Source organism: Lissotriton helveticus, chromosome 7, assembly GCF_964261635.1.
Source record: "Lissotriton helveticus chromosome 7, aLisHel1.1, whole genome shotgun sequence".
NCBI classification, from domain to species: domain Eukaryota; kingdom Metazoa; phylum Chordata; class Amphibia; order Caudata; family Salamandridae; genus Lissotriton; species Lissotriton helveticus.
Window position 1 is genome coordinate 1,305,546,552 of NC_136068.1, and position 1,082,581 is coordinate 1,306,629,132.

At 46.9% G+C, this 1,082,581-nt stretch overlaps 1 protein-coding gene, 1 non-coding gene and 1 pseudogene across 2 annotated transcripts; 1 reads left to right on the forward strand and 2 right to left on the reverse strand.

Moving 5' to 3' along the window:
- Positions 1 to 66,263: 66,263 nt before the first annotated feature.
- UBE2O (ubiquitin conjugating enzyme E2 O) lies at positions 66,264 to 803,224 on the reverse strand. The gene is made up of 18 exons (XM_078654595.1): positions 802,763 to 803,224; positions 738,741 to 738,800; positions 686,105 to 686,215; positions 684,293 to 684,390; positions 657,479 to 657,542; positions 656,970 to 657,113; positions 570,076 to 570,185; positions 498,497 to 498,647; positions 439,954 to 440,489; positions 400,786 to 400,940; positions 346,375 to 346,487; positions 346,013 to 346,141; positions 317,083 to 317,172; positions 247,236 to 247,860; positions 113,787 to 113,923; positions 113,352 to 113,555; positions 72,361 to 72,418; positions 66,264 to 70,049 (listed from the first exon to the last, which is right to left on the reverse strand). The coding sequence occupies exons 1-18, from the start codon at positions 803,126 to 803,128 to the stop codon at positions 69,292 to 69,294; spliced, it is 3,909 nt and encodes a 1,302-aa protein (XP_078510721.1). The 5' UTR covers positions 803,129 to 803,224; the 3' UTR covers positions 66,264 to 69,291.
- Positions 687,286 to 687,432, reverse strand: LOC144771203 (U4 spliceosomal RNA). The gene has a single exon (XR_013599162.1). It is a non-coding gene; the product is annotated as a U4 spliceosomal RNA (small nuclear RNA).
- Positions 741,798 to 743,274, forward strand: LOC144767325 (NALCN channel auxiliary factor 1 pseudogene; annotated as a pseudogene).
- Positions 803,225 to 1,082,581: the final 279,357 nt, after the last annotated feature.

A 1,082,581-nucleotide genomic window follows, 5' to 3' on the forward strand; every position in this document is an offset into this window, starting at 1 on the left:
TATATACAATACATACTGTAGTCAAAAAAACATAACACTACATTCACAGTCATCTCTAATAAAGTTAAAGATAAGATATTTCATCTCATTTGTGAGATATACTACATTTGTCATTGCATCTGTCAAAGGGGGAGGTAATGAGCACTGCCTTTTGTGTGTAGGTTGTAGTCCAATAGGGACCCGATGCCTTGCCCTTTAATTTCTGACAGATGAGCATCCAACCCAACAAGGAGATGTCTGTAACAACAGTGGCCTGCAACCGTGTAAGACTTGAGGAGCGCCCCACTAAGAGATTTGAGGGGAACATCCACCAACAGAACCTGGAGGGCAGAACTGAAGATTTCCTGATAGAGTAACTCCCTTAATCAGGAGCTACTGTCATCTTAAGCACAACTGAAAGACGTCCTCATTTACCATCTTTCGTACAGCAGAAATTGTGTGAACAAGGTCATCACGCCCAACAGGGAGTACCTGTAGAACTAAGATGGGAATTGGATTCAGGAACATCAGAATCATATCACAAATATCCAAATACCCCTGCAGCACAATGCCAAGGATACTCCACCTCTGAGAAGGGACAAGGAAGTATTTCGGAAAATTTACGGAGAAGCTCAGGTTATGGTGTGCTGCTGATGGTCCCTGAACAGCACCTGGGATCCTCCCTTCATGTATGTGGCTGGTAGACTCCTGATCTACTACAGCTGCCACTTTGGCTACTACATGCAGAGCAGACTTGCGTTCAAATACTAGTACCACTAATCGGTAGTGCTGTGAAACAGAGTTAACACATGAGCAGGCAGAGTCAGTAGATGTAAGAACGAGATAGTTACCATGACCAGTGATACTATTTCTGGTGGATACTCAATCTACCTGCAGATTCGTCAACTCTTTAATTCCTTCCAGGAACCAGACTGGATCAGGAAACGGTGCCTTGGTTCAGTCTCCGTTTCGGATTCCACCCCGGATGCAACATCACAGAGTGACTCCCTTGCTGCTGATTTCCTATACTTACAACAAGACCTTCTCAACAGGACCAAGCCACCGTGCTCCCTCTCCCCGGGTAGACTTGCTCCCACCCCCACTCAATTCCTCTCCTTTGGCCCCACAGAGCACCCCTCGACCCTCCAGTCCGTCAGCGAATCAGGCATGTCGACCCAACCAGGATCGCCAACCCTTTTCGTTACCGAAACCTGATGAGATCAATGACCCTTACCTTGCTTTGAGCCAGAAGTCGGCCTCTTTCCCTATCCCTGTTATTATCGACACTAACAGAATCTCTAAAACTGTCCACTCGCTTAGACCTCCTGCCATCATTCATAAAGTTGGAATACAGATTACCAAACTTAAACCTGCAGAATACCTATTGTTTGAATACTTGGGTGTCAAACTCACTGCCAAGGGCACCTCACCCATCAGATTCCACACCATATACCATCCTCCTGGAGAGCGCACCCTTTTCCCCGAAGAACTAACAGACCTAATATCACGGTTCTCCATAACAGACACTAAAGACATGTTTCTGGGTGAACTCAATATCCACTGCAACGGCCCAGTAGACTCCACTGTCCAAACCCTATCCAACTGACTATATAACCTCAATCAATTCTGCAATAAACCAATTCACATCAAAGGTGCAACACTGGATACGATCATTACCAGCAATGAACTGGTCTCTCTGAGAACGATTTCTCCCATAGACTGGTCCGACCACCACCTCATTCTGTTCAAGATTGATGCACTTGTCAGCCACCAACCTATTCATGATGACACAACTAAACACTGGACCAGAAACATCAGAGAAGTCCTGTTATCCGAACTTGAATCCAGGATTCATGCCCATCTTCAACTCCAACCCTCATCATGGACGGCCGATGACCTCACTACACACTGTAACTCAAAAATGACAGAGGTTCTAGAGCTAGTAGCTCCACTCAAACTCAAACAATTGAGGCGAACCAAATCTAAACCCTGGTTTAATGTGGATCTGAATGAAGAAAGGCGTGAACTCAAACAAACTGAAAGGTCTTGGAGACTAAACCCCTCGACCTTACACCTAGCGCAACTTAGATCTGCTAGAAAGGCATACAAAAACCACATTTTCAGTGAAAAGGCATATTTTTTCCGCAGCCAACTAGATCTGGCAAAAAACAGACCGAGAGAACTCTTCAACATTGTCAAAAGCCAAACAAACTGCACTCCCTCTCAAGAAATCAAAGCCACAGATGAGCAATGTGAAGAAATTGACACCTTCTTCCCTAATAAAGTCTCAAAAATTGATCAATCCTTCGTCCAAACTGCTAACCCTCCTTCCTTCTTAACCTGCCCCCTTTAACCACCATTGACCATTCAGAGCGAGTTCTTAACAAGGACAATCGGACCTGCCTCCAGCTAAAAAACAATGCGCATTGGTCAGACTTTGAGCTAATATCGGAAAATTAGGTCTTCACTAATAATTTCTAACCAAAAACCTTCCTCCCACAGTATGGAATCCATCCCATCCACAATTGTAAAGGAACTCAACCACACCATTTCCACTTTCTGGACAAAAATCATCAATGCCTCTCTCACCTCAGGCTGTGTCCCAGACTCCCTTCAACTTGGACAAATCACACCCATTCTCAAGAAACCAGGGGCTGATCCTAATGATCTTAACAACCTCAGACCTATCTCCAACCTCCCATTCCTTGCAAAAACATTGGAGAAATGCATTCTCCACCAACTCAACAAACACGTTGATGAGTTCAACCTCCTCGACACCTTTCAATCAGGATTCAGGAAAGGCTGTAGCACGGAAACAGCTATGCTCAACGTCTCTGACGATACTCACAAGGCTTTAGATGAAGGTATTGCCTGCCTACTCATCCTTATTGACCATTCTGTGGCATTCGACATAGTAAATCATTCAGCGCTTCTGGAGACCTTGTCGAAGCGCTCTGGCATCAATGGCACAGTTCTAAAATGGTTCACCTCCTTCCTTCAACACCGCTCGCAACAAATTAAAATCAACTCCTGTCTCTCGAAGCCAACAAAGTCACACTTGGGGTCCTGCAAGCCTCTTCAATCTCTTCATGGAGCCCTAACAATAATCTTGAAAAAAGCTGGAGTGAATTACCACCTTTACACTGACGACACCCAAATCTATTTCAAAATCAAGTATCCCAGCAACATCCGACACCTCAATGCGACTCTAACCGAGATCCAATCTTGGTTCAACGCTAATCACTTAAAGCTCAACCCAGATAAAAGTGAACTAATCCTATTCTCTCAAAAAAGCAACCATCATCCAATCCTAGAGTGAGTCAAGAATCTGGTCGCCCTAAACTGCTGCATCGTCTCTAGGCATCACCCTTGACAAGAACTTGTCTATGGAGGCCCACATCAAAAACTCTGCAAAAATTACTCTTTTCTCTCTAAAACACCTCAAGAAATTGAAACCTTTTCTTCCCCATGATGACCTCATGACAGTAGTCCAATCCCTAGTTCTCTCTAAAATCGACAACGGGAACGCCATCCTAACAGGGACTCCGAAAGCTCACCTAGCCCCTCTAAGGGCAGTGTTGAACATGGCCGCTCGACTCGTATCTGGAGTAAAAAGATTTGAACACATCACTCCAGCTCTCACCTCCCTCAACTGGCTTCCCATGGAAGGGAGGTGTACTTACAAGCTGGCCTGCATCACACACAAATCCCTTCACTCCCCGGCCCCTAACTACCTGAACAACAAACTGGTAAGGACAGGTCAATCCAGAACTCTGAGAAGCTCCAACTCACTCCTTCTTATTCCTCCAAAACTGAAAAAGAAAACCACACAATACCGATAGTTTTCTGGCAACGCTCCCAGGATGTGGAACGCTCTCCCTAGAGCCCTCAGATGCAATCCCTCCTTCTTCTGAAACTCCATCTCCTTAACAAATACTTTCCTGACCAACGTCAACTAACCTAGTCTTCAATAACCAAGTGTACTCCTCTCTCTTCACATTCAACGATAGTTGGTGACCTAACCACCTAATTTTTCATGCTATATTTTTTGATCCTTGGTTTGCTTCCTTACTGCCTGGCTACTATGTAATGCAATTTCAGTCTGTTCTTTTTACAGGATGTATGAAAAGTGCTCTGATACCCTCGGGTTAAGCTAGCGCTATATAAAACTTTCAAAATAAAATAAATGATATAAGGGGCCACCCAGCTGCCTTGACGTCAGTTCGCAGTCCACTTTTACAGGCCCTCAGAGGCTGACAGAGGATCAATGAGATAGATAAAAGGTGCAGGGTTCCAAAACCAACTTGGGACATTAACAGCTGCCAGACCCTTCCTTAGGTTGGTAGGTGGGTGGGATCAGTGATGAATCTGCAAGTAGAGCATCCACCAGAAAGATTGCTACCGAAGTAACTAACATGATCATCTTATGGATGCTTCTATCTGCAAATTCCTCACCTAAGAATAAGTACACATGCAGTATCTGGAGGTGATGGATCTGAGAAGGTGGCCAAACCAGGAAGTCTTTTAACACAGATCTTGCAAGATGGCCATCTCTGTGGACTTCAGAGCCAAGACAAAAAAGCCCTGACAAAAACCTGGACTAAAAAGCATGCTGCCATACTGCAAATGTCCTACACAAAATCGCTCTAAGACTACGCAGAAGAGGTGGTCTGTGCTGAGGTGAAATGTGATTTAATGCCTTTGGAGGTTCCTTCTTAGTGAGAACACAGCAGATTTTGGTGCACAGGATCATCCAACTGGAAACTGTCCACTTCTGAATTTTCTTGCTGTTCTTGGAGCCGGCATAGCCAATGGCGAATTATTCGACCTGAAATTTGCCTGGGGTCTGTCAGTATAAAAATTGAGATTGTACGAGGATCCAAAAGATGTCGCATTTCCTCCACCTTGGTTGGATGAGGGGGTGGAATAAATGTTAGCAAGGTCATTCATTGATGCATGTGAAGGGGAGAGACCACCTTTGAAAGGAAGCCTCCATCTGCAGGACCAGCTTGTCTGGGAAAAATGAAGTAAAGGGAGACTAAACTGATAACGCCTGCAGCTCGCTAGCATGAAAAACCAAGGTAGTGGCAATCTGAAACAGACAGACCAGCTTTAAAAGGCAACTATGCATAGGCTCGAAAATGAAACACATCAGGAAAGTGAATACGAAATTAAAGTCTAATGTTGGCATAACAAAAGAGATAATCCCTTCAGAATTCAGATAATAAGAATGATTTCGTAAACAAAAATAAGGCCAAAAAGACTGCCAAATAACAACAGTGCCAACAGCAAAGAACTGCTGGGCAAGATATGGTAGAAACCACAATAAATATGCCACGAGAGAGTTCACTACCGCTCTAGCACAACAAAGCATGACTATCGATCAGAATATCTCGACTCGGTAGGCTGATTTCGAGCTGATAATAAAACAAAAGTTGTTCTCTTGGTGATTCCTCATATATCTATTTGGAAGAACTAATAAAGTTTTTGCTAAATCACCTATACATCAAATCTCTCACCTCCTTATTCACACCACGTGTCAATCATACTAGGACTTATGAAACCCCCCCCCCTTTTTTTTATACAAGTAGAACCACAAAGAGGTACTAAGCTCAATAAGGATGTACAATTAAACTATATCAATTATACATTGTATTCCATTTTATGAAAACATATTGTAACATGTATTGTAATATGTGACATTGCAGCAAATGTGTTATTTCAGCATGAATGCTTAACGGTCTTTTGAAAATTGAATAAGCAAATATTCAAAGTGGCTGAAACAAAAGAGATGTCTTTTAATTTGTTTTAATAAAATGGAATACAATGTATAATTGATATAGTGTAATTGTACATCCTTATTGAGCTTAGTACCTCTTTGTTGTGCTACTTGTATTAAAAAAATGGGGTTTCATAAGTCCTAGTATGATTGACACGTGGTGTGAATAAGGAGGTGAGAGATTTGATGTATAGGTGATTTAGCAAAAACTTTATTTGTTCTTCCAAATAGATATATGAGGAATCACCAAGGGAACAACTTTTGTTTTATTATTGTGATTTACCCAGTTCCCTATGGTTAACGGGTTACTCTCAACTGCTTTATCTTTGATTTCGAGCTGACACAATGATGGCCACAATGCCTCTTGTTAGGTAATGAGAACCCAGAATACTCTGCTCAATCTCCAGGAATGAAGGTGGAATCCCTGGAAATTAGGATGCAGAAACATCCCCTCCCACAGAGGTTGGTCAATGCTGAGAAGAGGTCGAAGAGTAGGTCCGCGTACCACACCCTCCATAGCCAGTCTCTGGCATAATTAAGATCAACTATCCCCAGTCCGAATGCAGTTTAGCACAATCAGACGAAATGAAGCTTGGAAAAAATGCACGGTGGACATACACATCCCACATAGGACAGAATGCATCTCCCAGTTTTCCTTGCTGGGAAAACCACAGAGGGTAAAAACAGCAGACACTGTGAATTCTTGGGAGTGGCAAACAGGTCCTGATTAGGGGTGCCCAAGAGAGCAAAGAATGACCGAACCACTTGCGGGTAAAGATGCCATTCTTGGCCAGCAAGACAGCACCAACTGAGATCATCAACCCACATGATGAGGGAGCCCACCAGATGGTTCACAACCAGACTGGAGGCCAAAACTATATCCTCAGCACTTCCATACATAGGAAATGGGACCCCGAAATACCCCAATCGTTGGCATATCATATCACAGTTGTGTTGTCAGTCAGGACCTAAAGCGACCGTCCAAGGAAAGAAGGCAGAGAATGCCTTGAATGCCAGTCAGATCACATCAAACTCTAGCAGGTTAATATGAGACTTCTGCTCTGAGGGAGACCAAAGGCCTCCGATCTACAGCCCGATCTAAGGGATGAGGCATTCATGACAACTGTAGCTACCACCATTGTGTTGTAAATAATTATTTGTGATTCTTTAAAGATATAATCTTATTTATTAGCTTAAATCCTCGCAGCATCCAGGAGTTGCGGACGCAGCCGTCGGTCAGTCTTCTCTCTCAACTCTCACCATAACAACCACAACGACACAACTCCCGAACCCAACACACATTCAAAACATACCAACCGTAGCATCATACTCGAGCTGTCCACGAGGAATGCAGCCCGGCAACTTGTGGCACGTTAACACGTGGCTCAGCTCGAGACACAACACTTCCCCTCCCCTACAATATCCACAACAATTGAAGACAAACAAAACATGAAAATGTAATGATAATACAACAAGTAAATTAGGTGTCACAAATGTGTGTTACATAATCTTCAAACTTCTTAGGTCTGACACTAATACGCTTAGAAATGATGGTCCCTCCATTCTGTGCACCATTACATGGTATTACAGCAGGATGAGCACAAGCATCCAAATCACCATTCACAGTAGGATTCTTGTTACACGAAGGTTCTACAGAAACCGCAATATTAAGAGGATCAACAGTGTCATCCACATCCTCAATCCAATCAAATTTATCACAGTTCTCATTAGATTTAAACTGTCCTCTGAACAGAGCAATCCTATTTGCATTCCAAACTTTACCGTCACTAAGCAGGGCAGAATTGCATAGGACTTTAACAACTTTGAGAGGTGTGGAGTACTTGCTTTCACCCTTACACACCATCCTGCCCTTCTTCACTTTAACAACGTCACCAATTTTCAAAGGAACACACTTACTTTTCTTCTGCAATTTATCACACCACAACTTCTGATTTTGCACTAGATTCTGTCTTACACCTTCCACAGACCAGTTCACCTTACTTGTGTGTGTTATCCAACCCATGTTGTCTTTAGTGCGCGGAGAACGTCCTCTCATCACCTCAAAAGGGGAAAAACCTAAAGAATCACACTTAGTGATTCTGTATGCACACACAGTCTTCCTCAATTCGTCGTCCCAATTCCTCCCATTACTATTGGATAATTCAATGCATCCTTTAACCACCCTATTGAAGCGTTCCACGCATCCATTTCCTTCAGGGTGGTAAACAGAAGTTGTCCTGTGGGTAATACCGGAATCAGTGATAACATCCTTAAACAACACACTGGTAAACTGTCCCCCATTGTCAGAGATAATGTCCTTTGGTAGGCCCTCACGGCTAAACACATCCTTCATAAATTGTACAACACTCTCAGCGTCCACCACTTCCTCAATCTTAAACTCAGGCCACTTAGAGAAATGATCTACAATAACAATTACATATTTCTGCACATGGTCCACACCCTTAACCGGACCGAAAATGTCTATACCTAACCTCTCCCAGGGCATGCCCGAAACGACAATGGGGTGGAGAGTAGTACTACAAGTGGATAAACTCTTATCAGAATGAATGCAGTCCACACAGTTCCTCACAACCTCCTCAATGTCCTTATCGACCCCTGGCCACCAATAAAACAGTTTTATTCTCCTTTTTGTCTTTACAATACCGAGGTGGCCTTTGTGACACAAGTTGATAACATTCTCACGAAACACACTAGGAGGGATGAGCCTACCAACTCTGAGCAACAGGCCATTCTCACAAGAAAGTTCATCCCTAATCTCCCAAAATGAAAAGAAAAAACTGTCAAGTTTGGATTTACTAGGCCAACCATTCCGAACAAATTTACAAACTACCTGTAGTATATTGTCTAATGCAATGTTCTTGACCCATTCACTGTGAGGAATACTAGCCAGCTCACTACTGGAGATACTAGCAACAAACCAACTGTCCCACTCACTGTCAGTACTATCGGGAACAGGTAAAGGGCATCTGCTTAAAAAATCAGCAATTCTATTTCGCACACCTGGGACATAAACAACATCATAGATGAAATCCGACAATTGCGCAGAAAAACGGAAGATTCTAGGTGAAACATTGTTTAGAGCAAACAAAGTCAAAACTTTGGTGAGTGGTTTATGGTCAGTGCGGAGCGTAACACTAGCACCCCAAATATACTGCCTAAAATGCTTAAGACCCCAAAGGCAACCCATAGCTTCTTTTTCTATCACAGAGTAGTTTTCCCCAGTGACGGTCAAAGCTCTTGAAGCAAAAGCTACTACACACTCCGAACCATCACTTTGTAGCTGAGATAAGACCGCACCGAGGCCCTTGCCACTTGCATCAGACGTAATGAAGCTCTTAAGCTTGGGATCGAATCCTTTAAGGGCTGGGGCCGAACAGATGTCCCTTTTCACACCATCTAGGCTTACCTGACAAGCATCAGACCACTCAAAAATGGAACCTTTTTTTTTAACAACTGTCTGATAGGATACATTTTATCAGCAAAATTGTGCACAAACTTTGAATAGTACTCTGCGAGTCCAAGGAATGACCAGACCTCGTCCTTACTCTTAGGAACGGGAGCCTTGAGTATGGCATCCACAAGATCAGATTTGGGAAGGATACCACACGCACTTATCTCGTGACCCAAATAAGTGACGCTCTTCCTACCAATCTTGCACTTAGATCTCTCATCAGTGAGACCCTTGCTTTCCAGAACTTGCAAAACTCTGCACAACAACAAATCATGGTCCTGACTCTCTTTACCCATTACAAGAATGTCGTCCTGGAAAAAGAATACATTTTTGATATCCTTAAACAACTTGTACATTATGCGCTGGAACATTGCAGCTGCAGAAGCTAACCCAAAAGGTACACGCTTGAATTCAAACAAACCAAACTGGGGGGTGATAAAAGCTGTCAGATGCCTACTTTCCTCATGAAGAGGATCCTGGTGGTAAGCGGAGGTCAAATCAATACTAGAGAACCACACCATGTCCTTAGTAGCTGACAATAACTCCGAAATGTTGGGTAATGGGAATACATCAATAAAGATAATGGGGAGAGGGGTTGGCCTAACGGCTAAGGCGCTCGACCTCAGACCTGGGGATCTGGGTTCGAGTCTCGGTAACGACGCCAAAAACCCCCTGTGATTCTGGGCAAATCACTTAATCTCCTCGTGCCTAAAATGAAAGTGTGTCCTCATGTAACGTAGCTGGTGCTATGTAAAGCGCTCTGATAACTGATTCGGTTCGGTTCTAGTTCGCGCTATATAAAACTCTGAAGAAAAAAAAAAAAAAAAAGATGTTTTTATTAAGCTCCCTGAGGTCCACACACAAACGGATTTTGCCGTTGGCCTTGCGTGCGACCACCAAGGGGGCGACCCAATCAGATGACTCTATGCATTCTATAATCTCTTTGTCAACCAGCTTCTGTATTTCGTTCTTGACCTCCTCCTTAACTCCTACAGGAATATTCCTAACCTTGTGAATCACAGGTTTGGCATTATCTTTGAGAACAATCTTGTGTGCAAAACCACGGAGTTCACCCACGTCTCCTGAAAAAACCTTAGGGAATTTAGAAGAAATGTCATTAGGGTTACAAGTTTGTAAAGAATCAATGCACAGAACAGTATCCAAGCTATTAGGATCCAAGCGTATACCCAACTCACCTTGGTCCCACCAGCCTAAAACACATGGACCAGCTCTCGATACATACAGTTTGCAAGAGGCAGACCTCCCTTTAAATACAAATTCTAGTACACGAACACCCAACATTTCAATCGGCTTTCCCGTATAGCCCACTGGACGGATGTCAGGCTTATCCAAAAAACATCCTAACTTGGGACAGAGCACCTCCTCCCATCTATCTTTATTAACAATAGAGTATGGGGAACCAGAATCTGCTGTTAACTTAACCGGGATACCATTCATCACTATCTCACAAACAGGTTTCTTCCTTCTTTTCCCCATGAACTTCAATCACATCGTCATCATAAATAGTACACACACTGTAATCAAAAGTTTCAGAACTGGCACTCTCATCATCATCTTCACACTCTTCCACTACACACTTGACAGACTTCTGGCCAAGAGCTGGGCATTTTTGTCATTGGCTAGGTGTGAAGAGCTCCCACAACGGTAACAATTTCCTTTTCCAATTCTTGAGTTGATGGGTTCTTTGGATTTGTTCTTAGGTTTATACATTGGTTTGCTTTTCCCTTTATCTAAGTTGACTTGACTAGGAACTCTAACAATCTTGATCACTTCATCACCACTCTCCGCTTTTGCTTTGCCTACTACAGTTCTAGCACATCTCGAAGTAAGCTCAGCCTTACTAATAATAGCTGAAATCTCCCGTAGACTAGAGTCCCCATTGATCCACAGCTTGTCCTGCAAATTCTGATTGTTACAATGCATGACAAGCTGGTCACGTATCAGTTCTTCTTCCATTATACCAAACTTGCAAGACAACGCCAATCTCCTTAGTGAAGCAATATAGTCTTCAACTTTTTGATTGGGTTCTTGCTTCCTATGGTAGAAATTAAATCGATGCACAGCCTTGCAAACAGTGGGAGCAAAGTACGCGTTAAGGTCTGCTATGGCTTGGGTGAACACATTGACTTCACTGCCAGCAACTGTTCTCTTTTCAATTCTGTTATAAACCCTCAATCCACCTGGACCCAGACAATGTAATAACATTTTCTTCTTTCTCTCAGGAGGCAATTCCTTGCTTTCAAACGTATCAAGGTAATTGATCAAATAGTCTCTCCATTCCTCCCATCTCTGACTGGATACTTCACAGCCCTTAATCAAAAATGCCTGAGGAGCAGGTAGGTTCATAGTGGTAGTTGCCATTGTAATAAAAAAAAACTCACACCAGGATATACACTAAAGAATATATATAATAAACTCTAAATCCCTTTAATAATCGGAAAACTTAGAATAAATCTGTTGCATGGGTCCTACAGAAGGAAGTAAAAATAATGACTAACACCTCAAATCAGTACGATTAACAAAGTTCAATTAGAATTATGCGCAATGAATTTAAGCGCAAAAGTACCTTTAAATGACACTGTGTGCGTGTCACAGAAGAAAAATAGACGATTTTAAGTCTTCAATCCTGGTTCCTAAAATAACGCTGTATCAGTGGCTCGAGCCTGAATTCCGTAGAAGAAAAAGTTAATTTCCAAAATGGAGTCACGTTGCGTGACCCTGAACGTACAGACGACACACGCTGTATGAACTAACAGCGTTCTGGCGTTGGATGATTTACACGCCATAAAGCAAAGTTCCATGCGCGTAAACTTGAGAAGGTGGCAGAATCCCGTTGCACCAGTATTCGACAGTGGAACTTCAACTCAAAAGATGCACAGTGAGTAACCACAAAATACAAATGAGTTATGATATCCACATTTTACGAAATGTGCAAACGTTGAAGATTCGCCACTATTGTAACGACAGTCATTTCCAAATGGAAAATCACTTCTCCCAAGTCATCCAATTAATTTCATAGAAAACTGAAATAAATAGGTAATACCTCAAATGGGTGTTTCAATCCTTACTGAATGCTGTTCACCGTTGTCACAATCCTCACAGAATGTTGTTCACTGTATGTAGCAAAAATGTACCATACGAAATCAGAGGCTCTTCAAGGTGACGTTGAATCCTCTAAAATGTGCCGAAGTAAATGTAATCCAAATTGACAATGCACGGGTTCTTTAATGAGGATTCAAGCTCCATTGTCGCCATTGTTGTAAAGAATTACTCGTGATTCTTTAAAGATATAATCTTATTTATTAGCTTAAATCCTCGCAGCATCCAGGAGTTGCGGACGCAGCCGCCGGTCAGTCTTCTCTCTCAACTCTCACCATAACAACCACAACGACATAACTCCCGAACCCAACACACATTCAAAACATACCAACCTTAGCATCATATTCGAGCTGTCCACGAGGAATGCAGCCCGGCAACTCGTGGCACGTTAACACGCGGCTCAGCTCGAGACACAACACATTGGAGGACAGAAATAAATCCCCTGATTATTCACCAGCCACAATTGGAAATCCAGAGACACCTATGGAGACATCCAGGCATGTTATCTGTGAGGATACCGCAGGGCTGGGCCCACCGGAATCATTGACAGCACTGGAGTGCATGCATGTGCCTCCAAGCATGAAGTAGCAGCAAAATGCATGAAGCGAGTAGATGCAAAACACAAGAGTGTCAAGACAGGAAGACGAGTTCTCTCCTAAAGCATCAAGATTATAAACTGAATATCCCAAATCCACTGGAGAGACGGGAAAACAGTGTCCAGCTCTGCCCCAATGAAGAGAAGATGTTTGGATGGCTTGAGGTGCGACTCGTAGAGGTTACTGGAAAACTCAAATTAAAAAAGCAGTGAGGTCAGGTAGCTTGAGGACATGGCTTGTGTAGGATGGCTGTAAATAAGGTAACTTCCTCAGTGGGAGGCCCTGAATGCCACTTAAGGTCCACCTCAGTGTCCAGATGTCTGGTATTCGGAAGAGCAAGTAGTAATCACCATCCATGCCCATACCCTATGTTGTCATGGCAAGGGAACTGAATGAGATCCATGCAGGAGTCAAAAAGCTCTCCTAGCTTGCAATAATATCCATCTGACACAAGGGCCTATAAGGAGCCTCATCAATTAACTGCTGTGACCTGCCTCTAAATCAGACCAGGGTGGCCTTTACCTTTGGAGAGTTTGTCAAATCATGCACCAGATCCAAAGTCTGTGCCAGCAGTGTCGGAGACTGCGCCGGCACCAGGACAAAAGGCAAGGCCTTCAGTAGATGGAGAAATAGAGCTAGTGCCAAAAAGAGCGAAAGGAGGTATCATAGCAGGCTTGACTACTACCGAGGTTTGAACTGCCTGCTGACACCTGCTCAGGAGCCCCAACGGCACGTTGTGGCTAGGAAGTACACTTGGGGGAGGCAGAAAGGAACTTCTCTGGAAATAAAATCAGCATTGCCTCGGTTAAGGATGAGATTTGCACAGGGTCAATGACACAGACCAGAAAAACTCTAACTGAAGCATGAAGCCACTCACTGAGACCTATCCCTGGAGCAGGAATGGAATCAGTAACCTGAAGGATCCATTGTGCAGCTCTTTTGAATCTTCCTCGTGGACGTCTGCTATTCCTGTGAGAAGCACACTTCAAAGATGGTGCCTGTCAAAGGCGAGCTGGAGTGGACCTTAAACTGGTACAATGGGACTTTCCTATGGGTTATTCCTGAGCCACCAACTGAAAATATAACCTCCTGCTACTGCTTGACCTTGGTGTGCATGTAACCGCACTACTCGCATGACTTGAAGTCGCGTTTCTGGTTCTGGAAGCATAAGCAGATTTGATTCCCAATAGCAACATATACCTGCCACACAATTGACACCACTTAAATCCTGACGACTTTGGGGGGATACATCTCGAATGTTACACTGGGAAAAAAACTATTTTCGGCAAGAACAATCCACAGAGAGCAACTCCAGAGCCACGTTGAAGGGGAAAAAAGGAATGGGAGTCAGTGAGCTGGGGTGGCACCTTATACGACTCTATGATGTCATATCTGGAGCGCAGTCTGAAGCGGAGATAGAGCCAAAGAGTCACCTGACAGTGCAGAAGAGCGTTTTCAAGTTTCCAGATCTAGTGTGCATTTGGATAGGCTTCCAGAGGTGAGGAATCTGTAGTTGGGAGTATCCAGCAGATATAGGTGCACCGGAAATTGATGTACAGCATTCAGTCCTGTGCATTGGCGGGAAGGACCTACCTCAAGGATAGCATTTAGAACTTTTCTTACTGAAGAAAGAGTCTCAGAAGCCTTGGGTCCAAAAGGAGTATGTGATTCCCCCGATGGGACATTCCAGTGCCTCTCTCATTTAAGGGCACCACTTCTATAGCCTTCCTGTGCAACAGGATGAGAACTTCCACCCAGCATTACATTTTGCTGGCCTCCCAGTGGTCAAGAAATAACATTCCCTTCTACGCTTATAAGAAGCAGATAGTGGAGGGAGGACAAAATAACATTCTGAAGCAGCAGATCTAGCAGAATATGGGGAATATTATAGCATCTGGTTATTCTCAGGAGTTCCCCTTTCTTGAAAGGACCAGTATAACTACTGTTTGGACTGGACTACCTGGGAAGGTTGCCATTAGAGTTGCCCCCCTGGAAAAGCCATGAAAGAGATAATATTGTTAGTTGAACAGTTTTGCTTGAGACGCCAGGCCCAGTGACCATGCCAGGACTACTTTTTTAATATTCCCAGAAGTCTGCTTTCTCACCAAACGTCTCTCCACAAAAAACATGCCCATTAACGTCACTTGGACATATCCTGAGCACTTCAATTTCTAGCGGTAAGACACACCGCACACACAAAAGAACAATATGACTTTTGGCAACCATTCATGAATGCTTTACAATCAGCTTGATCATGAAGGAGGGGCCTTCAGTTAGGGCTTACTTTTTTTTGGACCTTTTATTTATCAATTTTCATCATGTGTAACAACATTACAGCTTCTGATAACCATAAGATGACTTGCGTTTTTCTGGCATTGTGCTCTCTCTTATCTCTTCGCAATATCAAAACAGTAGGTGGATTATTCCTGCATAGCATACAATTACAGCAGGGGTACATGTTTGAGAGTGCATATGGAACATCAGTGGTATATTTCAGCAGACATGCAGTATCATTTCATTTACATTTCTCGGAAACTCACGTGTCCTGAAATCTCAAGCATCAGAGGCAAAGTAGAACGCCTCAAAGCATAGATCATCGATAGTGGAAAGTATGTCACAGCTCTTTAGCATGGAGGAGGGAGGCATGGGAAATATGGAAAAGCATATTTCATACAACGGCCAAGCATCATTTTGCGGAGGGGGGGTATCTGACACATCCGAGTCCCGTATGAGGAGAGAGCTTGTGAGAGGACCCCATATATCCTTGGGCCTAGAAGCACGTGGAAGTGTTTCAGCATAAGCAGTCCGTTGCTCCTGACAATAGAGCAGGTCTTCCAACCATTCCTTGAATTTCAGAGATCGTCCCCTGCCCCACCTGCAGGCTACCCTGCGCTTGGCCAATAGGAACGACATAGCAAGGAACTTACAATATGATTTGTGATCTGTGCTGTGTAGCCCAAAAACGCCATCAAGGGATCTCTCTCCAGTGTGCTATTTGTCATTTTCTCAAGCGCCTCAAAGACTTGCTCCCAGAACTCTGCTACTTTTGGGCATTCCCATGCTAAATGTATGAATCCAGCCCCTGGTCTACCACATCTCTCACATCGATCGTTATCAGTCAATTGAAATCTATACTTTTGGCAGGTGTATAGTACAGGTGGTGCAAGAATTTATAGGGTATTACCCGCAGTCTACAACTAGCAGAAATTTGTGAGGTTTTGAGACAACAATATGTTCATTGATCATCAGTCACCTCCCTTTACAATCCCACATTCCAGTTTGTGCAAGCTGGGCTGGTGGCTCCGCTTGCTGTGTGCGTATGCAGTTATAGTGTCCCGATACTAGGTGTTTCCTATCCATGGATCCCAACATTTGATGTAACGGGTTGAGGTTCGTGGGTTCCCATGCAAAGTCTGGGATAACCGGGCGAATTCCCTGTCTCAGTCGCACATATAGGAAAGGATCCAGAGGCAAAGGTTGTATCCCCTGGAATAATTGGTCTGAGGAGTGGAATATACCATCGTGAACGAGGTCACCCCATTTAGTATCATTAATCAGTTTGCATAATTGATGACAACCCTTTTCCTGCAACAGTGGCACGCATGGATGATAGGACAGTGGTAGCTGCGAGGAATATAACAAAGGGGAATCAAGAAGGTCTGTAATACGGTTCCATGCGTCAACCGTACCTGTGACTGTGGTTGGTGCCGTCCCACGAGTCCGGGTAGGGCCATGTATGTTACCATCCAAAGGAATGGGGTCAGCGAGCCAATCCTCCGTAGCCACCTGCGGCATGTATCTAGGAGGGTTAATCCAATAATAAGCATAATGAGCTTGCACACTTAAAAAATAAACTTCAAAGTCTGGAATATCAAAGCCTCCTTGAGCATGGGGTCTCGTAAGTATAGACCATTTAAGCCTCGGCTGCTTTCCTCCCCAAAGCAATCTGAGTAATTTGGTGCATAAAGTTTTTTTTAAAAAGGGACCAGGGTTGTACGGTATATTCAAGAAGAGATATAGGAACTGCGGGAGAACAACCATTTTTATCATGGATGCGCGGCCTGCGAACGAGAGAGGTAGAGAAATCCAGCGAGTAACATTGATGGCAAGTTGTGTAATCGCTGTGTCATAATTGAGTCGTATGATGTTTTCTCTGTCTCTATTCAATTGCATGCCCAGGTACCGAAGGTCAGTATCGCACCACTCCAACGGAAAGTTGAGAGCGAATCTAGTGACCATAAAGGGAAAACCTGAGACTTCCCCCAATTAAAACTTACTCCAGATAGCCTACCAAAGACAATGAACTCCCGTAATAGGGGATTGATATTTTGCTGGGGATACCTAACATATAGAGTAACGTCATCTGCATAAAGAGAGATCAAAATTTGACGTAAGCAACAACGGAATGTCTTGTCTTGGTGGGGTTGGCGAAGCCTGGATGCCAATGGATCTATCGCTATGGCAAAGAGGAGTGGAGATAGCGGGCATCCCTGCCGGGTGCCTCTCGTGATGGAAAAAGCGGGAGAAAGAGGACCATTGATCAACACTTTGGCAGTGGGCTGTTGGTATAGTAGTCTGACCCAAGAGATGAACAGATGAGGGAAGCCCATACGCTGCAACACCCCGACTCCACAGAATCAAATGCCTTAGTGGCATCCAAAAAGACTGCAGCTAGTGGGAATTCAGGTGCTACGTTATGGAGCAGGGAGAATACGGTGCGGAGATTATGTATGGTAGCTCGTCCAGGGACAAATCCTGACTGATCGGGAAGAATAAGCTTGTCCGTTAAGTGTCAGCCGGTTAACCAGGACTTTAGCCAATATTCTCGTGTCACAATTTACAAGTGACAGCGGTCTGTAGAAGTCGCAGGAATTGTGGGACTTGCCGGGTTTCAAGAGGGATGTGACCAGCGCTTCCCTCATCGATGGGGGAGCACACCTATTTCTAAGGGTTCCTCATATATATAAGAACTGGAGCCATAATATCAATATAACTTTTATAAAATTCAGTGGGGATGCTGTCTAAACCCAGTGCTTTCCCATTTTTCAGTTGCATTATTGCCTCTCTGATTTCGTCCAGCTCAAAAGGATTGCACAGGAACTCTCTTTGTGTATCACTTAGCCACCCTAGCGCCGTATCTCCCAGGAAGCTATCTAGGTCCCCTGATCCATTTTGCTGTGTGGTATATAGCGTTTTATAATGTGACGTGAATGTCTCAAGTATGTTGAGTGTGTCCTGCTGCACTCTCTTCCCAGGCCCCGCGACCTCTAGTATGTGAGTTGAGAAACAAGGGCGTCTAGTCACTTCGGCTAATGCCCTTCCTGGCCGCTCACCTTCGCCATATCTACGGGCCACCCAATATCGTCCCCTGAACCTCGCCTCTCTCGCCGCGGCATCCTCATATTCTGTCAATTTCTCCCGGAAATCCCTCTGCACCTGTCCTGTTTCCTCCATCCCTATCCATACCTCCAACATCTTCAGGTCCTTTTCCAATTTCCTGATTGTTCCCTGTATATCCCTTAGCACACCAAAACTCTTTGAGATACAACACCCTCTGATTGTGGCTTTGAAGGCCTCCCATATCGTCTCCACACTGGCCACTGACCCTTTGTTTCTTAGGAAAAAGTCCCAGATCTCTTGCCCCAGTTCACTATGAAAGACTGTATCCAGCAGGGGGTTAGGTTGTAACCTCCAGCTAGGCCTGGGCTTATCATATCCTGGGGGTATGAGTGTGAGTTTCATAGGGCAATGATCTGAAAATGTTCTAGAAGGGTGTACTACGTCCCGAATAACCGATTCCAGGCCCCTTGAAAGGAGACAATAGTCTAGGCGAGCCCATGTCCCAGCATAAGTTGTAAAATGTGTGCCTTCCTCAACCTGTGGGTGTGTGTAGCGCCAACTGTCTATCAGACCTCCCTCTTCCATTATTCCCTGTAATACCTCCTGAGTGTTATTATAATGTTGCATTGCAGTATTAGACCTATCCAGAGCCGGGTTAAGGGCTACGTTAAAATTACCTCCCCAGATTATATGAGTGGACCCTACATTTACAATTTTTTCCCAGATGTTAGTAAAAAACCCAGGAGTGTCTCCATTAGGGCCATAACAGTTTGCTATCGTGACCGAATCCCTGGCCAAGCGCCCCCATGCTATAACATATCTCCCTTGAGGATCCACCATCGCCCCTGCAAGTGCAAAGGGTATCTGTTTTTTTATCAATATGGCTGTGCAGCGAGCGTAAGAGGAATATGAGCAGAACAGTCTGCTGTCTGCCCACTTGCTAGCAAACGTGGCTGGGGATTGTGGGTTAATGTGGGTCTCTTGGAGCACAGCAATGTTTATCTGCTGTCGTTCTAGATAAGCTAGGATCTGTCTGCGCTTTCTCGGGTCGCCTAAGCCCCTGATGTTCCATGACATTATTCTCAATTGGGATTTTTCCCCTAGGTCCACCATTCCTTCTTATGATGCAGTATCTGCTATATTGCAAAGCTGTACAGAGTAATGATTTAAAATTTAGAGTGTTATATTGCCAAAAGAAGTGCCGTAGGTTACGCTTGTCAAAATATTCATGAACCCATGACCATACCTCCCCCTCCCACTGAAGCATCCCAATTATGCTCATTGTGTTCAACCCTCCCGCCTCCCTAGTATCCATAAAACAAACCATTACTTTGAACTTCCCTAGTCAATGACCAGAGTGAACCTGAAAACAAAAGTTGGATCTCCCTTAGGGGAAAATTTTGGGTGGCCCACGGGTACTCTCGCCGTTCAGGGTTGTCTATGCTGTCAATCAAGTCCCTGAATGGGCTGCGAGGGTGTCTGGCTGCCTGTGGATTTTGTATCCCATCAGAGGGTAGTTTTTGCCCTCATCTTCATTCGTCCAAGATATATGGATCATGTTGTGCGAACGTCCGCCGCATCACAGCAATGCTGTGTCTATTTTATTAGTAAAAAAAAAACAACAGGAGACCACCTGTCCTGATATCCATCAGTCGGAGTTCAGGAAGTGTGATCTTGGCGAATCTTCTGGTGTGGGGGTTGCGGTCTTTTGTCCCTTGAGCTGTTTTAGGAATTCTTCAACTTGTTGAGGTTTTGTGTTGAACGTTTGCTGACCCGGATGCGTGACCCGGAGTCATGCGGGATAAAGTAGGGTATAATCGATTTGGGCTTGTCTTAGCTTTTGCTTTATAGGAAGGAATTTGCGCCACTCTTCTTGGACGTGTGTAGTGAAATCAGGGTACATGGTGAAGGGCACTCCCTCGAAGTGCAGTTGTTTCTTCTCTCTCGCCACCCTTAGGGCCACATCTCTATCCCTGTAATTCAGTAGGTGCGCAATAATAGGTCTGGGCGTGCTTCCGGGGGGTAGTTTTGGTCCAAGGGATCGATGGGACCTTTCGACAATGAAATGAGGGGAAAGTGATTCCGTTCCTACCACTGCAAGCAGCAACCTCTCAACGTATTCCTCCATTTTGCCCGTGTTGGTACTTTCCGGTATTCCCAGTACGCGGATATTATTCCTTCTACTTCTCGCCTCAATATCCTCATTTTAAGTAGTTTGCCCATTTGCGTCACTGTTTTGGATGCGGGCCGTAGTATCCTCAGCTTCCGATATGCAGTGCTCAGTGTCTTTTTTGCGCGTCTCGTGACCGTCGATTTTGTGAACTATCACGTCTATGCGTGTGGTCAGGGTATCCATTTTGTCTGCAATGCTAGCAAAGCCTTGCCGCACCTCCAAGAGAATCGTTTTCATGTCCTCGTCCGGTGAGGATTGTGGCTCCTGCAGCGTCTCTTCGTGCCATTGTCCACCAATGCTGTCTGCTGGCGAGTGTTTTTCTTCGCATCGAAGGTGAGATGTGGTTGGCGTGCATCTGCTTTCCCCATCTTGAATCGCTTAGTGGCATAGAAAGCGATGTGAGGCTGATGGGTAAGGCGATAGCAGGAAGGGGGTCTCACCGGGAACCCCCAAGGAACTGTTGCGTTTCTTTAGCAGATTTTACGAAAATGGGGAGCGAACCATCTGGCGCTTCAGCACAAGCACTTCCCCAAGCTTATGTCAAGGACAGCACGTCTCGTTCACCCGTTTTTGTTTTTGGGGGGAGGTAGTCGTGGTTTCTTATAACAGCATTATTGCAAGCCATGTGTCTCCCCCACTGGCCGACTTGTCTCTAATATGGCAGCTAAGACCTCTGCTTCCGATGCGCTGTCTGCATTCAAGGTGTTACAACAGTTTTGGCAGTGCGCCAGTTTCTACAGTGCCCAAATCAATTCTTTCCGTGGGGGTTTGTGCACCTCACTCTCTGGCCTAATTTCCCAGCATACGTCTCAATGATAGATTATAGATGCGCTGCTACGGAGGCACTCACCGCCCCGCTACTGCCGCCATTACAGCCCGCTGGCCTGCACACCTTGTGGGAGCCGCGGTACTTGCATGTGTGCCTTCTCCCCGCGGCAGTTCCATGCCGCTCAGGGGCTCATCACGGTCTTGCCTGTTCTATGGCGATAACTGCAGCATTCTGCCTCGGACATCCTCAAACTCGTGTCGCGTGTTCCCCAGGCTTTGAGCTCTGTATGCCGCTGATACTTTGGGCAAGTTTCGTCGTCAGGACAGGATAATTTCAAGAAATAGGCGCCAGACTGCGGGATCCTTACACGATGGCGGCCACTCCACTTGTGCGCCACCTAGCGCCCCCCTCAGTTAGGGCTTACTTCCACAATCCCTAAACTGACTTACGGAGTCTCGAGTCCACCCTTCTACTCTTTGTAAGGTAAAATTAGATTTAGGCAAAAAAAAAAAGGTTCATTTAGAGAGTTTCTTGAGAGTGAGGCCTGGAGAAAATATCAAACAAGAATTACTGAAAGAATTCAGAGGAGGGAGTAGCCAGCTGCCATCATGGCTGGGCGGAGCTGATGCTCCATTGCGAATCCACTTTCCAGCCTCCCTTACAGCGCTCCACCGCATTGTTTTCCCACCCTAAACCAAGATTCCGCAACTGGAAAGCAAGCGGCTCACCTGGAGACCTATTTCACTTTCCTCCGATCACGTCCCAAGATCGAGCATCGCCGAAATATCTGCTGCAGAGTGGGCAAGATTGCGCTGCAGCTGCTTATCCAGCGGGATTCCAATAATCAGCATTGACCCATGGAGACTGCATTGCATGCTGCGGCAAAGGAAGCAGTTCCCCTATCTCCACAGAGCCTGTTAGAGAGCCGGGGATAGTCTCCCATGCTCAGGATGAATACCCCAATGACGTCTGGGACAAAGACGCGTGCTGATCGGAGCTGCAGCATGTGATCTCACCAACGCAGACAGTGCGACCAGGAGGTGAGCGAAGCTCTGGGCCACACTATACTGGTCAGCTGGGGTGATCCTGGAGTTCCACACAAGCGGGTGTCTCGCCCTGGGAAGAAAATTGGGGAGAGTTGCTTGAAAGTGGGCCAGGCAAGGGTTATGCCTGACCCTAACATGGTGCCCGGAGCGAGGTTTCGGTGCCTACTTCAGGGTCTCCACAGCGCAATGGTCTAACAATGGAACTGTTTTCCCACTTAGTCCTGCTACAGCCTCACCCTCTCCGAAAGAATTGCATGGTGCAACAGTGGAATGTCCTACAACCATTCTGTTGGCCTGACTTTAAGATGGCTGTCTTGGCCGGATACCTGGAAGCTTTGCTGCCGAGTGTTTAGCAACCCAACAGCAAGTCTTTGCCTGTTTTTCCTTCTGGCATGCAAGGCCTCAGAGGTCGGAAGGACAATTGTGCTATTAACTGGACCATTCCCCACCGCAGCCCCCAACTCACCTATAAGTGCGTGCCGAAGAGTGAAACGAACAGCGCTTCCCAGCAACTAGGATGGGCGCTATCAATCAATCTAAGACGAAACCTTGAGCACTGTACTTACCATGGCGACTGAACAACATGGCCTTTGCCCGGTGGAGAGGTTTAGGCAGCTATAGAGGAGACCCAGCCGGACATTGGACATAACTTTTTCCTCGTCTCACTGTTCTGTTTCCTTTCCTCAGCAGCCAACATTGGTTTTTGCTTGTGTTTTGCTATGCTCTTGTAACAGATGCAGTTTGTAACTTGTAATTTAATGTCCTCATGTAATGGGCTCTGATACCTCCGGGTCTAGTCAGCGCTATATAAAACGTTTCAAATTATCAAATAAATAAAAATAAATAAAGAGTCCACTTGGGGGTCCTTTCAACAGTGACGCTGTGCTAAATCCTAAGCCTGTATTTTTAGATTCTCCACTGATCAGAAGAATCATATTAACTGTCTTTTACGTTGTGTTACTTCACACAACTCAGAATTTGTTATTATATTTTTCTTCTGACAAAATATCATTTAAATTCAAATTGGAATTGAAAAAAATTGACTACAAGTTCTAATAATCTTATTAAGATTTTGATTGATAATGCCGAAAGGAAAATTACAAAACTATTGATTGAAATTCAAACCTGTGAGGAAGAAATTAAAGAATTAAACCTACCAGAAGCAACAGTTAAAAATTATACATTACTGGATGATATTTTGAATAACTAACAGGCAGATATCAAACGTAGGAAGGCGAGGAAACTTAAAAGGGATGAGCACGACTATAAAACCGGTTGTGTCTTTACTTTTGCCCGTAGATTTGACTACTTGGTTAATAAGGAGCAGGTCTCTAAGAAGACCGTGACCTCATCTAGTTCGGAAATTTCGTCTTCCTCTAGCAGTGTCTCAACAAGTGAGAACGAGGAGACCTCAGAACTAACAACTGGTAAGATACTTGACAATTCTTTTTTTCAGGAGGTCCGTCGTTTCAGGATGGGGAATCGAGAAACAGGTGGGAGATTCAGGGATACAGGAGGGGGAAGACAGGGAGCTGGACATGAGGGAAAAGGAGAAGAAAAAAATAAGAGTAGGGATGAGAACACGTTCTTGGAAGTAGCGAATGATGCGACAAATGAGATTGAGATTATCAACCTTTCTTCATTAGAATTGTCAGACAGTATGATTTCAGTATTAAAAAAAGGTTTGGGATTTTGTCCGTCTACGTGTATTGATTGGTACACTACCAAGATTGATATTTATAAATTCTCAAGGTTACTCAAACTTAAGAAATTCTTTTCAAACCAAGATACAGTGAACAAAAACACGGTTACTACTGTATTATCTAGTAATGTAACCATACAGGAGGTTTTGGATACTAGAATCCTTCTCTCACTAACAGAGTGAGGAGGATCCAGTTACTATGAGCTCATTATTAGAAGATCTGGAAATTAGACAAAGTTCTACTATTAGCAGTGGGCTCAAAACTAAGTCGTAAGGGACACCGCAATTATCGTCAGGGAATATGGTTGATGACTTTTACAAAGCCGTCAACCTTGATATAGATAGACTCATTGAAAGAGAGCAGAGAGTCTCTAATCAATCTGTAATGGGGTACCTTAGTAAAGAAGAAAGGTTGGCTCTTAAAACCTTATAATCTAATCCAGAACTGATTATTCGTATGGCTGACAAGGGTGGCAACATTGTCCTTTTGAATAGGAAAGACTACAATGCTGAAATTTTATCTCAACTTAATGAGAGGTATTATGAGCAAGTAACAGTTAGTCCATTGTTACAAGTCACTGAGATGATTAATTCCAAACTTAAGAACTGGTATGATACCGGTTTATTAGGGTATGATGAATATATGTATTTGCGTGTGGAGTTCCCTAGGGCCCCATGTTTCTACATTTACCAAAAATACATACGAATCGGGAAAAAACACCGGGTAGACCAATTATTTCAGGTATCGGTGGGCCTACAGAGAAATTATCTCAATTCATTGATATGTTTATCAGACCATTTGTCAATAATCTTCCTTCACACATAGAAGATACCAAACATGTACTTAACCTGATGAATGATGTTGTGTGGGAATCCAATATGATTCTGGTAACATTGGATGTGGTCTCACTGTATTCTAATATTGATAATGTGTTGGGTATGAAAGCTATGGAGAGTTTTTTGAATAAGAGACCTGCTGAATATTTTGAGCATACAAATATGATCATGCACATGACCAAAATTGTACTTGAGAACAATATTTTTCTATATGAAAATCACTGGTACAGACAGAAACTTGGGACAGTGATGGGCTCCAGATTTGCTCCGTCCTTTGCCAATCTCTTCATGGGATGGTTTGAGGCGGAGTGGATCTGGGGCCCTAAAGGTCAGAAATGGATTGATCATATTTATTATTGGGGACGATTCTTCGATGATTGCTTAGTGATTTGGAGAGGGGCCCCAGCGGACCTTCGTGCCTTTTTTGATCACCTGAATACTAATGATGTTAATATGTCATTTACAACACATTTTGATACACAACATTTAACATATTTGGATATTGAATTATTCGTAGATGGAGATAGATTGTGCAGCCGTAAGTTTCGTAAAGAGACAAGCTGCAATGCACTTTTACATGCTGACAGCTGCCACCCGAAGAGCCAAATTAATTAAATTCCATTCGGAGAGATGCTTAGAGCCCGGAGGAATTGCTCTCAAGATAGTGACTTTGAATACAATATAAACAATATGGCTAACAGGTTCAAAAATAGAGGCTACAATAAGAGAATTATTGATCAGGCTATGACTAAGGCTAAAAAATTGAAAAGAGAAGATACACTTAAATTAAGAAATGTGACGAAGAAGGAACCACAAAAGATCAGACTAGTTACCAGTTATGGTATAGGTAATCACAAATTGTTAACAATCTTAGACAAATACTGGCATCTGCTTAGAAATGATAAAGACATTCTACCTTACCTTACTGATAGACCATCTTTAACATTTAGGAATGGTGTAACATTGGCCAATATAGTTAGCTCCAGTTATTCGAGACATATAGACAGAGATAATTGGTTGACTAATCGTTTAACTGGTTCCTACTACTGTGGGAAATGCAGCTCATGCCGTTGGGCCATCAAAAAAATCAAGAATTTTGATTATAATGATACTGGTGAATACACTATCAAATCATTCATTAACTGTGATACTATGTTCGTTGTCTATGTTATTGTGTGCACCTGCAAGAACATTTATGAGGGGAGCACTGTCAGACGACTGAAAGATAGAATGATTGAACATTTTCGTGCACTAAAAAATGGCGACACGAGATATCCAATTGCAGCCCATATAATTCAGAATGTTCATGAACAAGAAAAGCACACATGTATGTATCATGGAATAGAACATGTTGTTATGGATAGAAGGGGTGGCAACAGGGTACTCAAATTGAGACGAACTGAAGCAAGATGGATTATGAAACTAAGGGTAGTAGAAGATGGTCTTAATTTGGATTCAGAACTTCAATATTTTCTAGGTGAATGAGAAGGTTTACATACAATATTTCAGGAATTTCAGGTCTAATTTAACATCTGTACTAGGGATCTTGCCTGAACCTCTATATTTGAAATATTAAAATTGGAGATAAATCATATCTTATAAAAACGTTTTTGTACATCGGTATTGATTGCTATACTGGGAGGTCAAGTAATATTTTCAGATGTGAGAGTGTTCGTGTTATGACATCCTATAGTTACTGAAAGAAGATTATCACTTTTGTTGTACAACAACACTAATTATATACCTATGTTCTATTTTTCCTCTATGCCTTCAACCTGGGTTTTCACCTCTTTCCTAAATACTATATGGACTTTTAGTAACTCAGATTATTATCAAACCTCTGACAACAGGATGCTGGCACTGATTACAACATACATTTTATTTAAATGATATCTTTCTGAGAATTGTATGAACTAACAATTACTGTCTGTGGATGAAGGGTTTCGTTTTGGTTTATGAACCACATAGTGGCCGGTTCGAATCTGGCATGGTCATCAGTATTAGCGTTTTCTTTTACGTTTTAGATTATGGAGAAGAAATATCGGAATCAAGGTATTTCCAATCGTTCATGTGGATATACCTATCAGCATCAGAACTGAGTAGGTTTGGAGCTAACTTTGTTAACATTGTTAACTACGGTGGTGGATGGCTCGAATGGATTAGAGAGAGGACCATGATACTCAAATTCTTATTTATTGCGATTTGTTATACTGTCATGTACTGATGCTTTGAGATATACAATCTCTTTTTCTTTAGAATTATTGGAAGTTTAGTGAGAATTGGAATTTGACTAATTTTGGTCTGAGACTGTTCAATAAAGACGTATTAGTAATTTCGTAGAATACTAATTAATTTTTTCCTTAAATTAAAACACTACTGACATTACGACTGGAACAACAGACTTTGAGTAACAAGGTGCAAGCTAATATCGATCTTACATTGGGAAATACCATGTGAAGATGGCGCCCGTCTTTTACTTAAGAATAGTGGTCTAAAAATAAAAAGATGCAGCGAGTGTAAAACGCCAGTCCGTGATCGCGGGACAGGTTGCGCTCCTAGAAAGGTCAGTACAGATATTAAGTGGGATTCAATATCTATACATATGGGTTGGAACGTTAGTAATATCTGCCTTATAGCTACATGTACTCGAGTGAGTTAAACTTCGGTTAGAAGAATGGAGTAGGAGTAACAGTTCGTAACTTTGATTGTGTGTATATTACCGTTCCTCTTGCAGCTTCATGTACTCGTGTTAAGACAAGGTTGTTTTATGAAACTTTACTGTCTTCATTGCAGTTACATGTACTCGTGTTAACGCTAGTCCGTTTTGGAATACTCTTGAATGACAACTACCGTTTTTGAAATATTCAAGATTGGATTAGTGCGATCATCTCATGATATTAATGAGGTGAGACAATTTTTCAAATTCATCTGTTTGTTTTATTTGATACTTGACAGATTGCATGTTTCAGAAAGTGATGTCGAGTAAAATCGAGATTAGAAGTCTAGGGCTCATATGATAATATGGCGTAACCCTGACTCCATGTATGAGGGATTAATATGGGACAAGTAATAGAGTGATAAGTGGATAGTTACGTGTATTTCATTATTGCGATTTTTTGAATAAGGACACTACAGATATATTGTACTTATTGTTATATATGGTTTATTGGCAAAAAATCATCAGAAGTGGTCTAAGAAGGTGTTATGCAATATTATCATTGATTAACAGTGCTAATGTTGATCAGGCCGGTTTTCTTCTGTTTCAGATTCGAATTTTGATTTGAACTTATCTACCATATCTCTATTGAAATATATGAAATGATACCTTTGAGGTAATTTTAATATATACAGATACTTACAATTTTTATGTATTGGTACTTTGGTTTTTCAGATTTACATTTCTTCTCTTTATTTCTGGTGTGGTATTTGGACTGAATAACAATATTCTATTCGTTGATAGACTAACTTACACTGATGGTGAAAATGTAACAGTCTATTCGTTGATAGACTAACTTACACTGACGGTGAAAATGTAATTTGGTTAGTCTCTCCGACATGTATAAACTTTATTGGTGATGGTGGAATTTATTAGCTAACTAGATTAATGATTTACTGATATCATGTATTTTGATTTTTTGGGTTGCAGCCCTGATGAAGTCATATGATGCATGTATATAGCATTTGACGAAACACGTGTTGGCTGCGAAAGAGACTGTGAAAGAATTTGTTTTGAAGAACCATCAATTAATACACTTTGGACTACTCATCAAGTTGGAATTTGGATTTGCATACTGCAGTGGAATTCACACCATTTTGAACTTTATGATTGTTTATTAATAAGAACGCAAAGAGACATTACTTCTGCACTTATATAATTATTCACGAATACAAGAATATTTATACTCTGTTTTTTTGAATTGTTGTGGAGTTCAGGGAGAAATTTGTGGTGTATTTTGACAAACCCAGAATTTCTATTTTGGGTTTCTTTGGGATAGAGTGGTAACCTATCCCTTCTTCCTTGGAGCACTTGCTAAAATTGTTTTCACGATACTTTCCCTTACATTTAACTGTGCGCCAGAATCTACACCTGGTTACCTTCTTTTTATGATTGGGAAAGTGATTCCGTTCCTACCACCGCAAGCAGCAACCTCTAGACGTATTCCTCCATTTTGCCCTTGTTGGTACTTTCCAGTATTCCCAGTACGCGGATATTATTCCTTCTACTTCTCACCTCAATATCCTCATTTTTTGCAGCAATAATTTTAAGTAGTTCGTCCATTTGCGTGACTGTTTTGGATGCGGGCCGTAGTATCCTCAGCTTCCGATATGCAGTGTTAAGTGTCTTTTTTGCGCGTCTTGTGACCGTCGATTTTGTGAACTATCACGTCCATGCGTGTGGTCAGGGTATCCATTTTGTCTGCAATGCTCGCAAAGCCTTGCCGCACCTCCAAGAGAATCATTTTCATGTCCTCGCCCGGTGAGGATTGTGGTTCCTGCAGCGTCTCTTCGGTGCCATTGTCCACCTATGCTGTCTGCTGGCGAGTGTTTTTCTTTGCATCGAAGGTGAGATGTTGTTGGCGTGCATCTGCTTTCCCCATCTTGAATCGCTTAGTAGCATAGAAAGCGATGTGAGGCTGATGGGTAAGGCGATAGCAGGAAGGGGGTCTCACCGGGAACCCCCAAGGAACTGTAGCGTTTCTTTAGCAGATTTTACGAAAGTGGGGAGTGAACCATCTGGCGCTTTAGCACAAGCACTTCCCCAAGCCTATGTCAAGGACAGCACGTCTCGTTCACCCGTTTTTTTTTTTGGGGGTGGTCGTGGTTTCTTATAACAGCGTTATTGCAAGCCATGTGTCTCCCCACTGGCCGACTTGTCTCTAATATGGCAGCTAAGACCTCTGCTTCCGATGCGCTGTCTGCATTCAAGGTGTTACAACAGTTTTGGCAGGCAGAGTCACTTGTGTGCCAGTTTCAACAGTGCCCAAATCAATTCTTTCCGTGGGGGTTTGTGCACCTCACTCTCTCGCCTAAATTTCCAGCATGCGTCTCAATGATAGATTATAGATGCGCTGCTACGGAGGCACTCACCGCCCCGCTACCGCCGCCATTACAGCCCGCTGGCCTGCACACCTCGTGGGAGCCGCGGTACTTGCATGTGTGCCTTCTCCACGCGGCAGCTCCATGCCGCTCAGGGGCTCATCACGTTCTCGCCTGTTCTATAGCGATAACTGCAGCATTCCGCCTCGGAGGTCCTCATACTCGCGTCACGTGTTCCCCAGGCTTTGAGCTCTGTATGCCGCTGTTACTTTGGGCAAGTTTCGTCGTCAGGACAGGATAATTTCAGGATATCGGCGCCAGACTGTGGGATCTTTACACGATGGAGGCCATTCCGCTCGTGCGCCACCTAGCGCCCCCCTCAGTTAGGGCTTACTTTCACAATCCCTAAACTGACTTACGGAGTCTCAAGTCCACCCTTCTACTCTTTGTAAGGTAAAATTAGATTTAGGCAAAAAAAAAAGGTTCATTTAGAGAGTTTCTTGAGAGTGAGGCCTGGAGAAAATATCAAACAAGAATTACTGAAAGAATTCAGGAGGGAGGAGCCAGCTGCCATCATGGCTGGGCGGAGCTGATGCTCCATTGCGAATCCACTTTCCAGCCTCCCTTACGGCGTTCCACCGCATTGTTTTCCCACCCATAACAAGATTCCACAAGTGGAAAGCAAGCGGTTCACCTGGAGACCTATTTCACTTTCCTCCGATCACGTCCCAAGATCGAGCATCGCCGAAATATCTGCTGCAGAGTGGACAAGATTGCGCTGCAGCTGTTTATCCAGCGGGATTCCAATAATCAGTATTGACCCGTGCAGACTGCATTGCATGCTGCGGCAAAGGAAGCAGTTCACCTATCTCCACAGAGGCTGTTAGAGAGCCGGGGATAGTCTCCCATGCTCAGGATGAATACCCCAATGACGTCTGGGACAAAGACGCGCGCTGATCGGAGCTGCAGCATGTGATCTCACCAACACAGACAGTGCGACCGGGAAGTGAGCGAAGCTCTGGGGCACACTATACTGGTCAGCTGGGGTGATCCTGGAGTTCCACACAAGCGGGTGTCTCGCCCTGGGAAGAAAATTGGGGAGAGTTGCTTGAAGGTGGGCCAGGCAAGGGCTATGCCTGACCCTAACATGGCGCCCGGAGCGAGGTTTCGGTGCCTACTTCAGGGTCTTCACAGCGCAATAGTCTAACAATGGGACTGTTTTCCCACTTAGTCCTGCTACAACCTCACCCTCTCCGAAAGAATTGCATGGTGCAACAGTGGAATGTCCTACAACCATTCTGTTGGCCTGACTTTAAGATGGCTGTCTTGGCCGGATACCTGGAAGCTTTGCTGCAGAGTGTTTAGCAACCCAACAGCAAGTCTTTGCCTGTTTTTCCTTCTGGCATGCAAGGCCTCAGAGGTCGGAAGGACAATTGTGCTATTAACTGGACCATTCCCCACTGCAGCCCCCAACCCACCTATAAGTGCGTGCCGAAGAGTGAAACGGACAGCGCTTCCCAGCAACTAGGATGGGTGCTACCAATCGATCTAAGACGATACCCCCGGGCTGAAACCTTGAGCACTGTACTTACCATGGCGACTGAACAACATGGCCTTTGCCCGGTGGAGCTGTTTAGGCAGCTATAGAGGAGTTTGGCTCTGGGTCACCCCCATCGGCCGTCCCCTACCCAGCCGGACATTGGACATAGCTTTTTCCTCGTCTCACTATTCTGTTTCCTTTCCTCAACAGCCAACATTGTTTTTTGCGTGTGTTTTGCTATGCTCTTGTAACGGATGCAGTTTGTAACTTGTAACTTAATGTCCTCATGTAATGGGCTCTGATACCTCCGGGTGTAGCCAGCGCTATATAAAACTTTTCAAATAATCAAATAAATAAAAATAAATAAAGAGTCCACTTGGGGGTCCTTTCAACAGTGACGCTGTGCTAAATCCTAAGCCTGTATTTTTAGTTTCTTCACTGATCAGAAGAATCATATTAAGTGTCTTTTACGTTGTGTTACTTCACACAACTCGGAATTTGTTATTATATTTTGCTTCTGACAAAATATCATTTAAATTCATATTATAAGGGCATCCTTGAAAAAATGAGAAACCAAAAATGACAGGCACCGGCTAGGGTACTAACCTGAGGTGCATGTACTGGACTGAAGTAGTTGCAGCTTGACCGTTGGTGGCCCATATAATAAAGGGCGTGATTTAAAAACAGGTTAGCTAAAAATCTATGCTTAGTATAGTGTGCCACCCGACTTGTATTTTGCATCCAGATATATGATTCAACAGTTAATATCATACCTACAACAAGTCACAAGTATTGGCTTTGTCAATGGTTATTATTTGCATAAGATAAATAGGCAGAAACCATGGCTTGTATATAATATTGAAAAAGCATCGACTTAAAGCCCTGGTGACACCACGACGATGTTGCTGTTCCTGAGTTTCAAAAAGAGAAGGGAAATCCAGAGAGTAAATGACCCTCTTTAAAGGATTTCCCTTCCCCCTACAACACTCACCTGGCATGACATCATGCCATAACTTCTCCATTAGTGAGAAGTAAGCAGTGTGAGCACACGCACATCAATGTGCCTGCTGTCACTGCAGTCCAGAAAAAAACGGACCGCCTGTGCCAGGGGACAAAACAGAGCCAGATAGAGACCCGTTTCGAGGCCCCCTTTAAAAAACTGCCGGTGCTCAGCACCGGTGAGACCCAACCCACTTAAAGCCCTGGTTGTAATCAAGGTGAGGAAGGCACAGCTGTTGAACAACCAGGTTCCAGGGTTTACGGCTGTACATAGTTGTGAAGGGACAGGATTCCAAGAGGGGTTGCAAGCCCCCGACTTCCAGGCTGCAGAACCCACAGACAGTGCTGGCAGAAGACACAGCTTGCTCTTCAGACTGATTGACAAAGACAAGCAGGTAGCCACACTTTGAATGTAGTATTTCTAACCAGTCATACACATTGAGAGTGTTGCCTGCCAATCAGAAGGCAGTTTCCGGCATGAAACGGAGGCCCTTAAGGTCAGCAGTCACTGTACAAGCAAAAAACAAAACAAACAAGCCAGGGCGACCCCTAAATGACGTCCAAAGTCTGCATAGTTGGTAGTTTGAGCAAGCAGATCTGTTCAGGGAACTCCCAAGCTGCATCAGTATAATCATTAGCAGCAAGCCCACAGTTGCACAATATGATCACAGAGTAGACATTAGTGTTGACGTGTGTTTCCTTGCTACGTGAACTAGTTAGCTCTCAACCAAAATGGTTGTAATGGTTTATGTTTGGGGTTTCAGACTTTCTCACAGGTCATAAAACTTTAACATTCTTATCTTCTCACTGGGTGTTTTGTTCACATTTCTTATTGTGTTGCAGATCCTTCAGTCTGCGCACACAATTGCAACAAATGCCTCTGGTCGTGAATAGATGCGGGTTTGAAAAGAGACAGGCTTGGGACCTTCACAATAAAAATTAGAAAGTGTTCCTTTCAACCTTATAGGCATCACTGATGTTTACCATAGCCACATTGCTAACAGCCACAATACCTCGTTCTAATGAAGTTGCAATATAAACAAGCCTTGGACAGGGAGGCCAGGAGTAAACCTAGAGAGGAGATTAAGCGAGCTTCGCTGCCCTGCTCGGCCTCCGCGCGCTGCCCTCTAGATCCACCCTCCTGTGTCTCTGGCGATGCTGGCCCGGAAGCACAAGTTCCTGGAGCCAGGAGCGCGTGGCCGTACGTGCCCGCCCGTTGAATAGGAGCAGCATGGCGGCTGAATTAGAATTGCCAGCTGCCCTTGCGCTGGATCAAGAGGAAACCATCACCTGTATTACAGAAATAACCGCTCCGCCGAACCCAGATGCCTTTCTTCCACCCTGCGCACCAGCTAGGCTCGGGGACATGGAGAATATAAAGCTCGAGTTTCCACCCCTGCCGCGGTTTAAAGAGGACTCGGAGGTAAGAACCTAGAAGTACTGCTACTGATCAGGGGTGTTGTGGGCACTTATGAATAATGCCAAGGTGTGCTGTGATTACCAGAGACAAGCACTTACTTCGGTGCGCGTTGACGAGCCTGCAACAGGAGGCACTAGCAAGTGCTGGAAGCTACCATAGCCTTGGTCATTGAGCCTGTTACATTTGACACTTTCAGCAGCCATTGAGGCGTGCTTTGTATATGTTTGACATGTAGGTACGGGAATGTGCTGGGAGTACTTAAGACTTGTAGGCACTGAGTTATGGTCTTCATATTACAGAGACCAATTTAAAAAGCTGTCTCCGTGGAGGCGACGGGGGAAGGGAAAGTGAAAGTAACACAGTCATACGCATTCACGGGCGCGTTCACAATTCCAGTCGCGTGCCCATCTCCTGTCTCCCTTCTGAAGCAAGTAAGTCAGTAACAATAGATCTCGCTAGCGACAGCGCTTCGCGCTGCATTGCCAGGCGAGACCTAAAAATCACTCACTGGCAAAAAATGAGGACAGCAGGAAACTGAAGTTTTTAATTGCTGAGCAGTGTATAGTCAGCAGCCATTGTACAAGCGAAAAACAAAATACCAATCACTGTAGGAAACGATGGCATCAGGAAACGGAGGTCTTTAATTACTCAGCAGTGTAGTAACCGCTGTGCAAACAAAAATACCAGACATTTGGGCAGGAAAAAATGGACAGCAAGAAACGGGGGCCTTTAATTAAATTGCTCAGCAGTGCTTGTTTTAAGAAAAATACTAGGCATGTCTACTTCATTAAACAGGCTTGCTTACAGTCCACATAAACAAATACATACCCGTTTAAATTAAACGCTCAGAGCATGAAAAATAAGTGAAAAGGGCATCTCCCTAAATGAAAAACAGTGACAACAGGGAACATACAGCACAGAGACCGGAGTATGACAGTTCTACCCCTTTCTAAACCCCCCCCCCCTCCAAAGATGACTGGGTATGCTTTTTACCAGGAGGGGGGTTGGGTGGCATTGACACATGTGGCTGGTTCAGTATTCCTAGTTTTTTTGCAACAAGCTGAAAAACTTGGGGCATTTGTAACTTTCCCAAAATATCCCAGAACTTGAGTTAGTCTTGTAAATTTGACCTTCCAGCGTTCACCATGCACACTGCTGCCCTGAGGATGCAGTTCAGAGCAAGAAACCTGATCGAGCGACTAGTTCCCAGGACCTGTATTCCAGGCAGTAACCTTTCCATCGATCAGATGATGCCATTTCCCCTTATGCTATTATTGCCCACCTATTCAATGTGTTTAGTAACCATCACAGTTGGCGATTCTGCATGAGTACCTGATCATGAGAAGGGACACATGAAAGACAGGATGGATTTGGTAATTGTCGGGCAAGGGGAGGTTCATGGTTACAGGATTGATGATTTGTGAAATTGGGCAAGGACCTAAACAATGGAGTTGGATTTTTGTGGTTCTTCTACGTGAAGCTATTTGGTGGCCAACCAGGCTAAATTACCTACCATGCAGGCCGGTTATTGCTTCCTTTGCTGATCAGCTTGTGTTTTTGTGTGATCTTGTATTTCAGTAAAGTGCTCTGTTGCCCTCTCCTAAATATTGATCTCGTTGGCATGGTGTGTTTGTACTGCTGGGACCGGACTTTTTGTAGTTCCAAGGAAAAGGCTCTAGGGTGGTACCCAAGATTACAAACAAATAAAGACACTGGCATGACGGTGTTGCATGCAAACTCAAATAGACTTAGGGCAAGGACCCAATTACTGGTGTAGGTAGAAAGCAAACACCACAGATTGTCCCAATGATTGATTAACCCTTTCAGTTTTCCTGTCCATTTGGGGGTGATATGCCCAGGACAACATAAGGTCTATGCTGCACCATTAACACAACACTCGTCAAAATTTGGAGACGACTTGGAGACCTTGATCTAAAATGATCCTTGTGGGAATTCCTGGATACCAAAATATTTGTTGAATAAAGACGTCGACCAACTCTGTAGCAGTGGGAAGTTTTTTCAAAAGTGCAAAATAAACCATTATTTTTACAGATTCGTCACCACCCACATTCTAGTGAATCCCTTAGATCTGTCAAAGTTCATGCTGAAGGTGTGCCAGGGGGCTGGGTGCAAGTCACCTTCGGGTGAGTGAGGGTTCTTGTCCTAAAAGTTTTTCTTTCCATACCTTTCCTTTCTTTCTTGGCAACTCCAATGCACACACTACCAAGTAGTAATAGGACACCATTTGGAGATACATAGTTTTGTTATATTACATTTTACTCTAACCAGGCGTACATGTTGTGATTTTCATTACTTTAAAGAGACATGCAGGGTGGGAGGAGCTTTATTTGCTAAAAGCACAGGCTGGGCAAGTCTGGAAGAAGGTTGCTTGGACACCGTTTCGCACGAGAACCATCGCAGGCAGTGTTCGGCCTTTTGTTTTCTCGGATGCCCTGCTAAGGGAGTGGAGTGACACCAGTCCAGCACTATCTTCTCCAATTCTGGCATGAGGATCTATAGTACGTTTTAATGGTAGAAACAGCCCTCTCTTATACTGTGGTTGAAATTCTCTAACCAACCTTGTGTCCAGGGTTTTGAGCCTATACTAACATTTGCCAACATTTTCTGAACTGCAGCTTCCAATTACTTTATCTAAAGGGAGTATAATCTGTTCTTTAATCTCTTTATCTGCTTCTGTGTGGTTTTTCTAGTTGTGAAAGGGCATTGGTTTAACTTGTTTGGAACCAGGGAGCTTATTAGGAAATTGAATTTGCTAAAGAATAAAAGCCATCTCATTTGATATGGAGTCAAGACTTTTGTAGAGCAGATGAATTGTAGATTCTTAAAATTCGTTAATATGGTGATAGTATGGTGAATCCAGAGGAGATGGTGCCTCCTGTCTTGAAGCCATTTTGATAGCCAACAGTTCTTTTTTGACAATGGTATAATTCTGCGGAAGTAGATTACTTAGTGCAGAAGATGGTCTTCCATTCTTTGCCTTTATGCATGGAAATCAAGTGTTTCGCCCCTATAAATCAAATTTGGTATACATTGTTGAGTTCTTTACATAGTCCAAAAGAACAGGAATCAAAGGAAATGGGTATCAACTCTTAATAGTTATTTATTTAGGGCTCTCTATTCCTCATTCTTTTTTGGGAACAAAAACAGAAAACAGACTGGCAAGGAGAAATGCCTAATAAACCTATTGGCCTGAACCTCATCCAAATACTATTTTAGGTGTTATTTTTTGAATTTGGAAAGTGTGTAGCTCCGACTACAAGGCAATGTTGTCTTTGGTATTAAGTCAATGTGTCAGTCAAAGCTTCTGTGAGGGGCAACCCGGCAAATTCACTTTATCAAACATATACTGGTAGTCCTAATAATGACTAGGTGAATCTTCGGCTGTGAATTTAAAAGATGATGCTCATGTGAACAGAAGTGCCCGATCAGTGGCCAGTTTAGAATAGCTTTACAAGCAAAATTAGAATTCCTTGGTCAAGTTTCATAGAGTCCAGTCTAATTTTGGATTATGCAACTAGAGCCAAGGTACTCCCAAGATGGCTCCAAAAATTTGAAGTATTTATCAAATCAAATGTGATGGTCTAAGAATGACTGTAGTCACAAACTAATTGGATGGGTTCGGTTTGAAAAGTGATCAAGCCAGAATATAATTCCAAACCATCCACTGGCCTTAAAGGTTCTGGATGATCCTGAAGAACCATGGGGTTGCTAAGGGTTTTGGCTAGGGTGATATCAAAGAAGTTTCCGGTTGATTTGGAGTCTAACTTGATTTGGAGGGCTTTTTGCAATTGATTGGAGATAATTAACGACAGTGATGGTAAAAATGACTCTTACTTCTAGCAAAGGGGTTAGCAACCTACTGTGAGATCCCCTGTCAAGATGTCCCCGAAAAGTGGACATCGTTTCTCTCTGAGCTTTTCAGTTTTTCGCCTTGGGAGGTGTAAGGGGGTTATTGGTAAGCACTGCTACCTTTCTGGGCTTCTTGGCTTGACTGCGCTTTCACAGGCAAAATGACCTGCCTGTACACAATACAGAAAGATTTCATTTTTTGGATCTTCCTCCATGCCACCAGGAAACTAGCTTTCAATTTGCTGGTAGAGACACTTCTGGAAGAAAAGCCTTCTAACTGGAGACTAATAAACATTTGGGAAACAAGATTAAAGATGGCTGGCCCCAGTTCTGATCTCTGGTGCTATAAATCAAGAGTCAAATTGAAAAACAGCACTTGCCATCGCCACACCCCATTTCAAAACTTTCGTCCCTGCTTTCTTGGAATGTTGTGGGATTAGCAAGATTCCTCAATTACAAAGATACTCAACTTTTTTCTACAGAGTGATGTCTGTAAATGGGAATCATGGGCATGTGACCAGTTAGCTACAGTGGGATACCATACATTTTGCACTGGTGCCTCTGAAGCTAAATCTAGTGACAGAGAGAAAGGTGGCATGGGAATCGGTTTCAAACTTTTTGAATTGTATGATTAATTCCATCGATCTTGGATTCAAACTCGAGAGGTACAATGTGAAGGATACCTGGGAGTCTTTGGTATTCTGTTATAATGTTTAATTACATCCTGCTTCTAAATATATGCAAAGTAATGTGCAAAACAGTGCTCTAATTCAGAAATGCTTTTACATGGTTATAAGACTGTGTGTAATTTATTACCAGGCAAATGTAACTTTAATTTGGTACACAATGTAACTGATGAGCTTTATTTTGTATACACTGATTGCATCTGGGCAGTTCTCAAACCTTTCAAACACTCTGAAACTCAAGGGTCTACATTATTAAGGTATTTATATTCCGTTATCTTTGGGTCACTGAATGGCAGATTTCCCACCAACATCTTTATGAAGTACACTCATTTACACCAAATACCAAAATGCAGTTGTGGATTACACGTTTGTTTCAGTGGAGCACTTTAAGTATATTTCATTTGAAACCGTTACAAGAATAGAGAGCGACCATGCTGCCCACTGAAGCGTTTTGTGGACAATATTTTAAGACATTAGGTACGTTAGGAACAGGGCAATTTTCAGTGCTGTAAACAATTAAAACGTATTGCCTGGTGTGAATCCATCTTTGATAGGTTTATGGTAGCCCATCATTGTACCTATGCCCCAAACTGTAGCTTTAAAAAACTAATATAAGTGGTATGGAAGAAGAATAATACTTAACTTTGAAAGCAAAAAGATTTTAAAAGAAAAACACTTAGATCCTCTTCTTTTAGCCCTCTATATTTCATAAGGTTAAGACTTAAAGGCATATCGATACATGGCAGCTATAGGAAACCAAATATGTCTTCACAGTACAGCAATGGCTGCAAGTAATAAAATTATGTGAATCTGGTCCCCCCGCAAAAATATTGGGAGTTCATTAATCAACTAAACCGACACTAGGATTGATGTGGGCAACTCAATTACAGAATGTGTGGGTTGCTCACATTAAATCCTTATATGTGGATGAGATAAGTGACTGGTAAATGCCTTGTGTTTCAACTCCAGCCCCGATGTTGCTTTAAAACCGCATGATCGCTAGGAACGTGAAAATATAATGGTGCACATTTTTCCAACAGACTCCCAAATTTGTATAATGCTAATGTAGGATTCTGGCTGCCTTGGCTGAATATACTATAAATCTGTGCATTTGAAACTCATATTGTACAGTGCTCCGTACAGGGCTGTATTCTGCAGTGGACTGACAAAAAGAGTGAGCCATCCTTGCAATAAAACACAGAATGATTGCTCTGCTAAATGTTGAGACTTTATGCTTAGGCTTACTGAACTGGATGTCTGGGATAAAGGAAGCAATTCCACACTCTCAAACAGGTTTGAGAACAGACAGCAGCATGACAGACAATACTGCCATTATCAATGATCATCAATGATGAGACTTAAAGTAAAGAAAACTAGCCTAGACTATCAAAGAGTGGATCGCTTTGTTGTAAAAATTATTACAATGGGGATTCCCTTCCCTTTTATTGTGTGCCATTCAATCTTTATGTTGGAACAAATGGGTACAAGTCAAATAGTTTCACAATAATGGTTTTATCTCAAGTACGACTATGACAAATAGAAAGCGAACTGAAGTGGTGAGTGTTAACACCATTGGTCTGCAGACTGTCTACTGCTGAATGGGTTTAGCCCAATGCATTGGATGGAAGTCTGTGAGCTAGCCTAGGGAGGTGTCGTTTTCAGACTTTACAGTATGCTTGTCAAAACATTCAACCTAGACCACAATGCGGATGGCTTGCAGGTCTTAGACAGCCCTAAATGTTTATATTGATGTTAACTGGTAATTAATGCAAAGAATTCAGTAGTTCTGGTATTCAGCAACAAGTCTCGAAAGGTTAAAAGATGGCATATTGTCCGTAAAAAGACATGCACACTACAACTATTTGAGTGCAATCAAAGGCTGCATAATTGACATATGCCAATTTTACAGTAACTTTTTTTAAATTAATGGTTTATATTTTCTTTTTTAAAGAGGGAAAAAATAAAAAAAAGACCATCAGTATAATTGCAGCTCAGTGTTAACGCAAGATGGATACCACATGATTTTCCTTCAATCATATAGAAAAGGACGGTACACATTGCGTATCTACTAGTGGTAGCATCTTAACCAAACAACAAACATTGTGGCGGGGAGCCTATAGCTGTGTGAAAATATGACAATAAAGTATGGCTCATAATAAAGACAACACTACCATATAATTGAGTGTGGCAATTGGAAACACTATGACCCGCTCACCACCCGGCCTGATGACTTGGGAACGTATCGAAGGAAGTAAAAGGTATCGGAATGACCATGGGCTCCTGTAGGAAGCTGGCTCTGTATATACTATACCAAAGTAAGTTATACTGTGCACAGAGTCCTGTGGAACCCCAAAGGTAGGCAGAGGTAAAAGTAGAGAATACCTTACTCTCCATTTGTGGTATTGTGGGCGAGCACTAAGGCTTTATAAGAGGGTAGTGTTAAGCCTTTATTGTGCACACTCAGGCAATAAATGATGTCACACACTCAAAAGACTGAACTCAGACCAATCTGTTTGTATAAGGATATTATTTAGTTATATTTTATTTTCTAGAACCAAGCCAGTCCTGGTGCAGGTAAGTATATAATAATTTGCAGGAATTTTGCACTAAAATACAATTAGAATGTAGCTGGATTGGTTTATTGGTAAGTCATTTGTTTATTAAACAGTTTAATTACTTTTCAGATTACTCTTTAAGTAACTTTTTCTACTCAGTGTGATATGCACACTGGGACATTTTGTTACATTTGCAGTTTTTGGGGTTTTTAAGTTACTTTTTCTACTTGGTGTGATATGTCTAATATGCACGAAATGCAATGGGTTTTTTACAAATAAACACTGCCCTGAAAGAAGAATGCTTCATTCGTGTTTTTACTATGAGGTCCGGATGGACACGGTGATAGCATGAGAAACCTGGAAAATGGCATAAACATCCCGTTTGAGTAATATGCTAATACATGAAAACAATATGAATGGATTAAGTGACTACGATGATTAGATGGAAAAAATGATGGAATACTTGTTGGATTAATGGGCAGAAGAGGCTTGGTAATGCTGTGCGACGGATTGGTGCGAAAAAGCGCTTATAAACGTGTCATGTTCACTAAAGTGTGTTTGGGCATTACACTTAATAAGTCTGCATGGAAAAAGAGGAAAACAGAAATAATTTTGGATTAATATGTTGAAAGTGTGAAATACTGGAGTGCATCTCGTTCCCCACGACTGTTGATTCACAAAGAATGCCCTTCCACGAGAGTGCACCCATAAGATGACAATTGTAACTAATAAGATAAGATCGCAATAATTGAACTCATTCGGACTTAACATCGTGATTCTGTCAGGACAAGGTTCATTTGATTGATAAATGGAGGTTCTATAAGCAGTAGTTTGGAGTTTCGAGTGCCAGGTCCTTGGTAACGTTTTTTTAAAATATCTTTTAGATATTGCATTGATTAGCAAGTCCAGACTATAAGACATCAATATCAGGTTATAAGGATAGTTAACTTGCAGTTCCAGCATGAAGAGAAAACAGTGACATCATGATAGAAGAAGTTCAGACTTATGCATTGGTAGTAGGTGCTAGTTTTTAAGCATATATGTAAAGTTATGAAAACCCACAATTTGATGATTGTTTACTATTTCTTCTATAGTGACCCCTGAAGAAGTGCATATAATCCACGAAATGCATTGAGTTTTTTACAAATAAACACTGCCCTGAAAGAAGAATGCTTCATTCGTGTTTTTACTATGAGGTCCGGATGGACACGGTGATAACATGAGAAACATGGAAAATGGCATAAACATCCCGTTTGAGTAATATGCTAATACATGAAAACAATATGAATGGATTAAGTGACTACGATGATTAGATGGAAAAAATGATGGAATAATTGTTGGATTAATGGCCAGAAGAGGCTTGGTAATGCTGTGCGACGGATTGGTGCGAAAAAGCGCTAATATCACACTGGGACATATCCTAGTGAAAAGGTAAGTAAATCAGTTTTTGTACATTGGCAGTTTCTTAGGTTTGCATGCAACCCAACACCACACTTAAAAGATTTTTCACAGAAAAGCAGCCAATTCAGTCCTATGGGAGAAAACAGTGTTAACGGTTTAATGGTAAGTACTTAGATTCTGGAGTTGGCTTTCTGAGGTTAGAACCAGAAATCCCCCAGGGTCAAGGATACACTCTCAAAGCATGCTCAGCGGCACTAGTGCAGCCAGGTGCAGAGTGCTGAGGCCCAATGTTATCCTCACGAGCAGGCCATAAGGTTGTGGGAGCAAAGCTCCTGGTGTTCGGCTCAGGGCAAAGGAGGTCCGATTTGGCACACAAGGTGCACCCACAGAGGCACAGGGGTGGCCCGGTGCAGTGTGCGGTTTTGCCTTCGGGTGCCCTGTTGATTTCAATGGGGTTTCTCTGGTTGCAACAAACACTGCAGGCTCGGGGACGAAGATCTTCTGGAGGCGACCACCAGTTGGAGACGTAGGTTTGTATGCTTGGGAATGTGGGACACCGTCGGTTGGGCCGGCCATGGGACGTCGGTTGCAGAGGTGCTCTGGTTGCAGGGATCCTCCAGAAAGGAGCTGCAGGCGTCTGTTGGAGACTTGAGGCAGGTCAGGGATCACCAGTTCCCAGGCAAGGATTGCTGGGGTGACCTCCTCGTGGTGTCGGGCCACACGAACTCGGGCAGTAAGGTGCAGAGTGATGCAGATTCGCGGATTTGGCCATATACAAAGTCTGTGGGTGAGTAAATTCGGAGCTCATGGGAGACAAAGTCTGGTTTGGGAATGCAGGGCAGGTCATCTAGGTTCTTGGGGGCTGCTGGCTGCAAGACCCACCAGGATTTCACTGTAGCGGGTCAAGGTTAGACAGGCCGGTAGGGCTGGGGCCAAGTCAGTTGGTATCCTCTTCTTCAGCACAGCTCTTCGGTCCTTCTTGTCAGAAGAGGCAAGGTTCAGGGTTGCCCCTAAATACTAAATTTAGGGGCATTACAGGTAGGTACAGGTCGGGACCAATGGGTATACCCCCAAGTATGCCACGCTCCAGTGGGAGGGTAGCATAAGCTCCCTCTGGTTGGGTTTGGAACCCCCCATCTACAGGATGGCAGAGACAGTTGTGTTTCACCTCGCCTCCCCGACCTGAGGGGTGGGGTTAGCAAAGGTGGGCACACCTCTCCTCTTAACTTGGTTTTCTCGCCGATTCTCCTGGCAAAAGTGGGGGTCAGAACCGGTGGGGGTCAGTTGCTGGGAGCAGCAAAGGGCTGGGGTAGCTCACAAAGGAGGCAAGCCTTTAAAGCTTCCCCTTCATGGACCCTACCCATCCCGGGGGAGAAGGCTTGAAACCTTGTCCTAGGATGTGCTTTGTGTTAGGATCTCGAGAGCGGCAGGCTATCAACCCAGGGGTCCAGAAACATGTCTGGTGGTGGCAGCTGGCGAGCAGCCACTCAGCAAGGACATTAGAGTTAGATCGTTTTTCAGGGGGCATCTTTAAGATGCCCCCCGAGTGCATTTTTCATTGAATCCCAAACTGGCATCAGTGTGGCTTTAATGTGCTGATAAGTTTGATACCAAACTTCTCAGTTTTCAGTAATGCCATTATGGTGCTGTGGAGTTCGTAATAACAAATCCCAGCACCATACACTCATAATGGCAGCACTGCACTTACAATGTTTAAGAATGGACTTAGACACACTGTAGGGGTACAGGGATTATGCTTCTGTATCCTCACCACTGGTCTAGTGCACCCAGCTAGAAGGGTGGCTTACCTATGCCAGGGCAGTGGGTTGTAGGCATGGCACACAGGGATGTGCACCAAAACACGCAGCCTGCAATGGGGGGGGGGGGGGGGTGGGTGTGTGTGTGTGTGTGTGTGTGTGTGTGTGTGTGTGTGTGTGTGTGTGTGTGTGTGTGTGTGTGTGTGTGTGTGTGTGTGTGTGTGTGTGTGTGTGTGTGTGTGTATATATATATATATATATACATATATATATATATATATATATATATATATATATATATATATATATATATATATATATATATATATAAGGTACAGAATCTCTAAGGGTGATCCAATAAGTGCTGCAGCCCTTACAAGTCTTCCCTGGTCACAGTGCCCTTGATACCTGTGGAACCTTTTTCAAGGGACTTGTATGTGGCCAGAGAGTTGCCAATTGGATTTTGCAACCGTACAGTTTAGGCAACGAACATAGGGCCTGTGCACCTGGTTGGTAGGGATCCAAGGCACACCAAGTCAAAGCAGATCAACAATAGGCAAAAAGTGGGTGGCAACCATGCAAAAAGGGGCACTTTCCTACAACTCCAAGCTATCGATGAATGCCCAAGTGGACAAACTAGCAAGATCAAGCATTCCTACTATCAAAACACTGCGACAAATCTTTCCACACAAGGTCCAAGCTTGCATCTCCCTTGTTCTGCCCAAACCTGATTACGCCAGTAGCCTCTACCACGGATCACCTTTAACCATGAAAAGACTACAACGGATTCAGAATTCAGCTGCCAGACTACTCTTACATATAAAACCGAAAGACCACACCTGCCCTGCCTTGAAAGCTGTGCATTGGTTACTGGTTGACCGTAAGTTCCACGTTCAAGTTACTTTGTATCACCCACAAAGCGAACCATGGATTGGGACCACTCTTCATCAGGAATAAAATCACCAAATACATTCAATAAAGGAACCTCCACTCTAGAGTGGCACCTCGCCTCAAAATCCCAAGATACAAGAAAAAAAACATGGGTAGCACATCCTTCTATGTTCAAGCAGCCAAACTATGGAACTCTTTACCCCAACATAACATCTACAGATATCTACGTTATCTTCAGAAAACTACACAAGAATTGGCTCTTCCCCACATAAGCACCATTCACAAACAGAGACACATACAGCATATCCCTCTGTATATAAGCATTTATGTGTACAATAGATATTCTCCTATATATGCGTATTGCTTTGTATAAACGTGTAGAATAGTTACAAAAATAAAATTTTATATATACACACAGATATGCAGTAGTTCTGCAAAACAAATTTACATATCACTGATAGTTACATTATTAGGTTTTCAACATGTACATAAGTGGCTGCATAAATAAATAACTTATAACTAATAATCTACAATTGCTTCACTACTGATTAACAAAAAAATAATTATAAACAAATACATTTACTTTTTAAGTACAACACTTGAAAACTGGAGTTTATTTAATGCATCTTTAACCTACATATACTCACTTCCTTTTTGCCTCTATATACCTTCCATGTACTTATGGATCTATATACTTATTACTTTCCTCTTAATTCAGCATATCAAATGCACTACCCTATTTCTCACCCTACACCTCTCTCAATCTGTCCTCAACATCAACTCCGACTCATCTCAAACATCTTTCTACTACTCTTTTTAATGCACTACCCTATTTTTCACCCTATGCCTCTATCAATATATTCCGCTCTCATTAAAATGAAAATACTCTTTCTAAACTCTTCCCTACACTACCCCTCCTTGCATCATCTCATTTATTTATTTATAAAGTTTTATATAGCGCAAACTTGATCCCAAAGGATATCAGAGCACTTTACAATTTGAGGGAAAGAAAGGTAACAGATCAAAACATGAGTCAAATGGGGAATCTAATAGGCATTGAATCAAATAGTGCACACATAACTGATCATTTATAAACCTGGGTGAACAAAGAATGGGCTAGAAGATGGAGCAAAAAGACATAAGGGGAGCAAAAACAATAATCATATACAGGAATAATAACCTATACAAATACAATAATCCTATTCAGGAATAGTAACCAATACTATAGTATGTCTGATACGATTAGAGCTAACAATTGCCCCTCATGTTAAGGTAAGAACTCATTCATGAGGAATCTTTTTGCTTCCAGTTTGAAATCTACGAATTTCCAGTGGAAGAGAGTTCCACATTTTTGGAGCAGATCCAGAGAAGGCTCGTTGGCATGTACTCTTTTTGCGGAAGATCGGAGGTTTCAAGAGGGGGGAATCAGTACTCCTTGACGGTCTACCCCCTCCGGATAGTTCTAGCTTTTGCGCAAGGATGAGGGTTTTGAAGTGGAGGGCTTTGAGCGATAGTCAGGCAATCTTCAATTGAACTCTAGCTTCGTAGGGCAGCCAGTTAAGAGATTTTAAAACCGGGGAGATGTGGGCCTTTCGCTTGGTGCCCGTAATCAATTTGGCCGCCACGTTCAGTGAAGCCTTTGGGGGGATCAAAGTGTACTTGGGGAGGCCACAAGAAGTAGCACTGCCATAGTCAAGCCTCGGCAAGACAAGCGCTTGGACCACTTGCTTGAAATCTGCTTGAGGTAGGAAAGGTTTGAGATTCCCGAGTGTTCTAAGAAGGTGGTTAGCTCCCTTGCACACGTTGCTAATATGAGTCTTCATATTCAGATGCTTGTCCAGGGTGATTCCTAGAGATTTAGCTGAGGCAATGCGTGGGGAGCAGTTGAAGGCGGTGAGTTGGTTCATCCAGAGGTCTATTTTAGGAGTATGTTTCGTGGGAGAAATGAGGAGGAATTCTGTTTTGGAGGTGGTTCTCAGTTAACCAGTTTTGGGTAGTCAATAGGGTGGCGTTGAGTGACATGATGCCATCCGGGGAGAAGATTTTCAGATAGAGTTGGGTGTCGTCTCCATACATATGGAAGCGAATGTCCAAGGATTTTAGAATATTAGCTAATGGTTACAGGAACAAATTGAAGAGAATGGGAGATAAGGAGGACCCTTGGGGAACCCCCATGATAGCTGGGAGAGTGAGTGGTTCGCTTTAACTCTTTGGGACATGTGCTGCAGAAAGGACGAGAACCAATGCAGCACCTGACCAGAAAGGCCCATCCTATGCTCCAGAATGAATAGGAGTAAGGAGGCAGGATTCATTTAGATCAAGCATTATTAAGATGCCATCCATCACATGAGTGAGAGCAGATTCAGTGCTGTGCCCACTACGAAAGCCAGATTGGTGTTGGTCGAGATGGAAATTTTCGATGTGCGCACATAGTTGTGACTGGAGGCATTTTTCAATGGGTTTGGCTAGAGTGGGAATGCTGAAGATAGGTAGAAAGTTGTTAAGATCGGTACTGTCAGCTGTGTTTTTTTTTTTAACACTGGTGTTACCTGAGCCTCTAAGGCATTCTGGGATCGTGGCTTCTGACAGATGCATTGACGATCTTAGTCCAGAAGAGGGAGAATTCATCCTTAATTACTTTGAAGATGGTTGGTGGTAACGGGTCACTGAAGTGATTAGATGGGTTGATACTAAGAAGAACCTTTTTGATATAATTTTCATTGAGGGGGTCAAGGTGTCCCAGGATGCATTGTTCTAGATACCCCAGCTACACGGTGCTGCCTTGACTAGTAAGGCCAGGGGGGCAGGGTGCAGGTTCATTGGCTAGCAATAGAGCACTCCAGGTTTCCAGATCAATGTTAATAAGTCTAGTTTCTCAGTAAAAAAGGCAGCCGAGATCATCACATGAGGGAGGTCTGACTTCCGAGGCTGATCGGTTTGGGGCTACCACTGATTGTTGTTTAACCAGTTCAGTTTCTTGGGTCGATTAGCCGCTTGGTTAAGTTGGGATCTGAAATATTCCACCTTAGCTGTCTTGATTTGTTTGTTAAAAGAACTTCTTGCTGCTCTAAGGGTTTTAGATGGTCTGCAGCTGGAGTTGATCTCCAGGATCGTTCTATGGCCCTTAGATTGCGAAGTTCGGAGTTTAGGTTACCATTGACCCAAGGTTTAGATATTTTTGAAGGTGCATTTTTTTGTTGTAGTGGGGCCATAGAATCCATGATGCGGGAAATAGAAGAGTAGTAGAAGGCTGTGGGAGCATGGACTTCATGAATGTCCAATTGGCGGGAGAGGGCAAGATTAGGGTTGCTAGGTCAGCTGTATTGAGATCTCTGAGGTCCCTTTTCCAAATCTTTGGTTTGGTTGTTTGTGTCTTACTCTGATAAACTTCTGAGTTGATATGGAAGGAAATGATGTGATGGTCCGACCAATCACATTGTATGATGGAGTCCAATAAAATGGTATGACCTTTAGAGATGATGAGGTCTAGAGTTTCCCCTTTAATGTGAGTAGGCTGGTCACAATGCTCATACCTCTTTTACTATTCCAATCCCCCAGAACAAGCATTTCTAAAACCCTTCCCTCCGACTCTTCCCCCTCCATACCCCTTTTACTCATCCCAAGCCTCCTCCTACTGCTATTACCTCCAAAATAAAAAAAAAGAATGTCTAAATCCTTCCCTCTTCTATTCCTTCACTATCCTTTTCAATCTAAATAACAGACCAACATGTCCACCTCTCAAATTAATTTCATATATCACTATACTAATTCACAACTAATCCTTTAAGGCTTCCGGAGGTGCATGCTACTCGCCGAGAAGAGACTCAACACCCCATCAGGAGTAGCAAGCACTATATAAATGCAAACCTTTTTCCCTCTTCTATCCCTCCGCTATCCTTCTCAATCCAAATAACGGACTAACATATTCACCACTCAAATTACTTTCATATTTCACTATACGAACTCACCAATCCTTTATGGGTTCGGGAGTAGGGTGCTATTCACCCAAAAAGTGCTTCAACACCCCATCAGGGGTATCAAGAATTATATAAATGCAAACCTCTCCCTCTATTATGTCTCCACTATCCTTCTGAATCCAAATAACTGACCAACATATCCACCACTCAAATTACTTTCATATTTCACTATACTAATACACCACTAATCCTTTATAGGTTCCGGAGTAGCGTGCTACTCACCAAAAAAGGGCTTTGACGCCTCGTCCGGGGTAGTAAATGCAATACAATAGTCTCAGTATTCAAAACGGGGGAGGTGTGTGCACGCAAGGGGGGTGAGACATAACTGCAATCTAGGGTACAGAAACAAATAAGAGGGGAGCCATAATAGGATGACATTGGAGTATCCAGATCCACTTTTCACTGGAGATGTTCATCATTGGAAAAGACGCCCGAGAGGCACCAGTTACATTACCATGTTACGGATCGCCCTTTACAGCCAGGTGACCAACCTCCTCCCAGGTCTCATAGTGTGGAGCATCTGCACTACCAAGTGTGTGTGGGCTCTTACCACTGCTGTTCGCACCAAGTCGCTAGGAAAATATGACAAATTCGAACATAGGTGAGGAAACCCCAGCTGGCAACTTAAGTGTAATCTGCCTAGGCTTGAAACTCCAATAGGGTCCTTTCTCATACAAGTCAGTGACCATGGATATCCCAGCACATTCCCAAGAAGTCAATTTGCATCCTGTACTAGTGCCCCCTTGCTGGGGAAGATGTAAAAACAGGTTTGTAGGAAGGCACAGAGTGGGTATAGCCAAGTGCGATACACAAGTGTGTGCTACGCCTAGCAGCAAGGAGGGAAGAGGAAACAGTTCAGGGCACCTGTTTTAGGTTGGGGAGGTCGAAGGGCAGTCTCAGCATGATGGTGGCAGGCCAGCCAAAGTGCAGGGCACTGGAGTAGACACACCTAATAGTAAGCGTGAAAGTTCAGTGCCCCAAGGCCGCAATGGAAAGTTGTAACTTTATTAAAGCAATTAGTTGTCACCCAGTGCCCCACATATATTCAGTCAGAAATGTGTTTAGTTCCCTAAAAGTTTGGATAGGGACTATGACCGGGATGTTAAAAAAATGATAAAGCAGTTGTGGAAGCCTTACCATTTTAGAGACAACTATACATCCTGCAACTGATAGTGGTGAGTTGATTCAAAAGGCTATCCGAGCATGAAGCGCTTGTGTAGCGTCTCAGAGATCGAACTCAAGTAAGTATTTGGTGGAGTGGTGAATCATGGTACCCGGGTACTGGAGCGAGAATGCGGTGCTCATTGTATTCGGTTTATACCCAGCCACAATTATTGACTGGACACGTTTGACATAGTGGGGAAAAATGGCTTTATTGCGGTTTATTCTGAGCCCAGAGTGCCTAAAAGTCATCTAACAAGGGACATAAATTGAGGCGGGTGGGGAAATCGGGTGTAAAGTAGGATGTTATCAGCATAAAAGGAGAGAAGATGCATTTCTTCCTTTAGTGGTATGACCCATGTCCTTCCTCCCCCATGCACAGTTCTTAAACACCATGTGTTCCAGCTCCAGGACTAACAAAATTGGGCACAGGGGGCATATCCATGTCTTGTGCCCCGGCAATAGAACTATCTGGGAAAAAATCTTGACCTAACTTCACCCAGACCATGGGGGTAGCACATAACAGCTTAATCCAGTGTAACATTTGAGGGTGTACGCTGATTTTCTTGAGGGTAGTGAGCATGTACTCCAAACTCAGGGAGTTGAATGCCTGTTCAAGGTCAATTATTATACATGCTGACTCAGGCCAGTCCTGCTTTACAGCTTCCATTAAATGGTACAGACATCGCATATTTAACGAGGTGTTACGACAAGAAACAAATACATTCTGGACTGTGTGTATTAAATAAGGGAGGTGTGGTTATAGACTGTCAGCCAGGATCGTGTTTAACATTTTGTAGTCTGTATTCTGAATTGATTTTGAGCAGTAGGAGGCATTTTTCTCTGGGTCGTAGTTGGGCTAAGGTATAGATGTAACAATTGCTTCATTTGTGGATATGAGGAGGGAGTCGCATTATTTGGCTTCCACAAACACGTTTACCAGTCATGGGGCAAGGCGAGCTTCATACACGGCATAGAACTCTACAGGGAGGCCATCAGGGCCTGGTGCCTTACCCTTCGCTATCGTCTGGGCGATTTCTTGTTCAGAGATTAGTGCCTCAAGGTCTACCATGCCATCTGGGGGAATTTACGCAGAATAGTCAGTCTTAAGTTATGAAATGATCCAGTGCTCCCAGCAGTGTTGTTTGTACATGCCATTGAGTTTTGTGTGAGCATTAGGGTTCCCGCTGCATCCCTTACTGGTTGGATAAGTCTGGGGGCAAATTAGTTTTGTACGTAGCCTGCCCAGTCAGTCAACCTTTGCATGTGTTTTTTTGGGTGTGTGAGGCCATGTCCAGACTTCGCAAGCAGTGCATCAAACTTGCTCAGGGGCAGCAGCTACCCAGGTTCAGTTTTTGTAGGGCACTCTGTGGAGGTTAATTTGACCTGGATGAACGCACGGGTCCCAACAGCTATTAATCCTCCCAGTCTACAGCAGAAGACGAGGCCATACACGTTATCATGGCAGTAATATACTGTGGATTCATAGAGGGTTCCCCTAGGCACACGATCCTCCAGCCAGGACGGATGTAATCACCAGGTAGCAATGGAAGTAGGAACCCTGTCCCAGAGTAAGCTCAGTGTCATAGTAATATGATTAGAAAAGGTTATACACAAATAATAAACTTGATAAATTTGGGATCTCATGGAGGCAGGGTATTCTAGAAGGTCTAGTCAAACATGAAGTAGGGTTCCTGACCCGCCATTCATCCAAAAAACGCCAATGGTGAACCCACTCAGAGTGCAGACAACTTTATAATGGCTTATATGCCTTTTAATTAAAAGTCTAATCCCATCTCAGCAAAGTTTTTGCAATCTCTTGATTACGGCAACTTTCCCAGAGAAAATAGAGCCTTTGGTACACTGCATACAATGCAAGGCCTGTGGGCTCACCTTTGTCTTGCCAAATTCCACAATCTGGCTCGAATTCAACCTGCAGCAACCCTCTCTTAAACTGATGCTAACACTTTTTGGCCTGCCATTACTCAAATTTGTCACGTCAGTGAAAATACTCTACATTCAATTACTTGGTGTGCACTATTAGAAAAGAAAAACCGATATTATTTAAACAGTGCAGTCATCACTTTACAGCTAGAGTCTTTGTGGAAAAAATCGACTTATCTAGCAAATTGCCTGCTAAAAAACACGTTAAAGATGCATCTCTTCTGGGTGGAAAATAGAGGTTTTAACCAAAACGAAATTCTCAAACTATACTTCTAGCAGTTTTTTCAAGAGACTATCAAATTACTTATCTCTTCCCCTGCCCTCCTACATCAGCGGTACTAAAAGCTGTTTATGTGGTAGCTCATTAAAGTCACTACTTCATAATTTATGTTGTCCTTACTTGCAGAAAGTAAAAATGGCTTCGGTCTCTTCACAAAGAGTTGTCTACATGTTCTAGGTGCACTCTGCTACTCTTTTATTGGCGAATACCTCAAAATGACAGGAAATTTAAAATGTAGGTTTCTGGCTATTCTACAGCTTTCAGGGGGTTATAAAGCGCACTACTCACCCATGAGGGTCTCAAGGCGCTGGGGAAGGGGGTGGAGATGGGAGCAGCTCTGGATCAGTCGAAGAGCCAGGTCTTGAGGTCCTTCCTGAACCTGTGCAGGGCCGAGGAGCGTCTGATGTTCACCGGGAGCTCATTCCAGGTTTTGGCTGCGATGTAGGAGAAGGCTCCCCTGTCTGTTTTGTTTCTGTGGATGGCCTCTGCCAGGGCGAGGTCGGCAGAGCGGAGGTTCCTCTTGGGTGTGTGGAAGGATATTCTCTTGTTGAGGTATTTGGGTCCGATCTTGAAGGATTGGTAGGCGTGGCTGAGAAATTTGAAGGAAACCCTCTTCTCGATGGGGAGCCAGTGGAGGTCTTGTAGGTGATGGGTCATGTGTTTGTGACGCGGTGTCCCGAGGATGAGTCTGGCTGTGGCGTTCTGGATGGTTTGGAGTTTGTGTAGAAGGGTTCTGTTGATTCCGGCATATAGGGCATTGCCGTAGTCCAGTCTGCTGGTTATGAGCGCGTGGGCGACGGTCTTTCTGCAGTCGGAGGGGATGCATTTAAAGGTCTTGCGGAGGATTCTCAGGCAGTTGAAACTGGAGACTGCGTTGATCTGGCGGTTTATGAAAAGGGAGAAGTCAAGGATGATGCCACGGATTCATGTGTGGTCTGTAGGGGTGGGTGGATTCCCGAGGGCGTAGGGCCACCAGGTCTGGCAGGCAGAGGTGCAGGGTCCAAGGATGAGGACTTCAGGCTTCTCCGAGTTGAGCTAACAGCTGCTTTTTGGGTTTCGCCTGCCGAAGGCTGCGCTCTGCGCAGCTTTTCGGCGCAGGTGAAATCCTATGTTGACCATAAGGACTTCGGGAACGTCCCCCGGCTCTCATTGGCTAGCTCCATAAATGGAGGCTAGCCATTGGGTGCCGGATCTGTCCGTCAAGGCCGGACCAGATTCGGGGGCGTTCCCGAGATTTTTTCCCTGGGCGGAGTTACATTTTTTCCCGTTCCCTCCCCTTTCCCGCCGTCCGTGTCCTCTCCCGCCCCCTCCCGCCGTCCGTGTCCTCTCCCGCCCCCTCCCGCCGTCCGTGTTCTCTCCCGCCCCCCTCCCGTCGTCCGTGTTCTCTCCCGCCCCCCTCCCGCCGTCCGTGTCCTCTCCCGCCCCCCTCCCGCCGTCCGTGTCCTCTCCCGCCCCCCTCCCGCCGTCCGTGTTCTCTCCCGCCCCCCTCCCGTCGTCCGTGTTCTCTCCCGCCCCCCTCCCGCCGTCCGTGTCCTCTCCCGCCCCCCTCCCGCCGTCCGTGTCCTCTCCCGCCCCCCTCCCGCCGTCCGTGTCCTCTCCCGCCCCCCTCCCGTTCGTGCAACTCGAGTCAGCTGTGCCCATCAGCGAAAACAGGCAAGAGAGAGACTCTGAAGGGTACACGCCCACACTGCTCTCCCCTCTGCGGCCTTTCTGGCACCAATCAGCACTCCCAGCCTGCGAAGGCTCGGCAGGTCGCGGCACCAATCAGTCGGGTTTGTTGTTACGAGCGAAGACGACGTTGGAGGACGGAATAAATTACAATGTGATTGTACCCCTGGGTGCTTGAGGGTTCTCAGTACCCCAGGGGTACCGGTTCAATGTCTGACTAAACGATACTCGATTTGAACCCTATGGACGTTGTCCTTACCAGTATAATTAAAGGTCTTTCCAATAGCCACGCAAAGAGTACAGTCACGACCTTGTTGAAGAGAAGGTACGGCATACCCTCTGTGTGTAATATTTAAAAAGCTAAGAAACAGCAGAAAGCGGGGAAAAGGGTGGCCATCTTAGAATGGAGGCGTTGGGAAGGCGGCCGTGTTAAATAGTGGGAGTTTGTATACGAGATTGTTTACCAAGTAGAAACATTTACAGAAATATGCTCCAGTTGACACAGATATCCAAGCTTTAACAGGACGTAATGTACTCCCAAGATGGAATTACAGCTTTCGACACAGATGTAAGTCCATCTGGTTCCAAGCGTTTACAACATGTCTATGTCGTTTAGTGGATTGGGTCAATTTTCTAATTTTCTGTTGAATGCTAAAGCACGTTTCACTCTTATTCGTCTCCACGAGGGCTACGTCACGATTTCTAAGAAGGTGGAACATTTGCGACCCGAGTGACGTAGCCGGAAGGAAGCTGTAGTTCTATGTTTTGATGTGGAGAGTGGACCAGAGACTATCGGAAAAGGATTTTTAACCGAATGGATGATGTATTCGCCCACTTAAATTAAGGCACCAGTAGCCTGGATTAATTTTTTTTAGGTAAGACTCTGGTAAACCGCCACACATTCGTGGTACTTCAGAACAGGTGACAGATTAGCTTCACGAGATAAAGTAGGGGGCGTTTAAAGAGGGCGAATACGTTGGCTCGGGTTATGAGATGGCAAAACTAAAACACGTTGGAGAGTAAACGTTTGAGATCAATTAAAACCAAGACAGCCCGAGTGTCGGCTATCCCGGTTATGTTCTGCCTTGGATTTCCCATAAGAAGTCACCTGTGCCCCGCTACAGGACACCTCTATGACATAATGCCTATTTACAGATCTATAGACTTGTAAGTTTTTCTTATATTTTTATTACGTTTATTTTTGATTATACTGTTTTATGGCGTTGAAACGAGCTAGCCCCAGATCGTGCCTTTTTCTAACAGGCTCACTCAAGAATGCATTGATAATAATGCAGTGCGCTTTCAGGGTGCGTTTCAATTTAAACCCAAACACTTCAGAAAAGTTACCATGGTATAAAAGTTACTCGTTGCCATGGTATGTTGATCTAAAGAACGTGCACTGGAAACCCCTCTCCTTGATCACCGTTAGTCGAGGTGAATGTGAAAACTGCATTAGGTGTATTCATCTCTTCAACATTTTTTTTTTAATAATCCCCCCGTTAGTGCATTTGTTTTGGCAATGAATCGGGTAAGGGGCCTGCACAGCCCCCAAGAGGGCGTGTGATAAGCGGGAACGTGCATTGTGAAAGCGATTTTTGCTTGTCAGCAAACCTTAGCTTTCCCATGCAGAACAGTCATGTGTCGAGAGTTTGTTTAGTTCTTTTATTCGCTCAAATCCAGTCTCATTCACGATGTGAACCGCATGGTAGCTTCTGATGAGTCCACACTTTTAGAGCCAGTCTGTCCAACAATTAGCTGTAGCTCACAGTTGTTTTGCATTCACAGTAGAAAGAGGCACAAGACAGCCTCTGGAGTATAGCCTCTACTGGGTATTGCACTGACGAGGAGGCTACAGATTTGAAGGAGACAGCACATAGTGTGTCCGCCTGGTTTTCGTTAAGGCACGGACTTTGGGTGTATCGGGCTGAGGTTAATAATCCGTATTTTCCTTTAGTTTACCTCAGACCGCCTAACCTTGCCCACACATCAGGACCATATGATTGTGACCGAATCATGGGAGACGCAGGCAAAGAAGATTTTAAAATGCAGTCCTTTGACGCTGACACGCAACAGCTGCTCAAGACAGCCCTGAAAGGTAAGTGCTCTGTTATGAGCATAGCTTTACTTATTTATTACAAAGCAGATGTCTCCGGCTTGACTAGGCATACGAATGTGTTATGTCTTGCATGTTTTATACAAGGAAGCAAGTTCGAAGGAATACTGAAATCTTCACTTTTTGACAAATTGCAGCTCTTTTGGGGAAAAAAACTTTCCTTGTGTCCCAAAGCAGTGGATACCATAACTGTGAAATATATTTCAGTCCACATGGTTATAATAACAAAACACAGTTCCCGGCCTTTAACAGCAGACAGTTAAAACAAAGCGTTCTTTGGTACACAGAACATTTCCCAACTCTACACCTTAGATCACCAGGGGGAAGAAAACGTTTCCCAGTTGTTCCAAACTCAGACCAATCAGTCTCCAAGAGCTTACATGTTGAAATGGTTGAGTACATGCATATTCTGTTTACATACTGCGTACATGCATAACTTGTTTACATCCCTGCATATCCTGATTACGCAGTTTGAATATAGAAGGTGACCACTGTTTACTCTTTTGCCAGAGACACGCATGGGTCCTCACACTAAAGTCAACTTATAGAATGAATTTCTATTCATAGTTCTACATGATATGATTCCCACATGCTGTAACTCAGATTTTGTCACTCAAACAAAAAAGTTACTTATCTTTGGTGGTAATCTTTCTGGTGCATACTCTACCTGCTGATTCCTTGCCTTGGGAATATCTCCAAGCGTCAGATTGTATCTGTAACTCTTTTTGTATAGCTCTCCTTTGTTAAAACTGCACAGGTGTGACGTCACTGAACTTTATAGCATCACCCAGCACACAAACATCAGGTTTGGGCTTTTTATTGTTTTGGTACTCAATAATAACTTTACATGTTGGCCTTAATAAAGCCTTTTTAGGTTTTGCCTGGCGTCCGCTGTGCAGCACTGTACTGCCTCTAGGTGTTTCTCCAGGGTCAGGCAATCACTTTGACAATCTCATGCAGAGATTTTACGTCAGGATTGGAGAGAATAGTATATTAATTTTACCATCTTGGTAGTGTGTAAACAGGCATTCGGTGTTTTTCTGTCGTCGAGATAGTAATGGTCTGAATTTGGTGATTGCGATCAAGGGAAGGTTTGTGGTACAGCTAGTGCTATTGTGTAGTTGTCATGTGAAATGATTAGTGAAGCTAGTGTATTTCGTGCAGTTTTTGACAATATACATACAAACGTGCTTTTGATATCCACTGCTACGACTACCTTTTTAAGAAACAGCTAAAAACATGCCTTTTTAAGAGTTAAGTCGTCCTAGGCTGCCGTCATTTGTGAAACTCTAGCACCGGAACACTCTGGTTGGAGTAGCTGTTTACAAGTTTCGATCTAGAGATTAAACTATTGGCATTGTAAATGACAATGCCATTTATTTATCGGTTTTCAAAACCAACACATAAATACAAATTTTGTCATTTACAATGCCAATAGCTCTAACTTTTCCAAAGGCAAAACCATTGCATTGTAAATGCTTGTTATCCAGGCTGCCACGCTCTTCATTCCTTCCTGGAAACAGAATCTAGTGTCTTCGGGATTCTTCCTGTGCGAGAGGATGAGCTGGGTGGCGTAGGATACAATGCTGCGCCCATGCTTTCTGACGATGGCGGCGAGGGGGGCCGTGTAGATGTTGAAGAGCATGGGGCCGAGCGATCATCATTGGGGTACTACGCAGTTGATATCCCTGGGTTCGGAGAGGAAGGGAGGGAGTCTGATTCTCTGGGTTCGACCGGAGAGAAAGGATTGGATCCAGTCGAGGGCGGCTTCTTGTATCCCAGCATCGTGAAGTTTGGCTGCGAGAGTGCGATGTGAAACGGTGTTGAAGGCTGTGGAGAGGTCTACAAGGATTAGGGCCGCAGGGTGTCCCTGGTCGAATAGCATGCGGATGTCGTCAGTGGCGGCGAGGAGGGCGGTCTCAGTGCTGTGGTTGCTGCAGAATCCAGACTTAGAGGCGTCCAGGATGGAGTTCTCTTCGATGAAGGCGGTCAGTTGGGTGTTTACGAGTCTCTCAGTGACATTGGATGCGAAGGGGAGGAGAGAGATGGGCCGGTAGTTTTTCAGGTCTGTGGGGTCCCGCTTTAGTTCAAATTAGCCAATAATCTACTTTTAATTTTACAAAAACTGCAATTTGTTAACTGAATGTGGTTTTGTACAGATTTTGGCAATTTGTAATATCTTTCAAATGTTCATCCAAAAAAGTAGTCTTTATATGCAACATCATAAATACATGGTGTAACATCAATAAGAATGATTCAGTGATCAGTATCTAACTTGTTTATATTCTTTTATCTTTTCTGTAATTGAATTATTCAGTCTATTGTACGGTTGAACTAAACTCAGATCTCTACTCGGAGTCGAAAAATGTCAAATAATCCCATAGGCAGATCATTGTACAGTGCAGCTGAAGTTAGGGCTGACAGAATTCCAGGGTCGTTAAAGAAAAGGTCGATATCCTGTGAAATATAGAAAGTATGTTCCAATAGCAGATGCGTTTCCTTGAAATCCACTCCACACAATGTGCAGAAAAGAATCTGAGCTATGGTGGCCTGTAGGTGTAGTGGTCGAATTAGCAAATCACCTCAAAGGCTGTGGTTTAAGTTGTTTCAAATGAGATGGATGTGCTACTAAAGAAATACAGTTGCTGTCCCAATGGCATTTTGTTTATTGCTATTTTAAAAGTACCAGGGATTCCCAGCCAGACAAACGGGAGAATAATTTAAGCACCTTAATCTTTGAAAAAGCAAAAACTGGAGAAATAACACTGCACGTCAGGATCTGCAATGGTGAACAAAGTATCACTTCTGGAGGTCAAATATTCAGATTACGGGATTATGTTGTTCGAGAGTTTAAGTAGAACGAGAAATTAAAACCAGTTTCAAACTAGAGTTACAAAAATAATTTTGCTTTGTAAACTTAGATTAATTAGGATGGTTAGTTGACAGGCTTGTAGCTATTCACCTGGCTTTATGGTATCCTATAGACTGCTTTTCCCAAGATGTGGGCCTAACCAACATTTTCCAGCTGGCACGGTTTTAACAGTAATTTGTTTTTACAAAACAATCCGTATAAGATGTGATTGATGCTGTGAATGTTTTGGAGAATCTTGCAAAGCTGTTACAAAGTAAATCACCACCCCCAGTATCTTCAGAATAGTGGTTATCATTTTCCTTGGGAAAGGGAGGCATGTGCAGAGCCTCCAGGCGCAGTCTGTACAGTAAATTCAAGTCCTGTATAGATGCTCTTCATCAGGTTATCCATAGCCCTGGTGGCTCACGTACTTGTCCTCTCAGGGTGGAAATATCAACAACACCCAAGTGGAATAATGAGCTACTGGGTAATTTGTAAATAACACTAAATACTTCTAATGCAATACTGTATTGACAGACCTAAATTTGTGTTGACTACATGTACAAGAGATTGACTACAATAAATGTCAAATTATGATTACAAAATACAATAGAACAGTTTTGAAAACTTTTTGAAATGTGAGGAATCCATCTTGAAAACACAGAAGCTTTGACTAAATGAAAAAAGAGTTTAACAGACCCAAATGCTGTATCTAAAATATATATTTCAAAATTAACAGATTAAACTCAAAGATGAATCACTGTTCTACATTTACATTCTTATAAAGGTACACATCGGATACAGAAAGGCAGCACTATATCCATTTCATTACTTCGACTAAAGCACCTTGTAAAGGCAAAAAGGTCTTAAAGAACAAGTTACTTACCTTCGAAAATATTCATTCTGGTAGAGACTACCAGATTCCTCACCTTTTGAACGTTTCCCATGGGTCAACCTAGATCTGAAAAAGGTTCAGCAGTACCTGGGGCCAAACAGTTCAGTGGCTTTTCAAGGCTCTCTGCACCCCTTAACACAAATTTACTTTCAGCAGTGTGCAGATTCCTAGACTTGGAATCTTATTAATGGATAGATTCCAAATGACAGAACGGGGAGGAGGGGGAGAGGGTGGGGGGCGCGGCAGTGAGGTATACGCAGTTGGAATTAACCGATTGTTGTGTTATTCTGATTGAAACTTCTAACCCCTACCTTTTGAACAGATACCAAACCAATACCTACTTGGAGGTGCGACTATGAATGGACTCAAACCAGAAGGTGCTGCAGGACCAGCCGGGCTACATGTCCCTTGAGATGAACCTGGCTGTCCAGGCAGAAATGCATCGTGAATGAAAGGAAGAACATCCATGTAGCTGCCTGGTAGATATCAAGAACAGGAACTTCGCATGCTGGCGCTGTTTAGGAGGTTTGGGGATGGTGGCATGAGCTCAGAGTCCTTTTGGGGCTATTTCTGGCCAATGAGTAGCACATCTTAATGCAGAGTACGCTCTAGCAGCAAATGGTCCTTTTCTGCACAGCCTTTCCTATTTTCGCTCTTGCGAACGCCACAGAGAGCTGATGGTCCACCTGGTGACGCCACATCTCAGTGACCATTCGGGTTCCAAGCAGTGAATTTCTCTTCCTACTCAGAGGTGCGGGGCAGAGCAAAGCACACCAGTAAGGGGATATGTTGACTGACTAGGGATGGCGTTACAACTTTTGGCAAGAAGGATGCTCGCTTCCACGGAACCAGTTTGTCTGGGGAAAAGAGTGGTGTAAGCCGGGCTCACACAGAGCTTGAAGCTCACTTAATTGCCGGGCTGATGTTATGGTGGACAGGAACACTGTCTTGAGGGTGAGCTGTCGTGGATAGCTGTGAACCAGCTCAAAGGTAGTGCACATCAAATATGTGAGGACCAAATTTAGGTCCTTTTGTGGCACAGCAAACTGAGAAGTAAACAATTTTGTAGAAGTTTCAAAAAACGCATCACAACAGGTGATTCAAATAATGAGGGCTGGCCCAGCTACTGTAAAAATACCAAAATTGCAGAAAGGTACCCCTTAAGAGTGCCCAGTGCAAAGCCTTCCCGGGCGAGGGGCATAACAAACAAAGCTTTAGATAATGTTGCCTGGATGAGGATGCACCAAGCCACAAATTTGACCCGCCGACAGGCGTATTCTACTTTTTTCGAAGGGCGCCTAGCACCAGGATGGCATCAACCACTTTCAGAGGAAGGGCAAAAGTATTCAATGGTCGCCGCTTAATATCCAAGCATGATGGAGGAGATTACTTAGGTCTGGGTGCAGTGACAGCAGATCGTCCTTGAGGGGCAGAATGATAGGACCACACCACTTCGAGCTCAATCCACGACCACTAGAATGACTTGGGGCTAATTGGTCCTGATTATATATGGACCTTTGGGCACAAGTAGTATTGGCGTGAAAGACCTACAGGCCTCCCGTATTCCATTTTAGAAGGAACGAGTCTACTAGCAAGTGACTACTTGGAAACTCGTAACACGCAAAACTGCTGTCATTGTGCGTTCTTGGTGGTGGCAAATAGATCGAGCCAAGGTTCTCGCCATTAGCAGAAGAGCCCTCGCGCCATTAGTGATAAGCTACTCTTCAGAGACTAAGCTTGTCCACCATGGCATTCAATGATCCTGCCAGGTGGTTCACTATCATGAAAATGTTTATGGTTCAGACATTTCCTCCTCGCACAGGTTCCAACACCCAACACCACCATGTTTGCTGCAATATCACGTGGGGTGGTAAGCACCTGTACAATCCTCCCCTTGATAGATGGAAGTAAGGCTTTCAATGGCAAGCAGATGGCCCTCAGTTCCACATGTTTAATATGGAGCCAGGATTCTGCCAGAGACTAGAGGCCTTAAATCGCCACCTCTCTCAGGTGGCACGCCCAACTCAGAAGTGATGCCTCGGTCACCACGCTCAGCTTTGGGTGGGGTAGGGAGAAAGGTCTGCTGCAAACGAAACCTAGTAACCACCACTGCATGTCTTTTGTACTCCTTCCAAAATCTGGATGTGGTTGGGGAGATCTCCTTGATGTTGGGCGCCCACTGAAACTTCAGATGCCACATAGCATGTTTTACTAGCAGGATGCAGGAGGCCATCAGTCCCAGTAGCCTCAGAGTTGACCAATACGAAATCCAGGAGAGAGGCTGAAAGATCAGAATCCTAGCCTGAATGTCCTGGAGTCCCTTTTCCAGGGGAAGTGCTCAAAACCAAACCATGCCAAGAAAGGCTCAGATGAAGGTGAGCATATGAGAAGGAGACAAGTGTGACTACAGAATGCTGATAGCGAACCCCAAAGATGAAAGGTGGCTTGCCCTAGTTTGGAGGTGATTAATAACTGCCTGAGTCGGTCGTCGAGGTAGGGGAAGATTGGGATCTATGACCTCCAAAGTTGTGCTGGCATCACTTTGTGAACACCCAAGGGGCACTGGTGAAACCAAAGGGGAGCACAGCAAACTGAAATTGAGCCTGTCCCGCCACAAACAGCAGGTATCCCCCAATGGGCTTGCAGGAAAGGTGTACGGAAATAGCCATCCAGCAGATTTAATCTCGAGGGTCAAGGGCAGACAAGACCTGTGCCAGAGTGAGCATTTTGAATCTGCCCTTCTGGAGGAAGGCGCTGAGAGGCCTGGCAGGTCTAAAATAGGCCAAAGGCCTCTGTCCTTCTATGGCACAAGAAAGTAGCGGTAACAATAATCATGACCCACTTCTGATGCAGGCCCTCTCTAGTTAGCCGCTTTAACTTAAAGAGCGTGCATTTCCTGTCATAAAACAGATAGTGCTCGGTCAGTTGTTCCGGGACCGGTGCAAGGTATGGCATAGTGGCTATAAAGGGTGAGGCATATCTCTTCTGAATAATCTGCAGGACCCATCTGTCCAATGTAATGGTCTGTCAACCCGAAAGAATAGGATCCAGCCTCCAAACAGATGGCAGTGGTCCACTAAGGACAAGCTAAAGGGGTTTGGTAGGGGTGGATAGTAAACTAACTGCCACAATGTCCCAGATCACAGGGTCAGTCTGTTCCTAAGATTCAGCCGTGAAACTGCTTGACACCTTGCTGTGGCTGAAAAGGCTGTTAGTAAGGGTACCTCTGCCAAAACTACAACAGAAACGGTAGGGTTGATGGGGCTGGGAAGGCAGGGCAGATAAACCCAGTTACCACACTGAGAGCCTGCTCTCTTTGAAGAGCTCCAGAGCGGAATCTGCTTTGTCTCAAAAAAGGAGAGTCTCGTCAAAGGGCATGTCAATAAGGGACCATTTGAGACTGCCTGAAAAACAGTTGCATGAAACCTGACATGGCTATGAAAGGCAAAACTAGCACAAGTGGCTCACTTGATGAAATCTGGGGTATCTATCCTGCAACTAATTGTGAATTTGACTGCGTCTCGGCCGTCCTATATGACATTGGTTAGGACATGGCGAAGGTCTTCTGGGGCACCTGAGAGGACTTGAGCAACCAGATCCCAAAGACAGTGGAAATAGCAGCCCTGCCAGAAATAGCAGTCCAGCAGGCCACTGGCATTCACGGACATTATGCCCATACTAGTGGGACAAAAACCCTCTTCCAAAAGGTCTCCACACTCTCAGACTCCCTATCCTGGGGAATAGACGGAAAATGATTTGGGTTCCTCCGACTGAAGAAAGCTGGCACCACCAAGCTCTGAGGATAAGGAGAAGGTGGGGTCGTCCTGAGGCGGATAGCGATGCCTCGCAATTTGGCGAGTGACTTGGATGCCAGAGCAAGGTTTGGCGTAGACCACTAGAGGGTATCGGTGAGTGCCTCATTAAAAGGTAGTAGGGGCTTAACAGTGGTTTGCCCCACCTGAAGTACTTTGATCAGGACATTGGTTTTGACCTCTAGGGTGGGGAGCTGGACGTTTAGAACTTTGAAGCACTTTCTTCAGTTGCAGGACCAGGTGGTGAGACCAGAACAGAATTAGGAGTGGTGTTAAGACAACTGGCATCTTGGAGATCATCATACCAGTTTTCTTTGTGGCAGGGTTGGCCAATTTCATCTCCTACGTCAGTCACTATCAAAATCCATTCCAAACATTGAATGTAGAGTATGACATCTGCCTTGAGGGGGTGGGGTAATAAGTGGTGGAAGTGGAAAAGACTGCGGTTTGGGGGGGAAGGATCGCAGCCTCAATCATGGTCAGAGCAGCACCAACTCCGAGTCGCAGAAAGGAAGGAAGTGACATCAGTGAGCGGGCGTAGCACCTACATAGGCTAAGCACATAATTTCCAAATCGGACGTCCATCAAGACGGATCAGCACAGTGCAACTTACCAGCAAAAAGAGGTACTGGTGAAACGTTTTCTGAACGTGTCCAACGCCATGGGAATATTTAAAAGGTGAGGAATCTGCGGTTAGAAGTTTCCATCAAAAATAAATAGAGTACATGGAAAAAGCCTGGTGTTTAAAGGTTATTTTTCTATGGAGCTAAAGAGAGATCTGATAAGTTGTCACTGCAATACAATGTAGGATTCATATGCATCTGGCTATCATGTTTGTGGTTTAGGGTTATCCACTCATTTGTTTCTCTAGCTATTCTTAAAAAAAAAAAAATGTTTATTTATATTTTTTGCAAACAAAAGAAAACAAACCATAACAAAGTCGGTTATAGTCATGCAGTGTCGTACATTAGTAAGCCATACATTAGAGAGTACATTATTATAGCCACAACGGGCCTCTTGAGAGATCAACTTTAAAATGCCCACATGGTTTTATTGTAGTTCCGTGGAGTTTCTCTTTCCCTTATATGCTAGGGGACCTTTGACTATCATTGAGTCTGAAGGGAGCATCCCTTTGGGATCCAGCTAATCATCTCCCACCACGACATTCAATCCATAATACTTTCTCCATTTGCCCCATACCCTGTGGAATTTCTTCGGGCACCCCCTCACCTTGTACGTGACCCTTCCAGCTGCCATATACATGTCCATCGCTGCTTTCCATTCTTGGAGTAAAGGAGCATTTACGGCTCCCCAAGTTCTCACTACATCCCTTTTCGCCACTACCAGTGCCAGTGTAGTAAAGATGATTTGTGATCGGCCCAAGTCCACATCTCCTGAATTCCCATCAATATAAATTTAGGGCCCAAGGGTATAACCCCTTCTAGGACATTGCTCAATTCCTGTAGTATCCTCCCCCAATAGGCCTGTATTTTAGTGCACTACCAGATGATGTGGTAAAATTTTCCCTCCCTATGGCCACATCTCTGGCAGTTAGGTTCACTGGCTCGTCCTATTTTGTGTAGTCTGATTTGGTTAGAATAGGCTCTGTGTAATATTTTGTATTGAATGAGGTAAAGGCGCAACTTAATTGCCACCTCTCTATGGTGCATCAAGGCTGCCTGCCAATCTATGGTTTCGAGTGTGCCCAAATGTGATCCCCAGTTATCTCGCAACTTGCCCAGTCTATCTGCTGTGTTATTATTTAGGGTCTGGTATGCGAGTGATACAGCCTTGGTGAGAATATGTTCCCTTTAGCAGTCTTCCCTCCAATGGTGCATAGTCCAGCAGTGGAGAGGCGGCTATGTTCTCTGCTTGCCAAGCATGTCTAATTTGAGCATATTTGAGAAACTGGGAGGACCGTAGTGCAAAGTCTTTCTGTAGGGAATGAAAGCTAGCTTTCCTCTTTTTAAGCTTAGAATTGAAATTATAAACGTAACATTCTAGGTAACAAAGACAGGCCATATCATTGATGTTCTTGAAAACATTATATTACTCGACTCTGTAAGGCAAACACAATGGCACAATTATATTTTCAGCATCTAATACATCTAGGAATGTCCACCCAATCTGCAGAACAGGGTACATTTCCCATTCATTTATATGACTATAAAGGTTAATTCTTTAGTTAATAAATACCAAATGCCCTATATACACATACTAGATAAAGTTTTGAAACGTCAACGTTTGCAAATGAGTAGTCCCGTCTTTAGACTACCTTTAAGCAAAACTTACATATTTTTTTTTAGAACACAGACGTTTTATTGATTTTATCTTCTGAGAGTGGTATTAGAGCGCATGAATGCAGAAACCCTCTTCCCCATCTAAAACACTAAGAAGCATATCACACTCTTGACCTCGTCATTTTTAAATGTTCATGGAACCCTAGACCTCATTCAGTTAGTCTCATGATACTGTCATTAATGGTATGCTTGCATTACAATGTTAACTAGTGCACCTATTTTTCAAGTAAGCTCTGTTTTCTGGCATGACTCCTTGCTCCAATTAAGGTTCTTGAATTAGAGGCGGCACACACTTTTGCAGAGGAAATCTTTAATGGCAGCTTTCCATATCTCATTCATTCTTTCATTACATCATTAGCAAAAAATGTAATCCGTCACAGCACTCTATACATAAGATAAGCAAACGGGCATTCAACACCGCACAGTACATATTGCTAAGCATAGTTTCCTAAGCTCCAGTTTCAAGGCTTAAATACTGTACAAGAATCTGGGCTACAAATGTTGCATGGTTAGCTTTTGTCCTTAAATCCGCCCTAAAAACAGTCACAAGCTGTCTTATTTGTATTTTACATATACAGACTTTCAGCCAGTCTTAAGGTCACCAGTAAAAGTCATGCTTTGGCTGTTTCCATAAAGTCTTTAATCTTTTACATTGCCATCTTATTTCTATTTTCACTTTTAAATATTACATACACACGAAATATTAGATAAATGCAGATTTAGCAGCCTCCAACTTTACTCAGATTCACATTATCAAAAAAGGAAATAAGCATATAAAATGTGTAAACCTGGCACTGGTGCCACAGGGGACAGACTGTGGAAGTAATGGTGAATATCAGGAAATGACATGCACAGGAGTTATTCAGAGTCCGCTTGCATCTGATACAGGATGAATACATAGTAATATAATTGGATGTCACAATGGACCTCTTCACTACAGGCACTGTTGAAGTGGCTGCCTGCTTTAAGCCATAAAAAAAGGAAAAAAGCAAACTTCTCTCACTTTCAGGAGTCAGACATCTAACAACGGTTTAAAAAAATGTCTTTATGATATCACATGCATACCATCACTCTCCAAGTTAGAATGATTTAAGAATGCCTTCAGATGAGAAGTGGGGCTTTTAAGTTGTGAGAAAATATTTACTAAGGCAGTTAAACGAATTAACTTGCAAACAATACATAAATCTACCCTATCAAAACCAGGTTTGAAAACATGTTTTTTGTTTGCCAATATTAACAGGTGGTGTGTTAAGGCCAGTCACATGACCTGAAAGATGCTTGCTTGATACCAAAACATCTACAATTTCTGGTCACCTGTACAAAAAAAGGGAACCTTTAATGCAAACAAAGATGCCCGAGGAGAATTCCATCCCAGAGCAAAATAAATGTACAATTACACTGCGCATTTAAAATTCTGTTCTGGTCAGTACTAGGCTGAAGTCTTCCATCAAAAGCTGGAGAGAATCTACATGGAATGAAAAGTGGCCAAAGCCAACAACAGTCAATCATAATTTCAAGGCTTCCCCAAAGCCATTGCAACATGGACTACTACATGATTAGCAGGGGAAAACATTCTCAGCAGACCTAGATTCCTGCGACGTTTGTGGCACAAAGTGTAGAAATGATTTAAAGGCAGGGGTCAGTTTGAAACGTCACTGTCCCTCCACATCTCATTACTCATCACATGCATTTTAACTTAATATTATGTTTTGTTCCTTGCTTTGTAAAAGTGGGGTAGCTCACTTAAAAGAGCAAAGGCTTGCAATCAGAAAGTTGCTCAAAAGTGAATAGTGGGAAGTGCTTAACTTTTAAAAGCAGCTTAAAAAGCGAAGTGCCAGCACCTTGCCTTTATTTCTAATTGTATAACTTTCCGTAATAGGACACTGAATTGCAAGATATGTACAACATGAGGCTCTGTACTCGTGGGAAACTCATGGGGAGTAGGGTAAATAGGGAGGCTTCCTATCCAGTAACACAAGTGGCGACTTCAACCAATATTTCACTTAAATGGATTTTTTTCACAAATGAAATAACCTTTTTGTATACTTTCTTCCATGATCAATTAGGAGAATGTGCCAGTTTGGGCAGAGCAAAGCGGTTCACTGTATAATAATTTTGTATCAATTTTGAACACTTGAAAGCCAATAGGTAAAACATGCATTAAGTATCAGAAGGTATAGTAGGACTGTGAGCAAACTGGCTTGGAGATTAAAGATATGGAGCTGTAAAGGCAAAACTGTCGAACTCCTTGTGCTTAGAACATACTCAAAGGTGAATCTCACTTCCGTTGACTCAAAAGCTGCAAGCCAGTCTCAGGGGGTAGACATAAGAGGTCATAACTTGAATACCTGTAACTCTACTAAAGAGTATGTTGCATTCTCCTGAAGCAAGTCTATTATCTTACAACTATGTTTGCTCAAAAATCAAACTCCTTAAGCCCCTCGCGTTGCTCCATGGAAAAGCTGCAGCCAGTGGTAAGCGGTTACCAGTTTGATCATCTGTTGGAAAGTTGCAACCAAAGTTACACTGAAGTGAGGAGAGTGGAGCTATAGAAGTGCTAAGATGCTAGGCATTTACCCATTATAATGAACAGTACTATCAACCATTACTGTTTAACTGCAGCAATTAGCGAGGTTCCATCAATAAGTGTTGTAGAGCGGTGGTTCTGCCAAATGAGAGGAGCAACATATTAAATGATATGCAGGGATTCGTATGGAGCTGAACAAATGCTATAAGTTTTGGAGTTTGTGAATTAATACAACCAGTACTCTCCGAACTGTGGGAAATGTGCAACATCCTCCCTGGGTTTGCATGTTTGGCCAAGGGGTGGGAGGGGTGCTGCTTTGAAGGTTATGGGAAAGCTGAAGGGAATACTGCGGACCTGTAGGAAGTGTTATTGTACTGAGTGCACTTATTAGGAAGAGATGCTTTCAGGTAATAGTAAACCTATAATTGGTGTGACGCTGCAGCTATTTTCATGGAGGGGCGCTAATTAGATAGTCCCTGCTTCCTAAACACAGGGTCACTGGCAGGGCACCTAAAAAGAACCTCATTTGGTTCTCCAACTCAAGCTGCCCAGTGTCCTCCCTTGTCACTTCTCAACTGACTCCCTGAGAAGCATAAATCAATGTTCAAGCTCTAGCAGCATCAAATGTACCATATACAAATAAATGAAAACAGCATTTGTCCGAGCATAAGTTAAAAGCCATGATAGGAGTGTAAAGTCTGGTGTCTGACGATTGATGAGTGAAAATGGGAAGAGGGGATCTCTGGCGAAATTGTCTGTTGCCCCTGGTGTCAGTTTGTCCTTTAAGTGAGGGTTCATTTGTCTGTCTCTTGGTCTGGTATGTTGGCTTCCAATAAGGCTGTCTTGTACTGCATCAGCACCCCTCGTATACTTTTCATGAATCCCTTCGATAGTGGAAAAAGGGGGAATCCGATATCTGGGTAGCCACTCTTCTCTGGTAGGAAACTCCGATAACTCTTCCTGCGTTTCTTTGGTTTCACACTGGGCTGAGCTGCACAGTCAACTCCAGTTTTCGGATCCTCCACAGGGCTTGTAGCAAGGGTGACCGTCTTGATGTGCAAAGTGCTTTCGGAGTCTGAGCAAGGATGGTTGTCTCCAAGGACTAAAGTGGAAGTACCAGAGTCATCCAGATCTTTAGATTCAACAGGCAAATCCACACTGGTTGCTTCTGCACCACTAGACTCACCACCCAGTTTTTCTGGACTGCTGCCAAACTCTCCAAGTGAGGCAGCCTCCGTAGGACTGTCTGCTGGGCCACAGCAGGCAGACAGTGTGGAGGAATCATCGTGGTCATGAGGCTTTTCCACTACCTCGTTGTTCTCCAGCCAGGCCTCTATTCGATGAACAATGCGCCAGCCACTAATGCTAAAATGCTCTCTGATCTCCTGTGCAAAGACCTCGACAGGTCGCCGTACAAGCTGCGTCATGGATTGCACTACTCTGATTACAGCCATCTCATTATAGCAGCGGCTATTCTCATAGCCTTCCTGTAGACCCCGGTCACTGTCAAAGCCTGCCTCATTGTAATAGGGTTCATTCACCAGAATGAGTCCTGCAGGGAATAGAGCGGAAATGTTACTGAGCAAAACAGAAAACAAACTCACACAAAAAAGGACATGGATAAGGCCAACATATGTTACAGGGGTAGGGCTGCCATGCAAAAGAGAATCATTTACAGCTGTGGCGAGGACAGGGGAGACAGACAGACAGACGAGAGCGACAGACAGAAAAGACAGACGAGAGAGAGAGACAGACAGAAGAGACAGACGAGAGAGAGAGACAGACAGAAGAGACAGACGAGAGAGAGAGACAGGCAGAAGAGACAGACGAGAGAGAGAGACAGGCAGAAGAGACAGACGAGAGAGAGAGACATGCAGAAGAGACAGACACAGACGAGAGAGAGAGACAGAAGAGACAGAGACACAGACGAGAGAGAGAGACAGAAAGACAGACGAGAGAGAGAGAGACAGAAAGACAGACGAGAGAGAGAGAGACAGAAAGACAGACGAGAGAGAGAGAGACAGAAAGACAGACGAGAGAGAGAGAGACAGAAAGACAGACGAGAGAGAGAGAGACAGAAAGACAGACGAGAGAGAGAGAGACAGAAAGACAGACGAGAGAGAGAGAGACAGAAAGACAGACGAGAGAGAGAGAGAGAGAGAGACAGACGAGAGAGACAGACAGAAGAGACAGACGAGAGAGAGAGAGACAGAAAGACAGACGAGAGAGACAGACGAGAGAGACAGACGAGAGAGACAGACGAGAGGGGGAGACAGACGAGAGGGGGAGACAGACGAGAGGGGGAGACAGACGAGAGGGGGAGACAGACGAGAGGGGGAGACAGACGAGAGGGGGAGACAGACGAGAGGGGGAGACAGACGGGGGGGGGGGGAGACAGACGGGGGGGAGACAGACGGGGGGGGAGACAGACGGGGGGGGGAGACAGACGGGGGGGGGAGACAGACGGGGGGGGAGACAGACGGGGGGGGGGGGAGACAGACGGGGGGGGGGAGACAGACGGGGGGGGGGGAGACAGACGGGGGGGGGGAGACAGACGGGGGGGGGGGAGACAGACGGGGGGGGGGGAGACAGACGGGGGGGGAGACAGACGGGGGGGGAGACAGACGGGGGGGGAGACAGACGGGGGGGGAGACAGACGGGGGGGGGCAGACGGGGGGACAGACGGGGGGGAGAGAGAAGGGGGGACAGACGGAGGGGAGGGAGACAGCCAGACAGACAGGGGAGGGAGACAGCCAGACAGACAGGGGAGGGAGACAGCCAGACAGACAGGGGAGGGAGACAGCCAGACAGACAGGGGAGGGAGACAGCCAGACAGACAGGGGAGGGAGACAGCCAGACAGACAGGGGAGGGAGACAGCCAGACAGACAGGGGAGGGAGACAGCCAGACAGACAGGGGAGGGAGACAGCCAGACAGACAGGGGAGGGAGACAGCCAGACAGACAGGGGAGGGAGACAGCCAGACAGACAGGGGAGGGAGACAGCCAGACAGACAGGGGAGGGAGACAGCCAGACAGACAGGGGAGGGAGACAGCCAGACAGACAGGGGAGGGAGACAGCCAGACAGGGGAGGGAGACAGCCAGACAGGGGAGGGAGACAGCCAGACAGGGGAGGGAGACAGCCAGACAGGGGAGGGAGACAGCCAGACAGGGGAGGGAGGCAGCCAGACAGGGGAGGGAGGCAGCCAGACAGGGGAGGGAGGCAGCCAGACAGGGGAGGGAGGCAGCCAGACAGGGGAGGGAGGCAGCCAGACAGGGGAGGGAGGCAGCCAGACAGGGGAGGGAGGCAGCCAGACAGCCAGGGGAGACAGACAGACAGACAGACAGGGGAGACAGACAGACAGGGGAGACAGACAGACAGGGGAGACAGACAGACAGGGGAGACAGACAGACAGGGGAGACAGACAGACAGGGGAGACAGACAGACAGGGGAGACAGACAGACAGGGGAGACAGACAGATTTATTCTTGTAGGTAGTAGAAAGGAAATAAATAATTGAAAGAGATGGCATGGAGACAGAATAAAAAAGGAAAATAATGCATGGTACCCCTTGTATTTGGAAGTACATCTTAGAGACCAAGAAGGGGGAAACTGGTGGGTCTGCTAAAAGAACTTGTATAAGGTGTCTGAAAGCCAATATTTGAGCTTTTTGTAGTAATTTGGAAGCCCTGTCGTTGAACAGAAAATCTAACACACATAGGTTGGGTCAATGGGGAGGAAAACTTTGTTGTACCACCCCCCTCTAAAGACAACAATAGCACCACAAGCCCACAACATGCACTGGAGGCAAAACATACTTCCCTATGAGAAACCATGCCACAAACCTATAATGTGAATCACACACCTTGTATAGAGATCAGAACCTGCAGGAGACTTGATTTGCTAGTCCATCTCTCAGTACCCTAGACAAAATAAAAATAACAAATGGATTAGCTAGAGTTTAAAACTAAGGTGGAAAAGTATTTTACATTTATTGTAAGAAGGGCCCTGCAACATTGTAAATGAGCATCATATGTACTGCCCAATATATCACAAAGATCAGAAAGAGCGGCAGAGGTGTGAAGAGCAGAGTATTAAACAACATATATATATATATTTTTTTAGAAGGGTGAGAAATCATCCTCGACTACACCCTCTGCATAAGTAAACGGGTCAACGCCCTCTCCTCCTCCTGTTTCAACACCCTCCGTATGCTCCGTAGGATCTACAAGTGGATCCCCACTGAAACGAGAAGAACAGTCACCCAGGCCCTTGTCAGCAGCAGGTTGGACTATGGAAACGCCCTCTACGCAGGAGCCTCGGCCAAACTCCTGAGACGCCTCCAACGCATCCAGAACGCCTCTGCATGCCTGATCCTCGACATCCCTCGCAGCAGCCACATCACACCCCACCTGAGAGACCTGCACTGGCTCCCGGTCAACAAGAGGATAACCTTCAAGCTCCTCACCCACACACAAGGCACTCCACAACACCGGACCAACGTACAACAGACAACTCAGCTTCTACACCCCCACCCGCCAGCTCCGCTCCGCCGACCTCACCCTCGCTACAGTCCCCCGCTTCCGAAGAGCCACCTCAGGCGGCAGATCGTTCTCCCACCTCGCCGCCAAGACCTGGAACACTCTCCCCATCCACCTACGGCAGACCCAAGACCTGCTGACCTTCAGAAAACTCCTCAAGACCTGGGATTTCGAGCAGTAGCAGCGTTCCCCACCCCAGCTCCTTGAGACCCTCACGGGTGAGTAGTGCGCTTTACAAATGATATGATAGATTGATGAAATCACATACTATTAAACGTGAGAGATAATTCACTAGGCTATCACACCATAGAAAGTATGGGAAACAGTGCAAGGTGCTGCCAGAGAAAAATCTAATCTAGCACACAATCACATAATTGCTATTCTCACTTCATACTTATGTGTCATCTTTCTTCTGATATGATGTGTCCAAACAAGTGTTTCAAAAATAATACACTCATTCTTCCAGGCGTTATTTTAAATGTTTCTATTTCTTCAGTTTCACAACTTAATTTTGTGAGTGTAATGTGTAAGAGATATGTTGCCTAATTTGTGATGTGCTAAAATATTCAAATTAAGCGGTCATATTTATTATCTTTCTGCTTTTTGTGAAGGAGAAGCTATTCCCAGAGTCAGGCAAAATGTTGCACTGACATTTATGAAGCCACTGAATCAGCCCAGAAGCTACCGTGAAGCACATTTTCACAGAGCTGTATGTAAATGAGTGATGCATGTTTATTCTTAGGACATGTTTGGGAAATTTTGAGGAAGAGCTTTAGGCAGGTTGCAAAGCAGAGTGACGGACAAATAATCGGCTAAGAAACGGATGACTTGTTCTATTAATATATGGTTCTTTTATTCTGTATCTTTCTGTAAATGAGAAATTATTTCATATAATGAAAACAACTTCAGCAAGAAGATACAGAACAAGACTGTACAAGCAAAACAGTCTTGGATGTGACCGACATAAGACCTAGGTAAATCAAGTGCTTTATTTTTTACACAGTTGCATTATGTTGTCTACTCTCATAATATACGTTTTGTGCCTTTAGCCTTTGATTTCTTGTTCTACCTATTAAGTGACATGTCGGCGGTGATACCAGAATTTCCAGTTCTCTTTATGGCAACTAAAACGATTTAAAAAAAAGTACGACTGCCTCCTGGCATCTAATAAGCACATCCTTCTTCCCCCTTAACAAAATAATCTGTATGTATTTTTTCGTGAGATTAAAGCCTACAATCTCTGTATAATACAGTCTTGTTGTGATATCACTAGTCAGCTTTAATAATAAATTGACTTTATTGCTCAACTGAAATAACTAGAGTCAAGATATGACATTATATATCTTGCTGCCCGAAAATGTAGACCGTGTAAAAGGCAGATCACGAATCAGAAATACAATTGTTGTTTAAATAGAGAAGAACTAGCTTTCAGCTCCTGTTAAATGATTTGGTGTGAAGCAGGAATCAAACATTTATAGGAGGATAATTATTTACAGGACAATTGTTTATTATATGAAAGCAAAAGCCGCTGCACATTGCCACAAATTATGAACCATAGCTATTTTGAGAGTGCATTTGATATTTTTGTGTAGAAAAACACTTTGCATATTTGGAACCACAATTATGTGTATGCAGGAGCATGAGACCAAGGATTACAGATTTTTTTTGGGGGGGGAGGGCAGGCGAGGATAATGGCATATTGAAAAACGGATATTCATTCCAAACGGCTATTGCAAGTCACTTCAGACTTCGGACTCATTCCCTTATAAGGTCAATGACCTCTGTGGCTTGAAACCTCTTTATACCATATTGCAAAGGGAACTTTATCCTCTATTTCACATTTTAAAACATTTCAGGTCTATTTAATGTTGCATGTTGCCTCTTAAAGAGGCATGACCAATAATAATGAAAACAATGTTGGATTAATTTGATCCGAGAAATTTACACATTCCATATACTTTTTTTTTTAAAATTCTTTTTATTGTTGCATCAGCAGTATCACCGCCAAAGAAAAGGTAGACAGACGGCAGGGCGTCAACATTCCGCCCTATCCGCCAGGAACGCAACTTTTCTCAGTAGTTACATCATGTCATATTCTGCAGGAATAGATTCGCATTCAAACTAGCAAGAGTAAGAACAAATAAACCAAAACCCAACCGAAACCCAGGAACAGCCGCCCGCCACCCCTCCACATCCCCCCCCACCCCCTGGTCCCCACCCTCTCTCGGCATGTCTCATCCGACAATCTCGCACACAAGAACAGGTATTAATGTAGGCACATGACACTCATGGGTCCCCACTGTGCACACCATCTCGTCCAGGTGTTCCCCTCCCACATTTTACTAGTCCACAGGTCTCAATCTAGTCCATGGAATTGTCTCCATTTAGCCCATATTCTCCTGAATTTTCGGGGGCAGCCCCGTGCACGATAAGTAACTCTCTCCGCCGCCATGTAGAGATCTAATCCCCTCCGCCATTCTTCCATGTTCGGCTTTCCGGGCGCTCCCCAGCATCGTGCGATGTCTCTTTTTGCTACTACTAAGGCCAGTACCAGAAAGATAGTCAAGGGGCGGGGCAGGTCCACCTCTGTGATTGTACCCAGCAATGCCAGTCTAGGGTCACGTGGCAGGGCCACCTCCAATACATCCTCCAGTTCCCGGAACACCTCCTCCCAGTATTCTTGAATTATTTCACATCCCCATAGCGTATGGAAGAAATCACCTGTGTGTCGATGGCATCTAAGGCATGTTGTGTCTGGTATTCTACCCATTTTAAAGAGACGTACCCTATCAAAGTAAGATCTGTGCAATATTTTGAATTGTATGAGGCGGAGTCTGGATTTAATAGCTACCTCCCGGGGGTGCATGAGGGCGAGTTCCCAGTCTAGATCCTCCATGTCCCCCACATCCGCCTCCCATCTATCTCGCAGGGCTTGCAGGTCACCCAGCATACTGTTGGTTAGATTCTTATACGTTAGGGATATCGCCCCACCCTGTATCTGTTCCTGCAGCAGTCTACCCTCCAGTGGTGCGTAGTCTGGGAGATCTGCCAGTACAATGTTTTGTGCGTTCCATGCATGTTTCAGTTGTAAGTATTTGTAGTACTGAGTGTTGTGTAGGCCAAATTCTGTTTTTAGTGTCGGGAAGGTCTTCAACTCCCCTTTTGCAATCACGTCCCCCACCGTGGAGATGCCTATGTCATCCCACCTCCTAAAACCTTTCAGTTTATTCAGTTCTCCCAGCCACTTGCAGCACCAGAGTGGTGTCTGACGAGTGACCCTCTTGTCCCAACCCATTCTTTTCGTCGCCCTACGCCACGCTGTCAACGTTATCTTAGTGGCGGGAAGGAAGTGCTGGCCTACCGCTTCCCCATAGAGGTAATGCAATATAGATTTGTGTGACCATTGAGACCTTTCCAGCGCATAGGTGGGGTGATCGGCTGCCGCATGAAGCCACTCGTTGATCGGGGCGAGGTGCTCCGCCCAATAGTACGCCTCCAGGTTGGGAAGCGAGATACCCCCGCTATATTGGTGGCGCTGCAACGTGGTGAGGGCCACACGAGGTTGTTTTCCCAGCCACAGGAAGGCGCGCAGGTCCGCATGTATTTTAGTCAGAGTCGCCAATGGTAGGGGATAATACTCATTCTGGAGTGCATAGAGAAACTTGGGTAGTAGGACCATTTTATATAGTGCGGCACGACCCAATAGGGTGAGCGGGAGTTGCCTCCATCTGTCCATTTCTGACCTTGTTTCCACCATTATCCTAGCCACGTTTGCAGTGTAGGAGCGTGCCTTATCTAGCGTTATATATACGCCCAGGTATTGGAATCCGTCCGTCGTATGAATAAGCTGTCCCGGAAGGCACTCATGACGCTCTTTGCCGTGCGGGTCATAAAGGACCGATTTGTGCCAATTGATCGTGTGTCCCGCCCTCGCCCCGAATTCGCCTAGCTCCCCGAACAGTGCCGGAATCGTCCTGCCCGGGTCGGTCACGAACAATAGTACGTCGTCGGCATACAGAGATATTTTTTCCTGTGTACCGTCAATAGTACCCCATCTAAAACCTCTGATATCCCGATTCTGTCTAATCCGTGTCGCTAAAATCTCAATCGTAAGGGTAAACAGGAGGGGGGATAATGGACAGCCCTGGCGCGTACCCCTACCAATGGGGAACTCACGGGACAACCTTCCATTGATCCGCACTCTCGCCTTCGGGTTAGAATACAGGAGCCGGACCCACTGCATGTATTTGGGACCTATCCCAAAACGTCGGAGGGTCTCCATCAGGAAGGGCCAGTGGACTGCATCAAATGCCTTCTCCGCATCCAATGAGAGGAACCAGTGGGGTTCACTCCTCTCACGGACCTCCTGTAGCCAGTTGTGGGTGCGACGGAGATTCAATTTGGTCGCCCTATCCGGAAGGAAACCGGACTGGTCCATATGCACCAACTCCGATATCACCTGTCGTAACCGTCTAGCCAGGACAGTGGCCAGTACCTTCGTCTCCGTATTCAGGAGGGAAATTGGGCGGTAGGAGGAGCAGTCGTTTTTGGGCTTGCCCTCTTTGTAGATTGGGACAATAGTGGCCAAGACCAGGTCCGGGGGTAAACTCCCTGCCTGGTATGCGTCCGTGAAGAGGTTTTTCACGTGTCGCTGTAACAGATCCGCCGCACGTTTAAAAAATTCTGCCGGGAAGCCATTGGGCCCGGGAGTCTTCCCCGGTTTCAACGCCGTCACGGCTTCAGAGATTTCGTCCAGCGTCAGATCCGCCTCCAGGGCTGCAGTAGCCTCCGCGGATAACGTCGGCAGCTCCACATCACTTAAGTAGCGTTGGGCGTCCTCACAGTCGCCCAGGTCCCGAGCCCTGTAGAAGTCCTCGTAATAGGTCGCGAAGGCCTCGGCTATGTCTCTATCCGTGTGTACCTGCCTGTTTCCTGTTAACGAGATCTTATCCACCCATCTCGCTGCAGTTTCCCTCCTACTCAGCCAGGCTAAAAGTTTGCCCGACTTGTCACCGACATCATATAGTCGATGCAACGTCGCCAGTGCCTGAGTGCGCGCCTCATCCGTGACTAATTCCCTGTAACGTCTCTGTGCGTCAATCAATTTCCTGAGGCGGGCCTCAGTCCTGTGCTGGTGATACTCCGTTTCTAAATTTAAAATGGAGACCTCTTCACTCTCTACCTGACCCTGGCGCGACCTCCTAGCCTCTCCCAGCCTGGTTTGAATGCGGTCTCTTAGGACTGGTTTCATAGCCTCCCAGAGGGTAACACCAGAGTCCACCGAGCCCTCATTTTCGGCCATGTACACCCGTATGTCCGCACGCACGCCCTTAAGTATTTCCGGGGTTTGGATGTCCCACGCCGCTAATCGCCATTGTGACTGCCTCATCCCTTTGTCTCGTCCCACCTGCACTAATAGGGGGGAGTGGTCGGAGATCCCCCGCGCCTTGTATTCTGCTAGGTCTCCAACCGTGATATCCTGCCTAGACATAAAAACATAATCCAGCCTGGAGAAGACCTTGTGTGCCCCGGAGTAAAAGGAATAGGCTACCTGTGTTGGATGGAGCCAACGCCATACGTCGGTGAGGCCGAGGGTATTCATCTGCCGGGCTAGGGCGGTTGTGGAACCCATTGGGTGTGAAGTCCCCGATCTATCCTGTGTGGTGCACATGACATCATTAAAGTCCCCCCCCATTACCTGAGTTGTGTCAGCCGTGTCCAGTAGGATAGTGGCAACCGCCTTCAGGGTGCGAGCCTGCAGCTTGGGTGGGGCGTAAACTGATATTATCGTGAACCTACGTCTTTTCCACAACCCCTGGACTCCCGCATATGTGCCCTGAGGGTCCAACCAGGTGCGTGTAATCGTGAATGGCGCAGATTTTTTTATAAGGATCGCCACCCCCCTGGAGTCTGCCGTGTATCCTGCATGTGCCAGGACAGTGTACCTTCCCCGCGCAATAAATGCGCACTGGTTCCCTCTAAGGTGTGTTTCCTGGAGGAGGATGACGTCTGGTGTCAGTCGTCTGAGGTACGCAGTAACTAAACCTCTTTTAATTTTCGACCCCAGGCCGTTCACATTCCAGCTTAGCACCGTGAACCCTGTGTCACCCGTGGGTGTAGCGTCTAGTGTACTTGCCATTGTGTTGCTCTGAACCTTCCCTGTGTGGGACCGTGACTTAGGGATGTCAGCAACTGTGGACTGGCGTGTCTCTGCTGTTCCTGAACGTGTTTCCCCCTCCCCCCCATAACCTTTGTGGACCCCAACCGGGGGTAATACAAGAACCAATTCCCCTCAGCTCCCCCCTCCCCACCTCCCTCCCCTTCCAGTTGCATCCCAACCCGGGCCTGAACTATCCAAGGGAGAAGGTCTGTCGCCCTCCCGCACATCCCTCCCCACGCTAAACAAGAACTAACACTGAGAACTTAAAGAACAGTAGGGGGGTGCGTGTCAACTTGCTTGCTCCGTGTCGCCGAGACTTCATCATCTCCGATCCCCCATCAGCCCAGTTCACGAATGTGAGTCCTGAGTGTCCGTATTCATCCCTTGGCTTGAAGACTCTTGTTCCATTTGTTGGATTACCGTGATCAGCGGGTGGTCTGAGTTGTCCATTGGTATGTCTCCTTCTCCTCCAGACATTCGGGCTTCCGAGTCCTCTACCTCATCGCCTTCGGATCTGGTTCTATTCCTCAGGCAGCTGAATCTCGAGCCCACCACCAAGTCATTGCTTGGGGACGCCGACCTGTTGCCTCTTTCGCCCTCCTTGTCTCGCGTGCGGTATGGTGTCGCCGGGGCTTTCTTCTGCGTCCTCCGCGCACCCCTTCGCTGTGGTTTCGGCACCTCCCAGAGAGGCCCCTCACGGATCGTCTTGTCCAGAGCAGCTCGGCCAGCCGCCTCTCTGCTGTTCAGAATGGGCCTCTCTTCGAGCCACTGCCACACATCTTCCGGGTGGGCAAAGAAGATTGATTTGTCTTTATATATAACCCTGAGTTTGGCAGGGAAGAGGAGCATGTAAGAAATGTTCAAAGACCTCAGCTGCGCCTTGACCGGGTCGAACAAGCGCCGCTGCTTCGAGACCTCCTGACTGTAATCTGGAAAAATCATGATGGAGGTATTCTCCAGACGGATTTCCCCCAGCTTCCTGGCTTCGCGGAGGATCAAGTCTCTGTCCGCGTAGTTCAAAAAGCGCGCTATGACAGGTCTCGGCCGCGCTCCCTCCGGAGGTTTGGCGAGGAGCGCCCTATGCGCCCTCTCGATGATGAAGCACTGGGAGAATCGTGCCGCCGGGAAGGTAGTTTTCAGCCAGTCCAGGAGAAAGGCGGACATGTTCCCATCCTCAATCCCTTCTCTAAAGCCCACAAAGCGAAGGTTATTGCGCCTGGATCGATTTTCGGCATCATCCACCTTCCACAGCAGTTGGCGATGAGAGGCCTGCAATTCCGCCATATCCTTCTTAAGCGTTGTAATCGCCTCCTCATTGTCGGTCAAGCGAGATTCGGTCACCGTAACCCTCTCGGACAAGTTTCGGAAGTCCTGCCGCAGTAGCGTCACCTCGGATCTCACCTCTCCAATCTTTGTTTCCAGGGCCGTCCGAGATGCCTGAATATCGGTTCTGGACGCTTGAATGGCCTCCAGCAGCATGGCCGTGTCGTTGCGTGCGCCGTTCTGCTGTGATTGCTGTGCCGCCCCGGACCGCGTTGCGGTGAAGTCGTCCATGGGGCCCCGTTTCGAGGGCCCGGAGGTCCGGTCACCTTTCCCCATGTTAATATCGCGCCTCTCCGGGACCTGCGGCGCAGATGTGCCCAGCCCCGGGCAGCGTGTGGCAGTACAGTCCCTCCGGGCGGCCCCGTTTGCAGAGACTCTCCCGCGGGCCCCCCGGCACCTCTCTCGCCTCAGTCCCAAGGGTCCCCTGGCTGCTCACCGTGGTCTGGTGGTCGTCGTGTGGGGGATGGGGTCGCACAGGCAGGACCTCTCCCGGGGCCCCAGCAGACTGCCTCCTCACCGGGGGGATCTAGGTCTCCTCTCTCCAGCAGTGGCCTTCAGGCTGGGTGACAAAGCAGCCCGGCCGCCATGTTGGTAAAGGCGGGCACCGAGTGCAAGTCAGAGGCAGACTTCCGGCTCCTGCGTGGTCGGCTCTCGGCTCCTGTGCCCCGGGCTCACCTCCGTCGCGGTCTGTCTGCGTCTCCCTGGTCGTCCGCCACTTGGGGTTGGTCGCGGCGGGGGCTCCTCGTCTGTCTCGTCCGCTTCACACTCTGCCGGTCGCCATCTTGGTGTAGGCGGCCGGTCGGCTTCGCCCGCCTCGGATCACCCTCCTCTCACCGGCGGCAGAATCCCGGTCCCGCCTGGTCGCCAGGGGGGGGGCGGGGGTCCCGGCGCCCCCAGTAGCCGGGCACTGCGGGGCAGGATTGAAAGGTGAGGCACTAGGGGCGCCGCGTTGCACCGCGCGCCGTCAGCATGGCCGCCGGGAGGCTTCTGGTGTTGAAATGTCCGGCACTCGGCAGAGACAGCTCCGCGCTATCGCTTGGGGGATTCCGCCAGGTATCAGGACGTCGGTCCTCCGTTGTGGCATGAGTTAGGGCCCGTGGGCGATCTGAATCGTCGGATGATCGTGCTGCTCGGCCGGAGCTCCGGCAAGGCACGTCTAGTCGGCCATGTTGCTGGCCACGCCCCCCCACATTCCATATACTTGAATTTTTATGTCACTTGTTCCATTGAAATGTTCAATATGAATTTGATCAAACACTAAAAAATAATTAAATCCTCTTAGTCTTTGAACTGTAGCAATGCCTCCAATGCTCCTTTATAGAGTCCAAAAGCAAAATCAATGTAATACCATCAAATGTTGATTTCCTGTTGCCGCTTATCTATGCGAAGTATAAAAAATTTACAATCTGATGCACATATATACATACACATGATAGGGCCATGTTGAGCTCAATGGAAGTTCTGATATTTTCAAATACAATTTATTTTTGTATTTAAAGTAACTATGACACCGAATTACATATAGGCGTTTTATCTGAAACAAACTATTCTCAAAGTAATTGTGTGTTAGTACATGTTGTCAACTGGTGTGTGGACAATTCCAATATAAATTTACAACAGCACAAGTAAAAAGTAGATCAGATTAAAACATTGCAATTTTTTTCAATTTAAGAAAATAAACTGTCGCCTTGATTAAACTTGGTATGTAATTCAGTAAAATCAGTAAGCGGTAGACCAAATATTTAGAAAACAGTACAAATTCGGAATTAAAGCCTGCCAGTTGGACCCATTGGTAGATTACATTAATGTGAGAAGTTGGCCTGATGTGCAGTGCTCACTATTCTAGTGATCACTATATATCAGTCCAAACAACCCTTATTGATGATTGGTTGTAAGTCAACCTTATAGACCAGCTATCCTAGTAGCATGGATACGAGCAGTCTAAGGCTAAGACTCTAGAGGGCGTGTTAAGCCAGCTGTTTTACCATCACATTACCCCTTGAACACCCAGTGAAAGGACACCACACAAGTGTTATGAAAATAAACAGTGTATTTATTAGAATCACAACAACCCTGTACTCTTTATGAGGACAGGGTGCTAAGCACACAACAAAACTCTTACGAAAATACTTAAGTTAGCACGTTATACACAAATGCCCGAGGGGCACGAAAAACCATATACTTTAAAAGTGGAATGCGAAATTACTAGCAGGTAAGTACAGTACTAATAGGCTTTGGACTCGCTAGGACTTGACTATAGAATCGTTAGATTACTTCTAGGAGACCTAAGGGACTCGGGTGCAGAGTGTGCACTCTCACGCGGGATGCGGGACAAAGTCTATGGGAGCTAGTAAAGGCAAAGTTAGTGTTCACGGGCGAACCCGACCTGGTGGGGAGAAAACGACAGTGGATCCTGACCCTAGGATAGTGAGGCTATGCTGGGACACCGAAGTGCCGAAGTTACCTAGCCCAGGGGCGGCAGCTGCATAGGTCTGAAAAGACGTCGGGGATCTCGTTGCCGGACCAGGAGCCTGGAAGAAGGAAGTTGCTGGCAGGCGACCAGTGAAGGAAAGTTCGTTGGATCCAAGCCTGGATCGAGGAAGAAGAAACCTGAAAGCAGAGGGGACCAAGTTCTTGAATCACTAGCCAGTGATTAAGTGGGCACCAGGATGGCACCGGGCGAAGTCACCTCGACTAGGTGAGTGGGCGACGCTGGCTCTGCAGATCTCACGGACCAGGAGGCGTTGTCGGCGACCAGGATGGAGAGGCGAGCTGTCCCACGATGGATGAAGCTGTCGGCGTCGAAGTTACCCAGGATTGGGCAACAAGCCTTGGCTAATTCAAGCCCACGCGGTGGACTCAAAATGGCGTCTTGAGTGGACCAGGAGGGTCCGGGGTGCTCCTCTTTTGGAAGGGAGCAAGGGCCAGCCTGGAGCAACCAGACCAGCAGCAGAAATGTCGTCGGGCGTCGTTCAGAAGGCCACAAGCCAGCGGGCTAGTAGCCAAACAACGCAGTGAGCAGCAAAAAGCAGAAGGGCCCCACGCAGATCGTGGAGATGCTGGGAGGCTGTACTTCGGTGCTGGAGCTGCTCAGGGTCGGGGCTTCTCGGACCCCAAAGCACTCACCAGGAAATTACTCGGCGGGCTTGCTGGAAAGAAGTCGTGCAGTCTTGAAGATGGCCGGTCCCTCGAGGTCTCGTCACACCCACGAATCTCAGCGTGACTGATGATGCAGGTAGAGGTCAGAGGTGCCAGGGAAGCCGGTTCTCGTCGAGCTGGGCAGTCTTGATCCGGAGGAGAGACTTGCAGCAGACCGCAGTGTTCTTAAGATGGTGCCTGCAGATGCAGGGTGACTACTCCTTAGTCACAAGGGAGAAATCTTAGGAAGAAGTCTTGAGTTCCTTTCGTGGAAAGTAGTTTCAGGATTCAAAGATGATCTGATTTGGAAGGGGGCCAGTTCCTACCTTTATCCTGTAAAAAGGGGCTGGCACGCGACTAAGTCCTGCCCTAGGGGTGGGACTAGGAGGGGGGTGGTTACACCCACTTCCTTGGCGGGCTTTTCCCCAGCACAGGGTCTGGAGTGACCCTGGAACTGGTTCCAGCCAGCCTATGCACAGTGAGCACCGGGGTGCCACGTGCAGTCACCTTCCTCTAAAGCCCTGCCTACCTACAATACACAAAACCCTGTCTGGGACGGTGCTGGCACCGCCCCTGGCAGGAAACCCTTTGTCCTTATCTCCTGCTCTGGGAGGACTCCCAGCAGCAGGAGGGCAGACTTGTGTCTCGGTGGCAGCATCCATTTTGTGGAGCTGAGGCTCTGTTTGACTTTAACCGGGGTTAGGGGTTACATACATGTCGTGTCCCTCTAGAAGGGTGGAATGCTAACCCCGTCGCCAGAATTGGCGAGGGGTTAGTATTCCAATTCGTATGACACCTTACTCGACATGTTTTGATAAAGCGATACCAGAGTTGGCATATAACCGCGAGGATTATAATGCACTTAATAGTATATGGTATGCGATATCATGGAAACGGCTAAGGGATGGATCCCGAAAGCCGCAGACAGGCTCAGCTCATGCCAGAGCACCATCTCACACGATTCCAAGCACTCTGCCTTCAGGATTGTTAAGGCCTGCCATAGGAGTGACTGATAGGAGATCTGTGTGTCCATTTTAGGGTTAGATATAGGTATACTATATCTACAGCAAAGGGTGAGTACACCACCTTGCCCCAGCTGTCGTGCAGCCAGTTGTGTCAGTTTAGTTAGTCAGCCCAGGGGTGGCATAATACATGCTTCAGCCCCTGGGAGACTTCTGGGTACACCTCAGCCCTGGGTACAGGGACTTGGAGAGGGCCCAGTGCCAATTCAGTACCTGAGTACAATTTGGATAGAGAGAACAGCTAGGCTGTGGGTCTGATTAGCAGGCCCACAGCCAGGGAAAGTCGTAAACCAGTGCAGCAAAAAGCAAAAATCTGGGTGATCATAGGATTGCAGACCCTACTCTCCTACAATTAATATTTAGGAATCTTTAGTATGCCATAAACCACTGGTATTAAGGCCTGTCTCATGTAGTATCATGCAGTTTTTTCTAGTTTGTTCAATGCAATTATTTACCACAGTGTCTCATAACAGGTTTTGAATGAACCTCATTTAACATTTTTGATCATTTGAAAATTACAAAGTAATCTTTACTCTTAAGTATGTCTTATGTTTTTTCTCATAGGATTCCCTGTTATTGGTGACAGACTATCTTCAGATTTCATGACCTTGGATTTATCCCATTCGAATTCTTGTAATGATTTCTTGACATTCATTGTGGAATTTCTCCCATAGTTCAATTTAGCCAATTCATGAGATACTTAAGTAAAATCCTTAATTGCTTTATTTAAATTAAAAGGACACATTATGGTTTAGGCTAAGTAATCCCAATCTTTTTTTCCCAGTTCAAAATTTTCACATTCATAAAAACAATACTAAAATAGATAAGAATAATATCTTACAAATTTCCAGCACAAATGGTTTAATGGGTTAACATCCAGACAAATCTCGAAAGAATAACCCGAATAACACAATATGTGAAAATAAAATAATAAAAAAATGCATTGAACAATGATATGAACAGAAAGTACTGAATACGGTTTTAAAAAAAGGGAATAATTAACTGCACTAAAAGCACCAGAAAGTCAAAAGAGAAGTTCTCACTGATCAGACCAAACTCATTCTCATATAAAAGACAATAAAGAGTGGAGTGAAGTGGAGCAGAGCATTGTAGAATGGAACAGAGTTCCGCGTCGCGTCGCCGAGCGTCAAAGAGCCGAGCCGAGCGTCATAGAGCCGAGCCGGGCGTCATAGAGCCGAGCCGGGCGTCATAGAGCCGAGCCGGGCGTCATAGAGCCGAGCCGGGCGTCATAGAGCCGAGCCGGGCGTCATAGAGCCGAGCCGAGCGTCATAGAGCCGAGCCGAGCGTCATAGAGCCGAGCCGAGCGTCATAGAGCCGAGCCGAGCGTCATAGAGCCGAGCCGAGCGTCATAGAGCCGAGCCGAGCGTCATAGAGCCGAGCCGAGCGTCATAGAGCCGAGCCGAGCGTCATAGAGCCGAGCCGAGCCGAGCGTCGCCGAGCCGAGCGTCACAGAGCCGAGCCGAGCGTCACAGAGCCGAGCCGAGCGTCACAGAGCCGAGCCGAGCGTCACAGAGCCGAGCCGAGCGTCACAGAGCCGAGCCGAGCGTCACAGAGCCGAGCCGAGCGTCACAGAGCCGAGCCGAGCGTCACAGAGCCGAGCCGAGCGTCACAGAGCCGAGCCGAGCGTCACAGAGCCGAGCCGAGCGTCACAGAGCCGAGCCGAGCGTCATAGAGCCGAGCCGAGCGTCATAGAGCCGAGCGTCATAGAGCCGAGCGTCATAGAGCCGAGCGTCATAGAGCCGAGCCGAGCGTCGCCTCGAGGAACAGAGCGTCGCCTCGAGGAACAGAGCGTCGCCTCGAGGAACAGAGCGTCGCCTCGAGGAACAGAGCGTCGCCTCGAGGAACAGAGCGTCGCCTCGAGGAACAGAGCGTCGCCTCGAGGAACAGAGCGTCGCCTCGAGGAACAGAGCGTCGCCTCGAGGAACAGAGCGTCGCCTCGAGGAACAGAGCGTCTCCTCGAGGAACAGAGCGTCTCCTCGAAGAACAGAGCGTCGCCTCGAGGAACAGAGCGTCGCCTCGAGGAACAGAGCGCCGCCTCGAGGAGCAGAGCGTCGCCTCGAGGAGCAGAGCGTCGCCTCGAGGAACAGAGCGTCGCCTCGAAGAGCAGAGCGTCGCCTCGAAGAGCAGAGCGTCGCCTCGAAGAGCAGAGCGTCGCCTCGAAGAGCAGAGCGTCGCCTCGAAGAGCAGAGCGTCGCCTCGAAGAGCAGAGCGTCGCCTCGCAGAGCAGAGTCTCGAAGAGCAGAGCAGAGTCTCGAAGAGCAGAGCAGAATCTCGAAGAGCAGAGCAGAACCTCGAAGAGCAGAGCGGAGTCTCGAAGAGCAGAGCGGAGTCTCGAAGAGCAGAGCAGAGTCTTGTCGAGTGTCATACAGTAAATGTAAATGTAATGTATTTTGTAAAGCACACAGCTGCCCCAACGGGGCGTCAAGTTCAAGTTCAAGTTCATGCATTTATAAAGCGCACTACTCACCCAGATAACGCTGTGGAACCCTTCCTGGCTCTTCATGCGAGATGCCCCTCCTGGGCACCCCCCAAGGTGAAGCCAGGCATCCCAGTGTAGTAGGGGCCGTTGTGCAGATTAAGCAAGCTATTGCCCAGAGTTGCAGCGTGGGACCCATGATTAGAGTAGGCACAGAGGCGAGAATTATCGAATCCGCGGACATGGAGCCCTAGACCCTGCCGCGTTGGGACTTGAACCCTGGTCCCGGGCCTGATCTCTGCTTCAGAGTCTGCCGCTCTAACCAGTGAGCCACACTTCTCTACAGTGTAGTACAGCAGCATACAGTAGGGTAGAGTGAGGCAGAGGGGAGTTGCATACAGTGGAGTAGAGTGTCTTACAGTGGAGCTGGATAGAGCAGAGTATGGTACAGTGACGTATAGTGGGATACAGTGTGACAGAGTGGAGTATAGTTGAGGGGAGTGCACTGGATGGGGATAGCGTAGAGTGGAATGTAGTAGATTATAGTGGCGTGGTGGGAGTGGAGTGGCGAAGCATACATTCAAGTAAAGTGTCATCAATCGCAGAAGTGTTGTACGGTAGATTGTAGTGGTGTGTGTCGGTGTGTCGTATAGTATTGGAAAGTGTTGTGGGGTAGAGTGGCAAACAGCCTAGTAGAGTTTTGTAGAGTGGAGTTGTGTACAATGTTGTAGTGTGTGGTAGAGTGGTTTGGCATACAGCATTACAGATTTGAATGGCGTGGAGTAGCTTACACTGGAGTAGAGTGGATCACTGTGTCAGAGAAGAGAGGAGTAAAGACAGGGGCAGTGGTATACAGAGTTGTGTAGTGTTGAATAGTGAACTAGAGTATCACAGAAAGGCAAAGAGTGGAGTAGACTGTTGTACACTAGCATGCAGTATAGTACAGTGGAATATAGGGGTATAGAGTAACATGTTGGAGTGGCATAGATTGCAGTACAGTACTGTAGAGTGGAGTGGCATAGAGTACGCAAGTATCAAACAGTGGAGCTGTGTAGAGTGGATTGTTGTACAGTAGCATAGAGTCCGGTAAAGTCTCATTAAGTGGTGTAGACTCTAGAGAAGTGGCGTAACAGTGAGGAGTAAAGTATAACAGAGTATTGAGTTGTCGTAGAGTAGCATAAAGTGGAGTGTAGTAGTGTAGCATAGAACTGAGTAAACTGTTCTAAAATAGAGTGGGGGCTTACACAGAGTGGAGTACTGTGTCGCAGAGTATAGAAAAGTTGTATTTTGGAATAGAGTGCTGTACAATGGATTGTACAGAAAGAGTGGAGTATAATAACCAACTTATCTGGGAAGATGTTCAGGTATGGAGGCTTAGATGACAAAGTCTGAAGCTCACGGACCCTCAGGGCAGTTATTGCCACTAGGAAGGCTGCATTGGTGGTAAGGAGCCTGAGAGGACAGTTGTGCAGCGGCTCAAAAGGAGTGCACATCAGAATGGTGAGTTTTAGTTTAAGGTCCCACTGGGACATGAAGGGTGAAGGTGGGAACATGTGTTCTAGATCTTTATTTAAACAGGGATAGCTGATCTGGCAACCACAGAAATGCCAAGATGACAGAAAGATAGCCTTTCAAGGTGCCCAAAGCAGAGTCCTGCTGGGCAAGAGAAAGAAACAGAAGGAGCAGAGTACCATGGGCAGCACTTGCGCAAATCAAATGCCACAGTGCATGGGAGTAATGGCCCACATGGCTTTCACGGACAGTGCAAGGCTGGTGAAGAAAGATAATGTTACTTACCCAGTAAGCATCTGTTCTTGGCATGTAGAGCTGTAGGTGCACATGCTTTGCATACTCCTGCCATCTAGTGTTTGGTCCAGATACTTGCAAGTTGTTTTTCTTCGTAGAAGTCTTTACAGTCACAAGGTAGGTGACTCCTCCTTTCGGTGACGGGGCGCATGGGCATAGACTCAATTTGTTCCCGCAGAGGGTGAGAATGGAGTTAGTAAAGGTAGAATAACATGCGCATGTATGTAAAATAAGAAAACTGCAACAGGTATAGGTACCTGGGAAGGCAGGTGGGCGCAGGTGAATCTACAGCTCTACATGCCAAAAACAGATGCTTACTGGGTAAGTAACATTATCCGTTCGAGGCATGTGAGCGGTTGATCACATGCTTTGCATAGACTTCACAGCAGTAAACTCCCAAAGCGGTAGCTAACCTGTAGCTGCTGCAGTTGTTTGAAAAAGTGTTTTAAGTACTGCCTGGCCTACATTAGCTTGTTGCCTCGCTAACACATCTACACAATAGTGCCTTGTTTATGTGTGCGGTGTATACCATATTACTGCCTTACAGATGTCAGCTAGGGGAATATTCCCTAACAAAAGCCATAGTAGCCCCTATTTTGCTGGTGGAATGCGCTCTAGAGGGTATTGTTAAGGTTCTTTTCGCTTTCAAATAACATGTTTGAATACATTTCACAATCCATCTTGCAATACCGGATTTAGAAATGGGATTGCCTTTGTGTGGTGGCGAAAAAGCAACAAAGAGCTGTTTTGTCTTACGAAAATCTTTTGTTCTTTCTACAGAACATAGTAGAGCTCTTCTAACATCTAGCGTGTGTACAGCTCGTTCTGCTATAGAATCAGGTTGAGGAAAGAACTCTGGTAACTCAACTGATTGATTGATGTGGAAAGCAGAAACCATTTTAGGAAGAAATTTGGAATTGGTTCGAAGAACCACTTTGTCAAGTTGAAAGAAAGGCTCTAGTATAGTTAGTGCCTGGAATTCACCAGCTCTCCTTAAGGAAGTGACTGCAGTAATAAAAGCAACCTTCCATGAGAGAAATTGTAGTTGACACTTGTATATTGGTTCAAAAGGTGGAGTGGAGAAGTGTGGCTCACTGGTTAGAAGCGGCAGACCCTGAAGCAGAGATCGGTCCGGGACCAGGGTTCAATTCCCGACGCGGCAGGGTCTTGGGTCAATGTCTGCGGACTCGATAATTCTCGCCGAGGTGCCTACGCTAACCATGGGTCCCACTCTGCAACTCTGGCCAATAGCTTGCTTAATGTCCACTACGGCCCCATCAGCGCCGGGGATGCCTGGCTTCACCTTGGAGGTGCCCAGGAGGGACCATCTCACAGGGAAAGCCAGGACGGGTTCCCCAGCGGTATACAGCGCCAGGACACTCCGAGATGGAGTAACAGTGCGCTTTACAAGTATACTTACCTACCTACCTACCCATTAACCTCGTAAGGACTATGATCAAGTTCCATACTGGTGCAGGTGGAGCTCTTTTTAATCCTTCCATAAAGGCTTTAATCACTGGTACTCTGAATAAAGATAAATGTTGTCTGTTTTGTGAGTATACAGCTACTGCTGCTAAACGAAAATCGAAAGGATGTGTAGGCTAATCCAGGTTGAACTTGCCTGAATCGAAGGGAGGAAAGCCTTGAGTGCAAGATGAACGGCTCTCATTTCCAACATCTTTATGTGGTACAATTGCTCTTTTGAGGAACATAGGCCTTGCGTCTGGAGAGACCCCATGTGAGCTCCCAATCCTTGCAGGGATGAGTCTGTGATCAGTCTGAGAAGGAGGAGTTTGATGGAACGGAACTCCTACTTTCAGGTTGTCCTTCATCCACCATGGGATGGATGCTTTGGCTGCGTGTGATAGACAGATTCTGTCTACCCCGCTAGATGTCCGCTGATCCCATTTGTCCTCCAGTTCCTGCTGTAGAGGACGCATTATCAACCTGGCATTGGGAACCAGAAAGATGCAGGATGCCATCGACCCTAGCAGGGACGTACTGAAGACAGGTTGCTGCTTAAAATCTGTCTGCCTGTCTGTGAGATGGATAATTGTCACTCCTCCGAAGGAAACACTTTTCCTAGCTCGCAGTCTATCAAAGCCCCCAGGTAGTGGATTCTCTGTGTGGGCTGCTGTGTTGACTTCTCGAAGTTCACATGGAGGCCCAGTTGTTAACAAAGACCTAGGAACTGTCGGAAACGGTTCCTCATGCTCTGGGGGGAGGGAGGGGCCTTTCATCAGCCAATCGTCCAGGTAAGGGTAGACGAAGATGCCTCTGTGTCGCAGAACAGCTGCCTGCCACTACCTCCATGCAGTTCGTGAACACTAAGGTGAGCTGATTTCAGCCCGAAGGGCAGCACTTTGAATGGATAGTGGGACGATCAGACTATGAATCGCAGGTATTGCCGGTGATGCAGACTTATTGGGACGTGAAAGTAGGCATCTTGTAGGTCCAGCGAACACATTCAAGTTCAGGGGATTCAAGGTTTATCCTGTAACAAAGCACCTGGCCCTGATGGCATACCGCCCGATTTATTCAAATCAAACACCCCTTTATGGGCTCCAGTAATTACCGCAGTTGTAAACGCTGGAATCCTGGTTGGTTGCCCAAAAGCTTGGGGGTCCTTGACTATTGTCCCTGTTTTCAAGAAGGGCGATCGTGGCAGTGCAACATGCTATAGACCCATATCGCTGATTAATTCAGTTGCAAAGGTGGTGGGGGGCATTATCCTAAATAGACTAACAGCATGGGCCAATGAAAATAACATACTGTCGCCAATACAATACGGGTTCAGACCAGGCCACTCCACGATAACCCAATGTCTGAATCTGTACTTAATAAACAGTAAATACACCTTAGCAAGAAAAGGGACGATCCATATGGCCTTTATGGATTTATCGTCCGCCTTTGACTGTGTAGACAGAGGCAGGCTTTGGGAGGTCCTGCAAAAAATGGGAGTGGAACAAAACCTGGTCAACTTTCTTGTTGACCTTCATTCGGATACAAAAGCAAATGTCCGCTACACCCATGACATGAAGGTAATAAGGGACTTTAGTATAAATCGGGGTGTTAGGCAAGGCTGCATCCTTGCCCCCTTTCTTTTTAACCTCTATATTAACGAATTGGAGGAGCACCTACTAAAAACCGGCACAGACTATCCTTATATTGGTAAGAAGGGCATACCTGTCCTATTATACGCGGACGACGCCGTCCTAATATCGAGAACGGCGCTCGGTCTTCAAATCTTGTTAGACTCATTTAACATATTTATGAACTCCCGTGGCCTGAGCATCAATAATTCGAAATCTTTTACAATGATGACAGGCTTATCTCCCAAAAAAATATACCCTCACTCTGTAAACGGCGACAAAATACCGACCACCAAGACCTTTTCTTATCTTGGTGTCCTTTTTGACCATAAATTAACTTGGGCACCAGCAATACAAAAGAAAAAGGGTGAGGTAGTGCGGGCTAACGCAGCAATATTGGATTTTTCAAAAAAAATGGGCAATAGCCCGGTGGCTGCTGTCTTGAAGCTATATCAAGCCAAAAGCACTGCAATCGCACGTTATGGAAGCGAAATATGGGGGACAGAATCTCTAGATGCCCTTGAAGTCACTGAGAACAACTTTCTAAAGCAGGTCCTACGGCTACCTAGGGGCACAGCCAACTTTCCTGTACACGAGGAACTTGGCATTCCGTATCTAAGTGACAAGTTGGCTGTGAACCCTCTGTTATGCTTGCTAAATAGCTGGCTAAACACAGATATACCCCTCACCAGAAACATCCTTCAAGAGGCACTAGAGTGGGATGGGAGTCTTAAGATCCCATGGTTAAAATACATAAGAAGACGATTCTTTGATCTAGGCCGACCGGATCTATTTTTAGCCCCTGAGACAATAACTAAAACTGATGTAACTTTTGTCAGGAATACTTTTATGTTGTCCAGGTGTTTGGCACGGGAGGGGAGTGAATACAAGAAAAGTAGTGTGAGACAGTACGTTCTAACTAAAACCTGTTTACACATGGAACCTTACCTGGCTTGGCCTATGTCCGGCTATGATCGCTTCTTATTAACAAGGTTCCGATTCAATATGTTCCACCTTTTGCTAGCTGTACCAAGTGGAGCACATAGAGGACGAGTGTTGCCAGCTTGCGGCTGCGACAATAAGTCTCCGCAAGACCTGGCACACTTTTTATTCTTTTGCCAGTTTTATACACTCCCCCGTAACCTGTTTTTAAAACCTTTATTTAAACAGTTGAACTTTGTACAATTCAGACCTGCACTTTACCACCTCCAAATGCTAAACAGTGAATGTACTATGTTTGTATGCAGCTTTTTAAAACTTGCAGTTAAACATAGAAAAAGCATGGAAGGGTAATTAATTTTGCTGCTGAACGTACTCTTATTTCCACTGCATTTTATCTTTTTAACCATATCACTGTTTTTATGCTTGTGTCTATGCCTATTATGATATCACTCTTCCTATTTTATTTCTCATTGTATGGATATATGTTTATGAAATGTACTTTTATGATTGTTATATGCAAACAATCGAATAAAGATATATTATTACTTACTACATTCAATCCTCTTTCCGGAGGTGAAGATATGTTTGGTGGAGAGCAAACATGCAAAATTGCTCCCATTTGATGGACTTGTTGAGTGCTCCTAGATCCAGAATAGGCCTGTATTCTGATTTTCGACCTTTTTTCTTTACCAGGAAATATCTGGAATAAACTCCTCGACCTCTTTGTGATCTTGGCACCTTTCTATGGCTTTCCACTTCCCTTTGCAGAATGTTGATCTGGTAGCACGATGACGGCACCGGAGGGATCTAGGGAGGACGACGTCGAAAAAGTAGAGAGTACCCATTCTGCAGCATAGCTAACACCCACTGGTCCTTCGTGATAGCTCACCACTCACAGATGATTCGCAACACTTTCCCCTACTGGAGTGGTGAACTGTGATGGAGGAAGCGGGCACTCATTGTTTGGCTAGAGGTAGAGGACTGGAGATTTGCTCCTCTTCCACTGTTTGATCGACGGCCTTGATACTGGGATTTCTGTTGACCTTGTTGGTTTTGGTTCTTTTGCAAATGAGGGGTTTGAACCCTCTGTTAGAAGGAGCGGCGATCATTAGTGCAGTAACTGCGACAAAACTCTTTTTTCTTCTCCAGCCCCACTGCTTTCAGGGTATCCAGCTCGGTCTTCATCCGTGCCATTTCCTCATCAGGGCGAGTATCGAATAAAGATGAGCCGGAGAACGGAAGATTGATTATCAGGGACTACGCTTCTGGCTTCAGTGCTCTAAGGCGAAGCCAGGATGATCTTCTGGCACAAATCCCGTGGGCATAGGAGTGGGCTGAAAGTGTAGCTCCATCCGCTGCAGCACTGACCACTTGGTTCGCCACCAAGCTGTCCTTCTGTAATATCTCCTCGAAGTCCCTACTGTCTTCTTTGAGTAATTTTTCAGTAAAGCGCTGGAGAGAGTCCCACAACAATCTATCGTAGCGCCCCAATAGAGTCGATGCACTGGAAACCTTAAGCATGGATGCAGATGTGCCGCATACCTTTCTCCCCCACGAATCCTGCGTCTTGCTCTCCAGGTCTGGTGGTACTGTAGATGAGGATGCCTGAGTGGGTCTTCCTAGCCACAGCTACAATCACAGAGTCAGGTGGTGGATCGGACTTTAGGCATTCTTTAGAATTATCGCCTGTGCAGTTTTCAGAGTTGCTGACATGAGGAAGATATCCATAACCGGTTTAAGGAGCTCCAGTACTAATGGAAGTAACAGTCGAGAAGACGTCCTCTGGTTTAAGGTTTCAAAAATACCTGACTCAGTGCTCTGCTGAATTGGCATAGGAATGTTCAGCTTGCTAGCACCCCTGGAAAGCACGTCTTGGAATGTGTCAACATCGCCTACCAGAGAGATCCTCGACGGTGGACTGTCAGTAAGTGTGGGCGAATGGTCCCTTTTTGAGGAGGTGGAAAGCGTTGGAGATCTGCGCCTCCTCCTTCTGCTGCGTGATCTTGATCTCCTCCTGGAGGGGGGTGCCGGAGAGCGAGTGCGAGCTCTACCTCTTTGAGAGAGATCTGCATCTTGCACCAGGCGAGAGAGGGGAACTGTGAGTAGGACTCGGATCCCGCCGAACGCCTTCTGACTGTGTGGGCGCAGCCCAGTTGTGTAGTGGTCGCATCCATCTGGGTGAGAGGTGAATGGATGGGGTCCTCTCTGCTCTAACAGGAGAGCGACGTGTGGAGGGAGATTTCCACCCTTCCTGATGAGCCCTTTCCATTGAACGTTTATGTCCAGAGGTAGAGTTCTGGTTACTTGAGGACGAGATAACCAGCTTCGGAGATCCAGACCTGGAGATGGAACAGTGGGAGCCTGCTCTCGATGTCGATTAAGGAGACTGAGAGAAGCTTAAAAGAAGGGACATTGACAGAGACTTCTGCCTCAACATCGTCTGTGATGAAGATCTTTGTCTCAACGTCTACCTTCCCGTTCCCAGCAGAGATTGCGCCTTGACGCCGACTGCCTTGATTGAGACCTGCGGCTGGACGTCGATCTTCTCCACTTCGATGGAGGACTCTGCCTTTTCTTCGACAGAGGACTTTGTCTCGACGTTGGCTGTGAAACAGACGGCGACTCATGCCTCAATGTTGAGTGTCTTGCAGACGTCGACGGAAGCCTCTGCCTTAACGATTGATAGTACGACAACCTGTGCTTCGACGTTGATCTGCGGTGAGACGCCAACGGGGACTTCGTTCTCAACGTCGAAGATGGTGACTTATGTCTTGAAGTCAAAGATCTGTCTCAACATGAATCGTCGCGGACTAGTCAATGGTGGAGGATCTTGTCTCGACACTTTTCGAATGTCAATGGAGACTTGGCCCTCGAAGTTAAAGAATGACGCTCCTGCGCCAAAGTATTCGACTACTGCTTTTCAGCCACCGGTACCTTTAACGTCGAGCCCGACACCGAAGGAGAACATATCGGGACCTTGTTCCTCGACGCCGATCGCGTTCTCTTCTTTCTCCTTACTATAGACCTGCCTCTTTCAGAGAGGCTATAAAGACAGATTCTCTCCCTGTCTTTGATGGGTCTTCTAGATAGCTTCCTGCAGTGTTGGCAGGAGAGAGGCACAGTGAGGCAGAGGATGCACACCTTATGTGTGTCTGACTTAGCCTTTTTTTGCCACAAGCTGAGTAAGAGTCAAACAAAGAAGGCATTTTTGACAGAAAAAATATCTGTCACAAAAAATGGTTTGAACCTCACTCTAAAGTCAAAAGACGTTGAGTGGAGGCAAAAAACCCACAAAAAGTAAGGAAAATGCTACTTACCAGTATACATCTGTTCTTGGCATGTAGAGCTGCAAATCCACACACTATGCATAGATCGCCATCTGGTGTTGGGCCCGGATGTTTGCACTTGTTTTTGTCTTGGAAAAGTATTTGGAAGTCACAAGATAGTTGACTCCTCCTTCGGATCATAGTGCACATGGGCCTCAGCTCCATCTTCAGATTGTTTTTTCGCCAGCAGGGAAATGATGGAGTTTTGTGAGAAACAGACAAGATGCTCATGTATGGTGTATCTAAATAAGATAATACTGGAACTGATAAAGGTAGCCGGAGAGGTGGGTGGGCGTGTGTGGATCTGCTGCTCTACATGCCAAGAACAGGTGCATACTGGTAAGTAGCATTTTTCGTTCGAGGCATAGGAGCTGCAGATTACACACTATGCATAGATTGTATAGCAGTACCCCTCTTTAGCGGCGACCACCAGTATCTGTTGCAGTAGTTTAAAATAGTGTTTGAGTACAGCCAGGCCCACACTAGCTTGTTGTTTTGTTTGCACATCTACACAATAGTGCTTTGTGAATGTGTGTGGTGTAGACCATGTAGCTGCCTTGCAGATGTCATCTAAGGGTATGTTCCCTAAAAATGCCATTGAAGCCATTATCTTTCGGGTAGAGTGGGCTTTAGGGGGAACTGATAATGTACGTTTTGCTTTGCGATAGCAAATCTGTATGCATTTGACAATCCACCGTGCTATTCCAGATTTTGATATGGGGGTTGCCTTTATGTGGTGGTGAGAAAGACACGAAAAGTTGTTTTGCGAAAAGGTTTTGTTCTTTCAATGTAATAAAGCAGTGCTCTTTTAACATCTAGAGTGTGAAGAGCTCTTTCTGCGACTGTTTGTGGTTGCGAGAAGAATACTGGCAACTCCACAGACTGGTTGAGGTGGAAAGGAGAAATGACAGTAGGGAGGAATTTTGGACTGGATCTGAGAACCACTTTGTTATGATGGAGTTGTAAAAAAGGTTCTTGAATAGTAAGTGCCTGTAGCTCACGGACTCTTCTAAGGGAAGTAATGGCCACTAGGAAAGCGACTTTCCATGTTAGAAATTGTAGCTCACATTAGTGTAGAGGTTCAAAGGCAGGGTCCATTAGTCTTGTGAGAACTACGTTTGAATTCCACACAGGTGAGGGTGGTACTCTGGGAGGAATTATTCTTTTGAGGCCTTCCATAAATGCTCTGATGGTAGGTACCCTGAACAGCGACAAGTGTTGCCTATATTGTAAGTAGGCTGCTATGGCAGCGAGGTGTAATCTAATAGATGCATATGCTAAGTTACAACTTTGGAGATGCAGTAGATAACCTATGATTAGTTGAATTGACACATCGAGAGGATTGATGATGATGTGACAATATACCACAAATCGTTTCCACTTGGCCGCATAGCAGGTTCTTGTGGTGGGGCGTCTAGCTTCTCTGATAACGTTCATACAGTCAGGGGGAAGGTTAAGGTAACCGAACTCTAAGACCTCAGGAGCCAGATCTCTAGGTTGAGCTGTGCTAGGTCCGGGTGTCTGATCTCTCCATGGTTCTCGGTTAAGAAGCATGGGGAGAGGTGTAGTTTTTGGTGCGGTACTACGGATATTTCCAGTAGTGTGGTGTACCACGGTTGGAGCAACTAGGATGAGAGTTAGTGAGTGTTGCAATTGTATGCGCACCACCAGTGGAATGAGTGGGAGAGGCAGAAAAGCGTACTCAAATCAGCCTGACCAATTCATCCATATCGCATTTCCTTTGGACAATGGGTGTGGAAATCTGGCAGGGAAGCTTGTGCATTTGGCGTTTTCGTGTGTGGCGAAGAGATCTATCTCTTGTTGCCCCCACATCTGGAAAAATGGTTGAAGAACTTGAGGATGAAGTTCCCACTCATGAATTTGTTGCGTCTGATGACTTAACAGATCAGCTATGTTGTTCTGGACTCCCGGGACATGTTGGGCTAGGAGAAAAACGTTCTGAGGAATAGCCGATCTCCATATGCTTTGCTCTAGTTGAGAGAGCTGTAGGGAGTGTGTTCCGCCTTGTTTCTGTATATAGTACATGGCTGTCATGTTGTCAGTGCGGACTAGGACAGCTTTGCCTGATATTTGTTTCTGGACTGCCTTTAGGGATAGGAAGATGGCTAGTAATTCCAGGTAATTGATGTGGAGTAACCTTTGTAGAGGCGTCCCCCTGCCCTGCATGGTGTGATGTAATAGATGAGCTCTCCAGCCGGAGAGCGATGCGTCCGCTGTTAGCACAATCTGTGGAACTGGCTTAATGAACGGTCAACCCTTTGGAAAGGTTTTCGGTGTTCTACCACTGCAGAGAGCGATGTGTGCGACAGTCTACCAACACCAGATCTGTTAACTGACCTTGAGCCTGGTTCCACTGACATGCTAGCCATTCCTGCAGGGGACGCATCTGGAGTCTTGCGTGAGGTACTATGAACATGCAAGAGGCCATCATCCCCATTAACTGCATGAACACTCGAGCTGGAAGAGAGTGCTGCGGCAGAAATTTCGATATGAGGCTTTGCATGCTTGGTATCATGGCTGGGCTGGGATATGCAAGTGCTTTTGAGGTGTTTATTGTGGCACTGAGGTACTGCTGTATGTGGGACGGTTGTAGGTGAGAATTTGCGTGGTTTATTGTAAACCCTAAGTCGTGGAATAGTTGGATTGTGGCATGAGTGTGATGTACACACTGATGGTATGACTTGGCTTTTATGAGCCAGTCATCTAAGTATGGGAAGACGTGGATGTGCTGTCTTCTTAGGTGACAAATGCAAAAACAACAATTGATGGACAGAATGCAGAACAATGTCATACATTCACCCCAGTACAGAGATCTGGGCCTAAATCCATCGTTTTTTTGCACTCTACACCACCCCAGGTCATACATGGCCATATGCAAATCCGCCTTGACCGTGTGCCTCATGGGAACAGTCCAGCCCGAACTGCCAGTCATCTAAGTATGGGAAGACGTGGATGTGCTGTCTTCTTAGGTGAGCCGCAACTACCGCCAAACACTTGGTGAATACTCTGGGTGCAGTGGTGACTCCAAATGAGAGAACTTTGAATTGGTAGTGGTGACAGTCCACTACAAACCTGAGATATTTCATGTGAGAGGTGTGAATGGGAATATGAAAGTAGGCGTCCTTGAGATCTGGAGTGGCAAGGAAATCGCCTTGTGCGAGAAGGGGGAGGTCCCGTTGAAGCGTGACCATGTGAAACTGGACTAACTGTATGTACAGGTTTAGGGGTCTGAGGTCTAGGATAGGTCTGTGAGCCGTCCTTCTTGGGGATGAGGAAGTACAGGAAGTAAACTCCTGTGTTTTGCAGAAGGCAGGGGGACTGGCTCTATTGCATGTTTTTGTAGGAGGGAGATTACCTCCTGCCCTACCAGCGATAAAGGTTCTGGTGACGTTGGGCGATGTCTGGTTGGTATATTTGTGGGGAAGAAATGAGTTCTAGAAAGTAACCTGATTGAACGATTTGTCTCACCCACCTGTCAGTGGTGATGTTGTACCACACAGGTAGGAACTGTAGCAATCTTACCCCGACCGGAGTGGAATGGTCCGGAGGGAGAAGAGGGAAGTCATTGGGTAGAGGTGGAGGCAGAGCGGGTATTGTTGGTCTTGCCTCTATCCTTGATATTATTGCCTCTGTAGCCTCCTCTTTGATAACCTCTGGTGAATGTGCTCTGGGTGGGAGTCTTATAGGACCTGGAGGGATTGTCAGAGGAGTAGCCACTGCAGGTCCCCTTGTAGGAGGAGCGACAAAGGGAACGTCTGGGACTTTGCGATTGCAAGGCTCCCATTGATTTAGCTGTGTCAGTGTCTTTTTTCATCTTATCAAGAGATGAATCCCCGGCAGGCCCAAATAGATGCTGCTGATCAAATGGCTGGTTAAGAATGGAAGTTTGCACTTCAGCTTTTAAAGCCTGAGATGCGTAGCCATGCATGCCTACGCAGAAAGACACTTGTGTTGATGGCTCGGGAGGCGGCGTCTGCCACATCTAGAGCGCAACGAATGGAGGGGTTTGTGATGATTTTACCCACCTGTATAAGGTAGTTGGGCATAATTTTGAATTTATCAGGAAGGTGTTGCAATAAGGTCTCTAGCTCGTCATAGTGTGCCCTATTGTATCTGGATAACAAAGCTTGAGTGTTGGCGATGCGCCAGATATTAGCTGCTTGTGACGCCATACGTTTACTAGAGGCGTCCAAGAGTTTTGACTCCTTGTCGGGAGGTGGAGCGTCCCCTGACGTTTGCGAGTTAGACCTCTTTCTGGCGTTGGAGACCACTAAGGAATCTAACGGTATTTGGCCCTTGTTGTACACGGGGTCAGCTGGGGCAGCTTTGTATTTCTCTATCCTGGGGTTAATAACCCTAGCCCTAACAGGATCTTTGAACACCTCAGGTGCATGTTTGATTCCCCCTTTTAACAAAGGGAGAACAGAGGTGGACTTTTGTGAAGTATCAAAAGTGTCCATTAAGAAATCCTCTTCCACAGGGTCTGTATGTAAGTCAACCCAGTGGTATTGTGCAGCTCAGTGAACGAGCTGGGTGAAACCTATGGTATCCTCTGTAGAGGAAGGTCTAGAGGAGTAGCTGTCGTCTTGTGGTACGTTAGGGACATCTGGTGTATTGTGAGCATCCCGGAGGTCTGTGTTATAAGGCGGACTAGGACCCCCCTAGTAGTTCATCGTCTGCACCCTCCCCCGTGTCAGAGGTGTTATCATCGTCCACTGGTGGAGGAGATGGTGTAGGAGAGTGGTGTGGTAGGTGGTGGAGAAGGGAGTCTGAGAGGAGATGTTGCAATGTCTCTCTTCTTAGGTGGACATGGAGCTGGCACAGGCGTGTCCATTGGTCTCTTCTTGGAACTGAGAGTCAATTGACCTGTTTTTGGGTCTTTTATAATAGTTTTTTGGGTGGGATCCGGTTTAAAAAGCTCTTCTGGTGGAGGCTGGTCTTTCGGCGCAGATTTTTTCGGTTCCGAGGATTTGCGTGGCACCGAATCTGGAGTGGATTTGTGCTCTTTTGACTTCGGAGCATGAGATTTTTTAGTCTCTGCAGAAGTCTGCAGAACCTGTTTTTTCGGTTCGGATGGCTTTTTTGGCTACGGAGGTTGAGAATCTTAACTCTTCGGTAGTGTCTTTTTGCTCGGTTCCGACAGCTTTTTCAGAACCGAGGGGTCGGTGCTAATAGGTTTTGGTGCCGGGAGCTTGGATGTAGAGGCTGTAGTCGGCATGGAGATGGGGGAAGGTTTCTTTTTCAGCGCCGGGGTTTGAGTTTCGAAATCGACAGCAGGCTGACTCGATCCAGAGTGGCCTGAAGGCTTAGTTGTGGACTTCTTTGCCGGGCCCGAAGGCGGAGAGTATTGTCTCGGTGTGCACCTGGGCCTGAAGGTGTTACAGAAGCCTTTTTCAGTAGGTGGGGGTCAGGGTCGACGTTACTACTTACGACCCACTGCCCAGGAGTGATGTCTTCGACGTCGAAGTCATCGGCTTCGGGGGCGCTGAAGAGGCCTTCTTCGACCCGCTCCTGCTCTGGTACATAGACGCCCTCCTGGAAGATGTCATCGGCACCGATGAGTGAGCCATTGTTCTTAGACGATCCCGAATGGTTTTCTTGGAGCGGAAAGAGGCGCAAGCTGGACAGTCTCTGGATACGTGCTCCGGTGAAAGGCAGAGGTTACACACCTCATGAAGATCTATGTGTGGGAACTTCGAGACCCACATTGAGGACACTTCTTAAAAGGATTCCTTTCCATGAGCGAGATCTAATGGCCTAGGTAGCCCCGAAGGCTTACGTCGACGACCGGAATCGAGGACTTCGAATTGAAGAGATGCGCGACGACTAGGGATCGCGATCGAAACAATACCGGAGAAAGGGTGAGGATTGCGCGTCGAAAGTAAGATCAGTAATGGCACCGAACCGATAAACACATCTGAGCCCGATGGCAGAAAAAAAACAATCTGAAGATGGAGCAGATGCCCATGCGCACTATGATCCAAAGGAGGAGTCACCTATCTCGTGACTTCCAAAGACTTTTCCAAGACAAAAACAAGTGCAAACATCCGGGCCAAACACCAGATGGCGATCTATGCATAGTGTGTGATTTGCAGTGCATATGCCTTGAACAGGTATTTTTTACAGAAATGTCAAAAAAAGAGAGCTGTGAATCCAGGATCCTGACAGGAGCCGTAAAGAACAACTGACTTAACTGTCACCCCTGAGGCATGATGGGAAGCTATGGGTCATTACTGCCTTAAAGGCACGGTGCTAGTTCTGTTGAAAAATGCTTCATTTTCTAGGTTATTGGTTTACAATGCAGCCTGAAGGCAGTATGAAGGCAGTATTGTATCCGGAGAGAAGGCCAGCTGAATTGGCAATCTTCCAGTGGTTTGCGTGCCCGGTTGATACTCTTGCCTGTTGCATCAATTTGTATAATTTCTTTCACTCACAGAGTGCTTCTGCAATAGTAGATGGACCTCTTTCATAAGCGATTCACAGAAATAGCAAGACTTCAGGTAAATGACCGATAGTGGGGTTGTTTGACCACAAAGGAAAAAGTTTTTTCACAACATTCAGTGCAGAGCTACTACCTTTAGCTATTCTGGTAGATAATTTAGGATATTTTTCACACCATCAAAGTTAAACAGAAAAGGAGAGGGAGTGCGAAGTGAGCTTATACGCTGAAGTAAATAGCTGCTTATGTACTGCTTCCTTTGGCTGCATCATTTATTGGCACTGCTGCTTTTTGTTGTTCCAAGAAGAGATACACCCATTGATAGAGGTATCTTAGGTTCACAAAACTTAGTGACGTTTGCAAAACTCTTTTCTATTTGCAACCTTAGGAGATTTATCATCAGCCTTTATCCACTGGAGCTCGTTATCAGTTTCAACAAGCAAGCTGTTTCTGGAGAAGCGGATGTAGATTTGTTCCATTTTGCAAAATGGCCCATTCAACTTTGCTCCTTTGATGTAGAAAATCTTCTCATTCAAATCCTGTGACAACAACCATGTGTTTCTAAGCCAGAAACAATCTATGGCAACACTATTCACCAATTGCACACAAACCGCCTCTTATGAAAAACGTCATTACAATCCTGCAGCTTGTACTTTGGAATGTCTTCTGCACACCACACTCCCAAGAGGCTCTCTCATAATGGCCAATCAAAACAGATTTGGTCTGGTTGCATGAAAGGTTCAGAATTTTTTTTGCCTGACTGCATGTAATATATTGCGGTCTTCTTCCGGTAAAGCAAAGTCAGCGGTGGAGGAAGAATATGGTCCTCCAAGTGGCAATGATCAAATCAATATAGGGTAGTGAGGCTAAGGAGAGAGGAATAATTCCCCTGGCTATTCAAACAGGCCAGGAAAACCTAGATTAGAACATTACGCATAACTGAAGAGTATTTGCTTCCTTGTTGATTCATAGGGAAGACATGTATGTCTGTCTCGATCGCCATATCTGCCTACTGCATATGTACTACATCGCATTGCCTGCCTTTTTTTTTCCTTTCAAAATTCAATAAAAATACATTTGAAATTAAAAATAGCCCATTCAGGTTTAAACATGCAGCAAATCAAAACTAATTGCCCGAGGATAACTTTATGGACTTATTTTATAATGGAAAACAAAAATCAAATGACTTGCAGAGCCAGTAAGCAGCATCTCCATCGAAATAAAATTGGACAAATGACATGTTTACGAGGGCCGAAGATCCTTATTTTATTTGATTTACCATCCTAAAGCTGCTGTCAGGAAAGAGGTTGGGTCCATTAGGACTTAAATTAAAATTGCCACAAAGGAGAAGGTTTACAAGAAAGTATTTTCCCTTATCATGTGAGCGATTTATTAATAGTCTCGCACATTTCATCAGAGCAGCAAGTCATTTATCTCTATAAATTGGAAGAAAAAGCCATGGGATGGCGAGCATAAAAGCGTATATCATAGGGTCCTGAAAGAGCCTCCAGCCATAAACTTATATAGAGATTTTCATGTTGGAGCTCCTTAAATGACTGCAATTTGGAATACTCTTATAAAGCTGTGGGTGCCACTCTACAGCTTGTGGGGCCTTTGGTTAACAAGGTATAGGATCACTAGCTTTCAGACAACCTACGCAAACCGCAATTCATTCGAAAATGATTTTTTCGATGAGGCTAAAGCTGTCAATGTGGGGCTATGATAGATTAATACTTGCTCCAATTGTATGATATTCCTAGTTTTACGAAGAACTCACCTACCATCCAGACAGTGTAATCATCTATCTTCTGGGCAGTAAAACTTTATTTTCTTATTTATTAAATCTAAAAGACAGCCTGGTTTACATACATTTTTTTTATTTATAAAGCACACAAAACCAATAGACATCAAAACGCTGTTACTGAATAAGGCATCGGCGGTAAAGGGGATCAGCCCTTGCAGTATAGTTGCAGAAATAGCCAGAAAATCACAGAGGGAAATGTAATTATGAAAATAAGGAATATGCTACTTACCAGTATGCATCTGTTCTTGGCATACAGGGCTGCAGAGTGGTACATTTATGAATAGATCGCCATCTGGTGTTGGGCTCGGATGATTGCACTTGTTTTTCTTCTGGAGAAGTCTTTGTCGTCATCGATGACTCCTCCTCTAGGTGTTAGTGCGCATGGGCATCGGCTCCATCCTTAGATTGTTTTGCCATAGTAGGGTTAGATGGAGTAGTGTAGTATAATACATAAAGATATGCCCATGTAAGTGTATCTAAATAAGATAATGTTGGGACAGACACTGGTTTCCGGGGAGGCAGGGAGGGCATGTACCACTCTGCAGCCCTCTATGCCAAGAACAGATGCATACTGGTAAGTAGCATATTCCGTTCGAGGCATATGGGCTGCAGATGGTACATTTATGAATAGATTATACAGCAGTTACCTCCCTAGCGGTGGTCACCCGTGTCTGTCGCAACTGTTTGAAATAGAGTTTTTAATACAGCTCGGCCCACTCTGGCTTGTTGTGTAGCCTGCACCTCAACACAGTAGTGCTTTGTAAAGGTATGTGGTGTAGACCAAGTTGCTGCTCTACATATGTCATCTAGGGGAATGTTTCCTAAGAATGCCATAGATGCTCCTAGCTTACGTGTAGAATGAGCTCTAGGAGGAACAGTTAATGTTCTCTTTGCTTTTATGTAACATATTTGTATACATCTTACAATCCATCTAGCGATGCCTGCTTTAGAGATAGGATTGCCCTTATGTGTTGGGGAAACTGCTACAAATAGTTGTTTAGTTTTCCTGAAATTTTGTGTCCTTTCTATGTAGTACAAAATGGCCCTTTTGACATCTAGTGTATGTAGGGCCCTTTCTGCTACCGTCTGTGGCTTTGGGAAAAAGACTGGTAGTTCCACCGGTTGATTGATGTGAAATGCTGAAATTACTTTAGGCAAGAACTTTGGGTTTGTTCTAAGAACCACTTTATTCTGATGTAATTGTAGGAATGGTTCTTGTATTGTCAGTGCCTGTAATTCACTTACTCTCCTGAGTGAGGTAATGGCTATAAGAAAGGCCACCTTCCATGTAAGGAATTGTATTTCACACCTATGCATAGGTTCGAAAGGTGGTCCCATTTGTCTGGTGAGTACTACGTTGAGGTTCCAGACCGGGGAAGGTGGTAATCTTGGTGGAATGACTCTCTTAAGGCCTTCCATGAAGGCTTTTATCGCTGGCACTCTAAACAGGGATATGTGCTGCCTGTTTTGTAGGTACGCTGCTATAGCTGCTAGATGTACTCTGATAGATGTGTACCCGAGATTACATTGCTGTAAGTGTAGTAAGTAGCAAATAATCTCCTTTGTTGATACGTCCAGAGGGTTGATATTATTAGTAGTACAGTATATAGCAAACCTCTTCCACTTAGCTGCGTAGCATGCTCTGGTGGTGGGACGTCGCGCTTGCTTAATTATCTCCATGCAATTTGGGGGTAGATCTAAGTACCCAAATTCTAGGATTTCAGGAGCCAGATCGCTAGGTTCAGTTGTGTGGGATCTGGGTGCATTATTTCTCCATGGTTCTGTGTAAGGTGCATGGGTAGAATTCTTAGCTTTTGGTGTGGCACTTGTGAGAGTTGCAAGAGCGTGGTGAACCACGGTTGTCGTGCCCACGTGGGTGCTACTAGTATCATGGTCATTGAGTGTTGTTGCAGCTTTCTGACCACTAATGGGATTAGTGGGAGAGGGGGAAAAGCGTATGCAAATTTGTTGGACCAATTTATCCATAACGCATTGCCCTGCGACAGGTGGTGTGGGTACCTGGACGCGAAGCTTTGGCATTTTGCGTTTTGATGAGTGGCAAAGAGATCTATCTCTGGTTGTCCCCATCTTTGGAAGAATGGTTGCAGTATTTGTTGGTGCAGTTCCCATTCGTGTATTTGTTCCGACTGTCTGCTTAAGATGTCTGCTATCTGGTTTTGAACTCCTGGTAGGTGTTCTGCTAACAGATAGATGTTTTGAGGAATGGCCCATCTCCAAATTTCCTGCGCTAGTCTGGATAGTTGGAGAGAGTGCGTCCCCCCCTGTTTTTGAATATAATACATTGCTGTCATGTTGTCTGTTCTGATAAGGACTGCTTTGTCGGTAACATGCATTTGAAAGGCTTTCAATGCTAGAAACACTGCTAGTAGTTGTAGATGATTGATGTGCAGCCTTCTTTCCTGCACACTCCATCTTCCTTGTACTGTATATTTCTCCATATGCGCTCCCCATCCCGTGAGCGATGCGTCCGCTGTTATTGTCACCTGTGGAATTGGTTCTAGGAACGACCGCCCCTTGGCAATGTTTGTTGTGTTCCACCACTTCAGAGAGCGGTGTGTGCGGTCGTCTACCAACACCAGATCTGTAATCTGTCCTTGAGCCTGATTCCACTGTGTCGCTAAACATTCTTGTAGCGGACGCATTTGTAGTTTGGCATATGGTATTAGCAGTATGCAGGATGAGATCATCCCTAATAGCTGCATGAACACTCTTGCTGTTAATGAGTGTTGTGGCTGAAATTTTTGAATGATTGTAAGCATTGTCTGGATCCTGCCTGGATTGGGGTATACTTTGGCTTTTTCTGTGTGTATAGTAGCCCCTAAATATTGTTGAACCTTGCTTGGTTGCAGGTGTGACTTTGTGTAGTTCACAGTGAACCGTCTTCTGTGTGTTCTGAAGACATTCTTCTTGTGACTTGGCCTTTATTAGCCAGTCGTCCAAGTATGGGAAGACATGTATTTGTTGTCTTCTTAGGTGGGCTGCAACCACTGCTAGGCATTTTGTGAACACCCTTGGCGCCGTCGTGACACCAAACGGAAGGACTTTGAACTGATAATGTTGTCCTTCTACCACAAACCTTAGATATTTCCTGTGGGCTTTGTGAATCGGGATATGAAAGTAAGCGTCTTTTAGATCCAGTGTAGAAAGAAAGTCCCCTTTCTTCAGTAAAGGAAGTACTTGTTGGAGCGTGACCATGTGGAAATGTTTCGAATTTATGTATGCGTTGAGAGGTCTTAGGTCTAGTATTGGCCTTAGAGACCCATCCTTTTTGGGAATTAGGAAGTATAGGGAGTATACTTCTGTTCCTTGTTTATGGCATGCTTTTGTAGCAGAGATAGTACTTCTTGTTTTAACAGTGTTAAGTGATCTTGTTTCATTGGACACTGTTTGGGGGGGATGTTTGGTGGGGTAGATGTGAGTTCCAGGCAATAACCATGTTGGATAATTTGTCTCACCCACCTGTCTGATGTGATGTTTTCCCAGACAGGTAGGAACTGTGATAGGCGTCCCCCGACCGGTGTTATATGGTCTGGGGGGGACCTGTATGAAGTCACTGCTTTGGGGTTGGAGAGTTGCGGTTGTTGTTGTTTCCGCGTCCTCTACCCTTGCTGTTGTTACCTCTGTAACTACCTCTAGAATTACCTCTGGGTGATGTCGGTGTAAAAGAGGTTTGTTGCTGGCTTGTACCTGTATTTTTGGATCCTCCTCTATAGGTGGACCTACGAAAGGAACCTCTTTGGGTCGGCTGTTGCAATGCTCCCATCGATTTAGCCGTTTCCGTATCCTTTTTCATCTTTTCTAAGGCCTCATCTGTCCCTGTGCCGAAAAGTGTTTTCTCATCAAAAGGTTGGTTCAGTAATGAAGTTTGCACCTCTTGTTTGAACCCTGAAACCCTGAGCCATGCATGTCTCCTTAACATGATGCTTGTGTTTATGGATCTTGCTGCAGTGTCTGCCGCGTCTAGGGCGCACTTGATTGAAGTGTTAGTAATTAACTTCCCTTCCTGGATGAGTTGATCTTCCCTCTTTTGATGTTCTTTAGGGAGATGTGTGATGAGTTTTTCTAACTAATCATAATGCGCTCTGTCATACCTTGCAAGTAGTGCTTGTGTATTAGCTATGCGCCAGCTGTTTGCCGCTTGAGATGCTACTCTCTTGCCAGAGGCATCTATTAGCTTAGACTCTTTGTCAGGAGGTGGAGCTTCTCCTGTAGATAAAGAGTTTGCTCTCTTACGAGCGTTTGTGACCACTAGTGAGTCTAGAGGAATTTGTCCCTTGATGAATATTGGGTCTTTTGGAGCTGCCCTATATTTCTTATCAATTCTTGGGTTCAGTACCCTAGCCCTCACCGGGTCTTTGAATATCTCTGATGTGTGATTGAGAAGGCCCTTAAGCATTGGTAGTGTTCCTGATGTTCTTTGTGCAGCAGGTAGTGTTTCTAATAGGAAATCCTCTATTTGAGGTTCTGCATGTAGTTCTACCTTGTGGTATTTTGCTGCTCTATTAATGAGTTGCGCAAACCCAGTATTATCATCAGGAGGTGAAGGTTTTGACGGATACAATTCAGGGTCGTTATCGTTATCTGACCCTACATTGTACTGTTCCCATGAGTCTGCCTCCTCTGGGATTGTGTCTTCATCATCCCCAGGATGTTCTCCCTCCCCTGTGTCACTTTCTACATCTGTTGTAGGTGTAGATGGTCGTGTGGGAGGAATAGTTGGCCTATTGTGAGGAATAGGAGAAGAGGGTGTGTCTCTAGGATGTGGAGAAGGGGGAGGAGTTGTATTTGTCCCCATTGTTCTCTTCTTCAGAGGAGTTTTGTCGTCCGATTGTTCATTTTTCCTCTTTTTGGGTAGTTCTGCGACTACCTTGCCAGTTTGTGGATCAATAAACAGAGTCTTTTGTTTAGGATCGGTTTTATATTCCTGTGTCGGTACCGCAGTTTTCGGGTCCGAAAGGTGTTTTTTCTTTTGACTGTCCATTTGTATTTTCGGCACCGAGATTTTATTCGGATCCGATGTCTTCGGTGTCGAGGGTGTCTTCGGTGTCGAGGTTGTTTGACGTCGAAGCGTGTTTTGGTGTCGACATGGACTGTTTTGACTTCGAGCTTTCCTTGATATGGAGCTTCGGTGTCGATGTCGGGGTGGGTCGTTTATCGGAACCACCATGATGGGAGACCGAGTGTTTCGGTTTCGTTGCCGGGCCCGAAGGCGGGGCGTCGGAAACTTTTTTCCGTTGTCTGACCGGGCTCGAGGGCGGGGTCGACACCGTGCGGGGTCTGTTCTTTGGTAAAGGGACGTCGTCACTCACGGTTTGTTGGACGTCGATTTCCTCGACGTCGGACTCGTCCACTTCTGACCCCGCCTCGTCGCCCTCTTCTTCTTCCTCTTCTGGGTGCTGGTCCTCGAACAGCTCCAGGATTGCTTGTGACTGCATTCTCGATACCTCGTGTCTTCGGGCTCGACGGTTTCTAATCGTCGATTTTGAGGAAAATGCTGCACAGGCCTCACAGTCCCTGGATTCGTGTTCAGGGGGCAAGCAGAGGTTGCACACCTCGTGTAGGTCCTTGTGTGGGAACTTAGCACCACACGTTGGACATTTTTTGAATGGAGTCCTTTCCATGGACTCCGGGCTGGACTACGTCGAGCTGGTCTTTTCGTAGTCGTCGTTCTTCGAAACGCGTCGAGATGGAAGTGTAGTCGCGTTCGATAACCAATACCGTCGAATTGGAAAGGGTTACGCGCCGAATATAACTTTCTTTATCGAAGTCGATCCGGAGCGCTTCGATCCTCATCCAAACCCGATGGCGGAAAAAAACAATCTAAGGATGGAGCCGATGCCCATGCGCACTAACACCTAGAGGAGGAGTCATCGATGACGGCAAAGACTTCTCCAGAAGAAAAACAAGTGCAATCATCCGAGCCCAACACTAGATGGCGATCTATTCATAAATGTACCATCTGCAGCCCATATGCCTCGAACCCAGGTTTTTACCTGCCTCCGAAAGATTGAATAGGAGTTCAGCTCCTAATATTTTCTGGGAGAGTTTTCCACAACCTGGCAGCTATCACTGAGAAAGCTTGTCCCCCCTACTCCCCCATCTAGCTTTGCGGAACCTGGGAACAATCACCTTTCTCCGTCCTGCCAAACTCAGAAGTCTGCTACGAGAATACCAGTTGAAGGCAGCCCTGAGATAACTTGAGCCCTGCTGATGGAGAGCCTTATGTACCAGACAGAGGGCTTTAACCCCTTCCACGCGGGGCTAATTCCCCCGAGGTGAGGGGGGGGGGATGAATGGGCCGCGCGCGGCTCCGCGGTGCTCATGTCGAGCTGGGCTAGTCATGACTCCGCCCACTCAATGGAACGCCCCGCACCGGAGGGGAATTAGCCCCGTGTGGGCGTTCCGCGGCGGTTAGGACGGGCTCAGCTCCCCCATGCCTCATGACTAGCTCGAACAGGTTAAAAGGTCACCTGCTTCATCACTGGAAGCCAATGGAGAGTCCTCAAGCCCTCCCTTACTGAGATGTGTTTAGGCATACCCAGGACCAACGAAGCAGCTGCATTTTGGATGAGCTGAAGCTTATTTACCGAATACTGGTTGGTATTTAAAAACAGGGCATTACAGTAGTCAAGGCGAGATGTAATAAGCGCAATGACCACTGACACCTTTAACTTCCCAGGAAGAAAGGGAAGAATTTTCTTTAAGGTCCTAATGATCCACGAGCAAGAACTCACCATTCTATTGACCTGGGCGTCGAATGTCAACGTATTGACAAAGCTTACCCCCAGATTTTTTGCAGCAGCCACCGGAACAGGTAGCAGGCCGCACTTTTCTGGCCACCAACATTGAGTCCAGATCGAATTCCCTGCGCCAAAGACCACAATCTCGGTCTTCTCCCCATCATTTTAAGCAAGTTCTACCTCATCCAAATACGGACTTCGGCCAATGCCGGATCTAAACTTGTATGCCACCCCTTCCCAATCACCGGAGACTTAAACAATGATGTGGGTGTCATCAGCGTAGGAAGACACCTGGAAACTGAAGGAGCGCAGCAGTTTCGACCGAAATCCAAGACTACAGGATGAAAGTCTTGATTTTGCCTTTTATTTTTTTGTTGTTGAAAGAACGGCAAACCTTGTACTCTTCCTAGGAACATAAAGCCTGCATTTAACCATCACTGCATGTAGGCTTAATAGATACCAGGAAAGCTGTTTTTCAGAAAAGATACTGTAAGCAAGACATACAGAGAGGGGGATGGTCATAGAAGACTTATTAGTACTGCTAAAACTATATTAAGCTATCATGGAGGAGAAAATTCTTTGATTGTTAGAAAATACTTTTTAATCGCTCTGCAGGAAATCTTACATTTCTAGTAAGGAGAGAAGGGGGACTCATGAAGACCTCTTTCTTTAGGCCAGACCCAGTTCAAGTGCAGATGACATTTGGCAGAAGTGCCCCTTACAGCATCTTATGCACTCACCCAAACCGGAACTAATGTATGCAATCAGGAGTCACAATGCTACGCTAAAAATGGTAGTCTAGGATTGAGTATTTGGTCTTCTAAAGAAAGATTTTGTCCACTTTCAATCTTGGATACTTAATGACACTGAGTGAGGAACGTGGATCCACTAAGCGGCGCTAACTACAAAAAGAAGTTCATATATTCCTTGCCACCACTAACGTGGTGGTTTGTTTAGTTTCACAAAGATAGTACTCATCCACTTATTTATGGTCAGCGAACAACCATGAAAGTGCGAAGGCAATGACCCAATGTTTTGTTCTAACTTGACAAAAATCTTCATGATGGTTGGAGGAGGAAAATCAGTATAGTGGGAGAAAAAGCAAAACAATCATCTCCCTTCCCCCTCAAATCAAATGGTTGCTGCAAAGAACGAAATAAGGATTTACTTTCCTGTACACTGAACTCTGAGTGCAACAGGAACAATTTTGTCTGAGGTTTCTGGTGGTTAAGTAACGTCATACAGACATAGAACAGAGGCACATAGTTAGTTTAAGATAATTGCCACTCAGGACTCTAGAGAGCCGGGAAGTATGTTAAGCAATGCATCAAAATACTGTTGCCAACAGCATCTAGGCAAAGCATACAAAACCATTTGAACATAGATTTCATGGATGAGAACATCGAAGCTCTTTAAAAATAAACCTCTGCAGCCTTTACTAGGGAGTATGGTGATAACGTTAATCAGCAAGTAAAGAAATGACATGTAAACAGAAGTGGATAAAAAGCCTGTGCTTGGAACATTCCTTAGACCATACAGTGCATCTGTACTTCAAGGTGAAAGAAGAGACACTGATGTAAGACTGTGTGGGTTTAGGGTACTTTTTGGGCACTGCATGAGTAAAAAACCCTTTTTAGCTAAAGCAGACATTCTTGTTCCATCACAAAACCATCAGACGATCTGGGAGGCAAGGGTAGGTCAATAAGCTAATAATATTACTGTAGATCAGGGCAGGCAGAACTAGCCCTGTGTATTTAAGCAACTGAAACTTGCCAGAGTATCACACGGGCCAACTAAAGAGATTTACTCTACCTAGTAGTACAAAGAGTGCAAATATAAGAGCCCCCTTCAATTGAAACAAATGTGTTTCACAATCACTGAAAAGATTAAGCTTTTTAACTACCATAAGATGCTCAGTCTAACAAAGCTCCCACTAGAGCATAAAACGCTCACACCTTTGGCACATGAAAACAGGGCCCAAACCTCAGCAGTGCACCCATTTATTATGTGCTTCCTAGCTTACGTTACAATTTATGATGCTTACCTTCCCAATCCAAGTCCCCAGGAGGCTAACACAGACTTTGCCGTTGTCATAAAGGTTGGGATTCAAACGCCCGCTACACTGGGAGAGGTAACGGAACAGAGGTGGAACAGCTGGGTAGATGTTAGGCAACTGGATGTCAAACAGAAAGAGGCAGTCCTCGTAAGGGGTGCGGGTAGGCCCTTTAATAAGAGCAGAAAGCAGATCCTGCAAGGAGAGAAACAAGCTTTAAAACTGTGTTCCCCTTGTAGCACAATGCATAAGCTTTAAACAACAGTTGCCACCATTACACACTCCTTGCAGTACTGCCCTTATACATCAGAACCTGAACTTAACTACTCCAATTTGTAGCACAGCTTTCTAAACGGTTAAACTGCAGACACATGAAAACAGCATATGCCCCTTAAAAAATTAAAATGTGTTGCGAGAGAGGCTCACCATTCGGTCTTCAAAGGTTTTCACCATGATACCATCGGGCAAAGAGGTCGCCAGCAGAGCCATCTCTTTTCGCACAGTGCTGAAGAATTTCTTTGCTTCTGGTGGCTGAAACTCCATTTTCTTAAAGGCATGGGTATCTAAAGAAAGTGACAGCACTCTGTTAAAAAACATATAATCCACTTCTCCACTATTGGCACAAGGAGGAGGAAGGAATATTAAAGTATACAAATTCACATAGCAAGGGAAAAGAGAATATACAAAGGAGAAACACACCTGGGTGCTAAACAAAGTGTGTGGTGGTAAAAAGGACAACACATTTGTGGTATGTTTAGAAAACAAACCTCAACACAGCCTAGCTGAAATATGGCATAGCCCACATTAAGTATTCAATCCATCAGGGACAAACATTTTGAAAACATTTTCACATAACATTCATGGCATAGTTCCCAAAATGAGGAGCAAAGAATCAAATCACTCCCAATGACACCGGGGTAATAATTACAGGCTACAAGCCAGAATGCACAAATATATGCATGTCTCAACACACACAGCTTATTACACCCAGACCAACACGCATATTATCTTCAAAGGTGAGACAAATATCCCCTGCATGCAGCTGAAATGAGGGACTGCGCCCACTTGCAGGGGGAATGTCTGGAGAGTCCATGGGACCTCTTTCCCCCACTCTAGAGGACTCTCAGGGAGCGTGGACTGTGGGTCACCTTTTTGTGGTGCAGTCAGAGTTGAGGGACTCTTTAGACTCTGCACCTGCGACCATAATATGGTACAGGGTAGAGGAAAAGTGATTACTTCATTTACATGGAGCCACACCACATGCTAATGAGAAACGCTCTCTTAAGATGGTGTAGTCACTGTATGTGTGCTGGGGCAATGTGCACTGAAGAAGGGGCTGTGCTAGTGACTGCGGTCTTTACTGTAATAAAACAGGGGTCTGGAGGGTGCATAAAACTGGCACACATCCGTGTTACGCCCTCGGGGCACTGAAGGTAACATACACCCTTGACATTCTGCATGAAAGCAAATCATTGGGAGAGGATGTCAGCAGTACATAAAATACCTATTTCCTTAACCCCTTCCACGGTCATGACGAGCTCAGCTCGTCATGAGTTACGACGCTCGTACGCTCATGACGAGCTGAGCTCGTCATGTAACGCGGCTTTTAAAAAAACGCAGCGCACAGCGGGAAAACCGCTAGCGCGCATGCGGTTAAAACAAACCATTAATTGCTGGTCTCCAGAGATTAGCCTATGTATTTTTTTCTTTCTCCATAGCCAGATTAAAAAAAAATCGCATGTATCCTAATAACCAATAGCATTAATTTAAAGTTTTCAACAATAGAGACAAAGAAGGCAATTGGGTACCTCTGAAGGGAACACTCAGAAGCACGCCACCAACCACAGCATTATTATCATGCCCCTAATCATGAACATTAAGCCTTCCTGCCGGACACAGTACACAAATTAATAAACCGATGGAGATAATGTAAACTATGCCATGAATGGTACTGAAGACAAGACAATAGTTTTAGAGACTTAAGAGTGATATGAGGAGTAGGGAAACTGGTAAGACTAGATGTAGGGATGACTGATGGATGAAACCCTAGACTACTGCTTAAAATTGGCTACTCCCACTCCTGGGCTGTAAATAAATGTTATGCTGGACTGGATCATACACAACTGGATAAAAAGTTTGTGATGAAATACTGAAAGTCAACCAGGATCCAATCACATGGTCTGGTCAAGTGCACCCTAGAATTAGGATAGAGATGGGTGATGCCTCCATGATGCTACACTGAAAGACCAAGTGGTTGTAGTTAAGAATAGAGGTCAAATCATCCGTAACTATTTCTCACCCAACAAGAATGGAGAAGTGTCTCTAGCAACCCAAACAGGATGCCGTAAAAACAAACGTGATGTGCTAGCAAGGTTGGGGTAACTCTCCAACCTTCAATCTTCCACTGGGTTTCTTCAGGGTCCTCTGGGAAGGGTCCTTCTTAAAAACTGCAACTGCGACTTACCCATTGACTTGTATTGAGTATACAGTTGTATTACCACTTTGCGCACGGCCTCCGTGGGGTTCCGGGGAACTTAGCCTGGGTGGTTGCTTGCACTCCCAGCTCTTCTCCGTCTTCTGGGTCAGTCTCCACTTAGGTCGTGGTTTGCATTCCACTTTATTAGTATATGGTTTGGTCTCCCCCTGGACCGCTGTGTATTTGTGCTACCTACATGTTTTATTACTAAAGTATTGTGTGTATTGGGGTTATATCTCCGGGTAGGAGATACTGCAATGTGTTAGTGATTGTTTATTATAAATACATATTTTTATAACTACACTGTGTGGATCTTTTTCACCTAACCTACACTATATGATTAGTCATGGTAAAACAAGCTGCTCTACACTCCTTCTGAACTAAGCCTGAAGGCTGCTCTCCACAGCTATCACTTGGAAAGCTTTCTAAGGTTGTCTAAGAACACTAAAATCACCATAAGGGTTGTCTGGATTACTGCAGGGTACTACATTTACATACATGAGCACCATCTACTAAGTAAGCCTCTTTAGGAGGGGGGGGGGCAGATAATGGTCTTAAGAGGTAAGATAAAATAAGGCTAGGTGAAGTTGAACAGTGAAAGTTGACTTTGACTCGCAGGAGTCAGATATTTACACGACAGACACAGAGTACAAGAAACCGCAGTATGGCAACAGTGTGATAAAGTGCCATCTTTTTCTCCCCCCCCCCCCCCCCCCCCGAGTCGAGAATCCTCAGCGCACTGCATCCTCAGAGGACTGCAGCACTTCTTGTGCCACCCTCAGGGGCCCTGTACCCTGGCACCCACACACTGCCTTTGCAGGTTGAGTGCCTAAGTACAGAACTAAACAAAGAGTCGACATGGCACACATCCCTATGTGCCATGCCCACATACCCACTGCCCTGAAATACATCAGTCACCCCTCTAGCTGGGTGCTCTATGCCAGTGGTGTGGGCACAGGTGTATGAGCCCTGTGCCCCTACAGTACCCAGGGCCATTCCTGGGCACTGTAAGTGCAGTGAGGCCATTAAGAGTATATGGTGCTGGGAGGTCGACATTACGAACTCCACAGCACCATAATGGCTACACTGAAGACTGACGAGTTTGGTATCAAACTTCTCAGCACATTAAATCCACACTGATGCCAGTGTGGGATTTAATGAAAAATGCACCACAGAGGGCATCTTAGAGATGCCCCCTGAAACCTAACCACAATCCACGTCTGCATTGAGAGGCTTTCTAGAGGCTGCCACACAGCAGACCTGTTGCTGCACCCCTGGGTGGAAAGTCCCCCCACTCTCCTGGGCTTGCAACAATGCACATCCTGGGCGAGGTGCTAGGTCTCCTCCCCCAGGATGGGCAGGGGGGGGAAGCTTCAAAGGCCTGCCGCCTCTGTGAGCTTCTCCAGAATATTTGCTGTACCCAGCACCTGGCCCCCACCAGTCCTGACCCCCACTTTGGTGGGAAGACTGGCAGGAAAAACTACGTCAGGAAGGGGGTGTGGCAGCCTGTGCCAACCCCACCCCTCAGGTGTGGGAGACTAGGTGAAGCACGACCCCGGGCTCCGGCCATCTTGAAGATGGGGAGCCCTTCCCAATCACAGCTAGGCTCCTGCCCCCTCCCACAGGAAAGGAGTAGGCTAGGGGGTGTACCCACCACAGGACAGGGACCTATTGGTCCCTGCCCTTGCCCTACCTGTAACGCCCCTAAATTCAGTATTTAGGGGCTACCTGAACCTTCCTTCCTCAGATCCCGAAAAGAAATGAAGAAAGAAGATCAAGAGGAAGAAGACCCGCCGTGAAGCTGCTAACAACAGGACGACACCCACTGACTTGGCCCCAGCCCTACCGGCCTGTCGATCCTGGAACCAAGCTTCTGCTTAATCCCGGCGACTCCTGCGGACAGCAACCATGGGACATCCAGAGGACCTGCCTGCCTTGACCCTCTTAAAGACTGGGACTCCCATAAGCAGAGGCTCTGCTTCAACAACCAACCCCTGGTGCCAGCCAGGAAGCTCAAGACCAGCCCAATCTGCACCCGCCGATCCCGGCCCGTGCCCGAGTGATCCAAGACGAGGACATCAGCCCCCTCCCCCCCCGGCGCCTGGGACCCGAAGTCCAGTGCCCAAAGACCCTCCTCGACGAACCAGACGACGCCTGCAGCCTCAGAACCAGGGACCCCTCCAACCGCGACCAGCCGAGGGTAAGGTTTCCCCGACACCGCAAGACACCCCTGCAACCGGGCCCTGTGACCCCCTGTGCTCTCTCTTTGGGTTACCTACCTCCTCTCCACGATCCCAACTTACCTCTCGAAGTGGTGGTCGCACCTGAAGAATCACCGTCCCCGAGTCTGTAGCCTTTGTTCCCTTTTTACCTTTCCCATTGAATAACATTGAGCGCCCGGCGTCTCAAAAGCACCCTGCACCCAGCCGCCCGAGTGCCCCTGGCAGTGCATCCTGTACCTATTCTACTTCCCCATTTGCCCTGAGCAAGTGACCAGGAGCCCAGCTAGCCAGCAGCCACCAACCAGAGGCCCCCTGCCCCTCATTGGATAACATTGGGCCTAACTACCTTTGCACCCGGCCGCCCCTGCCCCGATGAGGGTGAACCAACTGTACCTACCTGACCCTGGGAACCCCCGAGTCTGTGCCCAGAACCTTAACTTCTCAAACCAAGTACTCACCTGGAAACCGGTAATTCACTTACCTGCCATTGAATAACATTGACTGGTTTGACTCGAAAAATCTTCTGTCTACTTTTGAAAACGTAAAATATTCATATAAAATCATCCGAATTCCGAAGTACTCACCTGTGATCAGGAGAGAAGTCAGCACTGTACCTTGTAGCCCAGTACTGAACCGCAAAAGAAATCCCTATCGGGTTTACTATTAACTTGTATTTTCTCCATAGGAATCCATTGTCTGCTTTTCTATGAAATTTCTTCTAAGGGTCTACTTTTGAAAACTAGAAATATTCTTTAAAAATCATACGAAATACTGAAACGTAATTACTTACCTGTTTTAAGTTGAGACCCCAGTGCTGGAACCAGGAGCCCAGTACTAGATTACAAAAGTAACGAGATCGTACTTTACCTGCAACCTGAATTTTCTCCCGTTGGATAACATTGCCAGATTTCTGTTGAAAAGTTTCTAAGTGTGGACTTTTAAAATAGCTTTATATTTCTGAAAAATCACTGCAATGCTGTTAGAAGGGGCGAGCCCAGGGGGGGCCAGAATATGTACCTGACCACCCTGTGACCCACCTCTACTAGGAACACTGACGAGCACTGGCGGGAGACCCCTCAGGGAGAGGATCTCGAATCTAGGATCGCACGCGCTGCGCTAGCACCACTTGACAAAGGGACACCACACTGTAGGATTCAAGAGAACGTATTCTTTATCTCTTCAAGCAAAAATGGATCTTTATGAACCGCAGGTTCGTATGTACAACAGAGCAAGGGCTCAGAGGGTCTCGGTAGGGATCAGGGTAGCGGGACAGTCTTAAGGTTCAAAGTCAATGCGGGTGCGTATCCGGCGCACAGCTCTCAATCCTCGAGCTGGGGGATACGGGTAGATCTTTGGTCCAGCCAGACCAGGATAGTTTCTGAACCGCGATCGAATCAGCCGGGCTCGAGCAAGGATGAGGCAGTTCTTACAGTGTTTTGGGAGCCGCGATCGAATCAGCAGTGCTCAGGAGTTCTCAAGGTTGCAAGGGAGCCGCGAAAGCGTCAGCAGGGCTCAGGTGGTTTCGGGCAGAAGTCCTTTTCTGCCGGGTAGGAGCGGCGACGAGGTCAGCAGGGCTCAGATGGAATCCGGCAGAAGTCCTTCTCTGCCGGGTAGGAGCCGCGACGAGGTCAGCAGGGCTCAGATGGATTCGGGCTCAGATGGATTCGGGCAGAAGTCCTTCTCTGCCGGGTAGGAGCCGCGACGAGGTAAGCAGGGCTCAGAAGGATTCGGGCAGAAGTCTTTCTCTGCCGGGTAGGAGCCGCGACGAGGACAGCAGGGCTCAGATGGATTCGGGCAGAAGTCCTTCTCTGCCGGGTAGGAGCCGCGACAGCGTCAGCCAGCTCAGGTGGTTTCGAGCAGAAGTCCTTCTCTGCTAGGTAGGAGCCGCGACGACGTTAGCGCGGCTCTCGTAGTTCCAGGATACAACTCATTTGATCGTCCCAGAGCAACCCTTGATATAGGACTGCTCCCCTTTGATGTCCGGAGTCCTCGCAGACGGAGCTCTTAGCACCTGGAGGCCGGTTGTTGCGGGTTCCGCCTTGGCGGCTCCTTTCATCCTTTCAAGTTGGGTCTGGAGGATCCCAGAGACTCAGCAGGCCTGGAGCCAGCCCTCAGGGAGGCCGGAGGGGCGATCGAAACTCATCTCTCGAGGGGAGGTGGGAGGAGTGATCGAGCTACTCCTCCCTCTCTCTCACAGGGAGCGCACTACCCCCCAGCCGGGTATGGCGCGCCGAAGGCCGAGGTCGGGCCGGGGCGGCCATCTTAGGTGCAGGGACATGGGCATCGGCCTCGGGTACCAGGAAGATGGAGGGCGAGGATGGGGAAGCCCAGTGTCGGAGATGTGGGTCATGGGGGGGAATGGTCGGGTGAATCAGGGCCATGGGGAGATGTCCGGGTCAGGAGGGGTCACTACGGGTCAGAGAGGACCACGCCACGAGGCCGGGTCCAACACACGTCCCGCCCAGCTGAAGGTCAAGGAGAACTACCCATCCTCTTGGGGGTTCTCATCGCTGAGGCGGAAGAATCGGGAGAGGCCGTCAGCGTTGGCGTGGTCGGTACCAGGGCGGTGCTCTACTGTGAAGTCCATCCCCTGGAGGGAGATTGACCATCGCAGCAGTTTGGGATTCTCTCCCCTCATCTGCATGAGCCACCGTAAGGGTCGATGATCTGTCTGCACTCGGAAATGGGTTCCGAACAGGTAGGGTCGGAGTTTCTTGAGGGCTCAGACTACTGCGAACGCTTCTCGTTCGATGGTGCTCCATCTCTGTTCTCAGGGCAGTAACCTTCTGCTAATGAATGCTACTGGCTGATCTATGCCTTTCTCATTGAGATGGGACAGTACGGCCCCGATGCCATGCTCGGAGGCGTCGGTTTGGACCACAAACTCCTTGGAGTAGTCCGGGGCTTGAAGCACGGGGGCAGTACACATGGCGGTCTTTAAGGCGTCGAACGCCTCCTGGCAGGAGGGGGTCCACCTCACGCGCTTGGGCTGCTTCTTGGACGTCAACTCTGTGAGGGGACCCACTATGCTGCCGTAACTCTTTATGAACCTCCGGTAGTAACCGGTGAGGCCTAGGAAGGCTCGGACCTCGGTTTGCGTGGTGTGCTGTTCCCAGGCCAAGATGGAATCGATCTTCGGCTGGAGAGGGGCGACCTGCCCGGTCCCGACCTGGTGGCCTAGGTAGGTCACTGACCCCTGCCCAATCTGACACTTGCTAGCTTTCACTGTCAAGCCTGCCTGGTGCAGGGCCAGCAACACCCTCCGGAGGTGCCGGAGGTGCTCGTCCCATTGCGAACTGAACACCGCAATATCGTCCAGATATGCGGCGCTGAACTCTTCCAGCCCGGCCAGGACTCTGTTCACCAGTCTCTGAAAGGTGGCCGGGGCATTTTTCATCCCAAACGGCATCACTCGAAAGCGATAGTGCCGCTCCTTGGCTCCCTCTGTGAGCGCAATTTGCCAGTAGCCGCAGGTCAGGTCGAAGGTACTTAGGTAGCGAGCAGACCCCAGGCGGTCGATAAGCTCGTCTGCGCGGGGAATGGGGTGGGCGTCTGCTCGGGTGACTGCGTTGAGCCCCCGGTAGTCCACACAAAACCGAAGTTCGGGGACAACCCCAGGGGCCGCGGCTTTTGGGACCAGTACCACTGGGCTGGCCCAGGGACTATCGGAGGGCTCGACCACTCCTAGGGTGAGCATTTTTGAGACTTCGGCCTGGATGCAGGTCCGGACTCGGTCAGGTACTCGGTAGGCTCGGTGTCGCACCGGCGGGCTGTCTTTGGTGTGCACGTCGTGGACACACCAGTCGGTGACCTTGGGGACCAGAGAGAACAAATCAGGGAACTGCCCCAAGAGCTGGCGGCAGTCTTCTCGTTGCTGAGGAGTGAGGGAGGGAGAGAGGCTCACTCCGTCTACGGAGCCATCCTTCTCTTTGGCACACAGGAGATCAGGAAGAGGCTCCGTTTCCTCATCCGCTCTGTCGTCGGTGGCCAAGAGCAAGCTCAACTCCATCCGCACGAAGTGGGGCTTGAGGTGGTTCACTTGGAGGACCCGCAGGGGGTTCCGAGGGGACTGGACGTCCACCAAGTAGGTCACTTGGCTCTTCCTCTCCACGACCTTGAAGGGACCGGTCCACTTATCTTGGAGGGCGCAGGGTTTCACCAGGGACATCACCCAGACCTGCTGGCCCGGTTGAAATTCGACCAGAGTGGCTTCTGGTCATACCAGCGCTTCATCTCCTCCTGACTTGCCTCGAGGTTGGCTTCGGCCAGCGCTCGGAACTTCAGAGTTTGATTTCGGAGGGCTAGGATGTATCGGAACACATCTGGAGGGGGTTCTCGGGGGGCCGTCCCCCACCCCTCTTTGACCAGGCTGAGGGGCCCCTGGACGGGATGCCCGTACAGCAGCTCAAATGGGCTGAACCCCAGGGATTTTGGGGGGACTTCCCGGTAGGCGAACAAGAGGCAGGGGAGGAGGACCTCCCACTTACGCCGGAGGGGCTCTTCTAGGCCCATGATCATCCCCTTCAGCGTCCAGTTAAACCGTTCGACTAGGCCATTTCCTTGGGGATGATACAGGGTGGTGAATTTGTAGGACACTCCACATTGCTGCCACAGGGACATCATGTATTTGGAGATGAAGTTCGTTTCGCGGTCACTCACGACCTCGCGGGGAAAACCTACTCGGGAAAAGATTCCCATCAACGCTCGGCCCACCACGGTGGCCGTTACTGTGCGGAGGGGAATGGCGTCGGGGTATCGTGTGGCATTATCCACTAGGACTAGGATGAATCTGTGACCTTGGGAGGTTCGGGGGTCGAGGGGCCCCACTATGTCGATTCCGACCCGCTCGAAGGGGGTACTGATGGCGGGGAAGTGTTGGAGGGGAGCCTTGCGCGTTCCTCCACTTTTCCCACTAGCCTGACACGTGGGGCAGGATTTGTAGTGGGCCTCTACATTCGCTCGCATCTTGGGCCAATAGAAGTGCGTAACTAGGCGTTGATAGGTCTTGTCCTGGCCCAAGTGTCCCACCAGGGGTACATCGTGGGCCAGGCCTAGGAGGAAGTCTCGGAAGCATTGGGGTACCACCAGCACCCGGGCTGACCCTAGCTCGGCAGACTTCTGCTCACTGTACAGGAGGTCATTCTCCCAATATACTAGATGGGTTCCGGACTGGTCACCCGCAGCTTGGGCCGCGGCCTGTTGCCGGGGTCCGACCAGGGATGGGCAAGTGGCTTGCTCCCGGCAAAACTCCTCTCGGGAGGAGCCCCCCTCGTGACGACACTGCGCCAATTCGGGCAGATCATCTAGCTCAGGGATCTGATTGGGATGCAAGAGTTCGTCGTCGGTGACTGGTTCCTCTCCTGGGGGGAGTTCGTTAGGCTCGGTTCTGTCGTCCCTGTCTTCATTCACAGGGAGGTGGCTGGGAGGCTCGGCGTCGACCACCCCGAGGGGGGAGGGTCGAGCCGACATGGATCGGGTGGTGGCGCACACCCATTCGGGTAGGCCCATCATGCCCAGGTCGGTCTTGCGCTCAACCTGTCTCCACGGGGAACTTTCCAGGTCGTTGCCCAGGAGACAGTCTACAAGTTGGGAGGCTCGGACAGCGACTCGTAACTTGCCTGTCAGCCACCCCCCCCCCCCCCCATTCGAACGGTACTAGGGCCATCTTACACAAGCTCTCAGCGGAAAGTACTGGGCACAGGACATTCGGAATGATTTGGTCCTCTCTGACTAGATGACTGAGGACACCTGTGATGCTCGCCCCGGTGTCACGAAGGGCCTCCACTCGGTGGCCATTCACCGTCACCAGTTGCCGGTATTTCTTGGTGTTATCGGGTAGGGGGTTCCGGGAATCATCTCTCGGTCTCCTAGGGAGACTGGGGCCATGGCCACAGGATCCCACTCTTCGGTGTCCTCCATCTCCTCCCCTAGGGCTACATTGGCTATCTGTAGGGCTGGGGGAGCTGTCGTGGAGGGTCGCGGGGTCATGGGACACTGGGGGGTCACTGGCGTAATGCCCTGGCTGCTGGCAACGGAAACAGGTGATGGTGACCCGGTGCCCATGTTTACCTGGGGGAGCAGAATTGGCTGGTGGGGGTGCTGAAAGTTCTGGGGTTGGCTTCGGGGGGGGGGGGGGGGGGGACTACGCTGGGGACCTGACTGGGACTCCCTCTGTCTTCCTTGGTTCCCCCCTCCCCTCTGGCGGGAAGATCCCGGACTGTTTCGGGGGTAATCCCCTACGGGGCCCCAGGGGACCCGGGTGTTCACCCAGCGATCGGCCTCAACGGCCAGCTTCCTCGGATCTGCGAGCTTGCTGTCCAGCAAATGCTGGCGTAGTTCCACGAAACAGTTCGAGGACAAATGTTCCCATGCAATGAGGTCGGTAAGTTCTTCAAAGGTGGTAACTTTGCTGCCCTTGATCCACCCTTCTAATGCTCGACTGTAAAAGTTCACGTACTCCATCCATGTGGTGCCAGGGATCTTCTTGCACTCTCGGAACCGCTGGCGATACATCTCGGGGGCGAGCCCGTATCTCGTGAGGAGGGCCTCTTTCATGTGGCTGTAGGAGGTCTGCACTGAGGACGGCAGATCGAGCAGGGTGTCTCTCCCCTCGCTCAGGAATCGACCCCACAACCCAGCTCCCCAATCCTTCTGTGGAACTCAGTGGGAGGTCATGGCGACTTCCTAGGCCTTGAACCATTGCTGGATATCGTCGTTCTTGTAGTACTCTTTCACCACATCCTTGGGGATGTGGACTTTTGGCTCTACTGGGGGAACGGCTTCTCGGTTCCCCGGGGTTCGGTTTTCTTCGCTCCGGGCCTTTAGTTCGATCTCCTTCAGGTCGCGCTCGTGCTCCAGCTGGAGTCTCTTGCCTTCATGTTCTCGTAGTTTCTGCTCTTCCAACTCTCCTTGCACTCGTAGCTGCTCTACCGCTAGCTTTTTTTCTGCTGACTTTAGTTCGCCCTCAATTTTGAGTTTGGCCAATTCAAGTTCATGATTGCGGTTTCTCTCTCTGTCTGCTAGCTCTTCTGGGGGGAGACCCCCATCTGGTGCGCTGCTCCGTACCTGGGCGCTGCTGCCCCCTCTTGGGTTGACTTCGGGTTCGGCCGGCTGCTCTGCTTCTCCTCCTGACGGGGGAGGGTTTTCTTCGGACTCCACCCAAGCTTGTAGGGCTTTCTGCATGTCTTCCTTCGTATTCAGGCCTGTGGTAGCGATTCCTCGTGCTTTGCAAAATTCTTTCAATTCTTTGTGCGTGTACTCTTCCATCCGTGCCGCACGAAACGTGGTACTCGCTGTGAGAAGTTGGCCTGATATATGATGCTCACTAGTTCTAGTGATCACCTTGTATAAGTCCAAACAACTCTTATGGTGATTGGTTGTAAGTCAACCTAATAGACCAGCTATCCTAATGGTAGCATGGACAAAGCAGTCTTAGGCTAAACTCTTTTGGCATGTGAAGCCAGCTGTTTTACCACAATATAACCCCTTGAATACCAGATGAAAAGGACACCACACAGGTTGTTATGAAAATAAACACTATATTTATTAATAACAACACCTCTGAATTCTTTATGAGGTCAGAGGGCTAAGCACATGACAATCTCTTACGAAAAATCCGACAAGTTGCACAAAATTACAATGGTGCCCTAGGGGCACGACAAACCATATACGAAGTAAGTGGAATGTGAAAGTCGATAAAAGGAATGGAGCTGTCCAGAGGCTGTAGGATCGATGGGACCACGCTACACTAACACTAGGTAAGTAATAGGAGGCCCACGGAATGCGTGGGCAGAGTGTGAACTCACACGCGAGATGCGTAACAACGTTCATGGACAGTACAGTTCAAGTAAAAAGGTGAGTACGGACAATCCTGACTAGTTAGGACTAAAACGACTGTGGAACTGGACACTAGGACAGTTAACCTACCCTTGAGCACCGAAATGCTCTTGTTACCTCACCCAGGGCTGAGGGTGCATAGGTGTCAAAGTGTGTCGGGTTCTCGCGTTGAAGTCTATGGAGCCTGGAAGAAAAGATGCTGCAGGCGACCAGGAGGAAGATGTCCGGTGCGATCCAAGGGTGGATCGGTGAAGAAGAGGACCTGAAAGCAGAGGGGACAGTGTTCAAAGTCACCAGCCAGTGACCGGTGTGGAACCAGAAAGGAACCAGGAGCTGCCGTCGCAATCAGGTGAAGAGTGGACGCTTGACTCTGCAGCCACGTGGACTAGGAGGTGTCTTCGACGACCAGGATGGAGGCACGAGCTGTCCCACGCAGGCTCTCGCTGTCGGCGGTGTCGGATCCGGGATTGGAGTCAACAGGCCTTGGCAAAGGCAACCCACGCGGTGAGTGGAAAAGACGTCTGGTGCGGACTAGGAGAGTCCGGGGTGCCCCTCTTTTAGAAGGGAGCAAGGGCCAGTCTGGAGCAACCAGACCAGCAGTGAAGATTCAAAGGTTCGTCGTCTAGGAGGCCACTAGCCAGCCGGCAAGTGACCAGACAACGCGTCGAGCAGCAAACAAGCAGAAGGGCCCCACGCAGATCTCGTGGAATCTGGAGGGCTGACCTTTGGTGCAGGGGCTGCTCGGGGCTGGGGCTTCTCAATCCCCAAAGCACTTGGTCGAGTTTACCTCGGGAGTCGTGCTGGAAGCGAAGTGCAGGTTCGTTCAAGATGGCCGGTCCCACGTGTCTAGTCGCACCCACGGGTCTCAGCTTTGCTGCAGATGTAGGTTGAGGTCGGAGAGGTCTGGGAATCCGAGTCTCGTCGGGCTCTGAAGTCTGGATCCTCGAGGGAAGACGACAAAGTGAAGCCGCTGGACGCTTGATGGTGCCTGCAGTTGCAGGGTGGACACTCCTTGTCCACAAGGGAGATTCTTCAGTCTTCTGTGGAGCAGAACGTCGAAGTCCAGAGTTTCTTCTTGTAGAATTGTTCAGGATAATCTAATTTGGAATGGGACCAGCTCCTACCTTTATTCTCCTAAAGGGGGCTGCACTACTGACTAGGTCCCTCCCCTGGGTGGGACCAGGAAGGGGGGTGGCTACACCCCCTATCCTTTGTCCGGTTTCCCGCCAGAGCTGGGGCTGGAGTGCCCCAGCAACTGGTTTGAACCGGTGTATGCACAGGGCACCTTGTGTGCCCCAGGCATGTCTAATTCCTTTCAGGCCTGTCCTACCCAATACACAAAATCCTGTCTGGGGTGGTGCTAGCACCTCCCAAGGCAGGAAACCTTTTGTCCAAGCCTCCCTCGCTGGAAGGACTCCCAGCAGCAGGAGGTCAGACTTGTGTCTGTGGTGGCAGCATCCATTTTGTGATGCTGAGGCTCGAGTTAACGTTAACCGGGGTTCACAGTTACATACATGTCGTGTCCCTCTAGAAGGGTGGAATGCTACCCCCGTCGCCAGAATTGGCGAGGGGGTAGTATTCCAATTCGTATGACACCTTACTCAACATGTTTTGATAATGTTATACCAGAGTTAGCATTTAACCGCGAGGTTGATAATGCACTTAAGAGTATATGGTATAGCGTTATCATGGAACAGCTATTAGGACTTGGTTCCGCAAGCTGCAGACAGGGTCAGCTCATGCCAGAGCACCATCTCACATAATTCCAAGCACTCTGCCTTCAGGATTGATAAGGCCTGCCATAGGAGTGACTGATAGGAATATATGTGTCCATTTTAGGGTTAGATATAGGTATACTATATCTATAGCAAAGGGTGATTACACCACCTTGCCCCAGCTGTCATGCAGCCAGTTGTGTCAGTTTTAGATGGCCAGCCAGGGGTGGCATAATACATGCTTCAGCCCCTGGTAGGCCCTGGGTACACCTATGCCCTGGATACCTAAGGCACACTGTACAGGGACTATAAGGTGGCCCAGTACCAATTAGATATGTACCTAAGGTACATGGAATCCATTTTAACAGGGAGAGCAGGAAGCCTGGGGTCCTGAATAGCAGGATCCCAGGCCAACTAAGTCAAAAACCAGCAAAACACTAGGCAAAAACTAGGGGTAACCATAGTCAGATATCCACCTTCCTACATAACCCTCCCCCCCCCCCAAACGAAAGGAGATAAGGCTATCCTTGACCAGGTAAGCCTATATTGCCTGAGTGGCCATATGAGGAGGTGCATGCACTGGCATGGTTACCCCCCTATCTCATGGTCCACTAAGCAATCCCTCACCCTAAGGGTATCTGAGGGTCTCCACCATAGGGAATCTCTACCTGTGGTGTGTTTTGGCAAAGTAAAAGGCTGGTGCTGGGATGGAGTACTGAAGTGAGGCTCCACTAATGTTGGGCTCAACTTCCTCCAATCACTATCCACCATATATGCCTTTCTTTCCAGGACTGAGTTGCTGTATGCTCTCAGGGTGAACCTCTGGCTACCTAAAGCTGGAGGCTGGGTCCCTCTGTTCGGCTTACTGGTGGGACAGGTCAGGTTTGGGGCCCTTAGGTCCCAGGTTTGGCTGTGCCCAACAGTATCCATCAGTGGGAGGTCCCCAACTAATTTTAAGGGGGATCCCTCAGGAGTTTGTTTTATTTTCACTTGGCTAGGACTACTAGCTTCAGAGCCCTTAATCTGCTGATAGGGGAGTTCTTTTGGACGGGGGCCCTTTGGGGTCCACCACTGGCCTCCCTGACCTCTACAGCCCTGGGCTGACTGAGGCAGGGTAGAGAGGGGCAGGTTACCTGCTCCAGACTGGGTCCCACCTTGGAAGGGTCCACTGACATCAGGGGTTCTGCCAGGCTAGGCCCGACTACCTCTGGGGCAGTTTCTTCACAAGGGGTAAGATCAGTTCCCTGAGGAGGCTGATCCTTTCCTAAAGTCTGGTGGGAGGGAGATTTCTCTTCCTCCTCAGTGCTCTCTGTTTGAGTGGAGTGATCCATAGTTTCAGGCTTCACAACACTATTATCAGTCTGAGTTTGGGCTGTGGCCATCACAACCCCACCAACCTTTTCAGGAAGGGACTCATTTTGGGTATGGGCTGTTACCATCACAGCCCTGCTAACCTTTTCAGGGAAGGAATCTGTCTGAGATTGGGCTGAGACTGGCACAACCCTCCTAATCTGTTCAGGGAGGACATCTTGGACTGGGGCTGTGGCCATCACAGCCCCACTAACCTTTCCATGGAGGTTTACCATTTTACAATGGGTGTCTTGCTCTACCTCAGCCCAGGCTGAGATCTCTAAATCATTCCCCAGTAGGCAATCTACAGGCACGTTTGATGACACTGCCACTCTCTTGGGGCCAGTGACACCTCCCCAGCTGAGATTTACCACTGCCATGGGATGATTTTTCTGCACTCCATCAATGTTTGTCACCTGGTATGTGGCACCAGGTATAAGTTGTCTTGAGGGGACTAGGCTCTCAGTCACCATGGTGATGCTAGCCCCTGTGTCTCTATAGGCCTCAAATTTCAGACCATTGATGAGGGGCTCCTGTCTGTATTTTCCCAAAGTGTTGGGACAATCAGTGAAGTTGGCAAACCCCATGCCAGTTTCACAGACAAGAGTATCTGAGTTAGGGGATCTGGTTAGGCCAGAGTCCCCACTAACTCCCAAATTAAATCCACCCAAATTCTTGGGGGCACTCCCACCACCTGGGGGATTACTACTAGTAGTAACAGGAGGCTTGGAAGTGTTACTTGGGGGTATGTTCTCCTTATTGTTGTTGGCCCTTGGGCAACTGCTGTCAGTTTTCCAATGGCCTACCTGTTTGCAGGTATATCAATAAGGTTTCTTCTGGGTATTGGAAGGATTCTGGGACCCACCCCCTCAGAGGATTTTTGGGGCCCTGATGTGGTTTGATCTGTAGATTTATTCCCACCCTTCTCTTGAGGCTTGGTTGATTCCTTCTTTTGGTCACCACCTTGGTTCTTAGGCCTAATCCTGGTTCTGACCCACGTGTCTGCCCTCTTACCCAATTCTTGTGGAGAGGTCAGATCAGAGTCTACCAGGTGCTGGTGTAATAACTGGTTCTGACAATTATTTAAGACTTGCTCTCTCATAATTAGATAATACAATCCTGTGTAATCAGTAACCTTACTTCCCAGTAACCAGCCTTCCAAAGCCTTAGTGGCACAATCAACAAAGTCAGTCCAATCTTGAGCCTGAGTTTTCTGGGTGTCTCTGAACATTAACCTGTACTGTTCAGTGGTTAAGCCAAACCCATCAATCAGTGCATTTTTCAAGACTTGGTAATCATTAGCATCCTCATCTCTAACAGTGAGGAGCTTATCTCTACCTTTACCTTCAAAGGAGAGCCACAATATAGCTGCCCACTGACTCTGGGGTACCTGCTGTACTTTGCAGGCTCTCTCCAAAGCAGTTATCCACTTGTGGATATCATCTCCTGTCTTATAGGAGGGCACTATTTTACTCAGGTTTCTAGTATCAAAACCTCTTTCTCTATCCCTAGGGATATTGCTGCCACCAGTGGGGACTACCCCACTCAACTGTTGCTCTCTGGCAAAGGCAAGTTTCTCTTTGGCAAGGGCAAGTTCTTCCCTTTCAATCCTCAGATTCACTTCCCTCATCTTTGCTTCATGCTCTCTTCTCTGAGGGGATGTCATCCCTCTCTGAGAAGATGCCTGAGAGACATGGGTGTGAATAGATCTGTTAGAGCCTCTGGAATGAGATCTAACTCGTCTATTCCCAAGGTTAGGCCTGCTTGAGGATGGTCTTGGGGCTCCCCCAGTACCACCTTCATGTAGGCTTAAGTTGGCCCTTGTGAGTCTGCTGACTACTACTGGACCTTTGTCTGCCTCATCCCCAGAGGACTCTTCCTCTTCTTCCTCTTCCTCATCTACATTCTCTGTTTCAGGGGGGTTGGAGTTAGGATTCCCTTCTAAGGGGGGCATGCTCCCATCTGGATTAGAGGGGCCTGGGTTAGAAGCCCTTCTAGCATCATATGTCTCTAAGAGACCTAACAGAAAAGGAATGGTAGGGTTAGAACCCTGTTTCAGTTTCCTGGAGGTACACAATTGTCTCATCTCCTGGAAACTGAGAGCTGCATATCTCGAAAGGACCTGTGGAGGGTCACTAACCACTAGGGGAGTCTCTGAAGTCTCTCCATGGGTAGACATGCTTTCAAGTGAGATGTAAGTGATGCACCTACCTACACTATGGGTTTTCCTACTGATCCCTTGCTAAGAGTTGTAGTCAGGGTGTGTTAGGCCCTTTCTACTACAACAGCTGGTTCAGTAGACCTCAGAGTATTTCTAAGCTTGTTATATGTACCTAGAGTACCTTATGTGATCTTTCAAATGATATTTCAAGATTATATTTGGTAAAAACAACAGCAAGCTCAAATCCCAACCGCTGCACACCAATGTGAGAAGTTGGCCTGATATATGATGCTCACTAGTTCTAGTGATCACCTTGTATAAGTCCAAACAACCCTTATGGTGATTGGTTGTAAGTCAACCTTATAGACCAGCTATCCTAATGGTAGCATGGACAAAGCAGTCTTAGGCTAAACTCTTCGGGCATGTGAAGCCAGCTGTTTTACCACAATATAACCCCTCGAATACCAGATGAAAGGACACCACACAGGTTGTTATGAAAATAAACACTATATGTATTAATAACAACACCTCTGAACTCTTTATGAGGTCAGAGGGCTAAGCACATGACAATCTCTTACGAAAAATACGACAAGTTGCACAAAATTACAATGGTGCCCTAGGGGCACCACAAACCATATACTAAGTAAGTGGAATGTGAAAGTCGATAAAAGGAATGGAGCTGTCCAGAGGCTGTAGGATCGATGGGACCACACTACACTAATACTAGGTGAGTAATAGGAGGCCCACGGAACGCGTGTGCAGAGTGTGAACTCACACGCGAGATGTGTAACAACGTCTATCGACAGTACAGTTCAAGTAAAAAGGTGAGTACGGACAATCCTGACTAGTTAGGACTAAAACGACTGTGGAACTGGACACTAGGACAGTTAAACTACCCTTGAGCACCGAAATGCTCTCGTTACCTCACCCACGGGCTGCGGGTGCATAGGTGTCAAAGTGTGTCGGGTTCTCGCGTTGAAGTCTATGGAGCCTGGAAGAAAAGATGCTGCAGGCGACCAGGAGGAAGATATCCGGTGCGATCCAAGGGTGGATCGGTGAAGAAGAGGACCTGAAAGCAGAGGGGACAGTGTTCAAAGTCACTAGCCAGTGACCGGTGTGGAACCAGGAAGGAACCAGGAGCTGTCGTCGCGATCAGGTGAAGAGTGGACGCTTGACTCTGCAGCCACGTGGACCAGGAGGTGTCTTCGACGACCAGGTTGGAGGCACGAGCTGTCCCACGCAGGCTCTCGCTGTCGGCGGTGTCGGATCCGGTATTGGAGTCAACAGGCCTTGGCAAAGGCAACCCACGCGGTGAGTGGAAAAGACGTCTGGTGCGGACTAGGAGAATCCGGGGTGCCCCTCTTTTGGAAGGGAGCAAGGGCCAGTCTGGAGCAACCAGACCAGCAGTGAAGATTCAAAGGTTCGTTGTCTAGGAGGCCACTAGCCAGCCGGCAAGTGACCAGACAACGCGTCGAGCAGCAAACAAGCAGAAGGGCCCCACGCAGATCTCGTGGAAGCTGGAGGGCTGATCTTCGGTGCAAGGGCTGCTCGGGGCTGGGGCTTTTCAATCACTAAAGCACTTGGTCGAGTTTACCTCGGGAGTCGTGCTGGAAGCGAAGTGCAGGTTCGTTCAAGATGGCCGGTCCCACGTGTCTCGTCGCACCCACGGGTCTCAGCTTTGCTGCAGATGTAGGTTGAGGTCGGAGAGGTCTGGGAATCCAGGTGTCGTCGGGCTCTGAAGTCTGGATCCTCGAGGGAAGACGACAAAGTGAAGCCGCTGGACGCTTGATGGTGCCTGCAGTTGCAGGGTGGACACTCCTTGTCCACAAGGGAGATTCTTCAGTCGTCTGTGGAGCAGAACGCCGAAGTCCAGAGTTTCTTCTTGTAGAATTGTTCAGGATAATCTAATTTGGAATGGGACCAGCTCCTACCTTTATTCTCCTAAAGGGGTCTGTACTACTGACTAGGTCCCTCCCCTGGGTGGGACCAGGAAGGGGGTGGCTACACCCCCTATCCTTTGTCCGGTTTCCTGCCAGAGCTGGGGCTGGAGTGCCCCAGCAACTGGTTTGAACCGGTGTATGCACAGGGCACCTTGTGTGCCCCAGGCATGTCTCATTCCTTTCAGGCCTGTCCTACCCAATACACAAAATCCTGTCTGGGGTGGTGCTAGCACCTCCCAAGGTAGGAAACCCTTTGTCCAAGCCTCCCTCGCTGGAAGGACTCCCAGCAGCAGGAGGTCAGACATGTGTCTGTGGTGGCAGCATCCATTTTGTGATGCTGAGGCTCGAGTTAACGTTTAACCGGGGTTCACAGTTACATACATGTCATGTCCCTCTAGAAGGGTGGAATGCTACCCCCGTCGCCAGAATTGGCGAGGGGGTAGTATTCCAATTCGTATGACACCTTACTCGACATGTTTTGATAATGTTATACCAGAGTTAGCATTTAACCGCGAGGTTGATAATGCACTTAAGAGTATATGGTATAGCGTTATCATGGAACAGCTATTAGCACTCTGCCTTCAGGATTGATAAGGCTTGCCATAGGAGTGACTGATCGGAATATATGTGTCCATTTTAGGGTTAGATATAGGTATACTATATGTATAGCAAAGGGTGATTACATCACCTTGCCCCAGCTGTCATGCAGCCAGTTGTGTCAGTTTTAGATGGCCAGCCAGGGGTGGCATAATACATGCTTCAGCCCCTGGTAGGCCCTGGGTACACCTATGCCCTGGATACCTAAGGTACACTGTACAGGGACTATAAGGTGGCCCAGTACCAATTAGATATGTACCGAAGGTACATGGAATCCATTTTAACAGGGAGAGCAGGAAGCCTGGGGTCCTGAATAGCAGGATCCCAGGCCAACTAAGTCAAAAACCAGCAAAACACTAGGCAAAAAGTTAGGGGCAACCATAGTCAGATATCCACCTTCCTACACTCGCGTCGGCTTAAGTGGAACTCTTGGTGTTTCTTTCTGCCATCTTTGTTCGGTAGTGCGTCAGCCGCTCACCGTACGATCTCTAGATAATGGGCTCGGATCCCGTCGCTTGCCACCAATGTTAGAAGGGGCGATCCCAGGGGGGGGGCAGAATGTGTACCTCACCACCCTGTGACCCACCTCTCCTAGGAACACTGCCGAGCACTGGCGGGAGACCCCTCAGGGAGAGGATCTCGAATCTAGGATCGCACGCGCTGCGCTAGCACCACTCGACAAAGGGACACCACACTGTAGGATTCAGGAGAACGTATTCTCTATCTCTTCAAGCAAAAATGGATCTTTATGATCCGCAGGTTCGTATGTACAACAGAGCAAGGGCTCAGAGGGTCTCGGTAGGGATCAGGGTAGCGGGACAGTCTTAAGGTTCAAAGTCAATGCGGGTGCGTATCCGGCGCACAGCTCTCAATCCTCGAGCTGGGGGATACGGGTAGATCTTGGGTCCAGCCGGACCAGGATAGTTTCTGAACCGCAATCGAATCAGCAGGGCTCAGGATTTCTCAAGGTTGCAAGGGAGCCACGACAGCGTCAGCAGGGCTCAGGTGGTTTCGTGCATAAGTCCTTCTCTGCCGGGTAGGAGCCGAGACGAGGTCAGCAGGGCTCAGATGGATTCAGGCAGAAGTCCTTCTCTGCCGGGTAGGAGCCGCGACGAGGTCAGCAGGGCTCAGATGGATTCGGGCAGAAGTCCTTCTCTGTCGGGTAGGAGCCGTGACGAGGTCAGCAGGGCTCAAATGGATTCGGGCAGAAGACCTTCTCTGCCAGGTAAGAGCCGCGACGAGGTCAGCAGGGCTCAGATGGATTCGGGCAGAAGTCCTTCTGTGCCGGGTAGGAGCCGCGACAGCGTCAGCAGGGCTCAGGTGTTTCGAGCAGAAGTTCTTCTCTGCTAAATAGGAGCCGCGATGACGTCAGCAGGGCTCTCGTAGTTCCAGGATACAACTCATTTGATCGTCCCAGAGCAACCCTTGATATAGGACTGATCCCGTTTGATGTCCGGAGTCCTCGCAGACGGAGGTCTTAGCACCTGGGAGCCGGTTGTTGTGGGATCTGCCTTGGCGGCTCCTTTCATCCTTTCAAGTTGGGTCTGGAGGGATCCTGACACTCAGCAGGCCTGGAGCCAGCCCTCAGGGAGGCCGGAGGGGCGATCGAAACTCATCTCTCGAGGGGAGGTGAGAGGTGTGATCGAGCTACTCCTCCCTCTCTCACTCACGGGGAGCGCTCTACCCCCCAGCCGGGTATGGCGCGTCGAAGGCCGAGGTCGGGCTGGGGCCAGGGCGGCCATCTTAGGTGCAGGGACATGGGCATCGGCCTCGGGTACCAGGAAGATGGAGGGCGAGGACGGGGAAGCCCAGTGTCGGAGATGTGGGTCATGGGGGGAATGGTTGGGTGAATCAGGGCCATGGGGGGATGTCCGGGTCAGGAGGGGTCACTTGGGTCAGGGAGGACCACGCCCCGAGGCTGGGTCCAACAAATACCTAAAACGTTTTTACTAAATTGTTTTCAGCTTAGACCCCAGGACTGACTCTAGGGTCCAATCCTGGAACTACCAAAGTAATCCACTGTGTTTATATAGGAAAACCCATGGAGCTCGATGCTAAATTGTGTGTAGAATTGTGTTGCCTACTGCAACCCCTGTACCTATTGTGTTTACAAAGTTTATTGCCTTTTTGCAAAGTACTCATCCGAGACCTCTCATATTGAGAACAGTATATTTTGATACCTGTTGGTTCTAGAAAATAAAACACCTATATCTTTGATATAAAAACAATTGGCCTGGAGTTCAGTCTTTGAGTGTGTGAAACCTTTTGCTGACTGAGTGTGTACAACAAATGCTTTACACTGTCCTCTGGTACTGCCTTACTGCTCGACCAAGCTACCACTTTAGAGAGTAAGGTCACACCTGGCTTTAACCTCTATTATGCCTCTGGGGATTGGGGACTCTATACACACTGTATCTTATTCTGGTCCAGTATATAGAGAGCCACTTTCTAACAAAAAGCCATGAGGAAATGTACTCTGTTTGAGGAGTGGTTGGGGTTGCAGGTGAACAGTTCATATTCACTTTCTACAGTCCATCACACCCCTATATCTAGCAAGCTAGAGGGTTAGCTCTTACTTCAGAAGGCTTGGGGAAAATGAGTTGGGAAGTAGTCTTGACAGGCACCAATGGGTGGGCACATCAGCTAAGGGGAACTACTCTGCAACATATACCAGGGGGAGGGAGATCCTATATAGTCCTTTACTGCTTGAACTACCAGAACAACTCTACATTTCAGATGAAAGCAAAAGCAGTAATTGCTGAAGAGTAGTTAGAGGATGAAGTGATGCTGGCTTACTCTATGGCCCTTACATATAAAACCAACTTTTGGGGACAGTGAGGAAATCACATGGTCACGATAGGCAACATGTCCCATAGGCATTGTATCAGATTCTCCTTCTAAGGTGGTCTACCATCTATCTTTGAAGAAAAACATTTTTTATATACATATTAAAAATAATATTGCACCTTCTCGTGGCAGCAAATTAAGTCATACTATTGAATTTGGGATTTACAATCAATATAGTCTCAGGGGAATTTTGGAAACCAAAAAATATGGGGCACATTGGGTTTGTAGAAAATTATCACGATGGCACAGGGAGGAAGCACGATTACCGAAAGCAGTGTAGTAGTCTTATAGACCACCAGTTAAGAGGCTACTGAGAACTTCACTGTCAAGGTTGCTAATGACTTCTTGACATCAATGAGTGCTCAAGGTGACAATGCAAGGCAAGCATGGAAGATTAGATAACCTAGGTTATGGTGAAACAACAAAGAGGTACTACAAAATGGAGCACATTGGTGAGCAGTATAACTGAAAATATGTGTTAGCTAGGTTGAGATGCAGACCACATAACAAAAAAGGGGACTGGTGAGAGACAGGGGAGGTAAGCTCCTTGAAGGTTTTAGGAGTATCTACATTCCTTTGTCTTCCTAGACAGATAAAGGCCATTGTGAAACTGAAAATGAAATGCAATGTTTTTGAAACTTGATAACAAATGTTTCTGGTCAAGACAGTGGAGTTTTCGGTCTGTCAGCTCGATATATCCTGGAAGGAAAAGTAACAGCTTTAATCCTAGTTCTGACATGAATATCCTCTCTGAATTCATAAACAGAATATCTCTGTGTACTTGCTGGATCCTGGAAACATACTTAAAATAAAAACAATTTACTTTACAATGAAAACTACCATATATTTGGCTGAAAACAACACTAAACAAATCAGTTTTTAAAACCTGAAAATGGAAGGGGGTGTGAGCAGGATCGTAGTGTGAATAGACTCAAAGTCAAAAAAGTTTATTGTATGAATAATTAACATCTTTACAATCATCCCAAGGAATAAAATGACTATACGGTCACATTTAATACCAATCAACATTAAAAAATTTCCCATTGATTTTATAACGTGTCATCCATGTAATTGGCTTACATATAAAGTGTTCTAAAAACGCTAGTTAAAATCTAGGTCTAGTCCAGCTTCTATGATCTTGTCCCTAAGTAATCTCTTAATCTGTTTTACTTTCAGTCCAATTGTTGCGCGGTTCGTCCGTTGGGTCCGGGCCTGAAGGGACATTCTCCTCTGTTTTCCTCCTGCTCCGCTTGCCTTAAGCGTTTTCTTACCTCTGCCAGGAATTTTACTCCCCGGCAGGCCAGAATTATGGAGGAGCCTCCCAACCAGCGTATTACCGCCTGTCTGCATGCGCGAATGTTCTGTTCATTAAAGATGGGTTTTAAATACCGTCTCCTCAGGACCATGACTGCTGGGCACACGCATAACAAGTGGGTTAAGGATTCCTTTTTATATCCACATAGTCGACACTGCACTGTTAGTTGTTTATGTATCCAGGAAGGCTGCAGGTCTTTTGAGACGTGCTGTCCCATCCGATAGTCTATATAGCTCTTTTTAAATGCCCGCTAAAATGTGATACTAAGTATGCTTGCGGTTTCAGTGATTTGTAGGTAATGATGGTCCACCCATGGCGGCGTTTGGAGATTGTGTTTTTATCCTCCAAAAAAGATTTCCTTTTTGCTGCGTAATTGACTGCTCTACAAATACTCGCTTTATCAGCCCTGGTTTCCCAGACTGTCTCTAAATCAAGGACGGCCAAACAGTTTTCAAATACCTCCCACAGGCGCTCGATGGTTCTTTGTCCACCTGATGTGCGATTTCTTCTCAACATAGACTGTCCATTGAGTCTGGGTCAGCAGATCGAAGTTTTTGGCAAAGCTTCACGAAGCCGCTCATGCTCCGGAATTTACGATGTTGAAGGCCAAATTCGAGCCGCACCTGTGATTGGTAGGCGGATTTTGGCAGATTGAAATCGGCCTTGTAGATCTTTGTCTGAAGGTCATTTAGTAGGTCAGCCTCCTTGCCATACCAAGTGACTAAGCCGTAAGACAGGGTGGGCAAAATTTGAGCCGCCATCACCTTTAAGAGATGGTTGTGATTCGGGCAGTCGGTATGCAAAAAAGCGATTGCGCTTTGGATTTTATTGCCGATTTATGCTCCTTGTGTGTTAAGACTTGCCCTATTTTTATACCGAGGTATTTATAGGACCCCTGCTCTTCCACCGTGGCCCCGTTCACCGTCCATTTGAACTTGATTTTTTTGGGATCCACTAAGCGAACGACTTGTTTTTGCTTTGTTTAATTCCAATTTTTCCTGATTCAATTAGGATGCTAGATTTATTGCTCTTTGTAGGCCTATTGGTGTTTGACTACTATGTCGTCCGCGTATTGTAATATAGTGATGGGTTTGTTGGCCATAGTCGGCGGGTGACATTCGGCAGTTTCCATTTCTTTGCTGATGTCAGAAAAGAACAGGTTGAATAGGCTTGGTACTAACACGCATCCTTGTTTTAAGCCTTGATGCGTTGAGATGCTTCAAGTTGTACTACATCCATCGCCTAGTTGCACTCTCGCCAAAGTGTCGTTGTGAAGGGCAATTATTGCCTTTAGTAGTTGGCTCGGCAGACCCCATTTGTTTAACTTTGCCCAGAGGTGCTCTCTGCTCACTCGGTCAAAAGCTGATTTTATATCAACGAAACATGCGTACAACCGTGTTCCCTTTTTTACTGCTTTTTCCGTTAAGAGCGCCAAAATGGCCACATTTGTTATTGTTCCCATCCCTTGCCTGAAGCCTGTTTGGAACTTGGGAATTATGTTTGTGTCGTCCATCCAGTCTCGTAGCTGTACTAAAAGGCAGGAAGTGTAAAGTTTGGCCTCGACATCAATTAAAGATATCAACCTATAGTTTGCTGCCTTACTGTGGTCTCCCTGTTTGAATATTAGGTGTATTATGTTCCATTTCCAAGAGACAGGGACGTCAGCATGTGCATAAACATGGTTGAAGAGAGGCGTTAGGATCTCGGACGACAAGTCTGGGTCGTTCTTAAAAAGCGCGTTTGGCAGCCCATTTGGACCTGCTGCTCCTTCGGTCTTTAGTTTTAATATTATGCCCCGCAATTGTTTACTGGTGATTAACAGATTTTGTTAATTTCCCCCAATCTCTTGTTCGCCTTCTTCATTTTCTCTGTTATCCGTACTCCGGTTTCTTTTTCTTTTCCCACGGGAACCTTCACTGATTCTTAAGTCTGTATTGTAGTACAAGTTTCGCACGTGTTGGACCCACGTTTCCTCACCTTTATTGCAGATCGTTTATAATGCCCCAGAAGTCCCTACTATTTCGCAATTTACCTGCGCACAATAATTTGCTCCACATTGATTCCTTATGTGCAGTTTTGGCGACCCTCAACATCTTCCTGTATACATTCCTTACTTCCGTTAGTTTACTATTAATAGGACTTCTTCCCATTCTTTTTGCCCGAGCCTGTAATCTGACCTCTCTTACGACTTCTTTTTTGATCTCGTAGGTCCGTATTAAACCAAGGCTCCTTCCTGGTGTTTGATCTTCTTTGACTACCCGGCAGTGCTGGAAATTTTTGGATAAGGACTTGGGCCAACGGTTGCCAGCTGTTTACGCGTTCTTCCTCTAATTGAGGCCCTAATTTGCTCACTTAGTCCCTTGCTGTCTCCTGGATACTTTTCAAGCCCCCTCCTCGCCATTTTAGTTTTTTTAAGTTGTACTTATCGGCGTGTTGTATAAGAGAGTTCATTCTTTGGGCCGAAGTGAGAGAGATGTTCAATCTCGTTATTTGTGATAAGTGATCACTTTCTGTGCGTTGGACGATTTGAAATGTATCGATACTAGGGAGTAAGTTATGACTAGTAATTGTAAAATCTATTGTTGAGCGAGCCTTGCCACTCAAATACGTGACAGCTGCTGGTATGTCATCCTTTGTTTTGCCGTTCAAAATTGTCAATTCCAAGTCTTCTAGTATGTTTGTTATTTTTCGTCCACCACAGATCACTTGCGTCTTCCCTTCAACCTGATTTTTTGTTGTGAGGTTGCAATTAAAGTCTCCCAAGATCAACATTGGGCATTGCGCGTAGGATCTTTGCATTGCTTTTACCAGGGACATTAAAGTTGAATATTTTTCTTTCTGGGACTTCCTCTCCGGATGAATATAGACGTTGCAGAAGTTGCCACTTATGATTCATTAATGGGGACTTGTCACTAATTTTAATCACTTGAGCCCAATTAACCCCCACATCCAGTTCTTCTGTTAACCAATCGTACTTTTGGGCTACGTATATTGATAATCCACCTCGTGGATGCACAAAAGGTGAAAATCTTTCTGCGAAAATGTGATGTTCTCTGAATCCTGGGATTGAACTAGGCGTCACTTTCCATGTTTCCTGGAGCATGATTATGTCTTGTTGCTGAAAGAAGGCTAGGGTTTCATGGTCCTGTGCCATTTCTTGAAAACCATGGGCATTCCAAGAGCAAAACGTGACGATATGTAGCCTTTTTTCCTTCTGGATTTGGTCCTGCTGCTCTGCTGCCGTTATGTTTGAATCTTCATTAGGTATGTTTTTTGCTTAGCGCCTTTGGCACCCATGACCAATCCATCCTGTCCAGTATTTGACGTCCCATGTGATGTGTACTTACTGATGTATTGGCCCTATTTCCGCTAGTTGGCGATGCTGGCGTGGGCGCCTCGAACGCATGTGCTCTGGCTTTTCCCGTCTTTATCTTCCTTTCTTGAATTTCTTCGGCTATCTAGTAGGGGGTAGGGGTATCTAGGACGTTTATGTAGCGTCAAAGTAATTCCCCAAACTCCAAATCTTGGTCTCACAGAATAGATCTTGTCCACCAGGTCCATTGTAGCCCAGGTTGTCACGGATTCTTCAGTGTTCGAATGTTGCCATTTATGTTGCAATTCAACAGATATTAAATCCTGGGAGGTTATCCTTTTTAATTCAGGGATTTCCTTGAACAATTTTAGCAGATTCCCTCGATTCAGTATGTCCTGCCTTCCTTTTGTGGGATATTCTGGCACAAATGTCAATTTTAATTCGAAAGCCTCTGTATGGTTAAGGTGGCCTTTGGGCAATTGTGAAATATCACCTTTAAAGGCTTCTGAATTGTTAGTTGTAAAGAGATCACACCTGGCATGGGCTTCTTGTTCCTCTCGTACTTCGTTCAACTCTTTGTTTTTTTCCTCTGTTATTCCCAGAGTGCTTGTTTTCCATATCCTTGTTGGGGCTAGCCCTGGATCCCTGGAGGGAAGCATGCATCTTCGGTCCTTACCGATTATTGTAACTTTCAGGGAGTTTAGCTCGGTTGAGCTCTCAGTTGTTATTTTTCCCAGGTGCATTTTGTTTTTTAAATCTTCCTGTATTCTAGTTGCGATCTTTGCTTTACTTCCCTTAGTCCCATGTGGAAAATCCTCTCCCTTTGCGCTTTTTTGACGCATATTGTCCCCGGGGGCGAATGTATCTTGAGATGTTCCTGTTTGTCCTGCGCCTTCAGTTGATTCGGGTTTTTCAGGTTTTTCGTATTGCGATTCCTGTCTACTTTGAGGTTCTGTTTCGTTTTTCAAATCGATGACCTTGATCTACAAGGAGAAGTTGGTTTGTCTTACTTTTCTGAAAGGTGGGGATGATGGTTACTCCAGGGACAGGGCTTCCTTCCATTGGAATGGAATCTTAAGTATTCTTCAGTTGAGATACGTTGGTTACTGCCTCACGCGGGGACGTATTGAGTGATTTTCTTTTGCCTCCACGGGGTGTTCTCATTTTAAATATTGAAAAGTTTTTTCCTGAATCTATGCTTTGTTGCTTTTTGTATTTGAGCCTTGCCTTCCTTGCCCGTTTTCTTTGCCTTTTTGTTGGTTTTGCAAGGGGCGAGGTCTTGTTGGAGGACTGTGTTGATTCCATTAGCTTGTCTATTATTTCCGGTTGCTCCTCAGGAACCGCTTGCTCTAGGTCCTCTTATACTTTGCAGCTTAAATTTGTTAAAAGTTATTGCATTTTGAAATTGCCGGTGTGTCCAAGTTGTATTGCATTTTCTTATTCTGCTTACTATTACTGGTCAGTTTTACAGCCCCCAAGATGTCCTTTAAAATGTCCGGTAGACTTGCCAATTTCTCAATTATGCTCCCACAGCCACAGTTAAACTGTTGTTTGGCTTTGTAAGTTTGAGGCTCCGGATTCCCCCGGTTGGTTAGAAGTGACGCAAGTAAGTCCATCTTGGCGTTTATGCCTGAGACGTGGCCAGCGATAAAATTTATGAGGTCTATTTGGACCTCCTTTTTGTAGGATTGGTAATTCAGCACCCTTATCGCTTGGTCTAGGGTGCCTAGCAAGGACTGTCTCCATTGAGTGCTTGGCTTTTGTTCTTGGGACTTCTGCAAGACATCTGATTCGTTATCAATCATACTAACGGAGGAAATTGTTATAGGTGCCGAGGGATTTGAATGATTTAAATCGATTGGAATACCACTGCTGTCGTCTAGTACAAACCGTTGTTGATCAATTGGAATACCACTGCTATCATCTAGTACAAACCGTTGTTGATCATTATTACCCGAGACACTTCGTGGAGTAGAGATCACCATTCCCAGGATGCTCTGTTGAGCTTTGGGACAAGTTGCCGCTAGTAAGGCGTTCCCTTGGGGATCTTTGTTCTGGGTTTTTGTTTCCAAGATTTCTAAGAGGTTAGGGTCATTAGATAAGGAAAGAGTTTAGCCAGGGTTCCTCCTTTTGGACTAGCTGCTTGGAGGATTCCCTGTGCTTTCATATTTCCTCTATCATTTCCCTTGTGAGGTCCTTCACGTCTGTAATTCTCTCAGATTAAATGTCTCCAAGTTTTATACTTCTGCTTGAATTCGTTGGTTTTGTTTTTGGCTGGGTGTCCTCTGTGCTTCCCCTATTTACTATACTTCCCATTGTTTCCCTTGTATTTATTCCCGTAGTTTCCCTTGTATTTATTGGGGTTTTAAGTTGGTGCACTTGTGCTGTTACTATTACTGACTTGTGCAATCGTTGATTTCAATCAATCAATCATAACATTTATATAGCGCACTACTCACCCGGCAGGGCCTCAAGGCGCTTGGGGGAAGGGGTCCGCTATTGCTCGAACAGCCAGGTCTTGAGTTGTCTCCTGAAGGCGAGATGGTCCTGGGTCAGCCGGAGATGGATGGGGAGGGAGTTCCATGTCTTGGCCGCCAGGTAGGAGAAGGCTCTACCTCCGGCGGTGGCTCTTCGGATGCGTGGTACGGCGGCGAGGGCGAGGCTTGTAGAACGCAGCTGGCGGGTGGGCGTGTAGAAGGTCAGGCGGTTGTTGAGGTACTTGGGGCCCAGGTCGTGGAGAGACTTGTGTGCGTGGGTGAGGAGCCTGAACGTGATCCTCTTGCTGACTGGGAGCCAGTGCAGGTCCCTCAGGTGGCTGGAGATGTGGCTGCGTCGGGGGATGTCCAGGATGAGTCGGGCGGAGGCGTTCTGGATGCGTTGGGAGTCTTTTCTGTAGCTTGGCTGTGGTTCCGGCGTAGAGGGCGAGATATGACTTTTGGTTCTGTGGGGGTTGGTTCCCTGTTGGGGCATCATTAATTTTAGTCGAGACTTGTGTCGAGGGGGCAATTTTGCTATCTGGAACAATGGGGTTTGGCAATTTAGAGGCCTCGGCAGTTGGTGCGTAAATCGCCGCCATGGGATCCTTTAAGTAAAAGTATTTGAAAATCCTGGTTTTCTTACTTGGAGTCAGCGTTGTTGTTTAGGGAGTTGGTGCTGAGACGAGCCTCTCTCTCAATCTTGCAGACTTTCCTCTTTGGCTTGTAGGTGAGCCTTCCTTGAGAACGTATTTTTTTTTTTGTTTTTTACCGGCCGCCACTTGACAAATTTTCCCTGATCTCATTTCCTGGATTATTCCTTAGCGCTCCGTTGGTCTCTCATGAACTTCTAGCCGTGAACTTATGGTGGTCTTCTAATTCACTGCGTCTTAATTGAGAGTTGGACCTTGCGCTCACACAATAATGGGAGGGGGTGTGCTGTGGCTGCCAGTGGCAGCCGGAACTGCACGGGAGGGAAGCAAATCCAAGCTAGACTCCACTCTTGCTGACAGCCTCAGCCCTCTGGCTTCTCCCCACTCTAAGACTCTGGTCAGAGGTTGCCGCTATCTCAACAGACCTTGGTGCCTCAGTAGCTCCTCACAACTCTCCCTTATGAGCCTTCGGTCCTACAGTCCGTCAGCCCTTCAGTCCTCCTTAGCCCCCCTTGATTCTGGAGACTGGGGCCGGGGCTGGGATTTACTGAATATGGTCTCTATTACTCTATTACTGCTTGCCGTCCCAAGTTGCCTACAGGGAGGCAAGCAGAAAAGCAGGCTAAGTGGAGGGGTAGAGGGGTGGAGGGGTAGAGGTGGAGGTTGACAGGAGGTACAGTAGCTGCCTACCCTCACTGTTGGTGGGCAGAGGCGGGCACGTCAGGCTGGCTCCTCCTGCCCTGCCCAGCTCTGGTGAAACCACAGCGGTCAAAAAATGCTCCACTCTACTCACACAGCTTCACACGCTGCGCCGCTCTGCTCGCTGCTCCCGCCGTGCACCAAGAAGAGAGCTCACCACTGGGCTCACTGCGTTCACCACTGACCCCTCGCTCCTCACTGCTCGCCGCCACTCAGGTTTGTGTGTTTGAGTTTCCAGCAGCCCTCGTTGCCGCTGGCTCCTCCCACAGGCTCCTCACTGCTAACAGCCGCTAGCGGCTCTCGGTTTGTGTCTCCCGCGGCTCCTCTGCTTACTGCCCGCGTCTCCCGTAGCTCACTGTGAGCGTGATCACTGTAGCTCGCCGAGGGCTCTCTGCTCGAGGCTCCCGCGGTAAACCGGCCCCGTCTCCGACAATTGCTCCCGCGGTACACCTCAGCGCTCTCGGCTTCCGCTTTCCCTGAACAGTAGCTCGCCGAGTGTGAACAGACTCATTCGATCCTCACTCTGCATCCAGCCTCTAACCACCCTGAACTTCCTCTGATAGGGACCATGAATAGGCTCCTGTATGCTTAACACAGTTGTGATGAGAGGTGGGATGCTCCAACTCCGGCTCGGGACCTCCTAGGCATAGATGGCAGCAGTTTAGAGCAGTGGAGAGGACATACTGAGGTGCAATTATTGCAACTGCCCCGATGCTGAACGATACGGTAAGTTGAGGTGTGAGGTAGATGACTCCAGGAAGCTGAGAGAGACCCTGATGTGCAGTTGCCACGACTTTGCCTTGGAGCAATGTCACGGAGTCCAGAGAAAGTAGGCTGCCTGGAGGTGTAACGCCATCAAGATACATTTTATTTCAAGGGCACTGCCAAAGGATAGACAATTTTTTGTGCAATGACAAAAGTTGACATTGAAATTCATAAAGAATTACTTACGGCCTAGACTACCTGCCTTACATGGTAGTGCTACTCTAGGTTGTGGTAGACTGGTCGTGGCCCAAAATAGAAAAGACTTGAGTATTAATGGAAAATGCCATTGTTGGCAGACCACTCAGGGATCAAATACGGATGGACAAAAAGCAGACTCCCTAATATGTACCCCCAGTACTCTGGCAGCCGGCATTCTCTATTTGCGTGATAAGCTAACAACTAGGTTGAGACTTATGACCTTCCTATATCCTTACACAAATAATCTGATAACCAGCAATTCTGCTCTACCAGGTAGTAAAGTTTGAAGTCCTGGTTGGCCAACCTGCCTCATCCACAGGAAGTCCGAATACCTAAGGATATTCTACATCTATCGCTAGTCCCTTACCACCTAACTGAACTCAACAAGCAGCCTTTTTCTCTAAACACCATTTTAAGGATATATATGGGAAGGGAGGTAAAATGATATAATAATCTAGAGCACAGCTTTCCAAACTGTGTGGCGCAACACGTTACTGTGTCGCGCCCCATGCGTAGGTGTGTCGCGTGATCACAGGGTCAGCCGATATAGGGGAATGCGACTCCAGCCTTGCTCAGTGTTTACGTTGTGAAAGGCAGAGTAGTAGTGGAGCCTCGTGGTCAGGAGCTCCATTCAGCTATACTGAGGCTCAGTGGGTAGGGTGACCAAACGTCCGGGTTTTGCCCGGACGGTCCCTGTTTTTGGCAAATTGTCCCGACACTTTTCGCCAAAGTAGAGAAATGTCCGGGTTTTACAACAGCGTCCGGGTAAAACATCCAAATGTACCTGTTTTAGCATGCTGTTTAGATCACCCCCGCGGGCCTTCCAGCAACAGGCAGAGTGGCGCTGCAGGGGCTCTAATATGAATAACAACAAAGCCTTGTTAGCACGTTAAATGGTCTTTTAAAGACCTGTGAAGTGTCCGGGTGCGGCTGTGTGTGTGTCCGGGAAGCTGTCTCAGCCCGGGCTGCAACAGCACACTGGACGATCTCAGAGATCGCTTTCCTCCACTTACGCCAGATCTACTATTTAAGCGCCATGGGATGTGTGATAATTGAACCCCAGCTTTCAAATGTAGAAAGGTTACAGGGACCAAACTAATGCAGCCACCAAAACGACCTTCAGGGGTCACAACAAACTTTTGTACCCGTCCACTAGCACTTATAAATTAACTGTTGCAAAACCGAAGGTGCCCACTTTCGGCAAAGTGCAGAAACATCAGATGCAACAGCTCATTAGGCCACTGGGTGGCAAGAATAGGCTTGAGTGTTGTATGGAAAAGCCAACCCAGCTGAAGCCAGGATACTATATCAAAAGTGTGGCCATGAAGAGCAGAGTTTTACGAGACAGAATTCCTCCAAGAACATGCAACATTTTGGGATTCTAGACCACAGAGATTTAGTCTAGTGCCGAAACTGGTGAACTAGTAATCTGGAACTTTTGGTTTTAATTCCAGCTCTGGCACTTGACTTTAAAATGTGTGATTCTGGGCAAATTAGTTGACCTCACGGTGCATAAAATTGTAAATATGTGTGGAATGTAACGTGATTGTAAATATATAAAATGTAATATCACAAATGTGCAACTCTCCTGTTCATGCTCTGTTACCAACCATGTGGGTTTTCTTCAGATCCATACAAACAGACGTACATTATCTGGGGGTGGATGTGTGTAATAGTGAGTGTGGGGACGTGTGTGTGGGGACGTGTGTGTGGGGACGTGTGTGTGGGGATGTGTGTGTGGGGATGTGTGTGTGGGGATGTGTGTGTGTGGGGGGATGTGTGTGTGTGGGGATGTGTGTGTGTGGGGATGTGTGTGTGGGGATGTGTGTGTGTGGGGGGTGTGGGGGTGGGGGTGTGTGTGTGTGGGGGGTGTGTGTGTGGGGGTGTGTGTGTGGGGGGTGTGTGTGTGTGGGGGGTGTGTGTGTGGGGGGTGTGTGTGTGGGGCGTGTGTGTGTGGGGCGTGTGTGTGTGGAGGTGTGTGTGTGTGGAGGTGTGTGTGTGTGGAGGTGTGTGTGTGGGGTGTGTGTGTGTGGGGTGTGTGTGTGTGGGGTTGTGTGTGTGTGGGGTTGTGTGTGTGTGTGGGGTTGTGTGTGTGGGTTGCGGGTGGTTCGGGCTAGTTCGCTGCACTCGCTCGTGTTACCCTGTCCCAGAATTTTTTTTCACAAAAAGGTGTGTCACCAACATGAAAAGTTTGGAAAGAATGGAGTCATTTAAGAAAGCACAGTCTTTCCCATCACAGACCTAGGCAGTGTTTTCCAGCACATTATGGACTGCCATAAGATGCCACTGCTGTTCAAATATTCCAATCTAACAGTAATTCTTCAGTGCGGAAGACCTGAAACCCAAGTACTTGAGAGGTTGGCTCCAATCGTAGCCGTCCCGCCCATCATGTCTGCCCTGTCTCTATCTACAAGTCGTTTGACTAGACAGCCGCTAGGCTTAGTCTTAATCAAGAGAGCTCCAAATAGCTAGAGAGCGCACAGCTCCTTGAAGATCCACAGCCTCTCCTCCTGAGATAAAGCAATAGGTCATCTGCATGCAGGTATATATGAAATCACAATCCCTATAATATAACAGGTGAGCAAACACGAGTCACAGGGCTGTGTCAAGGCTTGGGCCGCGGGCAGGAACTCTTAAGGGTGTAAAACTTTGATGGCTAAATTGATGACCTGCAATCCTGGTTCTCTTTCAGGGGAATCCGCATCAAAATCATAAGCAATGACTAGTCCCACCCACGTATGTAGACCCTGGAGCACATATTAAATATATATATATATATTAAAAAAACACCATTAATGTACATAGTACTTTTATTCACATATACACACATTATAACTACCTACTGGCGATTGCCAGTAGGAGATATATATATATATATATCTCCTACTGGCAGTCGCCAGTAGGTAGTTCTAGTTAGGACCTATTTTCCATAGGAAAACCGCAACATTCTATTCCCAATAACTTTGGCGCCGGTTGATGAATCTTCGCAAAATTTTCAAAACTTTTAGCCAGCTCGGTTCTGCTCCGATCATGAAAGTCTCGGGTGATTCGTCAAGCAAAGGGCGAGAAAAAAAAAAAGGGGGGGGGGGGGTCCCAAAACGTGTTTTCCCCATGCAATTTTCCATAGGAACCTTTAGTCGCAGCTACAACCTGAACTGCTGAACGGAATTACACCAAATTTGGCAAAAAGGTAGCCATTGGTTCAGAGTCGTGCCTTTTTTAGGTCTCACGCCTAGCATTGCACTGCGCAGCAGTGCTCGCTCAGCGCAAGACATTTAGTAGGTGAAAAACGGGGTTATCAGGCTGACTTAGGAATCGTACACGCTTGTGTGTGTGCTTTTCCTTAGGTGAGACCAGATTGGCCTTTGCGTGCGTCTATTAATGAGACTGCACGCAATAGGCCAAAGGCGGGCACATTGCTCCGCCCATGGCCTATGTCGTGTCTATAACGCGTTTGGTGCGCGTAATAGACACCAATAGGCCATGGCTCACAGTGGTGCGCGCACACCACTCGCTGGCTTTTTTTTTCCAAGTGGGAGTGAAAGCGAACGCTTTCCCTGTCACTTGTTTGTCTTTCTGATGGTTTCTTATCCACAGGTGTGTGCCTCATAACGGTGGGCGTCATTTAATTAGCAAATAGGGCGACATAGTGTTCTAACTGTTCTACAATATTTATCTAAAACTTAATTGAGGCAGCCTGTGCCTCTGGCGCGGCAGTGCGCAAGTTCGCTGGGGCAGCAGGACTCAGACGCAAATCAGCACCCAGGCTGTATAGGCGGCAGCTGTGCACACGCGCTAAGCCGGCTGCCGCCTGCATCCTTGTTCACTCGCCCACCGTCTTTCTGTGACCCGCCTATGCGCAGCTCTGCAGTGTCTCCCAGGGACCCGGCGGCAGGACGGCAGCTGCCCCATCTCATGCGAATCTCTTCTCTCAGGGTCTTCTGGAAATGACAATCACCCCTCTTCTCAGATGCCCTGTTCGCAGTGCGCCTATCCTCAGAGTGGTCCTCCTGCCGGGGGTGTGTACTGGTTTCACCTTCTGTGGGAGGCAGACCGTGCCTTGACAACAGCCAGCCTCGTCTGCAGAGGGACTTTGCATTTCCCTGCGAGGGGACGTGGGAGCTGCTGCCACTGCGTGTTCCTTCGGTTGTATCATTGTGGACTCCTGTCCGGAAGCCCAGGAGTGGTGCTTGTATTAATTGTAAATAATGATATAGGCAGCCATGGTTTTTAGCACTGCGTCGGTGTTTGACCGCAACAAAGGTAAGTACATTTCTGGTCATTTCAAAGTGTCCTACTTGCCTGCATCCCAATAGCATCCAAACACATGCACATATGCAACGTGTGCAAAAGGTATCCTATCTTAGTGTACATGTGCAACCGCAAGTCGCCTCAGTGGCTTGTACACACTGGAATGCGTCTGTATGCATGAACGCAGTTATTACTGGAGTGGAGGCCGTGTCATTTGCTTGGATGTGCCGGCTAATTTGACTGCTTTGCGTAGCACGCGCACTGCCCGCACGGCGCCAGTGCACCATGGCGCCCACCTGTCTACTACGAACTCAGCTTCACTTGAGGACAGATGAACTCGGGCTGGTTGCTATGGAGATGAGCTGGCTTCTCAGCTGTCATTTTAGAGCGATGTTTTGAAAAACGTTCTTGTTGGCCGTATGTATGTATATTCTGTGTGCGTGGTTGTCCCCTGTTTTGATACCTAAACTTCTGAGCTTCCTGTAATACTTTAAAAGGCTGTTGGAGTTAGCGTGAACAGTACTACATGGACAACCGCTCTACCTCAGTCTTTCTTCTCTGGTCCCAGCCTGACACTATTTCTACCACTTCTGACTGTTAGGCTTTCTTTGATGCCGGTGTCCCGACTGAAGCCCAGAGCCACTTCAAACGCAGAGTATTTTTCTCTAGTTTTTGAACTCCACAGCACTGCTGTGTGTTCAGTGTTGGAAATCGTTGCCATGGGCGCGCATGCGCAATGGGTTGTGCCCGTTCTGGTAAAGGATGAACGCGGTTTCCAGGAATTAGTTGGAGACATGGGCTCTGAGGGAAAGACGAGGCTAATTTTCCATTTTATGTTTGTTTATCGCTATTTTTAAGAGCTCTTGCAACATTTCCATGGCACTGGCACCAGCCAATGACAATAGGACGTATCTGACAGATGTGCAAGGAAGCAGGAAGGCTTTTTGAGGAACCCTTCACCCTATTCCACCATGCAGCTCCCTCAGCCTTCCTATTAGGGGCCCTTCCACCCGATGTTCCCTACAATACTGCCCGGGCTGTCGACCACTTCCTCCTATGTCATATTAGGGTGTAGGGTATCCACTGCCACGTTCAGTTCCTCCTTTCTAATACTACTTGCTTTACGTAGTACAGTTTACACTCCCCTCTCCTACCACTACCTACCTCTCACCTCCTCTGCTGACCCTTGTGCATCATGCCTACTCCACCACTATGTCCTGTTTTATGCCGCTCTACATCCTCATGAGGTGAGTTAAAGCTGTTGTGTTCAGCTAGTGCAATGCTAATTGTGTAGATGTGGTTGGGATACGATAATCAGTAGTTACACCCATCCATGTAGAAACATGAGTATTGGGCACACATATATTTGTTATAAGAAAATATAGAGTGATTGTGCGGAGAAAGACTTCTCTGGGTACGTGTGAGAAGGTGGCCCTATATATACTGGACAATAAGGCAGTACAGTGTGTATAGAGTACACAAACCCCAAAGGTTTAACAGAGGTTAAAGTCAGAACTGACCTCACTCTCCAAAGTGGTAGCTTGGTCGAGCAGTAAGGCAGTACCAGAGGACAGTGTAAAGCATTTTTTTTTTGTCCTCATTTGCCTTACCCTCTTTCAAGAAACGCCGATCACCTTACGTGTCTTACCCCGAGAGACAAAGATTTTAATTATCTCCCATACCAAGACACGATTGATATAATGGCGGAAGAAGAATCCAGAAAAACAAGAGGGGGGAGGGGTATGGGCTAGCAATTACTCCATCAAGGTATTTTCCAACCTATTGGACCATTACAGTATCCGAGGGGACCAACAACCCAAGGTCCATGGAGTGTTGTAGGCATAATCATAAGGACCCGGGGGAAAAAAAACACACACACAAAAAAAAACCCACGGAACCCTATCTCCACTGAACCAATAAATCACAGAAAGCCAAGTTTCGTTTACTTCATAGTCTGGCCAAGTCCACCTTAGATGTTTCATACAGGGACATCAGCCAACCTGAATGTGATGGTGCCGTGGTGTCAACCAAAAACTTACAAATTTGCCTTCTGGCCAAGAGAATTGCATAAAAAAGAAAAGATCTTGCCTGGCTGGTGATACTTTCATCCAAACCGAAAATTATTAGTGGCAGAGTGATATACAATGATATATTGAGGATTGAATCCAATGTTGACTTTACTTCTTCCCAAAACAATCAAATGGAAGGGCAGTCCTTGAACATGTGTACGTCAGATGCTTCGGGGAGATTACATTTGTTACACCTCTTTCCTGGCTGGAATTTTGATCGCCTTAAAGGGGAGAGGTAAGCACGATGTACCGTGAATAGATGGTTACGCCTCAGCCAAGCTGGCTTGACGGTTTTATAAAGGAGGGTAAAAGATTTTATCCATAACTCCTCGCACTGAAAGCCTAGCTCATCCCCCCACAGCTCGCCAGGGAGGGTAAAATCCCCATCAACCTCCTCCAGCAAACTCCAGTACCAAAGAGCTACCTCTTTACCTCCCCCTTGCCTCTCTGCCAACTGCTGTTCCAGGTTACTAACTTTCCCCAGAAGAACAACTTTCCTACACAAGGCCCTAGCCCAGCTGTCAAGCTGCATATGTTTAAATCTAGATAGACCAGGGCCTACCCTGTCTCGTAACTCTACCCATGCCACCATTGACCCCCTGCCAGCAAATCTTCCCATCTTACAATTCCAGCATCCTTCACAGGGGTCGACAAACTGTCCTTTAAACATAATGGTAAACCTGGGGAGTTCCACAATGGTGCAAAATTTGAGAAAGAAGAAAGCCCTATTCTCTTTCTAATCTGCGTCTGGCTTTAGCCAAGGATTGAAAAAATGTAACTTAATTTTTTGGAAAAATTTCTGATCCCCAAATTTAAACAAAAATCCATCAAATGGTAAGTCCGCCCCTACTAACATGGCTTGAAATATTGTCCCTATTGATGAGCTAGATGGTGTTTTCAAAAGCATTCTAGAATGGGACAACTGGAACGCCCATGCATAATACTGTAAGTCGGGTAGTGCCAGCCCTCCCTTTTCCCTCCTACTTCTCATCTTCTTTCATGCCAGTCTAGTAGCTTTGTAATTCCAGATAAAGGAATTAATCTCTCGCTGACATTTATGAAGCTGTTTAGCATCAAAGGCCAAGGGGATGGGTATTAAAGATAAATGTAAATTTGGGAAGAATAGACATCTTTACTAAGCTTATCCTCCCTAGTATGGTAAGTGGAAGATGGACCCAAGATTTTAATAGCTTCCGACATTCATTAAAAACCCGATCTAGGTTGTTTTGCACAATATTTCCAACTTCTTGAGTGACCCGAATTCCGAGATAGCGCATGGAGGAGGTCACATCAAGTTGTGTATTGGCGATGTTCCAAGCCATTATTTCTGTTTTACTTGCGTTAATTTCGTACCCCGAAATCCACCCAAACTCCTCCGCCCTCTTAACAATGGGGAATGATAGATCTGGGTCAGACGTAAAGATGAGGATATCGTCTGCATAAAGTGCTACCCGCCTCTCCCACCCCTCGAATTTAAAAGGAGGGATGTTGACCTTCTCTCAAAACCTGAGCAAACTGCTCGATGTACAAATTGAAGAGAAGGGGAGAGAGCGGGCAGCCCTGCCTAGTGCCCCTCGTAATTTTGAAAGGTTCTGTCAGGACACCATTAATTAGCAACCTAGCCAATGGGGCCTTATACATGAGTGATAGCTCGACAGAAGCCATCTCCAAATTTAAATCTTCTCATAGCCGTGGCCAGATAGGGCCAATTGACCCTATCAAAGGCTATGGTTGCAAATAAAGTGAGGGTTGCCAAAGGAAGAGAGAAGGTGGAGGCGATGTCTATAGCTCCCACCAAATCGTGCGTAAGATCAGCTAACTGACGCCCTTTTATAAACCCTTTTTGATCATGATGAATAATTGAGCCAATTACACTCCCCAATCTAGTTGACATAATAGTTGCGAAGATTTTGTAATCGCTGTTCAGGAGCGAAATTGGCCGGTAGGATCCGCACTCAGTAAGGTCCTTCCCTGGCTTAGGAATCAGGACGATGGTCGCTTCGCTCCACGACTTTGGGGGTGCCTCCCCCTTCATGTGAACCTTGTTAAAAAGTACCGTCAATGTTGGAACAATAGCTACACTTAAAACACGATAGAGCTCTCCTGGTAGGCCGTCAGGACCGGCCGCCTTCCCCCGCTTAAGTTGTCCAATGGCTTTACTCACTTCTGCTTCTGATATTTCCATCTCCAAGCGATCGCTTTGCGCTACTGAGAGAGTCGGCAGCGAGATTTTATCAAGCCAAGAGTCCCTTGCCACGTGGTCGTCAATAATATCCTCTTTATAAATTCCCTGAAAAAATTCCAGAAAAGCGCTCCCAATATCCGAATTAGAAATTCTGGAAGCTACCTCACCTTCCAGTTTTATTTCTCTGATGTAGCTTTGGGCTTGGTCAGATTTTACTTTCCAAGCCAAGACCCTACCTGCAGCCTCCCCAAATTCAAAATGAGAGATCTTACTTGCCTCCCATCTCTTAGCCACCATTTCTTGTAAGATGTTCTCAAGCTGTTTTTTCAACTCAGCCAGCTTCCCTTGCTCTTCTGTTGGACCCATAAAGGGGCCGAGCTTTAGCTCAATTGAGTTCATCTCCAGCTCAAGGGTTTTAATCGTCTCCCTATATATCTTCCGTCTATGGGAGGCTCTGTTAGTTATGCACCCTCTCAAAAAAGCTTTCAGGGCCTCCCACACCGTGGCTATAACAGCAGATTCAAGATTGATCTCCAAAAAAGATTTAGACTCTGCTAGAAGAAGACTGGTTTCATCGTCCTCTAATAAAATAGTCAGATCGAAGGACCACGACGCATGTCTGATCTGCTGGCCAGATTTTAGAGTATACAAAATAGCCGAATGGTTGGAGAGGTGGGAAGGGAGATATACTATCGCCGTCAATAAATCTTTAAGACATAGTCGATTCTCGATTTATGCTTATATTTAAGGTTCCGAAAAGAGACCCCCAGTTTATTGCCTACCCTTTCCCTCCATAGATCCGCTAAGCCCAACTGTGTCATTATTGCTACTAGGGTTTGTCTTGATTTAGAGAGTACGCAGGTTCAAGAGTTAGGGGACTTATCTAATTTAGGGTTGAGCACAATATTAAAATCGCCAACCCAAATAACAGGGTCCTGGGAAATTACCAGGTGATTCCTAACAATATCCAAGTAAGATGGCTCGTCTTGGTTTGGACCATAATATCCCACTAATGTACAAATCCGACCGTCTACCGAAATTCTTAATAGGAGCCATCTCCCACTGTGGTCCTCTTTATAGTCTAATATCTGGACTTTCGCTGATTTTTTTTTAAAATAAAGAGGTTCCCTCTTATGTTTGCATTTTGGTCTGTACATGTAAATTTATCGATCCATTTCTGCTTTTTTAACCTTTCGGTGACTTCTGCCTTGAGAAGGCGTGTCTCCTGTATGACAATGATCTGCGCGGAGGAGTCTCTCAAATATTGGAGAATTCGGTCTCTTCTACTCTTCACGCGCAGGCCATTGACATTCCAGGATAGATATTGAATGGAAGTCGTATCAATGCTTCCCTCTCCTTTACTCCATCCCTCCCCTGATCCCAGAGTCCTGGACCACTGAACCGCAAATTCTGGCAACACTGAACCTGGATAAATCCGCTGCCAAGACACATAAATAACTTACAAAGGGCTAACATATGAGGATTTTTTTTAAATTCCCCCCCCCACCCAAAAAGGCCCCCACCCATACCCCCCCCTGGAAAACCCCCCCACACTTACTCTGGCCTGATGTATAGCCAGGTTTACGTCCTCTAACAGCCCCCCCCCACCCCCCATCTACACTGCTTAGGCTAATAAAAATACCTACTGGAGAAAACAAATACTGAAAACGTGGCTGGTATTATAGAGGAAACAATTTGTTTTGTGTGTACTTCAGTTTATCCCCCTTTTATTTTTTGGGGTTTTTTTTTCCCCCTTTTTCTTTTTGTCTCTTTTCCCCCTACCAACAAAATTTGGGAATTATGGCCTTATCAAAAAATCTCTTGAGCCTGAAATAAGTTACATTGTGCAAATGGTGCAATGAATTCTGTAATTTAGCTTCCCCCCCGCGAATGATCCCCAATGGATTCCAACAATTCGTCGGCCTCGAAAAGGGATCGGATGTTGTGCATTTTATTGTTGTACATTACCCGCAAAAACGCGGGGAACCTCATCTGCACCTATGCGCCCAAGGATCTAAACTTGTCCATTCTTTGGCCAAGTTCCCACTGTCGATCTAGTGTGGATTTAGAAAGGTCTGACCGTACTTCAAAGGGAAAATCAGGACCCTTTAGCGATTTTGCTTTCAGTGCGAGGTTTAGGATTTTTTCTTTTAGGGTGTATGTGAGAAAGTTAACCAGTATCTTTCTAGGTTTAATTCTGCCGGGGTTTAAACGGAAAGGATCCCGATGTATCCGCTGGATATCTCTCTCTAGTATGTCGGCTGCCTCTTCGAGATTTAGGGAGTCTTTTAGTAGCGTAACCACGAAAGTCTTGATGTCACCCCCTTCCTTTCCCTCCGGGACCCTCAGGAGCCGAAGATTGTTTCGTTGTGAATAATTTTCCAGGCATTCGACCCTCTCCTGCATGACATCTCCCTCTCTCCGTAGACTCTGAATTTTCGTCTCAGCTATCTCTAAATTTGCCTTTAGTGACCCAGAGCCCTCGAGGGCCTCTGTTCTTTCGCAGAGACCGTCTACTTTCTTCGAGAGTTTCACACGCAGCCCTAATCTCATTCTAGTTTGATTTAGAGACCACAAAGCCGCTCCTTATCTCTTCCCTCATGGATGTTAGGAGGGCCTCGAGCAAGTTTCCAACCCCAATTTCTCCTTCCTCATGTACCCCAGATTTTACCCCAGCGTTTTCCGCAGAATCAGTACATGCCCCAACACCAGGAAGGGGTAGCATCTTCAGGTGGCCCCATATCACCTACTTTAGAATGAATTGCCTCCTCATCCTGCACAGCTAGTACTTGCTAAATAACAGCATTAACTACAGCTGTGGGTGAGCCTCGAGGGGAAAGAAGGAGCTCAGCCATACCTGTATCAGAACTAGTAGTGGGCTCAATAGATTTTGTAGGAAAACTATCCAATAACTGGGGTAATACTTTAAAGAAAGAACGCAACGAAGGGGTAATACGTACTATGCTACTCGGTGGGTGCTTATTATTAGCCCCTCTCTGAGAGCCACTGCTGACTTTAGCACATCTACTCGCCTCTTTACTCCTGGCCCCCTGGTTAACACTTGTGCTTTCCCTAGTTCTATTGGCCTCAACCTCGGCGCCCCTATCTGCTGCTGCTGAATCTTTCTACGCCCCCGCCTCCACCCTGGTTGCACTTTCTAGGTCGTGTTTATTTTTACCGCTTTTAGGTCCTTTCCCCTGCTTTTTACTTTTTGAAGCCTGTCTCTTATATGTGCGCTTACTGGCGTTGGAGAGAGGAGACCCAACACCCTTCACCAGCCCCTCAACCTTACTTTTAGTATCCACAGCCAAACCTCCAGGAACCTCGGAGCTTTCCAAGTTCAGCGCCCCATGCTCCGTTTCCGTCTCAATAGTCCTCTCTGCAGGGGTCGTGGAGAAAAGAGTGGAAAAAGCGGGATGAAACCCGGCAGCCGCACCTCCTCAATCCCTGCCGGCGCTCCCTCGGAGGAGCCCACGAGCCGCCGCCCTGCGGCCGCATCTCAGCTCCACGGCTGCATGCTTCCACTGCGGCAGAAAGGCGGGGGGGGAGGGGAGGGGTCGCGGATCCGCGACAAAACACATCGGCGGTTTAACCAAAAACCGGTGAGGGGACCCAAACCAAAGCTTTCACGGATTTAATCTTCCCTCATTTCGTCCTACAGCCGTTTCTCACATAGCCACATAACTCGTCTCAGAAAGCAGATGAATCAACAATGTAGCAGTGTAGCGGAGGACTGTCAGGACGCGCAAAAGGTTTCACACACTCAAGAACTGAACTCCAGGCCAATTGTTATTATATCCTTAAATATGGTTGTTTTATTTTTAGAACCAACAGTTATAAAAATATACTTTTCCGATACGAGTACTCTCAGGTAAATACTTTGCAGAGGAGCAATAAGTTTGTACACACAATAATCACAGGTTAGCTAATAGCAATGCAGTTCTGACACACACTTTAGCATTGAGCTCAATGGGTTTTCATAGGAAAGTACAGTTGATTACTTTATGGATTACTTTGGTAGTTCCAGGACTAGATCGTGCACTCAGTCCTGGGGTCTAAGCTGAAACCAGATTAGCAAAAACGTTTTAGTTACAGTGATGATTTTTCCTGAATATAAAGCGGTTCTAAAAGTTCACACTTAGAAACATTTCGAGGTGATTCTCACAATGCTATTCAATGAGAGGAAATTCAGGTTACAGGTAAAGTACGATCGCGTTACTTTTGTAACCCAGCACTAGTCTCCTAGGGCCAGCACTGGGGGCTTAACTCAAAACAGGTAGGTAATTGCGTTTCAGTATGTGGTACGATTTTTTTTTTTTAATTCTTTTTTTATTAAAGAAATACAAGAAAACAGTTGGCAGATGCCTTACATTACGGAGTAAGCGACAGTTATACAGACCAACAGTGGGTAAAGTACGGAAATCCCACAAGGCGAAAGCAAAACATTTTTACTACCATGGCATGCGATCGTTAGAACACAGGATATATCATTCCGACCAGTTTGATACTTTTCGTTAAACCGCCACCCTTAGGAGCAGAATTTTAAAGGAGAAAAAGAATCAAAGTTCGAGTGGCAGGCAGGCTTGAAAGAATTGAACAATAGCAAAACAACAATCGTTCCCCGTTTGCAGCACTTCGAGGCAATACATTATAAGGATCTCTTGTACATCACCACCCCTAGGACCCGTCCACCCACCAATTGATACAACCCCTCAGGCAGGCATCTAATAAGAGAAGAGGAACAGGATATTATACGTGAAAAACAAAAAGACAGACATTACAACAAACCCCTACCCCCTCACCCTGCACCCCTGCATAAGGCTCCCGCCCAACCCCAACTAGCAGTGTGCCTGTCACCCCAACTAACTGTGTTCTAAACGTAGAAAAGTGGGGGGGGGGGGGGAAATTGACATACGGCTCCCGGTCCCCCATCCCCCCGTCAGAAACAACAACCCCAGAGCGCGTAACCAAAAACAATCAGGATATTCAATCGGAGCTAACAGGGGAGGTTATAAACACCACCCAACCCTCCGCAAGAATAGGGGTAGCAAGCCCATATCTATTAAAGCAACGTTACAAGCCCCTTTCAGTCAATCTCAACGTTGGCCCTTGCGGTTCTGCAATACGAACTCCCACCGGTGGAACCACTCTCTCTACAGGATAAACGAGATGGAAAATAAGGGCAAAAATGTTCAGTCCGTATAAGATCAATAGTAGTAGTCCATCACGGATCCCAGTCTCACATACGCACCCCCCCTCTCCGACAGTAAGTCCCAATACCGTTTCCTCCGAAGACAAGATGAAACTGCCGGGGGGGAAGAAGTTGTTATTGCGGTTCGAGAGTAGCTGAAGAGAAGCTCCGGGAACGGAGGGTCGAGGGGTTCCGTCTTCGTCGGAAGAACTAGTAGATGTGGCAATACAGTCACGATACCAAGGTTACGTTCTGATATTCGATTACTAACCAAGAAATCAAACTCTGCATCCAGCACAAGGCCATCATCCACCGGTAAGGCATTTACCATGGGAAGCCCCGCACGTTTGGGCTCTTGCAATGTAGCATAGTCCGGTCTCAGATGCTCAATCCCAGCTGCACAAGCAGACATCCTGTGGATCAAAACCTCCACATGTGAATGCAGAGCCCCGATGGCCATCAGGACGGTCCTCAGCGATGGTTCGCTCTCCGTCCGACCCATCTCCGTCCTGTTAATTACTGGCAGGGTCTTGGTCCCTAGAGCTCCGGTTCTCCGGGGGAACAGGCCAGAACGGAGTGACGGTCACGGAGGGCGGTTGTTCTTGTACCGCACAGCAGTCTATTCTCCGCTACCGCGATCGGGGACCCCGGCCCTTCGAACCCGGGGAGGGGGCGTACCCGGTCTCCGGGACGGGGGACTTCGGCACGCGGCCACAGGAGCGTCGCGGCACCTCTTCTTCGGTGTTAAGCAGACCGAGCGACCACCATCAGAATCAGGCAAAATGACCTCCGCAGCGAGAGACCGTACCCAGCCTGGGTCCCACGTCCGATGTTGTTTAATTGTAACCCAGCCTGGCCAGTACTCGAGGCCCCGACTCCCAGCCGGGTTAGGCCGAGAACTGCAACACAGTGTAACTTTGTCGAACAAGTCTGAAAAATGATCGGGATTGCACCACCAGGGTCAGCAACTATTCATCCATCTGGAGGTCGGGCGTAAGATCAGGATACATAACAGGATAATCCGACGGGAGACGGAGGTCGGCGGAGCCAGGAGCCTAAGCGGCCATCTTGTTCGTGATCGTAGCTCCTCCTATGTGGTACGATTTTTAAAGAATATTTGCAGTTTTCAAAAGTAGACAGAAGAAATTTCATAGAAAAGCAGACAATGGGTTCCTATGGAGAAAATACAGGTTACTAGTAACCCGCTAGGGATTACTTTTGCGGTTCAGTACTGGGCTGAAAGGTACAGTACTGGCTTCTTTCCTGATCACAGGTGAGTATTTTCGAATTCGGACTTTGGCTGATTTTATAGGAATATTTTCAGTTTTCAAAAATTACACACTTAAAAAAAATTTGAGTCAAAAATGGGTCAATGTTATCCAATGGCAGGTAAGTGAATTACCGGTTTCCAGGTGAGTACTTGGTTGGTGAAGTTAGGGTTCTGGGCATAGACTCAGGGGTCCCCCAGGGTCAGGTGAGTACAGTTAGTTCAGTCCCAGCGGCGCAGGGGCGGCCGGGTGCAGAGGTAGGTAGGCCCAATGTTATCCAATGAGGGAAAGGGGGCCTTCGGTTGGTGGCTGCTGGCTAGCAGGCCACGCGGCTCTGGGAGCTGGGCTCCTGGTCACTTGCTCTGGGCAAGGGGGGGGAAGTAGGATCGGGCAAAGAGGTCACAGCCAGCGGCACTCGGGCGGCTGGGTGCAGGATGCTTTTGAGCTGTCGGGCGCTCAATGTTATCCAATGAGGATCTTGAAAAAGGAACAAAGGCTGCGGGGATGGTGACTCTCCAGGGGCGACCAGCACTTCTAGAGGTAAGTTGGGATGTTGGAGCACAGGTAGGTACCCCAAAGGGAGGCACAGGGGGCTGTAGGGCGCCTGGTGCAGGGGTGTCAGAAAAGCTTACCCTCGGCTGGTCGCGGTTGGGGTGGCCCCTGGTTCTGAGTCTACAGGCGTCGGCTAGCTCGTAGAGGAGGGTCTTTGGGCACTGGACTTCGGGTCCCAGTCGCCGGGGGTACAACCTCGTGGTCTTGGTTCGGGTTGGCCCGGCCCGGGCTCGGCTGGTGCAGTGTGGGCTGGTCCAGAGCTTCCTGGTGGGCACCACGTGGGTTGTTGCAGCAGAGCCTCTGCTGGTGGGAGTCCCAATCGTCGAGAGGATCAAGGCAGGCAGCTCCTCTGGGTTTCCCAAGGTTGCTGTGCACAGAGGTTGCAGGGTTTAGGCAGGAGCAGGTTCCAGGATCAACAGGCCGGTAGGGCTGGGCCAAGTCAGTTGATGTTGTCCTGTTAGAAGCTGCACAGCGGGTTTTCTTCTTCTTTAACTTCTTTTTGATATCGGGATCTAAGGAAGGAAGGTTCAGGGAGCCCCTAAATACTAAATTTAGGGGCGTTACAGGTAGGGCAAGGGCAGGGACCAATGGGTCCCTGTCCAGGGGTGAGTACACCCCCTAGCCTGCTCCTCTTCTGTGGGAGGGGGGCAGGAGCCTCGCTGGGATTGGGCAGGACTCCCCATCTACAAGATGGACGGGGTCTGGGGCTGTGCTTCACCTCGCCTCCTCCACCTGAGGGGTGGAGTTGGCACAGGTTGGCACCCCCCTTCCTGATGTAGTTTTTCCCGCCAGTCTTCCCGCCAGGGTGAGGGTAGGCCTGGTGGGGGGCTGGTTGCTGGGTACAGCAAATGGTCTGGAGAAGCTCTCAGAGGCGGTATGTATGCCTTTGAAGATTCCCCCTGTCCATCCTGGGGATGAGACATATCACCTCGCCCAGGATGTGCATTGTTTCAGGCCCAGGAGAGCGGGGGCTTTCCACCCAGGGGTCCAGCAACATGTCTGCTGTGTGGCAGCCTCTTCAGCCACTCAGCCCAGACGTGGATTATAGGTTCGGGTTTTTGGAGGGCATCTCTAAGATGCCCTCTTGTGCATTTTACATTAAATCCCACACTGGCATCAGTGCGGGTTTAATGTGCTGAGAAGAAGTTTGGTACCAAACTTGTCAGTCTTCAGTGTAGCCATTATGGTGCTGTGGAGTTCGTAATGACGACCTCCCAGCACCATATACTCTTAAATGGCATCACTGCACTTACAGTGCCCAGGAATGGCCCTGGGTACTGTAGGGGCACAGGATTCATGCCCCAGTGCCCTCACCTCTGGCATAGGGCACCCAGCTAGAGGGGTGACTGAAGTATGCCAGGGCAGTGGATTCTATGGGCATGGCACACAGGGATGTGTGCCATGTCGACTCTTGCTTCAGTTCTGTACTTAGGCACTCAGCCTGCAAAGGTAGTGTGTGGGTACCAGGGTACAGGGTCCCTGAGGGTGGCACAATAAGTGCTGCAGCCCTCAGAGATCTTCTCTGGTCACCATGCCCTGGGTCCCTAGGGTACCATTTACTAGGGGCTGACAGGTGGCCAGAGATGCCAATTGGGTGTTTTGTTTCAGCATAGCTTTTCTTTGTAGGGAAGGAACACAGGCCCTGGGTACCTGGTTGGCAGGGACCCAGGGCACACTCAGTCAAAGTACATCAGCAGTTCTGAAAAAAAGTGGGGGTATACCAAGGCAAGAAAGATGGCACTTTCTCACAGTACGTCTTGCAGCGGAAGTACTGTGCGTTGCAACAAAGTGGTTAGTGGTTGCAGAGAGGTGGTCCATGCTGTGCCCATTTTCTCTGCAACGCAGCTCTGTGGTGCTAACTAGAGATACCAAAGTGGTGGTTTTAGTTTCTATTTTTGAATGCGTGTATCAAAGGTTATATTAGGGTGAGAGGAGGTCTGCCACTCTATCACAAGGATGATGTCATCAGTGATGTCATTTGAGAGGTCATGAGTGATGACATGAGGATGTCACTGAAAGTCATGAGTGATGTAATATGTGACGTCATCAGCAGTGCATTGCAGTCGCGCGAGTTATAGTTAGCGGACTACTATAACGGGAATTTCAATGGTTTTGTATGAGTGAAATGTCTTGCTAACTAGAACACCCCTGAAACCTATGTTTTTTTCTGTGAATTTCTATGGTTTTTTAAATGCTAATTCCTAACTATAACGTGCCTGAAATCTATGTTTTTTTTCAGTGAATATATATATACACACACACACACACACACACACACACACATATATATATATACATATATATATACACCGCCGATAGAGAAGGCTAAACATGCTCAAATTACATTGAGGTTTCATTTAAAAACATCTCACAATTATCAAACATTTCTGTAAAACCGAAATAGACTATAAAGTGGACTATAAAGTGTAATCACAGCCTTTACTTGAAAGGAAACTGCAAGGGAATGAGAGGCATCGTTAACCAGTAGGCTGCATTAAAAGCATAATGGAGAAAAACGGCACCATGCCTTTAAGGCCTCATTAGACTACCTGTATCCCATCATGCCCCACAGGTGACAGTTAAGTCAGGTCTTTTTTATGGTGACATAAAATAACAGGTATAAGCTACATGAAAGATTCATCAGGGGAGGCAGAAGGGTTGTTTATGACTTTGATAAGGATTCCCCTGGAAGAGAGCTAGGATTACAGGTAAACAATTGTTCCTTCTCTTGTAGGGGATCCTCATCAAAAGTCATAAGCATTTAATAGAATAGCTAGACCATCTCAAACACCTGCGGACGAATACAGAACATTCAAAAGAAGCTGTTACAATTAAAAAGGTTCCTTAGAGGGGCCTGCCCTACTTGAGTATCTGTCGGAGTCTAGGCAGTTATGTTTGGTAAAAAAATTTACGGATTTCCAAATTGCAACTTTGCAAGTCTAGGAAATGGGTGCAGTAGAGCAGCTTTTGCTACCTTGCCCCAAGTAGAAAGGACCTTAGGCCTGGTTGGTAAGTGTTTGTTAGTTAACTGGTAGGAAAACACTATACACCAGGATACTATCCACCTTGAGACGGTCTGCTTGGAGGAAGTTATGCCTGTTCTCATTGGGCCATAGTTGACAAATAGATGGTCAGATTACCCAATATCCTTTTTTTGTTCTAGGTAAAACTTGAGTACTCATTTTATACCTAAGGAATGAAAGCCCTCTACGCTGGCGTGGAGGGGTTAGAAAAGAACATCAGTAAAGAAATTGTTTGGTTTATGTACAAACACAAACACTTTCGGGAGGAATATAGGATGTGTTCTCATGACCACTCTATTAGTAGGATCGAAAAGAGGGCACAAGTGTTTTGAGAGAAAATGAAGTTTCCACAGGGGAAGAAGGTGATCTTACAGGAGGGGATACCTTCTTTAGCCCTTCAAAGAAATCCTTAACCACAGGCATGTATAAGAAAGAAATCTGTGTGGGAGACTTTCTGTAGGCTTTAATTGATGAGAGATGTACCTGTATGCAGGAAAAAACTGCTGTCCAGACTTCACTAAATGGAGGAGATGAGGTAAAACCACATTCTCGACCCAAAATTGGATGATTATTTTGGGCACACCACAAGTAAAACCACTTTCATTTGATGGCTTAAGATTTTCTAGTAGAAGGTCATTTGGACTCTGAGGATGTCTATATTATCCTGTGTGAGGCCTAATTGCCCATACTGGAGGAATTCAGGAGCCAAGCTATCCAGTTCAGCGAGGGCAGGCTGGGAAAGAAAATCTGCCCTCCGATCTTGTACAGGAGATCCTGTCTGAATGCAAACCTCTTTTGTGGTCTTTCTGATAGATATAGCCGGTCCAGGAACCACCACTGGCGAGGCCATTCCAGAGCTATGAGGATCATTCTGGTCCTGGACCAGTACAGTTTGTTGAATGCTGTAGGAATCAGCGGAGTTGGGGGATACGCGTAAAGAAATTTCCCTGACCAGTCTATCAAAAAGCATTCGATCTGGGTCGGGAAAGCCTGGAAGCATAGTCTAGGTTGTTTTCACCTACAATCAAGTTGATTTGTGGATGTCCCTCATTTTCAAAAGCTGTCTTACATGACTGAGCATCCGCTTGAGTGTTCTGGAGTCCTGGCAGGTGAATGGCTGAAATTGTTAGGCTCCTGGCTATTAGCCAGTTCAATATGGCCTTCGCTTGCAGACATAGGGGGTGAGACCGAGTGCACTAATGTTTGCTTAAGGAATGCATTGTGGTCGTACTGTCAGTTTGGACCAGGAGAAAGCTTGTTGTTATGGATGGATAAAAAGACCTGAGGACCACCCTCAGTACCAGCATGTTGATGTGATACTGCTGTTCCTTGTCTGAGCTCAGTCCTCAAGTTTGCAGGGGACCCATGTAAACTCCCCATCCCTGGAGGGAGGCATCCAAGATGAGCATCTGTGGAAGGAGACTCCTACCATTAGGTTTAGACGTTCAGACCACCATATCAATTGCAACACACCTTGCGAGAGAGTCAGCTTGTCGTCCCAGCGGTCTGAGAACTGAGTCCACAGATTTTCCAAAGTTTGTTGTAGCAGTCTCATGGGGCATGGAGGACGATGAAAATACAAGAGGCCATCGATCCTAGGAGAGAGGCAACCTATCTGACAGATGGATGTGGGGAGTGCAGGAGATTGTAACACTTCAGCCTGATTGAGGATAATCTCTCCTCCGAAAGATACACTCTTGTGTCTAGAGTTGCCCCCAGGCAGTGTAGCTTTTGGGTTGGTGTTTGTATAGATTTCTTGAAATTGATCTGGAGACCTAGATTTTGCAGGGTCTCAAGGCAGATCGGATAATGGCTTTCTGTTTGTGATGGGTTGGAGTTTTTTACGAGCCAGTCATCTAAGTAGGGGTAGACTATCATTCCCCTCCTTCTTAAGGATGCTGCCACTACGGCCATGGATTTGAGAACGTGCGAGGTGCTGATTTCAAGGCAAACTAGTACTTTGTACTGGTAGTGTTGGATGCTACTTTGAAGCATAGAAACGGTCAATGTGTTGTGGTGATTGGAATGTGGAAGTAGGCATCCTGTAGATCAATGGAAAACATCCAATCCCCATTATAGAGTTATGGGTAGATCTGATGGAGGGCTAGCATCCTGAATTTTTCTTTGCGTATGAACCTGTTCAGTAATCTCAAGTCCAGAATGGGTCTGGAATTCTCGGTTTGGAACTTTTTTCCTCACCAGGAAGTAGCAAGACTAAATTCCCTGTTCCCTATGGGAAACGGAGACCTTTACTATGGCCTCCTTTCAGAGCAGGCAGGTGACTGCTTTTTAGGAGAACTCTGTGATAACGATGTTTTGGTAGGTGGGACAACTGGAGAAGACTTGAATCGAACTGAGGAATGATTTTGAATATTCAAGACTCACTTGTCTTTTGTGATAAAGCGCCACTCATTCAGGTGTTTCATCGGAGCGGTTAACGGAGACAGGGAAAGGGAGGGCTCGTTTGGTTGGTGTTTTGGAAGAGAATGCAGGTTGACAATTAGCTCTTTTTCCCCGAGCTGGTCTACGGGGATGATAATGTGATCGGGCCTGGTGTTGTGGAACCCAGTGAGGGATGTGAACCCTCAGCTGATAGGGATGCATATTATAAGGCCTGAATCTTCGTCTGAATTCTGTCCATTTTATGAGGCCAACAGCCTTTAGCGTATCCAGCTCAGTTTTCATCTTGGCCATTTTATAGTCCGCATGTGATCTAAACAGCGAGTTCCCAGTACACGGAGGGTTGAAAATCTGTGTTCGGCAAGGACTGTGAAACAAAGCCAGGAGCACCTTCTGGCACAGATGCAGTGGGAGTACCTAAAGTGCCGCTGTCATTAGTGCATCTGCGGCTGCACTAATGACCTGGGTGGAGACTAGGCAGCCCTCGTGGAGTATTTCATGAAAGTACTGCCTGTCTTCCTTTGGCAGATTTTCCGTGAATATGTAAAGATTCCCAGAGTGCCCGGTCATACCTCTCTAGCAAGGTAGAGGCGCTGACCACCTTCAAGAAAGAAGCGGACTTGCCACACATCTTTTTGCCTATAGAGTACATCTGCTTGCTGTCTTTGCTTGGGGAACTGATGACAAGGTAGCAACAGAATGAAATTTATGAGCAGTCGTTATGATGAATGACTCTAGTGGTGGATCAGTCTTTAAGACTAGCCGGTTCTGGTCCAGAGCCTTATATTTTTTAAGGCTACGTAATGGCAAAGCTTGCACAGGAGCCAGAGGCAGGGAGAGTTGCATAAAACATGCGGATGTTGAGGGGCGGCCGCCAAGGATAGAGAGCTCCCAACACCCTTGCTCTTAAACAAGGCCACAAGCTGCACATACAGGGTCCACCATAGGTCTAGCTACGCCACTGAGAGTGTAAAAGATGACTGAGGACGATGCAGTATGTGTTTGAATGTCAATGTTCAATTTTGATGTGCCTCTAATTAATAAATCATTAAATATTATCAAGTCGTTCACTGGTGAGACCCTTGCAGAAGGTTTGTCTGATAGAGTCGGAGAATAATCCCTCACAAAATAAGGCGACGTGGTGGACCAGGAGCATGCTCTGCACCTTCTACGGCGTGATCTGGACTGATGAGATTGTGACGATTGGGAGGAAGGCCTGGTTGTTGGCGACAGACCTCTATTTATGCCTCTGCGAGGACCTGGACCTTAATTTACACCTCTGCAGGGATACTGGCTCTTCGTGGGGACTAGGAGGAAAGCCAGCATCTCTTTGGAAGTGTGCATGGCGCATCCGAAAAGAATGCTGTAGGTGGAATTTGTTTTGGTGAAGAGAGTCTCTGGATGGACAGTAACTCTACAAAAAGTCTGAGCCGGGACTCTTGAGGAGGAACACGCAACTTACACACACTTTTCAGAGGGAGATGTACCCGGTGCCAGAGACCCTGGCTAGACTGATTTAATTTGCAATAACTTCACTACGATGAGTGGGAACTGTTTCTGGACGTCGACAGTCTCTTAGATGGGGTCCTCGACCGTGACCTCTCTGGCCTTTTCAACATAGACTGGTTTGACCTTGACAAAAGTCATGCCGGTTTAGTGGTATCCCTTGCCGAACTGTGTCTTGAAGTTAATGACCAACATAAATCCTTTGATAGCGTGTCTTTTGACGTCAGTGGCTGCTTTGACATTTACGGGCAGTGTACCTTTGACGTTGGTGCAGCTACCGGTGAATGCATTGATGACGTCGCAGGGTGCTTCGACTTCAACTGCTGAAGCCTTGTTGACTGAGCTGGTGGTGAATGTCCTGACGGCAACCTTGTTGACAATCCACAATTAGCCGACAATGGAGTCTTAAGAGTAGAGAGTTGATATGCCTCTGTGGCACTGATGGCGAACACACCAGAGTTTTCCCCAATTTAGACCCCCTGCCTGTCAACATCGATGGGTGATGGCATTTTTCTTGTGCCTTATGAGATCTTCCTCTGTGTGCTGACTTCTCACGAGAGGAAGGCTCTTTGAAGGAGGATTGTTCCCCAAGACCTCTTTAAGATCCTCTTTCCTCTCTTGGCCATGCAGCCTGATCTTCTCTCTGTCCTTCAGTATTCTTTTGGAACACTTCTGACAATAGTAGCATGTCTCTGGACGATGAGAAGCAGGGAGGCAAATAATACAGACTGAATGTGGATCAGTCTGTGCCATCTTTTTACCACAAGTAGAGCACTTCACAAATAATGAAGTCATGATGTGACAGAAAAAAATATTTTTCAGTCAGAAAAAATACTCTTATGTACTCCAGGTACTTAAAACCGTCGAATGATAGCAACAACATGTGTTTTTAAAGAGAATTTCTTGACAAAATGGCAACAAACTTCAGAGCTCAGTGCTCTAGGAAACTAACTGAAGGAGTTGGAAAAAAGAACTCACCTGTCACCTGTGGTGCATGATGAGATACAAGGGGTCCTGTGAGGTCTTAAAGGCACTGTGCCAGTTTTCCCTGTTATGCTTTAACCCCTTCCATGCTCATGACGGAACGGTTCCGTCATGAGCGTCAGTTGGGCTGTGCTCATGACGGAACGGTTCCGTCATGAGCCCGTTGGCTCATTAGAACGCTCAGCACAGCGCGAAAATTCGAGCCGCGCTGAAGCGGTTAAATGCAGCCTATTGGCTAACACCACCTCTCATTCTTTGCAGTTTCTTTTAAAATAAAGGCTGTGAATACATTCTATAGTCTTTCTGTTTTACTGAAATGTTTGATAATTGGAAGATATTTTTAAATGAAAACTCAATATAATTTGCGTATATATATATATATATATATATATATATATATATATATATATATATATATATATATACTTTAGCAAAAACCTTCAGTCAAGAAGACGCCGCACACCACTTCAAAGGTTTTTCCTAATTTGTTTATTTTCCTGTAGGTTCCCCACCAACGTTTGTTTAACCGTGACCAGGGACAGTGTATGTCCGAAACGCGTAGGTGGGGAACCTACAGGAAAATAAACAACGGAGGAAAAACCTTTGAAGTGGTGTGTGGCGTCTTCCTAACTGAAGGTTTTTGCTAAAGCCTAATTTGCGAGGCTGTCCCAAACCTCGCCGCCAGCACCAGCTACTCCCCCAGCTTGGGGGGGACAGACACACAGAGACCCACACCCACAGACAGACAGACAGACAGACAGACAGACAGAGACACACACACACACACACACACACACACACACACACACACACCCACCCCCCCCCCCCCTATATATATATAAAATATGTGCTCCGGGGTCCCTTCTTGAGGGCGGGACTATTCAATGCTTAAGACTATTGAAGAGGATCCCCTGTAAGATAAACTCCTTTTCGGGACGCCACTTCCTGCAGCAAATCCTCTAGATAGGACATCATGCAGAGGCCCTCCATCTTCTTGGGCAGCCCCATTACCAGATTATTATTCGGGTAGGCACAACCCTCCTGATCTTTTTGCTCCCAGGCTCTGTAGCTGTTGCAATGTTTCAGCTAGTTGCATCATGTGTAATGGGTGATGGAGCCACTGCTTATATCCTATGACCTCCCTTGTCCTGCTCATCTCTGACCTATCCCATTTCCACAGCTAGACTTTAGACAAACTGATGGCTTCAAGTACCTCCAGTACTGCATCATGTTTATCTGATCCTCCAAGCGGCGTGTCTAAGGGTGGCGAGGGGTTAAAAGTGATTCTGCTTGGTCCAAGGGACCTCTTAGTCTGTAGCTCCATTTTTTGGTGTTTTCCCCCGTACTGACAGACACTAGTATTACACCACAGGAGAAAAATAAACCAAAACCCCACACCAGACTCTATAGCAGCCCTCAGCAAGACTCATTAAAAAGCCATAAAAATGTAGAAAACATTTTGGCAACCGTGTTGATTACTGTTACACAAGTTACTTACCTTTGGTAAAGGCTCATCTGGTAGAGACATGATCTAGCTGCAGATTCCTTACTTTTGAATTTCCAGGCGCCTGACCGGATCCGGAAGATTTTTCTAAAAAGTACCCCTGCGCACTGGTAAGTAGCGTCGGTCGACTCCGTGTGACGTAGTTGTGACGTCTGCGTCATCAATATAACTGCCACTTCCGTGCGCTGACGTCAGTACTTTTTCCGACTTTCCAACCTAGAAGCATGGGGCCATGAAGTGACTAACCATGTTTTTTTTTTTGTTGTTTTTTTTAAAGACAGCTAGGGTCCGGAAGAGGAACAGCTCTGATGCTAAAAATTCCGCAGTGCAGTGAACATGGGTGAGTCGTGAAGGAATCTACGGCTAGATCATGTCTCTACCAGATAAGGAGTTACCGAAGGTCAGTAACTTGTCCATCTCAGAGACATCTAGCCGCAGATGTCTTACCTTTAAACAGATACCCACGAAATACCTCCGCCGGAGTTGGGACTACGGACATTTTAGAACAGAAAATAATGCAGAACAGTGCAGCCAAGCAGGTTCTCTGGGAAAACCTGAAAATACAGGCCTTAGTGTCTGGCAAACGTGTGCCGAGATGCCTACATGGCAGCTTGCCAGTTATCAGCAATTGGGACCCCATACTGGTGGGCAGTGGTGGCTGCCTTCACACTGGGGGAATGGGCCCAAAGGCCTTCCGCAGGCTGCTTCTTTGCCAAGGCATAACAAATCTTAATACAGAGGATAACCCAATGGGAGAAGGTCTTCTTCTGACCAGCATGCCCCTTCTTTGGTCCCACCTACCCTATTACGAGTTGGTCATCCACCCGGAACTCTTTAGTGCAATCACGGTGGAACAATAACACTCTTTTTGGGTCCTGACAATGGAAACGCTCCCCTTCTTTGCAATGGTGCGGAGGTGCATAGAAAGGGGGCAGAGTAACAGACTCTCCCAGATGAAAGGGAGTTAAAACCTTGAGCAAAAGGGATGCCCTAGTCTTCTCTGCCAATTTGTTCAGAAAGACTGTCAGGTTAAAAAAAAAAAAAGGTAAGGAGGCTGTGATGACAGTGCCTGCAGTTCACTCAACCGATCTGGCAGAGGTAATCGCCACTAAAAAGGCTGTTTTGATTGTGAGCAATTGTAGAGGACCGTTGTGCAGAGGCTCAAATGGTACGCACATCAAGAAAGTTGGGACAAAATTAAGGCCCCACTGTAGCATAAGAAAAGGAGAAGGGGAAACAAGTGGGTTAACCCTTTCAAAAACCTCTGCCACAGAGGGAACTTAAAAAATGAAGGCTGATCAGGAAGCCGAAGAAACGCAGAGAGGGCCGAAAGGTAGCCCTTCAGAGTGCCAAGTTAGAGCCCTGCTCAGCCAAGGGAAGGATAAACAGGAGAATATCTGACAGAGATGCAGATAAGGGGTCAATAGACAATTTGGTACAATATTATCAAAATCTGTTCCCACCAGCAGGCGTATACCGATTTCGTGGAGATGCCTGGCTGCCAGAATACCTTCGCAGACTTCAGGAGGAAGGTCAAAATCTGTCAGCTGTCGTCACTTAATCACCAAGCAAGGAGGCAGAGAGTGGACTGGTTTGGTTGGAGGACCCTTCACTGCTGCGGCAACAGAAGATCTACTCAAAGCAGCGCCTGATTGGAGGATCCATATTTATAGTCAGAAGCGCGGAATACCAAACTCTCCATGCCAAATCCGGAGCCAAAAGAACAACTTGCGCCGGTCGCTCCCGATCTTCCTGAGCACGCTGGGCGGAAAGGTATACAGGAGGCCTGAGCTCCACTTGAGATGAAAAGCGTCACTGAGCGAGAGCCGCAAAACTACTGACATTGCATGTTATCTTCTGAGGAGAACAGATCTAACCAAGGCTCTCCCCACCGCTGAAAGGGACCTTGTACCACCGCCGGATGAAGACGCCACTCGTGATCCACAACGCATCTTCTGCTGAGTTAGTCTGCTCTGGCATTCACAAAACTGGCCAGATGTTGAACCACCAGGTGGTACTGCTTGTTGCAGTACTACATGGCGGTAGTGTTGTCCGTGAACAAGAGAACCAGCCTTCCCTTGATGTACGATAAAAAGGCTTTCAGTGCCAATCTGATTGCCCGAAGCTCCAATATGGAGCTTGGCTTCCGCCAGACTAGAGTCCTCTGATCTCCATCTCCCCCAGATGGCAACCCCATTCCAGAAGATACACATCTGCCACTACTGTGTGATCTGCCTGGGGAAGGGAGAGGGTCTGCCTCTAACCCAATCGCGGTTTGTCAGCCACCAGTGCAGGTCTTTCGCAGTGCCCTCTGATATCTGAACTAGGTCAGTTATTCCCGATGCGGTGCCTATTGGAAATTCCAGCCCCACTGCAGAGCATGCATGCGCCACCTTGCATGGTCCACCAGCAGGATGCAGGAGGCCATGAGGCCTAACAGCCTCAGTCATTCTCACGGAAATCCAGGATAGAGGCTGAAACATCGGTATCATAGCTGTTCGGGAGGATAAGCCAGAAACTGCAGTGTGTCCCGAACTGCTCTAATGAAAGGGATCGCCTGAAGGGGAATCGGTGGGACTTGGGTACGCAGATAGTGAACCACAGAAAATGCAGGAGGTTTGCCGTAGTCTGGGGGTGGGAGACGACTGCTTGGGAAGAGCCCAGCTTCAACAACCAGTCATTGAGAAAGGGGAAGACTGGAAGGCCAGATCTCTGCAGATGGGTTGCGACCACCAGCATCACCTTTGTGACCACCCATGGGGTACTGGTGAGGCCGAAAGGGAACCCGGCAAACTGAAAGTGCTCGAGGTTCAACAGAAACCGCAGGTAGCAACGATTGACAGGCAAGACGGGGATATGTAAATAGGCATTCTGTAAGTCCAGCGCTACCATCCAGTTTCCCGGGGCCAGAGAAGAAGGGACCTGAGCTAGAGTGAGCATCTTGAACTTCCTTTTGAGGAATCAGTTGAGGGCTCTGAGGTCGTGGATATGGCAAAGGCCTTTGTCCTTCTTTGGGACCAGGAAATAGCAGGAGTAACAACCACAGCGTATTTCTGGCCCGGAAACCTGCTCTATAACTTCCTTGGCCATGAGAGTTTTGACTTTCTTGCGGAGTAAGGCAAGGCGATCCTCCGTCAGCCGATCGTCTACTGGGGGCATGGATGTCACGCCCCCAGCGTTTGTCTGGTGCTATGTAAAGCGCTCTGATACCAGATTCAGTTTGGGTTAAGATCGCGCTATATAAAACTCTGCAAAAAAAAAATATATATATGGTGGCCGTCTGCATAGCCTATGTCCTTCTGCTGCAACTGCCCTTTCCAACGCTGTATTGGGTGTTGTGATTGGTGCTGTGGTTACTGAGATTACCCGCCTCAAAGGTTTGGGCTCTCTCTTTATAATATTAGTATGGACTTCAGTCGAGGTTGCCCCCCGTACCCTTCGATTTGTTTTTAGGTGTGCAGCAAAATGGGCTTCCCCCAGAATCCTGGCAAGGAACAGGTAGTCATTTTTCCAAAGAAAGAGAAACCCTTGGATAATCCTTAGTCTTATCAGCCGATTTCTCTTATAAACTCGGATGCCAAATTGTATTAGAAAATCTTGGCAATTCGGTTAGGGAGGATCATGGTGCATCGAGTTACCCCAAGGCAACATGGTTTTATACCATGTAGGGAAACAACTGATTACATCAGGCGTGCCATATCTTTGTTCGACATAGCAGAAGTAACAAGAGATAAGATGGCTATGATCCTCCTTGATGCAGAAGAGGCTTTTGACCAAGTGTCATGGCGGTTTTTTGGGGAATCTTGACACAAAATGGGTTTGGTCCGCGCTTTATCACGGCCATTCAGGCGATTTATTTTAATTTGCATGCCAGGCTACAAATAATGGGAAAGCTATCGGAGTATTAAGGTCGCTAGGAGGACAAGGCAATTGCCCCTGGTCCCCAAATTTGTGCCCTTTATATATCAACCCATTTATTAATCAAATTTAGCAAAGCCGCTTACTAAAGCCTTTATGTGTCAACAGTTACGATACTAAAGTATTGGCATAAGCGGATGACATTGCCATAATGACCTCGGACCCGGAGAGCGCAATGGAAGAAATAGAAAGGTTGGCTGGGGAATATCAGGAAGTCAGTCTACCTCTTGAATAAAGAAAAAAAACAGTTTGGTTGTACCGAGAATACTGCTTTTTCGGATGTCGTGACGTACCTTGGGGTTAGGATAAATAATAGGGTTGATTCCATATGGTCGATCAATTTGAACCCCTTGCTAAACTAGATCAGGACTGATTAAAGACGTGTGGACAGGTTTCACCTGTCAATAACAGGGAGATGCAATATCCTCAAATGGTCATACTCCCTAAGATACTTTACTTATTTCCCTCTATTCTCCCTAGAGATTTAAGGCTTTTTAAAAAAAAAAAAAAAACTTGGATTCCATCTTTATAAATTTTAGCTGGCAGTATAAATTACCAGACCTTCAAATTTGTTAACCCTTTCGCTGGAACGGGGACGGTGGGCAGCCCCAAATTAGGATTTTATTACTGTTCAGCCTTTTTACAACAGATGGCGGTTTTGTTCACACCTGAAAATATAGATACAAATACTGGGGACAAAGATTATGGGTTTGCGAATCCCCGCTATATAGGAGCTTGCTACAGGAAGAGAGGCACGTGGCGTTTTACTCCGACAGGTAGAGGATAGCTATTATAAAAAACACACTTGTGTTTAAAGTGACTTGGAAAGTTTGGGGTAAAGTGGTCAAACTATTGAAGATACCAAGATATAATAGGTATACGCCGTTGTGGTGATCTCCCTTGCTCCCTGCGAAGTTTTATGATGTAATGAGTAGGCAATGGGAACAATCTGATCTAAGTAAGATAGGAGACATTTATTTGGCTGGCCAAATGTGTTCATTCCCAGATTTTTAACAGAATTATGGAGTAATTGCTGGATCTTACTTCAAATACATACAGTTAATGACATTTTTTAATCAACTCTGCCAAATTACTTTCCCTCGATAAAGTTCCCCTCCTGGAAGCTGTTATTCACCAGGATTTTAGGATAAAATACATATAAAATCTTATTGGACTTCATACCGGATGATTTAGAGAACGTTGAAGCCACCTGGGCTAGGTAGTTGAGTGCTGGAGATACCGATCTATACAGGTCAATTGCATTGGGTAGAAAGATTTTTCTATTGGCCAACTTCACAGCCCAGCACTACAAAACAATTTCTAATCTTTATTTTACTCCGGCAAAGCTATTTGGGTGGGGTAAAAGGGAGGACGATAAGTGCCCCAGGTGTGTAGAAGGCCGAGGTGACCCGATACACATGTTTTTAGCTGTGAAAAACTGCAGGCCCTAAAGAAAGGAATGGAGGATTTCTTGCAGGGGGTTATGGGGAAGCAGGTCTCTATTACTTCACCTATGATGCTTTTGGGCTTCGAGAATAAAGAACAAGTTACTTACCTTCGGTAACGCTTCTAATGGAGGATACAGTATCTGCCTGTGGATTCCTCACTTTATGAATATACCCTGCGCCAGCATTCCGCTGAATTTTTTCCTAGCTCTATGCTCAGACTAGGTCGTCACAATGCCATGGCTCCACACGCGGCTCCGCATGACGTCACCGGAGCCATTAGAGGACCACATCGGCGTGATGACATCAGTTCCACCCATTTTTTCCGCGCCACTGAGGCAAAACGGGCAGACCGACCATAGAAACAATGCATACATAGTACACAGTATTCACACAAATACACAAAGTGCTAAGTGAAATAGGAAAACAAATAAAGTAACATTTCCTGTGAACCTAACAAGGTCAAAAAGAGGCAATATACATTTCAACATGAAACCACCATATTAATCAATACCTCTTTTAAGGTATAAAAGGGAGGACAACGGGGAGGCGGGTGGGTCAGTGAGGAATCCACAGGCAGATACTGTATGCACCAGAAAAAGCGTTACCAAAGGTAAGTAACTTGTTCTTCTGATGGATACATCTGCCTTTGGATTCCTCACCTTCTGGACAGAATCCCACAGCAGTCCAACCCCCATAGGAGGGTGTCCACCCTACTATACCAAAACGTCTTGCAAAACAGAGCGCGTAAAATGGCCGTCCCTCCTCACCTCGGAATCCAAGCAGTAAAGCTTCGCGAAAGTGTGGAGGGAGGCCCAAGTTGCGGCTTTACAGATGTCCAAAACAGGAACACCCCTGGGCAAGGCAGATGTAGACAATTTAGCCCTGGTGAAATGAGCTCTAAAGCCTACAGGAGGCTCCTTACCAGCCAGAGAGTAGCATATCTTGATGCACAAGATAATCCACCTGGATAAAGTGCGCTTGTGCACCGCCTTGCCCTTCATACGACCAGCATCCCAAAGAAAGAGCTGATCATCTTCAGGGAAGTCCTTTGTCCTATCCAAATAGAAACTAATCACCCTCTTCGGATCCAAACGATGAAGCCTATCCTCCTCCTTGGAAGGGGGAGGATAGAAAGTAGAAAGGGAAATGAACTGTCCTAGATGGAACCCTAATGAACCTTAAGACTATTGGAGACTTAAAAAGAGAAGGCTGATATGGCAAACAGAGAAATGCAGACAAAGCTGACAAATATACTTTAACAGTGGCCACAGCAGAGCGCTGCTGAGCCAAATGAAGTGAAAAACAAAGAACATCAGAAAAAAGCGCTTTTAGAGGATCAATAGATTTCTCTCCACACTATCTAACAAATTCCGACCACCTGTAGGAGTAGATAGAGTTGGTGGAGTGTCGCCTAGCCGATAAAATAACATCCACCACGTTAGGCGGGAGAAAAAGAATTCAGGTTGCCCCATTCAATCTCCAGGCATGAAGGTGTAGGCTCTGTTGGTGGGGGTGTAGAACCTGCCCCTCCATCTGAGAGAGGAAGTCTGCCCTGAGAGGGAGACGGAGCGGAGGGTGCGAGGAGAGGTGAAGTATGTCTGTGTACCACACCCTTCTTGGCCAATCCAGGACGATCAATATAACTAGGGCCCGGTCTTGGCGAATCTTTCTCAGAACCCGAGGAATCGAGGGTATGGGAGGAAACGCGTAAAGAAGTTGTGAGCTCCAAATCAACTGAAACGCGCCCCCCAGCCCTCCCTAGCTCGGAAACTGGAGACTGCAGAATAACGGACAGTGCGCGTTCTTGAGAGTGGCAAACGGGTCCACCCGAGGAGTTCCCCACGTCCGGAAGATGTGATGAACTACCTCCAGATGAAGCCTCCACTCGTGGACGGCGAACTGCCGACAAACTGTCCGCGCATACGTTCAGCACCCCGGCCAAATGACTTGCGATCAAGCAAATCCGAAGGTCCCGAGCCTAGGACCAGAGCCGCAATGCCCCTCTGCAAAGACAGTACGACCCCACTCCTCCCGGTTTCTTGAGCGCCAAACGTATCGCCTGCAATTCCAGATGGTTGATGTGAAGCAACCATTCCTCTGGAGACCAAAGACCCTTGATCTCCAGATCCCCCAGATGAGCACCCCACCCTAGGGTAGAGGCATCAGTTATCACTGTGGTCTTGAGACAGATTGCCCTCCACATTCCACCAAGACAGATCTGCTGCAGCTTCTCTGGAGATCCTGACTGACTCCCTGAGATCTCCGTTGTGTTGATACCACCGCCTGCGGAGATACCACTGGAGTGCGCTCATATGCTAGCGTGCATGGTTGACCAACAGGTTGCAGGAAGCGAACAGACTGAGCAGGCGAAGGTCCTTCAGAACCGGAACAACCGCTCGATTGTAAAACAAGGGAGTCAGTTCCTGAATGTCGAGAATACTTGCGGAGGAGGGAATTCTCGACACACCATGGTATCCAGTACTGCCCCTATGAACAGGTTGCGCTGAGAGGGTACCAGGTGAGACTTGGGTACATTTATCAAAAATCCCAACTTGTACAACAACTGGGTTGTAACCTGCAGATGACTCGCCATTTCTGGTGACTCTGCCTTCAACAGCCAGTCGTCCAGGTAGGGGAAAACTAAAAACCCCGACCTCCTGAGATGAGCAGCCACCAGTGCCATCACCTTGGTGAACATCCGAGGCGCAGTAGTAAGACCAAACGGGAGGACCGCAAACTGGTAGTGTTGCGACCCAACCGTAAAAAAGAGATACTTTCCTTGCGACTTCAGGATTGGGATGAGGAAAAACGCATCCTGCAAGTCGATGGACACCATCCAGTCCTCTTGTTGCAGCGCCTGAAGAACCTGCGCTAGGGTATCTTGAACCTCTCCTGCTTGAGAACAGAAACAAGATTCTGAGGTCCAGGATAGGATGTAACCTGCCATCCTTCTTGGGGATCAGGAAATACCAACCCTGACCCCTTTCCTGCTCCGGAACCACCTCTATCACACCCTTTTGTAACAGGGTGAGAACCTCCTTCTGAAGGAGAAGCAAATGAACAACCGTCAAAACCCCTGGCAAGGAGGGTAAGGAGGAGGAAATTCCCTGAAAGGAAGGGCGTACCCATTTTCTACAAGATCTAAAACCCAAAGGTCCGTTATTAACCTCTAATCTTGTAGAAAATGGGTAAACCGACTGCCCACAATACCACATGTCCAGGATGGCGGATCTAGGGCAGCTTTCCTGCAACCAGGAGGGGTTGGGGAGGTAGAGGAGAAGGAGGAAGTGGGTTGACGTCCGGCTCCACAAAGGCGACATCTGCCTTTACCCCTGTAGTTCCTATACAAGGGGTTCTGCTGCTGCTGCTGAGGCTGTCTGGACCCAAGAACTGAAGTCTTCCCAAAACCACGGTAAAGTTTATATCCGTAGCCTCTTGCCTGAGTCTGCAGATCCAAAGACCTTGCCATAGCCTTACTGTCCTTAAATCTTTGCAGGGCAGAGTCCGCCTTTTCACCAAAAAGCTTTGTACCATCAAATGGCAAATCAATAAGAGCAGCCTGCACGTCAAGAGAGAACCCAGAAGACCGTAACCATGCATGTCTTCTAGCCACAATGGATGTACCCATTACTCTGGCAACAGAATCTGCCATGTCCAAACCAGACTGGATGACTTGACGAGCGACAGCCTGAGAGTACGCCAACACTTCACTCCGATTCCCCCTGTCCTCTTCAGACAACTTTAGAAGAAGCTGTTTTGCAGAGTCCATTAGGGCATGAATATATCTGCCCATGTAACAAGTGGCGTTGGTAGACTTCAGAGCCATACTAGAAGACAAAAAGCCCTTTTTCGCAGATTGCGCCAACTTTTTGGAATCTTTGTCTGCAGGAGCTTGAGAAAACGCCCCTGTAGATTGCTTCGAACAAGAAACCTGCACCACCAGACTTTCAGGAGAGGGGTGAGAAGGAAGGAAAACCGGATCTCCAGGAGCAGGTCTAAAACTTCTTGAGACTGACCTTGAAACCGCAGGAGCCGAAAGAGGGTTACGCCACACATCAGGAATTGGCTCAGTCAGAGCATCATTGAATGGCAAAAGTGGTTCAACCACCGAAGAAGGGGAATGAAGAACCTCCGTTAAAAGATAAGGCTTATACTCCATCACAGGAAGCTGCAAATCCAAAAGTTCTGCAGCCTTCCCAATAACCATATGATAAGGAGCCACATCCTTCGAGGGAGAAGCCTTTTGAGAAGCAAAGTCCCACTCCGCAGAAGTGTCAAGCCCACTTGCCTCACACAAGTCTTCAAACATCTTCTGTCATACACCTCTCCTTCCCCCCTCTCTTCAGCCTGGTAGTGTTCCTCTTCCAACAATCTCTGCATCTCACTCCTCGAGCGCATCTTCGGTAGACTGCTCCAGGAGCGGCATCGAAGGTGGATTCATTACCATAGTCGGCGCCGATCGAATCCGAGAAGCTTCATGGGATGGAGCTGGGGACTGACCATACGGCGTCGACATCCTCGGAGCAGGAAAGTGCCAGGACGGCGTCGCTGGCATGAACGGCATAAAGGGGGCCTGAGGACATTGGTGAGGCCCACCCAAATTATATTCCAAAGGACCCATGGGACCCGAAGGTGCTCCAGAGGGGTACGAGACCCTGGCAAACACGCCATACATCGCATTCAGAAAACGTGACCGATCCAAACCCGGGTTCGGAAACTGTGGGTAAGGAGCCGGTTCGAGATCCGAACGAGGTACCTCTGGAGGCGGAGCTACTGGAGCCACAGGTGGAGCTGCCGGAGCCGAAGGAACCTCATCATCAGCCGGATTCGACACACCCTCTGGAGTCGTTGAGAAACTCGGCGTCGTCGCCTGCTCTGGAGTCACCTTATATGAAGGAGATTGCGCCGGAGTCGCCCGAGGAGACACTGAAGGAGAAAGCAAGTCCTTATCTCGACATCGAAAAGGAGAAGGAGACCTCGACACCAAAGACTTCGAGGCTCAGCGCCGAGAAGCATGTGTCTTCTTCTTATGCTTTCTCTTAAAGTCGTGCGACGTCGAAAACCTGGACTTTGACTTTTTTCGACCCCTTTTTTCTTTCTTTGCCTTGGCCATGTAAAGCTTGGCTTCTCGCTCCTTCAACGCCTTAGGATTCATCTTCCTGCACGAAGAACATTCCTCAATGTCGTGGTTTGAAGATAAACACCAAAGGCAATCTTCATGCGGGTCAGTAATTGACATATGTGTACCGCACTCCCTGCAGGGCTTAAAACCGACTTCCTCGGAGCAGACAAGATCAAAAGAGAAAGAGATACAAACAAAATAAAGTATCCAACGAAGTATGGAGAGTCCCAGAAAAAAACGTTGGCATCGAAAGCACGGAAAAAAGGGAACTCATGTCATCACGCTGACGTGGTCCTCTCATGGCTCCGGTGACGTCATGCGGAGCCATGGCATTGTGACGACCTCGTGAGCGCGGAGAGCTAGGAAAAAATTCAGCGGAATGCTGGCGCATGGGATATTCATAAGGTGAGGAATCCACAGGTATATGTATCCATCAGAAGATGCACTGGATATAACACAGATTAATTTCATTTTAATCTCAGTAGCTGGGCTGCTTATAGAAATAAGATGGAAGGATACAGAACCCCCTACCTATCAAGCTTGGCTGAGCCAAGTACTCAGTGTATATATATAACCAAGAAAAGGCCATATAGAGAACTGCAAGGTTAGGCGCCCTAAAAATAGGGGTCGTAAAATCTGGTCTCCAATGATTGTTATGAGTAAATCTGTATGAGCTGACCATAATTATAATGTAAACAAATGTCTCCTTTTAATCTGGTCTTAAACTCAACCTATTGTCTTTAAGCAATTTGTATAATTAACTCACTTTTGCCTAATTTATTTATATGTAATTTAATGAACATGATATTTAATGCACATCAAATTGACGTATATTTGTAATCTGTATTCTCTCCGTGCAATTAAAAAAAAAAAGGCAGCAAAGGTTCCAAGCTGGAGATACCAGGATGCAGGACCTTTGTTAAGACGTCAGTCTTGACTGCCACCGTAGGAAGCTGCAGGCTCAAGACCTCCGAAACCCTACGCACCACCATAGTAAATGATGCCCCCTCCTCCATAGCCAGGTTAGGGGGAGGCAGCATGCCAGAATCTGGGGAACTGTCCAAGCGACTGGCATCACCCAGTTCCTCATACCAGTACATGCTCTGGGGTTGCAGGATTTCTAAGGGGTCCTGCTACCCCTCCCAATCCTCCTCATTCATTTCTAACCCTTCAGAATAGGGGAGGTTAAACGTCATGGAGCCGTACGGCTCAGTCGGTGCCGGTCTCTGCACCGGTGGACACCCGGCCGGCTCCGTGTTGTCTGAAATGAGGATTGGGGAGGCGCTGGTGACAGAGGACAGGTTCCACACGGTGAACCCCAAGGTCTTCTTGCTAGACATCCCTAGCCCACCAAAAGAAGTCGAGAAAAAGTTACAAAAAAGTGTCAAAAAGTGGCAGGGGACAAGCTCTCTGCGACGGATCTGCTGTGGCTGGCACGGAAAGAACGGTCGCTAGATGTCTCTATTAGATAAAATGCTTTCTGTCCCATAGTTTGTGCGCACAGATCACGACACACTGGCACTAAATTTCTCCACGGAAAGCCACTAGGTCAGTAGGGTTAGAAACACTTGCAGAGATTCCCTTGCGCCGAGGTCAGGCAAAAAAAAACCACCTTCACTAGGGTATGCTTTCTGATACCCACTGAGGGAGCAATTCCCAGCAAAGCATCAGCGACAGTGCCCATCAAAGGTCTCTCAAACGCCCGGCTGGCAAACAGTTCAACCGGTCCAGGCACACCTCCTGTGTTCTCCATCCAGGTTTGCGCATTCCTCAAAGGCAAAGATTTCCCCCGCACTCAAGAGTCAAAGCCAGGTTGCACATTTCTCCCGGAAAGGGGTGCGCACTTCCTAAATTGTGGCCCAGGTGACCTGCTTCTCAGTTCGGGCCCTTACCAGCAGGACTGTCCCAGCACCAACATCAACCTGCTTCTCCGACCTCTTTAAAACTAGATCTCACGGTGTTGCAAGTTATCCTGCTCTTGTATTATCACGCAGATCAGTGCCTGCCCGCCAGGCATGGCCCGTGGGATTATTTTAATTAGATCGGAGCTTCTCTGGGGCCTTAAATAGCCCCTTGGCTGCACCAAGCCTGCTCTATCTTGTCAGTGCGGGTGACAAAAACCTGCTGTTTGTCGCAAGGTCCCAGCCAGGATGTGTGCCCTCCCACCTCCCAGGTGATACCATTGTAGGCAAGTTTTTGGGCCACATGCCTAAGAAGAACCAATGCACTGATCTCTTCCAATGGAAGGTGTATTTTGAATAAGTGGAAGGATATTCATGCAATCATCTAGCATGTTCAGGTGGCCCTATTATAGATATTCAAGAGTCAGGCAGTTAAGCTCAACAAACAAGTCCATTTGTTTTGGTTATTAAACGAAACTAAAGAGTTTTGTTAAAAAAAAAAATCACAAACAAAAATCAGTGAGTGCAAACGTGAATAACAAATTATGCCCGACATCCTGGAAAACACATCTGGTTTGTGAGGAAGACTTTTGGGTGGGCTAGAGAATGGCCTGCTACATGGCACTGAAGTGTACTACCCTGCTCAGCAAGCCTCGTTTAGCCTGGGACTCCTGCAAAACTACCAACAAATCTTGTGAGATTCAAAAAAATTTGGACACCAATATGGTCTCAAAAAATCTAGAGCAATGAGGATACATCATCTTGCACTGTATCAATTTATTAATGCCCTTTGGGGTCAGGGAGATCAGAGAAAAAGGGTGAGCTAATGTCCTCAACCAACCTAGCAAAAAGGCATCCCCCTGGATTTTGGATCTGGGTACCTGGATGTAAAGGTCTTACATTTTGTGTTTTCTCCAGTTGTGAACAAGTTAATTGAGAAGTGGCTCACTTGTGACAGACGTCTTAGAGAACAAGGTCTACTACCCCCTCGTGTTGATCAACAAGATGCCTGTTGAGCTCCAGTTCGGCAAGTCTGGACGACTGACACCTGTCAGCAAATTCTCACATCAAATCCTGTGTGCAAAACGAATGTCCTTCTCTTGACAGTATTTAGCCTTGTTCTCTTTTGTTTGTGGATATTGCGCATAGCCATTGTGCTGTACCTTTGCAACACTACTGTGGTTACTTAAATGAACAGAAGGAAGAATTTCAGAGCTAGGTTAATCACCCTCAATTCCATCAGTTCCTCCACTGGTGACCATCTGCCTTGAGCAGATAGGTCTCCCAATGTGAGATCCAAAAAGTGCATTTATAAGCCTGGAGAAAAGAAAAACAAATTGAGATTTCTGGAACAAAATTCACAAGCACACGCGGGACTATGTGACAGAGTTTAGAGGCTTATATCCGATTCAATGTCGCTTTTCTTCTGAGAACACTTGTATTCCATATTTTCCTATAGTGAGTACAAATGTGGTACAGTATATACTAACATCCATGATATTGTGATTGGTCTATAGTCTGCATACAATATTTACTGGATGCTATTTAAAATTCGAAATTGTAGAAGAAAACCAACAATGCAGACTTGGTTACTAAAAGCAATGGCAGGAAAAACGTTATCATTACAAAATACTTTCACATGGCTAATTAACAGAGCAGCAAATGCCCTGCGGCCCAAAAAACATACAAAAAAAGATACAGGTTTCAAAAACATCAGCATATCAGTTTCTCAATATATATATATTTTTAACAAAATATGCACTTTTCACCTTGGGTTAATACACTGAGAAAATTAATTTAGATATTGTCATTCTCTACTTTGGAAGTATGAAAGCACACAGTTATTGTAGCGAAGTTAACTCTTACACAAGTGTAGGTTACCCCTGAACTTCCAACAGATAATGTGCTGAACTGTAGGTCGTAAGGGTTGAACGTTGCGATTAGAACACATGATGAATAGCTTTCATATGGCCGCATAGCAAGAGCGATTTTTGGGTTTTCAAGCTTTCTGCATGCATTCTTCTGGTAGATGCAAATACCTCAATTTTAAAGTCTCAGCTGCCAAATCGCAAAATTGACTTACTTGGGGTTGGGATGCAGTAACCATCCTTAATGCTGACTGAGCAGATCTGGACTTGGGCATATGTTCTGTGAGGATAAATGGACATCTCTAATGATAGTGAGGTGAATGAGGAAGGCATCAATGACAAATTCTCAATGTGTGCATATCAGCCTTGTATGTATGTAATTAGTGGCAGTGGAGGAGAAAGAACAAGCAAATATCCCTGAGCAATTTATAGAGCACTGACCAGGGTTAATAGGTGTGGGTACCTTGTGGAGAAAAGGAGTACTTTCATTGCATAACTTGCTGAGTGTGTGCAAGGTATTGCACATGAACTGATCTTCTACCAGCCACCTATGGAAATACATGAACTTGGATAAACCTTAAATGAGTTGCCACTCCCACTAAGCATTTGGTAAATACTCTTGGGGTTATTACCACGATTGGTAACATTTTGAATTGATAATGTGTAGCACTAAGCACAAACCTAAGCTACTGGCAATGTCTCACGCATGGTGATGTAGATGTAGGCATTTTTGAGATTGAAGGTTACCATATAGTTTCCAGACTATAGGGGTGGAATAACATTCTGCAAAGTTGTCACTTTGGAGAGGGCGAAAAGAATGTACTGATTGGCCACATTGGTGTTAGACCACTATCTGAGCCCAATAATGGTCTCCAGAATTATAGTTTCTTTGGGGATTAAAGTACAGAAAGTACTGTCCCTTTGTGTCACTTGCAATAATTCTATTGTATCGTTTACTGTAAACTTATGATGACCCTTGTTGATTTTGTGTTGATGTTGTGCATGATTTGGAGAAGCGCTGTGGAATTCCAGGCAATAGCGGCAGGCGTAGTTGGATAGAACAGAATGATGTAAGGCTATGTCTTCACTCTACGTTTGCCTCTACTGTCGCCACAAAAATGTCCTCCAGTATTGTGACTGCCTTCTTCAACCCTTGTCCGTCCTGAAAGGGCTTCTGCTGGTATGATTGCTATGCAGTATAAGGGCCTACCTTTAGAGCTGGTCATGTCTGCAAAGCAACTCTTCTGTTGATGGTGAAGGACACCAATGTCCTTTGCTGTCTCTTTTCTTTTACAAATATTTCACATATCTGTGGTCCAAAGAGGTGCTGACCATCGAATAGTGGACCAATGAAGTGTTTGACCTTAGGTAAGAACCTAAGTCAGACACGGTGCCATAGTAGTATGCTAGTGTTGACCTGTCTGGAGGTAGCGTCTGAGTATGTAAGACACACCCAATGTTAGTGTTGGAAATTACCTTTGACTAGTATTTTCTTTTACTTGATTTTTATAACCCTAAATCGTGCCAATTATTCCATCTTTGCTGACTGATGCCTGTCATATTGAAAGAAGAGGGCTAAAGAATTTGCAATGAGACACTGCATAGTTACCCTTACAGTAATTCCCTTTCCGCTAGATTTAATTTTCTTTCTTTATCTGGTGGTGGTGTATCTTTGGATCCCTGCATCAGTGATTTTTCCTATGCTGTGAAGACCTCTAGGGAGTCAGGTGGCACATGCCCAGATAAACATGGAACCCTGTGGGAAGGGCCTGTATTTTTTCTTCACTTTTAGTTCAACTACCCTGACCATAACAAGATATTTCTTAAATGCCCCATGAGCATTTCCATATGGTTTTCTGACAGACAGACACTGTGTACTGTGCTCTCCCTTGGATAGCGTTTTTATGAGGAAGTCATCCTCTCCAACAAGCAGTTGGATGTTCTGATGAGGATAGTCATGTGATGTACCATCCAGTCTTACTGGCTATGGTACCAGAGAGGAATCGCCCTGTACATCTACCACAATTGTTCCATGTATCATCCTGATACTCTACAGGTTCTGGCTCTATAGGAGGGCATTGGGTCTGCTAAAGGCTCTTTACCTGATTAGGGATGGGCAGAATGTGGTGGAGAGGAAGGTAGTGACTGGGTAGGTGCAATATTGTTGGTCTTCTGTTTTTGAGATACAAAAAGCCCTGATTCCTTAGACGAGACCTACTGAAAAGTAAGCATGCACTTTTTGTGAGACTGTTATACATACTATTGGAGGACACACAACAGCATGATTCATGTTAGAGTTAAAATATGTGAGTTATCTTTTCATGGTCTTAAAAAGGAAAATCTAGGCAACAATTATCATTAAGTTTTAGAACATTCCTCTTGGTTAATTTAGGAGCAAATCCTCAAACAAATAGCAGCCAAACATCTACAGGGTTTTACTGCTGATGCTTCTTCGTTTCAATGATTTGGGCAATACATTCAGGTCATAAATTGGGTTATATATCAGGACCATGAGCTGGGCTTTTGAGCTCTCATTCCACATTGCATTGAAACTCACATCCACCCAACGTAAAACGGCGCCATTAAAGAATGTATTTTTGGAATTATTAGCACATTAATTTTTAGTAGGATACTATATTTATCACTTTTATTTACATAAGTATACCAGATTGAGCATCCTAAACTGGTACTTTTTGTGGCAGAACAGTGTGTGAACTTGGTATCAAGATTGAGGAGTGTGAGGCAAAGAAGGTACGACCACTGTGATCCAGAAAGGGTATGGGGTATTTGGCTGGCTCCATGTGAACATGTGTGTGCACATGTGATTGCACGTGAGACTCGTGTTGTGCGCTTAGCCTTGAGAGACCAAAGTAGTATCAAACTGGGGTCCAAGAATATATCTGTACAGCTTATGGGTCATCCAGGATTGTCGTATTTCTCTGGCTCAGCTCAGGATTAGGGCACAGGCCATTTGTCACCCTCTGTGCCAAGTTAATTTAATTTCTCACCAGCAGCATGACCAAAGGACTCCCCACACTAAGGTAGCATTTGACAGCTTCACTCAGCTCCGGAGAAGGATGAGATGAAGAATCTGCATCAATCAGCTGTTAAAGTGTACCAGGGGTGGGCCAGCCCAAGCCCACTTAACAAAGGAGGGAGCACAGACCTCTGGAGCCAACGCAGGAGGTAGTTCTTTGACAATTTGAGGGGAAAGGCCCTGGAAGTGACATCTGGGAGGAGGGAGCAGAGGCCCCTAGAGCGATGGGACTCCTGGGTGGAGCCATTTTGAATTGCCCCAGCATGCTGTGCAGGAGGGTTGTACAGGGGCAGAGTGGTGATGTGGCACCCCAGGATAGGCTAAAGGTGCCTCACTACTAGAACTTTTTGCCCTTACAAAACGATCTTGCTCAAAGGGGAGAGCTCCCTCTTGGTTGCATTTTTCTGCTGGACAGAGACTGAAGAGGGCAGCCATGGACAACTGGAAGGAGGAATACCCTGATTGACCTCTAGAATAAGGAAAGTCTCCCCAGGACTAGGAAAGCTGATCCCCTTACACCCTTTAAGGATTAGTTGGGGGAAAGACCGGACTACTGCGTCAAGTAGGAGAGAAGCTCAAGATAAGTAAAAAAAGGAAAAAGGCTAGCACAGTGAGTAAGTGAAACCAGCTCCCTGCAAAGGTAGCTGCCTTGGAGGCCTCAGGGAAGTGCTCCAGGTGGCTAGTGCTCGCCACCAGGAGCAAAATGAACCCAAGAACAAGCAAAACAGCCTAAACGTCTGGAAACCCCAATTATGGGTTCCCTGCCACCAAAAGAAAAGGCAAGAGCACCATTCCGTTCCCACAAAAAAACGTGACGGCCCGGGATTCCAACTTCAGGACCCAAAATCACCCAGGCTGGAGGGAGTATACAATGATTATACATGCATATTAACTTTGTTTCCATTTTTGTAACAAATGTGGCTTTTTACAGACAAAAGACTGCATGCACAACCTCTATTATTGGGATTCAGAAGGACATTAGATTGAGGCACTGTTTGTAATTATACCCATTTATGAACTATATAACTTAAGTCCTTTCATTTCAACAGTCCTGAGAAATCAATGCTTTGTCGGAAAACATGCATTGATTGTTCGGCTGCTATTTACTTAATGACTGATAATTTCCTCTGATGTAATTCAGTACCATCAAGAGAATGATTATAAAAAGGTCCCAGTGTGTGTCTCCATTTCCTTTGTAGAACTCCTTTAGCAGATGTTACATGCTAAAAGTAGTGGAATTTTTTGGTTTGCAAGCTGACCTCAGTATGAAAGGCTTTTTGGTTTCATCTAGACTTGGTAGGTGCGTATTTTGATTTCCAAGGACCCTCTGGAAAGGTTCCTTTCTGTGTCAAATGGTCTACTCTAGAATACAGTCTGTGAGGCAGATTGACAAGTTTGTTTTCAACAGTGGTATCACATAGCATGGTGCACTCAGGGCCGTTTCTTTGGAAGTAGCAGTGACTGCTTTTAAAGTCTATCCCCCAGAGGAAAGGTCTGTATGTAATGGAGGTGTATGCAGTCCTCAACATCGGCCTCGAAACCTTATGTGTTGCCTTTGGGCTGGGTTTAGGATTTGCCCAGGATACTGGAGATCTTTCATAAGTCTGAGTCCTAAGTGGATAGGAACATTGGATTCCATTCTTTATGCACTTCCGTTGTATCATGAGGCCTGCTCAAATCATGAATAGAGTCAAAGCACTTGACGTCCTCAGAAAAAGTGTCATGTATTCCTATCGGTTCTGAATCGATCCCCCTATTCCTGACCCTATTCTAGTTAAACAAACCAACAAGTTAACTAGCAGTCAGCCCATGAGGCAGAAAAACCCCATGATGCAGATACCGTTATCTGACGCAGTCACACTACGGCACAGGAACGTGTTATCTGATTAGGTCATAACGCTTGCGATCTAATTAGACAAGCGATATTCCTCCAGCCCCTGATAAGGCATACGGAGTTCTCATAACAAATTAAACCTATGACAACCTGGGCAAAACCCTGCGGCCATTGTTTTGATTTCACCGAGAACTTTAGTAAAAGAATGTGCTAACGAGCAAATCGTATGACATCTTTATTGACGTATCTATGTCCATCCTTACGTCAATCTCGGCACCTTAAAGGTATAAATATTACCGATCTTGCCATATGCAAACACACGCGTGGTGACGAGACGGAGCAGCCATACTTGCCGAAGCCGAGAGCAGAGCAGACCCCGCTGGCAGCAGCCCCGCCTTCCTGACGCGCTGAGAGACGCGCTGATTTCTCCTGCCGAGAATCCAGCCCCGGCGTTTCTGGGTAGCCCTCGCAGGCAGCCTGGAATATCGAGGCCAGAGAAAGAGATACCATTCCTCATTCATCCTAACTTCCAGGTACAGAACTGAATAACCCCTCACAGAGAATTCTTTAGTTATTCACTTGGCAAAAACAAACTTAACTTAAACTGTAACTTTCTATTCCCGCCCACGTATTAGGCTTAGGTCAGGTACACGGGGTAGGCGTATTTAGAAACACCAGTTGAGTACGTTTAGTCAAATGTATATGTGTATGTAAATATATTTTATTCATTTTAAAACATCTTATGGCTTAGAAACCATATCAATGTTTTTACAGTATTACTTTATACTATTGCTTTTAATGTATGCACTTTACTTAGCTATAAGTATTGCAATAATATCGATCCATTTCTCTTGTATGAGAAAAGAGACTGATCAATAAATAACACCTTTTTATTGAACACGCCCGTCTCTTCCTTTTCTCTACATTCTGATGAGACTAAGAATGCACGTACTGACTGAGTAAAATAAATTGCCTTTTGTTCACACGACTCTCGAGATTGACTCTTGATTAGGGGAGAGCAAAGTTGTCATGTTCTATGGTTGTCAGAAACTAAATCCCTTCTTGTCTAATCAGGGAAGTTAATTCTTCCTTGAACATTCGAGAAAGTTTCTAGCGAACTCTGAGCTATGCTGGCAAACCCAAAAATTAAGTCTAGTATCGACAGTAGTAGACCTAGTTAACGTCTGGCCTAGGCCTTTACTGCTGTAGGTATTATTCCAATGCGCAGAGCCTATTGGGAAGATAGGAACTACACTACATGGCGCCCAACGCGTTTGGAAAGGGCGATAAAACTAACGTAAGACATTTAGAGTAACTCAGTCGTGCTTTCTCACTCAGACCCCTTTTTTCCCATTATACTCCAAAGACGTCTGGAGTGGGTGAAAGGTAATATCCGCCAGACCTCGCAGGAGGGAACTCCTATGTATGGTTCTTGGTATAGTCAACGTTGAAGGATAAACAGTTCCAAAATATTGTGCATCTAATCTTTGTTTCCATAAGAAACCTGATCTGCAAACAAACAAAATAACCATCCTGACAGTAAAATGTCAGACAATGAAGAAGAAAGAGAATCAGTTAGATTAGCAGCTGAAATAGCAGCAGCTGATACTGCACTACAAGACGCTGACCCGGAGATAATACTCATCCCGGTCATCAAAAGGAAATCTATAACCTTAAAGCTTATAGAAAATGGACTGACACCTAGAGGTGGCACAGTCATATTCGTAATTGAGGCACACGAATATCGGCAGACAGAGGTATACTATTCATGGATACATTTTCCAGCAGCAAATGCTGTAACAAAGTACTTCCACTATTACAAAATAGAGGAACCTCCTGAAATGTACACTCCATTCGAGGAGGTGGAAGTACCACTCAAATTCCAAGAGCATTTACTCTTATTTGATGGCGCCCTAAAACATAATAATCACATCACCAGGCTCGGTCCTTTAGGTAGACCAGGAGCAACGTGGCCGGTACTAGCCGGATACACACCACATCCAGACTTCGAAAGAATGCCTGCAGCAGATCTTTTAGTACAACTAAAACAATTAATAAAAATACATAGACAATTAGTTCAGTATGTGATGCGGACTTCAACAATTCAGCCAGCTATTAAACTTCCACAGCTGACCCCTCACCAGGGGAACACAAATAAAATTACACCACAGAACATCCAATCCTGCCTAGGTAAAGTACCGGCTAAACGGGAACAAATACCATTCTGGTTGGCACAGAAAATTACCCAAATAGAGGCGGTGTTTCCTGACACCACCCCGCTAGAAAAACACAGGATTCTGACTATCTGTCTTCCAATGGGAATCGCACCACACATTGAGGACTGTGACACTTGGGGTACAGTCTTTGCTTCCATCTACACAAAAACGCACGGTGTTCCATCCATTTCGGTGATACCAGATGTGCTAAAACAAATTCAAGATGAATATGGTCCAGAACCTGCTTTAACTCTTGGTATGAAATTACTAAAAGACTTCAAGCAGGTCTCGGCTATACTATTAGCCAACATAAAAGGTGAAGCAGCAAACGTGGCGATCCGCCAGAGGTTAAAAGAGACAGATATAGCAGACCAACCAGCTGAAATTGCCAGAATCATAGAAAAATCCTATGAGGAACTAGGTAGAGACAGTTTAGGTGGAATACCAGTAAAACCGCAACTGACTGAAAGTCCAGAAAAAATATTTTTTAATAATAATACACCAAAAAAGAACTGGGATGGAAACAAACAATCCAATCCTAAAGAAAAGAAATTCCAGTCCCGAGGAATGTCTCCTAGGCGAAGAGAGAAATCTCCGAACCAGAGACACAGGTCACCCCAGAGTGACCCCTCTGGGAAAAGATATAACCTTAGAAATAGGGATAATATTAAAAAACCTGATAGATATCAAGACATTGATACGCGTCCCTCTCAATCTTTTCAGAATTCCTCGCAGAAATCGGGAAGAAGAGGACGATCAGAACAAAGAGAAGAGCACGCCAAGTCCAAAGACAAGGAACCTGCTCAACTAAAAAAGAAATTACAATTTCCAAAAAAGAAGGTAGCCAGTATCAAGGTAGTTAATGCCGAGAATACTGAGGACACAACTGAAAAACGGAGAGTGGGCTCAGACAATGCTAGACAGCGCAGCAGAAGTGAGCATAGCTCGCAAAGTCCTTATGAATCATCTGGAGACAGTGGACACGAATGAATATCTTCAAGTGGAAACTGCAGACACCAGGGTTAGCAAACCTCACAAGATATACGAGATAACATTACGTATAGAGGGAGATAAGACTAGGAAAATAAGGGGACTTTTTTGGGATAACCTCTCCAAGGGTTATGACATCCTTCTAGCTGAAAAAGACTGGCCACCAGAGTTTGTCAGGGAGTGCCCTCATGGCGAAGAAGTAATTATGCCTGCCTTCTCAAACCAAATTCCAATTCATAAAAAATACACACTTGCTAGAAAGTGGGCAGTGGCTCTAGCACCTGCTTTATATAAAAATCATGTAGGATGGGATGAGGATTCTCCTCCTCACAAAATCCAGTTAAAATCACAACCTACTGCACAAAGGCAGTACCCAATTAAGCAAGAAGCTAAAAAACAGGTAAATGAAATACTAGATCAGCTAGAATACCAGGGGGTGATTGAAACTTGCACCTCACAAATGAACAATCCTTTGTTTCCGGTCTCCAAACCAGACAATTCATATCGTCTAGTTTTGGATTACCGACACCTTAACACATGTTGCAAAACTTTTGCAGTGCAAAACTCACACAGTGCTGCACTAATGAATAACATAGTGCGCAAAAAATACAAAACAACCTTGGACATCTCCAATGGATTCTTTTGTCAAAACATAGCACCAGAGAGCAGATATTTAACTGCATTCTCAGTAAATGGCACTCAAAAACAATTCTGTCGGTTAGCCCAGGGGTACAAGAACAGCCCGGGGGTATTCTCAGCGAGAGTAACAGAATTACTACAACTATATGATGATGAAGCATTATCTTATGTCGATGACATTTACTTAACAGATGATGACTTGGATACTCACTTGAAGAGAGTGAACACCATAATACTTGGGTTCACAGCAGAGGGTTACAAATTCAACTTTAAAAAATCCAGAATTGCCCATCTGAAGGTCCAGTACGTAGGATATGAATTATCAAGTATAGCCTGGCTGACAATTTTCTAAGAACTAGAAGAATTGAAAAATCTAGAATATGAAGAAACATATCCTCTGCCAATCGACATTCTGCCTTTACAACATTACGCCTGTGTAATCTATACAGACGGACATGCTCAACCGTCCGTTTGGGGAGAACAAGCATACAACCCCACATGTGAGATTACAAAAGAAGTGTGGCGCGGAGGTAAACTAAAACCTCTATTAACAAAATCACACTCAGTAGAAACTAATTCAGAAAAACAAACTGAAATAATAGCATTGAAGATGGCGCTAGATAATGCGGATCGCGAATTCCCGACACTTATAGTGTCAGATTCATATTACTGCGTCAAATCATATAACAGCGATTTGCAGGCATGGATTCAAAACGGTTACAAAGATGACACAGATGCACCAATAAAGCAGAAACTGCTCTGGGAACAAATAGCTCTTTTACAAAAAGAACTACCAAAGACTCACGTGACTCACTCACTGAGTCATCAGCGTGATGGCGTTCACGTTGTAGGGAATTCATTGGCTGAAACAGCCGCAGCCGCAGCCACTAAATCGGCTCCCGTAGTTCGAAAAAAGCGTACATTAAAATACATTGACGGTGAAACAGTGCTGGCGGTGAAAACGTCATCAAAAGGCGACTGCTCAGCGTTACCGATCAACTATCCACTCAATTATACATACATAATCGATGCAAACTCCGTCCCTTTTGCTCGAATCCCTGGAGTGGGGGATAGAGTGATTCCAAACATGGACAGGAGAAACTTGTTAATCGCAGACGCACACATGGGCGAGGGTCTCAGACACCTTAAATTAAAAGATTCTCTGGAAGAATTACAATCACGGTACTGGTGGCCAGGCATGAGCCTGCGTCACACCATGTTTGTAAAACGCTGCCCAAACTACAATAGAGATCGCAGTGGGGAGAGAAACAGTTTGATACCTCGTCGTATTACGGCAGATAATATTACCAGTAAAAAGAATGGCTTGCGATTAACATATACAGGCTAGTTTCCACTTATAATGTAAATCACCAGCACTCGGCTGACGTCCGGACTGTTCTACAAAGATTTGCGAGTCTAAATGGCATATACGCTAAGAGCATGCTACGTTCGACCATTGTTTTCACTCAAGCCCACCAGCCTGGGGGGAAACATGGCCGAATGAGCACAGTCCAGCGGGAATCTTCTCACTTCCTTCCTGAGGGTACGGGATGGTGTAAAGAAAAAACCAAGGCATAAAGCAATCTATAGCAGAAAGGATATTAGGTTCGGGAGCTGGGTGGGTCAAACATCTAATAAGTGTCCAACGTAGTCTCAATAACTTGCCAAGAAATTCTCTGAAGGGATTCAGTGCGTACGAATTATTATTCGGAACTAGGATGATTATCTCTGACATTGATAGTCAGACTTCAGTGGTGAAAGAAAAAACCTTTGATATCAAAGACCGTTTGGCTATTTTGCAGGACTTAAACAAAACAAGAAAAGACCTGAGCAACATAAAGTTGAAACAACAGCCAACAACCACTGAAGAACCACCACCTGTCCCAGCAAGACCTGTCTGGATTCCAAAAGTCGGGGATCTAGTCAGGGAAAAGATCGCGGTAAAGAAGGAATTTGGGCCTTCTTACAGAAAAGCAGTTCCTGTCTTGTCTGTCAACGGGACAAGATCAGTTGTACTACCGCCACTTGCTGGTAAAAAGGAGAACCGAGTTGTATCCATCGACCTGGTAAAACCACAACATGTGGCCGATAACAAACAGTAGGCCAAGTGGACTCCCAATAAGTAGCAGAACACCAAGGTTTGCTACCAGTACAGAGGTCCTAACGAAGAGGCTCATCATATTCGAAACGCCTACAGAAGAACAACAAGGACTATGCAACAATGCAATAGAACTCAGACCTCTGAAAACCCAAATAAAAACATTTAGCAGAGACACACCAATCTATACTGAAGTACCAAGTGAAAATGCAAGAAACAAAAATCCTGAACCAATTGGAACAATTGACAGAACTGCATCCGGCTACTTCATAAACTTCGATGATTCCTCTGAAAACCTCAGTGAATCAAAGACACAGCCATCAAACTCCTTTAAAGACAAAGCTAAGGAACTTTTGAAACAACTGAAAGAAACATATCTGATTTCTCCATGGATTGAATTTTGGGTGGGTTTTGGTACAATTATCCTCATACTTTGGCTCATCATGATACTAACATTGGGACGCTTCATTGAGGGAAAATATGCTAAAATGGACACAGCAAGTCAGAAAATCAACTTGATCCTCAAACCACACACATCTTCACACGTCGAGAAAAGAGAACTTTCTTCAGCCAACTTCACAGCCAATCCGATACCTGGTGGGGTAGCCTGGGACAACACTGACTATGAAACTTATGGTCCGGTCGAGATCCTGAAATATCCACACCAAATTAAGATCTCCTTGAGTGACTTTGCAAAACCAAACTCATTTGCTGATGATTGGGACTTCGAAAGCATTAATAATATGATGTCTGACTTAGTAATGTCTGCTAAATTTACCAAACATGATTATTTGCAGGGTTCTACAAATTATGACAGTATGTATTGCTATAACCACTATGGTAACCACTTTTTACATAGATCTGCACAACCTAGAAATGTTTTCAATTATAATCAATGGGAACATTGTGCAACACCTCCAAAAGGGAGCTCAAGAACCGTTTACGACAAATATTGATATTTTTCAGGTTTTAACACAAATAATGCTGAAACATTTTATTTTAAATTGTCGAACAGGACAGGAAGCAAAACCATGATAACCAACACAAAATTGTTATATTCAGACTCATTTTTTGAACAAATGAATACTTTTGGATTTGATTATTGGGACAAAAATGTTGAATTGAAAAGTGTTTGGGGTACAAAAGAATGGCAAGTACAGGGTATAGAAGCTTTGTTTAGAGCCTGCATGATCCCAGAACAAATGATATTTTTAAATGACACTGTTCAACAAACCACCTGTCTTGGCCTAGCCAAAATCAAAGATTTAAATAAACCGTCTATTCCAAAGCCAACAATATTTAGCAACACTTCTACAGATGAAGAGATAGACGTAAACCATATATTAAACCAAAACAGAACACATCCTGATTGGAAACAGTGGTTGATCTGGCCAACATATACTAATAACTGTCAAGACAGATTCCTGAACAAAACACAGGGGTTCAAAATGACCAGGCCAGACCCTAGATATCCCCAAAGACATCACCCAGGGATAATAACCACCTACAGTGTGGGCAAATTATGCCTTCAATGGCTACAGACCTCCACACTGGCAGAAATTAAGCAACACCTAACTTTACTTACTGATGGTGCTGACTTGCGTGATTTCACTTTGGGACCACGCAAACAGCGTCAAAAGCGTTTCATAGCAGCCTCTGTATATGCAGCATATAATGAGGCCTGGAAGGTTACTCAAATTGAAACAGCAGAGAGAATACGGGAAATTGACCGTATTAATTTGGAAAAATCACTTTCTGTAGTGGACAATGGGTTAATGACTCTGTCCTCCAGAATTTTTTCTTTGGACAGCATTGTGTCTTCAGCAATCGATATATTATCGCAGGACTTACTGTTATTACAACACGGTCAGTCACAATTGCGCTCTATTGTACAGCTTGGCTGGACGTTACAAAATCTGCGTTCAGGCTATGTGCCTTGGCGTTTAATCAACACAACGTCACTATTCCAAATCTTTAACCTTACTGATAGACAAATCGGTATGGCGCAAAAGGGTGCTGATTATACAATCTTGAGCATTGAAAAACTAGAAAGATTACCAATGACAATGTCAGAACGACCTGTCAGTGAATGGATAATACATGGAATCATAAATATTCCAATCTCAACCTTCAGGTTTCAATACTGCCAAAAATATATACAGGCTGGCATGTACGAGAAATTGGGAAAGGGGTACCTTAAAACAACATGGAACCTGCCCTATTCACATGCATGTGTCAGTAATAAAGGACAGAAAGTGTTTCTTAGTGGCAACAATTGTGCGATGTCACTAAGCGGCACGCTTCTGTGTAACGGAATTAGTTTGCATGGAGCCTGTGAAGGGAATTCATACAACCTTTCATGTCACCAGCAAGGCGCACCTGCAACAGAAATAGAACCATTCTTTCAAAGACTCTATAATGGGAGTTACATTCTTATTGTAGACCGCAGATGTTGTAGTCTTATGCCCGGGACTCCTTATCTAGTAACTACGACTGCGAAGGTCAAGTGCTGTGGACGCTCATTGTTCCCCAGCTCCTTTCCAGACAGGGAGGCAAGGGCATGGCCCGATTTGAAAATTACTTCTATTCGAATAGATACTTTAAGCAGAATGAAAACAGTCCTTCTTCAGACGCCTACCAGGCTCTCGTCATCAAAAGAAACGTATGATCTACAAGTCGCAAGGACGACTGCAGAGATACATACATTATTATCAACTAATTCCCCCGTACATTTCGCGGAAATCCTGAATGAAATCTTAAATATTTCTGATACCAATGGGGTCTCAAAGGTATTTAAGACAGTATTTTCGATGGCATTAACACCATTCAAAGCCATACTGGGTATTTTTCCAGATTTCGTCCATTCGATTTTTGGCGGACTTCCCCTGATCCTGGGACTAATTGCAGGAATCCTATTCTTAGTCCTTATTTTTCGTTATGGCAACCCATGTCACAGACAAAACTCTTGCGACAAGGGAAGAAACAATCCTAGCCATTGGATACCGGGACCGGATATCAAAAATCCTGGGACTCTCCCGGCTTAGAGACCTGAACATGACCTGGTTTCTATCATTTCGACCAATGTGGCAAAGATGTGTTTTACCTGTATTGAGGTGTCTGCTATGCGGAAAAGAATGCGTGTTAGACACCTGTCTGACGCTACAATCGGATGCGCCGATGGATGCAGAAACATTGTTGAGCCCGATCAAGGTTCATGCTTTGTGCTGCCCTCAAAGGCTACCAATCCTGATGACGGCATTCGTAGAAGCTTCACCACTACGATTGATGGGTAGTGAAGTTCAAGATGAAAGCAGCATCGAACAGGTACGACCTTCTGTCAGTAATGCAAATCAGAATGTCAATGGAGACAATCATGCGCAAGAATGCATGATTACACCTATTTCCGAGTTAGTGGAACTTTCCCAGGAAGCTGTTGACAGTTTTTTTGAAAGCCTAAATGATATGATGTTCTCACCCGAACAGAAATAGAGACTTTGAAGCAAGCTCGCACACGGCGTTCCCTGAATTCGGCCTTCAACTTTAAAAATAAAGTCACATGAACATTTTCGCTCCAGTTCACGGACAGCAGTTTTTTCAGCAGCCCCAAATATTTTGCATATTTTTCGGGACACTATCTTCTGCTTAAAGTAAGAACTATTCTTAGAGAACTAAGGTTTCTAAATTTTAGATAGCTTATAGACATTAGCTGCCCGCTGGCATGTTCATAAAGATATTTTATTCTGTGATGGAATGGTCTCGAAACTTTTTTCTGTCAGAAACCATTTCATGTGTAATTCTCATATACCAAATAAGCAATAATGTATACAAATGCAATTACTTTGGCATTTTTCTACAGCTTGAGTGCATACCATATATATATGTCTGCAATTTTTTTCAGTATATTTGAAAATTTCAAAATGCATTTATGTATTTTGGGGTGGTAAGGTATACACACTACTCTATAGTATGTTGTACTATGTTATACTATGCCTAGATTAGTAAATATGTCCATAGTTAGCGTGGAGTGGGTGTCATGTATTCCTATCGGTTCTGAATCGATCCCCCTATTCCTGACCCTATTCTAGTTAAACAAACCAACAAGTTAACTAGCAGTCAGCCCATGAGGCAGAAAAACCCCATGATGCAGATACCGTTATCTGACGCAGTCACACTACGGCACAGGAACGTGTTATCTGATTAGGTCATAACGCTTGCGATCTAATTAGACAAGCGATATTCCTCCAGCCCCTGATAAGGCATACGGAGTTCTCATAACAAATCAAACCTATGACAACCTGGGCAAAACCCTGCGGCCATTGTTTTGATTTCACCGAGAACTTTAGTAAAAGAATGTGCTAACGAGCAAATCGTATGACATCTTTATTGACGTATCTATGTCCATCCTTACGTCAATCTCGGCACCTTAAAGGTATAAATATTACCGATCTTGCCATATGCAAACACACGCGTGGTGACGAGACGGAGCAGCCATACTTGCCGAAGCCGAGAGCAGAGCAGACCCCGCTGGCAGCAGCCCCGCCTTCCTGACGCGCTGAGAGACGCGCTGATTTCTCCTGCCGAGAATCCAGCCCCGGCGTTTCTGGGTAGCTCTCGCAAGCAGCCTGGAATATCGAGGCCAGAGAAAGAGATACCATTCCTCATTCATCCTAACTTCCAGGTACAGAACTGAATAACCCCTCACAGAGAATTCTTTAGTTATTCACTTGGCAAAAACAAACTTAACTTAAACTGTAACTTTCTATTCCCGCCCACGTATTAGGCTTAGGTCAGGTACACGGGGTAGGCGTATTTAGAAACACCAGTTGAGTACGTTTAGTCAAATGTATATGTGTATGTAAATATATTTTATTCATTTTAAAACATCTTATGGCTTAGAAACCATATCAATGTTTTTACAGTATTACTTTATACTATTGCTTTTAATGTATGCACTTTACTTAGCTATAAGTATTGCAATAATATCGATCCATTTCTCTTGTATGAGAAAAGAGACTGATCAATAAATAACACCTTTTTATTGAACACGCCCGTCTCTTCCTTTTCTCTACATTCTGATGAGACTAAGAATGCACGTACTGACTGAGTAAAATAAATTGCCTTTTGTTCACACGACTCTCGAGATTGACTCTTGATTAGGGGAGAGCAAAGTTGTCATGTTCTATGGTTGTCAGAAACTAAATCCCTTCTTGTCTAATCAGGGAAGTTAATTCCTCCTTGAACATTCGAGAAAGTTTCTAGCGAACTCTGAGCTATGCTGGCAAACCCAAAACTTAAGTCTAGTATCGACAGTAGTAGACCTAGTTAACGTCTGGCCTAGGCCTTTACTGCTGTAGGTATTATTCCAATGCGCAGAGCCTATTGGGAAGATAGGAACTACACTACAAAAGCACCAGAATGTGACTAGAGTAGTATGCATCTCTGTATACTACTCTCATTGGTGGTGACTTCTCAGGTTATTTAATACTTTGCATATTAAACAGACGCTTTCACTGTGGTCTATAAAAAAAACACAAGTTACAGACTTGATGTTGGTCTGAACATGAAAACGTGCTATTGCAAGAGTGACTGAATTTAAAGAGCGTGTTTTCCACAGCCTCCACCCAAATGAGTCATTATCATATGACCTGACCCCAAGCTCTTCAGATCACTCTTGTCCAAAGCAGGCGCTATGATAAAGTTCAATGTTTTCCTTTACGGTGAAGTCTGTGTCCAGGTGCACTGTCGGTTTCATGGGAAATAAAAGAGTCACCTCAAAACTAAAACTACTTCTAACAAGAGCATTTCACATCAGAAGGAAAAATCCAGAGCGTGTTTACCCTTTCGACTAACTAGGCATCCGTCAGGCTAGGAGAAAACAAATGTAGAAGAAACTCACAGAAAAAACAAGTTACTTACCTGCACACTGTTGTTCTCCCGTATTGATCTCTGATAGTCACAGGTTTGAATCTTCCTAGTCATGGTGGGAGCCCAAAGGTATTTAAAATAAGCAGTCCTGTTAAAGTACATTAAACAAGCATTTGCAATGCAATAGGTCTCGCATTAGGAAAGTTTGAGCTATTGGTATTGTAAATGATACATTTTTCATTCATGTTTTGTTTTTGAAAATAGCAAAATTAAGCTTTGTCATTTACAATGCCAATAGTTATAACTTTCGCAAATGTGACACCTATAGCATTTGTAATGCAATATGTCTTGTATTTACGTAACTTACATGTATTGATATTACAAATAACAATGGCTTTACATTTTTTATCAATAATTAATACTTAAATAAACGTTATAGTAATTTATAATGGCAATAGCTTAAAGTTTAGTAAATTTTGTTAAGATTGTTGAGTGTATTTTATTGGGACGAAAATCCAAGAACAGAAGTGAAATATTAACATATTTGTTACATTTGTAATAAAGCTTGAAACATTGAGAGAACATATTTGAACTAGGTGTTGTTGAATGGTTTCACAAATTGACGCTGTGGTGGCGCTGAGTGATGTGATGGCCAACGAGTGATGCTGTGGCGTTCAGTGATGCTGTGGTAGTGCATAGTGATGTTGTGGTGCCCCGGAGTGATGCTGTGGTGGTACGGAGAGATGCTGTATGCTATGTTTTGTTTTACTATCCTATGTTTTGTTTTGTTATGCTATGCTATGTTAGAGGGTGAGGGGGTGTGAGGGTGAGGGTGTGTGAGGGTAAGGGTGAGTGTATGGGGTTGTCAGGGTGAGGGTGTGGGGTTGTGACGGGGTGTGAGGGTGGGGGTGAGAGGGTGAGAGGGTGTGAGGGTGAGCGGGTGTGAGGGGGTGGGTGAGGGTGTAAGGGTGAGGGGGTGTGAGGGCGTGGGACTGCGTGTCTGCGTGTGCGAGAGCGAGTGTGCATTGTCAGAGCTGTGTGTCTGTGTGGGAGAGTGCGTGCGCGTTGTCAGAGCTGTGTGTGTATCTGCGGGTGCAAGAGTGAGTGGGCGTTGTCAGAGCTGTGTGTGTGCGAGAGTGAGTGTGTGTTGTTAGAGCTGTGTGTGTGTGTGTGTCTGTCTGTCTCAGTAGAGCGGAAGCTCGGTGGCCTGGCAGAGCAGTGTCTCCTAGTCCTGGAATGTCATGTTTGCTGAGTGTCATTGAGATACTTTGGCAGAGCAGCGTTTGTGTGCCCTGGTGCCCAAGTTACTGAGTGCTCTGGGTGACACGGAGGTGCACTGGCAGAGCTGTGTGTGCATGACCTTGTACTGTGAGAGCAGAGGTACAGAGTGCTACTGAACAGCACGGAGGTGAACTAGCAGAGCTGTGTGTGTGTACACTGTATGGTAGAGCAGGTGGTGGTGCGGTTCTGGCAGTCACATGTCTGCATCCTAGTTCTAGAAGTGCAGGGTGGATGCAAGTCGCCGGGAGGGTCACTGTTAGCAGAGCTGGGCAAACCAGCAAATGAACTGGGACGTTGAGTCTTGTAATCTTACGACGGAGATAATTCCTGAATCAGAGTACGCACTTCGAGGCAAAACGGCCCCATTTGATTGGGTAGACATATATGCAATTTAGAATGTGGTGGTCGGATTATGTAGATGGGTAAGATAACACTGAGGGAAAATATAGAGGTGCAGCCTTAGCTAAAGACCACTTTGTATGGGGGACGCTCAGTAACTTCGGAAGGGACCACCACACTTACCCGTGTACGCCTTAGAAATGCTTGGGTAGCCATTTGGACCGAAGTGGCCGTTAACTCTTGATTGGGTGATACGATTTGATGACTTACCGGAAACATCTCTTCTGTTTCAAGGTACACCGTGCGTTCTGTGATGGGAGGTGGGGCCACCGATGTGTCTTCGTTTCCGTGGTAACGGTGCGCAGCCATCACCTCGCTACTTCAGTGCAGGCTAACGCAGGGAGCCATGGGAGGTGTAGTCTTCACAGGCCATGGAGCAGCTGAATCGCGCCTGCGCAGTACTGGATGTTCGGTGGCGGGCAACTCCCTGAATCCGGGAGAGGAAGGAGCCAGCCGGAGGGAGGCTGTGAGGAGAGGGTTGCAGGGCAGACCACCTGGAGCAGAGGTCCTGGCGGAGCGAGCGCCCAGCTGCTGTCCGGAAGATGTCTACGGTCCTGGTGAGAAGAGACTCCAGCAAGAGGCTGCAGAACCTCCTGAAGTAAGGGCGGGGGACTCCACGTGTGTGTGTGTCTGTGGGGAAGACTTAGTTATGTGGAATATTATGAAGGGAGACTACATGCGTCCCTCATCCATACGGCGCTGCGCAATGGACCCGTTCCTCTCCCGGCAGGACTGCTGGCTCGAGGGGTGGTCTCCCCGTGGCCCAGCCAGTGAAAGTACCTTGTGCCCGGGGCGGCTGGGAGTGCCCCTTTTGTCTGCATGGATGTTCCTGCCTCCCCACCTCAGTCAGGCACATGCGTTTCTGGGCGGCGGCCGCCCATGCCTTGTGCAGAGCACTCGGTTCAATTTACTGGATGTAAAGAGTCTCTCGGTTTCTAAGTGACCCCTCCCCTTCTCCTCCCGGGGCAGGGGGTGCGATGGCTCACAGACGTGGTGATCTCACCGGGGGAACTTGAACTCATTCTGTCAGGAATTCCAGCAGTACCCGGGATGCGTTGTGGGAGTGGAGGTGAGACTGGGGATGGCGACGCTGAAGCATCCGAGGGTGAGGCAGGGGCAGAGCCCGCGCTTTCAACTGTTCCCTCACTCGCATGCCTTCTCGTGGGCACGGCTGGGTGGCTGGCGGCTATAGACGGTTTTACTCTGGCTCTATTGTTCTGAGAGGCGGGAGTGGGGACCCAGCAGAACCACCCCTCTTTTTCAGTCCCATCGGACCGGAGCCAGTCACTGCAGCCCGTCCGGGCCCAGCACCGATGCCGAAAATCTCTCTCCAGGGGTGCGAGGCGACGGGTAAAGGTAATGGAAGGGGAAAAGTAAATAGGAGAGGGGGCTGTGAGTTAATTTCCGAAAACGAGGGGTGAAAAGCGCATCCTGAAATGCAAGGGGTGGGGAGCCAAGCTGTAAAATGCGGGAGTAGATTGACCCCACTAATGGAAAAGAAGAGTCTCTCCCGCGTGAGACAGGAGATGTGCATGGCGCCGGCCTGGACGTGCGCGTCCACAGACACCAATCGCCGCGTGTGCCCGACCCCTGTCTCAGATTCCCAGGAGGCGGGCAACATTAGATACTTCGCTGGACCCAATGCTTCGCATTACTTTCTCCAGCTCGACCTAAAAACAGAAAAAGCATGTAACATTGTAAACAAATTCACATTGTTTCAATAGACCCAAACTTTAGCCAATCAGAGGTAAGACCCTGGACCACTTCTCCCCTGCAGAGCCAGTAGGCGGTTCTCATGTGAATCCAAACTATCAATACTGGAGAACCTAAGTGTACAGATAAGTAACTTCACATGCAGCTAGCAGTAAGTAAAAAAAAGAGTATTCGGCAGAACCAATCTTAAAAGAGGTATACCGGAAATAAGATATGAAGAATTGTGACAAAGCATCAGCTTGAGAACCAGCTGGAATACAAGCAATCAATCAAAATAATGCATTATACCAACATATCAATGAAATAAAACAAAAGATAATCTGTACCTTAATGAAGAAGGTGACTGGAGGGGGGGGGACGAGAGGGCTCACGGCAAGATGGCTGCGCATTAGTGCAGCTCCGCTGGAAGTTTCATAATCAGACCAATATCTGGCTTCCAGACATGGCAGACCTCTACTTCAAAGGAGGTACAGCGCCAGTAAAGAGCCCTGGCACAGATTGGCGTTAATTGCGGCCCGTGTGAGTAGTGGAGAGATGGGATTTTGCTAATAAGCAGTGAAATCAAGATGGGGGCGCGGATCGCCACTGAGAGGTGCGTTCGCCTCTGCTGGCAGTCGGAGCCTCTGTCCCGCTGGGCGTGTGTGTCTGGGAGCTACTGCACAGCAGCTGGTGATAAACGGTGACGACATTGGAGAGGTTGCCGATCGGCGGTCCGAAGTCGAGTCGCCTGCTGCCGGGAGATGTCCCTCGCCACGTAGACACTGCCGGACACGAGGGGAGGTGGGCTGCTGATCGGCCGTTGGCATAACGCATTGGAAGGCGGCGAGAGGAGTAGAAATGACAGAGGCGGACTAGCTTGACCCCCGCAGTGAACACCGTGAGTTACACTTTGGTGGCGGCGGCGGCAGGGAAGCGGGACACGTGAATTGTGCTGCACTTGCTCGTATGATGGGATCTGAGATGGGAGACCCCTCCTAGAGCCTAGATTCAAATTGGTGGCCTGTTCAGGAGATGCGCTGTACCCCCCTGAAACTTCAGTTGTGGGAGCCGCTGTGTCACTGCCCTCGAACCTCGAAGTCTGACTACCATTATTGTGCAGCGGTCACCGGTAAGGCAATCATGCCTTGGAACAGCACATGTAGTGGGTGCAGATTATCTGTGTGATAGTGCCCCGGATATCATGGCAAATACCAAGCAAGTAGGGGGGGGACGGCCTGCTACACACGCAGTTGCAGCAGGAGTGAGGAATTGGCAAGCTGCCTTGGAGATCACCTGCCCTGATGTTAAACCATACGATACTGTGAAGAGTGTGGCGGCTACCCATGTAGGACTACGGATCCAGTAAAGGCCCTGAGCTGTGGTGTTATATTCAAACATATGCTTCATGTACTAGTGCAGATTACGTGGCCTGTTGCACTGTCAGAGGGCCATCACGGTGGACTGGGTGGAGGTGAGTGGAGAATGCCATTCCTATCGGTGTGCTGGACCTAATGGGCAAACCAGAGAAGACGCAATCCCGCCTTACATTTGAAATGCACAAGACGAGCAGATCTCAGCATAAATCAACCTCTGATTCAGAGGCGGAAGCTCCCTCAGATACTGCCCCGGCTCTGGAAGGAAAATGCTACTTACCAGTATGCATCTGTTCTTGGCATGTAGAGCTGCAGAGTTGCACACTATGCATAGATTGCCACCTAGTGTTGGGCCCGGATGTTTGCAGTTTGTTTTGTTGTAGAAAAGTCTTTGGAAGTCACGGGATAGGTGACTCCTCCTTTGGATGATACTGTGCATGGTCATCGGCTCCATCCCCAGATTGTTTGTCGCCATTAGGGAAGTGATGGAGCTGTACAAGAGATAGTGATATCCATGTGGTATGCATCTAATTAAGATAATACTGGAACAGATAAAGGTAGCCGGGAAGGCGGGTGGGCGTGTGCAACTCTGCAGCTCTACATGCCAAGAACAAATGCATACTGGTAAGTAGCATTTTCCGTTCGAGGCATATGAGCTGCAGATTGCACACTATGCATAGATTACATAGCAGTTCCCACACCTAGCGGCGACCACCAGTATCTGTTGCAGTTGTTTGAAAAAGAGTTTTTAGCACAGCCTGGCCCACAGCGGCTTGTTGTTTAGTTTGCACATCTACACAGTAATGCTTTGTGAATGTGTGCGGTGCAGACCATGTAGCTGCTTTGCATGTCATTTAGGGGAATGGTCCGTAAGAATGCCATTGAAGCCCCTATCTTCCTGGTAGAATGGGCTTTTGGTGGGATTGTTAATGTGCGTTTGGCTTTTTGATAAGATATTTGTATACATTTAACAATCCACCTAGCGATCCCAGACTTTGAAATGGGATTGCCTTTATGTGGCAGTGAGAAAGACACAAAAAGTTGTTTTGTTTCACGAAAAGGTTGTGTCCTTTCAATGTAGTACAGTAATGCTCTCTTGACATCTAGAGTGTGTAGAGCTCTTTCTGCGACTGTTTGAGGCTGCGAGAAAAATACGGGCAGCTCAACAGATTGATTTAGATGAAAAGGGGAAATTACTTTTGGAAGGAATTTAGGATTAGTACGAAGAACCACTTTGTTATGATGCATTTGCAGAAAGGGTTCCTGAAAGGTAAATGCTTGTAGTTCACTAACCCTGCTGAGAGAGGTAATGGCTACTAGGAAAGCTACTTTCCAGGTTAGAAATTGCAATTCACATTTAAGTAATGGTTCAAAGGGAGGTCCCATTAACCTTGTGAGAACTACATTTAGATTTCACACTGGTGCAGGTGGCGTTTTGGGAGGAATTATTCTTTTGAGTCCTTCCATGAAAGCTTTAATAGCTGGCACTCTAAAAAGAGATAGATGTTGCCGCAATGGCCGCAAGGTGTAACCTGATAGACGTGTAGGCTAAGTTACACTTTTGAAGGTGTAATAAATATCCAATGATGTGTTGAATAGAAACGTCTAAAGGATTAATTTGGTTGTTCTGGAAGTATATGACAAACCTTTTCCACTTAGCAGCATAACATGCTCTAGTGGTGGGACGTCTAGCTTCTTTGATAACGTTCATACATTCAGGGGGAGGTTGAGGTAACCAAACTCTATGACCTCAGGAGCCAGATCGCTAGGTTGAGATGAGCTGGATCCGGGTGTCTGATCGCTCCATGGTTCTGCGTTAATAGGCGTGGAGATAGGTTTAGTTTTTGGTGTGGTACTACAGACATTTGCAACAGCGTGGTGTACCACGGTTGTCTGACCCAAGTTGGAGCAAACAGGATGAGCGTTAGGGAATGTTGCTGTAGTTTGTGTACCACTAATGGAAGTAGTGGGAGAGGAGGAAAAGCGTACGCAAATAGTTTTGACCAGTTCATCCATATCGCATTGCCTTTGGACAATGGGTGTGGGTATCTGGCGGCAAAGTTTGGGCATTTTGCGTTTTCGTGGGTGGCAAAGAGGTCTATTTGAGGTTGTCCCCACATTTGAAAGAACAGATGAAGAACTTGTGGATGAAGTTCCCATTCGTGGATTTGCTGAGTTTGTCGACTTAGCAGATCTGCCATAGTGTTTTGTACTCCTGGGACGTGTTGGGCTAATAGGAAGATCTTTAGTGGTATAGCCCATCTCCATATCTGCTGTGCTAACAGAGAGCTGCAGAGAGTGTGTCCCTCCTTGTTTGTTTATGCAGTACATAGCTGTCATATTGTCTGTGCGGACTAAGACAGCTTTGCCTGACACTTGAGTTTGAAAAGCTTTTAGGGCTAGAAACACAGCTAATAACTCTAGTTGGTTGATGTGGAGTAGCTTTTGTTGCGGTGTCCACCTGCCTTGCATGGTGTGATGTAGGAGGCGGGCTCCCCAGCCGGAGAGCGATGCGTCAGCTGTCAAGACTATTTGAGGAACTGGCTCTAGAAACGGTCGCCCTTTGGAAAGGTTTTTGGTGTTCCACTATTGCATTGAACGATGAGTCCAACCGTCTACCAACACTAGGTCTGTAAGTTGACCTTGAGCCTGGTTCTATTGGCGTGCTGGGCACTCGAAGTGGACGCATTTGCAGTCTTGCATGAGGTACTATGAATATGCAAGATGCCATCATTCCTATCAGTTGCATGAACACTCAAGCTGGTAGCGAGTGTTGTGGCTTGAATTTTGTTAGGAGAGTTTGTACGCTTGTTATCCTTGCTGGAGAGGGATACGCTAGTGTTAGCTGGGTGTTTAGTGTAGCGCCGATATACTGTTGTATGTGTGAGGGTTGAAGATGCGACTTGGTGTGATTTACTGTGAATCCCAAGTCGTGAAGCAGTTGAATGGTAGCGTGAGTGTGTTGTACACACTGGCTGTATGGGCTGGCTTTTATGAGCCAGTCGTCCAGATACGGGAAGACATGAATGTGCTGTCTTCTTAAGTGTGCTGCTACTATTGCTAGGCATTTGGTAAACACCCTTGGTGCTGTTGTGACTCCGAATGGGAGCACTTTGAACTGGTAGTGCTGCCCGTCTAGCACAAATCTGAGATATTTTCTGTGCGCTGTGTTGATGGGAATATGAAAGTAGGCGTCCTTGAGATCTAGAGTGGCAAGGAAGTCGTTTAGTACCAGTAGTGGAAGGACCTGTTGAAGTGTGACCATATGGAAATGGTCCGACTGAATGATGACGTTTTGAGGTCTGAGGTCTAGGAGGGGTCTTAAAGACCCGTCCTTTTTTGGTATTAGGAAATACATTGAGTATACTCCTTTGTTTTTCTGGTGCTGTGGGACTATTTCTATTATATTTTTCTGCAGGAGGGATAGTACCTCTTGTCTGAACAATGTTAAATGTTCCTGTGACATTGGACGCTGCTTGGGTGGTAAGTTTGGGGGGGGGGGGTAGATTTTAGTTCCAGACAGTAACCTGATTAAATAATTTGTAACACCCACCTGTCTGATGTGATGTTTTCCCAGGCTGGCAGGTATTGTTGGAGTCTTCCCCCGACAGGAGTGGAATGGGACGGGGGAAGGGGAAGGGAGTCATTGGGCAGGGGTAGAGGCAGAGCAGGAGTTGTTATTTTTACCTCTGCCCTTGTTATTGCTACCCCTGTACCCACCCCTTTGGTAGCCCTTGCCGTAAGTGGATTGTGTGGGGGCTTTGCATGAGGCAGAAGCGGTGTCTGAGGAATATCCTCTGGTGGCACCTCTATAGGATGAGCGACGAAATGAACGTCTGGGAGCCTGCGACTGCAGGGCCACCATGGATATGGCGGTGTCTATCTTTTTTCAAGAGATACATCCACATTGGGTCCAAATAGGTGTTGCTCATCAAAAGGTTGATTAAGAATGGCACTTTGTACCTCAGGTGTGAATCCTGATATACGTAGCCAGGCGTGTCTGCGTAGTAAGACGCTGGTGTTAAATGCTCTAGACGCAGTATCCGCTGCGTTAAGGGCACACCTGATGGAGGTGTTTGTAATGTTTTTACCCTCTTGGATGAATTTGTGTGCTCTATCCTTGTACTGATCAGGGAGTTGTCTCATTAGTGACTCGTCATAATGTGCTCGATCATATCTGGCTAACAATGCCTGTGTGTTGGCGATACGCCACAAGTTGGCTGCTTGAGACGCAGTTCTCTTCCCTGATGCGTCCAGTAACTTAGACTCTTTATCTGGTGGGTCAGCATCACCTGATGTTTGCGAGTCTGCTCTCTTGCGTGCGTTGGAAACTAGAAGTGAATCTAGTGGTACTGGCCCTTTAATATATGCCGGGTCTGAAGGGGCGGCTTTATATTTCTTCTCTATACAAGGGTTAATGGTTCGAGTTCTGACTGGGTCTTTGAAGACTTCAGAAGCGTGTTTAGTTACTCCCTTAATCATTGGTAAAATGGATGTAGACCTTTGTGCGTTATCAAAGGTATCCATCAGGAAGTCTTCGTCTACAGGGTCAGTATGCATGTCTACCCCGTGATATTGTGCAGCCCTGTGTATCAATTTGTTAAACCCTATAGGGTCTTCTGGTGGGGAAGGCCTTGAGGGATATAAGTCATCCTGAGGGACATTTGAGACATATGGAGTGGTATAATCATTCCATGGGTCAGGCATTTCACCCCCAATATCATCAGAGCGATCATCCCTATGGTCTATAGAGGATGCTGGGGAATGCTGTGATATGGGAGCCTGTGGTGATGGCATAGGTGGAGGAGAAGGGGAAGGCAGTCTTAAAAGGCGAGGTAGCCATGTCCTTCTTGGCATGCGGAGCTGGAGCTGGTTTGTCCAGTGCTCGCTTCTTTGAGGCCAAAATCAACTGTCCAGTGATTGGGTCTCTAGCCAGATTCTTTTATGCAGGCTCTGGATAAGATAGGTCTTCTGCCGGAGGCCGATCTTTTGGTGCTGGAGAAGGTTTCGGCACCGAAGCAGGTTGCTTTGGTTTTTTGGCAATGTCCTTTGTCGGGGAAGCAGGAGTCTTTTTCGGCTCCGAATGTTTTCTCGGCTCCGAATGTTTTCTCGGTTCGGGTGTTGTTTTTGGATCCGATTGTTTCTTTGGATCCGATGTTTTTTTTGGTTTCCGGTGCTTTTTTGGAATCCGAAGCTTTGCTTGGTTCCGACCTGGGTTTCGGTGCCGCAGGAGTTGTGTGTTTCGGGCGCCGATGGTTTGGACGTCTGCGTAGCCGGTGTCGATGTCTTTTTCGGTGCCGGTAAGCTGGAGCCGGCACCATGCGAAGGCTGACTCGAGCCCGAGTCGCCTGAAGGCTTAATTGGCTTCTTAGCCGGGCCCGAAGGTGGGGCAGTAGAACCAGAGTGTCGGTGTTCGGAACCGCTGTCGACGTCTTGTTGTTCTGGGACATTGACGCCTTCCTCAAAGATGTCGTCCGGAATGGTAGTTGAAGATCGAGCCATTGTTCTTCTCGCTCTTCGGTCCCGGATAGTCTTTTTGGAGCGGAAAGAGGCACAAGCTGAACAGTCCTTTGCCTCGTGCTCCGGAGAAAGGCAGAGGTTACACACCTCGTGAAGGAAGGTGTGGGGAAACTTCGACCCACATTAAGGACAGTTCTTGAATGGTGTCCTTTCCATGAGCTGGAGTTGAGGCCTAGTTAGGCTCGAAGGCCGTCGACCAGAATCGAAGTATTCGACGTTGAAGAATAGCGTCGGGTGGAAAAGCGTTCAAAACTTATTTTCTGCAGTCGGTGAGTATTGCGCGCTGAAGGAATTAGGTTTCAACACGGAGCGCTGGAAACACATCCGAGCCCGGTGGCGGAAAAAAACAATCTGGGGATGGAGCCAATGACCATGCGCAGTATCATCCAAAGGAGGAGTCACCTATCCCGTGACTTCCAAAGACTTTTCTACAACAAAACAAACTGCAAACATCCGGGCCCAACACTAGGTGGCAATCTATGCATAGTGTGCAATTTGCAGCTCATATGCCTCGAACTCTACTTTCCTAGTGATGCAGCAAAGCCTGCAGTACATCGATGGTAAGATTGTTGTGTTAAATCTATGCATGAATCATATGGTGGCGAAGGCTGGGGGTGAGCAACGAGTCTCCACGGCTGAAGAGGACCTGCACACTGTCGATGATAAAACTCTGAACATGGAAAAAGTGCTTGCAGTCATTCAAGCGAAGAATGAGGACTTGGAGGCGAGGTTCAGGGGAAATAACCTAAGAATCACAGGGCTGCCGGAGTCGACCAACGTCGGAAAAATTTAGATATTTGTGGAGGGGTCGCTCAAAGAGGTTTTTGGTATGGATAATCTGTCCCCTATGCTGATAGTGGAGCAGGCCCACTGCTCACTGGCAGCACGCCCAAACCCCAGAGCCCCACTGCGACCCATCATTGTGCTGTTAAACTACAGAGATCGGGACACGTTCCTCCGCCTGGCACGTGAAAAAGGTCAGATCACATATCAGGGGAATGCGGTGGCGTTCTTCCCGGACTTCACCGCTGCAGTCCGAGTGGCTAGAAAGGAGTTTATTTCAGCAAAAAAGCTGTTGCAGGCAGAGGAAATCCCAAATGCCATGCTTTACCCAGAGCATCTGAGAATTGGCCCGATGGTGCTTTCAAGATCTTCAATAATCCAAGAGCCACTATGAACATGCAAAACTATTTAAAAAGCGCCACCGTGAAACTATTACTTATCCAGATGGAGAAGAGCTGAGACTTAATCTGTAACTGTAAATTGTAAGTGTGTAGCTGGGGTTTGAACGTTGCTGCCTACACGTTCTGTTGGTTGCGATGGGGCTGGATGTTCATAGGATTGGAACAATTGTCACGAGACCCATAATGCACTGGACAGGCCTCACTCTGGATCCATGTCTCGCTGTCATAAGGGAATGTTGTGTGAGGCCGACAAGATCGAGGCCTTAGGCGCTTTGAACACTGAATGAGCTGCCATGTCGAACTATAGACAAATTCGGCCACCTCCCCCTCTAATCTGGAGGCTGTTTGTACTTGTGTCCCCTAATGAGTGTACCCCGACTGTTTATCTGGGTTATTTGGGTATTGGGGTGTTTATTTGCATTAGACTGGGATGTCTTTAGCAAGTTGAGGATGCTGAAGTGGGTGGGTGGGGGGGGAATCTGGCAGTTACCGTACGAGGTAAATGCAGTGTACTTTTTAATGCTTCAGTCCTATCAAGGTAATTCATGTAGTGGAATATTGCAAGTGCATTGGTGAACACTGTTCCAGGTGGTATTGTTAAGCTAATAGGATGGAATGTGCGTGGGATCAATAACCCCAAATGGAACCGGAATATGCTAGCTTTCTTAGATAGGCAGGATGTGCAGGTTGCATTTCTTCAAGAGACAAATTTCCCTAAAGACACAGAACTAAGTATGGGGGCTCGATGGGCTGTGGTGCGTGCGGCTGCATCGTTCTCCTCCTATTCTAGAGGTGTTATGATTCTGGTTAAGAAGGGTACTCCATTCACTCTAATTAAGTCTGAGGCGGATGAGCAAGAGAGAGTGCTCCTGGTTATGGGCAAATTGGGAGACACGATGGTGCAGTTTGTAAACAGTATGGGCCCAACACAGATGATCCGGCTTTCTTCAAAGATGTTTGGAGGTGCATCCCCTCCTTCCCGCCTTATGTTGTAATATGGGGTGGTAATTTAAACATTAGTTTGGAACCTCGATTGGACCGCTCTACTGATGTGGCGGGGCGTGGAAAACGGGCTGTACAGGTGTTGGCTGAACTGATGGAGGTTGAGGGGCTCATGGACACGTGGAGGTCTTGAAACCCAGGTGGGAGAGAGGGCACATTTGTATCCACAGGGCATGGCTCTTGGTTCTGGGTGGACTACAGGTTGGTCTCGAAGGAGGCGGCCCCCTGGAATGTTTTTATAAAGCAATTAGCTAAAAGTCTCTCTGATAACTCTCTGGGGCTCCTAGAACTGAAAGTGCTGGCCTGTGTTAGGCTGCCGTTTCAATGGCAGCTACAGCCGTCCTCCCTACTAGAACCAGTGTTCCGGGTCAGAATTGGTGCTGCTATCACTATTTCTTGGAGTATGAGGTCTCCGTAGACAATAGAGGCACACTGTGGGAAGCCTTCAAAGTTACTATAAGGTGGGAGTGCATTGGAACGGGTATATTAAAAGATCTTCGGAACATGATTCGGGGCATAGTGGATAAGATGAGTGCGCTGGAGCGTGAATAGGAGTTGAATCCCTCAACCACAACCCTGGTCCACATTAGAGAGTTGGTATCTGAACACAATCAAACAGCGGAACAGGAGGGGCTACATAGATCCGGCATATTGCTCAATTGATGGACAAGGACTTTGTTGCCCTTCACTCCAATCCAGAGATTAGTAAGGTATTGTTTGACTTAGTTTCTAAACTATACGGGACTAGACAGCCACTGATGATGAAGTCCAGGGATACCTAGATGACATTGGGCTAGGGTGGCTATCCAGTGGTCAGTGCGTGCATTTGACCCAACCCTTTGATGTGGAGGATGTCAAGGAGGCCATAATGGCCCTACCTACTTGTAAGGCAGCGGGACTCGATGGTTTACCTATGGAATTTTCCAAGGCATACATTGAGGTTCTGGTCCCGCACTTGCCGAAGGTCTTTGCAGAGGCCTACGAGATTGGAGTATGCCCCCCCACCCTTAGGGACACTTTAAGTGTTACACTTCTAAAGCAAGATAAAGCTGCAAATAAGTACAAGTCATATACACCACTGTCCCTCATAAATATTGACACCAAATTAGAGCGAAAATATTGCCTGTAGACTACAGCCCCTGGTTTCCAATCTGATCCTCCCTGATCAGTCGGGATTTGTCCCCAAGCGTTCAACTGTACATAATCTCTGGACCAGGTTTGCTGTGCTATACACCACTTCGATCCTGAGATCTCAGCTGTGGTGATGTTGGTAACCGCAGCGAAAGCCTGTGACTCGCTACAATGGGGATACATGATCGTAGTCCTGCAAAGAATGGGAATGCCACCGTTTTTTTGAAGTGGGTGTGTCTATTGTATGCAAGGCAGGTCGCCAGGGTGTGAGTCAATAGTTGGGTATCTGATAAATTCTCAATACGTAGGGGCACAAGGCAGGGCTGCCCGCTCTCTCCTATGCTTTTCTCTTTGGCGCTCAAACCACTGACATGCATTCAAGATACATCAAAAACATGCAGAGGCCGCTCTGGGGTTTAGGCAGCACCCGCTGGCTATTTCACTCTATGCGGACGATAGGTTGTTATATGTTCGTGAGCCGGCTACACATCTGGCATCTCTAATACACAAATATGATTTGTTTGAGAGGAATTCAGGGTTAGGGACAAACTGGGCAAAGTCCACGATCTTTCCATTAAGAGACTGTACTCCGGAGACAGCCCTGGAGTACCCACTCTCCTGGTCCACAGACCCCGTGAAGTACTTCGGGGGTGGGTACATAGAGACCCTGAGACCGTATTAAGTATGAATCATGGGCGTGCGTTCACCAAAATCACTGAACAGATCTCCCGCTGGACACGACTACCATTGTCACTGGCAGACAAAATTGCAGTGGTGAAGAGGACTATCCTTCCCTAGCTCCTTTATTTATTTGTTAACATTCCAATAAAGTTAAATGTAATTATTATTTTTTTTAAACACTGCAGTCCTGCCTGCTATAGCTGGTGTGGGCTGGCAAACAGCCTAGATGTAGTTGGAGCACTGCAAGACTCAGTTTGAGCATGGGGGGGTTGAAGCGCCTGATCAGCGTCTGTACGACTGAGCACACAGGCACAATTTGCACTCTATTGGTATTTCCCTCAGAGGTATCTACCGCACTTGGCTGTGAAGGCAGACGCTGCATATCCAACACCGTTAACTGCTTAGATTATGTATAGTTGCGAGGGCGGCACTAATCACTCTGTCAATTGTACTGTCTAGGGGTGGAGTGCCCTTGCTACACGTGTGGAAAGGGACTATATATATATGCTCCAGACATGCCAATTGCTGCACAGCTGCGTATTTTAGCGGCACAGGAATGTGGGCCTATGAGTGTTCTACAAAATGTAGGGGTTACTAAGCTAGGAGACATGTACAGGAATGGGGTGTTTCTATCCTAGTCTGAATTTCAGGTTTGTCAAACATACAAAGCAATGAATGGCTTTACATATACTAGGCTGTGAGTGGCAGTGCGCTCTTTATACCCAGATTTCCCTCAAGAACCACAGGAGTTGAATGTGCTACAGGTGGTTCTAATAGGGGGAAAAAGTAGAAGTCTGATCACTAGAGCATATAATGCTTCCCAAGGGGAAAATAAATGGGCTTGTTCCTCCTAGTTATATAAATGGAACAATGTCCTTGTGGTCCCTTGTGTAAACTGACTGGGCGTCAGACTGCTAATTGTAATCTCTGCATTATCCACTTTAAGTATCTGCATCAAATTTATTGCACCCCCGCACAACTGTTGAAATTTGGCCTGCGGGAAGATGGGAGATGCTCCAGATGTGGGCAGGACGGGAGCTGATTTTATACACCTGCCGTGGGGTTGCCCTGCTATATATTGTTTCTGGCAGAGGCTGGTGAAGGTACTCAGACATGACACTTGATAAAATTGAATGCACACCTGAGATGTGTTTGTTGGGGCTTATGAAAATGATTAAACCGTGTAAACGACGTATTGTTGCTATATCTACCTTATTTGCCTAACGTGCTAGTGCAATGCATAAAAGCAATAAGGCGGTACCCACTTTGGTCAAGTGGATTAGAGACCTTGTTTAATGTTAACAAATGGATGCATATGTTGAGGAGCTCCCAGAGGCTTCTAGGCAGAAGGACTTTTGTGCGCCACTCACCACGTACCTGTTAGAGCACCCGGACACGGCATAAGCGACTGTGGTAAATCTGGCTACATGGGATGTACGCTGTCTGTACGATCTAATAACTTTCATAGCTATTATTTGTGCTACAAGTGGTTTATCGTGCATCATTTGATCTGCCTTTTGTTTATTGGGATAAGGTTCAGGGGACTGGGGGGGATACAAATTCTGCAGATTAAGTGTTTTTCTATTATTGTTATGTAGTGTGGGCTTAGGCACACGCTATTGGATGTACCTTGCAGTTCAATAAATAATGTTAAAAAAAAATAAATTAAAAAAAGGTGTTGTAAGACTGCCTGCCGACAGCAGCATCCGCTTTCCATGCCAAATGCAAATAGTAATGTTTGGTAAATTATGGGCATTCAACCACGTTGCTGTTCTGCAGATGTCTGGTAGCGATACTCCAGCAAACAAGACTGTGGATGTAGCCATCTTTCTGGTTGAGTGTGCAGCCACTTTGTTGGACAGTGGTCTTCCTGCTTTGTAGCGGTCAATACCAATGAGCTATGCTATTTGAGAGTACATAACCCTTTCTGGGCAGTGCAAAAGAACAGAGAAGCTGATCAGATTTTCTGAAAGTTTTTGTTCTGTGAATATAGAATTCCAAGCAGCGCTTGACATCTAGAGAATGGAGAGCCTTCTCCGCAGCAGAAGGATTCTTAAAGTATGCTTTCAAAATTATAGGTTTATTCAAGTGGGAAAAGGTGGAACGTTAGGAACTAATTTTGAGTTTGTTCTTAACAATATTTTATCCTCCTTGAATTGTAGAAAAGGATCAGTGAATATAAAGGCCTGAAACTCGCTAACTCTCCTGGCTGACTTAAGGGCTAATAGATGAGCTGTCTTCCATGAGACATACTTTACGTCTGCCTGGATAGGTTTGAAAGGTGGCTTTATGAGCTGGGAAAGAACCGTATTCAACTGCAGGATATAGCAGGAGGTTTTAATTGGTGGGCAGTCCCTGAACAGGCCCCTTCATAAATTCCTTTACCAGTCTAGTGGACCATAGAGAGATTTTCCCAGTCTCTGTGGAATCTGGAAACTGCTGCTAAATGTACCTTTATGGAAGAGTGTGCCAAGCCTGACTTTACCAAGTGAAGGAGATGTTAGCAGCTGCTCTGAAGATTGAAAAGGATGCAGGCCATTTTTAAAGCACTAACAAAATCGATTCCATTTCGCCACATTTGACTTATTTGTGGAAAATGCTATTGACTGTTCCAGGATAGATTTGCATTCTGTTGGTATAGCAAGAGATCCAAACTAATGATCGTGAGGTGCCGTGCTGACAAACTGAGACACCTTATTTGCGGGTGCAATATCTGGCTGTTGCTCATGGAGATGAGGCTTTCCGTCGCCTGGAACTAGATGGGTGGATACACTGACAGTAAAAGAAGTTCCCTATACCAATACTGTCTCGGCTATGTCGGGTTATTAGAATGAAATAACATGGCTCTTTCTTCAGCTTGTGTAACAACTTGGGAATGAGAAACCTTGAAGTGGAAACGCATATGCGAACATTCCTGTCCACTGTTTCTGAAGAGCATTCCCATTCCTCAACCCCCATCACCCTCTGAGGGAACCTGCTTGCAAACCTTTCGCACTTCTTGTTGAATGGTCGCAAAGAGGTCGAGATTTGGGGTATCCCGTTTCTTGATAATGTGAGACAGCGGTTTGTAATCCATTTCCCATTTGTGGCATTGACTGGCTGGCCTGCTGAAAGAATCCGCCCATACACGGTCTATGCCTGCACATGTTCGACTTGCAATGAGATGTGTTTTAGTAACCACTTACAAATTTGCTGGGCTTGAGAAAACAAGTTCTTTGTTTTTGTTCCCCCTTGCCTGATTAGATAAAACATAGTGGTGGGGTTCTCAGTTCTTACCAGGACAGAGGATCCACAAATTCTGGGTAGAAACGACTTTAGCCCTAGGAATACGGCCTTCAGTTCTAGAAGATTGATGTGCATCTCTGCTTCTTGGACAGACCATTTTACGTGTATTTTGAGTTCCTGGAGAAGCGCTCCAACCATCTAAGAAATCATTCATCATCATTATGAAACTTGGCCGTGCCCCCTCGAAAGAGAGACTTCGAGATTTATTGCCTGTTTCCCCAACATGACAAAGCTTTCTTCATCGTTGGGGTGATATCGATGTTGTCTTCGAAAGAGATGGGAATCTGACTCCACTGGGCACTTAGTTGCTCCTGTAGAGGTCTCATAAGTAGGCAACAGTTTGGAATTAATAGGATGCACGAGGATTGCATTCCCAATATTGATGTGTACATCCTCACTGAAGTGGACTTTCTTCTTAGAAGGGAAGCACCTCTGTATTATTGTTTGGCACTCTCTCTGCGGTCAGGTAAGCTTTGGCGACTGTGTCTACAATGGCCCCCAGAAACAACTATTGGGTTGGATTGAGAGATATGTTTTCTGTATTCAGTTGGGGCCCCAGAGACTTAAATAGCTGACGACAAGCCAAGGTAGATTCTTTTGCAGATTGGGATGTGCATCCCTTGACTAACCAGTCGTCCAGGTATGCGAAACCCTGGTTATGTTATGTTATCACAACTTCTATAGCGCACAGCTGCCCCAGCAAAGGGGCGTCCCGGCGCTTTGACTAGCAGAAGGGATATACAGAGCAGAGGAAAACCAGAGAATAGTGACAGCGGGCAGAAAGTTAGGCTCCAGGGGGGAAAAGGTAGCTTTTGATCGCCCTCCTGAATGTGAGCAGATCATCTAAGGCGCGAATGTGAGCTGGTAATGAGTTCCAAAGCCTAGCCGCTAGATAGCGGAAGGAACGTCTTCCCGCCCTGCAGCGTTTAAACCGTGGAACTACAGCCAGATTTTGACCCAATGACCTCAGAGAACGAGAGGGGACGTAGGGGATGAGAAGATGCTCTAGGATCTGGGGAGAGGACAGTTTAAGAATCTTGAAAGAAAGACATAGCGTCTTAAACTCTATCCTTTGGGCCAGGGGCAGCCAATGGAGTTTCCGGATGGTTTCCTTCGCGGAACAGAACCTGGGTGGACCCACCAAGGCTCTGGCTGCCGCATTCTGCACGTGCTGCATCCGGATAACTTCTGCCTGATTGGCCCCCAACAGGAGCGAGCTTGCATAGTCAAGCCGCGAATATGGTGAATTATCAGCTGCCTAGTGGGGCTTCAAAGAATTTCAGGATTGGCTCCGCCCACGCAAAATGCCAAAACTTGTAGCGGCCACTTTTTTTGTATGTCCACAGAAACTGAGGGCGGGGTCTAACCAGACACCCAAGTTTTTAACCTCGGGTACCGGGATGGGTACTGGACCCAGCTCTGGAGGCCACCACTGAACGCCCCAGAGGTTGCTATGCTTACCAACAATAAGAACCTCAGTTTTCTTAGCATTGAGCTGTAAACGGTTAGCGGTCATCCAGCCGGCTACTGCTGTCAAACCCTCCCTGAACCTGGGGGCCTCAGAGTCGGAGTCCCCGCTGAGTGCAACCGCCAGCTGCGTGTTGTCAGCATATGAAACCATGGTCAGGCCCCACCGCTTGGCGACCGCAGCCAGCGGTTGCACATTGATATTAAACAACGTGGGGCTAAGTGCCGACCCCTGAGGCACTCCCTGCTCGATGGAATAGGGCTTAGACTCAAAAGGAGGTGTAGCAACCCGAAAAGAGCGATCCGCTAAAAATGATCGAAACCATTCAAGAGCTAAGCCAGAGACACCTGCTTCTCCCAGACGTTGCAGCAGAATCGCGTGCGAGACCGTGTCGAACGCGGCACTGAGATCGAGTAACACCAGTGCCGCAGTCTGACCAGAGTCGAGCACGGAGCGCAGATGTTCTGTCATAGCAAGGAGAGCAGTCTCTATGCTATGTCCTACCCGAAATCCATTCTGAGAGGGGTCCAGGGTATTGGCAGACTGGAGGTGTTTAGTCAAGATACCATTGGCATGAGCCTCCGCAACCTTCGCGGCCCATTGGAGAAGGGAAATCGGACGATAATTCTCCAGTTTGAGAGGGTCCAACGTGGGCTTCTATAAAATAGGAGTGACATAGGCTTGTTTCCACTTAGTAGGTACAGTCCCTGAGGAAAAAGAAAGATTGATGAGTTGGCGCACGGGGGAAAGGCAAAGTGTAGCCGACTCTCTAAACTGCGCGGATCTAAGCGGGTCGGCAGGAGACCCGGATTTTACTTTGGCCACCAGCCTATCAAACTCTACCTCTGAAATACCAGGGAATTTAGATAGGACCACATTAGGAGTGGAGTTAGGCCTCTGGCCCTCACTCTGAGGGATGGTATTAGGAAAGGAGCGATAGATAGTATGCACCTTTTCCAAAAAGAAGACAACAAGCTCTTCACAGTGGGACTCTGAGCATATCTCAGCTGCTGGGGCACTTTTAGCTGTCAGGTCTTTAAGAACTTTAAAAATCAGCTTCGAAGGGTTAGGACTGCGCTTGAACTCTAGGGAGTAGTAGGCCGCACGCGCCCTGCAAATGGCTCTATGGCAAGTTTTGGTTTTAGCCAAGTACTGCGTTTTTTTCTGGGCATCATAGGTTTTACGCCATTCTTTTTCCGCTTGTTTCCAGGATTTTCTCAGGAGCAATAAGGCGTTGTCATACCATGGGCTGGGTTCTGATGAGCGACATTTACTCCACGTAGCAGGAACCAGGGAGTCAAGTGCCTGAGAGACCCAATCACAGAAGAGGTCATAGCCAGACTCAACATCATTAAGAGGGCCAAGCGGAAATTCACTTAGCACCCGATGAAAGTCCTCAAGTTTTAGTTTCTTCCATGGACGTTTAAAAACTACTCTATCCATGGTTTGAAAAGGGGGGTCTCTAATCGCAAGGTGTAATTCCACTAGAAAATGATCTGACCAGGCTACAGGAATCAGCGGTAAGGTATTTATCACTGTCAGATTAGTAAATATGGGGTCCAGAATGTGTCCGCCCACATGCGTGGGGTGAAGAACCACCTGACTTAGCTGCAGTGCCTCTAAATCTGCCAATGTACTGCCAATAGCTGTATCTTCTAAAGAAAGCAACTACTGGCGCCACCCGCACTTTGTGAAGACCCTGGGAGCCAACCGTAGACCAAAAGGGAGAACCTTGAATTGATAATGGCACCCTGCCATCTCAATTCTCATAAACAGACTATGAGTCTAAGATCGAGAGACGTCATGAAATCCCTTTGTTGACCATTAGCAGAATCTACTATAAAGACAGAATATTGAAGGGTTGCATTCTTTATGTTTTTGTTAAGCTGTCAGAGATTAATTACTGGTCTCCATTTTCTGGACTTTTTCTATATGAGGAAGAAGTTGGAATAGAAACCTTTGCCACGTTGGAGAGTGAGATGTTTATGTGCTTTCATGGTAGGAGGATGACAGAGGTGATTTTGACCAAATTACAGGGTGTGACCCCGATGTAAGATGTTCCCATTTGTCCTTAGTGATGCTCTCCCATTGGTTATAAAAGGCGGAGAGGTGATGGCTCGAATGTTGTCTGTGGTGATAGAAGTTAACGAGTGCTGAAGAAATGTCACTGTTGTCCTACAGAATCTTGGTCTTTTCTCCCCAACGGAGGCCGCCTTTGAGCTTGCTGTCTAGAGCAGTCTTCAATCAGTGGGAGACAAATGATTTGCTGTGGGAATTGGGGGGTTTATGGTGGTCGATATCTGTTGATTAAGGGGACTACCAGGTTTGAGGCAGGTTTGTCAGCAGGGGGCCCTTGCGTCTAAAAATATTTGGCAAGGGGTTCTTGGCATCAAAACTGTTGACTACCTCCGGTCTATAGTATGCGGTGGAGGGTGGAGGCACTGTAATGCTGCTGCTGCCCAGTGTACTGGGCTCAATATCCTTGCTGTGTGTATGATAGGTACCAGTACGACTGGTAAGAAGGTCTCTGTGCGTATTGACCTCTTTCTCCTCAAAAGGACTAAAAACACCTCTGTTGCAGCGTTCCTAGGGAGTGTGCTGTGTTCGCGTCAGCCTTGATGGCCTAAAGGGAGTCATTCTCATGCCTGTCTAATAAATTCTTCTCGTCGAAGGGCATATCTAAACTCTTGGTTTAGATGGAAGGGTGAAGCAAGTGGCCTTTAACCAGGCCTGTTGGCGCAGAACTGGTGCTCCCGCCATCTGCCTAAAAGCAATAGAAGATATGTCCATTGCTGGATCAAAAACCTGTAACCTGGTATTTGTAAAGCGCAAACTAATCACCCATAAGAGTCTCACTGCTCTGGGGGCCATTGGGGGAGATTAAGCAAGCTATTGCCCAGAGTCACATGGTGCTGGGCTAAACTGTTGCCTGTGCCGGGGATCGAATTGTGAGCCCCGTGTTCCAGAGTCAGTCGCCCTGGCTGCTGCCCCACACCTCTTTCTGATGACGCTCTGGCAGCCTCCTGCAGAATTTCTTTAACCTCTTTTTTGTCTTCGGGAAAGTGGTCCAGGAGAGATGCAAGATCGGACCACATTTTGCGGTAGTTGCCCAGAATGGCCTGGCCAATGTATTTGACGTTCTGATGGAGGGGCTGCCATAGCTGCAAAGCGTTTGCAGATGTTGTTCAGCCTTTTTCTTTCCTTGTTTGGTGTAGCTGAACAAAGGGCAGAAGGGTTTCTGGAGCATCGCTGTGCTACTTACATGACCACTGAATCTGGCCAAGATGGTCTACCAAGAAGGGTGATGAGGAACAGGAGGCCTTATATTTTTTGTCCATCCAAGGATCCACAGCAGTGGCAGAAGCTGGGTTCTTCATCAACTTCAAACCTTCCTCCCATTTATAATTGACAATAGGGATATACCTAACAGAGTTCCTTGTTAAGGTCCTTGAAATCGTGTCAAACAAAATTCTATTTGTTTGATTGGGAGAGGCAGGTCAACTCTTGGAAGCACGTTCCACTAGCTGGTGAAAGGTGACAAAGATGAGCAACATAGTCATCCCATTCCCGACCAGGTGCCATAGTAGAAGTGACTGCATTCACCAATATTATAGGAGTAGCAGTCACCGATCTTATAGGAGTAGCCATTGCTCTCTACGACTGGTCAGTCAACTGTCTCATTTTCGTCGATGGAGCATTTTGTCTGAGTAGTGACAGGCACAGAAGAAGATGTAGATGGTTTCTTCTGTAGAGGGCTGATTTTTCCAATTTTGTTGATTTTTTAACAGCCTTCAGTCCTTTAGGGTATTTCAAAGTTGAGGTACAGCTCTCATTTTTATGTTCTTTCTCAGGCAGAGAGTTACTTGAACCCTCCTCATTTGAGCCATAGAAGTAGTCTGGCTTCTGTCTTCAAGAGGTTTTGCAGAAAAGGTTCCACTGTGGTTACATTCTTTTGGCTTATAGTTAGAACATAAACAGTATAGGCACTCCCAATGAGGATCTTCAGAAAATAGTCTTGCCTTTCCACAGGATCAGCATGTCCTGAAAAGCCTTTTCTTAGATCCTTTCGACATATTGAAGGTAAAAAAACAGTACCCTTACAGCTGTAGCATTCCAAAGTAATGTTTCCTTGAAAGGAAGGAATGGCCAAAAGTTCACCAACTGTAACAACTAAGCAGAGCTCAGGAAGACTCCCTCACACATGTGCAGTTAGAAATCGGAGGCATGGCGGCTTTGCAGGGGAGAAGTGGTAGAGCATCTTGTCTCTGATTTGCTGAAGTGTGGGTCATTTAAAACAATCTGAATTAGTTAACAATGTCACTTGCTTTTGCTACGTTTTTTAATGTACTCTAATAGTACTGTTTATTTAAAATACTGTGAGGCACCCACCATGGCGAAGGAGAAGATTCAAGCATGTGAATTTATGAAAGATTCAATACTGGAGAAAAGTGCCAAACACTAGAGCCGTTCTGCAAACGAGAGCGTGGCATATCAAACAAATCCATATGTCCGGGATACAGCATGAAAACTGTAGCTGCCACCCTAAACAGTGCTGAATTGTTGGGCACGGACGAGTACCAGACCTGCAAAAAACTGAACTGATTTCTGACAATGCTGTATATGGGTCCAGGGAATGCAATGGATGCATTAAGCACAGAACTTTGCATAACCAGCATCAAAGCTGCAGTGTACCTCAAACTGTTCTTGACTGGGCCAGAGCATGGACTAAAACTGCAGCCCAAATTTACTTAAAAACTCACAGCAATTTTGAACTGCAGGAGCTCAGGGAAACTCGATTGGCTGGATCATGTGAAAAACATTTTACATAGAATAGGCTTGCAAGACATCTGGAAAAATCCGGACAATGTCTAATCCAGAGTCAACTAAACTATTCAGAAGTCATTTGTAAGAACCAGCTTATCTCAATCAGCAAAGGGAAGATGTCACCGACACATCCGAACTAAAAAAAATCAAGTATCCTTGAAATGTATCTGGACCATCTGACACCAGATCTGAAGAGTAGTCTATCCCGGAATGTTAGAGTAAGGATTCATCTAGTCTTGGATTTAAATGGTTCTTTTTTCTGAGAAGACTTTAAGTGCGACTTAGGAGGTGGGTGGCAATAAGGATAAGTTACTTACCTGTAATCCTAGTTCTCTTGCAGGGGTATACTCATCAAAGTCATAAGCACTGAATTATCTCCGCCCACGTGCGGGAACCCGGAGCATATACACAAATACATATATATTTTTTAAAATTTCGAACAAAGGATGCGGCACACCGAATGGTTTGTTTGCTTATTTAATACCAGATTCACCCCCAAAACGCGTTTCAGCCGACAAGGCTTTGCTCACGGTTGGTAAGTCCTTCTTCAATTTTTACTTATATACCCACCTCTGCCCTTAAGTGGCATTGTGGGATACGTAGTTTCACAATTACAAAAACTTTACACATAACAGAAAGACAATTGCGCTTATTAGTGAATTTGTGATGTTCCATGTCAGTCATTTGTTATAGTATTAAGGGTTAGTACCCAGCATCATACTTCCGTTTACTCATTGTCACTTTCGTGATGGTATAGTACCCATCTTGTATTCAATTTGTACAGTCACTTAGTCCAGATGAACATAAAGTTCCTCATCATTATTGATGCCAGCCGGCTGTTTAGTCCTAAGTTTAATGATGAGTCGTGATTCAGCTTGGCGTAGCCTACGGACACGATCTCCTCCACGGTTTCCTTCTGGTACCATTTTGATTCCGTAGAAGCACATCGCTCTTCAATCTCCTTTTTGGCATATCATCATATGTTTGGCAGTGGCATATGCTACATTCCCATTTTTCACTGCACGGATGTTATGTTATGTTATGTTATGTGGTTTTTATTAGGCGCACAAATGCTCCAGCTAAGGAGCGTCTTGGCGCCCGACAAGGCAGCTACACAACACAACTAAATAAAACAGCACAGAACACACTAACTAAGGGAATAAAAATGTTTTCAAGGCACGACGAAAAGAGAGCAAATCGCTCATAGCGCGAATTGCCGGGGGTAAGGAGTTCCACAGAGCGGCGGCCCGCACTCGAAATGAGCGCCCACCGGCCCTGCTTCGCTTAAAGCGCGGTACCACGGCCAATTCGAGATCTGACGATCTTAAGGGTCGTGCCGGAATATAGTTGGCCATGAGGGTCGTAAGGATCATTGCCGGGGACCCCTTCAAGATCTTATGGGCGACGCAGAGTACCTTAAACTGAATCCGCTGCGCCACCGGGAGCCAGTGCAGTGCTCGAATGGTGCTAGAGGTGGGGCAGAATCTTGGAAGGCCCACCACCGCTCTTGCTGCTGCATTCTGGATCCGCTGCAGGCGCCCTATCTCAGCTACATTCAGACCGGCCAACAAAGAACTAGCATAATCCAATCTGGAGATGACGGTCGCTTGGATCATGAGTTGCCGGGTGGGGGCATCGAAGAACTTTAGCACAGGACGAAGCCCACGCAAAATGCCGAAGCAGCAAGCAGCCGTGCGTTTAGTGTGGCATGCAAACGTAAGGGAAGGGTCCAGCCAGACCCCGAGGTTTTTAAGCTCGGTGACTGGGATGGGAGCGGAACCCAGCTCCTCCGGCCACCATCTCTCTCCCCACAGTTCCGGTCGCCTACCAAATACCATCACCTCGGTCTTACTAGCGTTTAGCTGGAGACAATTAAGCGTCATCCATCTAGCGACCGCCCTCAGTCCTTGTTGAAACCTAGGAGCGTCGACCTCCGCATCCCCGCTGATCGTGACCGCTAGCTGGGTGTCATCGGCATATGACACCATGGTCATACCCCATAGTTTGACAACCTCAGCTAGCGGCCTTACGTACAGATTGAACAGCGTAGGACTCAGCGAGGAGCCTTGGGGGACGCCCAGGTTCAACGGGTGGAATTTTGACTGAAAGGGTGGGACGGTCACGCTAAAGGCCCGGTTTGATAAGAACGACCGGAACCAGTCGAGCGCAATGCCGGAGACACCAGCATCCTCTAAACGCTGCAGAAGGATAGGGTGCGAGACGGTGTCAAAGGCAGCGCTTAGATCTAATAGCACCAGCGCTGCCGTTTGTCCCGCGTCAAGCACGGAGCGGAGGTGCTCCACCATATAAAGCAGAGCCGTCTCCGTGCTGTGACCTGCCCTAAACCCATTCTGCGTAGCGTCGAGTATATCAGCTCGACGGAGATGTTCCGAGAGAGCGGCATTTACGTGTGCCTCCATCACCTTAGCCGGCCACGGCAAGAGTGAAATAGGCCGATAGCTCTCCGGCTTGCTTCCATCCAGGCTAGGTTTCTTCAGGATCGGACGTACCATGGCTCGCTTCCACTTAAGTGGAACAACGCCAGATGTCAGAGACGCATTGACCAAGGAACAAAGCGGAGAGATGTCATGTGCCGCCAGGTCCTTGAACACCTCAGGGCAAAGTGGATCCTCAGGGGACCCAGATTTCACTTTGCGAGCCAAAATGCCTAGGCTATCTAGATTTAACAAAGGTAGAGAACACAGCCCCTCAGATGGTGGAGGCTTAGATGATGTCATCACTGAGGGAACGACCACGGGGAAGGCTCGATAAATAGCATTCACCTTCTCCAGAAAAAACTCTGCCAACTTTTCACAGTGCTCCAGAGAGCTCTGGTGTGATGTTATAACTTTTTTGGCAGTGAGGTCTTTCAATACCTTAAAGATAGCCTTTGCAGGGTTCGAACTATTCCTGAATTGTGTCGCATAAAAAGCGGCACGGGTTCTACACACCACCCGATGGTACACCTTCACTGTAGCCTGATATAAGACTTTCTTAGAGCTGGAGTAGGCTTTGCGCCATGCCCGCTCTGCGCGCCTGCAAGACACCTTCAGGGCTCGTAGAGAGTCATCGTACCAAGGGCTGGCCTTGCCAGGACCAGTTTTACGGGTCACCAAGGGGATGAGGGTGTCCAAGGCCCTGGAGACCCAATCGGTGAACCTGTCGTACAACTGATCCGGAGGGCCTGAGACGTCAAGCGGGTCAGCTGATAAGAGATGAAAGAACTCATCTAGCTTAAGTTTGTTCCAGCGTCTTCTTGGAACAGAACACACCATTGGCTTAGATGGACTAGCCACGATAGGGCAGTGGAACTGTATCAAATAATGATCAGTCCACGCCAAAGGTGTGTAGCTGGTGACACAGACTTCCGTCAGATTGGTAAAAAACGGGTCAAGGGTGTGACCCCCTGAGTGTGTGGGCTGCGTCACCAACTGAGTAAGCTGTAACGCCTCAAGGTCGGCCAGGAAACTGGCGACTGAGGGGCTGCTGGAGTTGTTAAAGTGCAGATTTAGATCTCCAATGAGGGTGAAATTGGAGCACCCCGTAGCCAGATTACTAACAGCCTCGGGTAACGCTGCTCTGAAGGTTACTTCACTCCCCGGGGGCCGATAAATTACCAGTCCCGACAGGGTGAAGTTGGATGAGATAGCAACCTTAAACAAAGCGCTTTCGCACCCCGAGATCTTTTGCCCAAGCCATGTGGTAGGGTAACAGGACTTGACGGCAAGCGCAATACCCCCGCCTCTTGAGGTCCTATTCAAGGTGAATACCGAGTATTCCGGCGGGAAGGCCAGATTGACAATGGCCGTGTCAGCATCCTGCAGCCAGGTCTCTGTTACACAAAATAGGTCAGGCAACTCCCTGCCTAATAGATCATTGATGTCAAGATGGTGCTTGACAAGCGACCTAGCATTAAGATTCCAAATGCTAATACCTGGCACCGGGCTTAGAGGCACGCGCAGTATTTCCCTGCAGCTCCTGCTTACAGGGGCAGCCAGCGTAAAGCATCCGCAGCCACACGATAAGGGGCCGCTTAAGGGATCAACCCTTGGTGTCAGGCAAGGTGGTCGAGACCTCTCAATGGCAACCAGACTATCTCTGGTATAGCACCGCATGATGTAGAGTAGACCGACCAGGAGGGGGGCCAGGGTCCAGCCACGTCCAGCGCGTCCTGTCGCGGACGGGCGCAGACGGGCAGGACTCTGGCACGACTCCGGCATGCGACGGCGTCCCAGCTGCGCGTTCCCGCTGCGCGGGAGAGAGCGACTTTAAGTAGGCGCCGGAAATGGAGGGAGGAGCGCGTGGACGCTCCAAGATGGCGCCCGCCGAAAACAGCCTGGTCCCAAACAAAGATGGCGCTGGTCGCCGATCAGGAAACAACCCACCCACAGAACCCGGACCCACCGAAAACGGTGGTGGAGATTCCAATTAAGTGCAAGTAAGAGGGGGGGGGAGAGCCCAAGCAGCGCACAGTTAAAAATGCTACCAAAAAAAACGAAACAAAAACGAAGCAAAGACGCGCTAAATGCGTCAGCAAACAACAATTAAAATTTCAAGCGCTCACAGACCGCAGCGCGGTGATGTGCTCCAGGATACGCTTTTTTAACATGCATGTTGTGCTTCCGATGTATTTTTTCCCGCACTTACATTCTATCATGTAGATGACAAATTTTGATGTACATGTTATATTCTCTTCAATAACCATGATTTTACCATTTGGTTCTTGAATGCTGGTCATATTTTTGCCTATTTTGCAGGCCTTGCACGATTTGCATGCTTTGAATCCCTTTTGTTGCTTGGTAAGCCAGTCTATTTTCTGTTTTGTTTGAAAATGACTTTTTACTAGCATATCCTTTAGGGAGATGTTTTTTCGGTAGGTTACAGTTGGTTTTGTGCCTACTAATTCTCCGATATCAGGATCCCCTGAAATCAAATGCCAATATTTTACTGTAAGTTGTTATGAATCTTGGAGGATTTTTTTTCTTCTGTCGCGTCCTTTAGTTTCTCCATTAGTATTTCAGTTCTGGTTTTCTGATCAGATCTTTTTTTGCATTTTTTGAGTACACGTTCATTGTATCCTCGTGCTTTGAATCTGCTTTTACTTTCTTGAATTTTCTCCTCTGCATCAGTTTCCTTCGAACAATTTCTCTTTATCCGAATGAACTCCCCATAGGGGATACTGTCCACTAGTTGCCTGGGGTGAAAGCTCGTCCCATGTAGGACACTGTTTGTTGCTGTTTTCTTCCTGAACGAGGTAGACTCTATTTTGTTATTTTCTATAAAGATTTTAGTGTCCAAGAAATCAATTTGTTTTTTGCTGGTCGTACACGTGAACTGTAAACCCACTTCATTTTGGTTCAGTTTCGCAAAATATTCCTGGAAATCTTTGTCTGACCCATTCAAAATAAGGAATAGGTCGTCGATGTAACGTACCCATAAGATTACCTTGTCCATCTCAAGGTGATATTTGGTGTCCCAAGCAATGGTTCGTTCCCACCACCCCATGGTGATATTGGCATAATTGGGGGAAAATGAAATTCCCATTGCTGTTCCACACAGCTGTTTGAACAGCTCTGTATTAAACAAGGAGACATTGTACGTAAGGCAAATGTTAATCATATTCAGAAGCATTGTGGTGTGGTTCAGTAGTGATATACTTCGTTGTTTTAAGAAATATTCACACGCTGCCACTCCGATATCATGTCTGATGGATGTGTATAAGGATACCACATCAATGGTAACCAGGAAAAAATTAGTATCCCAGGTTATTCCCATTAATATCCTTAGGAAATCTCCCGTGTCTTTCAGATATGAACTCATGCTTTGAGCAATGGGTGCTAGAAAAGTATCCACATGTTTAGACAGATTTTCATACATGGAATTACAGGAGGATACTATCGGTCTCCCCGGTGGATTGATCATGGTCTTATGTATTTTCGGGGGAAAATAAATACATGGGGTAACAGGAAATTCATTTATCAAGAATTTGTGTTCATCATCATTGATTAGTTTATCCTCATACCATCCCTGCATTGTCTCTTTTAGATCTTTGATCATTTTCTCCATTTGATTTGTTCTCAATCTGCAGTAGTTATTTCCATCATTTAATTGTCTTAAGGCTTCTCTAACATAGTCGCTTGTGTCCATTATTACGATATTTCCCCCTTTATCGGCGGGTTTTATCGTTATATATTCGTTGTCCATCAATTTTTTTACTATAGCTCTTTCTTTTGTTGTGAGATTTTCCCTTTGGTTGACCTTACGTTGTTTGGGCAGCCTCTCGAGCTCCTCTATCATTGCATCAGAAAACAAATTGATTTTATTGCCAGGTGATAGTACAGGGCAATACCTTGATTTCCTTTTTAGTCCAGTATCTATTCGTTTGTTAGTATCAATTTCTAATTGTTCTAAGACTTCTTGTTCAGTCATTGCATTATCTTCCATTCCACACATGAGGTCAAACATGTTTTTAAGATCTTGCATTTGATCTATTGATACCAGTGCATTGCTTTCCACGTTCAAATTGTTGTCCATTTGTAACTCAGGTTGAGTTTTATTTGCATGGATTTTTGCCAGTTTTAATTTCCTAATATATTTGTATAGGTCAATGCGTACCTGAGTATAATCTAAGTGAGCTTCAGGGCAAAATGACAGTCCTTTATTTAAAACCATCTCTTCTTCCTTAGATAGATCGTATTTAGAAAGGTTGACTATTAGATTTGGTTTCGCTGTTTCCTGTTCCTGAGGGGGTACTGTCTTTTTTTCATTTTGACCTTCTGGTTTTCCTTGTGTTTCTGAGGGAATTAATTTTGGGTTGCCCCGGCCTCGACCTGAGGCTCTTCCTAGGCCGCCCCCCCTTCACATCAATTTTTCTAAATTCATTAGTTTGATTTCCTCTAAAAAATTCAACCTTTGGACTTTCTCCCTTGTAAGTTCACTGTCACTTACATCTGATTCACTTGCACTGGACACTGTTACTCATTTGTGTTGGATAATTCTTTTTCAAAGTGTCATAACGTCTTGCGAAGGTTAATATCCTACCATGCGCTTCGTCGTTCCCGAATCTGATTTATGCGATGGCGACTCCCTCAGCTGTCCGATTCGGGAACGACGAAGAGCAGCTGCTGCTGTCAACCCGAACACAGAAACTGCAATGCGAGGTGAGCAACTGTGATAATAACACTGCCAAAACTCGAAGCCTTTTGTTTAACCTGTGCAATCACCGTGCACAACACGGACAATTACAAGTTTAAAACATTACGAGTGGTAAAGCTTAGTGAGAAACGGCAATAAAAGACTTACACCCCCAAAGGTAACAGCGCTTTTTGAAAAGAAATGGAAGCTCGAATTGCAAAACGAGCATCAAAGGCATCGACGATGTTCCAACCTAGGGAGTACCAACAAAGTACCACACAGGCGAGTACAAGTTCCAAAGAAACAGGGAACACATTAAAACAACTAATCAATCAGCTAGAAAGGCTGTACAAAAAAGAAATCAATAAGAGCTGGGAAGTGATCGCTCTTGAGAATTACATTGAAGTCAAACATATTCCACGAGGGCTAAGAATTTTTACCATGCCCACGCATCAGGACACCAAAGTGGAACTTTTAGAGGATTGGATGGAAAATAACACAGAATGCTCCATGAATATGATGCGCATCCTGATTAAACATGCCAAAATTGAGATCCGTGATATAACGCAAAAAATCAAAGACTTGGAAGTAGCCATCACCAAAGAAAAAAATCAAGATGAACTTGCAAAAATTCGGAAAGAGATGGAAGCAAGAGTGGAAACATATGAACAGGAAATCCAAGAACGGAAAGAACGAAAGTTTAAGCGTGACGAACAAGATTACATTCATGGTAGGATATTAACCTTCGCAAGACGTTATGACACTTTGAAAAAGAATTATCCAACACAAATGAGTAACACAGTGTCCAGTGCAAGTGAATCAGATGCAAGTGACAGTGAACTTACAAGGGAGAAAGTCCAAAGGTTGAATTTGTTAGAGGAAATCAAACTAATGAATTTAGAAAAATCGATGGGAAGGGGGGGGCGGCCGAGGAAGAGCCTCAGGTCGAGGCCGGGGCAACCCGAAATTAATTCCCTCAGAAATACAAGGAAAACCAGAAGGTCAAAACGAAAAAGGGTACCCCCTCAGGAACAGGAAACAGCGAAACCAAATCTAATAGTCAACCTTTCTAAATACGATCTATCTAAGGAAGAAGAGATGGTTTTAAATAAAGGACTGTCATTTTGCCCTGAAGCTCACTTCGATTATACTCAGGTACGCATTGACCTATACAAATATATTAGGAAATTAAAACTGGCAAAAATCCATGCAAATAAAACCCAACCTGAGTTACAAATGGACAACAATTTGAACGTGGAAAGCAATGCACTGGTATCAATAGATCAAATGCAAGATCTTAAAAACATGTTTGGCCTCATGTATGGAATGGAAGATAATGCAATGACTGAACAAGATGTCTTAGAACAATTAGAAATTGATACTAACAATCGAATAGATACTGGACTAAAAAGGAAATCAAGGTATTGCCCTGTACTATCACCTGGCAATAAAATCGATTTGTTTTCTGATGCAATGATAGAGGAGCTCGAGAGGCTGCCCAAACAACGTAAGGTCAACCAAAGGGAGAATCTCACAACAAAAGAAAGAGCTATAGTCAAAAAATTGATGGACAACGAATATATAACGATAAAACCCGCCGATAAAGGGGGAAATATCGTAATAATGGACACAAGCGACTATGTTAGAGAAGCCTTAAGACAATTAAATGATCGAAATAACTACTGCAGATTGAGAACAAATCCAATGGAGAAAATGATCAAAGATCTAAAAGAGACAATGCAGGGATGGTATGAGGATAAACTAATCAATGATGATGAACACAAATTCTTGATAAATGAATTTCCTGTTACCCTATGTATTTATTTTCTCCCGAAAATACATAAGACCATGATCAATCCACCGGGGAGACCGATAGTATCCTCCTGTAATTCCATATATGAAAATCTGTCTAAATATGTGGATACTTTTCTAGCACCCATTGCTCAAAGCATGAGTACATATCTGAAAGACACGGGAGATTTCCTAAGGATATTAATGGGAATAACCTGGGATACGATTTTTCTCCTGGTTACCATTGATGTGGTATCGTTATACACATCCATCAGACATGATATCGGAATGGCAGCGTGTGAATATTTCTTAAAACAACGAAGTATCACACTACTGAACCACACCACAATGCTTCTGAATATGATTAACATTTGCCTTACGAACAATGTCTTCTTGTTTAATACAGAGCTGTTCAAACAGCTGTGTGGAACAGCAATGGGAATTTCATTTTCCCCCAATTATGCCAATATCACCATCGGGTGGTGGGAACGAACCATTGCTTGGGACACCAAATATCAACTTGAGATGGACAAGGTAATCTTATGGATACGTTACATCGACGACCTATTCCTTATTTGGAATGGGTCAGACAAAGATTTCCAGGAATATTTTGCGAAACTGAACCAAAATGAAGTGGGTTTACAGTTCACGTGTACGACCAGCAAAAAACAAATTGATTTCTTGGACACTAAAATCTTTATAGAAAATAACAAAATAGAGTCTACCTTGTTCAGGAAGAAAACAGCAACAAACAGTGTCCTACATGGGACGAGCTTTCCCCCCAGGCAACTAGTGGACAGTATCCCCTATGGGGAGTTCATTCGGATAAAGAGAAATTGTTCGAAGGAAACTGATGCAGAGGAGAAAATTCAAGAAAGTAAAAGCAGATTCAAAGCACGAGGATACAATGAACGTGTACTCAAAAAATGCAAAAAAAGATCTGATCAGAAAACCAGAACTGAAATACTAATGGAGAAACCAAAGGACGCGACAGAAGAAAAAAATCCTCCAAGATTCATAACAACTGACAGTAAAGAGAGCGGAAGCATAGTAAACAAAATGAAAAAATATTGGCATTTGATTTCAGGGGATCCTGATATCGGAGAGTTAGTAGGCACAAAACCAACTGTAACCTACCGAAAAAACATCTCCCTAAAGGATATGCTAGTAAAAAGTAATTTTCAAACAAAACAGAAAATAGACTGGCTTACCAAGCAACAAAAGGGATTCAAAGCATGCAAATCGTGTAAGGCCTGCAAAATAGGCAAAAATATGACAAGCATTCAAGAACCAAATGGTAAAATCATGGTTATTGAAGAGAATATAACATGTACATCAAAATTTGTCATTCACATGATAGAATGTGAGTGCGGGAAAAAATACATCGGAAGCACAACATGCATGTTAAAAAAGCGTATCCTGGAGCACATCCGTGCAGTGAAAAATGGGAATGTAGCATATGCCACTGCCAAACATATGATGATATGCCAAAAAGGAGATTGGAAAGCGATGTGCTTCTACGGAATCAAAATGGTACCAGAAGGAAACCGTGGAGGAGATCGTGTCCGTAGGCTACGCCAAGCTGAATCCAGACTCATCATTAAACTTAGGACGAAACAGCCGGCTGGCTTCAATAATGATGAGGAACTTTATGTTCATCTGGACTAAGTGACTGTACAAATTGAATACAAGATGGGTACTATACCATCACGAAAGTGACAATGAGTAACTGGAAGTATGATGCTGGGTACTAACCCTTAATACTATAACAAATGACTGACATGGAACATCACAAATTCACTAATAAGCGCAATTGTTTCTGTTATCTGTAAAGTTTTTGTAATTGTGAAACTACGTATCCCACAATGCCACTTGAGGGCAGAGGTGGGTATATAAGTAAAAATTGAAGAAGGACTTACCAACCGTGAGCAAAGCCTTGTCGGCTGAAACGCGTTGGTGGGGGTGAATCTGGTATTAAATAAGCAAACAAACCATTCGGTGTGCCGCATCTTTTGTTCGAAATTTTAAAAAACGGACCTGGACCCGGTCCCTATGACGAGCACCGGCTGCTGAGCGCCCTTGACCGAAGGGTCACTTTGGAGGTGAAAATACATATATATGTGTATGTTTTAGAAAATGTGTGCATTGTACGAAATAAACACACACATATACATGTAAAACAAAAAAATATGCAGCCCCAAACATATCCAATAGGCTAAGCAGCCAGAGATCTTTGTATTTCTCTAGTATGTAAATAACATATAAACATAATGTAAGAGAAGGACATGTACAGTAATAGCATTCCGCAAAAAAACTTTTATTTTCATCAAAGAAAACAGGTAATGGAAGGCAATTAGCCTAAAGAAGGCTGCATAAATAAATAACATCCCTGTACAGAAAAGGAAACTGGCACCTCGCCTTTATGGCCTCAGAAACCCTGAGCACTTTGCCTTTAAGGCCTCCAGGAGACCCCTGTACCCATCATGCACCACAGGTGAGTTAGGTCATAAGAAACCTGCAAGAACCTGCATCAAAGATGCAAGAATACCAAGCAAACTGTTAATGCTCGTTTGGGGAGGGTTGCTTAAGACTTTGATGAGTATACCCCTGGAAGAGAACTGGGATTACAGGTAAGTAACTTATCCTTCTCATCCAGGGGATACTCATCAATAGTCATAAGCACTGGATAGAGTAGCAAGCCCATACCCACTTCCGCGCGGACGAACAAAATTGAGGTACACATGTTAAACAGTATTAGCAAATAAGTTTCTCAGCGAGGCTTGCCCAACCTGAGCATCTGCCTGCGTGTCAGCATCTAAACAGTAGTGGCGAGCAAAGGTATGAACTGATCGCCATGTAGCTGCTTTACAAATTTCTGCCATGGGGACATTCCTCAGGAGAGCCGTGGTATAAGCTTTCCCCCTAGTGGAATGGGGCCTTAGGCTTTCCCGGAAGGGACTTGTTGGCCAATTGGTATGACAGTAGAATACAAGAAACTATCCATCAAGAAATGGATCTTTTGGAAGCTGCAGAACCTGTGTTAACAGGACCATAGTTAATAAACAAACGTTCTGAGTTCCTCAGTGTCTTTCTTCTGTCCAAATAAAACTTCAGAACCCTCTTGAGATCTAGGGAGTGGTGAGATCTTTCCGGAGGATTAGAAGGATTCGGAAAAAAGGTAGGCAAAGTGATAGTCTGGTTAATATGGAAGTCCGAGACTACTTTAGGCAAAAAACTAGGATGTGTAATGAGAACTACTCTGTTAGCGTGAAACGTAGTATAAGGTTCCTTACAGCAGAGAGCCTGGATCTCACTGATCCTGCGAGCAGATGTAATGGCTACCAGGAACGCGGCTTTCCATGTTAAATGCTGCAAGGAAGCTTTATGGATAGGCTCAAAAGGAGCCCCTATCAATTTTGTTAACACAATGTTAAGCTCCTATGGAGGAGAGGGAGACCTGACTGGTGGGTAAACCTTTTTTAAGCCCTCAAGAAAATCCTTTACCACCGGAATTCTAAACAAAGTCGTCTGGTTGGGGGACTTCCTAAAGGCTGTGATTGCTGCAAGGTGAACTTTGACAGAAGCGAACTGAAGACCAGATCTAGCCAAATGAAGCAAGTAGGGTAAAATCACCTGTTTTGACCCCGGATGGGATCATGTCCATTGTCCACACACCATAGGAAGAACCACTTCCACTTCAAGGCATAGGATTTCCTCGTGGAAGGTCTTTTCACTTCTTTGAGAATAGCCATACAGTCTGGATTCAATTGTAGGTATCCATATTGTATGACTTCAGGAGCAATTCTGTCAACCGGCGGGAGGACAGGTTGGGATGGAATACTCTCCCTGCCGGTTTGGATAGGAGATCCGGGCGATGCTTTGCCGAAGCCCAATGGTGCAAAGTTTCAAATAGGACGGATTAACAGGGGAACCCTGGATGGTGGAGTTGAAGATATAGTAGGGAAGTAGTCTCTATATGATGACCTTGTTTATGAGGTCGTTGTAGGAGAACTCTGTCTTCTCCTTGGCGTATGCGATCGGCGGAACCTTGAGCGCTCTTTTGAGCGTGAGTGCCATCTTAATGGAAACCTAGAACGCCTCTGGGACCTACCAGCGGAACGTCTTGAGGATTCCGTGGGAGGAGGTGTCTCAGTAGGTCTGGGTTGGATCTTTCAGTGTCTAATGTCCTCTAACCATCAAGGTGACATGTTGATGGGAGGAGTTTTGTTCCCACTCGCCAGAGAGCCCTCCGGTGTAACTTGAATGATAGTAATACCAGGCGAGGAAGAAGCTTCCCTAGACGTCGAGAGCCTTGATCTCGACATAAGTCTTTCAAAGCCTTCAGCAGGAATGACTTGCCTGTCCCTCGACGTCGAACCAGAATGAGCCACCATCGACGACGACCATGGAGGTGACTCTTGATGGCGGAGATATATGGGACGAAGCACTCGTGTTCAGTCTCTTTGACGTCCACCGCTGGTGTTCATGCGGTATCTTCGATGTCAACCCTGCCCTCAACGTAGACCGCTGACGGGTCTGAGAGCGTGATCTGGAGTGTCTCGACGCCGACCTTTGAGAAGGGGGCGGAGATCTCGACGTCGACCTTTGTATTGACGTCGAAGGGCGTTTCGATGTCGGAGGTCTATCATGCTTCGAGCCCGAAGCATGTCTCGACGCCGACTTACTCGACGGCGATCTTGTCCTCGACGTCGATCTCACTTGCTTTGTAGGTCTCGATGTCAACTTACTCCTAGACGGCGACCTGGTCTTCGACGTTTACCTCACTTGCGTTGACGTCGATCTCGCTTGCATCGTAGGTCTCGACGTCGACTTACTTCTCGAAAGTGATCTGGTCTTCAACGTCGACCTTACTTGTTTAGTTGGTCTCGACGTCGATGCCATGCTGTGATGTTTTTTCTTACTTCTAGCGTCTGGTGATGTAGATCTTCGCCGTTTTCTTGGAGAGGAGGGCCCTCCAGATGAAGGACTCCTTTCTGGGCCACACTGTACTAGCCTGTTATGGCATATAAAAGATCAATAGCTTGGATGGGTTTCTTCGTGAGGCACAGTTACCCCTGAGGAAGGGAGTCATCCCGAAATGCATTGGGTTTCAAGCAATAAGGATGAGTCATGAGGAATTGTGTACAAAGAGAAAGCCTCACGAGGCACTGTGAAAATATAGATGAAATTATATCCTGATTTTTATGGTCTGCACAGTTATTTTATGCCAGTATTTTGTCAGTATTATACTTCTACTTTATCCTGCACTTGTTTATAACCTACATCGAACTCACTTCTATTCCCTTAATGTACCGACGATTATTTCACACAGACTTGCCACTTGATGTAACCTGCACTCATTACACTGGTTCCTTCCCGTTTACACCGATTTCTACCTCAAATACATTGGCAGCTCACTAGTGTCACTTCTGATTATCTCACTATTATTGTCTGCATCTGTACTCTGCGTATAGCATTATTGTGCTCCCTACATTTGTGCAACCTGCACCCTTTCCAAGCCTTATTCCTGTAAGCACTGATTACTACCTCATACACTGGGCCGCTCACTAGTGTCACTTTTGGCTCATGCAACTGTTTATGACAGTGCACCCTCCCTCCTACACCTACCTAGACTGTCCTCCCATCATGGAACCCATCGGCAAGCACACATATAGAATAAACTACCCACCCTCACTCACTAAAAGAGCCGCTAAACGCTTTAAACACAACTTCCTGAGGTCCCACCCTGAAACTCCCTTTGCAGACACCTACTTCTCACCAGTCAATGGTTCAATGAACATTGATATCATCTACCACACCACACGCAGAGCCCAATGGAGAAAAGCGTTCCTCACCTTACTCACCGTCTCCACCTCCAGGAATTTTGCGCATGGCCTAAAACTCTCCATCACATCATCCCAACTCTTCCCGGGCAGAACCACCATCACTATCTACAATAACGGGATTATCCTAATTCAATCCACAGACAAGAACCTGGAACTACTAGACAACCTGTTCCCCACGTTCAAACAACACCTCGCCAATCATCGGACCCCCACTCATAGCACCCTCAGGCCTATCACCCTTGAATTCTCAGCCCCCAACCACAACCCCTCTAACCTAGCTCAACCCCAAAAGGACACGCACCTTCCCTCCGCTCCCGGCACCCTAGACATTCACCCACCTAATGTAGCTTCCTCGCACACCTCAATTACAGACATAGATCCCTCACCCACACATTCCAGCGGCACCCCCTCCCCCCCAACCAACCTCACCTTGTCCTCCTTTCATACCACACCCATTCCTGTCACCCCTGACACCACAGCCTCAAACCACAAACATTCTAACCTAACCCAGCCCCAAAACGACATGCACCTCTCCTTTACTCCCGGCACCCTAGTCATCCACCCACCTACCGTAGCTACCCCACACCCCGCAAGCACTGACATAGATCTCTCCCCCTCTTACACCAACCACCGCACCCCTTCCCCCCACACACCAGCCCTCATCCCCATTCCTCTCACCCCCGATACCACAGCTCCCACCCAAAACGACATGCACCTCTCCTTTATTCCCGACACCTTAGTCATTCACCCACCTACCGTAGCTACCCCACACCCCTCAAACACAGACATAGATCTCTCTCCCTCATACACCAACCACCTCACCCCTTCCCCCCCACACACCAGCCCTCATCCCCATTCCTCACACCCCTGATACCACAGCTCCCACCCGCAACCCGCCTAACTTAGATCAGCATCAGACCGACACACACAAAGGCAAACCCCACCCTCTATCCCCCCCCCATCCTCAGCCCCCACTTCCACCCATTAACTAATAACACAGAACACACCACCTCCATCAACTCAACTCCACCCCCTCAAAAAAGAACCATCTACAATCCCACTCCCCCCCCCAGTCTCACCCCTCACTTCCCAACATCCACCCCCTTCACCACTAACAAACGCCCATCCTCCACCCTGCACTCTACCACCAACCTCTCCCCTAGGTCATCCACGCCCGACCCTCCCATCCCCACCACCAACACTTCTCCCACACTGGACTGCATCTCGGCCTCCCTCCTCCAGCTCAAAGAAGATATGCACATCATCAAACAACAACTACTCTGTCTATCACACTCCAGTCACCCCTCACCCAACACCCTCCACCAGATCAAGCAAGACATTCACATCATCAAACAATTACTCAGCACACACCCCAGACACCCCTCACGCGCCTCCACCATCACCACCCCTCCCAATTGGTCCTCCACCCGGGCGGCGAACTCTCGCACTCGACTCCAACCGCACTGGACCTCAATCCCTGTTCACAACCGTGAAAACCGCCCCCATCGCTCCTGCAACCCTCTCTCGGACCTTGACACAATCACCCTCCTCCGCTCCTACGACTCAGCTCCCCATAACAACACACCCGACACTCTCACCGCCATTCCTACGATTCACTCCAATCCCCTTAGACCCCCCACACTGAATAACAGAATCGCTAACCATAGCAACCTGAGTAAAGTCCCCCTCGCTCTAGAACCCCCTCCCACCCTCGACACACCACGACTCAAATGCACTCTCCTCAACTGCAGATCAGCCGCTAGACACTCCTCCGCTATCGCTGACCTCATCCTAAAACTGGATCTTGACTTAATCATCATGACTGAAACGTGGCTAACAGAATCTTCTACACCTATACATTCTGGTTCCCCCCCAACTACAACATCACTAGACTTGACAGGTCTGGCAATAAAAAAGGTGGCGGAATCGCATGTATATACAGGAGCAACCTCTCTGTCTTGAAAGTAAACTCCCCTTCCCTACCCTCCCCAACCTCCTGTGAATACATCTGCCTCGATATTATCAATGAGGGCAAACCGATATGCACTCTTCACGGCATTTACCACCCACCCGGCGACAACCTTATCTTCTCCCAACAAATCATGGACATGATCTCAACCAACTCCGGGCGACAACTCACACAAATATACCTGGGTGACTTCAACCTCTACTGGAATGATCGTAATGATGCGGTGGTAAAAGGTCTGAAGAATTTCCTTAACGCCCTTGACCTCACTCAAATTTGCAACAGTCCGACACACGAGAAAGGCTCTATCCTCGACCTTATCATCTCCAAAGAGGCCTCTACCCAACTCGAATCTATCCAACCCTGTGACTGGTCATACCATCATATTATCACATTCTTCATCAATGAAAAAGTTAAATTTAACCCTGTTCAACCCTCCAGGCCTAAAGTCTGGAAAAGAGACATGAAAAAACTAAACTCAAACTCTCTACCCCCCAACAGCTGCAACTTACTACTTCCTCCTACGGGCGTTAAGGACGTCCAATCCTTGACTGATCACTATCTCAACACTATGGCCTCAATAATTAACGAAGTCGCACCCTTGCAGCTAAAAAAAGCCTCCGCAAAAATTTCCAATCCCTGGTACGATGGGAGTCTCAATGACGACAGACGTGCCATGCGAATGGCAGAGCGCACCTGGAGATCAGCTCCCTCTGCACTGAACCTAAAAACCCTGAAGAAAAAGAGAAATGCCTACTTCAGGAAAATAAAACGCTCAAAATCAGACTTCTTCAGCCATCAGCTCGACCAAGCCAAAAATCGTCCGAGAAAGCTGTTTGAGCTTATCAGAACACAATCCAAAGAACAACCCCAACCGCTCAGCACTATTTGCGAAGCTCCCTCCTGCGAAGACTTCGCCTCTTTCTTTATCCAAAAAACGGACAACAAAGAATGATTTCCTTATTGACGCAAGCCTCTATTCCGAACCCCACTGCATAGCACCCACTAAACCAAAAAACAATGCCACTTGGTCATCCTTTGTCACCTACACGGAAGAAGAAATTGGCAGACTGCTCAGCACTCTGAAACCATCTAATCACCTCACGGACCCCCTTCCTGCTAACGCTGTCAAAGTCCTTACACCGTCGCTCCTTCCACTCTGGACTAAAATCATTAACAGCTCACTTCTACAAGGGACCATTCCCGACTCCCTCAAAGTTGGACAAGTCACACCTTTGCTAAAGAAACCTACAGCTGACCCCTCTGACCTAAACAACTACCGTCCCATTACCAATATTCCGACTCTTGCAAATTGTTGGAAAAATTTGCACAAATACAATTGACTCGACACATTAATCAGTTTGATCTCCTCAACTCTCATCAATCAGGCTTCCGAGCAAATCACAGTACTGAAACTGCTATGACTCACATAATTGACGACGCCCTTCAAATCCTAGATCATAACGATACCTGCCTCCTCATCCTCCTTGATCTCTCCTCTGCATTTGACACTGTCAAACATGAGAACTTACTCGAACTATTAAACACAAGAATGGGTCTATCTGGAACTGTGCTCAAGTGGTTCACGTCCTTTCTGCATAACAGGACGCAGAAATTCAAGAGCAACAACTTGATGTCCTCGCCAAGACCTGTATCGCTAGGCGTACCACAAGGATCCTCCCTATCCCCAACTTTGTTCAACTTAGTTATGGAACCTCTCACCACCTTGCTACAAGAATCCAATGTACACTTCCACATGTATGCCGATGACACCCAACTTTATCTCAAACTACAATCACCCAAAGACATCACGCTCTTGAATTCAACGATTAGAAGCACCCAATCCTGGCTGGCCTCTAATCATCTCAAACTCAATGCCCTTAAAACAGAGTTCCTTCTGATCTCACCTCCCGCGAAGACCACTACCGCACAAATGTGGCTTAAACACCTAACGGCACTCAATGTTCAACCCACCATCGTGGACTCAGCAAAATCTTTGGGCATAACACTTGACACCAATCTCAGCATGCAGGAACACATCAACAAAGCAACTAAGGGAGCGAACTACCAAATCAACACCCTTAGGAAACTTAAACCCTTCCTTCCAGCCAAAGACTTCCAAACTGCGGTACAATCACTAGTCATACCTCGAATAGAATACGGCAGCATCGCCCTCTGCGGTCTCCCCCTAGCTACTACGGCACCCATAAGAGCCTCTTTAAACGCCGCAGCGAGACTCATCACTGGATCAAAAAAACTCTCACACATTTCTCCTGACTTCAAATCCCTGAACTGGCTGCCTTTTGAAGCCAGAATACATCTGAAAATCGCCTGCTTGACGCACAAAGCTGTCCACCTGAGCTCACCTAGATACCTCGCTCAGAAGCTGACGATTTCTGGAGGCTCCAGAAACACTAGAGGCACAAACAATCTTTTGCTAAAGCCTAAAAGATTCCGCAAGCAAAAAACGTATAAACGCTCCTTCTCAGGAATGGCACCCAGGATTTGGAACTCACTCCCCCCTGAAACCAGGCTCATCCCCTCTACCAGACTTTTTAAGAAAGAAGTAAAAGCTATCCTCATGGCTAAATGCACTTGAACTACTACTGGGGGTTAACATCAAAGGCTCGATACTGATCTGTACTACTTGTTCGAACCCTTTGCATTTTTGTCTGACTTTGAAATTGACTTACTTGATTGTTTATGATATCACTTAACTGTACGTTTAACACTATTGTTGTATCTGTTTATATATGCTCCCCTCCTCTGTAAAGCGCTCTGATATCTGCGAAGATCTTGTTCGCGCTATATAAAACTTTCAAAATAAATAAATAAATAAATTAACGTATTCAAATGGAAAGAGGACACTTTAAAAATTATTGGATTACATATGGAATACTAGCAGAATAAGAATATAATAAAATGACTGATATTTTGCATACATAATTAGCTGTGCATCTTGTGGAGGGACCTGATGGGGCGACTGTGTGACATATATACACTGCGTGAACGAAAGGAGCCCGGACCAAGATAGTACCCCAGCTACTCCATTGATCATGATGAACATTGGAACAGAACTGATGACTGCACTCCACCATTCTTTGTGTGCATAGAGCCCTTACTACACCAGGAAACCTGAACAGGAACCACTCTGGCAGAAGCAAAGTCCTGCATCCTAACAATTCTTATGTTTGCTTTAGTTTTGGACACTTACCTTGCTGCCAGTAGCTGACTTCGAAGCAGGTGGATGGTGCCTCACGACTATTTGAACTCTACCCATGCCCCCCACATCTAAGAAGCAAACATCAGCTGTGGGGTCGGTCTACCCCAGCCTTTCCTGGGGAGACTTGCACCAATGCTAACAACTAGCATAAACTTGCACAGTTACTTCTGCTCCAAACAAGACACACAAAGGTTAGGAAGGTCAAGTGTTGCAAAAGGACATGAAGCACATTATGTTTGAGCGCTGCAGCATAAGCTACACAAGCTCAAGAAAAGAGAAAGGGGGGCAGTCAAAGAATAAAAAGACCCAAGGGTTAGGGGCCTTGGACCTGAATTAGAAATGCGCTGAGCATGCAGAAAAGCAGGGACACAGAAGCAAAGCAAGGAGCGAACTTAGTATGAAGCAGGTGGGCTCTGATGAGGCACAGGAGCACCTTCCGCTCTAACCTGTAGGAAGCAGTCTACTTGTAGGGATGAGAATGAGCAGGGCGAAGACCAGTCATGCTCCCAGGCATGCTTTCGGAAATGTCAGGAATGCTTGGCCTACACTAGAAAAATGGGTCTAACGTCACTGCAGCAACTACTAAATAAAAAAGTGGCCTGTAAAAAAGGACCTAAATGTTCCCCCTCCTGATAACGACATGGATGGACAACGCATTTTCGCACGGAAGGTGGGGGGAGAGCTCACAAAATTATTTTAACAACAGACCAAGTTGTTAGAGCACTTACCCCATCAATAGTTTCATGCCAGTAGCAATGACGGGAGTGGGGAGGGTGTGCAAGAGAGGAGTCAAAAGGGGCCAGAGCTGGCCAACCAAAAGAATCAATTGGTGATGTCCGCTGGGAGGGAACAAAGCACCGAAAGGCGGATAGATGTACAATATTAACCAACAGGAGAAAAGGAACTTTAAAAAACAGGCTAAACTAACCAACCAAAAGTGGTGGGAATGTCCAAAGTCCCTGATAGCCTGTATATGGAATACAGCATGCCTCACAGAGCAGCGCATGTGCTTCCCAGGCTCGACCTAAAAAGTGATACGATGGTGATATGATGCAGGCAGTGCCATAGCGCTCTCTCTATTTTTTTAATGTTCAATCACATTACACAACAGCTGCACTCCTGTACTACATTACTTAACACTGAAAGGCCAATACCTCTCATAGGCGAGACCTATTGGCTTTGCCAATGCTTGTTCATTTTCTAGGAGGGATTAAAGTGGGCTATTCAGCCAAGTGAGTTATAACGCTGAGATTCAGTTATAAGTTTCTGTATTACAAATAGAAGACTGAATATCTTGTCTCTTGAATACATGCATTTCTTACAAAACCAGTTTTTAAAAAATTAGCATTCTTTCAAAGGAAGATACATATTTTCTGGTTTCCCACACTCGCCAAAATGTAAACCTGCTTTGGATGGAGAGGCTGTCAACGTTATCTTACCACATAATATTAACATATCAGCCTTATTCCAACATTACTTTAAAAAAATGCAGCGTAGGTCAACAGCAAGAATGTTCCTAGTGGAGTATTTTCCACACTGATCGGTTTGTTCAGCTGTAAATTTCTATCTGGACATCAAACTATATTCTAAAGAAGGTTCCAATCAAGAGACAAGAAAAACAAGCCCGTAATCAAGGTAAATTTACCTGGCGAACTCTCCAACACTGAGAACACTTCACCCTTTGCACTAGTAAAAGTAACACCTGGTTTGCCTCCGCTCCGCTGGCACAATACAGGTGTGTCGCTGGGCCACTCGGACCTTGAAGGTAGTTGAACCTCCGCTTTCTCTTCTTTCTTTTCAACTTCAGATACTACCTCCATCTTCTGCTCTTCTACGATGGCCACGTTGTCCATAGTCTTCTTTAGCGTCTCCTGTAATTTCTTAATGTCATCCAGGAATTTCTTCTCCTTGGTAGGCTTCTCAGGTTCCAGCGTTGGAGAGGTGGGAGACCCAGTAAGCAATTGCTCAACAGTCATATTTTTCAGGCTCTCCAAAATTTTGATAGCCTCTTTTAGCTCCCTGAAGCTTTTGGGGATGTCACCCGCTTTCTCCACTGATGTACTAGAAGAAGATGTAGCTCCCTGATCATCTTCAGTTTTTTTCTCCTCATCAAATACAGCTTCGTCTTTTGTATGGTCATCCTCAGTCAACCCATAGTCAGTCTCCCAGCTGTCGCTCTCATCCTCCCATTCAGAGGATGCCCCACTGGAGCTACCTTCTATGGAGTCATAGTCTGTTTCTTCAATCTCTGATTCCACATTGTACAAGTGCTAAATGAAGGGAGAACAAAGGAAATTAAGAGCTTAGTGATGATTAACAAATGTGTACGTATGACTTTCCAGAACATAATAAACAATTAGAAAGCAGTGTCTGGGCGTTATAGAACACCATAATCCATCTAGTCATTATCTGCAAGTCAAAAGAGATATTACGGCTGCAGGACCTACTACTAGCTTCTATCTGAAGAAAACGTTTAAGGTAGTCTTTTAGTGAAATATTTTAAAGATTCTTGAATGCTCCAATAGACTGGAGCCAGCTGCAACCCCAATTATTGCGAGTACCCTTATATTCACCCAAAAAGAGGAAATGTGAGGCTGTAAGTAATCATTTCAGCCATTCTTTCCCTCCCATCTATCAGTCATTTCACCCTTGCATCCATCCTTTCAGTAGTTTTACATGTCTTTCTTGCCAATTTTTCTTCTTTTCATATGTCCTTTCCCTCTTTTTTGCAGCCCTCTTGCTTTCTCTCTTTTACATCATTTCAGCATCTGGGCCTCCTTCACTATAATTGGCTTTGCATCCCTGACCTCAATTGTGGGGTTTCCTTAACTTGTTTTTAAGACCTTGTTGTCTGCAAAGCTGCACACAGAACAGGCTTATAAAGAACTTTCAACACCACCCCAGCTTAAGCTGCAAAAGCAAGTGGTTCACGACGCCACTGTCATAGTAAGGCTAGTTGCAATTCTTGTTATGTTATGGTAAGTTATTACCCTCTCAAATGGGGCAACAAGAATATTTGCCTCCTTATCCGAAACCTAGTTTTCACTCTTATTCTCCTGTATATAGTCTATAAAACTATCAGTACACTGCTTTTTTAGGTGTTTCAAGACTTTCGGGTTCTTACCCTTTGGATAGCTATGTTAAATCACATTTCTAAAATGCACAGATGGTCTCTACTCACTAGGAAAGTAAAGAGCACAAACAAACAATCAGAAGCAAGTATTCTAAAAAAAAAATGCCTAAAAAGCAGGCTTTCAAGTTGGGAAGGAGCATTTGCCAGAGCCTAGACGCAGAGAGAACAGAAAAGTTTCTTACTTGCAACCCTAGTTCTTCACGACTATTCACTTTCAATCTGATAAAAGATAGAACATCTTGCCATGTATGTGAGATTCCATCGCACAGTTCACACAATTTTGTTTTCAAAATCAAACAATGTAATTAGAAATAGAGACAACTTGCAAAATTTACAGTACATTTCGCTGAAAACACCCATAAACACAGACAAAAACATTGAATAAATGCTGCCCTAAAACACAATAACAGTGTATACAGGTAAATTCCTTTTAAGAACTTGGGAAGACTACACAGTTCTTTTTTTGGAGTGAAGGGAATGTAAGATGTTAACCGGGTTGTAAAAGCATGGCGGTTTCTTCAGAATTCAAAGATAATACCCTATGTGAAGAACTGTAGTTTTGCAGGATGTTTGGCAAAAAAGATATTGTTCTCACTGCCTGATTCACTAAGGCGTTTCCATGCACCCATTAAAGTGAGGAGAGGACTGAAGAGAAGGTTATAGAACGTTAGTAATTGGAGGTTATTCCTTTAATCAGAAGGTGAGCTCAATAGGAATAGTTTCCCACTTCCCCTGAACTTTACCTTAATTATCTGTGTATGCTGGCTTGCTTGCTGAACTTTGAAACATCTTTTCTTTGTGTATGATAGATAAAACATTCTTTGCTCAGACTCCTGGGGTTCCATCATTGTTGCCCCACGCTGAGAGAAGTGTAAGATAATTACGGAATACATTATAATTTATATACCAAGAAGTATTAATGTGTTACCTCTTATTATTTTTCCAAAGAGTACTGATCGATCGCTTTGTGAAGTCTCCGAGCAGCTACTGAGTGCCTGTCCTTATCCAATGTCCTCTCCCCATTTCCCCTGTGGTTACTGAGATATTTCCATCTATTGGAATGGGTGGATGCGTGGGATTATGAGAGAGTCCCTTTGGCTTTCATAGAACTAACTTACCATTCCAAACAAGACCCAGAATCACAAGTAACTTCCTTCTTTACCATGGAGTTCTTTGATATTCATAGAAGGTAAAATAGAGTAGCAAGTTAACACGACCATAAAAGCACAGTCAGGGTCCCAGAATTAACTGCTGTGAAAAACGTAATGAAGCGAAGCCTGACCTACTAGTCTAGTGTATCTGTCAGGGAGTTCGAGCCTAAACAATGTTTAGAACAGGAATGGACCCATCTAAAAAATACCAGCTTTATGACAGTGTGCATTTGAGACATTATTCCTATAGCTGCTCCCTCATTGTAGACCTGATTGTAGGCTTACAAGGCAAAGGAATATGAGCTATGTCACAGCAGATAATCTGCTGTCTGTGCTTTCTGTGTCTTTTCACACACTGACCATGATGCTCCCTCGTTTACCAATATCCAGAAAGCTTCCTCCTATGTCTCAAGATGAAGTCCTCCCCACTCTTAATTTGAAATCAGGTTCCACTGATGATTGATCCTGGTTTTCCAGATATATAAAAATTACTGGCACAGTCTCTTTGTAATGCCATCTATACTTTCCTTGTTCCTGGGTATGTGCTGGATGTCAGTCAAAAAAACTGGAATGGACCCTAAAGAACAAGTTACTTACCTTCGGTAACGCTTTTTCTGGTAGATACTATATCTGCCTGTGGATTCCTCACCTTGTGAATATCCCCCTGCGTCAGCAACATTCGGAAATTCTTTTTTGTAGCCTCGCGCCGACGTGGACTCGGACGTCATAGAGACACGACATCGCTCGCGACTCCGCTGACGTCACCGATGCTTATAACAGGCCCACGCCGGCGTGATGACATCAGTTCCGCCCTTTTTTCCGTGCCATCGAGGCACACGGACGGACCAATGACAGTAGAAAGGTATACATTATACACAGTACACAATAGTAAGGGCAAAACACACCGTGTAAAGCAAAAGCAGGAAAGCAATAGAAACAATTCCATGACAGCAAAATATATATGCATTACATTACAGTAACTCTGGCGTAGAAGAGTGGACAACGGGGAGGCGGGTGGGTCAGTGAGGAATCCACAGGCAGATATAGTATCTACCAGAAAAAGCGTTACCGAAGGTAAGTAACTTGTTCTTCTGATAGATACATCTGCCGTGTGGATTCCTCACCTTGTGAATAGAGTCCCACAGCAGTCCCCACTCCCGGAGGAGGGTGTCCACTCTTCTAAACCAGGAAATCCTGAAGGACAGAGCGCGCAAAGTGGCCGTCCCTCCTCACCTCGGAATCCAAGCAGTAATGCTTCGCGAAAGTGTGGAGGGAAGACCAAGTTGCCGCTCTACATATTTCCTCCACAGGAACACCTCTAGCCAATGCAGAGGTCGAAGACTTAGCCCTCGTAGAGTGAGCCCTTATACCCTCTGGTGGTTCCTTACCGGCCAAAGAGTAGCAGATCTTAATGCAGAGGACGATCCATCTCGACAAGGTTCTTTTATGGACTGCTCTTCCTTTCTTGCAGCCAGCAAAACCAATGAAGAGCTGGTCATCCAGACGAAAGTCTCTAGATCTGTCCAAGTTAAAAGACACCGCCCTTTTGGGGTCCAGACGGTGTAGTCTCTCTTCCTCCTTAGAAGGGTGAGGGGGAGGATAGAAGGTAGGTAGGGTAATGGACTGTCCTAAATGGAAAGGAGTTACCACCTTAGGCAGAAAAGCAGCCCTGGTCCTAAGAACCATTCGATCAGCATGAATGGTCAAGAAAGGGGGCTTGAAACTAAGAGCTTGAAGCTCACTTACCCTCCTTGCCAAGGTTATTGCAACGAGGAAGACTGTTTTAAGAGTAAGAAGTCTCATGGGACATTTGTGAAGAGGCTCAAAGGGAGCACCCATCAAAAAAGTCAAGACAAGATTTAAGTCCCACTGAGGCACAATAAAAGGAGTAGGAGGGAACTTATTTGTGAGGCCCTTTAAAAATCTTAAAACCACAGGAGACTTAAAAAGAGATGGCTGATCAGGCAAACGGAGAAATGCCGACAGCGCAGAAAGATAGCCCTTCACCGTGGCAACAGCAAGTCCCTGTTGCGCCAGAGAAAGGGCAAACTGGAGAACATCAGACAAATGGGCTCTCAAAGGGTTAATAGACTTTTCTCCACACCACATGACAAATTTTGACCATCTATAAGAATAGATTGACTTAGTGGAGTCACGCCTGGCTGACAAGATGACATCCACAACGTCAGGCGGGAAGGAAAAGGAATTCAGGTTGCCCCGTTCAATCTCCAGGCATGAAGGTGTAATGTCTGGAGGTGGGGGTGTAGAACCTGCCCCTCCATCTGAGAGAGGAGGTCTGCCCTGAGAGGGAGACGGAGCGGCGGGTGAGAGGAGAGGTGGAGAAGTTCCGTGTACCACACCCTTCTTGGCCAATCCGGGGCGACCAATATGACTTGGGCCCGGTCTTGGCGAATCTTCCTCAGAACCTAGGAATCAAAGGTATGGGAGGAAATGCGTAAAGGAGTTGATTTCCCCAACTCAACTGAAACGCATCCCCCAAGGCTCCTTGCATCGGAAACTGGAGACTGCAGAACGACAGGCAGGGAGCATTCTCGCGAGTGGCAAACAGGTCCACCCGAGGAGTCCCCCACATCCGAAAGATGTCGTGAACCACCTCCGGGTGAAGCCTCCACTCGTGGTCGGCAGAGAACTGTCGACTGAGACTGTCTGCACGAACGTTCAGAACCCCGGCCAGATGATTTGCCATCAGACAAATCTGATGGTCCTGAACCCAGGACCAGAGACGCAGAGCCTCTCTGCAGAGACACTGCGACCCCACTCCTCCCTGTTTGTTGATGTACCACATCGCGGTCGTGTTGTCCGTCAGGACCTGGATCGAACGACCGCGAAGGGAAGGGAGGAAGGCCTTGAGCGCCAAACGTATCGCCCGCAATTCTACAAGGTTGATGTGAAGCAACCTTTCTTCTGGAGAACAAAGACCCTTGACCTCCAGATCCCCCAGATGAGCACCCCACCCTAGAGTGGATGCATCCGTTATCACTGTGGCCACCGGAGGAGGCAGCTGAAAAGGCTTCCCCTGAGACAGGTTGCCTTCCACGCCCCACCAAGACAGATCCGCCGCAGCTTCTCTGGAGATCCTCACCGACTCTGAGATCTCCGTTGTGCTGATACCACTGCCTGCGGAGGCACCACTGGAGCGCCCTCATGTGCCAGCGTGCATGGTTGACCAACAGAATGCATGAAGCCATCAGACCGAGCAAGCGAAGGACTTTCAGGACTGGAACGACCGCTCCATTGTAAAATAAAGGAATCATTTCCTGTATGTCGTGAATCCTTTGAAGGGGAGGGAATGCACGACATACAGTTGTGTCCAGTACAGCACCTATGAACAGGTTGCGCTGGGAGGGCACCAGGTGAGACTTGGGTACATTTATCGAAAAACCCAACCTGTACAACAACTGGGTTGTCTCCTGCAGATGATGGAGCACTCTCTCTGACGACTCTGCCTTGATCAGCCAGTCGTCCAAATAAGGGAATACAGGAATCCCTGATCTTCTGAGATGCGCCGCCACCACTGCCATCACCTTGGTGAAGACTCGAGGCGCTGTAGTAAGACCAAACGGAAGGACCGCAAACTGGTAGTGTTGCGACCCAACCGTAAAACGGAGATACTTCTTGTGCGACTTCAGGATTGGGATATGAAAATACGCATCCTGCAAGTCGAGCGACACCATCCAGTCTTCTTCCAGCAGAGCCTGAAGAACCTGAGCAAGGGTGAGAATCTTGAATTTCTCCGGCTTTAGATAAAAATTCAAGATCCTGAGATCCAGGATTGGACGAAGCCTGCCATCCTTCTTGGGTATCAGGAAATACCGGGAGTAGCATCCCTGACCCCTTTCCTGCTCCGGGACCACCTCTATCGCACCTTTTCTCAATAAAGTTTGAACTTCCTCCTGAAGGAGTAACAGGTGTTCCTCTGAGCAAAATCCCTGACAAGGAGGGTAATTCGGAGGGCATTCCCGAAAGGGAAGGGCATACCCATTTTCTACGAGATTGAGAACCCAAAGATCTGATGTAACCGATTCCCAATCCCGTAGAAAGTGGGTAAGCCGACCCCCAACTGGACCCACATGATCCTGAATGGCGGATCTAGGGCTGCTTTTCCGTGGCTGGGGGGTTGGAGGAGGTGGAGGAGGAAGAGGCTTGACGTCCTCGAGGACGTGCTCTCTGCTTTCCCCTGTATGACCTATACAAGGTATTTTGCTGCTGCTGCTGACCTTGTCTATATGAACGAAAGGAAGAGCGACCAAACCCTCTGAACTTCCTGGTTGTAGAACCTCTGATCTGAAGGCCAAGAGATCTAGCGGTTGCTCTGCTATCCTTGAATCTCTCTAAGGCTGTGTCTTCTTTTTTTCCAAAAAGTCCTTCACCATCTAAAGGCAAATCCAATAAAGCAGACTGCACATCAGCTGAAAAATCAGATGACTTCAACCAAGCCGAACGCCTTGTGGCAACTGCTGTACCCATGATTCTAGCCACAGAATCAGTAGTATCGAGTCTGCTTTGGATGACCTGACGGGCAGCTGCTTGAGAGTCAGACAAAACTTCCTCAAAGTCTTCTCTGCTATCCTCCGGAACCTTAGGGATCAATGAACGCATAGAGTCCATAAGATCATGAATATATCTACCCATAAGGTAAGTGGCATTGGATGACTTTAATGCCATACTAGCAGAAGAAATAGTCTTTTTGGCGACTTGATCCTGTTTCCTGGCCTCTTTTTCGCTAGGCACCTGCGGAAAAGCACCAACCGACTTCTTAGAACAAGCAGCCTGAATCACCAAGCTCTCAGGAGAAGGGTGAGATGACAAGAAGGCAGGATCTTCTGGAGCGACTCTATACCTCCTAGCCACACTTTTCGAAACTGCAGGAGCAGAAAAAGGTTTCTTCCATACTTCCATAATGGGCTCCGTTAAAGCATCATTAAATGGTAGCAAAGGTTCTACCGCTGAGTTCGGAGAATGAAGAACCTCAGTCAATAAATTTGACTTAAATTCGACAGTAGGTAAAGTCAAACCTAAAAGTCCTGCTGCCTTCTTCATAACAACGTGGTATGGCTGAACATCTTTAGAGGGTGTATCAGGTCCCGAAGGTAAAGCCCATTCTGGAGAAAATTCAAGACCACTCGCTTCTGCCAGGTCCTCGAAATAATCTCCTTCCAGCTCCCCTTCTTCCAAGTCTGAATGAGACTCACATAATCTCTGCTCATCCAAGAGACGTTGAGCCTCTCTCCTAGACCTCAGTTTAACTCGAAGTGCAGTCGGATCCAAAGTCGAATCCGACGGCACCGGAGCCGACGTCGGAACCTAATTCGAAGGCTTGGAAGGATGTTCCATAGACTTGCTTAGAGCCGGCGTCGACCTCGGTGGAGCCTGGTACTGCCACAGCGGGGTCGGGGCTGGCATATATGGCATGAAAGGTGCCGGAGCATATGAGTGAGGTACACCCAAATTAAAAGCCATTGGACCCATGGGACCCGAAGGTGCTCCAGAGGGGTGCCATGATCTTGAGAAAACACCATACATCGCGTTTAGAAACGCAGAATGGTCCTGACCTGGAGCTGGAAATGGTGGATGCTCAGGTTGACCTCGAGGCAGATTAGAATCTGTTAAATTAACAGGATTCGAAGTCTCCTCTTCAACAGGAACTCCATCTGCGTCCTCCGGATTCGAAGATGGAGCCGGAGCCGGAGCCGGAGACGGAGCCGGAGACGGAGCCGGAACCGGAGTCGGAGAATGGACTATCGACTCCGAAGGTGAGGCCTCACCTTCCTGATCCGACACTTGTGGAGGAATTACCTTGGACTTAATTTTCTTGGGAGATTTCGATCTTGAATCAGACCCATCATCCGAATGACGTCGGGACTCATGCCTCCTCTTCTTATGTTTTTTGCGAGAGCCGGAAGCATGATCAGATGAAGACTTCGAGATCGATGCCTCACGAGATCTCGACGGGGACCTCGACTTCGATCTCTTCGAGTGTTTTGAAGATCTTCTAACTTTACTCGCCTTCAGCTTAGCCACAAGAAGTTTTGACTCCCTTTCTCGTAGAGCCTTCGGATTCATTTTCTGGCACGACGAACACCCATCCACGTCGTGGTCAGAGCTCAGACACCAAATACAGTCTTGGTGTGGGTCCGTAACAGACATAATTTTTCCACATTCTCTACAAGGCTTAAAACCGGTCTTTGTTGACATGACAATCGAAGAAAAAGGGCAGAGAATGGAGAATCTAAGAAAAATAGCAACAAAGTCACTAGTAAAGCTACAGAGTATCCCGAAACCGTTAGCGTCGACGACGCGGAAAAAAGGGAACTGATGTCATCACGCCGGCGTGGGCCTGTTATAGGCGTCGGTGACGTCAGCGGAGTCGCGAGCGATGTCGTGTCTCTATGACGTCAGAGTCCACGTCGGCGCCAGGCTACAAAAAAGAATTTCCGAATGTTGCTGACGCAGGGGGATATTCACAAGGTGAGGAATCCACACGGCAGATGTATCTATCAGAAGAACAAGTTACTTACCTTCGGTAATGCTTTTTCTGGTGGATACAGTATCTGCCTGTGGATTCCTCACCGTGTGAATATCCCCTTGCGTCAGCAACATTCGGAAATTCTTTTTGTAGCTTCGCGCAGACGTGGACGACGTCACAGAGGCACGACACCGCGCTGACGTCACCGACTCCATAATAGGCCCACGCCGGTGTGATGACATCAGTTCTGCCCTTTTTTCCATGCCTTCGAGGCACACAGACGGACCAACATCAGTAGATATATACACAGTTTACACAGTACGCAAATGTCAAGATAACACAGTGTGATACCAAGCAGAAAAGCAATTGAAATAAAACATTTCCTTCAACAATAAAAACATATTAACATCACAGTTACTCAGGTATAGAAGAGTGGACAACGGGAGGTGGGTGCTTCAGTGAGGAATCCACAGGCAGATACTGTATCCACTAGAAAAAGCGTTACTGAAGGTAAGTAACTTGTTCTTCTGATGGATACATCTGCCAGTGGATTCCTCACCTTGTGAATCGATTCCCACAGCAGTCCCCACTCCCGGAGGAGCGTGTCCACTCTCCTATACCAGAAAATCCTGGAGGACAGAACGTGCAAAGTGGCCTTTCCTCCTCACTTTGGTATCCAAGCAGTAATGCTTCGCGAAAGAGTGGAGGGAGGCCCAAGTTGCCGCTTTACAAATGTCCTCAACAGGTACACCCCTAGACAAAGCAGATGTTGAAGACTTTGCTCTAGTAGAGTGGGCTCTTATATCCTCTGGAGGTTCCTTACCAGCCAGGGCGTAGCAGCAGATCTTTGCATAGAATTATCCATCGCTTGTGCACAGCTCTTCCTTTTCTGCAACCAGCAAATCCAACAAACAGCTGGTCATCAACTCGATAGTTCTTAGTCCTATCAATATAAAAGCTCACCGCCCTCTAAGGGTCCAGACGGTGAAGCCGCTCCTCCTCCTTGGAAGGGTGAGGGGGAGGATAGAAGGTAGGAAGGGTAATAGACTGTCCTAGATGGAAGGGAGTTACCACCTTAGGCAGAAAAGCAGCCCTGGTCCTAAGAACCATTCGTTCAGCATGAATGGTCAAGAATGGGGGCTTTGAACTAAGAGCTTGAAGCTCACTTACCCTCCTTGCCGAGGTAATTGCAACTAGGAAAACTGTCATAAAGGACAACAACCTCAAGGGACAATTACGTAGAGGTTCGAAAGGGGAACCCATTAGAAAAGTAAGCACCAGATTCAAGTCCCATTGAGGCACAATAAAAGGAGTAGGAGGAAATATATTTGTAAGGCCCTTCAGAAATCTTAAAACAATAGGAGATTTAAATAAGAACGGCTGATCCGGCAGACAGAGAAAAGCCGACAAAGCCAAAAGATAACCTTTCACTGTAGCCACAGCAAAACCTTGCAGCGCTAAAGAAAGAGCAAATAAGAGTATATCTGACAAACCAGCCCTCAAAGAGTCAATGGACTTCTCCCGACGCCAAGTCCCAAATTTAGACCATCTGTAAGAATAGATTGACTTAGTGGAGTCACGCCTGGCCGATAGAATGACATCCACCACATCATGTGGGAGAGAAAAGGAATTCAGGTTTCCCCGTTCAATCTCCAGGCATAAAGGTGTAAGGTCTGGAGGTGGGGGTGTAGAACCTGCCCCTCCATCTGAGAGAGGAGATCTGCCCTGAGAGGGAGACGGAGCGGCGGGCACAAGGAGAGGTGGAGAAGATCTGTGTACCACACCCTTCTTGGCCAATCCTGGGCGACCAATATAACTTGGGCCCGGTCTTGGCGAATCTTCCTCAGAACCCGAGGAATCCAGGGTATGGGAGGAAACGCGTAAAGGAGTTGCGAGTAACAACTCTACTGAAACGCGTCCCCCAAGTCTCCCTGCATTGGAAACTGGAGGCTGCAGAATGACGGGCAGTGAGCATTCTCGAGAGTGGCGAACAGGTCCACCTGAGGAGTCCCCAATGTCCGAAAGACGTGACGAACTACCTCTGGATGTAGCCTCCACTCGTGGTCGGCTGAGAACTGCCGACTGAGACTGTCTGCACGCACTTTCAGAACTCCGGCCAGATGATTTGCATCAGACAAATCTGATGATCCTGAAGGAGTAGTTTCTGTCCTGTAACTCCAGTTCTGTAGTAGGGGTATCTCTATTATAGTCATAATCTAGTGAATAGTCCCGCCCACGTGCGTGGACCCCGGAGCAACCAAAAATAATCTCCTAAGTTTACAAAAAATGCAGACCTGCACAGACACTTAAGAGAGAATTTAAAGACAGATAATGCAGCCTATATCCACAGGCTACACTGTCCAGTATTTCAACTAGAAATTCCCCCAAAAATCCACAAACAGCACAGCCTGTCCAGATTTCTCCACAGAGAAAAACTTTCCTTTCCCAGTAAAATCCTCTGGAATGATAGAGAGGAAGGAGAGGACAGACAAGCCCCATAGGCTGCCATTATGTGGCTCAGAACAGGATACTGTGCCTTTAAGAAAACTTTCCAGAACTCTCTCAGTATCCCAGAATGCACAGCAGGTCCCTTTTACTTTCAGTTCTTTTTAAAGGCGTAACACGCCAGACCTGTAGGTAAAGGTAAGTATACTTGTAAAGCGCACTGTTACTCCATCTCGGAGTGTCCTGGCACTGTATACCGCTGGGGAACCCGTCCTGGCTTTCCCTGTGAGATGGTCCCTCCTGGGCATCTCCAAGGTGAAGCCAGGCATCCCTGGCGCTGATGGGGCCGTTGTGGAGATTAAGCAAGCTATTGCCCAGAGTTGCAGAGTGGGACCCATGGTTAGCGTAGGCACCTCGGCGAGAATTATGGAGTCCGCGGACATTGACCCAAGACCCTGCCGCGTCGGGAATTGAACCCTGGTCCCGGGCAGATCTGTTTCACGGTCTTCCGCTTCTAACCGGTGAGCCACACTTCTCCACTGTAGCATTCCTTACATGAATATCTTTCTCCACCGGGGAGGAGGGCGGGCGCTTATGACTATAATAGTGACACCCCTACTACAGAACTGGAGTTACAGGACAGAAACTACTCCTTCTGTAGTAGGGGATCTCTGTGTATAGTCATAATCTAGTGAATAGAACTGCAAGCCCATCCCCACACCAAAGCGGCGGTGGAGAGAAGAGAAATAACACCACTACTGTGCGAACAGATTTCGCAGCGAAGCCTGCCCAACCTGAGCGTCTGTCCTGGCATCAGTGTCCAGACAGTAATGCTTAGCAAAGGTATGGACCAACTTCCAAGTGGCCGCCTTGCAGATTTCTGCAATTGGAACATTACGTAGCAAAGCAGTCATGGCAGCTTTGCCCCTGGTGGAATGAGCCTTAGGTTTACCCCCTAAGGTCTTATTAGCCTTCTGGTAATACAATTGTCTACAGGACACAATCCACCTCGAGATGGACTGTTTTGAGGTAGCAAAACCGGTCCTGACTGATCCATAATTGATAAACAATTGGTCTGACCTACGAATATCTGTGGTTTTATCCAGATAAAATTTCAACACCCTCCTAACATCCAGGGAATGCAGAGACCTTTCCGCTGGAGATGAAGGATTCTGAAAAAACGTAGGTAAAGTTATGGTCTGGTTAACACGGAAATCAGAGCTAACCTTTGGAAGAAATTTAGGGTGAGTACGCATAACTACCTTAGCAGCATGAAATACAGTATAAGGTTCTTGGCAACACAACGCCTGAATTTCACTCACCCTGCGGGCCGATGTGATGGCCACGAGAAACGCCGCCTTCCAGGACAGGTGCTGTAGCGAAGCCTTATGAATAGGTTCAAAAGGTTCCTTCATCAATCTGGACAGCATCACATTCAATTCCCATGAAGGAGAAGGAAGCCGGACAGGAGGGAACACTTTCTTCAAGCCTTCCAAAAAATCCTTGACCACAGGGATCTGGAAGAAGGAAGTCTGTGAAGGGCATTTCCTGTAGGCAGTAAGCGCAGCGAGATGAACCTTAATGGAATGGAAATTAAGGCCAGACTGCGCCAAATGTAGAAGATAAGGAAGAATGACATCTTCCTTACAGGTCGTTGGATCATAGTTCTTGGACTTGCACCAGATGCAGAATCTCTTCCACTTGAAAGCATAGGAAGTCCTAGTGGAAGGCCGCTTAGACTCCTTCAGTATGTCCATACAATCTTCTGGTAGATTCAAATGGCCATATTGCACTATCTCAGGAGCCATGCCGCCAAACTCAAAGACGAGAGGTTGGGGTGCACCATCTGCCCCTCGAACTTCGTGAGAAGGTCCGGCCGGCACGGCAGCCGTATGTGAGGGAGGAGAGACCGGTATAGCAGGTCCGTGAACCACCACTGCCTGGGCCATTCCGGGGCAATCAGGATCATCCGCGCCCTGGACTGGGCTAGTTTGATGAGCACCGCCGGAATCAGGGGAATGGGTGGAAATGCGTACAGAAAGCTGTTTGACCAGTTGATCCATAACGCATTCCCCAGCGTCCCCTGCTGGTAGTACCTGGAGGCGAAGTTTCGGTATTTGCTGTTTTCGGCGGTGGTGAACAGATCTACGCCTGGAGTCCCCCACCTTGCGAAGACTTCTCCTAGTACTTCGTCGTTTATGACCCATTCGTGGTTTTCCTGAATCAGTCTGCTCAGTGCGTCCGCCTGAACATTCTGCACACCTGGTAGATGGGTAGCCGTTATCATCAGTCCTCTGGCCAGAAGCCAGCGCCACATTGCCTGCGCCTCCAGTCACAGAGTGCATGATCTCGAGCCCCCCTGCTTGTTGAGGTAATACATCGTGGTCGTATTGTCCATCTGTACAAGCAGAGAGTTGGTCCGGAAGGACGGATGAAAGGCCTTCAGTGCCAAGTGAACAGCTCTGAGTTCCAGGAAATTGATGTGGTACGTGGACTCCGTCGGGGACCACGTTCCTTAAATCTGTAAGTCTCCGGAGTGTGCCCCCTAGCCGCGGAGAGACGCATCCGTCACGATAGTCTGTGTGGGAATGTCCTTGTGAAAGGGAACCCCTCTGAGCAGATTCACCGCTGAACACCACCACTTCAGAGACTGAAGAACATGCAGAGACAGTCGTATCTTGTTGTCCCAAGACCCTTTCCTCTGATCCCACTGATCCTCCAAGCACTCCTGCAATGGTCTCATGTGCAGCCGTGCGTGTGGCGTGAGGAAGATACAAGAGGCCATCGACCCCAGTAGAGAAGACACCGTCCTCACTGTTGTAAGTGGAGCAGTCATAAGAGCCTGGGCCTTCCGAAGGAGCGAAAATCGTCTATCCTCCGAAGGAGACACGGTTGCTGACAGCGTATTGATGGAGGCTCCCAAGTACTGTATGCACTGGACCGGAGTCGGGACAGACTTGGCTTGAGCTTCCGAGAAGGAGTAGGCCTTGATCAACCAATCGTCCAGATACGGGTAGACAAACACCTTGTTCTTCCTCAGGTGTGCAGCTACCACTGCCATGCACTTCGAGAATATTCTGGGCGCAGAATTCAGCCCGAATGGCAGTACTGTGTACTGATAATGATTGGGGCCGACTTGGAATCGCAGGAACTTCCTGTGTTTGTGTGCAATGGGCACATGGAAGTACGCATCTGTAGGTCTATAGCACATAGCCAGTCTCCCTGTTGCAGCTGAGGATAAATCTGATGCAACTACAGCATACGAAATTTCTCTTTGCGAATCCACTTGTTTGCTTGTCGCAAATCCAGAATGGGCCTGAACTCGTCCTTGTCCTTCTTGCGAACCAGAAAGAACCGTGAGTACAGACCTCTTCCCCCTTTGAGATAGAGGTACGTCTTCTATCGCCCTTTTCCTTAACAGGGTATCGGCCTCCGCCTGGAGCTCGCGCAGCTGAAACTGCGAATTGACTGGTGGAATTGCTGGAGGCGGGCTGATGAACCGAAGACTGTATCCATTTCAAACAATATTCAGCACCCACTTGTCCCAAGTAATTTTTCTCCACTCTGCCAGAAAAAATTGAACGCTTCCCCCCCACCGGAGTGGGTAACGGATGCAGGGGGAGTAACCACTCAGGGCCTAGACCCAGCCGGGCCTTTGTTCGCCGCTGCGGACTGCTGTCCGCCTCTGCCCTTCTGGCGCTTCTGGAAGGGTCTCCGGAACTTCTGCTGCTGTTGTTGCTGCTGTCCCGAAGACTGCCCTCGCCCTCTGCCTTGTGCCCCGAACGTCTCTGGAACGGGCGGGTAGGTCTTCTTCTCCTAGGGCTTCTCCAACCCGACAGCCGTCAGGGTCTCGGCCTCCGCTTTCATGCGGGCCATCTCGTCGTCCGCATGCTTGCCAAACAGAGTTTCCCCTGAGAAAGGCAGGTTGGCCACCCATTGTTGAGCTTCTGGCTTAAGAGATGTAAGGCGAAGCCAGGCGTGTCGCCGTTGGTTGACACCATGGCAGTACCCATGCGCCGCCAGAAGAGACCCATCAGCAGCCGCGCTGATAAGTTGGTTCGACACCAACAGCCCCTCATTCAGAATCTCCTGAAAGTCCTCTTTTTTCTCTTGAGGAAGGAGCTCAGCGAATTGCTGGGAGGGACTCCCATAGGGCTGGATCGTATCGCCGTAGCAAAGCAGCGGCACTTGCAGCCCTTATTGCAGTAGACGCCGTCCCACAGACTTTCCTGCCCGCCGAGTCTAACCAGCGGCTCTCCTTATCAGGAGGTACTGTAGATGACGGGGTGGTGGCAGGCTGCTTCCTAGCCGCCGTCACTATGACCGAGTCCGGTGTCGGATCCATCCTGAGAAAAGCCGGGTCAGAATCCGGCGCCCGGTACTTCTTGAGGAGTCTGGAGGGAGCCACCTTCGTCACCGCGGGAGTGAGAAACAACTCCTTGGCGGGCTCTACCAATCCTGGTACTAGCGGCAGCAACGGTCGAGACAGGTGCTTTTTATGTAGTGTCTCGAAAATCACGGACGTCGTGGGCGTGGGCACCGTCACCGTGATGCCCAACTTAGCCGCACCCCTCAGTAGAACATCTTGGAATGAGACAATGTCGTCAACTGGCAACACCCTCGTCCCAGGGGATTGCGACAAAGTCGGCGAGTAGTCCCTGGCCCCAGAAGAGTCCATGTGGGATCCTGATCTGCGCCTCCTGTGGCATCGCCTTCATCTTGTCGACTACCGGTGACGACTCCGCGATCTCTCCCTCTGGCCGGAGCAAGAGCGCGGTCTCCTCGGCTTCGGACGCTCCGCAGGTCTCAAAGGAGTAGGCGACTGCGGAGCCTTGGCTGAGGGGTCCCCTTAGGCGGCGCGGGTACCGTGGTAGAGAAGCCACCCTCGGCGGAGCCGTAGGCAGCAGAAGCAGAGGATGAGCATGAGGAGGAATCGGTGGTGGAAGCGGAGGCGGAGTGGGATTCCGCGGCGGAGGTTCCTTGGGTAAGGGAGATGGGGAAGGCGACCTCGGCTTAGAAGGTGTATATACCTCGGAGTACACCGAGCCCGGTGACTCCCATTTCTTCTTAGGCGGAGGCGATGGAGAGGCAGTGTCTCCTATTGGCGAACGTCGCCGGCGCGCCCCAGCGGACCCAGAGGGTCTCCTGGCACCAGAACTCCTGCGCTTCTTTGGCGTTGAGGAACGTCGTCTCTAAGCCGACAAACGTCGTCTTGACATCGACCAGCGCCATCGTCTCGACGTTGAGTCTCGCCTGGGCGTCGAACGTCTCCTCCTCGACGGCGACCGTCGTCCTCTCGACGGCGACCGTCGTCCTCTCGATGTCAAACGTCGTCCTCTCGACGGCGAACGCCTTCTCCTCGACGGCGAATGCCTTCTCCTCGACGGCGAACGCATTCTGGACGCCGAGCGGCTCCTTGACGTCGAACGCCTGCGCGCCTTCGATGTCCTCCTCGGTGTCGAGGATCCCCTCGACGCCGACCTCCTCCTCTTTGCCGACGGCGAGCGCCGACACCGGGCCGAACTCTCTCGATGCCGATGACTCAGTCGACGGTGATCTCGACGGCGGCCTAGTCAGCCCCCTCGACCCAGAGCCCTGGGGAGACGGGGAACAGACTGCTGTCATCCCTCTCGACACCGTCGTTGATGCTATCAATGCCGTCGTCGATGCTATCAACGCCGGCGGAGAACCAGGACGTTTGCTGGTCTTCCTGCCCCTGGGGAGCCCCCCAGAGGCCTCAGCATGGGCAGATGGAGTATGCCCAGACCCACCTTGTGCCTTCAGTCTTCTATCTTCCAGGCCTTGGAGCCTGATCTTCACCCTCTCTCTCAGGGTCCTGGTGGATAAGGTCTGGCAAATGTCACACTCCTCTGGAACATGAGACGAGGGAAGGCAGACGATGCACACCTCATGTGGGTCCGACTTGCCCTTCTTCCTCGGACACTCTGGGCATTTGTCAAACAAAGCAGGCATTTTGACAAATAAAAGAGTGCACAAAGACACACAAGGAAGAAAACACCAAAGTACTTTAAATGAAAGCACTCAAACACTTGAAAAGTGAAAAAATCTTAAAATAAACCCTTGAAAGGGAGAGCTCAATGCTCCGGGGTCCTGCTTGCAGGAGCCGGAAAAAAGAACTGAAAGTAAAAGGGACCTGCTGTGCATTCTGGGATACTGAGAGAGTTCTGGAAAGTTTTCTTAAAGGCACAGTATCCTGTTCTGAGCCACATAATGGCAGCCTATGGGGCTTGTCTGTCCTCTCCTTCCTCTCTATCATTCCAGAGGATTTTGCTGGGAAAGTTTTTCTCTGTGGAGAAATCTGGACAGGCTGTGCTGTTTGTGGATTTTTGGTGGAATTTCTAGTTGAAGTATTGGACAGTGTAGCCTGTGGATATAGGCTGCATTATCGGTCTTTAAATTCTCTCTTAAGTGTCTGTGCAGGTCTGCATTTTTTGACAACTTAAGAGATTATTTTTGATTGCTCCGGGGTCCACGCACACGGGCAGGACTATTCACTAGATTATGACTATACACAGAGATCCCCTACTACAGAACCCAGGACCAGAGACACAGAAGCCTGTCTGCAGCGACACTGCGACCCTACTCCTCCCTGCTTGTTTACATACCACATCGCGATGGTGTTGTCCGTCAGGACCCGAACCGACCACCCGCGAAGGGAAGTGTGGAAATAAAATTGACAATTGTGCCCCATCATTTCCCTGTTTCTGCCTGGTAGCCATTTTTCTCAGACAAACACCCATTTTGTGTGTGCCATGCTCTCAGCAACTTGTCTGAAAACTGTCCTTCACATCCCCATTGAATCTTGCACAACCCCCTGCTCCTTGTGGTCGAGCCAATTCCAAGAAGCCTGCCTGTGTGCCTTCCCCCAGTTGTGCCAGAGACTCAGCCACATCCTGTCCATTGTTGGTAACTCAGCCTGTCACACCAACTGCCCTGTGACCACCCCCAACTGAAAGAGGAAGCACAAGGTTGTACACTGTGAACACACACATTTCTGTGGTTCTGCCAATTCTGGGAACCAGCAGCAGATAGTTCCTGTTCTTAACTGTAAGACACCCTGCACCTGGCATCTTAGTTCATTGACCACCCTTTCCTGTGCTTCAGCCAATTCCCAGAACCAGCAGATAGTTCCTGTTTTAAGAATTAGTTACTGCAAGCCAGAGAGCAGATGGTCTCTGTTTTACACAAGATAGTTCCTCTTTTTGACTCTTGTGGTTCAGCCAATTCCCAGAACCAGCCGGATAGCTCTCTGTTTTACACAAGATAGTTCCTCTTTTTGACATGAAGCACGAGCACAAACCCCAAATGAGGAAGCCTCCCCCTTCCAACTGTCAGACTATTTCACATCGCAAGTCCCCTCACGAAGCCTAAGACACGCCCCCATTTCTTCACAATCTGCTCCTCTTGCTGATCTTTGTTCCTCTATCTGCCATGACCTGTTTGTTCCTCTATTTTGCCTCGTGACCAAGACTGTATAAATATCCTGCTGTTGAAAATAAAGACCCCACTTCAAGAGAGGGACTGGAGAGATTGCTCCTGTGCCCGCTTGGTGCTGGAGTTATTGGTCTCCTCCTCCTTCATTTGGGCACCACGGACTCCTCGCTTTGCATTGACAAGAAATTATGATTTATTAAGCATAGAAATTCAGAAATGAGGTAATAAGTAAATTTAATCTACCACATTAATTGGCGCCGGAACAGGGACATTCCCTTTCCCCCACGCGCCGGCGATATTGGACCCGGTACTGTCCCCTCCTGACCGTTGACGGACTTCAAAAGTGCACAACGCGGGGAATTCCTGCTAACTCCCTCGAGGCGAAGAGGGGGACCGACTGCGGCCCAGCATCCACACGAGGCGGTGAGGAAATAGCGGAACGTCCTGAACCAAAGCCCAACCTGCGAAGCAGACGAGTCCGAGGTTCTACAAATCCCACCTTGAAACTGCGCGCCGCGTTTTTCCAAAATCTTCAAGAGGCCTTCCAGTTATTTTTCGGTGAGTACTGCTGAAAAGTATAAAGACAAACCCACAGCTTTTGTGGGGGCGGTAAAGATACGCGTTTTGTTGGTTTCTCACCTATCTTTGGTGAGGACTACTAAAACTAGTATAAAAGACGGACTCACTACCTTGTGGGCACGGTAAAGATGCATGTTTTTGTGGGCTTCTCACTTATTTTGTGAGGACTACTAAACTAGTATAAAAGACGGACTCACCTATTTCGTGGGTACGGTAAAGATATTTGTTCTGTTTGTGTTTTTCTCACTTCTAAAATCTTTGAAAGTCTTGCCATCATGCCTATTTTCTCGAAAATACGTAAGGAGTATTCTTGAGAAGGAAATTCCCCTTCCTCCTCGGGATACTCCAGGACACTTCATGTACGCAAAATATGGTGCACTTATTTATTGTGATTTATGGGTGGATTATACTAAAGACCTAGAACACAGATATAGATGGCCTGAAAATGGTACTTTTGACATGGAATGTATTATAAAATTAGAGGAACAGTTATGGAAGAAAAAGAGAGTCCGCCAGTCACAGAGTGACTCAGTAGAGTTATGGAGAAAAGAAGCCCATAGGAGGCAACAGAAGGAATTGCATAAAGTTGAAAAGGGTAAGAGAATGTTAGAGCAGGCCAAGAAAGAACAGTTACAAGAAATAGGGAAAGAAGTAGTTAGTGAAAGGAATAAAAGGGAACAATCAGCCATTTCTACTGGTTTATCCTGTATTGCCATCTGCACCTGAAAACATGAACATTGCATCAGCACAGCCTACAGCCCCACTACCAGAGGATACTTTCACCAATTTCCTCTTAGATACTCCACCTCCATATGAGGTTCCAGTAATTCAACACCCTCTGCCTTCTCTCAATATAAGATATACGACAATGATCTCATAGCCCAGCTTTTTCTAGCATTACCACGCTCACATCAAAGATTAGCAAGTCTCTACATGGTACAACATCTCATCACACTCAATGGCACTCATTTTAAACATGATCCAAGATTTTCTGTCTGACTGCGCTGATAACATGTTCCTCCACAATAGTTCAGTTTTTCTCAACACATTTATAGATTTCAGACAGAAATACCAGAAAGTGACTGGATATAGATCTCCCCATAATACGTGTGGATCAACTAATAGACTTCCTCAAACACGCCAGTTCCCCATGAGAGAGGTCCACCCCAGTACTGACACAAATGGAGCGCTACAACGCGTCTTCATTTATGTACCCTTGACAAAACTTGAGTTACTAAGGATGAAAGAGATGGTTCCCTCCCACTCAAAGGATCCTGCTGGATTCTTTAAGGAATTAGGAGATGTATTAATGATGGGAACATATACTCTTTCTGATATCACAGCAATTCTGAAATTATTGTTGCCATCAGGTATATATGACAAACTAAGAGAAAAAGATTGGGAAGTAGCAGGTGAACACATTAGATGGACTGAACTTCAGAATGACGAAAATACTAGAGTAGCAGGTCAAGGTATAGGAGACAGACTAAAAACACTTCCTGGCACTATTTTAAAGGTGCTACCACAGTTACTAACAGTGAAAAAGGAGGACTGGGATGCCATTTCCTCCTGCAAACAGAAACATGGTGAAGACATAGGAGATTATTACACCAGACTTGAAAAATGTTTTGCGGTAAATAGCGGCCTTACGCCGACAAGTGAAGCTTACCCGCATCTGTTTGTTTCCAAATTAGTATATAACGCCTTGCCAGCCATTAAGGACAGAGTACTAAAAGTAGAAAGTACCTGGCAAGCACATACACCTCCACAGGTGTTACAAATGCTACAATATCACCAGAATCGCATTAGGGATGAAGAAAATGATAAGAAACGCATGAAAGACACAAAGATGAAAGCATTAGTAGCCCAAACTGCACCCCAGCGTCAACAGACACCAAGTAGCCAGACAAATATAAAAAGCACTTGTAATTATTGCAAGAAGATGGGACACTTCGTTAAAGATTGCCCAGTCTTAAAGCACAATTTGGCTACTGGTAAGACCCAGCCACGCCCATATCAGCCAAAACAGAATGGTTCCCTAGACAGTTCAACACCTTCAGTTCCACTGACAACACAAATGGCCCAAATGAATATTATAGACAGCGCCTACACTGAATATTACCCAGATTTCTCATGATGTTGCCCAGAGAGAGAAGATGACAAACTGCCCCTAATCCCCATTCCAGTAGATCAGACAGGTCCATTTATAGAGGTCCGACTTCTTGGGGAAGATAGGAAATTTCTACTAGACACTGGGGCCAGTAAAACAACAATAAGCCATCCAGAGGTCCCAGAGGCTCCTCTCTCGGGTTCAAAAAGTATTTCTCTGGGTTTCTCGGGACAACCTGTGACAAACGCCACGTCAAAACCACTGCCCTTGCAGGTTGGTCCCCTCACGACAACTACAGATCTTATATTGACAAAATCATGTCCAGAAAACTTGCTTGGTATAAAAACATTGAAAGAATTAGGAGCTGTCATTGTTTGCTCACCTACAGATGTCAGACTATTTCTGCGAGATTTCAAGGGCCACTACACAAGTAGAGAATTAGATGAGCATTTGAAAGATTTGCCACACACCCTGTGGGCCACTGATTCCACCACAGTAGGATGTATGGAAATAACACCTCACAAAGTTACACTGAAAGAGGGAGCCCAACTACCACGCATAAGGCAATACAAAATTCCACCTCAGGCTGAACAAGCATTAATGTTGATTATTCAGGACCTAATACAGTCAGGTGTGATTAATGAAACAACTTCTAACATTTGCAATTCCCCTGTTTTACCAGTCCATGAAAAAGTGGAACCAGGAACACCACCTGTCTACAGACTAGTGGTGGATTTGAGAGAGCTAAATAAATGTGTCATTCCACAACACCCTGTGGTTCCAGACATCTCCACCCTACTCACAGCCATAGATGCGGAAGCAACGCATTTTTCAGTCATTGACTTGAAAAACGCATTCTTTAGCATACCTATTCACCCAGACAGTCAATACCTTTTTGGCTTCTCCTTACAAGGACGAAGTTTCCAATTCACAAGAGCTCCTCAAGGTTTCACAGAGAGTCCAAGCGTATATAGCCAAGCATTAAAAAGACAACTAGATACTGTTCAAATGCCCACGGATACAGCCATACTACAATATGTTGATGATATCCTCATTACGGCCAGATCTAACGCAGCATGTGCTGAAGCATCACTACTAGTACTAGAATTCCTAGCTGCAAATGGCCATAAAGTTTCCCCTGGTAAGCTCCAATTTTCTTTACAGCAAGTGGCATACTTAGGGCACTTGCTGTCAAAGGAGGGTAGGCAGCTTACACAGGAACGCATCCAGCTCATACTACAAATACCACAACCAACAACATAGAAACACGTTCGAGCCTTTGTTGGTCTCACCTCATATTGTAGACAGTGGATCCCACAATTTGCACTCATTTCTAAACCATTAGTGCAGCTGACAACACTCGAAGCTGGCGCTACTCCACAATTACCCTGGACAGATGAACACACGCAAGCCTTTCAGTCTCTTAAAAAAGCTATGTGTCAAGCCCCAGTGCTGGCAACACCTAATTACACCAAAGATTTTACATTATTTGTAACAGAAAACTCAGGTACAGCACTATCAGTTCTGACCCAACTTCAAGCAGACAAACATAAACCATGTGGTTATTTTTCAAGCACATTAGATCCAGTAGCACAAGCATTGCCTGCATGTCTAAAATCAGTAGCAGCTACTGCACAAGCTATTAGACAAAGCGATTCTATTGTATTGGGACATCATCTGATAGTTCAGGTCCCACACGCTGTAGAACTTCTGTTAAACAGAACACAAACACAGCATCTGACAATAGCCAGACTCACTGGATATGAGATGACACTTTTTCAGCCACACATTGAGATTAGACGCTGTAACATTTTAAACCCAGCAACACTGTTGCCACTGACTTCTCCTACTGAAGAAATTCACAATTGTATTGACATAATTGATTTAGTGACCAAACCAAGACCAGATTTACAAGATACTCCCCTTGCTAAGGCAGAAATGACACTCTTTGTTGATGGTTCATGTATGAGACTCCCCACAGGAGAATTAGCAGCAGCCTATGCCGTCACAAATGGTACAGACACTTTAGAAGCACACAAGATAGAGATACTGTCGGCACAGGCAGCAGAACTCATAGCCCTAACACGAGCATGTCACTTAGCAAAAGGAAAGTCAGTTAACATCTACACAGATTCACAATATGCCTTTGGAGTTGTACACAACTTCGGTACATTGTGGAGAGAGAGAGGATTTCTCACATCACATGGGTCCAGAATACAGCATGCTACACTCATCACTGCCCTCTTAGAGGCCAGTCAGTTACCAGAGAAAATCGCAGTGCTAAAATGTAAAGCGCACACAAAAGGAACAGATGAAATATCAAAAGGAAATGATTCTGCAGACAGTGCAGCCAAGTTAGCAGCAAACACAGAATTAAGTATACCACACCGCCAATATACAATACGAGACCCCTTTTCTGACATCCAGGATGTCCAAAGTCACGCCACACCACAGGAACTGCTAGAATGGAAGGAAAAAGGAGGGGTCCTTACAGATCAAGGCTGGATGACACCTGAAAGAGCAGTATGGTTTCTACCGGATGCCATGGTACAGGTTATGGTAAACACCATACATGGACCAGCGCATCTGGGAGAAAAAGCAATGTTAGACAGCATACAGAATATATGGCACAACAAACATTTGAGAACTGCAGCCAAACAAAAAGTTAAAACGTGCATGATTTGTAATCAGTTCAACCCAGGAAAAGGCACAAAGGTGGAACAGGGAGGATTCCAACCCCCTGACCATCCATTTGAAGTTCTCCAGATGGACTATATCCAGATGGAGAGATGTAGAGGTCACAAGTATGTACTAGTTGTAGTGTGTGCTCTGACCAGATGGACAGAAGCCTATCCCGTCCCAGATTACACTGCAACGACAACTGCTAAACAATTAGTTAGAGAGTTTTTCCCAAGGTATGGGTTGCCCCGTGTCATCTACTCAGATAACGGCCAACCTTTTTCCTCTGAACTCATGAAGCAAGTGTCTCTTCTGTTAGTGTACACTTGGAAGTTTCACTGTGTAAGACATCCTCAGGCAGCAGGTCTAGTAGAAAGACACAACCAAACTTTGAAGACAAAATTGGCCAAGATATGCACTGACAAAGGCGTGGACTGGATGGTAGCCTTACCGGTTGCCCTCTTCTACATGCGCATGGTAGCCCATTCCAGAACTGGCTTATCTCCATATGAAGTGGTCTTTGGCAGACCACCAAATATGTGGGCTACGCCAAGGCCTAAAAGAATAACTGATGTTGACAGTACTATGCTGACTGACTACCTGGCTTCCTTGATGTCTGCACTCCAATCTTGTCGTTCTCAGGTTGCTGCCACCTTCCCTGACAAAACCAACCCGGAAGAACACGCCATCCGACCCGGGGACTGGGTCCTCGTGAGGAACTTCGACCGGACCAACCCCCTCCAGCCCAGGTGGAAGAAGCCAAGACTCGTACTACTAACAACACGGACAGCAGTGAAGGTCGAGGGCAGGAAGGGCTGGCTCCACGCAAGCCACTGCCGGAAACATTTTGGACAAAAAGACACTGTTGCTGATGGCCCTGCCAATCCCACTGACATTGTGACTGAACAATCTTTATTGCCTTTGGAACTAACCCCACAACAGGACTACAAATCAAAGTTAAGGTCTGCCATTCGGACTCTGGCTAATTAAGTCCATTGGGCGTCGGTCCAGTGGTGAAGCGGTTGGAGCATGAGAATGGATTTTAACACCTTGACTATGTGGGAGAAAAAAAAAATGAACTCTAGAGAAAGACATAATGGTCCTACTATATGTTTGACAGTATTATTTTTCCTCATGGCAGTTATGACGTGTCTTGGTTGGATTCTCCACACTGTTTTTCCTCCAACACAACACACCTCTCATACACCCAACAGCACTCAGGAACACACCTATCACGACCTACCCCCTCATGAACAAGCCCATAGACTTAGCCTTGCGAAACAATACCTTCATACAGATGCTACACCACACTCAGCAGGCCAGTAATAGCACCAATTGTTGGATATGTGGCCGCATCCCACCTCATCAGAAAAAGGGAGGGGTGCCTCTTTTTCCTTTCCCATTCTCTTATAATGGAACTTGTGAAGCCTGGTTCGCCCTAATAACAGCTGACGATACTACCCCCACCTCCTGCCCTGACGGAAATAATTCATGCAAGAATGGGTGGCCTTGGGGGGATTTAAACAAGGTACTCAATACTGCCTGTTACCCTAATAAGGAGGGAAATCCTCAGGCGACAGGTACAGTCCTAGAAAGTGAAGAATACAAGCAAGGGAACATGACCATGTCCTACAAGATGTTAAATACCAAACCTAAAAAGAATGCTGGTCCCCTTTCCATCTCGGTCTCACCAGTAAAAGGACACCTGTGCATCCAGAAAAATGGCTCTGTTCCATCTCGCCATACTTATTTCGTCTGTGGCCAAACGGCCTATGTGCAGCTGCCCTTGAACTGGGGGGGGGACTTGCTATATAGCATTCCTGTTACCCCCTGTCTTTGTGGCCCCATCCACTTACCACCGAGACCTCCTAGTGCCCCATGTCAGATCGTCCTGGGGATGGCAACTGCTGTCAGCAGCAGGTATAATATTCTTGATAATAACTGGATGCTGCCTTTGCATCCAATGTGTTCCTGCCCTGTGCGGTCTATGCGCTGCAAACTGCATTCCTAAACCTCTTGTCCAGCAGAGAGAAAGGGAAAGAATTATGCTACAAGAATGTATAGATGATCTCATGCAAATTGAGATATAATGTAGGTACACTCTGGGGCAAGGAGGGAATGTGGAAATAAAATTGACAATTGTGCCCCATCATTTCCCTGTTTCTGCCTGGTAGCCATTTTTCTCAGATAAACACCCATTTTGTGTGTGACATGCTCTCAGCAACTTGTCTGAAAACTGTCCTTCACATCCCCATTGAATCTTGCACAACCCCCTGCTCCTTGTGGTCGAGCCAATTCCAAGAAGCCTGCCTGTGTGCCTTCCCCCAGTTGTGCCAGAGACTCAGCCACATCCTGTCCATTGTTGGTAACTCAGCCTGTCACACCAACTGCCCTGTGACCACCCCCAACTGAAAGAGGAAGCACAAGGTTGTACACTGTGAACACACACATTTCTGTGGTTCTGCCAATTCTGGGAACCAGCAGCAGATAGTTCCTGTTCTTAACTGTAAGACACCCTGCACCTGGCATCTTAGTTCATTGACCACCCTTTCCTGTGCTTCAGCCAATTCCCAGAACCAGCAGATAGTTCCTGTTTTAAGAATTAGTTACTGCAAGCCAGAGAGCAGATGGTCTCTGTTTTACACAAGATAGTTCCTCTTTTTGACTCTTGTGGTTCAGCCAATTCCCAGAACCAGCAAGATAGCTCTCTGTTTTACACAAGATAGTTCCTCTTTTTGACATGAAGCACGAGCACAAACCCCAAATGAGGAAGACTCCCCCTTCCAACTGTCAGACTATTTCACATCGCAAGTCCCCTCACGAAGCCTAAGACACGCCCCCATTTCTTCACAATCTGCTCCTCTTGCTGATCTTTGTTCCTCTATCTGCCATGACCTGTTTGTTCCTCTATTTTGCCTCGTGACCAAGACTGTATAAATATCCTGCTGTTGAAAATAAAGACCCCACTTCAAGAGTGGGACTTGAGAGATTGCTCCTGTGCCCGCTTGGTGCTGGAAGCACTCCCCTTAACTCGAGTTATTGGTCTCCTCCTCCTTCATTTGAGCACCACGGACTCCTCGCTTTGCATTGACAATAAATTATGATTTATTAAGCATAGAAATTCAGAAATGAGGTAATAAGTAAATTTAATTTACCACAGAAGGGAGGAAGGCCTTGAGCGCCAGACGTATCGCCCGCAATTCCAGAAGGTTAATGTGAAACAACCTTTCCTCTGGAGACAAAAGACCCTTCTATAGACTTCCGAAGTCACATTACATTACCCCTCTGTTAAAGTCTCTCCATTGGCTCCCTATCTTTGAACGATTTCTATTTAAGATGGGCTGCCTGATCTTTATGTCGCTTGCTGGCACGGCACCTGCCTATATCACATCTAAGATTAGTGCCTACGTGCCTGGTGGAAGCCTTCGCTCTTCTGCCCAGCACCTTCTCAACGTTCCTCGATATCGCAGGAAAAAACTGGGAGGATCCAGATTCTCGACTCTTGCCCCCCTCTTTTGGAACGCTCTCCCTCTTGCCATCAGATCCATTCCGCAATACACTGAGTTTCGAACAGCCCTAAAAACCCACCTCTTCTCCCTGGCTTATATTCCTTAACTTTCTTCCCTGCTCCCCTCAGGATAGTCTTTCTGCAGCGCCAAGAAATCGCCTGGTAGTAGAGCGCTTTACAAAACCCTTCCAACTTCAACTGTGAAATAAAGGAATCATTTCCTGTATGTCGCGAATCCTTTGAGGTGGAGGGAATGCCCGACATACAGTAGTATCCAGTACTGCACCTATGAACAGGTTGCGCTGGGAGGGCACCAGGTGAGATTTGGGTACATTTATTGAAAAACCCAACCTGTACAACAACTGAGTTGTGACTTGCAGATGATGGAGCTCTTTCTCCGTAGATTCTGCTTTGATCAGTCAATCGTGCAGATAAGGGAATACCGGAACCCCTGACCTTCTGAGATGTGCAGCCACCACTGCCATCACCTTGGTGAAGACTCGAGGCGCAGTAGTAAGACCAAACGGAAGGACCGCAAACTGGTAGTGCTGCGATCCCACCGTAAAACAGAGATACGTCCTGTGCGACGTCAGAATGGGGATGTGGAAATACGCATCCTGCAAGTCGATCGACACCCTCCAGTCTTCTTCCAGTAGCGCTTGAAGAACCTGCGCAAGGGTGAGCATCTTGAACTTCTCCCGCTTCAGGTAAAGGTTCAAGATCCTGAGATCCAGGATTGGACGAAGTCTGCCATCCTTTTAGTGCATCAGGAAATACTGGAAGTAGCACCCCTGACCCCTCTCCTGCTTTGGAACCACCTCTATCGCACCCTTTCTGAAAAGAGACAGAACTTCTTCCTGCAAGAGCAGCAAGTGGTCCTCCGCACAAAAACCTTGGCAAGGAGGGTAATTGGGGGGAAATTCCCGAACGGGAAGAGCATACCCATTCTCCACGAGATTGAGAACCTAAAGATCCGATGTAATCAATTCCTGATCTCGAAGAAAATGGGTAAGCCGGCCCCCCACGATCCGGAATGGCAGATCTAGGGCTGCTTTGCTGTGGTGGAAGGGGGTTGGGAAGAGGTAGAGGAGGAGGAGGAGGAGGCCTGACGAGCTCTTTGCCTGCCTATGTACGACTTGTACAGCGTATTTTGCTGCTGCACCTCTTGAAAATCCTTCCTATCCTCCTCCGGAAGCTTTGGAACCAGCTGTTCGACTGAATCCAACCAAGCATGGATATAGCGTCCCATTAGACAAGTTGCTTTAGTTGATTTGAGCGCCATGCTTGCCGAGGAAAATACTTTTTAGCAGCCTGGTCCTGCTTCTTCGATTCCTTATCCCCAGGAACCTGTGGAAAAGCGCCCGCAGATTTTTTCGAGCAGGCCACCTGCACAACCAAGCTTTCTGGCAAGGGGTGTGTGGATAAAAAGTCCGGGTCACTAGGCGCCACCCTGTACCTTCTTGCAACCGCCCTTGAAACAGCAGGGGCTGTAAGCGGTCTTTTCCAAACCTCAGATATAGGCTCCGCCAAAGCATCATTAAAAGGGAGCATAGGCTCAACCACAGAGGTAGGCGATTGAAGGACTTCAGTCAGTATATTAGCTTTATACTCAGCAGTTGGAAGTGTTAAATTAAAGAAATCTGCAGCCTTTCTTATGACCACGTGATAAGGTGTCACATCCTTAGAAGGGGCGTCAGAAACAGAGGCCAAATCCCATTCAGGGGACAGTTCAAGACCACTAGCCTCTCTCAGATCATCGAAAAGATCCTCTGAATCCTGCAGCTCACCCTCTTCCATTTCTGCTTCACGATACCTCTGCTCTTCCAGAAGTCTATGTGCCTCACGCCTCGACCTCTCCTTCATGAATGAAGTCGAATGAAGTCAACTGATCCGGAATCGACTCAGTCGGAGCCGGCGCCAAGCCCGAAGCCGGAGGACCAGACCGCTGAACACGAGGTCAGATCGGATTCGGCATCGGCGTTGAGGGTGTCGGCGAAGGTCTTGGCATCGACGGCGCAGAGTAAAGCCAAGGCGTCGTCGGAGCCAGCATAAATGGCATAAAAGGCGCAGGAGCGTAAGTCTGGGGAATACCCAGATTGTATGCTAATGGACCCGTGGGACCAACCGGTGCACCAGAGGGGTACATAGCTCTTGAATACACTCCATACATAGCATTCAGGAACTGAGTAGGGTCCTGACCTGGAGCAGGAAAAGCCGGATAAGAGCCCACAGGCTGCTCTCGAGGGAGCGGAGTCTTCTCGACTTCGACCTCCACCTCAGGCTGATGCACCGGGGTCGACGAACCTGCAGGCAACGGAGCCTCCTCTTCTTCTCCATCTTCTTTATCTCCCTCACCCTCCTGGTCAGAAGAATAAGTCGGAGCCGGAGAAGGATTTGACATCGGCTTCGGTGAATGAACAGGCGAATTCACAGGCGAAGCCTCACCTTCGGAGACTTGAACTTCCAGGGTCGGATCCTCCACATCCTTGCAAAGTAACTTCAACTGCGACTTCGGTCTCGAACTCGAGTCCTTCCCAGAGTAATGACGAGACTCATGAGATCTCTTCTTGTGCTTCTTCCTCGATGACTTCGAAGCATGCACCGAAGACGACCTGAAGCGCGACTTTGAGCGAGACCTAGACCTCGACCGACGAGTCCGTGACCTGGACCTCTTCTTGTCCTTCCAGCTCTTCAACTTTGCAACAAGGAGTTTCGCCTCCCTCTCACGGAGAGCCTTAGGATTCATTTTCTTACAGGATGAACATTCCTCGACGTCATGGTCCGAACTTAAACACCAAACACAGCACTCGTGCGGCTCCGTAATAGACATCATCTTGCCGCACTCTCCGCAGGGCTTGAATCCAGTCTTCTTCGTGGACATTTCTACAGAAAGAAGAAAAAGGACACCGAAATGAAACAAACAGTAACAAAGTTACCAACAGCTACAGAGGATTCCTAGAAACCGTTAGCGTCGACGACGCGGAAAAAAGGGAACGGATGTCATCACGCCGGCGTGGGCCTATTATGGAGTTGGTGACGTCAGCGGAGTCGCGTGCGGTGTCGTGCCTCTGTGACGTCGTCGCGAAGCTACAAAAAGAATTTCTGAATGTTGCTGATGCAAGGGGATATTCACAAGGTGAGGAATCAACTGGCAGATAGATTCATCAACACAAACTTCTGATGGATACAACAGCCATCAGGGAACCGGAGGCAAAACTTTATCACCAAGCTTAATAATACAGTGCCGTAACCGCTCCAAGACCCGTTTTGCATTGAAAGTCTCCTCCCAGTCCTACTCCTGTTTAGAGTTGACAGACCCCTTCTAGTCGTGCTTCAGATGATATTAAACGGATACTCAACTGGAGACCAGAGGCCTCTCATCAACACCTCTCCCAGATGGCCCCCCCCCAACCCAGAAGCGATTTATCTGTCACCACTGTGAACTCTGGGTGGGGTACAGAGAGGGGTCTGCCGCATTACTTCCATGAAGGCATTCGTGGCATTTTCGGAGGCGCCTGGATCCCAGGAATCATGCGCCATCTTAAGAGTCTTAAAACTTGGCTATTCTAGCCCAGTCCTCTCCATCTGGTTGTTGCGTTTTTCCGGTCTGTCCTGAGTACTAGTAAGAGCCATGAGACCTTTGTGGTGATATATGTGCACTATAAATACCACATACATACATTCATACAAGAGGGAGTAGTACTCCTGATTTTATGGAGCTATTGGTTTAATATTTCTCACCATTATTTTCTGTTGCTTTATTTTACCAGGATACAGCTTTCAGAGGGGAGCCTGTGACAGCTGTGGGGGTTGCTGGACCGCGGTCTAAAGTCCTGTTTGCTTTGCCCACTATTTTTTCTTTGAGCTCTCGCTCACGCTTTGGACAAGCCCCCTCCAAGGGAGCGCTACTTAACTCCGTGGAGAGCGCATCAGCGCAGCTGATATGCGCAGCGGGCGCACCAAAGGCAAGCCAGTTTGTACCCATCCGCGCCGAGCACTATTCTGGACATTTACCCAGGCAGACTCCGTTATAACAGTAAGGAACTACGAAAACTTAATGCCACGCCCACGTCAAGCACAAGTTCCTGTTTTAACTTAGTCTTGCTAACACCCGAGAAGCCTGCCATATACCAGAACTGTGGCTTAAAACCTCTTGGCCAATACCCCCCACTGGGATTTAACCTCTTCTCTTTTAATCTGGCTTTAACAATAACACATCCTCATTAATGCGCTGTGTGCTCATTAACGCTCGCTCTCTGTCCAAACATAAATTTGAAATCTCAGAGTAGGAGTTTCAGAAATTAGACATGCTCTTTATTACCGAAACCTGGGCAGACCCGCCAGTTAGCCTTGACTTATGCATAGCGGTACCACCAGGTTTTCTAGTACATAGACAGGACAGACTGCTTAAACGGGGTGAGGGACTTGCGCTGATCTATTGTGACGCCAAAAGGGCAACCTTTGAAACTCCCTTACCAGGATTGTGAAGCGTTCCTTTTCAATCTGAAAATAACCAACCAGTTCACCTTTAAAGGAATGCTAATCTACTGCCCTCCTGGTCCTAAAAACAGTTTTTTTGTGCAACATCAACTCTCTCCTAGAATCCTGTGCCTGCCAAAAAGACTTCCATATTTTAGGCGATTTTAACTTTCACCTAGAGGCAACCTCAGATAATAATACCATAACCCTGCTAGACACCATGACCATGCTAGAACTTCTACAACCTGTCAAAGAGCCCAAGCATTTCGCTAGACACTTTCTAGATGGCCTCTTTACCTATAGCCTCAACTTTAGCATCTCCATACACAGGAAATGGTAGTCCACGTCAATCAGCTTGTTGGCATACCAGTTCTCAGCCATGCTGTCCATCAGGACCGAAACCAACCAAGGATGGAGGACAGCAGTGCCATGAGCTCCATGCAGACTGCACAAAACTATAGCAGATTGATTTGAAACATCTGCTCCAAGGAAGACTTCTCATCTACAGTGGCTCCCAATGATCGCCACACAAGAGGTAGAAAGCACCAGTCATCACCATGGCCACAACCAGCAAAAGGCTTCCCACTTGGGAGCTGATCAGTCACCAGTCACAAACGCAGTTCCAGTGCCACCTCTGGGGACATAGGGATGTTATCCATGAGGACTACCCTGTGCCATGCACACTAGAAGCACAGGAACCACTGAAGTGCATGCATGTATTACTGAGAGCGAGGTATCAATAAAATATATGAGGGAGCAGGCCAAAAATGAAAGATTGTCAAGTCAGAAAGAAGTGCACCCTCAAATCATCAGGATGATTGCCTGAATATCCTGGAGACAAAGGGGAAGCGGAGAAGAAGTTAAGGTAGAATGTATCCAGCTCCACCCCAAATAAGAGGAGACCCTAAGAGGGCTGAAGATGAAACTCAAGAGGGTGATGGAAAATAAGTGTACACAGAGCATTGAGAGATGGTCTGCAAGTGGTCAGACATTGACTCTCTCAGCAGTCAATCATCAAGGTACAGGAATACACAGATCAATCTGCTGCAGCCACTTTTGAAGACCAAGGAGCAATTGTTGACCTAAATTATGGAAGTAGTGGGTGGAACACACCACAATGCCCAGGTACCACCTGAGTACCAGTCCCAGGAGATCACTGCCAGTTCTTTTTTTTTTTTAAGTATACTTTATTGAATAGCGGTCACAGACATGCTGGTCTGGTGGTCTGCGGATCCTAGTAGGTTACCATCCCAGCGATGGCCACCATGCTGAGTGAGTCAGAATTTGCAATCTACCGTATTAATATTCATGAGGTAGGTAGGATTACGAACCACTGATATGGAATTTAGTGAACCAACCTATAAAAACGTAGGTTATTTAGCTAAATTCTTAACTGGTCACAAAAATACTGTTTTCAATTACAACCCGATTTATGTGATCAGTACTAGTACATTATGCACCAAGTTTTTTGTACAGTTTGAAACTGAGAACATTCCTGTGCTTTGTAAAGTGTAGTACATGAAACTAGACATGCTAAAGCATACTTCCAATAGACCAGCCGTAGACCAGAGAAGGGTCCTTAAATTTTTCCTTCAACCAAATTGAGTAGACTTGTGCAAAATGTGCATTATGTTGGTTTGCATAATAACATGAAATGTCTGAATAATTACATGAAGAATGGGTTTGGGGTTTTTAAAAAATCACGCAAAAAACACAAGTACTGCAAACAGTTGCTTGCTTTGTTAGTTTGTGCTATTTCTGTGCTCCTGCAACAGGAGTTTTACCCTAACAGACTTGAATTTAAACATCATATCTTAATTTTGGGAAAATAATGCAAATTTCTGGAAATTACTTAAGAGTATGGATGAATAACACATAGCCATATTCAATTGGTTATCTAATGTAAGTAACCATGGATTCCTTAGTGTCCAGGAAGTTTACCCTCTTCTTCATGGGAAAAAATATCAGGGACTAATTCATGGAATAGAACTGGATTGGTCACGAAACCTTATATGGACAGGTGAGCAACCATGACAACAGCAAACTGTTTGGCAGACTTTCCTGACCAAAGCATTGCATCTCCTGTTCTCATCTAGCGGCCTGGACAATTCACAATCCTAGTTAGTTTTTTAAACAACTAAAGAGTCAGCAGGTGGGTTTTCTTTGAGAGGATTTAGATCACACACTATGGGTATAACTTTTGTTTCCAAACACCTCTCCAGTGGACAGTCAAAGGGTTCACAAAAATCAAATCTCTATCCACTAAAGGATGATAAGACCAATGTTAAAGCCTTCACGGGGTAGAAGGTATTGTTCATACTTGTAATTCCAGTTCTCTCTTAGGGAAATCCCCGTAGAGGTCATAAGCGTTTCAAAGTTCTGCCCACATGCAGGACTTTCAGAGCACTTTTCCATAGATATCTTCTTAAGTATAGATGTTTGCCTTTCTCCAGGAAGGCCCATTAAAAACAAGTAAGAAAGGACAGATTATGCAGCCCATAAACAGAGGCTACAGTGAAAAGATGCTTCCGATTGTATTTACAAAAGGGTTAATATACAATAAATATGTATAATTTCAGGTTAACATTCTCTACAGCAGCTTAAATCTTTGACAAACCCCTTTCTGTAAAGTAAAAGATGAAGGAAAGCAGGACAGTGTAGCCCCATAGGCTAGTATGTCAGTTTAAACTAGTGTCTGTGCCTTTAAGGACCCAGAGGCCACCAAAATCCCATCAGTTCTTTTTGACGAGATGCATCAATGATGTGTAAGTCCAATAATGTCCTCTGTTATGTCCACCGGGAAGACGGGAGGGTTGCTTATGACTTCAATGGAGATAAGAGAGAACTGGGTTTACAGGTAAGAAACCCCACTTTCTTTTTTATGGGGATCTCTATTGATGGTCATAAGCGTTTGAATAGAATAGGAAAGCCCATCTCCACCAATAAAGGTGGAAAAAACTAGAGGAGGCGAAAGGACTGAATTAAGCAAATAGGTTTCTGAAAGAGTTTGTCCTACATGAGCATCTGACTCCAAACAATAGTGCTTGCTGAATGTGTGAACAGATCCAAAAGTAGCTGCTTTACAGATCTCAGCTATAGGGACATTTCTCATCAAAGCGGCAGTAGCGGCTTTGCCCCTAGTGGAATGGGCCGACAGTCTGGTTTGCTTTTTGGTAGCATAACCGTATGCAAGATAATGTCCACCTTGAGATGGTTTTCTTGAAGTGGTTAAACAATGCTCCTCGCATTGTAGACTCCACCAAATCATTAGGCTTGGCTCTGGCTACTCTGGTGGTTGCATTAATGTGATCTAGCATATTTAGGTGTTTGTCCAATCACCAACTCAACACATTAAGGAAACTCAAACCTTTCCTGCCGCCTGATGACATGCAGCTAGCAGTCCAATCCCTAGTCATTTCCCACCTAGACTACGGAGTTGTGACCCTTGCTGGGCTACCTAAAGTCCGACTGGCCCCTCCAAGTGCTATGCTGAACTCTGCCGCCAGACTCAGTACGGGTCAAGAAAACGTGATCACATCACACCAGATCTAACTCAACTTAATTGTCTCTCTCTCGAAGCTTGGATCCGATTCAAGATAGCCTGTCTGACGCACAAAGCGCTTCATTACAACACTCCAACTAACCTGGCAAAAAAACTCGAACCAGCTGGTCTGAACCGGACCCCAACAACACTATTATTATTACCACATAAATTTAAGAAGAAAACGTCTCCGGTCTTGCGTCGAGAATTTGGAACGCTTTTCCACCCAAAATCAGATTTTATCCTTTGAATGCCACATTTAATAAAAAAGTCATAGGTCTGTTCCTGAAAATCTTCCTGCAACTATAGACTTGAAGTCACCAAACTATCCTTTGCTTCATGTATTTAGCATGGATCTACCTTTCCACTATGCAATGTTTTGATTCTTTATACCTAATATGATCACCCTATGTTTGTTTAACTTCCTTTGTTTTGCCTATATGTACAGCGCTCTGATACCACATCGGGTCTTGTTCATGCTTTATAAAAAACTTTTCAAATAAAAACAAAAACCTGTACGGACTGGGAAATAATTGACATACAAGTGGTCCGATTTCAGTATGTGGTTTGTCTTATATATTTATTTACTTTTTTTTTTTAACTGAATTTCATAAAGACCGTGAAAACAGCATAGCTCATTGCATTCTTCAAATAGTCCCGGAAAGAATGAAGCGAGGGTATAAAGCATCGCTCAGTTACCTATTGCATTCTAACTAGACATGAGTCCCATACATGTTGTGTGTATTATCTAGATACATTTTTAAGACCTGCCTCACATCCAGTAAATGAAGATTTCTTTCAGCTGTGGTGGAAGGATGCTGAAAGAAGGTTGGTAATGAAACTGTCTGATTGACAGGAAAATCCGAAGTAACCTTGGGAAGACATTTTGGGCAAGTTCTCCTAACTACCTTGTTAGAATGAAAAACTGAGTAAGGTTCTTTAGAACATAACACCTGGATTTCGCAAAGCCTACGAGCAGATCGGATTGCTATGAGGAAAGCTGTTTTCCCTGAGACATGTTGCAGGGATGACTTATGAATGGGTTTTAAAGGATCCTGCACGAATTTTGAAAGGACTATGTTAAGCTCCCAGGGAGGGGAAGGACACCTAATTGGAGGGAAACCTTAAAAAAAAATCCTTAATCATGGGTATTTTGAAGAAAAAAGATTTGTGAAGGACATTTTCTGTAGGCAGTAAGGGCTGCAAAGTGAACTTTTTTTTGGATGAGAATTGCAAGCCACTTAGCCTCCTTAAGCATGTCTATGCAGTCTAGTGGCAGGTTCAAGTGTCCATACTACACTAGCTCAGGAGCCATTCTACCAAATTCAAGGAGGAGAGAGTGGGATGAATCATCTGGCATCCCAACTTCGTTAGCAGGACTGGTCTGCATGGCAGCTTGAAATGTGGACGTTACGACCGGTGATGTAGGTCCATGAACCACCATTGACGTGGCCACTTCAAGGCTATTAAGATCATTCTGGCTCACGAGTAGGACAGTTTGATGAGGATTGACGGGATCAGTAGGATTGGAGGAAAGGCGCAGAAAGATGTGCCGGACCAGTCAATCAATATTGCATTCCCCAGTGTCCCTGGTTGGAAGCATCTTGAGGCTAAGTCGTTGCATTTTTTGTTTTCTACAGTGGCGAAAAAGTCGCAGTGCAGAACGCCTGAAGAAGTCTTGCACGATGCAGTTGTGAAGCACTCATTTGTAGTTTTCTTGTAGACCTCTGCTGAGGGTGTCTGCACATATTGTACACCTGTGGGGTGAATTGCCGTGATCCAAAGGTTCCTTGCTATGACCCATTTTCAAATTGCTTGGGCTTTGTGGGATAAGGGCCTGGAGCTTGTTACCCCCTGCTTGTTGAGCTAGTACATGGGTGTTGTATTGCCCATTTGAACAATCAGGGACTGGGTCTTGAATGAGGGGCGAAACGCTTTTATCTGAATTTGAAAATGATCCATATGCCCCCCCCATTCCCGTTATACTTCATCAATCACTGTGATCTGTGAGGCAACCTGTTGGTGAAAGGTTATTCCTTGAAGCAGGTTGGTTGGCAAGCACCACCATGCTAGAGAATGCTTCTCATGAGGTGAAAGAATGATCTGGTCTTCCCAGTTTTCTGTTGCTTGATCACACTGGTCCTTGAGAGACTCCTGAAGGGGAAGCATGTGGAGATGTGCATTCAGGGTTAGGAAGATAAATGAGGTCTTGGAGCCGAGGAGAGATGACTGACCTCACAGTGGGTGAAAGGCTTTCATGAGAGACTGACACTTCTCACGGATCGATGAATGCCTGCCCTCCAACGGACACACTCTTGCCTGCATGGCATTGCTGGTAGCCCCTAAATACTGCAGAGTGTGCACCGGAGTGTAAATTGACTTGTTGTAGTTGATGTGAAGACCCTTTCATTGAGGGACCTCGCATGTCCAGTTGTAATGCTGCTGGGCTTCCTGTGACATGGACGCCTTGATTAACCAATTGTCTAGGCAGGGGTAGACAAAAGTTCAATGTTTCCTAAGGTGGGCAGCAACTACTGCCATGCACTAAGAGAAAGTTCTGGGGGTTGACTTAAGGCCAAATGGAAGAACTTGGTATTGATAATGATCCTATCCCACTGCAAACCTCAAGAACTTGCGGTGTTTCCTGGCAATGAAAGTGTCTTGGAGGTCTATGGAGCAGAGCCAATACCACTGGTGTAATTGGGGTTATCTGATGCAATGTCCGCATCCAAAACTTTTCTCGCAGAATACATTTTTTGGCTATTTTCAAATCAAGAATGGGTCTAAATCCGTTCTAGTCTTTCTTCTTCACATAGAACATATCTGGAGTCGATACCTGTACCCCGTTGTTTGAGGGGAGCGACAATCACCGCATGCTTCTGCAGCAAGATGTTGACTTCTGCCCGAAGCATGTGCAGAAGTTGATTGGGCGGTTTTGGTGGAATAATCAGACGAGGATTATTGAATTCAAGACAATACCCATTTTGAACAATATTCAGAACCCAGTTGTTTTTTGTGACTTTTTGCCACTCTGCCATAAAATGAGCGATGCTACCCCCAATCGGAGTGGGTAATAGAAGAGGAGGAAGGTAAGATTCATGGCTTGGCTCTTATTGTAGGTTTATCCCCTTGGGCAGGCTGTTGGGAGGATCACCCTCTAGACTGCCTTCGCAGCTGCTGATGGTATGGTTGTTGCTGTTGTGGCGGCTGGCGACCTGTACACCAAGAAGAGGTTTGAACCATCTGAGGGTAGAACCGGCTCTTGTAGGGCAAGAATTAACATCTTTGTTCTTTGGGCCTTTCTAGGAAGATTGACTTGAGTCTCCATCTCCGATTCCATGTGAGCCATCTCGTCATCAGTATGGCTGGCAAAGAGTATAGTATCTTAAAAAGGAAGATTACTGCTCCTTTGTTGAGACTCTGGTTTGAGAATAGTAAGGCAAATCCAAGAATGTTTCCTTAAGGCTTTTCCATGGCAATATTCATGTGCCATTAAAAAAAGGAAGATTCCGCTGCTGAACTGATGACCTGATTAGATACCATGAGGCCTTCATTGACTACTGCCAATCGCAGCCGGGACTTGGTTGCTGACGCTGCTTGACCGCTAAGGGGACCACCAGGACAAGAAGCCCAGTGATTAAGCCCACCTGTGCAGCGCTACATAAACGGCTTGCGGCCCCCGCTCCGCGGGAGCCGCTCGAAGCCGGGACTTGGTTGCTTAAGCTGCTTGACCGCTAAGGGGACCATCAGGACCAGAAGCCCAGTGATTAAGCCCACCTGTGCAGCGCTAAATAAACGGCTCGCAGCCACTGCTGCGCGGAACGCGCACTGGGCGAAGCCCAGGCCAAGGGCGGGCACGTTTGAGCCCGTTCGATCCAGGTAGAGGCTGGGCCCCCCCTCTAAGTCCTTCGACACGAACGACGGTCCCGTAAGTGGTCTTAATTATTGGTTTGGCGCAAATTTTAAACTGCTCCCCCCTGCCTCGATGTAAAATGGCAGCACGGGAGGGAAGAGGGAGGAAAGCAGTTGGAACTGGGTATGTTGCAGGAACTCTAGACCAATTTATAACGAGGGCCGCATCAATACTTGCACACGAGATTGCCTTGAAGGAATGACGCCTCTCTATGGACCCAGCATTTTCTAAAAGATCATCTTTGGGGGGGGGCCATTACGAACGCACGCTCGCCAGAAAACAATGACCAGATCGTCTCGGCTATTGGCCCACAGACTGAGAATACAAGTATACACGAAATCTCAGCATCCTCAAACACCGAAGGAGCCCCCCCTGACCCAGACTACATCACTCCGCAGCGCCCTGTCAAAACCGCCAAAGAATACAGTAACGTGCATGGCAGCAGTTCACGAAGAGTACCGACAATCAGCTGAACACTTACAGGGAGTTGCTTTGAAAAGGAAGCGAGGAGCTACACGAGGATGCACACAACAAAAAGGGAAGAAGCCCAAGACCTCCAACCCAAGCGCCCAGAGAGAGATCCCTAATGTTGACCCACCAATCATCAAAGCCCTACAGGGATCTCACGTGGTAGAAAATGCTCCGAATACGGTCGAGACTGTAACTGCAACTGGATCATTGCAGACTGAGGAAACGTACGGGATAAAAATAGGGGCACTCATAACATCTTGTTTGGAGTCTCTAATGGAAAAACTCTCAGTAATTGAGGACAGACTTGGGAAGGCGGAAGGATTGATAATGTCCACTCTGGGTAGCAATGACCACAAAACAGTGAGCCGTGGCCATATCAAGGAGACAGGAAGGGAGGGAGAAAGGTAGGTCGCATCCAGTTTGAACATTATTGTCCTACCCACTGTGGATCAAGCTGCGCAATCAACGGGCACTGACAAGTCGGGGGGGGGAATCGAAAGTAGTCGAAACACAGATCCCGTAGAGTCACACAGGGTAATATGTAATGACAGGGGAGGAAATGAGGCAAGGCACCTGCATCCCCACCTAGATTTATCCCCAGACTGTACACCCTATGTCGCTGTCCTGACCGGTGTCCCTGAATTAGAGCAGGGCATAGTTGAATCTTATGACCATCTTAAAAATAAGACAATATGCTGGCTAAACAATAATAGATCACTGCCCGAGATGTTCACTGTAAGATTCTCTTTGTGAGGAGAGTGAGATGGGTAGGACAAAGGTTGAAAAATACAGTAGGGGATTGCATTGTCGTTAATTTCAAAGACCCAAAGGCAGTGCATTAGGTCATCCAGGGCCCTCAGACAGGCCCACGATCGCAAATCCAGGTTCGGAATTTAAGTTATTTTTTATAGGCCAGCAGATTACAGACTCAACCGGGAGTACTTTGAGACCCACAGGGAGAGGATTGGCCAGCCGGGTAGAATGAGAGGCAGGTTTGATGGGGAGAGGAGCGAGTTTCCAGAATTATTAACAGTGGGAGGATCCACATATGACCGTCAGGCAGCCCCACAGAGAGAGGGAGGAGGGCCAGCAATCCCGCTATTTAATAAATATGCGCTACTTGGCTGGGGAAGACATCTCAGCGAAGTGGACTGACTACAGGGAGAGGAGATAGGCCAAAAAAGGAGTCAAAACGGGGCCCCCACAAACTCAACAACACAAGCAGGGGAGCGCTTGGAATGTGCTTCTCTGAAAGAGAACCAGTTGACCTCTGGCATCCTAAATCCACTTAGGCTCGAGGTCCCACAAAACAGGAACAGGCCCATTATACCCACTTGCCCCCTTACACACTGCCACTGGAGCTCCTTTGAATTAGTATCTGGGAACTTGGCAGGTCTGTCAGCCAAATTCCAAAATCAGGAGTGGCTCGAATGTATGAACAGATTTAAAATAATCTGTTTGCAGGAAACCTGGTCAGTAGATTATACTAACTTTCACCTAGCTGGGTATAAAACATTTGGGGCCCGCAAGTAGGTCCACAGTAGGAAGAGCAAGGGGTGGCCTCTTAATATTGGTAGACCTGGGCCTGGAAGGGGTTTGGACAGACTTAAATGGAACTCTGACTGTATGATAGGCCTACGGTTCAGGAACAGGGGTCTCAATATAATCTTGGTCAACTTTTATAATGTAGGAGGATCTCGAGCAAGAGAGTTGGATGAAAGACTATTTGTTGAGAGAGCAGGATCAGGGCACAATGGCTCCAATGCTTTTAATAGCTGGGGACTTCAACTGTTATCTGTGCCCAAATTTGATACCTATTACAGAAGACTGGACCTCATGCAGCCTGGAAGAGGGACCACATTTTGAGCACACGCCAGAAGGTGGATCACTGAGTAGGGTGATGAAAGGACACTCAATTGAACACTCAATGGAATTATTGGCCATTGAGCCCAACATGCAGGTCAACCCTACTTTTAAAGGAAGGGGCTGTAAATCATATATTGATTTTATACTAGTGTCCCAACTGTTCAAGAAGTGGCTATTGGGATTTACAATAGAGTGGAGTGGTTTTAGTGACCATAACTCACTAATATTGTCGGTGGCAGAGACAAATGCCAGTAAGGTTATAAGGAGTGGGATAGGGACAAACAGGGAGAAGGTCACGGATCAAGGCAGGCGCTTGAAATGGTCAAGGATTAATGGAGAAAGTTTTTCAAGTCCCTTGCGAAAGAGGGGAAACCGCTCTTGGAGGTGTGCCTAGATATAGCAGTGGAAGGACTCCTGTTAGTGGAGGCATTTGAAGAAATAGGGCAGCTGATAGATGGGCTTATGCAGACGACAGGGCAGGGTAAGTATAAAAATGATCCCAAATGGTTCGACAGAGGGTGCTCCCTAGCACAGAGGAACTTAAGAGCAGCCCTTAAATATAACCCAAGGGATAAACAGAAGGTTATGTGCTGCAGACTAATTTACAAGCAGGCAGTAAGGTGCCGGAAGAATACTCTCCAAACCCAAATGTGGGAGAACCTTGGAACCTCCTGAGGCGAAAAGCCGGGAGCTAGACGCTAATTGATTTTAAAAATTTTGTGTCACTGAATAACTTGTTGTTTTTAAGCACTACTCACCTGGCTTCACGGGACTCGGTCCTGGAAAGCACACCGCACAGCTGCCTCACGCTGTCAGCGGGCTCACGAAAATCGTCCACGGCGCCATTGCCGGCGTGCTGATAGGCCACGCCCCCTTGGAGGCCACGCCCCCTTCCGAGCAGGTATAAAACGCTGACCTATAGCGCACACCTGCCAGAACCTTGGAACCTCCTGAGGCGAAAAGCCGGGAGCTAGACGCTAATTGATTTTAAAAATTTTGTGTCACTGAATAACTTGTTGTTTTTAAGCACTACTCACCTGGCTTCACGGGACTCGGTCCTGGAAAGCACACCGCACAGCTGCCTCACGCTGTCAGCGGGCTCACGAAAATCGTCCACGGCGCCATTGCCGGCGTGCTGATAGGCCACGCCCCCTTGGAGGCCACGCCCCCTTCCGAGCAGGTATAAAACGCTGACCTATAGCGCACACCTGCCAGAACCTTGGAACCTCCTGAGGCGAAAAGCCGGGAGCTAGACGCTAATTGATTTTAAAAATTTTGTGTCACTGAATAACTTGTTGTTTTTAAGCACTACTCACCTGGCTTCACGGGACTCGGTCCTGGAAAGCACACCGCACAGCTGCCTCACGCTGTCAGCGGGCTCACGAAAATCGTCCACGGCGCCATTGCCGGCGTGCTGATAGGCCACGCCCCCTTGGAGGCCACGCCCCCTTCCGAGCAGGTATAAAACGCTGACCTATAGCGCACACCTGCCAGAACCTTGGAACCTCCTGAGGCGAAAAGCCGGGAGCTAGACGCTAATTGATTTTAAAAATTTTGTGTCACTGAATAACTTGTTGTTTTTAAGCACTACTCACCTGGCTTCACGGGACTCGGTCCTGGAAAGCACACCGCACAGCTGCCTCACGCTGTCAGCGGGCTCACGAAAATCGTCCACGGCGCCATTGCCGGCGTGCTGATAGGCCACGCCCCCTTGGAGGCCACGCCCCCTTCCGAGCAGGTATAAAACGCTGACCTATAGCGCACACCTGCCAGAACCTTGGAACCTCCTGAGGCGAAAAGCCGGGAGCTAGACGCTAATTGATTTTAAAAATTTTGTGTCACTGAATAACTTGTTGTTTTTAAGCACTACTCACCTGGCTTCACGGGACTCGGTCCTGGAAAGCACACCGCACAGCTGCCTCACGCTGTCAGCGGGCTCACGAAAATCGTCCACGGCGCCATTGCCGGCGTGCTGATAGGCCACGCCCCCTTGGAGGCCACGCCCCCTTCCGAGCAGGTATAAAACGCTGACCTATAGCGCACACCTGCCAGAACCTTGGAACCTCCTGAGGCGAAAAGCCGGGAGCTAGACGCTAATTGATTTTAAAAATTTTGTGTCACTGAATAACTTGTTGTTTTTAAGCACTACTCACCTGGCTTCACGGGACTCGGTCCTGGAAAGCACACCGCACAGCTGCCTCACGCTGTCAGCGGGCTCACGAAAATCGTCCACGGCGCCATTGCCGGCGTGCTGATAGGCCACGCCCCCTTGGAGGCCACGCCCCCTTCCGAGCAGGTATAAAACGCTGACCTATAGCGCACACCTGCCAGAACCTTGGAACCTCCTGAGGCGAAAAGCCGGGAGCTAGACGCTAATTGATTTTAAAAATTTTGTGTCACTGAATAACTTGTTGTTTTTAAGCACTACTCACCTGGCTTCACGGGACTCGGTCCTGGAAAGCACACCGCACAGCTGCCTCACGCTGTCAGCGGGCTCACGAAAATCGTCCACGGCGCCATTGCCGGCGTGCTGATAGGCCACGCCCCCTTGGAGGCCACGCCCCCTTCCGAGCAGGTATAAAACGCTGACCTATAGCGCACACCTGCCAGAACCTTGGAACCTCCTGAGGCGAAAAGCCGGGAGCTAGACGCTAATTGATTTTAAAAATTTTGTGTCACTGAATAACTTGTTGTTTTTAAGCACTACTCACCTGGCTTCACGGGACTCGGTCCTGGAAAGCACACCGCACAGCTGCCTCACGCTGTCAGCGGGCTCACGAAAATCGTCCACGGCGCCATTGCCGGCGTGCTGATAGGCCACGCCCCCTTGGAGGCCACGCCCCCTTCCGAGCAGGTATAAAACGCTGACCTATAGCGCACACCTGCCAGAACCTTGGAACCTCCTGAGGCGAAAAGCCGGGAGCTAGACGCTAATTGATTTTAAAAATTTTGTGTCACTGAATAACTTGTTGTTTTTAAGCACTACTCACCTGGCTTCACGGGACTCGGTCCTGGAAAGCACACCGCACAGCTGCCTCACGCTGTCAGCGGGCTCACGAAAATCGTCCACGGCGCCATTGCCGGCGTGCTGATAGGCCACGCCCCCTTGGAGGCCACGCCCCCTTCCGAGCAGGTATAAAACGCTGACCTATAGCGCACACCTGCCAGAACCTTGGAACCTCCTGAGGCGAAAAGCCGGGAGCTAGACGCTAATTGATTTTAAAAATTTTGTGTCACTGAATAACTTGTTGTTTTTAAGCACTACTCACCTGGCTTCACGGGACTCGGTCCTGGAAAGCACACCGCACAGCTGCCTCACGCTGTCAGCGGGCTCACGAAAATCGTCCACGGCGCCATTGCCGGCGTGCTGATAGGCCACGCCCCCTTGGAGGCCACGCCCCCTTCCGAGCAGGTATAAAACGCTGACCTATAGCGCACACCTGCCAGAACCTTGGAACCTCCTGAGGCGAAAAGCCGGGAGCTAGACGCTAATTGATTTTAAAAATTTTGTGTCACTGAATAACTTGTTGTTTTTAAGCACTACTCACCTGGCTTCACGGGACTCGGTCCTGGAAAGCACACCGCACAGCTGCCTCACGCTGTCAGCGGGCTCACGAAAATCGTCCACGGCGCCATTGCCGGCGTGCTGATAGGCCACGCCCCCTTGGAGGCCACGCCCCCTTCCGAGCAGGTATAAAACGCTGACCTATAGCGCACACCTGCCAGAACCTTGGAACCTCCTGAGGCGAAAAGCCGGGAGCTAGACGCTAATTGATTTTAAAAATTTTGTGTCACTGAATAACTTGTTGTTTTTAAGCACTACTCACCTGGCTTCACGGGACTCGGTCCTGGAAAGCACACCGCACAGCTGCCTCACGCTGTCAGCGGGCTCACGAAAATCGTCCACGGCGCCATTGCCGGCGTGCTGATAGGCCACGCCCCCTTGGAGGCCACGCCCCCTTCCGAGCAGGTATAAAACGCTGACCTATAGCGCACACCTGCCAGAACCTTGGAACCTCCTGAGGCGAAAAGCCGGGAGCTAGACGCTAATTGATTTTAAAAATTTTGTGTCACTGAATAACTTGTTGTTTTTAAGCACTACTCACCTGGCTTCACGGGACTCGGTCCTGGAAAGCACACCGCACAGCTGCCTCACGCTGTCAGCGGGCTCACGAAAATCGTCCACGGCGCCATTGCCGGCGTGCTGATAGGCCACGCCCCCTTGGAGGCCACGCCCCCCTTCCTCCCCCTTCTCCCTCCTATAAGGGATGTGTCAATACCGTACGCGCAGCGGACGGGCGCAGCGGGCGCGCCGTTTGCGCGCCGAAGGCGCGCCAAAGGCAAGCCCGTCTGGGCCCGTCCGGGCCCAGAAGGCCCTAGGCCCGGTTACTATGTCCGGTACCCCTCAGGATCGAATAATGTATACAGCTGATACCTTATACAACTTACGACCTAAGAATACCTTGGCCTGCCACCACTCACTGACTGCAGGTAAGACATTCTTGACCTGTTCACAATGCAATCTGACTTCTATCCTGAAACCACCCACCATCGTCCTGAGACTAGGACTTCTTAATTGCCGTTCCCTCCCCAAACATGCCACCGAAATGAACCTCCTAATTCAGAACCAGGAGCTTGACCTTTTGTTCATAACAGAAACATGGCTTTCTGACAATACCGATTCGGATGTTGTCACGGCCCTTCCCACCGGGTATATCTGTCAAGCACTTAATAGACCCAGAGGGAGAGGAGGCGGGATAGCCATAATCCACAGGGAACAATTTACCTGCCGTATGACCAATGCTGGTATTGAGGACTGTGAGAGCGGCCAATTTTCCATCCAAGTCGCCCCAGCCCTTACCCTGGCAGGGCTTCTTATTTACCGCCCGCCAGGGGCCCCGGGTAATTTCATCAATGCTGTTGTTGAATCCGGTTCACAACTAGCTTCCTCTGCCCCCAATTTCCTTATATTAGGTGACCTGAATTTTCATTTCTTGGACCCCACGGATCGAGCAGCATCGGACATTAGGAGCGACTTAACATCTCTAGACATCCGTCTAGTGAATAAAGAGCCCACTCATGAGAAAGGCCATCTATTGGACCCGATCCTCACCAACATAGCAACTATGACTACTGACCCACCGGTGACCTTACCCTGGACTGACCACTTTTTGGTACCCTTTTCTTGGGAAATCCCCACTTCCACTGACTCGATCCCTAAAATCCAAGTCACCGACCGACAATGGCGCAAACTATCCCCGGAGACTTGGGCCACCTCTCTTGCAGAGTCCACCCCTGCGCTCTCATCTGATCCCAATATAGCTGACAGTCAATTCAGCAACTGGATCACTTCTTCTCTGGATACATTGCTCCCGATAACTACCACTCGGAAACAACCTAAAAGAATATCACCAGCTCTATGGTACACTACTGAGCTTAAAACTCTACGTCAAGAGTGTAAAAAAACCGAACGCTCCTGGAGGCGCGACAAAACATCGACCAACAAGAACCTCTACTCTATTTCTCTCCTGAACTATAAAACTGCCATTCATAAAACCAAAAGCATGTTTTTTCAGGAGAGAATAGAGAAAGCAGGCTGCTCCAGTAAGGAAGCATACGCAATCCTTAAAGAGCTGTCTAAACCCCAAGGACAAGGAACGGGACCCACGGCCGATCCTAAAGCCGATCTGGAGAAATGCCAGAAACTAGCCAATTTCTTCCACGACAAAATTAGACTAATTCTGGAATCTATTCCCCCCTCCAGCCCTGAGGATAATATCACTTGTCCACACACCACCACCTGCCTGTCCACGTGGGGCCAGGTCACGGTAGACGAGGTGAGTAATGTGTTCAACTCTATGAAGAGCGGCTCCCCTAGCGACCCTGCTCCCCTCCGTATCCTTAAAGAGGTAGCCCCCACCATCATCCCCTCCCTTACCCACCTGATTAACACCTCACTCCAACAAGGAACCGTACCCTCAAGCTGGAAGAAGGCGGTGGTGAAAGCCCTGCTGAAGAAACCTACACTGGACCCCGAGAACCTAACTAATTACCGACCTATCTCCCTACTGCCGGGAGTGAGCAAGGTCGCAGAAAAATTGGTCAATAGGAGACTTTCTCAGTTCCTAGAGGCCAATAATAAATTAAAAAACTCCCAGACAGGTTTCCGACCTGGACAGGGCACGGATATCGCCCTTTTGGCTGCTGTAGAGGAGGCAAGAGCACTATTGGATGGGGGAGGATCAGTGGCAGTGATCCTCCTCGACCTTAGTGCAGCGTTCGATACAGTTGACCACCAACTTCTTATCAAAAGATTGGCTGGGGTGGGAGTGAAAGGTACAGCCCTATCCTGGCTTTCATCCTTCCTGGCCCAACGGTCCTACCAGATCTGGGAAAAGAACGCCCGCTCCTCCGAAATGCCCCTCCAATGTGGTGTGCCTCAGGGCTCCTCCCTGAGTCCCACTTTATTTAATATCTATATGTCCACATTGGAGGAGGTTATCATCCCTTTCGGAGTGAGCGTCGTCAGCTACGCCGACGACACTCAACTTGTGGTGTCCCTATCCCATCCCAAGCAACAGAAAGCTGATCTGTTCAACTGCCTTATGCAGGTCCATCATTGGATGAACAGATCAGCCTTAAAACTCAACGGGACAAAAACCGAGGTCCTTATACTAGGCCCGGAAGGAGCCTCACTTCCCCTGGACAGCTGGCCAGCCTGTTTGGGTCCACCCCCTGATCCAAAAAAAGAGGTGAAAAGTTTGGGTGTGTGGATCGATTCCGATCTCTCCTTTACCTCACAATCAAAGAAGGTGGCAGGGACCTGCTTCGGCCTCTTAAAATCTCTGAGGAAAGTTCTGCCCCTTCTTCCCCCTAAATCCCAAAAACTTTTAGTCCAAGGTCTCATCATATCGAGATTGGACTATAGCAATGTGATTTACATGGGTGCCCCCGAAGCGACCCTCACCAGACTGCAGATAATTCAGAACACGGCTGCCCGGATCATCACTAACACCCCGGCTAGATCATCTGCCAAGCCCGCTCTTAAACTCCTCCATTGGCTCCCCATAAGGGAGAGAGTCAAATTCAAAGCCCTATGTCTTGTTCATAAAACGCTGCAGAATCAAGGCCCTCCTGTTCTCAGTAACATCATCACTCCCTATAGGAACTCTAGGTCCCTCCGCTCCAATGCAGAAAATTTTTCCAACATCCCTAGATTCAGGAAAACCCGAGCAGGAGGTAGACGTTTCTCAGTACAAGCCTCCCGCCTTTGGAACTCACTTCCCCGTAATTTACGTCTTGAACCTCAATACCTGCGCTTCAGGAAACTGTTAAAAACCCATCTTTTTCCCTAAATCTGTACTCCCCCTCCCTTTTTTTCTCTGCTTAGTTCTCCCCCTTCGACCTGGTGAATTCATGGTTCTTTAGCGCTGGGATACCTCCGGGTGACTATCGCGCTTTATAAAAATAAATAATAATAATAATAATAATAACTTGAGGAGCCGCTGAACGGACAGATCTGACCACCTTCTGGAAGATAGTTAATAATCCTTGCTTCCAAGATACAAATAGCCCGAAGTAAGCGTCTAATGTGCTTCCTGAACAGTGGGTGGAGCACTTTAGAGGGCTATATAATCGGGGGAATACTGTGATACAGAAGGAGGAGGGTGTGGAGAGGTGGGAGGTGGCATTAGAATTTACCCTAGATGAGATTACCGCTGGTATCCTGGGCCTTACCCGAAATAAGGCTCCGGGACCGGATGGGATCCCCCCCAGACCTACTTTTAAGCAAGGTGGACCTATGGGGAACCAGTAGTAACAAGAGTAATAAACGCTGCTATAGCTTCGGGACTCCCCCGCTCATGGTCAACGGCTATAATAATGCCTATTTTTAATAAGGGGAACAGAGATAGTCCCCAAAGTTATCGCCCCATCTCCCTAATAGACATGACTGCCAAAGTGTTGGGCCGTGTTGTTTTAAAACGCTTGATGAGCTGGGTTGAGGAGTATCACATCTTTAGTGATGTTCAGTACGGATATAGGGCCAAAAGATCAACGACTGATCAATGCTTAAACTTATATCTATTAGTGGCAAAATACACCATTGCCAATAATGAAGCGGTTTATCTAGCTTTTATCGATCTTACCGCAGCATTTGACTGTGTGAACAGTGAGAAGTTGTGGGCCATAATGTCTAACCTAGGGGCAGACCAAGATCTCATTAAGATTCTGAGAAGTTTGCATTGGAATACATCGGCCAAAGTTAGGTACAATCTGGATGGCGGAAACACCAAGCCTTTCTTTTGTACCAGCGGGGTAAGACAGGGGTGTATTCTGCCCCAGTTTTTGTTCTCCCTGTATATAAATGGCCTAGAACAATCCCTAAGAAGCCTAAAGGTGGACTCACCTAGAGTCGGTAGCAGAGTAATCCCTGTCCTGCTTTATGCAGACGACGCGGTCTTGTTGGCACGCACTCCACTGGGACTACAGCGATAAATGGTTTTGTGGACTTTATGAATAGCTTAGATCTATTCGCCAACTTGACCAAGTTGTAGGTTATGGAGATAGGGCCTAAACTTAGGAAAAAATGTATTTATAGAATAGGTGCACATAGTTTAGCGAAGGTACAATCTTTCTCGTACCTGGGCATTTTATTTGACAGGGGCCTAAATTTTAAACCATTGATTGAGGAGCGATGCAATAAGCTTGTATCCAGTACAGGGGCAATAAGGAACTTTGGTCGCAGACTAGGGTGATGGTCGCCGGAGCAAATGATGAATCTATACAATCTATAAATGATGAATCTATACAATTCAATTTGCTACTCTAAAGCCGCGTATGCGGCAGAATTGGGGGGGATCGCCAACACCACAAAGCTGCAGACAGAGGAAAACAAATATTTGAGAAGGTTCCTCAAAGTCCCACAGTGCGACCCCTCCTATATTATACATGAAGAACTGGGTGGAGTGTTTATAGAGGACCGGGTGGAGATTAGGCCCCTGTTAGCATGGCTAAAGATCTGGGCTAACCCAGAGGCCATGCTGACTAAGCATATAATCATGGACTGTCTGGGCAGGAATAGGGGAGTGAATATCCCATGGCTGAAGTACATAAAGGGAGCCTTGGAAAACATTGGTTGTAAGGACCTTTTCCAATGCCCAGGATAGATTTTTACTTACACGTTTTAGGCTCAAATTTTTACATAATTTATTAGGCGATCCGGCAGGTTTTACTAACTTAGTTGAATCAAAGGGTCCCTGCGGCTGCGATCAACGATCTCCGCAGGATACCCTTCATTTTGTATTATTATGCCCCTTTTATTCATTGCCCAGGCGCTGTTTTTTTAGTAAGTCTGCTGAAAAAAACCAAATTTAGGCATGTGACGGAGGCCCTTTTATATTTACAAATGGCCCAAGACCCCCTGACCTAACTTTCTGTCACGAGTTTTTTAAGGTTAGCAGTAAAATTAAGAGACACTAGAGGGACCCGTTGAGTGAAATACCCCCATAATTATGAATAATTTGGGTGGGGGGGGGGGGCGGGCACAATGAATTGTAAGAGTAACAGTTCTGTATTCTTTTTAAATTGTATATTATTGTTATTTTTAATTTGTAATTTCATGGCGTTAATGCAAAATGCCTAATAAAGAATTTTGAATTGAATTGACTACTTCCAGGAAGTCTTCCCGCCTGTCCCTGGGAAAATCACCTGCAAATTTTGAAGCCTCGAAGGGGCAGTCTTAGTTGAGGCTGGGGATAGAAAAAGCTCCATTGCTGACTGACAGCCCTGGCACCAATGGAAGCAGTGGTCTCGACCCCGATCGCTGGTGACGCGTCTAAAAAATAACATGTAGACAGCATGGGTACCGAAATCTGTATATTAAGCTTTGCAGTTCCTCTCACCAAGACCTCCTGGAAGGTGGTGATGTTATCCACCACAGAAATATGAGGTGGTGAATCTGACAACGTCTGCGAATATCGCCCTGTAGAAGAGGAGAATGTTGTAGACTATGAATGCCAGGATTGACGCCTGTGATAGCACATTCGAGGGCGATTTAGGTCTTGGTGGTTCCACAGACATAGGCATTGGCGCTGATGGAGTAGGCACAGGAGGTGGTGGAGGCGGTGGTAAAGAAGGACATGGTGGTGGAGGAGAAGGATATGGTGGTGGAGGAGAAGGACAAATTACTTACCTTCGGTAACGATATAGCTGTAAGAAACTGTAGTTAGTGTTCGATTCCTTACCTTAGAATATCCCCAGGCGTCAGGCTGGTTCCGGAAAGTTTTCATCAGCATAACCCTTGCGCGTCGGTATAAGTCGTCCGCGGCGCCGTGTCCGTCATCGGTGTCGTAATCGCCGGGATGACGTCGGAGTACTTAGACACTGCCCTTGCACGCTGACGTCCGTTCTGTACAAAGCTTTCCATGCCAGGAAAGCAGAGCCATGATAGAAACCGACACTGGTGCCATTAAAGTAGGGCCGTGAAAGGAATGTCCTTAACCCGAGATAACGGTTCGCAGAACGGGGAGGGTCGGTGGGGAGGTAAGGAATCTAACACTAATTACTGTTTCCTACAGATATATTGTTACCGAAGGTAACTTGTGCATCTGAAAGAAACAGGTTGGTGTTAGATTCCTTACCTTAGAATAGATACCCCAGCAATACCAACCCCGGTGGTGGGTCTGCGAACCAAGATCACACCAGAAAGTCCTGGAGAACGGAACGGCCGAAAAAGCCATCTCTCCGGAATTGGCTGTCCAGGCAGTAGTGCTTAGCAAACGTGTGCAGCAGGGACCACGTAACTGCCTGACAGTTGTCCTGCAAGGGAACTCCCCGACCCAGGGCAGTAGTATCCACCGTGGCCCGAGTGGAATGCGCGTAGCCCCACAGGAGGCTCCTTTGTCGCAAAAGAGTAGCAAACCTTGATGCACCCAACGACCCACCGAGAGATGGTCCACTTGTGCATCGCCCGTCCCTTCTTAGCGCCCACGTAACCAACAAAGGGCTGGTCGTCCACCCGGAACTGGTGTGTGCGGTCTAGATAGTAGAGCGCACGTTTTGAGTCCAGTCAGTGGAGCCTCTCTTCCCCTTTCGAGGGATGCGGAGGCAGAAAGAAGGTGAGCAAGGTGATGGACTGCCCAATATGAAAGGCTGTAACCACCTTGGGCAGGAAAGAAGGACGAGTCCTCAGAACAACCTTGTCCGGATGGACAGAGAGTAAAGGAGGTTTAAGAAGATAAGAGCCTGGAGCTCACTCACTCTCCTGGTAGAGGTGATTGCAACCAGGAATGCAGTTTTAAGAGTCAGAAGACGAAGAGGACAGTTATGAAGTGGCTTAAAGGTAGTGCACATCAGATAAGTCAGTACAAGGTTCAAGTCCCACTGAGGCATCACGAAGCGAACAGGAGGAAACATGTGTGTGATGCCTTTCAAGAATCTATTTAGAACAGGGGACTTGAAAAGAGAAGGCTGATCAGGAAGCCTCAAGGAGGCTGAAATGGCCGAGGGGTAGCCTTTGATTGTGCCCAGAGCACAGCCCTGCTGGGCAAGAGAAAGAAGAGGAGAACCTTTGAAAGGGGGGCAGAGTGGATCCACAGCCTTTCCTGTGCACCATGCCACAAATTTGTTCCACCTGCAGGCGTATACTGATTTTGTGGAGGGAAGCCTGGCTGCCAGAATCACATCACAGACTTCAGGAGGCCAGTCAAATGGCCTAATCTGTCGCCGCTCAATCTCCACGCATGTAGGCAGAGACTGGACAGGTTTGGGTGGAGGACCGTCCCCTGCTGCTGCGACAGAAGGTCCTCCTGAAGAGGCAGACTAATCGGGGGATCAACTGACAGGCTGAGTTGCTCGGGATACCAGTATCTTCGTGCCCAGTCCGAAGCCACAAGGATGACTTGGGCCCGGGTCTCACCTGATCTTCAGCACTCTGGGCAGAAGTGGTATAGGAGGAAAGGCGTCCAACAGACCGCAGCTCCACTCGCGACGAAAAGCGTCTCAGAGCGAGTGCCGCCTTGGAAATTAAAACGCGCAGAACTGATGAAATTGCGCGTTCTCTTCGGTGGAGAATTGATCTAACTAAGGCTCTCACCACTGCCGAAAGAGATCTTGCGCCACGTCCGAGTTCAGACGCCGTTCGTGATCCATCATGCACCGGCGGCTGAGTTCGTCCGCCCTGGCGTTCAGGGAACATACCGGGTGTTGAACCACCAGGCTGACGCCCTGGTGTTCCAGCCATGTCCAGAGGCGCAGAGCCTCCTGACAAAGGGTCCACGACCCCACCCAGACTTGTTTGTTGCAGTACCACATGGTGGTGATGTTGTCCATGAACACCTGCACTACACTTCCCCAGACAGAGGGAAGGAATGCCTTCAGTGCAAGACGGATCGCCGGCAGCTCCAGAAGGTTGATGTGGAGCCGGGACTCCGAAGGCCAGAGGCCTCTGATCTCCGCCTCTCCAATGTGGCCCCCCATCCCAGGAGGGACGCATCAGTCACTACTACGTGCTCCGGTTGGGGTAGGGAGAGGGATCTGCCGCTGACCCAATCACGGTTTGTGAGCCACCACTGCAACTGACTCTCAGTGCCCATCGAGATCAGGACATGGTCGGACAGGTTGCCCTGATGCTGTGCCCACTCAAACTACAGGTCCCACTGCAGAGCCCGCATCCGCCACCTGGCGTGATGCACCAGAAGGATGCAGAAGGCCATCAGCTCCAGGAGCCGCAGCGCCAACCTGACCGAAACTCGGGATAAAGGGTGAAAGATCGGAATCAGAGCCTGAATATCCCGAACCCGCAGTTTGGGGGATAAACCCAAAACTGCGCTGAGTCCACAACCGCTCCAATGAAAAGGAACTTCTGAAATGGGCACAGGTGCGACTTCAGCACATTGATGGAGAACCCCAGCGAGTGCAGGAGGTCGGCTGTAGTCTGGAGGTGGGAGACGACTGTTTGGGGCGAGTCCGCCTTCAACAACCAGTCATCGAGATGGGGAAGACTGGAACCCCTGCTCTGCGCAGATGAGCTGTGACCACCGCCATCAATTTCGTGAACACCCGAGGGGCGCTGGTAAGGCCTGAAAGTGCTCGTGGCCTACCGTGAACCGCAATTAGAGCGGGTGGGCCGGCAGGATGGGGATGTGGAAATATGCGTCCTGCAAGTCCAACGCTACCATCCAGTCTCCAGGGTCTAGGGCAGCTAGGGCCTGAGCTAAAGTCAGGATCTTGAACTTCTCCTTCCGCAGGAAGCCGTTGACGCTCCGGAGGTCCAAGATAGGGCGTAGACCTCCTTGACCCTTCTTGGGTAACAGAAAGTAGTGGGAGTAGCAACCACGTCCTACTTCTGGCCCAGGAACGCGCTCGATGGCCCCCTTGGCCAAGAGGGCCATAACTTCCTCCTGCAGAAGTTGCAAGTGATCCCACGACATGCGGTGGTACTGCGGTGGCATGGCTGGAAGGGTTGCCTCGAAGGGGAGAGAGTAGCCCCTTCGGACGATTTTCAGCACCCACCTGTCCGACGTGATGGAGCGCCAGTGGAGGAGGTGATGGCGGACCCTGCCCCCCACTGGCGTCGAATGGGCCTTAAAGCTCTGACTAGGAAGGCTTTGAGGCAGATGCTGCAGGAGCAGATGTGGAGACAACATCGGGAGCAAGATGGAATCCGCCTGAGCTCACGCTGCTCGGCCGCTCACGCCGGACGCGCAATCACTCGACTAGCTGCCCTGCGCCTGTCATCGGGATGCTGACTCATCACACACGCCAGCTCTACAGTGCAGCAGGAACCTCGAGGCAGCTCTCTTCGGGTGGGGGCCTCTCTGTGGAAGTGCCTGGCAGCCCCAAACCCACTTGTGGTGCCCACATTGCTCAAAAGATTCTCCCGTCTCGAACACAATCCTTTTGGGAATTTGCCGCGGCAGTAACATCTCTTCACTCCGCATCGCGCACAGCCTTCAACGAGGGCAAAGACAGCGGATTTACGGCCCTTTGGATCTGCTTTGTGAAAGGGCCCCCTGAAACCAGCAGGGTCATTATGAGCGCCGGGGGGCTCGCAAAGGTGCAAAAACAAAAACTCCAACTGCCCAGGACGCTACCGACCATGCTGCTTCTGCTGCCATTGAAGGAGCACCCAAAGCAAAATTAGAGGTCAGTGAGGACAAGAAAGCGGGGGGGGGGGGGGGAAACCGCTGGGCAAACCAGGTGGGGAGGCTCCGCCCAGAGACACTAAAAACACAGACTTTTCACCCCCCCCCCCTGCAAAAATATTCCTGGGAGGTAAAAAAAACCTGCCAAATCCCAACAGCAAACCCCCCCTCTTTCCCACTAGCAACCCACCAGCCGGAACTGTAACTACTGGTGTTCTACAAGCGGGAAACGTTGTTAAAATTGACATCTTGCCCACCAGCCCAGAAACCAGCTTGGCAGCACTAACTGAGCCCGCAAAAGGTCAAAACGGGCTTCCCCAAGTCTCTGCCTTAATACATCCACGCGATGATACCCCGGTCTCTCTAAGCCAGCCCGCCCCACAATCGCTGGGCATGGAGAGCACACTCGAGGAGTATAGCGAGAAGAATAGCCCTGAAATACCTGAAAGACCGCTGAACTCCTCTGACTTTGGTGAAGCAGGGACCAACAAAGTCATTCAAAGCCTGGTGGTGCCCCCAGGTTCCCAAATACCTTGGACCCCAGAGGCAGGAGCGGAAGATTTCTACTCGGTCAGATAGCACCCCGACCTCTTCTATCGAGGATGGCTCCGAGGAAGACAGCGAAGGGGACAGTGAGGTCTCACACAGGGATACAGATACAGTCCAGCGTCCCAAAAAACCCATCAACAAAAATAAACGCCGCAGTCAGCTTAAGTGGGACTACTCAGATTCTTAAGTGTCCTACCCCCCGGATGAAGAAGATTTAAATTCTACTCAGTGGGGAAGCACAAAGAACCTGCAAACAGACCCCTCTGAACCTTCTTTAGCATCCATCCTGTCCTCCATTAAGGACTTTCAGGAAGAAGTGCGGGCGGATAATCGTATGGCTAAGAACGCTGCTAAAAAGTTGCAGGGCGGGCTAAGGTGACTGAATAAAACCTGCTTCGATATCAGTGATCGGGTCACTATGGTGGAGGGTCGAACGGAACACCTGGAAACAAGGCCCTGACCACCAAACAACAGGAGGAGTCCAATACAGCTGTATGATCGACCTAATGACAAAGATGGAGGACCAGGAAAACCGCCAGCGTCGAAACAACTTACGCTTACTTGGCATTCCCGAAGGGAAGGAGGGGAAGATCCAAGACGCTTCATCGTCAAGCTGCTTCAAGAATCATTCCCTGAAGAATCAGACTGGGACTGGGATCATGAGGTACAGAGGGCGCACCGTTTCCCCTTTCACCTAAAACGACAACATAAACCAGCTGGAGGACACCCGAGGGTGTTCCTGGTCTATTTCGGAAACTTTCTTCTCAGAGAGATGATTTACGATAAAGATCGCTTCAACTCTAAAAAAAGGTGCCAATGGGATAAACTTTTTCGCAAAGCTAGACTTCTGTCATCAGACAGTCGAGCGCAGATGGCGCCTAAGACAATTAATTTTGCCTTTTCAGCAACAAGGGGCAGATGTGTATCTCATGAATCCCGCCAGACTAAAGGTCATACGCAATGGAACAACCAAAATCTTTCTATCTGAAATAAAAGCTGGGGAGTATCTAGATGAGCTGAAGTCCAAGAAAAACAATGGATGAATCAAACTATAGCTCTAGCTCTAACCTTATCCGACGCTACCCACCCGGCAAGACGCCTGGCAAGGCGCCCATTATAAGCCACTATCGACTATTGACTATTGATCATGTCTGGCCTTCCTGCCACACATAATGATGCCGTTATACCGTATGCCTTTACACTATTATCTTATCTTTTTTTTTTTCTTCTTTTTTTAGTTTCTTCTCCTATTTTTGTCAATCCATATATAGTAACTATATGAGGATTCCTGACATCTGACCTAGAGGAGGCAGCTTACTTGTGTCTTTTTGTTTTCTCTCATTCCGGCGTGGCTAACGGCTGGGGCTCATGTAGATTACCATCATTCAGGGTTTACCTGATTGCTCAGAAAAAGGGGGGAGGGGGAGAGGAGGGAGGCACTCGCACTTCTATTGGAAGAATGGGCACTATATTTTGTTTGATTTAATTCACTACTCAATTATTATAGACACATACAAGCAGAATGTATACTTCATGGCACCGAACGACGAACAACACTCTTTTTCAAATGGCTAACTTTGATACTTTAAGAATCATTTGTTTAAACATCTGTGGGCTAAATGACCGTTCCAAAAGACAAAGTGTTTCGCAGGGCCTCAGAACCTTGAGGGGAGACATCTACTGTTTGCAGGAAACACATGTCATAGGCTCACAAAAATACCTACTTGACTCTCTAGGATTCAAAGTCTTGGGGGCTACCTCTCAAGGGTCTAAAACCAGGGGGGTGGGAATCCTGGCGGAAAAAAGGCTCCTTCTCAACACTTCCAGGTCCAAAGCAGACCCTCTCAGTAGGTGGGTCATAACGGAATGTCTTCTTCCTGGCAGCCCCTCTTTCACACTTTGTTCTATTTATGGTAGCAACACGGATGATCCAGGGGTTCTCAACTTAGTGTCAGGGGAATTAGCACACTGGCCTATCCCAATAATTCTCTGTGGTGACCTCAACCTACACTTACCCAGTAATTGGGCTACCGATAGTACCTGGAAATATAAGGGCAGAAAACCACTGGTCTTTCAGGCCCTGACTAACCTGGTAGAGATGCATGGCCTCAAAGACGTTTGGGCCAGTTTGAAACCCTCCATCCCCTGCTACACTTTCTACTCTGCCCCTCACCACACTCTTGTCAGGCTAGACTATTTCTTCATATCATCCAGTCTTATTAACAACAGTACTATTGAGATAGTCCCGCGTTTTATGTTCGATCACAACCCCCTTATTCTCAAACATCAAGGGGCTGTTAAAACCTAGAACTCCCTCCACTTGGAGCTTTGAGAAAGCCCTACTGCAGGATTTAACATATCAGACGCATATGCGGGGCTGGATACAAAATTTTCTAGAAATAAATGTGGGGTCAGCACCCTTGGCCGTTGTCTGGGACACACTTAAAGCAGGCATCAGGGGCGAAACTCTTGGTTTTTCAGTGGGTAAAAACAAAAAGGAGAGACTTGTTATTTCTGATCTCCAGGAGAAGCTTAAGACTGCTGAAACTAAACTAACACAAGCCATTCAAGCAGGGTTAAATACCGAGGCTATCCAAGATGAGGTTGTTCTGGTCAGAGCTAAAATTGGAGCAATTTTTTCTGGAAAAAATCGCTACAAAGTGGGCCGCTACACGACAAGAAAATTATGAATGTAGCGACAGTATAGTGCACCACTTGGCGGTCAAGATCCGACAGCAGGTGTCGAACAACGAAATACACACCATTAAACTTCAATCAGGAGAGGAGACCAAAGATTTTGATCTAAAGGGCTTTCAGGACTTTTATGCTAAATTATACGCTGAGGAGAATAAAGATCCGATTGACATAATTGAGAATGATATCTCTAGATATTTGAACGAGATTAATCTTCAAACACTTTCCACAAACTATCGATATATTAGAACTAACTCCTACTTAGGAAGAGATACAGGAATCTCTTAAGTCCCTCCCCGATTGCAAAGCCGCAGGTCTGGACGGGATCCCTATGGAATTTTGTAAGGTCTTTCGCCCCAAATCCAGAAAATATTAACTGAACTGATGACATCTATTTTCAGTGGGGCTTCGCCTCCAGATTCCTGGTCTAATGCTAGGATAGCTATTTTTCCCCAAAAAAGACAAATCTCCGCTTGAGATGAGCTCATACAGGCCAATAACACTTATCAACTGTGACTCCAAGATTCATTCCAAAGTATTGGCAAGCCGAATCTCTTCTGTGGTGGAATACCTTGTATCACAGTGGCAGCATGGGTTTATCCCAAAAAAGGGCACCACAGAGCATGTCAGACGAGCCATCACTCTATTTGACGCCGCACAGGCAGCAGGAGACCCGATGTCATTAACACTACTTGACGCCGAGAAGGCCTTTGATCGGGTCACCTGGAGATACTTGTGGGCAGTCATGAAGAGGATGGGCTTTGGGCCAAAGTTCATACAGGCCGTAAAAGCGCTCTACCTTAACCCCTCGGCCTTTGTCTCTATAAATGGTCAATTAACCTAACAACTGGAGATATCCCGAGGCACCAGACAGGGTAGCCTCTGCTCCCCTCTGCTGTTTGCCCTGTACCTGGATCCCTTTTTTAAACAGATTGAACACAACCATAACATCCCACCGATTAGTTTCCAAGGTTCCAATACAAAAATTTTAGCATACGCAGATGACTTGGCCATTACATCACCAGACCCTCTAAAAGCCTTAACTGGATTAGAACATGAGGCAAAAAAGTTTGGAAAGATCTCTGGCTACACTCTTAATAAAAATAAGACACAGATAATAACTAACAGTAAAATCTCCTGGGCTGATCACAGGGTGGTAGCTAAAGCTAAATATTTAGGAGTATATTTTTTTTCTAATCTGGACGAAGTTGTTTCCAATAATCTACTCCCGCTCGCCACACAAACCAGGAATGCACTGAAGCAAATAAATAACCTTCACCTCACTTTAGTTGGCAGATGCAACGTCGTAAAAATGACCTATTTTCCCAAACTTCTATATTTTTTCCGGACAATTCCTTTAGAATTTAGTAAAGCTAACCTTATGAAATTCCAACAAATCTACACACAATTTATTTGGGCATATTCACAACCCAGGAGGGCACTCAGACAACTATGCCTGCCTAAAGACCGAGGCGGCTGGTCCTTTCCCAACATCACTTTGTATTACTGGACTGCGGTCATGCAATACAGTACTGAGCTAACTAAAGAACGTCTTGATGTGTACCCTACATTGTTGCCCTCTCACTTCCAACTACTGGTGGGGGAACACAACTGGGGGGTGTCTGTTACGAGAAACTAACTTTGGATACTTTAAACGGGTCAGATTCAAGACCCTGCTCAACTCGTTTAAAGTATTTCAAAGCATCCGCAGATACCTCGGTATAGGCAGATACAACCATTAGTCTCCTGTTCTAAATAATAGTAACCTCCCTGATATTTTTGGAAGGACCTACTTCTCTCACTGGTATAGGGCTGGTATTAGAAAATTAGGTGACTTAATTACCAGTGAGGGAGTTATCCCCTTCCCTGACCTTGTAGATTAATTCAGCCTCAAGAAAGAGGACGCTTTTAAATATCTGTCTATCTACGACTTTCTCTCTAGGAAGGTAGGGGGTACCTCTGGTTTTAAGGAGGTAGAACTCCTTAATGTCCTACGGAAACCTCTGACCCCCCGAATTGGCCTCCTATACAGCATTCTAAATAGACAGACTCCTGACGATTTACAAACTATTGCAGGCAAATGGTCTATCAAACTTGACTCTCCTGGGAATGTTTTTTTAATTCACTTACCCTCTCACAAAATATTTTACTGTCTGCTAAACTACAAGCTTAGCACTTTAAAACAATTTTTTTCTTATATATCACTCCTAGCAAAATAGCAAAATGGGGGACCGGCCAAGGTACTCTTTGTCCCAGATGCGCTGAATTCGGGGCCAGCTTCATACACATTTGCTTCTTACACAAAGCTCTCATTTACTTTGAACTGAATACAGGGGTTTCTAAGAGAAGTCACCTCTCAGCCAATAACTCTGAACCATACTACCATTATGCTTGGGACACAAACAGAAGCTCCACACCTGAAGAGGGAGGGCCTAACATTTATAGCAATGGCCGTCTGGAGGATCTGTGTTGCTACAGCCTGGCTAGACCTAGAGTCCCCTTATTTCTCTCAATGGCTTGCCAGATTTATGGCAACTTATCACCTGGGAATAGCTTTATATGCAAAAAAAGGACGTAAGGGCTGGAGAAAGGGCACTGAGGTGTGGGAAAATCTAACTAACTTCCCGACTCTGTCCGACTAGCCTGTGTACTCCTGTTTTTCTTTGTATTATTCAGTGCCCGCTCTCTCGGTCAATTTTCTCTGCATCTTCTCGTGTCTGCTTCCTTCTTTTCCTTCTTTTTCTCTCTTTTTCTTTTCCCTCTAGTTTTTTTTCTTTGTTTTTGTGTGCTCTTTATTCCAATTCCCGCTGTAATCTTTTTCTTCATTGTTACAGGTGGGTGGGGGAGCCTGACAGACCTTCAATGTAAATTTGTACGTTTACTTACTTTGCAATGTGAAAAAAAAAAAAAAAAAGGAGCAGATGTGGACTGACCTCGCCATTGCCCCCCGGCACCGCCACAGCGCTTACCACATCCGCGGCAGAGTTGAGGCTGGTTCTGCGGCCTGTGGCTGGCAGGACGTGTGGGGGTGCCCCTTACTTGGACATGAAAGGAGCGAAAAGCAGAAGTTTGCTGCCGCTGGCCAGGCAGGCACAAGGACTTGGCCGTAGCCCTGGAGTCCTTGAAACGCTCAAGGGCACTGCCTGCTTTGTCGTTGCCAAAGAGGCGACGGCCATCGAAGGGCAAGTCCATGAGCGTGGCCTGGATATCGCCCAAGAAATTGGCGGACCTCAGCCAGGCGTGGCGGCGAACCACCACTGTCGTGGAAATCGCCCTTCCCAGGGAGTCTGTGGTATCCAGTCCACACCTGATGGAATAACGCGCCGCATCCCACCCCTTAGCAAGGACTTGCGCGAGCCGGGCCCTGGCCTCCTCCGGGCACTGGGGCAGCACGCCGCAACCGTGTCCTACAAAGAGTTGATATAACGGCCCAAAAGGCAAGCGGTGTTAGACAACAACCCAAAACTCAATGAGGAGAACAGTTTCTTCTCAAACTGATCACACCGTTTGGATTCCCGATCTGGGGGAGCGGTCAGGAATGCGGTCTGGGACGTAGAAGCCTGGATCACCAGGCTCTCGGGGTGGAGTGCACGGACAGAAAGCTAGGATCGCCCGGAGGCGGGTGGTGGCGTCCGGCCATGTTCCGATCCAAAGGGGGCACTGTGGAGGGCTTGGACCAGGTGCCCATCAGAACGTCCGTGAGGGCCTCATTGAACGGTAGTAGAGCTACGAGGAGCTTACTTGCGGCTGAAGCACCTCAGTGAGGAGGTTAGTCCTAACAGACACAGCAGGGAGTTCAAGAGCCAAGGCCTTGGCTGCCCTGTGCAACACCACACCATATGTAGCACCCTCCTCTGTAGCCACGGAGGGAGGAGAGATGAATCCAGTGTCGGGCGATGCGTCCAAACCACTGGCCTCCCCTAGCTCCACTGCCCAACTGGCACTGCTGTGCCAGAGGGTTCTCAGATCCCTCCCAGTCCTCCTCTTCATCCTTGTCCCGGTAAACAGGCTGGAATGACTAAGCCTGGTCGTAGGTGAAGGCCTCACCCATCGACGCCGGAGACGGCGCCGTTCCGACGCCGGACCCGGACTGAAACTGGGGCTGACACCGTCAGAGGACGGCACCGGGAGCGACACCATTGGGGTTGGCGCCAGCGGAGGGGTCGTAAGGTCAACTGATGTCGACCGGGATCCACCCACAGATCTGACGGGGGCCGGCGGCGTCGGGACAGAAGTCGACGACGGCGCCGAAGCATCCGAGAGCGCCGGAGCCACCAGCCCGCCAAGGCCGCAAGTTGAGTCTGCGGAGCCCGAAGGCGCGCTGCCATGCCTCAACAGAGGCAATGGCAATGAGGAAATCACGAATCTCCTCTGGTGTTGCTTGCAGGCCAGGGACTGGAGGGTATGGGCTTGGAGGCGGCGCCTGCGGCTCCAATGGAGCAGCGCGGGCGGTGTCGCACGAACACTCAGCCGTGTCGCGCGAGCGGCGAGGGGAGTCTGAAGAGCGATGAGGCCTCTTCAACTTCTTCTTGGAGCGCCTCGACTTACCGGCGGACTTGGAGCCAGACGAGTGCTGGCGATGACTCAACGAGCGACTACTTCGACTTCCGGATCTCGAGTAGTTTGCGGGACCACTCCCGCCTAGCTTTTGAGGTCAAGGCCCGGCAGTCGGGGCACGACTTGTCGTCGTGGTCGGCCGCGAGGCAGTAGAGACACCGATGGTGGGGGTCAGTCACCGACATCAGGCGTTGACCGGCATCGCACGGCTTGAAGCCAGGAATCCCTACAGCCCCAGGAGTCGAAATCGACTCGAAAAAAAGATTCAAAATAGACCAAAACATTAGTCAAAAAATGACTAAGAGTACTGCTCTTCCCGGATCTGCGCTAGATGGCGCGGAAAAAAGAAGAACTGACGTCAGCGTGCGAGGGCAGCGTCTAAGTGCTGCTACGACGTCATCCCGGCGATCACGACGCTGGTGACGGATGCGGAGCCGCAGACGCCACCTACCAATGAGCAAGGGTACTGCTGACCAAAACTTTCCGAATCCAGCCTGACACCTGGGGATATTCTAAGGTAAGGAATCTAACACTAAGCTGTTTATTTCAGATTCTCGTGACACTATCGGTGAAGAGGGGGGGGGGCAAGGATACCCTTGAGTATTCAGAATCTGAAGAATAGATTAGACTCCTCTTTTCCTGTGTGCTCTACGGCAAAAAATGTTTCGATGTCGACCTCCATTAATGACTCTACATCAAACTGCTCCTCGGCATGGATGGATCTGCACGCCTTTATGTCTATACACCTCGACGTCAAACTTACTGTGCGTGTCGGCGGTGTATGCCCTTTAGGCATCTACCTTTCTTGCCTATATGTTGATCAACGCTTCTTCCTTGATGTTCAACCAGGCCAGGCCGGCGAGCAATTCGGTGCCGTACCTGGTCTCAATTTCGACCGCGAAATAGGAGCCAGAACCCTCTTTTTGACCTACCATGTCCTTCAGAAATAGATGGCAGAGACATGGTAGAGAGCTGACCCTTTCCTCGCTTTGAGATCTCCCCTTGAGACTGTACTCGGTCTGCGTTGTTCCTCTAAGTCATGAAGGCGAATCTTCTCCCCTTCTCTCAGGGTGCATTGTGAACATTTCTTGCAGTGCTGGCAATGTTCAGGAACATGACTAGATGGAAGGCAGAGAATACAGACATAGGGAGGGTCTTAGATGGCCGCTTTTCTCCCACAGGCAGGGCACTTGTTAAACAAAGAAGGAATATTAAATGCCACAATTTTCTGTCAGAAAACATCAGAAATAGTGAGAGAATGATGGAAAACATCAAATGAATCCGTTTTTTCAATATTCCACTAAACAATTTTGAACAGAAAAGTCTAAATGGCCGACCTCAGTGCTCCAGGATCCTGTTATCAGATGCTGGAAAAAGAAACTGAGGCAACTGCCAGGCATGATGGATACTGGGGGTCTCTGGGTCCTTAAAGGCACAGAATCTAATTTAAACAGACATATTAGGAGCCTATGGGGCTACGCTGTCCTGCTTAGCTTCATCTTCTACTTTACAGAAAGGGGTTTGTGAAAGAGATAAGCTGTTGTAGAAAATTTTAACCTAAGATTATACATTATGTGTATATTAGCCCTTTGTAAGTGCAATCTGAAGAATCCTTCCACTGTAGCCTGTGTTTATGGGCTGCACAATCTGTCCTTTCTTACGTGTTTTTGATGAGCCTTCCTGGAAAAAGGGGAACACCCACAATTAAGAAGGTATCTATGGAAAAAGTGCTTCGGGGTTCCAGCGCACGGGCAGAACTATTCAAACACTTATGACTATCAATGGAATACCCTAAGAGAGAAATGCCATACTACTCCTTTATTTTGTTTCTTACGTCTATGGTACATGCGCATTCCAAAGACAGTTGGCTATCCTTTTTGAGATAAGCATCAATCTTCATGCCCCAATTTTTCACTGCTTTCATCAAGATATAACAGAGAAATGACATTGGGCAAAACATCCAGGGGACCAGGGAACAGCACAACCAACAGATTTTCAATTTCGTCATAGTTTAGGTTCAGTCAGCCGCATCTACTGCATAATGTCCAGCATACACTTTTGAAAGGCTGATGCTGCAGTCAGTTTAAGTGTAAAGCTGAAAGTTGGGAGTTACTTTGGTGATACAAGTGCGGGGGGGGGGGGGGAGAAACGGGGAAGTTAAGTATGAGGGTCACCCAAGGAGCAAAGGAGCAAAAAACTGTAGGTCTCTTAAGACAGTCTAATGAAATCTGGACATTAGGAAACTCTTGTCTGCAGTACTGTTAACCAGTCCCAGGGCACTGACACCATTGTTATTGGCCACCATTTTGACACTGTTTAAGGTAGCATCTACAACTACCTCAATGCTTCAATATGGATGGAGCCAGGCCCGAGCATCATTTTCCTCCATGAAAAAAGAAAAAACAAAAACTTAAAATGCATTGTTTTCAAGACGTTTCAGCAGGAAAGACAGCAAGCAAATAGGGTGGAATTAGGAAGTTTTGCTAGGATCAGAGCCTACCCTTTAAGAATGTTAAGTATTACTGCCGATTTAAATGAGACTGTACCGTGACAAGGAAGAATTAAGAATTTCACAACAGGAGTTTAAAGAATACATTCAGTGTTGCAAAATACAAATTGGTCAAGTGGCAATCATAGTTTAAGATTCTGAATATTTTAGAGAATGGCTTTACAACGATTGGCTTCCTCAACGGATCAAAAAGTGATTAGTGAGTGTGTATACAAGTGGCTGTGTATTTGTCTCATGGGGTTTTATTGGAGTATATTGGTGGTTATGTTAATGAATAATGGTGGATGAACACACTTAAAGTCAGTCTGTGTGCATAATATGGTGTATTTGTTAGATTATGAGGTTGGCTGTATGGACCTGTGATAGTGGGAACATTGGCACAGGATGTAATTAATGATGTTTTATACTGTCTATTAGCAAATACAATCTCTTGTATTTTTGAAAATGGCTCACTCCACAGAGTGCAACATTTCCTCTGACAGTGCTTAAATTGTCCCAAAATAAAAACTGCCGGGGCTCTCGTCAGGACGCCACTGTAGCTTGCGCCACACAGTGCCTCTGCCCTGCTGCCAATAACAGCTACAACACAACTACTAACCATCACACTCCAACAGGTGTGACAATTTGGACTATTCCAGGCATCCAAAGCAATAAGAATGGTTTGGTTTGCAGGAAATTCTCATTTTTAGTGTATATTGAATTAATAATGGACTACTGTTGTGTTCATCTCTAAATTAGCCAGGCAGCGCCACCTTGTGGCAGACTGTCACAAGTGCTGATGTTGACAAATACCAGTGCCGAGTACCGAAAGGCACTGGCTCAAATTCAGCACTGCGCCTTTGAAAGGCATACCCCAGAAAATTAACTAGGTCTATTCTCCTGTCGCACATCTATTAATCCGGCCAACCAGCTGCGTGAAAACCCATACCTCTGCCCTAATGATCAAGCCAAACTCCTATTATTCAATCTACCACAAAGGAGCTGGAATAAATGTATGCAATAGTTTCCTTGAGAGCACAAGTCTAATCCCACTAACCAACGATAACATCTTGATTAAGAGTTTTGGGTTTCAAAGCATTGCACTGCCCCACATTAAGCACTATCCTCCACCTTGCCCAAATACAATGGGTAGGATTAAAAAAACAATGAGGCTGGGCAAGGAGTGTTTCAGGGGAAGCACTACTCCATGAACTGCTCAATGCTGCATGCCAAAGAGGAACAGGGCAGCTAGCACCCACTCTTGGAAGGAACAGGGTACAGAAGCGGGTCAACTAGAACCCAGGGCCGGTGCTAGCGGACCCACTCCTCCACGTCCGATACCATTGTGGGGGGGTCACGAAAGACCCAGTCAGCTGGAACCCACTCCACGCCCTGCTTGCAAACAGGAATATGATTCAAACGCAGGTGACATATGATCATCTCTTCTGTGGCCAACAACACTGTGCAGCCCATAGAGGAGCAGGTCACATGCAACCCACACGTACGCCTTTGTTCATCTTTAAGCTGCATCCTCACTCTAGCAAAAAGAACTTCTCATCCTAGGGCAACACTGGAAGTGATTGACCATACTGACTCTTTAAAGACCTTAGGAAAGGCACAGTGTAATTAACTCCCCTGGTCTTTGGGCACACAAGGGTATTGCCCAAGTCAGGAAGGCTAGAGTCAGAAGCATTTTAAACAGCCTATCAAACAGGCTAGGAGAGAGATTCAAAAGTGGGTGGCTTACTAACCCACTATTGAATACTGCAGTGTCCACTCTCTTGCCACATTGCTTTTATTTCTCCAAGTATAAATACTGTGGCAAGCGCAGTGTTTAGGTATAGGTATAAGGAGTTTAACCAGGAGAACTAGCCCACAGAGCAGAGGTCTTTCAACTATCCATCCAACTGTCCATGTTACTTTACAAGCAACCCAGCGTCATCACTTCTTATACAATACTCATATCACCACCTCCTAAGGGCTACTTAAGTTAAATATTTGAGCTCTGTCACTGGCAAATGTGTTGAGACTTTAAAAATACTGTGCAACTACAGACACACTATTTCTCCTACTTTATCCTGATATCATTTTCTGTATTGTGATAGATCTCCATTACACCCGTTCCTCTTGTGATCCTTTATCCAGCTCTTTGTATATGCCAAGCTTCTAGTCATAATGTGAATTATTGTTATGCCTCCTTCCTCATTTTAGTCTTTGAAATTTCAATAAAAACAATAAAAAGAAATCAGTAAACTTCAAGAAACCCTGAAATATCTTAGCAGTTTAATACACAGGTACATACCCTATTTTGAGAGTAATACTGTCAAATGTTCACAGTCAATACCAGTGTCTCACTAGTGAACAGCAGGAAAGCTTGTGTGGGTTAGAACTATCCTATTTAGCCAAATGTCAAGAAAAGTCTTAATTGAGGGCTTTCTAGATAGTGCAAGAAGGTTTGCTCTCCATAACTTGCTGACTTGTATGCCACCTCAGAGTGCACTTCAAACTCATTTCAACTAATACTAAATGAACCAGCTGCCCCTTTTGTACAGTTCTGAAAGTGGCTACACCATTACAGTGCAGCAATCCTGACAGAACACCGTCCCCTCACTTTCAAGAAGCACTAAGACATCCACAAACACTGCAGAAATATACTGATGTACTGATTGAACAACAAAAATCACATCTTTCCCATTCCGAAACAAGACAGTTGTAGAAAACTGACATTTAACCGACTTAAAAAAATGTCTGCATTATTTGGTAACCAGAACGAAAAAGGCCACGCTTGTGAGGTTGCATTGTTACTGCATTCTAGGTTGAATATATAAATCTTGCAAAGGGTTAAAAAAAGTATTTAAAATGTATGTAACTTTTTTCTCACATGTGGAAGAGGAAGTGTAACAAGGTACTTTTGTAGACTGAAAGGAGTTCGATTAAACAGTACAGACTCTTATGTCTCTACCATAGCAATCATAGAACTTCTAAAGAAGCTTTAGTTATCCAGAATTAACAGAAAATACTCATAAGTCACCTTTAAATAAAAAAAAAGTAAGGGACCTGAATTCACAGTAGCAACATGAAGACTGAAATGTTCCCTGCTTACATTGTTACTCTTCCCTCACTGATTACTTTTCTCAATTATAACTTTGTGCTTTGAAAACCTCACTCTGATCAAAAGTGTTCACAAAGTTGAGCAGGAACAGATACTCTAACACATGACAGTGAGCAACCCATATGTCTTACCTGGGGCAGCACGATTGTCTTGGAATCATCAGCCCACACAACTTCCACTTTACTGCTGACATCCACTCGAGCTACTTGTCCGACCGAAGGCTGTGAGGCAAGAAAAACAGTTAAGCGATGCAGCTATGGTGCCAAATAAAATAGATCATCAATATTCACTGTAGTGGGTCGTGTATACAAATTGTTTGGTTATATGAGTGGGATAATAATGTGCCCGATTACTTTAATAACTTAGAAGCTGAAGCTCTAAGCTCGGCTGCTGAATCACCTCAGTTATGTTATGTTATTATAAGTTTGCAAAGCGCCTTTTCACTCCGAGGTATCTAAGCGCTAACAGTGGACACACAACAGAGGTAGGAACACCACGCCACCCACTACAGTGGCCCCCATGCTTCCAAGAAGAGCACCGTCTTCAGATTCTTCCTGAAGAGAAGAAGATTAGTTTCTTTCCTCAGCTTAGCTGGGAGAAGATTCCATGCTCGGGGGACCGTGCTTGAAAAGGCTCTGCCGCCCTTGGATACCAGGTTGAACCTAGGGCACATCAAGTTGCACGCCTCAGTAGAGCGAAGGGTCCTCTTTGGTGTATATTTAGTCAGCCGATCCTTGATGTAGGTAGGGGCTGAGCCATGGACGGCTTTATGTGCAATACAAAGGCTCTTGAATTTAGCTCTTTGAGCAATTGGCAGCCAGTGTAGGTCCTGAAGTAAGGGCGTTGCCCTGGTTCGCCTAGGTTTATTAAAAATAAGCCTGGCCGCATCATTCATTACTACCTGGAGTCTGGCTAGAAGGTTATTTGGTAGACCCAAATATAAGGAGTTACCATAATCCAGCCGCGCCAGAATCAGAGCGGAAACAGCCAGCCTAAGGGTGGGAACGGACAGCAGTAGGGATAATTTCCGGAGCTGGCGTAATAGACTAACACAAGTGCCTACCACTGCCGACACCTGCTGTGTCATGGATAACAGGGCATCAATTTTGATTCATAGGCTCTTTACTGCTACCGCTGGTTCTCGACATGGCCCTAATTCAGCTGGCCAGAACAGATCACTCCATGGGTTGGCTGCTGTGGTAACTGCCAGGACTTCCGTTTTGTCCGGGTTGATTTTCAAAAAATTGTCCGACATCCAGTTAATCGTAAATTTGAGAATGTCTTGCATTCTCAAATAGGCCGCAGGTGAGTGTTCGATCTGGATCAGAATTTGCGTATCGTCGGCATAATTGTAGACCCTGCAGTCCATCTGGTTCAGGGCTGCAATCAACGGCTCAAGATATATATTAAAAAGCAAGGGCGAAAGGGCTGAACCCTGGGGTACTCCACATGTCAACTTAGCTGGATTTGACATGAGGTCAGACAGTTGGACTCGTTGTGAGCGATCTTTAAGAAAGGAGGTCAGCCAGGCCAGGACTGTACCCTGAATCCCTAAGTCCTCAACCCGCGACAGAAGTTGACAGTGATTCACGGTATCAAATGCCGCGGATAAGTCCAGAAGGACCAGGGCACACAGATTTTTTTTGTCAGCCTTCAGTCTCAGGTCATCCAGCACGGAGAGCATCACCAATTCCGTGCTGTGATGAGCTCTGAAACCTGCCTGATTAGACTCAAGAAGATGATTGCTTTCTACGAAGTGTGTGAGAGAGTGCAAAACATGTTGCTCCAGGATCTTAGCAAGAAAGGGTAGATGGGAGATTGGCCTAAAGTTCTTTAAGTTTTTAGGATCGGCACCCGGTTTCTTTAGGAGGGGGACCACCCGTGCTTCCTTAAAATTAGAGGGGACAAGTCCCTCTTCTAAGGAGCGGTTCAACAGGGTGAGGACTTTGTCCTCCATTCCAGACCAACCCAGCTTGAAGATCTTGGGCGGACAGGGGTCTGCTGGGGATCCTGATTTCACCCGGTTCATTATAGTGAATAGAGACTCCTTTGTGAGGGCTGGCAGCCTAGTCAGGGAGCCCAATATTGGCCTCGAGGAGATAAGGGGTGGCTCAATAGAGCAATGGAAGTGTGGGGTCTGCCTGATCTCTACCATCAGGTCCTTTATCTTATTCATAAAGAAGGCCTGAAAGTCTTGACAATCCTTTAGATTAAAGTTCGTATTTGGTCCCTTCACTGTTCGAAGATCATTCAAGAGTTTGAATACTTCTTTCTGCGGGTTGACCGCCTCCAAGATAGCAGCTTCATAAAAATCCGCTTTCCTCAAGCGGATGGCTTTTTTGTATACTGCAAATTGTGCAGTATTTATTTTATTTTTATTTATTTGAACTTTTTACCGCGCACAGCTACCCACAGTGGGTTTCCCGGCGCTAGGGACAGACTGGAGAAGAAGATGTCAGATAAGCCAGCATACAGGTACCAACTACTTATGTGAACAACAGCGTTTTCAGTGCTCTACGAAAGCGAAGAAGACTGGTCTCTAATTTAAGGGCTGTAGGCAGGGCGTTCCAATATTTAGGGCCAAGATAGGAAAAGGAGCGTCCCCCCCATCCTTACCAGCTTAAATCTTGGTACAATAAAATTCCCAGTTTCTGAAGATCCTAAAGTGCGTTTGGGCCTGTAAGGTTGCACCAGCTTTTGTAAGTATGTAGGTGCAATGCCTTCCTTGATTCTAAACATATAGCACAGTGTCTTAAACTTTATACGACTAGAAACCTTAAGCCAATGGAGATCATGCAAGGCAGATAATGCCGAAGTTCTTCTAGGAACATTCTTCAAAAGTCGCGCGGCAGCATTTTGTACCACCTGCAGTACTTTAACAGTGGCTACATCAGCGCCCAAATATAGTATGTTACCATAGTCCAGGCGGGATGTTATCAATGCCTGGACGACCGTTCTACGGGAGGGAATGGGAAGCATCCATAGGATCTTTTGTAGCCACCTAAGAGTAGAAAAACAGGTTGCTGCAACCTTAGTGGCCTGCTGCTTCATTGTTAACTTGTCGTCAATTTGGACGCCCAAATTACGTACAGCATGTGTGGGCACAGGAAGTGAACCCATCTCATTTGGCCAGTGCTGAGGACCCCAGAGGTTCTTGTTTTTCCCCAGAATGACCACCTCTGTCTTCTCCCCATTCAGTTTGAGACAGTTCCTCTGCATCCAGTCAGCCACAAGAGTGAGGCCAGATTTTAGTGCAGAGGGGTTATTCTCGTCTCGCCCTGATAGGGAGAAGACAATCTGGGTGTCATCCGCGTAAGAGAACAGAGTCAGCCCATGCACTAGGCGTGCGAGATTTACGCCAAGCTCTCTCACATTTGCGAAGGACTTGTTTTTTCTCTCTAAGAGCACTATTGAACCATAGTGCTCCTTTGCCCTTGTCCCTCAGTCTAATTTTATGGGCCGGAGCAACTACCTCAATAGCCTCCTTAAGTATAGACACCAAGGCAGTGCTTTCACTTTCCAAATTATCCACCAGCGACGGGGGATAGTCAGATTGTGATAGAATAGCTGTCAAATCTGCAGCCTTGACCTGGTTCCAGCTGCGTAACCATTTCCAGTCTGGTTTAACTTCCGGCCGTTTTATGGAAAGTGACCTTCGATCATATAGTGGTCTGACCAGGGACAAGGGGAGATCACGAGCGGGGCTAAGAGTGGACAGGAAGACCAAATCAGGTCCAGCGTGTGACCCCTCATGTGTAGGTTCCCCCACCAGCTGAGTAAGACCTAGGGATACTAGGACCTCTTCCAATTGTTGAATCTGACCATCTTTCGGGGTTCTTTCCCAGTGAAAATTAAAATCACCAAGCACCACCAGTCCTTCATAGCGGGAGCGAAGGTCGTGCACCACCTTCAAGAAAGGTTCCATGAACCCAACTGATGTACCAGGCGGGCGATATACTAACAGGAAAACCACACAATCTGTAGGGGAGCAGAGCTTCACAACCAGGACATCAGCACCTTCAATACACTCTGAACAGAGTATTTCAGTTTTCAGAGTGTCTTTAAAAAGGATAGCAACCCCCTCCTCTAATGTTATCTGGACGGTTCACCACTGAAGACACCATTCGCCTGATGAACTCAATCCACTCTGGCTCGCCCACCGACCCCTGCCCCCACCACATCTTCAACAAAGCTGACTCCGTCATCGCACCCCATCTCCGTGATGTCATCAACTGCTCGCTCAACTCTGCCTCCTTTCCAGAAAGCTGGAAACACGCCGAACTCAGCGCCCTTCTGAAGAAACCCACAGCAGACCCTTCTGAACTTAAAAACTACCGACCCATATCCCTCCTCCCTTTCCCGGCCAAAGTCATTGAGAAAGCCGTCAACAACCAGCTCGCCGCCTTCCTTGAATCGAACAACTCCCTTGATCCATCTCAATCCGGGTTTCGAGCCAAACACAGCACCGAAACCGCCCTCATTGCAGCGACTGATGACATCCGAACACTTCTGGACAACGGAGAAACAGTGGCCCTCATCCTACTTGACCTCTCCGCCGCTTTCGACACAGTCTGCCACAGCACCCTTATACAACGCCTCAGCAACATCGGCATACAAGGAAAAGCCCTGGACTGGATCATCTCATTCCTCGCTGGGAGAACCCAAAGAGTCCGACTTCCCCCATTCAACTCAGAGGCCACTGAAGTCATCTGTGGCGTACCACAAGGATCTTCACTCAGTCCCACCCTCTTCAACGTTTACATGAGTCCACTCGCCTCCATCGCACGTCAACACAACCTTAACATCATCTCTTACGCCGACGACACCCAGTTAATCCTTTCCCTCACCAAAGACCCTATCACCACCAAAACAAACCTTCACGAAGGCATGAAGCAAGTAGCCGAATGGATGAAACACAGCCGCCTAAGACTCAACTCAGACAAAACGGAGGTGCTCATCCTAGGATCTTCACCCTCTGCCTGGGACGACTCTTGGTGGCCTCCCGCCCTGGGCACAACACCCACACCCACAGACCATGCACATAACCTCGGCTTCATCCTAGACTCCTCTCTCTCGATGTCCAGACAAGTCAACGCAGTCTCATCCTCCTGCTTCAACGTACTTCGCATTCTCAAAAAGATCTTCCGCTGGATCCCCCTCGAGGCAAGAAAGACTGTCACCCACGCACTGGTCACGAGTCGTCTGGACTATGGGAACACACTATACGCCGGAATCACAACAAAATTACAGAAAAAACTTCAACGCATCCAAAACGCATCAGCGAGACTCATATTAGACATCCCTCGCCAAGATCACATCACCGGACACCTAAAAAACCTCCACTGGCTTCCAGTCAACAAAAGAATTACATTCCGCCTTCTCACCCACGCACACAAGGCCCTCTACAATCAAGGACCCGAGTGCCTCAACACTCGACTGTCCTTCTACAAACCCACCCGCCAACTTAGATCGTCCAATCAAGCCCTCGCCGCAGTCCCGCGCATCCGAAAATCCACCATGGGTGGCAGATCCTTCTCCTACCTTGCTGCCAAGACCTGGAACTCTCTCCCCACTCACCTCCGCCTTACTCAAAACCACATCTCCTTCAGAAAGGAACTTAAAACCTGGCTATTCGACAAATAATGAACCCCTCCCCAAGCGCCTTGAGGCCCGCTTTATAAATGCCCGAACTTGAACTTGACGGTTGGCATGGATGGCGAAAAAATTGGGGGGCAGGGCTGCCACCAGATCTGGCGTCGAGGATTCATTGAGCCAGGATTCGGTGACACAGAGAAGATCTAGGTTATCCTCCTATAGGAGGGAAAAGACCTCCAGACAGTGCTTCTGTAATGAGCAAGTGTTGAGTAATGAAAACCAACACCCCTGCTTTGGCGGAGACGCTATGGAAGGTGCCCTGATTACCAACTTAGAGCTTACATGCGGTCTCAAGAACCCTTCCTGCTTAAGTTTCGACAATATTTTATCGGGCAGTGGGCGGGCCTCGGATTCCCAACACAGTAGGGGCTGCCTAGCGTAGACCACCGGAGGAGCAGGGGTCCTGGCCCCTGGGCCCGACCTGGCGCAGAGAGGCTCGCCCGCTGCGCGCATCCGCTGCGCGACGGCGCCGCCATTCCCTCAAGTAGTAATCACCCGGGAAGGCCCGCCTCAAGAGGAGCACAGCTATAGGTCAGTAAAGCCCTCCACTCAAGCGGCAGCAGCCGTGGTGGAACGGGGCGGAAGACCGGCGTTTTTTAAACGAGAAGCACAACAGTGAGTTAAAAACGAGTTAAACGAGTAAAAGCTCTCCTCAGGTTCAAGCACTCCCAAGGTTTTTTTAAAACCGTGTCAGCGATATGTGCAAATAGCAAACCAGTGCAGTTTTAAGTTTTATTAACAGGATAAAATGATTAAATCCAAAAGACGTGCAAATTAGCAAGCAGGGCGCTCCGTAGAGAGCAGCTAGCGCCTTACCAAGGAAGCGTGTCCGCTGCGCGACGGCGCCGCCATTCCCTCAAGTAGTAATCACCAAGGAAGGCCCGCCTCCAAGAGGAGCACAGCTATAGGCCCGTAAAGCCCTTCACTCAAGCGGCAGCAGCCGTGGTGGAACGGGGCGGAAGACCAGCGTTTTTTAAACGAGTTGCAGTCAGTCTATTTTCGTCCCTCTACAAAGGCAGACTATTTTGGCCAGTAGTCTAGATGGGTTGGGAAAGGAAAATTCAACTTATCCAGTGGATATATGTTTGTAGCATGTAGTGCTGTAAATTCGGATGCTATGCATACTCCTGTCATCTAGTGTTGAGTCCGGATTTGTGCAAGATGTTTTTCATCAAAGAAGTCTGCCCATAGAAAAAGGAAGTGTAAGTTTGAAATATTACAGCAATGGCCACAAGTGTCTGAGGAGGGGGGTAGGCACATGCAAATCTGGAGCAATACATGCTACGAACAGATGTCTATTGCGTGAGTAGTATTTTCCATTCGAGGCATGTGTGGCTGGAGATACACATGCTGTGCATGTAAGGCAGTCCTTCCTAAAGTGGCTAGCTTGTGGGTGTTGCAGTTGTTTGAAAGAGCGTACGTAGTACTGCTTGGCCAAACCTGACTTGTCTAGTTAATGCATCCACACAGTAGTGTTATGAAGGTATGTGGTGTAGACCAAGTAGCCCCTGTGCATATTCGAGCTATTGGAGTGTTCCCTAGGAAGGCTATGGATGCTCCATTCTTGCAAGCGGAGTGAGCTTTTGAAGGTTCTCTCTGCTTTGGCATAGCAGGTTTGTATACATTTGACTATCCACAAAGCAATACCCGATTTGGAGATAGCCTTCCCTTTGTGAAGTTTTGAAAAGGCAACTGAAAACTGTTGTGTATTTCTAAATTATTTTGTTCTATCTATATAATACATGAGCGCTCTTTTGGAATCTAGTTTATGCAGTGCTCTTACTGCAACCGAGTCTGGTTGTCAGAAAAAAAACAGATGGTCTACAGATTGATTGAGGTGGAATTGGGACACCACCTTCAGTAGAAATTTAGGGTTGTAAGAACTACTTTGTCTTTATTTACCTGAAAGAAAGGTTCTTCTAAGGGTAATGCCTGGAGTTCACCAACACATCTTAAGGAAATAAAAGTGATTATAAAAGCCTCTTTCCAAAAAAGGAATTGGAGTGGACATAGATGAAGGAGCTCAAAAGGGGCCCCCAAAAGTCTAGGGAGAACGATGTTAAGGTTTCATGATAGTTCTGGGACTAAGGGTACGGGATGGCAATACCCCTTTGAGGCCTTTCTATAAAGGCTTTGATTACTGAAAAAAAGACACGTTATCTATTTTGTAGGAATGCAGCCACTGCAGCTAGGTGAAGCCTGATAGAAGTAAATGCCAATCCACAGCTTTGTAGATGCAGCAGGTGGAAGACAAAATCCTGTACTGCTGGTGTAAGTGGGTCAATTTGTTTTGAATGACAATAGTTTCCACTTTGCCGGACAACAAGTGCGTGCAGCAGGTCTACACGCCTCTGAGAATGACCATACATTCAGGTGGCAGTGTAAGATAACCTTTCGATTTGGTTCCTCTGTGCCCAAATTTGGTTGAGTGTCCTGGGGTCTAGGTGGCGTATTTCCCCATGGTTCTGTACGAGAAGGTCCAGCCTGATTGGTCGTTTCTCATGAAGGACTACTGACAGTTCCAGAAGTGGTGAAAACCTTGGTTGGTGAGCCCAAGTTAGTACTACTAAAATGAGGGTGAGGGATGTCTGCCCTCATTTCGGAACCAGAAATAGAAGTTGGTGGCGAGGAGGAATAGTGTAGGCAAATATCCCGACCAGTTCATCCATAGTGAATTGCCCTTGGACTGTAGGTGTAGGAACTGGAGTGCGAAATTTGGGTATTTTAGGTTTTCTGCCGGTGCAAGTAGATCTAGTGGAGGAAAACCCAACCTTGGTGGAGAACTTGCGTGTGTAGTTCCCACTCGTGGATTTGTTGCTGCGTCCTGCTGAGATCAGCAAAGTCGTTTTCTGTTCATTGGAGGTGTTCCACAAATGGGTGTATTTTGTGACAGAGCCCACCTCTTGATTTGTTGCGAGAGCTGCGAGGGTTGTGGAGATAAGAGTCCCGTCCCCCCAACCCCCCCCTCCCCGCTTGTGTAGATAAGACTTGGTTGTGGTGTTGTCCGTGCAAACTAGAACCACTTTTCCCACTAGGTGTGGAAAAAAGCTTTTAATGCTAGCTGTACTGCTAGGAGCTCTAGGTAATTGATGTGAAATCTCTGGTGTTTGGGTTTCCAATGTCCTTGGACGTTAAATTGTTTAGATGTGACCTGCCCAACACACGCGTCTGATGTAATGGTCTACTGCAGAACTCGGTCGCATAAAGGCCACCCTTCTAACAGATTGTTATTGGTCCACCATAGAAGAGAGTGAGAAGCTTGGCGGCCTCTGCTGGAGACCAATGTTCCACACTACTGAAAAGTTTGAGGCCATCGTTCCTAGAAAAACGTCTAACTGTTCTGGCTGTAACCTGAGACTGTGGTTGGAAATGAGGATGGAGTATCTGGAAAGGCTCTATTCTTGCCACATTGGGACACGCCAACCCTTTTTCTGTATTGAGAATTGCTCTCAAGTATGGTTGAATTTGTTGTGGTTGGAGCTGGGATTTTGCAACATTGATTGTAAATCCCAGCTTGTGTAAAAGATGTAAAGTCTCCTGAGTGTGCTGCATAATTGACTGGTAGAACTTTAGATGAGCCAATTGTCCAGATAAGGAAAGGCATGAATGTATTGTCTTCTTAGGCGAACAGCTACTACTTCAAGCCATTTTGTGAATACCCCGGAAGCTGTACTGACTCCGAAGGGGAGTACTTTGAGCTGATAGTTTGCCATTGACCACAAACCTGAGGTAACTCTGAGCCAGTGTATCGGTATGTGAAAATATGCATCTTTGAGGTTGAATGCGGTCACAAAGTCTGCTGTAGAAGAAGTATAATATCTTGAAGGTGACCATATGGAAATGATCTGAACAAATGCATTTGTTTAGAGGCCTTAGATCGAGCATAGGACTGAGTGAACTATCTTTTTTTGGGTATTAGAAAATGTTGAGAAGGAGAAAGTGTACCTCCTCTCTGAGCAGTTTTATGTGCTCTGGTGAAATGTTTTATTTGAGGCGTGGTATTGTGGGAGGTGTGGTATTGAACTCCGGGAAATGTCCTTTTTTATTTATAATGTCCAGTACCCACTGGTCGGGGTTGAGGTTTCGCCAAAAGGGTAGGGACTGTTGTAGGCGACCCCGACAGGTTTTGTGATCAGGGACATGAATCAGAAGTCAGGGTGTGGTGGATGTTGGCTCTTCCGCTTGAATTATTTTCCCTTCATGTGGATCTGAAATAGCCTCTGCAAATATGTAAACCTCCCACTTTACCATCCACTAATTCGCTTTGGCCAACACAGGCTCTGTTGGGCTCTCCCTCAATAATGTAAAATGCAACAATAATACTTACAGAGAATGTATACTTTCTTAGAAAAATATATTTGTTTAATTTCTTTTATCTCTTTTTTCATTTGTTCTCATGATACCATTTCACGAGTAATAAGACAAATTTTTTCCGCTTTTCTAACAATCTGTGTATGCAATTTTTTTTTAGAAGTATACATTCTCTGTAAATATTATTGTTGCATTTTACAATATTGAGGGAGAGCCCAACAGAGCCTGTGTTGGCCAAAGCGAATTAATGGGTGGTCGAGTGGGAGGTATACATTTTTACAGCGTTTGTGTCCCCTTTTTCTCCCAGACCACAAAACTTTGTTTAAGGGGGACCTCATTTCAGTTTTGTTTCTGAAATAGCCTCCACCTGCCTAGTTTTGCTGGCAGTTGTATGTGGTAGAGGTTTTCTACAGTATTTGTTTTGAGCCTGTATGAAAGGGAGAAAGAATCGCGAAAAGAAACACAGGAAGTAGGTGTCTGGAATGCACCCAATGCTTTTGTAGTTTCAGGTATTTGGTCCAAAGCCTCGGTGCAGTCTTCGATGTCGCAAATTTCAATAGCAACAGTTTCTATGTCGAGCCGAGCCCAGTCTGCGCCGAGCCAACTGGTTCATTCATTCTTTTTGGAGCCGAGCTTGTGCAAGGGCCAATGTCCGAAGTTTAACCTCGGTGCCTACCATGGCCCGAAGGCAGTGGTCACCAGCTGGGCTGTCTGTGATGTTTTCAAGCCCTTGCATGGACTTTCGATGAGGCCTGCTCTGTGTGGGGGTTATATTGAGGGGTTGGATGTTTTATACCCACAACCTTCTGTGCAGCTGGTAATTCCTCGAGTTCCAGGTCTGAGTTATTGCTGTCCTCTGCAGAGAACACTTCTTAATCAGATGTGGACACCTCTGCATGGTATTCCGAACGCTCTTCCATACCAAAAAGGTCCACCGATAGTCACCGCCACTCCGGAACATCTCTGAACGTCAGGCCTGACTGTCACAGAGAGTCTTTTTGGAACTAAAGGAGCAGCAGGCGTCGTACTTGAGCTCATTGTGCTCGGAACATGGACAAAGGTTACAGATCCACTGTAGGTCAGTCCAAGGGTGTTAAATAAGGCATCAAGGATAAAACTTGAAAGGCGTTCGTTATATCAACCTCAACGTTTTATGGTACATTTCTTAAGAAAAGAAACCAGGCCCAAAGGGTGAGGCCCAGGTCTACCAGAGGTGGATTTTTTGACCCAAACTAATACAGAGATTCAAATTTGAAATAACACCAACGTTCCTGAAAAAAACCTTTGAAAACCTAAAGAAAGTTCAGACAATGGTCTCAATCTGGAGCTCAGAAGCACAAGTTCAAACCCGGAAAGAAAATCCAACAGTTGAAGAAAAACAACTTTCACATATCCAGACCCAACAATAGACGGCGGAAGTATGCACAGCACGTGCATCTACTTCCACACATGCCACAAACAAGTTACTTACCTTTGTTCACATTTTCTGGAATATACAGTTTTAAACTGTACTGGCCAAAATAACCAAGATGAAAATCTTCAACCTCTGAAATCAAGTTAATGTTCCACTCTGGTACCACAAAGGAAACCAAGAGAAATGTGCAAGGAATATGCTACTTACCAGTATGCATCTGTTCTTGGCATGTAGGGCTGCTGATATTCACATCTTATGCATAGATCGCCGCCTAGTCTTGGGTCCGGATGATTGCACATTGTTGTCCTGGAAGAGTCTTCGAATTATCACGAGAAAGGTGGCTCCTCCCCTAGACTACAGTGCGCATGGGCATCCTCTCCATCCTCAGATTGTTTTTCGCCATTGTGGCAGGGATGGAGTATGATACAGTAAGTGATGTCCATGCTAAAGAGTAATTCTGAATGCTACAGCTGCTACAGGCACTGGGGAGGATGGAGGGCGATGTGAATATCAGCAGCCCTACATGCCAAGAACAGTTGCATACTGGTAAGTAGCATATTCCGTTCGAGGCATGTGGGCTGCTGAATTCACATCTTATGCATAGAATGTATAGCAGTGTCTTCCTAGCGGCGGTTGCCCGTGCCAGCTGCAACAGTTTGAAAAAGAGTTTTGAGTACAGCTTGTCCTACAGCTGCCTGCTGTTTGGAGTGAACATCTACACAGTAGTGTTTGGTAAAAGTGTGTATGGTAGTCCATGTGGCTGCCTTACATATGTCCTCTAGAGGAATGTTTCCTAGGAAAGCCATGGATGCCCCTAACTTGCGTGTGGAATGCGCTCGAGGGGGAACTGTTAATGTGTGTTTAGCTTTTTGATAACAGATTTGTATTCACTTAACAATCCATCTGGCTATGCCTGATTTGTAAATGGGGTTGCCCTTGTGCTGTGGTGAAAAGGCAACAAACAGCTGTTTAATGTTTCTGAAATTTTTAGTCCTATCTATATAGTAAAGGAGAGCTCTTTTGACGTCAAGGGTATGCAGAGCTCGTTCTGCCACGGAATCTGGGTTTGGGAAGAAGACCGGCAGTTCAATAGCTTGGTTGATGTGAAACTGGGACACCACCTTTGGCATAAATTTAGGGTTAGTCCGCAGCACTACCCTGTTTGCGTGAATTTGTATGAATGGCTCTTGAATAGTTAGGGCTTGTAGCTCACTAACTCTTCTGAGGGAAGTGATTGCAACTAGGAAAGCTACTTTCCAGGTTAGGAACTGTATCTCACATGAGTGTAGAGGTTCAAAGGGCGGTCCCATTAGCCTGGTAAGGACTACATTGAGGTTCCATACAGGAGAAGGAGGGTGCCTTGGAGGAATGATTCTTTTGAGGCCCTCCAGGAAAGCTTTAATAGCAGGCACTCTAAATAGTGAAAGGTGCTGCCTGTTTTGAAGATAGGCGGCTACTGCAGCTAAATGTATACGAATGGACTGTAAGCCAGATTGCATCTGTGTAAATGTTGTAGGTAACAGATGATATTTTATGTAGAAGCATCCAGCGGGTTTATGTCATTATTGTTACAATAGATGACAAATTGCTTCCATTTCGCCGCATAGCACGCCCTAGTGGTAGGCCGCCTTGCCTCTTTGATAATATTCATACAGTCGGGAGGCAAGATGAGGTAACCAAACTCTATGACCTCAGGAGCCAGATCGCAAGGTTCAGCTGTTGCGGATCTGGGTGCTGAATGTCGCCATGGCTCTGCGTTAAAAGACTGGGTGTTAGCCGCAGTCTTTGATGAGGAACCACGGAAAGTTCTAGGAACGTGGTGTACCATGGTTGCCTTGCCCACGTTGGAGCAACTAGGATCAGCGTTCTTGAGTGTTGTCGCAGTTTGCGTGCCACTAGTGGTGTGAGCGGGGCTGGTGGAAAAGCGTACGCAAATCTGCCTGACCAGTTCATCCATATCGCATTGCCCTGAGACTGCGGATGTGGAAATCTGGCGGCGAAGCTTTGGCATTTTGCGTTTTCCTTTGTGGCGAACAGGTCTATCTCTGGGCGACCCCACTGCTGGAAGTACGGGTGCAGCACTGAGGGATGTATCTCCCACTCGTGCATCTGGTGGCTGCTGTGTCTGCTGAGCAGATCCGCCATCTGGTTGTCCTTGCCTAGGAGGTGTTCCGCCATGAGGAAGATGTTCCTCTGAATGGCCCACTTCCACATGCTTTGCGCTAGATGTGACAACTGTGGAGAGTGTGTCCCATCCTGCTTTTGTATGTAGTACATGGCAGCCATGTTGTCCGTCCGGATCAACACAACTTTGTTGCACAAATGTACTTTGAACGCCTTCATTGCCATGAAGATTGCCATCAGTTCCAGTAGGTTGATGTGCATCTTTTTCTGTTGGGTTGTCCACAGCCCCTGGACTGTGTAATCAAGGACATGCGCTCCCCATCCCAGGAGAGATGCGTCCGTTGTCCGCACTATTTGTGGTACAGGCTCCTGGAACGGTCGTCCCCTGCAAAGGTTTTGTGGATTCCACCAATGCAGAGAGTTGTATGCGCGACCGGTCACCAACACTAGGTCCTTCAATTGTCCCTGAGCCTGGTTCCACTGCCGAGACAAGCACTCCTGGAGGGAACGCATGTGTAGTCTCGCGTGAGGGACTATAAAAATGCAGGAGGCCATCATGCCTATCAACTGCATAAACACCCTTGCTGGGAGGGAGTGTTGCGGCCTGAACATTTGAATGAGTAGCAGAATGCTGTTGATTCTGGCTGAGTTTGGCTGCGCCTTGGCCGCCAGAGTGTCTATTGTGGCACCCAGATACTGCTGGACGTGGGCTGGCTGAAGATGAGATTTTGGGTAGTTTAGCGAGAAACCGAGGCTGTGTAGGAGGTGAATAGAGCAGGACACGTGATAAGCACATTGCTGGGCTGACTTTGCTTGGATAAGCCAACCGTCTAGATAGGGGTAGACGTGAACATGGTTTCTTCGTAGGTGTGCAGCCACTGTCGCAAGGCATTTGGTAAACACCCTGAGGGCTGTAGTCACGCCGAAAGGCAGTACCTTGAACTGGTAGTGCTTGTTTTGGATGGTAAACCTGAGATACTTCCTGTGTGCTGGATGTATGGGTATGTGGAAATACGCATTTTTTAAGTACAGGGTAGCGAGGTAGTCTCCCTGACTGAGTAATGGAAGAACTTGCTGTAAAGTGAGCATGTGAAAATGTTCTGACAAGATGTATTGGTTTAGGGGCCGCAGGTCTAGTATGGGCCTAAGAGACCCGGGGATTATGAAGTAGAGAGAGTACACCCCTGTTCCTTGTTCCTGTATAGGGCCGAGTTCTATGGCCCCTTTTTGCAGCATGCTGAGAACTTCTTACTGCAATAAGTGTATGTGCTCTGCGGACATAGGACGGTGTTTTGGGGGAATGTTGGGTGGAGTGGGCCAAACAGAAAATCAGGGTTTACAGGCTGATTTAACAAAGTTGTTTGAATCTCTGGTTTGAACCCTGAGATACGTAACCAAGCATGCCTTCTGAGCATGACACTAGTGTTGATGGCTGTGGCTGCAGTGTCCGCTACGTCCAGCGCACATTTAATGGATGTGTTGGATATGAGTTTCCCTTCCTGTACTAGTGTTTCTGCTCCTTCTTTGAATGCATCAGGCAAATGTTGTAGGAGTTGCTCCAATGTGTCATAATGTGCCCTATCGTATCTGGCTAATAGGGCCTGTGTGTTGGAAATTCTCCAGATGTTAGCTGCCTGCGCACCCACCCTTTGCCCAGATGCTTCCAACACTTTAGATTCTTTGTCCGGAGGAGGAGCATCACCAGTGGTCTGAGAATTGGCCCGTTTACGGGCATTTGAGACAATCAAAGAGTCCAAAGGCAACTGTCCCCTAATGTAGGTTGGGTCCACAGGCGCTGGTCTGTATTTTCTTTCAATGCGTGGGTTAACATGTTTGAGGACACCTTTTAACATTGGCAATGTTTTTACAGATTTCTCTGAAGTGGAGAAAGTGTCAAACCAGAAATCCTCCTCAATTGGGTCAGCATGCATGTCCACATCATGATTATGCGCTGCCCTCCCGATTAGTGCGTTAAACGCCACTGTATCCTCTGTGGGTGAAGTTTTCACAGGATAAGAGGGAGTTTCAGGGATAGGTTGGGACTCCCCTTGGCCCGCAGTGTCTGTCCATGTTTGAGCCTGATCGGGATCATTGTCCGTAGGGTAACCATACTGTTCATCATAGTTGTACCCTAGCTCCTCCGCAGACGGTTCAAGGGAGTAGTTAGAAATGTCCTGTTTATGGTACTGCACACTTTAAAAAAGGACAGGCGAAGTGGAAGAGTCTCTTTTCTTTTTCAGTGGAATTTTATAGGATTCCAGTGGAGTTTCCGACCTGATTTGTTTTGATATATAGTAAGTCTGCCAGTGTCGCCGTCGATATGGAGCCTTGACTGTTCATCATAGGATGGCTCCTGATACACCACACCTGCTTCTTGAGGATGGCTCCACTTCCCAAGTGTCACAGGTGTGGATTGCTCAAGGCCTTTTGTTGGATCCGTTCCTTTAGGTCGTGCTGTTGGGGGCAGACCGAACTTTATAGCTGGCTTTGAGCCTGGTGTTGATACAGCATCGACGGACTTTTCTTTGTTGTCGTGCTTTCTACTTTGTGTGGACTTTGGTGCGGAGGCGTGCACTTTTTAACGGAGTCGATTCGCTCCTTCGAGGCGCTTTTTGTTTTCGGCTCGAGGGCTTTGACCAGTTTTTGTTTTTCGACTCGGTGTCTCGGTTCGAGGGCCTTATGAGAGTCATGTCCCTTGTTTGTGTCGCCGGCCATTGACGCCGACCCCGTCGGCTCGACGAATTTGGCTGATGGCATGCAGCGCACCAACCTTTGGATCGACAGCTTTCGCGGTGGACCTCTTTGGGTCGTCGACACTTGGCCTCGACGTCGATTCCGATGTGCTTGCACTCCTCGATCCGATGGCTGCTTTTAGCAGTTTCGGTTTCGTTTTCTCCTCGGTACCTTTCGGTTTCGGTTTCTGGTGGGCGACCGATGGCTCATGTATAATATTCTTAGCCGGGCCGAGACGCGGGGCTATAGAATGGTGAACACGATCTTGGCGAAGGCCTTTCGACGATGCCTCGACCGGAGCCTTGGAGAGTGTAAGAGTGTCTTGTTTAGGCCCAGTACCCACTGTTGGGCCTGGTTCATCACTGGAGTCGTCGTCGACGGCTCCGATGGGGGACACGTCGTCCCTTACCTCTTCGATGTTTTCATCGTCAGCGACGTGCTCCTCGTTGACCTCATAGTAGTCGGAGCCGTGCTCCGAATCTGGATCCGACGTTTGTTGTGGATCCTCAGTGTCGACGATCTCCTCGTCGTCTTCATCGAAGATATTCACCGGGTCGGGCGCTGGCTTCGACATCGTCTGTCGTGCTGCAAGTCGGAGCCTAAGCGTCTTCTTGGACCGGAACCGAGCACACGCGAAGCAGTTGTCCTCGTTGTAGTCGGGGGATAAGCACTTGTTGCACACCGGGTGTACATCGATGTGCGGGTATTTTGCGTTACAAAGGGGGCATCGTTTGAATGGCTCCGTTCCATCGACGATCGGGCCTTTGGTGTCGAAAAGGCCACGTGGCGCTCTTAGACGTCCTGCTTCGAGAGAAACTGGAAAAAGAACTCGGCACCGAACGAGAGAAACAATACCGACGACCCCGAAGGCCTTTTGGCCTTGAAGAAAAGTTTCCAAACTGGAGTTAAGAGAAGAACATCCGAACCCAATGGCAGAAAAAACTATCTGAGGATGGAGAGGATGCCCATGCGCACTGTAGTCCAGGGGAGGAGCCACCTATCTCGTGATACTTCGAAGACTCTTCCAGGACAACAATGTGCAATCATCCGGACCAAACACTAGGCGGCGATCTATGCATAAGATGTGAATTCAGCAACCCACATGCCTCGAACCAAACATTACGGAAACCCCGACAGCAGAGAGAACAATAACAGTTGGCGCTGGTTAGGTAGACACAAAAAAGGAGTTAAGCAAGGTAAATAATTTGACAGTAGAATTTGCCAATCCTGGTCTAGTATGAGAAAATGAGAAACTGAGAACATTTGGTAGCTTTGTTGGGAAAGGATCCAATCCCACCAGACACAAACCTAGCCAATAACCAGCATACCATCTTGCTCAAAGAATGAGTTCCTAGCAAAAGAACATTGGAATCCACTGCAAAAGCTTCAAAAGAACTCAACCTACATCACTCCATCTCTATCCATGGAGTATCAAACCAGAGAATTTGGATACAGGACCTGAACACCCTGTAGCAACATAAGTTCTGCCCAGTCTGGCAACAGACTTGGTGTTTTAACACTGACTTGCAATAGATTCGACGTCCACAAAATCCTCGCCCACTATGGTGCATTGAGGATCAGCGGAGCCTTGTCTGACTTTGCTTTCTGGAGAATATAAAGGAGGCTTGTAATCACAGAAAGAATAAAGCAAATTCGCCATAATTCTATAGGTGGAATAAGCCTCTCGATGCACCCATGAGGGGAAAATTATATATATTAAAAAAGGGCATTTACTTTCGACACAAATAAGTGGAAGCATTAGGAATATGCTACTTACCAGTATGCATCTGTTCTTGGCATGTAGGGCTGCTGACATTCATATCTATGCATAGATCGCCGCCTAGTGTTGGGTCCGGATGATTGCACATTGTTGTCCTGGAAGAGTCTTCGAAGTATCACGAGATAGGTGGCTCCTCCCTTGGACTACAGTGCGCATGGGTATCCACTCCATGCTCAGATTGTTTTTCGCCATTGTGGCAGAGATGGAGTGATACAGTAAGTGATGACCATGCATGAGAGCAAGTACGTGAAGTGTGAATGCTACAGCTGCGACAGGCACCGGGGAGGAGGGCGGGCGATATGAATGTCAGCAGCCCTACATGCCAAGAACAGATGCATACTGGTAAGTAGCATATTCCGTTAGAGGCATGTGGGCTGCTGAATTCATATCTATGCATAGAATACATAGCAGTACCCTCCCTAGCGGCGGTTGCCTGTGCCAGCTGCAGCAGTCTGAAAAAGTGTTTGAGAACAGCCTGACCTACAGCAGCTTGCTGTTTTGAGTGTACATCTACGCAGTAGTGTTTGGTGAATGTGTGTATTGTGGTCCATGTGGCTGCTCTACATATGTCCTCTAGAGGGATGTTACCTAGGAAAGCCATGGATGCCCCCAATTTGCGTGTGGAATGCGCTTTGGGGGGGGACGGTTAGCGTACGTTTAGCCTTTTGATAACAGATTTAGATGCATTTAACAATCCATCTGGCTATGCCTGATTTTGAAATTGGGTTGCCCTTGTGCTGTGGAGAGAAGGCAACAAACAACTGTTTAGTGTTCCTGAAGTCTTTGGTCCTGTCAATGTAATACAAGAGAGCCCTCTTGACATCCAGTGTGTGCAACGCCCTGTCTGCCACGGAGTCAGGATTCAGGAAGAAAACAGGCAGTTCAATAGTTTGGTTGATGTGGAACTGTGATACTACCTTGGGCATGAATTTGGGGTTGGTGCGCAGCACAACTCTATTAGCATGTATCTGTATGAAGGGCTCCTGAATAGTGAGCGCTTGCAGCTCGCTAACCCGTCTGAGCGACGTGATAGCCACCAAAAAAGCCACTTTCCATGTGAGAAACTGTATCTCACAAGAGTGAAGAGGCTCAAATGGCGGGCCCATGAGCCTGGTGAGGACTATGTTGAGGTTCCACACAGGCGAAGGCGGGTGTCTTGGAGGGATGACCCTTTTGAGGCCTTCCATAAAGGCTTTGATGGCTGACACTCTGAAAAGGGACAGGCGCTGTCTATTTTGAAGGTAAGCCGCCATGGCCACTAAATGTATCCTGATGGAACTGTACGCCAAATTACTTTTGTACAGGTGCAGCAAGTAAGCTATGATGTTTTGCGTGGAAGCATCAAGCGGAGCCATGTTATTATTGGAACCATAGATAACAAAACGCTTCCATTTGGCTGCATAGCAGGCTCTTGTGGTAGGACGCCTAGCCTCCTTTATGATGTCCATACAGGCAGGGGGCAGGTTTAAGTAGCCAAACTCTATGACTTCAGGAGCCATATTGCAAGGCTCAATTGTTGCGGATCTGGGTGCTGAATGTCGCCACGGCTCTGAGTGAGGAGACTGGGCGTGAGTCTGAGGCATTCGTGGGGCACCACGGAAAGCTCTAGGAACGTGGTGTACCACGCCTGCATCGCCCACGTTGAAGCAACCAGGATCAGTGTCATGGAGTGTTGCCCAAGTTTGCGTGCAACTAGCGGTATGAGTGGAGCTGGAGGAAAAGCGTACGCAAATTTGTTCGACCAGTCCATCCATATCGCATTGCCCTGAGACTGCGGGTGTGGGAACCTGGCGGCGAAGCGTGGCATTTTGCGTTTTCGTGTGTGGCGAAGAGGTCTATTTGTGGATGACCCCACCGCTGGAAGTATGGTTGGAGCACTGATGGGTGTAACTCCCACTCGTGCATTTGCTGACTGTGTCTGCTGAGCAGATCTGCCATCTGGTTGTCCCTGCCCGGGAGGTGTTCCGCCATGAGAAAGATGTTCCTCTGAATGGCCCACTTCCACATGCACTTTGCTAGGTGTGACAGTTGTGGAGAGTGTGTCCCCCCCTGTTTCTGAATGTAACACATTGCAGTCATGTTGTCCGTCCGGATCAGCACGACTTTGTTGCAGAGATGCAACCTGAATGCCTTCATCGCTAGAAAGATTGCCATCAGTTCCAGTAGGTTGATGTGCAACCTTTGCTGCTGTGGAGTCCATAGGCCCTGCACTGTGTAATGGAGGACATGCGCTCCCCAACCCTGGAGAGATGCGTCCGCTGTTCGCACCAGCTGTGGCACAGGCTCCTGGAACGGTCGTCCCTTGCAAAGGTTGTGTGGGTTCCACCAATGCAGAGAGCTGAATGCACAACCGGTCACCAACACTAGGTCTTTGAGATGTCCATGAGCCTGGTTCCACTGGCGTGCCAAGCATTCCTGAAGCGGACGCATGTGCAGCCTCGCGTGAGGGACTATAAAGATGCAAGAGGCCATCATGCCGATGAGCTGCATAAACACCTGTGCTGGGAGTGAATGTTGCAGCCTGAATCTTTGAATCAGAGTTTGCATACTGGCGACCCTTGCTGAGCTGGGGTGCGCTGTGGAAGTCAGTGTGTTGATCTCTGCACCTAGGTACTGACGTACGTGGGTAGGCTGCAGATGAGATTTTGGGTAATTCAGGGAAAACCCTAGACTGTGTAGAAGGTGTATTGTACGGGACATGTGGTCGGCACACTGCTGGGCCGACTGCGCCTGGACGAGCCAGTCGTCTAGGTACGGATAGACGTGAACGTTTTGCCTCCAAAGATGCGCGGCCACTGTCGCCAAACACTTCGTGAACACTCTGGGGGCAGTAGTGACCCCGAAAGGCAAGACCTTGAACTGGTAATGCTGTTCATTGATGGTGAACCTGAGATACTTCCTGTGACGTTTGTGAATAGGAATGTGGAAGTATGCATCCTTTAGATCTAAGGTTGCCAGGAAATCTCCTTGCCTGAGCAACGGGAGAACTTGCTGTTGTGAGCATGTGAAAATGTTCTGAGAGTATATATTGGTTGAGGGGCCTGAGGTCCAAGATGGGCCTGAGGGAGACGTCTTTTTTTGGTATGAGAAAGTACAGAGAGTACACCCCTGTTCCCTGCTGTTCTACAGGCACGAGTTCTATGGCCCCTTTTTGTAGCATGGAGACGACCTCCTGCTGCAATAAGTGCATGTGCTCTGCGGACATAGGACGGTGTCTTGGGGGTATGTTGGGTGGAGTGGAAATGAGCTCCAAGCAATAGCCGTGTTGTATAATTTGTCGCACCCACCTGTCTGTAGTTATGCTTTCCCAGACTGGCAGGAACTGCTGGAGCCTTCCCCCGACCCGGGTGGTATGGTCCGGGGAAGGCTCCAGACGTCACTGCTTGGTAGTGGCAGAGGATCTGGCATTATTGTTTCCACGACCTTTGCCCTTTGCGCTGTTTCCACGGTATCCACCTCTATTGTTCTTGGCATAGGTGGATTGTGAGCCCCCTTTGTTGTACTGAGCCTGTTGCGACGCCTGCCCCCTCGAGGCTCCCCTGTTACCGGAGCGACGAAAGGAACCGCCCCTGAACTGCTGAGACTGCAGAGCCCCCATGGATTTGGCAGCGTCAGTGTCAGTGTCCTTCTTAATCTTCTCAAGTGTGGTGTCTACTTCTGGACCGAAAAGGAAGTCAGGGTTGACAGGCTGATTGAGCAGGTTTGTCTGGATTTCTGCCTTAAAACCAGAGATGCGCAGCCAGGCATGTCTCCGGAGCATAACGCTAGTGTTAATAGCCCTAGCTGCTGTGTCGGCCGCATCCAACGCGCACTTAATGGACGCGTTGGAGATTAACTTTCCCTCTTGTATAAGCATTTCTGCTCCCTCCTTATATGTATCTGGAAGGTGTTGAAGGAGTTGTTCTAAAGTGTCAAAATGTGCCCTGTCGTAACGTGCCAGCAGGGCTTGTGTATTGGAGATCCTCCAAAGATTGGCCGCTTGAGCAGCCACACGCTTTCCAGAGGCTTCAAATATTTTTGATTCCTTGTCCGGAGAAGGAGCATCACCAGTTGTCTGGGAGTTCGCCCTTTTGCGAGCATTAGCCACCACTAAGGAGTCCAGTGGGAGTTGGCCCTTGATGTACGTGGGATCCACCTTTTAGCATAGGCAGAGTCTTAACTGAACGTTCAGACGTGGAGAATGTATCAAAGAGGAAGTCCTCCTCCACTGGGTCAGCATGCATATCGACGTCGTGGTTATGCGCCGCCCGTTCAATGAGCGCGTTAAACGCGGCAGTGTCCTCAGCAGGGGAAGTCTTGACCGCATATGACTGGGTGTCAGGGGTGGTGTGAGGGTCATCAGGGTCAACAGTGTCAGCCCATGGCTGGGACTCATCCTGATCCTGGTCCACAGGGTAGTTGAACTTCTCCTCATTGTCACCCTCATCGACGTCTTCAGTGGCTGCAGTGGGTGAAGAGGGATACCCCTGTCTATAAGAGTGTATAGGCTCAAAGAGAACAGGAGAGGTGGTGGAGTCCCTTTTCTTCTTGAGCGGAATTTTGTATGCCTCCATAGGTGTTTCAGGCCTGATTTTCCGCTTGTAGACGGTGAGCCTGCCTGAATCGGAGTCGATGAAGAACTTAGAATGTTCGTCGTAGCTTGGAGGCTGAAAATGAACAGCATCAGTTCGAGGGAGTTCAAATGTGGCTGCGGGCGCCGACTTGGAAGAGGCAGCAGCAGCCTTAGGCCTTGCAGTCGGGGGGAGGCCGAACTTGATTGGAGGCGAAGACACCGGTGACTGACCAATGGGCGTTGAAGACTTAGCTTTGCATCCGACAGACTCCGAGTGGTCCCCTTGTGTGTGCGACTTCGTCGACTCGAGGCGTGGCATCGGAGCGGGGATGTTGGCACCGGTGTCGGAGGTTTGTCCCTTCGAGGCGGTTTGACTCTTCGATTCGAAGGATTTGAGCAGGTGTGACTTTTGTGCCTTTGGCTCGACGGGCTTTTTGGCTTTGAGCGTCTTTGAATGGTCGCCATCTTTGGACGCGGCCTTCGACGTCGACTCCGACATGAGCGTGACGTGTTTAACAGCAGACACGGTCTTTGCCGCTCCGACCTTGGGGTCGACACCCCCTGTCGGCTCAGAGGGGCGGAGCACCTTCACTGACTTGGACGGCCCCGAAGTCATCGATCCGATGGCCGTCTCCGACGGTTTCGGTTTCTGCCCACTGGGCTTAGGTTTCGTTTTCTCCACCAATGGCAGTCCGTGGACCAATGGCTCAATGGAACTGTCCTTAGTCCGGCCTTGAAGCGGGACTATAGAACGGGGTTGTAGATCTTGGCTAAGGCCTTCCGGCGATGCCTCGACCTGGGCCGTGGAAGAGTCTGAATGAGGCCCCGCTACTGCGGTTGGGCCGTGTTCCTCGCTGGAGTCGTCGTCGACGGCTCCGAGGGGGAGTGCGTCGTCTCCTACCTCAATGGAGTCTTCATCTTGGACGTCGATCTGTTCGTCGTCCACGTAGTAGCTGGAGTCATGTTCTGACGCGGGGTCCGAAAGGTCCGGGTCGTCTCCCTGCACATCCGCGCTGTCGTCGCCCCGAAGATGTTCTCGGGTTCCGGCGCTGATTCACGTGCCGATTGTCAGGCAGCGCGTCGAAGGCAGAGAGTCTTCTTCGACCTGAAGTTCGAACAGGCCATACAACTGGCCTCGTCGTGGTCCGGCAAGAGACATTTGTTGCACACCGGGTGCACGTCGATGTGTGGATATTTTGAGTTACAGACGGGGCATCGCTTGAACGGGCTCCGTTCCATCTTCAATCTGCGACGGGCCTGTGGCGTCGAAGACGAGAGGTCTTCCGAAGTCGAGATAAAAGCACGGAAAGCTGAGAGCACCGAGCGAAAAGACAATACCGACGCCCCTAAGGCCTTTTGGCCTCGAAGAAAAAGTAACTATAAGAGATTCCGAACAAGAGTTAAGAAGTACATCCGAACCCAATGGCGGAAAAAAACAATCTGAGCATGGAGTGGATGCCCATGCGCACTGTAGTCCAAGGGAGGAGCCACCTATCTCGTGATACTTCGAAGACTCTTCCAGGACAACAATGTGCAATCATCCGGACCCAACACTAGGCGGCGATCTATGCATAGATATGAATTCAGCAGCCCACATGCCTCGAACACACTGTTACAACAGGTTAAAATTCAGACTTAAATACTTCTAGGGGCATCTAGTTCAACAGACTTGTCCTCAAATCCAAAGAACCTAATAAGTGCATCAAAGGACTCACTGCTGCAGAGACCATGTAAGTAAAGTTCGTGCCTATGCGAAAAGGATCATGAACTCCTACCTTTCTGATTGTTTAGGCAGTGAACTGCAGTGGTTTTGTCTGATGTTCCCATGTACCACCTGGCCCTCTAGAAAGGTCTTTGAGGCTAGGCAGATGCCACAAATTCAGCACAGTGATTTGCATATACTGCTCTTATCATGGCCAGAGTCTGCAAATGGTCATGCCTCAAATGCTAAGAAGCATTTGTTACCATGGTAGGGCTGTTCCATCGAAATATGAGAAGAGTGCATTCAACAGTACAGGTCCTGTGCCACCATAAAGAATATGTCCATGGTACCTAGACTGCTCTGGTGAAGCAGCCTGATCAGGGGCAGATGTTAATGCACAGACGTTTCAGGTGCCACACTCTCCTGGCAAACTCCGGAGCCACCAGGATGACTTAGGCCTGGTTATTCCTGATCTTTAGAACTCCAGGTAGGTGTGTAGAGGTAAATAGGCATACAGGAGTCCCAAGCTCCACTCTAGGAAGAAAGAGTCTTCGATAGAAAGCCTTCTTAGGAACTCAAGTGTGCAACTGTGCAAATATTATGCATCGTGAGTGGTGTTCAATAGTTCGAACCAGGGCACTGCCCATTCCTGGAAGACGGCGTAACTCACCTTCAGGTGTAATTGCCATTTGTGATCTGGTAGGCATCGGCGGCTGAGTTTTTCCTGGCCTGACATTTAAAGATGCAACCAAGTAGTTGACTAGCAGGGAAGTACCCTGACTGCTAGGTCAGGCCCAGAGCTGCAGAGCATCCTGGCACAGGATTGAAGATCCTATACTGGACGGCCTGTTGCAATACCTCACTGTGGTGGTGCTCTCTGTGAGGACTTGAATCAGCCTCCCTCTGATGATTGGGAGGAAGGTCTTCAAAGTAACGAGAACATCCTGTAACTCCAACAAGTTAATGTGGAGATAGGGCTCCGCTGCAGACCACAGTCTGCTGCTCTCCAACTCTTCCAGATGGCCTTACCAACCCAGCAGTGATGCATCTGTCATCAATGTCAGCTCTGGGCAGGTTAGGGAGAGAGATCTGCTGCTGGTTTAATGGAAGCTGTGCAGCCACTTCTAGAGGCCTTTTGCATGTTCCTTCCAAACCTGGATGTAATACAATAGGTTGCTGTTGTGCTGAGCCCACTGAGACTTGAGATCAGATTGCAGAGCCTGCATGTACCACCTGGCGACGCCGACTAGCAAGAAACAGGAAACCAAGACACCAATAAGTCTCAAAGCCACTTTCATCTCATTGAGACCCAGTACCGTATCACAGACCAAATGTCCTGGACTTTCCGATCTGGAAGGAAGGCTCAAAAGTGCACCATATCCAGGGCGGCTCAGATGAACGGGAGCCTCTGCAAAGGATTCCAGTGTGACATCAGCACCTTGACTGAGAAAAATCAATGAAGTTTGGAGGCTCATTGTTGTTTGGCGGTGGTGTACTACGTACTTTGGCGAGCCCACCTTCAACAGCCAGTCGTTGAGGTAGAGGAACACAGACTTTCTCGACTTCCGAAGATGCGCTGCGACCACCGCCATCATTTCCATGAATGCCAGGGGGGCACTGGTGAGGTAGAAGGGGAGTACGGTAAACTGATCTTGGCCCACCTTGAAATGCAGGTAAAGCCTGTGGAATTGCAGGAAAAGAAAATTAAATTAATCATCATGCAGATCTAGTGCTACCATTCAGTCTCCTGGATACAGGGCAGATAGAACCTGGGCCAGTGTGAGCATCTTTAATTTGTTGTTTTTCAGCAAGAGGCTGAAAGGGCAACAACTTAAAATAAGATGAAGGCCTCAGTCCTTCAGTGCCAGCAAATAATAGAAATAATACATAGCCACTATTTCTGATGCCAGAAATCGTTCTCAGACATCTTTGTCCAAAAGAGCCTGGACATCTTGGTGCAGAATGGACAAGTGGTCTCCCCAAAAACGCCCTGGTGTAGGTGGAAAATGCGGTGGGTTGGAGAGGAATGGAAGGGGTTAACCCTGTTGGTCGTGAAGATCTGTCATTCTTGGAGATAATATGCTTTGGAGTGGGCGGCCAGGTGCCATTAAGGGCAAACTAAAGTGGCTTGGAAGCTGAAGCAGGGTAGGGCAGGGTAGGACATGGACTCGGCTGGCCCCCTAGACATTATTGGCTGGATCTCCAACCCCAGCCTCTAAAAGACTGGGAAAACCTTTACTGGGGCGACGGGCCTTGGCCTGGTCTTTGAGCCAACCCCTTGCCAATCCTCAAAAGGGGTCACATTTGTGGAGATACAGCTGGTAAGGTGCAGAGAGGGAGCGTGCTGTAGCCCTGCTTTCTTTGAAGAACTCCAATACTGAGACTGCTTTGTGACCAAAGACTTGGTTGCCATCAAACATCATATCCATTAGCGACACTTTGACGTCATCCAAAAAGCCTGTGACTCTCATATCACCTGCCCTAAGCACTCTGTAGTGTCTAGCACGTAACAGATGACATTTTGCTGCGTCTCCGCCATCCTAGAGGATTTGTATCAAACTGACACGATATTCATCAGGAACTCCGAATCCCTGGCGAGATCTCACACACCATATCCCATAGGTGCATATGACTAGCTACCTAATAAGAGGCTTGCATTAAGACAGCGAAGGGCAAGACTAGTTGAAGGAAATATCAGTTTTCCTCCATCCGCATCAATTCTTTGTCAGGAAAAGTTGTGATGAACACATTTGGGTTTAAAACTACTCGTGGATGCTTGGACCACCAGGCTCTTAGGTGAAGGATATTGAACAAGGAAGGCAGGGTCGCCTGGGGCAGGTCTAGGCCTTATAGGCACTTGCCTATTTACTGCAGGTCAAGAGCAAGGTTTGACCCAAGTGGCCATTAGTGTGCTTTTGATGGCTTTGTTAAAAGGAGGAGTGGTTCGGTGAAGATCTGCTCAGGTGGCAACTAGAATGGCCAGCAACTTCAACAAGTTGATGTGGTCATTTGCTTTGACCCCAATAGATGGCAGCTGGCTTCGGCAGCATGTTGTATAGCTACAACAAATGAGGCGATTTTTCTTTGAAGGAGATTGGGGGAGGGAGGTGAATATGATTAGGACGGATGGGGGAATGTGGTGGGGCAGGGGGGTGCCTTAAATGTCCATGAACATTTACTCATTGTCACAGTAGTGGGATGCATCATTCCCATCACCTCCACACCATGCCATACCAAGTTAGTTATGCTCTGAATCAGAGTCAAAAAGATTATGGAGTGCTTAAAGGGAGACTCCTGCAGCGGATGAGACTTCGGTCATGGTTGCAGTGAATTCGCCGGAGAGACAGACAAGACAATTGTTCAAACTCAAACCCCAGAGATGCTCTCCTTGGCTGTAGCCCTCTCGCCAATACCACTGCCACACTGAGCACACTATGCATTGTACGCTATCCAGGATATGTAATGGCATGTAACTTACAGGATGTTCAAGATAAGTTTGGAAAAGGAAACAAAAGCCAATACAAATATTTTTTGCAAAAATTAAAGGATAACTGGGTGAAGCTCGCCTTCACCATCCAGTAGTCTAAGTAGGCGTAGTTCTGCACTTCGGGACCCTAGGTCTTTGAAGACCACTTGAGGAGCAAATGTCAGCCAAAAGAGCAGGACTACAAACCGAGGAAGAAAGTCCTATGGGAAGGCAAAACAGCTGCTGCTACTCTGCCTGACAAACTTACAGTTTACCTTCGGCCTTGTAGTTCATACAAAGTCATTTAAAAGTTTGGTTTGTGTCACATCATTGGTGACAAATGCCTACACCAAACAGTTTAAGTGTTTTCCTTTCTAAAAGCGGGAGTTTGTTTTTGTAAAAGAAACAATTCTTATTGCCCCAACACCATGGGCATTCTCAGTTGGTGCTTGAGAGGACGCTGTATTTAAAAAAAAACTATTTATAGTTTATTGATACTATGGTACATAATACAACCGTTTAATCTCCAGGATAATAATCTTAGACACTTGTTCGATCGATTATTCCCACCTTTTATAACACATTACTAAGTATCCTGGCACCGTTATCAAATCACAATATGGGGTTTATCTTATAATTGTACATGTCCTTCACCATCCTCTGACTGTACATCAAGTTGTGTCAGCAAATATTGTACCAGTGGACTCCAAAAGTCTCCTGGTTGTGAGACCTTTGAAATCTCCTTTGGAGGAACGGGGTATGGTGCAATTTATTTTTTACTAACCCTCACCACCACAATATTACTAGTTAAATTTTACTCAGTCGGCATAACTCTGGCTGTCTGCCGGACTTAAAATAGGGCACAGACAGACCCAGTACTCCATCACCATTTACAGAGTAGCCTGTCCGCCAACTCTAAATCAGCCCCCAAGTTTTTACAACACTCTTTATTCAGTGATAAGGAACCAGCATGACAATACGATTAAAAGGCAGATTACAGAATTATATCACCGTACTTTAAAAGACCTGTATCAAACATTAGAAGAAAGGTGAATGGATGGGGTTGGAAGGAAAGATAGAAAATCATTTGATGATCAAAGAAAAAAATATCCACTGAGTGCATGGCTCCCTCAAGTTTCCGCTAGGAGTACAAATCATTTGATTAATATTAGTTAGTAACTTGGAAAGGTGCATATACTGGAGTGTGTAATTTGTACTGGACAAGTACAGTCAGCAGGGACATTACAACAAGTATATTCAATATTAAACTCTAGGGTCCTCCTATTAAGGACATGGCTAACAAGTCATTGGAGCATATAATCACCTCATTCTCTTTAGCCGCACACACCTCACCGGCATTGCCAATGCGGATAACTATGTCTGTAGTACGGAATCTGAAGTCCGGATGATCTGCAATATCATATACACTGACATCTTCTTCTTCTCTTATTAGCTGAAAGGGAGAAATAAACATTACACAGAGAAGCCCACTGTACATCATATCACTGGTCAACACTGACAAGTTTGAAATTCGAATGGAAAAAAAGCTGCTCTATGATATCTGAGGCAACAAGACTCTCTCAACCACACTCCAACCCACTTAAAATCTGGTCTCTTAAGCATATCTCTGGAAAATGAAGTAAAAAAAAAAAAAAAGAAGAAGATAGAAAGTCTGGATTCACTCACCTCCACGTCATCTCCACTGGGCTTTAACATGAACCATTTCACCACGCAGGTGCGGCCCATGTGGTCCCCTGACTGCACAACTCCATAAACTCCAGGGTCCTGAATGGGCTGTGCTGCAAGAAAATGATATGAATAGTTGAAAAGGATGCATTTTAAACACGGTAAACAGATGACCACAGCCTCTTCTCCAAAACCATGCAAGGTCTACTCACTTCTATGTGTTCAAAAGCTTATGAGATGCAATTTTATAACTCAACAGTGTACCCTCCAAAATGTACAAAGCCCTTAAAAGAAGCAGCTGATGTGGACAGACTCATGCATAACCAAACCCACCAAACACAAACAGAAAAAATAGTCTTCATAAAATTCAATGAAAAATGCTTAGAAGTCTTTAGAGGTAGGTCGTTCTATGAAGCAATAAAAAAAAAGAGGTAACACATCACAGCTTTTTAAAGTTGGTTCTAAGTGTTGAGGAGCCAGTGCAGTTTCCCTGCTCGGTCTATGGATTGAGACCATGTGTATATATGCATTTATGACCATTTTCTATCACAGATTAGACTTCTGACAATTTTGGTGAAGTCTTTACATGAAATAGAAATATCTGGGACCAACGTCTTCCCTATCAAAGCATAGGTGTTTCTGATTGATCACACCACCTTCATCCAATGCTATGCCATTGAGGGATTCGGTGTGACATCTATCTTTGGTATTCAAAGATGTGGAAAAAACTATGCTCCTACTTTTTTTTATTTTTAAAACTTTTTTTAATTGTTATTTCGTTCTCATAAGTGTTTATACATCAATAAACAATAATCATCTCCATCTGCAAGTAATTGGTACACATCACATTGCATTGCATACACGACCGTTCCGTCTCAGCCCCCAAATAGTACACTACAACAGGTGACACCATTTTTCCCAGTATCTCTCCCGTGTCTACATCATCCAGATATAATCATTGCCCAGCCCACTCGCCCACCTCTGTATTCATGGACTATCTTCCGGAGTAGATGTCGTTTGCGGAGGTACACAGATATTTCCTCGGAATTCATTCCACTTTCCCCATATTCTAGACCATTTTTTAGGACACCCTCTCTGTGTGTACACTGCTCTTTCTGCCACCATGGAGGCATCCACGTCATTTTCCCATTGCTGCCGTGTAGGCGACACCCCGGATCCCCAGCTCCTTGCTTTATTGTGCTTAGCAATCGTCATCCCGAGTGTAGCCCAGTTCTGTAGGGCCAAGTATAGATCAGTAGGTTGCCAAATATTTAAGAGACAGCATCTGGGGTCTCGCTGGACCTCTGCCCCCCCCCACTTCCGAGATCTCATTCATCACCCTTTCCCAGTAGGCTTGAATATTTGGACAGTCCCATATTATATGATAAAATGTTCCAACTTGTCCACAGCCTCTGAGGCAGAGTGAATCGAGATGTGTGCCCGAGTTTGTGTAATGTGGTGAGAGGGTAATATACGCAATGGAGCACTTTAAGTTGTAGGAGTTTTAACCTAGATGGGATTGCTGCCTCTCGGGCCGACGCCAGTGCGTCCATCCAGTCTGAATCCTCCATGTCTCCTAAGTCTGTTTGCCATTTTCCCTTCAGTGCTACCATGGGGTCAGGTTGATTATTAACCAGTTTACGGTAGGTCTGTGATATGGCTTTTTTGTCCATGTAATCCGTGAGTAGTCTAACTTCTAGGGGGGGGAAGACTCTGCTAGTTCGGTGCCTAGGGGGATAGCGCTCTGAAGAGCATGTCTAATTTGGCCATAGCGGTGGAGTTCAGTTTCTGCCATCCCATACTTTTCTTGTAGATTTGCAAAGGTAAGGATCTCTCCCTTCACCCAAAGATCACAGATTTTAGTGATACCTATGAGGTCCCACTGCCTGAATCCTTTAGTGTTCGCCAGGGTTCCCAAACAACGAGTCTCCCATAGTGGGGTGGCTAGTGTCAGTACTCCTTCCCAACCCAGCGCCCTTTGTGCAGTGTGCCAAATTTTAACCGTGTGTGCCATTGGACCTGTGAGCCTGTGTCCCCTGTTGTTGGTGTAAAGGGCCTTCATCAAACGGTCTACGGGTAGCAGATTCCGGTCTAGTCTGAACGCTGGTTCATCCTGCGGGACATGAATCCATTGATTTATTATCATTAGTTGTGAGGCCCAATAATACAATTTAACGTTTGGCAAGGCAATTCCCCCGTCATACCAGCTACATACTAGTTTGTGTTGCGCTATTTGGGCTGGTTTACCATCCCATAGCAGCGAGGAGACTTCTGCTTCAAATGCTTTAAAGTAGGAGGGGGTACCTGAAATGGGGAATTTTGGAGTGCGTAGAAGAATCTGGGGAACGCCAACATTTTGAATAGTGCAGCTCATCCCATCAGTGTCAACGGAAGGGACCTCCAGTGTTTAACATCTGCCTTGAGTCTCGCTAGGGGTCTCATCAGGTTTTCTTACATAATGAATATGCTACTTACCAGTATGCATCTGTTCTTGGCATGTAGGGCTGATGACATTCATATCTATAGCATAGATCGCCGCCTAGTGTTGGGTCCGGATGATTGCACATTGTTGTCCTGGAAGAGTCTTCGAAGTATCACAAGATAGGTGGCTCCTCCCCTGGACTACAGTGCGCATGGGCATCGACTCCATCCCCAGATTGTTTTTAGCCATTGTGGCAAAGATGGAGTGTAATAGTGTAAGCGATGGCCATGCTAAGAGTAAGTGTTAAAAAGTCTGCAGCTGCTACAGGCGCCGGGGAGGAGGGCGGGTGATATGAATGCCCTACATGCCAAGAACAGATGCATACTTGTAAGTAGCATATTCAGTTCGAGGCATGTAGGCTGCTGAATTCATATCTATAGCATAGAATTAATAGCAGCCCCTCCATTAACGGCGGCCGCCTATGCCAGCTGCAGAAGTCTGAAAAAGCGTTTTAAGAACAGCCTGCCCTACAGCTGCTTGGAGTGCACATCTACACAGTGTTTAGTAAATGGGTGTGGTGTAGACCATGTGGCTGCTCTACAAATATCTTCCAAAGGGATATTACCAAGGAAAGCCATAGAGGCCCCCAACTTTCGGGTGGAGTGGGCTCTTGGAGGGACCGTTAAAGTGCGCTTAGCCTTGTGATAGCAAATTTGAATGCACTTAACGATTCACCTGGCAATACCTGCCTTGGAAATGGGGTTGCCTTTGTGCTGGGCGGAGAAGGCAACAACGAGTTGTTGTGTTTTCCTAAAGTCTTTGGTCCTATCGATGTAGTACATCAAGGCTCGCTTGACATCAAGAGTGTGGAGCATTCTTTCGGCAACTGTTTCCGGATTTTGAAAGAATGCGGGCAGTTCAATGGTCTGATTGACATGGAACTGCGAAACCACTTTAGGAAGAAATTCAGGGTTAGTGCGCAGCCCCACCCTGTTGGAGTGAATTTGAATGAATGGCTCTTGTACAGTGAGCGCCTGTAGCTCACTAACACGTTGCAGAGACGTAATGGCAATGAGAAAAGTCACTTTCCATGTCAAGAACTGAATCTCACATGAATGTAGAGGCTCAAAAGGTAGGCCCATTAACCTGGTGAGGACCACATTGAAGTTCCATACAGGAGCCGGCGGGGTCCTGGGAGGGATGACCCGCTTCAGGCCTTCTAGGAAGGCTTTAATGGCAGGCACTCTGAAGACGGAGAGATGCTGCCTGTTCTGGAGATAAGCCGCTATGGCGGATAAGTGTATCCTGATGGAAGCGTATGCTAGATTGCATTTGTAAAGATGTAACAAATAGTAGATGATGTTGGGAGTGGATGCATCTAGCGGGTTGATGTTGTGTGTAGCGCAGTAAATGACAAACCACTTCCATTTTGCTGCATAGCAGGCTCTGGTGGTGGGCTTTCTTGCCTCCCGTATGATATCCATGCATTCAGGAGGCAAGTCAAGGTAGCCAAACTCTAAGACTTCAGGAGCCAGATCGCCAGGTTGAGCTGTTGCAGATCGGGATGCTGAATGTCGCCATGGCTCTGCGTCAAAAGCTTGGGCGTGAGGTGTAGCCTTTGATGCGGTACCACGGAGAGTTCCAGAAACGTGGTGTACCATGGCTGGCGTGCCCACGTTGGAGCAACCAGGATGAGAGTCATCGAGTGTTGCTTTAGCTTTCTTGCCACCAGCGGTATGAGAGGTGCTGGGGGAAAAGCGTACGCAAATCTGCCTGACCAGTTCATCCATATCGCATTGCCTTGCGACTGTGGGTGAGGGAACCTGGCGGCAAAGCTTTGGCATTTTGCGTTTTCCCTTGTGGCGAACAGGTCTATCTGTGGATGACCCCACTTCTGGAAGTACGGGCGGAGTACTGATGGATGTATCTGCCACTCGTGCATCTGGTGGCTGTACCTGCTGAGCAGGTCCGCCATCTGATTGTCCGTGCCTGGGAGGTGTTCCGCCATGAGGAAGATGTTCCTTTGAATGGCCCACTTCCACATGGTCTGAGCCAGATGAGACAACTGTGGAGAGTGTGTACCTCCCTGCTTCTGGATGTAGTACATGGCTGTCATGTTGTCCGTCCGGATCAACACGACCTTGTTGCACAGATGTACTTTGAATGCTTTCAGTGCCATGAAGATTGCCATCAGTTCTAGGTAGTTGATGTGCATCTTCTTTTGCTGTATTGTCCATAGTCCCTGCACTGTGTAGTGGAGTACATGAGCTCCCCATCCCTGGAGAGACGCGTCCGCCGTCAGGATGATCTGTGGGACAGGCTCTTGGAACGGTCGGCCCTTGCAAAGGTTGTGTGGATTCCACCAATGCAGAGAGTTGTATGCCCGACCAGTGACGAACACTAGGTTTTTCAACTGTCCCTGTGCCTGATTCCACTGATGCGCTAAGCATTCCTGGAGCGGACGCATATGTAACCTCGCGTGCGGGACTATGAAAATGCAGGAGGCCATCATGCCTATCAACTGCATGAACACTCTCGCAGGAAGCGAGTGTTGCGGTTGGAACTGTTGGATTAGCGACTGGATGTTGTTGATCCGCGCTGAAGTTGGCTGAGCCGTGGCTGCCAGAGTATTGATTGTTGCACCTAGATATTGCCGCACATGGGCTGGCTGAAGGTGCGACTTCGGATAGTTCAGGGAGAACCCCAGACTGTGAAGAAGGTGAATGGTGTGGGACATGTCCGCGGCGCACTGCTGGGCCGAATTTGCCTGAACCAGCCAGTCGTCCAGATAAGGGTAGACATGGATGTGTCGTCTCCTGAGGTGCGCCGCCACTGTCGCTAGACATTTGGTGAACACTCTGGGGGCAGTGGTCACTCCGAAAGGAAGGACCTTGAATTGATAATGCCGATTTTGAATGGTGAATCTGAGGTATTTTTGTGTGATGGATGGAGTGGAAGTAAGCATCCTTGAGGTCCAAGGTTGCGAGGAAGTCTCCCTGATTGAGGAGCGGAAGAACCTGCTGCAGCGTTAGCATGTGGAAGTGTTCTGAGAGAATGTACTGGTTTAGGGGCCTGAGGTCCAGAATAGGCCTGAGGGACCCGTCCTTCTTTGGGATTAAGAAGTACAGGGAGTACACACCTGTGCCTTCCTCCTCCACTGGCACGAGCTCTATAGCGCCCTTTTGCAGCATGACGAGAACCTCCTGCTGCAATAAGTGCAAATGCTCTGTGGACATAGGACGGTGTTTTGGTGGCATGTTGGGTGGAGTGGATGTGAGCTCCAAACAATAGCCGTACTGGATAAGTTTCCCGACCCACCTGTCTGTGGTGATGGTTTTCCAGACTGGCAGGAACCGCTGGAGTCTCCCCCCGACAGGTGTGGAATGGTCGGGGGGCAGTGAAAGGGCGTCACTGTTTGTTGGAGGCGGAGGAACGGGAGTTGTTGTTGCCCTTGCCTCTGCCTTTGGCGTTGTTCCCACGATAACCTCCTCTATTTTGTTTGGGGTAAGAGGATTGCGCCCCACCTTTATTGAATTGTGTTTGCTGGGACATCTGGCCTCTGGAAACACCCCTATTGCCTGAACGACAAAAAGTGCTCCCCCGAAACTGTTGGGATTGGAGAGCTCCCATGGACTTGGCAGTCTCGGTATCCTTTTTTATTTTTTCCAAGGTGGTATCCACCTCAGGACCAAATCTGTCAGGGTTAACTGGCTGGTTGAGGATGGTAGTTTGGATCTCAGGCTTAAATCCAGAGATTCTGAGCCATGCCTGTCGCCTTAACATCACACTGGTGTTAAATGCCCTGGCCGCAGTATCGGCAACGTCCAGGGCACACTTTATTGAAGCGTTGGAGATGAGCTTCCCTTCCTGGATAAGCATCTCCGCAGCCTCCTTATATTGGTCTGGGAGATGTTGCAACAGGGTCTCTAGTGTGTCGTAGTGTGCCCTGTCGTAGCGTGCCAAGAGCGCCTGCGTGTTAGAGATACGCCATATATTGGCCGCCTGAGCTGCTACCCTCTTTCCCGATGCCTCTAGCACTTTGGACTCTTTGTCCGGGGGAGGAGCTTCACCAGTGGTTTGCGAATTCGCCCTCTTGCGGGCATTAGAAACGACCAGAGAGTCCAATGGCAACTGGCCCTTGATGTAAGTGGGGTCGCCAGGTGCCGGTCGGTATTTCTTTTCAATTCTAGGGTTGACCACCCTTGCCCGTGTGGGCTCTTTGAAAATGTCCGCAGCATGTTTGAGGAACCCTTTCAGCATTTGGAGGGTTTTCACAGTCTTTTCAGCTGCTGAAAAATTGTCAAAGAGGAAGTCCACCTCCACAGGGTCAGCATGGAGTTAAACGTCGTGGTTCTTAGCCGCCCTTTCAATCAAGGCATTGAATGCCGCAGAATCCTCAGTGGGAGAAGTCTTGATATTGTATATCTGAGGGTCGAGGGCGGGTTGATGATCCCCCTGGTCACCTGTGTCCACCCATGCGTCCTGTTGTGCATCAGGATCAGTGTGGGCCGGGAAGCTGTATTCCTCATCTTGATCCCCTGCATCCTCGGCATCGGAATAAGTTGGCGAGGGCGTGGCAATTCTTTGAGTCCGAGGAGTCAATGGTTCGACCAAGACTGGTGCATCAGAAGCAGGCCTTTTGCGCTTCAAAGGAATGGTATACGACTCCAAAGGCGTCGTTGCCGTAATTTTTCGCTTGTAAAGCGTAAGCTTCCCAGTGTCGGCATCGATGAAACGTTCCGACTGTTCCTCCAGTAAAGGTGGTCGATGCGTTGAGCCCCCAGCCGGGAGAGTAGGCGTCGACCCCACAGCACTGTGCGTTTTCGCTTCGGGCGCCGCCCGTGGTGCGAAGGCCTTCGGTGCCACCTTCGGCGGCAACGTGAAGAGGAGTTGCGTCGATGACTTGGAGGTGGGGACCGACTGCTTCGGTGCGGAAGGCGTTTTGGGGTCTTCCGCCGAGGCCTTGTCCCTGATACGCTTGAGGGAGTCCGAAACCTGCTTCGTGAAGGAAGCAGACGGTTTCGCCGATACGACAGACGACCTCGGTCCAGCAACGTGGGAAGACTCGATCGTCGATGACTTTGGCTGGTCGGTCCGAGGCTTGCCCGTGTTGGTGTCCTGGGCAACCGCTTCAGGGGCACGAACCTTTGGCTCGATGGCCTTGCCGGTCTTCGGCTCGACGCCCTTTGCGGCCTTTGTTGCCGTGCCCTTGCTCCGCTCTGGCTCGACGCCCGATCCGGACTTCGGCTCGACGCCCTTGCTTGACGGAGTCTGGATGGCCTTTTTGGGCTTCAGCTCGACGCCTTTAGCCTGCTTCGGCTGGACGGAAGTCACCGACTTGGCCGGGTCGACAGGCTTCTTTGGCTTGGGCTGTCCCGACACCTCGGAGGACGAGGGTGTCAACGGTGGATCTGAAGGTTTCGGTTTCGATTGTGACTGAACCACTTTAGGTTGTGCGGACACCGAAGGTTTCACTTTCGGTTTCGATTTCTTTAATGGCGGCTCCGAAGTGTCCGTAGCCGGGCCGGGAGGCGGGGCCTTGGATTTAGGTAGAAGGTCTTGGGTAAAGCCGATAGGCGATCCCTCGACCTGAGCCTTCGTAAGTGTTCGAACGGGGCATAGCTCGTCCTCTGAGCTATCTTCCATGGCCCCATAGGCCTCATCGTCGTCTCCTACCTCGTTGACGACTTCTTCTACGGGTAGGCCTTCGACATCCACTTGAGAGTCGTAGTCTACTTCTTCCGCTAGAGGTGAAATCTGCAGCTGAACTTCGTGTTCGTCTGCTTCCTCGCTATCGAAGATGTCCACCGGTGCCGGGGCCGACTGCCGGGCCTCCATGCGCGCCACGCGCCGAAGCCGAATCGTTTTCTTCGAACGAAACCTGGAACAAGCCATACAGTTGGCTTCATCGTGGTCCGGCGACAGGCACTTGTTGCACACCGGGTGGACGTCGATGTGTGGGTACTTCGATCCGCACACGGGACACTTCTTGAACGGGCTCCGTTCCATGTCGCGTCGTCGAGGGTCTTGCTGCGTCGACTGGGCCTCGAGCACCAAAGAGTCACGCGACTCCCTGGATGTTGAACTCTGAAGGCGCGTCTGAACAGAACTGGGCACCGAACGCAACAATACCGACGATAAAGAGAGAAAAAGGCCTTATGGCCTCGAGAATTATGTCGATTCCGAACTGAGAGAACGAAAGTACATCCGAACCCAATGGTGGAAAAAAACAATCTGGGGATGGAGTCGATGCCCATGCGCACTGTAGTCCAGGGGAGGAGCCACCTATCTCGTGATACTTCGAAGACTCTTCCAGGACAACAATGTGCAATCATCCGGACCCAACACTAGGCAGCGATCTATGCTATAGATATGAATTCAGCAGCCCATATGCCTCGAACATATAGGGTAGTGTGGTGACAGATTCCCAAATATTTAAATCCTCTGGTTGCAATTTGTAGTTTGCAGCCGGAGGGAGCCTGGGTATAGGGCCATGCAATATATAGAGCAGTGATTTTGTCCAGTTAATAGTGTATCCTGACATTGTCCCGTACTCTGTAAGGATGACGAGCAGGGCTTCCAGAGACTCTGTCGGGACGTTATATATATATATATTAGTACGTCGTCCACATATAGCGAGATCCGGTCTTCCCAATCTGCCTCCCATTTTATCCCGCGGATTGAAGATCTTGCCGTATCCATGCCGCAAGTGGTTCTAGTACCAGAGCAAAGAGGAGCGGAGACAGAGGGCAGCCTTGCCTCGTCCCTCTCCCCAATGTGAAATCCCTTGATACTCGGCCATTCGCTACCACATGTGCTAGGGGTGCTGTGTATAATAATTTGATCCAACCACAGAATTTCGGGCCAAACCCCATCTTTCGGAGTACCGCCATTGTGGAGTCTAATGAGAGGATGGCCGCATCTTCCTGGACCATTGGTGTCCGGGCCAGTACGCCATGTAGACGGCGTAAGTTAAGGGAGGTGTTTCGTCAAGGCATGAAGCCATATTGGTCTGGATGAACCAGTAACTTAAGGTGGGGCTGTAGTTGGAGTGCCAATGCTTTAGCCAATAACTTGGCCTCTGTGTTTATTAGGGATATTGGACGGTAGGAAGAAGTCGCCGTCGCAGGTTTACCGGGTTTGTGAATTGCCACGATCGTAGCTAACCTTTGGTCTCTGGGTAGCATCCCTTGCTCTAGGCAGTCGTTATGCATATTAAGTAAATGGTGTGTAATGGTGTCCGCAACCTTTTTGTATAGCTCTACCTGCAGACCATTAGGTCCCATTGCCTTCCCCGTGTGAAGTGCTGTCAGTCCAGTCCCCAATTCCTCGGCCGTGAAGTCTACTTCCAGTTCGTGCATATTGTCTAGTGGCAGTGTAGGCATTACTATATCGTGTAAGAATTGCATGTTTTCCTCTACTGTGGTGCGCGGTGTATTTACCTTTTCGTAATAGGTTGCCAGCTCCTCCACTATGAGTTGGGGATCAGTCGTGACCTTGTCGTCCTCTGTCAACTGTGCAATCCACCTATTCACCTTCTCCCTCTTCTCCAACCATGCTATCATTTTCCCTGTCTTATCACCCAGTTCGTATACTCTATGTAGGGAAACAGTGTATCTTGTTTTTGCCATTTCCCATGCATAAGCTCTAAATTCTTGGGACGCCAATGTCAGGGCCTGTGTTGTAGTATCAGTAGGATTTGCGGCATGTGCCACCTCTGCTCTCTGTGTTGCTTCTTCTAGGGTGTCTAGGTGTCTCCTGTTTTCTTGTTTTTGACTGGTAATGATCGAAATGGCCTGACCAATAATTACGGTCTTGTAAGCCTCCCATAAAGTGCATGGCGAATCTACTGATTGTGTGTTTTCCGTGAAATATAGTTTAGTAGATTTTACAAGGGCCTTGGCTATCTTATGATTCTTCAGGTATCCCGGGTGGAGCGGGTAAACTCTCTGCCTTCCAGGAAGCTGTGTATTGTATATGAGTTGCAAAGGTGAGTGGTCAGAAATGCCTCTCGGTAAGTGTTCAATCTCACTCACCCATTCAGGTGTTATCGCTAGAGTCAGGACTTAATCTATGCAGGAGAGACTGTTGTGTGCCCCCGAGTGAAAGGTGTATTGGTGTTCTGTAGGGTGTTTAAGTCTCCAAATGTCTGTTAGTCCCATTGCGTATATAAAGTCCCTCTGGGCCTGATTGGATCGGTTTGCCTCCCTGGGTGGTTTGCGGTGTATAGTAACATCTACTACTGTATTAAAATCCCCGCCTACGATCAGTTCTCCCTCAGGAAGGTCAAGTAGGAGTTTCCCAAAGCCCTGAAGAACAAGTTACTTACCTTCGGTAACGCTTTTTCTGGTAGATACAGTATCTGCCTGTAGATTCCTCACCTTGTGAATATCCCCCTTGCGCCAGCAACGTTCGGAAAATTCTTTGTAGCACGCCGGCGTGGACGACGTCATAGGAGAACGGCATCGCGCGCGACTCCGTCTGACGTCACTGACTCCTTATTGACCCACGTCGGCCTTTTTCAGTGCCTTCGAGGCACCCGGACAGACCAACGACAGTAAATATACATTTATACAGTGTACCCAGTACATACAAATCAAAACTGCGCACAAAGTGCGTAGCAAAAGTATCAAAAACCAGAAATATAAATGTGAGAAGTTGGACTGATATATAGTGCTCACTATTCTAGTGATCACTGTGTATCATACCAAACAACCCTTATTGATGATTGGTTGTAAGTCAACCTTTTAGACCAGCTATCCTAGTAGCATGGACACGAGCAGTCTTCAGGCTAAACTCTAGAGGGCGTGTTAAGCCAGCTGTTTTACCATCACATATACCCCTTGAACACCAAGTGAAAGGACACCACACAAGTTGTTATGAAAATAAAGGATATTTATTTATAACAAGACTACCCTGAACTCTTTATGAGTCAGGGAGCTAAGCACAATACGAAACTCTTACGAAAATACTTTAAGTTGCACAATTTACACAAATGCCCGAGGGGCACGAAAAACCATATACACAAAAAGTGGAATGCGAAATGCTAGCAGGTAAGTAACAAGATCCAGAGGCTTCAGGAACGCTAGGACTACACTACTGAACCTTAAGATTACGAGCAGGAGGTCTAGGGAGATCGTGTGCAGAGTGTGCACTCTCACGCGGGATGCGGGAAGAAGTCTATGGATGCTAGCGTTTCTAAAGTTACTGTTTCCGGACGAATCGGACTAGATAGACTGAAAACGACAAAGGATCTGGACACTTGGATAGTGAACCTGTGCTGGAGTACCGAAATACTCAAGTTACCTAGCCCAGGGGCCGCGGCTGCATAGGGTTCAAAAGACGTCGGGAATCCTCGTTGAAGTCTATGGAGCCTGAAAGAAGAAGTTGCTGGCAGGCGACCAGTGAAGATGTTCGGTGTGATCCAAGGCTGGATCAGTGAAGGAGACGACCTGAAAGCAGAGGGGACTTAGTTCTCAATCACTAGCCAGTGATTATGTGGGCACCAGGATGGCACCGGATGAAGTCACCTCGACCAGGTGAGTGGGCGACGCTGGACTCTGCAGTCACACGGGCTAGGAGGCGTTGTCGGCGTCCAGGCTGGAGGTGCAAGCTGTCCCACGAGGCTGTCGGCTGTCGGCGATGCTGGACTCAGGATTTGAGCAACAAACCTTGGCAAAGGCAAGCCCACGCGGTGGAGTCAAGATGGCGTCTGGAGTGGACCAGGAGGGTCCGGGGTGCTCCTCTCTTGGAAGGGAGCAAGGGCCAGTCTGGAGCAACCAGACCAGCGGTGAAATCGTAATGGTACGTCGTCAAGAGGGTCACTAGCCAACGGGCAAGTGACCGGACAACGTGGCAAGCAGCAAAGAAGCAGAAGGGCCCCACGCAGATCTCGTGGATGCTGGGAGGCTGGACTTCGATGCTGGAGCTGCTTAGGGTTAGGGCTTCTCAAACCCCAGTGCACTTACTCGAGGGTCTCTCGGGGGTCGTGCAGGAGAAGCGTCGTGCAGGTCTTGAAGATGGCCGGTCCCACGGGTCTCGTCACACCCACGAATCTCAGCTGGGCTGGATGATGTAGGTAGAGGTCAGAGATGGCAGGGAATCCGGGTCTCGTCGAGCTGGGCAGTCTTGATCCGGAGGATGGACTTACAGCAAACCGCAAGAGCTTCGTTGGTGCCTGCTGGTGCAGGGTGGCTACTCCTTAGCCACAAGGGAGAGTCTTCAGAAGAGTCAAGAGTTCCTTTCGTGGAAAGTAGTTTCAAGATTCAGAATGATCTAATTTGGGAAGGGGGCCTGCTCCTACCTTTATCCTAAGAAAAGGGGCTGGCACGCGACTAGGTCCTGCCCTATGGGTGGGACCAGGAGGGGGGGTGGTTACACCCCTCTCCTTTGTCCGGTCTCTCCCCAGCTCAGGGGCTGGTGTGCCCCAGGAACTGGTTTGAGCCGGCATATGCACAGTGAGCACCGGGGTGCCACTTGCAGTCACCTTCCTTTCAGCCCTGCCTACCTGGGATACACAAAATCCTGTCTGGGATGGTGCTAGCACCGCCCCTGACAGGAAACCCTTTGTCCAGGCCTCCGTTGCTGGAAGGACTCCCAGCAGCAGGAGGGCAGACTTGTGTCTCGGTGGCAGCATCCATTTTGTGGAGCTGAGGCTGTGTCTGACTTTAACCGGGGTTCACAGTTACATACATGTCGTGTCCCTCTAGAAGGGTGGAATGCTAACCCCGTCGCCAGAATTGGCGAGGGGTTAGTATTCCAATTCGTATGACACCTTACTCGACATGTTTTGATAATGCTATACCAAAGTTAGCATTTAACCGCGAGGATTATAATGCACTTAAGAGTATATGGTATAGCGTTATCATGGAACAGCTATTTGGACTTGGTTCCGCAAGCTGCAAACGGGCTCAGCTCATGCCAGAGCACCATCTCACATAATTCCAAGCACTCTGCCTTCAGGATTGATAAGGCCTGCCATAGGAGTGACTGGTAGGAATATATGTGTCCATTTTAGGGTTAGATATAGGAATACTATATCTAAAGCAAAGGGTGTTTACACCACCTTGCCCCAGCTGTCGTGCAGCCAGTTGTGTCTGTTTGGGTGGCCAGCCAGGGGTGGCATAATACATGCTTCAGCCCCTGGTAGGCCCTGGGTACACCTATGCCCTGGATACCTAAGGTATGCTGTACAGGGACTGATAAGGTGGCCCAGTACCAATTGGTAAGATGCACCTAAGGTACATGGTTGCAATTTAGAGAGAGAACAGCTAGGCTGTGGGTCTGATTAGCAGGCCCACAGCCAGGGAAAGTCGTAAATCAGTGAAGCAAAAAGCAAAAATCTGGGGTGGCCATGGGATTGCAGACCCCACTATCCTACAATAAATACAAAAACCCAGGTATAGCAGAGTGGACAATGGGGAGGCGGGTGGGTCAGTGAGGAATCCACAGGCAGATACTGTATCTACCAGAAAAAGCATTACCGAAGGTAAGTAACTTGTTCTTCTGATAGATACATCTGCCTTGTGGATTCCTCACCTTGTGAATAGAGTCCCACAGCAGTCCCCTCTCCCGGAGGAGGGTGTCCACTCTGCTATATCAGGAAATCTTGAAGGACAGAACGCGCGAAGTGGCCGTCCCTCCTCACCTCGGTATCCAAGCAGTAGTGCTTCGCGAAAGTGTGGAGGGAGGCCCAAGTCGCGGCTCTGCAAATGTCCTCAACAGGAACACCTCTAGACAAAGCGGATGTTGCAGACTTTGCTCTAGTTGAATGTGCTCTAATACCCTCAGGAGGGTCCTTACCCGCCAGAGAGTAGCAAATCTTGATGCACAGGATTATGCATCTGGAAAGTGTGCGCTTGTGCACCGCTCTGCCCTTTTTGCAGCCAGCAAAACCCACGAAGAGCTGATCATCAACACGATAGTCTTTAGTCCTATCGAGATAGAAACTGACTGCTCTCTTCGGGTCCAAGCGATGAAGCCTCTCCTCCTCCTTGGAAGGGTGAGGGGGAGGATAAAAGGTAGGAAGGGTAATGGATTGTCCTAGATGGAAGGGAGTTACCACCTTAGGAAGAAAAGCAGCCCTGGTCCTGAGAACCATTCTTTCAGCATGAATGGTCAAGAACGGGGGCTTGGAGCTAAGAGCCTGAAGCTCACTTACCCTCCTTGCCAAGGTAATTGCAACCAAGAAGACCGTTTTAAAAGAAAGAAGCCTCATGGGATACTTGTGCAAGGGCTCTCGAAGGGAGAACCCATCAAATAGGTTAACACAAGATTCAAATCCCAATGAGGAACAACAAAAGGAGTAGGAGGGAACTTATTAGTGAGACCCCTCAAAAATCTTAAAACCACAGGAGACTTAAAAAGAAAAGGCTGATCCGGCAAACAGAGAAATGCCGATAAGGCCCAAAGATACCCCTAGACTGTGGCAACAGCAAATCCTTGCCATGCCAGAGAAAGAGCAAACTGCAAAATGTCAGACAAATGAGCCATCAAAGGGTCAACAGCCCTCTCCCCACACCAAGAGACAAATTTAGACCACCTATACGAATAGATGGACTTAGTGGAGTCACGCCTGGCAGAAAGAATGACATCCACCACATCGTGAGAGAGAGAAAAGGAATTCAAGTTGCCCCGTTCAATCTCCAGGCATGAAGGTGTAATGTCTGGAGGTGGGGGTGTAGAACTTGCCCCGCCATCTGAGAGAGGAGGTCTGCCCTGAGAGGGAGACGGAGCGGCGGGTGAGAGGAGAGGTGGAGAAGTTCCGTGTACCACACCCTTCTTGGCCAATCCGGGGCGACCAATATAACTTGGGCCTGGTCCTGGCGAATCTTCCTCAGAGCCCGAGGAATCAAGGGTATGGGAGGAAACGCGTAAAGGAGTTGATTTCCCCAACTCAACTGAAACGCGTCCCCCAAGGCTCCTTGCATTGGATACTGGAGACTGCAGAATGACAGGCAGTGAACATTCTCGCGAGTGGCGAACAGGTCCACCCGAGGAGTCCCCCACATCTGAAAAATGTCGTGAACAACCTCCGGATGGAGCCTCCACTCGTGATCGGCAGAGAACTGCCGACTGAAAACATCTGCACGAACGTTCAGAACTCCGGCCAGATGATTTGCCATCAGACAAATCTGATGGTCCTGAACCCAGGACCAGAGATGCAGAGCCTCTCTGCAGAGACACTGCGACCCCACTCCTCCCTGCTTGTTGATATACCACATCGCGGTCGTGTTGTCCGTCAGGACTTGAACCGACTGACCACGAAGGGAAGGGAGGAAGGCCTTGAGAGCCAGATGTATCGCCCGCAACTCTAGAAGGTTGATGTGAAGCAACCTTTCCTCTGGAGACCAAAGACCTTTGACCTCCAGATCCCCCAGATGAGCACCCCACCCGAGAGTGGATGCATCCGTTATCACTGTGGCAACCGATGGAGGTAGTTGAAAAGGATTTCCTTGAGACAGATTGCCTTCCACGCTCCACCATGACAGATCCGCTGCAGTTTCCCTGGAGATCCTCACAGACTCCCTGAGATCTCCGTTGTGCTGAAACCACTGCCTGCGGAGGCACCACTGGAGTGCCCTCATGTGCCAGCGTGCATGGTTGACCAACAGAATGCAAGAAGCCATCAGACCGAGCAGACGAAGGACCTTCAGGACTGGAACAACCGCTCCATTGTAGAATAAAGGAATAATTTCCTGTACGTCGCGAATCCTTTGAGGAGGAGGGAATGCACGACATACAGAAGTGTCCAGTACCGCACCTATGAACAGGTTGCGCTGGGAGGGCACCAGGTGAGACTTGGGTACATTGATCGAAAAACCCAACCTGTGCAACAACTGAGTTGTTTCTTGCAGATGATGGAGCACCTTCTTTGGCGACTCTGCTTTGATCAGCCAGTCGTCCAGATAGGGGAACACTGGAATCCCCGACCTTCTGAGATGCGCAGCCACCACTGCCATCACCTTGGTGAAAACTCGAGGCGCAGTAGTAAGCCCAAACGGAAGGACCGCAAACTGGTAGTGCTGCGATCCCACCGTAAAACGGAGATACTTTCTGTGCGACTTCAGAATGGGGATGTAAAAATACGCATCCTGCAAGTCGATCGACACCATCCAGTCTTCTTCCATCAGCGCCTGAAGAACCTGTGCAAGTGTGAGCATTTTGAACTTCTCCTGCTTGCGATAGAGGTTCAAAATCCTGAGGTCCAGGATTGGACGTAACCTGCCATCTTTCTTGGGGATCAGGAAATACCGGGAGTAGCACCGCTGACCCCTTTCCTGCTCTGGAACCACCTCTATCGCACCTTTTCGGAACAGTGCCAGGACTTCTTCCTGCAGGAGAAGCAGGTGGTCCTCCGAACAATAACCTTGGCAAGGAGGGTAATTGGGAGGGAACTCGTGAAAAGGAAGTGCATACCCATTTTCTACGAGATTGAGAACCCAAAGATCTGATGTAACAGATTCCCAATCCCGTAGAAAATGAGTAAGCCGACCCCCTACCGGACCCGCATGATCCGGAATGGCGGACCTAGGGCTGCTTTGCTGCTGAGGGTGGGGGTTGATTGTTAGAGGAGGAAGTAGAGGAGGAGGAGGAGGCTTGGCGTCCACGAGCACGACCCCTTTGTTTTCCTCTGTATGATCTATACAAAGGGTTCTGCTGCTGCTGCTGCTGCTGGCCTTGTTTATAGGAACGAAAAGTGGATCTACCAAATCCCCTAAACTTCCTAGTGGCAGAACCTCTAGCCTGCAGGCCCAAAGACCTTGCCGTCGCCCGGCTATCTTTGAACCTCTCCAAGGCTACATCCGCTTTTTCCCCCAAAGAGGCCTGTTCCGTCAAATGGCAAGTCCATTAAAGTAGATTGTACAGTGGAGAAGTGTGGCTCAATGGTTAGAGCGGCAGACCCTGATGCAGAGGTCTAGCCCGGGACCAGGGTTCAATTCCCCGCCTCGGCGGGTCTTGGGCTCAAAAATTCCACAGACCTGATGATTCTCGCCTCGGTGCCTATTCCAATCATAGAGTCCCACTCTGCAACTCTGGGCAATAGCTTGATTAATCTCCACAACGGCCCCACAACGCTAAGGATGCCTGGCCTCCACCTTGGGGGTGCCCAGGAGTGGACACCTCACAGGGAAAGCCAGGATGGGTTCCACAGCGGTATTCGTACAAGCGCCTTGAGACCCTTGCGGGTGAGTAGTGCGCTATACAAGTATCAATTTTACATCTGCTGAAAAATCAGAAGATTTCAGCCATGCGGCCCTTCTCGTGGCAACAGTAGAGCCCATAATTCTGGCCACAGAGTCCGCCGTGTCCATGCCACTCTGAATTACTAAGCGGGCTGCAGCCTGAGTATCAGAGACTACCTCATTGACGTTCTTTCTATCTTCCTCTGGAAGCTTAGATGACAACTGTTTCACAGAGTCCATCAATGCATGAACATATCTCCCTAGCAGGCAAGTAGCATTGGTAGATTTTAGAGCCATGCTACCCGAGGAGAAAATCTTTTTTGCAGGCTGGTCCAATTTTTTAGAGTCTTTATCCGCTGGCACCTGAGGAAAAGAACCTGCGGCCTGTACAACCAGAATTTACGGAGAAGGATGTGAAGAGCGAAACTCAGGGTCACCAGGTGCCACCCTGTAACGTCTTGCCACCGACCTGGAAACCGCAGGAGCAGTCAAAGGTCTCTTCCAGACCTCCATTATTGGCTCAGTCAAAGCCTCAGTGAATGGGAGTGTAGGCTCTATAATAGATGAAGGCGAATGCAAAACCTCCGTGAGGATGTTAGGCTTGTAGTCAACAGTAGGTAAAGTCAGATTGAGCAGATCCGCAGCCTTCCTAATTACAACATGGTAGGGTGCCACGTCCTTAGATGGTTCATCAGAAACTGATGGCAAACCCCACTCAGGAGAGAGTTCCAGGCCACTAGCACTATGCAGGTCCTCAAAACAGCCCCCTTGATCCAGAAGTTCTCCTTCCTCTACTTCAGGATCTTCATACTCCTTTTCCTCCAAGAGGCGCTGAGCTCTGCGCCTCGACCACTCCATGCAAACCGAAGTCGACGGATCCGGTAAAGACTCAGACGGAGCCGGAACCGGCGTCGAACGAGGAGCCGGAACAGCTGGAGGACGAGATTCTCGAACCGGCGTGGCACCTCGATCCAATTCACGAGGTCGATCCGGAGTCGGCGAAGCCGTGTGCGGAGTCGACGACCTCGGCGGCGCCGTACCGAGCCAAGGTGTATAAGGCGTCGGCATGAACGGCATAAAAGGTGCCGGAGCGTAAGCTTGAGGGACGCCCAAGTTATAAGACAATGGACCCATGGGACCAGCCGGTACACCAGTGGGGTACATTGCCCTCGCATAAACGCCAAACATAGCATTAAGGAAATGCGAGGGTCCTGTCCGGGACAGGGAAGGGAGGGTACGAACCCATCGGCCGCTCCGAAGGAGGCTGTTCCGGCATCGGTTCATCCTGGCCCTCTTGATTCTCAGGGTCTTCCACCGGAGTCGGAACCCGAGGAATCTTCTCATCCCCTTCATGCTCCGAAGAATGATGCGATTCCGGATCCGGTTCTTGCTCCGGAACCGGGGAACCTCCTAGAGACGGAGAAGGAGGCACGAAGTCTTTGTGATGTGTTCGAGACTTCCTCTTCGAATACGAAGCCTCTTTGCCAGAGTGATGTCTTGAGCAATGCTTCCTCCTCTTGTGCTCCTTCTTCGAGGAGCCCGAAGCATGACCCGAAGCTGACTTCGATCCAGACCTCGACCTCTCTCTGGACCTCGACCTCACTCTGGACCTCGATCTCGAAGCCGATCTTGACCTCTACTTCGATTGCGACTTCTGCCTCGACCGTCTAGACGTCGACCTCGAAGACCTTCCAGCCTCTCTTTCTTTCACCTTTGCAAGCAGAAGCTTAGCCTCCCGCTCTCGTAAAGCCTTAGGGTTCATCTTGAAGCAGGATCGACAGTTTTTAACATCATGGCCCGATCCAAGACACCACAAACAATCTTCATGCGGATCGATATTAGACTTCATTCGGGCACACGATCCGCACTGCTTGAACCCCGTCTTCCTCGACGACATCCTCGACGAAGAAGAGACACTCGACAGAGAAACAGTAACACAAAATAGCAACAAGTTACTATCTGAATCACAGAAGATCCCAGAAACCGTTAGCGTCGACGACGCGGAAAAAAGGGAACTGACGTCATCACGCCGACGTAGGTCTAATAAGGAGTCGGTGACGTCAGACGGAGTCGCGCGCGATGCCGTGCTCCTATTACGTCGTTCACGTCGGCGTGCTACAAAGAATTTTCCGAACGTTGCTGGCGCAAGGGGGATATTCACAAGGTGAGGAATCCACAAGGCAGATGTATCTATCAGAAGGGAATAGTTTCTGACAACCGCATAAACATGACAACTTTGCTCCCCCCAGAATAAGGAGTATATCTCCAGAGTCGCAGAAACAATAGACAGCTATTTCACTCAGTCAATCGTGCATGCTTAGTTTCACCAGAGTGCAGTGAAATAGAGAGACGGGCGTTTTCAATAAAAGTGGTTATTTATTGAGCAGTCTTCTTTCTCATGCAAGAGAAGTGAATTGCCACAATTGCAATACTTGTCATAAAGTAAAGTGCGTACAGTAAAAGGAGTATTATGAAATAATACTGTAAAAGCATTTATATGGTTTCTAAGCCATAAGATACTTAAAAAGGATAAAATACAATGATAAAAGTTAACTAAACGTACTCAACTGGTGTTTCTAAAATACGCCTACCCCGGTGTACCTAACCTAAGCCTAGTACATGGGAAGGAGTAAGTGAGATATAGTTTAAGATAGTTTTGCCAAGACTCTGAATCAAGAATTCTCTAAGGATCTAATCAGCTCCGTACCTTGGTTATAGAATGAAGGAGGTCTTGTATCTCTCTCTCAGGACTCGATCTCCCAGCAACCCGCAAGGGTGACTGGAAACACTGGAGCTGGATTTCTCGGCAGGAGAAAAGACAGCGTCCCTCTCAGTGCGTCAATGGGAGGGTCGGCTTCCTTCGGCACTCGTTTTCCAGCAGGGCGTCAGCTAAGTAAGTAGCCGATCTGCTCCAAACCACCGTATGTTTTGCTAGGGCAGATGCTGGTATATTTATACCTGGAAGGTGCAGAGTTTGACGTAAGGTTGGACATAAGACGTCACTAAGAACTCGCAGTTCTTTCAGGACTCCGGGAGTTCTGGGACAGATCAATACAGAAGCAGGGGGAATTTCCGGGCTGCTGGAGGCTTGGTTTGTTTAAGAACGCGTTGTGCTTTCTAGGAGTCTATGGGAGTAGCCTTACCGTATTTGGACTGCATTGGCTATGTCTTAATATGGGTATAATTCTTATGCCTATATAAGGATATGATTTGATATAACCACATAAGGGCATAAATCGGGAATATTTAGATTCGTCTACAACACTAGAACTACCAAAGCATTCTGAAAAGTAATCAACTGTGTTTATATAAGAAAATCCATTGAGCTCAATGCTAAATTGTGTGTATAATTGTGTTGCCTACTGCAGCCCCTGTGTATCTATTGTGTTTACAAAGTTTATGGCCTTTCTGCCTTTATTTGCCTTTCTGCAAAGTACTCATCTGAGCCCTTTCATATTGAGAACAGTATATTTTGATACCTGTTGGTTCTAAAAATAAAACAACTATATCTTTGATATAAAAATAATTGGCCTGGAGTTCAGTCTTTGAGTGTGTGAAACCTTTTGCTGACTGAATGTGTACAACAAATGCTATACACTGTCCTCTGGTACTGCCTTACTGCTCGATCAAGCTTCCACTTTAGAGAGTAAGGTCACACCTGGCTTTAACCTCTGTTATGCCTCTGGGTTTGTGTACTCTATACACACTGTACCTTCTTCTGGTCCAGTATATATAGAGCCACTTTCTCACAATCTTCATGGGGGTCAGTGATGGACATGTGACCCCCACACTCCCTACAGGGCTTGAATCCAGACTTCCTCCATGAAAACAGCCTAACAGCAAAAGTTATTGATTGAATAACAACAAAGTAACTCAACAAATATGGAGATAATCAGAAAACAGTTACGCGTCGACGGTGCGGAAAAAAGGGAACTGACATCACGCCGACGAGGCTCTTATGGCTCCGGTGACATCATAAAGGAGTCGCATGCGGAGCCGTGTCATTGTGACGTCCTCGTCGGCGTAGAGCGCTGGGGAAAAAATTCTGCGGAATTCTGGCGCAGGGGATATTCATAAGGTGAGGAATCCACAGGCAGATGTATCCATCAGAAAGGCACCCCTGCACCCAACACCCCACGGCCTCGAGTGCCCCAACTGATCGTGCCAAACCAACCCCCAGCATCCCAACTTACCTCCCCAAGTGGTGGTCACACTCGGAAGACCTTCGTCCCTGAGCCTGCAGTGCTTTTGCAAACCGGAGACTCCCCCTTGAAAGCTACAGGGCTTCTGAAGCCAAAACTGCACTCTGCACCCAGCCTCCCCAGTGCCGCTGAAGGTGCAACTTTTGTGCTGGCCTAAACCCCCATTTGCCCTGAGCTTAAGTCCAGGAGCTTGTCAGCAGCCCCCTATCCCTCATTGGATAACATTGGGCCTCAGCACTCTGCACCCAGCCGCCCTAGTGCCGCTGAGTGTGTAACAAGAGTGCATCCTTGACCCTAGGGGACCCCCGGAGTCTAACCCCAGAACACCAACTCCCACAACAAAGTACTTACCTTTAAACCAGCGCCAAGACGCCCTTGGGCATTTGTGCGCTCTATACATTTATAAATCAAATCAATCAAATCATAAACCAAAAACACTATTTTCCTCTATAGGATAACATGGACTTTTTTTCTATGAAAAGTTTCTAGTGTGGAGTTGGAAAACAAAGAAGTTCGTTAAAATTGTACTAACAAAAATGTCTCATATCGGTCTAAAGCAGAAGCTGGTCCTGTTTGATCACTGGTAAGAAAAAAGTTACTTACCTGTAACTGTATTTTTCCATAACTGGTCTCTTACATAGATTCACAGGCTAGCATCTTCACAGTCATCGAGCTGGGAATCCCATGGTTGTTATAGTGAGCAGTTGCAATGTTTAACATAGCCTGTATAAGCTTTAACATAGTCACATTGTGGAAAAGTAAATTTTGCCATGTTCTGTGTCCCTACGTGTTCCCCATCTTATGCTATGTGTGCATGATTAATATGCATATGTATCCTCCATGTTTGATTAAAGACGCAATTACAGTTGTGTCCACCCCTAGTATGCCAGTTTCCAGTTCTCGTGAAAGCTACGAGTATTAGGCCTATGTAAAGTTACGTTGCCACGTTTCTCAGTGTGCACGTTATTTCATTGTAAAGTCCCCGTTTCTAGGCCTCAAAAGGGCCCGGACACCAGATTCAGCTCCTGTCTCCTGAACCCTCACTGAGGAGCGATACAGCCCCCACCTGTATCCTCGACCCTTCACTTACTTCCTGCCTCACAGTGCCCGGTTCAGCCTGGCTCTGCCTACGAGTCTGCCAAGAGTATGTTATGATTCTAGTTATCAGTCCAGCCCTCCTTCTCTGCATTCCTAAGCTACTGAATCGCATCAATAGTTTCAGTCACTGTCTAACCTTTACGTCTCCATGTAGGAGAAATACTGTATTCAATGGTCATTTAATATTCCTCAACACGCACTACATGTAGAATAATGCATGCTCCAGTCTTAGAGTCTGTTAGCCTCTCTTGTTATATCAACATGTCCTCTAAACATTAGATACTAGATAGGGTTTAGGTACATGTCGCCCTGACTCTCCAGACTTCAGTCTCTACTCCTAGCGCAGAGTTCATAGCCCCCAGCTTCTCCTAGTAACACGTCATTGTCAGTTTGCGCGCACCATTAGGTTAGAGGTCCCGGCTCCTTAGGTAGCCCCCTCCATGTTTCCGCCCCATTTATGACATATTCTGTTACGTTTACATCACATGTCCATGTATACGCCTCCTGTTACACCCATTTTCACCCTTATCTTTCGCGACTGCTATTGACCACACCCACTGCTCCGCCTACTGTATTCACTGTAATGCAATTGTTTTAGTATATATATGTTGTACATTGTTATTAAAGCCAGCGCGCTCATTCCCTGTCCCCCCTGCAGGGCCCTGCCATCCTATTCCTGTGCAGGTTGTCCTGTTCCTGTCCTTTATGCTGTATTAAACCTGCAAACTCCTACTACCTCGAATCTTGACTCTTATTTATTGAGCTATCTGTTATTATTATGTCCAGTCAAACCTAGATCCGGTATTATTTATTTATATACCACATAATGGCGCCCGAATAGGGACTTGCCCTTTCCCCACGCGCCGGTGAAGCCACGCCGGCCCCCTGACCCTCTGCAGCCGTGACGGAACCATACCGTGCACGTGCAGATATTTCTGCTTCAAGTATCCCTCAGGCCCACGGAGGAGACGGAGGTGGCGGTCCAGCATCCAGACGAGGCGGTGGAGGAACGCGGTGAGTCCCGACCAGAGCCCAAGCCGAGAGTCCAAGGTCCGAGGTATCCGGAGGCCCACCCGTAACTGAAGTCCGAAGTTCGTCCGTCCGGCGTCGAAGCAGTCCAGTCCGAGGCCTTCCGTCCTTGCTGCTCGGTGAGTATCGTTGCTGGGGTAGTATCTAGACAGGGTCAATCTAATTGACTCTGGTCCGTGGGGTTTGGTGGTACACAGATCCCAAAACGAAGTGTCCACTTCGGTGGATGCGGGTCCTGACGTGTCTCTTTATGAGACCGGTAAGTTTCGTACTGTTTTAGCAGTGCATCTAGTTTCTGTTCTAGTCAGTTCTGTTCTCGAGAAGATTCATGTATTCTGTTTTCAGTATTCCAGGTAGTATTCTGTTCGAACTGTTATTTTAAATGTTCTTCATGTATTTTTAATGTCGTGGTATGAAAGTGGTGTAGTTATCGTGTTCATTGTGTATTGTATTGTGTCTAGATTACAGTTCAGTCATGCCCTTATTTTCTAAACTACGTCAGTTAAAAACCAGAAAAGGTCTGCTAGAAGCAGCAGTTCCTGTCCCGCCTAGGGACAGTCCAGGTCATTTTATGTATCAGAAGCATGGCATAAGTGCCATATTATATCTAGATTTATGGGTAGAGTATACCAAACAGTTAGAAGAAAAGTATAGATGGCCTGTATCAGGCACATGGGATGCCGAGTGCATCATGCGAGTAGAAGAAGCATTATGGAAAAAGAAAGCCAGACAGTCACAGAAAGATGCCATCGAGTTATGGCGCAAAGAATCTCATAAAAGAACCGAAAAAGAAATCAGAAAGTCAGAACTAAGTAGAGAATCCTTAGAACGAGCCCAAGAAAGGGAATTAATCGAGATAGGTGAACGAGTTAAAACCGAACAGTCAGACAGACAGAGGAATGCCCTTATTAAGGGTATGTACCCTCTTCTTGCCGAGGGCTTGCCAAAAGCGACCCCGGAGGCATCCAGTAATTTTCCGCCACCATTAGTTCCGATCAAGCTACGTCACAAACCGACCGCAGCTGATATTTTTATTTCGTCCTATTTGGACGACACAGTCCCAGAATATGCAAATCCTGTTCCGCCAGCTCCTGTAAATAATGTAAATCCTGCTCCTCCAGTCACTGGAGTACCTGTTACGGTACCCCCGGTCCAGCCCACATTACAATTTCCCGCCGCGCCAGCACGAAGAGTATCAGTCGACGATTCTAGTTTAGGGGCCGCAGGAGGAGGTCCTCCTGGTACCCCGCCACCACACCAACGAGTAACGTTAGTCGAGTTACATGAATGTGCGTTACAGCGTACGCCCAAATATAAGTCCGTTGCAGATATCCGACGAGCCCTTACTGAATGCCGCTATGATCCAGTTGCAGGTGATGATAGTACAGTTATATATTCCATCCGTGTAAGACGGGAGACCGGGTATTTGGACACCCTACCGAATATGAAAGAAGATCTAGACAGAATATATTGTTTCATCCGTACAGGGGATGATCCAGAAAGTATTGGCGAAGCCATGTCTCAAAGGAAAGCTGAGATCCAGCTCATGTTATTAAAGTTTCTGATTAATTGTTTAATAAGAGAACAAGATTACCCGACTAAAGATCCGGCCGAAATGAGAATCCTGACAAGGTGGAGTGATAATATAGCCGAGGGTAAGCACAGAACCATCAGTAGTATAGAGAGTATGTACAAGAAAATTCGTAAAGAAATAATAAGGTTACACGAGAAACGCAAAGAAGCACTAGTAAACGAGAAAGAAAATGACTCTTCTACTGAAGAGGTAGAGGACGAGAATCCCGCCAGAATAGCGTATGTAGGTAGAACTAGACTTTCCGACCGACATTTACGTCTAGACTACAAGAAAACTGTTCCTCATCCAGCACCAGAACAAGGTTCTCTAGAACAAGTATTTCAAGTTACCGATCACATTCTGAAATCACGAATCGGTTACAGTGAATTAAGTACTATGCATGAACAAGAACTAGTCCGATCAGCAGTCCGATGGATTACTGATTCTACCACTTTTCCGGATGAAATAGTGGCACAAATGTTTCTGAAACTGCCCCCAGCCGAGCAACGACTGGTGGGTATGTATATGATCCAGCACCTCATTACATTGTATGAGGGTCAACATTCTGATCCAGGTCCGTTACATGATGTCCTGAACGAGTTACTCCAGTATAGATGGAAAGGTCTAGGTACCGATTTAATTAGTGTTATTCTAGAACAACGCCACAAATATAGAACGTTCCTGAACCCGCATTTTGTTCATGTCTCACCCCCAGAAAGTAAACCCTTTTACATAGACAGACAGAATCCGTTACGAGAAGTACACCCAGTCAGGACAGCAGATGGTGAAATGCAAAGAGTATTTGTTTACACCCCGATTACAAAAATGGAACTCTTAGAGATGAAGAAATTAATTCCCTGTCATGACAAAGATCCAGCAGGGTTCCACCGAGAATTAAAAGACATGCTCCGTATGGGAGAATATACGTATCCAGATATTATTAAAATGCTAAAGGTCCTGTTGCCCGCAGGGGTATATGAAAAACTCAAGGAAAAGGAATGGGAGGTGGGAGAGAAAAAGATCAATTGGGCAGTTCTAGAAGCTGAAGACAAGATACGAGTACCAGGTACCGGTCTTGGAGAGAAATGTAAAGAATTACCAGAACTGTTAATACAAGTTTTGCCAAGATTATTAGCCACTAAAAAGGAAGACTGGGATGCAATCTCAGCTTGTAAACAGAAACAAGACGAAGACACTAGTGATTTTTATTCTAGATTTGAAAAATGTTTTATTATAAACAGTGGCTTGAAGACGAGTAGCGAGTCATACCCTCATCTTTTTGTTACTAAATTAGTCGAGAATTCAAGTCCACAAGTTAAGAATCGAGTTTTGAAAGTCGAAAGTACATGGCAAGCTAGTACCCCGTCCCAGATGTTACAGATGCTCCAATACCACCAGAATAGAATCAGAGAAGAGCAAGATCATGAAAGGAAACGTATGAAAGACACGAAAATGAAAGTACTAGTTGCACAATCTGTTCCACAAGACAGTCAGAAGAGGGGTACGAATCAAGCCAGTCATCCTGCAGTTCCCGTTAAAGGGACCTGCAATTATTGTAAACAGCCAGGTCACTATATAAACGAGTGTGCAGTTCTGAAACATAATATAGCTACTGGTAAGACTAAAGAAAGACCACGTCCGCCTAGACAAGAACAAGTTTCACAGACTTCTCAGCCACAGAATGCACAACAGACAGTTCCAGCACCGCAGCCTATTGCTGCAACACAGCATGTTACACAGCAGATGTACCAGTACGCACAGACAGAGTATCCAGAGTATCAACAGTACTCATGAAACAGCCTAGAGAGGGAGGTAGGCTTGCCTCTCATCGAGATACCTGTAGATCAAGAAGGTCCCTATGTTCATAGTCAAGTATTAGGGAAAGACAGAAAGTTTCTGATTGATACAGGGGCAAGTAGGACGACCATTAGTCACGCCGAAGTTCCAGGGGCTCCGCTCTCAGGCTCTAGAAATGTTTCCCTTGGATTTTCAGGAAAGCCTATTGTAAACGAGATATCTAAGCCAGTTACTCTAGAAGTAGGTCCATTGTCCCGCACTACTGATCTGTTACTTACGAAGTCATGTCCAGAAAATTTGTTGGGCATTAAAACACTGAAAGAATTAGGTGCAGTTATTTGCTGCTCCCCAGAAGGAATACGACTGTTCCTACGTGACTTCAAGGGTCACTATGTATTACGAGATTTTGATCCGAGATTGTCTAATGTTCCGCAGCATCTATGGGCGCAAGGTCCAACTGATGTTGGTTATATGCAAATCACACCCCATCGTGACTCTCAAGCCAGGTGTAGTGTTACCACGAATCAGACAGTACAGACTGCCACCTGAGGCTGTAACAGCCTTATCCAAAATTATTGACGAGCTCATCACTCAAGGAGTAGTTGTAGAAACTGACTCCAATGTATGTAATTCTCCGATCATTCCAGTCATGAAACGTACTGATCCAAATGCACCCCCAGTATATCGATTAGTGATTGATCTTCGAGAACTCAATAAATGTATTATTCCCCAGTACCCAGTTGTCCCAGATATCTCTTCCCTACTGACAGCCATTGATTCCGAAGCCTCATTTTTTACAGTCATAGACCTCAAGAACGCGTTTTTCAGTGTCCCCATTCATCCAGACAGCCAGTTTCTTTTCGGATTTTGTTTAAATGGAAGGAGCTATATGTTCACACGAGCTCCTCAAGGTTTCACAGAAAGTCCTAGTATTTACAGTCAAGCACTTAAGAGACAACTAGACAACATTCACATGCCCACTGACACTGCCCTGCTCCAGTATGTCGATGATCTACTGATCACAGCCCGTTCTGAACGTGCTTGCGAGCGAGCATCACTTACAGTCTTGTATTTTCTTGCCGAGATGGGGCACAAGGTGTCCCCTTCGAAGCTTCAATTCTGTGTCCAGCAAGTGATCTACTTAGGCCACTTACTGTCCAAGAGGGGTAGGCAGTTGACACCAGACCGTATCCAGTTAATAGCGAGTCTTCCTCAGCCCAAGACCCAGAAGGAGGTACGTGCTTTTATCGGCCTCACTTCTTATTGCAGACAATGGATTCCTCAGTATGCATTTCTAGCTAAGCCACTGATACAGTTAACGACACAGGAGGCAGCCGTATCGACTGTCCTCCCTTGGACATCTGAACATACATTTAGTTTCAATGAGTTAAAGAAAGCTTTATGCCAAGCTCCTGTTCTAGCTACACCGAACTACAGTAAGCCTTTTACACTTTTCGTCACTGAACGTGAAGGTACAGCATTATCTGTTCTCACACAAGATCAAGCAGGACAATACAAGCCTTGTGCTTATTTTTCGAGCACACTAGATCCTGTAGCCCAGGCTCTGCCTGCGTGCCTCAAGTCAGTTGCAGCCACAGCACTAGCTATCAGACAAAGTGATTCCATAGTATTAGGACATTCTTTGACAGTACAAGTTCCACACTCCGTGGAAGTTCTTTTAAATCGAACACAGACTCAGCACTTGACAATTGCACGTTTAACAGGTTATGAACTGACACTGTTCCAGCCACACATAGAAATCAGACGCTGCAACGTTCTAAATCCCGCTACACTGTTACCGTCAGTTACTTCACATCCTGCCACACATGACTGTGTGGAAGTAGTTAACATTATGACAAAGCCAAGACAAGATCTGACAGATATTCCATTACCAGATCCCGACCTGACACTTTATGTGGATGGTTCATGTATGAGAACAAGTACAGGAGAACTAGTAGCCGCGTATGCAGTGACTACTGACACTGAAGTTATAGAAACACACCGTATTGACACTCTGTCTGCTCAAGCAGCAGAGCTAGTTGCTCTGACACAAGCCTGCATACACGCCAAGAACCTGAAAGTCAATGTTTACACAGATTCACGCTACGCATTCGGAGTTGTACACGACTTCGGAGTGCTCTGGCAGGAGAGAGGTTTCATGACTTCTCATGGAACCAAGATTCAGCATGGTCTCCTTATTCAAGCTCTGTTAGATGCCATACACTTACCGACATCTATTGCTATCATGAAATGCAAAGCACATACGAAAGTTACTGATATTATTTCTCAAGGTAATGATCTAGCAGATCGAACAGCCAAGCTTACAGCACAGACTCCAGACATGTCAGTTAATCCGACACAGACACATACTCCAGAACAGACTACCTGTATGACAGTTAAGGACCCCACTCAAGATGTCATAGATATCCAGTTACATGCTACTCCCGATGAAATCAAGAAATGGTCCGAACAAGGAGGGGTCCAGACAGATCAGGGATGGGTAACGAAGGGAAAAGCCACATGGTTTCTCCCCGACTCTATGGTTCAAGTCATTATCAATACCGCACATAGTCCAGCACATTTAGGAGAAAAAGCTATGTTAGACAGTATCCAGAACATTTGGTTTAACAAGCATTTACGAGCTGCAGCCAAGCAGAAAGTCCGTACCTGTATGATATGTTGCCAGTTTAATCCAGGTAAAAGTGTCCCGGTGGAACAAGGTGGATTCCAGCCCCCTGACCACCCTTTTGAAGTCCTCCAAATGGATTATATTCAGATGGAGCGATGTCGAGGTTTCAAGTATGTCCTTGTAGTTGTATGCGCTTTGTCTAGATGGACAGAGGCATATCCAGTTCCAGATTACACATCCACGACCACTGCCAAGCAGTTGGTTCGTGAATTCTTCCCTGTTATGGACTCCCTAGGGTCGTATATTCTGACAACGGCCAGCCATTCTCATCTGAGCTCATGAAACACGTTTCCCTTTTGTTAGGGTACCAGTGGAAGTTCCATTGTGTACGCCATCCTGAAGCAGCCGGTCTCGTAGAGAGACATAATCAGACCCTGAAAATCCGCATTGCCAAAGTATGTAAAGAGAAAGGTGTGGACTGGCTAGTAGCTCTGCCAGTCGCTTTGTTTTATATGCGCATGGTCGCACATTCCAGATCAGGTCTGTCCCCGTATGAGGTCGTATTCGGCCGCCCCCCTAACATGTGGGGTACACCTAGACCCCGAAGTATTACAGATGTTTCAAGTAATATGCTGACAGATTACCTAGCTTCCTTGATGTCTGCCCTACACTCTTGTCGTTCACAGGTTGCCGCCGCATTTCCAGACAATACCGAGGTGGCACCGCATGAAATCGTTCCCGGATGCATGGTTCTTGTCCGGAATTTTGATCGTTCAAGTCCGCTGGAGCCTCGCTGGAAAGAACCAAAACAGGTCCTCCTGGCCACCCGTACTGCCGTCAAGCTGGAAGGCAGGAAGGGCTGGGTCCACCTGTCACATGTGAAAAGATTTTTTGGACTAAAACCTGTTACCAAGAACATTTCCGAGGATTGTAAAGACTGCCAAAGTACTATTCTCAAGGACTGTCCCGCAAAAGACAATGATACAGATTCCTCCCTGTTAGAGAAAACTCCGCAGCAGGAGTATAAGAAAAAATTAAGGTCTAGTAAAATAAGTCAGCCAGTTTGATTGTCTAAGTCCTCCCCTAGGTGAAACGGTTAGACCGGTTTCTGACATGTATAAAATAGACCCCCATAGTGAGAGAGTTAGTCAAAACTCAATCCGATGTATCGTTTTTCTAAGCTTCATATTGTTTTTCAGCCTTATGATTACCTGCACATGTTATGCATTTTATTTGTGTTTTCCAGTTTCTCATGTAAATAAGTCTGCTAATGCTACAGTAGAGCACACGTTTAGTGATCTGCCTCCTCATGAACTCTCTTATCGTCTTGCTATGCGAAATAATTCCTTTATCCGCATGTTACATTATTCACACCAGACCAGCAATGCCACTAATTGTTGGGTGTGTGGTCGATTCCCCCCTTTCCAGACACCGAAGGGAGTTCTGCCACTCTTTCCTTATCCATTTTCACATAACGGTTCATGTGGAGCATGGTCCACGTTAACGTCATCCTCAACAGATATGTTTTTTCTTAACAGTACATGTTTCCCAGACAAGCAAGGTCTTCCCCACAGAACAGGGTTAGATCTAGAAAATGAAGTTTATAATTTGGGTAATTATTCTTCGAATTTCATGGTCCTGAATGTTCAGTCTGATACTACTCCAGACTTACCTACTATATCAGTACTACCAGTCAAAGGCGAATTATGTGTCCGAAATAATGGTTCCGTACATGTAGGCCATAGTGATTGTACTACTATTGGCAAGTATAGTGACAGTAGGAAATCTATTTTCAAAGCTTCACGTCATTCTTATTTTGTTTGTGGTCAGACCGCATATGTTCGTCTGCCCCTCGATTGGGAGGGTACCTGTTACATTGCCTTCCTACTGCCACCAGTTTTCCTAGCCCCACCTGACTATCATAGGAATTCCCACCTAGTACATACTAGACACAAAAGAGACCACCCGATTGTCGATTATACTGAAACTGCTCTAGAACAATACATAGATATCAATAAAGGTGTCTTCCCCTACTTAGGTACTGTCGTGAATAGTAAACTGATACGTAGATTAACGAGAACCCTTGAAGCAGTAGTGATTGAGACTACCTCTGCTCTAGGTAACTTAACCGAAGAGCAATCCTTTATGAGAATTGTCGTGCTCCAGAATCGTCTCGTCCTTGACGTCATACTGGCCGATAGGGGCGGGGCATGTAGAGTCATCGGATCTAGTTGCTGCATTTTCATTCCTAATAACGCACCGTCTGTTTATTCAGCTATTACCAGACTCCATAATATTGCCCATATGTTACACCAAGATCCAGGCACCTGGACATGGTCCGGTTGGTTCTGGAATATAATTTCCGCCTGGGGATGGAAAGTATTGTCATTTCTAGGTATTGCAGTAGCGATCATATTCAGTTGCTGCCTCTGTATACAATGTGGCCCTGCGATTTGCGGCATTTGTGCTACCTCTTGTATTCCTAGTCCCAAGTCCCGTTCTAAATCCAGTTCCAAGACAATTCGAGACGAGCAAATGATACTGTATGAAATGATAGATGGTATCATGAATATTGATGTTTCCTGATGGAAACGTAGTGACAAGGAGGGAATGTGGAAAAGTAAATTTTGCCATGTTCTGTGTCCCTACGTGTTCCCCATCTTATGCTATGTGTGCATGATTAATATGCATATGTATCCTCCATGTTTGATTAAAGACGCAATTACAGTTGTGTCCACCCCTAGTATGCCAGTTTCCAGTTCTCGTGAAAGCTACGAGTATTAGGCCTATGTAAAGTTACGTTGCCACGTTTCTCAGTGTGCACGTTATTTCATTGTAAAGTCCCCGTTTCTAGGCCTCAAAAGGGCCCGGACACCAGATTCAGCTCCTGTCTCCTGAACCCTCACTGAGGAGCGATACAGCCCCCACCTGTATCCTCGACCCTTCACTTACTTCCTGCCTCACAGTGCCCGGTTCAGCCTGGCTCTGCCTACGAGTCTGCCAAGAGTATGTTATGATTCTAGTTATCAGTCCAGCCCTCCTTCTCTGCATTCCTAAGCTACTGAATCGCATCAATAGTTTCAGTCATTGTCTAACCTTTACGTCTCCATGTAGGAGAAATACTGTATTCAATGGTCATTTAATATTCCTCAACACGCACTACATGTAGAATAATGCATGCTCCAGTCTTAGAGTCTGTTAGCCTCTCCCCTCCTGACTCTTAGTTTATATCAACATGTCCTCTAAACATTAGATACTAGATAGGGTTTAGGTACATGTCGCCCTGACTCTCCAGACTTCAGTCTCTACTCCTAGCGCAGAGTTCATAGCCCCCAGCTTCTCCTAGTAACACGTCATTGTCAGTTTGCGCGCACCATTTGGTTAGAGGTCCCGGCTCCTCAGGTAGCCCCCTCCATGTTTCCGCCCCATTTATGACATATTCTGTTACGTTTACATCACATGTCCATGTATACGCCTCCTGTTACACCCATTTTCACCCTTATCTTTCGCGACTGCTATTGACCACACCCACTGCTCCGCCTACTGTATTCACTGTAATGCAATTGTTTTAGTATATATATGTTGTACATTGTTATTAAAGCCAGCGCGCTCATTCCCTGTCCCCCCTGCAGGGCCCTGCCATCCTATTCCTGTGCAGGTTGTCCTGTTCCTGTCCTTTATGCTGTATTAAACCTGCAAACTCCTACTACCTCGAATCTTGACTCTTATTTATTGAGCTATCTGTTATTATTATGTCCAGTCAAACCTAGATCCGGTATTATTTATTTATATACCACAACATCATTAACCAACCCACTCCATTTTTAGAAAGAACCAAAGTCCAACCATTCAGGAGTGAGCTATTAAAAATACCCCATGAGGCTACTGTGCCTCAGATTTCCACTGCACTTTCTGCATGTTGTCCCCTGAGCTCTGCTCAGTCTTTCACAGGTAGGTGCTTTTTCTCAACCAACCTAAAGCGATGTTTAAAGATGAAGGTGAACTGCCCTCAGATCAAATCTATGCGTCACCCTTTCTCCATTGAAGATCACAGCTGCTGAGTGGCAAGAATGTCAAGGGGAGCTCTTGGTGCCCCACAAAGAGTAAGTCATAACTGTTTGAGAAGGAATCAGAGGACAGCAAACTACTTCAGCCAAAAGCCTCTCTTACACCACCATTTTAAGGTCAGCAAGCCATCACAAGACAGCTTGGTGTCCCAACTTTCTGAACTTTGAAACCACTGTTCTTTCAAACACTCCTGTAGAGGTCTTATGAAAACAAGTTACTTACCTGTAGTTTTGGTTCTCCAGTATTGGAAACTTTCATCGATTCCCATGCTTGTATCATTCCCAGTCGACGGAATCGGAGTCCCCGGTATACATAAAATAGCCATAGAAACCCTTACTAAAAACAGAACCTAGGCTTAGGCCCATTCCTGTTTTGCAACCTATCCACCTCTTTTTGTAAAAGAGACCAAAAAAATGAACAACCAATCAGATTAGCCTCACCCCTTAGAACCTTCTTGAGAGAAGCTTAGAACCTCAGATTTTCGTAGCCGTTGTGTAACCAAACCACTGAAGATGGAAGTGGCTGAGCTTTCCCAAAGGAGGCAGGTGGGTCGCATGGGAATCTATGAAAGTTTCCAATACTGAAGAGCCAAAGTTACAGGTAAGTAACTTGTTTTCTTACTCCAGTATTGGAACTTTCATAGATTTTCATGCTTGTATCAGAGTAGCTAGCAGTTATCAGCACATTTTTTGGAACCATGACCAATACCAGACTAGGAACAAAGCCATATTATATACATCATCAAGACATTTCACTGGTCAATAAACTTAGAAAACTCTCAAAGCATAAACATATGATTTTCACAAAATGTAACATGAAAGGAGGGATGAAAGGGAAAGCTCACCACTATTGGAAGAGGTTCCTCAGGACTACTTGGCCGATGGCTGTCTCACTCTGCGAGATCTCCAGGATAGGAACTCCAGCAAAGAGGGCTGTAAAAGAAGAAATAACCCTCGTGGAATGAGCACGGACTCTACCTTCTAGGGGCTTGCCTGCTGCCTTGTGACAATACTGTATAGCATTGGTAATCCAACGAGCGATCCCTTGCTTGGAAAGGGGAAGACCCTTACAAGTGTCACTAAAAAGACACAAACATTTGAGAACACTTGCTGAAGTCTTTAGTCCGTTGAATATAGAACTTTAAGCATCTCTGAATGTCCAGAGAGTGAAGTGCTTTCTCTGCCGGAGTTCCTGGATGAGGGGAAAAAAGTCTTAAGAATCACTGGCTCATTCAAATGAAATTCCGAAGAAACTTTAGGTATGAATTTTGGGTTAGTACGTAGAATCACTTCCTTTTTGTACTGGAGAAAGGGTTCCTGAATGGTGAGAGCCTGCAATTCTTCCACACGCCTAGCAGAAGTCAAAGGTAGAAGAAGAGCTACCTTCCAGGAGAGGAATTTCAACTCTGCCTTGTGAATAGGTTCGAAAGGAGGCTTCATAAGCTGGGCAAGAACCAAGTTCAGATGCCAAAGAGGAGGAGGAGGCTTGACTGGAGGGAAAACTCTGAAAAGTCCCTTGCAAAACTGTTTAATAATCCTTGCCGACCAGAGGGAAGGGCCTGAAGACGTGCGCCTGAAGCGAGAAATTGCCAGCAGATGAACCTCGATAGAAGTGAGCCAGTCCCGCTTTTGCTAATGATATAATATATAGAAGAACTTCATGTGGCTCCGACTTAAAAGGATGGAGGCCGTTGTGCTGGCATCAAACACAGACACGTTTCCACTTCAACCTGTAAGTCTTTTTTGTACATGGGGCTCTTGCCTGAGAAAGCACCTTTTTACACTCTGCTGAGAGATTCAGACCAAGAAATTCTCGCTGCTCAGGAGCCATGCCGAGAACTCTAGAGACTAAGGATCCGGATGCCAAACTTGGCCCTGGGACATAGTCAGCTGTGAAGGAATCGGCTGCAAAAGAAGTGGAAGGTCCAGGGAGAGAAGGTGAAGTTCTGTGAACCAAAACTGTCTTGGCCACGCAGAAGCTATCAGAATCATCCTGCACGGTTCTGCTTCGAGCTTCCTGAGAAGTCTGCTGGGGATCAGAGACATGGGGGGGGGGGGGGGAAATAGTCTAAACAAATGCGCCTGACCAGGCCATCAAAAGCGCATTCACCAACGATCCCGGATGGTGAATCCTGCTTGCATAGAACCAGCATTTCTTGTTCTCCAGAGTAGCAAAGAGATCTATGGAAGGTGTGCCCCATCTGTGAAAAACCTTCTGTAGAGTGAAGTTGTCCAGTTCCCACTCGTGGCTGACCGACTTCAGTCTGCTGAGCATGTCCGCTGCTTTGTTGAGGACACCTGGAAGATGTTCCGATCGGAGTGATATCTCCTGCTGAATTGCCCACTCACAGATTGCTTGGGGTTCTTGAGACAACAGTCGAGATCTGGTGGCTCCTCCTTTAGTTTGTATAATGCATGGCCATTGTGTTGTCTGTACGTATAAGGACTGTTGACTGTTGTATTCGTGGAAGAAAGGCTTGCAAGGCTATGCAAATCGCTCTGAGCTCCAGAGGATTAATATACAACAGAAGATGCTGAGGCCGCTCCCGGCCGCTTACATGAAGGTCTTGTAACACTGCTCCCCAGCCTTCAAGAGAGGCGTCCGTAGTTATTAAGTGTGGAGCCGAGGCAAGCCTGAAGGAGAGGCCCTGAGAAATGTTTTCTTTGGTCATCCACCATGATGCGGCGTCTCTCATGGCCTCAGTAACTGAGATCTTGTCGTTGAAGGATCCGTCGACTTGGCGCCACTGCAAGTCTAACTCTTTTTGGAGTGGACGCATTTGTAACCTGCAGTAAGGAATCAGGGGTATGCATGACGAAATGGAACCCAGCAGGGACTTGTAGAGGCAGACTGAAAGTAACCGTCTTTTTACCAATCTGGAAGCCATGGACATTAGCTTATCTTGCCTCTCCAAGGTTGGGAAAGCCTTGTTCACGGACATGGTTAGAATGGCTCCCAGAAATCTGGCTTTCCTTGACGGACGGAGAGAAGACTTCTGTTCGTTGAGCGTTAGGCCGAGATTGGTAAACATGCGTGTACATGTTATGACGGATTCTTGTGCTGCCTGTTTAGTAGGAGCTTTTAGTAACCAGTCTTCCAGGTAAGGAAAGACCTGAAGCTTTTGTTATCGCAGAAAGGCTGCTACCGGAGCTAATATCTTTGGAAAGAACCATGGAGCAGATCTAAGTCCAAACGGAAGAACCCTGAATTGAAAATGGATCTTGGCTACTGTGAAGCGAAGAAACCTCCTGTGAGCTGGGTGTATGAGTACATGAAAATAAGCATCCTCTAGATCCAGAGTAGCCATGAAATCCCCTGAGTTGAGAAGTCGAAGTAAGTCTTGTAGAGAAACCATCCGAAAGGATTGTTTGATGAGACAGGTGTTGAGCTCCCTCATATCTAGGATAGGGCGCCACTTTTCTAATGTCTTCCGGATCAGGAAGAACCAAGAGTAAACCCCTTGCCCCTTTGAGAGATAGGGACTGGTTCTATAGCTCCTTTGAGGAGCATTAATGGACCTCCAACCGTAGAAGACGGAGAGGTTTCAATACAGTGACACGAGGGGGCTTGGATGGTGGTGGTTGGACAAACTCCAGGGTATGGCCGTAATGAATGATGTTCAATACCCAACTGTCCAATGTTATTTGCTGCCAGTTGTGGAGGAAATATGAAATTCTGCCTCCCACTGATTACACAGGAGGAGAGGGGGCAATAGTCTGAGCCAGCAAGCCGCTCTTGGCGTGGTTTCTGCCCTGGCCTTCCTCTGTTGTTCGAGCAAGAGAAAGAAGATTGATTCTGCCGCTGATTGTAGTTTGGCTTGTAGGATTGCGACTGGGTACCCTACGAGGAGTAACGTTGCTGTTGATAACCTCCCCTGTATGCAGTTACCTCTTCCCCTCGCTCCTCGGAATGAGAACTTGTGGTACTGCAGAGTCCCTAAGGATTTTGTGGTTTCTGTATCCTTCTTAATATCTTGGAGCGCATCATCTACATGTTTCCAAAAAGCGCTTCCCCATCAAAAGGCAGTTCCAAGATTTTAGTTTGGACTTCCGTGCGGAACAAAGTACCCCACAACCAGCCCTGTCGACGAAGGACAGCTGCGCCAGCCAAGGAGCAGAAAGCAGTAGTAGCAATATCCATGGCACAATCAATGATTTCCGCCGATGTTATTATGCCCTCCTGGAGAATCCTTTTAGCTTCTTTCTTTCCTTCTTCCGGCAGCTGATCAAGATAGGAGGCTAGATCGCACCACATTTGGCGATCGTCCAAGTATAGCCAAAGAATTAGTTGCTCTGACCAGCAGTCTGGACATAGATGAAAATCTTTTGCCTACATTATCCAGACGCCTGCCCTCTTTATCTGGAGGAGTGGTAAGGGGAGCTGAAGGAATTCTGGATTTCCTCTGGCCGGCTTCCGAGATGACTGAGTCCGGTTTAGGCTGGCTGGTCAAACAGGCTGGGCAATCCTCTGGAGCCTTATATTTTTTCTCCAGGCGAGGTAGAACTGGAATGACCGTGGCAGGATTTTGCATCACATTTTAAGCCTTCATCCTAGACATGGCCCACATTTGGAATTGAACGGACCGATCTATTATAAGGTTCCTTAAAGTCATAAAGGAAGCACTCTGATTTCACCTCAGTCATGGGCAGGTCGAACCGTTTGGCGGCTCTCTCCATTAAGTTATGGAAACCCCCTATATCTACAGAGGGGGAATAAATAGGTGCCGGAGGAGGAGAAGCTGGATCTGGAATAACAGTCATCCCATTCTGCATCTAGATCTGGAATCGTGGCGTTGCCTTGGTTGTCGTCAGATATATCATCCTGGACGGTGGGTGCAACAGGTGGAACATTCTGCCCTTCCAACATTGGCTGAGGCTGTGGTAATTGTGGGGCCACAGGACGAGCAGGAGGAACAGTAGTAACCAGCACTCCTCCTGGAACCAGAGGCTGTGTTGCAAACCTTTTCCTGTAATCCAAGTACATAGCATGTAAGTTTTCCAGTAAGGAGGAGGGCATTTGGACCATCTCTTGTTGGTAGTCTTGTTGATATTGTGAGGGAGGGCCATACTGCTCAAAATCCTCATACTCACCTTCAGAATCCGTGTCTTGGCATTTAACGTGTAGCTGAGAAGGGCTATCAGCATAGACAAAAGGTCCATCCTCCTCTTCTTCTAGAGAGGAGAGCAGGAGGTAAAGGAGTCCCCCTCCTTGGCGAAGTCATCTCCGGTGTGATTTGACGTTTTTTGAGCAAAATCGAAATTTTTTCCACCATCGACGTCAACGACAAAGAAAGAATCCTCGATGAAGAAATCGTCGTCGTCGACGCAGCTGTCATAGATATTGTCGACGGCGTTGTCGACATTTGTGGCGTCATCACACTCCTCGTCAACGTCGTCGTCATCGCCATCGTCGATACCATAGTCAACGATAGAAATACCACCGGCGTCAAACTCGTCAACACAGAGCCCTGTGCTAGTACTGCGACTAGGAAACCACCGTCAACGAGCTCAAAGATGAAGAAGACTGTACCTTTGGTGTGTTCGTCGACGGACTCGATGATGGCGTCGTCGACGAGTGAGCCTTTTTTGATAATTTTACCTCAAAAGTCAACTATGATGGCTTTTTAAAAGTCTTTGGAGCCGCAGGAGGAGACACTGGAGGAACAGAACTGGATTTCCTCTCAAGACTTACTCCTTTTGATAGTCCTTCCCTCTCCTTTACACCTTGGTGAGGAGATTAGACAGGACTAAGCCCTTTAGACCTATCAGAGGTCTTTTTCAAGGCCTTACCAGGGCATTTTTCAGAAGGGGTTTTACAGACCTTCTGGAAGAGGTCGCAGTAGATGATTCCTCGCTGTCACTGGACACCCACTCCTTTCTTGATTTTAGCTTCTGGAGCCAGGTCAAAAGACGCCCTTCATGATCACACAGTCTTGGTAGAGAAGGTGTGGCATATCTTACAGTCTGCAGCATTATGGTCTTGGTACAGACAGTAAATACAATCTTTGTGCTTGTCTTCAGTATATGAGTGAGGACAAGGAAGCTATGACCATCTGTTCAGCTGCATGAGTTAATGCGCCAAGATGCTCCATGGAGTGGTAGTGCGCTATATAAATGCATATCACATCACGTATATAATCTCTTCTTAGCACAAGTAGTACAGGCTTTAAAGAGGGCTTTCTTCTCCTTAACCGACATCTTGAAGAAGTTGTTGTAGAAAAAACTGGTGAAAAGGTTGTAGAATCGAAGTTGTAGGAAAAACTGAGCAACGCTCAGTGGAGGCTCCCTTGCACAACGTGCGATAGAAAATCTAAGGTTCTGAGCTTCTCTCAGGAGGGTTCTTAGGGGTGAGGCTAATCTGGTTGGTTGTTCATTTCTTTTGGTCTCTTTTACAAAAAAAGGTTGATAGCATATAAAACAGGAATGGGCCTAGGCCTAGGTTCTGTTTTTAGTAATGGTTTCTATGGCTATTTTATGTATATCGGGGACTCCCAATCCGACGACGGGTAATGATACAAGCATGGGAATCTATGAAAGTTCCAATACTGGAGTAAGTGTAAGTTCCAATTTGACTAGAGATACGCAAAAAACATGTATCGCTTAAGAGACGAAACTTGACGAGCTGAAGGAACCTATACTACTTGAAGTGGCAGACATGTCTGATGAATTAAAGAAAATCTTGAGACCTTTTTCCTTTTCATGTGCCTAGGAGCACGCTATGTCAGAAGAAGACACAACTTGCAAGGTAGATTTATCGTTACTGGAGGTCCTGAAGGAGTTTGGGACAAGCGTAAACATTAATAAACCAATCATCCAGATATTATTAAACAAACACTGCCTTCGTACCGAGGTGTCCTGGAATGCTTGGTAATAGTAATGATTTTTGCCACTCTTGAATCCATAAAAGTCGTACTCAAGCAGAGTGTACGTCCATCACCTTGATTAAGATGTAATACAATTTAATGAAGAGCCATAATCTTGTATTTTGCGCTCTTCACCCATTTGTTTTCCTTCCTTAAAACAAAAACGGGGGGGGGGGGATCCTGCGTGAGACCCTACTTCTTGATAAAGAAATAACAGAAGTAGACATATTCCCGTCTTTCTTGAAAAGTGACAAGGTGTCTAAAATCAGTTAGTCCAACATTATAGGATTCAAACCAGTCGCTGGAATCTGATGGAGAAACCTTAAAATGTGATCATGTACACAATTCTGCATAATATCTATGACTCATGTTATCCATTACTTCCTGAGTCGCAGGGAGATCTTACGAAATAGTCCCACCCATTAGGGTGCTTGCCGGGAAGGGCAGGATGATTGATTCATTGTTGTGTTGGACCCTTCCCTGAGGATATTGACCTCTACTCCTTCTTTGAGAAGGCTTTCTTCCAAAACATTTACTGTTTTTGTCTTTTGCCTAAGGGACTGTAGAGAAGTTGGTCACCCTTACTAAAAGATTTAAATTGAATGTGAGGGCGTGTTTTTCTCTTCTCTAGCTCTTGAGACTTCAAAGTCACAGTCTGTTTTCCTCTTCTGGATCTACTCAACCTCCTGAGATCCAAAGAGATGATCCACTGAATGCTTAATCAAACAATTTATCGTTGGTGTTGAGGGGTCAATGACATCAGCCTGAGCATCCCAGTTGATTACAAAGGTCTGCAGTAACCACATTAGTCTCCATTGCTAAACCAATCAGACCGTCTAAAGGTCACATCCCTTCTTTAACAAGTTCCATAAAACCTTTTTTTGAGAGCTACTCCATATAATGCTTCAAATTCCAAAGAGGGTAAATGACTAGGCTCAACAGGATAAGCAACCTGTTTTTTTTTTATACAGTTGTGGCGGATGTCGGCAAATCCTTCTCCTGAAAGTATCCCATTGTTTGCTTTCTTTTATTTCTTAAAGAGTTTTTTTATAGCGCGAACTAGACCCGAGACATCGGGTATCAGAGTGCTTTACATGAGCAATTAATCAAAAGTGGAGGGATAAGGGATTGAGACGTCTGTTTCACTCCCCGGGGTGAGCTTATGGTTTATCAAAAGAGAAACAGACACTTGTTACACCTTTTGACCGTTGGTAAAAAGGGGGTGGATCTATTAGAGTATCCTCAAAAAACCCAATGCTTTTGTGTTCGTGCGGTATATCTGTTTCATCCGCCCCGCATTGATGTTTTAGGCAGTTATCATTGGGTACTCCAAAGTAGTGGTTTGCCAGCCTCAACCCGAGGCACCTCTGGTCTTGGGTGCAGTGTCCAGAGAAGTTAAGTGAGTAAGTGTGAAAAAATAAATTTTCAAAAGAAGGAAAAAATATTAAAAACTGGTAAATCACCCTTGGGAAACTTTAATGTTGGCGTGATTTCCAATAGTTGTCTAAAAACAAAGGGTACTACTAAATAGATCGAGTTACTTGATCTGGCAGTATTTTGTATAAAGCGTCAACATGTTTCAGCTCTCTGGGCCCAAAGGGTCTATAGAGCTTTCGTCAGGACTCACAAACAAAGAGTTTTATACTTACACCATTTGTGTAGTATTATTTTGGTTATTTTTTGATAATGTATCTGGAAAATCAAATCCTCCGTATTCTGCAATGGAATAGGGAAAGTACATAGAGAAATACACACTTAACAAGTATATTCAATAACGGGTTGGTGTACACTGGAATACATTCTATTCACATTTAGAGACATTATTTAAAGAAGGGGAATCAAGTGGATTGAGTAATAAATGCTAACGCTGTCCGAGGGTGGATTGTAATTCCAAAGGGAGTATAATTCCCACTTTTTTGTGTGTCAGGTGGTCGAATTACTTCCATATAGTATATCTCTTATAGATTAGACAAAGAAATCAAATCTGTCGCCTGCTTTATTGGATCACAATATTACGCACTGGTTTTTTGAGAGTGCGCGAATTAAAATAGGCCAGTATTTATATTTAAGAACTACAAAACCTGCTCATTCGAGAAAAGGTTCATTAGTCTAGGGTCAGGGGGCCATTGGTTATATAGTTATGAGTTCCTTCTAGAATGGTCTACACAGGCCTTTACACATACACAGTTAGGGTTTTTTTCAAAATTGTCTGCAAGCCAGTAAAGGCGATTGGGCGTTTTAACGTAGTAATGCAAAATCATCCTACCTGTACTGGAGGTTCCCTTTCTTTCCTCGGGGTCCTGCTGCTAGTAAGCTCAGAGCTGTTTAAAAAAGCGATTTACGCATTAGCTTTTCCATCCTCAAAAGCGTCTTACCAGGGTGAAATATGCCGGGTGAGTTTTCTCCGCCATTACCCGCGTGTGATTAGGATTTTGCCTTGTGCTGGCTCTGCCCCCGGATGTGTATATTCCCCAGGACGTTCTTATTTAAAGGGGCAGTACTCTACAGCATTCAGGCTGTGTTTTTCTAGGAGTTCGATAAAACTTTATGCGTTTTCGATTGAGCGAACAATAGGCTGATTTGTAAGACTAGCATATGGATCAACACAAAATGAGACATTAGGAAAATGTTTTCATCCATTTAGAGTAATCTCCTAGAGCAAAAGGAGGCATCTCAGTATTTGCAGGAAAACTTCAGTTGATGGTGAGAACGCTTACATCATTCAGGCTCTTTGGGAATATTTAGTTGACAAACTGGTGCCAGGGTATAAAATCGTTTAATCCCTGCTCACAAGTCTTAAGGCAGTCTACCCACCTCTGTTCTTTTTCGAATAATGTTTGTTCACATCTAGATGTTTTATCAATGAGCATTTCAATGACAGTCCAACGGAGTTCATCACAGGAATGGCCCGCTTCGATCAAGTGGGAACAGAGTTTTGTCGTGTTCTTTTTTAGTTTGATATTACTCTTGTGTTCGCCAATTCTGACTTTTACTTTGCGGCACGTCATCCCAATATATTTCTTTCCACAGGGACAGCTTACCATGTAGACGACATGTGTGGAATTACAATTGGTGTGCTGGCGCTGTGTCCATACTAAAGTCTCTGAAAGTTTTAGTGATTTTGACACTGTTGTTGTTTTACAGGCAACACAAGAACCACATGGGTAATGCCCAGTTACTGGTGTCATCATTGCATCTCTCGTTGTATCATGTTGTAGTTTTTTCACTGGACGGGTATGTACTAGAACATCCTTGATGTTTTTTGTTCTACGATTGGCAAATCTTGGTTTCGGCCAATTAAAAGACCCAGTATTAAGGATGTGCCAGTTCCTGTTTATCATTTTTTTGATGTCATATGAAGAATGGCAGAATGTTGTTACACATGTGGTCAAATCTTGTATTGGTGTTTTCGGAAAATTTTGTAGAAGACATTCCCTTGGTTGGTTGTTTGCTCTTTTTTTGCAATATCTGATAGTCTTTTCCGTGTAATCCCTTTTTCTCAGTTTGTCACATAATTCTTTCGCCTGGGATTGGTAGTCTTCTTTTCTGCTGCAGTTTCTCTTCAAACGCAGGAATTGACTATAAGGGGGATTATCCCTAAGCGGCTTCGGATGATAACTTTTGTACGATAGTAAACTGTTCTTGGCCGTTGGTTTCGTACAGGTCTTAGTGTGCAGCACATTATCTTTCACAAAAATTGTGAGGTCCAGGAAATCAAGGCTACTACTGTTGGCAGTGTATGTAAACTTAAGCCACGGGTCCAACTGATTCAACCAATTCATGAACACAGTCAGGTCAAGTGTAGTGTCCCAAATCAATATGATATCGTCAATATATCTCTTCCAGTATAATATACTGGAAGAGAAAGCGTTGGATTCATTGTCGATATATTGATTCTCAAAATGACCTACATACAGTCCTGCCACCGAAGGGGCAAAGGCACTGCCCATAGAGGTACCATGGGTTTGGAGATAAAGGTTGTCCTCATAAGCAAAAAAGTTTTCTTTCAGTGCTAGTTTGCAGCATTCGAGGATGAAATGTCTCGGTGTGTTATAATGCCACTCTCTCATGTAGAGGACGTCTTCCAGAACTTGGAGCGTATCATCCTGTGGAAGACTAGTGAATAGAGCTTCCACATCTAGGCCCACCAGAAGCGTGTTGTTGGGGTCAAAAGGCATATCTTGAATCTGGACCAAAAGGTCGCGTGTATCTTTTAAATACGATCGTGTTTGTTGGACTAGTGGTTTTAGATATTCGTCCGCGAACTTAGAGAGAGGCTCTAATACTGATCCGATACCTGAAACTATCGGTCGGCCAGGTGGTGGAGTCCTACTCTTGTGCGTTTTCGGCAATGAATAGAAATATGGTGTTACAGGCTCTTTTGTAGTCAGGTATTCGGCTTCTTTTGGTGTAATCCACCCCTTGGTCTCTGCTTCATAGACCATGATGGAAATGGTGTTCCTAAGTCTCTCAGTTGGGTCTACAGTGATCCTTTGGTAGAATCTTGTATCGGACAAAAGGGCAAGGCATTGTAAGTTATATCCATTTTTACTCAAAATAACTGTGCCTCCCCCCTTGTCTGCTGGTTTGATCACTATTTCGTCATTCATTCTAAGGGACTCTAGAGCAGTACGTTCTTTATTGCTGAGATTCTGGTAAACTTTTTTGTTCTCTTCTAGTCTGTCCACTCCATTCAAAAGGGTTTGTTCGAAGGTCTGTAATTCTGGGGGGACACTTGAGTTTGGAGGGTTGAAGGTAGATTTTCTACGTAAGGATGTATCACCCTGTGGCCTCATTGAAGTGTTATTTGTGTTATTTGCAAAATAGGCCTTCAATTTTAATGTTCTGCAGAATTCCGCCAATTCACATTTCAATTTAAAGGTGTCGAGTCGAGGGGTAGGCACAAATCCAAGTCCTTTGTTGAGGATTTCAACTTGCTCTTCTGGCAACTGTATTCCGGAAAGGTTGACTACGAGGGATTGGTTTTGCTGGTGGAGGGATGTGTTGCTACCATGCTGCGGGTCTGTACATTCCTCTGTTGGTCTTGCCACTTGAGTGATTTTTTTCTGCCTCTTGGTTGATTTTGGCCTCTCGATAAAAAATGAGGTTCTTGTTGGTTTGTATTCATGTTTTGTGCCATTTGTTGCTCCCCCATTTGTGGCATCTGTTGCATTCCTGGATTGAAAGGATCCATCCATCCTCCATAAGGAGGAACAAACGGTTGGTAGAACGGCATGTTGAAACCTGGATAGTAAGGTCTCTGCCATCTGTTTCCTCTTCTAGGGCGCTGGTACCTATAATTATTCCGGCCTCTTTTCGGAATATAATCATCTGAGCTATTGACAGAGTTATTAGAAGAGTTGGTCCCTATTGATTCATTATCAGAACCTGTTTCCTGCGGTGAGTATTCGTCTGCTGAATAGGGGTGCATTCTTTCTTGGCTAAACTTTTTTAGGTCTTTACTAAGTTTTTACAATTTACTCTGCATGATGAACTCACGGGTTTCCTCCATTTCCTTATTAATTTCTTCCAACCTTTTTTTATAAATTAAGGGATTAATACCTTTCTTTAGTTCCTTTTAGCACTCCTCTATTTCTTTCAGAAGTCTATCGGAAAGTCTCCTTGCTGTTTTGACAATGAGGACTAAATAGTCCAACGTGCATTTCCACGAGATTGACAACCAATCCTTCCGGAAGACAAGATCATGGAGAAAAATTAGTGGAGCGTTGTTAACCCAAAGGCCTTTGGGTGCTGTTTTGAATCTTAAATATTCCGTCATTATTATCCCATGTATGGATGTTCGAATCTGTTCTCTTTTCTTTTCTGTTATTTTATCCCAATCGTCTGTCTGTGCTAAAACTTCAGATAGTTCTGTATTTTGTAAAAGCGGTTGGGCGGCCAAAATTTCTTCTATATCGTTAGCGTCAAAACTCAATCCTGGGTTTCCTTCCATAGTTGTCTCGTATAGGTATTTATATATATAAAAATATTTTCCCTATATATTTATAAGCTTGAATCCCGCAGCTGCACGCTGCTTATATAGTAATTAATCAAAAGTGGAGGGATAAGGGATTGAGACGTCTGTTTCACTCCCCGGGGTGAGCTTATGGTTTATCAAAAGAGAAACAGACACTTGTTACACCTTTTGACCGTTGGTAAAAAGGGGGTGGATCTATTAGAGTATCCTCAAAAAACCCAATGCTTTTGTGTTCGTGGTGCCTCGGGTTGAGGCTGGCAAACCACTACTTTGGAGTACCCAATGATAACTGCCTAAAACATCAATGCGGGGCGGATGAAACAGATATACCGCACGAACACAAAAGCATTGGGTTTTTTGAGGATACTCCAATAGATCCACCCCCTTTTTACCAACGGTCAAAAGGTGTAACAAGTGTCTGTTTCTCTTTTGATAAACCATAAGCTCACCCCGGGGAGTGAAACAGACGTCTCAATCCCTTATCCCTCCACTTTTGATTAATTACTATATAAGCAGCGTGCAGCTGCGGGATTCAAGCATATATATATATAGGGAAAATATTTTTATATATATATAAATACCTATACGAGACAACTATGGAAGGAAACCCAGGATTGAGTTTTGACGCTAACGATATAGAAGAAATTTTGGCCGCCCAACCGCTTTTACAAAATACAGAACTATCTGAAGTTTTAGCACAGACAGACGATTGGGATAAAATAACAGAAAAGAAAAGAGAACAGATTCGAACATCCATACATGGGATAATAATGACGGAATATTTAAGATTCAAAACAGCACCCAAAGGCCTTTGGGTTAACAACGCTCCACACATTTTTCTCCATGATCTTGTCTTCCGGAAGGATTGGTCGTCAATCTCGTGGAAATGCACGTTGGACTATTTAGTCCTCATTGTCAAAACAGCAAGGAGACTTTCCGATAGACTTCTGAAAGAAATAGAGGAGTGCGAAAAGGAACTAAAGAAAGGTATTAATCCCTTAATTTATAAAAAAAAGGTTGGAAGAAATTAATAAGGAAATGGAGGAAACCCGTGAGTTCATCATGCAGAGTAAATTGCAAAAACTTAGTAAAGACCTAAAAAAGTTTAGCCAAGAAAGAATGCACCCCTATTCAGCAGACGAATACTCACCGCAGGAAACAGGTTCTGATAATGAATCAATAGGGACCAACTCTTCTAATAACTCTGTCAATAGCTCAGATGATTATATTCCGAAAAGAGGCCGGAATAATTGTAGGTACCAGCGCCCTAGAAGAGGAAACAGATGGCAGAGACCTTACTATTCAGGTTTCAACATGCCGTTCTACCAACCGTTTGTTCCTCCTTATGGAGGATGGATGGATCCTTTCAATCCAGGAATGCAACAGATGCCACAAATGGGGGAGCAACAAATGGCACAAAACATGAATACAAACCAACAAGAACCTCATTTTTTATCGAGAGGCCAAAATCAACCAAGAGGCAGAAAAAAATCACTCAAGTGGCAAGACCAACAGAGGAATGTACAGACCCGCAGCATGGTAGCAACACATCCCACCACCAGCAAAACCAATCCCTCGTAGTCAACCTTTCCGGAATACAGTTGCCAGAAGAGCAAGTTGAAATCCTCAACAAAGGACTTGGATTTGTGCCTACCCCTCGACTCGACACCTTTAAATTGAAATGTGAATTGGCGGAATTCTGCAGAACATTAAAATTGAAGGCCTATTTTGCAAATAACACAAATAACACTTCAATGAGGCCACAGGGTGATACATCCTTACGTAGAAAATCTACCTTCAACCCTCCAAACTCAAGTGTCCCCCCAGAATTACAGACCTTCGAACAAGCCCTTTTGAATGGAGTGGACAGACTAGAAAAGAACAAAAAAGTTTACCAGAATCTCAGCAATAAAGAACGTACTGCTCTAGAGTCCCTTAGAATGAATGACGAAATAGTGATCAAACCAGCAGACCAGGGGGGAGGCACAGTTATTTTGAGTAAAAATGGATATAACTTACAATGCCTTGCCCTTTTGTCCGATACAAGATTCTACCAAAGGATCACTGTAGACCCAACTGAGAGACTTAGGAACACCATTTCCATCATGGTCTATGAAGCCGAGACCAAGGGGTGGATTACACCAAAAGAAGCCGAATACCTGACTACAAAAGAGCCTGTAACACCATATTTCTATTCATTGCCGAAAACGCACAAGAATAGGACTCCACCACCTGGCCGACCGATAGTTTCAGGTATCGGATCAGTATTAGAGCCTCTCTCTAAGTTCGCGGACGAATATCTAAAACCACTAGTCCAACAAACACGATCGTATTTAAAAGATACACGCGACCTTTTGGTCCAGATTCAAGATATGCCTTTTGACCCTAACAACACGCTTCTGGTGGGCCTAGATGTGGAAGCTCTATTCACTAGTCTTCCACAGGATGATACGCTCCAAGTTCTGGAAGACGTCCTCTACATGAGAGAGTGGCATTATAACACACCGAGACATTTCATCCTCGAATGCTGCAAACTAGCACTGAAAGAAAACTTTTTTGCTTATGAGGACAACCTTTATCTCCAAACCCATGGTACCTCTATGGGCAGTGCCTTTGCCCCTTCGGTGGCAGGACTGTATGTAGGTCATTTTGAGAATCAATATATCGACAATGAATCCAACGCTTTCTCTTCCAGTATATTATACTGGAAGAGATATATTGACGATATCATATTGATTTGGGACACTACACTTGACCTGACTGTGTTCATGAATTGGTTGAATCAGTTGGACCCGTGGCTTAAGTTTACATACACTGCCAACAGTAGTAGCCTTGATTTCCTGGACCTCACAATTTTTGTGAAAGATAATGTGCTGCACACTAAGACCTATACGAAACCAACGGCCAAGAACAGTTTACTATCGTACAAAAGTTATCATCCGAAGCCGCTTAGGGATAATCTCCCTTATAGTCAATTCCTGCGTTTGAAGAGAAACTGCAGCAGAAAAGAAGACTACCAATCCCAGGCGAAAGAATTATGTGGCAAACTGAGAAAAAGGGATTACACGGAAAAGACTATCAGATATTGCAAAAAAAGAGCAACCAACCAACCAAGGGAATGTCTCCTACAAAATTTTCCGAAAACACCAATACAAGATTTGACCACATGTGTAACAACATTCTGCCATTCTTCATATGACATCAAAAAAATGATAAACAGGAACTGGCACATCCTTAATACTGGGTCTTTTAATTGGCCGAAACCAAGATTTGCCAATCGTAGAACAAAAAACATCAAGGATGTTCTAGTACATACCCGTCCAGTGAAAAAACTACAACATGATACAACGAGAGATGCAATGATGACACCAGTAACTGGGCATTACCCATGTGGTTCTTGTGTTGCCTGTAAAACAACAACAGTGTCAAAATCACTAAAACTTTCAGAGACTTTAGTATGGACACAGCGCCAGCACACCAATTGTAATTCCACACATGTCGTCTACATGGTAAGCTGTCCCTGTGGAAAGAAATATATTGGGATGACGTGCCGCAAAGTAAAAGTCAGAATTGGCGAACACAAGAGTAATATCAAACTAAAAAAAGAACACGACAAAACTCTGTTCCCACTTCATCGAAGCGGGCCATTCCTGTGATGAACTCCGTTGGACTGTCATTGAAATGCTCATTGATAAAACATCTAGATGTGAACAAACATTATTCGAAAAAGAACAGAGGTAGGTAGACCGCCTTAAGACTTGTGAGCAGGGATTAAACGATTTTATACCCTGGCACCAGTTTGTCAACTAAATATTCACAAAGAGCCTGAATGATGTAAGCGTTCTCACCATCAACTGAAGTTTTCCTGCAAATACTGAGATGCCTCCTTTTGCTCTACGAGATTACTCTAAATGGATGAAAACATTTTCCTAATGTCTCATTTTGTGTTGATCCATATGCTAGTCTTACAAATCAGCCTATTGTTCGCTCAATCGAAAACGCATAAAGTTTTATCGAACTCCTAAAAAAAACACAGCCTGAATGCTGTAGAGTACTGCCCCTTTAAATAAGAACGTCCTGGGGAATAGACACATCCGGGGGCAGAGCCAGCACAAGGCAGAATCCTAATCACACGCGGGTAATGGCGGAGAAAACTCACCCGGCATATTTCACCCTGGTAAGACGCTTTTGAGGATGGAAAAGCTAATGCGTAAATCGCTTTTTTAAACAGCTCTGAGCTTACTAGCAGCAGGACCCCGAGGAAAGAAAGGGAACCTCCAGTACAGGTAGGATGATTTTGCATTACTACGTTAAAACGCCCAATCGCCTTTACTGGCTTGCAGACAATTTTGAAAAAAACCCTAACTGTGTACGTGTAAAGGCCTGTGTAGACCATTCTAGAAGGAACTCATAACTATATAACCAATGGCCCCCTGACCCTAGACTAATGAACCTTTTTTCGAATGAGCAGGTTTTGTAGTTCTTAAATATAAATACTGGCCTATTTTAATTCGCGCACTCTCAAAAAACCAGCGCGTAATATTGTGATCCAATAAAGCAGGCGACAGATTTGATTTCTTTGTCTAATCTATAAGAGATATACTATATGGAAGTAATTCGACCACCTGACACACAAAAAAGTGGGAATTATACTCCCTTTGGAATTAAAATCCACCCTCGGACAGCGTTAGCATTTATTACTCAATTCACTTGATTCCCCTTCTTTAAATAATGTCTCTAAATGTGAATAGAATGTATTCCAGTGTACACCAACCCGTTATTGAATATACTTGTTAAGTGTGTATTTCTCTATGTACTTTCCCTATTCCATTGCAGAATACGGAGGATTTGATTTTCCAGATACATTATCAAAAAATAACCAAAATAATACTACACAAATGGTGTAAGTATAAAACTCTTTGTTTGTGAGTCCTGACGAAAGCTCTATAGACCCTTTGGGCCCAGAGAGCTGAAACATGTCGACGCTTTATACAAAATACTGCCAGATCAAGTAACTCGATCTATTTAGTAGTACCCTTTGTTTTTAGACAACTATTGGAAATCACGCCAACATTAAAGTTTCCCAAGGGTGATTTACCAGTTTTTAATATTTTTTCCTTCTTTTGAAAATTTATTTTTTCACACTTACTCACTTAACTTCTCTGGACACTGCACCCAAGACCAGAGGTGCCTCGGGTTGAGGCTGGCAAACCACTACTTTGGAGTACCCAATGATAACTGCCTAAATGTTTTAGGGGCGGGGCGGATGAAACAGATATACCGCACGAACACAAAAGCATTGGGTTTTTTGAGGATACTCTAATAGATCCACCCCCTTTTTACCAACGGTCAAAAGGTGTAACAAGTGTCTGTTTCTCTTTTGATAAACCATATGCTTTACATGAGCACCAGTTTCGTTACAGACTGACACATTCATTTTTGTTAGGAACAGGAAGATTAAGTGATTTGCACAGAATCACAGGATAGTTGAGAGTCGTTGCCGAGACTCGAACCCGGTTCCCCAGCTTCAAGGTCGACAGCTCTAACCGCAAGGCTACATCCTCTACCCTCTTTCCTTCTCTGGTGGATCCAAAGAAGTCAAGCCTGCAGAGTTAACATGCTTTACCACCACTACAACCAAGTAATACTTAGGTGCACATTCCTTCAAAAACTTTAGATATGTATGAGATGATCACAACTTCTTCTACTGACTGTTTCACAGTCTAGACAGAAAAAGGGTTTTGAAGGTATCTATCAGAGTTCTTATAGTACAGGAACCAGAGGCTCACTGTGAAGAGGCAAAGGCCTTGTCTGGATGGAATCAAAAAATGAGATGCAGCAACTTAAAATATGGTAGTCTGCAGATTGGATTTTTTTGCAGCACTATTTGAGAGTTCATAGAGATTACAATATCATCGGTTGGGGAGATTCCTGAAGGAATAGAATTAGGAGATGCCAACCAGAAGAGGTGGTTACGGAGCCTGAATCCTGAAGTGAAGGCCTCAAAGTCTTTCTCCTTGGGCTGGGAGACATTCAGAATGACGAATCTCATGACAACTGCAACATGAGACATGCTAAGACTACTCTTTCCTGTATCTCTGGCAGGAATACTCAGATGGTGATATCTCACTGGACCCCATGCCGTGGACTTCTGCTGAAGGTCATGGAGGTTGTTGAACTCTTTCATGAGAAGCTGTCCTTGCTGATGGATGGGAAATGATAGCCATTCACCGTGTCTGGTGGTAAAGGAGATAGTTAAACAATCCTCTGCTATCTCTTCTGGATTACAGGAGACAGTTCGTCAAAGAGGCGGCGACACCATAACATTAAAATATCCCTCAACAAGTAGTTTGACCCAGATATCTCTGAACCCATTAATGCCAAAGTATGTGTATGTCTCTACACCACGTGTCAAGGTTAAACTCTTGCTTTTCAATATCCAGTATCTCAACTTTGACTGCCTCAACATCGACTGGGATCAGGAAAGCTGGTAACAAGTTGTTGCTCATTCATCTCTAGAAGGGGCAGAAGCTCAATCATAGGGGAAAGAGCAGGCAGAATCGTAGCCTCTCTATGAAGCAGAAGATCACGTTTTGCTCTATTTCCATCTTTTTAGCTTAGACTCGGACCTCTTCCCTGTCCCTCGGCCTTCTATAAGACATCTACGGACAAACTCCTCAGTCCCTGATTGAGTGATTCAAGTACACAAACCATGCAGACAAGAGTTAAACATTCCTAGATGATGGTGTTTATTAAAGAGTCAGCAGAATAGCCAAAACATGGAGGTCAAACATCTCCAAGGAAATGGGGAGAAAAGGGGGAGGAGTGGGAACACCTTTCCTCAGAACATGTTATGGAGTTAGAAGACCTTAGAAGATGAATACAAGGCAACCACCCTCCCACCAACAATAGGAGTTTGTGTCCAAAAACGACTCAAAACGGCACAGGATTGATTTCTGGATATTCCTCATAGTGCAGATGTAAACCGAACTGCCTAAAAGACACCTTGTTGGACAAGATGAGATAATGCAGTCCTCCAAAGCCCGTGAAGTAGGCGGAATATGAATTTTCTTAAATTGGGGCACCAATTCCACTTTTATTTTAAGTAGTCTTTAATGATGTAAGTGATGCTTTTAACCAAATGTACTGTTAATTCACATCTTGGCAAATCTTTCTTTCAATAAGTTAATGTTGCTTTTTTGGGCAAGTTTTTTTTTGTATGACAGGATTTGGAAACATGTTTGTAAACAAATTACATCCATGATCTTGCACGTTTGCCGAGCTATTCTACCTTTAATTAATATCATATGGAATCCCCTGCTGAATAGAAATGCATCTGCAGATGACCTTGACTTTAGTCCGGAATAAACTATTTTCAGACAACCATGTTTTCTGAATACTTCAAGGTTAATAATTTCACCCAGCCATATTTAATAAAAAAAATTTACCTCAATTTTAAATTTGCAAACGTTATTGCTTTCAGTTACTATTTTCCCATTTCTCATCTGACAACAAATCACTATTTACTGAGCATGACTGAGAGGCCACTCCTTACCACCATTAACATACCTCGTTTATCCACCACAAAATCGCCAGGACAGAACTCGTTGTTATCCAAGTGGTGAACAGGCAGTAGGTCATTTGAACGGATATTCTTTTCCACAGTACCATCCTGCCAAAGGACATCTGCTGATGTCATTGTTGTGACTACCTCAACTGCTACCCTACAAGGAAGAAGAGAATGGAGGGTTAACAGCCACAACGTATGGCAGAGGGTAAAAGCAATGGTGATGCAATACATGCACAGAAAGCATGCTGTGCTTACTCCGATATGGTTGAATTAAGTTAAAGTATGTGTTTTACTACACATTTTTATTTGTTGATACTGATCACCACATATCTTTTAAAGGAAACTCCAAGTGTTGGTATGTCAAGAGCAATTCAGTGATACTACTCACAATACCTACAATTAATACAGATGCACTGTACAAATGTCGGGGATAAACTAAAGCAAACTAAAAGCATCAGCAACAAAAACGTCCCCTCCAACATGTATTATTTTATTACAAACTTTGCTCAGGATTGACATTTACAATGTTTTCTTTATATTTTGGAGATGGTCTTTGAAATGATACCCTCCAAGTTCTATTAGGCACTCTAGTTATTGCTGGAAGTAGAACCCCGATCAGGTGAGCAGCTTTTCTTTCAACTTTGAGAACATTTAAACAAGGTGCTGGTGTACCCACACAGATGTTGGCCCCCTATGCTGCCTTTTTCAGTCAACAGTCTTTCCAGTTTCCTCATTGCATCTTTGGTCAGGTGAGAGATCTTAGCTTTTCAGATTCTGTGGATATGGTGGCTAATTTAACTTTATAAGTCCAAAATGGGTATAAGCAGCATTCTTTGCGGAGACTCAATTAAACTGTTTTCCAATCACGCCAAGTGTTCCATCAATGAATTATTAATGACAGAAACAGAAATGTAAAAAAGTTATATGTTTAAATTAACTTTATGAACCTAGATCCTATCATCTTTACACAGTCACCGGTGATCAAAGTTTGTTCAAGGCTTGTAGACGAATTCTGTACACACAAAAATGTGAGCCAAGAGCATGATGGTAATAGGAAGGGGCTCCACAATCCGCCCAATATCCAATTTTAACCATCAAATGCATGCAGTACTTTGAAACCAATATTCTCATAATACCTGCCACACTCCAGTCTAGATCTTCGATTTAGATTATCCCAGTGTTTTACCCCTCTGGATGCCTTCACATTTTTTCTTGACTGTCTGCTCAACACATTATGACCTAGGATTAGGATGTGATAGATTTACTTTGCCTTGCATGCTACCTGAAACACGTCCGAGTCTCAATTTTACTAACAAAAACAAATACTTGGCAGACATTTTCTCAATCCTACTTTTTTCATGTGTGTTTGGGCATCAATTCTGACGGCAATTCACTTACTTGATTGGACTTTTTGGAATTTTGCTCAGACAATTGCAAGCAAACCGGACCAAGTTGGAAATTGGTGGGTGAGGGTTGTTAGGAATATATGAAAGAGATTTGCTATGAATGCCATTACTTTACTTTCTGGGAACATACAAATTAGTCTAGAAGCTCAGTTCCTGCATGTAGTATGCAGCAGACAAAATTGCACAAACTGCACCAACTAAATTGGTTTCTACCTACCAATTACATTGTACCTACAAGAATTGAAAACAAACACACATACATACATACATATATATACACACACATATTCAGTCCAAAGTTGCCTTGCAGCAAGGACGCTTTTCACAGCTGAGTGCTTTTCAAAAAAAGCCTTTATTAACAGAAACAGTATTTTCAGTTCCAAAATGCAAAGTCCTTACGCGTTTCAGAGCCTGGAGGCTCCTTCATCAGAGGATGGCGCTGTTCAAACTGGCAAACTCGCTGGGGTTCCCTTCCCTGCATGCAATGTATTACCCATGTGGGCCACACAGAGCCCGCCCCCACACACACACAGCCCCCCCCGCACACACACACACAGCCCCCCCCGCACACACACACAGCGTCCCCCCGCACACACACACAGAGCCCCCCCGCACACACACACAGAGCCCCCCCGCACACACACACAGAGCCCCCCCGCACACACACAGAGCCCCCCCGCACACACACAGAGCCCCCCCGCACACACACAGAGCCCCCCCGCACACACACAGAGCCCCCCCCACACACACAGAGCCCCCCCCACACACACAGAGCCCCCCCCCACACACACAGAGCCCCCCCACACACACAGCCCCCCCCACACACACAGCCCCCCCCACACACACAGCCCCCCCACACACACAGCCCCCCCCACACACACAGCCCCCCCCACACACACAGCCCCCCCACACACACAGCCCCCCCACACACACACACACACACAGCCCACACACACACAGCCACACACACAGAGCCCCCCACACACACAGAACCCCCCCCACACACACACACAGAGCCCCCACACACAGAGCCCCCACCCCCACACAGAGCCCCCCACACACACAGAGCCCCCCACACACACAGAGCCCCCCACACACACAGAGCCCCCCACACACACAGAGCCCCCACACACAGAGCCCCCACACACAGAGCCCCCACACACAGAGCCCCCACACACAGAGCCCCCCACACACAGAGCCCCCCACACACAGAGCCCCCCCCACACAGAGCCCCCCCCACACACACACAGAGCCCCCCCCACACACACACAGAGCCCCCCCCACACACACACAGAGCCCCCCCCACACACACACAGAGCCCCCCACACACACACAGAGCCCCCCCCACACACAGAGCCCCCCACACACAGAGCCCCCCACACACATAGAACCCCCCCCACACACATAGAACCCCCCCACACACATAGCCCCCCCACACACAGAGCCCCACACACACAGAGCCCCACACACACAGAGCCCCACACACACACACAGAGCCCCCCCCACACACACAGAGCCCCCCCCACACACACACAGAGCCCCCCCACACACAGAGCCCCCCCCACACACAGAGCCCCCCCCACACACAGAGCCCCCCCCCCACACACAGAGCCCCCCCCACACACAGAGCCCCCCCCACACACACAGAGCCCCCCCACACACACAGAGCCCACACACACAGAGCCCCACACACACAGAGCCCACACACACAGAGCCCACACACACAGAGCCCACACACACAGAGCCCACACACACAGAGCCCACACACACACACACAGAGCCACACACACACAGAGCCCCCCACACACAGAGCCCCCCCACACACAGAGACCCACACACACACAGAGACCCACACACAGAGCCCCCCCACACACATAGAACCAAACACACAGACCCCCCCACACACACAGAACCCCCCCCACACACACACAGAACCCCCCCCCACACACACAGAACCCCCCCCCACACACACAGAGCCCCCCCACACACACACAGAACCCCCCCCCCACACACACACAGAACCCCCCACACACACACACACAGAGCCCCCCCACACACAGAGCCCCCCCCACACACAGAGCCCCCCCCACACACACAGAGCCCCAACACACACACACACACACAGAGCCCCCCCCACACACACACACACACAGAGCCCCCCCCACACACACACACACACAGAACCCCCCCCCACACACACAGAGCCCCCACACACAGAGCCCCCTCCCCCACACAGAGCCCCCCCACACACAGAGCCCCCCCACACACAGAGCCCCCCCCCACACACACAACCCCCCCCACACACACACAACCCCCCCCACACACACACACAACCCCCCACACACACACACAACCCCCCACACACACAAACCCCCCCCACACACACACAGAACCCCCCCCCCCCACACACAGAACCCCCCCCCCCCACACAGAACCCCCCCACACACACACAGAACCCCCCCACACACACACAGAACCCCCCCCACACACACAGAACCCCCCCCACACACACACAGAACCCCCCCACACACACACCGAACCCCCCCCACACACACCGAACCCCCCCCACACACACAGAGCCCCCCACACACACAGAGCCCCCCACACACACACAGAGCCCCCCACACACACACAGAGCCCCCCACACACACACAGAGCCCCCCACACACACACAGAGCCCCCCACACACACACAGAGCCCCCACACACACAGAGCCCCCACACACACAGAGCCCCCCACACACACAGAGCCCCCCACACACACAGAGCCCCCCACACACACAGAGCCCCCCACACACACAGAGCCCCCCACACACACAGAGCCCCCCACACACACAGAGCCCCCACACACACAGAGCCCCCCCACACAGAGCCCCACACACACACAGAGCCCCACACACACACACACACAGAGCCCCACACACACACACAGAGCCCCCCACACACACACAGAGCCCCCCCACACACATAGAACCCCCCCACACACATAAAACCCCCCCACACACAGAACCCCCCCCACACACAGAACCCCCCCCACACAGAACCCCCCCACACACAGAACCCCCCACATACACACAGAACCCCCCCACACACACAACCCCCCACACACACACAACCCCCCCACACACACACAACCCCCCCACACACACACAGAACCCCCCCCACACACACAGAACCCCCCAAACACACACAGAACCCCCCCCCCCCACACACACAGAACCCCCCACACACACAGAACCCCCCCACACACACACAGAACCCCCCCCACACACACACAGAACCCCCACACACACACACAGAACCCCCCCCCACACACACACAGAACCCCCCCCACACACACAGAGAACCCCCCACACACACACAGAGAACCCCCCCCACACACACACAGAGCCCCCCCACACACAGAGCCCCCCACACACACACAGAGCCCCCCCCACACACAGAGCCCCCCCACACACACACAGAGCCCCCACACACACAGAGCCCCCCCCACACACACAGAGCCCCCCCACACACACAGAGCCCCCCCCACACACACAGAGCCCCCCCACACACACACACACACACACAGAGAGCCCCCCACACACACACACAGAGAGCCCCCCACACACACACACAGAACCCCCCCCACACACACAGAGCCCCCACACACAGAGCCCCCTCCCCCACACAGAGCCCCCCACACACACAGAGCCCCCCCACACACAGAGCCCCCACACACAGAGCCCCCACACACAGAGCCCCCCACACACAGAGCCCCCCACACACAGAGCCCCCCACACACACAGCCCCCCACACACACAGCCCCACACACACACAGCCCCACACACACACAGCCCCACACACACACAGCCCCACACACACACAGCGCCCCCCCGCACACACACACAGAGCCCCCCCCGCACACACACACAGAGCCCCCCCGCACACACACAGAGCCCCCCCACACACACACAGAGCCCCACACACACACAGAGCCCCACACACACACACAGCCCCCCCCCCACACACGGAGCCCCCCCACACACGGAGCCCCCCCACACACACACACAGAGCCCCCCCACACACACACACAGAGCCCCCCCCACACACACAGAGCCCCCCCCACACACAGAGCCCCCCCCACACACAGAGCCCCCCCCACACACACAGAGCCCCCCCACACACACACAGAGCCCCCCCCACAGAGCCCCCCCACACACACAGAGCCCCCCCACACACACAGAGCCCCCCCACACACACAGAGCCCCCCACACACACAGAGCCCCCCCCACACACAGAGCCCCCCACACACAGAGCCCCCCCCACACACAGAGCCCCCCACACACACAGAGCCCCCCACACACACAGAGCCCCCCACACACACAGAGCCCCCCACACACACAGAGCCCCCCACACACACACAGCCCCCCACACACACACAGCCCCCCACACACACAGAGCCCCCACACACACAGAGCCCCCACACACACAGAGCCCCCACACACACACAGAGCCCCCACACACACAGAGCCCCCATACACACAGAGCCCCCCCACACACATAGAACCCCCCCACACACATAGAACCCCCCCACACACATAGAACCCCCCCACACACACAGCCCCACACACACACAGCCCCACACACACACAGCCCCACACACACACAGCCCCAAACACACACAGAGCCCCCCCACACACACAGAGCCCCCCCACACACAGAGCCCCCCCACACACAGAGCCCCCCCCACACACAGAGCCCCCCCCACACACACAGAGCCCCCCCACACACACAGAGCCCCCCCACACACACAGAGCCCCCCCACACACACAGAGCCCCCCACACACACAGAGCCCCCCACACACACAGAGCCCACACACACACACACACAGCCCACACACACAGAGCCCACACACACAGAGCCCCCACACACACACACAGAGCCACACACACAGAGCCACACACACAGAGCCCCCACACACACAGAGCCCCCACACACACAGAGACCACACACAGAGCCCCCCCACACACATAGAACCCCCCACACAAACCCCCCCAAACACACAGAACCCCCCCACACACACAACCCCCCAAACACACACAGAACCCCCCCCACACACACAGAACCCCCCCCCCCACACACACAGAACCCCCCCCACACACACAGAACCCCCCCCACACACACACAGAACCCTCCACACACACACACAGAGCCCCACACACACACACACACAGAGCCCCCCCCCACACACACAGAGCCCCCCCCACACACACAGAGCCCCCCCCACACACACAGAGCCCCACACACACACAGAGCCCCACACACACACAGAGCCGCCCCCACACACACAGAGCCCCCCACATACACAGAGCCCCCCACACACACAGAGCCCCCCCCCCACACACACACACACAGAGCCCCCCCCACACACACAGAGCCCCCCACACACACACAGAGCCCCCCCCACACACACACAGAGCCCCCCACACACACACACAGAGCCCCCCCACACACACAGAGCCCCCCCCACACACACAGAGCCCCCCCCACACACACACAGAGCCCCCCCCACACACACAGAGCCCCCCCACACACACACACAGAGCCCCCCACACACACACACACAACCCCCCCACACACAAAGAGCCCCCACACACAAAGAGCCCCCCACACACACACAGCCCCCCCACACACAGAGCCCCACACACAGAGCCCCCCCACACACAGAGCCCCCCCCACACAGAGCCCCCCACACACAGAGCCCCCCACACACAGAGCCCCCCCCACACAGAGCCCCCCCACACAGAGCCCCCCCCACACAGAGCCCCCCCCACACAGAGCCCCTCCACACACCGAGCCCCCCACACACAGAGCCCCCCACACACAGAGCCCCCCACACACAGAGCCCCCCACACACAGAGCCCCCCACACACAGAGCCCCCCACACACACAGAGCCACACACACACACAGAGCCCCCCCACACACAGAGCCCCCACACACACAGAGCCCCCCCACACAGAGCCCCCCCACACAGAGCCCCCCCACACAGAGCCCCCCCACACAGAGGCTCCACACACATAGAACCCCCCAACACACAGAACCCCCCACACACACAACCCCCCCCACACACACAGAACCCCCCCACACACACACAGGAACCCCCCCCACACACACAACCCCCCAAACACACACAGAACCCCCCCACACACACACAGAACCCCCCCACACACACACACAGAACCCCCCCACACACACACACAGAACCCCCCCACACACACACCAGAACCCCCCCACACACACCAGAGCCCCCCCACACACACAGAGCCCCCCACACACACAGAGCCCCCCACACACACAGAGCCCCCCCACACACAGAGCCCCCCCACACACACAGAGCCCACACACACAGAGCCCACACACACACACACACAGAGCCCCCACACACAGAGCCCCCACACACACAGAGCCCCACACACACAGAGCCCCACACACACAGCCCACACACACAGAGCCCCCCCACACAGAGGCTCCACACACATAGAACCCCCCAACACACAGAACCCCCCACACACACACAACCCCCCCACACACACACAGAACCCCCCCCCCACACACACAGGAACCCCCCACACACACACAACCCCCCAAACACACACAGAACCCCCCCCCCACACACAACCCCCCCACACACACACACCAGAACCCCCCCACACACACACCAGAGCCCCCCACACACACAGAGCCCCCCACACACAGAGCCCCCCCCACACAGAGCCCCCCACACACAGAGCCCCCCCCACACAGAGCCCCCCCCACACACACACAGCCCACACACACACACAGAGCCACACACAGAGCCCCCACACACAGAGCCCCCACACACAGAGCCCCCACACACAGAGCCCCCCCACACACACAGAGCCCCCACACACACACAGAGCCCCCACACACACACAGAGCCCCCACACACACACAGAGCCCCCACACACAGAGACCCACACACACAGAGACCCCCCACACACATAGAACCCCCCACACAAACCCCCCCCCCCCACACACACAACCCCCCAAACACACACAGAACCCCCCCACACACACAGAACCTCCCCCACACACACAGAACCCCCCCCACACACACAGAACCCCCCCCCACACACACACACAGAACCCCCCCCACACACACACACAGAGCCCCCCCCACACACACACACAGAGCCCCCCCCACACACACACAGAGCCCCCCACACACACACAGAGCCCCCCACACACACACAGAGCCCCCCACACACACAGAGCCCCCCACACACACAGAGCCCCCCCACACAGAGCCCCCCCACACAGAGCCCCCCCACACACATAGAACCCCCCCCACACACAGAACCCCCCCCACACACAGAACCCCCCACACACACACAACCCCCCACACACACACAACCCCCCACACACACACAGAACCCCCCACACACACAGAACCCCCCCACACACACACAGAGCCCCCCCACACACACACAGAACCCCCCCCCACACACACAGAACCCCCCCCACACACACAGAACCCCCCCACACACACACCAGAACCCCCCCACACACACCAGAGCCCCCCACACACACAGAGCCCCCCCACACACACAGAGCCCCCCCCACACACAGAGCCCCCCCACACACACAGAGCCCCCCCACACACACAGAGCCCCCCCACACACACAGAGCCACCCCACACACGCACAGAGCCCCCCCCCCCACACACACACAGAGCCCCCCCCACACACAACCCCCCCACACACAAAGAGCCCCCACACACAGAGCCCCCTCCCCCACACAGAGCCCCCTCCCCCACACAGAGCCCCCCACACACACAGAGCCCCCCCACACAGAGCCCCCCCACACAGAGCCCCCCACACACAGAGCCCCCCACACACAGAGCCCCCCACACACAGAGCCCCCCACACACAGAGCCCCCCACACACACACAGAGCCACACACACACACACAGAGCCCCCACACACACACAGAGCCCCCCCACACACACAGAGCCCCCACACACACACAGAGCCCCCACACACACAGAGCCCCCCACACAGAGCCCCCCCACACAGAGGCCCCCCACACAGATAGAACCCCCCCACACACACAGAACCCCCCACACACACAGAACCCCCCACACACACAGAGCCCCCCCACACACACAGAGCCACCCCACACACGCACAGAGCCCCCCCCCACACACACACAGAGCCCCCCCCACACACACACAGAACCCCCCCCCCACACACACAGAACCCCCCCACACACACACCAGAACCCCCCCACACACACCAGAGCCCCCCACACACAGAGCCCCCCACACACAGAGCCCCCCACACACAGAGCCCCCCACACACACACAGAGCCACACACACACACACAGAGCCCCCACACACACACAGAGCCCCCCCACACACACAGAGCCCCCACACACACACAGAGCCCCCACACACACAGAGCCCCCCACACAGAGCCCCCCCACACACACAGAGCCCCCCCACACACACAGAGCCCCCCCACACACACAGAGCCCCCCCACACACACAGAGCCACCCCACACACGCACAGAGCCCCCCCCCCACACACACACAGAGCCCCCCCACACACAACCCCCCCACACACAAAGAGCCCCCACACACAGAGCCCCCTCCCCCACACAGAGCCCCCTCCCCCACACAGAGCCCCCCACACACACAGAGCCCCCCCACACAGAGCCCCCACACACAGAGCCCCCCACACACAGAGCCCCCCACACACAGAGCCCCCCACACACAGAGCCCCCCACACACAGAGCCCCCCACACACACACAGAGCCACACACACACACACACACACACAGAGCCCCCACACACACACAGAGCCCCCCCACACACACAGAGCCCCCACACACACACAGAGCCCCCACACACACAGAGCCCCCCACACAGAGCCCCCCCACACAGAGGCCCCCCACACAGATAGAACCCCCCCACACACACAGAACCCCCCACACACACAGAACCCCCCACACACAGAGCCCCCCCACACACACAGAGCCACCCCACACACGCACAGAGCCCCCCCCCACACACACACAGAGCCCCCCCCACACACAACCCCCCCACACACAAAGAGCCCCCAAACACAGAGCCCCCTCCCCCACACAGAGCCCCCCACACACACAGAGCCCCCCCACACAGAGCCCCCCACACAGAGCCCCCACACACAGAGCCCCCACACACAGAGCCCCCCACACACAGAGCCCCCCACACACAGAGCCCCCCACACACAGAGCCCCCCACACACACACAGAGCCACACACACACACACAGAGCCCCCACACACACACAGAGCCCCCACACACACACACAGAGCCCCCACACACACACAGAGCCCCCCCACACAGAGCCCCCCCACACAGAGCCCCCCCACACAGAGGCCCCCCACACAGATAGAACCCCCCCACACACACAGAACCCCCCACACACACAGAACCCCCCACACACACAGAACCTCCCACACACACAGAACCCCCCACACACACAACCCCCCCCAAACACACACAGAACCCCCCCCACACACAGAACCCCCCCCACACACAGAACCCCCCCCACACACACACACAGAACCCCCACACACACAGAACCCCCCCCCCACACACACAGGACCCCCCCACACACAGAACCCCCCACACACACAGAACCTCCCACACACACAGAACCCCCCACACACACAACCCCCCCCAAACACACACAGAACCCCCCCCACACACAGAACCCCCCCCACACACAGAACCCCCCCCACACACACACACACAGAACCCCCACACACACAGAACCCCCCCCACACACACACAGGACCCCCCCACACACACAGGACCCCCCCACACACACACCAGAGCCCCCCACACACACACCAGAGCCCCCCACACACACAGAGCCCCCCACACACACAGAGCCCCCCACACACACAGAGCCCCCCCACACACACAGAGCCCCCCCCACACACACAGAGCCCCCCCCACACACACAGAGCCCACACACATACACACAGAGCCCCCCACACATACAGAGCCCCCCACACACACAGAGCACCCCACACACACAGAGCCCCCCCCACACACAGCCCCCCCACACACAGCCCCCCGCCACACACACACACAGAGCCCCCACACACACAGAGCCCCCCCACACAGAGCCCCCCCACACAGAGCCCCCCCACACAGAGCCCCCCACACACAGAACCCCCCCCACACACAGAACCCCCCACACACACACAGAACCCCCCACACACACACAGAACCCCCCACACACACACAGAACCCCCCCACACACACCAGAGCCCCCCCCACACACCAGAGCCCCCCACACACAGAGCCCCCCACACACACAGAGCCCCCCACACACACAGAGCCCCCCACACACACAGAGCCCCCACACACACAGAGCCCCCCACACACACAGAGCCCCCCACACACACACAGCCCCCCACACACACACAGCCCCCCCCACACACACAGCCCCCCCCACACACACAGCCCCCCCCACACACACAGCCCCCCCCCACACACACAGCCCCCCCACACACACAGAGCCCCCCCCACACACACAGAGCCCCCCACACACACAGAGCCCCCCACACACACAGAGCCCCCCCACACACACAGAGCCCCCCGCCACACACACACACAGAGCCCCCACACACACAGAGCCCCCACACACACACAGAGCCCCCACACACACAGAGCCCCCACACACACAGAGCCCCCCCACACAGAGCCCCCCACACAGAGCCCCCACACACACACACAACCCTCCACACACACACACAACCCCCCCCCCACACACACAGAACCCCCCCACACACAGAACCCCCCCATACACACACAGAACCCCCCCCCACACACACACAGAACCCCCCCACACACACACCGAACCCCCCCCACACACACCGAACCCCCCACACACACACCGAACCCCCCCACACACACAGAGCCCCCCACACACACACAGAGCCCCCCACACACACACAGAGCCCCCCACACACACACAGAGCCCCACACACACACACACAGAGCCCCCCACACACACAGAGCCCCACACACACACAGAGCCCCACACACACACAGAGCCCCACACACACACACAGAGCCCCCCCACACACAGAGCCCCCCACACACACAGAGCCCCCCCACACACAGAGCCCCCCCACACACAGAGCCCCCCCCTCACACACAGAGCCCCCCCTCACACACAGAGCCCCCCCCACACAGAGCCCCCCCAACACACACAGAGCCCCCCCCACACACACAGAGCCCCCCCACACACACAGAGCCCCCCCACACACACAGAGCCCCCCCCCACACACACACAGAGCCCCCCCACACACACAGAGCCCCCCCCACACACAGAGCCCCCCCACACACACAGAGCCCCCCACACACACAGAGCCCCCCACACACACAGAGCCCCCCACACACACAGAGCCCCCCACACACAGAGCCCCCCCCACACACACACAGAGAGACCCCCCCACACACAGAGCCCCCCCCACACACACAGAGCCCCCCACACACGCACACAGAGCCCCCCACACACACACACAGAGCCCCCCACACACACACACACACACAGAGCCCCCCACACACACACAGAGCCCCCCCCACACACACAGAGCCCCCCACACACACAGAGCCCCCCACACACACAGAGCCCCCCACACACACAGAGCCCCCCACACACACAGAGCCCCCCACACACACAGAGCCCCCCCCACACACACAGAGCCCCCCACACACACACAGAGCCCCCCCCACACACACAGAGCCCCCCCCACACACACACAGAGCCCCACACACACACAGAGCCCCCCACACACACACACAGAGCACCCCCCACACACACACAGAGCCCCCCTCACACACACAGAGCCCCCCACACACACACAGAGCCCCCCACACACACACACAGAGCCCCCCCACACACACACAGAGCCCCCCCCACACACACACAGAGCCCCCCCCCACACACACAACCCCCCCACACACAAAGAGCCCCCACACAGAGCCCCCACACACACAGAGCCCCCACACACAGAGCCCCCCCCCACACACAGAGCCCCCCCCCACACACAGCCCCCCCCACACACAGAGCCCCCCCCACACACAGAGCCCCCCACACACAGAGCCCCCCACACACAGAGCCCCCCACACACAGAGCCCCCCACACACAGAGCCCCCCCACACACAGAGACACACACACACACAGAGCCCCCACACACACAGAGCCCCCCACACAGAGCCCCCCCACACAGAGGCCCCACACACACAGAACCCCCCACACACACAGAACCCCCCACACGCACACAGAACCCCCACACGCACACAGAACCCCCACACGCACACAGAACCCCCCCACACACACAGGAGCCCCCCACACACACACAGAACCCCCCCACACACACACAGAACCCCCCCACACACACACCAGAGCCCCCCACACACACAGAGCCCCCCACACACACACACACAGAGCCCCCCCACACACACACACAGAGCCCCCCCACACACAGAGCCCACACACACACAGAGCCCCCCACACACACAGAGCCCCCCACACACACAGAGCCTCCCACACACAGAGCCTGCCACACACACAGAGCCCCCCACACACACACACACAGAGCCCACACACACACACACAGAGCCCCCCCCACACACACACAGAGCCCCCCCCCACACACAGAGCCCCCCCCCACACACAGAGCCCCCCCCACACACAGAGCCCCCCCCCACACACAGAGCCCCCCCCCCACACACAGAGCCCCACACACACACACAGAGCCTCCCACACACAGAGCCTCCCACACACAGAGCCTCCCACACACAGAGCCTCCCACACACAGAGCCTCCCACACACAGAGCCTGCCACACACACAGAGCCCCCCACACACACACAGAGCCCCCCACACACACACAGAGCCCACACACACACACACAGAGCCCCCCCCACACACACACAGAGCCCCCCCCACACACACACAGAGCCCCCCCACACACACACAGAGCCCCCCCCACACACACACAGAGCCCCCACACACACAGAGCCCCCCACACACACAGAGCCCCCCACACACACACAGAGCCCACACACACACAGAGCCCCCCACACACACACAGAGCCCCCCACACACACAGAGCCCCCCACACACACAGAGCCCCCCACACACACAGAGCCCACACACACACACAGAGCCCCCACACACACAGAGCCCCCCCACACAGATCCCCCCACACAGAGCCCCCCCCACACAGAGCCCCCCTACACAGAGCCCCCCACACACATAGAACCCCCCCACACACAGAACCCCCCCACACACACAGAACCCCCACACACACACACACAACCCCCCCACACACACACACAACCCCCCCACACACACACAGAACCCCCCCACACACACACACAACCCCCCCAAACACACACAGAACCCCCCCAAACACACACAGAACCCCCCCCCACACACAGAACCCCCCCACACACACACAGAACCCCCCACACACACAGAACCCCCACACACACAGAACCCCCACACACACAGAACCCCCCCCCCCACACACACAGAACCCCCCCCCCCCACACACACAGAACCCCCCCCACACACAGAACCCCCCCCCCCACACACACCGAACCCCCCCACACACACAGAGCCACACACACACACACACAGAGCCCCACACACACAGAGCCCCACACACACACACAGAGCCCCCCACACACACAGAGCCCCCCACACACACAGAGCCCCACCCCACACACAGAGCCCCCCCCACACACAGAGCCCCCCCACACACAGAGCCCCCCCACACACAGAGCCCCCCCACACACAGAGCCCCCCCACACACAGAGCCCCCCCACACACAGAGCCCCCCCACACACACACAGAGCCCCCCCACCCCCCACACACACAGAGCCCCCCACACACACACAGAGCCCCCCACACACACACAGAGCCCCCCCACACACACAGAGCCCCCCCCCACAGAGCCCCACACACACAGAGCCCCACACACACACAGAGCCCCCACACACACAGAGCCCCCCCACACACACAGAGCCCCCCCACACACACAGAGCCCCCCACACACACAGAGCCCCCCACACACACAGAGCCCCCCCACACACACAGAGCCCCCCACACACACAGAGCCCCACGCACACACACAGAGCCCCGCGCACACACACAGAGCCCCCACGACACACACAGAGCCCCCCACACACACACAGAGCCCCCCACACACACACAGAGCCCCCCACACACACAGAGCCCCCCACACACACAGAGCCCCCCACACACACACAGAGCCCCCCACACACACACAGAGCCCCCCACACACACAGAGCCCCGCACACACACAGAGCCCCCCACACACACACAGAGCCCCCACACACACACACAGAGCCCCCACACACACACAGAGCCCCCACACACACACAGAGCCCCCCACACACACAGAGCCCCCACACACACAGAGCCCCAACAACACACAGAGCCCCACACACACACAGAGCCCCACACACACACAGAGCCCCACACACACACAGAGCCCCACACACACACAGAGCCCCACACACACACAGAGCCCCACACACACACACAGAAGCCCCACACACACACAGAGCCCCACACACACACACACACAGAGCCCCACACACACACAGAGCCCCACACACACACAGAGCCCCAAACACACACACAGAGCCCCACACACACACAGAGCCCCACACACACACAGAGCCCCACACACACACAGAGCCCCACACACACAGAGCCTCCCACACACACAGAGCCCCCCACACACACAGAGCCCCCCCCACACACACAGAGCCTCCCACACACCCAGAGCCCCCCACACACAGAGCCTCCCACACACACAGAGCCTGCCACACACACAGAGCCCCCCACACACACAGAGCCCCCCACACACACAGAGCCCCCCACACAGAGCCCCCCACACACACAGAGCCCCCCAACACACACAGAGCCCCCCCACACACACACACACAGAGCCCCCCCCCACACACACACAGAGCCCCCCCCACACACACACAGCCCCCCCCACACACACACAGAGCCCCCCCACACACAGAGCCCCCCCCCACACACACACAGAGCCCCCCCCACACACACAGAGCCCCCCCCACACACACACACACAGAGCCCCACACACAGAGCCCCACACACACACACAGAGCCCCACACACACAGAGCCCCACACACACACAGAGCCCCACACACACACACAGAGCCCCACACACACACACACACACAGAGCCCCACACACACACACACACACAGAGCCCCACACACACACACACACAGAGCCCCACACACACAGAGCCCCACACACACAGAGCCCCACACACACAGAGCCACACACACACACACACAGAGCCCACACACACACACACAGCCCCACACACACACACACACAGCCACACACACACACACAGAGCCCCACACACACACACACACACAGAGCCACACACAGAGCCCCACACACACACAGAGCCCCCCACACACACACAGAGCCCCCCACACACACACAGAGCCCCCCACACACACAGAGCCCCCCACACACACAGAGAGCCACACACACACACAGAGCCCCCCACACACACACAGAGCCCCCCACACACACACAGAGCCCCCACACACACACACAGAGCCCCCACACACAGAGCCCCCCACACACCCACACAGAGCCCCCCCACACACACAGAGCCCCCCCCCACACACACAGAGCCCCCCCCCCCACACACAGAGCCCCACACACACACAGAGCCCCACACACACACAGAGCCCCCCCACACAGAGCCCCCCCACACAGAGCCCCCCCACACAGAGCCCCCCCACACAGAGCCCCCACACACAGAGCCCCCCACACACAGAGCCCCCCACACACAGAGCCCCCCACACACAGAGCCCCCCACACACAGAGCCCCCCACACACAGAGCCCCCCACACACAGAGCCCCCACACACACAGAGCCCCCACACACACAGAGCCCCCACACACACAGAGCCCCACACACACAGAGCCCCACACACACAGAGCCCCACACACAGAACCCCCCCCCCACTCACACACACAGAGCCCCCCACACACACACAGAGCCCCACACACACACACAGAGCCCCACACACACACACAGAGCCCCACACACACACACAGAGCCCCCCCCACACACACACAGAGCCCCCCCCACACACACACAGAGCCCCCCCACACACACACAGAGCCCCCCCCACACACACACAGAGCCCCCCACACACACACAGAGCCCCCCACACACACAGAGCCCCACACACACAGAGCCCCACACACACAGAGCCTCCCACACACAGAGCCTCCCACACACAGAGCCTCCCACACACAGAGCCTCCCACACACAGAGCCTCCCACACACAGAGCCTCCCACACACAGAGCCTCCCACACACAGAGCCTCCCACACACAGAGCCTCCCACACACAGAGCCTCCCACACACAGAGCCTCCCACACACAGAGCCTCCCACACACAGAGCCTCCCACACACAGAGCCTCCCACACACAGAGCCTGCCACACACACAGAGCCCCCCACACACACACACAGAGCCCACACACACACAGAGCCCCCCACACACACACAGAGCCCCCCCACACAGAGCCCCACACACACACACAGAGCCCCACACACACACACAGAGCCCCACACACACACACAGAGCCCCACACACACACACAGAGCCCCACACACACACACAGAGCCCCACACACACACACACAGAGCCCCACACACACACACACAGAGCCTCCCACACACAGAGCCTCCCACACACAGAGCCTGCCACACACACAGAGCCCCCCACACACACACACACACAGAGCCCCCCACACACACACACACAGAGCCCCCCACACACACACACACAGAGCCCCCACACACACACACAGAGCCCCCCCCCCCACACACACAGAGCCCCACACACACACACAGAGCCCCACACACACACACAGAGCCCCACACACACACACACAGAGACACACACACACACACACAGAGACACACACACACAGAGCCCCACACACACACACACACAGAGCCCCACACACACACACAGAGCCCCACACACACACACACAGAGCCCCCCACACACAGAGCCCCCCACACACAGAGCCCCCCACACACAGAGCCCCCCACACACAGAGCCCCCCACACACAGAGCCCCCCACACACAGAGCCCCCCACACACAGAGCCCCACACACACAGAGCCCCACACACACACACAGAGCCCCACACACACACACAGAGCCCCACACACACACACAGAGCCCCACACACACACACAGAGCCCCACACACACACACAGAGCCCCACACACACACACAGAGCCCCCCACACACACACAGAGCCCCACACACACACAGAGCCTCCCACACACAGAGCCCCCCACACACAGAGCCCCCCACACACAGAGCCTCCCACACACAGAGCCTGCCACACACACAGAGCCCCCCACACACACACACACACACAGAGCCCACACACACACACACAGAGCCCCCCCCCCCCACACACACAGAGCCCCCCCCCACACACACACAGAGCCCCCCCCACACACCACAGAGCCTCACACACACAGAGCCCCCCACACACACACACGGAGTACAGAGCCACCACACACACACAGAGCCCCCCACACACACACACACACACAGAGCCCCCCCACACACACACACAGAGCCCCCCCCCCACACACACACAGAGCCCCCCCACACACACACACAGAGCCCCTCCACACACAGCGCCCCCCACACACACACAGAGCCCCCCCACACACACACAGAGCCCCCCCACACACACACACAGAGCCCCCCACACACACACACACAGAGCCCACCACACACACACAGAGCCCCCCCCACACACACACACAGAGCCCCACACACACACACACAGAGCCCCCCACACACACACAGAGCCCCCCCACACACACACACAGAGCCCCACACACACACACACAGAGCCCCACACACACACAGAGCCCCACACACACACAGAGCCCCCACACACACACACAGAGCCCACCACACACACACAGAGCCCACACACACAGAGCCCACACACACACAGAGCCCCACACACAAGCCCACACACACAGAGCCCCACACACAACACACACAGAGCCCCACACACACACACACAGAGCCCACACAACACACACAGAGCCCCACACCACACACAGAGCCCACACACACACACAGAGCCCACACACAGAGCCCCACACACAGAGCCCCACACACACAGAGCCCCACACACACACAGAGCCCCCACACACACACAGAGCCCCACACACACAGAGCCCCCACACACACAGAGCCCCACACACACAGAGCCCCACACACACAGAGCCCCACACACACAGAGCCCCACACACACAGAGCCCCACACACACAGAGCCCCACCACACACAGAGCCCCCACACACACAGAGCCCCACACACACACAGAGCCCCCACACACAGAGCCCCCCCACACACAGAGCCCCCCCACACACAGAGCCCCCCACACACACAGAGCCCCCACACACACAGAGCCCCCCACACACACAGAGCCCCCCACACACACAGAGCCCCCCACACACACAGAGCCCCCCCACACACACAGAGCCCCCCCACACACACAGAGCCCCCCCACACACACAGAGCCCCCCCACACACACAGAGCCCCCCCCACACACAGAGCCCCCCCACACACGCCCCCCACACACAGAGCCCCCCCAACACACAGAGCCCCCCCACACACAGAGCCCCCCCACACACAGAGCCCCCCCCACACAGAGCCCCCCCACACAGAGCCCCCCCCACACAGAGCCCCCACACAGAGGCCCCCACACAGAGGCCCCCCCCCCCACACAGAGGCCCCCCCACACCGACCCCCCCCACACACACACACAGAGCCCCTCCACACACACAGACACACACACACACAGAGCCTCCCCACACACATACAACGGGAACAGGGGGGGGGGGTCAGAAAAGCGAGCGGGCGAGGAACAGGGGGGTGGGGGGTCAGAAAAGCGAGCGGGCGAGGAACAGGGGGTCAGAAAAGCGAGCGGGACGAGGGACAGGGGCGTGGGGGGTCAGAAAAGCGAGCGGGACGAGGGACCAAAAAGCGAGCGGCACGAGGGACACGGGGGGTCAGAAAAGCGAGCGGGACGAGGGACAGGGGGGTGGGGGGGGGTGGGGGGTTCAGAAAAGCGAGCGGAACAAGGGACAGGGGCGTGGGGAGTCAGAAAAGCGAGTGGGACGAGGGACAGGGGGGTGGGCGGACCAAAAAGCGAGCGGGACGAGGGACAGGGGGGGGGTCAGAAAAGCGAGCAGGACGAGGGACAGGGGGGTGTGGGGTCAGAAAAGCGAGCGGGACGAGGGACAGGGGTGTGGGGGTCAGAAAAGCGAGCGGGATGAGGGACATGGGGGTGGGGGTCAGAAAAGCGAGCACAACAAGAAACAGGGGGGTCAAAAGCGAGCGGGACGAGGGACTGGGGTGGAGGGTCAGCAAAGCAAGCAGGACGAGGGACAGGGGTTGGGGGTCAGAAAAGTGAGCGGGACGAGGGACAGGGGGGGTGGGGGGTCAGAAAAGCGAGCAGGACGAGGGACAGGGGATCAGAAAAGCGAGCGGGACGAGGGACAGGGGGGACAGAAAAGCGAGCGGGACGAGGGACAGCGGGGGACAGAAAAGCAAGCACTCACCGGCTGGGGCGGAGGATTCGGCAGCTTCTTGACTTCTTCCAGCGGCGGTAGGGCAGAAACGGCATCAGAAAAGCGCGGACAGGTCTTGAATGGAGTGACGCCCCTCTCCTCCAATGGCTGGCCAGCATTTATGAGGCCAGTCAATGGAAAAGAGGGGCGTGTTCAAGCCCCCACCATATGTAACATAAGATCTCTCCCTGCCACTGCGCAGCCTACACAGGTCTTGACCTAAAAAATATTATATATATACACACATACACACACACACACACACACACCCCACACACACACACATACACACACACACACACACACACACACACACACACACACACACACACACACACACACCTACACACACACATACACACACACATACCTCAAATGAAAGACAGTGGTATTGTTCACAGTTTTTAAACTGAATCTAAAAAAGTGCAACTCAATGAGGCAATGGGAATCCAAAAGATAGTTAGAATATCATAATCCAACCGCTATTGCTCGGAGAATGCTGTACACATTTTATGATTGATTCAAAGACATTAGTTTTGCAATGTTACTGGAGTGGCGAAAAAGAAGGCACATTGAAACCCTTTGCCCTTAATAGTTCATTTACATATACCACTGTGTAGTTCCAGTCGGCCACAGTGCCGACGCGCGTTTCGGTGTTTGGATAAGGTCTAGCCATCACCTTCTTCAGGGCACAACCAAGATGCAATTCAAGGAGTAAGCAGTGATAGTCAGGGGTAAAAAGGAAAGTTTATGTATATCTATTAAGAAATGGGGTCCAGGGCTCCGTTCTGGATAGAAAAAAATGGAGTAATACTGGTCATGTCTGAGTAGGCAGCTCACCAGGATGGCCCGGCATTGAAGCTGATCACCGCCGGCACTGCTGCAGTCTCCCTCAGACTGTGAACACCTGCAATAGCCATCCTTTGATGGAGGGTAGAAAAGCTTTCAATACTAGTCGGATTGCACAGAGCTCCAGCATGTTGATGTGGAGTATGTATTCCGCAGGAGACCAGAGTCCTCTGATCTCCACCTCTCCCGTATGGCCACCCCATCTAAGGAGTGACGCTTCTGTCTCTACTGTTAGATCTTGTTAAGAAAGGGAGAGGGGTCTGTCCCTGGCCCAATCACGGTTGGTTAGCCACCACTACAGATCTTTTGCAGTTCTCTCTGAAATCTGGACCAAGTCAGATTTTATCTGATGCTGCGTCCCACTGCAGAGCCTGACATGTGTCACCAGCAGGCTGCAGGAGGCCATGAGGCCCAGCAGCCTTGGAGTCAGTCTCACTGAAACACAGATAGATGCTGAAACATCAGTATCATAACATGAATATCCTGGACTTGCTGCTTGGGAGAAGAATCCCGAAACTGCTCTGTGTCCAGAACAGCTCCCATGAAAGGCAGTGTCTGAAAGGAAGTAAGGTGTAACTTTGGCACGTTGATAGTGAACCCTAGTGATTGCAGAAGGTTCACCGTAGTCTGAAGGTGGGAGACGACAGCCTTGGGTGAGCCCACATTCAACAGCCAGTCGTTGAGATAGAGGAAGAATGGTACCCCTGATCTCTGCAGAACAGTTGCAACCATATCTATCATCTTGGTGAACACCCGAGGAGGGCTGGTAAGGTCAATAAAGAGGCACAGTAAACTGAAAATGCTTGTGGCCTACTGTAAACTTCATATAGCGCCGGTGGGCAGACAGGATTAAGAAAATAGGCATGCTGCAAGTCCAACACTACCATCCATTTTCCTGGATCCAGAGCAGCCAAGACCTGAGCTAGCATGAGCATCTTGAATTTCTCCTTTTTGAGAAAGAAGTTGATGGCTCGGGGATATAAGATAGGACGAAAGCCCTTGTGCTTTTTGGGGACCAGAAAGTAGCGTGAATAGCAACCACAGCCTACTTCTGACACAGGAATCCTCTCTATGCCTCCCATGGCCAAGAGTGCCTTAACTTCCTCACGAGCAAGAACAAATGACCCTCCGTCAGCTGTTCATAAGATGGTTACATGAACGCAAGGCTAGTCTCGAAGGGGAGGGAGTAGCCCATTCGGACAATCTGCAAGACCCACCTGTTCGATGTTATGGACTGCCAGTGGGGCAGGTGATGGTGAATCCTGCCGCCAACTGGATGCCTACATTGTTAAGGGGAATACTAAGAAGGCTTGGAAGCTGAAGTTACTGTGAAGGGGGGGGGCAGGGGGAAGGGGTAGACGGACAGAGCGCTGGCTACCTGACTCACGAGGTCTGTAGGTAACAAGCCATCATCCATGCAGAGGCTGGGGACAATGCGCGGCTCAGTGGCTGGCAGGGTATTAGCGTGGTTGTAAGCCCCTTCCGAAGCCACAAAAAGAAAGAAGGTAGACTGTGGGTGACGTGGGGCAACCGAGAGGTCCAAGGACTTGGCAGTAGTCTGAGTCCTTAAAGCACTCCAGTACCGAGTCTGCTGAGTCTACGAAGAGATGGGTGCCATCAAAGGGCATGTCCATAAGGGAAGCTTGGACATCCCTCGTATCACCAGTTGTCCTGAACAAGGTGTGGAGACTGAATGTCACTGCAGACGAAACAACTCTGCCCAGTGAGTGAGTCCTTGTGTCCAATCCACAACAAATTGTGAACTTTGCTGCGCCTCACAGCCCGGGCACCCTCCGGGACCCTTTGCCAGCACTTGTGTAACCGTGTCTCAGTGTGTGGGAGGAACGCCAAAAGGCATGCAGTGTTAACAGACCACAATGCTAGGCTGACAGAAGAAAAACAATTCTTACACAAAGAGTCCAGCCTTTAACCACATCAATGCTGATGGTATTCCCCTCCTGTGCTGAGATTTGTTGATTCCCATTGTTCATGACGAGCTCAGCTCGTCATGAGCGTACGAGAGGTGTACCTCATGACGAGCTGAGCTCGTCATGAGCGTCGAAGGGGTTAAGGGTTCCCTGTCCAGGGGAGCTGAAGGGAATGTGCCCTGGGAAGTGGAGGCATGAACCACAAAGCTCTCTAGGGTAGGGTGTTGGGTGAGGACATTTGGGTCCCCTGGCACTGGGTGATGGAGGCGGAAGGGGGACAACGCATACCAGTATTTGGAGAAGTTTCCAGTCCACTTGCATCACTCAGTTCAGTCTATATTAGGGTCTTCTATATATGGCTGGTATTCTTTAGGGTCCAGCGACCCCTTCCATTCCTCTCAAACATGTTATTTTACATTTTAAAATGGATGTTGGTGAAATAAAGTTTAGTAATTAAAGCCTAATCCTCGCCTCCCCATCCTTAATAGAATTGAAACGATCCTTTACAATAGCTAAATTTTTCATTCTACATCTATCGGTAGCGAAATATGCCATCTGTTCTACTCTGCACGATGATCCCTAGCAGAAGGATCAGAACTTGACAGTGGGGAAAATCCCTATTTGGAAAAATATCTAGTGCTAAAATAGTACAAAAAGTACTCATAACAATTAGACCAATAAAACTTACTGGAGTGTGGCATAATACACATTTTCTGTAATGTTCTAAAGGTAATTGGTTACAAGCATGAAACACTTGAGAAGTTCACTGGGTCTCAAGCCGTTCATCAATTCCTAATGCATTTATCAGTTTCAAGATCATTGAAGGTGAAAAAAGAATCTTAGTAAACCCCCAAGGGAGAGAGTAATAAACAAGTTACTTACCTGTAACTACAGTTATCCAGTATTGGTATCTTTCATAGATTCACATGCCTGAATCATTCCCAGTTGCCGAGGTTAGAGTCCCACTGTAAATTACAAAAGTAGTGCCATAAGTAAATAGTAGGCTAAAAGAAAAGCCAAAGCCTAAATCTTAGAAGCCCAACTACATCATTATAGTAAAAGAACCAAAAGTTAGATCTAACCAATCAGCTACCAGCACCCTCTAGAACACTCTCAGCAGAGGCAGTTCTCCTCAGATTTTCTCAGCACAAGTGGGAAGTAAGTATCCCAAATCAAATAGAGGAGTAGTTTCTGTCCTGTAACTCCAGTTCTGTAGGAGGGGTATCTCTGTTATAGTCATAATCTAGTGAATAGTCCCGCCCATGTGCGTGGACCCGGAGCAATCAAAAATAATCTCTTAAATTGTCAAAGAATGCAGACCTGCACAGACACTTAAGAGAGAATTTAAAGACAGAAAATGCAGCCTATATCCTCAGGCTACACTGTCCAGTACTTCAACTAGAAATTCCACCAACAAAAAACCACAAACAGCACAGCCTGTCCAGCTTTCTCCACAGAGAAACGCTTTCCTTTACCAGCAAATGCCTCTGGAATGATAGAGAGGAAGGAGTGGACAGACAAGCCCCATAGGCTGCCATTATGTGGCTCAGAACAGGATACTGTGCCTTTAAGAGAACCTTCCAGAACTTTCTCAGTATCCCAGAATGCACAGCAGGTCCCTTTTACTTTCAGTTCTTTTTGACGGCGTAACACGCCAGACCTGTAGCATTCCTTACATGAATATCTTTCTCCACCGGGGAGGAGGGCGGGCGCTTACGACTATAACAGAGATACCCCTACTACAGAACTGGAGTTACAGGACAGAAACTACTCCTTCTGTAGTAGGGGATCTCTGTGTATAGTCATAATCTAGTGAATAGAATGGCAAGCCCATCCCCACACCAAAGCGGCGGTGGAGAGAAGAAAAATAACACCACTACTGTGCGAACAGATTTCGCAGCGAAGCCTGCCCAACCTGAGCGTCTGTCCTGGCATCAGTGTCCAGACAGTAATGCTTAGCAAAGGTATGGACCAACTTCCAAGTGGCCGCCTTGCAGATTTCCGCAATAGGAACATTACGAAGCAAAGCAGTCGTGGCAGCTTTGCCCCTGGTGGAATGAGCCTTAGGTTTACCCCCTAAGGTCTTATTAGCCTTCTGGTAACACAACTGTATACAGGACACAATCCACCTAGAGATGGACTGTTTCGAGGTAGCAAGACCGGTCCTGACTGATCCATAATTGATAAACAATTGGTCTGACCAACGAATATCTTTGGTTTTATCCAGATAAAATTTCAACACCCTCCTAACATCCAGGGAATGCAGAAACCTTTCCGCTGGAGATGAAGAATTCTGAAAAAACGTAGGTAAAGTTATGGTCTGGTTAACATGGAAATCCGAGATAACCTTTGGTAGAAATTTAGGATGAGTACGCATAACAACCTTAGCAGCATGAAATACAGTATAAGGTTCCTGGCAACACAACGCCTAAATCTCACTCACCCTGCGGGCCGATGTAATGGCCACGAGGAACGCCGCCTTCCAGGACAGGTGCTGCAACAAAGCCTTATGAATAGGCTCAAAAGGCTCCTTCATCAATCTGGACAACACCACATTCAATTCCCATGAAGGCGAAGGAAGCTGGACAGGAGGGAACACTTTCTTTAAGCCTTCCAGGAAATCCTTGATCACAGGGATCTGGAAAAAGGAAGTCTGTGAAGGGCATTTCCTGTAGGCAGTCAGCGCAGCGAGATGAACTTTAATGGAATGGACATTAAGGCTAGACTGCGCCAAATGTAGAAGGTACGGAAGGATGACATCTTCCTTGCACGTCGTTGGATCATTGTTCTTGGACTTGCACCAGATGCAGAATCTCTTCCACTTGTAAGCATAGGGAGTCCTAGTGGAAGGTCGCTTAGCCTCCTTCAGTATGTCCATACAATCTTCTGGTAGATTCAAATGGCCATATTACACTATCTCAGGAGCCATGCCGCCAAACTCGAAGACGAGAGGTTGGGGTGCACCATCTGCCCCCCGAACTTCGTGAGAAGGTCCGGCCGGCTCGGCAGCCGTATGTAAGGAAGGAGAGACCGGTGAAGCAGGTCTGTGAACCACCACTGTCTGGGCCATTCCGGGGCAATAAGGATCATCCGCGCCCTGGACTGGGACAGCTTGATGAGCACCACCAGAATCAGGGGAATGGGTGGAAAAGCGTACAGAAATCTGTTTGACCAGTTGATCCATAGCGCATTCCCCAGCGTCCCCTGCTGGTAGTATCTGGAGGCGAAGTCTCGGCATTTGCTGTTTTCGGCGGTGGCGAACAGATCTAAATCTGGAGTCCCCCACCTTGCAAAGACTTCTCCTAGCACGTCGTCGTTTATGACCCATTTGTGGTTTTCCTGAATCAGTCTGCTCTGTGCGTCCGCCTGAACATTCTGCACACCTGGCAGATGGGCAGCCGTTATCGTCAGTCCTCTGGCTAGAAGCCAGTGCCTGATCGCCTGCGCCTCCTGTGACAGAGTGCGTGATCTGGAGCCCCCCTGCTTGTTGAGGTAATACATCGTTGTCCTGTTGTCCGTCTCAACAAGCAGAGAGTTGGTCTGGAAGGACAGACGAAAGGCCTTCAGTGCCAAGTGAACAGCTCTGAGTTCCAGGAAATTGATGGGATACGCGGACTCCGTCGGGGACCACGGTCTTTGTATCTGTAGGTCTCCGGAGTGCACCCCCCAGCCGTGGAGAGAAGCATCCGTCACGATGGACTGAGTGGGAATGCCCTTGTAGAAGGGAACCCCTCTGAGGAGATTCTCCGCTAAACACCACCACTTCAGAGACTGAAGAGCATGCAGAGACAGTCTTATCTTGTCGTCCCCAGACTCCTTCCTCTGATCCCACTGATCCTCCAAGCACTCCTGCAATGGTCTCATGTGCAGCCGTGCCTGTGGCGTGAGGAAGATACAAGAGGCCATCGACCCCAGTAGAGAAGACACCATCCTCACTGTTGTAAATGGAGTGGTCATAAGAGCCTGAGCCTTCCGAAGGAGTGATAATCGTCTCTCCTCCGAAGGAAACACGCTTGCTGACAGCGTATTGATGGAGGCTCCCAAGTACTGTATGCACTGGACCGGAGTCGGGACCGACTTGGACATGTTGATGTGCAGCCCCAGCCTGTTCAAGAGAAAGCACGCCTTCTGGAAGTGCGCTTGAGCTTCCGAGAAGGAGGCGGCCTTGATCAACCAATCGTCCAGGTACGGGTAGACAAACACCTTGTTCTTCCTCAGGTGTGCCGCTACCACTGCCATGCACTTCGAGAATGTCCTGGGCGCAGACTTCAGCCCAAATGGCAGTACTGTGTACTGATAATGATTGGCGCCGACTTGGAATCGCAGGAACTTCCTGTGTTTGTGTGCAATGGGCACATGGAAGTACGCATCCTGTAGATCTATAGGACACAGCCAGCAGCTGAGGATAAATCTGATGCAACGACAGCATGCAAAATTTCTCTCTGCAAATCCACTTGTTTGCTTGTCGCAAATCCAGAATGGGACTGAACTCGTTCTTGTCCTTCTTGCGAACCAGAAAAAACCTTGAGAACAGACCTCTTCCCCTTTGAGACAGAGGTACGTCTATCGCCCTTTTCCTTAACAGGGTATCGGCCTCCACCTGGAGCTCGCGCAGCTGAAACTGCGAGCTGACCGGTGGAATTGCTGGAGACGGGCTGGTGAACCGAAGACTGTATCCATTGCAAACAATATTCAGCACCCACTTGTCCTGAGTAATTTTTCTCCACTCTGCCAGAAAATATTGAACGCTTCCCTCCACCGGAGTGGGTAATGGATGCAGGGGAAGTAACCGCTCTGGGCCTAGACCCAGCCGGGCCTTTGTTCGCCGCTGCGGACTGCTGCCCGCCTCTGCCCTTCTGGCGCTTCTGGAAGGGCCTCCGGAACTGCTGCTGCTGTTGCTGCTGTCCCGATGCCTGCCCTCGCCCTCTGCCTTGTGCCCCGAACCGTCTCTGGAACGGGCGGTAGGTCTTCTTCTCCTTGGGCTTCTCCAACCAGACAGCCGTCAGGGTCTCTGCTTCCGCTTTCATGCGGGCCATCTCATCGTCCGCATGCTTGCCAAACAGGGTCTCCCCCAAGAAAGGCAGGTTGGCCACCCGTTGTTGAGCCTCTGGCTTGAGCGATGTAAGGCGAAGCCAGGCGTGGCGCCGTTGGTTGACACCATGGCAGTACCCATGCGCCGCCAGAAGAGACATCCGCAGCCACGCTGATGAGTTGGTTTGACACCAACATGCCCTCATTCAGGATCTCTTGAAAGTCCTCTTTCTTCTCTCGAGGAAGGAGCTCTGCGAATTGCTGTAGGGACTCCCATAGGGCCCGATCGTATCGCCCTAGCAAAGCCGCGGCACTTGCAGCCTTCATTGCAGTAGACGCCGTCCCACAGACCTTCCTTCCCGCCGAGTCTAACCAGCGGCTCTCCTTATCAGGAGGTACCGTAGATGACGGGGTGGTGGCATGCTGTTTCCTAGCCACCGTCACTATGACGGAGTCCGGTGCCGGATCCATCCTGAGAAAAGCCGGGTCAGAGTCCGGCGCCCGGTACTTCTTGAGGAGTCTGGAGGGAACCGCCTTCGTCTCAGCCGGAGTGAGAAACAACTCCTTGGCGGGTTCTACCAATCTTGGTACTAGAGGTAGCAACGGACGAGACAGGTGCTTTTTATGTAGCATCTCGAAAATCACGGACGTCGTGGGCACCGTCACTGTGATGCCCAGCTTAGCCGCACCCCTCAGCAGAACCTCTTGGAATGAGACAACGTCGTCCACCGGCGACACCCTCGTCCCCGGGGATTCAGACTAAGTTGGCGAGTATTCCCTGGTCCTAGAAGAACCCATGTGGGATCTAGACCTGCGCCTCCTGTGGCGTCATCTTGACCTTGTCGACGACGACTCTGCGACCTCTCCCTCCGGCCGGAGTGAGAGCGTGATCTCCTCGGCTTCGGACGCTCCACAGGTCTTACAGGAGCAGGTGACTACGGCCTGACCGGGAGATTCGGCTGAGGAGTCCCCTTAGGTGGCGTCGGGTACTGTGGCAGTGAAGCCGACCTCGGCGGAACAGGCGGTTTAGAAGGATGATGCAGAGGCTGAGAATTAGGAGGAGGCAGTGGTGGAAGCGGAGGCGGAGTGGGAGTCCACGGCGGAGCTTCCTTGGTCAATGGAGGAGGAGGTGTAGTCGACCTCGGCTTAGGAGGTGTATATACCTCTGAGTACACAGATCCCTGTGACTCCCTCTTCTTAGGTGGTGGCGATGGAGAGGCCGTGTCTCCTATCAGCGAACGTCGTCGGTGCGCCCCAGCGGACCCAGAGGAATCTCTGGCGCCAGAACTCCTTCTGCGCTTCCTTGGCATCGAAGAAAGTCGTCTCGACGTCGAGGAACGCCGCCTCGACACCGACCGGCGTCGTCTCGACGGTGAGCCTGGCCGTCGAACGCCTCCTCCGCGACGGTGACCGTCGTCCTCTCGACGTCGACCGTCTCATCCTCGACGGCGAACGCCGCCTAGACTTCGAGCGTCTCCTCTACGCCGAACGCCTGCGAGTCCTCGACGTTGAGGATCCCCTCGACGCCGACCTCATCCTCTCTCCACGTTGATGACTCGACGACGCCGAGGACTCAGTTGACGGCAAGCTCGACGGCAGCCTGGTCAGTCCCCTCGATGTCTAATGTCGACGCCGCTTCGACCCAGAGCCCTGGGGAGACGGGGAACAGACTGCTGTCATCCCTCTCGACGCCGTCGTCGACGCTATCGACGCAAGCGGAGCGTGGGAACGCTTGCTGGTCTTCCTGCCCCTGGGGAGCCCCCCCAGAGGCCTCAGCATGGGCAGATTGATAACCAGACCCACCTTGTGCCTTCAGTCTTCTTTCTACCAGGCCTTGGAGCCTGATCTTCATTCTCTCTCTCTCAGGGTCCTGGAAGAGAAACCCTGGCAAATGTCACACTCCTCAGGAACATGAGAAGAGGGAAGGCAGATGATGCACACCTCATGTGGATCAGACTTAGACTTCTTCCTTAAACATTCTGGGCATTTGTCAAACAAAGCAGGCATTTTGACAAATAAACGGGTGCTCAGAGACACACGCCAGGAAGAAAACACCAAAGTACTTCAATTGAAAGCACTCAAGCACTTGAAAAAGGGAAAAAAATCACTAATAAACCCTCAAAAAGGGAGAGCTCAATGCTCCAGGGTCCTGCTTGCAGGAGCCGGAAAAAAGAACTGAAAGTAAAAGAGACCTGCTGTGCATTCTGGGATACTGAGAAAGTTCTGGAAGGTTCTCTTAAAGGCACAGTATCCTGTTCTGAGCCACATAATGGCAGCCTATGGGGCTTATCGTGTATCAAGAGGGAGAGAGAGGACCAGATAGCTAGTCCATATCCCCGGGTTTATATGAAGTTAATCAAAAGAAGACTAACTTAAGTAAAAAAGGGGGGGTTAACAAAGATTATTAATTTTAATTCAAGGACTCAAGTAGGTTTCGTCAGGGGGTAGTGGCACCTGGTAGGTGTGCTCATAAAGCCCTCACCCACCAACCTAGTTGGTGGCATGCTTCATCATCGGGCCCACCCAGTGACACCTAGCGTGTCCCGGGTGTGCTTCGACGCCTGATTACAGCGGAGCAGGTATGTCGCTGAGTGTGCGGTGAAGAGTGTTATGGGATGTGAATTAAAACGGCTTGGCGGGGGTCCCAGTACCCGCAGGTAAATTAGACTTTAATATCTGGGCCACCGTCAGCGGTTAAAAATAAGGCTGTTGGATGTTAGAGGCGAGTTACGACCTCCCACATCCTGAGACGGGTCAACATGTTTCAGCCAGTGCCTTATGAATATGCTGGCTTTCTTCAGGACGGATTAAGATGTGTGAGTGATTACATGTTACATGTACAGGTGTTTTGAGAAGGGAATCCCCCTCTCACACATAGAAAAACACTTTAGGGCGTGTATACACAGTCTGAATTACACACCCACTAGTTCTAATCACTCACACATATCTTACTCCGTCCTGAAGAAAGCCAGCATATTCATAAGGCACTGGCTGAAACATGTTGACCCGTCTCAGGATGTGGGAGGTCGTAACTCGCCTCTAACATCCAACAGCCTTATTTTTAACCGCTGACGGTGGCCCAGATATTAAAGTCTAATTTACCTGCGGGTACTGGGACCCCCGCCAAGCCGTTTAAATTCACATCCCATAACACTCTTCACCGCACACTCAGCGACATACCTGCTCCGCTGTAATCAGGCGTCGAAGCACACCCAGGACACGCTAGGTGTCACTGGGTGGGCCCGATGATGAAGCATGCCACCAACTAGGTTGGTGGGTGAGGGCTTTATCAGCACACCTACCAGGTGCCACTACCCCCTGACGAAACATACTTGAGTCCTTGAATTAAAATTAATAATCTTTGTTAACCCCCCATTTTTTACTTAAGCTAGTCTTCTTTTGATTAACTTCAGCCTATGGGGCTTGTCTGTCCACTCCTTCCTCTCTATCATTCCAGAGGCTTTTGCTGGTAAAGGAAAGCTTTTCTCTGTGGAGAAAGCTGGACAGGCTGTGCTGTTTGTGGTTTTTTGTTTGTGGAATTTCTAGTTGAAGTACTGGACAGTGTAGCCTGTGGATATAGGCTGCATTATCTGTCTTTAAATTCTCTCTTAAGTGTCTGTGCAGGTCTGCATTTTTTGACAACTTAAGATGATTTTTGATTGCTCCGGGGTCCACGCACATGGGCGGGACTATTCACTAGATTATGACTATACACAGAGATCCCCTACTACAGAACTGGCTCGTCGGGGAGGAGGGTGGGTGCATGTAAATCTATGAAAGATACTGGATAACTGTAGTTACAGGTAAATAACTTGTTTTCTTATCCAGTATTGGGGTATCTTTTATAGATTCACATGCCTGAATCAGAGTAGCAAGCAGTATACTAAATATGCTGTCGTTTGCGGATGGTGAGAGACAAGTGTTAAACTCCCAAATTGCATCCACAATGGTTGAGAATTTTTTTTTTTTTAAATAACCAATCCTTTAAGAAATAAAAGCTATGTTGAGACATTATCAAAATGAGACATGAATACATAAATATTAATACATATATGGATATATAAATATTTACAATTCTATAGACATATAAAATGCATATTGCATGAATATTAAAAACAATAGAACAGCATATAAAAGAGAAAGATACCTCAATCGGACCTAAATAAAGAGAACGCGTAGGACAGCCTGTCCAACCACTGCATCTTCATGTTGTGAAGGCTGAAGAGAGTAATGCTCCGTGAACGTGTGGACATTTTTCCATGTCGCAGCACAACAGATATTATCCAGAGTCAATCCAGCAAACAATGCTGTAGAAGCTGCTATAGTTCTTGTAGAATGAGCTTTGGCTTTCCTCTGCAAAGGTTTGTTAGCCTTGTCATGGCAGAAATGAATCGCAGATGCCAGGCATCTGGCGATTGCTGCCTTTGTTACTGCAGTTCCAAATTTTGCTTGACCATAGGCCACAAACAGTTGGAACGTCTGATGTCTTTAGTTTTCTGTAGGTAGAATTTTAAACAGCACTTATCCAGATAGTGTAATGCTCTTTCAGCTGGAGTGGATGGATCCGGAAAGGAAGTTCTTAATCTTACCAGTTCATTCAAGGGAAATTGTGTTGGTACTTTAGGGATGAATGTGGGATTTGTTCGAAGGGTTACGTAGTCCCGAGTAAAATGTAAAAAGGGTTCATTGATAGTGAAAGCTTGGATTTCACTAACCCTTCTTGCAGAGGTAAGAGCCAGTAAAAGGGCGACCTTCCAAGTGAGGAATTTGAGATCAGCTTTGTGGATCGGCTTAAATTAATTAATTGCGCTAGCACGGTGTTGAGTTCCCACTCTGGAGGGGGTGCTTGCACTGGAGGGAAGGCCCGGAAAAGCCCTTTCATGAATTGCTTGACAAGTGAAGAAGAACAGAGAGAAGGAAGTTTAGCACATTTCCTGAATCTGGAAAGAACAGCAAGATCTACTTTGACTGATGAAAATGTAAGCCCAGACTTGGCTAGAGAAAGCAGATAAGGGAGAATTTGTTCTGCAGGAGCTTGACCTGGGTGAATATTATTCGCCTCGCACCAACAGCAAAATCGCTTCCATTTTAGGTGATAAGTTTTGATTGTGCTTTGATTTCATGACAGTCTTGTGAAATGTTGAGGTCCTTGAACTTGAGGAAATCAGGAGCCATGCGTGCACGTGTAGGGACTGTGGGTCCGGATGAACCACGTGGCCTCTGTCCCTTGATAACATTGTAGGCGTCGGAAGAAGGCGAATGGGCTTCTCTTGAGACAATAGTAGAAGTTCCTGGAACCAATATTGCCTTGGCCAACGGGGTGCAATCAGAATTAGACAGCAACCCTCTAGCTTCATCTTGTGGAGCACCTTCGGGATCAATGGTATTGGGGGGAAAAGAGTATCCATAAATCCCTGACCATTGCATGGACAGGGGATTCCTCCTTGATCCCTGTTGAGGGAACCTGCTGGCATAGTATCGACATTTCTTGTTCTCCCTCATTGCGAATAGATCCAGTGCTGGTTTGCCCCAAGCCTGGAATACAGTGTTAGCCTGCTCCTGCACCAGCTCCCACTCGTGACAGTCCGATTGAGACCTGCTCAGCGTGTCCGCCAGAGTATTGTGGAGACCCCCGACATGCTCGGCTCTCAGAGTTATCTTGTGGAATGTGACCCACTCCCACAATTCCTGAGCCTCCTGCAAGAGCGTAGCTGATTTCGTTCCTACGTGCTTGTTGGTGTAATACATGCGGTTAGTATTGTCGGTACGGACTAGCACTGAGGAGCCTGCAATTCTTGGGAGGAACGCTTGGAGGGAAAGAAAAATGGCGCGGAGCTCCAGTGTGTTGATATGCTTTTGTTTTTGAACCCAAGACCATTTTCCTTGAATCTGCAAATCTTGCAGATTACTTCCATGGAGGCATCGGTTGTTAAACGGAGTCTGGAATGGTCTGTAGGAATGCGAGTCCCTGGGTTAGATTCGCTGTTTGTGACCACCAATGCTGAGAATTTATCATGTGCGACGCAACCTTGAAGGAATTGTCGAACAAACCCATGGCTTGTTGCCACTGAAGGTGTAGCTCCTCATGAAGAGGTCTCATTTTGAACCGCGCCAAGGCTATGAGATGTATTGCAGAAGAGCACATCCCCAGGAGCGAAGCAAACATCCGGACAGAAACGTAACTTCTTGAAATTAACGTTGCCAATTTTTGAAAACGCACCTGGTGGTCATGTGACAAGAATGCTTTGCACTGGACCGTGTCTAACATTGCTCCGAGAAAAGAAATGACTGAGTGGATGTAACCTTGATTTGCTCTCACTGAGAGTCAGCCCCAGAGAAGCGATCGATACATTCTGCTGTGGCAACCTTGGTTTCGTGTTCCGAAGGACCTTTGAGCAGCCAATCGTCTAGATAAAGGAATACTTGTATTCCTCGAGATCTCAATGCTGCTGCCACTGCTACCAAGCACTTCGTGAAGATTATTGGTGCCGATTTCAGCCCAAACGGGAGCACTTTGAACTGATAGTCGGCGCCAGCCACTTTAAAGCGAATGTTTGGGGTGGATAGGTATGTGGAAATACGCGTCTTCCATATCCAAAGAAGTCATAAAATCTCCTTTGTTTAAAGAACTTAAAATCTCGGATAGTGTGACTATTCGGAACCATTGCTTTTTGAGGAATTTGCTGAGATTGCGGAGGTCTAGAATCGGTCACCATTCCCATGACTTCTTTTTGATCAGGAAGAAACGAGAATAGAAACCCGTTCCTTTCTGAGATGGTGGAACCTTCTCTATCGCATTCTTGAGGAACATCATTAAGGCTTCCATGAATAATAAGTGAAGATGAGGAGGAGGGGGACCTCTGGGTGGAGTAATAGGTGAATTCCAGGGTGTGGCCGTTGGTTACTAGGTCTGGAACCCATTGGTCTGTAGTAATTCCTACCACTTGTGAACAAAAGCTGACATTTTCGCGCCTACTGATAAGGAGGGTAATATGGTTGGCACCCTGGGGAGATCACGGTTTCCGGTTAGTGTCTCAACCTTGATTCTGTGATCTTTCAACCACCCTGATGGGAGAAACTAGTCGTCGAAGATTGACTGTATGATGACTGGCTGTAAGGCGGTCTATACTGGGATTGATACTTCCTATTTTGTTGGTTTTGGTATCCTCCTCTTGATGAAAAACCACATGCTCTTGCTCCTCTGAAAGATATGCGCCAGTATTGAAGGGCGTCTAATGATTGTGTGGTATCCGTATCAGTTTTCATAGCTAAGAGGGCCTCATCAATGTGTTTACCAAACAAAGACTCTCCGTCATAGGCCATGTATAGAATCTTTGCTTGTACCTCAGGTCTGCAAGTGGTGCCTTTAAGCCATCCCTGACGTCTAAGCACTCCAACCCCTGCTAGTTGACGGGTGATGGTGTTTACGATGGACAGAGCGCAATCTATAGTTTCTGATGCAGCCCGTTCTCCTTCCAACAGAATTTTCCTTGCTTCCTGCCTACGGTCTTCAGGAATGAGGTCAATGAGACCAGCCATGTCTGACCACATTTGACGGTCATAACGCCGATTATAGCCAGAGAATTGGCAGTTCTAATGGAGGCCGCTGCCATGGTAGAGAATTTTTAGCCTATAAGGTCCAGACGACGTCCTTCCTTGTCAGACGGTGTGGTGATAGGCGTCGCAGGATTTTTAGATCACTGTTGGGCGGCCTGCGAAATTACGGAATCTGGTCGTGGATGACCAATCAGACAAGATGGGCTGTTAGCAGGGGCACAGTATTTCTTCTCTATGTGTGGAAGCACTGCCGGAATAGAAGCAGGCGTATTCATGATCTTAACCCCTTCATTCCAGATATAGTCTATTATTGGTACAGCTCTCGTGATTTTCCTGGACTCTTCCTTGAAATCATCAAGGAAACATTCGGTTTGTTCGACAGTAACTGGCAGTTGAAATCTACCTGCAGCCGCTGCATTAAATTATGAAAGCACCTGATGTCCTCAGGGGGAGAATCAGAAGGTTGAGGAGGAGGTGGAGAAGGCATCAGAATTACATATGCGTCCCAGGGATCCGGAACATGAATATTTTCAGGCAATTCGCCCTCTTAACCTCATCTTCAGAGGAGGCAGTGTCATGTTGCACCTGTTCAGATTGACCTGAAGGATGCGTCGGTGTAACAGGAACTTGAGGCTGAATTAACAGATCAGGAACCGCCGCTGGTGTGGGTGGATTTTCTGGGACTGCCTGTTGTGGGGGAAACCTCTGCCGGTAATCTGCCAGTATGGCCTGGAGATCATGTATGAGCGTTGGTTGGAGGTGATTCATTTTCCTCTGGCGTGACTCCCTGCGATGGAATCTATGATGTGGAACCATAAATTCTTCCTGGTAATATTGTTCTTGGTAATCGTCATCCTGACACTTGATGGTAAGTTCAGAAGGAAGGTGAGCTGTGCCAAAAGGTCCTTCATTATCTTCGTCCTCATAGTCATAATCTTCAACGAACGTTTCGATTAGATGTGAAGGCATAAGTGGAGAGATCTTACTGTAATCCTGCTGTCTTTGAGAAGTTTTTGAGTTGGTAAAGTCCAGTTGATATGGGCGTTTACTACCAAGGTAAAACTATCCCAGCAGAAACAGTAGATTGAATTGGTAAATCCGTCATTGACGGGCTCTTCGATGGGTTCTTTGTCGACGGGCTCTTCGTCGACGGGCTCTTCGTCGACGGGCTCTTCGTCGACGGGCTCTTCGTCGACGGGCTCTTCGTCGACGGGCTCTTCGTCGACGGGCTCTTCGTCGACGGGCTCTTCGTCGACAGTGTCATCAATGGTGCCACAGTCGATGGAACAGACGACTACGTAGACTTCGTCGACGATGATATCTTCGTCGACGTAGGTGGCTTCGTCAACAGTACTGTTGTTGATGGACTCAACATCCATGTTTTTCTCGTCGACTATTCGTCAAAAACTGGCTCTTTGGTGGTGATAGAGATTTTGGTAGACAGAATAGGTGATGTAATAGCCGTTGTTGAGATAGTAGCCGTCGACGATTAAGCAGAAGAAGTCACAGAAATAGTCGACGATGTCACCGTAACAGATTTATTATGGATTTTACTTACAGTTTTTGAAGTAGATGCCTTCTTAGACTCCATGACGGATGTATTTGATTTGAGACCGCGTTGACCCAGAGGAAAGTTTTGGTGACCTCTGTGGTGTATTCTTCCCTCACTTGAAGTGCTGTCATGGGATCTAGCTCTTTTGCTAGAAGTTGAGGCTCTGTCATCCTCCTCAGCCGAAGAGGATTTGAGCCACAAGAGCAGTCTTGCCTCTCTATCCCTCAGAGTCTTGGTAGGGAAAGTAAGGCAGATCTTGCAATTCTTTGCCTCATGCTTGGGATAAAGGCAATAAACACAGTCCTTATATTGGTCATCCACATGGACCTTCTTATCACAAGTCCTGCAGGGCTTGAAGAGAGCTTTCCTGTCAGACATTCTGAAGAAAAGTAGAAAGAACTGAGTGGCACTCAGGGAGACTCCCTTCCACACGACGTGCGGTGAAAATCTGAGGAGAACTGCCTCTGCTGAGTGTTCTCGAGAGTGCTGGTAGCTGATTGGTTGGATCTAACTTTTGGTTCTTTTACTATAATGATGTAGATAGGCTACTAAGATTTAGGCCTTTGGCTTTTCTTTTAGCCTACTACTATTATTTACTTATGGCACTACTTTTGTCATTTACTGTGGAACTTCCGCCTCGGCGACAGGGAATGATTTAGGCATGTGAATCTATGAAAGATACCCCAATACTGGATAAACTAAGTAACCATTTATTCAACAATGGGAATGGTCAGGTGAAAACAATCATCATAGTATATAAACTCTTGCAAGCATGATCAGATGTATTTATGAGAGATGGGTAAGGAAATGAAAAAAACAAAGAGCCCCCTTATGCTGAAATTAGTACTGAATACCTATTAAAAATTCTTCTTGTGACTAACTGTTCTCCATCCAATTTCTAAAGGCTCACTCTTCGGATCCTCTGATCTATTTTGAACCCAAGCTACCAGGAGAAAGTTTACAATAAGAACTGGAGGGCACCACACAAGAGAACGACAGTACATTGTTAGTTGATAAACAAAAAGAACATTAAAAGAATTCCAGCAGTGCACTACCTGTCTCCAGGCTTGAACTCTCGAGATATCTTAGTTTTCTTTTTCTTGTGCTTCCGTTTCAGGTTTTTGATGGACAGAGGGATGCTTTTCTTGCGACCCCCTCCTCCACTCTGTGAAGAGGCTGTGGAACTGCAAGAAGATGTGACTGAGCTGGTGTCATCAGTATCCTCAGCAGCCTCATCATCTGCATCCTGATCCATGACCTGAAGTCTGTAATTCATAGTGCAATCCAGGGGATTCTCTTTCACAACAGGCACAGGATGGCCAACAGAATGAGAGCTATTCATCATAATTTCATTAGGCTGCTCAGTCTTTCCGCCAACGGTGTCCAAGTTGCTATTGCGAACGGCCACTGGGGCTAATAAGGAGTTTGACTCAAATTTACTAGAAACTTCAGGATTTGCCTTATTCTCTATTGGTAGATGACCAGTGGTAGAGAAGGTAACAGTCTCTCCATTGGAATGATCAATTGCAACTGTGCTTTCTAGGGAACTGGATATGATTTTTACTATCTGCCTTTGAAGCAGTCTTTTCACCTGCAAAATAAATGGAACATGTTAATATTGTCTTGCCTATAAGTGATGGCCCTATCAACATTAACACCAATACAGTATAATTAACCCCCTGCAGTCATTTGAAAAATTATCAGATTGCTAAAACCATACAATGCCCACCTCATTTACACATGGCACAAACATCTTTTCTGATATACAGGCATTTAAACATCAAATCCAGCATTTCAAATACTGTACAAATCCTTTACTCTTTTTCACCATGAACATCTCTGCTGGAAGCGCACATTATTTCTGATGTTTCACTGTTGTGCATCGAAGGTCTGCTTCACCAGCACCACAGAACAATCGATCAGGTCATTTTTTCCAGTTACAATCTTTACTTCAAATGCAACTCACCTAAGAAAGCTACCAGTATGATCTCACTCTGCTTTTTGTGATCCCCACCCTATACATTACCCATCAAATTTGACCCCCATGCATCCCAAACTCAGAAAAACATTGAAACTGGTACACATTTCTAGTTGTGATAGCACAGAACCAAAACCAAGGTATTGGGACATAGCACTACTGAGAAATTAAGTCAACCTAAAATATTTTTTTAAAATAAGGTGGGTAGCACCCATCTAGAAATGTGTACATTAAACAATCTGGGAGAGAAGAATGGTGTTATTTGTGAAGGAACAGGCTGAAGGCCAAGAGCCAGATACTTGCACAGAAGATACTTTAGTATAAAAGCCCTCTCTACTAGACTGGTCGTCTACTTTCGGACGAGCTCATCTGCACCCATGTAGTCTCTGCCTGGCCCTAGCCTCGAATGCCCTGCTCTTGCCCAGTCCCCGGGGCTGAAAAAGTAGTGTTGGAGTCCTAGCTGTGGAATATGGAATTTCATGGTCCTAGGGTCCTCCTCATCCTATGATTTCACCAATTCTTAGAGGCAAAATGACATGCACTAAAAGACATCTCTCCCCTTTCTTAAAGAAAACTTAGCGCCACACCCGGGGCATTTCTTAAATGGAGTCTGTTCCATAAACTGCCAGGTGTGGTCGACGCAGGTAGGCCTCACGGCCCACGTCGAAGCTACAGATCAAAGTTGTTGGATTGTATGATGCGCGTTGAAAGGGAAACCGCAATCGAAAACAATACCGTTGAGTGGTAAGGATTGCGAAAGGGCTCGAAGACTATACCGAACCGGGGTGCAGCAATACACATCCGAACCAGATGGCGGAAAAAACCAACCTGTGGATGGAGTCAATGCCCATGCGCACTATCACCGTAAGTAGAAATCACCTACCTCATGACTACAAACACTTCTTCAAAGAAAAACAAAGTTCAAACATCCGAGCCCAACAGCAGATGGTGATCTATGCTAAAGCATATGATCTACAGCTCATATGCCTCGAACACAAGTTACTTACCTGTACACTGTGGTTCTCCAGTATCAATATATTTCCTAGATTCACATGCTTGAATCTTCCCCATCATGGTGGGAGACCCATGGTAATAATCAGCAGTGCTATACATAAGCATTCAACATCATAGAGAAGCTAAAGAACATTAGTAACCAACTCACATTGTTTTTATTAGAACCAAACTTCAACCAATCAGAACCCAGACCCTGAAGCACCCTTCCCCAGCAGAGCCATCATACCTCAGATTTTGAGCGCAAATGTAAAGTAACGAATGTAAGAGATATCCGGAGTGGTGAGACCCAATGAAAAGAAGGGAGGGTCAATTGTGAATCTATGAAAGATATCAATACTGGAGAACCACAGTGTACAAGTAACGAACAAGTTACTTACCTTCGGTAACGCTTTTTCTGGTAGATACAATATCTGCCTGTGGATTCCTCACCTGGTGAATATCCCCCTTGCGTCAGCAACATTCGGAAATTCTTTTCGTAGCTTCGCGCCGACGTGGACTCAGACGTCACAGAGGCACGGCATCGCACGCGACTCCGCTGACGTCACCGACGCCTATAATAGGCCCACGCCGGCGTGATGACCTCAGTTCCGCCCTTTTTTCCGTGCCTTCGAGGCACACGGACGGACCAATGACAGTAGACATATACACAGTATACACAGTACAAAAATCAAGGTAACACACACAGTGTGAAGCAAATTTAATAAAACATTTGAAATAAACAACTCCTTGACAATAAAGCAAATAAATAATAGAAACTCTGGTATAGAAGAGTGGACAACGGGGAGGCGGGTGGGTCAGTGAGGAATCCACAGGGAGATATTGAATCTACCAGAAAAAGCGTTACCGAAGGTAAGTAACTTGTTCTTCTGATAGATACATCTGCCGTGTGGATTCCTCACCTTGTGAATAGAGTCCCACAGCAGTCCCCACTCCCGGAGGAGGGTGTCCACTCTTTTATACCAAGAAATCCTGGAGAACAGAGCGTGCAAAATGACCGTCCCTCTTCACCTCAGAATCCAAGCAGTAATGGTTCGCGAAAGTGTGGAGGGAAGACCAAGTTGCCGCCCTACAAATGTCCTCTACAGGAACACCTCTAGCCAATGCAGAGGTTGACGACTTAGCTCTAGTAGAATGAGCCCTTATACCCTCTGGAGGTTCCTTACCGGCCAAAGAGTAGCAGATGTTTATACAGAGGACGATCCATCTTGATAAAGTTTTTTTATGGACCGCTCTTCCTTTCTTGCAGCCAGCAAAGCCAATGAAGAGCTGGTCATCCAACCGACAGTCTTTAGTTCTGTCCAAGTAAAAAGACACCGTCCTCTTGGGGTCCAGACGGTGTAATCTCTCCTCCTTGGAAGGGTGTGGGGGAGGATAAAAGGTAGGGAGGGTAACAGATTGGCCAAGGTGGAAAGGAGTCACCACCTTAGGCAGAAAAGCAGCCCTGGTCCTAAGAACCATTCGATCAGCATGAATGGACAAGAAAGGGGGCTTGGAACTAAGAGCTTGAAACTCACTTACCCTCCTTGCCGAGGTAATTGCAACGAGGAAAACCGTCTTAAGAGTCAAAAGCCTCATAGGACATTTGTGAAGAGGCTCAAAAGGAGCACCCATCAGAAAAGTCAAAACAAGATTTAAGTCCCACTGAGGCACAATAAAAGGAGTAGGAGGGAACTTATTTGTGAGGCCCTTCAAAAACCTTAAAACTACAGGAGATTTAAAAAGAGATGGCTGGTCAGGCAAACCGAGAAATGCCGACAGCGCTGAAAGATAGCCCTTCACTGTGGCAACAGCAAGCCCCTGTTGCGCCAGAGAAAGGGCAAACTGGAGAACATCAGACAAATGGGCTCCCAAAGGGTCAATAGATTTCTCTCCACACCAAGCGACATATTTGGACCACCTATAAGAATAGATGGACTTAGTGGAGTCACGCCTGGCCGACAAGATGACATCTACCATGTCAGGCGGGAGAGAAAAAGAACTCAGGTTGCCCCGTTCAATTTCCAGGCATGAAGGTGTAAGGTCTGGAGGTGGGGGTGTAGTACCTGCCCCTCCATCTGGGAGAGGAGATCTGCCCTGTGAGGGAGACGGAGCGGCGGGTGAGAGGAGAGGTGGAGAAGGTCTGAGTACCACACCCTTCTTGGCCAATCCGGGGCGATCAATATAACTTGGGCCCGGTCTTGGCAAATTTTCCTCAGAACCCGAGGAATCAAAGGTATGGGAGGAAATGCGTAAAGGAGTTGCGAGCCCCAACTCAACTGAAAAGCGTCCCCCAAGGCTCCTTGCATCGGATACTGCAGACTGCAGAATGACAGGCAGTGAGCATTCTCGCGAGTGGCGAACAGATCCACCCGAGGAGTCCCCCCACATCTGAAAAATGTCGTGAACAACCTCCGGGTGAAGCCTCTACTCGTGGTCGGCAGAGAACTGCCGACTGAGACGGTCTGCACAAACGTTCTGAACTCCGGCCAGATGATTTGCCATCAGACAAATCTGATGGTCCTGAACCCAGGACCAGAGACGCAGAGCCTCTCTGAAGAGAGACTGCGATCCCACTCCTCCCTGCTTGTTGACGTACCACATCACGGTTGTGTTGTCCGTCAGGACTTGAACCGACTGACCGCGAAGGGAAGGGAGGAAGGCCTTGAGTGCCAGACGTATCGCCCGCAACTCTAGAAGGTTGATATGAAGCAACCTTTCCTCTGGAGACCAAAGACCCTTGAACTCCAGGTCCCCCAGATGAGCACCCCCACCCTAGAGTGGATGCATCCGTTATCACTGTGGCCACCGATGGAGGAAGTTGAGAAGGCTTTCCTTGTGACAGATTGCCTTCCACGCTCCACCAATATAGATCCGCCGCAGTTTCTTTGGAGATCCTCACTGACTCCCTGAGATCCCCGTTGTGCTGATACCACTGCCTGCGGAGGCACCACTGGAGTGCCCTCATGTGCCAGCGTGCATGGTTGACCAACAGAATGCAAGAAGCAATCAGACCGAGCAGGCGAAGGACCTTCAGGACTGGAATGACCGCTCCATTGTAGAACAAAGGAATCATTTCCTGAATGTCGCGAATCCTTTGAGGTGGAGGGAATGCACGACAAACAGTAGTGTCCACTACCGCACCTATGAACAGGTTGCGCTGGGAGGGCACCAGGTGAGACTTGGGTACATTAATCGAAAAACCCAACTTGTGCAACAACTGAGTTGTCTCTTGCGGATGATGGAGCACCTTCTCCGGCGACTCCGCTTTGATCAGCCAGTCGTCCAGATACGGGAATACAGGTATCCCCGACCTCCTGAGATGTGCTGCCACCACTGCCATCACCTTGGTGAAGACTCGAGGCGCAGTAGTAAGACCAAACGGAAGGACCGCAAACTGGTAGTGTTGCGACCCAACCGTAAAACGGAGATACTTTCTGTGCGACTTCAAGATGGGAATATGAAAATACGCGTCCTGCAAGTCGATCGACACCATCCAGTCTTCTTCTAGCAGCGCTTTAAGAACCTGTGCAAGAGTGAGCATCTTGAACTTTTCCTGTTTCAGGTAAAGGTTCAAGATCCTGAGATCCAGAATTGGTCGAAGCCTGCCATCCTTTTTGGGGATCAGGAAATACCGGGAGTAGCACCCCTGACCCCTTTCCTGCTCTGGAACCACCTCTATCGCACCTTTTCGAAACAGTGCCAGGACTTCTTCCTGCAGGAGAAGCAGGTGGTCCTCCGAACAATAACCCTGGCAAGGAGGGTATTTGGGGGAAACTCCCGAAAAGGAAGAGCATACCCATTCCCCACGAGATTGAGAACCCGAAGATCCGATGTTACCAATTCCCAATCTCGTAGGAAATGGGTAAGCCGGCCCCCCACTCGGCCCACATGATCCGGAATGGCAGATCTAGGGCTGCTTTGCTGCGTTGGCAGGGGGTTGGGAAGGGGAAGAGGAAGAGGAGGCTTGACGGCCTCTTTGCTTGCCCCTATAAGATCTGTACAGAGTGTTCTGCTGCTGCTGTGGCTGTTGTTGCGTAGATTTGTAGGATCGAAAGGAAGACCTGCTAAATCCCCTAGTACGCCTTCCAAAAGTGCCCCTGGACTGAAGGCCCAATGACTTGGCTTTCGCTCTGCTGTCCTTAAAACGTTCTAAAGCAGCCTCTGCTTTCTTGCTAAATAAGCCAGACCCATCGAAAGGAAGATCCAACAATGTAGATTGGACATCTGAAGAAAATTTACTAGACTTCAACCATGCGGCTCTCCTCGTAGCCACAGAAGAGCCCATGATCCTTGCCACAGAGTCTGCTGTGTCTAACCCACTCTGAATCACCTGTCTCGCTGCTGCTTGAGTATCAGATATAACTTCTTGGAAGTCTTCTCTATCCTCCTCAGGTAATTTAGGTACTAACTGTTTAACAGTATCCATAAGGGCGTGAACATAACGACCCATCAGGCAGGTCGCATTGGTGGACTTTAGTGCCATACTAGCAGAGGAGAAAATCTTTTTAGCAGCCTGATCCTGCTTTCTCGACTCCTTCTCAGCTTGAACTTGAGGAAAAGCTCCTGCAGACCGTTTGGAACAGGCAGCTTGAACCACCAAACTCTCAGGCAGAGGGTGAGTGGATAAAAATTCTGGGTCTTCCGGAGCAGTCCTGTACCTTCTGGCAACAGCTCTAGATACAGCCGGAGCTGATAAAGGTTTCTTTCAAACCTCTTAAATAGGATCCTTAAGGGCATCATTAAAGGGTAGCAGTGGTTCAATCAACGATGAGGGAGAGTGAAGAACCTCCGTGAGTAGATTTGACTTGAACTCAGCAGAAGGTAAAGCAATGTTCAATAAACTTGCTGCTTTTTTTAATTACCACGTGGTAAGGAGCCACATCTTTAGAGGGTTCGTCCGATACTGAAACTAAATCCCACTCAGGGGACAGTTCAAGACCACTGGCCACTGAAAGATCCTCATAAGGGTCATCAGGATCTTGAAGCTCAGATTCCTCCAAATATTGTTCGCGATAACTCTCTTCCTCCATAAGCCTCTGGGCTTCACGCCTCGACCTCTGCTTCACTTTCGAAGCCTTCGGATCCACTGTCGACTCCGTCGAAGTCGGGGCCGGCGCCGAGCCCGACGCCGGTTGAGGAAGACTTTCACGACATCGTTCGGGATTCGGCATCAGAGATGACGGAATCGGTGTCGAAGGATTCGGTGTCGACGACTTCGGCGTCGATGGCTTCGGAGTCGAAGGCCTCGCCGGAAGATGCCAATGCGGCGCCGGAGCCGGCATAAATGGCGCAGGGGCATAGGTTTGAGGGACACCCAGACCAAATGCCATCGGACCCGTGGGACCAACAGGCATCCCAGAGGGGTACATAGCCCTGGAGTATATACCATACATCGCATTTAAAAAATGCATCGGATCCTGACCTGGAGCCGGGAAGGTTGGGTACGAACCCCCAGACGGCTCTCGAGGGCGTGGAGTCGATACGACGTCGACCTCCTCTTCAGGCTGGTGTACCGGAGTCGACAGACCTTCAGGTAACGGAGCCTCTCCCTCGCCAATCAATACCTCCTCACCTTCATCCTCCCGATCCGGAGAATGGGATGGAATCGGAGATGGATTCGCTGTCTGCTTCGGCGAACCAGGCGAATTCGCATGCGACGCCTCACCTCCGGCGTCCTGTTCTTCCGAAGCCGAAGACACCACTTCTTTCTCGACCAGCTTCACCTGCGACTTCGGTTTAGAACCCGAATCTTTCTTTGAACAATGTCGGGATTCATGAGATCTTTTTCTATGCTTCTTTTTCGAAGACCTCGAAGCATGAGCCGATGACGAATCCAAACACGACCTCTAGTGAGCTCTCGACCTCGAGCGTCGAGTCCGCGATTTTGACTACTTCTCCTTACTTCCTTACTTTAAGCTTTGCAACAATAAGCTTAGCTGAGGGCCTTAGGAGTCATCTTCTTACAGGATCGGCAGTCTTCGACGTCGTGGTCGGAGCGAAGACACCACAAACAGCATTCATGTGGATCCGTAATGGACATAGTCTTGCCGCATTCCCCACAGGCCTTGAAACCTGTCTTCTTCGAAGACATGATGAAAGAGGAGATAAAGGAACAATAACAATGCAAAGTAACAAAGTTACAGTGAAAGCTACGGATGATCCCTAGAAAACCGTTAGCGTCGACGACGCGGAAAAAAGGGAACGGATGTTATCACGCCGGCGTGGGCCTATTATAGGCGTCGGTGACGTCAGTGGAGTCGCGTGCGATGCCGTGCCTCTGTGACGTTCGAGTCCACGTCGGCGCGAAGCTACGAAAAGAATTTCCGAATGTTGCTGAAGCAAGGGGGATATTCACAAGGTGAGGAATCCACACGGCAGATGTATCAATCAATTGTTTTTTCTACAGTAGTGCATCTTTCATAGATGAACATCCTTGAACCAGACTTGTAAGCAGTAACATGGAAAATGAGGCGGTGGGTATGGCAAACCATTCTCAAGTTAAAAAAACATAACCATGAAGTAAGAAGGCAACCATCAAGATAAGAACAGGTATTATTTCAAACATTAAGCTTTAAAGACACTGCATGACTTGATCTGCATGGAAAAGTAAGATTGCTGTACCTTACTGAAAGAGGCACAGTAATACTGCTTGCCCAACCACAGCATCAGCTTTGCACAAAGAATACAAGCAAAATGTTTTGTGAAGGTACGCATATTAGTGAACATTGCTGTGCTGCAAATCTCCGGCAACGAAACTTCAGCAAACAGGGCTGTAGATCGGGCCACTTTTCATTTAGAATGCGCCTTAACCGTCAATGGCCTACCTGCTTTATAATGGCAAAAAGTATTGGCTGCAGAGACGCAAAGAGCTATACTACTCTGTGATAAAGCATAACCTTTTCTTGGTGGAGCAAACTATATTAGAAGCTTTTCGGATTTTCTAAAACTCCTTGTTCTGTCCATATGGAACATTAACATTGTTTGCCATTCAAGAATACAGGGCTCTTTCAGCTGTGGCCAAAGGATTTTTTAAAAATGCTGTTAACATAATTGGCTCATTCAAGTGAAATCAAGTTGGAACTTTCGGAATGACCTTCACATTAGTTCTTAATTCCACTCTGTCATCTTTGAATTGTAAATAAGGATCATTAACTGTAAAAGCTTGTATTTCTCTTTCACCTAGATGAGGTGAGGGCCAAGAGAGGAGCCATTTTCCACAATACATATTTTATGTCTTGATAGGTTTAAATGGACTTTTCATAAGCTGTGACAGAACCATATTGAAAGGACAAGTTACTTACCTTCGGTAACGCCTTATCTGATAGAGGCAGGATCTAGCCGCAGATTACGGATCAACCCACTCAGCTTCCCTGCTCTGTGAACTAAGGTTCTTTTGTTGCCAAGATCCCCTCTTGGCATTCTACTACAGTTCTTTCTATCTGTACTTGTTTGTTAGACCTGTCTGGCCCTTTGCGTAGTCCCTTCTATTTATTTATTTTGTCCCCTTCTTGCCCCTCATGCCTTTATTTATTTTTGTGTCCACTAGGTTTTTATGGTGTTGGTCTGGGGGATAGGTGTTTTTTCGCCCTCATAGTTCTTCACCTCAGGCCTAGAGGCCTTTCCTGACAGGAATTCCCTTGGAGTCACAAAATGGTGGCTACCAACTGTCACAACTGTCATACCTGGGACCTGTCCCATAGGATAGAGTAGGGCATTCCAGAACCTTCTGGTCCCTTCTGGACCTCTGAGGGTCAGCCTATATAAGGCGGAATGCTGGTCAGCCATTTTGTCTTACCAGAGAGAGTCAGCTGGAGGACAGGCTGCAGCAGAAGGTGGGGGTAGGATAGTCAAAGGGTTGACCTCCCAGTCTAAGGACGCTGCCTTATTGATTCACCACCCTTCCTCCCTTGGGTTACTTGTCTTGTCCCCGCTGCGTGGGATCACTGGAGACCCTGGGCGCCTGACCAACCCCTAGCCTGGAAGAAAGGGGTGTGAGTGGGTGAAGGAGACTGCGGCGCTGTGGAGCGCAGTCCTCTGCCTAGTTGGAAAGACTTTAGAAAGACTCTGGCAAAGTGTTGCTAAGAAGAAGAGAGGATTAAGGCTGAGGGGTTATTCTTTGCGGCCCCCTCGATTAGCCCCTCAAATGAATTCGGCTCATGGTTGCCCTGGACTTCCCCTGGCGACATAACTGAACGGAAGCCCTCCTCCTACCTGTAGCAGCAGACTGCTAGCTGAGAAGAGCAGCTGTCTGAGTGGGGAAGACGGGGTCCGTGTGTTTGGAGCAGCGGTCGTTGTGGAAGCAGAGGGCCTATTCCTGGGCCAGCGTGAGGTGAATAGCGCCGGCCTGGTAGCGTGGTCGCCGGTCCTGAAGTGGGAGGAGCGGAGGAGGCAGAACCGTCAGCGCTGGGCAGGCTCGGGTGTAGAGCCACTTCACCTCCGCGCATGCCCGGTTGAGCCGTCTGACTCTGTGGGGCGGAGCCGGCCGGAGAAGCGGAAGCGGATCGGAAGCGGTGGTGAGCCTTGTCCGCGCCAGCTCCGAAATTGTGTGGCAGGTTAGGCGGAAGAGCCAACAGCAGTTCCTGAAGAGGGGAGAGACATTCCCCGATCCTCCCCGCGCCAGCACTGAGATCGAGTGGCTGGTTGGGCGGGAGGAAGCGGATCAAGCAGCTGCCGGCTGGAACTTCTGTAGAGCCGCCTGTCAGCTCAGTCACTTGGAGACTTGGACATTGCAGTCCCCGCTGTACAGTAAGGAGAGTGTGGGAAGGGGGGAAGACTGAACCCCAGGGATTAATCACCTCAAGGGGCTGAGTAGTGGTGTTTCTTAAAAGGTCTTTCCGTGTGGGGAAAAATTAGTCATTGTGCAGGTAACCATATTCAAGACACACTGTTCGTTTTTCCCCCTACTGTGTCCTGGTAGGTGGAAATTAGCATGATGATGTAATCCTCATTGATTTCAGGTCCAGGGAAGAACGGCCAATGAACCAGAAGCTGGGGGTAGAACCAACTGTCAAAGTAGTGCTAAAAGTACCCTCTGACTAGGAAGAGTGTAAAGTCCTCATAGGGGTTGCAAGCGTATCTGTAAAACTAGTGTAACCACTGACAGTCTTCGCTGATTGTGTACATTTTTGGTAGAAGGTGGGGTGAGATTGGTATTGTATCCTGATGTAAATGTATTGAGCAGGAAAAGTTGAAGTTATAAAGTGTAATACGTTTCTTGAAGTAAAACTATCGAATAAGGAGAAGTACTGATGTAAAGGTGATAAAGAGGAACAAACTTATTTTTATAAAACAATTCGTATTTTTCCACAAACATTGGTGTAGTGTCATTTTTGGGTGTTATTGCATTAAATTACTGCTGGGTGGTTTGCAACCTTTACACATGTGCCTTAGATAGAGATTGTCTTACCCTAGGCCAGGCTACCCTTGGTGACCTGACAACATTAGGTTCCAACAAGTTGGTGTCCAGCGGTGGGATCTTGACTGTGGTTGCAACTACTCTGCAGTAATTGAGTGTAATCCACTAACCACACCTGGAGTTTTCTCCTAGCGGCCCTCCTAATTTTTATTTTTGCTTTTTCCAAATTTATTCCTGGTGGTGGGGTGGAGGTAGCTTCAGGTTGCCCTTGCAACTCTATTCTTTTTGTGTGCTTAACCTTGTGTTGCCTTTTGCAAAATGGAATTTGCACTGGAAAAACTGGACACTTATTCATTGGCCCAGCTAAAAGATTTCTGTCAACAAATAGGGGTGTTCTTTAAGCGTGGTGCCAAGAAGGGGGAACTCCAGACCAGTTTGAAGGCTTGGGTGGAAGCGCGCAATGAAGAGAAGGAGGAGGATGGGGAGACAGACCGGGGCACGGTCATAGGGGTAGAGAGATTGTTCCATCCAGAGGTGGGAAACCTACTCCCCGACCAATGACCTCTTCTAGGAGGGGCAGTAGTGTCTCCGGGGGAAGCTTGACTGAAGCGGAGCTCACAGACAGGAGGGAAAAAAGGAAGCTGAAGTGGGAGTTAGCCAGGTTAGAACAGGAGAAGGAAGAGCGGAGAATGGCTCATGAATTCAAACTAAAAGAGTTAGAACTCCAGGCCCTGCAACGGGGACCCTTTCCAACTCCAAATGGTGGCAGCGAAACCAGAGAACCAACCAGGGAGTCCAGACCCTACCTGCCTAAGGATATAATTGCCAGCTATAGTCAGGGGGATGACATAGCCAAGTGGCTGGCAGCCTATGAGGTCTCCTTAAGAGCCCATGGGATCCAGGAGAAGCACTGGGGGGGTGGGATGTACAAGTACATGCCTCCTACCGGTCGGGACACTTTGCTAGCCTTAGAACCGGAGGAGCAGACCAACTACCCCACCATGAAGCTAGCATTGATCAGGAAGTTTGGATTACCCCCAGAAAAGTATTGCCAGAAGTTCAGGGGGAGCCACAAGTTAAGCACCCAGAACTGGGTGGACTTCCTAGATTATGCGAGGAAGGCATTGGAGGGCTGGGTACAGGGCAGTGAGGTGAAGGATTATGAGGGGTTGTATGATTTTTTTTTGAAAGAGCATCTACTCGAGAAATGTTTTCCCGAGCTGCGCCAACACCTGGTGCACAGCAAGCTGACTAACCCCCGGAAGCTTGCAGAGGAGGCGGACATCTGGGCAAGTACCCGGGTGTCCTCAAAGGGGACTGGAGGGGATTCCCAAAAGGCCGGACAGGGCGCCCCTCAGAAGAAGGAGGGGGGAGATAAAAAGCGGGAGTTCTCTAAAGGTCCCCAAAATAGTTTCCAGGGAAAGGAAACAGGTTTCACCCCTAAGGCTAACCCGCCCAGAAACCCTCATCCTGGCCAAAGCCAGCAGCCAAGGGTTGTCCACTGCTTCGAGTGTGGTGGTGTTGGACATTATAAGGGAGATGTCAGATGCCCAAAGAGACCACCCCCTCCCACCGGAGGAAAAGCCCCGGGAGTAGCTAGTGTAGCGCTTGGGGAGGAGTTGCCCTTAGATAAGGGGGGTGAGTGGGCGGGCGTCACTTTAGTGTCCCTGGGAGAACGGGAGATGGTTCCTAAGATCCAGGTGCCCCCAAATACTGTTAAGTATGGACAATGGATCACCATCAATGGCCAGAGAGGGGAGGCTCTGAGAGATACAGGAGCCAGTATGACTATGGTGAGAAGTTAGCTGGTGTCTCCAGAGCAGGTGGTTCCCAATGTACTCCACCCCGCCGCGATGGCTGACGGCAGAATGGGCCACTATCCCGTGGCTGAGGTTCCCTTTGAGTGGGAAGGGGTTGCAGGTTCACTTCGAGTTGCCGTAAGGCCTGCCGTGCCAGTTGATTGTCTGCTGGGGAATGATATGGAGCACAATGCCTGGAGAGAGGTGGAATACCGGACGCATTCTGCGATGCTGGGTACACCTGACTGGGCCTGTGTAAGCACAAGGTCTACGACTGCCCAGAGAGGGAGTTCGCCTGGGCTGGAGCCTGGAACAATGGCCCAACCCGCTGCCAAAAAGGGACAGACCCGAAGTCAGGAGAAGCCTGCTTCGGCTTCCACACCCCATGTGACAGATCGGCTGCCTGCGGTGGTGGACCAGGAGTCCGTGGGGGGGGAAGTAGTTTCTCTGGAGGACCTGCCCATCCCTGCTGAGTGGCATGTGGAGGGAGGGCCTACCAGAGAGGAGTTCTGTAAGGGCCAGAAGGAGTGCCCTACCCTTGAGGGACTGAGGCGACAGGCTGAAGCCCAGGCAGCAGGGGACGTTGCGGGACACTACCACATTTACTGGGAGGATGGACTCCTCTACAGTGAACCCAAGGTACCCTTACCTGGTTCATCAAGGGCCTTGGTAGTTCCGCAACGGTACCAAGCCTTTCTGCTGGAATTGGCTCATGCAATACCCTTGGCAGGACACTTAGGTCAGGACAAGACCTTTGCTCGGCTTGTCCCCCACTTTTACTGGCCTCAGATGAAAGTGGCGTCCAACACTTACTGTCGGACATGTGTATCCTGCCAGGCCAGTGGGAAAACAGGGGTGAAGCTGAAAGCTCCCCTGGAACCACTTCCAGTCGTTAGCACCCCCTTTGAAAGGGTGGGCATCGACATTGTAGGGCCATTGGAACAGCTGGTCACAGGTTTATCTTGGTTCTGGTGGATCATGCCACACGGTACCCAGAGGCAATTCCTCTGAGGACTGTCACTGCACCTGTGGTGGCTAGGGCCCTGATGGGGATCTTTACCCGAGTGGGATTCCCCAAGGACGTTGTGTCCGACAGGGGGACCAACTTTATGTCAGCATACATGCGGGCAATGTGGAAGGAGTGTGGAGTGACCTACCGGTTCACCACTCCCTATCACCCCCAGTCCAATGGACTGGTCGAAAGGTTCAACAAGACATTGAAGGGCATGATCAGAAGTCTGCCTGAAAGCCTGCGGAGGAAGTGGGACGTCCTCCTACCCTGTTTGCTATTCTCCTACAGGGAAGTGCCACAGAAGGGAGTGGGCTTCAGCCCCTTTGAGCTTCTGTATGGGCACCCTGTACGCGGTCCTCTCAGCCTGGTGAAGGATGGATGGGAAAAGTCTCCCAGGAAACCCCCCAGGATGTGGTGAGCTACATGCTGGCCTTCAGGAGCCAAATGGCGAAGTTGTGGAAGCAAGCTTCTGACAACTTGGAGGCAAGCCAGGCAGTGATGAAAGAGTGGTATGACCACAACGCTCACCAGGTGGAATTGGAGCCTGGCCAGAAAGTGTGGGTGATGGAGCCTGGAGAGCTAAGTGCCCTCCAGGATCGCTGGACAGGCCCCTTTGAGGTGTTGGAAAAGAAGGGTAAGGCCACATACCTGGTGGACCTTAAGACCCCTCGACAGCCCCTACGGGTGCTACATGCTAACCGACTCAAACCCCACCATGAGAGGCCCGAGGTCATCTTAATGATGGTGACTGATGGGGGAGAGGAAGCGGAAAGCGAACCTCTCCCAGACTTGTTTTCGTCTCAAGAAAAGGATGGGTCAGTAGAGGGAGTGCTTCTCTCTCCAACCCTAACTCCTGAACAGCGGGAGGACTGTCGCCAGATACTGGAGCAATATTCTACGCTGTTCTCCCTTGTCCCGGGAAGGACTCACCTGTGTACCCATGATGTGGACACAGGGGACAGCCCACCAGTGAAGTCAAAGACCTACCGGCTGTCCAACAAGGTGAAGGCTAGCATCCATGGTGAGGTTGCCAAGATGCTGGAGCTAGGAGTTATTGAACCTTCCAGCAGCCCCTGGTCCAGTCCGGTGGTTCTAGTGCCAAAGGCAGCTCCACCAGGCACCACTCCAGAACTGAGGTTCTGTGTGGATTACCGGGGACTGAACTCAGTCACCAAGACTGATGCTCATCCGATCCCTAGGGCGGATGAATTGATTGACCGGCTGGGAGCTGCCCAATATCGGAGTACCTTTGACCTCACTTCAGGGTACTGGCAGATCTCCCTTACAGACGGAGCAAAAGAAAGGTCAGCTTTCTCCACGCCTGAGGGACACTTCCAGTTCTGCGTGATGCCCTTTGGGCTCAAGAACGCCCCTGCCACTTTTCAGCGGCTGGTGAATCAGGTCCTCTCCGGAATGGAGGGTTTCTCTGCTGCTTATCTGGATGACATTGCTGTCTTCAGTAGCAGTTGGGAGGACCATTTGCAACATTTGCAAGCAGTTCTCTAGGCCCTGAAACAAGCTGGATTGACCATCAAGGCCAGCAAATGTCAGATTGGGCAGGGGTCGGTTGTGTACCTTGGACACTTGGTGGGTAGGGGAACAGTGCAGCCCCTACAGGCAAAGATTGAGGCAATTATGGCCTGGGAACCCCCCAAGACACAGACTGAGGTCCGAGCTTTCCTGGGCCTCACAGGCTACTACCGTCGCTTTGTGAAGGGGTATGGCACTATTGTAGCGCCCCTCACAGAGCTCACCTCAAAGAAACAACCTCGACGGGTAGTTTGGACAGAGGCTTGTCAGCAAGCCTTTGTAAAACTGAAGCAGGCAATGTGTGCAGCACTGGTCCTGAGGGCCCCAGACTTCTCCAAGGAGTTCATTGTCCAGACAGATGCATCAGAACATGGCATTGGGGCAGTGTTATCGCAACTGAATGAAGAGGGCCTGGATCAGCCTGTGGTTTTCCTATCCAGGAGGCTGCTTCCCCGGGAACAGAAGTGGAGTGCAATTGAGAGGGAAGCCTTTGCGGTGGTGTGGGCTCTGAAGAAGCTGCGGCCATATCTATTTGGCTCGCACTTCCTGGTTCAGACTGACCACCGACCCCTTCGTTGGCTAATGCAGATGAAGGGGGAAAATCCCAAGTTGCTGAGATGGTCCATCTCCCTACAGGGAATGGACTTCCGGGTGGAACATCGGCCTGGAGTGGACCACGCCAATGCAGACGGTCTCTCTAGGTATTTCGCCTTAGTGATGAGGACTCCCAAGGGGTTGGGTAGCTCTCCCCACTTTCAGCTCGGGGGGACGCGTGTTAGACCCGTCTGGCCCTTTGCGTAGTCCCTCCTATTATTTATTTATTTTGTCCCCTTCTTGCCCCTCATGCCTTTATTTATTTTTGTGTCCACTAGGTTTTTATGGTGTTGGTCTGGGGGATAGGTGTTTTTTCGCCCTCATAGTTCTTCACCTCAGGCCTAGAGGCCTTTCCTGACAGGAATTCCCTTGAAGTCACAAAATGGTGGCTACCAACTGTCACAACTGTCATACCTGGGACCTGTCCCATAGGATAGAGTAGGGCATTCCAGAACCTTCTGGTCCCTTCTGGACCTCTGAGGGTCAGCCTATATAAGGCGGAATGCTGGTCAGCCATTTTGTCTTACCAGAGAGAGTCAGCTGGAGGACAGGCTGTAGCAGAAGGCGCAGGTAGGATAGTCAAAGGGTTGACCTCCCAGTCTAAGGACGCTGCCTTATTGATTCACCACCCTTCCTCCCTTGGGTTACTTGTCTTGTCCCCGCTGCGTGGGATCACTGGAGACCCTGGGCGCCTGACCAACCCCTAGCCTGGAAGAAAGGGGTGTGAGTGGGTGAAGGAGACTGCGGCGCTGTGGAGCGCAGTCCTCTGCCTAGTTGGAAAGACTTTAGAAAGACTCTGGCAAAGTGTTGCTAAGAAGAAGCCCGTCCGAGCCTTGACCGAGCCTAGGGCCACCCCCCTTGCACCTTTTTTAAGGTTGGTTTATTCATTTAATGATTTATATTCCTTAAATAATACCTTACATAAGGCACATGCCCCGCCGGCGTGCATATACGCTGATCCTATCGGAGGTCCGTTTACTTGTACTTTATGCAAAAATACCACTCAGGACATACCGACTCCTCACAAACTAATACAGGCAGCACTCGTGAACATGCGTTCGCTTCCATGCCATAAAATTGATATATTAGAGCTGCTTCATAGTCATGCTATCGACCTCATGTTTCTGACAGAAACGTGGGGAAGACGACGCATCAGGACCAGACTTCAAAGCGGCCATGCCAGAAGACTACTGTGTCCATAGGCAGGATCGTACAGCAAAAAAAAAAAAAAGGTGGAGGTATCGCTATAATATATCGCAACAGCCTGCGAGTTAAAGCTATCGACCTAAAACATGCGAGCTGTGAGTCCTTGGCCTTCACTGTCACGCTCACCACCAATCAAACATTTACAGGTACTCTCTTATATCGACCCCCAGGCTCTCGCAATGTATTTCTGTCTCAACTTCATCAATTGAGTGAACTAGCTGCTTAGCACAAATATTTTACCATATTAGGTGATTTCAACTTTCATTTAGAATCGTTGACGGATAAAGACACAGCCCAGCTTATTACGGATCTGTCTGCGGTAGAACTTGGACAATTGATAATGGCCCCAACACACGAGGCAGGACATACGCTTGAGGGTATTTTTACTAACAACCCTCATATCACTGTGAACAAAATACTACTCCTTACATGGTCCGACCATTCCGCTATCTTATTTGACATTAAGATCAAAACAACGGTATGTAAAGATACATCATACAATCCTTATCAAACTACCAGAGACTGGAGAAACAGATTATATTCATCTAGATCAGATTCTCACTGATGCTTTCACGGATATAGATAGGGAAATGGACCCAAACATTGCTGCCACTACATATACTTCCATTCTGGAAGGGGCATTTCAAAAACTGGCTCCCCCCAGAACATCCAAACGTAACAGAAAAACTCCATCGGCCCCTTGGTTCACCGAACAACTTAGGCTACAACGTCAACACTGCCGTAACCTAGAACGTCACTGGCGCAAACTCTACAACCCAGCAGATAAAACAACATACAAAGCTGCACTCCTTGACTATAAGAAGAAAATAGCCATAGGAAAAAACATCTACTATACCACCCAAATAAACGAGGCGAAATGCAGCATGAAAAAACTGTTTGAAGTAGTCAACCACCTCGCAGAACCTACAAATCCACCCATCGAATCCTCACAAACTCTATGCAACACACTCGCTGAGTTTTTCTCTGATAAGGTTACATCCATATTTAAGGACTTCACCCTTAACCCCAATGGCATTTCATCCACGAACACGCAAACAAACCTGAATTCATCAACTTTTACGGAATTCACCAAGGTACTTCCACAACGCATTCATAAGCTTATCTCGGCAATCAAATCGGGCTCCCCTATGGACCCTTGCCACCCCTCCATACTACACACCGTCCCAGTCACCATTACTTCACCACTGACACACATTTGTAACATCATGTTTTCAACTGGGTTATATCCCAACATCTGGAAAAACACCATAATTAAACCGCTTCTAAAAAAAACATTGCTTGATCCATCTATTTCCTCCAGCTACCGTCCTGTTGCATCATTGCCATTTCCAGCTAAGATCTTTGAATCTGTCATGAACGAACAACTGTCTGACTACATTCAAAGTAATGACCTATTAGATGACACACAGTTCGGTTTCCGACAAGGTCATGGGACAGAAACTGCTCTGATCAAGGCCGCTGACGAAATAAGAACAATAATGGACAATGATGGACAGGCTGTTTTGATTCTGCTGGACCTATCGGCGGCTTTCGACACGGTCGATCACTCTACTCTGATCGGCCGTGTCGAGGCCATCGGTATCAAACACAAGGCCAGGGATCTCATTGCATCCTTCTTGGCCGATCGCAAACAGGCAGTTAAGCTGGGTTCATTCACCTCTCCGACGTTCATCCTCCCCTGCGGTGTCCCACAGGGTTCCTCGCTAAGTCCGACCCTCTTTAATATCTATGTTTCGGACTTAGCGAGGGTAATTAAAGCATACAACATCAACCTAACTACATATGCTGACTACACCCAGTTGGTATTATCCATACATAAAAACGGTTCCACCATAGCGGCAAATTTCAAGGACGGCATGCGGGCCATCAGCAGTTGGATGGCTTCCAATTGTCTTAAACTGAACTCTTCAAAGACCGAGGTGATGTTGTTCGGTAAGGTTCAGCCTGTCTGGTCTCCCTTGTGGTGGCCGGAGGAAATGGGCACTTCACCTGAACCGGTCAGCAAAGTCAGAAACTTAGGAGTAATATTTGATGATAAACTCCTTTTTCATCACCACGTGAACTCTGTAGTTTCATCATCATTTAACATCTTGCGAAAAATTAAGAAACTTCTGCCATATCTTTCCACCACTACAGGCAAAACCCTAATTTCAACATTGGTGTTTTCTCGCACTGACTATTGTAATGCCCTTTTCCTCAATGCGCAAGAGAAGGTCATGTCCAAACTTCAAATGATTCAGAACGCCTCAGCTAGAGTTCTACTGGGCATTCCAAAATTTACCTCTGTTTCCAATCACCGGGCTCAACTGCACTGGCTTCCAGTTAGGAGTCGTATTAAGTTCAAGTCCTTATGCATTGTGTATAAGGCAGTAAATAACATAGGACCCAAATTTCTTAGAAACTCCCTCAAGCCTCTACCAGCCCCAAGAACGCTACGCTCTAACACTGCTCACCTGATTCAAATCCCCAGAACAAGGAAAGTTAACTGGGGAGACAGACGCTTTACCATTGCAGCTGCAAAGCTATGGAACTCTCTTCCTCTTAATATAAAATCTAGTCATACATTGATCATTTTTAGAAAGCAACTAAAGACATGGTTGTTTTCTCAATGACTTAATTAGCAACAGCAAACACAAAAATACTGCATTGGATCCCTAAAATATTGGTACTAGACCTAGCTCATAGCGCCGAGACACCCATGGGTAATTGCAGCGCTTTAAAAATTGCATAAATAAATAAATGAGAGGATTAAGGCTGAGGGGTTATTCTTTGCGGCCCCCTCGATTAGCCCCTCAAATGAATTCGGCTCATGGTTGCCCTTGACTTCCCCTGGCGACATAACTGAACGGAAGCCCTCCTCCTACCTGTAGCGGCAGACTGCTAGCTGAGAAGAGCAGCTGTCTGAGTGGGGAAGACGGGGTCCGTGTGTTTGGAGCAGCGGTCGTTGTGGAAGCAGAGGGCCTATTCCTGGGCCAGCGTGAGGTGAATAGCGCCGGCCTGGTAGCGTGGCCGCCGGTCCTGAAGTGGGAGGAGCGGAGGAGGCAGAACCGTCAGCGCTGGGCAGGCTCGGGTGTTGAGCCACTTCACCTCCGCGCATGCCCGGTTGAGCCGTCTGACTCTGAGGCGGAGCCGGCCGGGGAAGCGGTGGTGAGCCTTGTCCGCGCCAGCTCCGAAATTGTGTGGCAGGTTAGGCGGAAGAGCCAACAGCAGTTCCTGAAGAGGGGAGAGACATTCCCGATCCTCCCCGCGCCAGCACTGAGATCGAGTGGCTAGCTGGGCGGGAGGAAGCGGATCAAGCAGCTGCCGGCTGGAACTTCTGTAGAGCCGCCTGTCAGCTCAGTCACTTGGAGACTTGGACATTGCAGTCTCCGCTGTACAGTAAGGAGAGTGTGGGAAGGGGGGAAGACTGAACCCCAGGGATTAATCACCTCAAGGGGCTGAGGAGTGGTGTTTCTTAAAAGGTCTTTCCGTGTGGGGAAAAATTAGTCATTGTGCAGGTAACCATATTCAAGACACACTGTTCGTTTTTCCCCCTACTGTGTCCTGGTAGGTGGAAATTAGCATGATGATGTAATCCTCATTGATTTCAGGTCCAGGGAAGAACGGCCAATGAACCAGAAGCTGGGGGTAGAACCAACTGCCAAAGTAGTGCTAAAAGTACAATCTGACTAGGAAGAGTGTAAAGTCCTCATAGGGGTTGCAAGCGTATCTGTAAAACTAGTGTAACCACTGACAGTCTTCGCTGATTGTGTACATTTTTGGTAGAAGGTGGGGTGAGATTGGTATTGTATCCTGATGTAAATGTATTGAGCAGGAAAAGTTGAAGTTATAAAAGGGTAATACGTTTCTTGAAGTAAAACTATCGAATAAGGAGAAGTACTGATGTAAAGGTGATAAAGAGGAACAAACTTATTTTTATAAAACAATTCGTATTTTTCCACAAACATTGGTGTAGTGTCATTTTTGGGTGTTATTGCATTAAATTACTGCTGGGTGGTTTGCAACCTTTACACATGTGCCTTAGATAGAGATTGTCTTACCCTAGGCCAGACTACCCTTGGTGACCTGACAACATTAGGTTCCAACATTGTTGATACAATATTTTTCCCTTTTTGCCACACTGTTTCCTCTCTAAGTGGCTTTGCGTAGTTCCGCTAAAAATGTCACAAAAGAAACTGACATCAGCACGTCGGGGAGGCCTTATATGGACTCAGTTGCTGTCACATTCAGGAGACATCATTACTGATCGCTTGAAGCCCTCTACCGACGCACAGCTGTACTGCTGAAAAAATGTTTGGATCCAGTCTGGCACCTGGGGAGAATCCTAAGATGAAGAATCTGCAGCTAGATGTCTCCATGAGATTTGCCAGGTCACTGGAGGATTTTTTAAAGGGTGATAAACTCTGAAAAGACCTTTCATGAACTCCTTGATTAGTCTATTAGGCCCTAAAGAGACTTCTCTCCTTTGTCTCCAAAATCTTGAAATGGCTGCCAGTTTAATTTTTAATTAAGTATGTGCTAGACCCGATTTCATCAGGTGGAATAACTAAGGTAGTATCTGTTCTGGAGAGGATGTAAGGGAATGCAGATTGTTACTTACACACCAGTAGCAAAACAGTTTACATTTTGCTTTATAGGATTTACTTGTGGCATCCACTCGAGACTGGGGAAGAATGGTCTTACAATCCTCTGGTATATTCTGTGATCTGAATTCATTGTTGTGAGGAGCCAAAATGATAAGCTGAGCAATTGTATTTGTGGGTGAACAATCGGACCTTCGTTCGTGGAAAAAACGTGCTCTGTAGATTTGAAATGAATGTGTGGACAGTCTGATAGAAGAAAAAGCTCTGTGAATCAATTTCATCTTGGCCACACTGGCACCATCCGAATGAGGAGGCACAGTTCTGGTTTCACTATTCTTAGAACTTTGGGGAGTAGAGGAAAAGGAGAGGAAGCGTAAGCGAAAATTCCTGACCAGGCTAGAATAAATGATTTTTCCAAAGACTTTTTCCTGAGGAAACTTGCTTGTATACATCTGGCATTTTTTGTTCTGAAGAGTTGGAAACAGGTCCGAATTTGGAGTTCCCCACAGTTGGAAAATTTAGAGTGACTACTGTCGATTTAGTTCATGGCACAATTTCGCAGTTCTCTTCAAGGAATCTGCACCTTCATTCTCCACCGCAGGGATGTTGTCCACTTGTAATAAAATGTTATGAGTAAGCAACCATTCCCTTTTTTTCAGAGCCTGAGTGGACAGAATCTTTAATTTTGTTCCACCCGGTTTGGTGAGATCGAATACGGTTATGGTGTTGTCCATCCGTACCATGACAGAGGAATTCTGTATCCTATTTTCCGTGCATTTTGAGGTACTGCTGGTAATCTCCCTAACCCTCAAAGGAAGCATCCATTGTCATTATGAAAAAGGAGCTGCATAAGAAAGAATAGGCCCAAAGAGATATTTTCTATTCTTCCCCACTATGCTAGTCTTGTAGCTGAGGGGAATGTGGGTGTTTATATAAGCAAGTGGTCCATGTATGGGAATATTTTCCTTAGCCCTTTTTTTCTGGTACGAATTTTAAGAGGGCTGATATGACCGACTAGATGTGTCTGTCGTACCTTCCTAAGATGGCTGGGGAATTGGATGACCTGATAGAAGGCGCCGCGATGACTGGATAACATTGGCAAGCATTTCTCAGATATCAACCTTCTTTGTCTGGAGGAATGGAAAACGGGCCAGAAGGGTTTCTAGACCGTCTTTGGGGTGTCTGCATGAGCACAGCATAAGGGCATGGAAGACCTATCAGACATGTAGGCAAGTTTTCTGGCACCTTATACTTCTTATCTAGCCAGCTGAGTGGGAATATAAGCAGGCCGAAAATGGTCCCTCATCACAAGACTCTTTAATCTGTAGGACTCGTACAGATAGTCATCATGAGTTTCTTTATTGACAAGGAAGATGTTGTCGTCATTCTCACTGTCTTTTACTTATGACTTGGGTATTTTGGAGAAAAGCGGCTGTGGTTTAAATAAATCGCTTTCTTGCAAGGTACAGGGAGAGTGAGAAGTGAAGGTTGGGTATCCTTGTTGGATTGGGGCAGCACCCACTTTCCATCGTATGTTCACGATGTAATATTAATGCTGAAAAGTGGTGTGGGTTAATCTAAAAGTACAACTAATGGCATGCACCAAAGGTGGTTCGGTATCCTCCAGGATAAAGAAAATTGGAAGGGATGAACCAGCTGAATAACAGTTATGGACTTTTGAACTTATGCATGTTACTCAGTAACCTTTCTGAAATGGAACAGACTAGTGATGTAATAGAGAATGCGTAATTAATTAATTAATTAATTAATATCAACAATGTCTGCCACAAATTGACAGAGTCTTTCTGGTTTTCAGGTGGAAAAACGTTTGATTGTTGTAGTTCACCTTTGCTTTCATGCTTTCCACTAAGGGGCATGCTTGGTGGTGGTTATGTGATGGACAACACTCCTAACACCGGATTATTCATCCACTGAATTCTTGGCTCTTGAAACACTTAGAAACTGCCTTTCACTCCCAATCCATGTAAGTCTTCGAATAGTTTTTTCCGCCCACAGACTGAATTTCCATGGAATACTTATTCAATACTTTGTTTCCACATTTGCAGAACAAGGATCGAGTGAAGCACATGTATGGTTGGCTGGTGCCAGACCACACATTAGTGTTCTCTTCTAAAGCTCCTATTGGTTCAGTCCAGTCTTTTCAATGGACTGACCCTACACTTTCAGTAATTTCTAATTTGATGGCTCCAGTAATTCCTAGTTTCCTCATCACCCTGCACTATTGATGTTGTGGTGGCAACAAGTGATGCTGTGGCGTTCAGTGATGATGTGGTAGCGCATCGTGATGTTGTGGTGCCCCTGAGTGATGCTGTGGTGCCCCTGAGTGAGGCTGTGGTGCCCCTGAGTGAGGCTGTGGTAGGGGTGCGGTAGATCGAGTGCGATAGATAAAGGGAGGGCGTGGGATAGATCGAGAGGGAGGACGAGAGATGGGAGTGAGGGGTGTAGAGAGTGAGGGGTGTAGAGAGAGAGGGGTGTAGAGAGAGAGAGAGAGAGAGGGGGGGGTAGGTTTTCAGTTCTCGCTTTCTCAGCGAGACCTAAAAACCACTGAGGAGGAATCTGAGCCACTAAAGATAAGTCACGGAGAACTGTCCTATCTCAAAGCAAGAACATGCACGCTGAGGCTCAACAAAAACCATCGTCCAGTGGAGACTACACAACTAACATGGGTCATCTGGTGACGGGAGGACGCAAGTCCCTGAATGATTAAAAAAGCACAGACTAGCTGAGAAACAGAACAGTAAATTGGCGCATGAAGGCTTTTGCTAAGATTAAAGCAGTAATGAGGGAATGAGTGTGGTTTGCTGGCATGTGGATGATGTCATATCAGAAATCTTACTGTGTTTGGCCACTGGGTGAGCTAGCCTTACTGATGCACGAAATTACATCCCGTGGGACTGTGTGGGTGCCAGCTTCTGTGCTCTCCCAGGCAGGCAGCACTGCTGCCAAGTTTTCAGTTTGCTGATGTGCGACACCTGCACGTTTTTGCGTGCTTATGTGTGACATTTCTGTGCGTCGCTTGTGACCCTTTGAGTGACACTCCCACAGGCTGAACAAAGCACCGATGTGAGAAAGTACCCTCTCTTTGTACCATAGCGGTCTAGAAATGAAATTACAACAAATAGAACATCCACGGTATGTTAAGGCAACATTAATAACCCTTTACCCTGAGAGCCAGGTGGTCTTTGCTAACAAGTGAAGACTAGCTGGGTGTTCCAGTTAGACAAGACACTGCCAGCCCACGACTTCTAAAACCCCCTCACACAGTGATACACACTGATGGAGACTGGCATTGTGTTGTATGATGGAGAATTGTATAGTGATGTTCCCATTCTCAGAAAGAACAAATATTGAGAAATGTTTCATTTATTTAAGTAGTTCTATCTGGTGAACACGTCCAGCTGCAAATAAGAAATGCGTTACCTACCTGTAACAGCAGTTATCCAGTATTGGTGTCTTTCATAGATTCACATGCCTGAATCATTCCCCGTCGTCGAGGCGGGAGTCCCCGGTACATAGAAAAGTAATGCCCTATAGACATACATAGAGAAAGTAGGCCTAAGGGCCTTGCCTTAGTAGCCTATCTACGTCCTTTTGTGAAAAGGACCAAATTCCAGAAGGTAGCCAATCAGCTACCACCTCCCTCTAGAACCTTCCTGTCAGGAGCCTCAGTCTCTCAGATTTTCGTACGCACTAAGCTAGGTAGGCGTAATACATGTTAGAGAGAGAGAGAGAGAGAGAGAGAGAGAGAGAGAGAGAGAGAGAGAGAGAGAGAGAGAGGTGAGACCTTCCAGGGGAGGCGGGAGGGTTGCATGTGAATCTATGAAAGACACCAATACTGGATAACTGCTGTTACAGGTAACTAACGCATTTCTTATCCAGTATTATGGGTGTCTTTCATAGATTCACATGCCTGAATCATAGTAGCAAGCAATACATTATGCACATTTCTGATGGAACAGCATAAGCAGTCTGAGATAATACATATCATGCGACTGAGAACCATCAACAAGACACAAGAAGTAAAGAAATGTGCATACCAGTGAAGGATGGTGGGAAGGAGGAAGGCTCACCTCACTGGAATAGGTGGCGAAGCACAGCCTGGCCCACAGCTGCATCCTGCATCAGTTCCGTATCCAGGCAGTAATGCCTGGTGAAGGTATGCGGCGATTTCCAGGTCGCCGCCCTGCAAATGTCCAGTATCGGCACTCCAGCGAATAGCGCCGCTGACGTGGACACAGCTCTTGTAGAGTGAGCTCTCACCTTAGAATGTAATGGCCGTCCAGCCTTGTCGTGGCAAAAGGCAATTGCCGAAGATATCCATCGTGAGATACTTTGTTTGGAAAGTGGCATGCCTTTTCTAGGCCTGCTGAAGGCGATGAAAAGCGGATTCGTTTTTCTGAAGTTCTTTGTTTTGTCTAGGTAAAACTTGACACCTCTTCAAATCCAGAGAGTGCAGGGATTTTTCCGCTGCAGTGCTGGGATTTGGGAAAAATGAACGGAGGACCAGAGGTTCATTAAGGTGGAAGTCAGACGGGACCTTAGGAATAAATCGAGGATTAGTTCTTAAAATCACTCTATTTTCCTTGAATTGCATGAAAGGATTTTGTATGGAAAGAGTCTGTAGTTCGCTGACCCTCCTGGCTGAGGTCAGAGCAAGTAGGAGGGCTGTTTTCCAGGAGATGTATTTGATATCAGCCCTATGGATGGGCTCAAAGGGGTGCTTCATCAGCTGGTTGAGCACCACGTTGAGATGCCATGATGGTGGAACTTTCCTTGGACGAGGAAAGGATCTGTAGAGCCCTTAAAGGAATTGTTTTATTAACCTGTGGGACCAGAGAGAGAGTCCGTTTGGAAGTTCTGGTAAACCGGAGATTGCTGCCAAGTGCACTCTGATAGAAGCAAGAAGCATGCGCAAGACCCGATTGTGCCAGTTGTAAGAGGTATGGAAGCAACTGCTCTGGGGTAACTTGAAATGGATGGAGACCTTTGTCCCTACACCAGATGCAAAAGCGTTTCCATTTTAAGGAATAGGTCTTATTTGTGCTATCCGCTCTTGCTTTTGCGAGGACATCCTTGCACTCCTGTGGAATGTCTAGTTGGTAGAACTCTCTGTACTCAGGAGCCATGCCGATAATTTGAGTGAGTGCAGGCTCGGATGAAGTACTTGGCCTTTGGACATCGTGAGAAGAGACGGATGCTGGCTTAGACGGATTGGAGGTTGGACTGAAAGGCGGTGGAGGTCCGTGAACCAGTGCTGTCTCGGCCAGAACGGTGAAATTAGAATTAGGGTGCAGTGTTCCGTCTTCATTTTCCGAAGGACCCTTGGGATCAGGGGAAATGGCGGAAATGCGTACGCAAACACGTTCCGCCAGGCGATGGAAAATGCATTTCCGAGGGACCGCGATTGGGGAAGCCAACTTGCGGCATTTGGCGTTCTCCCTGGTGGCAAAGAGGTCTATCTGCGGTCTTCCCCATTCTGAAAATATGTGGTTCAGTACTGTTTGGTCGAGTTCCCACTCGTGGGACAGCGATCTCCGTCTGTCCAGAGCGTCTGCTATGAGGTTGTCCTTGCCTGGGACATACTCCGCTGTCAGGGTGATATTCTGGAGCACAAGCCAGTTCCAAATTTTTTGCGATTCACAAGATCGTGTTAGCGAACGCGTTCCTCCCTCCTTGTTCAGGTAATGCATTGTTGTGGTGTTGTCAGTCCTGACAAGCACTGTGGAGTTCCTGATGCGCGGGAGGAAGGCTTGTAGAGATAGAAAGACTGCTCTTAGTTCGAGGAGGTTGATGTGGAGCTGTTGTTCCTGGTCCGTCCACTTGCCGCTGATCTGCAATTCCTGAAGGACCGCTCCCCATCCCTCGAAGGAGTCATCCGTAGTTATGACGTGCGGAGTTCCAGGCAGCAGGAATGGTAGACCTTGCGAGAGGTTCCTGGGCGACATCCACCATAGCAAGGCTTTCGTGATCTGCGGAGTGTTGACCATGTGATCGTCGAAAGAGCCCGTGCTCTGGGTCCACTGTCTGGCCAATGCCTCCTGCAGAGGGTGCATTTTGAGCCGGCAGTGTGGGACCAGCAGGATACACGAGGACATCATCTATAGGAGGGACTTGAAAGTGCGGACCCGTAGGGATGCCTTCGAGGTCACTGCGGTAACCAGCGAGATAAGTTTGTGTGTCCTTTCTTGTGATGGGAATGCTTTTGAGCATTTCGTATTCAAGGTTGCCCCGAGAAAGGTGAGAACTCGGGAAGGTTGCAAGGCAGATTTTTGGTAATTGAGTGTCAAACCCAGGTGCTGGAAAAGATTGAGACAGGCGTTGGAGGACTCTGCTGCGTCTGTCAAAGATGGTGCTTTCACCAGCCAGTCGTCCAGGTAAGGGAAGACCTGGTGTCCATGTTGACGTAGGAAAGCTGCCACAGGGGAAAGGCACTTGGTGAAAACTCGAGGTGCCGAGGTGAGGCCAAATGGGAGGACGCAGAATTGGTAGTGCTGACCTGCGCCTGCGAATCTGAGGAATTTCCTGTGGCGTTTGTGGATAGGGATGTGGTAATATGCGTCTTGCAGGTCTAAAGACGTCATGAAGTCTCTCTCATCCAGCGACCCTAAGATCTCTTGGATAGTCACCATGCGGAACGATTGACTCTTCAAGAATGTATTGAGTGCCCTGAGGTCTAGAATGGGCCTCCATTTCTTCGCCTTCTTCCGTATGAGAAAGAAGCGGGAATAGAATCCCTTCCCTTTTTGAGCTGAAGGAACTCGTTCTATTGCTCCTTTCTTCAACATGGAAGATACCTCTTGAAGGAGTAATCGTACATGCCTGTGTTGTAGTTGGCGAGGAGGAGTTGTTGGGGGGATTGAGTTGAATTCCAGTGAGTGTCCAAATTGGATCAATTGGAGTACCCACCGATCTGTAGTTATTGATCTCCAATTGTGGAGGAAGTGTGTTAGTTTTCCTCCAAGTTTGAAAGAACGAGATGGTAGAGGGACTGGCTGGAGGAAACGGTCATTGGCGTCCGCCAGTGGCCTTTCTCTGAGATTTTCCCCTGTAGTTAGACCTTCCGTACGAGGTCTGGCGGCCCTGTGGCTGTTGGTACTGCGATCGGCCTTGGTTGTAAGAGGTTTTGCTTTGGTACGATCCTCTGTAAGAGGGCAGACCTCTGCCCCTGCTCCCTCGAAAGGACTGGCTTTAAAATTGTAATGTGCCCAGTGGTCGTGCCGTATCTGTGTCCTTCTTGATGGTTTGTAAGGCCTCGACGATCTTCTCGCCAAAGAGGTGTTGGCCGTCATATGGCATATCGAGGACCTTTGTTTGGACTTCTTGACGGAAGGATATGGCTTTCAGCCAGCCTGGTCTTCTCAAGACCGCGGCTCCCGCCAGCTGTCTGAAGCCGGTCATTGCCACATCTACAGCACAGTCAATGAGTCTGATGCCGATGTTTGGCCTTCTTTAAGGAGTGATTAGACTTCCTCCTTGAGATCATCAGGCAGTTCTGTGAGGTATGGTGCAATATCCTCCCACAGTTGTCTGTTGTAACGACCTAGCAGCGCGATGGCATTAGCTATCTTAACAGTCATGGCCGATGTAGTAGAGAATCGTTTGCCAATTCCGTCTAATTTCCTTCCCTCCTTGTCCGGTGGAGCTGACAAAGGGGATGATGGATTCCTAGAGTTCTTTTGGGTCGCTTGGGTAACCACGGAATCTGGCTTAGGATGTCCAGTAAGGCATGCTGGAGCTGTCGACGGTGCCTTATACTTTTTGTCTAGCCTTGGAACCACAGCGGAGACCGAGGCCGGTGTCTGCATGAGCTGTTTTCCTTGTTCCCAAATGTGATCAATGATGGGAATTGATCTGGAGGTTTTCTTGACAGGGTCTTTAAAATCGTACGAGAAACAGTCCATTTCATGAGATTCCATAGTCATGTGGAATAGTGTGGCCGCTCTCTCCACCAAATTGTGGAAACCGCCAATATCCGCTGGCGGCGAATTTGATGTAGTGGGCTCAGGTGTGGCAGTGGAAGGAGCGATGTAGTCCTCATCGTCCCTGTGGTCTGACTGGTCGTCCTGTACCTCCCCTTCTTCCGGACCTTCGTCCTCGTCGTCAGAAGACGGGACATGGTGAACTTGTTTCCTTTCTGGACGGACCACCAAAGGTGACTGTCTCGGTTTTGAGGATGTGGTCTGCCCTGGAGTAGGTGGATTCTTCTCCGTTGATGGGGCTGATGACGATTCAGGGAAGCGCTGTTTATAGTCTTGTATCAGGAATTGCAGGTCTGAGACTATGGACACCGGGAGGCATACCATCGGTGTGACATGCGTTTGAACCTGTGTATCCACAGACTCTTCTTGTCAAACCACATCGTCGCCTTCTTCATCAGTGCTTTGGCACTTAACTATGAGATCTGATGGACTGGTGGCCTGATCGTATTGATCGACGTCAGAGTCCTCACCCTGTAGCAAACAAGCTGGTGGTGATTTGTGCACCTTGCTTGGAGAGGTTAAATCCGGTGTAATGGGTATTTTACTCCTTTTTGCTGATGCAATCGTCGACGGCTGTGTGGAAATCAAGCCGGATTGTTTCCAGAGCGTTTGTGGTGGCGTCGTCGACTGGGTATCGATTGGCAATGGTGATTTCGTCGACCTTCGTCGACGGTATCTTCGTCGACGGTACCCTCGTCGACGGTACCCTCGTCGACGGTACCCTCGTCGACGGTACCCTCGTCGCCATGGTCGTCGATGGCACGCTCGTCGACGGTGTCTTCGTCGCCGAAGATATTTTTACCGTCGTCGATGTCTTAGTCGACGGCGCGGAGGTCGACGATGGCGTCTTCGTCGACGGTGCAGGCGTCGACGGTTTTGGTTTCGTCGTCGACGTTGATGTCGTCGTCGACGGTGGGATTTTGGTCAACGTCGAGGGCTTCTTAATGAGAACAATCGACGACACCGGCCTACCTGCCGTCGACGATGGGGTAGTCGTCGTCATCGATGAAAACGCTGACGACGCCATCGTCGTCGATACAGTCGTCATCGATGTGGAGACAGACAGTAGAGACGGTTTTCTTCAGTGCTGATGGTAGCGTCGACGAGCCCGCGCAGGCTTCCTGAAGGCAGGAACCTCCTTGTCAGACGTTGTAGATGTTTCCTCTGAAGACTTTTTCGTTGTCTTTTTAGGAGGAACGTGTGTAGGGCTAGGGGAAGTAACCCTTGGCCTCTTCAAGGATATTTTAGAGGAAACTGAAGCCATCTCACCGTCCTCTGAAGACTCCAAGGTGTCTCTGGATTTAAGCCTGTTCAACCAGAGCAGCAGTCGACCTTCTCTGTCTTTCAGTGTTTTTGTAGAAAAGGTTCTACAAATTCTACACTCTTTGGGGGATTGGTCAGGATAAAGACAGTACAGACAGGTTTCATGCTCATCATCGACGTGGAGCCTCTTACCACAAGAAGAGCATGCCCTGTAGAGACCCTTCTTCTGCTGGTCAGCCATAGTTGGTTTTTGATAGAAATATCCAAATTCTGTGAGGAAAAGAGATAAAACTAGTAAAACCCGAGGAGAACTCAGGTGGAGACTCCTTAGCACAACGTGCAGTAGAAAATCTGAGAGACTGAGGCTCCTGACAGGAAGGTTCTAGAGGGAGGTGGTAGCTGATTGGCTACCTTCTGGAATTTGGTCCTTTTTACAAAAGGACGTAGATAGGCTACTAACGCAAGGCCCTTAGGCCGACTTTCTCTATGTATGTCTATAGGACATTACTTTTCTATGTACCAGGGACTCCCGTCTCGACGACTGGGAATGATTCAGGCATGTGAATCTATGAAAGACACCCATAATACTGGATAAATTAAAAATACCACTGCCGTCAAACGTCTTTTCTCGGCATAGCTGATGCCTTTGAAGGACTGCCTGTGTTGACGTGGGACACCTCACCTGCACTGCACAGAAGTGAAGCTCCAACACAGACGGCCTGGTAGGCTGTGCAGCACCATATGGGAGGGCTCGCTGGGCGCTGTGTGCGGAATAACTACAGACTGCCCCGTGGTGTGAGCTACCTTCAGCCAGAACTGGGTTTTAAGCAACCATAATAGCAAACAGCCGTTTTTGAGACTCAGAGGTTTACTCGTGCTAATGGCAAAAAAACACAGGCAAGCTGATGAGGTCACACCTACAGTACAAGGTGAATCCCTATTTGAAGTAAAGGGCACACAGCCTTATTTAGAATATATATTGGAATGGCTCCTCTGTCAGCAATCGGAATGCTTTGTGGACACATGTACTAACAGTTTCGTGGACAGACTGTAATAGAACAGTAAATTATTGCGTTTTAAAACATCTAAAAACATACGCGTTTTAATGTAGTCATAGTTTGTGAACATTCTGCTTTAAGTAGTTTACTGCCACATTTAATCAATGCGGAGCGCTGACCGAGGGTAACTGGGGCGGGCTACCAGTAGTGCTGTGCTCCCCGCAAGGAAGGCAGATTAAAGGACATACGACCCGTAAGTGGATCGCATGTTTCACAGTATGGCATCAGAGACTGGTCTACCTTCCTTTCTCCCTCCGATTTCCCACAACAGATCCCACTCACTTCCTGTTCCTTGCCCCGTCTCTTCCACCCGCGCCGTCCCACCTCTCTTCCCCCTCACTCACCATTGCCTCCGCCGAGTCCCAGGTGCGCAGCCAGCGGTCTCCGGTGAAGCTCTGGGTGTTTGTGGCGCTCCTCAAACCGCAGCTCCCAGCCCACGGCCGTGGCTCTTGAAATCCCCCGCACACCTCCCAGCTCCAGCGATGACACTCGCTGAACAGGAATCCAGCGAGCGCTAACGAAACTGAAACTTACGGCGCATGGCAGAGTCGGATTCCGACACGCGCGACCCAATTCCAAGGCGCGCCTCGGAATCAGACTCTGCCATAGACAATGCTGCGCGTGTGGCCAGCTCTCGTCTCCCCTTGTTGTCAGCTGAGCAGACAGCTATAGTTCTCTCAGCGAGAGCGTACTTCCGCGCGCTTTTCGCAGCGAGACCTAAAAAGGAATCATCCGCCTAGTGTAAACATGTAAATATAGGACAGGTCAAAGGAAGTATACCCATTGTTTTTGTCACAGATATGATTATATCATTTTGTCAATGTATGCTTTAAATGCGTTTCGACTGACCTTGTGTATATAAATTTATATCAATGCATGTTTATATTTTGTGTTTCACCACTAAGTACTGCCCTTCAACAACGACATAACGTAAAAAAGCTTTTCTGAAAAGGTTAAAGAAAAGTGAAATAAATCACAAGGGCCAAAGAAACAAACTTTGGTACCTTTATTTTATAAGTAAATGACAAAGGTTGCAACTAGATATTATGTGGGTATAAAGTGGTCTAATCTAGGTTGCGCAAAGGACCCAATCCTTCCTTGACTAACAATGAGGTAGGTTCAAGGGGCACAAAAGGCAGACCTGCCAGCGGAACTCAGACTGGAGCCCCCTAGGATCTTTGGGGAGCAAGTAGAGTGCTGAATATGCACAGCATGGCTTATCCCAAAGCGTCTACTTGCTGCAATGTCGCCAACAGACCTGAAAAGGCAGGGTGTGCCGAGACTAAACTCTGAATAGGCTCTGATGGAGATTGAGTGCAAGACTGGGAGGCATGATGACCCCTTGCGCCAATTGCGTTCAGGAGTGGTGGGGAGAAGCAGATTGCCGCTTTGACTTTTTATTCCTTTTCTTACACTTACCCGAAGACTTTGATTGCATGATTACCTGCTGCAGAATAGGGACCTTTTTTTTTTTTTTTTGCTTCGAATGGTCGCAATGTGGAGTCTTCTTGTGCTTTATGACAACATTGGGCCATAGTTCAACTAAGTGCAGTCATCACAGGCCCTGGGGCCATGTTTAGACACCAGGCTCATTCATGAGGGTCTGTCACACACAGCTGTTTGAGACAGTCCCTGCACGGTTTAAAACCAGTCATCTTAGGTAGGACATCTTCCCTTGCACACAGTTACTTTTTCTAAAAACTATACAAGTGAAACGACCAAGGAGAAGCTCAGGATCCGCATCAAGGTCACAGACAGCATAGAAAGCAACTGACATAAGCGCATGTATATGTAGCTCTGATGTCACCTCTGACGCAGACTGTCACAAAGCTGCATGGCGCCACCTGCCAGGGCAAAGGAGTATTGTTTTTAAAGTTTCCGGATCCTGCCTATCGCCCGAGGGAATATTCACAAGACGAGGAATCTGCGGTTAGAAATATCCATCAGAAATAATCTTCACTGCTTCAATGATTCAGCAACTCTAACAATTCCAGCAAGCAAGCAGAGTGAATAACTCCATGACACATAAAATGGGTCCATAAAAAGGATTCCCATAACTAGGTGTGCTGTACCACATTGAAGAATTAAAGAGCTATCGACCTATCGCCAACCTTCCAATTTTGGCAAAAATAGCCAAAAAGGCTTGGAATTCACAACTTTCGGCCTTTATAGAGGAACATCATCTCCTTGATGACTCCTAGTTTGGCTTTCGCCAATATCATGGGACGGAGACGGCTCTGATTAAGGCTGCGGATGATATTAGATCCATCCGGGACGCAGGGGGGACTGCAGTTTTAATACTGCTTGACCTGTCGGCGGCCTTCAACACGGTCGATCATGTTACTTTGATCAACCGTGTCGAAAACATTGGTGTCCAACATAAGGCCAGGAAACTGCTGGCCTCCTTTCTGGCAAACAGGACTCAGGTGGTTACAATGGGTTCTTTCCATTCGTCCACGCTGTCTCTGCCATGTGGAGTTCCTCAAGGCTCATCCCTTAGTCCGACACTTTTTAATATCTATGTGTCGGACCTTGCCAATACCATTCGTGCACACGGGATGAGCCTTACCTCCTATGCGGATGACACTCAGTTGGTCCTCGCCATCAAGAATGATGGCCACAAAAAAGCCAATGATCTCAATCAGGGCATGTTGGCAATTGGGAACTGGATGGCTTCCAATTGCCTAAAATTAAATTCAGACAAAACGGAAGTAGTCATCCTTGGTCATCTGACCCCGGAATGGTCCTCTTGTTGGTGGCCCGCGTCATTAGGCCCACCCCCTGAGCCTGTTAGCAAGGTGAGGAATCTCGGAGTCATCTTTGACGACCGTCTCACCTTTCTCCCTCATGCTAACCAGATCACGTCCGCCGCTTTTCATAAATTGAGATTAATTAAGAAAATCCTTCCTTTTCTTCCTGATTCAGCTGGCAAAACATTGGTCACCTCACTGGTACTGTCGACCCTGGATTACTGCAATGCTCTGTTCTTGAATGCACAAGAAAGAGTTCTGAATAAAATGCAAATAATCCAAAACTCAGCAGCAAGGCTCCTGGGTAGAATCCCCAAATACCATTCCGCTTCTGCAACCATCAGAGAACTACACTGGCTACCTATAAGGAATAGGATAAAATTCAAAGCTCTCTGTATAGTGTTCAAGGCCTTGCATAACACGGGACCTGCGTTTTTTACTCAAAATTTGATTCCTTACTGCCCTGCCAGAACCTTACGTTCCTCCAGTCTAAATGATCTTGTGGTTCCACGCAGCAAATCTGTTTCATGGGGAGACAGAAGATTTCTTGTTTCAGCCCCCAAACTTTGGAATACACTGCCTCCCTCGATCAAATCAAGCCATTCACTCTGGTCTTTTCGTAAACAACTTAAGACCTGGCTTTTTAATCAGTGGACCCACTCTTCCCCTCATCGGTTAGATTCTGCAGATATCCTAGCGCCGAGACGCCCACGGGCCATTGTCCGCGCTTTATAAATTGTATTAATAAATAAATAATAAATAAATAAATATGGGGGCCCTTACAGGTGTGGAGTCCAACCGTTATCCTCTTCAACAGCTGTAGAGAAGATCTTGTGCATTGAACTAGTTACAAAACACCAATGTTGCCATTTATGTTTTTTAACAATGCTAAATTTCAACAATTTGATTGAATTCCTACCCTGATGACAGGGAATCGAGTGAATTAATAAAAAAGAAAATTAAAAAGTCCAAAATTCCATTTTCTTCTGCAATTTTTCTTTAATTCAATTTTTACTGCATCTTGTTTAAGTAAAACGCTTCTCATGTGCCTAGCTCTGTACTACAAAGTTATCTTCATTGAATATATAAAATGCAATGCCAGAGAGCCACGATAATCTTCGCTCAGTGACGGGTGCTTAAGAAAAGCATCAAGTATTTGGTAAATTCCAGTAAAGAGGGGCTACTCGGCTGCCACCATCATCTGACCTTCACTCAACGGTTTTATTATCCAGATATTGCAAATAGTCGAATGACGGAGGAGGTCTGCTTTAAAAAAAACTCATTTGATTATTACATTCGGAATTTGAATTTCTAGTGATGGTTAGACTGCATTTTGCTGGCTAAGTATACTCCCAAAAAAAGTTCAGACAAAAAGACAAAAAGGAGAAAATCTGCAATTAAAATTTAAAAGCAGAGTGCAAGTTTTTTGCATGGCCTACACCAACTTCAGAGATCACCAACTCTAATCACTCTTTTACACAATGATGCACTTGAACACCTTTACTCTACTAAGCAATTGGTGAAAACATTTAGGGCCTGATTAAGAGTTTGGCCGATGGGATACTCCATCACAAAAGTGACGGATATCCCGTCTGACAAATTAGAAGTAGCATAGGCTGTAAATGAATTGTAATTTAGCAGACAGGATATCAGTCATGGCTGTGACGGAGTAACCCTGTCCGCCAAACCCGTAATCAAGCCCCAAGTCTCTTTGTGCACAGATGTAAACAGAAAGCCATTAACTGATAATGAACCCGCCCCCCCCCCCCGCTTTCCACTCCAAACCCGGGACACTTCCAGCAACACCAATGGATAAAATGTAAAGTTGGTATAAATTCTCCTTCTTCCTGCACTTGAGGAATCATCTTAGCACTTCAACAATCCAGTCTTATTTTGCATAGCAATGGCAAGTTCATGGGGTGCATTGTTACAGGAAATAGGACACAACCACCTTCACAATGGATGAGGGACCTCCAATCAAGGTAAAGTTCCTAATCCCGGTCCCTAAATGGTATCTAAGGTCCCACAATAGGTGTTAATTTACCATAGTGCTTCAGCTGTTCCACCCTACGATGGATGTAGGAAGCTGGCTCTGTATATACCATACCAAAATGAGGTATAGTGTGCACAGAGTCCAGTGGAACCCCAAAGGTAGGCAGAGGTAAAAGTAGAACGCATCTTACTCTCTATTTGTGCTAGTGTGGGCGCGCAGTAAGGCTTTATCAGAGGGTAGTATTGAGCATGGATCTGTTACTTACCTGTAATCCTAGTTCTCTTCCAGGGGTATCCTCATCAAAGTCATAAGCACTGAATATTCCCGCCCACGTGCGGGAACCCCGGAAACAATATAAAAATATATATGTAAATCACATATAAACAGCCCCACATATGTGTATGCACATATATCATTTTTTCTCACACCAATGCAGCCCCAAAACTAAACAATGTAATTACTCATACATGCACTGAAATTAGCAAGGAAATAAAAAACCTATTAGATCAAATAGCCCTTGAACTTTGTGTTTTAATGAGTAAAAACAATTATAACTCCTGATAATTGCTAATAAATAGACATTGTTAGCCACAGGCTGCATTGAAAAGCAATAGCATAGAAAATGAAAGCATTTTCAACAAAAACTGGCACCGTGCCTTTAAGGCAGCCCAGCCCTGACCCCTGGGTTCTCATCATGCCTCAGGGGTGACAGTTAGGTCAGTTGTTCTTTGTATAACCCTGATGTCAGGGCTCAACCATAAACCAGAAACACACAAATCTCATTTACCTGGGGAGGCAGGTGGGTTGCTTATGACTTTGAGGAGTATACCCCTGGAAGAGACTTAGGATTACAGGTAAGTAACTTATCCTTCTCTTCCACGGGATCCTCATTGTAGGAGAGTAGGGTCTGCAATCCTATGATCACCCAGACTTTTGCTTTTTGCTGCACTGGTTTACGACTTTCCCTGGCTGTGGGCCTGCTAATCAGACCCACAGCCTAGCTGTTCTCTCTAACCAAATTGTACTCAGGTACTGAATTGGCACTGGGCCCTCTCCAAGTCCCTGTACCCAGGGCTGAGGTGCACCCAGAAGTCTCCCAGGGGCTGAAGCACGTATTATGCCACCCCTGGATTGACTAACTAAAACTGACACAACTGGCTGCACGACAGCTGGGGCAAGGTGGTGTACTCACCCTTTGCTTTAGATATAGTATACCTATATCTAACCCTAAAATGGACACACAGATCTCCTATCAGTCACTCCTATGGCAGGCCTTAACAATCCTGAAGGCAGAGTGCTTGGAATCGTGTGAGATGGTGCTCTGGCATGAGCTGAGCCTGTCTGCGGCTTTCGGGATCTATCCCTTAGCCGTTTCCATGATATCGCATACCATATACTCTTAAGTGCATTATAATCCTCGCGGTTAAATGCCAACTCTGGTATCGCTTTATCAAAACATGTCGAGTAAGGTGTCATACGAATTGGAATACTAACCCCTCGCCAATTCTGGTGACGGGGTTAGCATTCCACCCTTCTAGAGGGACACGACATGCATGTAACCTATAACCCGGTTAAAAGTCAGACAGAGCCTTAGCATCCACAAAATGGATGCTGCCACCGAGACACAAGTCTGCCCTCCTGCTGCTGGGAGTCCTCCCAGAGCAGGAGATAAGGACAAAGGGTTTCCTGCCAGGGGCGGTGCCAGCACCGTCCCAGACAGGGTTTTGTGTATTGTAGGTAGGCAGGGCTTCAGAGGAAGGTGACTGCACGTGGCACCCCGGTGCTCACTGTGCATAGGCTGGCTTAAACCAGTTCCAGGGACACTCCAGACCCTGTGCTGGGGAAAAGCCCGCCAAGGAAGTGGGTGTAACCACCCCCCTCCTGGTCCCACCCCTAGGGCAGGACTTAGTCGCGTGCCAGCCCCCTTTTTCAAGATAAAGGTAGAGACTGGCCCCCTTCCAAATCAGATCATCTTTGGAATCAAGATACCACTTTCCACGAAAGGACTTCACGATTTCTTCCTCAAGATTCTCCCTTGTGGCTAAGGAGTAGTCACCCTGCATCCGCAGGCACCATCTAAGAACACTACGGTCTGCTGCACGTCCTTCCTCCGGAATCCGACTGCCCAGCTCGACGAGACCCGGCTTCCCTGGCACCTCTGACCTCTACCCACCTCTACAGCACAGCTGAGAACCGTGGGTGCGACGAGACCTCGAGGGACCGGCCATCGCCAAGACTGCACGACTTCTGCACAGCAAGCCCACCGAGTAATTTCCTGGTGAGTGCTTTGGGGTCCGAGAAGCCCCCACCCTGAGCAGCTCCAGCACCGAAGAGCAGCCCCCCAGCATCTCCACGATCGGCGTGGGGCCCTTCTGCTTTTTGCTGCTCACCGCGTTGTTTGGCTACTAGCCCGCTGGCTTGTGGCCTTCCGAACGACGCCCGACGACAACACTGCTGCTGGTCTGGTTGCTCCAGACTGGCCCTTGCTTCCCTCCATCGGAGAAGTACCCTGGACCCTCCTGGTCCGGCTAAGACGCCATTTTAGGTCCACCGCGTGGGCCTTGCATTTGCCAAGACTTGTTGCCCAATCCTGGGTCCAGCGACGTCGACAGCAAGAACCTTCGTGGGACAGCTCGCACCTCCATCCTGGTCGCCGACAACGCCTCCTGGTCCGAGAGACTGCAGAGCCCAGCAGCGCCCACTCACCTGACTGCGGTGACTTCGCCCGGTGCCATCCTGGTGCCCACTTAATCACTGGCTAGTGATTCAAGAACTTGGTCCCCTCTGCTTTCAGGTTTCCTTCTTCCTTGATCCAGGCTTGGATCCATCGAACTTTCCTTCACTGGTCGCCTGCCAGCAACTTCTTCCTTCCAGGCTCCTGGTCCGGCACGAGGATTCCCGACGTCTTTTCAGACCTATGCAGCTGCAGCCCCTGGGCTAGGTAACTTCGGCACTTCGGTGTCCCAGCATAGCCTCACTATCCAAGGGTCAGGATCCACTGTCGTTTTCTCCCTACCAGGTGGGGTTCGCCCGTGAACACTAACTTTGTGAATTCTAGCTCCCATAGACTTTGTCCCGCATCCCGCGTGAGAGTGCACACTCTGCACCTGAGTCCCCTGGGCCTCCTAGTAGTAATCTAACGATTCCCTAGTCAAGTCCTAGCGATTCCAAAGCCTATTAGTACTGTTACTTACCTGCTAGTAATTCGCATTCCACTTTTAGAGTATATGGTTTTTCGTGCCCCTCGGGCATTTGTGTATAACGTGCTAACTTAAGTATTTTCATAAGAGTTTTGTTGTGTGCTTAGCACCCTGTCCTCATAAAGAGTACAGGGTTGTTGTGATTCTAATAAATATATTGTTTATTTTCATAACACTTGTGTGGTGTCCTTTCACTGGGTGTTCAAGGGGTAATGTGATGGTAAAACAGCTGGCTTAACACGCCCTCTAGAGTCTTAGCCTTAGACTGCTCGTATCCATGCTACTAGGATAGCTGGTCTATAAGGTTGACTTACAACCAATCAATAAGGGTTGTTTGGACTGATATATAGTGATCACTAGAATAGTGAACACTGCACATCAGGCCAACTTCTCACATTGGTGAGCAGCGGTTGGGATTTGAGCTTGCTGTTGTTTTACCACACATGCCCTAAGAATATCTTGTGAAAGATCACATAAGTACTAAAGGTACATATAACTTAGCTTAGAATACTCTGAGTTCTACTGAACCAGCTGTTGTAGCTCCTAGGGCCTAGCACACCCTAAACTACAACTCTAGCAAGGGATCAGTAGGCAAACATATAGTGTAGGTAAGTGCACCACTTACACCTCACTAGAAAAGCATGTCTACCCAGGGAGAATCTACTGAGACTCCCCTGGTCAGTGTTGACCCTCCACAGGTCACTTCAAGATATGCAGCTCTCAGTTTTCAGGAGATGAGACAAATCTGTGTCTCCAGGAAACTGAAGCAGGGGTCTAACCCCACCATTCCCTTTCTGATAGGTCTCTTAGAGACATATGATGCCAGAAAGATTTCTCAGTTACATGAGAACATGCCAGCCTTAGAGGGAACCTCTGAGGATCCAGATCTCCCCAACATTGCTACTGCAGTTGAGGAGGAGGATCAAGAGGAACTCTCTGGGGATGAGGTAGACAAAGGTCTTGAGGTAGTCAGAAGGCTAACCAGGGCCAACTTAGACTTACTTGGGCTAGGATCTGGGGGACCCCCAGTACTGACCCGAAGTGGGCCTAACCTTGGAGTTAGGAGAGATAGATCTCTTTCTAGGGACTCCAATAGATCTCTGCACTCTAATGCCTCTTCTCAGGGGAGAAGGAATCCTCCACAGAGGAGATTTACTTCCCCTCAGAGAAGGGAGCATGAAGCTAGGATGAGACAAGCTGAACTGAGGATTGAAAGGGAAGAACTTGCCCTGGCCAAAGAGAAGCTTGCCTTTGCTAGAGAGCAGCAGATGAGTGGGCTAGCTCCCACTGGTGGCAGCAATCTCCCAAGAGATAGAGAGAAGGGTTTAGATACTAAACACCTGACTAAGATAGTGCCCCCCTTTAAGCAAGGGGATGATATCCAGAAATGGATGGCTGCTCTGGAGAGGGCCTGCACTGTGCAGTGCATTCCCCAGAGTCAGTGGGCAGCTATACTGTGGCTCTCCTTTGATGGTAAAGGTAGAGATAAGCTCCTCACTACAAGAGTAGAGGATGCTAACAATTACCAGGTCCTGAAGAATACACTGGTTGATGGGTTTGGTTTAACCACTGAGCAGTACAGGTTGCTGTTCAGAGACACCCAGAAAACTCAGTCTCAGGACTGGTCTGACTTTGTGGATTGTGCCACTAAGGCTTTGGAGGGCTGGTTGCTGGGTAGCAAGGTTACAGATTACACAGGATTGTATAATCTAATGATGAGAGAACAAATTTTAAACAATTGTCAGAACCAGTTGTTGCACCAGCACCTTGTTGATTCAGATCTGACCTCTCCCCAAGAATTGGGAAAGAAGGCAGACAAATGGGTCAGGACAAGGATCAAGCAGAACCAGAACCAGAACCAGGGTGGTCAGAAGAAAGCAGACCAGAAGGGTAATGTTAAGAATGAGCAAAATGACCAGAAGTCTTCACCAGGTCCCCAACAAACCAAAGAGGGTGGGGGTCAGGCTTCCCAGAAGAAGAAGACTCAAGAAGGCCAGTCAAAAAGGTGGTGCCAGTACTGCAAAAGTAAATCTCACTGGTTTAGTGAGTGCACCAAAAGAGGAGGACAAACTCCTGCCACTACAGCCCCTAAGGCAACTGCACCCCCTAGTACAGTCAGTAGTGGTAGTGTACCTCCCAAGGCATTAGTTGGGTTAACCTTGGGTACTGAGGGGTCTGACAACTTAGTTGGCACACTCACTTAGGCTGTCCTTGTCTGTACAGGGGATATGGATATGTCCCCTGAGATAAGTCCCAATACTTTGGGCAAATACAGGCAGACACCTTTGATTAATGGCAAAATGGCTCAGGCCTATAGGGACACTTGTGCCAGTGTCACCATGGTGACACCTAACTTTGTGGACCCTGGACAGATCATGCCAGGTACTGATTTCCTGGTGACCAATGCCAGCAATGTCACTACTAGTCATAGTGTGGCAATTGTGGCTTTCTCCTGGGGTGGAGTGAAGGGACAAAAGAAAGTTGTAGTCAGTTCAGACCTCCCAGTTGATTGTTTGTTGGGCAATGATTTTGAGTCATCACAATGGTCAGAAGTGGAGCAGAGGACTCACATGGAAATGTTAGGCTTGCCAGCACATGTGCTTGCTGTGACTAGGTCACAGGCCAGAAGATGCCCCACTGAACAGGTGCTGGATCCTGAAATTATGGACCAGACACCTTCCAAGAAGAAGAGCAGTAAGGGTAAGGCTTTGCCTTCCCCCTTGCCCCAGGTTGAGGATCAAGTCTCTGAGGAGGCTGATCTGGAAGAGCTGAGGGAAACTGAGCCTAAAGAGCTTGAACTTGATCAAGTTGAGTTTCTGGGCTCAGGGGGACCCTCCAGAGCAGACCTGGGGAAGGAACAGTTGAGCTGCCCTTCCCTTGAACCCCTCAGACAGCAGGCTGCTGCTGAGGCTGCAGGGAATGCCACAGGTGCCCACAGGGTATACTGGGAAGATGGACTCCTGTACTCTGAGTCAAGAGACCCCAAGCCTGGTGCAACCAGGAGGCTGGTCATCCCCTTGTCTCTGAGAGGTTTCCTTCTCACCTTGGCCCATGAAATTCCCCTTGCAGGTCATTTAGGTCAGACAAAGACTTGGGACAGGCTTGTCTCACACTTTCACTGGCCCCATATGAATGAGAATACCAAGGAGTTTTGTCGCTCCTGTGTCACTTGCCAAGCCAGTGGTAAGTCAGGTGGCACAACAAAGGCCCCCCCTCATACCACTACCTGTGGTGGGGGTTCCCTTTGAAAGAGTGGGGATTGACATTGTTGGTCCAATGGAACCCCAGACAGCATCAGGGCACAAGTTTATACTGGTGGTGGTGGACCATGCCACCAGGTATCCTGAAGCTATTCCCCTGAGGACCACCACAGCTCCTGTGGTGGCAAGAGCCCTAGTTGGAGTGTTCTCCAGAGTGGGTTTTCCAAAGGAGGTCGTTTCTGACAGAGGTACAAACTTCATGTCAGGATATCTGACTGCCATGTGGAAAGAGTGTGGTGTGAACTACAAGTTCACCACACCCTATCATCCACAATGCAATGGGCTTGTTGAGAGATTCAACAGGACCCTCAAAGGGATGATTCATGGACTACCTGAAACTCTTAGGAGAAGATGGGATGTCCTGATCCCCTGCCTCTTGTTTGCTTACATAGAGGTCCCACAGAAGGGGGTTGGCTACAGCCCTTTTGAGCTTCTGTATGGGCATCCTGTAAGAGGACCCCTGTGTTTGGTGAAGGAAGGATGGGAGAGACCTCTCAAAAAGCCTGCAACCAACATAGTGGACTATGTACTTGGTCTCCGCTCCAGGATGGCTGAGTATATGGAAAAGGCATCCAAAAACCTTGAGGCCAGCCAAGAACTTCAAAAAGCTTGGCATGACCAAAAGGCTGTTCTGACTGTGTACCAGCCAGGACAGAAGGTGTGGGTGCTGGAGCCAGTGGCCCCAGCAGCTCTGAAAGACAAATGGTCTGGGCCCCACACCATCATTGAGCAAAAGGGAGAGGTTACCTACTTGGTGGACCTTGGAACTCCCAGGAGCCCTCTCAGAGTGCTCCATGTTAACAGGCTCAAGGCATATGTTGACAGGAAGGACATGAGCTTGCTCATGGCCACAGATGAGGGACAGGAGGAAGAGAGTGACCCTCTCCCAGACCTGCTCACTCAGAATCCTGATGATGGATCAGTTGATGGTGTTGTCTTTTGTGGCAGCCTCACTGAACATCAGCAACAGGATTGCAGGCAAGTTCTGCAATCCTTCAGACATATGTTCTCTCTGACACCCAGCCAAACTGATTGGTGTACCCATGATGTTGACACTGGAGACAGTCTGCCTGTCAAGAGTAAAATCTACAGACAGCCTGATCATGTTAGAGACTGCATCAAAACTGAAGTGCAGAAAATGTTGGAACTGGGAGTCATTGAGCCCTCAGATAGCCCTTGGGCTAGCCCAGTAGTTCTAGTGCCAAAGCCTCACACCCAGGGTGGTAAGAGAGAGATGAGGTTTTGCGTAGACTACAGAGGCCTCAATGCAGTCACTAAGACTGATGCCCACCCAATACCAAGAGCAGATGAACTTATAGATAGATTGGCTTCTGCCAACTTCTTAAGTACATTTGATTTGACAGCTGGGTATTGGCAAATCAGGTTAGCTGAGGAAGCCAAACCCAAGACAGCATTTTCTACCCCTGGAGGGCATTATCAATTTGTGGTAATGCCCTTTGGATTGAAAAATGCACCTGCCACCTTCCAAAGGTTGGTGAATCAAGTCCTCACTGGGCTGGATGACTTCTGTGCAGCATATCTGGACGATATTGCTGTCTTTAGCTCCACCTGGGAGGATCACCTGGTCCACCTGAGGAAAGTGTTAGAGGCTCTGCAAAAGGCAGGCCTCACTATCAAGGCCACAAAGTGCCAGATAGGGCAGACACAGGTTGTATACCTGGGCCACCTTGTAGGTGGAGGCCAGGTTCAGCCACTGGAGAGTAAGATACAGGCCATCAAGGACTGGACTCCTCCAATCACCCAGACTCAAGTTCGAGCTTTCTTGGGCCTGACTGGGTACTATAGGAAGTTTGTCAGAAATTATGGGTCCATAGTGACCCCTCTTAATGGCCTGACAAGCAAGAAGATGCCAAAGAAAGTTCAGTGGACAGCAAGCTGTCAGAAAGCATTCAATGACCTAAAGCAGGCCATGTGCACAGCACCTATCCTAAAGAGTCCAGATTACTCCAAGCCCTTCATTGTCCAAACAGATGCTTCTGAGTTGGGTGTGGGGGCTGTTCTGTCTCAACTGAATTTTGATGGTAATGATCAGCCTATTGCTTTCATTAGTAGAAGGTTGACACCCAGAGAGAAAAATTGGTCAGCTATTGAGAGGGAGGCCTTTGCTGTGGTCTGGGCCCTGAAGAAGCTGAGGGCCTACTTGTTTGGCACTCACTTCACCATTCAGACAGACCATAAGCCCCTCTTGTGGCTAAATCAGATGAAGGGTGAAAACCCCAAACTGCTTAGGTGGTCCATTTCCCTACAGGGGATGGATTTTACAGTGGAGCATAGACCTGGTACTGATCACAGCAATGCTGATGGGCTCTCCAGGTATTTCCACTTAGAGCAAGAAGACTCACCTGGTCAAGGTTAGTTTATTGTCCCAAAGTTTGGGGGGGGGTCATGTAGGAGAGTAGGGTCTGCAATCCTATGATCACCCAGATTTTTGCTTTTTGCTGCACTGGTTTACGACTTTCCCTGGCTGTGGGCCTGCTAATCAGACCCACAGCCTAGCTGTTCTCTCTATCCAAATTGTACTCAGGTACTGAATTGGCACTGGGCCCTCTCCAAGTCCCTGTACCCAGGGCTGAGGTGCACCCAGAAGTCTCCCAGGGGCTGAAGCACGTATTATGCCACCCCTGGATTGACTAACTAAAACTGACACAACTGGCTGCACGACAGCTGGGGCAAGGTGGTGTACTCACCCTTTGCTTTAGATATAGTATACCTATATCTAACCCTAAAATGGACACACAGATCTCCTATCAGTCACTCCTATGGCAGGCCTTAACAATCCTGAAGGCAGAGTGCTTGGAATCGTGTGAGATGGTGCTCTGGCATGAGCTGAGCCTGTCTGCGGCTTTCGGGATCCATCCCTTAGCCGTTTCCATGATATCGCATACCATATACTCTTAAGTGCATTATAATCCTCGCGGTTAAATGCCAACTCTGGTATCGCTTTATCAAAACATGTCGAGTAAGGTGTCATACGAATTGGAATACTAACCCCTCGCCAATTCTGGCGACGGGGTTAGCATTCCACCCTTCTAGAGGGACACGACATGCATGTAACCTATAACCCGGTTAAAAGTCAGACAGAGCCTTAGCATCCACAAAAAGGATGTTGCCACCGAGACACAAGTTTGCCCTCCTGCTGCTGGGAGTCCTCCCAGAGCAGGAGATAAGGACAAAGGGTTTCCTGCCAGGGGCGGTGCCAGCACCGTCCCAGACAGGGTTTTGTGTATTGTAGGTAGGCAGGGCTTCAGAGGAAGGTGACTGCACGTGGCACCCCGGTGCTCACTGTGCATAGGCTGGCTTAAACCAGTTCCAGGGACACTCCAGACCCTGTGCTGGGGAAAAGCCCGCCAAGGAAGTGGGTGTAACCACCCCCCTCCTGGTCCCACCCCTAGGGCAGGACTTAGTCGCGTGCCAGCCCCCTTTTTCAAGATAAAGATAGAGACTGGCCCCCTTCCAAATCAGATCATCTTTGGAATCAAGATACCACTTTCCACGAAAGGACTTCACGATTTCTTCCTCAAGATTCTCCCTTGTGGCTAAGGAGTAGTCACCCTGCATCCGCAGGCACCATCTAAGAACACTACGGTCTGCTGCACGTCCTTCCTCCGGAATCCGACTGCCCAGCTCGACGAGACCCGGCTTCCCTGGCACCTCTGACCTCTACCCACCTCTACAGCACAGCTGAGAACCGTGGGTGCGACGAGACCTCGAGGGACCGGCCATCGCCAAGACTGCACGACTTCTGCACAGCAAGCCCACCGAGTAATTTCCTGGTGAGTGCTTTGGGGTCCGAGAAGCCCCCACCCTGAGCAGCTCCAGCACCGAAGAGCAGCCCCCCAGCATCTCCACGATCGGCGTGGGGCCCTTCTGCTTTTTGCTGCTCACCGCGTTGTTTGGCTACTAGCCCGCTGGCTTGTGGCCTTCCGAACGACGCCCGACGACAACACTGCTGCTGGTCTGGTTGCTCCAGACTGGCCCTTGCTTCCCTCCATCGGAGAAGTACCCTGGACCCTCCTGGTCCGGCTAAGACGCCATTTTAGGTCCACCGCTTGGGCCTTGCATTTGCCAAGACTTGTTGCCCAATCCTGGGTCCAGCGACGTCGACAGCAAGAACCTTCGTGGGACAGCTCGCACCTCCATCCTGGTCGCCGACAACGCCTCCTGGTCCGAGAGACTGCAGAGCCCAGCAGCGCCCACTCACCTGACTGCGGTGACTTCGCCCGGTGCCATCCTGGTGCCCACTTAATCACTGGCTAGTGATTCAAGAACTTGGTCCCCTCTGCTTTCAGGTTTCCTTCTTCCTTGATCCAGGCTTGGATCCATCGAACTTTCCTTCACTGGTCGCCTGCCAGCAACTTCTTCCTTCCAGGCTCCTGGTCCGGCACGAGGATTCCCGACGTCTTTTCAGACCTATGCAGCTGCAGCCCCTGGGCTAGGTAACTTCGGCACTTCGGTGTCCCAGCATAGCCTCACTATCCAAGGGTCAGGATCCACTGTCGTTTTCTCCCTACCAGGTCGGGTTCGCCCGTGAACACTAACTTTGTGAATTCTAGCTCCCATAGACTTTGTCCCGCATCCCGCGTGAGAGTGCACACTCTGCACCCGAGTCCCCTGGGCCTCCTAGTAGTAATCTAACGATTCCCTAGTCAAGTCCTAGCGATTCCAAAGCCTATTAGTACTGTTACTTACCTGCTAGTAATTCGCATTCCACTTTTAGAGTATATGGTTTTTCGTGCCCCTCAGGCATTTGTGTATAACGTGCTAACTTAAGTATTTTCATAAGAGTTTTGTTGTGTGCTTAGCACCCTGTCCTCATAAAGAGTACAGGGTTGTTGTGATTCTAATAAATATATTGTTTATTTTCATAACACTTGTGTGGTGTCCTTTCACTGGGTGTTCAAGGGGTAATGTGATGGTAAAACAGCTGGCTTAACACGCCCTCTAGAGTCTTAGCCTTAGACTGCTCGTATCCATGCTACTAGGATAGCTGGTCTATAAGGTTGACTTACAACCAATCATCAATAAGGGTTGTTTGGACTGATATATAGTGATCACTAGAATAGTGAACACTGCACATCAGGCCAACTTCTCACACTCATCAATAGTCATAAGCACTGAACAGAATAGCAAGCCCATCAACCACCTGCAGGTAAATGAGAAATACATGACCCAACCAAAACAAGCGTAACAGCTAAGAAACTCAGCCGATAAACAGATTCCGCAAGGAGGCCTGGCCTACCTGGGTATCTGCTCTAGTGTCAGAATTAAGACTGTAATGTCTGGTAAATGTATGGAAGGACCTCCAGGTCGCCGCCTTACAGATCTCAGACATGGGCACATTATGGGGAAAAGCAGCAGTCGCAGCTCTACCTCTGGTGGAATGTGCCTTGGGAGAAAACCCTAGAGTCTTGTGCGCCAATTGGTAGGCAAGCTTGATACACGAAACTATCCATCTTGAAGTAGAACGTTTCGAGGCTGCACAACCTGGTCTGATCGATCCATAGTTGACAAATAGTTGATCAGACTTACGTATAGACTTGGACCTATCCAGATCGAATTTTAATACCCCTTTCAGGTCCAAAGAATGTAAAGCCCTCTCAGCTGGAGTAGAGGGATTGGGAAAGAAGGTGGGCAGAGAAATGGTTTGATTTACATGAAAATCTGACACCACCTTAGGAAGAAAAGAGGGATGTGTCCTCAGTACTACTCTATTCAAGTGAAACACAGTATAGGGTTCCTTAGAACAGAGGGCTTGAATTTCGCTCATCCTACGAGCCGACGTATTGCTACCAAAAAAGCAGCTTTCAAGAAATATGCTGCAAAGTAGCTTTATGAATGGGCTCAAAAGGGGGGCCCATTAATTTTGTTAGCACCAGGTTCAGCTCCCGGGGCGGAGAAGGAGGGCGCACTGGAGGGTACACTTTTTTCAATCCTTACAGGAAGACCTTTACAGCTGTAAGCTGGAAAAAAGAAGGTTGTGAAGGTGATCGCCTATAAGATATTATAGCAGCTAAATGCACCTTAATAGAATTAAACTTTAGACCTGCTTTAGCAAGATATAACAAATAAGGAAGAACGACTTCTTCCTGACCCTTAATAGGATGATGACCATTCTGCATACACCACGTATAGAAGCGCTTCCATTTACAGGCATAAGAATGTCTTGTGGAAGGACGTCTAGCTTCCTTCAGGATGAACATGCAGTCCTGAGGCAATCCTAGATGGCCATATTGTATGACCTCAGGAGCCATGCTGCCAAGCTCAGTGACGGAAGGTTGGGATGATGAATCCTCCCGTTCATTTTGGATAACAAGTCCGGTCTGCATGGCAGCCTCTTGTGAGGAGTCACTGACAGGTGAAGCAGGTCCGTGTATCACCATTGTCATGGCCAGTCGGGGGCAATGAGGATCATCGTTGTGCACAAGCGTGTCAGCTTGCTCACCACCTTCGGGATCAACGGAAGGGGTGGAAAGGCGTACACAAATTCCCCTGACCAGTCTATCAAAAGGGCATTCCCTTTCGTTCCTGGATGGTAAAATCTTGAGGCGAAGTCTCGGCATTTGGTGTTTTCGTCGTTCGCGAACAGATCTATGGTGGGACGACCCAAAGACTGGAAGATGCCTTCCACTACCTCGTCGTTGAGAACCCAGTCTTCCCGGACTTCGAAGTGCCGACTTAGCGCGTCCGCCCTCCCATTCGGTTCTCCTGGGAGGTGGACTGCTGTGACTGACAACTTGCGAGCCAGAAGCCAATGCCAGATGCGCTGGGCTTCCAATGAAAGAGTCCGTGAGCGTGTTCCCCCTGCTTGTTCAAGTAGTACATCGTGGTGGTGTTGTCCGTTTGTACTAATACTAATGTTTCTTGAATCGAGGGCAGGAACGCATTGAGAGCTAGGTGGACTGCTCTCAACTCCAACATGTTGATGTGGTAAGTACATTCCTTGGGGGACCACAGACCTTGCACCTGGAGATGATCTATGTGCGCCCCTCAGCCTTACAGAGAAGCGTCGGTGATCAACGTGTGTGCAGGAGGAGGTTGATGGAACAGAACTCCCACCTGCATATTCTGCTTCTTTGTCCACCACGGAATGGAGGCTCGAGCTTCTTTCTGACAGAGTAATCTGGTCGTCCCAGCGAGCTGACTGTTGGTCCCACTTGTCCTCCAGATCCTGCTGAAGAGGACGCATCCGAAGCTTGGCATTCGGGACCAGAAAAATGCAAGACGCCATCGACCCTAGAAGGGAGGCAATTTTTCACACTTTCTGAACCTTGTTGCGAAGAAGCAGCTGACACTTCTGAGTTATAGAACATAGTCTGTCCTCTGAAGGAAACACTTTTCCTACCTCGAAGTCTAGCAGAGCTCCTAGGAAGTGAATCTTCTGGGTGGGCTGAGAGAATGACTTGCTGGAGTTGACATGTAATCCCAACCGCTGACAGAGTTCGATGCAGGTCTGGAATTGATTTCTTACACTGCCTGGAGAAGGACTTTTCAATAGGCAATCGTCCAGATATGGGTACACAAAGACCCCCCTGCGGCGCAGTGCGGCTGCTACTACTGCGACACACTTTGTGAACACTCGGGGAGCTGACTTCAACCCAAACGGAAGGACCTTGAACTGGTAGTGACAGATCCCCACCCGGAACCGCAGGAATCGTCTGTGTTTGTGGTGTATCGGTACATGAAAGTAGGCATCTTCTAGGTCCAGCGAACACATCCAATCTCCCCTCCTGAGATGTGGATATATTTGATGAAGCGCAAAACTTTTCTTTGATATGCAGGTTGAGTGCCTTTTGGACCTTTTTTCTGACCAGGAAATATCGGGAGTACACTCCTTTCCCCCTTTGAGCGATTGGCACCCTCTCGATGGCTGACTTCTCGAGGAGGATAGCTACTTCCTTTTTCAAAAGGTTTAGCTGATGATTTGATGTTGGCATTGGGGGAACGGGTGGAGGCAGGTGTTTGAAACGAAGACAGTATCTATTCTGAAGTGTAGTCAACACCCATTGGTCTTGCGTGATGCTTTGCCACTGTCATATGATGCGCGACGCTTCCCCCCCACTGGAGTGGTCAACAGCGCTGGGGGAAGGAAGTACTTATTGCTTGGAATTGTTGCCCTGGCGCGGATTTCCACCTCCTCTGGAATTACGCTTGCCTCTGAACTGAGACTTCTGCTGCCCCTGCTGGTCCTGACCCTTCTGCCAGTGAGGGGTCTGAACCCTCTGTTTAGAAGAGCCCTCATTGTAGGAGCGATACTTCCTCCGAAATTCTTTCTTCTTTTCTAGCCCTACGGCTTTAAGAGTGTCCAGCTCCGACTTCATTCACTGCATTTCCTCGTCAGTACTTGCCCCAAACAAAGATGTCCCCGAGAAAGGTAAGTTCAGGATTCTAGCCTGAGCCTCTGGTTTTAAGGCTGTAAGGCGCAGCCAGGAGGACCTTCAGGCAGATATCCCATGTGCATAGCCATGCGCTGCGAGAGTAGCGCCGCCCGCTGCGGCGCCGATGATCTGATTGGAGACCTGACTGTCCTCCAAGATAATCTCCTCAAAATCCTTTCGGTCGTCTTGCAGGAGTTTTTCGACATAACGCTACAGAGAATCCCACAGGGATCTGTCATAACGCCCCAGGAGGGCTTCCGCATTTGAGACCTTGAGAAATAAGGCTGAGGTGTTACAGACTCTTCTCCCCCACAAATCCGGAGATTTACTTTCCTTATCCGGAGGCACTGTGGAGGAGGAAGCTACCGCACTGGATTTTCTCGCCGCTGATATAATCACCGAGTCTGGTTGTAGATCGGCCCTGAGGAAAAGAGGGTCGCCTTCTGGCGAGCGGTACTTTTTGAGAATCCTCGCTGGGGCGGCCTTGATCGTCGCTGGAGTGAGGAATACCTCCATCACGGGTTCTATAATCCCGGGTACCAAAGGTAACAGAGGCTTGGGTGCAGATCTGTGATGCAACTTTTCAAAGATCACCGAGGTTTTGACTTGAGGAGTTGTCATGGGCACCCCCAGTTTCAGAGCACCTCTGCCCAGAATGTCTTGAAAAGTGAAAATATCGTCTATTGGAGATACTCAATGGAGGACTGTCCGTCAAGGTCGGATAATAATCTCTATGAGAGCGGGTCGGGGAAGACAAAGAAGTAGTTGGAGATCTGTGTTCCCGTCTCCTGCTCCAAGAACTTGACCTTCGTCTACTGGTGCGCACCAGGGAGCGTGATCGTTCTCTGGGCTGCAAAACTTGCCTGCCTTGATCCGCTTGCAACCTGGCCGCTGTTTCCTTGTCTGGAACCGAGTGATGAAGAGGACTATTCTATCTTGGAGATAGCCTGATGGGAGGCGACTTCTGTGTGTGCTCTGCCGGGGGTGGTAAATCCGCCTGCTCATGCTGCGAAAGTGCAGGAGAATGCCTTGACCTCTCACTGTTGGAGGAATAGATGACCACATCTGGCGATCTATTACGGTGAGAAGAACGAGAGCCTGAAGAGGATGATGACAGGCTCACTGGAGACGTGTTTCCTCTTGAAGGGTGCTTAGAAGGCGATCTTGTGTGGCTCCGAGGAGCACGATTCTCTGATACTCTTGCGTTTAGCCGCCTGGCTCATAGTCACTGGAGAATGTTCTATTGATCTAGACCTTCTCCCTGAGAAGGATTCTCCTTCCGCAGTTGAAGCCGACCATGGAGACCTCTGTTGTGACCGAGGCCTATGAGCTGGCAAACTCGACGTCGTGGTAAGCTTAGACGCTGTGGATTGGGACTGCGCCGAGGGTTGATGAACTCCCTCCGGAGTCTTGTGTCCCGAAGACGACCTCCTCTGGGAACGTAAGGGAGAGACTTGCCTTGACGACAGATGCGTCGACGTCGTACGTCGGTGGTGCGATGTCGGCGGAGATCTTCTCGACGTCGAGCGCCGGTGACTGAGCAACACCGGAGGTTGCTTTGAAGTCGAGCGTCAATGACTGGACGCCGACGGAGTTTGCTTCGACGTCGAATGTCGATGGAGTGATGTCGACGGAGACTCTCGACGGCGAACGGCGATGGTGTGACGTCGACAGACTTTCTCGACGTCGATCGCCGGTGACTGGGCGACGACGGAGGTTGCCTCGATGTCTAGCGTCGATGACCGGACGCAGGATGCCTCGACGTCGAACGCTGATGACTGGGCGTCGACGGAGAAAGCTGCGACGTGGAAGACTGATGATGAGGCTTCGACGACGGCTTTCTCGACGTCGAGTTCCTATGCTCAAACGGAGACCTCTCTTGACGCTGCACGTCGCCCTGTGGCGGCGGAGGTACCTTGTCTCTCGACACTGAAGTCGTCGTCGAAGGAAGGTGACTCGTCTTCGCCGTCGCCAACGGCATCTTCTACGCCGATCCCGACGCTGAAGGAGAACAAGTCGGGACTTCTCTCGACGTCGACCGCGTCTTTCGTTTTTTCTGTCTCTTAGGAGACCTACCTCTCTCAGAGAGACCATGAATTCTTATCCTCTCTCTGTCTTCGAGAGTTCTTCTGGACAAAGTCTTGCAGTGTTCACAGGTATCTGCAGATTGTGTCTCAGGGAGACAGAGGATACACACAGGATGTGCATCAGTCTTGGCCTTCTTCCCACAGGAAGGGCAGTTGTCAAAAAGAGAAGGCATTTTGACAAAAAATGATCCTCTTTTGAAGCTCAAAAAAGTTAGAACTAACTCTCTAAGGTTAAAAACCATTGAGTGAAAGCAAAAATTGAAGAAAAACACCAATAATTTTTGACAGAAAGTCAAAAAAGGTGGGAGCTGTTAAACCAGGGTCCTGACAGAAGGAGCCGGAAAGAACAACTGACCTAACTGTCACCCCTGAGGCATGATGGGAACCCAGGGGTCATGGCTGCCTTAAAGGCACAGTGCCAGTTTTTGTGGAAAATGCTTTCAGTTTTCTATGCTATTGCTTTTCAATGCAGCCTGTGGCTAACAATGTCTATTTATTAGCAATTGTCAGGAGTTATGAGTGTTTTTACTCATTAAAACACAAAGTTCAATGGCTATTTGATCTAATGTGTTTATTTCCTTGCTAATTTCAGTGCATGTATGAGTAATTACATTGTTTAGCCTCAGTTTTGGGGCTGCATTGGTGTGAGAAAAAATGATATATGTGCATACACATATGTGGGGCTGTTTATATGTGATTTACATATATATTTTTATATAGTTTCCGGGGTCCCCGCAAGTGGGCGGGAATATTCAGTGCTTATGACTATTGATGAGGATCCCCTGGAAGAGAATTGTTGTATACACTCAGCAAATGATGTTAACACACTCATTGACTGAACTCAGATAAATTTGGTGTGTATAAAAATATTATTCGGTTATATTTATTTTATAGAAACAAGCAAGCCTGGTACAGGTAAGTGTAAATGGTACTTTTCAAGACAGGTTGAACAATACAAGCAAGCTGAATGAAAATGTCTGTTACAGGTTTGTAAATCTTTTCAATACAGTGAAATTATTGTGAGATTACTTTTGATTACTTTACATATTACTTTATGTATTACTTTTTCTACTCAGTGCGATTAGATATCACACTGGGACATTTCCTAGAAAAAAGTTAAGTAAAACAGTTTTTAGTTTTTTGTAGTTTACATACAAAACCAACTCCACACACAATTTTCAAGGAAAGACAGTCAATGTTTTCATATGGAGAAAATGGGGTTATCGGTTAACAGGTAAGTACTTGGTTGGGGGAGTTGGTATTCTAGACTTAGACCCAGGGTTCCCCCAGGGTCAAGGATGCACTCTCAAAGGACCCTCCGCGGCACTAGGGTGGTCGGGTGCTGAGGCCCAATGTTATACAATGGCGTTGAGTGCCCTGTTATTTTCAATGAGGATTCTCTGGTTGCAACAAAGACTGCAAGCTCAGGGACGAAGATCTTCTAAAAGTGACCACCGGTTGGAGAGGTAAGTTGGGATGCCTGGGGATGCTGGAACACCGTTGGTTGGGCCACCCAAGGCCATGGGGCGTCGGGTGCAGGGGTGTCTAAGTTTTTTCTTACCAGCTCTGGTCGGGGGATCCTCCAGAAAGAGGCTGCAGGCTTCTCTTGGGGATTCGAGGAAGGTCAGAGATCACCAGATCTCAGGTCAGAATCGCCGGGGAGACCTCGTGGTGTTGGGCTGCTCGAACTCGGGACGTGGGCGACGGGTGCAGACTTGCAGATTTGGCTGGAGCCAGAGTCTGCGGGTGAGCAAATCCAGTGCTCATGAGAGATAAAGCATTTCTTGTGAATGGCAGGGCAGGTCCTTGTGGTTCTTGAGGTTGCTGGCTGCACCAGGGTTTCGCTGGAGCAGGTTCGAGGTGGGGACAGGCCGGTAGGGCTGAGGCTAAGTCAGTGGGCGTCCTCCTCTTCTTAGTTCAGCACGGTTTCTTCGGTCCTCCTTCTGGCAGATTCTTGTTTGAGGAAGCAAGGTTCAGGGTTGCCCATAAATACTAGATTTAGGGGCATTACAGGTAGGTAAAGGTTTGGACCAATGGGTCCCTACCTAGGGGTTGGTACATCCTCTATTATGTCAACCTCCAGTGGGAGGGGAGGCATATGCCTCCCTCTGGTTGGCTAGGTCCCTCCATCTGCAAGATGACGGGGACTAAGAGTTGTGCTTCACCTCACCTCTCCCACCTGAGTGGTGGGGTTGGCAAGTGTGGGCACACCTCCCTTCATTGCTTTATTTTCCTGCCAATTCTCCAGCCCAAAATGGGGGTGAGAACCGATGGGAAGCAGCAAAGGCCTGGGGTAGCTCACAAAGGCGGCAAGCATTTCAAGCCTCCCCTTCGTGGACCCTGACCATCCTGGGGGAGGCCTGACACCTCGTCCCAGGATGCGCATTGTTTCAGACCCCCAAGAGCAGCATGCTCTCGACCCAGGGGTCCAGAAACAGGTCTGGTGGTGGCAGCTAGTGAGCAGCCACTCAGCCTGGACACTAGTGTTAGGTCGTTTTTCAGGAGGTATCTCTAAGAGTGTATTTTTCATTAAATCCCACACTGGCATCAGTGTGGGTTTAATGTGCTAAGATACTCAACTTCCCAGTTTTCAGTAAAGCCATTATGATGCAGTGGAGTTCGTAATGACAGACTCCCAGCACCATATGCTCTTTAAGGGCATTACTGCACTTACAATGTCTACGAATTGGCTTGTACACAGTAGGGGTACAGGGCTCATGCACCTGTACCCTCACCACTGGTAATGTGCACCCAGTTAGAGGGGTGGCTGACCTACGCCTGTGGGTTGTAGGCATGGCACGTTGATCTGCACCAAAACACGCAGCCTGCAAAGGAGGGGGTGGGGAGAGAGAAAAGAGACAAAAAAAAAGAGAGAATATATCTCCTCTAAGGGTGGCAAAATAAGTGTTGCAGCCCTTAGAGGCCTTCCCTGGCCACAGTGTCCTTGGTACCTTTGGTACCATTTGCAAGGAACTGACCTGTTGCCAAAGAGTGTCAACTGGGTTTTGTTTTTTATGCAGTTTAGGGAAAGAATATAGGCCCTGGGTACCTGTTTGGCAGGAACCCAGGGCACACTCGGCCAAAGTAGATCAGCAGTTTGGCAAAAAGTGAAGGAAACCGTGCAAAAAGAGGGCCCTTTCTTACAATTGAACAATCCCAAAGCAGATACCCTTCCATTACAGCTTTAGGGGGGTGAACCTATGACCACTGCTAGCGCCCTCCAACATCAGGGTTGAAGCCAAAGAGTTGAAAAGTAAAAGGGGGGAGTGGGAACTGTGTTTACTCCCAATACTGCATCCAGCATGTTCATCTTCCTTCCCCACCGCAAAGGGCAGATACTCAAAATGTGTTAAATTAAATTAATGCGGTGGTTTGCCACCTACCACAGTACAATGTTTGCAAGAGGCAAGCTCAACTTACCTTTGAGACAAAATAATTCTTTCCTTGTCCAATTTTTACATTACTGTTATTCTTGGTGCGACTGTGGCGACAACTATTCCGCACTTGTTTGACATGTTTTATAAACTGATAAAAAATAAGCTACCTGCCTTTAAGTCTATGGTTGATGAAACAGAATGTGGTACAACTAGCATCTGCTTCCGTTTGAATGCTCGGAGATGCTTTCTGCATTTCTTTTGCATGTACAATCTTAAACGAGAAATGTTTTCAGATATGGTCTTGGTGGAGGCTCAAACTCTGCTGCCAATAAATTCTGCCACGTACAAGGCTAATTGCCTGGATGTTTAGATCTAAATATTCATAACAGCTCAACATGAATGGCAGTACTGAATTCTCTTTTACAGGACACATTTTCAGTTTCTTGAATCTCGTTGTCCAGCTGAAATATGAAGGAAGGCAGTCACTTTATCTCACATTCTACCCCCACTTTGACAAATTAAGCATCTATGCAAATGCCCTGGTGCATGAGGCAGAAATACAAAACTTCCTAGAACATTTTAGTCATGTGCTTCCAAACTTCAATGGAAAAGAGGGGACTGAATAGGAATGGAGTGGCCAAACCACTTGCTTTGTCAGAAAGTCAAACAGCTTATCTTGGCAGCTTCAAGAATGTCTAAGACGTTTGAGGTCCAAATCTGACATATTGCATGACAACATTTTCAAAGTGAGAGACTGAAGGAAAGGGGAAAACTGTATTTTCCCCATTGAGTTATATCAAAGCAGAGGCAGTTTTAGGCAGGAGACACCTATAAAAGCTATTTTTCCTTCAATAATCGGCAGTCTCCCAATTGAATCGGGTCTATTTGCATGTATGAACCATGAACTTATTCACAAGGGAAAGTTAATATCACAAAGCAGTAATTATTTCATCTATTGCTGAAGAAAAGCAATCACAAATAGGCAGAAATAGAGCAAAATCTTAAAATTGCAACCGTCCACAGAAAGGATGTCTTATTTATCAGACTGAGATAAGATGTATCTGGTCCAACGTTGACTGTTTTCTGTCAGGACCATGTACATACTACAATATGCTCAAGACAAACATTCAAAATAATAAATACCTTTTTAGCAACAGATCGTTCACCCACAAAGCAATTCTTTTCAGGGCACTCGCAGGTGACTTTTGCAGGCTCAATTTTTGCAGGAAACACATAGAGATACCTTTCACCCAGTTGCCTCTGTGTGTGATCAAAACAACCAAGACGCTTCACCCTAGATCAAAGAAATGAAGATAGTTAGAAACAGGCTGTGGATACAACATTTATTTACTTATTTATACATTCTTAAAAAGTGCACTCTGACTAGAGGATATTAGTGCGCTTCCATATAAACTGTGGCAGTCAGTGCTTCAACTTGTTGAGAACATAGCTAAGGAACCAGCAGGAGAACTAGATCAAAACAATCCCCATGTAATATAGGCTTAATTAGTCAAGTGGCGGGAGGAGGAAGATAGGAGTAAGAAGAACAACAGATAGGGAAAGATGCGAATGAGATCAACATGGTCACACAGGATAACTGAACGAAAGTGCCAAAAGTAGATGAACAAGGAGGAAGTGATACATTGTGCTTAGAAGAATCTAGGTAACACTGCTGAGCCAGAGGTCAACTCTTGGTAGGGGCCAAAGTAAAGAGGGTATTGCAAAGGAGGAAAGTAGCATTAGAGAGCAAAAACGGCTACACAAGGAAAGCTATACAATGTTATCAAGCTAGGGTGAGAGGGGCAGAGGAAGGAGATGGTCAAACCAAGACATAACACACATTAATACGATCCAGGTTCAGATTTCCAATCTAGGTCAAAACAGGAAAGTTTCCATTTTTTATGGCAAGCCAATGTCATACGGTTCCTACAAATCAAGTAGGACTGTGTAGCCAGCCGACATTAACGTAACAATTATGCGGACCAAGTCCATCCATATCATAGAATGTAGGCCTACTTCCTAGCTAGCTCACAGTGCCCCATTCGGACCCCTAACTATAACAGGGTACTAGATGGTATCTACCAACTCAAAACATGGCCACACTAATTCCCCAAGGAAATCATAGAAACAGAGTTGCCCCTTTGTTGTTAATTAGGCATGTCCAGAGGGAGACACAAATTTATGAATTGGCTCTTCAAACATTTACTTCAGCAATAGTATTCTTGTCTAAAAAAAACATGAGCTGCAACTCTTAGCAGAAGGAAGCAAAGCATTGTTAACAGCAATACAAGAATGGTGAAGAAGATAAACGGTTCAACCTTTATGACCGTATTGTGTAATTCTATGAATATATGATAATGCACATACTTCTATCTAATGTACGAGTTACCTTCGGTAACTATGTATCTGGTAGAGTAAATTCTAGCCGCAGATTCCTTCACGTAGAACTATCCCCAGGTGTGAGACTGGATCCGGAAAACCTTTCTGCCACAGCATCCCTGCACGCCAGGGGGCAGCACCACGCGACTCTGCCCGGACGTCGTCCGCGTTCATACATCAGCGAGGATACACAAGTCCCACCCCGGAGCGCCTACACTAGGTTTCTTCGGAGAACTTTTCCACGCCACAACGCGGAGCCATCACAAACTAAACTATGAGAATACTGGAACAGTGTGTGAAAACCCAACTATACGGAAGGGAAAGAAATGAAATCTGAGGAACAGCACCATCCAGAATAGTGCCAGGCACTAAGGCACCAAGTCAAGGAATGAAAGAATAGAGAGCAGCCACTGCAAGCAAGCCTGCAACCAACAAAACATCTTCCCTGGAGGCAGAAATCATGTGAAAAAGGGCACAGCAGACGAAGAAGTCTGTAACCACCGCCCGGAGCCAAGAAGGGGTCCAAAGCCAGAATGGAAGAGCAATGACAAATCATCCCCCAACACCAGCCGGGGGGGGGGGGGATCCCCTAAAAGAACCAAGGGTCGAGACCCAGCCAGGGGACCTCAACCCCGAGGACTGTAAGTCAGAAGTGCAAGCAACACAAGGAAGCAGGGCACAAACGAACCCTACATTGGAGACCAAATGCATGGGCACCGAAGCACCCAGGCATGTGTTACCCAATCACCAGAAAGAAGGATAGGAGCAACAACGGCAACTAGGCTAGCATCCTCCTAGGGAGGGAGTACGAAAAAGGCACTCGCAGAGGAACGCCTTCCTGAAGCAGGCGAGTGCAGAAGACAGAGAAGGGTCCTTGCAGAAACTGGGAGGAAGGGTGGGTCATGAAGGAATCTGCGGCTAGAATCGTCTCTACCAGAAACATCGTTTCCGAAGGTAAGTAACTCGTACATATGATAGACACTACTAGCCACACATTCCTTAACATAGAATAGATACCCTAGCCATACCCAAAGGGGAGGAGGGTCTGCGAGAAGACCTTTCCCGCTCAGACGAGCACAAGACCCCCCCAGCAGGGGGACCAGTCACAGGGACAGGGGAAAAATAGCCTGGCCACCGCAACAGGGGATGAGTCACAGGCCCTAAGCTGAAGAGAACCTCAGCATCGTGGAGGAATACTTGCCCCACAGGGAATGTATTAGAACAAAAAAGGCAACCCAGCCTTCACCAACAGGAGAAGCAAGGGTAAGACAAAGGAGGCCAAAACACCAAGCCCAATCAACGTACCAGGGACCTCCACCGGAAGCCCCAAAAGTACAGAGGAAGAAGAGTCCAAGGAGTAGAGGCAAAAGCACGGCAAAGCCCTCCACCGGGAAACATACGCAGTGACGAGGGCAGCCGAGCCCATCACAGCCTGAAGACAAGACAGAACTGCGCCTCGGCAATAAGGCAGGCGGAAGAATAAGAACGTAATCTCACAATGGCCCAGAAGCACGAGCGCCAGGGCCCACGCCAAGGCATCCGGCCCCAGAACAGAAGAGCAGACTGGCCCAGCCAGCCGCTGACAACGCTACGAAACTTAATGCTCGGACCACGTCGGGTGATTGATATTCCTCTTGAGGCGTGAGCCGGGAGGTCGTTATTTGTTATGCTTGTCACTTTTGTTTTTTAACTTGCACGTTTTTACTAGCTGACCTTGCAGCTTATTAAAAATTCACTTATCCTAGCTTGACTACGAAGCTAAGTTGCTCGCATTTGTTATCCCTGCCTCTTGACTATTAAGCGGTAGCGTTTCTTCCTCCCATTTCCCTGCTACATGCGGGTTAGAAAATCGCTGCCTGAGACTCACCCCAGCCGATCTTAACGCTGTTTAGGGTGCTCAGAATAACTTCGTCGGCCATCTTGGAGTGGGGTAGCCTTCCAAGGCAGCCGATTGGCCCCTAAAAAAACGGAAGGCCATGTGTCCGCGCAGCGGACGCGATCAGCGGACGCGCCGGATCTGTGCCGGAGTCGTGCCGGGGTCCTGCCCATCTGCGCCCGTCCGCGACCAGGATGCGGCCGCAGACGCAGGTACTGCTCTACAGAGCTCCTCTCCTCACTTGACGTATGACAGTACCAGGCTCAAATCCCTGCGTCCTTCATATTGTACCATACCTCCCTCCATTAGCTCATCTGTCACACCCCGCTTTCCTTTGGTAAAATGCCTCCCACACTTACCCATCAATGATAAGCACGATTGCCTTTTTTGTCCACAGCCAACTCCTCCGTACGCACGATTAAAAGCTGGCCTACTAAACTGCCGGTCTTTAGTAAAACACTCCCTTGATGTATTCCAAATTTTAGAAGAGGAACAATGGGATTTATTGTTCCTCACGGAGACGTGGTTAGGAGAAGACACTAACCCTGCGCTACATCTAGCAATCCCTTCGGGCTACAGTATATTATGCGCCAATAGGCAAAGTACCCACCCTGGAGGTGGAGTGGCCATCATATACAGAACCCACTGGACCATCTCGTCCTTCTCCTATAACCAAGTAGAACGCATTGAAGCGCTCCCTTTTTGCATTAAAACCTCGCCCAACTTTACAATTTCTGGGCTTTTGGTTTATCGACCACCTAACTCTAAACCAACACACCTCCCAGCTTTCTTAGACTACGCACTTCAAGCCTCATTGCGATATGCCAACTTCACCCTTCTTGGGGATTTTAATCTCCATGTTGATAATAGTGAGGATACCGCGTCTATGAACTTCTTGTCTACGATAGCAGTCGGTGGTCTGAAGCAGGTTATTAGCTGTCCTACTCACAAAGCGGGTCACACCCTTGACCTAATTTGTACCAACCTGGATGATTTAGATGTTCACACTCCCCTCCCTATAGTATGGTCGGATCATCTGTTTATTCCCTTCACACTGCCATGTAACTACATAAACCGCCTTACTTGCCCGGCTAAACAACTGGGTAGAAACTGGAGCAAAATATCTCCTGTCAGCTTAGCTCCTTATCTACCACTGGTGGATATTTCAGACATGGACTCAGATCTCGATACACGTCTTACTAATTTCAACGAGCAGATAACCTCAGTAATCGATCTTATTGCCCCAGTTAGGCCTATAAAAACCTATCGCTCTGCTCCATCCGCCCCTTGGTATTCAAATGATCTCCGAAACCTTAAATCGGAATGCAAACACCTTGAAAGGCGCTAGAGAGCCAACTACTCACTGGACTGTAAAATCCTTTATAAAACTGCCTTAAAAAACTATAGAAAGAAGATTATAGAACATAAAAGAGCATTTCTAGAAGAGAAAATCAATTGTTCCCAAGGATCATCTAGGGAAATATTTGAGACAGTCAGATCCTTTACAGACCCCCTGGCACTGAAACGCCCGCCAGTGATATCCCAGTCACTTTGTGATAATCTTTCTGTCTTTTTTTAAAACAAAATAGCTTCTATATATGATTCCTTCCTTGGTATCATTCCGGCAAATACAAGTCCCTCTCCCGCCGTTTCCGGACCCGAACTCATGTTTTCTGATTTCGCAGAGATCTCAGTGGAACAATCTCTAGCGGAACTTCTTAAAACTAAATCAGGCTCACCATTGGATCCATGGCCTGCTAAACAATACAAGTCACTAGCCCCTATTATTAATCCTTCACTGAACAGAATCTGGAACGACTCCCTGAAGCTGGGACTTTTTCCAGATACATGGAAACAAGCACGTCTGCTCCCTATTATTAAGAAGCCTAATGCAGACCCAAGTGACCCTGCCAATTATAGGCCAATCTCTCTTTTACCTGCTCCTGCTAAAGTACTTGAAAGACTGGCTCAACAACAACTAGCGAGCTTTCTGGAAACTACAGGTGCTTTTCACGACTCGCAGCACGGCTTCAGGCCCGGATAAAGCACCGAGTCGGCCTTAATTGAGATGTCAGACGCTGTAAGATGGAGGCTAGACGAGGGATTCAGAGCGGTGTTGGTGCTGCTGGATTTGTCGGCAGCATTCGACACCGTCTCCCATCCCCTCCTTCTTGAACGCCTCCATTCAAAGGGCATCCGGGGCACGGCTTTGGGATGGATATCATCTTTTCTGTCCATCCGGTCCCAGGCAGTTTTTACCCCCCCCCTTTTACTTCTGACAGCCGTCCGCTTCGGTGGGGCGTCCCGCAGGGCTCCTCACTGAGCCCTCTTTTGTTTAATGTTTATTTTCCCCCAATTTTGATATCATCGCTCAAACTGGTTTAAAGGTCACCTCCTACGCTGATATCCAGCTTTTGTTTTCTTTTAACAACCTTTCCCCCTCCACATTTGATCCCATAAAAAACTGCCTTCGCACTATTGCTCAATGGATGGACAGTAACTTCCTCAGGCTGAACGCAGGGAAAACGGAGGTTTTGTTTTTCCATCAGCCTTCTCCTCTTGACCCTAACATTTGGTGGCCTCTTGACTTAAGTGCCCCCCCCCCCCCGTCCCAAAAGACTCGGTGAAGAATTTGGGAGTCAAATGGGACTCTAACCTCACTTTTCATCAGCAAGTTCACTCAGTCTCCGCCGCCTGTCTAGCCAAGATTAGAATGATTAAAAAGTTTATACACTTCCTCCCTTGTAATACCAGGAAGATTATAGTACAGGCGCTCATTACCTCGCACCTAGATTACGCCAATGCTCTCTATACTGGTCTGTCTGTGGGGCTATGTCATCGCCTACAGACGGTCCAGAATGCGGCGGTGCGACTAGTTGTAGGTATTTCTCTTCGTGAGCATATCACCTCCCATCGTCGAGAACTTCACTGGTTGCCTATTCATAAAAGAGCTGAATTTAAAGCCCTGGTATTGGCTCATCGGGCCTCGCAAGGTAAAGGCTCTGCCTATCTATCCACATGTCTGATCCCTTATAATAATTTTAGGACTTTACGCTCATCTAAAAATCTCCTAACAGTCCCCAGATACAGGAAAACCTGTTCAGGTGGGAAAACCTTCCCAGTACTGACCGCGGCCCTCTGGAATAAACTTCCGATTACCATCCGGTTGATCAAGGAGGAACAACCGTTTCGGAGAGCCCTCAAAACTTTTCTGTTCTGCTAAACGACCTACTGATCGACCTCGACCTCGGTCTCATTTAAAATCACCAGGTTGTATGTAATCACACAGGAGCGCCGAGACACCCCGTTGGGGTAGCTGTGCGGGATACCAAAACACACCGAATAAATAAATAAATAAAACAAGGGCAAGGCCAGTAACCCATCAAGAACGACCCCTAAAGGGGACCGCCCCGGACAGAACGGATCCACGTAGTAGTGTTATCAGCTAGAAAAGAAGAAGAGAAACAAGTAGGACGGACCAGGCCGTCAACACATGAAACGGCAGGCAAGGGCAAAACACCATGGCACAACGCCGTAGATGGCCAAGCCATGCCCCAGTAAGGGCCAAAGACCACACCATCGTAATTCAGCCACACCAGGAAGGGCGGCGAACACACAAGGAGGAGTCCACCACTCCCCGCGTAAGATAGCTACATGTACCCCAAATAGGGTAGGACACGTCCCAAGAAAGCATGGGAACCACTCTTAGGGAAAAAACAATCCCGCATCAGAGGACAAAATCATAAACCTGTGGCAGAAACCACAGAAGGCTTAGTAATCAGCCAGAAAGCACAGGCGTACCAACAAAGGGGGCTGGACCAGCAGCCAACTGAAGAGCGTGGAAAACCAAGGACCCCGAGGACACACTAACCCTCACAGAAAGTGTAACAGCCACTCCAAAAACCAAATACCAGGAGCAAGTGGGATAATGCCTCCCACCAAGACTAGGAGGATCAGCAAACAAACTTACTGGGGAGTAGGAGGACGGAGCCCGGCAAGAAGACGCTGAATGGTGGAGTCGGCATGAGTATTAAACAGCAGGACCCTGTCAAAAGGGAGGTCGACCAGACGCTCTCTAATATTTTCAGGAAAAACAGCATTGCGTAGCCAAGCATGGCGACGGAGAGCCACAAAAGTGGCCATAGCTTGGCCAATAGCATCGGCAACATCCAAAGCTGCAGGAAGAATAAACGCGGCCAACTCTCTACCATCCAACACATGGACCCGCAGATCAGCACAGGCACCCTCATGAGAGACATGAGAAAGAAGGGACTCCACAGAATCTCACAGGCTAGAAGAAGCCCTGGTCAGCACGCACAAAGTGTTAAGCGGCCTCACGGCAGCACTGGAAGAAGCGAAGACATTACGTCCCCATGAATCTAACCACCGGGCCTCCCGAGACAGAGGGAACAACACCACAGGCAAACACGGAAAGGTATTTCACAGTAGAGTGCCTTGGGTGGAAAGAAAGACAGACTGGGTCGTGTAGAGCAGGACGATGGCGGTGCAGAAGCGCCCGAGGTACCAGATCGCCTGTGGCAGGGAGCCCCAAAGCCCCCATAAGAGAATTATGGAAGGAACAACTCCCATCCATCAGAGCCCAGGTGGAGAATCTCCAAGAGGTTGTCTGTAGCAAATGTATTGATGGGTTCACCTATCCTCAGAATATCAGCAGCCGTGGAAATAGCCCGAACAAAGGCAAAACTAGCCTCAGTAGGGGGCCAAGGAGGTGAAAGCAATTCCTCCGTGGGTGACGGTTGCAGACTCAGCCGCCCATCCCCAAGTCCAGGGGGAACCGGCCAGCCCCGGCATAGAGGAGTATCCACAGAGCAATGAGGGACCTGAGGGGCCCCAGGGGAAGGTGGAGAGGCTGGTGGAGAAGCCAGGCGCGAGCCACGGAAAGAAGGGTTCAAGGATTTTGGCCGTGGGGACGGCGAAGAGCCTTCCCTGGAAGATGTCGGTGAAAAGGCAACTACACGGTGCCCTGTCTCCGGGGAGGAACACACCAACAGATGAAGGACCTCAGGAGATGAAGGGACCTCAGGAGTCTAATTCAGAACCAGGCGCGGCTCAGTGGAGTCCGCCATCAGCACCTGATCAGCGTTGACCGGCACTGGAATGGGCCTCCGTGGCGCAGGACCGACTCCTGCCACCACGTGCTCTCCAAAGGAATGGGGCGAGGCAGACGCCGGACCGGCAAAGGCGCGGCCCTGAAAAGGCACCGGCTTGTCCTCGGATGGGCCAACCGCCCGCGCCGAGGACCGAGAGGGACTCTGGAAGGCGCCCCCGGCCTCCACTCACGACTACACCGGAGCCGGGGAGGAAGGCTCCTGGCACCGAAACTGCGCCGGCTTGACCTCTGGTGAGGCAGCCGTCTGCTCAGAGGACCGAGGTGGGCTCGGAGCAAGCCCGGAGATCACCTGCGACGCCACAGGGAGCCCGTAGGGATTTGCAGCGAGGCAGGGATGCTAGGCGCCGAAGAGGGGAGCACCGAAGGACCACACCCCGACGACGCCACTCTCCTACGACATGGAGCCAAAACCTTCGGCGCCGGCGACTCCGCAGAAGTCCCCACGTGAGGCAAGGGATCCGCGGATGTCTTAGGAGGTGGAGGAAGGGCCAAAGAAGCCTGCAGAGCCGCAGGAGAGGCTGTCATTTGGGCCCTAGTTGCCTTCGCGCCGGAAAACGGCGGGTAGGGAGGAGACAGGCGGGGGCGAATGTCCCAGGAGGAGACTGCACCCGCCACGGAAGGAGGACAGGATCTTGGAGACAAACTGAAGGACCTACCAGCCGGTTAGCCACGCCCAAGGGGGCGTGGCGAAAGACTATGTTGCAGACAAAACCGGCGACTCCTTGCCTCCGAGGTAGGAGACAGACGCTGTGACGACACTGGAAAAGCGCGCCGACAGCAACTTCATCCGGCGCACCCGCCGTGATTTAGGCTTAAGGTGCTGGCAGGTTTCGTAAATCTCCGAGTCGCGGTGCTCGCTCAGTAACCACATGTAAATCGGGTGAGGGTCCGTCGCCGACATGGGACGTGCACAAGAAGTACACGTCTTGAAGCCCGAAGGCATTCGCACACTGTTCCACTGAACGCCAAGCCATGGCACAATCCGTATCCGCGTTGCACTCGGAAAAGAGAAAAAACTGACATAGGTGCGCCGGGGTGGGACTTATGTATCCTCGCTGACGTCACAAACGTGGATGACGTCAAGGCGGAGTCACGTGGTGCCGTCCCCTCGGCGCGCAGGGATGTTGTGGCAGGTTTCCCGGATCCAGTCTCATGCCTGGGGATAATACTACGTTAAGGAATCTGCGGCTAGTAGTCTCTATCAGATTCTACCTACACTGTCGAGAGCATAGTGGGAGTACCCTCTGCCTGATCTCTTGGGACATCCAAACATCAGGAAGCCAGTGTAGTGTAGAACAAGGCTACTGTCCTTTGCAGGGTAGAGATTGGAGTGAACAGAGTTGCATCTCAGTCACAGCATCCATTATAATCCATAGAAGCGCTCCTCTGGCGCATCTAGCTCAGAGGTGGTCTATATAATAAAAACACTGTTGCAATCGCAAAGTATCAAAGGTGTAGCTCAGAGCAGTCTCCAGCCGGACAACCAAAAACAAGGGCATCGTGCTCAATGCTCCTAGCCTTGGACGGGGTGTACTAGGCAACTTGGTAATGTCCTTACTAAGAAATGTACTGAAGACCGTTTCCAAGTATGCTTTTATGTATGTGCAAAGCCTGTAGAAAGTCACTATTTATAACAAAAATACAAGTTTAAACATGCAACTAAAATGGTGATTCAGTGCTCGGGGCTTGTTGAACCTCAGAACATCAATAGGAATTCACAAAGCGTCTTCCTTACTGAGCTCCTAAGCTCTGCCCCAGAAATAGAAAAGGCTCTAGTATCGGCTCTTTCAGAATTAAAGCTCTTGGTGTCCAGAGAAGAAACTGTTTGCTTCTCAAATTATTTTTCTCTTGGACTTGAGAACTGCGAGTGGATATTCTAGTTTGTTGAAGTGTGTGGCCTTGTAGGTGAAGCATGAAATCTTGAATTTTATTCTATCTTCAAGAGGGAGCAGAGGATGTCATTAAGGACATGAGTGATATGGTATTTTCTAGCGCCAGAGAAGTATCTGGAAACTGAATGGATAAGTGCTTTATTGAGTTCAATAGGATGCAGAAACACCAGCCAAAAGTGAGATTCTTTAATTTACTTTGAGGAGAACCAAGGATAGTAACACCTGTCTGAACTCATTTGGCTAGAGGAAGAGCCTAAGATTTTTCACAAGATAATACGATTCAGACTTTGATGTCAATGGCTTTCTGTAACTTTTTTTTTTAATTATACAGAAGAACCAATACAGCTGGGGACACAAAGTCATGTTTTAACTTCAACGTGCTGGTGAGGTTTATTGTAAATAAAAATAATAAAAAGGTTACAATCTGGCTAGGGTCCGAGATGACACCAAGAAGTAAATGACACCAAGATTAATGATTAACCAAGAAGTGGCATATACAATAGCGTATCTGGTGACAGCAAAGTACGCTGTAGGGATAAGAAATACCCAATAGTAACAGAATCAAATTAACACCTTGAAGGTAGTGTGAACAAGCGCTGTGCAGGGGAGGTTAAGTAAACAAGTACAGTGCTTGTACAGACAAAACATTAAAAAAAAAATCCCCCAAAAGCAGATGGAAGCAGTACTGCATCGACCGGAAACTGATAAGACAAGCACATGAAGAACAACACGAAAGTTTGCTACAGCAATAGAAACATAGGAAGAGTAAGTGGCAAGCACAGGAGCCAATCAAAAGCAAGGGGGTGGGTTGTAAGCCCCTTTAAGATTTATATTAAATACAATAGATTTCCCAAAGCACATCGCAAGCACTGTGCAGGGGAAACCTAAAAATGAAAAAAACTATTAGTAACTCTACAAGATCCAATCATGGAAAACACTACACAAATTACTACTTTTGCTTCCTCAATTGTGCTTCTTAAAATGTCAATAAGCTGCAATCACCCTTCAAAGTTACAACAGCACTGACAGACAGACAAACTAGGAACCAATAGTTTAACATTCGCAAATAATCAACAAGCATTTGCAATGCAATAGGGCTCGCATTAGTAAAGTTAGAGGTATTAGTATTGTAAATGACAAATTTTTTATTTATGTTTTTGTTTTGAAAATAGCTAAATTAATAACTTTGTCATTTACAATGCCAATAGTGTTAACTTTTGCAAACGTGACACCTATAGCATTTGTAATGCACTATGTGTTGTATTTACATGACTTAGATGTATTAATATTAAAAATAACAATGGGTTGTATTTTTTTCAATATTTAATACTTTAATAAAAGTTATTGTAATTTATAATGGCATTAGCTTAAACTTTCGCAAATAACTTTTTGGAAGATTATGTTTAGTTTATTTTATTGTGATGAAAATACAAGAACAGAAGTGAAATATTAAAAAATGTTTGTGACATTTGTAATAAAGTTTGAAACATTGAGAGAACATATTTGAATCAGTTGTTGTTGAATGGTTGCACAGATTGATGCTGTGGTGGCTCTGAGTGATGCTGTGGCGTTCAGTGATGCTCTGGTAGCGCATAGTGATATTGTGGTGCCCCTGAGTGATGCTGTGGTGATGCGATGGATAGTGAGGGCGATAGATAGATAGATAGAGGGAGGGCGAAATATAGATAGAGGGAGGGCGAAAGATAGATAGAGGGAGGGCGAAAGATAGATAGAGGGAGGGCGAAAGATAGATAGAGGGAGGGCGAAAGATAGATAGAGGGAGGGCGAAAGATAGATAGAGGGAGGGCGAAAGATAGATAGAGGGAGGGCGAAAGATAGATAGAGGGAGGGCGAAAGATAGATAGAGGGAGGGCGAAAGATAGATAGATAGAGGGAGGGCGAAAGATAGATAGAGGCAGGGCAAAAGGGCGAGGGATGGAGTGTGGGCGAGGGATGGCGTGTGGGCGAGGGATGGCGTGTGGGGCGGGGAGGGATGGATGATGGAGCGGGGATGTGGAGTTGAGCGGGGATGTGGAGTTGAGCGGGGATGTGGAGTTGAGCGGGGGTGTGGAGTTGAGCGGGGGTGTGGAGTTGAGCGGGGGTGTGGAGTTGAGCGGGGGTGTGGAGTTGAGCGGGGGTGTGGAGTTGAGCGGGGGTGTGGAGTTGAGCGGGGGTGTGGAGCCATAAAAGCACTTCTTCTATAGCAATAGGCGCAGGCTAACTATTATTGTGCGTGACGTGTTACCACGAAGGTAACAAATTTGAAATGTGGCTCAGCATCAGGGCTGGATTAGTATATCATTGCGTCATATTGGGTATACAAATAAGCAGTACGGCATTTATTTTCATAGTTTTATAATGCACTAGTAACGGCAAATGAACTGTGTGCACATTACACACGTGTTTTTTAATATGGTGTGATAACGGCAAATGAACTGCGTGCACATTACGCACATGTGTTTTTTAATATGGTGTGATAACGGCAAATAAACTGCGTGCACATTACGCACATGTGTTTTTTAATACCAGACGTATGCTGTGCTAGCAATTTAGCACAACATGCTCCTAACATATAGAGCAAAAGGGTTAAAGGCAACTTTATATACAAATGTTACTGAAGCGCTAGTAAAGGGAAAGAAATCACCAATATGGCGCTAGCTGGACGCGCCACATTGACTGTCTCGATGTATTTAAAAAGAGCGAAAACTGAAGGGTGAGGCAACTTTATAGTCAAAATGCTATTAACAAAGCAAACTATAGGGCTCACCACAGAAAAGCTACATATAAAATGCTAAGAAACGGATAACTAGTAGATTATTGCAGCATAATGGGCATACAAATAAGCATTACAGCATTAATGTTATGGTTGATAAGGTGGGCACAAGGAAGGCCCTGATTACAACTAAAGGTTTAAAAATCGCCTCGTTCCTAAGCGAAAGGGAGTGCCAAAATAGCAAAATACAATTTATCTGAGTTTCTGAAAACACTTCTACAAGATCTATAAACACCATGGGGCTTATTTACAAGCCCCTAGCGCTAAAAAGTGATGGAAAAGTGGCGCAAGGGGCTTGTAAATCTGCCCCCATATTCCGTTTAGCGCACCTTAGATTAGTGATGTTTATGCAGTAAGATTATTCTCTGACAGCCTCTCTGCTGCCTCTTGAGGCAGGTATGTACTAATTCAAATACCTAAAAGTAAAATGAATTAATTGACCTTCTATGCAGGAGTGAGCCCAGAAGTTGCATGTGTCTAACAGATTGCCTAACTTATGCCTGAGATACCGATAGGGGAAGTTTGACTGACTGATTATTTGTTTTTTTTCTAATAGAATGTATGATGCGTTCTCCTCAAAAAGGGTTCCACAGTTCCCCTTCCAAACGCAGTAGCAGGTCGAAGAGTCATTTTTTAAGAACATGAGCAAAGCGTAGCCCACAAACAGGGATCCCCGAAACTGGCTACCAAGCATGTAGTGCGTGTAAACTCTGTTTTAGTGGGTAGGGAGAACTGAAAGTGCAGCTTTCTATTGCCTACGGATCCATGACAGAAAATACAAGCCAGGATGCTGTTCACAAGTGGAGCGTGTTCTTCTGATAGTGGTGTCAGAAAAACCACTAAAGGGCTTCTGTGCCTGGATCTGAGGAAGTGTAGTTTAAAATAGTGCAGAAAGCTATTTCTGTGCCCGAGGACTCCTGCCGATAATGCTCCATCACCAGCAGGGGGTGCCTTTTCACTCGCAGTTACGTGCCTTGATCTTGGTTTGAATGGTTTTATATGTTTGCTCTTTCAAGTGCTTGCGTGCAAGGCTAACGCCCTTTTAAATAACCACGCAAGCAGTATTAATCGCTGGCTGATGCAAAGATCAGCAGACAGTCTGAAGGAAGAAAACAGGTTCCGATTGCGGCAGGGCCTACTTGGGATTTCATCATTCTAAAACAGATGAAATCTGGAGCAGTCTTTTTCTACACTAGACGTTCTTAAAGCTTTTGAAAAGTAGGTGACACTGGCTGACTTTAGGGTTTCCATGTTCAGCAGACTGACTGCTCAAGCGAACTTCAGAGGGCGCATTCATTATTGGGAGGATGCTCATGCGGCAGAAAGTGCACAGTCGGTGTGAGGAGGGTGCAAACTCTTCCTGAAGAGTGTACTCACTCTGGGACGATGCACGTGCTCTGTGGAGACGGCGCATACATACATTTGCTAGAGCCAGCCAGCTGTCTCGGAAGGTTGGCAGTGCGCGCAGTCTGGGCCAAGGGCACATGGTTGGTGCCGGCTGGTTATGGGCTGTGGTGAAGATGAATGGATGTTGAAATACTAAACGTCCCTCCCCCGGTCTACTAGGCGTTTTCCCCCTCCGCTTGGACCACAGAGCACGCAAGTTCAGATTAGTGCTGCTTCTGTTATGTGGCTACATGAAAGTCGGGAGCAGTCGGACCCCACTGAAAAAGTATAGGTGGTGAGACCCGTACTAGGGGATGGCAAATGCGTTTGCGCACTCTTTAAGCATCATGTGCAACGTGCTGCAATGGTCACGCATTTTGTTATTAATTGTAATATTCATAGAAACAATAATAAAAAACCAAATAAAAAATAATGGCATTATTAATAACTGCAGCGAAAATAAGTAAGTGTGTTGAAAGAAAATATAGTAGTCCAATGGCATGGCAACACTAACATCAAATCGCTAGATAAATACAGAAAGTGACATTTTCCGTGGCTAAGATCTTAACCTTGAGGACACTGATTTAAGGCAATGTATTCTGTTTTTGTTAACTCTTTCTTGCCATCAGATTTCAACCAATAATTATCGTCCAACCCTGATACAATTCACCTTACACCATGGGGCAATTTATACCGAATCCGCAACGTATATTTAACTGGTTCAGAAAGCGAAAACATAATGATAGTAATATTATAAAGCGCTTCGCAAGAGGGGTTCAAAGTACTGTACATGGCAATGGGGGTAGAGTGAGCTCCAACTTCAAATGAAAATCCGCGTGCGCCTTTCTTACCGATTAGAAGCATTTCGGGAACCCGATTAGTGGGTGAAATCCATTCTCGCCCCTCACTCGGCAGAGTAAGGAGAAACTCTCAGATCCAATTAATGAAAGCACGAGCCGCGGGTTTACCCAATGTGCATGTCTGGCTGTGAGGCTATCGCATGCGTGTCTCCTTCCCAGGAGACAGCCCCTGGCCGCAGCGCTCGTTCGCGTGCGCGTGTCAGTTTGGAATCGCCTCCAAGGCGATGCGCGCGGCCAGGATTGTCTCCTGGGAAGGAGACACGGCCACAATAAGTTCTCGGCGGAGACGCGCTTCCGCGCGTTTCAGCCGAGCCCTAAAAATGATGCCAAAGCTAGTCTACTGGACCCTGCTCCTGAATTAAAGGCACCGATGACAGGACTAAAATTCCAAAGATACATTAAAAGCAGATGAAGAAAATGGGGGAAAAAATTACTAATCTTGCAGCCAGAAACACTAACCGCAATAAAACCTACTTACCTCAATCTGCCAAAAACTCTGATATATCATTTAAGCACTACCCTATTTTCAAGCCTAATACTGGATCACCTACTCTGCTCATGTAGTGTCAGCCAAGAATTTAACATTGGGTGTGAGCCATGGCGATCTTTTCTCACATATTCTAATTTCTCTAATTTGCTTTCCCTAGTCCCCCCACAACAAAGTAGTGGGGAGTGGGCTCCTACCAAAGGTTTCTCTAACAACTCCTGCTCAAGCAAATCATATGTCTCAGGTTGCCTCAGCTGCTTCTACAGACACAATAAGCAATACTGTAGAGTGTCTAGCACTTATGGCTAATAAAACGGACTTCTTCCCATCAATTTGCTTCACAGCTAATACCATGAGCAGCTCACTGCGACGCCTACAAAAGCCAACAGTTGGTCACCTCATAACGGTAGCGCTAACTTCTGGTACTCCTGGGGTATAGCCAAGATGGTGGCGGACGCTTATTAGTTGGCTCCGCAACAGGCCTGCCAAATATCCTGCTTCAAGCCTGCAAAAGCCTGATGCAACCCTGGGGACTGAAGCGCGGTGACCCAGGACCGAGCTGCACCGTCCTGCGTGTCAGTGTTGTCCACGCCAGGGCCTCAAAACAACGCTAGCAGATCAGCGCCGCTAGCAAGGGACAGCACATCCAAAGGTATCCAGCCCCGTTGGGCCTCCCGACGACACACAAGTTTGCAGTGGAGCCTAATGGGGGCCTGATCCTGGGGGAAGATCATGCCTGGGGGCGATCGTACTCCGGCAGACGCGTGCGGCTGATTTCGGGCCCTCACCCGACTGCCCACAGCGGGTCCGGCGACCATAACGTCTGTGGAGGTTACACCTTTGTGAAAAGGAATGCGGAGCCCCGTGCTTCCACTACGCAGACTAAAGAGCCATGCACAGCCACAATGTGATATGCACAGAGGAACTGATGCTAACAAGTTCAGCTGTATCAACCCAGATTGAGTACATGGCTCGGCACCTGCGGAACTGGAAGTAACGACTCCAACTGTCTTGAAGAGCAGATTTCGTACCACGGTTCGGCCGTACAGACACAGCGACCGTTGACCCCAATCACGGTAAGTAGACATACCAGTGACATCAACTGGGGGACCACTGGGAACCCGTGCAGCTCACGCACTACGAAGCACAGCACATTAAAAGTCCCGGAACAGGCCCTGCGTACAACCGAGTATACACATCATGATACTCGACACTAGCGCCCAAGCAGCAAACCTGCCTATCGCAGCGCAGTGCCTCTGCTGCTCCACCATTTGTGACGCAATCGGCCCATTAAGGAGCTATTACTCTCTCAATAGTGGCCAATGCTACCACACAGTAACAGAAGCTGGGACGCAACAGCCTGAACGGGTGAGGAGCCTTAGATACTCACACAATCGGACCTGGCCATCTGGAAACATGGCAGCAACCCAATGCTCATTTACGCCCCCTCGGTGAGCAAGCACATCAAGTAGTGGGGGAGGGCGGACCTCCCTCCATGGGGGGGAAGGCTGCGACCCCTTGGATAGGCAGCAGGCACACAGCACCCTTACCCTAGCCCCCACAATGGGTAAACCCAGAGCAGACCAATCGCAGCCTCAACCCGGTGACGCATCGAACCAGACGTCCTGCACCGAGGCCACCGCTCAACCAATGACCACATAACCAACAGATGAAATAGATCACTAGCAATGAACTAATGGCGTCAGTCGACATTAAAACCACGCTGGGCTCAAAAATAGATTCACGGTGCGTAAAAATGGGGTTCCTACGTGAAGACGACAAAAAAGACACCATAGAGGAATCCAAATCGAAGTTGGTGTTTTTGAGACCCATGGTGACTTCGGTATCAGACCGGATTAAGTCACTGCAAAAAGAGGTGGAGTACCTGAAGAATCATGTAGAAGATCAGAAAGGCAGATCCAGCTGAAACAATGTGTGCACAGTGGGCCTTCCGTAACGCATTGCGGGTCAATGAATCTAGTTGCATCTCGAAACTTGGTTCTCTGCCGACATCCTTAAAGGGAAACACTCCAAGTTCTTCTCTGTATAGCGCACACATAGGGTACCTGGTGGCCATCCCCAACTGGGCTACAACCCTAAACCAGTGGTCGCACGTCTGTTGAATTACCGTGACAGGGACCACATTCTACAAGTGATGAGGGCAAGTGGCCCATGGCAAATAGAGAATGCCACGGTGCATATATATTCGCACTACACTATCGGTGCAATGCCGCAGGTCCTCCGTCTCGGAAGTCAAACTCTGCCTCCGGCATCACAAAGTAAAATATGCACTGCAATATCCCACCACATTGCGCGTACAGCACAAAGACAGTAATACCTCTGCTCTACCCCAGAGGAGGCCTGAAACTGGATAGAACAGAACGGTCTGGTACACAATCCGGAGGCATCTACAGCGGTACTCCGCCAAAAGTGGAGGAATACAAGACCACGCAGAATAGGAGGCAAAAGTCAATTGCAACATCCCATCAAAGCCCAGGGGGAGGGAGAGAGTGTGAGCGAGCAAGCCATCAAATATGCAGAAAAGCATGTTAACCCCGAATACCCCTCGCAGTCAGGGTCCGAGGAGAATATTCCACCAGAAAAAACCTACCAACTAACAGACTCACAACAATTAGCAATTATAGGCAGAGGCCCTGCAGTAACACCAAAACCGCTGAAGAATTAGGCTGATCACTGCAGACTGTGCAAGTAATGCAATTCAAAGATAATGGCCAATATAAAAACTCTGATTCAGGCAAGCAAGTGTCAATATAGTGGGCACTATAAACACTAATGTGAAGAGCCACCACGCCCCACACACGATAAGTGGCTGTTAAAAAACTATTATGACATTCTTTTCTCTCTCCCCTTTTCTTTCCCCGACATTTCAATTATTGGACTTCACTCTCTTTCTTGATCATTACTTAATGTTCAGTATGTCTGCATCAGCAATCTCCAAAGTGTCTCATGCAGCATACAATATCGAACCACAGCCCCCAAGTACAGCTAACCTGGGGAACACATAAAACCAGTATACCAACTTGCCGTCTTCCCTTAGAAGCACTGAAGGATTTAACGTTACACGCCTCCCTATCACAATCCATCACATTGTACTTCCAAACTGATGCAGACACGGCAACTCGTGCTGGCATAAAATGGGATGCGCCTAAAGTGGTCCTGTGCGGGCATGGTATCAAAGTGTAGGGGTCTCGAATGTCGCTCACTAAAGAGCTACAAGACTTAAAAATTGAAATAAAATGCTGCAAACATATCTCTTCCACTGACCCAAATATTATACCCACATTGGCCAAGACTAGATTAGCGCGTAATGAAACACTAGGCCAACTCTGCCCTCTAGATTACAAACAATACCGAGCCAGGCAGCATGCGGAGGGTGACGAAGCAGGCAAGACACTGTCGTGGCTACTAAAAAAGGACTCCTCACAACCTCCCATTGCGGCTATTTATGACACAAACGGCCAATGGGTAAATACGCAGGAAAAGATCAATGACTTCTTCCACAAATATTATGCTTCCCTTTATAAAGCCCCCACCTCATGTGATCAACAGGAAATACAGTAATTCAAGGAACACGCTGCCATTCCACAGATAACGTAGATCCAATACGCAAAGCCCCTGGGGCAGATGGATGGCCCTCTCAGTTTTACGCAATATTCATTACACCCTGGCCATGGAACCCCTGGCATGTGCGCTTTGTAGCCATGTTGTGGACTGGGGAGTACAAGCACACAAACAATGGCACATCGTTTCCATCTATGCAGATGATGCACTGATCTATCTTTGAGGCCAAAGCGAGGTCTTATAGGGCCAGAGTTGTTGGACGAGCAAGCCAGACTTTCAGGTTTAAGGGTAAACTGGTCTAAATCCGTATTATTCCCAATGAAACCCCTTCCCATAGAACAAAGGCAGTACCTGCCTAATGCTCCACTCACCTGAGCTTGTGTCTCCTTTAAATATTTTGGGGTTTAGATTTACCACTCTCCGGCGAATCGGATTGACGGCAACCTGGGCAAAGTAATCACTAGAGCCTAAGCCACATTTCCATTTTGGACGGAATTACCACTATCCCCTATGGGCTGTGTTGCTATCTCCAAGATGCTGCTACTCCCCAGACGCCTATACTTCTTCGCAGCCCTTCCCAATCGACTCCCGCAAAAATTATTTAGAGACCCAAGATCGCTCCTTGTGTCTGATTTGGGGTGACTCCAGGGCTAGAGTGGTACTCCCAAAACTATACCTCTCCCTCTTGGAAGGAGGCCAAAGGGCGCCTAATTATGAACATTACACATGCACAACTCCAATGGCCCATGAGATGGCTGGCAAGCAGTAATCTCGTCGAACTACATCAGGGGGCAGTGTCACTTCGACAGCCAGCTATACTAGAATGGTTGTCTGGCTCCAAAACGTTATTACAGAAGAAGGGTAACCTTCTGATGTTGGCGGCCCATTATAGCTGGTCAAAGTATGTACTATCTAGACAAAAACCCTCACTAATTACCTTCACCACATATACTGAACTCCGCATAAGCTGGCACGCATGTATGCAGCGTCCACTGACATCTTCCCTAGATGTCAAGTCAAAGAAGCCACACTCCCCCACGTGGTCTGTACATGCTAACGGCGTACTGGGATAGTGTATGTGAGGCATTAACAGCAGCAACAGGAGCCCCTTTCACAACCCAGGGGCTACAGGTCATACTTGGTATTACAAAACGGAATGCACCCTGCAAGAATCTCAAATTCTAAACACAGCACTAGGCCTAACTAAGCGCAAACTAGCAATGACCTGGAAGTCATCTACGGGATCCAGAACACATGCATGGCTCTTAGATCCCCGCAGGGCATTATTGGCAGAACACGAGACCCAACTAACCAACGTCGCACGAATCCCCCCCATCGATGAACCCCGCAGATTGGCAGAGGTACTTAACTTTCAATATAATCAAAACTAAGCGCAGCACATCCAGCTCCATAGCAGAGCAGAAGTAACATTGACATAGTTGCATTGCCACGAAAAAAACATGTACGGACCGCATGCAGAGTCATAATTATAGCCATCTCCTTTCCCTCAAAGCGCGCCGCCCCCACCTTTCACGTCACTTCACCATGCCTTTATTGCGACAACATAAGAAAAAAATTACCTTTGCCTCTAGTGACTTCACAACACTTATTCATATGAAGTAAGATGAACGCAAACTAATACGTTTACCTTAGCAGTAATTTCTGCCTTTTATTTCATTATTTTTTTAATTAATTATCTTTGATCACAAAAAGAACACATAGTCAACTAAACGAAATATCACATTAGTACTTACACAGTGAAAATGCACAACATGAGAATGTGTTTTGACATATAATTACAAATAAACTCATAATAAACAAACATCAATACAAACGAATGAAATGTCACAAAGAACAATCAATATATACACAATACGAAATACAAAGTTGTCATACAAAATGAAAAATTAGACAACTAACACCCTTATATTTAGGATAAATCAATTCCTCTGAAATATCAGGGACATAAGGGGGTGTATTTGCAATATTTAACCAAGGAGTTGAGTTTGTCTAATTTTTCATTTTGTATGACAACTTTGTATTTCGTATTGTGTATATATTGATTGTTTTTTGTGACATTTCATTCGTTTGTATTGATGTTTGATTATTATGAGTTTATTTGTAATTGTATGTCAAAACACATTTTCATGTTGTGCATTTTCACTCTGTAAGTACTAATGTGGTATTTCATTTAGTTGACTATGTGTTCTTTTTGTGATCAAAGATATTAATTTAAAAATAATAATGAAATAAAAGGCAGAAATTACTGCTAAGGTAAACGTATTAGTTTGCGTTCATCTTACTTCATATGAATAAGTGTTGTGAAGTCACTAGAGGCATAGGTAATTTTTTTCTTATGTAGTATAACTGGCCCTACCTACCCTCTAATCCTTTGGGCCAAACCCCTCCTTTTTTGACTTTATTGCGACAAAGCCTAGGTGAGATAGAAAAATACAAATGACAACCGGTTTCGTCCATACATCCAGGTTAAATACACGAGGAACCATACATTGTAACATATTGCAGACTTCCTGGCCCCCCATCGTCTTTCAGGAATGCAAATATACTGGATTAAGCTTAGATCTGCGCACAACATGGACAACCGACACATACGAACGGTAGACAATGGACAGAAGCCCCTGTTTTTGTTAATTTTCATGTCGATATATTTGCACATCCAATAGGATCTTGAGATCCCGTAGACATTGGCATAGTATAATAATACTGTTGCATGACTAATGTAATCATCCTATCCTGGCACCCCATCAAAGATGTTTTTGTAACTGTATGGGCAACAATGTGCACACTTTCTATTCAAGAATCTATGTACGAACTGTTGAAAGTCAATAAATATAAGTTTATTTTTTTTTAAAACCTCTTGTGCTCATCTTTTTTTATAAATATTGATTTATTGTCATTTTGTGGTAAGACATACAGGACAAATTATAGCTTACATGGCATGTTGTCGTTCACCTCCTATTGAGGGCACAAGACTATACCCCAAGCTGCATCATGCGCGTGTCCAACAAAGAAACAAAATACTGCATATTAACCAAATACCATTTCCAAATCAGTGCCATCAACAGTTGTCACCCCCCCTACCATTCCCTCTCCCCAGTTTCCATTATGTTTTAGCGGTTCAGGCATTGTGGAATAACCTATGTTCAGATCGTTGTTCGCCCATCTCATTTTATCAGTGCGGTAAACACGTGGGAACATGCATACCAGGACCACGTCCTGAGAACATCTTCAGTTTCAAGCCTAACATCAGCTTGGTCAGGCCGGGAACCCTCAGAGGATTCCAGCAAGGCCTGAATCATTGCGCCAGCAAGCCATGAGGGCATCCTGCGCCTTATCATCCCTTCTAGTCAGTCTCCTATGCACCTCTTCCACCCCAGCCCATTAAAACAAATCTTTCTCCCAGGCCTCCAGAGAGGGGGGCTGCATACTCAACAAGGGAATTGATATACGTCTTTTCACCACAGTTCGTCCTGGTATGGTGAAGCGCTAGAAAAGTTTCTTTTTCGGGTTGTGGAGAAGGAGTCCAAGGATGCATTTGTTCATTATGCGCAGGACTCTTCATCCTGTCGCATGGGTAAGTTGGCCCAGTATCTTAAGCCAGTAGGAGACTATCAGCATGCAATGCCAAATTACATGCAGGAAACCCACCACAAAGGTTCCACAGCGTGGGCAGCTCTGATCTCTGGTTGGGTAGATGCAATGCAGTTTCTTAGAGGAGAGGTAGGTCATAGATCATATAATATTGGATTGGATTAAATCTAGCATAGACCAATACCTTGTGTGAAACTTGGACCAGTCTTTGGGGAAGATGGGCTTGCTTCCTGTAGGGTGATCAATCTTCCCTCCGGGTAGAGGTCGGCCTTCATTATGCACCCTCCAGTCGACCATTGATTAACAGACATCAGTAATGCAATTGGTTCAAAGGGGTGCACTTTTCATATGCTGAGGCTTTACGCCTTGCTGTAGTATTCACTCCTATATCCAACCCACCAGACGAATCAAGGGCAGTAAGCCTGAAGGCAATCTCCCTCCCCGCAAAGGTGGTCGAAAACAAAATGCAAAATAATATAATAATGCATCAATTGTAGATCAATAACCTTATTAGCTACATCTATTGGCTCTCAGAAGAAACAGATAGGGAGATGCCGTTCTACAATGAACATAACAAAAAAGAAACACCCCTCCCAAAACATTACATTGTAGATAACTTATGTACCTACAATAGAGAGCCTGGACTACAAACAAATAATTTCAACCATCACAGGATCTTCACTGATAGTCAAACGTTGATGGAAAAGGAAGCAAAGTTCTCATTTTCCCCAGCTCTCTATCATACGCCTTTCAGAATGTGAAAAAATCCTTCACAAACTGCATTAGTTAGAAAGGTTGCTCAACGAAGCTGTAGCAACACTAGAATCAGTTTGGCAGACCCAATAAAAAATATCTTGCAGAAGTGGGAGACCTGTACATATCTGATAACGTATTTCTTGTGCACAGCTTTTACTTTCAGGAAACGGGCTTTTGGACTAACATGGAGTTCATTAGCTAATAACAAAGTGAAATATACAAGACAATGCAATGAGAAACAGACGGAGTTAAAGTGGCACAGCCAGTGGTAATAGGGCCATAATTAGAAAAAACTAAATCTGCCTGATAGTCAGATAATGCAGGGGGACAATTCCAGCAGAATAGTAGGATCACAGCAGTACACTGACTTAGTATATAGGATGAACATCAAATTGATAGTGACCCCTTTAAAGTAAACACTTTTTGTGTTGTGTCTAGTATTGCTTTTACATATGACATAATTTGAACAGGGGCGGTTACACATTTGAAAGGGTATATGGAGATCCAATTGATCCAGCCGGGAAATAGCCCTGAAAGATCTTGTCTGGAGATTTCAGAGCTGCGGACCTTGAAGAGCTGCTCACTGAGGTACTGGTGAATAAATATCTTTGGAGAAAAATGTGGGCTGCTATACTACTTACAGGGACCTGATAAAGGTCTAAGAAAGAGACATTGGGCTAAAAGGGAGCAACGCGTATGGATAATGTTTTTGGCCTACCACAAACAGTATGAAGGTTTAGTGTTTTTTTTTATATTGCAATGTGGAACGATGCACTCTGCAGATCTACAGTGCACATTCCGGTCCCTCTTTAGAGAGGGGACATTTGGTGGTGCCCTAAAATGCTAACTTTTTCACTCCTGATCCATCTGTTGGTGCTATAGCTGCCCTCTCCCCTTCCCCTCCTCCAATAATACGGTGGTCTCCTTTCACTGTTCAGCTAGATGGTACTTCAGAGTTGGAATTAGCGGAGCAAAGGGAGAAGGTGTCTCGAAGTAGCCATCTTGCACGATAACACTCACTTGTGACGACTTCACTGTGAGAAGTTGGCCTGATATGCAGTGCTCACTATTCTAGTGATCACTATGTATCAGTCCAGACAACCCTTATTGATGATTGGTTGTAAGTCAACCTGATAGACCAGCTATCCTAGTAGCATGGATACGAGCAGTCTAAGGCTAAGACTCTAGAGGGCGTGTTAAGCCAGCTGTTTTACCATCACATTACCCCTTGAACACCAAGTGAAAGGACACCACACAAGTTGTTATGAAAATAAACAGATATTTATTTATAACAAGACTACCCTGAACTCTTTATGAGTCAGGGAGCTAAGCACACAACAAAACTCTTACGAAAATACTTTAAGTCGCACAATTTACACAAATGCCCTAGGGGCACGAAAAACCATATACTCAGTAAGTGGAATGCGAACTTGCTAGCGGGTAAGTAATACTTTTCTAGACTTAGGAATCGCTAGGCCTACAATTCTAAACACTGGGATTAGATGCAGGAGGCCTGTGGACGTCGTGTGCAGAGTGGGAACTCTCACGCGTAAGGCGGGAAAAAGTCTATGGAGGCTAGCAGTTGCAAAGTTACTGTTCTCGGGCGAACCCGACTAGGTGGGTCGAAAACAAGAGTGGATCCGAACACTTAGGGTGTTGGACTATGCTGGAGCACCGGAGTACTCCGGTTACCTAGCCCAGGGGCTGCGGCTGCATAGGGTTGAAGTTGCGTCGGAAACCCTCGTTGAAGATCCAGGAGCCTGAAGAAAGAGTTGCTGGCAGGCGGCCAGTGAAGAAAGTTCGGAGTGATCCAAGCCTGGATCAGGGAAGAAGAAACCTGTAAGCAGAGGGGACCAAGTTCTGAATCACTAGCCAGTGATTTGAGTGGGCACCAGGATGGCACCGGACGAAGTCACCTCAGCCAGGTGAGTGGGCGCTGCTGGGCTCTGCAGTCTCTCGGACCAGGAGGCGTTGTCGGCGACCAGGATGGAGGTGCGAGCTGTCCCACGAAGGTTCTTGCTGTCGACGTCGCTGGACCCAGGATTTGGGCAACAAGTCTTGGCAAATGCAAGGCCCACGCGGTGGACCTAAAATGGCGTCTTGAGTGGACCAGGAGGGTCCAGGGTGCTCCTCTTTTGGAGGAGAGCAAGGGCTAGTCTGGAGCAACCAGACCAGCAGTGTTTGTCGTCGTGGAGCGTCGTGAGGGGGCCACTTAGCCAACGGGCAAGCGACCTGGACAACGCGGTAGGCAGCAAAGAGCAGAAGGGCCCCACGCAGATCTCGTGGATGCAGGGGGGCTGAACTTCGGTGCTGGAGCTGCTCAGGGTCGGGGCTTCTCTTACCCCAAAGCACTCAGTCGAGGGTCACTCGGGAGTCGTGCTGGACAAGCGTCGTGCAGTTCTGAAGATGGCCGGTCCCTCGAGGTCTCGTCACACCCACGGATCACAGCTGGGCTGATGATGTAGGTTGAGGTCAGAGGTGCCAGGGAAGCCGGTTCTCGTCGTGCTGGAGCAGTCTTGATCCGAAGGAGAGACTGGCAACAAACCGCGATGCTTGGTTGGTGCCTGCTGCTGCAGGGTGACTACTCCTTAGTCACAAGGGAGAATCTTGGGAAGAAGTCTTGAGTTCCTTTCGTGGAAAGTAGTTTCAGGATTCAAAGATGATCTGATTTGGAAGGGGGCCAGGTCTTACCTTTATCCTGCAAAAAGGGGCTGGCACGCGACTAAGTCCTGCCCTATGGGTGGGACTAGGAGGGGGGTGGTTACACCCCTCTCCTTTGGCGGGCTTTCCCCAGGCCAGGGGCTGGAGTGCCCCTGGAACTGGTTTCAGCCGGCCTATGCACAGTGAGCACCGGGGTGCCACTTGCAGTCACCTTCCTCTAAAGCCCTGCCTACCTAGGATACACAAAATCCTGTCTGGGACGGTGCTGGCACCGCCCCTGGCAGGAAACCCTTTGTCCTTGCCTCCTGGGCTGGGAGGACTCCCAGCAGCAGGAGGGCAGACTTGTGTCTCGGTGGCAGCATCCATTTTGTGGAGCTAAGGCTCTGTCTGACTTTAACCGGGGTTACAGGTTACATACATGTCGTGTCCCTCTAGAAGGGTGGAATGCTAACCCCGTCGCCAGAATTGGCGAGGGGTTAGTATTCCAATTCGTATGACACCTTACTCGACATGTTTTGATAAAGCGATACCAGAGTTGGCATATAACCGCGAGGATTATAATGCACTTAAGAGTATATGGTATGCGATATCATGGAAACGGTTAAGGGATGGATCCCGAAAGCCGCAGACAGGCTCAGCTCATGCCAGAGCACCATCTCACACGATTCCAAGCACTCTGCCTTCAGGATTGTCAAGGCCTGCCATAGGAGTGACTGATAGGAGATCTGTGTGTCCATTTAGGTTTAGATATAGGAATGCTATATCTACAGCAGAGGGTGAGTACACCACTCTGCCCCAGCTGTCAAGCAGCCAGTTGTGTCTGATTTAGTTAGTCAGCCCAGGGGTGGCATAATACATGCTGCAGCCCCTGGGAGACTTCTGGGTGCACCTCAGCCCTGGGTACAGGGACTTGAGAGGGCCCAGTGCCAATTCAGTACCTGAGTACAATTTGGAGTAGAGAGAACAGCTAGGCTGTGGGTTTGATTAGCAGGCCCACAGCCAGGGAAAGTCGTAAACCAGTGAAGCAAAAAGCAAAAATCTGGGTGATCATAGGATTGCAGACCCTACTCTCCTACATGACCCCCCCCCCCCAAACTTTGGGACAATAAACTAACCTTGACCAGGTGAGTCTTCTTGCTCTAAGTGGAAATACCTGGAGAGCCCACCAGCATTGCCATGATCAGTACCAGGTCTGTGCTCCACTGTAAAATCCATCCCCTGTAGGGAAATGGACCACCTAAGTAATTTGGGGTTTTCACCCTTCATCTGACTTAGCCATAAGAGGGGCTTATGGTCGGTCTGAACTGTGAAGTAAGTTCCAAACAAGTAGGACCTCAACTTCTTCAGGGCCCATACCACAGCAAAGGCCTCCCTCTCAATAGCTGACCAATTTTTCTCTCTGGGGGTCAGCCTTCTGCTAATGAAAGCAATTGGCTGGTCGTTGCCATCAAAATTCAGCTGAGATAGAACAGCTCCCACACCCAACTCAGAAGCATCTGTTTGGACAATGAATGGTTTGGAGAAGTCTGGACTCTTTAGGATAGGTGCTGTGCACATGGCCTGCTTTAGGTCATCGAATGCTTTCTGACAGCTTGCTGTCCACTGAACTTTCTTTGGCATCTTTTTACTTGTCAGGTCATTAAGGGGGGTCACTATGGGCCCATAATTTCTGACAAACTTCCTATAGTACCCAGTCAGGACCAAGAAAGCTCGAACCTGAGTCTGGGTGATTGGAGGAGCCCAGTCCTTGATGGCCTGTATCTTACTCTCCAAGGGCTGAACCTGGCCTCCACCTACAAGGTGGCCCAGGTATACAACCTGTGTCTGCCCTATCTGGCACTTAGTGGCCTTGATAGTGAGGCCTGCCTTCTGCAGGGCCTCTAACACTTTCCTCAGGTGGACCAGGTGATCCTCCCAGGTGGAGCTAAAGACAGCAATATCGTCCAGATATGCTGCACAGAAGTCATCCATCCCAGTGAGAACTTGATTCACCAGCCTTTGGAAGGTGGCAGGTGCATTCTTCAACCCAAAGGGCATTACCACAAACTGATAATGACCACCAGGGGTAGAAAATGCTGTCTTGGGCCTGGCTTCCTCAGCTAACCTGATTTGCCAATACCCAGCTGTCAGGTCAAATGTGCTTAAGTAGTTGGCAGAAGCCAATCTATCTATAAGTTCATCTGCCCTTGGTATTGGGTGGGCATCAGTCTTAGTGACTGCATTGAGGCCTCTGTAGTCTACGCAAAACCTCATCTCTCTCTTACCACCCTGGGTGTGAGGTTTTGGCATTAGAACTACTGGGCTAGCCCAAGGGCTATCTGAGGGCTCAATGACTCCCAACTCCAACATTTTCTGCACTTCTGTTTTGATGCAGTCTCTGACATGATCAGGCTGCCTGTAGATTTTACTCTTGACAGGCAGACTGTCTCCAGTGTCAACCTCATGGGTACACCAATCAGTTTGGCTGGGTGTCAGAGAGAACATATGTCTGAAGGATTGCAGAACTTGCCTGCAATCCTGTTGCTGATGTTCAGAGAGGCTGCCACAAAAGACAGCACCATCTACTGATCCATCATCAGGATTCTGAGTGAGCAGGTCTGGGAGAGGGTCACTCTCTTCCTCCTGTCCCTCATCTGTGGCCATGAGCAAGCTCATGTCCTTCCTGTCGACATATGCCTTGAGCCTGTTCACATGGAGCACCCTGAGGGGACTCCTGGGGGTTCCAAGGTCCACCAGGTAGGTGACCTCTCCCTTTTGCTCAATGATGGTGTGGGGCCCAGACCATTTGTCTTTGAGGGCTGCTGGTGCCACTGGCTCCAGTACCCACACCTTCTGTCCAGGCTGGTATACAGTCAGGACAGCCTTCTGGTCATGCCAAGCTTTTTGGAGTTCTTGGCTGGCCTCTAGGTTTTTAGATGCCTTCTCCATGTATTCAGCCATCCTGGAGCGGAGACCAAGTACATAGTCCACTATGTTGGTTGCAGGCTTTTTGAGAGGTCTCTCCCATCCTTCCTTCACCAAACACAGGGGTCCTCTTACAGGATGCCCATACAGAAGTTCAAAAGGGCTGTAGCCAACCCCCTTCTGTGGGACCTCTCTGTAAGCAAACAAGAGGCAGGGTATCAGGACATCCCATCTACGCCTGAGCTTTTCAGGTAGTCCATGAATCATCCCTTTGAGGGTCCTGTTGAATCTCTCAACAAGCCCATTGCACTGTGGATGATAGGGTGTGGTGAACTTGTTGTTAACACCACATTCCTTCCACATTGCAGTCAGATATCCTGACATGAAGTTTGCACCTCTGTCAGAAACAACCTCCTTAGGGAAGCCCACTCTGGAGAACACTCCAACTAGGGCTCTTGCCACTACAGGTGCTGTAGTGGTCCTAAGTGGAATAGCTTCAGGATACCTGGTGGCATGGTCCACCGCCACCAGTATAAACTTGTGCCCTGATGCTGTCTGGGGTTCCATTGGACCAACAATGTCAATCCCCACCCTTTCAAAGGGGACCCCCACCACAGGTAGTGGTATGAGGGGGGCCTTTGTTGTGCCACCTGACTTACCACTGGCTTGGCAAGTGACACAGGAGCGACAAAACTCCTTGGTATTCTCATTCATGTGGGGCCAGTGAAAGTGTGAGACAAGTCTGTCCCAAGTCTTTGTCTGACCTAAGTGACCTGCAAGGGGAATTTCATGGGCCAAGGTGAGAAGGAAACCTCTCAGAGACAAGGGGATAACCAGCCTCCTGGTTGCACCAGGCTTGGGGTCTCTTCACTCAGAGTACAGGAGTCCATCTTCCCAGTATACCCTGTGGGCACCTGTGGCATTCCCTGCAGCCTCAGCAGCAGCCTGCTGTCTGAGGGGTTCAAGGGAAGGGCAGTCTAACTGTGCCTTCCCCAGGTCTTCTCTGGAGGGTCCCCCTGAGCCCAGAAACTCAACTTGATCAAGTTCAAGCTCTTTAGGCTCAGTTTCCCTCAGCTCTCTCAGATCAGCCTCCTCAGAGACTTGATCCTCAACCTGGGGCAAGGGGGAAGGCAAAGCCTTACCCTTACTGCTCTTCTTCTTGGAAGGTGTCTGGTCCTTTCTTCCAGGATCCAGCACCTGTTCAGTGGGGCATCTTCTGGCCTGTGACCTAGTCACAGCAAGCACATGTGCTGGCAAGCCTAACATTTCCATGTGAGTCCTCTGCTCCACTTCTGACCATAGGGATGACTCCAAATCATTGCACATCAAACAATCCACTGGGAGGTCTGAACTAACCACAACTTTCTTTTGGCCACTTACCCCTCCCCAGGAGAAAGCAACAATCGCCATACTATGACTGGTAGTGACGTTGCTGGCATTGGTCACCAGGAAATCTGTACCTGGCATGATCTGTCCAGGGTCCACAAAGTTAGGTGTCACCATGGTGAGACTGGCACAAGTGTCCCTATAGGCCTGAGCCCTTTTGCCATTTATTAAAGGTGTCTGCCTGTATTTGCCCAAAGTATTGGGACTTACATCAGGGGACATATCCATATCCCCTGTACAGACAAGGACAGCCTGAGTGAGTGTGCCAACTAAGTTGTCAGACTCCTCAGTTCCCAAGGTTAACCCAACTAATCCCTTGGGAGGTGCACTACCACTACTGACTGTACTAGGGGGTGCAGTTGCCTTAGGGGCTGTAGTGGTAGAGGTTTGCCCTCCTCTTTTGGTGCACTCACTAAACCAGTGAGACTTACTTTTACAGTACTGGCACCACCTTTTTGACTGGCCTTCTTGAGTCTTCTTTTTCTGCTGTGAAGCCTGACCCCCACCCTCTTTGGTTTGTTGGGGACCTGTTGAAGACTTCTGGTCATTTTGTTCACTCTTAGTGTTACCCTTCTGGTCTGCTTTCTTCTGACCACCCTGGTTCTGGTTCTGCTTGATCCTTGTTCTGACCCATTTGTCTGCCTTCTTTCCCAATTCTTGGGGAGAGGTCAGATCTGAATCAACAAGGTGCTGGTGCAACAACTGGTTCTGACAATTATTTAAAATGTGTTCTCTCATCATCAGATTATACAATCCGGTGTAATCAGTAACCTTGCTACCCAGCAACCAGCCCTCCAAAGCCTTAGTGGCACTATCCACAAAGTCAGACCAGTCCTGAGACTGAGTTTTCTGGGTGTCTCTGAACAGCAACCTGTACTGCTCAGTGGTTTCACCAAACCCATCAACCAGTGTATTCTTCAGGACCTGGTAATTGTTAGCATCCTCCACTCTTGTAGTGAGGAGCTTATCTCTACCTTTGCCATCAAAGGAGAGCCACAGTATAGCTGCCCACTGACTCTGGGGAATGCCCTGCACAGTGCAGGCCCTCTCCAAAGCAGCCATCCATTTCTGGATGTCATCCCCTTGCTTAAAGGGGGGCACTATTTTTGTCAGGTGTTTAGTATCTAAACCCTTCTCTCTATCTCTTGGGAGATTGCTGCCACCAGTGGGAGCTAACCCACTCATCTGCTGCTCTCTAGCAAATGCAAGCTTTTCTTTGGCCAGGGCAAGTTCTTCCCTTTCAATCCTCAGAGCAGCTTGTCTCATTCTGGCTTCATGCTCTAGTCTCTGAGGGGAAGTCAATCTCCTCTGGGGAGAGTTCCTTCTCCCCTGAGAAGAGGCATTAGAGTGCAGAGATCTATTGGAGTCCCTAGAAAGAGATCTATCTCTCCTAACTCCAAGGTTAGGCCTACTCAGGGTCAGTACTGGGGGTCCCCCAGATCCTAGCCCAAGCAAGTCTATGTTGGCCCTAGTTAGCCTTCTGACTACCTCAAGACCTTTGTCTACCTCATCCCCAGAGAGTTCCTCAGGATCCTCCTCCCCAACTGCATTTACAGTGTTGTGGAGGTCTGGATCCCAAGTGGTACCCTCTAAGGCTGGCATATTCCCATCTAGCTGAGAAATCTTTCTCGCATCATATGTCTCTAAGAGACCTATCAGAAAGGGAATGGTGGGGTTAGACCCCTGTTTCAGTTTCCTGGAGGTACACACCTGTCTCATCTCCTGGAAACTGAGAGCTGCATATCTTGAAGTGACCTGTGGAGGGTCAACTGCCACAAGGGGAGTCTCAGTAGACTCTCCCTGGGTAGACATGCTTTTCTAGTGAGGTGTAAGTGGTGCACTTACCTACACTATATGTTTGCCTACTGATCCCTTGCTAGAGTTGTAGTTTAGGGTGTGCTAGGCCCTAGGAGCTACAACAGCTGGTTCAGTAGAACTCAGAGTATTCTAAGCTAAGTTATATGTACCTTAGTACTTATGTGATCTTTCACAAGGTATTCTTAGGATATGTGTGGTAAAACAAACAGCAAGCTCAAATCCCACCCGCTGCTCACCAATGTGAGAAGTTGGCCTGATATGCAGTGCTCACTATTCTAGTGATCACTATGTATCAGTCCAGACAACCCTTATTGATGATTGGTTGTAAGTCAACCTGATAGACCAGCTATACTAGTAGCATGGATACGAGCAGTCTAAGGCTAAGACTCTAGAGGGCGTGTTAAGCCAGCTGTTTTACCATCACATTACCCCTTGAACACCAAGTGAAAGGACACCACACAAGTTGTTATGAAAATAAACAGATATTTATTTATAACAAGACTACCCTGAACTCTTTATGAGTCAGGGAGCTAAGCACACAACAAAACTCTTACGAAAATACTTTAAGTCGCACAATTTACACAAATGCCCTAGGGGCACGAAAAACCATATACTCAGTAAGTGGAATGCGAACTTGCTAGCGGGTAAGTAATACTTTTCTAGACTTAGGAATCGCTAGGCCTACAATTCTAAACACTGGGATTAGATGCAGGAGGCCTGTGGACGTCGTGTGCAGAGTGGGAACTCTCACGCGTAAGGCGGGAAAAAGTCTAAGGAGGCTAGCAGTTGCAAAGTTACTGTTCTCGGGCGAACCCGACTAGGTGGGTCGAAAACAAAAGTGGATCCGAACACTTAGGGTGTTGGACTATGCTGGAGCACCGGAGTACTCAGGTTACCTAGCCCAGGGGCTGCGGCTGCATAGGGTTGAAGTTGCGTCGGAAACCCTCGTTGAAGATCCAGGAGCCTGAAGAAAGAGTTGCTGGCAGGCGGCCAGTGAAGAAAGTTCGGAGTGATCCAAGCCTGGATCAGGGAAGAAGAAACCTGTAAGCAGAGGGGACCAAGTTCTGAATCACTAGCCAGTGATTTGAGTGGGCACCAGGATGGCACCAGACGAAGTCACCTCAGCCAGGTGAGTGGGCGCTGCTGGGCTCTGCAGTCTCTCGGACCAGGAGGCGTTGTCGGCGACCAGGATGGAGGTGCGAGCTGTCCCACGAAGGTTCTTGCTGTCGACGTCGCTGGACCCAGGATTTGGGCAACAAGTCTTGGCAAATGCAAGGCCCACGCGGTGGACCTAAAATGGCGTCTTGAGTGGACCAGTAGGGTCCAGGGTGCTCCTCTTTTGGAGGGGAGCAAGGGCTAGTCTGGAGCAACCAGACCAGCAGTGTTTGTCGTCGTGGAGCGTCGTGAGGGGGCCACTTAGCCAACGGGCAAGCGACCTGGACAACGCGGTAGGCAGCAAAGAGCAGAAGGGCCCCACGCAGATCTCGTGGATGCAGGGGGGCTGAACTTCGGTGCTGGAGCTGCTCAGGGTCGGGGCTTCTCTTACCCCAAAGCACTCAGTCGAGGGTCACTCGGGAGTCGTGCTGGACAAGCGTCGTGCAGTTCTGAAGATGGCCGGTCCCTCGAGGTCTCGTCACACACCCACGGATCACAGCTGGGCTGATGATGTAGGTTGAGGTCAGAGGTGCCAGGGAAGCCGGTTCTCGTCGTGCTGGAGCAGTCTTGATCCGAAGGAGAGACTGGCAACAAACCGCGATGCTTGGTTGGTGCCTGCTGCTGCAGGGTGACTACTCCTTAGTCACAAGGGAGAATCTTGGGAAGAAGTCTTGAGTTCCTTTCGTGGAAAGTAGTTTCAGGATTCAAAGATGATCTGATTTGGAAGGGGGCCAGGTCCTACCTTTATCCTGCAAAAAGGGGCTGGCACGCGACTAAGTCCTGCCCTATGGGTGGGACTAGGAGGGGGGTGGTTACACCCCTCTCCTTTGGCGGGCTTTCCCCAGGCCAGGGGCTGGAGTGCCCCTGGAACTGGTTTCAGCCGGCCTATGCACAGTGAGCACCGGGGTGCCACTTGCAGTCACCTTCCTCTAAAGCCCTGCCTACCTAGGATACACAAAATCCTGTCTGGGACGGTGCTGGCACCGCCCCTGGCAGGAAACCCTTTGTCCTTGCCTCCTGGGCTGGGAGGACTCCCAGCAGCAGGAGGGCAGACTTGTGTCTCGGTGGCAGCATCCATTTTGTGGAGCTAAGGCTCTGTCTGGCTTTAACCGGGGTTACAGGTTACATACATGTCGTGTCCCTCTAGAAGGGTGGAATGCTAACCCCGTCGCCAGAATTGGCGAGGGGTTAGTATTCCAATTCGTATGACACCTTACTCGACATGTTTTGATAAAGCGATACCAGAGTTGACATATAACCGCGAGGATTATAATGCACTTAAGAGTATATGGTATGCGATATCATGGAAACGGTTAAGGGATGGATCCCGAAAGCCGCAGACAGGCTCAGCTCATGCCAGAGCACCATCTCACACGATTCCAAGCACTCTGCCTTCAGGATTGTCAAGGCCTGCCATAGGAGTGACTGATAGGAGATCTGTGTGTCCATTTAGGTTTAGATATAGGAATGCTATATCTACAGCAGAGGGTGAGTACACCACTCTGCCCCAGCTGTCAAGCAGCCAGTTGTGTCTGATTTAGTTAGTCAGCCCAGGGGTGGCATAATACATGCTGCTGCCCCTGGGAGACTTCTGGGTGCACCTCAGCCCTGGGTACAGGGACTTGAGAGGGCCCAGTGCCAATTCAGTACCTGAGTACAATTTGGAGTAGAGAGAACAGCTAGGCTGTGGGTCTGATTAGCAGGCCCACAGCCAGGGAAAGTCGTAAACCAGTGAAGCAAAAAGCAAAAATCTGGGTGATCATAGGATTGCAGACCCTACTCTCCTACATTCACAATCTTAAAATACTGAGTGAACAAGTCAGCAAAATTTGTTTTGCAGACACCATCAACAGGAATGTCTATGGTAGGAATGTTTAAGCGTGTCAACTTAGGTCTTCCTTGATTTTTGCTTGCCTGGAATCTCTCTCTATGGGAGTTCCTCGGTATGGTAGGCACTGTTACAGAGGAAGTGTCTTTCTAGCATTCTAACTTTTTCTTCTCCTTTGACCAGAGAGTCATCCTGCATCCCTACTAGTCAAATGCTTTCTCGTCCTATGATATCCCTTTTGACATTTCGGTGCAAAATTCAAAATCTGTAACAGAATGAAAAGCTGAAAGGCAACACAGACAGACACAGACTTGGCGAGTCTGTGGCAGCCTTTTTCTCCCACTGGAAAAATGTCACAAAAATGTAAAAGGCATGATGACAAGAAATTGTAGGGAATAAAAGCTTAAATCGCTTTCTTGAGACTCCTCTGTCCCCAAAACACATTTTTCTTTGATCTAACACTATTGTTTTTGAGTGGAACTGTAACCGTGTTAGTTTATAAACCAACTCTGCCGAAAGGTGGAGGGTTTGCACAAAATATGTAGTTTCAGAAATCAAGTTTGCAAGCAATTTATGTATTAATAATTTGATGAAAATTTTTTATTATGGAAGAGACTAAGGCTTTGAGATAGCCACTTCTGCACCAGCCACATCAATCATTAATGATACCTACACTAGTGTGGATAAGCTGGTGCTTAATTACCAATCACACACCTCTGAAAACCCAGATAACAATTCCTTGTAGACAGAAACCCAATACCCACTTGGCTATTTCCCCTAGTCACATCTGCAGAACCGCCAACAACCAGCAAATACATTTTTGTAAGTGGTGTTACTAACAGGGTAAACGTTCAATACAAACCCATCATCGATTAATGCAATCTTCATAAAATGCTTCTCACATAATTGTAATTCAGCCGCTTTCAACTATGAACTGTATGAAGGTGGAGTATTGTGGTGATGCTGGTTAGGCTTCAGCACGCAATACACTCACAATAAAAAATTCTTAGCTCAGTCCTGGTAGAGTAGGAAAGAGCAGTCAGGCTTTACTGGAGGAACATGTCTGTGTTAAGCATTTCAAAGTACTAACAAGGACAATAAGTAAGTGACATGGCTATTAAGAAATCGGACACTAACAAAGCAGATTTCATCTTAATGTAGGCACTAAAATGAATGGAATCGGGTACATATAACTGGAGTTATGGATTTTAGAAGCAATATGAAATCAATGCATAATGATACAGTAAAACTTTACATAGCGGTCAATGGGAAAAACCACTAGTGACAATCGGTCACTTGCAGGTTAAATTGCGTGGAACCTATGGAGGATAAAGGTGATGTGGGTCCCAGGACCAAGCCACGACAGTCAGCTAAATTTTACAGGGCCCATGGAACCCGTGTGAGTTGTCCTGGCTGTCCCTGGTGCTGAACGGGAGCTAGGGAGAGCTTCTTTTACCGCTTACACAGTGCTGCTGCCGGAGAACAGGGTGCAAATTAACAACTTGGCCGAATCTCCCTTTATTGGTCTGAGAGGTGCTGGAGGAGTGCCTTCATTTCATCTCAATGGGCTCGGTTATAGCGTGAGAGCAAGCCAAAAAAAGTTTGCGATTCGCCATTGTGTGGCTGATTGCGCAGTCACTCATGCCAGCTTCATCATGGTTGTTGCTTTTTTACAGGAGGCGTGGCATCATCAGTTCCTTGTGCATTACGGTGTTTCAGTGCCATGTATTGTAATTGCATTTATATAGTGCTTAATACCCCCATACGAGGCATCAAAGCGCTTTTTCAGCAAGTAGCACGCTGCTACGGAACCCATAAAGGAATAGTGTTGGATTAGTATAGTGAAATATGAAAGTAATTTGAGTGGTGGATAGGTTAGTCAGTTATTTGGATTCAGAAGGATAGCAGAGGGATAGAAGAGGAAAAAAATAGTTTTGCATTTATATAGCGCGTGTTACCCCTGATGGGGTGTTGGACATACGCGGCGACTTAGGCTGCGATAGTAGGCTGTTGTAATCTTGTTGCTGATCGAATAGCACGCATGGAAAGCATTTTTAAAACTGCATAACTGTAATTTGATCTTGTTGCTGATTTTAAAAGCACGCAGATTTTATTTTTAAAATTGTATTTTGCACATCGCATTTATTGCTTCCATGTTCACTCTTACCTGTACCTACTCCCCTCGTGGCCCCGTTCCGCCCCGGCTTGTGCCGTTTGCGCAGAGGGTCAGTCTGAGGAGCGGTCACTTCGTGTTCGTGACACCACTTCCGCCCTGCACAGAAGCCCCGCAGGTTAGCGGTCTAGTGCTCCCTCCCCCCTCTAGTACTTAATGGCGGTGTGGAGGAAGCGCAGCGGACGAGCGCAGCGGGAGCGCCGACTTCGCGCCGAAGTCGCGCACAAGTCAAGCCCGTCTGCGCCCGTCCGCGGCCGGACGGGCCCAGGGCCCTGTCATAATGCCCAATCTTATTTTTATTCCTCGCCTGATCTCTTGAGACTCAACTCATTAGGACCCATTCCCGCCCGTGCCGTCAAAGCAGCTCTGGCTTGTGACATTCTTGTTCCATCTGATTTTTCGGGACAGGTTTGTTCCCATGACCTCTCCCCCCCAGTTCCTCAGATCTCCACTTCCCTATCGATCTGCTATCTCAACACCCGCTCCCTCATTTGCCATCAGCTTGAGATTTTCCAACTACTGCATCAGAGTACTATTGATGTTCTTCTTTTAACAGAAACATGGATCAACGAAGATTCCGCCCCTGATATCCTGGCCGCTATCCCTATGGGATACTATATTATGCACGCTAACCGTCCTGCTGGGAAGATCGGTGGCGGGGTGGCGGCCATCATCCTCTCCGAATATATTTTCTCCAAAATCACGGTAATCCCTATCCCTAAAATTGACTATTTGGCGTTAAAATTCACTTCCCCTAAATCGTCTTTTACTTGTGTGCTCGTTTATAGGCCCCCTCACCCCATGCCTCTTTTTCCCCAACTTTTTAGCGACGCTATCGCTCAGTTGGTAATTAACCATGCCAATATCATGGTTATCGGTGTTTTTAATTATTGGCCTTTTAATGCCCAAGAAAGCAATTCATCGGTATAATTCACCGAATTTCTACAAACCATGAACCTTTCCCAACACATCCATACCCCCACCCATCGGAAGGGTCATATCCTTGACCAAGTTTGGACCTCCAATTTGGACATTTCACCTCCCTTAGTTGTCCCTTGCTCCTGGTCAGACCATTACTTTATCTCTTTTCATTTACCCCTGCACACTTCGTGCCTTCCTCTCCGCACTAAGAATCTTATGGCCCGCAACTGGAAAAGGGTCAACTTGCTCGAATTTCATGATTCACTGATCTCTACTGCACCCAAGTTGCAGACTTCACTAGAGAACCAGGCTGATATTCTTAACGATTGGCTATGTCAGGCCAGCGATAAAGTCGCCCCCTTCAAAAGATTAAAAACTAAGCGCCCCCATGACGCTCAATGTTGGTTTTCTGACCAACTTAAAGCGGCCAAACTTGCACTACGGCAAACGGAGCGCCGCTGGCGACGCCACTATGATCCCCGGTCAAGCTTGAATACATGGAGACTCTAAAATCTTATAAACTATCCATTTTGGAAGCCAAGACGGCATTTTTTTCTCAAAAAATTCTGAATTCAAAAAATAAATCGAAAGATATCTTCACAATCGTGAATGAGCTTTCCCGTCCAGACAGAGTCACCCCTCAACCTTTACCTACCCAAACTCTCTGTGATTCGCTCAACCTCTATTTCACAGAAAAAATAACAACTATAAAAAACAATATTCCGACCCCGGCCTCTCCCATCCCTCCTCTCCTTTTCCCTACCAACACTAGTACCTTGACGGAGTTTCCACCCATATCACATCAAGAGTTTGTCTCTCTTCTCCATAAAGTCAGCTCGGGCTCCCCCAGTGACTGCTGTCCTCCACATGTCCTGAAAGAAGCTTTTTTAGCATGCCCAGGTCCCCCTCTAGCATTGTTAAACAACTCCCTTGCTATTGGGGAGGTTCCATCTTCTTTCAAGCAAGCCGCAGTCCTACCAATTCTAAAAAAAAACAATGCAGATCCCTCTTTACTAAGTAACTACAGACCCATCTCTCTCCTCCCTTATTTAGGAAAGATCTTGGAGACCTACGTCACCCGCTGCTTGAGCTCTTTTATAGAGAAATCCTCTTTCTTAGACTCTCAACAAGCGGGATTCAGACCCCTCCACTCCACCGAGGCGGTCATAGTAGCAGTCATGGACACCCTTAGGAAAGGTGCTGACAAAAACATCTCACAAGCCCTTGTCCTATTAGATCTTTCGGCGGCATTCGACACGGTCGATCATACCATCTTGATCGACCGTGTCCAAAACGCTGGCATTCAGGGAGTGGCCCTTGACTGGCTCAGATATTTCCTCTACCAGCGCTCTCAATCTGTTCATCTCTCCTCTTTTTCTGCTTCATACACTCCCCTCCCCTGCGGTGTCCCTCAGGGTTCTGCACTTTCCCCTCTTCTTTTTAATTTGTACCTCCAACCACTTCTAGCCTCCCTCCGTAACTCCCCGGTCACAATTTTCAATTACGCTGACTATCTTCAGTTAATCTTTCCCATAACTTCTCATCCGTCCTCCCGTAGTGATTTCCAGTCCACCATGCTGTCCATTGCGGAGTGGATGTACCACAGCCACCTAAAGCTGAATCCTACAAAAACAGAGCTCGTTCTGGTAGGAGGACCCACTCATCCATGAAACACCACCTTCTGGCCCACAACCCTGGGGTTAGCACCCACCCCAGTGAGCTCGGTCAAAAGCCTGGGGGTGATCATTTCCGATGACCTATCCATGAAACCGAACATCAACGCGGTGACATCTGCCTGTTTTTTCCATCTGAGACGAATCCGTAAGATCAGCAGGTTCCTTACCAAAGAAGCCCTAATCCAAGTGGTCATCGCGCTCATAACCTCCAGGCTTGACTATGCCAACATTCTGTACGCTGGAATCCCCGCTTGTCACCTTCACCGACTCCAGCTGGTGCAGAATCAGGCTGCCCGGCTGATTTTCCGCCAGCCCAAACACGAACACGTCACCCCCCTTCTTCGCACTCTTCATTGGCTCCCTGTCTCTAAACGCTGCACCTTTAAACTGGCATGCACCACTTTTAAGGCACTCTCGGACGCAGCCCCCCTGTTCATATCTTCAACCTTGTCCCGTCACATTCCCTCTAGAGCTCTCCGCTCAGCGTCACTAAATCTTCTTGATGTCCCCCGCTACAAAAGGAAAAAGCACGGCGGCTTGAGCTTTTCGGTTCTGGCCCCTTTTACCTGGAACTCTTTGCCTCCTTCTCTCCGTCTTTGTCCTAAATACGACTGTTTCCGCAAATTTTTAAAAACTCTGCTCTTCCAAGCTGCATTCGACTAATCTCTCCTGTTTAGGTCACTGTTCTATGTCATTGAGCGCCAAGAAACCTATGGTGATAGCGCGCGTTATAAATAATTTTAATAGAATAGAATAGAATAGAATAGAAGCGATTTTTTGGGCGAGTAGCACGCTACTCTGGAACCTATAAAGGATTAGACACTATGTTCCTTGTTAGTCAGCTTCTTCTTCCATGTAAGAGTGGTGTGCTCCTTGGGTGGTAACTTTGTAAAGATGTTTCCAGTCTCTGGGTGGATAAAGAGTCTTTTGACAGGTATAAAGTTTCTCTTGCAAATGCTGCAGAATGGGCTGCTCAAAGTCATCAGATCCTGCCGATGATTGGGGCCTTGGTGTAGAGTGGCTCAAGATCGAATGGTCGAGCCTATTTGCACCAAAGAGGCTAGTGAGTTCTTGGTGCAGAGACTGCCTTCGATACAGATTGAGGCTTTGAGCAGAACTAGGTTTGGTGCTGGTTGTGGCACCAGTAATGAGTCAAAAGAACTGCCAACACAGAGGACAACTATGGCTTGTGTTGGGCCTTTCGTGCCGGAGGATGGAGTGGTAATGGCTCCAAGGCTTTTTGTCAGTGCAAACCATGGTTCGAAAGCAGTGGTTGACCGAAGAATGCCTATAAGTCTCTGGGCTCAACACCCGACACCCGCTGGGGCAGTGCTCAGCCATGGCACGGTGTTGATGTGTGACCACAGGGTGGGAATACTGTACTTCCGGCCGAAGACATCGGGTGCTGCTGAACATTCGGGTCCGGCTGCTCGTCCGCCTCGGATTGGGAGATGGCTTCTTGACTGAACTGGAGAGGCTTGACTCAAGACGGACTGATTGCTGGCGATTCCTCAATGTCTTGTTCCCAGAAGAGGTCAGGTTAGTGGTCTCAATGGCACTGCATTCTCCAGGCGGGAGTCCCCAATCACATTGGTATCGCAGGGTTTTCTTGGAGCAGAAGGCAAGGCAGGCCTGAAACAAAACCTTGTCGTGTTCAAGGAACAGTAAGAGGTTACAGACCTAGTGGTGGTCGGTGCAAGGAGGCTTGGAGTGGCATGGAGGGCAGTATTTAGAGGGAGTACTTTCCATCACGGTGCTCTCATTTTAGCTGTGAAAACACCAAAGATGAGGGCGCGAGGTCCCACGAGGGGCAAGGCCCCGAGGAGGGGCATTGATACAGTTGCGGTCATCAAAGCACAGCCAACGCGAAAACCAGGAGAAAACTGTGCGCCTAATGAATTTACCATATCAACGGAAAAGGATAGACCGAAGAAGTCAGACGACAAACACCAAGAAACATCGACCTGGAGCTTGATCGGTATACACGTCTGAAGCAGAAGGCAGCAAAATAACAATCCAATAATGGAGCCAATGCCACGTACATTACCCGCCATAGGAGGAGTCACCAGACTTTTGAAGAAAAAAATTGTAGGAAAAGTCCAAGCCCAACATTATCTACAGCCCCATATGTCTCTACATTCATGGTGGCATTGCAGGAGTAACTCAGGGTTGGACTGGGGGTAAATGGGTGGTTGGTGCAACATCTGTGAAAGTCGCTATGGGTTCACCTCGGAGTCTGCATGGACTACTGGCTCCACTCTGGCGGCTGAGTGGCAGACATTGACCTTTGGGCATGCAGTACAGAAAACTGCATTGTATAAGAAATGAGCATCCAGCCTGAACCTAGAAGCGAGAGGCACAATCTGCACTGAGGGCAGAACCATCCACCGGCTGTAACCCTACTGGAGGCCACTTCACATCGTTGGGGCCCGAAGGTGCACCTGAGGAACTAGGTAAGGATTCAGAAAATGAGGTCCAACTCCTGTCTGGATTCCTACATTTGTTCAGGTATGTTCATAGGGCCAAGAAAGTCAGGCTGAGTCAGGAGGAGGGTCAGAACTGGTTTCAGAGTCTTAAACAGTTTTCAGCCTTGCAGTACCAGGGGCGTCCTGTGACTCGGAAGGTTGGGAGTGGTGAGACAACGGGGCACTCGATTTTGACTTGTAAGGGACCCAGCAACAAACCCATGCAGCCTGCCACTGCAGGATGCATGACAAGGTAAAACACAACATGGCACACACCCTGTGAAGCCATACCCCCTAACACTGCATCTAATATTGATAAGTCACCCCTAGAGCAGGCCTTACAGCTCTAAGGCAGGGTGCAATATATTTAATGCTTCCAATTTTCTGTTTCTACAGACTTTTACAGATCAATATAGCCAGAAAACAGTGTTTTCTGACTTTATTTTTCAAAATGGAAAAATATAGAAAATTGGGGTTCTTTTGAGTGACTTTCCATACTGTCATCAATTCCAGAACAACAGCTGAGCAGATAGAGGGAATGTGAAGTTACAAAAGAGAGTGAGATTTCCATAAATACCAACATATGTCCGCATCCATTTGTGGTATAATGCTACTATTTACCAGTCAGTGTATTGTCATGTAATATTTGGCTTCCTAATTTGCTAAAGCCGTCACAGTACGAGTGCATGTTTATTAGTTAAATAAATGTAAATTTACCATTTTACAACTTCATTTACTGATGGAACAAAAAAGAAATATTGATAAATACTGATAAAATGGCCAAAAAATAAACCTGGATAAATACAGAGGGAAATCTTGAAAACTTAAATGCCATAAAACCCCTAATTATATTACATGTGTTAACATACCAATTGTATTCACGTTGTTTGGGCACTCCCCCGCCCCGGTCTGCCACGGCAAGTGCCGTTTGAGCGGAGGGCTCCGGGAGTTGCTCTTGATCCTCACTTCCGGTCCAGGGGTAGCGTGCTAGTTGCAGCGCCCCAAGACACTACTTAACTGGAAGCTCTCGGAGCGCACAACGGACGTGGCAGTTCCAGATAGCTGGGACACCACTAGCTGATGCAGGTAACTCGCCGCCCAAATTACAGAAAGACTTTTTAAACCTTTTACATTTTCACTTGTTAAGTTCTTTCTCGAGATATACAATTACAATTGTATTCACGTTGTTTGGACACTTCCCCGCCCCGGTCCGCCAGGGCAAGTGCCGTTTGAGCGGAGGGCTCCGGGAGTTGCTCTTGATCCTCACTTCCAGTCCAGAGGTAGCGTGCTAGTTGCAACACACCAAAACACTACTTAATCAGATGATAGTAAATCCGCGCAGCGGGCGTGCCAAAGGCAAGCCCGTCTGCGCGCGTCCGCGCCTGGACCGGGCCTAGGGCCCTCCACCCCTGGCCCAATTCACTCAGACAATAAACTAATAACTTATTCAAGAGGTGACCTAAAACATCTCCGCCCAGTAACCAACTGTCCTCGTTTGGACCTAAATAACCCCCTGAGCTATCAACATAGCACATGCCATGTCTGTGAAGTACCCATACTCATACAACCTAACTCAAGGACCTCTCAACTACATCCCCTTCCTATTGCTCGGGAAACGAATACAGCAGCAATGGTAAATGCCCGATCACTCGTCAAACATAAATATGAGATATAAAATGTTATCACAGAATATGACCTTGACATGATGTTTATAACTGAAGCTTGGACGGACGCTTCCTCAGGTCCAGACCTCATGGCCGCTACCCCTGATGGCTACACTTCCATCTGTCAGGACAGACCCAAAACCGAAAATATATCTTCTTTAACCTGCGAAGCAGTGTGCTTCTCTATCCTTCTTACCCCTCTCAAATCTTCAAAGGCATCCTGATATATCGACCCCCCAGGAGCGCGGACTGCCTTTCTAGACTCACTAAATAAATTACTGGAACTTGTGGCCACTGAACCCACTGTAACCATCTTAGGTGACTTTAACTTTCATCTCGAAAATAATTTCAACAACGATGCAATCTTGTTATCATGAGAATTGGAAGCACTAGGACTCTCACAGCGAATAACTGGTCCTACACACATAGCTGGACACACGCTAGATGGCCTTTACTCTAATGCACTTAATTTATCTGTAAAAACATTCTTCCCCTGACTTGGACCGATCATGCTATTATATTCAATATCACTACTGATAAAAAATCTTCATTGGACACTGTTCACAACTCTCATATACCCATTAAAGCCTGGAAGAGTTTGGACCCTGAATTACTCAAAGCACACTTAACCCTTACTCAACCAGAACCATGTCCAGACCCTGACTTAGCAGCATCAAACTACACAAGTTGGCTGAATGAAGCCTTTGGTAGAATAGTGCCAAAAAAAACAATTTCCAAAAAACGCCGTTTTCCATCCACCCCCTGGTTCTCTGAAGTCCTAAGAGCACAGAAGAAAATCTGCAGGAATCATGAAAGGCAGTGGCGAAAAAATTGCAATGTTCAGGAAAAAAAAGGAGGGACCCCCTGAACCCAGCTAGTCCTCTAATATGCTGGTGGACTGGTCCAGTCCAGCCTTCCACCACAGATGGGTTTCTGACCCCCAAGGAGGTGTGAGCCCCCTCTGAAGATAGAAACAATGCCAGCACTGGCAGAAAGTGTTTACACCTCTACCAAGCAACATGACTGGGGATCTGCATATCAAACCAAGATGCTTCAAAGGCCTCTACCACCTTCGATATGCGACCTAAGGCTTTCAAAGACAAGGGAAATGCCACCATCTGGCACCAGGACAGGCTGAAGTGAACATAAAGTTAGGAATTCCACCATTTTGTGTGTGGTAGAATTAGGTATTCTGGGACAGGGTGATGCCCAATCCCCAAAGGAAGTTGTCATCCAGGGGGTGTAGTGACCCCAGGGCTAAGTTGCCCATTGTTTACAAACCCTCACTCTCCTTAATGCCCCTAAATTGAGTATTTTGGGGACCCCATGATACCACGACTTCGATTTCGACTGACACAAAAGAAGGAGTGGACAAAGAAGACTGCTGACCCGAGAACTGATGAGCACAAAAGAATTGGCGCCAACCATGCCAGCCTGTCTGCTACACCCGACCCTGGTGGAGCAAAAGACTCGCCCTGCTGCTGTGCAGACTCCAAAAAACACAGAGGACTGCCATTGTTTTGCCAATTGTGAAAGAAACCCCCTTGGAGTAGAGGAGCTACTCCACTGCAGCAACAGGCACCAAAGAAGCAAGGTCTGGTGTACCGCACTGCCTTTCACTGGGACTAGACAATGCGGCTGCCCATGAAAAAGGGGCTGCCATGCTCCCACAAGTCAGATGTGTCCTCCAGCCAACTGTGGGGCTGCCAGGACCGACCGGAGCTGTGCATTACAAACACCTGGGGTACCAAACTACTTGCAGCATCCAAGGATGTTGTGTCCAGTCCGGACACCAACGCCGAGGAAAACCATGTTGCATGCTAAGGGATTTCAGGGATAGTGAGACCTACAACAAGAGTTGCTCAGTTGTCCTGTTTGCCCCTCCTGAAGAACCAAAGATAAAGAAGTGAGCCTCCGACCGTCGCCACCCGTCCCCTCAAAGTGCCTCTGCACCCGCGACCCACAGCCAGTGTCTTAGGGGGTGACTGTATCCACAGGGTCCTGAGACCCACAAGAGCCGAGCCCATCCTTGGGTCCGGCCAGACTGGACTTCTAGTCACCGCCTGCAGCCTCTTTCTGCAGGCTCCCTCCAACTGCAAGTGACTCCAGCACCGAACCCAATTCCAAAAGGCACCCCTGCACCCGAGCCAAGGAGATAGACCAAAGGTGTCCTGACGTGTCCAAGCATCTCAAGGGTCGAGCAACCCTGTAGATTCCCTGTATGCCGCCAGTCTCAACTTACAGCCACCTTCTGATTAGACCTAATAAAAGTGAACGGGGCCCCCAAAGCTGTAACGCACCTCTGCACCCAGATACCCCAGAGACTCTTGGTGACCTGTTGGCATGGCCTTGGACCTTGCGCCATACTCACCTCAAGTCCAGAAGAACAGTTGTGTAAGTTGCTGTTAAGTAAATGTTTTCCTCCCGTAGGAGAACATTACTGTTCCCCAAAATTGAACTGTCAACTTTTGAAAACTGTAAAAATTAGTAACTCGAAAAGTACTTACCCGATTCCGATGATCTTAGTATCTTAATTCACATGGAAGTATGTGTTACTTTTATAAATTGGTGTCGAATTTATTTGATGTTGTGTCTCACTTACTGCCTTTTTGTGTGCAATAAATGCCTAGCACTACTCTCCGATATGCCGGCCTGCTCGCGAGTAGGAAATCAAACTAACTTTTGTCCTCTGTCTTTAAAAACAGAGCAAAAGTGACAAGATAACACGATTTAAAGGCATTTTTATTGCTCACAAAGGAAATGAGCAATAAACATGCCTTTGAATCTTGTTATCTTGTCACTTTTGCTCCGTTTTTAGAGACGGAGGTCAAGTGGGTTGGAGTCAGGTCGAGGGGATTTTCCATGGTACTAGACCTGCAGGACTAGTACCATCTTTCGGATTTGTCGAGCCCTGCTGTGCATTAGATCGCCACTTGGTGTTGGGCTCGGATGATTGCAGGTTGTTGTCTTCTTGGAAGAAGTCTTTGTTAGTCCCGATAGGTGACTCCTCCCTTGGACAATACTGCGCATGGGCATCGGCTCCATCCTCAGATTGTTTTTCGCCATGATGGGAAATGGAGTCAGTAGAAGTAAAGAAAGAAGAATGTCCATGCGTATGCATCCAATTAAGATGAAAACTGGAACGGATTCAAGTCCCGGGGATGCGGGAGGGCGTGTACAACTCTGCAGCTCTACATGCCAAGAACAGATGCATCCTGGTAAGTAGCATTTTCCGTTCGAGGCATACGAGCTGCAGATAGTACACTGTGCATCGATTGCGCAGCAGTATCCCCTCTAGCGGTGGTCACCTGTATCCGTTGCAGTCGTTTGAAAGAGAGTTTTAAGGACAGCTTGGCCTACTGCAGCTTGCTGCTTGGCTTGCACATCAACACAATAGTGTTTAGTGAAGGTGTGTGGTGTAGACCATGTTGCTGCTTTGCATATGTCCTCTAGTGGTATATTTCCTAAGAAAGCCATAGAGGCTCCTATTTTGCAAGTGGAGATGCGCTCTAGGAGGAACTGGTAGTGTACATTTAGCCTTTATATAGCATATTTGTATACACTTTACAATCCACCGTGCAATCCCACCTTTAGAGATGGGGTTGCCTTTGTACGGAGGAGAGAAAGCGACAAACAGTTGTTTAGTTTTTCGAAATGATTTAGTCCTGTCGATATAGTAGAGTAGAGCCGTTTTAACATCTAAGGTGTGTAAAGCCCTTTCTGATACAGAGTCTAGGTTTTGGAAAAACACAGGTAGCTCGACAGACTGATTGAGGTGAATAGGAGTGACAACTTTTGGGAGAAATTTTGGATTAGACCCAAGAACCACTTTGTTAGGATGTATTTGAAAAAATGGTTCTTGTATAGTGAAAGCTTGAATTTCACTTACTCTTCTGAGAGAGGTGATAGCAACAAGGAAAGCAGTTTTCCATGTTAGTAATTGCAGCTCGCATGTATGTAGGGGCTCGAAAGGGGGTCCCATAAGTCTGGTAAGGACAACATTTAGGTTCCACACAGGAGAAAGAGGCAACCTGGGTGGGATTATCCTTTTCAAGCCTTCCATGAACGCTTTAATCGAGGGAACTCTGAAGAGAGACAGATGTTGTCTGTTTTGTAAATAAGCTGCAATTGCTGCAAGGTGCAGGCGTATGGAAGAATATGCCAAATTAGACCTTTGTAGATGTAGAAGGTAACAAATGATATTCTGGATGGAAGAATCCAGGGGGTCAATTTAATTATTTGTGCAATAAATTACGAATCTTTTTCATTTAGCAGCGTAACACACTCTGGTAGTGGGTTTTCTGGCTTCTTTAATAATATCCATACAGTCTGGTGGTAGGTTTAAATAACCAAACTCTAAGACTTCAGTAGCCAGATCGCTAGATTCAGTTGGTGCGGGTCTGGGTGCCTGATTTCGCCATGGCTCTGTGTTAACAGAGATGGAGTGAGCCGCAACTTTTGGGGTTAAGCTAGAGAGTTCCCGCAACGTGGTGAACCACGGTTGGCATGCCCACGTGGGAGCTACAAGGATTAGTTTGAGAGACTGATGTCTGAGCTTGCGCACCACTAATGGAATTAGTGGGAGAGGCGGAAAGGCGTACGCAAATCTGCCTGACCAGTTCATACATATCGCATTGCCTTCGGACAGTGGGTGTGGAAACCTGGCGGCGAAAGCTGGGCATTTTGCATTTTCGTGGGTGGCAAATAGGTCTATGTGTGGATGACCCACTGTTGGAAGAATGGCTGAAGAACTTGTGGATGCAATTCCCATTCGTGAATCTGTTGTGACTGCCGACTCAACAGATCTGCTATCTGATTGTGAACTCCTGGAAGGTGTTCCGCCAGTAGATGTGTTTTGAGGAATGGCCCATCTCCAAATGTCTTGTGCGAGCTGGGACAGTTGCAGAGAGTGTGTTCCCCCCCCTGTGTTTGAATATAGTACATGGCTGTCATATTGTCCGACTGGATGAGGACAGCCTTGCCTATGAAGTTGGAAGGACTTGAGTGCTAGGAATATTGCTAGCAGCTCGAGATGGTTGATATGGAGTAGCCGTTGTTGAGCGGTCCATTGACCCTGAGTGGTATGTTGTAGGAGATGGGCTCCTCATCCTGTGAGGGATGAGTCTGTGGTGAGCACTACTTGTGGAACTGGCTCTAGGAACGGCCGCCCCTTTGTCAGGTTTTTGGTGTTCCACCACTGCAGAGAGCGATGTGTGCGGCTTTCCACCAACACCAGGTCTGTTAGTTGACCGTGAGCTTGGTTCCACTGTCGTGCTAGACACTCTTGTAACGGACGCATTTGCAATCTTGCGTGTGGAACTATGAAGATGCAAGATGCCATCATGCCTATGAGTTTCATGAACATTCTGGTTGGGAGAGACTGTTGAAGTTGAAACACAGCGACTAAGTTTTGAATGCTCTGTATCCTGGCTGGACTGGGATAAGCTAGAGCTGTAGTTGTGTCTATTGTAGCTCCTAGATACCGATGTACTTGCGAAGGCTCTAGGTGCGACTTGGTGTAGTTTATTGTAAACCCTAAGTTGTGCAATGTTTGGATCGTCGGATGTGTGTGTGTGTAACACACCGACCGGCCGATTTGGCTTTTATGAGCCAATCGTCTAGGTAAGGGAAGACATGGATCTGTTGTCTTCGCAGATGTGCTGCTACTACTGCTAGGCACTTTGTGAATACTCTTGGTGCCGTCGTCACCCCAAATGGAAGGACTGTGAATTGATAGTGTTGTCCTTCCAGTACAAACCTTAGATATTTCCTGTGAGCAGGATGTATAGGGATGTGAAAGTAGGCGTCTTTCAGATCTAGTGTAGCAAGGAAGTCTCCCTGTTGCAGCAGTGGAAGCACTTGTTGCAGAGTGATCATATGAAAATGATCTGATTGTATGTAATGGTTGAGGGGCCTGAGGTCTAGTATCGGTCTGAGGGTCCCGTCTTTCTTGGGAATTAGAAAATACAGCGAGTAAAACCCCCTTCCTTGTTCCTGTAAAGGAACTAACTGAATCGCACCCTTTTGTAGAAGGGACAGAACCTCTTGCTGAAGCAGAGCTAGATGATCGGTAGACATTGGACGCTGTTTGGGAGGTATGTGTGGAGGGGTTGCTGTAAGTTCTAGGCAGTAGCCATGTTGGATAATCTGTCTTACCCACTTGTCGGTTGTAATGGAGTTCCAGATAGGCAGGAACTGTGTTAGTCTGCCCCCTACAGGACTGGAATGCTGCGGGGGAGCGTAGGGAAGTCATTGCTTAGGGGCAGAAGAGGTTCGAGTGTTGTTATTACCTCTACCTCTGCCCTTGGTATTATTGCCTCTGTATCCTCTATAGTAACCTTTGTTGGAGGAGGTTTGTGTCTTGAAAGACGCGTTAGTGTCTGTTCCAGTTTGTTTGGAGCCGCCCCTGTAAAAGGAGTGACGAAATGTACCTTGAGCTGGGGTAGACTGTAAGGCCCCCATAGACTTGGCAGTGTCTGTCTTTTTTCATTTTTTCTAGGGTAGTGTCTACCTCTGGGCCGAATAATTGGTTCTGATTAAAAGGCTGGTTCAAAATGGTGGTTTGTACTTCTTGTTTGAACCCTGAGATGCGTAGCCACGCATGTCTCCTAATAACGACACTGGTATTAATAGCCTTAGATGCTGTGTCTGCGGCATCTAGTGCGCATTTGATGGAAGCGTTAGATATTAACTTGCCTTCCTGTATAAGGTCAGTAGCTTGATCTTTGTACTGATCTGGGAGGTGCTCAAGCAATTTCTCCAATTGGTCGTAGTGAGCCCGATCATAACGAGAGATGAGGGCTTGTGTATTAGCTATGCGCCATATATTGGAAGCTTGCGCCGCTATTCTCTTGCCTGACCCATCAATAATTTTGGATTCTTTGTCAGGCGGGGGTGCTTTACCAGAAGTCTGAGAATTGGCCCTTTTACGTGCGTTGGACACTACTAAGGAGTCTAGTGGTAGGTGTCCTTTAATATAGACTGGGTCTGAGGGTGCAGGTCTATATATCTTTTCAATCCTGGGGTTTAAAATTCTGGTCCGCACAGGATCTTTAAAGACCTCAGTAGCATGCTTAACCACTCCTTTGATCATGGGAAGAATTTGAGCGTATCTCTGAGACTGCTCAAAAGTATCTAAGAGAAAATCTTCCGCAATGGCCTCAGAATGCATGGGGACACCATGGTATGAAGCAGCTCTGTTTATTAGCTGGCCAAACCCAATAGTATCCTCAGGGGGAGAAGGTTTAGATGGGTATGAGGGTGCCCCAGGGACATCAGGGTCATTTGCAGGGTATGGAAAGCCCCACCCAGACGCAGGTTTTGTGTATGGCAAATTCCACGTGCCCTCGCCTAGAGGGTATGCAGTGTCTCCTTCCCCGTGCCCTCCAACCAAATCATATTCCTCATCATTCTGTGGGGAATGTGGTGACAATGGAGGCAATAAGAAAGGCCGAGATCGCAGAAAGGTAGCCTTTGATAGTGCCCAGAGCAGAGCCATGCCGGGCCAAAGAAAGAAGGAACAAAAGGACCTCTGAAGAGGGACAGAAAGGGAATGCACAGCCTTTGCTGTCCACCGTGCCACTAATTTGTTCCACCTGCAGGTGTATACCGATTTAGTGGAGGGGTGCATGACAGCCAGAATGACATCACAGACTTCAGGAGGCAAGTCAAACGGAATAAACTGTCGCCGCTCAATTTCAACGCATGTAGGTGGAGGCTGGAAAGGTTCGGGTGGAGGACCGTCCCCTGCTGCTGCGACAGAAGATCCTCCCGAAGAAGCAGTCGGATCGCAGGATCCACACTCATACTGAGTAGCTCGGGATACAAAACTCTTCAAGCCCAGTCCGGTGCCACAAGAATGACTTGGGCCTGGTCGCGCCTGATCATCTTCAGCACTCTGGGCAGACGTAGTACAGGCGGAAAGGTGTACAGTAGACCGTAGTTCATCTCGCGCCGAAAAGCGCCGCCAAGCAAGTGTCGGCTTGGAAATTCCAACAAGCAGAACAGCTGACATTGCAAGTTCTCTTCAGTGGCGAATAGATCTAACCAAGGCTATCGCCACTGTCGAAAGAAACCTTGCACTACCTCAGAGTGAAGACGCCACTCGTGATCCATCAGGCACTGGCGGCTGAGTTCGGCAGCCCTGGCGTTCAAAGAACCTGCCAGGTGTTGAACCGTCAATGAAATGCCTTGACGTTCCAGCCATGTCCAGAAGCGCAGAGCCTCTTGACATAGGGTCCACGACCCCTTCCCCCCCCCCCAGCTTGTTTGTTGCAATACCATATGGTGGTGGTGTTGTCCGTGAACACCTGCACCACCTTTCACTTGACAGTGGGAAGGAATGCCTTCAGTAGAAGAAGGATCGCCCGAAGCTCCAGAAGGTTGATATGGAGCCTGGACTCCGCCGGAGACCAGAGGCCTCTGATCACCGCCTCTTCCACGTGGCCGCCCCATCCCAGGAGGGACGCATCCGTCACCACAGTGTGCTCCGGTTGGGGAAGGGAGAGGGATCTGCCACTGACCCAATGCTGATCTGTGAGCCACCACTGCAATTGCTGTGCAGTGCCCTCCGAGATCTAGATGTAGTCGGACAGATTCCCCTAATGCTGCACCCACTGGAACTTTAGGTCACACTGAAGAGCCCGCATATGCAATCTGGCATTGTTGGTGAGCAGGATGCAGGAGGCCATCAGGGCCCAGCAGCCTCAAGGTCGTCCTGACCGAAACCCAGGACTAGGGCTGAAAGATCGGAATTATAGCCCTAATGTCCAGGACTCGATGTTTGGGAGGATACACCCGAAACGCCGTGTCCAGAACCGCTACGATAAAGAGTAGCGTCTGAGAGGGAATCAGGTGAGACTTAGGCACGTTGATGGTGAACCTCAGCAAAAGAAGGAGGTCAGCCGTAGTCAGGAGGTGGGAGACAACTGCCTGGGTAGAGCCCGCCTTCGACAGCCAGTCGTCGAGATAGGGGGAAGACTGAAACCGCTGATCTGCACAGATGAGCTGCGACCACTGCCATCACTTTCGTGAACACCCAAGGGGCGCTGGTAAGGCCGAAGGTGAGCACGGAGAACTGAAAATGCTCCTGCCCTACCATGAATCGCAGGTAACTATGGTGGGCCAGCAGGACGGGGATATGAAAATAAGGGTCCTGCAGGTCTAACGCTAGTAACCAGTATTGCGGGTCTAGGAAAGACCAGACCTGAGCAAGTGTGAGCATCTTGACTTCTCCTTCCGGAGGAAGCGATTGACGTTATGAAGGTCTAAGATAGGACGCAGGCCGTTGTCCTTCTTTGGAACCAAAAAGTAGTGGGAATAACAACCACGACCTACTTCTGGCTTCGGAACACACTAGATGGCCCCCTTGGCCAAGAGGGCGGCAACTTTCTGCTGGAGAAGTGTCAAGTGATCCCCCGACATGCGGTGGTACTGTGGTGGCATGGCTGGAGGGGTACTCTCGAAGGGGAGGGAGTAGCCCCTTCAGACCAGTAGCAGAACCCACCTGTTCGATTTGATAGTGCGCCATTGGTGGAGGTGATGGCGAATTCTGCCACCCACTGGCGTCTGGTGTGCCTGAAACACCAGACTAGGAAGGTTTGGAGGCAGTGGCTGCAAGGGGGGTGGTGGACTGACCCACCCGCTGGCCCCGTGACCCGCTTTTTCGGGTCCCACATCCGCGACTGTGCTGAGACTGTTGCTGCGCAGGCCTGTGGCTTTTAAACTAACGTGCTTGGCGCCTCTTCCTTGGCCACGATCGGAGCGAAAAGCAGAAGGAGTGCGTGTGACCGAAAGGTCTAAGGACTTGGCCTTAGACCGCGAGTCCTTAAAACGTTCCAACCCACAGTCTGCTTTATATCCGAACAGGCGAGTGCCTTCAAAGGGCATATCCATCAACGTGTTCTGGACATCCCCAGAAAAGCCAGTTGTCCTCAGCCAGGTGTAACAGCGTAGCGCTACTGTTGTGGAAATCTCCCTGCCCAGCGAGTCAGCAATGTCAAGACCACACCGGATGGTGAACTTGGCTGCGTCTCTCCCCTCAGCAATAGCTTGGGAAAGAATTGTCCGAGCCTCCACCGGACACGGAGGGAGCACTTACGCAACCGTATCCCACACAGACTGGGAGTAACGGCCCAAGAGACATGCGGTGTTCACAGACCGCAGGCCTGCACTGGCGGAAGAGAAAATCTTCTTCCCGAATTGCTCCAGTTTCTTGGATTCCCTGTCCGGAGGTGCAGAAGGGAATGCGCTTGGGGACACAGAGGCTTGGACAACCAAGCTCTCAGGGGTCGGGTGTTGGGAGAGAAAAACGGGGTCGGCCGGGCGATGGCGTTGGGCCACGTTCTGGTCCACAGGAGCCCCTGTGTTGGGCCTGGACCAGGTGCCCAAAAGAACGTCTGAGAGTGTGTCATTAAAGGGCAGCAACGGCTCCGTAGTAGCAGAAGCTGGCCGAAGCACCTGTTAGGAGATTAGTCCTGACTGCCACAGTAGGGAGTGTGGGGAGCCTCGGCTGCCCTACCAAACACCATAGAATATGATCCACCCTCCTCCGTAGCCACGGTAGAAGGAGACAGTGCGCCAGGTTCCAGAGCATAATCCTGGTCACCTGCATCCCCCAGATCCTCATCCCAGTCCTGGTCCAACTCGCATTGGGCTGCGAGAGGGTCCTCAGACCCCTCCTAGTCCTCCCTGCCCTCCATAGCCTCTGGAACAGGTGAAACATAGGGAGGTGGGTGGACAAAGGGAAAGAAATTCCCAAACGGCCTTGGTCGACACCCTTCCAGCACCTGTCCCACACCAGGCAGGGAGCCGGGGACGGCATCGGCCAGCAGCTGCGCCGTCGAGGACGGTGGAGGGCGCACAGGACCAACCGGCATGGACAGGGATCCAGGCCTGGATTCATGGGGGGTCCCTCAGCATCGACAACGAAGAATGAGGAGCCCCCCCCAGCCGGGCCCGCGGGGCCGAAATGTGCACCGGCTGGGCCGGACGGTCTAAAGAAACGTGCCATGGCTGACAGGAACTCCTTCAGCTGGGCCGGAGTTGCCGATGGATCCGGAAAAGGCGGGTAAGGCCATCGGCAACTGCGTAGGCTCTTCCGGAGCCGCAGGGGCGGTGCCACCTTCACCCTTAACAGTGTAGTGTGACCAGCTAGGGGAAGGCGAAGTGGGACGCCACTTCTTCGACTTATGCTTCGCCTTACCTGACTCCAGGTGCGAAGACTTCGACTGAGGGTGATGGCTCCGCGGCCGGCCCCTCGACCTCCCTCTTTACCGGGACCGCGAACCGCGCGGAACCGACTCCCGGGCCTCCAGCCACTTTCTGGACCGCTCCCACAAAGTTTTCGGAGCCATGGCCAGACAGTGGGGGCAGGACTCGGAGTTGTGGTCGCGCCCCAGGCAGTAGAGACACTCACAGTGCGGGTCCGTCACCGACATCGTGTGGGGACACGCAGCGCAGGACTTTAAACCGGGCATCCCTATGCACCTGTAGATTGATGTACACTTGAAAACGGAGACAAAAAGTCCCAAAAAACTCAGTCAAAAAATGACTGGGGGTACCGCTCTCTCTGGATCTGAATTGACGGCAAGCAAGCGTGGGCAGGTCTAAGTAGCTCCAGCGACGTCATCTTGGCGACTACGACGCCAGCAACGTATGCGGAGCCGTACGACGACGCCTACCGACGCGCAGGGGTACTGGTGACGAAACTTTCCGGATCCAGTCTGACTCCTAGGGATATTCTAACATGTCTTTCAGATTCGCTTTTTGGTCCACTATATTAACCTGTTCGATGCGTCGGATGGTGGGTGTGTGCGGAGGACGGCCTGGGCCGTTCGAACCAAGCCCACTCATTTCAGCCACAGTGCGGCGGAATTCACGCCGCGGTCAACGGGTTTAGCTTACTACTCTCCCATGGATACATTGGTGGCTTCTAAGCAAGTGGTACTTTGGATTCTCTGATTGCCAAAGCTACCTGTACATTCAGAACGTGAACGAGCAATAAAGAGGACTTTAAAACTTATTTTTTTCTAGTCACATTTGCTGTGCCTTCAGAAAGAGGTCAAATGTCAGTATGTCTCCTTTCAAATTGCTGCTTATTTTATCCTAAAGATTGGTGTTTATCTTTCTTTCTCTGTAAAGATAGAGGATTTTGTAAAGTGAAATGTCACACAATCGTTGTGAAAGGAAAGGCTGTGACAGCCCTACTTAAGCCAGTTCTCGGGGCGCAGCGGGCGCACCTTCGCTGCGCCTGAGTCGTGCCAGAGTCCTGCCCGTCTGCACCCGATTGGGCCAAGGGACTAAAATGGCTGCTATACCTTTGTCAGCAGCTCTTGTGACTCCCCCTGCAACTTTATCGTATTCTGGTGAGTTTTTGAAATCCTTACGTCATCCGTTATTCTTAGACTGCACCACATGTTTTTTACCGACCCATAAATTTAAATGTGCAGGCTGTGAGTTTCACACAGGTAAAATGTCTACCTGTAAGGCCATGAATCTGGCCCGAACGCGAGGAAGAAGGAGGACAAAAAAAGCTTCTCTTACAAATTCCATGCTCCAGTTTTGGAGTATTAATTGTAGGTCCCTCCCAAAACATAAATTAAATATCTTTGACTTCCTGGTGGCTGAGCAGCCAGATGCCCTGTTTCTTACAGAGACCTGGCTCCACGAAAGTTCCGGCCCAGACATTGCCATCGCAGTCCCTAACAACTGTGTTATACTGAGACAGGACAGAGATTCTGGAAAGGGAGGGGGCATTGCTGTAATTTTTAAATCTTGCTATTTTTGTAAACTTGAGGCCTTCCCCTTGTCTGGATGCGAGGCGGCGCTTTTTAAACTCGCAATTAATTCCCAATTTACCTTATCTGGCCTTTTGATTTATCGCCCCCCCGGCAGTGCACACGCCTGGACATCTTCGCTTGCCGACTCTTTAGCCCCTTTACTTCTTAAGGCAGCAAATTTCACAATCTTAGGAGACCTAAATTTGCATCTTGAAGACCCCTCTTGTGCCATTAGTAAGAGTTTTCTAACCGATTTAGAGGTTCTGAATCTTACGCTGTGTAATTCGGGCCCTACTCACTCTGCTGGGAATCAACTGGACCCTATTCTCTCCAACCTTCCTTTTGATTGCTCTCAGGTGCTCGCCCTCTGGAATGGTCTGATCACTTTGCAGTCCATTTCGCTCTATCGGACATTAAGCGATCTATTGTAAACAGACAGGGCAAGGGCGAACTGATTCACAGGTGGGGTAAACTTGATATTTTGAAGTTCAATCAATATCTTTTTGACACCCGCCCTCTGAATGGTGACTCCCCACTCAGGGAACTGAATACCGCCATATCATCTTGGCTCACTAGTGCTGTAAATAACGTGCTTCCTCCTACCCCTAGATTTTCTAAATTCCATCGTTGCCCGGCACCTTGGTTCTCGGCCGATCTAAAGGCCTTGAAAACCAATTGCAAGGCCTTGGAAAGGAAATGGAGGCGCACTTATTCGGCTTCTCGGAAGATCGCTTATAAAGAAGCCTTGAAGGGATATCATTCCAAATGCAAAGCCATGAGAGCTGAGTACACCGCTAACACAGTGACACAGGCTCAGAACTGCCCCCGTACTCTTTTTGCGGTTGTTAAAAAACTGACTGGAGCAGATACTATCCCGACTCCCCAGGTTCTGGAGGAAGCTCAGTGCAATTCCATCGCGGAATTCTTCATCGCCAAAGTTGAGCGTATTTATAACTCAATGAGCGCCCCCACGACAGAAAAACAACATCTACCGGGACTAATGACCGCGGATGTATTCTCGTCTCCAAAGGTAGTGGTAACAAACTGGCAATTGTTTGATGACACCACGTTTCTTTCTTGTCTGAACAGTGTAAGATCAGGCTCACCTCGAGATCCGGTACCTGCAAAGATCTTAAAGCTACTGGATCTTGAATGCCGGCGAATTCTTATGAGACTCTTGAACGCCTCTTTAATTGAGTCTCATGTGCCACAGGACTGGAAGCACGCGATGGTGGTCCCTCTTCTGAAAAAGGCTGGTGCGGACATGTCAAACCTTGCTAATTTCAGACCTATATCCTTGTTGCCTATTCTATCTAAAGTGCTGGAGAGGCACGTGAACACGCAGCTTATCCATCTCGTAGAAAATCAAGGCTTTCTACATCCCTCCCAGTCCGGTTTTCGGGCCCACCATTCTACCGAGACTGCACTACTGGGGGTTACGGAGAGGCTACGGCACGGTATCGATCGCGGTGAAACTTCTGCTCTCATCCTTTTGGACTTCAGCGCAGCGTTCGATACCGTGTCCCATTCCATCTTATTGAACTCTCTCCGGTCCCTGGGAATAGATGGCCCTGCACTGGCCTGGTTTGCCTCCTTTTTAAGTGAGCGCACTTTCCAGGTCTTTTCTGCGAAAGCTGCATCTGCGATTTGTCCCTTGGCGTATGGCGTCCCTCAGGGGTCCATTCTCAGCCCTCTATTTAATATCTACATCAAACCTCTCGCTTCCATCGCGGAGGATTCTGGGCTGACTATTTTTTCATACGCCGACGATACGCAAATCGTCTTTTCCCTCTCCAGCACTGAAGCCAACGATGTATCTGGTCTGAAAATTGGATTGTCACTTGTGGCTGAGTGGATGCAGAGGCATCTCCTCAAGCTAAACGGTGACAAGACCGAGATCGTTATTTTGGGGAAACACAAAGATCTTTGGGGCCCACAACACTGGCCTAGCGCTATGGGTCCCCTCCCTCAACCGGTCTCGGTGGTACGCAACCTTGGATTCCTCATAGATGACAAGCTCTCTATGAGGCAACAGGCTACCAAGGTAGCTGCCATCTGTTTTACTACCCTGAGATGGCTCCAGAAAATCCTTTGGATGTTACCTCATGCCACCAGGAGAACCGTCGTCCAGGCGTTAGCAACATCTCGCCTGGACTACGATAACGTCCTTTACCTTGGTGCCGATGTTGCGACCATCAATAAATTACAGGTCGTACAAAACTCATCGGCCCGACTTCTATGTAATCTTCCGAGGAGTGCCTCGGCCCACCAGGCCCTTTGAGATCTACATTGGCTAAGGGTATCGAGCCGCATCAAATTTAAAGCCTTATGCTACCTTTTTAAAATTAAGCAGGGCTCTGCCCCACTGTATCTTCAGAGTCTCGTTCAATCATACAGGCCTAGCCGTATATTGAGATCTTCGGCTAACTGTGATTTTGTTATTCCTAGATTCAAACTTGTGAAGATGGAGGGGGAAGATCTTTCTCCCATCTAGGCCCTAAATCCTGGAATGCTCTGCCTGTTGCTCTGAAAACTGAGACTAATATGCTCTGCTTCCGCAAAAAACTGAAAACTCTACTCTTCTAATTGTCTTCTGCTGTCCTTACTGCCAATAATATTGTAGTGTTGTCCATTTTTTCTACTTCAGTCTATCCCTTGCGCCGGGAAACCCACTGCGGGTAGCTGTCGCGCATTATAAGTTTTAAATAAATAAATAAAAATAAATAAATAAATAAAAATAAATGCGTCGGATGGTGGGTGTGTGCGGAGGACGGCCCGGGCCGTTCGAACCAAGCCCACTCATTTCAGCCACAGTGCGGCGGAATTCACGCCGCGGTCAACGGGTTAAGCTTACTACTCTCCCATGGATACATTGGTGGCTTCTAAGCAAGTGGTACTTTGGATTCTCTGATTGCCAAAGCTACCTGTACATTCAGAACGTGAACGAGCAGTAAAGAGGACTTTAAAACTTATTTTTTTCTAGTCACATTTGCTGTGCCTTCAGACAGAGGTCAAATGTCAGTTTATGTCTCCTTTCAAATTGCTGCTTATTTTATCCTAAAGATTGGTGTTTACCTTTCTTTCTCTGTAAAGATAGAGGATTTTGTAAAGTGAACTGTCACACAATCGTTGTGAAAGGAAAGGCTGTCAGGTTTTTTTAGCACGCATTTAAATAGCTTGTAAATTAACAGTAAAAGTACAAATATTTCAAAATATCAGCAATAAGGAAAGCACATTTTTTTGTAATGCAGAATTGTGATGGAAACCAAGATTTTATAGGTCAAAACAAATCGGAACACGTCACTAGGTGATGTAAAAAGGATAAATATTTGCACAAACCCTATTCCTGCCCTCGCCCTGAAGACGATGCTGTTAGTGAACTAAGAGGCAAGTCAGGGGTCATGTGTACCCTATATGTGGGGGACTGGTTCGAATTATACATGGAGCATTCACTTAGTACATCAAATCAAACAAAAGAGTTTTATGTACAGCAGACATTCTGAACTCATATTTGAAGGAGCTCTCATATGTGACAATGAAGAAAACGGTGGTTAAGGGAAATAAAATATTTGACCAGGATTACACAATTTGGAGATCAATTGATGGATCAAAGGCATACAGGTTGGTCAAATCGATAAATAAAGTCACTAGACTGCAGGTCTGGTAACCTTCTTGTGATTTTTCGAAGTCTGATACAGAAATAATAACTTCAAGCTCTGCATTTACAGGCCAAGTCATTCCTTATCAGCATATAAATGAAAACCCATTGGAGGTCAAATTAGGGTCACAAGACATGCAAAAAGTCTGAGAAAGCAAAAGGGCCATCACTGTGGTCACAGCTTTGATTGAATAAGTCACATTACTTGGCCAACTGCCAGACTAGTGGTAGAAAAGTCTGTAGCACATAACTGAAACTTGAGGGGCCTAAAGGGTGTACCTTAATAGATGTGATGTGCAACCTGAAGAACCTTCGCTAAATAAATGTATGCCTGGCATGCAGCAATGTATTTTAGAAGTTCATTCATACAATGTTGTTGGTGATGAAATTGATATGATCATATACTTATTGAGTTCATTTAAAAACCTTCACATGTGAAGATGCCAACCATGCCTCCTTAAGTTAACATGTTACACAAAAATTAAAATTAAGAACTACTACTGAGAAAAAAGCAAATAAAAGGGATAACAGAAAAGAGAAAAGGACGGAAAGGAGTCCTGAAAGCTGTGATGGGTTGGGTGAAACCATCAGGCATTGCTAGTGATGATACATAAAGTAGTTCTATATGCACAAGTTACTTACCTTCGGTAACAATATATCTGTAAGAAACATTAGTTCGTGTTAGATTCCTTACCATAGAATATCCCCAGACGTCATACTGGATCCGGAAAGTTTTCATCAGCAGTACCCCTGCGCGTCGCTAGGCGTCGTCTGAGGCTCCGCATCAGTCGTCGCGTCGTGATCGCCGGGATGACGTCGGAGTACTTAGACGCCGCCCTTGCGCGCAGCCGTCAGTTCTGTACATAGCTTTCCACGCCAGTAACGCAGAGCCATGATAGAAACCGACACTGGTGCCATGAAACTAGGGCCCTGAAAGGGATGTCCTTAACCCTAGATATCGGTTCGCAGAACAGGGAGGATGGGTGGGGCAGTAAGGAATCTAACACTAACTAATGTTTCTTACAGATATATCATTACCAAAGGTAAGTAACTTGGGCATCTGAAAGAAATACGTTCGTGTTAGATTCCTTACCTTAGAATAGATACCCCAGCAATACCAACCCCGGTGGTGGGTCTGCGAACCAAGATCACACCAGAAAATCCTGGAGATCAGAAAGGCAGAAAAAGCCATCTCTCCGGACTTGGCTGTCCAGGCAGTAATGTCTAGCAAACGTGTGCAGCGAGGCCCACGTAGCTGCCTGAGAGATGTCCTGCAAGGGGACTCCCCGACCCAGGGCAGTAGTAGCCGCCGTGGCCAGAGTGGAATGGGCGCGCAGCCCAACAGGAGGCTCCTTTTTCACCAAGGAGTAGCAAACCTTGATGCACAAGACGACCCACTGAGAGATGATCCACTTGTGCACCGCCCGTCCATTCTTAGCGCCCACGTAACCAACAAAGAGCTGGTCGTCCACCCGGAACTGGCGTGTGCCTTCTAGATAGGAGATTCAGAAAAGGGGGTGGTGATGAACAGAGTGTCTGAATTAAGCAGACCACTCTTACCCAGTCCAAAGATCAGGGCTTGATCCATCACCGTTATTTAGCTCACTGCCCCATCCCAGCTCAGAACCTGGCTATATGCAAATTAGTCTGTCCCTGGCCCAGTGCATCATGGGAACAGGGCAGACCAAACTACCAAGCCAATTCTTCACCAGAAAGGAGACAAGCTTCCGGGGACCGGTTTCTGCCATTTCAGGCGTCGTCGGCCCGGCTTGCTTGAATCCTGATGGAGCAGTGAGCAAGGGACTCATGTCTGAGTATACCCTTCCACGCTTATGGTGGACAAAATGATTCAGAAAAGGGGGTGGTGATGAATCATTTTGTCCACCATAAGCGTGGAAGGGTATACTCAGATGTGAGTCCCTTGCTCATTGCACCATCAGGATTCAAGCAAGCCGGGCCGACGACGCCTGAAATGGCAGAAACCGGTCCCCGGAAGCTTGTTTCCTTCCCAGTACAAGAATTGGCTTGGTAGTTTGGTTTGCCCTGTTCCCATCATGCACTGGGACAGGAACAGACTAATTGCATATAGCCAAGTTCTGAGCTGGGATGGTGCAGTGAGCTAAAAAACGGTGATGGATCAAGCCCTGATCTTTGGACTGGGTAAGAGTGCTCTGCTTAATTCAGGCACTCTGTTCATCACCACCCCCTTTTTTGAATCATTTTGTCCACCATAAGCGTGGAAGGGTATACTCAGATGTGAGTCCCTTGCTCATTGCACCATCAGGATTCAAGCAAGCCGGGCCGACGACGCCTGAAACGGCAGAAACCGGTCTCCGGAAGCTTGTTTCCTTCCCAGTACAAGAATTGGCTTGGTAGTTTGGTTTGCCCTGTTCCCATCATGCACTGGGACAGGAACAGACTAATTGCATATAGCCAAGTTCTGAGCTGGGATGGTGCAGTGAGCTAAAAAACGGTGATGGATCAAGCCCTGATCTTTGGACTGGGTAAGAGTGGTCTGCTTAATTCAGGCACTCTGTTCATCACCACCCCCTTTTTTGAATCATTTTGTCCACCATAAGCGTGGAAGGGTATACTCAGATGTGAGTCCCTTGCTCATTGCACCATCAGGATTCAAGCAAGCCGGGCCGACGACGCCTGAAATGGCAGAAACCGGTCCCCGGAAGCTTGTTTCCTTCCCAGTACAAGAATTGGCTTGGTAGTTTGGTTTGCCCTGTTCCCATCATGCACTGGAACAGGAACAGACTAATTGCATATAGCCAAGTTCTGAGCTGGGATGGTGCAGTGAGCTAAAAAACGGTGATGAATCAAGCCCTGATCTTTGGACTGGGTAAGAGTGGTCCGCTTAATTCAGGCACTCTGTTCATCACCACCCCCTTTTTTGAATCATTCTAGATAGGAGAGAGCATGTTTTGGGTCCAGACGGTGGAGCCTCTCTTCCTCCTTCGAAGGATACGGAGGCGGAAAGAAGGTGGGCAAGGTGATGGACTGCCCGAAGTGAAAGGCTGTGACCACCTTGGCAGGAAAGAAGGACGAGTCCTCAGAACAACTTTGTCCGGATGGACAGAGAGGAAAGGAGATTTAGAAGATAGAGCCTGGAGCTCACTCACTCTCCTGGCAGAGGTGATGGCAACCAGGAATGCAGTTTTAAGAGTCAGAAGACGAAGAGGACAGTTATGAAGTGGCTCAAAGGGAGCGCACATCAGAAAAGTCAGAACAAAGTTCAAGTCCCACTGAGGCATCACGAAGGGAACAGGAGGGAACATGTGTGTGATGTCTTTCAAGAATCTATTTACAACAGGGGACTTGAAAAGAGAAGGCTGATCAGGAAGCCCTAAGAAGGCTGAAATAGCTGAGAGGTAGCCCTTGATAGTGCCCAGAGCAGAGCCCAGCTGGGCAAAGAGACAGAAAGAAGAGGAGAACCTCTGAAAGGGGGGCAGAGAGTGGATCCACAGCCTTTGCTGTGCACCATGCCACAAAATTGTTCCACCTGCAGGCGTATACCATTTTTGTGGAGTGACGCCTGGCTGCCAGAATCACATCATAGAAATCAGGAGGCAAGTCAAATGGTCTCAACTGTTGCCGCTCAATCTCCACGCATGTAGGTGGAGACTGGAGAGGTTCGGGTGGAGGACCTTCCCCTGCTGCTGCGACAGAAGGTCCTCCTTAAGAGGCAATCGAATCGGGGGGATCGATTGACATGCTGAGTAGCTCGTGATACCAGTATCTTCGTGTCCAGTCCGGAGCCACAAGGATGACTTTGGCCCGGTCTCACCTGATCTTCTTCAGCACTCTGGGCAGAAGTGGTATAGGCGGAAAGGCGTACAACAGACCGCAGCTCCACTCGCGACGAAAAACGTCTCAGAGCGAGTGCCGCCTTGGAAATTCTATCGCGCAGATCTGAGGACATTGCACGTTCTCTTCGGTGGCGAATAGATCTAACCAAGGCTCTCCCCACTGCAGAAGACCTTGCGCCACGTTAGGGTTCAGATGCTATTCGTGATCCATCATGCACCTACGGCTGAGTTTGTCCGCCCTGGCATTCAGGGAACCTGCCAGGTGTTGAACCACCAGGGTGACGCCCTGGTGTTCCAGCCACGTCCAGAGGCGCAGAGCCTCGTGACAGACCCCATCTCGCCCTGTTTATTGCAGTACCACATGGTGGTGGTGTTGTCTGTGAACACCTGCACTACACATCCCCGGACAGAGGGAAGGAATGCCTTCAGTGCAAGACGGATCACCGCAAGCTCCAGAAGGTTGATATGGAGCCGGGCCTCAGCCGGAGACCACAGGCCTCTGATCTCCCTCTCTCCCATGTGGCCCCCCCATCCCAGGAGGGACGCATCTGTCACCACTACTTGCTCCGGTTGGGGAAGCGAGAGAGATCTGCCGCTGACCCAATCGCGGTTCGTGAGCCACCACTGCAACTGGCTCGCAGTGCCCTCCGAGATCAGGACATGGTCGGACAGGTTGCCCTGATGCTGTGTCCACTGAAACTTCAGGTCCCATTGCAGAGCCCGCATCCGCCACCTTGCGTGATGCACCAGAAGGATGCAGGAGGCAATCAGCCCCAGGAGCCGCAGCGTCAACCTGACAGAGACCCGGGATGAAGGCTGTAAGATCGGAATCAGAGCCTGAATATCCCAAACCCGCTGTTCTGGAGGATAAAACCAAAACTGCGCCGAGTCCAGAACATCTCCGATGAAGAGGAGCTTCTGAGAGGGGCACAGGTGTGACTTTGGCACATTGATGGAGAACCCCAGCAGGTGCAGGAGGTCAGCCATTGTCTGGAGGTGGCTGACGACTGTGTGGGGCGAGCCCGCCTTCAACAACCGGTCGTCGAGATAGGGGAAGACTGAGACCCCCGATCTGCGCAGATGAGCTGCGACCAACGCCATCACTTTTGTGAACACCCGAGGGGCGCTGGTGAGGCCGAAGGGGAGCATAGTAAACTGAAAATGCTTGTGGCTTACCGTGACCCGCAGGTAACGCCGGTGGGCCGGCAGGACGGGAATATGGAAATACGGGTCCTGCAAGTCCAACACTACCATCCAGTCTCCAGGGCAGCAAGGACCTGAGCTAAAGTCAGCATCTTGAACTTCTCCTTCCAGAGGAAGCCGTTGACGCTCCGTAGATCCAAGATAGGGCGTAGGCCCCCTTTGCCCTTCTTGGGTACCAGAAAGTAGTGGGAGTAGCAACCACATCCTATTTCTGGCCCAAGAACGCGCTCAATGGCTCTCTTGGCCAAGAGGGCCATAACTTCCTCCTGCAGAAGTTGCAACTGATCCCCCGACATGCGGTGGCATGGCTGGAGGGATCACCTCGAAGGGGAGGGAATAGCCCCTTCGGACAATTTGCAGCACCCACCTGTCCGATGTGATGGTACGCCAGTGAAGGAGGTGATGGCGTACCCTGCCCCCCCACTGGCGTCGAATGGGCCTAAAAGATCAGACTAGGAAGGCTTTGAGGTAGATGCTGCTGGGGCGGATGTGGACTGACCTAGCCGTTGTCCCCCGGCACCGCCACAGTGGTTACCGCGTCCGCGACCGTGTTGAGGTTGGCTCTGAGGCCCGAGGCTAGCTGGACGTGTGGGGGCGCCCCTTCCTTGGCCACAAAAGGGGCGAAAAGTGGAAGTTTGCTGGCGTTGGCCTAGGCCCCAGGACTTGGCCGTAGCCCTGGAGTCCTTGAAACCCTCCAGCGCACTGTCCGCTTAGTCGCCAAAGAGGCGACAGCCATCAAAGGGCATGTCCTTGAGTGTGGCCTGGGCATCCCATGAAAAGTTGGCGGACCTCAGCCAGGCACTGTCGTTGCAATCGCCCTACCCAGCGAGTCCGTGGTATCGAGTCCACACCGTATGGAGTAGTGTGTTGCGTCCCGCCCCTTTGCTAGGGCTTGGGTAAGCTTTACCCGGGCCTCCTCTGGGCACTGCGGCAGCACTTCCGCAACCGTATCCTACAGAGGGTGGGTGTAACGGCCCATAAGGCAGGCGGTGTTGACAGACCGCAGCCCCAAACTCAGGGAGGAGAACAGTTTCTTGCAAAACTGATCGTACCTTTTGGATTCCTGATCCGGGGGAGCGGTCAGGAATGCGGTCTGGGATGTAGAGGCCTGGATCACCAGGCTCTCGGGGGTGGGGTAAACGGACAGGAAGATGGGGTCGCCCGGAGCCGGGCTGTGGCGTCGTGCCACGTTCCGATCTACAGGAAGGCCTGTAGAGGGCTTGGACCAGGTGCTCACCAGAACGTCGGTGAGAGATTCGTTAAACAGCAGGAGAGGCTAGCTTGCCTGCGGTTTGAGCACCTCAGTGAGGAGGTTAGTCCTAACGTCCGCGACAGGGAGCTCAAGAGCCAAGGCCTTGGCCGCCCTAGTCAACACCACGCTGTAAGCAGCCCCCTCCTCCATAGCCACAGTAAGAGGGGAGACAAATCCGGTGTCGGGCGAAGTGTCCAGACCACTGGCCTCCCCAGCTCGTCTGCCCAGCCCTGGCTCAACTGACACTGCAGTGCCAGAGGGTCCTCAGACCCCTCCCAGTCCCCCTAGTCATCCATCTCCTGATAATCAGGGAAAAATGATGGAGCAGATTCATAGGTGAATTGCTCACCCATCGGCGTCGAAGACGGCGCCGGTCCGATGCCGGACCCGGACTGGGGTGAGGACCGGGGATGACGCCGTCCGGGGACACCATCTTGGGCAACACCAATGGTGACCATGCCAGCGGAGGGGTCGTAAGGTCGACTGGCGATGACACGGAGAGCCCTGCGGCGTCGGAACCGAAGTCGCCGGCGGCACCGAAGCACCCGACGGCGCTGGAGCTGCCGGCCCGCTAGGGCTCCCAGATGGACCTGCGGGGCCCGAAGGTGCCTCGACAGGGCTCGACGGAGGGAAGTGAGTACTCATGGCCACGAGGAAGTCGCGAATCTCCTTCGGTGTCGCGTGCAGCCCAGGGACCTGCGGGTGTGGAGCTGGACATGGCGCTTGCGACTCCGGTGTCGTCGGGTGCTGCCCGAACCCCCGGCCGCATTGCGCGGGCATCGGGGGGTGTCTGGGGGAGTCAGGAGAGCGATGCCGCCTCTTCGACTACTTTTTCGAGTGCCTCCACTTACCTGAGGACTTGGGAGCCAGACGAGTGGTGGTGACTTGTCGAGCGTTGAGGAATTCAGCCCCACGACCGGTCCCTCGACCGGGACCTCGAGCAGCGCGGGGCCGACTGCCGGAGCTCGAGCCGCTTAAGGGACCGCTCCCACCTAGCCTTCGAGGTCAAGGCCCGGCAGTCGGGGCACGACGGCCCCGAGACAGTAGAGGCACCGACTGTAGGGGTCATCCCAGACATCAAGCGGTGTCAGTCCTCACAAGGTTTAAAACCAGGCATCCCTGTCGGCACCGCTAGTCGAAGGTCGACTCCAGAATCGATCAAAAAAGTTGGTCAAAAAATGACTAGGAGTACTGCTCTTCCCGGATCTGCGCTTGCTGGCGCGGAAAAAAAGAAGAACGGACGTCAGCGCGCGAGGGTGGCGTCTTAGTACTCAGACGACATCATCCCGGCGTTCACGATGCAGACGACGGATGCGGAGCCGCAGACAACACCTACTGACGCGCAGGGGTACTGCTACGCAAAACTTTCCGGATCCAGTCCGACGCCTCGGGATTTTCTAGGGTAAGGAATCTAACACTCACCTGTTTCTTTCAGATACTGCGCTGAGTCCAGAACCGCTCCGATGAAAAGGAGCTCCTGAGAGGGGCACAGGTGTGACTTAGGCACATTGATGGAGAACCCCAGCAGGTGCAGGAGGTCGGCCATAGTCTGGAGGTGGCTGACGACTGTCTGGGGCGAGCCTGCCTTCAACAACCAGTCGTCGAGATAGGGGAAGACCGAGACCCCTAATCTGCGCAGATGAGCTGCGACCACCGCCATCACTTTCGTGAACACCCGTGGGGCGCTGGTAAGGCCAAAGCGGAGCACGGTAAACTGAAAGTGCTCGTGGCCTACCGTGAACCGCAGGTAGCGCGGGTGGGCCGGCAGGACGGGGATGTGGAAATATGCGTCCGGCAAGTCCAACGCTACCATCCAATCTCCAGGGTCTAGGGCAGCTAGGACCTGAGCTAAAGTCAGGATCTTGAACTTCTCTTTCCGGAGGAAACCGTTGACGCTCCGGAGGTCCAAGATAGGGCATAGACCTCCTTTGCCCTTCTTGGGTACCAGAAAGTAGTGGGAATAACAACCACGTCCTACTTCTGTCCCAGGAACGCGCTCGACGGCCCCCTTGGCCAAGAGGGCCGTAACTTCCTCCTGCAGAAGTTGCAAGTGAATGCCCAGACATGCGGTGGTACTGCGGTGGTATGGCTGGAGGGTTCGTCTCAAAGGGGAGGAAGTAGCCCCTTCGGACGATGTGCAGCACCCACCAGACGTGATGGTACACCAGTGGGGGAGGTGACGGCGGACTCAGCCCCCCACTAGCGACGAATGGGCCTGAAATGCCGGACTAGGAAGGCTTAGAGGCCGATGCTGCAGGGGCGGGTGTGGACTGACCCTGCCGGTGTCCCCCGGTACCGCCACAACAGTAACCACGTCCGCGACCGCGTTGAGCCTCGGTCTGCTGTCTGTGGCTGGCTGGACGTGGGGGGGCGCCCCTTCCTTGGCCACGAAAGGAGTGAAAAGCGAAAGTTTGCTGGCGTTGGCCTAGGCCCAAGGACTTGGCCGTAGCCCTGGAGTCCTTGAAACGCTCCAGGGCACTATTCGCCTTGTCGCCAAAGAGGCGACGGCCATCAAAGGGCATGTCCATGAGTGTGGCCTGGACATCGCCCAAAAAGTTGACAGACTTCAGGCAGGCGTGGCAGCGAACCGCTACCATCGTTGAAATCGCCCTACCAAGCGAGCCCGTTGTGTCGCGTCCACACCGTATGGAATAGCGTGCTGCATCCCACCCTTCCGCAAGGGCTTGGGCGAGCTTCGCCTGGGCCTCCTTCGGGCATTGTGGCAGCACCTCCGCAACCGTATCCTACAGAGGGTGGGTGTAACGGCCCAAAAGGCAGGCGATGTTGACAGATCGCAGCCCCAAACTCAAGGAGAACAGTTTCTTCCCAAAATGATTGCACCTTTTGGATTCCCGATCCGGAGGAGCGGTCGGGAATGCGGTCTGGGAGGTAGAGGCATGGATCACCAGGCTCTCAGGGTGGGGTGAACAGACAGGAAGCTAGGGTTGCCCCGGAGCCAGGTGGTGGTGTTGGGCCACGGTCCGATCCACAGGGAGGCCTGTGGAGGGCTTGGACCAGGTGCCCAACAGAACGTCGGTGAGGGCTTCGTTGAACAGCAGTAGAGGCTCCGAGGAGCTTGCCTGCGGTTTGAGCACCTCAGTGAGGATGTAAGTACTCACGGCTGCAACAGGGAGCTCAAGAGCCAAGGCCTTGGCCGCCCTGTTCAACACCACGCTGTAAGCAGCCCCCTCCTCCGTAGCCACGGAGGGAGGAGAGACTAATCCAGTGTCAGGCAAGGTGTCCAGACCAATGACCTCCCCTAGCTCGTCCGCCCAGTCCTGGCTCAACTGGTACTGCAGTGCCTGAGGGTCCTCAGACCCCTCCCAGTCCCTCTCGTCATCCATCTCCTGATAATCAGGGAAAGATGATGGAGCCGGGTCGTAGGTGAATTGCTCACCTGTCGGCGCCGGAGACGGCGTCGGGCAGCACCGGTTCGACCCTGTACCCGGACCAGGGCTGGGGACGACGTCGTCCGGGGACTGCGCCGTGGGTGACACATCCTCTGGGTTGGCGCCAGCGGAGTCGTGAGGCAGACTGGCGGCGACCCGGATCCGGGCCTGGATCCTGCGACGTCGGGACCGAAGTCGACGACAGTGCTGGGGCCGAAGCACCCGACGGCACCGGGGCCGAAGCCGCCAGACCGCTAGGACTCCCAGACGGACCCGCGGGGACCGAAGGCGCCTCGTCAGGGTCCGACGGAGAGAAGCGAGTCCTCATGGCCATGAGGAAGTCACGTATTTCCTCCGGCGTCACGTGCAGCCCAGGGACCGGCGGGTGTGGAGCTGGACGCGTCGCTTGCGGCTCCGTGCGAGTGTCGGGGGGAGTCAGAAGAGCGATGTCACCTCTTTGACTTCTTTTTCGAGTGCCTCGACTTACCTGAGGACTTGGAGCCCGACGAGTGGTGCTGACTCGAACGGTGATGACCGCTTACGGAACCGCTCCCACCTAGCCTTCGAGGTCAAAGTCCGGTAGTCGGGGCACGACTTGTCATCGTGGTCGGCCCGAGACAAAAAAGGCACCGACGGTGGGGGGGGGGGGGTCGGTCACCGACATCAAGTGGTGACAGTCCTCGCAAGGTTTAAAACCAGGCATCCCTATCGGCACCGCGAGTCAAAGGTCGACTCGAGAAGAGATCAAAAGTGATCCAAAAAGTTAGTTAAAAAATTACTAAGAGTACTGCTCTTCCCATATCTGCGCTTGCTGGCGCGGAAAAAAGAAGAACGGACGTAAGCGCACGAGGGCGGCGTCTAAGTACTCCGACGACGTCATCCTGGCAATCACGACGCAGACGATGGACACGGAGTTGCAGACGACGCCTAGCGACGCGCTGGGGTACTGCTGACGAAAACTTTCCGGATCCAGTCTGATGCATGGGGATATTCTAAGGTAAGGAATCTAACACTAAAATGTTTCTTTCAGATCATTCTATCAAACAATTGTGCAGAAAACTACATCACTGGAGAGCAAAAGGGTTTTACACTAACAAACCAAAATTGCACACGTCTGGAATCTAAAACCTGGAAATTCGAACGGCCCCAAAAAGATAAAATTCAGCCTGATGAAAACCTATAATCAAGACATGCTAGCACCATGAAGAGCGGTCAGATGGGACTCTAAAGATCCTCCTCACCTGGGCAGTTCCTCCAGGCTGATGACAGAAGATGGAGGACTCATGGTTTCTGCTCCTCCAGGGCAGAAACTTTTGGTTATCCACGTCACTTTCAGTTCTGTCACCTGCACCTGCAAGACCACAATAAATAATACTACTGTTCAGTTGGTCATATCAATGTTTCCTTTTTCTTCGTATCTATTTCATTCTGATATATTGAAGGTCATAAGGCAAATTAATATACCTGTTATCTTAGTACGTCATGGATACTAATTCATAAATAGTAGAACATATCCACATCTGTGCAAAACCAATAATACCAATCTTCTTCAGTTTGAAAAATACATTAAAGAAAACACTTCAGAAGTCGCCTTTTTCATCCTAAGTTTTAAAAAATGTAGCAAAAAAACAACCCACAAATCAGACACAAAGTGCACATACTCAAAATAATAGTTTTTTCCATTACTAAAAGGGAAAATAAAAGATGGGAGTCTGTACCACAAGTTGTAATTGAGTTCCAGCAATGCACATTTGAAGATTTTAGAGGCTGCACTGTTTCTTCATGCTCTGCAAGGTCTTTTTGGCAAGTCATGTTCTAAGGAAAACAGTCTAAAGAAGGAAAATGCTACTTACCCAGTATGCATCTGTTCTTGGCATATACAGCTGTAGAGTCATGCTGTGCATAGATCGCCATCTAGTGTTGGGTCTGGATGTTTGCACTTTGTTTTTTTTCGAAGAAGTCTTTCCAGTCACGAGGTAGGTGACTCCTCCTTTCAGCGATAGTGCTCATGGGCATAGAATCCATTGTTAGATTGTTTTCCCGCAGAGGGTGATGATGGAGTTAGTAATAGTAGTAAAAGGAGCTGTCCTTGCATGCATGCATCCAAGTAAGATGCTACTTCAACAGATAAGGGTACCCGTGGAGGCGGTTGGGCACAAATGACTCTACAGCTCTATATGCTAAGAACAGATGCATACATACAGCTCTATATGCTAAGAACAGATGCATACTGGGTAAGTAGCCTTTTCCGTTCGAGGCATAGGAGTTGTAGATCATATGTTGTGCATAGACTATTTTATAAAACTAAGGAGTTAGGCCCATTGGGGGCGTGGGGTAGGCTGGACCTTATAATAACGTGAAAAACAAGAATTTTGCCTCCACCACCCTTACTTATACCCGATTTCACTTAGACAAGTCAAACGTCAATTTTTTGGTTTGACCTGGTGTTTTTATTTATACCATTCTTTTTTCTGTTTCAAAAACTTTTTTGGGGTCAATTGTGCAAAAAAAAATGCAACTACTGTACATACATCTATTTACACTAATATACAATACAATTTACAAACATCAATACACTTTTCATATATATGCTAAATGAAAACACTATACATCATACATCACAGAGAAACCGTTACATACGTCAAAACAATCTGATTTCTGTATTTTTTAGACAAAGTCAAAAAATATATAAGGAGTACAATCAATAAATGAAAGCAATTGTTGATTTGCGTTATTGGTGACACAATTTGACTCCTACACATTCGCCGACGCGTTTCGAATCCAGGAACCCAGTTCCTGGAGTCTCATCAGGGCTTAGTCATTTATCTATGTAGGATGTAAAGAAAAACTAAGTTTTATTTGTCAACTTGGAACAACTTCTCTATTTGAGTCACATTTAATAAGGCTAGGCACAAGATTGTACCTGTATGAATCTATGTCAATCGACCTACCAGATTTTTAGAAAAAAGGGGGGCTTATTGATGGCGCTTTTCTTAAATACACAAGCTGTGATCCGTAGAATCAATGGACGATATGAAGTAGCTCGATGTATTGGGCTGTGCTTTGCCCAATTCGTACTTGCCAATTCCAGTTTTAATCCCACCACACGATCTAATGGAGAAAATGAAAGCGGTTACCATTTTACCCCCAGTAAACTAGTGTTGCGTTTAGTTGTTAGGCCGCTTGCACAACGTACCTTGGAGAATATTATGAAATATGGAGGTGGTATTCGTTATTCGACAGTAAGCTGCAGAGGGCCGTCGCCTAACTGTCGGAGGGAAGGCAGACGGGAAAACATTTAAAGCCTCATGTTTAAACGCGCTTGCAACAATGTTGCAGCGTTCACTTCAACGCTCGCTGGCGATAGCGTACCTGTTTCCAGCGTCGCGTACTTTTCTTATCTTTTGAAACCTCATTGTGCTCAGGATCTAAGTGTCCCTATTAACACAACAATGGATGTTCAGGATTGTGTACCCTCCAACGTTTAAAACACTAGCCTGAACTCGACCACCGACCAGTTAAAAGCATTGAGTTTACCTTTCATTCTGATGGCGCCCCAGTCTGTCTCTCTATCGGCTGAAGGCAGCGGCCAACTTGGTGGTTTCTCAATTTGTTTCTTTGCACTGTGAAACACGGAATTGTGGGACACGTAGATTTAGAAAAATAGTTTAAGCACATAGGGTATTTTGAAATAGTAGAATGTGTACCTAGTGTGTGGCCACTCAAGTCCCATGAGATCTTGTATCATATGACGATGAATATGGGTGTGTAAACACTTCAAGTAAAATTAGAATTGTGTACCTCATAATTTCCATCATAGCAAATTGGCCCAGAATACAAATTGAAAGATGACCAACGTTCGTTGGATGACAAGTGTAAAATGCTAAAATGCAACTCTGTTCAGCTTAATTTAAAATTAGTTGCCCCACCATTACTGCATAATTGTCATGGGAAATGGGTAGCAAACGAAGGTTTTGATACAAGATATCATGGGACTTGAGTGGCCACACACTAGGTACACATTCTACTATTTCAAAATACCCTATGTGCTTTAACTATTTTTCTAAAACTACGTGTCCCACAATTCCGTGTTTCACACTACAAAGAAACAAATTGAGAAACCACCAAGATGGCCGCTGCCTTCAGCCGATAGAGAGACAAACTGGGGCGCCATCAAAATGAAAGGTAAACTCCATGCTTTTAACTGGTCGGTGGTCGAGTTCAGGCTAGCGTTTTAAACGTTGGCGGGTACACAATCCTGAACATTCGTTGTTGTGTTAACAGGGACCCTTGGATCCTGAGCACAACGAGGTTTCAAAAGAAAAGAAAAGTACGCGACGCTGGAAACAGGTACGCTATCGCCAGCGAGCGTTCAAGTGAACGCTGCAACATTGTTGCAAGCGCGTTTAAACATGCGGCTTTAAATGTTTCCCAGTCTGCCTTCCCTCCGACAGTTCGGCGGCGGCCCTCTGCAGCTTACTGTCGAACAACAAATACCACCTCCATATTTCATAATATTCTCCAAGGTACGTTATACAAGCGCCTAACAACTAAACGCAACACTAGTTTACTGGGGGTAAAATGGTAACAGCTTCCATTTTCCCCATTAGATTGTGTGTTGGGATTAAAACTGGAATTGGCAAGTATGAATTGGGCAAAGCACAGCCCCATACATCAAGCTACTTCATATCGTCCATTGATTCTACGAATCACAGCTTGTGTATTTAAGAAAAGCGCCAACAATAAGCCCCCCTTTTTTAGGTCTCGCCTGTCGATGCGCATGCGCATCGAGCAAGCGAGACTATAGGGGCTCATCCACTCTTTATCCACACTGCAAGGAATCGTGGCGATTCCTTGCAGTGCCCGTGACTTTTAAGGTCAATGCGCATGCGCATTAAGCTTATGCGCATGCGCATTGACCTTAAAAGTCACGGGCGCGTGCATGTCCGTCTTTGTTTACCCGCTCCGCCCCCTCCCGCCGTGTCGCCTTGCCTACTCTCTTCCACAGCCTCCCCCAGCTCCGCCCCCTCACTACTTGATTGCACGGCCGCTAGGCCGTGCCTCCCCTACTCTCCTCCCCCCTCCTCCCCTGCCTGCCTGCCGCTAGCTGAGTCCTCCCTCGCTCTGGTTTTCCAAATTCCACCCACTTCACATTTCTTTCGTGGCATCGTGTTACTGTAAATCTGTATGTGTAATGGGATTAACAGGGTTACAGATATACAAAAAACACTCTCAATTCGATAAGCAACTCACAACTAGAATCTTGAAGGACTCTGCTGCAGTGCACCCTTAATTCCCGCCTCGGTTATTGCAAGGGAAGGGCGCTCTCTGCTACGGTATCTTTAGGTAGTATTAGTTTATGACAAGCTCTTGGAAGCGATGGGTGCCCATGCCCAACGAGAGGATACTGGTGCTCCTTCGAAAGGACTGATACTCCGAGTCTTTCACTTCTGCCTATGAAGTAGCCTGTTCTCGGATCTCCAAGTCTAAAGCACTAAAAACTCACTAGACATTGGCTGTAAATAAAATACTCCAGAGGAATCGTCAATAAGCACCTGCAACTTCTGTTCCTCCTCCAGGTGCCGCTTTGAAAAAGTTAAGTGCCCTGTATGAAAATCAAAACTTCCTCGCTAGCAACTCTCGGCTCTCGCGACACCCCTGAATGTAATAGAAATCAAGGAAGGACAAGAAACACGCCTAATCCCATTTCCAGATATGAAGAGCGTTCTCGGCAATTTAAGTGTGTTGTACTTATTGTTTACATTTAGCGGCAGCAAATTGACGAAGATCGTTAATCCCTAATTGCGTGTGTTCTCTACGATTGAAACAAAATGTATAGAAGAAATTAAAAAAACCTTCTAATTTTGGAGTGGTTTGAAACATTTTTTACTGCATGTATTCGTCATATTTGAGTAAAAAACAAAATACGTTTGTTTTTGATCGGAGAACTGGATTAATTTTCAGACGTTTAAAAAATCCGTTGCCACAAATGTATTTCTTCAAATGGTTTAGGGAGTTTGTTAAAAATTTCAAGATGGCTGATTCATTCTACACATACACCATTCACCTTTATCCTGACTCTTCAAATTACAAAAGTAAAGCCTTTTTGGAAATTCACAGACTGGCAGAGTCCAAACTTTGCACTGAGTGGCGCACTCTTAAGCAGATTTATTTATTTTGCTATCTTGTGTTTAACACTTATTCACTTGAAGAAACATCTTGTTTCTATGTGAAGTCGATATTCATGTAAATTAGTTTTCCTGCTTTTTCATGATAATTTTGATGCATCTAGTCAGGCATGCACTCTTGAGTGTTCAAATAGGCAGATTGATATAAGAAGATACTCCCATCGTTTTTCCTGCTGTTTGAAATGTCAAGTCATCCACTCCTGCCCACCTAGGATAATAGTGAGACATGCCATGTCGATTGTGTTGATTAGATCATTTTGGCTTACTGCATTAAAGAAGTCCGTTTTCTCTTTTTCTGCAGTAAGATTCAAAGGAAGTGTTTTGAAACCTTAGAATCTTTTGAAGTCTTGCAAAGATCTGTTTGTTTCCATGGTAATATCGGAGAAAGCTGCTTTACTTTCATTAAAAATCATTTTTTTGAAAGAGGTGAGAGATGTTTTGAAGGATTTTATCTCAAACTGCATTCCATCGCCCTAATAGCACATTTGCTGGTCTATATTTTTGCTGACCTTGATCCAGACAACGTTGTTTGTCATGATAGTTTACTTCACATTAATCTGGTATATTCCTATGAGTGGAAGAAATCTTAGACTCTATTAAATTGGGACTGCTGTCTTTGAAGTTTCTGACACAAAGCAGTTTAGTTTGACCCCACGATGATATTTTGGTGCATAGTGGATAGAAAGGTATTTGGAACTGGACAAACCAGGACCCTGATATAGGTTTTGAGCTCTTAGCTATTTGGAGACCAAATATTGCCCCCTTTTCATAAGTGGGCGCAGACCAGAACTATTTAGAGTGGTTATTGAGTATAAAGCAGGACAGTTGTGAAATGGCCACATCCACTTTAATCCACCCTCACTCACCCTCACCCTCAACACCTCACTCACCCTCACTCGCTCTCACCCTCACTCACCCTCACCCACCCTCACCCTCACTCACCCTCACTCACCCTCACCCTCACTCACTCTCACCCTCACTCACCCTCACTCACCCTCGCTCTCACTCACCCTCAACCCCTCACCCTCACTCACCCTCAACCCCTCACTCACCCTCACTCACCCTCACCCACCCTCACCCTCACTCACCCTCAACCCCTCACCCTCACACAGTGCAATAGGTCTCGGAGCATTTGAGTTAGAGCTTTTAGAAATGTTTATGGCTTTTTTTTTAAATTCTTTAGCATTGGCTACAGGAAACAAAAATGCTAAAGATTTACACAAAAACCCATAAACAATTCTAAAAGCACTAACTCTAATGCTGCGAGACCTATTGCATTTCCAATGCTTGTTCTAAAAATCTGGTAGGTCGATTGACAGATTCATATAGGTACAATCTTGTGCCTAGCCTTATTAAGTGTGACTCAAATAGAGAGGTTGTTCAAGATGACAAATAAAACTTTGTTTTTCTTTACATCCTACATAGATAAATGACAAAGCCCTGATGAGACTCCGGGAACTGGGTTCCTGGATTCGAAACGCGTCGGCGAATGTGTAGGAGTCAAATTGTGTCACCAATAACGCAAATCAACAATTGCTTTCATTTATTGATTGTACTCCTTATATATTTTTTGACTTGGTCTAAAGAAATCAGATTGTTTTGTCTTATGTAAAGGTTTCTCTGTGATGTATAATGTTTTCATTTAGTATATATATGAAAAGTGTATTGATGTTTGTAAATTGTATTGTATATTAGTGTAAATAGATGTATGTACAGTAGTTCCATTTTTTTTGCACAATTGACCAAAAAAAAAGTTTTTGAAAACAGAAAAAAGAATGGTATAAATAAAAATACCAGGTCAAACCAAAAAATTGATGTTCGACTTGTCTAAGTAAAATCAGTTATAAGGAAGGGTGGTGGAGGCAAAATTCTTGTTTTTCACGTGCATAGACTATTTAGCAGTTATCTTCCACAGCGGTGGCTAACCTGCATCTGTTGCAGTGGTCTGAAATAGTGTACGTAAAACTGCCTGGCCCACTCTAGCTTGTTGTCTTGCCAACACATCTACACAATAGGGTTTTGTGAATATGTGAGGTGTAGACGATGTTGCAGCTGTGCATACGTCATCTAAGGGTACATTTCCTAAGAATGCCATAGAAGCCCCCAGTTTGCATGTAGTGTGCTCTAGGGGGAACTGTTAACATTTGTTTAGCTTTTCCATAGCATATTTGAATGCACTTGACTATCCACCACGCAATACCTGATTCGGTTATGGGATTGCCTTTGTGTGGTGGAGCAAAAGTGACAAAAAGTGAATTTGTGTTACAAAAAGGTTTTATCCTTTGTGTAATGAAGCAATCCTCTCTTCACATCTAATGTGTGTAGGGCACGTTCTGCCACTGAGTCTGGTTGAGGGAAGAAGAAAGATATCTCAACAGGTTGGTTGATATGAAAATCAGAAATGACTTTAGGAAGAAATTTAGGATTAGTGTGAAGACCCACATTATTTTGGCGCATTTATGAAACATTTTCTTCTATAGTTAATAGCTGAAGCTCACCCACTCTTCTGAGTGATGTGATAGCAACGAGGAAAGCAGCTTTCCATGTGAGAAATTGCTGTTCAAATTTGTGCAATAGCTCAAAGGGTGGACCCATTAGTCTAGTGTGAACAATATTGAGATTCCATACAGGAGCAGGTGGACATCTTGAGGGAATGACTTGAGTCCCTCCATAAAGGCTTTGTGAACAGGCACTCTAAAAAATGATAGATGTCTATTCTGGAGGTATGCAGCTATTGCCGCCAGATATAAGTGTATGGAAGTGGACGCTAAATTGGAATGTTGTAGATGTAACAAATAACATATCATGTTTTGTACAGGAGCATCAAGTGGGCTGATTTGGTTGTTATTACAGTATATCACAAACCGCTTCCACTTTGCTGCATAGCAGGCTCTTGTGGTAGGACATCAAGCCTCTTTGATAATATTCATGCAGTCTGACAGTACATTACGATAGCCAAACTCTAAGATTTTAGGAGCCAGATCATCACATTGAGTTTTCTGGGGTCCAGATGTCTTACGTCTCCGTGGCTCTGTGTGAGAGGATTGGGTGTAAGACATCGTTTCTGGTGAGGAACTACTTAGAGTTCCAATAGGGTTGTAAACAAAGGTTGACGTGCCCATGTGGGAGCAACTAGGATAAGTGTCAGGGGCGCTTGGTTGAGTTTCCGAACCAGTCATGGAATGAGTGGGAGGCAGAAAAGCATAAGCAAATATCCCATACCAATTCATCCATAAGTGCATGGCCTTTGGACAATGGGTGTGGATACATGGACGCAAAGTTTGGCCTTTTTTTGGTATGTGGCGAACAGGTCTATGTGAGGGACTATCAAACGTTAAAAATATGGAAGAAGGACCGGAGGGTGGAGTTCCCATTCATGTATTGGCTGTTTTGTGTGCTGGGGAGATCTGCAATTTGGTTGTTGACTTCTGGGAGATGTTCCACTAGGAGATACAGTTTGTGGTTAATGGCCCACCTCCAGATGTGTTGGGATGTGGGACAGTTGGAGATAGTGTGTCCCCCTCTATTTTTGTATGTAATACATGGCTGACATGCTGTCTGTACGAATTAGAACAGCTTTGCCCTCTAGGTGAGTTTGAAACGCCTTGAGTGCTAAGAATATTGCAAGCAGCCCTAGATGATTGATGTGGAGCAACTTCTGTTGTTGGCTCCACAAGCCTTGCACTGTGTGCTGTTGTAGATGAGCTCCCCAGCCAGTGAGGGACACGTCCGCTGTCAGTATTATCTGTGGTCCACCACAGCAGAGAGCGAGGAGTACGGGCGCTTACCAACACTAGAAAGGTCAATAGACCTTGTGACTGGTTCCACTGACTGGCTAAGCATTCTTGAAGAGGACGCATGATGCAGGATGACATCATTCCCAGTAGCTGCATGTAAGTTCGTGCTGGAATCCAATGGTTGGATTGAAAGCGGAAAACTAAAGCCTTTATATTTCAAATTCTGTCTAAGCTGAGAAAAGCGAGAGTTTTTTGAGTATCTGTTGTGGCTCCTAGGTAATCCTTTGTATTGGTTGCTTGGTGATGAGTCTTTGGCTCATTGATTGCGAACCCTAGTTGATGCAGTAAGAGAATAGTCCTGAAAGTGTGCTGCAGACATTGTTGGTACGTGTTGGCTTTGATGAGCCAGTCGTCTAAGTACGGCAAGACGTGGAGGCTTTGTCTCCTTAGGTGAGCAGCTACTACCGCTAGACACTTTGTGAAGACTCTGGGGGAAGTGGTGACACCAGGAAGTACCCTGAACTGAGAATGTTGACCCGCTACCATAAACCTGAGGAATTTGCGATGAGCAGGGTGAACTGGTTTATGAAAGTAAGCGTCTTTTAGATCTAGAGTAGATAGAAAATCGCCTTTTTGTAGTAGAGGAAGTACCTCTTGAAGTGTCACCATGTGGAAATGGCCTGACTGAATGTACAGGTGGAGTTCTCTTAGATTCAAAATTGGTCTGAGAGAGCAGTCTTTTTGGGGAATTCGAAAATAAAAGGAGTATACGCCCGACCCATGATGGTGGGGCGGCACAGGCTCTATAGCCCCTTTTAGAAGTAGAGTCTGAATCTCTTGTTTGAGGAGGTATAGATGGTCTGGTGATAGTTTGTGTGGCTTTGGTGGAATATTTGGAGGCGTGTTGATAAATTCCAGGCAGTAACCAGAACGGATAATTTGGAGTACCCAACTGTCTGTTATTGAGAAGCTACCCTTTTCCCAGAAGCGTCAATACGTTTTCATTCCTTATCAGGAGGTGGAGCCTCTACTGTTGTCTGGGAGTTGGCACTTACTTGCATTGGACACAACCAGGGAGTCTAGTGGCACTTGTCCCCTCATATATACTGGGTCCGAGGGTGCTGTCTTGTACTTCTTGTCCACTCTATGGGTAAGTTTACGAGCTCTGACTGGGTCCTTAAAAAGGTCATCTACACACCCGACCATCCCTTTAAGCAAGGGTAGTGTATGTGATGACTTCTGTGTGGTACTAAGGGTTTCAAAGAGGAAATCCTCTTCTAATTACTCCTTATGTAGCTGCACATCATGGTAGTTGGCAGCTCTACCCAGTCAATGTAGCCTACACTATCATCTGGTGGAGAGGGTTTGGTAGGGTACAGGTTGGGATCATTGTCTGTGGGCCAATTAGTGTTATAATAGTCCCATGGGTAATGTAATGGCCGATCTTCATCCCTATACTGATCATCATCTCCATCATCCTGGTTGTCAGGTGTATGTGGTGGGGAATGTTCAGGTGAAATTCGTTGAAGCTGAGGGGAAAGTGGTGATGAGGGTAGAATAGGTGGAGGACGAGGAGGAGGGAAAGGGTTAGTTCCAACAGATCTCTTCTTCAAAGGGATGTGAGATTCTTCTTCTATATCAGCCCTTCTTTTTAGAGTCACTTTTGTGGTGATATGGCCAGGCTGTGGATGGATATACAAAATCTTTTGTTTTGGATCCGGTTTTTCAATTGGGGCATCGAAACTGGACTTTGTAATTGTTTTCTGCACTTCTGTCTGTTTTGGCGCTGAAATTTTTGGTGCCGGAGTCGACACCATTGAGGTCTTTGGATCAGACTATTTTTTCGGGGATGAATGGTGGGTGCCAGACTTGTGTTTCAACCCCAAAGGTCTGGGCTCCAAACTCTGTTTGGATGGAGTCTTTTCGGAGCCGTAAGGCATTTGGTAGGCTTCGGTGCCGATCCGGAGGGCGAGGCATCAGAAGTGTGATCTCAGTGCCGACCCGGCCTCGAGGGCACGGGTTGACCAGAGCCTTCTTTTTTAATAGAAATGGTTTCTTGGGATGTAGCGGGAGCTGTACTCCTGGTACGTTGACCATGTGGGATGTCCTACTCTTGGACGGATTCGAATTCTGAGATGGCAACCGTCTCCTGCTCCTCCTCGGTTCCTATAACCTCGCTGGCCTCTTAGTCCACTGTTGACCGAAGATGTCCGGAATGGAGCTTGTGTGCTGGCTCTGCATGTCGCGACCTTGAGCCCGACAGTCACAAAGTGAAGCGGAAAGCCTGGCACGAGTCACAGTCTGGTTCTCTTTGTTCGGGGGACAAGCGCAGATTACAAACTTTGTGGGAGTCGGTGCCCGGATATTTCGCATGACACAGAGGGCAGAATTTGAAGGGAGTTTGTTTCATCGACTGCAGGTCGACCCGATTCTGGTAGGCCCGACGGCCTTCCATGAACTTGCAGTTCGAAAGATTATTTTAAGTAATATCAATACGCGATGGAGTCTCGATCGAAATCAGTAATGTCGAGGGTGAGTATCTTGCGCACTGAGGGAAAATGAAGTAACGGTGTTGAACTGGAGCGCAACGATAAACGTCCAAACCCGATGGCAGAAAAAACATTTTAACAATGGAGTCAATGCCCATGCGCACTATCATTGAAAGGAGTGGTCACCTACCTTGTGACTGTAAAGACTTCTTCAAAGAAAAACAAAGTGCAAACTTCCGGACCCAACACTGGATGGCGATCTATGCACAGCATATGATATACAGCTCATATCCCTAGAACCTGAAGTTACAAAAATATTCTATTCTGTTTTTGTACCATGAGGAAGTAAGTATGGAGGACAGCTAGGACTATAGGCATGTAGTTTTTCCTTCTGTATCATGGGATTCTCCCAGAAAGCCATAAACAGTGGAAAAGAGTAGAACATTGCCTTGGAGGTTGGAACAAAGCACATTGAATGGAAAAATCACAATTCCTGCAAAAAGGATTCAAAGGTACGCTTTATCAACCAGGGGACTGGTCAGTGGTGCTTAGCAAAGGTATGAACCGACCCCTAAATGGCTGCCCTGCAGTGTCTGATACAACAGCATACCAATGAAAGTAACTGCTCTTCCTCTGGTACAATGAGAATTAGCTTTGACAAGTAAAACCTTGCCAAACAAGGTCACGTGATTTGTGAAAAACCATGCTGGGTGCTCCCACCATGCTGCACTAATGAAATCTCTAGTCCAGGCATACAACAGAGCATTTTTACACAGCAGCACCATGTAGCACAATTAAAGATGCTAAATAATTATAACGCTGTGGCAGTAACCACTGGGTAGTTAAAGTTGGAATAGTGTTTCAATAGTACAAGCCTTTTTACTTTTGCACAGTTCTTCACGAATCGTTACAAGAAAAAAATATTTTTCACCTCAGCTCCCACACCAAATTTGGCAGAAAGCTAGATATTGGTGCAGTAATAGTGCTTTTTGTGTTTTGGTGTAAATCCGCTCAGTAGTTTGAGTAGTCAAGCCTCAAAAACGTTTTATATTTCACGCCGCAGAGGAGCTGCGGGCAGAAAGATCTCGAATGGCAGCCATTTTAGGATTTGGGATTTAGTCCGAGCCTTGAAAAAAAAAAACTTTAAAAATGAATAGAAAGTATTGAGATGCACAAGGAAACGTAATGTCTAGAGACATCAATGCTATCAGGAATTTATTAAACTTTGAATACTGTTCAAAAGAGTGTTTGATGATTATTTACCTTACAATACTGTCAGATGAGATATATAATAAGTGCATCTTGTCAACTGTTACACATTAGCCACTGCTAAGGAATGCACAATCTAGTCCTATGCACTACCCTCTGTAGTCTGTAAAAATACCAAACATTCTTCAAGTGAGCAGAATCACGCGTGTGGTTCTGAACCTGTGGTTCGGAAACTCCTGAAGGTCCACAAATGCTACTCAGGGGTCCACGACTGTGTAGAAATTTCATATTAACAGATTAATAACGAGTATTTAAATAAAGCAGCAACATTCCTCATTGAACATTTTTAAATGTCCTGTATATGTGAAAGAATATGGAATTGGAGGATTCATTGGAGCAATGCAAGTGCATCAAACAGAATTTAGTATGGACAATGAATGGTCTCAACTGAATTTAGAAAAGCTCCAACCTCCAAATCAAATTTTGTATTCTTTTTACATTTGTTTGCGAATAAAATAAAATGTTTCATCATCTGTGTATTTGGTTGATGAATGCTGGTTTCTGTATTAGTAGAGCATCATTTTATCATTGAAAATGCTTAAGACAGGGTCCTCTGCTTCCAGTAATGACTCAGTGGGGGTCCCTGGATTCCAATAAGGATTATGTGGGGGGTTCTTGGTTTCAGCAATGAACCATTTGAGAGACACCTATACAATACACATTCTTCAACATGGTTTAATGTCTCAGAATGTTAACAGAATTATTGTGATGAGGGGCACACTCCCTTCTGCGTGTTTTTTGTTTAATCTAATGCTCCGAGAAACTATTCAGCTTATTGAGTGCTATGCAGGCCTAGTGATCTGCCTATCTCCCTGTAGTGTGATCACATGAAACAAATTGAGGGACAATTGGACCTGAAACTGCCTCTATGCACTGCCCTTGTTGTTGTTTTTAACATACAAAAATGTCCTTAAATTACATCCCCAAAAAATGTTTATAAACCAATCAAGTACTCCTGTGCTATTATGTATTCATATTTTCTGGTTATTACATCACTATTAAAACTCCATGTAAAATTAAATCGTCACATTACATTGATAACTAATATGACATAACATTTGCATATCAATTACATATGACGCAACTATAATATTACAATATATTATTTTTTCATAAATTCAGGGGTCAGTCCTTTCGATGACGTGTTACCCACCCGATGCATATTAGGACCAAACGTCCCTTCATCAGGGGTCACTAAAGAACAAGATGCAAACAAAATAGCCGTTTTTGTTTTTAAATCACCACAAAATGTCCAAGACAGAAAACTACACCACGCTCCACAACCTCTCTTGTTTTGTCATGCAGAGCGTACCAAACCCGTTGTGTGGACCTCAATTTCACCAAATATGAAACCCAGCAATATATTTGTAATCTCTTGTTGTCACCCTTTTGTGCGACACCTTCATTTCTTGTATCTATGTGAAAACATGCAATATGTATTAGCCAACTACTCACACTGTCAGATCAGAATTTGCTGAAATGACAGTCTACTGCAAGTTACCGGCAGAACTCTTACACGTGGAGTGTACCAACGTTTTTCTGCTAAAACACTGTTTTTCACTCTGTGGACAATGGAACCTAATTAAACATGCTATTTTAGCCATGGTTACCCAAAAGTTTATGCGTGATGTTCTAATAGATTTACCTTCGTATTGTGAATATCACTATCCTTGATGACAATCATTTTTTTCTCTCTGTAGTAAACGAAACACCTTAGATCAAATATCTGCAGGTAACCCATGCTAACAATTACATCCACTATAGTCAACCCCAATTACCTTCGACTCCAGGATATCATTGCCGATAGACTCGCCACCGCTCGACCAACGAGTTCAGCAAACGTCGTAAACGCACAGGACGCTCTATATCATGCCGGTGCATGCGCCGATTCAAACATCAACGATGGACTCCCAAGGAATCGGGCGAAGCGATCAAGGACCAACGGAGGCCATCTTTTAAGTACAGCTATCGCTCCATACAGTGCTTACTCTTAGTTCCCGTGATATTGTCTACCCGTAGGTGATATTACTGCAGATTATATCACTTAATATGGTCATATGGTGTAATATCCATCATACTCTTATGGGCGATTTACCCAATTTATATACCAGATCAACCACCCAATCCAAGTCAACGATATACTCCTGTGGAGTCAAATACCAGTGGCCCTCTTAAAGCAATAAACAAAAACATAAATACAACAACAAATAAAATTGTATATCCAAACAACCACCTTATTCTTCAAAGAAATTACAGTGTAATCAGGAATCACTATGTATGTCAGTCCAAATTCTTAATCGGGTAGAGAGAAAAATATTACAGTGATTTTCCCCATTAATTCTTTGAACAATTTAAAACCGAGTATATATTCATTAACTGTGGAGTTTTGCATGGAACTGTACATTGTTTAACAGCTATGCATGATAATGCTTTTCTACCGACCACTGTCTTAAGTTAACCTGTGGTATGATAACCAACATCTGATGCTTGTATGTTTTTAAGCAATCGAGCTCCAACTAGAAGAAGCAGCCCATATCTAGTTTGTCATTCAAGCCCAATGGGGTCAAAGTTTTGAATGTTTTGATCCAGTAAGCTCTCTCTTCGTAATAATGTTTTGTTGGGTCTCCTCCAGCTCTGGTTGATACAATGTCTAGAACTAGAAACAGCAGTGGTGTGTTTCATGGCGCTGTTCAATCCAATGACTTACCAGGTTAGAGTTTTTATTCTCGGATGGAATGGTACTCTTGTGCTGTTATCCTTGTTTTAACTTTCCATTCTGTTTTGCCTACGTATAATAGGCCACAAGGGCATTTGATGCATTAGATAACATTGGTGGTGTACAATCAGCTGAATGATTGAGTGTTACTATTTCGCCAGTCCTTGGATGAGTGATGATATTACTAACTATTACATTATTGAAGTGTACACAGTTCTGACATTTATGCATGCCCACTGTTGGACTCCGGTCATGTTGAATGTTTGTTTTTAACAGTCCCTTGATGTTTTGAGACCTAGTGTATGCAAATGGAAAATGCTACTTACCCAGTGTGCATCTGTTCTTGGCATGTAGAGCTGTAGAATCTCATGCTATGCATAGATCGCCATCTAGTGTTGGGGCCAGATGTTTGCACTCCTCCTTTAGGTGACAGTGGGCACGATCATTGACTCCATCTTCAGATTGTTTTCGCAGAGGCTGAGAGAATGGAGTAGTAGTAGAGAATAGAGATGTTCATGCATATGTATAATGACAAGAGAACTACAGCAGCGACTGGTACCCGGGGAGGTGGGTGGGTGCATGTGATTTTACAGCTCTACATGCCAAGAACAGAGGCATACTGGATAAGTAGCATTTTCCGTTTGAGATATGTGAGCTGTAGATTCAATGCTATGCATAGACTATACAGCAGTCTCCCCTAAGTGATGGCTATCCTGCAACTTATGGAGTTGTCTGAAACAGAGTTTTAAGGACTGCTTGGCCCACATTAGCTTGTTGTCTGGCAAACACATCTACACAATAGTGCTTGGTGAATGTGTGTGGTGTGGACCATGTTGCAGCGTTGCAGATGTCAGCAATAGGGATGTTCCCCAAGAAAGCCATGGCTGCCCCTAGCTTACGAGTGGAATGTGCTCGGGGGTATCGTTGGAGTCCTTTTGGCTATTGCAGAGCAAATCTGAATACATTTAACGATCCATCAAGCAATACCTGATTTTGATATAGGATTGCACTTGTGAGGTGATGCAAAAGCGACAAGAGTGGTTTGGTCTTACGAAAAGATTTTGTTCTCTCAGTGTAATACAACAGTGCTCTTCTAACATCTAAGGTGTGAGGAGCTCGTTCTACAACGGAATCAGGTTGAGGGAAGAAAACATGTAATTAAACCGACTGATTTATGTGAAATGCAGATACTACCTTAGGTAGGAATTTGGGATTGGTACGAAGAACTACTATCTTTGTGTAGTTGGAAAGGTTCTTCTATGGTTAGTGCCTGTAGTTCACCCACTCTCCTTAATGAATAGATTGCAATGAGGAAAGCTGTTTTTCAAGTGAGGAACTGTAGTTAACATTTATGCATGGGTTCAAATGGTGGGCCCATTAACCTTGTATGGACTAGATTAGGATTCGACACTGGGACAGGTGGAAGTCTTGGTGGGATAACTCTTTTTAGTCCTTCTATAAATGCTTTGATTACAGGCATTCTAAAGAGCGATAAATGTCTATTTAGAAGAAAAACTGCTATTGCAGCGAGATGCAGTCTGATGGATGTATAGGCCAACACCAACTGCTGCAAATGTAACAGGAAGCAGATAATGTTTTGTATAGAAGCATCAAGAGGGTTGATGGTAGTGTTATTGCAATTGATAACAAATCTCCTCCATTTGGCTGCGTAGCAGGCTCTTGTGGTCGGCCTTCTGGCCTCCTGGCCTCCTTAATAATGTTCATACAGTCTGGTGGAAGGTTCAGTTAACCAAACTATGACTTTAGGAGGCAGATAGCAAGGTTCAATTTTGTTTATATTTTTGTTTTTATACAGTTTTATAAAGCCCAAAGTTGACCCATATCGGGTATCAGAGCGCTTTACATAGCACCAGTTGCCTTACATGAGGACACATTTGGGATCTGGGTGTTTGATTTCTCCATGGCTCTGTGTGAGGAGACTGGGAGTTAAATGTAATTTTTGATGCAGTACTAGAGAGCGTTTCAACAGGGTTGTGAACCAGGGTTGACGTGCCCTTGGAGCTACTAGGATTAGTGTGAGAGACGTTTGCCTGAGTTTCTGAACCACTGCTGGAATGAGTGGGAGTGGCAGAATAGAGTAAGCAAATATCCCTGCCCAGCTCATCCATAGAGCATTGCCTTTGGATAAAGGGTGTGGGTACCTGGAGGCAAAGCTTTGGTATTTTGCATTTTGGGGTGTTGCAAACAGATCTATGTGAGGAACTCCCCAAGCTTGGAAGTATGGAAGGAGAACTTGATGATGAAGTTCCCATTTGTGTATTTTATACCTCTGCCTACTGAGGAGGTCCGCAATCCTGGGAGGTGCGCTAGGTGATAGATTTTGTGGTGAATAGCCCACCTCCAGAAGTCTTAGGCTACGTGTGACAGCTGGAGAGTGTGTCCCCCCCCCCACCTGTTTTTGTAATACATAGCTGTGATGTTGTCGGTTCGAATCAGAACAGCTTTGTCCGACAGGTGATCTTGAAATGCTTTGATAGCTAGAAATTTTGTCATCTGCTCTAAATGATTGATGTGGAGCATTGTTTGCTGCTGACTCCATAGGCCTTGTACTGTGTGTTGCTGAAGATGAGCTACCCAGCCAGTAAGGGACGCACCCGCTGTTAGTACTGTCTGGAACCGGTTCTATGAAAGATGGTACTTTTGACAAATTTTGTGTGTTACACCACTGCAGAGAAAGAGGAGTACGGCCACTTACCAACACTAGATTGGTTAATAGACCATGAGACTTGTTCCACTGACTGGCTAAGCATTCCTGAAGTGGACACATATGTAACCTGACATGGGAAACTATCATGATGCAAGATGCCATCATTCCCAGCAGTTGCATATAAACTCGAGCTGGAAGTGATTCATTGGTCTGAAACTGAAGAACTAACGGCTGAATGTTTCAAATTCTGGCCACGTTGGAAAACGCCAGAGCGTTTTGAGTATCTAAAGTGGCTCCTAGGTAGTTCTGAGTTTGGCTGGCTGCAGATGTGATTTTAACACATGGACTGTAAAGCCCAGATGGTAAAGTAACAGAATGGTTTTAGAAGTAGGCTTGAGGCATTGTTGGTACGTACTTGCTTTGATGAGTCAGTCACCTAGGTACAGGAAGACATGAATGCTTTGTCTTCTCAGATAAGCAGCTACTACCGCCAGGCACTTTGTGAAGACTCCAAATGAGAGTACTCTGAACTGGTAATGTTGACCTGCTACCACAAACCTGAGGAATTTGCAGTGAGCAGGGTGGATTGGAATATGAAACTAGGCGTCCTTTAAGTCTAGAGTAGACAGAAAGTCGCCTTTTTTTAAAAGAGGTAGTACTTGTTGATGTGTTACCATGTGGAAATAGTCTGACAATGTAAAAGATGTTGTTCTCTGAAATCTAATATTTGTCTGAGAGAGCTGTCCTTATTTGGATTAGGAAGTAAAAGGAATGCACGCACGACCCTTGGTGGCGTAGTGGTACAGGGTCTATAACTCCTTTTAGTAGTAGGGACTGTACCTCTTGTTTGATGAGGTGTAGATGATCTGATAAAAGTATGTGTGACTTTGGGGGAATGTTTGGAGAGTGTTGATGAACTCCAGGCAGTAACCAGAACATATAATCTGTAGAACCTATTTGTCTGTTATTGACTGCCACTTTGGAAGGAAATCTGACAGTCTGTCCCCGACCGGTGTTAAGTGGTTGGTGGAAATATTGGCAAGTCACTACTTTGTATTGGAGGAGGAGGTACGTGTGCTAGAACCTCTACCTCTGCCTTTGCCATTGTTCCCTCTGTAACCCCCTCTGAAGTAATTTTTAGAGCCTGAGAGTTGGTTATTGCTTTTATAGGTGGCTGCCGTTTCCGAGGTAGTATTTTTGGACCCTGCCCGATAGAAAGAGCGCCAAGAGGAACCACGGCCTTGTGGATACCGAACGGTTCCCATAGATTTAGCCACTTCATTATCTTTCTTCTTCTTTTCGAGTGAAGAATCTACCACTGGCCCAAAAAGGTGTTCTTTATCAAAAAGGTGTGTTCAATATCAAGGACTGAACGTCCGGTTTGAACTCAGATTTACGTAGCCAGCCGTGTCTTTGCAAAAGGACACTAGTGTTTACCACTCTGGCAGATGTGTCGCAGCATCTAGGGACCACCTAATTCGGTTGTTTGAACTGAATTGTCCCTCACGCCCCAAGTCTTGCGCTTTAGATTTATGTTCTTGGGGTAGAAATTGGATGAGTTGTTCCATTTCATCCCGATGCGCACTGTCGTATCTGGCAAGCAACGCTTGTGTATTAGATATGCGCCAGAAGTTAGCTGCCTGGGAGGCTACCCTTTTTCCTGAAGCATCGAGAAGCTTTGACTCCTTATTGGGGTAGGAGCGTCTACAGTAGTTTGGGAGTTTGCCCTTTTGCGTGCATTGGAAACGACCAACGAGTCTAAGGGTAATTGTTCTTTTATGTACACTGGATCAGATGGTGCAGGTTATTATTTTTTATCCACCCTAGGGGTAATGATACGTGCCCTGACAGGATCCCTAAATATGTTGTCTACATGCCAGGTCATTCCTTTCAGCATTGGTAACATATGTGTTGACTTTTGTGTGCCGTTTAAGGTTTCAAAAAGGGAAATTCTCTTCAAGGGATTATTTGTGGAGTTGCACCCCATGGTAATTGGCACCCCTGCCTAGCAATTCAATATAGCCTACACTGTCGTCTGGTGGAGAGGGCCTGGTAGGATATAGGTCAGGATCATCGTCTGTGGGAGAGTCAGTGTTGTAGTCGTCCCACTAGTCTGTAGGTCCTTGCTGACCATCATCATCATCATCATCATCATCATCATCATCATCATCATCCTCGTCCCCATCACCATCACCCTGATTGTTAGGTGTATGTGGTTGACACAGGTAGAGACTGAGAAGGTAGTGATGGAAGAGCTAGAGAAGTAGGGGGGAGAGGTTAGTTCCAATAGTTCTCTTCAAGGGAATATGATATTCCTCTTCAGAGTCACTTTGGTTGTAATATGTCCAGTTTTAGGATGTATGTACAATACTTTCTGTTTCGGGTCCGGTTTTCCGAGCGGATCGCCAAAACTGTGCTTTTCAGGTGATTACGGTGCAGTAAGCCAGTTTCGGCGCCAAAGTTTGATGCCGACGGCTTCGGGGTTGGTGTCTTCATATCTGGGGTATTTTTCGGTGCTGAGTGATGAGATTCGGAGCCGGACTTGGACTTCGATCCCGAAGGCCTTGGCTCTGTGCCAGACTTGGAATGGGGGTTTTCGGAGCCGGAAGGCTATTTGGCAGGCTTCGGTGCTGATCCCGTAGGCGGGGCGTCGGAAGCGTGGTCTCAGTGCCGACCGGGGCCTGAGGGCGCAGTTTGGTACGGAGCCTTCTTTTTTGGTTGACTTGGGAGTCGGGGCAAAGAAGGAACTGTACTTACAGTACGTTGTCCATGCGGTATGTCTTCATCCTGGTCGCAGCCGTCCCCTGAACCGGAGATCGGATCCTGTTCCTCCTCGGCCCCAATAGCGTTGCCGGCTTCTTCTGAATTGGGTCCGAAGAGGTCCAGAATGGAGCCTGTGTGTTGGCTCTGCATTTTGAGTCGTCGAGGCTGATGGTCGCAAAGCGTTTTTTTGGAGCGGAAAGCCTTGCACGCATCGCAGTCCTGTTCTCTGTGTTCCTGTGATAAACACAGGTTGCACATTTCGGGTGAGTCGGTGCGATGGTATTTTGCATGGCACCGAGGGCAGAATTTAAAGGGAGTTTGTTCCATCGACTGAGTGTCAAATCGAGGCAGTTAGGCCAGACGGCCTACCAAGAGCTCTCTGATCGAAAGACGGTTTTTCTCGAAATAACATGACACACGAAGAATGGAATACACGATCGGAAACAATGCCGTTGAGGGTGAGTGTTCTACGCACCGAGGGAAACCGAAGGATCGGTGTCGAACCGGAGCGCAGCAAGTAACATCTGAACCTGTTGGCGAAAAAAAACAATTTGAAGATGGAGTTGATGACATGCGCACTATCACCTAAAGGAGGAGTCACCTACCTTGTGACTAGCTAGACTTCTTCGAAGAAAAACAAAGTGCAAACATCCAGACCCAACACTAGATGGCGATCTATGCATAGCATGTGATCTACAGCTCATATGCCTCGAAAATACGCTGATGAATGATCTTCTTGATGTTCAAGAATTTTCACAGAACATTTGGAAATAACTATCTGTACTTTACAAATAAGGCTCCCGGTTTTCCGTTCAAACTGATTTTTGCATATAAATACAGACGAAAAAATATTTTTTCTTTGTCCATCTATAAATATAAACGGAAAAATGCCAGTAAATATGTTAACAGATTCTTCCTAGATACAATAACTTAGCATCATTTGTGGATTGGTTAGCCAGGTTTCAGCTGCTTCGAACGCTAGCTTTTTGTTAGGGTTCCCCTGTGAAATAGATCCAAAAAAGAAACACTTTTGCTAGAAATGTCATCTTTTTCTGACATTTTCTCTTGCAAAGTGCAACCTCGGGACGAAGAAAAAAACAGTTTAAAGCATGTAAAAATAAATAAATCAAGGCACAGCGGACGCAAAGTGGCCAGATTGGGTTTATTCACACTCAAACACTTAGCACCTCTTTACCGTGTTTGCCAGTTAAGAGCTACTTTTATTTTCTTGTCATTCTTTGAACAGCATTGTGGTGCCATTAACGCCCTCAGGCCTCCTTCTGTTGTAATATCCTGGTGGGAGCTATGGGGAGGGGAGGAGATGCACACCCAAAAGCAATGGAGAGGAATGCACATAGCTTATCACTTTTCAGGCACTAAAGAGGCAAGCTCTTCAGTCCCTGTATAAAAGAGAAAGGCATGTACTGTAGGAGTATAAGATGTACTGGTCTGTCTAAGTATTTACAAAAACAACAATTTAAATACCTTTATTTTGCTTTATTTCTTTTATAGTGCAATAGCGCTACTCCTTCCAATGCAGGGTGTCCGAGCGCTTTATATAACACGTACTCATACACTGACAATCATGTGTGTAAATCAATGTGTAGGATGTATTAAATAAGACAGAGGGGGTTACAATATGTCGTTCATAGCTCACTGTATTTTATTAGAAGGATTACAATTTATGAACCGCAAGTAACAAAAGGACCTCTTTGTTAAAAGCAGTAACCCATTTACCCATCTACATAAATCTATCTAAACCTATGACAACCAAGTGCCCGCGGTCTATTTAAATAAATGAATGAAAGAAAAACATTTATAGACCGCATAGCTACCCTAAGGCATCCTAGCGCGGTTTGCGGACACGGACCGAGACAGCTCCTTTACTGAGCAGTGATTTGGAAGAGCCAGGTTTTAAGTAGTTTCCTGAAAGACAGATGGTTGGTTTCCTGTCGTATCAGAGGTGGAAGAGCATTCCATAGTCTGGCTGCATTATAAGAGAAGGAACGGCAGCCGCTTCTTACTCTATTTTTGGCACAGTTGCCAGAAGCATGTTTGCCTAGCGGAGACCTATGTTTGGATGGTAGGTGGTGATCAAAGATTGATTGATTGATCGCGGGTCCCTTCCCCCAGAACGACTAATGGATGATAGAGGGCTTTGAATTTGATTCTTTCAGGTATAGGCAGCCAGTGTAGAGTTTTCAGAGCAGATTTGGCCGATTGCATATACGGGATTGACCAGGAGCAAACGCGCTGCACAATTCTGAATAATCTGCAGTCTGTTTATTGTGGCATTAGGGGCTTCCAGATGAAGTGCATTGCCATAGTCCATACGTGGGAAGATGAGAGCCTGGACCATTCTTCTTGCCAGGAAAAAGACTTTCCGGAGCATCCTCATGATGCCGAAGCAGGTGGCGGACAGTTGAGCTGTTTGGTGGATACCAAGGTCAACGAGCGGTCCATCCACATGCCTAGACTTGATCTGATTTTTTTTGCTGTGGAGCAGGGCAAACAATTTGGCCATAGTAACCCTATGATAGAGGAAGGGGAGTTACCTTGGAGCATGAGCTCTGTCTCCATTCAGTTTTAAACACGAGAGTTTCATCCATTTGGCGACCTCCTCTAAACATGGACTTAAACTTACCAATGTATTTCCTGGGCAGTTTAGAGCCAGAACCAGTTGTGTATCGTCGGCGTATGTGACGATTTTGAAACCAAATGGTTGGACTATGTCCGCCAGTGGCCTCATGTAAATATTGAATAGGGGACTTGGGGAGGATCCCTGAGGCACACCGCAGCTGATGGCCATTGGTTTGGACACCACTTCTCCTTCGAAGACTTAGAAGGACCGGTCTTCCAAGAAGGATTGTATCCATGCAACAGCGCCTCCTGAGACTCCCAATCTCCTAAGTCTGTGAATTAAGGTTTCATGATTCACAGTGTCGAATGAGGTGCGGAGATCCAGGAGGATAATAGCCGATGCATCACCCTGATCCATAATCCCCATGGACTCCTCGGCCACTGCTAAGAGAGGTGTCTGTTCCATGAAGGGGCCGGAACCCTGTCTGTGAGGGGTGAAGTAAGTTGTTTGATTCTAGAAACTCGGACAGTACTGAGTTTACATGTCTTTCCAGAATTTTGCTGACAACAGCGAGTAAGGAGATTGCCCAATAGTTCCCCAGGGCCCCTGGGTCCAGATTGTTTTTTTGTTAATAATGCTTTTACCATGGCACATTTCCATGGCAAATGGACCACTCCTTAGGAGATGGAGGTCTTGAATTACTGGGAGAATTGCACCCGTTGCTAATTTCAGGACATGCGGGGCGCTGAATCTCTGGGTATTCCTGATATAACGCAGATCAGAATGAGTTCTAGAGAATTAGGATCTAGAAGAGGAATATGATCTAGCTCTGCTTGTGCCTCCGGTGGATGAGAATCCGAAGACTATTGATCAGCGTAAGCTGTTAAACGTAGGAATGTAAGATATAGGTCATGAATCTTCTTGTGGAAAAATTCTGCCAGGTTATTACAATGAGTAAGGGCGTTCTCTGTGATGGCTTGTGGTGCAGGGGGTTTAGTAAGGGTTTTGGCAATGCGGAGGATTTCCCGCAGCGCATTCATGGCAAGAGTGATTTTTTCCCTATAGTAGGCTGCTTGTGTCTTTTTAATTTCTCTTTGGTAGATTTTAATAGTCACCCTATATTTTTGCTTTGTAAGTGGTGCATAATCCCTTCTCCATTCCCGTTCTAATTTTTTACATGTTCAAGTTCAAGAATTTATATAGCGCACTACTCACCCAGAGGGTCTCAAGGCGCTTGGGGAGGGGATTCATTATTTATCGAATAGCCAGGTTTTAAGTTCTTTTCTGAAGGAGATGTGGTTCTGTGTAAGGCTGAGGTGAGAGGGGAGAGAGTTCCAGGTCTTGGCCGCTAAGTAGGATAAGGATCTGCCTCCCATGGTGGATCTTTGGATACGCGGAACTGCGGCGAGGGCTTGATTGGCGGATCTTAGTTGGCGGGAGGGAGTGTAGAAGGACATTCGGGTGTTGAGGCATTCGGGACCTAGTTTGTAGAGGGCATTGTGTGCGTGGGTGAGGAGACGGAACGTTATTCTCTTGTTGACGGGGAGCCAGTGAAGGTCTTTCAGGTGGCCGGTAATGTGGTCTTGGCGAGGGATGTCCAAAATGAGGCTTGCTGATGCGTTTTGGATGCGTTGGAGTTTTTTCTGTAATTTGGCTGTGATTCCGGCGTAGAGGGTGTTTCCGTAGTCCAGTCGACTCGTGACCAGTGCGTGGGTGACTGTTTTTCTTGTCTCAGAGGGGATCCAACAGAAGATTTTTTTGAGCATACGAAGTACGTTGAAGCAGGAGGATGAGACGGCGTTGACTTGTCTGGTCATTGAGAGTGAGGAGTCTAGGATGAAGCCAAGGTTACGTGCGTGGGCTGTGGGTATGGGTGCAGTGCCCAGAGCCGAAGGCCACCAAGAGTCATCCCAGGCAGAGGGGGATGATCCTAGGATGAGCACCTCCGTTTTGTCTGAGTTGAGTTTTAGGCGACTGTTTTTCATCCATTCAGCTACTTCTTTCATGCCTTCGTGGAGATTGGTTTTGGCGGTGATAGGGTCTTTGGTGAGGAAAAGGATTAGCTGGGTGTCATCTGCGTAGGAGATGATGTTAAGGTTGTGTTGACGCGCGATGGATGCGAGTGGGCTCATGTAAACATTGAAGAGGGTGGGACTGAGTGATGATCCTTGTGGTACACCGCAGATGACTTTGGTGGCCTCTGATTTGAATGGGGGAAGTCGGACTCTCTGAGTTCTCCCAGTTAGGAACGAGATGATCCAGTCCAAGGCTTTTTCTTGTATGCCGATGTTGCTGAGGCGTTGAATGAGGGTGCTGTGACAGACTGTGTCGAAGGCGGCGGAGAGGTCGAGTAGAATGAGGGCTACTGTTTCTCCGTTGTCCAGTAGTGTTCGGATGTCGTCTGTAGCTGCGATGAGGGCGGTCTCGGTGCTGTGTTTGGCTCGAAAGCCGGATTGTGAAGGATCGAGGGAGTTGTTGGATTCAAGGAATGCGGCGAGCTGGCTATTGACGGCTTTCTCAATGACTTTGGCAGGGAATGGGAGGAGGGATACGGGGCGGTAGTTTTTGAGTTCAGAGGGGTCTGCTGTGGGTTTCTTCAGGAGGGCGCTGACTTCGGCGTGTTTCCAGCTTTCTGGGAAGGTAGCAGAGTTGAAGGAGCAGTTGATGACCTCACGGAGATGGGGTGCGATGATGGAGTCTGCTTTGTTGAAGATGTGGTGGGGACAGGGGTCGGTTGGCGAGCCAGAGTGGATGGAGTTCATTAGGCGGATGGTGTCTTCAGTGGTGATTGGGTTCCAGGCGCTGAGGTTGTTAGGGGGCGGTTTAGATTCGGAGGGGGGTGGAGAGGCTTGTTTGTTGGAGATGTACTCGAAGCTGTTGTGTATGTCGGCGATTTTGTTGTAGAAGAAGGAGGATAACGAATCGCAGAGGTCTTGGGAGGGAGTGATGTCGTTTGAGGCTGCGGTGGGGTTGGTGAATTCTTTGACTATGTTGAATAGTTCCTTGCTGTTATGGGCGTTTTTGTCGAGTCGATTCTTGAATGCTGATTTTTTGGTGGATCGAATCAGTTGGTGGTGTTTGCGGGTGGCTGCCTTGAAGGTGGTCATGTTGTCGGTGGTTGGGTTTTTTCTCCATGTTTTCTCGAGAGTACAGCATAGCATCTTGGATTTCTTAAGGTCATCGTTGAACCAGGGGGCCTTCTTTTGCTGTCCTGTTTGGTGTGATGGTTTTTCAAGGGTGCTAATTCATCAGCGCTGTGAGTGATCCATTGTTTGAGTTTGGTGGCGGCTTTGTTTGGGTCCGGTGAGAGGGCGGGTGGGTTTTGGTTGAGCGATGTGAGGAGTGGGTCGGTGGTGATTTTGTTCCAGTTTCTTCTAGGAACAGGTTGTGGGGGGTTGTGGGTCGAGGTGGTTTTGTAGCTGAAGTGAACGCAGCTGTGGTCCGTCCAATGGAGAGCTGTGGTGCGATCGAAGGAAATGTATTTGCTGGAAGTGAAGATTGGGTCGAGTGTATGTCCGGCTACGTGGGTGGGGGTGTCAACAAGTTGTTTGAGTCCGAGATTGGCCAGGTTGTCAAGGAGTGTGGTGGTGTTGCTGTCGTTTTTCTTTTCCAGGTGGAAGTTGAGGTCTCCAAGTAGAATGTAGTTCTCGGAGGTGAGGGCATGTGGGCTGATGAAGTCAGTGATGTCTTCGCTGAATTGTTTGCGGGTTCCTGGGGGCCTGTAGATGAGGGTGCCTCTAAGTGTGGTCCTAGGGTCGGTGTGGATTTGGAAGTGGAGGTGTTCGGCGGTTGCAAGGTTATCGTCGAAGCTGGTCGTGATTTTGATGGTGTTCTTATGGACGATGGCGATGCCTCCCCCTGTTTGATTGGTGCGGTCTTTTCGGGTGATTTTGTAAGTGTCCGGGATGGCTATGGCGATGTCGGGTGTTGATGATGCGTTCATCCAGGTTTCTGTAAGGAAGGCGACGTCCGGTGAAGTAGCGTAGAGTAGGTCCCAGAGTTCAGTTGCGTGTCTGTGGACCGAGCGGGTGTTCAGCAGGATGCACTTCAGGTGGTTAGAGTCGGAGTTGAGTTTGGAGGAAGTGGATTTGGTGTGAGTCTTGATGCAGGCAAACTTGCAGGAGTGGCAGGCGAAGGGACCATGGGTGCGTCCTGGGGCAGCTTTGTAGCATTGTGGTGTGCATCCGGGGTTGAGGGCTAGGAGGCTGGAGGCGTCGTACGTAATGTGGGAGGAGTGCGGTTTGCGGGGGCCTGGCACTGGGCGCGGTCCAGGCGCGGACGGGCGTAGACGGGCTTACCTTTGGCGCACCTTCGGCGCACATGGGGCGCGACCGCTGCGCGAGAACGCTGCGCGAAAAAGCATCTGTCATATATGGATGGTGGAAGGGGAGGGGCGAGGGAGGAGCAGCTGGGAGGCGGGTGCGTGGTGGAGATGGCGGGCTCCGGGCACAACAACAACAAGAATGGCGGCAGAAACGAAACCGGAAACCGGTTGGGGGAATTAAATAAATAAATTACGCTGTGGGCAGAGAGGCACTAAAGAAATGGGGCACAAGTGATTAAATACAATCAGGTAAAGCGAGCGCTACGTTTTCCAGGCAAAAAGGCACTTTAAACATACAATGCGAGCAGGCACAGTCAAGCGCTATCAATTGCAGGGCAGCAGAGCAGCGCTACGATACCCAGGCAGCACAGCGTAAGCCAGGCAGTACAAAGGCACAGCAGTAGGCACAGCAGTAGGCACAGGAGACCAGGGGCTGTAGGGAGCGACCGCTTCTGACGAAGTAAGACGGTGCATGCTTTAATTCGAGTAGGTTCGGGGTATACCATGGGGAGATCTTTGAACAGTTTTTTTTAAGGCATGATTGTTTGGGGAGAGCCTGATCTAGCAAGAGCGCAATCCATTTATCAAACATTGTTGGCCTCAGTTGGATTTGCATTCTTGAGGGGTATAGGGGTATCAAGGACTAAGATCCACTGTTCGAGGGGAAGTTTGGACCATGGACGTTCCTGCGTGGTGATCTTGTTAAATGAGGTTGTTGGCCTCAAAGTAGCCCATGAAAGGGGGAAATCAGAAAATTATCTGTCAATGGTAGCTGAGTTGGGGCTCCCGCTGAGTTCCTCAATGTTAGTGAATATCGGGACCATGAGATGGCCTTTAATCTAGACACTGATTGAGCTGGAGTGCTGAAAGGTTTTCAACTAATTCCGAGATGGCAGGGTTATTGGTGTCATCTAGGTGCAAATTAAGGTCTCCAAGATCTGTGAAATTGGCGGGAGAGCTAGCTAAGTTCGCCACCATTTCACTCAAGACTTTAAGGAACTGTCCCGATGTTCCCGGGGGGATGGTAGATCAGTAAGCCGGAAAATGTTTGAGTAGGTGAAAAGCTGATTGAGAACATAAAGTTCTCACAATTAGGCAGTGGGTCAGTTGAGATGCGACAATTAAACCGGTCTTAATATAAAATAACAATTCCTCCCCCTTTAGCTGGAGCATCTGTTTTTGCTTGCTACAAAAATAAATGTGGATAAATCCAGTTAAAATGGCAACACAAAAAAATGTGGATCAACACAGATGAAAATGTAAAAAAAAAAAAACGCCAGTTTATTTTAAATTTGTCGATAGCATTGCACAACAACTTTTAATGTCAGCATGTGCACAGAAATCCACAGGTAAGTAAGGAATTGTAAGGATAAGCTTTAGTTTCACACATATTTAAGCAACAGGACTTTGATTTAAGTCGCAACCTATTTGTAACGTACATCTGCAACTCACACTAGTTGTACTCAGTCTCTACCTTTTTTTAAATGAAGTACTGTTTGCACTTATAAGGTGAATGATAGTTAAACTGTGTACCATATAACTTACAATAATGAACCAGACTAGTCTCCAGTACTAACTGATTTCGGACAGGCAATCTATGCTGTATTTGTCTGTGGGCCCTTTACTTTGTTTTCTAAAATGATCTAGGTGTTTATACAGGAATTAAAGGAGTTGTAGATTGGATGATCTAATCAATGATCTCAACAGTCGTTATTTTAGAGATTCAGTGATGTCATCAATTAAGTCATTTAATGTATCATGGTGATTGATGTAATTTGTGAAGTAATGAGCAATGCATGGAAGGTGTGCAAGTTAGTTAGTACACTGAAAAAGAATTGGCAAATTGCAGTGGTTTTTGGTTTTAGTTTGTAACACATTTCAACATCCAACTATGACGTCAATTTAACCTTTGTTTTTTCCTACACCTATATAAAGTCTGAGTCCATAATCAGCATGATTATCGTAACCTAAGCACTATGCTTAAAATCTGAAACTTTATGATCTCCTTATTTCAAAAAGTAGTGTCAATGTAAGAGACAAACTGAAATCTAGGACAGAGAATCTCATTGGATGGGAGAGGGTCTAAATAGATTAATTAGGCCAAAACAGAGCCTTATTTATATGTGCTGTTTTAAGTGTCGACAAAACTGTCCCCAGCAAATATTATTGCCAATGCTCCACGTGATAGGAGTGTGCCACTAGACTAGTGTGCCTTCTAGGATATTAAGCAGCTTTAAATCTTTGTCAAAAGACTTGTAATATAAATTCCTGTTCAGAGCATTTTTTAAAGTAAAATTGTGAGATCCTTTATTCTGAAATTAGGCACATCTCCAAATAATCCAGGCTAATTAAGGATTCTTTGTATTGTTTTGACACTTCTATAATTCATTAAAAAAACAAGGATTTCCAAGTGCCTGCACGGACCATAATCCTAGCGGATTCCCAGCTTGAGTCGGGGACTGATTTACTAGCTTGAAATTGAGGTGAATTTTGTGCCTGTATAAACGGTTTTGGTAGATAGAAAATTAGATTTAAATAAATTGCACTTGCTTTTATTAAGTTATTAACTAAAACCTTAAGGATTGCTTCCATGCTGAAAGTAAGACGTGGAAGGAATTGTGCCCTAATGGATACAGTTACGATCTTAACCATTTCCCTATAAGGTATTTTGCAAGCTGCATCAGCCCAATCAGTTAGGTTGCTTTTAATTTAAGCCCACGTAGATGCGTACTGTGAGTCCCTAAATGTTTGACTGAACTTTCTATGACGCAAACCAGAATAACAGTGATTGGTACCGTTTTTCTGTAGGTCTGCTCTATACTATATGGAAATTAAATTAGAAAAGTATCCAAAATGACAGATACAAACCACTTTCTAGAAAGCAAGGTTGGATGCATTGTAATGCACCTCAATAAAGATAATGAGTTTCACACTAATTACAGAATTTATTATCAGATTTGTAAGGGCATAAAACAGTGGCAGCCATAGGAAGCTTCCACAGGAATGACATCTACGTAAGGCCCTTATGATCAAAAACGCTTCAAGAGCCTGCTCCTTATTCCTTGTATCTTTACCCATTAAGTTAATTTAATCATATTTTATTACCACCCCAACCTGTTCACAGGTTTCAGTCGAAAGTGCTTGTTCACTGCCAACATCGTAGAAGCATGTGAACTAGGGAGAAGGCGCACTGTACCATTACTACATGAACTTTACAAAACAGTTCATCTTTATCCTGAACATGTTCCACATTTTCAGATAAATTGGGTTTTAGTTCAACATAGGGTTCTTCTTTTGTGTGTAAATCTTGGTTGGTGATTAAGCGAGTTCAAAGGTTGGAAATCTATGAAGATGTACTCAAAGAGTCAAAAGATAGGATTTAACTAGAGTCAAAACATTAATAAACGTCTGAAAATATATTCACTACTGAATGCATAATAGGTAAATTGGTCTTTGTGAGCCATAAACCAGGAGTATGTTCTGTAGAGTAAGTCATATTTAGAAACATGTTACTTAACCTGTAAGCATCTGTTCATGGTATGACCTACTGTAGATTCAATTGCTGTGCATACTTCCGCCATCTAGTTTGGGCTTGGACGTCTACAACTTGGTTTTGTTTGAAGATGTCTTTTCAAGTAAAAGTACAGTGACTCCATCTATCTCTGGTAATGCGCATAGGCATTGACTGTATTGTTACATTCTTTCTTCTACAAGTGAAGAGAGGATTTAGACAGAGGTGGAGAATAGATGACCATGTAAAAAGAGTGAAAAGATTACACCATCTGCCATAATCACAGGCAATCAGGGAAGAGGGTGGGTGCATGTGAAACTACACATCAGAAGCCGTGGCTTAGAGGGAGGATGCAGAAGACTGGAAAAGTGTATGCAGTGCAGCCTGGACAACAGTGCGTGCGGGAGGCCAAGATGGCCACACAGTAATATTTGGTAAATGCGGGAGGGGTGGACCATGTAGCAGCTTTGCAGATGTCAGTTAAAGGAATGTTACACAGAAAAGCCATGGAGGTCCCTTTGTTTATGATTGCAGTGGGGCCTGGGAGGAACAGTTACTTTTTTTTGGCTTTGGGATCCAGCGTGCAACAACTACTTTGGAAAGATCATTCTCCTTGTGCAACTTGGAGAAAGATAAAAAGAGCTGCTGTGTATTGCGGAATGGTTTTGTCAGCTAAAACAGGAGTACTCTTTTGGCATCCAAGGTATGAAAAGCGTGTTCGGTTTGGACTCTAGATGAGGGAAGAACACCAGGAGATCTAACGTTTCGTTGAGATGAATGCTAGAGACTACCTTAGGTAGGAATTTGGGTTTCTTTCCTAGAACTACCCAATCCTGATGCACCTGGAAGAAAGGTTCTACCAAGTTAAAGTGTATTTCACTGACACGCCTGAGGGAGGTTATAGCTACCAGGAAAGCCACTGAGATCAGTAGGCGCCTGTAGTGGTATATCACATTTGAGGTCTTCCATGAAATCCTTCATGACTAGAAGTATGAAAAGTGAAGAATGTGGTTTATTTTAAAAGCAAAAGGTCATTGCAGCTAAATGTAGTCTAATAGAAGTATATGCAGGGCCAGACTTCTGTAAGTAAAGAAGGTAACAGATAATGTCCTATGCAGAGTGTTAGACCTGTCAGCCCTTTGGGTGGTCCCTCCTAATTTATTCCTTTTTTTTTCCCTTTTTGCCTCCTAACCCCCTTTTTGTCCACTATATTTTTGGTTTTGACCTTAGGGCTTGGGGTGCCTTATTATTTCTATACAATGAAGAGGCATAGGTGCTCTTTCAGAATGGAGGTAGGGCAGGCACCCTCACAAAATGGTGGCCTGTTAACTGTCAGAATTTTACCTCAGAACCCTTAGCCGTATGGAGGGATCTAGAACCTTCCGGCCCATTCTAGTGACCTGGGCCGAGGGGTATAAAAGGGGCAGAACCAGGGCGGCCATTTTGGAGTGACCAGAGAGCTTGAGTTGAACCTGGTGAGGAGTGAGGCGATATCGTGGGGAGGAAGGCGCACTGAGTGGGGTTAGATCGTCCTCTGGGCCGGCTGCTCTTCTTTAATGACGTGACCCCCTATCTATTGACCTAGCCCTGCCCTCGTTATATTATCACTGGCTCCCTAAACCCCTTTTAGTGTTCCTGGTAGAATGACCCCGAGCTACTTCGGAAGAGCTGTAGGTAGCTGGATTGGGAACTAAGAAGCAGGAGCACCTGATCCTAAAGAGACACCAAGAACAGTGGCATTATCTGCCTACTCCCAAACACCGCCTGTAGCGTTTTAACCGGAAGGGCTGTGAGCCCCCAAGACCCCTCCCCGGAGCCCAGATTCTTGCGGGAGCACTGAAGCGGGAGGCAGAACTCACCGTAGGGGCTCTGGTGTACCGTGGGAGAGGCGCCCTCTGTCGCCAGCCGTCAACCGCCTTCTGCGCGGTAGTGTCCCTGAAGCGGGTTCCTCCCGCTGTGGTGGCGAAGCGGAGGCCAGCAGGCGTGGTTGAGGGGCGGAGGGAGCTGATCGAGTTCCGCTGGCAAGAACGCGGCGACGTCGGAAGAGGAGGGAAGAAGCTGGAGGAGGCCGGGTGTGGGCGGAGACTTTCACATGTGAAGCCGGCAGCCGGGCAACGCGGAAGCGCTGACAGGCGCCCACACAGGCCGACAAAGTGAAGAGCGTCTGACTTCAGCCTCGATCCGGACAGCAAGCAGAGTCAGCCGGGAGCGGAGCCTTCACCTGTCGAAGGAACCCGATCGGGCCCTGACTGGAAGCGGCATGTCAGAACTGCATGAAAAAAAAAAAGTAAGCTGGGGAATCTAGTCTGTCTGGAGGAGGAGATCGTTAGTTGGCCTTAAGCGGTGGCAGCGATACTGGCCTATGAAGTGACACCCAGGCTGTGGGATACCTCAAATCAGACAATCTGCGCCACAGACATTGATCCCTAATTACTTGACTAGCTCATTACAGCAATTTCCTTGCCTGAGTGGAATTGCCCTGTGAGAGAGGGATTCCTGAAGATAGGTTATAGTCACCAGCTACTGGAAGTCAGGGTAACGGGGCTGACTCAGGGATAAGAAAGGATTGTGTGAGGGGAATATCTTTCTTATGCAGTTCATTCAGAGCTTAAAAGTGTTACTGTGATATGCTGTCAATCCAATGTGGTCATAGAGCGAGCTAAATGGCTCCATGAAATGAGTAAATAACCTGCCTGTTTCTATTTAGATATTCAGCTGCTTGAACCAATACACAAGTGGGCCTCAGTGGAATTATTGCTGAACTCCTGTAACTTCCTGCTTGTAATAACATTGAGTCTTCAAGGGTAATGTACAGTCTTGCTTCACCATAATGAAGCATTATTCTTGCTGTTCACCTCATTTAAACCGTGAAATATTGCTGAGAGGTTAAGGTGCAAGGGTTATTGCTGAATTCCTTCCCTTTTGGGGAAAAATATATTATTTAATACAATGTGAAGCTCTATGAATGCTAATAATCAAATGTGGAGATACTTACTGTGTTACAGTTATACACTGCTAAAGGACAAAGACAATCTAAAGATTTTTATAAAGTACTCCGTATTTTTCTAATCTGGTGTAGTGTCATTTTTAGTGGATGGGCGCTGGGTTACTGTGAAGAGTGTGACGCAGACATAACACAATTGCCTTTGAGAATAGTCAATTCCACTCTGTGCCAGGCTACCCTATGTGGACTGGAAACTCTAGGTCCAACATATTGGTGTTCAGCGGTGGGATGAGAGCTTGTGCTTGCGTCCACTTGACAGTGGCTTAGTGTGCACCACGTACCCTACACCTGGAGTTTTCTCCTAGTGGTCTCCATAATTGGACGCTTTTGTTTTTCCAAATTCCTTTCTGGTGGTAGGTTAATGTAGCCTTACGTGGCACCTCTTTCTGGAAATACTCCAAAATAACTGTCTGAGGCCCCGATTGGTAAAATGGAGTTCGAGGTGGATGAGTTGGAGACCTACACAGCGGCCCAGCTCAGGGAATTTTGCCAAGAAAAGGGGGTGTTCTTTAAGCGTGGGGCAAAGAAGATGGAACTTCAAACCAGCTTAAGAGCATGGGTGGCAGCTCACCCAGATGGGAAAAAGGAGGAGGAAGAGGGGGATCGTGACACTGTCATTGGAGTAGACGCACTGTACCAAACCGAATGGGGGAACTTGTTACAAGGTCCTAGGACATCTTCGAGGGAGGGCAGTAGTGTTTCTGTAAGGAGCTTGACTGAAGCAGAGTTAGCGGACCGAAGGGAAGAAAGACAATTAAAATTGGAGTTAGCTAGGTTGGAACAGGAGAGGGAGGAGAAGAGGCTGGCTCATGAACTGAGTTTGAGGGAGTTAGACCTCAAAGCCCTACAGATAGGGACCCCTAGTACTCCTGATGGTGGCAGCGTACCTAAAGAAATGACCAGGGAACCCAGAGCCTATTTGCCCAAAGACGTAGTCGCCGGCTTCAGTGTAGGGGACGACATTGCCAAATGGTTGGCTGCCTATGAGGTCTCGCTAAGGGCCCATGAGATAGCAGAGCGTCACTGGGGGGTTGGCCTGTACAAATATATGCCTCCAGTAGGGAGGGATGCACTTCTGGCCCTAGAGCAGGAGGAACAGACTAATTACCCCACCATGAAAGTGGCACTGATCAGGAAGTTTGGGCTGACCCCTGAGAAATACAGACAGAAATTCAGGAGCAGCCACAAACTGACTACGCAGAACTGGGTGGATTTCCTAGACTATGCTAAGAAGGCCCTAGAGGGTTGGGTGCAAGGCAGCGAGGTGGTCGACTACGAGGGGTTGTATGACTTGGTATTGAAGGAGCACCTACTCGAGAAATGTTTTCCAGAGCTGCGTTAACACCTGGTGGGCAGCAAGCTGACCAGCACCAGGAAGCTTGCAGAGGAGGCGGACATCTGGGCTTGTACCCGGGTGTCCTCAAAGAGGACTGTAGGGGATTCCCAAAGGACTGGTCAGGGCGCTCCCCAGAAGAAAGAGGGGGGAGACAAAAAGAGGGAGTTCTCAAAAGGCCCCCAAAACAGTTTCCAAGGAAAGGGATCAGGTTTCACACCTAGAGCCAGACCCCCTCATCCTGACCATAGTCAGCAGCCAAGGGTTGTCGGCTGTTATGAATGTGGTGGGGTTGGGCACTATAAAGGAGATGCCAAATGCCCGTAGAGACCACCCCCTCCCACTGGAGGAAAAACCCCGGGAGTGGCTAGTGTAGTGCTCGGGGAGGAGTTGCCCTTGGATAGGGAGGGGAGTGGGCGGGAATAACCTTAGTGTCCATGGGAGATAAAGAGATGGTTCCCAAGATCCAGGTGCCCCCAAATACCACCAAGTATGGGCAGTGGGTCACCATCAATGGCCAAAGAGGGGAAGCTCTGAGGGACACAGGTGCCAGTATGACTATGGTAAGGAGTCATCTGGTGTCCCCAGAGCAGGTGATCCCAAACGTACTCCACCCGCCGCGATGGCTGACGGCAGACTAGGTCACTACCCTGTGGCTGAAGTTCCCTTTGAGTGTGAAGGGGTCGCAGGTCCTCTTCGAGTTGCCGTAAGCCCTGCCGTGCCAGTCGATTGTCTGTTGGGGAATGATATGGAGCACAACGCTTGGAAGGAGGTGGAATACCGGACCCATTCGGAGATGCTAGGTACACCTGATTGGGCTTGTGTAAGCACACGGTCTGCGATTACCCGGAGGGGGAGTTTGCAAGGGCTGGAGCCGGGAACAAAGGCACAGCCAGCTGCCAAAAAGAGGAAGACAGGAGAACCTTGCCTCGGAATCCACACCCCGTGAGATGGATGGGACACCTTAGATGGTGGATCCGGAGTCCACGGAGGGGGATGTTGTCTCCCTCGAGGACCTACCCATCCCTGCGGATTGGCACGTGGAGGGGGGGCCTACCAGGGAAGAGTTTTGTCAGTGCCAGAAGGAGTGCCCTACCCTTGAGGGTCTGAGGCGACAGGCCGAAGCCCAGGCAGCAGGTAACATTGCAGGGAACTTCCACATCTACTGGGAGGATGGTCTTCTCTACAATGAACCCAAGGCACCGGTGCACGGTTCGTCACGGGCCTTGGTAGTACCCCAACGTTACCGAGCCTTTCTCTTAGAATTGGCTCACGAAATACCCTTGGCAGGAAGGACACCTGGGTCAGGACAAGACCTTCGCCCGGCTTGTTCCCCATTTCTACTGGCCTCAAATGAGGGTGGCGTCCGACACTTTCTGTAGGACGTGTGTGTCTTGCCAAGCCACTGGGAAGACAGGGGTTAAGCTGAAATCTCCCCTGGAACCACTACCTGTCTTTAGCACCCCCTTTGAAAGGGTGGGCATCGACATTGTTGGGCCATTGGATCCACCCACTTCCGCTGGTCACAGGTTTATCCTAGTTCTGGTGGATAACGCCGCTCGGTACCCAGAGCCAATTCCTTTGAGGACCGTTACTGCACCTGCAGTGACTCGGCCCTGATGGGGATTTTTACCCGTGTGGGTTTCCCCAAGGAAGTTGTGTCTGATAGGGGGACCAACTTCCTGTCAGCATATATGCGCGCTATGTGGAAGGAATGTGGGGTTACCTATCGGTTCTCCACCCCTTACCACCACCAGACCAATGGACTGGTGGAAAGGTTCAATAAAACCTTGAAAGGCATGATCAGAAGTCTGCCTGAGAGCCTGCGGAGGAAATGGGACGTCCTCCTACCCTGTCTGTTGTTCTCATACAGGGAAGTGCCACAGAAAGGGGTGGGCTTCAGCCCCTTCGAACTTCTTTATGGGCACCCTGTCAGAGGACCTCTCAGTCTGGTGAAAGATGGATGGGAAAAGACTCCCAAGAAGCTTCCCCAGGATGTGGTGAGCTACATGCTGGCCTTCCGGAGCCAAATGGCTAAGTTGTGGAAGCAAGCTTCTGACAACTTGGAAGCCAGCCAGGCAGTTATGAAGGAGTGGTATGACCACAATGCTCACCCTGTGGAGTTGGAGCCTGGCCAGAAAGTGTGGGTGATGGAGCCTGGAGAGCTTAGTGCCCTCCAGGATCGCTGGACAGGCCCCTTTGAGGTGATTGAGAAGAAGGGCAAGGTCACTTACTTAGTGGACCTTAAGACCCCCAGGCAGCCCCATCGGGTGCTCCATGTCAACCGCCTCAAACCCCACCATGAGAGGCCGGAGGTCGTCTTGATGATGGTGACTGATGGAGCAGAGGAAGAGGAAAGTGAGCCTCTCCCTGATCCATTTTCGTCCCAAGAGAAGGTTGTGTCTGTGGAGGGAGTAATTCTCTCACCCTCTCTTACTCCTGAACAGTGGAGGGACTGCCGTCAAGTCCTGGAGCAGTATTCCTCGCTGTTCTACCTTATCCCGGGAAGGACCCACCTGTGTACCCATGATGTGGACACAGGGGACAGCCCACCTGTGAAGTCTAAGACCTACCAGCTGTCAGATAAGGTGAAGGCCAGCATTCATAGTGAAGTCACTAAGATGCTGGAGCTAGGAGTGATTGAACCTTCAAGTAGCCCCTGGTCCAGTCCGGTGGTTCTGGTACCAAAAGCTGCCCCGCCGGGCACCACTCCGGAACTCAGGTTCTGTGTGGATTACCGGGGACTGAATTCAGTGACAAAAATTGATGCTCATCCAATCCCTAGGGTGGATGAGCTCATTGACCGGCTGGGAGCTGCCCAATATCCGAGTACCTTTGACCTCACATCAGGGTACTGGCAGATTTCCCTTACAGATGGAGCAAGGGAAAGGTCAGCCTTCTCCACGCCTGAGGGCCACTACCAGTTCTGTGTGATGCCCTTTGGGCTCAAGAACGCTCCTGCCACGTTTCAGCGGCTGGTGAACCAGGTCCTCTCCGGGATGGAGGCCTTCTCTGCTGCTTATCTAGATGACATTGCCGTCTTCAGCAGCAGCTGGGAGGACCACCTGTGTCACTTACAGGTTGTTCTCCAAGCCCTGAAACAGGCTGGCTTGACAATCAAGGCCAGCAAATGCCAGATGGGGCAGGGGTCGGTGGTGTACCTAGGCCACTTGGTGGGCAGGGGGAAGGTGCAGCCCCTCCAGGCTACGATTGAGACTATCATGGCCTGGGAACCCCCAAAGACTCAGACGGAGGTCCGAGCTTTTCTGGGCCTCACAGGATACTACAGTCGCTTTGTTAAAGGGTATGGCACCATTGTGGCACCCCTTACCGAGCTAACCTCTATAAAACAACCTCGACGGGTAGTCTGGACTGAGGCGTGTCAGCAAGCCTTTGACACACTGAAACAAGCAATGTGTGCTGCTCCTGTTTTAAAGGCCCCTGATTTTTCCAAGGAGTTCATTGTCCAAACGGATGCATCGGAGCATGGCATTGGGGCAGTATTATCGCAACTCAATGAAGAGAGCCTGGACCAACCTGTTGTCTTCCTATCAAGGAGACTGCTTCCCCGGGAACAGAAGTGGAGTGCAATTGAGCGGGAAGCCTTTGCGGTGGTATGGGCTCTGACGAAGCTGCGGCCATACCTGTTTGGCTCGCACTTCCTTGTGCAGACTGACCACCGGCCCCTTCGTTGGCTGATGCAAATGAAGGGAGAGAATCCTAAGTTGTTGAGATGGTCCATCTCCCTACAGGGAATGGACTTCCGGGTGGAACATCGGCCTGGAGTGGACCACACCAACGCAGACGGTCTCTCAAGGTACTTCCGCCTTAGTGATGAGAACTCCCAAGGGGTTGGGTAGCTCTCCCCACTTTCAGCTGGGGGGGACGTGTGTTAGACCTGTCAGCCCTTTGGGTGGTCCCTCCTAATTTATTCCTTTTTTCCCCCCTTTTTGCTCCCAACCCCCTTTTTGTCCACTATATTTTTTGTGTTGACCTTAGGCTTGGGGTGCCTTATTATTTCTATACAATGAATAAGCACAGGTGCTCTTTCAGAATGGAGGTAGGGCAGGCACCCTCACAAAATGGTGGCCTGTTAACTGTCAGAATTTTACCTCAGAACCCTTAGCCATAGGTTAGTATGGAGGGATCTAGAACCTTCCAGCCCATTCTAGTGACCTGGGCATAGGGGTATAAAAGGGGCAGAACCAGGGCGGCCATTTTGGAGAGTGACCAGAGAGCTTGAGTTGAACCTGGTGAGGAGTGAAGCGATATCGTGGGGAGGAAGGCGCACTGAGTGGGGTTAGATCGTCCTCTGGGCCGGCTGCTCTTCTTTAATGATGTGACCCCCTATCTATTCACCTAGCCATGGCCTTGTTATATTATCACTGGCTCCCTAAACCCCTTTTAGTGTTCCCGGTAGAATGACCCTGAGCTACTTCGGAAGAGCTGTAGGGAGCTGGATTGGGAACTAAGAAGCAGGAGCACCTGATCCTAAAGAGACACCAAGAACAGTGGCATTATCTGCCTACTCCCAAACACCGTCTGTAGCGTTTTAACCGGCAGGGCTGTGAGCCCCTAAGACCCCTGCCCGGAACCCAGATTCTTGTGCGAGCACTGAAGCGGGAGGCAGAACTCACTGTAGGGGCTCTGGTGTGCCGTGGGAGAGGCGCCCTCTGTCGCCAGCCGTCAACCGCCTTCTGCGCGGTAGTGTCCCTGAAGCGGGTTCCTCCCGCTGTGGTGGTGAAGCGGAGGCCAGCAGGCGAGGTTGAGGGGCGGAGGGAGCTGATAGAGTTCCACTGGCAGGAACGCTGCGACGTCGGAAGAGGAGGGAAGAAGCTGGAGGAGGCCGGGCGTGGGCGGAGACCTTCACATGTGAAGCCGGCAGCCGGGGAACGCGGAAGCGCTGACAGGCACCCACACAGGCCGACAAAGTGAAGAGCGTCTGACTTCAGCATCGATCCGGACAGCAAGCGGAGTTAGCCGGGAGCGGAGCCTTCACCTGTCGGAGGAACCCGATCGTGCCCTGACTGGAAGCGGCCCGTCAGAACTGCATGAAAAAAAACAAAAGTAAGCTGGGGAATCTAGTCTGGCGGGAGGAGGAGATCGTTAGTTGGCCTTAAGCGGTGGCAGCGATACTGGCCTATGAAGTAACACCCAGGCTTTGGGATACCTCAAATCAGACAATCTGCGCTACAGACATTGATCCCTAATTACTTGACTTGCTCATTACAGCAATTTCCTTGCCTGAGTGGAATTGCCCTGTGAGAGAGGGATTCCTGAAGATAGGTTATAGTCACCAGCTACTGGAAGTCAGGGTAACGGGGCTGACTCAGGGATAAGAAAGGATTGTGTGAGGGGAATATCTTTCTTATGCAGTTCATTCAGAGCTTAAAAGTGTTACTGTGATATCCTGTCAATCCAATGTGGTCATAGAGCGAACTAAATGGCTCCATGAAATGAGTAAATAACCTGCCTGTTTCTATTTAGATATTCAGCTGCTTGAACCAATACACAAGTGGGCCTTAGTGGAAATATTGCTGAACTCCTGTAACTTCCTGCTTGTAATAACATTGAGTCTTCAAGGGTAATGTACAGTCTTGCTTCACCATAAGGAAGCATTATTCTTGCTGTTCACCTTATTTAAACCGTGAAATATTGCTGAGAGGTTAAAGGTGCAAGGGTTATTGCTGAATTCCTTCCCTTTTGGGGAAAAAGATATTTAATACAATGTGAAGCTCTATGAATGCAAATAATCAAATGTGGAGATACTTACTGTGTTAAAGTTATACACTGCTAAAGGACAAAGACAATCTAAAGATTTTTATAAAGTACTCGTATTTTTCTAATCTGGTGTAGTGTCATTTTTAGTGGATGGGCGCTGGGTTACTGTGAAGAGTGTGACGCAGACATAACACAATTGCCTTTGAGAATAGTCAATTCCACTCTGTGCCAGGCTACCCTATGTGGACTGGAAACTCCAGGTCCAACACAGAGTCTGTAAGAGGTTCAACATGCCTAGGAAGACAGTAGTGCATGAACAGTTTCCACTTAGTAGCAAAGCCGGCTGGGGTGCTCTTTGTAAAATATAGAGACAACAAAATTCATGATTGTAGCTCATTGAACTGTAAATTGAGTTGTTATTGAGGACCTTAAATATTGGCCGTTATACCAGCGATATGCCACATCAATGCAATATGTTTGATGTATGCTTTCTGAGTATTTTGTCCAATTATTTGGGAGCAATTTGGGTGCTAAAAAGTTTAGTAATTGATCTCAAAATGATGTAAAACTGTTCATATTAAGTAAATGTCAAAAAAGGTCAACTAAAGGAAAAAAAAAAACTTCTGTTCCTTTCTTTATTATTTCTCTGCTCTAAGGATACACACATTCAATATGGGTGTTAACTGATGGTTTACCTTTTACTTTCTGTCTTTCTTTTCTTTTGATTCACACAATTTACCTTAGTGCCGTCAGTTCAAGATGGCGTGGTTGTTTCTTTACTCAATTTCCTTCGAGGTTGTTTTTTTCTTGAGCCGCCCTAGAAAGATGATACACATCTGCCGTATATTAATTTGCGGTAATCGTGGTTCCCTTTTTTTTTCTTTTTTAAAAGGAATTTAGTTATTGCCACACTTTGAAACTTCCTGGGTGTATGATAAGTAAAGTTTGGGACCTTCACTTAAAGATGGCGCAGTACTGGGAGGTCTGTGTCAGTGAGTCCTTCCTTTCTTTTTAGCCTCTGAGTGCTTCCGGTTTCTGCTGCGGGTTCTTTGACAGTATTTATAGTAGCAGCGGAGAGTCTATCGGTGCTTCCAGACTTTGATGCCACGTTTGGGACGCTTTTTGGTCAGTGAAATACGAATGCACTTCTGTTCAGTATACTTACAGCGGTATGTAATGGCCATAGTAACTACACACTGTGGGGAATCTTGGAAAATTTAGTAATGTGGTGAAAACTATGCCCTTAATCAACTGGGTCCGACTTCATTTTTACAGCAGGGAATTTTGTAATTTGTAGTCATTTGGTGAAAACTATCTGAATGCCCTTAATTAATTGGGTCCAACTTTACTTTTCACTTGTGGTCTAAATATTTCTTTATCTTCACAATTGATGTGTTGGTATTTTCTTTTCAAGGCCAACAAGTTATTTTCTGGGCTTCGGACCTCCTTTTTCCTTATTCCCTTAGATTTCTTTCCAATAAAACTCAATTTTCTCTGCCCTTTAGAAATATGGATTTATATAAAGTTATACCTATATGTATATCATTTTTGTATTACAGATTTTTTTGGGATGCTCAGCAAAATTTATGTCCTGATGATGACCATGTATTTATAACAAAGGCCGAAATACCGTCGACGCAACTGTGGCCCCAATTAATGAAGGACGCATGGTCTTGTTTTTGTTGTTTCAGTGTTGTTCTTAAACTCCTGTCTCAATGTAATTCCTTCTGTTCGCCACCTGTCTGGTTTTGTATTTTATAACAAATGGTATGTGTACCAGTATCCATTCCTGAGCGCAGTCTTATAAACTTGCTTTTATCTATATATTGAATAAATGTTGTATATTTTTCTAAATATTTCTTATATGGGCCTTTCTCTGGTTTTTCCTATTTCCACTTTCTTCTGTGTGCACAGATGCCCTTAAATAATTGAGTATTGTTATTATCCGTTTGTGAAATTGAACCTTTTTATAACCTTGAACCGTTGGGGTTGTGGGCCGGCGCACTTCCTTCTGAATAGTCATACACTCTACAGTGAGGTTAAGGTAGCCAAATTCTAAGGCCTCAGGAGTCAAATTGCAAGATGAGCTGCTGCGGGTTGGGATGCCTGGGAGTGCCTTGGTTTTGAGAGAAGGTTCTACCAGTTGGGGAGTTTCTCGTAAGGGACTACGGAGAGTTTGAGCAAAGTGGTGAACGAGGGCATGCATGCATGCCCAGGTTGGAGCTACTAGGAGGAATAAGGGATGTCTCCCTCAGCTTCAGAGCCACGAATGGGAGGAGTTGTTAGACACGAAATCCCTCGTTGGCTGAGGTAGGTACCTTAGGCCAAATAGGGACCCTCATTTCCACGTCAGGGAAAGGAAGTACACCTTTTGAGATAACCCCCGCTCACCCCCTTGGTACGAACAGCCAGGCTTATCTTCAAGGAAAATGTGTAAAGTATTTGCAACCACGCTCACAGCAACCCAATGATGACACCACAAATGGACAAAATTTATATAAAAAGATATACGATAAGACCACACAATATAAATTCAACATATGGGTATTTGTAATATTTCTCCTGGCCGATTGTTATGCCAGCCAGCCCTTGTAAGTTCTGGCAATATTAATGAGCACTTCTAAACGTTCCACTGCAGGCCTAAAACAATGTTATGCTAGAATCAGGCCCTTTGCAATGTAAAAATAATGCAATGCGTAACGCAACAATCAGGTACTTCGTTATGCAGAAATAATACAATGAGTAATACACTAACTAGGTAGTTCGTTATGCAGGAATAATGCAATGCGTAATACTCTAATCAGGTAGTTCCTTCTGCAGAAAAGATGCAATGTGTAATACGACAATCGGGTAGTACGTTATGCAGAAATAATGCCATGTGTAATACACTAATCAGGTAGTTTGTTATGCAGGAATAATGCAATGTGTAATACACTAATCAAGTAGTTGGGTATGCAGAAATGATGCAATGTGTAATACGACAATCAGGTACTTCGTTATGCAGAAATAATGCAATGCATAATACACTCCAGCACCGAACATGGTGCCTTAGGCGGTCTCTCCGCTACTCCTTCTGACTCGCAGTCAGCCTAGGTCAACAGTTGCCCCCAACATGGGTATGGTGTAACAAAATGAGCAGCTCCACACCCCGGTCCCGGTCCTGCCACTCCCTTGGCAAGTACGAGCCGCAATACGAGCCCAAGCAGAGGCTCGCACTGTCGGAATGAGAGAGGCCGAGAGAGTCTCATTCCGAACCCGCACCCTGCCCCAGGCGTCGACATGCGTTACCTGGGGGGCGCGACCTCGCTCTCCTCTCCGCTTCCAGCGACTTGGGCCTCTGATGCAATCTTTGTGAATTCTAGGCAGCGGGACTCAGATCCTCCCTCGACGAGGTTGGTTCGAGGTCCCGCTCTGGGCCGTCGTCTCAGCTCCTACGGGGCTTCCGGTCCGGGCCACTACTGCTACGAAGATCTCAGGCTACAACAGGACACACGCACACAGCGTCTCTGCAATTCACTTGAGCTTCGGTTGCACAACAACAAAGCAATCCTCACGAAGGTCTTAGGCTGCACAAAGCACACAGTATCGCTGAGACTCACTTGGACTCCGGTGCACACGATAACAGGACAATCCTCACAAAGGGCTCAGGCTGCAAAAAGCACACAGCGTCGCTGATCCTCGCTTGGACTCCCGGTGCCAACAATCACAGGGAACGCTTACGAGGATCTCAGGCAGCAGCAAGCAAACGCACACAGCATTGCTAAGAGTCTCCTGGAAACGTTTGTGTTCCTGAGTTTCCGCAACAGGGAGCCAGCTCACCTCGGGCCCTTGGGGATAACTTACTTCAGGACACAGCACAGCAAAGTCCGTTCAAGCAGGGGGACACAGCACACAGCAAAGTCCCTTTAACCTCTCTTTGGTTAAAACAGCAAACTGCAGGCCAGCCTCAGAACACAAAGTAAGGGTCAGTCCTTACCTTCAGTCTCTTCAGTTGTTTCTTCCTTGGCAAAGGTTCCTCTTGACCACGAAGTAGCTTCAGTCTTGTTCAATCTTGATCAATCCATTTCTCCAAACTTCAGGGGCTTCAGTTCTCATAGTTATACCTTTAAATGTCTTTGAAGTCTTTGTGTTCAGGGGGGCACCGACCCCTGTTCAAACAGTTCTGGGTGCCTTCCTCCCAGTGACACCTTCTTCCTTCGATTAGTGGGGGTCTGGATTCTTCAATCACTCAGCAGGACATGGGACAATTGTTTTATAGCAGCAACCCAAGTCTCTTCACCTCTAGGGGTTACTCCTCCCCCTACACTCCAAATGCAGGTCAGCCTGTTGCTGTCTCACCTCCTCCCCTCGTTCAAGACATTCCCAGATCCTATCGCTTTTAAATTCAGACAGTCAATCCACAACCAGACAGAGACGCACTGAAATGTTAGAGCACGAAAACCCAGCCACTTCTAAAAGAGTGGCTTCTAAACACACAATGCAAAAAATACCTTCATAAAAAGATGTGTTATTACATTGTGAGACCAGGCACACTAAACTTCACCTCTCCATCTTAAGCCTTTAGGAAGATAGGCTGTAAAACATATTGCACAGCCTCCCCATTCTATCCTATGGGCAAGATGGCCTTTCAACAATGAAAAACGATATGGAGATTATTTCAGTGTCAGGACATGGTGCACACCTTAGTACATGTCCTACCTTTCACATGCACTGCACCCTGGACCTACTATAGGGGTGTCTGATGTGCATAGAAAGGGAAGGGAAAGGTCTGGCAAGTGAGTGCACTTGTCAGAACAACATGGCAGTTTAACAAACAGCACGCAGGCACCGCATTGGCAGGCCTGAGTTGCATCTTTAAGGCTAATTGTGTCGGTGGCACAATTAGGGCTGCAGGCCCACTAGTAGCATTTGCATTACCAGCCATGGCACACATAGTGCACTTTACTAGGGACTTTACAAGTAAGGCCAACATACCAATCATGGACAACCAATGACCATAACACTTCATACATGGAGCACTTGCACTTGGACACTGATCAGCAGTGGAAAAGTGTCCAAAGCATCAAAGTTTGCAAAACGAAATCCATCACAGTATCAAAATTAGCGGAGGTAGAGGCAAAAAGTCAGGGGTAATCGCACCAAGAAATGGCAGGTCTAATGGGAGTAGTAGAGCGGTGGAAAAGCGTAAGCAAATAATATGTCTGACCAATTCATACATTGTAAATTGCCCATGGACTGAGGGTGTGGGGGCCTGTAGGTGAAGCTTGGGCATTTTCGGCAGTGGCGGACAGGTCTATCTGCGGGAACCCCCATCAATGGAAGTAGGGGGTAGGGTGGAGTTTCCACTTGTGGACTTGTTGATGCGTCCTGCTGAGCAGGTCTGCCAAGTTGTTGTCTTTTCCGGGAACATAACTGAATGAGCAGTATTGCCCAGCTTCAAATCATGTGGGCTGAAGTAGACAACTGAATTGAATGCTTGCCCCCTGCTTTTGTAGGTAATAATGGTAGTTGTTCTGATCATCCGGACCAAGACTACCTTCTGTTGGATGAGAAGGACTTCAGAGAGCTAGCTGTATAACTAAAGCTCTAGGTAGTTAATGTGGAGACCTTGCTGAGCAGGTGTCCACACCCCTTGGATGGCTTGGGGTGTTAGATGCATTACCCCTTCCTCCCTCCTCAGCTGGTGAGCGAGGAGATTGTAATGATGGTCTCCTGTGGAGCTAGATCAAGAAAAAGCTGTCCCAGCAACATGTTTTTGCATTCCACCACTGCAGAAAATGATGAGTACAGCCCCAAATTGACAACAGTTCCTCCAGTGACCCTCCACGTCAGACCACGGCGCTGCTAGGCTTTGCTGTAATGGACACATGTATAACCTGTAGTGAGTAATTATCGTGATGCAGGATGCCATCCTGCCAAGTAAGCACATAAATGTCCTGACAGTTACCAGACATTCTGGATGAAAAAGAGGCAGCAGCATATGGAACTCTTGCAACCTTGCTGGGCTGGGATAAGCTTTCCCTACCTGGCAGTCGAAAACAGCCCAGAGGAAGTGTAGTACTTGGAGGGGCTGGAGGTGGGATTTCGTGGCATTGATCATAAAAATTAGGCTTTGAAGGATGGTCTGCGTGTACCCTAAGCCTTGCTGGTGCTTGACACTTTTGATCAGCAAATCGTCTAGGTAAGGGGCAACATGAATCCTTCCGAGGTGAGTGGCTACCATGGCTAGATGCTTGGTAAACTCCCTTGGAAAGAGCAGTACTTTGAACTGATCATGCTGACAACTCGCCACAAATCTGGATGTGCAAGGTGGATGGGCATATGGAAGTAGGCATACTTCAGATTGAGGGCAGTCACGAAATCACCCTGCTGTAAAAGAGCAGATATCCTGGAGTGTTACCATGTGAAAGTGCTCCGACAGTATGTACCCGAGGGAGAATTCCATTTAGATGAACGTGCACATTACAAATACACATGTTATGTTGGAACAGACGCTGGTGTTTAGGGGATAGTCTGGGTCTGTGGGGAGGTGGGAATGTTTGGGAGTGTTTCCGTGAGTTCTAAACAATACCCTTCCCGTATAATGTATGGAACGCACTGGTCAGAGGTGATTTCTGGCCAATGGGGAAGAACCCCTGCACCCTTACGATCAACAGGCAATATATTGTCAGGGGGAAGGAGGAGAGCATCACTGTTTTAGAGGAGCGACCGCCTGAGGCGCAGTGCCCTTTCCACTATCCCTGCCATTATTCTCCTTATAGCCTCCCCTGTAATAACCTGGCGAGTGTGTCTGCTGCTGCTTAGATAAGGTTGTGGAAGTCTCAGAGTTGGGAGTTTGACACACTGCGATTCGGAGAACTACAAAAACGAGTCAGGGCAGTTGGTGTTTGGAGGGTACCCACAGGCTTAGATTTACCTCGGGCTTAGAGCCAAAAGAAACGAGCAGCCATGGGCATCAGAAGAGAAGGACACTAGTGTTTAAGGCTTGGGCAGCTGAGTCTGCGGCATCTGAAGTGCAGCAGATGTTAGTGTTAGAAATGATTTTGCCTTCTGCTACTACTTCCTGCTTTTTATATTTGTCTGGGAGATGTTGGATGAGTTCCTCCATTTGATCCAGTGGGCTTTGTCGTTCCAGAAGAGAAGGCCTATGGACTTGAAAATACACCAACCCGGTCCGGAGGAGGCGCATCTTCTGTACCCATGAATTTGTATGCTCCTGGCTGCATATACCACTGAGGGATTAGGTGGTTAGCGGACCTCTGAAATTGGCTTGTTCGGAGGGAGAGGCTTTGTATTTCTTATCTACGTGAGGTGTGACAATGCATGCCTGCACAGGTTTCTTTAGGATGTCCCAAGCAGGTTTAAGCATGCCCTTGAGCATCAGGAGTTATTGAAGGAAGTGCTGTGTGGCGGAGAGGGTTTCCATAGGAAAAAGTCTTCCTTGGGCTGGCATGCATTTCCATCATATGGAAGGTTGCTGCCCTGCCTAAGACCTCATGCTACGAAGTGGTATTATCTGGGACTTTTTTGGGTATAAATCAGGGTCAGCTTCTGCTGGGGGCACTGCATCAAATATCCCATGGGGTCAGGAAACTGGACTGGGGATATATATGGCGGGTCATAGGGGTGCTGCCAGGTGATCTGGTGCTGTCCCCTCCCCCCGAATGTGAGGAGTGGGGAAGAGGGGGCGGAATGTTGAGTGGAGAAGTAGGAACATGGGGAGTTAGAGGAAGAGGAGGACGACGTGAAGGTACAGGTGGCAGTATAGAGCTGCTTCTGACCCATTGTCAAGGCTTGAGGTTGGTTCCAAAGGAGGCTTGAGGGCCTCCTCAAAAGTAAATTTCCTCTTATGAGGAACGGAGTCCTTGGATACCTGGCGAGTCTACCCAGGATCCAACCGGTACCAGCGTGCATGTGGATGTGATGTTGCCTGGCGCTGAAATGTTCTTGAAGAAGTTGGAAGGCTGGCTGTTCAAGATCCTCGGAGGCAGAGAAGGATGCGGCTGCTGACGGCGGTCTGAAAGGAGCTGAGGGTGGCTCAGAGTGCCTTGGCTCAGTAGATCTTTGCTCTGAAGGCTTGGGATCCAAGTGACTCTGCTCTGAAAGCTTTGGTGAGTCTTGGCTCTGAGTGCCTTGGCTCAAAAAGTGGCCAAGAGGGTGTCCTTCTATACAGGCCCAGAGGCAGCAGTCGACGTACGAGGAAGACTTCTATACCAAATGGAAGGAGGGCGTCTTGTCCGGCTCAGGCGTTTGGTGCCAATCATGACCGGGAGGCAATGGAAGATCTGGGGCCTTTGATAAGACACAGGAGGTCGAAGCTGGTGCCTAGTGACGTGCGGCAGAGTAGAACTCACTGCAGTAACCTTCACAGTGGGTCATGGGCTGGGGCCTCTGCGTCAGTCTCTCAATCAGCGCTTTCCGGCAAAAGAACAAGCTACTTATCTTCGGTAACGCTTTTTCTGGTAGATACAGTATCTGCCTGTGGATTCCTCACCTTGTGAATATCCCCTGCACAGCAGCCAATCGGAAACTTTTGTAGCTCTCCACGCCGGCGAGGTCATGGACGACGTCACAGAGGGTACAACTCCGCTCGCGACCCCGTTGACGTCACTGGATCCATAATAGGGCCTCGTCGGCGTGATGACGTCAGTTCCGCCCTTTTTTTCCGTGTCCCCGAGGCACACGGACGGACCGACATAACAGTAATAGTATACAAAGTACACAGTATGCAAAACAAAACACATAGTGTGCAAACAATGCAATATGCATGAATATATAAAACATCCTTTAAAAAACATTCACATAAACACATAGCAGGTATAGAAGAGTGGACAACGGGGAGGCGGGTGGGTCAGTGAGGAATCCACAGACAGATACTGTATCTACCAGAAAAAGCGTTACCGAAGGTAAGTAACTTGTTCTTCTGATAGATACATCTGCCAGTGGATTCCTCACCTTGTGAATAGAATCCCACAGCAGTCCCCACTCCCGGAGGAGGGTGTCCACTCTGCTATACCAAGAAATCCTGGAGGGCAGAGCGTGCAAAGTGGCCGTCCCTCCTCACCTCAAAATCTAAGCAGTAATGCTTCGCGAAAGTGTGGAGGGAGGCCCAAGTTGCGGCCCTACAAATATTCTCTACAGGTAGAATGAACCCTTATACCCTCTGGAGGTTCCTTTCCAGCCAGGGCGTAGCAGATCTTTATACACAGGATAATCCATCTCGATAGCGTGCGCTTGTGCACCGCTTTCCCCTTCTTGCAGTCAGCAAATCCAACAAAAAGTTGGTCGTCCACACGATATCTTTAGTTCTATTGAGGTAGAAACTCACCGCCCTCTTAGGGTCCAGGCGGTGAAGCCGCTCCTCCTCCTTGGAAGGGTGAGGGGGGAGGATAAAAAGTAGGAAGAGTAATGGACTGCCGCAGATGGAATGGAGTTACCACCTTAGGCAGAAAAGCAGCCCTGGTCCTAAGTACCATTCTCTCAGCATGAATGGTCAGGGACGGGGTTTTCGAACTAAGAGCTTGAAGCTCACTCACCCTCCTTGCTGAGGTAATTGCCACAAGGAAGACCGTCTTAAAAGACAGAAGCCTCATGGGACAATTGTGCAACGGTTCAAAGGGTGAACCCATCAAGTAGGTCAAGACAAGATTCAAGTACCGTTGGGGCACAATAAAAGGAGTTGGTGGGAATTTATTGGTAAGACCTTTTATAAAGCAATAGGAGACTTAAATATTGACGGTTGGTCTGGCAAACAAAGGAAAGCCGACAAGGCCGATAAATAACCTTTTACAGTCGCCACAGCAAAACCCTGCTGGGCCAAAGAAAGAGCAAACTGAAGTATGTTCGACAAACGAGCTCTCAAGAGGTCAATAGATTTCTCTCCACACCAGGAAACAAACTTGGACCACCTATAGGAATAGATGGATTTGGTGGAAAGACGTCTGGCCGAAAGAATTACATCCACCACATCAGGCGGGAGAGAAAAGGAATTCAGGTTGCCCCGTTCAATCTCCAGGCATGAAGGTGTAAGGTCTGGAGGTGGGGGTGTAGAACCTGCCCCTCCATCTGAGAGAGGAGATCTGCCCTGAGAGGGAGACGGAGCGGCGGGCACGAGGAGAGGTGGAGAAGATCTGTGTACCACACTCTTCTTGGCCAATCTGGTGCGACCAATATAACTTGGGCCCGGTCTTGGCGAACCTTCCTCAGAACCCGAGGAATCAAGGGTATGGGAGGAAACGCGTAAAGGAGTCGTGATCCCCAACTCAACTGAAACGCGTCCCCCAAAGCTCCTTGCAACGTATACTGGAGACTGCAGAATGAGGGGCAGTGAGCATTCCCGCGAGTGGCGAACAGGTCCACCTGAGGAGTTCCCCAAGTCCGGAAGACGTGACGAACCACCTCTGGGTGAAGCCTCCACTCGTGGTCGGCTGAGAACTGCCGACAGAGTGTCTGCGCAAATGTTCAGAACTCCGGCCAGATTTGCAATCAGACAAATCTGGTGGTCCTGAACCCAGGACCAGAGACGCAGAGCTTCTCTGCAGAGAAGATGCAACCCCACTCCCCCCTGCTTGTTGACATACCACATCGCGGTCGTGTTGTCCGTCAGGACCTGAACTGACCAACCGCGAAGGGAAGGGAAGGGAGGAAGGCCTTGAGTGCCAAACTAATCGCCCTCAATTCCAGAAGGTTGATGTGAAGCAACCTTTCCTCTAGAGACCAAAGACCCTTGATCTACAGATCCCCCAGAGTGGAGGCATCCGTGATCACTGTGGCAACCGATGGAGGCAGATAAAAGGGCTTTCCTTGAGACAGATTGCTCTCCACTAAGACAGATCCGCTGCAGTTTCTCTGGAGATCCTCACAAACTCCCTGAGATCTCCGTTGTGCTGATACCACTGCCTGGGGAGGCACCACTGGAGCGCCCTCATGTGCCAGCGTGCATGGGTTACCAGCAGAATGCAGGAAGCAAACAGACCGAGCAGGCGAAGGACCTTCAGGACTGGAACGACCGCTCCATTGTAAAACAAAGGAATCATTTCCTGTATGTCGAGAATCCTTTGAGGAGAAGGGAATGCCCGACAAACAGTAGTGTCAAGTACTGCCCCTATAAACAGGTTGCGCTGTGAGGGCACCAGGTGAGACTTGGGTACATTTATCGAAACCTGTACAACAACTGAGTGGTCTCCTGCAGATGATGTAGCCCCTTCTCTGGAGACTCCGCTTTAATCAGCCAGTCGTCCAGATAAGGGAATCCTGGAATCCCTGATCTTCTGAGATGGGCTGCCACCACTGCCATCACCTTGGTAAAGACTCGAGGCGCATTAGTAATTCCTAACGGAAGGACCGCAAACTGGTAGCGTTGCGACCCCACCGTAAAACGGAGATACTTCCTGTGCGACTTCAGGATTGGGATGTGAAAATATGCATCCTGCAAGTCGAGCGACACCATCCAATCTTCTTCCAGCAGCGCCTGAAGAATCTGCGCAAGGGTAAGCATCTTGAACTTCTTGTTTCAGATAAAGATTCAAGATCCTGAGATCCAGGATTGGACGAAGCCTGCCATCCTTATTGGGAATCAGGAAATACCGGGAGTAGCATCCCTGACCCCCTTTCCTGCTCTGGAACCACCTCTATCGTACCTTTCTTTAACAAGGTCAGAACCTCCTCCTGAAGGAGACGGAGATGTTCCTCTGAGCAAGCCCCTTGACAAGGAGGGTAAGTTGGAGGGAATTCCCTGAAGGGAAGAGCATACCCATTTGCCACAAGATTGAGAACCCATTGGTCTGTAGTGACCAATTTGCAATCCCGCAGAAAATGGGTAAGCCGACCCCCAACAGGACCAACATGACTGGGAATGGGGAATCTAGGGCTGTTTTGCTGCGGTGATAGGGGGCGAGGTAGAAGAAGAGGAGGAGGAGGAGGAGGGTTGACGACCTCGAGGACGACCTCTTTTTCCCCTATAGGACTTGTACAGCGTATTCTGTTGCTGCTGTTGAGGCTGTCCTTGCGGACGAAAGGACGACTTTCCAAATCCTCTATACCTTCTGAAAGATCCTCTATATTGAGTCTGTAAGCCAAGACATCTTGCTGTGGCCTTGCAATCTTTGAATCTCTCAAGAGCGGCATCCGCCTTCTTACCAAAGAGTCCTGTTTCATCAAATGGTAAGTCCAGTAGAGTAGCCTGCACATCAGAAGAAAAGTCTGAAGACTTAAACAAAGCCCCCCTTCTCGTTGCTACTGCAGAGCCCATTATCCTTGCCACTGAGTCAGACGTATCTAGGCCGCTCTAGATGACCTGACGAGCTGCAGCCTGGGTGTCATCCAAAACCTCTTGAAAAGTTTTCTTATCTTCATCAGACAGTTTTGGCAGCAACTGCTTAGAAGAATCCATCAAAGCATGGATATATCTTCCCATCAAGCAAGTAGCATTTGTAGATTTTAACGCCATGCTTGCAGATGAGAATACCTTTTTGGCGGACTGGTCAATGCGCTTTGAATCTCTGTCAGCCGGAACCTGAGGAAAAGCCCCTGAAGACTTCTTTGAACTACTGAACTACTAGGCTCTCAGGCGAAGGATGAGCCGACAGAAACTCTGGATCTTCGGGTGCCACCCTATACCTCCGTGCCACAGTCCTGGAGACAGCAGAAGCAGATAAAGGCTTCTTTCAAACCTCCAACACTGGCTCCAAAATTGCCTCATTAAATGGTAAAAGAAGTTCAGACACAGATGAGGGAGAATGCAACACTTGTGTTAGAAGAATGGATTTAAACTCCGTGGTAGGCAGAGTAATGTCCAGTAACTCCGCAGCTTTTCTCACCACCACATGATAGGGAGCTGCATCCTTAGAGGGAGCATCCGGGCGAGGAGAAAAATCCCACTCAGTCAGGTGAGACATCAAGGCCACTTGCGTCCTTTAATTCCACAAAATAGTCCTCAGATTCAGGAAGTTCACCTTCCTCCATCTCTTGTCGATAACGTTCCTCCTCTACAGCCCTCTGGGCTTCCCTCCTGGATCGGATCCTGGGGGCTGGAGTCGAAGTCTCCACAACCGACTCCGTCGGCTTCGGGATCGGCGTAGAACGCGGACCCAACGGCGCCACAGACTCCAAACGAGGACGACCAGACGGCGCAGGAGAATCTCGATACGGCTTCGGAGATTCTCGATACGGCGTCGGGACTCTCTGCGCCGGAAAGTTCCAGGACGGTGTCGCGGGCATAAAGTGCATAAACGGTGCCTGGGCATAAGTTTGGGGAACACCTAAATTAAATGCAAAAGGACCCATGGGACCCGCAAGTGCACCGGATGGGTACATAGCCCTCGCAAAGATGCCATACATTGAGTTAAGGTAATGTGATGGGTCCTGACCTGGAGCCGGGAATGGAGGATAAATACACTGCGTCGTCCCTGAAGCCGTTGCTCCTGGAGTCGGGCCAGCCGGCGCCGATAAAGGAACCTCCTCAGGCTGCTCCTGATCCTCATGCTCAGGCTGCACCTCATCAAGATTCGGAGAGTGAACCGAATCCGAGGGAGCCGGCGTCGGAGATCGAGAGACCTCGACTTCAGGAGTTACAACCTAGCTGGTGAAGCTGGATTCGAAGGCAAAGTACCGACGTCGTCTCTGTGACGCCGAGGAGAAGATGACTTCGTCGGCGATTCTTTATCAGAGTGGCGCCTCGAAGAATGCTTCTTCTTATGCCTCTTCGACTTCGAATGCCCCGAAGCCGACTTCGAACCCAACCTGGAATCGGATCGAGACCTCGACCTTGATTTTCTTTTACTCGCCTTCTTCTCTTTTTTCTTCATCTTAGCCATAAACAATTTCGCCTCCCTTTCTTTCAATGCCTTCGGGTTCATCTTCCTACAGCACACACATTCTTCGACATCGTGATCGGAAGACAAACACCAAACACAGTCCTGATGCGGGTCAGTAATAGACATTTGCTTCCCGCACTCTCTACAGGGCTTGAAACCGGACTTTCTTCCTGACATTTTAGAAAGGAAACAAGAACAGATGAGTATACTCAAAATTACCAAGTAACTATGGAGAGTCCCAAAAAACCGTTGGCGTCGATGGCGCGGAAAAAAGGGAACTGACGTCATCACGCCGACGAGGCCCTATTATGGATCCAGTGACGCCAGCGGGGTCGCAAGCGGAGTCGTACCCTCTGTGACGTCGTCCATGACCTCGCCGGCGTGGAGAGCTACAAAAGTTTCCGATTGGCTGCTGCGCAGGGGATATTCACAAGGTGAGGAATCCACTGGCAGGTGTATCTATCAGAAACACCTACTCCACCTCCATGCCGGAAACACCCAGCAGCTGCAGATTTTCAACTTCTTTGAAGAGATTGGGAGTTTCTTCCTTCTCCTGACAATATGCCAAGTAAGCCAAGGAAATGCACCGCACCCATCAATTCTGAAACGCCTTTATTTCGAAACACCAAGCACGCCACACAAGAGTCCTCTTGATGATCAGTGGGCAAACAGAGATTGCAAATTTCATATAAGTTTGTCTTCAGATATTTTGTGTGTCAAGCTAGACAGAAACGGAACGAAACTAGTACTTTCCATCACATGAACATTCTCGGTCGCCTAAATGACGATGGTCCAAGGGGCTAAGCCCCCAAACTGTAGAAGTCATCAACTGCGAGATGGAGTCTAAGAAGTACGCAGCGTTAGGGACCAGCGAGTATGCAAGGTTGTTTTTTATATCGGCGAGGAATCAATACGTGGGTCCAGGGAGAATAATATGTGGCGCCGGCCCGGAACTCGCAGACTATTTTTTCTCCTGCATCTGGTTCATACATGTCTAACAATGGAGCAGATGCCCATGCGCATACCAGAGATAGTTAAAGTGACTATCCCTTGTGACTCAAAAAGAGATTCTTTGAACAAAAAGCAAGTTGTACATGTCTGAGCCAAACACTAGGTGGCGGGAGTACGCATAGCATGTGTTTAAACAGTTACACATGCCACTAGGTTTTTTAGATTACAAACTGTTTAAATGTTTTTACGCAAAAAATGTTGCTTCCTGAAATAATACCATCTTGCATATTCTGTACACAGTAGCTTTCAGCTACTGTGTGGGTTGTCACAGAAGGATCTTTATTATAGCGAACTTTGCTTTAGGATTTGTGAGTAGCGCCTCTGTCGCCAAAGTCATTTTAAAGCAATTACTCAATATCTATAATGTCTTCAACAATGAGGGATCAGAAGGGGACTGAACCTGCGGTATGATACCCAAGAAGAGCCTAGAAGACTGGACATACTCTCCCTCTTGTAGCCAGTGAACTCTAACGGTCATAAGGGTGACCTCCTGGTAAAGCTACAGGGACACAACAAGCTACACAAGGTCGGGGCTCGAAAAATCCGCTTGCTGTGGCGATCCAGATTTAATCAGGACGAACAATTTTTAGAGCATACTCGCCCTTTCTGCGGAGTAGGAATACAAAACTGGCGTATAACCTAAGTCTCTGAAAGCAGAGCAAATGTGACAAGATAACAAGATTCAAAGGCATCTTTATTGCTCACTAAGTGAATGAGCAATAAAGATTCCTTTAAAACTTGTTATTGTGTCACATTTGCTCTGCTTTCAGAGACATAGGTCAAGACCTCCAAGTCTAGTAAACGTAGGATTTTTCGAGCCATGCTAGTGGAAACTGGACCTGGACTGGACTCTTCTGTTGGCCTCTGCCTGCCACTGTGAGACTTCAGGAAGTTCTGGAGGGCTTTAGAAGTGTACTCCTGGAACTTTAAAGTTTGTACCTTCTGACTTTAGTCTTTCAACAGGATGACCCTAGTTGATGTATCCAACCCAACCTTCATCACATTCAGCTTCAAACTGCACTTAGATCCTGTTCTACCACAAACACTGATCATCACTGGCACTTTGCTTCTGGGCGCTATTTGATTTGAAACCTTAAAAATTCATCTCTCCAGTTCCTCCAATTGGATTTTACTTATTTGGTTATCATTTTGTTTATTTCATTTTACTCTATTTGTCTAATTAGTTTTGGGATTGTTATTGCTTTGCATTTTCACTTTATTACTGTTTTAGGACTGCCTAAATATTGTACACATTGCCTCCACGTTAAGCCTGCCTACTCTGTCACACAGCTACCAGGGGGTTGACCGCACTAAAGGATTGTAATTATTAATTGAGGTGGGTACTCAACCCACTAAACAAATGCTCCAATTTTTTACAGACCAGACACAGTAGCTTCCTCTCACACAAAGACTAATAACGAGCTAACATGCTGCTATAGCAGAATCTACTCCACAGTTAGTGTGTTTCCATCTCTGGCTTTTTGGCATATTCCACCTCATCCAAACCGCTCACTACTGAGCCCTAGGTAACCCTCAGCTAGAGCTCCTGTCTAAACCTACAGTATTTAGATCTATACAACACATATAAGTTATCTCTGGGCCAGTATCCTAGTTCAGGTCCTCCTTTCAATTTCCAACGTAGTTAAAACACTCCCTAAACAGTAGAGACTTAATGGATCCCTACCACGACAAAAGGCTAGTCATAACTCCTTCAAGATAATCTATCCATCCAACCTCTCCAAAAATGTCTCCAGGAACTACAAATACAGGCAACTAGAAGAATTCTGTAAGACTCTATTCTCTGATATCTGCATTAAAGGACAAAAAGAAAAGGATCTCATTTACTACACGTGTTGCAGTGTGAGAAGGAAAGAACCGCTCAACTAAAATCCCATACGGACTCAAGCCCACCGTCTCACCCTACCCAGTTTCGTTATAGAAGTTCCTGCATCCAACCATAAAAATAGCAACATCTTGATACAAGCATCAGACCAGAACCTCAACATTTTGGATCTCTGGTTCTTCACTCTGACAAACCACCCAACCAGAACCAAAACCCAGCCTTAAACTCGCTCAACCCTGACCCCTGTATCACCCTTCTCAAGGTGCCTGGCCCCCACATTCTCCAGAGTAATATACCCCTCCAGGTTTGCTCCCAATGCCCTCATTGGTCAGCTCCAGACCTGTAGTGCCCTAATTCCACAGAGATGTTGTACTACTCCCGATTCAGTCCTCCCCCAACATACTTTCGCCCTTCCCATCACACATCTCATCAACATGTTAAAACGCCATCTCACATGACTCTTAGTCTCCCCACATGGGCACCACTAGACTAGACCACCTTCACCTCCTCCTGAATCCAGACTCTGTCCACCAGACTAGAACACTAAAACTACCTTAATCCCGACCCTTACTGAGCACTCTACCTCCAGTCTCGTACAACTCATCACCCAATCTCCAATATGAAAACGTGGCCTATAGATCTATCACTCCAGCTCAAGTCATGCTTGCCCTGCACAGGTGTATCACCAGGCCACACCCATACTATCTTCATGAACCCACTCTGGACTGTACTCATCTGAACCTCTCCCTCTTTTTCCTCATCGCGTCCCTCTTCTAAAAATAATAAATAAACTTGACAACCTAGTCAAAGATTCCAACTTTTACTCAAACAATATCAGTTAACTACCAGACACTATCAAGCTCAAACAGAAAGGTCAAGGACTCAAGGTTCCCTGGGTGCACAACGCCTATATACAACCTAAGCACCAGACACCAAGGGAGCGGTCAATCTCATGGAGTACGGCAAACTCACTCCTCAACTCATGCAAACCCCTTCCTGCACTAAACTCTCACATGAGCTCACACAATATTTCAGTGAGCGTGGGAACCAATCATTGCAGGCAGCAACTTCATGAGTGACCTCTAAATTACATCAACGTACCGGTCGTCACAGATCGAATTACCATAATGACAAAATACAAAATAGAATGTATGCTACAGAACTGTATATTTGCAGTCAAACAACAAATATACCTGACTCAATCTTGTATCACAGGCTTGACATCATAGATAATAACGAACCCTAACTGAACAACCGCTACCCTCATGGATCGATATCCTGGCACCTCCAAACTTCTCCATCAAATGGCTAGAACGGGACTTCCCCTCTGATAGTAGTCAAATAACTCCCTGATGAAGCAATTTGCATCGTAAAGGTAGTCTTTAAATACTTAGCCCACAAACTCATCATTTCTAGAGGTTGCAACTCCCTGAGAAGCTCGAACTCCCTACCCCAACAGCCACTTCGATTCAAGAAAGAGATCCTACTCTCACTCCCTTACTGGAAGTGTTCCCAGGATCTGGAACTCTACCGCCAGAGATACACACAAATCCCTGCTCTCTGGCTTTCAAGAAGAATGTGAAATATAACACTAACACACACACTAACACACAGACACACACACACACTAACAAACACACACACACTAACAAACACACACACACACACACACACACACTAACACACACACACACACTAACACACACACACACACACTAACACACACACTAACACACACACACACACACACTAACACACACACACACACTAACACACACACACACACTAACACACACACACACTAACACACACACACACACTAACACACACACACACTAACACACACACACACTAACACACACACACACTAACACACACACACACACACACACTAACACACACTAACACACACACACACACACACACACACACACTAACACACTAACACACACACACACACACTAACACACACACTAACACACACACTCACACACACACACACACACACACACTAACACACACACACTAACACACACACACTAACACACACACACTAACACACACACACTAACACACACACTAACACACACACTAACACACACACTAACACACACACTAACACACACACTAACACACACACTAACACACACACACTAACACACACACTAACACACACACTAACACACACACTAACACACACACTAACACACACACTAACACACACACTAACACACACACTAACACACACACTAACACACACACTAACACACACACTAACACACACACACTAACACACACACTAACACACACACTAACACACACACTAACACACACACTAACACACACACTAACACACACACCTACTTACCTACCTACCACTCCCATGGAGCATGCCTGTCACATTACAGAATACCCAAGAGTAAGCTCTTCATATCAAAAAGGGGAGCTCAGTCCATTTGCTCCCTCTTGTCGCGTAGAAGCCCTTAGGGGTTGCACTTAATACCTTGACATTTTTTGTTTAAAAATAAATGGGATCAGCTGATACGGTCTAGAATGTATGTCCTTGGAGCAGTCTTCACTGTACATTGCGACACACCACATGAGGCCAAGGCAAATAAAGATCTCAATAGCTTAAAGTGCATACACAAAGAAGGATGTAACGTTTGCTATAGGTAACATAATTTAACAAATGTCCTAATTTGTTGTGTACCAGCATTGGTTTTTGTTATACAAAAGCACCCCAGGGTCCAACTGGAAAGCTAAAAAACCAAAATGATCACACCACATTTTACATTTTGGGAACATGCATACAGCACATATTTTTCACGAAAACAATGTTTCAAGCCTACCTTAGCTGTTCAGCTGAAGTGTTGGGGTACAGAGGCTTCTTCAAACCCTGCCCCGTCATCTTCACCTGACCACCTACTAATGTGCTCCAGAGAGGATTCCTACCACTTCCTTTACAGCCCTGAAACACCCCTTCCCTGATTGAGAGGTACCAGAGGAAGAGGGTAAGGCCAGTTATATGGATTTCCACAGTCTTAACAGGCCCTCATTTGAAGATCAACACTTTGAGAGATTTGTGACCACCAGGCACCAAAGGAGCGAGGTAGGAGCTTCTAGCCAAAAGACATTTTAACTGGGGAGTTAAGAGCACAATGTGCAGCTCTCATCCTTCTTCCTCAAAACCAACACTCCCCAGCAGTGGCAGCCCTAGACTCGCTGCAAGTACATGGTGCTCTACCTAGGGGCATCATGCAATTTGTATCCACCCAAAACGTAATTCTCATGTTACATTTTCTCTCAAGCGCGGCGCAGTAGACTAAAAAAAAAATTAAAAAAAATTACCAAAACGGTTGATAACATTACATAATGCTTTAACAATATCCATGGGGAAAAAACCGGGGAACCCTACTCAACGGAACCAGGGTACTAGGCATATAAGGAAAACAGCGGTCCTGTGGTCTAATGCAAATGATTTAAACAATAGATAGCCACAATCGCAATATACAGGGTATAGTAATGTCAGAGGGCAAGTAACCATATACATTGAAAGTTCAATATACCATATTTTATGATTTTCAGAGGAAACAAAGAAAATGTACATTTCCTTACAATTCATATAATTTGACATTTGTGCATTGTGTCCCCCAGTGAAAAATGGAACCTAAATGTGAGTTACTAGGTGAATAGTTATATACAAGGTTTCCATAAGTTCTCAGAACGATCATTCATATATGGATTTTTTCGCAGCATAAATATACAACGATACACGCTGGGTAATGGCTCGTTCTTAGTGCTTGTATATTTATGCTGTGAAAAAATCCATATACGAATGGTCGTTCTCAGAACTTATGGAAACCTTGTATATAACTATTTACTTTGTAACACATATTTTGATGTTTCCTCTGAAAATCATAAAATATGGTATATTGCACTTTCAGTGTATATGGGTACTTGCCCTCTGACATTACTATACCCTGTAAATTGCGATTGTGCCTATCTATTGCTTAAATCAATTGCATTAGACCACAGGAACCGCTGTTTTTCTTATATTAACAATATCCATGCCATCACTGAGAATACAATATAATTTCAATCTGAATATATGAAATTTAATGATGATGTGCTTTTAAATGATTTTAATTATCTGCAATTTCATGGGCATTGCATTTGAGCTTTTGGTTTGCAAGGCAGCGGCATGAGTAAGTTTGCTCAGTTAACCATAAATGGCAGTTCGCCGAATTTTGAGGTTAAGTAGCCATTACTGGGGGCGTGGCTTACGCCCGCGGACGATGGCGGCTTTTCCCAGAGTCTCCCGGGAGGCGGAGCGGAGGACGAAGCGACGAGGCTCCATTTCCCTGCCGCAAGGATTTTAGCTTGTGGGTGATGTTGCAGGAAGACCTTCTGTATGAGATAGCCTGATTTGGAGGCTTTGCGGACGACAAACGGACCTTCCTTTGCAATGTGAGTGACTCACACAGCTGCTGCGGTAACGGCCGCCATTTCGCGATACCGCTGACGGAGCGCTGCTCCTAGCGGTCTCTTATCTTTCATCTCCTGTGTGGCCGCTCCTCATTTGTTTCATATGCCTCCTGCATTTTCATAGCGCTTGTCTCCTATTTTGCGCTAATACGCCAGGAAAGCATTCCATATATGCATATAATTGATGTTGAGGTTTCCTCACCTCAGAACTGCCGCCCTTTTGTTCAGAATGCCTCTGGAGCAGCTATTTGAGGTGGTGTTTATTTTTATTTTTGGACTCTAAGTGCTAAAACATATTTTACACATCTCTCCACGGTGCAACTTACGTGTATGGATATCTTTTTGTGACTGACATGCGATTTCATTGTTTTTTCACCCATTTTTGAGTCATTGTTTGGTTGCTTATCTTTAATACAGGCTCTTTATCACCAATAACCTTTGTCGCTGCTCTTACAGCCTGTTTTCAGCGTCTCTTCATCACCAATTGCCTTTTGCCTACCTCAAGAACTGGTAGCTCTTCTTTCATTGTCTGCCTATTTACATACCTGCTTCTCTATTTACCAGTATATTATTTATGCACTGTTTTTCTCGCATAATTGGGATTTTCCCCCATTTCATTGGTCTCCTCAATGACATCAAGGTTATCTACGCATGTTTCTTTGTGAATTCTATCATATTTATTCGCACTGTATATCCTATTAGGTATATTCTTTCAGGGTAATTTGCAGGGGCTTTTTCCTATTTGCCTCCTAGTATCTCACAAAATTTTCATTGCTTTTGCTGCAGTTGCTTTTATTAGTTTATGGCGCATGTATAACATGTTTTCATTTTGCTGATTTATTCAATGTTTTTGCTTTTGAATTCACTACCTCTGGTATGGTGACACCTTTGCTTTAATTTTGTCAAATGGATTAGGTTTTTTCATCTATTTTATGTTGATAATATCCTTCAAGCTAGGCATGTGTATTTAACCATAGATTCAGTATATTAGTATTCAAGTTATTGTGAGACCTCCTGTGCTTTTAGATTTTCTATGGGCAGAATCTCCAAAGTCCTGTCTAAACCTTCTTCTTCTATGAAGGCATTTTTTGACCAGTACTGGATCTAGATATCAGTGTTTATCAATGGAGGAAACATTGGATACTCCTTCCTCTGGCCTCCTCTACCACATCGACTTCTTCGAAATCTGATGTTACCAAGGGCTCTATTAAATGACTCAAAAAGGATCCTCCTTCTCCCCCAAAGCAGTCTACTTCAACTACAATGGATCTTTTACTAGATGAAATAAGGGCCTTAAAACCTTTCATTGAAGAGACAAAGTCCACTCTCCTAATGCTTTCAGATAAGTGGTCAACTGTGGACACCCGGGTCACCGTCCGGGAACAAAATATGGCTTCACTGGAATCTTTTGTTTCTAAGGTTGATCCCTTGTGTGCACAAGTCTCAGTCTTACATAAGCAGATTGAAAATTTGGAAAACAGGAATAGAAGAAATCTACGCATTTATGGTTTGGCAGAAAATTCAGAAGGTTCGGACCCTATTGCTTTTTTCAAATCCTTTCTGCCAAAATTACTTCATTTGCCAGACTCTACTACTCTTAACATACAAAGAGCACATCGTCTAGGCTCAATCCCTGGAGGTATAGCTGCTTCAACTGCAAGAAAACCAAGAGGTGTTATCCTGTACTTCCTAGAATACACTGACTTACTCATGATTTTATCTGCTGTAAGATCCATGAAACGTATTACTTGGTCAGGGACCCCTCTTTATTTTTCTCAAGATTATGCCAAGTCTACAGCGGATCGACGCAAGGAATTTTTGTCCCTTCGACCACAACTACGCTCCATGGGAGCACGTTTTGGGCTTTTCCATCCTTGCCTTTTCAAGGTCACTCTCAATAACAAGACTACCACTTATGAAGATCCGATGAAATTGAAAAGCTTTCTGTACTCCCACAATGTTGATACAATGGAATTCGCCTCTGCGTCCCCTTCTAAATAGCCTCTTTATTTGTGAAATGTTTAGGCTTCTTCAGGTTCATATCTAACGGTTCTAATTCCTTTTTTATGGTTATTGGTTTTATGTTTTGACTTGTATTTCTCGCATTACTGTTTTTCTCCCCAGACTTACCGTTCTATCCTTTTTTACCCCAACAGATGTCCTTCTTGCGTATCATTCCCCTTTCCTGACGTTCTTGGAGTCTGTGGATTTAGTTCTCCCTTCCCACCCTTCCCCCTGACTTTTGGATCCGTCATTGTTCTATGTGGCTTCCACCCTCCCATCCTCTCCATGTTTTGTAAGTTATTTTTTCTAATTATATCTCTCATTCTTTTCTCTTTTTCTCTTTCTTCTTCTTTTTTCTTACCTGTTCCTCTTCATGACTTTGCATCTTCTTTTCATGCTATTACCTTGTTTTATCCATTGTTTTTCATGGACATCTCTTGTTTGGTTTTTGACTCATTCTCATGCAGTTTTTACATGCTTTTATTGCTTTTGTTTTTCACATTTGTACCGTGACTGGTTTTTAAAATATTTTTTTGATTTCTGTACATGCCTTTAAAAATCATATCTTGGAATGTTAGAGGTTTACATTCACCAATCAAAAGACAGAGTTTTAACACACCTTGCCAAATTAAACGCAGATATCGCTTGTTTACAAGAATCACACTTATCAGAGGAGGAATCTGCTAAATTGAAGAGACGTTGGGTAGGCGAGGTTTATTTTTCCCCAGGTGATGGTAAGCGTAATGGAGTTCTGATTTTATTTCGAAAATCCCTTCACGTTAACCTAATAACTAGTTGTGTGGATAATTCAGGTAGATGGGTTCTAGTGAAATTCACATTAGATGAGGTACCTATTTCCATCTTAAATATTTATGCCCCAGCGACTGGTGATGCCTCTTTTTGGACCTCCCTAGCACCGCACATTACACAACACTATGTCGACAATGTTATTCTTGTAGGTGACTGCAATGAAGTCTTTGACCCATTTCTTGATAGACACTCATCTAGCGCTTACATACCTCACAAGTCACATAAATCCATTACACAACTTATTACTCAGTACAAACTTATTGATGCATGGAGACTTTGCAATCCCACATTGCGTGAATACTCCTTCTCACCACCTCATCAGACCCAATCGCAATTAGATTACTTTTTCATTTCACACCACCTTTCCCAGTCCCTTATTGCTTCCGACATTGGTTCAATTTTAATTTCCGATCACGCGCCAGTCTATCAATTTGGATGTTTTACAAAAACATAACTCTACTCGGAAATGGCGTTTTAATAATTCTCTCCTTCTTGATTCAGAATTTGTCTCTTCCTTTACATCCTTTTTTCATGAATACTTTTTGCTCAATCATACTGATGATATTCAATTTCCTGTCATATGGGATGCCTTTAAAGCATCGGCCAGAGACTTTATTATTAGCTAAGTTTCTCGCAAGCGGAAAAAAGCTCAACACATCACTAATGAACTTTTATCTAAAATTAAACGATTAGAACATTCTTTCTATACTTCCAAATCTAAAGATTGCTTAAGTGAGCTCATCGCTACTAAACTTCAATTCAATAAAGATTCCACATATAACGCCTCCAATTTTCTATTAAAATCCAGTGCTAAATTCTATGGTGGTCAAAATAAAGCTGGGAAATTATTAGCCAATTATTTAGAAGCAAAACAAAATAAAATTAATATTGATTCCATTTTCGGTCAGGATGGTTCACTAAAGCACAAAGATGACGACATTCTCCAGGAATTTCTTCATTTTAACAAAACCTTATATTCCCCTGAATCAGTTTCTTCTGAGCAATCCATCTCTCAATTTCTGTCCAAGATTAAATCACCTTTTGATGTACCTCCAGATCTTTCCCCAATAGAAGCAGATCTAACGCAAAAAGAACTCCTTCATGCACCCAATACTCTCAAAATTGGAAAAGCCCCAGGCCCAGATGGGTTCACGGTTGAATTATTTTCTCACTTTTCTAAATTGCTTATCCCCAAATTGCATATTCTTCTTTCCACTTTTTTTCAATCCGGTTCTGCTTCTGGTACATTCTCTGATGCCCTTATTTGCATTATTTCAAAACCAGGTAAGGATACTCAACACTGCAAGAACTATCGTCCGATCTCTTTAGTTAACATAGATGACAACATTTTTTTCGAAAGCGTTAGCCTTGCGTTTAGAATCATATTTACCTGATCTCTTAGGAAAAGAACAGTCCGGTTTCGTTAAAGGAAGGTTGCTGGCGGATAACACTAGATTATTTTTTGATATTCTTTCTAAGACCTCGCATTCTTCTCATCCCCTTGCAGCCATAGCTTTGGATGCTGAAAAAGCTTTCGATAGGGTTGAGTGGGCATATCTTTTTAATACTCGAAAGTGGTTTGGTTTTGGTCCAAAAATTTCCACACTGATTTCACTCCTATATTCTCATCCAAGAGCAGCGATTTCGGCGAATGGTGGCTTATCTTCTTATTTCTCTCTTAATAGAGGGGTCAGACAGGGTTGTCCACTTTCACCTTTCTTATTTAATCTTGCCCTAGAACCTTTTTTGTTGCGGATGCGCCAAAATGATCAAATACATGGTTTCACTTTTCAACAATCTACAATTAAAATGGCAGCCGATGATGTGTTATTATTTTTATCCCAACCTACTTCATCCCTTCCCGCATTCTTAGATGAAGTTAATTCTTTTGCATATGTTTCTGGCTACAAATTAAATAAAGATAAATGTGAGATCCTACCCCTTACTAAATTTACTTTTCAAAAAGATTTCTCGAATTCTGGCTTTACTTGGAGTCCCAACTCTATTAAATATTTAGGTCTTCATTTTACATCTTCCCTTTCGGGTACAGTTACTCGTTGTATGGAAGACTGTATACAAAAATTAACTAACCCCACTACAAAATGGCATCCCTTGTATTTGTCCTGGTGAGGTAGACTAGATACCATCAAAATGATGCTTTCTCCTATTGTCCTCTTTACAATTTCTAATATACCATTTTCTATATCCTTGAAACATTTTAAGAAAATCAATTCCATTTTGTCTACCTTTTTGTGGGGACATAAAAAGTCTCGTATGTCTTTATCCAAATTGATGCGTCCTAAAAAGGAGGGAGGGGTCAACTTCCCGAATTTTTCCTTATATCATAAGTCTTTTCTATTAAATCAAGCGTCCAACTGGATTACTGATTCCACTCCATCCTCCCCTCTTTGGTTGGCCTTGGAACGCTCTTTCATATCTCCTTTTTCATTCAAGGAATATCTTTTGTTTATTCGTAAACCACAATCCATATCCACTCCCATTCTTAAATATACTTCCAAGATTCTTCCTCTCCTTCCTATTACTTCTTTTCTCGATCAGCCCATTTGGAACAATACATCTATCTTAATTAAAAGGTAAACCCATTTTTTGGAAATCCTGGAGATTGCATGGCCTTATTTGGGTTAACCAACTATTCCATCACAATCAGATTATCTCATTAGCTGCCTCCTCGTTTCATTTTCCTCCGACTTTTCACGCTAAATATTTGTTATTGAAACTTGCATTACAATCTGCTTTTGATGCTTCTCTTGTTCCTCCTCCTCCCCCCCCCCCCTCGTGTCAGGAGTCCTCTGATAAACCTTCCCTACGCTCTTTACTTCTTAAACGTTCCAAAGCTTCAACAATTTATGCACTTCTTCAATCTATACCCTCACCCCGTATTAAAACCAAGACGGAAGAAGCTTGGGAAGAAGTTTTGGAAATTTCTTGGCCTATTGAGTTATGGGACAAATTATGGTTGAATATTCGCAAATCTTCTAGGGCTGCTAACACAACTCAGACATTATTTTTCATTTATACCCGTTTATTATTACCACCACTGACTCTTAGTAAACGATATCCAGATACCTTTGACAAATGTTGGTCCTGCTCTTCACCACACGCAGACCTATTCCATATGCTTTTCAAATGTCCCCTAATTCATACTTTTTGGGTGAAGGTGTGGTCTCAAATTAACACGATTTTTTCTTCTACTCACTCTTTTTCTATTTCTCATATTTTCCTGGGCAGTGTTTCTCCTATTTGGGAACATTGTGCTTTCAGGGTATTTATTAATAGCAGTAGCTTTCCAACAAATTACCAAACATTGGAAAGATTTTACTAAAGTCTCATATCAGGCTTGGTGGTACGCTGTTTGCTACAATCTTAGATTAGATACAACATTTGTCTACCCCTTGATTTTAGGTACAAAGAGGAGAGAATTTTGGTGCCCAGTTACAACATTTTTTGATATGAGTGCTCGGTGTTCTTTGTCTTTAACCCCGATACAACAAGAAGTTACTAAACCTCCATGATTTCCTATAGGTTACTATATGCACTACTTCTATTTTACACTTTTTACATTTATTGTATATTTCCTATGCAATTTATTGTTCTGCAATTTACCGGTTGCCAGTCATGCTTACAGTCTCTTATTATTACTATTGCTTGTTTTGCGGTTTGATCATATATATTATATGCAATGTCTTATTTTGTACATTTTTACTTTATTTGTTTCAATAAAAACTTTTCTGAACTTAAAGTAGCCATTACTTCACTTTAACTGTATTTGAGATATCTCTGAAGTTTTACCCATTCTTATGAACAGAAAAACCATGACCTCAGTACTACGTTTAAAAAAAAATTAATGTATGGGCTTTTTCATATACTATATAGCATTGTGATGTGTCCTACTGACACTACCCATGTCCATTCACCAGGCCCTCCCACTAACCAGGCCCTGGTCTACAAGCAGAGTGGGCTATCCACAGGTTGTAACACTCAGCCTTCCACGCACACAAGCCCAGCAGAGCTTCATAGTGGACAGGCTTGTAATTAACTATTGTAGTGGGCCCCAGGAGCAGAACCTACCACAGAAAAACTGAAAATACTGCTTATGGCTTTCAGTAGTGCAAGGCATGTGCATTAGACCAGCTAGTGCATGGTCTTTAACCATACCCTGCAGGCTCTGGGCAAAGAGCCTGGCAAATGGCCAGTCCCTGAGCCAGCCTTAGGTTCCTTAGTGCTCACTATAGGTTTTTGTCAATGCATTTTTGACTTTCACAATTTGCATACATACATGCAGTTAGAAGAGCTTTTGATGCACTATTTTCACACCCAAAAATCATCTTGGAAGTCAGGGATGCCCCCACAGGCCAAGAGTAACCCTTACAACTTTTTTTCCAGTTCACAGGATTTGAGCATCTCCCATCCAGTATTGGCCACTAACAAAAAACTTCAGTAGCTTCCAGCTGTTGCCACCAATTAGGTTGCCCGAATCTTCTGAGAATCTGTCGATTCTGCATTGGACGAAAGACTATTTTAAATGGTAAATGAACCTACATGTGAAATGTGATATGAAAAATGAGTCTACAAGGAGTCCCAGTCTGACAATGATTCAAGCGTGTGAATTTATGAAAGATTTACAGGCAGATTCATCAACGAAAAATCGGCTCGCAAAGGGCCAGATTCTCAGAATCTGGCCCTTTGCGAGCGCAATTTTTGCATTTGGGATTCATCATCCCAAATGCAAAAATCGCAAATTGCGAAATCGCTAAATTGCGAGGAATTGCATTTAAGGAATCTCTATTTGAGATTCCTTAAATGCAATTCATGATCCATTTCTGAATTGCGAATTCGCTATTTTTGGCCGCTATTTACCGCGAAGTCTGACTTCGTGGTAAATAGCGAAACACAGACACATGTCGTTTGGACATGTGTGTCCGCAACATCCGTCTACATTTACATTTCAGGGGTGCTACAGGGTGTCCTTTGGACACCCCTGGCACCCTTGAAATCGCATCCTTATTTGCGATTAGCAAATTGCTAATCGCAAATAAGGAATGACCCCCCAAAGGCCCATAGGAATGAATGGGGAGTCATTCCTTATTTGCGATTAGCAATTTGCTAATCGCAAATAAGAAAGCTGTAGAAATCGCAAATAAAATTGCGATTTCTACATGAATCCCGTTTTGCAAGTCCTTGATAGCGATTCCTTAATAATCGCTATTAAAGACTCGCAAAACGGGACAATGATGAATCTGGGGGTAAGTGCCTAAGAAGGGGAGACCTGAAAATTCCAAAGCTAGGTAATTGTGTGTGAAAATGCCCCAGCATCTTAGGTATAAATAACTGTTTGACTGGTCCTAAGGCAGTTTATGGTGATTCTTTGAAATTATATTTTTTGGGTATATGAAAGTATTCCAAGGTGGTCTTTTGTCAATATAACCAATTTAGCAGTGTGGCAAACATTACGGAACCAGTCAAAAGGCAAAAAGAGATAATAATCAAGGCAACAGTTTGACATAAAATGCCTCAGTCTAAACAGAGGTCAAATTTTGCTCTTAAAATCTGGATTTGAACACCTGTGCAAAAAATTATCAGCATCTGTATACATCTCGCAAACTCTGCTATCGCCAATTCATGCTCTTCTACCCATGCCCACATAGGTGGCACATTTGACAGACAGGGACTACCCATGAAAGAGCCTGAAGAAAACAAACAAGAGTACGCCTTACAGTGGTAGATGCATTTTGACTGCATTATGCAAAGATAAGCAGATGCTTGGGGGGTGGAAAGGAGGGGGGGGGAGCCAAGCAGCAAGATGGCCGCACAGTGAGGTGGCTCTGCCGACAGGGCGCAAAATCCGTACAAAATCCGAGCCCTGGCAGACGTTTCCAGCGAGTAAAACAGCAGACATTTAAGGCTTACCCCCACACAGCGGCTAGCGGAGCTCCACGCGGTGCAATCCTGTGAAGAACCACAAACTCATCACAACAGCGACGTGGCCTACCCCGGGCCTGCAGATCGCAGCGGAGACCCACGGCTGGGTAATTGGGCAACGAAACATGATGAAGTCACCCGGGAACACTGCAGACACAGCCGCCTGCATCAGAGGAGCCCGGGCACGGACTGCGCGACAGACCGTGGCGGCGGCGATTAAGTCAAAGTGAGCAGAGGGAGAACAAGACCCAAAATGGGGGCCCACTGATGCCCGAGACCAGTGTTCCTGCGCCTGAGATCCAAGAAGCTACATACTTTCATCGGCTGTGGTGAGTCCAGCTGGCCGGCACGTCTCTAGCTCCCCCTCCCCCCCGACCGCAGCAGGCAACCCGGACAACAAGCCAGGAGCAGACGGCTGCGTGTGGCAGTGGTGGGCTGGAGGGGGCGGGTGAGACGGCGGGGGACTGGAGCTGTCGTGGCACCGGCAGCGGCCCCAGGCCCTGGATACCGAGCAAGACCGTCTCCCACAGAAGGACTGACGAGCTCCGGCTCTACTCCCCAGATGTGGGCCACATATAGAGCCTGCTCCCACACACATATGGACAACGTGAACTTTGTGTTACTTCACGCTTCCAGGTACCACACTGAATTGCAGCAGGGGCGACAGGCGGTAAAAGACCTACCCAGACACCTATACAAAGAAAAAGGGAAACATAAACCGCACAGTCCACATATCAACCCCCCCGCTCCAAGTATTGCTTCACTGCGTAGCAGCGAGAGAGTAAACACCTGTGACGTACCCTGACAAAGATATAGAGCTGGAGCCGAAAAGCTGGGGCTCAGACTGGGAGGTGACACACCCACAGCCAAAGACCTATTCACAGAAACAGTACAAAGAGAACTTGCTTGAACAAGCAAGATCTGTACGGGCCCTACTACCAACCGTGGGTAATGAACAATGTAAGAAGGGTACAGAGGTGTTTGCTGGTCTTTACAGTAACAGCAACACAATACCAGATCCCTTGCACGAGGTAAGGGGCAGCCTGAGAGCCATCGACACCAAATTAGACAACATGGCGGAAAGAATGAACCACATGTCACAAAAGATTGATAAACACGAAAGTAGGATAGGCACACTAGAGCGGCAGGTCTCGGATTCAGAGGATCGCAGGAAACGTCACAAGGTAACATGCTCCGGATGGAGAGAGTCCTTGAGGAGATTAAGGCCTGCAAACAAGATTTGGAGGCACGGCCCAGAAGGAATAACATCCGTATTACGGGGAAACCTGAATCGACCAACATCCAAAATATGGAACGATACATAGAAGACCTGCTTAGAGACCTCTGTGCGGATGATCTCACCCAGATGTTCCTGGTGGAACGAGCGCATCGTACCCTGGGCCCCAGACCAGCCCGGAAGCCCTCCCCGAGAACGATTATAGCGCACCTACTTAACTATAGAGACAGAGACACCGCATTAAGAGCGGCCAGAAATAAAGGCGAAAATCAATATCAAGGTAACAGAATTGCGCTAATCCCGGACTTCACCCAAGCAGTTCAGTCAGCAAGACGAGAATTTATACCGTTCAAAAAACTGCTCCAGCAGGCTGGAACGAACTATGCAATGTTATACCCGGCCAAACTGCGAGTTAATACAGGAGGGAAGCCCCTGTTCTTCACTGACGCCAATGCTGCGATGAAGTTCGCGAAATGAGTGACAATGACCGATGCTGTACAGAGAGAGATATCATGTATTGTATAGTATTGAGGAGGCCAATAATGATAACTGTGCATGCCAGAGCCGCCCATATACGCTCTGCCACCTTGTCCAAGAGTGACAGGGCAGTTAGCAAGCAACCCCGCGCCACCCCTGCGGGATGATTCCCAGTTCCACTACGTTACAAGGGTTCCCTCACAAAGGGAGTAGTTCAGTAAGGGATGCACAACCTGATTTGGGGTTGGTGTCGGAGGGGAGTGCTGGGGGGTGTTGTTGTTTGATGCAAGACAGTACAGCCATAGACTCATGTGACTTAATTTATATACAGCCTGATCTAGCTACATTATTTTGCAGCCACACACATACACCACATCGAAGGCCTCATATGTAGACAAGAGTACAGCAGGGGAAGCATAGAGAGAGGGACATCGCTAACTTGGCTCCTCAGATGTTGTTGCAGCCACCTGTCAACTCAATTGCCTAACTTGGAATGTGCGTGGTCTAAACTACCACCGCAAAGCCAGGCTTGTACAATCATACTTGGCTAGACATCAAGTAGATATTTGCCTCCAACAGGAGACTCATCTTCTAGGGATGACTAACACGAAACTCTCCACTGCATGCTGGAGTGAAATTCACAGTGCAGGCTACCAACTCTCATTCGGAAAGGGATCCCTTGGCGCACACACACCAATCGATTAAAGATTCAGAGGGGTGATTTCTCTTGCTGCAAGGCACACTGTATCAATGTCCAGTTATCATAGCTAATGTCTATGGGCCTAATCTAGATGACCCTGCTTATTTCCGACACGTTTGTCACAAGATTCAGTCTATGGGAGATTCCGCAATACTCTGGGGCGGGGATTTCAATATTACGCTTTCATCACACATGGACAGGGAGGGAACGGCACGTGTCCACCACCCACACGCGTCAGCTACATTGCACAGCACAATACAAGACTGAGTTATCTGACCCTTGGCGGGCACTCCACCCCACATTGCTGGAGGGCACCTGCATCACACATCACCGTCAGGCCTGGTCCAGACTAGATTTTTGGCTACCGACAAGAGACATACAGACATGGGTACAGGAAGCCAACCATCATGCGAGAACGTTGTCGGACCATGCTCCAGTGGCATTAGCACTACTGATCCCACAACCTTATCAACTGTCTTTCTCATGGCACCTCCCCCCCCACCCCCCAATGCTCTACTACATTCAGCATTTCGTGAAAGTATCAGAATGCATATACAAGATTACTTTGAACACAATCAACGGTAGGTGACAACAATCTGGGGTTCTCCGGGATATAAGGAACAGCCTGAGCCGACTCGAAAAAGAATTACACAAACTAGAAGCACAATACTGCACTACACCAACAGCCTCTCTGTTAGCACAGATACGCAACACCCTCACGTCTTATCAGGAGGAAGCTGGGGAGGAAGTCAAATTACTACACAAACAGGCTATAGTGCGAAGATACGGGGAAGGGGACAGACCGAGCAAAACACTGGCAAACCTCTTCCGTAGACCCAGAGGCTGCCCCTTTACCACGGAATGAACCACCATGGAGGGGGGAAAAGTTCGCTCGCCACCAGACATCCTGTCCACAATGTGCAGGATATCAAACAGACCACACGCGGTATCCCAGCAGACAGAGTCCCTGGCCCTGATGGCCTGACAACCAAATCTACAAAGAGTACGCAGACATTCTAGCCCCTCGTCTTTTGGCAGTGTATCATGAAGTCATGGCTGCCGCCCTCAATGAGAGAAGCCATTATAATAATGGTTTTAAAACCAGACAAAGACCCTACCCAATGTGATTCCTATCGACCAATTTCACTAATAAATATAGACGCAAAAATTTTCGCAAAACTTTTGGCTACCCGAATGCAACATCTACTTACTAGAATAATATTACCAGATCAGTCTGGTTTTATACCGGGAAGGTCTACGTCCCACAATCTCCAGGCAATATTCGCTTTAATACACTATTTAGCTTTGCATGTCCCCGCAATTGTGGCCTTACTCGATGCCACTAAGTCATTCGACTCCTTGGAGTGGAGCTTCCTTTTTCCATTATTACACTGAATAGGTCTCAGCCCCATCTTAATCCGACAGATACAACTATTATACATGGTGCCCACGGCGCAAGTACGGGTGAACGGACTGATCTCTGAGCCCTTCGATATAACCAGGGGGACGAGACAGGGGTGCCCCTTTCGCCCTTACTTTTTGCCACTGCAACCAAGCCACTAACAGCAAAGCATTAGACAACACCACACACATCGTAGCATAGGGTTCACATCACACGGCCTATCCATCTCACTATACGCAGACGACATCACACTATACATGACTGACCCTGGTGTAAATCTGGCACCTATGACGAGGGAATTGATTCGATATGGGGAACTCTGGGGGTGCGAATAAATTGGAGCATCCTCCCCCTGACCGCCAGCACTAGACCCTTCGACACGGAGTACCCTTTCACATAAGCGACAGGACCAAAACGTTATCTGGGGGTCTGGCTGAGTAATGATCTTAAGGAATTGTGGTCCAAAAACTACAGCAGGGCAATTGACTAGGTCACAGAGAGGATACAACGGTTGCCCCTCTCATTGGTGGGACGCATTGCACTGGACAAAATTATCATACTACCCAAGCTATTGTACCCATTTGTTAACATCCCCATCCCTCTAACAACTCACTTATTCAAAGCACTGCGCTCCTTCATGGTCAAACTGGTATGGGCGGGGAAACAGCTCAGGATAGCATGGGAGACACTCACCCTAGCCCAATTCCAAGGGGGACTGGCCACACCGGATTTGATATTGTACACTTACAGCGCACTTCCTATACAATTGGGTACACCCCACGCCCTTTCAGCCACATTTAGCCATAGAAATGGACAGAGTAGCGCCCCTGCTACTTGCCATTTTCCAAGCCTATAAAAGACCCAGAGATGAAGTTAATACAGTAGAGGCGCTACGATGGGCCTGGACAGGACTACGCGAAAGAGCAAAACTAGACCTACTGTGCGCCCCCTCGATGCAATTAGCGAATCCTCCACAGATGCCCCCACTGGTAGATCGCAGGGCACGAGAAAGAGCGACACAGCTTAAGATATGCAAAGGCAAAGACCTATTTCCCGCATACACCTTCTTAAATATGCAACAGATGCCCCCAACAGCGGCAGACATGCTCCTGTATTACCAGTTGCGCTCTTCCTGAAGAAGGGGGTTCAGCACGTTTCCACATTTCCCCCCCCCCGCTCCCCAGACACTGGCTGCACTAGAAAACGTACTTGCGATTTAACATGGCTGCAAGCTGATTACCCGCATATATAACACCATGCAGCGGGAATCCCCACTCATCATTCCCGAGGCTAAGACAGGGTTGGAAACAGAGTTGGGGACGAGCATCACGGACGACCAACGGCAACTGATCTGCGGACAGTCGAAATTGTTGTCCTCCAATTATCGGCTAAGATTACTCCACTTCAAATATATACACCGCCTGTATCGCACTCCGACGCAATTGCACCGAATGAGACTGCGCTCTGATGATCGCTGCTGGCGATGTGGGGACACGCGGGCCAATTTTTTTTTTTTTTTTTATACGTGGCGTGGCATTGCCGGCCAGTAGCTAATTTTGGGTACGAATATTGCGACACCTACAGACTATTATTGGACACAAACTGCCCTGCACGCCGCAGGCGGCGTTGCTAGGAGACAACACTGATGTCCAACCCAATCGCAGAAGGTTAACTGCGATGCTTTTAATTTTGGCAAAATGTCAAGTCGCCATTTATTAGAGAGCGACTCGTCTGCCGACCACAAAACAATGGATCATTAGTGTTACACACTGTAAAACGCAGCTGGAGATTTATTGGGAACAGCTGCCGGTGGGATCTCACCCTGGGGTTTCTGGGAGCCATTTGCAGACTGGCTAAACACTGTGAACTCAGACGACCTTTGATGTGCATACCAGTTATTCATACCCTCCCTGACACTAGGGTCTTTGATCCCACTGAACATTATTGAAGTATGGTCTGGGTGTGGGGCAGGGTTTCCTAACCACTGCTGTCATGTTGTACTGTACTATATTCTTTGATGTGTGCTGTATAAACCATGGTAGGTCAGAATACCTTTGGCCTATAGTCCGAATATTACATGCTGATTGTCTTGCTGAATGTAATTGTTAAAGTCTTCATGTTATAAATGCCAATAAAAACTATTTTTTTTAAAAGATAAGCAGATGCTTCACATTTTCGTAGCAGAAAACAAATCTAAGCAAGAGCATTGAAGATTCATCCCTATTCTAAGAACTTCATTGAACAGTGAACTCAGAGCAACATTAAGGGGCCTCCTCCAGCGCTCAATGTGTGAAAGAAAGTGCCGCAGACCTAAGCTCTGAACAGAAGCCAGCGGCTAGTGCAATTAAACACCAATACACTAATTACCAAGGTCGGTAGTCTTTAGTCTACTACCAGACTCACTGCCCTTTTTTTTTCTTGCTCTTGCAGGTGCCTCCTTTCTATTTGTGATGGTTTTGCAGTCTTTTTCTTCCTGTCTTTCTGATCTGTCTGTTATGTTACGTTATCTGGAATTTATAAAGGGCACGGCTACTTCCAAGAGTGTCCCGGCGCTGAGAAAAAGACCACCATAACAGCTGACAGAAATTCACCCCGACCACAGAACCAGAAAAGCCTAGAGCTGGAAAAGCCACGTCTTCAGATTCAGACTAGAGGCCAGGAGGTCTGGGATCTGTCGCAAAGGGGGGAGTAAGGCTATTCCAAAGTCGAGAAGCTAATACACCCGGGAAAGCATCATCTTCGGAGTGAAGATCAGGCGCTGGGTAAAGGACCTTAGAGCATGATGAGGCGTGTAAGGCTGAAATCTTTCCCTTAGATATGGAGCCCCAATCTTGTGGAAAGCTTTGAAGACCAGGACTAAGGCTTTAAAGTGGATTCTTTTTCGCACTGGAAGCCAATGAAGTGCGGACAAGAGATGAGGTATGCGTCTTGTGTCTGGTTAAGAAGATGGCCCTAGCTACCATGTTCTGAATGACCTGCAGATGGCCAAGTAGGTACTCTGGAAGTCCCAAATACAAGAAATTGACTTAATCCAGTATCGACATCACTAGGGCCTGGACAACTGTTTTACGATGGGAGACTGGTAGTAAGGGAAGAAGATTTTTCAGCATTTTCAACGTTCCAAAACAGGCGCCTGACACGGATTGGACTTGTGCCTTCATATAAGGTGCAAAATCCAATTTGACCCCCAGATTTTTCAACGTATTGACATCAGACGAGGGTGGGCAGGGGGGTGGGGACATGTCTTGCAGCTACCAGGAATGCCAGGCTTCGTGTGGATGAGGGCCAAAGAAAATAATCTCGGATTTCTCAGAATTGCATTTTAGTTGGTCACAACTAAACCACGAGAAAACTTCAGAGAGGCAGTAATTTATCCTGGTCCCATTGAAGTCAAATCCCTTCTCGCACGAGAACAACAGTTGAGTGTCGTCCGCGTACGACACTATTTTCGCGCCATGCTTCTCAGCGAGAAGGGCAAGCGGGGGCCATATACAAATGAAATAATTAGGGGCTCAGAATGGATCCCTGCGGGCCCCCGCGTTCAAAGGCGGGAATTCTGTAGAAAAAGGAGGTGCCCAGACTGTTTGAGAGCGGTTGCTGAGAAAGAATGTAAACCATTTCAATAACGTGCCTCCAAACCCGCCCCCCTCAAATCTTTGCAGAAGTCTCTTGTGGGGGGCGGTATCGAAGGCCGCAGAGAGGTCCAGCAACACCAAAACTGCATTGCCTCCTCTATCTAACATGGCTTTAATAGTTTTGGCAACTTCTAGCAAGGCAGTTTCAGTACTGAAGTTGGCTCTAAAGACAGATTGGCTAGGTTGTAGGAGAAGGTTGGCCTCCACAAAATTTGTGATAACTTTGTTCACGTATTTCTCCAAAACCTTGGAGAAAACGGGCAGGCGGGAGATAGGCCTGTAATTGCTGGTGGCCTCAGGGTCTGCCGTGGGTTTCTTTATAAGGGGGAGGATTTTGGCATCCCACAACACTGTATTTAAAATCTAATTGACCATCGGGTTGATCAATTAAGCTATGGAAGACATAACTTTTACTGGACAGGGGTCAAATGGTGAACCTGACTTGAGGTTTTTCATTAGAGAAAGATTATTTGAGACCAATCTTTGGGAATTGCAAAAGTTGGGAATCCATGCTGCGCCAAGGGGGTGGATCACTCACTATCCTCCAACTCTGAGGGTTGACTAGCGAAGGAATCCTGAATACTTAACATTTTTCCATGGAAGAAGCTAGCCATACGCTTGGTCCGATCACTTGTGGGGACGAAAGGGCGACTAATAGAGGAGGGAGACGAGAAACTTTTTACAATATTAAAAAGTTCTCTACTTTTGTTGGCTGCCTGTTCAATTTTAGTGGCAAGGGAAGATTTTTTTCTCCTCTCAAACTTTTTTGAGACTTAAGTGTGCAGGGGCAGGTGTAACATCAAATAACCCCAGGTTAGGCGAAGCTACCAAGTTGCAATCTTTTTGCAGCGGGAGAGGGATTACTCCCAGGTAAGTGATAGTGAGGTCTACACGACATACGCCTACCAATATCAAGAAGGCGCTGTATGCTGTACCTGATCTTAAGATGCTGATTAGGATGACAAACTGGCAGCATTTCCGGCCCCGGCCGCCTCCGGGCCGCTGACAGATGGGCTTGCCTTTAGCGCACCCGCTGCGCACTTGCGCAGCGTCCCGCTTTAATGAGGCCAGCGTGAGAGCGGCGTGGAACAACTAGACCGCACCACAACTCAGGGTTCGATAAATTTTAGTAAATATAAATGCCCACACAGGTAAATACCACAAAGTTTATAAAGAGTTTTGAAAAGATTCTAGCAGTTTTAAAAACCATTCAGGGCATGTGAAAGAATGCAAATAAATTAGCAGCAAGGTTCTGCGAGACAAAGCGCTAATTTGTCAATTTTGGGGTCTGGCGCGTGAGAGCAGCGTGGAACAACTAGACCACACCGTCTAGAAAAGATGGAGGTGCCAGTCGGAAACAACACCACAACTCAGAGTTTGATTCCCCCTCTCACTCCGGTAAATTTTAGTAAATAAAAATTCCCACACAGGCAAATACCACAAAGTTTAAAAAGTGTGAGGGCGTGGCTTGGCTGCCGAGCGGAATGGCTGCCTGAGTGGTGAGCTCCGCCGATCGAGTTAATTAATCCGCCAACAATCCGTTCGTAACTGCCTCTGGGGCTCGGGTGTTGTGCCCTTTGTGCTTGCGAGGCTTCCCCGCCCTAACGAGCGAAAGTTCGAAGATCCTTTGCCCCGGTCGAGCCGCCTTTCCGACCTGCCTGCGCTGTGGGGCCTGAAGCGGCGTGTGACGCCGGGAGCTTGCGTAGGTGCTAGCCGGCCGGAAGTGTGGGGGTGCCCGGCTCGGCCCATCCTGTGTGTGCCGCCTGGCTCGGAGACTCGCTGACCAAGCCTGACTGCTGTGAACGGTGCCTGGTACAAGCGGCATCACCGCGCACACCCGCTCCATAGGCGAGGATACAGACGCCCGTGAACATATCGGTGAGGGACTGCGTTGCGCGGGCTTGACGGCGCGCAGACACAGCGGAAGAAGCGGTGGGGGCGCTCGGACGCCGCCGGAGAGACAGAGTGCCACCCGGTGAGCGGATTGAAAGCGGCTGACCCGCTGTGCGGCGTGCGTCCCCTGCAGAGCCTGGTACTCTGGGACATGCATCAGTAGACGCTGCTTGGGCCTGCTGGTGGGCGACCGCCATTTTGTCCAGTCACAGCTGAAACAGGTGGAGGTGGCTCGCTGCACTACTTTCCTTTTCTTTGCATGTGGGGGATGCCGACTTGTGTGGACGTGCTGCCCTGGAAGCACTGAGGTCGAACAACGCGGTGCCAGGGGGTGACCTTGCGGTGCACCTGCTCATTGGCATGGGAGCCCGACTCTTCACGGGACCAAGTTGCAGACGCCTGGCGTGGAGACAAGTCAAGTACTTTTCAAAAGCTGCGACCGCCGCCACTTAACTAAAAATTGTTTACACAGCATTCCTGGACAGTGGTTGGAGGCACGTCGGAACTGGACGACGCCATGGGCAAGCCAGACACGCGGCAGCCCAAAATCGCCTTTGAGAAATCGTCCAAGAAGCCGACGTGCAATGAAACGCCGGATCAGGAGCCTTCGGGTGACTCCCGGCCAGTGCTGCCAGCAGACGACATCAAGGCCATGTTCCAAGACCTCAAATCGAGTCTGCAAGGCATCGATGGGAAGATGGACGCTGTGGCTGCCAGGATGGACAGTATGACTAAAAGAATGGACAAGCAGAAAGGAGTAGTCGGGGTGCTGGAAACGCGTGTGACGGAAACGGAGGAATGCCAATCGGACCTGGACAAGAAGCTGCGAGGAATGGACAAAGTGCTCTCCCTGATCCAAATGAAGAATGAAGATTTGGAAGCTAGGTCCAGGAGAAACAACGTACGCGTCACGGGCGTGGCGGAATCGACGGTCATTGCGAATATGGAGCGCTACGTTGAGCAGATGCTGAAAGATCTATTTGGAGCGGAACTATCCCCGATGTTCCTGGTGGAAAGGGCACACCGCACGCTAGGACCAGTGCCCAAGCCGGGAGCTCCACCACGGACAATCCTTGCGCGCATTCTAAACTATAGGGACAGGGACACAATACTACGGCTGGCACGCAACGTGGCGGATTTGCAATACAAAGGGAACCGGATTGCTATGTACCCTGACTTCACGCTCCAGGTTCAATCAGCCAGGCGGGAATTCCTGTCCGCAAAGAAGGTGTTCCAACAGACAGGCATAAAGTACTCCTTGATCTACCCGGCGAAGCTGAGGGTGCAGGGGCCGGGCAAACCCACCTTCTTCACGGACGCCAAAGCAGCGCTGAAATTTGCCAAACAACTTGCCAAGGATCAGAGGGGGCAGACCGAGACCGACAAACGTGGGGACACTGACCAGCTAAGTGATGTCGAATAGTTCATGTGTTATGTAATTAAGCACTGCTGGGACCCCTGTTTTAGTGTGGGTCAAAGTAATCATGCCACTGAGGGAGATGGGGCGCTACACACCTATGCGGGGAGTTGTTGTAATTACTATTGACTTGTCCAGATCTTTACCAATAGATGCTCGTTGCCCGCTGGCCCTGGGGCGCAATAGGTCCTGTAGCGTACAGAGTCAGAGTTGCACTCGATCGCCCTGTCAAAAGTACAGGGTTAGTAGGCAGACACCTGCATACCCCGAGGGATGTATCCCAAACTATGGTTCGACCATGTAATGTTGTTGATACTTGGTTCAGTTGGGTTGGTACTGGGGGGGATGACTGCACGACCTGATCGGGGGGTTGGAGCGGGTGGGGCGGGAGGGATGGGGCCTGGGTATGTTTGGTTTGCACTGTTACTTCAGAAAAGCTCTGTGTTTAATGTGTCACTGGAGATATTCTATTTGATAGTCACCGATAAGGTAGCGATAGACTGCGAGCCCTGGAACTGTGGCGATATTGAGTCGAGTGCTTCACCTTCATCTTTTGGTATCACTATGGCCGCCAGAGAGTGCTTGACGTCTGGTGAGACTACTGCCTTAGGTGGGAAGCCCAGATTGCCGTCCATAGCATGCATGTCTTGGAACGTGAGGGGGATGAATGATAGGAGGAAGGCGAGATTGGTCCATGCCTACTTATCACAGAAAAATTTAGATATCTGCATGCTCCAAGAACCGCATCTAAGTTCCACGGACGCCCCACAACTGAAACACTCTAGATGGGGGGGGAAGTGATACATGCCCCATACTCGAACTATGCCAGGGGGGTGGCTGTCTTGATCCGCCGAGGCCTACACTGGGTGACACAGCGGGTGATGAAGGATGCGAATGGCAGATACGCTTTCATTTTGGGCGCGTTGTGTGGAATGCAGGTATTGCTGGTGAATGTTTATGGCCCGAATGATGATAACCCTGCCTTCTATGAAACTCTTTGGGACAAAATGCGTACATTTGGTGATGCAGCAATACTATGGGCGGGTGATTTCAATGTAGTGCTGTCTGACGCGGTAGATCGACAGGGCGCTGCCCGGAAACACCACCCGAGGGCGGCAGAGGCGCTGGGAGGCATTATCCTAGAGGCGTCCCTGGTGGATTCCTGGCGGCAATTACACCCCCAGGCGCGGGAGGGCACTTGCATTACGGCCCACAGGGCCGCTTGGTCGCGACTGGACTACTGGTTGATGTCCAGGGACTTGCATGCCTCGGTGGTGGCAGCGATACATCTACCGAGGTCGTTGTCGGACCACGCTCCAGTGGTAGTGACATTGGCCACACCTGCACAATACGCTCAGCCCTTCAGCTGGCGATTTCCGTCACAGGCCCTCCTGGACCAGGTATTCAGGGAAGAGTTGAGACTTAAGTTGGAGGAGTTTTTTGAGTTAAATGAAGGGACTGTGGAATCGCCTGGTACGCTATGGGAGGCGTGCAAGGCGGTGACAAGGGGACACTGCATGGCACTAAAAACGGGAGTGTTGCGGTCCATCAGGAACACACTAGATGCGCTAGAAAAGGAATTGGCGGCTCTCGAAGTTGAGCTCACTAGATTGCCTACTGCCCAAACCCAGGCGACATTCAGGGCGACACTCACTAAGTATCAGGAGGAGGCAGACAGAGAGGTGAAGTTCTTAAGTAAATACGCTCAGGCTCGGAGATATGGGGAGGGAGAGCACCCGGGTAGGACAATGGCTGCGATGCTTCGAAAGCCAAGAGGTGCGGAATATATTTTGGAACTTACGGATGAGACTGGCGAGTCTATCAGGGCGCCAAATGATATCTTACACGCTATGGCGGCCTATTATGAGGACTTGTATGCCTCTAAACTAGAACCGGGGGACGAAGTGATAACTGAATACCTGGACACAATTGCACTGGCGTGGTTTAACAACGGGGCACGGGAATACATGGACCTGCCGATCACGCAGGACGACATACGGTCGATAATAGCTGGCATGCCGTCGGGTAAAGCGCCGGGACCGGATGGTCTTACAGCGGCCTTCTATAAAGAATTCGCTGATATCCTGGTCCCCAGGTTACATAAGTTGTACATGGAAGCGATCGAAACTGGGATCCTTCCCCCGTCGCTCCGTGAAGCCATGATAATCACGCTTTTAAAGCCGGACAAAGATCCCACGAGCCCTGATTCGTACAGGCCACTCTCGCTGATAAACCTAGATGCCAAGATCTACGCTAAATTATTGGCGGAACGTTTGAAACCGATGCTGCCCCAAATAGCGCTGTCGGATCAATCGGGATTCGTGACAGGTAGATCGACCTCGCAAAATCTGCGCACACTGTTTGGTCTGCTCCACTACTTGGACCCGAGGGTCCAAGCGGCTGCTGCCTTGCTAGACGCCACTAAGGCATTTGACTCCCTCGAATGGAAATTTTTGCAAGCACTGTTCACGAGAATGGGCTTCAGTGGGCTTTTTATTCAGAAAATTTGCATCCTGTACAATTGCCCTACGGCGAGAGTGAAGGTAAATGGACAGATTTCGCGGACGATAAGTATTTCTAGGGGAACCAGGCAAGGCTGCCCCCTATCGCCGCTGCTCTTTGCCATCGCCACAGAACCCCTCGCGGCGAGACTGCGGCAACACCATACCCAGCGCAGTATAGGGTTCACTTCAAGAGGGCTCTTGGTGTCCCTATATGCCGATGACATGACAATATTTGTACGGAACCCGACTGACAATTTAGACCCCCTCATGCGTGAACTAGTGCGGTACGGTGGTTTGACGGGCATTACCATTAACTGGTCTAAGTCTACGATACTGCCGCTGACGGATGGTACGGTACAATGCAGCACTGAGTTCCCCATAGCCTGGGTGTCGGAAGAGGTGAAGTACCTGGGGATCCATATTAGCCGCTCGATACAAGACCTATGGCTATTGAACTACGGACGGGCAGTAGACTGGCTCGAGACGAAGGTGAAAAAATGGGTCACTCTGCCGCTGTCGATGACGGGCCGGATAGCCATAACTAAAATGGTTATACTTCCGAAATTTTTATATTTATTTGCCAACATACCTCTGCCACTTACGATATCTTTTTTTAAGCGCATACGCTCCGCGATTTTGGACTTAGTATGGGCGGGCAAACAGCCCAGAATTCAGTGGAAGGTTCTGACGCTTCCCTTTAAACAGGGTGGTCTGGCGGCTCCAGATTTTGAGCTATACGCATACTGTGCTCAGGCTCAATACCTGCATTATTGGCAGCACCCGATCCCGTACCAGCCTCATGTGGCGATCGAGACAGACGTGTCGGCACCCACACCCTTGGCCACGACGGTCTACCAAAAATACAAACGCTCGCCGGTGGACGTGAACACAGTTGAAACAACACGATGGGCCTGGCAAAACATAGCGAAACGGGCGGGCGTTGCTGAATTATATGCTCCGTCAATGCCGCTGGGTGGTAATCCGTTACTGAGTCCCTTGCTGGATGCGGCGATATCTGAAAGGGCACGTAAGAGCGGGCTGTTGGTCGCTAGTGATCTATACCCGGACGACACTTTTGTAGAGCTGGGAGACATCTGCGGTTCAGAGGTCCCTACAGCATCTGAACTACTCCTGTATTATCAGCTCAGAGCGGCGTGTAGGGCCAGGTACCCGATGGTCCCGATGGTGCCACCTACGGTCTCGGCGTTGGAAAACATATTAGCAAACAAATCTCCACATAAATTGATTACTAGGATCTATAAAGTAACACAGGATACGGCACCATGGATACGACCCGGTTCGAAAGCACAATGGGAGGTTGAGATGGGACTCAGCATAACGGACAAACAATGGGCGTGCAGCTGCACTCAGTTGGAGAACCTGTCTCCCAACTACAGATTGAGATTAATCCACTTTAATTTTCTACATAGGCTATACCGCACACCGGCTCAGCTCTTCAAACTTGGGTTGATAGCCGACTCTCGCTGCTGGCGTTGTGGCGCCATGGATGCGGACTTCTTCCACCTAACTTGGACATGCTCTCCTATACAGCGATATTGGGCTGAGGTGTTCTCAAAGTTGGGACAAATCCTAGGAGAGCAGTTGCCTCCGGACCCCCTGATGGCGCTTCTGGGAATGGTAGCCGATATACCCTGTGCCTCGAGAAAACTTATCGCTATGTTGCTGCTACTGGCGAAGAGACAAATTGCACTACATTGGAAGCAACAGGGCGCTCCTGGGGTAACAGGTTGGATTAACTCGGCATTATACTGTCGTGATCAGCTGACTACTTACTGGGAACTACTCCCGCTGAGGTCCAGACCGGCTGATATATGGCAGCCCCTGGCGAACCTGCTGGCTGGCACCATGTTGGATGAATGAGGGTGGACAGTGTGAAGATGCGAGAGGATGGGGGTTTTAGATAGCAGGAATGCGAGGGCCTGGATGAAGTGGCGATATGACTGATAACACTGGCACAGAGGGTGTTGTGATAGAGGGTGGGTGGACGCTAGCCCCACACCTGAGACTGTTTGGATGAGTAAACTGCCTGAGGTGAGACGCCTGGCATGTCATCGCCCCTCCCCCCCCCCCCCCCCCCTCCCTCCCTTGTCTATTGGCCGGGACTTAAGGGCTCGCTCCAGAGATGGTGACACGATACTCCATGTGTTGACAAGATTGACGTTACAAAACACAGAAGCTTTAGGTTTAGTTTAAAATGTTTGTTTCTTTGCTTTTCTTCCCTAGATATATCACATGCAACATGTTGCAGACTGTAAGCAAGTGTATATGACATGTGACCGCACAAAGAGATCTAATTGTACCTATTGATGCTGCCTGCCTCCGGGTTGTTGGCTAAAAAGCGGTGTATTAATTTGCAACCCTAAATAAAAGTCTTTAACCCAAAAAAAAAAAAATTTAAAAAGTGTGTATTTCGCTCTCTTGCACTCGGTAAATAGCTCATATGAAACAAAAGTGCCAGTTCCCAAAAATAAGTGCCGGTGCCCCCCCCCCCTCCCGCACCCCCTCCTTGCTGGCAATCACTAGCTCAAATTAATCACTGGCCACATCAAGTGTTGATAAGTCCCTTTTCCTTCCCTCTTCTTCTACAGAGACAGGATTCAAAAATTAGATTTACTTGTGCAATAACCACTGAGCTCACCTCTTCTACCACCACTCTGAACTTGCTCTTGGTGCTTAGAACTGGCTTCACGCCAGATAGCCACTGAACACCAGAGAACACTTTTGAAGGCCCGATGAGCACTTGTCCAGGATAGAAGCCATATGAATCATCAAAGAAGAGTCCCTGGAAAGGAAGAAAGTATTAGGCATAAATACACAACACTGAATTGTAAGAGTATAAAGACTTTAAATACTGTTTCTACAGTCCCAAAAGCTGCCCTAGCAAAGCTTCCACCATTGCCAGACAAAAAAACACTACTAATGTAGAAAGAAAAATGTGTCTAACTATGCACCCTTACCATGAAAATTTTGGAATGGGACCAAAATACACATTGCAAATCTAACCTACTCACTTTATGTGCAAAGAGTACCACGCATGAACTTCTCACCCTTAACCCATCAAAACATGTATGGACTACTTAGACCACACTAGACCAAGTGAACAATTAATATACTAAGATGGAGTGCGCCCATTGAGCTTATACTTACTGAGTCACTGACATGGGGGCAGACATCATAGAGTTTGGACCCATCGTCTGAGCTCATGGAACATCTATAAGGGGAACCAAAAGACAGAGCAAAGCAGGTGAAAAAGAGCAGAGGAAAAATCTTCTAATGCATACCTGTAAAAACACAAAAGAGAAAAAAGAGAAAAAAAAAAAATATTCTAAAATTGGATGTTCACCCAGGCAATCTATGTTCCACACAATGCAAACAAACTCCATTAAGGTTACAAATATCCCAGAGATTTTGGTCTTCACACTGTCACTCACCAAAGGCAAGAAGGAGACTAATTTAAGCAAAAATATTTATTATGGAGATCAAAATATCCCTGCTGCAAAAGCAGACAGAAAGGAAGGAAGCACACTGCAGACATAAAAAAAACGGACTTTATAAAACAGTGAAAAAATAAAGGACTGGCTGAAGCTGACTGACTAGCGCCGAGAGATCCCTTTGGGGATGATTCGCTTGCGCTTAATAAGTCCACAAAGTAAAGTAAAGTGAAGTACTAGTGAACTAAGGAAATGAGGCAAACCACAAGCCAGGACTCTCACTAAAAGGAAACATAAGTTATACAAGTCCTATTAAGAATGCTCAAAAACTGGAGTTGACCGGTGCCACACAGAGTGCGAAAATAAGTTGTCTTGAGCCTAAACGTAGTTTTACAGTTGATGCCAACACGGTTAACAAGAATAGAGGTCAAAAAAGTTGCCTCTGAAACCAAGCAATACCTTGCTCAAGAACGAAGAACCTAAACTAAAATGCCCAAACAAAGCTGCAACCAGAGCAGGAAATGGGTAGCCAACAGCTGGTCCCCACTGATGGGCTTGGTCTAAACTATTAGGTACCAGAAACAACAAGGGGGATTGGGTGCTGATTTTTAAAACCCATTGTGACAAGGTTCTAAGTATACACAACTTTGGATAAATGTGCAACGAAGTAGCGCCTATTTATTCTTTATTTAAAGATTTCTTAGAAGGAAATGTGTGGTTTGCCAATCTAGCTCACCATCATAAGTATTTCCTTTGAATTTCCACAGATCCAATGTCACCTATGTGATGTGACTCGGGAACGTTTAAAAGAGAAAAAGTTTCTCACCAAAATGGTCACTTAAAATTATAGTTATTTAAAAGGCTGTTTTTCTTTCAAGTAACAGTGCAGCCTAAACATGATTGAACCAATAAATGACAAATACGGACTGAAGATAGCCCTTTCTAGAAGCCTCCCTCAAACGAAAGGAACAAGTACATGTTTGGTTGATCAGAGAGAACGTTTGATCTGGCCACTTAAAATGCAGCAAAGTGCTCCAAAGTCCAATAGTGTTGTGTCATTTAGGCATTTTATCTTCAAAGGGAGGCCAGAAAAATTTCCATTAATTATGTCACACCCTTTCTGCTTGTTTGTAACAAAGGAGTGAGCACTGCTTATTAATTCTAAATGATCACTTCTTATTGAGAAGTAGGACTACAATTGATTTCTCACTCTCAATAACAAAATAGTGATTGAAAGCTGTAAACCAACAATAGATGATCTAGATAAGGTGTATACAATGTACTTCCAAGACTGCTTGAACCAGGCTAGCTTTTCAGGTTATCCCCTTCAGCATACTTTGGGAATTCTGTTACACAGCAGTAATCCTTTAATACTGGCATACGTCCAGCCCTGTTGGACACCCCAGAGCTATTGCATTCCTTAATCGCAGGGGAAAGTTAACCAGAACATGAAGATAACATGAAAGACAGCTAATGAAACCGGTTACACTGAATTGGTTTCGCTACTGGAGTGTCAACTCTGAAATTAGAGCACAAACAAATTTTGCTTACAATGCATTACTAATGTAAGCAACAATAGCAGTGTTACCTCTGGACTGAGCTTTGTACCAATTCGGTAAGGAGCTGGCCTTCTGCACAACACAGCGATACATAATCTTATTTTCTAACAGGTTGTTTTGAAGAGAATAACCCATGTGCAGGTAGCCTTCTAAGTGGGTGTTTTTTTTGGTCCACAAAGTATGCAATAACCCTTTTCACATCTAAAGGGAGAAGAATGAGGTATCCTGCAGAACTGAAATTTTGGAAGACAAGGGAGTGAAATGGTTTGATTATTGTGGAATTATGAAATTGCTTCTGGAAGAAAATAAGGAAGAGTTCAATTATCTATGGACTGTAGAGTAAGATGTGTGACAGATCAGTGCTTAATTTGAGCCGGTGGTTTCCAGAGCTCGGTACTGGCACTTAATTGTTAGCAGCGCTATTTATAACAGTGCAGCACATGGTGGATCTGTGTCTAATTTTTAAATGAGTACAACAGTCATTATTTATACATTACAAATGGCTAATACCAAAAACCCAAGCCATTCTTATAGCTTTGGGTGGCCTGGAATAACCCTAATTGTCACTCTTGTAGAAGTGTCATAGTTAGTAGTCGTCATTGCCAGCAGAGGAAGGGGCAATGGGTGGTGCAAGCTACAGTGACCACGTGACAAGAGTCCTGCCACTTTTGTTTCTCACAAATTAAGCACTGTGAAATAGGCATATGCATGTTTGTCCATCGTATTGCGACAGTGCAAACCTACCTAAAAAGGCAGCTGAGCGCTTTACAGGGTAAAAGACAAGGAAAAAGTTAACGACTGGCAGGAGAGGCAACTGGGTTATAGGCCCTTAATGCATTGTGAGGTAGTGTTCTTTAAAGAGGTGCATCTTCAGCTCTTTCCTAAAGTGGAGCAACGTCCACAAGAAATGCTACTTCACAAGACAAGTATTAAACAGCACGGGTGCACCGTTTCAAAGAAGGTGTCCATTAACTTGGAAAAGACTACATTTACTTGGCAAGAAAATTAATGCCTTTTGACTGAGAGAAAGACGTTTTTTAAGCCTTCAAAATAAAGTTGTTTGTTAGCTGGTTCTCTAACAGTGATGTCTTTTATAGAATCATATGCTATCTGTATATTCATGCACCAGTAAAGCAAACAAGGCACAAGTTATGTCCATTTGGTATAAAAGACTAGCAATGGAGCTCTTCACTAAGCGCTGTTGGGCTCACTTTTATCCATACTTACAAGACGCACAATGACTGCACCCTCGAACAGTCCCCTTTTACAGATTGGTAGCATGTCTTATGTAAGCACACAGTAACAAACAATGCACAAGTGACAGGTCATCACTGGCATAATGTCTAAATATCGTCTCTATTAAGAAAAGATTCATCACATTTTTGGTGAAGCAAAGTATTTATTCTAATGGAGCATTATCGTTTTTTGACCGTTCAGCATCCTCTTCCACAGTCAGTAAGCTTTTTCCGACATAATTGTCAGAATCAACCTTAAATTTTACATTGGGCGGGAAGCAAAGGAAGCAGACAAAGGGGTGCAACTGCTTCCAAGCCAAGGTCAACTTTACGCTAGGCACTGTAATTGATGTCAGAGGCACAATCAGTACGGACATTAAGGACCCTCCCTACCCCTGGTGAGGCAGTTGCCATGCTGAGTAGTGGGTAGGATGGTTTAGAGTCCCATGAAGAAGAAGGTGCTGGGGCCAGAATGGCAGTGAGGACATCAGCTCTAGTGGAAACTTCTCCTTAGAGCTAGGGAACAACTCTGGAGACTAGGTAGGTCATTTTCAGGGAGGCCCAAGCAAACAGGTAACCTCTGGTCCAGAAATCTCAGTATACCCCAATTAGTACGTTGAAATATGTGAAGCTTTAGATGTGGGTACCATTTTCAATTTACGTTTGGGCCGTTTTCTTGATTTTCCAGATCCCTGATCAGATGTAAAACCCAAACTTTCACTTTTCTTGTACATGTAATTTTGCATGCCACATTTAGTGGCATCTCTCAGGATGACCCTCGCCCCCTCCCCCTTTACACACAGTGCAGGTCGGCATGATATATACCTTTGGAGCATATTGGGGCCAAGCTTTAACTCCAAATGAGCTGTAGAAAGTAAATGATGGAAGGAAACAAACATTGTAATATTCCACAAAAAGGGTAAACCTAAAGATGAACCCTGTGCTTATCGACCGATATCCCTTATTAATTCAGACACAAAGATTTATGCCAAAGTTCTGGCTAATAGACTGGGGAGGGTCATCGTCGGCCTGGTAGCATGGGTTCATACCGGGTCGTGGAACAACGGACCATGTGAGACGGGTAATCACTATTTGATATCCATGCTGCCCGGGGGGGGATCAGATGGCTATGATCCTCCTCGACGCTGAGAAAGCGTTTGATCGTGTCACTTGGCGGTTTTTATGGGGGTTATTGGTCCGAAGAGGTTTTGGTCCTAAAATAATCAATGCAATTAAAGCAATGTATTGTGACCCTAGAGCCCGGATCCAGATGATGAGGGGAAGCTCGGAAGAAATTTTTAATATCTCGTGGGACACGACAGGGGTGTCCACTGTCCCCAATACTTTTCGTAGTATGTAGAGACTACGAGACAAAAATTCTGGCATACGCCGATGATTTGGCTGTCATAACTCCTAACCCGGAACGGGCAATAAGAGCTCTTACTAACATGGCCAGGGATTTTGGTAATTATTCTGGATCCCGTCTTAATGAAAACAAGACTCAAATAATATGCACTAATAATATCGTAAAACAGGATACTAGGTGGGTTGACTCGGCAATATATCTAGGGATTAGGATAACACTGGCAGTTAACTCTATAATTGAAGACAACTTTGCTCCTCTGGTCACCTCCATTACGCATGAATTGAAAAGAATAGATACTATTCATCTTTCCTTAATTGGGCGAGTAAACGTTTTAAAGATGACTATGCTGCCGAAAATTCTTTCTTTTCCGTTCAATTCCGCTTCTGGTTGGTGAGGGATGGATCAAAAATCTAGAAGCAGTATTCTCAAACTTTCTATGGTCCTATGGCAAAATTAGAAGGTCCCTAACATATTTATCACTCCCGCAAGAGAGGGGTGGTTTGGCAGCACCTAATATTAGATTCTACCAATGGTTATGCCTTATGAGCAACATGACTGTATTATTGGATACTTCTCCTAATCACACTGACCCATCTGAGCCTCCCTCTATATTTAAACTACTAGTGGGTGATGATGCTCAAGGGCTGCTACTGCGACGAATAGAAAGGGGGTACTATAAAAGAACAAAATATAAAACTATGGATGGAATATGGAAAATGTGGAAAGCTATCCAGAAAACACTACTAATTCCTAAATTCAACTATTATACACCACTATGGGATTCTAAAATCTTCCCTCAACTGAGCAATGATAGGATGGGGGCTATTTGGGAACAACAAGGAATCAGATGAATGGGGGACATTTTTGATAAGGTCACTGGGAATCTACTTGCTTTTACGGATATTCAAACTAAATTTGGCATCCCCTCTTCCCACACTTTTAAGTATCTTCAGATTTACCAATCAATTAATGGGATTAGGCCCCGCATTGATCCAGGAGGGGAAATCAATATAATTAAGCATATTCTTGGAGGCGCAGCTCGGATTAAAATTATATACAAACCGACTCAATACTAGATGATATGGATAAAGTAGAAACATCTTGTATGACGAAACTGGCGGACCCTAATTTTGACCTTGAGAAGTCCCTCCAGCTTGCCAATAAAGTGTTCCGCTTTACCAACCTAAGGTCACAACAATATAAAGTCCTTTTTAATTTATATTTTACCCCGGCCAAAACCTTTAAATGGGGTAAAAGGGACGATGATAAGTGTCCGAGATGCCAAGAGGGACCTGCCGACCTAATCCACATGTTCTCGCAATCTAAAAAAATGAGGGGAATATGTGCTGAAATTGAGAAGTTTCTGGGGCTGCTAGGTATCCAGGTAAACATACCCTTATAATATCTGGTATTGGTAACAATCATGATTTAGAATGGGATAAGGAGGCTTTCTTATTTATATGTGTAGCAGTCCTTCGGATCCTGGTGGCAGGAGGATGGAAGGATAACGCTGCTCCTACTTTTCAAATCTGGCTTACTAGATTGCTAGGTATCCATAACACTGAAGCCCCTCTTTATAAAAACAGGGGAAAAAAGATGAGGTTGTGGGGGCTCTGCGTTTGGGCTCCCCTCACATTGTAGAGACAAACCCCCTAATAGGTTATTACTGTGTCTGCATATAGATATTAATATCTAACCCAATGTCTAACCTATCTTTTATCCTTTATGCTTTATCCTTGATCTTTTATCCCTATTGTATATCCTCTTGTTAACTCTAATTACCCTAGTATTGTTCATTCTGTTTTCTACGTTTTGTAATATATTTCACTATAACATTCCATGCTTAAAATGTTGGTTTTCTGTTTATGAATTTACGGATCCAATGTATTGTACCAGGTAAAATGAAAATACAAAATAAATATAAAAAAAAATAAAGAAAGTAAATGATGCCTACACTATACATTTAGCCAAAGTGTCAATCTACCACTTGGATTTTCACATGGGCCAAACTATCTGTCACTAAATGTCAATACAGACATACAATCTCTTGATGGCATTACAATTAAATGTATATTACTGACAGCAAATACTGTGGGTCTATACCCAATGGGGGGTTGGATTATTAAGGACGGTTTTTGGCATGGTGACAAATCTGGTCTGGAAACACACGTCGATTTTTGTAGCTTTTATAACAACCTATACATATTCTTCCAATGAAGTTTACTCAAAGCAGGGTGGCCTATCTGTATCAGTATATCTGTACGTGTATATTGCCAGGTTACCTGATCCTAAGATCTACTTTGTTATGCAGCAATTTTTAATTAAACCTATGCTACCATCGAGAATATGACAAAATAAGTAACAAGAGCTGCCATAATCCTAATGAGAACCTGGACTTATGACACATAATCAAAACAATGATTCACCTGGAATTACCAGTCTACAAGTATGATAATACAGAGCAATTGCAAGGCATCAATACAAACATCCCAACCACACTATTGCCACAATAGTGATTTATTGTCATTTAAGTGTAACATGTAGATATTACTGACAAAGCATAAAAAAACACGACACACCCATAAATAGCAAACCGAACAACTGTTTCTTCACACTGGGGCCCCCTGCACAAACAGAAATGCATATATACAAAATTGCACTTTCAAGTAGGTGTCCCAAAGCGCACACTAACAGTGAATATGAAACTGAATAATTTAGGCGACATTTCAAACGAGTTTGAATTACTGGTTAGTCTTCAGGAAAGTCAAATGTGAAGGAATACCAGATTATGGTAAGCCACTGTATGTTTGACTTCTCAAGTCACCTAAAATGGGAAAAAACATTTTCCCGCAGTCATTACCAGCAAGTCTTTACCATGCATACCTTTACAATGAAAATGCAAGCATATCGCGCGTAAGTGAAATGATATAGATTTCACTTACTTGCGATATACTTGCATTTTCATTGTAAAGGTGTGCATGGTAAAGACTATATAGATATATATTTATAACTGTGCCTATGTGACAGACTTCTGAACCTTTGTTCACGCATGAGATGGGGTACACTACCCATGATATGGCTGCTCTGTGCGCATTAATCCAATGGAATTGACATGATTATGCACATTTGTATATAATTTTCGTAATATGAATTATATTCACAGAGAGGGCAGCACTCATTTATAGCTTAGCCGCCTTTAATTGAAAGATTAACGAAAGGCAATACTGTGAAGGTATACGATCAGTATAGTCGGTCTTCTATGTTTATTAACATCAACATAACTTGGCAAAGCAAAACCTTTTTAATTCAGTCGGAAATTCTGCGATTGACTGCGTTTTTATCTGATTTTATTTTAAGGTAATATTTAGTGCCGAGGGGGCCCCTTGGAGCTAGGGGCACCGCGTGGGCTGCGGGGGCCTGTGTTACGCCCCTGGTCTCAAGTTGCATTAGAATTTGTAAAATCTATGTCTAAGCACTGTACCCTGCACCACTCTACTCAAAGCATAGAGCAGACAGTTTCAGAGTACTCTATGCCACTCTACAACTGTTAGTTGCTTTGCCAATGCTGGTTACAGAAGGAAACTGCAGCACGCACATGGAGTAAAGTGAAGCAGTGGGGAGTGTCTACTTTGGGGTCAGAGGTGTTCAAAAGGTTCTATACCGAGAGTGCACTGGGTAGCCTGGCTATGGTCAGTGAGTTTTGTTTGATTGTGTGTAGGCAACAAGGTGGGATAGGGTGTGCCTGGTCATATCAGAAAGATATATGTAATGTATAGTGCTTAGCTTTGAACACAATGGTCAGTAACTTGTACTACACCCTTTACGTTTTGCGATAGTGGGGAATGTGTAGTAAGAAAGATTAGTAGCTCACAGTTACTAACTGCATCATTCATTAAGTACTATGTATGGTTGCTCCAGAGTCCCCTGCTACAAGTCTAAATCAGTACTGCAAGTAACATAGTCGAGTAGGAAACGTTGCTGACCAAGAATCCTAGTGCTCTTCCAGGGGAATCCTCACCAAAATCATAAGCACTGAATAGTCACACCCATGTGGAGGGACCACGGATCATGATTGATACACACACACATAGATATGGATATATATCAATTACCAAATCCTCGAACCACCTCCGGCCAGGAAAAGCCGGCGAAGAAGAAGAACAGACCACAATAAATCGTCAAGATGTTCAGTTTATTTTCTTTTTGCCAAGTTTGTCAAAGATGACGCGTTTCGGGCGTGAAAAGCCCTTGATCACATAACGTCCACAGCAAACAACTCTCTTTTTAAATGCTTCGTTTCTGTACTCCTCCCCCCCCCCCCCCCCAACACCATGTGATTGTATCATGTGAGCATCAACAGTGAGGAAATGCTAATATTCGACCGACATGTAACAACAATTTTAAAGACATTTGAAGGTACGTGAAATTCATTAAATAAACCCCCGCATTTTGCATATCGTACAATTGCTGTATAAATACAGACATATAGAACAACATAAAAATATATATATGGCGGCAAGATTTACAATCTCTGGAATATTATACACACACACACACACAAATATACACACATACATGAAAATAAGATACTGACTTGTAACTGTAGTTCTCCAGTATTTGAAGCTTTCATAGACTCACATGCTTGAATCATTCCCCGTCGTAGAGATGGGAGTCCCCGGTACATCAAAAAAGCAATGCTAAACCAATACAAAGCAGAAATTAGGCCATGACCCATTTCAGTTTTGTAACCCATATCTCTCGTTTTGTAAACGAGACCCAATGTAATTCTTGCACCTAACTGGACCCTTCGCTCTCTAGAACATTCCTGAGAGAACCTTAGACCTTCAGATTTTCAGAGCACTTGTACAAAATATAACCCTGGAAAATTCCAAAAGGTGAGTCTAACAGGGAAGGAGGGTGAATCTCATGAATCTACGAGAGCTTCCAATACTGGAGAACTACAGTTACAGGGTAAGTAACTTATTTTCTTACTCCAATATTGGAACTTTCATAGATTCACATGCTTGAATCAGAGTAGATAGCAGTCAGTAGCACAATTGTTTTCTACTTAAATAATGTAAGAGTGTGCTTTAAATTGTCAATCTGTAGGGAAGATAGCTTTAATTGACAAAAACAGTCCCCAAACTGATAAATACTCCATGCTTAACATCTACAAATTTAAAACAGTATAAAAACAAACACTTATCAGGGTAAACATCATGTTATAAACCTCTACACAGAGCAATTCAAATGAAATAAAATGTGCGTATTCTGACAGTAGGAAGGAAGGAGGGATGAAAGAGCTCACCGTCACTGGAAAAGGTTCCTCAGTACCGCCTGTCATACTGCCACAGCGTTGTTAGCGGCTGCATCCAAGCTGTAATGCCTGGTGAAGGAGTGAGTACTGTTCCAGGTAGCAGTCCTGCATATATCATGGATCGGTACTCCAGCAAACAAAGCAGTGGATGTAGAGATTGCTCTTGTAGAGTGAGCATGTACCCGTGCTCGCAGAGGTTATCCTGCTGTTTGATGGCAATACGGACTGCATTCGCGATCCATCGAGCAATCCCCTGTCTTGGAAAGAGGATAGCCCTTTCTGGGTACGCTGAAGGATACAAAAAGCTGTGACGATTTGCAAAAAGCTTTTGTTCTTTGTAGATAAAATTTCAGACAATGCTGAATATCCAGCAAATGATGCTCTTTCCACTGCAGTGGCTGGTAGATGGAAGAATGTCTTAACCCCTTCGGTGCTCATGACTAGCTCAGCTTGTCATGAGGTACACCTTTCGTGTGCTCATGACGAGCTGAGCTCGTCATGACCACACCCGTTTCTATTGTGGTCCAGCACAGCAGAAGAAGTGCTCAAGCAGCCAAGGTGTTAAGGAGAAGAGGTTCATTCAAATAAAAGTCTGATGGCACTTTGGGGATAAACTTGGGATTAGTACGAAGGACTACTCGATCATCCCTAAATTGTAGAAACTGTTCCTGTATGCTCGGGGCCTGAATTTCTCCAACTCTCCTGGCCGAGGTCAGTGCCAGGAGAAGAGCCACCTTCCAAGAAAAGAACTTAAGGTCTGCCTTATGAATGGGTTCAAAGGGATGTTTCATGAGTTGTGACAATACTATATTACGATGCCAGAGACGTGGCGGAGGCTTAACCGGAGGAAAAGTACAGAATAGGCCTCTCAAACTTCTTTATGATTCTTTCTGACCCTAAAGATGGTCTTGAGCATGTCCTCCTAAAGCGAGATCTAGCAGCTAGATGGACTTTAATTGACGCATGTGCTAATCCAGATTTTGCCAATAGCAGAATGTAAAGAAGGATCTCATGAGATGAGGATCTTAGAGGATGAACATTAGAAACCTGGCACTCATTTTAGAAAAATGCGGTCTAGGGTTCTGATGGATTCGCCACTCGTGGCATGAAGACTGGTCTGCTTAACCTGTGTGCCGTGACATTTTGATCCTCTGGAAGTTGTTCTGCCTTCAGCAAAATTCATTTCTGCAAAGCCCATCTCCAGATGCACTCGGCCTCTTGAGATAGGGGAAAGGATCTCGTGCTGCAATGCTTGTTGAGCTAATGCATTGCTTGTTGTCTGTCCTGATCAGCACAGACGAGTTCTTTATCTTCGGGAGAAATACCTGCAACGCTAATCGCACTACTCTGAGCTCCTGCAAATTGATGTGAAGCTGCTGGTCTTGACACTGCAAACGTCCATTGACCTGGAGGTCTTGTAAGAAAGCTCTCCAACCAGCCAGGGAAGCATCGGTGGTGATCACATGTGGAGCCAGCATGGTGAGAAAGACAGACGGAAATGTTTTGACATCGGGTCCACAAAGACACAGCGTGAATCATACCGGAGTTACTGTAATGACATCTTCGAAAATAACTACTGCTCGACGCCATTGTCAATCCAGCTACTCCTGCAATGGACGCATCCTTAACCGGCAGAAGGGGATGAGAGGGATGCAAAATGACATTGTTCCCAGGAGTGACCTGTAACAAACTGAAAGGGACTTTCTTTTTGTGAATGATCGGGGCAGTGAAATTAGTTATCTCTCTCTCTCTCTCTCTCGTTCCCTCTCCCTCTCTCTCTCGTTCTCGCTCTCTCTCTCGTTCACGCTCTCTCTCTCTCTCTCGTTCTCTCTCTATCTCTCGTTCTCTCTATCTTTCTCTCGTTCTCGCTATCTTGTTCTCTCTATCTTTCTCTCTCCTTTCTCTTTCTTTCTCTATCTCTTTCTTTCTCTATCTCTCTCTCTCGTTCTCTATCTCTCTCTCTCGTTCTCTATCTCTCTTGTTCTCTATCTCTCTTGTTCTCTATCTCTCTCTCGTTCTCTATCTCTCTCTCTCTCGTTCTCTATCTCTCTCTCTCGTTCAAGTACTGCACAGTTGTCATGTTGTTGGTTTGAACAAGGAGAGTTTGTTGCTATTGATGGGAAGAAGGATTTTAGAGCAGGTGAACTGATCTAATTTCCAGCATATTGATGTGATCAGCCTTCTTGACCAACCAAATTCTTTGGTCTGCAGGGAGCGGATATGAGCACCCCATCCCTGGAAAGAAGCATCAGTAATTAGTGTTTGACTTGGTATATCCTGATGGAATGGTACTCCTAACAACAAGTTCTTATGTTGAGACCACCATAGGAGAGATTGACTTGTGGCCTGCGACAGTCAGCTTGTCTTCCCAACGGTTGGAGAGTTGATTCCACTGGTCTTCTAGGCAGTGAAATCATTGCACCTCATGAATGCTAAAAAAAAGTGTTATCCGAGAAAGGTACTTTCATGATCCCATGCTGTGCCTCTTGTTTTAAACCAGTAAGACGTAGCCAAGACACCCTCCTTGTACAAATGCCATGTGAGTAACCAGGACCAGCAAGTTCAGATGCATCTGCTTCTGTGCTCATGATTTGATTTAATACCAGGCCACCTTTATTCAGAATTTCCTGGAAATCATGTCTGTCCTCCTTTGGAATTCATTCACCAGATTTATGGAGAAACTGCCAGTGCTTGTTGGTATCTTCCTAGTAAGACATAAGCACTCACTACCTTCATGTAAGATGCAGATGTTCCGTACATCTTTTAAACAAACTGAGTCTATGTGCTTACTTTCTTTGTCAAGCGAAATAGAAGAGGAAGAAGGCGCAGAGTGAGATTTCACTGCAACAGCCACTATCACTGAACCAAGAGGAGGATCAGAAGTGATAAACAAGGGGTCCTGGTCAGGAGCTTTGTGTTTTAAGGGGCCAAGATGGAGCAGATTTTAATGTTGCTGGGGCTAGAAATAATTGCAACGCAAGCGCAAAAAGTCCCAGAACCAGTGGCAGGAGTGGCCTTGATACTGCTCTATGATGGAGAATCTCAAAGATAACAGATGAAGTGGTTGTAGTAGTTAAGTTTAATTTAGTTGACCGTCCACTGGAAAAACTCTTGCAGGAGTTGTGCCCATTAATGTAAGAGGATAATCTAGTAAAGAGGAGCAAGCAGCCGTGGACCAGGAGTGTTATCGTCTCCTGTGCCTGTACGTAGCACAAGATCTTCTGGATCCTGATCTGGTTCTAGATGTGGCCTTAGATCTAGATCGAAGACATAGCAGGCTTCCTGACCTGTGAGTAGACTTGTGTATGAGGTAGGTGCAGATTCCTAAAAGATAGTGAAGGAATTTTAGGTGGTACCGATGGTGCCTGGTGAGCACCCAGAAAAAAAGTGTCTCTTTAGGTGATGGTGTATGTGGCGTGACTCTTGACGGGGAGTATGTTTGTGAGAACTTGGAGTCCGAAGTAGGAGGCATGCATCTTCTCTATAAAGTTTCCAACCACCGTGGTGAAATGTAATGGTGAATGTGACTTGGACCTAGATGGAGCGCCAAGTCTTGATTCAGTCAAGTACATTTGTAAACGTTGAACCTCTGTTGACTGTGGCCTTTCTGCAGCGTAAGGTGGTGTATGCTTGTCTTAACAACTGCTGGATACGTGACATCGCTTGTTTCTCGCTCAACATAGTGTGAAGTTTCACTGCCGGCCTAGGACGTCAAACCGAGCAACTTTAACCTCTAATGTCTCTTAGGAATCAACTGACATGGTAGTCTAGACGTCGACATATGGTGTTTCATAGTAGTCAATGATGACTTAGTCGGCAATGTGACTCAAAGCCAAGCACTGGGAATGCTCCACCGTTGAGTGATGAATTCACCCCACCTTCGGTGCGGTCTTCAACATCAAACACACAGGCATCTTTTTGGTCCTCGACACCATACCTCTCAACGATTGGGAACGTCTTTTATTTGGGGTCTCATGAGATCTTCCTCCAAGGGGGTCCTTGGAAAGAGAAAATGGCTCTTTGGAGGAAGACTGATGTACCCCAAGGCTTCTTGATGATCCAGGTGTTCCTCTCTCTGAGTCCATGAAGCCTGATCTTCTCTCTGTCCTGGAGTGTGCACCTGGAAACCTTTTGGCAGTGAAGACTAGTATCAGGACGATGGGACTCTGGCAGACAAATAAAACAGACCAAGTGAGGTCAGTCTGAGCTTTCTTTTTCGCACAGCAAGGGCACTTCACAAAGAATGAAGGCATTCGACATAAAAATAATTTTTTTCTGCCCGAAAAAGGCTTCTCTGTGCTCTTGGTACTGAGAAAAATCGAATTAGGTTAATTTTGAAAGGTTTGAGAAGGATTTTTCTGACTACATTGCCAAAAAAGCAGAGCTCAGTGCTCCAGGATCCTAACCGCATGAAACGGAAAAATTAACTGACCCAACTGTTACATGTGAGGCATGATGAGATATAGGGGATACTGTGAGCTTCTTAAGGTACAATACCCATTTTCTGTTATTTTTTAACTGGCTACCTATTGGCTAACAATGTTTCACATTCCCTTTACAAAAAGGTTTGTGAAAGATCTTCTTTAGCCTTTTTTTATTAATGACAAATTTCTGTGAAAGGGTAGTTTTTTAAAATGAAAACTCAATGTAATATGGCCATTTTTAGGCACCCTACAGGCTGCAGAAACACAGAAAGAAACACACACTTCTTCTCCAGCCCCCACTCCCCCAGGAACTGGCACCTTTAGGCGATACTGCTAAACATTGGAGAATGGGCAAACTGAAGACCAAGGGTAGTCCAAATGGGGCGCCTAAGCAAGCTAAAAGGTCTGTGTGAGAAGTCAGCCTGGCATATGATGTCCACTATTTTAGTGGGCACCTTGCACCAGTCTAATTGACCCTTATTGATGGTGGTTGTAAAGTCAACCTTATAGACAAGCTATCCTAGTGGTAGCATGTACCAGCAGTCTTAGGCTAAGACTTCAGAGAGCATGTGCAGCAAGGTGTTTACCAATTCTAATCCCTTGAATACCAAATGAAAAGGACACCACACAAGGTATATATCAAATATATATGTATTTATTCTAAACACAACCCCTCTACACTCTTTATGAGGTCAGAGGTAAAAGTACATCACAAGTTACTCAATTAGCATACGATAAGTTGCACAAATACAGTTATGCCCTAGGGAACTCACAAACCATATACTAAAGAAGTGGTAGAAGAACCACGTGAGAGTTAGACAGCAGGCCTAGGGCCTGTAGAATCGCTGGGGCTACACTAAACAACCAAAGGTTAGGAAGTAGGAGGCCCACGGGAGACGCGTGCAGTGTCTAAACACCATCGTGAGTTACCATTGACTTATAATGAGAAACAAAGAAGTTACAAAGTTACTGTTTAAGGACACTTCCGGATGGACTAGGATGGAACCCTTTTAAACTAGGACTCTTTGAGAGTCAAGACCCACTGGAGTACTCGTATTACCTCACCCAGGGAAGCCGGGTGCATAGGTGTCTTTTCGTGTCAGGTTTCGTCGTCAATTTCTATGGAGATCTGCAAAGAAGTGCTGCAGGCGACCAGAGGAAAAGTGTCCGGATGTATCCAAGGGTGGATCGGTGATGTGAAGAACCTGAAAGCAGCCAACTATAGATCTATCTCGAGAATCCCTTTCCCGGCAAAAATTCTGGAAAAACACCTGAACACCCAACTGTCGAAATTTATCAGGGACTCTCAGGTTCTTGATATTTCACAACATGGGTTTCGGGGAGAATATGGGACAGAAACCGCTCTGATTACGGCGGCTGCGGAGATTAGGAGGATTCTGGACAGGGGTGGGAAGGCTGCCTTAATTTTATTAGATCTGTCGGCAGCCTTCGACACCGTTAACCACGAGCTGCTCCTGTCCCGTCTTAAAGAAATAGGGCTGCATGCTTCTGCGACCACACTTCTGGCCTCTTTTCTGGAAGAAAGATCCTTCACGGTGCAGCTTGGGGATTTTCCCTCAAAATCATTCAAATCCCCGTGGGGGGTTCCCCAGGGCTCCTCTCTAAGCTCCACCCTTTTTAATGTTTACACAGCCCCGTTAGAAAACATTATTAGGGATCACGGTTTCCTACCTATTTCTTACGCAGATGAGACACAAATAGTGGTGGACATATCTAATAACACCTCTGAGACAGCAGGTCAATTCAGTCTCTGTATGGATCAGGTGAGTCTCTGGATGCAAGCTAATTGCTTGAAACTAAACGGAGATAAGTCTGAGGTCATGCTGCTGGGAGCAGACACTAAGATCTGGTCACCCAATTGGTGGCCGGACGGCTTAGGCAACTGCCCCTCACCTGTGGACAGTGTAAGGAACCTGGGATTCATGTTCGATTCCAAACTCACGTTTGAGCCCAAAATGAACAAACTCACCTCCTCGGTCTGGTTCACCCCAAAGCTAATTCGTAAACTACTGCCTTACATCCCTCTTGACGCCTGTAAAATACTGGTAACCATGCTGGCCTTTTATAAAAAGGATTACGGGAACGCCTTATACGCTGGCCTACAAAAACAGCTTCTCGCAAAACTCCAGCGGTTGCAGAACGCTGCGGCCCGGTTGATACTGAAAATCCCCAGGTTTGAGCCGGTGGCTTCCAAGCTTGGAAATCTTCACTGGCTAACGGTTGAGAAACAAATCCAATTCAAGCTGGCATGCCTGGCATATAAATCCATGCATGGGTCAGAGCCGCATTTCTTGAAAACAAACATGGCACCCTACATTCCAGCTAGGACGCTGAGATCTAGCAGTGCCAACCTCCTCCGCACAACTAAGATGGGGGGGGAGAGGTTTTCTGCTGCACTCAGCGATAACCTGGAATAAACTCCCTGCAGAAATAAAAAAAACAGTCCATCTCTGCTAACTTTTAGAAAAAAACAAAAACCTGGCTCTACTCTGGGTAGCCTTGCCCAGATCACTGCACGACTCACCCGATGCCCCCCCGCTCTCATGTCAGTGCCAAGACGCCCCCAGGGATTCATGCGCTCTACAAATTCTATAATCAATTCAAAATCAAATTAGAGGGGACAGAGTATGGGTCACTAGCCAGTGACCAGGAAGGAACCAGGTGAATGAGAGCTTGTTTCTTCAGCCACGAGGTCCAGGAGGCATCGACTAATACCAGGAGCTGGATACGAGCTGTCCCATGATGGATATAGTTGACTGCGGTGTCGGTATCTGGATTGGACCCAACAAGCCTTGGCAGCCGCAACCCATGCAGGATGCCGAGATTGGCTCGGTTGTAGACCAGCCAGGTCTGTGGAGCTTCTCCTTTGAAGGGAAGCTGAAGCAAGCCTGGAGCAACCAGGAAAGCAGTTTAGTTCAATAGAAAAGTCTTCAGGGAGCTCACTAGCCAACGGGCAAGGAACCGGGAAGACGCGTCGAGCTGAAATGCAAGAGGGGGTCCCAATCGGCACTCGTAGAGTGTGGAGGGCCGAGCTTCGGTGCAAATGGCACTCTGGTCTGGGGCTTCTCGTACCCCAATGCACAACTGCGAGGGTACGTCGGTAGTCGAGCTGTTAGTAAAATGCAGGATGTCCAAGGTGTCCGGTCCCACGTCTCTCGTGTTCGTCACGGGTCTCAGCTCTGCTGTGGATGTGGGTCGGAGTTGGAGAAGTCCGAGAGTCCAGTTCCTGTGATGCGGAGTCTTCCGGTTCCGGCGGGAGCGTCGACAAAGCAGACCGGCAAGGTACTGGTGGTGCCTGTTTGCACGTGGTGGTCACTCCTTGAGCACAAGGGAGATGTCTTCCGTCTTCTAGTCAGAATAGAATGTCGAAGGTCCAAGAGTTCTGAATCAAAGTTTCTTTCCAGGATAATCTAAAGTCATGGGGACACAGCTCCTATACTTATACTAAGCTAAGGGGCTGGATTACCTGCCTAGGTCCCTCCTATGGGTGGACCTGAGAAGGGGGTGGTTACACCCCTTTCCCTTTGTCCAGTTTCGCGCCAGAGCTGGGGCTGGAGTGCCCCAGCAACTGGTTTGAACCGGGCTATGCATGGAGCACCTTGGGTGCCCCAGGCAATGTCAAGATGCATTCACTGAATGCAGCCCTCCCTGCCCAAATACACATAACCCCTGTCTGGGAAATGCTGGCACCTCCTTGGACAGGAACCCTATTGTCCAGGTCGCCTTTGCCGGAGTTTCCCCCAGCACCAGGTGGTCAGACTCGTGTCTGTGGCAGCAGCATCCATTTTGTGATGCTGAGGCTCTGTTCAACTCTAACCGGGTAAAGCAGTAACATATATGTCTTTTCCCTCTAGAAAGGTGGAATGCTACCCCCGCCGCCAGAATTGGCGGGGGGTAGTATTCCAAAGTGTTTGACACCTTACACAACATGTTTTGATAAAGCCAAACCAAAGTTAGCATTAACAGCGAGGATTATAATAAGAGTATATGCTATGGCTATATCATAGAACAGCCATAAGGAGATGGTTCCGAAAGCTGCAGAGGGGCTCAGCTCATGCTAGGGCACCCTCTCACATAAAACCAAGAACTCTGCCTCCAGGATTGTCGAGGCCTACCATAGGAGTGACTTATAGGTGTATATGTGTCTATATGTAAAGGTAGATATAGGTATACTATATCTAAGTAAGGGGTGATTACACCACCTTACCCAAGCTGAGTTTGGAGGGCCAGCCAGGGGTGGCATAATACTTGCTGCAGCCCCTGGTAGGCCTTGGATGCACCGATGCCCTGGATACCTATGGTACACTATACAGGGGCTCCCAGAGGTGACCCCATACCCAATCTGGTATGTACCTAAAGTACATGGTATCAATTTAGAGAAAGAACTGCTGGGCTGTGGGTCCGATTAGCAGGCCCAGAGACACATTAAAGTCGAAAGTCCCGAGAACCACAGCAAAAAGTGGGGGTGACCATAGGAAGCAGACCCTACTCTCCTACAGTCCATAGTGAGTGCTGCAGCTTATTGTGTGATGGATGATATAGACACTCTAATTGAAGAAGTAGAACGTTTACTATGTGGTCAGAACAAGCCATCAAAGGTGTGCCAGAAAGTGGAAGACATTTTTCTACAGAGGATTCCCTGAAAAAGATTCCATCCAAGATCCCAGCCTCTAGTGATACTGCTATGTGCTCAGTGATCTCCAGTGATACTAACAACAGGAAGCAGCTGAAGTATATCCCCTTACCTGTACCCTCTGGAACTGGCCATACCAATACCAACCCTGAGAAAACAGTAGCTCTGGACATAGTATGCACTGAAGCACTGAATCAAATGTCAGTAGGAATCCTGATAAGAAAGTTGTTGCCTCTATGGCCAATAAGGCTGAAGCAAAGAGGAAGAAGGGGAAGAATTTACAAAAACAGACATCAGCACTTTTTATATCAAACTGAGCGACCTTAAAATACTTAAGGAATTAACTCTAGAGGTGCTTTCGTTGAGAACAACTGTGGGTTCTCTTGTAGATCAGCTTAGCAAGATTAACTAAAGTACAAAACAGAGGGTTGGGAATGGGAAATATCACTCATCAGAGTAAAGATCGGGCGGACAGTGTTGACGGAAATAGTGGCATAGGAATGATCAAACAAACAATCTCATCTTATCCCATCCGAGCACACCTGAAATTTATCACACCCACCAGCAGTATCTACAAAAACAAGTGCCCCATCCCCTAATCAAGGGGAAGTCGCAGGGAAGAACACTAGACTACACAAAGGTCACCAGGATTAGGGTATATTTCGCGATCAAGGTGGGGTCCAAGTGACAATTAACCCCAGGGTAGGAGTTCCCCGTTGCAATGGCTCCGTTAAGGGTCCCAGGTATGAATCAATTTCCCGAAAGATTGCGCACTGACGGCCAGTTCCACAGACTCAGGAGGGGAGCCAGTTATCGTAGCCCCCTGGAATTGTCTAGAGGGGCCAGAAATAGAGTGTTTATGGCAAATGTATCTAAACTGACATGTGCTTCGGTAGAAACAAATGAAGCTTTAATCAACAAAGTCATCAACTGGATAAAACAGGTGAGGAAATGCCATTCAGTCATACGATCAGAAAATAGCTTCAAAATACTGCTAAATAGATTAGATTACATACTGGATCTGGCTGGCCAAGCTATAGTGGATGCTCTAGTTAACCTGGAACTCAGCACTTCACCACCTACGGCTTCATCAATCCAGTTTAAGTATTCCCTACCAAACACGGCCCAGGAAACCGATCCAAAGTATCGGAGACAAGTAGATAACACTCACAATAAAATCCCCCATGAGCCAGGTAGATCCTGCGAACAAGTATATCGGACATGCGCAGGGACTATCTATCGACTGTCACAACGAATTCCCCTAAGGAAGGCTATTACTTTCACACACCATCTGAGTTAGTTCAACCAGCTGGAGAAAAAATGAATAGTGACACGGAGGGGCAGTCCCATACCATAATGATTCCTTCACCAACCATCATTTGTTCAACCAGCTAAGAGGAAAGGCAGATTCCTCCAAATCCTGAGCCTACTAAGAATCTGAGGTTAAGGGTTGGAAACCATCAGGTCTCAGGTCTAAGATAGTCAGTAAAGAGTGGGGGGAATTTGTGGATAGGTATGACATCTGTTTATTTCAAAAGACTTGGGCCACTAAAAAAAGTTTTTAGAGCGAGTTTTACTAATTATAGTGTTGAAGCTGTACCATCCAAGAAGGGTCGCGATCAGGTGGCCTCATCATCTGGACCAAAATCAATCTAGGGTTCCGCATTAACAGGCATGATACAAAACCCACTGATTTACTGACCCTGAGCATGCAAGGTGTCACTACTAACAGATTAGTGCTCCCGGTTAACATCTATAACAGATTTCCCTCTCAATACCGTGACTCCCGAATAATTCTTGCTTTAGAAAAGCTCCTGGAAAATGAAGGGGTTCTTGCAAGGGACCTTAATGTAACCTTCGAGTCCCACGAGGTAACAATGAATGTCCCCGAAGAAGAGGATGCCTAACTTGAGTCAAATTAAACCAGCCCTTAAGTCTAATTATACCTAATAAAAAGTGCATCTGGTATGCTTGTGTGCATACGAAATAACTTACTAGCTACTTTCCGCGAAAACGGGATTATCTGGCACATCAGCCGTTCATATTTTTTCCGAATTGGATACTGGCCTGATGCAGTTCTTTTATTAGGCATAATTAGACCTAATTAGTCTCTGCCTGCAGTCACTGTAAACACAAGCTGTAGGCCACGGTGATTGACCAGTGGAATACATTAGAAGACTACGCACACACATTTTGGGTCGGAATTTGGAAAAATCCAATTGATTTTCCCTGATGAAGTTCTTCATATAGAACGAAACGCGTTGGCTGTTTGGTGTACAATTGTCAATATTGTAAAGAAGAATAAAGAACTCTGATTTTTCTCAAAATTGGACGGACATTCGTATATTAACTTCTTTTGGACATCTTATACTCGAGTAACCAGTCAACCGCAATCTCTTTCTGCTTGCTCTCTTATACCATGTTTAGCAAGACTGATGTAACTAGATTACTGCAGACGGTCCAGGAACATTACCATTTCATTACTAAAACAAGCATTTGCAATGCAATAGGTCTCGCATTATGAAAGTTTGAGCTATTGGTCTTGTAAATGACAATTTTTTTATTTATGTGTTGATTTTGAAAATAGCTAAATTAATAGCTTTGTCATTTTCAATGCCAATAGTTATAACTTTCGCACGTGACGACTATAGCATTTGTAATGCAACATGTTTTGTATTTACGTGACTTAGATGTATTGATATTACAAATAGCAACGGCTTTTAATTTTTTTAAATAATTAATACTTAAATAAAAGTGATTGTAATTTATATTGGCAATAGCTTAAACTTTTGTAAATAACGTTTGTGAAGATTATGTTCAGTGTATTTTTTTCAGAAAGCATCATCAGCGACGAGTCCCTCTAGAGTGCATGAAATGATGCGATGAGCACGGACCAGAGGTGTTCCCATGGATGCGTACATTTCCCCCCTACCGTCAGATTCACCTCCATTAGTACAAAATAAGGAACTAATTAGGGACGTGCAAGTCTGTGCTGGTGAAAAGAAAGGTGCAAGATCCCGGGAATAAGCAAAAAGATGCTCGTCTGTTTGAAATCTAAAATTGACGCGAGGACACCCTCAAAATAGGACACTCTTCATCACAGGCACCTGCAGCAGTAAGGACCCTTGCATGTACAGAGGAGTTCCTTAGTATACTACAGCATTGAGACTCTGCAGATAATGCAGCGAGAGAATACACTTACCAAGGGAAGCACTTATTCAGAAGAGCCGCACAAGTGACAGTGGCAGAGTCCCAATTGTTACAGATTATCATCCATCAGCACTCAAGTGGCAAATTCAGAAAACAAGCGGTGGTGTAATTTCCTTGGGACAAAGAAAATATTTATCGAGTAAGACTGTAAACTTTAGTGTCGACTAGCGGTGCTTCCACAGCTAGACTGCGGCGATGATAGTGGCTGTTTCACTCGCATTGCAACCATGCGTGCATTGCAGACAGTCACTCGCAGGCAAGTCATTGGAGGGCTCGGCCAGGAAGCTGACGACATCCTAAGGCTGAAGTTGCAAGTTCGAACCCAGAGACCATGCACAGCTCTCGCGTCTCCCATCTACATGTGCGAGAACCTCACCCAGTCCAGGTTTCCTTTGTCTTTGACCATGGGTCATCGGATCAAGAAGTCTACAAATCCCAGAATGCATAGCAAAGTCTGAACTAGCCGAGGTACCCGTTAATGGTTTTAGGGGGGGGGGGGGGAAGGGAAGAGAAGCAGACCACCGAGCGGCCAATGCTCATATTTAACCCTGAGTCAGCTGCCAGTTGCACATTCTGGAACTTGCAATCCCGCTTTGGAAAGTAAAAAGCAAATAGCCAAGCACATGAATTCAGTGATGAAAAATGAATGCACCTCTCAAGCCACATGTATCAAAGAATGGTAATGTTTTTGTTTCTAGATGATACTGTCACATCGTAATACGCTAAAGACCCCGCCCCCCCTCCCTCCCACACACACACATTCGAAAGGAAAAGCAAGAGGTTAGAGGTCAGCAGTGTCACTGGACTATTTATAGAGGAGACGCGGTAGAGGTTATAGTGTCGCGCTGCCCTGTATGAAAGCTGGTGTGTAGAGTAGAACCGCTAGCGGGCAATCGTGACGACGGCCATTCCCTGCCCCTCCCCCTCCCCCGAGGGGTGTATCCTGCCAGAGGACAGATCTTTGTGCACCAACAAAGGAAATAATGCACCCCCTGCCGAAACAGTGTGTGACCTGCAGGACATACTTTTCAATGTCAGCAACATATCTCATTCGGTTAATGCACCTGCTGAAACAAACGTGTGACCTGTGCAGAGTGTGATGGTCCTGAGATGTGCAGTGTGGCGACTCAGATGTGCAGTGCGAGGGTTATCTCCTTGGACTCAGCCCCATTAGCTGCAGTCAGCTTTAAGTTACATAAATATTTACACATGCTTTCCCACCAAGGTGTTGCCTCAAATGTGCTACTTGCATACCTTGAATCTATCTCTGGGGTTAAAGAAACGTGAACGTTTTGAGCTGCTACCCTCAGCAAACCAACAGAGAATTGAAATGTTAAGTAAATTACCTTATTAAAAGCCTCTACCTTCTGCCAAATTGGAGATTCCTATGCTTAATCCTGCTAGGAATGCATCCTGCCAGTTGACATCATTTCAAGCCTGATGGCAAGGACTCTGGGATCACAGCTGAAGGCCTCCAGCTCTAATGGCCGGGCTAAATGTACACGCATCACCACCGTGTTGTGGTTTGCAAAAGTCTGAAGATAAAGGCTTGTTTGTGACTCTGCATCTCTTGGACGACCTTTGAGTCTCCAATCACTACGAGGGCTGATCCTTAAACAGGAGGGGTGACCTTAGTACACGCACATGCTCTGCGTCCTGCACCGAGGTCAGTTGTTGGCGCCAGTTGGGTAAAGGGGCGGGACTTCGCCATCTCACATTGTCGTACCACGTGTGCTAGTGCCCGACTAAAGGGGTGCCATCCGTGTGTAATCCTGAGTAAAACTGCAGAATTCCTACCCTCGTCTTGCCTAAGCGCCTCTCATCTTTATTTTCTTTAAAGCGCATGTGATGTGATGCTTTAATTAATAAGATGGGCTTTATCTCCTTTAAAGACAATATGAAATAAACAAAGAAAGCACGGTATGACAGCAAGGCTAAACATATGTCAGCATGTACTGGCCCTGCAGCAATCCAGGAAGAAAGTGACACGTGAGAAGGAGAAGCAGGGAAAGGATAATACACCTGTGCTCCATAATCTATTAGGGCCAAAAACCAATACCATGGTTGTTATGGTGGCCTTAGTTCTTGGACATTCAGGCAATCAAGGTCTATTAACAAACAGCATGTTTAATGCTGGGAGTTTTAACCAAGTGGAAGGGCAATTACATGGCTCTGAATGGAAAACACGGATGATGCCACAGGCGTCTCATCATATTGCATGGGGCCTATGGGCCGATACCCATCACCAACAAAATAAAGAACCAAACCTTCTCCCTCCACTACTAGAATAACAGCTGCAACTCACGTGATGGAGACAGGGGTTTGAGGCAGCAAAACTGAAAGAAAGTGGATTCCCCAGAGCGGTATTCCCTCGCCAGGTCCCGCTCTCCAGACAGGGATGACGCACTCCCCTCTTGGGAACAGGAGCCCGGTTCTGAGGGTTACACTACTCTGGCCGAAGCTGCGTCAGCCTGCAGACGCCGGCGCTGCTGACGTTTACACCCGAAAACAAAGCCCCTGCAATACGAGCGCTTACTCTTTTCCTATATATTTATTTTCTGTCTGCTCGGCTGGGCAAACCACACCACAGGTAATGCGGGCACTTGTCAGGAAAATGTTTATTAAAGACAGCGCCCACACCAAAATCAGTGCAGGCACACCCCTAAAGCCAGCCCTGTACCTTTACTTGGCAATGCAGCAGTTAGAAGCTCGCTCGCGGTTTCGTGCGGGAAAGTGCCCAAAACACTGCGCATGCGCAGAGTGTTCTTGACCGCGTCTCCGGCAAGTGACGTCAGGCGGGCGCACGCACTTCTGCGCAGGCGCAGAGTGTTCTTGGCCGCGTCTCCGGCTCCGCCTGCTAATGACGTACAAGAGGTAATGGACGGCACTGGAGTCCCTGGCCGTTCCTTGCCGCGTCGCCCCCGCCCGCCGTAGCAGCACTCGAGCCCCTGGCCGCATCGCACCCGTCCATCCACTGGGAGCCAGGCAGAAGGAGCCCGCAAGAAAAGAGCCTGGTGAGGTAAGGGGGGGGGGGGGGGGGGCGGGGGTGGGGGGTGTGTTTATGAAGTGTGTGTGTACGCGTGGGTGTGCGTGTGTGTATGCAGAGTGTGTGTGTATGTGCGCGTGGGTCTGCGTGTGTGTATGCAGTGTGTGTGTGCCTGTGTATGCCTGTGTATTATGCCTGTGTATGTGCGCATGCGTGAGTGTAGAGTGTTTGCGCAAGGGAATGTGGACAGGAGAGGGGCACGGCGCCGTGCGCGCTCACGAGGTGAAAACTGAGCTACTCTGCGCTCGTGCACCCTTCCTGTCCACATTCCCAAAAACGGATCACAATAGTTGTCGAAGCAGACTCTGCTATCAATGCTTCGCATTGAAGCAGGTCGTGCTTCGACCTAAAAAAGAAATCAAGCGTCCCTCTTTCTGCGTTAACCTAGCAGTTCCCTGAATAATCCTTAGTAGTACTCTATTTCTCTATGGCAAAATTTTGTGGTTGAATGGCTCATAACAGATCTATAGTAGCCTGTTAAGATTTCTTTTCAATGTGTTCCTTCGGGAAGTGCTCTTTTAGTCTTAAAATAGGGATAAAGAGCCCTCCAACAGTTGTTGAACCATCCTGGGCAGAAATACTGTAAACGTTAAAAGCTTTAGTTATTTTCCTACCCATGGTTTTAGCAAAACAAACCAGCCTTGCATCCAAGTATCTAGCAGATAACTTGTCCGATACGAAGATGATTCTGCCAAAAGTATCATCAATAAACCTACTTCCATTTTTTATTACATCAAATTTTGTTTTCGACTGCCTTGTAACCTTGGGGGGAAAAAAGTGTTTGGTTACACTTTTCTGCAAAGTATTTTTTACTGCTTCATTACAGATTTTATGGACAAGGATCAGAGGTCTACCCCAGCTGAAACACCATACCAATATGCAGTGACATCAAGAAATGAACACATTTAAAGTTGTTTAAAAAAGCTAACTTCAGCACATACCCTTTTCAACCGCTCAGTTATCAATTCATTCGGGCAAGGAGATTGCTAAGCAGACAAATGCTTATTTACAAGTTTACATTCTTTATTTAGAATTTGGAATGATTCCCTGCATCATCCAACACATTATTAAAGTGTTTGAAAGGTTACTCCAAATCAGCTAAATCAAAATCCCCATCTATCCCTGGGGTTATAGCCCTTGTTATTTGGGGACACATTTTGCATGCAGACATGTCACTGATACTTTGCGCACCAGCTTACAAGGCTGAACCTCCGCAGCAGGTGAGCATCATGGATTGCACACACAGACACCACCACAGCCCCTTGCTACAATCCAGAAAACAATTAGATAGCAGTCAAGAGAAAAATTAAATTAAGTGCACAGTAAAACTGTCATGAATACAGGAAAATTCGTTTTCCATCTGCTTCAACATAGATAGGTACCAGCATCCAAGGTATCAGTCACATTTTAGAAGACACCGTCCAATATTCTAGAAAAGGGAGCTGGTGGTTTTAAAAGAGTGGTCTTATGGGGCCAGAAGAGAACCGGACTGTGTTGATTGATCAGTGTAGTAATTTTCTTAATAGGATAGATAGTGTAGAAAGGCAATGGTGGAAGGACAATAGTGGAATACAAGAATGTCAAACAATTTAGTACAATTATGCATTCCTCATGTTAAAGCCATTTGCAACCTGGACACAAAAAAAAGAAAAAGAAAACAATATTAGGACAATGTCCACCTCTAGCAAGAGAGATGACAAAACAACAAATGCCGTGTACCTTGCTCCATTAGACAGCTTGAGAATTATCTGGGTCTTCAAATTGTAGACTTTCCCCAGCCAACAGTCATATGCTATGTAATCTCCATACATAAAAGGCTAAAAAAAAGAAAGACAGCATGTAAAACATTACAGTCCTAGTGTTCAAGGTACTCCTAGTCCTGGTTCTCTCTCTTTCAAAGATGGTTAGTAACCAGTTTTACATAGTTTCCACCTGGTTACATCCAGTTAGAAAGCCACACCCCTGCCCCACTAAAGAGATTGGAGTTACAACAATAAAGGTAGGAGAGTATGAATGGCAGAGTGCATGACAAGACAAGTCCAACAGCAAGTTCTCTCACCTCCCTGAGCCCCACGCTTTTCAACATTTATGTCACACCGCTAGCCAGGCTTGTTAGATCCTTTGGACTGGAAGTTTTGTCCTACGCGGACGACACCCAGATTACTGTCTCCATTACGCAAAACGTTGAGATCAATGCCCTAAAATTTAGAAACTGCATGGAGGCAGTTGCAAACTGGATGGTGAGAAATTTCCTCAAACTCAACGGAGAGAAAACGGAGGTGCTCATCTTCGGGGGAAAGCAGGAGATCTGGTCCATGGACTGGTGGCCTCCTGGTCTTGGAACCTGCCCCACTCCCTCTCAGTCGGCCCGTAACCTGGGGGTAATTTGATACATCACTCTCCTTCAACAAACAGGTCAGCAGAACTGCCTCAACTTGCTGTGGGGCCCTGCGTATTTTGAGGAAAATTGCACACTACCTATCACTCGAAGCCCGCAAACAGGTCACAGTGGCCCTCGTCTCCTCAAGATTAGACTATTGCAACGCACTTTACCTAGGAATAAACAAGCAATTGATCTGTCGCCTCAAAACAGTGCAAAATGCGGCGGCAAGGTTTGTCGTCAACGCCCCTAGGCGCTCCTCTGGCTCCTCTATCAGAGAAGACTTGCACTGGCTCCCCATGCAGGCCAGGATTGAGTTTAAGGCCCTGTGCCTTACTCATCGCGCCTTGCATGGAAACGCGGCCGAAGACATCAGATCCCTTGTGTCCCTCTACGTCCCTGGAAGGGCTCTCCCCTCAGTGAATAAAAACCTTCTCGCGGTACCCAGAATCTCCAAGGCAAGGTGGGGCTTTCTCCTCCCTTGTACCCAGGATCTGGAACGCCCTCTCGGGTGAGGTCAAGGACCAATCCTCCTATCCTCTTTCGAAAGGCCCTGAAAACCTGGCTTTTCAGGAAGGCTTACCCTTAGCTGGCACACTCTTTCCTCCTCCCCTCACTCCGCTTTTCTTTATCCATCATCAGCGCCTTGACGCCCACGGGCTAAGTTGCGCTCTATAAATCCCTACTCAACTCAACTTTTCCAGCCACATAAAAATGCAGCTTCAAAGCTCATGCACTTTTGATTTGATAGTCTACTTGAGAAAACTTTCGGAAAGTGAAACAGAAGTCACCTCTAAATTCAAATGGATATCAAAGAGTCAATACAGAATCACTATAACAGATGAATTGTTATTTTACAATACATTCCATGATCTCTCTACTTACAGAAGTATACAATTTCATCTCTATTCCATTTAAAAGTCAAATCAATACATAAGATTTTCTGACATCTAGGAAAAACATTAAAAAACAAATACAAAGCAAACAAGTTACACAATCATGTGGCAGGCCTCAGTGGAGAAAAGTATGTGACAAATGCCCATCATGTAGGGCATAGGGAATTCATAAATGCAATCGCTGGTCAATTATTGAGGCTCCATTCGATGTCTCATTCTGCAACAGCTCCCAACAGTGAAAGGAAAGACTCTCACCCATATATGATGCAGATGCTTGCTGTTCACTGGATAGAAGACACAGTTTGTTCCCACCAGTTTTACTGCACAGTCGATGTTGGCATCAATCACAATTCCACACTGGCCATCCTGGTAAAAATAAAAACCAGAATAACTAACTTAGGTGCTTTAACATATTGGACTTTCAACAATGCAACTGTTTGTTCATAAATGCTGCACAGGTTAAAAGTGTTGAAACAAAACGTTCAAACAAGTAGCACTTGGAATGATTTTCTGATCAGCAAATGAAGCAAAATGCAAATTCAAAACCATGCTATTTTATCAATTTATTTGGCAGTATATAGGTGTATTCACCATCTCGATTTAAGTTTCACATGCCAGTAAAGTCATCCCACCACAATGATCTAGTAAGAGCTTGAGAAGGAAAGGCACGCTAAAAAAGAAACTGTTATCACAAGCATTGGAAACAAAGCATTTTCAGCGCAGGGAGGGTAGGGTGGGGGGGGCACATGGAGGTGCAATAGGACGTTGTAGGAAGAGGAAAGAAAGTACAACATACCGCCCTCAGACTCTACTGATCGAGGGGCATTAACAGCAGTGAACAAGTACAACACAGGAAACGCAAGTATGCGCACTAAGCCCTGAACTTTGGGAAACTTCAATAGTAGTGATGGAGTTGCCTAGGGAGCTGGTGACAAGGACCACTGGAAAGCCATTACACATCAGCCGCATTGTGAGACTTGGAGGAAGCAAAGCCCACCTGTGAAGAAAACACACTCCCGAGACAGTCTGCAGGATGACATCTTGTGGAATGTGGCAGATAGAACGGTGTCATCTTGAAGGTAGGCTTCCAGTGTGTTATCAGGTGCGTGGGGAAATATAAGCTCCCGAGTTAACAAAATTGTAAAGAGCACGCCGCAATGGATTGCCAAAGAACATGTATTTTTTTTTAATTTGTGAGATGCAGCAAATAAACCCAGAACAAAAACAGCCAAAGCAGAGCAAGGTGATGCCTAGGTCTTGGCACAGATCATGTTAAAGAGGACCAGATGTGCCGTACTCCCACAAGGTGATAGAACACTGTACAAACTACATTAAAAGCAGTAGCCATCGCACCACCCCATCCAACAAAATCCTACTCTTTGAGGCACCAATGAGATGAAGGGGTGTTCATGTGGGACATCAGTGAACAGAACAAGCCACCAAAGGTAACTCCCAATAAATTGCACTAGCACCTGCTTAAGTGGGATTACACCAGGACAGAGGGTACTGGTAAAGTTTTCAATAAGCAATAATCGCGCCTCGGTTAGACCTCATTGGCTACGATACTGCCACTGCGCTAAGCTGAGAGGGTACTGGTAGAAGCACAAAAATAGACCTTATGTGCTGAACAATCCCTGAAAGCACCCACATATATCAGTTACTTTTCAAAAGGAGACAGACCTAGCCTGAAAAGAAAACAAGCTCCTGCATGACTAGAGAGAGCACATGCCACCCAAAGCCTCGTTCATAAAAGGATGGTCATCTACTGTGAAGGAAGATGTACACCTAGATCCAGAACGCTCAATGCGGATAGGTGCATAGTAGAACATGGTGCTCACCAAGGACTATTTACAAACTAGCCACTAATCTGTTAAAAGTAAACTCCAAGAAAAGAAACACAAACATGCAAAGCCTCTTCACAATTTCTGTGAAACGGATTATGAATGGAGGTTCTGGAAAGGGGAATAGTGTTTCTGGAGGACAAGTTAAACACTTTAGAAATCAAAACCATCACTGACGAGGTGAAGCACCCTCAGGGGACGCACAGTAGAAAAATACAAGGAATCCCTGAATAGATTGGGACTTCATCATTATAAAGCGTACTTAGCCAGGAGACACAGTTAAAGTGATAAGGCTCGCAGAATGCTAACCTAGCTAATCAGAACAGATGGCCACAAACGCCAATTACTGCACTTCAAAAAAGGTGACAATGTCATTGTTAATTCTAAAAACAGACAGTAATGAGGCCATGTGCTATTTCAATCTGTGTGTGCAACATGATCCACAACTCAATGTGCACAAAACTGAAGAAGCATGCCACAGAGCAACAATTGTACGTGGATTGTTCTTGAACAGCTGAGGAAATTATACTTTCTATATATAGTTTAGCTGCAGATAAAAACAAGTGACAGCGAGGGACTAAAAACATTTTTTAAATGTTATGCTGCATACAAAGACACCTTTGCGTCCCTTCTACTGGAAGTACCCTTGACTTATAGGGAGGCATATGGATTACCTCCACAAGACAAGAATTATCTTGTTGAAGCTCAGAAGGGATCCATTCGAGCTGGGTTCTAACAAATATATATTGTTAGAAAGTGCCCTCTTTTTGCATGGTTGCCCTCACCTTTTGCCAAACGGTTGATGTACTTTGACTGAGTGAGCCCTGGGTTCCTGCCAACCAGGTAGCCAGGGCCTATGTTCTTTCCCTAAACTGCATTAATGCAAAATCCAATTGGCACTCTTTGGCCACATGTCAGTCCCTTGTAAATGGTACCATAGGTACAAAGGGCAATGTGGCCTGGGAAGAACTGTAAGGGATGCAACACATATGGTGCCACCCCTACAGGATGGAGATATATATATATATATATATATATATATATATATATATATACTTACCAGTATGCATCTGTTCTTGGCATGTAGGGCTGCTGACATTCATATCTTGTGCATAGATCGCCGCCTAGTGTTGGGTCCGGATGATTGCACCTTGTTGTCCAGGAAGAGTCTTCGAAGTATCACGACATAGGCGACTCCTCCACTGGACTACAGTGCGCATGGGCATCTTCTCCATCCTCAGATTGTTTTTCGCCATTGTGGCAGAGATGGAGTATAGCAAAGTAAGAGATGGCCATGCAAAAGAGCATATTGCAAGAGAGAATCCTGCAGCTGCAACAGGCACCGGGGAGGAGGGTGGGCGATATGAATGACAGCAGCCCTACATGCCAAGAACAGATGCATACTGGTAAGTAGCATATTCCATTCGAGGAATGTGGGCTGCTGAATTCCTATCTTGTGCATAGACTGTATAGCAGTGTCTACTCTAGCGGTGGTCACCTGTACCAGCTGCATCAGTCTGAAAAAGAGTTTTAAGGACAGCCTGGCCTACAGCAGCCTGCTGCTTTGATTGCATGTCTACACAATAGTGTGGAGTGAAAGTGTGTATGGTAGACCATGTTGCTGCCCTACATATGTCTTCAAGGGGAATATTCTCTAAGAAATCCATGGATGCCCCCATTTTGCGCGTAGAGTGTGATCTTGGGGGAACTGTTAGAGTGCGTTTAGCTTTTTGATAGCATATCTGAATGCATTTAATTACCCATCTGGCTATTCCTGATTTTGAGATGGGATTACCTTTACGTTGAGGTGAAAAAGCAACAAACAATTGCTTGGTTTTCCAAAATGATTTAGTCCTGTCAACATAATATAGCAGAGCTCTCCTTACATCTACTGTGTGTAGGGCTCTTTCGGCTACTGACTGTGGGTTTTGGAAGAAAACTGGCAGTTCTATTGCTTATTGATTGATAGATATGGAAAGTGAATATGACTTTTGGCATAAACTTAGGGTTTGTCCTAAGTACTACCCTATTTGCATGTACTTGCATCAAGGGTTCTTGAATTGTTAGTGCTTGAAGCTCACTTACTCGCTTGAGGGAGGTAATGGCAATCAAGAATGCCACCTTCCATGTTAGAAATTGCAATTCACATGAGTGGTGTGGTTCGAAGGGAGGACCCATAAGTCTGGTGAGTACCAAATTTAAGTTCGACTGGTGAAGGTGGGTGTTTTGGAGGGATTATCCTTTTAAGACCCTCCATAAAAGCTTTGATTGGTGGAACCCTAAATAGGGAAAGGTGTTGTCTGTTTTGTAGATATGCTGCTATTGCAGCAAGATGTAGCCTTATAGAAGAGTATGCTAGATTGCATCTTTGAAGATGCAAGAGGTAACCGATAATGTTTTGGATGGAAGCATTCAATGGATTGATTTGGTTATTGTTGCAATAAATTACAAATCTTTTCCATTAAGCTGCATAGCATGCTCTAGTAGTTGGCCTTCTTGCCTCCTTGATAATGTTCATGCAATCAGGAGGTAAGTTAAGGTATCCGAACTCTAAGACCTCAAGAGCCAGATCGCTAGGTTCATCTGTTTGGGATCTGGATGTTGGATTTCTCCATGGTTCCGAGTTAAAAGGTGGGGCGAGAGGCGCAGTTTTTGATGGGGAACTACTGAAAGTTCCAGGAGCGTTGTGTACCATGGCTGTCTTGTCCATGTGGGAGCAACCAGGATCATTGTGAGTGACTGCTGACGTAGTTTGCGTGCCACCAGCGGAATCAGTGGAGTTGGCGGAAAAGCGTATGCAAATCTGCCTGACCAGTTCATATATATCGCATTGCCCTGTGACAACGGATGTGGGAACCTGGGGGCAAAGTACTGGCATTTTGAGTTTTCGTTTGTGGCAAACAGATCTGTCTCTGTGTGCCCCCATTTCTGGAAGAATGGTTGGAGAACTTGGGGTGAATCTCCCATTCGTGTAGCTGTTGGCTGTGTCTGCTTAGCAGATCTGCTACTTGATTGTCTTTCCCTGGCAGGTGTTGTGCTAGGAGAAAAAGGTTTCTTGGAATTGTCCACCTCCATATGCTCTGTGCTAAGTGGGACAGCTGTGGAGAGTGTGTCCCTCCTTGTTTCTGGATGTAGTGCATGGCTGTCATGTTGTCCGTCCAGATCATCATGGCCTTGTTGTACAAGTATTTTTGGAATGCTTTTAGTGCCAGAAATATTGCTAGCAACTCTAGTTGGTTGATATGCAGTTTCTTTTGTTTTACTGTCCAGAGCCCTTGGACTGTGTATTGAAGTAAGTGGGCTCCCCAGCCTGTCAGTGATGCGTCCACTGTTAGTACTAGTTGTGGAACCGGCTCTTGGAACAGTCGCCCCTTGGAAAGGTTTTGTGGGTTCCACCACTGCAGGGAGTTGTAAGCGCGACCGTCTACCAACACTAGGTCCTTCAGTTGTCCTTGAGCTTGGTTCCACTGCCGTACTAGGCATTCTTGCAGTGGACGCATTTGAAGTCAGGCATGAGGGACAATGACTATGCAGGAGGCCATCATGCCTATGAGCTGCATGAACACTCGAGCTGGCAAAGAGTGTTGTGGCTGAAATCTTTGAATGAGAGTCTGCATGTTGGCTATCCTGGCTGAATTTGGGTACGCCTTTGCTACTGAGGTGTCTATTGTAGCTCCCAGATATTGCTGTATGTGGGAGGGTTGTAGAGGCGATTTTGGGTAGATTATGGAAAAACCCAGGCTGTGTAGCAGCTGGAGTGTCTGAGATGTATGGCTTGCACACTGCGCGTACGAGTTTGCTTTTATGAGCCAATCGTCCAGGTATGGAAACACGTGGATATGTTGCCTTCTAAGGTGTGCAGTTACTCCCGCTAGACATGTTGTGAATACTCTTGGGGCTGTGGTTACCCGAAGGGGAGAACCTTGAACTGAAAATGTTGACCTTCTATTGTGAACCTGAGGTATTTCCTGTGAGTTGGATGTATAGGTATGTGAAAATATGCATTCTTAAGGTCTAATGTTGCTCGCCTTGCTGGAGTAACGGGAGTACTTGTTGTAGAGTGATCATATGGAAGTGCTCCGAGAGTATGTATTGGTTTAGCGGTCTGAGGTCCAATATTGGTGTGAGGGACCCGTTCTTTTTGGGAATAAGGAAGTATAGAGAGTATACTCCTGTCCCTTGGTGTTGAATAGGGACTGGCTCTATGGCCCCCTTTTCTAGCATGGATTTCACCTCTTGTTGTAACAGGGTGATGTGTTCTTTGGACATAGGACGGTGTTTGGGTGGTATGTTGGGTGTAGTAGAAGTGAGTTCCAGGCAATAACCATACTGGATAATTTGTCTCACCCACCTGTCTGTGGTAATTGCGTTCCAGACTGGTAGGAATTGTTTGACTCTGCCTCCGACTGGTGTTAGATGGTCTGGAGGGAGTGTGATGAAGTCACTGTTTGGTGGCAGTGGAGGCTCTGGTGTTATTGCCGCCACGTCCTTTGCCCTTGTTATTATTGCCCCTATAACCTCCCCTGTTAGAGCCTTTGTTAAAGGAACTTTGGGTGTTGCTTTTATATGTAGAGGAAGTCTGTGAAGTGTTGCCTCGTGCGGTGCCTCTGTAGGAGGAGCGACGAAAGAAACCTCAGTTGTTGAAACTGCAGTGCACCCATAGATTTAGTAGTTTTGGTATCTTTTTTCATTTTAACTAAAATGGTGTCTACTGCAGGGCCAAACAGGAAGTCTTGATTAACTGGTTGGTTGAGGATGGTGGATTGCACCTCATTCTTAAAGCCAGAGATGCGTAGCCACGCATGTCTGCGTAGTAATACGCTAGTATTAATGGACCTGGCTGCGTCAAGCGCACATTTAATGGAGGCATTGGTAATAAATTTGCCTTCTTGAATGAGGTCCTTAGCCTGAGCTTTGTAAGGTTCTGGCAGGTGTTGCATTAAACCCTCAAGCTGGTCATAGTGTGCTCTATCGTAGTGAGCTAGTAGAGTCTGTGTGTTTGCGATACTCCATGAATTAGAAGCCTGTGAGGCCACTCTCTTGCCTGAGGCTTCCAATATTTTAGACTCCTTGTCAGGAGGTGGAGCATCTCCTGTAGTTTGCTCTTTTGCAAGCGTTTGCTACAATCAGTGAGTCTAGAGGCAACTGGCCTTTAATATAGGCAGGGTCTGTAGGGGCCGCTTTATATTTTTTTCCAATCCTATGATTGAGTACACGTGCTCTGGCTGGATCTTTGAATATATCTGGCGCGTGTTTTAGTACCCCTTTCAGCATAGGAAGTGTCCTGACATTTTTCTCAGAGGTAGGAGAAGTGTCGAATAGAAATTCTTCTATTGGGTCAGTGTGCATGTCGACCTTGTGGTATTTTGTTGCCCTATCTTGCAGTTGGTTAAACACAATGGTGTCGTCGGTAGGCGACGGCTTTGTAGGGTATGGGGAGGCATCGGGGATGGGTTGTGTGTCGTATGGATCTTTCTGATCCTCCCATGTGTCATCCTGTGGATGTGGATCCTCTGGTTCATTAGTCATCTTGAGGATCTTCCGCCGTGTTATCCTTATCATTATAGTCAGAATGTGTAGGGGAGTAGGGCACAAAAGGCTTATTGGGATAGAAAGGAGGAGGAGTAAAGGGCCTAGAGGGAGAAGTCCTGAAGTCCTTTTTCTTCGGAGGAACAGGGGAAGGAGTGTCTGTGTCCAATGGTCTCTTTTTCCGGTAATAAACTGTAACTTTGCCAGTCTCAGGGTTTATATACAGTTTAGATTGTTCCTCTGATTAATTAATTAAGGGTTTCTAAAGCGCTAGAATCGACTCACGAAGGAGTATCTCTGCGCTGTAGACCGCTGGGGAACCCGTCCTGGCTTTCCCTGTGAGATGGTCCCTACTGGGTATCTCCAAGGTGAAACCAGGCATCCCCGGCGTATGTGGGGGGCGGTTGTGTAGATGAGGCAAGCTAATGCCCAGAGTTGCTGAGTGTGATCCCTGGTTAGAGTAGGCACCGAGGCGAGAATTATCGAGTCCGCTGACCCTGGTCCTCGACCCTGCCGTGTTGGGAATAGAACCCTGGTCCCGGGCCATCCTCTGCTTCCGGGTCTGCCGCCTCTAACCAGTGAGCCACACCACTCCTCCACTCCAGATCGGGATGGAAGAGTTCTTCTTCCACTGCCCGTGCCTTTGGCGCCGATGTTTTTGGCTTACTGACTTGTTTTTGACTTTTTGGCTCGAGTGCCTTCGGTTGTGGAAGCTTTTTTGGCTCAACCGTTGCTTTGGGGTCGGTAACCTTTTTCGGTTCGACGTCTTTTGTTGGTTTAGCCGTCTTTTTCGGCTCGCCGGCTGTCTTTGGGTCGACGCCCTGTTTCGGATCGACTGGAGCTTTTGGTTCGATACGCTTTTTATGATCGACAGCATTCTTAGGCTCAATGTTTTTTGTCGACTCAATGACTTTTTCCGGTTCGACTGGTTTTGTAGTGTGATCCTGTTTTTGTTTATCTCCACTCTTTTTAGGATAGACGGCCTTCTTTGGGTCGTGTGTTCCTTTTAGATAGACGACCCGCTTTGGTTCGAGGCTTTCTTCAGCTCTATGGTCTTTGGCTCGATAACCTTTTTGGGTTGGGTGACCTGCTTTGGTTCAACCACATTCTTCGGCTCGACGACATTTGGCTCGACGCCTTTCTTCGGTTCGACGACCTTTGGCTCTACGGCCTTCTTCGGTTCGACGACCTTCGGTTCGACGACCCGCTTGGGTTCGACAACCTTCTTGGGGAGAACGTTACTTGGACCTGGACTATCGGAAGGCTTTGTTTTTTGCTTCGGAGCCGAGCTGGAAGGCGGGGCTTCTGAAGGAGCTTGTCGATCTCGGCTAAGGCCTTAAGGCGATGCTTCGACCGGAGCCTTCGGTTTCGGGATAAGCGGCGTTGGGAGCTGTGTACTCACGATTTGCCCCTGTGGGATCTCGTCGTCGGAGTCCGACTGGTCCTCGACGGTGACTATCTCTAGATCCGAGTGCGCCGCTTCTGGTAGGTCGTGTTCATCATCGAAGATGTTCTCCGGTTCCGGTCTCTGCATCTCTTGCCTAGCGGCCCGTCGAATCGGGATGGTCTTCTTCGAACGGAATTGGGCACAAGCTGGGCTCTGGTGACAAGCACTTGTTGCATACTGTATGTTTGTCAGTATGCGGGAATTTGGAGTGGCATTGTGGGTACCTTCTGAACGGACTCCTTTCAATCGACAGCAGACCCACGTGGCGCCGAAAGGCCTAAAGGCCCGCGTCGACGACCGGATCAAGATGGAAAGTTTGGTCGAGTCAAGAAGTACAGAGCGAGAACAATACCGTCGAAGTCGAAGGCCTTTTGACCTTTTAATGAAGTTGAGTTTCGGTTCCAAAGTTGGAGTAGAGGAATAACATCCGAACCCAATGGCGGAAAAAAACAATCTGAGGATGGAGCAGATGCCCATGCGCACTGTAGTCCAGGGGAGGAGTCGCCTATCTCGTGATACTTCGAAGACTCTTCCAGGACAACAAGGTGCAATCATCCGGACCCAACACTAGGCGGCGATCTATGCACAAGATATGAATTCAGCAGCCCACATGCCTCGAACATTATATATATATATATATATATATATATATATATACATACACACACACACACACACACACACACACACACACATTTATACACCTATATACACACACACACTCACACTCCGCGTGTTTTGGTGCAGAACAATGTAAAGAGTCGACATGGCACACATCCCTGTATGCCATTTCTGCCACATCTCTAGCTGGGTGCACTATACCAGTGGTGATGTTAAAGATTGAAGGAAACGCTGTTCGCATGAGCTGAAAGCCATTTTGTACTTGGCAGCCATTTTAGTTAGCCATACGCTCGCCATGTGCTTTCTCCCTCTTCCAGAGCCTTGCACATGCTCAGAAAGGCCTAGCTGTCAGAATGCATCTGCTCTTATGTTAGATTTGTCAGGCTATTCTTACTGATGTAAGGAGAAATGTCTCTCCTCCCACTTTGTTGAGCAAGCAAATTGTGTATACCCATATTAGTCAATTTGCATGCTTGTATGTGCCAGGACTTCCCCTTGGTTTTATATGCGGACTACGTAACCTATGCATATATAAGGACCCTGTTCTCTGTACTCCTTAGACTGGCTCCTACAGTGGCCTGACGGTACCATATGACGCAGTCTCCCTCATGTGAGGTTAATAAATGCATTGTTTTTATATTACAGCTTCCGTGCCAATTTCTTCTTCGTTGGTTTAAAGGACCAGGTGTATCAGTGAACCGCTTAGAAGGTTTTTATTTCTTCAGTGAGGGTACAGGTGCATGAGACCTGTACCCCTACAGTGTCTAAACCAATTCTTAGATATTATAAGTGCAGTAATGCCATTAAGAGCATATGGTGCTGAGAGTTAGTCATTACGCACTCCAAAGCACCATAATGGCTTTACTGAAAACTGGGAAGCTTGGCATCAGTGTGGGTTTAATGTGCTGAGAAGTTTGATACCAGTGTGGTATTTAATGAAAAATGCAATGAGAGGGCACCTTAGAGATGCCCCCTGAAAAACTACATAACTAGTGTCCTGGCTGAGTGGCTGCTTTCCAGCTGCCGCCTCCAGACATGGTTCTAGACCCCTGGGTCGAGAGCCTGCTGCGCTCGGGGGTCTGAAACAATGCACATCCTGGGACGAGGTGCCTAGCCTCTTCCCCCAGGATGGGCAGGATCCACAAAGGGGAAGTTCCAAAGGCCTGCCGCCTATGTGAGCTACACCAGCCATTTGCCGCTTCCAGCAACAGGCTCCAACCGGTTCGGACCCCCACTTTGGGCGGGAGAATCAGCAGGAAAACCAAGTGAGGAAGGGAAGTGGGCCCAACTTTTCCAACCCCACTCCTTAGGTGGAGGAGGAGAGGTGAAGCTCAACTCTCAGTCCCCGCCATCTTGCAGATAGAGGGGGGGACCCAGCCAACCATAGAGGCATATGCCCCAACCCTCTGGAGGTTAGCATAATAGAGGGTGTACCCACCCCAAGGAAGGGTCCCATTGGCCCGACTTTTACTTACCTGTAACTCTAGAATTTAGGGGCCACCCCGAAACTTGCCTCCTCAGACAAGAATCAACCGGAAGAAGAAGTCGTGCTGAAACTAAGAGGAGGAGGAGGAGGATGCCCACTGACTTAGCCCCAGCCCTACTGGCCTGACCCTGCCACGAACCTACTCCAGCAAAATCCTGGTGTGTCCTGCAGCCAGCAGCCCTAAACAACCTGAAGGACCTGAAGGACCTGCCCTGCCTACCAAACCCATCACTTTGTCTCTGTTGAGCACCGGATTTTCTCACCAACAGACTCTGGCTCCGGCCAATTCCACAAGTCTGCACCAGACGCCCACGGCCCAAGTTAGAGTAGCCAACACCACAAGGAGGTCTATCCATTGATCCTGACCTGGGATCTGGTGATGACCTGCCTCGAATCGACGCCTGAAGCCCCATTCTGAAGGATCCTCCCGACCGCAACAGGAGCTGGTGCGGAAACCAGATGCCTAAAGACACCCCTGCACCCAACGTCCCACAGCCTTGGGTGGCCCAACCGACTGTGTCCCAGCATCCCCAGGCAGCTCAACTTACCTCTTCAACCAGTGGTCACCTCCAGAAGATTTCATTCGGAGCCTGCAGTCTTTGTTGCAACAGGAGAATCCCCAATGAAATCAACAGGACACCCTACGCCAAAAACAGCACCCTGCAACCAACCGCCCCTGCGGGTGTGCTTTGGGTGCTAACTAGGATCACCTTTTGTCCTGAGCCTAACACCTGGAGCTTTGCTCCCACAACCTTGTGGCCTGCTCGTGAGCAGCCGCCAACCGGAGGCCCTCTATCTCCCATTGTGCCTCACCACCTTGCACCCGGCCGTTCTAGTACAGCGGAGGGTGCTTTGAGCATGTATCCCTGACCCTGGAGGAATCCTGGTTAGAACCCCAGGAAACCAAGTCCCAAACCCGAATACTTACCTTGAAACCGATAACCTCATTTCCTCCCATAGGACTGCATGGATTGCTTTCTTGTGAAAATTGTTATGTGGAGTTTATTTTGTAGGATAACTTGAAAAACTGCAAACATCTAAAACTGCTTTACTTACCTTTTCTCTAGGAAATGTCCCAGTGTGATATCTAGGCATATCACATTGAGTAGAAAGGAATCCTTAAAGTAATTTGAAAAGTAATCTAACAGTAATTTCCACTGTATTCAAAGTATTTATAAACCTGTATCAAAGTCATTTTCATTCAGCTTGCTTGTATTGTTCAACCGGCCTTGAAAAGTACCATTTACACATACCTGTGCCAGGCTTGCTCGGTTCTAGAAAATAAATATAGCTAAATAATATTTTTTATACAACCAAATTGGTCTAAGTTCAATCTTTGAGCGTGTGACATCATTTCTTGCCTGAGTGTGTGCCACAAATGCCTAACAGCACCCTCTCATAAAGTCTTACTGCTCGCCAACACTACCACTATAAAAGGCAAGTTGTTTAATGAAATTATGTTTAAACATGATCTGGGCTTCTCAAACCGTCTTTGTACACCCACAGTGGAGTTTGGCTACACTTTTATTGGGAGGGGTGGTAAATCAACTATTCATTTTATTTTAATTCCCAATTGCTACGCTAGTCACATGAAAGCATATGACATCCAACATAATGTTATGAGTGACCATCTGGCTATCAGCGTGAATATAGAAGTACATACCTCGGTGATAAATAGAATTTGTAATAAAATAGCATGGGAGCAGGACATCGAATTGGGAAGGAGAAATGGATATACTATCCGCTGGGGAAGTGGAGACCCAGCGGCATTAAGTACAGAAATATTACTAAAGGGACAAGCTCAAATTTTAAAGTGTTTAAGCGATTGTCCGACACATGAGGGTGTTTTCATTGCCTTTCATGATATCACTGAAATCATCAGAATTAGTCTATTTAAAGTTCACAAAGGCCCGCATAACACAAAGAAAGGATGGTTTGACAAAAACTGTACAAAAAATTATTCAAACCTAAAGAATGCCTTACATAGAGAGGTGAGACCCGAACGAGATAAGGGTATGTAGAAACTATACCAGGAAGCCAGGAAAAGGCTATCTGAGATGAAATATAAGGCCTGGAGGGACCTTGTTGAGGCTGCTGAGTCAAAAGATAGCTCGAAATTTTGGGCAGCAGTGAATGCATCTTTTTTCATCAACAAAATAGACGAACCAACTATTGACCAGGCCATAGCAGAACAAACATGGGTTGACTTCTTTTCCAGGGTATATGCTAGTCATAAGCCCAATGAGGAAGTGCTCCCAAGACCCAATTTAGGAAGCTCAGCTCAGTCCTTTATGCCTTATAAACTTGATATCTCTCTCCAGGATGTCAATGCCACAGTCATAGCTAGTAAGAGAGGTAAGGCTGCGGGCCCTGATGGGATACCAATTGACCTTTACAAGTCAAATTTGGACGTTCGGGGACCCATTTTAACTAGGGTTTTACAGGCATGCTGTTAAAGAGGTTTTATTAATACATGGTCCGAATCCATTATAGTCCCCATTTTTAAAAAGGGTGACAGAGATACCGGCCTGCTACCGCCCAATATCTTTGTTGGACTCACTGATGAAGGTGGCAGGCAGGATAGTTCTAGATCGTTTACAGGGATGGACCGAAGAAAAAGGAATTTTAAGAGACGTTCAGTATGGTTTTAGAGCTGGCTTGGGAACTAACGGGCAGATTTTGAACTTAAGCATTTTAATTGGTAAATACTGTAAGGCTAAAGCAGGGAAGTTCTATCTGCCATTCGTAGACCTTTCTGCAGCTTTTGATTGTGTGGTCCATGAAAAGTTGTGGGATGTCCTTAATGAACTGAAAGCTGACCCCGTTTTAATTCAGTTTCTAAGACAGCTATATATGGGAGCCACAGCAAAGGTTCGCTATGGAATCGAGGGCGAGTGTATCGCCTCTTTTAAAACAGAACAAGGCGTAAGGCAGGGATGCGTATTGGCACCACTCCTGTTCTCGTTATATACTAACGCTCCGGAGCAGGATTTGGTGACACATACAAGGGACCCACCACTTGTTAATAACCGTCCAATCGCATCTCTCCTTTACGCCGATGATGCTGTACTCATGGCCCGAACCAAGTTGGCTTACAAAGGGCTCTCTCCTTTTATACTGCTTTTATGGATCGGCTCTGCTTAAAATTGAATGCCAAAAAAGCTTTGTGATGGAGTGTGGGAAAAAACATAAGAATAGAAGCTATCAGGCGGGAGGAAGCAAGGTAGAAACCACAGTCTTATTTAGCTACCTGGGCGTGCTTTGACAGATCTGGTTCTTGGGCCCCAGCAGCTAAGGCTAGGTCACTACTTTTTATGAGATCCATTGCAGCTCTTTTTTATTTTTCTAAAAAGTTGGGTAAAAGGCCACCAGAAATTTTACTAAAGATATATCGGGCCAAATGTGTGAGCACTGCAATTTACGGGACTGGGATCTGGGGATTCCAAGATTGCTCCTTAATTCAGCGCATGGAAAATGTCTTTTTGAGTTCCCTTTTAAGCGTTCCAACTAGTGCACCTGTTTTTAATTGCCATGCTGAGCAGGGAGTTCGGTACATTTCTGATTTAATCCAGGCCCAGCCAGTATTACTATGGCACAGAATCTAGACCACGGAGAGCGCTGGCCTAAATAGGGAAATATTGAAGGACGCAATGAAACTAGACAATACCCGCAAGATTTTATGGTTTAAATTTGTGGAACATTTTATGCGGGACATTTGTTACCCAGAATACTTTACCCTTCCCAACACTATGAATCATATTAAACAAAAAGAGTTCAAAAAAGTTGTTATGGCTCACCTAGAAGAAAACAGGCTAACTCTCGAGCTGAACAAACCAATGGAGATCTACCATCAGCTGATCATTACCACGTTCAATATCCAGCCATATCTGCAACATGTTTGCGGCAGATACGACATATTTGTTGACCAGATTTAGGTTTGGGACCTTTCACCATCTAATTACGTACCCAACAATTAATGATTGGTCAAAGGAACTCTGCCGTTGCCCTTGCGACAAAGTCTCACGACAAAGCACCATACATGTTGTCCTATTTTGCAAGTTCTATACTAGCGAGAGGGTACGATGGCTAAAACCATTATAAAAGCAGGGAGGATGGAGGCAATGTCGCCCCGCATTTGTATACCTACAGGTGCTGGATAACTATTACTGTATTGGGTCAATGATGGGCTTTCTAAAGAATGTATTGAGGATAAGAAAAGCAATTAACAATTGAACCTTGGGAAAATGTATGTTGGAATGTTTACACTACGGTACTGTATATGTTTACAAGCTTATTAAGAATTTACAAGAACTTCTGAATTGCTAATTTTGTATAAATGAATTCTATTTTAATGTAACATACGGTAATTAATGTTTGTTTTTATGCTTGCTTTTATGATCTCAATGTTCAAAATCGAATAAAGCTTGTTTTGATTGATTGAGTAAGGTGCAATCTACTTTTACCTCTGCCTACCTTTGGGGTTCCACTGGATTCTGTGCACACTATACCTCATTTTTGTATAGTATATACAGAGCCAGCTTCATACATATTTGTTTTTATAAGCCCAATTCACATCTAAATAACTTTTTAATTAATTGTATTGATTATGTTTATTGGATATCCACACAACTGCATATAGTTGCATATTACCATTTAATCATACTAATACATACAGCGTCATTAATATCACGTGTTTGTAAATTCCCCTTTAACAATAATAACTGTGTCCAGAGTGTTGCATTCAAAACCTTAAATCCAATTTACGCTCATTCCTCATTTAGTTATATTGCCCTTGGGATCTGTCAGGTTTCATGCGCTGCACTTGGCTGGCAGGAACCTTAGGGTTCTAGTCAGTAATTGCCAGAGTTCTAAGTCTTCAAGCAGGTTTCCATCCCGCCTCGCACACACAAAATGACCTGATCAATATGGGCTAATTCCACTTTCATATATAGGAATGGGAAAGGGTATTCAACTTGTATTACCCATAAACAATTTCCTCTTTTCTCCCAAATCCCTAAAGCCCATAAATTCTTCTTTTTCTAAAAAATCTTTAGGGTTGTCAGTCACTATGCTCCAGATATAGCTCCCACTTAAACATGTGTATATACAACAACAACAAATTGTGAATAGGCGGGATAGCACATCACGTGCGCTACACCAAGGGGGCTTACTGGTTGGTTCTCACCAGTTGTGCCCACGTTTCTCATCACAGGTAGCTATCTAACCTGTGAGAATAAAGAAAAAGTGTCCAGTACAAAAAGGTGAAGAAAGTATTTGTGTATATCACAAAAAAGAAGAATGAGACCCCCGTAAAATTAAAATGGAGTTAAGCCACACATGCATATGCACCAAATGCCAATTTTATTCAAAACGCATGAGCTTACTCCAAGTTATAAACAACTGCATGTTGCAGACCAATTGAAGATGGGCCAACATGTTACATTGCCTGTTTTTCTTAGTGGCAATTTCGCCAGGGCTCGAGGTCGTAAATCACCTTACTGGACTTTCATTTTATACACAAAGTGACTGACAAACACACAAGAAGAAACAACAGTTAAAATGTCCAATCAGTTAGACCACCGTCTTTTCCAATTACAACAAGTGGCGTAGGCCTGCATCTCTCGAATAGGTGTTAACCAGGTGTTAGCCAAAGCCCCTCATACCAGCTTTCCACCTCCTCACAGGGTACTTGCTTCTATTATGAGACCCTTTCACAACACATGTTGTACTAAATCTATTTAGCAAAACACAACTGTTAGTCCTTCCTTTTCTTCTCAGGCGCATGGCAAGAATTAACACACGATGTACCATGATCTCACTCTCTTTGATTCTGGCCTTTCAGCCTTAGTGAACCTTACTCTCATATATAGGTAGTAGCGCTTTCATGATCAGCCTCATCTATACTATTGTATTTACCTTAGAAAAACTCATCATTAAATACCAGTTTCACCAGAATTTACCTTGCTAAATATGCACAAGCGGAACCTCTTCTGCCACTAAACCACTGTTCTGCCTCGTTTGCACTCTTATGTTTACCTTAAAAAAGTTAATCATTGAATACAAGGGTCACCGGAGTTCACCTCCCTCATTATGCAACAACGGAACCTGATCTGCCAATGTCCAACTAATGTGCACTTACAAATTATTTTTCTTCTTCAAGCAGATTCATGCTCGGGCCCCTCGTCCACCCGTATCTCTAGAGTATGGCAAACTATCAGGAATTACATACACTCACCCGTCTAAAAAGATTGCACCCAATCTGTCTTACGGCGTATACCAGTGGGACGAGCGTGGTCTCATTACGGTATTCTGATGCGGAGTGGCGTTTCATTTAATCGGTCAGCCCAATGACAGGTAATCTAATCACTTACTCATTGGGTGTCACATGATTCCCTATGTTCTGCCAGCGCCATATTGGACTGGTGTCATTTACTTTGAAAGTGAACAAACTAATAGTATTTTTTTCACTATTAATTGTAGTGGTGGTGTATAAGCATAAACCTCTTAATAAAAAGGTTCTCTAGTTAGAAGATTTAAATGGAAAGATGTCATTAGTTGTATATACTGCCTCACAATCATGATTTTTGTTATATACGTGCAATTGGGTAGACTCAATGGAGATTCAATTTCCATACAGACAGCCCATTATTCAACCTTAGTGGAGATATATATATATATATATATATATATATTCACTGAAAAAAAGGGATCCTGCAATGCAATAGGTCTCGCATTTTAGAACCTTTGACCTATTGGTATTGTAAATGTCAATTACTTTTATTATTGCAGATGCACATAAATAAATAGCATTGTCATCTACAATATGAATAGGTAAACATCTCTCAATTGAGAGACCTATTGCATTGCAAATGATTGTTAGATGTGGGCAGGGTCGTGCTAAAGTCCGATTGCTCCACCTACCAACATGAAAGAGCTATTGCTGCAGATTCCAGATCCAACCTGGCCAGAATCGCAAGATGAGGGATCTAGAGTGAGAAGTATCTATATGAAAATTGTGTCCCAGTTACACTCTGAGGTACATTTGTATTTCTAGTGAGACATCTTTTTGAAAGACAAAGTAAACTATTATGAGTCCATCTTGTAAAATACGTTGTAAAGTCCACCAGGCTAGTCATCCACAGGTGGTCTGCTAAATACTAAGAGGAGAAGTCTGAAACCTCTCTCTAGTCCAGGTGTTTCCAAACCTTTCTGTAACCAGAGCTACTTATTTTCAATGAAAAATTTCTAGAGCTTCTAATAATGTTGGCCTTATATTAGAAACCACATCATACAAGATTATAGTAGCGGCCACGGTATTCAACATTACCGGCAGTGACCACCTAGTGCATCCGGCAGGGTTGCCAGCAGTAACTTTAAAAAGTCTTTGTCAATTTGAAATCCTTTTACATAGGTAGTACATAACAGCTGTAGCTGAAATGATTATTGCACCAAGGTAATAGTATTAGTAATTAGTCTCCCCAACGCCACATGATTTATCACTTGGCTTCAAAAGTAATTTGGAAATTCAACCATTTTTCTCTAATCATCATCTTAGGAGCTCTTAAAATACATAACTTTTTATCTTGAATAAACACTTTTTGATTTGGCATAAACATATTAAATCAGCTAAACTTCTAAGTTTGTAAAGTGGGCTGCACACAGGAAAGCTACTCAATGGGAGGTGGAGAGCTACTCGTTGGAGAAGCCTGCTCTAGTCTTTGATACACTGTGAGTTTGTGCAAGCATGGTGGTATGTATAAATGGTGCTCTGCTTTAACGCAATATAAATGGGACGGCGAAATGTGTTGGGGAGAAGTTAATAACTGCACATCTTTTAAAACGAACAGCTAACTGTTGAACAGGAATGATTTCTGTAACATTAATAGCAGGGTGTGGTTCACCATATGTAAGATCAATAAAGGTGGTGATAATGCAGTTTGTCCAATTCGCACTCCCACTGGAAAATGTTATCTGATCAAGTAACACAAGACTATTTCTTAGACAGGAGATCACAAAACTTCAATGTTAAATTTTATAAATAAATACAAGCACAGTTAAGTGGTTAATTAATAACATTTTTAAAAGGACAACCCCCATTCCTTCTTTTAAAACAACCATGCAAAGGCATGTGCACCATGTGCTTTGCTTACGAAGCGTGCTGTGACAAAAAGGTGCTCTTTATAATTAATTCAGCTATAAGTAGTTAAGAAAGTCACCATTCCGTAGCGTTTGACTCGAAGGTGTACCCAGCAGCGTCTCTCAAATTATGAAGTCTATTTCACTGCACTAGCAGTGGGCCGGAGCCGCCGGAGAGCACGAGAATGCACTAATAGCGGGCGACAACGGGCGCCGATACGGGCAGGAGAGAAGGGAGGAAGCCGCCAAGAGTGCACGTATGGACTGTGGCGTTGCACTGGGCGTGCGCCTACATGTTTGTAGAGTGTGGATGTGGAACAGTTTGAGTTGTGGTGGATCTGGAACCGCATCTTGTGGCATATGCCGAATGTTGAATAAGAACCATACCCTGTGGTAAATAACTGTTCTAGTACACACAGTTAATGGTCGTTGCATAATGCAGATGGGGAGGAGGTGCCGCACACGCAAACTCCCGCCGGGTAAACGCGACATTTAAAAAATATGGAGAAGTGTTGAATTTGCCACCCAAACGAACTCCCGTGGGCTGAACGCCACATTTAGAAAATATGGGCAGAAAGCGAGGGGTGAAAAGCAACAATTAAAATCAGATGGGGTGGAGGTGCTGATAAAAGTCTGCTACGGTCTGAAAGTAACAATAAAAACAAGACGGAGGGAAGAGAGGGGAGGGGGGAGGAGAAATGCGACACGGCGGGAAGGGGCAGGCAGGATGACTCAGGGGAGGGGGCGGAGCGGGGCAGAGCGGCATGTGGGTGTGAAGAAGCCGGGCCTTTGAAGTGAAGCTAAGCTTCACTTCAAAGGTGTCGGAGGAATGCGGGCGGCTGTGCACGCGCTTTTAAGCTCAATGCACATGCGCATTGAGCTTAAAAGTCACGGGCACTGCAAGGAATCGCCACGATTCCTTGCAAGTTAGATAAAGAGTCGATGAGCCCCTATAGGGGTTAGTTAGCTGGACATTTCACTCGTACAACACCATTGAAATTCCTCCGTTATAGTTAGTTGTACTAATTATAACTCGCGCGCCCGCAATCCGATGATGATGTCACATATTACATCATTCATGACATGGTCAGTGACATCACTGATGACATCACTGATGACATCATCCATGTGACAATCTGATACACCTCATCATACACTTGTATAACCTTTCACCACTCATTATAAAATATGGAGTACCATATTTGAAACCATTGACACACCAACACAATTTTCAAAAAAAACACTCCATGATTCCTACACTTACACACACATCTAAACACTTACCTATAGATTCACTCATACATTTTGACAAAGATCAATAGAACACTATTAAATATACTTATACACCTACATCGACATTACACACATCCTATTCATTTATGCAGTCATCCTACTCACTTATGCAAACAATTTATCATACTTGCATTTACTCAGCTACACACTTCTACAAACACCACTTATTTATTCCAATAGATAGTAACTCATACTTAGTGTGTTATAAAATCACTATTACAAGTATAGTTATCCATGCAGTCACTGATACAATCACTGAGTCTTATGTATACTTACTTATATACAACTGTCACATACACTGCCTTTTATATTTCTACTTTGTTTGATATGTATCATTGAGAAATATATTTACTCGTCACTACACCCATAAAGACATTCATTCACCCAAACAACTGTTTCCACATGCAGTCTTAACCTCGCATACCTACTAAATCAACTATTTACACATCTTTGGACAGTCACACACCTCCCACCCAACCACACACACATTCACTCTCCCATAAAAATACTCATTTAACTAATCAATAACTAATATAGACTTTCACATAGCTAGTAACCAACTTATGCAGTAGTTTACACAACAATTGATAAAGTGAAACACCTCTCTGCAACGCAGCTCCCTGGCGCATACTGGAGGTACCTGGTGGTCTAGTTGGCCCCCAGGGACCCTCAAGATTGAAGAGGATTTAATTCCTCAACTTAAAACGCACCACAGGGCACGTTTGCACAATAGTAAAGGAAGGGGGAGGGGCATGAGGCAACATGTGCGCAAACACGCCCTGTGGCGCGTTTTAAAATGGGGAATTAATTCCTCTTCAATCATGAGGTCCCCTGGGGGCCATCTAGCCCAGCAGGTACCTCCAATATGCACCAGGGAGCTGCGTTGCAGAGAGGTGTTCAGAGGCCACGCCCCCCCCTTTTTCTAATTTTTTTGGCCCTGGGGACCCCATCCCCCTGGGCCTGCCCCCAATTTTAATTTTTTTTTTAAATAAACAAATTGGGAAGGGGACTGCGTAGCCCCCCTCCTGAGGCCATAATCTGCCCCGGGGGCCCCCTCCCCCGGGGCAGGCCCTTTTTTTTTTCTTTTTTAATTACATTTTGGGGAGGGGGCCTCCCGGGCCACTAATAGCCCCGGGGACCCCATCCCCAGGGGCTGGCCCACTCCGTTGGAGACTGTGGGGGGGAGGGGGTCCCCAAACCCCCCACGGTCCTGCCGGCTTCCCGGGTCCTGCGGGAGCAGACATTGCTTTTCCACATGGGGAGCAGCTAATATGCAGGAAACCTGCTCTATCTTCCAAATAGCAAAGCAGTTTGCAATAACAGGGTGGGAGCCACGAGGCTCCCGCCCAGTCATTGCAAACGGCAAAGTCCGGGGGGTGGGCACCCTGGGACACTGCAAGAGCTGGCCCTGGGGGATGGCGGTCCCCAGGGCCATCAAGGGCTCCAGGAGGGGGGCCGCGCAGCCCCCCCACCCGCCATTTGAAAAGCCCCAGGGGGGTGGTGGTCCCGGGGGCTTGGAGGTCCATAACAAACCCCAAATTAAAAATGTAGTGCCCCGGGGAGGTGGGGGGGGGCTCAAGAACGGAGTGGGCGGAGAACCGGGGGATAGAAGCTGCCAATAACAGCGAAAGGAACAGTGCAAAGGCAAACAGGAGAAAGACGAGCGGAAAGCTCTGTGGCAAAAGTCTTCCTCGCGGGAAAAACCAGGAAGCAGGATAGGGGCGTGGTCACGTCAGAAAATAGTAAGCCAAGTAACGGCTGGAAGGTACTCTTTCCCAGTTTGGCAAACAATTGATTTTCTTGCAGTTTACTCAATATTTTCTTTACATGAAGAATGTGTTCTTGTTCAGATTGAGCGTAAATCAAAATGTCATCTAAATATGCCTTCAATAGTCGGTTTCGGAGGAGTTGAGCGCATAAATCTATACGACAGTCATAGCTGCGATGGGGAGGCAGCTTAGTGGCTTCTTCTTCATTAAAGACGGATTGGAATTCTGCATAGATGTCAGGAACGCAAGATGCCGCAGCTACACTCTGAACGGCACAGCATAATGGGTTGATTCCTTCACTGGCTTCTTGATAGCAATGGAGCATGCAATAAGGGGATTTTAAGGTTACTGCCCGAGCAACCCAGTCTATTAGGGGATTATGTACCTGCAGCCAGGGAACCCCCAAGATAGCTCCAAAGTTAGGAGCATCAATAAGATCAAGGGTAAGAGGTTCAAAATGCCCATTACCACACACTAGTACCAGCGGCGGGGTTTGATACGCTATTAATCCAGAGGATAGCTCCGTACCATCAACCACTCTCACCGGTTCCGGATGAGCCTTGGGTAGAAAAGGAATTCCAATCCTTCTAGCTAGCTGTATATCAAGGACATTTCCTGTTGCTCCAGAGTCAAGCAAAATGGACATGTTATGCCTACTTTGAGAAGATGTTATCAAGGTGATATTCAGGGTAAAATGCTTCACTACCTTAGACATAACTTTCTTGGATTTTGAGATCTGATTTGCCATGGTGCTTGAAGAATTGATCTCAGCTTTCTTTCAGCATTCTATTTTTCCTGTATCAGGAAGTTGCCTTTACTACTGGGAACATTCTTGGAAGGAATACGAGGACGAACAGGACAATCTTTAGCGTAATGGCCTCCTTTTCCACAGTATAGACACAGATTGTTTTTTCGTCTGGTCTTTTTCCTCCATTGATAAGGGGCCTCTTAACCCGCCAATTTGCATGGACTCTGAATTATCAGTGGTTTCTTTCTTCTCTGGGCGTAGCATTAAATACCTGGGGGAATTGGGACGAGATTTTTCACCTCTTCTTTCATGTAATCTGTGATCTAGTTTAACTGTTAAATTAATAAAAGAGGGACAGTCTTCCAGGGGATTAACAATCCGAGACAAAAGGTCTTTTAATTCATCACAGAGTACTCAATAGAACAATGATGTTCTCCTATCATCTGGCCAGTGTGTTTCTGCTATTAATCTATTAAAGCTGGTGATATAAGAAAGGAGATCTTTAGACCCTTGTTTAAGATTGAGAAGGGCGTTGTAGCTGGCCTGCATATAAGTAGGTTTAGCAAAGAGGCTTTTCATCTTTCCTTGAAACAATGTGAAGTCATAATAAAGGATCATTATTTTCCACCCATGGCACTAACCATGCTGCTGCATTACCTGCTAGATAAGAGATGACAAAGGGTACTTTGGCTGCATCATCTGGGAATGCATATGCTTTACACAAAAACGAATTGGCATGGATTCATAAAAACACTGAATTTTGCACTAGCTCTAGTGAATCTCTCCGGCATGGCAAGTGGAACAGGACTGGGGGTATGAACAGTAACCTGAACAGGAGGTATATCGTGGTCTCCTCTTGAGGAGGCACCCGAGTTAGAAGGTACAGAGAAATGGGCTGGCTGAATGTAGTTCTTTCTACTCTTGGGAATGGTACCTGATCATCTGTAATACAAAAAAGGTTCCCCCTGAGCACTTCTACTTCTTTAGTAGCACTCACATACTACATTTCATTGATACCTGCCTTTAATAATAGTTGCGCCCGAGTCTATACCTGGTTACCATTATCAATAGTTGGTACCTGATCATCTGGCCTCTACGGAGTCTTGTGATTTCAACTGCATAACTTCGGCCTGTAATCTTTGATTTTTTATTCTCAATCTCCCAACTTCAGATTGAATATCAACTAGTGCTATAGCGAACTCTTCCACTGAAGGACTTTGCAGGGCAGAGTGGAGGTTTTGTTCTAAGGGTATACTCGCACTGTCTGGGTTCATCTTCGCTCGGGTGGAAAAACATTTGTGGGCTTGGCTTTCTGCCGGGCGTTTCCGGTATATGCCAGATTCCACAGGAGCGAAGAGGAATACCCGAACTTCCAGAGAACAGCTCCCAGAATGCAGTGGGAAATGCACTCACAGAAGGCTGTTCCCTAAAAGTATGGGGAATAGACCAAGGAGTGTCCACCACTCTTCCCCATATGTTGATGGTCAAGCTGATGGTAATGAGCTGCCAGGTACCGCAAACAAATAATAGATGTGGTCAACAAGAATGTGTAACTAAACAATACTCTCTCAACATTAACGTATGTTCAATTTACATGCTCCACTTACCCCAATGTAGTCCCCAGAAGTCTTTAGTAAAGATTACACAGAGAAGGAGCCTATGCGAGCAATGTTTTTGGTGTTTCCCCACAGGTCATTAGTAAAGTTGAAAAGTACCAGGAGGGGACTGGTCAGTGAGGGGTACTCTCATACAGCATTCACACCATGGGTAAAATATGATGAAGGGGGGGTGTGGCCAAGATGGCGGCCTGAGCAGATGGAGATCTCGGTGGCTCCCCGTCTCTACCCCCATTAAAGCCCCTTTTCATCGCCCTTAAATCCCCCCCGGCATCCTGGCACCCCTGAGGCTGGCGGGGGCGCCCTGCTTCGCTCCGGCTCACCTGTGACCTGCTCGGAGCGTCCCTGGATCCCTCTGGGAGGCGAAGCACGAACGGGCTCCCGGTGGCTGTAATGGCGGCTGCACCAGCCCTCTGTCCTCACCGCTCTGCTCATTGGACGCCTGCCTGCTGCGGGCCTGCGATTGCTTCTCCAGCCCGCCGCTCTCCAGTTCAGGAAGGGAGCGGGCGCTGCTGAATGGAGGCGCTCATCACCACGACGCTCCAGAAGGCGTGTGCCGGTCCGCGACGGGGGACACGCTACTGGAGGCCCCGGCTTGGGCCTAGTCGGACACTGCAGAAGGCAGCCCCTGTCACAGCGCGTCACCAAGGAGGGCCCCGCTGCGGGTTTTCGGCGGCGCCAGCTACGCGACCATCGCAGAGGCTCCCTGGAAGGTGAGGAGCCTGCCTGGGTGTCAGGGGGAGCGAGACGCTCGGGGGGCATAATCGAGCTCCCGGCATTTGGCCAAGTCGGGCCTGCACACCCTGTGCGGCACGGTCAGCGGCGGTCTGGGGTCGCATCCCGCCTGCAGAAACAGCGGCTGAGTGGGGCTGTGGAGGGCCAGGAGCGAGGGGGCCTTAGCACACCGGCACTGACCTCCTGCACAGTGAGCCACGTTGGGAAGCCGCTGGGCGCCGTCTCGAGGCCTCCCACTGCGTCATAGCCGGGGTTAATCCAGAGGTGCCGGCCGGGCCCCTGACGACGTATCCAGCTCTGACGCCTAAGGGACCGCACCCGCATTGCCGCACGATCCACCTGCCTCTTGCCAGCCTGTCGAACTGCAGCCCAACTTTCATAGCGGTCTCTCCATAGCCCCCGAGCCGGCGGCCCCGCACCAGAGTCGTCTGCCTCCTGTCCCAGGGGCTAACAATGCCGGACCCGCCCGATAGAGGGACACTGTGGCCTACAGCGACGCCACAACGACCACGCTTGGGTCTGCGCCTCTGCGCCATAACTCTCAGCGCCCCCAGATTTCACAATCAGACCCGGGCTAGGCGTGAGTGATTGGATGGCGGGTCTCAGGAAGAAGGGGGAACGCACGCTCCCGGAAATGCTAGCGAAAACTCAGACGAGGGCCGAAAAGGGGTCGCTCTCCCCTTCAAATCCCTGAAACAGGACGTTGCTGGGGAAGTGAGAACTCAGGAGGGAAGTAGAGGGCCTCGGAGAGCGCCTGGACGCCGTTGAGACTGCCGATACTGCTAGAAGTGAAGAGGTCGAGCAACTCCAACAGGAGGTCCTTAGGCTCAAAGATCAACAGCTAGATCTTCAGGCCCATGCTGAAGACCTTGAAAACCGGTCCCGTCGCAACATACGGGTCCGGGGGCCCCTCAGAAATCGGAGGGGGCAGACATCACGGCCTACCTGCAAGATCTCTTTCGGGACATTCTAGGGGAACCCTCCGATTTTGACATCAGAATAGATAGAGCGCATAGAGTGGGGCTTCCCAGACGCTCGCCTGCCCCGCCACCGGACATTCTGGTGTTCCTTCCCGACTTCCCGCTAAAGGAAAGGATCCTCCGAGAGGCCCGGAAGAATCAACCCCTCCACTTCCGCGGACACCCCATCGCTTTATATCAGGATCTATCGGCTATCACTCTCCAGAAGCGGAAAGCATTCAAGGTGGCCACGGACTTTTTGCGGAAACAGGAGATTCCTTACTCCTGGCGTCACCCGTTCCGCCTGATATTTAGATGGAATGGCGGCCTACATCAGATGCGATCCCTCAAAGACACTTGTGCCTTGTTGAACATTGACCTGCCGGACCTTCCCAGAGCCCATCCAGAGGAGGCTGGCAGACGGTGGGCCGTAGACGCTCTCCTAAATTGCGCTTCAAACCAGATGCCCACATCATTTCACAAGAAAAAGCCACTGCCATCTTGGAGGTGGCCAAGGCACTATGATTGATTCTTCATGGCGGGGGGGGGGGGGGGGGGGGGGGCAGACTGTCTTAGCATGTTTTTCAGCATGTTTTTCAGCGGGGTCGGGGGGGGTGGGGGACCGGGGCCATGCAGGTCGTTACTGGACTTCACCCTACTAGATACTTTTCACCACAGCCGTGTGTTGGATTGACAAGACTGGGACATTGTCTTCACACAGTTGGGGAGTTGGGGATGGGAGGGGGGGTGAAATTGGGGCTTCGGGCGGGGGGGGCGGGAGGAAGGGAGGGACTGTTGGGGCGACATTGGGGCGGGGGTTGGGAGTGGGATTGCGGGAGGGACCCAGTGTGCCAGGGGGTTATGTGGGACTGGGATGCTCATTGCGTCTTCATCGGATCCGACAATGGGATTGCATTCACATAGCGCACAGATCACCTGACCTCCTATGATGGACTCCAGTTTGAAGATATTAACCCTTAATGTGAAGGGCTTGAACAACCCTGTTAAGTGGACGGCTGTGATCTCGTACCTGGAGAACTCCGGGGCCGACATTTGTTTATTACAGGAAACCCATCTCCTGCCTAAAGACTGGCACAGGATGCGCTCACGTCGTTACTGGACTTTACCCTACTAGATACTTTTCACCACAGCCGTGTGTTGGATTGACAAGACTGGGACTTGGTCTTCACACAGTTGGGGAGTTGGGGATGGGAGGGGGGGTGAAATTGGGGCTTCGGGCGGGGGGGGGGGGGCGGGAGGAGGGGAGGGACTGTTGGGGCGACATTGGGGCGGGGTTTGGGAGTGGGATTGCGGGAGGGACCCAGTGTGCCAGGGGGTTATGTGGGACTGGGATGCTCATTGCGTCTTCATCGGATCAGACAATGGGATTGCATTCACATAGCGCACAGATCACCTGACCTCCTATGATGGACTCCAGTTTGAAGATATTAACCCTTAATGTGAAGGGCTTGAACAACCCTGTTAAGTGGACGGCTGTGATCTCGTACCTGGAGAACTCCGGGGCCGACATTTGTTTATTACAGGAAACCCATCTCCTGCCTAAAGACTGGCACAGGATGCACTCACGTGCCTTTCCCCAGCAGTTTTTTTCATCTCTCCCAGCGAAAAAGGCAGGGGTGGCTATTTTGGTGTCTGGGCGCTTCCGGGGCAGCGTGGGAGATAAGATGGGGGAGATCAAGGGCAGGCTGTTAGCGTACACCTTTTTAGTGGGGGGCCAGCGCTTCACGATCGTCTCCCTCTAGGCCTTTTTAAAGGGCGCCATTTCCGAATCACTTCAATCCCCTACCTCCCTCTTGCTCATTGGGGGGGGGGGGGGACCTCCTCAATCTAGTGATGGACACAAATATGGACAGGTCGGGGCACCGCTATGGGGACACCGGCGCCATTACGGCCGCCGGTAAGGACTGGCTACAAGAGAGGGACCTAGTAGATCTATGGAGGGCTACACATCCAAACACACCGCACTTCATGTTTTACTCCCACGTACATTGCACATATGCCAGGTTGGATCACTACTTGGGTTCCTCTGAACTACTTGCCAATCTTAAAAACATGAGCATTGTACCGGCGGCACTGTCTGATCACGACGCGGTTGAGTTGACACTCCAGGTCCCAAAATCCACTCGCCCCCCTGGATCGTGGCGATTGCGCGAAACCCTCTTACAACTACCGGACGTCGCCAAGCAGCTTCACGCGTGCCTCACTGAATATCTGGCTATTAATGGCACCCCAGAGACATCGGTGTCGGCCCTCTGGGGGGCCTTGAAGGCAGGGGCCCGCGGCAAACTTATTGAGATTGCAGCGGCAGAGGCCAAGGTCCGCAAAGCAAAAAGGGATTAACTCACTGCTCAGGTCTCTGAACTGGAGAGGGTTCACAGCCGCACCGGTGCTCCGCGGGTCTGGAGACAACTGAAGGCCGCCAGAGCCCAGTTAGCTAGCCTACATACAGATCGGGCGGAATTCGCCGCTCTTTGCCTCCGTCATACCTATTACGTTGGGGGGAACAAAACTGTCCGCTTACTTTCTAGCACCCTGAAGGCAAAAACCCAACGTTCCAAAATCTCTAGCCTCACAGATGACTCTGGTTTAGAGATCACTGGGGAGACCCAGGTTGCGGAAGCATTCCGGACCTTCTACGCACTTTATATAAAGCAGACTGTATCGTCGGAGGATGTTGACGCCTATTTGGAATCGGCGGAGATCACGGAGCTATCTCAAGCTAACGCGGACGCCCTAGATGCCCTTATCCGCCTGGATGAGGTACTCGCTGCTATCTCCCGTCTTCGCCCTCTCAAATCCCCGGGGCCCGACGGCTTCTCGGCCGGGTTTTACAAAACCTTCAGCCAGCTTCTGGCTCCTGTCCTCACCCGGCTCTTCAATTCCTTCGAGGGCCCGAGTTCCATCCCCCCCAGATATGCTTGCAGCCTAGATAGTAGTGCTGCCTAAGCCAGGTAAGAAGCCCACACATTGCTCTGCGTTCCGACCTATATCTTTACTTAATCTGGACCTAAAACTCTTTACGGGGGTCCTAGCGGCGCGTCTCGGTCCATGTCTGCCCGGGATCTTGGAACCCGACCAATCGGGTTTCGTTCCGAATCGCCAATGCAGCGATAACACTAAGCGGATACTCCATTTGATTGACAAGGCTCACTTCCAAAACTCGGATTCTGCATTGCTGGCTGTTGACGCTGAGAAAGCGTTCGACCGGGTCGTCAGGACCTATCTTCGAGTTCTGCGGCGCTTTCGGTTAGGGGACCGCTTTCAGTCCTGGTTCGCGAGCTGCTACCACCGTCCTCAGGCTCGGGTTCGCCTAGGCGGCCTACTTTCGGGCTCTTTTGAGATCCAGCGTGGCACGAGGCAGGGGTGCCCCCCTCGCCTCTCCTGTTTGCCCTGTACATAGAGCCCCTTGTGCAAAAGATTTGCGACAACCCTGCTATCCATGGCATTACCTTTGGCCGGGAGCCTCATGTGATCGGCCTTTACGCCGACGATATCATAGCCGCTCTGGATCGGCTGGAACGCTCAGTTCCCGCCTTCCTGGCAGCGTTAGAATCTTTTGGAGCTGTCTCCGGCTTCAAAATCCGAAATCCCTCATACTGCCACTGGGCAAAAATGCCCAACCACGGGCAAATATACCTGCTTACGGGGGAGGTTTATTGTCGACCGCACAACTCCCATACTTAGGCGTTACTCTTACCTCGTCTACAGAGTCGACGGTAGCTCTCATCTATGCAGCCCTCACCTCCCAAATTCGAACCGACCTCGCGCGTTGGTCTAAGCAACCCCTTTCCCTGCTAGGACGTGTTGCGGCAGTGAAGATGTCGGCTCTGCCCAAAATTTTGTACATTTTCCAGACCCTCCCGGTGTTCCCTCCGACTGGCACCCTTCGCGCGCCTACAAGCTGCTTTCCACCATTTTATCTGAGAAGGTAAGCGCGCACGCTTACATAAACGACTAGCATACAGAAATGCGGACGAAGGGGGCCTTGGGATCCCCAACCTTTTGCAGTACTTCCAGGCCTCACAACTCCCATATCTGGTGGAGTGGTACAGACCAGAATCCGAGAAGCGATGGTTATTTCAGGACAGGGCGATGGCCCAGACATCCCTCTGGAAAATTCCATTCCTCCCCAGGCAACATCGGCCACTCTACCTCTTGCGATCCCCCATCACTTGCACAGTCATGCAGATCTGGAACGCGGTCGCTGTCAAGAAAGGGTTGACTCTCTTCCCCACCCCACTTACCCCTATCTTGGATAACCCGGAGTTTCCACCAGGCACTGTCCCCCATGCATTTCTGCAATGGCGTGGTATCAGCTGCCTCTCCGCCGGCCACCTTTTCGACCTACAGGGCTTTCACACCCTCTCGGACATAATTCAGGGCTATGACGTTGTCTCCCCCCACTTATTTCAGTACTTCCAACTTCGGCATTGGCTCACACACCCAGACATCGCCCCCCTAGTTGGTAGACCTATGACGGATTTTGAGAAGTGGCTGGTGACGAAAGACTCGGATAGGCATCTTATCTCAGACCTCTACAAAATGCTCACACCCCCCGCCATCTCGGGCAAGACAGCAGGCCAGAAACGTTGGGAGGCAGAACTGGGGAGGACCCTATCACCCAAGAATGGAGTTATGTATATTATAGAGCCTCTCATACCACTCACAAGACCGCAGGTAGGGAAGCAGCGACGAAGTTGGCCATGTACTGGCATCTCACTCCGGTCCGGCTCAACAAGGGCAACCCGACACGTAGCGCGCTGTGCTGGAGGGGTTACGGGGAAAGGGGCACGTTGACTCACCTCCTCAGGGAATGCTGTGAAATCCAGGACTATTGGAAGGCGGTCCTGGATGATATTGATTCTACCGGTGATACTGAAATCCCTAGATTCCCAGCTTACAACATTTTAGGCCTACCTAACGCACTCACCTTTCCCCTAAAGTCCCCCAGAAGTCGCCAACTGGGGATCGCCATGCAAGCTGCAAACACAACATGTTCTGTCCCTCTGGGGCTCGACTACCAGGCCCAGTCACACGGGATGGCTGCACAAAATCTGGTACACCTTGGGGATGGAACGTATCCACGCCACGCTCACACATTCCACGACTGCCTATCAGAAGGTCTGGCTCCCGCTGCTTTCCCTCCTGTCCAAAGAATTTAACGAGATCACATGCCCCAGGTACCTTCGCTTACTCCGACTCACAGAGCCTACACATGATCCTTCATGATCCCATGGATAACTGCGATACTTACTCTACGAATGCATCCGTGATTGTTTCACGAGTCCGGCACACTGGGTGGGGTGGGAAGGGTGGGGGGAGGCTGGGAACGGGGAGGGAGTTCTGGTTTTTGTTCCTACAAATTGGTTACCTCACTACACTTGACATTTGCAGCTTTGGCACTATACCTCTGTTATGTCAACTAAACCTAGCCTGCTATTTGATCTGTAGAGAAGACGTACTTATCTGTATCGACGGCCTTCTATGCCTGATGCATTTCTTTCGTACTGTTGTGCCTACTGTTGCTCATAAAATCAATAAAACAAATTTGAAATTAAAATATGATGGAGGAAAGACAATAGGTCTGGAGGAGGTGAGACGTCAGGCTCCAGGATATCAGTAGAAGCGGAACAAACCCACATTCTAGAATGACGGGCTCTTTATGGCTCGAAGGGCTGAAAAGAGCGAGAGAGTCCGCTGTTTTAAAAGGAGAGGGAATGGAGGTGCACTGTCCGGCTCCAGAGGGAGTAATACAGCAGAACGGTAGTACACTCGAGGAGATAATGGAGTAGCGTCGTCGGGCCCTGGGCAGGGATTTACCAGAACGAAACAGCACACTCGAGGGGGAAGCGGAGAGGCGCCGTTCGGCTCCAAACAGGGATTAACAGAGCAGAACAGCGGGACGCTCTGAGTGGGCGGAGAACCGGGGGATAGAAGCCGTCACAACAGCGAAAGGAAGAGTCCAAAGGCAAACAGGAGAAAGACGAGCGGAGTGCTCTGCAGCAAAAGTCTTCCTCGCAGGAAAAACCAGGAAGCAGGATAGGGGGCGTGGTCACGTCAGAAAACAGTTAGCCAAGCAACGGCTTGCGTTGGAGGGGTCCATTGACGTTATTTAGGGACCGTCTCCAAAGTATTCAATGTGAAGGGGGGCACAGTGTTAAACATACGTTAAGGTTTGCCCTGCTCTATCTACTATCCCTGACACCCCTGAGGAGGCCTAAGGGTCAGGGTGTTTCTACCCTGCCCCCTTTTTGCGTTTTTCGAGTTTGTTTCTTAGGTTTCTTGTGCCTCGGCCATCTACCGAGGCACAAGATGGCTGCCAACACTTCCTGATTTGGAGTGTTGACAGCCAATTAAAATATAGCTCGTGCACGACAGGGTGCACTTAGTGTGCGCGGATCCTGTGCGGCCATAGATATATATTGACTTTTAAATGTCATTTTCTCAGGAACTACTGAACGGATTTACACCATTTAAGCAAAAGGCACGAGTCTGAACTAAGGACTACCTCTTTGCCATATTTGGTGTAATTCCGTTCAGCAGTTTGGGCTGTAGCTGCGGCTAAAGGTCCCTATGGAAAATTGCATTGGGAAAATACATTTTGGGACCCCCTTTTTTCTCGGCCCCCGCTTCACCCGAGACTTTCAGGATAGGAGCAGACCAGAGCTGGCCTTTAGTTTTGAAAATGTCGCGAAGTTTCATCAACCGTCGCCAAAGTTATTCCAAATAAAATGTTGCGGACTTCCTATGGAAAATAGGTCCTAACTATGACTACCTACGAGGGAGATGGAGGGAGGGAGGAAGGGGAGATGGAGGGAGGGAGGAAGGAAGGGAGAGAGGAAGGAAGGGGAGATGGAGGGAGGGAGGAAGGAAGGGGAGAGGGAGGGAGAGAGGAAGGAAGGGAGGGAGAGAGGAAGGAAGGGAGGGAGAGAGGAAGGAAGGGAGAGGGAGAGAGGAAGGAAGGGAGAGGGAGAGAGGAAGGAAGGGAGAGGGAGAGAGGAAGGAAGGGAGAGTGAGAGAGGAAGGAAGGGAGAGTGAGAGAGGAAGGAAGGGAGAGGGAGAGAGGAAGGAAGGGAGAGAGGGAGAGAGGGAGGAAGGGAGAGAGGGAGAGAGGGAGGGAGAGGAGAGAGAGAGAGAGAGAGAAGAGAGAGAGAGAGAGAGAGAGAGAGAGAGAGAGAGAGAGAGAGAGAGAGAGAGAGAGAGAGAGAGAGAGAGAGAGAGAGAGAGAGAGAGAGAGAGAGAGGAGAGAGAGAGAGAGAGAGAGAGAGAGAGAGAGAGAGAGAGAGAAGAGAGAGAGAGGGGGAAGGGGGAGGGGGAGGGGGAGGGGGAGGGGAGGGGGAGAGGGGGAGGGAGGGAGGGAGGGAGGGGGCGGCTGTCGCGGCGCTGTGCAATTATCCAAAATAAAAGGCATCTATTCCTACCATTGACAATTGCATTTCATGATGGAGTGTTTTCATGAGGTTTTCACCATCTCTGATCCTAAAAAGCAGTTAAGTTGAATGTAATGCAGAATGTATGGAACTAAATAGGGGGGCTGGGGGGTGGGGGGGAAGTTCTTACTTTCAATTGGTCACCCACTAATCTTATTCCATTCAATGTAATCATGCAACCCAATCCGGTCAATTTTCTCTGAGAAAATCCAACAAGCCTCCCTTCATGCCTCTACTGTCACTCTTTCCAAAACCAACCACTTGAGCGTTCTAGCATCATGGTTCTGTTCTTTAAAATGTTGCACCAATCTAGTAGTTAGTTTGCCTGACCTTATCGTATTAAGGTGTTCCTGAATAAGGATTTTAATCTTATGCGATGTAAGGCCTATGAAGTGTAGCCCACACTGACAAGTGAGACGGTAAATTACATTCGTTGTATACTGTTTTTCTCAGATCAAACACTGAGCAACTCCCGCATGGATAATGTCCAGGCAGAATCGATGAATCTTTGGGTCGCGATATTGCATGAGTGTGAACCAGTTTATCCTTTAAATTGCATGCTCGTCTGAAGGAAAACCTGGGTTGTGGCATCTTTAACTCTGCCGTAGACAGTAGTGACCAGTTTTTTCAAATAGACTGGTGGATTTTGGTCGCCAGTTGGTCGTACGTCATGACAACTGGCAGGCAATCACTGCTTGTTCTTGCGTTCTTCTCAAGTAAGGCACTTTATACATACACTATGAAGTGCTCTTTTTCTTGCATTGTTCACTATCCTCCTGGGATAGGCCCTCTGAACCAATTTCTCTCTCAAACAGTCTGGTTGCTGCATATAGACACTCGTACTGGAGTAGTTCCTGCAGTACCGCAGGAACTGTCCCATTGGCAGATTATCTCGTAAAGCCCTCGGGTGAAATGACTGATAGTGAAGCAGTGAGTTCCTATCTGTAACTTTATGCACAGTGGTGCAGAGTTTCTCATTGGCAACCACAATACCCAAATCCAGATATACTGCCTTTTGATTACTGAATGTCCAAGTAAATTCTAGGCGGTTGGGGGGCATGGACAAGCCGGCGGCAAAGATGGCTGCCAGCTGAGGAAGTTCTCACCATCAGCCTGGCCCAGTGGCAATGTGCCCCGGAATATACACGAAAACGCGCAGCAAACCCGGCATTGCGGACCACGGTGGCGGCGCTGCCTCTTATGAGCCAGGCACAGTGCTTTGATTCCAGCTAGCACCGGAGAACCGACGAGTGGTAGGAAGGCTGGGCATGAAGGCGCTGCTACATTGTGCGCCTGGGCGGGCCTGCACAATGCAGCGTCCCGAGAACGAAAGCCGTCGCAGAGGACTGGAACCGGCGAGACATCGGGTGAGTCGGGCCGCGCTCCTGAAGTTCCCCCTCCCTCCCTGGTTGCCGACTTGCGCATTCGGGCCGGCTGCCCTGCCCCGTGACTCCAGCGCGATAAAACCCGGCACACGTGGGGGTAGGGCCCACTGGGGCGTTGGTCTGGGGCTGTAAAGTGTCCCGGTGGGAGGGGGAAGCACGCCCACCTGTTGCCCTCCACAGCGACTTTGCCACACGCCCGCGGGACCTCTGCGGGAGTGGCAGAACATCACTACGAGGTGCGTGCTCCACTAGATGCCGCTGCAGACGGGCTTAGGGCTCACCCACAATGCCTGCACGCCGCCTGCGCTGACTGGGAAACAGAGCCAATCAGCATTCCAGTACTGGCAGAAGCTCACACAAGGCCCACTTGACCTGATGCCCACAAGACTGCTTCCACAAGGTGCACATCTTCCTGCGTGAACATGGCCACTTGACCTTCTCTGCCGCCAGGTCCCTTATCTAGCCCAGGCTGCACGCAGAGGTGGACTCAAGCTCCGGTGTGCCCACGGTGATCGGAGGTGCGCACAGCTGGTTTTATTTGGCCCACGCAACACTCAGAGCTCACTGGCTTACCCACACACTCTTAACAAGTGGCGCCACCTTTGAGGTATGGGACATAAGGATCCCAGACAAAGTACCCTACCTTTTGGGAAGGCGGCTGAAGGAACAACGTCACCCCCCCCACAACGATGGCGGACAAGTCGCCCACGGTGGATGCGCCAGAACCCCCTGAAGCCTCAGTTGCGTCACTGCTGTTTGAGATGAAGGCAGGCTTTAAAGGCGCTGGACTTCCGCTTTGACTCTCTGGATCAGACAATCGCGGCACTGGGCGCCAAAATACAGGCCCACTACCGGCGTCTGGACGTGGTGGAAGCTCGTGTATCGGACTTAAAAGACGGGAAAGCCCAGTCCCTGAAAAAGCTAGAACGGACGGAACGCCTGCTAAAAAAAGTAGCCATCAAGAACGAGGACCTGGAGGCACGTGGACGCCAAAACAACGTTCGCATTATGGGGGTCCCAGAGATGACGTCTACAGGTCGGATGGACCTATTTATCGAGAAGCTACTTACAGACCTGTTTGGCAGCGAAGCTTTCACGCCTAGCTTTGTGGTAGAAAGAGCCCACCGATCGCTTGGACCCAGGCCTAACCCGGGCCACCCCCGAGACTCATCATAGCGAGACTCCTGAACTTCTGAGACCGCGACACAGCGCTACGGCTGGCGAGAGAACGTGGAGTAATTGAATGGCAGGGATCGAAACGGTCCTTCTACCCGGACTTCACTCCAATAGTCCAGGAGGCGAGACGGAAATTTCAGGGGTTGAAGGCCACACTGCGCAACCTTGGGTTCAAACATGGAATGTTATATCCAGCGAGACGGAAAGTTGACTTTGGCGGGAGGTCCCAAATATTTAACACTCCAGCAGAGGCCCAGGAATACTGCCGTACGCATAAGATGGCGAACACGCAAAACTCAGCAGAGGGCACGCTCGCCTCCCCGCCACACAGCGGATCAGATACTAGTGCGGAACTCTTTTAAAACTCTGGAACTGGATGATGGTTTGATTTTATTTGAATGTATCAATAATTTGCTCTGGGGAATTCGTACTGATTAGTGTTAATATAGGATACGTCACTTGGCAAGTCTGATTGCGGGCTGCCACCCCCCTTTTGTAAATCCAATGTGTTTGGTTTGTTGCCATCTTGGGGTCCTCAATTGCTAGCCCGGCGGTCCCTATGACCCAGGGCTGGAGAAGTTGCTGGGGGTTGGCCATCTTTGGGTTGGAAGGCGGCTGGGTGGGGGGAGGGAGGGGACAGAACTGCACATTGTATTTGTTGTTATTCACACTTTATTTTAGCATTGCTCGTCACGTTGCCATTAGGTACAAGACCTGACAGACAAAGGTTCACACACTGTTTAGATGTCACGGTTAGGTAACATACAGGGGCCCTCGGCCATCACCTTCATGTCCTGGAATGTTAGAGAACTCAATAACACCTGTAAAGAGGCAAGTGATCCATTATCTTACTCTACATAAGGTTGAAATAGCATATTTACAGAGACACACCTCCCCACTACAGACTCGACCTGTTTTGGCACTAGCTGGGGCACACACAGATTTTTCGCCAATTACAGAAACGGCGCCTGGGGCATAACTATATTGGTCCACAGGAGATTTCCTTTCACACTTATAGATGCTGCCCGAGACCCGCAAGGGCAGATATGTGATAGTCACAGGCAATCTATATGGACACAAAGTCACCTTAGTGAATGTTCATGCTGCCAATGCGGATGCCCCCGAGTTTTAACGCCCTGAATGCTAGGGTCACAAAACACGACCCTCTTGCACTGCTCTTGGGAGGGGACCTCAATCTATTGATACACCCCACACTGGACAGCACATCTAAGGCACCGGACGCCAAACCACAGGCGTGGCGCGCTCTGAAGGACCTCTGTGAGCAACATACATTAATCGACATCTGGCGACAACAAAATCCCACCTTCACCAAATACACCCATCACTCTGGCCCACATGGAACCTGGTCCAGGATAGATGATTGGCTGATCTCTCCCATAGTTGCTGATTGGTTTGACTCCCATACTACGCTCCCTTGCACATAATCTGACCACTCGCCGATTGTTTTACATTTGATGTTCCCACGACCGGAATGGTATGAGAGACAGTGCTGTTTCCCTGGTAAAGCCCTCCAAGACGACCTGCTCAAGGCTGAGGTTTAGGAAGCGTTAGAGGACTATTTTGAACTTAACACGGTAGACACCATGGCGTTACTGTGGGAGGGCTTCAATGCCGTGATCAGAGAAGTATGCATCTCCAAGCAGGCGGGGGTACTTAGGGATCTCAGACAGACGATGACCCGAATCGAACAAGAAATAGCCACATTAGAATCCCAACTAGTGACCCTCCCTGGCACAACGGCTCAGGCTGCGAGACTCGCTCTGTTGACTGAATATAGGGACAGGGCGGATCGTGAGATACTATACATGGGGAAATATCACACGGCACGAAAATACGAAGAGGGTGAGCGGCCTGGCAGGGTACCGGCGCAAATGTGGAGACCTCCTTACAGTAAAAATTACATCACCGACCTAGACTCAGCTACCGGTACCACTCTCACCTCCACAGTGGCTATTCGGAACAAGTTCTTAGATTATTATACCACACTGTACACATCTAGGGTACAACCCGACGGTGCGGCCCAGACTGCATACCTAGACGAAATCGCACTGGTGTTTTGGGAGAAATACATGCTAGACTTTATGGCAGGACCAATATCTGTAGCCGATGTCATGCTAGCCATAGACACCCTGCGGGGATCTACAGCCCTGGGATTAGATGGCTCCACCGGGGACTTTTATAAAGAGTTCAAGGACATTTTGGCCCCCCCAGTTAATTGAGGTCTATGCAGAGGCGTTGGAAAAGCAATGTCTCCCCCCCCACAATGCATGAAGCTGTGATTGTACTTCTTCCGAAGCCAGATAAAGATCACAAGCAATGCGGCTCATATCGACCGCTGTCCCTATTGAATTTGGACTATAAAATTTTGGCGAAAGTGCTCGCAAACAAGCTTTCACAGCTGATGGCATACATCATTCACCCAGTGCAATCTGGCTTCGTCCCCAGACATCCCTGAACCTCCAAACACAGTTTGCTGTGCTGCACAGAATACAACCTGAGGTGGCGGCGGCGGTGTTAATTGACGCAGAGAAAGTGTTTCATTCCTTGGTGTGCCCATTCCTCGTGGAAGTGATAGCCATAGTCTCTTTACTATACAGCGGCCCCTCGGCTCGACTCCGTTTTAATGCCTCTCTGTACATACCATTTCGACAATACCGGTGGACTAGACAGGGTTCGCCCCCTGTCCCCCCCAATGACGCATTCTAGCAGTGGACCCACTAATCAGGCATTTCCAAGAGCGCCATTTACATAGAGGGCTGCAGTTCAAAACGGGCCCGCTTCTGGCTTCACTGTACACAGACTATACCATCCTGTGTGTCTGGGAGCCACACCTAAACCGGTTACCCCTGATTTTGAAATTATCTGTTTCGGTAGATTCTCGGGGCTGGGTATCAACTGGCATAAATCCATCCTATTCCGGATAACAGAGAGCACAGTCAAATGGGATTGCGAATTCCCGCTTGAATGGTGCCAAGATTCGGTGAAATATCTTGGCATACATATCCACCTGGACACCACTCAAATCATACGCTTAAATTATGGACAGACTTTTCAAAAACTAGAAGAGCAGGTTGACAGATGGCTGAGAATGCCCTTGTCACTAGCGGACAGGATAGCCATATTAAAAATTTTATATCTCTTTAATAATATTCCAGTGTCCCTGTCGGACGGCTTCTTTCGCACTCTGCGGACACTTATGATCCGCCTGGTATGGGGCGGAAAACGGCCCGCGTTAGCTGGTCTATACTGACCTTGCCGTACGACAGAGGTGGTTTCAACGTCCCAGACTTCCAATTGTACTACTTGGTGGCGCAATGCTGCTACGTGTACACTTGGTTTCACCCTGACGCACGTATCCCGTTCCGAAGGCCAGAGGCGGACCTGGTACTCCCAGACAAATTGAGCGAGTTGCTCTCGGGGGGGGGGGGGGTTCCACAAGACAGATGAGACATCCAGGCAGTGTCCACTACCGCTTGCGCGTGGGGCAAGCTGAGAAAGCACATAGGTGCTACACTTCTATACTCCTCCGCCCTACAATTACCCAATGTCAGATAGTTCCCACTCACTGGAGAAGGAATAGTACAGCGTACATTGGCGACAATTGTCATTGTGAAGATGGGCGATCTTTCCCATGGGGTCATATTTTCTCCTTAGACGAGGTAGCCAGGTTCACTGACTGCAGCTTTATGACCCGTTTCCTAATGAGCCGAGTGAAATCCGCGCTACGTGCGGTGCTCCCCACATGCCCGGTAGTACCGGACTTGTTTTCCCCCACTTACTTTGGTATTAGAGAACCCTAGTGGCGCACGCCTCATTTCCAAAATATACAAGACCTGCGCCCAAATGCTCCCTGTAGATGACTCAAAACTGAGACAAGACTGAGAGGCTGATGCGGGAGGGGCGATCTCAAGCAAGCAATGGGCAAAATGTTGTGAGGCCACCAAGGACATTTCACTTAACAGCCACCACAAGCTACTACATTTCAAATTCCTCCGCAGCGCCTACTTTACACCAGCAATGGCCCACAGGATTGATGCTACTAAGCCATACAATTGTTTAAAATGCGCTTCCTCATACGCTGACTTTCTGCATCTGGCGGGATCCTGTCCTCGCTTGCAGACCTACTGGGCAGCGGTGCATGAGACACTAGGGAAAATAATTGGGCTTCCACTTGCTCCCCTTCCCGAAACTGCACTTTTAGAATATACAGTTCAGATTCCCAAAAAAGTAAGGAGATTGGCGTCATTGGGGCTACTGCTGGCTAAAAGGGACTTTGCCATCCACTGGGGCAGGAAAACAGCCCCCAAATTGCAAGATTGGCTGGGAAGCCTGGTGTACTGCAGCACCAACGCAGAGATATATTCCAGTCTTATGCCACCAACATCACGTCCAAAAGACATATTGGGACCGCTGAGGGTACATCTGGATCCAGCTAAGCAGGCTTCCAACGCACAGGCAGACAACTGCATAGTGCCGGAGGGAGTGGGCTGAAGGAGAAATTCTGGTCACACGGTCGCTCTGCACAGTGTGGCGGGACCATGGTGCGAGGCAGTTGCTCAGAACTATTAGCGATACATTGATAGCCCTAAGCATTAGGACTTGAATGGGACCATGGGAGGGAGTGAGGGGGGGGGGACGGGTTGGGAACAGGCGGTTGCTGTGTATTACCACTGTACTGGTTGGCATCATATCCACTATTGTACTGAAAATGTCAGGCACAATTTATTTTGGTTGGGAGGAGACTATATGCAATACAATGTGAATTCTCTCCTTTCTTTGAAAAATAAAGTGTTTAAAAAAAAAAAATTTAGGCGGTTATCCAAATTATTAAGCTAATTCAAGGAGCACACTTTCCGCTCCAGACCAGATACACAACACATCATCTATATAACTCTTCCAGAGGCGGATATTCCTCTGGAAGGGATTAGATGGATGGTGGATACAGTTCCCTTCAAACTAGCCCACATAAATGCAGGCCAGGCTGGGTGCAAAGGTTGCGCCCATAGATGTCCCTGATACTTGTAGAAAAATATTTTTATAGCTAAAGTAGTCGCGTGTCAAAGCTATCTCTATGCATTGTAACACAAATGATAGCAGGGTATCATAAAACCACTCTTGCTCCCAAAGTGCTGCTGCCACCAGCGTGGCATCTTGGGGTATGCAAGTATACAGTGACTCGATGTCTATGGTAACAAGGAACTCCTGTGTACTGTGTAGCGTTCAATTTTAACTCATCGAAGACGTTAAGTGGACATAACAAGGTTTCAGTACTGCTTCCATCAAGGAGAAAATCAGCAAATTGTGAAAAGGGTTTGAGGACAGATTGTATACCCGAAACTATAGGGCGTACCGAGGGGGGGGGGGGGGGGGGATTGCTAGGGGGTGGGTGGGATGAGGCTTTGGGCCTTATGAATTTTAGGCAATATATAAAATGCCAGAGTCCTAGGTTTAGGATTCATAAACTATTATGCCTCTTTTGCAGCGATCCAATTCTTCTCCCTTGCCTGTCCGACCAATGATTTAATAATCTCCTGAAGTTCTCCAACAGGATCACAGGGGAGCGGCCGGTAGTTCTCACATACTCCCAATAGTCTCATAACCTGAGTCTCGTAATCACTCTTATTCATAACTACCACCCCACCCTTATCCGCAGATTTTATAGTGATCATCTGATTGGCAAGCAATCAAGAGTTTGCAAGACAATCATAACACCTCATGTTGTTAAAGGCCTGATGTTTTCCTGTTTGTTCCAAGGCAGTGATCTCATCGAGCACTTTTTGCTCGAAAATCAATACCTCGGGTCCTATTGAGGAATTACGGGGACAAAACTGAGAAGGCCGATGCAAATTAGTAATGAATAATAAAGGAGGGTTGATACTTTTGCTAGCAAAAAAATTTTACGCTCTATTTTCCTCATGATCTCGTGAAATTTATATTCTACATTTGAATGAATCATGTCACGAAATGGGGACATACCCCAAACCTCTGTTCAAAACCCGGAATTCACTGGCTGTCAGACAATGGTCAGATAGGTTGACAACTATATCGTTCACAGCGGGGGCAGCCCCCGGCTGCGAGTTATTCGTGGAGAGTACGTTTGCAATGATTGGTCCTGGTTCTGATGTGCACATCCTCTGCCTCTCTGGCCTCCCCCTCTGTTGCCCCTCTGATTCGGTCCTAAAAAAGATTGTAGCAAAGCTCCTAAATCTTCGTTGGACTTGTCTTGATGATTGAATCGCACTCTATTTGGGTTTGGTGATTGTGCACCTACTTCGTCTTCTTCGCTAGAAGTGTTATCAAACATCCAATTTGGAAGTGTTTGTCTAGTCTGTTGACGCACTCCCCTAGGATAACCTGTATGAGGTCTCTGTTCGTTACCCTGCTAGTAATACTTGTCTTCTACATAGGGGAAGGCCCACTCATGGGAAACGGTTCTTAAATTACGTTTAAGGCCTTTTATTTTTTGATTAACCGTATCATTTTTGTAGTCCCTCCTTACCAGTTTCATCCTAACTTCTTCAGCTACACACCATTTGCTCAGTTCCCTTAACCATCAAGTCACCTCCGGAGCTCTAGGACTCATCCAATGTATTCAAAGACCATGTCTAGCTAATAGTATGAAGTTTACAAAATGCATTTATTTATTGGCCTGTCTGTGTATGGGTTCTGCATGCAAAAAAAACTGTCTGCAGTGGGATTTCACTTTTCAAACGGACAACATACAGTCGGCAATTGTTTTGAGTATTGCTGCACCATAGGGTATGCCCACGCAAGGTAATATGCTACTTCGTCCTGCTCAAATTTGAGCTGTTGCAGGTTTCTAGCTTTGTCTAATTTATGTAACAGGACACAATTAAACTGTAGCTGCCCAAACCGGCTGTTACTAGATGCCGGGCTTAGGAGCGTGAGTACTTCCTGCCATTGTTTGTCCTGAAAGAGTTCCCTACAATCTGTTTCCCATTTCAGACTCCTGACTAACAGAAGAATATTTATATCTGTGCATATTAGTAGATAAATGGAACGGCCCCTATGCAATCTTATGTCCATATTATTAATTCCAGGGTGTTAGAGTTCCTGGGTTCATGTTCCTTTGACCGCCATACTTTGTGCTGTTCTACATATGGCTCAATTGTGTAGGACTGGTCTCCTACTCTAGTCGAGAACGTCTACCGCCCACTCCCAGGTAATAAATGTACCATTCTCGTATAAATCTCCTGCCCCCCAGCATCCCGCCTGCCTCTAGTTTTCCATGTTGAGCTCTCTATTAGCTAAAACTCTGCCATTTCTCTAAAGGTTGTTCTGGAGTATTTGGCAGCCTTTCCCACCCATCTAGTTCTTTACGGAGCCCATGCTGATGCTGCTTTGTGCAGTATACGTTCATTAACATCCTGTGTTTTTCCCCTCCTTATATGCTTTCCAACAAATCGCTTGACGATTCACTCCTTTCATTTGGTGTCAGTCTACGTCTCACCTTCAAATTCAATCTACGACTGGATGGAATAATGAACAAATTGATAGCAGCCAGGGAAATCAGTGCTGCACCACCTGAAGTTGACACGCTTCTTGAGACACTAGTTGCCCACCTCTAATGACCAGCTCCTCATTGGTCACACATTATAAACATTAAACATAAGAATGAGAGGCAACAGAGGACAAAGGTACTTTCAAAAAGGAAAACGCTATTTACCAGTATGCATCTGTTCTTGGCTCGTAGAGCTGCAGATTCATACATTGTGCATTAGATCGCCACCTGGTGTTGGGCTCGGATGATTCCATGTTGTTGTCGTCTTGGAAGAGGTCTTTGTAGTCACGAGATAGGCGACTCCTTCCTTGGACGATAGTGCACATGGGCACCGGCTTCATCCTTAGATTGTTTTTCGCCATGATGGGAAATGATGGAGTTTGTAGAAAGAAGAAAGGATGTCCATGCATGTATATCGAAGATAGAACTGGAACAGATACAGGCCCCGGGGAGGTGGGAGGGCGTGTAAGAATCTGCAGCTCTACATGCCAAGAACAGATGCATACTGGTAAGTAGCATTTTCCGTTCAAGGCATATGAGCTGCAGATCTTACACTGTGCATTGATTGTACAGCAGTGTCTCTCCTAGCAGTAGTCACCTGCATCTGTTGCAGTAGTTTGAAAGAGGTTTTTGAGGACAGCTTGGCCTACTGCAGCTTGCTGCTTAGCTTGCACATCAACACGATAGTGTTCAGTGAAGGTGTGTGTTGTAGACCATGGTACTGCCTTGCAGATGTCTTCTAGGGGAATGTTCCCTAAGAAAGCCATGGAGGCTCCTAGTTTGCGTGTGGAGTGTGCTCTAGGAGGAACTGTTAATGTACGTTTTGCTTTGTGATAGCATATTTGTATACATTTAACAATCCACCCTGTAATTCCTGATTTTGAAATGGGGTTGCCTTTGTGTGGTGGAGAGAAAGCTACAAACAGTTGCTTCGTTTTACGAAAGGATTTAGTCCTATCAATGTAATAGAGAAGAGCTCTTTTTACATCGCGTGTGTGTAGAGCTCTTGATGCTACAGAGTCTGGGTTTTGAAAAAACACTGGTAACTCTGCCAATTGATTTAGATGAAAAGGAGTAATTACCTTAGGAAGGAATTTAGGATTAGTCCGTAGAACCACCTTGTTACGGTGTAATTGTAAAAATGGTTCTTGTATAGTGAAAGCTTGTATCTCACTAACTCTAAGAGGTAATAGCAATAAGGAAAGCTGTTTTCCATGTGAGAAATTGCAATTCACATTTATGTAAAGGTTCAAAAGGCGGGCCCATGACCCTTGTAAGCACAATGTTTAGGTTCCACACTGGAGATGGTTTTAACCTAGGAGGAATGATTCTCTTTAATCCTTCCATAAAAGCTTTGATTGCAGGTACTCTAAATAATGACATATGTTGTCTGTTTTGTAGATATGCTGCAATGGCTGCAAGATGTAAACGTATAGATGAATATGCTAGATTACATCTTTGTAAATGGAGAAGGTAACAGATGATATTTTGGATGGATGCATCTAGAGTATCATTTTGATTGTTAGTGCAGTAAATGGCAAATCTTTTCCATTTTGCTGCATAGCAAGCTCTAGTAGTAGGTCTTCTGGCTTCTTTAAAGATATTCATACAGTCTGGTGGTAGGTTAAGGTAACCAAACTCTAAGACTTCAGGAGCCAGATCGCCAGATTCAGTTGACTTGGATCTGGTTGCCTGATGTCTCCATGGTTCTGCGTTAGCATTGATGGTGTCAGAGATAGTCTTTGGTGTGGAACTAGAGAGAGTTCTAGCAGTGAGGTGAACCACGGTTGGCGTGCCCATGTGGGAGCTACCAGGATCAGTTCGAGAGACTGTTCTCTGAGCTTGCCTACCACTAGTGGTATTAGTGGGGTGGCGGAAAAGCATACGCAAATCTGCCTCACCAGTTCATCCATATCGCATTGCCCTTGGACAACGGGTGTGGAAACCTGGCGGCGAAGGTTGGGCATTTTGCGTTTTCGGGTGTGGCAAACAGGTCTATGTCTGGATGACCCCACTTGTGAAAGAAGGGTTGAAGAACTTGCAGATGTAGTTCACATTCGTGAATCTGTTGTGTCTGTCGACTTAACAGATCGGCTATCTGATTGTAAACTCCTGGAAGGTGTTCTGCAAGCAGATATATCTTTGTGGAATGGCCCATCTCCAAATGTTTTGTGCGAGCTGGGACAGTTGCAGGGAATGTGCGCCTCCTTGTTTCTGTATGTAGTACATGGCTATCATGTTGTCCGTTCGGATTAAGACCGCTTTGCTTTGTATGTGTACTTGGAAGGACTTTAGTGCCAGGAAAATCGCCAGCAACTCTAGGTGATTGATGTGAAGGGCCTTTTGTTGAGCAGTCTATCTTCCTTGAGTTGTGTGGTGCAGCAGATGTGCTCCTCATCCTGTTAGGGATGAGTCTGTTGTCAGTACAATCTGTGGAACAAGCTCGAGGAACGGCCGCCCTCTGGACAAGTTTTTGGTGTTCCACCACTGCAGAGAGCGATGTGTGCGGCTGTCCACCAACACCAAGTCTGTTAGTTGTCCTTGTGCCCGATTCCACTGATGTGCTAGACATTCCTGCAATGGACGCATTTGTAGTCTTACATATGGTACAATAAAAATGCAAGATGACATCATGCCTATTAATTGCATGAACACTCTGGCTGGGAGCGAGTGTTGGGTTTGAAACCTTGACAATAAGGTTTGAATGCTCTGTATCCTGGCTGGACTGGGATAAGCTAGAGCTATACTGGTGTTTATGGTAGCCCCCAGGTATTGATGTACATATGAGGGCTGTAGATGTGACTTGGTGTGGTTTATTGTAAACCCCAAGTTGTGCAGTGTCTGAATTGTGAGAGATGTGTGTTGAACACACTGGTTGAATGACTTGGCCTTTATAAGCCAACCGTCTAAGTATGGGAAGACATGGATCTGTTGTCTTCTGAGATGTGCTGCTACTACTGCTAAGCACTTTGTGAACACTTTTGGTGCTGTTGTTACCCCGAATGGAAGTACTTTGAATGGATAGTGTTGTTCTTCTAGCACAAACCTGAGATACTTCCTGTGAGAAGGATGTATGGGAATGTGAAAGTAGGCGTCTTTGAGGTCTAGTGTAGTGAGAAAATCTCCTTGTTGCAATAATGGGAGCACTTGTTGTAAAGTGACATTGTGAAAATGATTTGAGTGTATGTACAGATTGAGAGGCCTCAAATCTAGAATTGGCCTTAGTGTCCCAGCCTTTTTGGGTATTAGAAAGTAGAGTGAGTAGACCCCCGTTCCTTGATGTTGCAATGGAACTATCTCTATTGCATCTTTGTGTAGCAATGAGAGAAACTCTTGTTGGAGCAGCGTTACATGTTCTGTAGACGCTGTCTGGATGGTATATTTGATAGGGTAGCTGTAAGCTCTAGGCAGTAACCATACTGGATACATTGTCTTACCCATCTGTCTGTTGTGATGGAGTTCCAGACAGGTAGGAACTATGTTAATCTCCCCCCTACAGGAGTGGTATGCTGTTGGGGGAGCTGAAGGAAGTCACTGTTTAGTGGTGAAAGAGGATCGATTGTTGTTATTACCTCGACCTCTTCCCTTATTGTTATTACCTCTGTAGCCCCCTCTAAAGTATCCTTTATTAGAGGATGCTTCTGTATTTGTCTAGAAGGAAGCTGAATTGTCTGCTCCAGCTTGTTTGGAGCCTCCTCTGTAGAAGGAGAAACGAAAGAAGCCTTTAGCTTGGGTTGACTGCAGAGCTCCCATAGACTTGGCTGTGTCAGTGTCTTTTTTCATTTTTTCAAGGGCTGTGTCTACTTCTGGACCAAACAATTGTTGTTGGTTAAATGGTTGATTTAAGATAGTGGTCTGTACCTCTTGCTTGAATCCTGAAATACGTAGCCACGCGTGACGTCTAAGAAGGACACTGGTGTTTATTGCCCTGGATGCAGTGTCTGCTTCATCTAGTGCGCATTAGATATAAGCTTACCCTCTTCTATAAGGTCATCTCCTTGTGCCTTATATTGATCAGGTAGTTTTTGTGAGAGCTTCTCTAGCTGATCATAGAGAGCCCCCGTCATATCTTGCTAGGAGGGTTTGTGTGTTAGCAATGCGCCAAGCATTACTAGCTTGGGCAGCTATTCTTTTCCCTGAAGCATCTATGATTTTGGATTCTTTATCAGGAGGTGGTGCTTCTCCTGATATGTTTGCGAGTCTGCCCTTTTCCTAGCGTTTGAAACTACTAGGGAGTCTACGGGTAGTTGTCCTTTAATGTAAGCAGGATCCCCAGGAGCTGCTCTGTACTTTTTCTCTATCCTTGGGTTTAAGATTCTAGCCCGTACAGGATCTTTAAACACTTCTGATGCATGTTTTAGGACTCCTTTAATCACTGGCCGTATTTGCACAGATATTTGGGATTGTTCAAAAGTGTCAAGTAAGAAGTCCTCTGCTGCCTCATCTAAATGCATGGTGACATTGTGGTAGATGGCAGTCCTATTAATTAAGTGTCCAAACCCAATATTGTCTTCTGGAGGAGAAGGTTTAGATGGATATATATGTGGGTCAGGAATATCTGGTATATCCTGTGGGTTTGGATACTCCCAGTCTGGTGAACCTGTAGGGTAGGGAAAAGGGTAATCTGTGTCTTTCCCTCCCCCCCTGCTATACTGAACATCATCAGCAGCCTGAGGAAGTGTATGTTGTGGAGAATGAAGAGGATAATTTTTAGGTGAAATGGTTAAAGGGAGAGCAGGAGAGGGAGATACAGGAGAAGAAGGATGCATAGGAGATTTGGCAGAGTTCTTCTTCTCGGCAGGCACTGGAGGTGTAGGTGCTGTATCTGACTTCCTCTTCCTGTGTGGTGTGGTGGAAACATGTCCTGCTTCTGGGTCTATGTATATCCTCTTTTGCAGAGGATCAGGTCTGAAAAGCTCTTCTTCAGAAATGGCTGTTGGCGACGATTTTTTCGCTCCGGGCCTGGTTTTTGTTTGTGGAGTTATTGTATAGTCCTGTGGCGTAGTTTTCGGCACCGAAGGTATGGTTATTGGAGTCGAGGCCTGGTTCGAGGGCTGGGAGGCAACGGAAACTGGTTTAATGGGTTTCGCACCGAAGATTTTGGGGTGGAAGCAGGTCTCGGTGCCGTATTATCTTTAGGAGTCGACGGTTTCAGTGTCTTTTTCGGAACCGGGACTTTTCGGTTTCGTTGCAGAGGGAGCTGGTCGTATAGGCACGTGCGGTTTGCTCGGTAAGGAGCTACCAGAAGGCTTTAATATTTTCTTCGGAGCCGGGCTCGATGGCGGGGCTTTAGAAGCAATGTCTCAGTCTCGACTGGGCCCCGAAGGCGGAGTTTTGACCTTAGCCTTTGATTTAGGAGGTTGGGCTGGGGTATGGGCAGTTGTACTCACGCGTTGACCTGATGGTATGGAGTCATCGGCGTCGTCTGCCTCAGATACTATCTGGAGAGCATCGGAATCTTCCTCGGGGACACATGGACCTTCGTAGAAGATATCCACCGGTTCCGGAGCTGATCTCTGCATGTCGCGTCGACGGGCACTCCGATCTCGAATGGTTTTCTTGGATCGAAAGGACGCACAAGCTGTGCAGTTCTACTCATCGTGTTCCGGTGATAAACACAGGTTACACACCTCGTGAGGGTCGCTGTGTGGAAATTTTGCTCCACACTCGGGGCATCTTTTGAATGGTGTCCTTTCCATGAGGTGTAGGCCTCACCACGTGGGTCGGCCCGCGGCGACGACCGGAATTGAAGTGATGAAGTTGAGTCAATGTATATTGAAGTTAAAATTAGTTTTAGAAAGTTTTGCGCGTCAAATTCTTCGAAAAGTCGATTTCCAAACCGGAGCGGAAAAGTTGCATTCGAACCCAGTGGCGGAAAAAACAATCTAAGGATGGAGCCGATGCCCATGCGCACTATCATCCAAGGGAGGAGTCACCTATCTCGTGACTACAAAGACTTCTTCCAAGATGACAATAACATGCAATCATCCGAGCCCAACACCAGGTGGCGATCTAATGCACAGTGTAAGTTCTGCAGCTCATATGCCTCGAACACACAATTTTTCTAACGGATTCAACTGTGAGTTCTTTAGGAAATATTTCTCGAAACTGGGACCCCATCTCCTTCGGGTGGTAGAGGCAGAGCGGGTGCCTTCCGCGGGACTGGAGACACGCCGAAGTAGGCGTGTTCCAAAAGCCTGGCCGCCTTCCCGACCAACATTCTTCATACCGCCACATTTCGCTGCTAAATATTGAGGCCAAGATTTTGGCCAAGGCCTTGACCACTTGCCTTCGTTCTCATATCACCTTGCTGGTCCACCCGGACCAGGCGGGCTTCAAGCCTCAAAGGGCGACACGGCACAATATATTGCTATAGATATGATTCGGAGGCTGGATGTGCCAGTGGCTCTAATGTTGGCGGATATGGATAGGGCTTTGGATTCTCTTAGTTGGACTTCTCTTTGCGCTCTTGAATAACTTGAATTTGGGCCCACATTTCTTGGCCTATTTAAAACTTATTTAAACACATATCACGGCATCTGTCTGTGCTGCGGGAGCTGCCTCCTTCACTTTTCCTATTGGACGGGGCACCCGTCAGTGATGCCCGCTGTCGCCATTTCTTTTTGCCCTCGCGATGGAGCCCTTGGCGGCTTGGGTGCCGATTGATGCACAAGTGGCAGGTTTCCAATGGACACCGGGACTATCGGACCGTGTTGTGCTCTACGCGGATGATGTCCTCTTCTTTTTGACCTACGTTGATAGGACGAGCCCCAGATTGCTGCGTATTATGGAAATATTCAGGGAATCTTCCAGTCTATTCATGACTAAGTCCGTGGTCTGGACACTGGGGCATCAGGTGGAATTGGGTACCTGGGCCTCTGCGGTGCAGGTTACTGCGGTCGGTTTGAAGTATTTGGGGGGGGGGGTTTCTGTCCGATTCGTCAGGGGTGTCCTTGGACCATAATGTTGCATCGGTTTGGGGGCGTGTGCTCGATGAATTGAAAACCTGGTCTCATATGCCCCTTTCCTTTCCAGGTAGGTGGGCCATCTTGAAAATGGTCTCGTTGCCGCGTTTGCTCTACCAGCTACAGAGTTATCCCTTGCCCGTTAGTCCATCTTGGTTCCACCACGTTAATTCGGGTCTCGGACAGTTTCTTTGGGCAGGAAGGGCACCTAGAGTAGCGTTACTGACGTGTTTTCAGTCCACGTACTGTGGTGGGCTGGCCGCCTCAGATGTCCAGTCCTACTAAGTGGCCTCGCAACTCCTGATATTGAACGAATGGTGGTATGGGGATCGTTCGGACCCTGCTTATGCAGTGGAGCGGTGCCACATGAGATCCTATTCCTTACACACAGTCTTATACTCTGCTTCTATCCATGGGACACTGCCATCAGCCACGAGGGTAGTTTTCCAGGTGTGGAGGTAAGCCCTGAGTAGGATGGGGTGGTGGGGCAGGCTGACAAGGGAGACTCCCCTTTGATCCAATGGTAGATTGCCACGACTTGCGGGCTTGGAGGGTTTCAGAGAATGGGATAAAATAGGGATCTCCTTAAGGGAAGTAATGCGCGGCACGGTTTAAAAAAAATTTCAGGCTCTCCAGCATGAATATCAGATGCAGAAAACACAATTTTTCAAATACCTGCAGTTTAGGCATGCCATTCTTACCAGCGTTGCTGAGTTGGAGTCTCTTCCCGAGTTCAGTCCTGTTGAAGCTAAACTGTTTATGGGCGACCTACAGGACCATAAAATGTCCAAGATTTATCAAACCCTGGTGACAAATTACCCCACTACATTAAACTCCCCTGAATGGGGAGCACTGGACGGAAGCAATTGCGTCCCCTCGAGGAGCGGCTCAATTTAATTATCTTCACCGCGTATATTAAACTTGTGTAAGGCTGTGGAAGGTGGGCTTGATAGCGACCCCGGTGTGCCTGTGATGCAACTCTGCAAATGGTACCCTGTTTCACACAATTTGGCAGTGGGGTTTTGGCCCGTATTGCTGAGGTTTTGGGGTGGGAGCTCCAAAAAAAGCAAAAGTGTTGCTGTTACAAATAATGGAGGGGGTAGGGGGAAATATTTATAAGCACCATCTGATGCTTCTGGGCTTTACGCTGGCTAAACTGGACATTGCTCGTAAGAGGAAGCCTGGGGCTCCACCATTACTCTCGGCATGGAAAAATGGCTTGGAGTTCAATATGGATTTGGAGGTTCCTATTTTCAAAGCTCGAGGGTGCCAGTTGAAGCATTTCAAGATCTGGAAGAGGTGGTTGACCTAAAGAGGCTTGGACCGAGGGGATGTGGCAGTGGAGGGTTAAATTGGGCAGGAGTTGTGGTTTTGGACCTATAGGGTCCTGCGGACAATGTCCTTTATGTGCGGGTGAATATGTGGTAATAATTGTGTGGAGCAAAGACAGTGCGGCGGGTTGGTTTCTTTATTATTTCAATTTTTGCATAATGTATATGCTAAAAGTCAACACAATACTTCTTGTGTATCATGTGGCAGTATGTCTCTGGGTTACAGAGCTCTGCATTGTATTTGACGATTGACATAATAAAAACTGTTAAAAAAAAGAAACAATTTTTATAAAAGTAATGAATTAAATCACACTAGTAGGTCCATCTGATGTGTATCTGTTCATCTTCAGAGTGCATACACTTAGCCAATGCGTGTCTGGTGAAGTGGCAAGAACAAGGTGCACTGCACAAATTACAATGGTCAGTCTCTGAAGAACCATTAGCTGCTCTCAATTATAAAATCTACTACATAGTAATTCAGCTTTAGGGGTTTACTAGGAAGCTCGTAGCTGCAAGAAATTAAAAATCTGGGGTGGTGGGTAGAGAATTACAACTGTGGTGGTGATGGATTTGAGCACTATTATACAAGGTTGTTGTAGATTACTGAGCGCAGGTAGGCACTGTTGGATGAGATCTTTTTCACGCAGATACAAAGAACGCTTATGCTCCCGAGCTTCAAATATGAACACACCCATATCTGCACATACTTGGTTCCACTTCTAGTCGCCTGAAATGAGACAGGCAAACATAGTTACACTAGGGAATCAAGTTTGCTGGGCAGGATGTGGTTCCCGCTACTTGAAGGGTTTGGCTAAATACATGTAACTGACATGAGAGACCAAAAGTTGCCACTTACTTACATTTGAACTCATGCGTCTGACCACATCGCGAGGCACCACGGAGCGATCTTCCAGCTTCAACTAGAGGGTGGATTAAAAAACAAACAAAATAAAACAGCTTAATCCATAGTGTAAACTCTGTCACCAGGACATGCATGCTAATTCTAAAAATGGAGGCAAAACACTGGTGCTGGAGTGCTTTAAATACAGGTCAGTTTGTCTACATAAAAGAGCTAAACGATCTCAACTTTCCTGGGTCAAAAATGCCTGCGCTGCTGTGCAACAAGTCTAAAAAATAAATGAAAAATATAAAAAGCACACCCTGACAACGCTAATAGGTATCCCTTTGGTGCAACCTCTTGGCTTTGCCAATGCTGGTTTCTATTAAAGCCAGTTTCCCCACATAAACGGTTAAGATTGTTTGCCACCTGGTAAGGTCCACTGGGATGTACCATTTAAGCCCAGGCCAGTTGACCAAGTACCATTACACTAACAGTCAAGTTAAACACCAAAATAATTGTGGATTTTCCTGGCAACTAAAATGCCAACGAAGACGATACATCACCTAGTAAGTCTGCTACACTAAATTTAAAACCAGAAACTTGTTTGAAGTCATTCCCAACTCCAAGGTACTGCCAACAAGGATTCTTATGGCTCTGTCTGAGTGAACTGGAAGTCATCTGAAGAAACATGTACGTGTTCAGAATCAAACCAGATTCCTTTAATGTCCTAGCAGGACTGCATTTTTTATAGACTTTATAATGAAGGCAAACAAAAAGAACATGGGGTTACTCCCAACAGGTACTGCTTTGCAAACGTACTTTGTCTTTTGTCCATTTGCTGCGACTCTTGCATAAGAAAGCATCCGCTTGCCATGGGGTAGGACTTTCCCTGAGGCCCCTTCAGTATTTAGTCCCCTCTGATAGTGGTCAACTAACCCTTTTAAACAACATGGCAGAGCACCTCCTCGTGTTTGTCCAAGTATGCTGCGAATATTTACTGAGCTCTGCCTATCTTTAACGAATCATGCATGACCATGTTCGAATAAGCAGGGCATCACACTCTTCAATACATTAGTTGATATTTTATCCAAGATTCTGACTTCTGTATTAATCAGGACTATGTTTCTACAGGACTTGCATTTCTACAGATCTTTACCAGCTTTGAGTATGTGCACTCATTTTCCAAAATGTGGAGGTCTCTGCTTATTCCTGTGAGAATTAATTAAATCATTTTGTGAGAGGCAACTCCAGAGAATTGAAGAAAGATTGATAAAATTGGTCAGTGAGCTCACTGAAGCAGTGTCTTGTTCCTACCAGTAGCCTGTACAGTTTGCCACCTCACTCTGATCAGTGTGTTTTATAACTAACCATCCATTCTGCCAGAATCAGCAGTCACCTCATGGTTTGCTTCCTTCACCCTATAAAAAATGTTTGATAGCCGTGAAACTCTTGGTTTCCAATACTCTGACTCACCCCATGGCCTGCACATGGTGCATTAAGTGGAGCGATGAACAATCTAGCATTCTGTGCCTTTAACCTCCTATAACGTAACTTGCTAGTATAGTTACCTTCATTGAAGGTCTGCTGCATTCTCAGGAGAGTTAATTTGGTCTATTTATGCACAAAACATCAACTTCCCAATTAACACTGCTATTTGGCTGTGGCCTTTTAATGTGCTTTCTTTATTTGCCTTCTCTTTTGATAACAGTTCCTTAGTCAACACGCCTCTTAGTTCACATTCCCTATGAGCTTAAGCCACCAAGCATATTGCTGCTAAGAAGTGCAAAAAGCGTACGTTACAGCCTCAAATAATTTAGGTGGATAAAAATCATGTTGCCCGTCCCACTTGCCCCCTTAAAACGGACTGGATGATAACAACAAGCATTTGCAATGCAATAGGTCTCGCATTTGCGAAAGTTTGAGCTATTGGCATAGTAAATGACAATGCCTTTTATTTATGCGTATGAAAACCTGCAAGCTGTGCGTAAACAAGAACTTTGTACTTCTAGTCCATGCTTATGAAAAGCAAGGCTGGCAGTCTTTTACTGCCAGCCTTGCTTCTCGTAAGCAAGGACTATACGTTCAAAGTGCAAATTTAAGCACCGATTGCAGGTTTTATAAACAAATTAATAAAAAGCATTGTCATTTACAATGCCAATAGCCCCAACTCTCGCCAATGCGAGACCTATTGCATTGCAAATGCTGGTTTTGTTTGTTATGCTGGGCTTCAAAACGCTAACACTAAGGGGCACCAGAGATCTGGGCTACAGCAGGGAAATACACCAGTAACCGGTTGTTGCAGAAGTGAACTCATAACTTATACGAGGGAAAGGCGCTCAGAAAAAAAACAGCGCAAGGGAGTAACAACAGGTTCAGTGGTAACCGGGACAATGGGACCACAAGACACAAGAACTTCTAGAAATCTTCCCCTTTTGTGGCACGCGTGCTGCAGAAGGGCAATAAGAGCACAAATGCAGGTTTTTGTATGGGAAATGTTGCAGATGTTTGAGTGGGTGTCTGCATGCTCGAAAGGTCTGAGGCTGGTTCATCTGCACATCCCGTTGCTTTTGTCATCGCTTTTTAGGGACTGTGGTGGTCAGAGGGGCCATAAAATTGCGGGTGCTAAGAGTCATAGCTGATGCGTGTGAGCGTGAACAAAACTCGCCAGCACGCGGTTTCCTGGTCTGTGTTGGGGTTTTAATGAAGACAGGAGTTGCCCACCATCCCCTTCTCTGCCAGTCACAGCACTCCATTGACGCATGCCTGGGGACCCTCTCTGTTCCTCGCCGTTCCACCGCACTATGTAAATGGGGGAATTTCAAGGAAACGCCGAAATGATGAGGCAACTGACATGTGTTTGCCCGCGATCCCCCACCCTCTCCCTGTCCTCCTCAAGCATGAAGCATAGCCGCCAGGGCAGAGAGCACTTGGTGCCAGGGATGACGTAGAAGAGGCAGCTACCCCCAAAAAGAGTTTCAGGACAAAGATGGTGGCCACCTAGACCCGGACCAATGAATATTGTGGAGCCATTGGGAGCAGCGTAGCCCTGGCAGTGGAGTCGGCCCGATCCCAAAATATGGGCAGGGGCGTCTGGATGTGTTGACAGTACGATGCCAGCCTGCGGATCTGTTTCGCACCGCAGGAAAACGAGAAGCCCTTCACGGATTCGGAGAGGGCGCAGAAATGGCGCCTCTCGCTGGCCTCCCTGCTCTTCTTCGCCGTCCTGCTATCTGATCACCTGTGGTTCTGCGCTGAGGCAACCTGACGAGGACCCGGGAGAAGGAGCAGGGGCCCCTGGCCGTGATGGGTGGCCGCCCCTCTCCCCCTGCACCTGCGGCTGCCCACCTCCTCCCACCCACCTCCAGCTACTCCTCACAGAGCAACCACACAATAGGCAAAAAGGATATTTTTCTAAGAAATGTTACCGAACCTGTGTGTCAGCTAGAAAACTCTGATTACCCCTTAGCCCGTATTCTGATTAGTGCTTCAGAGTGGACGATGCTGATTAGGTCTGTAGGACATTGAACGTGCGGCCGGCAAGTAAGGCCACCCGCCTGGAACTAAGCGATTTTTACCTTTCCTTTTGTAATTCCTACACACTTTCGGATCTATTCGCCAAGCTCTCGAACCCGGACACTTTTAACTGCAGCCATTGTCGTAACTCACCCGTGTCCGGCATGGTCTGCTTCGTGACCGAAAGAGGAGGGGGGAGGGAGGGAGGGAAGGAGGGAGGGAGGGAGGGGGGGGGGGAGGAAGGAGGGAGGGAGGGAGGGAGGGGGGGGAGGAAGGAGGGAGGGAGGACGGAGGGAGGGAGGGAGGGAGGGAGGGGAAGGGAGGGAGGGGAAGGGAGGGAGAGGGAGGGAGGGAGGGAGGGGAAGGGAGGGAGGGAGGGAGGGAGGGAGGGAGGGAGGGGAAGGGAGGGAGGGAGGGAGGGAGGGAGGGAGGGAGGGAGGGAGGGAGGGAGGGAGGGGGAGGGAGGGGGAGGGAGGGAGGGAGGGAGGGAGGGGGAGGGAGGGGGAGGGGGAGGGGGAGGGAGGGAGGGGGTGGGTGTACGCGCGTGTCTGTGTGTGTTAGAGTGTGCGTGTGTCGGTCTGTTTAAGGGGGGGGGTGCGTGTGTGTATGCAGTGTGTGTGCCTGTGTATGCGTGTGGCTGTGTATGTGCGCATGCGTGAGTGTGGCTGTATGTGCGTCTGCGCAAGCGCGTCTCAGAGGCGCGCTCACACGGACAAAACTGACACTGGAGAAGCGCGCGTCCGACTCGTGTCTACATTCCCAGAAACGGATAACAATAGTCGTCGAGCAGACAGCAAACAATGCTTCGCATTGATTGCACGTCTAGGCTCGACCTAAAAATGCACTACCACAACGGGTCTTGTCCATTACACCTATCGGCTTCACCTGTGCTGAGCTTATTCATTTCCAATGTGAAAGGTGGTGGAGCACTCCCGGTTAGAGCATGTTTTAGTTACAATGAATTGTTAAATCTAATTCTTTAATTAATTTTATTCTTAGGGTGCACCACTGCTGCAATTGTTGACAGCACGTGCTGTTGACTAACCTAAAAACGAACAGGATGAGACCCTGAATGCAGTGCGCACTTTTCACTTAAAACTATCCGTTCTATTGCATCTTCTGCAAAAATTGCTTGAGTAAAGTCAACAAAATATCGCCAAGGAACACAACTCCGTTATGTTGTATCTTAGCTGTATTGTTGTTCATAAACAAATTGTATTAAACACATCATACAATCTGCTGTTTTTGATGAGTAAGAGAGAAATAACATTTAGATTCCAATTGTGTTTTACAATCCAAACCAAATATACAATTAGTTGCAAACTTTACAGTAACAGCTTATATCATAACATTGAAGTAAAGCCTGATGCAGTTCGGGACTCTTCAGTCCCTTTCTCAGGGGCAAATCTGCAAAACAAATTTGTAACCATACATGTGAATGCAAGTTGAATGTAGAGAATCCTGTAGCCCAACAATTGATGGTTGTACTCACATGCGAATGCATAATGTGCAGTGAGCCCAGAAAAGAAAAATGTTGAAATAACCAAAACGTGCCTGAATTGTATAGGTGGAAATGTGATCTAAAGGGTGTTCAGGCCAGCATAGTGAGTGTTAACAACAGAGATCAATAAAATTCCATGAAGTACATACACAAAATCTGGAAGTGGTGTTAACCCTTGTGGCCTCATCACCAGGAAGAATATTCACAATGAAACGAAAAAAGTGTACATGTATTTTGAAAAAACAAGCTGTAACCTGCACAAAGAGGATGCCATGTTTAAACACATAAGTGTATCTACAAGCCGTTTGCGGTATAAACGGAATGCAGATGTAGTTGTACCTTGTAAATATCGATGTTGTCCTGAATGCGTTCCAAAAATGTTCTGACCGGTAGAACCTGGTGTTTCTGGAAAAATAAATATGCCCTATGTTCACGGTAGGGTATCAAAATACGACACGGGTGGGTTAGGAACTGAGTGAAGTGAAATAAAACACTCACCAACCTAGATCATGAACAGTGGCAATCGAATACTCAGTTGGGCAAACTGAAAATGGAAAAAATACGGTAGGCGTTAACCTATAAGTTTGTTACGCCTGGGGTAAAGAAGTTTAACACCAGGAGTTAATAGTAATCTTACCATGTGGGGAAAAGCGATCAGTGCATATCGCGCGTCCGCAGCTGTATTGAGGTTTTCCACTGAGAGCGCGGCACATAAACGTCAGAGCTTTGTTCTTGGTAATAAAGGTAGAAAATGGACAAATATACGTTGCTGAACGCTGTCCCAATCGAAAATAACTGGAACGTATGAAATCACGTAATCGAGATAAACCTTCCTAATCGCTGGATAAATCATGAAAAAATGCTGAGAAGGGGACAAATAATGTTCCCATAATAAATACTCTAATAGAAGTAGAAAGAACATGACTTGTGTCAATGTACCCAGTACTCGTGATCTGAGTCTGGTGTTAGCTCTAAAACTCACAGAGTGTGCTAGAAAAGATGCCCTGTCAAGGGCACTGTCTAGTAATATAAAAATGTATGCGAAATTGTACAGGAAGAGAACCATAGGTGCAAAAGATTGAAGAAACGACGAGTCATAAATGTGAAAAAATAAATAATAAGTACATCGCGTGTGGGCTCAGGTTGCATATAAACATTTCTAATATGGATGCAATAACCTTAAACAGTTGTCAATATACATCATAAGAAGTAGCTCATCTCTACTCTATCATTTAACCCTTTCGGGGTTAGAGTTTCTAGAAAGTCCATCCAAAACACTTCATTTTGTAGTAATCTTTTGCTTCCTGCCAGCGAACTGCTACGCTAGATGTTTTATTGTACGTATGGTGCCTTTATGTTCAGTTATTTAACAACAAGGGGTGGTGATGGACAGAGTTTCTGAATTAAGCAGAATACTCTCATCCAGTCAAGAGATCAGGGCTAGATCCAACACCGTTTTTTAGCTCACTGCACCATCCCAGTTCAGAACCTGGCTATATGCAAATTAGTCTGTTCCTGTCCCAGTGCATGATGGGAACAGGGCAAACCAAACTACCAAGCCAATTCTTACACTGGGAAGGAAACAAGCTTCCGGGGACCGGTTTCTGGCATTTCAGCCGTCGTCGGCCCGGCTTGCTTGAATCCTGATGGTGCAATGAGCAAGGGACTCACATCTGAGTATACCCTTCCACGCTGGATCAAGCCCTGATCTTTGGACTGGGTAAGAGTGGTCTGCTTAATTCAGACACTCTGTTCATCACCACCCCCTTTTCTGAATCGTTTTTGGCCACTATAGGTGTGGCAGGGTATACTCAGACATGAGTTCCTTGCTCACTGCTCCATCAGGATTCAAGCAAGCCGGGCCGACGAGGCTGAAATGCCAGAAACCGGTCCCCGGTAGCTTGTATCCTTTCTGGTGAAGAATTGGCTTGGTAGTTTGGTCTGCCCTGTTCCCATGATGCACTGGGCCAGGGACAGACTAATTTGCATATAGCCAGGTTCTGAGCTGGGATGGGGCAGTGAGCTAAATAACGGTGATGGATCAAGCCCTGATCTTTGGACTGGGTAAGAGTGGTCTGCTTAATTCAGACACTCTGTTCATCACCACCCCCTTTTCTGAATCGTTTATGTTCAGTTAGTCTTAGTTTGAATTTCCGTTCAGTTTTGCTATGTATGCCTTCCCACATGGACATTTCAAACAATAGATAATATTAGTCGAGTTGCAATCTGAAGTATGTCTTAACTTTATCTTCTTACCAGAGATAGGGTGTGTTAAAGTATCCCCCACTACTATGTTGTTGCAATGAAAGCAGTTAAAGCATTTGGACGTGCCGTTTTATCTCGTGGTTACTGAAGTTTTCCAAGAGTGGTCATCAATTCTTGTAGATTCTTGCCTCTGGTGTAGGTAAATGTCGGTTTAGTGTTAAACAGTACCATGAAATCTGGTTAATTGTGAAGAAGTTCCCATCTATTGTTAAGTATTCTCTTTATTTGGTTAAAACATGTTGAGTATTTGGACGCGAATGTCGGTGTATCTTTCTTGGTTCTAGTGGACTGCAGTAATAGAGACGTCCATTCTTTTCTTGCTATCCTGATTGTCCCTTTACCCAAATCTGTTTGTTGTCTTCATTCTTAGATTGATCAAAATACAGGTACGCTTTTTTTCGTTTAATTGTGAATAGTCTTCTCAGTATTCCATTGATTATTCCAGGTGATGAGGCCACGAGGGTTAACATCACTTCCAGATTTTGTCTATGTACTTCACAGAACTTTATTGATCTTGGTTATTAACACTCACTATGCTGGCCTGAACACCCTTTAGATATTATTCCCACCTATACAATTCCGCGCAAGTTTTTGTTATTTTAAAATGTTTCTTTTCTGGGCTCACTTCACATTATGCATTAGCATCTGAGTACACAACTATCAATTGTTGGGCTACAGGATTCTCTACATTCAACTTGCATACAAATGTAGGATTACAAATTTGTTTTGCAGATTTGCCCCTGAGGAAGGGACCGAAAAGTCTCGAAATGCATCGGGCTTTACATCAATGTTATGATACACACTGTTTCTGTAAAGTTTGCAACTAATTGCATATTTGGTTCGGATTGTAAAACACGAATGGAATCTAAATGTTATTTCTCTCTTACGCATCAAAAACAGAAGATTGTATAATGTGTTTAATACAATTTTCGCAGAAGATACAATAGAACAGATAGTTCTAAGTGAACAGTGCGCACTTCATTCAGTGTCTCACCTGTTAGTTTTTTGCTTCTTCCTTTACCCCATATGGCTGCTGTGCATGCAGGTAACGCAAACCATCGTGAAAGGATTAACTCACCCTCTCGCCGAAAAAGTGCTTCAACACCCCATCAAGGGTAGCAAGCGCTATATAAATACAAACATTTTAACCTATTCTATCCGTCCACTATCCTTCTCAATCCAAATAACTGACTAACATATCCACCACTCAAAGTACTTTAATATTTTCAGTAAACTAATTCACTTTGGAGTAGCGTGCTACTGGCCGATAAAGCGATTCAACGCCTCATCAGGGAAAGACAGACAGACACAGACACACACACACACACACACTTTCACAATGGTCTCTGTGGGTACCCAAACATCGGTGGCAGCCACTGAAAATGAAGCCATTCCAAGGTGGCCACTGTGCGTGCATGCATGCATGGCTGCCACCTTGGAATGATTTAAAACAAGTAATGGCAAAGCTAATAGGTCTAGCGATGGTTACCAGCCTTTTGGCTTTGCTAATGCTAGTTTAGGTTCTGCAAACCTTTATTGCTAGCGAAGCTGCTGGGCCCCCATCAATATTTAAAAAAAATATAAAAATATTAGCAAAACAGCCAAAATATTTTTTTAGGTCTCAAAAATGACACATCGCCAACTACTTTGCGTATGGGTGTGCTCCTTGTGAAAAGGCCAAATGTCATCACTCACAGTGTAGTTAGCCAATGGCTAAAGTGGTAGGACCAACTGCCGCATGCTCCTTACTAACATGGGGGAATACAAATGTGCCTGACATTAAAAACAAGCATTGGTATGGCCAATAGGTTTTTCGCCTTTAGGACCTTATAAGGGTTTAGCCATGCAACATTTAATGTTGTTGCACCAAGCATATTGTACTGGATAACTAAACACTTATAAGGTCCCAAATGCAAGAACTATTGGCTATGCCAATGCTTATGTCATGCTTTGTTTACCTCTCTGTGCATTTTTCTGCAACTTGTATATACCAGGGAACTCTACTGGAAGCTATTGCAGCGCTTTACATAAACACAGATTATATTACACAATGTCAGATTCAATTTTTCATGCATGGGGAGATTAAGTGGTTTTCCCAGAATCGCAGTATGTTGAGCCAAAGCTGAAACTCCAACCTTGTTACCCAGCTCCAAAGTCGGAAGCTTGGGCCAGTAAGCCACAATCGGAGTAGAGCCAAGGGGGGCAGGCAGAAGACCCATTAAAGTTCAGCTCGTCATGGGCTCGAGGTTCCAACATGAGCTCGAGTTGATCCAGAGCCAGGCTTGAACTTTCAGTGGATCGCCCATCTTTAATCTGCCGCATGTGAATAAAGCGGCAGTAATGCCGGCCCACGTAGGTGTGCGAATGACCATCTTAATTCGGTGCACGTTGTGTTCCATACTTTTGCATCGTGCTCAAGATAAACAAAGGAAATTGCCATATTTGGAGATGCAGAAAATGCAAACCAAATGCTACTTTAGAAACATAGTAGGAAGTTACATAGATCGGTCAATATGGACCCACAGCTCACTGTATGCTGCAACGTCCTGGCCAGTCTGCAACTCAGTGCTCAAAATTAAACTGCAAATCCATCTGTAAATGGATTTATCTATCTCATGCATACGCTTCATGTCTGTTTTTTTCCCTATTTATATATTTAATTGTGGAAGCTATGTGAATGTGCAGCGCTTACTCTCCCCAGCATATAGGTAATTTTTCGAGGCATTTCTTAAAGCTGGGCAAGTTACAACGCTCTTGAAGCAAAACCATTTGCAGAGGTGTTACAAAGCTGCCAAGCCCCATGAATAACTCGAAAGCCTAGTCTTGGTGTTTCCTTAGCATTCTAGGGATGGCGGTCCTAGTTTTGTCGTGGGTTAAGTGAGATTACAAGGCGCATAGTTCTAAGAAAAACGGAACTCTTGCTATATCTTCTGTACAAGAAAGTTGCAGAACCCTCCTAAATCTAAGTTTATAAGATGGCGCAATGATTTTGACCTTTCTTTTACACAGCATTCTATTGAGGTACTATTTCATTTCAGACAAAGTAAATCGGAACTACAATATCCAGAATGCATTGCATTGGGTGTGAACATCTGCCACCGAAGACCCGTGCACAATATTTCACTAATCTTGCGCACATACAGGACATGTGCAGGTGTGATACACGCGCCACCGTTCTCACTGCACTACCTCATTAAGCAATGCTCGGTGTGCAGTAGCTTTGCTCACCAAGGACGCCATACGCAGCACAGCAGCATATATAGAACTGCATAAAGGGCACACCGAAGAGTGCAGCTTTTCTGACACGTACGCACGGGCCAGAACGTGTGTGCCCAACCTGTGATGCAAGAAACCACTACTTGCACCACACATGTGGTACACCTTGGCTTTAACAATACGTGGAAGTTCACAAGTAAACCTATACGATCTACACCGGAGAGTTCCCAATTGCTTTCTCTGCAATATAAGAGTCCTAGTCATGATCACAACAGGACTGCGAATACCAGAATGCAAAGCAAAAACACAGAGCTGGTAACTTCTCCAACTGAGTACGCTACGGCGTCTTAGGTACGACGATTTAAAATAGAACGGCCTTGCTGACTAACCTTTTTGATAATGCTGCTCTGCCTATAGGAAGGAAGCTGAAGTTCAATTTGTGCCTAATAAACCCAGATGGCAATTATGCATACTCCCATAAATTACAGAAAAGGTAATCCGTGCTGGCTGCACGTGCACGCTAAGAAGTGAGTCACAGCAGACAATATTAACAATAACAAAAGTGCATTCACTTGGATATCATGTACCTTTACAGTGCCTGTCGAGTGCCTGTAAGCCTCGTTGCTGGCTTGAAGCTTTCGTGGGAGAGCGAAGTGCTGAGGCAGCCATGATTCTACTCAAATCCGCAATATACAAGCCACGTGACCGTGGTTTATTGTGTTCAGAAAACCTCTATTGGTTGGATTCCGACCCACAGAAGCCATCACCGTAGATCGCCTTAGAAACCACAGTCTCCGATCTTTCCACCCATGTGAGGAACATCTTGGGAAATAAAAAACTGGAGTAGCTTACTTGTTCTAAGACACGTCGGAAATACTCAAGCATGTAGTGGGCATCACATCAGAAGCAAACATGATTGTCCAGTGGTATTGCCTCATTCTTCCCTTCTATTCTCTTTCTCCCCCCTCCCAGACATTGTGCAATTTTGGTAATGGCCATTCCACCAAATGATCACTTTGTACGCCCGGCCAACAATAAATGAGGATTCAAGTCAGTTTGCTAACCACTTGGATGCTAATGACAAGGGTAACTCGTCATGGAGTGCCCATTCATTTCAATGGAAATTACATGAAATCGTTGGTCAAGCCACAGCATCCAAGTTTAAAGTGTCGAAAAACTGCAGACCTGCACAGACACTTAAGAGAGAATTAAAGACAGATAATGCAGCCTATAACACAGGCTACACTGTCCAGTACTTCAACTAGAAATTCCACCCAAAAAAATCCACAAAACAGCAAAGCCTGTACAGATTTCCCTTGCTTCAGCAGCAAAAACCCTCTGGAATGATAGAGAGGAGGATCTGGACAGACAAGCCCCATAGGCTGCCATTATGTGGCTCAGAATTGGATACTGTGCCTTTAAGGGAACTTTCCAGAACTTCACAGTATCCCAGAATGCATTGCAGGTCCCTTTTACTTTCAGTTTTTTTTAAGGCGTAACACGCCAGACCTGTAGCATTCCTTACAAGAACATCTCTCTCTCCACCGGGGAGGAGAGCGGGCGCTTATGACTATAACAGAGATTCCCCTACTACAGAACTGGAGTTACAGGACAGAAACTACTCCTTCTGTGGTAGGGGATCTCTGTGTATAGTCATAATCTAGTGAATAGACACACCAAAGCGGCGGTGGAGAAACGAGAAATAACACCACTATTGTGCAAACAGATTTCGCAGCGAAGCCTGCCCAACCTGAGCGTCTGCTCTGGCATCAGTGTCCAGGCAGTAATGCTTAGCAAAGGTATGGACCGACTTCCAAGTGGCCGCCTTGCAGATTTCTGCAATTGGAACATTACGGAGCAAAGCAGTCGTGGCAGCTTTGCCCCTGGTGGAATGAGCCTTAGGTTTACCTCCTAAGGTCTGATTAGCTTTTTGGTAACACAATTGTATGCAGGACACAATCCACCTCGAGATGGACTGCTTAGAGGTAGCAAGACCTGTCCTGACTGATCCATAATTGATAAACAATTGGTCCGACCTACGAATATCTTTGGTTTTATCCAGATAAAATTTCAACACCCTCCGCACATCCAGGGAATGCAAAGACCTTTCTGCTGGAGATGAAGGATTCTGAAAAAACGTAGTCAAAGTTATAGTCTGGTTGACATGAAAATCAGAAATAACCTTGGGAAGAAATTTAGGGTAAGTACGCATAACAACCTTAGCAGCATGAAATACAGTACAAGGTTCTTGGCAACACAACGCCTGAGTTTCACTCACCCTGCGGGCTGATGTAATGGCCACGAGGAACGCCGCCTTCCAGGACAGGTGCTGCAACGAAGCCTTATGAATAGGTTCAAAAGGCTCCTTCATCAATCTGGACAGCACCACATTCAATTCCCATGAAGGCGAAGGAAGCCTGACAGGAGGGAACACTTTCTTCAAGCCTTCCAAAAAGTCTTTGATCACAGGGATCTGGAAGAAGGAAGTCTGTGAAGGGCATTTCCTGTAGGCAGTCAAAGCAGCCAGATGAACCTTAACGGAATGGACATGGAGGCCAGACTGCGCCAGATGTAGAAGATATGGCAGGATGACATCTTCCTTACATGTCGTCGGATCATAGTTCTTGGACTTGCACCAGATGCAAAACCTCTTCCACTTGTAAGCATAAGAAGTCCTAGTGGAAGGTCGCTTAGCCTCCTTCAGTATGTCCATGCAATCTTCCGGGAGATTAAGATGGCCATATTGCACTATCTCAGGAGCCATGCCGCCAAACTCAAAGACGAGAGGTTGGGGTGCAACATCTTCCCCCGAACTTCGAGAGTAGGTCCGGCCTGCACGGCAGCTTCATGTGAGGAAGGAGAGACCGGTGAAGCAGGTCCGTGAACCACCACTGCCTGGGCCATTCCGGGGCAATCAGTATCATCCGCGCCCTGGACTGGGACAGCTTGATGAGAACCGTCGGAATCAGGGGAAGGGGTGGAAAAGCGTACAGAAAGCTGTTCGACCAGTTGATCCATAACGCATTCCCCAGCATCCCTGGCTGGTAGTACCTGGAGGCGAAGTCTCGGCATTTGCTGTTTTCTGTGGTGGCGAACAGATCTATGTCTGGAGTCCCCCACCTTGCGAAGACTTCTCCTAGTACTTCTTCGTTGAAGACCCATTCGTGGTTTTCCTGAATCAGTCTGCTCAGTGCGTCTGCCTGAACATTCTGCACACCTGGCAGATGGGTAGCCGTTATTGTCAGTCCTCGGGCCAGAAGCCAGTGCCAGATCACCTGAGCCTCCTGCGACAGGGTGCGTGATCTCGAGCCCCCCTGCTTGTTGAGGTAATACATCGTGGTCGTATTGTCCGTCTGTACAAGCAGAGAGTTGGTCTGGAAGGACGGGTGAAAGGCCTTCAGTGCCAAGTGAACAGCTCTGAGTTCCAGGAAATTGATGTGGTACGTGGACTCTGTCGGGGACCACGTCCCTTGAATCTGTAAGTCTCCGGAGTGCGCTCCCCAGCCCTGGAGAGAAGCATCCGTCATGATAGTCTGAGTGGGAATGTCCTTGTGGAAGGGAACCCCTCTGAGGAGATTCTCCGCTGAACACCACCACTTCAGAGACTGAAGAGCATGCAGAGACAGTCGTATCTTGTCGTCCCAAGATCCTCTCCTCTGGTCCCACTGATCCTCCGAGCACTCCTGCAGCGGTCTCATGTGCAGCCGCACATGTGGCGTCAGGAAGATACAAGAGGCCATCGACCCCAGTAGAGAAGACCCCATCCTCACTGTTGTAGATAGAGTGGTCATAAGAGCCTGAGCCTTCCGAAGGAGTGATAATCGTCGCTCCTACGAAGGAGACACGCTTGCAGACATCGTATCGATGGTGGCCCCCAAGTACTGAATGCACTGGACCGGAGTCGGGACAGACTTGGACATGTTGATGTGCAACCCCAGCTTGTTCAAAAGAACGCACGTCTTCCGGAAGTGCGCTTGAGCTTCCGAGAAGGAGGAGGCCTTGATCAACCAATCGTCCAGGTACGGGTAGACAAACACCTTGTTCTTCCTCAGGTGTGCCGCTACCACTGCCATGCACTTCGAGAAAGTCCTGGGCGCGGACTTCAGCCCGAAGGGAAGTACCGTGTACTGATAGTGATTGGTGCCGACTAGAAATCGCAGGAACTTCCTGTGTTTCTGTGCAATGGGCACATGGAAGTACGCATCCTATGCACATAGCCAGTCTCCCTGTTGCAACTGAGGATAAATCTGATGCAACGACAGCATGCGAAACTTTTCTCTGCGAATCCACTTGTTTGCCTGTCGCAAGTCCAGAATGGGCCTGAACTCGTTCTTGTCCTTCTTGCAGACCAGAAAGAACCGGGAGTACAGACCTCTTCCTCTTTGAGATAGAGGTACGTCTTCTAACGCCCTTTTCCTTAACAGGATATCGGCCTCCGCCTGGAGCTCGCGCAGTTGATACTGCGAGCTGACCGGAGGAATCGATGGAGGAGGGCTGGTGAACCGAAGACTGTATCCATTGCAAACAATATTCAGCACCCCCTTGTCCTGAGTAATTTTTCTCCACTCTGCCAGAAAAAATTGAACGCTTCCCCCCCACCGGAGCGGGTAACGGATGAAGGGGAAGTAACCGCTCAGGGTCGAGACCCGGCCAGGCCTTTGTTAGCTGTAGAGGACTGCTGTCCACCTCTACCCTTCTGGCGCTTCTGGAAGGGTCTCCGGAACTGCTGCTGTTGTTGCTGCTGTCCCGGAGACTGTCCTCGCCCTCTGCCCTGTGCACCGAACCGTCTCTGGAACGGTCGGTAGGGCTTCTTTTCTTTGGGCTTCTCCAAGCCCACTGCAGTCAGGGTCTCGGCCTCCGCCTTCATGCGGGCCATCTCATCATCGGCATGTTTTCCAAACAGAGTCTCTCCTGAAAACGGTAGATTGGCCACCCGCTGCTGGGCCTCCGGCTTGAGTGACGTGAGTCTGAGCCAAGCATGACGGCGCTGGTTGATCCCATGACAGTAACCATGGGCCCCCAAGAGAGAGATATCCGCAGCCGCGCTGATGACCTGGTTTGAAACCAGCATCCCTTCCTTAAGGATCTCTAGGAAGTCCTCCCTCTTGTCTCGCGGCAGAAGTTCCGTGAACTGTTGCAGGGAATACCACAGGGCACGGTCGTACCGCCCCAGCAAGGCCGAATCACTGGAGGATTTCATAGTAGTGGAAGCAGTCCCACAAGCCTTCCTCCCAGCCGAGTCGATCCATCGGCTTTCCTTGTCAGGCGGCACGGTGGAGGACGGGGAGGTAGAGTGTAACTTTCTGGCCGCCGTCACTATAACGGAATCTGGTACTGGATCCATTCGCAGGAATGCCGGGTCCGAATCCGGGGCCCTGTACTTCTTCAGAAGTCGGGAGGGAGCGGCCTTCACCACCGCTGGCGTAAGGAACAGCTCCTCCGCTAGTTCCACCAAACCTGGCACTAGTGGCAGCAAAGGGCGAGACAGATGCTTCTTGTGAAGAGTCTCAAATATCACGGACGTCGTAGGTATAGGAGCCGTCACCGTGATGCCCAACTTAGTCGCCCCCCTCAGGAGAACCTCCTGGAACGTGCTAATGTCGTCCACCGGAGACACCCTTGTCCCCGGGGAATCCGACAAGGTCGGCGAATAGGATCGTGTCCTGGAGGAGTCAGTGCGGGACCTGGATCCTCGCCTCCTATGGCGGCGCCTAGATCTAGTGGAGGATCTGCGCCGACTACTAGATCTTCCTCTCCGTCCGGAGCGTGATCTTTACTTCCTAGGCCTCGGGCGATCCGCTGGTTCCACCGGCGCGGGCGTCTTAGGTTTAGCCAGGGCCTGCGGCTTCGGAGTCCCCTTGGGAGGAGTCGGAAACCTGGGCAATGAAAACGACCTCGGAGGAACCGGAGGAGGCTTCATTGGCACCTGAGGTTGAGGAACGGTTTGCGGAATCGGAGGCAAAGGAGGAGGGGTAGGAATCCTCGGAGGGGGACCCCTCGGCAATGGCGGCAGAGGCGTAACCTGCGCAGGCGTATACACCTCTGAATACACCGAGCCCGGTGATCCACCACCAGCCTGGTACGTCGGAGAGCCTCCCATGGCATCAGGCCTCCTCTCCCGCTTCTTCGATCTCTCGTGTCTTGACGGCGATCTCAACCGCCGGCGACCTCTTGCGCCTCGACGATGACCTCTTGCACCTAGACGGCGACCTCTTGCGCCTCGACGGCGACCTCGACCTCTTCCGCTTAGACGGCGGACCACTCCTCGACGACGAGGATCCCCTCGACGACGATGTTCTCCTCCTCTTCGCCGACGGCGAACGGCGGTGTCGCTTCGACGGCGAGCGCCGACGTCGATCACTCGACGTCGAGACCGACGAAATCGTCACCGGAGACGGCGGTCTGTGCACATCCCTCGACGTCGAGCGCAGACGGTGCTTCGCCCCAGAGCCCTGGGGGGGACGGGGAACAGACCGTAGTCATTCCTCTCGACGTCGTGGTCGCAGCATTCGACTCAGACGGAGAGTGGGCACGTTTGCTGGTCTTCCTGCCCCTAGGAAGCCCCCCAGAGGCCTCAGCATGGGCAGAAGGAGCCCCTCCAGACCCACCTTGTGCCTTCAGCCTTCTTTCCTCGAGTCCCTGAAGCCTGATCTCCTCCTGCCAGAGAAGCCTTGACAAATCTCTCACTCCTCTGGGACATGGGAAGAGGGAAGGCAGAGGATACACACCTCATGGGAATCCGATTTGGCCTTCTTCCTGGAGCACTCCGGGCATTTGGCAAATAATGCAGGCATATTTGACATCAAAAAGGAGCAAAAACCAAGAAGAACAGCACTAAAGTACTTTAGAAGCACTCAAAACAAAATTAATAGTGAAAAATCACCAATAAACCCTTGAAAAGGGAGAGCTCAATGCTCCAGGGTCCTGCTTGCAGGAGCCGGAAAAAAGAACTGAAAGTAAAAGGGACCTGCAGTGCATTCTGGGATACTGTGAAGTTCTGGAAAGTTCTCTTAAAGGCACAGTATCCTGTTCTGAGCCACATAATGGCAGCCTATGGGGCTTGTCTGTCCAGATCCTCCTCTCTATCATTCCAGAGGGTTTTTGCTGCTGAAGCAAGGGAAATCTGTACAGGCTTTGCTGTTTTGTGGATTTTTTTTGGGTGGAATTTCTAGTTGAAGTACTGGACAGTGTAGCCTGTGTTATAGGCTGCATTATCTGTCTTTAATTCTCTCTTAAGTGTCTGTGCAGGTCTGCATTTTTTCGACAATTTAAGAGATTGTTTTTGATTGCTCCGGGGTCCACGCACATGGGCGGGACTATTCACTAGATTATGACTATAACAGAGATCCCCTACTACCGAAGGCAGCACAAAGCAGCTCAAATTCCTGTGTGCTACATGTGACCAATATAAAACGACACACAGCTACTTTGTAGAAACAGGACAGTGTGCAAGCCCATATTTATGACATGAATGGCTGTGTTTTAAATGTATCAAGCTGTCCAGGCTGATGAGGGCTGAAAGCCCGAAACTGGTCCTTGGATGCTTGTTTCCAGTCCAGGGAGGGCCTGGCTAGACTGTTGCCATGGGGCACAGGGTCAAGACTGATTTGCATATGGCTGGGTTCAAACTGGAATGGCACGGTGAGCAAAAAAACGATGGATTTAGGCCCAGATCTCTGTACTGGGGTGAATGTATGACATTGTTCTGCATTCTGTCCATCACCTGTTTTTGCAATTGTCACCCCGAGTGGGACGGGTATGCTCAGACGTGAGTCTCGTGCTCTCCATGCCACTGGAATCAAGCTATCCAGGGTGATGAGGGCTGAAAGCCCGAAACCGGTCCTTGGATGCTTGTTTCCAGTCCAGGGAGGACCTGGCTTGGCAGTTTGGGCTGGACGGTTCCCATGGGGCACAGGGTCAAGACTGATTTGCATATGCTGGGTTCAAACTGGAATGGCATGGGGAGCAAAAAAACGATGGATTTAGGCCCAGAGCTCTGTACTGGGGTGAATGTATGACATTGTTCTGCATTCTGTCCATCACATGTTGTTTTTGTGTTTTAAATGGAACATTTATTTGTTCTTCTGATAAAATGGCTTGTGTAGAAATAAGAGTCCAACTTGCATGATCTAATATGAATAACTGACACAGAAGGGGCATGGTTTGCAGCTGATGTAGGAGGACGAGGATTGCAGAGCTCTGTCCACCATTGTCCCCAAATCGTAAACCCTGAACCCCGGTCACAGACCTGAAAACAGATCTGCGGACCAGAGACCCTGGTGCGTTGAGGCGAGCCGTGTATTGCCTCCGGAACGACCAAATCTGTGGAGATTGCATCGAGTTGGGAGAGCGGCATCGGCCACAAAATGGCGTCCGGACACTAGAGTGCCATCTGCTACAAACCTGACCAGCCGAGAGGCTATCAACAACGGAGTGACTGAGTGCCTCACCCCCGCAAGAGAAGACTATGCGCCTCCAATGAGTAGAGTGAGTCCGGGAGCAGCGGGCTGGGCAGGAGCCCGGCAGGAAGGCGATCCGGCTCCCGCCCCTGGCCTGTAGAGACGCGGTGGAACTGCCAGCAGGGGGCACCCACTGAGAAGGACGCCAAGCGAACCGGACGCAGCCAGTCTGGAGAACGGCACCCCCCTGGTACTGACGGGCATTTCACTCAGCGACAGAGCCCTGACTGGGGAAGATAGAGAGGAGCACTGGAGCCTGTGCACCCTCGGCAATAAGCAGCTGGACTGTCAGACCGGCCAGAGGTGGTACGGCGAGGGCACCTGCGCCAAGGGACTGCACACCCAGCCCAGTAATCTGGAGGCTGCGGCCTAGCGCACAGAAGCGACATGAACAAGCCCAGGTGAGCCCAACACTTGCCCACATAAGAGACTCCGTGCCGGAAGATTACCTTGGGGGTCAGAAGCAGTGCTGTCCTTGGAGGAGGCTTATGAGGGCCCTGCATGCGAGCCAGTCCTCTGCGGAGGTGGGGCACACTGGCAACCATTCTTGGGCAGACGGGCCAGCAACGGCGAGACTGATTACTCATAGGAGTCACCAACTGTCCAGGGTTCTGCGGACACCGGAGCGGGCACTTAGTGGAGCACACAGCTAGGGACGCCTTAGGTGCTCATAACCCGGGGCAGAGTCAGCGACACAAGAGTGATGACTCCCCGGAGTGAGTCTGATGGCATCAGAGGGTACAACAAGCAGGGGAAACCTGGAGTCGAGATAAAGTCAGTCCTCTGTGGCAATCTACCAGGATTCTCTCCTATCCTGCACCGACTACCTAAGAACCAAAGAAAAGTGGGCAGAGCTTCCCCAAGATGATCCCTGAAGAAGAGAGGATACATGGTCCTTAATGTTGAGACCACTGACGCTCAGACAGATGAAGATGAGGAGGTGCAGGAATCCAGAAGTACCTTGGCTCCCCGGAAAGTCTACACTAACGGATGTTATGCAGGCGATCACAGCATCTAGGGAGGCCCTAGGAGGAAAAAAAGATGCGCTAAGGACAGACTTAAATCTGCTAAAGGATGATCATCAGAAGCTCAAGGACCGGGTACTGAATTCGGAAAAAGAACTAGGTGGCTTACCAGAGAAGGTAACAGCGATGAAGAAGTCATCGACAGAGCTTGAAACTAAAGTAAAAGTGCTGGAAGTAAGAGCCAAAGATAGTGAGGGGAGATCCCGCCAGACAATATCCAAGTCATTGGAGTACCGAAAAATGCAGAGGGCGAGAACATAGTGTGCTTCTTAGAAGACTTGCTCCGAGCAGAGGTAGCCCCAGAGGGACTGTCATCCTTCTATACCCTAATGACAGCCCAAAGGGTCCCGGCAAGACCGGCCAAACCTGGGGCCCCTCCTCGTCCGCTAGTAGCGCATCGGCTACATTTTAGAGAGAGAGACCATATATTACAGGCACACCAAAGATTGCAGATCGATAATAGTGCAGTCATTATTTTTCCGGACTTCACAAGAGAAGGTTAACAGAACAGAGCCTCCTTCAGAGCTGTAAAAAAGAAGCTGCGCCAATTACAACTGCCATTTGCAATGCTGTTTCCTGTGAGGCTCCGAGTGGCAGTCACCGCAGGCCCTCGTTTTTTAGGTCTCGCCTAGGCAGCGCGCATGAGCTGCTCTAGGAGGACCTTTAGCCATCGGTCTTCACTTTTCAAGGACTGCAAACATGCTTGTGGCGGCATCCACCTTGAGGGAGCGAGCGAGCAGTGGCGCCACACGAGCACGAGTGCAGTGATTGAAAAGTGAAGAAGGCTCTCCTAAGCGCGGGCGCGCACACCACTCGCGGACTCACCTCCTGCTCCCCCTCTCTCACAATCTCTCCGCTTCATGTTTCATGAAGTGCGGCCACTCATTTGCTCTGCCCTCTCCGTCTCCTTTTTGCTCACGCACTCTATGCCAATACTTGTTCTTCTTATTATTATTATTTAAGGAAAAGGAGTGGGGGAAAGGAACTGATATCACCAAAACCGTCACTAGTGATGCAGCGCAACTATAGGCTTTTTCCAAAATAGAAATGGCGGTGTATAACCTTGTTCCCCCTGCCAACCCCCACCCCCACCCATATCCATATCAGACTGCTCCTAGTTTTTTTACCCAGGAAGCCCCTAAGGCATCTACATGGCAGGTCATTTCACAACGTTGCTCTCTTCCCCGGTCTTCTCGCCCCTTCATGATCGGCTCTGCGACAGACTGCTATCTGTACCAGGTCTGAGTCTCATGGTGTGTGTACCTTGACCAGGCTCCTCTCATCAGAAAAACTCTGCCGGTCCTTTGGTCTCGAATCTTCTCCGTTGTTCGGGCAGTGACAAAGTTCTCTCCAATGACTTGGGTTTTGAAAGGTCCGAGCTCTCTGAATCCACTGTAATTCATGCTCATTATGAGAGGACATGAGCATGCTTGGCCAAATAGTTTTGCATGCCACCTGAGGGCAAGGGAATATTTTGTTGATGTCTGTAATTTTAGACAGCTGGTGGAAGGTGCAATTAGGCTATGATTAGAAGGGCTGTCAATCACTGCTCCTAAGGACGAACAGATGACTCTTTTAAACAAGCCTTGGCATAGCCGATAGGTCCCAAAGGTGCGACCTGTTGCATAACTAAATACTTAAGGTCCCAAAGGCTGGACCTACTAGCTATGCCAATGCTTGTTCTCCAAGCCTCTGGACGGACGGAGACCTCGAGGGCATACCAATTTTCTGTCGGGCACACCTCAACAGGGCCCTCGCACAACAAAGCAGGATCTGGGGCTCCATCTCCTAGGGAGTTCAGCCTAGAGCGTCGGCGAGTGTTGCAGGAAGTAGCAAGGCACAGTCGGCAGGGATCCAGCCCCATCTGAAATTAGGTGGAAGTGGAAAGATCAGAAAGGTCGCCAGCTCCTAGCGGAATAGATTCCTCAGTCAGAAGTTCCGGAGGTCACACCCCAAACGCGGGACGACAGTGTCTGATGAACCGGCCCAACTATCCTGCACCACAAGCTGAAGATAGGGACTATGGTCATGCAATACAAGGGCGCACAATGGACTATTACTAAATTTGTGGTTACAGGCGGTCTTTGATGGCTGGACCGAGGTGAAGTCCCTATTAGAGGTATGAGGGGGATGGAGATCTGAGTTCCGAACTGTAGGCGGACCCCCCCTGCAACTATCAGCAATGCTTTGCAGTTTACATTGTTTAATTTCATCTTGCATTCCCTAGGTGTATTTGCTTTCCCAGGTGTGCTGCTGTACTTTCTTAATGCAACACACAGCTCTTGTATATTTCATATTGTGCACGGAGTGCCTTCTGCATGTCTGGGTGAGCTCAACTTGTGGATGAATGTTAATGACTGGGCACGATTGAGAGGCCTGTAGTTGCACACTCATGATAATCATCCATGGCCTCTTTGTAGAGTGCACAGGGCAATGGTAACATAATTGGTTATTGTAATTTCCATTTTATATGAAAGACAGACTGCGAGACTATAGAGGGTAGTGTGAAAAGAAGTGAACAAGACACTATGAAGAGGATTACACCTTCCACAGACATGAGTAATGTTTAATTCAGTTTAATATTTTCAGTCATTATGTACAAACAATTATTTTTGTTACTCATTTATCAGATGTTGCCAACAAGCATTGACAATAGGTCGGTCTTGCTCTAGGTGTATGTTGATCTAAATGCAACTACAGAAACCTCAGTAGCACCCAAATGCTGGTCAGGCGGCACACTGTCTGAAGCACAGGGTTTTGCTTTGCAGGTTTTAACCCAGATCCCTAATTAGAGGCAATGCATTTTGGAATGGATTCCTACTTACGCTATTTGATAGCATCCCTTTTTGTTCAGACCTCCCCACTCCTGCACACATTTTATTTGATCCCACTTTCAGCATGGACTTTAAGGGAGTCGCAGCTGCAACCCCTGGTTTGCCCTTTGTAACCCCTGGCACCGACTTTGCGTCCCGGTCTTTAGTTGTGGCAAAGTCAGTGACAGAAACACAGAGGCAGCTAGTCCTTAGGAATACTGGTTAATGCACCACTTAACTGGTTTTCAATATTTTTTTTATTACACTAATAGTGAATAATATATTATTCACTATTAATGTCGTATAAAAATGGAGTCGTTAGCTGAAATATGACCCTATCTAGCAGCTTAGGTAAGTAAAACATGCTTTTGAAAGCATGTTCTATGTGTGCTGGTGGGTTAGAGTGTGCATATGTAAGAGTGTGTGTGTGTATGAGTGAATATGTGTGTATGTGTGCTTGAGTGAAAGTAAAGGTCAAATAGCGTGTGATGTCACTTCCGCTACCCCTGACATTTTGGTGAATTAACGTCCATGACTTTCAGTAAGATGTGTTTAGCTGAAAGGCAGGCAGGCAACAGAACTGATGGGTCTGTTGCCTGCCTGCCTCAGAGTTAAACATATCTTACTTACATCTTAAGACCCTGCCCATTGGGGCATTGGACTCCTTTACATGCAATGTAAACGAGTCATTAACTGCAAATGTATTTACTAATAAATATCACTGGTCTCTTCACTAATAGGAGGTTTCTTTACTGAAACTGTGTGGCCATATTGAAAGTTAGTATTACCATAAAAAGGTGTGCATTTAATGTTAGTATTTTGGGGTAAATCACTATATTTCTGCATTTGGCAAACCAAATAAAGAAGTCACATACTCCAACCTCCTTGAATGTTCCCTCTTCCCTGGTGGAGCCTGGCTGACACCAAAGAATGAGTCATACAAAGAATTGTGGATGTCCTCCTGAAGACTTGCTTACTCTTTTTTATTTATGTCTCTTACCGCGATTTCATCAAGGGACTTTTGTACTGTATTTCAGATTTCACCTGAACTGAAACAATGTGACACTGAGAATAAACCCTAACTAGATCATGGCCCTCTGATCTTTGAGGCCTCGTGCCTGTGAAGGTGTAGGATCTCAGCTTATCTCCTTCACAGTAGATCTCTATAGGATTGAAATCGCATTAAAACTTGTGGCATGACCATACATGAATCTGACTAAGGAACACAGATTCTTGTTCCATTTAACTTTCTCCATTCACTCTCAAGGGTTAGGAATGACAGCCAGGCATAGGAATCCAGTTGGAGACATTTCACACTTTTCATCTACTTGTGAGTGGTCCCTGGTAAAGGAGCAAAGGACTGCATCATCTGCTCACTTTGGTTAGCATTCTTTGCATGCTAATGAAAACCAACCTACTGAAGAAATGTGATGCACCATCTCAGACCCATTGCCGTCAGTTGATTTTAGAAGTTAGGTCCATGAAAGAGGGATTAAGAAATTTTCTGGAAAATTGTGATACACGCAGGATATCACTTTTAGGGTCATATATGAAGTAAGCTCTCCAAATGAATCACATTTTGGCATATATTACTAGTATGTCACATTGTGTTAAAATATATAATAATTATGTTCCGTTTATATTGAATTGTTCAAGTTCACTCTCTCATTATCTTTAAATAGCCTTTGGCTGGATGAAAGCATGGCATCATAAACCAAAATCCATTTTTAAGCCTATTGAGGTAGCTTGGTAAGCTAAGCATGCTTTACTGAAACCTGAATTTAATAGACAAGCAAAAGGGTCAGATCCTGCCTTGGCTCACTCACCCCATTCATCCATTAAAGGTTGATAAAATCACCACCACTGAATTGGGTCATTTTAAGATGTGTTATTAATGGATCAACAAAAATGTAAAACAGTGGTAGCAAGTAATATATATGAAACCCAAGTTTCTTTTTACTGTATCCAGAATGTTCAGCATAACACAACTGTTTTGAATGGATACATAGGTTCACCTTGAACCATTATAAAAATCGACAGAATAATTGGCTTTCTGGCTCTCTAATATAAATCTTCATGGACTTGCCCTCTCCCTTAACCCCTTGGCCGCGGCGGTAATTCCGCCACGGCGCTGGGGGCGGGCGGGGGGCTGGGCGTGGGAGGGGAGGCGGGGCTGCGCGGCGACACCATGCTGGTGATGGAACCACTCCGTCACCAGCCACGGGCACGATGTGCTTGTGACGGAGTGGTTCCGTCACGGCCCGCCCGCCCAATGGAACCCTGAGCGCAGGCGTGGAATTAATGCCGCACAGGCGCGGGGCCGGGCCGTGATGGAACCACTCCGTCACCAGCACAGCGCGTCCGTGGCTGGTGAGGGAGTGGTTCCGTCACCAGCATTCAAGGGGTTAAACAAGGTACCTCATGCACTACAATGCTACACCCAGGAGCTCCTTGCCCTCTTTGAATGCCATGTATCTCCAGAAAAGTACTCGTTTGCATGATGAACCAGTGCACAAAGCCTTGGCAGCAGTGCACAGAGACCCTTCATTGCCGCACATAAAGGAAAAAAATTGGAGGGAACATTGGCTGGAAGGTGGGTTGGGAAAGTGGTCTTCTGTTGGGAATTTTTTTTTGCTAAAGCACCACAGTTCCTTGAACACAGTCCTAGGCCACAAATCTACTCATTCCTACATGCAATACATGATGAAACGCATGGACACAAACCCATTCCCAGATATCACGCTAGCGACTTGAGAACAAAGGTGCCCTCGCTAATAACCCTTATTATGACAAGGGACCATCTAGGCAACCTAGACATTATATCTACCCTTTACCCGACTTACCGGGATAGTTATTGATGTACCTAAATATATTGCCTCGCATTTAACTGATGTATAAAGAACTTTACTTACTGTAAAGTGCTCTGATATCCACAAGGGTCTTGTTGGCGCTCTAAAAAAACTTTCAAAATAAATACGGAGACTTAATAATCAACATAAAGGCAAAGGGGTCCTGCGCTATCTACAACATCCTCAGGTGGATATTGCTTTCCTCCAGGAAACCCACCTGCATCCCCCGGCCCAACCCTCCCCCCTAGTCATCCAACACATTTGCAACAGCATGGCACTTACTAGCGACACCCTTCAAAATGTGAGTACATATTACTCGCCACAGTATGACACCTGGACCAGGCTCGATTACTGGTTGCTTGCCCCTAGCCTTCTTCCATGGGTAAGCTCCATAACACACCTAACGCACACACTATCCGATCACTCCCCAATAATGCTCCAGATCCCTAGGGCTGAGGGGTTTGAGAGAGTGTGGAGATTCCAAAGCATGGCTCTACATGACCAAGTATTCCTCCAGAATTTCTGTTGGAGGAAAGTCAACTTAAGCCTAGTAGAATCCATTTGCACCTCCTGGTGAGAGACGAGCACCAACTGACATACTGCCAAAATAAAGAGGAAAGTGGTCTGTTCCGTTTAAATGGGAAAGACATCCACGTAATCCATATCGAACGTATTTCAGACAAACATTTGATACGTTTTTGCTCTGCATCTCAAAAACATGGGGGTTGGGGCTATTGATTTACACCTAGAGCTTGCCCCACACTGCGATAGCTCCCTATTAGACTGCAACATTCCTATGTGTAAGGTTATAGGAAAACAAAATTTAGCAAGAAACTCCATTTAAGACTACACCCAATGACTCGATCACCAGACTGCTCTGAAAATCTGGACTTTGTATTATCGGTTTAAATAAAGTGCTTAATATGGGGTCATCAGGAGGCCTTTGGAAAAATTTGAATAAATTTAAAAGCCATGCAATTGTGGCTCGAACTACAATTATTACATGAAAACGAGGTCAACGAGTCTGAAAGCCGCTAAGTATTCTGACATGCATGAACTGAAAGGTGCAAAAGGTAGGTTTTCCCTACACCTTATGGGCACAGTGTGTTAACTGCACCAAGACATATGTATTTTTACAGCCAATTTACACTTCGAGCGGTGGCCTTTCCAGAGCTTACAGCACAGAAAACTAACACAATCGCTTTTGGGACATCATTCAGCACTTACACCAGAACCAGCACACCTTGCCAGCTGACAGCAGCAGCAACTCCACTAGTCTCCACACAATCACGCACAAAACGTGATGGGCATGTGGAGAAAGAAAAATTGTTGCCAAACAAGACAAATCTCCGTTATAAAACTAAAGCAAATGCATGGTCGGCACACAACATTCGGGAACACTGGGTGACTGAAAGAATTACATGGACTGCTGGCATATGCACTGTGTATACAAAGCCTTATTCTTTCAATTATCATAGGAGCTGCATGCACCATGTGCCCTTCACGTCAGCAAAAAAAAGACTTCACATTGACTTTAGCCTATTTTGTGGTACAACGAAAAAAAACAGTCATTCTATGCAGCAGAAACTCTGAAATATAACAAAAAAAGAATAAGAAAAACAACAGCACTCTCTCCAGGGTGCTCAGAAAAGCAGGATTCTACTCAGTGCACTGCAACGATTCCTATGCTGCCTGAAAGACTTCTGTTAAAGTACTCTAAAACAGGTTATGCAAATACTCATGCCATCTTGGCCATATTTTGATAGGAGTACACAGACTACGGCAAATAAACACCAATACTTCAAAGCCTGCAGGTTGTGCCATACAATAAAGAATCATAAGGGGAAAACGTAGCTTTAGAAGCATGTGTAAAGACATTTTAAATTTAAAAGGATTATCTTGAAGACATCTAAGGCTTGAAATTACATTGTCTTCGGTTTAAGAAGTGCTTGGTCATTCTGCTAGTCTGTAAATGTAATCTGCTTTACCAGATACAAAGACGTATTTTATGAAGATTAAAGTCCAACATAAAGGGAGTAGTGAGTTCAGCACATTCTAGGGCTGACTGGTAATTACCGCTGAAGTAGACAATGCTGGTAGAGGAGTACTAGCCTTAATTAAAATGAGATGCTTTAAAGTTTACCACTGGGTAAAGTCAAGACAACCCTCCTTTCACATCAATTTCTTACAACAAGATTCCACTGTGGTGGACAACTAGGTGAAACACTATAGCGAAGAGCAATTGTAAGGACAGCACATTAACCAGGCATTATGGAGCAATATTGTTAGCAAATGAAACAAGCATTGTCATTGCCAATAGGTCTAGCTTTTGGGATTTTTTAAGTGTTTAGCCATGCAGCACATTATCCTGGGTGCTGTACGATTAGAAGCGCAAAAAGAACAATTGATGGACAGAATGCAGAACAACGTCATACATTCACCCCAGTACAGAGATCTGGCCCTAAATCCATCTTTTTTTGCTCACCATGCCATTCCAGTTTGAACACAGCCATATGCAAATCAGTCTTGACCTGGTGCCCAATGGTAGCAGTACAGTCCAAACTGCCAGGCCTGGTCCTCCCTGGACTGGAAGAACAGGTTACTTAGCTTCCGTAACGCTTTTTCTGGTGGATACAGTATCTGCCTGTGGATTCCTCACCTTATGAATAACCCCCAGCGCCAGCATTCGCGAACATTTTTCCTAGCCCTCCACGCCGACGAGGTCATCACAATGCATGGCTCTGCACGCGGCTCCGTATAACGTCACCGGAGCCATAAGAGAACCACGTTGGCGTGATGACGTCCGTTCCACCCATTTTTTCCGTGCCACCGAGGCAAACAGGCAGACCGCCCATAGAGACAATGTATACATAGTATACAGTATTCACATAAATACACACAGTGTAAAGTGAAATAGGAAAGCAAAGAAAGCAAACATTTCCTACAAACCCACACAAAGGCAAATAGAGGTAGTATACAATGACACTATGAAACAACCATATTAATCAATACCTCTTTTAAGCTATAAAAGGGTGGACAACGGGAAGGCGGGTGGGTCAGTGAAGAATCCACAGGCAGATACTGTATACACCAGAAAAAGCGTTAACGAAGGTAAGTAACTTGTTCTTCTGATGGATACATTTGCCTGTGGATTCCTCACTTATCAAAAGATTCCCACAGCAGTCCCACTCCCGGAGGAGGGTGTCCACCCTTCTTATACCAAACAGTCCTACACAACAGAACGCGCAAAATGACCCTCTCTCCTCACTTCGGATCCAAGCAATAATGCTTAGCGAAAGTGTGGAGGGAAGCCCAGGTCGCTGCCTTACAAATGTCCAACACAGGAACACCTCTGGCTGAAGTAGAGGAGGAAGACTTAGCCCTGGTAGAATGAGCTCTTATACCCTCAGGGGGTTCCTTACCAGCAAGGGCGTAGCAGATCTTGATGCAAAAGATGATCCACCTGGATAGATAAGGGAGTAACTGCCTTAGGCAGAAAAGCAGCCCTGGTCCTGAGGACCATCCTTTCAGCATGTATGGTCAAAAACGGGGGTTTTGAACTAAGAGCTTGAAGCTCACTCACCCTCCTTGCTGTGGTAATGGCCAGCAAGGCCATTACCTCAGCAAGGAGGGTGAGGTAATGGCCTTGCTGGCCATTACCTCACCCTCCTTTTAAAAGACAAAAGCCTCAAAGGACAGCTATGAAGGGGTTCAAACGGAGAACCCATCAAAAAAGTCAAAACAAGATTAAGATCCCAATGGGGCATAACAAAAGGGAGTAGGTCAGGGCTCGACAAATCCACTCGCCCGCTCGCATTTGCGAGGGAGAATGGATGAGGACGAGCTATTTTTAGTTCCTACTCGCCCTTTCTGGCGAGTAGGAAGTCTAACTAACTTTTGTCCTCTGTCTTTGAAAACAGAGCAAAAGTGACAAGATAACACGATTTAAAGGCATTTTTATTGCTCACAAAGGGAATGAACAATAAAGATGCCTTTAAATCTTGCTATCTTGTCACTTTTGCTCCGTTTTCAGAGACGGAGGTCAAGTGGGTTGCAGTCAGGTCGAGGGGATTTTCAATGGTACTAGACCTGCAGGACTAGTACCATTTTTCGGATTTGTCAAGCCCTGTAGGTGGAAACCTATTGGTTAGGCCTTTGATAAATCCCAAAACGATAGGAGATTTAAATAGAGACGGCTGATCAGGCAGACACAGAAAAGCCGACAAATAGCCCTTAACCATGGCCACAGCACAACCCTGCTGAGCCAAGGAAAGAGCAAACTGAAGAACATTCGACAAGTGGGCCTTTAAAGGGTCAATGTTTCTCTCTCCACACCATTTAACGAATCTGGACCATCTGTAGGGGTAAAATTACATCCACCACGTCAGGCGGGAGAGAGAAGGCACTCAGGTTGCCCCGTTCAATCTACGATTCAGAAAAGGGGGTGGTGATGAACAGAGTGTCTGAATTAAGCAGACCACTCTTACCCAGTCCAAAGATCAGGGCTTGATCCATCACCGTTATTTAGCTCACTGCCCCATCCCAGCTCAGAACCTGGCTATATGCAAATTAGTCTGTCCCTGGCCCAGTGCATCATGGGAACAGGGCAGACCAAACTACCAAGCCAATTCTTCACCAGAAAGGATACAAGCTTCCGGGGACCGGTTTCTGGCAGCATTCAATCTCCAGGCATGAAGGTGTAGGCTCTGGAGGTGGGGGTATAGAGCCTGCCCCTCCGACTGCCAGAGGTCTGCCCTTAGAGGGTGACGGAGCTGAGGGCGCGATGAGAGGTGAAGAAGATCTGTGTAACACACCCTTCTTGGCCAATTCGGGACGATCAATATGACTTGGGCCAGGTCTTGGCGAATCTTCCTCAGAACACGAGGAATCAAGGGTATGAGAGGAAACACTTAAAGGAGTTGTGAGCTCCAACTCAACAAACGCGTCCCCCAGCGCCCACTGCATCAGGAACTTGAGACTGCAGAATGACCGGCAATGCACAATCAAGAGTGGCAAACCGGTCCACCAGAGGAGTTCCCTAGGTCCAAAAGAGGTGCTGAACTACCTCCGGGTGAACCTTCCACTCGTGGTAGGCTGAGAACTGCCGACTAAGACTGTCCGCATGCACGATTAGAACGTTTAGAACCCCGACCAGCTGAGTTTGCCATCAAGCAAATCCGATGGTCCCAAGCCCAGGACCAGAGATGTAAAGCCTCTCTGCAGAGACGGTACGACCCTACTCCACCCTGCTTGTTGACATGCCACATCGCGGTAGTGTTGTCCGTCAGGACTTGAACCGACTGACCGCAAAGGGAAGGGAGAAAGACCTTGAGCGTCAACCGTATCGCCCGCAATTCCAGAAGATTGATATGAAGCAATCTTTCCTCTGGAGACCAAAGACCTTTGATCTCCAGATCCCCCAGATGAGAACTCCAACCTAGGGTAGAGGCATCCGTTATCACTGTGGCCACCGATGGAGGAAAATGAAAGGGCTTTCCCGGAGACAGATTGCCCTCCACGCTCCACCAAGACAGATCTGCTGCAGCTTCGCTGGAGATCTTGACTGACTCCCTGAGATCTCCGTTGTGCTGATACCACTGCCTGGGGAGACACCGCTGGAGCACCCTCATGTGTCAGTGTGCATGGTTGACTAACAGAATGCAAGAGGCGAACCGACCGAGCAGGCGAAGGACCTTCAGAACTTGAACAACCGATTTGTTGTGGAATAAAGGGATCATCTCCTGAATGTCGAGAATTATTTGTGGTGGAGGAAATGCTCGACACACAGTAGTGTCCAGTACCGCCCCTATGAACAGGTTGCGCTGAGAGGGCACCAGGTGGGATTTGGGCACATTGATTGAAAAGTCAAACAACAGCTGAGATGTTACCCGCAGATGATTAAGCACCATCTCTGGCGACTCCGCTTTGAGCAGCCAGTCGTCCAGATATGGGAAAACAGGAATCCCCGATCTTCTGAAATGAGCTGCCACAGCTGCCATCACCTCTGTGAAGACTCGAGGTGCAGTAGTAAGACCAAACGGGAGGACCGCAAACTGGTAGTGCTGCGACTAAACCGTAAAACGAAGATACTTCCTGTCCGACTTCAAAATGAAGATGTGAAAATGCCCATCCTGCAAGTCGATCAACACCATCCAGATCTCTTGCTGCAGCGCCAGAAGAACCTGAGCAAGGGTCAGCATCTTGAATTTCTCCTGCTTTAAGTAAAAATTCAAGACCCTGAGGTCCAGGATCAGACGTAACCTGCCGTCCTTTTTGGGGATCAGGAAATACTGGGAGTAGCATCCCCAACCCCTTTCCTGCCCTGGAACCACCTCTATCGCACCTTTTTGTACTAATGCAAGAACCTCCTTCTGCAGAAGAAGCAAATGGTCCTCTGAACAAAAACCTTGGCAAGGAGGGAAAGGAGGAGGAAATTCCAGAAACGGAAGGGCGTACTCATTCTCCACAAGGTTTAAACCCCAAAAGGTCTGTCGTGACTGATTTCCAACCTTGCAGAAAGTGAGACAGCCGACCCCCACAGGACCCACATGATCCAGAATCTAGGGCTGCTTGTGGAGAAGTGTGGCTCACTGGTTAGAAGCGGCAGACCATGAAGCGGAGGTCGGCCCGGGACCAGGGTTCAATTCCCGACGCGGCAGGGTCTTGGGTCAATGTCCGCGGATTCGATATTTCTCGCCGAGGTGCCTCCGCTAACCATGGGTCCCACTCTGCAACTCTGGGCAACAGCTTGCTTAATCTCCACAACGGCCCCATCAACGCCGGGGATGCTTGGCTTCACCTTGGGGGTGCCCAGGAGGGACCATCTCACAGGGAAAGCCAGGACGGGTTCCCCAGCGGTATACAGCGCCAGGACACCCCGAGATGGGGTAACAGTGCGCTTTACAAGTATACTTACTATTACTTTCCTGCGGTACCAGAGGGAGCGGGGGAGGCAGAAGAGGAGGAGGAGAGAATGCGGGTAGAACCACGTTGGCGACCTTTGGCACCTCCTCTATAAGATTTAGAGTGGATTTTGCTGCTGCGGAGGTTGACGAAGTTGCGAAAGGAAGGTCTTCCTAAGCCTCGAAATTTCTTGTAGCCAAACCTCTAGACTGGGTCAGCAATCCCAAGGGTTTCGCCATGGCCAGCTGTCCTTAAACCTTTGTACGGCCGAATCCGCTTTTTCCCCTAAAGAGTTTGGACCCATCAAAGGGCAAATCAATAAGAGTGGACAGGACATCAGGGGAAAATCCAGAAGAACTAAGCCAAGCCTGCCTTTTTGTAGCAATAGAAGAGCCCATAATTCTGGCTACTGAGTCAGCCGTATCCATGCCTGATTGAATAACCTGTCTAGCTACAGCTTGAGCGTCTGATAGAACTTCCATAAAAGTTCCCTTTGTCCTCATCAGGTAACTTGGGGGCCAATTGTTTTGCTGAGTCCATCAAAGCATGTATGTAACGGCCCAACAGACAAGTGGCATTGGTCGAATTCAGTGCCATGCTAGTAGAGGAGAAAATCTTTTTAGCTGACTGTTCCAACTTTTTTGAGTCCCTGTCAGCTGGGGCCTGTGGAAAAGCACCCGAGGATTGCTTGGAGCAGGATGGCTGCACCACCAAACTCTCTGTAGATGGATGTGAAGACAGACAAACTGAATCCCCTGGTTCAGTCCTATACCTTCTAGCCACAGCCTTAGAACCAGCAGGCGAAGAGAGTGGTTTACACCAAACCTAGAGGATAGGATCCAACAAAGCTTCATTAAAAGGTAACAGAGGCTCAACTGTGAGGAAGGTGAATGCAAAATTTCGGCCAACAGATTTGGTTTATATTCAGCAGTAGGTAACTGCAAATCCAAAAGCTCCGCAGCTTTCCTTATCACCAAATGGTACCTCTTGAGGAGGCGAAGCCCTTGTAGAAGAGAGTTCCCACTCAGGAGAGGTATCTAAACCACTCACCTTCTGAATTCCCTCGAATTCATCCAGAGACTCTTCCAACTCACCCTCCTCTACTTCCTCTCCACGATACTGCTCCTCTTCTAAAAGCCTGAGCCTCTCTCCATGAACGATTCCGTGCCGACAGCTCCAGAGCCGGCGCGAAGGAGGCGCCAGATTCACTCGAAGCCAAGAGGAGGGCTCACCAGACGGCGCTGAGGATTCCATCAATGGCATCGAGACTCTCGGAACCAGAAATTGCCATGACGGCGCCATCGGCATGTAGGGCATAAAGGGTGCCTGAGCATAGTGCTGGGGCACGGCCAAGTTGAATGCCAGCGGACCCACGGGACCAGAAGGTGCTCCAGATGGGAAAGCCGCCCTTGAAGACACTGTACATAGCATTTAGTAAATGCGAAGGATCCGCCCCAGGAGCCGGAAATTGTGGGTATGGATTCAAGCCAGTATCCAAACGGGGAGTGTCTGACGTCGAAACGATCGGATCCACTGCCGAACCCACTGGTTCAATCTCAGGCACAGGAGAAGATGGAACACCCTGAACTGGCTCGGCGTCTGAAGCTGGAGAATCCCTCGGTGCCGGAGACTGCGCTGGAGTGCCTCTAGGCGAAGGAGATTCATGAGAAGGAGAGGGCGAAGGCGATATAAAGTCCTTACGGTGACGTCGAGTGGCAGGCGAAGGCCTTCGTTGAGCGGCGCCGAGATCCATGTCTTCTTTTTTTCTTGACCAGGAACAACTTGGCTTCCCGTTCTTTAAGTGCTTTAGGGTTCATTTTTCTACAACAGGAATAGGCCTCCGCGTCGTGATCCGACGATAAGCACCGTAAACAATCTTCATGGGGGTCAGTGACCCCCACATTCCATACAGGGCTTAAAGCCAGACTTCCTCAAAGAAGACATCACTTCTAGGAACAGTTAAAGCAGAAGGAATAACAAAGTAACTCCACAAAAGATGGAGAGAGCTAGAAAACCGTTACGCGTTCACAGCGCAGTAAAAAGGGAACTGACTTCATCACGCCGACGTGGTTAACTTATGACTCGGGTGATGTCATGCGGAGCCGCGTGCAGAGCCATGCACTGCGACGACCTCGTCGGCGTGGAAGGCTAGGAAAAAATTCCGCGGAATGCTGGCGCAGGGGGATATTCATTAGGTGAGGAATCCACAGGCAGATGTATCCATCAGAAACAAGTATCCTAGACCCGGTTTCGGGGTTTCACCCCTTATCAGCCAGGATAGCTGGACTCCAGTAGCATGGAGAGCACGGGACCCACATCTGGGCATGCCCGTCCCACTCAGGGTGACAATTAGAAGCAGCAAGACAAATGATGACCCAGAGGCAAGACAGGCCTAAAAAGAAATACTTAAATTATGCAAGACCGCAGTAGGGCTGGGGCACAGCCAGTTAATAGAGTCCCCACTCAATGCCACTCTCTGAAAGCTATGAGGATGGGTCCAATAACAGTATATGCAGATGAGAATTTTTTCTTTCAAAATCTTTATCATTAAAACACTTTAGATAGCAATTCAATATTTAATGATTTGTGAACATTTTGTCCCTGTGAAAAACCGCCAAGCATGGCCATGCTAATGCAAGGCATACGTGAACACCCGGTATGTCTTGTACAGTCGGTGTACATTATGTTAGGACAAAGACTGTGGAGGGGTGGTGTGGGAACATCAGGTGTGGGGAAACTGCAAGTCTGCAAGTGGCAAAGAGAGTGAAAACATGTAGGGAAAGTGTTAGACTGTAGTCCAAGGGGGAGACTGGAAGAGCAATGGCCTTGTTGGAACGGGGATTGCTCCTCTGAAGAAAGACAGGGCTGGAGGAACTCCTGTGGTGTGCTACAAAAGTACTCGCCTCTGCAACTGCATTTTAACCGCCATGTTTAACAAAACAACCACCGTGGAAGGATCTGTACAAAAAGACTATAGTTCTGATAGTCTTCCAAACAAAGAAGCCTAATCTTGGGGGAGATGACTGGTACAAAACTCCTGCACACCCTACAAAACTTCTGATGGGAGAAGAGGGGGTGGGGCTGAGCTGATGAGAAACAGATGTGGGAGTAGGGGTGTCAAGAAACATGGGCAAAAAGTTGATAGCAGCATGAGGAAATGAGGTGTGCCCCAGCAGAGTCAATAAGGACAGCCTCTTCCACCTTCATGACTCCCGCCCATAGAAACAAGCATTTGCAATGCAATAGGTCTCGCATTTTAGAACCTTTGACCTATTGGTATTGTAAATGTCAATTACTTTTATTATTGCAGATGCACATAAATAAATAGCATTGTCATCTACAATATGAATAGGTAAACATCTCTCAATTGAGAGACCTATTGCATTGCAAATGATTGTTAGATGTGGGCAGGGTCGTGCTAAAGTCCGATTGCTCCACCTACCAACATGAAAGAGCTATTGCTGCAGATTCCAGATCCAACCTGGCCAGAATCGCAAGATGAGGGATCTAGAGTGAGAAGTATCTATATGAAAATTGTGTCCCAGTTACACTCTGAGGTACATTTGTATTTCTAGTGAGACATCTTTTTGAAAGACAAAGTAAACTATTATGAGTCCATCTTGTAAAATACGTTGTAAAGTCCACCAGGCTAGTCATCCACAGGTGGTCTGCTAAATACTAAGAGGAGAAGTCTGAAACCTCTCTCTAGTCCAGGTGTTTCCAAACCTTTCTGTAACCAGAGCTACTTATTTTCAATGAAAAATTTCTAGAGCTTCTAATAATGTTGGCCTTATATTAGAAACCACATCATACAAGATTATAGTAGCGGCCACGGTATTCAACATTACCGGCAGTGACCACCTAGTGCATCCGGCAGGGTTGCCAGCAGTAACTTTAAAAAGTCTTTGTCAATTTGAAATCCTTTTACATAGGTAGTACATAACAGCTGTAGCTGAAATGATTATTGCACCAAGGTAATAGTATTAGTAATTAGTCTCCCCAACGCCACATGATTTATCACTTGGCTTCAAAAGTAATTTGGAAATTCAACCATTTTTCTCTAATCATCATCTTAGGAGCTCTTAAAATACATAACTTTTTATCTTGAATAAACACTTTTTGATTTGGCATAAACATATTAAATCAGCTAAACTTCTAAGTTTGTAAAGTGGGCTGCACACAGGAAAGCTACTCAATGGGAGGTGGAGAGCTACTCGTTGGAGAAGCCTGCTCTAGTCTTTGATACACTGTGAGTTTGTGCAAGCATGGTGGTATGTATAAATGGTGCTCTGCTTTAACGCAATATAAATGGGACGGCGAAATGTGTTGGGGAGAAGTTAATAACTGCACATCTTTTAAAACGAACGGCTAACTGTTGAACAGGAATGATTTCTGTAACATTAATAGCAGGGTGTGGTTCACCATATGTAAGATCAATAAAGGTGGTGATAATGCAGTTTGTCCAATTCGCACTCCCACTGGAAAATGTTATCTGATCAAGTAACACAAGACTATTTCTTAGACAGGAGATCACAAAACTTCAATGTTAAATTTTATAAATAAATACAAGCACAGTTAAGTGGTTAATTAATAACATTTTTAAAAGGACAACCCCCATTCCTTCTTTTAAAACAACCATGCAAAGGCATGTGCACCATGTGCTTTGCTTACGAAGCGTGCTGTGACAAAAAGGTGCTCTTTATAATTAATTCAGCTATAAGTAGTTAAGAAAGTCACCATTCCGTAGCGTTTGACTCGAAGGTGTACCCAGCAGCGTCTCTCAAATTATGAAGTCTATTTCACTGCACTAGCAGTGGGCCGGAGCCGCCGGAGAGCACGAGAATGCACTAATAGCGGGCGACAACGGGCGCCGATACGGGCAGGAGAGAAGGGAGGAAGCCGCCAAGAGTGCACGTATGGACTGTGGCGTTGCACTGGGCGTGCGCCTACATGTTTGTAGAGTGTGGATGTGGAACAGTTTGAGTTGTGGTGGATCTGGAACCGCATCTTGTGGCATATGCCGAATGTTGAATAAGAACCATACCCTGTGGTAAATAACTGTTCTAGTACACACAGTTAATGGTCGTTGCATAATGCAGATGGGGAGGAGGTGCCGCACACGCAAACTCCCGCCGGGTAAACGCGACATTTAAAAAATATGGAGAAGTGTTGAATTTGCCACCCAAACGAACTCCCGTGGGCTGAACGCCACATTTAGAAAATATGGGCAGAAAGCGAGGGGTGAAAAGCAACAATTAAAATCAGATGGGGTGGAGGTGCTGATAAAAGTCTGCTACGGTCTGAAAGTAACAATAAAAACAAGACGGAGGGAAGAGAGGGGAGGGGGGAGGAGAAATGCGACACGGCGGGAAGGGGCAGGCAGGATGACTCAGGGGAGGGGGCGGAGCGGGGCAGAGCGGCATGTGGGTGTGAAGAAGCCGGGCCTTTGAAGTGAAGCTAAGCTTCACTTCAAAGGTGTCGGAGGAATGCGGGCGGCTGTGCACGCGCTTTTAAGCTCAATGCACATGCGCATTGAGCTTAAAAGTCACGGGCACTGCAAGGAATCGCCACGATTCCTTGCAAGTTAGATAAAGAGTCGATGAGCCCCTATAGTCTCGCTTGCTCGATGCGCATCGACAGGCGAGACCTAAAAAACTGGTGTCAGGCATGGGCAAACACGGATCTGTGGGGGGGGCAGGGGTAGCTCAGGGTTGAGAAACGAACGGTAGGAGGAGCTGTTCTGTGTGCTAAGAAATCGCCTACAAACAGAAGAGTTCAGGTCTTTAATTAAGACTATGCCACCTTCCTTTACCCACTGGAGTCAATGCACAGAAGATCAATGCACACTCATTCTAAGTCCACGAAATCCAAGTGCGTGCCCTCTACAGGCAAGCCCTAGTTCTCTAAAACTGAGGCCGGGAGGAGAAGCAGATGCATGGGCTGTTCTGCAGTAAGGGCTGCCAGATGCGGTCTCTGCGGGACATAGGAGGAGGGTGGGCAAACAACCGATAAGCTGTGGGGCTCTCTTTAATGTTCATTCATTCATAATAATGCATTCACCTGACAGAAGCCTTTTTAAAAAAATGAATACACTAACACGAAGCATTGCTGTGCTACTTTTTAAGTAAAAATGAAAGCTTCGTAAAAATGCATCCCATGTCGGTTGTTTGACGTTAGGATTAGCGTTTTATGGCGGCCCTTGTCAGCTATTTAGTAGAACTAGTTCAACCTAGCAGCCTTCAAATAAAGGCTGTAGACGAAGGATAAAAAAACAGAAGCATGTCACACAAAGAAAAGCGCAAAATGCATGCCCCGGTCAAAACAAAGAACAACAAAGAAAAAAGCTGTACTCTACAAACGCATTCTTTGAAACATTGGACAAGGCAAAAGTACCTACGTGCTTTGGGGAGGGCGGAGTGAAGGGAACAGGAAAAGAGCTGCCGCCACCACCTCCGCCTCACCTAACTCCACAGTCCGGCAACCTCCAGTCCCTCTGTATTCATGTCGGAGCAACGCATCAAAGCTGGGAGAATGACAGTTGGATAAAACAATTTTGTTTACCATGGGTCCGATGCACGAAAGCATAAGGCCCTGCTTTTAGACTTCAGCAATTGCCCGCTGACTGTTCCTCCGCAGTATGTGAGAGGGGGTGCACCTCAGAAGTAGAGGGGGAAAATAACGAAAACAAGAGGCGCTGAATATGGGCCGAGACCAAAGAAATAGTGCGCTAAAACTAACACAATGGGTTGGAAGTGAACTGATCCATGTAAACAGGTCCAGTCTCCAGGGCGGCAACAAAACAGCCAAAAGACAGCATATCTCAAGAGACAGCGCATGAGCTGCCTAGGCACAACCTAAAAAGTGAAGATAAGAAATAATACTGGTGAAAAACTTGAAACAATTTAATAGCAGGATCGGTAGGAGGAGCTGGTATAAGCACTTCAAGATGTATCTGCTGACAAACAGACTGAGGATTAGGTATGTGTTAGTGCACTTCATGTTCAAAGGGACATGGAAAGTATTTAAGGACTATGATTAGTTGTAAACTCAAAAGAGGTCAGTTCAAAAGTATAGAACTCCTGGGATTCAATGTAGAGTCAATGCAGGCTATGAAAAAATAAAAGTGATAGGGTGAAATACTTTCCAAAGGTTCAATTTATTTTATTTATTTATTTATTTATTTATTCATTCAAACCTATAATGCGCACAGCTACCCGCAGTGGGTTTCCCGGCGCCAAGGACAGACTAAAGAAGAAGAACTAAACATGCTGATTTTACTGATAAGTAGCTTCTAATCACTGCTGAAAAAGCCAAGTTTTGAGTCCCTTGGCGGAAACGAAAAAGATTGGTTTCCGTCTTCAGGGTCACAGGAAGAGCATTCCAGAATTTAGGACCCAGATAGGAAAAAGAGCGTCCTCCCATTTTTGCTAGCCTAAATCTGGGAACGGAAAAATCACCATTCCCTGAGGATCGCAGATTTCGACTTGGCTTATAGGCCTGAACTAGGCCCTGAAGATATTTGGGGGCTGAGCCTCGTTTAATTTTAAAAGCGTGACAAAGGGCTTTGAATTTAATTCGGCTCGGGATTTTGAGCCAGTGAAGGTCACGAAGTGCAAGGAAGGCGCATGTTCTCCTAGGGACATTGCAGAGGAGCCGGGCAGCCGCATTCTGAACAACCTGGAGTTTCTTTATAGTTGTCAGATCGGCTCCAAGATAGAGGACGTTGCCGTAGTCCAGGCGTGAAACAACCAATGCCCGGACTATGGTTCTTTGAGTGGAAGGGGGCTACATCCACAGGATTTTTTGAAGCCATCTCAAAGTGGCAAAACAAATAGCGGCCACCTTCACAGCCTGCTGTCTCATTGCGAGTTTATCATCAATGAGGAACCTGAGATTGCATACTACAGTGGCGGGCTGAGGGGTAGATCCCATATCCTTGGGCCAATGGTGGGGGCCCCAAAGATCCTTACCCTTGCCCAGTATCACAACCTCGGTCTTGTCACCGTTTAATTTCAAGAAATTGCTCTTCATCCAATCGGAGACTCGGGTCAGACCTACTTTCAAAGCAGAAGTTTCATTGCACTCCTTGTTAGTGAGAGAAAAGATAATTTGTGTGTCGTCGGCGTAAGAGTATAAAGAGAGACCGGCTTCCTCCACAATGGTGGCCAGGGATCTCACATAAATATTAAATAGTAAAAGGACTAAGTATAGACCCCTGGGGAACGCCGTACGCCGATGGACAAATTATAGAGGAGGCAGAGGCAGAAAAGACCTGAAAAGTACGGCCACTTAAAAGGTTCAAGCAACTAATTTACACTGTAGTAGACACCCAAAACGCAAACAGTCTGCTTAGTAAGGGATTCTTCACTCACTATGCCAGAGGATTCAAGCTATACCTGGGGTCACTGGAATCATGAAATTATGAAGTTGCTGCGATATCCTCATAATTAAGGATTTGTCAAATTTACTACATAATCTACCATCTGCTGAATATAAGTAGGTGTCAACAAAAATTGTTTTAGTTCCATTGGATCAAAAGTTTTAAAATAAAAAAAATGACATTCAGTCCTTGCAGTGGCAGATCTTTTGCAAAGATTGCTGATTTCTATATACAAACGGGTACCCCTTAGGTAAATCTTTACCAATGCAGTATCCATGTGTTAAAATAGCAATATAAATCGAGAGTCCCGTAGTACCACCTTGGACTCCTCCTTAGCCAGAGCAGTAGGGGTGGTCTCTAAGGAGATAGACCTCATTGGACAGCACCTTTCCCTTGAGATTAGTGAACATTTGGCTGCTTCCGTTACCCTTGCGCAAGTCAGCCAGCCATCTAGGGGCCCCCCTGCCCTCAGGTTGTGTGTGATACTGAGGTTGATTTCGAAGGCCTGGAATGTCTGCTGGTGAGAGCAGACCCAAATAACTTAATTACTTTCCAAATGAGCAATGGTAGACCACCATCCAAAATAAGACAGCCAAAACGGTATTATATTCTGAATAAGCTCAAGTGCATCATTATACCCATGGGATCGCATTTAATGATAGGTTTTAAACTATTTTGGACCAGCTACTCGAACAATTGAAGGTGATCATAAAGGCCAATACATACCCTTCGGGTGGAGAGGCGGATGACCATGGAGTCAACTGTTGTAGACTTTTTTCAGATCGCATGATGATGCAGGGCCTATAAGCACGGAGTTAACCGAGCCAACTAATGGTGTAGTCACCCAGACCGGGCCGACCCAGATATTGCATCCTGAACCTATTAACGCTACATGCCCTGCATATAAAAGGGAGTATTTTCTCCAACCCCTCGAAGACTCAAGGTGGGAAGAGTCTGTTTATATGGGAGCTCTGAAGGCCTATGTATTGGTGCAGAGCATGAACAGGCAGATTCAAGATCATGGAAGGGGAGCTATTCCCACTTAAATCTTGCCCCTGAGGCTGTCCGTATGTTGTTTCGGCAATGAGCCACCCATGCCTTCTGCTGAGGAATCCACAAGTCAACTTAAAAATAAGGTCTTCTTTTGGTTCAGTCAATAGACTGATTCTCAGGTCATGGAATAGAAAGATAACAGGAGGATCAGTGGATTGGCTCTTCGGCTAAACAGCTGAAGTGGGGGGCTATATTGTTATCAACTGTCAACACCTACGTTTTGTTGGTTATTCTTATTAATAAGAATCTTTGCTATTAATCTTTATAATCCACTTTGTGAGCAAGGTAGTCAGATTGATACTTTGTATTTTGACTATTTTAAAAGCATATATCAGTTGAAGTGTCCAATGAATTTCATGCCACAAAAGGTGGAGACTTTAATGCTAAAATCGGCACCATTACCACTATGAATGGTCCATTTGCTGTTGAGGATAACTGCATCTACATACAGGCTGTTGATCGCTGAGGGTTGAAATAATCTGCAGGCCTTTCCAAATTTCAGATTAGTTAACACTGCTGAAATTGTTGGTGACGTTTTTAAACGGATACCCACCTTTGTCGGGTTGGGGTCAAGGCACATTAATTTACTATGTTTTTGACACTGAAGATTTAGGTCGGATGGTTCTCTATGGGGGGAGAGAGGCGGGGGTGTTAATGAATATAGTGAACATAACTCGTTAAAAATTGTTATTTGATGTTTTCCAAAACTAGATGAACATACAAGCCGCTGGGGCCAACAGATCTAAGTATAAAGGATAATGGGTGAGTTGGTGAAGAGCCCTTATTCCGTCTGTGTTGACTGCCTTGGTGGGATCCAAATTAGTCCAGATTAAGTTTTTTCTAGCAGATAACCCCTCCCCCATCTCAAATTCTATTAGCCCTCAGAAACTGAATAATTTTATTAGAGACCTTATTACCAGTAACCGCAGACCAGCAAGGAGTCCTTACCCAGGATGGAGTACGTTCTGAGCTAGCTCTTAATTGTAAATCTAGGAATAAGTTGCTAGTAACAGCTGCTAGGCTGGAATACAAACAATTAATTAGACACTGAGGATTAAGGTTAAAATGTGGGAGAATCTTGTTCAGGTATGTAAAGAGAAGGATACTTTAAGATTCTGGAACATTGTAAATAAAGAGAACATTAGTACATCTAGGCCAAGGGGTTAGGGTCCAATAATAGCCCGGAGGGCTGGCTGGAAAATTTTACGCAGATTTACTCCTTTGGGACAAATCCTTGAAAGAACGAGATGGGTGTAATTCCACAGTTACCCTTGGATATTAGAGTGGATCTTGAGGAATTTACAGCAGCTATTGTAGACAGTCCATCTAAAAAGGCACTGGGCCTAGTGTTCTTAATGCTGCAGTTTCCCATAAATTATGTGCCTCATGGCAAATGGCTTGTATACTACTGGTTAGGTCTGGCCTATCATTGTTGCGCACATGCGTAACACCCTCGGCGAGATTTCTTGCTAATGAGGAGTTTTAGAAAAGGGCTTGAAGCCCCACCCCTTATTTACATTGGCTGGCGTCACCTTTTATGCTAAACGGTGGCCTGCCATTGGAAATAAGCTTTCTGGGGTGCCTCCTTTTTGCTTTTTTGTCCGGGCCTATCCGGACTGGATCGCCTGCTTCACGGCGGTCATGAAGCAGTTTCTTATCGCAAGGAGGAGTGTTATGTAAACAACCCATGCGATCCAGTCCGGATGGGCCAGACAAAAAAGAAGACATGGCGCTGCGTGTTTATTTTTGCATCTCGCTTTCACTTTACAGTGAAAGCGCAATGCAAAAATAAACAGCGGGAATGGCGAGTGCTTGTTTAATATGCATCCTGGTTTTGAATCTGCGCAGTCTTTTTCTGCTCTTAAACCTCAACTCCCTCCACCATGAAATCGATTGAGTCTGTAACAAGATGTCAAGGTGTCAAGCCCAAACCACCAGTGGTGCTTTGACACCCTCTCTAGTCAGCAGTTCCACCCATACCCGAGACCCCTCCCCACACTACCTCCTTTGGGACCCCATCGTGTTAATAGCCCATCGTTGGTTACCCCCACCCTGTTCCCCTCTCCTCTTTCATTTTATATGTCTAAACTTCAATCCGGTACTTTTCCCTTCCGTGACCTCCTCCGTGCCCCCTCCTTTGTGCATCTCCAAATCAGGCCCGCCGCAGGCAGACGTATCTCTGCCGCCGGGGTCCTGTTAGCCCGTGCAGAAAGACACTGTGCTACTGCCGCCGCCAGACACACTACGGTGAGTGCGGTAGATCGACGTACACCGAGGGGGAGCCGGGGGCTGGAAGGGAGGGTTAGTAGCTCCTACTCCCTCTAGGTGAGATAGCCCGCCTTCTTTGAGGGTATCAGGCACGCCAGGAAAGAGGCCCAAGTGTACACATCAACACCACTAGGGAGGTAGCGAGCAATACTATCCTGCTATCATAGTCAGAGGACTGCAACCTAGGACCGTAGGGCTGGGGCGTTGAACCATAAGGAGAAGGCGGCTGGGTGGTATACAGCACGTCATCGTGGGAGACCGGATTGGATTAGTCTTTTTAAATGTAGAGATATGTAGAGATATGTGCGTTTGGTACATCTCTGTCAGTGACACAAAGGAAGGGTGTTAGATGCAGCATGCTCGAGAATCCTTTCTAGCGGGCTGGGATCAAAAGATCGAAGACCAAGTGACAGGGGGTGCGAGTTCATGGACATTACAGAGGAGGACACATAAAAGGTGGGGACAGACACCCTGGTAGCAGACTGTTGGGTTGCGGGTGAGCATACAAGACTTGGCGGTACAGGTCGAGAGACCCAGATAGATTGGCATGGCGGCTTTAGATTGCTAATGCCCGCACGTCACCCTGCAAGGCGGAGGATGACGGTGTTCGACACCTCATTCTGGAGAGCGGGCTTAGGGCAGGGGCAACGCGTGAGAACGTCACAGTAGTACTCATCTCAATGAAAATGTTAAGTGTCCAATGAGAGGAAAGTATGCGATCGCTAAAAAGGGCTCATATCTTGCTTTTAAAGGATCTTAGAAGTGCTTTTGATCAGGTATATCGCTCTAGCTCTGGTGCATTTTAACTAATCTTGATCTTCCCCATTCGATAGCTGTTTTTTTTACATGCCTTGAATGTGGTGGTCAGTGCATCAGTTAGGTATGGTGTGATGAGCGAGTGTACCGAATCTTTTAATTTGTCTAGGGGTGTCCGTCAAGGTTGTGTTTTAGTCCCCATTTTAATTATTTTTATATGTTAATGGTCTGAAGTCTTTTTAGTCACACACGGGAATGATCTTCTATGGTTAATAAGTGAAATCTGTTCCAGCCTCGCTTTACGCCGATGATGTAGTTTTGCTTGCATGCATTCCAAACAGCCTGCAAGGTCTTATAGGTGCTTTCGTTAGATGTATGGCTAAATTTGATTTAGAAGTCAATATATCTAAGATGCACCTTATGGTGTGTGGAAACACCCATGCAAAACTAGACCCATGATGATTAAGGGACAAAATATTATGCAGGTGAGAGAGTTCTTTCGCCTGGGTGTCACTTTCAATTCCTTTGGCAGTTGGCTGCACTGTACTTCAAAATGCTGTACCCATTCTAATCACTCTGTGGGGGTCTTATTTGGGCTGGAGCACAGAGTCGGTTATAAACCCATTGTGCCTTTATTGGAGGTGTACAAACAAATGTTAACTGATTATGACTTTTTGGGTATCCATTGGGGGTATTGAGACTGCTCAAACTTAAAACAAGAGATGGAACTGCTTTTGTAGGCAACTGCTTAGTATTGGTCCAGGTAGTCACTATTTATTCTTGCACAAGGAATTTGGCTTAAGTTTTGTAGAATACCGCATCAAGCTTGGCCCACTTTGCCTCTGGATTATGATTGGGGGGGAATACACACACTGAATTTAATTAGGAGATTATTATGGATAGTGTAGGCTGTGAGTTATATAAAGAGTTATATAAAGAGTACCGCAGAAACCTTAAGACCACTGGAGTTATATTTGTCAGCACATCTAAGAGTTCAAGGCTTTCGACAATGTAGACCAGCTTTTTATTATCTCTGTATGTTATCTGACCCTGTTGTGTGTTTTTCCATCAAGCCTTTTTAAAGTAGGCCCTGCAGTGGCGCAATTCTGTAACTTTTCAATCTATCATTTTGTATATAATTATTTTATGAATGTATCTGATGTTACAGTATTTTAATGTGATGATTATTAAAAAATAATCATAAAAGAAAAGAAAAATGAGATGAGAAAGATAAAAATTCACAAAAACCCAAATCTGTCAGAAATTGTAAGCCACCTACAGTTCCAAGTGTGCGGTTTACAGAGCTGCGATACACAGCTCACAATTTACCCGTACAGATGGCAGACAGTCACCCCATCATTTGAGATACAATCCATCATCTCATTTTGAAAGTTAGCACCAAGGAGATAAACCTGCAAGTTCTAGCATTCCAATCTGGCTTGTGCAATCGTCCACCACAGGAAACCGGTCTCTGTCCCAAAAAAATCCTTCTTTTTGAGTCCCAACTTCAAGGTGTTTTGACTAGAACAGTTTTCTCTCCTGTGCAAGCTTGAATCCTCAAGAGCTGGTTCATTACCCAGGCTCTTACAATCAAAGACAACCTTCATTTCATAAATGAAATCAGTCTTCTCAGACATTCACAGACCTTGTAGAGAGTTGGGCAAATTTAATAATATTCTACCTGAAAAATGTGAACATAGTTGCCATTATAAGAACATTTCTCCTTTACTGAAAGCAAGGCGGGATTCATACACTTCCATTTCAACATACATGTAAAGTTTTGATACTAAAATCTAATGTTTTGTTGTGATTGCATCACTTTTCACTGGAGTCCCTTCCTTAAGAATGGTAAGGCTTCCATTTGTTTAACATTAACATAAAAAAAAAATTGTGAATTCTGGTAGAGTATCATGCCTTTCATGTTAAGCTACATAAAAAGACATTTGCGTTTGAAGAAGTCTTGGGGGGAACTTTTCCATTAGTACCATGTCACACTACTGGGGGCTTTGAAGTGATTGTATACTGGACCTGTCCCCTGAACCAGGTTAATATCCCTCTGATACTAATATGCTATATTGGTTAACCCTTCTCCATAAATTGTAACTTTGAGACTTGGTTACTGATGGAGGGAGAATAGACTGTGCATGTTCATGCTTCGTTGGTATCAGTGAGGGGAAAAAGGCTCTAAACATGTACATTAGCAGAGAAACAAAGGATTGTTGCTGCTTATATTGTAGGCGTGTGTGTAACCATGGTTTAGATATTGTAGGTGTTAGGCCAAGACATTTCCTACTATTTATTTAAATAAAGTTTCATATAGCACAGACATGACCCAAGTGGGTATCCGAGCGCTTAACAGATGTACAGAAGTACAAACAGCGTTGCATGTAAAAAACAATCACAATGATAAGCAAAGTAATGGAGACGATAGAGGAGCAGTAAAATATACCCAGGCAAGAGGAAATCACGTAGCATATAAGTTCAACAAACAAATAGAGGGGTAGAGCAAAAACCAACATCGTAGACATAGTCAAAAGCAAAGGACCCCCTTCTGATGGTAGGTGCCATCAAACAAGGGCATTCATCCATAGGGCTTTTAGTTATTTTTTTTAATGAAGCCATAGAGGGAATCAGTCTGAAGTGCGGAGGCAAGGAATTCCAGATTTTCGGGGCAATACCCGAGAACGCCCAATTAGAAGTTCTTTTTCTGGAATTTATTGAGGTTTCAGCAGCAGAGTGGTAGATCTCCTAGAAGATCGGCTCTCACCAGAGAGCTTCAGTATTTGGGCTAGGTACAGAGGGGTGTTAAAGTGACGGGTCTTGCGAGTCATACACGTAATCTTGAGATGAATCCTAAACTCCAAAAGGCAGCCAGTTTAAGGAGTTCAGTACCGGCGAGATGTGGCTATTTCTTCTGGAACCTGTGATGAGCTTTGCTGCTGAGTTCAGGGAAGCCCTGAGCGGAGCCAACTTGTTTCTGGGTAGCCCACAGAGTGTTGCGCAGCCATAGTCTAGCCTGGATATTACTAGTGCTTGAACCGCAGACTTGAAGTCGTCAGGGGGTAGGAAGGGTTTCATCTTTCTTAGAATACTCAAGTGGAAGATGGCACCTTTGCTGGCTGAGCCAATTTGTTCCTGCATGCTCAATGACTTGTCAAGTATAATTCCCAGAGACCTAGCAGAGTGAATGATGTGTGGGGTACAGTTGAGAGCGGTTAGGTGGCTCAAGGACTCAGCGATGATGGCAATCTGTTTGGTTGATGCTATCAGGAGGAATTCCGTTTTGGAGGAGTTGAGCTTAAGATGCTGGGAAGTCAGCCAGTGTTGAGTTTTGCAAAGGTTTGAGATGAGTGATTTGATGTCGTCTGGAGAAGAGATTCAGGTAAAGTTGGGTGTCATCGGCATATATGTGATCGAGAATGTTGGATGAATTGAGTAAATCCGTAAGAGGCTCCATGAACAAGTTGAAAAGCGTGGGAGAGAGTGCAGATCCCCGAGGGACCTCAAGAGTGAATGATAGGATTTAAGTTATTACGGTCCTCTTGGTATTACTCAAGAGGACGTGTTCTTTGGGTCATAGCAGTAAGCTAGGATGTCACTTGATATTGGCAAATGAATAAAGAATTGTATAAACACACAAAAAAACTAAACAAAAAAAAAAAATACTCTCCAGTTGGAAACCTACGGTGGGTGATGCTCTTCTTAATATACTAAAAGGTTAATAGAGAGGGGGAGAGAGAGAGGGGGAGAGAGAGAGGGGTAGAGAGAAAGAGAAAGAGAAAGAGAAAGAGAAAGAGAAAGAGAGAAAGAGAGAAAGAGAAAGAAAGAGAGAAAGAGAAAGAAAGAGAAAGAAAGAGAAAGAAAGAGAAAGAAAGAGAAAGAAAGAGAAAGAAAGAGAAAGAAAGAGAAAGAAAGAGAGAAAGAGAAAGAAAGAGAGAAAGAGAAAGAAAGAAAGAGAGAAAGAGAGAAAGAGAGAAAGAGAGAAAGAGAGAAAGAGAGAAAGAGAGAAAGAGAGAAAGAGAGAAAGAGAGAAAGAGAGAAAGAGAGAAAGAGAGAAAGAGAGAAAGAGAGAAAGAGAGAAAGAGAGAAAGAGAGAAAGAGAGAAAGAGAGAAAGAGAGAAAGAGAGAAAGAGAGAAAGAGAGAAAGAGAGAAAGAGAGAAAGAGAGAAAGAGAGAAGGAGAGAAGGAGAGAAGGAGAGAAGGAGAGAAGGAGAGAAGGAGAGAAGGAGAGAAGGAGAGAAGGAGAGAAGTAGATAGAGAGGTAGATAGAGAGGTAGAGAGAGGAAGAGAGAGGAAGAGAGAGGAAGAGAGAGAGGTAGAGCAGTAGAGAGGTTGAGGAAGGAGGTAGAGAGGTTGAGGAAGGCGGTAGAGAGGTAGGAGAGAGAGGGGTATCACTGCCAAAATGCATTTACTGAAGTTCCGGTGACATTTCATAAACATAATGACGGTAAGATCACTTTTAAGCTTTTATTGTTTTGTCGGGAGTGGATATTACTCTTACAGATCACGTTCCCAAGCAAGGCAATTAGTTTAAGAAGATTGACGCATTTGTTGTCATCCACTCCGTGCAGGATGATCAATTCTCTCACTAATCGAATTATGACAAGGACGAGGGCCAGCGCCAATGTTTCCAACATGCTGCCAGGTTTTATTCTGTCAACGAAAAGTCTTTTAAGGTACTGTAATTTATCAGCAGATTGTGCTTAGCTGCGCCACAATATTTTTTTTGAATGTGCAACTACGGCGGAACATATGAAAAGTGGTTCTTCTGGAGTAAGGTAACACAAGATTTCCTTAAAATGAAAGGCTTTGAGAGGCCCTGTGGTACTCCTTAATTAGGGGCTTTTGCTTTGATTCCACAGCTAAAGAAGAACAGTAAATAGCTACTGCTTGCTGCCTTATTGCCAAAATGCATATCCTGATTGCAGGGTGCAAAGCACAGAAGGTTCCAGAAATTATTCCGTGCACAGCCATGGTGCTTTGATGTAATAACAATTCCATTACGTCTTTCTGAAAGCTTGATTGTGCGGTGCTCTTTCAAGTTGTGAAGATAAATTTTTTTATTTTTTTTTAAAACTGCCACGCTCTTGAGATTGCTCTGTAGTATTTTAAACACGACCTCAGAGAGAAACAGGGGCATGAATGTAACTGTGTCGCTCAATGGTAATGGAAACATTTTTTTAGCTGTTCATCGATGTGCATACACAAAGCGAGGACATGTTAAATACTAGTGTTGCCCATGCCATCATAGGCCTGCGACATCTGTGTAAATGGCAGGGTCATAAGTTCAAAGTCTGGCAGCACGGATGTAACCTTTTATCCCTTTGAAGACGTTAAGGTCTGTATGTAATTTGAAGCCAGTCGAAAGCCTGATCGAGTCACTGCAGTCATCAAGGCTCTGTTTGGTGTGCGGCGAAAGTGAAAGCAGCGAGTCAATTGCAAGACGCGGCAGGGGAGGGGTGGTGGAGCGTTCAGAGAGGAAAGCCAGATGGCGCCTGATCAGGCGCTGAAAGCTGGCAGCTGCACGTGCGCATAACAGCAATCGCTAGGCCAGCAAAAGCGAGGGGTAGCGCTTTTAAAAGCCCACTACTAAATGTCTCGCAGAGCAACGCATGCGCTGGCTCAGGCGAGACCTAAAAATGAATAATACTGGGCTTTAAAGAAGCAGAATATGAAGGATCAAACGACACTCTGACCATTGTTATTACTGAAGGGATGATAGCGGTCAGCACCAAACTGTCCCACTCTGACTCTTCTCAAACATTTCCAACTGGTCTTGAATCTGACATGTCTGGGGGGCAAACCAGATACATTCTAGAGGTTCCTCAGCTGAGCTCCACTCTTCTTGTAGAAGGGTGATACCCACTTGACTAGCAGTCCTAGAGTTGCATGACATAGCTATTGACCCCTTCTGAGTAGGTTGCTACTTGAAGGCAGGGAGGTGTAGCTTTTTTGACACAGGACAACTCTCCTCCAGGAGAGGCTTCAAGAATACTTCCCTTTGAGAAATAGAACAAGAATTTAAACCAGTGCCCCTTATATAGACAACATGAGCTGTGAAGTTAATAGTGAATTTGCACCTACCACGATAGTTAAAATAATGTCTCACCTTCTCTATCCCCGCACATTCTTGCCTTCTCTATGAACGGAATATATTACTAGCAGCCAGGGACCCTCTGAAAATGCAAGACAAAGATCCACTTGAAGCTGCAATAAATAAATATATATTTCTTTGTGTCTGACACATGGGACTAGAATATAGAGCCAGCAAACCTGGTTTCTTAATTCAGCCTAAACATAAAATGCTCACAATTGCCCAAACCGATTGGAATGCTCAAACGATTGGAGACTGCATAGGGACCTCCCTTGAGTAGTTCTCATTCCCTTAGACAGATATTGGTCCCTCTGATCCAGTTATATGAACAATCAAAAATGTGACATGTAGTGCTTTATGTTTCACAAGCTGAATTCTTCTGGTCTCCCAGGCTTGACTTTCAATACCATTATGGTAAAAAGTAAGTTTACTCCAGTAGGGTTACTGTTAAATTTAAGGCACACACCATTTTATTTATAAAACAAAAAATGTCATTGCGTACTTGGTGATACCCCCACAAGTCAGACATGTATGATAACTCATATGCCAAATATGGAACTAGAAAACGTTTCCATTTCCATAGGCAGAATTGTGAGTGAAAAGTGCAGGGAAGAAATCCACAAACATTTTTTCTCCTGAAAATTACATCTAAGTTTTAACATAAACAGAACATAACCAGCCAAACCATAACCCTGAGAAGACCTGTTACAGGGTACCGTATACAGTTAAAGGCAACTGTATAAAAAAGTGTCACAGTATACTCCATTAGACAAATAGTTGTATCAACTTTATCGCAAATAAATTACATCCTTACGCCCGGCCCAACCCTGTTTAATGTCTACGTCACCCCACTGGCTAAACTCATCCTCTCTCATGGCTTTATTGCTATCTGTTATGCAGACGACACGCACATAGTGGTATCTTTAACATGAAAGCCAGATGACATGGCAATAAAATTTAACAACTGAATGGTCCACAACATCAGATGGGTGCGAAACAACGGTCTAAAGGTAAATACCGAAAAAACTGGGTTGCTACTATTCAGCAAAAACACAACCTTCTGGAACACAGCATGGAGGCCAGAAGGGACCACATCCTGCCCATCCCCAGTAAGGAAGGAAAACATTCTAGGTATCACTCTAGACGATCAAATTTGTCCTCAACGGACCAGGTCAATCTTATCACATCGTTCTGTTTTTACACCTCAAAAGATCTTGAGAAAAATCTTACCTTTTATTCCGATTGATCTAAGGAATACAGTAATTGTGGCCCTGGTGTCAAAGAATGATTACTGCAACACCTTCTATCTGGGTGCAAACAAGAGGACCATACATAAGCTTCAATCACTTCAAAATGTGGCAACACTATTTTTACTTAAAATACCCAAATTTAGTCCGATGTCCCAAGGGATTCATGATCTGCATTGGCTGCCAGTCCAGGAGAGGATCCAATTTAAGTCCTTGTGCATTGTTCACAAGACCCTTTATGGGGCAAGGCCAGCCTATTTCAGTAATCGTATTAGATGGCACCTCCCACATAGCAATCTTAGGTCATCAACTGCGTCTTTGCTGGTTGTTCCCAGGGTGAAAACCGTAAAACGGGGCAGCATAAGCTTCCTTAATCTGGCCCTTTTTACTCTGAGAAGCCAAACCAACAAACAACTGTTCAGAAAGGCGCTCAAAACATGCCTGTTTGCGCCAAACTTTTAACAACTGTTCACTTCCTCTGCTCGGGTTATGACAGCCTAGCGCTAAGACGCCTCGGCATATACGTGCTCTATAAAACTTTAAATTAATTTCAGAAATGCAACCCAAGGAAGACGGTATCACATGTCAACCGTTGAAAAGGCAATGAGATGCATATTTATCGCCCTTACATCGGGAAAAAAAGCCAAAGAGAAAATAAGTCAGTCACAATCCACAACATTACTTTGTAATTGTACTCTCATAATCATCATAGGTATGAAATGCGGCCTGATTATTGGGACACTAATCCCCTTCACAGCCGTCCCGTCACAGAAATAACAAAAAGCAGCAGCAAAACCATAGTCCAGTCAGGCTGGCTCTTCTGTGTCATACAGGCAATATCACTCTAAGCAGGCATCAGGTCAGAGTGCATCCAAGGAGTCTAGAAACATTTCTCCAACACAAAGGTGCTCACCATGCTCAGAGCTTCAACTCAAAAGCTGATATTGTGGGGAAATGTGAGTGAGAGCATTGTTACCGGTTACAATATCCATCAAAATGTAATGAGTGACCATTTGCACCTAAGCGTAAATATAACCAGTCAAACTATTGCAGTAAGGAAAGATTGCAAACAAGTAGAAGGGGCAGAAAAAGTAACACTAGGTAGACATAATGGCTATACACTACGATGGTCCAGCTTGGCCCCTTCAGAGTTAAGTAAACAACTTGTCAGCAAGACATATAATTCAATCTTAACTTGTCTAGATGATAGCCCATCGCACGATAACACCCTGACAGCATTTACCGACATAACTAATACAGTTAAAACTCTGTTGTCAGTGGAAAACAAAGCTACCCGAGCAGCCAGAAAGGGATGGTTTGATAAAAACTGCACTAAAACATATAATAAGCTAAAAGAAGCCCTGCACAAGCAAGGACGAGACAGAGGAAATTAGGAGCTGCAGGAAGCTTTATAATGAAGCCAGGAAAACTAGAGGAAATTAGGAGCTGCAGGAAGCTTTATAATGAAGCCAGGAAAACTAGAGGAAATTAGGAGCTGCAGGAAGCTTTATAATGAAGCCAGGAAAACTAGAAAAAACAATTTGAAAGAGAAGACTTGGGAGAATCTTAAAAATGTCTCGGGAGTAAAGATAGCTCCCTATTCTGGCAGGCTGTGAATGCACCCTTCTTCTCCATCGATAACCGTGATGCTACTTCAATAGAAGGTGCAAGAGAAGAAAAAACATGGGTGGACTTCTTTGCAAACGTCTACTCCTTACAAAATGGTGCAGAGAGGGAAACAGATTGAGGGGAAAAGAGCTTGCGAGGGACCATCAGGACCTCCAAGAATGTTGGCCTATTAATCTTAATATCACTCTGGAAGAGGTAACAAGGGCAGTAAATGCCAGCAAGAGTGGTAAGGCCCTAGGCCCTGATAGGGTGCCAATTGACCTTTTTATGTCATCCTTGCAGTTATGGTCCCCAATATTAACGCGGGTCCTACAAGCATGTTGTGCAAAAGGGTTTATAGCTACATGGTCTGAATCCATAGTTGTTCCGATTTTCAAAAAGTGAGATCGGGACAATCCTGCATGCTACCGCCCAATATCTTTATTAGATTCTCTTATGAAGGTGGCGGGAGGAATAATTTAGACATATTGCAAACATGCGCAGAGGAAAACAATATCCCAAGTGATGTACAGTACGGTTTTAGATCTGGGTTAGATGTCAACGAGCAGGCTCTTAATTTTAGTATTTTAATTGGAAAGTAGACGCAGGCAAAAACAGAGACATTTTATTTGGCATTCATCGATTTAACAGCCGCTTTCGACTGTGTCATACACAGTAAAGTATGGGACATTTTAAGCGACCTTAATGTTGACCCTATTATAATCCAGTTTCTGAGACAATTATATTCTGGGGCTACAGCCAAAGTCCGATATGGGACAAACGGAGAATGCACAGCGTCATTCAATGTGGAGAGGGGAGTGAAGCAAGGGTGAGTTTTGGCGCCATTCCTGTTCACTCTTTACACCAATGCGCTGGAACAGGAGTTAGTGTCTAACGCTAGGGAGCCGCCATACCTACATAAGCGTCTGATAGTCTCCCTTCTCTATGCTGATGATGCTGTGCTTATGGCACGTACCCAGATTGGGGCTCTTACTTTTTATACTGGTTTTATGGACTCCCTGGGTCTAAAAATGAATACAAAGAAAAGTTTTAGAATGACCTGCGGGAGAGGTGAATGAAAATACAGAAGTTTCAAAGCTGTGGACAGCAGGGTAGAATTTATAAAATCATTTACATACCTGGGTGTTTTTTAATTATACTGGGACCTGGACACAAGCAATTAAAACCAGGAGTCTCCTGTTCATGAAGTTCATAGCAGCATTGATAAATGTTTCTAAAAAACTGGGAAAAAGGCCGCCAGAAATCCTCTTGAAGATTTACAATGCTAAATGCGTGAGTATAGCTATCTTTGGGGCAGGTATATGGGGACCCCACGATTGTACACCAATTCAGCAAGCTGAAAACGCTTTTTTAAGATTTAAATTGGCAGCTCCTGCGAGTTTCTCAGTTTTTAATTGCCATAGCGAGTTGGGTGTCCCATACATTTCAGATATAATTAAGGCACAACCTGTGCTGCTTTGGCACAGAATCTGGACCTCTATGAGCACAGAGTTAAATAAGGAAATTTTAACCAATGAGATTAGACCATACACACAAGATCACGTGGTTAAGATACGTGAAAAATGTTATGCACGACATAGGGCACCCCGAGTATTTCTCCCAACCAGAAACGATGAATTCAATAAACTGGAGGGAGTTCAGAAAAGTTTTCTGAATGTCTTGGAGGACAATAGGCTAGCCCTGGAAATTAACAAACCCACGGTGGTCCAGCACTTAATCACAACAACATGTACTATTCAACTGAATCTATTGTGCTGCATGGAGGGGTATGATCGATACGTGTTAACACGTTTTAGACTTGGGTCGTTTCATCATTTGGTCAGTTACCCTGACATGAATAACTGGTCAAGGGATTTAGGCCTGTGTCCATGTGGCAATGTCTTCACAAACTAAAATTCATGTAATCCTATTCTGCAAATTCTATGCAGATGAAAGATGTAGATTGATTAAACCTTTATTAAAAAGGGGGGCTGGAAACAATGTCGTCCAGCTCTACTGTATCTCCAGATGTTGGATAGTTACTATTGCATTGCAACGATGATGGGTTTCCTGAAAAGCGCGTTGAGAGCGAGGAAAACTATAAATGCCTAGAAGCTGTGGGGAAACACACGAGTAGTTTATATATTGTGATGTACTGTCTTAACACTGATGCCATCTGCCAAAACTGTTTATAAAGTAGGAAAAACTGTAGCGAATGTAATGCTTTTATGAATTTGTATATATATTTTTATGTTTTTTAGAATTGTAATGAGATGATTGTATTGCCTGCTTTTATTCGCCTAAAATCGAATAAAGCTCGTTTTGACTTTGAGTGAGAGCTGTCACTTTCCAACACAGAACTATGTTAATATGATTTGTAAATCATGCATCACCCCGGAAGGGGTATCTCCGCGCTACTGTGAAACGCAGGAAGGTAGTATTCGTTTCTGAAAAGCTCCGTTTTGAGAAGCTTTCTAAAGTAGAGGTGATCCATAAATGTCTGAAGGTAGATGATTCCAGTAAAAAAGGGGCCAGGTACAAAAATGTTTTGACCCTGGAGCGTGTTTTCCTAATACAAGGTATGATGAGAAGAGAGTTCTCCCCAGATCGCAAAGATCTGGTTGGCATGTAAGGAACGAGTTTCTCTGACACATAACAAGGTTCTCTGCCATTCAATGATTTGTGTACTATACAACAGATCTTGAAAGTGATTCACTTGCATATAGGAAGCAAATGGAGTGAGAGGAAGAGGGGGATAGGTGCAGTTGCGGCTGGCATATTCTGGCCTAGACGGGCCACTGTGTTCTGGACCACCTGGAGTTTAAGTACAGACTCACTATCAGTAGCCAAAACAGCGTTACAGTAGTCCAAATGGTTGATCACCAACGCCTGAACCAGAGTTTTTCGCACCGAGAGCGGGAGGCGTGGGAAAACTCTATGCAGAAGACTCATCATATGAAAAAGCGGGTGCTAGTGGTAGTCACTACTTGATCTTTCATAGCAAGAGTCTGGTCCAGGCGAACACCCAGATTTTTAACCAATATCTTGGGGCAGGAGACTAGAGCACTTGGGCTTTACAAAAGAGCATAATTTCCATCTTGCCAGAATTTAGCTGGAGAAGGCTTTCGGTCATCCAAGACAGGATAGCTTTCAAGCCTTCAGAGAAATGTGCTTTAGTGGTAGTTAAATTGTTATTAAAGGGTAAGAGAAGTTGGGTATTGTTCACATATGAGATGGAGGAGAATCCATAATATCTGATGGTTTTGGTAAGGGGGACCACATATATCTGGAACAACGTGGGGCTAAGACAAGAGCCCTGTGGCACTCCCTTTTTGAGTTCTATGGTGCAGGATCGGAGTGGTCCAAGATTGATGGTCTGTGTACATCGAGTTAGAAAACTTGAAAATCACTGTAGAGCTAGGCCACGAATACTCATCTCTTCTAGTCTCTGGAGCAGTTTACCATGGGACACTGTCTAAGTTTGCCAACATTTCCAACAGCACCAGCAGAGAAGCCTGGTTGTCATCTGGGGAATCTCTGATAAAGTCCATTACCGCTATTAGAGATGATTCAGTGCTATACATAACTGCGAAGGATCCAGGCATCTGATGGACTATGTGCTCTGCAAGTTGATTATTAATGTGACCTTCTAAAGGTTTGCTCATCGGGGGAGAAAAGAGATTAGACGATAATTAGGCAGATCCGACACCGGGATATTCTCCTTCTTGCGAATGGGAATCACCTGTGTGACCTTCAAATCCTAATAGACAGGTTTAGTAGAGGACAGATGGAGGGATCAAGTTGATTAGATAGCATAGATGAGACCTTGGCTGGTCTGATGTTTTCTCTCTAAATAAGAGAGAGGGTTCCCACTTCACCAAAGGGAGAGGACACCAAGATGACACTAGGTCTAAAATAAACTCCCTTTGGGAAATTTTTGTTGCATACCATGACAAATTCACACCACAACACACATTCCACTATCACCGAATCAGGGTCACAGTAGCCTACAACTTCAATATGAAAATCTTTATTTGTTTAATTAAAAACCTTTATCAAAAAAGTTAAAATTGTTAAAATACAATGTCCACATATATGAACAATATCAAATCGCCTATATGACAAAAAGTGCAGGTCAGTACATAAAAGACAAAAAAAGCACAATCCGAGTCAACAGACCATTATATAATCTTGTTTTTATCCTTTTCATATGTTGTAAAAGGAATCAATATGAATAACAAAGCTAAAATTTATCGCAAGTAGACCAAAAAGTGACGCGTTTCGGAGGTATATACAAGTCCAACCTCCTCCTTCAGGCTTTACTAAGCAATTCTCCCAGCACTTTTCTCAAGATTATACAGATGGGCTATCTTCACAGGAAATATAATCCTCCTGACGCTGTTCTTTCAGATGTATAGCATTACTGAAAGTATGTAGGGGATAAATCTCCACTACAATATGATCAAGTTACTAGATATTTCCGGGCCCCTTAAAAAAAAAAATTTAAAAAAAAATTGACATGGGGGCAGAGAAGTCAAAAAAATCAGGATCCCCAATATCTTGCCAAGATGGGCTTAACAAGATATCATTTTCTTGGGAAACGCACATGTGCGCCATCAACGGAAAAAGTAAGTCTCTCTTAATAAAGGTCAATCCCAAACTGGTAAATATTTCCACCTTGGAGGCAGGAGCCACTGCGCATGGGGGGCCTCTTCAGCGACTGGTCAAAGAATTGGGTATGTTTGTAACGATATTTACATTGCTTGACAAAGTGCAGGTGTTCCTCATCGAAAGTTTGAGCCCAAGGTTTTCTTCAGGAACGGTCGTGGTAGAGAGCACTCAACAGCCTTCACCTCTCCCTTGCTCCAGCATAAGGCCAAGGCACATGTCGCAGTCACTGACAAGACCAGTGACGATTCAGGGCTTCCATCCACTCCAGAGAGGCAGCTTCCAAGGAAACATGCATGAAACTATTTCCGGTGAGTGTTCTCCCTTCTTCTCAATTAAAAGTAGGAGGGCAATTGGCAAGATCTGTCTACAACTCGAAGAATGGAAATACCATCAGACACCTGGGTCTTGCAGACTGTTCAGTTTTTTCAAAAAGAGTTATATGGCACCCCGACAACCATAGGCAGCGACCACCTCTCCTTTTCAATACAGCAAGCTTCACTTATTACACGGGAAGTGACAGATCTGCAGACAAAAGGAGCAATATCCAGGGTAGACATGCATCCAAACATATTTGTAAGCAACCTCTTCTTGGTGGAGAAGAGAGACAGGGGTCAACGATTTGTCACAAACCTGACTGTGTAAAAATACTACTTTTTAATAAACCCAATTATCTGGCTTCTCTTTTAATCGTGGCTCTTTCTGAATATACATTGAGTTGTACGCCTGTCTTTGCCATACACCTATCTCCTCCCTGAAAAGCTTTGGATGGCTTGACTTGCACTACCACCAAAAGTCAAGTGCAGAAAGGGCACTCGGCCCAGTTACTCAGAGTCCATTGTAGGCCAGGCTCAGGATATCAGAAGTAAATGGCCTCAATCACCACGGTTGGGCACAGTACCTTCTGCTTGTTCTGTGGCCCTCAGAGGAATGCTGATAATAGAATTCACTGATAATGTCCCTCACTGATTCTCCTCCTACTTGTTCAACCAATACCAGTTGGTTTACATAGGGTCTTATGGCACCTGGGAGGGGCCTTTCGCCTGTGAAGTCACCCAATGTTTCAGTTTGTCAACTGTCAACTTAATCTATACATGGTGCCCTTTTGCATCTCTATTTGCAGATGCTAGCTTTAAAAAAAAAAATTAAAAAAAATTAAAAATCAACAACAAGCAGATGAGACTCAACTGCCATTGAAAGTCTCCATACTGGCCCTCCTCTTAAAGACGTACTACATCCTTCGTGTCTTATTCCAGGCCTGTAGAAATATCACTACATCAACCCAAATCCTGAAGGACATCCAGGAGCTTCCCTTGCTGACCACACTGCCTTCAAAACAAGATGCATCCGTAACAAAACTACTGCGATTAACACATCCACATATCTGGCTAACTCAACACACCTGCGAACAGTAGGCAGAGAAGTGAAATCAAAAACAAAGATCTAGAACATCCCAGGATCCATCAGGACCACCACAATTCTGGTCAAACATAGGAAACATCTGAGGATGCACCTCTTTAAATAACTTTATCTCTGAAATTACTTGTTGACTGTGTCTTTGCCTTTGACACTGTACAGAGAGCTGCTGCCTTTTGGCTACTATCATACTTTACCCTATTCTCACTTAGCATGCTTGCGTCTACTACTCCACAGCTTGTTAGTTCCCGCCTACTACATGCACTCTCAAACCACTGACACTTCCAGTCTTCTTTATCCAGATATCCTTAAACACATACATGTCACCGTCCACGCTAAAAGACATGCCACCCTCTCAGACACCTCTACGTGAATATATGCCTGCTGCCATCACTTGCTCTTCCCCACTACCTTGCCCGCAGACTTTTTGCACACTTAATAATGTCCTGCCAAGACCTTTCCTAGTCTCTTTATTCCGCCACCAATCCATGATTATGTTATTAAAAGCTGGTTAACTTACTAAAAGGTCATAGTGAGAAAGACTTACAATGGACTGTGGTAACCACCATCAAACCCCTTCCTAGGGGAGCGGACATTTCTCAATTGCTTAATAGAGAAGAACTTCATTGGATTGTGAAAACTAACAGCATCAGAAATGGCTTGAATCGCCTTGAAGATTGGACCTCCTTATTGTAAACCATGTGTATATGAAAATTTGTAAATGTTATTCTTTGTACCTCACTGTGTTTTTTTACACCAGGCATTGAGGCACCTCACTGCGCTTTTTTTACACCAGGCATTGAGGATCTCACCTGCACTCCCTCACTATATCCACCACCTTAAGATGGCCGCCTTGTTTCCGCTCTATTGCCACTCGGCTTTCACTACACTAGTCCGCCCTCGCTGTTTGCAGCCCTCGTGGTTTATTAACTGCCTGACCCAACGCGCCCTCAGAACTCCATACCCGCCACAGCGCCACTGACTTCTGCGTGTAAGTTACCAGCCCGCGCCGATTCTTTCACCCTTAGACCTGCCAAGCCCTGCTGGCTAACTGATCCCACCCCACTCTCTTTCTCCCAGATTGAGCAATTATGCTCTGATCCTGATCCAGATGACTATTACGCTGGACGCGGCACTATCGGTAAATATGTGTGTCAGTTCGTTATGCCGATCTCCACCATGGTCGCCCTCGGCCTCACTTAATTATTAATTTGTAATTTATCCTACTGGAATCCTCTACTTATCACTGCGATCTGCCGCTGACTCGCCTGTTTCTATGCGCGTAGGTTTGGTTTCAATATTTGACAGCCGCTACTCATGCATGCTCCATGCAATTGGTCACTTATTTCTTCGAACCCACTGTTTTATTCACCGACGCCGTGCCCTTCACCATACGCGTTTCCCCCCCCAAAAAACAGAACCAGCTCAAGTAGTTACACTGGCCAAAGAGCGGATTCACGGGGAATTCAGACCCTTTTCACTCCAGAATTTACGCGTATACTGTCACTTTTCGACTCTTTTATTCTCTGCCACAAGTAATCCCAACCCACTTCACTCCGGTATTTACGCGTAGACAATCACAATTTATCTTTATCGAACAAATCGCCACCGGCACTGCGCTCTATTGATTTAGCCTGCCTTCACGGTCACGGACAAGCAGCTCTACAATGCGCCGTTTTCTTTTCCTGTACTACCCCTCACTGGCACTAAAAAACACCCCTTCACTCGGCTCACAATGCAAGAGATGAGGATGACAGCCCCTAATACTACATGCCTAACTTGATGTATTTCTCCTTTTTTCCCCCTTTTTCCCATGTAATTCGTAAATGTGAAGTAATGCGACAAAAGGCATATTGAAAGTTTAAGACAACAATGATTATATTTTTGTCCTGATGATGATGCCCCTCATTTCACTAAGGCATCGAAACGTCGTCGACCAAAAAAAACCCTTATGCAATATGACATTTGAAATATTGTGAAATGCAATGGTGTGGTTATAATAATTTGTGTCTGTAACACTGACTACAAGTACACAGACATATTTGTGCTTTCCCCTTTTGGCCATTTTTTCGTTGTTTTGTCTTGAATGTTGTGGGTCACGGCTGTGCCCACTTGTTATTATTCTGTTTATACTGTTTTATCAATCAGAATGTTAAAATAAATTCCTTGTCCGGCTGGACAAAAGACATAACACTTACTAGGTGTATGATTATATTATTGGTTCAGTACACCATTGTGTCCATGAGTAGGGACCACTGTTTTGTGTAATAGGTTAACTTACTGACAGCAAAAGTCCATTTGCTAGATCCAAAGTCCCAAAACGTTGGCAACAAATCCTACTCCCATGCAGGTTTGGGGAGTTTCACATTAATCTGGACCTCGCTCTACATTATTTGTTTTGTTTTTAAAATCAACCTCAAGTTCACTGTATTGCTCTTACAAAGGACCTACAATTGGTTAGAATTGGTTAATTGATGGTGGCGGTTTCGACTTCCAAACAGAGATGCTTGATTAACGTTCCAGCAGAAACATTAACAAAAAAACTATTACCCCAGCAGTTTCCATAATTCCATCTGGTATAGTGCCAGTCAAATCATGGAAGGGTAAAAAGACTGTACAACTGATCTCAACTATTCATGGTTCTCTTCCCCCCCAGACTTTCCGATTATTGACCAACTGTTGCCTCTGGGCATATTTCTTAAAGGAAACGCTAAGGTAGATTGTGGTTAGTAAATTAAAATTCGGTATGGAAAGGAAGCCGGTGAAGAATGTGTTCCTACGAGTGTGAAAATGTTCATCTCATCAAGTTGTCTAATGCTTTGGTCGTGCTTTCATATACACACATCCCAGATTAACCCTTCAGATTCAAGCCAGAGTCCAATAAGTGTCTGGGTCCCATACTGTGTACAAGTTCGACTCAGGCCTCATCTATCTTTCAAGTTAGCCCTGGCAGCTTTTAGCCACTGTAATCTCTTTTACCAGAATCGATAACGCTCCTTGCATTTCCACCTTTAGCTCTGATACCAAAAGACTCGCCAACAGGTTAAAGAGATATAGTTCTACTCTAATTAACCACCCACCCAGCACCCTTGCCTTCTTCGAGCTGCTCCCTTATCAAATAGTTCACTGTATTTGTTGCTCTCGCCCACATGCAGTCATTTACACATCCCAGACTGGTCTCTTATTTTAGATCATAACAGGGTCTAAAGGAACATCAGTGTTTTAATGTTGCACCTTTCCACCTGTATCCTACTTATCTATTTATTTAGAAGGTTTTATAGAGCGCGAACAAGACCCTTGCGGGTATCAGAGCGCTTTACAGGCGTATATCGGAAACAAACAGTTCTGTGAAAGCACACAATTGTAATATATTGCAGCCACTTCAGGCATTCCTAAAAAAAACTCCATTACCGCAATGACTTGCTCTCTTCATCCAAAGTATTTGCCACATATTGATCCCTTTTAAAGACTGCGCCCCTGTTGCCTGGATCTCCTTCCACTTGTTTCACCTGCCCCATTTTAATGCTTTCCAGAGAAGGCTCCCCATGTCTGCATGCGGTCTCATTTTGAACGCCCCCAATCCCAATTGCTTGCTCGTGCCTCGCCCATCTACCCACCTCTATACCGGCATGATCTACTTTCGATTAACCTTCTGCTTACTGTCATTCTATTTCCCCATTTTCCTTGAAATACTCCTCTTTCACTGATTCATACAAAACATCCTTTCCATCACACCCTTACTCACGCATTTCTCCAGCACTTCTTAATGTTATGCCTCGTTCCTACAGTGCTATCCTCGTAAACCTTCTACCCTTCTTTATCTATTCATGATTTTTCAAAGCACACTCCTCACCGCCCATCTAGCCTTTACCGTCTGCTTTCGTCCATAACCCATACCTCCTTCACTAACTGCTCTTAGCGACCTTTTCCTCCTCCAGCCTTTCATCCTGTTAGCAGGATCTCAGCTGTCAAGTTGCCACTCCCGCCGGTCCATAGACACCTCTTACCCTGCTCTCCTTGATCGCCTGTCTGTTGCCCTCGGGGTACCACTGCACCCGAACGTAGCCCCTGCGCAGAGGCTGCGCAGGACCCTCTTCGGAGGCAGAGCTGCCGAGCTCATCCTCCTCGTCTTCGTCCGAATCTTCTCCGTGAATGAGCCGCACAAGACCAAAGCGCAAGGCACCGCGAACACGTCCAGACACCAGGTCATGAGAGAAGAACATACGTTGCAGCGTGGGTTCTGCCGCCGGCAGAGAGCCAGATGAAGGCGGCGGCGAGCCTGGTGACGGGGACGAAGAGCCACCGGGAGGCACAGCCGGTAGATCAGAGGGGAGCTGGTCCGGGCCTGCCGCGCACTCGTCCCCGTCCGCCATCTTGGTCCTGAGGAGAACAGAGGGAGCTGTCTGAGCCAGAGCGCCGGTTACCAAGGGAGGGGCGCGTCACGCAGCTGGCGCACTGACGTAACGCCCTACAACGCCGTTGTTAGGAGTCAAAGGATGCTTGTTGCTAGGGGGTGCAAAAATGAAAGAAGGACAACAATGGACGATTGTAGCAATCAAAGAAAGACTACAAAGTTCTAATGTCTAGTTCTCTTTTTTGCCTCCTTTCAAAACGAGCAGCACGGCAGTTTGATACACAATGAAGTAAATACAATAGAATGAACGAACAATTGAACACTGTTGGCTCGACAGGGGCGATTGTTTGAAAGTGTCATGATGTATCTACTCGTGACCAGTTGTTGTAAAAGGGTAAATATGATGAAAAGGAAAAGCACCATTGACATATGTGGAGGAGGAGCAAAGCAGTTTAAGGAGATGTTTTTCATGGCAGAGAAGAAAGAATAAATATGACACGATTCATAGTTGCAAGTGGCCCGTTTTTGCTGGGACTTTCCCGGTTAAGATTGTTGCCGAAACGTTTTCTCTTTATTTATTTATTTATTTATTTATGCGATTTTATATAGCGCGAACTTTACCCGAAGGTGTCAGAGCGCTTTACATAGGACCCAGTTTCAAACATAAGGACTGTCGGTACAAAAAGAATTTGCAAATTGTTGACTTACATAAGAACCAGTTGAAAACATACGGAATGAGGATTACATGCGTTACAAACAGAAAAAATTGCAAATGTACAAGAGATAAAATCACACAGGGAGGAGGTACAAATGGATAAAATCTAGGCATATACTAGTGATATCTCTATCTACTTAGGGAGGGGATACACATGGATATACTCTAAGAGTCACATAGGAATGGTAGAACGCACAGCGGACTCCTGCATAAACTAGTGATTAGAGTTATCTCTATATACATAGGGACTGGATATACTCTAAAAGTCACATAGGAAGGGCAGAGAGCAACGCGGACTACTACATATTCTAGTGATTAGAGCTATCTCTATATACATAGGGAAGGGATACACATGGATATATTCTAACAGACACATAGGCGACTAGTCATTAGAGTTATCTCTATATACATAGGGAGGGGATACACATGGATATACTCTAAAATTCACATAGGAGACTAGTCATTAGAGTTATCTCTATATACATAGGGAGGGATATGACTGGATATACTCTAAGGGTCACATAGGAATGGTAGAGAGTACAAAGGTCTACTGCATATACTAGTGATTGGAGTTATCCCTATATACATAGGGAGGGGAAAAGAATGGATATACTCTAAGAGTCTACTGCATTTACTAGTGATTAGAGTTATTTCAATAAATCAAAGAGCAGAGTTCCAAAAGTGTGGATGCAGTCACAGCACAAAGGGAGGGTGGCAGGGATGCAAGGGTAAGGAGAGAAGGGAAAGCAGAAAAGGGAGAAAACATTTGAGGATCATCCACGGGGATAAGGGGTTGAAGGGCAACGGAATGGAAGGAGGGCTAGAGTCCAGAAAAAACAGTCCGAAAACAGCAGCAAGGTGTCGGCCAGGACAGAACAAGAAGTCAAGAAGTCCAGGAGAGAAGGTGGGAGTCCAGGTGGAAATTCTGGCGGGCGATGGCACTCGGGTGGAGGTACTGGATGCGCAACCTGGGATTGCGCGGGGGTTGGTTGGGGGGGGGGTCTAGGATGTCAAGGGGTAACCGCTCAGCATATGGGGCATTACCAACGTCACAATATCTACAGTCTTAATCAACGAATTTCCCTCCCCTGCACGGTTTACTAATTTTTCATGTTGTATTTTTTATTTTATAATCGGTTTTGCTTCCTTACCCGCCTTCCTACTGTGTAATGCAATGTTCTTCTGTGTTTACAGTATACATGTAAAACGCTCCCATACCCACGGGTCAAGCTAGCGCTACACAAAACTTTAAAAAAACACATTATTATTATTATTACACACAGTTACGCAAACAAGAACTTTGAGCAGCCATGTGCTGCAAAGTGTCCCGGGATTTTTTTTTCAAATGTCTATCCATGATGGTATTTAAATGTCCAATAGCCCTATTCCTATATCTGTTGTTTTATTTCTTCATTTTAAAATGTATCAATTATTACTTAACTTTTAAAAAATCCTAATAATACGTTCAGGTGCCCAAGAGTTATGTTAAAAGGTCGCCATCTACAGCCACCACTGACACCACCCACTTGCACAATTACCACCACCGACGCCATTCACCGTACATGCCAACATTTTAGAAGAGAAAAGTACGAGATTTCAAATAAATTAATTGGGAGACTGTATTTCCCCCATTGACGTCTATTGAGGAATGAATTGGGTTATTGCTATCTATGGGACCTGCACGTTTGCTGCTGCAGGATCGGATATTAGTAATGCAAATATATGTTTTGTTTTTACCTGTCAGGAGCACAGAGAAAGAGCTATGGCAGGCAGAGAAAGTGTGATAAAAATTTTGTGCAGTGGCCTGCATGAGCAAGTTACTGGCAGCAGGTAACCGAGTCCCACAAGACCAGTCCCTGTCAGCTGAAGCCTGAATAGGAATAAGGTTTTTGCCTGCAGGAATCGGGAGGCGGGAGACTAGCCTTGAAATCAATAGTCTTCTGCCTGAATCGGGAGGTTTGGCATGTATGATTCACAGCCTGCATGAACACCATCCAAAACTCGATTGCAGTAAACAAGCAAAGCAAACTAGCTCATCTGCCTCATACCTGTCAACCTCTTGCATCAAAAAGTAGATGATGTTGCATAGCTGCCAAGTTTTCATATTGCTCATATGTGACATTTCCTTGATTTCCGTGTATGAGTGTGTGGTATTCTGGTTTGGATGCCATGTACCTTCCCCTCTTGCCTGTCTTGCTGCTCAGCCTGTGTGGATGAATGGTGGAATGTTGGAGTGTGTGATGTAATGATAGAATGTGTGGGATGCCTGGTGGATTGATGACAGCTGGGAGAGAGGGCTGAGCAGCAAGAGAGCTGCTCCTGGTGGGACTTTAACCCCTCCGCTGCAGTGAACGTTCCGCGCTGGTGCGGAAGGTTCTATTGCGCGGGCGGGGCCAGAACGTTCAACGGGCGTGCGCTGCACTACCGAGGTAGTGCATGCGACGTCCGCTGAACGTGGCCAGCACTGAAGGGGTTAATGATCCTATGATTCAAGCTTATAATTCATCAATAAACCTACTTAAATCATCACATCTCAGCTACAGCCTATCTTATTACATTTGGCAACGTCCGGATTGAACCTACAGTTCAAATAACCTCAAGAAACCAAGATCTAAAATGTAAGATAAAAGAATTTCTTAAAATATGATCTCATGTTTACTGACACCCCAACTAAGCCCCACCAGTGACCTACCACCGGTCGCCCACAACTCTGGATGTGCCAGTTTTTGCCAACATACAAGTTAAGTGGGCCAGGTTCTACCGTTTGAATAACTACTGCTTTGCTTCCTGAGATTTACTGAAACCTACATCCTTACAGCACGTGCGTGTGAAGTAGACGCACTCTCAGGTCTGTTTTAACTTTATGTGGGACTCTGTTGCATGCTTTCTGACCCTGCCGCATCCCTGACCGGCTGTCTGTCAGTTTTTATTTGAATTCTGTTCTAAGTTACGGTATGCCCATAAGTGGAGAAGAAAAACTGTTTCAGTACAAGCCTTTATATTAATTCAAGTTTTGAAATTTCAACAAAGGAATATTATAACCGGATGGTGAGACACATTTACAATTTAATCGGCGCATTAAAAGTCGAAAAAGTGAGCTATACAGTCATTCACTGCCATCTACTGGAGGTTAGCGGGACCTTGTATTTGCCTATTTTTAAAAAATAAAAATAAAATGTTATGTTTTCCCAAATCGCTTTGCCAACACTTGACAGTTGCCATTATGGGCTTGTGACATGTGAACTTGCCTGGAGCCATCTCTTCACCGACTGCTTTGCCACCTACATGCCGTTTGTTTGGTTGCGTAGTGAAGTGAGGTAATTTGTTTTTTTTATGTTTAATGTAGGTCCCGGCACCATCGCTACTTTCTGGCAGTTCAACTGTATTATTTGAAAAGGTTCGGCGCGTGACTTCCAGCGCATGCAACCTTACCTCGCTTCATGGCGTTGATCCAGCGCCCCTAAAGAAAATATGTCATAACAACACTACCCAACTCCATAATACTCACCATTAATCATAAGTCACTCACAAGGCCCATAAACTAATATATAGACATATTTTGAGCAACTCAATCATGTGACCTAATTAATAAAACCTTATTTACAAACCATATATACATTTATATACAACTGCAATAGGTTGACTTTACCATAGTTTAATAATTTTTCATTTAATTAAGCCACACAGGCGATGGGATCTGCTGATGGTAACTAAATTCTTTAAATAACAAGGCCAGCTTGTATTTAAAAAAAAACTTATTTATTAACTATTTATTCAAAGAAAAGTGCATCTTTATTAGAATTTTTTTATTTAAGCAGCATGATTTGAGGAATTGCAAATTAGTCAGACAGTTTTCAAGCAGAATCAAATAGCATGTTTAAAGAAGAATAAACAGTTTTTCCATCACCTAAACCCTATTTCCCTGTCTAAATCTCACTTCACCTAAATTAAAATGTAAAGTCTTATAGCCCTATTAATTCTTACGTGCTCCAAAGAAGTCCGTCAGCACGTCACGCCCATCTGGATTTGGAAAGCGAGAAGCGCCCTCCCTGTAAAGAAGTCAGTTTATATACCTTTTCTAACTAACTAATCTAAGTAAAAAGAATACTTTTCTCTTTTGACCAAAACGCTGATTGGCTGTCAAACGACAGACCACATTAAGTCATCACATTTTCAAAGCCCAGTTCCGACTCTCTCTTAGAGTCTATTGTCCCCTATTCTCGTGTCACGTAGCTTCCTTCAATTTGCAACAACTGAAAATGTTTGTCCGTGACTTCCTTAGCTTGACAATCTCTCTGCCGGTTCCTGACCTTGGTCAAGCCGACCAAGAGTATGAATAGTTCTTTTATTCAATTAAGTTTGTATTTTCTTCTTTTTTTAAAACACAGCAGAAACTTTCCACACTGGGCTCTTGCTTTCACTGAGCAGGATTTTGCCAACTGCATAATAAGATGTGCTAGGCCTCAAGCCTCTTTCTCAGTAACTAGTATATAAACAAACACAAAAGAATAATTAATGCAAGAATTAAAAATCATTCTGTTACCCACCCACCTTAGCTAATTATTAACCATTAGTCTAGGTTACCTAGCAGAAGCAAATAAAGCAACAAACAGATTTGTGCAACATTTAAAACAAAAGACAAAACATGAGCACACAGAAATAAGCACATGCCATTAAGAATAACAGCCGCATTTAATTCTGACAGCACAATAGACAGGATTAGTTTATTATTTGGCACATGCAAGCACTTTGCACATAATGCACATATATGAGCACACATATTAGTTTCCCACGTGTAATGATCTGTAAGTTTAATCTAGGTTGATTAGTGTTTTTCACTGCACACATAATTAATATTATTATTCATTATGGAAGTTTGACTTTGCGAGCTGAAATAAATATATTTCTAAATCTCGCTCCATCAACTCCCTCATCTGGTGATTTTAAAATCACCTAACCACACTCAAAATTTAGCAAAATTTTATCTCGTAGATGAACATGTTTGTTTTTCACTGTGTTAGTATTTCTAAAGACTCGTCTCATCAGTTTGTCTGCAATTCTCATATTGAGTTCTACGAAACTCTTCCAGTTCTATCTCTTTCTCTTGTTCCTTTCTGATCTTGTATATTCTCTTCTTTTCCCTCAGGTATTTCTTTCTCTTGTGTAACATGCAGCTGATCTTCAAAAACAGTATCAAAAAAACTATAACTAATAAAGGTGTCAGTATTTTGCCAAGAATTGAACCACCAATCTGTTGAAACCAAGTTTTGATTGCTTGAAATCTTTTGGACAGACGTTCTGAAAAATCATCCTCTTCTAAGGGTACAATATCTGATCGCAACTCAGTGATATTTTTAATATACATCTCAATACGCTGACTCTCATCAGGGATATAAGTACAGCAGTGCTGAACATGTAAAATGCCACAGACTCCTCCCTCTTTTGCTAGCAGAATGTCCAACGCAAGACGATTCTGCATTACCATAGTCCGAATTGCAATGACCTCAGTATCCACTAATTGGAAACCACTATCTGTGTCAGTTGACAATCTATCAACAATTTTGGACAATTTTCTGATTCTTCCTGCATTCAGGGTTATACCCACTAAAGGTATCACTGCTTCAAAAATGTCTCCAAAAATTTCTGAGAATCTTTCTCTTTTGTATCTGTTCAAATGTTTGCTGATTTCAAATGAACCTTCTGCATTTCAACTAATCCTACAAAACACGTCCCATACCAGTGATCAGGGAGGTTGTAATAAGCTTTATCTCCACAAACAAAATAAATCCCAATAAATATCGGATCTTTGCCACCTTTGAATCCCCAACCCCCCATGATTTGATAAGTGTCCTCACAATGACTCGCACCTACAAAATAGTTGTCAAATAAAGTATTGTCTCTCCTAATACAACATTTTACACTAATTGGTTTGTCTATATGAATAGCAGTATTTTCAAAAGATTTGCCATTACATTTTTCGTCCTCCTTCTGCCAGAACTTGGATTTGGTCTGTTTAAGCTTCTCATTCCTTTTATAAAAGGCTCTTCTCTCCTCAACTAAATTTTGGAAAGACTTTTCATCAGATCTCAATTTACATGTCAAATTATTTCTAAAAGCATACTCATAAGTAAGTTCATTAGTCACTATAAAGAATTCCCGCATCTGTTTGGCTTGCTTGTGTTTATTTAGACTTTTCTCAATTTTCAGATTTGCAAAAATTTCGTCATAATTAGAATAGTAATATTCCAAACGACCAGTTTGATAAAATAGACTAACTATTACACTGCAGGTTATGCCATAAGTAAGAGGAAGCATATTATAGGTAACTCCCTCCGAAACAGAAGCAGGCAATTTCACACAAATGTAACAGTCTTTCACCTCCATGACCTTTACATATTCAGCCAGGAGTCTTGAAAAAGTATTGCTAGAAAAATCACCAACAGATCTATCCTGATGGATCTCAGGATTATGATCAATAACTCTGTTAGTTTTGCCAGTTGCACTATATTTGTCTTGTTTAACTGAAGCTTTGCTCGTCATGTTGACCTTGTACATTTCTTTGTCAATTCCAAAAGGGAAAATGACAGCTAGAACTAACCATAACAGAATTATTAAGACCACACAAATTAAAGACATCTTACAGCATCTCTTAAGGATGGAGCATCTTCAACTGTTATTCACAAAAACGTAAGGCATTTTCACAAAATTTGCAAAGAAAACAAAAACAAAATTTAAAATTGTCTAATTTCTAAAATTCTAACACCCCCCTTTTTAAATTCTTTTTTTTTTTTCAAACCCTTAACCTTCTAACAGTTTTTCTTCGACCTTGCGTCACAATTGTTTTCCAGCTAACACAATTTCTTCGACCTTGTGTCACTTAACACAATTTCTTCAGCCTTAGGCCAAAAACGGAAACCCTAACTTTAAACAGAAAATATTTCAATCGTTGTCACTATTGTCATCTATTTCTTCCTGACTCCTACTATTGATCTCCACTACAGGTGGAATAATGATATAAGTCCATTCAGGTGACTTATATTTCTGTTTTGGTTTTACAATTCTTTTTGCCCTTCTATTAATGACCTCTATTTTCTTTCCTTGTTCAGTTTCCTTTTCAGGATCCTTTTGACTTGACATTTCATTGATCTGTTCCTTTGATCTGTGTACCAATTTGAATTTCAGACCTTCATTTTCTCCTGGCCAATTATCACCTTTGTTAGGTAATTTCTTCTTTGGCTCAGTCACATTACATTCTGTTCTCCAAGCTCTTTTTCTGAACTTTCTTATTTGAGAATCTTCATCACTCTCATCAGTTTCACTGTCAGAAATTTGAATTCTCGATTCAGGTACTTCTTTACTCAGCAGCTTCACTCCGTTAGGAACATCATCCTTATAGCTGGTACTTGGTAATTTGTCTTCTTCTTCTTCTTCAATTACCTTCAACTTCCCAGTTTCAGAATTCCTGTTCCTGCTTTCAGAGCTTCTTTTCTGCTTTTCAATACTCTCCTGAACTTGATTCACAACTTGACTAGACTCTGCTTCTGCTTCTTTTTCTAGCAGATCTTCATCAATTGCTGAGTCTAATGTCACAATCTCCAAATCTTTTTCATTCAAGACTTGTTTTCCATTCAAACTTTCCAGATATCGACCTTCCTGTTGATCTTCAGGATCTGGATTTCTATCAGGTTCTGAATCAGCAGTAGTGTCACTCTCTTCATCAGAATTTTCATGTGTAGGTACACGAACAGTTGTGACTTGCATGTATCCACCTCTTCAAACTTTTGCACTTCACTGCATTTGTTGTAACAAGAATAACCTGTCTTGCTTTCTGCCACCTGGGTACTAGACAGTTTCTTCTTCGATGAAGTTTTGTCCTGACCAGTCACCTGGTAAAAGATCATGTGCTTGCTCTTTTTCTCTTGTTTGCACTTCAGTTCCCACCTGATTAGACACAGAAGTCACGACATCAGATAAATTCCTGCAATACCCCAAAATGACGCTATCATTAATAGTCATCAATCTCCCTACAGGAATAAAAGCCTGTCTCATAACTCTGCCCATGACAATATCATGTGGACTGAAACCTGTCTTTTTATCAGGTGTACTTCTCAAAGACATCAAAACAAGTGGAAGAGCATCTGTCCACTTCATACCTGTTGCTAGGCACATTTTCCCAATTCTGTTCTTTATAGTACCATTCACTTGTTCCACAACACCTGAAGCTTCTGGTCTATATGCACAATGGAGCTTCTGTTCTATGTTTAAAGCTTCACAAATCAGTTTTAGCAATCTGTTTTCAAAATGCTTTCCACGATCACTCTTCACAGACACAGGGAAACCGTACCTAGGTATAATCTCCCTTAAAAGCAATTTTGCAACAGTGATTGAATCATTGTGACGTATGGGAAATGCTTCAACCCATCTTGAACACAGACAGATTATTACCAGAACATAATGTAATTTATTATGAGGTGGCATTTCAATGAAATCCATTTGTAACCTGGTAAAAGGACCACCCTCCCGTCCTATGGTTCCCATGCTCACAACTGTTTTTCTGTTGGGGTTCATTTGTTGGCAAACCAAACACCGCTGACATAGAGACTCTGCAATAATTCTGAATTTTGGATTGAACTAAGTCTCTCTGTAAAGTCTGATCATGGAATCTCTTCCAATATGTGCCTGACCATGATACATCCTGGCCATGTCAGCAATCATACTATTTGGTAAAACTGTTCTGCCATCTTTGTAAGTCCAAACTCCGTCCTCATCTCTCTGTCTACATTCTGCTTTCAACCATATATTTTTCTCCTCATCACTTGCTTCATCTTGTAAATCTTTAACTCCCTGCCATGTTTCAACTACTGATGTTAGCATAAGTGAATTCAAGACATGTTCATCATTCTTTTCCCGATTAATTGCAAAATTGTTTCTTGCGCAATATTTTGCCATCTCATCTGCGTAGTCATTTCCTTTGGTAATAAAATCCTCACCTTTTTGGTGAGCTGAACATTTTACAACAGCAATCTTTTCTGGTAATTGAATGCCATCAATTAGTCTTTTAATCAGTTTTGCATTTCTGATGGGAGTACCAGCAGAAGTTAAATAACCTCTTTGGGACCAAAGCTGTCCATAATCTTGCACAACTCCGTGTCCGTACTGCTGTCAGTTATTATGGTGATTTTCAAATTTATTGTTTTTCACAAGCACGAATCAAAGCAATCAGTTCCGCTACTTGAGCTGAACGAACTCCTTCGAGACATGATGCTTCAATCACCGTAGCAACTGTACAAACAGAATATGCTGCTCTCAGAAAACCCTCTTCTGTTCTTAGACAAGAGCCATCAACAAAGTAAACAAAGTCTGACTCAGGCAAAGGAACATCTTTAATGTCCTGCCTAGGTTTCGTACAGTATTCTAAGACATCTAAGCACTCATGGTCGATGTCATTTTCATTTCTGATTTCAGTTTCTGTACCATCAGGCAATAATGTAGAAGGATTTAAATTTACACACCTAGCTATCGAAACATTATCTGATCCCAGAATAATCTTTTCGTATTTAGTAAGCCTGTTACTTGTTAGATGTTGCGTTTTACTTCTGGTAAGCAGAATTTCAACTGAATGAGGTACATAAACTTTTACAGGAAATCCCATGATGATTCCTTCACTTTGCTCAAGACTCACACTGGTTGCAGTTACTGCTTTTAAGCAGCCTGGTAATGCTTTTGCAACAGGATCAAGTACTGCTGAGAAGTATGCAATTGGCTTTCTCAGTTTTCCATGTCTCTGAATTAACACAGACAATGCACATCCTTCCCTTTCACTGCAATACAGCTCAACATTATCTGGCATGCCTAAAGCAGGTGCTTCACACAGACTTCTTTTTAGCTTCTCAAAAGCTTCCATTTCAATTTCTGTGAGAACAATTGGATCTTTTATATCTGATTTTGTCAGTCTCTGCAGTGGTTTTGCAATTACTGAAAATCCACTAATCCATTGACGACAATAACCAACCATTCCTAGAAACATTCTAACCTGTCTTTGTGTTTTTGGAGGTTGCATTCCCTGAATCATTTTGGTTCTTTCAATTGTCACTTGTCTGATTCCGATTTCAATTCTGTGACCAAGGTATTTTACCTCTTGTTTGCAAAACTGTAATTTTGCAGGTGACACTTTATGTCCCTCATCTGCCAAGTGATTCGAAAGAGTAATCGTATCTATGACACAATTATCTCGTGTTTTTGCTGCAACAAGTAAATCATCAATGTATTGGACCAATGTCGATTTTCCTGGCAAATTTAAGTTCTCCAAAGACTTCTTTAACAACTGATTAAAGATAGATGGACTCTCTGTATACCCTTGAGGAATACAACACCATGCTAGTGTGCAACCTTGGAACCTGAACGCAAAGATTTGCTGGCTATCTGGATGCAATGGAACAGTAAAGAACGCATTGCAAAGGTCAATGACAGTATACCATTCTGCATCATGCGAAATTTGGTAAAGAATCACTGCTGGATTTGGTACAACTGGACAACATGGAACAACTATCTGATTAACCCTTCTCAGATCTTGAACTATCCTGTACGTTCCATTTGGCTTTTTGATCCCCATGATTGTTGAGTTACAAGGACTGCTTTCAATTTCTTTTAGAACACCTTGTTTTATGAATTTTTCAGTTACAGGAATGACACCTTCAATTGTTTCTGCTTTCATGTTGTACTGAGGAATGTTTGGGAATTCAATTCCTTGTTTCACTGTGATTTTAACAGGATCAACATGTCTCATCAAGCCCATCTCACTCCCTGTTAAATCCCAAATTTCAGTTTTGACTGTCTTTTTCAATTCTTCTGGAAGATTATCTTTTTCAAATACAGGAAACAATTTACTTTCCTCTGCTTCGACCATCAACATTGTTAATTTGTAAAGCCCATCTTCCTCAAAAGTTTGTAGCTCAATACCCTCCGGTGAACAATATATTTTGCAGTTCATCTTGCATAGGATGTCTCTTCCTAGCAAGTATTACAAACTACAAATCTGTGTTTGTCTTTGAATTTGCCAATTTCTACCTTCACAGGCTCTGTCAAATCTCTTTTAATTTGCTGATTAGCTACACCAACTACTTGGATAGTGTCACCAGCGAGAGGCAGGTTTTCAATTTCCACTGATCTAACAGTAGAACGGGTAGAACCAGTGTCCACAAGAAAAGTGATTTCTACATCATTCACTTTACCATTTACAAATGGACCAGACTGGTCAACCTCAAGAGTGGCTCCAAGTACACACTCTTCCTCCTCTCTCAGGCACCGTCATAAGTAATCCTCTGAATCACTTCCTCCATTTTCTGTCATCAAAAACTGTTGGGAAACATTATAATATAATCCACATTTGTATAGCGCACAATCACCCGTTAGGGTCTCTAGGCGCTGGGGGCCGTCGGGAAGATTAAGCAAGCTATTGCCCAGAGTCGCATGGTGCTGGGCTAACCTGCCGCCGGAGCCGGGGATCGAACCCTGATCCCCAGATTCCAGTGTCAGTCGCCCTGGCCGCGGCGCCACACCTCTCCCACATTCGGCACATTCACTCTTTTTGGTCTGATTACCTGTTCACCTCCACTTAATCCTGTTTCCGGATTATACCTTTGACCACCTCCTCCACAATTAGGAAGAGGAGGCTGTGGAATTTGACTCTGTTGATTTACTAACTGTCGCTGTAGCTGTTGCTGCAGATTCAACTCATTTAGTTGTCGCTGTAGCTGTTGCTGCAGATTTACATCATTCTGCATCTGTGGATTTAATGATGTATTTTTAAAATTTCTGGGCGGATTTTTACACTCGCGCTTCCAGTGTCCAATTTCGTCACAATTAAAACAAGGCAATTTCTGTTTCAGCTCCTCAACATTAACATTAAATTTTGGCTTATTAAAATTACCTTTAAATTTTCCTTGACTCTGATTCTGATTAAAATTTACATTTTTATTCTCCAAATTAGCAATCTGTTGTTCAGCTATCTTCACCTGTGCCCACATTGCCTTCTCCTTTAATTTCTTTTGTCTGGCATCAATTTCATCACTGCAGTATTTTGCCTTTCTCAATATGTCGTCAACTGAGAGTGATTGCCAACCAACAATGTTATTTCTAATCATCTCACCAATTTCAGATCTGAGATCATAAACGAATCTGTAAATAAAATGGCTCATGTCCTTTTCATTTAATGTTTCATAGCCACTGTACTGTTTGAAAACCAACAGTAATCTTTCATAAAATGAATGAACAGATTCTTTTGGCTCTTGATTTGTTCTGTCAATTTTAACCCAATCAACTTCTTTTGGAGGAATCTTTTCTTTCAACCAGTAGATTACTTTGTCATACAATCCCATGACTTCTGATGATGGAGCACCTGTCGCTACATCTCGAGCTGGTTCCACTTTTGGCCAACTTACAGCAATTTTACATTCTGTCCAAAGATCTGATGGGACAACAATGTCAAAGAATCCATCAAGATCAATCCACAGAACTTTTGACACTTTAATGAACCTTTCCACCTGTCGATACCATTCTACAGGCTTTTCTCTCAGTCGAGGAAAATCATTTGTGAACAACAAAATGTCTTGTCTAGACCAGGGAACATGAACATAACCACCACCTGCAATTTCTCTCATTGGGTACTGATTAACCATCCTTTCTCTTTTTTTATCCTCCTTTCTCTTGGTCCACTTCACTCTCCATTTGCTCAAGTCACCCAATTTTTTAATGTACACAATCAAATCTTTTATATGCATAATTCTTCCCATTGCATTGAAATTATCAATGTCTTTCTCAGTGAAATCCAATCTGTAATGTTTTCCTAAATTCTTCTGCCTGCTCAAATCAATCTCTAATTCTGCAGCCAATTCTTCTAATTGATCATATTTGTTTTTCGTTTTCCACTGTACACTTTTGCAAATGAATAACAATTCATCATCTTGATAATGCTTCAAACTGTCAGGACCAATTGTGCCAATTATTAATTCCTCCAAATCTGCTTTTAGTCTTGCAACATCAAGCTTTGAGGATGAATCTGAATTTTCAACACTCTTTTCTGGGGATTCAATATCTGATTCTGCACCCATTGGTGTTCTGCATGATGAACCTGGATTAAAAGTTAAATCAGGAATCTTTGTTTTTTCTCGATGAATTTCAGTTAATTCTGAGTAAAATGTTTTAGCCACTTTTTGAATTTCTGCATTTAATGGAATTGTTAAACCTGGCTGTTTAATTTCTCCTTGATCAAAAACAGGCTGAACAGGTCCAATTGTTACTGGAACCGTTACTGCTTCCATGCCTTTAGTTAACTGTCGAATTAATTCTTCTTTTGATCGTAAATATTCTGAAGTACTTTGAGCTTCCTCATCTTTGCCAGCACCCATTAAACTTCTGGAAGGAATCTCATTTCTTGAAACTGGAGTTTCAGGAAAAATTTGACTTTCACCAAATACATTAGAATTATTTCTCGTCTCTAACCTTTCAGGAGTTTTAAAAGATTCAGAATTATTTGCGTATAATCTGGGTGTTTCTTCATTTAATGGAGGTGCACTTGGTGTGGTTCCTGTAGAAACCATTGGGGTGGACCATGAACAAGCTGGTTTTAAGGGAGTCTGTTTTTTATTTGTCATATACATTTCTTCTAAAACTGGATCTTCTAAATCACTTTCTTCAATATTATTTTTCTTTTGACCTGGAATTTCAGTAATCATTTCTCTCACTGGGTAAAGACCATCACACATGTCTGCCTGTCTCCATCGACGCATTCTATCCTCATGAGTTTCTCGTTTAAAATTTGATTTTGGAGGTCTTTTTATACCACAACTTTCTCGTTGCGGTTCAAACATTTCATCCTCCCATTCAACTAAAGCTTCGAATTGAGTAGGTCTAGGTCTCGGCACAAGAGCCATCATTTTTTCTCTCAAGTTTTTCAAAATTCTCATATTAAATGAGCCATCTTCTGGCCAAGCTAAAACACCGTCATTTTTGGTATAATCCATCCATACATCAAACCAAAGGCAAGTATGATAACCATATTCTCCTTCCATATAGGCTGCAGGTGTTTTGTACTTATGAAGTAATTTTCCACCTCGCGTTTCAATTTTCTTATCAGGTGAAAGTAAATTTTTTAATTTCTGAAACCATGTAAGCTTCTTTTCCTCTTTTTTGTAATAATAACTCATGTTTTAATCAAATTTGTTTAATTTAGAATGATCGAAAATATTTCCTGGTTGTTCCGCTTGACTAACCAATCCGTACGCGAAACACACCAACAAGCCAATCAGGTTGAGCTACGTCACCACCTTACTCAACCAATAAAATTGTTTGCTTTTCAGAAGAACCAATCAGCTCACAGTTCGTTGGAATCACGTGAACCAATCAGTGCGCTAGCTGTGACGTATGTTAGCCAATCACAGTGCGGACTTGTGACGTACACAGCCGCTTCAGCTTCTCGTGTCTCACTCCTAACGCTCACCCCTCCTTCACAAAAACTTTTCACAGCGCCATTTTAAGAAAACGTTTTCAATGAATTTCAAATAATAACAACAGAAAAACAAACCATTTGTCTGTTTCACTAAAATAAAGTGACAGCTTTTACAAACATATAAGTATTCTTTTGCATGGAATAGACAACGCTATTCTCACAGAATATTCAATCGTTGATAAAGTAAGACTACTCTACCCTTCTAACAGGTAATAACAAACTCGTTTCCCTCTGAATGCACATAAAGTAACAATTCAAAGTTTGACTTGAACGGAATTACAAAATCATTTACACACTTTCAAACGGAAAGTTTCCCTAACCATACATACATGAAATTTTGGCAGGACTTTAACCAACCATAGAAATCCTCATTTGCCAGTAAGATTAGATGACGCTAACTTATTCTTCATTCAAGTTTAGATAAATTCTACTACTCTCTTCACAGTGAGTTTTAAAGCAGGCTCCTAGTCCCTATACTCGAAAGTTACAATTTCATAGAAAATCCTCACTATACATTCTACCTAACACACCTAAAATCCCTAAACTTGTGTTGTACGCCCACAACACTAGTGATAATAATATCACTATTTTAAAACAGAACAAACGCACTGTGTAACTTCACTTTTCGTTACACTTCTCAAATGCCATGGCAAGCTAGGAATTTTCACACTGCTGGAAAAAACCTTTCGACAACATATAACAGTTTAGACAAACTTAACATATGTTAAACATCGATCCTATGTAATTACCATGTAGCATTTCAGTTACCATAGAACCGAACTCTGCTACCAGAGAAATTGATCCAGCGCCCCTTAAGAAAATATGTCATAACAACACTACCCAACTCCATAATACTCACCATTAATCATAAGTCACTCACAAGGCCCATAAACTAATATATAGACATATTTTGAGCAACTGAATCATGTGACCTAATTAATAAAACCTTATTTACAAACCATATATATATTTATATACAACTGCAATATATTGACTTTACCATAGTTTATTAATTTTTCATTTAATTAAGCCACCCAGGCGATGGGATCTGCTGATGGTAACTAAATTCTTTAAATAACAAGGCCAGCTTGTATTTTAAAAAAAAAACGTATTTATTAACTATTTATTCAAAGACAAGTGCATCTTTATTAGAATCTTTTTATTTAAGCAGCATGATTTGAGGAATTGCAAATTAGTCAGACAGTTTTCAAGCAGAATCAAATAGCATGTTTAAAGAAGAATGCACAGTTTTTCCATCACCTAAACCCTATTTCCCTGTCTAAATCTCACTTCACCTAAATTAAAATGTAAAGTCTTATAGCCCTATTAATTCTTACGTGCTCCAAAGAAGTCCGTCAGCACGTCAAGCCCATCTGGATTTGGAAAGCGAGAAGCGCCCTCCCTGTAAAGAGGTCAGTTTATAAACCTTTTCTAACTAACTAATCTAAGTAAAAAGAATACTTTTCTCTTTTGACCAAAACGCTGATTGGCTGTCAAACGACAGACCACATTAAGTCATCACATTTTCAAAGCCCAGTTCCGGCTCTCTCTTAGAGTCTATTGTCCCTTATTCTCGTGTCACGTAGCTTCCTTCAATTGAGGAAAATGAAATTTTACATGACCAATATGTCCCCTGCGTGTACCCTATGTTTAATGTATGTGCATGTCACCCATGCGTTTTCCCTTAGTGGCCTGAATAACGAGGCCTCTGCATTTACGTCCTGCATTAGTATGCCAGTCATCAAGTCTCCCATGTAAGAAACATTAATTTTGCATTGAGGCCCATGTGTTTGCATTGTGCACTCTTAAATCAAGACGAACCCATTTTTGTGGCTCAGCCTGAGCCAGTCTCTGAATTAGGGTTTCATGACTCCAGACACTCTGAGAGCTGCAGTTACGTATCCCTGACCTCGCATACTTCTGGCTCAGCCGAAAGAGGCCCAGCACGGGGTGCCAAGACAGTATTTTGCACAACAGTTATCTGCTTGCTCTACAGAATCACATTCCTGCCTGGTGAAGAAGGTAAACAGAACCCGTCTGCAGAGATAGGGCCTAGCCTTTCTGTCTCCGTTTAAGTGAATTACAGAGCTTGCATCCGTAGAAAGCCCACGGCCCCCACGCAATGAACGAAGAAATATATGCCCTCTCTGGCTCTTAGTGATGAGCGACCTTTGCTTCAGATAATACATCCCCGGACTCAAGATATCAGATAATACCAGACGTGCTGATCGCCCTGACACTGAAGGCCTCCCTACTAGACTGAATGTCAGCTCCCCCCAGTTACACGTCAGTTGCACGTCATGATCAAGTTGCGCACACAAGTAGGGCAAAGTTCCAGCTGGCCATGCAACCCCCTCCATGTATCCACCCACCTATGACTCACCTATGACTCCTCAAATGCACGCCCACATGCTCTTATCTCTCTTTCTCTTGCTCTGCCTGGAACGTTCCTCCCTATGTACGAAATTGAAAGTATAAATATTGTACTCAGTAAATAAGGTTTAGAAGACCCTTCCTGAACCTTAGTGGTGATGGAACCGATTCTCCCCTAACTCGAGTTATGGAAATAAAGCCCTTTTGAATCGGACACCACGGACTCTGCCTCTCATTTAATGCATGACACTTTGTTTATTTATAGAAATTATGACAGGGTAATATTTTATTTACCACATAAATCTGGCGCCCGAATAGGGACTAATCCCCTTCCCCACGCGCCGGAGATGTAGGTCCAGCCCTTGCCCCCTTCTACAGCCGTGACGGACTTCAAAGTGTACACGCCAGCGGGACTTCCTGCTTACTCCCTCAGGCCCACGGAGGAGACGGACTGCGACCAGGCGTCCACACGAGGCGGTGAGGATTGCGGATCATCCCAACCAGAGCCCAACCCGTGAGAGAGCAAGGTCCGAGGTTTCCGAAGGCCCACCTGTTCCGAGGCGCATGCGCAGTATCAAGTTTCCGAGGCCTTCAAGTTCTGCTTCCCGGTGAGTACCACTTTGGGGAACGCATAAAGTTAAAGACGGTTCATGTTATATGAACACGGTAAAGACGTGTCCGTTCACATGAACACGGTAAAGACGTGTCTCATTTCTGGGACCGGTATGGCTGTGCTGTATTCCAGTGCATAAAGTTGTTTTTTCCAGTACATGTTTAGCTCTCTGTATCAGTTTAGATTGTATCTGTTTTAGTGTTTAATTTTTTTTTGTGTGAATGATTGTTGATTGTTTCAGTCTATTCTGTGTGTATTGTGTTTCTATTGTGTTGGTTTCAACATGCCACTGTTTTCGAAATTACGTCAGATAGGGACCAGGAAAGGTATACTAGAAGAGTCAGTTAACATCCCGCCTAGAGACACACCTGGTCATTATATGTATAATAAGCACGGGCTAGACGCTATTTTGTTTTTAGACTTATGGGTAGATTACACGAAGGATTTGGAGGAGAAATATAGATGGCCTGTCTCGGGAACATGGGATTCTGAATGCATTATGAGAGTAGAGGAAGCGCTATGGAAAAAGAAATCAAGACCCTCTCAGAAAGATGCCATCGAGTTATGGCGCAAAGAGTCACATAGGAGAACAGAGAAAGAATTGAACAAAGCAGAGAGAACTAAACAAGCAGCGGAAAAAGCCAAAGAAAAAGAACTGCGGGAGGAGGGGGAGCAGGTCAAAACAGAACAGGCTGATAGAGAAAGAAATGCCGTCGTTACTGGTATTTATCCCGTCCTCTCGGAAGAACTAGCTAGAATGACCCCCTCAGAAACACCCAGTAGGTCGCGAACGCCACCACCTGTACCATATAGAGTACGTAGAATAAAGCCGACAGGATCCGAGGCTTTTATTTCCTCCTATCTAGAAGAGTCCCCACCGGACTACGCAAACGCAGATTTCCCTCCGCCCCCACCAGCGGATCAGCTCCAATAGCTCGTAAAAGAAGACGCGGGGCCCGGGGCAGTAGGAAGAGGGGTGTCTACTGTAGATGTAGCAATTCCACATTGTGTATATGATCCAGAACCAGGAAAGGGTTCAATGCTCGTGATTTCACTAAGACTAAGACAAGCCGTCGCATATTTGGACAAATTACCAGACATGAAAGAGCACCTAGATAAAATGTACCGTTTCATTAGAACGGGGGAGGAACCCGATTGTATAGTACAAGCCATGCTACACAGAAAGGTTGGGGTTAAGAATTATATCCTACGTTTTATTATTAACTGCCTGATCAGGGAACAAGACGAAGGAGACGGAGATGTAAAACCTGGTTTGATAGAATGGAGTGATCACATAGATGCCGGTTGGCATGATAAACAGGGACAGACAGATAGCATGTACAAGAAAATACGAAAGGAAATATTAGCAATACACAGAGTAGGGTCTGACGAGAAGAGTGAGTCATCAACAGAAGAGGTAGAGTCAGAAAACAAGGCAAAGGACAAAATGAATTATGTAGGCAATGCACGACGGTTTGACAGGCCCAAGTGCCTCGACTACCGTAAACAGGGGCCAGCTATAAAAGAAAGATATTCCCTTGAAAATCTGTTCCAAGCTACTGAAAAAGCCCTGAAACAATGGATAGGGAGCGAGCGATCTCACACCCCTCACGAAATGGAGTTGGCCCGGTCAGACACCCAGTGGGTGTCAAATTCTAATATATATAGCAGTGATATAGTGGCCCAGACTTTCTTGAGCCTTCCACCGAACGAACAGCGTTTGGCTGGTATTTACATGGTCCAACATTTAATAACGTTGTATGAGAATCAATATTCCGATCCCGGTCAATTGTATAAATTATTGGACGACATGCTTCTAGACAGATGGACAGGCCTGGGTACTGAATTAATTAATGTCATCCTGGATCAACGACATAAGTACCTGAATTCTCTGACCACATGCATGCTTCCCGCCCCACAACACGACAGAAAGCACCTATATGTAGACAGACAGAACCCCCTACGAGAGGTACATCCCGTCAAAAATGCAAACAATGAGTTTCAACGGGTGTATGTTTACACCCCCTTGACGAAATTAGAAATACTGGAAATGAAAAAGATGTTGCCCTGCCATGATAAAGACCCGGGGGGGTTTCACCGAGAATTAAAAGACATCCTCCGCATAGGAGATTATACGTACGCTGACATTCTGAAACTATTAAAAGTACTGTTGCCTGCAGGTATTTATGAAAAGCTTAAGGAAAAAGACTGGGAGGTGGGCGAGAAAAAGTTACGTTGGGATGCACTGGAAACAGAAGAAAAAGGCAGGCTCCCGGGGGTTGGTCTTGGGGACAAAGCTAAGGAACTGCCTGAACTCCTGATACAGGTTTTGCCGAGACTATTGATTACTAAAAAGGAAGACTGGGATGCTATTTCAGCCTGTAAACAAAAACAAGAAGAGGACACAAGTGATTTCTATTCTAGATTCGAGAAATGCTTTACTATTAATAGTGGCCTTAAGCCAGGTAGCGAATCATATCCACATCTTTTCGTGAGCAAATTAGTAGAGAATTCCTTACCCCAGATCAAGAATAGAGTACTGAAGGTTGAGAGTACTTGGCAAGCAAACAGCCCTTCACAAATGTTACAGATGCTACAATATCACCAGAACAGGATTAGAGAAGAGCAGGATCAGGAAAAGAGACGCATGAAAGAGACAAAAATGAAGGTGCTGGTTGCCCAAACGGTACCGGCAAATACGAACAAAAATAGCACGACACCTGTCAAGGGGAACTGTAATTATTGCAAACAACCAGGTCACTATGTAAAGGAATGTGCTGTCCTGAAACACAATATAGCTACAGGCAAGACAAAAGAACGACAATACACTCCTAGGCAAAATAGCATCCAACAGAACACACAGCAGACAGTAGCGAATTTTCCACCTCCACCACCGCCTGTTCATGCCACACCACAAATGTATCAGTACACACAGTCAGACTATCCAGAATATCAACAGTTCTCATGAAACAGCCTTGAGAGGGAAGTTGGCTTGCCCCTTATTGAGGTTCCTGTAGATCAAGAGGGTCCGTATGTACATAGTCGTGTACTAGGACAGGACCGAAAGTTTCTGATTGACACAGGGGCGAGCAGAACTACCATCAGCCATGACGAGGTTCCAGGGGCACCTCTCTCGGGCTCACAGAATGTTTCCCTGGGATTTTCAGGAAAGCCTATTGTTAATGAAGTATCGAAACCAGTCTCCCTCGGGGTTGGTCCACTGTCACGTACCACAGGCTTGCTACTTACTAAATCATGTCCAGAAAACTTACTTGGTATGAAGACATTAAAAGAACTAGGAGCAGTTATCTGTTGTTCTCCAGAGGGAGTGCGACTGTTCTTACGTGATTTTAAGGGACATTATGGGCTGACTGATTTTGACCACAGACTCCAGAATGTGCCACAGCTCCTATGGGCACAAGGACCGACTGACGTAGGTTACATGAACATAACACCACACCATGTCACTCTCAAAGCAGGAGTAGTACTACCACGTATTAGACAATACAAGTTACCACCTGATGCCGAAGTAGCCTTATTGAAAATAGTTGACGAGCTCATTTCACGAGGGGTAGTGGTGGAGACTGTCTCGAATGTATGTAACTCACCTGTCATTCCTATCCTTAAACGATCAGACCCTAGTGTACTACCAGTGTACAGACTAGTTGTTGACCTTCGAGAATTGAATAAATGTGTAGTACCACAATATCCAGTGGTTCCAGACATTTCTTCATTACTGACTGCTATTGATTCTGAGGCAACGTTCTTTACTGTCATTGACTTGAAGAATGCTTTCTTTAGTGTTCCCATTCATCCAGATAGCCAATATCTTTTCGGATTCAGTTTAAAAGGACGAAGCTTTAAATTTACGAGAGCACCACAAGGTTTTACAGAAAGCCCTAGCATTTACAGTCAGGCATTAAAAAGACAGCTGGACAGTATTAGCATGCCTACCAACACTGCACTACTCCAGTACGTAGACGACATCCTAATTACAGCACGATCAGAACCAGACTGCGAAAATGCATCACTGACAGTTTTACACTTTCTGGCAGACAAGGGGCACAAAGTGTCCCCTTCAAAGTTACAATTCTGTGAACAGCAAGTGGTGTACCTTGGACACTTGCTGTCCAAGGAGGGTAGACAGCTAACACAAGAACGTATACAGCTCATTTCTAACCTTTCACAGCCCAAGACACAAAAGGAAGTACGGGCCTTCATTGGCCTCACTTCATACTGTAGGCAATGGATTCCCCAGTATGCCTATCTAGCCAAACCACTCATACAATTGACAACACAGGAGGCAGCGTCTTCGACTGTCCTCCCTTGGACACAAGAACATACCTTGGCATTTGAGGAATTAAAAAGAGCATTATGTCAAGCGCCAGTTCTAGCGACTCCTAGTTACAGTAAACCTTTTATGCTTTTCGTAACTGAACGGGATGGAACAGCGTTATCTGTCCTCACACAAGATCAAGCAGGAAAACACAAGCCTTGTGCTTATTTTTCTAGTACACTGGACGCAGTGGCCCAGGCTCTGCCTGCGTGCCTGAAATCGGTTGCGGCAACAGCCCTAGCCATAAGACAAAGTGACTCGATAGTGCTGGGACGCCCCCTGACAGTACAGGTACCGCATGCAGTGGAGGTTCTCTTAAACAGGACACAGACACAACATTCGACTGTAGCGAGACTGACAGGATATGAACTGACATTATTTCAACCACACATAGAGATCAGACGATGTAACATTCTGAACCCTGCTACACTTTTGCCCTCAAGTACAGTAAATGCACCACCACATGACTGTGTGGAAGTAATGAATATAGTGACGAAACCAAGACAAGACCTGACAGATATTGCACTTCCAGACCCTGACCTAACACTCTATGTAGATGGATCATGCATGAGAACGAGTGCAGGAGAGTTAGTAGCAGCATATGCCGTGACCACTGCTACTGAAGTCATAGAGACACAAAGAATAGACACACTGTCAGCACAAGCAGCAGAGCTCATCGCTCTGACACAAGCCTGCATAAGAGCTAAGTACTTGAGAGTGAACATTTATACAGATTCACAATATGCTTTTGGCGTAGTTCATGATTTCGGAGTACTGTGGAGGGAGAGAGGTTTCTTGACCTCTCATGGGGCCAAAATTCAGCACGGCCCGCTTATTCAGGCCCTGTTGGAAGCAATACATTTACCTGCAGCCATAGCTATCCTGAAATGCAAAGCTCACACCAAAGTTACAGACACCATTTCCCAGGGTAATGACCTGGCAGACCGAACTGCTAAACTTACAGCCCAGACACCAACAGACACGACAAGGACAGAGGTACCATTACTGACAAAAAGTATGACAGTCAGGGATCCTTCTCAAGATGTACTCGACATACAGACACATGCCACTACAGATGAAATAAAGAAATGGACTGAACAAGGAGGGGTCCAGACTGACCAAGGTTGGATGACTAAGGGAAAAGGCACATGGTTTCTTCCAGATTCCATGGTACAAGTAATCATAAACACAACACATAGTCCAGCACACTTGGGAGAGAAGGCAATGATAGACAGCTGTGATTTAATCAACAGGAGACTAGCTCATATTATTATAGTTTACAAAAAACAAGAAAAGACTCTGGTATGTTTCGTCATAGAGTGGGAACACCTGGTGAGTGTGTTCATGAAGCCCTCACCCACCAACCTAGTTGGTGGCATGCTTCATCATCGGGCCCACCCAGAAGCACCCAGCGTGCCCCGGGTGTGTTTCAACGCCTGATTACAGCGGAGCTGGTATTTTGCTGAGTGTGCAGTGAAGATAGTTAAGAAAGTGATGTTAAAACGGCTTGGCGGGGGTCCCAGTACCCGAGGGTAGAATTAGACTTTAATACCTGGGTCTCCGTCAGCGGTTAAAAAATAAGGCTGGAGGATGTAAGAGGCGAGTTACGACCTCTCACATCCAATGGGTCAACATGTTTCAGCCAGTGCCTTATGACTATGCTGGCTTTCTTCAGGACCTAAAATAAAAGGGGTGAATGTGAGTAAACTAGTGGGAGTGTGTTTTAGACTATGTGTCTACACGCCCTAAAGTGTATCTATGTGTGAGAGGGGGATTCCCTTCTCAAGACCACCTGTACATATAACATGTATGGACAAAAGACAAAACATACAAGGGAAAAATAGAGTCATTCGGATGTACAAAGTTGTGCACATCTGATTGCCGTCACTATAGCGGGTTCATGTGGGCTATAGGCGACTAAAATATAATGGTATTGGTGGTACCATTACGGTGAGAATCGCACTTGTAACTCGAGGGTGAGGTGGTTAAAAGACGGGAATAGTGCATAAGTGTAGTGCGGCGCATGAGGGCACTCTTACGCTAGTTTTTGCTCAGTCTGACCTCAAGGTTGAGAGGTGGCAAGGGCTTGACCCTAGGGGGACAAACGTCTAGACTTGATAAATTTAAACTACACGTGGAACTGGCACAATTCTTCAGGAAACTAAAACTGAAGTCGTTTTTCGAAAAACCAATCCCCGAAATAGAACCAGTCCATGACAATCTCAATGTCACAGGACTCCGACCAAAATCCACTTTTGTACCACCACCCTCTGCCATTCCCCCCGAAATCACGACATTTGAACAGGCTGTGTACAACGATGTAGAGAGACTGAACCCTACCAATCACTTCAACAATCTATCCTGGGAAGACAGGAAGATCCTACAACGCCTACAAGACAATCCCTTGATCATTATCAAACCGGCAGACAAAGGAGGAGGCATCGTCCTTCAAGACAAGCAAGACTATGATAAGGAGTGTCGCAGATTACTGAGCGACAACAGGAATTACCGACGGCTGGAACATGATCCAACAAATGAATTACGGACTACGATCCACACGTTAGTCAAAAGAGCAGCGGATGCTGAACACATTTCCAAACAGGAAGCAGACTACCTCTGCCCCCAAAATACCAGGATTCCATACTTTTACACTGTACCCAAAGTACACAAGGGGGTCAGCCCCCCTCCTGGAAGACCCATTGTGTCAGGCATCAATTCCCTACTGGAACCACTGTCACGCTACTGTGACATTTTCTTGAATCCCTTAGTGCAATCGACACCAACGTACATAAAAGACACCAAGCACCTCCTACAAGTCTTGAATAACAAAGAATTCAACCCTGCCACACAACTACTGGTAGGCCTGGACGTGGAGAGTCTGTACACCAGCCTCCCACAAGATGCCACTCTCAAAGTACTCCATGACATCCTTATGGCAACGAATTGGGATTACCACACCCCCAGGGCCTTCGTACTTGCCTGCGCCACCCTGGCACTCAAAGAAAACTACTTTGAGTTTGATGGCACCCTTTACCTACAAACAAATGGGACGTCTATGGGCAGTGTTTTCGCCCCCAGCGTAGCGGGACTGTACGTCCACCATTTTGAAGAGTGCCACATAAAGATAGACGCCAACCCCTACATCAACCATATCCTGAGCTGGCGCAGGTATATAGATGATATTCTGGTGGTTTGGCAAGGTTCCCATTCTGACCTGGACAAATTCATGACCTGGCTAAACAACAGGGACCCTTATCTCAAATTCACCAGCACGGCCAGTAACAGCCATCTCCCTTTCCTAGACCTGGACATTACTGTCAAGGATGGCACCCTGATCACGACAACATATTACAAACCAACAGCAAGGAATTCTTTGCTTGATTTCACCAGCTTCCACCCCCGCCCACTCAGAGAGAACTTGCCCTACGGACAATTTTTGCGCATACGCAGAAACTGCACCTACATCTCTGACTACAAAAAACAATCTGCGGAATTGGCCACCAAGTTGGAACAACGTGGTTACCCTAAGTCCATCATCAACAAAACCCAGAAGAGGGCGAGAAACCAGAATCGGGAAGCCCTCCTCGAGACCGTCACCAAAGACCAAGACACTCAACCCGTCACCTGTGTCACGACCTATAACACAGCATCAAATGAAGTGTCAAAGATCATAAAAAAACACTGGAAAATAATCAATTCAGGACAGAGGAAATGGGACATCCCCAGATTTGCATACAAGCGATGCAACAATCTCAAAGACCGTCTGGTCAGTACCCGCCCAAGACCACCACCCCAACCAGCCACCAACACCCTTCTGAATATATGGGGCCTCCCCAAGGTCACCGGACATTACCCTTGCAATAACTGCAGTGTGTGCCACCTCACCACTCATACCAAAACTCTGGACCTGGAGCCCAACAAAATGTGGACTCAACGTAGCCACACAAATTGTAACTCTCGCAACCTTGTCTACCTCATCACATGCACGTGTGGGCTCCGGTACATTGGAATGACCACACGAAAAATAAAGACAAGAATAACAGAACATCGAAGCACCATAAGATGTAAAAAGAACATAAGCAGATTGACCAATCACTTTATTACTCAATGTCACACACCAAATGACCTAACCTGGACGGTCATAGAGCAGGTACCAGAAGGCACCGTGGACAATGACAATAAACTACTGCACGTGGAACAACGGTGGATCTACCGCCTTTCCACATCTACACAGGGATTGAATGATGCCATCCCTTGGAATTCCTTGACCCATCACTGATCGACATCTGTGGTTTGCTTCCCTGTTAACATACCAAGACCATACACTGTCAATTGTTCCAAAGAATAATGTAGATTGCCCCATACTCCCTTTCTATTTAGCCTAACAGTATTAACACCGACATCCTACGTGTCCCCTGACAGATTTGGGACTGTAAGAACACCTGTCCGCCAATAGCACCCCGCACATGCGCGGCTGAGACACTACAGCCCCGCACATGCGCAGACCATACCCGGCCACACTGCGCATGCGCGCACAACGCGCGCTAGCTCCGAAGGCGGCTCTCCACCTTGGAAACGCCCACGCTAATGCGGGCTTACTAACGCGACCCCATGCTAAAGCGCACGCGCCCATAATGCACCTACACTCTCCTCAGGCACCATGACTCGGACACCCGAGTCTTTCTACCATTGCCTCCCATACCTGCAGGTGCAATTGGTTATCCAATTAACCGGACTATTTAAGACCTGGGAAACGTCCACTCCTCACCGGTATGCGAAGGAGGCACTACAGGTCCAGAGCAGGCTCTACCCAGAAAAGCTGTGAGTATGAGAAACAACCATCACGACTCCTGGTAAGCGCTCTTTTCTCCCCTACAGGTCTCCCTAATCAGTGTGGTAAAACGTTTGTCCCCCTAGGGTCAAGCCCTTGCCACCTCTCAACCTTGAGGTCAGACTGAGCAAAAACTAGCGTAAGAGTGCCCTCATGCGCCGCTCTACACTTATGCACAATGTTTTTCCCGTCTTTTAACCACCTCACCCTCGAGTTACAAGTGCGATTCTCACCGTAATGGTACCACCAGTACCATTATATTTTAGTCGCCTATAGCCCACATGAACCCGCTATAGTGACGGCAATCAGATGTGCACAACTTTGTACATCCGAATGACTCTATTTTTCCCTTGTATGTTTTGTCTTTTGTCCATACATGTTATATGTACAGGTGGTCTTGAGAAGGGAATCCCCCTCTCACACATAGATACACTTTAGGGCGTGTAGACACATAGTCTAAAACACACTCCCACTAGTTTACTCACATTCACCCCTTTTATTTTAGGTCCTGAAGAAAGCCAGCATAGTCATAAGGCACTGGCTGAAACATGTTGACCCATTGGATGTGAGAGGTCGTAACTCGCCTCTTACATCCTCCAGCCTTATTTTTTAACCGCTGACGGAGGCCCAGGTATTAAAGTCTAATTCTACCCTCGGGTACTGGGACCCCCGCCAAGCCGTTTTAACATCACTTTCTTAACTATCTTCACTGCACACTCAGCAAAATACCAGCTCCGCTGTAATCAGGCGTTGAAGCACACCCGGGGCACGCTAGGTGCTACTGGGTGGGCCCGATGATGAAGCATGCCACCAACTAGGTTGGTGGGTGAGGGCTTTATGAACACACTCACCAGGTGTTCCCACTCTATGACGAAACATACCAGAGTCTTTTCTTGTTTTTTGTAAACTATAGCAATATGAGCTAGTCTCCTGTTGATTAAATCACATATTACCCCGGGGATAAGGACTAGCTTTCTGGTCCTCTCTCTCTCTCTTGATTCCGCAATGATAGACAGCTTACAGAATATCTGGTTTAACAAGCACCTGCGTGCAGCAGCGAAACAGAAAGTACGAACATGTATGATCTGTTGCCAGTTCAATCCAGGTAAAGGCATCCCGGTGGAACAAGGCGGATTTCATCCTCCTGACCACCCTTTTGAGGTCCTCCAGATGGATTATATCCAAATGGACAGATGTAGAGGTTACAAGTATGTCTTGGTAGTTGTGTGTGCACTAACTAGATGGACAGAAGCATATCCAGTTCCAGATTATACTGCTGTGACAACCGCCAGGCAATTGGTGCGCGCATTCTTTCCCAGATACGGATTGCCCCATGTCGTCTACTCAGACAATGGTCAGCCATTTTCCTCTGAATTAATGAAACAAGTGTCTCTTCTGTTAGGATATTATTGGAAGTTCCATTGTGTACGACACCCTGAAGCAGCAGGCCTTGTAGAAAGACATAATCAGACAATCAAGACGAAACTTGCAAAGATCTGTGCAGAAAAGGGCGTGGATTGGATGGTAGCCTTGCCGGTTGCCCTCTTTTACATGCGTATGGTAGCTCATTCCAGAACAGGCCTATCTCCGTATGAAGTAGTTTTCGGTAGACCGCCAAATATGTGGGGTACGCCTATGCCTAAGAAAATAACTGATGTTGACAGTAACATGCTGACAGATTACCTGGCTTCCTTGATGTCTGCACTACTCTCTTGTCGTTCACAGGTTGCTGCCGCCTTCCCTGACAACACCCAGGTCAAGGAACACGCCATAGTCCCTGGTGATTTCGTCTTCGTGCGGAACTTTGATCGATCAAGCCCCCTTGAGCCGCGTTGGAAGGCGCCGAAGTTAGTGTTACTGACCACGAGGACAGCTATCAAGGTCGAAGGAAGAAAAGCATGGCTTCATGCCCATCATTGCAAACGGTACTTTGGACAATCTGGAACTTTGGTAAAGAATAAAGACATTAAAGACATTACAGACTTTGCGCCGCCTTTGCTGGAAAAGACTCCACAGCAAGAGCATAGGTCTAAGTTACGATCTAGTAAGTCAGACGAGGTTTAATTGTCTAAGTCCACTAGGTGGTGAATCGGTTAGACTAGATTTCTGACATGTATAAGATCGCATACGAGAATAGTAAGAAGAGCAAAATGAAAGAGAAATACTGCAAGATATTACATAGTAGATGTATAGTTTCTTTGATTATTCTTTTTTTACTGTGCATCGTTATAATCTGTGTTAGTTTAATACTACATGTTTGTTTTCCTCCTATTGCCTCACATATGCACTCTTCCATTAACCACACCGTAGAGCATACATTCAGTGAACTGCCACCCCATGAACTGTCATATCGACTTGCCCTGCGTAACAATACTTTCATTCGAATGTTACACCGTTCTCATCAGACCAGCAATGCGACTGATTGCTGGGTATGTGGCCAACTCCCACCTTATCAAAAGACGAAGGGAGTTCTGCCCTTCTTCCCTTTACCGTTCTCCCACAATGGTTCGTGCGGAGCATGGTTTGCCTTAATGACCTCACTAGACAGAAAGTCCATAGTTTACCAGGGTGACTGGATATATGGAAACTTGAATAAAGTAATGAATGAGGCATGTTTTCCAGACGAAGACGGACTTCCCCAAAGGAAGGGAACCGATCTAGAAAATGAAGAGTACGAGCAAGGAAATGCATCCGTTAGTTTTATAATGCTGAATGTTCAGCCCATGCACAATATAGGTCCACCGTTTATTTCAGTCCTACCGGTAAAAGGTGATTTGTGTGTTAGAAAGAAAGGCTCAGTACATATGGGACACAGCGAGTGGAAAGCTGTAGTAGAGTTTAACGATAAAGGACAGTCTTCTTTCAAAGCATCACGCCATACCTATTTCATTTGCGGTCAGACAGCCTATGTACATCTGCCCTCAGACTGGGGTGGGACATGTTATATAGCGTTCCTGCTGCCACCCGTCTTTCTGGCCCCATCCCATTACCATCGAGATTCACGACTAGAGCATGTTAGACAAAGGAGAGAGACCGATGTCTCAGAGATCGATCAGACTGAAACAGCTTGGGAGCAATATACAGATTTCAACAAAGGATTCTTTTTCTTCATAGGTCCCGTCCAAAACAGTAAACTGATACACAGGTTAACAAGAACTCTGGAAGCAGTTGTGAATGTGACTGCTTCTGCTCTGGCGAACTTGACCCAGGAGCAGTCTGCCATGAGACTTGTTGTTCTTCAGAACCGCCTTGTTCTTGACGTCATCCTGGTGGATAGGGGCGGGGCCTGTAGAGTGATCGGCTCCAGTTGCTGCGTTTTCATTCCTAATAACGCGCCATCTGTGTACGCAGCAATAACATGGCTCCACAAGATTGCTCATGATATACATCAAGACCCAGGCACATGGACTTGGTCCAGTTGGCTCTGGGGTGTAATATCGGCTTGGGGATGGAAAGTGTTGTCGTTCCTAGGAATGATACTGCTTATGATATTCGGCTGCTGTCTCTGTCTGCAGTGTGGCCCGGCCATTTGCGGCCTGTGTGCGACTGCCTGTGTTCCACATCCACGTATACAAAGGATCAAAGATGAACAAATGATGCTGTATGATGAAATATACGGTCTCATGAATATAGATGTGTCCTAAAGGGTAAAGTAGGGGACAAGGAGGGAATGAGGAAAATGAAATTTTACATGACCAATATGTCCCCTGCGTGTACCCTATGTTTAATGTATGTGCATGTCACCCATGCGTTTTCCCTTAGTGGCCTGAATAACGAGGCCTCTGCATTTACGTCCTGCATTAGGATGCCAGTCATCAAGTCTCCCATGTAAGAAACGATAATTTTGCATTGAGGCCCATGTGTTTGCATTGTGCACTCTTAAATCAAGACGAACCCATTTTTGTGGCTCAGCCTGAGCCAGTCTCTGAATTAGGGTTTCATGACTCCAGACACTCTGAGAGCTGCAGTTACGTATCCCTGACCTCGCATACTTCTGGCTCAGCCAAAAGAGGCCCAGCACGGGGTGCCAAGACAGTATTTTGCACAACAGTTATCTGCTTGCTCTACAGAATCACATTCCTGCCTGGTGAAGAAGGTAAACAGAACCCGTCTGCAGAGATAGGGCCTAGCCTTTCTGTCTCCGTTTAAGTGAATTACAGAGCTTGCATCAATGGAAAGCCCACGGCCCCCACGCAATGAATGAAGAAATATATGCCCTCTCTGGCTCTTAGTGATGAGCGACCTTTGCTTCAGATAATACATCCCCGGACTCAAGATATCAGATAATACCAGACGTGCTGATCGCCCTGACACTGAAGGCCTCCCTACTAGACTGAATGTCAGCTCCCCCCAGTTACACGTCAGTTGCACGTCATGATCAAGTTGCGCACACAAGTAGGGCAAAGTTCCAGCTGGCCATGCAACCCCCTCCATGTATCCACCCACCTATGACTCACTTATGACTCCTCAAATGCACGCCCACATGCTCTTATCTCTCTTTCTCTTGCTCTGCCTGGAGCGTTCCTCCCTATGTACGAGATTGAAAGTATAAATATTGTACTCAGTAAATAAGGTTTAGAAGACCCTTCCTGAACCTTAGTGGTGATGGAACCGATTCTCCCCTAACTCGAGTTATGGAAATAAAGCCCTTTTGAATCGGACACCACAGACTCTGCCTCTCATTTAATGCATGACACTTTGTTTATTTATAGAAATTATGACAGGGTAATATTTTATTTACCACACAATTTGCAACAACTGAAAATGTTTGTCCGTGACTTCCTTAGCTTGACAATCTCTCTGTCGGTTCCTGACCTTGGTCAAGCCGACCAAGAGTACGAATAGTTCTTTTATATAATTAAGTTTGTATTTTCTTCTTTTTTTAAAACACAGCAGAAACTTTTCACACTGGGCTTTTGCTTTCACTGAGCAGGATTTTGCCAACTGCATAATAAGATGTGCGAGGCCTCAAGCCTCTTTCTCAGTAACTAGTATATAAACAAACACAAAAGAATAATTAATGCAAAGAATTAAAAATCATTCTGTTACCCACCCACCTTAGCTAATTATTAACCGTTAGTCTAGGTTACCTAGCAGAAGCAAATAAAGCAACAAACAGATTTGTGCAACATTTAACACAAAAGACAAAACATGAGCACACAGAAATAAGCACATGCCATTAAGAATAACAGCCGCATTTAATTCTGACAGCACAATAGACAGGATTAGTTTATTATTTCTCACATGCAAGCACTTTGCACATAATGCACATATATGAGCACACATATTAGTTTCCCACGTGTAATGATCTGTAAGTTTAATCTAGGTTGATTAGTGTTTTTTTCTGCACCCATAATTAATATTATTATTCATTATGGAAGTTTGACTTTGCGAGCTGAAATATATTTCTAAATCTCACTCCATCAGCGTCACTTGGATTTGGCAATCTTCTGAGCATTTCTCGCGCGTCTGTCATCACACGCGATCTTACCTACTTCATGGCATTAATTGAATTCTTGGGAGCATTCCTCTGCTGTGAGCCACCCGGCTCTCCGTCGAATATGTGCCGCCATTTTAAGTATTGGGCATCATAAATTAAATATAGCGTGTCTTACTTCAGCGACACGCACGCTAAACTTTAATTAATTAAATTCAGTGTGTCTTATTTCAGCGATGCGCACACTAATTGATAATTATTAAACACAGCGCGTCTCAGTACAGCGACGCGCACGCTTATGACTTTTTGCAGTCTCAGTCTACATTAATTCATAACAGCAGTAGCATCCAAATACAGCCCGTCCAGCTTGTCAGCGACGTGCAAGTTAAACATCGTCCTTATTTAGTCCAGCACGTCTTTCTTCAGCGACGTGCACGCTAACCAATTAATTTTTTTTTTTTAGCTCAGTGCGTGTAATTTCATGCGATGCGCACACTATATTTATTTGCATAATTTTCAGCAGTTTGTGTCACAATCCAGGTTTTGATTTTATCTCAATCTAGAATGCGGTGGGCAACAGTACTATATACGTTCTGCAAAGTATTATTGTGTCCTTTTTGCGGCAGTGCATGGATTAACGTCATTCAATTAAATAGCTATATCATTATACAAGGAGTTAAGTCTGCTTCTGTTTATAAACACAGTCCTTCACCTGTTCCTGACAACGGTGTCTACTTCATTTATTTTAATGTATTGTTTTATGGGGGACTGTATTTAGATTTTCATATGTATTGTACATCATTATATAAGATGTCTTATTACTTTTATGCCTAATTATACATGGGATTAAGAATGTTTTCTGTGGTATGAGTTTTTAATTCGTTGCCTATTTAATATTTACAGTTAATATGTTATTTGAGCATTCTAAAGGTAACTGTTCTATTGTGTTAGTGGTCGTATCCATTGCTATCAATATGATTCATTTTTGGGAAAATTCATGAATTGAAGTATACGTTTATTAACCCGTGTTGTTCCTTTTTGGAATGAATACATATCTTACTATTAATTAAGATATTGACTATCGGATTTCTGACCTCTAGTACATGATATTAATTTAATTTAATTTACAGTGCTATGCATTAGCATATTAGCGGTAAACAGTCATAATATCGATTCCAAAATATAGAATGGACATAATATCGAAGTAAAAATATAGAATGGACAAAATATCGAATGGACACAATATAGTGGTTAAAAATATCGAATTTAAGGTAAGTAATATCGATTTTCAAAATAAAGAAGTCAAAATATCGAAGTATACAATATAGGCATTAAATATATCGATTTTTAATAATATCAATTTTTTTAAAGTGTTTTGTATGTTAGTATATGTGTGAAAAGTGTATATTAATTTTTGTAATGTATGTTTAATGTATTTTGAGTAATGAATTTTATGTTATTTTATTTTTGCGTAATTTAATTCTGTAGCGGGTTGTGGGTTTATAGGGGAATAGGGTGGGAAGTAATTTAATTATATTAAATTAAATATTAATTTTTAGCAATTATTATTAATTTTTAATTAAATTTAGCTTTCTAGTTATGTAACGGGTTGTGGGTTTATAGGGGAATAGGGTGTGAAGTAATTTAATTGTAATTAATTAAATATTTTTATTTATTTATTGGTATTCATTTTGAATTTATTGTTATTTTTTAATTGGTAATTAATTTTTATTATTTGCCAATTAATTTGTATTAATTGATTAATTGTTAATTATGTTAATTTTCTAAATTTATTTTCTGTAGTGGGTTGTGGGTTTATAGGGGAATAGGGTGGGAAGTAATTTAATTGTAATTAAGGGAATAATTTGTTTCATTTATTGGTATTGATTTTAAATTTATTGTTAATTAATTTTTAATTGGTAATTAATTTCTATTAATTGGCAATGAATTTTTATTAATTGGTAATTATTTTGTATTAATTAAATATTTGATAATTATGATAAATGTTTTAATGTATTTTCTGTATTGGGATGTGGGTTTATAGGGGAATAGGGTGGGAAGTAATGTAATTGTAATTAATTGCACTTTTGTGTATTGATTTACTGTTAATTTTTAATTGGTATTAATTTTTATTATTAATTAGTTTTTGTTATTGAAAATTAATTAGTTGTTAAATAATTACGAATAGGTTATTAATTTTTAATAACTAATATGTAGTTGTATTTCTAATTAATTATTACATAATATTAAATTGGTTATTAATTTCAATTAATGTTTTATTGGTATTGATATTTAATTTATTTTTAATAATATATTAAATCATTACTTTCCCTACTGTTAAACTCACTGGAGTGGGAATAGTAATTTTCACCCTCCCGCTATCCAACGCTTTCCCTACTGTTGCACTCTCTGGAGTGGGAATAGTATTTTTTACCCCTACGCTATCCAACGCTTTCCCTACTGTTGCACTCTCTGGAGTGGGAATAGTAATTTTTACCCCTACGCTATCCAAAGCTTTCCCTACTGTTGCACTATCTGGAATGGGAATAGTAATTTTCACACTCCCGCTATCCAACGCTTTCCCTACTGTTGCACTCTCTGGAGTGGGAATAGTATTTTTTACCCCTACGCTATCCAACGCTTTCCCTACTGTTGCACTCTCTGGAGTGGGAATAGTAATTTTTACCCCTACGCTATCCAATGCTTTCCCTACTGTTGTACTCTCTGGAGTGGAAATAGTAATTTTTACCCTTCCAATATCCAACGCTTTCCCTACTGATGCACTCTCTGGAGTGGGAGTAGTCATTTTTACCCCTACGCTATCCAACGCTTTCCCTACTGTTGCACGCTCTGGAGTTGGAATAGTAATTTTTACCCTCCCGCTATCCAACGCTTTCCCTACTGTTGCACTCTCTGGAGTGGGAATAGTAATTTTTACCCTTATGCTATCCAACGCTTTCCCTACTGTTGCACTCACTGGAGTGGGAATAGTATTTTTTACCCCTACGCTATCCAACACTTTCCCTACTGTTGCACTCTCTGGAGTGGGAATAGTAATTTTTACCCCTACGCTATCCAACGCTTTCCCTACTGTTGCACTCACTGGAGTGGGAATAGTATTTTTTACCCTCCCGGTATCCAACGCTTTCCCTACTGTTGCACTCTCTGGAGTGGGAATAGTAATTTTTACCCTTACGCTATCCAACGCTTTCCCTACTGTTGCACTCACTGGAGTGGGAATAGTATTTTTTACCCTTACGCTATCCAACGTTTTCCCTACTGTTGCACTCTCTGGAGTGGGAATAGTAATTTTTACCCCTACGCTATCCAACGCTTTCCCTACTGTTGCACTCACTGGAGTGGGAATAGTATTTTTTACCCCTACGCTATCCAACGCTTTCCCTACTGTTGCACTCACTGGAGTGGTAATATTAAATGTTACCCTCCTGCTATCCTACGGTAAAATAATGTACATTTTTTTTGCATAACTTAAATTAATTATATCTTAATTTTAAGGTTATTTGAGTATTTTTAAGTATGTTTTAGTTAATTATATTTATTATTTCATTAATTTTAAATTACTTTTAAGACATTAAAAAAATTCGATATTTTGACTGACTATATTTTTTACAGACTATATTTTGGATTCGATATTTTTGTACTTACCTGTTTGTAGATAGGAATTTGATATTTTGGCATTCTATATTTTGGTGACTATATTTTGGTAAGTCTATATTTTGTCATTCTATATTATGTCAGTGATCCCATATTAGCATGTGACTTTCTACCTTTCTTCAATTTAGTGTCTGTGGATTTGTCACCCATTTGTTTTCTACCTGTTATTTTTTCTATAGTATTTCGCATGTGACTTTCCACCTTTATTTAAAATGTTTTCCCGTGGAATCGTCACCTACACATTTTAGTGTATGATGTTTTACTTTAAATTATAGTACTTTGCATGTGACTTTCCACTTTTACTTAAATTACTGCCATGGATTAGTCACCTACATTGTCCTAATTTACAGTACGTTGTGCACATGTTACTTAGTAGGAATTGTAATTAAGTTAAGTATGTCTTGCAGTAGCTATTAGCTATGATTTTCTAAGGGTGTTTTTCATTTCCACAAGCTACCTGTGAGTGACTTACTACCTAAGGATTTATTTTAATTAGAGTACCCCTTGTGCTTTACATTTTCGCCATTCTTTTTAAATTGTTGACATCTCTGTTACCTTCACCGTGCTGGTCTGGCCAACTAGTATGTCCTGTTGGTGGCATAGAATTCAATCTCATGCATTCTGCTTAGAAACTTTAGTGCAGATGTATGTAGTGAAACAATCTCATTTCTTTATTTTATTTGAAAAGGGGGAAGAGTTAGTCATATTGGATTCATTTATGCATTTATTGAAAGTTTCAATTTTACAATGTCATTTTCAATTTTAGAATGACCCTTTAAGGGGGAAGGTGGTGTGGTATTTTGGTTTGGATGCCATGTACCTCTCCCCCTTGCCTGTCTTGCTGCTCAGCCTGTGTGGATGAATGGTGGAATGTTGGAGTGTGTGATGTAATGATAGAATGTGTGGGATGCCTGGTGGATGGATGGCAGTTGGGAGAGAGGGCTGAGCAGCAAGAGAGCTGCTCCTGGTGGGGCTTTAATGATCCTATGATTCAAGCTTATAATTCATCAATAAACCTACTTGAATAATCACATCTCGGCTACAGCCTATCTTATTACGGAGTGACATTAGACAGTCTAATATGAGAACCTTTGAGTGACACTTTCTATGAAGTAAAACCAAGCAATGAAGCCTATATAAAGAGTGAAATATAAGAAATGGGCCAGTTTGATTATAAGAAGCTCTAAAAAAGACCTTGAAACTGCTGCAAAGCCCCTAAAATGAGATTTCTGACGTAGGAGCTATTGATCAATTTCTAATAAAGCAGGGTAGTGACTTAATAATAGGAGTAGTAAATTACATTCACAGAAGTATCTGAGGTGAAGGAGGTCAGATGTAAACATTCCATCATATAATTTATTACAGATTGCTTATGCATAGTTTCACACATTCTAAATTAGGGCAGCCTTGAGGGAATGCATGGGCTAGTCAATGAGACCCTCTTGCATAGGCTTCAAGCCCCATAGCTAAAGGACTGCATCATACCATATCTTCATGGCTTCTTACTCTTCTGCCTGCAGAACTGATTACAAAAGTTCCCTTAAAGAATATCACAAGTTGTGTAAATCGGCTAGAGTCACGTATATTGCTAATGGATGTATGTCATGACAACGTGGGCTTTACACCGTGCTACCATTACAACGCATCCATCTCAACGCAAGTCGTTACAACGACTTGCGCTGTAGGCACTGGATTTAGGAATAGTATGATTAACTATTCCAACTCCAGCCTAAGTAACAGTAGGGAAGGTGTTGGAATAGTAAATCATACTATTCTTTAGTATATAGCGCCATCCAGCGCAAGTCGTTGTAACGACTTGTGTTGTGATGGCTGCGTCGTAATGGTAGCGCGGTGTAAAGCCCGCGTTGTAATGGCTTTCTCCCATTGCTAATACTGTCACACAGGCCCAAAATTGCTCGCGCACTCTCTTCTCGGTCATAAAGAAGTTGACTGGATATGACACTGTCCCTACTCCACCGATTCTTGATGAGGCGCAATGTGACTCTATTGCAGAGTTTTCTTATAGAGAAGGTTGAGCTCATCTACGGTTCTTTGGATTCTCCTCCCCTTCCCACAGAACCTGCTCTGCTCCCTGATTCCATTTATAGAAGCGTGTCTGACTCGGGGGCTAATCTTGATGGCTGGCTACCATTTGACGATGAATCTTTTCTTAGTTGTCTGACAAGTATTAAATCGGGCTCTCCACGTGATCCTTTGCCTGTTGAAATCTTGAGGCAACTTCGCCCGGACTCCCTTAATGTTTTGAAAGAGCTCCTCAACTCTTCATTGAGAGAGGCCTCTGTCCTGCCTGAGTGGAAACACGCAATGATTATTCCACTCTTAAAAAAAGCTGGAGCTGACCCCACCCAATTATCAAACTTTAGGCCTTTCTCTCTGCTACCCGTACTCTCCAAAATTTTGGAAAGACAGCTAACTCATTATGTGGAAAGTCTGGGTTTCCTTCACCCATCCCAATCCGGCTTTAGGGCCAATCACTCCACTGAAACTAATCTTCTTGGAGTCACCGAGAAACTGTGTCACTGTATCGATCGTGGAGAGACATCTGCACTCATATTATTTGATTTAAGTGCGGCTTTTGATACGGTGTCGCATTCCATGCTTCTCGCATCTCTCCGGTCTTTGGGAGTTGAGGGTCCTGCCTTGGCTTGGCTTGCCTCCTTCCTTGACAGCCGTACCTTTCAGGTTTTCTCTGCGAAAGCCTTTTCCAAAATGTGTTCCTCAGCGTATGGTGTGCCGCAGGGGTCTATCTTGAGTCCTTTACTCTTTAATATCTATGTTAGACCCCTGGTCTCCATTGTGGAGAAAGCGGGCCTCTCTCTATTTTCATACGCTGACGATACACAAATTATTTTTTCTCTTTCGACTGTGGAAGACGGCAGCATTTCAGTTTTTAAACAAGGAATGAACAAAGTTTCTGAATGGACGCGCTATAACTTCTTGAAACTTAATGGGGACAAGACAGATGTTATCTTGGGCAAGGGGAAGAATTTATGGGGCCCCCAACATTGGCCCCAGAAATGGGTTTTCTCCCCCTACCTGTTGCCCAGGTTCGCAACCTCGGATTTCTCATTGATGAGAATCTCTCTATGCGGCAGAAAGTAGTAAAACTGGCCTCTACATGTTTTACCATCCTAAGATGGCTCCACAAAATCTTATGGATGCTTCCTGCCTCTACACAAAGGACTGTCGTCCAGGCCTTAGTTATCTCACACCTGGACTACGGTAACATTCTTTATCTTGGAGCTGACCAAGAAACTCTCAGAAAGCTTCAGGTTGTGCAGAACGCAGCTGCACCTCTCCTCTGCCATGTTCCACGGAGAGTCTCCATTTCTCAATCTCTCCTGGACCTCCACTGGCTTAGGATTGCTAGCAGAATTAAGTTTAAGGCCCTTTGCTACATATTCAAGATCAAACAAGGCACTGCCCCTGTATATTTACAGGCACTGATTCATGCTTATCATCCCACCCGTTCTCTGAGATATTCCTGCAAAGGTGTTTTTGTAATTCCTCAGTTTAAGTTGGTGAAAATGGGCGGTCGCTCGTTCTCCCACTTAGGCCCTAAGATCTGGAATACCCTGCCCACTGCTCTGAAAACTGAAACTCTCTACCTCAGTTTTCGCAAAGGACTTAAGACATGGCTCTTTCAGCAATGATTCGTGTTGTTCTCTCTTATTCTTCAATTCTGTCCCTTGGCGCCGGGAAACCCTTTGTGGGTAGTTGAGCGCCTTAAAAGTTAAATAAATAAATAAATAAAATAAATAATGTACATGAGGCTAAAGAATTTAGTGATTCACTTCAAGCCTAAAATCATACCACATTGCTCTCCCACACAAACTGGGAGATAAAAAGGTGCTCCGTAAGAGGCATAACTTTTAAAAAAGAATACCAAAACAATCTCTTTCATTATAAAACAAATTCTCAGGCTGCTTAAATCTTCAATTACATGGCCCACTGCTCACAGGAAGTAGGTTGGCTGAATTAAAAAATATAAACGTTGAAAAATAATTTCTTAACCAGTCATGATGCAATACAAAATCTTCAGTCATACATGCGATGTATGATTTTCTCTAGAAAAAAACATGCCTGTAGTGGGCATCCAAAAAGAAATCTTCCCCCTGTATTGGATTGACCTGCGCCAATTTCAAAATATTTTGCTTATGCATTAATTGATTAACACTCAATATTTTTGCTTAAATGTGTATTTTAAGTGTTCTGTATCAAGATATCTTCAAAAAGTAGAGTGTAAAGAAAAAATATTTGTCTTATCACCCGATATTTTCCATCAAATCATCCAAAATATCATTTGAATCACCCTTGAAGGAAAAGGAGGTCAAATAGACAGTCACCTAAAACAGGAAATTATTGCATCCACCATGTTTTTGTACCAGTCCAAGACACGACCCCCATTACCCAAATCATAGGATAAAGAAAATTAATTTGGAGCTCATTCAGTTTCAATAAGCATGTGACTATATCTTGTCAATAAACGCTACAAGCATGAAACTGGTAGGGCAATATATTATTAGCAGGCAGAGACACAAATGGAGCAAGCTTCACTTGAAATCCAAAACAGTCATTCCCCATTTGCATATATACCTCAAACGTTTTCAAACTCATAAAATTGGTCAACATTGACAAACATGTAGTCAATTGGATTTGAACACCGACCATTCAGAAAGTACAAGTCGTACACATCTTCTTTAAAATGTATTCATACCAAACAAATCTGAGCTAACATCATCCCCAAAAGCAATTGAAGAACGTCCAGTTGAAAGAAAATGTCCTAGAAGATTATTGTATGCTCTTAGATTGTCATACATAACATACAAAGTTGTTACATTTTCCGGCCTGAGTAAAACTTCCTGCATGCTTCTCTCCTCAATTACATTTTCCATGTGAGAAGTGGGGGTTGGGCTGGGTTAGAGACAGCATCTGTCTGTTACTTCATAACAGTTTCATTATAGTAAACAACGTACCCAGGACCTGGCTGAGATGGTCGCCATAGCAACCCACCTTTTTACCTCGACCTGGCTCACACTGACTGCACTGGCTAGCAACTGATGCAGTGGTGGAGAAGTGACGGAGCACTATGACCTGCCACACTCTCAACAACTGAACTCGACTTCTGGGTAGTGAGAAGGAGGAGCAGGATGCATGCATACATGCAAGCATTACAGACCACACACACAAAGAGGCAGGACTTGCAAGCACTCTAGCTACAGATACCTGAATGACAAATAAAGAATGTGACATACACTGACCTGTTTCCGAGTACTTCTCCTGGGTTGGGGGCCCATCCCAGGAGCACAACAACTGGCGACGAAGGTGGGATGCACCATAAGGCAAGTGCATAGCAACAAGGAAACGTGTGATTTGGGAAGCGTAACCCCAATTCAGGCCCTGTGACCCCAACAAGCTTATTTTACAAAAGCAGAGGCCTTCAATGCACGATCCAGTGAGCACAACCTTATCTCAGGGTAGAGGTTTCTGTGTCTGAGTGAGACCGCCAAATTTGAACCAGGGCCCAGAGCGCGCCCCATAAGACCTAGCGGCAGCTCAGAAGCAATCACACCCACCTGCAGTTGGAACAGACCACCCCAGAAGGTTGTTTGAGCGAAGTCTTTCGAGTTCTCGGGCCATCTTCAAGGCAGGCAACTCCCTATACAAAAAAGTAGGAGTGGCCATTTACGATTTCAGAAATACATGTACTAAGATAAATCAACATCACGAGCCATGAAGAAGTGGTGTGACCAGGCTACAGCTACGATGGCCGAGAAAGGCATTCCTAGTGCCATTTTTTGATTGCCCCTTCTCTTTGATCTCTCAGATTCACAAACAAAAGGTGCTAGGTAGGAAAAATGGATCAGCTGATTGGATCACTACCTGTGAGGAACCTGTAAAAATCACTTGGAGAACAAGCTAGAGACTGGTTCCTCAATTTAGTTGTTGATGAGTCCTACTCATCTCATTCCCACCTGAATCCATCCGCACATACCAAGGTCTAATAAAATGCCTCACCAACAGCTTAGATCCACAGCAAAACATCTACTTTGAATGGTGAACTTTCAACACAGCATGCCAGAGAGCGGATGAATCACTAGACGATTTCACAACGAGACTGCGCAAGCTTGTAATTTATTGCAAATTCGAGAAATTCAACAACAATGAGGCAAAAAGACTGCGAATTATCGAAAGGTGCTACTATACTGGATTTCGAACTAAAATACTGAAGGAAACTTACACTTCAGACAAAATACTGGCCAGGGCAAGGATTGATGCCAGGGCCACATCATACGCGTTCACCATGGAGCGCGGCTGAGTACGAACACTCAAACAAGTTCATAGGATGACGGGAGGAAGTAACAAATGTGATAAACATGCACTCGCAACAACTAAGACTGAAATAGCATGCTATCAATGCAGACTGACATAACTTCATATTGGCACATGCACAGCCATGGGTCAACAATGTTGAAAATGCATTAAGGACAACTACTTTGCTAGTGTCTGTAGTGGGAGTCTCTGGAAACAAGAAAGGGGACAACCGGACAGGATGAGAGCAAGCTTGGGTCACCATGTAATACACATGGACACATTTGATCGCAGTCCCTCAATGGATTCTGATTCTCTCTCAGCACAGATGACCAGTGAGTGTCATGACAGAGGCAGCGACAATGGAAAAGCACTTAGAGTACGTACAAGCACTGGACAAATAAGGAGATACAAAAGACTGCCACAGTAGATATCATGGTGGGACAGGACTCAGCTCCGTTCGCACTGGACAGTGGGGCCACATGCAAAATCATGTAGGCATCAGAATACAGCAAAATGGAACCAAAACCCCACCCACCTGTCACCGTCAAAAGTTGATGTCTTCCAATGGGGTGCAGGGTGCCCAGTGACGACCGTAGCAAGTTCTCAGAGAGGTTCACACACAAAACAGTGTCACTGAGAGAAGAAATACACGGCTTCAAACAAGACGTCCCAGCGCCGTTCCTCCTAAACAGCATCACAGCACAACTCATGGGATTCCTAGCCGTGACATACAATGTGAAAACACATCACAGCATCTTAAAGGAGTACCCAGCTATTTCCAAAGGGCAGGGGAAACTAAGGGGCACACGGGTCGCCCTTCCTATAAATGACGCAATTTAACCTGTGTTGCAAAACCGCCACCGAGTTCCAGCACATCTTCAACCCCAGGTAGAGGAAGAACTCAAAAACCTGCTTGAACAAGACATCATCGAGCCAGTTGATGGCCCGACTTCATGGGTGTCCCCAATAGTTGCTGTCCCAAAGAAGAACACACTTTGAAACCAAGGAGAGGGGCTCTACTGATCAAAAGGGACAGAGCACCTAGGTAACTTAGTAGTTAAAAACCAAATTCCAAAGGGAAATTTTGGTTTTTAACTGCAAAGAAGAACACACACAAAATATGTATCTGCTTAGATATACATCTACCAAATACAGCCATAGAAAGAGAGAGACACCCCATACCCCAACTAAATGACATGATCAGCTGTCTAAATGGAGCCTGCATATTCTCCAAGCTAGATCTCTTCAAAGGATACCATCAAATAGAACTAGATCAATAGTCACGATACAGCATGACATTCTCCACACACCTGGGACTGTCCCGCTACAAATGGCTAATCTTCGGGGTCTCCTCCACGGCCCAAAATTTTCAGGGAATGATTAGGAGAGTGATACGGCCTGTAAAAATCAGTTTGAACTACAGTGTTGATATCCTGGTGTTCGGACACACAGATTTCTATGGGAAGTGTGCAGTAATCGTGAAGAAGCTGGACTGACACTAGGGGCCCGATGTAGGTAAATCTTTTTTACCACTTCTTAAATACCGATTCATACCGAATCGGTATTTAAGAAGTGGTAAAAAAGAGGAGGGCAGATGTAGGTAATTTTATTTTTATAATTATCGAATCGGAAGGAATCGAATCGGTAATGCCCATTGATTCCTATGGGCATTGAAGCCCATAGGAATCAATGGGCATTACCGATTTGGTATTTACCAAATCGGTAAATACCGAATTTTGCAAGGGTGCAGGGGGTGTCACTTTGACACCCTCTGGCACCCCAATTACAGGCATGTGTGCCATGTGGCACACATACATGCCCTAAGGGCATGTCTGTGTGTCACTTTGCACAGGTGTGCATGCACAGATGTGCATGCACACCTGGATTCGGTATTTTACCACCCAATTGGATTGGGTGGTAAAATACCGACTCCTAAAGGCCTGTGGCACTGTTTGCAGTGCCACCTACATGTGATATTTACCGAATCGGTAAAATTACCGATTCGGTATTTTACAGAATCGGTAAATTTACCGATTCGGTAAATTTACCAATTCTGTAAAAAAGGTCCACTACATCTCAATGACCCATTTAACGGTCGGTAACGGCCGAATTCGGCCATTACCGACCGGTAATGGCCACCTACATCGGGCCCTAAATGTGGACAAGTGCGAGCTAGAGAAGTCAGAACTCATATTCTTTGTGCATATCTTATCCTGGGAGGCATGCAGCCAGACCCGAGAAAAGCCAAAACACTCACCAGAAAAATAGCCCCAACTGATGTATCAGATTTCTGGTCATTCTTGGGGTTAGAAAGCTACTGCTCCCGGTACATCAAAGACTATGCCACAGTAAGCACTCCACTGTGGGAGATCACCCAACTAGGACAGCCATTCACATGGACTGCGGAGTGTACAAAAGCATTTGATGACATCAGGGCAATGAGCGCATCAGCAGACCACTTTGCCTACATTGATGCGTCCCTGTGCACTGAACTCACAGTAGATGCCAGCCCCATGGGACATGGGGCAATAATGGCGCAACACAAACCTGGGCGTGAATCTCTGAGATAAATAGTTGCATATGCAAGCAGAAGCCTAATGGAAGTAGAAAGGGCATATTCACAGCCTGAAAAGGAAAGCCTGGCAGTTATGTGGGCTTGTTAAAATTATCATATGTTCTTGTCCGGAAAGCTGTTCATAATAATGACAGACCACCAAGCAGTGGTCGATCTACAGCCATTTGAACACAAAAACAACAGAGTAACAGTGATAAACTATGACTTTAAGGTAATACATAAGCCAGGGAAAGATCACAACCGTGCCAACTATGGGGTCGATTACGATGGCAGACGGAAGGACGACCGCTGGCCTGGAGTAGGCGGAAAATGCCTTTTACAGTCCGCACGCCGCGGATAGTCCGTATGGAAAAATTTCCGGCCGCCGCGGAAGAACGTGAACCGCTGCGTAAATACACCCGACCCCACAGCAGACGTAACCAATCCAGAGACACCGCCGTACCAAATGACGTCTCAAAATCACGATGGCGGAAACCACACAGCAAATCACAGCGGAAAACCACCAGCCCAAACACGGCGGATCCACCACAGCTGAGAGGCAAAACATTGCAGAGAGACACACCACAGTCAGACCACCGTCATTGACCCAGCTCTACACGCATTCCCGCTACTCTTCGTGCTCCACCACCAGCAAGTCATAGACCATCGCCGCCGCCGACGCAGGTACGCAAACACACCAGCCTCGGTCGGTAAGGGAGTACCTGCCGGGGCGGTGACGTGGGGAGGGGGAGGGGCAGGGTGGGGGTTAGTAATGTATGGATAATGGATGTTTGCAGGTAAGTAAACATATAAATAAATCAAATGCCTTACGTAGCATACACTGCTTCGAATATGGGTATGCAGTGCACGCAACGAAATTCATTTGATTCATATATATGTTTACTTACCTGCAAACATCCATTATCCATACATTACTAAACCCCACCGTGCCCCTCCCCCTCCCCACATCACCGCCCAGGCAGGTATTCCCCTACCGACCGCGGCTGCAAAACACACACCACGCACGTGTCGAAGCCCCTGCCCACAACAGAACCCCAGGTCTGGACATGAACACACATACATGCACCACCAGCAAAACCACCTGGGCACAACTGACCCCATTCACCCAGAAATACACACGCACCGCGAACAAACAGCCACACAACGGACAACGTATCGTAGCAGAGCAGACAACGGAAACCATGCCCACAATCAACTAGGCAGGCAGGCAGGCAGGCAGGAATGGCTAGGCCACACAGCTCACATGTCCACATACACACATCAATGCACAAGGCATACCACACATAAGGAGACATGCTGACCCACCCTCAGGCCAACCCCACATCTACCCCACTAACAGACAGGGGCCCATAACCACACACCACAAAAAACAACCCTGCTGCACACACATTAACAACTAACACACACACGAAGAGCCCTGACATGTTGACAGACAAAGTCGAGACTGAACAACCTACTGGGTTTCCACAAATCATGAGTGAGACACATGCACCATATGAAAAACATCCACATAACCTGCAGTGCATGGGAAGCCACTGTTGTCCCAAAATAAGCCCCAGAGTGCCTCCCCCACCCTTACACATTCCACAGCCACATTGTAATGACTGTCACCCCTGCCAAACGAAAGGAAACAGTGCTGGGCAATGGTAATGTGAAAGTGGCAGACACAGCATGTACGACAGCAGCAATATATCATCAATGCAAGGAGACAACCAGGAATGACACAGATAAACCACAACACAGGAGTAACTTGCTTTATTGCACATCATAGAGGTTGACATTGTGAGTAGCCAGGAGCATGCCCACTGGTACAGAGCAGGTACATCTGAGGCAGCATATGAGAGGGGCAAAGTGCATCAACAGTCCATGGTACAGAGCGGGTACATCTGAGGCAGCACATGAGAGGGGCAAAGTGCATCAACAGTCCATGGCACAGAGCAGGTACATCTGAGGCAGCACATGAGAGGGCACAATGCAGCAACATAACAGCAACAGGGCAGTGTGCACAACAGAGCAGGTATATCTGAGGCAGCACACGGACGTGTGTCATACAGACAGTCACATGGAGAATAATATTGCAAGGGTGATTAAAATGGACAGTCCAGACATCAAGTACAATGACATTTGAGTGATGGGAAATGTACCTCACAGCACAGAATCAGGTGGACTGTGGGATGCCGTAGCTTCGGACACAGTGGCAGGACCTGATACAGGAGTGTGAGAAACTGCCACAGCTCTAGTGGCTGATGCATGAGCGATAGACCCAGACACACTGGCAGGACCTGAGACAGGAGTGTGAGAAACAGCCACAGCTCTAGTGGCTGATGCATGAGCGATAGACCCAGACACACTGGCAGGACCTGAGACAGGAGTGGGAGAAACAGCCACAGCTCTAGTGACTGACACATGAGCGATAGACCCAGATACACTGGCAGGAACTGTCCCTGGACAGTGACCAACAAATACAATGCCAGCATCTGAGACATGAGAGTGGAGGACACACACAGTGGCAGTACCTGAAACAGGAGAGGGCACAACTGACACAGTGCTACTACATGAGGCATGACAGCGAACAACAGATACAGTGCCACTATCTGAAACATGAGAGTGAACTGCAGCTGATCCACTAGGACCACTGAAATGATGAGCCACAGGGCTGTATGGGCCAGGAGGCAGGGTGGCTCTGGGAGCTGGGGACAGCTGTACTGGAGCGATATTGTGGTGTTCAGGTGTCACTGGTGTGTGTTTCCATTTCTTTGGGATTTGAAAGGCCACCCTAGACATGTCTGGACTGGTAAGTGGTGCGGGCTCATCAGAAACATCACCCATCAAAGGCGGATCATGTGCTGGTGGGGGTCTGCTCTCTGAGGACGTGCTGGACCCTGCTTGACGCTTGCTCTTGCCCTGCCTTCGGCCCTCTGCATCATGTGTAATGGGGGATGCAACAACAGTGTACTCCTTCCTCTGCTTCACCGGGGTGTGGATAGGAGTAGAGGTATGGGGGACTCCACCTCACCAACACCAGCTTTAGGGGATGCATGGGTGATGGATGTATGTCCTTGGTGGATGACCTGTCCATGGGAGACGCCTTGGCCCTGGGAGGTGTCTGCTCCCTGGAAGGTGCCTTGGCCGTGTGAGGCGCCTTGGCCTTAGGAGGTGTCCTGTCTTTGTAATGTGCCTTTTCCGTGGGCGGTGCTCTGTCCCTGGGAGGTGCCCTGTCCATTGAAGGTGCCCTGTCCATTGTAGGGTCCCTGTCCTTGGGAGTGTCCCTGTCCTTTGTAGGGGCCCGGTCCTTGGGAGTGTCCCTGTCCTTTGTAGGGGCCCAGTCCTTGGGAGGTGCCCTGTCCTTTGTAGTGGCTCCCGGTCAACAAGAGAATCACCTTCCGTCTCCTCACCCACGCACACAAAGCCCTTCACAACCAAGGCCCAAGATACCTCAACAGCCGCCTCAACTTCTACACTCCCACTCGCCAGCTCCGATCGACCAGCCACCCCCTCGCCGCCGTCCCCCGCATCCGAAGAGCCACCACAGGAGGAAGGTCCTTCTCCTACCTGGCCGCCAAGACCTGGAACACCCTCCCGACCCACCTCCGCCTGACCCAAGACCACCTCGCCTTCAGGAAGCAGCTCAAGACCTGGCTGTTCGAGCAGTAGTGGACCCCCTCCCCAAAGCGCCTTGAGACCCTCCGGGTGAGTAGTGCGCTATATAAATGTTTTGATTGATTGATTGATTGATTGATTGGTGCACGGCTTCCGCTTTTTTGGAAATCGCTTACGCTTCCCGCGGTACCTGTTTCCATTGGTTGCATGTGCAAGGACCATGATGGTGCATCATTTGAAAATCATCACTCGCTGGTCTGGCAATGGCGGAGCACGCATTCCGTGGGGGCGGGGCAGGCTAACAGATACATTTGAATGTGCAAGTAGAAATGGCAGTTGGTATCCCCCTTTCCAGTCACATAGCAGTTGGTATCCCCCCTTTCAGTCACATAGCGGAACCCATTGCCGGGTGCGGGCGGTGGGTGTCGCTATGTGTTTTGATGTTACCGTGGCATGGATGGCCATGGCCGGGTACCCACCGCCGGGTGCGGGCGGTGGGTGCCGCTATGTGTTTTGATGTTACCGTGGCATGGATGGCCATGGCCGGTCACCCACCGCCTGCACCCGGCGGTGGGTAACCGCCCGCACCCGGCGGTGGGTACCCGGCCATGGCCATCCATGCCACGGTAACATCAAAACACATAGCGGCACCCACCGCCCGCACCCGGCGGTGGATTACCGCCCGCACCCGGCGGTGGGTACCCGGCCATGGCCATCCATGCCACGGTAACATCAAAACACATAGCGGCACCCACCGCCCGCACCCAGCGGTGGGTGCCGCTATGTGACTGAAAGGGGGGATACCAACTGCCATTTCCACTTGCACATTCAAATGTATCTGTTAGCCTGCCCCGCCCCTGCGGAATGCGTGCTCCGCCAATGCCAGGCCAGCGAGTGATGATTTTCAAATGATGCACCATTGCGGTGGCGCACACATGCGGTTGGCAGTGTGTGACCGTGATGGACCTTGACCATGCAGCCAATGGTACGCACAATTGAAGTGGCGAGGATCATTTTCAGTGATGGCGGGCGGCGTCCCTGACCCGTTGTGTAGACACACTGCATGTCTCCGCACACATGTAATAAAGATAGGTGTACATGTGTGTCAGGGCATGTCTGGAATGCCTCAAAACACATCATGTTCTGTCAATGGCCCGTGTCCACGTGTCTCATCAATGTCCATTTGTTGCATGTGTGATCATACTATTGACATTGCCAGTGGTTAGCAAACGACAGTGATGTGAGCTCAAGTTGCGTCAGATGTGCATGGCAATGTGGTGACATCTTGTTTTTGAGGTCACACGTTTCAAAGTGTACACATCTACACAGTCCATTAAGGCTGTGTACCCACAGTTTGATCCAGTCGTGAGTGTGTGTTTTGTGTGTGCAAGTAGCAATGATGGGGGGATTCATGCATTATGTGTATGCGTTTGTGTGTGGTCTCTTGTATGTCAATGCCTGTCATGTGAGCATGCACAGCATTGTTGGTGGTGTCATGGGTGCATGAAGACAAGGAGGGTGTGTTCCAGGTTCTTGTTGTGAGTGCACATCCATGTGTGTCTGTGGGGAGGCTTGACCACACATGGGCCCTCTGTAATGTGATGTTGGCTGTTCTTTCAACATATGTGCATGTACCATTGTACATGTTTGCACACAGGTTGTTGTTTGTGGGTGAACGTTGTGTGTGTAGTTAACTGTAGTGCCTTATATTTCTGTCACGTCACACATACAATCAGTGTCTGCAACATGGATTATTTGTGGTGTGTTGGTCAAGATGTGATAGTGTGGTTCAGCTGTGCCTTATTGTACAATTGACATCTGCTCCCATCTACTCACACACAGGAGGGCTCCAAATGTGCATCGACCATACACTGTGCTAGAGGACATGGTTGAAGAGGAGGTGATCCGCAAATTCCGGCTTGACCGGCCGACATTGCAGGACCTCGTAGCACAATTGGCACCGCACCTGCAGCCACGCAGGCCATATCCTGGAGCAATTACACCCACAGCAAAGGTGATGGCGGCACTTCACTTCTTCGCGACGGGCACATTCCGGTACACAGTTGGTCATGTCGGGGGGATGTCCCAATCCATGTTCAGCATGGCACTGCGGAATGTGGTGGAAGCCATGATGCGTTACAAGAATGATTACATCCATTTCACACATCCGGCAGAGTTGGCAGCAGTGAAAAGGGACTTCTATTTCCTGGCCCAGATTCCACACGTAGTGGGTGCCATTGATGGCACACATATTGGTCTAGTTCCACCCCAGGCACGTGAACCCATCTATCGCAATCGGAAGCACTACCATTCAATCAATGTGCAAGTGGTGTGCCTGGCTGACAACATCACCTCCTATGTGTGTGCCAGATTTCCGGGATCGGCACATGACTCCAACATCCTGCGGAGCAGCATTGTCCCCCAACTGATGGCTAATCTGTGTCAAGAACGTGCGTGGCTTGTAGGTGAGTGTGCTGTGATGACTACTGTGTTGTATGTGTGCCATGCTGTTCCCACCAGTCCTGGTGATGATGTATGTGTCTGTCATCCCCCCACCTAGGTGACTCTGCGTACCCAAACCGCCCGTGGCTGGTGAGCCCCCTACGGAATCCTACTACCCCAGGTGAAATGCGCTATAATGAGGCCCATGGGAAGACATGTCGGGTGGTGGAACGTACATTTGAACTGCTGAAGTCTAGGTTTCGCTGCCTGGAAAAAACCGGAGGGGCCCTGCCATACTCACCCGGCAAAGTATGCAAAATCGTGGTTGCCTGCTGCATGTTCCACAACTTGGCCTTGCGCAAGGATATTGAACTGATCATGGACCCTGCAGACAAACAGGTTGCTCCGCCTCCCATCCCACCCATGTCCAGTGATGAGGATAATAATAATAATACTGAGATTTATTAAGCGCGACAGCTACCCCCAGACACAGGGGTGTCCCGGCGCTAGGGATAGTGGGGAGGAAAAAGGTGTGGACCTGAGGCGTCAGCTCATTGACCGCTTCTTCCTTGAATGTGAGTAACTACGTCTTGTGATGCTGTACAATGCGTCACGTATGTTTGCTGGTGATGGGTGGATGTGGTGTGTGAATGCTGCCTGTTCTGGTATGATCTGTTTGAACATGGGTGTGGGACATGGTGTACATGGAATGCTCCCTGATGTGTGTCCTGTGATCCGCTTAATTTGTGATGATTGTGGTTTGTGCGATGTTGCAGTACGGTGTGGTGTGATGGGTGTGATTCAGTTTCCTGACCTGTGGTTGTTGTTTTCTCATTATCCCTAGGTCACTCACACAGAGCCATGATTCCGAACAACATTGATCCCTGCACCTGGTAATGACAACAACTAAGACAAACCTGTGTTTAAACATGGAGGTCACACAGCCTTGAGTGTTTCCGTGGTTTTTATTTACAGGGTGTGGATTTGTGTTAGTACATATTTACAAAATGGTGGTGGAGGGGAAGAGTGAGTTGAAGGTCATGTCAGATGATACCACCATGTTGGCACCTGGTCCAACAGATGTGTGCCAATGCTTGGCAATGTGGGGCAAGATAGTTCACAGAATGAATGCCAGGATCAAGGAAGGGTGAAGTCAGTGCAGGCCCCTCTTCTGGCGGGTGGCTGGTGCATTGCCACTGCTCTGTCCTGGATCCAGCCTTGGATGGCTCCTCCACCTGTATCCTCACCCGTCCACTCTACCTGCTAGCCTGTGATGTTGATGGTCCACCATCGTCCAATGGGTCAGGGAGGATGGCACAGGCAGGAGTGGTGGTGGTGGTAGCTGCACAGGTCACAATGGCAGTAGTTGCTGTGGTTTCACTGGCCAAGGTGGTGGTGGCAGGGATGTCCTGGGAGCCTGATGGCCCTGGGAGTATAGAAGGACCGGCATCGCCCTCTGCACCCGAGGTGTCCAGGGAATCATTACCGGAGAGTCCATGCTGTGAGGGGGGCGAATGGTGCTGGCGGTTGCTGCTTTCTCCTGCCAGTTCTTGGTCACCTGAGGGACAAGAATTTAAGAATCAATGCTGTGGACATGACAGGTTTGTTGTTGTTACATTTCAATTTTCTAGGGATTCAGGACATGGTTGTTGATGTCATCACATTGGTATGGTACACAGTACTGGTCCTAATGATGGTGTGGAGTTGGGGAGACAATACTTGGATATGTGTGGTGCTGTTCTGCTATTGGATGGTACCCCTGGACTCTGTGTAGTTTGGTAGTCATGTTGACATTGTTGCAGTGGCTCTGCAATGTGGACTATGCCATGTTCACAAGGGTTTTGGACAACCTACCTTGCTACTGAACCTGGTCTAATCATTGTCAAAAGAGGCATATGTTGGTCTTTCATGTGGATGGTCTACCTTGTGTTAGGGACAGGGTTTGGACATTTGATCCAGCGCTCTCACCAAAATATTGCACAAATAACACTATCTACTACCACCAAACTTACAATACAACACTAGGCCCATATCAACAATAGAGCGCCTGAATCTTGAGGTGATAAGATCTAAATATGTTGTTTAAACTATTCACAAAAATCAAGACCAGCTTGTCATTTTAGAAAGTTTATTTAAACACATCTAGAAAAACTTAGGTTTTGGTATTTTATTAAACAAGCATTAGAAAATGTCATAAAGAAAGATTTATTCAGTATTAATAAAAAGAGCATAAATCAAGAATTATTATTCATTAGCAGGAATAAGTAAAATTAAGCATTTCCAAAATCCTAACTATCTCTCTGTCTCTACCCTCATCACCTAGTAATAAAGTAATTAATAAAAATTTCTTTCCTCACGTGTAAAGTCCATCAGCATAACATCGTCCTCCAGATTTCTCGAGCGTAAGCCAACTAAGTGTTCTCTGAACCTATTCTTATACCCTAAATTAAGCTGAGCTAACTATTTTTCACATTCCAGCAGACGAATTCTAGTTCACCATTGGCTGAGCCACCTCGTACCACAGTAAACTGTGACACCTCATTCTTACATGCCCGGGCAAATTCACTAGTTCATTGTTCATTTAGAAGTCTTGGCAGTTCTTCCTTAGGCTGCTACATTTTGTAGCGAAAGCTTCCTTTCAACCTTGAGCCTGTCAGCTCTGAACTCCCGTGGCACGTTAGCAAACGTTAGCAAATTTCTCCAAAGAGTCATCTTTTTAGCAGTTCATTCCAAAACCTTTCAAAATAAAAGCTCAGAGGCCTTTTCCATCCTTTTCAGAATTATTTTCACTTGAGCCATTTTCATCATTAGGCCTCTTTTCAAAGAGCGTCAATTTTTCTGCGCCACCTCTCCTGCGCCACTTTTAAAAGTGTACTATTTTCCTGCAGCCATCTTTAAGCTTCATTTGTAAAACTATTATATAAACAAACACAAAGAATAATTAATGAAAGAAATACAGTTTGTTCTTTTGCCTCCCATCATTGCTAATAATTAACCCATTAGTCTAAATTACCTAGCAGTAAAGCACAAATAAAGCAGCATTTTATATCTACCAGTCTTCATGAATCCATAAAACCTTATGTGCACCTAGTATAGTAGAAATGACATCACATAGACAAGGAAAGCAAAATAAGCACATGCCTCTTTTAGGTTTGCTGCAGTTAGTAATGACAAAAACGAAAACAACAAATTATTTTATTATTTTGCACGAACAAAAGATGCAACACTTATGCACGTTTATGAGCACACATATTAGTCCCCCCATGTGTAAAGTTTAATCTAGATTGAATTAGCACAACACATCACAAATCATTAATTTTATTATTCATGTTATGGAAATGTGACTTTGCGAGTTTAAACAAAATTTTGTTTCCTATCTCGCTCCATCAACTCCCTCATCTGGTGATTAACAAATCACCACACCACCACCCAAAATTTTGGTAATTTAAACTTCCGAGAAAATGATTCAAATTCATTTGAGTCAGTAATCCTAAAAACCTGTGTCTGCAAAATCCTCGGAATTGGCATATCGTTCTCTGTGTAACTCCTGTAACTCAATCTCCCTTTCTTCTTCCTTTTTGAGCTTATAAATCCTTCTCTTTTCCTTCATTTGCTTCTTTCTTTTATGCAGCAAACAACCAATTTTTGTCAAAATAAAAATGAATATTATTATAATCAAAGGTGCCAAAATCTTGCCAAGAATTGAACTTCCAATATCATGGAACCAACTTTTAATTGCTTGGAATCTTTTTGAAAGTTTATCTGTAAAATCATCTTCTTCTAAGGGAATTATCTCTGAATGCATCTGTGTAATGTTCTTAATGTACATCTCAATGTTCTTACTTTCATCAGGTATATATGTGCAACAATGTTGCACATGCAAAATGCCACAGACTCCTCCCTCTTTTGCTAGGAGTATGTCTAAAGCAAGGCGATCTTGAATCACCATGGATCTGATTGCAATTACCTCAACATTCACTAATTGGAATCCATCAGCTGTATCTGTTGATAATCTATCAACAATTGTGGATAATTTTCTAATTCTCCCTGCATTTAGGGTTATACCAACAAAAGGTATTACTGCTTGAAAAATGTCTCCTAAAACGTCTGTGAAAGTTTCTCTTTTGACTCTATTTACATAATTATGAATTTTGAACAATCCTTCTGAATCTCTGTCAACATGAAACACTTTAGGAAAAACAATTCCCACATAACAAGTTCCATACCAATGGTCTGGAAGGTTGTAGTAGGCCTTGTCACCACAAACAAAATAAATCCCAGGAAAGATTGGATCTTTTCCACCTTTGAATCCCCAGCCTCCCAAAATCTGGTAAGTATCTTCACAGTTACTTGCACCTACAAAGTAATTATCAAAAAGTGTATTATCTCTTCTAATGCAAAGCTTTCCACTAACTGGTTTGTCTATGTGAATTGCAACATTTTCAAGCATTTTGCCATTTAACTTCTCATCTTCTTTCTGCCAGAACCTGGACTTAGTCTGCTTGACTAATTCATTTCTTTTATAAATTGCTCTCCTTTCCTCAACCAGGTTCAAAAATTTCTTTCCCTCAGCACTTAATTTGCAGGTTAGATTATTCTTGTAAGCATACTCATAAGTGAGTTCATTAGTAACAAGGAAAAATTCCCTCATTTGTTTAGCTTTCTTATGCTTATTTAAAGCACCCTCAATTTTTATATTCGCAAAAATCTCGTCAAAATCTGAATAATAATATTCTAAGCGTCCAGTTTGATAAAATAAGCTAGTTAACACACTACATGTTACACCATATGTAAGAGGAAGCATATTGTATGTCACTCCCTCAGAGACAGAAGCAGGTAACTTTACGCACACATAACAATCCTTTGCGTCCATTACCTTGACATATTCACTCAAAAGCTTTGTGAATGTATTACTGGAAAAATCACTAATAGTTTTATCTTGATGAATGTTAGGTTGATGATCAATAACTTTTGCAGATGTACTATGTTTAATTTGACTAACTGAAGCCTTACTTGTCATGTTAACTTTGTGTAATTCTCTGTTCATCTCTAAAGGGATAATCACAGCTAAAACTAACCAGAGCAGAATTAAAATGAGCAGACACACCAGAGTCATCTTACAGCATCTTTTGAAAACAGAACACCTTGAAGTGCTCTCCTTAACATAAGGCATTTTTGGTTAGTTTTGCCTCACAAGAAAAACAAAAATTTATTTTAAATTTCTAAAAAAACTAATTATTTATTTATACCCCCCTTTTAAAATAATTTTTTTTTTTTTTTTTTTTCTTTTCAAACCCTAAACAAGATTTCTTCGACCTTATGTCACAAATAAGTTTTTCTTCAACTAAACAGTTTTTCTTCGACCTTGTGTCAGCTAACAAGATTTCTTCAGCCTTTTGCCAAATTAAAATTTCTGTACTTCAATCATTGTCACTAATTTCCTCGATTTCGTCTTCTTCTTGACTACTATCATAAATGTCAATGACAGGTGGAATTACTAAATAAGTCCACTCAGGAGACTTGTATTTCTGGTTTGGTCTTATTATTCTTTTTCCTTTTCTCGACACCACTTCAATTTTCCTTCCAACTCCAACTTCTTTTCCAGGACTCTTTTGACTACTGATTTCTTCAACTTGTTCTTTTGGTTTCTTGATCAATCTGACTCTCAATCTTCCACCAGGCCAGTAGTCTGCTTTTCTCACAAATTTCTTTCTTGGTTCAGAAGCATTTGATTCTGACTTCCAAGCCCTTTTCCTTTTGCTTTCACTTTCACCATCCACGTCATTTTCTTCAGTTTCGTAGTCTGAAATTTCAATCGACTCAGGAACTTCTCTATTCGGCAGTTTTACTCCTTCAGGAACACCTCTTTGTTTTCCAATACTGGTACTCGGTAATTCGTCTTCGTCTTCTTCTTCAATTACCTCCAACTTCCCAGATTTTGAATTTCCGTTCCTTACTTCAGAGCTTGACTTCTGCTTTTCGATACTCTCCTGGTCTGAAACTTCTTTTTGTTCCGCTTCTCTGTTTCCGACAGAACTAACTAAATCCTTAGTTATCTTTCCTTTTAATAGATTCTCTTCACCTTCAGAATCTATTTCAATAATTTCCAAGTCTTTTCTTATTAGATTTCCATTCACAGGTACAGGTTCCAGATGTCGACCTTCCTGTCGATCTTCAGAATCTGGATTTGTTTCACCTTCTACTTCAGAATCAGAATCATCTGTAGTATCACTTTCAACATCAGAACTTTCAGGAGTTGGTACTGGAATAGTATGACTAGGATGAATCCAACGCTTCAATCCCTTGCATTTCACTGCATTAGTAGTGATCAGAATTATTTGTCTAGGCTTCTGCCATCTAGGAGCCAGACAATTTCTTCTCCGATGTACTTTTGTTCTGACCCAATCACCAGGCCTCAGATCATGTGTCAAAACTTTTTCATTTGATTGTGCTTCAGTTCCCACCTGATTAGACACAGAAGTCACTATATCAGATAACCTTTTACAGTAATCCAAAATAGCACTGTCATTTATGCTCAACAGTTTGCCTACAGGTACAAAAGCTTGCCTCATAACTCTTCCCATCAAAATTTCATGAGGACTCAAACCTGTCTTTTTATCTGGTGTACTCCTTAATGACATTAGAACAAGTGGAAGAGCATCTGTCCACTTTACACCTGTTTCAAGACACATTTTTCCAATTCTGTTTTTAATTGTACCATTAATCTGTTCCACTACCCCAGATGCCTCTGGTCTGTATGCACAGTGTATCTTCTGCTCAATGCTCAAAGCTTCACATATTAATTTCATCAATTTGTTATCAAAATGGCTTCCTCCATCACTCTCAATAGTGACTGGAAAACCGTACCTTGGGATAATTTCTCTGAGCAGCAGTTTTGCTACTGTAATTGAATCACAATGTCGTGTAGGAAATGCTTCTACCCATCTTGAAAATAAACAAACAATCACAAGAACATATTTTAAGCAATTGTGTAAGGGCATTTCAATGAAATCCATTTGTAACCTGGTAAAAGGACCACCTTCTCGACCAATTATTCCTGTCCCCACCACTGATTTTCTGTTTGGATTCATTTGTTGGCATGATAAACACCTTTGACAAAAAGATTCTGCAATCGTTCTAAATTTAGTATTGAACCAAGTTTCTCGAAAAAGTCTGATCATAGAATCTCTTCCAAGATGAGCCGGACCATGATATAATCTGGCCATGTCAGCAATCAAGCAATTTGGTAAAACTACTCTACCATCTTTGTAAACCCACACTCCATCTTCATCTCGTGGTCTACAATCTGATCTTAACCACAGATCTTTTTCCTCATCATCTGCTTCATTTTGTAAATCTCTAATCTCATGCCAAGTTTCTACAACTGTTGTTAGCATTAATGAATTTGAATCAGATTCTTTACTCTTTTCCCGATTGTATGCACAACCTTTTCTTGCGCAGTACTTTGCTGTTTCGTCTGCATAGGCATTGCCCTTTGAGATATAATCCACTCCTTTAGTGTGCGCAGCACACTTTACAATTGCGATTTCTTTCGGCAACTGTATTGCTTCAATTAATCTTTTAATGAAAACTGCATTTTTAATTGGTGACCCTGCTGATGTCATATAGCCTCTCTGAGACCAGAGTTGTCCATAATCATGCACAACTCCATACCCATACTGACTATCAGTAATGACAGTAACTCTTATATCTTTTGATATTTCACATGCACGAATCAAAGCAATCAATTCAGCCACTTGTGCTGAACGAATACCTTCAAGACATGATGCTTCTTCAACATCTGCAACTGTACAGACAGAATATGATGCTTTTAAAACACCTCCTTCCGTCCTCAGACAGGAGCCATCCACAAAGTAGACAACATCTGATTCAGGTAAAGGTACATCTTTGATGTCCTGCCTTGGTTTGGTGCAAAATTCCATGACATCCAAACACTCATGTTCAATTTCAATATCATCGATAATTTCAGAATCAGGCAGTAATGTAGAAGGATTCAGATTTAAACATCTTGAAATCGAAACATTATGTGCTCCCAATATGATTTTCTCATATTTTGTCAATCTGCTGCTTGTTAAATGCTGAGTTTTACCTCTTGTCAGTAATATTTCAACTGAATGAGGCACAAAAACTTTCACAGGAAATCCCATAATGATTCCCTCACTTTGTTCAAGACTGACACTTGTAGCTGCAACTGCTTTCAAACAATCGGGTAATGCTTTTGCAATAGGATCAAGAACTGCAGAAAAGTATGCAATAGGTTTCTTTAGATTTCCATGTCTTTGAATCAACACAGACAATGCACATCCTTCTCTTTCACTGCAATACAGTTCAAAACCTTTCTCATAATTCGGCATACCCAATGCAGGAGCTTGACATAAACTCTTTTTCAAGTTCTCAAAGGATTCCATCTCAGCTTCATTGAGAATAATTGGATCCTTTACATCAGATTTTGTCAATCTCTGTAATGGTTTCGCAATTACTGAAAATCCACTTATCCATTGTCGACAGTAACCAACCATTCCCAAGAACATTCTAACCTGTCTCTGTGTCCTTGGAGGTTGCATTGCCTGAATCATTTTTATTCTCTCAACTGTCACTTGCCTTTTTCCCATTGCAATTCTGTGACCAAGATATTTCACTTCTTGTTTGCAAAACTGCAATTTTGCTGGGGACACTTTATGCCCCTCGTCTGCAAGACGATTCAACAATATGATTGTGTCTGTCACACAATTTTCTCTTGTCTTAGCAGCTATCAACAAATCGTCGATATACTGCACCAACGTAGACCTACCAGGTAAGTCTAGGTTTTCCAAAGATCTTTTTAACAACTCATTAAATATTGAAGGACTTTCTGTATAGCCTTGAGGGATTCTACACCATCCGAGGGTCTTACCTTGGAATCTGAAAGCAAAGATTTCATAACTGTCTGGATGTAAAGGAACAGTAAAAAATGCATTGCAAAGATCAATGACAGTGTACCATTCCGCATCATGTGGAATCTGATACAATATGACTGCTGGATTTGGAACCACAGGGCAACATGGAACAACAATCTGATTAACTTTTCTCAAATCTTGTACAATCCTATATGTTCCATTTGCCTTTTTAATTCCCATAATCGGTGAATTACAAGGACTATTCTCCATTTCTTTTAAAACACCTTGTTTGATGAATTTTTCAATCACAGGTATAACACCTTCAATTGTTTCTGCTTTCATTTTATACTGTGGAATGTTAGGAAATTCTATTCCCTGCTTCAATGCAATTTTGACTGGATCTACGTTTTTCATCAGACCCATCTCATTTCCAGTAAAATCCCATATTTCAGAATTCACTGTTTCCTTAAGCTCTTTAGGCAAATCTTTCTTTTCAAATGCAGGAAATAATTTTGTTTCATCTGTTTCCATCAGCATCATTGTCATCCTGTACAAACCATCTTCCTCCATTGTTTGTAATTCAACCCCATCAGGAGAACAATATATTCTACAATTCATTTTGCACAGTATGTCTCTGCCCAATAAATTCACTGGACTACTGTTACAAACCACAAACCTGTGTTTGTCTTTGAAATTTCCAATTTCAACTGGAACTGGATCAGTTAAGTCAGTTTTAATTTGTTGATTGCTTACTCCAACAACTTGGATTGTATCCCCAGAGAGAGGTAGGTTTTCAATTTCCACTGATCTAACAGTAGAACGGGTAGCACCAGTGTCCACTAGAAAAGTGATGTCTACATCATTAACTTTCCCATTTACAAATGGACCAGACTGGTCAACCTCAAGAGTGGCTCCAACAACACACTCTTCCTCCTCTCTCGGGCACCGTCAGCAATAATCATCAGAATCACTATCTTGGCTTTCTGTTAACAAAAATTGTTGTGAAGCATTTTGCATTTGCACCCTTTGTTGCTTTTGTGGTTTTATTACCTGTTCATTTCCTTGAAATCCCACACCAGAATTATATTTTTGAACTCCCCCACAATTCGGAAATGGTGGTTGTGGCAATTGATTCTGACGGTTATTCACCTGTTGCTGCAACTGTCGCTGAATGTTTAACTCGTTTAACCCCTGTTGCATCTGTAGCTGTTGCTGCAGGTCAACATCATTCTGCATCTGTGGATTTAATAATGGATTCTTTAAATTTTTAGGAGGTTTAGGACACTCGTCTCTCCAATGTCCAATTTCGCCACAATTAAAACAAGGTAGTCTTTGCTTCAACTCTTCTATTTTTGAGCTAAATTTCTTTGGGAAATTATTACCTTTAAACTTTCCTTGCATCTGGTTCGAATTTCCAGTTTGAACAAAATTTGTATTCTTATTTCCCATGCTGGCAATCTGTTGCTCAGCCACTTTTACCTGAGCCCACATGGCTTTTTCTTTGAGCTTCTTTTGTCTTACTTCTAACTCATCGCTGCAATACTTAGCCTTTCTCAATATATCATCAACAGAAAGTGCTTGCCATCCAACAATGCTATTTCTGATCATGTCTGCAATTTCAGGTTTTAGGCCATAAACAAATCTATAGACAAAATGACTCATGTCTTTTTCATCCAATTTTTCATAGCCACTGTATTGTTTAAAAATTAATAGTAACCTCTCATAAAAAGAATGAACTGATTCTTTTGTTTCCTGATTTGTCCTTTCTATTTTAACCCAATCCACTTCTTTGGGTGGAATTTTATTTTTCAACCAGTAAATTACTTTTTCGTAAAAATCCATTACAAGGGGATTTGGAGCACCTGTTTCTTTGTTTCGTTCAGGTTCTGTTTTTGGCCAACTTATTGATATTTTGCATTCTGTCCAAAGATCTGATGGGACGACAATGTCGAAAAATCCATCCAGATCAATCCACAAAACTTTTGAGACTTTGATAAATCTATCTACTTGTCTATACCATTCTACTGGCTTCTCCCTTAATTTCGGAAAATCATTTTTGAATAGTAGTATGTCCTGTCTTGACCATGGGACATGAACATATCCTCCCCCTGCAATCTCTCTCATTGGAAATTGTTTTGACAGTTTTTCCAATTTCTCGTCTTCCTTCTTTTTCGTCCATTTCACTCTCCACTTATTCAGTTCTCCCAGCTTTTTAATGTAAACAATCAAATCTTTTATGTGCAGTATTCTCCCCATTGAGTTGAAACTCTCAATGTAATTTTCTGAAAAGTCTAATCTGTAATGTTTTGCAAAATTCTTTTGTTTACTTACATCAATTTCAAGTTCAGCTGCTAGTTCTTCTAACTGATCATATTTATTCTTCGTTTTCATTTGAATACTTTTACAAATGAACAGTAGTTCATCATCTCGATAGTAATTTAAACTATCAGGACCAATGGTTCCAATTATTAATTCCTCAATATTAGCCTTTAATTTAGCCACATCAAGTTTCGGTGTGGTCACCCTGACTTCAGAACTCCCTACATCAGATTCTGCACCCATCGGTGTTTTAGGAGATAAATCCTCATTAAAAGTTAAATCTGGCATTCTCGATCTTGAAGAGTTTATTTCAGATATATCAGAATAAAATTTTTCAGCAACTTTCTGAATTTCTGCATTTAAAGGAATAGTCAACCCTGTCTTGTTTGATTCTCTTTGCTCAAAAACAGGCTGAACAGGACCAATTGTTACTGGAACTGTCACAGCTTCTATGCCTTTTGTTATTTGTCGAATTAATTCTTCCTTAGATCTTAAATATTCAGAAGAATCAACAGCCTCAATATTTCTGGTTTCTCTTGTATATTCTTTTGGAGCTTCCCTTGCTCTAGGAGTCATTGAAAAATGTCTACCTTCATTCCGAACATTATCAAATTCTGGTCTTCTTGGAGTTTCAATAATTTCACAATTATTTGGATAAAGTTTTGGAGCTTCATTAATTGGAGGTGCACTCGGTGAAGTTTCTGTAGAAACTACCGGAGTCGACCATGATCTAGGAGGTCTCAAAGGCTCATTCTTTCTAGCTGTAGTATATATTTCTTCCATAACTGCATCTTCAGATTCGCTTTCTAAAGGAGCACTATTTCTTTTTTTCAGTAGCTTTCCCAGCAGGAGTACCTAAAACCATTTCTTGAATTAAATACAATCCTTCACTCATGTTTCCCTGTCTCCACATTCGCAATCTGTCTTCATGAGTTTCCCTTCTCCAAGCTGGAGATTTAGAAGGTCTTTTAATTCCGCTAGCTTCCCTTTGTAACTGATACATCTCATCCTCCCACTCAACTAAAGCTTCAAATTGAGTTGGTCTCGGTTTTGGACTAAGAGCATTAATTTTCTCTCGTAAATTTCTCAAAACCTTTACATTAAATGAACCATCATCGGGCCAAGTTAGAACGCCATCATTCTTTGTATAGCGTTTCCAGCTATCAAACCATAAAACAGTATGATATCCATATTCTCCTTCCATGTACGCCGCAGGTGTTTTGTACTTATGAAGTAATTTACCACCTCGCGTTTCAATTTTCTTGTCAGGCGAAATTAAATTTTTACGTTTTTGAAAAAATGTTGGCTTTTTCTCAACATGTTTAAAATGATAACTCATTTTTAAGAGTTAAATTTAATTCACAAAATCGTTCGTAAAATATATCCGGGATGTTCCGCAAAAGCAACCAATCCGTGCGCGAAACACACTAACTATCCAATGACAGTTGAGCTACGTCACTTTTTTGCTCAACAAATAAAATGGAGTTTTTCTGAAGGACCAATCAGCTTACAGGTCGTCAGAGACTCAAGAACCAATCAGAGTACAGTTTGTGACGTAGGTCACCCAATCCCAGCGCGGCTCTGTGACGTATACAGCAGCTGCGGTTTCTCGTTTCTCACTCCTAGCGCTTACCCCTCCTTCACAAAATCTTTTCACAGCGCTATTTTAAGAACACTTTTCAGTGTAAATTAATTCTTTAAACAATGACAATAAGGACTCATCTGTTTGTTTCACTATTTAGGATAGTTTTCATACATACAAGTATCCACACTTCGGAATAGTCGGCGCTATTCTCACTAAGGATAATTTTCAATTGTCAGTAGAGCAACTCTTACCCCACCCTTCTAACACGTAAAATTATGAACTCGTTTTCCTCTGAACGCACCGCGAAGTGACAGTTCGAAAGTTCCACTTGAACATAAATTACAAATCAAACTCGCACTTTCACACGGAAAATTCCCTATCTACAAGCACACATGAAATCCGTACAGGACTCTCACCTGTTTATAGAAATCATGCACCGTTAGCAAAATAACGACGTTATCCGTACAGGACTCTCACCTGTTTATAGATATAAAACATGTACCCTTACAGGACTCTAACCTGTTTATAGATAATCATGCACCGACCAGAAATTGATCCAGCACTCTCACCAAAATATTGCACAAATAACACTATCTACTACCACCAAACTTACAATACAACACTAGGCCCATATCAACAATAGAGCGCCTGAATCTTGAGGTGATAAGATCTAAATATGTTGTTTAAACTATTCACAAAAATCAAGACCAGCTTGTCATTTTAGAAAGTTTATTTAAACACATCTAGAAAAACTTAGGTTTTGGCATTTTATTAAACAAGCATTAGAAAATGTCATAAAGAAAGATTTATTCAGTATTAATAAAAAGAGCATAAATCAAGAATTATTATTCATTAGCAGGAATAAGTAAAATTAAGCATTTCCAAAATCCTAACTATCTCTCTGTCTCTACCCTCATCACCTAGTAATAAAGTAATTAATAAAAATTTATTTCCTCACGTGTAAAGTCCATCAGCATAACATCGTCCTCCAGATTTCTCGAGCGTAAGCCAACTAAGTGTTCTCTGAACCTATTCTTATACCCTAAATTAAGCTGAGCTAACTATTTTTCACATTCCAGCAGACGAATTCTAGTTCACCATTGGCTGAGCCACCTCGTACCACAGTAAACTGTGACACCTCATTCTTACATGCCCGGGCAAATTCACTAGTTCATTGTTCATTTAGAAGTCTTGGCAGTTCTTCCTTAGGCTGCTACATTTTGTAGCGAAAGCTTCCTTTCAACCTTGAGCCTGTCAGCTCTGAACTCCCGTGGCACGTTAGCAAACGTTAGCAAATTTCTCCAAAGAGTCATCTTTTTAGCAGTTCATTCCAAAACCTTTCAAAATAAAAGCTCAGAGGCCTTTTCCATCCTTTTCAGAATTATTTTCACTTGAGCCATTTTCATCATTAGGCCTCTTTTCAAAGAGCGTCAATTTTTCTGCGCCACCTCTCCTGCGCCACTTTTAAAAGTGTACTATTTTCCTGCAGCCATCTTTAAGCTTCATTTGTAAAACTATTATATAAACAAACACAAAGAATAATTAATGAAAGAAATACAGTTTGTTCTTTTGCCTCCCATCATTGCTAATAATTAACCCATTAGTCTAAATTACCTAGCAGTAAAGCACAAATAAAGCAGCATTTTATATCTACCAGTCTTCATGAATCCATAAAACCTTATGTGCACCTAGTATAGTAGAAATGACATCACATAGACAAGGAAAGCAAAATAAGCACATGCCTCTTTTAGGTTTGCTGCAGTTAGTAATGACAAAAACGAAAACAACAAATTATTTTATTATTTTGCACGAACAAAAGATGCAACACTTATGCACGTTTATGAGCACACATATTAGTCCCCCCATGTGTAAAGTTTAATCTAGATTGAATTAGCACAACACATCACAAATCATTAATTTTATTATTCATGTTATGGAAATGTGACTTTGCGAGTTTAAACAAAATTTTGTTTCCTATCTCGCTCCATCACATTGCATCCATGTGCCTTGTGTCAGGATACACATTGTACTTGCAGTTGTGGGTATGTCATGTCTCACATCATGCACAGACTGCCTTCTACATGGATTGTGTGGGCTGCCACCATGTCCAAGTTTCCCCTTGCTGGTTCTTTGATGCGTGCAGATGTGACGCTTCTCTTACAAGTGTGAAAGGGTCTGTTATTTGTGGGTCCTTCTGTGGACATATGGTATTTGTTTGTTGTTCGACGAATGCAGTATGCAGGCACTGCGTACTCACCTGTCCCATGTTTAATTTAATATTAATTTAATATTTTAGCCATGGAGTTACAACGGAGTTACAACGGAGCCATGTGTTGTGTTGCTCCTCGCTGCAATCATGAGAGGGGAGGGTGCACATTGGAATGTGGAGTACAGACTTCCCCCTCACACCCACCCCTCCCTGTGAAGATGGCTACCTACCTGTAATGCACTGGTCAGCACATGGTGGGGGGACTCCATCTTGCTCTGGGATGGAACAAGGGGGCCTGTTGGGAGTTGTAGTGCAGGCCTCTCACCCCCCCTCCCTGTAGACATGGGGGCCTGTTGGGAGTTGTAGTGCTGGCCTCTCATCCACCCCCACCCTCCCTGTAGACATGGGGGCCTGTTGGGAGTTGTAGTGCTGGCCTCTTACCCACCCCACCCTCCCTGTAGTCATGGGGGCCTGCTGGGAGTTGTAGTGCTGGCCTCTCACCCACCCCCACCCTCCCTGTAGACATGGGGGCCTGTTGAGAGTTGTAGTACTGGCCTCTCACCCACCCCCACCCTCCCTGTAGTCATGGGGGCCTGTTGGGAGTTGTAGCACTGGCCTCTCTCACACACACACCCTCCCTGTAGACATGGGGGCCTGTTGGGAGTTGGAGTGCTGGCCTCTCACACACACAGCCCCTCCCTGTAGACATGGGGGGGCTGTTGGGAGTTGTAGTGCTGGCCTCTCACAAACCCCCACCCTCCCTGTAGACATGGGGGCCTGATGGGAGTTGTGGTGTTAGCTGCTTGACCACATTCAAGCCTGGGAACGTAGGAGGCTACATTTGTGGTTGATCATGGTGGGTGCATTTGAGCCCTGGGCTTCATATTTGGGTGACTGTGTGGTCCACATGCATGGATTGTAGCCTGGAAGATGTGTCTTAGCAGTTGTGCAAGGCAGGACATAATAGTGTGATATTGGTTTGTACTTACCAGCCTCTACTCCCTCGTCTATTCCTTCCAGGCTCTCAGGGTGCAGTGCCTAGCACCTTCTCCTCCCATTCGGTGTATGGTATTTGATCCATGGGAGTGCCACCGCCAGTGTCGTGTGCCCGCAGGTGGTTCTTGGACCTGATGCCTTTCAACCTTGCCTTGAGGTTGTGCCACCGCCTCTGGATATCGAGTTTGGTGCGTGGCACGGTCCCTGAAGCATTCACTCTGGTCACTATCCTGTCCCACTATAGTGGTTTTAGTTGCCAAGGTGGTCTGCTGCAGTAGGGTACCGAACAGATGTGGTTCAACACAGATGATTTCATCCACCATGACTTTCAACTCACTCTCAGTGAACTTGGGGTTTTTCTTGGGGGCCATGGTGTGGATGTGCAAGGTGTTGGGGGTGTTGGGTGTGCAGGTGTGTGGTATGTAGGGATGGTGTTGTGGGGGTTGGTGTGGTGGGTGTGTTGGTGTGCAGGTTGTATGTGTGTTTGTGTGTGTCTGTTGTGTGTGTAATGTGTGCCTCTTTCTTGTAGCTGTGCTGCGATGCAAAGGATTGTGGTAATGGGAGGGATTCCTTTTATACTCTGTGTGGTGGTTGTGTCCCAATGGTTTTTTGTACTCAGGTGTTCTGTGGGTGTGGAGACTTGGATGCTCTTGTTTGTGCTGGGGGTGTGGCATTTGGGCGTGTAGTTGTTGGAGGTTGGTGTTCCAGGTGGGTGTGTGTCCTGTTTTTTTGGTTTACTATTTACTTCCGTCCGCCATTTTTGTTACGGTTTGATGGCAGGGGTGATGTTCGTTTGGTCCTTCCGCAGCCAAGCTCCGTTTGTCGTTGTTTTTTGTCTGCGGCGGTCGTGGACGGTGGTGAGTTCCTTTGGGATGGCGGGGTTATCCTAATCGTGCGGGCGCTACCTCCACAGGTCTGGCGAAGGTTGGGCCTGTTTCTGCGGGCGTTGCGTCCACGGCGGAAGGTGTTTCTGTTGTACCGTCCACGTTCGGCGGTCTTTGGTGTGATCCGTCCGCCATGGTCGGTGTGTGATGGCAGAAATATCCTAATCGCACCGGAGGCTTATCCGCGGTGCGGTCGGGAGTATATTTGCCGCGACCATGGCGGTCGGACCACTTTCCGTCCTCCATCATAATCGGCCTCTATGTGTTGAGACACCCTCTGAGAAGCACCCAACAGACACCTTCCATGGTGGAGGAATACTTCAACTTTGTGCTCAGGAAAAACACTGCAGCTCGGATAATGATAAAGGAACTCATACAGAAATACAAAAATGACATCACACTGCAAATGGTGAAAGATGCCATAAAGAAGCAGTGATGGAGACACACATACAACAACAGCAAGTTCAACAAAGAAGTTAATAAAGAGGAAATACTTGCATTCAAACAAATACAGGAAGAATTGTCTGAAACAGAGCAGGGGATTTTCCTTCGAGGCACCAGGATAGTCATTCCACAGCCCTTCACAGGTGAACAATACATTTGGCACTAGAGCCACAGGGGAATGGTTGCAACAAAGAAAATGCTGCAAGAAAAGAGTATGGTCCCCAGGCCTAGACAGCCTGGTGGAAAAAGTGATCCTGACGTGCCACCTCTGCCAGAACATAGGGAATACCTCCAAGCCAGAACCTCGCTGGATGCCATGTGGTTGACACTAGCCACAGTCTTCTAGGAACCACTAGACACTGGGGATACCTCCTGGCCATCATTGATGAATACTCTCATTTTCCCCTAGTGCAACATGTGACATCCACGTCAGCAGTGGCCATTCTACAAGTCCTGGATGAAACATTCTCTGCATGGGGCATCCCACTAACACTCAAAACTGACAATGGACCTTCCTTCCCGGGGGAGGAATTTCGTACGTTCATGAACTATCTAGGCATTCATCATTGAAAGATAACACTACTATGGCCACAAGAGAATGGCATGGGCAAATGATTTATGGGCAAAATAAAGGAAGCAGTCCAAAGAGCCAAGCTGTCGCAAATATCCATTGGATAGGCCCTATGTCAAGTCCTGCGACATGATCAAAACATCCCACACAGCTCCACTGGGAGATGCCCAGCAGAACTCATATTTGAGAAAAGGAGCAGGACACAACTGCAACGATTGAAGGACACAGCCCTGCCAGGGCACAGTGTCATAGTTGCTCATGACCAGGAAGCCAAGGCAAAGATGAAGAAACAAGCAGACACTCGACGACAAGCGACTGCACGCAACATCAAGCCTGGAGACCTCATCCTGGTGAATCCAGTGACAAGCACAGAAGTCAGAAACTCCATTCTCATACACCCGCTAACGGTCAGGGGGCCAAAGCACTGTTGATCACAGCAGCAGCAGAACTCTACTCCATCACCCAGAACAGTTCTCACTGTTCCTGTTGCTAGCCGACTATGAAGGTTATGAGAGCTGGCACGCACAGGTGCAAGCCAGACGTGATGTCTCACAGGAAGCTGACGAGGCAGCCAATCTGAATGATGCAGGACCGCTCTATAATGGGCAAGAGCCAGGCGGCTGCCCGCCCCTCAATACAGAATGCTCACGCCCACACGAATGAGCCAGAAGCCCAAGAGACTGATCAAAGAAATGTGACAAAAAAAATGGGCCTCACATCGGTTCCCCTCTGGGTTTTTTCCCTTTCTGTTCACTCTCATCACCTGTATCTTCCTAGTTTCTTCCTATCTCCATCTTTTTATATCTCTCCATTTTTACTGGTTCCACAGGCAGGCATTTTCGTTTGCCAGAAAGGGGGCGATGTCGCAGTGGTGGAGAAGTGGCAGGGCACTAGGACCTGCCACGCACTGGACAACTAGACACGACTTCCGGGCAGTGGGAAGGAGGAGCAAGATGCATGCACACATGCAAGGATTACAGACCACACACATGAACATGCAGGATGTGTAAGCACCCTCACGAATAAAGAAAGTTACATACACTGACCTGGCCCGTGTCCTTCTCCTGGGTCGGGGGCTCATCACCAGGGGGGACACAACAGCACTGAGAACACCACTGTAACAATTAACTGCAGTGCCTTGCAGAGCATGACAGGCATAAGCTTCGTAAAGCATGACATTCATACTATTTTAGTGTGGTGATGCAGATGAGCACTAAAATGCGTTATATAACCTGTGACAAGTGGTATTTTTCAGGGCTGAAGTCAGGCATTTAAGAGAATGAACCAGTAGGATCAATGGAGAATGAACATTTTTTTGAAGTGATACAGGTTGATAAGCAGGTGAGTCCATTAAGTCAAAAGAGGCATTTTGTTTATCAGACCGGTGGACAGAACTTTAAAACAAGGGATACCTGCCAGATGTGAGTTAGTTGACAGGTATACTACCTGAAGGAGGAATTGGTTGGAGAGAGTTCAACCTCTAGAAAACGTTGAAATTGCAGTTCTGCCAAGCACCATGCATCACAGGTTAGGGTTTTAGCTCTGAAATGGCTTGAGGTGCCCTGCTCAGTTAATTTGGCCCAGAGCAACTCGAGCTGTGCAGAAGCTGTCAAGCTCCACAGCCAGAAGGCCAGTCCTGGGTCGCGCAGATGTCATGGTTTCCATGGTTACTAGGATCAATTGGGAGTGCTGTACCCTTCCCTTCACTCCCACCCCCTCTGACACACATGAGGTATTTCGTAGAACTCGTAACGAAAAGGCAGCAGGCAGTCAGTCTTCTTGAGAGTGCCACATTATAAAGTTTGCAGTTCTGCAGCATCGCACCATCTCAGCAGTGATGTGACCCCTGACCCTCAGGGCCGGTCACCCCACGCACCGCGCACACTCCCCGTGAGTGAGCCCAGGCTGCCCCCGATCCCGCTGAGTGCCGCCGCTGCCCGTAGCTGTGCTCCTGATCGTTTGTATTCTGTCATTGCCTCTGTTGCGTGTTTTCGTTTTTGCCTCTGTTGCGTGTCTCGTATTTACCGCTGTTGAGTTTATTTTTGTATTTTGCCTTTTCTTCTCGTCGTTGCCTCTGTTTCAGGGTATTTCTGCCCCCTGCCGCGTTCCCGCCCTCTCCCTGCTCCCCGCCGCTGCTCCCCTGCGGCCCCGCCCCTTTCTTTTCTGTATCCCTCCTTTTGGCTGCCCCGCTCCCGCCTCCCAGCTGCTCCTCTCTCCCACTTCGCCATTTATGGCAGAGTGCACGCGTACGCGCAGCGATCACGCGCAGGGGGTGTGCCGATTGTGCGCCGAAGGCGCGCCAAAGGCAAGCCCGTCTGCGCCCGTCCGCGGCTGGACCGCGCCCAGCACCAGTAACCCTGGTCCCCGCAGATGCCAGCCCACCCGCCGGACTTACGACGCCACCACCCTCAACGCACTCAACGCCGGCCGGATCCCCGGCTGCTACCGAGCCACCCTGAGACGCACCCACGGACACTTCACCTGCCAAGCCTGCAAATTCACCTGCCTCCGGACCCGCACTACACCCACCCGCCAAGCCGAGCACCAGCAGCAACCACCTGAAATGCATCCTGCTCAACACCCGCTCCGTCCACAGACACTCCGTGGAGATCTGGAACCTCCTCGACACCACATCGCCAGACGTCGCCTTCCTCACGGAAACCTGGATGAACGCCTCCTCAGCGCCCGACACCGCCATCGCCATACCGGACGGATACAAAATCACCCGGAGGGACCGCGTCAACCAGACTGGAGGAGGCATCGCCATCGTACACAAGAACACCATCCGTGTCACGACCAACTCCGACGACACCCTCACAGCCGCCGAACACCTGCACTTCCAGATACACACCGACCCCAAGACCACACTCAGAGGCACCCTCATCTACAGACCCCCGGGACCACGCACACAATTCAGCGAAGACATCACAGACTTCATCAGCCCGCACGCCCTCGCCTCCTCTGACTACATCCTCCTAGGAGACCTCAACTTCCACCTGGAGAACAACAATGACAGCAACACCACCACCCTGCTGGACAACCTCGCCAACCTCGGACTCAAGCAGCTGGTGAACACCCCCACCCACTACGCCGGACACACGCTGGACCCAGTCTTCTCCTCCAGCAAATACATCTCCTTCAGCCACGCCACCGGACTTCACTGGACAGACCACAGCTGTGTCCACTTCAGCTTCCGAAGGACCACGACCCACCACCACCCACAACAGGTTCCCCGCAGAAGCTGGAACAAGATCACCACCGACCAGCTCACCACATCCCTGAGCCAGAACCCTCCCGCCGGCTCAACGGACCCCAGCCAAGCAGCCAACAACCTCACACAGTGGATCACCATCTGCGCAGATGACCTTGCTCCACTGAAGACCCCTCCCAGCAGACCCGGCAGCAAGAAAGCCCCCTGGTTCACCGACAAACTCAAGAACTCCAAGAAGAACTGCCGTACCCTCGAAAAAGCCGGGCGCAAAGACCCGACTACAGACAACATGACCGCCCTCAAGCGCGCCACCCGCAAACACCACCAGCTGATCCACTCCACCAAGAAGACAGCATTCAAGGAACGACTAGACAACAACGCCCACAACAGCAAGGAACTCTTCAGCATCGTCAAAGAGCTCTCCAACCCCAGCGCCGGAAACAACGACATCACTCCCTCGCAAGACCTCTGCAACTCGCTCGCCTCGTTCTTTCACAGCAAGATCGCAGACATACACAACAGCTTCAGCACACAGCCCACGCACCCTACCACCGAACCAGCGCCCCCCACCACCACCCTCTGCGCCTGGACCCCGGTCAGCACCGAAGACACCATCCGCACGATGAACACCATCCACTCTGGATCACCAACCGACCCCTGTCCCCACCACGTCTTCAACAAGGCCGACGCCGTCATCGCACCCCAACTCAGGGACATCATCAACTGCTCCTTCAACACCGCCACCTTCCCGTAGAGCTGGAAGCATGCCGAACTCTGCGCCGTCCTGAAAAAACCATCAGTGGACCCAAACAACCTCAAAAACTACCGCCCCATCTCGCTCCTCCCTTTTCCTGCCAAAGTCATCGAGAAGACCGTCAACCGACAGCTTGCGCCTTCCTCGAGACGAATGGATCCCTCGACCACTCGCAATCCAGTTTCCGAGCCAACCACAGCACCGAGACCGCCCTCATCGCAGCCACTGACGACATCCGAGCGATACAAAAGGGGATGATGGACGGAGCGTTTGAACAAATCAAACACTCACCCCCAGTCAACTGATCTGGGTTTAATCCATCACCATTCTTTAGTTCACTCAGCCACCCCAGTTCAGACATGGCTATATGCAAATCAGTCTGACCCTGTTGCCTCATGGGAACAGTCCAGCCCGAACTGCCAAGCCATGTCTTCCCTGGACCGGAAACAAGCATCCTGGGACCGGTTTCGGATTCATAATCCTCATCAGCCAGGCTATCTTGAATCCAGTGGCCAAGTGAACAAGGGACTCACGTCTGAGCATACCCTGCCACACTTAGGGCGAACAAAGCGATACAAAAGGGGATGATGGACGGAGCGTTTGAACAAATCAAACACTCACCCCCAGTCAACTGATCTGGGTTTAATCCATCACCATTCTTTAGTTCACTCAGCCACCCCAGTTCAGACATGGCTATATGCAAATCAGTCTGACCCTGTTGCCTCATGGGAACAGTCCAGCCCGAACTGCCAAGCCATGTCTTCCCTGGACCGGAAACAAGCATCCTGGGACCGGTTTCGGATTCATAATCCTCATCAGCCAGGCTATCTTGAATCCAGTGGCCAAGTGAACAAGGGACTCACGTCTGAGCATACCCTGCCACACTTAGGGCGAAACAAAGCGATACAAAAGGGGATGATGGACGGAGCGTTTGAACAAATCAAACACTCACCCCCAGTCAACTGATCTGGGTTTAATCCATCACCATTCTTTAGTTCACTCAGCCACCCCAGTTCAGACATGGCTATATGCAAATCAGTCTGACCCTGTTGCCTCATGGGAACAGTCCAGCCCGAACTGCCAAGCCATGTCTTCCCTGGACCGGAAACAAGCATCCTGGGACCGGTTTCGGATTCATAATCCTCATCAGCCAGGCTATCTTGAATCCAGTGGCCAAGTGAACAAGGGACTCACGTCTGAGCATACCCTGCCACACTTAGGGCGAACAAAGCGATACAAAAGGGGATGATGGACGGAGCGTTTGAACAAATCAAACACTCACCCCCAGTCAACTGATCTGGGTTTAATCCATCACCATTCTTTAGTTCACTCAGCCACCCCAGTTCAGACATGGCTATATGCAAATCAGTCTGACCCTGTTGCCTCATGGGAACAGTCCAGCCCGAACTGCCAAGCCATGTCTTCCCTGGACCGGAAACAAGCATCCTGGGACCGGTTTCGGATTCATAATCCTCATCAGCCAGGCTATCTTGAATCCAGTGGCCAAGTGAACAAGGGACTCACGTCTGAGCATACCCTGTCACACTTAGGGCGAACAAAGCGATACAAAAGGGGATGATGGACGGAGCGTTTGAACAAATCAAACACTCACCCCCAGTCAACTGATCTGGGTTTAATCCATCACCATTCTTTAGTTCACTCAGCCACCCCAGTTCAGACATGGCTATATGCAAATCAGTCTGACCCTGTTGCCTCATGGGAACAGTCCAGCCCGAACTGCCAAGCCATGTCTTCCCTGGACCGGAAACAAGCATCCTGGGACCGGTTTCGGATTCATAATCCTCATCAGCCAGGCTATCTTGAATCCAGTGGCCAAGTGAACAAGGGACTCACGTCTGAGCATACCCTGCCACACTTAGGGCGAACAAAGCGATACAAAAGGGGATGATGGACGGAGCGTTTGAACAAATCAAACACTCACCCCCAGTCAACTGATCTGGGTTTAATCCATCACCATTCTTTAGTTCACTCAGCCACCCCAGTTCAGACATGGCTATATGCAAATCAGTCTGACCCTGTTGCCTCATGGGAACAGTCCAGCCCGAACTGCCAAGCCATGTCTTCCCTGGACCGGAAACAAGCATCCTGGGACCGGTTTCGGATTCATAATCCTCATCAGCCAGGCTATCTTGAATCCAGTGGCCAAGTGAACAAGGGACTCACGTCTGAGCATACCCTGCCACACTTAGGGCGAACAAAGCGATACAAAAGGGGATGATGGACGGAGCGTTTGAACAAATCAAACACTCACCCCCAGTCAACTGATCTGGGTTTAATCCATCACCATTCTTTAGTTCACTCAGCCACCCCAGTTCAGACATGGCTATATGCAAATCAGTCTGACCCTGTTGCCTCATGGGAACAGTCCAGCCCGAACTGCCAAGCCATGTCTTCCCTGGACCGGAAACAAGCATCCTGGGACCGGTTTCGGATTCATAATCCTCATCAGCCAGGCTATCTTGAATCCAGTGGCCAAGTGAACAAGGGACTCACGTCTGAGCATACCCTGCCACACTTAGGGCGAACAAAGCGATACAAAAGGGGATGATGGACGGAGCGTTTGAACAAATCAAACACTCACCCCCAGTCAACTGATCTGGGTTTAATCCATCACCATTCTTTAGTTCACTCAGCCACCCCAGTTCAGACATGGCTATATGCAAATCAGTCTGACCCTGTTGCCTCATGGGAACAGTCCAGCCCGAACTGCCAAGCCATGTCTTCCCTGGACCGGAAACAAGCATCCTGGGACCGGTTTCGGATTCATAATCCTCATCAGCCAGGCTATCTTGAATCCAGTGGCCAAGTGAACAAGGGACTCACGTCTGAGCATACCCTGCCACACTTAGGGCGAACAAAGCGATACAAAAGGGGATGATGGACGGAGCGTTTGAACAAATCAAACACTCACCCCCAGTCAACTGATCTGGGTTTAATCCATCACCATTCTTTAGTTCACTCAGCCACCCCAGTTCAGACATGGCTATATGCAAATCAGTCTGACCCTGTTGCCTCATGGGAACAGTCCAGCCCGAACTGCCAAGCCATGTCTTCCCTGGACCGGAAACAAGCATCCTGGGACCGGTTTCGGATTCATAATCCTCATCAGCCAGGCTATCTTGAATCCAGTGGCCAAGTGAACAAGGGACTCACGTCTGAGCATACCCTGCCACACTTAGGGCGAAACAAAGCGATACAAAAGGGGATGATGGACGGAGCGTTTGAACAAATCAAACACTCACCCCCAGTCAACTGATCTGGGTTTAATCCATCACCATTCTTTAGTTCACTCAGCCACCCCAGTTCAGACATGGCTATATGCAAATCAGTCTGACCCTGTTGCCTCATGGGAACAGTCCAGCCCGAACTGCCAAGCCATGTCTTCCCTGGACCGGAAACAAGCATCCTGGGACCGGTTTCGGATTCATAATCCTCATCAGCCAGGCTATCTTGAATCCAGTGGCCAAGTGAACAAGGGACTCACGTCTGAGCATACCCTGCCACACTTAGGGCGAACAAAGCGATACAAAAGGGGATGATGGACGGAGCGTTTGAACAAATCAAACACTCACCCCCAGTCAACTGATCTGGGTTTAATCCATCACCATTCTTTAGTTCACTCAGCCACCCCAGTTCAGACATGGCTATATGCAAATCAGTCTGACCCTGTTGCCTCATGGGAACAGTCCAGCCCGAACTGCCAAGCCATGTCTTCCCTGGACCGGAAACAAGCATCCTGGGACCGGTTTCGGATTCATAATCCTCATCAGCCAGGCTATCTTGAATCCAGTGGCCAAGTGAACAAGGGACTCACATCTGAGCATACCCTGCCACACTTAGGGCGAACAAAGCGATACAAAAGGGGATGATGGACGGAGCGTTTGAACAAATCAAACACTCACCCCCAGTCAACTGATCTGGGTTTAATCCATCACCATTCTTTAGTTCACTCAGCCACCCCAGTTCAGACATGGCTATATGCAAATCAGTCTGACCCTGTTGCCTCATGGGAACAGTCCAGCCCGAACTGCCAAGCCATGTCTTCCCTGGACCGGAAACAAGCATCCTGGGACCGGTTTCGGATTCATAATCCTCATCAGCCAGGCTATCTTGAATCCAGTGGCCAAGTGAACAAGGGACTCACGTCTGAGCATACCCTGCCACACTTAGGGCGAACAAAGCGATACAAAAGGGGATGATGGACGGAGCGTTTGAACAAATCAAACACTCACCCCCAGTCAACTGATCTGGGTTTAATCCATCACCATTCTTTAGTTCACTCAGCCACCCCAGTTCAGACATGGCTATATGCAAATCAGTCTGACCCTGTTGCCTCATGGGAACAGTCCAGCCCGAACTGCCAAGCCATGTCTTCCCTGGACCGGAAACAAGCGACATCCGAGCCCTGCTCGACAACGGGGAAACAGCGCCCCTTATCCTCCTGGACCTCTCCGCAGCGTTCGACACTGTCTGCCACCGCACCCTAGTGCAGCGCCTCAACAACATCGGAATCCAAGAGAAGGCACTCGAGTGGATCATCTTCTTCCTCGCCGGAAGAATCCAGAGAGTCCGCCTCCCCCCGTTCAGATCCGAGGCCACCAAAGTCATCTGCGGCGTTTCACAAGGATCATCTCTCAGCCCCACACTCTTCAACGTCTACATGAGCCCTCTCGCTGCCATCGCACGCCAACATAACCTCAACATCATCTCCTACGCCGACGAAACCCAGCTGATCCTCTCCCTCACCAACGACCCCGCCACCGCCAGAACCAACCTCCACTAAGGGATGAAAGACGTAGCCGAGTGGATGAAGAACAGCCGCCTGAAACTGAACTCAGACAAGACGGAAGTCCTCATCCTGGGATCATCACCCTCTGCCTGGGACGACTCCTGGTGGCCCCCTGCCCTAGGCAGCGCACCCAAACCAACGGACCACGCACGCAACCTGGGCTTCATCCTGGACTCCTCCCACTCAATGACCAGCGAAGTCAACGCCGTCTCATCGTCCTGCTTCAACATCCTACGCATGCTCAGAAAGATATTCCGATGGATTCCCACCGAAACCAGGAAGACGGTCACTCAGGCACTCGTCACCAGCCGACTGGACTACGGAAACACCCTATACGCCGGAACCACAGCCAAACTGCAGAAAAGACTCCAACGCATCCAGAACGCCTCCGCACGACTCATCCTGGACGTCCCCCGACACAGCCACATCTCCGGACACCTGAGAGACCTGCACTGGCTCCCCGTCAGCAAAAAAATCACGTTCCGACTCCTCACCCACGCACACAAGGCCCTCCACGACCTGGGACCCAGGTACCTCAACAACCGCCTTACCTTCTACACTCCCACCCGCCAGCTACGATCGACCAGCCACGCCCTCGCCACCGTTCCACGCATCCAAAGAGCCACCACAGGAGGAAGATCCTTCTCCTACCTGGCTGCCAAGACTTGGAACTCCCTCCCCATCCACCTCCGTCTGACCCAAGACCACCTCTCCTTCAGGAACCAACTCAAGACCTGGCTGTTCGAGCAGTAGTGGACCCCCCCTCCTCCAAGCGCCTTGAGACCGTCGGGCGAGTAGCACGCTATACAAATTTCTTGATTGATTGATTGATTGATTGATGTGTGGCTGCAAGAAGAGGACTTTCAAGTAATGACATAAGTTTTAGTATCCAAGTCAGCAACAGAGTGCGTCACACTGCGTCAAAGCATGCAGCATATACATTTTAGTAAATCAGAGCTGAGCCACTGGTAATCTTACCAGAATATTATCTGTTTTCCCCTAGACATGTTGAAAATCAGGCAGATGTTCCCTTTTTACAATACTGCTCTGAAACCCCCCAACACCCACACCACGATGCAGAATCTGGAGCGAGGCCTGTGTGTAGTGCATCTCTCCCACTGATTTCACATTCACTTAATCTCTTCCTCTGCTTTGCAGTTGTGTGAGCTTGTGCTGGGCACTGGACACAGTGTGAGGACAATAAAGAGTAGGTGAAATAGTGGGCATTTGACATGGAGTAATCTGGTGAACCTCTGCTTTCTGTGACACTTTGTTATGTGATCCTATGTTTGTGTTTTTCATTTCTCAATAGTAATGAGAGGGACTTGGTAGGTACACATGCACTTCATTTGTTAAGATCTTGTATCTGCATTGAACAATATGCAACATACACATTATAGCTCCCTCTGTGTTTGGTGAGGCCCGGAGAGCACTGGGTACTTTGAAGCTGGTACCGAGCTCTCTGAGGCCTTGTCTCTGCCGAGTGTGTGTGTGCTGCATCTTTGTTGTAGTAGACACAGCATTTTAAATGCCTAGTTTCTTCAATGAGGGATATGCATTGGGTGCATTGACTTCTGACTGTCATTGATTTGGGCCTGTGGGCATGTGCGATGGGTACATTGTGGTTTGCTTCTTTTCAAGAATTGGCCTTCTCACATACATCTCTGCCTAACTGCATGAATGCTTTGCTATTTAAGTGCAGTCACTCACGCACAGCTCTCCCAATTGCACCCATTCCTAACCTGCAACATATCTTGTTATTAATATTGACACCCAGGCACTGCTCTTCTAATGTATCTCACTTTGACCACTTACTCCGTACTCAGGGGCGTAGCTTCAAGGGTGGGGTGTTTGGCTTGTTACGTCCCCCTAATAAATGTATTTTGTGTTAAATAGTTGGGGACAGTTGCCTTCAGTCGGGTATGGTGAGGAGTCTGTGGTGTCACTGGGGTTGGTGTCACCCGGTGCGGGTAACTCATGGTGTCACCCCCTCACGACTTACCGCATGGACCACCTCTGTCGGAAATGTACGGCGCTAGGTACTGTCTTGCTCCCTCTCTCTGTCTAGCTCCCTCTAGCTCCCTCTCTCTCTCTTACTCCCTCTAGCTCCCGCACTCTCTCTTACTCCCTCTAGCTCCCTCTCTCCCGGTCTTACTCCCTATAGCTCCCTCTGTCTCCCTCTCTTACTCCCTCCAGCTCCCTCTCTCTCTGTCTTACTCCCTCTAGTTCCCTCTAGATCCCTCTCTCTTAGTCCCTCTAGATCCCTCTCTCTTAGTCCCTCTAGCTCCCTCTCTGTCTTGCTCCCTCTAGCTCCCTCTCTCTCTCTGTCTTACTCCCTCTAGCTCCCTCTCTCTGTCTTGCTCCCTCTAGCTCCCTCTCTCTCTCTCTTACTCCCTCTAGCTCCCTCTCTCTCTGTCTTGCTCGCTCTAGCTCCCTCTAGGTCCCTCTCCCTCTCTCTCTATCTTACTCCCTCTAGCTCCCTCTCTATGTCTAGCTCCCTCTCTCGCTGTCTTACTCCCTCTGGCTCCCTCTCTCTCTCTGTCTTACCCTCTCTAGCTCCCTCTCTCTGGCTTACTCCCTCTAGCTCCCTCTCTCTGTCTTACTCCCTCTAGCTCCCTCTCTCTGCCGTACTCCCTCTAGCTCCCTCTCTCTCTGTCTTCCTCCCTCTAGCTCCCTCTCTCTCTCTTACTCCCTCTAGCTCCCTCTCTCTCTATCTTACTCCCTCTAGCTCCCTCTCTCTGTCTAGCTCCCTCTCTCTCTGTCTTGCTCCCTCTGTCTCCATCTCTCTCTGTCTTACTCCCTCTAGCTCCCTCTCTCTGTCTAGCTCCCTCTCTCTCTGTCTTACTCCCTCTAGCTCCCTCTCTCTGTCTAGCTCCCTCTAGCTCCCCCTCTCTCTCTTACTCCCTCTAGCCCCCTCTCTCTCTGTCTTACTCCCTCTAGCTCCCTCTCTCTGTCTAGCTCCCTCTAGCTCCCTCTCTCTCTCTTACTCCCTCTAGCTCCCTCTCCCTCTGTCTTGCTCCCTCTCTCTCTATCTTAATCCCCTAGCTCCCTCTCTCTGTCTAGCTCCCTCTCTCCCTGTCTTACTCCCTATAGCTCCCTCTGTCTCCCTCTCTGTCTTACTCCCTCTAGCTCCCTCCCTCTCTGTCTTACTCCCTCTAGCCCCCTCTCTCTCTGTATTACTCCCTCTAGCTCCCTCTCTCTCTGTCTTACTCCCTCTAGCTCCCTCTCTCTGTCTTACTCCCTCTAGCTCCCTCTCTCTTACTCCCTCTAGCTCCCTCTCTGTCTTGCTCCCTCTCTCTCTGTCTTGCTCCGTCTAGCTCCCTCTCTCTCTGTCTTGCTCCCTCTAACTCCCTCTCTCTCCGTCTTAGTCCCTCTAGCTCCCTCTCTCTGTCTTGCTCCCTCTAGCTCCCTCTCTCTCTCTTACTCCCTCTAGCTCCCTCTCTCTCTGTCTTGCTCCCTCTAGCTCCCTCTCTCTCTATCTTACTCCCTCTAGCTCCCTCTCTCTGTCTAGCTCCCTCTCTCTCTGTCTTGCTCCCTCTGTCTCCATCGCTCTCTGTCTTGCTCCCTCTAGCTCCCTCTCTCTGTCTTACTCCCTCTAGCTCCCTCTCTCTAGCTCCCTCTCTCTGTCTTACTCCCTCTAGCTCCCTCTCTCTCTGTCTTACTCCCTCTAGCTCCCTCTGTCTCCCTCTCTCTGTATCTTACTCCCTCTGTCTCCCTCTCTCTCTGTATTACTCCCTCTAGCTCCCTCTGTCTCCCTCTCTCTGTGTCTTACTCCCTCTGTCTTCCTCTCTCTCTGTATTACTCCCTCTAGCTCCCTCTGTCTCCCTCTCTCTCTTACTCCATCTGTCTTCCCTGGATTTGTATAAACAAGAGTGCGAGCAACAGGTGGCACTGTAGTGAAGAGCAAGCTGAAATTTGGAACTGGTTCACTCACTGGAAAACTGAAGACTGCAAGATACTGAAAAATAGGAAACCATGCACCGTCAGATGAGCGAGGCTGCTATAGAGGTGCCTTGTGAGCAAAGAAAATAGTCAAGCGTTGCAGATCTCCTGCGAGACGCTGGCGAGTGTGAACAGCATGAGGATGGAACAAGCTTGCACAGGGAGCGACAGTAAAGGTGAGAGCAGAGGCGAGGCTGCAGTGCAGATTGGTGTCACCCCATGTGTTGGGTGTCACCCGGTGCGGGCCGCACCCCCCCGCACCCCCCTAGTGACGCCAGTCGGATTTCATTAGGAATTTTTACACATACGGACAAAAACGGGAACACACTTTCTCCCTCTCTCTGTTTGGAATTACTTCAAAAAATGTTGGTTATTTCACAACACGATGTGTTCTCTCGCACTTAGTACCCAATATCCCTATCAAACCGCATTCCTCTCCCTTCCCACTGTCCCCTAAGCCCCTCTTGTGCGCCCTGCTTGTTTGTAATGTCTGATAACGTGTGCCAGCCTGTTTGTTGGAAACCCTGAAGCTCACACCTCCCAATTTTGCAGAGCAAACCACGCCCCTGTCAGTAGTGCCTGTAAACTCACAAAGCTCTAGTGAACAGCAGCCATCAACTGCCACGAGCAATCATCATGACATGATATAATGCAGTCACAGCTACACACAGAGCTGCACTGGTGCACCACAGCCTCCAGCCAGACCCGCAGAACAGTGCTGACGCTTCTGCGAATGGGCCTTAGTCCAGATCTGTCGGTCATAAATCACTCTTAGCAGCTGTGCAGCCCAAATAGGCAAGTAACGTGTTATAACATTGACAGCTGTGTTCCAAACCTACAGCGCTGTTGTACATTGGAAGTGACCCGGCCGGTTTTACAGTTTAAATTAACTAGTGCTTGGTGTTTACATTCGTCTTTCTCTCTACCTTCTAGCCAGACACACCAATACTCTGACACGACTACTTTTTATCAGAATTATTCGTGTTGAATTTTCTGACCCTGACAACTAAGGGAAAAGTGGTGTTACAGGTCCCAAACCACCGGTTCTTACCCTCAGCACAGCACCACCATTACACTAATAGTTGTTCACTCTATACCTACATTGCATCGACACTCTATACCTACATTGCATTGATGTGCGTTCGCCACTGCAGTGAAACAAGGCTCCTGGAGGTAGACCAGAGGGATCCCGACTTACCGAACACGAGAAGCCAGAATTCCTTTCCCAGCATGCAACGTTTCACAACATAACTGCTTGCCACACTGTGAGGTAATCTCTAACATCTTCAGGTGTACCATAGCCCACGTGCAAACAGGGCAAAGTTAATTTTCCAAAACACAACTTCATTTCCAGAATACCAAACTGCATTTCCAAACTGATGTCCAGCACGTTTTCAATGAAAAACAACTGTTGTCCAAAAGATTCACAAATCTAAGAAGCAAGGTTTTCCTAATGTAAATGATTAGTCAAAGCAACTTATCAAGTGTCCTTGTGACGACTTGTTCAATCAATCAGATATGCATATTTTATTTTTTTGTAAATTTTACATTATATCTAGAAAAAGATGGATTATGCCCATATTAAAGTACATGGATTTTAGACAATGCCGACCTGCCTTTTTAGCAATCCAGAAGCTTGATAATATATTTAGTGTTGCATCCGTCGCGGCTTTTCTTAAAAATGTTTTTATGTCAAGGAAATCGATACATTTTTAAATTGTAATGAGCCTAAAGTATGAATTTGATTCTGTATGTATTTGGATATATTTTTTTTTTTTTTTTTTTAGTTTTCATTCATTTTTTTTTAACAAAATATGATGTGATTTTATAGTACTTTCATGGTTATCTTTGTATTATAACCGAATAAAGTCATTTGAATTGAATTGAAGAAGCAAGGTCCTGTCTGCAGAAACATACTATCACAATTGGCTAGCAGGGAGGCTGTGGAACATAAGGAAACATAACCAATGTAAGAAACTGGATTTTTATTTAGGGTGGGTGCCTACCCAAACATGGATTAATCACAACTACAGACACTGTGAACTCTCAAATTAACTAAAATTTACCTGAACTCACCCCCTGGTTGGTATGAGCAGGGCCCCTAAAATTATGAGTCAGGGGAGGGTCAAATTAAGCAGCATGCAGGAAGAAAAGGCAGATTATGCAGCGTATTGAGGCACATTTTGTGATAGTATTACTTCATTATTTTGTAATTTTTGACACTTGTTAACACTATTTGGGCATTGGCTACACCTCATGGATACCAGTCGATCACCAAATATAACTATAAGTGCCAGAAATCTGACCAGTCAACCTTTGCAAGTCTCCTTCCACTGTACGGCAATACATGGTGCTGCATTTTTAGTACCTTTTGAATTGTTTGAGCTAGGAACATTTGAAAAAAATTAAAATCAGCAGATTATGCATCAGATGCTGGATTATGTGGCAAATGCAGCATATGTATAATTATGCGAAAAATGCCAAGGCCACACAATTGCATAATTCCAGTGAGCCAGGCTTAATTTAGAGCAATGTGTAATGTATTTATGTAGTAATAAAACAGTAATAAAGTCAAAATGGCAAATAATAAAAATCCTAAACCAAAATAGTAAAATAGAGTAGTATCTCATAAACCAAATAACCCCAAAATCATGAAAATCTAATAAGGGTAAGTGAGGATATGAGTTTTTAAAGATTTAAGGGACAATAGCACCAAAAGCACAAAGGGCAAATGTTAATCTATGGTCGTGGTAAACCGGGAGCTAGGTGCAATTTCAAGCTGCCGTGATGGAGTGTGGATCGCATACACTAACCAGGTTTGCCCTGGTGTAAGATTTGTCCATCTGACTTAGGTCCTAATTAAGACTTTGGCAGACAGGAATTTACTCCTTCAGGGTAAAGTAGTTTGTCACCCTGAAAGAGTCCCTCCAGCCAAATTTTTATGTCTGCTGGCCCAGGGGAGATCTTTTGCATTTACAGGAACCACTGTCACATGACAGAGTCACAAATCAATTTTTCACATTTTGTTTTTCAAAAATGTTATGTTTGACACCAGCTAGTGGGTGTGAGTGACTCCTGGGCATGCCATACACAATAGAGTAAAAGTTCCAGGGGCCGCCCCCTACTCTTGTGTTCATAAGCTCCTGTTTGGCTAACCAAGTACATGTATAAGTGGTCGGAGTCTGATATGAACAATAGGAATAATCTCAAAGTGTCACTTATTTTCTCAGTGAAATGCTTTCATTCTATCAAAGGCACAAATGTCACTTGAAAACGAAAAACAGGTCAATATATTCGGTGCATATTTATTTAGCACATCTTATATTATGAACTGCATAAATTTCAACCCATACGGTAGAGGATATTGCAATTAATGCATTAGCAATACAACCTTAGAAACAGCACATTTCTAAACAATGGATGAATTCAAAAGTGTGTCAACGCGCTCAAGGTGCATAGAGAAAAGGTATTTAGAAGGGATGGGTAAGTGGGGGTGAAGGTGGGGACCGGGTAAAGGTGGTGTGACTGAGTTAAAATCACAGTGAGGAGTGAAAAGCCTTTACAGTCTATATACAGATCCAAGGGTTCCAAAACAATCTCAAACATAGGTTCCGTAGTCATCCATTATTAAGTCCTATGTTTGGAGCAGTGAACAGTAACGGTAGTCGACGTTTCGACCCCTGAAAGGTACGGGTGATTCAGAACCTCAGGTTGGGGTCTTCATCAGGACGTGAGGGATAACAGGAGCGCTTCGCATGCGGCCCATGTGGGCCTACAGCATTGGGACCTTCCAAGGTTCCTTAATGGTGCGATAAGCTGGGAGCTTTTCATAAACTCGTTCGATTACGTGGGATTCTGTGGTCCACTGGACCGGCCGGTCCGTGGTGGAATGCCGTGTGTCTCTGATTATTCGCAGCGCTAGTCCGTGTCTTGCCTCTCCTCTGGCTGTCAGCTAACAGCAAACAGGCCCAGAATGACAACTGCCAGGATATTTTCAAGATGGTGAAAGTCATCAGGTACTCTAAATTTGAGCCCTCGGGCTCAGGGTGTGTGTGTGCGTGTGTGGGTGGGGAGTGTAATATGGCAATCATAGTGTCCTCTCACACCCAGCACTAAAATCCAGTTTGAAACAGGTACTGTACTCACAACAAACCCAGAGACAGAAGTATGGTAGGACAAAAGCATGGTCCTTCAGGAACTAGACAGTGGATCCACAAGAAATGTCTTGGTGTAGGAGAGTAGGATCTGCTTCTTATAGTTACCCCCACTTTTTGCTGATGTTTCACTGTTTTTCGACTTTAGTTTGGCTGGGGCCCTGCTATAAAATGATTCCATGTACTTTAGGTACACTTCAGTTTGGTTACCGGGGTACCCTTATAAGTCCCTAGTGTATGGAACGCCAAGTACCCAGGGCATAGGTACCCCAGAGGCCTACGAGGGGCGGCAGCATGCATTATGCAACCCCTGAGCAGCCTTCCAAAATGACACCACAGGTCTGCTACACCAGCCTGTGTAAAGTGGTGTATGCGCCCCTTACTTAGATAGAGGTTCCCTATATCTACCTTATATCAATACACATATAAACCTATCAGTCACCCCTATGACAGGCCTTATCAATCCTGAAGGCAGGGTGCTGGGTTTTGTGTGAGAGGGTGCTCATGCATGGGCAGGGTCCCTCTGCAGCTTTCGGAATTTATTCTCCGGGGCTGTTCTGTGATGCAGCCAGACCATATACTCTTAAGTGCATTATAACCTTGCGGTAAATGCTAACTTTGGAATGGCTGCAAGGAAACATGTTGTGTTTGGTGTCAAACACTATGGAATCATAACCCCCCGCCAGTCCTGGCGGCGTGGGTATGATTCCACTGTTCTAGAGGGAGAGACATGTACACACCAGTACACCTGCTACCAGTTTAAAAGAACCCTGGCATCACAAAATGGATTCCACAGCCATGGACACGAGTCAGGCCTCCTGCCGCTGGACGAAACGCCGGCGGGGGAGGCCTAGACAATAGGTTTCCTGTCAAAGGGAGGTGTCACCACCTACCAGAGAGGCTTTAGTGTATTGGGGCTGGGTGGGTGCTCTCCAAGAGTGTTTTGAAGTCAGCACTGGGGGCACATTTGGTGCCCCTGTGCACAGCCCAGTTCAAACTGGTTGCAGGGGCTACCAGCCCCTGCTCTGGCACGAAACTGGACAAAGGAAATGGGTGTACCCACCCTTCTTTCCAGACCCTCCCATAGGTGGGTCCCCAGAGTTTGTCCAACCCCTTCCTTGGGTATAAGATAGGAACCCCTGACAACAGGACTTTAGATTACACCTTGACGAAACTCTGATACTGAATCCTGGAACTTCGACAATCTGCACAATGCTGGATGACTGAAGAATCTCCCTTGTAGTAAAGGAGTTACTCCCCTGCTTGGCAGGCACCAAAGACGCATCTAACCGGTTTGCATTTCCGAAGCTCCCGCCGGACTCCGAAGTATTTGCAACAAAGGAGGTGGATTTCCAGACTTCCCCGAGGCTGACCCGAGTCCTCAGCAAAGCTGCGACCCGAAGCTCTTGTGGATACCGTGGGACCTGGACACCGTGCACATTTGCAAGTGCATCAGCTTCTCGACGTCCCTTGAGGCTTTGCATTGGGTTACTTGTAGCCTAGACCCGAGCACCTTTTTCACCGAAGATTGCTGGCCTACACTCCACGAGTGTTCCGTGAGCTGGCCCATTGTGTTTTCGCTTGAGGTACCTTCACGATCCCTGTTCTGTCAACTGGTGGGTCCCTAAGAAGGCAACTTTGACTTTCCTTGGGCTTCCCTGGTTGCTCCAGACATGCCCTGACTCTCCACCACTTGGTGAGTCCTCCGGACCTTGCTGGTCCATACCGAAGCCTCTTTTCTCTTCCTGCATGGGTTGCTGTTGACAAGGCTTGTTGAGTCAAATCTGGGCACCGACAGCGCAGCACTCGACATTCTTCGTGGGACAGCTCAAGTCCAGCTCCTGGTTGTCATCGATGCCTCCTGGTTCTCGTTGTCTGCAGAGTCAAGCTTCACCTCTTCACACCTGAATCACCCGGCATCGGTGGGCATTCATCTATCATGACTCTGGTCACTGGCAAGTGACCCAGGCTCTGTCCCCTCTGCTTTCAGGTTCCTCACATCTTCGATTCAGGCTCGGATCATACCGGACACTTTTCTCCTCCACGGCAGCAGCACTTTGCAGCAGATCGCCATTGAAATCAATGACGATTCCTGACACCATTTGACACCTATGCACCCGGCTTCCCTGGATGAGGTAACTCGAGTACTCCAGTGCTCCCGTGCGTGTTGGCCCTAGAACCCCTTAAATTTAAAGGGGTTTGATCAAAGTCCTCTCCTAAGTGTCCTTAATCTTTAAATTTCCAACCGCGACTTTCCCTATCGAAGATAACGGCGATTCGGGGCGGTGTTCTCAAACTGCACACATTCACCATGGGTCCCCTGTGTCACTACCTTGGGTGGTTCCTTGTGGTCCCAGCATTTCTACAGGCTATAGACCTTGCGTCTAGTCAAGTCGTGGTTCTTATACCACTTTCTTAATAAATTATTTGGTACCCCCCTGGGGCCCATTGTATATTGTGCTATTTACTGAAGTTCTATTGCATTTAAAGTGAGTACTTTGCTCTGTAATCTCATAAAGAGATTATCAGAGAGTGTTTAGAAATAAATACATATATTTTATATATATACCTTGTGTGGTTCTCTTTTCATTTAGACATTCAACAGGTTATACTCTGGTAAACCAAGCTGCTTTATACTCCTTCAAGACAGCCTGAAGGCTCCCATCCATAGCTACCACTAGAATAGCTTTCAATAAAGGTTGTCTTAAACCTATCATCAATAAGCGTTGTTTGGACTGGTGCAAGGTGGCCACTAGAATAGTGGATAGCATATGCCAGGCCAACTTCTCGCACTTGGCATACTCTTTTCTCCATTTCAAGTGTGCCACAGGTGTTACATGTGGCTCAACAAACCTGTCAAGCAGGATTTGACACTGTGCTGCCAAAAGGAGGCACACAATGTTTTTAAGCTCAGAGCAATTATTTCTGCTCATTTAGGTCAGCCTATTGCTTCCTGCTTGGAGCCATTTCACACCTCATTCACACATATTCAGTAGTTGAGCACAAGCAGATGCTTATGCTCATGCTCATAAGACTGCTGACAGTTGTGGCAGGTAAAGGATAATTTAATAAAACTTACTTTTCCTTAATTGGGAACCCCAAGTCAGCCACCTCCATTTTGTAGCCTCAGCTTATCTGAGCACTAAACAGCCCAGTAAGCATGGACAAAGGGATTTGGTAGGAAGACAGACTTTGGGCTGTGTAGTTTGAAACTTTAAAACTGTCCTTTCCTCTACACATGATTGTTTAAATGTATCTCTTGGCTTCTGTGCAATTTGTTCTTTTGAAAACTACCTGTGTCTGTTTAAATGTATCTCTTGGTTTTTCCCTGAACTGTGCTAAGACTACTAGAAGATAACTCTGTCTCCTTTTTAAGAAGCTAAAAAGGTAAAATACATGCTTAAGACTAAACAGAGTGTGTTTACGAGATTGCTCTATCTGTTTTGTGGTTTAAATTGTGTTTGAAAAGTGTATTTAGCACTCAGTTTGGCTAGCAAAAGTAGTTATTGTGGGCCAGATGTAGGTCGGCCAATACCGGTCGTTAACGGCCGAAAATCGGTAATTTCGGCTGTTACCGACCGGTATACATGAAATGAGATGTAGGAGCCTAATTTTCACTGAATCGGAAAACATGAGTCGGTATAATACCGACTTGGTAAATATGAGTCGGTATAAGTCCGACTCGGTAAATATGAGTCGGTTTTTTACCGAACAGAATTTTCCGAATTCATATATTATTATTATTTTTTTTTGTAGAGTTTTATATAGCGCGAACTAGACCCGAACCGAATCAGGTATCAGAGCGCTTTACATATCACCAGTTACGTTACATGAGGACACACATTCATTTTAGGCACGGGGAGATTAAGTGATTTGCCCAGAATCACAGGAGGTTTTGGCGTCGTTACCGAGACTCAATCCCAGATCCCCAGGTCCCCAATTTGAGCGCCGTAGCCGTTAGGCCAACTCCTCTCCCCATATTTACCGATTCGGTAAATACAAAATGGTAAAACAATGGGCATAGAGATGTAGGAAACCCGAAAAGTACCGAATTTACGGAAATTCGGTATTTATGAGTCGGTATTTACCTTGGATTGAATGCAGGTGGTAACCAGGTGAAGAACATAAAAGGAGTCCCAAAATGCAACAGCGTGAGCAGAATGGCGGCTTTCTATGTCATTGCAAGGCGGCATAGACTACAGGCAGCAGGAGAGAGGGAATGGCTAAGGGAGGAACAAGTGTACAGACAGAGGATAACAATTTTCCAACTGACAGAGCCAGAAATACTCCAGAGGTACAGGCTACATCCCCAAACCATCCAGGACCTGATCAGGGACCTACACCCACTCCTGGAGCACCCAACACCCAGGGCCCATGCCATCCCACCCCATGTGCAGGTGCTGTGTAGCTTACACCTGCTTGCCTCTGGGAGCTACCAGAGTGTGATAGCTGCAGTGGGTGGTGTGTCCCAGAGCTGCCTGTCCCGCTTCTTCAGGAGGTTTCTTGATCCCATGATGCAGAGGATGGAGCATTATATTTCATTCCCTGACACACCTGCGGAACTTGCAAAGACCAAGACTGATTTCTATCAACTGGCACACTTCCCACACGTGATAGGCTGCATAGATGGCACCCACGTACCACTCTGTCCACCTGCAGCCACAGAACACATGTACAGGAACCGGAAGTCAACGCACTCCATCAATGTACAGGTCATATGCAACGCTGGCAACATCCTCACAGACATCGTTGCAAAATTCCCAGGAAGTACCCATGATTCGTACATATTTCACAATAGTGGGATATACACACGTCTAGTTGCCGGAGAATTTGGAAACGGATACCTGCTAGGTAAATGACATTGACACACCCTGACACTCACAGTAGAGAAATGTATCATGTACATGCAACTAATGTCAATCTTACTCCCCCCTAGGCGACAGTGCATATGCCCTGCGGTCCTTTGTGCTCACCCCCTACCTCAACCCATCCAACAGGAGTGAAAGGCGGTACATTGTGGCTCACAGATCTACACGCAACGTTGTGGAGCGCACATTTGGACTCCTCAAGAGCAGGTTTCGCTGCCTCCACAAGAGTGGAGGGGCACGCCAGTACACTCCAATCCTGTGCTGCAAAATCATTGCGACCTGTGCCATGTTACACAATCTCGCCACCAAGAAAGGCACAGAGGTGGAGATCACACATCATGAAGACATTGATGATGACACAGAACAGGCAGAGCCCCATGCTACAGTAGCAGCACCAGCTACAGTTGGGAGACTGAGACGGGCATAGATCACACAGCAATATTTCTGAGTAAGTAATGAGACATAGACAGGCTGTGATTATGATGTACGTAGTTTAATTTTCACTACGCAAGTGCAATGATACCACACAATGGTTAGACGAAATAGCAATGTCCATGACTGGGTGGTCACAGTTCACACCACTGTGACCTGTCCTTTGGGTGGGGGGCACAGTTAATGTTTACGTCCACGGATTACAGGGTGGGACTGATGTGGCTGTGTGTCATGGCTTTCGGTGTGGCCTGTCTCTGTTGAATGATGCCTGCCGCTCCTGCGTATTTCTGGGACAAGAGTCTTACTCCCTCTAGCTCCCTCTGTCTCCCTCTCTCTGTATCTTACTCCCTCTGTCTCCCTCTCTCTCTGTATTACTCCCTCTAGCTCCCTCTGTCTCCCTCTCTCTGTGTCTTACTCCCTCTCTCTCTGTATTACTCCCTCTAGCTCCCTCTGTCTCCCTCTCTCTCTTACTCCATCTGTCTTCCCTGGATTTGTATAAACAAGAGTGCGAGCAACAGGTGGCACTGTAGTGAAGAGCAAGCTGAAATTTGGAACTGGTTCACTCACTGGAAAACTGAAGACTGCAAGATACTGAAAAATAGGAAACCATGCACCGTCAGATGAGCGAGGCTGCTATAGAGGTGCCTTGTGAGCAAAGAAAATAGTCAAGCGTTGCAGATCTCCTGCGAGACGCTGGCGAGTGTGAACAGCATGAGGATGGAACAAGCTTGCACAGGGAGCGACAGTAAAGGTGAGAGCAGAGGCGAGGCTGCAGTGCAGATTGGTGTCACCCCATGTGTTGGGTGTCACCCGGTGCGGGCCGCACCCCCCGCACCCCCCTAGTGACGCCAGTCGGATTTCATTAGGAATTTTTACACATACGGACAAAAACGGGAACACACTTTCTCCCTCTCTCTGTTTGGAATTACTTCAAAAAATGTTGGTTATTTCACAACACGATGTGTTCTCTCGCACTTAGTACCCACTATCCCTATCAAACCGCATTCCTCTCCCTTCCCACTGTCCCCTAAGCCCCTCTTGTGCGCCCTGCTTGTTTGTAATGTCTGATAACGTGTGCCAGCCTGTTTGTTGGAAACCCTGAAGCTCACACCTCCCAATTTTGCAGAGCAAACCACGCCCCTGTCAGTAGTGCCTGTAAACTCACAAAGCTCTAGTGAACAGCAGCCATCAACTGCCACGAGCAATCATCATGACATGATATAATGCAGTCACAGCTACACACAGAGCTGCACTGGTGCACCACAGCCTCCAGCCAGACCCGCAGAACAGTGCTGACGCTTCTGCGAATGGGCCTTAGTCCAGATCTGTCGGTCATAAATCACTCTTAGCAGCTGTGCAGCCCAAATAGGCAAGTAACGTGTTATAACATTGACAGCTGTGTTCCAAACCTACAGCGCTGTTGTACATTGGAAGTGACCCGGCCGGTTTTACATAGTCACTTCAGGGCCACATGAAAACCCCCGCCCCCACATTACCATCATCCCGCAAATAACACCAAGACACGTTTGTTAAGATTGGGAAAATATGCTGCAGGTTTATTATTACATACAAGATTATGTAATCACGGTGGGTTATCTTACGGGCAATCCAAGGGCAGGCCGCATTCTCGCCACCTGCCCGCCTGCTGAGCCAATCAGCGCCGTGGCGAACCACCCAGCTGATGAACATTATGGTAATAATACTCACGCCCCTTGCGGGGCGTAACTAAGCAACCCCCGGTTGCGCAGGCCCGCAACCGCCCGAAGGACTACTGGGGCGCCGACTCGGATTCCTAGACCTCCCATGAGGTTCTAGGTTAGGCTCTGGCACCCCTATGTGCCCGCTGAAGTACAGTGTTGCACCTCTCTGTTTCCGGATTGCCCTGTAACTCCGCCTGCAACGAAAAAAGAAACACATTAAAACTCCCTCAGGAGCCCCCCCCTCAGCTGACACTCTTGGGTAAGCGGTAGGGAGGGAAAGAGTGTCCACGTCCACGCAACGTCCGGGGCGGCAAAGAGACCACCGCAGTGGCCTGAGGGGAAGATATACCTTCTTCCTGCCAGCCGCCCCCCGGACGTGCGTCACTGGGCCGCCCCCTCCACCAGGCGACTCTGCCCGGAGGGGGGGTGTCCGACCCTGTCTAGGGGCGGGGCGGCCCTCCGCGACTAAGGGCCCGCCCTCCTGATGGCCACCGGGTGGCCTCGGGCAGGCGCATAGTCACTTCAGGGCCACATGAAAACCCCCGCCCCCACATTACCATCATCCCGCAAATAACACCAAGACACGTTTGTTAAGATTGGGAAAATATGCTGCAGGTTTATTATTACATACAAGATTATGTAATCACGGTGGGTTATCTTACGGGCAATCCAAGGGCAGGCCGCATTCTCGCCACCTGCCCGCCTGCTGAGCCAATCAGCGCCGTGGCGAACCACCCAGCTGATGAACATTATGGTAATAATACTCACGCCCCTTGCGGGGCGTAACTAAGCAACCCCCGGTTGCGCAGGCCCGCAACCGCCCGAAGGACTACTGGGGCGCCGACTCGGATTCCTAGACCTCCCATGAGGTTCTAGGTTAGGCTCTGGCACCCCTATGTGCCCGCTGAAGTACAGTGTTGCACCTCTCTGTTTCCGGATTGCCCTGTAACTCCGCCACAGCCCATGCGATGGTCCCCGCCGCCGCATGGGCCCCCCACCAACCTATAGCTTTACCTGCAACCTTTGCTCTGCAGAGCCTCTTTCAAATCCAGGAGGAATAAATCTAAGCCCACAGGCGTCAGATGAATTCCATCGGCCTCATAATAACCTTTGACTTTGTCCTGAATCATATCATGTTTGAAGAAACCCAGCCCCCTCTGCTGTGTAAACTTCTTCATGGCACAGTTTATTTTCTTCCTGGTCCTCTCAATCGCCTGGCATGACTTAGCGCCTACCCATACTCTACGTGGTACAATTTCAGACCACCAAATCTCGCACTCACGCATGAGTCCACAGATGGCCCCAATATCTTCTTTCATTTTCTGGAGTAAAGTAGACCTCCCCCAGTTCGTGAGGTCATTACCTCCCAGGTGAATAACTAAGTGATGTGGTGGAGATCTCTCTGTGGCAAGCGCCACCTGTAATCTGTACAGCAGACTATTCCAGCGCATGCCAGGAAAACCCAACCAAGTACAGTCCATGTCAGTGAAGCCCTGTGTCCAATGCCTGATTGTGGCCCACCGACCCAATCTGGCAACCATGGAATGCCCCAAGACCCACACTCTCGACCCTGTCAAGAAACAAACGCAATCTACATCAAAAGTTTATTTCGAAAGGGTGCACAAACAATGAGCATCACATCTATGACCAAAACACAGCAAACATATGTACAAGGGGTTTGATGGGAACCACAACAGTTCAAGGGTGAATGTACCGTTTATAACAGGATGACTCCCATCGCCCCACTTTCTGAACTTTCTCTGGCTGCAACCCCGCTTTGAATGCAGAGGTGGCCGCCCCAATACGGAAGGAGTGACTGGAGAACCTTTTCCCCTCTTTCAGCAAACCCGCTCTATCAAGGCATGCCAGCCTTATTTTATCCATCTGGTACTTAGTCAATGGGGCCAAATCAGCATGGATAAGAAGGTAGCCCTGGACAGCAGGACGGATCGAGAGAAAGGACTTAAGTGTCTCAACCGGGCAACAACATGGAACCCCCAGGGGGGCCAGTAGGATAACCGACCCTTTCCCAGCCTGATCAGTTTTGGATCGTCTAAGGGTGATGGACAGGCCTACTGCCAACGCTAAGTCTGCCACCCCTAAAGCATCCCCTGACACATCTACCTTTGAGCGTGCTACCAGCTCGCTGCTTCGGAATGCCCCAAAGAAGGCTAGGCTGAAGGCCGCTGAAAAGAGGGCAGCCTCATAATGCGAGTGAACTACAGACTGCAGGACCGCCAACATAGCTTTCAAAGTGGGGAACTCAATAGGGGACCTGGTGTCAGGGATCCTGGGTTCTTCTCTTGCCCACCCCTTCAGGGCTGCCTTAATTGCGAACGACTTGGTCGGATCGCCTACCCCTCTCAACCTCGCATCGTGACTGATAGCCGCCAAGTGTCCGCCTACCCAGGAGTGTGTTTTACCCTGCTTTTTGGCCCATACCACAAATGCTTGTACCCTGGCTTCCAGCGGTAAGACGGACAAAATCAAATCCGACGTAGCATTCTGAAAATTGGCCAAATGACTGCAACCAAGGGCCCCCTAAGAGTGAAGCAGCGCAGAGCAGCCCCGGGGACCAACATGGCAGGAAAGACCGAGAAACGTAGCTGGGCCAGCTAAAAACCTCCCGGGAACTCCCTCCCAGTGGCAGTTAGTGAGGGAGATTACTTGCTATGGTTCTCAGGTCATGCACTCAAATACATAGGCCACACTACTTATGGATATTTCTTAAAACGGGTCTACGGACACGCCTATAAGAGCTGACGGTGCATGAATAATCATGATAGTGATTGTCCTGGCAAATCACTGCCAGATCATTAGTTGTGATAGGTTAGAGCCAACTTATGGGTACTATCAACTCCCGGAGTTCTAAGCAATAATGATTACCACAGATTGATATATAAAGCACTCTGAAATCCGCTTTCAGGTTCTGCTCAGAAATAGCCTGTGTTTAGCCACACCACTAAAAATCGTCTGGCCATTGTGATCATGTCTAACAGGGACGATCATGCTGATATAAGGTTTATTTTGAATGATATATAATTGGGGGAGGAGTCCTTATTGTGGATCATTCAGAATTCTCTAGATGTAACAGTGCTTAGCCTGGTGATTGATGAAGCGGATTTGATGTGTTGAGGACAGGAAAATCATGCCCACCCATAGTGTGGTTAAGAGCAGCCTGGATAGCTGTTACCTCCCAGGAGGAGGGGTCTGCTTGCAGTTTTAGCAAATTATATGTTGAAGACATTGGTAGGTTAACATGCAAACAAAATATTTTGAAACCAAAAAAAAAAAAATCCTTCGCTAGCGCTAACTTTGTCTACAGGGCACGCTAAGGCAGATCAATATGACATTGGCTTATTTAACAAGAACACTCACTTGCTTAGCATTAATCCTAACTCAGATGAAGGGGTGTTTACGCCAGTCCACATACTGCCAAGTTACAGTGTTATGTGTGACATTTTATAATTTGAGTGCAATTGTGAGCGACAGTTCAATATCTGTGAGTGGCGCTGTCTCGTGAGGACGAGGGGAACAGCAGCTGCCCGGCAAGGGATTGTAATTATCTGGATAAAGACTTGTACCATAGCGTATACCCTGTTAGTAGACTTGCATATTCACACCTCATTCACCCACATACATAATATTTATTCTAACTGTGAAACAAGTTAACCCCTGGTATTTCAAATAAAGCATGCCTCTTGTTTACTTACAGGAGTAATTGCAGTGACCTATGCATAGCTGACGAAGATTGAGACTAGGTATGGGTGGCATGGCCATGTATCCAGTCTTCTACGTGTGACATAAAAATGTCTTATGTCCCGCACTTCGCCGCATGTTAGTAAACCACGGACTGCGTGTCAGTTGTAAGGCTGAACTATCAAATTGACGTAGTCGTGCGTTGCCGAGACGTCTGGTTGCTTTTCGTACAATGGCCCGGAGTGCGGCATTATCTATAGCTGCGTTTTGCCTTGTTTACTTTGAGCAGGACTCGGATTGATAGGGTGCGGCGTGCTTGCCTAATAGTGTAGTTAGTGTGACAAAGGCGCTATTTCAAGGAAGGCAACGGGCCCCGGGATGGTGTTAGAAGGATAAAATGCAGCCATAGTCAATTACAGCAATATGAGGGTTCTCGTGTCCTTGGTGCCACTGCACCCACAGCACCCACGGAAGCTACGCACCTGTTTGTGCCGGTCTCAGAGAAGGCGTTCTTTCATATAAGAAATAGGAGTAGGGTCTTATTCTCAAATTCCAGTACAGCATCCAGCTGTAATATTATTAGACCAGTTCTATCACATGCTATGCTGATGACATACTCCTACCCACACCATAGTAGATGACTACCTGCAATGCCGGTCCATAGCTAGTAAGCGAGTACCATGGCTACATTAGAGTATAGTTATAAGCTGTAGTATGAAGCTATAAAACCCAATACATGTACGATCAGTGTCACGTACCACTTCTTGAAATTACAAGGTGCAAAACAGTCATAAACCTCTATTACTAGTACCAATGTGCAGGTCATAATTGTATCTTGTCGGCAACTCAGGCTGCAACCCATAAATGAAAGATCCGATTAAAGATGGGCAGAAAGCGGGCGGTGCTTCGAGCCCTTATCGTGCTTACATCGTGTCTCGATGAGACAGCGCAAGTGCTGCCTAGGCGAGACCTGAAAACTATACACTGCCATGTGTAAAACTAAGTAAAACCCACTGTTATGATCTGCAGGAAACATAGCTTCAGATTTGCTAGACTCAAGAAAACGAAATATATTAGTAGTATGCGAAATAAAAGGCTATATCGGACAGGGCATTTTACCACCGAATAACAAGAGTTATTTTTGTTTTTGTTTTCTGTAGTCACTCACCAAATACAAGCAAACCATGCAGCCTCGAGTAACTTCACTGGGTGGATACAAGCAATAAACAGGGTAGGTATAGCTGCAGAAGATCTTAGTGTCAAACCGACCACATATCCACTATAAACCCCCTTTTCTTTCATTAATTGGGTCGCGTGATCTATCAGATTTATACCTCAGAAAGAATCTATCGTTGCTTGTTAGGGTATCATTTGGACCCTACTGGTAGTGCGAACTTGGGCACCAGGGGGTCTTATGCCAGGAGCAGTAATGAAAGATGGACAGTTAGCTCACATCGAAGAATAAACCCTGGGCAGCTTTAGCTAGTAAAAACCTGGCATCCTTGAGTTCTTATACATACAAGAAAAGGTGTAATATACTGAAACACATAACTTGCATCGTGCACATACTACCTGAATGTAATGGTACCTGAGCGTGATGGGCGGCCCATCTAGGAGGTGGCCTCGGGCATTAGAGTCACTGCACTAGGGGTCCAATCATTCTCAGGTAAAGAAAAGGGGCGTTTTCAAGGCTTTCCACACAGAACATGCCCACATTATGCATATGTGAGCACTGCAATTACTACGAAGCATTGGGGTGACCACATTCTAAATTTCCCTTCGTTTACGACTGCAACTAGTGCAGACAGGCTCTTGCACAATACAGCGGTGCAGCTTACCTTCCCCTAAACTCGACCATCGCCAGGGACAATACATGTCAAAATGATGGAAATAATGTAGTTTTTTCGAATAGCAGGGGAATCTCCAAAAATTCACACGAAAACCCGATAGTGTATAACTCAGAACGTTGGCACATGTTTTGTAGTTGGGTAAGACCTGATAGGTCGTGAAAACAATCTCCCTCCTCGCACACGAATACTTACAAAGCCTATTGTCAAGACCATATGCAAGAAACAAGGACTCCCCAACCACCGTTCTTCGTGTTCATACGTCATATCCCCGTGCAGCATAACGATATCAATTAAGGGCGATATCAATTAAGGCATATGCTCGGCAGGAGCACCCATACCGGTAATTAAGGGTTTGGAGTGTGTCAGCCACGATTACATTGGGCGCAGAGGCGATATTGGCTAGTAGCACCAAACACAGTACTGACGCTTTCAAACTCGGCATGTCACCGAGCAGTGTTTGTACTCTCTTAGGGTCACCCCGTGACTTACACTTCGAATCGTTCGGCAGGCACAGGAGTCGGTACATATACACCCATACCTAAGAATCGCAGAGGGTACCCGGGCACGTGCATATGTATAGAAATGTCCGCATAGCAACCTGCAACCTTACCTAGCCGCGAAGACTGAATATCCGGGGCGGGGGTCCTCGCCACACATTACCCAGCCCTGCAGTACCATCGTAAACAACCCGTGGCCAGGGTCACACAAGGAAGGGAGGGGGAAGCATTAGTTGGCCCCCCTTGGAGCGATGGGATTACCGAGTTTCTTTAGGAAAATGCGAGCCTAAACATGTGCATACACGGTATTACCCTAACACCCCAGATTCTCCTGAAACCATAGCCCTGGTATCCTAGTGCTATACGAACAGAACAGATACAGCGAACGACGAAAGTAGATGGCAATATTGCGCGATTTGGAGGGGCAGGGGCGCAACTTCAGGGGGGGGGGGGGGGCAGGGCGCGTGGCTTCTGGGTGGTAGAGTGCTGGCGGTGTGACTACTTATGTAAACCTAAAACCATATTCATGGCCACTATCTCTTCTGCGCGCTCTGACCTCTTCGGGTAATGTACACGCTATATCCTGCCAGCACGCAATTCGTTCTTATGTACAGCGCTCTTTCCTTAGTACCGCGCTCTGCCATCTTCGGGTGCAGTTCGCTCTCTAAAACCACATTAGCCCACTTAATGTGAGACAAGGATCGTGACATAATATGCTCCTAGTCTGCTAGCCCTCAACCGGTTCTAAGTACAGCGCTCAGACATCTTCGAGTCATGTTCGCGCTGTATACACTTATCGTGTCCTAATCAGCTCCTGATCTGCTAGTACTCAACCCTGGCTACCCTGATTGTGAAATCAGTCCGCCGAGTGTCTCGCGCCACCCGGGTGCTTGAATTATGCGACGAACCACCTTTGAGTTTTGTGATTAAAATGCACACCTTTGCACTGCATTCGGGTGACCTGTGCACGTTGCATGTAATAATGCCGAGTTCATGCGTTCCTGTCCCCTGGTCTCAAAGTCATTACTAAACCATTGCTAACCTTTAAATTAACGTTTGCATTCGTACTCAACTGCTCACTAGCAGTTCCGTACAATAGTTCCGTACAATTGTGGAGCGCTCATATCCCATCGGGTAGAGTCAGCTCGAAATCGCGGGGAAACCTTCACCTAAGCTTACTCCCTGCCCTGACTAATCTCAGCGTCTACTAAGCAAAACAAATCAATTTAACTTCCGTATATAGTAACACAATCAAGATTTAAAGAACACAATTTAAAATCCACTAGTGAAAAGAAACATAATGTTCCCTGGTTTCTCACCGCGTCTATGAGCTGATATCCATATACATAGCATAATACAGTACGTTGAAGTATGTGCAAATGAATCTATATCATAAGGATACACAGAATGTAAAGAGCTGGTGCATGGAATACATATAATGCAAAGGTCTGCCGTACCCGCCAAGACCATGGGGCCCGGCGCTTGACCACGCGGCCTCCGCCCAAGTCCCCGCGCCACCACTCACCGCCTCGTGTGCGCCGGAAGCGGGGGATCCAAAACTTACCCGCACAAGGCGCGGCCCTCACAACGCGACTCCACTCAGAATAGGTAGCCAGGCGGGCCGGCGCCTCACGGACCCGACCGAGGCCCGGACCCTGACCGGAAATAAGAGGCCCCAGCCGGAGAGAAAGGACGAAACTGGGTTGCCGCCCAAAGACCCCCAACCAGGGATGCGGAGCGAGTCGGCGAAGTACCACTGTACCAGGCCACGAACCCGCCAATAAAACCCCCACCTCCCCGGCGGCCCGACGCTAAGCGGGCCGCCTGGCCAGCACTCGGAACCTCCGCAGGGAGGGAGTAGGCGAAGAGGGGGGGTAATGCCCGAAGGCAAACCGAGAGACACTCACCGGCAAACGAATGTCCGAAAGAGTGTCCACGTCCACGCAACGTCCGGGGCGGCAAAGAGACCACCGCAGTGGCCTGAGGGGAAGATATACCTTCTTCCTGCCAGCCGCCCCCCGGACGTGCGTCACTGGGCCGCCCCCTCCACCAGGCGACTCTGCCCGGAGGGGGGGTGTCCGACCCTGTCTAGGGGCGGGGCGGCCCTCCGCGACTAAGGGCCCGCCCTCCTGATGGCCACCGGGTGGCCTCGGGCAGGCGCAGTTTAAATTAACTAGTGCTTGGTGTTTACATTCGTCTTTCTCTCTACCTTCTAGCCAGACACACCAATACTCTGACACGACTACTTTTTATCAGAATTATTCGTGTTGAATTTTCTGACCCTGACAACTAAGGGAAAAGTGGTGTTACAGGTCCCAAACCACCGGTTCTTACCCTCAGCACAGCACCACCATTACACTAATAGTTGTTCACTCTATACCTACATTGCATCGACACTCTATACCTACATTGCATTGATGTGCGTTCGCCACTGCAGTGAAACAAGGCTCCTGGAGGTAGACCAGAGGGATCCCGACTTACCGAACACGAGAAGCCAGAATTCCTTTCCCAGCATGCAACGTTTCACAACATAACTGCTTGCCACACTGTGAGGTAATCTCTAACATCTTCAGGTGTACCATAGCCCACGTGCAAACAGGGCAAAGTTAATTTTCCAAAACACAACTTAATTTCCAGAATACCAAACTGCATTTCCAAACTGATGTCCAGCACGTTTTCAATGAAAAACAACTGTTGTCCAAAAGATTCACAAATCTAAGAAGCAAGGTTTTCCTAATGTAAATGATTAGTCAAAGCAACTTATCAAGTGTCCTTGTGACGACTTGTTCAATCAATCAGATATGCATATTTTATTTTTTTGTAAATTTTACATTATATCTAGAAAAAGATGGATTATGCCCATATTAAAGTACATGGATTTTAGACAATGCCGACCTGCCTTTTTAGCAATCCAGAAGCTTGATAATATATTTAGTGTTGCATCCGTCACGGCTTTTCTTAAAAATGTTTTTATGTCAAGGAAATCGATACATTTTTAAATTGTAATGAGCCTAAAGTATGAATTTGATTCTGTATGTATTTGGATATATTTTATTTTTAGTTTTTTTTTTTTAGTTTTCATTCATTTTTTTTTAACAAAATATGATGTGATTTTATAGTACTTTCATGGTTATCTTTGTATTATAACCGAATAAAGTCATTTGAATTGAATTGAAGAAGCAAGGTCCTGTCTGCAGAAACATACTATCACAATTGGCTAGCAGGGAGGCTGTGGAACATAAGGAAACATAACCAATGTAAGAAACTGGATTTTTATTTAGGGTGGGTGCCTACCCAAACATGGATTAATCACAACTACAGACACTGTGAACTCTCAAATTAACTAAAATTTACCTGAACTCACCCCCTGGTCGGTATGAGCAGGGCCCCTAAAATTATGAGTCAGGGGAGGGTCAAATTAAGCAGCATGCAGGAAGAAAAGGCAGATTATGCAGCGTATTGAGGCACATTTTGTGATAGTATTACTTCATTATTTTGTAATTTTTGACACTTGTTAACACTATTTGGGCATTGGCTACACCTCATGGATACCAGTCGATCACCAAATATAACTATAAGTGCCAGAAATCTGACCAGTCAACCTTTGCAAGTCTCCTTCCACTGTACGGCAATACATGGTGCTGCATTTTTAGTACCTTTTGAATTGTTTGAGCTAGGAACATTTGAAAAAAATTAAAATCAGCAGATTATGCATCAGATGCTGGATTATGTGGCAAATGCAGCATATGTATAATTATGCGAAAAATGCCAAGGCCACACAATTGCATAATTCCAGTGAGCCAGGCTTAATTTAGAGCAATGTGTAATGTATTTATGTAGTAATAAAACAGTAATAAAGTCAAAATGGCAAATAATAAAAATCCTAAACCAAAATAGTAAAATAGAGTAGTATCTCATAAACCAAATAACCCCAAAATCATGAAAATCTAATAAGGGTAAGTGAGGATATGAGTTTTTAAAGATTTAAGGGACAATAGCACCAAAAGCACAAAGGGCAAATGTTAATCTATGGTCGTGGTAAACCGGGAGCTAGGTGCAATTTCAAGCTGCCGTGATGGAGTGTGGATCGCATACACTAACCAGGTTTGCCCTGGTGTAAGATTTGTCCATCTGACTTAGGTCCTAATTAAGACTTTGGCAGACAGGAATTTACTCCTTCAGGGTAAAGTAGTTTGTCACCCTGAAAGAGTCCCTCCAGCCAAATTTTTATGTCTGCTGGCCCAGGGGAGATCTTTTGCATTTACAGGAACCACTGTCACATGACAGAGTCACAAATCAATTTTTCACATTTTGTTTTTCAAAAATGTTATGTTTGACACCAGCTAGTGGGTGTGAGTGACTCCTGGGCATGCCATACACAATAGAGTAAAAGTTCCAGGGGCCGCCCCCTACTCTTGTGTTCATAAGCTCCTGTTTGGCTAACCAAGTACATGTATAAGTGGTCGGAGTCTGATATGAACAATAGGAATAATCTCAAAGTGTCACTTATTTTCTCAGTGAAATGCTTTCATTCTATCAAAGGCACAAATGTCACTTGAAAACGAAAAACAGGTCAATATATTCGGTGCATATTTATTTAGCACATCTTATATTATGAACTGCATAAATTTCAACCCATACGGTAGAGGATATTGCAATTAATGCATTAGCAATACAACCTTAGAAACAGCACATTTCTAAACAATGGATGAATTCAAAAGTGTGTCAACGCGCTCAAGGTGCATAGAGAAAAGGTATTTAGAAGGGATGGGTAAGTGGGGGTGAAGGTGGGGACCGGGTAAAGGTGGTGTGACTGAGTTAAAATCACAGTGAGGAGTGAAAAGCCTTTACAGTCTATATACAGATCCAAGGGTTCCAAAACAATCTCAAACATAGGTTCCGTAGTCATCCATTATTAAGTCCTATGTTTGGAGCAGTGAACAGTAACGGTAGTCGACGTTTCGACCCCTGAAAGGTACGGGTGATTCAGAACCTCAGGTTGGGGTCTTCATCAGGACGTGAGGGATAACAGGAGCGCTTCGCATGCGGCCCATGTGGGCCTACAGCATTGGGACCTTCCAAGGTTCCTTAATGGTGCGATAAGCTGGGAGCTTTTCATAAACTCGTTCGATTACGTGGGATTCTGTGGTCCACTGGACCGGCCGGTCCGTGGTGGAATGCCGTGTGTCTCTGATTATTCGCAGCGCTAGTCCGTGTCTTGCCTCTCCTCTGGCTGTCAGCTAACAGCAAACAGGCCCAGAATGACAACTGCCAGGATATTTTCAAGATGGTGAAAGTCATCAGGTACTCTAAATTTGAGCCCTCGGGCTCAGGGTGTGTGTGTGCGTGTGTGGGTGGGGAGTGTAATATGGCAATCATAGTGTCCTCTCACACCCAGCACTAAAATCCAGTTTGAAACAGGTACTGTACTCACAACAAACCCAGAGACAGAAGTATGGTAGGACAAAAGCATGGTCCTTCAGGAACTAGACAGTGGATCCACAAGAAATGTCTTGGTGTAGGAGAGTAGGATCTGCTTCTTATAGTTACCCCCACTTTTTGCTGATGTTTCACTGTTTTTCGACTTTAGTTTGGCTGGGGCCCTGCTATAAAATGATTCCATGTACTTTAGGTACACTTCAGTTTGGTTACCGGGGTACCCTTATAAGTCCCTAGTGTATGGAACGCCAAGTACCCAGGGCATAGGTACCCCAGAGGCCTACGAGGGGCGGCAGCATGCATTATGCAACCCCTGAGCAGCCTTCCAAAATGACACCACAGGTCTGCTACACCAGCCTGTGTAAAGTGGTGTATGCGCCCCTTACTTAGATAGAGGTTCCCTATATCTACCTTATATCAATACACATATAAACCTATCAGTCACCCCTATGACAGGCCTTATCAATCCTGAAGGCAGGGTGCTGGGTTTTGTGTGAGAGGGTGCTCATGCATGGGCAGGGTCCCTCTGCAGCTTTCGGAATTTATTCTCCGGGGCTGTTCTGTGATGCAGCCAGACCATATACTCTTAAGTGCATTATAACCTTGCGGTAAATGCTAACTTTGGAATGGCTGCAAGGAAACATGTTGTGTTTGGTGTCAAACACTATGGAATCATAACCCCCCGCCAGTCCTGGCGGCGTGGGTATGATTCCACTGTTCTAGAGGGAGAGACATGTACACACCAGTACACCTGCTACCAGTTTAAAAGAACCCTGGCATCACAAAATGGATTCCACAGCCATGGACACGAGTCAGGCCTCCTGCCGCTGGACGAAACGCCGGCGGGGGAGGCCTAGACAATAGGTTTCCTGTCAAAGGGAGGTGTCACCACCTACCAGAGAGGCTTTAGTGTATTGGGGCTGGGTGGGTGCTCTCCAAGAGTGTTTTGAAGTCAGCACTGGGGGCACATTTGGTGCCCCTGTGCACAGCCCAGTTCAAACTGGTTGCAGGGGCTACCAGCCCCTGCTCTGGCACGAAACTGGACAAAGGAAATGGGTGTACCCACCCTTCTTTCCAGACCCTCCCATAGGTGGGTCCCCAGAGTTTGTCCAACCCCTTCCTTGGGTATAAGATAGGAACCCCTGACAACAGGACTTTAGATTACACCTTGACGAAACTCTGATACTGAATCCTGGAACTTCGACAATCTGCACAATGCTGGATGACTGAAGAATCTCCCTTGTAGTAAAGGAGTTACTCCCCTGCTTGGCAGGCACCAAAGACGCATCTAACCGGTTTGCATTTCCGAAGCTCCCGCCGGACTCCGAAGTATTTGCAACAAAGGAGGTGGATTTCCAGACTTCCCCGAGGCTGACCCGAGTCCTCAGCAAAGCTGCGACCCGAAGCTCTTGTGGATACCGTGGGACCTGGACACCGTGCACATTTGCAAGTGCATCAGCTTCTCGACGTCCCTTGAGGCTTTGCATTGGGTTACTTGTAGCCTAGACCCGAGCACCTTTTTCACCGAAGATTGCTGGCCTACACTCCACGAGTGTTCCGTGAGCTGGCCCATTGTGTTTTCGCTTGAGGTACCTTCACGATCCCTGTTCTGTCAACTGGTGGGTCCCTAAGAAGGCAACTTTGACTTTCCTTGGGCTTCCCTGGTTGCTCCAGACATGCCCTGACTCTCCACCACTTGGTGAGTCCTCCGGACCTTGCTGGTCCATACCGAAGCCTCTTTTCTCTTCCTGCATGGGTTGCTGTTGACAAGGCTTGTTGAGTCAAATCTGGGCACCGACAGCGCAGCACTCGACATTCTTCGTGGGACAGCTCAAGTCCAGCTCCTGGTTGTCATCGATGCCTCCTGGTTCTCGTTGTCTGCAGAGTCAAGCTTCACCTCTTCACACCTGAATCACCCGGCATCGGTGGGCATTCATCTATCATGACTCTGGTCACTGGCAAGTGACCCAGGCTCTGTCCCCTCTGCTTTCAGGTTCCTCACATCTTCGATTCAGGCTCGGATCATACCGGACACTTTTCTCCTCCACGGCAGCAGCACTTTGCAGCAGATCGCCATTGAAATCAATGACGATTCCTGACACCATTTGACACCTATGCACCCGGCTTCCCTGGATGAGGTAACTCGAGTACTCCAGTGCTCCCGTGCGTGTTGGCCCTAGAACCCCTTAAATTTAAAGGGGTTTGATCAAAGTCCTCTCCTAAGTGTCCTTAATCTTTAAATTTCCAACCGCGACTTTCCCTATCGAAGATAACGGCGATTCGGGGCGGTGTTCTCAAACTGCACACATTCACCATGGGTCCCCTGTGTCACTACCTTGGGTGGTTCCTTGTGGTCCCAGCATTTCTACAGGCTATAGACCTTGCGTCTAGTCAAGTCGTGGTTCTTATACCACTTTCTTAATAAATTATTTGGTACCCCCCTGGGGCCCATTGTATATTGTGCTATTTACTGAAGTTCTATTGCATTTAAAGTGAGTACTTTGCTCTGTAATCTCATAAAGAGATTATCAGAGAGTGTTTAGAAATAAATACATATATTTTATATATATACCTTGTGTGGTTCTCTTTTCATTTAGACATTCAACAGGTTATACTCTGGTAAACCAAGCTGCTTTATACTCCTTCAAGACAGCCTGAAGGCTCCCATCCATAGCTACCACTAGAATAGCTTTCAATAAAGGTTGTCTTAAACCTATCATCAATAAGCGTTGTTTGGACTGGTGCAAGGTGGCCACTAGAATAGTGGATAGCATATGCCAGGCCAACTTCTCGCACTTGGCATACTCTTTTCTCCATTTCAAGTGTGCCACAGGTGTTACATGTGGCTCAACAAACCTGTCAAGCAGGATTTGACACTGTGCTGCCAAAAGGAGGCACACAATGTTTTTAAGCTCAGAGCAATTATTTCTGCTCATTTAGGTCAGCCTATTGCTTCCTGCTTGGAGCCATTTCACACCTCATTCACACATATTCAGTAGTTGAGCACAAGCAGATGCTTATGCTCATGCTCATAAGACTGCTGACAGTTGTGGCAGGTAAAGGATAATTTAATAAAACTTACTTTTCCTTAATTGGGAACCCCAAGTCAGCCACCTCCATTTTGTAGCCTCAGCTTATCTGAGCACTAAACAGCCCAGTAAGCATGGACAAAGGGATTTGGTAGGAAGACAGACTTTGGGCTGTGTAGTTTGAAACTTTAAAACTGTCCTTTCCTCTACACATGATTGTTTAAATGTATCTCTTGGCTTCTGTGCAATTTGTTCTTTTGAAAACTACCTGTGTCTGTTTAAATGTATCTCTTGGTTTTTCCCTGAACTGTGCTAAGACTACTAGAAGATAACTCTGTCTCCTTTTTAAGAAGCTAAAAAGGTAAAATACATGCTTAAGACTAAACAGAGTGTGTTTACGAGATTGCTCTATCTGTTTTGTGGTTTAAATTGTGTTTGAAAAGTGTATTTAGCACTCAGTTTGGCTAGCAAAAGTAGTTATTGTGGGCCAGATGTAGGTCGGCCAATACCGGTCGTTAACGGCCGAAAATCGGTAATTTCGGCTGTTACCGACCGGTATACATGAAATGAGATGTAGGAGCCTAATTTTCACTGAATCGGAAAACATGAGTCGGTATAATACCGACTTGGTAAATATGAGTCGGTATAAGTCCGACTCGGTAAATATGAGTCGGTTTTTTACCGAACAGAATTTTCCGAATTCATATATTATTATTATTTTTTTTTGTAGAGTTTTATATAGCGCGAACTAGACCCGAACCGAATCAGGTATCAGAGCGCTTTACATATCACCAGTTACGTTACATGAGGACACACATTCATTTTAGGCACGGGGAGATTAAGTGATTTGCCCAGAATCACAGGAGGTTTTGGCGTCGTTACCGAGACTCAATCCCAGATCCCCAGGTCCCCAATTTGAGCGCCGTAGCCGTTAGGCCAACTCCTCTCCCCATATTTACCGATTCGGTAAATACAAAATGGTAAAACAATGGGCATAGAGATGTAGGAAACCCGAAAAGTACCGAATTTACGGAAATTCGGTATTTATGAGTCGGTATTTACCTTGGATTGAATGCAGGTGGTAACCAGGTGAAGAACATAAAAGGAGTCCCAAAATGCAACAGCGTGAGCAGAATGGCGGCTTTCTATGTCATTGCAAGGCGGCATAGACTACAGGCAGCAGGAGAGAGGGAATGGCTAAGGGAGGAACAAGTGTACAGACAGAGGATAACAATTTTCCAACTGACAGAGCCAGAAATACTCCAGAGGTACAGGCTACATCCCCAAACCATCCAGGACCTGATCAGGGACCTACACCCACTCCTGGAGCACCCAACACCCAGGGCCCATGCCATCCCACCCCATGTGCAGGTGCTGTGTAGCTTACACCTGCTTGCCTCTGGGAGCTACCAGAGTGTGATAGCTGCAGTGGGTGGTGTGTCCCAGAGCTGCCTGTCCCGCTTCTTCAGGAGGTTTCTTGATCCCATGATGCAGAGGATGGAGCATTATATTTCATTCCCTGACACACCTGCGGAACTTGCAAAGACCAAGACTGATTTCTATCAACTGGCACACTTCCCACACGTGATAGGCTGCATAGATGGCACCCACGTACCACTCTGTCCACCTGCAGCCACAGAACACATGTACAGGAACCGGAAGTCAACGCACTCCATCAATGTACAGGTCATATGCAACGCTGGCAACATCCTCACAGACATCGTTGCAAAATTCCCAGGAAGTACCCATGATTCGTACATATTTCACAATAGTGGGATATACACACGTCTAGTTGCCGGAGAATTTGGAAACGGATACCTGCTAGGTAAATGACATTGACACACCCTGACACTCACAGTAGAGAAATGTATCATGTACATGCAACTAATGTCAATCTTACTCCCCCCTAGGCGACAGTGCATATGCCCTGCGGTCCTTTGTGCTCACCCCCTACCTCAACCCATCCAACAGGAGTGAAAGGCGGTACATTGTGGCTCACAGATCTACACGCAACGTTGTGGAGCGCACATTTGGACTCCTCAAGAGCAGGTTTCGCTGCCTCCACAAGAGTGGAGGGGCACGCCAGTACACTCCAATCCTGTGCTGCAAAATCATTGCGACCTGTGCCATGTTACACAATCTCGCCACCAAGAAAGGCACAGAGGTGGAGATCACACATCATGAAGACATTGATGATGACACAGAACAGGCAGAGCCCCATGCTACAGTAGCAGCACCAGCTACAGTTGGGAGACTGAGACGGGCATAGATCACACAGCAATATTTCTGAGTAAGTAATGAGACATAGACAGGCTGTGATTATGATGTACGTAGTTTAATTTTCACTACGCAAGTGCAATGATACCACACAATGGTTAGACGAAATAGCAATGTCCATGACTGGGTGGTCACAGTTCACACCACTGTGACCTGTCCTTTGGGTGGGGGGCACAGTTAATGTTTACGTCCACGGATTACAGGGTGGGACTGATGTGGCTGTGTGTCATGGCTTTCGGTGTGGCCTGTCTCTGTTGAATGATGCCTGCCGCTCCTGCGTATTTCTGGGACAAGAGTCTTACTCCCTCTAGCTCCCTCTGTCTCCCTCTCTCTGTATCTTACTCCCTCTGTCTCCCTCTCTCTCTGTATTACTCCCTCTAGCTCCCTCTGTCTCCCTCTCTCTGTGTCTTACTCCCTCTCTCTCTGTATTACTCCCTCTAGCTCCCTCTGTCTCCCTCTCTCTCTTACTCCATCTGTCTTCCCTGGATTTGTATAAACAAGAGTGCGAGCAACAGGTGGCACTGTAGTGAAGAGCAAGCTGAAATTTGGAACTGGTTCACTCACTGGAAAACTGAAGACTGCAAGATACTGAAAAATAGGAAACCATGCACCGTCAGATGAGCGAGGCTGCTATAGAGGTGCCTTGTGAGCAAAGAAAATAGTCAAGCGTTGCAGATCTCCTGCGAGACGCTGGCGAGTGTGAACAGCATGAGGATGGAACAAGCTTGCACAGGGAGCGACAGTAAAGGTGAGAGCAGAGGCGAGGCTGCAGTGCAGATTGGTGTCACCCCATGTGTTGGGTGTCACCCGGTGCGGGCCGCACCCCCCGCACCCCCCTAGTGACGCCAGTCGGATTTCATTAGGAATTTTTACACATACGGACAAAAACGGGAACACACTTTCTCCCTCTCTCTGTTTGGAATTACTTCAAAAAATGTTGGTTATTTCACAACACGATGTGTTCTCTCGCACTTAGTACCCACTATCCCTATCAAACCGCATTCCTCTCCCTTCCCACTGTCCCCTAAGCCCCTCTTGTGCGCCCTGCTTGTTTGTAATGTCTGATAACGTGTGCCAGCCTGTTTGTTGGAAACCCTGAAGCTCACACCTCCCAATTTTGCAGAGCAAACCACGCCCCTGTCAGTAGTGCCTGTAAACTCACAAAGCTCTAGTGAACAGCAGCCATCAACTGCCACGAGCAATCATCATGACATGATATAATGCAGTCACAGCTACACACAGAGCTGCACTGGTGCACCACAGCCTCCAGCCAGACCCGCAGAACAGTGCTGACGCTTCTGCGAATGGGCCTTAGTCCAGATCTGTCGGTCATAAATCACTCTTAGCAGCTGTGCAGCCCAAATAGGCAAGTAACGTGTTATAACATTGACAGCTGTGTTCCAAACCTACAGCGCTGTTGTACATTGGAAGTGACCCGGCCGGTTTTACATAGTCACTTCAGGGCCACATGAAAACCCCCGCCCCCACATTACCATCATCCCGCAAATAACACCAAGACACGTTTGTTAAGATTGGGAAAATATGCTGCAGGTTTATTATTACATACAAGATTATGTAATCACGGTGGGTTATCTTACGGGCAATCCAAGGGCAGGCCGCATTCTCGCCACCTGCCCGCCTGCTGAGCCAATCAGCGCCGTGGCGAACCACCCAGCTGATGAACATTATGGTAATAATACTCACGCCCCTTGCGGGGCGTAACTAAGCAACCCCCGGTTGCGCAGGCCCGCAACCGCCCGAAGGACTACTGGGGCGCCGACTCGGATTCCTAGACCTCCCATGAGGTTCTAGGTTAGGCTCTGGCACCCCTATGTGCCCGCTGAAGTACAGTGTTGCACCTCTCTGTTTCCGGATTGCCCTGTAACTCCGCCTGCAACGAAAAAAGAAACACATTAAAACTCCCTCAGGAGCCCCCCCCTCAGCTGACACTCTTGGGTAAGCGGTAGGGAGGGAAAGAGTGTCCACGTCCACGCAACGTCCGGGGCGGCAAAGAGACCACCGCAGTGGCCTGAGGGGAAGATATACCTTCTTCCTGCCAGCCGCCCCCCGGACGTGCGTCACTGGGCCGCCCCCTCCACCAGGCGACTCTGCCCGGAGGGGGGGTGTCCGACCCTGTCTAGGGGCGGGGCGGCCCTCCGCGACTAAGGGCCCGCCCTCCTGATGGCCACCGGGTGGCCTCGGGCAGGCGCATAGTCACTTCAGGGCCACATGAAAACCCCCGCCCCCACATTACCATCATCCCGCAAATAACACCAAGACACGTTTGTTAAGATTGGGAAAATATGCTGCAGGTTTATTATTACATACAAGATTATGTAATCACGGTGGGTTATCTTACGGGCAATCCAAGGGCAGGCCGCATTCTCGCCACCTGCCCGCCTGCTGAGCCAATCAGCGCCGTGGCGAACCACCCAGCTGATGAACATTATGGTAATAATACTCACGCCCCTTGCGGGGCGTAACTAAGCAACCCCCGGTTGCGCAGGCCCGCAACCGCCCGAAGGACTACTGGGGCGCCGACTCGGATTCCTAGACCTCCCATGAGGTTCTAGGTTAGGCTCTGGCACCCCTATGTGCCCGCTGAAGTACAGTGTTGCACCTCTCTGTTTCCGGATTGCCCTGTAACTCCGCCACAGCCCATGCGATGGTCCCCGCCGCCGCATGGGCCCCCCACCAACCTATAGCTTTACCTGCAACCTTTGCTCTGCAGAGCCTCTTTCAAATCCAGGAGGAATAAATCTAAGCCCACAGGCGTCAGATGAATTCCATCGGCCTCATAATAACCTTTGACTTTGTCCTGAATCATATCATGTTTGAAGAAACCCAGCCCCCTCTGCTGTGTAAACTTCTTCATGGCACAGTTTATTTTCTTCCTGGTCCTCTCAATCGCCTGGCATGACTTAGCGCCTACCCATACTCTACGTGGTACAATTTCAGACCACCAAATCTCGCACTCACGCATGAGTCCACAGATGGCCCCAATATCTTCTTTCATTTTCTGGAGTAAAGTAGACCTCCCCCAGTTCGTGAGGTCATTACCTCCCAGGTGAATAACTAAGTGATGTGGTGGAGATCTCTCTGTGGCAAGCGCCACCTGTAATCTGTACAGCAGACTATTCCAGCGCATGCCAGGAAAACCCAACCAAGTACAGTCCATGTCAGTGAAGCCCTGTGTCCAATGCCTGATTGTGGCCCACCGACCCAATCTGGCAACCATGGAATGCCCCAAGACCCACACTCTCGACCCTGTCAAGAAACAAACGCAATCTACATCAAAAGTTTATTTCGAAAGGGTGCACAAACAATGAGCATCACATCTATGACCAAAACACAGCAAACATATGTACAAGGGGTTTGATGGGAACCACAACAGTTCAAGGGTGAATGTACCGTTTATAACAGGATGACTCCCATCGCCCCACTTTCTGAACTTTCTCTGGCTGCAACCCCGCTTTGAATGCAGAGGTGGCCGCCCCAATACGGAAGGAGTGACTGGAGAACCTTTTCCCCTCTTTCAGCAAACCCGCTCTATCAAGGCATGCCAGCCTTATTTTATCCATCTGGTACTTAGTCAATGGGGCCAAATCAGCATGGATAAGAAGGTAGCCCTGGACAGCAGGACGGATCGAGAGAAAGGACTTAAGTGTCTCAACCGGGCAACAACATGGAACCCCCAGGGGGGCCAGTAGGATAACCGACCCTTTCCCAGCCTGATCAGTTTTGGATCGTCTAAGGGTGATGGACAGGCCTACTGCCAACGCTAAGTCTGCCACCCCTAAAGCATCCCCTGACACATCTACCTTTGAGCGTGCTACCAGCTCGCTGCTTCGGAATGCCCCAAAGAAGGCTAGGCTGAAGGCCGCTGAAAAGAGGGCAGCCTCATAATGCGAGTGAACTACAGACTGCAGGACCGCCAACATAGCTTTCAAAGTGGGGAACTCAATAGGGGACCTGGTGTCAGGGATCCTGGGTTCTTCTCTTGCCCACCCCTTCAGGGCTGCCTTAATTGCGAACGACTTGGTCGGATCGCCTACCCCTCTCAACCTCGCATCGTGACTGATAGCCGCCAAGTGTCCGCCTACCCAGGAGTGTGTTTTACCCTGCTTTTTGGCCCATACCACAAATGCTTGTACCCTGGCTTCCAGCGGTAAGACGGACAAAATCAAATCCGACGTAGCATTCTGAAAATTGGCCAAATGACTGCAACCAAGGGCCCCCTAAGAGTGAAGCAGCGCAGAGCAGCCCCGGGGACCAACATGGCAGGAAAGACCGAGAAACGTAGCTGGGCCAGCTAAAAACCTCCCGGGAACTCCCTCCCAGTGGCAGTTAGTGAGGGAGATTACTTGCTATGGTTCTCAGGTCATGCACTCAAATACATAGGCCACACTACTTATGGATATTTCTTAAAACGGGTCTACGGACACGCCTATAAGAGCTGACGGTGCATGAATAATCATGATAGTGATTGTCCTGGCAAATCACTGCCAGATCATTAGTTGTGATAGGTTAGAGCCAACTTATGGGTACTATCAACTCCCGGAGTTCTAAGCAATAATGATTACCACAGATTGATATATAAAGCACTCTGAAATCCGCTTTCAGGTTCTGCTCAGAAATAGCCTGTGTTTAGCCACACCACTAAAAATCGTCTGGCCATTGTGATCATGTCTAACAGGGACGATCATGCTGATATAAGGTTTATTTTGAATGATATATAATTGGGGGAGGAGTCCTTATTGTGGATCATTCAGAATTCTCTAGATGTAACAGTGCTTAGCCTGGTGATTGATGAAGCGGATTTGATGTGTTGAGGACAGGAAAATCATGCCCACCCATAGTGTGGTTAAGAGCAGCCTGGATAGCTGTTACCTCCCAGGAGGAGGGGTCTGCTTGCAGTTTTAGCAAATTATATGTTGAAGACATTGGTAGGTTAACATGCAAACAAAATATTTTGAAACCAAAAAAAAAAAAATCCTTCGCTAGCGCTAACTTTGTCTACAGGGCACGCTAAGGCAGATCAATATGACATTGGCTTATTTAACAAGAACACTCACTTGCTTAGCATTAATCCTAACTCAGATGAAGGGGTGTTTACGCCAGTCCACATACTGCCAAGTTACAGTGTTATGTGTGACATTTTATAATTTGAGTGCAATTGTGAGCGACAGTTCAATATCTGTGAGTGGCGCTGTCTCGTGAGGACGAGGGGAACAGCAGCTGCCCGGCAAGGGATTGTAATTATCTGGATAAAGACTTGTACCATAGCGTATACCCTGTTAGTAGACTTGCATATTCACACCTCATTCACCCACATACATAATATTTATTCTAACTGTGAAACAAGTTAACCCCTGGTATTTCAAATAAAGCATGCCTCTTGTTTACTTACAGGAGTAATTGCAGTGACCTATGCATAGCTGACGAAGATTGAGACTAGGTATGGGTGGCATGGCCATGTATCCAGTCTTCTACGTGTGACATAAAAATGTCTTATGTCCCGCACTTCGCCGCATGTTAGTAAACCACGGACTGCGTGTCAGTTGTAAGGCTGAACTATCAAATTGACGTAGTCGTGCGTTGCCGAGACGTCTGGTTGCTTTTCGTACAATGGCCCGGAGTGCGGCATTATCTATAGCTGCGTTTTGCCTTGTTTACTTTGAGCAGGACTCGGATTGATAGGGTGCGGCGTGCTTGCCTAATAGTGTAGTTAGTGTGACAAAGGCGCTATTTCAAGGAAGGCAACGGGCCCCGGGATGGTGTTAGAAGGATAAAATGCAGCCATAGTCAATTACAGCAATATGAGGGTTCTCGTGTCCTTGGTGCCACTGCACCCACAGCACCCACGGAAGCTACGCACCTGTTTGTGCCGGTCTCAGAGAAGGCGTTCTTTCATATAAGAAATAGGAGTAGGGTCTTATTCTCAAATTCCAGTACAGCATCCAGCTGTAATATTATTAGACCAGTTCTATCACATGCTATGCTGATGACATACTCCTACCCACACCATAGTAGATGACTACCTGCAATGCCGGTCCATAGCTAGTAAGCGAGTACCATGGCTACATTAGAGTATAGTTATAAGCTGTAGTATGAAGCTATAAAACCCAATACATGTACGATCAGTGTCACGTACCACTTCTTGAAATTACAAGGTGCAAAACAGTCATAAACCTCTATTACTAGTACCAATGTGCAGGTCATAATTGTATCTTGTCGGCAACTCAGGCTGCAACCCATAAATGAAAGATCCGATTAAAGATGGGCAGAAAGCGGGCGGTGCTTCGAGCCCTTATCGTGCTTACATCGTGTCTCGATGAGACAGCGCAAGTGCTGCCTAGGCGAGACCTGAAAACTATACACTGCCATGTGTAAAACTAAGTAAAACCCACTGTTATGATCTGCAGGAAACATAGCTTCAGATTTGCTAGACTCAAGAAAACGAAATATATTAGTAGTATGCGAAATAAAAGGCTATATCGGACAGGGCATTTTACCACCGAATAACAAGAGTTATTTTTGTTTTTGTTTTCTGTAGTCACTCACCAAATACAAGCAAACCATGCAGCCTCGAGTAACTTCACTGGGTGGATACAAGCAATAAACAGGGTAGGTATAGCTGCAGAAGATCTTAGTGTCAAACCGACCACATATCCACTATAAACCCCCTTTTCTTTCATTAATTGGGTCGCGTGATCTATCAGATTTATACCTCAGAAAGAATCTATCGTTGCTTGTTAGGGTATCATTTGGACCCTACTGGTAGTGCGAACTTGGGCACCAGGGGGTCTTATGCCAGGAGCAGTAATGAAAGATGGACAGTTAGCTCACATCGAAGAATAAACCCTGGGCAGCTTTAGCTAGTAAAAACCTGGCATCCTTGAGTTCTTATACATACAAGAAAAGGTGTAATATACTGAAACACATAACTTGCATCGTGCACATACTACCTGAATGTAATGGTACCTGAGCGTGATGGGCGGCCCATCTAGGAGGTGGCCTCGGGCATTAGAGTCACTGCACTAGGGGTCCAATCATTCTCAGGTAAAGAAAAGGGGCGTTTTCAAGGCTTTCCACACAGAACATGCCCACATTATGCATATGTGAGCACTGCAATTACTACGAAGCATTGGGGTGACCACATTCTAAATTTCCCTTCGTTTACGACTGCAACTAGTGCAGACAGGCTCTTGCACAATACAGCGGTGCAGCTTACCTTCCCCTAAACTCGACCATCGCCAGGGACAATACATGTCAAAATGATGGAAATAATGTAGTTTTTTCGAATAGCAGGGGAATCTCCAAAAATTCACACGAAAACCCGATAGTGTATAACTCAGAACGTTGGCACATGTTTTGTAGTTGGGTAAGACCTGATAGGTCGTGAAAACAATCTCCCTCCTCGCACACGAATACTTACAAAGCCTATTGTCAAGACCATATGCAAGAAACAAGGACTCCCCAACCACCGTTCTTCGTGTTCATACGTCATATCCCCGTGCAGCATAACGATATCAATTAAGGGCGATATCAATTAAGGCATATGCTCGGCAGGAGCACCCATACCGGTAATTAAGGGTTTGGAGTGTGTCAGCCACGATTACATTGGGCGCAGAGGCGATATTGGCTAGTAGCACCAAACACAGTACTGACGCTTTCAAACTCGGCATGTCACCGAGCAGTGTTTGTACTCTCTTAGGGTCACCCCGTGACTTACACTTCGAATCGTTCGGCAGGCACAGGAGTCGGTACATATACACCCATACCTAAGAATCGCAGAGGGTACCCGGGCACGTGCATATGTATAGAAATGTCCGCATAGCAACCTGCAACCTTACCTAGCCGCGAAGACTGAATATCCGGGGCGGGGGTCCTCGCCACACATTACCCAGCCCTGCAGTACCATCGTAAACAACCCGTGGCCAGGGTCACACAAGGAAGGGAGGGGGAAGCATTAGTTGGCCCCCCTTGGAGCGATGGGATTACCGAGTTTCTTTAGGAAAATGCGAGCCTAAACATGTGCATACACGGTATTACCCTAACACCCCAGATTCTCCTGAAACCATAGCCCTGGTATCCTAGTGCTATACGAACAGAACAGATACAGCGAACGACGAAAGTAGATGGCAATATTGCGCGATTTGGAGGGGCAGGGGCGCAACTTCAGGGGGGGGGGGGGGGCAGGGCGCGTGGCTTCTGGGTGGTAGAGTGCTGGCGGTGTGACTACTTATGTAAACCTAAAACCATATTCATGGCCACTATCTCTTCTGCGCGCTCTGACCTCTTCGGGTAATGTACACGCTATATCCTGCCAGCACGCAATTCGTTCTTATGTACAGCGCTCTTTCCTTAGTACCGCGCTCTGCCATCTTCGGGTGCAGTTCGCTCTCTAAAACCACATTAGCCCACTTAATGTGAGACAAGGATCGTGACATAATATGCTCCTAGTCTGCTAGCCCTCAACCGGTTCTAAGTACAGCGCTCAGACATCTTCGAGTCATGTTCGCGCTGTATACACTTATCGTGTCCTAATCAGCTCCTGATCTGCTAGTACTCAACCCTGGCTACCCTGATTGTGAAATCAGTCCGCCGAGTGTCTCGCGCCACCCGGGTGCTTGAATTATGCGACGAACCACCTTTGAGTTTTGTGATTAAAATGCACACCTTTGCACTGCATTCGGGTGACCTGTGCACGTTGCATGTAATAATGCCGAGTTCATGCGTTCCTGTCCCCTGGTCTCAAAGTCATTACTAAACCATTGCTAACCTTTAAATTAACGTTTGCATTCGTACTCAACTGCTCACTAGCAGTTCCGTACAATAGTTCCGTACAATTGTGGAGCGCTCATATCCCATCGGGTAGAGTCAGCTCGAAATCGCGGGGAAACCTTCACCTAAGCTTACTCCCTGCCCTGACTAATCTCAGCGTCTACTAAGCAAAACAAATCAATTTAACTTCCGTATATAGTAACACAATCAAGATTTAAAGAACACAATTTAAAATCCACTAGTGAAAAGAAACATAATGTTCCCTGGTTTCTCACCGCGTCTATGAGCTGATATCCATATACATAGCATAATACAGTACGTTGAAGTATGTGCAAATGAATCTATATCATAAGGATACACAGAATGTAAAGAGCTGGTGCATGGAATACATATAATGCAAAGGTCTGCCGTACCCGCCAAGACCATGGGGCCCGGCGCTTGACCACGCGGCCTCCGCCCAAGTCCCCGCGCCACCACTCACCGCCTCGTGTGCGCCGGAAGCGGGGGATCCAAAACTTACCCGCACAAGGCGCGGCCCTCACAACGCGACTCCACTCAGAATAGGTAGCCAGGCGGGCCGGCGCCTCACGGACCCGACCGAGGCCCGGACCCTGACCGGAAATAAGAGGCCCCAGCCGGAGAGAAAGGACGAAACTGGGTTGCCGCCCAAAGACCCCCAACCAGGGATGCGGAGCGAGTCGGCGAAGTACCACTGTACCAGGCCACGAACCCGCCAATAAAACCCCCACCTCCCCGGCGGCCCGACGCTAAGCGGGCCGCCTGGCCAGCACTCGGAACCTCCGCAGGGAGGGAGTAGGCGAAGAGGGGGGGTAATGCCCGAAGGCAAACCGAGAGACACTCACCGGCAAACGAATGTCCGAAAGAGTGTCCACGTCCACGCAACGTCCGGGGCGGCAAAGAGACCACCGCAGTGGCCTGAGGGGAAGATATACCTTCTTCCTGCCAGCCGCCCCCCGGACGTGCGTCACTGGGCCGCCCCCTCCACCAGGCGACTCTGCCCGGAGGGGGGGTGTCCGACCCTGTCTAGGGGCGGGGCGGCCCTCCGCGACTAAGGGCCCGCCCTCCTGATGGCCACCGGGTGGCCTCGGGCAGGCGCAGTTTAAATTAACTAGTGCTTGGTGTTTACATTCGTCTTTCTCTCTACCTTCTAGCCAGACACACCAATACTCTGACACGACTACTTTTTATCAGAATTATTCGTGTTGAATTTTCTGACCCTGACAACTAAGGGAAAAGTGGTGTTACAGGTCCCAAACCACCGGTTCTTACCCTCAGCACAGCACCACCATTACACTAATAGTTGTTCACTCTATACCTACATTGCATCGACACTCTATACCTACATTGCATTGATGTGCGTTCGCCACTGCAGTGAAACAAGGCTCCTGGAGGTAGACCAGAGGGATCCCGACTTACCGAACACGAGAAGCCAGAATTCCTTTCCCAGCATGCAACGTTTCACAACATAACTGCTTGCCACACTGTGAGGTAATCTCTAACATCTTCAGGTGTACCATAGCCCACGTGCAAACAGGGCAAAGTTAATTTTCCAAAACACAACTTAATTTCCAGAATACCAAACTGCATTTCCAAACTGATGTCCAGCACGTTTTCAATGAAAAACAACTGTTGTCCAAAAGATTCACAAATCTAAGAAGCAAGGTTTTCCTAATGTAAATGATTAGTCAAAGCAACTTATCAAGTGTCCTTGTGACGACTTGTTCAATCAATCAGATATGCATATTTTATTTTTTTGTAAATTTTACATTATATCTAGAAAAAGATGGATTATGCCCATATTAAAGTACATGGATTTTAGACAATGCCGACCTGCCTTTTTAGCAATCCAGAAGCTTGATAATATATTTAGTGTTGCATCCGTCACGGCTTTTCTTAAAAATGTTTTTATGTCAAGGAAATCGATACATTTTTAAATTGTAATGAGCCTAAAGTATGAATTTGATTCTGTATGTATTTGGATATATTTTATTTTTAGTTTTTTTTTTTTAGTTTTCATTCATTTTTTTTTAACAAAATATGATGTGATTTTATAGTACTTTCATGGTTATCTTTGTATTATAACCGAATAAAGTCATTTGAATTGAATTGAAGAAGCAAGGTCCTGTCTGCAGAAACATACTATCACAATTGGCTAGCAGGGAGGCTGTGGAACATAAGGAAACATAACCAATGTAAGAAACTGGATTTTTATTTAGGGTGGGTGCCTACCCAAACATGGATTAATCACAACTACAGACACTGTGAACTCTCAAATTAACTAAAATTTACCTGAACTCACCCCCTGGTCGGTATGAGCAGGGCCCCTAAAATTATGAGTCAGGGGAGGGTCAAATTAAGCAGCATGCAGGAAGAAAAGGCAGATTATGCAGCGTATTGAGGCACATTTTGTGATAGTATTACTTCATTATTTTGTAATTTTTGACACTTGTTAACACTATTTGGGCATTGGCTACACCTCATGGATACCAGTCGATCACCAAATATAACTATAAGTGCCAGAAATCTGACCAGTCAACCTTTGCAAGTCTCCTTCCACTGTACGGCAATACATGGTGCTGCATTTTTAGTACCTTTTGAATTGTTTGAGCTAGGAACATTTGAAAAAAATTAAAATCAGCAGATTATGCATCAGATGCTGGATTATGTGGCAAATGCAGCATATGTATAATTATGCGAAAAATGCCAAGGCCACACAATTGCATAATTCCAGTGAGCCAGGCTTAATTTAGAGCAATGTGTAATGTATTTATGTAGTAATAAAACAGTAATAAAGTCAAAATGGCAAATAATAAAAATCCTAAACCAAAATAGTAAAATAGAGTAGTATCTCATAAACCAAATAACCCCAAAATCATGAAAATCTAATAAGGGTAAGTGAGGATATGAGTTTTTAAAGATTTAAGGGACAATAGCACCAAAAGCACAAAGGGCAAATGTTAATCTATGGTCGTGGTAAACCGGGAGCTAGGTGCAATTTCAAGCTGCCGTGATGGAGTGTGGATCGCATACACTAACCAGGTTTGCCCTGGTGTAAGATTTGTCCATCTGACTTAGGTCCTAATTAAGACTTTGGCAGACAGGAATTTACTCCTTCAGGGTAAAGTAGTTTGTCACCCTGAAAGAGTCCCTCCAGCCAAATTTTTATGTCTGCTGGCCCAGGGGAGATCTTTTGCATTTACAGGAACCACTGTCACATGACAGAGTCACAAATCAATTTTTCACATTTTGTTTTTCAAAAATGTTATGTTTGACACCAGCTAGTGGGTGTGAGTGACTCCTGGGCATGCCATACACAATAGAGTAAAAGTTCCAGGGGCCGCCCCCTACTCTTGTGTTCATAAGCTCCTGTTTGGCTAACCAAGTACATGTATAAGTGGTCGGAGTCTGATATGAACAATAGGAATAATCTCAAAGTGTCACTTATTTTCTCAGTGAAATGCTTTCATTCTATCAAAGGCACAAATGTCACTTGAAAACGAAAAACAGGTCAATATATTCGGTGCATATTTATTTAGCACATCTTATATTATGAACTGCATAAATTTCAACCCATACGGTAGAGGATATTGCAATTAATGCATTAGCAATACAACCTTAGAAACAGCACATTTCTAAACAATGGATGAATTCAAAAGTGTGTCAACGCGCTCAAGGTGCATAGAGAAAAGGTATTTAGAAGGGATGGGTAAGTGGGGGTGAAGGTGGGGACCGGGTAAAGGTGGTGTGACTGAGTTAAAATCACAGTGAGGAGTGAAAAGCCTTTACAGTCTATATACAGATCCAAGGGTTCCAAAACAATCTCAAACATAGGTTCCGTAGTCATCCATTATTAAGTCCTATGTTTGGAGCAGTGAACAGTAACGGTAGTCGACGTTTCGACCCCTGAAAGGTACGGGTGATTCAGAACCTCAGGTTGGGGTCTTCATCAGGACGTGAGGGATAACAGGAGCGCTTCGCATGCGGCCCATGTGGGCCTACAGCATTGGGACCTTCCAAGGTTCCTTAATGGTGCGATAAGCTGGGAGCTTTTCATAAACTCGTTCGATTACGTGGGATTCTGTGGTCCACTGGACCGGCCGGTCCGTGGTGGAATGCCGTGTGTCTCTGATTATTCGCAGCGCTAGTCCGTGTCTTGCCTCTCCTCTGGCTGTCAGCTAACAGCAAACAGGCCCAGAATGACAACTGCCAGGATATTTTCAAGATGGTGAAAGTCATCAGGTACTCTAAATTTGAGCCCTCGGGCTCAGGGTGTGTGTGTGCGTGTGTGGGTGGGGAGTGTAATATGGCAATCATAGTGTCCTCTCACACCCAGCACTAAAATCCAGTTTGAAACAGGTACTGTACTCACAACAAACCCAGAGACAGAAGTATGGTAGGACAAAAGCATGGTCCTTCAGGAACTAGACAGTGGATCCACAAGAAATGTCTTGGTGTAGGAGAGTAGGATCTGCTTCTTATAGTTACCCCCACTTTTTGCTGATGTTTCACTGTTTTTCGACTTTAGTTTGGCTGGGGCCCTGCTATAAAATGATTCCATGTACTTTAGGTACACTTCAGTTTGGTTACCGGGGTACCCTTATAAGTCCCTAGTGTATGGAACGCCAAGTACCCAGGGCATAGGTACCCCAGAGGCCTACGAGGGGCGGCAGCATGCATTATGCAACCCCTGAGCAGCCTTCCAAAATGACACCACAGGTCTGCTACACCAGCCTGTGTAAAGTGGTGTATGCGCCCCTTACTTAGATAGAGGTTCCCTATATCTACCTTATATCAATACACATATAAACCTATCAGTCACCCCTATGACAGGCCTTATCAATCCTGAAGGCAGGGTGCTGGGTTTTGTGTGAGAGGGTGCCCATGCATGGGCAGGGTCCCTCTGCAGCTTTCGGAATTTATTCTCCGGGGCTGTTCTGTGATGCAGCCAGACCATATACTCTTAAGTGCATTATAACCTTGCGGTAAATGCTAACTTTGGAATGGCTGCAAGGAAACATGTTGTGTTTGGTGTCAAACACTATGGAATCATAACCCCCCGCCAGTCCTGGCGGCGTGGGTATGATTCCACTGTTCTAGAGGGAGAGACATGTACACACCAGTACACCTGCTACCAGTTTAAAAGAACCCTGGCATCACAAAATGGATTCCACAGCCATGGACACGAGTCAGGCCTCCTGCCGCTGGACGAAACGCCGGCGGGGGAGGCCTAGACAATAGGTTTCCTGTCAAAGGGAGGTGTCACCACCTACCAGAGAGGCTTTAGTGTATTGGGGCTGGGTGGGTGCTCTCCAAGAGTGTTTTGAAGTCAGCACTGGGGGCACATTTGGTGCCCCTGTGCACAGCCCAGTTCAAACAGGTTGCAGGGGCTACCAGCCCCTGCTCTGGCACGAAACTGGACAAAGGAAATGGGTGTACCCACCCTTCTTTCCAGACCCTCCCATAGGTGGGTCCCCAGAGTTTGTCCAACCCCTTCCTTGGGTATAAGATAGGAACCCCTGACAACAGGACTTTAGATTACACCTGGACGAAACTCTGATACTGAATCCTGGAACTTCGACAATCTGCACAATGCTGGATGACTGAAGAATCTCCCTTGTAGTAAAGGAGTTACTCCCCTGCTTGGCAGGCACCAAAGACGCATCTAACCGGTTTGCATTTCCGAAGCTCCCGCCGGACTCCGAAGTATTTGCAACAAAGGAGGTGGATTTCCAGACTTCCCCGAGGCTGACCCGAGTCCTCAGCAAAGCTGCGACCCGAAGCTCTTGTGGATACCGTGGGACCGGAACCCCTGGACACCGTGCACATTTGCAAGTGCATCAGCTTCTCGACGTCCCTTGAGGCTTTGCATTGGGTTACTTGTAGCCTAGACCCGAGCACCTTTTTCACCGAAGATTGCTGGCCTACACTCCACGAGTGTTCCGTGAGCTGGCCCATTGTGTTTTCGCTTGAGGTACCTTCACGATCCCTGTTCTGTCAACTGGTGGGTCCCTAAGAAGGCAACTTTGACTTTCCTTGGGCTTCCCTGGTTGCTCCAGACATGCCCTGACTCTCCACCACTTGGTGAGTCCTCCGGACCTTGCTGGTCCATACCGAAGCCTCTTTTCTCTTCCTGCATGGGTTGCTGTTGACAAGGCTTGTTGAGTCAAATCTGGGCACCGACAGCGCAGCACTCGACATTCTTCGTGGGACAGCTCAAGTCCAGCTCCTGGTTGTCATCGATGCCTCCTGGTTCTCGTTGTCTGCAGAGTCAAGCTTCACCTCTTCACACCTGAATCACCCGGCATCGGTGGGCATTCATCTATCATGACTCTGGTCACTGGCAAGTGACCCAGGCTCTGTCCCCTCTGCTTTCAGGTTCCTCACATCTTCGATTCAGGCTTGGATCATACCGGACACTTTTCTCCTCCACGGCAGCAGCACTTTGCAGCAGATCGCCATTGAAATCAATGACGATTCCTGACACCATTTGACACCTATGCACCCGGCTTCCCTGGATGAGGTAACTCGAGTACTCCAGTGCTCCCGTGCGTGTTGGCCCTAGAACCCCTTAAATTTAAAGGGGTTTGATCAAAGTCCTCTCCTAAGTGTCCTTAATCTTTAAATTTCCAACCGAGACTTTCCCTATCGAAGATAACGGCGATTCGGGGCTGTGTTCTCACACTGCACACATTCCCCATGGGTCCCCTGTGTCACTACCTTGGGTGGTTCCTTGTGGTCCCAGCATTTCTACAGGCTATAGACCTTGCGTCTAGTCAAGTCGTGGTTCTTATACCACTTTCTTAATAAATTATTTGGTACCCCCCTGGGGCCCATTGTATATTGTGCTATTTACTGAAGTTCTATTGCATTTAAAGTGAGTACTTTGCTCTGTAATCTCATAAAGAGATTATCAGAGAGTGTTTAGAAATAAATACATATATTTTATATATATACCTTGTGTGGTTCTCTTTTCATTTAGACATTCAACAGGTTATACTCTGGTAAACCAAGCTGCTTTATACTCCTTCAAGACAGCCTGAAGGCTCCCATCCATAGCTACCACTAGAATAGCTTTCAATAAAGGTTGTCTTAAACCTATCATCAATAAGCGTTGTTTGGACTGGTGCAAGGTGGCCACTAGAATAGTGGATAGCATATGCCAGGCCAACTTCTCGCACTTGGCATACTCTTTTCTCCATTTCAAGTGTGCCACAGGTGTTACATGTGGCTCAACAAACCTGTCAAGCAGGATTTGACACTGTGCTGCCAAAAGGAGGCACACAATGTTTTAAGCTCAGAGCAATTATTTCTGCTCATTTAGGTCAGCCTATTGCTTCCTGCTTGGAGCCATTTCACACCTCATTCACACATATTCAGTAGTTGAGCACAAGCAGATGCTTATGCTCATAAGACTGCTGACAGTTGTGGCAGGTAAAGGATAATTTAATAAAACTTACTTTTCCTTAATTGGGAACCCCAAGTCAGCCACCTCCATTTTGTAGCCTCAGCTTATCTGAGCACTAAACAGCCCAGTAAGCATGGACAAAGGGATTTGGTAGGAAGACAGACTTTGGGCTGTGTAGTTTGAAACTTTAAAACTGTCCTTTCCTCTACACATGATTGTTTAAATGTATCTCTTGGCTTCTGTGCAATTTGTTCTTTTGAAAACTACCTGTGTCTGTTTAAATGTATCTCTTGGTTTTTCCCTGAACTGTGCTAAGACTACTAGAAGATAACTCTGTCTCCTTTTTAAGAAGCTAAAAAGGTAAAATACATGCTTAAGACTAAACAGAGTGTGTTTACGAGATTGCTCTATCTGTTTTGTGGTTTAAATTGTGTTTGAAAAGTGTATTTAGCACTCAGTTTGGCTAGCAAAAGTAGTTATTGTGGGCCAGATGTAGGTCGGCCAATACCGGTCGTTAACGGCCGAAAATCGGTAATTTCGGCTGTTACCGACCGGTATACATGAAATGAGATGTAGGAGCCTAATTTTCACTGAATCGGAAAACATGAGTCGGTATAATACCGACTTGGTAAATATGAGTCGGTATAAGTCCGACTCGGTAAATATGAGTCGGTTTTTTACCGAACAGAATTTTCCGAATTCATATATTATTATTATTTTTTTTTGTAGAGTTTTATATAGCGCGAACTAGACCCGAACCGAATCAGGTATCAGAGCGCTTTACATATCACCAGTTACGTTACATGAGGACACACATTCATTTTAGGCACGGGGAGATTAAGTGATTTGCCCAGAATCACAGGAGGTTTTGGCGTCGTTACCGAGACTCAATCCCAGATCCCCAGGTCCCCAATTTGAGCGCCGTAGCCGTTAGGCCAACTCCTCTCCCCATATTTACCGATTCGGTAAATACAAAATGGTAAAACAATGGGCATAGAGATGTAGGAAACCCGAAAAGTACCGAATTTACGGAAATTCGGTATTTATGAGTCGGTATTTACCATGGATTGAATGCAGGTGGTAACCAGGTGAAGAACATAAAAGGAGTCCCAAAATGCAACAGCGTGAGCAGAATGGCGGCTTTCTATGTCATTGCAAGGCGGCATAGACTACAGGCAGCAGGAGAGAGGGAATGGCTAAGGGAGGAACAAGTGTACAGACAGAGGATAACAATTTTCCAACTGACAGAGCCAGAAATACTCCAGAGGTACAGGCTACATCCCCAAACCATCCAGGACCTGATCAGGGACCTACACCCACTCCTGGAGCACCCAACACCCAGGGCCCATGCCATCCCACCCCATGTGCAGGTGCTGTGTAGCTTACACCTGCTTGCCTCTGGGAGCTACCAGAGTGTGATAGCTGCAGTGGGTGGTGTGTCCCAGAGCTGCCTGTCCCGCTTCTTCAGGAGGTTTCTTGATCCCATGATGCAGAGGATGGAGCATTATTATTTCATTCCCTGACACACCTGCGGAACTTGCAAAGACCAAGACTGATTTCTATCAACTGGCACACTTCCCACACGTGATAGGCTGCATAGATGGCACCCACGTACCACTCTGTCCACCTGCAGCCACAGAACACATGTACAGGAACCGGAAGTCAACGCACTCCATCAATATACAGGTCATATGCAACGCTGGCAACATCCTCACAGACATCGTTGCAAAATTCCCAGGAAGTACCCATGATTCGTACATATTTCACAATAGTGGGATATACACACGTCTAGTTGCCGGAGAATTTGGAAACGGATACCTGCTAGGTAAATGACATTGACACACCCTGACACTCACAGTAGAGAAATGTATCATGTACATGCAACTAATGTCAATCTTACTCCCCCCTAGGCGACAGTGCATATGCCCTGCGGTCCTTTGTGCTCACCCCCTACCTCAACCCATCCAACAGGAGTGAAAGGCGGTACATTGTGGCTCACAGATCTACACGCAACGTTGTGGAGCGCACATTTGGACTCCTCAAGAGCAGGTTTCGCTGCCTCCACAAGAGTGGAGGGGCACGCCAGTACACTCCAATCCTGTGCTGCAAAATCATTGCGACCTGTGCCATGTTACACAATCTCGCCACCAAGAAAGGCACAGAGGTGGAGATCACACATCATGAAGACATTGATGATGACACAGAACAGGCAGAGCCCCATGCTACAGTAGCAGCACCAGCTACAGTTGGGAGACTGAGACGGGCATAGATCACACAGCAATATTTCTGAGTAAGTAATGAGACATAGACAGGCTGTGATTATGATGTACGTAGTTTAATTTTCACTACTCAAGTGCAATGATACCACACAATGGTTAGACGAAATAGCAATGTCCATGACTGGGTGGTCACAGTTCACACCACTGTGACCTGTCCTTTGGGTGGGGGGCACAGTTAATGTTTACGTCCACGGATTACAGGGTGGGACTGATGTGGCTGTGTGTCATGGCTTTCGGTGTGGCCTGTCTCTGTTGAATGATGCCTGCCGCTCCTGCGTATTTCTGGGACAAGAGTGCTAGCGCCACTCCTGCTGGTGGATTCCTCACTGTCAGCCACACATGTGTCGCCTCGGGTGGCTGTCTGTTGTGCGAGCATGAACTCGATGGCAGAGATCACTCTGGCCATCCCCACAGATAGATTGGTGCAGCACTGAACAATAGCATCCTGCATCGCCACTGAGCGTCTGCACAGCAGGGAGGTTGCAGTGGCATGGACATTGTGTCAGTGGAGTAGTTCACCTGTGTCTCTTGATTAAATCACACTGCTATCACACATTTGCCTGTCCCTCATTTGCTTATGCTAGTAGTGTGTCGCATCCCTTGCTGTATGGTATGCTGCCTGCATAGAGGTATCTACCTATGACTACGTCTCCCATTATGCATTGCTGGGCACTAGTAATACCTGTTCTGAAATATGATGTAGGCACACAGAGTGTGGGAGGGGAATAGGTAAATGGGTTCATGACGATGTATATGCATTTTACCTTGTTTCTTTGCAGCTCTTGCGGAGCTGTCAGCATCCCCAATGCCATGGATGGATTCAGGCTCAAGGGTGGATTCCACCAGCTCGTCAATGTCGGTGAGTCGTGGTGCTCGGTTTCTGCCTCCCCCTGTTACTGCAGCTTCTTTTCGGTGGGCAGCTAGTTTCTTTTTGGTAATGATGCGAAGGTCATACCACCTTTTTTTTAAATCATCTATTTCACGGTGGGTGACACCAATGGCATTTACCTTTGCTTGAATGTCAATCCAGGTAGTGCGCTTGATGGACTCCGCAACATGCAGTGATTGTTTCCCAAAAATCTTGCTGTAATGTTTGACAACCTCTGCAACAAGCACCTGCAGTTCTTCAGGGCTGAATTTCAATTTTCTTCTGCGCTCTGCAGCATCCCTCTGTCCATCCTGACTCTCCATGGTGCTGTACAGGTAAGCTCAGGGAAGCCTGCTCCTCAGTCTGTCCTCCTGCTCTCCTGACTGTTGGTTTCTGTACCTGCATGGGTGTGGCCACTCCCAGGTACTGGGGTGGGGTGCTTGATTCTGATTGGTTGATTCCACTGTACCTTTGGTTTTGGGTGTAGTTGGTGTTCCTGATTGGTTCACAGGCTCACATGTTTGTCAGTTTCAAATTTCCGCATCGGTATTTACCGAATCGGTATTTTCCGAATCGGTAAATTCCAATTCGGTAAAACACATTTGTTTCTATGGGCCATGAGGCCCATTGGAATGTATGGGTTTTACCGATTCGGAATTTACCAAGTCGGTGAATACCGAATCGGTATATACCGATTTCAGATTCCGAGTGAATCTAAATCTGTAATTTCTACCAATTTTTTATCTACATCTCATTTTCCGATTCAGAAATACCAATTCGGTATGAGTCGGTATTTTAGAATCGGTAAAATTAATTTACCTACATCTGGCCCTAAGTGTGCAAAAAGTATTTTAGTGGCTTTAGATTTTGGTCTTACCTGAAAGGCTGAACAAGAAGAACAAAGTGTGTATTGAGCCTATCTGTATCTAAGGAGATTTTTACTTCAGGAACAACTCTTTGCCCCTTTCTCGCCAGTTTAAGCTTTAGTTATTGGGCCTCAGGCATCAGATCAGGCTTGACCCCTCTCCTCACACCAGTGCAAGTCCTTAAGTTGGTGGAGGGAAACCCAAGGAAGGCACCTCCATTTTGTAGCCCCGGCTTCTCTGAGCCCTAAACAGCTGAGTGAGCAAGGACAAATGAATTTGGTAAGAAGGCAGGCTTTGTGTTGTGTAGATTGAAACTTTAAAACTGCTCTTTTCATCTACTCATGACTGTTTAAATGTATCTCTTGGTTTCTGTGCAATTTGTACTTTTAAAACTGCTCTTTTCCTCTACCCGTGACTGTTGAAATGTATCTCTTAATCTCTGTGCAATTTGTACTTTTAAACCTGCAGTTTTCTTCTACCTATCTCTGTTTAAAATGTCTCTCTTGGTTTTCCCCTCATGTGTACTAAGGCTACTAGAAGATTCTCCCCCTTTTTACAAGTTAAAAAGGTAAAATACACCTCTAATCCTAACCAAGGTGTGTTTAAGAGACTGCTCAATCTGTTTTGTGGTTTAAATTGTGTTTGGAATGTATATTTAGCACTCATTGTGGCTAGAAAAGGTGGGTTTTTTTAGGTGTGCGAAAAGCAGTATTTTTGTGGCTTTAGATATGGACCTTGCCTGCATAGTGATGGAGCAGGGTTTTAAGTACAAAACCTACTTGGATTAATGCCCCAGTAACACGTACTAATAGTGTGATGTGCGACTAATGTGCATCAACACGAACACAATGGGAAACCTCTTTGCGGATACGTGCAATAATACAAGACTAATGCATGTTAGACTAGGCTGCATTTTGCATCTTGCTTCAAAAGTAAAATAAAATAATGCTGCTTTTGCACATTTATGCTCTTGCTAGGGAAAATAACGTTGGGATTAGTCGAATGGCGGAAGGTTAACAGTGAGAAGTATATTTTGTGAAATTAATAATGTTTGTGTTCTATTTACTTTAGAAACATACGTGCCTATAATTGTACATGAATATTAAGAGATAATTTATTAAAAAGAACGAAATAATATGCTGAAAATTGAGCACTGACAGAGAGAGGAGAGGAAATGCAGTAGCTGACCTTCGCTAAAGAATGCTGTGTGTCTTCCAAGGAGCGGAAAGATGGCTATGGGAAAGAAAGGAAATGTTCAAACTTCTTCCGTCGAAAGCAGAAATATTGAATAATACAAATGCAGAAAACAGATACATGTTGCAGACATGAGGAAATGTGTGGATAGTACAATGAGAATGAATAAAAAAGAAGAGTGTATTAGAAAATGTGATTGTGACTATGGTGGTGTGACATAACACCCCTCGAATCAACCAAAAGTAGACTGAAGTTTAGTAAATGTTTCAACTACAGTGGGTTGGACATGTAGGTTTTAGGGTATAACTGGGTTGCCTTTAGTAGTGTGGTTTGGGTCAGCGTTGAAAGAAGCTTAGAGGGAGACCGTTGCTGTACGTCTGTTTGCTGAGGCCCAACTATTTACTGTTCCTGTACTACTGCAAAGCATCTGGATGAACTTTGTTCCCTGAAACTTCTCTCAGGGGGCCCCCTACTCCCCCTGTGGCCAAGGGGGGGGGGGGGTATTTCCTTGGGTTAGTATTAGTTAGATGATTTTTACTTTGCATAATCATTTGCAAATGTATTTTGTCTCTAAAACTTTTGTCTCTTCGCCTATCCACTCCTTCATGTGCATTTATTTATTTTGATATGAGTTTAAAACTATTTGTGCAATGATATGTTTTCTCTCTCTATCCTCATGAATAATTCATTGTCTGCCTTGTGATTTCTGTACATGTATGAGCTTTATTCCTATATTATTTGGTGATAAAATTAACTTTACACTGATTTGTGGTTATTTAGAAATAATAGATAGATAGATAGTTAATATTATTACCATCACCTTCTCAACTTTAGGTCCATCGATCTGAGGAAAGAAGTTGATATGCAGGCTCAGTTAGTTAATTAGAGTGTTAAGTATGAGCCTGTATGATGAACAACTGATTTATTTTAGTGTTCATTTTATTCTAACAATACTAAAATTTATAGCGTCTTTCAGTGGATCCCTGTGGAGTGAGTTGTGTTATGGGGCCATTGAATGTGTTGTTGCATAGTTATTGATTATCGATCCCTGTTTCGCGCTGGATCAATAGTTGAACAAGTACTACAAAGTGTGTATTGAGCCTGTCTGTATCCAAGGTGTTTCTGACTTCGGGATCACCTCCTTGCCCCCTGCACACCAGTATGTGCTTTAGTGATTGGACCGCAGGAATCTGAGCAGACCCTACTCCCCCTCACTCCTGTAACAGGCCCTTAAGTTTTTATAGGTAACCCCGAGATAGCTACCTCCGTTTGTAGCCCCAGCTTCTCTGACCCCTTAACAGCCCAGTGAGCAAGGTTGAAGAAAGTCTGTAAGAAGACAGACTTTTTGCTGTGAAGTTTGAACAACAGCGGCTGGTGCAGAGGTAAGCATGGTGGGGTGGGGGGATGTCAACAGACGGCAGAATAGGATTTATTTAATTTTCCCTATTCTGTCATCTGTCGACTTCCCCTCCCGCCCTGTCCCACCGCGCTTACCTGTACCAGTTGCTGCTGAGTTTCAAACGTTAAAACTGCTCTTTTCTCTACCCTTGACTGTTAAATTTATCTCTTGGTTTCTTTGCAATTTGTACTTTCAAAAATCCTTTTTTCTTCTACATGTGACTGTTTAAATGTCTCTCCTGGTTTTCCCCAAATCTGTGCTAAGGTTACTAAAAGGCACCCTCTTCCCTTTTTAGAAGCTAAAAAGGTAAAATACACCCCTAAGCCTAACCAGAGAGTGCTTAGGAGACTGGTCAATCTGTTTTGTGGTTTAAATTGTGTTTAGAAAGTGTATTTAGCATCTATACCCCCATCTGCCCCTACTGCCACAAAATGGCACCTTCACACTCACACAAATCACCACTCTGTCCAATACCACTATCAACCTCACATCACCAACACATCACAAACCTAAATTTAACATAACCGTAATCCCTTCAAACACCAGGTTTACCCTATACTCAACCTGTTCTCATATCTTCGGCCAACAACACCATCTTACTCTTTTTGCCGAAAACACACAACCAAACAATCCTTACACTCCACTCTACCACACATATTAACTCTTCCTCCTACCAAATCTAATACAAACTCTCCTAACCCCTGTCCATCGCATCTTACACACCACATACACTCTCCTCCAATGCACATCACCAACTCCTTCATCATTCAACTTCCACTCACTAACAGCACTTTACCTCCAAATCATTCACAGAAGTTCACTACATCAACATCTCATTTTGTTTCTTCACAAAAACAAAACATAACACACACACTAGCACATCAAAATCTCTCTCACACACAATTACATACTACATTGCATACAAATGTCCTTATGTAGATGACACGCAGCTAATTATCACCCTCTTTCAAGGCACCGAGGCTACAGCCAACCGCTTCTCCTTATGTCTAGAGGAGCTAGCATCTTGGATGTCCAATCATTGCCTAAAACTTAGTGGCAATAAAACTGAGGAAATGATAGTTGTGAAAGTTCCCTCTATCTGGACTTCAGCTTGGTGGCCTGAGTCCTTGGGACAAACCCCCAACCCTAAAACGGAAACGAAAAATCTGGGGGTATGGTTCGACTCAAAACTTTCTTTCGATAATCAAACAGGATAGTTGCTGGCAAGTGCAGTGGAATTCTTAAAGTTCTAAGGAAACTTATTGATCTTCTACCCATAGTAGCCAGGAAAACAATTGTCCATGCCTTGGTCACATCTCAATGGCAATGTCCTATATTTAGGCATATCCAAAGGCAGTCTCACAAAACCTCACTGCATTCAGAATGCAGCTGCGCACTTAGTTCTCAATCTCTCCAGAAGATGCTCGGCCTCTAAGGCTCTGACCTCCCTTCATTGGCTAACTGTAGAGAAGAGAATTATCTACAAGGTCACGTGTTATTGCCATAGAATTTGGTGAAATAAGAGCCCTAGTTATCTCCGACTCTTGCTCACTCCCTATACTCCCACACACAATCTCAGATCAAGAGGAACCCACCTGGGCAAGGTTCCTAAAATTCAAAAAGCCAGAATGGGAGCTCGCTCATTCAGCTTCCTTGCTGCACAAATATGGAACACCCTACCTATAATGATGAGATCTGAATCGGTGGAACATACATTTCTTAAACAACTGAAAACCTGACAATTTGCATCCTAATCTCGGTAGAAGCTCTCTCTCTGATTCTGAAACAGTCTGTAATGAACTCTTCTTCCTTTTCTCCTCTGAGGCTATGATCCTAGTGCGATGACACACCATTGGTGTAACCAGGCGCTTTAAAATGGTATTTGATTTGATACCCACTCCCACTCTCTGGACTACATAGATAATACAGATCCTAAACCAAGAATACTCCCACATTTTCTATCTTCATCAACACCTTCCACAAACACCCCAACGCTCATACGCCCGCCTCTCATCCATTGCACAATTTAGAGCCTTAAAACATGACCCACATGCTCCACCACCACCCCTTACTTATATATCTTAAACCCTAAACAGGCGCAAACCAAATAAACAACATACCACTCTTCACAACTTTGCATCTCCTTGTCTATTACACAACAAGACAACTCTACAAAAACACAGCTCACTCTCAACCACCATCTTCACCACCTGCACATGCAGACCCAACAAAATGCCTTCTAAGCCTGCTGGAAGAGGATTACGATATAGACAAACAACACTATTACTTTCCTGATACAGTTGATGCCAACACTAATAATACACTTGCTACTAGTTCAAAGAATACACAATCTTCTAGAAAACAAAGTCACACCACGCCAAACCACAATCTCCAGACTGCCTACTAATAAATGCCTGACTGCTCTCAAAAACAAGCACCACATCCACGATCTGCTCACTGACACACAACCTGATTTACTCTTCATAACTGAATCATGGTTGGGAGACGACATGGCTCCAATATTGCATTGAGCTGTTCGTCCAGGCTATCAAACTATGAAACAAAATTGCATAGGCAAAAGAGGAGTCGGGCTAGCTGTTTTATTCAAAGAAACAATACATTTCACCAAAGCAGACAACATTTCTATACACGGTTGTGAGGCCCTCAGCACCAGATGCAACCCTACACCAACTTCATCCTTTTACTTCCTCCTTCTTTACAGACCATCACCTAGCAATACAACATCCCCAGACAAGTTTCTGAACAGAGTTTCAAACCTTATGATACTACACTCCAACATATGCCTCCTTGGTGACCTAAACAAATGGTTTGACAAACCCAATATGCCCCATCCAAGAACTATCATCAAGGGCCTAGGCACACAGAATCTACATTAGATCATCCACAAACCCACACACATCGCTGGACACATCCTAGATGTCATTTTTGCAAATCCAAAACTAGTAACCTTTTGAAGGATGTCTCCAGTCAGATGGTAAGACCACCATCTGGTAGCTTTCCAACACAAAACACCACAAATCACCACACCTTTATATGCAACCACATATCGATTGTGGAACAAACTCAATTTTGAATACTTAGAGACACAACTAACATCCAACACAGATCTAAACACAATAAACTCAGTTCACAAACAATATCAGTGGCGCAAGGAAACTTTTGATATCCTAATACCACTAAAAACAACAAACCAGGACAAAAGAAAACAAGCATCTTGGATGAACACAGAGCTAAAATCCTGACAACCATAAAGTACAGGGGAGATCATGGGCTAAATTGTGAAAGCTTGATAGTAAAAAGATATTTAACACTGCTTGCAATTTTCGAGACACAGACATAATTGATGTAAATTATTCTTGCTTAGAGCAATCAATTACTGAGACATTAGACAGGGTAATTCCTGTGAAGTCAGTCCTGCCAAAATCTAAACCCTCCATGCCATGGTTTACTGAGACCTTGAAAGAGATGAAATTGAACTGTAGATCGCTAGTAAGGCAGTGGCACAGACTCTATTCAGTCAATGATGAGCTACCAGTGGCGACTCTTCCGCTAAGGCGGAGGAGAGTCGCCCCATAAGAAAAATAAAATGATAATAACATTGATATTATGGTTTTATTTTTCACTATTGTTGTGCGCTGTAAAGGTGCGGAACCTTGGAACCCAGATAGATGATAAACTCGTTATGGAGACTCGTGTTAATAAAACAGTGGCTACATGCCATGGACTCTTGAGAAATTAAAGAAAAATGTTCCCCTCTAACCACAACCTGCTATGAAGCTGGTTATACAATGGTGACTGCTAAGCAGTCTAAATTACTGCAATTTCCTTTTAATAGGAGCTCCAGAATACCTGATTAAAAGGCACCATAAGATACAAGTGCTGGCTGCCATACTAGCGCTTACAAAAGCCAGATTCGACTCGGCCTCTGGCACTCTGAAAGAACTTCACTGGCTCCCGGTTAAGGAAAGATGTATTTTTAAGGCTATGTGCTTAACACACAAAGCCTTCAATGGAATAGAACCTAGTCCCCTACAAACGATATTTCAATACTATAAACCCTCACTATCCCTAAGATCGTCTGCAGCAGGCTTGGTTTATGTGCCCTAGCTTTAAATAGACAAGGCTTGGTGGGAGATATAGTCAAGGCAGCACATATTTGGAATAAACTCCCAATTGCCTTAAGAACAAATACAAACCTGCTGAGCTTTAGGAGGAATTTGAAAACATGGTTTTTCCCTAGGTAGATGAGGTGCAATAAGAGCCCCTTCATCTGCAACTCTCTAGAGAAACCTCTATACAGAATAACACTCCATTAGTGCCAAAATGCCCGCTTGATGTATACTGTGCTTCACAAATGTTTAATAAAATAATAATAATAGTTAAAATAAAACAACTAATTGCAAAGCGGCAACACACCTGGCTCAAAACAAATGACAATCAAAATACAATTCACCTACAAAAACTTAACAGAATATACAAGTCAACAATCAAAAAAGCTAAAAAAGATACTATTAAAACAGAATTCAAACACTTAGGGGCCGATTCCGATTTCCAACGGAAGTTCGGAGCCCTTCAGCCCGCATCGGATGTGCCGGCCGAATTCCTTTCCGACCGAGCCATTCCGATGGGCTCGGTCGGAAAGAAATCCGACTCGGGTTTTCGGATGGCTTAAGACAGGCTCGGAGAGCCTGTCCGTTGTCCGGAAATCCTTCAGTACTACCCCGGCCGTCTCTTTACGACCGAGGGAGTACGATGGAAGATTTTCACTGCCTTTTCATGCCGGTGTTTCCAGCATGAAAAGGCAGTCAGAAACTGTCTTTGGGGGCCCCCAGTAGGGCCCCCAGGGGTGCTAGGCCGCCGAATGGTGGCTTGGTGGCACCTATGGTGCCCCTCTGTAGATCCTGCACCCGGTGGCAGCCACCTTGGGGTGCCGGCCACAGGGTGCAGGAATGAACTGCACCCCTCCATTTCACAATGCGGGCATGCTTTCCGTATATGTATTTTACTCGCAATCTGGTTTTCTACATAGGACAGCTGGGACTACCACAGTAAAAAGCTTTCAGGGTCTTATTTCTGTAGGGACATGGTAACATTAATTTTCTACATGTCCCATTTTAAATACCATGCACCCTGCCTTGTGAGCTATCTGGCCAAAAATATAAGCCATCCAAAGACAAAAAATCTGTGGTGACCTTGTAGGAAAGGCAGATTTCCTACACCCAAAATTGAAAAATGGCCATCACCAGTTCCACACAATGTGAGAATTCAAAGATTCAGGAAACATAGTTCAGTTGTCAGGTGCCATTGTGTAGTGTGTGTTGAGGTTTTGGATTTATTTACTGAATGGCTAAATACCCAAAGCAAACACCTCAGATGCAAATGCAATCACAGTAACATTGAAATCAATGATCAACTACCCAAGGTCCCTACCGGACAATTTATCATTTGGATAGTTCCTGCTAATTCACAGAAGCTGCACGAATAAAGACGACTATTTTAGGAAGGCCTCTATTTTGAGAGATAAACTCCTGGAAAGGGGCTATACTAACAGTACTGTCCATATTGCGCTCTTATTGCTAGGTCGTGTCCTATAGAGTATTTACTTACATTTAAGGATAACCAACCAGAAATGGACAAATTCATCATGGTCACAAAATGTAATCTGGTCAGTAACCAGGTACAGTAAGCGGGACGCATACCGTGCCTCCTGACACCATAAAGCCCCGCTGTGTTTCCTTTTCACCTCGGGAGAGCCTGCGGTGGGCGAGCTTCGCGGGGCTCTAGCAGGAGAAGTGCGGGCCTGAGCCTCCGAGGCAGTTCACCTGGACAGCAATATGGCGGGAGGGGTGAGCGGACCCAGAGATGGCAGCCGGCGGCCAGGAGGTACGAGCGTTTATGTTGGGACAAGCAGTGCCCACTTCCAGCTGGTAAGTGTGCCCCCCCAGAAACGCCGGAACAGCTGACGGCCTGCACGACTGAAGACGCAGGGACAGTGATTTTTGCCCCGGGCCCAGGCATTCTGCAGGCCTGGAAATCACGGGGATAGCAGCCGCCTGCTTCCTGAAGGCGGGAGAGTATGGGGACAACTTGCTCTTCTGTGGCCTGGGGGCATAACGGAGCACAGGGCGACTTTGGAGTGTGGCCAATTAGTACTATAATAGGGATACACTGTACCCCAGAGCCCTGATGGCCTGACACTGCGGCACTAGTACCCATATTAGTTGATACAGCGCCATACCCCGAGGATTGGGCTGCGGTCGGCGGCCGGTTTGTTGGCTGGTGGCCCCCGGAGGCTGAAGGAGGGCGCACAGAGTGGTGGACTACTCTGGGCACTGCAATACACTGGTGTTGATCACATAGTGTCGGTCCAAGGCCTCATAAATTTGGAGTTAGCGGAACGACGGGATAACCGCCAGGCCACGCGTGGAGTGGGGTCCCGCGGCAGGCGGCGAGGATTACCGGCCGGAGCAGTATCCAACAGACAGAGATGGGGGGCAAGGGCCCTCGCACACAACCACAAGTCAAACTGGACAAATACGCTTATAATAAAGACTTTCCTGCGCTACCCGAGCGCACAGGCCCCCCCCCTGAAAAAGTTTCTGACCAGGAGGGGACGACAAAAGTGACACTAGAAGATATCATGTCAGCCCTCACTAAGGTTCAGTCGACGGTGGGGACCATCTCCACTGATGTCTCGTTCTTAAGAGCGGATTTTCAAAAAATGACAGCTGGAGTCACTGAAGTTGAGCAAGTGACGAAATCTCTGTCAAAAGACACCACCATGTTGCTTAATAGGGTCAGCCATCTAAGGCAGAAAATAAACTTATGGCAGAGAAGCTGGACAACCAGGAAGGACGCTCCCGACGGAACAACGTGAAAATCACAGGAATTCACGAAAGTGAAGGGAACCCGGCCATGGACCTCTATGTTGAGGAGTTCATCAAATCTAGACTCCAGCCCAGAGGATTCTCCAACTTTTTCTCTGTGGAAAGAGCCATAGAGTGCCCGGGGGTAAGCCTAAACCTGGGGTATCCCCCAGACCAGTCCTGGCCCGTATTTTTAACTTCGACGACAGAGATATTATATTGCAAACAGCAAGGGTGGCCCCACCACTGCGTATTCAAAACTTGATGGTGTCTTTCTTCCTGGACTATACAGTGGCGGTGTCTAAATGTCCGAAAGCTTCCTTGAAGTAAAGAAAGAACTCAGGGGCAGAGAGCTTCCATACTCCATGTTGTTTTCGGCAAAACTGTGTGTGGTGGCGGATGGAAAGACTTGGTTCTTCGAGTTGCCAGAGGAAGCACACGACTGGCTCGAAGGATGGCGGCGAGTTGAGGGACCCAGGTGGACGGAGAGAAGACAGCAACAGCACCGAGAGGCAGAAGACTCAGTGGACCACAGACGGGGACAAGAGGAGGATGGTGCACGGCGGATTGAAAATGAGGACTGAGAAGCGGTGATATCATGCAAAAGAGATAGTCCAAAACAGAAAGATGGATACACGGTTTGACCACGTGCAAGAGAAGAATTGCAATTGTGACTGAGGCCCAGATGGAATGCACCTCACGCTCGAAGGTGATGGGCCATGGACCGAAGCAGTAAGACTGTGCAATAGGCTGCAGCGCGCCCTGGTCTCCAGATTGTTCTTGAGGAGGGTATAGACTACGGAATTCCACAGACTTCTCTTCCTCCCCTTACACGCAAGTACTGTTGATGGGGTTGAAGCACTCTGCTATGTTGGGGTGGCGGATGGTTGGGGATCCGTCTGGCAGGGAGGCAGGGAGGGGGAAGCTAGGGGGGGTAGTTTTGCATTGTTGATTTTTGGGGGGGTTTTCTGTACTTCATGGGCTACACACAGTGTGATATCTGAGCGGACGCCAGTGCGTTGGATGGGGACTTGCCCCCGCCTGCTACCAGGTGTGCTACTCCGGCTGTATATACCTCCTGTGGACAATGTCTACCTTTGAAGATACTGACAGCAGCACCATAATGAACTGTATCCCACTCTTTAACTCAGGAAGGTTTGGGGTTGGGGGTGAGGGTGGGTGGGGGGACGGCGGAGTTGGTATTTTCGTATAGAGAGGGAGGTATGGGTAAGGGAAGAAGGGGTGGGTTTGTTTTTTCAGCGGTGTTTGTTTTCTGTATTAGTTGTCAGCAAAGTTTCCAGGCATGAGGCTTTCTTCCTCTTTGTCCAGCAACCCCAGTACACATGGAAATCCTTAACTTTTCTTACATGTATCATCAAGCATGGCAGCCCAAACTCAAGCTACCCCATACCTCACAACACACCCCACAACTCAAGTGACACCCCTGTCCATGCTCACATGGAACGTACATGGTCTGGGCGACAAAATAAAGAGGGGCTTAGTTCTACAGTGTTTGAAGCGGTGCTCACCAATGGTGGCCCTGCTACAGGAAACGCACCTTACTGGTATGGCATGCAAGGCTATGGACAGATGGGGGTTCAAAATGATAGTGCACTCGGAATTCTCTTCTGGCTCAAGGGAGGAAGGGTATTTTAGTTAAAAAACAATCCCCGCTGATAGTGCTTAATACAAAAACGGACGATCATGGCCGCTCTGCGGCCATAATAGGCCAATGGGAGGGGCGATGTATAAATATAGTCTCTGTATACATTCCCCCGTACTGCATGTGGTGACGCTCCCAGCTCTTAGTAAGTTCTTGCTTGATCTTCCGGAAGGGGAACTGTTGATCGGGGGGAACCTTAATGCAACCATGGATTGTACCCTGGACCGCAACCCAGTGAAGGTACATGCACCTGGCGTATCCCGCCTTGGGGGCTTTATGGAGGCACTTGGGCTTACTGACGTGTGAAGACGGCACCACCCCACAACGCGACACTTTAGCTTTCACTCTGGGGTACACAACAGCTTATCCCGGATAGATTACTTCCTAGCTTCAGCCGATTGCTTACAAAACATTGACAGCATAGAAATATGACCCAGAGGTTTCTCCGACAATTCCCCAGTGCTATTGTTATATACATATCGTCACAAGATTAGGCAACGCACTTACCCCATTTATCTGGGCTATTTGCAGGTCCCTAAAATTAGAAAAGCCGTTCTCGCGGTGACGAAACACTACTTTCAGGAGAATGTTACGTCAGTTGACTCCCCAACTACTCTGTGGGAGGCGTACAAAACAGTCCTCAGGCGGCAGGCCATTGTCTCTGTCACGGAGCATAAACCGGAGAAGCAGCGGGACCTACATGATATGGAACTAGTATTACAAGAAGCTGAGACCCAACACTCCAGAGACCCCACACCGGCTACAACCCAGAAATTGCGTCTTACACAACAGCAGCATAGGAAATATCTTGAAGACCTGACCAGGTTGCTTCTGACGGCCATTCAACACAAGATATACGAAACTGGGGATAAAGCCGAGAAGCTTCTGGCATGGCTATAGAAAAGGGAACAGAGTAATACATGGATAGCGAGGATTTGGATGGCAGAAGGGAAAATTACAATAGACCTGCATACAATAGTACACACTTTAGCGCATCATTTTCAGCAGGTGTATGAGACGTCATCTGAGATGTCAGTAGAGGAGGCGCTATCCTACATTAAAGATATTGCCATGCCCGGGCTCACCCCGGACGCAGCTCTCACACTTGAGGTGGACCTCACGATGAGGAGCTGCAGGTGGCTATAGGATCATTACAATCGGGCAAAGCGACAGGACCTAATGGCATTCCTGTTGAACTATATTAAAAAACGGCGGGGATTATTGCCCCACACCTGCTGCACATGTATACCGAATGCTTACAGATGGGAGAGTTACCACTGGATCAGAGAATGGCCACAATAGTGGCGATACCCAAACTGGGAAAGCCTGCCGATGACTGTACCTCGTATCGCCCAATCTCATTGATCAATGCGGAGGCTAAAATTCTTGCAAAACTACTGGCGATCAGACTGACGCCGCACCTTGCAACCTTGATACACCCGGACCAGTCTGGCTTCATGCCAGGCAGAAATACAGCACTAAATTTGAGGCGCTTGCACGGAGTAATGGCACGTATCCCATATCTTCAGGAGCCAGCGGTTATATTCTCCCTGGAGGCTAGAATGGTGTTTGATATGGTGGAGTGGCTATTCTTGTTTGCGGTGCTTCGTCATTTGGGCTTCGGCCCTAAATTCTGTGCATGGGTCCGTCTGCTATACACCAAACCAGTAGCACACGTGACAGCTAATGGGCACATCTCTGACGACTTTCCTCTGGCACGGGGCACCCGCCAAGGCTGTCCCCTGTCCCCACTGCTTTTCGCATTGGTACTCGAGCCATTGGCGGCGTGGATTCATTGGGAACCAATGATACGGGGAATCAGATGGACGGAAGAGTGGGAAGACCCCATCTCTTTGTATGCGGACAATGAATATTATATGTGGCATCTCCCAGGCGCTCCATATTGGTCCTCCTGGATATATGCGAACTCTTCGGGCGGGCGTCAGGATACACTATAAATTGGTCCAAATCTATATTATACGTATTACACAGCCCTCTACCTGCAGCTTCCCAAAGACTACCCACTCGTGATCACGGATGGTATATTCAAATATTTAGGGATGTATATTACAGCTAACTCAGATGACTTTTACAAAAATAACCTGCTGCCCCCACTGGAACGCCTTAGACGGGACACAACACACTGGGGGGCGTTTTTAAAATGATGGCGCTTCCTCGTTTTTTGTATGCGCTGGAAAATACGCCATTCCCGGTGCCTCCAAGCTACTTTAAGGCAATAGTGGCCCAGGTCTCCAGCCTGTTGTGGGGACACAAGCCAGCGCGCATAGCTCAGGCTAAGCTGGTTCGCGGCTGGTATGATGGGGGGATAGCGCTCCCGAACATACAGTTATACTACTGGGCGGTGCAATTAAAAGTGATCAATCAGTGGATACATGCTCCTCAGGCAGATCCGGCGTTTAAGGCAGACAGGTTGTTTTAGGAACAGGAAGTATGCTGTCTCCCCTTTACGATAAGAAGCAAGCCAAATCACTAATAGGACCCACAAAACACACAGTTGCCTTATGGCACGCTGCGCAGGTTAAACTGGGTTGGCAAGGGATCATAACCCAACTCACCCCCCTTTGGGACACGACACAGCTGGGACCGCTTAGGAATAGCAAGGGCTTTGCTCAGTGGGACGCAATTGGCATTTCCACGGTGGGGGACATGTGGCACAAGGGGGAGGTAATAACATTTGAGCGCCTCCAGCAACAATACGAGTTGGCACCCACAGAAATCTTTAGCTACACACAGATAAAACATGCTCTAACAGCGGCCCTGCCACCAGGTACTGAGGTCCCGGAAGCCTCGCTACTCGAAGACAGGTTGCTGACGGACTGCATGCATAAGCGGGCCACATCATTCACTTTCCGGAAATTAATTAACAACTTTTCAGACCCCACAAAATTGCTTAGGTGAAAATGGTCTCACGACGTAGGTGACATTGACGACACAGAATGGCAGGAGGCACTTGCCTCGCCAAAGGAGGTGGGTATACCCTCGCGACTTATGCTGGTGCAACTTAAAATATTGCACTGAGTCTGTTACACTAGACTCCCCCTGCATACAATAGGTAAAACATCACATCCATACTGCCTGAGAGGCTGTGGGGAGGAGGGGACTTTTTACCATACCATATGGCAATGCCCGAAGATTATGGAATACTGGGTGAAAGTAATGAGAACGATATCGCAAGCAGGGGAAGTGTTGTTGTTGCCAGAGCCCAAGAGATGCTTGTTAAATGTATGGAAACCGAATGACCTTACTCATCCTGCGCAAGACTGGGCCACACTGGGGATCATAGTTGCTAAGCGCAACATTGCGCAGAAATGTTGGGCAACAGAAGAACCCACACTCACCGCATGGTGCAATGACATGGACATAGCAATGATAACAGAGAGAACAGTGTTTATTAATCGCGGCTGTCCCAAAAAATGTAGCAAGATCTGGGGGGCATGGAATACATTCAGGGGCAATATCTGTGAACCACCGAAGGTCCATTCAGATGAAGGTTTGGAAGATGAACTCTAGAAAGGGAGGCATATGTGACGAGTGGGGTAATGTCTACGACTTTGTTGTATTGTGTATTGCTGTAACAATGTATAGGGAATGTATACTGCTGGTTTTTAATACGTATGTGTACCATCGGAAGAATTTTGCCTTGTTGAAGCTGATTACAATAAAAAGATTTTTATAAAAAAATTACCTGGAAGTAGGGCATAATGCAGATCAGTTGGATTGGCAGGTGGTCGAAGTAGCCAAATTGATCTCCCATGGAGGTAACATCACCACCCTATTGGCAAGGATGGACTGCCATTGGATAGATTGATTAAATACGACGGTACTGGACTCAATGATGAGGATGAACATAGACTGCGACCACCCTTGCCTCCTGAGTTTTTGTTTATCATTTTGATGGGCTTTGCTCTGAACCATTTTGGACTATGAACATGCATACGATTTACTATGGAATATGACATGGTAGATCATCCCTGTCATGTACACAGGTGGTTGTTATCTTTTTGACTTCTGTGGACCACCACTTAATAATCACTGGAACTGTGAACCCCCTCTGAATCATTATTGGAATCTGGGGGCTCCCAATGAATAATTTCTGGAAGCCGGGAACACCGGCTTAAGCATTTTTGATAATTCAAACAGAAAAATAATAGATACAAAAATACAGAAACAAGCATTTATCAAACAAATATACAACTTTTTATATATATATATATATATTTTATTTAATCCAAAAAACCAAATATTTAAAAAATCTAAACTTTAAATTTCAAGAGAAGATTGGAGCTTTTCTAAATTCAATTGAGGCCTCTCATCATCAATACTATGTACTGTTTGATGCAATTGCACTGCTTCCGTGAATCAATTTGAGGCTCCTAACTTAGGGCTAGATGTAGGTAATCTCATTTTACCGATTCCTAAATACCGAATTTTACCGATTCGGTATTTAGGAATCGATAAATATGAGGTAGGTAATGAATCAGTAAAATTTACCGATTCGGTAATATTTCTTAATACCGATTCGGTAATACCGATTCGGTAATAAGAAATACCTTCTCATTTATTCCTATGGGCCTGGAGGCCCATTGGAATGAATGGGAAGCCATTCACTATTACCGATTTGGTAAATACTGAATCGGTAATAGGGGGAACATATTCAAGGGTGGCAGGGTGTCACATTGACACCCTGTTGCACCCCTGAATCGTGAATGTGTGCACATGTGACGCAAATACATGCCCTAAGGGCATGTATGTCTGCCACATGGCACTGAGAAAAAAGAAAAAATTGCTTTTCCAAAGGTATTCGGTATTTACCACCAACTTATAGTTGGTGGTAAATAACGAATCCTTAAGGCTATAATGCACTCACTTGAGTGATACCTACATAGGCTTTAAGGAATCGCTAATTTACAGATTCCTTAAAATAAGGAATCGTATTTTACCGATTCCTTAAAATAACGAATCGGTAAATTCCTTATTTGCAGCCTCCTACATCTCAAATCTCTAAATGCCGGTCGGTAACGGTGAAATTTACCAAATTTCACCATTACCGACCGGTATTACCCCACCTACATATGGCCCTCAGTAATTTAACGATTCCTTAAAATAAGGAATCAGTATTTTACAGATTCCTTCAAATAAGGAATCGGTAAATTACTGAATCCTTATTTCCAGCCTCCTACATTAGAAAGGGCTAAATACCGGTCGGTAACGGGAAAATTACTGATTTCTACCTACATCTGGCCCTTAATTATTTCATTTTTGGTTGGTCCTGATGAAGATTTGTTACATACACACAGACCAAAACAGTGTAAAACGACATACCATGCGAAGGTTCATACTGTACTGTATATGGTCAGAGATGAGGCTCAACCATAAATCTTAGGATCTGAGCTAGATCCACCTGTGAGTTCTCCCTGGACGTATATGTTCATGTGCCTTTCACCTCCATGGTTCCTGTTAACTTACAACGAGAAAGCCTCACCTGTACCCAGTCACAAATATATTCTTTACTAAGTTAGAGGGGATTAGCTATTATCATCTATTCATGTAGCTTTTTATCACAATTTCTGAGCAGTGTATATTAATTCCAACTAACTGTCTATTCTTCAGTATTGATGATTATGAAAGGTGGCTCTAGAATCAATAAATGGAAACGTGGTCTCCTTTGAAGGTGTAAAGGACAGAGAAATGTAGAATCAAACTAGGATATTAAAGTACTGATTTACTGTATCACATTTACCTATTAAACTTTACATATGTATTTTCAAAATAAATGAACAATAAATATTTTATTATTTAGCCACAGACATCCATATTTTTAAAAAATAACAAACACATTAGTTGAGAAAAAAATAAGTATTTTAAAATATGCCAAAGACATATAATTTTCAAACTTACGTTTTCATTTATTCTGATTTTGTAATAATATGTAATAATTAAACAAACAGTATTACAGAAAAGGTTTTTAAAATTCATACGTCCAACATCGAAATATGGCTCAGTCATTTAGCTTGGCTCCTAACAGCATCAACCGTTTTGCTCCTCAAGGACATTATCTTCATTCAGATGATGTGTTCCAGACACTTTACTCACTGATATGTAGGGGTTAAGGGTGGAATTTCTCATTTGGGATATGGGCAGGATGATCCCTGGTGGGAGTTTAAACAGAAACGGGGTTGTAGTGTCTTGGTGGGTTAAGGAAGTAGGGAGGTGTCTGTTGTACCAGTGTGCGTTGGTGTTTGTAATTGTTGTGTTTTGGTTGTTTGCATTTGTTTGTGTTTTCGCTTGCTTTTGTGGTTGTGTGTGTCTTTTTGTGTGTCTCTTTGGATGACAGAGGGAGATAATTTCACTGCATAGTTATCCAAGCATACCCTTATCACTTATCCAGCATTAACCCCTGTGTAGGCCCTGCTGCTTAAGTGTTATAGGCCTCAGTTACGTTGGCCTGAGCACTGCCATTTTCTTTCAGCTTAGAGTAGAAAGCAGGTCTGACCAAGCTTCACCCAGCTCCACTTGTCTGCGTGGCTTCGCACTCCTTCATTTAGACCCCCCCTACTGTGTGCTAGGTTCATGAACGATAAAGGTCAAGTTCCTTATTAATCTTGCAACACACCCCAGGCCCCCACCTGAAAGCTGTGAACAGAAAACAGAGAAAGAGGAAGTTCCCACCACAGCTAAGGCTATTCCGATAAATGAGGACAAAGTGGCAAATGGCTATCACAGACTGGCACATAAGCGCATGAATAGAACCCTTCAAAGTAATAATAACACATTTGTGTTGTGTATGATGAATTAATGACAAACCTCCAGTCAAGATGCCAGGAACTCAGTCTGGACTGGCATACGTGCCACACACAATTACGAGAAGGGGCCACATTTACACTTATGATGGGAAGGTGCCAGGCAGGGGCGTAGGAGACGATGGGGAGATATGTGATACGAGGTTTCATGACATGACGTAATTACAGTCTCACGCTTTGGACATATAAAAAGGAGACCCGCAAGAATATCGGCGGGCAACTCCTCGTCTGTTTGTAGGTATTCAGGCAGAGAGTTGTCTCGAAGGGCCCTTGATCAAATGTTCATGTTTTATGTATATATATGTATTTTACTTGTATTTTATTTGTGTAACTGTAACAGCTTTCCTACAAGACATTTTATATCTGCATGTATTCTTTGTAACTTGTTTTCTATACTTGGCTTTTATATTGTGATACTAGGACATCTCACTAAGTATAGCGTTGGGAGCGTACCTAATAATAATAATAACACTTTGTACCCTGCATTCTAATGAATTAGCATGATCCTCACTTATAAGCAGCAAATGTGAGTGTTTTTCTATGTAACTAGCACAACCGTGTTTATTCAACCTGCCTCAAAGCTCACCAGCGTACTTAAAGCATTTAAGCAAAGCCTCTCTCTCATAGCAACTGTAATCAGCACTGTGCATATCAAACTGCTATTATTGAATACTTCCTGAAGCTGTGTCTTCTAATAAAACTTGTTCAGCTTTCAGAAACAGTCTCCAAGGCTCATATATCCATTTTTTCCCTGTTTTTAGAGCAAGCGTTCCAGGAGCACCGGTTACAAATTAAGGTGTGCCATTTCCCTTAGTTCTCTCTCACGGTCTCCCCAGCGCGGCTTCTGAGCTGCTGCGCCAAGCCCCCTGACCCCTCCTGCCCACAATTAATTTTCCCTCCAACATGGATGTAAGGGCAAGGTGTTGTGTGTGTGTTTCTATAGATGGGTATGTTTGTGTTTCAGGGTGTGTGTGTGTGTTTATGAATGAGTTTATGAATTTTTTGCTGGATTTTTGAGTAAAAGCTATTTTGGATTTATGTTTGGGTGTATGCTGATTTGTTTTTTGGGTGAATGTGTGGATGTCAGCGTCTGTGAATGTGTCAGTGTTTGTGATGATGGTGCAGCGGTGGGTTTAGGTGTAAGGATAGTTTTGGGAGCAGGGGAGGGATCATGGGTATGGAAGGAAGCAGGATGGAGAGCTGGTTTTGGGGTAAGGGTAGTTGCAGGATCAGGAGGGTTAGGAGTATCAGGTTGGGTAGTAGATTTATGGGCGGGGTAAATTTAGGTACAGGGTAGGGTTTATGGGTATGAGAAGAAGCAGGATGGGTGGTGAGGTGTGGAATAAGTGTAGTTTTAGTATCAGGGTAGAGTTAAGGGGTATGAGAAGAATCAGTTTGGATAGTGGGTTTACGGATCAGGGTAGTTTTAGGAACAAGGAAGAGTTTTGGGATATGGGAGTAAGCAGGAAAGGTGAGGGTTTAGGGGATATTGAAGGTGTTGTGCATTGTGTGATTGTTTGATCTGATGCACCTCTCAAATGAACAATCCTTTGTTTCCTGTCTCCAAACCAGTCGATTCATATCGTCTACTTTTGGACTACAGACACCTTAACTCATGATCTGATGTTGTTTGTACACAAATAAAATACAAGTAAAATACATATATATACATAAAACATGAACATTTGATCAAGGGCCCTTGGAGACAACTCTCTGCCTGAATACCTACAAACAGACGAGGAGTTGCCCGCCGATATTCTTGCGGGTCTCCTTTTTATATGTCCAAAGCGTGAGACTGTAATTACGTCATGTCATGAAACCTCGTATCACATATCTCCCCATCGTCTCCTACGCCCCTGCCTGGCACCTTCCCATCATAAGTGTAAATGTGGCCCCTTCTCGTAATTGTGTGTGGCACGTATGCCAGTCCAGACTGAGTTCCTGGCATCTTGACTGGAGGTCACATTGAGGGATTATTGTTTGAACAATAATCCCTCAATGTTCCCTCCGTTTCTGTCTCTTCGCTTCTAGCTGTGTCTAGGCGCCGGGAAACCCTTCTTGGGTAGCTGTTGCGCCCTACAAATTGACAAAATAAATAAAAATAAATAAATAAGTTTGACTCTTGTGCGGGTTTGCCTGCATGTTGTTTGTTTTTTGTCTTTGGTGTTGAATGTGTATGTGAGTTGCGCTCAGTGTCATATCTGTTGTTCGTTGTGAGTGTGTGTGGAAGGGGGTCAGGGTGTTGAATTGCAGGAATGTGAATGGGTGCAGGTGAGGTGGGAAGCTTGGAATCACGAATGGGAGGAGGTGCGGGAGTAGCACTGGTGTCGGAAGAGAAACTCGCTGGACATAAACCAATCTGTAGGGCAGACATTGCAAAGTGAATGCAAACCAGAAAGCTGATTAATAGAGTTAGTTATTGGCCTACACCCTGGATGGCATTCAGTACTGCAGTCAGACTAACCGAGAGGCTTTTTAAAATATCAAGTGGCTTTGCGGACACCAGTAGTGATGGACTGGGTGCAGGGGGAGACGTGCCTGGAGCAAAGGACTGGGTGTTGCATTGGTACTGGGGATACAGGACTGAGGGTGACAATAGCACTGGTGGTGGAGGACACTGGAATAATCAATCGTACATTATTGTCCTGCTCTGCCATGATAATGGACTTGTCAGAGTTGGAGGCCTCAGAGTGTGTTTTTTGCAGGCACCTTGCCATTCATTCCCCTTACCCTCTGTGCCACTGAGTCCTTCTGTATTTGTGATATTTGTTCACATTCTTAGCAACTGTCCAGTTTGTATCCCGGATGGATGGCCACCGTCGCCATCACTTACTCCAGAAGAGGACATATATACATATTTTTTTTAATAATATAAAATCCAACTCTATTTTTACATTAAGTAGAAAAAAATCAAAAACAGTGTTTGTAATAGAAACAACAACGTGGAAAATATGTATCTTTTTTTATATAAGTCTTTGCTGCTAAAACCAGGCTTCTTAAAGCACTAGAAAATAAATATATGGCATGTTTCAGTATGGTCTTCTCCCTTGTAATAAAAACCATCATTTTTTAAAACATGTTTGAGGTTGCAATATAATGATATAGTTAGACACATCTTTGAGATATGCAGATCACATAGGATTGCATACTATATTTACATTAGAGAGGCTGACCTCGTATGAATAATCAAACTTGTTTACTTCATCAATCAGTTTGGCCTCGGGTCTCAAAGTCAATTATTCTAAATCATATATTTCCCGTTAAGTAAGACACACCTTCAGTCCCAGTAACCATGGAAACCAAAGAAAAACAGTGGGCGGCACACACCTATATATACATTGGCATCCGAAAGTACCATATTCATACCGACTTGCTGGAGGGCATTCTAGGTACAGTTGTAGGGGCCTTCCAATCACAGTTAGCCTTCTGGACCTCTCTGCCCATTACAACCCGGGGGCGCAAAGCAGTAGCTAAAATGGTGGTGCTCCCTCACCACCTCAGCCCCTAGTCATACCGGCATCCTATTTTAGACGCCTAGACCCCTTACAGGTGGAGTTGATTTGGGGCAAGGGAGGAGCAGGGTTAGCCTGGCCAAGTTGAAACTCCAGATTTCAGGGGTTATTACTATGCAGTGTAACTCCAATGGGTGGGGAACTGGTGGTTGGATTCCACCTAGACTGAACGCTGCTTAACACATCTTAAATTGAAGAGGCGGTATACGTTGATTTTCCCAACTGCAACATCCCGACCATGCACCCTCTCCCTGCTGTAGATGGTGTAGTGTTGCTAAAGTTTAGGACGAGTCCACTCATTATGAATGCACAGGGGGAAGCGACCGCGACCCCATGTGCATAGTGCAGATGGTTAGGACTGGCATGCAAAGAAAAACCGTGCACCAGTCGAACGTGGAGGGATTAATAAAAGGCCAGGGCTTCAGCCGTGGTTCAGTGATCTGGCCACCACAGTACAAATGGCTATGTGTGTTTGTTATTGCGCCTGGCTTTAGGCCTTTCCACGATCACCACATTGTCGACGAGGTGGCTACGACCCCTATTGAGTGCCCCTCCGCCGTCGCATCCAACAGCACCATGTGGCCCCACTCAGCACCGCTCCTGCCGCTGTGCATTTGCTGCCTCGCGTTGGCCTCGAGGGCGTTGCTCGGCCTGCTTTGAGCCTGTCTCCGCGACCGCAGGTGCAAGGACTATGTCGCACCAGGTACTGCAAGCCGGCAGCGCCCCCTCGCTCTGTCCATCGCAAGAAGCGGCGCTCGCCTCATTAATACAATACACCCTGCTGGAGCCGAGCTGCGACTGCCACAAACAGCGCGAGGCTCCCATTCCCAACCCGGAGCCTAAGCCTTCCCCGGGGACAGCTGTCAGCACATGCTTTCACCGCTGCATGTCTGAAAGAAAAAGAGGGCAGCAAATAAAGGAAACATACGCAGCTTCATCTACAAATAAACAAATATAGAAGAAAGTGGGACAATTAATGAACAGGCAAACAGCTTAAAAGAGAAAGGCCACCCCACTTCCCAGAGACACCAAGGAAGAGGCACTGCATCAAGCTTGCGAGTCCCAGAAGGGCGGTACCTGCCTCAAATACAACCCACACCCCACAGTCCCCAGCCAGAGCACCTTCAGGGGTCTCCACAGCGGCTACAGACGTATTGCGCTTTTGAGTCTGGGCCCAAGCCTCTTACAACCTGCATCCCAAACCTCAATAGCACAGCACCCTCCTCAGCCTCAAACCGCTACAGTCCAACGCGGTGGCTCTTATGGTGTCAATCCCACCGATAGAGCCCTTCATCGTCACGGGGGCCCGCCCTCCCAAGCAGCCCGATGGAAAGCATGGGTTAAGCGCCTGGAGACCTACTTCGAGGCAGCCAAATTTTCACTCACTTGCAGACGCCCCATGCTTCTTCACTTGGGCGGGCCGACACCCACAAGCTCTCAAAGACCGTGAAAGAAGCAGGTCATCCCTGAAACTACACCTCCATGCGAGATGCCATCACGGCGCACTTTGAGCCATATACCAACTCCGACTATGAGTGATTTCTCTTCCGCCAAGCACGGCAGCTGTCGGATGAGTCGGTATATGTCTTCTATGGGTGACAGAGAGCTAGCCAGCACCTGTACTCTCCCAGACAAAGATGACGAGGTCCGGGCACAGTTCATTCAGGGGAGTGCTTCTTCCAAACTGCGCGAGCGCATCCTGCAAGAGCACAACATGCCATGAGAGACATTTTGACGCTCCAGTTCCAAAGAACTGTTCAAGACCCGAGCGGCCCACATAGACCCCCACTCCTCAGCTCCCATCAAAGAATAGCTGGTCAACGTCATCCACCCGGAGCCAAGATGACACAAAGAAAAGTCCACCAAACCATTTCCTCAAAACGTCAAGCAGGGAACACAGAGCACAGAACATGTGGGTGGTGCGGAGGCCGGTATCCCCACGATGGAACCTGCCCTGCGAATGGCAAAACATGCAGTGCATGTGGTAAACAGAATCACTCCTCAAAGGTGTGCCGCTCCTCACAAAGATGACGGTCCAGAGGCCCGCAGAAACTGGTGCACACCGTGGAACCACACCCTGACAAAATGTCAAGCAGCAACATGGACGAAGATGAAACAGCCACCGTCCATGTGGTAAGAACACTTGACACTATCAAGGCCGCCCGGCAGACTGCACTAATGTGCCAGATCTGAGTGCAAGACCACCCAATGAACGTGCTCGTAGATACAGGAGCCAACATTAACCTCATGGCTGAAAAAGTATACAACAGTCTGACTAATCGGCCTGCGCTTCTCGGCACCAATGTGCAAGTCTACGCTTTTGGCAACCGCTCACCGCTGAGACTGTGTGACGTGTTTCAAGTAGATCTCTCTCATGACGCCACCCATCAATGTGCCTAGGTCTATGTGTCACAAGAAGTGTCAGGATTCCTACTCAGCTGCCGCACCACTCAGGATCTCAACCACAAACAGTTCGCTTTCGATGTGCACGCCCATGACCTCGACTGCCTGCTACAGGACTTCACACCGTTGTTCGAAGGAATCAGGTGCCTACAAGGACCGGCCATCCAGTTGCACATCGATAAATCAGTTGTCCCAATAGCCATCAGGCACAGGAGGATCGCTTTTCATCTCCGGCCCAAGTTAGACGCCAAACTTCATCTTCTTGAAAACGCTGGCATCATCGAACAGGTACGAGGGTCGACGCCATGGGTGTCTCCCATTGTGGTGGCAAAGAAGCCCAAACAACCTGATGCTGTGTGCATCTGTGTGGGCATGAGACCCCCAAATTTGGAGATCAAGCGAGAACGCCACTTCACGCCGACAGTAGACAACATCATTGGCGAACTAGCAGGCTCCAAATGGTTCTCCAAGATGGATCTTTGGTCCGGCTACCATCAAATACCATTGCACCCCAATTCCTATCCCATCACCACCTTCTTGACCCATGCAGGACTCTGGAGGTTCACAAGGTTCAACTTTGGCATTGCCACCACAGCCGAAGGCTTCCAGAACATTGTCAAACACGTCCTCCAAGGCCTACAAGTTGTACTCAACATGAGCGATGACATCCTGGTCCATGCTCCCACGTTAGAAGAACATCTTACTTGCCTACAAGCTGTGTTCACCAGTCTCAAAGAAAGAGGGCTGACACTACACTGGGAGAAGTGCGATTTCCCACAAACAGACATCAGTTTCTTTGGCTATCGATTCTCAGACAAAGGTATTGGCCCTGACCCTGACAAAGTGAAAAAGCACCGCTCCAGCATCAGTGTCTGGAGTCTGCTGCTTCCTAGGTATGGTAACCTACTGCAGATGATTTATAAAGAACCTGGCAGATCTCACCGGCCCACTCAGGGACCTGACCAAGACCACCAGCCAGTGGGTGTGGCGATACAAGCAGGAAGAATCATTTCAACAGACCAATGCTGCCCTATCTGCGGTTACCACCCTGGTATACTTTGACCCCCATAGAGAATGACAGCTGGTGCAGTCGTAGCCCAGAGACAAGACTGTGGAGAATGGGCTTAGGTCACCTACGCTAGCCATACGCTCATACCAACGGAGCAACGACACTCACAGATAGAGCTGGAGGCGATTGCAATTCTGTGGGGATGTCGGCACTTCTACATTTACTTATACGGACACCCGTTTGTTGTCATCACGGACCACAAGTCTTTGGTCCCTCTATTACAAGGCTCCTTATCGCGACCCCCTCCAATGATCAAGATGTGGATCCTGCAACTGCAAAAATTCCAATTCACCATCAAATACCGACCCGGCACCCAAAATCCCGTCGACTTCCTGTCCAGGCATGCATGGTCTGTCATGCCCCCTGAAGCCGCAGAGGCTGCAGCCACGGAGGACTACGTAAGGATGATCATGGAGAGATCCAGGCCCCTTCCGATCTCCCTAGAAGATGTGATAGCAGCCATGCAGCGCAACGACTGCCTACAGATCGCTATCCGAGCAGTCACCTCTAGAGACTGGCGTGAGCTACAAAATCCGACACCACTCCGAACGAAAACGGCCCAGTCAATTTTTAAAGCCCTATACCAAGTTCACCAAGAATTGTCTGTGACCACTGATGGCTATCTCCTCAGAGGCCCGTGACTAGTGCTGCCTGAAGACCCTGCGCAAAAAGCTGCACTCTTAGCGCACATAGCTCATCAAGGAATTGTCAAGTCCAAAAACAGACTGCGGAGCAAAGTCTGGTTCCCGGATCTGGACCAAAAAGTAGAAATGATTGTGCAGCACTGTCCTGTCTGCCTTGCCACAAGCCCACCAGATCGGCCAGCACCAATCATTACCAAGGCAATACCCAGTATCCCGTGGAAGAGAGTGAGTGCTGATTTCGGTAGCTTCCCGGGAGGAAAGCACATGCTAGTTGTGGTGGATGACTACTTGCGCTACCCAGAAATAGAGATATTCGCAACCACATCAGCAACAGAAGTGATCCCGAAACTAGAAAAGCTCCTAGATACTCATAGGCTATTCGGAGAGCTCCGTACTGACAATGGACGTCCGTTCAAGAGCTCTGAACTGATGGACTACCTGGCATCCCACAACATCATGCTCTGCCGTATAAACCCCCGATGGCCCCAAGCCAATGGAGAGGGAGAGCGTGTGATGAAAACCCTCAATAAGACAATTCAGATTGCCTTGGCAGAGAATCGCAACCTAGATAAGTGCTTTACCAGTTCTTAAGGGAATACCGGCTCACGTCTCACTGCACCACTGGCATTTCCGCGAGCAAGCTGTGCTTTGGAAGATCAGTGAATGATACAATCCCGCATCACCTGGTGTGGTAAGAAGCGCCTAACCCTCCGAATCAATCAGACTCACAGAGGACCTGCACCAATGAAGACGCCTCCCGGAAAAGACATGCTCGGGAACGCCACCTTCTAGTGGGTGACCACGTACTAGTACAAGCCCGCCACCCCGGTGGAAAATTCAGGCTGCCTTTTGAATTGGATCCTTGGGAAGTCGGGAAGGTCAAAGACACAAAAGTGACAGCACAAAGAGGCCAAGAACGAGTGACAAGAAACATCTCTCAGTTCAAGAAAGTCCCCGAAGTATGTGCCGATGAATTTCCTGCAACAGGGCTGCCTAGAAGCATAGTTGCGACTAGCCCACAACGTACCAACAGGGAAGGTAATTTGCCACCAGATCCAGACACCCTCTCAGGGAACCTAAGTGCAACACCATCTCTCGGCGTCACCCCAAACTCACTGCCTGAGCTCCCAGTGGCCTGCTGCGAAAGTTCAGGAACGAAGGGACAGAGCGACAAGACGTGACTCTGCCAACACCCGCTGCCGTCCAAAAGGTATAGAGACTTTGTATCCGAGGGATCAGAGGTAGCTGGAAAGCATGCAGCAGTGAGCAGGTACCGGAGTATCCTGAGACCAAGTAAGCGTATGTTACAATATGTGTATTCTGAACTGGGACTGCCTGGAGAGCTCGAAGTTTGTTTTAGTTTGCTGTTTCCCCTTTGGGTTCTTTTCATTTTTGACTTTTCCTGGTTAAGGAGGAATGTAGTGTTGCTAAAGTTTAGGACAATTCCACTCATTATAAATACACAGGGGGAAGCAGCCGCGACCTCATGTGTGCAGTGCAGATGGTTAGGACTGGCATGCACCAGTCAAACGTGAAGGGGTTACTAAAAGGCCCGGGGCTCCGGGCGTGGTTCAAGTGATCTGGCCACCACAGTACAAGTGTACATTCTGTCTTCACAGGCGAGCCATCTCGCAGGGCACCCAGGACAGAGAGGAGACAGGAGGAGGAGGTCCAGTCGCCTGCTGGACACACCACCCCACCACCACCACCACTACCACCATCAACATCACCACCACCACCATCATCATCACTACCGCCACCATCCACGCCACCAGCACCGAGAGGCAGGAGGCATCCAGTGGCCACCCTGCAGCAGATGGAGGTGTCCAAGGAGGACAGCACAGGAGGCTGAGGATGCCAACGGGGCTGGGTCACAGTCCCCCACAGAGCACGTCCACACAAGTTCCAGACGCCGCAGAGCAAGGGCAGCCAGTCCTCATTCTCAGGGCGAAGATGAAATTGTGTTCACTGGGCTTGAAGGGAACATGTTGAAGGTCCAGCGCCTGCATGGAAGAGCAATTAGGTCAGTGCAGCGGGAGATGGCACACATGAATGCCCACATGCACCGTATTGAGAAGAGCATCAGTTCCATCAACACTACCATGGCTGAGCGCATGCGGGACGTGTCCGAGGCTGCAGCAAATTAGATGAGGACCGCCTGTCAAGGCGCAGGAAGAGGCAGAAACTTGATAGTTACACCAAGGCGGTGAACCGCCTCTCCACTCCCACCTCTCTGCTGTGCAGGTGCTCGGTGGCCATGAAGGAGGAGACAGCGCACTGTAGCCGTGATGTGGCAAGGGGGCTGGTGACAGTGACCAGTGCACTTGAAGTGCTAAAAACTGACAAGGTGGCCACTACAGGTGATGGGGTGAAAGTGAAGAGGTTACTAGCCGCAGTAGCATCACACCCCCTCCCTCAGAGTCCAGGAGGCGCAGCGAACGCCACAGCACTGCCACTGGACAGACTGGCAGTGCAGGCAGTGGTGAGAAGGAACGCGGCAGTGCAGCACATAGGCACAGGAAGTAGAGCCAGCCATAACATGGTTTTACTCAATTGGGTGATGTCACCCATTTTTGTGACACATTTCAAGTTGTGGTGATGTGCTATGATCATTAAACACCATCACTCACATACAGAAACTGGCTATGTCTCCTTACTTACTCAGAAATAGCTGCATGTTATCTCAGCCCGTCTGTGTCTCCCATCCGGTGCTGCTGCCACACCTGCTACGCTGTGCTCTGGCTGTAGACATTCCTCACCATCATCCTCAGGGTCAGTTAGTTCCACTGCTGTTCCTTTCTTTGTAGCAAGGTTATGCAGCATTGCACATGTTGCTATTATTTTGCAGCAGATGATGGGGCGGTACTGACGTGCACCTCCACTTTTGTGGAGGCAACGGAACCTGCTTTTTAGTAGTCCAAAGGTGAGCTCCACAACGTTGCGCGTGCTTTTATGTGCCACGTTGTATCTCCTCTCAATTGGGGTGGAAGGGTTGAGGTATGGAGTTAGGCTAAGCTAAATGACCGCACGGCATATGCGCTGTCACCTAAATGGAAAAGAAAGTGCCATTAATTGGAGTCACCAATACATTCATCCAAGGTATACATCAGGGTGTGTCACATTGATTTACCTAGCAGGTATCCTTCTCCGAATTCACCACCAGCCAGACGTGTGCACATCCCACTGTTCTGGAATATGTAGGAGTCATGGGTACTCCCTGGAAATTTGGCCTCAATGTCAGTAATGATGTAGTCTGCATCACATATCACCTGCACGTTGATGGAATGCGTGCATTTGCGGTTGCGGTATATGTATTCTGCTGCAGCAGCTGGGCAGATTGGTATGTGTGTCCCATCAATGCACCCTATTACATGTGGGAACTGAGCCTTTTGGTAGAAATCCAGCTTTGTCTTCTGCAGTTCCGCCTGTGTGCTGGAGAAGCGTATGTAGTGATGCATTCTCTGCAACATGGCATCCAAGAAGAAGTTGAATAAACGGGACAAGCAACTCTGTGACACACCACCTGCCACAGCTATCACACCCTGGTAACTTCCTGATGCAAGTAGGTGCACGCTACAGAGCACCTGCACATGTGTTGGTATGGCGTGCGCCCTTGGTGTCTGATGCTACAGGTATGGGTGCAGGGCCCATATCAGGTTTAGGATGGTTTGTGGGTGTATCCTGTATCTCTCATGTATTTCTGCCTCAGTCATTTGGAACCATGTGACACGCAGACTGTACACACACTCTTCTTGTCTCCAGACCCTCAGTCCTGCTGCTCGCAAACTTAGCCGCCTTGCTATAACGTAGATGGAAGCCAATTTGTTCACACTGTTGCATTTTGGGGCTGTTTTTATGCAGTGCACCTGATTACCACCTGCTTTGAGTCAGTGGTAATTACAGATTCTTAAATACCGAGTTTTAGCAAATTCTGTATTACCGATTTTAGGTACATCACAATTGCGATTTGTTACCGATTTCTTATTTACCGATTCGGTATTTTGGTGTTTCGGTGTCTGCTGATCGGTAAATAAGGAATCAGTAACTGGTTTCCCTTATTTTTACTGATTCCTTATTACCGATGGCATTCGGTAATACCTACATCGCACATGGCTAAATACTGGTCGGTAAAGCTGAAATTTACAGAATTTCGGCGTTACCGACTGGTATTTAGCAACCTACATCTGGCCCTTAGATGCCTGCCTGACTGTTTGGGATTTACCCCTGCCAGAAAAACACCAAGGTGTTCACCTGATTTCTATTCCTGATACTGGCCGAATGAGCTATCGACATGCAGTGGGAAAACCCAAGCCCCGTTCCCAACCTAGTAAGTTGGAAACAGCTGATGCTCTTCTGGGCGAAAGCCGAGAACACAGCCTTGCGCAGAGAAGAAAACAGGGAGGCTTGCTTAAAATCCCCTAACTTCAAACTGGGCCAGTATGGTCCAGGATTGTTAAAAAAACATCAAAGTGACAGTAGACCAGCATCCCAAACACCAATCAACCAACCAAGTACCACCACAAGCACATCTTCCTTGGAAAAGCGTTGCACTTCAGAACCCCCCCTGATTCAGCCAAAAATAGATCCAAAAAACTATTTGATCTCATCAAGAATCCTAATGGCTCTCCCACAACTTCCAAGTTGGAGGATTCTACAAAGAAAGCAGCGGAATTCGCTATATTCTTTGACGAAAAAGTGAAATCACCTGTGGATCAGGTCACTCATCCTACCCCTCCAGAGGAGCGCAAATCCTTAGCAACTTGGCAGAACTTTTTTTTTTTTCCCCAATAAATTTTTATTGTTGCACAAGGCGCATCACAGGAGAATACATGAGGACACGGGCTGGCTTCAACATTCAGCCAGTATCCGTCGGATCCGCAATTTTTCTTTTGCCCATGAGGATTGCCCACCAATCAACCGCAACATTGCAATTCAAACCAAAGCATGTTACAAATGCAGGTGATGAAGAAATAACAACCCCTAACAAACAGCTCCTGCCCTGCCCGCCCCCCACCCCCACCCCAGAGTCCGTCCTCCCTTTCCTGATGAAATTACCACCGTCGAACTAACACAGGGTACCACCGTGTCACAGTTTAAGAGGCCCAACCTCAGCCCCCATTATCATGCATGGATTGATCATCATGTAAAGGAGCGCCCTCTTTTAGAGCTCCTGTAGGTTCACTCTAGTCCGTGGTATTGCCTCCACTTTGTCCATACTCTCCGGAACTTCTTTGGGCAACCCCTGGCCTTATATGTCACTCTCTCCGCCGCCATATAGAGGTCGAGCCCCCTCCTCCACTCCTCCACTTCTGGTGGCCCGGCCGCTCCCCAGCGGCGAGCAATGTCTCTCTTGGCCACCACTAGGGCCAGCACTAGAAATATGGTCAGAGGGCGGGCCAAGTCGACTTCGGTCGTCAACACCAGCAACGCTAGCTTTGGGTCACGTGGTAGAGTAGTTTCCAGGACCTCCTCTAATTCCCCGAATATGTCCTCCCAGTATGACTGTATGATTCTACATCCCCAAAGTGTGTGGTAGAAATTTCCCTCCGGCTGGTGGCACCTAAGGCATGTCGTATCCATGGCCTTCCCCATTTTGTACAATCTCACCCTATCGTAGTATACTCTATGCAGCACTTTCAACTGTATGAGACGGAGTCTGGACTTAATCGCGACTTCACGAGGGTGCATGAGAATCAGCTCCCAGTCCAGATCTTCCATTTCCCCCGTGTCCGCCTCCCATCTATGACGCAAGTCTTGTAGGGTTCCTAATGTGGTGTTGGTCAGTGTTCTGTATGTAAGGGACACAGCCCCTCTCCCAATCTGCTCCTGTAGTAATCTACCCTTCAATGGGGCGTATTCTGGGATGTCTGTCAGATCGATGTTCTGTGCCCTCCAAGCGTGTCTGAGCTGTGAGTATCTGTAGTACTGAGTGTTGTGTAGGCCAAAGTCCTCCTGTAAAGCGTGGAATGTTTTGAGTTCTCCCCTGGCAATCACGTCTCCTACGGTGGAGATGCCGATGGTATCCCACTGTCTAAAGCCTGTCAGTTTGTTGAGTTCACCCAGCCACTTGCAGTGCCATAGCGGGGTCTGTCGGGTGGGTCGTTTGTCCCATCCCATGCGTTTGGTCGCCCTGTTCCACGCGGCCAGCGTGATCTTAGTATCCGGCAAAAGGTGTCTCCCCGCTGAACCACCGTATAAGTAGTATAGAACGTTCGTGTGAGACCATTGTGATCTTTCTAGGGCATAAGTAGGGTGATCTATCGCTGCATGCAACCATTCATTTATCGGGGCAAGGTGCTCTGCCCAGTAGTATGCCTCCAGGTTGGGAAGGGAGATCCCACCACTGTATTGGTGGCGTTGTAGTGTGGCCAAGGCTATTCTCGGGTGTTTCCCCAACCATAAGAAAGTCCGCAAATCACTGTGAATTTTGGGCAAGGTTGTGGGAGGGAGTGGGTAGTACTCATTTTGGAGTGCATAGAGGAACTTTGGTAGCAGGACCATTTTGTACAGAGCTGCGCGCCCCAGTAGGGTGAGCGGAAGCTGTCTCCACCGGTCCATTTCTAGCTTCGCACTTGCCACGATGCGCGTCACATTGTTGTTAAGGGAGAGTGTTTCGTCTATCGTTATGAATACCCCCAGGTACTGGAATCCCTCTGTGGTGTGAATAAGGAGTTCAGGTAGGCACTCCCTCCGCTCTCGGCCCTGTGGGTCATACAGAATCGATTTATGCCAGTTGATAGTATGACCAGCTCTCGCCCCAAAATCATCTAATTCTTTGAACAGGACCGGGATCGTGTCATCCGGGTCCGTCACAAACAGCAGAACGTCGTCCGCATATAATGAGATTTTTTCCTGGGCAGCTTCCGAGCCTCCCCAGGTGAACCTCCTAATCCCTTGATTCTGTCGGATCCGGATTGCTAGTATTTCAATCGTCAATGTGAACAGGAGGGGGGACAGTGGGCACCCCTGCCGTGTTCCCCTGTTAATGCGGAATTCGCGTGACAATCGTCCATTCACGCGCACTCGTGCCTTCGGGGCTGAGTATAGGAGTCTAATCCATTGTAAAAACTTAGGGCCAAAGCCGAACCTCCGTAACGTCTCAAACAAGAAGGGCCAGTGGACTGCGTCGAAGGCCTTCTCGGCATCTAACGAGAGGAACCAGTGGGGCTCGCTCCTCCCTCTGACTTCCTGCAGCCAGTTATGGGTGCGGCGGAGGTTTAATTTGGTCGCCCTGTCTGGAAGGAACCCGGACTGATCTGCATGGACCAAATCAGAAATTACCCCCCGCAGGCGCCGGGCAAGTACCGTAGCCAGGATCTTCGTCTCCATATTAAGGAGGGAAATCGGGCGGTAGGAGGCACACTTGTCTCTGGGTTTACCCTCCTTGTGAATAGGGACAATTGTGGCTGTGGTTAGATCAGGCGGCAGGCTCGCCTTTTGGAATGCCTCGACAAATAGCTTTTTAAGATGGCGTTGCAGCAGGTCCGTCATACGTTTGAAAAATTCCGCCGGGAAGCCGTTGGGTCCCGGTGTCTTCCCCGGCTTCAGGGACGCTATTGCCTCTTCTATTTCTTCTAGTGTGATCTCTGCTTCCAGGTCCGTGGCGTCCTCCTGGGACAGCGTCGGGACCTCCATGTCGCACAGATATTGGCTGGCTTCCGCCTCGCCACCCAAATCCCTAGCTCTATAAAAGTCCTCGTAATATGCCGCAAAGGCCTCCGCTATAGCCTCGTCCGTACAGGCTGATCTGCCCCCTAGCACTTCAATCCTATCAACCCAGCGCTCCGCCCTTTCTCTCCTGCTCAGCCATGCTAGAAGTTTGCCCGATTTGTCACCCACGTCATATAGGCGGTGGAGTGTCGCCAATGCCTGTGTGCGTGCTTCCCCAGTGACCAGTTCTCTATAGTGCCTCTGTGTGTCTAGTAGTTTCCTAAGTAATCTTTCCTCTTTCCGCTGGTGATATTCTGTTTCGAGGGCTAAGATCGTGGCCTCCTCGTTCGCCACCTCATGATGTAACTCCCTCCTCGCCGCTCCCAATCTGCTATTTATACGATCCCTAAGGGTTGGCTTTAATGCTTCCCAGAGCGTGATCCCCGAGTCCACTGAGCCCTCATTCTCCGCCACGTATACCTTTATGTCTGCTCTAATTCCCTTCAATAGATCTGGCGACTGCAGGTCCCATGTCCCGAGGCGCCATTCCATGGTTTTTACCCTCCTCCCACGTCCCAAATGTACATATAGGGGGGAGTGGTCCGAAATTCCTCGTGCTTTATAGTCCGCCAAGTCATTGATCGTGATTTCTTGCCTAGAAGTAAATATATAATCCAACCTGGAGAAGACCCGGTGAGCCCCAGAGTAGAAGGAGTAGGCCTCCTCAGTCGGGTGGAGCCATCTCCAGACGTCTGTGAGGCCCAAAGTGTGCATTTGTCTTGCCAGCGCCGTACCACGCCCCGCTGCGTGTGAGGCCCCCGACCTGTCCCCCACGGCACACATTACGTCGTTAAAGTCCCCCCCACAATCTGAATCGTATCTGCCGTGTCTAGAAGGATAGCAGAGACTGCATAAAGGGTGCGTGCCTGTAGTTTTGGTGGGGCATATACTGAGACGATTGTGTACCTGCGCCTCCTCCATGTACCCTGTACTCCTGCATATGTCCCCTGTGGGTCCAACCAAGTACGAGTGACCGCAAACGGCGTGGATTTTTTAACGAGGACAGCCGCCCCCCTAGAGTCTGCAGTGTATCCTGTGTGCGCTAGTACCACGTGCCTACCCCGTGCTATAAAGGCGCATTGAGTGCCTCTTAGGTGAGTCTCCTGGAGTAATATAATGTCTGGCGCTAGCCTCTTAAGATATGCATTCACCAGGCCCCTTTTGATCTTTGACCCAAGACCATTCACATTCCAAGAGAGTATCATGACGCCTGTGTCACCAGTGAGATTGTGATCTAGTGGGTCTGCCATTGTGTATTCCTTTCGTACTTCCAGGAATGGCACTTGAAGTGGTGTAGTGTAAGGTGCGTTATGGCATGCAGTCGCTGTTTCTCAACTTGTGTCCCTCTCCCTCCCCAAGCCCCTTGAACCCCCAACTCCCAATTGCAAAAAAACCATGTCCCCCCTGCCTCCCCCACCCCACCTCCCTCCCCTTCCAGTCGCGGCCCTTCCAGGGACCTAACCATCCGCGGGAGAAGGCCTGTCGCCCTCCCACATTTCCCCCCCATCACCTACCAAACAACTGTAAAAACAAGAAAAACAACATAGGAAGGCGTGTCAACTTGCGTGACCCCGGTACCGGGCTGCTATCTCAGTGTCCCCCGGAAGTCCATATTCATAAGTGTGAGTCCTGAGTGTCCGCCGCAGGACCTAGGCCCGAGGAGTCCTGTTCCAGCCGCTGTATCTCGGTGACCAAGGGGTGGACTGATTCTGCACGGCTGTTCTCTCCATCTTCTCCGGATTCCCGCCCCTCCGAGTCCTCCTCCTCGTCTCCCTCCGAGCGGATACCATTTCGTAGGCTGCTGAACCTGGAGCCCTCCACAGAGTTGTCATTCGGGGATGTCGATCTACCCCCTCTCCTCCCGCCGGCACCTCGGGACTGATAGGGCGTCGCTGGTTTACGTCCTCTGTTCCTTCCGGTTCTTCGTCTTTGCGGCTTCGGCTGTTCCCATCGCGCCCTTCCCCTCAGTGATCTGTCCAGGGCGTCTCTACCCACAGATTCTCTACTGTTCAAGATCGGGCGTTCCTCAAGCCATACCCAGGTGTCCTCCGGACACGTGAAGAAGATGGTCTTGTCTTTGTATATGACTTTGAGTTTTGCCGGGAAGAGAAGCATATAGTCGAGTTGCAAGGCACGTAATTTCATCTTCACTGAGTCGAAGGAGCGGCGTTGTTTTGACACTTCTTGGCTATAGTCCGGAAAGATCATAATAGTGGTATTTTCGAATCTGATCTCCCCCAGCTTCCTGGCTTCCCTAAGGATTAAGTCTCTGTCAGCATAATTTAGGAATCTCGCGATGATCGGTCTCGGTCTTGCGCCCTCCGGCGGTTTGGCCAGCAGCGCCCTGTGGGCCCTCTCGATGATGAAACATTCTGAGAACTTAGCTGCAGGGAAAGTAGTCTTGAGCCACGCGTGGAGGAAGGAGGCCACATCCCTTTCCTCAAGTCCCTCCCTAAAGCCCACGAAGCGGAGGTTGTTGCGGCGGGATCTATTTTCGGCATCATCCACCTTCCATTGTAGGTGCCGATGGGAGGCCTGTAACTCTGCCATATCCTTTTTAGGTCTCGCCTAGACGAAAGCAAAAAGCGAAGCTTTTTGCTGTCTAGGGAGACTACTTATGTCGCCACTTTCCAGGGATTCCGGGGAATGTGGACAGCAGACTTGACTGTCACGAGCGTCTCCTGCTGGAGATTGTACCTCGTGAGCGCGCACGTCGTCACTCACGCATGCGCACAAACAAAGGCATCCACACACTGCATATACACACACACACCCCCCCTTAAACATACACACGCGCACACAGACAGACAGACGCACGCACAAACACACTCAAACAGACACACACACACGCGTACACCCCACCCCCACTCACCCCACCCCCACTCACCCCTCCTCTCACTCAACTTACCTGTTCTGGCGGTGCACGGCGGCGGCTCCTTCTCCCGGGTGGCGGTAGCGCTTTGCGGGGCTCTCTCACCACATGAGAGCCCCGCCTTCCCCATGCGCCCGGCCGCTCTTCACCCGGTCCCCCATCTCGGGACCGGGACTCAATGCGGAGCCTTCGTGGCTCCTCTGGCAGCTCTGTCTGTCTCTCGGCGCGATGGGGCGGGACTTCCGGTTGGGGCCGCGCTGGCATTGGCCGGCTTCCCAACCGTTTCCGGGTCGTCGCGGGCAGCGCGGCGGCCCGGCACAGCCATGATGCGTATGTTTTTACTCTGAGGTTCATTCCCTTGCTCCCATTGCCTGTTTTCTTTTCTTTGCATCTGTGTTCACGCCATGACTTCTGGTAATCGTCAATAGCCATCAACCTGTGCCTGAAAGTGTCTGTTCTACAGCAGTGTCCCTAGAGATGATATGGTGTCTGAATGTGTTCGGTTATCCGGAATACTTCAGCAAGTATGGCATTTTGTTAAGCAGCCAGACAGATGAACCTGAGAGGAGGTTTCTCGTATATAAAGCATCTTAATGACTCTTGATGTTGTTTTTTCAGCAGTCAGTCAAGCAGGTTCTGGGTAAATTGGACTACATAACTGTGCAACTCCCAGTATAAGGTCGTATTGCGGCATTTTGTCATTTATAATGTTATCTTTTCGAAACCTACACATACAAGGATTCAGAAGAGAATATCTTCTCCATCTCTGTCTCTCTTGCTTTTCACCTCAAATGCTGTGACAACTTGATAGGAGACTGGTCACACTGTGATATATGCGACTTATAAGAGAAATGCTGTTTTATATGACCCACCTCTGTTACCTTTCTACCCGTGGTTGTATTTTTTTTTTTTAGGTCAAGCCTGGGCAGCGCTGCGAGGCATTCTGTATTAGAGTATAGATTTGAAGCTCTGCCCATATTTTTCATTGGCTTGTGTCATTGTCGTTTTGTAAATGCTGGCTTCACATTCGTTAATAGGCTGGTTAGTACCTCCTTAGTACCGCCTTGTCTTTATTTGTAATCTCCCATGAGGACTGACTCTTTTACTTCTGCTACACAGTATGACTTATTTAGTCTGAAAGCACTATTTTCTTAATGAGTTTCTCCTACTGCAGGCAGGATCTGCTTTCCTGCAACATTCAGCGCTCTGTGCATGCTTTAACTTATCTAGTAGCCCACGACAATGGTGGCCACTTCTTTGAAATTAAATAGATCTCGCATTTACAAGAGTTTGAGCCGTTGGCATTGTAAATAACAATGCCTTTTATTTATGTTTTTTAATCAAAAAAGATAAATAAAAGGCATAGTCATTTACAATGCAATAACTTAAACTCTCGCAAAGGCGAGACCTATTGCATTGCAAATGCTTGTTTAACGCTGTAATCGATGTCTCATTGTCTGTGACTCTGCTCTCAGCCAGCGTTACTCTCTCAGTTAAATTGCGAAAGTCCTGTCGTAACAGCGTTATCTCTGAGCCCACTTCTCCGATTTTTACCTCCAACGCCGCTCGCGATTCCTGGATATCACTTCTTGATGCCTGGATGGCTGCCAGGAGCATTGCCGTTTCTGTGAGCGGTCCCGGCGTGTCCAACTTTTGTTCCGTGTTCGGCCTAGATGTCGCAAAGTTGTCCATGGGGCCTTGCTTCGTTGGCTTGGGGATCGGATCCCGTTTCCCCATGGCTGCCCTCGCCGCGTATCCGGCTGTGATGACGGCGCGATCTCTGCTTGCGCCTTCAGCTTGGTGGAGATGAGCACCAGCAGCCGTCCCCCGCACGTGAAGACCTTTTATCTTGGGTTGCCGCCGTCGGTTCGTGGGTCGCCCCCAGGGGGGGGGGGGGGGGAGGGGGGCGAGCCTCATGTGGCTGCTGGTTCGTGCACTCCACGCCCCCACTGGGGTACCTCGTTCCGCCCCCTCCGAGCCCGCCGGAAAGTTGCTATGTCCGGGTCAGAACCCAAGCGCCACAGGTTGCCGCTCTCTCCGTGTCCACCAGAGTGTCCAAGACGTATTTTCTTGCCTGTGTAGGACCACAGCGGGGTGTCTCTCCTCCTGTCTTCCACTCAATCACGGTGCTTCCCCACTGCACCACCCCCAGCGCAGGGCCCAGGATCCAGTCCACGGGGAGGGAGCAGCTCTCGGGGACCAGAGCGTATCTCCCGGCCTGGCTCCCCCGCCGTCTCTTCTACCGTATGGTTCGGTATTGGGCCGTGCCTCCCCAGGCGCGGTGTATGCTGGCAGTCACTACCTGCCGTTGCCTGCCTCCTGTTGCCACCGCCTGCTGTCGGGCCCGCCACCTGGGGGCCACACGGTGCCGTCGCGCCACTCACCAAGCGGAGCGGGTGCCGGGGGGGGGAGGGGGTTACAGGAGGCGCGCCCCCCTCAGTGCCAATGCCACAGTCTTGCGCCCAGAGTGGAATGTCTGGTTCCCCCTGTAGATCCTTTCTCCGGTCGTCCTCACCCCCGGGACACTCCCCCTGAGCTCACCCCCTCCTCCGCTCCCGCCCCCGTTCACCTCGCGGGGGCGGGGGATCTCTGCCGCTCCCGATGATCCTGGTCCCTGTTGCCTGGGGGGGGTTGGGGGGGGGAGACAGCCCCGTATTCCTCCCGCTCCTGTGCCACGTCACCGCACAACGCCCCCGGTTGCGGGCAAGGTTGTCTTAATCCCCGCCGCCGCTCACCAGCTCCTGCAGCAGGCGGCCGCCATCTTGGTAAAGGGTGCCGGGGCCTGACTCGGGATTCCTCGCGTTAGGCGGGCTACACTCGTCCGCCCCGGGGCGCCGGTCGGGATCCAGTCTGTCCGCGCTGCCGCCGGGTCTTGCTCCGCACCTGGTTGGAACTCCGTGGGCTAGTTCACCTGTCCGCCGTCGCCTCCTATGCCGGCGGCGCCATCTTGGTTGGAGCGGGTGCACCCGATCCGGTGCCGGTGTCGGCGGATTTGCAGGCGATTCACGCTGTGTTCAACGCCAGAGAGGATGCCCCCGATGAAGCGTTTTCCTAGGCTTCACCTGCTGTGAAGTAAGTCTTCCAGAGTGGGGTATAAATGACGGATCAGTGGGCAGCCCGGCCGGAGGTCCGGCGGGACACGTCTCAGCCGGCCATGCTGCTAGCCACGCCCCCAACTTGGCAGAACTTTGACCGCATCTCTGAAGATGCCCTCCTCAAATGCATCCTCGAAACAAAGCCCTCCAACCATTCTCTTGACCCCAACCCTAGTGCCATTGTCATTGACTTCTATACCCATTCTCTTTCCTATTGGGCCACTCTGGTTAACTTCTCCCTCTGTCAAGGCTCCCTTCCTGTTTCCTTCAAAACTGGGCAGGTCACCCCTCTGTTTAAAAAACCTACTGCTGATGCGAATGACCTCAACAACTTCCGTCCCATCACTAACCTACCTTTTCTTGCGAAGATCACAGAAAGATGTATAGCAAAACAACTCTCTAGTCATTTCAAGGACAATAATCTTCTTGACAATTTCCAGTCCGGCTTCATTCAAAACTGCAGCACTGAAACAGCCCTGCTGCAAGTGATTGATGACGCGCTGCGGATACTCGATTCAGGGGGTCTTGTCTTCTAATTCTCTTTGACCTTTCTGCAGCCTTTGACACTGTCAATCACAACACTCTCCTCAACAATCTTCAACAGAGAATGGGCATGCAGGGCACTGTGCTTAAATGGCTTGCCTCCTTCCTCTCTGATAGATTCCAAATGAACAAAATAGCGACCAGTCTTTCATCTCCTATGGCGGTAGATCAAGGTGTTCCTCAAGGCTCTACACTTGCACCCACATTGTTCAATCTCTATTTAGAACCATTGGGAAATCTCCTTAGTAAATCCAGGATCCACTATCATCTCTATGCAGACGACACTCAAATCTACATCAAGGTTGCCTCCACTTACGATCTCTCCATCCTAAGCTCTACTCTCGACTCCATTCAAAACTGGATGTTAACTCATCAACTGATTCTGAATCCCTCCAAAACTGAATTCCTCCTCCTCTCCTCCCCCGGTTCAATCATGGATGGATCAGATAAATCTACTTAACAATAAACCCATCATTGTCGACAGCGCAAAATCCCTTGGTGTCATACTCAACAGAAAAAATCTAATCTCACAAATCAATTCCATTGCAAAGTCGGCTCGATACCAACTGCGCCTTCTTTGGGGGGTTCATCGCTTCTTCCCGGAGCAAGACCTTAAAACCCTGGTCCAATCGCTGGTCCTCGCCAGACTGGACTACTGCAATTCTCTTCTTACTGGCCTCCCCAAATCCCACCTGTCCCCCCTTAAATCTGTTCTCCATTCAGCAGCTCGTTTAATATATGGGGCCAAAAGAAGAGACCACATCCCACCCATTTTATCCACCCTCCGTTGGCTTCCCATCGAGGCAAGATCTATCTTCAAGACTGCCTGTATCACCCACAAAGCCTTGCACTCCTCCTCTCCTCGCTACCTGGCCAATAAACTGAAACTCTCTGGAGGCTCTAGACCATCACGTAATGCAGAAAATGTACTGCTTGAACCCCCACTTTCAAGAAGGAAAGATCGATGGCCCAATCCTTTTCAGGCAACGAGGTGAGAATCTGGAACTCACTTCCGCCTCAGCTCCGGACCACCACCTCTTCCCAGGCCTTCAAAACTGACCTCAAAGTTCTCCTCCTTCAAAGACACTTCCAAATTTAATTCACGCCCTCTCTATTATCTGAAGGAAGTCCTTCCAATATAGGTTATTCTATTCTCCATGACTATGGAAGTGCCTTCCCAGTGTGTTCTTGTGGTTTGAGTGTCTGCCATTTATTGCAGTATTATCCTTCTACCTGTATTTTGTACTCTTTTGTAATATGTACACGTCACTTTTCTCTTGTAACATATTGTTTGCTACCTCTTGCATTTTGTTTGCTTTTGATACTAGCACAAGTGCCACCATTGCCTACGTAACGTTTGTTCTTGTGTTTTGAGTGTCTGCCATTTATTGCAGTATTATACCTCTAATTGTACTTTGTAAGCTTTTTTTAACTTGCACACGTCACTTTTTTCTACTGTAATGTACCGTTTGCTACCTGTTGTATTTTGTTTGCTCACTATTGTCACTATTGTCTCATGTAACGTAATGTTTGCTTTTGTAATTTGTTCACTTGTAATTTTCTCCTCATGTATCATTACTGTTCCTATTGTGAAGCGTTCTGACACATTCGGGTAAAGTCCGCGCTATATAAAAACGCATATAAATAAATAAATAAATCCATCCCCGTGTACCCAAAGCACCCTAACAACCTGATACTGACTGAAGATAAATTATCTATCAGACGGTGACATCTAGTGGCCGCCAGCTCCATTTGTCAAAACAGCCATAAGAGCTCTGCTGACAGACACATTAGCAAGCTTACATATGCACCCGACAAGGCCTGAGTGTTCCAGAACTATGTTGCAGCTACTGGTAGGAGTAAATTGGGTCCAAGTGCAGTGTGTGCGTGGCAAAATAAATCTAATCAAGTGTTCTGTGTGTGTGTGTGTGTGTCGCAAAATAAATCCAATACAATGATGCTGGAAATGCCATTTAATGAGAAACACTATTTATAATTTTTGCAGAGTTTGTGTTTTGCAGGCGACGTGTGGTTGCCAAGTGGCCGTTGCTTATGTGATTTACATTTCCTGCCAGTTCTGACTTTGCAGTCCGATTGATTACCTATTAACTGTGTCAGTTGGCTACATTAAATGCTGGTTTAGAACGTCGTCACTGCATTAGATCGCATGCCTTATTAGTATCTATAAATATAAACATGTTTTAAAACAGCCTTGTGAATTGCATTACTGTCCAGGAGCTGGTATATGCCACAATACAGTCAATACATTTTGGCTCGTCATAGTCATATCAACACAATTTAGCTGTGCTGCACTTATGTTCAGTGTGTATACAGGGTGGTGCTAGGGACATGCAGTCAATAAATGGACAAAGCCGCTTGATTGCACTCACCATCAAATATCACTCAAAGTATCACACATAAGGCAAATACATGTCACACATAAACACAAAGAAAACACAGAAAAAGGAACCAGAAAAATTGGCACCTATGCATTGCTTGATTTTGTTCAGGACAAAGTGTCACTCATTGTCATTGAATGTCACTCATAATTACACTGAAATTATGAAAATATCACACATAAGCAGTCTGAAACCTTGGCAGCTAAGGGACTGGTGACGAATTCTCCTAGGATCATCAGGTCCACCGGATTACACAGTATCAAAGCTTCCACACTATGGCCTAATCAATCTGATACATGCAATTACCAATACATGGATCAGTACACACAAGATACACAAAATGACATCACAGACACTCTGGGGTAGGTGGGTGGGATAAAGGCGGGGTAATGGGAATGCCAAATGATGATCCTGATTACAATGTACTATTATACTGCATGTGACATAAAACCCAACAAAAGTTGTTTAAAAAAAGTGTATTTATATTTTGATACAATCTTATTCACATATTGAAATATAAATATGTCCTATATTTGCAAAAATGATTTAATTAATAATAATTAATAATATATCAACTGTAAGATATTTTGAAAAACAATGTTGGATTTGTTCTACTATTGCAGCAACCTAGAGTGACCCATTTATAATGTTGTATGCTTTTGTATGAGTGTGTTATTATTTGCGAAAATGAATATATATACACTTTCAAATTGATGTTTCAATTTTTTAATGTTCTTTATTGAGTTTAGAGAGGTGATAAGCAGTAACAGTGTAGTATGCCAGCGTCGCAATACAGACAGTTTAAGTATCCCATCAATAAGATCATATAAACATGCTTAACATCCCCCACTTCCTCCCAGCTCTACTGCAAATTACCCCATCTGACATAACGCATTGTGGGATACAGAGATTCACGCTCACCCCCATTTGCCTGATTAGGGATTATCTCTGTGGAAGGTTTTTTCAGGTTGTGGACATGTTTCATCTGAATTTATTCTGCCATAGCCCATTCAGATATCTCTGAGCCAGTCTACATACCTCGATTGTTTGAACGCTGCCATTTTATTGCTATTCTTGAAAATCTTTATTTCGACAAAAAGTTGTCATAAAAGAGCACAACAATAAAACAGTTTGAATGATACAGTACATTTTTTTTAAAAAGAGCAATAAAATACCATTTCATATCAATGTATATTTCCAATACATAACAATTGTCCCCCATGCCCTGCTAGTTCTAGTACCAGCCCCAATAGAGTTCAGTTGTGTACCTTCTATGTTCTAATTTATGGGTTTACCACAAGTGCCCTTCTGATATTCCACATCGCTGCTATAAACTTTGTGACAGCGAAAACCACAACCGGAGAAAGATCCGTCTTTAAAATTCTATACGCCTGGAGGCCGTGGCTTAACCCCAAGTTTTTACAGATTGGGGTGATCCACCTTCGTCTCGGGTTTGAGTAAGCAGGGCAAAAGAAAACAACATGGACCTCGTTTTCTAAAACTGCAGTATACCCTGGGCAGTTCTTCGGAGATAGAGCGCACCAATCAGATGTAAGGGATCTGATGGGTAGCGAACCATGTCGCCATTGGAGAAAAAGCTTCCTCGAAACAGCAGGGCTAATAGCATCCATTACTCGCTCTAGAAAGTATGAGTCCTTGGTCGATAGGAACCTGGCTGTAAGAGTGCCCAATTTGGTGCTAGATGATAAATGGGCCATACGATTTTCCCGGAACAGCTGAACCAGTTGATTTCGTGAAATGCCAGCACAAGTATGCTCCGGGTCTGACCACATTGAAGCAAGTCCAAGTTTCTCAAATTCCATCCTGACATATTTTAACCAAAGAAGCCTGCCCACATTAGGCAAGCCCAGTACTTCAATTAGCTCTTGCCTATATTCGGATAACTCTGGGGTTACCCAGAGTCTCCTCCAAAAAGTTAGAGGTCTAAGGGCCAGTTCCTCCTCAATAGGCCTGATGCCAAGGTCCAGTCTTAGCGGCACTAGTGGGGTACTCAAGGGCAGAGCTGTCAGCTGCCTTAAGAATCTATTCTCTGCAACAGTAATTGCTGAGCCAGTCTTGTAACCCCACAACTCGGCCCCATAGGACACCGCCCCACGCGCCCGCAGTTTGTAAATTTCTAGTGGGGGACCAATCGGTATATACGATGACCTACTCAAGAGTTTCAATATATCCCCCGCTATCTGGGTCATCTTAAGATGCAATTTCAGTTCATGTTGGACCAGAGTGAATGATTTGTCAAGGGTAAGCCCTAAGTAGTCAAAAGTGTGGACCCTTTCTAGTCTAACACCATCTATCATAGGGTTTGGGCGTGTTATTGCGGGGGGATTAAAGATCGTTGGATACCCATAGCGGCTTTAGAAAGGAGTAGCGTATCATCCGCAAACATGATCGCTGCAATCCTGGACCCTGCAAGCTTTGGGGCGTCACTGTCTTTTACTGCGTCCAGATGTGCGATTACCCCGTTGACATAGAGGCAAAACAGGGTAGGTGCCAAGACACACCCTGCCTTACCCCCCTGTCAACGGGGAATCGTACTGTCAGTGAACCGATGCTACCACGCCTGACCTGTGCATAGTTCTGGGTGTGGAGACGTATTAACATATTCAGGAGTGGGGGTGGAATACCAAACTCCCGGAGTACAGTCCACAGCTTCTGGCGCGGGACCAGGTCGAATGCCGCACGTAGGTCTACGAAGATGGTGTATAGTGACCCACCCCCAATCTTGAAAGTTTTCCAATAGAGCATGTATAAACGGAAGATCTGATCCGTAGTGGAAACATTCTTCTTGAACCCAGCCTGGAAGGGACTTAAAATGGAACACTCCTCAATCCAGTCTAAAAGACGATTTAGGATCAGACGTGCAAAAAGTTTTTGGGGGACATCGATGAGGCTGATTGGCCTGTAGTTGGCAGGGAGCAGAGGTGAGCCCTTTTTGACGATAGGCACAATCTCTGCCCCCAGCCAAGTACTCTGTACCTCCATACCCCCCCAAATAGCATTAAAGATAACCATCAGATAAGGAGCCCATACCACCGGTTCATGCTTTAGAAGGTCGCCTGGTAATTTATCCAGGCCCGGAAACAAACATCACTTGAGTCAATAAAGGTGCCCCACTCTGGGCAAGCCAATTTGTTATGAAGCCCTGCAATGTTCCATGACAGGATTTTAAGAGATATTTTACCAGCAATAGCCTTAGTGATTGGCATAGTGGGGTCCCTCGCCCCATTTATTAAGACCACTGAGTTGTTGGTACCGTCCCCCCTTTCTGGTGATACAGAAACAAGCCCGCCCGGTTCCACCTGTGGTTCCCCCTGAACAGTATTCAACCCATTCCTGTCTCCCCGGGTGGGCTGAAAGTTTTTATGACTTACTAGACCGACTCGTCTTCCCAAACTTGTTCCCGTACTGAGTCAATCCACCTGGTCCAGAGAGCTGAACCTGTTGACATGGAAATAGTTCGGGTACATGGGTGTAGAAAAGTGATTGGACCTAAGCCCTCCGGGGAAGCTCCTAGCACCCACCCTAGTCCACCCTTCTTCCCTCCAACTTGGGACTGGATTGCTTTGGGGTGGATAAAAGAAGGACAGTGGGCGGGTCTGAATTATGGTACCAGCTGTGTCGCCCACCCAGTTGCAAATTTGTGAGACTATACTTGGATACCTAAAATTAACCAGGACGCAATCCCCCTTTAGATGTATGTTTGATGGGCCCACCCATGGAACCCTTCTAACCATAACAATTTCAGTTGCCTGATGTGGTGGGCCGGTCTGTAAGTATTCAGCCAGCTGACCACCTTGTTTTTTAGGGATAAGAATGATTCGGGGGTAGAGTCGTTGAGCTCAGGGACGCCAATTAGTACAACTACCAGGGGGGCTGCTTCCGGGGGCAGGTTAACTACCTTGCTCCACCTTAAACGTCCCCAGTCTGCTTTGGGTCGCTCGGCCTCAGCGCGACCCAGGCCAGTAGTTCTAGGGGGATTAGCACTAGGCGCGCCTGATGGCGCCTGTGCTATCACAGGATTTGTTGCAGGAGGCGCGTTTAAGGTGGGAGCAGGCACAGCAGCTAGATCTACCCCCCCACCAACATCCTGACCCTGCTGTACGGTTGGAACTGGTTTAAGATGGTTCATTATCTCCCCGGTGGCCAGTTCAATGGTTAAATGTCTACTCTCGATGGAATTTAATCTGTCCACTAGAGGGTTGAGCAAAGATTTCAGGCTAGAGCACAGCGCATGGATTAGATTGTCTGTCTCTGCCTGTGCCTTATCCCCAAATATAAATGCTGTGGGCTGGGTTAACACCGGGTCCTGGGGGGATACATTGGTGTCAACAGTAATTAAGGGGGGGGGACTTCCCTACTTTCGGCAACGTATGATTTGCTTCAGAACCCTTGTCGAGGTTCGCCTTTTTCCCACCCCTCACCTGGGCACCGCGTTTCCTCTTGGGGACCGCCCCTTCCCTCACTCCCTGTAACTGACTACATGTGGGTAACAGCCCACCCTCTGATGTCCCCATGTTGGTGATAGCCACAGATGATGGTAATATTGTCATTTCAGGAGTGATTGGTAAAGGTGCCCCAGCAGCTCCTGGACTATTTCCAAGATCATGTAGGACAGCCATAATAGTCTGATCAGTGCTGTCCGATAGGGGTGTGGGAGGTCCCCCCCCTTTCAGACGTTTTAGCACTAGCTAGTAGACCTAGAGAAGATCTCCTGAGACTGTCAATGCCTTGTGAAAGACGACTCTCAACCACGGCAATCTCATTGGAAAGAACCGAGTTCGCTCTAATCAAAAAACTGTCCAATGTACCTGCAATCATAGTACCTTGAAGCAGTGGCCTTACTCCTTGTTTCTCGACCCGCCATGGTTTATTAACACACCAGTCCTCGGTGGTGAATCGGATGTGAATCCCTCGTACAGATCGTAGAAATCAGGGCCAAGAGGGGAGGCCCGGTCCGGTCCTACATGGTCTGTAACGGGAATATATGACGATACCACGATATCAAATACAACGCATGGCTTTACCACGCGTATTTTACATCGCTAGAGTCTTTACCACGGTGAAAAATAGAACGCAGCATTTTACCACGCATAAATACGTGAGTATTCATCCAGCGTCGATTATGCCCAAAAAACCCTTAAATAAACATAATGAAACTGATAGGCAAAAAAAAATACGTCTTCACTAGTGACATTGTTTGTCTTTTTTCACTTTCACTGACCCTCAAGCAAGATGGCTGAATATTTCGACAAATAACATCATTTGTTAATTAGTAATACACGTTTTATTTACACATTCATTTATCTATTATAATTGTTTTATAATGTAGAATCATTAATGATTTTTCATATTTGTTTGGGGGGGAGACCCCCCCCAGCCCCCCTTTTTTAAATGTTTTTTATTTGATTTTTTTTTGGGGGGGAGACCCCCCCAGCCCCCCTTTTTTAATTTTTTATTTTTACACCCACCCCTTCACTACTTATCACGTATTTAATTTATGCATGAAAACACCTATCAAAATAAAAAAAGGACTTTTCTTTTTAATACACGCAGAACGTAGGATTGTTGACCGGGACGTTTCTTTCGTGGTAAAGACGATTGTTGAAGGCATACGCGTGGTAAAGACGTTTGCGTGGTAAGTGCCTCGTAGTAAACGTCTCGCGTAGTAATGCCTTCGTTGAAAATGATGTTTCCCCTGTAACGGGCTCGAACGGGCCCGCCCTTGGCCCGGCGCACACCCGCGCGTGTCCCGCGGTCCGCGGGAGTGGGTGTTGCTATATAGGAGGAGAGAGTGGGCGTAAGAGGGCCAGCTGTGTGTGATTGATTCACGCACTGGCTTGTGGAACTGGCAGTCCTCGCAGTTCCGCACGCCTTCCAAGAACACCTCCCTCGGTCCAATCAGCATTGACAGAGTTACTGGAGCCTTTCAGGAGCCTTTTATACTCCCAGCACAGTAAAATCCGGTAAGAGCAGAAGTCTGTTCCCTTTAGTCCCGGCTACGAGCGGCTCCCGCGAAGCGGGGGCCGCGAGCCATATTAAGCTGTCAGGGAGAGAGTGGGCGGGAAGAGGGCCAGCTGTGTGTGATTGATTCACGCACTGGCTTGTGGAACTAGCAGTCCTCGCAGTCCCGCACGCCTTCCAAGAACACCTCCCTCGGTCCAATCAGCATTGACAGAGTTACTGGAGCCTTTCTGGAGCCTTTCATACTCCCAGCACAGTAAAATCCGGTAAGAGCAGAAGTCTGTTCCATTTAGTCCCGGCTCCCGCGAAGCGGGGGCCGCGAGCCATATTAAGCTGTCAGGGAGAGAGTGGGCGGGAAGAGGGCCAGCTGCGTGTGATTGATTCACGCACTGGCTTGTGGAACTAGCAGTCCTCGCAGTCCCGCACGCCTTCCAAGAACACCTCCCTCGGTCCAATCAGTGTTGACAGTGTTACTGGAGCCTTTCAGGAGCCTTTCATACACCCAGCACAGTAAAATCCAGTAAGAGCAGAAGTCTGTTCCCTTTAGTCCCGGCTACGAGCGGCTCCCGCGAAGCGGGGCCGCGAGCCGTATTAAGCTGTCAGGGAGAGAGTGGGCGGGAAGAGGGCCAGCTGCGTGTGATTGATTCACGCACTGGCTTGTGGAACTAGCAGTCCTCGCAGTCCCGCACGCCTTCCAAGAACACCTCCCTCGGTCCAATCAGTGTTGACAGTGTTACTGGAGCCTTTCAGGAGCCTTTCATACACCCAGCACAGTAAAATCCAGTAAGAGCAGAAGTCTGTTCCCTTTAGTCCCGGCTACGAGCGGCTCCCGCGAAGCGGGGCCGCGAGCCGTATTAAGCTGTCAGGGAGAGAGTGGGCGGGAAGAGGGCCATATTGCTATTCAGTATTTTGCTAATGTTAGATCCACAAAGCACATTTCCTGCTAAGTTTCCTCCCGGAGGAGAAGGGAATCAGACCCAGTATCACTTGTAGTAGTTTCAATGGTATCTGCCACCCAGTAGCTCTATTTAGGTTTTCCAGGACTGTCCGCGGATAGGACGAGAGAGCCATGCGCTCCCAGATCATGTGTATAACATCTGCCGTCAGGCTTCTGCACCGTGGACATGAATCGGATCATATAGGATAGACAGTATGCAAAGTTTTTGGGGAGACATAACTCCACCACTGCTTACTTATAAAGCCACAGGCATTTATGGACATAGAATTGCTTCTTTATTCCATATGTTAACATTGGCCGTGCATTAATATCAATCAGCTGACTATCTTGTTTATGATTTTACCTTTCTCACAGACACCATAGGAATCATTCCTTTTCTACCCTCTCTAGATATGTGTTGATACACTCTTACCAAGTATGAGTTTTGTGAGGTTCACCACAAGTGTTTTATTGCCTCTTATACAATGTCAACAGGAAATAGTAATATGTGAATACTAAGTGCCTTTCCATTGGAAATATAGATGCGATGGAACTAATCTGCTTCATCTCTCTTGCACATGGGACAAGATATATCTTATTGAGGATTGCAGGCATCGAATATGTTCTATGTAAAAAATTAAATTGTGGCAGTTTAAATCGGGAATTGCTAGAGACTTGTGTACAGGTTCTATTTAATGCCACGTAAATCCTTAACTCCGTGCAGTTAGCATTCTATGTGCTTTTACAATCACGCTAGGCTGAAGCTGATCAAGTCACAGTCTGCTGTAAAGCACGAAGATGTATCTAACCTCCTCTGTTAGTGATAGGATTTAGTTTAGCATGTCCCTTTCCTCTGACATGTCCGAAAAACCATCCCAGGTCTTTTGGACTATTGCCTTAAGCCTTGTCTACTGCAAACAATGACTAGTTAGACATAAAATGGGTCTAAACAGCTTCAAAGGACATAACGTATGGTTGTAAAACAGTATTCTACCACGATATTGATGCCAGGATATTGACCTGCAACAATATTGACTTCAGATTATCGGCTATCACTATACAATTAAGTTAAATATGTGTAGGTAAGCATAGATTTAATATTCTTAATTTCTGCTCTATGGACCTTGAAGGCACTGTTGCAGGTCAATATTTTGTCATTGAATATTGTGACATACAACTATCGTAAAGCCTGCCCTCATCAGCACACAATCACCCTCAGTCCATCTATCTACTTTTATATCTTGGCTCAATTTTGTGAAACATTACAGACCACAGAATGGATTTTCGTGTGCAAAGGGCATCTTTCTAACACATTTCCTTCACTGTTCGATCCCAACCCTGGGCTGTAAAGTTGACTAAATAGGGTGGGACTTGAGGAGATTCCACCATTCCACCAGAAAGTGTTCCAGTATCTCCTGTACATACTTTCCTTCTAAGGGCTTTTATCTGGGTGTGACCCTTTTACAAGCTATCCTGGTGTGTGCTGTAAACCTCCAGTTCAATAGTACAGTTCAATACCAGATGGGCATAAATTAAGGCAAGCGTGTTTCGTTCCTATACATAGGGAGCTTCATCAGCGCATTATGGCGGTATGCAGAATCAATGAATAAAGGATATTTTTTTTATTCACTTAACAAAAATATGGACCTGTGTTATTCTTTGGATATCTTCTCAAAGAGGAATTTGTTATCGAGTTCAAAAGACTATTGAAACAAAGAATACAAACCTATCATGAATTTTCGTGTTGCCTCTCCACGTTTGTATTAACACACCCATAAAAGGGCATGTTGCAGGAGGCCATCGAATAAAGGGTTATCTTTGATGCACAGGCAAACACTGAAGAAGCAGGTTTCTTGACCATCAGACACAATGTACAATTACACAACCTTCCTTCCTGATGTTGTATATGGCTTTACTAGAAGGGCACACTCAAAGAAATATAAATTGCTACTCTTCTAGAGTATGCGAGATCTAATGTTGAAAAGAGGTCTCCTCTACTTTTTACTAAGATGATGGCATTCATTTGCTTTTAAATGCATCTCCTGCAGGGGCTTTGGCCACCCAACCATGTACCTAAACAAGTAAGATTTTACCCAACGTCGCTTGGAAGAATGATTAGGTTCCCTCACATTGAACATCAATAGCTAAATGTGGTCATCCATTGCTCATCAATTAATGTCCACTGATAAGGTACCATACATTATACAACATGCAGATATTCAGTACTCTGTTCTGTAGAATATGTTGCTATCATTTCTCAATCCAAACTCCCAACCAAGCTTTCTTTTAAGATCAGCTACTTAAGAACTGAAACTAAACACACCCATGCCGGGTTAATAAAATGGAGAAGACTTTTAAGTTTGCACCCAGTCAAGGTAGGGAAATGATACAATGGAGGCATGCCATTGTTCCCCCCCTACCTTTACTGTTCCAACCGCCTCTTCCCATAAAAAATAGAGTATCAAACTATAATAAATGGGAATCTGAATTCCCAGTATAAAACAAATCTTTACTCTCCGTATTAGAGTCAGACTGTGGAGTATACAGACACCTGTAATATGAAAATGACTTAGCTACTCACTTCTAATAAGTTATTACAATTGAGTTCTGATGTCATCAAGCCTGCTGCCGGACCCAGCAGCCAAGGTGAAAGGCAGATCATGGAGCATCATTGCATCTGCAGTTCAAACAGGAAAAACTGGCTTTTGAATCTTATGATCTGTCTTTTCTAACTGAAAAGTGATCAGCTGAAAGTGTTAAAAGTAGAATCGACAAACGTGAACATCACCGACGCCATCTTGCTTAACAAGAGCCATCGGCCGCACGTAAACGGCATCCATTTTAGGTGCCGCGGCCATCTCATGCTTTGCGAGTCACCTACACGTCTCCCTGACTTCGCAATCATCCCCGCGCGCTGGCAGCCCCCCAAGCACAAATGTTAGAGTCATAAAGCATCCTCAGCGCGACCCTGCCCCGAAGCCACTTCCCGTGCCGAACCCACATGCCCCTTCATCCTCCCCGCTCGAGCAGGCCCTTCTGATATCCCTCAACTGCACCTGATCACTCGATCCGGTCCCAGGCTGTAAACCAAGCCTTGCGGACATACTTTATTGCCCCCACACTGCAGGAAGTGTTGCGCACACAGAGATGAATGATCTTATCATCTACATAACTCTTAGATCTGACCGATCCCATGCATTTACAGTCCCCATTGGAATGTCCGGCTGTGTGATACCAATCACCAATCAATACTCGGGTGGGGGACTACCAACTGTTGGGACTCTGTGGGAACCTGCTAGGGGCGGGAATTCCAAGGATGATTGACCACCAATAAACTTACTGTAAACTGTATATAATGAGGGACCGCGGAGACGTTGGTAGAACACCTCCTGAAGACATTGACTTGTGTCAGGCCTGTGTCAGGCCTGTTGTGTTCTCTACTGAAGCAATAAACCGCTCTTGCTTTCCAGATTTCCAGCGCCTGTCTCTTTATTTGGTAAATATCGATATTGGGATTAAAGGCGCCCTACGCCGAACAGCCTTGTTATTCGTTAAAGATTGGCTGTTTTCCCACAATTTGGCGTCCCAACGCTGGGCCCATCAGCGACACGTGGGTCCAAGTAGAGAGGTCCTAACGACGGAGTGAACGACCGCAACGATCGGGAAAGAGCTCCTGCCCGATAGACCCTCGTCTGGAAGCCGATCATCCGACCTTCACCGGTTCTGAACGGACCTCTCTCGAGTGATCTACGGTCCTGACTGGGATCCCACAGGAGTGCCGCGGCTAATTACGGAGAAAAGAGGACGATCGGGCGCTGGAAGTGGAAGACAAAGAACTGTCCATACGGTCCGGGTAAGGTCGTGAAAACGACTAGTAGTAGGATGATTGATTGTTTGTTATTGAAATACTAGTATTGCGCTTTATTGGTTTGTATAGCTCGTTAGCTAATTGATATATTGGTTCTCTTTGAGATATTCTCTGTTTGCAAACAACGAAGAGTAGGAATATTCTCTCTCTTTGCAGGCCGTGAAGGATAGGTAGTGCGGACCTTTGTCCACCATTGTTTGAGATTTTCATTTGTCTGATTATACGTCATGCCTATCTTCTCCCCACTGATTGGTAATTGGTTTAACCCGGACCGTTTATTAGAGGTTGATCATTCGGCTCCACCGGAAGGCACCCCTAATAAGGACATATTTATAAAATATGGACTAGTCGCAGTAGCTTACAGTAAACTATGGCATAAACATACGAAGAAAGATAGGGAAAATCAGTGGCCACTGACGGGATCTTTTGATCCTGCTAAAATAGATGTGCTAGAGATAGCTTTACGTGAAAAGAAAACTACGCCAACTATGCTTGACAGCTTCGGCTTATGGCGAAAAGAAACCACACAACAAAAGAAAAGAGAGGAAGCAAGAGTAGAAAAAGAACTGCGAAAATCAACTCACCTAGCTGGCAAAAAGTTAGAAGAAGAAATTCTAGAAAGAGAGAAAGTTAGGAAAGAACGAGAGGCGCAGATCTCGTGTCAGTACCCGGTTAGAAGTCCCTCAACCCTTTACCCTGAGCTCCCATCGAAAAAAGGATCGATGATGATCTACTTGTAGGTCCACCGATTATCTATATGCCCACTCCTTATGCCCCTACCCATCCCCTAGTACAACAGCAAGAGCCTCCGAGTACCACTGAAGGTAACGCCAGGGCCCCGGTACCCACGGCCTCCACGCCGACCGAGCCTCTCGCGACAAATGCCTTATCAGAAAACACGCTAAATAGAACGGAAATCAAGGAGTCGGTGAGAGTCCCACGGCTCAGTAAAGATGAGCGAGCAGGTATCGATAGAATAGTTAAGACTCTAATCGACAGGAAAGAAACTGAAGAACACTTAACGGACATCTGTAACTCGTACACCGACAATCGCAAACAACACTTTGTCGTGCGCTTTTGCCACCATATGCTCACAGCGTATGAAGAAAAATATAGCACCAAAGGGCCCGACCGGCTCATAATTCTGTACAGAAAGGTAGACATAGGAGACGAGAGTAAATGTGATGTAGCGGACATCTGTAACTCGTACACCGACAATCGCAAACAACACTTTGTCGTGCGCTTTTGCCACCATATGCTCACAGCGTATGAAGAAAAATATAGCACCAAAGGGCCCGACCGGCTCATAATTCTGTACAGAAAGGTAGACATAGGAGACGAGAGTAAATGTGATGTAGCTGAACTATTTTCCCAAACGTTGGGAATATTTCGCCACCTTATGGAACAAGGACAGACAGGCAAAGAAGCGGCATCCACCATAACAGAACCCCCGATAGACAGAGTAGATAGCATGATGCCCATCAAGGAAGCCGCCCCCTATTGGGTCCCCCCTAGAGGACAAGGAACGCTTGAAGATATAAATCACCAAGAAGCTAAAGGAAGGGTGGTCTACAATTGGGTATATCAGCCCTGGGATAGACAGGACATTTTGACATTTCGAAAATCCCTGCCTGACTTACGAAAGAACCCTACTGGGTTTTACACAGAATTAGTCACAGCCCTAGGATCGACGATCATGACGCTAGCCGACACCGACTTGTTCTTTGGGCTATGTCTGCCAGCCGATGTTTGGAAACAAATTAGAAAGGTAGACCACTCAGATCTGTTCGGACATACATGGGGACAACTAGACGGACTGGATAAGCAACGACACCCTGGACAGAAACCCTTAAAAGCAATATTAGACCTCCCGGACAAAATAGTGCAGAAAGTGAAAACATTAGTCCCTGAGAAGAAGATAGACTGGTCTATCGTGACAGCTTCCTGCCAAAAGTCACAGGAAGATGTGTCAGAGTTCTTCTCTCGGTTCGAGACAGTGTTCTCCGACTATAGTGGACAAGACATGTCCACTGCAACCGGACACCACTTGTTCATACAGAACTATGTCAAAGGTTTATTACCAGAAGTCTCACAGAAATTACAGACTAGTGAGAGTAGTTGGGCGGCTTCTAAACCAGCAGCCATTCTCCAAATGGCCCAGTACTACGAGCACCAGAAAAACGAGAACGAAAGGGCCAATGAAAAGAAAAAGAAAGACTTAAAGGAGAGAGTCATGATCGCACAGCTGCAAGGTGTAAATTCAGGAAGGGAACAGTACAAGGGAGGATATCAACAAAATACCCCTAGAGCGCCACCACCCAGGAATAACAAGCCTGTCCCATACAACGGACGCCGAGACTTAGGGGAAGATCAGTGTGCATTTTGTAAAGGGTTTGGACACTGGAAATCCCAATGTCCGATCCTAGCAGAGATAAATAGAAACAAAGGCACGAGAGAAGTAGCGAATGAGCCCAGAGGTAGAAGACGAGGAAGCGGGCACACAAGCGACATTAGCGAAGAAAGGCCAGGTAGGACGAATGCTTTCGACCGTCCCCGACAGAACCAGTATCAGCAATCGGACTATGACAACACGTACGACTTTGCATAGGACAGCCAAGGGCAAGGGAGGGATCCAGTTGAGCTCTATGTTGATCAGCAAAGCCCTTATGTTACCGCAAAGGTCCTGGGCACAGAGTCGCCATTTTTGGTAGACACAGGAGCAACACGTAGTGCACTATCCAAACGACTGATTCCAAGGGCACCCTTGTCTGGCTCACATGTGACCTCAATAGGATTTGATGGTACGCCCTCCACTAACCCTTTGTCCAGACTCATCCCATTTAATCTAGAAAACCACATCACTGACACAACATTCTTTCTCTTTTGCAACACCCCACACGCTATTATGGGCCTCGACTTGCTGAAACACTTCTGTGCAACTATTTTGACCCTTATCCCGACCAGTGCCTCCGTTTTTACTGTAATAGACCTAAAAAATGCATTATTTTCCATACCCATTCATGAGGACAGCCGCTACCTTTTTGGATTTACACTCATATCCCGCTCATTTAGATTTTGTAGAGCACCACAGGGGTACACAGAAAGTCCAAGCATCTATAGCCAGGCACTAAAACGACAGCTGGATGCCATACAATTGCTAGACGGAGTAGCACTGATACAATACATAGACAACATCTTGCTAGCAGCAGACACCATTCCCATAGCAATCACCGCCACCCTTCAACTACTGCACTTTCTTGCTGAGAACAGTCACAAGGTCTCACGCAAGAAACTACAATTCTGGCAACCCCAAGTAACGTATTTAGGACACCTCTTATCAAAGGAAGGAAGGACGCTTACACCAGATAGGATCCAGACCATTCTCGACACTCCTGTTCCCAAAACCCAGAAACAAGTCCGCACACTGATTGGCCTCACCTCTTTCTGCCGACAATGGTTACCGAATTTTAGCCTCATTGTCAAACCCTTTCTCTCCCTCGTAGCCAAAGACACACCCTTTCCACTCCCTTGGACACCTGAATGTCAGTACGCGTTCAAAGAATTACGAGATGCCCTTTGCTCAGCACCCGTTCTAGGAACCCCGGACTACTCCAAGCCATTTTTCCTCTACACGCACGAAATGAAGGGATGCGCATTATCTGTCCTAACACAAGCAATTGGCCACAAGCAACGCCCCGGTGCGTATTTCTCCGCCACCCTTGACCCGGTAGCCAGAGCACTGCCCGCGTGCTTACGCGCCGTAACAGCTGCAGCAGTTTCCATTCGACAGAGCGAGGGAATAGTGCTCTCCAACCCCATCACAGTGCTAGTACCACATGCAGTTGACACATTGCTGAATCAGACTAAGACACAGCATTTGACGAGTGCCCGACTGACTGGATACGAACTGACCCTGTTAGCACCATACATTACGCTGAAACGATGTTCCACCCTCAATCCAGCCACATTGCTGCCTCTCCCTGGAAGCGACCCCACTATGACTTTACTGCACGACTGCATTACGCTCACTGATGTACAGACTAAAAGTAGAGTTGACCTCCGAAACACTGCCTTTCCAGAACTAGACGGCGAACTATGGGTAGACGGCTCATGTCTCAAACTCCCTGACGGCACTACCTCAGCAGCATACGCCGTAACCACAACCCAAACTGTTGTAGAAACTGCCCGCATCACCCAGTGATCTGCCCAAGCAGCCGAGCTCATTGCTTTCACTCGAGCATGCGTCCTAGCAGCTGGCACGACAGTCAACATATACACCAATAGCCAATATGCCTTTGGGGTAGTTCATCATTTTGGGCTCCTATGGAGGGAAAGAGGGTTCCTGACGTCACACGGCACACCCATCCTACATGGAGATCTAGTCTCTGCATTGACGGAAGCAGTACTCCTCCCCAAGCAACTAGCAGTGATCAAGTGCCAGGCTCATAAGAAGGTGACCAACCTTATTGGACAGGGAAACGCTCTAGCAGACATTACCGCTCGAACCACAGCACAAGACAGAACAACGACACGTATGTATGTGACCAGGTCACAAGCAGAACACTGGACTGACACTAGGACGACTATAAGAGACATACAAACGACAGGCACACAGAGTGAACTGACAGAATGGGCACGGGTGGGACGGAAAGATGAGGAAGGCTGCTGGAGAACAAAAGACGGTGACAAATGGTTGTTACCAAACGCATATCTGATCCCCATACTGACCATGGCACACCTACCCGCACACATAGGATCTGCCCCCATGATCGAGATAATCACGAGAGTATGGCACAACAGCAAGGTTACTGACTCGGCAAAACGTTTGGTACAACAATGCATGGTGTGCCTACATCACAACCCAGGGAAGGGGACAGCGGTACCACGGGGAGGGTTTGGAATCCCCGATCACCCCTTTGAAGTCCTCCAAATGGACTACATACAGTTAGAAAGGTGCCATGGTCTCAAATACGTCCTAGTCATAGTGTGTGCATTTAGCAAATGGGTGGAAGCATACCCCACTCGAGACAATACCGCTACGGCTACACTAAGGTGTTGTTGAAGGAATTCTTCCCTAGATACGGCCTATGTCGAATTTTATGGAGCGACAATGGCCCCCATTTTGTAACAGAAGTAATCCAAGGCATCCTGAAGGGCTTAGGGGTGAAACAAAAATTCCACGCTGTCTTTCATCCCCAGTCAGCAGGCTTGGTATCGCGGCACAACGCCACGTTAAAACTGAAACTCGCGAAAATAGTTGCCACCAGTGGGTTAAAATGGCCCGACGCGCTCCCACTGGCATTGCTATCAATGCGCTCCACCCCAACCAAGCATAGATTGACACCCTACGAAGTGGTTTTCGGACGGCCAATGAATGTCTGGGTGGCACCGAAACCATCCACCATTAATGATGTCCCGGACATGCTAATGTCTGATTACCTGAATAAGCTTACCACCGAATTAGCGCTTATCCACCAACAGGTGCTGCATGCCATTCCGGATGTGTCCAGGGGTCCAGGACATGATATCAAACCTGGTGACTTCGTTCTCATAAAGAATTTCCAAAGGTCGGAGAGTCTGCAACCCAGGTGGACGGGCCCCTGGCAGGTCCTCATCACCACCCGAACTGCTCTTCGAGTGGAAGGTAAAAAGAACTGGCTGCAGGCCCACCACTGTCGACGGATCACCCCAAGCCTGACAACCAGCGAGGAAGTTGACGTCCAAGAAGAGCTCCTGATCAAAGACCGACCAGTCTTGAACTGTTACCCACATAAAGAGACACTCAAACTGGCAGAGTATCCTGACCCTACTGTACCATCCAAGAAAGGGTACAACCTGAGGTCGACAAGAGGAGGGCGTCTCGACACGCAGACCACTACCTAAGTCAAAAGTCTCAGATCAGTAGCCAACACTACAAAGGCTACCAGGAGATACGCTAGACGAAGTATGTGGTCCTGTGAGTCATCGAGCCCCTTGAAGGTGATGGAAGATCCTGGACGACCGAAGAACCACCGCGACGACGCCAAGACTGCCAAAGTTCACTGGAGAAGTGTGGCTCACTGGTTAGAGGCGGCAGATCCATAAGCAGAGAACGGCCCGGGACCAGGGTTCGATTCCCGACGCGGCAGGGTCGTGGACCAGGGTCAGCGGACTCGATAATTCTCGCCTCGGTGCCTACTCTAGTCAGAAACCACACTCGGCAACTCTGGGCATCAGCTTGCCTCATCTTCACAACGGCCCCCCCAGACCGCCGGGGATGCTTGGTCGCACCTTAGAGATACCCATCAGGGACCATCTCTCAGGGTGAGCCAGGACGGGTTCCCCAGCGGTCGAAGCGTGGAGATACTCCTCCGGGAGTCGATTCCTAGCGCTATATAAACCCACAATTAAATTAAATTAAATTAAATTATAAAGACAATTGCACTCATAGCAGTATCACTCACAAGCCTCCTACTAATGGTAACAGTATGGATCATCGAAGAAAGTGCTCCCGCTCATCAAAAATTTATGCCCACTGTGCAACCCACCACTGAAAAAGAACACTATCTGGTGTTGCTATCACCACGCCTCCGAGAACGACGCAGAGAGTTCTGGAATAACTCTTTCGTCCAACTGCTGCACCTGCACAATCTTGTTGCAAATGCTACGAACTGTTGGGTCTGTGGACTCCTACCACATGCCACTGAACACTCCATTCCTTTCATTCCTTCACCGTTCTCTGTACATGGGTCCTGCCTTGCCTGGTTAATGCTGCTACAAGAAAGCTACAGAGACAATACCACATCTGATGGAACCATAAGACAATTCTACAACGAGTTCTGGCTGAACAAAACTGGAAGAACAGCTGTTCCCTTTTGTCCCCTCACTTCGAATGCGACCTTCCCAATGGACGTTCCTGCAAAAGAACGAGTGGAAATGCAAATGTTCAATAATCCAACCAGACCCACCTTCTCGTTTCTAAAGAAAAGAACAGCTGCAACCACAACTGTGGCCCTATCTGTGGTGAACGTCTCAGGTCTTGTTTGCATTGAAGGCCATGGGACGAAAAATGTGGGCCACAGTACTTGTCGCATCACCAGGACCCTACATACCACCGACCCCCCTTCATTTGTTGCATCACCCAACATGTAGTTCATCTGTGGTACTAAAGCCTATACCTGGCTCCCAAAAGGTTGGGGGGGGGGGCATTTGCTGCATTGCCTTTGTTCTGCCTCCGACCTACACTGCCCCTGCTAGGCATCACAGAAAAAAGCGGTCCGGAGAACTCGACCAAACAGACTCGGCTTCATCCCAGTTTCTGGATGCAGTTAAAGGCCTTGTTCCATTTTGGGGTCCGATGGCAAACAGCTCGCATACATTCGACATCTATCTCAGGCAGTTGAGATAGCTTTGAACGTGACAGCTAGCATCCTCACCAACACCGCCGAGCTTCAAGCGGTCAGCCTCATGACTTTGCAAAATCGTCTTGTATTAGACGTAGTACTGGCAGACCGCGGAGGAGCATGCCGCATCATCGGTGCCAGCTGTTGCACCTTCGTTCCTGATAGCTCACCTTCCGTTTATAAGGCAATTGAACATTTGCACAGACTCTCATCAGAGATCCATGAAGAACAAGAGACTTGGACACTTGGAAGCTGGTTTTGGGGGATATTAAAAGAGTGGGGATGGAAAGTATTGATGATCCTCTTGATTCCAGTCTTTATAATATGAGCCTGCTGCCTAGGGATACACTGCATACCTCCACTGTGTTCTCTATGTATGTACTCCTTATGCCCCAAAAATATAGACTCGCACCCAGCCCGAATAAATATAATACATGATACCGAGATACAGGGCATTATGGGGATCGAAATAGACTAGCAAGATGTCGTGGGAATGTTCAAAGGGGGGACTGTTAAAAGTAGAATCGACAAACGTGAACATTACTGACGCCATCTTGCATAACAAGAGCCATCGGCCGCACGTAAACGGCAATCCATTTTAGGTGCCGCAGCCATCTCACGCTTTGCGAGTCACCTACACGTCTCCCTGACTTCGCAATCATCCCCGCACGCTGGCAGCCCACAAGCACACATGTTAGAGTCATAAAGCATCCTCAGCGCGATCCTGCCCCGAAGCCACTTCCCGTGCCGAACCCACATGCCCCTTCATCCTCCCCGCTCGAGCAGGCCCTTCTGATATCCCCCAACTGCACCTGGTCACTCGATCCGGTTCCAGGCTGTAAACCAAGCCTTACGGACATACTTTTTTGCCCCCACACTGCAGGACGTGTTGCGCACACAGAGATGCATGATCTCATCATCTACATAACTCTTAGATCTGACCGATCCCACGCATTTACAGTCCCCATTGGAATGTCCGGCTGTGTGCTACCAATCACCAATCAATACTCGGGTGGGGGACTACCAACTGTTGGGACTCTGTGGGAACCTGCTGGGGGCCGGAATTACAAGGATGTTTGACCACCAATAAACTTACTGTAAACTGTATATAATGTGGGACCGCGGAGATGTTGATAGAACACTTCCTGAAGACATTGACTTGTGTCAGGCCTGTTGTGTACTCTACTGAAGCAATAAACCGTTCTTGCTTTCCAGATTTCCAGCGCCTGTCTCTTTATTTGGTAACTATCGATATTGGGATTAAAGGCGCCATACGCCGAACAGCCTTGTTATTCGTTAAAGATTGGCTGCTTTCCCACAATTGGGGGAGGCGGTGTACATACAGTTCATTATAGGAAAGAAAGAATTTCTCTCAGCATATTACTACTCAATCTGAGTTACAGTACTTTGTGAATGGTTTACATTAAATTGATTTAAATATATTTTTGAAATAAATTACTAACTGCTTTGTTGTGTGTTTAATTGATTCTTTTCAGTCAGTCAAATGTTTATTTATTTAAACCGTAGTCTCTTAAAACCACCATAAATATATCCAATAGGTAATAAATACAATGAAAAAAAGCTAAGTATACATCGAATTAGTAATACATATAGTAGAGAAAAGAGTTGGGAAACCACAAAAATACACACCACTTTCGTGCATGTTAATTACTAAATCTTTTTAAAACCCTCTTGATCGCAGTTAAAAATCTCCCAATTAAACAGGTAACGTCCAAAAATCTCATGTTCACCAATAACTGAATGCTTGACCGTGATTACAATTCCAACATTGGTAAAAATTGGTTTAAAAAAATACTTTAAAAACCGTAAACAATCTAATAAGCTATGTGCCCGATGTCTTCATCCCACAAGCGCACATGTCCTGGTCATCTATCATTGTTGATTTTGTCCTCCTATCTGTGTAGCAAAAATGAATCCCAACCCTACATTTTAATACTACATCCAGAGCTTGGGGTTCGGTAAGGACTTAATATATGGAAAAAAGTCATCGTCGACCCAACCTATTAGGAAACATTGTGCGAATGATTTCCCTCTCAAACACCGCAGGCCCTTCTCTCTAGCACAGTTAAATGCAAGTACTCCTTAACTCTGATTTTGAGATCTTCGGCCCCTGCTTACACTGATCCAACTTTATGGTCAGCCATTTACTAATTTCATTCAAAACTTGTCTAGCTTGGTTTGCCCATTTTAACTCACTATTTTCAACCTCTTCTTTACAGAGCTGTGATATTTTAGGAGTTTCTTCTCTTGCTAATCTCAGCCAAAACCTCAGTGCGGCTACGTACCCTAAATAACTCCAAACAGTAAGCCGGCTATCCACCCTAATAGCTTGAATTATGGTTGAAGGTGGCAATCTGAGGAATCTTTTCACACAGTTGTCCTTATCATAATTCCAGTCCAGTTTGCCACCTAATGTTAGAACTTCCAAACCATACTGGAATTGGGGGTGGACCATTGCATTGTATGCTGACAATATGGGGCATAGGGAGGGATCACTACACTTCCGGCTGAATTGCATTAAGCCCCATACCAAGTCAATGCTGTAGCTTTTAATGATTCTATGTGATCTCTCCAATTTAGTTTTGCATTGAACCACATGCCCAAAGATTTATACTTTCCAACCACATCCACTTTATTCCCACCCAGTAACCAATTACACTCTCCCTTTCCTTTTCCCACCACCATTATCTTTGTCTTAGCAGTGGGATTTTTCTCATACAATAATCATAAAAGACATCCAGTTTCTTTTGTAAACCTACCTCTGTCATGTCCATTATCACAAAATCATCGGCATATAACAGACACGAAACACGCAAGCCTCTTCATCTTAGGCCATAAGCCTTTTGCTTCCTTTAACATGTTTGGTAAATCGGGCAAAAACAGGGAGAATAACAGGGGAGCCAAAACACAGCCCGGCCGGCCGCAGGCCGTTCTTATTTCTTAATTTTGCACTACAGATTTTTCTTTTATTCTTTGTGTATACAACCATTCTATCTCTTTCACATAAAGTAGCAAGACGCCAAGGATTTAAATGGTTGGTGAGAACAGTAGGAAGAGTAATATTGTGGTCATGTGTTATTAGGAACAAAAGACTGTCTGCCGAACATGTAAAGGATATTGCAAGTCACGTAAGAGCTTCATGACCTTATAAAGGAATTAGGCCGATGGCCTTGTTCCTCTCTATGGTCAAGTTACTCCTTAATGTCTAGCAAACCCTTATGGTGCATAGAGGGGGTATTGATCCCATATATAACTGTCACACTATGAGCAATCCATTATTTAGTAGGGGTTAGCACCCCTGCAGCTTAGCGGTACCCCACAGTAAACAACCAAAGATACATACTAACAAAATTTTGTTTTAACCAAATCCGACTCCATAAATGCATTGTGTCCGTTGTGTTTAGTCTTGACCAAATCTGGCTCCATAAATGCATTGTGTCCCTTGTTTCCCAGAATGCAACATATCACACTATGCTAACCACATCAAGACAACAAGCATTTACAATGCAACGGTCTCGGCATTGCAAAAGTTAGAGCTATTAGCATTGTAAATGAACGCGAGTTTAAGGTCTTGACATTGTAAATGACAAGGTCTTTTATTTATGTTTTAAAAACGAAAACATAAATAAAAGTCATTGTCATTTACAAAGCCAATAGCTCAAAGTCGCGTAATGTGTATGGCAAACTACAGTAGCCTCCTGACGAGTGCCCTTTCACTTAATTTTTTACAACTGAAAGCCCTGGCATTTTTTTTTTTACAAATTAAGCACGGGTGGTGTCCGTGTCTGCACGGCAGTGGTGGTGTCCGTGTGTGCATGGGAGTGGTGGTGTCCATGTGTGCATGGGAGTGGTGGTGTCCATGTGTGCATGGCACTGGTGGTGTCCGTGTGTGTATGGCAGTGGTGGTGTCCGTGTGTGCATGGCACTGGTGGTGTCCGTGTGTGCATGGGAGTGGTGGTGTCTGTGTGTGCATGCCAATGGTGGTATCTGTGTGTGCATGGGAGTGGTGGTGTCTGTGTGTGCATGGCAGTGGTGGTGTCTGTGTGTGCATGGCAGTGGTGGTGTCTGTGTGTGCATGGCAGTGGTGGTGTCCGTGTGTGCATGGCAGTGGTGGTGTCTGTGTGTGCATGGCAGTGGTGGTGTCTGTGTGTGCATGGCAGTGGTTTGACCGTCGTGTCTTCGTTGCGCAGCTGTTTGTTATTGTGCCACTGCTAAATCCGACGGTTTGCGAGGCCTGTGATTAGTAATGGCAGATCCTGCCAGCACAGGGGGCCCCGGTGGGATTCCACGGGGTCTGTGCATTAAGTATATTTAACTTTGTGGTGTGCTGAAAGGCAGCGCGCTGTAGACAGAGGGCTGCAGCTCTGTGAAGAATGTGGTGTACTGTACGTGCCTCGTGCCCTTCTGTGGTTCACAAGAAGCTGCTGTTCTCTGTCAGTTTTCACATCATTAAAAGTACTGCTCTTTCCATAACGTTGTGTTACTTCAGACAACAATAGCGTGCGTCTATAGGTTGCACAATTCACCGTGTGTCTAGTGCCGACATTACTAACATGAAGACAGACGACCTAAAAAAAACAAAAAACCTGCCTCTTTATCAGCGCCGCGCGCTGGTATGCAGACTCCCCCGGCTTTCCACAGAGGCGCGTGAGGCGATCCGGCCTGCCATGCATGCCGTGGAGACAAGACCTGGCCGCACGCACAACGTTATCCTATGGAAAAACACTGCGCGCGGCCAGGTCTTGTCTCCCTTCGGCGTCTCAGACTGCTGAGACGCCGACAATAGTTCTCTGGCGAGAACGCGCTTCCAGCGCGTTATAGCCGAGCTCTAAAAACAAACTCAACGCCAAGAGCTACCAGCATCCCATTCTCTGGTTTTGATACTTTTAAAATATTTTGTTATTTTCGTATGTTACTTTGGCTGAAACCTCCAGTCATATGAATGAATGAATGAATGAAAATACACTTATACAGCGCGATTTCTGCCCTGGGGCGTCCAAGCGCTAGGGAACCAGAAGAGGGGGTGTAATGAGGCTGACAGAAACTGGAAGAAGAAGGGGGGCTGAATTGATTACGGGGATTTGAATAAGTGAGTTTTAAGTTGCTTACGGAAGGAGGCAAGGTTAGGGTTAGATCTCAGGTGAAGGGGTAGGGTGTTCCAGGTTTTTGAAGCATTGAAGGTGAACATTCTTCCACCTGCTCTAGACCTCTTGATTCTGGGAACTTTTGCCATAAAAGCCTGGCTAGAACGTAGTTCACGGCCTGGATGGTATTGGCTGACTAGGCTACGCAAGAGTTTTGGGCCCGAGTCCCAGAAGGCCTGATGGGCAGTACACATTGCCTTAAAGGTGACTCTTTTCCGTACTGGCAGCCAGTGAAGGCTGGTCAGTGCCTCTCTGACTGAAATTCTTCGTGGAATTTGCAGTAGGGTGCGAGCCGCACAGTTCTGCACCAGTTGCAACCTATTTAATGTGTACTCTGGGGCTCCCAAGTAAAGGACGTTATTTGAGTCCAGGCGTGATTGTATTATACCCTGAATAGCTGTTTGTTTAGAATATATATGAATATATGAATAACTGCCTAGCGCTGGACTGTCTCTGTCAAGGCGCGGTATCTTGGCACGGGTCACAGAGAGAACTTGTGCACAATTCGAGCAAACAGAGAAGTTTTTTTTTTTTTTCAAAACCTTTATTGAAACAAACAAAGGCGAATAAGGGTGAACAGGTAGTCTGGTACAAATCATTATGTGCATGTATACAATCGTTTCCTGTGGTTCACAATAAGTTCAGAGTATACAATTTGAGCACCTAAGTAAAAAGGCAAAGTGAAACAAAGCGAGGAAGTCCATTCGCAGAGCCCAGTTGTCATCCAGGTCCAGGGCGACAAGAAGGAAAATAAAACACTGTGATATCAACATTAGTCCAGCGATCCCGGATGACACAACAAAGGTGGAACAGATATAAGGGCAATGTTCCTTCACCCATTCGCCCATAACTTCCCCAACACCCTGCCCCCTCCTCCCCCCCCTCGCTGCCGGGCCGAGCAAAAAGAGCAAGGAGATCAAAAAAAATTTAAAGAAATAAAAATAAAAATTATTATTATATATATATATATATTTTTTTTGTTTGTCTTGTGGGCTTTAGTCATGGGATAGGGTTGAAGCTACCCTACCTCTGCGTCAGGTCCTCATGCGCCGGGCTGTTTTGAGCAAGTGAGCCCACCTGATCTGTGCATGTGGAAGTCAGGGTCTGCTGTGATAGCGGGGCGTCTAATCTCATCAGTTCCTGGATCATCACTCCCCAGGCCTGCAGAACCTCAAGTAATTTCCCATCCCTCCTCGTATGCCTCATATGCGCTTCTTCCGCCAAAGCCCATTCCCCCAGATCCACCCTCCTCCTCCCTGGCAATGAGCCCTGTGGGGACAGCCAGTGGATTGCAATACGGCGTCGAGCCGTAACTAGGCCCAATATAAGGAAACGTCTGCTCACTTTACGTTTTGGGTCCTTGGGGATCAAGCCCAGGAGGCACGGGCGCAGGTCTAAATCAATTGCCCAACCTGTAATCCCTATCAGGGTCTCCAGAACCGACTTCCAATAAGATTGGAGGATGGGGCACGTCCATACCATATGGACAAAATCCGCTTGGGCAGTGCGACATTTCGGGCAGTGGGAGTCTCTAGTCGCATCAATGACCTGAAGCCGTTTGGGGGAGAGGTAGGTCATGTGCACTATATTATATTGAATTTGTTTAAAGCGGTTACTCACCGACACCTTCCGCACACTCTCATGTATTTTTTCCCATTCGCGGGAGGTGATTTCCTGCTGACACGCCCGCCGCCATTTGGCCTCTATAGTCAAAGGTCGTAATGTTTTATCTTCCCGAAGAGCCCTGTAAAGGTGGGTCACGAACTTCCGGCCCCCCGCCATCGCTAGCATAGTGACTAAGATATGGGCGTGAGGGGGGGCCTCCGGAAACGAGGGCCATAGCTGTCGCGCGGTAGCCGCAAGTTTAGCGTACTGAAGGAACTGTCCCGGACCGAGCTCAAAGGTCGTGACCGCATCTTGGTATGTGATAAATTGTCCGTCTGGGTATAGGTCGGCTAACGTCAAGCAACCCCCCTCCAGCCATTTGTCCATGGACATGACCCTCGCAATCTGAGCAAAGGATGGCATCAGCCACATATCCATGTCCGGGGCGAATGGGGTGCGTCCAATATGGCGTCCCACCACCCGGTCCCAGATAGAGGCCCCCAGCTGCACCAATGGGGGAACACCATCCTGATGTCCCCCTTTCCGCCAGAGTAACGCTCCCAGCTGTTCAGTGCCACAGGTGCCCTCCAACAGGGTCCGCTCCCAGGAGGGCTCCGTGTCCAGCCATGCGATAGCATGCTGCAGCTGCGACTCCAAGTAATACAGCTCCAGGTCGGGGACTTCCAGGCCCCCTGCGCCCCACTTGCGCTTCAGGACTTCCAGGCCTACTCTGCACTGTTTCCCATTCCACAGGAGAAGGATCAGGAGGGAGTCCAGTTCGCGGAAGACCCGGTGCGGTATCTCGTAGAAGGAACCCTGCATTGTATACAGGCAGCGCGGGAGAACCACCATTTTTATTAAAGCGATCTTCCCCATCAGGGAGAGCCTCAGGGTGTTCCAAAAAGCTATGCTCCCCTTTAGACCCTGGAGTATCCGTCCCATGTTGTGACGGTAAAAATCAAGCGGAGTCCGAGCGATCCGAATCCCCAGATAGCGGAGCGTGTCCTCCACCCAAGGGAGTCCCATCTCCGGGCGCTGGGCCCCCTCCCAGTACGCCTGTCCGCCTATAGCATAAATTTGGGATTTTGCCCGGTTCACCGCGAGGCCCGAGGCGGCTGCAAAGTGTGATAGTTCAGTCAACAGGATAGGGAGCGATTGCTCCGGTTGGTTCAGATAAACCAGGGCGTCGTCCGCATAAAGGGACACTATATGTTCAATTGCCCCCACCCTAATACCCTGGCCCTGTAAAACAGAACGAAGATGGCATGCAAGTGGTTCCATTGCCAGGGCAAAGAGCAGGGGTGAGAGGGGGCACCCCTGACGTGTTCCTCTCGAAATTGGTATCTCCTCCGAGACCCACCGGCTCGTGCGAACTCTAGCCACCGGTCTGGTGTACAACAGCTGAACCCATTTCACAAACCCCTCCCCAAGGCCCATTTTCAGAAGCACTCTCCAGAGGTAGGCCCAACGGATAGAATCAAACGCTTGTTCGATGTCCAGGAAGGCCAACGAATTATGCTAGGCTCGCCCCTCCAGGGCGCGCATAACATGAGCCAGGCGGCGGATATTGCGCAGAGTGTTCCGACCCGGGATAAACCCTGACTGATCGTCGTGGACCAAAAGTCTGAGATGGGGAAGGAGTCTGGAGGCCAACACCTGGCTAATAATCTTCAGGTCCACGTTCAACATGGAAATGGGCCTATAGGACCCGGGGAGGGTAGGGTCCTTGCCCGGTTTGGGTATCATTACTATCGTCGCCGCCCTCATAGACTCCGGAAGTGAGCCACGATCATAGGCCTCCATCGCCACTGCTCGGAGTTTCGGGACCAGCACCCCTCTGAACTCCTTATAGAGTTCGGACGCTAACCCGTCCATCCCCGGGGACTTCGCCGTCTGGAGGTGGGCAATCGCCGCCCGTAGTTCGTCCTCGAGGAGAGGGCCCCCTAGGTCTTCCTGGCTATCTGCTTCCACCACGGGGAGTTGCACCTCAGCAAGGTATAACTCTATATCTCTAGCGCCAGCGACTGGTTGAGAGTCCGAGTATATCCCACTCAGATGGGCATGGAACACACCATTAATGGACTGTTGGGTATACACCACGCGGCCCTTGTCATTCTGTAGGGCCAAAATCGGGTGGGGTTGGGTTTCAGCCCGGATCAGGCGTGCCAGTTGTTTCCCCGCCTTGTCACCCTCATCGTACCATCGACGCCTACTAGCCGTCCTATTAAATTTACCTAGCGAGGCCCAGGCATCACCCAACTGGTGCCGCGTGGCCATCCATTCGGGTCTCTGCTCTTTGTCAATGGGGAATTCCTTTTCCATCTCAGCCAGGCGATCCTCGTGTTGGCGGAGTTCTCGTTCTAGGACCCGTTTAACCCCTACCTCCGTAGACATACATGTCCCACGGAGGACCACCTTCATGGCATCCCATTCGGTCGCCCGTGTGGTGGTTGACCCCCAGTTTATCTCCAAATAAGCCTCTAGTGCTTGCGCTATGGCCTCCTTAAACGTGGGGTCCTCAAGAGCGTCCGTGTTAAGTCTCCAGAGTGGGATCCGAGGCCGTGGGCTACCCAACGAATAGGTGAGCAAGAGCGGGGAATGATCAGACAGGTATCGTGCAAGATAAAGGACCTCTTCTACCCGGTCTAACACCATGCCCTGCAGGAAAAAATAGTCCAATCTACTGTGCGTATTGGCGGCAGGCGTGAAGCAGGAGTACACCTGAAGAGTGGGGTTGCGGTGTCTCTACACGTCAGTTAGGTCATAACTTTGTAGCATTTGGGTCATTGCCTCCCGCATTTTTGGTTTAGCATCCGCCTTTGGGGGGCAGCGGTCCAGAGTCCCGTCTAGTGGGCAATTGAAGTCCCCTGCTATGATGAGCTCCGTTTCAGGGTCAATATCCAGCTGTCCCAGCACATTGCCCAAAAATCCCCCCTCGTCAGTATTAGGGGCATAAATATTTATGAGGCATACACTACGCCCATCCAGGGTGCCAACCACTATTACAAACCTGCCCTCCTGGTCTAGCTTGGTGGATGTAGCCTTAAAGGGAGTCCCTGGTGCCACCCAGATTAGGGCCCCCCTGGCGTACCCTGAGTAGGACGTCGCGAAGAACTGTCCCCGCCATCGACGCTGAACATACTTAAGGCAATCTCCCCAAAGGTGCGTTTCCTGTAGGAAAGCAAAGCTGACCCCGTAGCGCCTGAGATAGGTGGCTATTCTAATCCGCTTGACTCTATTGTTAAGCCCCCTAACATTCCAAGACAGAAATTTGTATTTGCTTATATCACCTGCCATGAGTTGACCCCGATGTGTTGCAAGACGGCCCGTCATTGAACTGACGCGGCAAACCACACAAAGCAAAAACAGAACAGGACCCGGCAGCAACCCTCCCCATCCTCAAACAAACAACCCCAACAGTGTCCACCCGCAGGCGGTAGTACCACATCTCCCAATCCGAACCCGGTCAGGAGACCGCGAACCCCGCCCCAAAAGAAAGCACCCCCCCTCTAACGCTCCCAATTCAATGCACAATTAGGAACTTAACAGTAAACACTCTTCGTCTATACGCAAACTGATCGCCTCTGTGTCCTTCACTCCCCACAGTCAGCAATGGTAATCTGAACACTGTAGTAGTAACGTGAAAGAGACGACCAAAAGGAAAATGGTGACCAGAAGGTAAACTATAAGAATAACCCCTCCCTACACCCCATGATTGAGCCTTCAGCCAATTGTCTGGCACCGCCTGGCGCAGCCCGGCCGAGGCCTAGCCGGTCGTGGCGGTACGGTACAATTGGCCTCTTGCAATTGGATTTAGCACAACAAAGCAGTCACTGGAATCAACAGGTCCTCTGTGCCCCCCTTCACCCAGTTCAACAGTCCCAGAGTTCCGGAAGGTAGCCCAGTCCCAGGACCTACAGGTGGTAGAATTTCCCTCATGCAAGGAACTAAAGATATACTCACAATGTCAATGTCAAAGACCCCTCCACAGCAGATACTGACCACCAGGTGTAGCCATCAGGTGGCACGCGGCTGGCCGGTGGACGGGTCGGCGGTACCCCCCTGGTCCGACTGTGTCTCCTGCACCAGGCAAAGTGGGGAGAACTGGTTCTGAGTCGGAATTTCCTCCATCTCCTCCCGGAGGGTACCATCCGGGCCCACCGTGATGCGTTCATTCTGTGTGGCGGAACGCCCGCTCGGGGACTGACCTCCTCCCTCTCTGCGATTGCTCCGGCGCCTGGCATTCCGTCGTCTTTGCTCCTGCCAGCCTTGCGCTTGTCCGCGATCCTCCAGGCCCTGTGCGTCCATCCATTCTTCCGCGTCCGCCGGGTGGTCAAAGAAATGTGTTCGGTCACCGTGTTGCACTCGCAGCCGGGCTGGAAAGAGCAGGCTGTATTTCACCTCATGGGCCCGAAGTCGTCGTTTGACTTGCAAGAAATCATTCCGCAGGTTCTGAACCTTCTTCGTGTAGTCTGGGAAGATGCCGATCTCGGTGTTCTCATATTTAGGCGGTCCGGATCTGCGAATATGCTGGAGGAGTATGTCGCTGTCCCTAAAATTAAAAAAGCGGGCTATTATCGCCCGCGGCGGGGCTCCCGGTTTTGGTGGCGGCCCCAAAGTCCTGCGGGCCCTCTCAATAGCAAACATTTTGGACAGCCGTAGGCTCGGGAAGGACTTGCCAATCCAGTCCTCTAGAAAGAGGTCTGCCGCCGGTGCCTCTGATCGTTCGGGAAAACCCAAAAAGCGGAGGTTATTCCTTCGGGACCGGCCCTCCGCGTCCTCCGCCCGATCCTCCAGCCTGGTCGCGTGCTCCTGGAGGGCCACCACCGACTCCCTCAGTTGTCGGACCTCCGTTTGCAGTTCGGTGAGGCCGCCTTCTGTGGTGGTGACCCTGTCCGCCACCTTCCGGAGGTCGAGGCGCAGATGGTTAATATCCATGGCCATGCCGTCCATCTTCCCCTCCAGCGCCAGCCTGGAGTCTCGGATCGCCGCTAGGATATCAGCCTTGTCCTGCGCGGCCGCCTCCGGGCGGGGCTCCATCCTCCGGTCAAGGCCCTGTCGCTCCGCCGTAGTGGGACTGGGGACCGTGTATTGTACTATCTTGTTTGCCTGGGTCCCTCTCGACGGTCGGTCTCTTCCCATACTAGTCCCAGGGGTGTCTCCCAGAGGATAATACAGGGGGCCAGGTAGCGTCCGCGTTCTGTGACCTCAAACCTTCCACTGGGTGGCCAGGCAGCGTAGGCCACTGGTCAGTCGCGGTAAATGGCCGCCGCAGCACCGCAACCGGCACGAAGCCCTCCGGCGGTATCAGAGCAGCTCTCCACCCCAGGGGCCCCTCGGAGCCTCCGGCGGCCAGTGATCAGGCTCCAGGGCACCGTGAGGAAAAGGAAGGAGGGGCACGCCGCGGCTCCACACCCCTCCGCAGGTGGAAGGCCGGCTCCGGTCGAAATTCTCGGCGTCCACGCGCCGTCAGTATTGCGCAGGCCTCAGCTCACCAGCCTCGATTTTGGAGCCAGTCCTGGGGGTCAGGCGGCCCACTCCGCTCTGGGGCGCTCACCGCTCACTCCCTGCACCGCCGGGGGGCCAGCCGACATTGAGGCAGACAGTCGTGGCAGGTCCCGGTCCGAGGTCCCCGGCGTCCGTGCACCGCCAGGGGGTCACAGGCCTCGATGCCCCGGCCTCGATTTAGGAGCCTGCCCCGGGGGATCACCGGCTCATCCCACCGCCGCTCCGGGGCACTCACCGTTGCTGCCGAGGGTTGCGGAGGTCGCGCGTCCCCCTCACAGATCTGGGCACCGGAGGGGGGGGCGACTCTCCTCTCTGTCGCCGGGCCACACTCTCCACGCAGGTACCGAGGCACCTCACCGCGCGGCAGCCGCCATTACACAGGCGCCGCCGCGGTCAGGATCAGCAGCAGTCAGGCAGACCCCCGACGTGTCCAGGGGCACCGCAATCGGCACCAGGCAGCCAGCGCGATCCAGGGGGGCACTACACCTCAGGAGTAACTGCCAAATCTTCAAGTGTGCCAGGATTCTGTAGGATCTAGGGGACAACGGGCAGGAGCTAGACTACAGCACGTCTAGTCGGCCATTGCGCCAAGCCACGCCCCCCAGCAAACAGAGAAGTTACCTGCATATTAATACCCTACATTAACCTTAAGCCCTCCCGTATTTAAAATTGCCCAAACCGGCTCCCACCCAGGAACTTCTCAACGATTTTGGGGCCCATTTTTTGGAACAGCTTTGAATTTATGGTCCAATTTCAGCTCTTTCATGCCCTCTTTGGCCAGGTCACTCACTGACAGTGCACAGGCATACTTTTCCACATTCTAAAGTTGTTACATGTAATATTCAGGGATAGTGAACTGTATTTCAATATTGTAACACAGCAGCAGCTCACTAATATCACTGCAAATAATCTCTGTGACACCTTCCCATTTCTCATATGTGGGATCCTGTTTTGATATTAAACAAACTTTTTTATGGATTTTACATGAAACATAAACACAACATTTCTCTGCAAATGTCTGTAATAGACTCTCACACATCACTCACATTAAAAATAGATTAAAGGGAAACAGTATTTAAAACAATCTGTTTATGAATCATTCAAGGTTGGAGGCGTGGCTAGCGCTCAAGGAAGATGGTGGCGCTTCTGTGTCTCCCAGGAAATTCTATGTGTTTACAGTTTTAAATAAAATGTTGAAAAATGTAGTAATTCATGTGTATATGGCTCAACACTATTGATGTCATGGCGGTATAATTTGGCATAGAGGGGTCTGGTTTGGCCTAGGCCATAATGTACCTCAGTGTCTAAATTGGCCCAGGCCACAGTATACCCGGGTATAATCTAACGTAGGCCGCTTTAACCCCGGGTATTCTCTGGCCTGGGGATATACTACGGGCTGTTACTCTGAGAAGGCACGGAGGCTTGAGGACTTGACGGCTCACCCAGCGCCTGCGAGCAGCTAATAATGGTCTTGCAGGCTCCGTCAACAAGGACGGAATCAAGGCAGTGAGTGGCATCCCGTGCAGCACCCTGCGAGCTACACGCTTTCCCCTCATGGCTTCCAGCAGCTCCGTCGGTCTGATGCCCGCCATGTTGAGCACCTGACAAGAGAGCAGCACTGCGAAGACTCTCTCTTCAACAATCTAACAGTATGCAACTTAGACAGTTTACGGCTATTCTCTCACGTGTTTCTCCTAAACAACTGTGAGATATGAAACTCTCATACTTAATACATTTTACATAATGCTGGAATTTCCGAAGCAACAGATGCCAGTCATATAAGAGATATCCATAAATACTGCCTAAACTCCCTACCTCCTCACGGAATAACTGCGGAAATGTACTACTAGACGCTCTCGTCACTTGCATATTTTCCACTTTAGAGGTAAGCAGTAACCTCTTTTTGGCGCATTTATCCATACGCTGCGCCTCACTGATTTTTCTCATATTATTTAAATATATGTAGTGTTACTTCAACAAAATACTACACAAAATTGCTACAAGGAGGTATTTACACGAAAAGTATTTCGTCCTGTTCCTTACTGCTTCCTTATTTGGAAAAGCTGAAAAAAGCAAAAACTTCACTGACGCCCTCAACACGTAAGCTTCTAACCCGCTCAAATTTTCTTACGCACCTTGCCTCAAACAAAGACTTTATAAATTCACTGCCTAAAGGTGTCTCTTCATCCACTATTAAAGCACCTCCTGCTGCTAGCAAAGCACCAAGTAAGCGCTTGAAAAACAATCCTCCACCAAAGCAGACCTCGACCGTCTCCACCTTTATCACCTGACAACATTTTTCTGGGGAGTCTATCTACAGATTGGAATATGAGGCAAACATAAATACAAATCAGAGACCTGTTACTAGCAGTAGCCTTTCAACAGATAACAACAAGCAGCAGGAGCAAAAGGGGGGAGAGGGAGCAACAGAAAATGCCCCCGGAATCCCGCCGCGGCCGCACCGGAAGTCAGGCAAGGTCGCCTGTGACGGGGACGGGGCCGCGTCCGGAAGAGGAGGCAGGCGGAGTCAATGCGTCTCGCGGCCCGGGGCTCCTGTGAGCGGTGGAGAGCCCCGGGGCCGCGCCAGCAGGAGGTTGCGCGCCGCGTGCTGAGAGCAGAGTCCCCCGAGATTGGCCAGGTAAGTTCAAAAGGGCTGGGGGGGCTTGGTGCACTCGTGTGTGTGTATGTATGCTCGTGTGTGTATGTATGTGTGCAACGGTGGCGGCGGGGAGGGGGGAGGGGGGGCCTTGGTGCGCTTGTGTCTTTGTGTGTGTGTGGGGGTGTGTGTCTCTGTATGTATGTGCGTGCGTAGGCGCTTGTGTGTGTGTGTGTATGCGCATGCGTGTGTGGTGTTTCGAGCTTCCCAGGAGACAGCGCCTGGCCACAGCGCGCGTGCACGTGGCAGTTTCAAATCGCCATGCGCGTGGCCAGGATTGTCTCCTGGGAAGCAGACACGGCAGCAATAGGTTCTCGGCGGAGACGCGCTTCCGCGCGGCTAGCCGAGACCTAAAAAATACTATGCAACATAAAGTCTGAATGTGGCATTTATTCTTTGGATTAAAGGTCCATGTTTACGCAGCTAACAGTGTTCATGCTTGTTTAAGTCAATACTAATGTCAAATTGTGCTATTCACAATGACTAATACCTTTCAGACAGTGCTGTGAAGAACGAGTTACTTAGACCCTAAACTTGCTTGTGTCTTTTGTGTCATGCACTGTCGCAAATCGAGACATGTTGTATATACTTCATGGCTTTACAGCACACCTGTAGGCTTCACATATGGTTGGACCATCATCACTCCATTTTGGGTTCTTCCCATTTGTCAAGGGCATACATACGCCATACCCCTTCCAGTTTAGCCCGAGCGCACTGCCAAAATACAGTTAAACATACGCAGCGGCCATTGTTGGGCATTGCTTCAGGACTGTTTTTTTCTTTTTCTTTAAGAGCACACTCCTTCTCTTCAAACAGATCTTGATGCAAAAGAAGTCTCCAGCCCAAAAGCAAAAGGGACAACGCGCCTTCCCCCAGCAGCTCCTTTCCTTTTGGGACATCAGCTACACTTCGTTTTTTATCTGAATCTTGCACGTAGGTAACGAGAGCCATTAGAATCCTATGTACAAACTATACTTTCAGAACAGTCACGGTCGTCTGAATATGAACGCTGTCGAGCAGCAATGACTAGAGCACTGCAAACGCCAAACTTGCCAAATAAAATCTTATGGCTAGTGTATTTAAAGTATATATGTTTTCTACTGTTTCAACTTCCAAATCTGAGGTTTGCCTTTGGCTTTTTGATTGCATTAGTGTCTAGCTTAGCTTCTTCCCTTTATGTCCTTTTAAAGTTGGTGAATGGCTTCAATCTGAACACGCCAAATGGGTCCTAATAGAAATATACAAATACAATTAAAAGAGAAACAGAGCTGGCATACTACACACCCCCATTGTGAACTTGATGTACCTTTTTATAGAGTCTGGTCATTATAGACATTGTATTGCAAGATTTATATAGTGCTTACTACTCCCATGTCTTTGCTTTGATCTTATGTGGGGAGTGTTTCGATGTTGTGCATGATGGTCACTGAGGTGCTGTTATATTATTGAATGCAGCATATAGCAGTTTGAGGCATGGAGTGTGAGAGACAGGCACACATTTTACGGTTTGCAATAAGCCTGTAGATTTAATCAGCTCTGCAGGTCCCTTTTTGTAGCTAGTTTTTGGAGGAAGTTGTAATTGGTAGTTGCTGATGTTAATGTTATGTTATGTTATGTTATGTTAGTAAACACTTGTAGAGCGCGCGTACACCCTTAGGTTTCATGGGGCTAAAACTGAAGACTGTTGCGGCCGAGTTCCTAGGCATAGGCTTGCCCGAATAGCCATGTTTTTAGAGCCTTCCTGAAACTAAGAAGGTTATCGCAGCTTCTGAGTGCCAAGGGAAGAGAATTCCAGAGCCTGGGGGCCAAGTTAGAGAAACGACAACCTCCCTGTCGTTCCGTCTGAAAGACAAAGTAGTTACTGACTGACTGACTGACTGAAGTGTTTATAAAGCACTCGAATGCCGCAGCGTCTTGGCGCTATAGTACAGAAGAGCAGATGCGAGCACATTAGGGCAGGGTAAAAAGCCAGGTTTTTAAAGCCTTCCTGAAACTGAGTTTGTGCACGAAGCGTGGGGGGCAGCGAGTTCCATAATTAAGCGCGTGAGGGTGGGTAGCGGGGCAGGAGTTTAGCGAGATCATCAGGTCCCTTCCCATGTATGGACCTGTGGACCAGGCAGAGAGCCTTAAACGGTAATCTGCGTCTGACTGGGAGCCAATGAAGTTCCCGTATAACTTTAGACGTTGGGTGTCGCTTTGGGAGGTTCAACAGGACCCTAGCAGCGGCATTCTGAATTGCCTGCAGTTTGGTCAGTTGTTTTTCTCCTGGTCACAGGTAGAGTGAATTACAATAGTCCACTCGGGACATTACCAGGGCTCCCATTACTGTCTTTTTTAACGTGGACGGGATGTAAGGCAAGATTTTTCTGAGCACCTTGATATTAAAGAAGCAGGCCAACGTCACCTGGTTGATTTGTGCCCTGCAGGACAAATCTTTATCCAGCAGAAAACCAAGATTCCTAACCTTGTCTACTGGGCTGGGACAGGACCCTGCCTCTGGTGGCCACCATAGGTCACTCCAGACGGAGTGTGTATGACCGAACTCTATAACTTCGATCTTATCCGTGTTTAATTTAAGGAAATTGTGGCTCATCCAGTTTTTACCCCTACGAGGCAGTTCCTGAAACACTCCGCTGTAGCCTCAATTGATTGGGAAATCGACACCACAATTTGTGTGTCGTCAGGGTAGGACACTAAACGCAGGCCATAGGATATAATCAGGGCAGCTAGAGGTGTAACATATAAATTAAATAACGTGGGCGAGAGTGCCGAGCCCTGAGGAACCCCTCCCGGAAGAGAAAATTCGTCGGATTGTTGGCCATTCCAATGCACTTGTTGAATTCGGGTGCCTAAGAAGGATGTTACAAGAACCAAAGCAGTGCCGGTGAAACCTAGAGTTGCTAGTCTTTTTAACAGGACGGAATGGTTTACAGTGTCGAAGGCCGCTGTAAGGTCTAATAAGATCAGGGCCGTTCGGCCACCCTCATCCATGGTCTTACGTAATTCTTCCGTAGCCATGATGAGAGCGGACTCTGTAGAGTGAGAGGGTCTAAATCCGTGCTATGATGGGTCCGACAACTTATTTCATCCATATATCTCATTATTTCCTGATTCATAGCCTTTTCCAGAATCTTGGCTGGTAGGGGCAGACAGGATATGGGACAATAGTGCTTAGGTTCAGAAGGATCAAGAGTATCCTTCTTGAGAATGGGCTGGATGCAGGCTTTCTTCCAACTGCTAGGAAATTCACCTAGGTGGATGATCTTATTTAAAAAGGGTGTCAAGATAGCTGTAATGGTCTCAGGAACCATATGCAGTACATAGGGAGGGCAAGGATCTAAGGGGGACCCAGACTTCATCTGTGTGAGTAGCTCACAGACTTGCTTCTCCTTTAACGGAGGGAAGCTAGAATAGCAGGAAGCAGTTGAGATGGTGTTCTCAATACTCATAGTGGTTGTATCTACTGCTAGAGTGCTAAGAACGTCATACACTGTCTGAACTTTCAGTTGGAAGAAGGTAGCGATACCACTAACAAAGTTCTGGTCAGGACTAAAGACCACATCTTGAGGGCTCTTTGCTAGATGGGTGACAGTTTTAAATAATTCCCTGAAAGTGTTGGAGGAGTCTTGAATTTGTTTAGTAAAGTAGGTCGATTTTGCATGCACAATTGTTAGCTTGTACTCCTGCAGGGCATTGGTGTATTCTAATTTGTTTTCCTGGCTGTAATCAGAGCGCCAGAGCCGCTCCAGTCGCCTACATTTAATTTTTATTGCTTTCACATCAGCAGAGTACCATTGTGCAGTGGCGAGACGCCTTCTCGGCTTTTTTGTTTCCATAGGGGCCAGTTCATCAACTACATGACTGATCCAATTGTGGGATTTATTTGCTCCGTCTTCGCTATTGCCAGATTCGAAATCCGGCGGATTTCTGGCAAGTGCGTTAGCCAAGAAATTGGGTTCAAGCTTTTTCCAGGGACGAGTTTTTACAGGGAGCGTAAGGTTTCTACGATGATTTACAAACTTTTTCAGCTGCAGATTAAAAAAGATAGTGCTATGGTCAGACCAGGGTACAGGGAGAATCGAGGTGATTTTAATATGGTTATTATTGGTAAAAATCCCATCGAGGGTATGCCCTGCTGAGTGTGTGGGCATCGAAATTAGCTGGCTCATGCCAAAACTAAGAAAATTATCAAGGAAGAGGTGGGCTGAACGGAGACTGTGCAGAGGAGTATACTTGGTTATCATACTGCTGATGAATCTGGGGCTTTTGCTGTGCAAAGCCTTAAAGGCCAAGCAACCAGTCTTGAAGGCTACTCGTTGGGCTATCGGGAGCCAGTGGAGTTTTACCAGACCAGGTCTGGCTGACAGCCATTTGGGTTGTTTATGAATCAGTCTTGCTGCCTGATTCTGGACCATTTGAAGTGTTTTTTGTAGACCAACTGGCAGACCGAGATAAATAGAATTTGAGAAGTCAAGCCGTGAGAGTATGAGGGCTAGCACCACCTGTGTTAAAGCTGAATAAGTCAGCAGGTGTGCGATTTTCACTGAGTCTGATCTCAGTATCAATGAGTAACCCTAGGTGGTTGTGCGTTTTGAGAGAGGTGACTTGCAATTCTAAAATTATAATGCTATCCCCATTAAATATCCCAAAGTAATAACGGCATACAGTTTTTTCTGTACAACATGGTAGGGTAGCTCGATGAGCTACTTAGCTGGTTGCAAGTTATTCTAGTTAAAGCCTTCTTGGCGTCCCATCCTTCTGAAGTCGCAACCTTGGGCACGGTTAAGGTTGATAATCGTTACAGCTATTACAAAACTAAAATGCTACATGATGGACAATTAGTCACACTAACTTGATGGCTATAGGTGGGAGTTGACTAAACATTGGCTAGAATCCATCAACTCTTTCTAGATGTTTTGCAACCGGGCTTGTGCATATAGACATTCAACTGGGTCTAAAAGCCACTTGGTAGGGTTCATTCCATTCAGCACTGATACAATTTGACCATTGTTTTTGGCCTTTGGTGCAGTCCCAAGTGTATGTGGTTTACATTGTATTATGTGCCCCTCAGCACTCTTTATTCAAAGGTCTCCTGCATCTATCCATTCCATGCATTACATGTTCTAGTCTTTGTCCTGGTCGCGGATATGGAAACATTTTCCTGCTTTCAACTCTCAAATTAAACCCTTAACTGCTAGGCCTTCAAACCCGTGTGCTGAGCTCTTTTTTGGCTATTAAGGGTAGTTTGTGCTTAACAGTGGCGGCTAGTGACATTTGAAAGTGGTGAGGCTTAAAAGTTGCGGGCAGCGCACTGTGGCGAGCGTAGCGAGTGAGCCCAAACGTATCAAGGGAGTTCGGGGGGTTTTCCCCCCAAGAAAGTTTTGAAAAAAGAACAGCCAATTGGTGCATTTTCAAGGACATTTCAGAAAGCAAGAATGTTAATAAAGCAATTGGGAAAGTGCCGCAATTGCATCAATATAGAGATTTTGTATGATAATATAATGTAGGCTGCTGCTTATCAATATAACCACAGATATTCAATACAGACTTAAAAGAATGGGTTCCTGTAGCCCACTCACATTCAATGTCGAATGGCTTAATGCAATTCTTACTAATACTTCTGCCACTTTGATTGTGTGCTCCATGTTCCCCTGCAAATACAATGAAAGTTCTTTTTCTGTAATTTATTTAATGGTCACAGAATAATAGCCAGAGGACAATATGGGTAAAACGTGCAAAGCAGAGTTTGGCAAGCCCAGGAAACAGCACTAAATGTGGAAACCCAGAAAGTAAACACAGTCAAAGAGAGCTATGTGAACGCAGCACTAAAATACACACAAAGCAGAGAATAAGAATCAGTGGAACAAAACACTACCAAATGGCACACTTTGGTATCATATTATAGGATGGACAATGCGCCAATCAGCATATGAGCACAATACCTATGTTTTCCAAATTCCCCGACTAACCATTACACTGGGGCGCTTTAAATCCATACATTGTTTTTTAATTCCATGAAAGTTAATTCCTGCGTTCAGCTATGGTCAGTAACATAACTTTAGGATACTATAAATGTGGAGGTAAAGTAAAATTATGTTTCCATAAATATAACTGGAGACGGTTTTTCTATTACCTTGCATAATTTTCATAATAACAATACTTCATATATCTTAGCTCAATATGCTAATGTCACCGCTGCATAAATCATTGACAACCTAAATAACACAAATTTAACACCCCCAAAAATAAACTTTTCCCCAGTGTCATTTGCATACATCTTCAGTTCCACTGACGCTGAATAGTGCCAATACTAAAGTTAATTAAAATCGATTTATATTTGTCACCTCTAAACCAACATGTCAGGCAAAATGTCATCTCACAATTCATCTTTTACTGTAACTTTCTCGCTTTTAGTTTTACAGCAAATGTAAACACATTCATGGTTCAGCTACTGTCTCTTATTGTTTCAAATACTGATCCATCTAATTGCTGCACAGTTTGATGGTTTAACAGTGGCATGTGACAACTCCAAATAACTATCAGTATTCCAGACTACACGCTTTTTACTTACAATGACCTGTCCGCACTTCAACCCTTCTCCTCACAGGGCATGTCCCATAGCCTGCCTGTATGAGTGGTGGATTACTGCTGGCACACCACACTGTAGTGCGCCAAGTGCAGATCTTCTATTATTACAAAAGAGCTCAGGCAGGGTGAAGTGGTGCTAAGCACCGCCGCGGCACTTGTGTGGCACAAACAGTCCAAGTGCATGATGAGCTTTCAAGTCACGAATCATGAAGCCTAGTGAAAACATGACCCTTCAGTCAGTTCAGTGTCCAAACAAGGAACGCTGAAGTACTGGTGCTGATATCTATTTTAGTACAGCAGAGCAGTGAAGCTTTCCACTGGGTAGTCACGGGGTGAGAGAGGCGGGAGGGGTTTCATAATTATAAGAAAATAAAACTCTCTGCACCGCCTCATTTCCTGGCCGGTTACACGGACACGCAGATGGCCGTCTCTCTGAGCGCCGCCGGGTGAAGCGCGGTTACTTGTCAGACCGGAGGGGAGTCTCCAGTGCCAACCAATCCCTCCAGTGATGGTCCATCGTTGTACCCTGGCCCTCCTCCCCAAGCGCTATTTGCGCAGGCATAGGGTAAATGGACTCATACGTCACGCTAGGACTCCTTCCGCCTGGCGCTGTTGTCAGATTGGTCCCCGCTGGTCATACTCAGTGCTTCGGGCCTGCACAGTGTTATCAGGTGCTTGAACTGTCAGACACAGGACACACTCACGTTAGGGTCGCCTTAGCCCCCGCAGCCTCCGGATGTGGACTCATCGGTCAGTAGCTGCTTTTCATTGTAGGCTCTCACTGGCTCGACCGAGGCCCCAGTTAGGCCCCAGGCGCAGTCTCCACCACTTGTCTTGTTTCAGCACGAGGGACTCCGTTTACGTCCGGCAATATGTGCAGCTGCAAGTATTAGTGATCTATGGTCATGGAGGGGGGGTCGATATACTGAGCAACTAAGCAGGATTTATCAGGATCTTTGATGGCTGGCAGGGAGCTTGGGAGCTCACATCCTGCCAGCCATGTTTCCAGGCCACGTCCCCTAGAGCTGAATTTTGCCATTGATTGCATCCACATACCATTGGGTACTCGCATGTTAAAAATTACCCCCAGCTTGACTGGGATGTGTACGTAGAAGGGGCTTCAGGATTCTGATCCTCTGGTAGTAAGAGAACTCTGCTAAGAAACAGAAGCTCCTGGCCGGTCCCAACTCCTACAGTCCTGTGTTTTCTTGCTCCTCTCGGCTCTCCTCAGGAAAGCCACCCTCAGGCAGCCTCCCTCCTCTGCGCCAATCACAATGCTGCAATAGCAGCATTGTGATTTGTGTGATGCAGGCACACAGTACCCCAGCGGGGTGCCTAATGGGAGACCTTTTTCACTATGTAGGCTGCATGCGGCCTACATAGAAAAACGAGAGAGTGCACATGACTGCTTTGGTCAGACTCAGGCTGACCAAAGCAGTCAGGGCCCACAACAGTGGGCAAGCCACTCCCCCCCGCCCTCGAGCAGGACTTCCCCCCTGCCCGCCCACAACCAGGCACTTCTGCTTTCTCGTAGTGCGAGAAGCAAAAACATAAAATGGTAGTTTTACCATTTTATGTTTCTGCTTCTCACACTGCGAGAAAGTAGTGTGACGTCACCCCCACACCCCTATGGAGGAGCCGCCACTGGTGCTTAGGGCTTTATAATGTTTTTTCCACATAGATATCCATGCGAAAATTGCGTCCTTTTTTTCCTGTAAGAGTATTAAGTTTTTGGAACTGACATAAAAGCCCCACTCTGGGCAGTCTAATTTACTGGAGAGCCCAGCCACATTCCATGAAATTACAGTTATATGTGGTACTTGAGCGCGAGACGGGCTCGCAGCCATATCATTGGGTTCCTGATGGGCCGTATAAGTTGGAGAGGGATGTGTGGAGCCCGATGGGCTGGTAACAATTGGTGGGGAAGGATTTGTCATGGCTGGCGTCTGGATCGGTTCGTCTAAGCTTGTTGTCAATGTATCCTTCATCCTATGAAATGAATTTAGGGGTGAAGGGCTCCGTTGGTGGGGAATAATCTTGAGGGGAGATAAGTCTCCAGACCTCCCGAGTCAATCCACCTCCTCCAGGCAGCCGAACCTGTTGGAAGTGGGGACCCCTTGCCACCAATTAAGTTGATTTTGTCCAACAAAACTATGTGTCAATCGACTAGGGTTTCTGACAATGGACCATGACCCCTCACTCACTAGTTGTTGTCTAGGAGGATAGAAAAAGGTGAGAGGCCTCACCACTATTGTGGAATTGGCCTCAAAAGATGGCCCTGCACATAGACACTGGGCTGTGTGGGGATCAGAAAATGATACCACCACACAGTCGCCGGCTATGGACTTGTGCGTACGACCAATCCAGGGAACTCTCCGAACCATAAGTATATTACTTCTTTGATGGTCGGGGAGTTGTTTATTGGAATTAAGCCAGTGGATGACTTTATTTTTTAGAGAGAAATCATTCTCCTGTGATTGTTGATCCAACTCTGGAACACCGGCTAGAATAATGACGTACGACCCTGCTTCTGGCGGGAGGTCAATAAACCCTCCGCGGAAGTTGTGACGACTAGCCTGACGTGTTGGGTTATACACCAAGGGTGGCCTAGGGGGGTGGTTAACTGGTGCCCTAGAGACTGTGTTCGACCTATGTGCTGGTTTCTGCGGGTAGAAGGGTTTGAGTACTGCTGGGCTCGGGGTAGGTACAGTAGTATTTACAATAGTGGTGCGGGGTTTTGGAATAGGTTTGGGTAGGGTCACAGGGATGCTTTGGACTGATTGTGAAAGAGATTGAACGGCTTCTGTTTCTTTGGGCTGGGGAGTGGGTTCAGTTACACGTGTGAGCTTAGCATCCATTTCCTTAAGACTCAAGCTGGCTAGAGTGACTATGGTCCTATCCATTTCAAGGAGGTTATTCTCTATGCGAGAAAGCCTCAATTCCAGGGGGGAAAGTAGCTGCTTTAACGTACCCCAGACTAGTTGGAGGAATTCGCTATCACCCTCCCTGTCATGCACAGGTCCACTCACCCGACCATCCAAAATGTTTATACTGTTCTGACTAGGAGGGATGCTAAGAATATCATCTTCGACCAGGCTAGGTATTTCCGGAATAACTTCCCCATTAAGAACACTGTGAGTCGGTTTGGGGTTAACATCTTTCATCCCAGGGGAACCCATGGCCCTTCTATTATTAAAAAACTTTAACCTTGCTATTCTGGCTTTTTTCCTAGCGTGTATAGTTCTCGCCAGACATTTCTTTTTATATGCTGCGGCTTTCTTAGCACTACAATGGCTGGCAGCTTGACTTATTTTGGGAGGGGGAAAGGAACCCGCGATACTAAATAGAGGGGCAGGGCCAGTACTCTGTAGCACTGGATCAGGTTGGGAAATTGGAGGGGAATGTACAGGAATAGTAGAGGGAGCAGGATGCATAAGTGCCGTTGTTATCAGAGGCCGTGGGGCAGCAGAACGATCAGGGGTACGGGCAGATGCAATGTTCCCCAAGGAAGATTTTTTGGAGCTAGCAATATGCGCCGACAGCCTACGTGCAGCGTCAAGTTCTAGAGAGACCTTGTGCTGCATTTTGCTGATTTCCTCGTCAATCGCCAAATTGGTTTTGACTAGGAAATCATCTATGGATCTATTAGAGTTGCTAGCCGCCATGAGGGTTTTGCTCCGGCTACCCCGTGAACACATATTACAGAGTACAAGTCAATAAATAAATATGCACACAACAATAAAACTGTAAGATGTGACAATAAGACTAGGATCAAAAAAAAAAAAAAAAAAAAAAAAAGGGGGGTGGCCCAGCCCAGCCCTCTTAGTCCTCGAACGGCCTCAAACGGCCCAGTCTTTGCCCTGTCTTCGCCCCGGCGCTGCGTCCCGCGCTGCGGGAGTGTTGGGCCAAGATATAATGGGCGTGATAGGCGGGGGGCGGGCCGGCGGGGAGAGCGGACCGGATGGTCAGTCCGTGGTCTTCGCAGGGACTCCTGGATGTTGGAGTCCCTGCACACTCGCAGCCCACGCCTTACCTCGCGCCCCTGCCTCCGCCTCAAGTGACCAGGTGCTGTAGATTAGAAACGCACTCCTGTGCGCAGCGGCTCCCGCGAAGCGGGAGCGGCAAGCCGTGAGGGCGGAACTGCCCTTGGATTCCTTGAGAAATGAAGTAAGCCACTGCCTGTCCGTTTCAGCGTCCCAGGGAATAGCAGGGGAAAGCGCCTTTTACACTCACAGGTGGGCGGGGGGCGGGCCGGCGGGGAGAGCGGACCGGATGGTCAGTCCGTGGTCTTCGCAGGGACTCCTGGATGTTGGAGTCCCTGCACACTCGCAGCCCACGCCTTACCTCGCGCCCCTGCCTCCGCCTCAAGTGACCAGGTGCTGTAGATTAGAAACGCACTCCTGTGCGCAGCGGCTCCCGCGAAGCGGGAGCGGCAAGCCGTGAGGGCGGAACTGCCCTTGGATTCCTTGAGAAATGAAGTAAGCCACTGCCTGTCCGTTTCAGCGTCCCAGGGAATAGCAGGGGAAAGCGCCTTTTACACTCACAGGTGGGCGGGGGGCGGGCCGGCGGGGAGAGCGGACCGGATGGTCAGTCCGTGGTCTTCGCAGGGACTCCTGGATGTTGGAGTCCCTGCACACTCGCAGCCCACGCCTTACCTCGCGCCCCTGCCTCCGCCTCAAGTGACCAGGTGCTGTAGATTAGAAACACACTCCTGTGCGCAGCGGCTCCCGCGAAGCGGGAGCGGCAAGCCGTGAGGGCGGAACTGCCCTTGGATTCCTTGAGAAATGAAGTAAGCCTCTGCCTGTCCGTTTCAGCGTCCCCTTTTTTTCCAACATCCTGGTGATATAAAGGTGCCCAGGGTTTACGGATTCCCCTGGAGGGGACCGAAAAGTCAGCCAAAATACAGCTGCATTTTGGGCTTTTTGGGGGAAAGTGTCTGTTTTTTTCCCAGCAAATGATATCAACAAAGGCTTTGTGGTGCTAAAATCATCATCTTCCCAGCTTTCAGGAACAGGCAGACTTTTGTCAGAAAACCAAAACGTTCTACACACTTTTGGCATTTTAGTGGGAGAAAGTTTATTTTTCCTATTTTTTTATGCTTTCAACCTCCTTCCAGTTAGTAGTAGGAATGGGTGTGAAACCAATAATGTATCTCGGAAAACTATACAATTTGGAAAAGTCAACAGCATTCAGAATTCATCTAGAAGTCATTTGTGTAGATCCTTCCTGTAGAAAGTAAAGTGTTAAATAAAAAATATTGAAAAAAAACTGCCATTTGTGCCTGCGTTTTCACCTGTAACTTCTAATGGCATATTTTTAAAAACAATATACCATTACGTCCGATGGACCCTTCTGGTTGCGGGGATAGATATATAGGACTTGCAGGTTCACCAAGAATACGAGGTTCCCAGATCCATTAACCAAGCTGCACCTTGCAATGTTTTTTCATTGTGTATCGGGTATACAGCAATTAATTTGGTAAAATATAAACAGTGAAAAATAGGTATTAAGGAAAACGATGTATTTCTGAGATGGGAACAACATATGGAGTTTAGAAGTAATGGTTATTTGCACATCTCCGAATATGTAGGTGCCCATACTATCATGTGAATTAGACAGCATTTTTCAAAAGGACCTTTACACACTGTCTTACATTTGGAAGGCAGAAATGCAGAGAAATTCAATTGGTAATAACATCTTGTTCTACTATTCTGTGTTCCCCTTAGTCTCCCGATACAAATGGTAACTAACTTGTGTGGGTAGGCCTAGTGCCCGCAACAGGAAACAGCCCAAACCCCAATGCGGATACATCACATTTTTCCAGTGAAAACTGACCCTTTTTTGCAATGTACCAACCTTTGGATTTTGGACCCTCGCTCAGCCGACACCTAGGGAACTCTAGAAAACCTGTACATTTTTTAAAACTAGACACCCATGGGAATCCAGTATGGGGTGACTTGTGTGGCTCTCGTCAGGTTCTGATACCCAGAATCCCTTGCAAACCTCAAACTTTGTTTAAAAAAACACATTTTTTTCACATTTCTGTGACCGAAAGTTCTGGAATCTGAGGGGAGACACAAACTTCCTTCAACCCAGTAATTTCCCCAAGTCTCCTGATAAAAATGGTACTTCACTTGTGTGGGTAGGCTTAGTGCCCACAACAGGAAACAGTCCAAACACAACGTGAACACATCACATGTTTACAGTGGAAACTGACCCTTTTTTGCAATGTGCCTAGCTGTGGATTTTGGACCCTAGCTCAGCTGGCACATAGGGAAGCGTAGCCAAGCTGTAAATTTTTTGAAACTAGACACCCAGGGGAATCCAGGATGGGTTGACTAGTGTGGCTCTCACCTAAAATCTCTTGCACAATCTCTTGCAAATCTCAAACTTTGTAAAACAAAAGACCACATTTTTCTCACATTTCAAGGACACATCTCATTTTTCAAGTGAAACCTTTCTTTTGCAATGTGCCTAGCTATGGATTTTAGACCCTAGCTCAGCTGGCACCTCATTTAACTCTGGAGACCGAATGGAATGCTGGGTGTTAGGAAATTTGTGCTGGCACCATGAACCCACACAGAAATATAAGGAAAATGTGATTTCTTTTAGCTATGTATGAGGTTTGCAGGGGACTTTGGGTAGGAAAATATTGGGGGATCCACTCACTCCACAACTCCGTTTACTCCACTGCATGTCTAGTTTTCAGAAATGTCTGGGTTTGGTAGGTTTACCTAGATGCCCGCCAAGCACCAGGATTAATAACGTAGGTGTCTTCCTCACAAAACCAGTTCATTTTGTGAGCGATAATTTCAAAGTCTCCAAAGTGCATTTTGGGGCCTTCCCTGTCGCGGGCACCAGGCCTACCCACACAAGTCAGGTTTCATTTTTATCAGGAGACTTGGGAAACACTGGGTGGACCGATGTTTGAGGCTCACCACAGATTCCGGAACTTTCCATCACTTAAATGCGAGGACAATTTTATTTTTTAGCTAAATCTGAGGTTTGCAGGGGATTCTGGGTAAAAAAACACCTGGTGAGAGCCACACAAGTCATGCACCCCTGTACTCCCCTCGTTGTCTACTTGTCAAAAATGTGCAGGTTTGCCTAGGTGACAGCTGAGCTAGGGCACAAAATCCCCAACTACCCATATTGACAAAAAAAAAGAAAAAAGGGTTCTTTTTAAAGGCCATCTTGCCACCACAAATATAAATCTGGTACTAATTTAAATAAAATTATTCGACCACTTACACTGGTTGGTTTTAGCACCTCCAGAAACGCTGGCTTCAAAGCACAGATACTTATGAAAGTATCTAAATATTGAAACCAAGCCTTCTGAAGGTGAGCTATAAAGCCACGTCACGACACCAAGACTTTCATACCGCCAGTCACAGGCCCAATCAAATAGATCACTTGCACTCACATCAACATACAGCCGCCATGCAAGGGCCCATCACATTCATATGCCACAAGACATAATGAGTTTGATTATATTTTACCGCCTCCTTCTTTCTGAACATTACCAAAAGCATGCCAAGTGAACCTTTACTAATGGCTCCCATGACAGCCACATGAGGCTCAGGAAGACGTCTTTCATGAGTCTTTAGGGCACTCACTGTGCTTAATCCAAATCCTTCCAGTTTGTGGGTGGAAGTTAGGGGGTTTCCGAGGATGCTGCAAAGCCATTCCTCGAACTGAGTAACCATATCTACCTTTGAAATAAGGAAACATTGTGGACATTTTCCAAAGTTTTCTAAAGAGAACATCATAAACTATGAAGAATGGTAGAATGTGAAACAAGTCTAGTCCGTGACAATGTAGCCTGTGTCCCATCCTCCATTATGTGCAGTGCTGTGACTGTAATGAACTTATCATACAGCAAACTGAACATCTATTAAGTTCTGGTGGAGGATGAACATGGCAAGCAGGACAAGCATTGACCCATATGAAATGTAGTAATTCAATGCTAGTGTGGCACCAATGGATTTGAATCCATAGGTGAAGATGAAGTCATGACGTGTATCTGTACTACCTTTACTATCTGCCTTCTTCCTATGTAATGTTCCTGGGAAAGCACACATACTGTAAGCTTTTCTTACCCATGTGTGTGTCTGTCCTCATCAGAGTCCTGCCTTATACTGTCTAATTGTCAAGTGAACCTATACTAATGCCTTCTGTCCTTAGCTACTTGAAGCTAGAGAAAATGTTTCTGTCATGCGCCATCAACACACTCACTGTGCTAAATCCAACTCCTTGCAGTTTGTAGATGCAGGTTGGGAGGTGTCCGAGTATGCCGCAAAGCTATTTCTCGGAATGAGCGAGCATATCTTCCTTTGAAAATAAGGCAAACAGGGTGGGGAATATTGCCTAAGTTCCCTTAAGTAATAAGCCAAAGAAATGTCCTGTGGGACTCATGAGGGACACTTGTATTCTGACACTGTGAAAACTGAATAACTAACTTGCGTCATACCCAATATTATTGAAAAAGGTAACAGGACACAATATCTTGTATGATGATTGTTGATCACATCTTATACTAAAGATGTGAGAACAATCATCATGCAAGATATTATGTCCTGTACCTCTTTTCAATAACATGTTATGAAACAAGTTAATATTTGAGTTTACACACTATCAAAGCAAGTTGAAATGTTGCTGAATAAGTCCCATTGGATATTTGTTTGACTTAATACACTTACTCTGGTTCTCTGTGGCACTCAGAGTGGTCCTTGTGTAGTATAAATAAGTTCCCTAACAAGCACTTCAAAAACCAGTCAAGCCTTTAACATTTTGGCAATCAGGGTACTCCGTGACAACGTGGTGTATGTTCTGTCCACCAGTATGTTCAGTGTGGGGACTATAATGCACTTGTCAATTGGGGAACAGTACACCTACCACGTTCAGAGAGCAGATAAACGTGTTGAGTAGTCCATGATTTCCTGAAATAGAGGAACTAAAATGTTGTGGCTGTTTGCCTAGCTAAGTAGTGGCCGACAGACAGTAGGAATCCATTCATAAAAATTGAAAGGTTTACCTAATGGCAGCTCCACATCAGTCAATTTTGCAGTACTTTGCTTTATTATGATACAACATAAAGCTGAGATGGGAACCAGGGAGAGTAAACACAAGTATCCTTCCTCTTTCCCTGCTTCGAGCACACTTTACAATGACAACCTGGTCGCTCCTTTTTGGGTGTTGCAGGAATTTTTATCAGCAAAGTATTGCTCCTTCAGCCTTGCCACATCCTCCAGAACACATGAAATAGAGGCTGCTACTTTTGTAGCAGTGAGACAGTCAATCACAGACAACTGAAAGTCAAGGAAAGAGATGAGTCTCCCTGTTGTTGTCTGATAATTAACAACATTGCCCTCTGGATCAGGTGAATAACACTTTTCTTATAGCAAGTGCAAGTTTTATAACTCACATCGTATGGCTGAAGAACCTGGTCATTCTTGTCTACCTTGCCCATGTACTTGTAACCAAGTATACAGGTAGGGTTGTGAACTTCGAACATCTGACCCCAAACCGTGGCGGGGAAGAGCTCTCATCATGAATTGTAGTGAGCATGTACACATCATGCCTGTTTGAGACTTGACTGCGAGCAGTTTGTGGGAACGCAACGCAATGCTCTGGGATTTCTGGAGTTTCTTGCAAACAAGCTCCTGCGGGAATACTTTGCGGCCACAACAAATTATACCTCAGGCCACAGAGCCAGCTTTGTAGAGCTCACTGAACAGCTCTACTCCTGTATAGAAATTGTCCACATAAAAGTTATAACCTTTGTGAATGAGTGGCTAGACAAGCTTCCATAAAATGTTTTATGAGACTCCTAGCGTGGGTGGGCAACCTACAGAATTTAGAGTTGAGTCCTTCCCTGTATACACTCTCAAGCTGTACACATAGCCAGTTGTGCTCTCACACAGCATGTGCAACTTGATGCCATAGCAAACTCGTTTACTCGCAGTGCCATGCCTGAACAGCTGCCGCCCTTTGTATAGGATCAAGGACTCATCAATGGTTATATTCTTCCCAGAACTATAAACCTCTGGAAACCTGACAGACAAATGTCCCACAACAGGCCAAATTTTGTGGCTGGTCTCGAGGCAAAGCAGCAAAATTCTCATTGAAATGCAGCATACACTGCAATAGCAAAAAACAATCTCTGCTCATGTATGTTGCGAAGATGTGGGTTACCAAAACCACGCAGGTAGACCAGTTGAACAGCAAGGTTGGTTTATGCACTACCTCCATGCTGAGCGTAAGGCACAAAATTATCTTCAACTCCTCTAATGAAGTGGGAGTCCACTTGTGTGCCCTAGAATTAGGCCTGAGTGTGCCTCCATGCTCCCCCATATATTGTTCAGCACACAAATGTGTTTGCTGCACAATTTCCTCCAAAAAGTCAACATCCAAAAAAGAGATGGACGTAGTCAATTGGCAAAAAATTTGCTGTATCGACTTTACATCCAGCGTCGCCAGTGAAAAGTGGAATTTAGGGCTAACTAAATTGGGAGGCTGCCAAGAGAGCACTCTGTCTGTGCTTGCTGCCGCAAATGCCTGCTCTCTGAGTTGGTCTAACCTGCTACTGTTGTCCCGCCTCACAGATTGTGTTTGTGAAGGGACAGCACAACTGTCATCTTCTCCTTCAAAATCGCTGGAAGATGAGTCATTGGATGGAACTGCGCCGACTCAGAAATCATTCCCAGATTCTGCTCCATTGTCCTCTCCCTCAGATGCTGTCTCAGTCTCTGATCCTGCCTTAGAGGTACACTCCAGAACCAGATGTAGGATCTGGTCAGGTTTAATCCAACGATACGCCATCTCTGCTAGCGCCTAAAGCCTTCCTTCTAAGACACTGTCCTATGTAGAACGCAGATAGTTTGTTGATTTGAAACCGCAGGTGTGTGTGTGCATGAGTTATGTGTGCAACAGTCAATAATGACAAAGTCACCTTTGCCTTTCCAAACTCAGCAGGCTCTCCAAAGACACTACAAAAGACACAATATTACTTCACCTTGCCACATACACATCATCACAGCCTTTAGTGCTGGTGGCCCCCAGGGGGTCAGCCAGTGAGCAGGAGGGTAGACCCTGTGTCAATTTCATTTTTATTTACATGTTTTATATATTTAACCCCAGGAGTGGTGATTGTGCCTTCCAGGGATACACTATCAATATGGGGGGGACCAGTGGGCTTTTTATAGGTCCAGCATACGTGCCCAGGACAACGTACAAAGAATGGGTATGCTGTTCCTAACATGGAGAAGGAGACAAGGAGAGGAAGATACGTCTGACTACCTCGTGAGAGTAACCCTCCGAGGTGGGGAGGGAAGGGAAATACCTCCTTTCGGAACTAGAGTCCTCACACACCCAGCCAGCTAGGTGTCATGCTTCATCATTGGGCCTGCTCCTCGTCGGGTTGGCGCTACGATACCCGACGGGCACCCAATGAGGGGCTCTTTAGCGGAGATCTTTTGTTACCCCCACGAGGTAGTCAGCTGTATCTCCCTCTCCTTGTCTCCGTCTCCACGTTAGGAACAGCATACCCATTCATTGTACAGCCCATCTCTGGTGTCGGCCAGTAGACGTTCCCCACACCATGGAGAGTGTGCGTCCATCTCCCATTGGCTGATGCATGCACCAAAAGGGTTAAGAATCACAAAAAGCATTGCTGTTTCCATTATTTTTTTATTAAGTGTTCTTCTTTAACCCGGAGTTAGAGCTAGGATGCCCTTTGAAAATTGGCCATAATTTATACTTCATCCCAGTCCAACATTGTTTGCAGCTGCAAGTGCCTGTAATTTCCAGTCCACTAGAACTTATACGACATTTTCAGCTACTGAAAGGTGACCAGTTACTTTTTGCATAGGGTGTGGCACTTGTAACTTGATCCAGTTTAGCTGTAAGCACAGTTGTGCAGAGGATGTATTATGTGGCAAATGCGGCAAATTTATAATCATGCATGTTACGCTGCTGCTGCCGGAACTCACAATCCGTCATCTTTCATTTTTTAGACTTTTTAACCCTCCTACTTACTGTATTGCTGTTCGGGCGAGCTGTGTTATAGCTCAGGGGTAGTGAGGTGTTCTCATCTCGCACTTTCACTTTAGTTGCCGCCGGGGTAAGCACTCTAGTGGCTGGAACCCGATGTACGGCGGACGGCGATGAAGGTGTCAGATGGCATGACCGCGTAGCGGGCGCGAAAAAGGCAAGCCCGTCTGCGCCTGTCCACGCCCAAACTGGGCCAGGGGCCAGATCCCATGCTTCTTCTACCCCAGACCTCTATTGCTACTCTAGTATGCAGCTCATACAATTAAATAGACCACTAGGGCCTAAATGTGCCCACTCTTTTTTGATCAGTGAGCCTCTGGATGGGTGTCCACATTGTGGGTTTAAATTTTTCCCATCCATTCCCACCCTCATCCTCACCCTTCCGGAAATCATACAAACTATTCCTGCTAAATTGCAGATCTCTGCCTAAACATACGGCGGAGATTTTGATTCTTTTAAATGACTTAGACCCAGTGGTGTTGTTTCTTACAGAAACTTGGCTCAATTCTTGTTCAGAACCAGACATCGTTCAAACGCTTCCCCCGGGTTACTCAATTCAGAGGGTCGACAGATTGGCAGGCAAGGGTGGTGGTACGGCTATCATTTACAAAGACTCTTTGATCTGCCGTTTGTTTGGCAGCCCGTTACTAGACTGTGAGAATCTCCATTTCTTGATAGAATTCACCCCTTCCCTTTCACTTTCCGGTATTCTTATCTACCGCCCCACTGGGCCAATTGGCCAATTTTGTAAATCTGTATTAGAAACTGTTGTTAACCTCACAAGCACTGCCACAATTTTACTCTCTTAGGAGATTTTAACTTGCACTTTGATAATCGCTCTGCTCGAATCGCAACTGAATTAGCTCGGGATCTCATGGCCTATCAGTTGCTACAGAAGATCTCGTTTGCGACCCATGTCAAAGGGTACCTCCTTGATCCCATTTTCTTGAATCTGGGAGACCTAAGGGGGAAAGAACCTACTCCCCTCTCCTGGTCGGGTCATTTTTTGATCCCCCTCCTTTGGACCCCCTTAATCACCGCACCACATACTCAGTCGGCAAGAGTTTTAGCTGGGTCCTGGTCCAAACTCCTCTTGGATAGGTGGTTACGAGAACTTGAGAATACCAAGCCCAACCCTGATTCCAATCCTATCGCTGCTAATGAAAAATTCTGCAACTGGATTGAGGGCTCACTCGACCAGGTTCTTCCAAAAAAACTGATCCAGAAGAAAGGAGGTGCCAATAATACTGCCTGGTTTCCCCAAACTTCGCAAACTTAAAAACTTAAACAGCTTTGTAAAAAAATAGAAAGGGCTTGGAGGAAAGATTTTTCCCCCAATAAGAAACTGAACTAAAGGGTCACCATTAGAACGTATAAGGCAGAAATAAAAAGAGCTCAGACCTCCTATACGAGGAAAAGATTACTTTAGCCGCTAATTCTCCTAGAGAAACCTTTTGCATTGCAAAAAACCTACTTAAAGTCTCCCCCCACCAGCCGTACCAGCCACATCAGGACACCACTGCAACGAACAGGCAGAGTACTTCTACAATAAAGTCCAAAACATCCTTCCATCTCTCCCCCTAAGGACAGTGATATTGAATTTGAGTATGTGGATTCTGGCCCACAAAAAAGCAAATATTCCCTTGAGGCCTTCCTCCGATGACCCACAAACTGTTCCAAGTCACTCTGACACTTGTCAGAAGTGCATCACCAAATGACTCTGCTCCACTCAACATCTTGAAATTGGCAGTGGGACAATTGCCCCGATAATCATTGATCTGATTAATGTCTCACCCTCCATGGGTCCCCCTATGTGGAAAAAGGCAATGGTGAAAGCGTTACTGAAAAAACCTAATTTGGACCCTGCTGACTTGGGCAACTTTCGCCCCATTTCCCTTCTCCCTGGAATCAGTAAGATGACGGAGAAACATGTCAATCATTCGCTCTTTTCGTTTCTCAAATCTCACGATCTTCTCCACTCCTCTCAAACGAGCTTTTGCCGCGCTAAAGCGCAGCGAAACCGCCTTGTTAGCGGTGGTTGAAAAATCAAGAAAGATTATTGATTCAGGAGGATCGTCAGCTATAATTCTCCTTGATTTGAGCGCGGCCTTCAATACGGTGAACCATCAAATTCTGGTCCACCATCTTAGGAGTGTGGGGGTGACCTGTTCAACACTATCATGGCTGCAATAATTTCTAAAGGATAGATTCTTCCAGGATTGTGAGGATGATGTAATCTTAAAATCTATCCTCTTACAGTGTGGAGTTCCTCAGGGTTCATCTTTAAGCCCTATCCTTTTTAATGTCTATATGGACCCATTGGCAGATATCGTTTCGCTTCGGGATCCATATAGTAAACTATGCAGATGGCACACAACTGGTCGTAGCTCTGAACCACTCTGACCAGTCGTCCTATGGCCTTTACTCCTGTCTTGAGGAAGTTGCCAAATGGATGAGTCTGTCCAGCTAAAATTGAATGGCAACAAGACCGAGCTCATGGCTCTTCGCAACCTTCTTTGTTTTAAAGCAAGCACAATGTGGCCAGTTTGTATGGGCTCAGCTCCGGCCCCTAAGACTGAGTTAAAATGTTTGGGCATTAGGTTAGATCAGGACCTCAGCTTTAAAGCTCACGCTAGGAAGGCTGTTGCTTCCTGTTTTGGCCTCCTCAGAATGCTCTGTAAAGTGCTTCCACTCCTTCCCTTCCAAGCCAAAAAGCAGATGACCCAGGCACTTATTCTATCCAGAATAGATTATGGCAATTCCTTATATTTAGGAGCCCCGATCTTGGTAATTGCGAAATTACAGATTGTACAAAATTGTACAGCAAGGATGCTTATGGGGATCCCAAATCGATGCTCTGCAAGGCCATTCGCTCTCTCCATTGGCTCCCGGTTCAGGAGAGAATCAACTTTAAAGGCCCCTCTGCATTACCCGTAAGTCACTGGATGGGAGCGGCCCACCGATTAACAATGTCATGATCCGCCCTTACAGGGCGAACAGACAGCTCTGCTCAGATGAGCTTCACCTAGCAGTAGTCCCTAGGATTAAGAAGGCCAGCAGTGGCAGCCGGCTTTTTTTGTATAATGCCGCCAGACTCTGGAACTCCCTACCGATGTACCTGAGAAGGGAACCCAGCCATCTGGCCTTTCGGATACAGTTAAAAACCTGGCTATTCCCCTAAGTGCGTGTGTCTGCCCAGTTATCCGCTTCAGCTGCATCCTCGACCCTTCCCAATCAGGATTCCGCAGCAACCACAGCATCTAGATCGCTCTACTCACCGCCACAGATGACATCCTACTCGACCGCTCTGCAGCGTTCCGCACCAACTCCGTCTCCCACCGCATACTCACCACCCTCGAATGGCTCCTTCCTCACTGGCAGAACCCAAAGAATCAGACTACCACCCTTCCTCGCTGGAATCCACAGAAATCAACTGCGGAGTACCCCAAAGATGGTTTCTCAGCCCCACGCTCTTCAAAATCTACATGGCCGAGGTCGTGGTCTGGAAGGCCAACATGGCAGACGCACCTTAACAGGGCTCCAGACACCCATGCCCGTTTCACTCTAAATCTGTCATAATCCTGTCTTGTGAAGCCTGGAAGCCCCATCGCTGTGTGCCTGCATGACCCATTGAGACGTTTGGCCGCAATCCTGAGGTCTGGCGATGCACGCACGGAGCCGCACAGTACCTGGGCCTGAAACAGGCCGTTGCAGGCACCACAAACCCCGCCCCGGGCTTGTGTGCAGATCAGCGGTCGCGGCCATAGTATCAAAGCCCCAGAGGTAGGTGGGGTGCACCTTGAGTCAAAGGGACTGTCTGCTGAGCCCTGGGATGCGACAACGAGAGCCCCGGCAGCCGTGCGTGCGGGCCGATAGTGAACGCCCCGGACGGGCTTTGGGCGCAAGCCTCCCTCCGCGGCCCGGACCTCACGGCACCGCAGGGAACTCCGTTGCGGGACCTGGATTGGCCGGGCTGGGCGCTGGAGTCGACTGCAGGACCCAGGGGCATAGTCGTACTCTGAGGCGGCCCTGAAACGGTCAAAGTGGGCACAACCTAATTGACACAGCCTGCACAATGTGGCTGCTGGTGCCCTGCGGCAGCCCATGGGAGCGAAATCCTCATCAAGGTGGTGCCTCTCACCAGCAGGATCCCTGGTTGAGCCGGCTCATTGTGGTAGGGGACGGCACCCTCCCTGGCAGTTTGCTGGCTGGCTGGCCGGCATAGAAAAGGCCCTGGGGGCAGCCTGGTATCTTTGGAGTCCCTGGGAGCTGGCGTAAGCCCCTCGCACTTGGCATCTCCTTCCAGAAATTTTTTGGGCTGTAAGAGATTACATACCAATGAGTGGTGCAGATGGCCATCCGTGTCTGCCCAGGAACATTGCTGGCTCCATTAAGATACCCACCACCCGGCGACGACGACACCTAGAGCTTGAGACCTGGCGATAGAGATCAAGGTGAGCAATTATTTAGTAGCTGTGCTGCGGGGTGGAGACAACGCCCTTCTGTGACTAGGGGGTGCGTGGTACGTCGGGGGTCCGGCGAGTCTGGTCCCTCTAGAGGGGCCTACTTGGCCTGCAGTTGAGGGCTGCGGAGGCGGTGGGCTAGAACAAGCTGGCCCCTAAAATCAGTGCAGTGGGCACTGAGGTCTATTTCTTGCGCCAGGGCCGTCAGAAAGCGGTCCACAGCATCACTGAGACGCGCGTATCAACAATAGAGGATACCGTAACCACCCTGCAACAGAAGGTCAACAAGCTCACGGTGTGGACACAGGATTTGGCATCCTGGGTCAAAGATGGAGAAGGACGCGCACAACGAAACAACTTATGCTTCGTCGGTTTCCTGGAGGGCTGTGAGGGAACATCTATGACCCATTTTCTCACCCAGTGGCTAATGGACCTCATGCCACCAAATAAATTGTCTGCCTGCTTAGTGGTAGAAAAGGCACACCGTGCGCTAACAAAAAAATCACCCCCGGAGGAAAGCCCAAGACCGCGATTGCAAAATTCCTCAATTATGCAGACAGAGAATCCATCCTGCAATTTGCCAGGACCCAAAGGAACAAACTTAAACATGACTCCAAGCACATCAGGATATTTCCGGACTCTACCTGACTGGTATAACAGCAGCGCCAGTCCTTCGTGGAGACAAAGCGCCGATTACGAGCCTTGAACATACAGTACATGCTTCTATACCCAGCCCGAATGTGAGTCATTTACAATTCCAAATCCTACTTCTTTGACACACCTGAGGCAGTTTTTGCCTGGACTGATGGAGAAACACATCCAAAATCACATACTCCACCACCAATGGAGTCAGATTCATCTCAAGACTCGCGCAGGAACAGGCCGAAGAGAAATAAATCCAAACAGAGTGACAGATCAGGCTCTGCCCGGCGCTCGTCGGATCCGGAAGAAGCTTCCCAACAGTGTTCAGGCTCATCAACGCTCTCAGGAATCAGGGTCACCTTAGTAGGCGATTTTTATCCCGCTTACTTAACATATACCTCAAAATGGTATGGAGGGTTGGCCACACTTCCTCCCTCCCGGACACACCTTTAATTGTTGGTTAGGATTGTATGGGTGTTCAGGGTACCATTGGTGGAGGCACCCTGGGTACCTCTGTTGGGGGCCTGAGGGTATCTTCCGCCGCGACAGATGCTCCATGTTTTAGGCAGTATCGGGTGGGGTGTGGGGGTTATGGAGGTTCTCTAAAGTATTATGTTTACATTGTTTTTTTGTTCTTGCACACGCGCAACGTTCAAATCCCGATCCCACTGTCTTAATCTTGGCACATACAAATCCTGGGGATAGATGACAACTAAACGGAACGATCCCTCGTTCAGGGATCTTACTATAGTCTTGTGGAATGTTAGGGGTCTCCTTAACAAAGTGAAGAGGGGCCCCATTCTGCGCCAAGCCAAACGATATGGGGCTGACATCCTCCTTCTTCAGTAGACACACTTGATGGGCACTAAAGCTCCATTTCTGTCTAGATTCGGATATCATACTGTATACCATGCGGGGTCCCCGAATGGGTCTTGCGGGACCACAATTCTTATCCACCGCGTCTCCCCTTTATACACACCAAACACTGTCTAGATCCCGGCGGTCGCTGTATCTTGATATAAGGGTCACTTTATGGAGAACACCTGACTCTAGGGAGCATCTATGCCCCCCACCATTAAGCGCCACCTCTGTCGAACAGCTAACCCATCTATGAGGTGAATTCTCTGACGGCCTAATGCTTCTGGGAGGAGACTGGAGCAACATCATGACGGTGAAAGATAGAGCACGTACATCAGGGCAAGAGCTTCCTGCAGACAGATACAAACTCAATACATTATCAACCACACTAGGCTAGTCAGAAGACTGGCGGGAATATCAACCCGCTGAGCTAGGCCACACATACCTGTCCACTGTTCATAAATCTTTGTCCCGCCTAGACTACATATTCATCCCACATGGATACGTTCATCGGGTTTCCAGTGTGGCACACCTCCCCAGGAGTCTGTCTGACCATTCCCCAGTCCAGTGCCTCCTCAGGGTATACTCCTACAAACCCCCTTTCAGGTGGAGGATGGTCCCCTGGCACCTATGTGACCCGGAATACCTAGAGACTTTGTCTCTAGCAGTCTCAGACTACTTTGTACATAATGAAACATTGACTCTTTCCAAATGTACGTTATGGGGCGCCATGAAGTCTACTATTCGAGGGGGTAGATATCAGTTTCCGTGCCATGTCTAAACGGAAATGAATGGCACAACTGACGGAGTTGGAGGACCACCAGAGAACCTTAGAGGCACAGTGCCTCACCGATCCCGACCCCGCTCTAAAACGTGCCTTACTGCAGGCGCAGCAGACTCTACAGCGCCATCTCATGGGTGAGGCCAAAGAAATTTGGCTCGCATCCCAGCATAGGAGCTACCAATGGGGGGACAAATCCAGGTAAATGCACCATAGTTTAAGTTAGGCATAAAAGTCCCCTTCCAGTGTCCCAGTGTTTCGTAATGTAAACGGGCATTGTGACCGTCCCATGAGACAGTGGCTGCGGAGTTCGCACGCTACTTCTCGTTGTTTTATACAGGCCAAGAGCAACTACCGGAGGCTGCTATAGATGAATTCTTGCGAGATATTCCCCACGCAGACTTACAGACTCTGCACGAGACCAACTAGATGCCCCCAATATGGTAGACGAGCTCAGCGTCACATTGGCGGCCATACACCCTGGTCGGGGCTTCCCAATGGAGTTCCTCGGACAACACATAAACGTACTAAGTTCACATCTGCTAGACACCATACAGGAGGCATCTCACCAATCCCAGCTCCCCCCGTAGTGGTGACATGCGGTGATAGTCCTTTTCTTAAAACAGGGACGCCCACCAGAAGACTCCGCATCGTACAGACCTATCTCACTTATTAACTTCGAACCTAAGCTTCTGGGCAAGGTTCTCGCCAACCGCCTCAGATCCTGTATTCTGGATCTGATTCACCCAGACCAGTCGGGGTTCATGCCTCATCGCTCCACACATCATAAAATCTGACGTGTGCATAATGCTATGGCTAGAGCTCCAGAGCTTGGACGCCCGGCAGCTTTCCTGCTTGCAGATATCGACAAGGCATTTGACTCTCTAAGCTGGGTATACCTTTTTCGACTTCTAGAAGCCGTTAACTTTGGCCCGTGCTTTCTAACTTATGTGCCTCTCCTATATTTAGGACTAACTGCCTCGATTCTTGTCACAGAACATCGCTCGGCCTCCCATTCCCAATGCACCGTGGTACGTGGCAGGGCTTCCTCCTATCGCCCTTACTGTTTGCCCTCGCGGTGAAACCTATGGCAGTGTGGGTGCACAGTGATCCGGTGCTCGGAGGCTTTGACTGGGATATGTCTCGATCTGACCGCCTAGCATTAAATGCGGACGACGTACTATTCTTTATGACGGATCCGTGGTTTTCGGGACCTTGCATCCTCCAGATACTGCATATTTTTGGTCAAATAACTGGGCTTTTTGCACGAACCCCACTAAGTCTGTATTATTCCCGGTACACGGCCACCAGGGCCATGAGAAGTGGGCTGAGCAGCTACACGCACTACTGCTGGCTTCAAGTACCTCTGTATTATTATATAGCTCTGCTCACAGACCTCCTGGGCTCGTAACATTAATCCCCTCCTTAAAAGCCTTAAAGACAGGACGGCAGTTTGGCCTCTCTTCTGCTTTCATTATATGGGCAATCAGCAATTTTCAAAATGGTTTCTCTACCCAGAATATTCTATAGGCTGCAGAATTTCCCATATGTAATACCACAGACTTGGTTTGCTCAGGTGAATGCCGTACAAAATAAGTTCCTCTGGCATGACGGAGTGGTGTGAGTGGCGGTAAGCTCATGGTAGTATGTTTATTCTTCACAATGTCTCCTCCGGGACATGTCCTGGGCTATGCCATGTAAAATCAATAAAATATGTTGTTAAAAAATCTACATGGCTCCGCTCGCCGCCATCATCAGACAGCACGGACTCAGGATAGTATCTTACGCCGACAACACCCAGCTCATCCTCTCCCTCACCAAGGACCCCATCACCACCAGACTCAACTTCCAAGAAGGAATGAAGGACATCCTTTCCTAAATGAACAGCAGCTGCCTGAAGCTCAACTCGGAGAAGACAGAGGTCCTAGTCCTTGGCCCCTCCCCCTCTGAGTGGGGCAACACCTGGTGGTCCACCGCCCTCAGCAGCCATCCCACCCCAAAGGACCCCTCCGGAACCCTCAGCATTGTACTCGACTCCTCCCTCTCCATGACCCAACAAGTCAACGCCATCGCCTCTACCTGCTTCAACACCCTCCGCATCCTCCGAAAGACCTTCAAATGGATCCCCCCTGACTCAAGGAAGACCGTCACCCATGCACTCATAACCAGAAGACTGGACTACGGAAACGCCCTCTACATCGGGATCAAACAGTTTCAGTGCTGTAGGCTGCAGACCATACAGAACACCGCAGAGAGACTCATCCTCGGCATCCCTCGACACGAACACATTACCCAACACCTGTGTAACTTCCACTGGCACCCCGTTAAGAAGAGAGTAACCTTCAAGATACTCACCCACGCCTATAAATGCCTCCACAACATCGGACCCCAATATCTCAACAAGAGAATCTCCTTCCACGTACCCAAGAGGAACCTCCGATCCGCCGACCTTGCCGAACTCCCGCGCATCCGCAGAGCAAGAACAGGTGGGAGAATCTTCTCCTTCCTCACAGCCAAGACCTGGAACGAGTTCCCTATCAACTTCAGACGTGCCCCCACCCTGAACATCTTCAGGAAGACCCTCAAGACCTGGCTCTTCAACTAACCGGAGCTGCTCCCCCCCCCACCCCAGCGCCTTGAGACCCTCACAGGTGAGTAGCGCGCTTAAAATGCCCTAATTGATTGAATGAGGACATTCATGAGGGCACAATTAATCTGTGGCATCATAATCAGAGAAGCTGTCAGAGGACAATTACATTACATGAAGATTTGCCCTATTTACTAGATTCAGAGCATATGCAGGATTGGTAGTCAACGATCGTTCTAGTTTTGAAGGGTAGCCAGGTTGTGTCGAAATTATCCATTCTGTTGTGCTCTAGTGCTGTCAGTCTCGAGAGCATGTATGGCCCAGCCTTTACCTCACCATACATGCTTTGGGTTGGGGTCGGCTAGAGCAGCCAGAAAATGCTCAATGAGTTTGCCTGTAAGTGTGGACAGAGGATATATGCTTTCTTCACTAGGTTTGTCCATGAGTGTCAGTAATAAGTTCAGGGGAAGTGTTATGCCTAGTGTATTTCTAAATATGGGAAAATATGTATTTCCAGTAGGTCTGGATAAGGGTACCTGACCACCACATTTAATAGTAAGTCTCACTCTCCCCACAGTTCTTTCTACAGCTGGATGGACTACCACAAATTGCATGCAAAGGCGCTGGGGACAGGTACCATTGCATGAGCAGGATATGGGCATTTTTATCGGTCTGAGATGCAGCTAGAGGTCTTTGATGCCTTTTGCCATATCTATCATCTGAAAGATTTTTTGACCCAACCTCTTTTACCAGGAAGCAATGTAGCTTTGCTTGGTTTTGGTGCCCACATTTTTGATAGCTGGTGGCAGCCATGTTATTCCCTTTAATGTTTGTTTGTTTACAAATATGGTTTCAAGAGCAGTTTCCTATCTACTAGCCTTGTCATTTCGCTCCCTGTGTGCCCACTCAATGGAGCCGCTGTATGGTTATGAAATCATCCTCTCTTCCCAGGTGCCAGTGTGCTGCAGTTCTTTCTGATGGTAAAGCTCACCATTGAAGTACAGGTCACTGAGAGGGGGGGTGTTACTGTTGTACCAATGTGCAAAGCCTAGGTATGTGATCCCCCAGTAGGAAGCCTGGGTTATTAATAATGGAGGTCAGTGGGAGGGTAATGACATGGAGCCTGCTTAGTGTGTGATGTGCTACCCCTATTCTAGCAATGTGAGGGTGGCACTGAATATGTGCCATTTCGCAGTCCATGCAATATGGGTAAGCACAAAGCACTGCTTTCTCTACTAGCAACGACTCAATAAGAAATGGAGGAACAGTAAAACCCCAGAAACACTCACCGCCTACAGAACAGCCAACATAGCACACCACCAACTCATCAAATCCACAAAGAAGAACTTCCTCCAAGACAGAATCATCACCAGCGCCCACAGCTCCAAAGAACTCTTCTCCATCATCAAGGAATTTCCCATCCTCCCAAGACCTCTGCAACAGACTCAGAACCTTTTTTTCACCTCAAGATTAAGATGCTCTACGACAACTTTGACAACCAAGACCTCTGAATCGCTTCAGCCTCCACCCCCCAGCGACGCCACCCTACAGACCTTGCTCACTTGGACCCCTGCCCTCCCCACATCTTCCACAGAGTTGCCACAGTCATCGCACTCGAACTACGCCAGACAATCAACTGCTCCTTTGAAACTGCCACATTCCTTGACGACTAGAAACACACCAAAGTCACCCCCGTCCTGAAGAAACCCTCTGCAGACCCGACAGACCTCAAGAACTTCACGCCCATCTCCCTACTTCCATTTGCAGCCAAGGCCATCGAAAAGGCAATCAACACACAGCTAGAAAACTTAATTGAAACCAACTACATTCTGGACATCTCCCAATCCAGATTCCGCAGCAACCACAGCACAGAGACCCCCTACTCACCACCACCGACGACATCCGCCCCCTCCTGGATCAGAGCAAATGACAGCCCTTATCCACCAGGACCTCTCAGCTGCCTTCAACACTGTTTCCCACCGCACAGCAGCCACCAGACTCCACGGCGCTGGCATCTGCGGAAAGTCCTTCGACTGGATATGCTCATTTCTCACAGGCAGAACTCAGCGAGTCAGACTACTGCCCTGCCTCTCGGAACAAACAGAGACCAGATGTGGAGTGTCCCAGGGATCCTCCCTCAGCCCCACCCTCTTCAACATCTACATGGCCCCCCTCGCAACCATCGCCAGAAGCCACAGGCTCAACATCGCCTCCTACACCGATGACACCCAGCTCATTCTCTCCCTTAACAAAGAACCCAACATCAGCAGGTACAACTCCCAAGAAGGGATGAAAGCTGCCACGACCTGGATGAAGAAGAGCTGCCTGAAACTCAACTCTAAGAAAACAGACGTCCTCATCCTTGGCTCAACCCCCTCCACCTGGTGGCGCCCACCCTCAGAAACCCCCCACGACGGACCATGCACAAAACCTCAGCATCATACTATACTCATTGCTCACGATACCAGATCAACACCCTATCCTCAGCCCACTTAAACACCCTCCAAATACTCTAAAGAACGGTCAGATGGATCCCATCTGAATCCAGAAAAATGGTCATACATGCCCTCATCAGCAGCAGACTGGACTACGGCAACGCTCTCTATGCTGGAGTCAACAAGAAACTCCTTTGCAATCGCCAGACCATCAAGATCGCTGCGGCCCGACTGCTCCTAGACATCCCCGGTCACAACCACATCGCCCAACACCTCGGCGATCTCCACTGGCTCCCCATAAACAGAAGATAAACCTTCAAGCTCCTCACTCACGCATACACTGCCCTCCACAACATCAGACCAGCATACCTAAACAACCGTCTTTCCTTCCACGCACCCAAGAGAAACCGAAGATGAGCCAACCTTTCTCTGGCCACCATCCCATGCATCTGCAAGACCAGAACGGGAGGAAAGTCCTTCTCCTACCTCACAGCCAAGACCTGGAACAACCTCCCCCTCCGACAAAGCCCTACACTGCTCAACTTCAGGAAGGACCTCAAGACCTGCCTTTTCGGATGACCCCAGCACTCAACAACCTGCCCTCCCCTGGCGCCTTGCGATCCTCACGGGTTAGTATCTGCGCTTCACTAACCTCTGATTAATTGACTGCTTTAAGTATTATTAGAGAAAAGTGCTGTTCTGTATGAACCCAACTTCCTTTATCCACATTGCAATTCCAGCTGTGTACCTAGGAACTAAGATCTAACCAATATATTAGGATTTATAGAGATTTGCTTTCTGGGCTCAGGGGGCGCGCTCCCACCATACAAAGGAGTGGTGCTTATTTTGTATTAAGTCCAGAGCGGAGTTGGTAAATCAGAGTGGTAGAGCTTGCACCAGGTGAAGAAGTCTTGGCAGGAAGTTCATTTTCACTGAGGTCATCTGGCCTGGCCAGAAGATATCCAGTGTGCTCCAGCGATAAAGGTCCTTGCAAAGAGTACACAGTAGGGGCAGGACATGGCATTGATATATATTCGCTGTCGAACTTGAGATGTGGATGTCCATATATTGGATAGAGTCCCATGCACAGATAAGCCTTTATGGGTGAGGATTGTGAGGAAGGCCTCCACATCTGCCCCCACACCCATTCCACAAGATTCTATATAATTAACACAGAAACGGGAAACCTGTGCAAAACGCACCAATTCCTCTTGAGAGTGGGAATGGAGGTGACAGGGTCAGTTAGGAAGTAAAGCACATCGTCCACGTGGAGTGCCAATTTAAATTCTTGGGTAAACACCTTCAAGGTCCTGGTGTTGAGATTCCTCTGCACATTTTGAACAAAGGGCTCCATCAAAAAGAAAAACACGAGTGGGGACAAAGGGATCCTTGCCTGGTAACACTAATAATGGATATCAAAGACGGAGATCTGGCCATTCCCTTTTATTTTAGTGGCAGGATTTTGGTAGTTGGCCAGGATCAGGTAATTCAACCTTGGGCATGTTCTCGGAGGGTGCCAGTGAATGTCAGTAACATTGGTATGATTGATCACAATAGTTGACCATTCCTAGAACACTGCAGACTCCAGTCACATTGGTAGATGTGGGCGCAGACTAAATATCCTTGACTATGCCAGAGTCATTCAGGAACCCCTTTTCTGAGAATTTGTTTCCAACGAAGATAATCCCTGTAGAAATTGGCATTCTCCACAGTGCAGGGTGAACCCACTTTCCTGTTGACAGCAAAAGGTGGCATGCAGATTGTCTAACTGTTCTTCGATGGTGGGGGAGTGCACCAGAATGACATCTCAGACATTAAAAACTCCTTTGAGTCATGCTAAGACCCCTCTAATCACGTCTTAGAACACTTTCACTATGCTGGATAGTCCAAAACTCAAACGCTTGTATCTCTGGAGGCCCTACAGTCGAAAATATGGTGATGTGCCTGGACTAAGGTGCCAGCATGAAGTGGTATAGATCCATTTTGGAGAAGTAAGTCAACCTGGGGACCTCCACCACTAGTTCATCTACAGTGGATGTTATGTGTCTTTCTCTTTTTATGGCCATGTTTGGTAGCCACTTGCCAACACAAATCCGGACTTTGCTGGATTGCCTGGGCTGCCTTGTCCTAATGATCAGTAAAACCCATGGGGTAGGGCCATGTACGGCTTCAATTATGTCCACTTGTTCGAGTTTCCACAACTCCTCCTACAGTTTGGGACTTAGGAGGAATGCCACCCGCTGGTGGTATCGTGTAATTAATTGGATCGATTCATCGATATGGAGGCGATACATCCTATTTTTCAGACAGCCAATTCCTTCAAAGAGAGGTACGAAGTCTTCTAGTAATATGGCCAGGTTGGTCGTGTGGTCACTGAATGCAAAGGACACCAGTTGCAAACATTCTGCTGCTTGGCAGCTAAGTAGTATTCTGGTGTATCCCTCAGTCACTTATACCTTGGCTCGTGTTGATTGAGTGCCTTGTTAAATGTCTGTTGTAAAGACACCAGCTAGCGGGAGAGGCATGGCTATGCCAAAGGCATACACCTTGGTGTTTGTTTGGCAAAGTGGAGGCGTGTCCAGCGAGGCCTGGCCAGGATGTTAATAGAAGCCCCAATGTCAATATGCACTGGTGGTGGGTGTCCTGCTATGGTTATGGTGCATCATGGATTTGTCTCTACTGTGGAGTTGTTCTAATTTGACTGCCTGTATTACGTGGACCATGCCTTTGATATAGTCATTGTCCAGGTCTCCATCTTCCTCCAGGGGCGCTGGGCCCTCCTTGGCGATGACTGACTATGACTTCTACCCCTTTCGCACTGGTGTTGAGTGACACACCTTTGCATAGTTGTTTGACTTCCCACACGAGGAGCATCTCTTCCCTGTTGCTGGGCATTCACTGTGGTGGGGAGATTGTTTTCCACACAAATGGCAGGTTTTGGATGGTGGCGGCGGCTTTTGGTGGCCTTTGTTTTTTTCTGGTTTGGCCCTTAAGACCGTCTTCACTGTGCACTGGAGTTCAACTTCCATGTGAGCAGCTCATGCCTTGGATAGATCTTTAAAGCTGGAAACAACATGCAGTCTCCACACACCCTACTTTCCCCCGACTTCACTATCTCTCTCCTGCTCCAGGATCCCGGGCACCTTGCCTCCCAATCTCAATCACACACCTCACTGGAAGGAAGCCTGAGCGAGATAGTACTCTGCCTAGAACAACTTAAGACAGGGGTCCGCAGTCTACTACATAGCACTAAGGCCTTGTCTGCAAACTCCAGTCCAAGCTGCACCACCACGAACAATCACCAGCTCCGCTCGTGCCCTAATTGCAGGCGTTCCGGGCTCCCTCTTCCCCTTGACGTGAGGAGGTCACCGTCTCATGTCTCCCACATACCTCATAGGTGGGCCTCCGCTCCGCTCCCTAATGACCCTGCTCATCCCTCCAGATGCAGAGCCTCCCTTTCTGATAAAGATATTCACTCTCTCCTACATTCTTATGTTCCAGCTCCCCCACCCACCATAGTAAACTTGCAACAAATTGAATTCATCCCCACGGATGCCTTCAGGGAACCTAGGCCTAACACCAGAACCTTAAATGAGAACAAACTCACACAAGTCACCACCACGCTACCCCCTCCAACTGACGCCATCATTAGTCTCAAATGCGTGCTCCTAAATTGTAGATCGGGAGCTAAACACGCTGTGGACATTGCCGACCTCACCCTGGTGCAAGATCTTGACCTTGTAATGCTGACGGAAACCTGGCTTAATGACTCAGCTACCCCCTTCCTGGACCTCTTCATACCTCCCAACTATGATATCATTAGGTTGAACAGATCTTTAGGGCAAGGTGGAGGCATTGCATGTTTACATCAAAGCAATCTTACAGTGAAGGTACTACAGACTGACCTTCTGCCATCCTGTGAATACCTATGCATTGAAGTGACTGGGGGCAACAATCACTCCTGCAAACTGCATACGTTTTATCACCCCCCCTTGCGACAGCCTTCCCTTCACAGAACATATCATGGACATTATTTCGGCCAATGTAGACTTCCATAGCTCCCAAATCTTCTTGGGAGATTTCAACCTCCATTGGAATGATGTAAACAATGTGGTGGTCAATAGCCTTAAATTCTTCCTTATTGACCTCAACCTAATCCAAATCTGTGACAGCCTCAAGCATATCACAGGAGCTACCTTAGATCTCATCATTGGCAAGCCCAACTCCATCCTCCTGGATTCTGTCCTCCCATGTGATTGGATAGATCACTATTGCATCGGGGAACAGCCATGACAACGCGGGGATTACCCCGCACTGCCATTACAACGCAGGGATTACAACGAAAGTCGTTACAACGACTTTCGCTGGAGGGCGCTGTTGGATAGGGAATAGTTTAATTTTCTATCCAACATCTTCCCTACTGTCAACGTGGGCTGGAGTTGGAATAGAAAATTAAACTTTTCCACTATCCAGCGCACTCCAGCGAAAGTCGGTGTAACGACTTTCGTTGTAATCCCGACATTGTAATGGCATGCGGGGTAAAAGCCTGCGTTGTAATGACACACAACCTATTGCACCACCTTCCCTATCCTAGATTTGGTAAGAACAAGTAAAGCCCAGCCCAGGAACCCAAAACAGTTGAAAAGATGCCTACGGAACATCAACCCACATGATCGGACTGCTCTCTGTGATAACATCCTGACCCGACCACCGAACATGTCGGATGTTCACGACCTTATGGCCCATTATAATCACGCAATGCTGAATGTACTAGGCTCGGTCGCTCCACTACAGCTCAAAAGATTCTCCTCTAAACTTTCCAAACCATGGTTTACCGATAGTCTTAATTCAGAAAGAAGAAACCTAAGACTTGCTGAAAGGCTGTGGCGTTCCAATCCATTCCTTGAGCATCTCTACTACCTAAGATCCCTGAGAAGCACCTATAATAAATGCATCAAATGCTCGAAGTCCACCTTTTTCAGAACTCAGTTAGACCAAGCAAAAAACTGTCCAAGAAAACTGTTTGAACTTATCAAGTCCCAAGCCAATAGTCATCCGAACTCCACATCACTGGGTCAAAGGACATTGCCCAACTGTGAAGAATTCGCAAATTTCTTCACAGATAAGACCAGTAAGATTGAAACTGAATTACGATCTGCTGGTAACCGTCTGTCGATCAGTCCACTAACCCCCCTATGCCCACCTGGTACGGATTTCATGGTCCCGCGCAACCACACCTCCCCAAAAACAATGCCTCCTGGAGTCTCTTCCAAACCTTGGATGAATGTGCTATACGCAAAACGTTGGAGACTCTGACACCTTCCAAGCACTACAATGACCCATTGCCATCAAACCTTTTCCCAAAAGTTAGATCCTCCCTACTAACATTGTGGACTACGATCGTCAATGGATCACTGCGGCAAGGTGCTATTCCAGCTTGCCTAAAAATAGGTCAAGTCACTCCGATTTTAAAGAAACCTACTGCGGATCCCTCAGACCTTCATAACTTCCGCCCAATCTCCAACATCCCCACCTTAGCAAAGCTCCTGAAGAAATGTGTGCTTGCCTAACTTTGCAACCATATTGACCATTTCCAACTCCTGGACCAATGCCAATCTAGTTTCCGCTCGGGCCATAGCACAGAGTCGGCCCTAACGCACATTGTCGATGATGCGTAAGGAATGCTGGTCCACAGTGAGTTGTGCCTACTGATCCTTTTTGACCTTTCGTCAGCATTTGACACTATCAAACATGATACTCTAATTGACCTCCTGGAACACAGGATGGGGTTGTATGGGTCTGTGCTTATTTGGTTCTCTTTCTTCCTCCCAAATAGATCCCAGCGCTTCAAGGTGAACCAATCCCTGTCCCATCCTGCACTGGTTTCGCTGGGGGTTCCCCAAGGTTCAGCACTCTCTCCCACGCTCTTCAACTTGTTCATGGAGCCTCTAACAGAAATGCTGAAATCATTCAGCATTCACTATCACATGTATGCAAACGATACTCAACTATACCTGAATATCGCCTCCCCCGAGGACATTCAGTCCCTCAACTTGGTCCTACTGGAAACACAAAGCTGGCTGACATGTAACCACATGAAACTTAATGCTCTAAAAACTGAATTTCTCCTTATCTCACCCCATAAGCAATCACCGGTCATTGAACAATGGTTGAATCAGCTTACGGCTCTTAACTGCAGACCTCACCTCGTGGACTCGGCATCCTCGCTTGGTATCATACTAGACAGGAGTCGGAACATGCAAAAACACATCAGTTCCCTCACCAAAGGAGCGAACTTCCAACTCAGCATCCTTAGGAAGCTCAAACCCTATCTCCCTTCTCATGACCTAAAGGTTGGAGTGCAATCATTGGTGATCGCAAAGCTGGACTATGGCAGTGCTACGCTGTGTGGCCTTCCCAGAGTGAAAACGGCTCCCCTTAGCGTGACCTTCAATGATGCGGCCAGGCTCGTAACGGGCACAAAAATATTCAACCACATCTCTCTGGACCTGCTAGTTCTGAAATGGCTCCCATATGAAGCTCGGATACAGCTGAAAATTGCATGCATGACACACAAAGCCTTCCACCTCAAGACCCCAATGTACCTTGCTCAGAAACTGGAGCTCTCATGTAGTTCAAGAGCCTCCAGAAGTGCCAGCACGCTCGTACTCAAACCACAAAAATTCAAGAAAAAAGACCTATAATCGAACATTTTCAGGTATGGCACCAAGGATCTGGAACTCTCTTCCCCCAAAAGTCAGGGTGATCCCTTTCACTGTCCGTTTCAATTCAGAAGTTAAAGGGCTCTTGAGGAAGAAATATCTGCCTCAGTCTGCCTTCCCCACTTGACACCCAGGCCTTTCAACGCTGTTTTGTGTTATAGATGCTAGGCTCATGAGAATGTTGGACATTCTAAGTCTATGTACTTTTCGATATGTTGAATATTTGTGTTGGCATGTACTCATCCTACTGCACAACTGTAAAGCGCTCCGATGCCCTTGGTGATCATGTTTGCGCTATATAAAACTTTATAAATAAATAAATTTTAAAAAGCACTCTAGCAAATGGAATGTTTTCAAGGGTCATGTTTGGAATCTGCAGTTTCTGCTTCCTCAGTTATGCGGAAGAACAGCCTTGAATGAAGTGAGCGCAGGTTTCATCGTCTGCATCTGGCAGACTGCATGTGTGGTAGCAAGCCTCAGCAAGGCCTACCAGTGCAAGGGATTCACCCTTCTCTGCACAGAGTCCTTAGACCAATAGCAAGAAGTTGGTACAGAAACTGGAATAGAAAAGACGAAGTTTATTAAACCTCATGAGGTGGAACTACATTCACACAACACCCTTCAGTAGTGTATGAGGTAGCACACTTACTGGAAGGAGCTTGGTCCTTTTATACCCACACAGGAGCTCAAATGAAGGCGGTACAAGGTACAGAATGCTGGTTTCAAATACATACAACGTCATACAGAGAGTGTGCTAGCAACAAGTGGGAGGGGCTGACAGTTAGCTAATTCTGGTGGACACATCTTGACAGTTACAAGTTGGAGACAGCTGTAAGCTCAACTGGGCAGGTGCAAAGCAGAAGAGGATAAATATATCTTGTTTCTAGGCAGATTTCAAGAGCAGTTAACAGGAAGGTAGGACAGAGCACATGGCAAACAAAATGGCCGACAGAAATACAAAATGGGTTCCGTAAAACGGACAAGATAGTCTCTAAATACAGGATGTCTTCTGCTAATGCTTAACCTAATCATTGCTAAATTACAACAGATGAACCTTTCCGCATTTGCTGAAGATATTCGTCTATCTAGGGTAATCTAAATCTGCATCCTGTATATTGATGTTCATCATCTCAGTAATCTCACAATTTAACATTTGATGTTCTTTTGCAATATTTCTTTTGGCAGGTGTACAAGCAGTGATGCACATGGAGCAAAGCATAGGACCGCATTGTATACAAGTACAGCATGTAAGTAGTATCACCAGTAGTATACATACAATAGTCAGTAGTTTCCAGCCCCAAGTAACAAAGAGTGTCTATATCTAGTTCGAAAATGTACCAGTCTATGGGTGAATGTCTGCTGCAATCTTATGCAGTTTAGAGATTGCATCATAAACTGAAGGTGAGTGATCAGGTATAAAAACACAGCAACTGCTACCGATGATGCAACATGCACCACCTCGATCAGCCAAAATTACGTTAAGCACCATCCTGTTTTGGAGTGCTACAATTCTTGCAATTTGCAGTTCTTCGGTAATGTTCCCAAGTGCCATGGCTGTCTGATTTGTGACAGCTTCCACAACACGAGTCAATTGTCTGATCTTTCTGCTATTCAATGCAGCGCCCACAAAAAAGAGCAAACCCAAATTGAAATCGACATATTGTTGCAAAGTGGTATCTGTCTGGTTGACCTCATCTGTACTTATTGTTCGTTTGTATCTATTCTTAGAAATATCATTGTACAACTTCAGGTCAAGGTGATATGAGGCAGGTGCTAAAAACACAGGGGGTAACAAAAATGATATGTAACATACCCCGGACCACCCAACAGGTAATTGATAGCATCCTTTATTACCACACACGAAGTATGTGTTGTGCGACGTTGTAAAACTACTGTTATTAGCACCTTCAATATATAATGTAGAAATACATTCACTCCGTCCTACGGGAATTCTCATAGCACTGCCAATACATACATCTGCTTTAGCTCTAGTTACAGAAATCACAAAGGGTCTAGTGTTTTTCATATTCCTCATATTTGTAAAGACGTACGGTGTTGAAATATTGTCTGGTTGGTACTCTTCCCATTCCCATTTAGTCACTTTAGCTTGAGGATAACCATCTTCATCTTGGTAGCATTCTTAATTCAACCAAACACTGATTCCACCTACTGAGGGCTTTCTGAAAGCAAACAAAAGGGTTTACCAAGCTTGACATGAGCCATTATGGGAAAAAGGTAGAGGAATAAAAGGTGTTCCTCCTTTCTTTTGGTGTGCAGGTATCATCCCACATACCCAACAATTGGTAGTATTCGTAGCATTGTGTGTATGATGCAATATCTGGATAAATATGTTATTCAGGTAGGATTGTCGATGTTTCTGCTCATGATAGGGAAGTGTATAATAATGGTGCTCCAGTGGAGCTGGAGTAGTGGCAACAAAAAGCTGTTGAGCAGGAGCTACTTTCTCAACAAAGCAAGTGGTTATTGCCATAATCACAAGGGCAACAACAAACCCTACAACACAAATGATTCTTTTGTTATTCATTTCAATGACAGCAATGATCGATCTTTCTAAGAACCTGTTGAAAACAATCGTTGGAGCTCTTCTCCCAGGGCAGCCGTTGATTTCTTCACCACGGGCCAAGACGGGTGTCACTACACTAATGCAAGGCTGATCCCCCCCTTGCCACATTAGCTCTCCGTTTCACAAACCCAGGGCGGTAGCTCAACCAGTCTCGTTCAACACTGCAGATTCTTTCCTCGGTCTCAAGTGGTATCGCGATGCTCCAGGAATCGTGTGGTCCGGAAAGACTTCCGTAGATTCGTCAGGTTAGATAGCTTGACCTTTCTCCGTCTCCAGAATCTCTCGATGGTCGGTCAGCGCAGCAGGTTCTACTAAGGCGGGCGACACACGCTTACAATGCGTGCTGTGCAGCCAGTTATTTTTGTTCGTCACTCAAACTGCTGTCCTTGTAGCCAAAAGCACCTGCTCCGGACCTCGCCACCTCGGCTCCAAGCTGTTCGATCTGTCGAAGACCTTGACCATCACATAGTCACCAGGACGGAGTTCATGGGCCTCGCCTGTAGATCTGTCAGGAAGAGCTTCTCGAACCTGTTGATGAATAGAGGTCAAACTGATGGTTAACTGTGCCAAATAATCATTCAACAGAACACAAGGTACATCATGTATGGAGCGTGGTTTAGGAACTCCCCATCTACATCTGGAAGGGGTGTATCTTGCAAACCGATGCTACCCATTGTCTGTTCTTCAGTAAGGAATATACAATCGTGAGGCTCCTTTGATTGAGACTGAGTCGCAGGATATGGCAACAAAGTGGCTGGGTTCAATGTCGCCCATCTCTTCAATTTATTTTGAGGTGCTAACAGTGTCAATTCGTATCCTGTCAGGCGAGCACTAGTTAAATGCTGTGTCTTGGTCTGATTCAAAAGGGCTTCCACTGCATGGGGTACTAGCACCAACAGTTTGTGTGACAAGACTATCCCTTCGCTCTGACGTATAGACACAGCTGTCGCTGCAAATGAATGAAAACATCCAGGCAACGCACGAGCAACAGGATCAAGAACTGCAGAAAAATATGCACAGGGACGCTTCTTGTCACTGTGTGTCTGTACTAAAACTGACAATGCACATCCATCTTTCTAGTGTACATAGAGTGTAAAGGCCTTCGTGTAATCTGGTGTGCCCAACACTGGTGCAGAGCAAAGAGCTTGTCTTAACTGGCGAAAAGCATTTTGACATTCATCTGTCCAAGGAAGGGGAATCGGTGTGTTCTTAGTCAAAAGTGCTAGCAAAGGTTTAACAATATGTGAAAAGCCCAATATCCATTGCCTAAAAAACGAAGTCAAACCAATGAATGCACGGACATCTTTCTGGGTGGAAGGTACTGGGGTGTCTAAAATTGCTTGAATGTGATCAGGTGTCAGTGTACGTCCCTCCTTAGACAGAAGATGACCTAAATAGGTTACCTTCGTTCTACAATATTGCAATTTCTTCTATGATACTTTATAGTGGTGTGTAGCAAGAAAAGAAAGTAAGGACAAAGTAAATTTTTCACACTGCTCAGGTGTATCAGCTGCCAACAAGATGTCATCGACATATTGTATAAGAGCCACTCCTTCAGACAAAGTAAACTCAAACTCGAACTGCTGTCCTTGTAGCCAAAAGCACCTGCTCCGGACCTCGCCACCTCGGATCCAAGCTGTTCGATCTGTCGAAGACCTTGACCATCACATAGTCACCAGGACGGAGTTCATGGGCCTCACCTGTAGATCTGTCAGGAAGAGCTTCTCGAACCTGTTGATGAATAGAGGTCAAACTGTTGGTTAACTGTGCCAAATAATCATTCAACAGAACACAAGGTACATCATGTATGGAGCGTGGCTTAGGAACTCCCCAAATGTTCATCGGTCTCCCAAATACCACCTCGTATGGTGTAAGACCTGATCGTGAGTGTGGCACTGATCTTATGGATAATAGTGCCAAGGGTAGTGCATCTGGTCACATTAGGGACGTGGAAGCCAGTTTTTTTGCCAGCTTAAATTTTAAAGTAGCGTTATACCTTTCCACCAATCCTGCTGATTGCGGGTGGAAGACTGTATGGAATTTCTGTTTGATCACTAACCCTTTCAGGACATACTCAACAACTTGCCCAATAACATGAGGTCCGTTATCACTCCACAAGATTTTACAAACACCGTACCTAGGGGGAAAAATTCCTTCAGAAGCACCTTTGCTGTGGTAAGAGCAGTATTATCCTTTGTAGGTTACGCCTCTATCCATTTACTGAAGGCACATACCACCACTAGGTCGTATTTTAGATTATTGCAGCGTTCAAGTTGGATGTAATCTATCTGCAAAACTTCAAAAGGTGCGGTTGGTGTGGCAAACCCTCCTGTAGGAGTTCGTGTCCCCTTTTCCAGGATTGTACTGCCAACAGACCAAACAGGACTGTACTATTCTTTTAGCTGTGCTGGCAATTTCAGGATGCTCCCAGACTTGTGTAAGTAATTTAGTTATTGCTAGGGCTCCAACATGTGCCAGCCCATGTGCCATTTGAACCATAGGTTGTAAATAGGCTGAAGGCAATTCCCATTTATTCATTTCTTTGTTACGCCAACAACCCTCATCATCTAACATTCCTTCTTTAGACCATTTCTCAAGTTCTTCCACAGAGGCAGATCTCTGTATATCCAATACTTCCTCTCTAGGATCATGCCAACGCTCAGCTTGTGATTTTACTATGTACATAGATGTAGTACTTCGCTGCATTGCAGTTCCACGGGCTATGAGATCTGCGAAAGCATTGCCTTGTCCTATTTTGTCAATGATTTTCTTGTGTGCGCTACACTTCATAATAGCAACTTTCTTCGGATATGTGAGTGCAGTCAAGAGATTATGTACTAATTCTCCGTGCATTATCTGCATCCTGTGGGATGTAAGAAAGCCTCTTTCTTTCCAGAGTAGGCCAAAATCATGAACCACTCCAAAAGCATAGCGGCTATCCGTGTAAATGTTCACACATAAGTCAGTACTAAGCTCACACGCTCGTGTCAAAGCTATTAGTTCAGCTGCTTGAGCCGACTTCTGTGGTATGCGAGCTGTTTCCACTACTGTCTTGAGTGTGGTGATTGCATATGCGGCTGAGGTTGTGCCATCTGGTAACTTCAAACAAGACCCATCAACCCACAGCTCCCCATCTACATCTGGAAGGGGTGTATCTTGCAAATCGATGCTACCCTTTGTCTGTTCCTCAGTAAGGAATATACAATCGTGAGGCTCCTTTGATTGAGACTGAGTCGCAGGATATGGCAACAAAGTGGCTGGGTTCAATGTCGCCCATCACTTCAATTTAATATGAGGTGCTAACAGTGTCAATTCGTATCCTGTCAGGCGAGCACTAGTTAAATGCTGTGTCTTGGTCTGATTCATAAGGGCAGCCACTGCATGGGGTACTAGCACCAACAGTTTGTGTGACAAGACTATCCCTTCGCTCTGACGTATAGACACAGCTGTCGCTGCAACTGAACGAAAACATCCAGGCAACGCACGAGCAACAGGATCAAGAACTGCAGAAAAATATGCACAGGGACGCTCCTTGTCCCTGTGTGTCTGTACTAAAACTGACAATGCACATCCATCTTTCTTGTGTACATAGAGTGTAAAGGCCTTCGTGTAATCTGATGTGCCTAACACTGGTGCAGAGCAAAGAGCTTGTCTTAACTGGCGAAAAGCATTTTGACATTCATCTGTCCAAGGAAGGGTAATCGGTGTGTTCTTGGTCAAAAGTGCTAGCAAAGGTTTAGCAATATGTGAAAAGCCCAATATCTATTGCCTACAAAACGAAGTCAAACCAATGAATGCACGGACATCTTTCTGGGTGGAAGGTACTGGGGTGTCTAAAATTGCTTGAATGCGATATGGTGTCAGTGCACGTCCCTCCTTAGACAGAAGATGACCTAAATAGGTTACCTTCGTTGTACAATATTGCAATTTCTTCTGTGATACTTTATGGTGGTGTGTAGCAAGAAAAGAAAGTAAGGACAAAGTACATTTTTCACACTGCTCAGGTGTATCAACTGCCAACAAGATGTCATCAACATATTGTATAAGAGCCACTCCTTCAGACAAAGTAAAGGAATCAAAGTTGTCGTTTTAAGGCTTGACTATAAATACTCGGACTCTCGGTGTACCCTTAAGGAACTCTACAAAACCTGTATGATCTGTTATTCAAAGTGAAACCAAACAAATATCGGCTATCAGGATGAATAAGAATTGAGAAGAAAGCGTTCTTCAAATCAAGTACTGAAAATGTAGTTGCTGTTGGAGGGACCAAGGTAAGCAATGTCGTTATATCAGATACTACAGGGTACTTTGATACTACAATCTTGTTGACTTCTCTCAAATTGATGATCAATCTATAAATCTTAGTGTCAGCATCTTTGTTCAAAATGGGAAGAATCGGACTATTGCAAACAATATAAGGTACTTCTTCCACAACCCCCACCTTAATCAAATCCTGTACAATACGTGTAAGTGCTTCTTCTCCTTCTCGAGAAATTTTATACTGAGGCAATCTCGCCAGTACAGCACCCTCCTTGAAACTAATATGTACTGGTGGAATAATCATTTGTCCTACATCGGTGTCTGAAGTAGACCACAAAGTACTAGGGAGGGAAGCTAATGCAATATCCTCTTTAACAAGATCTCTCAATCATGGGGTAGTTGTTATTTAAAATAACCCGTACTCCTTCCGGAGAACATCTGTCAGAACTCTAAGCTTAAAGATTATTATGGCTTACCAGTTCTTGCACAGGAACAGAGATGCTTGTACCCAAATCCCCCTAAGCAATGCAAGAAGGTCTATGATCAGAACCTCCTGTCATTACCTCAGGGGAAGGGGGAATTGGATAAAATAATAAACAGAGAAGAGACTGGTCCAGAGCTGGCTCCTCCAGTCTGTTACTTGTTGTCGCTTACTGCTTTCACTGGATCCTAAAAGATAAGACACCATTACAATCCTATCCTTCCTAATTCTAATCTAAACTGATTCTACTGTTCTGTCTCACCCACCCTTGTGCTCCTGGACATTAGCTTCTCTTCTATCTTATTTTGTAGTTCTGTTCTCCTCTAGTAGTTGTCACTATTTTAAAAGAAAATAAACGTATTTAGTTTCTTCGGTCAACTGACTTGCCTACTTCTATATATTTGTTTATTTGGTAAGTGCACTTACTTCACTAACTAGAAGAGTGTTCTTTTAAATGGATTCTGTAATTCTCTTGTGGTCTTGAGTGCTGTTGTTCCTTTAGCGTCTTAACCTTCTCTAATTGTACAGTCTTTTTCAGGTTAAATGAATTCTCAACAGCATTAACAGTTCCTGGTGAGTATTTATATATTTACATAGTAACAACCTAAGATTGCAAGGCTTGACTTCTCTGTAAACACTTTAACCTTTATCTCTGTTTTGGCTTATAGGTTATTCGGTGGTTCAGAGTTTTACAAATGTCAGGTAAGTTGGCTACTTTTATATTTATCAAGCGCAATGATAATTCCTTATCTAAGTGCACTTAGCTCAAGTTCTTTTCTTCCTGTCTCCGTGCTTGCAAGCGTTGGCTCTCTCAGCTCTCCCACTCTCCTCAAACTCGATGTGTCTTCTGTGGAAACTCGGCTCCGCAACTCACGCTTGATTCTGCGCGCCGAGTCGGTTCACAAGAAAAGTCTCTCTGCTCTCTGGGCAAGGAAAGCAGTAAATACTTCCAATCTGTGACTAAATGCGGGTAAATAACTAGAGCGCCACTTCGATACGACCATACCTGGGGAATACTTTAGTGAAGTGCGCATTTACTGATGCGCTCGCGCTGCTCCTAGAAAACCTCCGCAGCTGTGTCACAAGACTAGAGCACCTACTTGAAATCCATTGTGGCTACTGCGGCGGCCATCCTATTTCTCCTGCGCCGGACTCTCTCAGTCCATGTGAGACTAGCAGGGAAATCTTGATCAGTTTGGATCAAATCAGAGCCACAAAGGATGGAGACCAGTGTTGGGGTTCTGACAGTACCCCCCAACATGGCACGTCCTCCCTTTCTGGGTTTAGTGGGGAACCGTTGGTGAAAAGACCTAATTAACCTAGGTGCATGAACATCTTCATCCAGTTCCCCAGATCGTTCCTCAGGGCCATAACCTTTCCAGTCTATTAAATAGTACAATCTTCCTCTGGATTTCTTAGAGTCCAAAATTTCTTTTACTTCGAACTCAGTTCCTGTCTCTTACTGAATTGGTTTTGGGGGTGATTGAGTTCTCACGTCTGTAGAAACTTTCTTTAACAAAGATACATGAAAAACTGGGTGAATCTTTAACTTAGGTGGTAATTTTAATCGATAGGTAACCTGAGTGATTTGTTCTTCTATTGGGTAGGGCCCAATAAATCGCGGTTGAAACTTCCGGTTTCACTTCTACCTTAAATTCCTTGTGCTCAACCAGACCTGATCTCCATTTGCGATGTACGTTGTTACAACGCATGCTTTTACCACGCAAGTCTTACAACGCAAGTCGTTACAACGACTTGCGTTGGAGGGCGTGGATTTAGGAATCTTATAATTTTATATTCCAACACCAGTCCCCGTAACAGTAGGGAAGGTGTTGGAATATAAAATTGCAAGATTCCTTATCCCACAGCGCCATCCAGCGCAAGTCGTAGTAACGACTTGCGTTGTAATAGGTGCGGGGTAAAGGCACTGCGGTGTAAAAACCGCGTTGTAAACGATGTTCCCTCTCCATTTGTCAAGGGGGGCCCTTCTCCTCTTTTCCGATCAGCGTAACCCTTGTACTTTTCTTTGGCTTTTTTAAGATTGTCTACTGCCCTTTGCTGAATCTGCTGTAAATGTGAAACAACCTCCTTAACTGCTGGTACTGCTATCTCCATTTGCCGGATAGTTGCATTTGGGTGCCTGCCATAGTTTAAGTAAAAGGGGGAATACCCTGTCGAACTGCTCTTCGCATTATTGTGGGCGAATTCTGCTGTCCACTAATAATCTGACCAATTCCCTTCTTCTATCAAAAGGAACAGTCGCAGATATTGTTCTAATTCTTGGTTCACCCTCTCTGTCTGTCCATCAGTTTCCAATGATAGCTAGTGGAAAATCTAACTTCTGTTCCCAAACCTTCCATAAAGGTCCTCCAGAAGTGAGACACAAACTGGGAACCCCTGTCTGAGGTTACTATTTTAGGAATTCCATGTATCTTGACTATCTGAGAGCTGAAGTGGGCAGCTAATTGTTTAGCAGAAGGAACCCCTTTTAAAGCTGCGAAATGGGCAATCTTAGAAAAGGCATCGACAACCACTAGGATTGTTTTGAAGCCCTGACTAGTAGGTAAATCTATAATGAGATCTAGTGAAACTGTGTGCCATGGGTAAGGAGGCATGGGTAAGGGCTGCAATAAGCCCTTAGGAACTTGCCGTTCCGACTTTCCCTGCGCGCAAATCTCACAGGACTTAACATACCTCTCAATATCTGAAGTCATCTTGGGCCACCAATAGTGTCTCTTTATTAACTCCTCAGTTTTCGCTTCTCCTTTATGACCAGCTAATTTGTCATCATGGCATTCACGCATTACTTGTTGCTGTAGCTCCGTAGTAGGAATATACAAGGCATCTTGATAATAAGGCATCTGTTGAATGATCTTCCTGTTGGAATCTTCCTTTGCCCACTCCTGCAAAGCTTCTGGACTCATGGTTTCTGCGATTGTTTTTTGCAGATCAATTGAAGTTGTAGCCCCTATAATCTTTGTACTAGGAATGATTGGTTGAATGTCCGTAACAGTTTTCTGAGACTCGATGCCTATTCTAGATAACGCATCCGCCTTCCCATTTTGAGCTCCAGGACGAAAAGTGATCACAAAATCATAGTCTACGAAATACAAGGACCATCTCAGTTGCCTAGGTGTAAGAGTTCTTGCCGTTTTCAGGAATTTTAAATTGCGATGATCCGTAAACACGGTCACTTGATGCTGGGCTCCCATCAAGTAGTGTCGCCACCCTTAAAGGCGTCTTTAATAGCCAGTAGCTCCTTTTCAGTAATAGTATAATTGATCTCCCCCTGGGTCAATTTTCTGGATCAGTAAGAAACCGGGTGCAGTTGGCCTGTGGTCTTGTGTCATTGGGACAAAACTCCTCCCACAGCTTGGTCTGACGCATCAGTCTCAACATAGAAAGGTTCCGAAGGATCTGCATGTAACAGGACTGGTGCAGTGGTGAAATCCTTCTTCATTGATTGAAAGGCCTCCTCCGACTCCTTTGACCACTCAAACTTGATTCCTTTTCTCAGCACTTTGGTGAGAGGGAGAATCTTTCTGGAGAATTCACTAATAAATCTCCGATAGAAGTTAGCGAATCCAATGAAGCTTTGGACTTCTTTTACACTTGCAGGAGATTTCCAATTCATCACCGCTTCCACTTTTCGTTGGTCCATCAGTATTCCAGAAGGAGAAAGGACAAAACCCAAAAACTCCACCTGCGAAACGTCAAAAGCGCATTTTTCCAATTTTACAAACAATTTATTCTCTTGTAGCTTCTTCAACACTCCTTTCACCTGTTCATGATGTCGTGTCACATCAGAAGAATAAATTAGAATATCATCTATGTACACAATTACACACTGATCATTAAATTCCTTCAGGCTGTCGTTGATGAAATGCTGGAAGGCAGCTGGAGCATTGCACAATCCGTACGGCATCACTTGATATTCGAAAAGCCCAAATCTAGTCCGAAATGCCGTCTTCCACTCGTCTCCTTTGCGCTTTCGAACTATATGATAAGCGCCTCTCAGGTCTAGTTTCGTGTAGATTTGAGCTCCTTTCACTTGGTCTAGGAGCACCGAAATCAATGGTAGGGGATACTGATTTTTCTTTGTTATCTTGTTGATCGCTCTGTAGTCGATACACATCCGTAATTCTCCCTCCTTCTTCGGCACGAAAAAAAAAGGGAGTTGAGACGGGTGACTGAGACGGCCGGATAAACCCATTGGCTAAGTATTTATCCAGATACTCCTTCAAATGTTGATGTTCCTTCTCCATTAATGCATAAACATGACTGCATGACAAGTTTGACCCGGGCTCCAAATCTATCTTGCAGTCATAGACCCGATGTGGCGGTAAATGTTCTGCTTCCACTTCGTTAAATACATCCTCGAATTCATTATACTCTTCTGGAATCTCCTGTATATTTATTACGCACATGGAATGCCCTGTGGAACATAAAGATAAGGCTGGATTGCTCTCCACACGTGTTGCCTCAGAACCAAAACAATTCTCATGACAATAACTCGAGTCCATTACAATGGTTCTGGAACTCCAATTGATCGTAGGATTATGCTCAGTAAGCCACAGAAGACCAAGTATTAGTTGAAACTGGGGAGCATCAATTAAATTAAACTGAATCTTTTCCTGATGTCCATCAGTAGAAATCAGTTGAATTGGTTCTGTGTGACTCACGATTGGACCTGATGAAAGGTTCGTTCCGTCCACTGCTCGGACGGGCTCGCTCTTAACTTTCCTGATTGCCTGAATGCCCACCTTAGCTGCAAACCTTAAATCACAGAAATTCCCTGTGGCTCCTGAATCTATCATGACAGATACCTCGGTTAGGGTTGTCTGTCTGAATTTCACTTTCATAGAGAGACTTAAATGTGGAGCCGCAGATTGCAGTGTATTCGCCACTCGATGTTCATTTGGAGTTATTTCTTGAATCGCACCCACCCGTTCTACTCCTCCCACAGGTGGTGCCGTTGGTTTTCCTTCGGCTTAAAGGTGCCTCTATGTTTCTTTGGGCAATTTCTAACGAAATGCCCCCCGGATCCACAGTACATACATAGATTACTAGTTCTTCTTTTGTCCTTCTCTTCCTTTGTCAAGGGGCCTCGTATTGCTCCAATTTGTATTGGTTCTGTACCTTGCTGGGCCTCTGAAGCTCTTGTGCTATCTGATCGAGCCCTATCATATCTTGGAGTTATTGCTCTAAAGTCTTTCTTCTTTTCTCCTCTTCTTTCTCCCTGACAGAAATCTATCTCCAAAAACAAGTCTATGAGCGCAGAAATCTCGGTGGGCCGATTAGGAATCTGGGCCAACGCGTCCTTTAATTCATCTCTCAAACCGCGATAGAACACCGCTGCTCTCTTGCTTTCAGGCCAATCGGTCTCCACCACCAACTTGTTGAACTGAGCTAGGTATGCGATCAAATCTCTGTTTCCTTGCCGCAAATCAAGTAATTCATTATCCACCACTTGGGATATTCTCCGTCGGTCAAATATTCGAAGGAATTCTTGTTTAAAATTTTCAAAATTCCTTAACAGCGGATCATCCCGTGAGACTTGGGGCATGGACCATGAAGCTGCATCCCCACTTAGATAAGAGAGTATGAAAGCCACCTTAGACTGCGCGTCAGGGAATATAGAAGGGCAGCACATAAAGTGTATTGAGCATTGGGAAAGAAATATCTGTGCCTTCTGTGGATCCCCATTAAACCTTTCTGGAGCTGCCAATGGTATGACAGGGGATAGGGAATGTATTACTTGTGTGGTTGTCCTATTTGTAGCTTCTAATACTGGATTCATGGCTTCCCTCTCCAAACTACTAGATTGGCGTAACCTTAGCGCTAATTCTGCAGTTTCTTTTCTGGCACTAACTACCTCTTGTCTAAGGTTTCGACTTTCATCCCTGACCGCTCCCAATTCCTTTTGTATTGCGTCTAGGATAGTTCCTAAGGATTGGACGTCTATTCCTTCCGCCATCTCTGTTCGGGTGCGAAGGCTACTTGGGCACTTCACTCTGTCAGAACTCTAAGGTTAAAGATTATTATGGCTTTCCAGTTCTTGCACAGGAACAGAGATGCTTGTACCCAAATCCCCCTAAGCAATGCAAGAAGGTCTATGCTCGGAACCTCCTGTCATTACCTCAGGGGAAGGGGGAATTGGATTAAATAAAAAATAGAGAAGAGACTGGTCCAGAGCTGGCGCCTTCAGTCTGTTACTTGTTGTCGCTCACTGCTTTCACTGGATCCTAAAAGATAAGACACCATACAATCCTATCCTTCCTAATTCTAATCTAAACTGATTCTACTGTTCTGTCTCACCCACCCTTGTGCTCCTGGACATTAGCTTCTCTTCTATCTTATTTTGTAGTTCTGTTCTCCAGAAGTAGTTGTCACTATTTTAAAAGAAAATAAACGTATTTAGATTCTTCGGTCAACTGACTTGCCTACTTCTATATATTTGTTTATTTGGTAAGTGCACTTACTTCACTAACTAGAAGAGTGTTCTTTTAAATGGATTCTGTAATTCTCTTGTGGTCTTGAGTGCTGTTGTTCCTTTAGCGTCTTAACCTTCTCTAATTGTACAGTCTTTTTCAGGTTAAATGAATTCTCAACAGCATTAACAGTTCCTGGTGAGTATATATTTACATAGTAACAACCTAAGATTGCAAGGCTTGACTTCTCTGTAAACACTTTAACCTTTATCTCTGTTTTGGCTTATAGGTTATTCGGTGGTTCAGAGTTTTACAAATGTCAGGTAAGTTGGCTACTTTTATATTTATCAAGCGCAATGATAATTCCTTATCTAAGTGCACTTAGCTCAAGTTCTTTTCTTCCTGTCTCCGTGCTTGCAAGCGTTGGCTCTCTCAGCTCTCCCACTCTCCTCAAACTCGATGTGTCTTCTGTGGAAACTCGGCTCCGCGACTCGCGCTTGATTCTGCGCGCCGAGTCGTTTCACAAGAAAAGTCTCTCTGCTCTCCGGGCAAGGAAAGCAGTAAATACTTCCAATATGTGACTAAATGCGGGTAAATACCTAGAGCGCCACTCCGATACGACCATACCGGGTGAATACTTTAGTGAAGTGCGCATTTACTGATGCGCTCGCGCTGCTCCTAGAAAACCTCCGCAGCTGTGTCACAAGACTAGAGCACCTACTTGAAATCCATTGTGGCTACTGAGGCGGCCATTTTATTTCTCCTGCGCCGGACTCTCTCAGTCCATGTGAGACTAGCAGGGAAATCTTGATCAGTTTGGATCAAATCAGAGCCGCAAAGGATGGAGACCAGTGTTGGGGTTCTGACAGTACCCCCCAACATGGCAGGTCCTCCCTTTCTGGGTTTAGTGGGGAACCGTTGGTGAAAAGACCTAATTAACCTAGGTGCATGAACATCTTCATCCAGTTCCCAAGATCGTTCCTCAGGGCCATAACCTTTCCAGTCTATTAAACAGTACAATCTTCCTCTGGATTTCTCAGAGTCCAAAATTTCTTTTACTTCGAACTCAGTTCCTGTCTCTAACTGAATTGGTTTTGGGGGTGATTGAGTTCTCAGGTCTGTAGAAACTTTCTTTAACAAAGATAAATGAAAAACTGGATGAATCTTTAACTGAGGTGGTAATTTTAATCGATAGGTAACCTGATTGATTTGTTCTTCTATTGGGTAGGGCCCAATAAATCGAGGTTGAAACTTCTGGTTTCCCATCAACCTTAAATTCCTTGTGCTCAACCAGACCTGATCTCCATTTGTCAAGGGAGGCCCTTCTCGTCTTTTCCGATCAGCGTAACCCTTGTACTGTTCTTTGGCTTTTTTAAGATTGTCTACTGCCCTTTGCTGAATCTGCTGTAAATGTGAAACAACCTCCTTAACTGCTGGTACTGCTATCTGCATTTGCCGGATAGTTGCATTTGGGTGCCTGCCATAGTTTAAGTAAAAGGGGGAATACCCCGTCAAACTGCTCTTCGCATTATTGTGGGCGAATTCTGCTGTCCACAAATAATCTGACCAATTCCCTTCTTCCTTCAAAAGGAACAGTCACAGATATTGTTCTAATTCTTGGTTCACCCTCTCTGTCTGTCCATCAGTTTCCGGATGATAGCTAGTGGAAAATATAACTTCTGTTCCCAAACCTTCCATAAAGGTCCTCCAGAAGTGAGACACAAACTGGGAACCCCTGTCTGAGATTACTATTTTAGGAATTCCATGTATCTTGACTATCTGAGAGCTGAAGTGGGCAGCTAATTGTTTAGCAGAAGGAACCCCTTTAAAAGCTGCGAAATGGGCAATCTTAGAAAAGGCATCGACAACCACTAGGATTGTATTGAAGCCCTGACTAGTAGGTAAATCTGTAATGAGATCTAGTGTAACTGTGTGCCATGGGTAAGGAGGCATGGGTAAGGGCTGCAATAAGCCTTTAGGAGCCTGCCGTTCCGACTTTTCCTGCGTGCAAATCTCACAGGACTTAACATACCTCTCAATATATGAAGTCATCTTGGGCCACCAATAGTGTCTCTTTATTAACTCCTCAGTTTTGGCTTCTCCTTTATGACCAGCTAATTTGTCATCATGGCATTCACGCATTACTTGTTGCTGTAGCTCCGTAGTAGGAATATACAAGGCATCTTGATAATAAGGCATCTGTTGAATGATCTTCCTGTTGGAATCTCCCTTTGCCCACTCCTGCAAAGCTTCTGGACTCATGGTTTCTGCGATTGTTTTTTGCAGATCAATTGAAGTTGTAGCCCCTATAATCTTTGCACTAGGAATGATTGGTTGAATGTCCGTAACAGTTTTCTGAGACTCGATGCCTATTCTAGATAACGCATCCGCCTTCCCATTTTGAGCTCCAGGACGAAAAGTGATCACAAAATCATAGTCTGCGAAATACAAGGACCATCTCAGTTGCCTAGGTGTAAGAGTTCTTGCAGTTTTCAGGAATTTTAAATTGCGATGATCCGTAAACACGGTCACTTGATGCTGGGCTCCCATCAAGTAGTGTCGCCACCCTTAAAGGCGTCTTTAATAGCCAGTAGCTCTTTTTCAGTAATAGTATAATTGATCTCCGCCTGGGTCCATTTTCTGGATCGGTAAGCAACCGGGTGCAGTTGGCCTGTGGTCTTGTATCGTTGGGACAAAACTCCTCCCACAGCTTGGTCTGACGCATCAGTCTCAACATAGAAAGGTTCCGGAGGATCTGCATGTAACAGGACTGGCGCAGTGGTGAAATCCTTCTTCAGTGATTGAAAGGCCTCCTCCGACTCCTTTGACCACTCAAACTTGATTCCTTTTCTCAGCACTTTGGTGAGAGGGAGAATCTTTCTGGAGAATTCACTAATAAATCTCCGATAAAAGTTAGCGAATCCAATGAAGCTTTGGACTTCTTTTACACTTGCAGGAGATTTCCAATTCGTCACCGCTTCCACTTTTCGTTGGTCCATCAGTATTCCAGAAGGAGAAAGGACGAAACCCAAAAACTCCACCTGCGAAACGTCAAAAGCGCATTTTTCCAATTTTACAAACAATTTATTCTCTTGTAGCTTCTTCAACACTGCTTTCACCTGTTCATGATGTCGTGCCACATCAGAAGAATAAATTAGAATATCGTCTAAGTACACAATTACACACTGATCAATAAATTCCTTCAGGCTGTCGTTGATGAAATGCTGGAAGGCAGCTGGAGCATTGCACAATCCGTACGGCATCACTTGATATTCGAAAAGCCCAAATCTAGTCCGAAATGCCGTCTTCCACTCGTCTCCTTCGCGCTTTCGAACTATATGATAAGCGCCTCTCAGGTCTAGTTTCGTGTAGATTTGAGCTCCTTTCACTTGGTCTAGGAGCACCGAAATCAATGGTAGGGGATACCGATTTTTCTTTGTTATCTTGTTGATCGCTCTGTAGTCGATACACGGCCGTAATTCTCCCTCCTTCTTCGGAACGAAAAATAAGGGAGTTGGGACGGGTGACTGAGACGGCCGGATAAACCCATTGGCTAAGTATTTATCCAGATACTCCTTCAAATGTTGATGTTCCTTCTCTGTTAATGCATACACATGACTGCATGGCAAGTTTGACCCGGGCTCCAAATCTATCTTGCAGTCATAGACCCGATGTGGCGGTAAATGTTCTGCTTCCACTTCGTTAAATACATCCTCGAATTCATTATACTCTTCTGGAATCTCCTGTATATTTATTACGTACATGGAATGCCCTGTGGAACATAAAGATAAGGCTGGAATGCTCTCCACACGTGTTGCCTCAGAACCAAAACAATTCTCATGACAATAACTCGAGTCCATTACAATGGTTCTGGAACTCCAATTGATCGTAGGATTATGCTCAGTAAGCCACGGGAGACCAAGTATTAGTTGAAACTGGGGAGCATCAATTAAATTAAACTGAATCTTTTCCTGATGTCCATCAGTAGAAATCAGTTGAATTGGTTCTGTGTGACTCACGATTGGACCTGATGAAAGGTTCGTTCCGTCCACTGCTCGGACGGGCTCGCTCTTAACTTTCCTGATTGTCTGAATGCCCACCTTAGCTGCAAACCTTAAATCACAGAAATTCCCTGTGGCTCCTGAATCTATCATGACAGATACCTCGGTTAGGGTTGTCTGTCTGAATTTCACTTTCATAGACAGACTTAAATGTGGAGCCGCAGATTGCAGTGTATTCGCCACTCGATGTTCATTTGGAGTTATTTCTTGAATCACACCCACCCGTTCTCCTCCTCCCACAGGTGGTGCCGTTAGTTTTCCTTCGGCTTAAAGGTGACTCTAGGTTTCTTCGGCCAATTTCTAACGAAATGCCCCCCAGATCCACAGTACATACATAGATTACTAGTTCTTCTTTTGTCCTTCTCTTCCTTTGTCAAGGGGCCTTGTATTGCTCCAATTTGCATTGGTTCTGTACCTTGCTGGGCCTCTGAAGCTCTTGTGCTATCTGATCGAGCCCTGTCATATCTTGGAGTTATTGCTCTAAAGTCTTTCTTCTTTTCTCCTCTTCTTTCTCCCTGACGGAAATCTATCTCCAAAACCAAGTCTATGAGCGCAGAAATCTCGGTGGGCCGATTAGGAATTTGGGCCAACGTGTCCTTTAACTCATCTCTCAAACCGCGATAGAACACCGCTGCTCTCTTGCTTTCAGGCCAATCGGTCTCCACCACCAACTTGTTGAACTGAGCTAGGTATGCAATCAAATCTCGGTTTCCTTGCCGCAAATCAAGTAATTCATTATCCACCACTTGGGATATTCTCCGTCGGTCAAATATTCGAAGGAATTCTTGTTTAAAATTTTCAAAATTCCTTAACAGCGGATCATCCCGTGAGACTAGGGGCATGGACCATTAAGCTACATCCCCACTTAGATAAGAGAGTATGAAAGCCACCTTAGACTGCGCGTCAGGGAATATAGAAGGGCGGCACATAAAGTGTAATGAGCATTGGGAAAGAAATATCTGTGCCTTCTGTGGATCCCCATTAAACCTTTCTGGAGCTGCCAATGGTATGACAGGGGATAGGGAATGTATTACTTGTGTGGTTGTCCTATTTGTAGCCTCTAATACTGGATTCATGGCTTCCCTCTCCAAACTACTAGATTGGCGTAACCTTAGAGCTAATTCTGCAGTTTCTTTTCTGGCACTAACTACCTCTTGTCTAAGGTTTCGATTTTCATCCCTGGCCGCTCACAATTCCTTTTGTATTGCGTCTAGGATAGTTCCTAAGGATTGGACGTCTATTTCTTCCGCCATCTCTGTTCGGGTGCGAAGGCAACTTGGGCACTTCACTCTGTCAGAACTCTAAGGTTAAAGATTATTATGGCTTACCAGTTCTTGCACAGGAACAGAGATGCTTGTACCCAAATCCCCCTAAACAATGCAAGAAGGTCTATGCTCAGAATCTCCTGTCATTACCTCAGGGGAAGGGGGAATTGGATAAAATATTAAACAGAGAAGAGACTGGTCCAGAGCTAGCTCCTTCAGTCTGTTACTTGTTGTCGCCCACTGCTTTCACTGGATCCTAAAAGATAAGACACCATTACAATCCTATCCTTCCTAATTCTAATCTAAACTGATTATACTGTTCTGTCTCACCCACCCTTGTGCTCCTGGACATTAGCTTCTCTTCTATCTTATTTTGTAGTTCTGTTCTCCAGAAGTAGTTGTCACTATTTTAAAAGAAAATAAACGTATTTAGTTTCTTCGGTCAACTGACTTGCCTACTTCAATATATTTGTTTATTTGGTAAGTGCACTTACTTCACTAACTAGAAGAGTGTTCTTTTAAATGGATTCTGTAATTCTCTTGTGGTCTTGAGTGCTGTTCTTCCTTTAGCGTCTTAACCTTCTCTAATTGTACAGTCTTTTTCAGGTTAAATGAATTCTCAACAGCATTAACAGTTCCTGGTGAGTATTTATATATTTACATAGTAACAACCTAAGATTGCAAGGCTTGACTTCTCTGTAAACACTTTAACCTTTATCTCTGTTTTGGCTTATAGGTTATTCGGTGGTTCAGAGTTTTACAAATGTCAGGTAAGTTGGCTAATTTTATATTTATCAAGCGCAATGATAATTCCTTATCTAAGTGCACTTAGCTCAAGTTCTTTTCTTCCGGTCTCCGTGCTTGCAAGCGTTGGCTCTCTCAGCTCTCCCACTCTTCTCAAACTCGATGTGTCTTCTGTGGAAACTCGGCTCCGCGACTCGCGCTTGATTCTGCGCGCCCAGTTGGTTCACAAGAAAAGTCTCTCTGCTCTCCGGGCAAGGAAAGCACTAAATACTTCCAATCTGTGACTAAATGCGGGTAAATAACTAGAGCGCCACTCCGATACGACCATACCGGGTGAATACTTTAGTGAAGTGCGCATTTACTGATGCGCTTGCGCTGCTCCTAGAAAACCTCCGCAGCTGTGTCACAAGACTAGAGCACCTACTTGAAATCCATTGTGGCTACTGAGGCGGCCATTTTATTTCTCCTGCGCCGGACTCTCTCAGTCCATGTGAGACTAGCAAGGAAATCTTGATCAGTTTGGATCAAATCAGAGCCGCAAAGGATGGAGACCAGTGTTGGGGTTCTGACAGTACCCCCAACAAGGCAGGTCCTCCCTTTCTGGGTTTAGTGGGGAACCGTTGGTGAAAAGACCTAATTAACCTAGGTGCATGAACATCTTCATCCAGTTCCCAAGATCGGTCCTCAGGGCCATAACCTTTCCAGTCTATTAAATAGTACAATCTTCCTCTGGATTTCTTAGAGTCCAAAATTTCTTTTACTTCGAACTCAGTTCCTGTCTCTAACTGAATTGGATATGGGGGTGATTGAGTTCTCAGGTCTGTAGAAACTTTCTTTAATAAAGATACATGGAAAACTGGGTGAATCTTTAACTTAGGTGGTAATTTTAATCGATAGGTAACCTGATTGATTTGTTCTCCTATTGGGTAGGGCCCAATAAATCGAGGTTGAATCTTCCGGTTTCCCTTCAACCTTAAATTCCTTGTGCTCAACCAGACCTGATCACCCTTTGTCAAGGGAGGCCCTTCTCGTCTTTTCCGATCAGCGTAACCCTTGTACTTTTCTTTGGCTTTTTTAAGATTGTCTACTGCCCTTTGCTGAATCTGCTGTAAATGTGAAACGACCTCCTTAACTGCTGGTACTGCTATCTCCATTTGCCGGATAGTTGCATTTGGGTGCCTGCCATAGTTTAAGTAAAAGGGGGAATACCCTGTCGAACTGCTCTTCGCATTATTGTGGGCGAATTCTGCTGTCCACAAATAATCTGACCAATTCCCTTCTTCTTTCAAAAGGAACAGTCGCAGATATTGTTCTAATTATTGGTTCACCCTCTCTGTCTGTCCATCAGTTTTCGGATGATAGCAAGTGGAAAATCTAACTTCTGTTCCCAAACCTTCTATAAAGGCCCTCCAGAAGTGAGACACAAACTGGGAACCCCTGTCTGAGATTACTATTTTAGGAATTCCATGTATCTTGACTATCTGAGAGCTGAAGTGGGCAGCTAATTGTTTAGCAGAAGAAACCCCTTTAAAAGCTGTGAAATGGGCAATCTTAGAAAAGGCATCGACAACCACTAGGATTGTATTGAAGCCCTGACTAGTAGGTAAATCTGTAATGAGATCTAGTGTAACTGTGTGCCATGGGTAAGGAGGCGTGGGTAAGGGCTGCAATAAGCCTTTAGGAGCCTGCCGTTCCGGCTTTCCCTGCGCGCAAATCTCACAGGACTTAACATACCTCTCAATATCTGAAGTCATCTTGGGCCACCAATAGTGTTTCTTTATTAACTCCTGAGTTTTGGCTTCTCCTTTATGACCAGCTAATTTGTCATCATGGCATTCACGCATTACTTGTTGCTGTAGCTCCGTAGTAGGTATATACAAGGCATCTTGATAATAAGGCATCTGTTGAATGATCTTCCTGTTGGAATCTTCCTTGCCCACTCCTGCATAGCTTCTGGACTCATGGTTTCTGCGATTGTTTTTTGCAGATCAATTGAAGTTGTAGCCCCTATAATCTTTGCACTAGGAATGATTGGTTGAATGTCCGTAACAGTTTTCTGAGACTCGATGCCTATTCTAGATAACGCATCCGCCTTCCCATTTTGAGCTCCAGGACGAAAAGTGATCACAAAATCATAGTCTGCGAAATACAAGGACCTTCTCAGTTGCCTAGGTGTAAGAGTTCTGGCCGTTTTCAGGAATTTTAAATTGCGATGATCCGTAAACACTGTCACTTGATGCTGGGCTCCCATCAAGTAGTGTCGCCACCCTTAAAGGTGTCTTTAATAGCCAGTAGCTCTTTTTCAGTAATAGTATAATTGATCTCCGCCTGGGTCCATTTTCTGGATCGGTAAGCAACCGGGTGCAGTTGGCCTGTGGTCTTGTGTCGTTGGGACAAAACTCCTCCCACAGCTTGGTCTGACTCATCAGTCTCAACATAGAAAGGTTCCGAAGGATCTGCATGTAACAGGACTGGCGCAGTGGTGAAATCCTTCTTCAATGATTGAAAGGCCTCCTCCGACTCCTTTGACCACTCAAACTTGATTCCTTTTCTCAGCACTTTGGTGAGAGGGAGAATCTTTCTGGGGAATTCACTAATAAATTTCCGGTAAAAGTTAGCGAATCCAATGAAGCTTTGGATTTCTTTTACACTTGCAGGAGATTTCCAATTTGTCCCCGCTTCCACTTTTCGTTGGTCCATCAGTATTCCAGAAGGTGAAAGGACGAAACCCAAAAATTCCACCTGCGAAACGTCAAAAGCGCATTTTTCCAATTTTACAAACAATTTATTTTCTTGTAGCTTCTTCAACACTCCTTTCACCTGTTCATGATGTCGTGTCACATCAGAAGAATAAATTAGAATATCGTCTATGTACACAATTGCACACTGATCAATAAATTCCTTCAGGATGTCGTTGATGAAATGCTGGAAGGCAGCTGGAGCATTGCACAATCTGTACGGCATCACTTGATATTCGAAAAGCCCAAATCTAGTCCAAAATGCCGTCTTCCACTCGTCTCCTTTGCGCATTCGAACTAGATGATAAGCGCCTCTCAGGTCTAGTTTCGTGTAGATTTGAGCTCCTTTCACTTGGTCTAGGAGCACCGAAATCAATGGTAGGGGATACCGATTTTTCTTTGTTCTCTTGTTGATCGCTCTGTAGTCAATACACGACCGTAATTCTCCCTCCTTCCTCGGAACGAAAAATAAGGGAGATGAGACGGGTGACTGAGACGGCCGGATAAACCCATTGGCTAAGTATTTATCCAGATACTCCTTCAAATGTTGATGTTCCTTCTCCGTTATTGCATAAACACGACTGCATGTCAAGTTTGACCCTGGCTCCAAATCTATCTTGCAGTCATAGACCCGATGTGGCGGTAAATGTTCTACTTCCACTTCGTTAAATACATCCTCGAATTCCTTATACTCTTTTGGAATCTCCTGTATATTTATTATGCACATGGAATGCCCTGTGGAACATAAAGATAAGGCTGAATTGCTCTCCACACGTGTTGCCTCAGAACCAAAACAATTCTCATGACAATAACTCGAGTCCATTACAATGGTTCTGGAACTCCATTTGATCGTAGGATTATGCTCAGTAAGCCACGGGAGACCAAGTATTAGTTGAAACTGGGGAGCATCAATTAAATTAAACTGAATCTTTTCCTGATTTCCATCAGTAGAAATCAGTTGAATTGGTTCTGTGTGACTCACGATTGGACCTGATGAAAGGTTTGTTCCGTCCGCTGCTCGGACGGGCTCGCTCTTAACTTTCCTGATTGCCTGAATGCCCACCTTAGCTGCAAACCTTATATCACAGAAATTCCCTGTGGCTCCTGAATCTATCATGACAGATACCTCGGTTAGGGTGGTCTGTCTGAATTTCACTTTCATAGAGAGACTTAAATGTGGAGCCGCAGATTGCAGTGTATTCGCCACTCAATGTTCATTTGGAGTTATTTCTTGAATCGCACCACCCGTTCAACTCCTACCACAGGTGGTGCCATTCGTTTTCCTTCGGCTTGAAGGTGCCTTTAGGTTTCTTTGGGCAATTTCTAACGAAATGCCCCCCGGATCCACAGTACATACATAGATTACTAGTACTTCTTTTGTCCTTCTCTTCCTTTGTCAAGGGGCCTCGTATTGCTCCAATTTGAATTGGTTCTGTACCTTGCTGGGCCTCTGAAGCTCTTGTGCTATCTGATCGAGCCCTGTCATATCTTGGAGTTATTGCTCTAAAATCTTTCTTCTTTTCTCCTCTTCTTTCTCATTGGCGGAAATCTATCTCCAAAACCAAGTCTATGAGCGCGGAAATCTCGGTGGGCCGATTAGGAATTTGGGCCAACGTGTCCTTTAATTCACCTCTCAAACCGCGATAGAACACCGCTGCTCTCTTGCTTTCAGGCCAATCTGTCTCCACCACCAACTTGTTGAACTGAGCTAGGTATGCGATCAAATCTCGGTTTCCTTGCCGCAAATCAAGTAATTCATTATCCACCACATGGGATATTCTCCGTCGGTCAAATATTCGAAGGAATTCTTGTTTAAAATTTTCAAAATTCCTTAACAGCGGATCATCCCGTGAGACTAGGGGCATGGACCATGAAGCTGCATCCCCACTTAGATAAGAGAGTATGAAAGCCACCTTAGACTGCGCGTCAGGGAATATAGAAGGGCAGCACATAAAGTGTAAAGAGCATTGGGAAAGAAATATCTGTGCCTTCTGTGGATCCCCATTAAACCTTTCTGGAGCTGCCAATGGTATGACAGGGGATAGGGAATGTATTACTTGTGTGGTTGTCCTATTTGTAGCCTCTAATACTGGATTCATGGCTTCCCTCTCCAAACTACTAGATTGGCGTAACTTTAGCGCTAATTCTGCAGTTTCTTTTCTGGCACTAACTACCTCTTGTCTAAGGTTTCGACTTTCATCCCTGACCGCTCCCAATTCCTTTTGTATTGCGTCGAGGATAGTTCCTAAGGATTGGGCGTCTATTCCTTCCGCCATCTCTGTTCGGGTGCGAAGGCTACTTGGGCACTTCACTCTGTCAGAACTCTAAGGTTAAAGATTATTATGGCTTTCCAGTTCTTGCACAGGAAAAGAGATGCTTGTACCCAAATCCCCCTAAGCAATGCAAGAAGGTCTATGCTCGGAACCTCCTGTCATTACCTCAGGGGAAGGGGGAATTGGATTAAATAATAAACAGAAAAGAGACTGGTCCAGAGCTGGCTCCTTCAGTCTGTTACTTGTTGTTATGTTATGTTATGTTATGTTAGTGATATTTGTAATGCGCACAGCTGCTCCAGCGAAGGAGCGTCCCGGCTCACTGCTTTCACTGGATCCTAAAAGATAAGACACCATACAATCCTATCCTTCCTAATTCTAATCTAAACTGATTCTACTGTTCTGTCTCACCCACCCTTGTGCTCCTGGACATTAGCTTCTCTTCTATCTTATTTTATAGTTCTGTTCTCCAGAAGTAGTTGTCACTATTTTAAAAGAAAATAAACGTATTTAGTTTCTTCGGTCAACTGACTTGCCTACTTCTATATATTTGTTTATTTGGTAAGTGCACTTACTTCACTAACTAGAAGAGTGTTCTTTTAAATGGATTCTGTAATTCTCTTGTGGTCTTGAGTGCTGTTGTTCCTTTAGCGTCTTAACCTTCTCTAATTGTACAGTCTTTTTCAGGTTAAATGAATTCTCAACAGCATTAACAGTTCCTGGTGAGTATTTATATATTTACATAGTGACAACCTAAGATTGCAAGGCTTGACTTCTCTGTAAACACTTTAACCTTTATCTCTGTTTTGGCTTATAGGTTATTCGGTGGTTCAGAGTTTTACAAATGTCAGGTAAGTTGGCTACTTTTATATTTATCAAGCGCAATGATAATTCCTTATCTAAGTGCACTTAGCTCAAGTTCTTTTCTTCCTGTCTCCGTGCTTGCAAGCGTTGGCTCTCTCAGCTCTCCCACTCTCCTCAAACTCGATGTGTCTTCTGTGGAAACTCGGCTCCGCGACTCGCGCTTGATTCTGCGCGCCGAGTCGTTTCACAAGAAAAGTCTCTCTGCTCTCCGGGCAAGGAAAGCAGTAAATACTTCCAATCTGTGACTAAATGCGGGTAAATAACTAGAGCGCCACTCCGATACGACCATACCGGGTGAATACTTTAGTGCAGTGCGCATTTACTGATGCGCTCGCGCTGCTCCTAGAAAACCTCCGCAGCTGTGTCACAAGACTAGAGCACCTACTTGAAATCTATTGTGGCTACTGCGGCAGCCATTTTATTTCTCCTGCGCCGGACTCTCTCAGTCCATGTGAGACTAGCAGGGAAATCTTGATCAGTTTGGATCAAATCAGAGCCGCAAAGGATGGAGACCAGTGTTGGGGTTCTGACAGTACCCCCCAACATGGCAGGTCCTCCCTTTCTGGGTTTAGTGGGGAACCGTTGGTGAAAAGACCTAATTAACCTAGGTGCATGAACATCTTCATCCAGTTCCCAAGATCGTTCCTCAGGGCCATAACATTTCCAGTCTATTAAATAGTACAATCTTCGTCTGGATTTCTCAGAGTCCAAAATTTCTTTTACTTCGAACTCAGTTCCTGTCTCTAACTGAATTGGTTTTGGGGGTGATTGAGTTCTCAGGTCTGTAGAAACTTTCTTTAACAAAGATAAATGAAAAACTGGATGAATCTTTAACTTAGGTGGTAATTTTAATCGATAGGTAACCTGATTGATTTGTTCTTCTATTGGGTAGGGCCCAATAAATCGAGGTTGAAACTTCTGGTTTTCCATCAACCTTAAATTCCTTGTGCTCAACCAGACCTGATCTCCATTTGTCAAGGGAGGCCCTTCTCGTCTTTTCCGATCAGCGTAACCCTTGTACTTTTCTTTGGCTTTTTTAAGATTGTCTACTGCCCTTTGCTGAATCTGCTGTAAATGTGAAAAAACCTCCTTAACTGCTGGTACTGCTATCTGCATTTGCCGGATAGTTGCATTTGGATGCCTGCCATAGATTAAGTAAAAGGGGGAATACCCCGTCAAACTGCTCTTCGCATTATTGTGGGCGAATTCTGCTGTCCACAAATAATCTGACCAATTCCCTTCTTCCTTCAAAAGGAACAGTCGCAGATATTGTTCTAATTCTTGGTTCACCCTCTCTGTCTGTCCATCAGTTTCCGGATGATAGCTAGTGGAAAATATAACTTCTGTTCCCAAACCTTCCATAAAGGTCCTCCAGAAGTGAGACACAAACTGGGAACCCCTGTCTGAGATTACTATTTTAGGAATTCCATGTATCTTGACTATCTGAGAGCTGAAGTGGGCAGCTAATTGTTTAGCAGAAGGAACCCCTTTTAAAGCTGCGAAATGGGCAATCTTAGAAAAGGCATCGACAACCACTAGGATTGTATTGAAGCCCTGACTAGTAGGTAAATCTGTAATGAGATCTAGTGTAACTGTGTGCCATGGGTAAGGAGGCATGGGTAAGGGCTGCAATAAGCCTTTAGGAGCCTGCCGTTCCGACTTTCCCTGCGCGCAAATCTCACAGGACTTAACATACCTCTCAATATCGGAAGTCATCTTGGGCCACCAATAGTGTCTCTTTATTAACTCCTCAGTTTTGGCTTCTCCTTTATGACCAGCTAATTTGTCATCATGGCATTCACGCATTACTTGTTGCTGTAGCTCCGTAGTAGGAATATACAAGGCATCTTGATAATAAGGCATCTGTTGAATGATCTTCCTGTTGGAATCTTCCTTTGCCCACTCCTGCAAAGCTTCTGGACTCATGGTTTCTGCGATTGTTTTTTGCAGATCAATTGAAGTTGTAGCCCCTATAATCTTTGCACTAGGAATGATTGGTTGAATGTCCGTAACAGTTTTCTGAGACTCGATGCCTATTCTAGATAACGCATCCGCCTTCCCATTTTGAGCTCCAGGACGAAAAGTGATCACAAAATCATAGTCTGCGAAATACAAGGACCATCTCAGTTGCCTAGGTGTAAGAGTTCTTGCCGTTTTCAGGAATTTTAAATTGCGATGATCCGTAAACACGGTCACGTGATGCTGGGCTCCCATCAAGTAGTGTCGCCACCCTTAAAGGCGTCTTTAATAGCAAGTAGCTCTTTTTCAGTAATAGTATAATTGATCTCCGCCTGGGTCAATTTTCTGGATCGGTAAGCAACCGGGTGCAGTTGGCCTGTGGTCTTGTGTCGTTGGGACAAAACTCCTTCCAGAGCTTGGTCTGACGCATCAGTCTCAACATAGAAAGGTTCCGAAGGATCTGCATGTAACAGGACTGGCGCAGTGGTGAAATCCTTCTTCAGTGATTGAAAGGCCTCCTCCGACGTCTTTGACCACTCAAACTTGATTCCTTTTTTGAGCACTTTGGTGAGAGGGAGAATCTTTCTGGAGAATTCACTAATAAATCTCTGGTAAAAGTTAGCGAATCCAATGAAGCTTTGGACTTCTTTTACACTTGCAGGAGATTTCCAATTCGTCACCGCTTCCACTTTTCGTTGGTCCATCAGTATTCCAGAAGGAGAAAGGACGAAACCCAAAAACTCCACCTGCGAAACATCAAAAGCGCATTTTTCCAATTTTACAAACAATTTATTCTCTTGTAGCTTCTTCAACACTCCTTTCACCTGTTCATGATGTTGTGTCACATCAGAAGAATAAATTAGAATATGGTCTATGTACACAATTACACACTGATCAATAAATTCCTTCAGGCTGTCGTTGATGAAATGCTTGAAGGCAGCAGGAGCATTGCACAATCTGTACGGCATCTCTTGATATTCGAAAAGCCCAAATCTAGTCCGAAATGCCGTCTTCCACTCGTCTCCTTCGCGCTTTCGAACTATATGATAAGCGCCTCTCAGGTCTAGTTTCGTGTAGATTTGAGCTCCTTTCACTTGGTCTAGGAGCACCGAAATCAATGGTAGAGGATACCTATTTTTCTTTGTTATCTTGTTGATTGCTCTGTAGTCGATACACATCCATAATTCTCCCTCCTTCTTCGGCACGAAAAATAAGGGAGTTGAGACGGGTGACTGAGACGGCCGGATAAACCCATTGGCTAAGTATTTATTCAGATACTCCTTCAAATGTTGATGTTCCTTCTCCGTTACTGCATAAACATGACTGCATGGCAAGTTTGACCCGGGCTCCAAATCTATCTTGCAGTCATAGACCCGATGTGGCGGTAAATGTTCTGCTTCCACTTCGTTAAATACATCCTCGAATTCATTATACTCTTCTGGAATCTCCTGCATATTTATTACGCACATGGAATGCCCTGTGGAACATAAAGATAAGGCTGGATTGCTCTCCACACGTGTTGCCTCTGAACCAAAACAATTCTCATGACAATAACTCGAGTCCATTACAATGGTTCTGGAACTCCAATTGATCGTAGGATTATGCTCAGTAAGCCACGGAAGACCAAGTATTAGTTGAAACTGGGGAGCATCAATTAAATTAAACTGAATCGTTTCCTGATATCCATCAGTAGAAATCAGTTGAATTGGTTCTGTGTGGCTCACGATTGGACCTGATGAAAGGTTCGTTCCGTCCACTGCTCGGACAGGCTCGCTCTTAACTTTCCTGATTGCCTGAATGCCCACCTTAGCTGCAAACCTTACATCACAGAAATTCCCTGTGGCTCCTGAATCTATCATGACAGATACCTCGGTTAGGGTTGTCTGTCTGAATTTCACTTTCATAGAGAGACTTAAATGTGGAGCCGCAGATTGCAGTGTATTTGCCACTCGATGTTCATTTGGAGTTATTTCTTGAATCACACCCCCCGTTCTACTCCTCCCACTGGTGGTGCAGTTAGTTTTCCTTCGGCTTAAAGGTGCCTTTAGGTTTCTTTGGGCAATTTCTAACGAAATGCCCCCCGGATCCACAGTACATACATAGATTACTAGTTCTTCTTTTGTCCTTCTCTTCCTTTGTCAAGGGGCCTCGTATTGCTCCAATTTGCATTGGTTCTGTACCTTGCTGGGCCTCTGAAGCTCTTGTGCTATCTGATCGAGCCCTATCATATCTTGGAGTTATTGCTCTAAAATCTTTCTTCTTTTCTCCTCTTCTTTCTCCCTGACGGAAATCTATCTCCAAAACCAAGTCTATGAGCGCGGAAATCTCGGTGGGCCGATTAGGAATTTGGGCCAACGTGTCCTTTAATTCATCTCTCAAACCGCGATAGAACACCGCTGCTCTCTTGCTTTCAGGCCAATCGGTCTCCACCACCAACTTGTTGAACTGAGCTAGGTATGCGATCAAATCTCGGTTTCCTTGCCGCAAATCAAGTAATTCATTATCCACCACTTGGGATATTCTCCGTCGGTCAAATATTCGAAGGAATTCTTGTTTAAAATTTTCAAAATTCCTTAACAGCGGATCATCCCGTGAGACTAGGGGCATGGACCATGAAGCTGCATCCCCACTTAGATAAGAGAGTATGAAAGCCACCTTAGACTGCACGTCAGGGAATATAGAAGGGCGGCACATAAAGTGTAATGAGCATTGGGAAAGAAATATCTGTGCCTTCTGTGGATCCCCATTAAACCTTTCTGGAGCTGCCAATGGTATGACAGGGGATAGGGAATGTATTACTTGTGTGGTTGTCCTATTTGTAGCCTCTAATACTGGATTCATGGCTTCCCTCTCCAAACTACTAGATTGGCGTAACCTTAGCGCTAATTCTGCAGTTTCTTTTCTGGCACTAACTACCTCTTGTCTAAGGTTTCGACTTTCATCCCTGACTGCTCCCAATTCCTTTTGTATTGCGTCTAGGATAGTTCCTAAGGATTGGATGTCTATTCCTTCCGCCATCTCTGTTCGGGTGCGAAGTCAACTTGGGCACTTCACTCTGTCAGAACTCTAAGGTTAAAGATTATTATGGCTTTCCTGTTCTTGCACAGGAACAGAGATGCTTGTACCCAAATCCCCCTAAGCAATGCAAGAAGGTCTAAGCTCAGAACCTCCTGTCATTACCTCAGGGGAAGGGGGAATTGGATTAAATAATAAACAGAGAAGAGACTGGTCCAGAGCTGGCTACTTCAGTCTGTTACTTGTTGTCGCTCACTGCTTTCACTGGATCCTAAAAGATAAGACACCATTACAATCCTATCCTTCCTAATTCTAATCTAAACTGATTCTACTGTTCTGTCTCACCCACCCTTGTGCTCCTGGACATTAGCTTCTCTTCTATCTTATTTTGTAGTTCTGTTCTCCAGAAGTAGTTGTCACTATTTTAAAAGAAAATAAACGTATTTAGTTTCTTCGGTCAACTGACTTGCCTACTTCTATATATTTGTTTATTTGGTAAGTGCACTTACTTCACTAACTAGAAGGGTGTTCTTTTAAATGGATTCTGTAATTCTCTTGTGGTCTTGAGTGGTGTTCTTCCTTTAGCGTCTTAACCTTCTCTAATTGTACAGTCTTTTTCAGATTAAATGAATTCTCAACAGCATTAACAGTTCCTGGTGAGTATTTATATATTTACATAGTAACAACCTAAGATTGCAAGGCTTGACTTCTCTGTAAACACTTTAACCTTTATCTCTGTTTTGGCTTATAGGTTATTCGGTGGTTCAGAGTTTTACAAATGTCAGGTAAGTTGGCTACTTTTATATTTATCAAGCGCAATGATAATTCCTTATCTAAGTGCCCTTAGCTCAAGTTCTTTTCTTCCTGTCTCCGTGCTTGCAAGCGTTGGCTCTCTCAGCTCTCCCACTCTCCTCAAACTCGATGTGTCTTCTGTGGAAACTCGGCTCCGCGACTCGCGCTTGATTCTGCGCGCCGAGTCGGTTCACAAGAAAAGTCTCTCTGCTCTCCGGGCAAGGAAAGCAGTAAATACTTCCAATCTGTGACTAAATGCGGGTAAATAACTAGAGCGCCACTCCGATACGACCATACCGGGTGAATACTTTTGTGAAGTGCGCATTTACTGATGCGCTCGCGCTGCTCCTAGAAAACCTTCGCAGCTGTGTCACAAGACTAGAGCACCTACTTGAAATCCATTGTGGCTACTGCGGCGGCCATTTTATTTCTCCTGCGCCGGACTCTCTCTCAGTCCATGTGAGACTAGCAGGGAAATCTTGATCAGTTTGGATCAAATCAGAGCCGCAAAGGATGGAGACCAGTGTTGGGGTTCTGACAGTACCCCCCAACAAGGCAGGTCCTCCCTTTCTGGGTTCAGTGGGGAACCGTTGGTGAAAAGACCTAATTAACCTAGGTGCATGAACATCTTCATCCAGTTCCCAAGATCGTTCCTCGGGGCCATAATCTTTCCAGTCTATTAAATAGTACAATCTTCCTCTGGATTTCTCAGAGTCCAAAATTTCTTTTACTTCGAACTCAGTTCCTGTCTCTAACTGAATTGGTTTTGGGGGTGATTGAGTTCTCAGGTCTGTAGAAACTTTCTTTAACAAAGATACATGAAAAACTGGGTGAATCTTTAACTTAGGTGGTAATTTTAATCGATAGGTAACCTGATTGATTTGTTCTTCTATTAGGTAGGGCCCAATAAATCGAGGTTGAAACTTCTGGTTTCCCATCAACCTTAAATTCCTTGTGCTCAACCAGACCTGATCTCCATTTGTCAAGGGAGGCCCTTCTCGTCTTTTCCGATCAGCGTAACCCTTGTACTTTTCTTTGGCTTTTTTAAGATTGTCTACTGCCCTTTGCTGAATCTGCTGTAAATGTGAAACGACCTCCTTAACTGCTTGTACTGCTATCTCCATTTGCCGGATAGTTGCATTTGGGTGTCTGCCATAGTTTAAGTAAAAGGGGGAATACCCTGTCAAACTGCTCTTCGCATTATTTTGGGCGAATTCTGCTGTCCACAAATAATCTGACCAATTCCCTTCTTCTTTCAAAAGGAACAGTCGCAGATATTGTTCTAATTCTTGGTTCACCCTCTCTGTCTGTCCATCAGTTTCCGGATGATAGCTAGTGGAAAATATAACTTCTGTTCCCAAACCTTCCATAAAGGTCCTCCAGAAGTGAGACACAAACTGGGAACCCTTGTCTGAGATTACTATTTTAGGAATTCCATGTATCTTGACTATCTGAGAGCTGAAGTGGGCAGCTAATTGTTCAGCAGAAGGAACCCCTTTTAAAGCTGCGAAATGGGCAATCTTAGAAAAGGCATCGACAACCACTAGGATTGTATTGAAGCCCTGACTAGTAGGTAAATCTGTAATGAGATCTAGTGTAACTGTGTGCCATGGGTAAGGAGGCACGGGTAAGGGCTGCAATAAGCCTTTAGGAGCCTGCCGTTCCGACTTTCCCTGCGCGCAAATCTCACAGGACTTAACATACCTCTCAATATCTGAAGTCATCTTGGGCCACCAATAGTGTCTCTTTAATAACTCCTCAGTTTTGGCTTCTCCTTTATGACCAGCTAATTTGTCATCATGGCATTCACGCATTACTTGTTGCTGTAGCTCCGTAGTAGGAATATACAAGGCATCTTGATAATAAGGCATCTGTTGAATGATCTTCCTGTTGGAATCTTCCTTTGCCCACTCCTGCAAAGCTTCTGGACTCATGGTTTCTGCGATTGTTTTTTGCAGATCAATTGAAGTTGTAGCCCCTATAATCTTTGCACTAGGAATGATTGGTTGAATGTCCGTAACAGTTTTCTGAGACTCGATGCCTATTCTAGATAACGCATCCGCCTTCCCATTTTGAGCTCCAGGACGAAAAGTGATCACAAAATCGTAGTCTGCGAAATACAAGGACCATCTCAGTTGCCTAGGTGTAAGAGTTCTGGCCGTTTTCAGGAATTTTAAATTGCGCTGATCCGTAAACACGGTCACTTGAAGCTGGGCTCCCATCAAGTAGTGTCGCCACCCTTAAAGGCGTCTTTAATAGCCAGTAGCTCTTTTTCAGTAATAGTATAATTGATCTCCGCCTGGGTCCATTTTCTGGATCGGTAAGCAACCGGGTGCAGTTGGCCTGTGGTCTTGTATCGTTGGGACAAAACTCCTCCCACAGCTTGGTCTGATGCATCAGTCTCAACATAGAAAGGTTCCGGAGAATCTGCATGTAACAGGACTGGCGCAGTGGTGAAATCCTTCTTCAGTGATTGAAAGGCCTCCTCCGACTCCTTTGACCACTCAAACTTGATTCCTTTTTCTCAGCACTTTGGTGAGAGGGAGAATCTTTCTGGAGAATTCACTAATAAATCTCCGATAAAAGTTAGCGAATCCAATGAAGCTTTGGACTTCTTTTACACTTGCAGGAGATTTCCAATTCGTCACCGCTTCCACTTTTCGTTGGTCCATCAGTATTCCAGAAGGAGAAAGGACGAAACCCAAAAACTCCACCTGCGAAACGTCAAAAGCGCATTTTTCCAATTTTACAAACAATTTATTCTCTTGTAGCTTCTTCAACACTGCTTTCACCTGTTTATGATGTCGTGTCACATCAGAAGAATAAATTAGAATATCGTCTAAGTACACAATTACACACTGATCAATAAATTCCTTCAGGCTGTCGTTGATGAAATGCTGGAAGGCAGCTGGAGCATTGCACAATCCGTACGGCATCACTTGATATTCGAAAAGCCCAAATCTAGTCTGAAATGCCGTCTTCCACTCGTCTCCTTCGCGCTTTCGAACTATATGATAAGCGCCACTCAGGTCTAGTTTCGTGTAGATTTGAGCTCCTTTCACTTGGTCTAGGAGCACCGAAATCAATGGTAGGGGATACCGATTTTTCTTTGTTATCTTGTTGATCGCTCTGTAGTCGATACACGGCCGTAATTCTCCCTCCTTCTTCGGAACGAAAAATAAGGGAGTTGGGACGGGTGACTGAGACGGCCGGATAAACCCATTGGCTAAGTATTTATCCAGATACTCCTTCAAATGTTGATGTTCCTTCTCTGTTAATGCATACACATGACTGCATGGCAAGTTTGACCCGGGCTCCAAATCTATCTTGCAGTCATAGACCCGATGTGGCGGTAAATGTTCTGCTTCCACTTCGTTAAATACATCCTCGAATTCATTATACTCTTCTGGAATCTCCTGTATATTTATTACGCACATGGAATGCCCTGTGGAACATAAAGATAAGGCTGGAATGCTCTCCACACGTGTTGCCTCAGAACCAAAACAATTCTCATGACAATAACTCGAGTCCATTACAATGGTTCTGGAACTCCAATTGATCGTAGGATTATGCTCAGTAAGCCACGGGAGACCAAGTATTAGTTGAAACTGGGGAGCATCAATTAAATTAAACTGAATCTTTTCCTGATGTCCATCAGTAGAAATCAGTTGAATTGGTTCTGTGTGACTCACGATTGGACCTGATGAAAGGTTTGTTCCGTCCACTGCTCGGACGGGCTCGCTCTTAACTTTCCTGATTGCCTGAATGCCCACCTTAGCTGCAAACCTTAAATCACAGAAATTCCCTGTGGCTCCTGAATCTATCATGACAGATACCTCGGTTAGGGTTGTCTGTCTGAATTTCACTTTCATAGACAGACTTAAATGTGGAGCCGCAGATTGCAGTGTATTCGCCACTCGATGTTCATTTGGAGTTATTTCTTGAATCACACCCACCCGTTCTCCTCCTCCCACAGGTGGTGCCGTTAGTTTTCCTTCGGCTTAAAGGTGACTCTAGGTTTCTTTGGCCAATTTCTAACGAAATGCCCCCCAGATCCACAGTACATACATAGATTACTAGTTCTTCTTTTGTCCTTCTCTTCCTTTGTCAAGGGGCCTTGTATTGCTCCAATTTGCATTGGTTCTGTACCTTGCTGGGCCTCTGAAGCTCTTGTGCTATCTGATCGAGCCCTGTCATATCTTGGAGTTATTGCTCTAAAGTCTTTCTTCTTTTTTCCTCTTCTTTCTCCCTGACGGAAATCTATCTCCAAAACCAAGTCTATGAGCGCGGAAATCTCGGTGGGCCGATTAGGAATTTGGGCCAACGTGTCCTTTAATTCATCTCTCAAACCGCGATAGAACACCGCTGCTCTCTTGCTTTCAGGCCAATCGGTCTCCACCACCAACTTGTTGAACTGAGCTAGGTATGCGATCAAATCTCGGTTTCCTTGCCGTAAATCAAGTAATTCATTATCCACCACTTGGGATGTTCTCCGTCGGTCAAATATTCGAAGGAATTCTTGTTTAAAATTTTCAAAATTCCTTAACAGCGGATCATCCCGTGAGACTAGGGGCATGGACCATTAAGCTACATCCCCACTTAGATAAGAGAGTATGAAAGCCACCTTAGACTGCGCGTCAGGGAATATAGAAGGGCGGCACATAAAGTGTAATGAGCATTGGGAAAGAAATATCTGTGCCTTCTGTGGATCCCCATTAAACCTTTCTGGAGCTGCCAATGGTATGACAGGGGATAGGGAATGTATTACTTGTGTGGTTGTCCTATTTGTAGCCTCTAATACTGGATTCATGGCTTCCCTCTCCAAACTGCAGAATTAGCTCTAAGGTTACGCCAATCTAGTAGTTTCTTTTCTGGCACTAACTACCTCTTGTCTAAGGTTTCGATTTTCATCCCTGGCCGCTCACAATTCCTTTTGTATTGCGTCTAGGATAGTTCCTAAGGATTGGACGTCTATTCCTTCCGCCATCTCTGTTCGGGTGCGAAGGCAACTTGGGCACTTCACTCTGTCAGAACTCTAAGGTTAAAGATTATTATGGCTTACCAGTTCTTGCACAGGAACAGAGATGCTTGTACCCAAATCCCCCTAAGCAATGCAAGAAGGTCTATGCTCAGAATCTCCTGTCATTACCTCAGGGGAAGGGGGAATTGGATAAAATAATAAACAGAGAAGAGACTGGTCCAGAGCTGGCTCCTTCAGTCTGTTACTTGTTGTCGCTCACTGCTTTCACTGGATCCTAAAAGATAAGACACCATTACAATCCTATCCTTCCTAATTCTAATCTAAACTGATTATACTGTTCTGTCTCACCCA

Coding starts and splice junctions, on each gene's coding strand:
- UBE2O (XM_078654595.1), bottom strand. CDS start 803,128: ATGGCGGACGGGGACGAGTGCGCGGCAGGCCCGGACCAGCTCCCCTCT. Junction 570,186..656,969: donor TCAGAGTGGTGGTAGAAGAG/GTGAGCTCAGTG, acceptor GTGGTCTTGCAG/GTGCAGGTGACAGAACTGAA. Junction 247,861..317,082: donor AGACAATCGTGCTGCCCCAG/GTAAGACATATG, acceptor CCCTTCATTTAG/CACTTGTACAATGTGGAATC.